Below are 1046446 nucleotides of genomic sequence, written 5' to 3' on the forward strand. Positions count from 1 at the left end.
CACTCCAAGTTTTAAAATTAAGATAAGAAAATTTTGGAAAATCAACATACTATATTGAGCAAATTCTGGTTTAACTCTACAAAATCATTTCAATTTTTGAGAAAATTTGAGTGCAAAAGCAAGACTCTTCCAATAACAAAGTTGAGCAAGGTATTTGTGACAAAGTTTTAAATCACAAAAAAGCCATCTACTTTGATGTTTCTGGAAAATTACTGGAATTTCAGATCATATTATTTGAGAGTTTATAATCTCATGAACTACTTGCTAATGTGAGTGATTATCATTCCTGTTTCAAATTTAGATAGAGTACTAATGAAGAAAATAGACCATGTCAAATTCCGAGGCTTACCAAGAAAATGCAGATAAAATTTGCTTGTGTCTACTGAGATTTTCTGTTAATACAGAAGCTTGAAGTCAAATTCACTGATTGTCACCCCAAAAAATCAAAATCAAAAACAAAGAAAAAGACAAAAAAAAAAAAAGAAAGAATATAAAAGTAAAAAGAGGGAGAACATGACATTAGTCCAATAGTTAGAAATTGATGATGGAAGTCCTGAGAAATTTCATTCCTGTTCTCTAAGTGGTTTATGCATTTTAAATGTAATTGTTCCCAGATAAAGTACTGACACAGTCCGGAGAGAAGATGATGAGATTTCAGACTGTCTGTGAGTAAACCTCACTGTCTGTGAGCTCTGATGGCAGAGCAGCTTTTTTGTTATGTGCCTCTAAAAGATGTTATTGTCCTCCTAGAAGGTATTATGTCTGCTCCTGAGTTGCTACAGCTTACAGCCTAGCAATTTGCAGAAACACATTAGGGTCCAAATTGCTGTGGCAAGGACAAACACTCATATCACTGCTGAAAAGGCAGCAATCTCCTGAAGAGCCAAGACCAGTAATAGTTTACCTGATCCTAGTGGAATCTCTCCACTAATCGGAATCAGAATTCTGAGTGCTGAAACTCTAGCCAAGTAACACTTTAGCAGAAGTGAGAAAAGGAAAATTGTGTGCTAACTTACATTAATATATATAAACATACATCTGTACGTAAACTGGCATGTACAGCATGTACTAATACATCAGCTAAGGATCACCAGCACAACCTTTTATTTTTTCCTTTTTGTTTCTTTTTTTTTTTTTTTTTTAACAGATATGGTTTCTTTTCCTTTATGTCATAAGAGGATTTTGGAGGAACATCTTTCTGTATTAAAGATACAGAAAAGGCAACATACAACTGACTGAACACTCAGGAAAGAAAGACAACATAAACATTTACTTTCACATTTTGATCTCTAAAGAAATAAGCTTACTTCATGGCTATTTCTGTCAGGTGTCCATGTAACAATGAGAAACACTGGTTATCTGTACACTAAAACATCTGGTTTCAAAGACCATAATTTGACTCTGAAAAGATCCAATGTCATCAATGTCCATTGTTCTTATTTTTCCCAGTTAAACTTAAACTACACTAGGCCAAAGTAGTAATTAACATGCAAAACAATGTTACCCTAAATGTTTTCTAAATCCCTGCATAACTATAAAATCTGTATAGTTCTCTGGCAATACAGATAAAAGCACAGATGTATAACCACTGAGTAGTATGGATATAGTTCATTCCCACAACTGCATGATCATTTTGTTGTCTCTCTCTCACATTATACCCTATTGCTCCTTTTGCGTGTTAATTTTATTTAGTATTCTGAATATTCGTCAATTTTAACATTTTATTTCTAATCTGACTGGTGCTTTGCAGAGCAGACCTGTTTCTTTGTAGGTTTGTTCATGGCCTACCGAATGGGAATCCTAACATTATTCAGATCTATAGAGCCTACTTTGAAAATTTCTTCCTAAAAAATTATTAGTATTAGGGAAAGCCAATCAAGACATCAGGTACAGGATGTTATTGCTGGTATGCAAAATTCAGCCTTTGCTTCCAGACAAACGCTCTTCATTTGGTATGTGTTGGTAATTTTAATAGACTTCAGACCAGAAACTAGAATAATCTGAATTCATAAAACTGTGAATTGCTTCATCAGATTTCCTCGTGAGGCAAGCGGGAAAAACAACAAAACCCAAACCTCAAACTTCATGCTTTTCAGATAGTCCTGGACATGTTTAGGGAAGTAATTATGTTATTTGTATTGCCTGAGATAGTGGGTAACTGCATTTCATGTATCAAGAGGTCCCTCTCAGCTCTGTGTTCACTCCACGATGCAGCATCCATTTTGCAATTTCTGATTCTTCTACAATGACTGTCACAAGATATTCAATTAGTCATAAGTGCTTAAAAGAAATATAATTTAGTATGTATCAAACCCTTGAGGGCAGATCAAGTAAGGCTGAGGAATTCCAGTAAGTTCAGACAATTTCTTGTTTCAGAAGGAAAATAACCTTTATTTTCCTGTGGCTAGATAGGTTGAACTCTCCATACATCAAACATACATATCTTTGTAGCTAGTAATGTTTGGCATTTCTGTTTATATACACTATCTTCTTCATCACAGTCATCTTTTCCACTTTCTCTCTATTTTCATTTATTATGGTGCTAAGACGTATCTTATCAGTGACCCTACTATGCAGGACAAATTTACTTCTATGATATGCCAGCCTTTTCCAGGGAATTTAACTCAATTACCACAGGAGATGGATAAGCCAAGGAGCTGAGAAGGTGCTTAAGAGATGTTTTCGGTTTAGACTGGTTGTACAATTTTAGGCAAATTAGCAGCAACACCATTTGCTTTATATACTAGATTTTGGCCGGACTGTATAGAAGAACACTGCAGTTTTAGGCATGTTGTGACTAGTACATTTGATGGGCAGTTTCAGCAAAGAGGCTGAGGTTTGAACAAGCAGAAGTTGAACTGCACCACCCTCTATCACTGAATCTTCCAGAATAGAACTGAAGACAATGTTTTGACAGGGAAATGTCAGGAAGCCTGCAGCGCTGCTGTGGGTGTTGTTTGTTCAGTGTCCAGATAAAAGATGTTAGATTCTTGCACTGTCACACTGACACATTTCAGAAACACAAAAATGGCTTGTAGAAAAGACCCATAAAGCTATCAAATGTTAAGGCAAAATTAAATCTACATTTCATGATGGTTAGTAATTATTATTTCTCAAACATCGCTAGCATGTTTAAATAAAATGTTCTCAAGGATTTGTGATCTACAGCGCATTGTATCAAAGTAACTGTACATCAAAGCCTAATATTGGCTTTTCACTAAATTATATCTTTTCTATATGATGTATGTGCACGGAGAGTCCCTCAAATTCTGAGGTTAAAAACAAAACTCTTGCTTGCAAACCTAGCTCTGCCCTTTATTTCTCTACCCTTCTGGCTGTATCTCATTTATTCAAAAACTTCAAAACAGTGAGTCTCTGAATGAAACTGAATTTGCCAAATCCAAATATCCCATCTAAATGTTGCCCTACCCTTTATGACACAGTAAGTACATTGTGTGATCTTATATTCTCTCTTTCATAGCAAGAATCAAACGACTTGAAATTGAGAAAATTCATAGCATAGCATAAGCAACGGCCAGTTTCTTCTGCAGAGAACCTCTAGTAGATAAAAATTCCTAAAAGACTCCATTTTATCCCTTCCAAGAGAAGATACTCTCAGAGCTTCACTCCTTAATGCTATACAGGTACATTGCCCAGGTTTAGACGATGAAAAGACTTACCTAGGAAATTGCTCCAATCCAGCATCCAGGAGGCCACACAGAACGTTACAGCAGATTTTTTTCCACAGATAGAAAATGATTGTACCAATAACTTGCAATGCATTGTATAAGGACCTGTTAATTTCAGAACACGTGGGATCTGCGCTTTTACTTAACTAATTAAGTCTTCAGATGTAAGTATGTAATACTCAGTGCTTCCTTCTGTGGAAAGATTGAAAATATGTTATTTGTGTCTCTGTGGTGGAGATCATATTTGATCCTTAATACCATGTGTGTAGTCAGTACTCAGGATTTATACCATACAACCTGATCTGGTTTATGTTTCATGTTTCAGTTAAAAGTTTAAAAGTATGCTAAAGCTTCTTTCTAGCTTTGTACGTTGATTTACATTTACTTTAGGACATTGTGAATGAGTGCCCATTTTAGAATATCACAATATTCCCCTACTCCCAGCTACAACTAAAAGTTTTTTGAAAAATAAAAATAATTTTAAAAGAAACCTTTATCCACTAATTTCTTTGAAAATAACTTTCTAAATTACTTACAGTAACAGGATCAATGTAAAAAGTTTCAGGCTTCAAGGCCTATGAGCACTGGATTGTACTACTTTAAATCTTTCTAGATATTATTAAATCCATACTTCCTCCAATGCACGAGGTGCAGTCCAGCTCAGTCTGAATCTTCTGTCTGTTCTATCAGCAGTGTATACAAACTGTCAAAGGCATGTAAGTTTCCACCAGCACACCTGAAAAATGAAAGAGTGAAAAGATCCATAGTCACAAATAAGAAATGTCAGCTTAAATAGTAGGTTTTTTCTGTCTTCTTTTCTCAAAGAGGGAGTAATACCCTAGCTAACAGCGAAGTTAAGATGACTGTTAATTTTGAGTTCCAAGGCGAATGCCTCTAGCATTGAAGAAATGCCTCATTCTACGATAATAAGCTCAAAAAAAGATGGGGTAGGGGGAACTAGGTAAGAGGTTTTCATTCTTCTGTCTGATCCTCACTGTAAAAAAAAAAAACAAAACCAAACCAAAAATAGCCGTGAATGAAAGTAAGTCTATGTATCTCCACCTCCATGCAGTAGGAGATTTCTATGAACAGAAGCATGTCACATTCACAAGTAAATACCTGACTATACCAAAAGAGCAGTGAGCATAGATCTAGGCATTCTTCTAGAAAATATATTCTATATATTTTTTCCAGTTGCTAAATCTTAATTTAAAAGATGAAAAAATAATACAGAAGGAATTATCTAATAAATGTAAGAAACAAACCAAACAGATAGATACCGATATTCCACTGTAACCTTAAGGACTCACCTGTCGCACTTCATGAAGTGCTGACATCTGTAAGTTCCCATATAATTCTGAATAACTCTTACTCCCCAAGACTATACAGAAAAAAAGTAGCATCATCTAAGATCAAACTACATATTTTGTCACTGATTCAAGAAATAACAGCAGTACCTGCTTCACCTGCAGGGAACATCTAGTGTAGAGATTTGAGCCTTTTCCATCTGTTATGTCAAAAAACATTAGCAAGAAAACAAACCTGACTAAATTCTATTTGTCTTTCATCAAAAAACTAGGTAGTATACTGAAATCTCTTAGTATCTTCGAAGATGAGTACTATTCACTGGACAAAAACTTTGAGCTATCGAACAAAACCTTTGAGAAATCAATTCTAAAAGAAAAAGTCATAATTCTTTTCCATCAAATATCAAAAAAGGTGGTTTGGACTCTTTTTTTTTTAGGATACACATCTGCTCAAAGGAAGCATACAGTTCGTGGAAAACTTCCACAATAAACCTGTATTTTGAAATCTTTGAATAAATACCTAGTCAAAGACCTTGCTAGGAGTGTAAAATAAGTTGAGCTTGTAGGAAGAAGAGATAGAAGTCATCTCCTCTAAGCTCAGTTTTCTAAAAGAAAAGTGTTAAGTCCAAGACCATCCAGACACTCTTTCAGTCATCTATGAGGCATTTGCAGTACATCTCATTTTAATGTAAGCTTCTATGAAAGGAAAAGTGAATTACCCTCTGGAGATGCATGTCTTCCTCAAGTCTCTGTAAAAAGAGCTTAGATGACTAAATTACATGAGGTACCTAAGCTTTTAGATAGCGTATAACAAGACTTATTCCCAATCCAGAAGGAGTGAAAGAGGTAATGTCTCCTTAATCCACTTTTTCCTTCAACTAAAGGAAGGACATAAATTGATGCTAAATACACAGATTAAAAATTTTGATGCCATTGCAAGGTCTAGAGACTAAATAAAAAGCATAGGCTTAACTGCATTATAGTTATTTTTCCAATGTGTTGCAGCTGTATCAGCCCCATGGCAGGAATGAATTGACAATAGGACTTTGGAATGGTTATATGGGTATATAGGGCCGCGAATAGGCCAAGCAAAGAACAAAATTTCTTAGAGAGCAGAAAGTACCATAACCCGGACTTTCAGCTGACAATTAGCATTCCTACAAACTCAATAGACAGAAGCACACATAAATGCAGTTTTCTGCTACTAGCTGTAAACTTCAAAAATAACAATGTCATTTCCAAGGGATATTAATGGAGATGGTCTGGAGCTAAAATGAAATATTAGTGCATTTTAGATCTTTGCTAATGAAATTAATGAACAAAACCATAATGTCTAATGTATTAAATATTACATTAGCAGTCCATTTCCAAAGGACTGACAAGTTCCTTGCTTGTTTCAGAGTGTATTTAAAACTAACAAGACTGGCTACTAATCTGAAGATCTGAACGTCTCCAATTTTGTTTACCTAAACACAATATAAAAAGCACCAAATCCACCACAAACAATGACAACAAAACTCCAATAAGAAAAGGCTTTTATTGGTAAAGTTCTGCTTGAACTACAGAGCAATGCTGTCTCAAGATACGACTCAGTATCACAGATGCCTTATACAGGGGCTAATGAGCCAGTACCGAAAAGACTATTTGATAGTGGCAAAACTAACAGTAAGTCTATATTACCACTAATTTGCTGGCTATTTTTCCTTCATTCACTAGCTCAAAAATTCCAATAATGTTGCTTCTAGGGAAATATCAATTGCTACGAAAAAGGCGTGTAAATATGTCATAACTCTAAGTGCGTTTGTGACAAGATTATTAATATTTGCAATTTACATACACCACTGAAGATATTAAAGTTAAACTTTTCTAAGATATCAGTCAAATAAATCTGTTTTCTTGGATTTAAAAATGAACAGTAAAGAGGACTAAATGGGAATAAATGATCCAAGATCACTGTAATGTCTTCAAGTGTTTTCTAGTTTAGTTGCTTGAGAGGAAGAAGAGCTAATGGCTTGCCAACTTGTAAATACAACAGTTTTCCTGAAAATACTGTTATACAAATTTCTCTAATAATGCTCAAAGTGTAAATAACATATTTATTTCTGTGGGATGTATTTTTGTCAGCTATTATTATTATTGATGGAGAAGTCCTCTTAAAAAAGAATACAAAAGTTAACGGCAGGAAGTTTTGAATATATAAACCAATTGTTGTTTTACTATAACAGAGTAGAAGTGAGCAAAGCAAGCCCTTGTATTTATTTGCATTAGCTTGTGGGTTTTCTCCAAAAAGTTTTCTCTGAAAACGGTCGAGATCAGCTTAAATAACAAACACGTTGTGTGTTTAATAATACCTAGTCAGGTATAGATTTTTTATTGAAACAGCTTGTTTAAATTCTAAATTAGAGAAACATCTCTGCCAAAAAGTACACTTGACAATGTGTTTTTCTTCCTCACCATAGAAGTTGCCATATCTCCAGGGAAAATTTCTTGGTAACATGTATTAACAGCTGTTAGCAAATGAAAGAGAGGTAGGGGTGCAGACAGGAGAAGGGGTGGGAAGGATAGACAGAGAGAGGAAGGAGAGAAAGGAAGATTGAGAGAAAGGATGGGGCACAGAAGGAAAGAGGGAAAGAGAGATGGAGGGAAGGGAGGAGTGAAGGGAGGGAAAAAAAAGAAAAAGAAAAGGAAAAGGAAAAGGAAAAGGAAAAGGAAATGAAAAGGAAAAGGAAAAGGAAAAGGAAAAGGAAAGGGAAAAGGAAAAGGAAAGGGGAAAGGAAAAGGAAAGGGAAAGGGAAAAGGAAAAGGAAAGGGGAAGGGGAAGGGAAAGGGGAAGGGAAAGGGGAAGGGAAGGGAAGGGAAGGGAAGGGAAGGGAAGGGAAGGGAAGGGAAGGGAAGGGAAGGGAAGGGAAGGGAAGGGAAGGGAAGGGAAGGGAAGGGAAGGGAAGGGAAGGGAAGGGAAGGGAAGGGAAGGGAAGGGAAGGGAAGGGAAGGGAAGGGAAGGGAAGGGAAGGGAAGGGAAGGGAAGGGAAGGGAAGGGAAGGGAAGGGAAGGGAAGGGAAGGGAAGGGAAGGGAAGGGAAGGGAAGGGAAGGGAAGGGAAGGGAAGGGAAGGGAAGGGAAGGGAAGGGAAGGGAAGGGAAGGGAAGGGAAGGGAAGGGAAGGGAAGGGAAGGGAAGGGAAGGGAAGGGAAGGGAAGGGAAGGGAAGGGAAGGGAAGGGAAGGAAGGGAAGGGAAGGGAAGGGAAGGGAAGGGAAGGGAAGGGAAGGGAAGGGAAGGGAAGGGAAGGGAAGGGAAGGGAAGGGAAGGGAAGGGAAGGGAAGGGAAGGGAAGGGAAGGGAAGGGAAGGGAAGGGAAGGGAAGGGAAGGGAAGAGAAGGGAAGAGAAGAGAAGAGAAGGGAAGAGAAGGGAAGGGAAGAGAAGAGAAGAGAAGAGAAGAGAAGAGAAGAGAAAGAGAAGAGAAGAGAAGAGAAGAGAAGAGAAGAGAAGAGAAGAGAAGAGAAGAGAAGAGAAGAGAAGAGAAGAGAAGAGAAGAAGAAGAGAAAGAGGAAAAGGAAAAAGAAAGAAAGAAAGAAAGAAAAGGACATTTCTTTTGACCATCTATTTCAGAACTCTAAATATTGTTCTTCATATAAATGTCTCGTTCTCTGGATTTTGCTAAGATTTTGCCTTGGTGGCATTATGGACAAAAAATTCCATTGGTTGATAGTGCATTCAATTAAAATAATTATTTTCTTGAGTTTAAAGCTAATGACATTTTGTAAGCAACAGTAACTTTTCTCTTCTTTACATTTTTACACTGCCAGAGAAGGGAATTAAGCCTCCATTTTCCTTTTTCTGCTGCCTTCACAGGCAGCATAAGCCCCTTAATGAGCATGTGCTGGCGTCTTTTAAGTAGTTCCCTTTTGTGTCTTCACTGGCTGGCTAATGTTGCAAGATGTCAAGTAACTGAGGGAAAATATTGTAATAAAAAAAATTAAATAATACAAAATAAGGCCTAGCAGCGTGTAGAGAGAGGGTAAAACTTTATTTAATATTTTTGAGGATTAATTTAGCATGTGTATTACAGTTCATTTTCCAAACTCCTGTAAAAAGCAACTAGAAAATCCTATAGTTCCCTAATGAAAGGGAATCATAAAACTCTGCCAGAAATCACTGCAATAAAATCATTTATCCCTGGATGATAGGCAAAAAACAACTATATTCACTTATTTTCAGATAAAATAAAAATTTCTGTTGAGTTGCCTAACACTCTAAATAACATGTGCTTTGCCTATTTTCCATTTACTTGAATAATGGCTTTTAAAGCCTTTGTAAATCCTTTTGTTTGGATTTCCTGCACAGAATATTCTGATACAAGCAAGCTGTGTTAGATAACATGATGAATCTTATAAATGCCCTCCATTTCTTTTAACCAAGATGTCTAGAGATTCCTCTAAACAGCAGGCTAAATGGACATCACTGGTTTGATTGAAAGCATACTGGGGCAAAATGGACTACCTGGAAATGCATCAGAAGTGACACTAGTGAAAAATACTGCTGAAAGCACTTCTTTCTCCTTGGTGGCATCAATTTTTCCACTAGTGCTGGTCAGCACACTTCAGTACATTCATCCACAGATCTGTGCTTCTTGGAAGAGCCAAGCCACCATATGGCATATTAGAGATCTTGCTAATAAATCTAGCTAATGAGACCTTTCCTTCAATCTGTTTGTTTGTTTGTTTGTTTGTTTTGTAATACAGTTTTCTGGTTTTGCAAACATTTTTGTCTGACAATGAGGACAGTGTATATTTTGCAAAAAGATTCTGAATCTCTATTATCTGCATCATTGACTTTCAGTGTTAGGAACTATATTTTTCTGCAGATACATATTTGTCTTTATGAGATCCTGAAAAAATGAAATGTAAACCAAAATGTGATATTGGCAAGCAATGAAGGTATGTAGTGTTCATTTGCTTTCCTTCCTTTTTTGTTTTAAATTTTTTCTCTTTCAAGTGTCATCCAGAAGGAAAATCTGCATTCTGATTGTAAAGCCAGAAGTTAAAAGCAAGTGGCAAATTAAAAAGAAAAGGCTTATTAGAGAGGATATACACTAAGTCTTCCATTAAAAGTAAACAGATATCATACTTAGGATTTCCAAGACAGCTGCCCTTTCGTATAACATCTGAAAAAACATTTTTTTAGTATGACTTCAAATTTGTCATATATTCAAATGATGTGCATGCACCTGTTTCATAAAAACCAAATGGCCTCTAGGCAGTCTTATAATGTCCATCTTATGTGGAAAAACTATATTTTGACACCTTTGTTGCTACAAGTAAACCTTTATTTCTTCGGGATTTAAAAAATCAGTGCTATCAATACAATAGGCAAAATGAACATGATGTGATTTTATTCTTTAACAGAAGATAAAAATCAAGAACAGTAAATAAAATTTATTTTCAGATAATAATGACACACGTGAGTCTCAGGTAGCACAAATTCATGGGTCCAATACAAATACTGCCACATAGTTGTGTATCTTCATATTCATAGATTCCCCTACACTCTGGTTCTGGGTGTCTCAGTTACACTGTAAAAGGAAATCTCTTTTCTCTGGCTTTTCTTTTATTCATCTATCAGAACACAGCAAGGTATATATTTCTGCAGGTATTTCTCAATGTCTGATGCACAAACATAAAAACATCTAAATTTTTTTTTTTTGTTCCTTTTCTCTGTAAATCGTCTTTACTGAAAGATTTCAAGCTGTGTGACACTACCTTTCATGCTTACTTCTATTTGCACCCATACCAATTGTTCCTGGTAACTACCCACCCATCCCACATGTGTTCCTTCATGTAGTTCTGTTACTCTTCAATAAAGCATAACACAAATATGTTCATTAAATATGTTGTTCAAAATACAACAACTTCCAGCATTTGCTTCATTTTTTTATTTCTGTTTTACTATTTACCTCATTTTCTCTTTTCTTTTCCCTACTCGTTCAACATGATGAAATATGATCTCCTCTCTCCCTGTCCCCACTGGCAGCAAGACTTCCAGAGACCCTCAAGTCCATACAGGATAGTGCTATGCTGAGAGTGCCAACCTTCCCCCATGTCTATAACTGCAAATTCCCACTGTTTCCCCTCATTTCAGCAAACCCTGCAGTGAGGCATATCAGTCTGTCAGTCCTACTGAAATTTATCCAGCAAAAAATCAACGTTTGTTTTCAGTCTTGGTGTCACTTGCTCTAGCAGCAACTAATTACCGGAACATCACTTCAGATCAAGAAAAGCACAGTATCTCCATCTTAGAAGTGGCTGTAGCTTGAAAGTTAGGGTGATGAGGACATTCTCCCAGATCTTAAAAGATGTGAAATTGAACCCCCTTGGCCTGTAGAGGTAGGGACCCTTCACTGATCAATCATTCTAGCCACTTCACTGTCACATAAGAGTGAACGGGTCTACCATCACCACAAACTGTTTAGCCAGGTGGCGTCCAAAATGCACCTATCATCTGTGGCTCATGAAGAGATAAAAGTGCACACACACCCCAACACTCACACCTACAGCCCTACAGAACACTGTGATTTCTGATATATCTCTACCCTCATCATTCCTATGAGGCAGTTGCCTGCACGATGTGTGGGATCTAAGGTCTTCATGTATATTGCATGGGTAAATTAGCTACTTAACAAAACCTTCAGTCTTAAATGTCAGGCCTTATAGAGAACTTTTAAATCCTTAATTGAATATTTTACCCCAGACTCAAGAACTTGGTGTTATCTTTGACTTATTTAATTTATTCTTCATATCAGTCCCTTGCTAGAATGTGATACTATTTTCTTTTAGAGTTTCTTCAAAACCTGAGGGAGGAAAACACATCACAGCTAAAGCTCTCAATGATGCTGTAGCTATTTTCTGTCTTAAGAATTGTGATCTTTTCATCAGTGTCCATCTTCTGAGGTCTGACATACTGCCACTAAAATTATCTTCTGTTTTATCATCCAGAACTTGTTTTCTACCTTTCTGCAATCTGGTCATTGACTCCTCTAATTTAATTTCACATTCACCCTCTTTAAAACACTCTATATCTCCACCTTCTCTGCTGTATCTCATTTTGTTTCTTTCTTATTAACAATAGAGAATCTTCCTTTTGACACAATCCACCATGCGTTTTCTATTAAATAACCCTCTGTGTTGCAAAAGTAAGCTGGTAATCATCTGCTGTATGACCTCCTTCTTTGTCAAATTGCTCCCTCAACCTCACTTACACTGCGAGAACTGTTCTCGCTACTAAGTACAGTGTTACAGGATTCCATTGTCCATTACTTGCATTGATTGCGATGAATGTACCTTAATGCTGTATACGGCAGTATTGTAATGAACATGATTTTTGCATTTCTTAGCTTTCTCCATTGTCAATTAAATCAGTAGTTTTTAATTTTTTTTTTTCTCCAGGGATTTCAGTGCCTCAACGAGCTTTGAATTTGGACCCTATGTTGAGTTTTCATGAATAACAATTTTGTCTTTTGGCTATGACATTTGCACTCAATGTGTTTTTAAACACCAGGCAAGTCACCAATGTAGTAAGGGTAGGTCATCTCAACAGAAGAAAAGGAAAAGGAATGATTCCACATTTTGAAAGAAACCCTGTTAAAAAAAAATGGCTAAAATTGCTGGAGATTTGTAAAGGTCTTAGGATATGAACAAGTGCTGCACGGTTAGTAAGAATGATTGATGATGAAATTTAATATCAGACAAGTTAACAGCAGCCACTTTAGAAGAGAACAGTTTCTGTAGAAATTAAGCTTCTTCTTGATATACCAGCCTGGTACTACTGGGTCTTTTCAGCTGCTTATTGAAGTGATGCTATTATCTTAACTGTTGGTACTGATGGTATTACTGTAAGTGATACTGTTTGTAACACTACACCATGAAAAAGAGAGGTGTTCATCAGGAGAAGACTGAAAGGAGAAAAAAAATAGGAAGAGGAAAGGATACTTATTTAGTGAAAATGTTAATAAATTACTTAAATGAGTGATGTAATCATCATGAAGATTTTAGCTGTAACAATTTCTGCTTACATCATCTGGAATTGTCTACAAAATACAGAGGAAGTCTGGTACCTTCAATTTTTAAGTGCATTTTTGTGCAAGGTTTATTTTATATTATGGTTTTGCTTGGTTTCATACACACATTTTAACAAAGCTTGGACTGGCACCTGGTAAATGTTCCTTCCTTGAAACCTTTCTTACTAGAATAAGTGATTTTATTTGATGTTTTGTAAGATTACAGTTTAAAGTAAGCCCTAAAGTAAACTGTACTTAACTTCAGAACGATTTAAGATCAGGCTTAAGCTTTAGGTCAATACTGTAAGACAGTTTTTTCCTCATTTACAATAACAATCATTTATTTAAATTGAATGTAAAGTAAAATTTCTTGTACATTGTGTGTCTATAAGCAATCTCTAGTGAATATGACTCTTTATCCAAATCACTGTGTTTTCCTTGTCCATTTTATTTTCCATTCTTTTAGAACATTATAGTGCAACAATTTTCCTGGAGACAGATCTAGTTAACATTTTATGAGACAGACAACTTTCAGAATTCCTTCTGAGCTTTGCTAAATTGAACACATGAAAATAAAGTTGTCAGGTGTAAGAACAGTACAGCAATTTGCTAGTCTGGTTTGGAGGATGAAATCACATGGTGCTGTCCTGGGAGAACTGATTTTAGTCACTGTGAAGTGCATCATTATTATTCAGTCTGATTGATCAAGGAAAGTATTCACCTCATTTTGATCAAGTAAAACCACAACCAAATTATTCTGTACAGTCAGGTGCACGCCATCTATCTAATCTAAACCAATCTAACACAGTTTTCCATTTCGTTACAAAAAATTCGACAGATACTAGCAACTGAGAAGTAGTAAGTGAATGATAAATACCTCAACAATTGTCAGGCTATATGAGGAGAAGAGAACGAAACAATAAAAAAGAAAGACAACTTTTAAATCTTGCAAGTTACCTGGAAGGAAGGACACATTTCATTTGATTTTATTTGAAATAGTGCTGGTGTCGGGTACATTATATATACTTTCTGCCAAACTGTTCACTCAGTTTTGAAAGCAGATAGAATATTTTTCTATTTTCAGAGTGACTAGGTGAGAAATAGTCCATTTGGACTATTTGTAACCAACTCTAATTCATTCCATTATTTTATTAGACAACTATCAAGAGACATAACATGTCATAAGATTTGGTTTTGGCTGTGAAGAGGAAATTTCAGAGCTCCTGGAATGCTGAAATGAGAGACAGCTGAACTTACAAAGGTGTTTTTTACAAAATTTTGTGCCATGTATTCTTTAGATTCATTGGCAAGGAAAGTGTATGTGTTCTGAGACCTAGAATGCTCTATCATTCATGCTTCACAATGTAGTCTAATTTTCATTTATATTATTTTGAAGAAGTTTAAAATTTGATGACACCAATGAGAGAACTTCACCTGTCTGGCACCTGCATGTGCATTTTCTGAAATCTGTTTAAAACTCTAGTTTTAAACTAAAAGGGTAGGATGTAAATAAAACATTATCATTTGTTATATATTGACTCCGTCCTTCGCTATGTGTAAAAGAGAGCACGATTCATGCTCTAAGAAGATTGCAATCAATAAGCTAAACCTGATCATGACCAGAGTCATTTTCTGAAGAAAGAGAACACCTCTATGGATTAATGTGAGATTTGATCCCAGACTTTCATCCACCTGTGGCAAGAACAGTATTTGAACCATTTTATCAAATTATGCAGCTTTTGCTTTTCTGCATCAGTAGCTGCTACACAGTACAAGGGAGAAGGAATACAACCTCACTTCTTCATACACCTCTTTAGGGTTTATCATGGGTATTCCACATAAATAGACAATGCTGACCCTCAGCTGGTGTTTTTTATTTCAGGCCATCATGGAAAAATAAGTAGCAAACGAGGTATAGAGCACACACAGTGAGAGTAAGATAAATTATCAAATAGTCATTAGAGTTCTGTGGAAGATTTATTTCTGTTGCAGTTATACATTACTATGACTATGACAGCTGAGAGGAACTGCCAAGCACAGTGAAACCTTTGTAGGTGCTTATCCACAGTGCTGGCATAAACACCTTGGTAAAAAGTAGTTTCCTGGCCTAACTCATCGTTTTTCTCTGAAAATATGGCCAATAAAGAAGGATTAAGGGATAGCAATGAACTTTATAAGATTGGAGAAGTCATTCGAAAAGTTTGAGGAGATTGCTCTTTCTCCCAAACTTTAGTTTTATTCCAAATCATCTGCAATCTCTACTGGTAGACTCAAACCATGGTGGAGTTAGGAGTGCAAGATTTATGAGTACAGAAGAAACCCAGATCCAGAAAGCAACTAATTCTCACTGCATGTCTTGGTTCTGCCCCCAAGATTGCTACATATTTTATAGTGGACAGACTCTGAATACAATACAGTTATACCTCAGAAGTGAAGACCAAACCTCTGCCTGCCATGCATGTTCAAGCCCATAAGCACATTTTTCCAAATAATTTCAAGATCTAATACCTGAACACGAGGCTTTGGGGATTTTTAGTGGGATTTTGTATTGGAATTTAGGCATTAAATTCCTGTATTTCACTTTAAGCATCTTTGTGAGTGGTAAATTTTCTGAATAACTTGACAAAACATGTACAGCAGTTAAAGTATATACCTCAATGTAGAGGACCAAATGATGACCCACAGGCAGCTGTAATTCTAACCATTTGTATCATGTTGATTTCTTGGTTTTCTAACTTCAGCATTCTTTTAACACAAACATATAAAATATTTAATGTAGTTCTGGGCGGTAAATAAAATTACTAGAATTAAAAAAATAAAATAAAATAAAATAATTATAGGGACTCAATCCAAGAGGGATTTATTTTATAATCTGATTTTATAAATAAAGGATGGGTATATTTTATCAGTCCATCATATTATCAATTCTCTCATTAGATAGGAATATGACAGAAATATTCCAGTCCCCTGCTATTGCAGACAATTTACTGGCATAGTAGTTCAAAAACAAACTGCCTAAATAGATTATTTCTTCACAAAGATTCAGGAAAGTGTACTCAGTGAAGCAGAGATACCGCAAACACTGAAGATGGTAAAAAGAAGGAAAGGATTTAGACCTCATAAGAGGGCTTAAAGTGAAAATGCCTGGGAGATTTCTGATGGTGGTTATACCCCTATGAGGAATTAGCAATATAACTTACATTTATGAAAGTATGTAGGCACAAACATAGACTTTCTTACGTATATTTAAGGAAAGGAGGGCTTATTTGTGCTTCCCTGCTTGGCCTGGAATATTGAGAGAAAAGTTCTCCTGTTTCAACTGTGAGAAAGACAATGTGGCTTTAACAGGGAATGAATGGGAAGCAGCCAGGAACCAACCCTATGAGTGCTAGAAGGTGTAGCTGGAACAATGTTTAACTAGTCCAGAAAAGGGCAACTTCGTTTATTCTTACACAAAACCTCTGACAAAACTGGGAAGAACAATGCACAGTACTTTATTCCAGGCAAACAGTGAAGATAAAATCTATAAACAAAAGACCCTCTTGAACAATTAGTTCATGATTAGTCAAGATTAGTAAAGAATAACTGGGTAACTGATTTTATTTAGTTGTGATATAGATGTTAACTTCTTTCAACATCGACTCCTGGCTGTGATCCATACACATAATAACTTTGTTTCACCTAAGGATGTCCTTTAGTATACCTCGTCCCCTACAACTTACCTTAAACAAAACCAAACAAAAACCAACACAAAAGCAAGTTTATATAACCTATACAAAAATACCCCAAAATAAGTAGTTCTACGAAAGCCAAACAAAGATAGACATGACTTATAACGTTTAAAGACTGACAGTTAACATATGTAACATTTCATTTAGTCAAAATGAATGCATAAATGACTTCTTGGATTATTTACATTTTCTTGGTCTTCTGGCATGACATGACTATTGTTAGATATAGACCTCCTATTAAAGGACTTTTACATCAGGTTTGTCATTCTGAACTTGCTGCTGCAAGTGCTAGCACTACCAGTGAACAGCGAAATTGAGAATGATACATCTGATAGGTTTTACCCTTTATCAGCTTCATGCTATTTTAATGCAACACGGAATATTATTTGCATTACTTCAAAAGTAAAAAGGTGCTTCCTGTGGAATTTCATCACTATTAGACATTTCTTACTCTTATTATGTGTGAGTCAACACAGCATTCAAAATAGGGATTGTACAAACTTCATTTGTGATAATAAACCTAATGAGCAGCACTAAGAAATGCCTGAAGAACTGGATTACGATGACATAGTATTTGCCAAATAGAGGTTTGTATTTTTTTGTGGATTGTTGCATGAAAGACATACTAGCTCTTTTGGCATGCAATTGAAAATGAAAATAGCAATGAGCATTTTAAACATCTGCCATACTGGGCAATCACTGGAAGGGAAACAATCTCCAAAACAGATACAAGATGTAAAATTGGAACACTCAAACTTGTTCCTTATGAAATAAGATGATTATAGCATTTTATTCTGTTTTCTGTTGCTGAATCAGCAAAATTCCTCAGTTTTAGTGTGTCTCATTGATAGGAAAAAGGTGGACTGATCAATATACAATACCTTTTTCATTAAGAGATGGAATTATAATAGCCAAATTTAGTATCAGAGGGAATGGCTGAGAATGGTAGTACACCAATCAAAGTGAATGGTACCTAACTTGATCATTATTTTTTTGAAAAAAAATCCATTTAATGTTTGGTTTGTAACATTATTTTTTTTTTGCTTACCATGTCTGACAGTCTTTATTCTGTCATTTTGTTTTCTGTTTTGATATTTATCAGCATGCTCTCACTGTCCTTGTCCTTTTTTTTCCTATCTCCGTCAGTCTGCTCTCTATACATATAAGCACATCATCACCTATTTACTCTGAATGAAATAGCCAGCAAGGTGGGCCTTGGGCATGTCAATAATTCGTATTGCACAGCAAAGAGAATTTGAGAAATACTTGTGATCTCTGTAAATCACCTTGAAAACTGATTGTATCTAGGACGATAGAGATCAAAATGACCTGTGAAACACTGCATTTGGGACAGAAAGGTGGGAAGACAGTTTTCTTAGTATAAAGGACAACTACATATTTATTTATTTTGTAGAAGTTCTAGTACAACTTCACCTGGTATGGCTTTTTTTGATCCCTTCCCATGATCAATATTCTTCTATTTCTAAAATAAATTATCCAGTTTAAAAAAAAAAAAAAAAGATTATATGAAGGATAATTTCAGACTACATTGTTCTCCTGCGATTTCGTTCTAGATAGGTACATTTTTTTCTATTTACACTAGTTTTGCTTCACAGAACTTGATAAGGCTGTATATGAAGAATCAGTGTCTCCTGTTTGATGCCGTATGTTTCTGAAAAATATTTATTTGTTTTCCTTCATTTGGTAAATCCATTAGGCACTTTGCTTAAAACAACTTAGTCAGTGTCATGTAGAATGTACTGAAGATAAAAAGTCCTTGAGTGAGATACAGACAAGGTAGTCCTTTTCTACTGAAACATAGCAGAAGGTTGTGGCAGATACTTGTGGGGGAAACTCTAAAGAAGCAGTAGTAGTAAGTTAACAGAGTTGTGGTCTATGTGACCTATAATGATGTTCTACAAAAGCCAGAAAGAATGTGTGTTATAACGTAACAATCACAATTGACACTATTGGTGATAATCACAAAAGAAAAGCTAAAAGCTAAACAGAATGATGAAATAATATGGAAAGTTTGCTTTTCTGATTCAAGGTTGAGATCATTTGGCAAATACCCCTTGTTATTTGTATTTTAAATACCTCTGCCCATGTTATAGTGATAAAGGCCTTGAACTACAAATTTTTCATCTATTTTATGACCAAATCCCATCTACGACAAGCAAATAGAGGCCATGTCTGTACTGCTGTACAAGATAGTTTTTCTGTGTTCCCACATCTTGGTGGATGCCCAAGAAGCACCGTAGCACACATTAGGATGAACTATCAATATGTAATGGCCCTTTCCTGTACTCCTAGTTACACAAGAGAGGACATTTGGAGCACACAAGCCATCATTTTTGTTAAAAGAGTACAGGTCTGGATGCCTAGGATACAAGGCCCACTAACACACCAACAAGAATCATAGAATCATAGGCTAGTTTGGGTTGGAAGGGACATTTAAAAGTTATTTAGTTCAACCCCCCTGCAACGATCTTCTACTCGAACAGGTTGCTCTGAGGCCCATTCAACCTGACCTTGAATGTTTCCGTGGGGTTTCTAACACCTTTCTGGACAGCGTGTTTTGGTGTTTCAGCGCCCTCATCATAACAAATTGCTTCCTTGTGTCTAATCTGAGTCTACCCTTTTTTAGTTTAAAACCGCTAGTTCTTGTCCTGTTGCAACAGGCCCTGCTAAAACAATTGCCTCCATCTTTCTTATAGACCCCCTTTAAGTACTAAAAGACTGCAATAATGTCTCAGAGTGTTCTCTTCTGCAGGCTGGACAACCCCAACTCTCTCAGACTTTCCTCATAAGAGAGGTGCTCCAACCTTTTAATCATTTTTATGGCACTCCTCTGCACTCAGTCCAACAGGTCCATGTCTTTCTTGTGTTGAGGACTCCAGAGCTGAACACAGTACTCCAGGTGGGGTCTCAACAGAGCAGAATACATAGGGAGAACCACCTCCCTCAACCTGCTGGTCATGCTTCTTTTGAAGCAATGTGGGATACAGTTGGCTTTCTGGGCTGCGAGCACACGTGGCCGGCTCATGCCCAACATTTCATCCACCAACACCCACAAGTCCTTCTTGGCATGGCTGCTTTCAATCCCTTCATCCCCCAGCCTGTATTGATACCAAGGATTGACCCAACTCAGGTAAAGGACCTCACACTTCACCTTGTTGAACCTCATGAAGTTCACACAGGCTCACTTCTCAAGCTTGTCCAGATCCATCTAGATGGCATCCCATCCCTCAGGCGTGTCAACTGCACTGCTCACCTTGGTGTCATCTGCAAACTTGCTGAGGGTGCATTCGATCCCCCTATGTTGTTGATATAGATATTAAACAACACTTGTCCCAGTATGGACCCCTGAGGGACACCACTTGTCTCCAATCTCCATCTGGACATTGAGCCTTTGACCACAACCCTCTGGATGAAACCATCCTACCAGTTCCTCATCCAACGAACAGTACACCCATCAAAACCAATTTAGAGAGAAGGATGTTGTGGGGGAGTGTGTTAAAGGCCTTACAGAAGTCCAGATAGATGACATCTGTAGTTCTTCCTTTGTCCATCGATTCAGTCAATTAATCATAGAAGGCCACTATGTTGGTCAGGCAGGACTTGCCCTTGGCAAAGTCATGCTGGCTGTCTTGAATCACCTCCCTGTCCTCCATGTGCCTTAGCACATCTTCTAGGAGGATTTGTTCCACGATCTTCCCAGGCACAGGTGAGGCTGACAGGTCAATAGTTCCCAGGGTCCTCCTTTCTACCCTTGGTATAAATGGGTGCAATGTTTCCCTTTTTCCAGTCACCTGACTTAACCTGACTGCGGTGACTTTTCAGATATCATGGAGAATGGCTTGGCAACTACATCAGGCAATTCCCTTAGGACTCTGGGCTGCATCTCATCAGGTCCCATAGACTTATGTACATACAAGTTCCTCAGGTGGTCATGAATCTGATCTTCTCTTACAGTGGGAAGGCTAGTGACAGTCATTGAATGCTAAAGACAAGGATCAATGCTGAATAAACACAAAGCTTTCTCTTTTTTCAGGATTTCTACATAAACTCTTTGAGTCTATTGTAAGATAGAGTGAGAGAGCTCTTCAGAACTCCAGATTTAACTACCTTCAGTCTGAAAACAAACAAGGAATGGATATAGGGTGACAAAGAGCAAAAGTTAACCTACACTACAATGAAGTCAACAACTGTGGGCCAAGGGTTCTCTACTTATTAAACTAGCAATTTAGACAGCCTCTGTCAAGATTATCTGTGGTATTTCTGCAGTGCGGATTTCTCTAGTGAGGTCTCCCAGATGCGTGAAAGTGGAAAATATTCAGATGCTTTTTGCTAGGTGAGAAACGATTTCAAAGAGAACTCACTGTCCTGTCATAACTTATCACTAATTTTCCTGTAACGTGGTCAGCTGAAGAAATTGTGTCCTAGTCCAAATTTGTTCTATTCAATGAAGTACAGTAGTGATCCTTTTTAACCTGATATTTATCAGCTGTTTAACAAACATAAGCTGCCAAAACACTGATGTTACTTTTTTGTTCTTATATTCCTTGTATTTTATAGTATTTGTATAGAAATAATTGTAATTACTCTCTGCTGCAGGAATCAAGTAAGGAAGTTCCTGCTTATGCCTAACATATTTTAGATTATTTTGAGACTCTTTTTTTTATCTTTAAAAATAATCATGGTATTCCAAACACCACTTCTTGCGGTTTAACCCTGCTAGGCAGCTAAGCCCCACAGAGCCACTCACCTACAGCAGGATGGGGAGAAAATCAGATGGATAAAAGTGAGAAAACTTGTGGGTTGAGATAAAGACAGTTTAATAGGGAAAGCAGAAGCTGTGTGCACAAGCAATGCAAAATAAAGAATTAATTTACTGCTGCCCTTCAGCAGGCAGGTGTTTAGCTATTTCCAGGAAATGAGGGCTTCATCACACATAACAGTTACTTGGGAAGACAAATGCCATAACCACAAACATCCACTCCTTCCTTCTTCCCCCAGATTTTATTGCTGAGCATGACATCATATGGTATTGGACATCCCTTTGGTCAGTTGGGGTCAGCTGTCCCAGCTGTGTCCCTTCCCAACTTCTTGTGTACCCGCAGCCTACTCACTGGCAGGGCTGTGTGGCAAACAGAGAAGGCCTTGACAATGCGTCAGCACTGCTCAGCAATAGCTGATATATCAGTGTGTTATCAATCAACACTGTTTTCATCACAAATCCAAAACATAGCACCATACAAGCTACTATGAAGAAACTCTAGCCAAACTCTGTCGGCCAATGCTAGTACACCACTGTATAGTAGTCAATGATAAGCCCTCACTCTCCAATAGGAACCATCACAATAGTGCAACAGCAGAATGCAATTTTTGCAGTTTATACCATATTTAGGGACTGTTGCCGTAGTCTGCAAGGAGATAAGTATTTCAGACATTAACTTCTTGGTCCATCTTCAACCCTGGTTAGGAGAAATATTTACAATAATATGTTATATTGCTCTGTTGCAGTCCACAAACCAGTTTTGAAAGAGCTATTGCCTTATTTGGTGCTGCATTGCGCTGCTAGGACAGGTGAAAGAGGAAGATGAAAAAAAGTAAGCAGTATAAATCATTTCTAATTGAGCCTGATCTTTGAAAGATCACACGTGAAAAGGTGAATATACAGAAAGTTTAAAACTTGTTTGAAAAAACAAATAGGTAATGAAAAAATTTTAAAGGGGAAGTGACTATTTTAACTATTTTAAAGATATTTAAACTATTTTAAAAGATTATGTCAATAACTCTTGAGAAGGTGTTTGAAAGAATCTTACTGAAATGGTATAAGAAACATCATAAACGAGACTTATTTTTCAAATAACCATAATATCAGGCTTTTTGTAAGGAGGATCGCCCCAACAAAACGTATAGTCTTATTTTCTGCTATTAATAAACATTCTTTTTGCTGCTGTATGACTGATAATCTAAGGAGTTTTTTCATGTCATTAACATGTGAAAAAGTATTTAGATAATCCTGGAATGAATTTTGCAGCCAAAATTAATGAAGCTGACTTTTTCATTCTTGGCTTTTGTTGAAATAATAACAAAATGTATACCTAACAATCTAAATACCTCAATTTGTAAGTTTTTGCTTTCCAGCACGTCAACCCATTTTTGGCCCACATAAGTATATGAAAACTGAGCTACACTGTCTCACTATAATGTAATTCTGGGAAGTCATCCAAATCTGGGAATGTTGTTTTATGCTCAGCACATCAAAAATAGATAGATAACTCATCTCATTGTCAACTAAGAAAAGTATACAACCAAGGAGTTTGAAGTTGAGATTTTGTACTAAGAGTGCCAGAGTTTGTACTCTTTGAAAGACCTTTTTCCATTTACAGTTGTTTTATTAACAGGCAATATAGTTCAAATAGTCTTTTATACAGCCAAGATTTCTTCTATGCAAATATTAAAGATTCGCAGACAGAACCACAACACAAAGTGGTGATGTCTACTGTTTAAAATCTACCATAGCAAAGCTGCAATTAAACAATGTCTCATTACTTGAAAAATCTTTCCGGTCCAACAGTCTTTCTGCTTCAGTAGTTTACTGGTTTCCTTACTCTGGAATCTGAAGGTTATTTGAGAAGAAACAGACAGACAATTTGTCTTTGCAGGAGGAGTAGATTAGGGAAACGGTTTAGAAAGAATGAACTCCGGGAGTAGCAGAGCTGAGTGTCTAAAACAGTATTGGAAATTGCTTTCCAGTGCTGTTTATATTCTCTGGCTTCAAGAACATGCAGTGTGGGATGATGAGTGTCGGCTAATAAACATGACAACTCCAAGAGGGAGTAGTGAAATGACAGCAAAAACACCTGGTAAGTACAGGAGTACCCAGAAATCCCAGAACTTCAAAATCACAGATTTGTAACGTCTGAAGAAGGTGGCAAGATATTAAATGTGCAGCCATTCTTTCACAGGTCTGTAGCAGGTTACTTGCCATGGGAAATAACCTGCAAATCAGGTTTTCTTGCTGTTGGGCTTACTGCCTTTGTGATTTTGGGGGCTGTAGGATACCCAGAACACAGTCCCACATTTAAGATTACAGTACCATTTTCGGAGCCTTTATCAATGAATCACCTTAAATAATACACTTAGGTTTAGGTACAATGCATGCTGATTTGCCACGGTTCTCTTAAAATCTTCTCTTTAACCTTTAAGCTATTTCTTGCAACTAAATGGGTCATTTCAAGAGCAAGATACATTATTATATCAAGTGGAAGAAAATGCTCATTTAATCTTCTCAAGTACAATGTGTTCTGTGCAGATCATCCTAAATGCTTTCAAAAGCTGAAATGCGCCACAGAATTTTTATTATTTTTGCTAGACATCGAATGACAAAATCCAAGCTTAATTACAAAGAATATAATCTGCCAGGACTGTAAAGGAGTGAAAGACACAAGTTATCTATACCCAAATATTTAGGAACAATAAGTTGAGTATAATAAGCACACACACAAATAATCCAAAAAACAATAAGCTCCCATAAAGATAAAATCTGGAGTCTTTCTTTGGAGAAGTTTAATAGAATAGAAAAGAACAAACTAGTTGAATGAACTTGATTCAAAACATCCTTCACTCCTTGTCATGGAGTTTAAATTAAATTCAAAACAATTTTGATCTCATCTGCCCATCACATTCTGCCCAGACATTTTGAACCTGAGGCTAAAATTGACGAAACAAATAATTTGTAGAACAACTTACCTTACCTTCAAGAAGGCTCGTGCATATCAAAATAAAAAGAAATAGAGCTAGGGCTGAGGCAGACAGGAGAAAAGAGGCAGCAGGGCAAAAAGCTGTGTACTTTGCTGTTCTTCAGTTGGTTTATATTAAACTTCATCTCCCATATATAAATGTGATTCAAAACATTGAAATGATGGACAGGTAATGAGAAACTCTGCCAGCTGAAAAGTCAATATGAAGCAAAACAGCTGAGGTGGGGCAAGGCAGGGAAAGGGAAAGGGAAAGGGAAAGGGAAAGGGAAAGGGAAAGGGAAAGGGAAAGGGAAAGGGAAAGGGAAAGGGAAAGGGAAAGGGAAAGGGAAAGGGAAAGGGAAAGGGAAAGGGAAAGGGAAAGGGAAAGGGAAAGGGAAAGGGAAAGGGAAAGGGAAAGGGAAAGGGAAAGGGAAAGGGAAGGTGTCTTTTCTAAGTGAGAACATCTATTGCTTTCTAATTCTACTTTGGTTGAGTTCTGCACATAACAAGGTACATCTAATGAAGCAATTTCATGTACTGTTTGAGACTATACAAGACACTCTGACCTCATTAGAGAGGAAAAATCATGAATTAGACATCTGTACAGTGAATTACAAGGTTGAAGAAAACTGTGGCAGATGCTATACAGCATATCACGGAATGAATATCATTTTAGCAATATAATTAAAACTGCAGATATTATAGTCAAATGGAAAGTTAAGTACGCCAGTTATAATTTTAAAGGGACAGAAAGAAGCTGAACCTGAAGACTTTATTTGCACATTAATTTCTGAGTAGTTATCTATACACTGCAGGGGGTGTGCATGAATACAGGATTCTGAATCCTGTGTAATGAATCATTGCACACCCTGATAAGCAAGGCAGAGATGGTGACTAATTGTTATATGTAAATACATACGTCTTTATTAGTAATATCAGAAGCAATATATTAGTGACAATATAGATTGTCATGTGGAAGATACATAGAGCACTAAAGATAGATGTTAATGAAAGTCATGGTACAGAAGGAAAACATGACAAGGTATGTATATCCCAGAAATACACTGCAGAATGAAATAAGCAAGATAAAAAGTGAAATGAACATGCAATGTTAAAGAATGTAAGTGACATCCCAACTGCTCTTTTATATCAAGACTCCTTCTTCTCTCCCTATCTGTTCCAAATTTGTCTTTAATCAAACACTCATATGTACAGTTTCAAGATGCTGAAAGAGGAGTTTCAAACTCTTCTTCTCTAAAGAACTTCAAGGTGCAATTACAGTAGTCCAGGCTATTAATTTGTATAAATTAGTCAATGTTCCTCAAAAACAAAACAATTTTGATGTATACTGTGTACTTTGCTGTTCGTAAGGAATGTTGGTTTTATATTAAATTTTATCACTCAGAAATAAATGTCATTCAAAATACTGAAATGACAGACAGGTAATGAGAAACTGTTCAATTTGAAAGGGCAGTATGACTAAAGTGGAAGAGATATGGCCTGGTTTTTGCAATTTTATTGATTTACAGTGCCTGAGATTCTGACTCAATATAGAATTTTTTGTTCCCTTTGTTTGCGTTTACTTGTACTATGAAAAAGAAAGCATGGCAAGCATACGCAAAAAAAAAAAAATTACAAGGCATCCAGACTTCTTTTTTCACCAGATGTTGCTCAGGAATGCAGAAGAAAAAGAGAAAGAAATAGTTTGTTAGCAATGAGGAAATAATTTACAAACAAAAGAGCCAAAACTGCCATTCCATTGCAACCCTGCTGCAGAAGTTTGGCCTGGATACAAACTTCTGGGTAAACTGAGATTGAACAGTAACTTCAGAAATACAGACATAAACATCAAAGTATACTTGAGGCCATAGTGTTAATCATGCTACCAATCTCATTTATATTTGTCTGTTGAAAAACTTTAATGGGACTGAAGTTACTATATTCTAAGAGACATGTTTTAGGGAGTAGATTCAAAAGCAGTTGAGCTTGCTCAAAATCACTACAAAAATGTTTTTTCTTTTTTCTGAAAGCAGTTGGAATCAATTAGTATACTGTTCCCATGCCTTGCAAAGCATTACAATAACTAGTGTTAGCAGACAGAAGGAAATGTGGCTACAGGCAGAAAAGAAGGCTGAATCACTTCCCTCAGTAGGACTGTCCTAGTTCGGCATAAGCTAGTTGTAAATCCAAACCCTAAGACAAGTAGGGAGAACTATCTTCTGAAAGTGCTTAAATTGGTCTGTCAACTATGAAAGGTATGTAAAATGTTCTAATTCAGGTTTTACACAAGATTACCTGAGCTAAATTTAGTTTTCAACCTCAAAATCAAGGCTTAAATGGTTTCCAACTGAATTGTGTTTTTCCCCTTTCTGTCTAGTTTGTCTTGGCCTCCACGCCATGTTAGTGATCTACACAGATAACAGTTCAGAAAGCATTCACAGCCCTGAAACAGAAGAGTCTAGGACATTCTTCCATCAGCATTTCCTATTAATTAGTTTGGGCTATACATTTAGCACTCTGGCTGCTGTAGATTTCAGTGCAGCTCATTGGTAAAAATATGCCTCATTTGAAAGCATTTTCCTTCTGCTTATAAGAATGGCCAATACTCTGCTCAACACTCCCTCTAACAGAACTGAGGTTACACATCCTTGATTATTATACAATCAAAAAATGTCACAGAAAACTCTTGGAACAATTGCCTCACAAAGTATTTTGAATAAACTGTGATGAATTAGTAACTTTCAATATTGTATACTTCTAATCCTCCAGTTGCTAGATATATAGAGCAAAATATGTTATTCCCTACATACATACATATATGGACAACTTTAATTTGCATTTTCCTTTATTTCCAGTGCAAGTAAGCTAGAATAGCTCAGACTCCTTGGAGCCAGAGATTAATGAAGGGTTATAGCTTAGGCTACTTTGTTCACTAATTCTAAATTTAGCCCTAGTATTAAGCTAAACACTGAAGCAATGGGGGTTTTTTATAGCATCATATCTTAACTCTTACAAAATAAATTATTTGTACCAGTCTACTCAGAATACAAAACAGAGAACAACTAAAAAAGGCTCCTTTTTACAAGTCAGAACTTCTTTTAATGACCACATTTCTTTAAATGAAGACTACTCCCATTTTGAAAGTTTTCTGTGTTGCAAATGCTTGGCATATTCAATGAGTTACGAGACTTCATAAATTATAGAATGGAATCATACAATCACATAATGATTTGGTTTGGAAGCAACCTTAAAGATCCTCTAGTCTGATCCCACTGCCATAGGCATGGACATCTTCACTAGACCAGGTTGCTCAAATCCCCATCCAACCTGACCTTGAACACTTCCAGGGAGGGGGCGTACATAGCTTCTCTGGGCAACCTGTTTCAGTGCCTCACTACCCTGAAGAATTTCTTCCTGATATGTAATCTAAATCTACCCTCTTTCAGTTCGAAACCATTACCCCTTGTCCTGTCACTACAGGCCCTATTAAAATGTTTGTCCCAATCTTTCTTATAAGCCCTTTTTAAGTATTGAAAGGCCACAATAATGTCTCCTGGCACTCTTCTCTTCTCCAGGCCAAACAACCCCAACTCTCTCAGCCTTTCCTCACAGGAGAGGTGCTCCAGCCCCCTGATCATTTTGTGGCCCTCTGCTGGACCTGCTCTAAGAGGTCCTTGTCTTTCTTGTACTGGGGGCCCCAGAGCCGGATACAGTACTCCAGGTGGAGTCTCACAAGAGCAGAGTAGAGAAGCATGTTGGCCATGCTTCATTTGATGCAGCCCAGGATACAATTGGCTTTCTGGACTGCAAGAGCACATTGCTGGCTCATACCCAAAATTTTGTCCACCAGTCTCCCTAAGTCCTTCTCCATAGAGTTGCTATCAATCAGTTAATCCCTCAGTCTCTACTGACATTGGGGATTGCCCGGACTCAGATGCAGAACCTTGCACTTGGCCTTGTTGAACTTCATGAAGTTCAAATAGGCCCACTCCTCAAACTTTTCAACGTCCCTCTGGATGGCATCGATTCCCTCAAGTGTATCAGCTGCACCATCCACTGTTTGTGTCATCTGCAAACTTAATGAGGGTGCACATACCCCACTGGCATTGATGAAATTAAATAGTATTTGTCCCAATATGGACCCTTGGGTGACACCATCTGTTACTGGTTTCCACTTGGACATTGAGCTGTTGACTGAACTCTTTGGACATGGCCATCCAGCCAATTCTTTATCCATCTGACAACCCGTCCATATCTCTCCAATTTATCAGCAACAATGTTGTATAGGATAGTATCAAAAGCCTTACAGAGTCCAGTTAGATGACATCTGTAGCTCTTTCTTTGTCCACTGATGAGGTCACTTCATTGTAGAAGGCCACTAGTTTAGTCAGACAATATCGGCTGTCTCTAAACACCTCCCCGTCTTCTATATGTTTCCATATGTCTTCCAGGAGGATCTACTCTATGATCTTACTGGGCACAATGGTGAGTCTGACTGGCTGGTAGTTCCCAGGGTCTTCCTTTTTACCCTTTAAAAAGATGGATGTGATATTCCCTTTTCTCCAGCCACTAGGGACTCCTGACTGCCATGACTTTTGAAATATGACAGAGTTGCTTGGCAACTACATCAACCAATTCTATCAGGACCTTGTGATCCATCTTGTTGGGTCCCACAGACCTGTGTACTTTCAGATTTCTCAAGTGGTCTCGAATCTGATCTGCTCCTACAATGGGAGGGCCTTCATTCCCCCAGTCCCTACCTTGATGTTCAGGGACTTGAGAGATGTGGTGATTAACAGTGAAAACTGAGGCAAAATTTGTTGAGTACCTCAGCCTTCTCCATGTCAGTTGCCATTAGATCTCCTGTCTTATTCCTAGGGGGTGAGTATATTTTCTTTAATGTTTCTTTTATAAGCAATGTGTCTGTAGAAGCCCTTATTATTATACTTCACATCCCTTGCCAAATTCAGCTCCAGCTGTGCCTTAGCTTTCCTGATCCCATCTCTACACAACTGGGCAGCATCCCTGTATTCTTCCAAGGTACATGTCCCTGGTTCCACTGCCTGTGCACTTCCTTCTTCCTCTTTAGTTTGACCAGGAGGTCCTAACTCGGCTGTGCCAGTCTCCTGCCTTCCTTACCTAATGATAAACATGCATGTTATTTTGTAAAAGAGCAATCAGTCATTATTCAAAGGAAGAAAGCTCACAGGAGAAGCTGTTCAACAAAAGAAGATTCACCAATATGGTTAATACAGTCATCTGTGGGATTGTGATTTCAAATATCAAAGCAGAGATTATGTCTGAAATGTTCTTATGATTTAAATGGCAGATTATTAATGAAAGGACAAAGATTGCATCAAGCTCAGCAGGTATTTTATTTATTTTATTTCAATTTGTTTATAGGAAAAATAAATAAACTGATCTGGTAGGACCTGAGAGGAAACTTTTTGTAGTTCTTCTGAGCCCACAAGTTCCATAAAAATCCCTCTAGGTATTCGTAAGATTTTTTTGAAGAAAAAAAAGAAGTATGTAAACTCATGTTAAAATACAATTTTTATTTTGATGACTAAGGATTTGGTTTGCACAGAATGTTGTATTTCTACTCTAGTGGCCATCCTGGGCTTGGTTCATTTGCTTAAACATAAGCACCTAATGCCATCTGAGGTGCCAAGTTGTATGAGCAGGACTGGCAGCCAGGTTCCTGGACTTCCCAGAGATCTGTGCCTTGCTGGAAGAGATGCTGGAGGCCAGATGTCCCCAAAATAACAGGAGAAACCTAGATGACTAAAACTCATTTCCAGGCTTGTTTTCTAGTTGCTCTCTTTCAAATATTTTATGTCTTCTTTGAATACACCAAATAAATGAAATTGATTAGAATAATGCATGGCAGCATAAGTAATAATGTAAATTGCATTGAAAGTCACTCAGATATTTAACATATGCAGTGTTACAAGCGTCTAATACAGTTATTTCTGTTAAACACCTTAAAGTAAATGCAACAAATCTGCCTCCTGTGTTTCTTTGATACATCTGCCTCTCTATTCACCCGTTTTTCTCATCATCTATTGTTCTTGTGGCAATGTAAGTGAGCCATATGCTTTCACACACACCCCTAAACAATCAGTCCTGTCATATAGTCCTCCTGTAAAATTTGTATAACTTTCTTATGAACAATATCACAGTTATCTGTTATTCCAGTAAAATGAAGCAGGAAATTGAGGTATTTATAAAATATATTTATTGCTGTTTCTCTTAAAAACATAGCTAGACTGTAGACCCTCATATTCATAATACTTTATTTTACTTCTGCTGTACAGTTTCTGTTGAAACTTTTATCTACTCTCTGTTGTGATCCACGTGTTACTGTCTCTAAAGTGAGAGTGCTTAAAATTTGTTCTGAATTTGCAAGTTTGATTGTTTATGTCTTTTTATTACCTGACTCTACTTCTGTAATTGTTATCTTCACGAAACTTAAAAAAAAAAAAAAAAAGCATTTTGTTAAAACATCTTAGCTTCCTTTCAATGGATAATCACTGTACCAGGCACTGAAGTAGTACCATGATCCATGCGACTTTCATTGCAGTTCTGTATCCAAGATGATACTCCAGTTTGATCACCAGTATAATGTAAACATCTAAGTACAGACTGTGAATTAAATATTGTATTGTTAATTCTAAATGTATCAACTATCATAACAGAAGAACTTCGAAGAGTTCAAACAACCACAGAGAATACAAAAGTTGATTTAGAACTTAATAGTCATTGAGAGCGGGTATAAGGTTTTACTCCTCAGTAATAAAGACTGTTGTGGTTTAAGCCCACCCAGCCAGCAACAAAGCACCATGCAGGTGCTTGCTTATCCCTACCCTGTTCCCTGAGGGATGGGAAAGAGAAAATACAAGAAAAAGGCCCCAAGGTCAAGAAAGGGATAGGGAGGGCTCACTCACCAGTTATGGTCACAAGCATAAGACAGAGTCAACTTGGGGAGAACAACACACATTTAATACAAAACAACCACCACCATCAAGGATAATGAGAAATACAACCAGGTTTTAGAAACACCACACCTTCCCCCCCCACCCCTCCCGTCTTCCCGGGCTCAGCTCTGCTCCCTCTTCCCCCCCAGCAGCGCAGGGGGCAGGGAATGGGGGTCACAGTCCGTCCGGCACAAGGTGTCTCCGCGGCTCCTTGCTCCTCAGGGAGAGGGGCCCTCGCAGCCCTCCCCTGCCCCACCGCGGGGTCCCTCTCCCGGCAGACAGCCCTCTACCCACTGCCCCAACGGGAGTCCTTCCCGCGGGGCCACAGCTCCCCAGAACCCCCCAGCGCGGGTCCCTCCCGGGGCTGCCGCCCTCCCACCGACGAGTTGCTCCAGCACGGGCTGCCTCGGAGTCACGGTCTGCCTCAGGCCCTGTCCCCTGCTCTGGCCTGGGGTCCTCCGCAGGCTGCAGGCCAACGTCTGGGCCACCGCTGATTTCTATGTTCTGCAGAGGCTCAGCCCATCACCCCACCGTAGGCTGCAGGGGTATCTTTGCTCCGGCACAGCTCCCCCTCTCCTTCCTCACTGACCTGGGTGTCTGCAGGACTGTTCCTCTCACATTGCTCTCCTGTCTTCCGCTGACCAACAAAGGCAAATGAACAAAGAACTCGCTCATCTGATTCTTTCACTCCTAAATAGTTATTCACAGAAGCGCTGATTGGCCTGGCTTTGGCCAGAGGCGGGTCCAAAATTGGGAGCCAGGGGAGCTTCTCAAAGCCTCTTACAGAAGCCACCTCTGTAGCCCCCTCCCCTGCTACCAAAACCCCACCAGACACCAAACCACCACAGGACTACAAATGATTCATCAGCAAAATGAAATACCAAAAAAAAGTTAATAACGCTGAAAATTGTTCAGAGTCTACGAAAAAAGTTATATCCTCCTACTTGATCAAGCTTGGAAAAATCTATAATGACAACGTCTCTTTTTTCTGTTATATTTTTCCCTGGACAGAGACTTGAAGCACTGCCAAGTGATAAGTTGATCATTTTGTGCAAATGAAATATCTATCCAGTCATTCCAGATGGTTAGGCTGGGATATATCCCATCTAATTTTGGGCAGATAATCAAGGTGCTTCCTCTTTAGTTGATGATGATTCTTTTCATGACTCTGCTTGAAGGGAACACAAATCTGATGATAACAGAAAATGTTTCCTACCTTTGGCTCTTCTTCAGTGGTCTAGACAGAGGTGGAATGCACAACAGTCTGATCTGTAGACAAGACTTGGCCAAGAGAGCTCAAGAGAGTTCAGTTTCTAGGAAATTAATTTAGACAAGCAATAGGAAAAGCAAAATTAAATGTAATAGAAGTGTAGGGACCTGGCACAAGAACTTGGTGGTCTTGGATATCAAAGGACATTTCAACTCAACTTCTCTTCAAAAAATTGTTTCAAGAGTATAGTTCATATAACAAAAGCATGCATCTTCAAATGTTCTACTTGCTCTTAAGGTCAAAATGAAAAATCTCTAATTCAAAGACAAACCTAGTATCTCATGAGACCAAGGAATGAAAGAAAGCATCTTAATAAATAATGTAATCATTTGGATACACAGCAGTTTCAAAGCAGTACTTCTCAGACATGAGTCAGAAAACCCTTTGAGGGAAGCAAATGTTTCCTTCTTTTTACTACCTGTTTCTTCATCTCAGGTTTAGAAAGGACAGGTCACCAAGTACAGAAGGAAGACATTGTATTGCAGCTACTCCATAGAGATTATATTGCAGCTGCTCCCACCGGAGAAATATGTGAAGCTAGTTGCACAGTACTAAAGCGCAGTATTTAATCTTTGAAGACCTTAGTTAATTGAAGTCAGTGAGGAAACTGAATGCTTGGTATGCCTAAATATTAGGTTACTGAGTCATGGTTGAAAATTAAATAAATACTGTTCACTATATAGTATAGCTGTTAAAACTATGATAACTGGTTCTATGAAGTGGCTTAAATAATTAATATTCATACTGAAATGATAATTTTTATATCTAGTTACTGATAAAGAATGGCAAAAACGAGCCTAAATCAATCAGAATATTTACAAAGAAACTCTGTGTTATTTTCTCTGTAGCTCTGTTTCTGAGATTTCATGGAATTTCAATGCTTTTTGTTTTATTGACTGATGTATTTTGAGATACAGAAGAATGAATAAAGTATTTAAGATTACCAGTATTTTATGAAATGCCAATTTAACTTTGATATAATTATGCCATTTTTATTCAATAAAATGTTAGATCATTTTTTATTCTGCAGAAATTATCATAATTTTGAGGGAAAACATAAGTAAAGAGAGATCAGCACTAAGAGGAAATTTGTAAAAAGTGATTAGACAAATGAAGTAGCTGTTTTTCTTCCCATTTCTGTTTCTAGAAATATCTATGTTTTTCAGAGCATTCTATCTCACTAAACTACCTGCTTGATCTTATTTTTCTTAGTCTTGCAGTGAAATAATCATATAGAACTGAAATCCTACATGTAAGCTGACTATCATAGGATTTATTGTAGACTGCAAATAACACTGGTTAAAAACAGTTTTGTGGGAGGAACAAGAAGACACTTAGTTCCTTAAGTATCATACAAACATAGTATCTTCCCATTCTCAGGATCTGTGTGAGGCTCCCTAAGCAAACGATTCCTATTTAAATATGAAAACTTGCAAAATAAATCTCTCTGTAATTTAACATAGTATCAACTGAAAGTCCATGATTGCAAATTCAAAGTAATTAATTCAAATAACTTCTAGGCTAGTTAATGTAAATAGGTATTAGTCTGTAGATTCCATTTGAACAGGTCTTTTTAGAATTTGAGCCTCACTGGCAAGGTTTTGACAGGAAAGAGTCACTAAGAGAATTATATTTTTCCCCTCAAATGAACATAAGTAATTCATATAATATTGCTTCCTTTCATGCATTGTAAGACCCATACAAATCTGTTTCATGATTATGTTCATGCTGAGATTAGTCCTATTGATCTCAACTTGTTCTCTTTACATGTGACTTAAGTATGGGTAAATATATGCAGAAAAAAAAAAAAAAAATTAATGCATAAATTCTGTTACAAATTTCATTCAAAAATTTTCTTCCATAAAATCTTCCTACCTACATCTGTTTCCAGGAAACACATACAAAGCTGTCTGGGAGGCAGCTGCTGACACAAGAGATCAATAAAGAACAAGAAATTTGATTAAATTAGTAAAAAATGAATATATGCACTGTGTGTTCCTCATGCATTTTCCCATCTTCTATACTGTAAACATCCAAGAAAATTAATCTTTCAGTCCAGTATTTTAAAACATTATTGTCACAGTTACCTTTCTTCTTCTTGCATGTTTCGGTCTCTTCAATTATTGGCAGCTCTTCAATTATTACAGTGTTTGTTTAAATGAGTGATCTGAACTTTTAATCATAACTCCGATTACTCTTCTTACAAGATACTGTTATTGCATTTACAGTTAGATACTTACAGTTTCATGCAAGAGCTGCCTAAGACAGTGATGTATTTTTTAAAAGAGCAAAGCTTTAAAAACTTAAAGCATTCAATATCATGAACAATCTGTGGTTTTTAATTAGGATGTCACACATTTTTATATTATTAGTATTTCTGTATAGGATCAACCAGGTGAATAGCAGAGGAAATGCGACAAAGTATGCCAAATAACCCTGATAATTGGCTGAAGTAGAAGGAGATTATTAAAAAAACATAACACAGTAACTTAAAGCAGGTTTAAAAGTAGGATGTATTTTAAATTGCTCCCTAATTTGCAATTCCCTTTTCTAAAGTAGACATTTACAACTATCCAGATCCCCAGCTAAGAAACAAATTTAATATTCATTGCAGAGGTCTTCAGCTAGGAACCAAAACTGATATAAATATCCAAGTTAAAAAAAAATAGGGTTTAAAAAATTACAAAATATATTTGCAGAGGTCAACAAAAGTTACTAAATATTTATTTATGTTCAATAAATTTTTATTCTAGCATATTCTAGTTCATATAATTATAAATATTATAACTATATGTGTAATTGTATATGATATCATATAAATTAAACAGTTTTATATACAAAAAAATTTACAAGAAAACTTTTTTGTCTGCACTTTGATTAATTTTCTTTAATTAGCTCTAGGGAAAGGAAATATCTTCTCCCTCAGGAGACTTTTCCCCAAACAATTTCAGAGGAACCACTGTTTGCACAAAGAGGCTGTGGCAGCTGTGCCAGGCTGCTGATGAACCTTTGCCTGATTTTTCACGAGACAAACCAAAGCTGGTGCCTCAACACTGTAGGCAGGACAGTGGGTACCCAACTGTGACTGGCTCAGGGCTGTGCAGTTCCTGCTGATTGGCTGTCACCATGGTTGGTCACTGCCTGACCCTCAGAAGGCTCTCACATGGCTATTTTCAACTTCGTTACAGGGGACTGGTTGGAGGTACAGGTTTTTAACAGGTCTTGGCCCTGCCAAACTGCTGCGCAGGCATGGTTTGCCCTTGGTAAAGCCATGTGGGCTGTTCCTGATACCTTCTTGTCCTTCATGTGTCTGGGCAAGTTTTCCCAGAGAATTTAGCCCATAACCTTCCCAGGGATTGAGGTAAGGCTGGTGGCCTCCTTCTCACCCATCTTAAAAAGGATTGTTAGTGATGTCTGCCTTTTTCCACTCACCAGAAATATCCCACAGTTGCTGGTTACCCTTGAAGATGATGACAGCCACCTTGCAATGGCAGCCAGGTCCCTCAGCACCCTCAGGCCCATCTTCTTCAGTCCGCTGGTTTGCTGTAATCATCACTAACTGGATCATCTTCCACTGTGGACAACCATACTTTAAAAAATCTGGTGCCACCATAACTATGATAAAACAAACCATTGTTTTGTGTGATTTATTCTGTCCTCTCTGCAGCAATACCTGTTAAAAGATCAGGGCTATGAGATCTCCAGAAAATTTCGGGTTTGCAATTCTGCTGTGACTGACAGGTAGGAAACCTGTGAATATAAAAGGCAGAATAAGGACAACAAATAGTTCTGAATGAGTAAGTAGTCTAGTCATTCAAGTAGCTTATTCTAAAGTAAAAAGGAGAAAATAGAAACTTGATTTGCAAACTTATATTTCCGGTTTGCAAGCCCCAGTAACCACAGAGGTCATATTTGAGCTACTTGGGATGGTGTATTGGAAGCCCTGAATGCCTTGTATTGATCACTGCTCTAATATTGTAAAAATCTCCTTTATTAAAATCACCTAAAAGTTCAGAAGCCATTTCAGATTCTGCAGGAGCAAAGTCCTATCAAAAACCATTTCCAAGTTAAAAAATAATAAAATAATAAATCTTCATTTTCCTCGCTTTTTTTCCTGCAGTGGATAGTAAAGGTGAAATGAAAGCCTCTCTTTTGTGTGCCTGATATTACAAAGTCTCCTACAGTATGCTAGTCTTGATTAAACTCTTTTGTGCAGAAACATTTTATGGAAAAGTGCTGAAGAAAATCCTTTCACTCATCTTTCAAAACTAAATATGAGTTTGAACTAGAATTAAAATTTGCGATAATTCTTAGCAATAGAGATCATTAAATTCTTACTTTCACCGTTAAAGACTGTGGTCTATAGGTTTCAACACAGCAGGAATTCCTGACGCATTTTATCGGATCTTGAGAGCTACCATAAAAGCAAAATCAGTGTTTCAGAAAGTTCCTCTTCATTCTGTGAATGAGCAAGCCCTTTCTGGTAACTTAGGAACATGTGAACAGAAGAAAATACAATTAAATTGTGTCCATTGAATGCCATGGCTAATTAAAAAACAAAAAAAAATTCTAATAATATGAAAAAAAAGAAGTATTGATAGGCAAAGATAGCCTTGTCCTACAAGTTATTTTTCTAATGGACTTTTGGAATAAAAACATCAGTAATGATTTGGACATCTGCAGATATGTGATACCTCAGCTCATTTCAAGGACCTTCTCACCTCCAAAACAACAGAATCTAGGAGAAATCTCTATTCTACTTTTTTACTTTTTAAGAAGCTGCACTAAAAAGTATGTACTGATGTAATAATTTATTATATTTTATATATAATCTGCATAATGTATTAAACTGAATGCTTTTCAATCATATATGTCAGCAATGCACTCATTTATAGACCTGATTTTTAAGAAAGTGGTATTACATACATACTCTGTCTTTTAGCTATATACTTGATTTTTAAAATATTTATTCATCTAAGTGCCAAGAATATTTAGCTTGATTGTATACCTTGGTGTATTTCAGGTATCAAAAATGTTATGTCTCATAGTACTCCACTGGTAGGTTTTTCATACTGCACATTTATTAGGTTGGAAAATAAAGTTGTTTTACTTCAGACAGACAGAACATCTCAAATTTGTCTCTGAAGGCAAATTAACATCTAAAGGTTTCATACATCTCATAGCTTTCTATGAGATGTTTCCTGCCTCCAGAGTCTTCTCTGTACACAATCCTCTTTACATCTGACACATCCTCCTCTGACACTTCTTGAGGTAGTTCCAGATCAGCAGAACACTCTTATGAGAACTGTTAGCATTTTCATCAACTTCAAAGACAAGCCTGCTTTCACTCACTCATATGGGCCACTTGGACAGAAGGATGAAATTTTTTGTGATGATGGTGGTGAGAGGCTAGAACAGGTTGCCCAGAGAAGCTGTGGATGTCCCCTCCTTAGAAGTGCTCAAGGCTAGGTTGGATGGGGCTTTGAGCAACCTGGTTTAGTGGAAGGTGTCCCTGCCCATGGCAGGGGGGTTGGAACTAGATGATCTTTAAGGTTCTTTCCAACCAAACCATTCTATGATTCTGAAAGCAGAAAGCATTTATCTATTATAGAAATAACAGGCTATTTAGGTCTTATACACCATGTCGTCAGAAGCACTGTGTCTCATTCTGTTCGGTTTCCATCTGAAGAACAACACTGTCTGGGACAGTGCACCTTCTCCATTGTTATTTCAATATACAGTTGGTGTATAGATGACTACTGACAATGTCAAATGATTTGGAACTGGGAAGCACTCCCCACACCAAGAATTTACAAGGTGCTCTTCAGTAACTTAAAAATCTCTTATACATGTAAGTAATCATACAGCTTAGCTTTGAGATATTTTTCGGAGAAAGTGACAGCTGTAATAACATTGGGTTCCCCTATTTACTTTTTTTTCCCAGCTAGTGAAAGAGAAAAGATAGGTGGCAAGGTAATGTTCCTTTAAACCACAACCTTGAAACACCAAAACTTTCAAAGGAATGGTGACAATTGTGATTTGTACTGTGAATACATAGACTTATTTCAATGACTCACTTTCTGGCATGTTGAAAAAATTATTTCCTGTCAGGAAAGATCAAACAACTTGTTACAGAGAACTACAGAGGATAAATATAACAAATTGCCTTGCAAAGTAAGTAGCACATCAGGGAGTTCCTCTGCCCCTAGCAGTTGGAAAAGAACAGCAGGAAGCCAAGAAGCAAGCACCTGTTTTTAGGACAAACCTATTTTCTTTGTATAATTAAATAATTAAATTAAGCCATAATAATTATGCCGTTAGAACAATATCATGTTAGCAGTGTATATTTTGCACATACTACACTGAGATTTATGAGAAACAGCTGATGTCCAGGTTAATATAGCATATGACAACTCAATGAGATAAAAGTTCCTTCTTTGCTTCTCATAGAAGTACTATATATTGTGGTATCTGAAAGAAATAGCATAAATGGAAATAGTCAGAAATGTTCATGTGAAATTTTTCAATTTAAAAAGTCATGATGTATTGAAACAGTTTCTTGGTAAGAGCGTGTCACTGAATTTTCTGGGTAAAAATAAATTTATAACTAACAGAGCTTTTATAGCTTTTAACAATCTATTTTCTATTCTTCAGAAACAAAAAACCCCTTTTAGTATTAAAATATAAATACATTTATAAAGTGAAAAATAAAAGCCAAAACTGAGATGAAATATTTAAGAAATTACTGCAGCAGAATGTTTTGATTATTCTTTACAGATGCTTTTCTTTCTTGCATTTTCATTAAAATAGAGTTCTCACATACACAGCGTTTCTTCCCAACTCAGAAAGAAGCAATTTGGTTGCCTAAGAATGAGCAACTAATGCCATTATAGATGGTCTACTGTTTTTTCAGATAGTTGCATGGAGCTAGCAAATCTGACCAAGGATTATGTTAGGTGAGGGGCAGCAGATGAGTACTTCAAAGAGCCCTTCATGTCTGCATTTAGGCAACTGAATCCTGCATTTTGTGACCCTGCAAACAGAAATTATTTAGTGAACATTTGTAAACACATCCTCATATTCATCTGTGCTACTTCTTTTTACTTTTGTTTGCTTCTTGCCAGAAATCAAGTGAAAAACTCCACTCTCAAGTCTAATGCAAAATAAACAAGGGAATTTGCAAAAGCGTTATCTACTTTTACTCTGATCATGTAAGTTACAAGAATGTTTCAGCTGTTTATTTGTTTTCAATAAGTTCATTTTATTGACCTCAGGTTTTAATGGTAGAACTTGCAAATGGAAACTTTAACATTTCACAGTATTGTTGCTTATAAAGTGTGAGTGTAAACAGGAATTAAGGAGAAAAAAGCTGAACTCTTCTGAAGAGTGTTGCTCTGATTTTACATTTCATATCTATCCATCATTTGATATTATTAAATACAAAATTGGAATGCACCAGGAAATCGGCTATTGAACCTTCCTTTCGTTTTAGGGAGAAAAACCAGTAGAAATATTTGCACTAAATCAAGAAAAAAAAAAAACAATTAGTACTAGTTTTTTGAACATTTGTTAATTTTTTTCATAAACAGTTTGAGGACAAACAGTGAATTATGCACTAAAATATTAAATGCTTCCTCCAGATTCGTTTCATTCAAATGAATGATTGCTCTGACAAAAATCCCAGATCTTAAGATATATTTACTTTTCTCTTCACATAGATTTGCAACTTGACAACATATTTTCTAATCTCCATCATGGTCCAACCCACAGTTCTGTATCTCAGCTCTTACCAGCTTTGGACAAATGAGGATGCAGCACAACTTTGTAGGTCTAACTCCCTTTGCAAACTTTACAATAGTGATATATTCAGAGATCTTCAGTAATTTTGAACTAACAACAAAAAGAAATGTGTGTTTTCCAAACAAACTTTTTTGTATATATAGCCCCTTTTCTGGTCAGAAGAACATAGTTTCAACCCTACTAGCATTTGTGACAGGTTTTACATATTGATGAAAATAATGAAAAATCTTGACTGTGAACAATAAAAGGGTAGTTGCTTGACTATATGCACAGTTATGTCTGTAATGACAAAGAAATGCTCCTAAAAATGTACTTTAACTGAACTAACCTGTTGAAGGACTTGAAGATCAGTTTGAGACAAGGAGCATGGTAAATGGAAGAAGTCACGTTGCCCACAGAGCTGCCCTGTCATGCGAAGTATTTGCTTCCAGAACTGACTCGGACGCTTCCTTTCCAGCACAATGCATTCTTGATTTGTCAGAAGTGTGACACACTCTATAAAAGTGGATACTGGTGATTGTCTTCACAGAGCAAGTTCTGGTGAGCACCCTGCAGAAGTGTCACATTTTGTTAGGGCTGCTACCCTGTCCTCACGTCTCATTATGTGTGGACAACTATACTGGAGGGTATGAGTTAATGAAATTAATGCTGAAAATGAAAGAAAACCTAAAATGACTGCATGAAAATGTCACAATACATCTGCCCACTTTAGAACATGTTACATGATAAAGGTACAGCTCTCACTATTTCAACTGGCTGCATGATATGATGTGATATGGTATGATATGGTATGATATGATATGATGTGATATGATATTCTATTCTATTCTATTCTATTCTATTCTATTCTATTCTATTCTATTTATTCTATTCTATTCACCATGAGCCAGCAATGTGCTCCTGTGGCCAAGAAGGCCAATGGTATCCTGCGGTAAATTAAGAAGAGTGTGGCCAGCAGGTCAAGGGAGGTTCTCCTCCCCCTCTACTCTGCCCTGGTGAGACCACATATGGAATACTGTGTCCAGTTCTGGGCCTCCCAGTTCAAGAAGGACAGCGAGATACTGAAGAAAGTCCAGCGGAGGGCTACTAAGGTGATTAGGGGACTGGAGTATCTCTCTTATGAGGAAAGGCTGAGACACCCGGGGCTCTTTAGCCTGGAGAAGAAAAGACTGAGAGGAGATCTTATCAATGCTTATAAATATCTAAAGCGTGGGTGTCAAGAGGACAGAGCCAGGCTTTTTTCAGTGGTGTCCAGCATCAGGACAAGAGGCAACGGGCATAAACCGGAGCACAGGAAGTTCCACCTCAACATGAGGAAAATCTTTACATTGAGGGTGGCAGAGCACTGGAACAGGCTGCCCAGAGATGTTGTGGAGTCTCCTTCTCTGGAGATACTCAAAACTCGCCTGGATGCAGTCCTGCGCAACTTGCTCTAGGTGAACCTGCTTTAGCAGGGGGGTTGGACTAGATGGTCTCCAGAGGTCCCTTCCAGCCCCTACCGTTCTGTGATTCTGTGGTTATAATTATTTTTTATATACTTGCAAATTACTTTAAACGTCTGTGGAAGGAATATGCTACTTCTGTTGTTTAATTTATGCAAACATGTCTGAATTTACTGTTCTCCTTTCCCTCTCCCTTACATTAATCTGTCTTTTTAACCTCCTGTTATGACTTGTTAGACAAAGATTTCTTCCAGTGTTTGCCTTCCTTAATTTTTCTATGCTGGCTTGAATAATCTGAGTCTAAGACCCATTGGAATCCACAGCTGTTCACAATATATGTAATAGATAATGACAGATAGCAACTGAGAAAGTAATGCAAAATATAAGAATTAGGGGTCCATCATACAGTTCTAGTAACTCTAACGTTGTTTTAGCTGAATATTCTACATGGATGTTATGGAGTTTTTCATTCTTGAAAGAAGGATCTGAGGCATCTGCTAGATCTCATCTAAGACAACATTCATGCTGTCTTTAGTAAGTAATGCCAGAGTGTTACTGGCGTTCCTGAACAAAGTGGCATTAATCGACAAAAGCTACTCTTTGTAGCATTTAGGCAAGGATGTGTCCTCCAACATTTCTAATACAACAGTGGGATCCTGGAGGAGTATAAGGGAATCCACTGATTGCACCAAACGGGTTGGTTTTTATGGTCTTTCCGAATGGCAATTCTTACTGTTCTTGGAGAAAAACACTGGTCAAGATGAACCATTGATTTGATATGGGGGGCATTTCTTGTGTTCTTGTGACAGGGTTGAACCCAAATCCCCTCAAATAACTTCCTATTTCCTCTACCCCACCCTCCATTTAGAAGGTTATATAGGGAAAGACATACTTACAGAAGAATTTCCTGTTGAAAACTCAGCACTCAACAACTAAGTAGAAGAGATTTACAAGACAACAGTGATCTTGACTTCACAGTCTAGTGCTTAAAGCACTCCATCAAGCTGTGGAGTCCTGGATTATGCTCCCTGTTTTGCGTTTTACATTTGAGAGTCATTGATTTTAAGGCACACATAGTAGTATAAAGGACTGATTCCCATCTGGGTTTCCTAGCCATTAGGACAGTTAATAATGCTTTAGGCCTTTAGCTCTGAAGAGAGGCCATGAAGTATTCTGGGACTGTTGTTAAATAACAATATAGATACTTTAGGTTTTAAACTTGGATCCTACATGGCTCAGTTCTACAGAGATTATAATTTATGATAGTCATAATCTTTGTTATCATCATGCAATTCATTTCATTTTCCCCTTAGCTCAGCACTCATGATTATAACTTTTATAAAGTAATTTCAGACAATATTCTACAGGACCTTGCTTCACAAGGGCATACAGGGATGGGGAACAGAATGTAATGTATCACATAAGGTTCCAGATATATTTTTCTTGGTATTGTTTAGCTGACTTCCTTTTCCACTCAGTCAAGATATGTATTCTGCTGGATTTTTTTTCCCTCTTTATGGCAGGTAAAATAGAAGGGAAGTCATTTCACAGTGTACAACATATTTTTACCTGTTGTTTCTCATATAATGGATGAAGTTATGCACATTTGGCAGTTATTTAGCTTTCTCATATGTTAGATTGTACGTTCTTGAATAATTCATTATGCTACTTACACTCATACAAGTAAATTCGGTATAGGTAAGGGAGTCTGGAAGAGAGACATGAAACTGTCAAAGAGTTGCTACCACCTGAGCAGAGATTATGAAACAAACCTGAACCTCTAGTAAACTAAATACGTAAAAATGGTACAGAAATGCAAGTTCTTTCCTATAAAATATATACATTGAGGAATTCACATTATAAAACTTTCAGGATGCATTTCTGTTAACAGAAAAGTAATAAGACATTAAAAAATGGCAGTACAGAGACTGTACACTATAGTTGCTAGACCAGTGCCTCACAACCACAGCCTTTTTTAATCAGAAAGCAATCTACTCTTCTAAAAATAGAAAGGTTGTCTTGTGCAATGTTGGCAGAATGGTTTTCATCTACATCCTATTAAAAAACTAAACTAAGCATGGAATGCTCAGTTATTATATTTTGTACTTTCCCATTTTGATTGTTTCCTTGCCAGTATGTGAACAGGTATCATTTCATGAACCACTTGCTCAGATCCTACAGATCACTGATAATCCAGAGATCATGAGTTGAGAAACAGCCTTGGAATTGGCTGCTCCAATCACTTAGTCCTTCTCATCACAAGAAGTGTCATGAGTAACACTAGCTGCTATAGATCTGTAGAAATTAATCTGTTTTTTTGCTAGAAGCTGTCTGAAAAAGCAAGGGACCAAGATCAGTGTTCTGTAATGTCCTTAATGTATAATGTCCATCTTCCCATACATACACAAATGCACATGCACACATACATATATTTTACAATGTTTTCTCCTGAAGTTTTATGCGAGTTGGTTAAAAAGGTGTTCTCTGTGGCTTGATCCTAAGACGTTAACAGACTCTCTGAAGGTGCTAAGGGCTTATCAAGTTGTAAAATGCATTCATATCACATGACATCTGATCCTGTGTTTAGATGTGTACTTCTGCAGCCATGAAATCTGTGTTTTTTCCTGATGACTTCATTGGAAACTGAACTATAACTTTATATCAAATTAAACAGGGTTAGCAAAAAGACTGACATTCATTTGAATTCATAGAAGACTAGAAACTAATAATTATTTCATGCTAGACTCAATATATTATGAGATAGGGTTTTGTACTGGTTTAACTAGTATGAAAGAAATGGCATGAGATGAGGGAAATGTTCACTGTTAAAATCCCTGTGGAACTCGTTATAAAGATGAATTGATTACAATACTGAAAAAAAGAATGAAAAATTGGACTGAAAACAAAAGGGAACAGCACATGGGGTTTGGCCTTATGTTTTAGGACTTTTTTTAATATGCTCTTGTTTCATTGCATTTTGACGTTTTTGTTACTTGGCCATCATTGAAAATTTATTTGTCGTGCTAGAGAGGATTCAGAAAACAGCAGAAACGCTAAAAGAAATGTAACAGAACTCAACGAGTTGAACTGATATTTTGGTGAAAAAATAGATTTTCTTCTTGCTCTTCAGCAAAATTTTCATCTGGTAATTCTATAAAATATGATCCTTATTGAAGCCACAATGCAAAAATATGAGGAAAAAAATGATACAAAGTAAATAAAGGTCCTACCAAATTTTCCAAGTACAAAACTGACTCTCAGGTGATAGAGGTGAAGTATTTATAAGCATTTTTCTGTTTGCAACTTTGGTTATGAAGTCTTGGGCAACTGGCTGTGGATGATCATGGTTGAGCAGAGGGGTTGGACAAGATAACCTTCCGAGGCTCCTTCTAACCTCAACTATTCTGTGATTCTGCGATTCTGTGGCTAAAAATGTTACTGTCTGTGTTTGACACAAGTCAATGAAATATAGAGTTAATTTTTTTTAATTTCTCTTTAACTGTAAGGACAATTCAGAGGGAAATCAGATTTGTGTCATTCATTTTGTTTCTTCAGCAGTGAGTACCTAGGCAGTGTAGCTAGGCTTATTCTGAAGATACCTAACTCCATGAGACATGGAGGGTACAAGCATAGTGTTTTCACTCCAGTGGAGCAGTGAAGCATTGTTCAGCTAAGTGCCTCAAACCCCCATAATGACTTTACATAAAGAGATTCCTGAATTGCAGTGATGTAGGAGAGATGAAAATCAATCTTACAATGCATCTATATGATCTTTGGAAGGCAAGCATAAGCCTCATCTACATTCCTGTAAAATGGTGTAAACTTTTGTAGGCTCAACCAACGCACACACTGTGCTGCTGTTGTCAACATAAATTCTCAAGCTAATGTGATAGTGAATATTTATATTCTATATATATATAAGCATTTAATCAATGTGAAAAAAGTAAAAGTTGTTTTGTAATAAAGAATGGCTAACTAGCCTTTAGAAAACTAGCTTTTAGAAAAGAACTGCTTTAGAAATAGAGAGGAAGGCTGATTTGTACTAACAATTATGCATATATCCATTGTGGACTAACTAACACTTTAAAGATAAGAATGAAGCAGAATCCGCCAAGTGAAGGACACCAGGTGGAATCCTCCAATCAGACTGTGGGGCTCAAGGAACACAGAAGACTAAGCAGGAGAGACAGGGAGGGCAGCTAGCAAGAGCTGGTTCTGCAAATTGGAAAAGACCCAGGATGGTACATGGCATGCGCCACAGGACAAGTTCAAAAGTTCAACCATGAGGAAGACTTGGACCTTCATCCCCAACACCAAGGACCCCCGACGGAGGTGTAACTTGGGCGGACTGAGGCAGGACTATGGGAGGAACCTACGTTAATGAATTCCAGGAAAAAATTAAATAACCCAACCTTTTCTTAGAAATGTAATGAATAAATATGAAAGATGTAAATATAAGGCAAGAATCTTAACGCTTGGGCACGCGCGTATGGAAGGAGCTATCCCCTGTGCTGCCCGGTGCCACAATAAAGAATACCTGTTTAATAACACTGAGTTGTTATTGAGTTTTCTCGGATTCGGTTTTGACTCAAACGATAGGTTTTCTTCTTATGTAGATTACTTTTCCAAATCAGCTATGGGAATATTTTACTTAATATAAAATGATTTACTCCTTGCATATAAAATTGTAATTATGACATTGCATTACAGTTACCGAGTTATGAATGAAGAGTTTAATATGCTTAGCCATATCTAAGTGTACTTTTTCCTTTTTATTTCCTATCAAAATTAGTTCCCTACAGTCACTAAGGGAACCAATGATAAATAGGATCAGTTCATACTAACATACTGAGAATATATTCTGTTTAATGCAGTAGAGTATCAACTCTTGTTCTAAATCCAGGTATTGAAAGATTTTATGTAAGTGCAAAACACAAACTCTTCAGTTCAGATGCAGGTCACCAAACACACATCTCAAGTGCCATTTGAACTGCTTTGCAATATTTCTCCTGGTCTACAGACACATCTGTAAAAGTGCATTATCCATAGATTTCATGTCAACTAGACCTGTGTAGATACCTGAAATGTCCATGAGTATCCAAAATGGTACTTGGCGCCTGTGTACAGGCACTCAAATAACTCCAAAGTTATTATTCACCTAAGTGCCTACCTTCCCATTACAGTCAGAGAGCTATTATCATTTCATCAGTTGGATCATTCTATAGACTCTATTGGTTACAAAGCAGTTGGTAAGACTTTGGTGACTGGCACCATTTGAAATACCATACGTTATTCTATTCAGCCCATACCCTTACAGAAGGACATGGTACTTCCATAGATCTTGTGCAAGATCTCCCAATGTGTGACGTCTCAAAAGGCACTAAAAGTCTTTGAGTAGGCACCTGAAACAAATCTAAAATCTTCCACAAATACAGTGGCATCTTGGATACTAGCTTACAAGTGGATACCCAGATGTCTGTGTCTAAATCTGCTTTGCAACTTGTCCACATTGGCAATTGTCTTGCTTTCACTATAAAGGACACACAAAACAGCTGTTTTGAAACTGGAGTATCACATTTAATTTCCCTACAGTGCATGTTGTTTGTGTTACTTCTGTGAAGTCATTGGCTAGCAAGACTCTATGAACTGAAAACAGAGCATCAGCTGACATCGAATGAAATTATCTAGAGGACAAAAATTACGGTAGTATCAAAAATGAAAGATAATCAAAACTGTTAATAGAAGTATCTCATTTGCAGAAGAAAGATTCCTTGTAATGCAATCTGAACTGAGATACTGTTGATTACAGATTCAAGATTACAAAAAGCATTAAACAGAGATCTCCTCAATTACTTTGCATTAAACTTCTCAATTACTTTGCTTTGAAGTCCTTATTTGTAGCTCGTGGCATTTGTGCTTGGTAATATCCTGTATCTGTTGGATTAAAAGCAAAAATACTATTTTCTTTTTTATTTTAAATAACTAAAATACAAAATTCATCAATTCACATTTTAAATTTCTTGTGTAATTGGAAGTAGATAGGAATTTGAATTGTTTTATTCATTATGCTAGACAGTCACAATGTTCTATGCTCCACAAAAGCTTAAGTATAGTAATTACCTGCAGCTGTTTTGTAACACATGGTTATAGTCAGCATCTGATTTTTTTTTTCTTTACTGCTATTGAGTGCACAGTGTTTGATTCAATGGGCCAATTAAAAAAAAAAAAAAAAAACAAAAAAAAACAGAAACAAAAACCCAGTGACAATTTTAGAAGATATAATTTGTCCTTTTTCTCCTTTTGCCTTATAATTGCCATGTAGCTTCATCATACTGTTTCCCCAGCTTGGTTAAGGTGTTTTGGGTTTGGTATTTTTCAAGACTCCTGCTTGATAAGTTTTGAACTAGCATTGTATGTACCCCTTGCAGACATTCCCTCCTCTGAAGGAAACTTATGCTGATAGTCTTAAGACTTCATTTCAGAGCTTCAAAAATTTACAAACACTTCAGTCTTGTTTGGAGAAGGGCTAGAATCAGGAATGTAATAATCAGGTGAGACATTTCCAAGAACAGTATAAAACTGAAAATTATCCACTTGCTCTGAAAAGCCAGAAAATGAGACAAATTAGTCCAAGCTATCTTAGGCAACTTCTAGAGGGGTTGCTCTACAGGTTTCTTAAGCTGTAGTCTGTAGTCCACTGATGATCAGTAATGACATTTGAAGCAGATCAGAACAATATTGTCCTCATAATTGTTTTTTTTTCCCCAATTAAGTTTGGTGCACACCTGCATATGAAAGTGTATACATGTACGCATGCGCATATATGCAATCACTAAGAATCTTTAACTGGACAACAAAAACCCCTCCCATTAGACTGTATTTATTAAAGTCTAACTTCATAATGACACTGATTTTTTATGCTAAAGCTATAGAGAAATATCTTTTCGCTGAAGTTCCTTTACTATTCTTTACACGTTTAGTAGGCTCTTCATGGAGTAAACTGCTTAGGTCTGACACTTTGAATTTCTAAAGCTCTGCTCAAGGTCACTTAATCTCTGCACTGCACTGAAGAAGGAACTGTTGGAGGCTTTGCATTCAGGAGTCATATCAAGTACAAGGAGAAAAACTGCTTCTAAAAAGCTAAGTTCTGCCTTTAAATTTTGGGACTTTCATAAGAGCCAAGTCAATATATCCTAAGAGGGCATATTAGTGAAGTCTTCATTGACCTCTGACTAACATATAGATTCTGTTAATCAGAGTTTAGTTAATCAGCTGTCCACGTGATTTGAGAATTATTCATTCTAGGAAAAACTGAGAATTATCTAAGAAGTTTCTTAGAAACCACTCATACTTTGCACGTTGATTGGTAGATACCCTAGGCAGCCTTAGGCTTGCTGTTGCCACCCTTGCAAACAATATTTTCCTGTTCTCATTTATACTTTACAACTTGTTCTAGTGCAGTCTAAGCTAGTGTGAACATCATGAGAAAGGACAACAAAGGAGCAACTCTAAATGAAAATTCTGCAGCTGTTTTATTCTAGTCTGTAGCATAGAGAAATAGAGGGTCTGATAAACACAGAATTAAAAGTGGAAGACTGTAAAAGAGAGGAAGTCATAAGATCTATAAACCATACTAAATAAAATACCAGGTGAAGTGCTTGCTTTACTACCGGTTCTCCCATGCAGACTATTAAATGGAATAATATCTTGATAGCTGGAACCCAGGGTATCTTATTTCTATCTCTCTAGTTTCAACAGCAGCTTTTATAGTAATTTTAAAGTTGTTTGGAGAATTGAATTATTCCTCCCCCCTCCCACCCGACAGATGAACTAACCTAACATATGGAGAAATCAAGATCAGGACTCCGTTATGAAAGCTGCTGTAACATAATTTGGGAAGAGCTACTTTAATAGACAATTGTCATACTATCACTTGGGAAAACTTGGCCCTGCTCTGAGTGGGGCTTTGGAGATTACCTCCAGAGGTCCCTTCCAAATAGATAATCCTATCAATCTGTGAGTTTAAAGCATGTTTTATCTTTCAGGGAGTTTGTGGCTTAATTGAAGACAGATCACAACAGCCCATACTGGAAAGAAAGTAAGGACCAGAACAAAACAAGACAAACTACCATGCTACTATATCGTGCAATGGTCCTCACACACAAATCAGGAGGAATGATTATAAGGAGACTGAGCTATAAGACTAACTTGTCCAACGGGAAAATTATGTCAGTAACTGTCCCCTACTTAATTCAGGTCTTATGCATAGTTGAAAGAAGGGCAGACTTCATTGCAACATCTTGTGACAGGACTACTGAGAGCTGTCAGGCTTGTTACTTCACTGATAAATCCACCTGAACACAAGACTACTGCTTCTAAATATGTAAGTGCCTTGGTAGACATCACTGATCTAACTGCCCTTGGTACAGGCTTTTATTGGTTTTTTAACTGTTTTGTGGATTAGAAAATGAGCATGATAGAGAGAGATTTTTCCCTTCTCTTCATACCTTTCTTTTGTCTTCTTTAATCAAAGGTAGACAGTGCAAAAATCCTTCAGACGCAGAAAGTAAGGCCTAAGCTTAGGTTTTAATCTACCCTTGGAATTTCAAAACATGATAAATATAATAGAAGTATTTTTTTCTTTAAAGTATCTACTGTAGTTATGCTCTAATGTAAAGGACATAGTTTACTGTCTTGCACAACAGCACTAAATCACATTGATCTTCTTGCATTGTGTCTCCCCATCACTGTCTTGTTAAGAGTAGACAAAATTATTTCATTCTGTGGAACAGACTGTTATTTGAACAGGCTTCTCTGAAATTGTTACGGGTGCTTGAGTGATAACTGATTGGATGACCTACCTACACTCTAATAATGAACAGAATATAGAAAGTAATACAGCATATAAAATTGAGGATATAAATCTCTTTCTATTACTACTGTCTTCCACAACACTAATGGAAAGTTCAGCTTTTTACGGCAGCTTAAATAAGAACTGGAAAATGATGAAGCAGACAGGATTAATTGCATGCCCAGGAAACATCACTGTCACTGGTCTGCCTCCTCTCTGTTGGTGTCCTGCACTCACCCTACAGTACATTCATGTTTTCACCCTTCACTTAAACTACGTATTTGTGGCAGATTGGGTTAAGGTTTTCAGGCTTTGTTCAATGAGAATTTTCTACAAATTGCTGGGGCCATTCTTATGTTGGCATTACATGTTTGTGCATAAAACTCAAAATTTCCAGTTAGGATACTTGCCCGCTCTGTAACTACAGCAAATTGGCAGTGTCAGACGACAAGCCTTGCTGCTAAAAAGAAAAAGGTTGTCCTGATTCTGTGTCCAGTGCAAAAATGCGTCTCAATCATTTTCCTTAACCTCAGATGCATAAACTCCCTTCAAAACTTATTGTTCTCCGGTTTACTCCACATAAAATCCCACCTGATGTGACATAAATTAAATGAACTCTGTGAAGAAAAACTCAACTTACGAAGTTTAAAAGAAACAACTATATCTGATGTTGACAGTTGACTATTTCATAGAAGCCTTGTGGACTTAGTTGGGGTTTTTTAAGAGTGAATTTGGCTTTGGTAATAAGAAAAAGAGGGTTTTGTTGGCTTATTAAACTCTTTTGTTGAATTATATTGACTTAGGATTTAACACCAACAGTCGAGATAGAAGTTAATTACTATTTAGTACCTTTAATTGCAAGCTACAGTTCAAATACTTCAGGACAAGGTAAAGCAAACAACACTTGTCACCAGTAATTACAGCCAGTTTTTACCACCCTGCCTTGAAGGCACTGAGCTGCCTCTTTCTTAAGAAGTCACAAAAGACAAATGAGTGAAAAGGAGATCACACTTCTAAAACATCCCGGTAACACTTAACTTTGAGAATTCTCTTCTTTGTCCTCAAATATTTCTTGTCATTCACGTTTAAAATTGTTTAGACCCCAAAAATGCATTTAAAACCCCTTCTTTTGTTTTTAGGCATTCCAGGAAGTCCCCATATCATTTACTTTTGCTTACTGTGTAGTACTCACAAGGTCTGAGGTCAGGAATGAGTTGGTGGTTGTGTTTGGGGTTTTTTTTTCCAAAACCACAGAAAACCCTAGTAGGCAAAGTACACACTCGTAAGCAAAGTGTGCAAGAGAAAAATAAACTGAAAGCTTTATAAAAATGAAATTGTTGAAGAGAGACTGTGATTCCTTCTAAAATTCACAGATACCTCTTTTCCTCTTATGCAGCATGTATGGAAAACATAAACAAATAAATAGAAGAAAAAAACTTACATCAAGCTGTTATGTTGGAAATTTAGTTTTCATGCAGGTGTATGGTTAAAGGGATTTAGCTTCATTATAGGGATTTAGCTTGAACATTTAAATCATGTACCGTTAGTACACAGGTAACAGAGGCTTGGCTGACTATACCCAAAAAGTTTATCGTGTGCATCAAACCACAAGCCCCTAATCAAGGACCAAAGCCAAAAACAAAGAGAAGAAAGAAAGGAGTTGATAAAGTTCTGGAAGGTATCCCGAGATAAGGACAAATTGTCAGGAACAGGATAGGCTAGACCATACCCACGGTGTCCTTAAAAGACTCTTGACCATACATGGTGAATTTGAGGAGTGGTCGGAACCCCTGAACGACCACTAGAGACTGGATGAGACCCACAAACATGTGCACATCTAGCCTCGACCATGATTCAGCGTAATGCAAATTAGTTTTGAATATGTATTATCTAGACAATGAGTAACGTATGTTTTGGAACATAAATGTGATGGGCAGGTGTGCCCAGGTGTGCTTGATTTGTGGATTGATTCCACTGAGCACCTAGGCCTGAATAAAAGCAGTATCTCTCCTAAGTGTGTGGAATTGGCTTATTGTACGCTGGCTTTTAGGACAACAAAGCTGTAACAGGTCATATTGACGGCTTCAGAATCAAAACGTGCTCTTCTTATATGGGATCTTTTCTGTGCTTTTCTTCAAAGTTCATCATCTAACTTTGTTTTGAGATGATCAAATGTACAGTTAATACTTTGTTTTAAAGGCAACTCATTTCAGTCAGCTAAACAATCCCTGTGAAGTCTTTTCAACACAAATATAAATTGAATGTTGCTATCCTCAAATTCATTCCATAAATGTAGGACTAGATTTAGAGTGATTTGGAGTTGTGGAGCTCATCAGATTAATAAATAAATATACACATGTACATACGTGTGTATATAATCTTACATATATCATATATGTATATTCTTCTGATTTTATCAAAGTTTCTCATCAAAAAAGAAAAATTATTTTCTGGGGACAAATTACCAGGGAAGAACACACATGAAAGTGTGGGAAGAAAGGGAATGTCTGTTTACCTTAATAGGTATTTCAGTTGCATCATTTTGGGAAAAGTCCAGATGATCAAATGTTTACACATTAAGCATCAAGTATTCAAGTGAATCAGTTTATTAAAAGTTACCTTCAATTGAATTGTCAAAGGCAAATAATGTGTTTTAACTTCAATGGACAATTGGCAGTAGTAGTTTCCTGATATGTCTGAAGAGCACAAGTATTGAATCCCATTAATAATTTTCATTTAAATAAAAAAATGACCACAAATTGAGATTCAAGCCAGAATTTAAGGAAGTAAATAAGATGTCTGCAAGAATTTCGAGGGCATGTTTTCTTCACAAATAAATGAAGGTGCTGAAGGTATTAACCCAAAGTCCTGGCAGTAATCAAAGTAGAATGTGTTTTAGGTACTGCTAAGGATATATTATAATGCCTCTGCCAATTCACTGCTTAGACAGAGGCTATCAGATTCATTATTTCCTCAGTAAGTAAACAAATTACATAAAAAAGACAACTTTCACCTTCAATATTGTGTACTATGAATATGTTTTAGAGACCTAAAGGTATCTTGTGTCCTTTCCATTTTCCTGACTTTTTATATAGAGACTATCATGCATAAATTGCCAAGATCTGGACAAATACCAGAATAAGAAAATGAAGAAATCCTTGAAAAATAAAGGGATTTAAGATAGCAAGCTTGTCCAGGACTATGTCTTACTTCTCTTATACCAGTTTTTACACCCTGAAAGATTCTGTGCATCACCTTAGCTGTGTGGCACTCCTCAGCACACATAGCAGCATAAAATCTCGGGGTGGCAGTGGCAGTGCATCAAATGTGAGCAGACAACAGACGTCAACAAACCTGAGCTGAGGTCTTCATCACTGGTCTGGTTACACCAAGCGCTTTACCAGCAAAGCCCCTAGTGTATATGCAGAGCATGGCAGCAGAAAGTGCTTTTCTGCCACCATAGTCTCACTAATCCTCCCAATGACATAAACTAAGTCTGGCTAAGACTCTCCTCTATATGCATAAATTTCTCTGCATAAGGTATTTTTCTGACATAACAATGTCAGTAAGCAGTCAGATTTTTTTTCACACCCTCAGCTGTGACAGCTCTACTAATAAAAAGTTTGAAAGTAAATTAGACTAAGACTGCAAGACTAAGAAATCAACATTAAAATCCCTGAGAACCTTCTCCCCTTTCCGTCTGTGTGGAGGAAAAGCTGAGATGGCATGAGCAGGATTTGTGAGTCACAGAAGGATAACATCAGGATGGATTTGATGTGAGGGCTGTAAAATTAAGTGTTCATGTCATTCAAAGATGATGTCAAGGAGTTTGGGGAGAGCAAAGTAGTGTTTGGGGACTGTAGTGATGTTAATCTGTGATGTGGTTATCAAGATGCCACTTTCTGTACAGTGATATACTGGAAAGTTGTTTCTAGGAATTAGTCCGTATAATGGAGGCTATTTTCCTTTGTTTTCTGGAGTTTGCTGCTGGGCCTGTTGCCATTGCTCTTAGTCCAATGCCAGTGGCAATGCTCTGTAGCATAAACTGAATTTATTACGAATAATGTCAGAAATTAAAATATTTAATTTATTTCCCTTCTCAGTTACCAAAAATATACTACTCTAATGTATACATAACAATACAGGAAAATAATATGCATTATGTACCATGCATACAGGTACCTAGATATAGCATATACCTAGATACAGCACATATCACTATATTATATATAGTATATGTAAATATATACATATGTATATTCCTATTATATTTAACCCATATCTTGAGATGCTAAGTTTTATTTGACTGTTTAGAGTTATTTAGTGAAGCATAAAATGCAATTTTACTGGAAAAGCCCTGATATTCCACTCCCTCCAGTGACAGAATCTGATGCCAGTAGAGATACTCTAGGGTCTGAACCACAAAATTTGTGCATGCCACTTAGTGAAATGTTTGTTTATCATTGCCATTGTGCCTTTATACACAGATAGATGGTCTTGTACCAGTAAATTCAAGATAGTACAAGTTCTTTATGAAGGAAAGACCTAAGTTCAGGACGGCTTCTTGTCAGCTGTTACATTTATTTTAAACCTATAAAGTATCCCTGGAATAATTCTAGGCAAGTTCGAGCATTTCACCCTCATTATTTGCAATATATATTGTAAGCAATTATAGCTCATAATTAATGGTACTATTATAAGGCATTGCTTTATTCATATAATTCACTCCAAATTTCAAATTCTCTCCAATGTTTGCTTTTGACTTCAGGTGCCACCTATTAACTAATTTGGCATGGCTGCTTTATCTGCAATTCACATACACTTTATTACGGCAACTAGGTAACCGAACTTATAAAGAAAGTTATCAAGCGGGTAGTAAGTAACACAGATTTTCTGGCTTGAAAATATTTTTCTTTGAATGTTTTCTTCTAGACTGCATATTTACTACCTGAGTAGTCGTTATCTTCATTGCTATTCTCTTAAGTGGCTGCTGACACTACTGGCAAAGATTCACTCACATGCAGATCTGGCTTCTGATTTCTGTTCACTAAGCTATCCTCACTTCAGACAGCACTCAGTTGTACAGAAGTCATTTTTACTTGTTCTGTTTGAATACAGGGATGAGTTAATCTTTTCAGAACTTGGGGACAGGAAGAATAGGGTAGGCCTGTCTTTAGATCAGGAGGTCCTGGTGTTTGAAGACTGTGGACACTGCTGCTACAGCTTTTAAGCACATGAGCACAAAGGGTATATATTATATATTACTCATCCCTTGAAACAGAGCTGAACAGGGGAGTCTTCCTGAAGAGCTCCCCACACGTGAGAATTTGTATTTGACAGCACAGCATAGTGCAATGACAGGCAGAGGCTGTGTCCCAGCTAGTTCTGAAACTGGAGACACCCTCATGCTGTGCCTGCAGTGCTAGGGGTTACCTTAGTGTGCTTATGTTGTTTCCAAAGTCTAATGGAGCGTATATCTGCAATTGCAGTGTGGTACTGCACTGTACAGTCACATTGCATCATTTAGAGCTAGCTGAGGTGTTTCTAACTGACTGTGATATTACTTCTTGTAAGCATGTCCTTAAAGGCCTAAGAGCTTGGACTGAAATCAATTCATCTGAGATACTTGACGCCTCTATTTGCTACAATGACAATGTTATGCTATAGTGGTTATGGTATTGCTGAATATCATTTCTTCCTAGAAAGCAGAAATGGCAGTTCTGTGGATGGACATTGCTCTTTGTTCTCGAAGAAACATGCGACACATTAAAATGAATCTTCAACATCAAGGACTGTCAGTGCAAGTGTGTTTTCCAGACTGCAACAAGGATTTGAAAAGCAAAACATGGCTAATAGGTTTCCTATGACTAAGATCGGGCAAATTTTTAAATCCATTTCCATAATTTCTCGAGAATACATACATTGTCTCCTCTTTTTTAGGTGCCTGCATCTCCAAGATGTCCATTCTAACAGCATCTTTTCTCTTTTTTAAATTTCCTAACTTTATTAGATACAGTTATCTACCTGTTCTGGCCAGTTACTATGTCAGTAATGTAAGAGCATTTTGATTTGTTTCTTCTAAACAGTTTTCTGGATGGTATCTGTATTTGAGTCAGTAAGTATTGTCTTGAATTGCAACAATAAAATTTCAGATAGTTCATTTTCAACACTGTCTCTCAGGCACCATTTCTTATAATAATTACTTAAACAAATGTAGTATTCAGTTTCTAGAGTTATCTGTGGTTTTTTATTTATTTTCACCCAGACAGACTATTGTTCTTGTTCCGCTAGTATTTGGAACATATTTCATAGCTTTTAGCTCCAGCAGCTGAAATTTGTACATATAATCTAAAAATGTGATACTGACGATCATATAATAGATTTTTGTATGCATAATTTCAGACAATAAATAGCTTAGCAGCTACTAAAACCTTTATAAAAGGTTTCCCAGTTGTTTCTTAGGATGCCATGCAGTATAATTTTTAAATTAATGTTTTTCAGGAAGCTGAATCTTTTTCAATATGTCTAAACTTCCATAACTAGTACCATTTGAGACTAGGTGGCACATTTGCTCAGAACTGGCAGACAGAAGGCTGGGAAGGTAGAGAGTGTATAACAGACTCTGGAGTGGCAACAACAGGCTGGGCAGTGTGGTCTGGGATTGTAAAAATGGCTCTAGACACCTATCTTTAAGCACCTGAAACAGTCCCTAATTGAGGTTTTGTCATACATATATTTGAATGACTGTAGTTTCAAAACAAAATTTAAAAAGTTTAGATCTCTCACAATTACATACATTCAAAAGCACTACCATAAAAAGAAATTTTATGGGCATTTTTAATGCATTTAATACTTATTTTTCCTACAAATTTGATTCAAATATGCAGGGCAATATGTAGAAGGGTCTTGTGTAAGTATATGTGTTAGCCCTTCTTGGAAAAACAGGCACAGACTATTTCTGTAGAAAACAAAATTACACATCTGAAAGGACACAGAACTGAGTCCCATTCGAATATTAGAGATTAAAATAATGTATCAAATAGTAACCATTTAGGTCTGTGCAAATGCACTTGTACAGGGACAACTGAGAATAAAGTCTTTCTTGTGAATATTAGTCGAAATGTGATAAGATGCATTATGGATTTAATAATTACAATTAAATTTTTCAATCAATTAAAAAGAAGCCTCCAGGGAAAAAAAAAAAAAAAAGAAAAAGAAAAAGAAAAAAAAAAAGAAGAAAAAAAAAAAGGCTGGGATCTTTTTTGTCTTTTCTGGCATAAAAGTACAGCTTTCAACTCCCGCAAAAATAAATTCCTTGCCACAATAAATTCAGTATTTGATCTTGCTGTCCCAATACTGCACTGAATTAAACTTATGGGTCACTTCCCACTTCTGAAATTAAGACCATTTATACCTGCAAAAACAGTCTTTAATTAAACTGTTCTGCAATCTCTGTTGCGTGCATTAGAGAAAGGTTCAGGAGAGTAAATTATACTCTTCACCACAGAGAAAAGAGAAAGAGTCACTAGCCAACACTAAACTAAACGCATAGAAACAATTGTAAATTAATGAGTTTGTAAATTAATAGGTTTGCAATGTGAAGATCCGTAAAGTTTAGCAGCTGTTTGAGAACTTACTGTAAAAACATTGTAGTACTTTTACATTCCTAACAGCAAAGGTGAACTTGGTCTATCTTACCTTAGGTAGATAAACACTTCCAACCTAAAAATTTCAACACAAAGATGAACTTGAATTTGAATTTGCCATCTGATTTGATAGCATTATCTCAGCTGTTCTGTTAATACAGAGGATGTTTTTTGAATGGTTCTCACATCTCTCAGTAGTCACATGGGACTTATAAAAAATTTGCACCAACCTGTAGGTCTAATGGATGCATCAGGGTTCAACTTCTGACTTGGTGTGTCTAATTTCTATTATAAAGTTTGATTTTCCATTTTTTTTTAATAAAATCATAGCACTGCTAATCTACAGATTTTTCCCGATTTTTTTTGCTCAGCTTTTCTTAGAGATTTCGTATAATAAGGGCAGAAGGTACCTACTAGCCATTTACTGGTGTTAATACCCTTCCTGTGCTTTATTGTTACCCTGAGTCCGTTGCCCTTTAGAGGAATATGCCCCATTGTTTCATTAATGGCATTATTGGAGAAAGGCCAGGGTTAACATCATGGGCCTGAATTCACACAGGGGGTCTACAGCCCCCCTCCCTCCTGGAGGTCATGCTGCATGTGCTCAAAGGCAGTGTTGATGTGGCACAGCCACCTAACCTTGCAACAAACTGCTGGGAGAACAGCTTGGATGCCAGAAGGACCTCATGGAGACCTTGCTGGAGGCCTCTGCCCTGTTGCTCTGAAGCTACACTTATGCTCAGACCCACAGCCTTGGCCCTTGTCTGAGCTATACTGTAGGTATGACCGTGCCTGACCTGATCCCAACCTGCTGAATCAACTTCTTGGCTCCACCTCAGACTTGGCTGGCTACTGCAGACTTGCCCAGTGATTGTAGGACTCTTGGCTGACCATGGTGACCGTCACTGGGCCTGCTTTGCCTTTCTTGCTCGCGTACTGCAGGGTGGTGCCTTTCCCAGCAAGACCTGTCTGTCCACCTCATTGTCATCTTCGGCACCATGTAGGGAGTCTGGAGACAGTGATGTTCAGAGGGAGCCACCACTACTGCTGAGCTTCCTTAGGCAGGGCAGCACCAGCTGGGTTAGGACTCCTTTCCTGAAGGAGGGTACAGGCACAACTGCAACACTGCATTGGGAAAGAACAAGGGTGAGGACTCAAATGCAGCTCCTGAGCAAAGAAATGGGGAGTCCCTGACAGGCAACCTGGCAGGTAGCTTGTTCACTATCCAAAACTGGGGACCACCTTCTCTCTCCATAACGATTTACTGGAATTACCACTTTTTCTTTTAATCCTTTATTGAAGATCTGTGCTTGTTTTCTCAGCTCAGGATGAAAGAATCAGTTACCATAGTTGATACAGTCCACTGGCACTGAAAAATCATTCTGAGTCACAGCATAAGTGCCAAACCACCTCTGGTAGTTCTCCTTTTGCCTTCAGTCTTCTCAATTTATGTATTCAAGCTTTTCTATCTAATAATTTCACAATTTCATGGGATTTGTTTATTTTTAATTAAAAAGCTCTCTGTTAGGTAATGATAGAGAAGTTAAGACACATGAAAAGAAAATAATTGATTTTGTGAAATCTAGTGACTCTGAGCAATGGTTTCATGGACTGTCATCTGAAGCAAGGCAGTTGGTATAGTGAGTTTGGAAAAATCCTTTACCGTCAGTTATAAAATGCTTCCCCGTGTCTGTCATATTGTTAATATTATGAATGAAAACCTGAGAAATCTTCCAAAATTTTTCTTTGAAATACTTGTCTCTCCTATGTGCTGGCATTCAGCTTGCACAACAATTGGTATTTATTGCAAATGATTCCTTATGTCGCTGCAATTCAGTTTGAAGCCAAATCAGTTGAGCCGACCACATTAATACAGACCAGCTGATGATGTTGGTACAAGGGAACTTTTATTTGCTTTCAACCTCACCTCATACATGAAGTAGCAGCAGATCTGCCAGCCGATACAAATGTCTTGGAAAGGAGTGTAAACCTGGCAGTTTTTACAAAAAAAAGTTGCCTTTAAAATGTCCTTCTGTAAGCAAGAAAAGATACACACAGAAATGAGATGTTAAATAGGTTCCACTACATTTTTTTTAAACGTACAATGTATCAGTTTTATCTCCCTGGAGCAGTATAAAAAGAAAACATAAAATGGTTTTAAAACTCAAACACTGTAGATATTCACTATCTGTAGATATAATTACTGGACTTTGCAAACACTATTATTATCCATCCTGAACAAAGAATTCACCCCTCTTTTTTATTTTTTACAATAAAGGCATACATACAACACACAGGTTCATGTTCTCCTAATAGTGTTTTCATGAGCAAATACATAGTTAAGCTTCTACTTGATCATGAAGAACTAGGAAGATTAAGAGGGAAAATAGCATGTATCCCACAGCATCTAGAAACTTCTCCCTTATACTAAAAATGCCTTGTAAAAGCAACAGCAGCTTTGCTCACTCATATTTTATTCTTACCAGTAACAGTAATCGAACATCCTGGACTGTTTTGAAAGAGCTGGGTTCGAATGTTCAAGGCACATAGGGGACTTGGAGGTCCACACCATGTCCACACTGAGCAGCACCTCAACTGAGAGGAGGACAGAGGAGCTTCCCGTTATGATCCACTAACACACCCATTTTTTGCAATGCCATTATGGCCTGTGGCTTCGTGCACATTCTCCCATTTTCTCATCCCTGGATTTAGGTCAAGGCTATATCTGCCTAGGTACTATTGAATACCAGAAATCGAAGCCATATTGCAAGTCCCAGAGGACCTATCATCAAGCTTCACTGCTGAAAGGGCATAAACACATGCAGAAAACAAAACAAAAACAATCAGTAACTATAATCCTTAGAAGAAAACATTACATATTTATCCATGCAAATTATAAGGATGAAAACAATGTGCCATGATTTAAAATAAAATGTTTACACTGCCATGTATTCTTTCCACGATGATTTTACCACTGCAATCCTCTCCAGGCAAAACCAAATTTCCACACACTGCTCCAGACCGAATTTCCTGACCGGAGTGTTCTGGGATTCTTTTAAATGAGAAATAGAAGACTCCTAGCTGACTGCTTATGTACCTTTTTCCGAGGTGAAAAAGGTATTCCAGCCAAAGCTGGCACCTGTTTAAGCTGCTTTGTTTGTTTTGGGTTTTGGGGTTTTTTTTAATCTTTATGGGGTTTTTTGATGGCAGGGGTGGGGGTTGGGAAGGGTGCTGGGTTGTCTTGTTTTTTGATGAATGATCCAAAACAGCTTAATATCAGGGTCACTTATGAAATACTGTCTTTTGTTTTTCTTTACAGGATAGTTTTCCATTTTCTACTGAACTGTTTTATCCTATATTTTAAATCATATTTCTTATTTTGTAGAAATTACCTAAAAGCGATATAATACCTATGTGGAAGTACAATTGAGTAAGATCGGAATATTTATTTCATATGATTGATGCTTGAACTCTATTTTCCTTACTGCAAGTCAAACCCATGATAAGAGTCCTAATGAGTGTAAATAGGATTTAAATATGAACCAGAAGGTTCCTGACCCTGTGGCTTTTAAAAACATAATTTGTATGACCAATATTCTTAGTTTTCTTTGATCTCTTAAATTTGTTTCCAAAACAAATTCGTTTGGTTTTGTTCCAAAACAAATCTCTTAAATTTTATTCCAGAGAAGTTGCTTTAATATAATAAAAAGTTTAGGGATAATTTAATCTCTTATTTTACCTGGAAATCTTTAACAAAAGACTCTCTTTACTTCCTTACAAATCAGTTCATGGCAGTAGATACAAACCAAAATCATTAATCTCTGTATAATGATTTGAGTTTGTACTATATCCAGGAAACGTTACTTAAATATGCTGGTCAAGACAAAAATATTTGAAAATTATTCTGACTCTGACTGTTGTTTGGATACAATAAAATAAGAAGCATCTGTCCCATTTCTACAAGTTAACAGTGAAGATGTATCTTTCAAAAATCTTCATGTATAAATTCAGGTATACGCTTTATAAAATTTCAATGTCATTCCACTTTGCCCTAAAAATCCCACTTTTGTATGAAAGAGATGATGAAACAGTTAAAATAAGTAGCAACATAGATCAAAACATGTACAACAGAAAAAATAACATTTATTGTTGTAAATAATCGTCACCTGGATGGTTATATTCATACTTTTCCATTTCCTGTCAAGCTACTTCTGTCATTTGAACAGGGCTGCACTTGACTAGGGTGGTTTGGAGTTGGTTGGTTTTTCTTTTTTTTTTTCAGGTTTGGTTTGGTTTTTTTTTAAGGAATTTCTCTCTTAACTCTGTAGATCCATGTAAGATATGTGTTTCCAAATCTGGGATTTCCAGGGTCCTGTGACAGAAAATATCAAGTGTTTCTGACTTCAGCCATTGAATCTCTGAGTTTTGCTTTCCCTTTCCAAATGAACATGCTCACATTGCTGTATGCTGTTCCCCACATGCTTTATACCATCTTCTTGAGAGAAAAAGGAGGACAGTATATCGGCTTTGGCAGAGTGCTGTGCTAATGCATTTAGACTGCTTCTGGTGTATGAGGCAGCTCTTTCAAGCTGTAATATTTTCTTGAGTCACAGACATTTATAAAGCTAAAACGGCTTTTGCATTTTGTTCTGATTTCTCTTGCAGAAGTCTAACAGACTTACTTCAGGAAATTGATACCTACACTTACAACTTTTCTTTCGTAACTAGTATTTTCTATCATCCTCCCTCCAAGTTTAATCCTGACAACATTACAGTCGATTTTTCAGTCAGGAGAGGCCACAATGCCTTTCCACAAGATTTTTCCCAGATACTGATCATTCTTTTGAATGTGAAGGAGTCCTGGAATTTCTGTGAATCAATACCCTTAGCTGCTCAGTGCGGCATCACTGATTCCCTAAATTCATTGAAATCGGACCACTTCAAACCAAGAACTTTTTGTTTCAGAAATCCTTTTTTTTAGAATTAATTTAAAATTAATTATTTAAGGTTATTTTCTGTTAAATCCTTACAAGGATATCCAGATCAGTATAAACTTAACACCACTTCTTGTTGATTCATAGTGACTTAGCAAAGAAATCTGCCAAGGCTATTCAGTACTAATAACATTATTAGTGCATTTGTTCTCCAACACTGTATTTAAGTTAAATAGTTCCATAATGATACCGTTCCCAATTTGCCATCTGTTGAAAGATGATTGGTCTTCATACAACACTTACAGCAAAATTAATATTGAAATCTTCTCTGGTGATTAAAAAATTAATGTTTCTTGTGACATCAGCTATACAGTTTCACAAATGTGTCTTCAGAATAAATATATTAGAAGACAGACAACCAGCTTCCTAAACTAGCTACGAGACACTGAGGCATTTCAGGAAGGACTTTAAGGATGATCTACCCTTTCATTTTCTTGGCTTAAGGTTTCTTTTGTAATGTTTTCCTTGATATAATGATGTTTCTTAGTTTTAATCCCTGTCAGGCAGAGAGTAATTTTTGGGAGATCTGGCAATAATAACTTAATAAATGGAGAACGGTGGCTGGATAAGCAGTGAACCCATTCTCCAGCAAAGGACTGACAAGTCGGTCAAGAATTTTCCTAATTCATTTCTTTTTGTGCTTGCAGGCTTACACGAGAAAGGGGTGTTCTAGAGACCTGGCACATCCACATTTAGCTGCAAAGGCTCAGTTTGGGGAGGGACCCCTCAAATGTTGTGGAGGGTGTTTACAGCTGTTGTGACATACAAAAAGAGTACCAAAATGACCATGGTGTGCATGATTGTCATCCACTATATGCAGATCTGGCTCAAGGGACAAGAGAATACTCACAAAACAAACCAGTAAAATCTCCTTCCTTGTTTTTTTCTGGTTTGTCCTCAAAAGATTGTCCACTATCCACACCTGTGTGCTGATGTTTCTATGGCAAGTAGGATTCCTACAAGAGAGTTTCTGATAAAAGGAAAAGAAACATTTAACAGAAGCCTCAGTTGGAATGAGTGATAAAGGAACATCCATATTTTCCAGAGCTAAACCTTTCAAGATCAAAATTCCTGAAACAAGCTAATTTATCTTCAAAAGATGCATAAAACATAAGCCTATACTATTTTCAGGACTCAACCTCTATGCCAGACATAGATTTCCTAACCTGCTGTGATAAAGAAATTACCGCAAGCTTTGAAGTCAGCTATAAGAGAAAATATTTGAGGATTCCATAGTCTGGTGGAGACATCTGGCTGGAAGACAGAAATTAGTGCAAATTTATTGCACAAAGCTAAGATACATTCCAGCCAACAGCCTCAACAAGACACCTGATGCTTTTTAAGTTAAAAATATACTTTAGAAAACAGAATGTCTGTAAAAAACAGTGCATATTTAGGGCCTAAAATTAAATTAAACTAACCACTTCTTTTGAATTGTCTAAAGTGCCTTAGGTTACGCAACAAAGCTACTTAGATGGACTGTTTAGTAGAATGTGAATTTTTTTTTATTTTTTTCATTTTGTCTTTTACCTGTTGTATTGGGTCTGGCTGAGATGGAGTTAATTCTCCCATAGCAGCCCTCCTGGTGCTGCACTTTGTATTGGTAGCTAGAATGGTGTTGATAACACACCAGTGTTTTGGCTAGTGCTGAGCAGCGCTCACACAGGATCAAAGCTATCTCTCCAACATTGCCGCCTCACCAGTAGGCTGGGGATGGGCAAGATCTTAGGAGGAGACACAGCTGATCCAAACTGACCAAAGGGATATTCCATACCATACGACATCTGTTCAGAAATAAAAGCTAAGAGAAGCAGGGGGGCGGAGACAGGATTTGTTATTGCAATGTTTGTCTTTTGGAGCAACCGCTACGCATACTGAAGCCCTGCTTCCCAGGAAGTGACTGCGTATTGCCTACTGATGGGAAGTAGAAAATTAATTTTTTGTTTTCCTTTGCTTCCATGCATGGACTTTGCTTTTATTTTATCTTGACCCACAAGTTTTGCTTTATCTTGCTGCCTTTATCTTGACCCACCCATTTTATTTCCTCCCCTGCCCTGTCCTGCTGAGGAACGGAGTGGTAGAGTGGCTTTGTGGCCACCTGGTATCCAGGCAAGTTTAACCCACCACAGTTCTTTTTGGTGCCCAAACAAGGACAAGTGAAATTTGAGATAAGGCAGAGGCAAGAGGTGGAATGTATTTGGTTTGCATGGCTAGATTTCGGCGGGGGGGGGGGGTGTTGTGCTACAGTGGTGGCTTCTGTGAGAAACTGCTAGAAGCTTCCCCGATGTCCAGTAGAGCCAATGCCAGGCAGCTCCAAGACAGACCTACCACTGGCCAAGGCTGAGCTCATCAGTGGCACTGGCAACACCTCTGGGATAACATATTTAAGAAGGGAGTGGGGGGGAACGTGTGCGTATTCCATCTGGAAGAGAGGAGTAAGAATATGTGAGAGAAACAGCCCTGCAGACACCAAGGTCAGTGAAGAAGGAGGGGGAGGAGGTGCTCCAGGTGCTGGAGCAGACTTTTGCCTGTGGCCTGTGGTGAAGACCATGGTAAGGCAGGCTGTCCCCCTGCAGACCACGGAGGACCCCACGCTGGAGTGGGTGGATGTGCCCAAAGGACGCTGTGGCCCCATGGCAAGCTGCACTGGAGCAGGCTCTTGGCAGGCCCCCTTGCCCCATGGAGAGAGGAGCCCACGCTGGAGCAGGTTTGCTGGCAGGACTTGTGACCCCATGGGGGACCCATGCTGGAGCAGTCTGTTCCTGAAGGGCTGCACCCTGGGGAAGGGACCTGTGCTGGAGCAGTTTGTGAAGAACTGTAGCCCGTGGGAAGGACTCACATTGGAGAAGTTCGTGGAGGACTGTCTGCCATGGCAGGGACCCCACGCTGGAGCAGGGGAAGAATGTGAGGAGTCGCCTCCCTGAGGAGGAAGGAGCAGCAGAGACAACGTGTGATGAATTGACCATAACCCCCATTCCCCGCCCCCCTGTGCTGCTGGGGGGGCATGAGGTAGAGAAAGTTGGGAGTAAAGTTAAGCCTGGGAAGAAGGGAGGGGTGAGGGGAAGGTGTTATTTTAAGATTTGGTTTTATTTTTCTTTACCCTACTCTGATTTGATTGGTAATAAATTAAACTAATTTCCCCAAGTTGAGTGTTTTGCCCATGATGGTGTCTGCTGAGTGATCACCCTGTCCTTACCTCCACCCACGAGCCTTTTGTTGTATTTTCTCTCTCCTGTCCAGTTGAGGATGGGAAGTAATAGAGCGGCTTTGGTGAACACCTGGCATCCAGCTGAGGTTAGCCTATCACACCTCTAATTGTTTTGTCCTTCATATTTATTAAAAGCAGACCAAATTCTATTCATATCATAGGTGAAAATCCTCATGAAGTTTTCAATGATTTTCAGATCTCATAAGTGGGAAACATCATTCTGGATGACCTCTCTGCATCAGTTATGAAGGTGAGCCTTCACATATAGCTTAAAATAAATACAACATTTTCAGAGGGTTAAAACTGAGTGAGATGGATTTCACCTTTACCGATTATGTTCATATTTGTAAATTTTGCCAGCTTTCCTTTTACATTTCCATTAACATTTTTCAAGATGCTTAAAACAATATATCTTGATTTCTTTCTTTTAAAGAAAATTAAGAGTCAAATGACGCCATCTGTGAAAGGTAATTTTCAATTTAACCTGTAACTCCCTTACTTATAAAAGAAATTTCTAATTGTTCAGAGACACTAAAAAAAACCCACCAAATGAACTCAAGACAAAAAAAGCTAAAAGTTACTGTCTTAACCTGCATATACACTCATATGGGAAACTGAAAGGTTTCCCTTTCTTCATGAAAAGAGACGTGAGCTTTTTCATCTGTCAAATGTATAGGAATGATGAGATTAGTAGATCCAACCTAGTAGATTTCCTCTTTACCCTCAGATTTTAGATCTCCTTCAATCCTTAGCATAACCCTAAAATTACGTCCTTTTAACATTCACTTTCCATGTATTTTTAACTCGATCCATCTTTTTTCCTATCGTGAATGACTCATAAAAAAAATGTTACTATTTTTTCCATTAAATTATCTAACTCATTTCCCTTCTAAAGCATCTATTGACACTCAGTGATTATGACAGGAATGTCTAGAGCTTTCAAAGATATTATTTCCTTTGGGCGATTACCTCTTCAAAGGTAGAATAAATCTTTACTTTTATATTTAGCGATTAACCTTAGGGGTTTAGATAGCATTTTTTTTAAAGTTAATTCAAAGTCCTGGAGTTTGTTCTATTTCCAATGCACAATAAATTATTCAATCACACAGTTCTGACAATTCTTGTGGAAATTATTTTTTCTTAAGGCAAAAAAGCTATTAATTTAATTAAACATAATAATATTCATAAAGTGCTTGTTTAAAAATTGTATCTGGTATGATATACCAGCTAGGTGATATTGGTATAAGTGTGCTTCTTTCTTTCTGATAACAAATTATTTAATGAACTTTTCTGCTGGAACTTTAGATAACCTATTTTTCCTTGGAGGTCCATTTACATAGTCTTTGCTGGCACAGAGAGCAGTTGATATACAATTAGCTGTTCACTTATAGCACTTTTGAACTAATCACCTTGCTATCTTAACAAGACTAACGATAGAAGAATAAAAAACTGGCAGTTTTTCCATACTGTTCATAACACTGGTAGTAACAAGAGAGGTGCACAGACTGACAACAGTGGAAGAATCCCCATTTTCAGGAGTGACTGTTTGCATTGACTTTGGATCATGGTGAAGCTTGATTTCTAAAAAGCGCTGTGGACGTTTAAAATAAATGGTAGTCACTTCTGAAAATCCATGCCTTATTATGAAGAGTCTAATGTGCTTCCTTGAAATTAAAACTTTTAGCTCTCCATGCCTTTAATTTTTAACTGTGTATATACACTGTGACCTGTGTTACTCCAAGTGATCCAGATGCTACTGTCAGCTGAAAAATACAAATAATCTAATACAATTTGACTTTTTAAAGGCAACATCCATTTTTAGATTCAGAAGAGTTAGCTATTTTCATTGATTGTAGAGGCAGCATGTTATAAGATTCTGAGGTTTTGTAACAAAATCCTATACCTCTGTTTATTGGGAAGACCAGAAATAAAAAAAAAAAAATCGGTGGTAAGGTACTTAGAGGCTAGCAAATTAACATCTGGTTTAAACTAAAACTACAGGTTTTTACTCCTCAGTAATGTCTGATGAGAATTTGTGTTTAAACACTTTGTACTGACATTATGGTTTAGCATTTATATTTTCACTTCACTTCGCATCTAAGTTCTGTGTACTTGCTTTGACAATATGTGTATTTGCACTTCCATAAAGTATAGAACCCGTAAAAAGACAAAATTTTTCCCTCAGTTAACTTTTAGCTATGATAAAAAAGAGAGAAGATAAAGAAGATGGACAAGGAGATGAAACTATGATGGTTTAATAATATAAGCTTGCTTATGTGACTAGCTGGTCCTACTCTATGAAAATCCTTTTGCCAATACGAGAGAGAAGGGTCTGTGAGGGCTAAGATGGCTGACTGAAATTCCCCAGTATACACTGACTCTTTTTTTCCCTTATTCCCCCTCAAATTGATTTCCATAACTTTAAATGATACCCTCTAATAAAGAGTAGGCGCCTTTTTGTACCGAAAGGATGAATAAGTACAGTGATGACAGAAACAACAGTTATTGTCTACATGGAGGTAACATCTCACAGAATAAGAGGTGAAAAGAGGAAAGCTTGAAGTATATCTAAAAACTGGAATCAGGAGAATGTTTTGGACAAGGGTCCTACATATTTTACTGTGTGCTTGCTTTTGTTAAAAGGCAAGTCTTCAGGGAGTATCTCAATAGTGATAACAAAGTCCAGTTCCTTGTATAATTGATTGAAAAAAAGGCAAGATCCTGCTTTGAATCATCCTCTGGAAGAACATAGCTTTATAGACTAAATTAGCAGCTGACAAGCCTTTGTCTCTCTCCATTGACTATTAAAGAAGAAATGAAGATCAGTGTCTCTAAGGACAAATTAATCCTTAAGAAGACCTTTCACTTAATTGAATCCTGCCTCTAGATTATGTCACATCACAGGATGGGTCTTCAATGGTTCCTTAATGCAGGCAACCCTGTGTAATAGCTGGCTCTAGGGACAGAGTTGGAAAGGTAGGGGGTAAAGGGAACAGTTACCAAGCTATATCATGCATAGAAAGCAAAGGAAAAACCTAGGATATTTCAGAGTGAGGAGAACCACAGAGTTCTTTGGAACACAGGACGTGTTTAGGGACATGGGACTCATTTAGAAACACCAGAATTTTCTTCCCCAGATTGTCAAGCCTTTCTGCAATTTTATTCCAGCTGTGTAGAAAGAAGCAGGACTGTGAACATATTTTTTCTAAATAACCAATATTGTACTGAAGAAATACACAATTTCTATTTCCAATGGATTCAATCTTACGTAACTTAATTGCATAGGTTTATGGCAAATATTTTCAAGATAGCTGATAATCTTAAATTTGTATTCAACAAGATTTTATAAACTTGGAGCTGCATGGAGGTAGGTTTTGTTTTCCTACATGTTTGGAAAGTTAAAAAAGCTCTGCTTTGGAAATTGTTTTCTTCTGAGACAGCTGGAATCAGATACATTTCAAGTTGGTGATAAAGATATTTGGAAATTAACTGATTATGCATTGTATTGCACAGAGAGCTGAAAGCTGCTTTCAGGTGGAAGCAAGTTTTCTCCAGCGGCACTCGATTCTGCACTCATATGAAAATACAGGTGTAAATGCTTGATGTCCATAACCAGTCTCCTTAATCATCTGTGTCTCTGAGACAGATAGAAAACTTTTTATACATGGTTTTCTCTGTTAGTATACCCTGTCAAAACACTCACTGATGACTTACTTTCATAAAATAAGCATTTCACTAATAGCAAGGTCACTTGCAGAGAATTGTCCATATTTGGTTAATCAATGCTACTGTAGGCAAGCTTTCAAGTAAAACCAATTCACCAGATCATTGTGTCCATGATTCACCAACCGAAATGTCCTGTGGAACTGTATCATTGCCAGCAAAATTTTGAAAGTTGTGCTCTCGAAACAGATACCCGAACCAGCCTGGTTGTAGTCAGGTGTCCCACTGAATCAGGCTATGGCTTCTAGCCACCCACTGTGGGAAGCAGAAGCAAAACATCAAGCCTGCAGCACTTGAGGATCCTGTTTCAGAGTCATGATTCTGCATCAACTGGGACTCCCCGCTGCCCAGAAGTGAGCTTCTCTTTCTGGCTGGGAACTGGGTCGCATTCTGACAGTCTGAAGTGCTCCTATTGCTCTTTTCTGCTCAGCTCTATTAGTGAGGTAATTTTGTGCCAAGAAAATAAACTCTCGTAATAGGACTTGCATTCACAGCTATTTAGAACACATCTATACCTATTTAAATCTTAATTGTACAGGAGATATATACACTACAAAATAGTGATTTATATACTTTTGATATAAATTATCTAACAAAAGACCAAGTAAATCACCCTTCAGTCTTAAAATGTGTAAAGTATATAAATAATATTGCTAAAATGAATTACAATTATTTCATTAGTGTGGAACTTTTTATATTGTGCAGTTCTTTATGTTCCTCAACACATCCCTAATTAGCTTATAGTAGTATGTTTGCACCTTCACCAGTAAGAAAAACATTATAGCAAACTAGAAAATTACGATTTTGAAATGAAAGTTGCGGCTGGAATTTAAAACGAGACATTGTTCTGATCTGAAACTGTTCTTTACATGGGTGGGTGGGTGGCTGTGGGGGGTGTATTATTTAGCCTAACAGTAAACATACTCCTACAACAAATCTCAAGTGAAAATTTCAGTTATTAGTAATGTTTACACTTATATCACTATTGCGAACTTTCCTTATCAATGTCTCCATTTGACTGAGTTGACCAATTAATCCAAGTGTGTAACCATGGATAAAACTGGGAAGCCTTGCACATGAAAAAATAGTCCTCCTTTAAAGAGATAATGCTTATGATTACCTAAGATCAATTTATTGAAATTTAGCACAATCACATTTTATGATTTTGTTTATGGACATTGATTTGTTTATCTACTTCAAACATCTAATGACCGCTTAGTTTTTAAGTAATTAAACAGCATTTGAATAAAGGAAGTAATTTTTAGACTGAAAAGGAAAAACAGTGGGTTAAATTGCCATTTCCCTGATACAGAAGATACTCATTGAAATCTGGATATGTTTGTGCAAGTGTAACTGGGAAAAAATAAGACAATAAAGTTAGAAATAATGTATGTAGAAAGGAGGAATATAATGTCATATTTTATCAGATATATCCCTAAGGCAAAACAAGAGCTGTGACTATGACCATATTAAAAGTAGCAGTCCTTCCCATTTGTAAATTCATACATTAACATTTGTATTACAATCACTTTATTTCTAAATATTAAAATATTAAACTAAATAAAAAATTAAATTATAAATGAAAAAATCTAAAACAAACTCTAAAAAGAATATATATCAAAGCTCTTTCTGGATTATCTTCTCTTTTCACAACAGCCACAAGCCACTTTTTAAGAACTTATGAGCACAAAAAAAAATAAAGGTAATAAAACCTGAGCATATCTCAGTGGAGATGAGTAAAAGTTAAGCTAATGCAACAAACAATACAAGTGCTTGCACGCTGGAAATACTTAGAAATACACACAAGAAGTACTTCAGTCATATTTCAGTCTCCACTGAACTACCTTTGATAATGGCAGAAATACTCCCTTTGGTATGACTATAGGGTATCGATTCTCATACAACTGGAGTCAAAATGATCAGGTCTATTGCTGATGCGAAGATAAACATATGCAAGCAACCATTCACATACACATCAGGCAACGGTGTTCTTATGAGGGAAGACAATAATAGCATGACTCTCCCTGTTCACATCTCCAAGCCATGATACAACTCATTCTAATACAAATGTCAAAACCAGGTGAATTCATTTTGAAAGTGTCCAGCTTGAAGTTAGACATTCAAAATTAGGAAAGATATTTCTCATCCGATATAATTTTGAAACAAGTTCTGTTTAGGCTGTTCCTGTTGCTGAATATCTACCAACAACGAAACTTTCCTCAGTAGTGAAATGCTTTTGTCTTTATGGGTAGGATATATCTCACTTTACTTTAGACAACTACAATTGAACTAGTTTGCCAAGCTCCCTTTAGAGTTAACAGAGATAAATAGGCCTCTTGAATAAGACTCATTGTCTATGAAGAGAGTCTGGACAACTAATCAAATGTAGACATTTTAATTCACTTATCTGAATCCTAAAATGCATTGCTAATTCTAGATACAATGTTTTCAGTGACAACCAAACACATCTCTCTTTCCCTTTTCTCTCCCTTCACAATTCTTATTCCGCACTATATTATGAAGATACTTTGCAGTCCTATTAAGAGTGATTAAATACTAGTTTAAGTAGATAATCAATGTCTGCTAAGATAGATCACCTTATTAAAGAGAAATTTAATTTTAGCCATCTCTAAAAACTGGGACATAATGTATAATAAAAACTCAGGGCAGTTCATCAAGGTCAGGTTCAGAAAGATATGTATCAGATCAAGTAAGAGCAGAAATAACTACACACAAACAGTCAAAGTAAAAGTAAAAATCACAGATGTGGAGGTAATTTATGTCTCAACATAGGCAGAGCATGACTGTGTTTTATGAATCTGCTGGTTAACCTTAAATGACCTCTTGATTCTGCACTTAAATAATCCAGAAAGAAAGAATGTTTACGTCATTATAAGAGGGATTTTTTTGAGGCTATGTTAATGATAAGGCCTGTACTGGGATATAATCAGTTACTTCAGTTGTCTGCTTCATTTCCAAGTATTTTCTTCCTTTCTGACTAAGGGAAGCTTGACTTTTCTTCCTTTTTTAAGACTTCATAGATCAGTTGATCTATTTCTTTAATGATGCCAAATTGATGGGACGTACAGGTGGCTCCAAAAGAAAACTTTCTAATGATCCCTAGTTTGTATTTAAAAAGCATACACCAAATTATGGATAAGAATTGGTGCACCATGAAACTGTACAAAATATGAAATTTTCATTGCTCATAAACCTTATGGGCATTAATACTACTACCAAGGGAGACCTTGAGCAGTTAAGAGGTGGCTCTAGGGGGCAACATGAAAGGTATAGCTGCCCAGACAGCATCATACTTGACCCTAATGGTCAAAACGAATGGATTGTATCACAGAGGATGTGCCAGAAAGCCACTCCCAGCTGCTCAGCTGGGGGGTCACTGGCAGGTCTTTGTCTGCTCTGGCCATTGAGCCCTCTTCAAGGGCTGAGAACTTCTGCAGAGAGAAGAGACAAGATCCACCCAATGAAGGCAGGAGGCAAGATTATCTTTACCAGCAGGATTGCTGACCTAGTGAGAAGGATTGTGAACTAGGCTTAGTGGGAATGGAGGTCAGAAAAATCCCAGAGAAATGGAGGAACAGGGATGAGAGAAAGCTCGCTGGGAACAGCATGATGGAAAAGGGTTTCAGATTCCCCTTGAGAGGGCAAGCTGGCTGTGAACTCATCTCAAATGCCAGCAGCCTACGAAGCAAACAAAAGAAATCAGAAGCCTGTACACAGCCTCTGATCTCTGATACCACTGGGATGAGAGACATGTGGCAGGATAGCACCATCACCTGGAGTGTGGCAATAAATGGACATGGACAGGCTCTTACATGAACACAGGTCCAGACAAAGCAGCAACTATGGAGCATGGACCTCTGCTGTGGAGCAGTCTATTGAAAGCTTGTGGTTCAGGATCAGAGGAGAGTCTATATTGGATCTGGCTGGGAAGGGGTTAACTTTCCCCATAGCAGCCCTCATAGTGCTGTGCTTTGTATTGATAGCTGGAACAATGTTGATAACACACCAGTATTTTGGCTATTGTTGAGCAGTGCTGCAAAGCATCAAGGCTGTCTCTCCAACAGCCCTACCCTAAAGGCCAGTAGGCTGGGGGGTGCAAAAGCCTGGAAGGGGACACAGCCAGGACAGCAGGCCCAAACTGACTTAAGAGATATTCTATAGCATATGACAACATACTCAGCAACAAAACTTAAGAGAAAGGTGGCGGGGAGGGGGGGTTGTGACGTGACGGGGAAGGGGATGACACCCCCATTATTAAGGCGTTTGTCTTCCAGAGGAACTGCTATGTGTACTGAGAACCCATTTCCCAGGAAGCTGCTGGATATCGCCTGCTGGTGGGAAGTTCTGGTGGGTTGACCCTGCCTGGGTACCAGGTGCCCACCAAAGTCACTCTATCACTCCCATCCTCAACTGGACAGGAGAGAGAAAATACAACAAAAGGCTCGTGGGTGGAGGTAAGGACAGGGTGATCACTCAGCAGCCACCATCATGGGCAAAACACTCAACTTGGGGAAATTAGTTTAATTTATTACCAATCAAATCAGAGTAGGGTAAAGAAAAATAAAACCAAATCTTAAAATAACGCCTTCCCCTCACCCCTCCCTTCTTCCCAGGCTTAACTTTACTCCCAACTTTCTCTACCTCATGCCCCCCCAGCAGCACAGGGGGACAGGGAATGGGGGTTATGGTCAATTCATCACACGTTGTCTCTGCTGCTCCTTCCTCCTCAGGGAGACAAGTCCTCACATTCTTCCCCTGCTCCAGCGTGGGGTCCCTGCCATGGCAGACAGTCCTCCACGAACTTCTCCAATGTGAGTCCTTCCCACGGGCTACAGTTCTTCACAAACTGCTCCAGCACAGGTCCCTTCCCCAGGGTGCAGCCCTTCAGGAACAGACTGCTCCAGCATGGGTCCCCCATGGGGTCACAAGTCCTGCCAGCAAACCTGCTCCAGCGTGGGCTCCTCTCTCCATGGGGCAAGGGGGCCTGCCAAGAGCCTGCTCCAGTGCAGCTTGCCATGGGGCCACAGCGTCCTTTGGGCACATCCACCCACTCCAGCGTGGGGTCCTCCGTGGTCTGCAGGGGGACAGCCTGCCTCACCATGGTCTTCACCACAGGCCACAGGCAAAAGTCTGCTCCAGCACCTGGAGCACCTCCTCCCCCTCCTTCTTCACTGACCTTGGTGTCTGCAGGGCTGCTTCTCTCACATATTCTCACTACTCTCTTCCAGATGGAACACGCACACGTTCCCCCCCACTCCCTTCTTAAATATGTTATCCCAGAGGTGTTGCCAGTGCCACTGATGAGCTCAGCCTTGGCCAGTGGTAGGTCTGTCTTGGAGCTGCCTGGCATTGGCTCTACTGGACATCGGGGAAGCTTCTAGCAGTTTCTCACAGAAGCCACCACTGTAGCCTCCCCCCCTCCCAAAACCTTGCCATGCAAACCCAATACAGAATGAGAGAATAGATCTTTTTTTTTTCTTTGCTTCACTACACAGTTTTTTCTTTTCTTTATTAAGCTGTCTTTATCTTGACCCATGTGTTTTTCATCTTATTTTCTCCCCCTGTCCTGCTAAGGAGGGTCAGTGATAGAGTGGCTTGGTGGGCACCTGGCAGCTGACCAAGGTTAATCCACCACAAAGACAAAAGGCAAAACACCATAGTGGACATCTCAAATAGTCTAAGTAAATCAAGAAGAAAAAGTGGATAATGTCTTCATAAAACAGCATAAAATGTGTCCCATCACAGGCCCTAGTTCTCACAAATGAGAAAGAGTTGTCTGGGTATGTGGTAGTCACTTGAAGCCTTGGCTGTGGTCACCATGAATTGGGGGAGTTTAAGATCCTGGGAAGAGTAAGGAAATGAAGTAGCAGAATAAAAAACCTGGACTTTGGGTGACCTGATTGACTTGTTCAGTTAACTGATAACAATTGGAGGATATCTTGAAGGGCAAAGGAGCCCCAGAGAGTCGTTCTGTCCTCAAGGACAGCTTCCCCAAGGCACAAGAATGGTTCTTCTGCCTTTGCAAGGAGAAAGGACTGCAGAGCAGAAAGCCAGCTTGGCAGATTGGGGAGTTTCTGGCTGAGTCCGAATAAGAGAGAATCCTAAAAGAGGGATGGGCTCCACAGGTGGAGGGCAAAAGCTTCACCTTTCCCATTTTCTGGGGTTACTGATGACATATATACACAGAATTGAGTGTGCAAGTGAATGTAGATGAAAAAAATGCGGTACTTCCCAAGTGTTTTTCTTGTGTATGCATTGTTGGGGTTCATTTACCTTAGTGATTTAGCTCACAGTAAGAGTCTCCTTTGATGGAAACACCCTTGTGGCCTTTCTTGCTGCATGTTCAGAGCACTTACATGCACCTCAATGTGCAGATACTCATTTGCTTTGTGTGTAATAAGTCAGAATGCATGCATTTCAGTGCTATGTAGCCAGAAGTATTGCTGACAGAGATACAAGATACTGAAACACGATATGGATCATATCAGTGCTGAGATCCTCCAGCACTATCTGATGACATATGATTTTGCTACTGTTCCATAGAACTTGAGATTTTCAAAAGGCCAGAAAGGACATTAGACTTTTGACATTGTTTTGGCATTTTGCATGACACAAAGCATTACATATATCTATCACAGACGCTTTCTCTAGTTGTATTTTTGGAAGTCATCATTTCTCTGTATTCAGTACTGCCAAAGTTCATTTCCCCAAATTCTCATCTATTGTGTACCTCAAAGCCTTGCAACTTCTACATCTGCAATTAGATATGGCAGCAAATGAAGAAAAAAAACAGAAGGAGTATTTCTGTGGTGCTGCCCAAACACCATCTGAGATTCTCATGCCTGTAAACATTTGCAAAGAGAGGGTGTTCAGGTGTAGTGGGAGAAGGGAACACAGTTCACAGGGTAGGATGCCAAAAATGCTAAACAACTGACTGCCATAGGCTACCCGGAGACAGATACTGCATAAAATTTAGAAATAAGAAGGCTGTTTTTCTAAAGCCAAGGGATGGCATACATGACCAGGAATTCTAGTCCACAGCTTCCCCACATATTTTGGCAGGTTGCCACAGCCTCCCCACATATTTTGGCAGGTTGCCACAGCCTCTGACACTTTTAAATGAACTAAGGGAAAGTTACAAACAAGCCACCTTTTTGTCTCTGACCTTTGTATGATCAATCCTAGAACATGGGTAAAAACTTTTAAATAGTGAGAGGAGGAAGAGAAATGTTTTTTTTAACGTAGCTGCTGTTCCTATAACATTTCTACAGGGGGATGCAACCTACCCGTGCTTCTACCTGCAGAACGATCACTTTTACATGGATTTCCATGATACAGAACTATGTTAACTGGTGGACCCATTTCCTTTCCACCTCAGGTACAGCTGGGACAGAAACTTTTCTTTTGTAATTTTAATGCATGGAATAACAATAATATATTTGAATCATACCAGAGTCGCAGAATAATGTGGCCATATATGCACTAGAATACTGGCGTCTCCTTCTACCCCTCTCCCCGTTCCCAGCATCTTCCTAATTTCTCCTTTTATTTCTGTATGCTTTAGTTATGTTGCTACCAAGAAGCAGACTGTGTCTGATTTTACTAGGCAGAGGATGGAAGAGGCAGAAAAGACTTGATTTCTACAATCAGGCACACAGGATGATTTTTCATGAAGTTACCAAAATGAAATATTTGAACGCACTTTAGTATCATTTATGAAAAAAACGTGTTGAGCAATAGATAACTACGGTTTGTTGTCCAACAAGTGAATAAAACAGAGACAGATGGCAATATTTTAACTCTACCGTGTTTATTCCAAGGCGCCCAGTGCCAGCTGTGCTCACCAGAACTTCCCGATATTAGCTTCCTTCTCCTTCATTGCCACATGCCACCTAGTGACTTAACGATGAATCACAGCTTAAAAGCTATTAAGAATGACAGGAATTACGTCAAAGAAGTCTTGTTTCTGAATGTTTAAGGACATTAACATCGGCCATGGAAACAGATAAAGGCACAGCATGAAGCATAGCTTTAATTCTGAGTGCAATTCCTCTCTCAGATTTCCAGAGACAAAGATGCAAAACAAAAAAATCAGATGTATCTGAATGATCTAAATTTTGTCTTCCATTATTTGTGCCCATGAAACTGAAATATTCAGATGTTAAAACAAAAAATAAAATTCTAAGATAGCGTGTTTGCTAAAAGATCAAACAATAAATTCAGTTAATGTATAAAAATAACAAACATTCCTGTGACTTACACTTCTTAAATATTTTACTTCATTTTCTTATTTACCTTCGCATATTTTCAACTTTTTAAAAGTTTTACTTTCATTTATGAGTTCCAGTTTTTTATATTTTTATTTTCTAAGAGAGCATAGAAAACAGAAGAGCGTGGCTCTTTCTGCCTCCTATCTAAGGCCATGTTACACAGATGTTTTGATTTTTGAACACACCATCCCATTTCTTACACAGAATAGTGAGAGTATGGTCTTTGTCTCAGAAATTAGAGAGCTGTAAGGTATTGTTTGAACTGCTTTACCAGTAACAGCAGCCCTAGAAACCCACTAAACAATGTAATTACAACAGCTTGAAAATCAAAACTTCTGTGCTTGACCAGGCACTTCCAAGAAGAAGAGATGTGGTGATCGCTGAAGGTTCTTCCTGCTTAGGAAAAAAAAAAAAAAAAAAAAAAGCCAAACAAAACAAAACTATGGGGTAATCATGATACTTATCAAAATACTCTGTCTGCTTTCTCTCAAGTGTCTTTTGATTGAACACTGTCTGAGAGGTTCTTCATTACACAGGCAGTCCAGACATTAGACATTAGAGATTCAGCATGGCTTTATGTAATGCAAATCACAAAGCATTTGATGGCAACTTAATATTTGAAATGCAATGAATAATTCACTATGTGGATTCAGAACATCATTCTCTAACTTGCTATGTTAATAAAATTAAACTGCAAAGAAGTATCATCTCAAAACAAAACAGGATACCAGACAAAATCAAAATGACATTTATCATACACGACTGTTAAAAGACCTTGTAAATGAATGCTGCAGGGGGGTTACTGCGTGACTGATAACATGATAATTATGCCATGTTTGCCTATAGTAGTTTTTTCATCAGGTAACTCTTGACCTTTTTCCCCAGAAGAAACTTTCTCTCATCTGCACCGGGGAAGCTCAAGTCAAAAGAAACAAAGAATCTGTTAATGATTTATCTGTTGTCTTATTCACCTGCAACTGTACAATATTCAACACATCCCATCTTACAACAAGATTTAGGAATTCAAATCTGAAATATGTTCCTTGCTCTGTGGAATTTTTCTTAGGGTTCATACATAGCATGAATCCACAGTTTTAATGGTACAAGGTATTCCTTTGCCCAGCAGTTGAATGCTTACAGAGATTTCAGGCTGCATTCGATGAGCAGCAGTATCTATTATCGTATCCCATGTCAAGACCAAGTGTAACTGCATTTGAGGATTCAATCACTTGGTCTGTTTGCAATGGATAGGACCAACCAAAATTTCTTTCATTATAGTACGTAAGCTCCAGTCTTCCTCACTTATCAAGTCTAAGATTTACAGGCATAATTCAGACATGTCATTCTGAGATGAACTGAAAAGGCCTCTAATGTCTAAACAGACGTTTGTAATGCTGATATTACATGAAAACAAACCTGGACTGGTGCTACAGACCTGGGCTTGTGCTTCCTCTGTATTTGACAAAAGACAGAGCAGGGGAAAGATGGGTTTGGGTAAGCTTAGGCATTGATAGCAAACATTCAAAATGCTCTTTTAATTCAGGGGCTAAATATTCTATGACTGTTGGTTCTCCTTCAGCCTGTCATGGATATCAGCCTTGATAAATGGGAGGATGGGAGTGATTCATCCTTCCTAATGCTGTGCACTATAGCTGACCTCAGTCTCTCCTGAGAGTTCCCGGAGTCTGCTGAATTTATTGGTATAACCTACGGCTCATAACTAAAATTTTGAAATAAGTTTTAACTGCAATTTAAATATATTTTATATATATGTATCTCAGTGAAGTGATGTCAGAGACGGTAATGAGGGCAACATACACTGTGTTGTGGAGGGAATCCGCCTTTGAAAGACTATGTGTTCATTTGGTGTTTAAAAACCATATGTACTACACCACACGCTGTCAGTGCTGTGTTTACTAGACAAGGACAATGCCCTTGAAATTTTAATGATAACCTATTCTGGATGAAGGTAGACAGAACAGCTTCCTGCAGCTTCTTTGCAGGTGTGGCAGTTTGGAGAAAATCTCTCAGTGTTCAACAAAGTAACTGAGTTGTTAATAATGTCTTCCAGAAACGTCATGGTGGCAAAGAGAGGGAAGGGGAAGGGGAAGAGGGAAGGGGGAAGGGGGAAGGGGGAAGAGAGAAGGGGGAAGAGGGAAGAGGGAAGAGAGGGAAGAGGGAAGAGAGGGAAGAGGGAAGAGGGAAGAGGGAAGAGGGAAGAGGGAAGAGGGAAGAGGGAAGAGGGAAGAGGGAAGGGGAAGGGGAAGGGGAAGGGGAAGGGGAAGGGGAAGGGGAAGGGGAAGGGGAAGGGGAAGGGGAAGGGGAAGGGGAAGGGGAAGGGGAAGGGGAAGGGGAAGGGGAAGGGGAAGGGGAAGGGGAAGGGGAAGGGGAAGGGGAAGGGGAAGGGGAAGGGGAAGGGGAAGGGGAAGGGGAAGGGGAAGGGGAAGGGGAAGGGGAAGGGGGAGAGAGAAGGGGAAGGGGAAGGGGAAGGGGAAGGGGAAGGGGAAGGGGAAGGGGAAGGGGAAGGGGAAGGGGAAGGGGAAGGGGAAGGGGAAGGGGAAGGGGAAGGGGAAGAGGGAGAGGGGGAGGGGGAGGGGGAGGGGGAGAGGGGAGAGGGGAGAGGGGAGAGGGGAGAGGGGAGAGGGGAGAGGGGAGAGATAGGCTTTGTGGTTTAATGACCAACTCTAGCAGGAGAGTAGAATCCTGAAGTCCTTGAAGGCTATTTACCTGAACACTGCAGAGTTTTTCCAAAGGGTAAAAAAGTTGTGGCAACTGTTGCTTGGGATATTGTTCATGGCAGTCGCAGTTTGCTGCATGGAATCCACTGAGCATTGCCTGTGCATCATGTCTCATGTCCTCAGAGGGATGAATGATAGTAATCCCTGTGCTATTGTGAAAGTATACGTTGAAGCTATCAAATAAACACTATGTTGGCCTAAAAGCATTGCAGACCTTTTTACAAATAGGTAGTTGGTTAACAGCATGATTCGAGAGACTTATATTCTCCCAAGACCTAAAGAACTGCACGTTGTCTACACTGCAAAGCAAAAGAGGCTAGGTGCAACTCAAGCGCTGCCCTCTGATTGTGAGACCACATGATTGTAAATCCCCTGCTAGCTCACTATTCAATGGTCCCAGATAGCTTTTTCCAAGATTAAACCTGATCTGGATGAGTGATATAGTCAGTTCCCAAAAGTTTTTAGCTATGTATGTGAAGGACACTGCAAAGAGCCATTTGTTCTTCCTGCAGCACTGTTCTGCATGTTGCAATTCCAGAGTCTTCCAAGCAAATTCTGCTGGAAGCCTTTAGCATATTTCTTACTGTGTGCACATCTCTTTTGAAAAGTGAAAACTGTTTAATTCCCATGTATCTAAAAGCACTACTCTTGATGGAATCTGAATAATGAGCCCTTTGGAGAACTCTGGGACATAGCCCCAACTTCCATGTGTAGAATCAAAGTGTTGACCTGGGAGTAAATCCATGTGTATTTACCAAGTGCTCAGATACGGTGACAAACACCATTAAAGACAAGACTATACCAGGATTGCTTTCCCCCACTCTCCACATCCTCCAACACAATCCAAGGACATCTTTCAGTCTCAAACATACCTGAAGACCCTTATCCCTTCCCCAAGGCATGCAACTAACACCCTTAGTTTCATGCTAAGACACCATTCTGGTGAGTTGCATCACAGCCCTACATTATTTCGGACACTCCTAACAGAAACAGAAGTAGGGGCAGTGCAGACTGTATGTGTAGACTGTAGGACCATATCCTGTAAGACAGTCCAGTTGTCCTTTTCATACCACTACCCATGGTCAGAGCATTTAAAACAAAGGAACATGACATCATGCTGCACTTTAGGAAAATGGGCTTGCTTGAGCTATGTTGCAGTTTAGTGGTGGAAGTGGAAGAGCCTAAACTGCTCTGTAGTCTCTGGTAGGGTTAAACTGATAGGCACAAAACGTGGTCACATGAAGTTTAACAGAGCCAGGCAGCACAAAAGGCACAAGTGACTCTGCCAGTCACTGAGTAAACAGGGTCAGAACAGTGGAAGGCACATCCTAAAGATCTAAACTTTGTTCAGGCAGCAAGCTTGGAGTTAAGGAACAATTCAGTCCACCACTAGTGACCTGCTACCTACAAATTGTACATGGAACATTATCAGGCTGTGTGCTAAAGAAAGAATAAATTGAAAATATGTGTTGTATATGATCTAAAAAGTATTACATTAACTTCTTCTAACCCAACTCATTATTAATAATTAATGATATATCACTGCTGTGTATCTTCCTATATACACATCAGTTTTAGTATTAGATTACTGATGTGTATGCAGAATGATACATAGTAGTGATATCAATAATATAAATCAGTTAAGAACTTTAAGTGAAATCAACTTAACCCAATCATGAGCGTGGTTTTTTTTTTTTTAAATGCAGTAGTTTAATGCAATTAAGCCAGAGGAAATTGAACAGTAAAAAGTAAGCAGAGAAATAGTCTATTAACTATGCATTTACAACCTATGATGCTTACTATATCAAAATACAGTAGCTGTCAAAGCACAGTCAAGGGCTTATATAAATTAACAAGTCAATGTGGTGCAACAGCTTCACACATCTCAGCTGATTTGTGGCAGCTGCCTGTATACAGGCTCTTAGCTTGTGGTAAAGTAATTTGAGCTAGCTTAGCCTTCTTTCATTAGCTTCTTACCCTCTGTGGGAACTTTTTCATGTATTTAAACTTTCCAGCTGATGCCTAATTTTCAGACTAAGATACAGCACTGAAACATCGTCGCCAGACTGGTACGAAAGCCTATCCAGATGTGAAAATGTGCACATCATTTTAACCTACACTGATGGAAAGAAAATTTCATGGGATCACACGATTTTCTTTGTATCTGAAGAACATAATCAAATCTTTACGACCAAGTAAAAGATCCAAAAGAAAGTGAAGAAAATCCAGATGCATATACTGCACTTGTTTTTCCAAACCAAGGGACAGCTTAGTAAAAGCAGCGTTCTCTAACACTGTCAAAACTGCTTCACCTTATGAAGTTGTCTTCAAGGACATATTAGCTCTTAATCATTGTCTGGCTGACTGATCTATTGAGAATTCATTCCTTCTGTTCCCTCCATAGCCTTTTGTCAAAAATGATGGAAAATAATATTAAGAAAACAGATTAATTACGTAAAAAAATTCTTAACCTTGGAAGAGGGAGGGGGAAAAAAACCTTTTTCTAAATGAACCCAATACTTCTAGTTTTATTTTTATTTCATATTTTATAAATATCTCTCTTTTTTTTATATTCCCTTAAAATAATAGTGATTTCCTGCTCAGCTTATCCCATTTTCACAGATGACTTGCCTATCTTTTCAAGTTCTACTCCTTTTATCTGTTTCATGGAAGGACAAGAAACTCTCATTTCTGAGTTCTGTTAAAGCTCTTTATTCAGAGTTCTGCTCCTCTGTGCTTTGTGGTGCACAACCCTTTGGAAGGGTTGAAAGCAGAAATGTACTTGGTGAGGGAAACTATCCCACTTTGAAGAGTGAGACAGGTGTGCATAGAGGTCTTTATTTTATGAATATGGGTGGGACATGTGGAGGAAGGGGTATGATTCTTACCTGACTATAGACCTCCAAAATGTTATTTAAGTCCGTCATCACCAATTTTTATTGATGGCACAGAGAGAGAGCTCTAAAGAACAATTTAACTCACCCTGACAGAGATACCTAAGACAGGCCAGCTTTAATCTGAAGGTGCCTGTTTCTTTCCATCATCACCAAAAAGAATTTAGCGTGACTACTTCCAACTTAGACACCTAACTTTCAGACATCTAAGCTGTGAAAGAGGCAAATGTTGCCTTTAGAATTATTCAGCCTTACTGAATGATTGATTTCATGCTGCCAAGGGTAATACACAAATAAGTAAGAACGACTCCCTTCCCTAAGCATTCTATAATGTACATACTCCCAATACTTTAACTAGGGTATTGTTTTCATAATTTATTCAGAAAAGTCACCGAGTCAACATTTAGACTGATTTCTATAGTTTCCCTTTCTTGTCCCATAAATGCAGTTTCTTGATTTCTACCAGACAATTACATCTGAAATAATTTTAAATATATAGCACCCTCCTCTTAGCATCCTTAAAATACTATCTGTCTTCACATCCTATTTGAAAAGGGCATTCTCTCTGCAATAAACTTAAACTGGCATCTGTCAACTACCCAAAGAAGTCTGGAATTTTCCCATCATAGCTAAACTATTAAAAGATGTCAGCACTGAGTTAACTATATTTTAAATATGTATTCTTTTAACTACTTCCTCTTATGTTATCAAGAACTATTTTTAAAGATAACAGCACTTTAGTGTTACCTCTGTAGAACATTTTTGTATCTATTCCTTTAAGTAAAATGGACAACAACCAAATGAAAATATTTATGTGTAAGCAGGACCTCACTAAAATATATTATATATGACTAGGAAAGGAAAAATGAGCAGAGCATGGAAGAATAACAGCAACAAGAGATATCACTATCAGAAATAAAATTAAATGTAGACAAGAACATCAAACAAGAATGTTGTATTATAAATAACCATGTCCCTAACTGAAATCATAAATCAGATTTTACTTATCTTTAATCTCTCTCTTGAGCATTGTAGATGTAGCTTCAGCTGCCTTAACTACAGCCCTGACTGGCATTTGATCCCTGGGACAGTCCAGTCAGCCTTGAAGCAATGCATTCTGCCTCACATTAATCCATACCCTGGACCAGATTTAGGCTTCATTTCTACTCTAAGCCATATCTCTTCCCTGGCTGCTTTTGAATGACTTCCCTCATTCACCTCAAGGAAAATTTTGAGAATATGCATTCTGCACAATTCCCCAGCAATTGTCATGCAGCCAGCGTAATGTGCCCTGGCACTGGCCCATTAAGGCTCCAGTCCTGCCTCCAAGGTCTGTCCCTGCCCACATTTCATCTTCAGCTCCCACTTTAGCCCGACTGCCCCTGCCAGTTCCATGAGCCTTGAAGGTCGCCTGGTCAATAAAAAATCCGAAGTGAGTATTTTACGACAGGTAAAAATCACAAAGTCTAAACGCACAAAAAGGCAGCAGAGGAAATTGATACAATTGTACTCCAGAAACAACTGGCGCAACTTCTGCAGCAGAAGCGAATACAATGTCAGTTACACCTAAAAAATAGCCTTTATGACTTACAGATTTCTTATGCATAACGTTTCTAAGTTAAAGCTTTTCCTTTCCACCCACAAAAGAAACCTGATTTCAGTTTTTTAATCTCTCACTTTCATTATTTTAATTAATTTTCTGCCTTGAAAATTGCAGTATCGGCCAAAATATCCATTCAAAATGCTCTTGCAAAGGTCATTCTCCTTGTGCTCAGCTTGCTTGTATTGCCTGCTTCTCTGAGTCCCTTATCTGACTGCCCATTCTCAGCTCAACTATAAGCTATTTGTCTTTAAATTTATGTATGTACACTCAAATGCATATTGTGCTTTCTTGAATACCTACCCATTAATACATTCTGGTGACCCAAACTAGACTTTTTAAGAGATTTCTGTTTGTTTCTTAACATTTCCTAGCTTTCAAACTAGCAGTTAATTATTGTTGAAATACAACCAATTCAAAACGAATAATAAAAATAAAGTAAAATTGTGAGAAGGAGTTTAGAAGACAATAGAGCTGAGGAAAAGTCAAATCCCGAGAATGTAGCTCCTGTGGTGCACTACTTATTTTAAAAACAAACAACATTGACACGCTCTTTTTACGTTAAAAAAAAAAAAAAAAAAAAAAAAAATTGAATGCTGCACAATCTTTGGTATAAAATTGCTTGTGCTAATTGCACCACAATTTTAATAGTAACACAGCTATAAATAGCCACATTGAAATCACACCAAAATAAATTAAGTATGAAAAATTAATGTTGATCTATAAAGTCTTTAACTAGTTAACTGCTACAAAGTCATAGAATAGAAATAGTGGTCAAGCTAATAAATAAGAATGACGTGTTAAAATTTAAGAGAAAATCAAGATGAAATAAGGATTATATATAGTACATCTAGGCTCATTAGGTTTTATTTTAAATTGGTAAACATAATATGCATGAGTTTAAAACAATAATATTCCCCAGTAAAACTAAAAATAATCTGCAAAATCTGGGGGCAAACAGTACGTAACTCAACCCTTTTTCAGTGACTCCTCTCTATTGTCCCAATTAACCTGCACCATTGTTGTGATGAATGAGTAAACAGAGGGTAATAGAAAATTGAGGTACCAGTTTTTGAGGAGTGTTGTAAGCAGAAGTCATATGAATAGTGTGACACATTGATGGAAGAGTTTGAGAAACGAATGTAAAGAAGAGCGGCAGTACTCAGAATCTCAAAGCTTATAATGTTGGGGGATTGAAAACAGCATGTACAACACTTTAATTAGTATTGTCAAACCAAGTGCTAGTGAGAAAAATGCAAACCATGATAGATGCACACTTCAGCTTTATGTATGAAGAAAGAAATCTAGCAGCAGGATTACCCTGTGGTTTAGCATGCGTTGTGACCTTTGGGGATTCTATTTAATTTCCTTTCAAAGTCAAGTTAGTCATTTGCTTTCCTAAAGTTGTACCTGTCTTGTGCATATCTTCCACACAACAGAAAACAAAAACACAGTTTCCCAGTGTGTTTGACTGTTATTAATAACATTTATTCAGTGATCAGTTTCCTGTGATTATTACTAAAGCGACACAGTGAGAAAAGCTGCCAGCCATTAAGATGTTTCATCATTAGTTGGTTTGAAATAAATAAATGCAAGAATAAGGCTTCCAGAACCAAAGCTGTTGATGCAACTGAATGCCCAGGATGATGATAGAAGCGAACTGAAAAATTATTTCAGGAAACTGTGTCAATTAATGACACTTTGACACCATATACATGGACACTTGCTAAATATATAATTAAAATGAGTCTTCACTTGTTGCGCATTCTATGGGGCAGATGATTTTGTGCTGAAAGACTGGAGATTACATCAGTCAAATTAAAATGACTGTTCATCTGTCAGCTATATTCCTATTTTTTGTAAAATTTTTTTTTGCATAAAACACGTGTAGAATTTTTTTTTTTTTTTTTAATTTTGCTTTATTAGTGCAAAGTCTTGTATGGGTATTTGAGGCAGCAGACATCAAGAATCTTTGAGCCAAACAAGTTGCCACAGCACAGAATTGCAACAGAGTTTAATCCCTTCATGGAAAAAGCGTACAAAGGATTAAAGAAAGATTTGCACCAAGCTACCGGACAAGTGAACAGCAGTCAAATTCTGAACTTGGAACTCAAGCACTGTAATTGTTGTCTGGGCCTTAACATCCATGACTGCTGAGTTCATTCAGTTCATTTCAGAAAATTGAGGACAAAAGACTAATTCAGTTCCCTTACAAGCACTTTTGACAGTTGAATAAGTTTTATTCTAACATAGACATTAACATCAACTTCGAAAACTGAGAAAAGATTGCTTTTGGCTGTCGCATAGACAGTTGTTCTCAGATGGTTCCAGTTCTAATTTCCAAACATCCTTATTGTTGACATTCAGTTCCTTTACCATTTTATTTTGAAGATTAATTAACAAACACATATAACAAATGCATAATTAACAAGTGCATTTGCTTTTATGTGACTATAGGTGCAAAACTTGAGGACAAAACCGTAAGTTTATTGTAAATGTTATGAAACAAAAGGGTAAGTACATACTTAAATGTCAAAAATTATTCTCAGTGTGTCTCAAGGCAGTTTTAAATGCCTGCTTTTTGTTAATGTGATTAATGTGCCACCTTTGAAAAGACATCCACAGAAAACAAGTATGGTAATAAACTGGTTACTAATAACAAGAAATATTTCTGGATTTGTTCTCGATTTTCATGAAAATAAATGGTAGTTTCTATAAACTCTACCTATAATTCCTGACCAAATATGCCCACTGAAATTTCCAGAATGGAGATTCTTTAGTCTCCTCAATGTTTAAATTGGCACATTTTCATAATATGTAAAATAAATCTTCCCTTTCTGAAATGAAACCTCACATAGTTTGTCTACAGCAAACACAGAAAATGTTTTTCTTCATATCTAGCATTCACAATTGTACCTTACAATGTTTTCATTGTGTTACAAGAGCACTTCATAACAGAAATATTACAACTGCAATCTTCTGGACGCTCTCTACCTGGTGTTTGTCTACCCTAAGTTGCAGGGTAGAAAGCATTTCAGCCAAGACCATATAAGAAGAAACTCTACCAAAAAAAAGCAGAAAGGGGTACGTCCTGTGCCTTTGAGACAATGTTGCTGTTTATTTATCCTGATAATAATGATAATCACATTTTTTTTGCAATTGCATGACATTAATCACTGTTGTTTAGCTTTGATCCTGATCCTTCTTTGCATAACGGTACCAAGCCTATCATTCTTATCCTTGTCAAGTACTGCAGAACTTTGTATTTATATTTGGAGAATGACATCCAGTTTGGATTGAGGATCTTTTTCCAGATTGTTTATCCAGTTTATCAAGATAATTTTGAATTTTAATGTTTTCCAGCTGCCTCCTAGGTGATAAAGATAAATTCTCTTCTATCATCAAGTGTTTCAAAGCATTCAAATTTAGACACTTAGGATTCAGAATTTATTTTTCCAAAATGAAATATTCAGAGAAGATTCTCAGTAACAGAGGTAGAAATTAATTAAAAAGAACTTTTCTGAACTAATGGCTTATTGTGTTGATGTATGATCATTGTCAGTGTTAGATGACATTTTCTCAAAAAAATACCTAATTCAGCAAGAAGTGACATTTTGGAGTAATCAAAATAACTTGCAAATTTAGTGAAGAGTTTAAATAAAAATATTACAAGATATTTCTAGAATGAGTTGTTCTGTCTTCAAAATGAAAAATAATTTCTCTTTGGTATTTTTAGATTTTAATGTATTGTTTCCTCTGGATATTTATCTCGATGAAAACCAAAAAGGGCTCAATAACTTTAAAATGAAAGCAATATTTTCATACAACAAAAAGAAAGTGTTTGACATTAGTCAGATTGGCAGACTTTTCATGTTTGAAAATGAAAAGGGAGGAGGTGTGATAGTTTGACCCACAAGCAGTTTTTTTCCCACAGCTCTTTGGGGGAAATATCTTATTCATGTTAGATGTTCTACTTTCATTTTCAGATCATACTGTTGAAATTAGAATATTTCCTTTCACATTTTAAAAATACTTTTAATTGTAAAATTAGTCTTTTAATGTTTATTTATATACTTCTGTTAAAAACCATGCCAGATTCTTTAAATCAGGTTTTAAATAATACAGTTCAATTCTAGGATCAAAGATGAGACCAGACACAACTAAGACAATCCTTCATATGTTTCTTCTCAACTCTCCCAATAAATATTCTGCCACTGCTACTCCAGGATAAATGTCATTGTTAATCAAATAAATGTATAAGCAATTGCATTGGAATAAATTGAAAAATATGATAAAATCAGCCCAGTGTGCAGACACTGCTGCACCTTTTCTGGCAAGTCTTATTTAATTATGGGCTGACTATTCAACTCTGGACAGTAATAAACAACAACCAATTCACCACAGCAGTAGTTAATTCCTCCTCATTAGTTCCTTTCATTCCATTTCCTCTGATCTGAGAACTTAACTGCCCGAACACCCAAGCAACTATCTCTCCTTCCACTATTGCTGTTAGAGCAGCAAGGGCTCTTTTGGCTGACAAATGACAACAGTGCTTTTCCCTCACCTTAGCACAGTCACACCAGTGATCCAGTCACATAGGCTACAACACCACTGTGAGACTCAGGAGCCCAGCGTCTCCCAACTGCACGTCTGGGTAAGAGTTATGTGTGTTCATAGTCCCTGATCCCTACGATTGCCATTGGAGGACCATCTTTTGCAATGACAGATGCAAAAAAGAGACTTCAGTGTGCTCTAACAGTTCTTACGGAGTGAGATCAAGACTGCAAAATGAACTGGGGAGCTACAGTAACAAACAAGTCAAAAGCAATCGCAGACCTTGGAGCTGGTCAGAGCATTTATTTACGTATTTTAGTCTTATAATTTCAAGACAGCATTTTGAAATTCCAGCCAAGTTTGTCTACATGTAACAAGTTTCAGCTGTTTGCAAGATGACTGCAATGTTTCTCTCTGGTGGCAGTGAAGAGAAGGCAGCTGTAGGAGCACCAGCCAGTACTAGAGCTATTGTCTAGGACAGAAAAATTTACTACAATGTGTTTAGAAGAGCAGATGTTTACCAAGATTTTAAGGGACATGTCCTCACACAAAAGCTTGAGTAAAGGCCTTCACCACAAGGCTGACTTGACCTGGGACTGCACAGTTACTGTATTATAGACAGTAATATATGGTTATTCCAAAAAGAAGCAGTGAGGGAGCTTGAAGACACACTGTACCATTGTGTAACAATAATTTATTCAGCTAGTGTCTTGTCTGATTGATGTCCTGTTCTTTTTTGAGTACTGCTGATACTGACTGCTTTAGGATGTTGTCAGGAAAAAATACAAAGGACCTTTTATAGTTAACCAGTTATGGAAATGAGCATTGTGAAACCATGAAATTAATTGCTACATTCCACTTCTCAGATTTCAACAGCACCCTCTTTTGAAACTACCACCAGCTATGTAAGAATTTGTAGCTATCATCAACAGATCTTATTCCCATATAAAATGCAGAACTATCTCCCATTATGATTTCCTCCTGGAAATACTCCCTGCAGGAAGATAAACATATGGTAAATGTGAAAAAGTTAATTGGCTATAGATTGGCTGTAAAAGTTAATTAGCTACACAGTGTTCCATATATTGGTATTTTAACAGTTTACCTTCAGATGTCAAAACTGGTCCTTTCATTTTCCTAGGTCTGTTACCTCAAAATTAGCTTTCAATGAAGTTTTATGCAATAAACAGATCTTTCTGTCCAGAGACTGCGTGTATTTCACAGAGAAGTGTTGTACTCTTTCGTTAGTCATCACAGTGAAAAAGAAATGCACTCCTGGGATTCTTGCCATCCGAATTTGTGAATGGCCAGTCAAAAGCTAACCCGGCAAAAAAGTAAGTTTTAAGCCCAATGAGATCCCTGAATCAATTCATTGTCTGGCCACACAAGCACAAGGGCTCAAGAAAAGCGGTAGAAAGACAGTGTCAGACATGATTTGTGTGGCTTTAACCTGCCAAGAAACCGTAGTATAATTCTTCTCATACTCTGTCATTATGACTAGTCCACTTTTATCCTCCTGTGCTCAAGCTTGAATTTGTCTCATATTCAGGCTTTGAGCAAGCTTCAAAATATAGTGTGTGGGGGAGAAAGGGGTGGTTTTGCTCCAAAGACCCCTTAGGACCATGTATCAAGGACCTAACTGAGATGTACAGACACCTGGTAATGGCCATAGCCACAGTCTGTCTATCTCTACTTTTCTCATACTGCCTACAGACGCAACACATGGCTAATGTCAAGCAGAGAACCAGCCACACTTCCTCATTAGAAGTACGGTAGGACAAACTAGAATTTTGAATTTCTGGGTAGATGAACAAAACCCATTTGTATTATCATGCCCTGTCATAGGCCTGATTATATCCTCCTGTGAAGAGCTACTTATGTAGAAAGATGTGGATTCTACTGAAGATGCCAGATACTTGAAAATCACGTGTCGAATTATCTAGCACTAGGCCTTTTATTTGGTTTAGGCCCTACCATATTCCAGAGTCTGAATTATGCCATAAGGTTGGCACTTTGAAATTTGATATCATGCTGAATGTTACACTGGTCAAAACTCTAGGCACTGCTAACACACACTGCCAAGACAGAACTCAAGTCCTGGAACCCCTGACCATCCACAGTGCTTATATTTTAACTCTCCTTCATGTCTGTTATGGACTGATCCAGCTAGCTGTTTCAAAGGCAAAGCTGCTGTGGAGACAGATAGAACCAAGCAGTCTAGAGGCAAGACAGTCTGTGTCACTTGGCTTTGAGGTCCTCTTTAATTATTATAATAATTTATTTTAATAGTATAATAATCACTTGTTTCTCTTTTACATACTAGAGACTCTGGACCCGACAGTGAGACCACTGAAATCTTCAGCTAGCAAGAACTGGACAGCCTCGAGGAAACCTGGTAAAATTAGATCTATGGGAAGGTTCTTTACTTCTCTCTCTTGGGCAAAGGAAAGGTAGAAATGGGACTGCCATTAAAAAATGAAATTATTTTTGCGTTTACAGAGTTTTTGTTTGTAAGAACTTTACAGTATTTATGAATTTAATTCATAAAGTATTTAATTCATAAGTATTCATGCAATTTCCTCATGAAAGTTCACTTTTCCAGGTGGCTAAAGGCTTAGAAGACAACTAGCTTGTCAGAGGCAGAATACGTCCCTGATGACAGTTAATAAATTTTTTCCGAAGTAAAAAACCAACTGGAAGGTACAAGTTCTTAATCCAGACTGTGGTCTCAACTTTCATCAAAGCCAGAGTTACATTTGTAATAAAATTCTAATATTCATTAGAAATTCCCCTCATTATGTCTTCAACTCTTTTTCAGCTTCATATGTATGATTTCCTATACTATTGATAGATACTTCTGCAGTTACTTTTCAAATAAAAACATCCTTCCATCAGAATCTGAATTCTCGAACACTGAGAATCTTTTCCTTTTCATTAGATGTCTTCGTTGTCATGAAACTGAGAAAAATAGATTACTATCAATAAATGACTACCAACAACTACTCAGCTCTTCTCACTGCTGCCTCTAGTATGACTTAATTGGCTAGTAATTCCATGATGAATGCTTTTTTCAGATTTTAATTCTTTCTTTCAAAACAGATTATTCCCAAAGAAACAGTAGAATTTTATAAAGCCTGTTAACTCTGTTTATTTCTGCATATTTGAAACAATTTTCGTTGGATTTTATATACAGTTCCAGCAAGCTTTTAAATCAGAATTTACATAGCCCAGAAAATCTGCCTTTTTACAGCTCCATTGGTAAAACTTGAGTAGTGTAAAATGAACCTGTGATGGTCAAACAAAGCATTGACCTGTTTGTTCAATCTATGTTCGTCTTTGACAAAAATCTGAAGTGCTAGACTAGAAACAGTTGAATAAAAAGACAAATCTGGAACAGCTTCAAGAAAGCCTTACGCTTCTTAAGTCTGTATAAGGCAAATTTTAAACGCCCAGGTGCAAAATGAACAGATGGCCATCTCTACAAGCATTTACAGCTGGGCACTTCTTTGTCGACGTCAGATGGTTTCATCACCAGGTTTGCTTTGCACCAGCAGCACTTTAGATCCCTGTAAGCCTGGTAAAGTAGGTGTGCTTTAAACCTTCTAGTACACAGGCCTTACTAAAGGCAAATTGTTTTCTTTTAAAAATACTGAAGAATATGCCCACTATCTTACCAAACAGATGTAGGTGATCTATATATCTGTCCCTCCTCAAACTAAGCAGCCATAAATTCACTTCTTAAGCTTATTAGAGCATCAACATAGAAACTAGTTTCCTTTCTAGGCAATGAGGCTGTGGCAGTGATGTTGAAGAATATAAAGTTCCAGAGACCAGAAAACAAGCAAATCAATGTGTCCACTGGGAGATGAGGCTCCAATTTCATTCTAGCTGAGCAGGGAATAGAATTCAGGCTTTTTATTTTGTGGCTGAATGCTTTACTAATTTTGTAAACAAGTCATAAAGAGTAGAAAGAGTGTCACTGCCATGTCCTCCTGATCCTTCATTAGCTCACTTGAGTCTTTCAGTGCATAGACATATATGTGGTTTCCAGGATCTGGATCCTTAGTGGTGAAGGTGTTTGTGGTTTCTATCTTAATTTTAGTATCCTAACAAATCAGTATTGGGATTTCAGGTATGAGTAGCTATTGGCTACCTTTAGGCCTGCTGCTGCATTAAACACAGAATGCTTTTTTTTTTTTTTTTTTTTTTGATGGAGTGGACTTTCTCCTCTCGGTTGTATTAGGATTCCCCTTCTGATTTCCTCCCCGTCAGAGGATAGAACAGGCCTTCATGGGGTTTGGCCTCCATCTCTGGGAATGATTAATCCAAGTATTCAGCAGTAATACAGTACCTGAAAGTATGAATAATACTCCATCTGAATGAAAGGCAATTTCCCTTTATTCTGTCTCTGTAATCAATATACATGTTAAAATCAGCAGGTCATTGCATACACATCTGTCCCTGTCTGTAAAATTTGGAACTGCTTCCTCGTCCATCCCAGCTACACCCTGAACTCACCTCAGACTTGCATGCCATCTCCCTTTTCCACAGCCTTTTTTTTTTTTTTAGGGGAAGAAGGAGTTGCATTGCATTCTGGTGAGTACCCTGGGCTGGACAAAAGTACCAAAACTGTAACGTGCTCTGGGAATGCATCACCCTTCTGACATAGGGACAAAGTCTGCCAACAAGGAGCCTCGTTAGGACCTTTACAAAACACTGATTTAAAAACAAAACCTCAAATTGCAAGCCCATATACTCTGAGAACGTATACAATACTGTATGTAAACACTAACCCCCTAAGTTTGAGTACAAGCTACTTACCCTACAGATGGGCTGTGAGATCTTGTATGTCACTTTCTTGTGAATCATTCCTCACAAACCTACATGGAGGAGTCTCCAGAATGCTAAAAACTGCCTACAATGTTTACATATCCTATATTTGCATGTGCCAATGTTCTCCTGAAGAACCGGGGGCTAGTTCTATCCTTCTGGTGAGTGATGTGAAAGGTCTTGCGAGTTTGCCAAGTCAATCTGGCCATCTTCAACACAAAGGAAAGCTCTCCTTTTTCAGCCTCAGTCCTGATGAAGTCCTCAGGTACAGTTGTACAGATTTGTGACTGATGCCAGGGACTCCAGAGAAGCTTTTTAACACCTCACACGCATTGTTAGATGTTATCAGTGTCTCTGCAGCTGCTATACATTTACAGAGGGCAACTGAGCCTCATTACCAAACCAGGCAGGCAGGCAGGGAAGGTAGCCTCAAGTCTAGCTAACAAGCACACTGTCAAATATGATAAAGGATACTAGGCTGGGCAGCAAGAGAGATGCAGATCAGAAATGTTGCCTGAAGAGGCCAGAAGCTGTGTCATGAGGGAGTTATTAGTAGACATTTGTACATTGTTTTCCTGGAACATAACTGAAGTTAGTAACATTAGATACACTTGGACTGTTGCTTGGAGACTTTGATACTATGATCTTCAGAAAGCGGCCAGTGGACCCTGTGTCTGCTATTTTTTTTCCTTGCCTGTAATATAATGTAGCTATTTATCCTTGCTGGTTTGGCTTATTACAGATAAATGCAATCTTATGATAAACTGCAGTATGTTTCGCTTTGCTGTCTTTCCAGAGTGTAAGCTGATCTTTGCTGTTTAGTACCCTTTCACTGTTTATACTTTTATATGCTGTGTGAGTTGGACAATACAATCGTATAGTACTTGAGTTACAGAAAAACAGTCAAACAGACTCGTCCCAAGTCACCCAGGTGTAAATCAGAAAAAATAACTTGTATTTATGCTGAGAAACACTTGCATATTCTTACATTTGAGAACTTTAACTCCTGAAGTATCTTTACTTTCCGCATAGATTTTTTAACTCCTATATTATTATTTTATTGGTAGACAGTAGTGAAATGGTTAGCAGCATTGAACAGAAGTTCCTAATGCTTACATGCCATAATCACTGAAAGAAACATATCTAGATCTAATTCTCTTCCTTACTGTCTTTTTACCTATCATTTCCGTCAAAGCAGTCACATTTTCCAAAGATATATTGATCCTCTGTTCCAAATGCTTAAATCCCATAATCATTCTAAGAAACATGTTTAGATAGGAAAAAAGATCTCTGCCACCCCCCCCATCCCCCCATCCCCCCATCTCCCCCCCCCCGCCCTTTGATTTGGGAGCAGGTAGTCTGGGATTTTTTCCCAGTTCAAGATGAAAAAAGAATATTTGAAATACCAACATTTCGTGGATGTCTAAATAAAACACTCTTATTCTAAAAAAAGAATGTGCATATGCAGACTGCACAAAAATGAAAGAAAAACATGATTTCAGTTCTTGTTAGCTTGACAAACCAAAATAAGTCACTCTCAAGCTAAAATTGTTTATGTATTAGTTAGGGGTAAAATCAATGCAGAACTGTGAGTAGAAAAAACCCCGGAAGCTTGGAGCCAATTTCTTTTCCAGAGCTGAGAAAAATGGAAAACTGAAATAAGGAGTAGCTTATCATAGGCACAAACTTGCTTTTAATTTTTTTTTATTTTTCTTTTGCTGGAATACACAACTCTGTCACTCTATTTTAAGCTTGCTGATCTCAGAAGCTCACAGAATTATTACAGCAGACTGATTTTTTATGCACACTTTTTGAAGTAACTTTTTGGACAAGAAAGTAGTATCCACTTAAACCAGGGCTGTGTTTGGAAACATAAAGCTGTCAGACACAGGATGGACCAACTTCATTGTTGATATAACGGTTCATCCTTCCTTCTATTTATAGACAAGTGAAAAATTCTCTTTGCTTCTACAAAATTTAAAACAAAATTCCTAGGCCACATATATGAGACTATACATCTGAGATGAAGGGGATCAAACAGTGTCTTGTACTTTTCTTGTTTACGGCTTTTGGATGTTCTCAGAATTGGGATCAACATTTTTTCTGAAAACACAGAAGTTATACTGGAACTCGAACTGAATTTCACAACCAGTTGTGGCACACTGCTGATGTGAGTTTAGGTAGCCCATTGATTGCTCACTCCATTACACATCCTTTTTCATGCTGAATTTTTTCCCATCTCTTTCAAACCATGATATGATATATTTATTCCAGTATATCTCATCTTTTTTCTCTTTTTTTTTTTTTTTTTTATAAATGAGGGATTCTGTAAAGCGAAAATAATAGATATAAGGGAGTACGACAGTAAGTTTGATTTTGAAGGCCGTTCTTACAGTCATTTCAAGTTTCAATAATGTGTCTGGATGTTGAGGTTTTGATCCAAATCTTCAAAGGAATGACACTTTCAAAATACTGATTTTGTACTTTCTGAAATGCAACAAAGAAATTTTCCTGGGTTTTCTTGCTATTGCTTTTAAAATGTTCAAGACTCAGCAACCAAAATCATTACTCTTCACAAAATTTAACACATATTCATAAAAATTCATATTTGAGTAAAATACTATCTCCTAGTTTTTCTGCCCTTCCAACTAAAGGCAATGCATGAATAAACAAGTTTTACAAACTTTTGTAAATATTTCCTGATAATATGCATGTTCTGTTAAGCCAGGGAATTGATGCAATATAGCTATTTTTTCGTATATTTCTTCAGGAAAGAGGATGTTGCTACATACTAAACTCAGAATTCTGATGAGTTCTAGCTGCTGTAAAGATCGGGTTTGTTTTATTTAAACTGTGATTGTCCCTTCAGAAGACATATTCTGTCACAGAACTTGCATTGATTCAAATCAATTCCAAATGGGAGGAAAATGAAGATTTAAGGTGATGTTAAGATTCATTTTCTGTATATACTCTTCCTGCACATTATAAAAGAAAAATAGAAAGTTTTCTCTTCTTTTTTATGTAGGCTCAATGCTTTTAATGAGGTTTCTGCTTTCTAGAGATAGACTCAGGCTAATCATTTAGCTGAAGTTTAATTTATAATCTGCTTATGTCCATTTTGCCTATTTGGATATTATTTGCATAAACAATGCAGCTATTACTATCAGCTTTTCTCTAAAGATTACAAAAATACTATTTAATCTAATTTACATGAGGACAAAGATAGTTACCCAAGCTTATTTTCTACTATATTTTTCTTTTTTTAAACTACCATAAAATACCGATTTTGTTAAGATTCATGCTGTACCTTTATACAACTGTGTTCCTATAAATATTGCTGTCTGAAGTTTTCAAAGATGGGGCTCAGTTCCCTCAAAATGGATTATTCCATGATTTTATTCCCTGGATATTAACCGATACCATGCACCAATTCAGCTGAAAATTAAGTCCTGAGCACTCTCAACACTATAAATAGCCTCCTCTTCAGTCTTATATTCTTATATGCATGCTCTTAAATGAGGAATTTGTGGAACAGGTTAACCTCACTGCTGTGTTTGCCTTCGAACAATGAATTCCTCTTTTTTTTAGCTTTGTGCTTCTAGATATCCCTAGATGCATGTTTTCTTCTCCAAAAAGGAGATGCAAGGCTATTTTAAAATTTGTGTGAGTGAAAAAGCACTTGCTTAGTTGAGTGGCTAGCAGGGTTCGATAGATTTAAATCCCTGGATGGCTGACAGGTACATTCTTTACACTCAGCATCATTGTACTCAGTGAGTTAAAGGGTTTCAGAGAGAGTGAAAACAAAAATCATACTCAAAGGAATCCTTCTCCCAGTATCAGTAATAATAACCCTGAGTTTTATCCTTGGGCGACACACATGAAAAAAGAAAAGGACTACATAAATAATTTACAACTATTAAACATTAAAACAGAAAAGATTTTTTTCAGAGGGTATGATGTGTCAATAAAATAACACAAAAGGGAATAACAGCATACTTTGCTGTTCTCTCCTATTGGTATTCAAATAGAACAGAGGGTGGCAAGGATAGAATTTCCGAAGATTGGCTGTAAGTAGTTACTTGACTTATAAATGTGGGCATAAATTCATAAAACTCAATCCTTCTGTTAGCTGTAGTATAACTTTTTTTCCATATGGTACAGAAGTCACATTGTCTTGCAGGTTTATGGGATCTCTCATCACTTTCCTGGTGTAATAGAATTACTATGGCTGAACACAGAAATTTTCCTGATTTTTTTTTCTATTGTTGCATATCATAGATATGAAGCAATCATCATGTTTTATCACAATGTAAAGATGGAACAGTTGCACAGGGATAGCTGCATGCAGTACTATTTGCGGTGGCACCAGCTACACTTCCCTAGGCATCAGATTTCCTTCTTTTGCCTACCAGGGAAAAATCTCCCAGTTCCCAGACTTTTGGGTCAGACCCTGTGTACCATGTCTTGTCTTGTACATGTCCATGGTTACCGTGATGGTACCTGGCACATGGGATTCTGCAAGGATGCTGGAGCAGACTGATAAGGCAACTGTCCTAACGTCAGTAGGAACAAGGTTTCCTAAGGTCATGAAAAGAAGGGAAAAGCTTAAAATATCAAAGTATATGGCTATCTTATCTTTCCTTAAAGGTGAACTTATTTCTTTAGATAGTGTTCTTGTTTGCCCAGGCTAGTTCATGTGGCTTTCTGGCAATTAAGCGTGAATCTCCTCAGTCTTTGGCTTTTCCTTTACCTTTAAATATATTAAATATGTTTTCTTGTATGGCTTTCTTCAAGCTGCAGGTTATAATTTCTGCTATTTTTCTGAACTTTCTATGGACTTGCTCCAAAACTGTATGCAGTGCCATGGCATTTCAGTCTTGGTACTTCAGAGATGCTACATTCTTGTACCTGTTCCCGCTCCCCCCCCCCCCCCCCCGCCCCAAAATCTTCTCAGATCCCTCCCTTTTACTGACTTTTTTTTCAGAAGGAAAATGATGAAATTAGTTTTTACTGGAAACAGGTCCCTGAATAAATAAGCATGCTGCATTATTTCTGGTGGACTAATGCACAAAGAGGTAGAAGGTGATGGAAGAATGATCAGCTTTCAGCAATTATATTGCAAACAAACTAGTTTTCTAGTTAGTAATTTTTTCTATATGGTATTGTGGAGTAGCTCAATGTTTATCAAGAAACTATTCTCTTGTCTTCTCAGTAAAAAATTACTAATGATTTTTCATTTAGTTTAATGTTCACTGAAAATAGCTAAAATTACTTTGTTTTAGAATAAACATACAATGTTTTATTAGAATAAAAGTGCAACAAGGATTTTGAGATGTTTTAAGACTGGCTTTATTTATAAGGAATGCCTTTTCATGTACTAGATATATTTGAAGGTTTATGTGTTGTACAAAGACTTGTCTCTGAAATGTTATCTCAGCTTTCTTATTGGTCTGCCAATTTTGTTTCTTGTTTTAAGTGCCTCTGTGAAGTTTCAGCTTGCACTACATGAAAAAGCCACAGCATTTGAAGCCAAAACTTTCATAAAATATGAAGATGAATAATATATTGTCAAATATTAACAGGGCAGAATAAGATTCATCTTCAATAAGATTTATTTTCTCCTGTTCCTTTAACCATAATTTTAGTCACGCTTTAATCGATTACAAGTTTATTTTTTGGTCTTTTTCTTCACTATATGCTAAAATGAAAGAGCCAAAAGAAAGAACCTTACATTTATCATGATTTTCAAATGTCATTATTTGGAAAAAAAACTCGAACCAAACAAAAAACCCACCACAGCTCCATGACTCTTTGGAGGAACTATGAATGTTGTAGTCATGGAGCTTTGAGGTTTTTTAATGCTGACTTGTAATGCTTTCAGTTTTGTCTTGACCCTTAAGGTTGCTCCAGGATAGTACAGAGCAGCACAGAAATCAAGGAAGGCCAGACCTTCATTCTCTTCTCTAAAACTCTCCCTGACAGTCCTGATTTTGTCAGACATTCCTGGGAACTTGTCATTATCCATGTCAGCTGGGCTGCAAATGCTCCCAAGAATGCATACACATTATGCTAGCAAATAACACTCTGCTTTTGAATGTGGACAGTACAGTCACGACTGTCCCTGAGCAGCAGCTGCAAGGAGAATGACTAGAAGGCTTTGAGATGCTGAAATTCCCAAGCATGAAACAGGAACTATGTGGTCTGAAAGACAGAAAAGATGCCTATGGTCCTTGAATGCGAAACATGATCAAAAGTAATAAAGCAAGAATGACAATGTTGATTTTACATGTCATACTGCCTTAATTTTTGTTTCATTTATATAAAAGAAGAAAAAAGAACAAGTGAGAAAAGGTCTCCAAATTTCAGATTCAAATGAATTATATAGAACTTGAAGGCTTCTTAGACCATGACAAATAAGGCATCTGTAAGCTTTTCAAACATGTCTGTTAAGTACTCTTTTAGGAGAAAAAGATAAAAGAAATACTGATCATTTTATGAATAGTCTTCTAGTCTTAAAAACATGAGGCACCCGTTAGTGTCCCACTTACTGATTTCAGAATGATAATTTCATGCATGCAATGTATGACTTGCACACGTACATTTCCTTGGAAATTAAGCTGAAAACATGTCAACTATCGTTGACAAATTATTTCTTACAGCTTGGTGTATGCTGAGGTGGCTGCAAGTTTGGCAGCTAGGGTGAAGCTTCAGCTTTAGAGCAAAATCGTTGGGATATTTGCTTTACAAAGTTTGAGATGCTTTACTTTGTATAATAAGATGATTTAATAATGATTTAATAGTGTGTGTTTGCAGTTATAAGCATGAAGAATACAGCTCCTACTTGTCCCAGTGAAAAATCAAGTCCTTGGTTTTACTTACTAAAGATTCCATGTATTTTTACAAAAGTTGTGTTATGCAAGTAGGTCACCGATAACCTCAGAGTTTGAATGCTGTTGTATGAATGCAAAGTGGAATTTCATTTGAAGATATGTAATTTGCTAACGGCGTTTGGAGAAAATTATGAAATGATACTAAACAATGGAGATGGAGCTGTACTGCATCCTTTTTTTTTTTACTCCTTCTCCATTAGTTAAATAAGGTTGAACGGTCAGCATGGTAAATTGTCTGAATCAGCCAATATCAAATTTCTGCTAATTAAACTAATTTATAACTTCACCTATTTGTTTTTATCAAGGTCAGCTCATATTTTTCAGTGTTGCTTGATTAATATTCTGTCTCCCCATTTACTAAATCTACCCTGAACTGTTAGTAAAAGGAAGTATTTCAAAGTATCCTGGTGATATCTTTTAAATCCCCCTTGTCCATTTAACTGAATCCACAGTGTATTTTATGTCAACAAGTGACAGTCTTTACAACCTAGCAATACAGTCAAGGATAACAAGTTGCATGGATATAAAGTAAATTGATTTGAAATATTGTTCTGCTATGGCATGAATGAGTTACTGGTGTTTCTCTCAAGGGTTTGCTTCTATACATTGTCATATGCTACTGATGTATTTTTACATTACAGACTGCCCAGTGAGTTGTTTTCTTTCTGTTATGTTTTTATTACTGACTGAATCATAGCAAGGGCTGAGTTAAAATTTCATCATTTCAGCCTGGATCAGGTGAGTGAATAGTCTCTTTGTTGTTTTTGTTGTACTGGCCACATATTTGAACCCAAAATGTTAAGAAGCAGGATAAAGAAATCCCAGTCTCAAGGAGTATGGAATATAGTCTGAAAAAGTGTGGTCTAAAAAAGCAGAGAATCTGAGGCTGACCAGGTGCTTCAAATCTGTCTCTTCTCTGCAGACAAAAGGCTAGCAGTACTGTTTAGGATAATGAGGAGTATGTATGGAAAGATGTATATCGAGTTTTCTGATTTAGGATTATTGGTCACTCTAAAAATTCTTTCCTATAAATTTTTAATGCACTGATCACCACACTTCTGTTCAGCTACTGGATCTCAGTAAAACTATATTCTGTGAACTGATTAATCTGATAAAATCTGTTTTGTAAAGGATAAGTACTTGATTTTTTAACCTATTGTCCTTTAACTCTGTAGAGGTTAGTACATTAATATGTGACGTGTTAATACAATCTGATGGTGCAAACTGCGGCAACTGAGGGTACAGCAGGGACAGATGCTGTCTTGAGGGGAACAGGTTAGGGAGGCAGGGCATTCATGTCAGGAGCATCCTCCTCTCGTCAGACCACCCAGGGAAGGAGTGGGTAATGTGTCCTACAGAAGTTTGGGTGGAAAAGGAACTATCCCCTCTCCCATTATAATGGCTACTGTCTATCGTGTTTTCCTTCTGCTTGGCATTTGGTGATAAAAGAGGACCTGGGGCCACTTGTTGGCTACGTGTGGAAATCCAGCTTACATAAATGATGATGCATCCACTGCAGTGGAGTGTATGCATGTCCTTATATTTTTGCCCAAGATTTCCTGGACAGAAAAATGAGATGCAGCCCCAGCCTCTTCTATCTTAATAGACCTTTTCCTTGCTCCTGCATTGTTGGGTTGCCACCACTTCTTTTCCCAAAGCACGGTTGAAGTTTGAGTCATTTTACATTTGGTTTGTGATGGAACTGGAGAAGGACATCAGTGGGGAGGGCAAGTTGTGCTGGTGACCCACAGAGTGGAAAAAGCATGAGAGTAAATGGTGTGGAAGTAATGAAAACTCCCTCTGTTAATCTTCACCTTGAGGTAGAGCAAATTATCTGATTACGTGCTTAGAAAGGATGAAAAAGAGACACTTCAGAAAGATTTAAATATCTAAAAAGCCGTATCTAGCAGAGTCTGCCCAAGTTCTTTAAAGCGTACACAATATGAGGAAAATAAAAACCACCTTTTCTAAAAGACAGTAAAAAGTGGGACATCTCCCAGAATAAACCATGCTCTGTCTCCTAGGCAAAAGTACGAGAAAGGACATTGAACTGTTTTTCTGCATAACAATCACTTTGTATCATGCTGGATTGAACTGCTACAAAAAACAATGTCAAGAGCCTTCTGCTGCTGGCAGCGTGTTTCCAGTCACCGATGCTCCCACCTGCTCACTGTGAGCACACCAGAAGACCTCACTGCTGGGTGGTAGATGCATCAGGGAAAGAGAATGATTTTATATTCAACCTGATAAATCACATGTATATGATGAATTATGTTTTCTGCATGTAAAGAGGACTACTAGGTTCACTGACAGTTTCTGCACCAGCTCAGTTACATGCAAACGAATGCTTAAAAATAGGATACACATTTGAATATCAATGCCCTGACCCCAGCTTAAGCTCATAACTGCATAAGATCCTACTTAATGATCTCTGTATCCAGTCTATAACTTCCATCATATTTTCAAACATATATAACTGATCTAAAGATTTTCAAGTGATAGGGAATTGACTACCTCCCAGTGTAAGCTTCCAAGGATTAAACAACCTCATCGTAAAAGAAAAATCTATGCCTTCTGTTCTAGATTTGTCCAAATTCTGTTCCTTAGCATTGCACCTTGTAATGTCTTTCTTTGAGCAATCAATCTAAAATCTTTTCCTATATGGATATAGGCAAACAGTAACACAACAATCTCTTAACTTTCTCTTAAGTAAACTGAAGAAATGGAGCTGCTTAAATCTCTTATCATGAAAGACTTTTTTCATGTCCACCCCGATCGTTTAATGATTCCATAGGCATCCTGATGGGTGAATACCAGAATTGCAGATGGTGTTCCAGTCAGAATAATTTATTCCCAATAATAGCTTCATTGCAGAAGATACGGTTGTAAATGACTGGATCAAGCATTGTAATTAATTACCTTGCATGGCTAGAAAACACAAAAGTTGCTCCTGATATTTGGAAACTGCAGTATTGCAGTTCTACTAAAGTCTATTCATTTCATGAAAAGGTGCCTTAAAGCTTTTATTAACATATTTTGTATGTATTTCCATTTCCTTTATATGTAACCTCTTATGGGGTTTTTTTTTCATTCTGATAAAAGTAAGTAGGTACAGGAGAGTGGGTCTTTTTGTTTAAATGAAGGAATGAAAGATTTTGCTGAAAATAGGAATGTTAATTTATGCTTTTAGAATCTTCTTTTTTTCCTGTTCTCTGCTTTTTTCAGGAATGACTTAGAAGACCTTTGAATAGTGGTGAAAGCAGAGAGAGTGATGCCACTGTAAAATTTACATACTGTATCACAGAGATGGGATGTAATCTTTGAAACTTGTTCCTGCATTGGAATTCTAAATGTTTTGTATGCTGGGATTCAGTACATTAAACGGTCTCAGATAAGTAATAAAATTGAGATGATTAAATACTATGTACTTTTGTCAACTTCTTTAAAGAAGTAAATATTTGTCAGTAAAACTCTGCCCTTTTCCAGCATCTGGAGAATTATGCTGTGACTCAAATGGCATTATTCTACCACTCGCAGAATATTTTTGCTCAGAGTTCACAGAGAGATTGAGAAGATAAAAACATATTCCAGCAATGAATGTGTTAGAAGAATGTTTCTATTGCAAGGATGCTGAAAGTTGAATCAAAAGAATATCTACTTCAACCATTTTTTTCAAAGAAGATTATTTCCTTCTTTGTTTTCGATAAACTCTAATAAAGAAAAGTATTTATTCATCCTGTATAGTCTTATTGTTGTGGAATAAATATTCTTTTCTCCATTTTCCTTCTGTTATCTAAGAGTTTGATAGTATGTGTGAATATTCATTCTATATATTTTCAATTGTAATATTAAAATTAATATTGCTATTACTCTCTCAACGTTTCATTCCATCAGCACATTCCTCAGTGAGATATAGTGTCTCGGGTGAATTCAAACCAGTTAGCTTTACAAGGATTTTTTCTCCCTAAAAAGCACAGCTAGCTTTGTTTTCTTTAAGTTGACTTGGATGAAACCTGTATAGGTGTGCTCTGTACCTTATGATTTGTGGAATTCACAGTATACTGTACATAGGAAAATCAGAAAGGAGAAAACACTAATATGATCAGGGGTGGCCCCAAGGAGGAACGATATTTCCACATATATTACGTTCAGTCTTTTCCTTCCCGAAGTAGCAGACAGGATAACTCATACTGGGGGCTTCATAGGTTGAAACAGTTTTCAGCTTTATATTTTGTGAGACCTTTTAGCTGAAAATGTCTGGCTTCACTCATCAACTACAATCACTAACATTCTGGATTTGCCCTTTTGGAGATTAAGATGTATTTAGTGGCTAAACAGATAAGGCAAAGGGGAAATATATGGGGTCACTGAATAGGTCACTAATGTTTTGTTAATAGTCGTTTAAGCTGAGGTCACTGTTTCTATTTAGAGAGTTTGTAAACATCATCCTCCCCTGTTGATCTTAAATGTTATAGCTCCTTTGGAAATTATCATGTTAAATTCCCAGGTGCTAATACTTTGGCCAAGATTTGCTAGGTGCAGAACATCTCACCTACTGCTAAACTAACACCTCCACAAGTTTGTCCCTGGTACAGGTCTGATGGTTATTACACAGAATATTTCTGCAGTGATCACTGTCAGGAGAGGTAGGTGCTGATTAACACTGGTCACCTTTGCTAGCTATATCTTTAATCACAGACTCTGAAATAAACAATGAAATGTAATCAATAAAATTGCAGATACAGTGAAGAAATATAGATGGGGACTAAAAGTCTATTGATAAAATCTGATGATCATTTCCCATCAAGACTTTAGGCTGTTATCTGTAACACAACACAGCAGAACTGAGTGTCCAATTATTAACAAACATTGCCAAGAAAAAAATGACCGAAGAAGTTCCTCTCAGGTGTGCTTCTTACTTTTATCTACTTGATATATTTTTTGAAATATTTCTTATGTCCCTTACTATTACTTGGTAGACAAACCATTTATGCACACTAATTTGAAGTTTGCATCATTCATCATCGTAATTTTATTGTAATTTAACCTTTCAGGGAACCACATAACTTAAAGCATTTCTAGAATGTGATCAAATATTTTAATTTATCAGAAGGACCACATCTTTGTTTTGCTTTCCAATTAATAGATACAACTATTGTTATTTTGAATATTACAGTACGTAACCTTTTTATAAAACCACAATCCAATTCTCTTACGTTAAGTGGAGTTCTTAAGCCTGAATTTTCTCTTTTCCCCTCATTTTTTGTAAACCTTGGAGGAAAAACAACCCAAAACCCAAACAACAACAACAAAATCAAAAAAACCTCCCAAGTATTAAAAGTGATAAATGAGATTTTGCGTTACAAGTCTTTTGTTTCTTTTTATAGAAGTCGCACGCAACTGTCAAGGATTTTCAGGGAAAGAAAAAGGATATTTGTCTTAAGTTTGACTTCTTTATTAGCCATAAATTTAGTAATAAATCTCTCTGCGTAACAAATGCCTAAATTCATGTTGTAACACAAAGTATATGTGCATCGTATATAGAGTACATGTTTGAAAACTCTAAACCTAAAGTATCGCTTTAAAGAAGTAAGTTTATCATTCAAATCTCCTTTCAAAGCAAGGAATGGCACCATTGCTCTTGATGATCAGGGAATAGATCCAATATTTTCTTGACTTTTTTATCAAACAGGATGAAAGTATGATAAATACATCTACTATCCCACAAATTCATGATAAACTATTATTCTTTTCAAAAAACGATTCATCATAGATAAATTTAAGCCAGCAACTTGAGCATAAACTTCTTGGGGATGAGCATAGCTTCTATAAAGACACTTATATGCCTATCTGAAGTATTCAATACCTTGTCATTAATTATCTTTAAAACAGTATCCTATTTTAATGTTCAAAGACCTTACACTATCTGCAAGTGCAAAGCAGATTTCTTTCCCATGCTATCAGTGCTCACTTCCACATATACTTTGAAACATATGAAATAAGTTTGATCTGCCACTTTTATGAGAGCACATAAACATATTTCTAGAAACTTTGCAAAGTTATTTAATGAAGTCAATGAGTGAAATCTTTCTTACCCACCACAGCAGAAAATGTATACTGCACGGTATTCATCCTGCTCTCTTTCACTCCAGTAATCACGCTGCATTTCAAAATGCAAGTGTAATTTTATTACAAACTGACAAAAATCAAAGGATCATGTGATGCATGTTATTGCATATGGGGTATGGAAATGTGCTCTTCAGCTAAATATTTGCATGTGCCTTACATGTCCCCTGTGTTAAGACTCAAATTATTGAGTCTCCTGCTTAATCCTTGCATTTTGGTTTAGTATTCAAGCAATGTTCAGACTTGCAGATTACAGATACGATGCAGTAAAGCTCTGCCCCAAACTTCTCTGACAAGATTGTATGAAGTTTTAGCTTGCATGCAGATTAAGCCCTTGGGTAGATACATGGAGAAGAATCAGTAGCATGCAGACAAACACGACTTCAGGGGCACTTTGAAGCTCTTGGGCGGCAGCACCGGGTACTCAGGGCATGACTCTTCTTCCCTACCAGAAACAAGGGCTGCCTTTTGGACTGGTTTGCAACACTAATCTTAAATATTCCGAAAGAGGGCACAGACAATGCACAGAGGAATGCACAAATTCTAGCAATAGCAAGGAATCTTTCTGGGTTTTCCTTCACTTTTTTCTTCACATATTTTATTCTACAATCTGGTTAGATATCTAAGGTGTACTAGTCCATTCTATCTATAATGGTCAATTGTTCTAGTTGTTACTATCTATTGTTTGGCAATATGTTTTGCATGTTATCCGTTACCTGAGTTGATTTTTATGGCTATTGATCTGGAATTTTTCAGCAGGCAGTCATGAGACTCCAGTAAATCTAACCTGAAATCCAGACAAAAAGACTCTGCACGTGGGTAGATTATGCATGTCTAAATGCAGTCTACTGCACATGGCTAGACTGATCATACAACATTTAGCATACCCATTTAAACATATGCAGCCTGCATACATCTAGTAAGCTACAAGCAGGGATAGTATGTGTGAAGAAATCAATTGCAGTAGTTCTACTGCAGAGTATTCTAATACCTTTTTTTAAAAAAAGAAACAACTCACAGTTTTTGGAAGATCTTTGCTTAGTTTTTTGAACTTTGCATTTAAAAACAAGTACATGATGTAGGAAAAACATCAAGGGACTGTTTTGTAGCTCTTCCCTGGAAAAAAGGGAAATCAGATTTACAAAAAGATCTGTACAGTGTATGTGCCAAGACACCAAAGCTCACTTAAATTGACATTGTTACCTGTGGTTTCCAAGAAGGTCTCCAAAGGCACTCTAAGAATTGTGACTTTTGTCAGATGTGTATTTTGTAAATATTTATTGTTATAGGATTTATACAGGTTTTAGCTTGAAAACAAGCAGCAGGAAGCCATTTTAGCAACACAGAATAACATGCTTATGAAAGAAAGAGAGGAAGGGTATGGGCTAATGCTCATTCTTGAGCTGAGATGAGACTGGTTGCTGCACATGCACTGCAAGACAACAGGAGCCAACTAAAATGTCCAGGAAGAAAAGAATACAGGAGATTGCATTCTAGGCATAGACATCACAGAGCTGCTGTTCTGCTCAGCCTCAAAGAAGTACATCCCCGCTCCAGTCCTCCCAAGCCAGCTTCATCGTTTCATTTTGACAAGCAGGAAGAAAGGGAGTCCTTGCTGTCAATAGAGTCACGCTCATGATTCCTACAGCTAAGATCTGTCCTATGGAACCACAAAGAAAGATAGGGCTTAGCACCAAGTTATTTCCAGAAATCTTACTGGCTTTAATTTGTTTAACTTTATTTCCCTCCCAAAACTCAGCGTATCACACTGAGGCCACAGAGTCATAGAATAATCTCTGTTAGAAGGGACCTCAGAAAGTCATCGGGTTCCGTCACTACTGAAAATAACAATACTAATAGATAAGAATTCCAAATTTTCTTCTAGCAATCATGGAGAACAGTACAAATAGGCTTATAAATGAACTTCTGCATATTCAGCATTCTTCATATACAAAACTCCCACTGGAATCACAGATAATACAGAAAAATGTCTTTTACGTTTCTTTTGTTTATTCTCAAGGAATTGATACCTGACTTGATATCCTGACTTTGGAGAGAAACTTATCTTCAAAAATTTGAGGCTAAAAGTGACTCCCTGGCCACTAATGTCCAGGCTCTTTCTTACCTTAGCACCTCCTCTCTTCCAGGGAAGACAGGGCACAAGCCTGCTGTCTTCACAAAAAGACATCACCCCAAGACTTTATCAGATAACAGATATGTTCTAGTCAATTATCTGCAACTTGTCAGGTTAGGCAAATGGTCTTTCAAAGGTTGCCTGGAGGCAGCTGGCCACCTGCCATGCTGCGTTTTTACATGCCCATGGGGTCTTACACTCCTTAGGTATCTCTGGGGAACAAGCCATGATTAAGGAGCAGGTAGACTGCTGGATCCTATATAAATATGGGTGCCTTTGTCTGCTGGGTTCCCACAGTCTCTCTACTGTGTTTTATTTGCTTTGGAAGTGAGTTCTTTTTAAGGGTCACAATTTTGTAGTTGCTGCAGAGGAAACTGCAAAGAAGTATTTGCAGCAGGAAAAGAATGTGTCCTGCTTATTTTTTTCTTGCTTTCTGCAGATAAACCCCTGCTTTTCCCACTAGCACTTTTTTGAAATCCTAACAGTAAGACTCTGAGCTTTGGAAAAAAAAAAAAAAAAAAAAAAAAAAAAAAAAAAAAGATGGTGATATGATTATACTAACAATAATTTTGCTGACAGAGGTAAAAAGTAGCAAAGAAAGATACACTGAAGCATCTTGATGACGGGTTCATGTGGGGGTAATGAAAATAATCTCCAGAGAAAGAGGTATTCTCCTAAAACCTGTGAGCCTGGAAACAAAAATAAAGCATCTGATCTACTTAACAAATACACATTTTATAATTAAAGCCAGCTACTGTCTGAAGATTGGAGGGAGGCTGAATACGATACCTAACTTTCACAGAAGAGGTAAAGGTAATGCTGGGAACTACAAAGCAATACTGAAGCAGTACAGGAAAAGCTAACTGCCACTAAATTAACCAAAAAAGAATTGAATAAGGACAGATCAATACCCGCATCTGATTTTTCTGTATCAAAATTGTAAATCAACAGAACTCCCTAAACATGAGTATTGTTAAAAGAATACAGTCCTTTCTTTTGTAATACCTGCAAAAAATGTCCTGAAGGGAGTGAACTTCTCATGAAAAAAACTTGCTTTTTTTTCCCCTTATGCTTGGATTTCTAGCTTTCTGAATATGAACACAAGGTTGTAGCAGACAGGTATTTAGCTGAACAGTAGATGGGTAAATATAGAAGAGAGGTTTTGTGAGCTTTCCTCTCCCTTGGAGGAGTGATCCTTTTATTCAACTAAATGTGTGGAACTTAGTGAGGATAAAAAAACATAAGACTTTTACACTGATATTAATAAAACCTTATCAGTTTTGCCATTTAAAGGTCAAATGGACATGAGCTGTGTTGAATTAAACTGGAAATAACTGCTGGGACTGATAAAAAATTCCCTCCCATGGAATATCACTCAGTAGCAAGGCAGTGGGACTTTCTGGAAGTGAGGGATGGGAGGGAGGGAGGGAGCGACTGGGCTTTGCTGTGAAGCAGAACATACTTTTAGAAGGAAGATATTGTATTTGTCCAGCCAGGAATCTCATAGCATATGGTAATTCTTGTGAACTGCCCTGACTGTGGGAAGTGAAAAAAAGTTAGTTTCTGACAAACTCTGTAACATTTGTGGGGAGTGGTTGGTAAACTGGAGGTCTATGAGGGTTTACAAGGCATGCACGTTTACGGGGGGTCTGCACTGCTTCCTGCTGGAGGTCTGAATTAATTGAATGTACTTTAGAAAGAGATAAGCATTTACTTTATATTTAGGTTATCTTCTGTTCTGGGTACATAAGATCAAAACCAAATTAAGAATATAACATATGAATGGCTGTACTGGCTTTGACCAAAAGTTAGGCCTAGCAGGCTGTTCCTTCTCCAACAGTGGCCCAAAACACATGCTGATGGAAAGTACAGAAAAGGATAAAATTATAGAAGTAATCTGTCATCTTGAGCAGCTAGTTGCTCGTTATTCCTGAGCCAGAAGTTGACTCTGTATATTTAGCAGTTCTCAGCCAATTTCTTTTCTGTTAGTTTGTTTAGTGTTTCCATGAACTCATGTAAATCTATATTAAATATCCATGGGAAAGAGACCAAATTATGCATTCTTTTCCATTCTAAACAATATTCTATTTTGATTATCAGTCATGCCATGCCCACCCCATTACAAGAAGGCAATGACATCATTCTATTAAAAGTGCCAAGAAAAAGGAAATTGTATAACTGTGCTTGAGGTGTTTTTTGCTTTAATCCTGACAAGAGGTTTCTTACCTAAGAACCTGGCTTTTCTTTTCTCACAGGCTTCTAGTACAAGTGTGTGTGTACACGAATGAACGCACCATTGCAACGTCCTCCTGCACTTCATTTGCTGATATTCCTAAAAGATATTTTGTTTTAGAAAACTAAAACAACCAAGAAAGCTGAAAAGGTGAGAATGCCAAGAAATGAAAAGAAAAGTTAGTCTCCAGTAAAATCTCAACTATTATCATAATGCACATTCCAAGTCAAGTCTAAAATATCCTGTATTTTTGCTGAATGTATATGCTTGTGTGATTCGTTAGGCTCCCATTCATTATGAAAATAGAGGAGTAAATTACATCTTTTGCAAATGGAATCATTACAGCTGTAATTTACAGAATATATTAAGCCCTTTGATCTTTGCCAGAGAACATATCATATACTTTTAAACACATTGCTCGGAAATTGTAATTTAAAAACTATAAACCTTACATTCACAGCTTTAATGCATATATTAGACTGTACTTTTCTACCAAAAAAATGTCAACGTTCTGTCTATTGCATAACATTGCCTCAACTTTCAGCTGAACAGAAAAAAAAAAAATTATACTGCAAATTGATAAGATACGAACAAAAATTGTCACCAATGGACACCTATCATCTTTTGTATTACTCTGGACTGTGATCTAAATAAAGCTAGTTTTTCTAGTGGTATTCAATTGCATACTGTATATATTCAGCTCTGTAATATTGCTACAATATACCCTGTAGTTTGGTATCTTATAGATGCATGTTTAAAAGTAAGTAATATTTCTCAAAAATATTACTCTACAGTCTAAATGCTGTTTGGAAATTAACGTTTTTCTTTGACTTTGTACATCAAGTGCTTTTTGTTTTAATTGCTACTTTCTAATGATAGTAAGATGGTGCAGGAAAACAAGGATAAAAAGATGCTTAGCCATTTTTAGGAATCTTTAAGGTAATCTTCTTGTACAGTTAAGAATCTGAACAGACGTTGCATCTTATCCGTGGATTAACTAGAGAGGAGTGGATTCATAAAAGTATATGTTTGTAAATGAACCTGATCTTGTACATATTTGTTCTTATGAAAAATGGCATTTGGTCTTGAAAGATCTAGTATAATGTCAAAATCCTGCCTGAGCTGGGGACCAGTCACTTAGAAGGAAAATATCATAACAGCACAAAAGAAGCAGTACGTAATATTTAAAACACTATTCCTTGGTCAGTGTAAGAACTATGCAAATATATAAATAGTTGGATTTTGGAACTTTGCCAACATTTATTCAAGCTTTAAAAATGTTTTGTTCTTCAGTGAAATTGAGCATAAGAATTTGTCTGTATACATGCACTTCAGTCTGGTGGTTTTACTGTTTATTGCAATGAAAAGTTATGGTCTTAAAAATAATTTCATTTTTCACCTTTTTTGGAACTGGCATTTTCTAAGGAAATACAAAATGTAGGCATTTTATTTAAGAGAGAATGCTGCTGTGGTCCATTGTTTTTATGAAAAATAGACAGATTAAATGACTGTACCTTAAATAAATAGATGAACTTTTTTTAAAAAAAAAATAATTATGAACAACAGCCCTGGATTGTTTGCTGTAATCCTCACCTAAAAGGAGCAATGGTTCTGTCCAGCCTTCAAGTACTGTCGCTGCAAAGCCCAGGTGTTTTGACTTACCTATTCAGTTGCTATGCATAAAGTTACAGCATTTGTTCACAAAAGGTTTCATAAAATGAACAGCTAAAATAAAATGCTGCTATTTGCCCAAAATAGCATAGCCTGCAGATTTCAAGAGCAACCACTGCTGCTTATAATTAATATGATATCACTGATTACCACTTGTAAACCTTTTTTATGGGAGCCTAAGTCTCCTATATTATGCGTAACTGAGCATATGGAATCTTAGATCATTCTTTTACCTTCTGTCTCTGAAAATTTTCAGAGGAAAGCAAGCTAGTTGTATTTCATTATTCTGTATATTTAGCAGGTCTGTTTTCTTGGCCATGAGTCTGAAAACCTTTTCTAAGAGGACTTAGCTAGCAGCTGTGTTGACAATTTTATTTTTGAGTGCAACTTCAAGAGCAAGATGAGCTCTTCACACCTGTGCCTCTAGAGCTTACTTTTTGGAAAGAACTGTGCTTTGCATTAATTTTCCAGCAAATACCATACAGTGCAAGGAAAAAAAAAGTTTCCCCTTCTAGCATAGAGTGACAAGGAAGAGCAGTTTCTGCTGTGTGGAGGAAGTTTTTCTATGAAGGCTCTGGACACAACATGAAAAAACAGTTAAAAGGGACCTTTTGGTGCTGCAATGTATGCCTTCATTGAACTGGTCTTTGGAAAGTTTTATTGGGACGAATTCATAGCTTCCTTTCATTCACAAAGTGTTGCCTCATCATCCCACAATTAACGATTTCTGGGCTTTCAAAGAACCATGTCCACCTGGACTAGACACTGTAGACATAGAATAAGAACGTTTTCTTCACTAGTGTCTTCATATTTGTCCACATAGTTTTACACAAAAAGGAGCAGGTTCAGATTTCCCTGTTGGGGCATACACCCTGGAGTGTGGGTGACTTGGTCCTCAATATCAACGATGTATTCTAAAAAAAATGCATTGCAAACCTGTGTGGGGATGGATCTCCCCCTAAGATGAAGGCAGGATCATACAAGCCCCTCCTTCCCCAGAGCTATAGCTTCTGCAGTGTTTCAGGGCCTGGTGGGATAGACAGGGGCTAATTGTATAGAAGCAGTCCTCCGCCTGCAGAAGTATCTGAAACATCAGAACCACTTCACCAACAATAATTCTATTGGACATCCGAAAGCCTCACCAATTTTTGCCTCAATCCATGAAACCTTCTTGCTAGAAATCCATTGCTAGAATTCAGTGTGAAAGCTGCAAATCTACTGAGCACATAGATTTAATGGTGAATCTAGAAGTCAGCTGCTTTTTTTTTTTTTTTTGTGAAGTTGTTATAGAGCATTTTGACATTTGCCAAAGCTTTATTGTCAAGTCAAGTGAAAGATGCTTTTGTCTATGCAGTCCCCTTAATACCCATTACATCAATGAGAGTTTTCTGACAACACCTGATAATAAATCAGTGTATCTTTCAATGTAAAGTCATTTATCCTGTTTCTAAAGTGAAATAGCTCAAAAATATGAAAAAATGGGCAAAATTTCCTTGTACAATCTCAATCTCACGCCTGTGTACTACACATGATGATGTTTAAAATCTATAATCACGTGTTTTTCCACCATGTCATTGAATTGTTCAGAGCTCAAGATGATGGCTGGTTGGCAAATGACGCAGCAATTCAATATTTATTTTTGTCCTTATTGTTTAGAGATTCCATAGCTCCTTTACTGCACACCTTAAAACTGCCTCAGCCATATGGGGCAGAGTGTTCCAGTGGTTGGAGGAATCAGCGCTGGTTACTGCTCCACTTTGTATTGCCATTTTTATTACAATGGGGTGTAAATGATTACTTTTAATCCATTTTTTTTACACAATTATTTGGAAACAAAGATTAAAAATAATGTGTCTTCCATATTTTTTGGCACAACTTTAGGAAAAAGTTGGCCAAAACCCTTTTTTTCTACAATCAGTAGAACTCGATACGAAGGAACACCTATCTGGAAAAAAAAAGCCCACTTGGGGTAAACTTGGCCAATAGACGCGTTGCAAAATCTTCCCGCCAAGAAATCCAGCTCCAGTGGCAGGTAAGCCCGCACTGAGGAAGGGATTCGCGGCAGAAAAAAAAAAAAAAAAAAGGCCGGCAAAAGGCTCTTTTTGGGGCTTTTTGGGGCTGGGAAAAGCGGCAGCCTGTGGCGGGCTGCTGAGGCGGCGCGGGCGGCGCCAGCACCACCGGCGGCAGCTCTGGACAAGCCGTGAGTGCGCCAACGGTCACTCGCCCAGACCACCCCCTCACCCCCTCCCCCCAAAAGAAGCCCCTCGGGATCGCAGCCACGGTGTAAACGGGCACCGCGTGGGCGTCCCCCAGGGCGTCCCCCGGGAGCGCCACGGCAAGGGCTCGCTCCCGGGCGAGCGGTCGGAGCCGCCACACGGAGCGCGGCGGTTCGCACGGGAGGCGCGGAGGGTCTGCCGGCTCGGCCGGGGGGCGACGGGAACCGCTCGGCAGAAGCCCACGGCTTCCCTCGGCCCCGCACCCGCCAACCCTGACGCCGCTTCCCAGGCGGAGCTCTCGGGGGAACACGCTGCCCCCCCGGGCGTCGGGCTGCGGGGGGTGCCCGGCTCTCCCGCCGCTGTCCGACGGCAGCGGTGAGCACCCCCGGGGGAGGGGGAGGTGTGCCCGGGGAGAGCAGCTCCTCCGCTTCGTGACGGAGCTCAGGGGGAGGTCAGCAGGTTGAGGGCCGCCAGGGAGGGCGGGAGAGAGAGAGAGATGCTGGGAGTCGTACCCTGACTGCCGTGACAGAAGCCCGGCAGGCGGACAGAACCCCCGCTGCAGAGAGCTGCCTGTCCTCTCCCTGCCCGACTGAACGGGGGGAGTTGCAGGATGGGGGGCAACGGCAAAAAGTTCCTGCCCGGCACTGCAGGTGCGTCTGCCCAGTGACTACCCCCCCTTCCCAGGTGCCCTTGCGTAACAGGTACGATGTTCTGCGAGGGGAACCAAATAATGACAAAGAGGACAGCTGCCTAGCTTGGAGATGTCACCGAGGCTAAGACGGAGCATGCTTCGCATCAAAACATCTGATAGAAAGAAAAAGATGGGCCCTTGTAGGGGACTCAATTCTGAAGGGAGCGAAAAGCCCGATATTCAGGCCAGACCTGCTACATAGGGAAGTCTGCTGCCAATCTGGGGCCCAGGTTAAGGATGTAAAGATGAAGTTTCCTTCCCTAGTACAGCCCTCAGATTACTGTCCCCTTTAGGTATTTCAGGTAGGCAGTGACGAAGTTATGAGAAGTCCAATGGCAATTTCAGAGCCCTGGGACAACTGGTCAAGGGAGCGGGAGCACAAGTGTTCTTCTCTGTGCCTCCCAGTTGCGGGGAATGATGAGGTGGTAAACAGGAAGAGCCAGCAGGTCAATGCCTGGCTCTGAGCCCGGTGCCAGTGGCAGGATTTGGGGTTCTTTGATCATGGATTGATCTACAAGATACCAGGTCTGGTCTTAACAGATGGGAAAAGCTTATCTCACAGTGGAGAGTTAGCAGGGCTCCTTGAGAGAGCTTTAAAGTACATTTGAAGGTGGATGGGGATGTATCCGGGCCTGCCAGAGAGGCGCCTGGGGGTAGTAGCTCAGTACTTGTGCGGCAGCATGCTAGTATTTTTGAGAGCCAAAGGACCTACCACCCCTCGAAGGTGAAGTCCGTATGTTCAACTGCCTCCCTGAAATGCTTATACAGCAATGCATGCAGCATGTGGAATAAGCAGGAAGAATTGGAGTGTGCAGTCACAGGGCCATGACATGGTGGGAAACCTCCATGACTGGAATGCTGTCATGGATGGCTATGTCCTTTTCAGGAAAGACAGGCCAGCAAGGTGAGGTGGGGGAGTTGCTCTTTATGTGAGAGAGCACCTGGAATGTGTTGAGGTCTCCCTGGGGGCAGATGAAAAGCAAGTGGAGAGCTTGTGGGTAAAGATTAAGGGGCAGGCTGATATGAGAGACACTGTTGTGGGTGTTTATTACAGGCCACCTGATCAGGATGGGGAAGTTGATGAGACCTTCCACAGACAGCTGAAAGTAGCCTCACAATCACAGGCCCTGGTTCTCATGGGGGACTTCAGTCACCCTGATATTTGCTGGGAAGGCCACACAGCCACGCACACGCAGTCCAAGAAATTCCTCCAGTGTATTGATGATAAATTTTTGACTCAGGTGGTGGAGAAGCCAACAAGAAGATGTGTAGTACTGGACCTAGTACTGACAAACAAAGAGGGACAGGTGAGAACATCAAGGTTGGGGGCAGCCTTGGCTGTAGTGATCATGAGAAGATAGAGTTCAGGATCATGGGTACTAGGCATAAAACAACAAGCAGGACTGCAACCTTGGACTTCAGGAGGGCTAACTTTGACCTCTTCAAGAAACTGCTTAGAGAAATCCCATGGGCCAGGCCTCTGGAAATATAAGGATTCAAGAGGGCTTGTTGATTTTCAAGTACCACTTGCTCCAAGATCAGGATCGATGTATACCTAAGAGCAAGAAATCAGGCAAGGGAAGCAGGAGATCTGCTTGGTTGAGCAGGGAGTTTCTGAAAAAGATCAAGCGGAAGAAGGGAGTTTACAGTACGTAGAAGAAGAGACTGACCACTTGGGAAGATTACAAGAATGTTGTCAGAGTGTGCAGGGATGAAATGAAGAAAGCCAAGGCCTCCTTGGAGTTAAACCTGGCAGGGGACATCAAGGTTAAGAGGAAGGGTTTCTTCAAGTATATCGGTGGCAAAAGGAAAACTAGAGAAAATGAGGTCCCGCTGTTGAATGAGGCAGGTGCCTTGGTGACAGAGGATGCAGAGAAGGTGGAGTTACTGAATACCTTCTTTGCTTCAGTCTTTACTACTTCAGGCCAGCCCTCAGGAGTTTCAGATTTTGGAGGTAACAGAGAAAGTCTGGAGGAAGACTTTCCCTTGGTTGAGGAAGATCAAGTATAGAAATCAATTAAATAAACTGGATATCCACAAAGCCAGGGGTCCTGATGGGATGCACCTGCGAGTGCTGAGGGAGCTGGCAGAAGTCATTGCTAAGCCACTCTCCATCATCTTTGAAAGGTCCTGGAGAACAGGTGAAGTGCCTGAGGACTGGAGGAAAGCCAATGTCAGGACAAGAGGTAATGGGCACAAACTTGAACATCGGAGGTTCCATCTAAACATGAGGAGGAACTTCCTTACTTTGAGGGTGGCAGAGCACTGTAACAGGCTGCCCAGAGAGGTTGTGGAGTCTCCTTCTCTGGAGACATTCAAAACCCGCCTGGACGCGTTCCTGTGTGATCTACTCTAGGTGGTCCTGCTCTGGCAGGGGAGTTGGACTAGATGGTCTTTCGAGGTCCCTACCAATCCCTACCATTCTGTCATTCTGTGTAATGTGTTTGATAGAGGGGGCTCTGCAAGAGGATAAATGATTCATTTTCAGTCCAACTGCCAAGCAATTTTTTAAAGTGCTACTATTTCTTTCCTAGAAATGCAAAAGAAGCAAAAACATTCCCTGGTGATTAAAATGTTCCTTTTAACTAAAATAAAATGCTTCATTTTGGTGCTTATGCAAATGATTAAATGTGTTGCTTCCCAAAATTGAGGTAGGAAAAGCCAGCCTTTTAGTCTACAACTTAGAGGTTTAAGCACTCACTGATATGTGGCAACTCAGAATCAAGTTCATCTCTGCCAGAGAACACCTTAACCTGGATGACAGTAATCATCACGTCAAGGAGGAGGAGTTTATTCACCATCATATATACATTGTTTTCAGTGGTTGCTTGTGCCTCCTTCTGAAAGAACAAATTAAATAAGTTATTTTCACTAGTTGTGAAAATAATAATAACAATATTATAATAATAATAACACACCAGTTACATGCTTTTTTATAAGGTACAGATGAAGAAGGATGGGTATGATGTGACCACCTCAAATAGCCTAATAGTGTGGGTCCTGAAATAGGAAAGCTTTTAGCTCGTGCCTATGATGTAGCTCGCAGAAAGTGTTATGTTTCTAAGGGATTGCTAAAGCCACTGGCTTAGAGTGCGTTCCGAGCTGGGCTTTCTTTGGAGCTCTTCCATTTTGTACAAAATTAATTACATACGTACTGAGAACACACAATGATTCTCCCGTGTGATGAGTAGGAGATTTGTTGAAGCAGTAGAAATACCTGTGTTTAAATGTGAGCTCTTGGGAGAGTAAAGTGTTCCTTTGACATGCAGGACTACGATGCAACTGGGTCTCTAGGCCATTTATGTCAGAGGCAGGATTCAAGGGTGGAAAGGAGTCAGATTTTCCTGTAGCAGGCTTCCCATGTTATATAAAGGTTATATCATGCTGTCACTGCCTTATGTAAAAGTGCTATTATACTACAAATGATATGCATTCAACTAGTGTTTGCAAAAAATGCAGGAGTGAACAAGCCCCATTTTTTCTAGGAAATTTACAATTTTCTTAAAAACCAATTACCTAGATGCACTCCTGAGTTACTCACAGATCTCTTTTGCTATTTTACGATGACTTCTCCACTTTAAACCAGTTTGCTGATTTTCCCATTTACATCTTTGAATTTGTGTCAAATAACATTCCTGTGGGTTGAAGAAATGTTGAAGAAGCTTGGATCGTGGGGGAGTCTGTCATGCTTGATATATGGTAAGCTAATTCTATGCTTTGACCACAATGCAGAGAAAAGTTGGAGCAACCCAGAAGAAATGAGATATCTGTAACATTTGTAACACCCTCCTGACCCTATTATCAGGGTGAACTATATGTATATTACATACAGATTGTAAACAATTTTCCACACAGTAAATATACAGACCTTACCTAACTTTTCATTAATACGGGGTCACTAAAATGTACTCACAGCTTATTATTTGTAGTGAGCTGGTAACACATGGTCTCTATTGGTGGGATGCTAAAGCAGTGTCTTCCATCCTGTCCTCCAGCAGATGAGGCTGGGTGATAGTACCTGACACTGTTACAATACCTGTTCCCAACTGCCCCAAAACAAGGGCTAGCAATGATCATTGTACATAATCAAACCTTTCAAGCTAGCAAGTCCATGGAGCTTTAAATGGCTTGTGGACCGGGAGAAAGTAAGGAAACCTCTCTCTTTTGCTAACCTCACTCCCAAACCTTTGCCTTCCAACCTGATCTCACTGGGGTTTGGCACCTGTCCCCTAGAGATATCTCACCTTAGGGGGAGGTTGTAGGGACAGGTGCTAATTCCATCTTCCTACTGGATTGCAGGATTTACAAAGTCCATGGCTCATCCACTCCTTCCTGCCCGCCCCCACCCCCCCCACCCCCCGGGCCATGCACATGCAGGAACTTTGCTAGGAAGAGGGAGGACAAGGGCTCCACACACAACTGCTGTTTCTCTGCTGTGTACACAAGCAGTGTCAGAGCATCATTGATCCATTAGTGAGGAAAAGGGGAGGGAAAAGGAAGAAATGATAGCATGGGAGAGGGAAAATGGTAAGGGAGGCTAGGGAAACACACAGCCTCAGGTGGGACCAGGCTGCATACACTGGCCCAGACCCAAGACTAACACCACAGTTACTGTGACATTGCAGCAGTATTGGCACCTAATAATTTTGGTCTAATTTGAATGTATCTTGAACAATGATAGTGGCATGATATTGCTCTATGGCTCCTCACTGATGAGTCTCCAAGTTGATGGTCTTTTATGTCTTCTGTTGGCCGCCTTCACTTCATCCTGGGCCTGACATCTTTGGCTGTACACTTCTGACAAAATATCACACTTTCTACAGTACACATAAAAAGCACCGCAATAAATCCTTTCAAACTGTAACTTTGTATTTTGCTATCAAATACTAAAGACAGAGTAGACAGAGTATTTTTCTTTCTCCCTAAGCAGAGACTGAATTCACCTTGCAGGAATTTTCTTCACTTCCCCCATCCAGTTCTTTGCAGATGCTCATTTGCAGGAGGGAATTTATGGTTTTGTCCCCTGCTCTCCTCTCCTAGGGTGAAGCAAATTAGCCAGGTCAAGGACTGCCTCTCTTGTTTCCTCCTCATTCTTCTCTGTCTGATGTACAGAAACATCCTTCCCTCTCTCTCCTTTAGACATTGAACTCATCCTTGTTCTAGTTCTTCAGCTTGGTTATTTATGTGCACAACAAATGATAATTAATTAAAAAAAAGTATTTATGGGTCTCACGCCAAACTTGGCATTACAGAGAGCAATACTGCCGAAGAGTATCTTTTTTTGACTTCTCATTAGGAGGCAATTTGTAATTTTGGGGCTAGGCTCGGCTGGATTCGTGGCGAGGAGGAAGTTTTCGGGGCTGTGGGTGCTTTTCCTTCCTTCTGCCAGCAAACAGCAATCCACGCCAGGATTTGCTTTCTGCTCCTGTATTTCGGCGATGCAATGTGTAGCACGTTTCTCTCGCTCTGTGTGTGTGTGTGTGTATGTATGTGAGTGTGTGCGTGTGGCTCTCCCTCGCTGTGTCTGTCTCCACGATTTCTCCCTGCCTGGCTCAGGAGGCTGCTCCAGCGCTGCGCGGAGCAGAGGTTTCCCCGGATCCCGTAAATACAGGCACACGCATCCAGAGCACCACACGCGTGCACACGCACACACACACACACACACGCAGAGGCACACAGGCACGCACAGAGCCGCTGTCCAGTCCATCCTCACGCCGGCTGCTTTTCCCACCACCTCCAGCCTCACAGAGGCAGCAGCCGCAGCTCCGCGGCGGATCGCGCTGCCGCTGGCCCGGGACTCCGCTCGCACCAACGCGCCTGCGGTTTCCATCTTCACAACCTACAGCCAGATTTTTAACCCCCTTTTATTCTTTTCCTTTTTTTTTTTTTTTTTTTTTTTTGTTGTTGTTTCTTTGCCGGGGGGCGAGAGCGCTTCGCATTTGGAGAAGAAAACGGGGGTACGAGGCTCCCGCTCTCCTGCCCTCGCCGTGCGCGCATGTGTGTCGGTGCGCGCCCACCTTTCCCCCGCCTCGCAAAAGTTTGCCTCGGCGGCCGGGGGGCTCCCGGGCCGCCGCCCCCGCAGCCGGGGGGCGCGGCGGAGCGACGGTGCAGCGGCGGCGGCGCGGAATTCGCGCGCCGTGCGGGACTTGCGCGCCGCGCCATGCCGGCGGCGCAGGGGGCTGCGCGGCGCTGCGCCCTGGCGGGGCGGCTGCTGCTGCTGCCGCCGCTGGTGCTGGTGCTGGTGCTGCCGCCGCCCGCGGCTGCGGGAGCCGAGGGCAAGGCGCGGAGCTGCGGCGAGGTGCGGCAGGCGTACAGCGCCAAGGGTTTCAGCCTGGCCAGCGTGCCCTACCAGGAGATCGCAGGTAAGGGGCCGGGCGGGGCAGGGGGGCCGCGGAGCAGGGTTGGGGGGCCGCGGAGCAGGGCGGGGGGGCGGGGGGAGAGCCGCCGCCCGGCTGCGCGCACTCCCCGCGGGAGCGGGGCCGTGAATCACCGCGTTGTCTGCGGGGCGCGGAGCGGCTCTGCCGGCCCGGGTGGCGCCCGGGTCTTCCCGGCGGGGAGGTGTGGGTGTGTAAACGTGTGGTTAAATAAACATAAAAACTAAGAGGAGGGGGATTAAAAAAAAAAAAGCGGCGGGGGGGGGGGGGGGGGGCGGGGGGGCGCGGGCGATCCTCAGCCGCGGTTTCTGTTCGCCGGCAGAAACTTCTTGAGAGTTGCGGCGGGGCTTGCGAGAGGCAGCGAGCCGTTCCGCAGCGGCTGCTGCCCCCGCTGCCGCCGTGTGCGGGAGGAATCGCTTAGCCCTCTGCCAGCGGGGACGGGGTGTGAGCGAGGCGGAGGGGGGGGGGGGGGGGGACGGACGGGACGGGGACACGACGACGACGACACACGCAGTCCTGCCCCCCTCCCGGACCCCGCTGCGGCCCCTCCGGGGGCCAGCCCCGCCGCGAACCCCCCGGCCGGGCAGCTCGCCCGTTGGAGGCGCAGCCAGGCGCCTCCGCTGCAGCCCAAACCGAGCGGAGGCATCGGCTCTTGGGGAGAGGCACCCGCGCCCCACACATCCACAGCCCGCTCCGCCGCCCGAGACCCCAGGCAGCCTGTTCCTTAGCGCTTCCTTCTGCTGAAACGTGCCTACAACAGGTTGTGTCACAATCTGCCGGCGATGGTGTTTGGGTTGTTTTTTGTTGTAATTTTATTTTCCTGCTTTTCCCTACAACCTTTTCCCTATTGCATCTTTGGGACTGAATGAATAAAAATATGTCCGGGGCAGATAATCCTTTAGCAATCAGAGAGCACGACAAAAAGAGAGAAATCATATGGGAAGGTATGAGGTTGGGCTGCTTAAATTGGACTGCTTGAGCCCTCGAGAAAGATTTCTGCTTTGCCACTGGCACTTTGCTGTTAGGTTATGCTGTTCGTAGAGTGAATTAGATGCCCTTCGGTTTGCTTGCTTCCTTTTTAAAGTTGGAAGCAGTAGATTTATCTTCCTTGAGGTGAAATAAAGCCACAGTTATTCACTGTGCAGTATTTAGCACTTTACATGAGGAATGATAAATGTGGAATATCTCAGGACAGCGAGGATGTAGTTCATAAAAATACGGGCAAGGTTGTTCCACGTTGCCAGCGCAGAACAGACCAGATCTCTGCATAGCCGTGTTGGTTCCTTTGGACACATAGGTCTGACCCACTGCCGTACTTTAGGACCAGGCAGGGAGTAAAGGGCCTGTGGGTGTAAGCATTCGACCCTCAGGCTCACCGATTCTCTGGTCTTTCTGTGTGCTTTTTTGTTAACATTTAAGATTGCTCATCAGGTATATCAGATCATGAAATCTCTCCTGTGAGCCACAGATCCTTTGAATATACAGTCATGCTTTCCCTTAGCTCGCTGTTACTCCATCTGCTTTGAGACAGGGTGGTAGGATATGCCCTGTCCGTTAAAAAAAAAAAAAAAAAATCAGTGAATTTCAGACTTCTAGTAACTTTGGGTAAACACTTGTTGCTTTTGGCTCACATAGAAGTTTTATTGTCACATTTATTTTCTGCATGTGCAGTGCAAAGTTGCCCTGCCATTTTTAAGTAATCCCAGCATTTGCAATGTTCTGTTAACATGAATCAGTGCAGAAAGACTCACGGTAGTTAAATATTTAATAGTAGTTCAAAATTACTCTTCAGTTTCCTGCTAAGCTTCATAAGTAATGTCTACTTTTATGGTTAAGAAGTACATGATTTATGCAGATGTGTGTTATTTTTTCTGAGCTTCCTATTGCAAGTTGTTCATTTTTTTGTGGTTTATCTGCCTAGTTACTAGTTGGTGTATCAACTCGGGAGCAGTTCTGTGTGTAGCTATTCAGGTTGCTCAGTTGTTGGAAGAGTAGGATTGGTTTAAGGTGTGTTTCAGAGTATGCTCTTCTCGTGCGGTCTGAGCAGTCTGAGAGGTTGTGTAATAACTGTTCATACAGCTTGTGCTCTTTGCTAATGTGAAAGCTATGTATTTGCAACCCGGTGGAATGTTGAGAGTTTAATTAAAGGAATCAACGTACAGGTTTCAGAATATTTTTTTTTTTCATTCTAGCTTTTACCACCATACCGACTTGGTTAAGGAAGCAATTTGTTACTGTTATGAAAGGAATGCAGTCTGTCAAATGCCTCATGTTTTAAAGAGTTCAAAGAACTTTAATTACAGTCATATTTCTGAATAAACATTGTGTTTTTGAAAGATTTTGCATCAATCATTTGATCGTATGGAAAATAGTAATATGCAGTATGGTTTATCTGTTTTGATTTAACAATAGTCGTATGTTTTCAGTTGTCCTTTGTTTAAAAGCTACTTTCTAGCTGGGACTGTTGAAACTTGATAAACTGAAGAGGTAGTGTGTATATGCTGATGCAAACTGTGTATGTACTGATGCAAAGAGCTGAATAATCTACTTAAATTAGCAAGGCTATGGACACAGAGGTACCGCTGTGTTGAATGGAGCTGCAAAGCCAGACTTGTTAGATAACTTTCGTAAAATTGTTTATACTGGCACTTGCTTTTGAATGGAGAAGGTAGAAGTTACAGATTTAAAAAGCTGACAGTTTTTGCACTGTAAGGCAAGGTTTTCCTGCAGTATTTTGTTGCACGTGAAATGTGTTGAAGTTCATAATAATGTGATTACATTGGTCTGCTACGCTTGTAGAGCAATGCTAAGTTGTTCAATGTAATTGTGTAGTACTTGTTTGTAATCAACCTGCTGCGTCTGACGTCTTGTCTGATCACCAAATTCTGGTGCTATGACCTACACTGGAGTACAGCATACGAAGTTGGGTTGTGAAAGTAAGTCCCCAATAAAGGAACTTTGCCTGGGAATGGGGGGGGGGGAGAGATGAAAATTTGAAGTATGTGTAATATGCTGCTGTAGGCTTGATTCTGTGCATGTCACACGTGGGGTGGGTAGCAGTAGCTTGCAGAGTATGCTGGGCTATCCATGTAAAACCTGCCCTCTCATAGAGCTGCAGGGGATTATCCTGCATGTGAAGAAGAGTTGAACTGTCAGACTCACACTGCTGTGACCCAGCGTTCATGAGCACTGTGTGGAGCTCGTGAGGATGTTGCAGGAAGTGTTTTGCTGTAGGAAAATCTGTCACTTGAAATACAAAAGAGAAAAATCACAGCACATATCTCTTAGCAATACTTGTTTAACTTCAACCATGTTTTCCATAACTTTGAGCATGTTAGGGGAAGCCATGAAAATGAAACATTAAAATTAAAGGTGGAGCATGTCCTTGCATCAGAGTTTTCTGAATGAAAGTGAATGACTGTTTAAAAATAAAGGATGTGTCTGATGTGTGGCTTTCCACTTCCAGTTGATCTAGAGATTTTGAAAGGTGAAGGGTGTGGGACTTTGTGGGCTGTGGTTTTGTTTGAGTTTGGATTTTTTTATTAGGTGCTGAATAATAGTGTATTTAGGGAAAGACTAGAAGTGTTCTGGTAAAGCGTCCAACTGTAAAGATGTTGAATTCTAAATGCTTAAGAAGTTACTGAGTTTTATTCTCCTGTGCAGTTGATCAACGAGGTGAGATTCTGGCAGCACAGAGACACGGTAGTGAGAGTAACTGAAATGAAAGCAGAAGCAAACCCTTCATTTTGAAGGTCAGGAGTCACTTGAAATTGTGCTTTGATGAATGGGCTTTGTACTGGCATAATACAGAGGCGTTGACTGAAGAAAGCTAGCAACCATAACCCAGTTGCTTGTAGCTCTAAAGTGGTAGTAATAATAATAAAAATAATCTCAGTAGCCACTCATACAATTGAGCTATTAGTCCACGTCAGATATTCCCAAGAGACTCTTTCTGAATGTTTTGCTTTCCTTTAAGTCGTTCTAAAATGTAATGATGGATTGACAGGAGAACAGTGCAAAGTCCTCCTGACCGAGTCTGTATCAAAGCACTTGTTAATTAATACCTTCTTTTCCTGTTTCTTTACTGCTGTCATTGACCAGGAAGCAAATGGGGATTCACAGGCACCTTGTGTGGTTGTCTCAGGAGTGTAAAAAAAGGAATAGCTTTACTGAAATCAATAATATAATCAATGCAAATTTGTGAAATCTGATTTGGGCCATTAGAGATTAATTCACTCCTGATCTCAGTGGTGACAATGCAGATGGGCATGGAATTTCGTGTAAACTTTGTACTTTCCTTGTTTTAGTGCTGTTGTGTCCTCCACATGGTGTGTGACTGCTCCTCACCTCTGCAATTTCAGTAACTGCAGCATCGAGAGACTCTCTGGTCACCTCCCCTTATGGCCTCCCATATTTTCCTGTAGTGAGTACATGGTGCACACTAATAAACTGGTGTGTGCATTTAGCTAGGAGGAAGTGCAGCTTTTCTAAGGCCTGGCTTTGCTTTTACTTTTGTACGTGTTTGTATTTGACTGATGCCATTAAAGGGAATACAACTTATGTATGCACATCTAAACCTAAAGGTGCTGTTTGTAAGATTAGGGCCTCTGAGGAGAAATAGCGTGTTTTTAGTGCTTATAAATAATTCATTTTTGACTGAGAATTTTAAATCTCAGCATCTGGAGTTTCCTGATGTGACTTTATGGTAGAGATTCTTGGAAGGAGGGAATTGAAAATAGAAGAGGCAACGCTTTAATAATTACTGTAATGATGAATTTTGTTGTATTGTATTCTAATATTTTTTTTTCTTTCTGTCATCAGGCTGATTTATAATCAAAAAGTATACCTAAAACCGTAATATTTTCTACACTTCTAAATGCTAGTGTGTTAAACTGTTCTAATGCTGTATTAGTACTTATTTCATCATATGCTACTGTGAAATTCTCCTGAGATTAGGTGGTGTTCAGACACCAGAGAGGTCAAGCACTATGTTAAAAGCTCAGGCCATTCTTTTTATATTGCTGCAATAAAGAATATATTCATTTCATTTATATTACCACTTGGCTCTCATAAAAGGTCAGTTTCAGCTGAATGTACAATTACTTGCAAATGGCAAATCTTGTAACAAGTGATCAACAATAAAAGCTTTTCTGGATAATTTATCTTTAAAATTACCACCTGCCATTTCTTTTGAATGACTTGAGCATCTTGCAGTATCACTCGGAGACCTGTCTTATTCCCCACGATACATGTAAGAAAACTCTGCATACTAATCTTCCTTTCTGCTTAGTAAAGTAAAAATGCATAATTACATTAAAGTTTCTAGTTGAAATAACAAGCTTGGTGCTTAAAACTCCATTATGGTATCAAAGTATCAGCACTCCCATTACTGGCAAAATGAAATTACGTTTTCAATGAACTATGACTGTATGCTCCCCTTCATACCTGGTTAATGGGTGCTATCTCCCTGGGAAGGGAACCTTCATTCTGTGGTTTTGACTGTTCATACTATCAGGCATAATTATTTTAGCAGCTTAAATATGTATAAAAGAATTAACACTTCTCCACAAATTCCTAAGAACAGCGTATAAAGGGTGATGTTTAAAGGCAGAAGAGTTATGCTAAACAGAGAATACATTACAAGATGCAAAAGGAGTTCAAAATGTGTTGCCAATGGCAGGAAAACATATGCCTGGTAAGATTCTTAGCACTTTATTCCTCTGTATGTAAAAACAGCCTAAAACCTACTTACTGCTCTGGAGCTCCTGCACACATGCAAAAAATAAGCTTCCCTAATAAGAAATTTTTTAGCTCTCATTATAGGAGGCTGTCACAAAGACCACCAGCTCTCTCTGATGAGCTTCTTGCAGTTAACGTGACCTTTTCCTTCCAGCAAAGTGAAACAGTGGTACTTTATTCTGTCGAGCAACTGCAAAACACAGAAGACACGCAGCATTTGAAGGCAGGTGCCGCGAAAGAGGCGCCTGTGCTCCCGCTGACAGCAAGGGCGACAGCAATTCGGGCCGTACCGCTACGCCCCGGCGGAGCGAGTCTCCATCCAGCAAAGTCAGGGATTGTTAATTGCGGCAGGAGGGTTCTCACCCCGCCAGCCTGCCGTAGGGTCCCGGGTACCCTGGAGGAGGCCGTGTGGCACGGCGCCAGCCCCAGGATGGAGACCCGCCAGCTGCCTGTCTGGGCCTTGAGTTTCAGGGCTGGGGACAAGAGCCACTTTTCGTCTGTCAAAAAGAAGCAGTGAGGGCTGATATTCGTAATACAAACAGCAAATTGCTCTCTGGCTCGCCTAGCCTGCGAGGTCTGTCACCTTGCGCTTCTAATGGCCTTTTAACCGCGTCTCCAGCTGAGTAGCAGATGTAAAGAGTACAGAGCATCCTGAGCTGGGTTTTTTTTTTCCTCCTGAAAGAAGCATTTCTATAGATGCTCAGCTAACAATGGAGCCTTGGGCCTGCTCGCTGACCTGTTGGGTTTAAAATAGCAGGGCAAATCTCCCGAAATAAGTGGAAGTCTCGACTGCTTTTAACAGGTGCCTTGTGTACATTATGTACACTTACGGAATAACACAGTTGTATCTGTGCATGTGTGTGCGTGTGGGGCTAAAATCGTGGCTTTTACCTGGGGTGGCCTCAAAGTTACATTTAAGCACTGAGAGAGCAAGAGAAGCTGCACATTACCAAGACAGGTATTTCCAAACCAGGTGGAAACTTTGTTTTATGGGCCCATCTGAAAAACACATGTGCAAACACGCATGGATGCGAACGTATGCCCAATAAAAAAAAAAACCTACACAGGGCTCATTTCATCTGTGTCAGAAAGATCAGAGGCTAAGTCAGCCACACTAATCCTACTGTTTGGGGAGTCCAGTTAGTTCAAGCCTGGTGCTTGGCTAAGCAGTAGGTAGTGTAACCTGCCCTCTAAGTCAGAAGCTAGACACCGCTGTGGCCAGAAACAGATTCTTTATCAGTCTCCATAGCTGTAGCTCTTGCCACGTCTATGATGGTAGCCACATATTTCGCTGATATTTTTGGCCACGTCCCTCTGACTTGTGTGTTTAGTTTCTAACATACTAGTTTTGTCCAGGTTTTTCTTGGAGGTAAGTCAATGCATGGGATGAGGCTTTTGAACATCTGGGTATCAGGCTGTAGTTTGGTATAGTGTGAGGATGTATGTGGATACTGCTGTGGTCGTGAGAACTATGGAGGTATGTAGAAGTACTGCATATCTGGCAAAATGTAGTCTTTGAATGCCTCGGTACACTTCTCATGTCATATGTCTGTGGTTGGTTTTTGAGTTACAGTATCCCTTATGACCTTGGAGTTTTCCTTTGAGAACCTTTATGCAGTAATTAATACAGGAAACTAAAATGGCTTTGTTAAACAGAATTATTTTTTGAGAAGTGAAGCGTAACATTAGGGAAAGGATCTTTATGCAGTCATCCTACTAAAAGTCTGATGGTGCTAACTGATGGTCACGGACAGGGAGGCTCCCATCAGGTCCTGTGTACATTTTGTGTAGGTTCTTTTCACTTCAGGATTCAGTTTCCTGTCTTCAGGAAATGTTTCTCTTTGAGCTGCTCGTCTAAATGTCATTCTTCTGGTGATACCAATCAAGTAGTAGAGGTAATATTTTGGATAAAGTGTTGGTTTTTATGGCAGCCTTTGAATCTGGACTAAACATTTCTCTTACCTAGTAGATGCCACATTGATCTGTGTTTTGGTTTTAGATAGTCTTTTGTGAAGGCAGCAATATGTGGCTTTGGAGACCGAATACACAGCTCTAGATAGAGGTAGTGAGCAAAAACCTGTCTCAGGGAACCAGGGAGAGAATATAGAGTGGATGAATTGTTGGAGAAGGGACTTTTACTGGAGGATGAATGAAACATGGATGGTAGTAGTTCTTTCTGTTGTTGTTGAGTCACTTTGCATTCATTGTATTAGGTATTAAGACCTTTCACATAGTTAAAAGCCTAGGAGAAGAGAAGAAGACTGGGAAAGTTGTCTTCATGCTTTCATACAAGGATTTGTATGAATTGGATGCAAAGAAGGAGGGAGGGAGCAGAGTTGCTCCATTTCTTTTTTTTCTTTTCTTTTATGACCCACTTGGTCTTGATCCATACAGCCTGCAGACTTCTTCTTTTTCTCACCATGTAAGTGGTTAAACATCTCGTCTCAAACAGACAGTGGTGACCTGACTGATCATGCTCCAAAGTGGAAAAAGTTCTAATCAGGATGTATTGGTGTTTTGGTTGTTGAACGGTTCCTTCAGAGCTTGTTGCTCTGCTAAGTGGGCAGTTCTCAATAATTCAAGCTCAGTATCTAATATGTAATTGTCTCATTGCAGAGAGAACAATGCAGCTTCTGCAAGGTTCTCTCTCTCATCATAGTTTTATGTAACTGTGCTCCATAACCTGAGAGAGCAGACTATGAGTATCTGACTTATACTTCCTTTAAGTGTAAAAGAAGTTGTAAAAGGCTTGGGTCCAAACTACTGAAGTATGTTTTCATTTATACCTCACCCCACTGCTTGGGAGTTGGCTGTCAGCAAAGTGTGTTCCCTGTTCCTGGCTGTGACTGCTTCCCTTGCATCAGGTCTAACTGTCTGACACGCTGACCTGGACTAGCAAGTTATCTGTTAGCTAACCCACCAAAAAAGATGTTGAAGTTCCTCAAGAAGATATGTGGGAACAGGTGCCAGAAGTCATGATGAGAAAGCGGGGTTCACTATTTGATGGTGGCTTTCAGGTAGATGTCTTACAATTATCATGAAATTGCGAGAGGAAGACTGTTCATCTTTTCTCACATGGCAACAAAATGCAACATGGCAGTAGTATAGTACTCCTACGGTGTAATCGAGAAGAAACTACCAGCAGCTGAGCATTCTTGGCTATTATCCCTGCTTTTGCACTTGACTTTCTGACTACATCACCAAAATATGACAAGCCATACTAGCAAAGTCATCTGTTCTCCAAAACTGAAGGAACTGAACATCTGCCTGGGATGAGAATCACACTGAGAGCGCTTCACTACCTTAGGGAAACTCTCTGCTTGTTGCCACATCCATGTGTGATAGTTAATGTGGTCAGTTTAGTGGGTGTCTGCTGATTTTATGGCACATTGAAATTTAGGGTTTATGAGGCAAATGGATCAGATCATTAGACCGCAGGTTTATATACTGCTATTTATTGTTGTTTTCATGTTTTAAATCTTTTCTACACCTGAGGGTACACAGTCCCAGCTATATGCAACTTTGATGTATGAAATAAAATTGTGCTATGGTAGTGCTGAAATACAAATTGTTAAAAGCACTGGCAGGACACTTCTTTGCGTATTGTAAGTATCCAGTCGATCCAACAGACTTGAGAACCTGTTGCACATTTTTTAAACACCTTTCAATTTCTGAGTACCCTCATTTTTAAACGTGTGCTAGTCCTTAAGAAGCTTAAACAATGCAGTGACAAATCAAAGGCAAGAGATGATGAGCACTCAGTGTCCAGTGGCTAAACTTGATTTAAAACTAAACGTTTTCCATCTCTTCTCTTAAACTGACATAATGTTTCAGAAACGAACTGTAAGTGCAACCAGTGACTGCATCTTTTTTAGTTACGCAAAAGTGATTCACAGCATAAACACATAATATAAATGTTTATTTCTTTGATACTGGCTTTTGGCTTTACAGCTTTCACATATAAGATAATACTGCATATGAGCAATTTAGATTCCTTGGGTGAAAACAGCTATATATCATTTTGTCTGTCAGCATTATCTTTGTTGAAGAGGAATATGGAAAATACCTCTTGTACAGTTTCTGATTCAGACCATATTCTCTTTAACCAGTTAGAGTCATTGCAATTTACGGTATACTTATCTGGTCTGAACTTTGCATAACATGCGTGTATTTAAAGCACTTTCAGAAATGTAAAAGGTGATGCCAAAGCTGACCCACAGTAAAAACTTCCTTATTAAAATATTCTTTTTTATTTTGTGAAGTAGTCTATCTTCTACTAGCGGTCCAGCTGCAAAAAAAAAAAAAAAAGAAAAGAAAAAAAAGGGACAACACATCATGCTAATCAAAGTTGCAAAATACGTTTTGTTGGCTCAACAGGGATTTAGGTGTTTCTGAGCAGAAAATCAAAATCTAATTTAAAAATGATGGTATTTAGAAGAATGGTGCAGGGGAGGTTTATTTATTGGATTGGTGAAAAGCCAGGAGCAATATACCTTGACCGCTGCTATTCCAAGATGGTCTGTCGTGCTGGCTATGGGCTGGCAGTGTACACTGTTAATTGAATACCTGGAACATAACCGAAATGCACTGATTAAATACAAACACCTGTCTGCAGTGTAGCATGGCTGATGAAGTGAAAGGACTCCCAGAAACGGCTTCCTGAAATTCAACGCTGAAATAGTGATTAGCTTGTTCTTAAAGCCGATCTTCAGAAGTCCTGTACCATTCCTTGAATGAGAACTCCAAAGGCTCTTTCTTCTTTAATTACTGAGACAGCATACTAAAAGCCGTGTATGAATTGACTGTAACCAGATTGGTTGTGGGGCACGTGCACCCTTCTGTCACTAATTTTTTGATTTAAAGACTCCCAAACCTGATTTCTGCCTGTCTTCTCCATTGAATGCAGCTGATGGCAGAATTTGATTGAGAATTAATTGCAGGGTTTTTTTATGAAAGTAAGTAAAGCAGTAAATGATCGGTATTCAAAATTGCAATTTAATTGTGTGAAACACTGAAGAAGTGCAAAGGACAGCCCTGTCTGCAAAGAGCTTCGATTTTGCATTTATGCCAGTATTTCTTCATGAGACTTACACAGTTGTAACATCACGGTTATGTACATATCTTTAAATATTTTTCTACTACATAGACAATAAACGTAGTACAAATAAATATGCTGCTTAATTTTTTAATTGTCCTTTTAAAGGACACCAGCTTCATATCCCTCTGAGATTACTACAATAATTGATGGATCCTTTGTGGAGACATCTTTGTACCTTGTTAATTAGTAATTTAGAGTCTGATTTTGCTTTTTAAAGCGGCTCCAGCTGGACACTGTAAATCATTGTCTAGAGCACAACCTATGCTCAGTACAGAAACTGGCCAAACCACAAACTGTACCTTGTATACCAAAATCTGGTTGCTGGCAAATACTTAAACAAATAAATACAGATCATTGTTCAAGTGTAGCTTTTCCATATCTGATGAATGGATTTAAATTGCTCTTCTCTCACGATTTGCCTGAGACTAATGCCTTCTCTTCAACTGAGAAGAAGGCACAAAAGTGTTGTGTCCACCTTGTGTGGACATATGTGCATACATTCATTATACCCGTGTACCCAAACAACCCCTTATGTTCAGAAAGTCTGCTGAAGTTGTATCATATACTAGACAGCTTTTTTTCAAGGTATATTATAACACTGTGGATAACTTTTGGATTAAAAATTAGGTCCAATTTTCGTTTTAATATTTGCGTAGTTTTCCTCTCATTGTTAGTTTTTGTTTCTTTGTGTATTCTAGAGTAATTTCCATTTTTCTGGTGACAGGATGGTCATTGCCATTACCTTCATGCCTAATGGCCATCTCAAGCTAAGTCTGCTTTTGACAGAAGAAGAAACTACAGAATTTCCTTGTCCTTTTTACCTGGCACACCAGCAAAAATCAAATTCATGATGAAAATTCTATAGTTAAGAGGAAGTTCATCCAGATTTTAGTCTGTAATGCTGAACAAATCTGATGCAGGTCCATAAACTTCAGTTGGGTTAAAGAATCATACATGTAACTTTGCTATTGATTTATATACTTTCAGGTTATCTTTTATAGTCTTTTCAACATCATTATTACAGTTACTGTACAGCATAGACAATAAACCTTTCTAGAAAGACTAATGGAGGTGGCAAATTAGGATCATCATCATTTTAATAGCTGATACATAAGGGCTAACCTTTTTGTTCCATTCTGTGGCTTGCCTGATACTGGGAACTGATCAAACTGTTGCATGCAATGACTGTTCAGATGAGTCATGCAGAAAGGACTGATGTAGCAGAATAAAACTTCTCAAAATGGTACTTCGAGTTGCTATGCCTTTGTGTTAATCCAATATAGAGATACAGAGGTACAATCTTAATTAGTTCAAATTTACTTCAAATTGGCAAATATGAGACAAGTTATTTACAATTTTTAACAAGAAGCATCTTGGGAGGATGATTGTAACAGCTAGCAGCCACATTTTCTGATTAACAGATATCTGTATTTTTGACACTCTCATATGAAAGGCAAATTTGTAAGCATTGCTAATATTTATTCCACAAATATTTATCTCCTTTTTATTTCACCCTGCTGTGATCCTCAAGTGCTAATAATTTGGACCCCTTTGGAGCAAAGGTACTTACGAAGTTGTGTTAGATATAGCAGGAACTCAGTATTCAACCAAATTTTTCTTGAAAAAATGCCTTGGTTGGTCTAATTTTACAAGAGACCTGCATGCATGCCTTTCAACAGTGAGGAATTAATTTGCAAAGGCAACCTAAAGAATTTGTTCTGAATATTTTCTCAGTTGCTTACGGAGGACTCCTTCCTTTTCTTTCTAAATCATTGTTTTCTGTTCTGCACAGAATATTTCATGTTTGTGCTACACAGACACAGACATACTTCCACATTTCAAAAGAAAAAATAACAAATAATTTGTTTTTTAACATTACTTGTGTTTGCTGGAATATCTATTGCTTCCACAAAGACTTAGGCCATCGCTGTATTTACTGGTACAGCCCCTTATTCTGAGGCAGCTTCCCGTCTGGCAGGATAAAGGTTTTATGTAGGTGCTTAAGGCTACAGGATACAATGCATGAGCAGAGTTAGTCACAGCAACTGACTAAGCAGCCGGTGAATTTAACCTAGAATTAAAAGTCCTGTGAGTGATGCTGATGAGTGAGACAGTCGAGTCCTCACTCCTCAGCTTTTGGGAGAACATCTTCAAGGCCCTTTTTGGAGGGGTCTTTCCTTTTGACGCAATTCTGCTGTGCATAAATAAGGGCATGTACCCTAAGCCAGGGAGGGCATTTGGTTTTGTGTCTGTTAGCACATCGGAGGATACTGTTTTGAAATAGCTGAAACATTCTCTCCAGCTCCAGTCTAACAAATGCATAAATATTTTTGTGTAAGGTAGCTACTGGAAAACAGACTGAAACCAGCATCCTGGATCTGCAATCCCTCTGTGAGGTGAGGCCAGGCTGCACTCAGCTAGATAATTTATTTGCTCTGTTTCTGCTCAAGAAATAATTATTGCATGCAAAGCAGAAGTATTTTAATAGAGAAGACTGAGAGCAGGTTGTCAAAATTATTTTTCTTTGCCAAGGAGAACCCTCCTATAGTAAATCTATTTAAACATAAGGTAGGTTGGAAGTAGGCTGGGATTGCTGTTTGATCTTGAAGCCTTTCTTTGTAAAAAACTTAAATCAACTTGAAAATTGGTCAGCATAGAAGGATTTTTTTTTTTCTCTTGAGGAATAATTAAACAATTCCGATTTTCTTCCTGTGCTGATAATGTGATTTAAATTATTAGTAATCAAATACTAGATTACAAACAGCAATCATCTAAAAGATGTTTGACAAAAGCTTTTATTTATGGCATAATCTTCCAAGGGCTTTGATGGGAAACTCTTTTCTTGAGCCATTATATCCTAGATTAGACAAAGTATAATGAATTACATGTTCCTGTCACCTCTTTATGATTTGTCAGTAGTGGTAGCAGGCCTTTTTTCTTCAAGTACTGTATAGGAACAAACCACAGTGAAAACAAGTGTATATACCTTGAAATGGGAGGTTCTCCAGGGGCCAGTTTGGATTAACACGGTTCTGGTGTAGGTGGCTGCTGGCGCTTTGATTCATGCATTCCCAGGCGACCCAATCTCTTTTGATATATCAGTTTTGCTTCAAGCAAGCACAAGGCCTCAGAAGGTACGTATTGCCTGCTCCCACTGCTCAGGATCCTCAAAAAGTGATGCCTCCTTGGCATGAGAGCCAACACAGAATTTCTTTCTGTTTTCTGCAAGAGTCAGTCTTTTGTGAAAGAGCAACAGGTGTAGCTATTGGAAGTGCATATGAATAATGTTGAAGGTGAGTTTTGGGTGGGTTGTAGTTCCAAAAATGGCTTGGTTCTTCCTCAGACGTGCGCTCAAAACAGAAAGCATTCTTGGAAGATGTTTTTATTTTCCTATTAGTAGTAGTGGGTGGTGGTGCAGAGTGGTTCCTCGTAGACCCCTGCTAAAGGGTTTAATGTTTTGCATCCTATAAATATGTTTTTTAGAGAATAATACTATAAATACTATAAATAGAAAACAAACAAAATATTCCATGGAGAGTCAGCAGCAGAAATCTTAGTGTTCTCTGATGAAGATGAAGCTAAGCTTCTAAGGTGTTCCACTAGAGTTAAGGCAGAAGAGAGAAGTCTTGAACATCCTGTGGATTCTGTCTGTTTCCACTAGAAGTTTTATTTGCTTTCTGAGCCTAGATACAAACTCGGCAATGGGGATAACAGCAGCTTTAAAATTTTCTCCTGGGGAAATTGCTTGACTTCAGAAGTACTTTAGAAGGTTGCAAAGGTATTGCTGGCCAACAGGCACAAAATAATTTGATATAAAACTGAGCTCTAAGTTGCTGTTGGAAACCACCAGGATAATGAGTCAGTTTCAGAAAAAAATAGGTTCATTATTTTTTAATTGGGCTGCTTTTCAAGAAATCCAGGGGCTGCTCATCAAAATGCAGGAGGTGTTCCAAATATCATAAAGTTTAAGGAAATTAAGTTCTGATGAATTCTATATACCTGACATGATGACTCTATCGATTATACACTGCTGACCTTCACTAGTGAGTTTTTCTACATCTTTAAATGTTGTCTTGTGTGAAAAACAGCACAAACATCAATTTAAGCGGTATATAAATATGAACTTAACTAAGTACTTAAAATGAAACTTTAACAAGACTGAAAACATTTTGGCAAGATTATTTCAGGGAACAGTTAAAATAAATGAGAACAGCTTTCCTTTGTGATTAACACCATTATATTCTCATTCATTCAGGACGTTATATTCATTCAGGACTTACACAGCAATTTTCAGAGGAGTTTTGTAACAACAAAATGAGAAAAGCTATAAAAACCATAGAACTAATAATGCATTTGATAGTCAGAGAAAGCAGGATGCAGAGTGGGCTGGGAGGACTGGGGTATGTCTGAATTCAGCTTGCTATAGAACTGTGATGTAGGCAGATGTAGGACCTAAATAATTTCTCATGCAGTTACACAGATCTAACTATGACTGAGGAGGTGGATATTTTGTGGAATGCTGATGGGTGGATGTAAAAGGCTTTCTGAGATTGTTTTTTTGCTTTCACTTTAAGTATGAATTCGGTCCTTACTGCCGTCAATCCAAAAAATAGAACTGGGATCAAACATCCCTTACTAAGAATTTTGTAGTGATTTGATAGGAGCATAGTTAATACTATATTAAAAATGAACACGAAACATTTGTCACATATTTTTGACTATGTATTCCTGAGTAACTAACAACTGCATCAGTCCTATGTGATGACTTTTTGAGAAAGTCTCTTCCCTTTCTTTGCCTTTGGTCCTTCCCTAAACATCCCATAAGTTTTCAACATCTCCACAGGCCCCTTAGAACATCTCAAAAAATTTCATGCAGTCTCAAAATGCTTTTTCCCATGCGCCCATCCCATAAGGAGTCCTGTACCTCTGTAGACAATTACCCTGTTTCATGTGAGCAGCATTCTGGGGAGTTTCTTTGACTTACTTTTGGTTTCATACTAGCTACAACAGTCTCATCAAGAAACTGTTCTCGTCAGGCAGTCGGGATTAACTAATTCAGTGTCCTCTGGTTTTCACTATGTTACTAGAATTCCTCCATCTATATTGTTTCCATGGTCTTCGCCAAGAGTATTTAATCTGTGTTGCCCTTATTAGAAAGATAACCTGACAGTAAATATCCAGCAGCTTCACTCCATGTCACTTTTTTCCAGTTGCTCAGTCTTTTACTAATGGTTTGTTGGTTTTTCATCATGTCCTCGCCCCCATTCCCCCTCCCCTTTCAATTTATCTTAATATTCTACTGCGACTCTAAACTAGATTGATCTGCCATTACTCCAAAAGAGGTCTCATGGAATGTGGTCTTGTTACATTCATGATTTAGCCTCCTTTCAGTACATTTTCTGTCAGACTCTTTTGGGAGTACTTTTTTACTTTGTCAGGCACATATTGTATGAGGATATGGTCTGTCATTGCACCTCCTCCTGACTGGTGGATACACTAATGATTTTTACCAAAGTCTATCACAACTCAGTTGGATTTTAGTAGGAGCAGGACTTCTTTCTATGCTTCAGGATATGGAGAGGGTTCCCTTCAGTCTTTGTGAAGGAGCAAAGTGTTGAGGAGCAAAAGCACAAGGCACACAAGTTTGCTTCTGCAGAGCTATGTGAAAGTAGAGGAACACAGTCCAAGTCCAGCAATAGCTGCCAGAACAAAAGAAGCAATAGCTAAAGTAATGGTTTGTAATTTTAGTGTGTGTTACTATAGCAATTTTCCTTAAATTTTGACAGTACAAAATCTTGTTTACAGACTCTGATTTTATGACCCGTCTATAATTGGTCCCTTATTTTATTCTTAGACCATGACACTTAAACCCAGTGAGTTCCCATCCTGTTTCAAAAGGCATATGAAGAGTCCTAGCTGTCCCTCCACGTTCCTGTCACAGCAGAGGTCCTAGGAATTATGTGCTAAAATCCTCATGTACCTACAAGAGCTGCAGAGGCAGCCTTTGTGAGCCAGCAGAAAGGCAGCTCTAGGAGGGCTACAGGTATGAGATGGCAACCGCTTCCAAGTGGTCCCCTCACTCTCCTGTGAATGAGTCCTGGCTGTAATGAGGTTCCCTGGCTCTTTGTGTCTGGATGGCTCTGCTCCGAGCACCAGTGCCGTGCAGCCCACTTGCAAATGATGTGGTGTGTCCCAGGTAGGGATGTCCCACCTGACCTGCAGCTCAGGAGCCCCAGGCTGGCCAGCGTGGCATACATACATACATGCATACATACATGCATACCTAAAATGTGTTTCTGAACTTCACAGTGTCAGGAATTCAGCCTTAAAAATGCCCTTAACCATTTCTATGCAGAATATATTTACTTATGTTGAGTAACAGCACCTCTTGCCTTATGCCATAGTTTGATACTGCGTGGACGATAATGCTATGCGGAGTAGAAGAGGGTGTTAGGATCAGTCTGAATTTGGACAGGACATCAAATGAAGATGTTAGAAATGAGAGGTTTATTACACTTTTTTTCCTCGTATTTGAAGGAGAGAGAAGTATTAATAGCAAACAGCAATACAGATGCATTTTTACTTCTCAATCATCAGCACTTCGGAAAGAATATAGAAGAAGGACAAAACAAAAAAAAAGCTGTAGCAAGACAGAAGTGGTGGAATGTGTTGAAAAGGCACTGTCGCTGCCATTCTGCTGTAGTCAGAAAAGTCAAAATCCACTTAAGAATACAGGAATAAAAAATGTCAGTCTGCCAGACTGAAGCCTGACAAAATTGCCATGAAAATAAGCTAGCTCCAAGCCATTAACCATGATGTTGACTTTTAAGATAAAAAGTTTGATACTGTGTTTGGGGAGTGGAAAATTAGTTTTTTCATTAGCAAGGCAGTTGTTAATGCCATTATTTCATAATTACTCTACCCAAGTTTGTAGCAGAGATGTCTAGCATTGCCAATAGTTTTTTCATCTTGTTAAATAACACTGAAAAATAATCAGCATAATCAAATCCAAATGTAAAGTTAATATGAAATTGCGAAAGCTTTGGCTTTTTTGTTTCCAGCAGACACATGAGCTTTGAAAAAAGCTTTATTTATTTAAAAAAAAAAAAAGTATAAATTTTCTCTTTTTATTATGAAAAGGAGAAAGTGGGTTTTTTTGACCCAAAGGAGACAGTTTCAGAATAATGCATGAAATAAGCCGTTGCTGTCTAAAAGAGTGGAACACCAGACGCAGTATCAACCTCAGTCTAAATCAGGACTGTGCAAGCATGCGGCATGTGGCACCACAGGGGTAGCTGTTCTGCTTGCTGTTACTTTAATTTCATCTCCCGGCCTGCACTTGGCCATCAGGCATGAACTTTGTTGACATTTTTCATGTTAACTGTGTTTTTAGTAACAGTGAATAAATCCGAATTTTAGGAGACAAGCACCAAAACATTTTTTTTTAATTGTGTGAAACCCCTATAATTTAACATGGTAGCATATTGTGATTATAACCTGAACCCACATGATGTGAAAAGCATTGTATCAGCACAATTATTGTTATGTTATATTCTGGGGTTAACATTACATGGTGGTGGTATTCCATACCACCTTGTTTACCTGTGGCTAATTTGGCTTTATAATCATTATATAAAAAGCACATGGTCAGCTATTTTACTAACTCAGGTAGGCAGAACAGTCTGGAGTTCTGCTTTTTGGCATCATGCTATATATCTGTAGAACAAGGAAACAGTTTATTTAAAAATGAAAAATCAGCTTACTCATTCCTTGCAGAAAGTTGTTAGTTACTACTGATTCAGATTCTGGGAACAAACAATACAAATACAGGTACTGTGATCACTGTTGTTTAAAATTGTTTCTTACACTACAATTCGTGAGCAGATATAGGTAGAAAAAGCTTTACTCTGAACAGTAACAGAGCTGGGAAAAAAAAAAATAGGAGTCTGTGAATTGGATTGAGATTATGTCAGTTTGTATTTCTATGTGATGCTGGGGCCAAGTAAAAGAGGTGGAGCCAAAAAGAAATATACTCGGAAGCCCATTTGTGAGAGGATCAAAAGGAAAGCAAATGGGAAATACAGAGGATGAGGAAGGAGAAGAGGCACTTCATAACAACATACAGCAGCATGTGGATGGAAGTGGAAGTCAATGAAGTGGCATGTGGTACCTTTCCTTTGGATGTGAGGCTTTAATTGGTTTTTCCGTGTTTTGCAGATGAATTATGTAGAATTGTATTTGCTTTCAAAGTCTCATCAGGCACAAGTGCTTGTTGGAGTATTTCTGATGGTATTCCTAGGCTCTGAACTTCACAGTTGTGATTAGTTCCTTCAACAAAGCTTCTGTGCAGTTACTTTCATTCTCATAATTAATTACTCTCAATCAAGTACATTTTTCAGAGACTGAGGTTGTTAAATACAAATTGTTCATGATCCCATAAAGAAAAGGCAATTTTAAAGGTTTTTGATTCTCAATATATGCTGCTGCTATGAAAAGAATGTGACCACCTGAAAAAGAGCAGAGAGCCATGTTCCAAGATACTCTCCGTTTAAGGATAGGTTAGGGGATTTTTTTAAAATACGTTCTTAATGTGTTAAGATGCCAGTCAGTTTCAAAATACTTGCAAAATCCTGGAATTGATTTATTAAAGATGGAATTCTGTATTGTGTTTATGAGATGCATATAATATGTATAGCTCTGTATAGGTGGTCAAAGCAAAGCTGTTCGTTTCCTGACATTTGTGAAAAAACTTTAATTACTATGCATGGAGAGTCTCAGTGCATGAAATGATGTGTGTTACTAGCAAACAGAAAAGCAAGCAAAATGAAAGATGTTGTTCAACCTGGAAATGAAGGATGGAGTAGAGGCTGTATTACAAGTGGTTTATTGCATGCAAATCCTATAGTCCACTTATGAAGGACCTGTGCGTATGCAGACCTCCTAAATTGGAACATAAAAGAATTTTATGCAGAATTTAGACACTAAAGTCTTAGACAGCAGTTGAGGCAGCGTCTTCTCAAGAACGACATGACCTCTATGAAAACATAAAAAACAGCCCCACTGCTCCAAACAATTGCATTGTCTGTTTTGGGGCAGAAACTACAATTTGCTAGCCATTAAGCTACTGAGACAGAAGGGTGCTATTCTCCTCTGTATATTTGTCACCCGAAAAGAAGTGTTCAGCAGTTTGAATCCCAACTGGATTTAGGCATCTGGTTAATCAGGTTTATGGGTGCTCCTATGCCTGGTGTTCTGGCTTATGGGTACTCTACGGTTTCCCTTCAAAATATTTAGGTTTCTATGGTCTGTATGGCTTTTTTTATTCTTTTTATAGTACATGAAAAGAAATTATACAATAAGTGTCTTCTTTCTGTTGTGTAATAGTTATTTGTAGTCAATGGAAAAGGGAAGACTTCTAATTAAGATGTTCTCCATCATTCCCTGGAAGCATTCAGAGAATGTACCTGCATTAGCATTTTGGTATGAATTAGGAATGTGCTTTTGAAGTAAGGCTCCTCACTGCTTTTACTTGCTGTGCTTGGGTTCACATCACAGAGTGGTCTTGGAGAACACAAGATGGACTTTTTTATGGCTAACCAGAAGGTGTGCTCCAACTGCTACCAGATACTCAAATCCACAGGCTTAGATCACAATAGGTCCAAAGCCTTTAAAATGTATAGTGTGGATGTCGGGTTCTCATCACCAGTGTTTTACCCTAAGGGTTTGCTCCTATTGCACTGCACTGCTTGCTGATGTAGATGCAAGCACAGATTTCTTCAAAGCTTTCTCTCTTTTAGCTCCAGGGCAAGTCTGAGTCCTCAGCACAGGCGGTCTGAATCACTCTACTGCAGTCAGGTGCCTAAATCTGAGGTGCTGAAACGTTTGCGTTAGCTGTCTAAAAGCAGGTGATATAAATACTGTTCGTAGTGTTCATATAGAATAGAGGAAGGCAGTGCAGGCAGCGGCTGTGTATCACTTCTTACTTCAATCTCCTTCAGTGAGTTATTCTCCCAGTGGAAGAATGTGATGGGGATTGTACCCCATCTGTGCTAATCCAGCTCTTGACTGTTTGTTGTTTTAGAGAGACATGGTAATATTACAAAAAATATGAATCAATAGAAAATAAGCAAAAAATTCTGGGTTTTTTTGAGACACACCCTTCTACACACTTGCATTCAGTTTTTCATAATCACTTGGCTAGTGCAAAGCAAACATTTGATCTCGTACTAGGATTATTAAGTAAACCATCTAAATTGTTACTAGCGTTAACTCCTGTTTTCTAGCTTATTCTCTCAAAAGCTATTTGGTAAATCTTGTCTCACTGTCAATTTCGATATTGTTCCTCCCTCCCAGAAACACAGACCTCTCAATTCGCTCAAAGAATAGTTTACCAGTAGACGTTTCTCATGTCAAGGCCATAATAAATCAAGTACAGAATGGTGCAGGCTTTAGTGATCTATTTTTGTGTAACTTACTGATTCCCATAACATTTGTAGCATATATTTCTACTTAAACCACTTAGAAATGCTACATTAGCTCATATGTAGGACAAAAAAAAGACAATATGCTAGTGTATTATTAGAAATTGTAACATCAAGCATTAAGCATTAACAATTTTGGTAATTAAGATTGCGGCAGGAGCTTTCGTTTAGCTTCCTTGTATATGTGAGTAAAGATAGCTCTAGTGGTGTAATCGTGCATGAATCCTCATACATGATCAATGGTACTTACACAATTAATTATTTTGTCTTATACTAGATTTTATTCAAATTTTATTCTGAAGACAAGACTATAAATCTTCTCATGGCCTCTTATAACTACTGTATCTAGAGACTTAATTAAACTTTTATTTTCTCAATACTTTCTGAGATGTTCTTTTCCTTTTACAGGTGAGAAAGAAACATATTTTTAAAGTTTCAGATGCCTGTCGTGTTATAAGAGTACTTAGCACTTTATATTTTCAGAGCATCACTAACCTGGTTTCAGCTGCAGTCTCTGAGTAGATCTTCTGCATATCAGGCTCCATTGTGTCTGGTTCTGGACACCAGAAGATGATTAATGTAGAACAGAGAATCATTTGTGAATGTTTGGCTGAGATACAGGAAGCTATTGCAAGAAGAAATGGGACAATGCAGTTCTCCATGGAAATGTTCTCACCATCATACTCATGAAATTATCCTTTCTCTAGTTGCAACTCCCATCTCCATTCACTAAACACTTTCCAAGTTTAGCAAAAAAAAAAAAAAAAAAAAAAAAAAGTCTTTTGTCCTACAGACTGAATAATACCCAATCTCACTCATTGTAAAACCAGTTTAGTCCTATACTGTTCACCATTGTGATACTATGCACGGAGGACAGAAGGTATGATTTTACCTCCTTAGATGCATATAAAAGTTACAGTGGAGGTGCCTGAATTTAAACTTTCTTACTGCCTTGTAATCTTTCTGTATAAATTTCACTCCACATCTGCCTCCCTGTGGTCTTTGTTCTGCCCAAATCACATCTTGGTTCATTAAAAGAAAAGTTCTTTATGGATCCTTTATATTGTGATAAATTTCCCTGATGTTCATATAATAGTAGCTTAATGAGAATTGTATTAAAATGAACAGGGAATATGATGACATTAATTAAAAAACGTGAGATCAGCTGCACACTTTTCTGTGACTTTGACCAGTTGATAAGATTGGGAGATTTGCTTTAAATGATGCCCAAAACAGCGCCACTGGATACACTATGGCACTGTTGCCTTAGCAAGGTTAGGAGGAACCTTAGAAGACCATTGCAGGGGACATAAACAGATGGTGTACAGTTTGATTCTTTTGAGCATCTGAGTGTGATTCAAGTCCATATATGCATGAAAAGGGTGGTTTGGGATTTGACTCACAGGTTCTCTTCTTTGTGAAGCCTATTCTGCTCCAAGGCTGTTTGTCACTGCGGGACCAAGAGAAGACTAATGAGGAAACAGATTTTGCAAGTGGAGCAGACTTGTCAGCAGAAAGGCTGGGGAAGGCACAGTGGAAGAACAAATGTTTGGTTTGTGCCTGAGTTCTTCCAGAGAGGGGAAAACCACAGTTTGTTCAGATCAAGTGGCAGCTGCTAAAGTACTGTTCTAAGTATTGAAGTGCCAGGTTCGTACAGGATGCAGACTTATTTTAAACACTCAGTTGAGAACCATTCTTCGAAGTTGAAAGCTAGAGCATTCGTTTCAAATGTTTGTCTTAGAATGATTTACTTTTAGTAGACTCCTCATCAGGTACTAAGTAGTTTATTATTGTTTCCCTTTCCTTTTGAGAATTAGTTCAGATATTGTACCACAAAGTTCAGAACCTCTGTGAAAAGTCCATGAGAGAGAGAAGCCTGGCTTTTCTCCTCCTCCTCTTTGGTTAGTGAGGTTACAGCTATGATTGAATTGCATGAGATGAGCAAGTGGCAAGGTTTGAGAGACATACTGTATTGTGGTACCCCTTATCCAATGTGTTTCGCTTGGTTCAAGCCTCTCCTGTTATCAGATTACCACTTTTTCCATTTCATGTATCTGCCTTGAGAAGTTTTTTTTTTCTATTATTATTTCAGCCTTGTGAAGATTTTGTTTTCATAGGTCTTGGGAACAATTTTCATTACGCTGAAGTTTGCAGCACGTAATGCAGCTTCTATCTGCAGCTCCATGACCTTGTACCAGCCAGCAGTATGGTGTCAGTAAGAGATGTCACTCATTGGCAATAAATGCTCTGCCTTCTCCGTAATTTTACCTGTCTCTACAGCAACTGACAGCTCAGATGGTTTTCCCAGAAGCTGATCTTTTGTGTTGAAGGCTTAATTTCAAGGCTTAATTTTAAATTCTAATTCTAAAATGTGTGCGCTGCCCACATCTAATTCCATTTGTGCCTTCCCTGCATGCTGACAAAATTTCATCTTCTCTCTTCTCCCTCTGCTTTCTTCTGACATAATTGTAGTAGCTGGTGCCCCAGTAGATTTCAAGGAGCATACTAGTGGCAAACCCACAAACAAAGCAAAACAAAATTAAAAAACCCCACCCTAACATGTTTTTCTCCTATTTTAACTTCCACCCTCAATCCCTACAATCACGTATAACTGAGTATAGGCAGAGTCTGCATCATCATCCTGAAAGGCAGGAGTGAATCAGACAGAACTAGATGGCCTACTCCAAGACATGCATACAGCAGACAGTATTCCTAAAATAAAATCTAAATCTGCCATTTTTTTCAAATTAATCTGTTTAATCTTTTCAGAGATTTAAGTGCAGAAGCTTTTCCTTATGTTGATTCATTGTGGTCTTCCTTCTCTATACCTTTGCTGAGTATGACATCCTGTTTAAGTTGTGCAGATGTTGTGCATCGTAAGGTTATACAGTAGATAATTTTCTGTTTTCCTGATGTTTCCTCTTACTTAATAATTCCTAAAATTGCATTTTGTTTTAACTGCTACTGGGCATGAAGAACAATAATCAAAGGGTTTAAATTGACTATTAATACTAATGACAGTTACAGGAATTGATGATTTTTTATCTGCAGTCGATGATTGTTTCTCTGCAGGGCTGTCCCTTCTTGCATTGCATATGCAGTACTTTGCAAATAGCTACTTTGAATTTCATCTGTCATTTCTTTGCCAAGTGATTCAGTATTGTGAGATCATTGTACAGGTCTTCAAAAGCAGCTCTAATTCTTCCTGTTCTGGTTAATTTTTTATCATCAGACTTTCTTCTTTTCAGTCATCATCCTCTTTTCTCAATGCTAAAAAAGGAAGTTCAGTGGGACGAAAACCTGACAGAGGTTGTTGGGAACTCTTCCATCTCTGTTGTGAATACTGACTGTTCATTTCTAATATGCTTCCTATCTGCTAACCAGTTATTAAGCCAGAAGAGACTCTTCACTCTCCTTCTGTGACAGTCAGGTCTAAGGCCCTTTGAAGGATGTTATCAGAAGGAAGGCTTTTGGAAATCCAACTACTCTTTGTAAATCAGTTGTATCTTGTAGGTGCTTTGTTTATTCTTTCAGAGAACTAATAATTTGTGAGACACGGCTTTTCTTGTTATAATACATGGAACAATTTTCTATTCATTTGATTCGTTAGACAAACTTCTGTTGTTACATCTGATACAGAGGTTGGGATTCCTCTTTTGCTGTTTCTTAAAATCCTGAGGGAGATTAAAAAAACCCTCTGTTACAACTGCAGACTTCCTCTGGCACAGAGCTTGATTTAACTGACAAAACTGGGTACGTTATATGTGTTCCTGTGTTCTAGACTAGTTTGGAGTGCAATGCAAGTTACAGGAAAGAGAGAATCAGAGATGCCTGAAGAATTACAAAACCACTGTTTTGTGGACTGAACATTACCAGAGGTCTCATGCTGCAAGGAGAAATTCTTCATTCAGAGCCATCTTAGTTCAAAGAGGAAACTGCACTCATCCTAATTGGGAGTCCTAGAAAGGCATAAGCAATGCAGCTTTATAGAAAACACAGAACCTTCACTAATTGCCATAATAAATAAAGAGAAACATAGCTTTTAGAAGACCGGTAAGAAGGACTTGTGATTACAAAAGTTAGCACAAAAGCAATATGTGAAGTTGCTATCCTGTGTTATCAGCATATTCAAAGAAAAGTGTCTTTCCTAGAAATGCCAACATGAAGTTCTTTCTTAGGGTTACTTCTTTTATTTCAGACCAGAAAAGTTAAGACCTTGGAACGCTATTTTTACAGACCCATGAAGGTCAGAGAGAGAGAGAGAGCTTTCCAGAGATACCACTGTAAGGAGGTCTGTTTGACTAGAGAAGTATAACCAGTCTTCAAGTAAACATCTTTTTTGAAGCTAGAAGTACTTACCGATAAGATATGGGATCGCATTATTTATTCAGGCGAGTACTTGTTATAACTCACATCGCATTCATTTTCAAAATAAATCCAAATAGCATTCCTCCTTTCAGGTAAGCATCAGAGCTTTTATAACGGCACTATCAATCTGAGGCAGAGAAGTCATGACTTCTATTTGGAGATCTATGGGAGTGAATGCATGGCTATCAGTACATAAATTTACCATTTCTGCTATTGGTCATACAAAGCAGAGGAAAATAGAAATTACATATAATATATAAGGTTTGTTTTGGATTTCCATATTTAGAGTATGGTCTTGCTTTCTGAGCAAGATATATCTTTCCAAGCTCATAACTGTGAAAAATTGCACAGTAGTTGATTTATGGACCTTAGTGTGATGGAAGGTAGAAAAGTGTAACTGTGCCTACCTGGAGGTTTCCTTTCTTCACTGATAAAAGTGCTCAGATCAGAATATTCTGGAAATGCTGTGTAGAAATACGGAGATTTATGTCATTATGGTGAAGTCTTATGCTCTATGGTACTAGAAATCTTTTTTTCCTTTTTCCTCAGTTCGCTTATTTGAAACAGTCTGTTACTTAGGAATGTAGCATTGAATTAACTTGGTTGTGAAAGTTTGCTGATATGGCTTGAAACTTCAGGGAATGAGATGGGGTATCACTTGTTTGATTTTGCCTTCTTGTTGCAGGGACAAATCTGTGCCAGTCTTAACAGACTTGTGATCTTTGCAAGAAATGGAAATTTCAACAGTTTACTGTGACTTAAGGTCACAAGGATGAGTATTTCTATTCTTTAACCCATGTATTGAAAAAACCTCAGGTATATTTGAGGCCCATTAAAAAGCCCTAGAATATTGTGATTATTTTTTTTTAAGTAGCTGAAATGTTGGCCCTAGAAGATCTATGAAACTTTCAAACATACTTAGATCTGCTTTCTCTGTTCCCATTTGCTCTACCTCAGGCCCGCAACTCAGCTGAGGCATTTTATGACAATGTCCAATTACGATGTGTTTGTGTTGTTGAAGTCTTTATTATATGGTTTGCATATATGGTATTTTTTTCCCTGGACTTTGACCATCCATCCTCACCCCATAATGCAGTATGTTAAGCTGTGGGTTTTGTTAGCCAGCATTAATGGTAGCCTGCTTTCAGTGTGTTTTTTATGACCACATTTGAAGTGTCAATAAAAAGTTATGAGTCCCACAAGATGAGGACATAAAAGATGCAATCCTCTACCTCCTGATCTTTTACCCACAGTATTATTTGAATCAAGGACACTATCATTATGTGCTGTAAAACCTAGTATTTTTAAAGAGTGTTTCCCAAAGTAATTCTGACAGATCATAGAATCATAGAATACCAGGTTGGAAGGGACCTCAAGGATCATCTGCTCCAATGATGGGACAGACGAAACCTTTTCACCTGGTCATCACCTACCAGAGATTTTTAAATAGCTATGTATGTTGTAACAAAATGATAAAAAGGGACTTACCACTATAGATACTAGAACAACTAACATGGCCATCTGGGCTCTAGATGAGCCACCTTCAGGAGTGTTTCAGCACAAACCCGTTGAAGAACTACCATGCTTACTAGAGATTACTGAAAAGCGATAGCTGTGCCTTGTGTATATGCTGCTACAACAGTCAGGAATGGATCTTAAGATAACACTGAAAGATTTATCTTGAAGGAATCTAGTTAAGGCAGTTTAAAATAGTCTTGGAACAAGATGCTAATTAAACATTGTAAAATTGGTATTTGAGCTCATTATACAGCCCTCTATTTTTTTTTAATTTGTTTTTTTCAATATAAATGTTAAATCCTGAGTATTTCGAGAACAGTACTAGGTGGTTTAATGGCCCTCATGTCCTTTCCCAAAGTACCAGCACTGAAAAATACCCTCCTTGCTCAACATTGTCCTAATGCTCCCCCTTTCCCCCTGTGAGTCTCCCTGTTTGGTTTTTTTTTTTCCTGTGAGTATCAGTATTAACTCTTCCCTTGCAGTCTCTTCTTTCTTAGGCTTCTTTTCTGCCCTCCAGTAAATATGACCTTGATCAGCATCCAACCAAGTAATTTCCAAAGAGACTTCTCTCAGCTTAGTCTTCAGAAACTTTTAACATCAGCTTCTGACCACAGCTTGTAGCCTGAAATCAGTCTAAAATCACTCTCCAGGCACTGTGGTAGTTAACCTCATTTCCCCCATATAATGAGAGTAAAAGGGGTCTTGGAGTGGGACTAGATATCCCTAGTGGGTGGAAACTTCACACTTAGCTCCAACTTGTAGTGTCTTGGAACCACAAGATGGGCCTTGTGTAAACACTTATCCTGAACCAAAATACCCTAGCCCTAGTCCTAGCCAGCAGGACTGCATAACTCTGGTTAAGATGCCCCCAGCTAGTCTCTGAGGCTTAGGCATAGGTATGTATGTGTTTGGATATGAATAGATAGATATAGCTCTCTATATAGGTATAGCTTTATACACGTATACATCTAAGTATATGCATATACTTCATCATAGGATAATGTTTGCACTTGGGATGCCTCTGGCCAGAGATCAAACGCATTAGGAAGGTCCTCACCAGGCTGAGGAAATAACTGGCTGTGAACCTTTTATGGTGGGCAAAATGTCCAAGAAATTCCCCATTCTTTCCTGGACCCTCTTTTCCCTATCTAAACTTTCTTACTTAGGGGGCTAGTTTGGCTCGTTTTCAGTTGCAGGTTCCTTGAAGCTCCTTCAGCAGGCAGTCACAGTTCCATGCTCATGCCCAAAATCAGCAGTTCGCTGTAGGATCAAAGCTGTCTGTTTCCCAAACTTTGAGAGATACATGCACACTGCTACGCTGACCATTACTGAAAGGAAATTAACTGTGAAGACTGGGTCTTCCTCAGAAGTTACCAGTTTTCAAGTATATAAATTCTTTGAGAAAAGTGGTTTTAAGCTGGAATGCTTTTGTAAGCAGTGTAATGCATACATTCGATAGGGACTGTGCAGGCAGAGCCAATATAGCTGATCTGTTGTGCTGTCAGTGTAACAGTATTTCATACAGTGGAGCAGCATGGATGCTACAGCTGGTGACTGCAGAAAAGTGTGAGATTTAAAATAGAGTGAAATGTTTGAGGTCCGGTAATGGGACCGAGTTCAGAAAAGTTAAGTCTGGTTAGATCAGATATTGTTATGTTGCTTGCTAAAAGGCTGGACAGGGTTTAAAATTCTTGGGTGGCAAAAAAACCCCACAACTGTGCATGTCTCAGAATTTTATTAGTTTGTTTTGGTTTAATCCTTCTGTCATACACTAGCTTAGTTTTCAAGTATGCTGTCTATTGCTATGCAGTGTGCCGGAGAGTTTTTCCTTGCGATTGCCAGGAAACCATTGGAAGATACTTCTTCCTTTCCTGTTGTTTGTTGTGCTGATTCTTAAAATATCCCATTCTGAAGAAATATATTTGTTATTCCCTGGATGCCCTAGAAATAGTCTGTTGGGGGGCTGGGCACTCTTAAGTGTTTCGGTACCTGTGTTTAAAGATCGGTCATGTACTTCCATCAGGAATGTCTTTGTGTTTGTAGAGTCATCCAGGCAATGTTTCCTATTTAAGAACTAAATAGCATTTCTTTAAAATACAAATTTGCAGTAATGGGACCTAAATACAGGACAATACAGCAACAGAATTAAGACTTTGCTTAATAAAAGCAACCTTCCTTGGTTGCTTTAGCCTCTCTGAAAGGTTTCATCCCTCTTACTTTTCTGACAAGACAGACGCTTCCTCTATTAATTGAAGCTTATCTGCAGACCCTTTTTAGTTTGCTTACGCTGAAGAAAATGTCTCAAAGTAAAAGCAGTGCTTTCCTCCTCTGCGATCCCTGAGCTAGAATAGAATGCTCCTGTCTGTTTACTCCTGTAAGAAAGGCTCTTTCTTTTTTTGTCTTTGCTGAGCACTCCTGGTGACTGCTGCACCCACTGAGGAGGAGGTGAAGGGATTACTTTACTTCCTCCCCAAGGTTCTTGGAGTAATGCTTCAGAGGCTGCTTACTTCAAAGTGGTGAACAGCGGTGCCTGATGGAGACGTGTATTCTTAATTCGTATCAGAACCATTCCTAAGAAGACTTAGAAGGATTTGTCTGGGATCAATGGACTTTATAATATGCTTCTCATTGACAGAAGAGTGAATTTTGTGCCTTTTCTTTTGTATTAGACATATAATGACTCAACAGGTATTTCAAGCTTTGTTCATAATATGCAATTTTTTTTTTTTTAGGACACTCGAAATGTATACCTTTAACTTTTAGTGTATCTTAGACAACAAAATGTTGAAGCAAGTGCAAAATCTCAGACTGGAAAAATAAAACAGAGTAATGTAAAATTAGAAAAAGTCTGAAGCACAAAAGATGTAAAACAATTTTTAATCTTGGTAAACTATCAGAGATGCAGGTGTTTTCCATGTCTTCTGAATATTGATAAATCATTTTAGCAACTGGGAACTCTCAGCTTCAGCCACTGTTTTGTTCCTCTATATTGCTTGGGACAGATTCAGTAAATGAGGTCATAAAAATTCATCCATTTTTGTCTGGCAACTCTTCAGAAACAGCAAGTCCACAATGACAAGGATACGTGAGGGAATCCCTGATCATTGATCCTACCCATTTAATTCACGTCATAATAAGCCATTTAGGAAACCTGTCTTGCACCCCCTGCATATTTATTTAGATTAGGCAGATAATGGTACAGTGCAGCTTATCACAGTAGATTCAGAATAATTGCACGACTGCTGTAAAAGTTTTGATTTCAGCCAGTGGGTCTCTAAATGGGAATTTCACCCAACAAGTAGTATTAAAACAAGGCAAAACAAAACAAACTTCCTTCTCCACCAGCAAAAGCCATCTAGGAACACAGATTTCTCACAAAATGGGAGTGATGATCTAATGGTAGTTTTTACAAAGGGACAGGAGATAAAACATACCCTAGAGGAACATTTAGATCCCTTTCAAAACCTCTAGAGAATATTTGTAATTTCAGTAGTATTTTCTGCTGTTGTTTGCTGTGAGCCGGCTGCACTCCTTCTAAATGGGAACAAACTCTGTCCCTTCTTATACATGTGCAGTACCTAAAGAAAGTGATGGCTCTATATAAAGTGTTTTCTTGAAAAGGTTTTTGGCTGCTGAGAGGCTTAGAAAGAAATGGCTGATGTACCATCACTGGTAACTTAGAGCTGTACTTTCAGGATGCAGTTTGCAAAAGCTCTTACTGAGGACCTCCATAAAACCAAAGATAATTCTGTACTGTTTTGAAAATCTGCCCTATACATGTGAGCTCTCCAGGTGCTACATGAGAATGTAGTTGAGCTGTCCTGTCCCCAGATAAAGCCCCACTGACCACTACTGATATGCCCATACTCTGTCATGGGGGCATTTGAGCATACTGCAGGCAGTGCAGAAACGGAAGTGGCCATAGCATCCAAGGACTGTCATAAAATTAAAAATGAACTCACGTGAAATCAACTCCATTTTCCTGTATTTAGTTCAGTTGTCTACTTCTGTCTATCAATAAAATGTGTTATCCCTTCATGAGAATATATTTCCACTGTAATTCCTTTAATTAAATGGTACTAGATAGGTACTGATACAGGATAAAAGCATTGCTAAATTAGACATTCAGGGGCACACACAGGTTCCAAAGAGCCCTGGGCAAAAGTTGAAATTGTGGTCTTTTCTAAATTGGGATTTATTATTAGTGTCGTCACACAAAGCTCACTGTTCCTGCTCAAAATATTGTGAACTGTCTTTCCTGCTTCCTCAGACTCATCTCCTGGGCAGCCCTGGCCTGTATTTTATGAGATAATTTTTTTTTTTTTTTTTTCCAGTTTTAAACTTCTCAGTATCCTTTTTCAAACTTGAAGTGTGGTCATTGCTGTAGAGACAGTGGAGTACATGGTTGAATGGTCGCTTGTGGTTTGATTTAGTAATAACTGGGAGGACAATGTGAGATCCATTTGTAAATTATAACAGCTTGAAATGCGTTGTATATAATGGCTTGGGAAATACAGCAGATGTATTGCCCAAGTTCAAGAGCAATTGATTAAAATACTATCAAGAGAGACATACTTACAAGAGTGCAGTAACTCTGAGTCAGTGCTTAAATTCTGTTTTCCTGACTGCTGGATCCAACTGTTGTCTCTCATTTTATATACGCATCATAAAAGCTACATGAATGTGTTGCTGTTTCTCCCAGCCTGGTGAAGCCTCATGCCCTGATCAGTGACACTAGATTTTATCAAGATACATATAATAAATGTGTTGCACAGTGAAAGGAGCGATCAGTAACTGTTGCATAGATTTCATAGAGGTGGCATCACTTCAGGTGACGATCAGCTCATTCATTTCATTGCTAGACTATGCTTCCTGCTTATTTTCTAATTCCTTCTCACACTACTTGAAGTCTTTTATCCCCTGCAGTATATATTGGGTTAAAATACTCTATTAATAAGTATTTAAGTATTTTATAAAAACACGAGCTTTATTGTTAATATTTTTCCCTCTGTTGCTGCTAGTTGACATATATTGCTCATTCTTTCTAGATCTGAGAACAGTCTAACTCTTAGGATTAGACACATGGGCTCCAGTACTCAAATGGGGTCCACAAAATGCAGAGGAGGTTCCCCAGAGCTTAGAAACCTGTTGCTTAATCACGAGACAAGTGTACTGACTGTGGACTGCCCATTGCCACCCATCTCACCTATCCTTCCTTTCTAAGTAAGGTCAAATTGATTGTGCAGTGAGTTAAGTACAGTATCTTACAGACCTCAGTGTTGGTAAAAACCCTGTCTGCAGATTCTGCTTGTCAGTGTCACTGCTTTTATATCCTTACCACCCCTGCAAGTATATGTTTCATTCTAAGCCTTACGTACTTCTCATGACTGCTAATTTTGTCTCTTTTATCATGTTATGTCATCTGTTTCTTTCGATGGCCTTTTTAAGGAGGGTGGAAATAAAGTTGCCTTTGCAGTCATGAGAACAATTAAAAAAAAACACTAATAAAAATAAGATTCAGCTACTGAATGCTGAGCGTAGCCAGTGAGTAATCTTTAAATGTCAAGATTTGGAAATTATGTTAGACATCGCAGCTCTTTATCTCATGCATGTGAATAGTATAGGCTGCAGGGGTGAGAACCAGGTGTGAGACAGCATAACTGCTGCGGGCCAAACAGGGAGTCGAGGGTTTCAAACTTGCCTCTGGAGCAGTCTAGTTCCTTACGTTAACTGATTGCCTAACAAATTTCGTAAACAGTTATCGCAGAAGGAACTGCAGCATACTTCTCTCTCACCTCTGCCCTCAAAGCAACAGAGTCATGCTCTCTGCTTTTTCTTTCTCCTCTTGACTAAGGAAGAGGCTGGAGGGGGCTCTTTCTCAGCCAGAATAATGTACAACTCACTTGTGAAGACAGTTTCCAGGGAAGTTGGATGTCAGGGATAAAACTTGAGCTCTCCCACCTCAAAGAAGCACTCAGTCTCCTAGGCAAGTGTATATAGGGGAACCAGAAACATCAGATGGGGTTTTACTTGAAGGAAAAGAGTGATCCCAAGTACATTTTTGAAAAGAAAGGGTTTCTTCTTCTTAGGAAATACTTTTGCCTTGTGTATCTCTGCAGAGATGTAGAGAGGGGTAGCACTTAAGGTATATATGGGTCTGCTTTGCTAATCGCAGGCTACTTTGAGGCTAGTTTCAGCACTGAGATTAATTGGACCCTCCATCAGTCTGGTTTGAGTATCTACTGCTGTGATATTACTGTAAGGAGCTGTGCCACCAATACCTGATTTCTTACTCAAGTCACACAGCCTCATGCTTTCTATAACCTGCAGGGTAGTGGGAGACAGGTGCTTGAATTGCAGTAGACGAAGAAAGTGGCTGAACCATCATCTCTTTAAACCATCCTGAGTATATCCTTGACTCAACTGAATCCAGAGTTTGAAATCCTTTTTTTTTTTAAACTGTTCTGGCTGACATGTGTATCCATAGCAAACTTAAGTCTATTGATGATAGATGTGCTGTTCTTTATTATTTTTTATGGATTACACTGAGATAATCTGTTCTTATCCAATGGCTGTAGACCGCAAATTGAAAATAGGTTAAACTACATTCAGCTACTGAAAAACAGGGAAAGCTGGCACTTCATGTTAGATTTTAAAAGTGTTGGTTAACACTGTACTTTGGTTGATTCTGATCCTGTATGTCAGAAGAACATCTAATGAATTCAGTTCTTTGTGGAAGGTAGGCAGAAAATTATCAACCTGATTTTTATGTTTGGATTTAGGTAAATGATGACTTCTTGGTATTCCCAAACCTGGAAAAAATCTGTGTATGTGCTAAAGGAAAATTTTAGGCACCTGGGAAGTTTTTAGATAGTAAAAGTAGATTCCTTGAGTAAACTTTCATCTGAGTTCAGGTCTTCAGGATTACATTCTTGACTATAGGGATCTCTGTTTTTACTGAGCCTGCTTTAAGTGCCTGATTTCCTTCTTTACTTCTCTTAGTTTTTTCCATTTGGACTGTCATGTTTTGAGCCCACCCAGGTGACAACAAAGCACCCCACAGCTGTTTGCTCACGCCTGCCCAATCCCCTGAAGGTTGGGGAGGAGAAAATGCAACCAAAAGCCTTGAGGATCGAGACAAAGGACAGGGAGGATTCACTCACCAGTTGTCACAGGCAAAAGACAGACTCAACTTGGGGAGAACAACATCGATTTAATTTAAACACCACCACCATCAAGGAGAATGAAAAATACAACCAGGTCTTAAAAACACCTTCCCCCCACCCCTCCGGTCTTCCTGGGCTCAGCTCTGCTCCCTCTTCCCCCCCAGCAGCGCAGGGGGCAGGGAATGGGGGTTACAGTCCGTCCGGCACAAGGTGTCTCCGCGGCTCCTTCCTCCTCAGGGAGAGGGGCCCTCGCAGCCCTCCCCTGCCCCACCGCGGGGTCCCTCTCCCGGCAGACAGCCCTCCACCCACCGCCCCAACGGGAGTCCTTCCCGCGGGGCCGCAGCTCCCCAGAACCCCCCAGCGCGGGTCCCTCCCGGGGCTGCCGCCCTCCCCCCGACGGGCGGCTCCAGCGCGGGCTGCCTCGGAGTCGCGGCTGCTCCGGGCCCGGTCCCTGCTCCTCCGGCCCGGGGCCCTCCGCAGGCTGCAGGCCAACCTCTGGGCCACCGCTGGGCTCCAGGGGCTGCAGGGGCTCAGCCGCCACCCCAGCGTGGGCCGCAGGGGAACCTCTGCTCCGGCACAGCTCCCCCTCTCCTTCCTCACTGACCTGGGTGTCCGCAAGGCTGTTTCTCTCACATCCCCCTTGTCTCTCCTGCTCACCAACAAAGACTCACAAAGGAAGAACTTGCCCAACAGGTTTTTCCCCTCTTAAATAGAGTTATTTGCAGAGGTGCTGATTGGCCTGGTCTTGGCCAGAGGCAGGTCCAATTTGAGCTGGGGGGGGCATGCTTGTAGAAGCCTCTCACAGGAGCCACCTCTGTAGCCTTCTCCCCCACTACCAAAACCTTGCCAGACACTAAAGCACCACAGGAGCAGCATAGATTTACCTACATAGGTACTTAATACCCAGGCTATACTGCTAATGGTGTTGCGTTCACTGCCGAACTAGGAAGGAGAATAGCTACCTTAGCACTTGGCTGGCTGTGATCTGGCACCAAGTTTAATTGGACAGCAGCAGCTCCTTGAATTAACCATTCCTACTGGCAGCACGCACCTGATTCCCTGCATGAGCAGCAGGGATGCGAGGGAAAAGATACCTGACACTATGGACAAAAAAATATTAAAAATCAAAGCATTGCTGCAGAAATGAGTGAAAGGAAAGCTTATTTTCTTTTTTTTTTTTTTTTTTTTTTTTTTCTCTCTCTCCTGAGTATTAACAGTGGGGATCAAACATCGGTTATATTTCAGAACGGCTAGCTGAGAAATACTTTCTATATTTTGACAATTTTTTGGCTAAGAGTTTGGAATTTGTATCTTCTGTCTTGAGAAATCTTGGAACAGAACAGTCTTATTTATAGTAAATACTGGCAGAATATTGGACATATAATGAAGAATTATGCTACTCTGAGTAACAAATAACTTGTCATACCGTTTCCCCTAGTCAATGCATGCATTTCAATAATGAATCAGTGAGTATTTAGTGGTATTTTTTGGAGTATTTTTCAACCAAGCAAGGAGAAATTATGGCGTAGATAGCTATGGCAGACCATCTCAAACTAATCACCAAAGAGCTATAAAAATGGGTTGGTGGGAGAATCCCTGTTCTTTAACCATTATGTTGCTGCTTGGCTGTGGAATGTAGGAAATGAAAAGAAAATTATTTTCAGCTTTACACCATGTATCTGCATGAAAAAGCTGGGTCATTCATTATGTTTAGTTGATTGCAGCTAAAAAGTGAAGCTCACAATCTCCTGTATGTCTGTTTGTGCCTGTGTTTGTGTGTAGGAGTTCTGAACCTGGTAAATTCAGAGAGGGATTTAAATGTACCTTAGTACATAATCTTAAAAGCTATCCATTCTTGTAGTATAGTAGCTGATAAACTCCTTATTCCACCTGTTTACTCTTCTCTTTTGCTGCAATATAGATTTTGTGTGATTTTGGTTTTCATTTAAACTGTTCCTCCTTTTTATTTTATTTTTACCCTCATCAGCCTGGTATCTTGGCTGTCTAGTGCTAAAAGAGAAGTGCTAAAAGAACCAGAACTGGAGAGGACCAGTTTCTTACGATTTTATGTCTCTTGGTTAATAATTGAATTATAAAGGTAGTCTTTTATCTCTGGATATGCATATATTCTGGTAATAGTATGCAGGCTGCCACACTTGACAGCAGCAATGGGCTGATAAGATTGTTGGCACCCTGAATGTTAATGCTAGGATCCTGGTCTCTGTTCAGCAGCTGCAGCTTTCAAAATTTGTAAGAGTGTAACTATCTCTGAGATTTCTATCTTCTCACATTTGGTCAAAATTGGGCTACTTAGTTCAAAAACTAAAAGGAGAGGAAACACAGAATGTGTTACATTGTTGCTCAGCCCTGTTTCCCTAGGAAACCAGGCTAAAACCACCCTGATAAAAGCTTTATCTTCTGCCAAAAAAAATCCCCTCCCAAGTTGTGTGCTGTAGACCCATGACATGGTTGAGGATACTCTGAAGCAGTTACTTTCAAGGAAGATAGTATGCCTAAGCACACGTGTGGCAACACCAAATACCTTCTGTTAGAAAGAATCTTTTCACCTGAGCAAGTGTAGATAGCAGTCATGAAACTATGGAGAGCCTTCTTGCCCAAAACTTCCCATGCTGTCTCCTATGGATGAGGGTTGGCATCTTGTTCCGTGCGTCTGTGAGGAGAAAAAGTAGATGAAAGAAGGGAGAAGAGGACTGCAGAAAGATAAAACGTTGTTTCTTCCCTGCCTTCTATTAAAGATACCGATAAGTCTTTTCTGCTGCCTGCACTCTGTCTCTCTGTTCAAAGCTTCATTTCTCTGCAGGTGTGCAGGGAACATTATGAAAATAATTGGAAGTACATTATGACAGGAATTGGAGGTATGATCTTCCTGTTGTATATTGCAGCAAGACAAAGCCTCGCTTGTAGAATTTAATGCATATATGATGAAGTGAAAGAAAGAATATTTGGCTAAATTGTCAAAGAGCTATCAAAACCCAGCATCCTGTAGAAATACATGGTTCAGAAAACAGCAACTTTTAAGAGTAGTCTCACCTGAAAAGTATATTATATACAAACTGTTATTGAATTGTTTAATAGCATGACTTCACACATCTCATAAAATAGTAAATTGTCAGGAACCTCCCCCATACCACTATTTCAATGATAAAAATTAAGCAGTCAGATCAGAATCTATTCACTAAGTACAACTAAATCAATAAATAAGAATAGCTTAATGTGAACAGTGCAAAATTTGAAGAATTTTGGCTTGGCAGACTTGTCAGAAACTTAAGTGTTTGCTAATTTGTTCTGTACGGTAAAATATTTAACGCATGTGACAAGGGAAAATATGTCAGCTCTGGACTATTCATGAATTACTGAACCTTTGGGGTAAGTACTGATCAGTCAAGTCTCTTAAAAATAACATACCTTGTATGTCCATTACACATAACAGGCAGCGTATACGTATACCAGCTTACTACTGTCACAGATGTGTGCAAACTAAAGGTTTAGTCAATAGAAAGCATCTGTATATTTTTAGATATACAGATAATGACTGCTTATATAGTTATTACTTATATAGTTATTATATAGTTATATAGTTATTATGTGTTACTTACATAGTTATTCCAAAGTGTTAAGTTCTGGAAATGACCTAGTACATGTAACTGAAAACTGTCTTAAATTGAATATAATCGTAAGAATAGATAATCATCTCATTTGTATTAGATGCTCAGAATGCAGTAAGTTATTTAAGGGTTAAGCATCAAGCCTGAAGTTAGTTACCTCAGCTCCCCCTGTAGTCACTGGAGGGAAAGAGGCATTTCCAGAGTGTGGGTCATCCCATGCTAAGTGTATGACTGAAGATAAGGAGTGTTTAAGAAAATTGTCATTAATCTTACATGTCTTTCACCTTCAGAGCAGCACTTGAGACACATGCTGATTTTTGTTGTGACATTTGCAGTATGTGACATACAAGTATGTTAAGACATGTTTAGGCAGCGGTGTAGGAACTGTGCCAGGTGTGGATTTTTTTTTCTACAGCATTTTGCAAATGGACCAAGGTTATGACAAGATACAGATTGGATATATCTTTCCCTCCAGTTTGCTTAGAGATACTTTGATTGGCTTATTGAGTTCTAAAAATCCTTTTTTCGCTATTATTATTTAATCAGGCTTAGTAATAGCAAATATATTCAATAGCACATTTACCATCTGAGGAGCAGACTCTGATTGCAGATTCCCAGAGTAATGTATCCAAGATATGATGCTATGACAACCGCCATTTTTATTTCATTGATTGAGCATAGTAATGAGGTCAAAATCATACATCTAAAACTGGTTCATTTAAGCTTCTAATGAGCTGTGTGATATGAAAGCTTTTTTCATGTTTTATACTATAGACACATACTGTGCAGTAGGAAAAATAGAGAAAAGCAAAGCATCTGAAAGAGGTGCATAATTTCTAAAGGCTACAGAAATAGCAAGATCATAGTAATATGTTTTGAATTTGTTAATCATTCTAATAACATACAGGAGATTTATGGTTTATTAAGGAGTTGCAGTGTAGTAATTTGAGGCAGCAATGCCCCAAGTGAAGGATTGCGACACTGAAACACATGTTTATGGAGTTTGTTGCTGCCCACAGGTTGCACTTTGTACGGTCAGGGGTCCACTGTGTGGAGACCTGTGGAGATGCGGGTCAGGAGAGCGATGCTGATTAGAATTGCAGTCTTAGTTAAGATGCGATTGAAGAAGTAGGAAGTACTCTTTGAAGGACAACTGAGAGCCGGAGGCTTCTAGTACCAGGGGAACAAAGCCATGGAAACTAGCTCTGTGCAACAGTCTCACATGCATGTTTTTATTCATTTATCTATCTGTGTTCTTATGCCATTTTAAATTATTTTTCAGTTCACTGTAAAATCATAGGCATTTACTTGTTTGTATCCATTAAGAGACAGCTGTGTTCGCGTACCAACTCCATATGTATGTGACTTTTCAGGTATATCACAGGACTGCATTCCTTTGGTTTGCAGTTTCTAATGGCATGCCATTTCTAATGGCATACCAGCTGTCCATATTGTAATATGTACACTTTAGACGGCAGTAGTTTGCAGTAGAACTACAGATGTGTGTTACTGTCTTAAGAGCTTATCTTAAAACAACCCTTCTTGTGGTGCCTTGCTTCAAACCACTGAATCTATGGGGTGGGAGACAGTCTCTGAAATTAATCACAGCTAAAACAGTTGCAATTTGGCTTTGTTGTATATTTCTATTATATAGAAAATATTTTTTAAAGATAAAGATACATTTTTTTTTTTAATTCCGCATTTTTTCATGCAATGTAGTGGCTGTTATATTATATATATATTATCCAGGAAGTCTGGTCTACTAGTCCCAGCATACTGATGGTTTCCTTCATGTCTTCCAAATCCCATAAGCATAGGACCAGAAATTAATTTTATTTAATTGACAGTAGTTTCTCTTTATCATAAAAGTAAGTACTGAACTTGCAGTCTTAATAGTTATAATAAGAATTATTAAAAAAAAACAAACAACCCCAAACCCTCAGGCTTGAGATTTCTCCAAGGTGTAACACTGTTAATCTTATATCTGCCTGTATTTGTCTATAATTAAAATTATTTCATAAGTTTTTAAACATAGTATTTTATTCTTTACTATCTTGTCTTCCTCTTGCTGTTTCTCTCTGTCCAAGGTTTTTTCCATCAGACAGACCTGACATTTTTCTTTCTCCGTAACTCATCTTTGTACTTTTTTTTCTTAAATGTATTTCAGGTAGATATTTTCAACATACGTTGTTTTCCTCTCAAATGCCAGTTGTAGTGTGGAGATCAAATTAAATACCATTTAAATTAGTTCATGTTGATAAATGAAGGACAACAACTTTTCCCTCACGTATTTTCATTGGATGATACACTGTAATGCAGAATATGCTAACAGTTTTGGCACTGTGATTCAAAACAGTTGCATTACATTCCCATCCTGAAACCTGTTTTTTACATTAAAAAAAATTCCCATTTAGTCAGCACCACATTGACTGGATTTAAATCTTCGAAGATGTCACCTGAAAGACTCCTCTTCCAGGGGAGAGCCAGACTGTCACTGCTGTTTGTGTTATACTTCTCTCTCACTGGTTTTTGTGGGACCACAAGTAACAAGGCACTGGAAGATTTCTGTCCTTAGGGAGCATATCAGCCATTATAACAGGATCAGTCTGTTTATTTCAGCTTTTTCCAGTGTTTTCTTCTCTGAGTTGAAGGTACCAGCCTGACCTGCCACAGAGGCCAAGCAGCAGTCATGCCCTCTCCTCAGGAGATGCTGCGTACAGGGCAAAGGAAAAGGGAGCAGCCAATACCATTGTGACAGAAAGCTACAAGACCAGAATAAGTCTCACAGTTTTGGTGGTGGCTCTCCCATTGCCCTTTTCTTTCTGTCTTTTTGAAAATTCTTAATATTTTAAGTTCATTCTTATCTATGTTCTTGGCTCTCCATGCCTGGAAAAGGAGACGGAAAACTGAGACCGTTTTGAGCCACCTTCCGTCCAGGCCTGAGAAGAGGCCCAGGATGAGTATGGATGAAGATGGTCGTGCTGGATATGGATGCAGATGGATGTGCTGAAGGAGCAGAGCTACTCAGGAGGCTCCCATGCATCAGCTACCTGCTTTCTTTTCCTTGCCTGCCTGATGCAAGGCTCTCCATCCCTGCCCATTATGTTTAGTGTTCTTCCTCATCCTCCACTTCTTTTACCCAGTCTTCCCACTCTTTTTTCTGCCATTTTCTTATGCATGGTTTCCGTTAATAAGCTATCTGTGTTGGCCCCGCACACCTTCCTTCCCTCCTACACCTCTCTCCAGTTTACCAGGTCCATGTCAGCTCTTCTGTAGACTTTCCACCCCAGTATGTGTTTCATTCCAAGCTGAAAGCTGGGCCCAAAGACGGATACTTGTTTGTTTTTTTTTTTTAGTGTCAGCCGTTGCTCATATTTCTGAGAGGCTGAGTGGTGAGAATGTGTACCCCAGGGGATCACAGGATCAATCATAGAATGGTTTGGGTTGGAAGGGACCATTAAAGGTCATCTAGTCCAACCCCCCCTTCAGTGACCCCGGACATCTTTAGCTGGATCAGGTTGCTCAAAGCCCCATCCCGCCTGACCTTGAATGTTTGCCACCCCTAGAATGGGGCTTCTACCACCTCTCTGGGCAGCCTGTTCCAGTGTTTGATCACCCTCATTGTAACAAATTTCTTCCTTGTGTCTAGTCTGAATCTACCCTCTCTTAGTTTAAAACCATTACTCCTCTCCTATAGCTACAGGCCCTACTATTGCCCTACTTAACCATGGTAGCCTTGAACCAAGGCGCATTCAGGCACTGAGGGATTTCTTGGAGCACCTAGTTGCCAAATGCATTTCCACAGTGTAGGCCGGGAGATAAGTCTTCTAGAAGAGTTTGTGTTTTGTTCCAAGTCAGTACTTTTTTTCTAGGAACCACAAAAAGCAGCTATGTTTACACATTTCAGTTTTCTGCTCCAGAGTGTGAAATGACAAGTTATCTGATGAGACTGGAGAAGGAATTCATAACGTTTTGGCAATGCAAATCTTTCCCTGCCTTTCCCTGTCTAATTTCAGTCTGGAATGGAATATCTGAAAAATTTTTGCATACTTAAACAACAAACCTCAACAGGATAACAAGTGAAAGATTTTTTGTTGTTGAAAAATTATTGGCAAAATGGGAAATTCCTGTAGGCAGGGAATGTCATAGAAAATTTTGAGAAATACAAATGCTGAAACTTCCCATCTTCTGTAAATACCTTCAAGGTTTTTCTTTTAGCAGTGTCTCTAGAAATAATGAGAAATAGTGCAGAAGATTAATGACAGTGCCATTATCATAATGCTGATTATAATTGGATACACATTATTATAGCTTCACACTGTGATTAGCTGTTCAGACTAGGATTATTGTAGGTTTAGAGGTTTTGAATTGTACAACGGCTTACCATGGTAGGTAGTTGCTTTCTGTGACAGATTTTTTTATAGCTATACCAAGATGTAACAGGGAAAAATGAAACAAAAAATGTTCTTCCTTTATGCAGACTGCACTAATTTGATATTCTGTTTATACACTTATAACAGTGTCAGAGAAGTAGATCAAGAAAAAAATCTTTTCTATCTTACATTTTAAAGACATCTGTAAAATTGCTGCATGCCAATTCCTTTTTAATAACACTATGTACAAGGCGTAACAAGACTATTACAAGGCTACTGTTAATGAATATTGCACCTTCCAGCTCCTTTGAATTTGCTTTTAACATGTGGATATGCCTATAAATTGGTACTACAAGAACGTTCCTGTGTTCTAAGAATTGCTGGAGAGAGAGAGAGGGAATGAGAGACACAGACAGATGGACAGGCAGGTGGCTCTAATATTGCACAGTTTGTGTTTGATAGTCACAAATCCTCCAGCATGGATCTGGGTTATAATTTTTTAGTGTATTCAGCATAATACAGAGTAGATACTGTTTAATACACATGGAAATGCTTTCTTTGTCCTTTTCTCAGATGGTTTCTTGTGGAATTTTAACTTAGTTATTCATAATCCACTGAGTTCTGTAGAAACGAGTATGTTTTCAGCTACTATCAATCTCTACCAGTTTGTCTTCAAATTCCTGTGTTTTTGAAGGGAAGTCCAAAAACCCAGCACAAAGTTTAATAGCCTCATTGAAAAACTAGTGCTGTACAATACAGATGCATCTCCGCCAAAGTGATACTTCATATGAAAAAGTATAGTAAGGTGGTAATTCTCTAGTGAGAAGATACCATGTTTCTCATGCAAAAACACTTTTAAATGAAAATACAATCCTTCACAGCGTTTTTGTTGTTAATAGTCTGTATTACTAGACTATGCTTCCTGGATAATCATGTCTACCACAGTCAGAACATCTTGCAGTCTCTTTTGTAAATATACTCAATCATATTTTAAAAATAATGAGCACATTTTGCCCACTTAGGGTTTTTATCCTTCTCGCTTAACCCATTCACCCATACTGTTTTCACTTCAACTTGCATGGGTATCTGGCAAAAGTATTCCAGACAGGGTGCATTACAAAATAGCAAAGGCTCTTTTCTCTTTCTTTTCTGGGTTTCTGCTCATATACTCCTAGGTTAGTACAGTACTCCTTTTTTTTTTTTTTGCTTCATCTTCTTGTTGGCACCTCCTAATCTTCTGGGCTGGATTTCATAATGTCTAATCTGAGTCACCTAAAAGGTGAGCATCCAGTCTAAAATAGTTGTTGAAGTGGAGTGAAAAAGAGAGGCATCTAGTGTGTGTGATTCATCCCACCTAAGATACCAATTTTAGTTCAGTATGAATCATAAACTAAGGATACTCTCCACTAACTGCAGAGAAATCTTCAATGACTAGGTTAGACTAGACATCTTTTAGATGTCTGAACTGAGTAGGTTGAATGTGATAGTCTGTGATCACTTGTACACAAAGATTTTTTCTTGCTTTTCCTGGTAACAAAGAGAGTTCCCTTGTGCAAGAAGGCGATAGATATGCTTGTGTAAAGTATAGTGCCAAGGAAAAAGCTATACAAGAGCCAGCATTGCCTTTATTCTTGCGTCTCTCTTCCCTTTTCACAAGGCCATGCAACACCAACCATGCTGGAATTAGCTGTTAGTCCACTGAAAGTGTGATTATTGTCAGATTTTAGAGTAGCGCACTGCTGCTCTAATAAAATGTGTTCTTTTGTCTATACGGTTTCCCTCCAAAATTACTGGTGGATTTAATCTAAAATGACAGCCTGCAAAGGGCTACGTGGGAGGATCATATACAGATATCTGAGCAAAACTGAGATGGCAGGCTTCTTACTATGAGAGCTGTGAAGAAGTATCAGAAAGAAGTTGTATTAGTAAAGTGGAAAGCGTAGTTAGAAACCTTATTGGTATGCATATTCTGAATAACTGAATTTGTTAGGAAGACTTTACAGCTAGAACTCTCAAATGTTTTTGCACCATTTCAAAATTTTCAGTCTTAGTGATGCCTTGTGTAGCAGAAAGAGTGATGAAGTTAAAGATTAGTTTTTCCTGAAGCTTTATATACTGTTACCAACCTCAGATATAGACTTTTAAACTTACATAATTGTTAGAGTGTTTAAAATGAAGTTTTAACATTGGTAAATATTGGATAAATTACTGACGTTTTTATTTTTTTATTCTTGGAGAGCTCATTCTTGTCTTTATGAGCCGGCAGTGTGCTTAAACATTGCCAGATGATTAACTAGCTTCCCAGTTGAAATCATCATTTGATAGTTAAATGCTGATACTATATTGATAACCAATTTTAACATGAAATGACCTTGCAGATTTTATAGATGAAACACCTTTCTTTGTACCTGATGATGGCATTATAAAGTATTGCTACTAAAAGCTGGAATATTTTAGAATTAGGAGGAGAGTAAGAGTTTTTAATCTTAATATTTGAAATATTCATTAGATGTAGCAAGAATTTCCTATTGACTAATCCCCAACCATAAACATTCTTCATAATATTTAAGGTGTGAAGACTTCACAGACTTTATGGTACACACCAACAGGAATTACAGAGGGCAAAGTTGAAGTGAGTGCCTATTTTTATATTGTGGGATGTATTATTACAGATAAAAACTTTAAGTACTGTGAGATTTGAATATAGTATAACATTCTTTCGGGCAATATGATGTACAGGTTATTGAAAAGTTGTACACATTCAAATGACTACATCTTAAATATTAGCCTTAGGAAGCTTGTAGTAAGGTAACTTTAGAAAAGGTATCAGTAGAATTCAAATTTTTAGTTGGTTTACTTGTCATTGCATTTGTTACCAGTTTTACCATTTACAAGTATCATCTTAGTTCTTGCATAGCAACCAGAAAAAGTCCTATTTATCTTGTAGTAGCAAGAGATAATTATGTGCTGATATTTTCCTTTAATCTGGGAAATGCTGTCATTCCAGATTAAAATGGTCTCTTATCTGTACTCTTCTAAATTTCCACAGGTTTGCAAATACTTGAAGACAAGTACACTGTTTAAAGAAACTGTAGCTATATTTCTTGAATCTCTTATGCTCAGAGGATGGCAGATCAAGACACCAAAGCTTCATGACTATTGCCTGTCAAACGAGCTGTGGGAACTGATGATGACTTTCTAACTGTAGCCATCTGCACTTGTGAAGTAAAACAAAACGAGCTTAAACCAGGAGCACTCAACCTTTCTAACTGGGTGCACAATGCTTATTATAGGGCAGTAGTGACTTCTGTTGATAAACACCCATTAGGTGAGCATCAGTAGAAAACGGGACAGAAGAAGGCTGAAGTGCTGGAGATGTCCTGATGGCCGTAAAACATGGTGAATTTTTTGATAAACTGAGTGTTTGCTTACATCCCCTTGGAGCAGGTGGTGTCAATTTTAGCTTTTAAGTTTGGTACCTGGATAAAGTAATTTCTTCTAACTTCCCAGCAGTTTTCAGATGCCAGCTTCTACTGCTAGACGTTTTTACATGGTGTCTTTTGCTGTTCACTCAAATAAACAGTGAAAAGGGTCATGCAAACCTTAGTCTTACTAGCATTTGTAAAACGTGATGGCATGAGTTTCAGCATGTGCTGTGCAAGGCCAATCGGATCTCTACCTGCTGGGCTTTCATGCCACTGCTGATCTCACAGTACCATTTCTTCACTGCTAGTGCTACAGGGTCACCTGGATTAAAGCTGATGTGAGCACTCCTGTCCTGATTGTAAGTACAGCTGTGAACACTGTACAAATGCTCTGTTCCCGGCCGTGGGTCATCAGCTTGTCTTTCGTAGTGCTACGGTGGGGAGAATTGCATTACTACATGGATAGTTGGTATTCATAGGATGTGATCATAAACTGTTCTCCAGTTTCTGCATCAGAAATGATTTATTTAATTTATTTAACGTTTCTGCAAGTTTAGAATTTTTCTTTTGTAACTGACCGTTGCCATGTCCAATTAAAAAGCCTTGCCCGTACCTGGGTTTCTTTTTTGTTGTGGGATTTTTGGGGGTTTTTTATTTCTTTTCAAACTACTAATTCCTTTTATGCTTAAAAAGAAGAACCAGTATATTTTATGTACTAGTGATCTCTATTATTGTTATTATTTTCATTTTAGACCATGTTCTTAACATTTATTATTCAATATTGCTGTTTCATGGAAATGTGAGAACACTTGTACTTTGAATAATCAGCTACTCAGTCATCACTCGTCTGACACACAGTAAAAGAACTTGACTCTGCCTTTTATGTGTCTTAATCCATTTGAGCCCTTGGATGAAGCTAGAACCTCTGTAAAGATGTGTTGCGTGTCTTTTTAGAAAGAAGGATATTTAAGTTCTGTTTGGACATCTTTTTTTTAGAGAGAAAAATGTAAATATAACCATTCAAATAGAATTACAAATTTGTTTGCTTAAAAAGCCTAAGTTTTGGATGTTTTGGATCATCTAGAGTGTCTGCCCAGTTGACAGAGAGTATTTTCAGGGGACCTGTTTGAGATAGTTTAATAACTAACAAATACTGTACCGATACAGAAAAATACAGAAACAAACGTATAAAGGAAAGTTCTGGACACTGATATTGGTGTAAATACACATAGTACTTGATTGTGCTTTGGAACAAGTGGATGAGCAGGGAAATTACTGGTAAGTATGATATGGAACTGGGGGACGCATGGAGAAATATAAAATAGTGGAGATCGTTCAGTGTGACTTTTGTGGAAGGAAGTTATGTCACTTTCTGCCAAAAGTCTTCTGAAAAAAGTAAAGGAACATATGGACCAAGGTGCATCTAGTTAATACAGTCTGCCTGGATTTTCATAAATCTTTCAGCAAAATTCCTTACCAAGTCTTTAATAAGAAATTAAGCTTCTGTGGAATCAGAGAAAGATCTTTCCAGAGCTCTATGTTTGAGGATAGGAAGGAAAGAATAATAATGAAATTAAAGACTAAAAATGGTCAATATTTGCAATAGGAGGATAGTGGAATTCCAGAGCCATTCATCCCCATATAGGGAGGTGATGAAGTTTTCTAGTGATACTGAACTCTTCAGTGTAGTATACTCAGAAGTGAACTCAGGTTTTAAGATACTGAGGAAGTAGATGATAAAACAGCAGATGAAATTCAGTAATGATAAATCCAAAGACAGGTGTGCTGGGGAAAATCAGTCTTACCTATTCCTATATAGGGATTGTCTCTAAACTGGCTGCTAAAACTGTGAAAATGTATTTTCAAGCTTGATATAAAACACTGGAGAGGGATGGCAGGTTTGATCATAGGTATTGAGCGGTGTGTCTGGGCAAGGAGATCTAACTAGACTAAGGCTTCAGTAAGAAAAAAGGAGTGACTAAAGATAAATAAGGTAAAAGTATATGAATTCATGCTGGGGTTGAGTAGAAAAATGATTATTCACTTCTCATAAGTATCATGGATCATTAAATTATCAGATAGCAGATATAAAATCAGGAAAAGGAAATATTTTTCATACAGTGCATAATGAATTAATGGATTTCATTTCCATAGGAAGTTCTGGAGTCCAAAAATAGACAGAGGATCAAAGAGTGACTGAATTCATGGAAGAAGTTTCCCACAAGGATTGTCAGACCCTACGATGCAAAGTTTACAAAGTCCTGAAAAAACACATTTCTGGGAAATGGGAGCGGATATTGTGAAGTCTTACTGTGGGATTGTTTTGCATTTAGTAGATCCATAATGATGGTTATATTCCCTATACTGTTTCAGACACAGGCTGCATTGAAGGATCTTTGTTCTGGCCCGGTACTCCTGCTCATACAGACTTACAGCCTTATCTAGCTGCTTGTATTCCATGCTTTTAAAAACTGTGATAACCCTTGGGTACTGGATGAGACCCAGGGTCCACCTGCCCCAATCTCTTGTGTCAAAGAAAGCTCAACAGGGAATACTTAGAAAAGGGTTTAAGGTTTGCACCAGCACAGTTACACTTCCATGCTGTTTGCCTGTGATCTGAGGCTTGGAGATTTTCTAAACAGGAGCTTTTTTCTTTTTTCTTTTTTTTAATATTACTGTTGGGTTTTCTTAATCTAAATGCACCCAGTAGTTTTTGAACTTACACTGTTGGCATCTATAACTTCCTGTTGCATTGAAGCTCAGCATCACTCAGATGCTGTGTGAAGTATCTTTTTCTCATTTTGGGTGAATGACCTGATAATTTCATTTGCTATCCCTCTGCTACTTGTACTATGGTGCATAGTTCTTCAGGCACAGTGTTTCCTATTCACCATCTCTATAATGGTATTGATTTTACATTTTTCTTTTCCAGTTAAGTGTCTGTGTTTATCTAATTGTATTGGGTCTGGCTGAGATGAGGTAAATTTCCCCCACAGCAGCCCTTAGAGTGCTGTACTTTCTGTTGGTAGGTAGAAAGATGTTGGTGACACACTAGTATTTTGGCTGCTGCTGAGTAGTTCTCACACAGGATCAAGGCTGTCTCTCTAACATTGCCACCTCACCAGTAGGCTGAGGGTCGGCAAGATCTTGGGAGGGGACACAGCCAGGACAGCTGATCCAAACTGACCAAAAGGATATTCCACACCATTTGATGTCTGCTCAGCAATAAAAGCTAAGAGAAAGGAGGAGGAGGCAGGGCGGCATTTGTTATTGCGATGTTTGTCTTCCAGAGCAACCGTTACATGTACTGAAGCCCTGCTTCCCAGGAAGCAGCTGGACATCCCTGCTGATGCAAAGTAGTGTGTAAATATTTTGTTTTCCTTTGCTTCTGTGTGCAGCCTTTGCTTTTGCTTTATTAAAGTGCCTTTATCTTGACCCATGAGGTTTTTTCCCTCTTATTTTCTCCCCTGTCCTGTCCTGTCCTGCTGAGGAGGGGGAGCTATAGAGCGGCTTGGTGGGCACCTAGCATCCAGCCAGGGTCAACCCAGCATACTAATCTCCTCTCAAACAGAAGCTGATCCATACCTTTGCTTATCTTTGCCATCTCCATCTTTGCTGTACATTCCCTAGTTCTTCTGTACCTGTAGAGGCACTTCAGACAGATCTTATGATGAGTTAATATTAAATACAGTTTTTGCAACACTAGTAACAAGGAGAAGTTTCACAATGCTTCTTGTATCACTTGCGGGTGGGCCCATGGGCTTCACTAGGAGCTCTTCCAAAGCAAAGTAACTAAGTGATGTAAACTAAGCAATGTAAAAATGCGGAGATGTCTTTCACTACTCTGGGCAGAGATAAACTGGTACATATACCATACATGCTGAGCTTTGCGTCAACACCAACAGAGGGGAATGCAGAAGCAGAATACAAATAGCTTAATTGTCTTCATGAAAACAAATATTTGGAAACACTTTTTGTTTCGATTTTTACCATTACTTCTGGTATATAATTATCATGATTTGAAATGTAAAATGCATGTACGGGTTGGAGGAGATAAGGGTCCAAGGAGTGTTCTCTTCTGTCATCACAGGGCAGTGTACTGGCCAGTCGTGGTTTCAGATTTTAGCGAGGTGCAAGTATAGCTGGGTTTTTTCATCCTATAAGCAAAAAGGCAATGGCTTCCAGTGCAGCTGAAGAAATTGATGAAGGAGGTCACAGAGGTCTAAGGGCTTAGTGAATGTAAGGCGTAGTGAAAAAACGTAGTCATTTTGATCTGTTAAAGAAAGGGTGAAGGATCTGTTGGGACCAAAGGACAGTGTTTTCCTAAAGGCTTCTTTGTTCCATATATGTGCCTTTACAGTAATAAATAAATTAATTTTTTATATTATAAAGGAAGGAAGCCAAGGTAAGATTTAAAATTTTAAATTGGTTATTTTGTGGCATACCATCACCAATTTAGTTTCAGCAAACTACTGTGAGTATTTTCATATAGGCATAGCATACTTGCTAAAAATGTACTCTAATTATATGCTAGGCTAAATTTTTGGTGGTTTTTTTTTCATAAATAATACTACTTATAGAAATTGTGTTGCTATATTACTGTAAAATTAAGTTGTTTTCTTTTATATTTGATTTACTGCATTTACTCAAACTGCCTGGGTACTGTTAAACAGGCAATTTAACAGGTATTTTTAGGTGGAATTTAAGCAAAAAGCTGGAGTGATTCCCAGTCGTCTTTGGTAAATGTGTACAAATGTTACTTTTTAAAGCATAAACTACAACTTAAAAAAAATCTTTTTAAAAAATATTTCAAACCTGGTATTTTATAGGTGTTGTCGGTTTAAATAATGTTTAACCAATGTAAATAATCTGTGAAAGGTGAGCAAGTAAAATGCAGGAAATCTAGTGTCAAGACTGATGCCCTATATTTGTATTTTTGTGTTATTTTCTATTCAATTATATGAAAGTGAACTTTTCTTGGAGCTTGTACTGATTTTCCAGGAACTTAGACTGCATTCTTTAAGAACCAATTACTCTGAAAGTATCAACGCATTGCACTGGTCCATCCCTTGCTGACCCTTCTACTTACTTTTACCTCAGACTCAATTTGACCTGAACAATACAAAATAGGTTTTATAACATGATTAAGAGGAAATGACATTGGGGGAGGATTATATTACCTGGAGTGGAACCAAGGTAATAAACACACTTCTGATATTTTTTCCTTTTTTTCTCCCATTAGCTTTCACTTCTTCATGATTTCTGTCTTCAGTTTCCAAAACAAAAAAAAGTCTCACAAAAATAAACCTAACAAGAACATCAAAAAAGCCCGTAACTGCAAGTTCAATTACTTTCACTATATACTACAGTAACAGTAGTTACTAGTTACAGTTAATGCTCTTAGGCAGTAGACAGTGATCTGCCAACATCTCTGTTGGTTTGACATAAGGCTGAGAACACAACTGTTACTTCAAGAAAGTGGAGGGAAATGAAAAACTTCCCTTTCATAATTTTGGTCACTGGGAATTCTATGGAAGGAATTTAACCTCTAAAAAACCCCTTGTTTGGGTTGGTTATATAAAAATAAATTAAGCAGTGATTTTCTTGAATTGCTTAGAGCTGTTGCAGATTTTCCTTTTTCCCAACTGCAAAGAAACACACTGAAACGGACATCGAACTTTGTGCACAGGGTTTCAAGCCATCACACTTAGCAAAATGGTGCAGCAAAATGCAGGGCCAAGATGGTGTCTTGATGGCTGGTCTGATAAGGTTAGGATGGCTTTGGTGTGTAGAAGATGCTCACAAACTGTTTGAAGACACTGAGTATTCCTACACTGCCTGTTCTTTCCTTCAGGACCTGGCAGTAGGCCTCGAAAGCACCTGCTAGCATCTGGAATGTAAGTGTAGTGAGTATAAGTAGAGAGCTTTTGTTTTAAGGATTACTATCGTCCACAGGTTCCCAATATTTCAATGTGTGTAGTACCGTGGTACAAATGGCACTAACCTAAAAACCAGATTCTGCACATACTTGTGCATATGTGCATTTTCATTTGCCAGGAGCAGTTCAATTTTATACTCTGCCTGCTAGCACGTGATTGAAAATTCAACAAAGATTGGATTCAGCTTCAGAATAAACATGTAAACATCTAAGTGTGAACTAGGGATCTAGTCTCCCCATATAGACAACATAGTTTTAGGCAAACCAGTCAACCTGGCCAGGAGCACTATTCAGCCCACATTAAAGTTAACACATTGAATATGATTCTCTTGGCTGTAATGGTCCCATTTGAGATGCCCTGCTGGTTTACAGGTGCTACTTGAGAGCGTTACAGGTGTCCTATCTGCCAGCCCCATTGAAGGGGTTTGGATGTGCTGTGAAACCTCAGACTGCACGAGCTGTGCAGGCAGCTAAATTAATCACAGCTGGTCAGCTGAGTAACTCTCATCCTAGGGTAAGTTGCAAATTTCTGGACCATTACTATTCGCTGAATATCTATCTCCATGTGCATACAGTTTTTTAACTAAAGCCAAAGCAATTTCTAATAATTGATTTCTGCCCCCCTATTGCTTTCCACAGAGAATAAATGATACACATGCTTAGTTTATGTTTGGTATAATTCAGTCTATGTGTATTATCAAAGCAAAAATTACTGCTGGTAGGGTGAGAGCACTGGAGCCCCTTATCCCACCTATGCTGGGCCATCTTCCCCATAGGACCAGGATGAAGATTAGCAGTTATTTGGAGAACGCTGCCTGTTTCATTCACAATGCCTATCCATAATACAAGTGCAGTGGGCTCATCGGGACTTACAGTATCCTAGTACCCTTGAATTGTATATTGGTGTAGTTTGGGTCTCTTGACAAAGAAAGAGCTTTTGTAAGGAGGAAAGCCCTATATATCCTTTGAGTAAAAGTATTTTAAACCAGTATTACCAGAATAAGTCAAGGTCATCAATAATCCTCTGCTTCTATCTGAAAAATTAACTGTGAGTATTTGGAAAAGCTATAAATGTTGATAAGCATCTAAACCTTGCTATATATAGCGTCTCATACAGAAAGGTACTACAATACAAATATCAGTGAGACACCATGAGCCATCATTAGTTTGTTCCGACTGATACTAATGATACTATTTTCATTTTTAAAGCTTTTTTTACAAGTGTCTGCTGTGAACTTAGGGGGAAACACAGTCTGCTTAAATATCTTCTTAACAATTTCCACTTGAGGAAGAAAAGGATTTCCAAATCCTGAAAAAGCATCTGGAAGCTCATAGCTCAAGCTAGAATGAAGTCAGGGTTATCCTCTGTCCTTTATTATGCAGCAGATCAGATTAGAGGATCACAAAGATCTTTATGGCTGTATAATCTATGATTAACATATTAATTTTTAACTGTGTGCTTTGGTCCAGTTCTTTGCAACAATGCGTGCAAGCATGGCTTTGTTTGGAGCAGGTGGAGCCAAAGCAAGGGGTAAATTAGGCAGATGTTGAAGTGCTTTGCAGGCTGGAGCTTGAGTCCTGACATCCTGAGTTCTCTGTCTTTCAGAGTGCTTGCAGTGAAATGTCTTCTGACATGGTGGTCTTCATTGTCTTCCACTTTATTTTAAAAAAAAAAAAAAAAAAGGTAAAATATTATGTTTATAGTAGTTGTTGCCTAAAGATATAAATTTGTTAATTAAGAAATGCATTAATGTAAGTTTTATTTAGATGGAATAATCTGCTTTTCTCTAGGCTTGTTTTTTTTAAAAAAATTACATCTTACATGTAGAAACATAGAACACAGGTTGGAAGGGACCTCAAGGATCATCTGGTCCAACCTTTCTTGGGAAAAGCACAGTCTAGACAAGATGGCCCAGCACCCTGTCCAGCCAAACGTCAGAAGTGATCGATGTTGGGGAATCTACCACTTCCCTGGGGAGATTATTCCAACGGCTGATGGCTCTCATTGTGAAAAGTTTTCTTCTTGTGTCCAATCGGAATCTCCTCAGGAATAACTTGTATCCATTACCCCTCATCTTTTCCGTGCAACTCCTTGTAAACAGGGAGTCTCTGTCCTCTTTGTAGCCACCCTTTAAATACTGAAACATGGTGATAAGGTCTGCCCCGAGCCTTCTTTTTTCAAGGCTGAATAAACCAAATTCTCTCAGCCTTTCCTCATACCGCAGGCTTCCCAGTCCTTTGATCATCTCTGTGGCCTTTCTTTGGACTCTCTCCAGCCTGTCCATGTCTTTTCTGTATAGCGGGGACCAAAACTGAACACAGGATTCCAGGTGTGGCCTGACAAGTGCTGAGTAGAGTGGGGTAATGACTTTGTCTTTGCTGGTGATGCCGTTGATACAACCCAGCATCCTGTTGGCTTTCTTTGCCACAGCAGGAGCATGTTGTTCACTCATACCGAGCTTGTTGTCCACCAGGACGTCCAGGTTCCTTTCCACAGGGCTGCTCTCCACCCAGGTAGATCCCAGCCTGTGCTGCACTCCTGGATTGTTTTCCCAGGCGCAAGACCTTATATTTGTCTTTGTTGAACTTTGTAAGGTTCTTGTTAGCCCACTTTTCCAGCCTGTCCAGGTCTTCCTGCAGGGTGGCTCTGCCTTCGGAAGTGTATCATTGGCAGACTTCGTCAGGGTACACTTGATTCCATCACCCAGACCAATTACGAAGATACTAAACAGCATTGGGCCCAATATCAACCCCTGTGGGACCCCACTTGTGATAGGTTGCCAGTTTGAAAAAGAGCTATTTACCACCACTCTCTGGGTGCAGCCTGTCAGCCAGTTCCCCACCCACTGCACGAATCACTTGTCTAGACCATAACACATCAGTTTCTCTAGGAGGAGGCTGTGGAGAACCGTATCGAAATCCTTGGAGAAATCCAGGTAGACGATGTCCGCTGCTTACCCACATCAACCGAGCAGGTTACTTTGTTGTAGAAGGCCATCAAGTTTGCCAAGCACGATGTGTCCTTGGGGGATCTGTGCTGACTTTTCCCAGTCATGTGATAGCTGCCAGGAGGATTTCTTCCATAACTTTTCCAGGGACTGAAGTAAGACTGATGGGCCTGTAATTTCCTGGGTTCTTCTTTAAGCCTTTCTCTTAGATGATGGTGACATTAGCCTTCTTCCTGTCTTCTGGGATGCCCCCTGATCTCCACGACTTCTCAAAGGTTACGGAGAGCAGCCTAGCAATGACATCAGCCAGCTCTTTTATCACCCTTGGTTGGATGTTGTCAGGACCCATTGATTTGTAGGGGTCAAACTCCTGTAATAGTTGACATACCAACCCTTCTTTCAGTGACTGTAGGTCTGTGTTGACATCAACCTGGATTTTTGTTCCCAAGGCCTGGGGCGCAACAGTGCTGGTTAAGGCAGAGCTGAAGAAATTGTTGAGAACCTCTGCCTTTTCAGTGTTGTTGGTGATGAATTTACCTCTCCTGTTTAACAGTGGGCCTATATTTTCCTTCCGTTCCCTTCATTTTCAGACAAAATACATATATCACCTGTAGAAATATTTTAAAAATTCAATTTTTCTTGTGGAGATACAGTAAGGTAATGTAAATGATGGAAAATTAACATTATCAACCTGAATTCTGTACTTCAGACTCTAAATTAAATCTATGAACAGTTACAACACAACTAGATAATACATCTTATGTTCCTAATAACCTGTTAAAGTTTTGAAAAGTAATAAAACTGAGGATATTAGTCAGATTGATATGATTTTTCATTAATTAATTAAACATCAACCGTAACATTGAATTCAAGTATACTGACCCCTGAAGAATGTGTCTTTCACAGTAGTAACATGACGTAGCTGGCTTACAAGGTGCGACTAATTCTCCAAATATGTATTGAAGTCATAACTTCCATCACAAAATGCCTGTGCTAGCTAAAATAATTAAATTTGTGGCAGTGTGGTACACCTTGAAAAGTATCAAGGAGAGAAATAGTAAATACATATGCCTGTAATAAAAAGGACCTACATCTTTCTGTAGAAAGGATTCATCTTTCCATATCTCATCCCTGCTCCCTTCAGTACTGCAGTTTACTTCTCTCTGAATGTTTCTATTACAAGCAGAGTTGCAAATGTAATTCATAGACAATGATATGATCAACAAATCTCTTTCCATTTGCAAAGTTTCTGTCAAGTTTTTTTTGTATTGATTTGTTATACATACATCCAGTACTTCCAATAATGTTTTTGCATGCTGTTGTCATCACTCTTCCAGAATCTCAGATGTGTTTGGTTTACTGGTTCTCAGGCAGTTTTCAGCTGCCAGTTTTTTTGGTTACCCAGATGCTATGCGTTCTGCTGGTAGGATAGCTATATCTGTTCCGTTTCACTGATGAAGTACACCCTTTCTGCCCGACTTCGTAATTTCTGCCATCCTAGAATTTCCTCATGGTTCTTTCTTTCTTCTCCATTGGTTTCCCTTCCTGCTATGCCTTTTCTTTCTCCCATACTCATTCCACTTCATCCCTTCTGTCTGCACTTCCACTTGCCACAGTCCCTTTCCCGAAACCTCGTTTTCCTCCTTGCTTGTTGCATAGTTTCTCTTCTGTGTACCTTTTTGCTCTCTGCATAATTATCAAGGTTTAAAGTGTTCTGCCACAGGCAGCTCTAGCTGTTGACCAAAACCCTGTTGACTAAGAACTAAATCAACAGATGACCAGCAAAAGAATGACCAGGATTTATATAGAAGTGTGGGTGATTCCAAATGGCTGGCTGATTTGGAAAACCACCCTGTGAGAGTCTTAAGACATCATGGCAATGAATAGTTTTGAGGTCCTGTTTCTCCTTGTATGAACAGGTTCTGTGTTTTGAGCTGGCGAGCTCAGATATATTTGTGTAAATGTCAGCTGAGATGTTATTTAGGACTATGTGCAGGCAGCGATGCGAAAAAGAAAGCATAGAAGCAGCAAGAGAATTTGTCCTGATCTCTGCATGCTTCTACCTTTTGGCAAAGTTGAACTTTTACAGTCTGGTGGTATGTTGATTTGCAATTCTTAGCGAGCGTACATTAGCTGTCCAATAGTCTACACCACAGTTACGCTTGCCAAGGGCACTTTTCAGCTTTTGAGTTGAATGACTAAATTCTCATACAATATAGTAGTGCATTTTGGAACAGTAGAAAGTGATGAATTAGAGTAATGCTGACTTCAAATTGTGAAAAACACTTGCAGGTATGCTACAAAATACTCTACACTGCATGCCTGAATCAGCCAGTAGTTACTGGGAACAATGACAGTTGTACAATAGTACACCTAAGAAACAATGGAATTACTTGTATTGTACGCCAGGTATTTGAGTTTGTAGCGTATGCCTTATTGGTGCTCCATCTTCCAGTCACAGTATTAAGTTCAAATGTACTGAATAGTAGGGGGTTGGTTGAAGGAGGTTGTCAGTGTTGTGAATGATGTATTAAGACCATAGTGGAAGCCTGAGGCTTCCAGTTGCTGTCACTTATATTTAAGTGTCTGCAAGTGAACTTTGTAAGAGTGGAATTGGACTCAGTTACCTCCACTCAGGTGTCTAATGCTATTTGAGATGTCCTGGCATATCTGAGGCAGGCATGTAGGGGTAGTGAATGTGACCCAGCCCAGATGGAGATTGGAGCAGTGGAGCCAGATTCATCCCTGTGTCTTCAAGAACACTGGGGGCAGAATTTGTTACCTGAGTGCCAGTTGAGGTAGCCTAGTGCATCCCACTGATGGGAAACTAATAAATACTAATGAAGCTTACAGGTCGTCCATAGCACCTGCATTGTATCTGTGTTGTATCATCTCTGTGCATGTGTTATGGCTTTAGATGCCTGTATTGAAGTAACCAATTCTGTACATAACTCTCTGTTTACAATGGTGGGAACTTGTTAATATTTAGACACCTAAATGTATATCAGTGAAGAACTGAGCGTATCTCACTTTCAGTACTGAGATTCTGTATCACTGAGAAAAATAGGGTGGCTTTTTGTCATCATGATGGGTAACACAGTAGTAATATGGATGATAGAGATCAATGCAGTAACAATATATAAATAAAGGCAGTTTAGGAAAAATATTCTTGTACAAAGGAGAAGTGATGAAGTTTGCAAGGGCTGTTTGATGAGTAGTAGATTCAGAGATAGAATGGAAACCATGCTTAAGTGGTTTCCTTTTAGCTTGTGCCTAATGCACTCGTCTTGCTTTCGCGTACCGTTTTGTAACATCTGTAGTGGAAATGTTCTGACCCCGTTATTAGAGAGGGCAGAGTTGAGGTTAATGTTGTTAAATCTTCTTTCTTTGATTTTTTAGAGACTTGGGGATATTTTAGTTCAGATTGTGACACTAGCAGGTGACCCTGACTGTGCATGAGCTGGTGGGTTAACCTTGGCCAGCAGCCAGATGCTCACCCTGGCCTCTTGCCACAGAGGCCACCCCTGCAGCCCCCCACATCTACAAAAACCTGGCCACCTACACCCTTTACAGTCAGAAACAGTAATTTTCTTTTTGTGCCAATGAAGAAAATACCCATTCTTCCCTTCTACTGGCTGCAGTTGGTTGAAGATCATTTGCTGGCCAGAATTAACCCTTTTCCTACTTACTGTTTTATCTCTACATATTCTTTGACCTTCCTCTTCTGAGGTGAGGAAGTCGTGTGAGTAAGTAGGCTTCGATGAGCTAAACAAAAGAGACAGGGAAATCAGAGAGACTGAGTGAGATCAGTGCTGACATACTATTTGGAAGAATAGAAGGAAAAAGGAGATCATCGTGACACCTGCTTCCCACATGTGCAGACTTAATCTCCTCTTTATACTGTCATGTGTTGTGCTGGCAGGACTCTTATCCCTAAAAGTACGTTCACTAGCCATTAGGAAGAGAAAGGGAAATTTGGGGTTCTCTCCTCTAATCACAGAGCAACAGAGGATCCTCACATGAGATACTGAAGCAGGTGCTGAAATAAAAAAAGGAGTTACAGAAAAATAGTATTTGTAAAGGAGTTTGTTAATAATGGATGAAACAAAGTCTCTTGTCTCTTTCTTAATATTTGTAGTTCTCCTCTGCCAGAAAGTAAAGGCCATTTCAAACCTTTATTCATTGATGGGTCTTAGAAGTACAGTATTTTTTTAAATCTGCTTCTTAATTAAAGCTATAATAACTATATCAAATTCTCAGGAACATAACAAGGAATATCCCTAATGCAAGTATGCTTGGGCCTTGCCTCACAGTATTGGGGGGAGTCATAAGTCAGGTTCAAATTGAGAGAAGAGTGTGGTGTTGCTCTATAAGTATTGATACCCCTACAACAGTGGAAAATTGTTATTAATGATCTCTTTCAAAAGAGCTCTAAGCTTTTGAATTTAAGATCTTGAACTTCAATCTTTTGAATAATAATAATAAAAACCTGACAAATTTTGAGCTTCTTTCCAAAATGTGAACACTAAAATTAACATTTCAGTAATGTAGTAAATGTCTTAATACATCCAAAAGTAGTATTTGCTGTCTTAGCTGCAGCATCACGCTTGAAGTATAAGTTTAGTTGGTAATTTACGCTTAATTTTAAGTCCTTCTCGACTTCATTAAATTCCATTGAATTTCTTCTGTCTTGTGAGTATAATCTGCATTACCTGCTTTGAGATGCAGCCTTGAATTTAGACTTCTGAAATTCACATTGTTCTGGATATTCCACATTACCAGGGAATCTAAGGTTTCTTTGTAGTTGGTGTATTTCTTCATTGTTTTATGTCTCCAACAACTTTGGGTTATCTACAAATGTTCTCTGTACTGATTTTTTAACTAGCAAACATTAGTTCTTATCCAGGAACTACTGGGATGATTTCTGATATAGCACTGTCATAAATACCTAGAAAAACAGCCAAGTTGAGGAAAACTAAAATAAATTATAGTGAAGTAGAAATAAATTATTTCTTTTTCCAAAGAAATAGATTTTCTCTATGTGTCATTTTGGTGTGTTTCTTTAAAAATATTCCTATATTTATGCACTTTGGCTGTGGAAGTACTTTGTATTTATGCAGAAAAAAATTATGAGAAAAAAATTAAAAACCATAAGACAAATTTGGATTTTTTTTAGTCAGCTGTTTAAAATTTGAAATTTCAGATACTTGAATATGTGTGCAACACTGAATATTAGAATAGTTTGCATGTCTAATCATCAACTTTACTGCATTAATTTATCTTGCTGAGAACAACAGTATGTTTTTGTACATGTGGGAAAAGGGATAAAAAGCTTCAATTTGCATCTAGAGGAAAAAACTACATGTGACTACAGCTATTGCTTTTTTGCTGGTGGTGCCTTAAAATATATATTTTTGATTATATCTTTCACTAGAGTATTTCAGCATCAGTCAGTTAGTCATTTATACCAGCTGAGCATATAGCCTATGGTCTGAGGTGATAGCTGGCATTTTTTCCATACTCTCAGAAATAATACAGGGAACAGTCATTTAGTTTTCACACAAGTAGGATTTTCCCATCAGTAGCTTTACAAGGTTGTCTGTTTATAATCCTTCGTCTCTTCTTGAACATAATTTTGCTCTTAACGCTGATGTTGAATCTTCTTGTAAGGATTGTCTTCATCTTTTGTTACAGGGGTTTTAAGTAGGGTAATAAAATCTAGTGATGTGGTCATTGTTGTATACTAAAAGCCTATAGTCAGACAACTTCTGCCAGAAGTGAAATTGGAAGCATTATCAATGATGATGTTTTGTAAGATAAGATGGGTTTAATTATGTTTTATAAGCACCGATGAGAAAGAAGCGTACTTGTTAACTACCATTCCATCCCATTTATTCACTACACTTCCTTCAATGTACCGTATATGTTTCACAGGAAGCTCTCCAAAGACAATATTTTGAAATTAATTATTGTTATGACTTAGTCTTTATGCATTTAAAAAAAATAGCACTGCAGAACATCCCTGGACTTCCCACGGGTGCAGTAGTGGGAGGTCTTTTGATGCAAGGAGGGTTGCAGGACAGCAAGTATGCAGCTTGCACTTTTTGCTGTTTACAAACCCTATAGAAAGAAGAGGATCGGTGAAACTATTGTTTAATGTGTTTGCTGGTCCATCTGAATTGTGTCCCATGAGGGTAATTCCCATGACTCCTTATCAGCAAGGAACTATTTTGTTGGATTTGTTTTTTGTGAATTGGTGATGCACTTCTTGATTTATTTTTTGTCCTTTTGCTCCTGAAAACACTAGGTCCATTAACTGTTTGGTGAATACCCTTGTTACCGTCTTTATGTTCTACATTCTACATTCTACAATGTACATTGTTCTAGACAAAAGGTCTGAAATCCTCAGATAATACAAAAAATTTTAGCAGTGATAAAAAGCTGCTCGGAACTACCAGTAAGTGAAAGCCTTGATTTTTCTTCTTACAGCTTGGTAAGTGGGTTCAATTGTAAATTCTGTCTTCACAAAATATTCCAAATGTATTAGTTTATACAGTGCTCTTCAGAAGTAGCTGCCTTTGCCAGCTCACATTGTTTTGGCTAAGGAGTAAGGGTGGCAAAGTAGCAGGGACGCAAAAAGAACACTTCTCACCAGACCTTAGATGTCCGCATCACAGGTGAACAGGGCAGTAACAGTAAATGCTGTTGAATGGAAAGAAATAAACACTTCTCAAACACTGTTAACCTGGTCAGCGTTAGGATGAGATGCCTACTTCTCTCCAATGACTAGAAAAAGTGCCTAGGATGAATTCCTTGGAGGTAGATGTCTATAGTATAAACATTGGGACAGATAAATTCCCATTCAGAACATCTGTCATTTTACACTGATGAAAACACAACACTTCATTAATGCTAACTGATATTTTGCATATAAATGGAGGCAAATATACATATGTAGCCTACATTTTTTTGCTATCATTTAAGGACATATTTTTCTTCTAACTAAAAATTCTATTTAAAGATGAGTGCTTCTGAAAATCAGTTTTCAGCTTGTTTATGGGAGGGTTGATTGAGTTGAGCAGATTCTGCATTTAATGACAAAATAAAGTAAAGTTGTAATATTTTAATTCCAATGTAAACCTACTTGGTGAAATATTTTAAATATGATTAGAATGCAGAAGGAAGACATTATTAAATGAAATGGAAATGTTTTAATGACACAGAAGCACTGGTTACTAAGTGACTGAGTATATTTAGGGAACTAAACCAAGATACAAGCTGTTTTTCAGGGTATGTAAAACATTACATGCTCCTTATTTTCAAACATTTATATATTGAGTTAAATGCAGTATGAGTGTAAACAAATCAGCAAAGTTTATATGACTTGCATTTGTGGAAACTTAAGGTTGTGTGTCAAGTATATACCAAGAAAATGACATATTTAACTTTGAATTTGAAAAAATATACCAGCAGACTGTGATTTTTCTAAATCACTTTTCTTTTTCAATACTTTTTTGAGAGAAAGGAGTGGTTTTGATATGGAATAATTTTAAATTAGCATATTTGCATCAAGTACAACAAATTATATTCCATGATACTATCTGATACTTAAAGAAAGTAGTAATAATACTCTTCAAACAGGGACTATGAACTGAAACAAGTTTTAGGAAAGCTATTACTCAGATTGGTAACGCCATTCATGTGTAGATAGTAGATACCAAAGAGGTCATGCTTTTGAGTAAGGTTAATTTAATAGACATGTCCAGCAATTTGCAGTTTCTTCAGTGAATTATTGAGTTTAATTTTGAGTTCTGAGCCAACAATTTCAAGAACAGCAATTTTTAAAATGTTTTCTGGGTAAGTATGAAGTTAGGTAAAGCCTCATATATATGAATGATCAAATGCTATTTATAGAATCACAGAATGGTTTAGGTCGGAAGGGACTGTAAAGGTCATCTAGTTCCAACCCCCCTGCCATGGGCAGAGACACCTTCCACTAGCCCAGGTTGCTCAAAGCCCCATCCAGCCTGTCCTTGAACACTGCCAGGGAGGGGGCAGCCACAGCTTCTCTGGGCAACCTGTGCCAGTGTCTCATCACCCTCACGGTAAAGAACTTCTTCCTTGCATCTAATTGAAATCTCCCCTCTTTCAGTTTGAAATCATTACACCTCGTCTCATCACTACACTGCCTGATAGAAAGTCCCTCCCCATCTTTCCCACAGGCCCCCTTTAAGTACTGGAAGGCTGCTGTAAGATCTCCCAGGAGCCTTCTCTTGCAGGCTGAACAACCCCAGCTTTCTCTGACTGTCCTCAAAGGGGAGGTGCTCCAGTCCTCTGTTCATCTTTATGGCCCTCCTCTAGAGCCGCTTGAGCAAGTCCATGTCTTTCTTGTGCTGGAGGCCCCACAGCTGGACATAGTACTCCAGGTGGGCGTCTCACCAGAGCAGAGTAGAGGGGGAGAATCACCTCTCTCGACCTGCTGACTACACTTATTTTGATGCAGTCCAGGATGTGATTATGTTTCTGGGCTGCGAGTGCACATTGCTGGCTCATATTCCATTTTTCGTCCATCAACAGCCCCAAGTCCTTCTCCGCAGGGCTACTCTCAATCCACTCATTGCCCAGCCTGTATTTGTGCTTGGGATTGCCCTGACCCGTGTGCAGGACCTTGCACTTGGCCTTGTTGAGCTTCATGAGGTTTGCACTGGCCCACCTATAAAGCCTGCCAGGGTCCCTCTGGATGGCCTCTCTTCCCTCCCGTGTGTCAACTTCACCAACAGCTTGGTGTTGGGGCAGACTTGCTGAGGATGCACTCAGTTCATGTTACCAACAAAGATGTTAAATAGTACTGACCCCTGAGGAACACCACTCGTCACTGGTCTCCCCTTGGACATTGAGCCACTGACTGTGACTGAGTGCAACCATCCGTCCAATTCCGGATCCACTGAGTGGTCCATCCATCAAATCTGTGTCTCTGCGGTTTAGAGACCAGGATGTCATGCGGAACAGCGTCAAATGCTTTGCAGAAGTCCAGGCAGCTGACATCAGTTACTCTTCCCTTGTTCACCAACGCTGTAACCCTATCGTAGGAGGCCACCAAATTTGTCAGGCATGATTTGCTCTTGGTGAAACTATGTTGGCTGTTGCAAATCACCTCCTTATTTTCCATGTGCCCTAGTGTAGTTTCCAGGAGGATCCGCTCCGTGATATTGCTGGGCACAGAGGTGAGACTGACTGGCCTGTAATTCCCCAGGTCTTCTTTTTTTTTTCCTTCGTAAAAATAGGGGTTATGTTTCCCCTTTTCCAGTCAGTGGGAACTTTGCCAGACTGCCACGACTTCTCAAATATGATGGATAGTGGCTTAGCCACTTTGTCTGCCAGTTCTGTCAGGACCCGTGGATGCATCTCATCAGGTCGCGTGGACTTGTGCACCTTCAGGTTCCATAGATGGTCTCAAACCTGACCCTCTCCTGTAGTGGGGTGGTTATTTAGTCTGCTAGTCCCTCTCTTTGCCTTCTGTGACTTGGGTGGTATGGCTGGAGCACTTGCCAGTGAAGACTGAGGCAAAAAAGTCATTGAGGACCTCAGCCTTCTCCATATCCCAGGTAACCAGGTCTCCTGTTTCCTTTTGGAGAGGGCCTGCGTTATCTCTAGTCTTCCTTTTGTCACTGACATGCATATGGAAGCTTTTCTTGTTACCTTTGATGTCCCTGGCCAGGTTTAATTCTGTCAGGGCCTTGACTTTCCTAAACTGATGCCTGGCTTTTTGGACAATTTCTCTGTATTCCTTCCAGGCTAGGTGTCCTTGTTTCCACCCTCTGTAGACTTCCTTTTTTTTGTTTGAGTTTGTCCAGGAGCTCCTTGTTCATCCATGCAGGCCTCCTGGCATTTTTGCCTGACTTCCTTTTCATTGGGATGCAGAGAATATTTGTAATATATCAAGAATAATCAGAACCCATACTGCAAGAAAAAAATGCATAGCTTCTCCCAGGCCTTCCTGCCTGTCCAGGATAATGAGTGTATGAACCAAAGGCCGTGGAGGTTATCAGAAGGATTCCGCAAAACCTCAGCACCTTGGATTTGGCTTGCTGCCCCTTGACTCATCAGAACTAGCTGCATATTTTAATTAAGGTTTGTTCGATGGCAAGAGGCCTTTCTGTGTGATGAAGAGAAAGTCTCAGTGTTACTTCTGTGGCAGGGTCTGCTTTGCTATCCAAATCATACTGAACTATTCATCTTTCAGGAGCTATTTCCAAGCCAAACATAACGGTTCTAGTGTTGACAGAGGCATTGGTTTTCTTGTCAGACAGTGACATGTCTGTTTTTGGAAAAAGGGGATAACAGATGAATGTGGAGTCTTCCTTCTCTACTTCTTTGGACCATCCTTGGCCTTCTGTTTGGTAGCTGACTAGGTTCTGGGTTGGGAAGGAGTATAGGTATCTAGCTCAAACCTGACATTAGTGGTTTGTATTTGGTTTTGTCTTTTTAGAATCACACAACAGCCCAGGTTTGAAGGGACCTTGAAAGACCACCTGATCCAACATTTGTAGTAGAATCCCAGATTGCTCCATTTGATCTCTGTAAACCTGCAGTACTGATTCTTATCAAAACCACTGCTACTGGCTGATATTTTCACACCACTTGTTGAAAAGACCCTGAGACTGCTTTCTAGGGCAGCATCCAGGATCTTTTCAGAGAGTCACAGAATCACAGAATGGTGATTTTCCACACCACAATGTGGAAGCATGGCTCTCTGAAGCCTATGGTACCCACGCTGGCCCAACACGAGTTGGTAGCATCATACAAGGTTGTGTAGCAGCACGTGGCCATACTACCTTGAACCTAAAGCCTTCCTTGGGTCAGTTTTGTGCCCCAGCTGATAAGCATTAGTTCTTCACTGTCAGTCTCACCAGGGAGATTGTTGCACTTGCAGCACTGCAGTAGTAAAAACGTGCTACTTCTGGCTCTGGACCTTGTATAACTACTATGGCAGTTGGCTTGCGCTGGACATTGCATTTTCCTTGATACTGGTACCTTCAGCTCATGCATGTCTGCAGCTTTTAGAGATCCCCTTATTTGTGGTATCCTCAAGCATTTATTTATTTATTTATCTGTCTGTCTATTTATTTATTTTGCATGTTGCCTTTACTGCTGATGGATGTGTCATCTTCTAAGCCACAATCATTTTCATTAACAATTATGTACTATAAACTGGCAATTATATAAATTGTAACAAAATAATTAGTTGCAAAATATAACTACACGTTTTAACTTCCTTTAAACAGCACTAGTGGATAGAGATATTGTTGTCTAATTTTAAATACAATGAGCTGAAGTCTAGAAAGTGCTTTGTCCAAGGTGACATGACTCTGCAGGTCTTTGACAGAACTATATCTAGGATCCAGTTAACCCAGGAAACAGTTATAATGCATCCCAGATGAGTTTTCTGCCTAAGTAAAAGAGCAGAGAAAACTCACAGATTGTAAATTCCTTAGTATATATATTTTAAAGTAGATAGAAAACCAAATTGTAGCTAACTATTCCTTTACAATGTACGAACTTTGACATGGGCAATAACATAATAGTCACAATTGGAAAGCTGTACAAGAGAAAACTGATTATTAAGCTTATGTTTACAATAAAAGTGCCAGATTATTATACAGCAAGAGAAAGTCTATAGGGTAAGTAATGGTCTCTAATAGTCTGGTTTGGTATGATTAATGTGACATTCTGTTTAGTTTAATAACTATATTATGCTCTGTACATTGTTTTGGGGACTATTTGCATAGATGATGTAAAATGCAAAACAGTTTCATATGAAAGTAGCTTTCAGAGATTATTCAGGTCCTCTTTCTTACATATTTTATTTCTTTTTTCTGTGCTTTTATATATCACATAAGAATAAATTTGCTCACATTTGACAGTATAGTGTATCATTATACAATCCAAATATTTCTGTAAAACAGATTACAGAATAATAATCAAAAGATTAAAAACATTATTTTTTGTGGTGAATAAACTATGAATAAGAAAGGTGCATTGATTAAGTTGCAAATTGAACAATTATTTTAGCTTATGAAAAATACAAGGGTTTATCAGTATTGTTTACCTAGAAATCATTGTGGAACACTTATGCCTGCTAAACAGAAAGTTCCCTAAATCCTTAGTACAAATAAAAATATTCAGCCACAAAACTGTATGGGAACTGAAATTAAAAGGCTGGTGCTCTCTGATGGAAGAGAAATTTATAGAATATTAAATATATGTTTACTTTTAATTTTCTTTCTTGGTTATGTCATTAATGAAGAGAACACAAACAATATTTTCTTTATGCAGTCTTGGGTAGTGAATAAAAAATGTGCCTGCTTTGGAGCCTGCCTCTCCCCCAGCACCAATAAAAGACTGAACATTTTTTATGTAGTTACTGTGGTTTTCAGTCAGATGTGCTTCCTAATAATCATTTGCATGTAGCTATGCATTTTCTCACTTGGTATGTTTGAAGGTTTCTAGGCATGGATCTTGTTTACATATGGCCTGACAATAAATTGGTTTAAGGAAGGAAAGGGGCATCTGATATCATTGATAAAAGCTTGTTGGTTTTATTAACAGCTGAATACTTCAGCTGCTTCGGATGAATGCTGCCTTAATTCTCAGGCCATTTTACTGAAATGAATAGGCTTTCCTCCTGAAAGAAGATGACAAATACGTTTAGAAGGCAGACCTTAATTTTGCCTGATAAGATGAAAATGTATCATATATTTTATACTTATTACTCTAATTCTCCAAATGTTTTGTGAAATAGCAATAAACCATACATCTTTTAAGAGATTTTACTGGTGCATATATATGCTTTGCATGTATATTTGTGCAATTAGCTGCTGGCAGTGGGCAGTAAAATGGCTATTACGTACTCTGCTTTCCATATGGGAATGAATTTCAGAATTAAATTTAGCTTATTGCAGAGGAAATGTGCTCATCCACCGGCAGAAGAATGTCATCTGTACCAATGACTGTCTGCTCCTCAGGAGAGCCAGGGCACTGGTAGGGCTGGCACTGGTGCCTGGCAGGTGCTGGCATGGCAGCCAGCAGCAACAACTGGGAAGTGCAGAAACACTGGAAGGAGGAAAAGGGTGGTTCAGGCAACACAGGAACAGTATTTATTCCCATCAAAGTAGAGTGTGTGAGTGTGTGTATATGAACTTAGCATGGGTTTTGAAAAATTATTTTTCTTCTGAGATCACACATGAGAAGAGTTAAAACATACTTGACCCCGAGAAGAAAGGAGAAGAGAGTCCATTTAGTTGATACTGATCTACAAAAGAACTAGAAAATGGACTTTAAGGACAGGGAGCAGAACCTGCCAGCATGTCTGCATCCAGCCTCTGTTATTATACAGGTCTCTGATTCAGTGGCACTTAGAAAAACCCATTCACTTGCCTTAATATTGAGTCTTGGCCTTCAAAAGATTTTATGCCTTTTTCTAAAGCTACTACACTCTGGTTTGTCAAAAACAGAGTGCCCTTAATTTATGACAGTAACTCCTAAAAAACTTTCCTCCATTAGGAGTCCTGAAGCCACTAACCTGAGCTGCTACTCCCACTAAATTGAAGGAACTGCATTGCTCTAAATCCCCCATCTTCTTCTTAGAGGAATGCATTTGGAATAGGAAAATGTATGGGGTTTTTTTGATACTGTTCTAAAGTTTAAGCTACTTCTGCAGAAATTCCACATTGAAAAAAAACCTATCACAATACTGAACATAGGTGATAAAAAGCACATCAGAAATTATGTACAGCTCTAACAATGGGGTTACCATCATTTTTTAGCCTTATGTAATAAACTTTGTAGTGGTGTTACTTTTTTATGAGTTGAGCATTTGTAATGACAGGACTGACAATGTTTGTCAACAGAAATCCTGTTGATACATCCAGCCAGACATAAGGCTGAATTGTTCAGAGGATTAGAAATGGGATAAAGAACAGTAAGTTTTCTATTCCTAATTCAGGAATGTTGCGTTATTAGTACCAGTAATTGGTATTGTAGGGTTTGGTGTTGCAGCTAATTTGCAGTAGAGGCTATTTTTTATAAAAAAAAATTCATATCACAACTCATAAGTTTCTCAGCTGAGATCATTAAATCATGGGACTGTAAAGCTCGGATTGACTTGAAGAGATCATCTAATTCATCACCTATACTGAAAGCAGGATCAAGTACATCCATATGTGACAGATGCTGGTGTATATTCTGTTCTTAAAGTGGGAAAGATTTTCCTGAGATCAGACATAAATCTTCTTTGCTGCAAATTAAGATAATCTCTTCTTATCCACCGTGGCCACAAGGAACAATTGATCGCTGTGTTTTCTATGCCAACTTCTGCCTACTTCAGTCAAAAACCTCTCCCCTTGCCCCTTCCCGCTGCCACTTCCTCTTGGCTGCACCTCATGAGCTCCTTTCAGCTTTCCTTCATTAAAATTACATGTTTTAGTGTTTTGCCCCAAAACACTGACAGTTCTCTGGAAAAGGTCCACTAGCGCTAAGCAGAAGAAAGTAAATACTTCCAGTGCCTCGTATGAAATATTTGTTAACAAAGCCAGAGCAATACTGCTTTTTTTCTGCAGCAGTGTCATGAACAGTTAGTGATGACTCACATACGCTTAGGGATCCATTATAAACCCCCAGACCCTTTCTATCGTACTGCTGAGTTTCCAGGCTGTTGTCATTTTGGTATTGTATTTGACCCGTAAGTATCACACTTGAGAAAGACTACGTCAGTAGATTTCTTTGGCTCTCCAGTTTCACGTGAGATTCTGGTTGTCTGCGTAATTATTTAGAAACTTCCCCAGAGTCATGCTGTGCACTGTGAGTGCTGTAAGCAAAGTCTCTTCTGTACCACTCTACAGACGCTGGATGAAGCTGGGGGCAGGACAAACTTTTGTAGAGTTACAGTTGCCCATTGTCACACAGGTCATTAAAGAAACATAAGCAGAATTTCTTGTGGTTTTCAACATGTTTTGCACCGTGTGGGGCGCACCTCACGTGTCCCATGTAGATGTTAGATCTGTTTCAGATGTCCTGTGTTTTCTGCCTGGCTTGCAACTGCAAGGTTTGGTGGTCCATCAGGGTGGGATGCTCCCAAAAGATCTGTGTCATATCTCTGAGCCTCATGTCAGGAGACTTACACGTGCCTGGATACCTCTCTGTCTTATTCCCCATGGCTTTTCAGATGTTACCGTAGACTATTGCCTAATTCGTTCTTTTGCCTCTGACCTATTTCAAAACCAAATCTTTGGTATGACCCAACTTTTGATTTCTCTACATACAAGTATGTAAAATTTTCCTGTAGGCTCTTCTGACTGGATTTCTTTGGACCTAGCTGTAGTCTTCCTTACTGTTTTGGGAGATTTGGCATGTTTTCTTATTTTCCTCGGAAGTGGACAGACAAAGAATCCTCTGTCCCAGGTTTCTTTTCTTATGCCTTTTATTAAGATCCATCAGTGTTTTCTGAAGACATTATTCCATTAATTTGTTAGAGTCACATTAATTCAAACTAAAACCAATTTGGTCTAGCAGTTACAAATACACTTTTTATTTTTATCTCCTCAGCTGTAAAGGGAAATCATTGTTGTGTCCAAAACATGACAGTAAGCTAACTGGAATATTGTCAAACTGCGATGTCAATACATACGGTCATGCATAAGAAAAAGATTGGAATTGTTGATATTATATAAATTTCTATTTTTCTGACTTTAATTTTTCTTTACCTTTACAAAGGATCAAGTGCTTTCAGAAGAGCTTCTTTCAAGCTACATATAAGCTCTGTGTAACGACAGCAAAGTTGATAAGGATAATTTTAGAAATAAAGCTGAGTGGTTCAGTTTTTGCAATGAAAGAGATGTGTAACTTCAATAAATGAGAACATTTATATTTGGCTTGTGGGAAGAATTATTTGATTTAGTTGAGGCAGTTGTTGCTGATCTTACAGTTTCATTTTTTAATATAAATTGAAACATTTCCAGTAATGACATATATGTTGATATTAAACCTTTTGCTGAAGATAGTAATCGTATTGATATAAATGCATTGCACAAGGGTAGTAACACTTGGAAGTAGTGTATTTTATGTTAATCCAAAATGGATAGCTAGAAATAAGTTGAAAATCTTTCTTGGGTATCATTTTTCAACATTATTTGAAATAATGGGGATTGTTTGAACCTTTTTTATCAGTATGGCTCCAGAATATATGCATTCATTTTAATTCCCTTTGAAGATGATTGCCACAGGAAATTAGTCTTTATTATTGCGTTGGCCTTACGCAGCAGAATAAAGCTTGAAAAAACAAAGTTCAAAAAAGGAAAAAAGTGCTTTGCTTACTTAATTTTTTCTCTGTTTTTTTTTTTTTTTTTTTTTAACAATGGAAATCATTGGTTAACTACTGGTTAAATAGCTTTCTTCTCACTTAGCCGTGTTTCTAAATTATGTTTGAGATTAAATGAACTAGCTGTAGATTGGGTAGATACTGCTGAGACTTGGAAGTTGGAGATGGATTCTTTTAAACATTTAAATGAACTCCTATTTTTGAACCTGAGAAATCTTTGTCAAACAGTAGGATTTGCCATCCACATAAAGAAATTTTTACCTTCCCAAATAATTTTCTTGTGCATTCAAGAGTTAAACCTCCATGTAAATGAAGAAAACAAAAAATCAGAGGAATATCTGAATGAAAAATCATATTTGCTCCTTGGTATGTTTTAACCAATGGCTGAATTTTATTTGCAGTATCTGTATCATTTCTGCTGAAAAATAGATGTTTGCAGACATTTTAAAGCCCCTGTGCAACAGACACAAACCAACACGTCTAGATTGTTGTAAATCAGCAAATTCTGAGGACTTTTCCACAATGTGTCAAGGAAGCTTTCATGAAAAAAAGAAGGAGACCAGATGTAGTTCAAAGGACAATCTCTGACTGCCTTGGCAGGCTCCAGTCCTGATTTGAACTCTGTGAGCTGCAGTGGAAGGGTGTGATTTATGGCTGATGAAAATGGGCTAATGCTGCTGTACCCAGAGGTTTCCAACAATCATTCTGTCTGGAGATAGTGGACTGTGCGGGCAGACAGTTGCTGTCAGCAGTGGGGTAGAGAGCCTCTGGGATGTGTCTTGTCCTGATGGAGAGTTAGGCAGCCTTGCAGGCTGTTTTCAAGTTGCTGGGTCCACCCTTGCCCCCCTGTCATTTACTTAGGCTAGCGTTTATTCATTTGTTTCCAGTGGCTGGCAAAATCCTTACAAAATATCTAAAGCTGTATATGGGAAAGGAAAAAAGTAACTTCCTAAAAGCCCCACTATATCATGGCCTTATAGAACCTTTACTCTGGTTCTAGTGCTGAAGCAACTATTCAGTTTTACACAGAAAATAAAACCTCTTTTTACAGCAATGGTAATTACTCATTTTAGGTATGGGTGCCTCAGCTATACGTCCTTCATGTGAGATTGTGTCATAGAGAATATGTTTTAACAAAGATACTTCAATAGTAAAGTGTTCTTTCTGGTGTTTACTATTGGTTTAGGTTTCAGATGAAAGTTAGAAAATTAAGTTTCTCTTTGCCATAACGTGAATATTTTTGTGATGAATCTTTAACATACTAGCCTCTGGCAGGTAATGCAGTTGCCTGAAGGAAATGTAAAAGCTTTTTAAAGTACAGTGTTATGAGTAGATGGTTTGCAGTATCCCAGTTTCCCTTTTAAGACTGACTCAGAAATGTACAATGTTCAGTCATTATGCACAAGAATATGTGCTAATTTACCTCTAAAGCAGATGAGGTTATATAGAACGCGTTAAGCAAAAAAATCAGACAGACAACTAGGAACTTCGTAGAAGCATTTGGGACAGAGAGTTAAAACATGAAGAACAAAGAAAAAGCAATCTTCTCTTAATAGAAACAAACTTGATTAGTCTGAAACTAAGCTTTGTTCAGTGAGTTGCGATCATGGTTTGAGCCCACCCAGCTGGCAATAAAGCACCCCACAGCTGTTTGCTCACCCCTACCCCGTCCCCTGAGGGATGGGGAGGAGAAAATACAACCAACAGGCTTGAGGATTGAGTCAAAGGACAGGGAGGGCTCACTCACCAGTTATGATCACGGGCAAAGACAGACTCAACTTGGGGAGAACAACATCAATTTAATGAAAAACCACCACCATTAGGGATAAGAAGAAATACAACCAGGTCTTAAATACAACACACTTCCCCCCACCCCTCCGGTCTTCCCGGGCTCAGCTCTGCTCCCTCTTCCCCCCCAGCAGCGCAGGGGGCAGGGAATGGGGGTTACAGTCCGTCCGGCACAAGGTGTCTCCGCTGCTCCTTCCTCCTCAGGGAGAGGGGCCCTCGCAGCCCTCCCCTGCCCCACCGCGGGGTCCCTCTCCCGGCAGACAGCCCTCCACCCACCGCCCCAACGGGAGTCCTTCCCGCGGGGCCGCAGCTCCCCAGAACCCCCCAGCGCGGGTCCCTCCCGGGGCTGCCGCCCTCCCCCCGACGGGCGGCTCCAGCGCGGGCTGCCTCGGAGTCGCGGCTGCTCCGGGCCCGGTCCCTGCTCCTCCGGCCCGGGGCCCTCCGCAGGCTGCAGGCCAACCTCTGGGCCACCGCTGGGCTCCGGGGGCTGCAGGGGCTCAGCCGCCACCCCAGCGTGGGCCGCAGGGGAACTTTTCCTCTGCCACACCTCTCCCTCTACTAAAACCCAGTCAGACACCAAACCACCACAGCTCCAAATAACACTAACAAAAATTTCATTAGGTTTCCAATTTTAATACAATTACCTGTACATTGAAAATTAGAAGTTGATGAATGTGATCTCTCTGTCCGTGGGGATGAGGATGATTTGTGAACAGCTATTTGAATTATCCAAACTGTAAATTTTCAGCTAATGGCAAACTCCAGCCACCGGCTAGGAAAGGAATATAGCAAGATGGAGAAGGGCTTGCAGAAAAATGGGTTAGGCAACATGGCAATGCAGGGCAGGGAAGAGACTGGGGTATTCAGTGCCTTCCTTGTGCTGCGTCTGTGCTGGCAAGGCTGATCTCAGGTCTGTCAGGCAGAGCAGCAAAGTTTTGGGTTAAAGATATTGACACCAGAGAGCAGGATCAAGTTAAGGACTTTTCAGGTGAGCTGGACAGGCACAAATCCATGGTGGGCAGCTGGCTGATGTTATTGTGAGGTTGCTGTATTTCTGAAAGGTTATAGCAACTGGAGGACATCCCCATGAGAGAAAGGCAAATGTTATCACCATTAAAAAAAAAAAAATAGGAAAGAGGATCTGGGGAGCTATACACCAATCAATTTCACCTCAGTCCCTGGCAAAAAATAGGGAGCAAGCTGTTGTGGAAACCATTTACAGATACATGAAGACAGTAAGATGATTGGGAGCAGCTGGCATGGATTTGCCAAGCAAAAATCGCATTGGATTAGCCTGATTGCCTTGTATGATGAAATGGCTCTTTCTGTGTACAAGAAGAGAGCAATGGTTGCCATTTACCTTAACTTTAGCAAGCGGTCTAAGCAGTATGCCAGTAGCCAAATCAGGGTAGTGTGGACTAGAGGGTTAGACTTTGGGGTGGGGGGGGGAAATTGCCTGAACCATCAGGCTGCAAAGGCTGTGATTAGCAGTACCAAGCCTCCTGTCAGTGCCTGAGGGATGTTTCTTGGTGCTGAGGCTGGGGGTGATGCTGTCCTCATTGGCAGCTGGGTGATGGGATAGCATCTGTGGCCGACACCGAAGTGGAGGGAAGGCAGCTGACAGGCTGGAAGGACGGGGCCACCATTCGAGGGGACTGCAGCAGGCCATGGGAATGGACCCCACAGGGATCTATGGAGTTAAATACACAGTCCTGCACCTGGATCAGTGTAAGCCCATGTAGTAATACACAAGCCCAACAGCTGTGTTGCAGCTCTGCAGAAGGAGGACCTGGGGTCAGCCCGATGAATCTGTGGTGGACCTTTGTAATGTTGCAGGCTAAGTGCCTACTCGGCTGCAGTAGGAAGTACATAGGCTGCTGGTGACAGGGACTGATCAATCCCTCTGCTTGACACCAGTCAAACTGCATCTGGGAAGCTGTGTCCAATTTTGGGCCTTACGGTAGCTGGCAAACTGGACAGTGTCCACCAGAGGGCCATCAAGATTGCTGGGAGGCTGGACAATGGTGTACAAGGATAAGCAGCCAGAAATGGTTTGTTCGGCCTGGATAAAAAAGTGCTGAGGGCAATCTAATTGCAGTTTGCCACTACCTGTAGGATATTATAGAGAAAATTCAGTTAGATTTTCAGAAGTGCATAATGGAAGGGTAACAAACAACTATCACAAACTGCAATATTTCAGCTGAGTATAAGGAGGAACAATAATTTAGAGCAAAAGTGGTTTATCATAAGGAGAAGCTGTCCCAGAGTGGTGGTGGAATCAACTTAAACCTCTTCCTTGGAGATTCTTAAAAGTCCGCTGACCTGAAGCCCTGAGCAGTTTAATCCAGCTTCCCAATTAGCCTTGTTTTGGGCAGAAGCTTGGACTATGCCTCCAGAGGTCCCTCCCAACCTCAGTTGCTCTGCGGTTCTTTGAAGGCAGCTAGCAGGAAGCCCCTAGAAAAAATGTAATTGAAAATACAAAAGGGGTTTACTCTCACTTTCTTTAACCTGCTTGGTGAGGACATAAAATGATTTATTACGTCAAGGAACAGAAAGTGCAGATCATAACAAAACCAATAAATTATAAGAGAGCAATCTCGTAAGGCTGATGAGTCAGATCTCATTGCAAATAAATCTGAGAGAAAAACATTTACAAGCATTGACAGTTCCCCCTAGAAATTATATTTAAGGGAGAAGCACAAACCATCTCAATACTTGTGAAGCCTAGGAATTGGCTCCCTTAAGTAAGCCTTGACTTCAGTGGCCTAAGGCCCAGGAAAAGAAATCCCTCAGAAAGTGGAAACTGGGTCAAATTACCAAATTAGTGTAAATGAAGAAGCACTAATATGAAGGCTGACAAAACTGGAAAGGCCAAGACACAGAATTATGTATGGCATAAAAAAGGGCATAAAAGGAAACTAAAAGTCGTTTTGTCAACACGTTAATAACAAAAGCAAAGGAAAAAAGGTTGATATCAAACAGGGAAGGAAAGAAATCGAAAAATGGTATTAAACCTGTAAAAAAAATGTTTAATATCTTATTCAGTTTCCCTTAACTGGAGCTGTGAAGCTACTGTGCTCAGTTAATACAACTTCTAAGCCTACGAAAGGGCTAAGATGTCAGATTAGAATGATAAAAGAGCTTCTGAAAGAGCACATTGAGAAATTAGGTATTTTTAAATGAGCTGGGTTTAATGAAGTTTATTGTATAGTATTTAAGTAACAAGATGAAGCACTCTCAAGATCCATTAGCAGTTCTCTGTTGTGGAGAATGGAGGAAGTTTCAGAAAACTCAAAAAGAGCTGACTCGGTGCCTGCCTTTATAAAAGAGAGGAAGGAAGAGCTGGGGAATTATAGACCCATCAGCATAATTTAAATTTTGTAAAAAAAAATACTGGAACAAATAATCAAATCAAATGAACTATGAGCACCTGCAGAATAGCGGGGAGATGAGTAATAGCCAAAATGAATTTATCAAGGAGAAATTGTGTAATGCCAGTCTAATATCCTTTTGTGACAGAGTAACAATTTTTGAGAAGAGGATGAACCAGGAGATGTCATCTGTCTTGACAAATAAATCTTCTGACATTATCTCACATGACATTTTCATAAGAAAGCATTTTAAAAAAGAAATTACACTACTATTACGTGAATGTGTAATTAGTAGGGAAACTATGCAGACTGTATTGTTCCCTGTGTCCTGGTTTTGGCTGTCAAGCTGATGTGTATTCTGTAGGAATCTGTTCTCGATCATGTACTATTGCATATTTTTAATAATGACATGGACAATGGAATAAAGACTAGCCTAATTAAATTTCCACCAAAATGGGTGGGAGGAAAGGATGAACTGAATCAGCAAGCAGGATGAGAACTCAAAAACTGGGAAGTTTAAAAAAATATCAAACAACACAATTCTGTGGTGACAAAGGCAAATTTTTATTTTAGGTGAAAAAAATTCCTGATACGAATAGAAGGAGAAACATGTTTAGAATTGAATCTTAGATGACCTGGGTTTGTCCTTTATGGTCATTGATGTTATTTCCATGATTGTGGTAGTAATTCTTATTCTCATTTTTTAAAGAAGTTTCAAATACTGTAAATGAGACACTTTTACAGTACATGGTTCATTATGAAGGTAAATATATGCAAATTTCATACAGATATTCCAATATTCTTAACTTTGATCCCTTTACAAAGTTGTTGCTAGTAAGAAAGGTAGAGCTTACACTTTTGTATTTTAGGAAAACATTTTCCCTCTTTCCAAAGCTTAGAATCCAGTACATTTACATTCTGCCTTCATAACTTCTTCATTTCTAAACAATAATTACAATTTTTCACATCCTGCTCTGGAACAGTTGTGCCTAGTTTATAGTCTATGGTCATGAGTTTAGACTACAGTGCCATAATAATCTTTTAGGTAACTAATCAAAAAAAAATCATGCAGCTTTTATAATGGTTTCAAGAGTCTTCTGGAATATATTCCTGAGAAATTTTAAGGGCCAGTATTTTTATCAAATCTACACAGATGCTCTAGAAACTCTCTCTAGTGTATGTAAACCTGAATTTTAGAGCCTGGATTTTCACAATTAGTAAAAGACTGTAGTCATCTTCTCTATGACTTACAAACCCACTGGAATCAGTATTAATGTTGTTAAAATAATATTTTTATAGATGTGGTTATTGTAGACTCTATTGTTTACATTTTTATTAACATTGCCTCAATTTTTTCCATTTCTACACAGATAATTTTTTTGGATTTATTTTTTTCTAATTTTCATACTATAGCCATCTTCACCATAGGTTAACAAAGTGAATTTCCAAGAGATGTCTCGTATAAAATACAAAAGGGAGAGTAAAAATGAGCTATTAAGTTCATCTAAACTGAAAAAGTGCATCAGATAAAACAATACAATTTATTGGTGCTCTTAAATTACATTGAAGCTAAACTACCCTTAATCTAAGATGAATAAACTAAGAAAACTTCCAAACTAAGAATTCTGTGATCTCTGCTCAAAATAGAAAGGACCTAACGATAAATTGAGAAAAGAGGCATTATCTCTGGTTCATAATTTTAGTTAAATACCACTGTGTTCTTAAGAGGAGAACACAGGCACTGAAGTTCCAAATGCTTTATTTCAAAGCATTTGGCTCTAAATTCTCCAGATTCAGAGCTGGGGGCGGCTGCGGGGGCGGGGTGGTGGTGGAGAAGCAAGCTGAGTCAAGACACTTGCCTGTTCCAGAACATATGTATGCACAGATAGTTTAACATTTTTAAAGCTTTGAGCAGGATATGCAGAGAACCAGGAAGGGAAACGAGCAGCTCACCGCTGAAGTCAGGAAGAATTTGCCAGATTAGTGATGTTCAGGTTAGACTCCTTGGCCTGGATTTACCTCACCTAATTTTAGACATCTAGGTATCACACCTCATATAAATAAGGTTGGGTCACTGTCACTGGAAAATACTTAAAGCGGTGGACCGTGGCTACTTCACTTAGATAAGATCCTGTTCTTAATACAGCAACTCTTCAGTCAGCAGTAATCTTATATTTTATATTGCCAATTATTTATTTCACTACATCATATTGCATAGAAAGTAGTGTGACTTTCAGGTCAATCTGAGGTGAGGTTTCAAAGATACAGCATAGAATGCAGGAAAAAACCCACACAAATACATAAAAATAACAGTAATGCTCTACAATAACAACTTAATCATTACCAATTCCTTTGGAAATATGTTTTAATAACATTAATCATGAGCTGCTCATTTGGGATTAATGTGGATGAAGCACTTGAGGGATTTCAGTGTTAATTGACCATTATTTTGAAATGTTCCTGCATGAATTTTGAACTCAGGAGCATCACACACTAAAGATGACTTGGTTGTAAGGTAGCTGCAGAGCTACAGAAGTATGTTCTGTATGAACATATGGTTTAGGTCTGAGGATGGTTCTTCATCCTTACTGCACAAACTGAAAACTGCATGTAGGATCTACTGTGATTTCCTTTTGAACTTCATTGAAGTTTCTGAATCAAGTAATGTAGACCTATTTAAGTCAGTAAGAACCTATACATAAAAAGATGGTAAGTTTAACCAGCAGGGATGACGCATTTACGGTTAAATTGCCTACATTTTGGATAAATTATCAACCACTGGCTTTTGAATGTTACTTTGTTTTTAGTAACTTTATCTTGATACTAAGCTGCATAACTTCAATATAGATTTTTGAACTAAACACTAAAATTGTGCTTTTGAATCAGGACCAGCTTCTTTCATACTGAGCAATGGACAGTAGATTCAAATCATCTGAAATCAAAAGAAACAATAGTGGTAGTGGGTGCAAGTGGTTATCTTTATGGTTGCAGGTTAGTTTTCTGTCTTACCTCCTTGTTTTTGTTGTATCATTCTCACATCTTTCTGAAACGTACCGTCTTTTGGACTGCCCAAATTTAGGTCTTCCTGAAAATATATTTTCAATTTCTGTTTTGGAAAATCTTCAATGCAGTTTGAGGGCCTCCTGTGAAGTGACACCTTTGACTGTGAGGTTATCATTCGTCCTGTTCTGTCTATTACAATCTCTACTGAAATGGGAAATGTACACTTTTGTCTGAATTGGATCTGTTTTTATGAGCTAAAGGTAGATCTACACTATGCAGCAGAATACAGAACAAAGGTTGTTAACCTTAGTCGGACTTGTGTCTACCACGTGTCTACAGAGACACTAGTTGGTGTCCCAAAATGCATATTAACTGAAACAGTTAAAACAACTACCCTTTCTAACAGAGCTATTGAAAGAGAAATGAGTTTTCCAGAACTGATGTTGAAAAGGGGGAGGGGGAAGATTCAGCCCCAAAATTCATACCTGGGAAATGATTAGCGGTATTGCTGGATGGTGCTAGAGAAGAGGTTAGCAACCATATTGCCCAAAAGGTTGTGTGTTATCTCTCTCCAGTGTCTGAAAGGAGCTCTAGGGTTTGTGTATGAGTGAGAATAGGTATGGTATTCTACGTTTTGGGGCTGAAGTAACAGAATCTTGCTTTGGTAAGTGAAAAAGTCAGAAAGCAGACTGAAACCATAGAGTATTCTTATTTTACTTTAAAATCTCTTGGTTTTAATCATATTCTTTGTGACTGACAACTGAGAAGAAACTTGGGCAAAATTCAGCCCTTGCAATGTTGTAATTAAAATAAAATCAGAAGCTGAAAATTACACTTGCTCAAGTTTTTCTCAGTTGTCAAAGTCCACAGGCAGAGCAGACTGAGCTGTCCATTTTGTCAATAAACAAAACAATAAATACAAATCTAGTCCAGGATGACTAACTTAAGTTTCAACATTTTAGACAAATTCTTCAGGTCAGATACGGTATTAAAAGGAAGATTTCTTCTGTTATTTCACTAGAGTGTGAAATATTATTTAGGAAAGCAGAAAGCATTATTTATGGTTCTGCAGACTCCCTACTTTACTCATTTTGCTAAACTCCTGTACTGTAATATGGAGCAGTAAATGTTTCTGGGTAGACTTTATGAAGAAATGAAGCGGTAAATTGAATTATGTTTTGTATTATCTCTGTCTGCCACTGAACAATGCAGCATCAAATTGAGCTCATATGTACAACAGCTTTTACTAGAAAAAAACATCAGTTCTGATAAACTCATTCTGTAAATAGCAAGTTTTCTCCCTCATGTGATCTCAAGTGTTGCACAGGATTGTGAGCCCAAGTTCATCAGTTTTTAAGGTCTGTGAAGATATGTCATTTACTCCATTGATCTGGTCATGCCCAGTTCCTGGGAGCTGCCTGAGATGGGGAGGGAGGATGCTGTGGTCCAGCTTAATCGTGCTGGCTGTGGCACCCCACTGAATGCCCTCGTATATATGGGTCCCTCAGCAGCCTGTATATGCTGTGGGTAGCATGCACTCAATGTAGCATGCATCAGTGCTAACAGGATCACACAGAATCACAGAATGGCAGGGTTTGGAAGGGACCTCTGGAGATCATCTAGTCCAACACCCCCTGCTAAAGCAGGTTTGCCTGCAGCCTATAGCAGGTTGCACAAGATTGTGTCCAGGTGGGTTTTGAATATCTCCAGAGAAGGAGACTCCACAACCTCCCTGGGCAGCCTGTTCCAGGGCTCTGTCACCCTCAGAGTAAAGAAGTTTTTCGTCATGTTGAGGCAGAACTTCCTGTGCTCCAGTTTGTGTCTGTTGCCTCTTGTCCTGTCACTGGGCACCACTGAAAAGACTCTGGCCTCATCCTCTTGACTCCCACCCTTTAGATATTTATAAGCATTGATAAGGTCCCCTCTCAGGCTTCTCCAGGCTAAAGAGCCCCAGGTCTCTCAGCCTTTCCTCATAGGATAAATGCTTCAGTCCCCTAATCGTCTTAGTAGCCCTTTGCTGGACTCTCGACTCTCTCCAGTAGTTCCCTGTCCCTCTTGAACTGAGGAGCCCTGAACTGGACACAGTACTCCAGATGTGGCCTCATCAGGGCAGAGTAGAGGGGGAGGAGAACCTCCCTCAACCTGCTGGCCACACTCTTCTTAATGCACCCCAGGATGCCATTGGCCTTCTTGGCCACAAGGGCACATTGCTGGCTCGTGGTTAACTTGCTGACCACCAGGACTCCCAGGTTCTTCTCTGCAGGGCTGTTGTCCAGCAGGTCAGCCCCAGCCTGTACTGATGTCTGGGGTTATTCTCCCCAAGTGCAGGACCGTACACTTGCCCTTGCTGAACCCCATTAGGTTCCTCTGTGTCCAGCTCTCCAATCTGTCCATATCTCGCTGAATGGCAGCACAGCCTTCTGGTGTATCGGCCACTCCTCCCAGTGTTGTATCATCAGCAAACTTGCTGAGGGTACACTCAGTCACTTCTTCCAGGTCGTTGAGGAATATATTGAACAAGACTGGATCCAGTACTGACCCTTGGGGAACACCGCTAGCTACAGGCCTCCAGCTGGACTCTGCGCCACTCATTACAACACTCTGAGCTCTGTCCTTTAGGCAGTTCTCAATCCACCTCACTGTCCACTCATCTATCCCACACTTCCTGAACTTCCCTGTGAGGATGTGATGGGAGACAGTGTCAAAAGCCTTGCTGAAGTCAAAGTAGACAACATCCACTGCTCTCACCTCATCCACCCAGCCAGTCATGCCATCATAGAAGGCTGTCAGATTGGTCAGACATGATTTCTGTTTGGTGAATCCATGTAGACCATACCTGATAATCTTCTTTTCCTCCACATGCTTAGAGATAATAGCCAGAACGAGCTGTTCCATCACCTTTCCAGGGATGGAGGTGAAGCTGACTGGCCTGTAGTTTTCTGGGTCCTCCTCCTTGCCCTTTTTGAAGACTGGAGTGACATTGGCTTTCCTCCAGTCCTCTGGCACCTCTTCTGTCCTCCGTGACCTGTCAAAGATGATGGAGAGCAGCTTAGCAATAACATCTACCAGCTCCCTCAGCACTTGTTGGTGCATCCCGTCGGGTCCCATGGATTTGTGAGTGTCTAGTTTGCCTAAAAGATCCCTAACCCATTCCTCCTCAACCAAGGGGCAGTCTTCCTTCCTCCAGACTTCCTTTCCTACCTCCAAGGTCTGGGATTCCTGAGGACCAGCCTTATCAGTAAAGACTGAGGAAAAGAAGGCATTCACTAACTCTGCCTTCTCCATATCCTCCATCACCAAGTCACCCACATTTTCCCTGGTCTTCATTTTGCTACTGGTGTAGCAGCTGATGTAACAGCTCCAGTACTGCAGGTATGCTGCAGCCTTGGTCATGTATCAGGAAAGTAGCTATAATCCATGATCCTCAGCTGCTGCTAAGAAGGTATGTGGCTCTGAAAGTCAAACTAGCTGAATTGAGAGTAAGAATTTAAAACGCATTAGTTGGGATATGCTAAGTCACTATCTGGATATTTTGGTAAATAAAGTTTCAGAAAAAACTGGTCTACATCTGTGTGATCACATGCACACCTGTATTTACTATGTATTAAAGATACAGCCATCGTCAGTTGGCTTCATGTCTCATCTAGAAAAGATAGCAAAGAATGGTGTAGAGTATCAGACTTCTCAAGGATTACTCTAAGCCCCTGCAAAGGTCAGAACAATCATAAAGCAATTTTTTGGAGTTACTCCTGAGCAGGAATAGGTCTGAGCAGGTCAGTCTCTTCTGGAGTTAAACTACAGTAGTCATACTAGTGGCAGTAAAACTTGAAGATCAGGACATTCTTTAAACAAATAAATAACTAAGAGGTATCTGGGGTTGTTTAGCCTGGAGAAGAGAAGGCTGAGGGGAGACCTTACTGCTTTCTACAGCTACCTGAAAGGAAGTTGTAGTGAGGTGGAGGTGGGTCTCTTCTCCCTAATAACAAGCGACAGAACAAGGGGAAATGGCCTTAAGCTGCACCAGGGGAAGTTGAGGCTGGGTATTAGGAAGAATTTCTTTACTGAAAGGGTTGTCAGCCATTGGAACAGGCTGCCCAGGGAGGTGGTGGAGTCACCATCCCTCAAGGTGTTTTTAGAGACAGGTAGATGTACTTCGGGACATGGTTTAGTGGTGTTGATGAAGCTAGGACAAAGGTTGGACTCAATGATCTTAAAGGTCTCTTCCAACCAGAACTATTCTATGATTCTATGATATGCAATTAAGCCCCTGACTGTGATATCCTGTTTAATATACACTCTGTTCCTGGTGAATCACAAGTTAAAGTTGACCGATTCTGGTTATCACAGAGTTCATTATTCTTCATTACCATCCGTTTAAAGATCATTACAGTGCAAGTAAAAAGCACTTTTGGAAACAAAGAGGGATAAATTAAACTTAAAACGGTAAGCACCCAGAGGTTTTTATGTTTTCCTGCTGTGTACGAGTTTTTAGTGGCCCTTGTGGCGCTTTTTCTCCCATTAAACAAATCACTTCTAAAAATTTGCTTAATCTTTCACCTCTGAAAATGAAGATGCATTGCTCTGTGTCTGTGTTTAGCCTATACCCAGGGCCAAACATAACAGTCACTCTATCACCCTATGATCCCTCACCACTCAGGGAGGGTAACTGGGAAAAGGGAGGGAGAACCCGTAGACGGAAGTGCAACAGATTTAATGAAACCACCCCCAGTATGAACAGAAAACACGTAGCCAAATGAATATGCTGTCATTAGAGTCATCCTCAGCCAAGGAGGAGCAAGAAAAACCTCACATGAACCCCCTCTCCTCGGCAAACCTCCTCCCTTTATAATGAGCGTGACAGCCCATACCAATGGGCTACACCTGCAGCTAACTCGGTCAGCTGTCCTGGCTGGCTTGAGCCTGCCTAACATGGCTGGGCTGTGATTTTACCCCAACCAAACCAGGACACTCTGTATTTCTTAGCTACTACAAAAGTACCTTGAAAACTTTTTGTTGCCAAAATCCCTTTCAACCTGTGGGAGAGGAAACGTATGAATGAAAATAAATGTTCTGTGTCACTGGTCTTCTAAGAATTTGCAGGAAGCCTTCCTTTTTGACTGTCTTTTTGCTGTGCACTTCATTTCCACAACTTCTTTATGCATGTTTTAGAAACTTCTCTTTAACTGTTAACAACTTTGAAGCTGATTTACTTCTTTTATTGTTTGCAGATACTTCAAACATTCTGAGTAAAGCATCCTATCAGACTAAAGAGGTTGGCCAGTCATTGTACAGATATTATTAAAAATTAAATACAGGATTTTAGAAGTAAAAACCTTATAGCAAAATCGTGCTCTGGAAGCTGCAATACTTGTGTAAAAAAACTCTACTGATGTGAAACACACTAACTATAAAACAGCTGTGTGCTGTGATGGCTGAAGAAATTCCCATTTTAGTGTAATGGCTCATATTGTTGAAAAACTCCACTAAAGATGATGAAAAAAAGAACAGTAAATGTTTTTTATTATAAAATATGATTAACTTTTCACATGATTGGGCCATATGAAAGAGATGGAGTAGGAAAAGGTAATTTAAAAAATAATTAAAATTGATATTTGCAAAAGGTTTATTACCTTGATTTTTATTAAGGTTTTCTGGTAGCTGCTCTACTCCCTGCTGCTCCAGATTTTTCTGCTAGAAATCAATCATAGATTTTAACAGTAATCCGCCTGTCACCAGGAATTTTAATTGTCAGTGTGATCATTTATTAAAAACCAGAGGTTGATACGCCCTCTGCTATGCAGCATATATTTCCATAGATTCAAATTAAATCAATTGTGCAAGCATGTGTTATACGATCGAAATAACACCGCAGGAAGAAAAGCTGCTGTCTATAGGCAATTCTCTAGTGCTAATAATGCTGAAGGTGTAGATACCACTGAGGAAATTAGTACTATGGGCTATATATATATACATATATATATATTTGTTAACTTGGAGGAACTTCTTTTGTGTCACTAGGGGTATCTGAAAAGTCTTTTAACCAAAGGAGTCTGTGCACTAGGAACAAGGGACTTTTAAAGAAACTGCCCTTTGTCCTAGCTCTGCTCCAGGCAGCAATGGAGCAGGACCTGAGTGGGGACAGATGTTATTCTCCTGAGTAACGGATGCTTGAGTTTGGGAACTGAAACCCATGATCCTGTCTAAGAGGCCACATGGTTAAATTTGCATAGATCCTCATTGATCAAGGCTGGAACTAAGTTTTGCAGCAAGGAAAAAAAAGGAGACCCATTATGAAGAGTAAATCAAGATGTATCTTTCAGGAATTATGGCTTCTAGTCTTGTTCTTTAACCATGGGAAAATACTGTTTCACCTTTTTGCATATGAATTAATATTTAAAATATAATTTTGGTACCAAACCTACATACATAAAGAAACATGAGCTCTTAATTGTTGGCAGCGCAGGCCATTTTCATCCTTTACTTTAGGCACCTGCTTGAGGCACTGGAGCTAGAAGGGTAGTTGGCTACGAGCCCTCTACCATTAGAGGAGAGTGTAAGACTGGAATTGCTCTGAGGAAAAGTGTCTTAATTGGCTCTAGAGGGAACTTCAGGTCATTGAGCTTCAAACTTAGATATCTCAGATTTCATAAATGTTGGACATTGTAGCCACATTTGGGACACTGGACTGTGTGGCCCTGTATTGAAACTTAGTCTTCTCTGACATTCTCCACCTCTTTTCTCTATGTTTTCCAGTATGATGACAGGTATGATTCAAGGAACGAGGAAGAAAGAATACAAGAATATATAGGTGAAATCTTATGTAATGATTTCAAGACTATACATATTTATACACAGTGATGACTGGATGAACACTGTGCAAGTGGTCCTGAGTGCAAAGTGTCACCTTGCTCCCATATGAATGGAGAATCAGGCATGTACATCCAGCCATATAAAGACTGAGATTGACTAGGAAGCGTGTTAGTCTATGTAGATTGCTGGGCCTCTTTTCACATTCTCCTTACAACAGCCTTACACCGGTCTGACTCTGTTCATTCAAATAGAATTTGACTGAAGTGAAACTGCAGCAGCACAGGTATGATCCAACACAATCCTTTGAAATGATACAGAGGTACTTACTAAAAGAGATCACTTTGTATTAAACATGCAGATAAACAGGCATCGTTATTTGGTGGCCAAGAATGGCTTGTTTTTTAGCATAATTCTCTGTACTTGTGGATGTTGCAACTTTCTCTGGACAGGACTTTGTCCTGCTTTCAGCTAAACCAGAACTAGTTCTGTTCAGTGATTTTAGTTTTCAGTTAAGTCTCTTCTAAATAATTGCAATTTCTGAAATCAACAGCGTGTTTTCGAAGACAGTGTCAGCTTCTAGTAGTTATAGCACTTGATGTTATAGTTACTACCCAGGAATGGTATGCAGAAAGGCTCTTGCATGTACTTGCTCCTATAGCAACCAAGGTCACTGCTAAATCTTGTACTCCATGTTTGGGTGTCGGAAGTGAAAAGAGTTGCAAACACCTAAAAAGTTTGCACCTGCAGGGAGGAGTGAACCAGAAAGGTGATCTGGTTCAGATCTGACCAGCTGATATTGGTTTTGTGTATATTTGTATATGTTTTATTATTTTCTTTCTTGTATTGTTGTGGTTTATTTTATTGTTATAGTTTCATTACATGTGTTTTAGTTTTCTTTTTCAATGCCTAAGTCTCCCTTAATCTCTCTCCCTTCCCCTTCTGGGGAGGAAGCAGGGTTAATAGAGAGCTTCTGTCATTCATTAGTGGCCGGCCCAGTCCTACCCTTTACAGGCTTCCTTTCATTGTGGACTTGTTGGAGTCCTTCTTATGAGCCAGAAATCTGCACTGTGATAGAAGGAGGATGTTGGATGTAAAGGATGAAAGCACTCTTGACAAGTTCTCGGAAATGTGTATGCCAAGGACAAATAGCCTAGATCAGAATTCATTGTATGCCTGCTTTGTAATATCTGGAAGTAGGAATTTATGGGGACAATGTGATGTTGAAGCAGAGATCTCTTTCAGATCTTCTAGGTATGGGAAAGGGAAAAGCTGCATCTATGCCATCAGGTAGGACAGCTAGCATTCAAGGTCTTTCAACAGGTTGATTGTGAAGGAGTTCCACCAGAAACTTCTTTCAGGGGGTTACTTTCATCAGAGATCTCCCACCTTTAACAGGGAGATCATCTAGGGACTACAATGTAATTGACATATGAAATAGAATAAAACTCATTCCCATGTCCTGCATTTACCAGGTTTTGGCTAGAAGGATATTTAAACTGGGATGTTTAAAACATCCCTCCAGAAGAGATTTATGTTAGATGGGCGACACTGATACCCAAATAAAAAAAATACTACTGTACAGCATGACTCCACAATCTGAAGTCTACAGAATGCAGAATGAGTTCAAAGAGCCAAGGCTGTAACTTTCTCTTCTCCTCGGGGCACTGACCAGGTTTACATTTCCGTCTCTGTTGGTGGACACTCTTTTCTGTTCTTTTTTATTCTTTTATGCCTCATTAAGGTTTTCTTGCAATATTTACTGAGCCCGGGTTCCTACACTCTTGGGTGATTGCCAAGAACTCAGAATTTCACTTAGCACCAAAAATTAATCTAGTTCTGTGAGAAGAAACAGGTTTATTGATGGAAGTGATAGTCATGTAAATTCTAAAAGGTAACGTTTAATAAACCCTCTCCTTTTCAAAGACTGATTTTAAATTAAAAACAAAGGATTGTGCAATCTATTTTATTATTTGTATGGAACATTGCTTCAGTTTAAATTAAAAGGAAATGCTATTAAACTAAGCAGTAGTCTAAGTAATTTTTATGTAACTCCTAGCTCTTAATAAAAACATAGCTGTTCGTGTAACTCAGTATAACGCTGGATAGCAGTAAAACATCTTCCTTATTACAATCAATACCTATGAATAACAAAGACCTGCAGTGTGTCATGGCCTTTCTCAACAGGCAGCCTCACTTGGTGGTAAGGAAAATTGCTTTTGTCTCCTATGAAACCATTTTAGCATCACCCTGAGCTTAATAGAGCAGTCTTTCATTGCCTGTTAACAAGCTGAGCTATTGCCAGAAAGTGTTTAAACTGACAAATGTTGTCAACGCTCTTTCCTTGCAAAGATTTTTTTTTTTTTGATGCATTTAGTGTGTTAACATTAGTTTGAATTCTGTCAAAACATATGTTGATTATTTTATTTAACAAACCAATCAGTCTGTTAGTTCAGGCTACAGAAAGTCTCTAAATAACAATAGCCAGATATCAGCACACTGGTGGGAAGTCGGAGTGTGTATGCTTGCAGTTAATTCCATGATGATTTTGGGTGCGTTAAAATGTGGAGCAGATACGAACATTAAGGGCCGTATTGTGTAGCCCAACCTTTTGCTTAGTAGTCAGTTGTCGATCCCATGCAATATACAAGACATTGTTGTTACAGCGACAACCCACATGTATCAAATGTGATGGAATGACAGACATCTCATAAAGGCCGGACGTGCTGATATTCTACGGGCATTTATAGTTGATGTATGTACTTGCAGCTGCATATCATGCATACTGATAATAGCATGCATAAAATAGGACAAGTGAAGGTACAATATGTTTAAAAAGGTTTTGTGTAAGGTGAATGGTCACATAAAAAAATTAAAGGGAAGGATCATTGTGTTGCTCTGTATTCTGGAAAGGAAAAGAAGAAACCTAAAATTGTCCAAATTTGTTAACAGGGGAAAAATAAAACATGAAGGCTTTTTGGGAACATACATCATCATTATTTCATTATTATTTCGGCAGTTGGGATTATAATAAAGATGCATTGTTTGAGCTGCAAGGACTTCCAAATTACACAAGTGGTCAAGCTGACTTTGACTATCTGCCCTCCATTTTTGGAAAGCTTTCAGGGGTTGTTCGAGACAGGAAGAGGCACGAGGACACGCTGAAGAAGGAGATAGGCTGGCGTGCACTACTGTAGGCAGCTTCCTGCCTACTTTATTTTATTGCAACCTCAATTCCATAATTTACCACAAGGTAACCCCCTTCATCCCTCATGGCAGAAAGCTATGCTGTAGTGTGGTACTTACCCAGCTGCCCGCTGTTGAGTGCACTTCAAGTCGACCTGGTGGATGGTACATATTATTTTTTGAGTGTCATAGAACTAGTAGTGGTTTTGTAAGCCTTACGGTTAGGATTTTACTTTTCAGTATGCCTGATAAAAGGAAGTGATAGTTTTTTCTTTTATACAGGAAATGTACTCATTTTATTCTCTGCACCTCTACAGGAGCCTGTAGCTTCATCAGATTTCCTGGAGTGTAAAGTGGAGTTGAATGTGAAGGAGGAGGAAAATGCAACTGTTAGTGAGGACCCTGTAATTTCAACTGGTTTTCAGGAAATAATTATCAAATTAATTATGTCTCTTGATTTTGGAACAAACAGTTATTAGGCTCTTTAGATAGAATCTTCTATTTTCAAGCAGTCCAGAATTGACCAAAAAAACACCTTGAAATAAATTACGGATCTTTCATTGAGAGTTACTTTTTCATTCCACTTTCTAATATAAACTAAGTTGTAGCCTTTCTGAGACATGTGGTTAATGTGTGGGGAAAAGTAATTCTTTAAAGATAATTGTTTTTCTTTATGCTCTAAGGAATATCTGGAATACTGTAGTGATTAAAAAGGAGGAAAAAGAACTAATTAAATACTTTTCGTATGCCAGCTGTGAGTTCAAATCCATATTTCTTGCTACTTTTCTCAAGATAGGCAAACCTAGAAATAAGGCTTCAGAGCAAGAAAAAAGCTAAAACATAGAGAGATGCAGAATCTCACAAAGGGGGGGACTGTCTTCCTTTCATACTTGAAAAATCACAGAGAGTCAGAAGGACAGAGCAGTGCTATACAGTCCCCTGAGAAACAGTCCTCCTCTATATCCCAGGGAAGGAGGATTGTGCATCAAAATCAGGCTCATGCTACAGCAAGCCTCAATACAAGCACTGTATTAGTTGAGACATGGGGGAAATGAGAGGAGGGAGCAATCAGAAGGGAAAGATACAGGAAACTCCCACTTCATTTAAAACACTTCCAAATTGCTAAGTTCCTGAAACAATATTTGAGACAACTCTGAAATTTCGTGCATTATAATTACATACAGCGAAATAAGAAATAGGTTTTCAAGAATCTGATCTCAATTTTTCTTTTCCATGTCTGTGAAATGCCAGTGATGGTTGAATGTACAGCCCTCTAGATCAGGGGACCAAGTTAAATTGACTGCTGTTACTGCATAGTAACTATCTTCTTCATAAAATGGTTGTTGTATTACGGGCCAAGGGTTTCCTGTTTCCCTGAGCAATGGCATTTTGCACAGTTGTGTTAGTGCTGAGAAGTTTATGCAAAATGCAGTAATTTCCAGTAGCTATGCTTCTGGTATCATTGAGATAGTGGAAGTTTCAACTAGTATAGTACACTTCGTGCAGCTTGTGAGAAAGATTTGGGCATACATAATTTAATTTCTACTTCTTCCTAAGCAGTAATTGAAAGACACTTTATGAAATGCCAAACTGATTTGTTTTTTTGGGAAATAAAACACATTTTTGTTAGTTTATTTATAACCTTTTACCTGAGAAAGATACCTCATTTTGAATGTATAAATGAAAAATGGCCCAAACCAAATGGTCAAAAGTAGTACCTATGGGTACATCCGTCAGATAGAACGTAGAAGGTTAGTTTACTGTAATAAGTTTGCATACCGCTGGAGATGAGACCAACGTTGCCGTCATCTGATCCTCATGACTAATTAAAAAAAAATGCAGAAAACATTTATATACAATGTACCACAAAACAGTTTGGAAGCAGAAATCTTTTTCTTCATAATCACGTAGTTGTACTTCTGTTCCAAAATATGTTTATCCATACTCAGAAGTTTTGGAGTATGGTTTAAGTTCTGAATTGGTCTTAGAAACATTTATACTTACTTTGAACAGATTTTAATTTTTGGAGAAGATTCTCAGTGCTAAACAGAAGCATTTTCATTGAAGATTGCATCTGCTATAAAGGAACAGCAAATGGGTGTTAATATCAGTGAAGATATTTGCACATAGGGGCTTTTCTTGGTTTTTTTGGTGAAGTTTGCATGCAGTCTCTGGAATATTTCTCACCTTGTCTTCCTGCACCAATATATTAAAGCCTTTCCAGAGCAGCAGGGATGCTTTCTTCACATTTGCATTACGTTCATAAAATTATCATCAGATTCCTTTTGTTCAAGCAGATCTCACATGATCTTTCTGAATAGCTGCAGAAATAAAATCAAACAGCTTACTGGCTGCAAAAGGAAAGGATTTTCTGGAAATCTGAAGGTGGCCCTAGTAAAAGAGTAATTCTAGGGAGTCCAAATCCAGATCAAATAACAATCTCAGAAGTGCAGGGAACAGAGACAAACATAGGAGTTCTGTCTTCTGAGAACTGAACTGAATCTCTTTATTAAAGGCTGCCATGCTAGTTGCTTAAGAAATCCTTGTTAGATTGATTTTGGCTGCATGGAGGTGAAACTTCATTATTTTTTAAAAAAAAAAAGGCAAACAAAAAAAGCCCGTTGCAGTTTCAAGTACTTTGCGGTCAGTCTGTGGTTTATGCTGTTTTATGCATTAAACTGTAAGCATTGTAGTTGGCTGAAGAGAGGGCGATGCAAACAATCCTATGGTTTGGAAGCATATAACTGAAATCTACAATATACATTTATTTTCCTGCTTCAGTCAGTCTGTTCTAGATAAATAATTTAACAGTGCAATTACAAGAAAATGTATGCACAATTTAATGTTAACCAAGGTAATGCTGAAGGTCTGCTAGGAAGGAAGAGTATTTATTTTGGAGTCTGTTTATAAAAATGTGTCCTAATTAATATCTCAGGATTGTGTCTGGATTTTGGTTTCCTGTTTTGACTTCCAGTTTCACAAGTTCTGTTTGAGAGCTGAATCTCTCAAAAATGCTGACATTAATTTTCAGGCTTTAAATCCAATTTTGAGGGAAGCTCTTAGTGTGGGGAGTTGAATTAGGGTCTATAAACTACAGCCTGTGATGACACACCAAAAAGATGCAGTAGCTTTTTCTAATAAGGGCTTATATTTTCAAATACTTGACACTTTTTGAAGCTTTATAAATGCCCTCTGAATTCTTGTACCCGATGCAAACCTTACCTGGGCAAACAAAAATTCTGGTCCTCTCTCTTCATCTGGAAATACTGAATGGAAGCAGAAACCCATGCTACTCATAGGTGAAAGTCGAGGCTTTTGAATATGTTGCACGAAGTTCAGGGGCCAGCCTTGTGCTGACAGTTTGAATTTAGTGCTGTTAAAAGACATGCTATCTTGTTGCATTGCATCTAGAAATGAGGTTGCACTAATAAGCCACCAAACCCGTGCTGCTTTTCTGTTAATTTTCATATAAGGATTGCCTTTCGTTGCTGTCTCAAAATCTCTAGCTTTTGGTTCTCAAGCAGATTTTTGCCCTTCATATAGTCTGCCGTTTAGCTGTGATAGTATAATTTATTAATATGAATATGATTTTGAGCAGTGATCATGCTGGAAATCCTTGGTGGAACTGTGTGACTACTGGGCTTCTGAATTTGCTGTCTAAAACCAGAAACTCACAGCTAGTATCTTCAAGGTCAGACATTCAAAGCAGTTACAGCGTTTTGCGTTGATAAAATATTGCAGTAGTAGTATATAAATGATGATTAAGTGTTATTGACAGTCATTGGTAAATTATTGGCTTGCCTTTGCTCCTACTGTAGAAAACTTCGATTTTGCAGAATTCTTACAGCACAGGTAAACAATTTTACATAGAAATTCAGTGATGATATAGGGAGCTGCTTACAAATATGTTAACTAAGGGTTAAATTGTGTCTTACTCATGGAATATGAAAAGGCAGTGTTTTGTGTTGTGAGATTCATCCTTTTTTCTAGGGATTTGTGGAAATTAATTCGCAGTACTATCAGATAGTTCTCTAAACGTGCCAACAAATATATGATCTTATTTCAAGCACAAAAAAAAATCATCCTTTGTCTTGGAAAACTGCTTAGTCCAAAGCCTGTTAAACTCAGTGAGAGTCGTTTTATTGACTTTCAACAAAATGGACTTTTGCTTCATCCTTTTTCAGCTTCCCTCCCCAAACCTTCTGCTTTTCAGGCACACCATACCTACCATAAAGGCTCTGCATCTTCCATGATTTTGAACATCTTCATATATTGCGTAATACAACAAAATATTCTCCATGCATCTTCTGCCTGTCATCCACTCCTCTTTGACTCATGCAGTCTCCCAGAATTGTGCGTTTTCTTGTATTTTCTAGATAGGTCATGTTTGTTCTGACAGATATGCTACATCTGTACTACAAGTTGTTCTGTTGAATCTCTTGCATGATTCACTATGTTTCTTAAATGTAAATGAGAATTAACCAGTCAGAACTCCTAGGTATTTTCATTAAATCCACGATCATAGAAATGCATTGAGCAGATCTTTATCCATCTGTCAAGACAGAGCTCTAAACCCAGCTCCTTGGGAATGCTTTGGATTCCCCAGTGCAAAGCTGTGTTTTGTAGTCACTGAAAGACACGTCTTCATCCCTCAGCCCTATCATTGCAAGCTTTAAGGCTGATCCAGGTATTTTCTAAGGGGAGGATGGTTTGATGTGCTTTGGATATTCTAGAAATTGTGCCGAGGAAATAAAGCACTTGTTAGCACGTTGCAATACCCACTTATAAATTTGCTAAGCAGTCCTGGGTGAAAAATCCTGGCAATCACCCCTAGCTAAAATTTGTTGAAAATAAAAATGAGGGAGGAAAAAAAAGTTTGTTGCCATGCTGTCTGTTTTGTGCTTTGTAAAAGTTTCTAAAAACTGATCAATAAGCGAAAGAAAAAAATGCTTTATTTTCTGATATCATGATTAAAACTGAAAGATGTCTCTATGTATTACATAGAGGATTATGTTTTCTGTGTGCCATTGAGGTTCATTTTGGAAAAGAACTGCTTCTTGGCGGGAGTGTTAGCTTTTTAACTAATCTGTTCTTGAATGTCAGTAGGACTTTGGATAGATTTACGTGTTCTCCTTCAGTTCTTTCTACCTTATTAACTTCTGCTTTTATTAGGACTTAGTTTTACTGTTCTTCCAACTGAAACAGACGTTTCCTTGGGGAAGCAAACATGACTTTGATGGGTCGGGTATCAATTCCTGCATTTGATAGTCACCTCTGAGTGAATGAGGTGGAGTGTCGCACTGCCTGCCTGTCTGGTGACCTGCTGAGAAGTGTCTCCATCCAACGAACATCCGCTTACATCTTGTATCAGTCTATATTCTAAGAATACAATTCATGCAAACATGTTGTCCTGGTTTGGGTGTTAACAGTTTTGAGTCAGCCAGGGCAGCTGACCTGAGTTAACCACAGGTGTAGCCCATACCATAATGTCATTATAAAGGGGGAAGGTTTACTGAGGAAGGGGAGTTCCTGTGGGGTTTCTGGTGGGGTTTCTCTTCTTCATGTGTCTCCTGGTTTCTTCCTAGGACTGCTCTCCTATTGGTTGTGATTCTTGCATATTCGTTTGGCTGAGTTTAACTTTGTATACCTTTGTTGGTATTAGTGCTGTTTCATTAAATCTTTTTCACTTAGACCCGTGGGTCTGTTTTCTTTTTCCCGATTCCCCTTCCTGGCTGGTGAAGAGTCATCAGGTGATAGAGTGACATGACTGTTTAGCCCCATATATGAGCTAAATGTAGACACATGTATAGGGAATAGCATATGTAGTTATTACTGAGTCATGACCCTTTCTAGATATAGTGGTAACTGATCACTTTGAGAGGACAAGGAATTTATATCATTGTTTATCTCTACCATATTTCTTCTAAATATACCACCTCTGAATCCCATAAGCTAGAATTGAAACCTGTGAGAAAGTATAAGGTTCGTTACACTGAGGTGTGGGTCAGTAGAACATACTGTGCTTTCCATACTGCTAATGTGAATAACTATAATTCAGTCTAAAGGTGTTACAAATGTTTAGACATGAAATAAAGCCATGGTTTCACTTAAGCAGTAAAAGCGTGAAAAAAAGCTCTCAACAAGTCAGATGAGGTAGAGTAATGCTGAATGACAGCACTAAATACATTAAGATCCAGCTGGGGAGTGAAAGAGATTGCAGCACCTTTTGTTTCTACTGTCCTGGCTTTCCTTTTTTGCTTTTTTCACTGCCAGCTGGTAAATCGGGAGCATCTATGTAGTGCACCATGCAGCCCTGTATTTCCTGCCCAGTGTTCCCTGACAGTTCGTCCTGTAGCTGGGTAAATTCTGCCATCTGTAATTATTCTTTCGTGATCTGTTACATGAGAAGTACTGTGTTCCAGCCAGTAAGACATAAGATTCTAATTAATGACTTCACTGTGTGTGTTGACAGAATTACCCTCAGATTAATATTATTTTCAGTAGGATAAAAGTTTTACCAAGGCAAGATGAGATTTTGTATGCCCTCAAACTCTGAAAATGGAGACTACTTTACTTAATAAGTAGAGTTTTTGCGAAGATGACTCTTAAATTTAATAGGGATGAAATTTTCTCAAATTTTCCGTCTCGTTCCTATCCTTTAAAAAATTTTTATTGGTCAAGAGACTTTAATTAATGACCTTATATCTGATTCTGAGTGTCTGTAATGAGCAGATGGTAGCTGATACTTGCATCTGGTAGTAAGTCAAGTATCTTATATTATGCTGTTTAAATGTATCAGAGAGAAAATTTTTGGAACCGAAGACAATTTTCATTGTTTCTTGGTGTGGTGGATCTGCACCTTGAAATTTTGTGACGAAAAGCTTTTAAAAGTTACATCTTAACTATGTTGCTGGAATTAATTCTTCTGTAAATGGTGTGAGAGTGTTACATCAGTATTATTTCCGTAGTGGGTTTTTTGTGTGTGTGTGGTTTTTTATTTGGTTTTTATCATTATTATTTCCTCCAGGCTTCTAAGCATGCTGACGTAGATGTAATTTTCTTTCACTATTGTTCCACGTAGAAGACACAGTTATAAAAATGTGCATTGTTGTAGAAGGCTTCAAAGATGTTGAATAGCAGATACAGAAATGCCATATTGTAAAAATAAAGAAGTATGATTATAAATAATAGAAAGGTTGAGTGGCAGTACTTAGTTAGACTGAATTTTTGGATCAATCTAATGGTTCAATTTAATATGGCTCAGTTGGTAAAATAGATGTGATAACACAGTTCTGTAAAAATACTCTCTTAACCAATTATGCAGCTTCATTTTTGAGATTGCATAGTAACATAATTAATTGTATTTCTAAGGACTCAGGTGGCCAAAGAATGCCTAAGAATGAAACTCCAATGACATTGAAAAAGAGATGGTATGTCAGCAAGGTGACTGAAGAAAGATGAGGCTTCCCCAGTCATCTGGAGAATGCAGAAGTCTTATAGAAGCATAGGAGCTAGACATGTGTATAGATTTTTTGAAAGGATATCTATTCTATTTGAAAAGTTAGATTATAAATGAAAGAACATTTTTTTCAAGAAATGCTGCCATGTACCCATTCCTAAGCAGCAGACATGAGCTTAATTTGGATTTGCTGAGGATGATTTGGTTATTACTTATGGGGACTACAGTCAAAGATGATGTTTGACTATGTTTGGGAAGATATTCTTTGTCGTTTGCTATGCCTGTATAACCTGAGAAGCTGCAAAATATTTGAGCTGTCCTGGAACTAGTTTGAAATGTGATTGCTTCAAATTTATATGTGAAAAGAGCAAGCAAGAAATAACACTGGTGATTGGGGTGGGGGGGGGAAGTTCACTAAATTCTTAAAGTTAGTTTGAATTCTCATAAATGCCATCAGGTGCCCAAGTACTTAAATTGTGTATTTTAGGAAGCCAGTCAATCATATTCCAGCAGTGCTTTCAATCTGTACTTTTCACTTTATGTTCTAAGTAGGGAAATGAAATTGTACTTAAAGGAAGACTATAAACATTCTGATTGCCTGTAACAGGAGTGATAGATTTTGTTGTACATCTTTTCAGAGAGTGTTCTCAGGGACCCTTCCACTCCACAGTATTTTAGGATTTTGCGGATTGATTACTAAAGCTAAATAAATAAATAAATAAATCTGTTTCAGGACCATTTTTGCTGCACCTTGCTCTTCTGTCAAATTGATATATGGACTTTAGTAAAAGGAACTTTTGAGATATGTGAAAAAGGACTGTTCAAACTCTTCCTTCCCTAGTGCAAAGTGCATACAATTACTTTAATATTTCTGCATATTATAGAGAAGAGTGTTATATTATAGAGTAGTGAATAAGCAGATGAAATGGCATTTATAAAGGATGGAGAAAAGGATGTTGCACCAATGAAGGCCCAGGTTCAGAATCTGGGGAATGCACAGGCTGTGTATTTGGATATGAAAGGCTATGTCTCTTAAAAGGTTTGCTGAAAGAGTATGCAATGCGGAGATACATATTGACTATAAGCAACTAGAGCTACCATTTGAGATAAGTCTTAGTTTTTGTATCTGAGGAGGAGGATGGAATTATTTACAGACATATAGAAAAGAAAGAGTAAAGTGCTCTGAGGCTGAACAGTAAAATGAAGAGTTCTCTTTGAGCCATTATTGTCTTAAGACCTTCTTGAAACATATCAGGGTATGTGAAAGCAGAATTAGAGAAGTTGGAATAAAGGCAGAAATGAGTGGTCTCAGATGCTGAAAGATAACTATATTTCAAGAAAAATCTTGTGTTGGAAGTATTTGAAAAATAGGAGGGTGACAAATAAGTCTTAATTCTGTTTTTGGCTAAGAAAAAGCATAAGGTTTCTTTTTGGGAAAGTTGTGTCCATGGAATACAAGGACAAAAGTCATGCTGAAGCAGAGGAACTCCAGACAGAAAATATAATTAGAGAAAAATACGAACTCGGAGATAGCTGTAAGAGAATATTGGTGTCAGGGAATGTAGGTGGTTGATTATGACTTGTTTCTGTTTTGTTTTTTTTTTTTTAGTGAAGCAGACAGGACTGAAGTTTTGGACAGATATGCTGTGCCTAAGGAAATTACCATACCTGTCTTTTGTCTCACTTCTATTGTAACACTATAAGGAGGACTAGAAAATAGCTTATTTGAGTCTTCGTTTTCATTATACTAATATTGCAGCTCCAGGGTCCAGAGCATTATTAAATACCCTAAGATTTAAAATTTATATATTTTTTTGTCTTCAGTGAGAACGTGAGTGCTAATGCTGTGGTTATATAATGTAATGTATAATACTGTACATTTGAGAGCCACTATTATCAGATGCTGAAGGAAGAGTATGAGATCAAGGGTGCATGCAATGATGTCACTATTTGCCCAGACTCCAGCAATTTATAGGTCTTGTGTCTTTTTTTAATAGTTCTTAATTTAATTTTTTTCCTGTGATTTAGGCAACATTGCATTTCACATTACAGTAAATTTGATGATGGGGCATAGCCTGACATAATCCTTTCAGCCATTTCTACATGGAAAAGGTAGCTACAGGCAGAAGCTGACATTTACCTCAGTTGTGATCCTGCCGAACCTGTTGCATGAGAGAACTTTCTCTTACAGATACTTGACTCAATCTATTTCTCTTTGCATGATTTCCTTGTATAAAGTTCTGGTTTTGTTTTGGTTTGTGTTTTTTTTTTTTTTCTTTTACTTACTATGATTTGCCATGATCAAAATAAGGCAGGACGGATTACAAGATTTCAAAGGGTGACAAAAGATTAGTGCCTTTTTTTTTTTTAAAAGGTGGGAAAGTAAAGGATAATTCTTTTTGGAAAAGATACTGCCACCACATGTTCTTTTTTTTATAGCTTTATAGCTTCCAACTTTAATAACCGTGTGGTTACAGAAATGCCTCTCAGATTTCAAGGATTTGGTCTGAGAATCCATATTTTAGTGTCGGACTTTCAAACCTATTCCTCAAATCTCAGGTCTTAGAATAAAACCCCTAAACAGTTGCATGACAGAAGGCACGTCATGTTGCTCCTGTCTTGAAATGCTATAAATATTTTTTAAGGGGATTTTGAGTTAGGTTTAGTTAATTAGTTTTGTTTTTTAGAAATCTGTTAAGACTTAAGCTGTGGCATTTCTCACAAGTGATTTTCTGAGTGTCTTTTCAAAAAGCAAGTCTATTATTTTTTCTTCAACCAGCTGGCTTTCCGAGAATTGGCATTCTACTATGTAGTATTTTGCTATATAATGCCTAATGTACCTTCTGAGCACATGGTTCTTGAATATCATGTAACAGCAAATTCTTCCTTCGATCTTATTTTGGTGCAGTTGATCGAGATTTTTTTTTTTTTTTTTTTGACAGGGAAATTCAGTGTAGTTCATTGAAAGTATTATATAGTAAAGACTAGGAGGGATGAAGAGTAATGGCTGCTTGTGGAAGTCTACTGTGTCTTCTTTGCTTAATCATAACAAAATATGTCTGTTGCCCCCAAAGTCAGGATTTACCGACAGTCTGACTTAGTATCTTAAGGATTGCTTAAGATCTGTATTTTGTCAGCGAAGGTTGTACTGGGCTAAATTAAAGAAAAGTAAGTCCATAAAACCACTCTTTTGAGTAAGATGTGACAGAAACAGCACTAATCCATGTCATTGATAGCAGATATGCCTGTACTTGAGTGAAATTCAGACATTCATTTTGATGTTGATAAACCTAGTCACGTTGATTATGAAATGTTTTTGAAGCTATACACTTGCAATTTTGGCTTTGTTCCCACTACTTCAAAGAAGCAATATGGCTAAAGCAGTCAGAAGATTGCTTTGTTTTGTTTTGGGTTTAGCTCCCATAAATAATAATTTAGGCATGGAATAAGAGGACTGACTTTAGCTGAGTTATATCCACATATATATTATTTGGCCCAAGTTAGCTGATGCAGAGAAATACTATGTTCAACGGTAAATCTGTTTGAAAAATATATTTCTCAACCTGCCAAAGCCCAAATTGCTGGCTGTACTGTAGAACAGGGAGTCTGAACGAGACACACAAATAGTACTGAGCCAGAAAATCTTAAAATGCTTTGGGATTCATTCTTTCCTAAAAAACCCCAACCCCTCTTTCTGCAACTTCAGTTTAAGAACCTTTATTTCTGATATAAATAATTCTTAACAGTAGAAGTAAAGAGAAAGCAAATACAGTGGGGCATGCAGATTCCGTAGGGACTAAAAATTACTTACTGTATGACCTTCTTGAAGTGAACACAAAAAATGCGACTCCCAAATTTTGCACTCACTGAAATGCGAAACAGACTATGTAGCTGGAAAAGTACATTACCGATAGCAGAAGTAAAAATCAGTGCCACAATCTAATGTAACAGTCACTGTAAAATAATTCTTGAAGCTGTCACAAACAAAGGCAGGATAATTTCTAACATGTGCATAAGTTATTTGAAGTGCCTCTAGTAAATGTTTGTACTTACAAGAAAAATGGAATTTGGGTCCATTTATTTCCATGTGTCTTAAGTTCATTCTTTGGTGGTATTGAATCATTTTGTAATTCCACTACAGTTTCAGCCCGTTTTAGAGCATTTTTATGTTAGCTACCAGACAACACTTTGAATTAGTTTATGCAAGTTGATAATATTTGGTTATATTTTATTTACAGAATGTTTGATTTATAAATAGCTTTGTTATGAACAACATGGCAGATATAGCCTGCATTTATGATTTTTTTTGAGTTATATAAAACAATTTTTTTACTGTGCTATGTACAGAATCTATAAAACTGCTAACCTACAGTTAGATGAAATCCTGAAATCATTAGGAAACTCCTTACAGGCATCAGAGAACCTGCCGAAGCCAGTGAAGAGTCTTACCATCTGTGGAAATTGTTTCCTTGAGACAGGCAGCTTTCCAGTTTGGTGAAAATGATCTGAAACTGTAATTGTGATTTCATGTTTTCTCATGCCCCTTTTGCATTATTTTATAACCTGTGGAAGCTGAAATGCTGCACTGTAGGAGGATACTAAGGCCCCTGGCTCATGTTTGCAGACACATTTTTCAGGATGACTAAAAATCATATTTATTTTCTCCTTTGCAGCATACCTAATGCTCAGTTTAGAAAATGCATGGGCCTGTGAACAGCAGTGGTGTAGGAAGGTTTCCCTTTCTGCTGTTCCTTGTGTAACTTCCAGCAGAGAGGAGTGTACAGCTGGGATGGTCACCACTTCAGTGGTTTCAACACATCCCATTTGCAAGCATTCATTGTGCAAGCCTGAATCCTACTTTTCAACTCCCTAAAAGACTGCTATGGTTTTGAAGGATGCTGAATTCTCAGGCTGTCTCTACTCTAGAAAACATACGTTGAGGGTCATTCTGGGGCACTGAGGTCACCAGGAGAGGAAGATTAAGTCCACGGCATCACAGCCTGGCTCCGCTGTCATGTGTGCTCCCGGGGACGTGTTTGGAAGAACGTGGGCTGGCACAGGTGAAATCCATGACAGCAGCCATCCTAACCATTTCAAGGTACAGACAGTCAAATGATCAATTACATGGTAATTTCACAACCTGAGTCTCAGCTAATAGTTCTTAGCAATAATTTCTAAACTTGAGCTTTGCTTTACATATTACATGAGTATAGAAGCAGAGTAGAAAACATGCCCCTTATCACCTACTGCATACCTCAGAGTAATGGATGGGACACTGAAGCTGGCTTTAAAAGTTGGCAAGCCTGTAAGGGTGAAGTCTTGTTGTCTTATCATATTTTTCAGTCACCAGAAATTATTATTTTGCCTTTTTTTTTTTTTTTCTTTCACTAGCAGTCTTTAGGGAAAATGTGTTTACTTAAATATATTTGGAGGAAATATTCAAGGTTAAAAAGAAACAAGCTACACCCAAAAGACATAATAATAAAGTCGTTCCTCAGTTATTTCAGTGTCCTAGCAGGTAATAGATTAAATAACACTCTGCTCTCTGCGCCTGAGTCCCTGGCTTGAGAGTTTTTAAGAGGCATTCTATCTGTTTCAGGTGCTAAAGTTTGTCCTTGAGCTGCTCAGGTTGGATGCTCTAGTGACCAGGTCTCTCTATTCCTAAGTAAGAGCCCCTTCTGCCCCTTGAGGCAGGGAACACCGGTGGTGACTGAGTCATCTTCTTCCCTATTACTGTTTCTCAAGAAACATTTTAATGTATATGTATATTTTGTACAAACACAACTATATATATGACATTTCATATGATATATAAATAAACATATAAACTGCAAACATAATAGACATACATATGAAAAGCATTATATGTGTAAAATGATAAATATACATACACAAAATTTCCTGACTTCAGGCTTCTTTCCTCTGTAATTAATCTTCTAAAAATGAAATCAACAACATTCTGTATACTGTATCATGAGGAATATTAAACATTGGTGCTAATTCTTTTGGTTGGCTGCCATGTTTAATCTGTGTGCAGGAGGCAGGGCAGGCAGGATAGAGCAGTTAGGTGTGCAGTAAGAAGACACCCTCATCATCTACCCATATCTGCTCTTAGTTTAAGACCTCTTTCTGAGGACTCTAGGAACTGGAGCAGTCAGACAGGCTTGATGGAGACTGTGTTGATTATAAACCAAAGGATAAGACATAGGACTAGGTGGAATCTCCTTCTGTATCATATGTTCAGACTACTATAATGAGAAGTTTTAAGATAGCAGGAGTTCTCCATCCAGTTCTCTTTCTGAAATTCTTGGAAAACTCACCCTGAATTCTGTCTCTCAAGCAAAAGTATTTAGTATAAAGTTTGTAGAGATCATGCCACCATAATCATATGTATCAGAAGCGGTGCTCTATATCTTTCATTCATTAATGAATTTTTGCTTTTGAAGAACAAAACAAATCTTCTAAAGTGGTGAGTTCAATTGCTTCTGCGGATTTCCTGAAAAGGGTAAAATCATATTATGAAATAGTTATAGAATTGTTGAAATTACTTGTATTTCTATATCTCCATCTTAAAACAGACGATACCTTTGAGAAAATTAGCTACCATTTACTGTTTCTGTTTGAAATTACAAGGTGTGGCATAAATATGTGGCTATAACAAGGGTGGAGCATTTAAAGCACTGAAAATCTTTCAGTAGGGATCTAGACAAGCCAAATTAATTTTTCTTGCAATCATAAAAACTATCAAGTGCTATTAAAACCAATGATCTGAAAAAAATGGAAAGGTACAGATACGGGGCAGGAGACAAGGCACTGAAACTGTCTGGTGCGGTAACTTACTTGAGTTCTGATTTCCATTAAGAAAACTGAGTGATTATTACGTTTCTGCATATTCAGGAGTCGGTAAATACGTTAACATTTTTCCCAGTGCCATGAGAGAATAACTATTTGAAAAGCATTTTATGCGTACCTCTTGTATGATTTTCTAGATTTAATTATTTTTCTGGATTTATATCTTTTAAGTTGAATTAATTGGAACTTAGAATGTAAGGTAAAATAGTTCTGCATTGCATTTTATGATTTATTAACAAGGATAGAAAAAGAACTTATTTTATTCTGTTCTAGCTGTGCTGAAATAAATGTCCAGTTTTACTCTATCTGCATATATTCAAATTTTCTGTGTATTTAAATACATTTCTTGAAATTGCTATAAAGGTTAGTTCAGTACAAGGAGATGTTTCAAAATGCAGAGTATTAGTATAAAAATATTTGCATCGGAGATGAGGATAAGCAAACCTCTAACATGGTCTCAACATTAGAGTGCCTACAATTTATTTTCATGTTTGTGGTGCTGTTAGGATTACTTCAGGGACATTGTTAGACATGTGCTTAAATTTTATTTCTAGTAATGCTGCTTTCTGGTCTGACATGTACAACACAATCTTAAAAACACTACGGAGGTACATGTCTACATGAGAGTACGTTTAATACTGTTGTGCATATGCTGTGAAGCAGATGGTATTTTCAGTAAGTTATTCATGAAGGCTGTACTTTGCATCACCCCTTGAAAGAATTAAGTATTTTGTTTGCTAGTCATACCCTGTTAAAAACTTTTTTCAACCTTTTGTTCCTAGTATAAGTGTCCAATGGGATAAAATTTGTCCCTTTAACCATATGTGTTATACAGCACAGAGATCATATGACTTGTTTACTTTTTCAAAGTAACTTTTATGGGTTTTTTCTATATATAATTAATGATCTAGTGAGCATATTGTAGTTGAAGTCCTACAACTTTTCTTCTTGACTAGTTTTAAAATTAGTGTTATCTTTTTGATCATCAAAGATATGAGAGATTGAGATACTTGAAAATGTCTTATTCCCTTGCAGTGTTTTCAAAAAAATGCTGTAAATTAATTTTACATCTTCCAAACATATGTTCAAGTGGGTAATATGATAAAGCGAGCTTTATTACTAACCTTGATATGTGACTTTTAGCAGAAGAAGCAACAATCTCTCTGATGTGGACAGCTAAAAATCGTGAAAGCTATGCAACAGAGCAGTTTGAGAAAGGACACTATCTTGAAAGTTCAGCTAAATATGAATTTATTTCTGTACTTGAAAAAAAAAAATCTTAGAAAATGTAGGTTAGTGCCTTGGCCAACTTGTCCTCTGGTTGTGAAGTACCTTGGTTGCCTCTTGCTACGTGAATGAACCCAGGGACTAGAGCGGTTTGCTGCCTACAGATCTCTGCCAGAAGCAGATCTCAACCTGCGGAACGTACTACCTGCAGCAATAACCTGACATAGTTGTTACCATTTCCAAGCAGAAATAACGTGCTCTTTCCAGCTTTTTATTTGGAATGACAGGTTTCAAGCTCAGTGCCATCCTGCTTAATTAGGAGGCCTTGAAGATCTTAGCCTGGGGGTTGTTCAAGCAAAAGGTGTTCTCCAGCACAAACATATTTTGTCTCCAATACAAGTATGCTTTTGTGGCCTAACTGCAGTTAGTTATTATAGACATACATGTTTAGCTTTGGGCAAACACCGTGAGCAGCATTTGTATTCAAGACAATAGGCACTCATCAGTGTAAATTCCTGTCTACTATGCAAGGTGCATCTTTTGATCTTTTAGAAAGAGCTGGAAAATTGGATGGCATTTGCAAAACCCTTTCAGCTGAGAAATGTCAATAAAATAATTGTGTTGAGACCAGTACATGGAATTGACTTCTTGGAGGGGCCACAGGGATGGTTACAGGTGCAGGAACGAATTGTGTAGCTCTTGATTACATACAGCAGAGTTCACAGATGTGAAATTGTGCACAGGCTCACCAGGCTGTACCACAGTCTCTCATTTGGCATGGTGAACTGGATAGGAAATACCAGGATACAGGTTCCACTATTTTTATGCAATGTGTATGGAAATCCTTTATAAATACTTTGCTTTCAGCACACTAGTAAATACATAAAGGCAACAATGAGGTGTGATTGCACTGTTATGGTTTGTGCATGTTAACAATTTGGAGTAAATGCATAATATAATTTCTTACTGAAACATTCTTTCACAGTCTGGCTCCCCACAAATGCTCTTCCTCTGCAGATTTTTGCAAATCTGCAGTGTTTAATGTGTCTCTCTGCAGGTCACTGCTCCCTATCTACACTATTTCCATAAATAAATAGAAATAGTTTCCAGTGGCTTAAAATTATTATCATTCGTCTATTGCATGTGTTTGTTGTTAATCCATTAACTTGAAAACATTACTGGTTTTGTTGTTGTTGTTTTTTTTTTTTAAATACATCTGGAAGAAGCAATCTAATAAGTATACATAAGTATTTAATCCTCCTTCTTGGACATCACTACTTTGAATGCAACATTCTTCAAAGTTTATTCTTTTAATAATCCTATAAAAATGTCAGGATGTTTGTGAAATACAAATGCAAGTGCTGTACTCAGTGCAATATTGCAGGATTGCCAGGGTAAGCTGATGGTTCATTAGAAGGCTGATTTTAATATAGGAGAGAAGTAATCAAGAACTGAAAATGAGAAAATAATCCAAATGGAAATAGAGGGGAAGGAGGGGAAAAAAAGGCTTAAGGGAAATGTAATACCAGTACTTCTTTGTTAAGAAGGTGAACGTATCATATGTAGGAAGGAGAAAGTGGTAGACTCGTGAGTCCACTGCTAGAAATACAAAAATAAAGGTTTTCCCCATACCAAATTAAGATCTTCAGTTTTACCGATTGGTATGTGTCTTCTTTTGCTGTTCCTGGAGTAGCCAGCAGCATGTAGGAATTTAACAGTACTTACTTGAGCTGCAGAGGAGCATTTCAAAATAATCTCTGTAGTTTGCCTGTTAATAATCTTCCTATAATTTTTGGTAAAGTATTTCTCAGGAAAGGTTCCTTACTAGTGGCCGCAGAGGAGTGAAGCTGATGATGCTACAACAGCTGCTGAAGATACACATACCTAAAGATAACATCTAATGTTTGAGACTGATTTTTTTTTTCTTTTCTTTTTAATACTGGATGTCTTTTTAGGTATAGGATGTACCCATTAGGTCTTTGAGATTTTCACATGCGAGTTCTGGAATACGAATATTTCACACTTGTATTTTGTTTTCTGTACGTATTAAGCAAAGATGATGGTTAAAGAATAGCAAAAAACAGAAGATAGATATTGGTTTGCAATAATTGGAGTCTTCAAAGCACAAGACATTTACATAAGAATATATGTAGGGGCATATCAGATTAGACCAAATGTTCAGCCAATTCATATCTTGACTAAAACAGATTAATAATAGAGTGCCCCCCTCAGCCTAGGGAGGAGTCTAAGCTGAAAACAACATTGCACAGAAATTTTTCAAGGACTTCCTGAGGTGGAATGGTAGATTTGTATTTAATGATTCCTAAATGTTTGGGGCTTTTCCCATGAATTTGTCTGGTCAGCTTTGGAACCTTTGTAAAACATTTGCAAAGAGTTCCTTACCTTAGTTTCATGTTATGTGAGACAAGTTATGTCTCCCTTCCTTCCTTTATTTGGGTTGGTTTATTTTCTTGTTTGTTTTTTTTAGTAAGTCATTCCCTTATTCACTGTATCAGAAAAGAGAAAGAACAGTCTATGCACTTCCTTCAGACCACTGCAAATTTAGTAGACCTCGATTATATCTCTCTCCTGTATTTGCCTCTCATCTGGGATGAAGCATCCTTGGCTGTTTTGTAGTTCCAGGTACAGAAAACCTGTAAAGAAGCCTAATATGTTGGGTGCAGTTTAATAATCCTGAAAGGCAAAACTGCGTATTTTAAGCAGCTGAATAGAAACAGATTTCTGTGGACTTCTGGAGTTCACCCAAGCATTAGCTGACTTTGCTCATTTGAAGTATACTCAATACTTCATTGCTCATTTAGGAAGTGTATAGATCTTTGAGTCTATCTTTTATAATTCTTCCTAGAAATACAGATTCGATAATAAGAAACAGCAAATCTAAATTAATTAAATGTGATCTTTGTAGTAATTTAAAATTCAAAAAAAATCGGAGTCCCTTAACTGTGCTCTTTGACATGCATGTATCCAAATAGGGTAAGATCACCTTACATACATTGAAGCTTATTAACTGACATGGTATGCTATTAACAATGACACTTCCAATCTTGATGTTACTGATGGAGGCTTTATTACTTAATTCAGTTGTTCAGACTGGATTTTTGGAAACTTTTGTCTGAGTTTGTGTGAAAATGTAGATAGAAATCAACAGTAAGACTACAAGTAGTGGAAAAATCAACTTTATTGGCTTTTAAAGTTTAGGGGTTTTTTACAAGTCAGAGTAAAGCAGAATTAGGGAGATTACACTTGTTGGCAGATGGCACAGGATTTGCCATTTCCCATCTCCTAGCTTTGTGCTGAATCTTGTTAAACAAATGTTACTTAGCTGTCAATTTGCAATTTTGAGCTGGATTTTAGATACATTATTGCCAGCTCTTTCTATGTATAATCTTAGTTTTATAGATTCTGTGGAAACCCAAACTATGGGAAGGTGAGAAATAGTTAGTCATTCTGCAGTTCACATCTTGCTGTGATTCCTTACCACAGCACATCCTTCGTGGGCGTGCAGTGGAAGAAATAGCATTAACATCCTCCTCCAGCTGTTTGGAGAGCTTAGTCAGATCCACACCTTCTCTGAATTATGTTTCTTTGATGCTAAGTAGTTGTTACATGGACAGAGTTTGTTTAAAAAAAGCCCAAACAAACAAACAAACAAACAAAACCCACAACTTTGGACCTTGGCATATGATAATACTTTGGAGTGAAATCACCCGAACAGTTGATTGCTGTCTGGATGGAAATGGGAGTCTTCATCGCAAGAGTCTTTGCAATGGCATTGTTAGATTGGACAAGCCTCCCCAAACCACTCTTCTACTGGCTTTTTGTACTACTTGACCACTCCAGTGCATGCATGGTCTATTTTCAGGAGCCATCTTAAATGACATCGAAATCATCTTCTAACCATTGTAAAAGTACGTGTGAAAGACTGTCCTACATGAACATTTCTGCATTTGTGGAAAGTTTCTACAGCCTATTTTTAAGCAGTTTACCTAGGCACAATTTGACCAATTCACCAGTAGGACCTGACTGGGACACTCTACTCGGGATGTTGATCAAGACATTTAAGATCACAAGTTGAACGAGGCATGGCAGGAGCTGCCTGGGGGAGTCTCTACAACTCTCTGAAACACCCACCTGGAGAGCTCCTGTAACTGTAGCTCCTCAGTCAAATAATTGTGACTGAAGGTGGCTCAAAGTTGGCAGTCACTTAGCTTCAAGTCAGTTCCTTGTCTCCACCCAGTCCATTAGCTCACCTGGGCAGAAGACTGGCCTGGAAAGTCCTGGGCCACCTGGGGAACTCACTACTGGGTGTGCATACAGGCACAGCCATGATACCCAGCTGAACCACAGTTGCAACTGTGGACAAACTTAAGCTTCAACCTTGGAGTTTATCTTCCATAGCTTGGGCCACAGAAGAACAACAGGGGAGGTGCTTCAGCTGGAAGGGACAAGGAAAGACAACAATCATAGACTTTCCTGCTCCCCCAAACTCTGTTACCTCCTGCAAACTGTTACTTAATATCTGGAACCAAATTGTCTGTCTACCCACAAATGCAAAATATTTTGCATTCTTCCATGTACTAATGTGACAGTGTTTCTATTCTTAGTGGCTGTAAAAAGTCTTAATATCCCAGCAAATTCTTGCTTTAGGACTCTGGTGTAAGGAAAAAAATCTGGATTCCTGATATTTGCACTGGTATTGTTGGAGGTCTATCTTCAGGTTTAGGGGATTAATTAGATAATGGCCTACAGTTCATTTTGCTAAGTTATGTAAGTTTTGCCAGTTATCAGTAGTAGGACTGGGCTTAGTGGGTTCAGAAAACTGACTATGAGAAACAGCAGTGAAGTGTTTTACTGCTATTGTGTCATTAAGAGCATGCCTCCTGGATTGTCTTTAAAATAACATTAGGATTAAAATATCCACACAACACTCAAAACCTCTCTCTTCCTAGTGAGAGCTGACAGCAACACAGTTCTTGGGTCAGTCACCAATCTGTCTGGTTTGCTTTCATAAATTCAAAATACCCCCAAAGAGCCCTGCAACAGTTACACCTACTCTCCTGTGTCCTCTTGTATTAGTGAGGATACTTCAACCATCAAATGAAGCTTCATTTTGAATCATCTGCCTGGACTGACAGCTTGACATCTAAAATGAAATGCTGTCCCATCAGAATAAATACTTTAAAAATATATCATTTGGTTTCTTAATGTCATGATTTTAAAATGGAAGTATAGGGTCAGCACTGTTTCAGAGCGCTCTTTTTTTTTTTTTTTTGCTTTGACTTTTACTAGCCCAGATATGTTCATGCTTACATTGTCATTATTATATTTTAGCAACACCACTAGATGTTTCTTTCCCACCTCTACCATTCCTGCAAATAAATAAAAAAAAATAAATTAAAAAAATTCAATTTTATTGAAGTGTTAAACATTATTTTGTCCTTGCCTGGCAGTCTTTCAATAATGCGCAAAATGTCAATGTGGCTTCTTTTAAGTTCTTGCAGAGGTGGTGCACTTTGAAATACATTCTTCCAGACAATCATCTCCCTACTTGAACCCCGTTTTATCTGACATGTTATGAAAACCTCCAAATTCCCATTTCCTCAAGGATGCTACTTAAAATGACAATTCTTTAACTGTTAGGTTGGTGACAGGATGCCACAAATGGAATATTTGGTATCTCAAAAAATACTTTGCAAGCCTTCTACCCCTCTGGGAATGTTAACTGCTGTGTACTATGCTGAGCTTCAGAAACAGCTAGCAACATGCCACAGCTGAATTATCCTTAGAATGCTGGTTAAGTGCATACCTTGCTGTCAACAATTTTAGTTGACACTATAACTTTTTTCTTAATCTGAGCAAGATTTAAGTTTAGCATAACCTGGGAAGTTGACCCCTTCCTAATTGGGAGATATACCTGGGGAATGCTGTAGCTTGTATGCTAGAGGAAGAACACAAAGACTGCCAGCGAATATGAATATAAATTGATAAGAACTACCACACGTTTGACTAGATTAAGAGAATCTCTGTGATATATTTAAGCAATTAACTATGGTCTTCACTTTCTGGTCCAAAGGCCTTTATAGATTTGTATTTTTTGTTTTGCTTTGTATTGTTTTGTCTGACCACTCTCTTTCTAATTTTCTTTAAATAGATGATTGCAGTCTTGCTGCTATGTCACTAATTGGTTTTCTTGCTGAAATAGCATAATCTAAAAGTAAAACATTCTGTACTTGAAACAAGGACCTCTCACCTATGCTTCACTATTGCTGGGGACATACTCTCTTACCTTTTTTTAAACCTGTACAAACCTTTACTTTAATTGCCAAAATCTTTCAAATTAGTGCAAAATATATTCACTGGTCTGTAGGGCTTTTTCCATGATTGATTTTTGCACATGAACTTCTAATGACTTGTGGTGTAGGGATATTAGATCTTGATGGCCCAGTTATACAACGTTTTATACAAAATGTTTCTAGAGTGTCCCTCATGTCATAACTTGTCTCATAACTTTTCATAAGCAGGTTCAAGCTCACTGCCTGCAGCCAGAACTCCTTTCATTCATTTGCTCCCCTCTGCCTCCCCTACTCCATATCTTTGGAATGCTCATGTGCCATCCTTCTAACTCACCAATTTTTATCATGTGGAAGTACAGCATCCCCTCATTTTCCACCTCTCCCTTCTGCATTAGTGATGTTTGTTCCTTCACCAGTGTGAGCAGCTCCATGTATGCATCCATCCCCACAGTGCTATTTAAACCCCTTCCTTTTGTTTTTTAGCCTCCCCACCTCTTTTCAGGGATTGACTTTGTTCCCATATTGGGCTGTCCACAAAACTCAAATGTATCTCCTGATGGCAGCTTTCTTTGACACAGATCCCTGAGTCTCCCTCATCCAGGATGGCTGGAAATCTCATATCCCCCACCTCCCTAGTGATGGTGGCCGTGCAGGGTAGGCTTTTAATGTTCATTCGACAAAAGGAAAAAGATTTTCTTTGGACAACTTCTTTTCTGTCACTCTTCCCCTCTTTTGTCCGTTGGGAAGGGGAGGCCAAAGCCTGTGTTAGATGCCTTGCTTCTGGTTTTCACTAAGAATGGGTCTTTTTTCTTTAAGCAAAAAACATTGGCAAGACTTACATTATAAGTACAAAATTTAAGATATAACTGACTAATCTGTACAGTAACTTCTTAAAAGTCATGGAAATATTGGAAAAGTGAGCAAAAATGAGGGCTTTATTTTCTGGCTATGCATAGTTTGGTTAAGCTGTTTTCACTGACTAACATCATGTGAGTAATAATATTTGAATGAAATTGCAGTTGTTTTTCAAAATAAATGGAGGAAGTCTGGTCTGGATTGAACAGCCAGAAGAAGAGACAGAGTAGATTAAAACTGTATGAAGTAGAAATCCATATAGAGTGATAGGAATTGATCAGACACTTATTGCCAGAAACATAAACGTGAAAATGCCTCCCACAAACACATCTATACTTGCAAATACACCAAAGCAAATATGTCAGCATATAGTACAGAACAAACTTTTTTTTTTTTTTTTTTAAATTGGTGGAAGGGCAGTTGCTCAGAATACAGATTTTCTGAAAGTGCAATAAAGACCAAGGTTAATCTAATCTTGCACTGACAGTACTGTACAACTATACTGCCTAATGGTAGCCACTGCAGAAATGCTGAAGCGGGCGACATCTCACTTGACTCTGGAATCGTGGAATATAACTTACAATTAAGTCATTTAAAAGCAATGCAACTGCATTTGTGTGATGCCATATCCCAACTGTATTCCTGCTAAGAAATGTTCTGTCTTAGATGTAATGTTGCATTTTTGTTAGGATGTATATCATGCTGAGTTGCCTCATGCAGACGCAGGAGCTTGGTCAGCATTAGCTTCAGGACCTCAGTGATCTGCAGTGTGGTAAGGATGCCCTGTGGAGTCTCTTGCTTACAGATAAGAAGAGTGCTTTCTCTGACTCTAAAAAAAGATGTTTATCAAGTGTGCCACTGAAAAGTCTGTGTGATAATTACTTCCTTTTACTTTCATGTTTATGATGAATTGTAAGTTATCAATATTCTCAACAGTTAATTGCTGTTAAAAATCTGAGAGTCATCTAAATCTGCAAAGAAAATTATTTTTCTGTGCTCCGGGAGAACATTCATGAAGTTCAACAGCCAAGTGCAAGGTCCCGCATGTGGGTCAGGGCAATCCCAAGCACAGACACAGGCTGGGCGACGCGTGGATTGAGAGCAGACCTGCGGAGAAGGACTTGGGGCTTTTGGTGGATGAAAAAATGAATATGAGCCAGCAGTGTGTGCTCACAGCCCAGAAAGGCAATTGTATCCTGGGCTGCATCAAAAGAAGTGGGGCCAGCAGATCAAGGGAGGTGATTCTCCCCTTCTGCTTCACTCTGGTGAGACCCCACACTGCATTCACCATAAGAAAGACATGGAGCTGTTGTAGCGAGTCCAGAGGAGGGCCATAGAGATCATCAGGGGGCTAGAGCACCTCTCCTCTGTGAGGACAGACTGAGAGAGCTAGGGTTGTTCAGCTTGGAGGAGAGAAGGCTCTGGGGAGACCTTATAGCAGCCTCCCAGTACTTAAAGGGGGCCTACAGGAAAGATGGGAAGGGACTCTTACAAGGGTATGTAGTCGACATGATAGGAGAAGTGGTAATGGCTTTAACCTGAAAGAGGGTAGATTTCGATTAGATGCAAGGAAGAAATTCTTTCCTGTGAGGGTGGTGAGGCACTGGAACAGGTTTCCCAGAGAAGTTGTGGCTGCCCCCTCCCTGGCAGTGTTCAAGGCCAGGCTGGATGGGGCTTTGAGCCGCCTGGTGTAGTGGAAGATGTACCTGCCCATGGCAGGGGGATTGGAACTAGATGATCTTTAAGGTCCTTTCCAACCCATTCGAGGTTCTGTGATGGAGTCTGTGATTCATCTTTGTCAGCTACATTTGGGCAAGACCTTTTCAAGCTGAAAACTGCAGTATTTTTCACTTACAGGACAACGTATCTCCTACTGGAAGACATCAACATAAATACTGTGCTGGGGAAAAAAAAAAGTAATGGTTGCTCTTCACGTTGATGTTAAGCTTTGCACTTGTCTTCTCCCCTCTAATTCTAATTTCTGTGCCTGTCATCAGGCATATAATGTACAGAATCTTGTAACGCAACAAACTGGTATGTGAATCTAGTTGTGCAGAGAGCCAGGCTGTTGTGCTGGGAGAGCTGTTCCTGAAGGACAAACCAATTTGTGCATTGTGCCCGTATGTAATTGTGACATGACTAGACAGATGGGTGGCTATAAATGAAATATCTTCCTATTCCCTCTGAGATGTATGCAGTAATGTCCTTCTTTAGATGTTCTGTCATGGCAGTGCACACAATTAGCTACAGAATATTAGTTACTCTGCAGGATGCAAATCAACATCTTTCTGTAAGTGTAGTAAAGGCACAAACCTATCAAATGGTGTCAAGATACCAGATTTTCACATACACCCAGCTTGTATAAGTGATTTGGTTGCTCACCAGCTGAGTCAGGGGAGAGAGTATAATGAATGGACAGTCTTATGTTTATTTGTAATGAACTACAGTTTAATGTTTTCATCTCCTTGCCCATTTAAATGCAAAAGAGCACATTTCACTTTGTAATGAACCACATACTCTGATGTACAAGTTCACTGAAATATCAATTTCTTCCAAAGCTTCTCATTGAGATGTAATAGCTTCAGAGTAGAGACTGACATTGTGGTTAAACACCAGTAAGAATCTAAGTCAGAAGTAGGCTCTTCTTTAATGTCCTTTATAAAGAAAAAGATAAATACACCCTGCTGTTAAATTTAGTATTTTTTCAACCTGGAGGATTTCCCTGAAACTCCTTGTGACCTCAGATACAACAACAGGTGTCTAGCTATCTGTTAGTAGCTTGCTGGATAGATTGATTTAATTAAACAGTAGATGGGTTTGATTAAACACCTTAATCTGGTATGTGCATATAAAGAAAGACATGATTTCTGTCAAGGATCATCAGTGGACTGAGGATCTGTCATTTTGTTCTTAGACATGAAGTTTAACTCATTTCTCATGCAAAATTCTGCTTTGAATCTAAACGCCCAGTTGGCTCTAAACCTGAAATCCCAGGACATGACATAATTTCAGAAGCACAGAAGGCCTTCAGTAGCCTCTGTAAAATGCCTACCTTTCTCAGTCACTGTGCAAATGTAGCAATTCATGTTTATTTTATTGTGAGCCATGTTGTGGGAAGATCTAGATTACTCTTCTTGCATCAGCTCTGTCTTGAGCAGTTAGTCACCTCACATTTCTCAGATAAAATAAAATTAGTAACACTCTGGAGGAGCTAATTTCTCTTTATTGATTATGAAGTAGCATAGGGGTGACCAGCTAGATGAAAGTGTTTGAAAGCTTGTTGTGTAAATTAGTGTTTGATAACCTTGCCCTTAAATACAGCAGAAATTTTTATTGAATACAGTCTGTGTCTTCATGATCTACTTTCCATTAGCATTTCACTCAACAGAAAAATACATTTATTCTAAAGCTTGGGTATGGCTTTTGGAAGGACTAAGTAACCAGCAATTTTTAAATCATAGTACAAGTTCATAACTTTCTTGGTTCACATACACTTTTTTCACTGCATTCAGGCAGTACCCATACCCATAAACAGAGCTTCCTCTCGCCTACTCCTAGATAAGAGTTCTGTATGTTCAATCTGCTTTATTTTAAGCTTTCTCTTGATATGTGATGAAGCACCACAAATTTGCATCCAAATCTTACAATTTATCGCATGTTAAGCCCTTAGAGAAGACAGACAATGTTATGTTGTTAACAATCCACTTCTTTCCTATTTGCACAAGAACTTGCTGATGAGCCTTTATGATGCTGTAAAAGTAGGAGAGAAAAATACATCTGTAGCATTTAAAATTAAAAGGCCTTTGAGAAAATGAGTTTTCAGCATTGTATGCCAGGAATGATCTTGTGTGTTTGCTCAATATTTCTGGAAAAATATTTCTTGGGGGGTTGGACTAGATGATCTTTCGAGGTCCCTTCCAACCCCTAACATTCTGTGTGATTCTGTGAAAGCCAGAAAACTGATCTCCATATCAAAGTCAGAGACCTTTTGCAGCAATGCAAGCCAAATTTTAAGACACTTCAAGGAGTCTAAGTGGATTAAGCAGTTCATGTAGATATCCCTACTGTACTCTCCTGCCACAGTTGGAGATGTTTCGTTGTGTTACTTGTGTTAGATTTTCAGAGTGACTGTGTTTCCCAAGCATTTTTTCAGTCATTTACTAACAGGTCAATTAGAGTTGTGGGGGTTTTTGTTTTGGTTTTGTTTATTTGTTTGTTTGTTTCATACCTACTTTGCAGCAAAATTGCATTTGTTTTGGAAAAATTTTCTGTTCTGTGATTGTTGAGACGAGTAGCCATGTCTTTTGGAGCACAACTGTTCCTTTCAACGATGAATTATTTGTTCTTCTACATAGGGCAGTATTTATGGTTGTCCAGTGGAGGAACTATTAAAGGGTTAAGGCTTTAGCATTACCCTGTTTGAACTCAAGTCTCTTATATTACTGCAACACTGCAAAATTTCAAACCATCTGTTCAGTTCTCTCTGAGATTCCTGACTCAAGAGAGTTCTTGAAAGGAAATAAAGCTCACCCTGTCCCCAAGCTTCTTCCAACCTAGATAACACTGAAAGCAGTTTAATAACTTAACCATTACTATAATGTTTTGTTGGGTTTTCTTTAAAATAGAAAAAAAAATGCAAACACCCTCAAATCAAGATTTTTATTGTAAGGAACCATTGCCTTCTCATGCTCTTTTTCATTCTTGTGCTGTCTTCTCTAGTACATTTGTTCATCTCTAGAAATGTCTCAAAAGCAGGAATGCTAAACCAGAAGCACTTGCAAGAGTTCTCTTCAGGAGTGAATTTTCTCTGCTGATAACAGAAGTGGTTTCTCAATGCAGAAATTGGTGTAAGTATGGCAAACCCAAACATACAGTAGTAAGATTAGAATCATATAAAGCTCTTCATTTCTGCAAGAATCCATCCACTGGAGCTACTAATTTTGTACCGCCTCAGTGTTCATTTTGTAAGCATAAAGTCAATGTCAGTTACTACTTTGAAACAAATTAGGTTTGTTTCCATTCAGTTTGAAGAGAGGTAAATAGCCTCACACAATTTTTAAATACGTTCCTTCTAGTATAGCTAGCCCACATTAGCTAAGTCGAGGTGTAATAACCAGGCTAAAAGTAACAAATCCTCCAGTAATTCTTTGTTTAGTTCTTTAAATGCACCTAGGCTGGTAGTGGATATACCACGCTGAATTTGTCAGTACAGCCTTTGTATTCATTTCTCTTGCCTGACAGCAGCTTCATTCTCATGCTTGGGCTTTGGCCAGCTCAAATTAACTATGTACACTGAAGCGTGTGTTACAAAGGTTGTGCCAGATCTGCATACTATTGGCAAGTTTTTGGAGAAAGCCTTGTGCCCCAGAGGTCTAACATGTCTAGCCAATTTGGAGTGACTGTTAGGAACCCCATTCCTGTTCCCTACAACCATTCATTCTGGCTGTAAATCAAATAAAGCTCTTCCTCTGACAAAAGAAAAAAAAAAGAATTTTTGAGTTGGAACAGCCTCATGTCTCTTTGAGTGTCATTATGTTATGAATAGATGTCTTATAAATATAAAATCTGTTAAAGTATTACGGCAAGCTTGATTTTGTATCCAGATGGGTGAATGACACTGTATTTGTGAAACATGATTTCTGAGCTTTTAAGTTCAAGTTATAGATCTTAGCAAATTTAGAATAAAAGTTTGACTGGCATTTTTTATTGCATGGAAAACTTTTTAAAATTATGACAGGCAGGCTGCTGGTCACTTAATCAGTTCCTCTGATGCTTTTCTACTGAAGCGTTTGATAATTGCTAATCCAACAAAGGTTTAGCATTGTTTTAAAAGTCAGCTTCTTGTTTTCTCAGAAACGACCAGATGCTGTTTTGATCCCCTTTTGCACCTCTTGTCTTTTAGTCTTATTTAAAATTACTTTGTCTGGTTTGGAGTTTTTTCAACATGCTCGTATCTGCTCTTTTGTGGTTCATCAGAAAAACCTGCTCACAATTTTATCTTCTTAAAAATAAATTCTGTGTCTCCTACTAGCATTCCCCTTTCTTGATGTGAGAAGTTAGCTAGTAATTAGTCCTGAGGATCCTTTGTGTTAGAGGAGAAAATGACAACAAGGTCGAATCCCTCTTTGTACTTCCTTTGTGAAATAAATAGGATTGTGTCAAAGTACTGTAGCTGAAGCACACTATAGTAAGGTGATGTGCTTTTAGTCTTAGATTCAGTTCTTCCACTGGCTGCTTTGTTGCCTGCTGCCTCTGCTTCTCCTTGCATTTTAATCATCCTGCTTCAGAGAGAGGCAGGCCTTTGTACAGTCCGGCGGAGCTGTCACAACGCTGTGCCCACGTCTGCCTGGCACCTGCCTTTGGGCAGGGAAGTGGCCTGGGTTTGTTCTGTCCTGAAACTCCTGTTTCAGCAGTCTTCTTCTCTGGAGCTGCTCAGCAGCTGTCCCAGCCATCTGGGAAACAGAGTGTTGGCGACAGCCTTCCGTTTCCAAGTCATTTAACCAAAGCATAACCCATGTGAGAAACTATGTATGATACACAGTTGGGGTTGGGCAAGATGACCTGCAAAGGTCTCTTCCAAGCTCAACCAATCTGTGAGTGATTCTGTGACTGTGAACAAACTCTGTACAGAAATTCCCAAATGGGAAATGTGGTGGCGCTCCGCTAGCCCCATAAAAAGATACGCATCTCCACCAATGACCCACTGAAGAGCTAATTGCTGTCTGCAAAACACTGCCTTCCTCCTTGTTGACAGCAGTGGAAATGTCCAAACTACCTCTCTGTTAACACTTGACTTAAGTTGTATGACTCTCCCTTGATCTCCAGGTATTGATGTAGGTATTGGAATAGACTGGTTTGCATGAATTTGAAGGGACATCTGATTTTAAAAGACATGTTTTTGAAGGATTCTAGTGACACTCTGGAACAAAGGACCTCAAAGCTGTCTGTATTAATTTGTCTCCTTATTTGATCTGATGACTAACTAAACACATCTCCATCCCCTCCTTCATAACTGAACTTCTATCTTTATTGCTAGAGCATTTATTTTCTTACTGTGGTATTCTACACATCTTAAGAATTAAGAAATTGTCTTCACAGGTTTGAGTATTGGAACAAAATAAAAGGCAATTACTAAAATCTAAACTGTACAATATATTTTTATATATTTTCAAATATAGACAATTTAGAGTATAAATTTATATAGAATTAGGATGAATATTTGTAGCATGACTTTCTTTTTCATAATACACCTATCTGAATAATTTGGGAATAGAAAGTGGATTGTAAGTCATATATTTTTTTTCTGTATCTGTAGGCAATATTTAGGTCTTGAAAGTAAAGCAAGAAAGGAAACCATTTTTTTCACTCTTAAGACACCTCTGGTATTTCAAAGCTTTTCCTAGTACTGTGCTGGGGTAAAACCAGTTTGGAATGATAGGCAAGAGTATAAAGATGAAGTTATATGTCTGAATTAGGGAGAACAGCAGTATCACCTGTCACTCAAACGTCACATATGAGCTTTGTGACCACCTGCCTATTGGATGTAGGTGTGTGTATGTGCTCCCTTTCATAGATGATGACCAGTAATTCCATCTTTGTTAAAAGCACTACCATGTTTCTCTGGAAAGCTTCATTTGTGCAAGCCCAATGAGAAATGGTTTTTGTCTGAAAGTTCCAAATGCCTTCATCTGCAATATTTTTCTTTGAAATACCAACCTAATTTATCACAGAAAAATGGAAATCCATGCTTTTATCTATTCCTGCTTTTAAATACATTTTAAGTATCAATTTTGCATTGCTACCTGAAAGAAACGCAAAAAACAAAAACTGCTTCAAATTCTCTTTTGTAACTGCTCCTTAGTCTTTCACTATGTTTTTAGTCAGTTGTTCCGTTTCCATGGAGCTGTACAAATTAGTAGACACCTGGGTATGGAAACAAGAAAAAAAAGGCACAAAACTAGAGTGCATATCTTACCTGACATTTTCAGAAGAAAAACACTGCGTTTTCTTTCATTATCAGGAATGTAAAAATGGGCACATTTTGAGTGTTTTGAAAGTTTCGGTTACTCTTCAGGCAGAAGTATCATTACTGGAGCACTTCAGCAGAGCTCTTTTCTCCCATTGAATTGTAAGCGTTCAGCAGATTATGGCAGCTGCAGCACGGTTTAGATTTCATCCCTTCTTTTGTTGAGAGCAAAATAATTCCCTTTCAGTGAAAACAGTGTTAACAATACTTATTTATATTTGTGGGACTTTTATCATCTTTTTGTGGTTGAGGACACAAGATTTTCATTGTTGTTCAGGTATGCTGTGGCATGATCACAGTGAAAAGATTCATCAATCGATCAATCAATCAATCTCTGTATGCCTATATGATGACTCATCAGTTAATCAGTGTGCTAATTTAGTTGCTACTTGCCTGTTGCCAGGTTGGTAAAGATGCCATTGTGGTCCCCATAAATTAAAAACAGCGTTGTGCTAATGTAATAGCAGTTGTGATTAATTATTCATAAGTTCTTATTTATTGTGATTATTCTTTTGACTGTGATGTCAATGATATTTAAACCCTAGAATCTATTTTTAGAAAACTTAATGGCAAAGAAAGAACTGCTTTAATCTGAGGTGAATTGAATCTCTAAAGAATAAAGGGAGAAAAGAAAAGGAACTGTGATACGCATCCTATTTTTTTCTTTAGGTCCATGGACCATTACATAGCAAAAAGGTTAACAATTTACCTCAAGAATAGCAAGCTTCAGATTGTTCTGCTTTAAGAATGCATCTGTAATCTTCTTGAATGCTGGAAAATGCCTAGATGACTTCTCTATCCTTATAGCCCTCAAATAATACTGAGACATACACAAAAAGCAAAAAGGTGGGTGTTGTACCCATTAAAAGTATTTCAGGACAGAAATAGCTAACTAGAGGTGACAAAGTACGACTTTCTGTTTGTAGACTTTTGTACTTTGCAGTGATTTGCTGCTGATTCTCGTAGCAGTATCTCTTGTAGCAAGGTAGGGCACTACCTGCTACTCCTACACTTCCACCTCCAGAGGATGCAAAGAGACTTTGAGGTGTTTTTTATAAAGGAGGGAGACACACAATCTCTCTGTAATTCTGGGATTTGGGGTAATACCATCTGGCACACTAGAAGGTGCCAGAGTTATTCAGAGTGAAAACTGATTAGAATCCTTCATTAGTGTGAACAGTGTAGATCGTTGTTTGAGTGGCATTGAGGTCTCTTTCAAGCCAGGCCAGGTCTCTTGACCCTGAATCCCAAGCTGTAGTACAGCTCTGCCTTTCATTTCCCACCCTTTCTTCTTTTTCATTCTTTTCCTCAAGGAAAAATGCCCAATTTTTTACCTAAAAATGTTGTGCCAGCTGCTGGAAGTGGTACATTGTAATTGCACTTGCTTTGGTCTCCCTGGTTTCTGGAGAATTGTATCAGAAATACAGGTTGGTGGAAAGTGCAAGGTGCTTTAGCAGGAGTATTGACATGATACAAGTACTACAGAAAAACAACCATTAGATACGGTAGCCCTAAAAGGAGCTGAACGAAGGAAGATAGAATCATAGAACAGTTTCGGTCGAAAGACACTTCAAGATCATTGAGCTTAACCTTTGTCCTAGCTCTGTCAACACCACTAAACCATGTCCCTAAGTACAACATCTACCCGTCTCTTAAACACCTCCAGGGATGGTGACTCCACCACCTCCCTGGGCAGGCTGTTCCAATGCCTGACAACCCTTTCAGTAAAGAAGTTCTTCCTAATACTCAGCCTGAACCTCCCCTGATGCATCTTAAGGCCGTTTCCCCTTGTTCTATCACTTGTTACTAGGGAGAACAGACTGACCTTTGCCTCGCTACAACTTCCTTTCAGGTAGCTGTAGAGAGCGATAAGGTCTCCCTCCAGCCTTGTCTTCTCCAGGCTAAACAGCCCCAGCTACCTCAGCCGTTCCTCATATGAGACATGCTCCAAATCCTTCACTAGCTTGGTAGCCCACCTCTGTACCCTCTCCAGCACCTCAACGTCCTTCTTGGAGAGAGGGGCCCAAAACCACACATAGTACTCGAGGTGTAGCCTCACCAAAGCCGAGTACAGGGGCATGATCATCTCCTCGCTCCTGCTGACAACACTATTCCTGCTACAGGCCAGGATGCCATTGGCCTTCTTGGCCACCTGAGCACACTGCTGGCTCATGTTCAGACGGCTGTCAGTCAACACTCCCAGGTCCCTCTCTGCCTGGCATCTCTCCAGCCACTCCTCCCCAGGCCTGTAGCGCTGCTGGGGGTTGTTGTGGACGAAGTGCAGGTCCCGGCACTTGGCCTTATTGAAACTCATGGAATTGGCCTTGGCCCAACGATCCAGCCTATCTAGATCCCTCTGTAGGGCTTCCCTACCCTCAAGCAGATTGACACTTCCACCCAACTTGGTGTCATCTGAAAAATTTCTAAGTGTGCACTCCATCCCCTCATCCAAATCATTAATGAAGATGTTAAACATGAGTGGCTCCAGTACTGAGCCCTGGGGGACATCGGTTGTGACCGGCCGCCAGCTGGATTTACACAACTCTCTGTACTTGGCCATCCAACCAGTTTTTCACCCAGCAAAGCATATGCCCGTCAAAACTAGGAGCAGTCAACTTGTCTAGGAGAATGCTGTGGGAAACAGTGTCAAATGCCTTACTAAAGTTGAGGCAGATGTCATCCACAGCCTTTCCCTCATCCCACAAGTGGGTCACACTGTCATAGAAGGAGATCAGGTGTGTTAAACAGGACCTGCCTTTCATGAACCCATGCTGACTGGGCCTGATCACCTGGTTCTCCTGCATGTGCTGCATAATGGAACTCAGGATGATCTGCTCCATCAAATTTCCATCTGCTACTGAAATTTAGTTTTGCCAGCTCTCTTAAAGTGACTATACACAGCATTCTCACTGCATTAAGATCAGTGAAGACTGCATAGTCTGAACCCCAGGAATATACTTTTTCTAAGAGTTAGCAAATATTCTAACCAATATAATAAAATAGAATGTGTTCTGGGGGAATCACTAGATCTAAAGTGGGTAAATTATTTTTGTGAAGAATCTGCAAAATGCTATTTTTTTCTGCTGCTTTTGGTTGCTATGATAAATACATGTCATTTTTGAAAGAAAATTAGTAATATAATGATGTTATAGAAAAAACAGAGTTTCTCTAATTTGTTAAAACAATGTCCTGCACTGCCCCAAAGTGCAATTGCAGGCACTTCACACAGTCTTTTCTGGATTAGAAGCACTACATCCCTTCCCATCAGCTACATGAGAACAGTGGAGTTTGGGTTTTCCTCCTTATAGGTGTTAAAAAGGACATGAACTCTTTTCCCCAGATGCAATTTAAGGGGAAAAAAATGAGCGATATAATGTAATTACTAGCACTGGAATCTCGCCAGGATGCTGGACCTTATTTCCCTGAATTCCTCAAAAAAAGCGTCATGGGACCCTCTAATTATAAGCAAACAGGACCACAGTTCCATATCTGACATGAAGGACTCTGCCTGTGACAACATAGAGCATCAGTCTGGGCATTTGCTCAGCACTGACTCAAAAATGCCATCTAATGACTCATAGTCATTTTGTGGTTGTTTTTTTTGGGTTTTTTTTTAGTTTTGCTATGTACCTAGAGCTTGTCACAATATCTTAATAACCAACATGTGTGCATTTTACAACACTCTGTTCTACAGTCAGTAAAACAAAATCAGCCAGTATGTGTAATCCAGTCTATAGTCCTTAACACCATGTTGTAAGAAAAGTGTGTGGAAAATGTAGGGCAATATTTTTATCTTTGTTCATATGATTTCATGTGATAGAAAGTAGAATGGAAATGGTATTTTAATTGCAGGGATTTTTAAAAAATGTATGATAAACAGTTACAAATTTAGCAGAAAAGAACTGTAAATTAGAAAGCAATGTCCTGTCATAGTATCCTGGCTATAAAGTGTGTCAGAGACTGTTTTACAACTCACTGAGAAAAGGTATATCCACAATCCAGTGACAAAACGAATCAACATCTACCAATGAAAAAAATGACTTCACATAAAATTCGACATCAGAATGTTGCTAAAACAAGCCCTGTTACTCTTGTGCAAAAAGGAGTCACTGGTATTTTCAAAGAGGAGAATGATAAACTCCAAATAAACGGAAGTGAAAAAGGAAATTGAATGAGCTTTCTCTCATAGAATTATTTTTACAACATACATCAAATAGTAGATGGAGATAAAATAAATGAATCATGGTTCATGTTCCAGTTTAATGAAATAACTTTTTAAAGAACATTCCTTTCTTCATATGAGGAATCTGTCACAATTTTAAATGTCTGTTTATTGTACTTCACTTACTACTGACTTTAGTTTAAGCCCGGTTTGTCTTTGGTTTACAGTAAGTGAGCTCCTATGCACTGTAAGGCAATAACAACGTAAGACTGTATAATAACCATTTTAAACAAGGGTTACACCACTTTTGGAAAACTGGTTTAAGACAGCTGAGGTAAGAATATTGTTATGTCCAGCAAGATTAAAGGCTGTGTGGTTGCCTTGAATAACTCTTGGGTTTCTGTCTGGTGCACAGTGCAGTGAGAGCCTTTTCAAAGTGATGTTGAAGTGCAGCGGACATCAGTACCCTTAAAAACTGGTCATGTAATCTTTGACTTCAGAATTTAGGAGGATCAGATGCCTAGCTTTGTTACACCCAAAGTCCTTTAAAGAAGCATGCATTATGAAAATAGGACAGAATAAGATAGGCTTTCATCTGAGTTTAATAGTTATTTTTGGCAGAAATTCACCTGTAGTAGTGTAGTTATCCAGGCAAATCCTTGTCTGTTTGTATCAATGAAATTTAGATCATATTCCTCTTTGTGGGGATGTCAAGCTGAAAGCAGGTCAGGACAGACGTATTCACAGATCTAATTCTGAATTTTTCAGGGTATGTGTAGGTAGCCTCCTATGAGGGAGACCAAAATTTAACAAGCTATTAACAGATTATAAGAAAAGTGGCATTCAACAGAAATGCGATTATGTGTTGTGCAAAAAATGTTAATACATTGGAAAAGGAAACCTGACAGCATGATGTTATAGAGCTAGTAATACCAAGTTCCTTGGTGTACTTACTTGAAGTAAGGGTTGTTGTTTTTACTACATTGCTAGCTTTTAAATAAACAAACTCTAACCCAGCTCTGGAGCATTACCACAGTGATGCTCCAGGGAATGATTTAGGAGGAATAAAGATATATTAGCCTGTTAATTGTTAGCGATTTAGTTGTAGTTTTAAGATACTGCTTCACTGGACGAGCGGAAGAAAAGGGCAAGTAATGAAAGACCTGCTTTTACTGGGAGGACCCACCTCCTTATTTAGTCAGTCAAGGGTTGTTATTCTTTATAACCTTGTGATTTGAGGGCAAGTTTGGTGAACAACTGTGGAGGCCATTAGGAGCTGTCATGGAGAATTTACTTGCCTTTGAATGGACGGTGGAAGCAGTACGACAGAGTCTGTGTTGCTTCAAATTGGATAATTCTCCTTTTGCAAGCTTTTTAATCCTATGTTTATTGTTTCCTAGTATGTCTCCCTAGACTGTTCTTTGTTGCCTTTGCCGCTCTTGTCAGGAATAAAATTTATAGAAGTGTGGCCCAGGAGAACCAATCTTATTTTGCGTAGTAACTAGGCTAGCAGCCCACACTGTGTCTTACGGGAAACTTGCAGAAAACAGAAAAATCTACACCTCTTCAGAAGCTAATGGTCTGGTGACATTTTTTTTCTTCACTGTTGTAAAATGCAGGTACTTGTGGTAAAATAGACTCTTTCCTACAATGTTTTAACTCCAGAGCAAATCTCATTGAAATTTGTAAAAGTCATTTAAGTTGTTACATCCTAATTTAACAGTAAGCATCTGATTTGCTGTGAAAGTGTAATAGACATCTTGAACACAAGAGAAAAAATCCAGTATTTGCTTTAAATAATGCATTATATGAACTTAAAAGACATAAGAAGGTATGTTAATTTAGAGAAGAGACTGGTAGCAGTAAGTTCATCCAGTTGCAAATATAGGGGACATTTATCCTGGAAGAGCTAGTGCTACTCAAGAAGTGGAGCCAACAATTTTGCTCCGACTGTATTTTGAGGGTAAGGATGGGAGAGTGGGGAAGATCTTTTTTTAACAAACACTGTGTATTAGACACAAAAGATATCTGTAGTAAAGATACAATTTCCAAAGCTCATGTCACCAGTACTTTATGTAATTCACATACCCTGTGGATGTGCTGTTACAGAACTGCTTGAGGAATGTATCTTACTTATTCTAAGTGAAATCAATCCTTGGGTTTTGAGCCTCTTTATAGGTATGCAGTTTCCTTACTAGGGTTCCTCTTGCAAATGGCTTAGAGGAAGAAAATTAAAAAACCATAAATGAATATGGAAGTATCTGAAAAAACCTTTCTCGGATACAAAGTCAGCCAGTGGGGTCAAAAGCCTTAGGTATGGTCATCTAGGGCTAAGTTTAAGTCCTGTGTATTTCTCTTCCCCGGTTAATGTTGCTTTGGTTACCACTGAGTATTCAAAATTTATGGATCTTACTGTGTCATTGATATCATTTACCAAGTAAATATAAATTGACAGTTGCAATGCATCTGTGTGGATTTATAGTGACTAATTTACCTATTCTTCTGAATACTTTATCAAAATGGTGATCTTTAAATGAATGTCTGTGCGTTCACTATCAGGCTTACTCTCTGAATTTAAAGACTGTTTTGTTTCTTTAAAAGTGCCATGTTGTTGAAATAGTGCTGAATGAATCTAAATTCTGTAAAAACTTATCTAAACTAAGTCTTCGCGGTCATTCGTCTGAAAAAAAAATGTTTGCAGATACACAAAATAATTACTGTTCATAGACATATTTCCTGCCCAGTAATGCTCCATAATTATAACATGAACTCTTAATAATGTTGATATGCTAAATCTTCTAGTCCAGACAGAAGAACACAGTCCCAAGCACTTTATTAACAGATCAACTATATCAAATCAATTACAAAGTTTCTATCACTAATTATTTTTTCCTCTTAGTTGTTTTATTAAGAAAAAATTGTGAATATGAACTTTTCATTTGAGTGTTTCCACAAGACATGGACTGATTCCTTTTATAAACACCTGGACAAGATTTAAAGCATTTCTTTCAAACACTGGATTTTAAGGCATACATTTCCATTCTGCTTTTCTTCTGTTTTTCCTTCCTTCTTTTACCTGCTGGGTTTTAAAGAATTTCTAGAGGCACTAGTAGAGGTTTCTTGTGATGTTATTGATAGCCTAAAGGGCAGTTTATGAAATGGCAAGAGTAGGTACAGCCTAAGGTAGAAAAAGGGTTGGAACAAAGTTGAAGATGATAAATATTTTAAAATTGAAATCTGAAGAAGAAGCAGCAACAGTCATTTGCTATCCATCAATTATTGGTGGAAAGATTGTTGTTTTTTTTTTTTAGTTCTGTCCCAAACTCACTGTAGCAAACAGGTGTGAAAATGTAGCTATGTAGCTGTTACCCTCTGTGTTTAGTTCTGGTGAGCAGCAATTCCTCAGTGAGCAATGCGCTCGCCTAGTAGTAAACTATTAAATCAGTAATGGGAGAAGAAAAGAGACACTTCTAAACATATGAACAAGCGTTATCTGACACTCCCAGGTCATCATGAGTCTGGGCTTACCTTTCACATACTCATTTATTCAGCTGTTGCCATTTGTAGGCTACATCTACAAGGCTAAATGTATTGGTTCCCGAAGTGTTCCCTGACTCCTCAGTGGGGGTGTCTGGCCCATGCTGATCACTGCTAGCCTCCATTGAAGGGAAGCGATTGTGTTGTGTGACACAGTGCTTGAGAGTGTGTAGGGGGGTGGTCCTTGGAGCCCCATGTAGTGCCCGTGCAATCTTTATACATTACTGTTACTCATGTGTGTACAAGCATTTGTGCACGGGGTGGAGTGGGGGGGTAGTGGTGTAGGAAAAAAGTCTTTTCAGTTCAAAGTGTTATTTTGTATTCCAGTATTTTTATATCATGATGTGAAAGGTACGCCATGCTCAAAGCCCGGCAACCCTCTCATTCCCCATGTTGAAAGTAGAATCCAGTTGCTCATATGTTACTGCCCATTGTGCAAGAGCTGGGAGTATGCTTTGTCCCTGTTAGAGGCACAGGATTGCCTTCATGGTCTTTATGGTTTTAAATAAACAGTACTGGACCTTCACTACTGGTATTCATGCTCATACTTCCCAGTTAGGCTGCTACCCCAAGGGGAGCAATGCTTTACATCCACACACTCCCATCTGGTGTGGTTAAGAGCAACAGGAGATGGCACTTCCACAGGAACAGCGTGAGCAGTGTTAGAGCTGTCAGGGGAAGCTAATTTCCATCATTACCAGCGACCACAGTCTTAACTGCTGTGGCACTGTTCCCCTGCGGCTGGCCTGGTCCTTAGCTGTGCAACCCTCTACTCCCTTCATATTTTACAGAATTGCTGGCACACCAGATGTGAACTTACACGACTGGTTCCTGCAGCTTCGGTGAAAAAGGACACTTTGGATGTGTTGGCAATGTCAAATAAATCAGCTGCTGCTTTGTGAAGTGGTAGATACGTTACTTAATTCCCAGGCTCTCTGGTGAAGCAAACCAAAGTGTTTCCTCCCTCGAAGATGAACCCAGCGGCTGTTCAGGAGATGCTTCACTCTGAGGACAAACCGTTCCTCAGCCACGACCACGCCAGGCTTGGTTTCTTCCGCCCTACACAGTCCTCTACGCTATCCCAGTGGGCCATGTACTTTCAAACACACCATATGTTCTGATGCCATATCCTTCATTCCCTTAGCAGCGTGCTGTGTACACACCACTCTGTGCTGACAGATTGCTCAACAGCCTTCCTGTTATTTCAGGTATTTGAACTGGAACAACTTGAAAAAAATCAAGCAATTATGTCTAATGGCCACAAAGACGTTGCGTGAGGGAGTGGGACTGGACTGTGAGCCATTGTAATGCCAGTTGAACCAAGAAGGAGGTTATTCACTGCATGGCCTGGGGCCCAGGGATGATTAGCAGTATAGACGTAGTTTTGTCCTTAACCAGCAGATGCGATTAATCTATGTGCTGCAGGATATTTACTTGCACAGTGTAGCTACATTAGCAGAATGATATGAAGAAGCATAACATGTATCAGAAGAGGAATTTTTTTCACCTTTTTTTCAGCTGTCCACATTCTAGTCTAGGTGGCCAGTATCACAAAGTTCCTAGACCTCCTCGCCTCCCTTATATCTGTGTGAAGAGTAGGACTTGCAATCAAGACCTGAAAAAATAGCTGCTTTGAAGTCATGCTCACACATTATGCCTTTTAATTGCCTGATTTTCACAGAATGGGTTGCTCTTGCATCTCCACAGGGCATACCAGTGTCACTTTATGGTGCATCATAGCTTCACAGTGCACTCAGAGGGAAAACCACTCATTAAAAAGATGAACAGTTCCTGCTTTTCAGCGCCTATTACTATCAAGACATGTCTGAAATATGCAATGCACATTCTTAATGGGTACTGACAAAGTACTTTTAAGCACGTTGATGTTTTAAATGTATATTTAGACTAATGAACAAGATGTAGCTAAGATCAGCCTTTTGAGTCTATCAGATGAGTGGGATAACCTCCCCCACTCCTGAAACCCACTGTTTTCTGTCTTAATGTTTTATCCATACAGTGGTACATTAGGGAGATAGTGAGGTTCCAGATCTCCTTGAAGCATCCTAGCTCACAGAGAGTGGTAATTCACCAACATAAAAAAGAACCTGCATAGTAGTGACATAAAGGACAGAGGACAGTCCTGATTATCAAAAGTATGATTTTGACCTCATCAGTGACTTTGCAAAAATAGGACTGTAGACCTCTGCATTTAATGTGTCTCTCAGATTCTTCACCTAAAACTCGCTTAGCTGGAGAGTGAAGCAATGTTGCTCTTCCAGACCTGCCATCTGTACCAACCCTGCCTCAGCTCTAGTGTCCTGGCCGAGCTCTCTCTGGTGTAAGCCCCTTTAACAGTAAGGGTGCTTCACCTAATCACCACCCACTCATGTGTAACCTTCGCCTAAGGGATTATTTTCTGCGGTTCCTGTGAAAGCCCGCTGGAAGGCTATGACTATGCTCTTGCTGCATTCGGTGGATGGGTATGAGAACAACAGGTTGCAGTCATGTCATGAGTAGCACATGAGTAGCCTCTGGGAGTGTGTAGATTGAAGGGCAGGTGGTATTTTTCACCATGGCAGTGCATGATGTGAGCAATCTGGCATTGTTTCCTCCTGTGCAGGCTAGACTGAGGGCACAATTTGGTCTGTCCTGGCGTGCAACTCATATACACCTGTTTAGTTAGGAAAGAAAATAGAGCTTTGATCACTTTACAGTGAAAATAGGAAGAGATGGATATATTCTTGTTCATTCTGAAGTATTGGCTGCTGTAGCATTCAGTGTAAGAGCTCAGTGTTGGAGCAATTTTCTCTAAACCCTGATTTGGGGGAGACTATTCTAGCTCCCTAATTTCTTTCCTCTGTTATTGAATGCTCAGTTGTTTCTGCTAGTTTCTAGATCCCGCTTTCTGAGCTTTCTTTCTGTACTTCTGTGTGTGTGTAAAATGCGTCATGATGGGACTTCCAGGTAGCAGGTTCTAAGTCCTTGGATCACTTGTCGTAAATGTAGGATCACCCACCAAGATAAAACGGTTTGGGAGACTCCCTAGATCTTAAGTGATATTGGAGTTCAGAATATTTAGAGATAAGCCTTGAAAAAAACATGGCTTGGTTTACTTACCTTTCTCCTCTATTTTTGTCTTAGTAGCAATTTTCATCACACTTAGTTTTAGGAATATTCTTGATGTTCCTAAACTAGCACGTTGTTTGCCATAGGGTTCCTTAATAATAGCTGAGGGAGACAGGCATTTCTAACAGACAGATCTTCATGTTGAAATGTAAGCAGTAACTCTTATATTTGCAGAGAAAGAATAAAAGTGGTTTTAGAATAGGAGTATATTAAAACGTGTGCCCCAGAGACTTTAATGCTAAGACTCACTGTGCTACATCATCTCTGTGTTTGAATTCTCAAAGATGTAGAAATTTGAGTCTTCTGACTTAGCTAGCTCCCTACGAATGTTACTAAAATAACTCATGATATATTAATAGCTGCTTTAACAGTGTGAGTTTTTTGCATTCACTGGGATAATAAAACACAATCATTGTAGTTAAATACCTAAACTCACTTATACCTGTATATGTGATGTTCTTATCCATTTAAAAGTATGGAAACAGCAGGGCCTTCAGTAGCATGGTATACACTGGATGTTTGGAACTTACATTTGCAATATTGGTATTTATTTCCAAAAAAAGCCTCTCACATCCTTAATGAACAGGTTTCCTTTATGTAAATTTAGTAAGAAGAAAATGTTTATGCCTGCTGGTAATCTCTGTGTTTGTGAGCTTTCCAGATTTTAGCTGCATGTGACAGCTTGATCTCCTAATAAGTGGGCCATTCAGCCCAGATTATTTCTTTCCTCCTGAAACTATCTTTCTTCTCTTGTACTGACTTTCTATTCAGTTACCTGTTGCTTTTACAAATACATATAATTCCTCAGGAGTGTGGGATCCAGAAGACTAGAAGTAGTGGCAAAAATCTGCTTTTTGGTTGATGCAGAGTTGATAGCTTCCGTATGACTGGCACATGTCCTTCCGGGACATTCCATTCTTCAAGTCAAGCCAGTATGAATGTTTGACAAAACCTTCTTAAAGGGACTTCAGAAAAAATGTGATTTTCCTAATAAAATGCAGAAGGTATAAGAGCTTGATTCCAACCCCATTTGCCTTATCTTACACTATTTAGATAAATAAGAACCAAAACAGCTACAGAAGAAAGGGCCTCAGTGAGTGTGCAAATTTTATTGCAGTAAAATCTTATTTCAAACTATGTTGTTGAAAGGCTTGTTAATTATTGAATTGTTAAAAATTGGAAGGCAAATCAATATGAAATTTGGATCTTTCAAATTATTGCATTTTTTGAAAAATTGTTGAAATTTGAAGTTCTGCTGAATAGTTTTATGTGACAAATAAACATATTATATACCATTATTTCTTAATTCCACAAAATACCCTTTTCTTTTAAACTCTTACACGTTTTGTTTACTGATAAGCTTAGTGTAAAGTCTAGATGAATGTCCTGTTTCAAACTAGAAGTCTTAGGCATTTTGTTCCTGGTACAAATGATTATTTACTTTATCAGAAATTGGTGTTTCTCATTCAATCTCCTAACTTGTTCAAACCTACGTGAAGTTATTTACAATCTTCCATACTTCATTAACTGAAATGATCACCTGCAGGCTTCAACTATTTAGTCAACCTTCTCTTCCAGTGCATTCATGAATAGATCTACTTAGCATATTGACGTTAACTGTGTCTCAGAAGAGCAGTCTCTTACAGTGTCTTGAGTTAACATACCACAGGGGTTTTATTTATTTATTTATTTATTTATTTATTTATTTATTTATGCAATAAGTGAGCCTCTCACAAGATTGTGATTTTTAGTGTTCTTTTGCATGCTAGGCCATATTTTGTTTGCATCCTTTTCTAAAAAGAAGCAGACACTCGTACTCTATACACAGACTGCTATGGAAAAACGATTTTTTCCTGGTGCTGAATATATAGACAAAAAACATTTTCAATGAAATAGGACCATTAATGTATGGTATTTGCACAAGTCAGGAAATGTGGTTTTGTTTTGGATTGTTTTGAGTTTTTTGCAACTGTAAGTGCAAAGACTGCTCTAATTTGGCCCAATGTGCTGTCTCAGGAACTGTGGGCAATTGTCCTTTATAGTGATGTTGCTGTTATATTCCTTCCATGATTCGTGGCTTCATGGCATAACTGAGTCTATAGTGAATAACCTTTTTACAGAGCTATCCAAGTATCTGATTTGCACTCAGTGATTTGCTGCACTTAGGATTCTCCCTAGAGATTTCAGTTTCTAAGGATCAGTTCCTGAAAAACATCTTTAGGAGAGCATGGCAAGACTGACAGGAAAAAAGAAAATTAGCCACCGTGCTTGTTAACCATCTTCTTTTAGTTATTATTTCTCCCTTTGAATTTCATTTACTATATTGTCCTAGGTGTATTTAAAAAAAAAAAAAACAACTCATTTTGCCATTAATTTCCTTTTATTGTTTGTCTTATTAAATACAGTCATGTGTGATACCCATTTTCTGTTATCTCCATTGCTCTTGATGAAGCTGTTATGTCAGTACACTTTTACTTTCTCCTTTCCATTCTGGGGCTCATTAAGAATTTCAGTCTGTGTGGTAATTTTAAGATGAAGGAGATAGTAAGAGGGACCAGTTATGTCAGTACTCACCAGTAATCTCCTTATTAAGGCAAGAGCAGAGTAAGGCAAAAGCTTGTATAGTAGTTGCTGCCATCATACTTCCATCTGTTTTTTTAAGTTATCAGTTCGCTTGGGAAATAATTTCCTCTCATTGGAACAGTACCTTCTCTTACAATGGAAGAAACACTGAATGGGTACTCGTTTTGTTATTATTAACTTCCTAATGATCACTCAAAACCAGGCATCATCAGAAATCTTTAGATGGTAGATAGAAATTACAAGTCCATTGGACGTACGTTATGAAACAAATTCATGTGTGCTTTATTTTACTCACCCTTGCATTTTTTAGTTTGCATTTTCTAGTTAGTATGTCCTAGCTGGGATGGATGAAGGAGGGGAACTGTGTGAAAAACATTGAGCAATTTAACGTCTTAAGCAGTTACTTCTTTCTCTGCCTCACCCCAGTACATTGCTGGTCTGATCTGAGACATGGGATTTGCATTCCTCAAGTTGATGGAAATATTATAGGTTGCACTAGTGGTTCTGAGGCCCACCGGGAAAGCAGCATTAAAATCCGCCTGGGATTATACAGGGATCTCACTTAGGCATGTAGGGAAGAGGCAGTAGGTCGAACCTTTTCTATCAGTTCTGGTTCACTCTGGTTTTGGGCTTGAACTAACCAGTGATGGGGCTCATGTGCCTACGCCTTGCGCTTGCTTTCTGTGAGAACTTTTGGCAGAGTTCCTGCTGCCAGGGGCCTTTGTTCTGCTGTCACAGAGATTGAAATCTGCCTGTAAATGTGACAAATGTCTCCCAGACATAATTCCCCTGGCTTCAATAGAGTTACACAAGGGATGATTTTGGACATATTCAGCAGTACTTTGTGATTTTAGTACCTGTATGCGTGCAGTTTGAAGCACGTATTTAATCTGCACAAGCAATTTGATAGCTGTCCCAGAAAGATAAGTCACCTTTTGTCAGAATTATTGCTCTGTATATTCCACAGTTAAGAGACTATTAAATCATTTACTCTAAAAGCTTAACATTCTCCGACTTTGAGACTTTGCTTTCTTTAAGGAAATATAATGTCTAGTCCAGCATAATACAATTTTTTTCCTCTTGTTTTTTAATAAATCCTTGAAGAACTAAATAATTAATAATGCTGCAATTGATTTAGGACCTAAGGCAAATACAGTTTATTAGGACAAAGACCAGAGATGTAAAAGCTCATCTTTTTCTCTTGTAGTGCTGCATTTCCAGGGTATTTGTTTGACTTGGCCTAATATCCACCAGTCTTGTGCCTAAAACAAATTGCTGTATCAAATCTCCAGTATGTGACCAGAGCCAGGAATGAACTAACAATTAAGCAATTAAATGGGTGATGAGAGATCCCATGCTTGAGCTTTCTCCTTGCCCTCTTTTAGTTTGCAGTATGGATATACTCAATTATTCAATCACAGAAGCTTTTAAGCTAATTGTATCTGGATACAGTCTGCGTTTTTAGGTCTATGAGGCCAAATCTCAGGTTCAGACATCTTTTCAGAGGCCCTTTCTAACTATCGTTGTATAGCAGTGCCTGAGCTCTGAAAAATAGTGTCTTATGCTTCTTGGTACTCCTAGGGGTTGCAGCCAGGCTTTTGTCACTCTGGAAAACCAGTCTGATTTATCCATTTAAAGATGATAGCAGTAAAACAAGGCTCAGCAAAGCCCTTAAAATATTAGACATTTCAAAATTTCTCATATCCTGTTGCTGGCCCTTCAGTGAGTGTGGTGTTTGGAGTTTGGGCAGAGGTGACTCCTGACAGCCCTTACTTTTATAGAAGCCTGTTGGGCAGCCAGCAGCATTTTGCTTCCTTCGAGCAGAGGACTTGCCTTTACAGAAGATACTTGATTTTATGACCAGCAGCTTTAAATTTGGGAATGCTCCAAGCAGCCCTATTCATCTCATTCCTCTATGCAGCCATCTATATAGCAGATGCTTTTTTGTTGGTTTATTTTCTTTCCACAGGAAAGTTTTAGTAAGGGAAGAACAGTAGTAGGTTTTAAGCTATTCCGTAGCTTTTCCATAAGCGACCAACATGATTTCCAGGGTAGAGAAGGCACTTGTGTTTTCAGGGTTGTGCAGACCTGTGGAATCACAGTGTCCTAACACTTCTAAACTCAGACCCAAAAAATACTATAACGCATTTGAAAGGGATCTGTTCTGTGGCAGCTATTTCCTCCGTATTGGTGTTACAGCCTCTAAAGCACTATGATCTGGCTGAAAAGTGAATGTGCTTCATCTGGATATGGGTTGTGATAAGTGGTAAAAATTTATTTTTCATTTTGCTTTTAGTGAATTTTTCCTTGCAAATTGCAAAGGAATGGTCCTAGAAACATGAGAAAGCACTTAATGCGCCAGGTGCTTACAAGAAGGCAAAGCCACCTGAGCGGAAGTAAAGGTTTCGTTATCATTAGCAGCAGCAATGCTAACTATTCATTAGGATTCTCTGGCACACTGATACACTGCACAAGAACAGTTTATTTTGTATTCTGGGTTTAATTACCACATTAGACCTTAGACCTCTCAGTGAACGAAAGCTTCCTGCCATTCTGACAGCTTATTTGATAGCAGCGATTGTTAACCTTGAAGGCACCTCAGATGACATTTGAATAGTGTTATGGATTTATACCACACATCATGCTGTTTTGCTCACTCTCCATTAAACCAAACAAGACACCTCCAGAAGGCTATATTGATTCTTGACCACAGATCCTGGCTCTGCAGGATACCAGTCTATTCTTCAGAAAGGTCGTGCTCTCTCAGAAATCTTTTTTGCAGAAAATACACATTGCAGTGCAGCCAAGCGCTATGCAGATGACCACATAACCTAGTTTTAATGAAGGTCAGTGTCCTTCTGCTCCTACTACATCAATAGTGCAATACCTTTTGGAAAATATATACATACACGATTTTTCAAATTCAGCTTCATTGGTGTAACAAGTAGCAAACATGTTAAACCTGTTGTTGTTTTGTGTATGCTTCAGTAAGTTCTACCTGAATTTTAGAAATAGAAATGTCTTGTTTGCTTTTAATTTTTTTCTTCAGTTGCCCTTTACTTCTGCCAGGTAACACCTCTTCCTATGTCTGTAATCTTTTCCTGTTCGTGTTCTATTTCTTTGCTTTTGGGAAGACACCGCTGGGAGAAGCCACTACTCTGTTCACTTTTGACTCAGCTTACAAAGGAGATGAGCCCTGGGTGTACCTTTATATCTTCTTTTGTACTTTGGAGAGGTTTGCAGACTTTTCTTCTTTAAATGTGCCCTATAGACATTTGCATCTAGCTTCCTTTAGACTTTTTTTACAATTGGGGAAGTCCATGTTCAAATGAGTGGTTTGCGGAACATGTTTTACCATACAGCAACCTGTAACAGCAGGCAAGGCAAAAGAAAACAGACAATCATATTAATGAGAAATATCTTTCTGGAGTTTTTGCTTCTCTATATTCAAACTGCATGCCTTTAAGCCTTGTAGCGTCAACTTTTGTTTCCTGTAGGAGACACTGTATCACCCACTCAGAAAGCTCCTAATATATCATACTCAATACAAAGCTAACCCCTCATTTCCACAAAAAAGATGTGACTTCAAATTCTGTTGTAAACTGTCCAAACACTTCTGATGGACGTTTTGAAAGATGGGTTGATTTTTGGCTTCCTAGGCTGTACTTACTCGTCAAAAAAATGATCTCTGGAATCACACAGTATAGATTCTGCCGCAGGTGTCTAGATAATACCACTTGCTAAATGATTTTATAATCCCATTGCAATAAACCGACATAACCTTTCAACCTTCTGTCAAAATCAAATGAGGGTAATTTTCAAAAGAACGTACTAGTCCTTGAATGATTTGTCCCGATTGACTATTGAAGTTTGTGGTACCAGTTCATTTCTATATGTACACCTGAATCTGATTTGTGGTTGCTGGAATATTATGTAGAGGGCTAGAATTAGTAATTGTTAGAGGAATATGGTGGTCTGATAACCTTGAAAGACTGGGGAGAAATGGACTAACTTTTGGATACGACTCCCAAGAAGAAAAAAGCCTCTGACTGTATTGCTGCTTAAAACAGGATCAGAGAATTAGTAGCACTACCCAGGACATTAAAGACTGATTTTCAGAATGACTGCTAGCTCTTCTCTTCTGCCAGTGCTTTTCACCAGGCATAGTTATGGTGTTAATTATAATACTAAGCTAATGATCTGTGAAACACTTTATTTTCGGTAGTGATACCAATTTTTCAACTACTAGGCAGTAGTGGGCTACAAGCTGGTCTGTTAAATTTTTCTGAAAATTGTGGGTTGTCCTTTGCTAAAGCAGTGTCTTGAAAAAGCTCTTCTATGGATGATGAGGCTTGTTTAATATGTCATTTTAGAGCCACCGAGGGCATATGCATTTGCAGTTCTCTTCTAGTAATCAATAATGACCTCTGGGACTTTTTAGTTGTGTTTATCAAGGTGAGTCCTGAAATTTTGGTGTAAATCAGCTATTAAGAATGGAAGCAATGAACAGAAGTGTGTGGGGGTGTCGATGCGTAGAAAAACAAAAGTTGTATACTAGGCAAAAAAGGAACAGAAAAGCATTTTGTAGAACACGTTCAGATTAGTTTTCTTATTTTGATGTTACAGTCAACAGAAAAAAAAAAAAAGATCTTTCAACTCTGAATACACAAGTTCATGAAGCTTGATGGAACACAAACCAAGAAACTAGAAACCTTCTACGGTTATTTCTTCTTTAAAAAGATATTGCAAAGCAAATTATTTTTCATCTGCAGTCTTTATCTTTTGCATCTGCTGTCTATTTAAATATGTGTTCGTTTGCTTTGAAGCTAATGACATCATTTCCCTATTTATAATAATCTAACATGGTAAGTCTAGTGAATCACAGACTTTATTTCCCCAAGCTCTGGAGTCCTTTGTATGTAAATTGAAGCAGTTGCTGATATAAACAGAATAATCAAAGCTACTAATCTGAACATCAGGCCTGAATTAAGGCCATTAAAGAAAACAATGAAATTAGAGAGCTAAACTATAATTTACTTCAAATTAAATTAAATTGAAAACATTAGCAGTCTTATACTGTGAGAAATTAAATACTTCTACCTTCTAGACATGCACAAATAACGATGAATTTTCCTAATTGGTTTTTATTGTTACCATTTTAGGAAAAATGCAGTGCAACGTGCGTTTTTTTTTGACTCACTGAATATAAAGGTTTCAAAAAGCAAACATTAGAACTGACTTTCTACCAATTGAATAATGATATTATAAAAAGATGTAAAAAATGGGGAATTGTAATAGGTTACAAATTGTTTAAATAAAACATTCTTAGAGGAAAATATAATTGACTGTGTTCTTTTTCTACGTGGTGCTACTAATTGCTGCCTAGATTTAACCAGACATCATTAGAAAATCCACAATTATTTTTGGTTTTATATAGAGATTATCAAGAAATTTTGAAATTACCTATGGAAGAAAATTGGGAGGTATAAAAAGTAAATTGGTTATTCTCTTGTGTTTTGGCAAATAAAAATCTTGGCTTCCACTTTTAAAATGTAAAAATATGAAATTAAGTTACTAAATAATTACAAAATATAGGAACATGTTCCTATTTCCTCTAGCAGTTATTTTTCTTACCAAGAATCACAAACATTTTGCAAACACATTTCTCAGAATTTTTAAGAAAATTTTTGAAAATTTTCAGATTTCTCAGGTATTTGTTTGGGATTTTTTATACTTTAGGGTAAAGCATCTAATTTTAATTTTATTAGAGGACTATTTGGAAAAGAAAAAGTATGCAGAATTCAGAACCAGGTGTTTTACTACTAGTCTTTCCCAGGTTCTCCCTAGTGATAGTGCCAAGGTAGCCAGCCTTTTTCCCCATCACTTCTGTGCTAAGAAATCTCTGTAACCTCTGTGTCAAGAGAATTGTTCCTTCTGCCTCAGAATTTGGCCATGTTGCAGACAAACTGTTTATGTGAGATGGGGACAAAAATCTGTGGATATTGAGACAAAGGGACAATTCAGCTGCTATCACAGGCTACTTCTGCCCTCCCACTGCTTTTCCTGCTGATGTTTGTTTGAGGCATCCAGTGGTTTATAAAATTCCTCTGGTTTCTCCTTGACTCTTCACAGCTCTTTCCAAATATGCATGCAGACTAATTTACACACTGAAGAGATGCCTGAGAGTTATAAAATAATATTCACCCCAAAATATCCATATTCAGAGATTCCACCTCTGTTCATGGAGTCTCTGGTGGTGCGTAGAGAGGGCTCGCATATTGCTTGGTTGAAAGGCAAGTTAGAGTGAAGACACATATTCAGATTTTTCTTCTGTTGCTCTCTCTACTGCAGTTTACATAGTGGATCTGCTTCCAATGTTGCAGATGCTGCTAACATCACTGTATTAAAAAGTACAGGTAATACTTATCTGGAAATACTGCATATATGTCATAAATGCAGTGGTTGTGTCCTGAAAGCAGATAAAGGAAAATTTGCTGAGCTGAAGAGTAGTTCACTGTTAAGAAATGCTTTATTGAGTTGATTCTAAGTAAGCGTATTTGCTCCTTTGTATGAGGAAGGCAATTAAAGTCAGTATAGGAAGTATCAGCTTGTGATATTGAAGCTGCCATGCATTGGATGTAGTAAGTAATAGATATAGTAGTTAAAATGGTATACATAAGGAATAAGGAATAAGGAATGGAATAAGTAATGACAATAATTAGTATAGTAGAAGTTTCCTTTTCTAGTATTTAGGCATCCAGTTATTAATTAGTGTGCCATATTATGTGTTTCTCAGAAGAAGCTGAATTGTTCCGACCAACTAGAAATCAGTCTTCTGCTAGCAAAAAAAAAAAAAAACCAAAACCAACCCACCTTGTCTCAAAGAATATTTCATTTATTTATTCGTTCATTGGGCTGTTTCTTACTCTTTCAAAGGAGAGAGGCAGGTGTCACTTCCATTGTACATGCTGGCTGAGCACTCACTTCCCATGCAGGGTCGTGGTGCTCCATGCGTGTCCTTCACACACACGCCTTGCACACCAAGCGGTCCCAGGTTGTCCCACCCAGGGCTACTGGACTCCATGTGCAACACTTTGTAGTCCTGCAGATAACAACTTGGGCATTTAGGAAAGTCAGTGGTGATGTTTAGCAGATCCAGCTCTTCTAGGATTAGCAGCTGGAGGGCATGAGGGTATGGTTTCCAGGGGCATGTTGCATGGCACCAGACACATACATGCAAGCAAGTAAATTGAAAACCTGATTAATATTGAGGAAGAAGGAAGACCCTTGAGGCCTGGGAGTGCTCACCTTGTGGCTGACGCTGCTTTGGGCAGGAGGTTGGCCTGGAGACCTCTGATGTCTCTTCCAAACTGAATTATCATGGGATCCTGTGAAAAGAAGTTAAATTTTGCTTTTGCACTTGTTTCTGATTACAAAATATCTCTAAGGTGGAGATGCTCCTGAGATTTGGGTGTTAGTGCAGAGTTCAGATTCCTGGAGGAGACTGTCCTTCAGCCTGACTTTCTTATTTTTGTACTCATGTTTATGTATAAGTGAAATTAGTAACTCTGAGATTGTGCACAGATTCTACATCACTTATATCCCCTCTGCTGGGAAACTGGAGTGAAGGGTTTGTGATTTTCCACTGAGATCAGAATTATATATTACAGTCCTTCCTGTCACTATTGGAAAGTCCACCCAGGCACCACAGAAAATGCAGGCAAGACCTTCTGGTCAGCCATTATGGTTTCCACCCACTGCTACAGAAAGTTATCTCAGGTAAGCAGCTTGCTAACTCAATTTCTTTTAAGTGTCTAGAGGAAGATTGCAGTCATACAGCTGAAAAACTACGTGGAACAAAACCACAATAAACTGATTTGAACTGTGTTGATATCGTGAAAAAATAGCCGATATGAGCAGTCAAATATACTTGGATAATTAATCATCACTTGATGAATGGTGTTCTTCTGTTCATTTCTTTTTAGCTGAGCAATAACTTGGTCAGTAGAAGACCGTTATTTTCAAAACCACACACCTGAATTTTATGATGCCCATAATAGACCTGTGGCTAAAGTGTAAATTTGTTTCTTTAAAAAAAATTACCTCATATCACAACAAATAATTGAGCCGATAAAAGCATCAAGAATGCTGCAACTGTAAAAAGTGTTACATGGAGTATTACATTGCTCAAGAAGGCACTAAAAAGTCAGCAGAAATGAAGAGCACATACTTCAGTATTTACAGAGTAGAGATATTTCACACTTCTGGTCATTTCTGATGTCAGCCATTCAGCCAAGACGTGCACAGAAAGGTTGTGTAGGGATTGCAATGCAAAGATCTCTGGAGGCTGAGAAGATGAGCTGGGGTCATTTTAATGCCATGGCTACTTCTTCAGAGATTCCTTCTCATTGCTAAGGAATGATGGGTTATAAATAAATAATTGCCATCACAATTAAAACCAAATTCTGAAACAGTGTTATGGAAATCTGGGATTAAATGTTGACTATTTATATAGGGCAATGTCAGATCTAAACCACTGGTTGTTATATTTGAGATTATAGACCTTGATGAAAACATTCTCATGACTCAAGAGAAAAAATTAAAATAGTTATTTAATTAAATAATTCTCACCTTTCAAATAATTTAGAGCTGAATATTCCTTTCTATTGACAATTTTTAAACTAAATGTTTTAAGAATTTCTATTTTCGCAGTGGTGCCAGAGCTGCCCGTCCAGAATCATACAGCTTTACTACTGTGTGGTAAAAGTTTAAGATAAGTGTGCAATATTTTGGTGGTTTACTGCTCTAGGAAAATTCATGTAATGGTGTAAGACAGATAGAGAAGACATTCTTATTTGAACACTCTTAAAAAGCTATAGAAGGTAACATACCCATTCTAGCAAGTGTTGACAATTCTTACTCATACTTCACTAATTATCAAACACTTACTTTGAGCTTATTTTTTGTTTTATTCTAACAAGTAAGTTTTCTCATCACATTGGTCATAAAGAGAGGGTTTTTTTTTTAAATTTGAAATAATTAATTGTTAATCTAAACCTGTTCTCACGTGCTTCTGGGTTTTGTTATACCATAAAAATATATTGAAATAGAAAACTATTTTAGTAAAGTTAAGTAGTTACAATATCTGTAGCTAAGCCAGACTTTTTGGGATGTTTAAATGATTTTTTTGCAATATGCAATTTTCAGCTCAGTGAAAGAATTCACGGATTTGGGCTAAAACTGGTGAACAGTTTTCCCCAAGACATAAATAAAATAATAAAATAAAAAAATTTCATTTTCTAAAGACATCTTGAATTTCCATATCAAAATATTTTTAGCTGCTAACTAGATAGTTGATTTCATTAAAAATCTTTACACAAAGCTTTTTAGGGAAATCAGTTACAGCAGATGCGGATTGGAAATTAAATATGCAGGAAGGAATTGTAGCTGTGAAACTGAAGAAAAAACTATCCCCATACTTCAATGAAAATTAAACAATACTAGTTTATTTCTTCCCTAGTTTTAGAATCACAATTAATAACATTGAGCTCTTATCACGAATGTTCCATTAGCACATCTCAAAGCATCTAGAGAGGATTTAATTGCGATTATATTCATTCCACCCAAGACCTTTGAAAATAATCAAGTATTAAAAATCTGAAAGCACGAAAGAAATCGAGGAAATGTGTAATGAGACATTAGGTCTTCCTCCTGAGGGAAATTTCTGCCTGTGACAAGTTTTGTGCTGATTTTTTTTCAGAACTTTGAGAAGGAAAAAAAAAAAAAGTTTTTTTTCTTTTTAAAACTGATTTTATCAGTGTCTTCAGGCGGTCTTGTACATCATAAGATCTGTGACCAGACATTTAGTCTTTAAGGCATTGATCATAAGTTACCTATGTAAAGGTAACTGCTCTGCCCACCTTACACTCCTGAACATTCTTGGTTCTTCTATGCTGGAGATCACAGAATCACAGGATCACAGAATGGTAGGGGTTGGAAGGTACCTCTGGAGATCATCAAGTCCAACCCTCCTGCTAAAGCAGGTTCACCCAGAGCAGGTTACACAGAACTGCATCCAGGCGGGTTTTGAATATCTCCAGAGAAGGAGACTCCACAACCTCCCTGGGCAGCCTGTTCCAGTGCTCTGTCACCATTAATGTAAAGAAGATTTTCCGCAAGTTTAGGTGGAACTTCCTGTGCTCCAGTTTGTGTCCATTGCCCCTTGTCCTGTCACTGGGCACCACTGAAAAGAGCCTGGCCCCATCCTATTGACACTCACCCCTTAGATATTTATAAGCATTGATAAGGTCTCATTTCAGTCTTCTCCAAGCTAATGAGACCCAGGTCTCTCAGCCTTTCCTCATAATAGAGGTGCTCCAGCCCCCTAATGACTGTAGTAGCCATCTGCTGGACTCTCTCCAGTAGTTCCATGTCTCTTTTGGATTGGGGAGCCCAGAACTGGACACAGAACTCCAGATCTCCAGATACGGCTTCACTAGAGCAGAGTAGAGGGGGAGGAGAACCTCCCTCGACCTGCTGGCCACACTTTTCTTGATACACCCAGGGTACTATTGGCGTTCTTGGCCACAAGGGCACAATGCTGGCTTATGATTAACTTGCTGCCCACCAGAACTCCCAGGTCCTTCTCCGCAGAGCTGTTGTCCAGCAGGTCAATCCCCAGCCTGTACTGATGCCCTACACTTGCCCTTATTGAACCTCATTAAGTTCTCTCCGCCCAGCTCTCCAGCCTGTCCGTTTCTCACTGAATGGCAGCACAGCCTTCTTACTGTACTCCTCCCAGTTCTGTGTCATCAGTAAACTTGCTGAGGGTGCACTCTCTCCCTTCATCCAGTTCGTTGATGAATTTGTTGAACAAGACTGGATCCAGTACTGACCCCTGAGGAACACCACTAGTTACAGGCCTCCAGCTGGACTCTGCGCCACTCATCACAACACTCTGAGCTCTGTCCTTCAGCCAGTTCTCAATCCACCTCACTGTCCGCTCATCTGTCCCACACTTCCTGAACTTCCCTGTGAAGATGTGATGGGAGACAGTGTCAAAAGCCTTGCTGAAGTCAAAGTAGACAACATCCACTGCTCTCGCCTCATCCACCCAGCCAGTCATGCCATCATAGAAGGCTATCAGGTTGTTCAGACATGATTTCTGTTTGGTGAATCCATGTAGACTATACCTGATAATCTTCTTTTCCTCTACATTCTTAGAGATAATAGCCAGCTGTTCCATCACCTTTCCAGGGATGGAGGTGAAGCTGACTGGCCTGTAGTTTTCTGGGTCCTCCTCTTTGCCCTTTTTGAAGACTGGAGTGACATTGGCTTTCCTCCAGTCCTCTGGCACCTCTTCTGTCCTCCGTGACCTGTCAAAGATGATGGAGAGCAGCTTAGCAATAACATCTACCAGCTCCCTCAGCACTTGTTGGTGCATCCCATCAGGGTTCATGGATTTGTGAGTGTCTAGCTTGCCTAAATGATTCTAACCTAGTCCTCCTCAACCAAAGGAAGGTCTTCCTCTCTCCAGATGTTTTCCATACCTCCAAGGTCTGGGATTCCTGGGGAACGGCCTGTGCAGCAAAGACTGAAGCAAAGAAGACATTAAGTAACTCTGCCTTCTCTATATCCTCTGTCACCAGGGTACCCACCTCATTCAGCAGTGAACAGACATTTTCTCTAGTCTTTCTTTTGCTACTGTTTTACTTGAAGAAGCACTTGTTGTCCTTGACATCCCTTGCCAGCTTTAATTCCAAGTCGGCCTTAGCCTTCCTCGCTGCATCTCTGCGTACTCTCACAATGTTCCTATAATCCTCCCAAGTGGCCAGTCCATTTTTCCACATTCTGTAAACTTCCTTCTTCTCTCTGAGTTTTTCCAGAAGCTCCTTGCTCATCCAAACAGGCCTCCTGCCTCCTTTGCTTGATTTCATACTCATAGGGAGATACTGCACTGTTTCTTTTCCGTACTTACTATTCATCCTATTTACCAATTACATTTGATGCTTGTAAATAAAAACTATCATGTATCTCTAATAAAGGCACTGTGCTTGACTGTTGGGTCTGTCCATACCATGTTGGCAAAGGCAAGAAAACAAATTGACCCCAAGAGTATAATGCATACAAAATATTGCTGGAGGCTTAAATAAACTTGTAAATTGTGTTCTACTGTGAGACTAGTTTGGTTAAGCAAACTGTCTTTTTGTTTGTAAATGTTGTTTCTAGAGATCTTTCATCCAACTGTCATATAAGGGACAAAACTATGAAATCATCTCCACTGCTGTCATATTCTGGACTTTGGTATTCTGTGAAGACTAGGGCAAATAAAGGTAATGGGAAACATTCAGTTAATGGTCAATATTTCTTTCTCTTTTAGGCCACTCAAAGGCTAGCTTACATTTATTCTCTAAGTTTTTTGTGACTCACGTCTTTGAGTAATAACCACAGTGCACTATTAAGCCATTCAGGGTAACTGTCTGATGTAATCACACCTCAGTTAGCTAATCTGTTTCTTTGTTTACTACAAATAACAAAAAAATGCCAGTTAATATCTATACAGAGATTCTTTTGTAATATTCTTTGGATAGTAGTACCAACAGTATTTTTTGTTTATGTTAGAAGTCTCAGATAACCACCTTCAAAAACCCTAACTTGGTGATGAATTTGTTGCTGCTTTATAGTAAAATCAGAGTTGTTTTGTTTTAAGATAGCCTGATTTTAGAGAACTCTGAAAGGAGTTTATGCAGTCACACAGTCTTCCCGCTTGTGTCTGTTTGGACCCCAGTGGTTAATTTCCATCTGAGCTTAAAGGACAGTAAGAGTCTCAGAGACAAATTCACAAACCTAGGGGAAAATCAGTGGTAGAGAGAGTAGGAGAGAATTACATCATTTTTCTTGATGCAATATTCAAGAGAATTCATTTTGGCAGTGTCTGGCTGTGTAATTTTGTCATCGCCACAGCACCGGTCTTCCTTGCCAGTGGTCATAGAGAAGGAGGTGAAGCTTACTGTGGTGGGGGAGGAAAGAAAAGAACAAGTACTCTGTGGTTCCTAGTGCTTGCAGACAGTGTGTTGCTCTTCTGCTGCTCTTTTTCAGATGTATCACAGAGGTGCAGCTGGCACCGGGCTCTAATATTTATATGGAGTATAACCATTGGAGTGTTAACTATATGATGGGCGTAGAGCAGTCCCGTTGAAGAATGTTGTTGGCAGATGTTTATTAATTCAGGAGTGGACAATTCAGGAAAATCAGTAGGTTCCTGACCATGTCATTGATTGTGGGAGCACCAAAACAATGTGCTCAAATCCTATTTTTGTTATCATCTGCCAATTTTAACAGCTTCTTTGGGCAGGTGACTGAAAGCCTCTTTAAAAACAATATATAGGTTATATTCTGTAGGTCTTCCACAGGTGAGCACCAGTTGAAATCAATAGTAAGGACAGGAGTACATTTCCTCCAAGGAAAATGGCTAATGAAGAAATGAGCAAGAAAGTAAATGTCCTTGTTTCACAATGATATTTTATATGCAATAAAAACTGTTGCGTGGTTGGGGATGAAACAGCCTTCATACACAGATATATCTGCAATTGCTCTGATAGCTAGTTCATGTTATTTAATGTGCTGGAGAGGTAAGAAAACAATGAAAAAGTGCCTGTGCCTCTGTCAATTAGTGGAGATATACCTACAGTGCTATTCATAAAGCAAACATTATTGGTGTAAGAGGCATATATTAGGGAGCTCATAGCCTGAAGACCTAGTGTAGAACTGTCATTAAAGTGATTACTAAATGAAGTTCATTCGGCTTAGTTTGTACATGATGCCAGTGATTGATTTTCACAGTCAGGGTAATAGAACCGTTTTCATCAGTCCTGCAATTACATTACTGGTAGAGCATTCTTTTTTTTTTCCTCTGGTATTATGGTTTTAATAGAATTTCTGAGGCTCTTTTGTTCCTCGTAAACTTAGATTTAATTGGATCTTGAAATCTTAATGTTGAAAATTTCGCCTTTTATTCTTTGGAAGAAGAACTGCTTTTTTGTATTCCCATCCCCTCAACTGACTGACCTCAAAAGAATAATCAATGTTTTCATGGTGGCAGATATTTCAAAAAAAAAAAAGCCTATGTGACTGAAACTCAGTCATCTAATTTGTTAATGGAAGTGTTTTATGAAGAAAAAAATAGGTAAATGTCTCTCTGTTATTTTAAGTGAGGTTAGAATTCTGCATGTTTAAATCACAATTTATAATGAGAACATATTTTGTTATGTTATTTAAGTGAATCACAGATATTGAACAAATGGCGTTTGTTTTTAACAGTTTTCCTGAATAAGCTTTTCTTTTAAATTGCACAGATCAGACTGATCCCTAACAGAAAGTTCCAAGAGTCCAAACAAAAAGAAATAATTTCAAACTGATTGAAAAATTAGCAATGGTTCATGTGATGTTAGCTCTGAAAAATCAGACATACATGAATGGGAAGAGAAGAGAGCAAGGCTGACCTGTCAATCATGTTGTATCATCAGGTACATACAGTTGGAGAAGTACTTGAATATTTGTATACTGAAAAAGTGGCAGAAAAAAAATAATCTGTTGTTACATCGCTACTTCATATGTTTTCTTCTTAACAGTCAGTCAATGCTGACATCCTTTAGTACAAAGTATTAAAAGCAAGAGTTCTCAAAGTGACGCATTGTAATTAATTCACTGAAATAATATTGAACTAGTATTTTGATTTTTTTTTTCTACCTGGAGAAAGAATAGTTCTAAATGAAGTTGGAGGCATGTGGGTCAGTGCATAGGCATCATGAAGCGAAACCAGATCTGGGGACACTGTCTGTAATGTTATAAAAATCCAAAGCACAATTGGTACACCCTGCGTGGTGAAAGAACAGAGTGTCTCTTGAAGTCTCTTCTTGGAGTCACTTGATCTCTGTGGTTTATAATCCATGAAAGCCAAGAAAATGCTGAAGGAGAGGGAATGTGAGTATGTATTGAAGATAAACTCTTCAAAGTGAATACAGATTATGGGCTCGTTTGTGCAAGAAATACAAATGATCACTGAAGAAAAGGTTTTCATACACTGAAGTAAAAGTCTTTTGTGCTTAACGCTGTTGACCCTGACACAAATAAGAAGGTAAAACCAAAACAAAACAAGATTGTGTTTTACGTGGTAATTTTTACAATAGCTGGAAGTAGCTCCTATTTTCTTTTCAGGTGGTTGGATAGAAATGAATCCCAGGACGATTGTAAGAAGAAGACACATAGATACACTGGGGGCTAGTTTGTATCATGTAAGTTATGTGCCTGGTGCAAAAGACTAATAATCAGCTGTACATTTGCCAGAAGCAGCAGCATGACCTTTTCAAAAAGTATTTGGGTCTGCTCCCCAGCTGCTAAATCTCACAAGACCGTCTTTGTGTGTATTTACATGTTGTATTTGAAGATGTTTAAAATAACAGGAAGGTTGCTGGTTTGAAAAATAGTTAAGGCAAAGGAATTTAAACTTTTAATGCAAAAAGTTGCATCTGCATGATGCAATTTCAGAAGGCTTAATGTGAATAAAAATATCAAAAGCAAAAAAGTCAATGCATTTCTTAGTGATTGCATGTCAATCAAACCTATTGGGGTTCCTTGTCCAAAAATATCTGTAAAATTATGAAAGAGGGCACAGGAGTTCAATGTGATGGGTGAAAGGGAAAATCCTTATTAGCCTTTTTGTATTTTCTGTGCGTTCCTCTGTAGCCATCTCTTCATTTCTATATGTGTCTGCCCCAGGAAGAGATCTCTGTTCTCTAGCCAAGGGATACAGAGAGCCTTTTTGTACACACTGAGCACGACCAGGAGGATTGGGTTGCTGCTGTAGAAGGAGGAACTGTGCACTGGGACCTGTGCCCTTAGGTGTGATGACTGTCATATGGGTGTTCCTCAAAGTCTTTGAAATAAAGTGAGGGCCAAATTGCAGCCCAGCAAAGTGATATTTTCCTAGCAGGATGCTCAGTGTTGCCTTGCCTATCTTGGGGTGTGGCCCGAGAAGGGCAGTGGTTGAGATAATGTGATGATATAATGTCAAAGTGCAGTGTATAGAGCAAGGGAGCTGCATCTATACGTCCAAGAGTAATCTCTCCGTCTAAGTGAAGTGTACTAAGGATGGTGTCTGGTTTTTGGTCTTGGAGGGAGTTAGTTCACTGTAGAGGACAGATAATACATTTAGACTGATAATTACCGCATGACAAGAATCCAGAAGTGAATTGAGGAATGAAGTTATTTCACCCAGTGGATCCTTACAGTTTATATGACAATGAGATCACCGCTAATACTAAGTCATAGTTTCACAGGTGATGTATTGTGAAGAATCCTAGCACCTGAATATTTCCTTCTGTCTCTTACCTGATCTGGACAATTTCCCTGCACCACAGAAAAGGTGAATCTAAGAAGAAGATTTTTTTTGTGAGGGCTTGTTTTTGCAAACTGATAAGTACTTTGGGGTATCCAGCAGAAGTTCAAAAGGTAATTTTAACATTAAATGCATGACATGTCATTACAGATTATGCTAGTCCCTAAAATAGATTCAGATTCAACTATAGACCATTAGAACAAGATGTTATTGTCAGACTCAGGTTAGTGATTTATTATAAGCCAGTTATATTAAAATTATTTTGGGGGGTCTGATTGAGATGGAGTGTATGTATCTGACATTTATGACCAATAAACTTGCAACAGCAAAATGGGAATGTGTTTTGTAGTGCAAACTCAGGTTTTTATATTTTGGGACCGTGCAAAATCAGGAGCTAGTCTGAATTGTTTTTGAGGGCTTTGATAAATGTATAGTCATCAATGACACCTGAAATTATTCTAATTCCTGAAAGATTAATAAAAGTTTGATTTGATGCATAGGAGGGAAGCTCCACTCAAAGCTGTTTTAGAATGTCGCCAATATGCATCCCTGGTTTTGTCATTATATTGAATTGTTAGACCCAGCGATGCTAACATGCTGTCACTTGACAATATACAGTTCAGATTCACTTGAGCAAAATACTGTTATCATGAATGTCTGCTGGTTTGCAGCAGAAACAGGAGACATGAGCTTGACACATTGATCCCAGTCAGTAGCCTGTGGAATAAAGAGATGCCTGCTTTCCGCACTTCTCAGCTGTATCTCTCTTCAGGTGTGATGTATCGTTTATGGGGCTCAATGTCACTGTACTTCTGAGAACAGCTAATAGACGATGAGTGATGAGCTGCTTTGCACTGGTGAGAAATTCTGCTGTGCTGTGGCACTGTTGGTTTTTCTGAACACACCAGACGAGTCATGTTCGGTTCTGCTCTGGTGCTGATGAAAGGCAAGAGTAACTTCACCAGTTTATGCAATTGCATTAATTTTAAATTTGGGCAAGTACATCATCGTCAGGCTTCTGATTTTTCTCAACAGTCTTCTTGATGTGTTGGGTATGCATGTTTGTGGCTGTAACATCTGAATACTCTAAAATGAGAGCATTTTTATATGCAAGGAAAAAATAGCACTGCAAGAGTTGTAAGAATTTTCAGGAAAATCAGGTATTGTCATAATATGAGATGGATCACTCATTGTTTTGCTATCAAATACTTTATTATTCTTATGCCTATGCACAGCTATAATATCATTCCCTTTTAGGATAAATATTCAATACAACTGTACACCAACATTTGAACAACTGAGTGAATTTTTGAAAATTCATTTAGTAAAATGATCAGGCATTTTGTGTAGACAGTCTTTCAACCGCACTAAATAACATCCTCCTGACTTCACTAAGAATGGATGTCATAAACAACTCAGTGTGAGATTCTAGTCTATTCTTTAAGAAACCTTTTTAAAATAAATGGACACACATCACATTTTGTAGAAGAACCTTGCCTGTGTGTTGAATGTAAGTGATTGTAAGAAGCAAAACCAATCATGAAGTCAGACCAGGGCTTAAAAAAAATTTCTCATTTTAATTAAAAGTGATCCAAACACCCACTGTTAAGAGCTTTTCTCAAAGGAAGCTCAGTGGGAGTTGAAGTCCTTGACATACGAGTTATCTCCCCTTAACTGTAATGAAGAACTATTTGTCATTTTTCACTTGTCAGTACTTTTTCTCTTTTGAGTTTTTAGCAGCCTCATAACTGTGAGAATTAACATGAGAACTTTTGAGATCAAATTTTCTTTCCGTTACTGACTCTTTCCATGACCCAGTCTGTTTGTCTGTAAAATGTAACTGGGATTTACCAAGCAAGGATGATAGAAATAAAGCTACTTCTTTTAAGCCCAGTAAAAATAAAATACATTAGAATATAATATGTAATCAGTGTTTTGAACGTTTTCCTACATTGCAGTAATATGCTTAGTTTCCTTTAATAAACGTCTTCAATATAATTTGAATGTCCTATGTTTGAATGTTACTTTTGGGTAATCTGGGACCTTTAAACACTGATTACACCTAAACTGTTTTGCATAAATGATTTTGCATTTGGTACATGCCTGCAAGTTGGTATCACAGGGTATGTGGTCTTCAGTGGGTTCTTCTTCAAAAAATAGTAAGAAAGAAAGAAAGAAAGAAAGAAAGAAAACCAAAAAAGACAATGAGCTTCATTAGTGAAGCTGAAGCTTTGATTCCTTGATATGCAACATCCTTGCACCCCACCTGTGCAAGAGCTAAGTATTCACTGCCTCTGAATGTACCCTAATTTTCTTCAGAGGTTTGTGCTGTGTGCGCAGGGATGGAGCTAGGACTTGACCCAATAAATGGGGGGTGCAGCATACACCTGCCAGCCTGTCTAACTGCAGACAGGGTATTCACCCATGTTCATCTGATGTAAATTCTTCATGAAGGAAAACCAGACATGTAATTTTTCTGTCGGCTGGCTAATGAAGTTAAGCCCTTGGCTTGTGTTGCTCCTTTTCCGTATCAGAAGTTTCTGGCAGAGCTGAACATGCTTTTCTTGAAACGTTACCGTCTCTTGGCCGCTGTGGAGCTTATGTCCAGTCCTTGGGAGGATCCCGATCATCCTTCCTCCAGAACTTGGGGAAGGGAGATCTCATTGACTTCACTGGCAATAGGGACCTCAGTGGAACAGATTTTTTTTTTAAAAAGAAGTAAAATAGAAGACCAATATAAAACCAGAAAGGTGTAGTTATTTGCGCAGTCCGTTGTAACCTGTAAAACTGTTTGCCATAGGTCATTGTGGCTTCCAAAACTGTACAGGAGTACAAGGGGCTATCCCAAAAGTTAATGAAATAATGCCATCAGGAGTTCCTAAATGCAGAGGTGTCATCCCTGGAAATCTGTGTGCTGCAGATACGCAAGGACCAACTGTTACAGAGAAGTCTCTCCCTGTATGCTTACCTTATTCATATACTTTAATTTTGGCGGCTGCTGGAAACTGGTTATAGGGCTAAATAGAGTCATTATATGCTACCGTGCTCAACAGAGCCAAGCTTTCCTCCTTGTGTCTTTTGGTTCTCTGCGTGGAAGTGCCCTGTTTTACCTGTGTTTGTTTTTTGCTGGCTTTAAGAAGAAATTATTGTTGAGGAACAAGGGCAAGCCTGATGGCTGGACTAAAAACTCTACGGAGTCCTGAAACTCTGTTTCTTCATTTTCACTGGGAATGGAGCGGTGTTAAATTAGTCAAAACATGTCTCTGTGGGGACTTAAGCGAGGAGAGCAGAAGCTGTGAAAGCAACAATTGGTCAGTAACAACTCTCATAAGCCTTTGGGGCAACATGAGTGAAAAATCTTGCATGAGATAGAAAACAAATGTTAAGGAGAAGAGAGTTAAATGAACAGGAATTTTACAGAACATCAACAAGTGGCAATCTTATTCTTGCTATTGAATTTCAAGAAAAGATGTCTCTATATGGCTTTTGTTTTAAATCAAGTGTTTTAATTACAATGTCAGAAGTACAGGACATTCTTTAACTCAAAATACTTGCTAACAAACTTATACTTTATATGCATTCATTGTGGTAGTAGTTGTAGATTTAAATAATACTTGTAATTTTACATAATGATCAATATAGATAAAAATGTAAAAATAAGTTTACAGCAAAGGCAATTTTGAAACAATAGACATTTAGAAGGAGTTTTTGAAGGTATTTTTGAAGTCATCCAAAAAGAAATTTAAGATTATAAAAAATAAGGCAAAGTACCTTATATCCATGAATTCTCAAATATCCTGAGTCATTATTATTTTCCATAACACTGTGGGAATATTATGAGTGCACAGCACACTTGAAAATCAAATGTCTTAATGAAGACATGATTATTTTTGGATTTTTTCAGCAGGGAATATGTACAGCTCTTTTTATTTTTTTTTTTTTTATGTGACAGAGCTCACTTCAGGAAGATTGGTGAAATAATTTTGTTGAAAGTTTTCTATACCAGTTAGGCGTCTAAGTATGTTTTTATAGCTGCAGTTGGCCACTACAGCACCAATAAAATAATCATTACAGTCTCCCTATGTAATGTACTTTGAAGTACTCTTGGGAATTAAAGAAATCACGACGTAAGTGTAAAGTAATCCATATGGTCACGGTACAAACATTTTCAACAGACTGAGGTTACAGTTGACATTTCGTGTGTCCACAGTGAAAAAATATATGGTCTTGCTTTTGGAAGGCCTGTTCAAACATGGTAATCATGGCAGCCATGAAAAAAATGGAGGAAAAAGAGAAAAAGAAACTTTCCGATTATAATTCTAAGAACATATTTCATGCAATGAAGATTTCTGAGAAAGTTGCTTCACTAGAAACCAGAAAGTAGAAGATGATGATAACAGACAACAAGATGAATAGATAGAATTAGCCACAGAACTGGGAGACAGTAAAGTGAAGGTATATGTGCAGTTTCCATAGAATAACAGTGAACATCAAGTAGACTGTCAGGGGGAGTACATGCTCTGAAAGACGTGAACTGAGAAGGACTGGAACTGACTTTAATCTACTGCCTCACAAAATGAGCTGCTGCTTTGCTTTTAATATTAAGAGGATGTAGTTATAGCTCGCTTTAGGTAATGTAGATGTTCAGATAATGTTAATATAATTATAATGAAGCCTTACCAAAATGATAAATTATTGTGCTTTTAAAATAGCCATTTATTTGTGTATTTAAAAGGAAAACATAGATGTATACAGGGCAAGAGATTATTGTGTAATTTAAATATAATAGCACATATTTATTTATGAGAAAACATTTAAAAAAACCAAAAACTGGCTTTTGAGAATACAATTATAGGTCAGAAAGTCTCTTTGCAAGCAACTCTGTCAATCCTTTTAATCCAGTCCCAGTCCTCAACTCTTTTCTAGGAGAAGCTGTATTTTTTATTTTTAATATTGGTTTTCTATAAATATCAAAAATGTACATTTGAAAATTAGCAGATACAGTGTGCAAGAAAGATGCTCTGAGGCAGTGGGACAGAGAAACACAGAGAAACAAAATTGGCTGTACACTATTTCCTATGCTGTCAAGTTTAGTGGGCCGTTGAAGCATTTTGTCTAAGGTTGTTTTCATGTTTCCATTTTACTTTATTATTATACAATTTTAAATCCATCCAGGTAGTTTTTCTCTGACATTGGAGGAGGAAAGGCTAGGTAATCAATTCATATACGAGACGCTGATATCATAAATTACTGGCTTTGGTAAGGTCCAATAAAGCTCCTCATATTCCGTCTGGTTGTGCATCTTCTTTCCAGCACTGCAATGCAGACAAGTTTGGAGAGTGCCTGCCTGAGAAATACATTGAAGTTAGTGTGAATGAAACGTCCACTTGTTCTTACATCATGTTAAGCCTTCTGTTGGTGTCTCCCCAAACTGAGATGTTCAAGCTGTGCCTTATGAAGGCTCCGAAGGAGGAAGGTCTCTGTTGGGATGCAAAATCCATGGTGCAAATACATCAAAGTGTAAGCTTCACCTTTTCCCTTCCCCTTTTGTTTCAGAGCATTCATCTCTGTTCTTAAATCCTGGCAATTTAGATATTTTAGGTGAAATTGCTACTCATTTAATGCTTTAAGGTAGTTAATGAGGTTTCCTTGCTCATTCAGCGTTTATTCAAACGTTTGTTTGAATGTTGTTAAAAAACTGTTGATTACTTTAAATTTGGGCCTATAAGAAAAATGAGGGCAATTTTCTTAGTAGGGCTTGTTGCAACAGGACAAGGAGTAATGATTTTAAACTAAAGGAGGGCAGATTTAGACTAGATATAAGGAAGAAATTTTTTACAATGAGGGTGGTGAAACACTGGAACAGGCTGCCCAGAGAGGTGGTAGAAGCCCCATCCCTGGAAGCATTCAAGATCAGGTTGGATGGGGCTCTGAGCAACCTAATCTAGCTAAAGATGTCCTTGCTCATTGCAGGGGGGGGTTGAACTAGACGGCCTTTAAAGGTCCCTTCCAACCCAAACTATTCTATGATTCTGTCCCAAAATCACAGGGTAGGATAGAATCCCCAGGATGGGACCTCAAAAGATCATCTAGTCCAACCCCCCTGCCAGAGCAGGAGAAGTCCAAGAAACCTTTTTTCCTCCCTGAAAACCTATTGGGAAACTTGACCTTGTTGTCTAAGACTATTTAATATGGTAAATTGTTAGCTGTATTTTCATAGTGTTTAGTAGCATGAGCTGAGCATCATGATCCAATTTTAATTGGTGTTGTAAAAACACAGATGGAAAAAGAAGGTCCCCAAAATATGCAGAAGATAAGAACTACCAGATGAAGAAATTTCAGTTGTGGAATACAAGGAATGAATTAGCTAATGCAAGTACATATTGCTGGCAGGGGTTTCAGTGTGCTCTTGGATTAGACTGTGATTTCAGATGAAAGTTTGTTTCTAATCTGGAAGTGCAGTTGATTGCATTTTGGTTAAGTCTGAGGGTTAGGCCAGTGAATCTGAATGCAACTTCAGTCTTCAAAGATTGTGCATACGCACTGTTTTGAAATTTCTGCTTTCTAAGTTACTGTAGTCTTTCTAATTGATTAAATGGTTCCCTTGGTCAAGTTTTGTATTCGATTTACCATGTGGCAGGAATTAGTAGAAAAAGAAGAAGGGTGCAGGTTGCCTGAGTATTCTGAAGGCAAAATGAAGTAGAAAATTAAAGATACTTATCTCCATTATTCTCTTTTAAACTTGTTATTAACAAATCCAAAATACAAAGAAAGTGATAAATTATTATTCAAACTGTGAGAGAAAAATATATTTTAATGTGAGAAAAAATAGCCTGCTGCTTGCATATTGTGCTCCTTTCTTTCTTTTCTGGAATAAATGAGGTTGCAACTGTTCTGTGGACATCCCTGCCTATTCCAAGCAGCTGTTAGATTATGTGATGTACTTTTGTTGCAAACTGTACCCATTGGTGCCAGCAGAGAGGTCAGTAATAACCGAAGCAGATTACCAGTGACAAGATAACATGAATTGCCTTTCAAGTTCAAACTATTAATGGTATTACATTAACTCATGAATTTTTAAGTACTGGTAAATGTTAGATAAATTTTAAAGGAAGAAGTCAGAGGTATGTTAAAAATTGCTTTCCTGAATATGTGATGTGTTGGATGATGTGCTTTTAGCTTGCATTCGGTGCTGCTTGCCTCATAAGCTTCACTCAGCAAAGAGCTTTTTATAATTTGGTTGCCAGCTTTTTCTCTGCCTTAGAAGAAAAGTTATAGACTGCTTCTCTGATATTTGTATCTTTAACTCATGTTTGGTGGATAAGTTTTCAAACACATGCTGTGGCAGTCCACATACCAGACCCTGTCCATAACGCTGTCGCTCATGCTGTCCTGGCAGGACCCCCAGAGCCCTGGTGTTGCCTCCAGTCCTTCAGGGACGGCAGAGGGAGTTGGGTGTTACGGAGGAGTCTCCAGGACTTCAAACCATGCCCCAAATCTCCATTCTTTCACTTGCTGGTTCCTGTTATTAGCTACAGCAGGGTGCAATATGTGGGCGAGTATTTGCTTCTCCGGTAATCTGCAGGAAAAGTGTTTTCCCTGACGGATGTTAGTCATGCAGATTAGAAACGCTTTGAGCTCTCTGAGGCCAGGTAGATGCTCAAGTCTTTTCTGCCTTCCTTGGCTGCATGCTACTCAGAGAAACTTGGACCACTAACATAAATAACTGGAATGTAGTGCCATGTTTTACCAGGAGCAATAGTACTCCTTTCTCTGAAAAAGAGAATTAGTTGTAGCTGTGCTTAAAATAACCTTATTTGTTGTCAGTTCAGCCAGTCAGTGCTTTTTTCAGTGATTACTGTACATCAACTGCTCAGCTGCAAACAATTTTTTTTCATCAAAACAACTGTGAATAACCCCTAAAAATTGTTGCAGCTCATACTGTGACGATTAGATTACTGCATATTGTATTTTTAAACATTCTTTGTTAACCTCAGTTGTAATGCTCCTTATTAATACTTCAGAAATACTCTAAACAAATTGTCAGTCATCCAGGAACATTGGACAGTCAGGTAATCCTTATGGATTAACATGTTTGCTATAAGTGTAATGAAGTGTATTTTACCTGGAAAGGTTTTAATTAGGAAAGCATCAGAGATTTGTGTAACACCAAACCATTAATCTGAAAATGGAATTACAGCAAAACCAGATGAACACACCTCATCAACTAAAACCAAATTTGCTGTAATTATAGAAAATGACATAGTCTGTTTAATACATAAATTGCAAAGTAATGAAATTAGGGGTCATCTACTTGAATAATAATGATCGGTTTTGGAAAAAAACACTAGTGCACTTAATGGAGTGGAAAAAGGGTTATGATAAAAGCTTTTCAGAGAGTTTCTGCTGACGATCATAAGCTGAAAAAGACAAACATGATCTTCAAGAATATTTCTAGAAAGATGGACATTAAATCATAATAATTGTATAATATACTGCTGTTCTCATAATTTGATATATTTAAGAAGTTTTGGTAATTCTATGACAAAAAAGTATTAAAAAAGGTCTCAAACTTTATTTTACAAATTTTTTTTGTGTTCTTTTCTAACTTCGTTCAGTCATGAAATGTACCATAGAAGGGGAAAAACATCACTAACAAAAGGAGTGACTTAGTAGCTCTATAAGTAACTGATTTTAAATGAGAAAGGCTAAATGTATTCATGATAACATAAGTCTGTTCTACAAAGTCAGTACTGTTTGCTTATTTAATGAAAACCATGTCTGTGAATATCCAAGTAGATCACAAAATAGTTACCATTATGTATAACGAAGAGAATTCAAAAGACCTGAGATGATTTGTAACTTCATATTAGCAGGGCTTAACTGTTTATTAACTTTCTTTTGTAGTTTTCATACATCTTGTATTGGTTTCAAAAAACTTGGGGTATTTTTCCCTCTAGCATAGATCTTTAAAAAGCAGTAATACTTTTGCCTAGGTACAAGGGCCTAGGTAAGACAAATAATTCATCTGATGACCTCATACAAGGTTTTGGGTCATCCAGTTATGGACTCTCAGTCGCTCTGATGCAGATCCAGACTCAGAACCACCGTTTCCTTCTTGCACTAGCCTGATGGTCAGTGCCCAAATCCAGATGTTCAACACTTTTACATCTGTACTGCTAACATAATCAGACTTGTATTTTATTTTGGAGGATGAAAGTAGAATATAGTATCTGTCACTGTGTACTGACTATTATCAGCATTGCCTAAATTTGACAGTTTAACAAAAAGCTTAGCAAAAAGCAGAGACTCTTCATAGGTTTTGACCAGGTTCATGACAAATTCTGACCATAGGCATATTACCAGCTGGGATCCAGCTGCATGATAAAGAAATGTGGAGCATATTTGAGATCTCTAAATATGTAATACTGGTTACAGATTAATTACTGATTACAGATTACAGATAAATATGTAATTACTGATTCCAGAAAGGTTGTTGGGTCTCCTTCTCTGGAGACTTTCAAAACCCACCTGGACACGTTCCTGTGTGACTTGGTCTAGGTGGTTCTGCTCTGGCAGGGGGGGTGGACTAGATTATCTTTTGAGGTCCCTTCCAACCCCTAACATGCTGTGATTCTGTGATTAGCAGATTCCTTTTGTAAGTCATAAAGTGATAGTATAACTAGATATACAGCAAGCAAATCCTTGAATAGAATAAAAATGCCTTGAAAGGCCTAGGTTTCCTTTCATGTTATGATAGATTGGTGGATCACCTTCTGAAAGTGTACGTTGTTCATTAGAAAAAAAAAAACAAACCAGCAATATGATATCAGAATTCAATCTTCATACGTATTTTTTCCCACCTTTAAAATATGTAAGAAATACACAGACACACACAGACGTATTTATATACACACACACATGCTTACCTAGATTAAGAAGTAGGACTCATTAAATGGAAGGTGACGTGTTTTGTGATCACAGTTGACTGATTAGATAAAACATAAGCATGACATTAGGAAGTGTTCTAACCTATACATTCTGGTTTCACAGAAGTCATGGCAGCTCTGCAAACACAATTCCATTAAAATGCCTTGACACAAAAATGCCACCTCCGCTATTTATTAATCTTACTTTACAAAAAAGTCCTCTTGCCTTCTAGTGTTGTTACAGAATTGCATATAAGTAAAATGTGTAAATGTGTGTGTGTGTGTAAGATAGTTTGACTGTTGTGGTAAATATCTCACAACATGCCAGGTTTAGGAATGTCTGGGGTTTGTTTTTCAAAAAGGAGTTCTCCTAAGTAAAACTTGTGCACACTAGAAACTGAGAGATGTTTCTTGCCTTTGCCTTTGTTAGAGCCAAAATATTATCCCAGAGTTCTATGGGACAGATAATCCCAGTTCTAAACTGGTAATAAGCAGTAATCAAGAGTTAAGTACTTTTACCATGACAGAAAGGAAACAAACCTGTTTTGTTACAGACCTCTTTTTAAAATAGGATTCAGAGACACATCACAGCTACCTGTGTACAGTTGTCTACTTTGGGGTAAGCTGAATAGGTCTCCAGTCTTCTCTGAGTATGTTGATCAGTCACTCAACTAAGCAGACAGTAGTCTAATGCCATTTTGATATTCTGGGTCATCACAACTGACCTCCAGCTGCCAGTCCAGAAAGTCTTGGTGTTCACATTGCACCTCTGTCATATCTGTAGCTGACTCAGGTACTCCAGGGTCTCTCAAATGGCACTACACACCTGCATTTACGTAGATGAGTCAAGTACTGGGGTTTGTAAGCTGGAGCTGAATTGCATCTGAGATGGCATTAATTTGACACACATTGCATTAGTCTTTACCAGGAGCAGATTTGTGATCAGGCTTTCTGCCTCGGTCAAAGATACAGTTTAATATTGGGTTTTATTGTATTTGTATTGTTTTTTATATAACATGACTTTTTCCACAGTGATATGCACCATGTAAGAACTTAAGCAGATAAAGAAAGGGAATACAGTTACATCATGCTTGGGAAAACTAAGAAAGTTGTAAGGCAGATAAACTACAATATGGAAACAAGAAATATTGAATAAACATAATGGCTTTGAAGAGGACTATGTTTTCTTGTTACTGGACACAATTGGGTTTGTTCAGGTTGCTTACTTACCACTGTAGTGATTCTGACTGGTTTAGATTATTTCATCCTGATACACTTCAGTTTTAAACATGAACAGTAATATTGTTTCTAATTTTCTACTGGCTGCAGCATCTGAGAGACAGTGATGTTGAGCCTCAGCATCATGATTTTGGAGGAATTTTGATTCCTTCAGTCATTAATGGAAATATCAAGGAACCCAAAGGACACTGAAAACTGATCCAGAATATCCAGTTGCGCTTTCTCTTTTTATCTGTTCAGGGAAATCAGGCACCTTTACATAGTGATTCATTTCTCCTGAATACCAAAAAATGGGCCAGCTAAGGTCATAAAGAAAAAAGTTCAAATATATATTGGTAAAGGAAAAGAGATAAAATTAATATGTAAATTATGTGAATTATTGTGTGAGTGTAAATTATTAAATTTTCTAATAATATTTTTTTCTTCTTTGTAACAAGTGTCATAAATACTATGAGAACTCTTGAATGTAGAGAGCTGCTTCAGAACTTCGTCATGTACGTGTTTGTCCCCAGCGCCTTCTGGCCACAGTGTTAATCAAATGAACTAATGTTTGTTGCTGCTTTATTTTTTTCTCATCTCATTTACGTAAGGAGATGTCTGTTTCTCACTTAGGTAGTCTAGCACCTCTAGGCTAGTGACATGTTAGAGTCACTACAGAAGTGTAATAGAACATATGGGTCCACAGCAGCTGTGTACTCTGTGTAATATTAGACAAATTGATTTTATACTGTTTGGTTTTTTTTCAAATCAACCAGAGGATATTTATTTCATTCTCTTTCTTGAAAGTTACATAAACAGAGGTTTTTGGTCTCAGCTCTCCAAGATGGTCTGTCCTTTCTTTTTTTTTTTAATTATTTTGGTTTATTCTAGATTTTAATAAAAAAGTTCATTTTTTTTTAAAGTCTGTCTTGCTAGCTGGTAATTCTGTGCACCTCATCTTTAGATTAAACAATTATTTTCTATTCCTATGTATTTCTAGTGTTACATTTTCAATTAGAAGCAGGATTTTAGATTAGCATTAAAGAAGACAGTGCATCAGGAACTATAGAAAAACTGTTGGTCACCTTATTCTTGTTCTTAGCAATAAAGAGCTTAGCACAGATTGCAAAACAGCTAAGAAACAGGTAGGCTCTTCATAATACACTGTGTGTAGTCTTGTGTCATCATGGCTAGACTTGAGTACAATTGTGAGCTACCTCTTGGACTGCAAACCGTATGGTTATATTTATTTACTGCTCCATCCAGTTCCATTTTCAGCCATCTGGAACTGTGTGCAAATTCATATCCATTATGAGTTAAAATTTGACAGCAAACATTTAACTCTGTTATGAGAAAAGTTTTGTGTACTATGAGCTGTTCCTCAATTAACCTTCTGTACACCAGTTTCCTCCATTTCTTCCTCTAATTTGGTAGGGTTTTGCTTATGTAAATGTCAGCTTCCAGTAAGGTCTACAGAAACACTGTGCAAGGGTCAACCGGATATGCATGTTCAGCCTTTCCTGTCAATCAAATCTGGGATAATTGAAACCTCCAGATTCGTGGCTGAGTGCTTCATGGATGCCAGTATTTGTTCATACCCTTTTTACCATGAAGTTAGTTTGTCTTCACAACATGTAATTGAAAACATGGCCCAGGAACAGCAGCTAAAATGAGCACATAATCCAATAGCAACATCTTGGAGTTTTTCTCTCAAACCAAAATATTCTCGTGTCTTTAATCTTCTCCAAATGTCCTCCCCACTTTTTCCCCTCATGACAGTTTATGAAACAGAACCAGACAAAAAAAAAAAAAGAGAAAAAATCAGAAAAAGCCTGCATTCAATGTCTTCAAATTTAAACCATTTGTGAATCTGCATACACAAAGCTTCATAGCAAATGCAAAGGGTATAAAATACAGAACTGAATAATAATTAATTGTTTATAGGTATTACGGAAAGTCAGACATTCATGATCCCTTTGAGGTCATTTTAGAACACACCCTAATTACAGAGTAGCTATCTATCAAGAAAAACATGAAACAGCACAATTCTTTAAGCAGTCTAAAATTACACAGTATACATCAAAATGTGATACTCATCATCATTCATATTGTTGTATTCATGGATGTGGTCAAAGAAAAGAAAAAAGAGTTTCTATTGACAAAAAAGAGATTTTATTTCTTCTTATTTCAGTGAGTAAAATATAAACAACAGTTCCAGCAATCCTAAACTTAAGTCTATTCATACATACGAAGTCTTTACATAATGATGAGGTCTCAGAACTTTTGTTTATACATAATGTTGACTGATTTTGTACTAAATACACTAACACTAAGCTATCACCGTTAGAAGAATGTAATGTGAGGAAAGTTCTGTATAATATTAATAGTGAAATAAAAATATTCAGAATGACCAGGAGAGGCTGCAAGGTATGAAACTTGCATGCAATATGGTACACAAAAATGTGTGTCCAAAAATTTGTTTTTATTTTTTCCCCTGGTATTTTTCATTGAAGAACAGTTCTAAGATGCCTGAAGTATAGTTAAATGTAACTCACAAGATTTGAAAGGATCACCACATGCTTTTTTTTACTTTATTTCTTGAAGCTTCAGAAAATGCTATGGATGTCTGTAGACAACCATTATTTAACTATCCTAGGAGAGTATTATAAGCATAGTTACTAGCAAGAATAGACCACTTGTAGTCATAATGATGCTTCGCTGCCAAAGGAAAGTGTAAGGGCAAAGGGAGCTGTTGGATACACAGACTTGGCAGTCTCCTGGATGTCAGCAGTAAAAGTGTCTTTCATGATATATGTCAGGCCTTTCAGACTATCCTGAATGTTCCAGAATAAACTGAGAAGACATTTGGATTTCATGCTTTAACTGGGAGAGACATGTTTAATGTCTTTTGCTAGCATATTATTGAAGCTATTTGTCTATTCACCTGAGCCTGGAGAAGTTCTCAAACCTGTCACTTATGAGACTCTACTCTGAAGGCATGATTAGATAGCTCCTAGAAATTAAAGATGTAAGTAGTGTCATAAATGACTACTGTCTCTCAGGACATCCTCATTTTGCCAGAGGAGAATATTGCAACTGGACAAATGCAGCTTCATTCTTGATTTCGATTGGGATGACTTACAAATACAGAGAATAGGTAAACATGCTATGTCTGGAGGGCACGTAAATATGACCTAGTAATAATAAGCAGCAAATCTCATTCACTATACCTCAGAAATACAGTTTTTCTTTATAAAAATTCATGGTGAGATAACAAGTGGTAAAATGCCTGTAGCATGCTTAGGGATGGTACAGTATTTTCTGTTTTATCATTTGCTGGGTGTGCTAACAGACTTCTAAATTTACAGATTTACTGTGTCCTTGGTCAAAATTAGAGATTATATGGCCTGTAAACACTGATAACAGTTCATTCTTTAAATATTTTTCTTTCTTTTTTTCTTCATTTCTCAAAATTGTCACTTAAATGACATTGTACCTTTTCCAAAAGAAATGTGATTGCTAGAAATTAAGGATAGAGTCCTGGCCAATGCAAAATTGTCAGTAACTTAAGTGTACCTGGGATTTACATCAAGTAAGTCTTCTTTTCTACATAAGGGCAGATTCTGAAGCAATTCATAGACTGCTACTAGATATTATGAAATGTTATTTATTATTGGTAGCAAAACTTGAACCCTATTGAATGCACCAGAGAGAAGAAACAGCCAAACATTAAATTTCCTTGGTTTATCATCCTAGGTCACATGAAGTATGGAGTTCTTTTTATCTTAGAGGGGTTTTTTGTTTGTTTACTTTTCAGTCTTTTATCTGAATGTATTCAGCGCATTTTCAAGATTTAAGGGTTTACATTCAGGCCAAAGATCATGATTAGTGTGTCTGTTGCATTCCATACTTAAAAGCAAGTGTTTTTGATGTAATTCAGACAGAACAGGAACCAAAGCAAATTAATCATTCTGTAATAATATTCCTAGAAAATTCATGACCTGTCAGAAATACTGACATTGGACTCCCTATAGCAGACAGATTCTGAAAAGCAGCAGGAAAGGTTGTTTAACAGACAGTTTTAAGAAAATGTCTTCTGACAAAATATGATTAAGAGTAGGAACCAACTCAGCTTTAAACAACACTAATTTAATTCTATAAAAAGTTATTTTTACAGTTGATATTGTACTTTAATGGTTCATTTTAAAATCTCAATTTCATTTCCTGTAGAAATATACCTGAAAATATGAACAACAAAATTGCAGCTTTGTTAAGATTTTTTTTTTTTATGGCTTCATAATATGAGAGAAGTGTATGAGGTTGAACACCGTGCTATCAGGAAACACTGTATTTTCTAGTTTTATTTTTTAAAAATTGTGATTGAATTTAACACTTCTGAATTTGAGCTATTAATAAATAGCACAGCCTTGAAATGATCCATTGAAATGATCTCCCCATCTGCTTTACAGTGTTGCCTTTACTACTATTCTGAGCTGCTTTTGAGCAAAGACTGGTTATGGAAGTGGTAGTTTGTGGTCTGTGAAACTTGAAGTAACCAGATCACCATGAAATGCATTTTTCCGTTTTTCCTCAAGGCTTAAACTTCTCATCCAGAAGCATGAATCTGGTATTCTCACTCTGCAGGTCTCAGTTATAATGTCAAGAGACCATTTAGTGGTGGAGACTCCACTTCCTGATGTCTGGGTTCTCCTATGGAAGTTGAGGCTTTATACCGTTTTTCACTTAGCCACAGAACTAAATGAGCAAACTGGTTTCCTGTGCTGAAGGATGGGTAGAAAGACATCTAAGAAGAACCACGCATACATACTGTGTGGACAAGTGTCCTCACATGACAGTTCTATCAAAAGGTTTTTAGAATTATAATTTTAGTTGGGGAAAAAAAAAAAAAGTCACTGAAAATCCCATACAATTGCATTCAGATTAGGAGGGGTCAATTGAGAGAAGCTGATCAGTATACACAAGAGGAAAATTATTCAGGACACTGTCAGCTCACAAAAATGAGCTAACTTGGCTATTTACACTCTGAAGTCCAGTGTCAGTATTTTAGCCATTAGGCCTCTGACCCATCTTTTGCACTTTTCCACTCAGCAATATTTTGGGTTGGCATGTATTCTATCTTCCCTGCTTTTCTTATATTATTGTGTACGGAGAGTGGAAAAGAACAACTATGGAACAGTTACTTTCCATGACACTGAACAGTTGATTTTTGCTCCATTTTCTACTATGTTCTCCTTTTTCTACTATATTAACCACTATAGTGATATATAAATAAAAATACCCTCTTCTAGCAAAGCCAGAATTTAAGAAAATGGTGAAGGAACTTTGCTCAAATGAATGATGAAAATGTCCTTTTTGTCTGTAGATTTTAATGCTAAATCTTCTTTCTCTTCTTCTTTCTCTGTTCTTTGACATTTAGCTGTTACATTCAATAGCTATCATTAGGACAAAGGTACTATTTCCAAAGAAGAATGTGACTCTTACTTTCATTTTGCCCTAAGATTTGGCACTAGCATTATTTACACTTTTATCCAATAAAGAGAAGCTTTCTAGATTGTGATTCATTTTCTGTCTCTTTAAAGAATGCAGAGGCATATACTCCATTCAAAGAAAAAAAAAAAAATTTTTTTCAGGCCTTTTTTATGTTATGCCTATCCTCTTTACATCATTTTTAATGATTCCTTCAGTTTTTATGGAATGGAGACTTTATTGACTAGTCACCCTAAAATACAGTGGCAAATATTATATATGAGCTAAATAAGCTGATTGTTATTTTGCCAACTAGATGTCTGAAAACTATGGAACTCCCCATTGTGATCATCTAAAGAGAAAGATCATTTGGTCTCTGAAGAAACTATATCAGTGTTACTTCTTGGTTTTGTTTGTGTTTATTGCCAGAAGCATCTGTGGAGAAAAAGCAATATTTTAAGAAAAGTATTTGTTACTTTGATTGAAATAATAGTTCATTCCTTCCATTTTGAAAGCAGTTTTTTAAATTATCTTTCCTTCAGTAATCTGAAATAGGCATTGTGCTGAAGAAGGGAAATCTGTTCTTCCTTAGTGTATATCCTCATGGTATTGCAAGAATTAATATTTACTGTTTGCATGTTGTTTTCCTTCTCCAAAAACATCCTTTAAACCCACTATTTATTTGCAAATGCTAAGAAAATAAAAGCAGCCTCCAGATGCCCAGCATGCTAAGCTTGTTCTAACCTTTGAGCTACTGTATTTCTACAGTTATAACAACTGTAGTTGCCCTTAAGACAGCGAAGGAGGAACAGATTTTCCAACTGAGAGGGAACTCATGCTAAAACGCTAAAGGCTACTGTAGATAAGTTTATTTGCAGATGTAAGTTAGGTGCTCTTTATGTGCAGAATATATTTTGAAGTCTTTGAAGGTCTCACTAGAAGAGCTTACAGCAGCAGTGTTCCAGTGTTGGTGAAACTGGACACTTGGCTTCCATCTCCAGAATCAGAATACCAGGCAAACAGTAAGATTTTAAATAAAAGCTTGACCATTATGAGAAATCTTCCTTTTTAGGCATTTAAAATTCACATTATCAATTTTTGTATACAGTTGAGTTGGCTGATCTTTTTTCGAGGAAAGCTGTAGTGATTATGGAATCACCGGAACGCAGGTGTCAGTGGGTCTAAGGAAAACATTAAATTCTATAAAACTCCTGATAAACCCACAGCAGTAACTGCCCTGCAGCTGAGACTCTGAGACTGGAGTTGCATTGCTGGAAATAAGGATTATCAATCAAAATGATTTCCTGAGCCAGAACATGCCTTATTCTGCTGAAGAAGGGAAATTCACACCCATTTCCAAGCTAATAGGAGTGGAGAAATGGCCAAAGTTTATGTGAATCACAGTTCTTTAGGAAGTTACAGAGTATTTGAGGTTGGAAGGTACCTCTGGAGACCATCTAGTCCAACCCCACTTCTCAAACCAAGGTCAGCTACAGCAGGTTGCTCATTTTTGTGTCCAGCTTGATTTTGAGTGTCTCTGAGATTGGAGGCTCCACAACACTCTCTGAGAAGCCTGAGCCAGTGCTTGGTCACCCTCAGTGAAAAATGTTTCCTGATGTTCAGAAGGAGTCTCCTGTGTTTCAGTTTGTGCCCATTGCCTCTCGTCCTGTCCCTGAACACCACTGAAAAGAGCCTGACTTTGTCTTCTTTGCACCCTTCCTTCAAAGACTTATGCACATTGATGAGATCCCTCCTGGACCTTCTCTTTTCCTGGCTCAGCTGTCCCAGCTCTCTCAGCCTTTCCTTACATGAGAGATGCTCCAATCCCATCATAATTTTTGTAGCCCTTTTCTGGCCTTGCAGCTTTCAAACTGCTGTTTTTTTCAAGGTGCATGTAAAAATTATAGTCAAAGCCACTCTATAAAGCTTACTGTAAGAGGAATAAGGCAAATTACAAACACTTGCTTCTTCAGGAATCAAATTATATTGATTTTAATGTATGGTTAGACTTTAGGTGCTATTAACAAATCTCTCGTTGCTTGGAAGGCCAAAAGAGGGAAATTGGTCTGAAAATCTTTTGTGGCTGGATGAGGCAAAGCAAAAATTATTAACTCATCTGATTAGCTACAAAAGAAGCTCACTCCCAGACTTAGTGCTTTTGAAGCTATTTCAAACTATTTCTTCCTTTTCAAGCAGTACTGAGTTTTGGAATGAGTTGTGAAGGGTGCATGGATGTAGATGGGCAAGACTGATATTAACAGAAAAGTTCATAGCTTCTTGCATCTTTTAGGGGCTTTGAGACAGGTCAAGTTGAATGACTGCAGGTAGTGTCTTGAAAGCAAGCGCATCTGTATTACCATTTTATTTAGGATGAAAAGTATTATTTTGAAGGAGATGTTCTGACCATCCCACCTTTCAGTGTTTTCATTACTATCATGGAAACAGTGCTGGAGTGTAGGAAGTGAAGGCTTTTTAGATGAAACTTAACCAGATGTTTTTCTGCAAATCTCATGTGCACCACAAGAATGAACTAGAATGAGTCTGCAGTAAAAACTCTCCAAAACTCAGCAGAAAGTGCTTTGTTCCACAAAACCCCCTGTTGCAGTGCACTGCTTGCTAATGTAAAGATTATGCACAATGCAAGCACAGATACAAGCCCGGGAGCTGATTTTCTTTGTCATTCACAGTCAGCTAGACCATTTTGAGGTGAAAATCACCATCTTTTTGAGAAAGAAGTTGACAACATGATGGAACATTTGTAGTAATAACTTCTTTGTAGCTGAACCCATACAAAGTGTTTAGATCAAGTTTGCAAGTTGGAGTTCAGTCAGCACAGGAGCTAACTTCACAGCATCTGGGCAGATGTCTGGCCTTGTATTAATGGGGAAACGATTTGTTTTCTATGCAGATGTTGACACTGTTAAACTAATGATCTGAGCACATTTATTGTAACATGTTTGTGTGTATGTGTACACACACACATGGACACACAAACATAAAAACTCGCACACCAAATGCACTGTTGTGTTCATAAAGCTTTGTACTCTTAACTGCCTTCCTACAAGTTGCTTCTCACAGAAAGCTTGCTGAAGGAACTTTTGCTGGTACACATGTGAAAAAAAATCAATCTGTCCTCAAACAGCTGTTTCTGTGTAAAATACATTAATGCAGTTAATTAGCATTGACCTTTTAGAATATTCATCATGCCATTGCTTTATTATCCTGAAAGTTCACTTTAAAGGAGGTATAGCTGGTCCTACAGGGAGAGGCTGAAAGAAATCTCAGTTGGGTTTTCTTTTTGTGCTAATGTCAGAAAAAAGTAAATGGTTTCTGCTGGGTAGCCTTAATTTGCAACATCATTACACATACCATATTTATTTCATGTTATTATAAACCTTCTTTAGATTATATTATTCATCAGATGATTACTTGAGTAGAACATGGAAGTTACTTGTACTGAAATTGCTTAATAGTCAGCTTTCTTGCAGAAAAATGTGTCTTTAGCCAAATAAGCAAAGTAATAACGAACCTTCAAATACCATTGAAGACTAATTAGTTATTTGGAGTAGTATTAAGAATCTTTTAATACAGTATATGAACAAGTTATTGTAAGTCTTCAGTCAGTTTGTGTAAAGATACATAAGACGATTGTTGTTGTTTACTTGAGTTTCCATGTTTTCTATTTATATTTTTCTGGAGATCTACTGTGCAGACTTTATCTGCTGTTTTATGAAGAAACTCAAGTGGGATGAACTAATAGTAAGCCTATCAGAAAAAAGAGCTTGTGCAAGTCATAGCCATGACTGGTCATTTTTGTACTCCCCAATTCAGACTTTCCGCATGAAAAAGAAGTATTTCTTGAGATGTAGTTACTGTATCCAAGTTACAAACACAGGTGCAAAGAAACAGGCTTAAAATCTACATGGCTTCTTATGCAGACATTCATTTTTCAGAGTTTTCAGAGTGCTAAAATATGCTTCCTGCTGCGTTTGAGGTTTACACCTTGCAAAATCCTAGTCTGGATTTCTACAGTTAAGAATTTCTTTTGGGGTTATTCCAGTGCTTCTCACTTAACTAGATGGTAGCACTACTAGATTTTCCTGTTTACAAGTTACTACAGTACCTAGCAAAGATAGGTTTAGGGGACAGTCACTCCAAAACAGCTGCCATCTCAGCAGAGTTAATGCAAGTGTTTGATACTTGTCTACAAGGTCATGTAATGAGCTGAATACATTTATCTCATTTTCATATTAATATTAAGTATTTTTGATAATCTCTTGGTTACCATAAAAAATCCATCTGTTTTTGTAAGTGTAAATGGAGTCACTGAAATTTCTGCTCTAACATTTTTACACAGACTTGGAAAGGAATTCTTCATAAATAATAAAAAAAAAAAGATTGCAGTTGGTCAGTCAAGTGCAGGAAGCAACACTGTTCTGCCGCACCAGTGCTCGCATCTCTACAGCAGCAGCAGGACAACCTTCCTTTGGATGGGAAGGCTGTCTGAATCGTCTCCCTAGTAAGTCAAAAAGGTAAATACATTTGGGAATTGAGAAGAATTGAATGTGTGTCTGACTCCCAGAGAGCACCCAGAGAAATAGTCTATAAAACCCAGTATGTTTAAGTGGTAACAGACACTTACTAAGAACATGAAACAGGAATGCAGGACAGCAGGATTCCTCTGTGTGTCTGGGATCTGGATATATAGAGAAATCTTTTAGATTTGATGTTCATACATATAGTTTAAGTATAGATTAATACAAACATTTGCAATTGTTTTCTATTTTACATTTGCTTTAAAGGGCTTTTTATTCTAACCTAACTGAGTTGAAGGACATGATGAGGTACAACAAAACGCTTCTCACCCATTTAGGGGAGAAAGAAGGCTTGAATACAAAACCTGGACTGCTGGAGGTACTTTTACAATCGCCTACCTTTGCGACAAGTTATTTCCAGGCTTGACATGTTGACATAACTTGGCCCAGTCTGAAAGCTAGTGTCACAGAAGCCAGTAAAGGGACTTTCCCACTCAGAGATGGGTGACAATTAGGAAGGCTCTTTAGTGTGAACATAATAGAAAGTTCACATGAACATCCCAGGTCCCAAAGGTGCTTACAGTTGTACATGAAAATACAGACAGCCCTTTACTAAGTGTAATTTCAGAACTTACCACAGAGGGGCCACACTTCGTCCAGAGTCTCTGTGTGCTGCTGTTCTGCTGTGTAAAAACCGTTTCTGCTGGATCACACAAGAGTGAAAGTGGGTAATTTTGGGCAGAGCTAGGCAAGTAAATACACGACTATATTGAGGTACCTGTGTTCCCCTGAACTAGTTTGTTCTTTGGTGTCTGGTTTAGGTTCCAGGAGCAAGCAAACAATAAAGCATAATTAAAACTCCTAATCTGATTTTGCCACTGCTGTTTTTCCTGCTGCTGCCATTCATATTGTTGAAGGACAATTACTGTCATTAAAGGAATGAAAGTACTGTTTAGGGGAATGCAAATTCAACGAATCTTACTCAGTGCTTGGCCTGTCATAAAGGTAAGCAATCTCTGACTGTCTGCTAAAACTTTACACTTCCCATGGGCAGTGAAGTGGTGAATCTTTAACCAGTGTCATGCTTCTTTCTATACTGGATGATTAATGTGCTGGTAAAAACTTTATGCACACTTAATCATTCATAACCAAACTTACCTGATTCCGTGCTGCTAAAAGCTTCAGCATTTATAATTAAATGACATCAGCAGAAAGAAACCCGCTAAATCTGGAACTAGACAGTTTGAAAGCTTAATGATAATGTTTAAATCTTCCTCCATATTCCACTGTGGCATTTAGGGGGGATTCTTGGTGTTTTTATCATGAGGGAGGGAAGAGATAATAGCAGCTCCTTCACAATGTTTCTTGGGTTCACGATGTTTTCTTGACTAGGGAGAAAAAAATTGGGGCAGTGCAAGAGCAGCCTAAACATTTTTACAGGACTGTATATTATAATGTATGTTTGAAGCCATGGGCATGAATTTTCAGCATGTAAGTTTGAAGAAAATACTCAAGAAGGCAAGTGTTGGCTGTGAAGATTATAAAGAGAAGGGGAGGGACAGTCCTAGGATTCTACTTTCTCCTCTAGGGACTCTTTTTTACTAAGTTACGGTGTTCATCAGAAAGAAATTAATGCCAAAATTACAAGACAATTCCATCTGCTGATCCTTAACCTGCCTCCCCAAAGAAGAAAAGGAAATTTAACTTTAATCTCCCAGCCTGAGAAGGAGGGCTTGAACCTCTGAAGGATTGGATAAAAGTTTGAGGCATGTGTCTCCTTGTCAGTCTCTGGTTTTAATGGCAAACAGGGACCTCACAGCCAGAGGGGCATGCATGTTCTCACACCCTGAGTGCCACCTCAGTTTAGAAATAAAACAGTTCATGAATTTTGACTAGGTTTAGATTGAACTGTCAATTCTCATAGAGTAAATAATAGAATATAGCCTTCTGATTTTTCATAGTTTCTTCCTGTAACTTATATGATTTATCATAACTCATCAAGTGTAGCACATCTTAGATCAAACCTGAGTATTATCTAAAATACATATGTGTATTTAAGACAAATTACCTATGGATAGAAAGTGTTTTCTGTGAATATTTGGAAGTAGACTTTTTCGTATTTTCATGTAATCCACTAAATAAATAGGTAAACATACCCACTTTTAAATCCAGGTTTTTAAATGGACTTTTCACTGTTTCTTTTTCAATTGGGAAGAAGCTAAGAAATAGCAAAGGGCAATAAATGACAAGATGAAATGTTTCCATCTTGATTTTTTTTTCTTTTTTTGTGGTCCCCCAAAGCAGATGTAATAGATGGATCAATGGTCTAATTTAGTAATTCCCTGAAGCTTGAAAGAGATATCTTGGGGCAAAAGAATGTAGAAGGTATCTGAAGCAATGCAGTATTCAATTATTTATTTGCCTCTCTCCTTAAAGATTGCTTCAGTTCCAGATCTTCCCATTTCTCCTATATAATTAATGGGAAGTATAAAATACAGCTCAGAGAAACTTGGCTGGATTTGAAAGCGTGTATGCATGTCATTTTTTTCGTTCACTGTAGAGACTACATAGGCATATGTGTACCAGTTTATGCTTATTTGTTCAGCAAATACTTGACATAGGTCATGTGTTTCACTATGTCCTGAAAGCGAAGACAACTGTTTTGCCAAACAGGTTAATTGTAAGTGTAGCCTGCAGGAAGATATCTGCATAGGTGTAAATAGATTTATAAATTTATAAGTGGATATATTTATAATATTTTTAGGCCTAAACCATTATTTTAACTTAGAAGTACTGAGATAGACCTCAGAAATCTACATATTCCTCTTTGTTTACTCACCATAGACAATGCTTTCCAACAGGAACAGAAATCTTCCCTGTAAAATACAGAAGGGATGAGAGCATGTTCTTGGAAGGTAAAATGTTTAGGTATATTCTCCTGGCTGAGGAGAATGTTGAACCCAGATCTTCCATTTAAAGGATAGCCTAGTATGAGAACCACCACTGCATTCTTCAGCTGCTTCTTTGCTTCTGTTTCTTGAAAAAAATTAAGAAATCAGCTGATTGCTTCAAGTGTGGTGTGTAAAATCATTGCTGTGTCATTGAGGAGATTCCAGGTTGTTCATTGCAGTGCTTCAAATCCCCAAATAGATTCCAGATCCCATTCCTCTTCTGCTTTTGGGCTTTTTTGTTAGCTTGGCATAATCAACCATTCAACAGATGCCTTATTCTTAGACACTCTCTTTTTCCCCACCAAAGGGAATGCCCAGATGGGAATAGGTAGCTACAAACTTACACTGCCCATGCTCTGAACTAACTTGGCATCAAACTCGTGAAAGTAAAAATTTCAGTAATCGGGGGCTAGACTTTTAAAAGTGCATATGTGCCAAAGAGTATTTTAAATGTCAGGCCTTGCATAGCTGAAGATCTGAAACTCCACTGTTTCATGCGTGTGGAACTTCGGCTCCTAAATACACAGGGCGCATTGAGACAAATTGACTTGTGCATCCATTCATCGCAGTAAATTGTGGATAGCTGTTAGATTATAATAAAAATAAGCCAGGGTGTCAAGCAAGATTTTCAAAATATAGCAAATGCTGGACTTTTTTTAAAGCCAATTTTTGAGACACATAAATGTGATAAAGAGTATTTAGAACGTTATAATTAAATTCCTTTCTCCTGGCTGTCAGATGTATTATTATTCATATTGAGGAAAAGTGTGTGTGTAAGAAATTTATGAGCTGATTTGTGGACTACGAATTCTGCAAGAAATGTAAAAACTAAGTTATATGATTTAACAGATGCTACTCTTTGTATTTGGATTCCGTGTGTAGTTTCTAGATAAGTAAAATCTAGGAAACATAGCATTTCACTGCTGATGAAGTCTTCAGCTTCTAGAAATCACCCATTTCCAGTAACTGAAAACTGGCCAGTTTTTGTTTGGGACACTTGTATTTATTGTTTTCCACAACAAATATTTTAAAATGTGGTGCATAAGTTTTCCTTATGATATTTAAAAAAAGTGCCTATGGATAAATGCATTCTCTTCCAGTACAGCCCTCTCCCAGGTTTGCTAGACTGATCTGCATGACTCACAAGATTCTCTGTAAGGAGACATGCTCTATTGAAGTCACAAGCACTACTGTTTTCTTAAAATTCAGATCCTGTTTTACACACTGATGTACTAATCCGAGCCTTTCAACAGGAGAAAACAGATGCAAAAATCTTACTATTAAGTGTGGTAAATACAGTGATTTTAGAATTCAGCCCTTGCAAGCTTTCTATACAGAGGTTAACAGAATTATTTATTTCTCTGTGTCTGGAGCTAATTTAGCAGTAGAAACCCCAAAGTAAATACAGTTTGCCCTTGAACAGTACTATAGGAATGTAAGGTAGTTTTTTATTTTGAAAACTGCGTGAGCTGTGTGGATAACAGGTTTCCTAATTTGCACACATTAAGTAGACCTTTCATGTTGTTTTTAATGTTTAGTTTACAGTAACCCAGGTCATGATGTGTCACGCTGGAAGCAGGGTGAAAGCAAAACCTTTCCCTCCCATTTGTGAGAAATGAAGGAGTAGGGAGGAGGAGAAGTGTCTTAACAGCTGTCATTGCCAAAGATTATTTAAAAGCTGTAAAAGCCTTCATTTGCCTTCAGGAGTTGTGACATATGGTCAGAAAGGGTTTGAAGATTTATTGTCATCTTTGTTGGATGAGATTCAAAGTGTTCTTTAACAAGGATCTTGTCCCTCATCATCCTTGGAAAAATCCTTCAGAAATTGTAAAGCATACAGAAAGCAGACAGAGACTCAGATTTTTTCTTGATTTTTATTTTTTTTTTTTTTTTTTGAGAAAGGCAGTAAGCAGAGTTTCCAGATGAAATAAAAGAAATATTTATGGTAAAAGTGAGCCTTATTTTTTACTTGCAATCCGTTTTTTTACGTGATACCATTTCATCGTATGCATTGATGATAGATTGTTTCTTACCCTGTTAATTCAAATTTCAGTTGCAAACTGCGCACACTACACATCACAGGGTCATTCAGTCATGATTTGGAGGCATAAAGCGTCTCCATGCAATTACAGCTATCCATTTTATCAGAAGCCCCCTCCCCCCCATAGGTAGCAGATGTGGATTTCACATTTTGAAGGCATCATGAGACCTTTCCACCCATAAAAGCCCGTCAAAACTTGTGAGGCCAAGAAATCGACAGGCTGCCTGATCAAGCAAAGTAAAGGCTAATGGCAGGGAAGACAATTGCCTGAGTGTAGAAATGCTTAGAATCAAAAATAACCCAAACTGTGCATCTTAAAATGGTAATGGACAAATCTCTAACTTCAGTTTCCAAGATTAAGGTACGTGGAACAATGCTATGCCTGCTTTTGCTCCCACTGACTGCTGTGCCTGTGGGAATTTAGAATAAAGCCCATCACAATGACTATTGAAAGGCACATTGATCTCAAAGTGTACGAGGTACCAGCAAGATATGGCAAAGGCACCTTTCTTATCCCTCTTAAATTTTGCATAAGTCAGACTGATTTAAGCTTTAGCTGAATAAAATCCTCCAATTTTAGCAGGCTTGACAAGAATTTATTGTGTTCCAGTAAGAAAATAACACAGAAACATAATACTCCAATCATATTTTTAAAGGTAGCTTCACAGGATAAAGTTACGGTGCTTGCACAGTAGAATTATAGTTACTCTCAGATTCAGTGTCCTTGGTTGTTTCCTGAATAACAATAGTATATCACATAAGCAGGAGATGAATCATCTACATATGTAAAACTTCTCACTGACTCCTAGCTAGGGTTAGAGCAGAGCCATAGCAAGCCAGATGGGGACAGAACGTGTCCACCGTGTTAGTGCTTCACCAGCTCATGGTGGGAGGAGGCAAAAGGCACCATGCAAGCCTTGTATGCTTTCATGATGACTGTGTGAAGACCATGAGGAAGGTGATCCAGTACTAGTGATGGGCAGAGGAGCTGTGTAAATGCATTTTCACGAGGGCTTTTTGGAGCACAAAGAATCAAGTGAAGAGCAGTAAGGGGAAGACAGCCTTGGTGTGACACTTGGTGAGGGAAGTTTATCACTCACTTGATTTTGTTGCTGTTCCTTTTGGGAGGAGGGAGAGTATCTAAGTAACTGCTTGGTGTGCTCTTTGCTGTGTTTCCAGGTTGGATTAAATCTCAGCCAGGATTACATATCAATAAAACCGCTTGCTCCAGCATCCATTTACTATCCGAGACAAAAGAAAAAATTATGTTTAAACAGGAACTATTTCATCAAATCTGCTGGAACATTCTGGCTACATAAGTGGTGGCAAATTAGACCTGTCCAGAGCTGTCCTCTGGCAGTGGGGCCAGCAGACCTGTCTATTCAGCTGTCTTTATTTCTGGGTATTGCTGCAAGCAACATGCCCATGGGCTCAGTGGTCACCACGTGCCACTCCGAACTCCATATACCTGCCACTGCAGGAAGGAAAATGGTCCATAATTGCGCTTCTTCAGGGTTCTTTTTCTGGTAGTGTTTTTACCTGTTTTATTCTTTCTTCAAAACCCCAAACTTTCTACAGAGCTTCATTCTTCCTGTCAAGAGCTTTGTCTTCTTGTCAGCAAGACCTTCCTAACCCTCAGGCTGTATTTTTAAGTCTTGGTTTGCATAAATTTACATAAACCCGACAATATAGAGCCTCCCATCTGCTTGCACTATTAACCATTGAGTGGTAGGAACAACACAAATGTTCAAAACAGAGTTGCCAAACCTGCCTGAGATGTTCTCCTGTCTCACACATGGCTGCTGTGGTGCAGCAACTTGAAACCAGACTTCCAGGTGTGATCACCGCCCGCCACAGTGAAAAATGCCCTTTCCAGTTTATCCAAGGGTTCAGACCAGCAAATGCCATTTGTAGAGGAGCACAGAGGCGGTGGGGACATTGCTGGTGGGGAGAAGCCAGGCAGTCTTAAGTCCTCGGAGACCGCCCTGATACTGCTGGTTGTGCTGGCAGGGAGTCCCCTGCAAGGCAGCCACCACTTCAGAGCCCCTAGAGAGGGCTGTTGTCCTAGTTCTCATCTACAAGTTAGGACTGTGAGATGCAAAAAAGGAAGGAGTACATAAAAACAGAGATGTCTGCTGCAGAGTAGAAGGGGAATGAGCCTTGATAAGGAAGAAAAAAAAAAATTCCTTTTCTCTCCACACCTACATCTTCAATAACCAAGATGAGCTATCCAAGATGATAGTGAAGCAGTCTTGGCCTTCTGTGAGAGAGGTGAATCAGCACAGGCCTATGTATGGTGCCTCAGACATTGCTCCAGCAAGGTACTCTTCACAGTATTATTCACAGTTTCTGAGGTGCAGAACTAAGCTGTAACAGTTTTCTGAATCACTTGAGATTTGCTCCTCATTAATGCTAATTTAAATCTTTTTGAGGGAGTTGGTAGGAAATCTGTCAGAGGCAGAAATTCTCCCTTTTATTTTTGTTTTTATTTATTTTTATTTTTAAAGAAGGAAAGATTATAGTTGGGAGCAAATCTTAGTAATTTTAATTTGATTTCTACGTGAACCACTGAGGTACCTCTCCATGACTTAAATTAACCTTGTTGATACAGTTATATAGAAAGTCAGCTCTTCAGTGTCCTTTAATTCCTAATCTTTCTAGGGCTGTTTTTGAACACAGAGCCAAGGCATATATATGACGTATAATGGCACAAATATATTACTAGGAACTTCAAATATCCTGTCCCATAGATACTTGTCTCATTAAATAACTCATGAAAAGGAGTTTGAATTATCCACATTAAATAGTAGCTATGAGACCTGTGTAATGAATTTGTAAGTTTATCCTAATCAAATGCTGTTTTCCAGATATGATTTCTTGACTGAGCCCTGGGCTGAGGACAGCTCAGTAGGAGGCTAATTATAGTGGTGCTACTAGTATGAAAAACAGTTGCTTTCCCTTACGGGAAAGTTTCTGTAGACTGCTAGGTCAAGATAATGAAGCACTGTTTGGCAGTCTGGAAAAACTGCAAATAGCTGTTGCTTTTCTTAGCAGTTGATGTAGATGATTTTGATGATATTTGTGAAATTCTGTGAAATACTTGCCATTGCTTTCAGTGAGTAATTCTAGTGAGTAAGACAAATAGGCTACTGTATTTAAGATTTTACATTAGAAATGTCAGCATGCATGAGAATAGCATATAATGTGGGTGAAGGAACCATCACTTCTAAAAGGAAATCAATATATAATAACCACTAATATAAAGCCTCTATTGAGTATAATGGGGAACAACATTTTCAAAGAGCCTGCAATATGCCTGCAAGGAACATTCACTTCGCACTCCAAGAATAGGTGCTATAACTAATCTTGCCATTCATGCATCATAATACCCATTTGTCCCTTATATTTTTGGTTTTACACAGTGAGCTGTAACTGTAGATACAGAGGAAATGCATACATTGTAAGAAAGCAGAATAACAAGAGTTACAATCTCTGGATCTAGGGTAATAAGCACGTCGGAGAAACCTGAATCATACAGATTACAGAATATTAGGGCAATCAGAATTTTGGCTTAGGCCTTAACTGCTATGCAGCTATTAGCATGTTGCATACCAAGGTCAGGGAAGATTTTTCTCTTCTTTTTCTGGAGTGAAGACATATATTTATGTGGTCTCAGAGGAGAAAGAGGCAAGCAGATCTGTGTTTGAATTCTTAGGTATTGATTAAAGTCTTTTGAGGTTGGATTCTGAATTTTTTTTGTATGTTTTTTGTTACCACTGAATCTAGTTTTAGTTTAGGGAATAGCTTAATATACTGCTCTCAGTGAAGCATTTGTTTCCCATTAAACACTGCCAAAGTTTGCACTACAGAGTGTAAAGTTCCTGAAAAAAAATACTGGTATGTGATGTGCAGTTTCAACTGCAGTTCATTGTATTCTACAGCTGTGATGTCTACATGGTGGATGAATGAGTGTGCATGATTTATACGGGATTAGGTCATATGCGTTTTTCTAACATCTTTTATGTCAAAACTCCACCCTTATCTTTAAGAAATTTAGGAAGTCAGTCAAAAATATTGGGAAAACAGCATGATCTTCCTAATATGGGAGAAGCATCATGGAATTTCTTTCTTACTATTGGTTTGGTTCTGATTGATAGAATCATCCATATTTTTCTCTCATTTTTTTATTACATCTTTTGTCATTAAGAACTATTTCTTAGAAATAAATTCTCTGACTTAACCTTTGTAATTGCTGTAGATGGTTGGAGAAGTTTTGACTTTCTCTTCTCTAATGAAATGTTGCAAAATTGGGCCTTCGGGATATGTGTGCTTCTGCCTCTTTTACATCTTCTTAGATGGTGTAAAGAGAAAAAGGCTGATAAAATGTAAGGCCATTCACAGGTTGAAATGAAGGACTGCTTTTCAGAATGCAATACATAACCTAAGGTGAGAATGAGGAGAAAAAAGTACACCAAAAGTAGGAAACCACAGAAATGCAGTACACAATATTTGATTATAATCCCAGAATTCCTGTTTTACCTTAGGAATGCTATGAATGGTTATATTTGCTTCTGTTTTACAATCAATAAAACATTTGCAGTCCTTGCTAGGGACAAACAAAAATCTCAGGAAAAAAATTACTTGTCTAATTATGCATACATAAGTATGTATTTTCTACCATGATGGAAACACAGGCAATGCAGTAACTTATGTTAGAGATGAGAATAAAATAAATAAAGGTTTGGACTTTGTTTTAGTGTTTTTGAAAGTCTTCCTAAGACTTCTCTACACAGCTCTGAGGGTTTCTTTTCTGCAAATTTTGGACCGTATGCAATTTTGAAAAATTGATATGGCTCTCTCATCACTGGATTTAAGTTCTAGTAAGAGCAGTGGTGACTTAGCATTTGACAGTCTAGTTTAAAGAAATTTGACGGTAACAAGTGTATATTTTTCTCCTTGATGCCCAGGCATAACAGTGCTGAGCTTTTGAGATAACTGAGTTTTGAAGTAAACCCATTTTCTTTCAAAAGTATGAAAAACAAACTGATGTGTAGGTCTCTACAGTATATGCAAGGTATGAGTAACCCTGTGAGATTTACTCTTTCAGCATTCAGCAGGCTACTTAAGGAAAGATATTAATTCATTTTTAATGTTAGGAAAATACAGTCATTAAAAAGCAGATAACATAAAATGCCAGAAATGCTTTTAACATTACACGAAGTGCACTACTTGCCTAAATAGCTTGCTACTTTTGGAAATCTAGATATGCTGAGGTATTAAATATTAAAATAGAGGTTGCTTTTTAAAATGCAGTGTTTCTTATCAGAAAAACAGTTTGAACAAGTAGTGCTGTTGTATAATGCATGATATTCCTAATAAGAGAGTCTTGGAAAATATTTTTTCACGCTGTAAGAGTGACTAGTGTTTTGAATAAGAAAGATTCTTTCTCTGTTCATGTTCTCTTAACACATATATAACAGTGCTGTCAAGCTGCATGCGATTATAGATTTGCAATACATTCTCAGTCACATGAGGTCCATTCTGGGCTTTTATCCTATTTTTGAATATTTACTGGTTATCAAATCTGTTAGCAGGCTATACATAACCTTGACTGGAAAGTCATTCTCAAAGAGCAGTTATCAGTGCTCCAGTGTTGGTTGAGATGAATGTGTTGGAAGGGTTCTGCAGGGTCTGTTCTATGTCTGGTGTTATTTAATATTCACAGTATTGATTTGGATGAGACGATAGGAACAATGCTTATTCAATATTCCAAACCACTGGGAAGAGAATAGGGTGAGTTTAAATGGAAAAAAAAAAAAAAATCTGGGAGAAATAGCAGTTTAAGTACAGGCTAGGGAATGGTTGATTGTATAACATTTTGAAGAAAAAGGTTTCTATGGCCACAAGGCATTACAAACTGAGCAGAAGTCAAAAATGGCATGATATTGCCCCAAACCGCTGAAGTATATAGTGGGATGGATGAGCAGGAACATTTTTTGAGACATATATAAATGTACTCTGTGTTATGATGCAGGGGCATTTTGTCTGGGTTTCGACACAATGGAGAAAGAGCAATTGCAGATAGTCCAGCCAGAGTAATAAAAACTACGAGACAATATAACCACTGAGAAAAGGTGGAGGAAACTGAAGTTTTTCAGTTAAGTCATCTTGAAATGTGAAAAAAATAACTATTAAAAAAATTTAAATGATAAGTTCTCTAGATTTAGGAAGAAAAAGAAATAGGCATTTGACATCATAAACTTTCTAACGCTAAGGCTGTTGAAGCACTGGAATGAGAATTCAAGAGCAAATTAGGCAAAAATCTTTCAACAGTGGTAGAGACATTGAGAAGTGGGAGACGGATGAGAGCTGTGTGTTTGGTTCTGAGAGGGATCTCCTTGGCACAAAAAGCCGCTCTTCTCCAGCTTGAATATATTCTTCATCCTATAGAAGACAGTAAACCATGGTTTCACTTCAGGAAGCATGGGGTTGGTTAGAGTGCCCAAAACTTTGACGTTACAAATCAGTGATACTTAAAGTTCACTATGATTTTTTTCATGGTAGAAGTTAAGTGTTGGTAAGAACTAAGTAGTTCTTAGGGCTTTTGGGGTGTGACTTTGAATTTATATTCGAATGGACAGGCTAACACACTGTGCAAGTATTTCTTTTATGCAAATTCGCAACGCACCAGAAAATTTTCAGACAAAAAAATTAGAGATGTGAGGCAGATGGGAACAACGCATTTGCTACTGTGTGCTTAAGACTATATGTGAGAGTCTACTTTTTGTTTGTTTGGTTTTGTTTGTCTTGGTGATAGCATGCAATGATACGGCTTAAGAGCGACTACAGTGACATTTTCACTCAACATTAAATAATAAATGATCACTATTATGGGAAAGTGAGAAGCTTCAAATAGGCCAAATGATAATATAGAGCTAAATGACTTGAGAGGAAGGGACATCAGACTGGAAGGATCTGGATTCAATTTTTGCTCTTGACTTGCCACTGACTGAGCAAATCGCTTTGTCTCTTCCTTTCCCCTTGGACCCACTTGCATTATGTAAGCTAATTCTTTGGAAAGCAGTGCAATGCGTGTTTAGCAACATTGCCACCCTTGTTCCACTGGGTACTTTAGGAAACTATTATTATTTAATAACAACAATAATGTAAGACAGAAAAGGAAAGGTTGTAAATAAGGTTCATATGCTCAGCACACATCTAGTCTGGTTAGGCACATGAGGCCTTGCAGTGAGAGATTAGCGCTATTCAGCCAGAATCTGCTTTGCTGCTTATTCCCTCTAAAATATTAATATTCTTCACTTACTGTGTTATTCACAGCAACAACAATAAAAGGAACTGAGTAAAAAATTTTCACAATAGTCACTCTAGAAGTCTGCATGTATTTCTTGTGTAATCCCAATCCTGTTGTCTTCCATCTCTTCTAGTATTATAAAACTCTTTTTCAGTAAGTACTTTAATTAAGAGATATACTTAATGCTATAAATCTTAGCGTTGGACATTGTGTGATAGCTCTAAGAAGGCAGACATCCCCAGACCATTTTGTGCATACAGGTTAATATTTACATCTTGCATGCATTTTTGTTTTGAGTCAGAAGGGTTGACATGGTGATTCTATAACCCTTTGATTTTAAAGTCTACAGTTCATAATAAATGTAAACTTTCCAGTAATCCATTATTTGCAAGCACTGTAAATGAAATTTTTGGCTGCCTATGAAAGGGTCCCTTGAGGCAATTTTTGGGTAACCGAGTTCCCTCAGTGTCAGTTAGAATAGCTTTTCAGTATTATTATTTCAGTAGACTAATGCCTCCAACCTAATCAGTTTTGCTGATTTAAGTGGTCCACTCTGGAGCCTATTATGAGTCACAGCCAGGATTTTCAGATTCAACAACACTTATGACTTTATAGGAATCAAAATATTCTGGATTCTGGTGTGTTCTTGACCAATAGCTTGACTGGAAAACATTAGAATGAACTATTCAAGAAGAAAATTAAAGCTTGTAAGACTGTATTAAACTTTTAAGAAAAAAAAAAGGTCAAATTAAAAGTGAACTATAGTAAAGAAAAGAAATAAATCTCAGCTTTTATAGCATGTAGCAATTGGTGGGAGGCTGTGGGGGAGAACTCCAGAACAATAAATTGTAACTTTCAGTACTTGCTTGTAAATTATTCAGTCTGTCTTCATTTGTTTTGGTCCAAAAATTACTAATATTGATACTTGTGGATGATGATGAATGGAAAGCCTGAGATCTTTACTAACACTTGATTGGATATTTACTACTGCTAATACATAGCACCTGGAGATCTAAAATCCTGTCTAGGCCTAGTTTCTGTTGCAACATTAGTCTGCTCATGATTTCCTATGAAGAAGATAGGAGCTGACCTGCAGGTTTAATTTCAGCCTTAGACGAACTTTATTTAATTCAAAATCAATGAGTGAGGAAAGCTAGATTTGGCCACACTGAGATAGGGATGAGTAGTGTGTTCTCTAAATAGGCCCATTGATACTGCATTCAATAGGATTATATCAATGTGGTAATGAAGCAAAGTGGCTTGCAGATTATACTCAGACTAAAGACTTCAAAAATTGGCAGGTTTCTTAAGGCAAAGTATATTTTTATAACATTTTGATACTACTTTTAAGATTCAGATGCTACTGATATGAGGTTTTTGTAGAACAGGCTCACAAAATCTTTTAGCCATTTGTAATTTAAATTATTCTCAAATATTTTAATACATTTTTCTTTTTCAGAAGGATTTCTCAGTTACATTTCTCAAGATTAGTGTTTTCTTTCTCTGGTAGTCATGCACTGTAGTTTCACAACAAGTGTCAGTTGTTTGAAGAGTCTTTTGTATCTTACAGTCACCATGGATAGCATTATACCATAATTTAAGTAACTGTAACTCCAAATCCAAGCTTGAATTCCCAGCTTCCCTTTACAGTCAAAGATGACGTATTTCCAGAGACCAATTAATCTCATCCTGAAATAGGTGTCTACATGGGTCAAACAAATGGGTCAAACTTCTAGTGAAGTCTGGTTTTCTTCATCATAGCACATACCTACCTAACACTCCAATTTAGACATTTAATTTTTAGATATCTGAAATTAGAGGAGATAAATCTTATCCTATTAGACAATCAGTACTGCACATAGAAAAATATTTATTTAACAGAAAAGTGTTACCTGGAATTTCAAATGTTTCTTTTCATAAATTGCATGACTCATTGGTTGAGTTTCATAGAATCATAGAATCATAGAGTAGTTTGGGTTTGAAGGGACCTTTAAAGACCATCTAGTCCACCCCCCCTGCAGTGAGCAGGGACACCTTTAGCTAGATCGGATTGCTCAGAGCCCCGTCCAACCTGACCATGAATGTTTCCAGGGATAGGGCTTCTACCACCTCTCTGGGCAGCCTGTTCTAGTGCTTCGCCACCCTCATTGTAAAAAATTTCTTCCTTATATCTGGTCTAAATCTGCCCTCCTTTAGTTTAAAATCATTACTCCTTGTCCTATCGCAACAGGCCCTGCTAAAAAGATTGCCCCCGTTTCTCTTATTGCCCTCTTTAATTTCCAAGGAGATCTGTTTATATTTGTTACATACCTTGTACTGAGAGCAGCCTGTGGTATTGAACAGCTGAGAGCCATTTTGATTTCCTGCTCTGAGGTATCTGAAGTCACTTATTCCCAAGATGATACCGTATGCCTTTGCTGGTGAAAATTAGACAGACATTTTTCATGGCCAGTTTCCGAAGGTGTGAAAGTCGTACTTTTGTTTCAAATCAACAAAGGAAGTAGGATTTGATTTTTGTACTGTCTTTCAGTTGGTAATCATTTACATGTGTGCCAAGAACAAAACTTTAGCAAGTCAAAATAGTTGGCTTTATGTAATTCCGATCTGTCAAATCTCACATGCTGAACATGAGATTCCTGCTCTTCTCCTCTTTTGATTCCTGTCTCATGTTTCTTTACCCTTGAACCTGCATATTTGCCATAGAGTGCAGTGGCTTCGCTCCTACTCCATGAATCCCTGCACAAGAAGTGCTGCACCACCTGGTCTGGGATCAACTGACCAGCTGTGTATGCAATATGAAGTCAATAAATAAATAAAATATCAGCAGTGCCATACTGCTGCCGGGGCATTTCTTGTAGCCTGGTCTTGCTTCAGAGGGCCCATAGGAAAGCATTTGCCCTTTTTGCAGCCCTGTGTGCAGTCCTGTAGCTGTTGTGATAACATATAGAACATATAATCAGGAATTTTCTATAATAGAATGGGAAAAAGCTAAGAAACACGTACATTTGTCTTTACTGCAGAGATGAAAATGGCAACTAAAGGTATAAGACCCTTGTGACTCAGATCCAACTAATTTTCTGAGGTTTTACTGCAATACAGATATAAAGCAAATCTGAAAATTCTTTGATTCTCTAGGAAATAGGACATTCAATATATTTTGTCATATGTAAGTAGCAGTATGTGGCTGAAAGAGGCAATGTGATGTGTGACGACATAGCAAAAATAATTTGGTAAAGGAAAGAGAAACTAGTACCCCTTAATCCAAAGCGAAACTACTGTGTAATCACCGAAGACCTGAAAGCAAAACTGTAAGAAAGACAAATCAGTGAAGCCATTGCCTGTCCCTTTCAGGGAGTGAAATCTACCCACAAGAAGCATTCGTTTTCCTGTATGCATGAAAAAGAAATAAATGAGACATTCAAATAAGGGAAGAATCTGCATATTCATCACTTACACAGAAATGAAATTTGCTATGTGGACATGATAAGAGTTGCATTTCAGTAGCATTGATAAGTGAATGTCAAAGCATACATTTTTAGGAGACAATCTGGTTACTTTGGCAACTCAAGCATTATTAGTCACTTCTGATAACATACCCTTCTTTCATTACCACCTGTGGCCTTTGTCGCTCTGTTTCCCAGTAACATCAAATTGTTTTGATAAAAAGTAATTAACATATTCAGTTGTTACGAGACTATGCATAAATTTGATCACTCTTTATTGTTTCTTCTCGAGGCAACATAACAAAATTTAGAAGTGAGGTTTTTTTCCTTTTCTTTTCTTTATTCCTAACCAAGCCTGAGAGAATTACGCTAAATTACTGAAACATCCATATATCCAAGCCTATTAAAATAATACAATTAGGTTTAAAAATGCCAGTTAAGATTGCTGCTATAGATCAGGAGATATTTGATTAACAAGGGGAAAAAATAGCCTTGAGTTGTAAAAAAAAATTATTATTGTGAGAGCGTTGAGGAAATTGCAGTAGTTCAGAGATACAGAAAATAGTTAAAACCCCTTTCAAAATATAGTTGTGAATGATTTCTGGTGTTAATTACCTTAATTTATTTAACCACATTTTAAAGTCCTGATAGTCATAAGTTAGAAAACCGCTAACTTTTTAAAAGTTTTGAACAGGGAATGTTGGGGTTTTTTTTTTTCCAGATAATTACTCATGTTAAATACATGTTCATATTTATGTATGTATGTACTAGGGGCCCTATTTTTCAGCATGTGAGTTTCTTTTCTTGCTGATATGCACTTAATATGGCAAAGAAGTCAAGGCAGGGAAACCATACTGCTGGTGACAGCAGAATTCCCTGAATTAAATTATTGATTACTTCGATGTATTGCAGAATTGCAAAATGGTTGAGGTTGGAAGGAGTCTCTGAAGACCATCTATTCCAACCCCTCTGCTCAAAGCAGAGACAACTACAGTGAGTCGCCAAGAATAGAGTCCACCTGGATTTTGAACAACTCCAAGACTGGAGACTCCACAACTTCTCCGGGCAACCTCTGTCAGTGTCCAGTTACCCTTACATTAAAAAAGTTTTATCTTGTGTTTAAATAGAATTTCCTGTGTATTAGTTTGTGCTGCTTGGCTCTGTCCTGTCACTGGACACCGCTGAAAAGTATCTGGCTCAATCTTCTTTACTTACATCAGGTACGCGCTGAGAAGATCACCCTAAGCATTCTCTTCTCCCTTTGAACAGTCCTGGCTCTCTCAGCCTCTACTCATGACAGAGATGCTCCAGTCCCGTAATCATCTTTGTGGCCCTTTGCTGGACTTCCTCCAATATTTCCATTTCTCTCTTGTACTGGGTATCCCAGAGCTTGACACAGCACTCCAGGTGTGACCTCAGCAGTGCTGAGCAGAGGGAGAGGATCACCTCCCTCAACCTGCTGGCAACACTCCTAATGCAGCCCAGAAAGCTACTGGGATTTTTGGTTTGTTTTGGGATTTTTTTGCTGCAGTGGCACATTGCTGTTCATATTCAACTTCCTGTCCACCAGGTCCTTGTCTGCAAAGCTGGTTTCTGCACAGTCAGGCCCCAGTCTGTACTGGTGCATGGGATTATTCCTCCCCAGATGCAGGACTTGACATTTCCCTTTGCTGAATTACATGAGAGTCCTTTTAGGCCATTTCTCCCTCCTGTTGAGGTCCCTTCAAATGGCAGGACAACCCTCTGGTATAACAGCCACTTCTCTTTGTTTTGTATAATCTGCAAATTTACTGAGGGTGCTCTCTGTCCCATCATCCAGGTCATGTCCTTACTGAAGTCAAGCTAAAATACATCCACTGTTCTTCCTTCATCAGTCATTTCACTGTAGAAAGTTATTGGTTTGGTCAAGCACAATTTCCCTTCCATAAATCTATGCTGACTATACCAAATAACCTTCTTGTACTTCATATGTTTAGAAATGGCTTTCAGGATTATTTGCTTTATCACTTTCTCAGGGGTTGAGGTGAGGCTGACTGGCCTGTGGTTCCCGGGGTCCTCCTTCCTGCCCTGCTTGAAGACAGAAGTGACACTTGCTTTCTTCCAGGCCTCAGAAACCTCCTGGCTTGCCATGACCTTTCAAAAATATCAAAAGGTCGTGTTGCAATGATGGCAGCCAGCTCCCTCAGCACCCATGGGTGTATGACATGCAGGTCTAGACTGTGTATGTCCATTTAGTTTACATATTGCCTAACCTGATCCTCCTCCTCTGAGGTTGAGTCTTACTCCAGACTGTTTCACAGGTCTCAGGACAGGGATAGCTGAAGGCTGGTCTTGCCAGTAAAGATCAAGGCGAGGAAGGTATTGAGCACCACAGCCTTTTCAGTGTCCTATGTCACTAGGTCCCCATTCCCATTCAGCAGTGGTCCCACACTTTCCCTAGTTTTCCATTTGCTGTCAACGTACCTGTAGAAGTCCTTCTTGTTGCCTTTCCTGGCATTTACACGTTCAGCTTCAGGTTTGCTTTGGCTTTCACAGCCAAACATGCCTTAATTTTATACCAGCTAAATTTTTTAGGGGAAAAAAAATTATGCAAAATATGTTAGTGTACATGTGGGTGTGTATTTATGTCTGTGTATTTGTATATATAAACATATGTACCTTTGTATATTTAATATGACTGAGTAAATATAAATATGTTATGTCAGTAAATTCTATTGACAATTTGTAAGAGTCAGTCCGAAAACAGCATTGTCAAGCATAATGAAACACCATTGAAGCATACTGAAAAGAAATGTGATCCTATTTTATATATGTCACAGATTTTAGGGGCCTGAAAGAAAAGAAACCCTAAAAATTAGTGCAGATAGCAGAACTGAGCATTTGACTGCCTGCCAGATTGCTGGTGTAGTAAGAAGTAACCATTCCTTGTCCTTGAAATGTGACCTCCCTCCTCTTGAAAAATAGGTGTCATGGAGGGAGTTACTCTTTAGACTAATGTTTGTGGAAACTTAGTGGCTTAGGAGCCTATTCTATAAAATGTTTTCCAAGTACAGAAGCAGATGCACATAATGACACAAAGGTTAAGTAGCTACTAACACCATATATATCCCAAAAGTTTGTATATAAGTAAAAGTCATGGAGTTCATTTTAATTTTCAATAGATGTAATTCAATTTGTAATGTGTAAACAGAAACTCAGCAACTGATCAGTCAACACCTTATACAACATTACATACCATGCTCATGAAACACATGAAATAGAAAATTTGTGTCTGTATATGAATGTGAGTTTGCACTCTGGAGTGACATGTATGAGTGTTGGCATTATCGATCCCATTGATTACAATCTAATAGCACCAGTAAATATCGGTTTACAGAGAGATGAGAGAAATGCTTTTCCAATAGCTATAATTGAAATCTGAGAATTTTTTCTGTTGCATTTCAGACAGATATTAAATATTTTCAGTTTGTGGGGTTTTTTCTTTTGTGAAAAGTGAGAAATTCTAAATATGTTCGTTCACAAAATAAAGCACTCTAAACATTGTCAAAATATTTACCAATTCATGATGTGGCATAAAAGTTTTTGTTAGCAGTCATTCACATTTGTTTTTCTTTTTTCCGTAGATCTATATAGTTGCTAGAAAGTCCTGCACATTGTGATCATGGCATTTTCTGATTGATGCTCCTTTTTATTAACACTGATTTTATTTAAGTGTAGAGAAATGTGTCAGTAAGTTCCTACTGAGAATCAACACTTGCTGAATATTGATACTGATTGCCCTGGTATTTTTTGATGTTCAATTGCAAAGATTGCAAAAGATTAGAAACCAACTTGGGAGACTCCTGTGAATATTCAATGTGAACTTTAGTCCTCTGTGCAGCTGTCTGTAAGACAATGGCATAGGGTAAAGTAAGGGATGTTACAGAAATTGCCATTGACTAGTATTCATTGTCAAGTACCATTTATTGTTTCACCTCTGTGATGAAATAGTTTTCAGAAGCCTGATTATGAATTTCCATCACTTTGTACGATTTTTCTGAGTAGCTTTGCAAACAAAACTCTCCATATTCTTTGGAAGTAATGGAAGGAAACAGCTCATTTTATTTTATAATGTAGGAATGAAACAATTGCTTGCCATTATCAGTTTTATTTCATATTGTTGATAACTGGGAATATATTACAATTGTATTTATAAGATTTATTCAGGTTTTTTAAAACCAAAACCATTTTCTCTAACTAGGTATTTCTCATATTGGACTATTGCTGCAGCTGCACTGGAAGGAAGCTTAATGTAAATTGTTAATTCTGTACAAATGTTACGTAGTATTTGCAGAAAACAATACACTGCAATTTTCATTTTTTCACAAACTATTCCCTTCACTCATAAAATGTAATGTAAACTTCTAGTCAAAATTTGTTCAAAGAAAAAATACTAAAATGTGAAATAAGTCACAATTTTTTCAGAGTGCAAAAAAAAAAGTATTGCGAATTTTCTGTTGCTCAGTCTTGACTGTTACTTTTCAGAAGAGTATGAAGTCCTCATGACCAGAGAAAAGGACAAAATTCATCAGATAAATTATTCATTAAAAATGATTGCCCATCTATAGTGACATCATGGAGAGTAATGGTATCTTTTTACATTATACTATTCAGGCCAAACTTAATCCACAAGTGCGTTAATATGTGAATTTGATGTTCTGAACTAATTGAGTCAGCATTAGGAGGTTTAATGGAAACAACAGTTTAATACCTTGATCTTGCTATCTTGTCCTTAGAAATAGGCTCTTGCACTTCCCATACTATATTCTTCCCAGTCTAAGTCACTGCAGGAAAGACTGTATCCCAAATACCAGTGAGATCAGCAGGGGTCTTACTGTTTGTCTCAGTATTGAATTTGTGCCTGAAACTGTTGGGAATGATTCAAACACACGCTAGCATATGTTCAGAAAGACATTTTTCCCTCAGCTTCTCTAGAAGTGAGTGCTATGATTCATTTAATCTAATTTCTAAGCCATTTAAATTAGTTGTTTTGTCTAAGTTGTCAGCTAGCATGTATTTGTTGGTAGGACAGACATCAAAAATTTCCAGAAGGCAGCTAAATTATCTCCATGAACTACAGAGAAATGACAGTGATGAATGCACATACATGTACATCTGGTGGAAGAGAAACAAGAGATGCCATCACATGTGACTTGGAAGACTGGCAATATTTCTTTCAGTAATGTATGATCATACTCATTTTACCGGGCGTAGACTTCTCTACATCAGATGAATCCCACACATGACACTTATTACCTCCTCTGACTTTGTGCTGTAACTTAGGTGTAAATGTGGCTAGCCCAAATGTAGACACCTACAATGTAGACAGATACATAGTTGGAGTAAATAAATCTTACCTTCTTTGTCTCTCTCTCTGAAGTTGAATTATATTTACAAGAAGGGCCACTGAGTGAGTCAGAAGTTTGGTACTGAGTTCCTTGACTGCCTGGGAGAAGGCACTTTATGTGAACTCTCTGTGACTGTCAGCAGATGAAGGACATTTTACTGTGACTCTGACTTTAAAAAGACATCTGTGCTTGTATTCTAGGGAAATAGTTGTTCCTTTGGGGACAAAGGAAGCCAAAAACTGAACACATTTTAGCTTAATTACTGACCCTTTTGCAGCTCTTTTAGTTTTGAATAGTGTAGAAATGAATTTACTCACTATCTGCTAAAACACTGTAGCTATGTGAAATGAAGAAAGAACTATAATCTTATGCATGAATTGGCATATATATTTCTATCAGAATCTTGATCTGAAAATCACATGTCCAGAGCCAAATCCTAAATGCAAATTATATATACTAGACTGTACTCCCATATGAGATGTGTTGAAATTAAAGGGCTGTAGCAATAGGGCAATTTTAGGAATTTACAGATCAGAATTTATAATTGGAAGCAAAAATAAAACAAGCTTGTTGTGCTTAAGCCAGCCAATCTCAGTATTTAAAAAATGTTCCACAAGGAATTCCATCACTTTAGACTAAGAGCTGCTTGAAAAATCTTTCTCCAACAAATACAGTTTTGTGGCAGTAAATTCAGGTACACTTTTAATCCAGAAAATATAACTTGGATAAAGTAGTAGCTGCAGTGCATCCTTTTCCAAGGGGTAAGTGGATGGGGACAGAATTAAATATTTGTGTCTGTGAAGGATAGTGGTGTTATTATTTTTCCATAATTTAATTATGTTCTCTGTAACCTGGAGCCTGATTTTGGACTTATGTCAATGTTAAGTCCTGTGTTTATCCATTTGAAAATGATAATTTCTACACATGTTTCTACAGAGAGCTGATCAACTTACCTTGTCTGTTTGTAAGTCTTATTTATTTAAAGGGAGTCCATTCAAATGGCACTGTGTGTTGAAGTGGAGATTTGGTTTAAATGGTACATCTACTAGCAGTATTTGTGTTTTCAGCACTAAAAATGTATTATCAGAAAGAATATTTATGCTTTGAAATTATTTTTTCCTCTGTAACTATAGAGTATTTTTCATTTTTGTAGCTTGTTTAAATAAGTGACAGTATTTCAGAGGCAGTATTTCCACAAAAAGAGCTGAAGACAGCGATGATATCAACAGCACAAGAAAACAGTTGCAATATAGTTAATGCGGCAATATCACCTTGAGATTGGGAAGCTGTATTCAGGCGACAGCAGGATATTAGGAAACCTGAGCTATGACTATAAGCAGTTGTTTAGAAAGAATGAGGACTATGGTAGGAAAACAGATATTCAGCTTTATCCTCCTGTGTCCCTGGGAGTTGATGTAGTGGAAGAGAGTACTCTGCTGGGATCAACGAGAGATGGCATGGCCATCATCAGTAAGATGAGATGCAGCTGACTCAAGAAATTCCCTTTGCAAATAAATCAGACTTCCAAGCTAAGAATAGGAAAATGATTTTACTAATAGTATAGTACTGCAAGAACACAATGCTCCTGTCTTATCTGCGGGTATAGTCAAACTCTTTGATTGGCAGTAAGTTTGTTTAGCTCTACTGACTGATAAGCAGGTGGTAGCAGCTTCAGAGAGAGGCCTAACGGATGGAAAAGGGCAAGGAAACAAGAAGTAAAAGGTGAATAAACTTTATGTTTAGAATTGGGTGTATTATGGTTTTACTACTGTCTCCTTAGGTTCTGCTTTGGAGTATTCCTACACACGGTTTTGAAAAACTCCTGTTGGAAATACAATCAAAAGTGCAAGAACTTGAATTGCAGTTGAGTGGTGACTTTTTTAAAAGAAAAAAAAAAAAAAAGGAAGCAGGATGCGGGTAAAATAGAGCACAGGCAGAAGACTAGCACAGGGCTAAATGACTCCGTTTTATTTAATTTTACTGCTTTCTTTCTGGGGCTGTACTTGGTGGGAACTGCCTCAAAGTTACATGCTGGCAAAAAGTACTGTTAAAAACTAATAGTAATTGTATACCCTGGTGCTTAAATTTGCAGAGATGACAACTGCAAAATGAATGTTTAAAGGTGCCCTTAAAAGATTGAGAGGAATATAGTTTGGTTAGTTTGACTTCTCTGCTGGAAAATAAGTTGTAAACATATATATAATTATGACAGAGAAGAGAATTATTCATCTTTGTTCACAGAATATCACAGAAAAGGGATTTATAAAGGTGTTAAATGTACTTGATTTTCAAGAAGAAACTACTCAGTCCTCCTCAGGTTTTCTAGGGGAGGTTTAAAGAATAGGAGACTGAAGTTAGGAATAAATGGTCAGTTTCTCCAAAGGAGAAGGGTTCCGCTCAAGCATGAGATGAAACTTGTGCTCTTTAACCTCTTTATGGATGACCTAAAGGAGAAAAAAAAAGGTAGCAGAAGGAAGATAAAACTGAAATGATTAAGTTGTTGATCCTATCAAATTATTAAGGGCTATGAAATTAAAATAAACCTAACTAATCTATACTATAGTTACAGCTATATGTACTAATAAGTATGTGCATGCACAATCATGCTCTATAGATTAGATATTACTTTTCAGGAAGGAGTTCTTAAAGGACAGTTATTAAATCTGACTTCTCAACAACTGAGAAAAGGATAACTAAAACTTTGGGAATTTTTAAGAATGGCCAGTGAAAAAGAAGCATCATTATACTAATGTCCAAATGGATGTTTTGCCCTTCATCTTGAACATTGTATTCAATTCTGCTTACTGCTAATAAAAAAGATTAGAAGAGCTTGAAAATGTGCAAAGGCAGTCATAAAAAGATCATCAGAAATACAGACTTCGATACAACCAATGGAAGGATTGTTAAATAGACAAGAATCTTCAGCATTGAAAGGAGATGATTGACCGAGGTCAAAGGAGATGCTGGAGATCTCCATAACATACAGAGAAAATGGCGGGGTCATGATGGTTCACCATGTTTTATTGTACAAAGAAAATATACTGGCATTCAATTAAATTGTCAGGCAGTAAGTTTAAGAGAAACATAAGTAAGCACTTTTCTCACATGACCCACAACTGTGGAACAAGTGTGGAACTCACAGGATGTTGCTGTGGCCAGATGTATAAAAGCACTCAAAGAGCAATTGTGTAAGTTACCAGCACAAAGTCTGTTAAAACTGTAGCGAAGCTGTTAAATGCAGTTATATACAGAGGATGAGGTTGTCCTTAAGCCACAGACTGCTGGCAGTTGGTAACATGTCAAAGGAAAGTATCACTGTACTATTCCCCTGTTTGTATCTTCTTCTCTAGCTATCTGCTATTTACTCTAGTCATTATGTCTGCAATGTTGAGTGAAAGAGGTCTGGGGCCTTTAGGGTCTGGAGATTAAGTAGCTCATGGACTGGCTCCTGTCCATTTTGCATTAGTCCTTCCAGAGCAGATTGGCTAAATGTGGCTACGTAATGCTGAGTCTCTTCTCAGCCCTGTGTGGTGCTCCTATGGCCCTAGCACACAATTCTTAGTTTGTGTGTGTGTGTATGTGTGTGTGCGTGCGTGTGGTTTTTTACTAAGTGTGCCTGAAATAACGTGAAGACTCTGTTGCAGCCTACCAGAACAGGCTCTTCCGATATGCTGTGGAGGGTATGGTTTGCATGACAGCAGGTATGGGGAAGTGATTATTCTCTCTATGTAGCAACCATGAGGCCACATCTGAAACACTGTGTTCACTTTTAGGATACCTCGTATAGAACAGACATTGTCATATGTTGACATGTTGTCTACCAGGACCCTGAAGGCATCTTCAGAGCTGCTGCAGTTGCATGTTGTTGTTCCATCCCAGATGCAGGACTTGGTATTTGTCTTTGCAAAGTTTCATGAGGTTTATGATGGCTCAGTTGTCCACCTCTCAAAGTCTTTCTGAATAGTAGCTCTGACCTCAAGCATATCAGATGTTCCCCCACATGTCATTTGTTAACATACTGGAGGTCAGTTCTGAACTATCATTCACATGACTGACAGAGATCATTGATTCATTCGGTTGAGTCATTAGCCTCAGAATCAAATCTTGAGAAGTAGTACCCCAAATTGGTTGCTTGTTAGGCTTCGAACGATTAGCCTTGATTCTAATTTGCACAGTTTTTCATCCACCCTGTGGTTCACACATCCAGTGCATCTTTATCTAGTTTGGCTACAAGGAAAGTTTGTCAAAAGCTCTACTAAAATAAAAATAAATATCTTCCAGTGCTTCCTCCCCACCACCTCCACCATCCACGGAGGCTTTTAACTCCTCATAGAAAGCAATCACGTTGGTCAAGTGCAGTTTGCCCTTGGTAAATCTGTGATGGCTCTTCATAGTCACCTTTTGTCCTCGATGTGCTTGGAAACGGATCCATGGGGACTTGCTCCATACACTTCACAAGGCTTTTGTATTTTCTGGTTAAATAAAGTGAAATATCAACCAAGGTAAAAGTTACCTTCTAAAAATTCTTCTTTCATCCCAGTAGCACTGCTTCAGACTTATTCCAGTTTGCATTATTTTTTTTTTGGTGAATGATGGATTTTGCTTAGAGTATTCTAGATAAGGTTTCATATTCCTCCTTACAAAGATGCAGTAATACTTTTGATTCTGCAAATACATGGTGTGAGACAACATATGCATGTTGTAGCCTTGATTATGCGGACTTCTTTCAGTTATCCTCTCTTCAACAAGGAAACCTAGTTCTGTCATAACTTTTGCTATTCCCTCTATTTAGTAACAATATTTCCTATCTGTGTGTGGCCGTTTTTCTGATTCTAATATTCCTGAAGATCCACGTATCCTTATATGTCATTCTTATCCTCCTGTGTTATGTCTTGACTAAAGTTCATTAATGTATTGCTGCTCTTTGTGCCAAAATCACTAATGAAAAGATTCTTAAGGAATTCCGTGACTAACTTCCAGAAAAATATGTTGGTCTCTTCCCTTGAACTAGTTTTGTCTCCATCTCAATTATTGTAGTAATAAATGTTAAACTAACAACTTTTCAAGTGTTACCATATCTAATGTTTGGGGAAGTCTGAAAAAATATATCCATGATACTTCATGTTTTCTTAATAACTTATATTCTAGATATAAAGCCAGTCTGGCACCTATGCTTAGTGCATACCTTTATATCTTTTTTTCCCTTATCAGCACTCCTTTAAAATATTCTTTCTTTCAGAAATTGCTCTAAAACACATAATTTTTTAACTTTCATCCTAAAGTAAGGTACATTTTTATAAATCTTGTTTTCTCTTTCTCATAGGTTTTACACTTGCTAATGTCTAGTCGTATGAAACCCTGTGCAAGATGCTGGTGTTTCTTGCTAGACAAGTGACAGCGTCACAAAAACCTAAATAGAGAATTACAAAGTATTTTCCTGCAAAAAAAATGAGATTGGACAGGAAGAAATCAGTGGTGCAGTTTGTCCCAGATAGCATCAATGAAAGAATCTGTTCCAAGTCAACAGACATATCAGAACTGTTGAGGCTACTTGGCTTGTTTTCACTTGCCTTGAAAGGCTGAGAACTCTCCTAACTGCTTTGAGTCTGCGTGATGGATGCACCAATTTGCCAGACCGCAGAACAGTTTTAGGAGAAGAAGAGAGTATGAAGGAGTGTCTAGCTTTTCCCATTGATGCCTCCACATGTAGCACAGTAGTGTGTTGTAGTTGTAGCTCTGCAGCTGCGGGGGACAAACTGTGACTGTACCCAGCACAAAGAGATTATAGGTACGACTGCCCTCACAGGGCACGTAGAATCACAGGGGAGAAGAGAGGTGCTGCATTGCAGATCTGTGGTCTGTAGGGAACCCTGGGATATCTCACTCAGGCTCAACACCTGCAATGTAACAGGATCTTGATTCACGCTTAGCCAAACGACATTATTTGGCATCCCATATGTAACACGGCTATAGTAGCAAACACCATGGTGCAGGTGCAGGTATACCAGCAATAGCATTTGTTCTGCATTAAATCAGTGCGAGTTTTACCATTGAATTTAGCAGCTAAAACGTGTGATTTTGAAAAACTCACCTGGCATTCAAATATTAACGCTTTAATTTTCTAGCATTATTAATCAAGAATCATTAAAAGATGATAATAAATAGAGAGAATTGCCTTGACTACCTTTCCCAGATGTCTTTATTCATTTTCACTTATAAAGAAACCCAGAAAAAATACGAAAACACTTCCTTGTGGCTAAAAGAGTGTTATCTTGCTTTTCTTTCAGACAAAATACAAGCTTATAACATTTACATTCAAACAGTGTTTGGATCAGTGAAGTGGAAGTAAAAGTAACAGGGTTGTTGGGTTCTTTTATAATTGTATGAAAGGAGCAATCACGTCACTTTATGAACTGCAAGTTCTTAGGTCAGGCAGCATTCAGAGACAACCCATAAAGTAAAGAATAATATAGTGAGGATATCAGTAAAATAGTGGAATCAGCACTTCTTACTCTATTTAACTGGAAAAAGATGAGAACTGCCTTGGGAACTAATGCTTCTTAACAGTATTTGGGCAAAGAGCCAAAAGGGAAATGCATTTCAGAAAGAGACAGGCTGGTAGTCAGTAGGATAGGTAATCACAGCAAGCCACCCTACAGCAGCTAAATCCAGGATTTTAAATTGAGGATGAATGAGACTTTCAAGCCCTTGTGGATGGAACTAGAACTCAGTTGTGTATTTATCAGATTACTAGTGAAACAGAAGCTTGAAGTTAAGATTACTGACCAATCCAAAATTTAATTTATGTAAGTAACCTAACTAGTTACGTAGAAATGTTTTTATGAAAATACTGAATTTCAAGTTCAGTTAGGTCTACATGGGCTTTGCAAGATTTAAGTGGAAGATAAATTACCGTAAGAAATAGTCCATGCAGTTCACAAAATCTAATTTTTCAGCTTGTTACTGCTTCATTTTATTGTGTAGTCTGCTTATTTGAAATCTGTTGTAGAGGGCCATTGATTCAAATAGTCTAAGTGTAAATGCAGATAACTGCCCCTTCATGCTTTCCTTCCTCAAGTTGTTTTTAACTTTAATCCAAGATTAGAAGTGCTTTCGTAATGAGCAGCAAACATAACTCTTTAGGCATATACTAGGAATATTTTTTTTTCTCAAAAGTAACCACATTCTCAAGTTCAAACACATGAAGAGCTGTTGGAACAGAAATCTGTGTTCATGCTGATGAAGATTTTACTATGGTAGCAGTAAGTGCTCTTATGATATGTAAATAGCAAAGGTAAGACCTGAAAACTGCTCATATTAGAAAAAGTTACAATTAAGGTACAGATAATATTAGAATATTTATTTCCTTTTAAGAAACATCTGACTTTTAATTTGACTCCTAAATAGTGTTAGCTGTTAATTAACTTTGGCATCAGGACTGATTTTGATTTCCACGTGCCAGTCTTTTTAAATAGAATGTCTTGTATTTCTTTATGATAATTCATATGTCTATTAGCAGCATACAGAAGAAGAAATCTAAGGGTCTCGAGTCTAAATCTATCTTATATTATGAAGGTTAACAACCTGCCAAACATGATAACTTGCATACCTTTCTGTCACCTAACAAGCCCCCCTAATCTGTTGCCCATTTCTTTTCAAAAACAGTTTAATGAGATTTTAGAAGTGTATGATTTTGGTTTTTTGATCCAGAAAGATTTCCCCCACCATTGAAAAACTATAGAGTTTTTTAAGATATGCCTTTTTAGACATTCAGTTTGTACTCATTTATCTTAAAACCATATAATTTTCTTCCGTAGCAGAGTTGTAACTGTCCTTCAACCTACTACCAATAGTTCTCTTGTCAGAGAGAGACTCAGAAAAATCTTGAATGCTGCTCTCCTCTCTTCTTCCCCCCCAGCATCCTGCTACCTCCTTAAAACCCAAAATTGCATTGTAGCTTATGATCTAATGTGTTACAAGACTCTGATGGAATTTCTCATTTTGAAGAGAGGAAAAAAAAGCAGTAATCAGCACTGAAAACCTCACAGCATCTATAATTTTTCTTCAACGTGACGGTGCAGTTTTCCTTGTCATTGAAAGTGATCATGTAACCATAGATGTCACAAATAAATAGAAATAAATAGGCATGTGTGTCATCAGTTGGTCTTTAGAGTTGAAAGATTAACAACACTGTGAATTAGTAGTGATGTTTTTAAATATAATAATCACTGAGTTTTGATTTTAGAACTTGTCCGCTGTTCATTTAAATTGACATCCATAGATATAGCAAAAATATATGCGAGCAGAATTTCTTTCCTGAATAAGTTCTTTTTGTGTTCATTTTATGCTTTTATGATAGTAATTTTCACAGTAAATTATATCATTGGTTTTAATCTTTCTGCAACTTCATATCCATCTTAACCCAAGGCCAAACACTGTTCCTTAGATCTCACTCTTGTGTGTAAATCTGCTAACACAGGTGCATCACATATATGTGGCACATAATGGGGAAACTTAAATTCCTTGTGGTTCTTTTTCATGAATGGTGGAGCCATTGCACTCTTTGTTTTTTTCTACAAGTAACCAAACAGAAAGACTGAGCAAGTACCTGGACATTTTCAAGTCAGGCACTGACTTTTCTCTGAAGATCTAATGTGAAAATAGGGAATTATTACAGGATCTTTGTCCCTCTGACCTCACTGAAAGAATACTATGTATTTTCTAGAAAAATATGCTGAAGGATTGAAATAATATTTAAGTATGTTATCCTCCTATTTACTTTTGTTTGTTTCATGGCTTGCAAAGACTAACAAGACTTGAACTGTGTTTTGTTTTGGGAAAAGTATCAAAAAAGCTGCTAATCCAGATCTTCAGCAAAGGTCTTAAGGGATAAATGTACTTAGCTGTCCTGATTTCTATCGTAAGTATGCTATAACCTTTCGGCTGACATCAGCTTTTCTACAGGTTCACTTTTCATTCTTTTCCTAAGTAAACCACTAATGAAGTAACTGATTATGAGAGATTGTATAAACATGGTTAAATCTTGAACTTTTTTATCACCACTCCAGATGAGCTGTGTATATTATGCTGCTAGAACAATAGTGAAAAAACAGGGTTTAACAACCCATTTTCTCAGTTTTATCTAAAAGCAGTATCAAAATGAGTTATGTGGCTTAATTGCTAATGTTTTTTTTGCTTTTAAATTATTTTAAAGGATATTCAGTAGGCACAGCAATAGGATGCAAAAATGTAGTTATATGTAAAAAGTAGAAATTAATTTCACAGCAGTTTTTTGTATGCACCTATTGAAGAAACTGTTTAATGACTTTCAGCATGAGATAAAATGAGAAGTATTGCCCATAAACACTTATTTAAAAAAAAGCTCTAATTTTATAAAATTCTCTAAATATTTTGAAATCAGTAGCCTTTTCCCTGTAGGATCAGCTGTGCATTATAAATGCACAGTTGCTGATGCAGCACAAATGCTTGCATGCTGATATTCTGAACTATAGAATCATGCTGTCTGTATCTGTCTTACATAAGATATTTAACATATCTTACATGTCTTACATATTTTAAACTGTTCCACAGAAAATAGAACAGTTTTATGAGAGATTGAGTGGGAACCAGCCTTTGGCATTAAATACCCTGCCTGTAATTCATCTCACAAAACTTTAGGTGAGAGCGAGCTTTTAAAGATTTTAGTCTGAAGCAGGAATTTAGGTAATAGGAAGAGTTAGGTGATGGGAAAAAAATAGAAATAGCCATAAGTTAAAGGCCTGCATCCTAAAATAGTCATTAAGAATAGATTGCTCTTGTAGGTATTGACATAGGCAACTAAGGACATTTATCCAGCTAAATATTGGTAAGATGTATAATAGAATACAAAATATCCAGAATGGATAACATGAGTACCAGAAGAATTTGGATCAGATTCACTTCAGCAGAGGTAAAGACCTAAACTTGATTCTCTTTTTGTCTGAAGTAAAGTCTCTATCCAGTGAAATACTGGCAGAGAAGCATGCCAGGCATCACAGCTCTTGCTCTTCCAAATTGTCTCTGTGCCACGTAAACCTTGATGTCTCTTAAAGCGCCTACTCGCTTCCTTCATTTGAAGAAGGTAAGTGGAGGAATGCTCAGTTTGTGAGCCCAGCAGTAGTTAGATGTGTGCCTGAAACCTGCCTGCTTACTTCGGTCAGTATGCATGCAGTTTGAGAGTGCTTAAAAAGGGAGACCGTGGTGCTGGAAACACACCTGTAGTAGTTTAGGTACCTGAGGAAGTCAAGCACTGCAAGTGTTAGGCAACAGTGCTGCATGGGTTTTGAGGACCCTAATTTTTGATTTAGGCATCTGAAAATGGCAGCTGAGAGCTTATGTCTCATTTGGGAATTTAGTGTAAATAAAATAAATCTGTTCTAGTTCTTTCCTAAGTCAACTGGGAATACAAAGTCTTTGTTTTGCATATTATTTCTAATTTATTGGGGCGAGGGGAGAAATTCTTGCCATACCTTATTTCATTCACAAAGGATGATCATAAGAAACTATGTGCTTTAGTCCCTAGGAAAAAGACTTTTTTTTTAAGGAGGTATATCCAGAGACTATGAGTATATTTATGTCCTTAAAAAAGAAACATACAACAGGACAGCCCTTTGCTTTGGCCACTAAAAGCAACACTTGAGGTTTAGTCATTTAAATTGTGTTAATATACTTCTGTGTACTTTATGCAGTTACTTTTATGCTCTGAGATATGGAAGTCTCTGCATGGTACAGGAAACCTCAAAAGTTAATTTTGGATGGTGCATTTGAATTAGTCACCTGAAAATTGAAACACATCAGCTTAACACTATTGCATCTCTTATTCTTTAATCCTCAGTGATGGTTATGGAGAAGGGAGGCTGGGAAGAGTCATTTAACATAGATGCTCTATCCTCAAATTTACAGAATGTCATAACAGCCTCATTAATGATCCATACATTTTCTTCTGCCCTCAAATCACTTCATACTGAATATTCAGAAAGATAGGAATCCCCCAGCTGATTCTGATCTCTGACATTAATTTTGGTCTCTGTTGCCAAGCCAAGGACTATTTTCCTTGGCTACATTTTCTTTAGTCCTAGACCCTAGTAGCCAATAATAATAAAAAAGTATGTATAGGAGGGTGAATGATAAAGAACAAAATAGCATACAGAAAACTAATATCTAGTGGAGCAGTTCAGATGTCAATATTTGATGCCATTATCTTCTCTCTCAGATCATTAAACAGCTGATGATACTGAAATGGGGCAGAGAACTGCTTTTGTAGTATTTTGTGTGTAGCTATTATGCTTCCCTTCCTAGACTATTTGCAGAAGCATTGGGTGGACTTCTTACTTGCCCCAAGGAAAACTTCCTTTACAATTTCAGAAATAGCTGCTGACCTAAATGCCCAATAATTTTCAAACTTTCTGGATATTTATGGGCTGAGTCATTCTACTCGAAGCTTTACAAATATACAGACATTTGAATAAAATACAGCTAGTCCCTTGTTTTTTCCATCTTTTTTTTCTAGAGAGAGTAAATGGGAAGCAACAAATAAACACATGATAAAGCATGTGTATTATAACATTAAACTGAGAAATGTGAAAACACTAAAGTAAAACCGTACAAAAGTAACAAGAAAGGTAACACTATGCCTGGTAATTGTAACAGTACGGTAATGAATAGAAATTTGTAAAACTATGATCTAATAAATAGAGGTGAAAATATTTTAAAATGGGCTTTCAAAAGAGATCTGAGATATACAATATAAAGATATTTAGCTACCTGTATATTCCAGAAGGAGTAATTGCCTGGAAAGGAGAATTATGGAAGTGATTTAAATAAAATGTCAGTGCATTTTGGGGTTGGATTTAAAACCTGTGCCAGGATGTTTTTAACAATGCAGCAAAATTTTTAGAATATGAGAGGTGAACAGATGATAGGATTCCTGACACATGAGCATGGCATTGTCATATAAATTTCTCAATCTGTCAGTGGGACTGCAATGTTTGTGTTCTTGTGTGTCCTTCCCAATTTCAGTGAATGAGATCAATTCCATCAAATTCTACTCATCTCTCTGTCCTGTAAGATGCTTCAGAAAATATCAGCTGTTTTGTTTCTAAGGGGCCTTTTATCCCAATGCAAGCCACAGGTGATGCACTAAACTTTCTTCTAAGGCCGTACTTACAGCCTTATGACTGTACCAAATTGATGCTATAAGCAAGAAAGACAAGAACGATAAACTAAACTGCGAGATAAAATTTGGAGTAGAAAAAAAAAAATCCTTTCAAAATTCAAAATAAGGAATCAACATTATAAAAGTACAAGTCCTTACTCTACAGCTGTTGGGCTGAAGAGATAAAGATCAAAAGAATAATAATAATAAAAAAGTCCTAGGAGGAGCTTTAAAGGTTTATGTTCCCCATTTTGATTCAACACATAGTCCTATACCTACAACACTGCAGGTCTAACCTCTTACTGAGGATGACTATTTCACAATTTCCATAGACAATTAGCTTTACTCCTAGAGAATATTCATATTTATTAACTACATTTTCCTTGGTGGAATGTAATACCATTTTTTCTTTCCTTATATACTGAGGCATGGAAAGTAGCATATTTCCTTTCTCTTTACAACTCCTTCTTAATATTGGAGACTGTTCTTATGTTCCAGCTTCAGTTATTTTTCTTCTATGAACAATAAATCTGGCTATTTTTGTAGCTTATGATTATTAGACATCTGGATGCTCCCCTGTAGGACATCTCTAATTGGCCAATTTTTCTTTGAAATGCAAGGCCCAAAACTAGACTCAGTAGACAGAGAAGGCTTCACCAATCCCAGCCAATATTCCATGTGGCTTACAAAAAATATTTCTTTTTATGCATCTCAGTATGATAGCCTTTTTCCAGTCACCTGGCATTGACACCTTACTATCAGCTGAGAATTCAATATATGCCTTAGACTTTTCCCTTTACAGCTGCCACCCTGCCAGTTATTTCCCACCTAGTACTTTTGCAGCTGATTATTCTGCCTCACTGATGAACATTGTGGGTTTTCTTTTTTCCATAATGAATCCCATCCTGTTTATTTCAGACCACTTTGTCAATTTGTTGGTCTTGTTTTCTAAACAATTTTTTTTTTACTTTGTTGACTGTGAATTCAATAGTTATATTCTCTGTTCTGTCACCCACACTATCGATGAAGTATGACGACTATTGATGTATTACTGGATCTACATCTGTCACATATCCTTCCAGTCTTAAAATGAACTATTGATAACTACTCCCTGAGTACATTTCTTATACCAGCATTGCATGTGTCTTAGAATAGTTTTGTCTGTAATGTTGTTTGCTTATAAAAATGTCTTGTGAGGCAATGTCAAAAGTATTTTTTAAGTTTGTATAACCTCTGCTGCTGTTTTTCATAAGGCCGCATTCTTTGAAGGAAATTTAATTGGATTTATTCTTGACAAATATATGTTGGCTGCTATTCATCTTTGTGTTATCTTTCAAGTTTCTAAAATTCTTAATTTCTTCCAGTACCGTTTTCAGGAACTGAATGTAAGCCGAGTAGTTTATAATTCCCTATCTCTTCCTTTTCCCTGTTTCTAGAGATAAAGGTTGTTTGACCTTTTTAAATCTTCTGAAATGTCATCGTCCTCTCCAAATTCTGAAAGATAACCACAAATGCTTCTGACACTGTTATAGTCAGTGTTTCGTGTACTCTAAGGCAAATTTCCTGAGATTTGGTTGATTTGACAACATCTAATTAAGCCAGATATTCCCTCCTCAGTTCTTTCTCTGTTCTCACCTGATTTATTGCCTCTCTTAAAAATGTTAGCTGTCTGATACCCACCTGGAAAATGCAGTAGCCGCCCTCAGATTTCTCCAGTACTAGTGAGATAGGCTTGAGCTTAGGAAATCAGTACAAACTGGTTTTCAGTGTTTGTGTATCTTCTTAAACCAAATTTGAACCTTTGCTTACAGATACTTTTCATGTTCAGACAGGCCTAATCTCTCTCCAGGGAACCATCACAAAGTTTTCTAAATGCAGGCAACTAAATTCTAGATGGTCCATGATACTAAGCGTTGTTGCTTTTGTTGAGGTTTTTTTTTCCTCTTCTGTTGTTACTGAAATTCCATCATAGAAATAAAACTTATGTCTCTAAATTATCATTGTGATCATGCCCCTGTACTCAGCACTGATGAGGACGCACCTTGAATACTGTGTGCAGTTTTGGGCCCCTCACTACAAGAAGGACATTGAGGTGCTGGAGCGTGTCCAGAGAAGGGCAACGAAGCTGGTGAAGGGCCTGGAGAACAGGTCTTATAAGGAGCAGCTGAGGGAACTGGGGTTGTTTAGCCTAGAGAAGAGGAGGCTGATGGAAGTCCTTATCACTTTCTACAACTACCTGAAAGGAGGTTGTAGTGAGTTGGGTGTTGATATCTTCTCCCAAGTACCTAGTGGTAGGATGAGAGGAAATGACCTCAAGTTGCACCAGAGGAGGTTTAGACTGGACGTTAGGAAAAATTTCTTTACCGAAAGGGTTGTCAAACATTGGAACAGGCTGCCCAGGGAAGTGGTGTAGTCACCATCCCTGGAAGCATTCAAAAAACATGTAGATATGGCACTTCTGGATATGGTTTAGTGGGCATGGTGGTGTTGGGTTGACAGTAGGACTTGATGATCTTAGAGGTCTTTTCCAACCTAATGATTCTATGATTAAAGGTAGGATTTCGACTGTTGATTCAGACACCTCATTGTAAGGGCTCGATACACCTGCATAAACATAAATGCTCAGGTCTTTCTGACACATGCTACAATATCCAGAACATCCTTACAACACAGGACTGGCACAACAGTCTTCATGTCAGTTCGGTTCAGGTGTCTGGTACGATCTGAAATGTACTGCAACACACTGCTTGATCTTCATCTGCAAATTTAGAAGATCACGTGTCTCCCATATGTGTTTTATCTTATCTGATAGCTCGTGTAGATATCCCAGGTATGCCAGAATGTCTTAGACTGAGCTTGGCACCTATGTTTAGGCAACTGATTCCCCCTCACTTTTTTTAATATATCTAGACACCTATACCCTTTAAATGAGATGTCTCATTTTTAATTTGAATCCCACCCCAGATTTCAGAATAATAGAATTATTACAGGTTGGAAATAATCCTCCTTCTCATGAAAAGGCCCTTTTTTTTGGAAACACTTCCATGCCCGTATATATTTGATTCTTTTCCTGTATTCTTTAGTACTAGGGAAATTAAATAAGAACACCCCCTCCCCCAGTCTGTTTCTAAGAGTTAATCTTCTTGCTGCTCTTTTGTATACTGAATTTATAATCCTCTATTTGTGACACCAAAACTGGTTTGTGTGGAATTAATTGCAGTGTTACCAAACCTGATTAAGAGTTCAGGTAGGGAAGCAGCTGGAGAAACAAATTAATTCTTAGAAGTAAAGATTCTACTTTAATATTAATATCCTTGGTAATGAATACAGTATTAAAGCAAAATTGTTTGTAAACAGAACTGTTTTTTCCAAAGTTCTTCAAGATGTATGACTATTTTTTCAGCCATCATAATTTTTTTTTCATATTTCTGTGTAAATATCTTTAATAAGATAAAAAGAAACAAAACAGAGACTATATATAATACAGTGAACAAAAGTGGTTCTAATATGTATTCTGAAGTGGCAGAAAGAAATCCCTGAGCTACAGTTGCTGCTGGCATACATTATTCCTGCTTCTCTTGCTGCAGATTAAAACATCCAAAAGTACTTTTTTCTTAATCCCTTTTTTCAGGTTAGTGACTTTTTTTTTATTTTGAGAAAGCATATGGCTTTCATTCATGTATGATAAGCCTAAAATTAATCTGAAAAAAATAAAATGAAACAAAGTAAAACCAGATCACTTTTAAAAACTGCAACAGAGAAAAAATATTTCTTAAATAGCATCCCAAAAGCACTGCTTACTTTCGGGTAAAGTGAGTAATGTTGCCCATTTATCATCATATGTAAATAATATTGGCAAGCCTATCTCTTGTATGCTGAGAGCACCACTAAACAGTCAGTCACAAAGGTTTACACTAAAACCCTTTGACAGCTTGCAGGCATTTTAACCCAGAGACAAGTATCTCTGTGTGACCACTAATGATTCTGATGCATGGAAAGCAGCCACAAAGCTGAAACACTAAGAGAAGGAGACAAAGCTACTCAATTAAATGTAACTATCAGATACTTGAAAGTATTGCTGATAGTTTCCTTAGTAGGTGTACACCCTGCTAAGGTGAAGCCTGAGATCCAGACTCCTAAGTGCACATGATTTATTTGTACTAAAAAAGTAAATCATGTTGATGTTCGGTGCATTACTTTGGCTAAATGGGTGAGTCAAGAGATAAAGTCTGAGGTTTTGTTTGATCAGATGTGCTGAGCAAACAAATGTTAAGAGAATTAAAGCTGGCAGTACCAACTTTCAACACTTACCTGAACTGGCTGATTAAGTGTAATTAATGTATCTTGTGTCACAGGTGGAATACAGCTTTAAATATACTGCATCCTCTAACTGTAAAGCAATATTACACTTGTTATTTGAGAGAGAACTATATTCAGCACTCCAGCAAACAGCAAAAGGAGTGTGTTCCCAACACGGAGGAATTTACATTGCAGTCAGGTTAACTTGCTCTTATTTCTTTGTTCCTTTCAGTTGTCAGTATCTTTGCTCCTCTGTACTGCTGTTACTGTCTCTCGCTTCTATGTAAGTACTGCTCCAGCTGCAGGAGATGTTTTGCAGACATGCACAAAGAATGAGTCCCAGGGATCCAAGAATACAAAGAAAAAGCAAAATGTGAAGGCAGAGAAAAGAGATAGAATCTAAAAAGTCTGGAAGAAGGGGGGCTGTTATGAGCCATCTGTGCAAATTCGTATTCTGGACAAAGTGTTAAAGACAAACTTCCTGAAATCATAGCAATACTTAAGCTGTGCTAGACTCCCTCCCCTGTTGCTGGCCATGCCACAAGCACCAGGCTGTATATCTAGAATGTGCTTGCAACAAAGAGTTTGTGTAGCAGCACCTAATCACTACAAATCTGCACTCTTCAGCCCAAGTTGGCTTAGAATATCTCTCCAAGTTCCAGTTTTGTAGATTTATATAAGAGGAATGGATCTCAGCATTCCTACCAATGCGTACAGACAATGCAAAATTTCTAATGCTCATGAAGCAATAGTGAGAAATCTCCCTTCCTCAAACTTTATAGCAGCGCCATAAAAATATCTCTAATGGTGGCATGAAAAACTCAAGTTTTAAGAGACTTCTTTCATGAAATCTGTGTGCAATTGAGTAAGGAATTTAAAATGTGGAACAAATTTCAGCCTATTGACTGCATTGTCAGTCATTTAATATTGACACACCTTGATTAGAGCATGTTTTGTCTGTGCAACACTTACAGAGAAGTAATAATCTGAGATCATTTTGATCTGAAAAGTGTAAAATCCTGAGTCCATAGTAGATCTTGATTTCTCACTTCTTGGTACAACAACATGAAATTATTAGGTCAAACTTTAACACATATTAAATTGAATTAAATTGAATTTGTACAGATGAAATAAAATATTTTCTTTTTTAAGTTCTACTCCAAACTTTATTTCAAGCTTAAGAAATGCTTGGTAGTTGCAGCCAGCTTGTTCACACATACTTAATTGCTCCCTTAGGATCTTGTATGGTGTCTTTAATTTGCAGTTGCTGGCCTTGACAGTCAGCGGTGCCTTTTAAATTTGTGACTTCTAGCATTGCCAAGAGAAAATTTATCATTAACTTTCCTATCATTGCTTTAATTTTGAGCCTTCTGTTAGTTTCTCTTTTTTTCATTTAATTTTATCAAAGTGAAAAAAAACAGCTCATCAGTGGTTAGGAAATAAGGGTCATGGCTCTGTTAGCAAATAGTGCAGTCCAGTAAAAGTGGATCTGTAGAGTGAAATAACTGCTGCTGAAAACCTGATGTCTATTTTATTTACAATTCAGGTTGTTTATTTCATTCTAGCTATAATGGTTCTGTGGACTATATTTCTGTTAGATACTGGAATACCTTAGGTAAAGTCCTGGAGTGCACCTTTTCACTTGCTGCAGTTTAATTGGAAAGCAATGCAGTTTGTGCCTGCTGTCTGAGACGTGACATGAACCAAAGCACCACAGGTGTGGGCACTGCAAGATTCACTTCAAAAATCTCTACTCCTGGTGCAAACCAAAATGCTAAACTAGCACACCCAAGGACTGAATGCGTATAGGACCACTATGAGGCAAAAGTACCTGGGGAAAAATGTTCTTTTTTTCAGAATACAAAATGTCCCATGATGCTTGATCAAAGAGTAGCAACTCCAAAATGTCCAGCCTGTGTTCAAGGTGCTGTTCAGCTGGGTGTAGAGACATGCAACGGTACAGCTAAACTTGCTTAACTTGGTATTTGGTGGATGGTGTTTTGCTCTGCCTTGAGGGTACTAGTGGACATTTGCTAGGCACCACCAGAAAGCCATCCTGCAAGATATAGTTATTAAGCAAACTGAGCAGCTAGGGAACTCTGAATCTCCAAGAGCTGTTGAAACTGAATTCAGGGTACTCAGCCTGAAATAGAAAATGACTTTGTGTTGTGCTTGACATAAAAGGAACGATAATGTGACAAGCATGGAATGACCTGACCACTGGTTTGATTTTCTGATAGTCTGCGGTCTGGGTACTTTCTGAGCAGGAAATTGCATCTGTGTCAGTATATTCTGTAGAAATCTTACTTGTCCAATAACTCCGCAACCCATTTATAATTTTACCACCCAAATGGAATATGTGGCAATGAGTCAAATACTGAATATCTGCTTTTTTAGAGTCACTGCTTAATATGATGCCTTCTGGTTTTTGCAACATAGGATATGCCTACCTTTGAAAGTAGTACATTGCAATGGAAATGAATTTGGAGAATGAAACAGTTTGTGCTCATGACCTGATAGCCTACGATATGTGCTTGAAGGAGGTTTTACTTCAAGCTAACTGTAGTCTGGTTCCATGAACACCTGTTAGAGGTTGTATCATTTTAGGTGAGTATCTGGAATGCATCTTTCAGTTTATTTTCCTTTTAAAGGAGTCTATTTCATGTGCACTGAAGGGCTCTACAGTGTGACCCAAAGTGGATATTTGCTTCAAGTGTTCTCCAGATCAAAATGAAACAGTGATAGGGATTCACATTGCTAGTAAGACTTCCCTACTCTTCTCTCCGCTATTCATCATTTCACAGATCTCCTCCGTGTTTTGTCAGTAAGCTCATCCTCGCTGAAGAGTCCAAGTTTATCTATTTCCTCTTTATATGAAAGTATTACATACTTTTTATCATACAATCATACATGTTGCCTTCTTAAGTTTATTAACTCCTTGTGAACTGAACTGCAAAATTCAAATCCTTCACTTCTAAGAGAGCTCTCTGATTGTATTATAGCAGGGCTAAATGAGGAACTTGCTCTGCTCCACTTGTGGGACCTCAGGGTCAGTCCCTGAAGCTGAAAGCTCATCATGTTCTCATTCCTTAGGTTGTGTGGTGGGTTGACCCTAGCTGGATGCCAGGTGCCCACCAAAACCTCTCTATCATCCCCCCCTCCTCAGCTGGACAGGGAAGAGAAAATAGAACAAAAGGCCCATGGGTTGAGATAAGGACAGGGAGATCATTCAGCAGTTGCTGTCACGAGCAAAACAGACTCTACTTGGGGGAAAATTAATTTAATTATTTGATTAAGTAATTAAAATATTTACTGTAATTAATTAATTAATTAAAATTATTACCAATCAAAAACCAACTCAACTCCAGGTGCAAGCCAAATACACTCCAGCCCTTCTTGGAAAGTTAAGGGTCTTTACCAAGGACTGGTCCTTTGGATCAATCAGTGCTCACAGTCAGTCCAGGGGACTAGATTAAATGTCAACTGAGGTAAAACTCCTGTACCACATATTGCAGGGGCCTCAGTGCTCTCTGTTTTGATCTGCTGATCGTCTTCTGTTGCTCCAGATTACTTGCTAGCATATACATAGCCTGCAAAACTGATAATTAGCTTGAACATCCAGCGCGTCTAGTGTTTAGTGCAGAGCTCATTGTGGTTTCACAAAACATTTATGACATTTACTCTCTTTTGTTTGTATACAGCAAAAAGTGACTTTTAAAAGAGCAATAGACCCCTGTAAACAAGGTCTGTAAAGGCTGAAAAGCCACATGCTCAAATGTTAGCAAATGTCAGCATTACAGTTGCAGAGGTGCTCAGCAGTCACAACTGCAAGTCAAGTAAATTAGACCAGAGCTTTGGATGTATGACATACATTAATTGTTAGTGGTATTAAAACTCAGTTTCTGAGTGGCTTAAAAAAATGTAGTGTATAATTTGGATGGCTTTCCTTTCTCTTTAACGAAGTGCTTGTTACTGTTAGTTCGCTAGCACTTCGGAGCAACTCTTCTCTCAGGGATGTGTTCATCTATTGTGGCATAGACATATACATATAGCTCTGTGAGTTTTACCATCTTAGGCACTGGTAATCAATACCAAATTGCAATCAGAGCACTTTTGAATTACAGCCAAACTATTGCAGGACTGAGAATAGTCCTAAGTAGAAATCGAACTGTACTGACTGTGCTGCTGTGACCGTGTCTGCCCTCCAAATGGAGCAGTGGAGTAACGCTGCGAGCGTGTTGCTTCTGTGTCCCAGTTTTGTTGTTCTGCTGCAGCACCAGACACAGACTTCACTGGCAGTTCCCATGCTGAGCCTGTCATTTCTGTTTCAGTAAAAAAACACCTTTTAGAGGGAATCTCAAACTTCGTCCATGGCATCCATGATTAAAAATGTGATCGTCTTTCCAGATTAATTTGTCTAATTTCATATTCTAGCTGGGATGATGGGGAGAGAAGAGAGAACTGGACACGGATCTCATATTCTCAGATTCTCTTTTATGTCCTGATACTTTTTCCAGCACTAATATTAGCTGAACTGACAATATCACCATGTCAAGTTTTCAAGATGTGTTTACAGGCATAATGTGGAATTCTTCTTAATGATGCCTAGCAGTGAGATTAAGCATGGCTAAGTCAAATATATTGGCTTGTGATTCTCCTGTTGTCTGTAATTTGCTCTTTGCTTTAATGTTCCAATGACTGACTGTGGTATAGTGGACACAAATTGAAAATATACACACCCAAATTTAACTAGGTACTTATTTGGCTCTAATGGTTTTTTGGGGGTTGTAACATACGATGTAAGTCAGGTTATGAAAGATCTTTTAATGAGAATTTTAAAATGATGCAGAAGGATAATGTGCTTTTTCAGAGATACTTCTAAAAAGTTTAAATAAATCTCCTTTTATGTAGTTTTTATTCATTTATGTAGCTTTGGAACAGAAATGTAAATCAAATTATTCTGAATACATTTGGAAGACAAGTAAAAGACATCTAAATACTTTTTGTGTGGTGGAAATGCTTTCAAATATTCAAGAAATATTTGCCGTCTCATTTTACTTTGCCTTAGTAAATTGACTCCTTTGCTATGTTCTCTTGTTTATGCAATAGTTACTTCTACTCAAACAATTTTCCACTTCTAAGGAGGCTTTGCAGATGGTATAAGCATGTTGATTTTTTGATGGCATATAAACTGAATTCCTTTCGTAAAAAGGTAACTTAAAGATAACATTGTGGTAAACACACTCATTGTAAAATATCAGGTTTCTTTGGAAGATAAGACAATCTCAGTTGCCCTGTCATTGTGAATATTCAGCTACAAACTTTAAAAAAATATATTATGATTTTGGGGGGTTCTTCTCATTTTAATCCACTATGTGAATAAGTTTAGCAATATATGTCGAAAGGAAATCAAATTCACAGAAAAGTATATCTTATATCTGTTGGTATAACAATACATAATCCAGATGTCAGATTGTATTGTAAAAAGACGCTACCAGAAGTTATCTCCAATAAGAAATACTTGGTATGTCAAGAATTGCACAGATATTCTTGAACAACTGTGTTCTGTCTTTTTTTTGTTTTGAAATATTTCTTTACATGTAGGAAAAAGAATCGATTAAAAATCTTCTAAAACATGACATTGCCACTTAAGTCTGCTTTGTTAAAGCATGGTTGATTGGTTTGGGTTTTTTTTTTTGTATGGCCCCTGTTCTTCAGATTCTGCTGCCAGTTTGGCTTTCACAGAAATCACAATCCATGCCACCCCAGTTTCATCAGTGACGCCAGTCCTAAAACGCAGCTGCTTTTCTGTCACTTTTGTCATCTCTTTGCATGCCTCTGCAATGCACTGAATGTGTTCCCAATGAAACACATCAAGTACAGCCATCTGCCTATGCTAACACAACAGGAAAACCTCTCTCTTTTTGTCACTTGAAGCAAATCTCTGACCAGATCACTGTTATTTGTGCAAAAAGTGAGTTGAAAAGGAATAAACAATCCCCAGATTATTTCCTCCTAGTGTTTTCCAAGCTTGTACATTCTGATCCAGAGGTTTCATGTTCCCAGTGTGGATAGTCCTCCTGTCGCCAGAGACTACACTGCCACTTTAATTGTTACTTATTATTACTTTGAGTGATTCTGTACTACTTGTAATTATAAATCAACCACTTAAACTTAACAACAGCTGTATAAGCAAAAGTTTACCAACAGACCCCGATGTACGTGATGTATACCATCCAAGCCACGTCATATTTTTGGTGTGCTTTTTCTCATACTCTCAAAATCAGTAACAACCAACCAGTACCAATAAAACAAGTCATGTACTATTATACTGTGGACAGAATCACCTCTGTTTATGTTATATGATTCAGTAGTTCTCTGGTAGAATTAGATGAAGGACTGTGATTTTCTGAGACTGGTAATTGTCCCCAAAACAGAAAAGCAGGATGTCAAGTTAGGCCCAAATAGGTAGCTCTTCAGGAAGACAGTTGTACCACAGAGCTCAGGAATTAGACCTCATTTGTTTTTGGAAAAGTGTCTATGCAGCATCTGAAAAAAAAAAAAAAGTGCATGGTAGGGAGGGAGAAAACTTAGATTTGAGGGAGCAGTAGGAGTAGACAGATGTCTTGGAGAAGATCTAGAGAGGCACTAGCTAGCCTGCTAGCACAGAAACGTCTACAACTGTCATCACTATAGATTATGGAATAACCCACCATTAGGAAAAGAAAACCATCTGTCAGTGCACAGACCCCTTCCTTAATGGACACGTGTTCATTGTCCAAAAGTGGCTTGTAGAAGAGCAGTATTTGGTGTTGCAGTGCATATGTCTAAGTAAGACTGACAAGTGACTAGATATTTGTCTGCCTTTGAAATATATGTTTCAAGGGGGGCTGTGTGCAACAGCTGCCTTTGATCCCCCTTCTTGTAATGCAAAAAATCAACTTGTAGTAGTCAGGCTATCATCTTAGTTGAATAGCTGAAATATTTTGAGAGCTAGGATATGGCAAAAGAGAAGAGGGTCAGTGAGGGGATAGCCTGACTTCACCTGATCCAAACAAGAAAATTATGATTGAAATCTCAATTTTATAACACATAGGAGATTTGCAACACGTAGGGTTGTAGCTTTGTTCTGAATGTGGGAGCAGCGGGAAGTTGAAATTTTGATGCTAATTGGTGTCTCAAAAATCTAAGATCTAAAGCAATAACTAAAAGGATTTCTCAAACTGTAATCCAAATGGCCAAAAAATAGGTGTAATTAGTATTTTTAATTGTCACTAATTTACTTGTGAGGAAAATCTCAGTTTTATTTTTTATGCTTTCTTTATGGATGGCAATTTTTGGAAGAGTAGCCTTCAAGTATCATTTTAAAAAAGCGTTTCAGTACAAACCTCAGAGAATGGTCTCATTCTTTGAGTCTTTCGAAGAGAGTTTGCTTGCTTGACATATAGCGCAAAGAGATAAATCCCTTCATTAAGGAAAATGAACCAAATCACGGTATTCCTGCTTCTCTGTATACCAATGCAAACTTCTCATATGGGACCTGTGTTATAAACCTTATCATTTACAGATATCTGGAGAAGAGTTAGTGATAAGTTGTTGAGCACTGGAAATTAAGAAATTCTCATTTTTTAGTGTATGCTGATATGAATGAGATACTTAAAAATGACCATAATATTAATGTGACAAGACATCTATATTTCCTATTTTCTGTGGCAAAGAATGACAAATGAAAGATTCACAAATGCTAAAGGGAGCCCACTGAAACTTAGGCTGGATAACAGTCTGCCCAACACCTATGCTATGATGATTATGAATACGATTATGATTGTTGTTGTTCTTGTTGTCAAACATTTACTGCAGTAAAAGTAGGTATGTAAGTCAACAAAAACTGTATGACAGGTTTGATCTAACCTGGGAATCATTTATGCTGTGAAAAACAAACAAACAAACAAACAAAACCAGAGTGATAAATTGAAGGAAGGAAATTTTTTTTTTTTTCTTGTTTGGCTACCAAATTAAACAAATCGGGTGTTCCCACATTAGAGCATTATCTTTGATATAGCTGATACTCTTTAGACACTCTACAAATAAAATACAAATAATAAACTCTCAGCAACTTTTTTTTTTTGGTTACATTTAAATGGAATGACTGGTTGGGAACCTGCCCTGCAGTTTTCTGGTTAACATACTGCTAATGAGAAGGGGAGATTTGATAATTTGGCCTTTAATGTTTTGCATAACCTGTTTTGTTCTTGAGGAAAAAAACTATTTCTTTCAGTAGTCTCACAATGGAAGTTCAAAGAACTAGGAAGGAGAGAAAAAGTGAAAGCAAATCCTTTAAGTGAAAAAAAAAAAAAAAGCCCTAACAAAAGTGTTCTGAGTAATTTGCTGGAGCTGTCAGTCAAGAACCATAAAACAAACCAATCATCTGACTAGTTGTTTTCCATTGCTTGAAAAACACATCTGAAAAAACACTAAATCACAGTGGTGAAAGATACTTCTAGTATTTTGGGAAATGGTTTCTTCTGTAAAAACGTTGAAAATGAAGGACCTACTTTTTTTTTAATTAGCAAACACCTCTTTTGTTCTGTTTTAGCTGAGCTCCATTTTAAATTTAAAGTTGTTGAATCTCACTGAAATAACAAGCCAAAAGCTTTAATCAGTCATTTGAAAGGTAAGCCCCATTTCAGTTGTATGAAACTTGGGTTTCACTTAGTCTGATGAAGCCCACTGAGAGTTGCAGTTGATAAGTTAAAAAGCAGGTATCGTTTAAATTTTACATTTTAAGATTAGGACAAACACTACCAGTAGAGTTTTCTTTCGGGTAGAGAAAGATATTTTCAGTAATGAGCAATCAAGTCCTTTTAAATATAAACATATTTAATTTAATTCTGTTTGTCTCTTGGATACTTTTGAGTCTTCAATACTATTAGTCAATCTTATTGATAGTCAAAATGCTGTAATGTAAATTGACTGTTGACAGTATCAGTACAGAAAAATAATTTGTAACATGCCTGAATCCTTCATGGAATTGTATTTTATTCTTTTAGTAGCATGTAAGAAACTTATAATAAACAAGTATTTTTCAGTGTTTTTATTATTGCCCTAATTAGACCTACAAACTTCCAATGGTGGAGATGAGAAATTGATGTTACGGTGAACTGATTATCTTCTGGAACATTGTTTAATGGACCAGTTTGCTTCAGTTTTCTGCCTCCTTCTACTAGAAAACTTACTCATTTCAGGCTGCCTTAAAATCCGTAATGACAGAATTCCCAGAAACTTATGTATGAACACCTACTTTAATTACAGAGTATACACTTATACATGTGTACACATGTACATACAGACACAGATGCTAACATATGTATATATGTATGCACCCAGACACCCCTCAACACACACATATTTCTTTGATCAAAGAGGAAAAACATGAAGATTTAGATTACATCTATGATATCATCATCAGATGAAGCTGAAGATTATAATAAAAGACTGGATGCAAAGGAAATAGTCCTTTAGTATACAAACCGATTTGGATATACGTAAAGGGCGAGCGTCAGGAGGATGGAGCCAGGCTCTTCTCAGTGGTGTCCAATGATAGGACAAGGGCAGCAGGTGCAAGCTGGAGCATAGGAGGTTCCACATTAACATAAGGAAAAGCTTTTTCACTGTGAGGGTGACGGAGCACTGGAACAGGCTGCCCAGAGAGGCTGTGGAGTCTCCTTCTCTGGAGACATTCAAAACCCACCTGGATGCGTTCCTGTGTGACCTGCTCTAGGTGGTCCTGCTCTGGCAGGTGTGTTGGACTAGATGATCTTTCAAGATCCCTTCCAACCCCTAACATTCTGTGTGATTGATGAAAGCAAAATTCCCATTGTTCAGAGGCACTTTTTCCTATCGATGGAGAGAGTTAAATGACTATGCTAATATATTGTCTTTTCTTCATCATCCTCAAAGAAGCAAGATGCATGTAGGAAAACTCTCATGGAAGATTTATAAATACAGGCAAAACAATTAGCTCTCAATCTCTTAAATCCCTGAAATCCATAGGAGACATTCAGAATTGATATTTACTGTATAGTTCAAAGGTGCCATAAAGTTTGAACAACATTGGCTCAACCTCTGCCAAACTCCCTGAAAACTTAAGGTTCCTCCTCTGCTTCTAAGTATCCGTTTGGCAGATAATGTTATTCCATAAATGAAGACCGGTCTTTTGCAATGGGGAATAAATTACACACAAAAATATTGTTACTAATTACATTTTTAAAAGCTTAAAACACTGTGCAAGCACTGTTTGTAGACCAGGCCACAGTATGTGTGGAGCTCAGGTTGAAAACTAGATTAGAATTTCCTGACTGTAATAAATCAGAACAATAAATCAATTTTAAGTCCACTGAATTTGTGTCAGTGGAGAATATACACATCAGAGGTAGTGAGCAATCCATGTAAAAATGTGTTTGAGCCTGCCTACACATTTCTGTAGCTCCTCCTTGACCTCTCCAGCCCACGAGTTGTGTGTGTTTTAAAAACAACATTAAAAACAGCAAACCCAAACACTTGCAACTTCATGAAGAGTAGAGATCGGAGTTAAAGGCTTGCAACTAAACTTCAGTTGTCCTGTTCCTGGAGAAACACTGAAAGCACAAACAAAGCATATTGGAGAAGTACTAGCTTTGCACAGGTCCAACTAATAAATAGGGAATGGTCTGTTTTAAAGATGGACACTGATTCTGCAGTACCATTTTAAGGACATTACAGGGATAGTGATATTTTTGACAATGCTATAGCTTCTCTGTTTTAACTGCTGCTGGCTGCTTCCCTTATATTCATAAATGGCTATGTTTATTTTCTATGCTATTGTGCCCTGTGTAAGCAAAAAAAACCCCACCTGATTTCTCTGAATTGATAACTTTTATCCTTCAATATAATGAAAAGAAAAAAGGGAAAGCTGCATCTATCTGCCACTTGCAGGCTTAGCTTTCTCTTGGGATTAGGGATGTTTTTAAAGTATCTCTTGATAAAAAATGAGCACTTCAGTGCACTAATTGCCAGTATGGCAATTTTGATGTTCTAAACAAGAATCTGTATATACCTCATCATTCTCAGAAAAATGTATTTAATAGGTCACAATGAATTAGAAAATAATCTGAAGAATCAAAGTGTAGATGAGGCTTAATATGATAATCATACATACATATTCTGCAACCTTATCACAGACAATGTAGGAAAGCGTTGTTCAGATGTTGTTCTGAGAAGGGAATTTTTAACTTGCCTGTCTTCTCCATGTACTAAGAATGGGTCAGGAAAAGAAAAAGATATTTTGCAATTTTTGATTGTTTTTTTTTTGTTCTAATGCCTCCATATGAAACTAATGGCACTGTTTACTGGTGACTTCTGTTTACAGTAAAAAAATTGGGCAAATGTGAAATAGAGGGTTCAATTCCTAAGCATGTAGAACATTCTGTTTGACCTGAACAATCAAAACACAGACCTGATTGATAGATGTAAAAATCTGCTTTCTATATTTATCCTGCATAAAAAGACACCTTTGTTTCTTGGTTAACTTTCTAAAGACAGTGTAGATACATTCTTCATAAAGAGGAATTATCACATTGCAAGGACAGTATTAAATATGCAAGTTTCCAGAGACTGTTGCTGATAAGAGAAATATTTTGTTCCCCAAGGTAATAACCAGTGCCACTGGTCAACATATGTAGTGAAAGCTGTAAAATCCTGGTTTGTTATATTGTCCAAAGCATTTTTTTGCTTACCTAATAGAGAATTAGTTTTACCTTTTATTCAACACAGGCACATTTAGGAGTCCTTTTTTTTTTTTTCTGTTACTGCTCTTAAATTTTTTTTTAAAAGTCTTTTATCATATATTGCATTTCATTATTTATTTGTGACTAATAATCAATAAACAGGAACAACACTCTGTTACATGATACCTTTGGCTAACATGGATGGTATTTTAGCATTTGGCAGGCAGAGGAGAAGCAAGTTTTAGAAGCTAACTGGTAGCTATATGAAAATAGTTTCAGAATGTGCATATGGTTTTTAATTTTAAAATACTGCTGCAGTAACCTTGATATGTCACAGGCTTTTTTGATTACAAATTCTCTAAATATTCAGACATCAGTTGTACAATTAGTCATAAATTTGCAAAACATTCTATCAAAAAAGTTCATCCAGCATTTTGCAGTGTGTCTATGTAGGTCCATCATCAACACTCAAATCAAAGTTCTAATCTATTACACCAGAGATCCGTTGGCTTAAGTTAGGATAGGGCAAATTTGTAGATAAGAACATTTAATTTTTAGTCAAGTGCTGTGTACACTACAGTAATATTGAGTATTAAGTCGTATTGAAGGCAAAATATTCTTCTCTCATTTTTTATATCTGTCTAAATATAGTTTCACACAAGTGTCAAGAGAATTCGTTTACATTTCCATTGGATTAGCCAACAGTAACTGGCATCTGCTTAAAATTATTTCTTTGGGAGCAATGATTTTCTTTTTTCATTTTTCCCATGTGTCTTAATTTCCTTTCAGTATTTTCATTTATACAATTTATACTATATTGTGTACTCTATTGTCAAAACAGTGAATACGTGCTTCAGGACCAAAATACAAACATTTCAATACAGTTTTTGCCTTATGTATTTGCCTTAAGGTGTTGTCTCCTTTTGTCATCTACTGAATAAATGAATAAATAGATCTTTGGCCGTCACTGTTTCTTTCTGTACTCTTAGGTGACAAGCCAGCTATGCACCACTCTGCCTAGGAAATGTCAACAGTTTACCACTGATAGAAATTTCTTTTCTTCTGAGGATATCCAGGTTTGTATGTAAATACTTATGAACTGAAAAAAGAGAATACATAGGTTTCTCCCAGTTGCCAATTCTTTGCATTTGTAGTACAAATTTACTCACATTAAATTTTGACACTTGTAATGCTATATTCATAGAATCATAGAATCATAGAACCGTGGAATCATGGAATGGTTTGGGTTGGAAGGGACCTTAAAGATCATCTAGTTCCAATTCCCCTGCCATGGGCAGGGACACCTTCCACTAGCCCAGGTTGCTCAAAGCCCGATCCAGCTTGGCCTTGAACACTGCCAGGGAGGGGGCAGCCACAGCTTCTCTGGGCAACTTGTGCCAGTGTCTCATCACCCTCAAAGCAAAGAATTTTTTTCCGAATATCTAATCTAAAACTACCATCTTTCAGTTTGAAACCATTACTCCTTGTGCTATTGCTGCACTCCCTGATAAAGAGTCCCTCCCCACCTTTCCCATAGGCCCCCTTTAAGTACTGGGAGGCCTCTATAAGGTCTCTCCAGGCTGAACAACCCCAACTCTCTCAGCCTGTCCTCACAGGGGAGGTGCTGCAGACCCCTGATCATCCTCATGGCCCTCCTCTGGACTTGCCTGAGCACCTCTTTCTTGTGCTGAGGGCCCCAGAGCTGGACACAGTACTCCAGGTGGAGTGTCACCAGAGCAGAGTAGAGGAGGAGAATCACCTCCCTCCACCTGCTGGTGACACTTCTTTTGATGCAGCCCAGGATGCAATTTGCTTTCTGGGCTATGAGCACACACTGCTGGCTCATATTCAATTTTTCATCCACCAGCACCCCTGAGTCCTTTTCCGCAGGGCTGCTCTCCGTCTACTCATCGCCCAGGCTGTGACTGTGCTTGGGATTGCCCCAACCCAGGTGCAGGACCTTGCACTTGGCCTTGTTGAACTTCATGAGGTTTGCATGGGCCCACCTCTCCAACCTGTCAAGGTCTCTCTGGATGGCCTCCCTTCCCTCAAGCATGTCAACCATACCACACAGCTTGGTGTCACCGGCAAATTATTCTTACACTATAAATAAATACATGAACAATCACGTAATTTCTGAAAAGGAGCAGCATCTCAGGAAATAAATTTTCTTATTTCTGTGTAACTCCAACTGCAAATCTCTACTTTTCTGTAAGCTTTATGTCAAGTTTAACACATTTAGTTTACAGGGAGAAACAAATGAAAAGGAACATGTTGCCTGACTTTGAGATTTGTTACAGAACTGGTTGTCAAAATGACAACACAAATGCATTTTTTCTCTGGAGTCACTGAGACAAAATTTAGGAGTTAGCCAGTAACTGGTGATTTAGGAGGATCACCAAACCAGCAAGGCAACATCAAGGACACTTCGGGAACTTCCTAAACTATAGGGCATTCCCAAAAATATTCTTCAATTCTTCAATCAAAGGGAGATGTTCTTGCTCTTCTTGTCCCTAGCAGAAGTTGCATCTATTTGAGTGTATGTTGAGAGTGTTCATAGAGTAAAAATTGTAATTGAGCACATCCCAGACTGCATAGGTGTGTATTCAAGCTGGGCGCTGTATGTTTCTTTTGAAATATGTTTTAAGTGAAGTAGAATGAATAGTCCCCATTAGCTTCCTTGTTGATAGCATGTTTTGCACTTCTTAAATTGAAATTTGAATATATTTAGGTGCATTTTTTTCCTACCAGTCCTTCCTTCCTGCTTGTTTATCAAACTCCTCCTGCCAGTAAAGGAATTTGTAGTAAATATGCAGTAAATAATCTTTATTATAATCCATTTAAGTGCGTGATGGAAATTATATTGAAAAAATACTTTTTTTTTTTTAATTAAAACCAAATCTTTTAAATACTCTGTGAACTGGAAATATCTTAGACTTTCTATTTAAAAAAAAAAATAAATAAATTTGGACCAGTATTAGCCTGTACTTTCTTGCATTTCTGACCTTGACATAAATGCTTTGATATGAATCTTTGCATTTTGCTCTGCAGAGATGCAAGTCCTCGCAGATGTGAGTTTGTAGTTTAAGACTCTGATTCCAGCAAAATGACTACTCTTTTGTGTGCACACTGGTAAGGATTATCTGTCCAATAAATTGAAATTATACAGATCTTCTACGGTGTAGTAAATACGATACTGTGAAAACTTCTTCCAAGTACTATGTGCTCTTTTTCTGTTTTCAAGGACAGTGAGATAACACAAAAACAATAAAATAATTTTCCACATCAAAACAAGTTTCTGAATATTTGTGAGAGATGTAACATGGGGAGAGGTGAACCCAGTGGACTATTACTGTAACAGACAGTTCATTTTAGTCAGATGTAAAAAAGTTGAAAAAGAATTTAAAATTATCAGATCTTGCTATTATTTGAATGTATTACTTTTAGACTGAATTAAAGACTGGTCCCAAGTGAGTATACAAACTATTGGCTGTTTTTTGAAAGAAAAAGGGAAACAGAGCACTAGGAAAAAGAAAGGCAGCTTTTCTAAAATGTCATAAGAAGCAAAGTGTATATGGAAAATATTTGTGCAGAAGAGGCTTCATAAAGTTATAGATCTTAAAAACTGGTAAGAGAAAAAGATTTTCAGTCTGGTGAGTTATGCCACTCATCGAATCTGCAGGCTGTTCTACCGAATTGAACTGAACAGAAGATACAGACCAGAAAAGTATCTTTTCTTTTTATTTGCATTAAATATTACTCAGAAAAGTCAGTGTACTGAGAAGAAAAATACCTGTTTATTTTCTCTCATAATCCTTGATGAAACTGAAAAGTGTCTTAATTTATTTTGTGAATGAAGCATCCTGAAGGCATCTACAACAACATAATACACTTGGCATGTAAATCTTTGCATCTTGATAAGACACTATCCTTACCATGGTTTGACAATGAAAGCTCTGTCTTCATTTTAATTTCTTGGAGCTATAAGACTATGATCATGGAAAGATATTTTTAGCTTGCAGCAGTATTTAAGTGCATTATTTTAAAATACTGTGTGATGAACTGCAGTGTTTTTACCCACAGCTTTTGTAAAGCCCTAGTTGCCTTAGCTTTAGTTTAACAGCTGAGTTGCCTGGGGTTTTTTTTCAAGTTTCTGTCTAAACCTGAGCTTTAATTAATATTTTTTAAGTTTCATCTTGTTACTCTTAAATATCTTATAATTTTAAAAGACTGATTGTCCTTGAACTTAGCCCATGTAGTAGATTTCAGTGAGGCTGAATAGTTAGTTCTGAAGACGGAAGACATATATATAGGACTATGAATAAGGAAGACTATATATATGAATACGTTTTATGTGTCTTATATCTAAAGTTGTATGTGTTTGGTTTTGTTATTGTGGTATACTGACAAACAGCAATGTAGTTTCAAGTGCAACTTTAAGGCAGAAACATCAGTCAGTAAAGTAAAAAGATCTGAATGAAATTGTTTAAACGAATTCCAGAAGTCTGGAATGCTACACATTACATCTAGAAAAATAGGACCACATTTTTTACTTTTTAGTATTTCAAAAAAAGGCTAAACTTCATATGAAGAGTTATCTGCTAGCTCTTGAATGATTTCACTCTTTTTCACACTCCATATGCTTGATTTGTCACCCATATGCAGTTATATGAGCTCCTTGTTGTTACCCTCTTTTGGATGGGTTTTGGCATGAAAAAATATGCAAAGCAACATGACCTCCTCAAAGTTACTGTTGAAATAAGGGTTCTGTGAAAAAATATGAAGGTATTGCATTTGCAACAAAGCTATACAACATTGGGCAAAATGTTGAAAGCAGAACAGAATTATCAGCTGCAGCGTGTGTGTTACAGAATGGACCTTCAGGAAGGATGATTGCTGCTTCCTGGAGATCAGCAACTGTAAAGCTTCATCTAAATCCAAACCATTCAGTCTGACATTGGATCTTGCTGTCTTAAGAACCATGTCTAAATTAGGAAGATTTAGGAGACTGGAGATGTTTTCTGCTTGCAAGCTTGCCTTAACCAGAAAACTGCTAACAAAAGGGGCTGTTATGTAGCCCTAAAGCATGTGGCATAGTCAAGCTCATACCCACATTACTCTACCTCTTCTGGAGCAGAAGCTGCCTACCTGATTCCACACTTCATATTCCTCAACCTTGATTCTCCTGTGGTCCCGTAATAGGGTAATGCTGTGGAATTATTGGTGCATTTATTCAGGTGGCATTATTGGTGCATTTATTCAATTCAAAGTATCTGAAATAATATGAGGTTTTGTTCCGTCTAAAGAATTACTGTGATTTGTTTTTATATTCTACTTTAGTTGAGAGCTTATGAAAATCAAAATAGCAATGACGTGGTTATTTCTGGCCAAATGTTATACCCACAATTATTAATATTCTTTGTTCGTCTCTCTCTTTTCATTTCCTTTTCTTTCAGTCCCCCTTCTCATATTTCATAAGCATTAGGCCTTTGTTTGACAATTTAATTACACTAGAATCAAAATGAGAGTATCTAAGGGTTGTGGTCTGATCCTGGGTCACGATTGAGCCTCATAGTTATGCAAACTTATGCATTGAGTAAGTGGGTAAGTAAGGACAATATGACAAGTTTGACTGAATTTTCTTTTTGAGGTTTGTGGGTTCATTCAAACTTGGAAAAGGGCAAATTAGGCAGATCAACACTGAAGAAGACATTAGGTTGACTCCGTGAAATGAAATAGGTGAATTTTGTGCAGTTCTGAGCAGCAGAATTAAAGTGCAGAAATGATCATGCAATACTATGGGAGCATTTAATAAAGTAAGATGTAGTCACTCAGAGACAACATGATTCTATTGTGTCTCTTTGATCAATCACACTTTCACCAGTGTGGACATCGCTCACTATATTACTTCCGCCTTTCATCTAATTAATCTGTTCTGATGATAGAGCCCCTTGTGAAGGAAATTCTGCAACATTCAAAAATGTGATTTGCTTATAAAATAACTGACACAATTTCGGTTTGATCATTTTGTACTTTGAATGTATCTTGTCAAACAAGTCTTAGATGGTGTCTTGACTCCGAACGATGCATCAAATTAGCATTGTCACTGTTTGCTGCTTTGCTTTTCAAAGTCTGTACTCACAGATCTGCCGCTTGACATGAAGTATGCAGTATCTGCCTTTAAAAATGCAGGGAGCTCAGTTCATATCTTTACTCTAGAATTTGCTCCTGAAGGAGACAGTTTGGCTAAAGCTTTGAATCGCTTTTTCAATTACTTATTTCATCTTCACAGCTATAGTAAACTGCAAATCAACTTAGAATTATTGTGGGACCTTACAAGATTCTGTCACTAGCACATGTACCTAAGTCTTACTATTATATGATTACCAATTTTTTTAAACTTTTTAACAGGATTTTATGTTAATAGTAATAGTAATAATAGTTTCAGATTATTATAGGAACTCTTTATTGCACTGTATTTCCAGTTTCTTGCACTGGAAGCTTGCTTTGAGTATTACTTGGAAGAGGACAGTGCAGATGCTAAATTTGATGTTTTCTTAGATATCTTCGATATCAGTACGTTAAGGTGGTCTCATCTGGATTTATCACCAGATTATGTATAAGTAGTCATTTAAATGTGAACACACATTTATAGGTTATAATGTCAAAGCGAGGACTTTGATAATGTGATACATGAATCATGCTAGTTAATTGTATCCCAAATAAAACTTTACTGAAAAGCCAGTAGATTTGATTCATTTTAGATCCTGTTTGGCCAAACCTAAGCAGAACAGAGTCTTGGATTCTTTCATGGAGCTCATGATCATCCCCAGAGCTTCCTATATTTTAGAGACCTATAAAAAAGGGAAATAAATAATTCCATAGTCAATAAATGATCAATAATAATTAAGTTATAAATTTTAAACCCAGAGATCAAGAAAAGTTACATACACCAGCAGCTTCTGCTGTGGAATTTTATTTCTGGCAGTATTTATGGATGAATAACCTCAGAGCTTAGTGGACCTTTCAGGTGCAGAAATTATTGTTGTTGTTATTATTATGATTAGCATCATCGTCATCACCATCATCATTATTTCAGAGTTTATTTTGAACATTGTGGGTAGATTTTCATATTTTAGGAAGTAATGTTATCCTGAGGTAGTTACTTCACGAGTTGCCAAATAATAGTGAATTATTAAGTAACAGCATGGAGTAGCCTAGATGACTGTTTTATGACTTGTTTTTAATAGTTTTTATCTGAAGTTTTAGAACTTTGTCATGAGGCTATGCAGTATTAATTTTGGATGATAACTCCATTAAGATACAATTTTAGCTTTAGATCCTTGTTTGAAACCATATTGGGAGAAGGCTAAACCTCCATCATGCTATGTTGTTTTTAAAAAGCATGCTGTCCAAGTGAAAGGGGATTCAGAGTATTCCTAAAGTGATGTTAAAAGAACTCAAGTAGTAATCTGATTCTCCCTTTAGGACATTAATCTTTTAACAGTAGTATCAGCTAAAATTGGCATTGATAATTCAGTCACTCAAGAAGTGAATTTGCATTTGGCAGAAAACGGCTGGAAACATCTGCAACAAGTGCTCAAAACTGCTGCTGTGCTGAATGGATGTAGAAAATAGCAATAACGTTTCAGAGAATATTCATTAAACACAGTACTCATTAAGCAATTTGTGAACTCCACCAAATTAGTTACATTGCATAGAAGTCAAGTCGAAATACAGATTTTTTTTCTTGGAAAACAGTGCACAAGGAAAAACTTCAACAAAATGCTTTTGTATTTTCTATTTAATGGAAGATGTACAGGATTTGCTTTTCCTTTTTTACACATAGCTTTTAGTGAAGTTAATAGCACCTGCACTATAATGTTCCTCATTATAAACTTATGAATCTCTTTCAAAAACAAAGTGCTGTGAGAGCTATTAACCAGTAGTATATTGTATTTATTAGGATCATGAATCCCTAATTTGTATTTTAGAAAAGCGCCAACTCAGTGAAGAGGTTATTTGCTGGCAGGTATCTGTATTTTGTATATGTCTTTTTCATAAATCATTCTGACTCATTTTGTTGATGACTGAGTCTTAGCTTTTACAGAACATGATCTGTTGCTTTATTGCCTTATCTCATAAACACATTATAAGCAGACCAGTCTTGGTATTTTTGTCACTCCAAATTTTCTGAGAATGGCTTTCAACAGTTTCACAAGAAGAAAGTATAGTTTTTTCATTACATATGTAGTTTTGTGCAAATGTTCATCATTTGTACATACTCTTTCCAGACTGACTGTTTAAATTGCCACCCCAGAAGGAAGTTCCAACTCCTGGTATCTCTTTATTGCACATAAATCAAACCAGGAAAAAGACTACACAGGCTGACTTTCAAGAACCGTGACACAGTTGTGCAGTAACTTGAAGTCATATAGAAATAGAAGGGCTGTTCCTGTGACAGTCAGTGGAGACCTTCCTTTCAATGCTTTACACAGTTTAGCAGGTAACTTAGGCTTTTTTTTTCTTTTTTTCTTTTGTTTCCCTCTGTAATTACAGACATTACCTTTACTTGGCAAGGAGACAGATACTCTGGAAAGACTGGAAAAGACAATTTGATAATGTTCACTGAAATGATATGCATGAGGATCTAGCTCTTCCTTTACAGATTTATTCTTTTTATTTGCAGAGCTTTCTATAGGTAATCATAGTCATTCCCTGTTATGGGTATAAATGGTCACTGCTTTAGCTCAGAAAGCACTTTTGTTTTGGGACAAGGACAGCAGCATGCTGCACAGCCCCTGCCTTGGTAGTGAGGGCCACAAGGCTCACTATGAGGACAGCCTCAGAGGAGGAGAGGGGAGGGAGGGCAGAAGAGCAAGGCAAATTCACAGTGTATAAGCCAAGGCACCCAGGGAAGGTGATAGGCACTTCTACAGGGAATGAAAAATCTTAGATTTAGACCTTCAGAGATAATAATAAGACCTGGAAGCATTATAGCTGTATCTGCAATGCAGACTTGCGCATTTTTATGAGTTTTACAGTTATTTTTTTACAGTTTTGGGGGTAAGGTGGGTTTGTACAGACATGGCCGGAGATTTCTTTAAGCTACTTGTCATTAATGTGATACATCTTAATGTGGCTCCATCCATGCAGCAAAGACCGCGAAATGCCTTATTCTGAGTAGTTTCTGAGAGACAGAACCAACAGAGAAATGTATTCAAGCAGCTCTGAATTTAAAACAGATGGCTTAGAGTTTTCCTTATACTAAGGAGAGTAAGCACAAACAACTATGACATGGTCTTTGCCTACTTTCTTCCTGGCTCCATCTGCTATAGATCTGCAGAGAGTTTCTTCCATGAGACAAATATTCCCTTTGGATGATATCTGTCCATATTATGTCAGCTGAAGTGCACACTGTAAATAGGACTAGAGTGCCTTGTCATCTTTATAGGAAATAGCACATTTAGCCATAATGAAGAAAGATTATCAAGCATCTTAAAGGAAAATACAGTGCCTATCAGATCCAGAATATAATGATCTTTCAATAATAACTAAAGAAAAAGGTTGGTTGGTGTTTGTTTTGTTTTTTTTTCCAAAAGTCTGGGCTGCAAGGTAATTACAATTTAACCAGAGGTCACTGCTGTAAGCAGACAGTCAAACTCTGTGATTGTACTGAACAAATGTGTCAAAAAGATAACAGCAATTCTCTAAAGAACTGATAGAACCTGTCTAGCTTATTACTGTATCCTTGTATATTTAAATGCTTTGATTAATTCTGTAAAAGTACATGAAAGCTTTTTTATTTTTGCAGTAAAAAATGTCCATTCAAAACTATGTTTACTTAAGAGAAGACTTCAGACATAGATAGGGATTTACTTTCAAGCTGATCTTTAATCATAAAGGTCAAACCTGTAACATTCAAATACTTGAAGGGCAAGAAACCCTGTTACGTTCAGTTATTGATTTTGAAGACCCTGATCCTTGCCAAGTATCACAAGCCATAGAGGGCATTGACAAAAGTACATTAATAAGAAGAGCTAAAAAAACTTGTTCAGTCTTTTTTGTGTCTAAATCCAATACAAAAAAAAAAAAAAACAAACCCAAAACAAACAAAAAAACCCCAACAAACAACCAAACCCACAAACAAAAAACCCCCACTGTTTAGGACTAATAGTAGATTCAAATCTCAAGCACTATTGGGAATAGTGAAAATCTGCAATTGTTGCAGCTAAGCTACTATCCTCTTCTCCAAAAAGCTTTCGTTTTCCTTTTGGCAGCAGTTACTGTGGCTGCCTGATATTACGGAAGCATAGTTTCTGTTCATTTGAGTGAGCTAAAAGTTTTCAGAGCAAATGGTGTTCTATTAGAAAATACTGACTTAAAGAAATACCATGCTATTGTAAGCAGGGTTTTCTGTTACGACTGCAGGACTGCCTACACTCCCAAGCTTGCAGCATCAGCAGTGCAAGGCACATCTGCCAGGAGACCTCTTCAACTCAAGGACAATGTCATGTGTGCTCTGCTAGCCTCCCTGAATCCAGAGTCCTTTGGCCTCTGAAAAACCTTACTCTAATTGATTGTTAGAATCATAGAACCATAAAATCATTTAGCTTGGAAGAAACCCTTAAATTTCCAACCGTAAACCTAACACTGCAAGTCCACCACTAAACCATGTCTCTAAGTGCCACATTTACATGTCTTTTAAATACCACGAATGGTGAGTCTACCACTTCCCTGGGCAGCCTGTTCCAATGGCTGACCACTCTTTCAGTAAAGAAATTTTTACTAATGACTAATCTAAGTCTCCCCTGGTGCAACTTGAGTCCATTTCCTCTTGTCCTATTGCTGGTTCCTTGGGAGAAAAGACTGACCCCCACCACACTACAACCTCCTTTCAGGTAGGTGTAGAGGGCAATAAGGTCTCCCCTCAGCTTCCTCTTCTCCAGACTGAACAACCCCAGTTCCCTCAGCCGCTCCTCATAAGACCTGTTCTCCAGACCCTTCAGTGCCCTTTTCTGGACACGCTCCAGCACCTTAATGTGTTTCTTGTAGTGAGGGGCCCAAAACTGCACACAGGATTTGAGGTGTGGCCTCACCAGTGCCGAGTACAGGGGCACCATCACTTCCCTACTTCTGCTGGCCACACTATTGCTGATACAGGCCAGGATGCTGTTGGCCTTCTTGGCCACCTGGGCACACTGCTGGCTCATGTTCAGCTGACTGTCAACCAGCACCCCCCAGGTCCTTTTCCGCTGGGCAGCTTTCCAGCCACTCATCCCCAAGCCTGTAGCGCTGCATGGGGTTGTGGTGACCCAAGTGCAGGACCTGACACTTGGCCTTGTTAAACCTCATGCAGCTGGCCTTGTCCCATCAATCCAGCCTGTCCAGATCCCTCTGTAGAGCCTTCCTACCCTCAAGCAGATCAGCAATCCTGCCTGTCAGGATCTTTGTTTGAAAAAGGGCTAAGGAATGATCTCAAGCACTGTACCCAAAATCATTAGATCCCACCCTAGCTCTTTTTGACTGTGTCAACTACTTTGCTCCCAGATTCATTCTGTACAAGAGAATTTGCCCTACAAAACATGAGTATGATCTCCTCTGACCACGTGGGTTAATTACTGGCCCCTTTTTGTCTAGTGGTATAGCTATAGCCTTTGGATGCACGGGGAAGGGTACAGAAACCTGAAACTCGACCTGAATCAGAAGCTGAGAGGATTTCTATCTCCTAGCACAGAAAACACGGAAACCTTTGAGGTTTTTAAAACTGACAAGGTTTGAAAAAGCCTTAGGACTATAACAGGAAAGAAACCACATAGTCCAGACTCAGGAAGCCTTCAAGACTTCTCAACTTCTGCTGAAGTGTGACAGCGTTGTTGTTTGAACTACCTTCAGCCAAACACCTCCAGGCATCTAGGCACACATATCAGCTGCCTCCCTTTTCAGAAGGATGCTTCTGAGTCCAGCTTGCCTAAAAGGTTGGAGCACCTGGACACCCTAGCCCAGTCTTTAGGAGATCAGACAGCTGATTATTGAAACTGAGAATCTGATAGCAGCAATGAAGAAAGGATTTCAAGAATATCAGTCTGCATTGCTGAATCCTGAGATTGCTAAGGAAATATCATTTATTGAAAATGTTTCAGAATTGCCTGCTTATTCATCAAAAGTTTGCCTATCCATTGTGTTAATAATAGAACGTCTGGTCTCATGCTATAGCTAGCAATATCCTCAGAGAAGATTTAGATTAATATTTTTAATTAGAAGCCTTATCATTCAGAATATTTTTATTCATACTTTAATGCATGGGGTTTTTTTCAGTTCAGTGAAGCTATATTTGTCATTTAAGTGAATCAAAACAGTCTGAAAATAGTCAAAGTCAATAGGAAAAAAATCTTGCGTAAGAGAATTTTCCACTGGCACATTCTCAGTGGAAATCTGTAGCCGTACTTCTTCCTCCTGTGTCAGCTGGTATCCCCTGTCACTGCAGGAGAGTCATTTCAGCAGTGTGAATTTTGGTAGGAGTAGGCAGAAAAGGTCTTAGTTCCTTAACTGCGTAAGATTTACTGTGGGAAGTCACAGAACATTCTGTTGTGCACCTTTAGGAAAGAACGAAATACTTATTTCTGTAGTTCTGAGGCCTCTCACCTGAAGGAGACACTACTGGCAATGAGCAACTTGCAGAAAGGAGACACCCCCCTACCGTGGTATCTTCTCCCACTTGGCCCCTCAGGAGGAGCAGCTGGGGAAGTTTTTCCCCTAGCCCCTGGGAGTCACTGCAGAGTATATCAACTGCAGAGTATGTACAAGAGTACAAAGCACTCATTTTCTGCTACTACACATGATAGATAACTAGGACTGAGGGCCTATGAGGCTAAGCAATAGTATGATTGCCATCAATGATAAGACATGCAATAATTCTCAGGTAGCCATGCAGTCATCAGTCAGGTCTCTAGGTTGCCACCCTCCAGTTTGTCCCATTTTTCTTCCATATGGCTTTATACCTTCCCATGTCAGTAGTTTTCCTCTTGAATTCTTTAACTCCCACGGTCCTGTCTGTGGCTTTGCTTCCAGTACCTTACGTGGCTTTAGCATGGACTTTCTCACACTGTAACAGCAATTGAGTCTGTGAAACAAAGCCAAGGACATACAAACTTGCACCAAGCTTGGGTCACAGATGCAGAATTCCTGGACGGGGGTAATAGGACATTATTTATTGCATGTTTCGGACTCGTATTGAGTGATTTCTCTGTACATTCCACTTGTGGCCATATTCTTACCATGCTTCTCTGGAAGAAAAAAGGAAGGGTTTTTTTTCCCCCTATAAAGTCAAAGACACACAAACTTGGAGAAAGTCCTTTGCTTTTTGTCTTATGACTTGTGTCACAGTAAGGTCAATACTTAGGAACTGGTAGAGGCAGTTTGTTCTTTACAGTGGTTGGTTCCAAATAGAACTGAAAGGACAAATGCCAGCATTTCTGGACCTGAAATTCAATGAGTAGACTTTGAGTCAATACAATAACAGGACCTTCATATCTCTATAAATTCTAGCCTCACTTTTTGTACCCTCTTCTGCTTAAGCAACTAGGAAAAAGATTAGACTGAAGAGTTTCTCAATAAAGAGCTTTTGGCAGAAGCACCCAAAATCTTAGCACTGATGTACCCATTATAGCCTCTGACTTAATACCAACACGCCATCTGTCATGGTTGTCTTTGTGAACTGTTTCTGTGACTGGCATTGCAGGAAAGCATGTCATTCTCAATCAGAAGATGGGAAGGCAGGTTCATCTGTTTAATGGTAGCATGAAAAGGTTTCCTTGGACTGACTGAAGCCATATGAATGAGAGAACAACAGTGTGATTAAGGACTTTAAAACAGTTGTTGCTAAGTTTAGTATTTTAGAAACATGTATTTTATACATGACAATACAGTGATCAGCAAGGGATCTGCACAGCTTTAAAATGTACTTGATAGTGCAATCAAATGGCATGACTGTAGCTCATGCAGCTTTAACTTTCGCTGCATGTATATTAGTAATGGTGTAACTATCTTAAGGACTTGTTTTGTCAGTGCAGCGTACCCAGTTAGCCTCAGGCAATTCCATTCTGCCCTACTGTGATTGTATTTCTGTGGTTACATGATCTAGGTAGTCTAAATCTGTCTCTTGATGCATTACGTGCTGCAGTCATTTCTATTTCAGTATTATGTGATGAATGTTGATTAAAATCTTTATAAATGTGTGAATGTGTACAATCTCATCCTGTTATCTTAATAACAAAATTGTTCTGAGAGCAGCTGAAATACAAAACTTGCTTGCGCTGTGTTTTATGGTCATGGTAAAGCGATCTGCTGCTTGTATTCTACTTCTCACTATAATGCTATATAAGATATTTCTGTAACTACAGTAGGGGACATAATAAACAGCAAAAATCAGTTGGGCGGGAGGGGAAGTTGGCTGCTGTTCCCAGGTGGAAACATGCTTTGAAATCAGAAAATCGCTGCCATGTAGCCAGCAAGGTGATGAAACTATACAGTGCTGAATCACAGTCTTGCCGTTTGCTTTTCACAAGGCAGTGACTGCAATGCCAGTAATACACCCCCCAAGAGGTAACTAAAGATTCTTCTCACAAACTGTGCTATCAAAACCCAATTGTCTGACTGTGTATGCTTGGAAAATAAAATAAACCTGAGTGTTGGAGTAGTGGTACTGCTTCTAGCAGTTTAAGTTAGGAAGTCTCTAGGGATTTCAGCTTTCTTTAGCATCTGTACAGTCCTAGACTGAACAGGTTTGCCTTGGCCTTCACGTCTGTAACTTATTACTGAGGGCTTCCCAAGGACAACAGGGTCAGGACATCTTGTAAATGAATGTTCCCTGTGGGACCTGTAATGAAGAGACTGTTAACTAATTATCAGTGTGTTTGGAAGGCATTCATTTTTTAATTGACCTCAAAGCACTCAAGGAACAAAAGGAATCTAGGCAAAGATGATTTGGGTCCATGGCAAACAAATGAGTCATTTTCTTGCATGGGGTATTGTACTGGTTTATTGGAGTTCACGGGACATACAAGTTTTTCAAGTTCAGTACTGCGTTGATTAAAATTAGGAGAGTTGTGTTTGGTGACGTGATCTGTATGTTACAGACAGCTTTCCCTCCCTTCCTTCAACTGTTGTTACTTTCTGTGCAAATATTGCTCCCGTCATCACTTGTCAGGCCAATATTACAATGGAATTAACTTAAAACATAATCTTTTTCTCTTTAGTTTGAGTAGGAAAGTTCAATTCTGCAACTTGAATGTCAGGTGCAATTTTACAGAGGCTGCTTGCAGGGCTGTTATATCCCACAGAGAAGATAATTACAAAGTCAGAAGGAGCCGTAGGACTTTTTGGTTAGGGAACAGGTTTTGTCCAACAAAATGATATTTTAATTTTCACTATTTGAATATTGGCTGAAATGATGAAACTCATGTTTCTAAATAATTTAGTTTTAACTGCTAAATAAGTTAATGCAGAAAACATGATTCTGCTGTTTGGGGATTTTTTTATGTTAAAGATGATTGTGAGTCAAATTCTTCTACAGCACTGCTTTTTCTTTGCATATATGAGTGACAGAAGTGTATCAATGTATTGGAGGAGAATAGTCTTCTATTATAGAAAGCTAGTAATAATGATCATGAAGAGTTCTCCCATGCTCTTGATTTCACCAGGAGAGCGCTTAAATGCAAAACTTAAAAAAGCAGGTGTTCAGAAACATCATCGCCAGTACAGAAAAAGATCCAAATCTCGAAACAGTGGGCAAGGTTAAAGCTGAAATAGTTTTTGTTTTTACTGTATTCATCATATTTTTAAAATAATTTAAAATAATTTAAAAAGATAATTTTAAAAAACACAGAATATTAGGTGCAAAATGTTAATTTAGAAACAAAACTCCAGCAGTTCCAGTACTTTATAATTCTGAGAGGTAGGAACCTCTGAAGTGCCTAATCACAGAACCGTAGAGCAGACCAGGTCAGAAGGGACCCCAGCAGAGATCATCTGGTCCAAGGCGTTGTGGGAAGGGGAGCCTAGATGGGATTAACTAGCACTCTGTCCAGTCTCATCTTGCGAACCACCAGCAATGGGGACTCCACCACATCTTGGGGAGGTTGTTCCAGTGATTGATTGTTCTCACTATAAAAAATTTCTTTCTTATGTCGACATGAATCTTCTACGTGTTGCCCTTTGTCTTCTCCATGTGTCTCCTTGTGAAGAGAGAGCCTCCGTCCTCTTTGTAGCTGCCCTTTAAGTGCTAGAATACTGTGATGAGGTCCCCCCTAAGCCTTCTCTTCTCCATGGAGAAAAGATCTAACTCCTTCAGTCTTTCCTCACAGGGCAGGTTCTCCAGCCCTTTCATCATCTTCATGGCCCTCCTTTGGACTTTCTCCAGTCTGTATGCATCTTCCTTGAATTGTGGGGACCAGAACGGGACACAGTACTCCAGGTGCAGCCTGGCAAGCACTGAGTAAAGTGGGATGATCATGCCTCTATCTCTGCTAGTAGTACCCCTGTGGATGCAGCCCAGTATCTGGTTTGCCTTTGCTGCTGCTGCGGTGCACTGCTGACTCATGTTCTGCTTGTTGTCTCCCAGGTCCTTTTCAGCAAGGCTGCTCCCCAGCCACACAGATCCTAGCCTGTAATGGGCTCTTTGTTATTCCGTTCCAGGTGCAGGACTTTGCACTTGTCTTTGTTAAACTTCATACTGTTAATAAATTACACTGCCTTCTTCACAAGTGGCTGAATATGAGCAGGTCTGAAGCAAGTATTTTTAATCTTAAAGAACATGGTTAATGACAAAACCCAATCACATTAATCTAATCTGCATGATGAAGGATGCAGAGCTATCTTCTATTCCTTTAAGCTCTGTTGATGCATACAGGGTGACCAAGTTTGAAAGTACATCTTGATTTTACCCCTTTCATTTATTAACATTTATCCATTGCTGGATTTATGAAGCAATGTGGTGATTATATGTTTCAGTTCTCACCAGTCATACAGTTACTCCTTCCATTCTGTCAATAGAACATTATCAGGTTTTTAAATTTGTCGTTAGGATAGAAAGTGTAAAATACTGACTGCCTTAGAAAGAATTGTTTCTGAAATTGTTAAATTTGAAACATGACCCATGAAAAATTCTGGTTGAGGTGAAATATTTTATGTGATCGTGCTTCTAGTTCTAATAATGTAACCAGTGCTTACATCAAGTGTTCAGGAAATCTGGCAGTGACATTTTAAGGCTAGTGATACCATGGGGTTTACTGCTGCTTCAGATTGTGTCTTCTGCAAGTAGTTACCATGGTCAAATCAGTTCTGGCATTTTGATACTGTAGAATTATTTATTCAGCTTGAGAGTTGTAAGTTGCAATTTTTAAAGACTCTTGTGAGGTTCGTAGCATGTTATGGGGACACCAAACTGCAATATATCTGAATATAAAACAAGTGCTTTATAAATTGTTTTATCACACTTCAAAGCAACACGCTAGCAGAATTGCCAAATTCAACTGCAAAACTTGCCAATTTGGATCATGTGAAGGCAGGTGTGAGATTACAGCTGTAATAAAACTGAAATTGAATACTGGTAGCTGAATTTGTAGTAGGCAATTGATTTGATTTATATAACATAAGCCACATGAGGAGAGATATGTAGGTCAGTATCTTCAGCTGGAAACAGTGGTTAGAAGAGTTGTGGTAGGTCGCTGGGAACTGCTGAGTTAATACTAGTTTAGTCTGGCAAAATGCTGGTGCAGCATAACTCCACTCTGTCAAACTTGTCTGGGGAGACACCATTTCCAACTAGGAAAAACAAATCAGTTATATCCAATGCCACTGGTGCCATAAAAAATTTTGCTAAAATGAGCATAAGAACGTAGACCATATGGAGTTTCCCAGAGCAAGAATTGGTACATTAGCTGTGAGCACATTTTGGGGCCTGCAAAATACTTAAGGTGTGTAAATACACAACTCAGTGATTAAAGTCCTTTTAGAGTAATAGAACTATATATGCAAATGGTAAATGATCCTGTTCAGGGAAATAGAGAAAGCACAATCAAATATAGCCTGCAGAGTTATTTCCAATCCAAGCAGTCTGTTATGTCACAGATTTGCACCAAAAAAATTCCCAAAAGCATGCACCCCTTAATGAAAAAAAAAAATAGCGTCTGCTATTTTTGTTCAAAGAGTGAACTAATGACCTGGCAATTCTAACATGAGTTGGAGGTTTAATCAAAACAAACACAAAATGGTAATTGCTGCTTCTAAAAAGGAAATTAAGTATTCAGAAATGACTGTTTGTCATGAGAGTTTCCATTCTCCATTCCCAAGAAAGGGCCCAAGATTTTGTCCAAGTTGTGAGCCTTTGGAGACTGCAGCCAGTTGCGGTCAGTCCAAACATGCTAGGGCTTATAAGCCACAATTTCTAAAGACTTCATGTTTGCAAAGTATACTTGAACCTCTTAGGCCTGCAAACACTCCATTGGCACAGAGCAATGGAAAATGCTTTTGCAGGAAAGAGGAGGAGGAAAAAAATCTTGAAGTATAATATGAAGCATAGCACAATATTTACATTATTGTTTCTTTCTACCAAAATGCAGGGAGTATATGTCAGGGGAGAAGAGAAGAGCTAGAAAGGTTGTTTTAAAAAGCTGATTCTAGTTTAGCGAAGTTTTTGTGATGAAGGTGGGTGGTTAGTATAGATGATTTAGAAAGTTACATTGTTAGGAGAGGAAAGCAATAAGGTAGTGTAGGAGTGAGCATTTCTGATAAATGTGAGTTTCACGTTTCATCAGTCAAGAGACTCATGAATGAATGAAGATCCAGTGAATTAGAAAGAAGAAACTTAATTAAAATACATTTGTAAGAAATAAGTGCAGTAAGAATCTGAATGAGTTTGTAGCAGGCAAGGTGGGAAGTCGTTTTCATAGCAAAGAGAAAGTGAGACTGTAAATAAATAAGCGAGAAAAATTTATATTGCTACAAAATGGCTGATGTGCCATTTTCAATATGCTTTAATTTGTGATAATACTCAGCATAACATAATGTCTTAAAAATCTAGACCCATGGCTGTTACTCACTAAGCACAGTGCCTCAGTGATTAGCATTAGTTCGGTTGATACAAACATGAAAACAAACATCCAGATAGAAGAGAGAAAAAAAAAATGAAATGAACAGAGGAAAGAAAACTGAATTTTTAAATTATTGACTGCAACAGCGCTAGAGGACATTACCATTACAGAAAGCATAAACTATCACTGTGGCTGGACCTGGGATAGTAGGTCTACCCAGTGCTTTCCAATCAGCAAACCCCTGGGTTTATCGAGGAAGGGGATTACAGATGTTTTGGATGAGGTATTTTTTTTATTTAATCAAGCACACAGCACTGCTTCTAATGACACAATATTTCAGCTTTCCTTGTCTTTCTGACATCTAATAAAAACTCAGAACATTACTGTTACTAAAATAATTCTTAGCGTGCCTTATGGTGCCACCACAGTCACGTATTACCTGTTGAATAGTTTCAGTTTAATGTGACAGCGATGTAGAGGGTAAGGCAACCATTATTTTGTCACTATCATTTATGTTTGACAGCAGCTGGCTCACCAGTCCCTGTATGTGTTGTTAATGGCTTAAATGCGTGATTTTGAGAACGGAGAGGAATTAATTTATTGGGTTGGGAGGGTGTAGTAGACATGGGGAACAATCCCTACAATATTTTGATGGTCATGGGGTATCTCTTTTTCCAGGTTTGTACAGTATTTTATATCATGGTGCTTTTGGACATGACTGGGACTTGTAGGTAGTACTGCTGAACATTAACTGATAATAATGAAATGGTCCTTCCTGAAAATGTGTAGCTGTGAGCTTTTGAAAAGTCTTGAGACTGCTAAAAGAAATCTCATGGCATTATAGTTCATATATTATGAACTCTTGCAGAAAAAACATTAAGATGGGGGTGATGGGTCAGGGCTGAGTAATGACTACATTTCAAATTAAAAGACTTCATTCAAAAACTGAAACAAAAATTGGATTAAGGTGAGGGCAAACTCAAGACAATGTTATTCTAAGCATGTGCAAACCTCTTTTTGATGCTGTCTTCAAAATGATGCAGCAGCTAAATGTATTATACCCCTGGGAAGCATAAACCTCAGGGCCTGATTCTCCTCACTACATAATAAGAATGGTGAAAAGTAGCCTTAAAGTAGGTATAAATTACATTTAAATCTTCTTTATGGCTCAGCAGTGGTAGAAAGGAGCCTCAATATAAATGAGAATCAGGTCCCCAGTATTTATTTAACCCTTGGGCTTTGTATATCATTTTATTTGCACCTTTAAGAGATTTGCAGAGGGATTTTTAATCAGGATTCGGTGTACAGAAAGCTAAATGTTTTCATTGCCTTACAAGTAACTTTAATCATAGAGGCAGATCATTCTTTTTATTTCTCAAGAGGGAATGGTAGAATTTTCTGCCTTTGTACAAACTGAGCTAAATGTTTCTGACACCCATAGTACAGTGTCAATTGGAAATTCACATTTCATGTAATAACAGACCATTTTAATTTCATGAGCTAAAGAATTGGTTTCCACTTGCAAATTGTACTGAAGAAAGCAATATTGTCAGAAGAGCTGGCACAGTGCTTCAAGAGATAAATCTATTGAATTAAATAAGAGGCTTTCATTACCTTTTACATTGCATTTCCGTATAACATAAGCATTAATTAAACTCTTCATTGCTTTCTCCTATTCAGCAGAGCACTTGCTCAGTCTGACAAGAAATGCTGCCCAAGAAAACATGTGACACCCAAACACAGTCATTAAAATACACTTACTCAAGCAGAAGGGAAGGAAGGGTAGGTAGAAGGGGAGATCATGTTTTGGTGCATTTGGGCAAGTGGGACCTATCTTCAGAAACACGTAATTTCTGTTTTTCAGGTTTTGACAGTCAGCTCCAATGACTTGTAACAGGTCATTTCACTAGGTATTTCTCCAGGCATTTTCAATACAAACAGAAAACAAGGAATTGTCTTTGAGATTTTAAGTATATGTCTGTTTATGAGGAAGGCTTCTTCAGCATGAGGAATCACTTTTGGCGTGAGACTGTTCTACCTGTTGAAGTATCAACTATGGCAAAATTGTTGACACAGATTCAAAGTGTTCTCAACCAAAGAGCTTTTTGGGAAGCCCACCTTCCTTAACTGAAGAGACATCATATATATTTGGTTCTGACACATTTCTCTCTGTTTTCAAATGTTTCTAATTCATTTTTCGTGTTATCCTAGGGGAACATTTGAGAATCTGCCCTCAGGAATATACATGTTGCACCTCAGAAATGGAGGACAAGTTAAGCCAACAGAGCAAACTGGAGTTTGAAAACTTAGTGGAGGAGACAAGTCACTTTGTACGCACCACTTTTGTATCCCGGCACAAGAAGTTTGACGGTAGGCTGGATATAATTTACTTATTTTCAAGGTTATGGCATTTAAAAGTCAGTTATTCGTAACAAATTCCAGTGTTCTTTTCTTTACAATTAGATATCACACTTGCAGTTGTCAGTTTGGCTAAGATAAGAGTTAACTTACAGCTGGTATGCTTATCAGCCTTGTGAGTATTGCCTTTAATTACAATGACATCAAGACTCGGACTGTTAAGCGCCTGCAGGCTTGGCTAATGTTGAAAAAAGAGATTAGATATGCATAGAGAGGTTTATAATTTTTGTCTCCTAGTTTCAAATGCAAAATTTAGGTTTGCAATTATGTTCAGTGTTGCAAGATAAACTGTGGATCTCCCGTGATTTTTGTTATTGTGAAGCATGTTTTTTTTTAGTCTGCTTTTCATAGCCTTAAGGCTGTAGTTTTTTCCTGCATGTTTTTCTTGTGATGTACAGAGTCTCTTAGAGGACTTCTGGCTTCCAAACACTGAGGCCTCAGTTGCATTTGACAGCGATTGTCATGCAAACCACTTAAGCAGTATTGAACACATCTTTTACACCTAGAACGAATTGACAAGGACAGCTTGGGGTTTTTGTTTCTAATCAGTACTCCAATCTCTTCTGATCCTCAGCCTATGTAAGATCTTTGTAACATCAAGGGTTCCAGTGTCACAACTTGCTAAATGCATGTCTTTAATAAGGAACATTAAGCAGTTTTGGAGGTTGTGTCCTAATTTACAAGTCACACTCTATGGAGCTTTTCTCATAAACTGCAGATTAGCAAAGAGTAAAAGAGCCTCAGAACGTTCAGTCATGGCTTTATCTAAACTTGAAATCTGTGCTTGTGTGGAAAGTGTCCCCCTGAGCGTTTCTGTGTATGTGTAAGTTGGAAAGGGTCTTTCAGTAAGAGGTGTAAATCAGGGTTGCAAAGTGGACTGCAGGGCTGCATCTTTGCATGTAGGTAGAAAGCCTGCAAACAGGAGCAGTGAAGCTGTCTAACCCCAGCGCGCCTGTAGCAGAATGGTGGAAAGGTTATCCCTGACGTTGGAAGCTCACTTCAAAACTCTTGAGGTTGCATTCAGGAAAAAGTGAAGATGCCTCTAACTCCTTAGGGTAATTCTGTATCCTTCTCTTTATCCAATTAAAGATTTTATTTTTTTTTTTCTAATATTGATCCTCTCAATATGACACAGAAGGGAAGATGAACTATAAAAGGAGGGAATGGGAAATGTATAATATGAGGATGAGCTGGAGAAAAGTTGCCAGCAGCAGATCAGATGCTAATATGATTTAGAAAGTGTCCTTAGACCTTGGTAGGACTGCGGTGTGGATGACTATGGTTGTTGATTTTTAATGTGAAGTTGGAGCTTTTTGTGTAGTGTATTTTCAAAATTTTGCTTGGCTTTGAAGGACCTAAAAAAAAAATAATCCAGAAGTTGTGTGCAGTATTACAAGATGAATCTGCAAGCAGAACAGACATTTCAAACCATCTATGGCATGTACAGGGCTTTTTTATTTTTCTAGAAGGAAACCAGGATGATTGCTGGTGTTCAGTGAGCAGTTTACTGAAAAGACTGGGCTCATTGACCACAGAGCTCAGATGGCACCTTACTAATTCTTTGGCAACTTGAGGCCCGTTTATATTGCAGTGAACTTAAGCACTTTATAGCTTTTTCAGTAACCTGCAATTCTCTATCTTAATACTGACAGTAAGGTATATATTTAAAAGTTACTGACCTGTTGTAAATATTGCATTCTGGAATTCTTATGGATCTGCTCCGCAGGAAGTTGGATTAAAAGACTAAGTGGTTTCTTCTGGCTTATCATTGATGTTTTAAATGGAATTTGCAATATGAAGTCTTGTCAAAGAGCATTCAAACTTTGTGTATACTTTCAGTATTTTAATGCTATTCTGAAACTATTCAAAAGTTATTCACTTATATGGAAAAACTGCTTAGTCTTTTTAGAAATGGAAAAATATATTTACCCAACAGGCTGTCTTTCAGTATAAAACCAGCTAGTTTTGTTGCAGTTTAAACTAGGATGATGCTTTTTGTTGTAAAATAAATATTGGATTGTTAGATAATGTCAGTGTTTCAAGAAGCATCTGTTTTTGTTTGTTTTAATTTGGTACTTTGATTGCACAAGGGAGTTCTGATACATGAGTCTGCCATTTGATGCTAGTGTGATAGGTAGAGACACGGACAATTTAAAGTGTCAAAATCCAATGCGAATTTTATTATATTAGCAAGCGAACAAGAGCAAAGGCAGCGCTGGGCGGCCGGAGAGTCTACGCTCCACCAACGGCTCGCAACTTCCCGCCTTGTGTAAGCACATTATATACAGTCTCATTTCCTGCATTCGTGATGTCGCAATCAGGTCGATACTCTGCGCATGTTCCTTCTGTTGCTGGGGGGGTCTTTCTCTGCCTCCTGGTGATCCTAAGGATGAAGGCTGAAGGTCTTCCTCGTTGCCCTGTGGGTGGACTTATGCAAGAATGTGACTACTCAACGCCCTCAGCTACGGGTCCTGTTGACTTGTGCAAGAATGTCCTTCGGTTGGGCTATCAAGCCTTGCGGGCACATAAATCTTCCATCCATACCTTCCCATACAGGTTTAATGAACAAAGCACGATATGTTACTTATTACACTAGTACACCCCAAATAACAAAACAAATACAGCCAATCGTGATGATTTTATGGAAGTTTTGTACAGGACCTGTGTTTATCAAGAACAGCATATTTAAGCAATTACAGAATATATGAACATTTAAGTAATGTTGAGATAGAGAGTATATAGCATTGCTCCCACAAGGAGTTAATTTAAACTACTGTTGCTGTGAACCTCTTTGTTTCTGCAGACATTTATAGCATTTTGCAAGCTCTTGAAAGGGACATGGAAGGTCTTGTAGACTTTTGCAAACTTTTTTTCTGCTGTACCAAGCATATCTTAGGGTAATCCTAACCTTTGCAATGTAAGACTTTCTAGGGGTGAGAACTCTGTTGAATTATGATCTGACATTCATATGCCTTGCCTTTCTTATTTGCTTTCTGTCCCACAACCATACACTTAAGCATAGATGGAATGGGTTTATTTTATTTATTTTAATTATTTTGATTTTGAGAGGTAATTTGAGGTCTGTTTTCCTTTCCAGTATTTTGCCCCAGATTCCTATTCATGGTTTAATCTACAAGGAAAATCAACCTGCTGTAATTTAAACATTGTCGCTTTAGCCTCTGGTTAGACACACAATAGCAGGGTCAGCTAGCTCAAGTCACCCAGGACCATGTGCAGCTGTGTTTTGAATATCTCCATGGATGGAGACTCCACAGCCTTTTTGGGCAACTTGTGCGAGTCTTCTGACCATCCTCACAGTAAAAAAGCCCAGACCTGGACCAGCACTCCAAATGTGGCCTTACCAGTGCTGAGCTGAGAGGAAGGTTCACCTCCCTCAGCCTGCTGGCAATGTTCATACATAATTACTATGTCAGTTTTATATTTCATTTTATCTAAAGTGCCGCACTTTCCAAATCTCTACAAGAACTAACTCCTGTAATAACTATAAGCAGGAGAAGCTAAATATGAAATTCATAACAGAGAAGTTTAGAAATTATTAAGTGTTTTGGAACCAGCTATGATCAGAAGAAATGATGCCTTTCTTTTAGCTGGAAAAGAGTTCTTGCATCCTAAAGCCCCCAGTCTTACTCATTTCTTATTCATTTGTCCTCCACATTTCTAAGGGGCTGTCACTGTGTTGGGACTTTTAACTGCTCCATTCTTCTAGATTCATTTTTCCTAAGTGTTTTATTCTTCATAGTATGTGAGGTTCAAAGATGTCTCAAAGCCAAAGGCCTGACAATAGTATTTTTCATTTGGTTTCCATATTCTAGACAATTGGTGTGAATTAGCATGAGTCACTACACAAAATACCAGCTGCCAATTGTTTCTTGGCTGAGCCTTATGTGCAGATGTTTATATCTGTATTGCCCAAATCTGTGTATTTGCCATTGCATTGCCATACTGGATGATCATTTCAAAAAAATGAGTATCTGGAATTTCACTGATGAATGCATGAGGATCCAGAGAATCTTCTCCTGAGAATCTTGCCTAAGAAAGAAAGCGTTGAAATGAGAAAAATTTCCTTTGAAACAGTAGGTGCTCGATGTTCCTTGCAAAGAATGCAATACATCTTTCAGCAATGGGGGTCACAAACCATTCCAGAAACTAGGAAAAGGAAAAAAGACACCTTCAAGCTGACAGGAAACACACAGGAAGTGAAGAGTTCCATCAGAATTGGATTTTTCTTTCACCTCAAGGCTTTGGGTAGGGCTAAACCAAATAAGAAGACATGTAATGATCAGGTGTTTCCTCTTCCTACCAGTAGACAAGCAATCATGCTCCAGTTCCTGGACTCCCACTGTATACCTCAAAGCAGCTTAAAATATATTATGCTCCCAGTGTAGCTCTAATAGTATCATCTTATTATCACCGATTCCCTTGCATAGTGGCATTGCTGAGCAGCTGTTTCAAAGACAAGCCAATTTCTTTTAAGTATTGCTCCATCAGCAGCTGAAACCAGCCCTACCGGAAGGTTTTGTCATGAATGTTAATGAGGAGACAAGTAGCTGTTCAGTGACATTTTCTCACTAATCCTTTGAATAACTATAGGAAAATTATAGCAAATAATTTTCATTTAAGCTAAATAGATCTGAACCTGATAAAAAGAGACAGGCATTCTCATTAAAAAAGTACAGTAGTAGTCATGGTAATGGTGTTAAAAATGAGAGAATGTCTAAGAATCCCTGTCATGAACTTGAATGGATATAGATACCCTTCAGCAGAATGTATGAGGCATGATGCCATTTAAGGAAAATAACCTGAATAGCGTAAGAACTGATCTGCAGCTGCATTGATCTATCTTACAGGGTCATCATTCCCCATGGTCCTTTTTTTTCACAGTCTAGGAGAACAGTGATCCATACCCATTAGTGCTGCTTATATTTCTTACTGTCATTACCAGCAGTAGCAGTGTAACACAGGGCAGGAAAGAAAGTTTCAAAGATAATCCCCCAAAACAATATCTGCCAGAATAGCTAGCATCCCAGATTCCTTTTTCTTTCCTTGCACAATTTATGAAACAACTTGGAGAAAAAAATGGTTTTGACTCTTTCCTTGATAGTAGAGCAGACAAAAATGTGTTTTGTGCAGCTGCTTTCCAACAAAGTAAGAACTTATCAATGAGGTGAATTCTTGTATCCAGGTGTAACTATCTCATTAAACTCGACCAAAAAAAAAAAAAACAAAAAGGCTTGGAAAGTAAAATAAGGGAGATTGTGGAAGTCAGAATACACTGAGGTTCAGTTGCATGGCCAATGCAAGTCTTCTGCCTTTCCTCCCACCCTTGCTGTCCAGCCTGTCAGCCCAAGTCGAGCTGCAGATCATGCCTGGAGCTGCACTGACCTCCGTGGACTTCTGCAGAGGAGGGGGAGTGGAACAGCCTAGGAGCCTACTTGCACGCCGGTGCTGTCATGGTCAGCGGGTGAAAGATGGACTTTCAGCAGGGTATTTTTTTCATGCTTTGCTTACTTTGAATGTGAAAGGGCATGGTGTTCCCAGGAAGTGTGAATGTTTTGTTTCTTTGTTTTTTTGGAAGTAGGAAATCAGAAAGGTCTGCCTTTTCCATAGACCTGTGGTGAGGCAGGAGGCTTCTAAGGAGTGTGGGAAAGTCAAATAGGTATAGCATAATCTGTGTACTTTATGCAACTACTCATATTATTCTAGTGCTGCCACATCTGCAGCAGAACATAGGCACCACCATACAAAAGCCGGGGTACCACATATTTTGGGGTTTAGTTCTGGGCAAGGTGGTGGTTCTTTGTTTTGTTTTCTTTCTTTGTGTTAGAAGATTTCAGTGTGCCTTTGCAATGTGTTTCCCATCAAATGCAAAATCCATTGCAGGGCATGTGGATTTTTAAAATTTCACAACTGTTCAGCTGTAACAGAGCTAGCAGCGCCACAGTTTCCGTATAATTCATCTACTGTTTTAACATACTACGTAACTTCTGCATTTGCCAAAATACAGGCCTTAGAGCAGTTAGAAGCCTTAAAAAAAAAGGTAACATCTGCTGGCTTGTAGTATGTAACTGCTTGCAAGCCTTCGCTGGACATCTGGTGCAAGTTTCTAAACTTTATGGAGATTCTTGGTAAAAGATCCCTTACCTTATATTTGACAGAAAACACTAATTTGAAAATAAAATATTCTGCACCTGATCCAAATCCTGTCAGAGCTGATAATAGCCTAAGAGGACTCTCTATTGCCTACAAACAATTTTAGGGTTTAGTCATGTAAGATTTGCACTGGGATTACCCTGTATCAGTTTACATTTTATGTCAAAATTTGTGAATTACATTAGACCAAAATAAATTGTTTTTTAAAAAATGAACCAAAAGAGAGGTGACAAGCCTGGAAAACTTGGAAAGGAAGGATTGGCCCAGTAGTAATAACAGTTTCCAGCCAGGGGTGCAAATTCCTATAACATGGCCAAGGCCCATACGGAAAGGCAGCGCTGTGGGAACTGGCGTCTTCTGCACGCTCCTGCAGTTGGAAATTCACATCGTGCATTTGGATGGGTTGTTCTCTCTGCTTTTCCGCAGCTTCGTTTGCTTAGTGCAGCTGGTCAGTGGAGCATGCAATTCTCTAACCAGCTGCATCAGGTTTGCGAAGCTGCAAAGCAAAGGACAAGCTGCTACCCTGTGCTGGAACAGGCAGCCACAACCTGCTCTCAAATGATTCTCATTAGAAAGCGTGTTGCCCAGGTATAGCCATATCCAAACAGGCTTTGAGAGGGCCGCGATCCGGTGTTTTTCCTGTTAATCAGAATGCAGAATTTGCCTTGCTGAATATTAGATGTGTAAGGTACTCCTGTAGGTTCCCTCAGTAGTCGGTAGGGAATGATAGGTGCAAGTCATGCTGATCTGAAGTTTACACCTCAAATAGGTCAGGAAGAAAAAAACTCTTTCTGAAGTGCTTATTTCTCTATATTGATTAGAGAGGGCATTTAGTTCAGACATAGATGCCTATACTGTGGACTTAGAGGCACTTTTTCAGATAAATTCTACCCCAAGGAACAGAATAAAGGAGTGAAACATCTAAAGCATTTTTTGAGGGTTTCTTTGTGCTTTATTTGTCTCTTTTACAAAAGTCATCCTCTGTTTTTTTCTGTAGCATTTTGTGGGGAAAAAGTCATTAAAAATATTGAGGCAAAAAAGCACTATGGCAGTCAGTTGTTATCTTATGCTGGTTGAAAAAAAATGCTGTCCTGTTGAATTCAAATTACATTTAATCTTCACTGAAGCTCTAAATAGGGTATGTTTTTAATATTTTATGATTATCTGAGCTTAAAAATACTAAAGCCTTAAACATACTAACCCATAAGTAAAATCACTGATTTACAAATACTAAAAATCCTGCGATTAAAAGATGCTTCATATGCATATGGACAAGAATAGGATTAATGAAGGACTCAACCTCAAGTCCATAACACTGATGAAAGGCATCAGTCTTCTGACAATCAGCTGTCAAAGGCTCTGTTACCCATACCTGACTCTTACTCTGATGGTAGGTGCTCACCTGACACACAGCAAGGACAAAACCATGCTGGAAGAATCAAAAATAGGGTCTGTATATAAAAAACAAGCTACAAAGCAAGGGTATTTATACATAGTGTCAGCACCCTGGCTAATAGGAACTGTAGCCTCATCATTTCTCTTTGTTGTCCTCAACCCTCATTAACTGCAGAAATACTATTTTTTAGATTAATCTTTTGACTGTAATAAAAAGGTATTATTGTCTTTTTACTGCCCTTCTTTTCTTAATTATTTTGCCTGTGTGTCCAAACAACTGCGAAATTAAAAGCAAACTTAAAATACTGTATCATGAAAAGGATCCTGTAATATTAGAAAAATGATTTAGTGAATCTCTGTCCCTATATCTCTGCTTATGTAAAAGACTTTTTAGAGTTTATTTTAAATTAACGTTTCCCTTTTTCCTTTTACCTCTGTTCTGTGGTTTACCAGAAAAAATATGGAAATGGCTCTTTTTCTGGGAGGAGTGGCATAGGAATGTCACTTTTAGCAGTAAGATAGATCCTTTAGGGAGAGGAAGGAACTATATGCCTATGTACCATAATAATACTTTTAGAGATAGTTTAAAAACAGACATATTAAGGTCCACTTGTGCTATACTTAGTGGTAACTATGAAAATTGCATATATAAATCAGAGCTACCAGACCTTCAGGGAAAAGATAGGAAAGATGTGGCACAGGGGTATTGCTTTTGAAGTGTTCCTCGCTTGCTATACATTAGCTCTCATTCTATACCGATAGCTGAGAAGTAGAAATAAACGTATGCTGCCTACACTCCTGTAGTGCAATCTAGCTACTCCTCTGTGTAGGTGCTGATAGAAAGGAGTAGCAGTCAGTCTCTGTGTGGGCAGCCCCACTCGGTGCTGGTGAGGGCTGACAAATGGTGTGCAGGCAAGCTGGTTAGCGTGACACCATGCTGCTTGCTGCACAACTGTTGTTAGATCTGACACTACCGTAACTAGCACAGTTGCTGCTGATCAAACTGCTACAGACAAAATAAAAGCAGATCACCAAGGTATAAACCCTACTGGATTATCCATACTGCAGTATTTCTTTCTTGTTGGTACTGTGCGTGAACATTCAGGTGTCATTTCTGAAATCTTGGGACTTAAAAAAGTGCATGGCTTGATAGATAAAGGCACCTATATTATTGAAATGTTCCACTTTTCTTAAATGTAGTGGAACACTAAATTTTGCTGAACTTCCATAATGTTTTTATGGATTCTTTTTTCTGAATATTACTGATACAGTTCCCACTTACTCACTTCTTGGGATATTGAAATAAACTCTGATCTTTATTTTCAACTTTACCATCTTCCCTAAATTATACTGAAATGCTTTTGCTTAATGTGTTTATTGTATATGCATCACATGCTCAGTTTACTTTGGGGTATTTACAAGCTTTATCAAAAAGAAACTCTTTCATTTTCTTCTAGTTCTAACCTATGTGCTTTAGTCATTTAGAATGATATATCCGTGAAATGTCAGCTGAATGTTTCAGCAATGTGCAGGTCAGTTACCTATCATTAACAGCAGTGATATTGTAAGGGCAATTCATAGAGCAGGAGATGAGCTGGAAAAGGGGGGGGGAGAGAGAGAGAGGTAGGACCAAAAATACTATGCCATGAGCTATCTGTTATGACTATAATCATGTAAAGGACAGTATATAGCTTACAGGAGCAGTCTTAGATGAGTAACTTGCTTTTGTGGAACACGGTCTTCCTAATAGTGGAGGGACAGGTGGTGGACACCATTGCTACTTGAAGTGTGCTTTGAAACCATATCGAGAATTTTAATAAAATTAACAACAAACCTTAAGGCCTGAAATAGATCTTCTTTAGTATATGGCAAGTTATTAATTTAACATTCTTAGATGACACTATTTATGGGGTATTGATACTTTTTTGTGGTATCATGGGAGCATCTAGAAGCCATATGCTATTTCTGAGTTAGGAAATTTATCAACACACAGCTAAAAGGCTGTCCTTGCTCTTGAAGAGCCACAGTCGTAGTGAAGACATTTAGACATATGTGAAGCAGGAAGGAGGTGAAAACAGCTCATTTCAGTAATGTAGGACATTTTCAGTCAATGAAATCTGAGCAAGATATGGCCAAAAGAAGGCAACAGGAGATAGTTGTTGAGTGGGTACAATGTATGAGATTTAATTCTTACTCCAATAAGAGCAACTTGACTACACAGGTACTAAAATGGTGCTGAGGAAATAAATTCTGTTATCTGCTTTTTTCCTTCTTCTGACATTGAAGCATTTTCACAGGGGTGTGCAGCTTCAGAAATTTATACGTACTTGTAGAAAAGTCGAATCAAAGTTTGGTAGCACCATGGAGTTACTGCTGGAAGACGAGGTGATCTCTGCTTGATGTGAACTAGTTTTTGGAGCATGTAAAATCTCTAGAGGGGAAAAATACGACAAGCTTTCAAAGCATAGCAATAAATGGACGCATGCGAAGGAATACAGATTAGGAAATTTACTATTTTCTCAGAGCAATTAAGACTAAACAAATAATGACTGTTTGGGTTTTCTTAATTTTCAAAAGCTGGAAACAATTGCTTGAAGAAGACACCTTGCTTCAGTCACCACACAAAGCAAGAAGCAAGATTTGAAGTTGAAATATGTATTTCATGTCAACAAAGTGCTATATAGATTTAGTTTTGAATTTCAATAAATTCAGGCACTTTGAAGGATTTCAAATGAATGCTAAAGATTATTTTCAACTGAAAAATCCAACATTTTCACTTTAAAATGAGGAAACAAATTATTATAAACTTTTTTTGCAGTGGTATATTTTATGGCATAGTGAAGTTCTATGAATTTGTGAAAAGCATCAGCACTGCATTTTTAATTTTTACAAGTTTCTGATGTTAACACTTTGATCAGCTTTACAAGCAAATCTCAAACACTCCCAGGAAAGTTGTGTTTTTTCAGTGTCTACTGTTGTATGCATCTCTATAACTTTCCTGGCTCTCCTACAAGTAGATAACGTATTAATTTAAGCTCTCGTTAAATGACTTGCAGGGAGAACCTGTCTCACCTTCTCTGATGCCAAATGAAGTTTCAGTACTGGCCGTGAGCTGAAGATGCTTCTAAGCTATGAGGAGCAGATCCCAGAATGTCAGATACCTCGGGATCATTTTTGGACTCTACCCAAACCCAGCTATCTGGGATCTGTTGCCTAGTGAAGAGAGCTACAGCTAGTGAAGAGCTACAGCTGTGAAATTAGTCTGCTTTTTAGTGCAATGCACAGAAGCCATCTTTTTCCTATATGTGGTCTATATTTGAGATTCAGCTTCCAATTTTGATACCAAGATATACATGATCTGATATTTTAAAAGGCCACTGTGCACTTGTAAGCAAGTTTGTATTCAGCTCCTAGAAGTTACGATTTATTTATTCACGCATTGGATATTCAGTCTAAATAAAGGTATCCAGGCTTGATCATTCCAATCTAACTATATATTGATAGGGGAGGAGATTTTTTTGTTTGTTTGTTTCTATGAGCTGGAAATTTGAACCAGTGAAAATTCCATGTTAGTGAGGTTCATTACATTGCCGCATCCTACTTGGTCAAATTTTGCCACATTAACCGAGAAACGGATCATTCTTGGAGTTTTACTTTTTTAGCCTCCTCTTCTAGCAATGCAATCAATGGGAATGGCAACATTTCAGACATCTATAGGATGCAGAAGGGAACTTTGCCACCAAGGATGAGGAAAAAACTGAGGTACTTAATGACTTCTTTGCCTCAGTCTTTAATAGTCAGACAAGCTATCCTCAAGGAAATCAGCCCCCTGAGCTGGAAGACAGGGACAGAGAGCAGAATAAACCCCCATAATTCACTGGTGCTGGTCGACAACCAGATGAATATGAGCCAGCAGTGTGCCCAGGTGGCCAAGAAGGCCAACAGCATCCTGGCCTGTATCAGCAATAGTGCAGCCAGCAGGAGTAGGGAAGTGATCATGGCCCTCTACTCGGCACTGGTGAGGCCTCACCTCAAATCCTGTGTGCAGCTTTGGGCCCCTCACTGCAAGAAAGACATTGAGGTGCTGGACCGTGTCCAGAGAAGGGCAACGAAGCTAGTGAAGGGCCTGGAGAACGGGTCTTGTGAGGAGCAGCTGAGGGAACTGGGGTTGTTAAGTCTGGAGGAGGCTGAGGAGAGACCTTATTGCTCTCTACAGCTACCTGAAAGGAGGTTGTAGTGCGGTGGGGGTCGGTCTCTTCTCCCAAGGAACCAGCAATAGGACAAGAGGAAATGGCCTCAAGTTGCTCCAGGGGAGGTTTAGAGTGGACATTAGGAAAAATTTCTTCACCAAATGGTTTGTCAAACATTGGAACAGGCTGCCCAGGGAAGTGGAGGAGTTACCATCCATGGAGGTGTTTAAAAAAATGTGTTGATGTAGCACTTCTGGGCATGGTGGTATTAGGTAGACAGTTGGAGTTGATGATCTTAGAGGTCTATTCCAAGCTTATGATTCTATAACATGTACCTCCTTAACTATGCTTCTAATGTTTTGGCATAGCCATCATTTTATCAATACCAATTATTAAGATATTGTAAAGATTCAATTTCATTCTGTTCATTCTGTTGACTTACACAGTTATACTATTTAAATATCAATCAATCCATGTCTATGTCACAATCTTGACACTGGGCATAGATATAGCTCCAAATGCCATCAAGTGGACTGAAACAGATAAATTAGTATTCTGTGGAAACTTCTGTCCAAGCTGAAGTTATTTTAGTGTGTCATGTTGTTTTCAGCAGTCCACTGCCAGAGATGAGCTTCTCAAGCAAGTTGTATGGTGACATAAATAAATATGGGTATAAAATAAAATGCTTTGCAGGCTAGGGATCCCTACGTGACAGCTTCTCTGTTAAATAAAAAAGAGATGTTAAATATCAAGTGATCATTAAGGAAATTTGAACCAAGAATTTGTAAAGCTCTTGGACTGGAAATTACGCTACAACAGACTTTTTTCCACCACATTTTATAGTCATGGTATCACACTCCTGCAATAACTATGGGCATATCTTTAGTATTTTTAGCAGTTTCAGCATCATGCAATCTCTGTATAGGCATGATCATTGGATCAGGACCTGCCTTATTAAATCTTACACCCTGTATACTTATTTTTATGCCAAAATAAAATATAAAAATAAGAGAGGCTTCAGAAAGTGAAAGAGAAACAGGAAAAAGTTTTCAAATGGCCCTTCAGTAATGCTCCTTGTGGGAGGAAGGTATGAATTCTGTTTTTCTCCGATTTTAGGTAGTTCTTGAAAAGGAAAAAATATTAGTGTTAGTTCAAATAACTGACCAGTTCTAATGACAGTTCCAGAGAGACAATACTATTCTTATCAGGATAATATCATGCTTAACTGTTCACAGGGATGCCTAAAAGCATAGGGATTTATTTGGATTTCCAGGCCTCTTACAGTCCTGCATTCTCTTCCTTAATGTGACTGGTTTTTTGAACTTCTTTCTTTCATACATACTGACATCCATGACAGTACATAAAACTAGAAAAATCTCTGTTCAGTTCTTAGCCCAAGGATAAGTCTGTGCTGGACTTAAATATACACAGGTTTAGTGCCAGGCGTTTGCATGAGGATCAATTGCATTTTCAGCTAATGCATAAAATAAAATGCAGCAAGCCAAAGTGATGTTGTGCACACCATTTTTAAAAATACACTTTGAAATAAAACCCCTTTTCCTCATCTTCAGCTGTGCTGTGCTCCTGATTAATGTAGTTACATTGCTGAGAGATGTGTTCCTCTAGTGTGATCTGGTTTTCTAATTACACATCAGTAGGTTGCTTGCTAAAACTTTATCACTGTTGTAGTGGTGTGCCTAGGAGGAAATGGTTTTGTTCGTCTGTTTCTAAAGAGGCATGTGGATGAAGAATGATGCAGAAGAGGAGGGGAAGATTAGAGATGAGAGAAGGACAGGTGAGAACTGGCTATACTTTTATGGTGGCCTAGTCCCATGAAAGGGTGGATAAGCATTGAAACCTGGTAGCCCAAGGAAGGCCACCTCAGCAAAGGTCTCTCACTGGGCAATCCACAGGGCTTTATTGCCATGACAGTCAATGGATTTATTTGTCAGAGGTTGCAGGATCTGCAAAATCATCTAAAGGTACAGCAGGAAGTTTTTGTTGTTGTTGAGTATAATGTAATATGTAAATCTGCCCTCCTCCTGGCACCTGCTTTTCTTCTTCAAATCAAAAGAGACTTCAGAATGCAAGGAATAGCTGTAATTAGGCCTTCAAATTAACAGCTTGAAAGGAAACAATCTTAGCACTGCATAAAAACAATAACAGTTTCCTGGTTTGACTAAAATTTCTAAATGTCTTAATCTCTTTAATGTGCTTCTCTAATGCTGCTTTTTACAAATTCTTTAAATAGAAAATGTGTTACTATGCAGACTGGTAATGCCTTTATTGATAATCCATATTTTATTTATTTATTTTTTACTACTTTAAGCATACCCAGGAAAGCTATAATCCATATTTAAGGTAGGACTAGCAGTGATGTGAGAGGCTTTTTATGTAATCTCTGGAATAAAAACAAATACAGCATTAGGAGGAAAAAGCACAGACCCAGTGACCATTTACGGGAATGATTTGTGCATCCCTACTGCAGCACTGTAGGTGTGCAAAAGAAGGTATCCCTGGACATTCCATTGGCAGGTCTCAAACTGCGACTCAGCTGATAGTATTGCTTGTGAGTTGTGCGGTGCTGTTCATGCCCATGTTAAATTAAAAAGTTAATGCCGTGGCCATGTGTTATTTCTTGCTTGTTGCTTGCTCAGTATTTTGCTTGTGGCTTACAGATTTTTTTTATTTTTTTTTTACAACAGAAGATGAATATCAATCTTGCATTCTAAGTGTTGTACCATTACTAGATATACTGGTAGCAAGATAATTTTCTGATGGCTATAGGGTGTACAGATAAAAGGGCAAAATAAGGCATCTTTGTAACAAGTACATTTTTAGATCAAAATATTAAAAATCATTTAGAAGAAAAATTGCCAATGAAAAAGGAAAAAATTAAATGACTTCTGCTTGCAAAGATTTAAAAGATACTGCCTGAAGTTAGTCTTGTTTGAATGAGTGACCTTTGTTTTCCTTGCATACAATTGGTATACAGGACCTCAGTGTTCCTAAGTGTGGATTCTTTCCTTCTGTCTATTTTTAAATCTCCTTTTGCTAATCAGACCTTACATATCCTTCTCACTTGAAATTTCTTTCATTATTATGATTTATTATCATCACCATTAACAAGTTTAGGCTGGTTATACTTAAGCTCATGTTGTTTAAGAATTTTGGATGTCAAAGTTTAGGATCAGCCACAAGGTCACATTACTGTGATGGTCATCCGTACCATCAGCCAACTTTAAACCAACAAAACTGTTTTAGCTTGTTAAATCAGCAAAAATATGCTGTGGTTTCTTCAGATAAAAGAAAGGGGAGGAAGGGATAGAAAGAGAGAGGTGAAAATTCAGTGGTCTGGCCATGTAGTGGCAAGTAACTTGTGGAGATAAGAACAAAATACTGTCAAGAGACTAATAAAATTAAAAGGTAGAAATTTTGAGAAGGAGGAACTTGATAACTTAGTGCTTGGCTGTCTCCTTATTTTCAGCTGTGACATAAAAACATCAAAGAACCGATGCAGATTTCAAACTCCTAGGAAAAGCCAGACCCTGCTCCCACCAATGCCTTACCACTTAGTCTATTTAAAAGGCTTTATTCGACTACCCAGTGAAACAGCACACTATCGAATTTGCTAATAGTCCATTTATGAACAAGTGCAGCAAGTTCTGCAACAGCTAAAAGGTTTCTTCTCAGCTTCTGTTTGCAAAACATGTGTGAGTTAATGGAGTATCACATTTATATAGTGCTGGGGCATTGACCTGAAGTCTCTTCAGGAAATAGATCTAGGTTTTACTTAGATATACTCTGCTTTACAATGGAAACAGCCCACATTTTCTAAGATGATAGTGTTATTTGTTCATTAAATAATAAAGGTGGATGACAACTTTTCTATCCCTGAATCTTTACCATCTATACATTACTGTGCTGTTCCTTGGAGGGAAGTTATCTTCCAAGTAGGTCTAATTTCTCCGTGTTTGCCAACTTAATTATTGTCTAAACCAGGGAAGCTCAAAGTTTACAGTAATGATCCCGGTTTGTATGACTAGGGGAGCGAAAATAATATTTTGTTTCCAAAGAGTTCAGTGAGTTCAGTGCCATTTGGGAAGGAATTTGGGGAATGGTTTAGAAATGCCTAGAGAGTAGAGCACTTCTAAGGCCACATTCCTTGTGAAAGCATGATTCTGAGATTAGTCACACAGATAATTAAGAAAGAAAACCTTTTTCTGGTGCGGGTGTCTATCTGTTTGAACTGTTGAACGCAGAACATGCTTATAGATTGCCAGACTTTGCTGTTAATGTTGACAACTCTTCTTAGGTAAGATATGAAGAAAGGCTGAAAATGGATTTAGCGATCAGAATTCAGTAGATAAATTAACACAGCCTGAAAAATACTATCCCCTACACCATCCACTACCAAAAAAGACAATTGTGAATTTCATATTCATTCTCTGAATAACAGGGCTTGTATTCAAATCTGCATGTGCTTCAGACATTTCTGAAATTAGTCCCAAGACACTTTGCTGAAAAGAAAATTTGTAGTCAGATTTTGCAGAGTGTTCCTGCATTGTCATATTTTAGCCAAATACATAATTCTCTCTAGCCACATACAAAGACTTCACACATATTATTCACAGGCAGATGAATATGCAAAGGATTGTTGTCCCAGAATGACAAAGATAGAAATCATAGGTGTTAAATGAGAATGTAAATCTCGTATCCCTAAACTTTTGAACCACAAAGATGCTAACTCATTCTTTCAAGTAATTTAACCTATCTGGATCTTGACAGTTCTTCTGTATGTGAAAGTATCTCAGACATACTTTGTTTTTCACTTCATGTATTTTCATTCTACTATTTATATTTTCTCTTATTTTTTTTAATAATTTAAATCAGGATGGTTAATTAAGGTCTTGCAACTTCCTGTGATCTAAGAAAATATTCTTATAATACTCATATACCTATAAAGATTATGAAGAAACTGAGGCACATAAAGGCAAACCAACTTTCCTAAGGTCACAGAATTTGGTAGCGACAAAATTGAAAATGGAACAAGGGCCGCTCTTCATCTGCATTGTCTCAGACCCTTAGGTATAACCTCACCTTTCTTGATGTTAACGCCATAAAGTTTTTAGAGAAAGTCACAGTTTTTCTTGATTTTCATTGATACAAGCTTTTTCTGTAAGCAAGAATTCTATTTATTTTCTCTCATGAGTTTTTCTCTCATAGTCATTTTTTATTACTGTTTTGTAAATTCCTTTCAGTGCAGGTTTTTGGTGTAGAAATGTCTAGACCTATACACAATATTCAGTGAGTGCACCGTGTTGCCTTAGAAGGGGTTTCTGGTTTACAATGTCCTTTACCTCATGAAATGAAACTGATTTTTTTTCCTTGCTGCAACACTGTGTTACACATTCACATTACATTTATTACCCTCAGGTCATTTTTCCCAAGGTATTCCTGTGGAATTTTTTCTGGTCTTAAATGCATTCAGTTGTATTTTTCTAGATAGAATCTGCTTCACTACTGACTGCCAATTATTATTTTCAATCACTACAGGCTTTTTGTCTTACCTCTATATAAGTTGTTGCAGTACTTCCCATTTTGGAATATTCTACAAATTTAATTAATGTGCTGTTTACTCCGTCTTCCAGGTGATTAATAGATGATTCATTTGAAAATAACACCCATTCTTTATCTGACACAAGCTCTTTGGGATATACTACTAACATAACTAATTAGACAGCTGAAATTCTGCCATAAGCTCCTCTCATCATTGATCTTTTGAAACAACAGTGCTCTTGTATCACATTTCTGCTGTGCAACTTCATGCCAGCTTCCCACAGCTGAAGTGGATCATTGAACCCCAGTTGTTTATCGAACAAAGCAAGTCTTTTCTTCAGATCTATTACCAAATTGCAGTAGACTTGTGGCCTTCTTAGATCATAAAACATTTAAGGTTCGCTGGCACTAAAATTGTTTGCATGAGTACCATTACTGTACTGACCACTCCATTTTCTGTATCTCACTGGTTATTAAGGTGCCTAGTATATCCTAAAATAGTAAATTACTACTCATCCTTGTTTTCCTCAAATTTTCTCTGGAATTAGCAAATAAATATATTATTTCACTAGGCCTGGCTGGGTTTTGATTTTAGCCAGTAAATTCTGACCAAGGCACCATTCTGCAATGAACTAACTATAAATAATGAATATTAAACTTCAGCATATTTTGCAGCACTTAGCTGTTAAGCAGAACTTCCTGACTATAGGTTCTGTAGGTAAGGACTGCAAATACAGTTTCTCTATTAGAAATTTTGTTTCAGTTGCCAAATACTTTATATTTACCATATTTCTATGCAGGACTGGAAAAGCAAAGTTATCCTCATGTCATACCTAACAGTGAACAACAGTTCAGCTCAGCAGTACCTACTTACTCCTCCTCTTAAGACTATGTCTTCTTTATAATGGCAAGACAATGCTGGCTTTTAGGCGGGAGAGAGATTTTATTCTGTTTTCTTCTGGCATCTTCATGATTTCCAAGAGCAAGCTTTGCTCATAACTTTCAGAAGATGAAGAAGGGTATTTCTTAACAGCGCATGCACTTAGTAAACTGCAAATTCATTTTGTGGAAGTTTCTGGCTTATCCTCTTTCTTCTGCCTCTCAGGATATGCCACGTTATTTGTCCTCCAGGAATGTGTTCTGATATCACAGGTACTGGAAAGTGGCAGCTGTTGTTTAATAATGGTGTTTGAATGATAAGGTGTCGTGGTTTGAGCCTACCCAGCCAGCAACAAAGCACCCTGCAGCCGCTCGCCCCCCCACCCCGTCCTCTGAGAGATGGGGAGGAGAAAATACAACCAAAAGGCTCCAAGGTCGAGATAAAGGACAGGGAGGGCTCACTCACCAGTTATGGTCATGGGCAAAAGACAGACTCAGCTTGGGAAGAACAACATCAATTTAATGAACAACCACTGCCATGAAGGATAATGAGAGGTACAACCAGGTCTTAAATGCAACACACCTCCCCCCTACACCCCTCCAGTCTTCCCGGGCTCAGCTCTGCTCCCTCTTCCCCCCCCAGCAGCGCAGGGGGCAGGGAATGGGGGTCACAGTCCGTCCGGCACAAGGGGTCTCCGCTGCTCCTTCCTCCTCAGGGAGAGGGGCCCTCGCAGCCCTCCCCTGCCCCACCGCGGGGTCCCTCTCCCGGCAGACAGCCCTCCACCCACCGCCCCAACGGGAGTCCTTCCCGCGGGGCCGCAGCTCCCCAGAACCCCCCAGCGCGGGTCCCTCCCGGGGCTGCCGCCCTCCCCCCGACGGGCGGCTCCAGCGCGGGCTGCCTCGGAGTCGCGGCTGCTCCGGGCCCGGTCCCTGCTCCTCCGGCCCGGGGCCCTCCGCAGGCTGCAGGCCAACCTCTGGGCCACCGCTGGGCTCCAGGGGCTGCAGGGGCTCAGCCGCCACCCCAGCGTGGGCCGCGGGGGAACCTCTGCTCCGGCACAGCTCCCCCTCTCCTTCCTCACTGACCCGGGTGTCCGCAGGGCTGTTTCTCTCCCGTCCCCCTTCTCTCACCAACGCAAACAGAACAAAGCAATCAAACGCTTCTGTCACTCTTCAATAGTTATTCGCAGAGCACCAATTGGCCTGGCCTTGTCCAGAGGCGGGTCCAAAATTGGAGCTGGGGGAGCTTCTCGAAGCTTCTTACAGGAGCCACCTCTGTAGCCTCCTACCCACTACCAAAACCCTGACAAACACCAAACCACCACATAAAGATACTCTCTGATAGAATTAGCCATTGCAATCACTGTTTACTTGATATGATATAAATAGTTGTGACTGCATACCCAGAATGTCAGCATACCTGTATAAAACAAACAGACAAACAAGCAAACAAAAACGTGTACAGGTAAAAACAATAGAAAAGGAGAAACTAGCTGTGGCATCTTCTCAGGACCAGAAGTGAGTCCAGAGGCGAAAGCACAGGTATACCTAGCATAGTCCTATAGTCAGAAATATTTAGGAAGAAAAAATATAAACAATGAAAAAGCTGGAAAAAGTGTTCTATGCCTTCAGCAGATGAAGATGAGAGGAAATTTGTTTGTGAATACTACAAATACACTTTTAAGTGTCCATTCCTTCAACTGGCAGCATACAATACATGAATTAGTTTGCTGACTGGCGTAGCATCTGCCTGTTACAGCACTTAGCTCTGAGCTATCCAGAATCTTAAAGGTCTGTTCTCAGAGGACTGATGGGAATCAGGATGTCATCTTGAGTCTTTTCTCTTGAAATATCTGTACAGAGAATACAAAGCTAAATGTTCCTCTATTCCTTAAACTGTTATCCTTTAAAGATAGCTTATTAGTGAAATGATTGATTTATGCTTTGACCTTTACTGTTCAGTAACTGATCTTCTTGCCTTTGCCTCTGATGTCATAACTGCCACGATTTCAAAACACACTATTTTGAGCGGGAAAAATCAAACCTGGTATTTGAAAACACTACATGTGGAATATCTTAATACAGATGACAGTATTGATAAAAATACTAAGAGTAATTACTGTGAATATACTTTTATGTGACGTGGAAACCTATCTGAGATGTACATGTATTGTGTATAGCTGTATACCCTTGTAATCGTGAATAGATGTTATCATTTATTCACAGCAGATTGCAGTAAGGGGGTTGTATCATAACTAATGTTTAGAACATCTGAATTACTCTGAAAACACTTTCTCTGTGTGTTACTCAGTAGTTTCATGTTAATTTGGTTTAGTTTTAAGGCTTGATTTGGGAAATAAAAGACACTTTCAATGAATGAGATGTGGAGGTATTTAGGAATTTAATATTTCTATTATTGCTTGTTAATTTGCAAGTGTGATCTTGCAGAGTCTGTTGCTATCCCTAGAAACAGCACTCTGAAAAAATGAATACAAATCTATGATGTCCTGAAGTGCAGCAGGTGCTGGCTGTGTCATTTCAGCATCATTTTGGGGTTCAACAGCCTTGCAGGACTGTGATTGTCAGTTTGCAGGTGTTAAAATTAAAAGACTGTGAGGCCAGCTGCATTCAGGCACTGCGAGTGTTCACGGCAGGCATTCAAGGGCAAACCATGCTTGAACAACCTGATTGCCTCCCTGACAAAATGACTGGCTCTGTGGATGAGAGAAGAGCCATGGAGGTAATATACCTTGACTTTGGTAAGGCTTTTGACACAGTCTCCCACAGTGTTCTCGTTTGGTAGCTGAGAAGACCCTGGCTGCTTAATTTGACTCCTATGTGGGTAGAAAATTGTCTGGGCTGTCAGGCTCAAAGGGCAGTGATCAGTGGCTAGATGCCCAGCAGGTGCTGAAGAGAGGCTACCCAGCACGCTAGGGGACGAGTGCTGGGGCCCACAGTGTTCACTATCATCATCTGTGACCTTGATGGTGACACAGAACAAACTTTTTACATGGCACAAAGTTAGGGGAAATGGCTGATGTGAGGAATGTGAACTTTGATCGAAAGGCTTACCAAGGCAAAGCTGGTTTAACTTGAAGACTAAGTTAATAGGAACCTCATGAAGTTCAGTCAAGTGAAGGCAAAAAGTTCTGCACCTAGGAATGACAAGCCACATGCAGGCTCGAAAGCAATTGCTTGAGAGTTTGCCCTGCTGAAGCGACCTAGGGGTCAATGTGGATGCCAGGCTGAATATGAACAGTTTGCTTTTTGCCTTATTGGAACAATCATGTACTGGGATATATGAGGAGAAGCATAGCCAGTGGAGAGAAATTATAACCCCCCTTTACTTGGTGCTGCTGAGGCCACACCTAGAATACTCCATCTATTTCAGGCTTCTGCCTTGAAAGAGATTGGAGAAACAGGAGATGGTCCGGTAGAGGATTACAGAGTGGTCAGGGACCTATAGTACATGTTATACAAAGAAAATCAGATGGAATTTGTTTTGTTTAGTCTGACAAAGAGGAGGAAGAGGGGAGCTGGAATAGCTGCTTATAATTCTTTAAAGGGTATCTAATGCCAAACATAGCAGAACCAAACTCTCTTCAAAGTGCCAGATGATATAACAAAGGACAGTGGCCACAAATTCCAGCTTGAAAGTTTCAGGTAAAAAAAAAAAAAAAAGTCTAGGAGGCAGCACAGCCCTGGTTGCCCAGAGAGGCTGTGGGATCTCCATCCACAGAGGTTTTCCTGGTCTGGCTAGATAAGGCCCGAGCTGGCCATGCTTTGAGTGGGAGGCTGGGTTAAATGACCTCCAGAAGTCACTTGCAACCAGCATTTCTGAGATACTTTGATTTGTCTGGTGGCAATATCTGGAGTAGCCAGAACAACAAAAACTTCAGATATTTTAAAGATTTAAAACCTTAAATAGGAACAATAAGCAAATGTTGTATTCTTAACCAAATATGTAGCAGAGCTGTATGGGCCCAGAAGAGTTGGCCAATTAGTTGCCTAGCTGGGCAAGTTTCCCTTCCTGTTGTGTTCTAGCTTCAACATCTGTGCACCTTTATACCCCTCTATTCTTGTTTCCCTCAGGCTTGGTAATATAGTTATGCAGACTGTTTCCTCTCTGCCTTTGGCAAATCTGTTCATCACCTTGTTCTGTTCTGAATTATGTGCCAATGTCAATCCGTCCGTACTTTTTCCACTAGCATTTCAAACACTGGCCTCTCAATTTCTACTCATCGAGATATTTATGTTGGTTGCTGTTGTTCCCAGTTCCTGATGATTTTCCTTCTCTTTACATAGGACTTAAAGATTAGTCACCCTCCTGATGCTAGGCCTTTTCCATTTAGCTTAGTTCCTTCTGTTTTGCATCTTTGGTACCCCTCCCTCTCCCTCTCTTTCTCTCTCCCTCTCTCTCTCTCTTTTTTGAATGGGAATGTCAGCCAGTGCGTGGATGACTTCATCTGAGCAAATTTTCTCAAATCCCTTGATAGTCAGTGGAAAGAAATAGGAACTCTCAAGGCACAACATATTTCCTACTTTAAAATAAGTTAGATGAATACATCTTGTATGTGGCTCCTTTTCTCTATTGACTATACAAGAAATGAAGATTAAGCCACTCAGATGCATGTCACAGGCATCTAAAGTTAGGTATGATGATATTACAATAAATCAGAGTGATCACAGCCAGAAAGAATGATGCTGCCACAATCCCATGGTAATAGGAGCTATTCCTTCTTCATGTTTTAAGGACTTGTCATTCCTTCTACACTCAGATTCCTCTACCTAAATTTCTGTGCTGGCTTTTGTGTTTCCCCATATTTTTAAGCTTTTTATTTACAGACACAGTGTATGAAACATTACTCCCCTCCTTTTTTTGCAGCATTTTGTGTGTGCATGTATCAGAAGGTTTCAGGTGCTGAAATCACTTTTCACCCTCAGAAAAATGATGGAAGGGTCACGGTACTGGGTACCTTACTGTTGGATTTGCAGATACAGATTTCACCCAACAGAAGCAGAATAGATTAAATACTTTTTTTTCTGGTTATTTCCTTTCAATCTTTTACATTCCAGTTAACTTATTGGCCTCTGTTATGTTGAATACCATCAATGTTCCACAGTCTGAGAAATAAAATGTTACTGGCTGGTACAAAATGCTTCTGCTGTGTTTTAAGTATAGCAATATACGGCCAATGAGATTTTAATGGCTCTTTATCCCAGCTGGACTAAATAAATGCGTCAAGACTTCAGACACATTCTCCTTATATGTGACTGAGTACATTGAGGAATCCAAATACATGGGAAATATAATTAGAATATTTTGATTTACAATAAAGTAGCCAATGATGTAGCACTATGTTCAGTCTCCTCACATTTAAACATGACTGACTTCGGATTTTAATGCACCAGAAAATCAGTATTAGGCTAATTTTATAGACATAGCAGCAAACCTCCAAATTTTTTATTTCCAGATATTCATGAAATCTCAGGTGACTCTTACAAGCACTAATGTCAGTCTCAAGCAATAATGAAGCCATCTGCTTTAGAGATGTAAGATTATCAGGTACCAGGTTTCCTACTCTTCCAGATTTTATTAAAACAATGATTTAAAAGAGAAGAGGTTGACCTATGATTTGTTTATTAATTTGGTGACTGACTTTTTTTCTCCTTTCTTATTACATGTATGTTTTCATCCTTTGATTATCATTCTGGTAGCACAAAATATAGCCTAAGCAATTTGCTTGCATGTATGAGCATAAACTTATGTATATTATTAAGTAATGTTGCACAAATATGGACACATTTGTCTTTCACCTGTATTGAAAAGTATAGAATTGAAAAGGTAAACTTGGAGCAATTCTTGGCCTGCAAGTTCTTGTATGTTTTAGATTACTGAAATTAAAGTCACTTTCAGTGACAGCGTAAACAAAGTTAAATGTGAAGGAGCAACTTTTAGCTCTCTTCACACTCCGTTTTACAAAACAGCCTGATAAAAGCAGGGTTTTTTCCCATCTTTTATGACTTTCATTTGAGCAGCACAGAGACGTTTGCAAGCCACAGAAAATACAAGACAATCTCCCATAATGGAAAATTTCTCATGTTTTTTAGTAAATGATAGTAACTTTACCTCTGAGATGACACCATTTTTAATGTCCCATTCCTCTTTATCTCACCAAGATATTAGGACTAAAGGGTTTGATGTTACTCATACTGCCACAAGCCTCCCTATTTTGCATTAGGTTATTTGATCAAAAAGTTTGAGTGTGACAGTAGAAAGAATGTAAAGCTGTAATGCTGCTCTAGCATAATGCTGGAGGAGCGGTACTGGAAATATTTGATCTGTATCTTTCTCAGGAACAAAGATGCAGTCATGCGTTTCTGTTAGCCCCAAATTTTGGTTTTGGATGCTCAGAAAGTGTGTACATTCATAGTGTCTTTGATTTTCACTGCAAAGAAAAATCCCTCTTCACCAAGTCCCTATCTGCAGCATGCATACATGAATCCATGTCCATCTCTCTTCTGCGTGGTAGTGTTGCTAGATTAATAATTTCTGATTTGTGAGGATTTTTTCCTCGTGTACAACTGGTTCTGTAAAATCCACAGAATAAGCCTGTTCTATGGTATTTTAACTTTTCCGCTTTCAGTCAAATGTGATGCCCCCAAGCGGTGGTGGCAAGTGTTACAGAGTTTAAACACTATTGGGGTTTCTCCAGCCCATTCTGTCTAGGAGGGCTTCCTCATTCATTGTAAAGGTGGCCTGCGTTGTGGAAATGGCAGAACAATGCTGCACAAGCTTTGTGATCCAGAACAGACAGTGAATATTTCAAAGTTCACTATAATAGACAAAAGTGACAAGTGAGTATTTTATAATAGGCAAAGTGGTAAGTCAGTATTTATAACAAAGATGTTATAACTTGAGTCAACTGAGATACTGTTACCACTTCTTAAAAAGCTGGGGTGCTTGATATGACTAACACCCAAGTTTGAAGCCCATTTTCCCTTCCCTTTCTGACTATTGCATGCTGTTGTAGGTAGTTTACTAGAAGTTATTGCTTAACCACAGTCAGGTCTTCCTTTGCAGCACACGCAAGTGGGTGTTTTAGCATATTTTTCAAAATGGTACTTTTGTTTCTTTCCTCTTGAAAAGCAGTGTGAAAACTTTCTTGACCTTGGTATCTTAGCCCTCACTTTTTTCTTTTCAATATATAAAAACATAATTAAAAACCAATCACTACATTGTGTCTACCTTCAACCAAAATGCCGGTCCAGCATATTCACCATGGGTAAAGAAGAGTTTGGTCTTTTCAAAAATATGTATGTGCGTGCCAAACATCTGCTATTAAATAGATTAGACTTTGTTGTGAAGATATTCCAGTAATATCTCACTGTCATCAGTCTTAGGTTGCTTTATGTGGCTCATTATGGCATCACATATGATTGTTCTCCTTCAAGAAGAATGATATGACAATGAGGAATTAATTAAATTTATGAAGCAAGCAAAATTTGCTTAAGGGCAGAGACAATATGTTTACCTATGATTATATTCACCATTTATTCCTTTGTGATTATGGGGTTAGAGGAATTTATTGATTACCTCTCTTCTCCAAAATTGTCACAAGAGGTTTTTGTCATAATGAAATTGAAAACAAGAGTATGCTATTTTAACTCATTTAAGCCTCAAAATTCTTCTTTTGTTTCTAAAAATTTTTTATGAATACATTGGAAATATAAGTTATTTGGCCTTAAACCATAATTCTTGGGGGTTTTTTTAAGAAAATGTGGATTTAGGAACAATACATTGTAATTACATTGTTTTGTTACCTGCTGTTTTCTGTTATTCTAAATGGTTATCAAAGTTAAACAAATACGTTTAAACTGTTTTGTTGATAAAAAATGTGCCTGTCATTAGTTTTTCTTCTTTCAGACTCTCAGGGTGGTATTTCACCTCCAGATTGCACATGCCGAATTGCAAGGGGCCGAGGGGGGATTCACTCACCTAAAAATGGACATTTGCCTTTTGAGATGTTTCAGACTTCCCAAGAAACATGCAGAGGTTTGGCAAATATGGTACAGTATGTGTGGGAGACCTGAAAGGGCAGCTGGATACCAGAAGGACGCATCTTCTAGTGTTCAAAATAATACCATAGGGTTATATTTCAGCAACTGATTCACATGCTAAATGTCTGCTTATGAGCAACGTTTCCTCCTAAATACACTTAATCCCCTATGAGGTTGTGTGGCAGCCTTATAAGATCTGCGGGGATGTCTTGCATACACTAAAACACCTCAAATGGCACCAGACCCCTCTACATGGATAATGGAAGTGAGCCATCAGCTTTTTCAAGTGCAGAATAAGGCTAAGGCAAAGAGGGATGGACTGGAAACCTAGGAACAATGGTTTTCTTTAAGAGAAATGGAAAAGGCAGTATTTCTGTGATCAAATGGCAAAAGGAAAGACACAGCAGTTCAAAACACAGTAGAAAGAGTTTGCGAGTCGTGCATGGAGCAGTCAGGTGTGTCAGGCCACTTTACCAGCGCATGGCAGACACAGCACCGTAGAAGTTGATTGACATATTTTGTTTGAATTGGTGAGTGCGAAAGGTGTGATGGTTTCAGCTGATGTCTGTGGAATAATTACATGAATACTGAGGATTCCCATGATGAGGATGTTATGGTGAATCGAAGGTGGAGTTTACTAGGCTACGGTCAAGAGCTCGAGCAGCCAGGGACATTTTGCCTCCTGCTAATGTTGTGGAGAATGGAGAGGGAAAAATTAGGTACCCTATATTAGAAATATAGCGAGAGTAAAGTATGATCTCAAAGTCACAAGCCTTAGATGTCAGGAGGATATATGGTTTAGAGAAATAAGCAATAGTGATAAGGCAGAGGGAAAGTAATGAGAAGATGACAGTTTGGGTGTTTTGAGAGTTTTTTGCCTGTCAGTAAAAAACATAGCAATACAAAAAATCCTCTTGGGAAGGTGGGTTGCTCATCAGTAGGAAGCTAATTCATGCTTGATTAGAGCTAATGTTTTTTCATCCTGAGATTTTTCTTTTTGAAGCAATGTTTATTTTCCTGCTCTTATTTCAAAGAATGCATTTGCACTGAGGTAAAAGTCAGAATCTGCATATAAATGAAAATCCTTCGACACCATCACAGGAAAATTTCATTTTCTTGTGCAAGGATAATATTGTTATATACAGTTCTTAATACTGAATCAAGTGTAAAACAGAGTATTTTATTTAAATGTAAATTTTGAAAAATGAATGCAAGGATATCTCTAAGTTCATTCAGCATAAAAGTGATGTTACTTGGGTAAAATGAATAAACATGTAAACAAACTGTACTTCAGCTTCTTTATATGTTTTAATATAAAATTTTTGAATGAGTCTAAAAACAGTGCTACTCAAGACATTTTTATTTATGAGAAGCAATTTGTGACAGGTAGGACATAAGTCTGTAACTCTTTAATTTGCTTCTGGTTTGTGTTTGAGAAAACAAAGCAAGAGCTTTCAGTGTCCTTCTCACATAAGATATCTATAAAGGAAATTGCTGTTGATGTGGCTGCCAATATGGTGCAAGAACTCTGCTTGTCTTAGTCTCAGTTTCCCTCCAACTTAATATTACTACGTGTTTTCCTTGTTCTAGACATCTTGGATTGTATACTTGCTGTTGGGGACAATACATTGAACTAGACAAACTTTTGTGTTTGTTGGTTTGTTTTGTGTTTTCTTTTCTTAGGTTTTTATTTAAAGAAAGAACTGCTATGGCTTGTTGAATCCAGAAGATAATTCACCCAAACACATTAAATGGAAGTGCCCCACTCTGTTTATTTCCTTTTACCATAGAAACCCCCTGATTCAATAATAGTTTCTAGTATATTAAAATTAAAGTAAGGTACTATTTTCAGGACTCTCTCTTCTTGTGTCCAGAGAAGAGCAATGAAGTTGGTGAAGGGTCTAGAGAACAAGTCCTGTGTGGAGCGGCTGCGGGAACTGGGGTGGTTTAGCAGGGAGAAAAGGAGGCTGAAGTGAGGCCTTATCGCTCTCTACAACTCCCTGAAAGGAGGTTGTAATGAGGTGGGTGTCGGTCTCTTCTGCCTAGTAACTAGTGATAGGATGAGACAAAATGGCCTCAAATTGCACCAGAGGAGGTTTAGATGGGATATTAGGAAGAATTTCTTCACTGAAAGGGTTGTCAAGTGCTGAAACAGACCGCCTGGGGAAGTGGTTGAGTCACCATCCCTGGAGGTATTTAAAAGATGTGTAGATGTGGTGCTGAATGATATGATTTAGTGGTGTAGTTGGCTGTGTTAGGTTTACAGTTGGACTCGATGATCTCAAGGGTCTTTTCCAACCCAAACAATTCTGTGGTTCTATTCTTAGTTATGATACACATTCAGTGTGATGTTCACAGTCATACCTGGCAGTTTGTCTTTGCCGTTTTTCAATTAGGGTAGTATTTAGTAACTCTATTAAGCTCATGACACACCTGGACTGAAAAAAACTGCTCAGTATTGCCAATACCTTTTTCTTGGCTTTAGTGATTCGAAAAACACACTTTTTGGTCATTACTGAGAATCAAGTTGCTAAAATGTGGTGGTTTCCATCTCTGAACAGTAATTAAATACCTGTGAATAACTGTACATTAACAGACTAGCATTGCATTTAAAAGAATAGAAAAGTGTCATTAAAACACGAACTGTAGCAATACACAATTATAAAGGTAATTACTTTTGTAAAATAGCAAAACCAAAAACCAGTTGCCTTTCAGAGGAATTAGTGTGGATACCATTACAGCTTTCTCACTTTCTGTTTTGAAGTGACGTATAATAGTCCACTCTCTTTAACTCTCCATCTATCTGCAGTACTAGAATCTATCATACACCAAACCTGACTAATGCAAATCCTTTTAATGTAAAATCAATAAATCACCAGGTCAGCCACCTATACCTGCAACTAGAGACACATTTTATTTAGGAAACAGAGCCTTCAGTGGCTTTGAGAGCCTTAGAGTCTGAGAGTATCCTCTGGTTCTTCCGTATTCTTCAAGGATAGGAGGATCAGCATCTGGCTCTGTTAGATATCTGAGGAGTTCTATATTCTAGGGAGTCCTTATGCAAGAACGAGAAATAAATGTCTCATTGGACCATGAGGGAAGTTTTACAAAACAAAAAAAAGTAAAGTTAGACAAACACAAAGCCAGACATGATGAATATTGTATGGCAAATATTCATCTTCTTACTAGCAGTCTTTTAGAGAACTGCAGTATTAGATGGTTCTCTCCTTTTTTTCTTTTTCTTTTTTTTCCCCCTTTCCCTTTCTTCCTTTAAAAAATTTAAACCAGTGTTTAACGAATTAATGTATTTGAATAGCAATATTTGCCTGACTACCATTTTCATGTGTCAGGTAGTCTTGACATGCTACATTTCTTAGAAGCCTGTTGTAACAAAAACAGTGAGTGGAAGTTAACAGAAATAACAAATACGCAATGAAAAATCGTGTAAATTGGCATTAATGGATAACTTTGGATTTAAGTAGTCTTTTTGTTGAGAACTTGAGTCCAATCTTTTTACAGTCAACAGAAGCCTTTCCATGGACTGCAGTGACGTTTGGTTTATTTCTTGCTATACAGAAGGACACTTGTGCTTAGAAAGGGACTTTTCAAATTGCTTTCAGGTTATTAGGATAACACAGATTAATATTTTAGCGAATTGTAAGCTGCTAACAGCATCCGTATTATAAAAAGTTCTGCAACTTATTCTTGAAAAACTCCAAGCATCTTAAGCTCTACTTAGTGAGCTCCTGTTCTCCTGTTATAAATTACCAACTCTGGTATTATTGCAAATCCAAATAAACTCCCTGGTGATTACAGATTACAGTCACAAATCCAAAAGGTATAACACAATATACTTCTCTTAGCTAAATTAATTATTTCAGTTCTGGGCAACTCAATAGTAAGAACTGAACCACCAGCTGTCTAATACATACAGTCAAAACATTTAGCAGCAGGTTTTTACATTAGTAGCAGCAAGAATCCATTTCATGGAAGACAACAGAGAATAAATGGTTCTCATTTTACGAGTCCTTAAGGCTAAAGTGCTTTATCCTCCTTAAATGTTCTGATTAACCAGCTCCACATGATGTCATCAAGATTAATTTTATGTAGGTAGTTTCTACTGCAGAAATACAGTAGAAATGGGTACAAGGCTATGGGAAGTAGGGGAGACAGAGCAGAACAATTCACTTAAAATTGTCCAGTTTCATAACCAAGCCTTACAAGTCTTGGTTCTTTTTAGAGTGTGAGGGAATCTCCTTTTTCCAATTGCAGATGTTGTGATTGTGTGCTCAAAGATGGAATGTGTTAAACAACTTCCTACTCTCAGAAGTTTTCTTTTCCATGAGTCAGTGTGTAGGCTAGACTTTTTTTAGAGACTAATTTGCAAAGAAGTGGTGCCAACATTCTTCTGGAAAGCATGCAAAAGATAATATATCTAAAAATGTGCAATGTTAGTTTGCTGTTCAACTGGGACAGCAATGATATATGGTAGGTTGGGTTTTGGTGGGGTTTTTGGGTCGGCCCATCCCCATCCCCAGTAAGCAGCTGTTATCATGTAGTTTGAGGAAACCACGTTAGTTGTTAAAAAACATCATACTCAACAACACAACCAGCAGTGTTGTAGCTATCTGAACTAACATTAAAGTCAAAGGAGGCACAAATCAGTTATGTAAGCATCAATGTCTAGTTTCATTGGAAAAAAATGAGAATACCCGAAATGTACCTGCCAGAGTAGCAGGAATGACACAAGACTTGTTAGAGGCATTGATGAGCCTGCTTTGGTTTATTCTGGTCTTTTTCGTGAGAACTATGATACAGGCTTGTTGCAACCCACAGGGATTTGTCCGTTAATTGCAATGGAAAGATATGACACAGGACATTTTGGAAACCCACATTCTTCTGGTGTGACAGTTTGAGGCCAGGGAGATTACAGTAATGCATTTCAAATGACACTAGAAGCCTGTGATAAAGAAGTTGAACTGAGTGCTTGCAATCTAGCTAAAATCATCAGTGGATGCTGGCATTTCTTCAGCTATCCAGTAAGATAAGCTGAGTAGCTCTCCAGATCCACTGATTCATTTGCCTGAACATAGTTATCTAAACACACATACAAACTAGACAATTATCTGGCTGCTTGTGTCAACTTCTTTGTGAGATGTCCTGTATGATCTAAGATGCATCCTCAGTTATCTCAATGGCATTAGGTTTTAGCAAGTGGTTTTCAGCAACTAAACTGAGACCCATCAGCTTCCCAGATCTTCAGTGAATATAACAGGAGGCTTTCCCATTCCCAGGAGATGTCTCAGATATGGTGGGATGTTTTGAATTGGACACTATATTAGACACTTGCTGTGAAGGCACCTACATTTAGATTTTTCCTGTCTGAAGTTAATGCTTGGTGTGGGCACCAAGACATGCATTTAGTGATCTAATTTGGGAACTTAATGCAGGACTTGATGTTCTCTAAAATTCAGCATGGTTGGCGAGGAAAATAGGATCTTCCAAAGGGAATTTCAAGTAGGAGCATTAAACAGATGTTTTTTCCTCCATGTTATGCGGGTAAAATACATCTGGGATGGGCAGAATGAGTTATCCATTTGGGCCATTTGAAATTCCCTAGATTATCTGTCACACCATCGTGGGACTGGCAGATAAAATCCAGATACATTGGAGATACACAGCATTCTGTTATGGTAGCTGGAAGCCAGGCATAATATTTTGATGCATCTCAAGGTGCTCTAGACGCTATGTCCAGGGGTAATTTCTTCTTGTATGGGCAAATTCTGTTGTGTGCAGAGAGACTCAGCAAAGAATGATATACACAATTTATTAGTGCAAAACAATTATTTGCTGGCTAATACACAGAACAGGTAACTGGGACTAATGAGCTGCTAGGCTAAGCATTAATGTGATCCTGCAGTGAGATACTCAAAACATCTCAGCTGGGTGACCACTCAACACTCAGATGAGGAACGGGATCATGCTCAATATTGCTGGGTTTCTATTTCTACTTTGTTCCTTTGGGTTTTATACCTTTCTGTGTCAGTGTTCGTCTTGAATCCTTGATCTGCTAACCAGTTGCTAAGCAATTGCTCAGCTGTCTCTGTTTTTGCCTTTCTTATGTTGCATGATGTAGCTAATGGACTTTCTTAGACTTTCTTAAAAGGTCTAAGAGTACCACACTGCCTGAAATGATGCTGAGTTTGGGCAACTAAGTCCTCCACAGGTCAATATTCCTCCATATGCTATCTCTTTGATAAGTGAGTGCAGTCCTAGTGAAGTCACTAGAATTTTGTCCACCCTAAAATTGAAACTCTGACAAATTGTGTCTGGAAATCCTAATTTTACAAGCATCAATAAATTACTTGTGCAATTGTGCTTAGTGAAAAGAGTTGCATGAATGAATGAAAGAAGATTTTTTTTTTCATTTTTCTGGAGAACAGTATGCATGTTTTAAAACCAAGACATGTTACAGTGAGAAACAGTGACAAAGAAGAAAATGGAAATATTTCTGTGGCACGCAAATGCACAGACATCTGGAAGAATATGTTAGAAACACTATTTTCAACATGTAACTCGTGTTTCACATAACCCACATTCCTCTAACTATCCATGAAATATCTCTACAGACAGTTTTTCTAGACAGGCAGGACACTGCTTTTATCTGTTGAAAGAAAGGGCTGGTAAGATTGGACCAAATGCCAGCATATAGGATTACATTCTTGCTAGGAAAAGCAAGAACTAATATATTATCTGTTCATTTTTTATGAACTTGCCTGTGTATTACCTGCATATATGCAGATTAAAATATAGCCAAATTAAAAGTTTTCCCACAAGTAACCCACTGGCTATGAAATTATGATAAATAGCTGTATTAAATAACTTTCTTACAGAAAATTAAAAGACTGTTTCAGAATCTGATGGAAGCATTTATTAAAATATTTTTCTGGCCTACTTCTTTAATGCTTTTGTGGCCTTTTTTTGTTTTTCTTTCATCACTGGGAGAAGACATTCTTCCTCTCCATGAAGACTGGAATAGAAAGAAATAGAAATTTCATGTTTTACCATGATGGAAATTGTTTTTAATATTGTCATAATGGTCACAATTCTTTCTTTCTTTCTTTTTCTTCCTTTTTTTAAATTTTTTTTTGATCCATAGATGTAGAATATTTTATATAGACATCCAGATAGCTTTCAGAATTGGGGAAATGAGGATGCTTAAAGATATTTTGGTTTGCACAGGAACAAAAAGATCTAGGACAGAATACATCTATGTTTGTTTCTTAAGCATGCACTTTTATCTCATTGGAATCAGTGGGATATAGAAATGTGATTAAAGTTAAAGTATTGCTTGCGTGTATTCCTTAAAAATGAAATATATAATTCTGGTCTTGTCCTGTCTTATCCTAATCAAATTTATAGGTTTCCTTTTATCTGAAATTTGATTAGATAAATAGGAATAGGTGAGGATGTATCAGTTGAATAGACAATATGTTTTCTGCAAATTTTTAATGAATATGAGAATTGATGGCTTTAGAAAAAAATTTCATTTAAAATTAAACATTTTGTGGAGGATTTTGGCATCTCAAAGTGTTTCAGATAGCATTTTAGAGAAATGAGAAAGCATAAAATTTTCTCAATTAAAAAAAAAATCCCACTTTATTTGATTTTTTCTTTCTGAGTCAACTCAGTTACATTGCCTGAAATTCACAAAATGTTTTGTTTTAGGTGAACCCTATATTTTTCACGAAAGAAAGCTGAATCCAGTGCTCATGTTTTGCCACTTTTAGACAGGGATACCAAGTAAGCACATGCTGAACTAGTTTACTGACTTGGTTGATCGATTATTCAAATATCTCAGGTATTGAATCCCGAAGTCAGTTTTCCAGATATTTGGGCGATAAGACATTGTGAAGGAAATTCAGAGTTTCGCTGAGAAAGAAAAAAAAGTTAAAATTAGTGTTGTCATTGCATGTAAAATGTTTCCAAAAGTTGAAATAGAAGACAGATGAGCATCAGAACAAGTTGGTGCAGAAATTCATACTAGAAAGAGGTTTAAAGGAAAAGAATAAGTGGGGGATTGAAAAAAGCTTGTGGAAGGATACCCTGTCTACCTCAAACCCTATGTGAGCAACATTATTCTTTAAAAGTGAACTTACAGCCTTTCGCAGAATGGGCTCAGGACTGTAATTACCTTTGAACACATTGTAGTGTTGCATGCAAAATTTTGCTGTGGTCAAAAAAGGAACACACTTTTTATACAGAGCCAACATTATATTGTGAGTGTAGCACATATCTTACCAGTCTAACCATATAATTATTGCTAGTCCAGGTCTAATTACACAGAAGAACACAATCATAGAAAAATGTCCCAATAGTAATACAACTTAAAATGTTACACTCACACTCCCAGGATGAGTACATGTTTAACCGTGCCTCTTTTCAATGGAGTCATGTTCACCCTTCCTCTGCTTCTCTGGTTCTTATGGCCACCAGCACTCATCTTCCCCAAGAAGGAGGTGGTAGAGGTGATCAGCATCCCAGCTTTGTACTAGCAGAAGGCCACTGGTGATGCTGGGCAATTCTTCCTCCTTGCTCCTGGGTTTGCTTGGGAGGATTTGCTTGCAAATTTTCCTGAAATTTTTGTTGAGTCTGATTGCTTGTTCTTCCTTCATTAGTTCCCAGAGCAAAACTATATATGAGGTTCTACATAAATATGCTTGATCTTTGGTCTTTGTTGCCCTTGAACTACCTTTACCCAGCTTCTGAGACTCCATCATTGTAGTGACCAGGAATTGACCATTGGTGATTTATTTGTAGTGTTATGGCTTCTCTTCTCCTATGTCAGCACCTCCACAGTCTATTCTACCATCCTATGCTTGCACTGCTCTACACAACATTTTTATTTTAAAACCAAAGATACTTCTTTCTGTGCGATTTTTGTTTTAAAGCCATGGATAATGTTCATTCAATACAGAATTACTGCTTGCTGTTACTGTCCTTTTATATACATATATATATATATGTGTGTGTATAAATCGAAATTACTGTAACTATTTCATAGAATTTCACAGTGCTAAAGCTAGAACAGTTATAGCAACCTGGTTGTTAGACCAGTGCCATTAGAGATAAACCAAAACAAAATCCAGGCTGAAACAGGAGTGCCACATCAGATGGAATACACAGCACCATCACTTTACTAAATGAAGAAACTTAATTTGTAACTGAAATCTAAGCCCTGGCTTCCAGAAAAACAAGTTAACAGACTGTTGTCCAGCTTTGACTCTGAAGAAGAATTTATCTTATTGTTGTATTTTTGGTGTCAGTACAGACAGAGGGAAAAAATAAGAAAAAATTGCACTAACAAATGTCAAATTAGCAGATGCTCAAGAGAGAACTAAGAGCGGCTGTTGGAAAAATTGCTTTCAGAAATACAGAGAGATCGATAGATCAAGGTGGCAAAGACAAAGCATCGAGTTAGGTTGTTTTAAGGAAGATTTGAAAGAATATGATGATTTTTCCTACCACTTACCTTACATAAATACTGGAGATGTGTAGTATGGTTTCTTTCTCCTTTATATAATTGGGCACCAAGACTGTTAGATGATGAGTATGTCTGTGTTTCTTGCTGTCATGTGGCACTATATGACACAATAACATGATGATCACATGGCTTCGTAAAGAAAGTAAAAAAGAAAATTGAAAATTTTGAGGTAAGGAAAACAGAATTAAAATATATGGAGTGACTTTTTTAAGGAATCACATGGGCTTGTAGAGAAAAGCTTTTTCTCTTATAAAAAGTCAGTTTAAGACAAAATGAAAAAGGCAAAGATTTGTGCTATTTCAGATATGGGATTTAGGTTCTTTTTCCATTACTTAACTCAGATTTTTCATTATTTAGGATCATATTTAAACAGTCTCACTTTTGAATCAGAGAAGGAGGAAGGCATGGAAGGCATGGATTTAATATTTAAGAGTGACATTTCACAAACATACAAAGTTTACAAAGTAAAATCCCTTAAGCTCTTTCAAAGGGCCATAGTACTTTAAACTCTAAGAAGTCTAAGCTTTCTGATAGTCTCGACCTTTCGGTTGTATTTCTCCAGAGTCTTACCCCAATGTAATTTGTTTTAAGAAGAATAAAGAAAAACAGGAGCCTCATGCAGTTCAACAAATGGAAGTGCAAAGTCCTGTGCCTGGGGAGGAACAATGCCAGGCACCAGTACAGGCTGGGGGCCAGCTGGCTGGAAAGCAGCTTGGCAGAAGAGCACCTGGAGGTATAAGACATGGACATACTGGAGTAAGTCCAGTGAAGAGTCACTAAGAAGATTAAAGGACTGGAGCGTTGAACATATGGGGAGAAGCTGAGAGTGCTGGGACTGTTTGGCCTAGAGCAGTGACTGCTGGGGAGGGTCTTACCAACGTGTACAAATACCTGAAGGGAGGGTGCAAACAGAATAGAGTCAGGCTCTCGTCAGGGACAGGACAAGAGGCAATAGGCACAAACTGAAACACAGCAGGTTTCCTCTGAGCCTTAGGAAACACTTTTGACTGTGAGAGTAACTGAGCACTGGCACAGGTTGCCCAGAGAGATTGTGGGGTCTCCCTCCTTGGAGATCTTCAAAAATGGTCTGGACATGGTCCTGGCTAACCTGCTGTAGGTGGCCCTGCTTGAGCAGGGGGAGTTGGACCAGTTGACCTCCAGAGGTCCCTTCCAAGCTCATCCATTCTCTGATCTTGTGAAAAAAACCCATGATATTCAATGAAATTTGTACTGCTTTAGTGTTGGTGATTTGTGCAACTGTCCAAGAACTGAAGAATAATTGAGTGTCATATGTAAGTCAGTATTTACTACCAACCAGGACTTCATAGCAATCTGCAGAGCATCTGTTGATTTTAACTAGTGCTATCTCTGCTATCATTTCATAATTCAGGGAGAGTAAAGTTCCTAAGTTGTATACCAAAATGGTAATGAACCTGTATAAAGGGGAACACCTCTCTCACACGAATAAAGCACTCTTGTAATCACAGAACAGTAAGTATAAAAATAGTCTCACTTTAAATGCTTTGTGAAGTTGTAAGAATATTATTGTAAGTAATGTAAAATACATAAATGTGGATTTATTTTCTAATACAACAATAAATCTATACAAAAAAACTTCTGTCTGACATTGCTGAAGTAGCTTCTTAAGTCATTTGAGAAAAAGCAGTAAAGTTTCTGAAGAGTTTTCGAAAGGCTTTGTAGGAAGTCTTTGCCAACTGTAGACATAATTTAGAATAAAATTCCCATATCCCGACAAGGAACTGGAAGGTATTTTAGAAGATAACTTTAGATGTAAAATACTATTGTCTCCACAAGTAAAATTTTGTGCCGCTTATTTACAAAAATGTTCTGTGATTATGAAAGTAAGAAAAAAAGTTGCTGTAAGACATCCGAAATTCCAAGTATAGCTCTACTTGGCTGGATGATGGATGATGATGCACTTGATCTTAGAGGCCTTTTCCAACCTAATGATTCTAGATTCTATGAAATTGAGTCCGGTAAATACGTTGTTAAACTCTGTTGTCTGTATTTACTAGACTTCCATTGACTATGATAGGAATTTAGACACTCGGCTCACTTGTAAGCACCTGTATAGTATACAACTAAATTTAAGCATTCTAGTTTGAAACTGAGTCCCATCCAAAGAATATTGTTCTCTAAACATAATTTTCTAGTTACCTTGTATGTACAGTACAATGCACCTTGAATGACATTAAGCACCTATGTTTAAGCAACTGTATCCTTCTCCAAGAGTGTAATATAACTTTGGTGTCAATTCAGGTGCCTAAAAAAAGATGTCTAGGGATGCTCTAGGATACTCAAGACATGAGAAATTATGCCCTGGGGTATATCAAGGCCTGTGCTTTTCTGAAGTGACAGCTGGAGGTCAAAAACAGTATCCCATGACATTTCAGATGGCACTGGATGGCTATGTGTAGGCACTTTAATTAAACCATCTACAATTTCTTTTTCAGCATGATTACAGACGTTTTAGTTTAGAAACTCCATCAAAATCGTGCATGGCTAAATGCTGAGAAGCCAAATGTTGCCAACCAAAGAGAGAAAGTCCATAGAGAAGACCAGCAAAGAAATTTGTATTTTCTCTATCTTGTACTTTTGAACACAACTACCTTAAGAATATAAGCTCAGTTTATTAAAATACAAGAAACAGAGCCTCAGAAATACCCATTTATTATAAATTAATTGATCTGCAGTCGTTGGTATCCATTCTGAATTAAATGTTAGGACTTCAATGTAAACATCTATTGAGATTAAATCAACAGTTGGATAAGCTCTCTCTAACTATCACCCTGCCCATTCCCTGACTTGTATCACTTCACACAGACGCATTTTGTTCAGACACTCTAAAATTGCTTCTTTCAGAAAACATAGGTTAATTAATTTTCTTGCATGCTCTAGCTGAGCTGCAGTGATACGCCTAGTAGGCAAGGAAGCCATTCAAAGTTCTGTGAAACAATTTATAACTACTACTTTTGAACTGCCTTAAAGAAATAAAGAAGGCAGCACTAATAATAGTGAAGAGTTTTGCTAGTAATAAAAGTTAATCTATTAAAAAAATTACAAAACCCCACCAGCTAAAACTAAACTGCAGTAAAGTTTTCGATACACTCACTTCGTATCACCGTAACCTATTACTGATAGAACGGTTTCTGCCTTGGCCATGCATTTTACTGGCTCCCAACATTAAAACCTTCTAAGTTAAAGGGTCTGCGTAATGGGCACTTCTTGATTCCTTGTCCCACTTCACCCCATTTTGAAGACAAATCACCCAACCAAGAGTGTAAAATGTGGCAGAAGCACTAGCTCCCTCCATTCCCACAGGCTTCAAGAACTCTCTCAATTTCATGCTTCCTTGCACAACTTTATTTACACTAAAACCATTCTGCTATGTGCTTCAGAGCAAATACGTGGTCTTGATCTCCCAGCAAATCTTGGCTATGTTATCTGAGCACTCTGTGAAGCCTTGAGTCTTTACTGTAGATGTGGCTGACATATCAGGTGAAATACAAGTGAACTGCATAATGGAAGTTAATGTCCCATCAAAATGGGGTCAACAAGATACAATCAAACGTCTATATTGTCTACTTATAGTGGGCAAGCTTTTCTTCAAAATAGTATTTAGATTTGAAGTGGGTGCTGTAACACAGATATTTGGTATGCATTGGTGGGGTGCTGCTAATTCTCTTTTTGAAATTAAAGTTGGCATCTCAGAGATATTCTTTCGACAACTGTTCAGATTAACAATAATTTACTTTTAAAATCTGTAATAGTTGTGGTTTCTCAGCAACATTTCCACAAATAAACACGACTACAAATGTAACCCCAAATACTATTGAGGTTGCATTTGACAAGCTTAATTACTTGGGCTTTTTAAAAAATTACTTTTATGCTGTTTGATTGTCTCTGTAAATTATCAGCTCAAACTCAAGCATTCACATACTGTCTCCATAAATACCTTCATGCATGTATGTGCAGAAATAGATTTTCTTCTTGAAAGGTACTCTTTAACACTCAAAGCTTTAAAAAATTCAGTAAACACTACTGAATACCTCTCTCTTATGCAGAATATAAAGCCTTTCTTCAAAGCTCTTATTTAAATATGTTAACTACTTAGACACTTTTCTAATGCAAATTGGCATGAATTGAAAGACACACTGAAAAGCATTTTTGCTGCATGCCATTCAAAGTTTAATGTACCTGTTTTGTACTTCTGTAGAAGTACATCTATTTCTTACTTCCCTGGAACTTCTCTCACAAGAATTTAAATTACAAGATGAAAAAGAATACTCGTATTTCACAGTGTGATGTTAGGGACCTGGTTCAGTTTCTGACTTTGCTTGTTCTGACCCAGTAACAACTATTTCTTTTAAATTAAACAGACAAAAATCTCAGCTATATAGAAAACAACAGTACAAAATGCCTCTTACAAAACAGTGCTAAGCAATTTTCGTTGCTATCCATACAGCTGCATTTTCCTAAGTTGTTGTCTAAATTGAAAACACTGATGAAACTCAAGCTCAGTCTTCTAAGTACTGAAAAATCATTAGATGATTACACAGTCCCATCTGAAAAAAACATGTTGATGTACCACTTGTAGACATGGTTTAGTGGGCATGGTGGTGTTAGGTTGTACTTTATGATCTTAGAGGTCTCTTCCAACCTAATGATCCTATGATTCTATGGTCTGCACGTTTTTTTTAACAGCTCTGGGGTGGTGACTCCACCACTTCCCTGGGCAGCCTGTTCCAGTGCTTGATCAATCTTTCACTAAAGACATTTTTCCTTATGTCCAATCTAAACCTCCCCTGGCTCAACTTGAGGCCATTTCCTCTTGTCTTATCACTTGTTACTTGGGAGAAGAGACCGACATCCACCTCATTACAACCTCCTTTCAGGTAGTTGTAGAGAGCAATATGGTCTCCCCTCAGCCTCCTCTTCACTAGGCTAAACAGCGCCAGTTCCGTCAGCCGCTCCTCATAAGACCTGTTCTCCAGACCCCTCACCAGCTTCGTCTCCCTTCTCTGGACACGCTCCAGCACCTCAATGTCTTTCTTGCAGTGAGGGGCCCAAAACTGCACACAGGATTCGAGGTGCGGCCTCACCAGTGCCGAGTACAGGGGCACGATCTCTTCCCTACTCCTGCTGGCCACACTATTGCTGATACAAGCCAGGATGCTGTTGTCCTTCTTGGCCACCTGGGCACACTGCTGGCTCATGTTCAGCCGGCTGTCGACAAGCACCCCCAGGTCCTTTTCTGCCTGGCAGCTTTCCAGCCACTCATCCCCAAGCCTGTAGCGCTGCATGGGGTTGTTGTGACCCAAGTGCAGGATACTACTTAGGTAACTGAACGAAGATCAGGGATTAGCTCTCAAGGCCCTGGCTGAATTGGCCAAGGACGTCTTCTGGTTCCTGCACATAGGTGGTTAGTGCTACTTGAGACACTGTGGGCTTTCTGGGATGTTTTTCCAGGCCTGGCAGATACAAGATAGCACTTATGTCACTTCCGGAGTAGAAACTGAAGGGCAGGCAGGATACCCTGGAGAGTTTCAAATTATGCTAGATACTTATGTTCAAGCAAATTAATTAAAATTTTCACCTCTGCTGATGATAGTGGGAGCCAGGCCATGTAAGTAAATGGACATATCTTTACGGGAGAGTTGAATCTTATCCTTCATGTCTGGTTTTTGTAGCTGGTGGTGCCGTTTGAGACACCTGTGCTATTCTGTCTCTCCTCTACCAGCAAGCCCTGAAGGGCATGAATCTCTTACAGATCTTGCATCGCTTTGACCAGGGTCATGACAATGGCTGAGATAAAATAGGGCATGTTGATGGGCCCTAGACACTTTAAGTTAGGCAACTGTGGGAAATCCTTAATATATATGTCAATGAAGTGATAACACTTCAAGAGCTTCAGAATCTGAAAGTGACCCTGAATTGAAGTATAAAGGCAGGTAATTTGTAAGTGTAAGTTTGTTAAGACCTCAGAGCATTTGGAAACAGGAGGGGAAAAAAAGTAAAATCAGTCATACATACTTGTACATTAAAAATAATAATTACAAATTTTAAAAGTATTATCCCTCAAATATATTAGGTAAGTCAGATATCACCTCAGTAAGATTTCCTAAGATTTTCACAGCAAAAATAGCTATACCATTTAATATATGTGCAATACACATAGTTGTTTACTATGTAAACAACCCAAGATTGTATGTGATCTGGGAAACAATCAAATCAGAACCCAAAGGACACAAGAGGGAAGAAATTGCTATTCATCACAGAAATGTTACTTTTTTAAAAGTTGAGTGATACTCTAGAATACTTAGAGTACTTCTCACCTCCAGGTGAAGAGTGGAAGGACAGGTATTTGTTTTCCCACCAACTGAGGTGTCCAGTGCTGCCAGCTTCATTCTTGGCTATATTTTCTCTAGCATTCTCCATCAAAGTGCTTAAGCAAAGACTTGAAACTCCTCTAGGAACACAGAAGAAATGATCTGTGACTTTCTTAGTAGGTATTGAAAATAAAGAACACTGATACTACTAAATTTTATAGAGAATAGGAAAGAATTTGTGTCTGTACTAAATGTTGACACCTATGAATACTTCTTAGTGCACATGCTGTTTTTTCATGTTTCCTGTGATATAGTGTTGCCTTTATAGTAGCCATTTCAGTGGTATGGTGTCAGCTAACGGACACTAGTTCTTTTTTGCTAGTCAGAGAAGGTAAACAAATGGCAAAGAGGTATTTCTGGCTTTAAAACAGGAAGCATAGATAGAGCCTTTGTGAAAGGAGAAGAAAATACAGATATTGATAGGCATAAAAGTAGATTAGAGTATAAGGACTTTGCTCTTTTGAGGTCTATGTCTTTTATTTTGCAAATACTTGCTGCCATGAAGAACTGCCAAGACGCAAAGTCTCTGGCAGCATGAATTCTAACTTCTGACAATCTTTTCCTTTTTTTTTGCTTTGCGAAGTTTTTGATCACAGTCTATTACCCTCAGTAAGCCAGACAAGTAATCCTGTCCTATCTGCTGCTTGGAACAGTCTAAGGTTTCATTACATTCCAGCGTAGAGCTATTGGAATGCTTTTATAACCCGTACATTACTCATCATTTCAAATTGCTGCCTATTTCACTGCAATTAACCTGGCACTAAGTGCCTTGGGTTCTCGACAGTCTCTTGCCTTTGCCATGTTTCTTGGGTTTGATTGATTTCCTAAGTGTTTTCTATAGTCCCTTGTCCCTGTAGGTTTTGTTTCTTTGAGTCTGCCATGTTTTTACAGACTAACTCTCTAGTAATCATTTGGACTTGTTATCTTTACAGTCTGTCCTTAGGTTTCTGGCACTCAACATTTACCTTGGTGCAAAAGCTTGGTTCCTAACTGCAGCTTCCTCCTTTATATAAATAGGATAAGTTATACATAGCTGCTTATCTGTAGATGACTTTAGGCTCTGACTGACTGATATTCATAATGGGCCATAATCTGGAACAGAAAATTGCCTGGTTTACAGACTGTACTTCTGTCTTTAGACAGAAGTACCATTTTTATAATTAGACCGCAACTCATATTCTTTACTAATAGCAAAGTTTTGGTCCTACAAATGAGGAAAAATAAATGCTTTATTTCACTACAGAGGGACTAAAATAAATCCACAGTGTTTGGCTCTGATCTGATAATTTTTCTGGGTGTTTTGTTTTGTTTTGTTTTCATTCCCCTAAATTGGCTCTGTTTAATACTGAATTAATGTACTGTCTCTCCCTTGGTCCTAATTTCTGCATCAGAAATTCTGCTTCTAATGCCACACATTATTGTATTTCCAAACTGCTGCTGTTCTGGGCAATGTGATTTCATACCATGTGTGAAGGACTTGGATCAAAGTAGACTTTTATTTATACAAGGCAGGGAAACTATATCCAGTGAGACTCAGAGGCTTATCCTTATTAATTTATTTTTAGTTAAATAATTATGCTTTGATACACATTCTTTAAGACCCTTTATGCTTAAGTGGGAATTTAGAAAACCATGCCTAAGCAACTTTGCAGTAAGTGTATTTCCTGCTTTTTCTTTACCTGTACTGCTTAGAAATAGCCTATAGCCCAGATACCTATGGCTGTAGTCTCATTGTTTGGAGGCTTCTGCTACATTGCTATGGGAAGACTGATTCCTCTGTCCACTAGCTTTCCGTTACATGGATTCTCAGGAAGTATAAGCATTGATTATACTTAATCTTCTTGTTCTCTTTCATAGTGGGGAAAGACTAAAGAAAAGAGTATGTGAGCACCATGAGATGTCAAAAACTTGTAAACCCTTCCAGTAGGTTTAACTCTGCGGTGACACAACAGTTGCTGCTGAAGAGGGACTGGTGGTCCTCTGCAAATCTTGTATTGTTTCATAACTCACCTACACTTGAACGCACAGGTCTTACACGTATAAATACATGGAGTTATCTATTGGAAGCTGTAATGAACTTCAAAATGTCATCTCTAATCTTTGCAAATTTTTTGCTTTGCTTTGGTTTGGTTTGCTTTGAACAGTATTTTTTAAAGCAACACAATCAGCATTGCTTGCAACGTAGAGAGACACAGATGGCCATGATCTGATCTTGTTAGAGTTTGTTAAAATAAAATGACAGATGTACCTTGGAAATTGAATACAGGTGCTGCAAAGAGAACATTATTACTTTGTATTGGACTTTGTCTGGAGACAGCTGGTGCTACAACTTTTTTTCATTTTTTTTTTATAATGGGGATTCAGGCATTTTATTTGTTCTCATCTGATGTGTCACTTTCAAAACATAGTTAAATGGCTCTAAAGATGACTACCAACTGTAATAAATAAAGGAGGACCTGATTCTCAGAGTTGCCAAGTATCCAAAACTCCCAATGATTTCAATACGTTTTTTTCAAATTAAGGCCCCCTATCAAAAAAATAAAATAGAAGCATTTTGTTTCAAGTGTTTTTCTGTATTTGCACCTGAGTGTGGACTAATCAATATAAACATAGTTAGGCATAATGCCTATATATTTAGCGAAGTAGGTTGGTTTTGATACATCAAAATACTGAAAATCAGATAGTTCTGTACTTCCTGCATGGTACTTCATGTCGGATCTTCAGCTCCCATTTACTTTTTAATCTGCACAGAGATAACTGCAGTTATACCTTGTATTATTAAATCAATCCAGGAAGATTCTGTGGTTCTGTGTGCCCACATATCACCAAAATTTACAAATCAGAAAAAAAATAAAATTAATGTCCTTTGTTATATTGGCTGACTGAGCTGAAGAGAAACAGGGCACTAAAATATGTTCTTTAGATGTAGACCAGAAAAAGAAAAGTGAAAAATGAGCTACCAGTTAGAAACAGTTGTGTTTAGTTTCATTCTGCTAATCATTAAGCAATTTGAGAGAAAAGGGTGGTTGGCAGTTGGTGAAAGAAGGGGATGTTAATAAAGCAGAGGTAGGAAGACCATTGTTGTGCATGGAGCTGACAGAAGCAGGTGGTGAATGCCTATGAAATGTTCAGGGGTGGTTGGCAGTTGGTGAAAGAAGGGGATGTTAATAAAGCAGAGGTGGGAAGACCATTATTGTGCATGGAGCTGACAAAAGCAGGTGGTGAATGCCTATGAAATGTTCAGGAATGGTTGGCAGGGTGTCACTGGAAAAATGGAATGTGCAATATCTTTATTCAGTGCATAATGTTTACTGTCTGGTATAATAATGAGTTTTAGTTTCCAGCCTCATATGTTGAAGGTATTTTACAGGTTTCACTTGAGGCTCGGGACAGAGAGAACAGTGATAGAGAGACTGTTCTGTGAAGAACAGTTTCCTCCAACAACTGGATGTTTCTGTCCTCTGCCTGTTGGCTTTTCTGTTTGAGATGTGGCATTTGTTTGGTTTTAACTATATGGCTTTTACAAGGACACTCTGTGCAGTGAATGAAATGTATTACAGCCTGGGATGAACAGCTACAGGGCATGTAGCTTTTGATGACTCAGTTGTCCAACTAATTAACCATGGTAGTTTAGGAGATAAATTGAAGTTTTAGTCTGTGTCCTGGTTTGAGCCCACCCAGCGGGTGACGAAACACCCCGCAGCCGCTCAGTCACTCCTACCACATCCCCTGAGGGACGGGGAGGAGAAAATACAACCAAAAGGCTCCAGGGTCGAGATAAAGGACAGGGGGGGCTCACTCAGCAGTTATGGTCACGGGCAAAAGATAGACTCAGCTTGGGAAGAACAACATCAATTTAATGAACAGCCATCACCATCAAGGAGAATGAAAAATACAACCAGGCCTTAAAAACACCTTCCCCCCACCCCTCCGGTCTTCCCGGGCTCAGCTCTGCTCCCTCTTCCCCCCCATCAGCGCAGGGGGCAGGGAATGGGGGCTACAGTCCGTCCGGCACAAGGGGTCTCGCTGCTCCTTCCCCCTCACGGAGAGGGGCCCTCGCAGCCCTCCCCTGCCCCACCGCGGGGTCCCTCTCCCGGCAGACAGCCCTCCACCCACTGCCCCAACGGGAGTCCTTCCCGCGGGGCTGCAGCTCCCCAGAACCCCCCAGCGCGGGTCCCTCCCGGGGCTGCCTCCTTCCCACCGACGGGCGGCTCCAGCGCGGGCTGCCTCGGAGTCGCGGCTGCTCCGGGCCCGGTCCCTGCTCCTCCGGCCCGGGGCCCTCCGCAGGCTGCAGGCCAACCTCTGGGCCACCGCTGGGCTCCAGGGGCTGCAGGGGCTCAGCCGCCACCCCAGCGTGGGCCGCGGGGGAACCTCTGCTCCGGCACAGCTGCCCCTCTCCTTCCTCACTGACCTGGGTGTCCGCAGGGCTGTTTCTCTCACATCCCCCTTCTCTGTGCTGCTCACCAACAGAGATGAGCAAAGAACTTGATCAGTTTCTTTCACTCTTAAATAGTTATTCGCAGAGCACCATTGGTCTGGCCTTGCCCAGAGGCGGGTCCGAAATTGGAGCCAGGGCAGCTTCTGGAAATCTCTTGCAGGAGCCACCTCTGTAGCCTCCTTTCCCGCTCACAAAACCCTGCCAGACGCCAACCCACCGCACTGTTCAATGGTCTCATGTCACTGATTTTGTCAATTTGGGGGAATTTTCCCTCTAATGGCATTAAGTGAAGTTAGAAGATACTTTCTAGGCTAGCAAAAAGCAGAGTGCCAGGAAATTTTCTTTTCTGTATAGATTGCAGCAGGTTAATTACTGTTTTTTTTTTTTTTTAAATAGATTTCGGAGTAGAATGACGTGTAACACTAAAAATGCTCAGTTAGGCAAGGTTGGAAGGTCTTTTTTTTGTGGCAGGGGTCAGTAGTGTAATAAGGATATGTAGAATTCATGTATAATTCAGGTGTGTTCTAAGATACAGTCCTGTTTTGCCAGAGGAGTCCTGACTGGAGGTCATCTTTTAGTCATTAAGGTAGCGTCTCCTCAAATCAAATGCTCTTATGTTTGAGAACCGTATTGTATGTCACTTTTTCTTTGTTTTGCGTGGGTGGTTGCTGGTGCTATACATGCATAATACTCTGAGAGAGGTTTACAGGTATTCATCTGGACATTGAATTCAAGAAACTTTGAAACATCCTGCTAATGCTGAAGAAAGACCTCATAACACATGCTTAACTTGGAGCACCTTAAAATGAAGGCATCTAAAATGATCAGTCCTCTTTGAAACATAACAGCTTGGTCATCATTAATTTACCAAAGTTTCTTTAGAAATAAATATATAGAAATGCAGTGTGAAATTCTCCTTTCATGTTCTAAATTTGCTTATATTTTATCCTTTGGTAGGCAGAAATTAACATCACTTACATTAAAAAAAAAAAACCACCTTTTCCGTGAAATAGTAAAAGTTGTTAAATAAATGGAAAAAATATATTCTGGTGTACTGGCATATCTCTGATAATGATGCTGGCAGCTCTGGGCAAAATTGTACTTTGTGGATAGTACTGTGAATTGCTGGGTATTTTGATTAACCACTAGAATATGCAGAGCTCTTTGAAGCACCAGTAATGCAATGGCTATATTCATATAGCCCAATAGGTATAAAGGCCCCAGAAATTATCTTCACTTTTCTACATAAATTTTGTGTAAGTGGTACAGAGAAAGAAATATTAGGATGGGAGGGGGCTTATCAGATGCTTTTTTTTTTTTTTTAAATTCACACTGATGCATTGGTAGTATCCAAAATCTGTAATTGTTAGGCATAAATACATGGCTTGTGACTTATTATTTAATTTAACTGTGTTTTTCCATCCTGATTCATATTTTTTGTGCTGGGAATAGTATTTCCAACTAGAACTGTAGACAGAAGTTGGCTTTTAAGCCTGTCACATTAGTCCCTCTCAATATTGTTGATTAGTTCTGCCTTTTGAAGTGATAGCATAAAATCTGTTTCCTGTAAGGATTTTTAAGTAAAGTAAAACTGATTTTTCAGTAGTCTCACACTGTACTTAGTATGTGCCAGAATTACGCTGTATCAGCAGCTGAAGACTTGCTCTGCTTCGCACTTGCTGTCGTGTTTCCCGTTGGCCACAATTGTTTTAAAGGATTTAAGGGAATGAATGAGTATATTAGTACCAAAAGCATGGAAAGTAGTTTAATTATTAAAAAACCAAACCAAAACCTCCAGGCATTTGAACCCTAAAATGACCAAGATTAATATTTGAATATGACAAATCTACTGTAGTGAAGGTGCTAGAAATGAAGAGAGCCAATGCAATATTCAAAAGTAACCACATGAATGAGAAGCTGCAATGCGAGCTCTAGGAGGTTGTGGTGAGATGCACACTCAGTAACTAGCAACCAGGATACTTCAGGCACTAGATCTCTGTAAACGATTAAAGTGGTGATAAAGGCCTGATATAGGCCTTTGAAATGATAATTATAATAATCCTTTAAATTAGATAAATGGCTAGGGAAAGGGCAGGACTGCATAAAAATGTACCTTGCATTTTTGAGTTTTTCACTGCGTTCTTATATATATCTGTGAAGGCCGGGTAGAATTTTCAGCAGTTGAACTGAAGTTCAATAGCACCAATTTAGTCCATCTTGTCCCAGGAAAGCTTAGTTAATTGGACAGGTATCACACCTTCCCTTCCTCCTTATATATTCTTATGAATTAACATTGCATTCTTGGCTCATGAACTACGTTAAAAGAAAGAGATTCCTATACTGGAATACAGTTGAGATTATGCTGGTATCATTGTAACAGTTTATACCGGTATCTTGGTTTATACACATGCAACCTTCCTAGCTGGGAATGTCCCTTAAGTTCCTTAATAACTGAAGCATTCCTGAGACTGTGGCTTCAGGACTCCCGAGGATGTTAGTTCTTACAGTTTGGTCCAACGTCCCCTGGAGTTACTGAAAACCTGTTGACTTCACTGTAATTTCCATCTGACTCATATGCAATTATGAGGCCCTGTGTAATCAAATTAGAACAGTCAGTTATCTATCATTTTTGCAAGTGTAATGACTGTTGGCATGCTCAGTCAGGGAAGACTGCTTTGGTAGAGAGATTTGAGAAAGACAGATGGACTTATCTCAGTTATTGGCAAGGAGAAGTGGTCTTGAATGTTATCCTTTCCCTTTAACTCTGCAAGAATCATTTATCATCTGTTGCTCTGGCTTTCTAGAATATTATACCTTGACTATAACACTGAAACACTGTTTGCATACTGTTCTAGACCATGACTGTTGGGAAATCTCTCTTGCTTCTGTGGAATTCGCAGATTACTTTGGAGGGAAACATGTCTTTGCTCATACTCTTCAGCCTTTCCTTTCCTTTCCTTTCCTTTCCTTTCCTTTCCTTTCCTTTCCTTTCCTTTCCTTTCCTTTCCTTTCCTTTCCTTTCCTTTCTTTCCTTTCCTTTCCTTTCCTTTCCTTTCCTTTCCTTTCCTTTCCTTTCCTTTCCTTTCCTTTCCTTTCCTTCCTTTCCTTTCCTTTCCTTTCCTTTCCTTTCCTTTCCTTTCCTTTCCTTTCCTTTCCTTTCCTTTCCTTTCCTTTCCTTTCCTTTCCTTTCCTTTCCTTTCCTTTCCTTTCCTTTCCTTTCCTTTCCTTTCCTTTCCTTTCCTTTCCTTTCCTTTCCTTTCCTTTCCTTTCCTTTCCTTTCCTTTCCTTTCCTTTTTCCTTTTCCTTCCTCTGTTCTGTTATGTCAAGCCACAAAATTTTTTTGGCTACCTTCATATTTCATTACTTGTGACAGAGTGTGTCTGGGGAAACTCTTCATCACTTCAGGTAATTTCATCAGTGTCGAAATGGATGTTAGCCAGTGGCCTTGACACTGCAATTTAGTCTTTTATGAAAGATTTAAACAGACAACAATAAGGCATAGGGTGGCATCTTTAGACTAGACCATGGAAAACTCAAATGTCAAAAGCATACAGCATTCTCTTTAGTGTTTTTCAAATTTTTTGAAGGTTTTACATTTGCAACAAGACACATACTTTGAAAAATCAAAGCGGTAGTGGTAATTTCCAATGAGTTGTCAAATTTACATTTCAGAATCTTTCTCTCCTCTTGCTTGGATGTAATAAAATGCCATACACTCTGACAGTCACCCACACATACTAATATATTAAGTCCCTGTGAAATAAAAGCACAAACTTTTAAGTGCTGACTTTTAGCTCATGCAAGTACTGTGTAGTAATCACACAAAAAAAGCAGTATTTTATTTGTACAGTAAAAAAGTTAACTTAGAACATGGAACATGGCAATACTGAAAACAATTCTGAGTCTTTAAAATATTTAAACTGAACTGTTGTTAAATATTACTCAGCTTATGTAATTAATACGCAGGATAAAAACACTTCTACAGCTTGTGATCTGTGTTGTTGGAATTTTGTATGATGCATTTCCGATTTGTAATAAAAATGAGTCCAAAATGTGGCTTATTATGTAACATTTCAGAACATCTTCAGTGCTAATCTAATTTTTTGCATGTACTGGTAATTCTTTGGATAAACAAACACACAAGTGATCTCAAGTTGTATAAAATGCCAGAGAATTTTTTCTACACTTGAGTAATTTTGTTCCATTTATAAAGTTGGTTTTTTGTCATAATTTCCACAAAATGATCTGGGTGTATGAATAAGGAGTTATGCAAGTTGTTCTGGTTACAGGCTGAAACGCCAACATGTGTTTTAAAAAACCTCACTGTAATAGGTTAGTTTGCCTCTTCTTAGGGGTCAGTAAATAAGGGGGATGCAGACCTACCTGATTAAGGCTGCAGATGCAGAAAAAAATAAGTTCAGGTAGGTTCAGGACAAGATTTTGTTTAAAGAACAGATGCAGATTTTTCGTTTCCAGACTAGGTTCTGTTTGTATAACTTAACATTATATCAAGGACTGTCTAAGATTTAAAATAATAATGATAAACTAGCAAATAATAGAAAATCAATCCAGACAAACAGAATCTATGTTACTTACAAAATTGTCTTCCAGGGAGACCTCAGATAATGAGACAGGATGGTGGCTGAAGGGGCATTTCTTCCAAAGTATCACTTTTTGTATCTGCTCTCTTACCTTATGTTTTCCAATCTGATTTGCTTGTTTAAAAATAATTTTCTTTTTATCAGTTTTAATTATGAGACTAACTTCAATTTAGGGTCCTATTTTCGACACATTAATAATCCTCCATCTGTTGGAACTATTAATGTTACATTAGTTGGTTACCATGGAAAAATTGTCTACAGTCTATCTAGTCTTAAAGAGTGGTATGTAACCATTCTTTACCTGAACAGATCCCTTATTTGTATTTATTACCCATAGCATTCCATAGCGCTTCTGGAAGAATGCCGAGATCTTGTGTTTGAACCTTGGTTTTGGTTATTTATCCAGTAATTCTGTAGTCCCCTGCTATACGTTCATGCACAGTTACGCTATACTTACGTTATTACTATTATTTCAGTAACGTAATCTTTAGATAATTATATAAGTGTTAAGTCCATCAATGTCCAGTGATGATCATCTCTTGTAAAAAGAAGGTTTTTTGGTTTTGATGGTCACAGAAGCAGCAAGAGAGCTTTAAAAGGTGCCATTATCTGTATCAAAAAGCAAAGCATGCTTGTAGTTAGACATTCCAAGACCGTGACCCGTACCAGAAGTGAACAAGGATAGAGAACGTGACAAGGCACAGTGAAACCCATATCAAACTCATCCATTGAGCACTGGTGCCTGTTGACTGACAAACAAGGACAGCAGTGAGCAGACAGGTTTTGTGTAATCAAGCTGTTGCTGAGGCAGTCTTTTCCTTTGTGAGTCTATTTTATTACCAGATTTGAAAAAAAATGGACCAAACAAGATGCTATTGCAAATCTTTCTTCCTCGTAATTATTTAATTTCTAATGTAGGCAGAAGCATATTACCTGGTAGTATGTAAACTTCGTATGCCTTTGCAGGCTGTTTGGTGGTTTTCTGGATGAAAGACATCCCAGTTAAATCCATCTCTGTATGAGTTTGTATGACAATATCAAGCATATATTAAAAATAATTTAAAGCAAGAAGAAGAGAAGAAAAATTAATCATTTCAAACTGTATGGAGATATCTGGACATTTCCCTCAAAGTTAAGTTTACAATTTGGGTATTGCTGACACCATGTAAACCAGAAATGATTCTACCTTCCCATGAAGAGTTCCAGGCTTATCTAGAGAGAGCTCTCAAGGAAGGTTTGCCTCTCAAATTATCTTCTTTTTTGCATTTCTTATATGGAGCTCTTAATTTTTCATTGTGGTTTATCCTTTTGGCATATTTACATATGACAATAGTACTCTCCTCTCTCAGCTACTGGGTATTTATATTTACAATTTATATATACTGTAATGACGGAAAGCAAGATCCAGCAAATAAACGTATTCAGAAAGAACAGGAAACATGAATGGGCTTTTCACTTTTTTTTTTTTTTAACTTCTCTAAGTTTATATAGGCTTCAGTAGCAAAAATGGAAACACTTCCTTATGTTTTTAAACACAAACTCAGGAAAAAAAAAAAACACAACAAACCCAAACTTGAAAAGAGAGATTAATCTGCACAGCCTTGACACATCCAAGGCATAGATGTGTAAATCTCAGCCAGTTCTCTAGGCTTCTTTTAAAGTCAGCAGCGATAAGCATTCCAGAGAGTAATTCATCTTACTCTTCTTAGATGCCTTTCTTAGCGTGAGATTAATTTCTCTTCATGGATTGTAAAGGGAACCTAGAATGACTAGTTGAGACTTAAATGCCCAATCTGGAGATGCCTAAACTAGGGCTAACTAATCTGTCCCATCATTTAAAGCAGAAGGCACTGTTAGACCATTTAGTCTGAATTTCTATATATCATATTTCACTTAGTGGCTGAATCCAGCAACTTCAGCTAAAGCTAACGTGAGGCTGAGCCAGTATTAAGGTCAGCTTTAGCTCATCTGTCACAGAGGCTCTTGTCATCACATGACAATCTGAATTCCAAAGCCTATATTGGAACATGCACCTCTGCAAAGAAAGAGGATGGGTGAACCCTCAGCCTTCTATTTTTCTGATGCTGAGCTATGGCAAAAACTGTCTCCTATGCAAGTGAGCTGGGTTTTCTGATTGTGAATAACAAATATAGAGAATTATTCTATTGCAGCTACTAAGACCCTGTTTCATTCTAGTTGATTGTCTTGCCTACCTGTGGCCTTGTTCCAGAGATGAAATAATTGTTGCAAATCGTTGCTCTGCTTCAAACAGCTTTTTCTTCATTTCACATGCAGTAACTTTGTTCCTTCCCAGGCAATAACTTTCAATATCCTCTCAAAACATCATTTCCATGTATTAGGTGTGAAAAAGTACCTCTGAATGCTACAGTTTCCAATCTATTTTTGAGAATCTGGTGCTTGCTGTATCTTAAGTTTCATTTTCCCACCTTCAAAATATTGCCATATTGAGGCTCAGTTAATACCAAATGCAGCAGCTTAAATCCTGTCTGATTCCAGTCTGCCTCATTACATTACACCTGTTCAAAAAAAATCTCTTTACTAGCTTTCTATGAAATTTCTTATAGACTTAAAAGTGGCTTTTTTTTTCCCTTTACAAATGCTTCCACAATAGTGGTCCGGTATGCTGTGGCTCTCTGACCACCTTTTGTCACATGTAACTTGTTCTCCATCTAGGCGTATATGCATCAGACTGTTATTTGAAATGTCCTCATTACTAGCTGGATTTAGTCTGTAGCAGCCATAGCTCTGACTGTAGAGTTACTCTATGATCCAAATTCAGCAAACTGACATGATCCTGTCTTTCAAGTACACATTTAAGGAACACAGGTATGCTGGAGATTTTTAATGAGTTTTTAGCCTATCAAGCACATGGCGACTACTGTGAAGAAAGCCCTTGATGTCTGTGATTTTAGTACTGAGAACATCTAGGATTTAATTTATGATGCAATAGTTAGCATTCACCAGAAGAAATCACATGCCATGTTTTGGGTTGGTTCTTAAAATATGTTCAGTTTCAGTAAATCACTAACACTGCCTGGTTTCCGAGATGAAAGAAATTCAAAGGATTGACTGGTCGTCTGGTATTGTCTCAAAATATAGGATAACCTAAAATATGCAACAGTTGTGAAAGTATTTCTTAGCTTTGCAGTTGACAGGCTTCCTATGCCTGAAGATTATCTTTTTTTGTTCGAATTTTTTGTCATGTTTTCATACTGATCTGCAAGAATCGCAGCAAGCTTTTTTCCCTGTCAAGCTAGTTTCAGTCCACTCCTGACACCTCAAATCAGAGTTTCACCACCAGAACGCCTAAGGGTCACAAGCTGCTTGCAGACATCTATGCAAATCTCAAACAATATGCTCTTGCTTTGCATAACTGGGATTTATGTGGTCTTGTTTAGCCTCTGTCTCCTCTGGCTTGCTCAGTTTTCACAGAGCAGCTTAATCTTTCCCAGCTTCATCAGCCACCACTATCACATGCATACAAAGTAATAAAGCAGTGTTTAAAGCCCTTTCACCCCTGGATGCTATGCCACTTGATAAATATCAGCAACTAAACAGACTTGGAGTCACAGGGTTCATCATGGCTGAGATTTCTGCCAAACTTGAGCACTGCGGATGATACATAGGTGAGTATTGCAGGACACAAGAGGGAAACATTTAATGGAGAAAATCCCCTCCTCTTCAATCTTTGCCGTATCTTAATGTTAGTTATTGTTTTTTCTCTTTCCATTTTACTCAAGCTCTGGTGTATTTATTCTGACATAAAATAAGAATTACAGCAGTCCGTCAGCAGTCAGGTTAGCAACCTGTGCCACACGGGGAGAGGGGATTTCCCATGGCAGGGAGTAGGTGGCTTTTGGCTTGGGCATCAGCTTGTCCTTCCCACTGGCAGTGGCTGGGGCGCCGGTGGGAGAACTAGATGCATGGAGATAGAGAATAAACAAGGATCTGCATAGGACTAAACGAGAAATACAGAAGATTGAGTCTACCAGGCCTGTGTACCTTCAGAAGTCTAAGAAGTCTGAACAGCTACATATACAGCAGAATCACAACTATGTGGGAGGAAGGCAGGGATGGGGGTGGGGGGAGCAAATAACATATAAATTAAGGTGAGGCAGGAGGCTGGCTGTCAGCTGGTCTAGTTAGTTCTTATTTAGCAAGAATATAAGTACCTGGTACAAGTAGGAAGTTTGATTATTTCCTTTGACACTGCAGTTCCGTATTTCTACCAATTGGTGTATTTTGACTTTCTTTCTATCTTCATCAATTTGCTATTTATGTACTGTTATTAGTTCAAAAGAGAATGTGCTTCATACTAACCAATGGAAATGACAATGCTAAAATATCTTTTTTAATATGTAAATATGCAAACACTTTTATAAAACCATAGTAGGGCACATTACTGAATTTTTACTTAGAATGAGAACTTAGAATGCCTAACATTAGGGAATGCTAAAATTTAAGGTCTGCACACAGGAATGATAATATAGTCTTTGCTTTTATGATCACATACATTTTTAACAGAAGCCTTAATGCAATGCTTGATTCTCTCAGGCTGCATTGAACGAAAATTCTGTCTGTAGGATGCCTGATTTATTTGTCTCTGGTTTGAAGATGTGTAACACTGGAGATGGAACTGATCACTGTAAAACAGGATGATACCATCACTAATGCAGCCATGTTAAAAGTAGCGTCTTTATAAGTGGAAAAATGAGACAAGCTTTCAGGAGCCCATGCCCTTTTTTCCATTCTTAAATTGGAGCAGCAGATTTTGAAGTTGAATACCCCTGTTGAGAACAATTGCTCAGATATCTATCAGTTAGACCATCTCTGGTAGGAAGAGGTAGCCCATGGAGCAGGGAGCCACAAGAGGAGAAAGTGAGAGGTGATAGACTAGTTATCTCCCAGGGGAAAGAGAGAAAGAAAGCTGTAAAGCGTGGCAGAACCTGGAGGGAAGGAAAAGGAAATTCCTGGAACCTATACCTGAATTTCAAAAATATATCTTTCATCTAGTGCATGAAATACTCTTGTAACTATGTTTCTTACTTTCTGGATACACCATGAAAACTATAGGGTCAGATTTGCAGAACTGTGGGGTTTCCAATTGTAAATAAAATCAATTAAGACTGCTCTGAATGAGGACAATGTTATAAATTAGTGTGTGAAGAAGTCACGGCTCAAGTGATCAAAATTGCATACCCAAAACCTGTACAACTATGATTAATTTTCAAACTGAAAAATGGCTGTAATAAATTGAATCTTAGGAATTGGTATTTATGAAGTATGCATTCACTATAGAAAAAACACCATGGAAATGGTGATGAAGAAAATAATTTTACTTTCAATATAAGGTTTGATTAATGTGTACTAATGAAGTATGGGGTCAAACACTGATAAAGGAAAACAAAAAAACCCCAAACACCTTGAATAACAGTAAATGCAACTGGAAGCTTTGAAGAAGAAATATAATGAGTCATGTAACTAAAATATTATGATGGATGTGTCAAAGAGGCTATAAAGTTGCATATGCATAGGCAATTTTTCTGACAAACTTCTGAGTGCTTGAATACGTAACCATGACATTCTGCTCACAAAGGGGTGTACGTACTCGAGATTAATAGAATTCTGCATATTTCTAACATCTTAGAGAACAATCTGCCATCTGATCAGCTATAACCATCTTGGTAATGAATTAGGGTCATCAGCATTTTTGCAATCAGTGCCACAAACTGCTTCAGCTTCAGGCAGTGGAGTAACAAGTACCAGGAGCAGACTATGCATCATCTATGTACCAGCTGCTATGGATAATGTGACATAAGGAATCCAAAGTATAAAAATATTAAGGACCTTTGAAGTTCAATTACAATTTCTTTAAGGAAATGTACCTTACTGATTAGAGGCACTTCTGCCCATATAATGTCAGCTAATCTGGTCCTCTGTTTCTGTATACCTCCGTATCTTTTTTTCTCTATCACAATTCCTATTTCTGATCCTTCTGCAGAGTATTCAGGCAATTGTCTCTACTTTCATTTTACATTTATGCGGGAGTTACAATAAATAATTTCAGATTAATAGCTGAGCTCCCAGCCATAGCCAGTCCTCTTATCATGGAACACGATCAGTTTGGTCAGACACAACTCACCCTTGGTGATCCCGACCTGGCAGTTCCCAGACCCCTTCTTGTCCTTCATGTACTTGGAAATGGCTTCCAGGAGGATTTGATCCATAACCTTTCCAAGTACTGAATGATGCTGACCAGCCTGTAGTTTCCTTGATCCTCGTTGCTCCTTTGGAAGCTAGATGTGGCACTTTCTGCCCCTTGGGTACTGCTTCGCTCCCACGGGCTTGGACATCTGAGAGCAAACCTGGCCCGTGGAAACTGTGAAAAATAAGTCATTGTGTAGCTTGACCTTTTCCACATCTTTTCTCACTAGTTTTCCTGCTTTATTGTGCTGTGGACTTCCACTTCACTTAGCTGCCAATATACATAAATTCTTCTTGTTGCCCTTCATCTCCCTACTTTGTTTCAACTCCAGATGAGCTCTGCCTTTCCTAACAGTATCTTTTCATGCTTGGGAAGTGCTCTTGTATTCTTTCTGGGTAGCCTATCCCCACTTCCACCTTCTCTGTACTTTGTTTTTGCTTTTGAACTTATTCAGGTGTAACCTGTCCATCCATGCTGGCCTTCTGCCTTGCTTGCTTGACTTTCTGCACATTGGAATGGACCATTCTTGTGCTCTGAGGAGACTGTCCTCAGAGACAAACCAGCTGTCCTAAGGCCTTGGTCAAATCTCTGAGCAAGACAAATTCTTTTGAAGTTCAGTATTGTAAAAATTTGTCTTGGTCACTCCTGTGAGCATTTTAAGCTCCACAATCTCATGGTTACTGCAGTCGAGGCTACCCTTGACTGCCCCATCTCCAAACATTCTCACTTGCTTTTGAGTAGCAATTCCAATAGACCATCATCCCTAGTCAGGTTGTCCATCATCCCTAGTCAGGTTGTCCATCACCTGTGTCAGGAAATTGTCATCAGCACACTTCAGGAGTCTCAAGGGTTTACTTAATGTGCACAACTATTCAATGCATTCAGTTCTGTTCTATTCTATTCTATGCACCGCTATTTGCCCTTCCAGAAAATATGAGAGTTGTTACTTACCATAAGTAACAGGGCCTATTATCATGAGGCTTCCTCCAGCTTTCTAAAGAAAGCTTCATCCATCTCCTCTGCTCAGTCAGGTGGTTTGTAGCACAAATGTACCATGGTGTCAGCTGTATCAGTCTGTCCTCTGATCCTTATTTGTAAGCTCTGAACTGGCTCATCACCAGTCTCAAGGCCAAGCTGTAGGCATTCAGTGCACTGCTTTGCACACAGCTAACCTCTCCTCCTTGCTTTCCTAGCAGATCTCCCCTGAACAAATTGTGTCCATCCATTGCAGTTCCCATCCAGTGGTGCAAGCTCCCCTGCCACACCTCCTCACCACATATGGGATCATTCAAATGGTAATTCCAATAAATAACACAGCCTTTTACTTTTGCAAATCAGTGGCTGTTAGGGTAGCCACCACATGCTATCATTCCTTTTATAAAATCCTGTAATGAAAAAGTTACAGTACTCTAGGGAGTCAGCAGCCATTTTGGAAAGCCACAGAGCAATGAGGACCTCAGTCAGTCTCTTAGTTTTTCAACAGTATAGGCTTAAAGATTTGAACTTTCTTAAAAGTGGAAATGCACTTAATGGTAATTGAAAGCCTCTTTCTATATAAACAAAAATTCACTCTTTACATGTAATTAAAAAAGTATCTAATGAATTAGCGTGTCACTAACAGGGCAGAAGACTGGCTATAAGTATTGGACCTCCGAAGTGTCATAACCTCCCACCAACAAGGAAATTAACAGATATGATTTAAACTGTCAGATTATAACTATTATAGATTATGTTGAGTAGTAGCTACTTTGTATGCAGCTTGAATGTATACCTTCACTGATTTTTCTTCAAATTAGAGGATCTCTCAGTTAAATCACACACTGTATTGTATACATGTTGTGATAATATAATATGAGAAGCTTGGTATTAAAACTTGCCTAATATTATCACATCATACTATACAAATTTGCATTGAGGAAAATCGGAGGAGTCTCAAAGAGATCGAGGATAAATTTGTCTCATCTGATAACTTATGTGTGTTCTGGTAAATACTATATAGATTTGGCATATTTTGTATGAATATTTAATCATTTTGAAGAATAGGGATGCAAGGTTGCCAGATTCCATCCTAGTAGACACAGGAAGTTGGGGTGGTGCAGAAGAAAATAAATAGGAATTTAATATCTTTGTGTAATCACAAATTCTGAGATAAATAGATAATAACAATGTCAAAATTTTCATGACCCTTCTGTTACCTTAGGCTTAGTAATACGGTCGTTGATTAAAGCGTATAAGAAAGTGTGGGGTAAGAAAATTAAGATAGGGTGAAAGTTATGTTCTGAAATCCATGTCAACATAGCAATATCATCCTGTTTTTGTCACAAGAATATTATGTATCTGGGACAGGGTGTAAAAGTATTCCTAAGACTGTAATGGCATGCATCTTCCCAGTCATCATATATGGCAGTATTCTTTTAACGCTGTCGCAATTAAAATCCATTCATCTTGGACAGCCAGTGAAGATACATTGAATTAGAATGCAATTTAGATCTCTGAAGCACCGTACTTTTTTATCGTAGTTTTATCATTGTTCCAAATGTCATCAGTTCTCAGATGCAGCAGAATATCAACATAAAGACTGACTCACTGCCAGTATATGATCCATTATACCATGTAGGAAAAAACATTGTGCCTTTACCTTGATCAGAGAATAATAGAATTATTTGGGTTGGAAAATGCCTTTAAGATCATCAAATCCAACCATTAACCTAACACTGCCAAGTCCACCACTAAGCCATATCACTACATGCCTCATCTACACATCTTTTGAATACCTTCAGAGATGGAGAACTACACCACTTCCCTGAGAAGCCCGCTCCAAGGCTTGATATCCTTTTCAGAGAAGAAATTTTTCCTAGTGCAACTTGAGGCCATTTCCTCTCATCCTATCACTTGATACTTGGGCGAAGAGACCGACACCCAGCTCACTACAACCTCCTTTCAGGTAGTTATAGAGGGCAATAAGGTCTCCCCTCAGCTTCCTTTTCTTCAGACTAAACAACCCCAGTTCCTTCAGCCGCTCCTCATAAGACCTGTTCTCCAGGCCCTTCACCAGCTTCATTGCCCTTCTCTGGACACGCTCCAGCACCTCAATGTCCTTCTAGTAATGGGGGGCCCAAAACTGCATACAGGCTTTGACGTGCAACCCCACTAGTGCTGAGTACAGAGGCATGATCATTTCCGTACTCCTACTGGCCACACTATTTCTGATACAAGCCAGAATGCTGTTGGCCTTCTTAGCCACCTGGGCCCATTGCAGGCTCAAATTCAGCCGGCTATTGACCAGCACCCCCAGGTCCTTTTCCGCCAGGCAGCTTTTCCAGCCACTCTTCCCCAAGCCTGTAGTGCTGCATGGGGTTGTTGTGACCCAAGTGCAGGACCCGGCACTTGGCCTTGTTAAACCTCATACAGTGGGCCTGTCCAGGTCCCTCTGCAGAGCCTTCCTACCTTCAAGCAGATCAACACTTCCACCCAACTTGGTGTCATCTGCAAACTGATAAGGATATTAAACAGAAGTGACCCCAGTACTGAGCCCTGGGGAACACCACTTGTGACTGGCCGCCAGCTGGATTTAACTCCATTCACCACCATTCCTTGATCACAGCCATCCAGTCAGTTTTTAACCCAGTGAAGAATATGACCATTCTAAGCCATGAGCAGCCAGTTTCTCCAAGATAATGCTGTGGGAAGCGGTGTCAAAGGCTTTACTAAAGTCCAGGTAGACAACATCCACAGCCTTTCCCTCATCCACCAAGTGGGTCATCTTGTCATAGAAGGAGACCAGGTTAGTCAAGCAGGACCTGCCATTCATGAACCTGCCTTTCATGAACACATGGTGACTGAACCTGATCATGTGGTTGTCCTGTAAGCACTGCATGATGGCACTCAAGATAATCTGCTCCAAAACCTTCCCCAACACCAAGGTCAGACTGATAGGCCTGTAGTTCCCCAGATCCTCCTTCCAGCCCTTCTTGTAGATGGACATCACATTTGCTAACCTCCAGTCAACTGGGACCTCCCCAGTTAGCCAGGACTGCTGTAAATGATGGTAAATGGCTTGGTGAGCACTTCCACCAGTTCCCTCCGTACCCTTGGGTGGATCCCATCCAACCCCATAGACTTGTGTATGTCTAGGTCATGTAGGCCACTAACCATTTCCCCTTGGATTATGGGCGCTTCATTCTGCCGTCCCCGTCTTCCAGCTCAGGGGACTGGGAATCTGTAGAGCAACTGGTCTTAGTATTAGAGACTGAGGCAAAGAAGGTGCTAAGTATCTCAGCCTTTTCCTTGTCCTTTGTCACTTATGTTTCCCCTGGCATCCAATAGAAGATGGAGAGTCTCCTTATCCCTCCTTTTGTTGCTTAATGTATTTATAGAAACATTTTTATTGTCTTTTATGGTAGTAGCCAGCTTAAGTTCTAGCTGAGTTTTGGCCCTTGTGATTTTCTCCCTGCATAACCTAACGACATGCCTGTAGTCCTCCTGAATGGCCTGCGTCTTCCTCCAAAGTTCCAGCAAAAGCTCTCTGTTCAGCCAGGCCAGTCTTCTTCCTTGCCGGCTTGTCTTTTGGCACATGGGGACGGCCTGCTCCTGTACCTTCAAGATTTTCTTCTTGAGGAATGTGCAGCCTTCCTGGACTCCTTTGCCCTTCAGGACCTCCTCCCAAGGGACTCTGTTGACCAGGCTCCTAAACAGGCCAAAGTCTGCCCTCTGGAAGTCTAAGGCAGCAGTTCTGCTGACCCCTCTCCTTGCTTCTCTGAGAATCAAAAAGTCTCTCATCTCATGATTGCTGTGCCCAAGACGGCCTCCAACCATCACATTATCAACAAGTCCTTCTCTGTTCACAAACAACAGGTCCAGTGGGGTGCCTTCAAGTTGGCTCACTCACCAGCTGTGTCAGGAAGAACCTCCTAGGCTGTTTCCTAGGCTGCATTGTATTTCCAGCAGACCTATGGTAAGTTGAAGTCCCCCACAAGAACAAGGGCTAGCGACCATGAGACTTCTCCCAGCTGCTTATAGAATATTTCGTCTGCCTCCTCATCCTGGTTGGGTGGTCTGTAACAGACTACCACCATGATATCTGCCTTATTGTCCGTCCCCCTGATTTTTACCCATAGGCACTCAATCCCATCGTCACCATCATTAAGCTCTAAACAATCAAAAACCTCCCTGACATACAGGGCTGCCCCACCACCTCTCTTTCCTTGCCTGTCCCTTCTGAAGAGTTTATAGCCATCCATTGCAGCACTCCCATTGCGTGAGTCATGCCACCTTGTTTCCATGATGGCAACTATGTCATAGTTTTCCTGCTGCACAACAACTTCCAGCACTTCATATTTGCTGCCCATGCAGTATGCATTGGTGTAGATGCACTTCAGTTGGGCTGCTGAACCTGTCACCTTTCTGGGGAGAGAAGCCCCAATTCCTACATGACCTTTCTCAGGTGCTTCTGTCGCATCAAGCACATCAATAACCCTTGTATCTTTACTGCTGCATGGGTCTCCATTTCCTGCCTCCACCAAGATGGTAGTCTAAAGGGCCTTGCTTGTGCACCATCCCTCAAACATTATTGTGCCTCCCCCAGGCTTATCTCTAGCAAGCCTGGTATCATTCCCTTCCACTTCAGGTCTAGTTTAAAGCTCTTTCCATGAGCCCTGCTAATTCTTGTGCAAAGATCCTTTTCCCCCTTTGCAACAGGTGTTCCCGGTCTGTCACTAGTAGGCCTGGTGTTGTGTAGACCAAGCCATGATCAAAACCCCCAAAATTCTGCCTGTGACACCAGGCTGGGAGCCAGGTGTTCGTCTGCTGGCTCTTCTTGTTTCTTCCATTGTCATTCCCTGCAACAGGAGGGACAGAGGAGACTACTTGTTCTCCTGATTCCTTAACCATATATCCCAGGGCCCTGAAGTCTCTTTTGATCGCCTTCAGACTTCTTGTTGAAATATCATCACTACCTACCCGAAAAATCAACAGTGGATAGTAATGTGAGGGCTGCACCAGGGTGGGAAGCGTCCTTTTCACGTCTTTAACCCTGGCCCCAGGGAGACAGCACACTTCCCTAAGGAGTGGGTCCAGTCTGCATATTGGGCCTTCTGTTCCATTCAGAAGGGAGTCTCCCATGACAATGACCTATCATTTTTTCTTTATCAGAGCAGTTTTGACACATGCTGTAGGCCAACTTAACCTTGGTGACACCTCCAAGCTAGATGACCCATTGTCTTCCCCATCATTACTTGCCTCCACTTGCAGAGCCTCATACCCATTACACAAGGGCACCTGGGAGGTGAGGTAGTCTCCAAGACGGTTCTGCTGCACTGGGCTGAGACTTGCTGCCATTGCCCTCTATCCCTTGAGTCACTGTGTTCTGTCAGGAGGACAGACAATAGGGAATCTTCTGTATCACATGTCTTGTCCGCCTGTTGGGCCTCTCTCAGGGAAGGTAGGGTTTGGTTCCAGTAATCTCTCTCTTTCTCACATTCCCTGATACTCCGCTACCTACTTACCTCCTTTTGGAGCTCCGTCGCTAAGCGGAAGAGCACCTCTACCTGGGTGCATCTCCCACAGGGGTGCTCACTGCTGTTGTCCTGCACTGCAGTGAGAGCAGGATAGACCCTGCAGTCTGACACCGAGGTGACAGCGTGTTCCCACCAGAGCTCTTGTCTGCGCAGCTACATCAATCATGGTGGGTGCAGAGCTTAGAGATGCCATGGCCTTCTGCCAGGTGGGATACCATTGCTTCCTGATCAAAATGGCAGGGCTTCAGCACTCTCATTGTGCACCTTCCCTGCACGCCAGCAGCTACACCACACCCTGGCTGAGGCACCACACCCTGTTTGCCCACCCTGGTTGCTGGTGCTCCCTGGGGCCCTTTAAATCTCCCGCGGTTGTTCCTGGCCATGCCCACATTGCTTCAGCCGCTCTCCCGAGAGCTGCCATATCTCTGCGCTCTTCCTTGGGTCTGCCTGGCTCCGGGGCTGTCCCTCTCTGCCTGGATCCAGTGTTCAGCCCCAGCAGAGCCCACCGCTGAGGAGCTCATTGTTGCTTACCATTGCCATTTCCATGTTCCTCGCCGACTGAGTGACGCTCTTAAAAGTAGTAGTTGAAAAGTGATGTATTATTGAGAAATCATCCTTTATTTTTCTTTCTTTCGTATTTCCCCTTTTAAAGAAATAGTTTGTAAGTACTCAAAGCAGTATTATAAATTCTTAAGTAATTTTAGAAGTACTAGTGATCCTACAGGTTCCACTGTATTTCACACCTCTTGTCAACCAAAATCAGATACTTCATTCTGTAAATCCTGCTCAAACATCTAGTAGACTAAATTCTCACTCTGAAGCACTGATCTTTGACTTCTGATTATGGGATATATTAGAATGTTTCTGTTACTATTTATAAGTCTTGGAACATTCTTATTTTACATAAAATTTGGTACTATCCAATCATTCTGGGAAATCTTTTTTTCCCTTTTTGATCATAGAAGCTCTCTCCCCGCCCCACCCCTTAATGCAGGAGATAAATATAAATTCGTAAGCATTTTGTCTGGGTTGTTTTATAGGGGGAGGAAGTTGTACTCCGTTAAGTCTCTTCCCACTCCGTTTAAGTCCAATTTTTATTTGTTTTACTACATGTAAGCAGCAGATTTGTTAATGCATTTATTTTTTACTCTGCGTGCTGAGCTATACTTCCTGTATGTTGAAATGTAAGTCACAATAAAACTAAACAGCGACAGAATTTAATTCTGAGAATTATTAAATGTATCAAGTTGCATGAAGTAATTTTCAAATCTTTGTCATATTTGAGTTACATCTTCTGCAGTGATACACTCTTGATTCAAGGAATATTGTGAAGAGGGAAACTAGCCAACAGAACTAAGATACCTGGAGGAAATACTACATCAAAATTTAAAAAAACAACCCTAAAAATAGAGTAACTATTATGTTACAAACCCACTTTTAAATTAGCTGTTATGTCTTTCGTTAACAAGGCAACATATGAACATTCTTTAAGGGCTGCTTAACTGACTACAATAGGTCTGTTTCCGTCAGCTTAGCGAAGTGCCACAAATCCCCAAAGTCACTGCAACTGTGAAGCAAGAAGTTTGTCTCTAGTATGGAGTAAAGATGTGTTGCTAACAGTAGGTGTGTAAATTTGAGTAAAAAGAGAGGTGGTAACTATTACTAGTTAAAGCATGGTGTATCTACTAAGGTGTCATAGAGCTTCAGACCAGACAACAAAATAAAATACCCAGGGTGGCCTTTAGATCTTTGTCTTGGCAATATGTGAGCCTTGAGTAGATATCCAGACCTCGATTGCAATGCAGATATTAATCTATAAAGCTATATATGACAATATAACATCTATGCAAGTCATTAGATAAAACCACTTGAACCCTCAGGAGACTAGGCAGCGTGCCAGAGGAAGAAAACAGTGTGCAATCAGAACTGCAGCAAAGGAAGATTATTTAGTTAAGATGTGCAAAATTTGAGTGCAGCAAATCTTGTCTTTTGGAAGAACAGTGCAAAAAAAAAGAAAAATAAGTAATTTGTTCTAGACTCCAATTAGCAATCAGTATGATCTTGATTTTTTTAAGGCATTTATATGACGCGTCAAGCATCCTAATTATGATATGCCAGCAGTACTGTGTTGAAAATCTTTTCTTTTAGCAATTGCTGCTAACAGCCACCGATTATTTCCAAAAAGAACCTGAGTCAGCCTCATGATTCCTTCTGTGTATCAAGCATGAGGAGCAAGTGGTAGCAAGATGTTCCTGAATGCTGTACTGGAATGTAGTTTGCAGACATGTTAAATCTTCATGCCTGTTCCTGACCTCCCATACTGCACTCATTTTAGTGTACCGTTATGTTCTACTGGATGAAATTAGTCATGTTGGGGACCATAGTTACCCAATAAGAGAGGAATTTTACAAATTAAAGGATTGCTGCTCCAGATTTGAAAGTAACTATTCAGGGAACTTGTGTGTGGTAGAGAATTAAACAAAGAAGGTTACAAATGTGATTTAACACAGCTCTTCAGTACCTTTATGAACGTTTCATGTTTTCATTTCATTTCAGAACTGTAAAGTTGAGTAAGTCTGATGAGGTTTCGGGAAGGTTTCCAAACCCCTGACATTTACTGCTATGGTCTCTGAATCCAGGTGTGAATGTGCTAGTATATGTTGGCTCATCTGGACTTTTGGCAGTGTCTGGGACTAATTCAGTGTCTCCTCCTATGTGTATTCTGGCAACGCCAGGGAGCTGGGCAGCCATATGCTTCTATATTAATTTTGGCAAGGCTGGTATTGCTTCAGTGCACATTCCACAACACATTCATAATGTAGAACCTACTGTTGTCCCAGTGGTACTTCTGGTGACATTACTTTGAAACCCTAGAGGTAAAGCAATAGGGGGTTTTTTTGTTGTTGGAAGCAGAGGTATGATTTTTTTGTTGTTAATTTGTTTTAAATGTTGCAAGTAAGTGAGGGAAAGATGTCACTTGTAAAATACTCCATATTTCTAGAGGACATGAGAACGCAAAGTCTTCGTTTTGCCTTTAGATACTAAATATATGATGAGTCAGTGCAGCTGAAGCTAGACCTTGCGTGTCTGAGCCAGTTTAGAGTAATATTAGTAAATTTCCTGGGTTTTAAGATAAAAATGGTTTAAAGTTTTAGCGTTCATTCTTATTCCTAATAAAGCTAAAACTCTTATTTTGCTTCAACACCTTTCAACACGAAATAGGCTTCTATCCATGTACTTTTGCTAACTGAAGTAAGACAACTGTTGTTTACACAAAACAGTACTAATAAAAAAGACAAAATATATTTTTGATTTTTCATTATTTTACAACTAAAAAAAATGTCTGAACAGGTCAGACAGAACAAAATAATTTTTTTCATTGATGAAAAGCCAATGTATCTGATTCAGAAAGATTCCTCCTCAAAGCATAATTTCGATTCTTTTGGTAAAATAGTAGTAATTTATGAAAGCAAACTATATAGCAGAGTGGGGATAAACATAATGGACTGAAAGTTCTTGCAGATTTCTACTTTTACTGAACACTGCATCATAAAAACAAATTCAGATTTACTGTGGGAACTGTGGTTTATGGCTTCTTGGTCTCTAGGTGTTCATAAAGACTGTTCTAAGAGAGCACTTCATTTTAAGGGCATTTCATTCCTAGCATGTCTCCTTGCAAGGTAGTTTTTATTTAAATGAGAACTGTCCATTTTATTTTATTGTACATGCACTTAAGAAAAAGGTAGCATTTCAATGTTGTATGACAGATAACGCTACTGAGAAGCTGAACATAGACTTGAAAAAAAACTATAAAAATCTAGTTAGTGAAGCATAATCGTTTTACCTATTGTCTTGGATTTTACTGGTATGTGAAGAAACCAGCAGTGCATCTTAAAACTGTGGAGCAGTAAGGGACATTTTAGAAGTCACTCTTCTCTACAGATTCCCACTCTTTGCTAATAATTATGTAACATTAATGTAAACATTTTCATGGCTACCCTAGTCACTTCCTTCTCACTAATTCAAGTTACAGACTGTAGCAATCAACTTGGTCAGTAGTAGACCATAGAGAAGAAGAAACATATTCTTTCCATTGAAGAAGGTTATTCAGTTACATGGTTTGGTATCCATAGCACGGAATATTTAAAGAATCTTTCTGAAGTTTCAGGAAATAAAAAAATCCACACTATATTTTTTCAATATTTCTTGTTTATTTCTCCAACACAGAGCACTTGCTTTTAATTTACACGTAATACCGTGGAAGGAAATTCACTCATCAATCCTCTGTTGAAGTTGATCCAAATTGTTTGAGATATATATATATATATATGTCTATTTTCACTGTAGTACTGAGAGCAAAATCAAGATAAAGCCTCTTCTCCATGGGTGGGTAGTCTGACCAATCTAAATGGGTTTGCAATTTACAAAGACAATTGTGACACTGAGGAATGAGGAAATATAAAACATGTTACCACAAACAAATGGAGTTCATCGTCGGGAGGACAGTCTCCACAGAATTCTGTGACTTTGCATAATGGAAAGGCAATGTCTAGGTGACAGTTGCTTGTCTGTAACATTATAGATACTATTCAGTAAGCTAAATCAGAACAGTACTTTGTAAATTATGCTGAATGTATATCTAGCGTGTGGTTTATGAAAAGCAAAATGCACCACAGTCAGGTTTCTCACAAATAATTTAAGTTTATTGTTGAATTGCCTAATTTCTAGACATGAAGCAATTTAAAAGGAAGTATATTAGGTATTGTATTCCCTTGACATCTTGTTTCTCCTTGATTCTGTCCTTATAATGGTACTGTTGACATTCCTTCTTTGACATTTATTTTAATCCCTTTAGTAGTTTTGTAATTCTGTAATTCTGAGAAATTAACAGATTAAGAGATTCCCCCTCTTAGTTTCATTCAGTATTATGTTTTTATTGGCAATACTGCTTATTATTTGGATGAAAGAAGTTTATCTTGTTTCCTACCCAGAAATAAGTGTCAGTTAAATGATGGAAACCCAGTGGGATAAGTTAGTCTAATTCTCAAATGTTTATATTAATCAAACCAGGTAAATTTGCTTAACCACAGTGATGCATCTAAAGACTTAAATTAGGAAGAATTTGGACATTTCTCTAATTAACAATGACCTTAAAAGTCTTTAAGTTTAAAAATGGATTAAAGATAATGCAGCATTACACTCAGTAAGACAGATTGAGTCATGACAACTTAGAATAAAAATGGGGGATGATGTATAATACATTTTTCTTTAGTTGGTTGAATAACATTGAACGTACAGCTTTCACAACTTAATTGGGAGATCTGGAGTAGCACAAGGCCATTTTTATTTCCAGAGGTTTGATTGAACTGGATTACCATTTTTTTGTCTTGAAATTAGGCATGCGATTATATATGGACTGCCCTGTGGGCTTTTAATATTTTAAAAATATTTGGTTTTCTCTATTTAATTTTGCTATGCTTTCATCTTAACACTGATTTTTGGAAGTCGTAATTTTGACTTTCAAACCTCAGCGGACATCATTGTTAACATGTTTTATTTTCCTGGGCATCATATATAGTTTGATTTTTCAAACCTTTTTTAGCCCTATGAGTTTTTGGCTTTGTGAGGGCAGTGAAATACCTGTTTTCTTACAGAGACAACAAAGGTAGGGAAAGGAACAAAAAGAATTCTCAAAGAAAAAAAGTCCAGCAATTTTCTGTGCTTGGCATCTCATTTCTTTTCCCAAATATTATATAATATTTGGAAGCTCTCACCATTCCTTTCAGAAAAACTACATTACTTATTAGATGTACCTCTGTGTATTGTATTTTACAGTTAAGTGCCATCTTAACTCAAAGATAAAGATTCTGAATATAATTCTGAGGAATGTATGTTGGTCAGTATGCTCATCCTCCCTATCTCTAAAGAGTTTTTTTTCTATTTAAAAGAATAAGCATTAGCAATCCATTTATTGAAGATTTTAGTTTCTCTCTTTTTATGTATAGAATCTTGTATAGGTTTGTGTGGCAAGGTTTTGGTAGCGGGGGGGCTACAGGGACAGCTTCTGTGAGAAGCTGCTAGAAGTTTCCCCTATGTCCAATACAGCCAATGACATCCAGCTTTAAGACAGACCCGCCTCTGGCCAAGACCGAGCCAATCAGCGAAGGTGGTTGCACCTCTGTGATAACGTATTTCAGAGAGGAAAAAAAGTTACTGCAGAGCAGTAATTGCAGCAAGTGAGAGGAGTGAGAATATGTGAGAGAAACTTTCTGCCGGCACCAAGGTCAGTGAAGAAGGAGGGGGAGGAGATGCTCCAGGTGCCGGAGCAGTGGTTCCACTGCAACCTATGGTGAAGACCATGGTGAAGCAGGCTGTCCCTCTGCAGCCCATGGGCAGTGGAGCGGATGACTGCCTACACCCCATGGAAGACCCCACATCGGAGTAGGTGGATACCTGAAGGAAGCTGTGAAACTGTGGGAAGCCTGCACCGGAGCAGGCTCCTGGCAGGACCTGTGGCCCATGGAGAGAGAGAAGCCCACGCTGGAGCAGGTTTGCTGCTAGTGACCCGATGCGGGGGAGGCACACTGGAGCAGTTGGTTCCTAAAGGACTGCACAGCATGAAGGACACCCACGCTGGAGCAATTCATGGAGAACTGTAGCCCATGGGAAGGACTCAGGCTGGAGAAGTCATAGAGGACTGTCTCCCATAAGAAGGGACCCCACATTGGAGCAGGGGAAGACTGTGAGGAGTCCTCCCCCTGAGAAGGAAGGAGTGGCAGAAGACAGCAGTATGATCAACTGACTGCAACCCCCATTGCCTGTCCCCCTGTGTCACTCAGGGGGGAGGAGGGAGAGAAATCCGGAACAAAGTTAAGCCTGGGAAAGAAGGGAGGGGTGGGGGGAAGGTGTTTTAAGATTTGGTTTTATTTCTTGTTACTCCTCTCTGAGTTAATTGGTAATAAGTTACATTTTTCCCAAGTTGAATCTGTTTTGCCCGTGATGGTAAATGTTGAGTGATCTCCCTGTCCTTATCTCAACCCCACAAGCCTGTTTTTATTTTTTTTCTCTCCCCTTTCCAGCTGAGGAAGGGAGGAGTGATAGAGCGGCTTTGGTGGGCACCTGGCATCCAGCCATGGTCAAACCACCACAAACCCTTTACTCAGTTTCCCCAACTGCATCATAACATATTGTGTTTGAAATTAGCTTTTGAAATGAATTACTGCTCTTATGGACTATAACATAAAGATATTCTAGTATTTGAAACAAAGTTCAATAAGATATTTTCTATTTATGTTCTGTTTTTTTGGTTTCTTAATACATAAATACAACAATGAAAAGATATCTTTTTCTCCAGTCACCCCAAAAATACAGAAAATTATGCTCCTTTAGCATAATTTCAAATGAAGATGAGTTATTAGATTTATTGAGTATCTTTCTGAGATCTACCTTCCTGAGGGGTTCTGATGTTGTTGGTATCATAGACACATGGGAGATCTACCAAAAAAATACAGCAAGTTGAAGGAAACTCAGTGTCAGTGACCAGAAAGTATTATTTCAAATGTCTTCCTAGTCTGAAACTGCTTAATCTCCTTAAGTTTCTTACAGCCTGTGTAGAGGTAGAACTTTATAGGCACAGATGTCCTCTATATCAGCCTGGATCTGCTCCATAAATACTGTCCACCTCTATGTATGATGGAGAAACAAAATGTTTTCCACAGAATCTGTACTCCTTCTACCCTTAGAAATTCTCAGAATATGTGTCAAACACAAGATAGGTATCATTGCAGATGACACCAAGTTGGGCAGGAATGTTGATCAGCTTGAGGACAGGAAGACTCTGCAGTGGGATCTGGGCTGATGGGCTGAGGTCAATCTTGTGAGGTTTAACAAGGCCAAGTGCCGGGTCCTCCACTTGGGTGACAACAACCCCGTGCAGTGCTACAGGCTTGGGGATGAGTGGCTGGAAAGCTGCCAGGCAGAAAAAGACCAGGGGGTGCTGGTCAGCAGGCAGCTGAAAATGAGCCAGCAGTGTGCCCAGGTGGCCAAAAAGGACAGTAGCATCCTGGCTTGTATTAGAAATAATGTGGCCATCAGGACCAGGGAAGTGATTGTCCCTGTGTACTTGGCACTGGTGAGGCCGCACCTCAAATACTGTGTGCAGTTTTGGGCCCCTCACTACAAGAAAGACATTGAGTATATCCGGAGAAGGGCAACAAAGCTGGTGAGTGGTCTAGAGCATAAGTGATATGAGGAGCGGCTGAGGGAACTGAGACTGTTTAGTGTGGAGAAAAGGAGACTGAGGGGAGACCTTATCTCTCTCTGTAACTACCTGAAAGGAGGTTGTAGTGAGGTGTGTGTCAGTCTCTTCTTCCATGTGTCAAGTGATAGGACAAGAGAAAGCAGCCTCAAGTTGCACCAGGGGAAGTTTAGATTAGACATTAGGAAGAATTCAGTGACCAAAAGGGTTGTCAAGCATTGGAACAGGCTGCCCAGGGAAGTGGCTGAGTCACCATCCCTGGAGGTGTTTGAAAGATGTGTAGATGTGGTGCTTAGTGATACGTGGCAGACTTGGCAGTGCTAGGTTAAAGGTTAGACTTGATGATCTTAAATGTGTCTTCAAACCTAAATGCTTCTATGATTCTATGATTGGTGATGTATAACAGGTGGCAATACCTTTTACATAACGTAGTGAAGCTTACCCAGAAAGTGAGGGTGTCAGAGGATGTGCAGTGCTCAGGAGGGAACAAAAGCTGACTGGGATGTAGGCTAGGTGTGGAAACTTTCCACTCCTTCTCATAAAGTACTTCCATTGTTTAAAAAAATTCTTCAAGTGTTGTTAAGCTAAAGAAAGAGTATAAAAGGAAACATGATCTTGTGACCCAGTAATTAAGGAATGCATCTATAAGAAGGGTCCTTTAGTGGTGCCTGATGCAAGGATTAACTTTTGTACTTTACATAAAACAGTCTGAAAGATTTGCCAAAGATATATTTATAGACTGGTGGTAGCAAATGAACAAACAGTTTTGCCTAAAGCCCAGAGTATGATATCTGGAGTCCCATATACAAAAGGATGAGAAAAGATTGCAGAGGTGCCCACTGTACAGTGTTTCCTACAGGCTGGCTTAGGTTGAGCTTCAGCATGCTAGTTGGTTTGGATTTCCTTGGCTCTTAATACCCTAGTAACAGGAGTTAAAGCTCCTAAAATTGTCCTTTGGAAAGAAGTCATAATGGCAGCTAATATATAGGTACCAAAATCTTCTGTTAGACTGTTATCTTATCATTGTTTAATACCTAACATTTCCCAGAGCAGGCCACACTTCTAAAACATTATGCCTTCAGACAGAAGGGTTATTTAATTTCCCTTTGTGGAAGTGTCTCCAAAAATCTGGAGAGCAGAGGTTTATCAAAAAATCAAGAAAATACAAAAAAAAAAAAAAAGATGGAATTGGACCATAATTCTGCAGTCAGATTTTCATGGCTACATAGATCCCCGCTACAGACGCTGCTGTACAAACACTGATTTGGCATGATACGACTGTAAAAGGTGTCAACATGTCTTTTAAAGTTTCTCCTTAATTAGACAAAACGATTGAATGTAACAAAATAGATCTTAGCACCATTGAAAATGACCAATAGGGAAATCAAACAAAAATAGAAAAATAAAATAGTTATAAAGAGCCTGAAATGTTGCCCCATTCTCTAAAAAACAGAAGTGAGACAGGCTGTCTGTGGGGCATAGGTTTAGTTCCCGTAAGAAGGATTCAGTGGTATTTCAACCAGATGAATTGCAGACTACTATACTTAACTTTTTACATTCATTTTGAATCCGATTGTCATCTATATATGGTCTCTCAAGTACCTGTCAATGTACTAAGCAGGAAAAATATTTTCTTTCCCTGAATTTGGGGGTGGGGGATGTGATTCTAAACTTGTCTTGCTCTGACAGGTTTGGTATGTGGAATCGGTGAAGATGAAAAATGCTTCAGGTGCTTTTTGCTGTTGAAGTGCTGTTCCCCAGTTTATGAAGGATTGAGGTTGCTGTGGCTTGTGGCTTCCTCCACAGGAGGAGAAGGTATTGCAGGAGCCAGAGGGTTTTCAGGGTGAAGATTGCTCTGACAAAGGAAAAACATGGGTGGAGAGTCCAAATTACTGCCAAGAAGCATACAAGTAGAAGGGCTATAGCACTCCTCTTAAAAAGGCAGTTTATTTTAAAAAGCCACAACATTTTTTTGTATTAATAAATTGTTGATTAGAAGTTGGATGACTGAGAAGTTACAATAGTGGCGTATTATAAAATGAGACATGCGTGACTCCACATTATTCAACACCTTTTACTGACCTAAAAGAAAAAGAAACAGAAAAAAAAGAGCAAATACAAACAAAACAAAACAAAAAAAAAAAAAAAAAAAAAAGAGAGAGAGAAAAAATAACCATGGAATGGTCAGTTGTGGTCAGTTCATTTGTGGAGCATCTGCTGTAGTACAGTTAAATATCAAAAAATATTTATTGAAATTAACACTGGTTGTTGTACCTGCTAGATATATCCTCAAGTGCAGTGACACTGGAAAGGATCTTGAGGTCAGGGTTGAACATGAGTTGCCAGTGCAGGGCTATGGATAACATATAGACTGTAACTACTGTGAGTGATATCGAGGAACCAGACAATAACTGGGACTAGGGAAGAAGTATTTACTTAGTAGGCAGCAACAGCGATATTGTTACTGAAGTACTGTGTTCAGTTCTGGTGAGGATGCTTTAAAAGCTGTTGATGGAGATGAATTACTAGAGGATTAAAAGAATGGTTAAATTCAGATTTATCTCTCACATTATGAATTTAAAGTTCTCTAGTTTAACACATAGAAAGTGAAGGGTGGCTCATTCTAAGGCTCATTCTAAGGCTCCAAATGAATAAATGAATTCTGGCATTAAACAGCTCTATAATATAGCAGAAGTAAAAATAACCTGTACATGGAAACTGAAACTAGGTAAAAGATCAGTCTAGATGAAGGCACTATACTTTCATATGTGGTGATTGGGAAAATGTCTTCAGTGATACGGTAGTTGCTCCATGACTTTAAATTCAAGCCACCGCATTTCTTTCAGACACATACGATAACCCTAAAATAAATGAAGGGCTTAATTCTTGAATTATTGCATGACACTTTTATAGCCTGTGTTATGAAAAGACCAGATGACTGTAAGAGTTCCTTCTGGCCTTTAAATCTAAACCTCTGCAAAGAGGCCACTGAAAGAAAGAGCTCACTGAAATTGGAGCTGACACTGGAATCTAACCCCGTGAAACAAAGTGAAGGAAATACTGTTCCACTGGAGAAGACGAACATTCCCTCGTATTCTCTGATTTCATCCCACATGCCTAAGCTTTGAAATTGAAAGGTACGTACAAAGACTGCTTTTTGCTGATTGTCAGAACCTAGCAGTATGCAATAGTCATCTAGTTAAATCAGTTTCTAGATTTGCCTTTATTACTTGTGTTCATTACAAAAAATATTGGATTTATACTTGTAAGAAAATAACATAACCAAAATTATCAGATATTAGATGTGTTTTGTTAAGTTGAATTAAATAATTTTCTGTTGAAAATTTTGTAGGAAGGTGAGCTGGGATACTTGAAGGTTTTGTCAGGAAGCCGTAGCTGTCACGTCAAACTTGCACTTTTCAGATAATTTTGCTAGGAACAGTTTGTCTAGGAACAATAATCAGATGTTTTATGATTATGTTACGCATGATCCATCGGAGCTGAAGTTAGATGCTGTGAATTGATAGTACTAGTTCTTATGTAAAACCAGACAAGTGCTGTAGTATTTATTTTGCTAATTTATATATATGACTAAGCTACATAAATACTTAAAGCATTAAGTAGCTTTATGAAGATGAGCTGTAGCTCCTCCAGTAGCATCATAAATACTGATAAGAACCAGGAAAGAGACTCCCATTTTATGTTAACTAAAAATCACCTTGATAACTGAAGAAATCCCTTTATAGACTTTTTAAAATTCATTTACATGTAATTAAACACAATGTTATTTGATCAGCCTTAAATTTATTTCAAGGAAGCAAACAAGTGTTATTTCCTGTTTTAAAAGTATGTTTGAAGCATTGTATGAAATGCAAATTTTTTGCTGGTGACACAGGTTTCCAAAATTTCTTTTCTGTGAGCAAATGAAAAAAGTGGGACATTTTTGACAATGATATTTTAAAAAACTTGTTAATTAATAGCTATTTTCTCTTTTACATAATACTTTTAGCATATACACAGGACCGTCCTAAAGATCATCCTATTTGGATGACCACACTTTAAAAGAATTATTAAAACTATTTGTTTCCTACAACAGCAATTGCATTCCATGCTACTTTTTTCGCTTTCCACAAGCCCACAATCCGCAAAATTGAAAAATCTATTAAGAGTCACATGTGATTGAACCCACTAGCCTTTAATGTGCAAGAATAGTCATCAGTCATTTCTCTATCCCTTCTTTGTTCTAGTTTTGCTCACTGACTAGGAGCGAGTGATGCATGAGTATTACTATACACAAGATTACCTGTTTCAGTGGCTGAGCCCCTCAAAGTTGATACTGATCTGTGAAAGCTGTACAATGAAACCCTTTTGCAGTTTTTCATCTTTGCATGTTCAAAGTAATGTGTGTCCATCCCAGCTTACTTATTTGTGGGATAATCCAATAAATTTTCATGAAGCCTAATTAATTTTATGGTTGGATATAGAATTAGTCTCTTCGTGTTCTGTAGATGCGGTGCACATTTCTTTGTACAAAGGCAGGCTTCACTGTCATAAACAATTTGCAAGTCTACGTCATAAAGGTGTTATACAAACAAATAAAATGAGTCAAGAAAGCTGAACTAAAGCTTTTTGGAGAGAATATAATTTCACATTCTCTTTCATGTTTTGAAAGCTTTAGTGTGTCAAAACAAAGATCTACATAGCAGTGGTCAATCGGATGTTAAGGGAAGAATATAAGTAGTCTTAAACTCTTTTACATCAAGCTTTTGCAATACTTCACATTGCTTTCCAATAATCCTATAATCCGTATTCAGGCGCTTCATGAGCCAGGGGTGTTGTCTTTACATGAAGTCGCTTGATGGATTTTCATTTCCATGAATAGGGCCCTTCTTGGCCCTTTGCATATGCCACTCACAGCTTTCAGATGATAGAAGGGTAAAATGAGGTTTTAAAGGAGCTAATGAATATCAAATGGTGCAAATGAAGGAGAGGGACCTCCCAAGTGTAGGAAGCAGGATTTAGGAAAAATAGATTAACACTGCTTTGTATGTGTAGCCCTTCTGTTTCTGCCCAACACTAATGAGCTTTCAAAATAAACTAAACATATAAATATGAAAACTAAATATAATTATCTTTTGTAGCTTTCCTGAAATGTGGCTATTCCAGCAGCTCATGTCATCAGTACAAAAGGATTGGCAGGAACTCAGCTGGATTAACACATCGAGCTGCAACCGAGTGTATTTTCAGTTACCGAAGGGTAAAATCTTATATTTCTCTATGATACAAGAGTTGATGCCTTTAAATGAAAACATGCAGTGTGGTTTTACTAACCAAGCTTGGCCAGGGCTGGGATTGTATTTCACACCTGAAATATGATGTCCCCTGTGCCACCATCCTGATGCTGCTTTCTACATCTGACAGGTGTTTTATCAAGACAGAGGAGCAGCCATACCGGCTGAGCGTAGAGGTCTGTCTAGCCCAGAATTTGTCTCTGACAGTTGCCAGTAATGGATGATTATAAGAGCGGGGCAAACAGTGATCAGTCACTACCTTGTTTAGGTTTTAGCTTACCACAGGAAATAGCAGTACTGCAGACTAACGTGTTGCATTTTGACATATTTTAAAGCTAGCGCTTTCTGGTATTAGAAACCACAGGTATCACTTCAGCTGTTTTCTTGAGCAGTAGGAATGCTGACAGCAGCTGTATAATGAAACCTGATATAACCATTGTGCATTCCCCGTATTTGTTGAAGTGCTAGCTGCTAGTATTTAGGGACTCCTCATTTCTATTTATTTTTTATTCGATCCGCTTTTGTAGTGGGCTAGGCTGCAGACTGAGTAATTTTCCCCCCACAGCTTCTGGTGATAAACACCAGCTGTCAACAGTGAATGCAGTGACATGAGAAGCATACAATGATTTTCAAGACAAGGTCAAATGACAGGTAGTTAAATAATGTAGAAAGGATAATCTTCTGAACAAGCAAAAATCTGAGGTTGGCGCAGTGTTTTTCACAAAATTTACAATCAGCAGATGGCAATGCAGAGGTCCCAGACAGAATATATCATGTGCCTGAATAAATAATTTGTGTATAAATGATACTCTATGAAATTAATTTTTGCTATTGAGATACCTACCTGACCTTGTGATATTACTGTTAACACTCTTTAAATTGTTGTCTGAATTGCATTATAAGGTAGTACTTGAAATATTATGTTGCTCCTAAAGTCACATTTATATTGTTATACAAATACGTTTAAAGGTCTAATGATTTTGAAAGCCTATAGGCTGGGTTTTCTCTGCTGCTGTATGTCCTTAGAAGTTTCTTATGATAGGAACATGACAGAAATCATATTCTTCACAACTTAAGCTAAACTTAGCTGATTCTGATATTTTTTTCTGGTCAGGCTAGTGCCTTTCCTTGCATATTCATTTTTCACTTACGTTTGGCTTCCTGTGTTTCATAGTATCTCTTGAGAGGTATTCCTTTACATTGTCCAGAAGCCTACATTTAACTGACATAAAATTAGCATAGTTTTTAATGCTACTTCCAGAGCTTAATTTCAATTCTCCCTTAAGCAAGAGCTCTTTAAATTTCTTTAAATTAAGAGCATCACATACACTTATTATGCAAAAGTTTAATTGAACTCAGTAAATATCTTCTTATTACCCTTTTAGGACAAAAACAAATTAATGTTTTTCTAAAGTGGACCTCTTATGTACGTTGAAGAAATGCAGTGAAGAAATAATCTAAAATCAGTATGTAACCATAGAACCCACAGTGAGCTGTCACAGACAAAATAATATAATGCTAGTGGAAGATTTTTTAATGGAAATGTCAAATACAATTGTATTAATAGGAAGTTAGCTCCCTGTGACAATGTGAGTACTATTTCATTGTCAGTTGGGAGCTTGAAAGATTCCTTTCATTACATATGTTATATTCTAATAAAGGAAATTAAAACATCAATCAAAATCTGTACTAAAATGATGTTAAAGGTTTTAAGGAACTAGGCAATGTAGGGTAATTCACAGATAAGGCTGCCACAATATCCAGAGATTAAAAGCAGTGAAACAACCCCCAGGAATTGCTTGCCTTCCATGAATTGTCAGTTGATGACGAGCTGATAGCACAGTGAAATATTTCTTCCCAGTGAACTGAAGGTGTGATGCTGACTTTTGAAGGTGCAAAGATAACTTGATTAGACTGAATTTATTCTGAATTTGCATTCTAGTTTTAAAGAGACAATCTCCCTTTGAGTTAATGGAGTACTAGCAAGCAGAATCTCATACATTATATTGTTTTTAACACCCAGGACATTCTCCAAAAGTAAAGAAGTGTTTATGAATTAGTGCAACTACACTGATTTTAAAGATCACAAGATCTTTTGACCATCATGACAGAGAAAACAGTTTTGAAGATGGTGTTTACAGCTACCCTACTTACTGTTCTGATAATAACCTTACAACCTTGGTTTTGAAAAGGGAGTTAATACAGAATATGAAGAAGTGGGGAAATTTTTCTGAGTAACAACACAAAAAAATGATACTGCATTCTTTTTCTCTGCAGTCACTTTGTGCTAATTACATTCCCTCACTAAGCCAGAAAGTGTAAATAAACTGTAGGGTTCATATCCAGCAAAAGAAGAAAAAATGTTATTGACAGCTTGAAGATTATAAAAATTAGTGGCTATGAAAGTCAAGTGTTTACGTAAATCCCAGGAAACTTGTTGCTAACATGGCATTATACTCTAGTTCCAAAAAAACTTTTTTGTGCTACCACTGTCAGTAGCTTCAACTTGTTCAAATGCAATTATTTATCATTTTCCTTTTTATAACATTAAAATAAGAAGAGTCAGATCCATCTCGCTGAAATAGTAAGGATGAATTATATTGTAATATTATATACAACAAGAGAAACACAAAGGATATCATCAGGTTCTAATATTGCTGTTTCTGGCATTTGAAGATGACCTCCAATGGTTTAGCATGTGATATTTTTATGAGCATCTCTAGCTGGAAGCAGAGAAAATTTTTTAATATATGTCTCTCTCTGCCTTGGCTGAGAAGGTTTGGCACTTAGAATGAGTTTTTTGCTTTTTAATCCGCACTTTTATTGTCTTTGAATTTGTTGCACAGTACTTGGAAGCTGACATTTCGAATAACCTAACAGCAGTATAATAATCATTTGGTATTGGACATGCATTTTGCTTGCTACCATTAATGCTTTTGAACAATCTAGTTATTAGCATAGGTTGGAAATTATTGAAAAGATTGAAAATCATAGCTGTTGTAGAGAGAAAAGGATCTGTCTGCAAGCAAGAGGGTTCCATGTAAATGTTATTTCTCTTGGCATATTTTAACTTTTATGACACAAAATTGCTACCTGACACATCACTGATAAACTGAGCTGTTAAAAAGCATTTGAGAAAAGAACAAAGGGAGTCAAGTTGTGTACTCTGTATCTTGACTTTCTGAATAGAAGGCAGTTATTAACAAATGTATTTCTTCCACTGTTGCATAAAATACACAGATCACTGGAGATCAGGATGCAGTTGTTCCTACATCAGAAGTGAAATTCACAGTGAATTCAATTACTGTGTGAGTAATTTTCTCCTGTTTACACATTTGGGTGAACCTGGTGCTCCTGAGACCTTAAGTGATAGTCTTAAAAAATGAAGTCTTCTATTTAACTGCAGAGTAGTTATAACACAGAAGCAACAAAATATGTGACACATAATGATTGCAATGAATTTCTCTTCATTGCAATACCTGCTAAGAGCAGTGAGAGAAAGCAGTAAGAAGGAACATTTAACACAACAGCGTATCATGCTTAGTGTGGCTGAGTATGATTAGAGTCTGATGCAGTGCATGGTTTTAAGAGTTGTTAGCTTTTGTAAACCTTTCTTGTAAGAAAAGTGACTAGGGGGATACTTACCAGCAATTTTACAGGTTATGTTTTATATGAGGAACATTTCAACATCAGATTGTCGTAGTCATTTAATCAAGTAAGTTGATGGGGAAAGGTTAAGAAAAGATTTTGATCAGAGATGTCAGGGAATTCGTCCAATCCCACTGTCTTAAAAGTAAACACTAAATATTGTTAAAGCCTTTCTGTTGATCCAAAGCTGATTCTCTATTGCTGCCAGTAGTGTAAAATGTACAGCAGGCGGGGTGCTGTTACAGGGAACCATGGTTCTCCTATCGTTCAACTTATCTTTGGCTATCATCTATTCCACCCAAAATTATGTCTTGGCCCATAGTCATTTTATATGATTCATACCATAGTTTTATAATATTTTCTTACCATATTTTGTATCTATATACATTGCAATTTGTATTTTTACTGACTTATCTTCTAATTAGGTGTAACCTAGTGTAAAAATATAATGTATATGTTTTATAATGAGGTGTCAGTCTTTCTCTGTTGACTGAAAATGGAGCCTACATGATCAGTTTTGGGTGACTACCACCAGCTGTAGGACAAGTATAATTAGCAAAGATTAATCCAAGCCTGTGTTGTTAATCAATGTCCAGCAATGTGTTTCCTTTGAAACTTGAATCTCAAATTTTGAAAGGAGTGATTCATATCAGTATAAACTTATCCATATAGGATATCTTTAGTTACGATATTATTAGAATATTTTACAGCTCTGGTTTTAAGGGTAATTTAATTGTTGAGAAGATTTGTCTTCTACCATCTATGATAGTGTTCATATTTGAGTTTCACTGAGATTCTTTTCTGGTATTTCTTCTTGGGATTTTTTTTTTCTTTCAGAAAGCTACACAATTAGTTTGGACATGATGGTTCAGTATCATGCTCTACATTGAAAAAGTAGCCTTCTACTATTGTTTAAGAATTCTGAAGTCTTACATCTTGCAAAAGAAAAAGATGAGATCAAGAAAAATATTTTACTATTGCATAATGAGTTTAATAGCTATGAGACTTCCTGAATGTTTGTAGAACACAAAAATGTAAGTTCTAATTGGCTATACCCAAGATGAATCTACAGAGCTAGGTAGCATGCTATGTTGTCAGTTCAGAAACAGAAGATAATGAACAGCTGTACAATCAGGGCGATTAACAAGGCCAAGGGAAACCAAAATAAAAATAGTGGTTTCATATGATTCATGTCACATGAATCATGAGTAAGTAGGCAAAAGTGATGCATTTCTAGATGTCTCTATTGGAAAAATATTTTGCAAAATGAAATTAAAAAAAGAAAATATTTTTCTGGTTTTTCTTTCTTGTTACTGCAACATATTCAAATGAAACTGAATATAAATTAACTTGAAAGCAGCTGAAAACCAAGAACAAAACCGACATAAACAGAACATGCCCCAGAATCAAACAGTTTGGAAACAAAATCGCACTACCGTTCTGTAATCCTGTGATGCAACAAGGATGAATGAACCCAGTGGCATCATACAGAAGTTTCAGGAGAATGCTCAGTTCAAGCTAGAATACAGTAAAACATATGCTGGAGATTATCAGGAAAAAATATTCACTCTCAGAGAAGTGTTCTTTTCTTTTCCCATTTTTAGAATATGGCTCATGCATGCTCAGTTTATGGTGATTTACAGAATCGTTTTTTTCAGGAACAGCAGTCCTGCCACAGTAATGATTCAGCCATCAGAAATGTTTGCACTATGTGGTGGAAGGGATGTGGTCAAGGCTTCATAGAAACGCAGTGATTAGCATCACGCTTTCTTTGTTTTTCACAGAAGGAGAAACTGCAGAGCCAAGCTACAGTTTCCATCTTCGTTTTCCTCTATGGCAAAATCCTGAAGAAAATGTGGCTAGTATTTTACTTCATCTTTCACTCTGGGACTACTATCTGGAATGTAGGAGATAGCATGGGAGGAGACATACATAATTTGTGCTGGATATGATTCTGTATTTTAAGATAGTCAGTAAGGAGACAGGAAAGGATGCAAGAAGGAAGTCTGCTTTCATACACAAAGCACTGTCTTCACATTTCTTCTTCAGAAGAGAAAAGGTTTTTATCTGCTTATCGTAGAATCATAGAATAGTTTGGGTTGGAAGGGACCTTTAGAGGTCATCTAGTCCAACCCCCCTGCAGTGAGCAGGGACACCTTTAGCTGGATTGGATTGCTCAGAGCCCCGTCCAACCTGAGCTTGACTGTTGCCAGGGATGGGGCTTCTACCACCTCTCTGGGCAACCTGTTCTAGTGCTTCGCCACCCTCATTGTAAAAAATCTCTCCCTTATATCTGGTCTAAATCTACCCTCCTTTAGTTTAAAATCATTACTCTTTATCCTATTGCAGCAGCTGTAAAATCAGCTTATCTACCTGTAGCCTATCTACCCTATCGCATATCTACCTTTAGTACCAATTAGTGCTTAAACATACTAAAATTATAACACATGCATGAACTTACCTCTGACTGAATACATTCTTTTCAGCAAGCTGCCTTCACATCCTTTGCAGTCACATTTTTTCTGTGCTTTAAGTGGTTTTAGTTGTGCATGGAGAACATTTATATACAAAGATATCCTTGTAAAATGGATAGTGCTCTCTTCTATTTTTATTCCTTTAAAACACTCTAAATATAAATATGTAAAAAATAGAAGTAAAAAGGCACAAGGAGAAGAGAAAGCAAGTTAAAAATACTTCAGCAGCAAAGAAGATATTCAATCAGCAAAGTGGAAGTTATACTTCTTGTCATAAGTCACTTTGAATCTTTGGAGAATACTCAGATACCATCATAATGGGCATTAGTGTAAGAATACAAATATAATCGCTGTTAAAATGCATCAGTGTAGGCAGGACTCCATTTTGCTTACATAAGGAACTATGAAATAACTTATTAGTAATATCTGGGGTGATAAGAAGGTAAGAGAGAAGAGGAGAAAACTTTCTGTCAGTCAGGATTGTAATTGTTCTAGGGAACTGGGCAAAGATGCACATTTTGTTCTCATTGCCATTTGTAAATATGTAATTACTCCGTGTTTATATTGCAGTTGGTTGTGATATCCAAGTAATTAAATACTGTTAGCATCTAAGAAACTAAGTTAAACAGTTAGGTAAAGCTCTTAGGGTACAGATCTAGGACATGATACAGGTAAAATGTATAATGAAAGCATATAATCATATGCTATGGATCCAAACCAAAATAATTACCATCACATATGTAAATCAAAACTTTCTTCGTGTGATTTTTTAGTATGTTCATATGGACTACATGCAATTAGTGAAAGCCATATTATTTACATGTTTGTTTGAAAGAATGTATTAGTCTGAAATTGAGTCGCTGCACCTGGTGCATTTACACTTCACAAAGCAGCATTTACAGGAAAAACTGCAAACTTTATCTAGGCCACTGTCAGGAAGTGATGAATGAGGTCAGTGGTAGTGTAACCCCAATTCTTTTCCCAGGGGTGCGATTGGCTCCCTTGGAAACATTTGCTGGTTTCAGAATATGCAAGGTTTTCTGCAAAATATCTGTGGACTAATAGCTTTTACAGGACTTCTGAAATGTTTTCTTGTCAATCAGAAGGGAACCGTGTATGCAGTGGTGTACTGTTTTCAACAAGCTATACAGTACTATACGCCATTAATAGAGGTAGAAAGAGTTGTTTGTTGATGTATGAACATGTACAGATTCACTCATCTATGAACTTTAAAAACTAGCATTTGCATTACAGTAAATCAGAAATTTGACATCTGAATAATTTTTAAGCAGTCTGCTGTACTGCCTCACATGACATTTTGAAATACCAACTCTATGCTGGAATCAACAGAGATATAGTAAAAATCACAGAGTAACTGATACAGCAAATTTCCTGCAATGTGACCCAGTGTACATTTTTCTCAGCTGTGACAAGCAGGAATAACTGTCCTATTTTTTATTTGATTTGTGACTTCCATTTTGATACCAAGAGGCTGTATTTGTGCAATCGTATAAATGGACTACAGACTAACATGAACTAAGCTTTAGTTTGCATTTTGCCAATAGTCAAGAGTTTGAAGGAACCAATAGGTGAGATTTTAGGACCTTAGATTCTTAAATATAATGGTCCTTTGTTGCGTGGTTTTCAGGTCAGTGTAATTCTCTCCGTGAAATAGGCATTTATCTCCAGAACAGGCAAGGAGATAAAGGACTGTGTTCTCTGACAAGTCCTATGCTGGACTAATGTATTTAATGTTCATATAATTTACTTCCACATAATGTCTTTAAAAAGCATCACTAATGTATATAAACGTAAGGAAAATATGTGATATAGACCTATGTGTTTAGCAAACACATCTAAATTCTTGTGATACTCAACTTTGTATTTACCAATGAATACCAATGCTTCCTAACTGTGCTCTGCTGCTAGGAATGTTTTTATCATTGCCAAAAGCATAGCTTTACAAGAAGAAAACAAATCAGATGATAAAAAATTAATGCATTCATTAAATGGCCTTTTTTTCTCTCTACTGAAGAAATCCAGCACCTGTTAATAGTACTTAGACAAAGAGGAAGGGGGAGAGAAAATGTGATTTTACTGCACTATCCATTAGCAGCAGTTTTTAAATCATCAGCAGAAAGATGATGGTATCCTTTGATTTCCTCCATGCCTATGGAGGAAACATAAGAAGTTTACGCTGAAATCAATACCTCTGATTATATGGTGATAATCTAACTTTAAAAAAGGAGGTACCTTTATCTTCTTGGTTCCAAATAAGAAAAAAAAAAACGAACAAACCACTCAACAATACAAACAAAACCAAATCAAATGAAATATGGAAATCAAAAGTGATAAGAAAACAAGGACTGGTTTTTAGCAGGCTGGAAAAGGGCAAAAGTCAGTTGCGCTAAAGTTATATGAAAAGGCACATGGCATTTTGGTTCCCATCTCCTTTTTTTGTAAAATTATTGCCTTGCAGAAAAAGAATGAAAAAATAAGAAAGAGGAGAAAGAAGGTAGAGATGGCTGACTGGAGGCCTGAGCTAAGTACTGAATTTCTGAAGCCCTTCTGGCTTATTCTGCCCATTAACGACATGCGCTCTCTATCCAGATCACAGCTGATCTTCAGCAGTTAACAAAATCTCATACTCTGGTAGTCTCAAACTCTTAACATAGGAGGCCAAGTGTGATCACACTGTTATCAGTATCAGCAGATTTAGGTGTTAAGTGCAAGAAATACACTGAAGTCTTACTTTCCATGGCAGAATAACAAGAGGTAGCAGCATCCTTTAATGATGCTCAAAACCACATCTTCCCACCAACGTCTAGTAAATTCTACTTTGCTAATAAGGGCATATGCAAAATCATTAACACCTTTTTTCTGCAGCTGCCCTTCTGTCCGTCTTGTTTTCTTTCGTGAAAATGTAATAACATACCTAACTTTCTTTACAGGAAGTTTTTTGTCAAGACACTTTTTTCTTCTTTCACCACGCAATGGCATAGGGCTTTGTTTCATGCTCCAATCTCTTGAAAATTCTGTCACTGGGAAATGTTTGCCTTTGGTTTCACCCTCCTCACTTTTTACTCAGTTCTGAGGACACTTAATAACGTGAAGTATTGATGGCAAATAGATTCACCTTTTAACTCTATAAATTAAAAAAAAAAATAAATGCTTATGTTCTCATTTCATGTGCTGTTTCTCCTAAGAGTGTGCCCACACTTCCGTACTGTCTGTTTGTATAGGCATGTACATATATGCAATGCACAGTCAGACAGAGAGCACAGAACAAAAAGACCTTGTTCAATCAAATTAATGCTGAAGATTAATGAAGAACCAAATGTTCATGTTGATTTTTATTGTGAGAGATCTTAAAATGACATGTTCTGACAGCTATAAAGAATTTTACTTCAATTTTTTATTTATTTCTAATTTGAAATCACTATTTTTTCCTTCTATTTTACCTTTCCATTTTGAATGCATCACTCTTTCTTCCTGTACTCAGCCCTTTTGTACCAATAGTCCCCTGAGTCAGAAAGAGCCAACATGACCTTGAACACAGATCAAAGCAGATGTAGTAAATTTACATTGTATCATGCAGTTTTCCTTGAAAATATATCACCTAGTAGAAAATGGGGACACGCATATGCCTAGACAACACGAAATGAAGGATAGCTTTGACCAGAGGTCTTTGACATATTAAACTGTTCTTTATGAGAAATTACAAACTTGTGCAACTTTTTTCCCCCTCTGAAATTAAAGGCAATGAGTTGGCATACTGAAAAAGTGGTGCTGAGGGAGACTTTTTCACACAAGGAGGAACCACATGGGTTTTGCGCATCTGTGTGCTATTTGGCCTCGTGAATTTTAAAATCAAGTGACTTAAAGCAGCCCCTTCTTCCAGTTCCTGCCCCTTTGCCCTTAGTCAAACATGCCCACACCAGCATCCAAAATGTTTTCCACATTTATTTTCATGTTCTCTACAATTATCTGCAATTGTAAGCCTATATTTTTTCCTGCTGACCAAGAACAGCATCAGCAGACTGACATCATGAAGTGTGCTGGCGCATACCAGCTGGATGGTAACAGTCCTTGTGAAACAAGTTGGGAAAAACCCTACATATTTTCTATGTAACCCAAATACACCATATGCCTTATATACAGTAGTCAGTAGCTGGAATCTTTCTGGTGGCAGAAAAATAGGGAGAAAGCAACTCTCTTGTGGCTACACGTGGTGTCCCAGAAGTACTTCTTAAATCCACTTGTGTTTTGAACGTTCAGATTGGTTGAGGTGGCTGAAGTCTAGCTGCTATTAATGTTATTAGTAACAAGTGTCAGGCAATGGAGATTTTCCTATGGTCTGGTCCCCATAGTTCATGACATGTTCGTAGAGAAGAAGAAAACCAGACGATGTGTATTGGAAAATCTCACAAGTGGGCAAACAGGATTCAGTGGAGGTGAGTCAATTAAATGAAGAATGCTAGTTTTGACACAGTGCAGTTGTGTATTACATCAGTGCAATGAATCGGTCAGTCAAAAGCATAGTTGACAGAAAGTAACAGAATCAAATGTCTACACTAAGTTTTTTATTCATGTGCTTTGACTATAATGATAAGAAAACAGAAATAGGCAAGTACTCGGTAGCTGAATTGTGTGCATGCGAAACTACAGAGTTAAGCACTGACCTTCATTTTGGGTAACTGTCATTTTTCCCCCTGTGCGTTGACTAGAACCTATCATTTTTCAAAATGGAGTTTGGAAACTGCTCTATACACTTAAAAAGTGTAAAGCTAATATGTTAATGCTATAGGTCACTGGATGCTGTCAACATTTTTGACAGTCAGTACCATTTACAGATGTCTTGCTTCAATCTTTGCATTGCTCTTCACTATTGTTTTCTACTGTATTCCTGAAATTCTACTAGGCAACCAAGCATAGTAGAGAGCTCAGACTTTTGGCCAACTGAGATGTATTTGTCTAACAAGCACATTGAGCTCTAGCAGGTTATTCCTGCAGGGTGCAAGGAAGATAAAAATTAATGTCCCTCTTGAAATGGAGTGGTACAGATGTTTCCATGTTACAGCTACCTTCAAACATCAAATGGCAAGCTCCTTTGAAACCAGGAAATGACACTGTGAAAGTTTAAATACAGTCTCCTCATGGAATACATTAGATTACTAAATGTTTCCTGAAACTTTTACAACGCTTGTTGTTGAAATTATACATCAAGCAAATTGCATACTGATGGAAGTAACATGACAAGAGCCTGGGGAATATTAGCATACATGAACAAATCATCTCATGTTCCAACATGTTTGTCTGTGATACAGTGTTGTGCTGGGCAGTTTCTGAAGTAGATTAAATTTGCACAGAAATGCTATGGGTTTTGACAGTATCCTCCATATTCTGCCTGTCTTTAACATTTGGAAACACAAATGGGGGCTGGAAAAATACATTTAAAATTTTATGTAGGCTAACGTTGAAAGGCTGTTTATGTGAGAGGAGAATATTTTGGTGCTGTGTAATCAGGTATGACCTATATATCTGGCATATGTTTATTTTAAACATGTAATCCTGCATTATTTTATAATCTGGTACTTAAAAATGGTTTATTCTGGTGACTGTATTGGATTAGTCTTTATTCTTTAAGGATCTGATGCAGTGCCCATTAAAGAGTAGGATCAGGTACTAACAGAAAACTGGGTAGCTCCCCCAGGACTCAATTTATGTGAGTGGCATCTGAAAAAATGAACCTGGGTTTATGTTAATTGTTTTGAGGGGAAAAAAATGGCTGGAAATTTAAAAAAGAAGAAAAAAAAGGAAGATTTCATTTGTGTCTTATATGAATTCTGTTACAGAAAGAATTTAAAACAAAAATCCCTACAATTGAAAGATTTATTAACTTCATAAAGATATTGGAAATTGCTACTCTTTAGCAGTTTCATGAACTTTTCATGTTAATTAGTGCCTGCAGTAGCTTTCTTTTCTGATGAGCTGTGCCTAGTCTTCACATAACTGTTACTCTTTACATGACTACATACCTGGTTTATCTGCCAGCTGTTTTATACTATGGTCATAGGCTTCCAAGAAGCTGAACTTTTATGGCAAACTAAAGCTGTCATAGAGGCAATATACTTTTATATTTGTCTTTTTTTTCCTTCCTGTCTAACACAACTCTCCCCCTAGCATAAGGATTCTCCACACCTAACTAGAGAAACCTTTAAAACAGATTGTGCTGGCCAAAGTGCTGTGGGGTTTTTTTTTGACTTAAAAGAAGAGTGGTCATTTAGACAAAAATTATCTTCATCCTTAGGAAACATGTGAAGACAGCTGATAGTTTTGCTATTACAGGGAATGACTGCATGAAGAACTCTCAGCTTCATTGCTGCTAGTAACAGAGGAGAGTAGGAGGAAGAATTCCAACAGCTTTATTAATTGATTTCCAGCAGTGAATCGTATGTTCCATCGCAAGCTGTTTGGAAACATAAGTAATCCTGCACTAATGTCTTCTTAAAGCTGTAAAAGGAAAACCAAATGAGAAGTTGGTCGACTTTCAAAGTCACATTGAGACCCTTCTTCATCAGGCTTATGGCCATAACAACATGCCTCAGAGCCGGGGCATGACAAATAGTGTGCTAGTGAGAAATTATAGGTATGGGCCATCCTGTATCACCCTGTCCTGGGGAAGAGCTAGGTTGGGCCTTATGGACAGGCCAATACTGCTAAATCAAAGAGCACTGCTTCTTGTCTCTAAGTGACATGAACTGCCTCACAGCTATACTGCCTATGACTTCACTACCTCCCACATCATTCCCCTATTGAAAAAATCTGTTTGGAACAGTTCAAAATGGGATCAGAAAGTAGACTACAACGACAAGACAATCTGTTGTCTGATCATGTAGTACTTAGGAACATGATTTAGTGGTGTTGATAGAGCTAGGACAAAGGTTGGACTCGATGATTTTGAAGGTCTCTTCCAACCGAAACTGTTCTATGATTCTATGATTCTATGATTCTATGATATGGCTTGCTTGACCCTTTATTTATTCCCTTAAACGTAGCCTCAGAGGGCTTTTGATGTCCACATCAGGAGCCGCAGCTGGCTGATCTTTCCAGGCCTACCCAGAACCTCCTCTTCCAGCTAGTCTCTTTGTCATTCACGTTACTCTACAGTGCACATCCCTATGTGAAATACTTGGACCCTTTTCAACAGATGAAGTTTGGTCGTTCCTACCACAACGTCTTGATTCCACACCAACTGCAACTTCAATTTGTGAGGCTTCATACTACGTATATTTCTTTCACCTTGTGCGCTTACTATACATGCATGTGCTTGTGTGCATTTACATCTTACGTGCACATTTTGTGGCTGTGATGTCTTAAGGGCTGGTAACATAGCCCTCTTTATAAAACCTAGAGGACACTTCGTCAGATTAGAAAAACTAGCTGGTTTTGGTAACCCATTAAGCCTTTCCCATCTCTAAGTTTGTAGTTACAGGTCCTTGCAGATAGTGGTTTTTTTTCAGTGCACTCATAAGCATTAAAACAATCCATACAGCAGACATCATCCATTCTCCTGTTATTGAACAATTTGGAAATATTAGCGTTTTGTTTTCCAAAACTGTGCTTAGGTAAGACATAATAACTTGGAATGAAAATAAGGAGACCACTCAGTGAAAAAATGAACTAGTGAAGCAGACCTGCTAATTTTGTTTATGAGAAAGAATAAAGAAATATTTTTTATTAAAAAGCAAAGTGAAATCTTCGCTATTTCCTGCAGCTGCAAGTTTGTATTCTCCTTTCTTGAGAATGGGGACCTGTATAAGCACCCTGCTTTGCTTCACGAAAGTTTCTCAATCATCAATGACAAAAATATTGTAATAAAGGGTCAGGACAGAATCAAGTGTTTCCATCTGGAATAGATCTCATTATGTAGGTCTGTCTGCAAAAGGACCTTCTGCAACTTCAGTAGCAGCACTAGCCTTATTTTATTACCTGCAAATACATGCATGTAAAGAAGCATTCTCTCCTCTACTATATCTCTTCCTTTGCTACATGAACTCTTAAGCTTTAAACATTGACATCCCCCTTTACTCTTTTGTGTTGGTAACATGTACTTATCGTAGCAATGAATGTACTGTGCTTAGAACAGCAGGTGCCCTAGGAAATTTTCTTGCAGGTAGCTTCTGTTCTTGATCTCTCCTTTGTAACCTGGGACACAAAAGTTATGGTGCAGTTGATTAATCTGTGGGATTTTTTAGGGCCTTGTTTACACGCAGCTTTGTAACCCTGAATGACACCAAAAGCTGCGAGATCTGGCCAAGGTAGACCTTTTCAGGGAAATCACAGCTGTGCACTCAGAAAACCGGCCAGCACTCTTCCTGCCTATGAGGTAATGGTGACATGTAGATCACTTTGTATGACCAAAGACAGACGAGTTTCAGAGCCTTCATCTAAAGAATCTTCAGTTTCATGAGGATTTCTGCAACTTAAGCATTTAGGGAATACTCTGTATTTCTTTCATGGGTCCTGTAACCAATTTGTGTTGTCCAGTAAATCAGGAAACTTACAACAGTTCTCTCTTCTTCCCACCTGTTTTATTTTCCAGCATTGAGTTTACCCACCTAATCTGAACTAGTACAGTTTGCTTGGTGTTTTTTTCCTGAGAGAACTCAGTGAAAACATACTGAATGTTTTTAGACAGACATAATAATGAATGTACATAGAAATTAATTACATGATCTTTCTGAATAGGGTAGTAACATATTAAAACATAATTATGAAGTCAAATACAATTTTCAGTATATAGATCAAGTTTTAATTGCTAGACTAATTACAGAAAGACAAGAGACCTTTGAAATTACTTGAGTGAACAATTGTTCAACATCAAATGTGGGGTTTGTATTTTTTCCTCTCCTCTCTGTGTTCCTTTGCAAGTAATACCAGTCTTCACAGTCATGTAATAAAAGCTTTTTGTTTAGTCATTTAGAAGTTTAACTTCTTGGATAACACCAATGAACCATTGTATTAATATGCTAATTGGTACTTTAAGGGGTCTGGAAATGATTAAAGTCTTAAAATATTTATTGCTGTTTTACTTTCAGCCAATGTAGGAAGTGAGCATACAGGCTAAATTTAAAGATTTGTTTGTGAAAAAGTTCTAAAATGGAAAGAACTTTTAACAGTATTAAGAAAAATATTTCTGATTTGGATATTTCAGCCCCTTGAATATTTTTGACGGAAATAAGACATTCCATGTTGCATATAATTTCATTCTTTTGGGATATTTTTGCTAATTAAGCCAGTAGAAATGTAAGACAGTGTCATTCAGCAGCTCAGACTTTTTTCCCGACTATGAAAAATAATACAAAATGTTAAGGAATAACAGGATCTATTCTAATGACAGACTTTTCTGTCAGTCCAGGAATGAGGGTCTATGGGCACTCGGCTGCAACTCATGGACATTGTTGAGTATCAACATGAGCCATTGTATGGAAGGGTTTGTAATTAAATTATGGAGGTAAATTTGAACATAAAATATTTTGCAGCTGCCTTATGAAAACCAGTATTAAACTGAGTTTTGAATTTCTTAAATATGTGACTTTATTTTCTGATAATTTATTTTCAATAATCTGTGACTTAGTGATGTGTTCTCTAAAATGGGAAATAAGTATTTAAAATAAGCACTGTAGGATTCATTATTGGTCCCCTAATCTGGTTACATAAAACCATCCCTACAGAGCTGTGTGCCTTCTGAACCTTTTTGAAATAGTACACATAATATACGAGGAGCATGCTGCAGCTCTTTGTGAAGGCAGTTCACGGGAGGAGGTGGCTTCTTTTTTTGGAGGAAGAAACAGGTATGGTGATTTTTAGATTACAAAGACGGAAATACAAGAGACAGATGTTGACTATGATAAGGAGATGATGATGTATATATGATTAATATATCACTAAGTATATTTTGGGACCATTCTATGTGACCTCTTTATTCAGATTAAAAGCATGTGCTCTAAATAACAGTAGGCTTTTAATTTAATCAGCATTTGCCTTTATACTGCCAGGACTCAAATGGAAAAGTCGTTGGCATTTAGGTTGATGAGACCTTGCAACTACTATGTCATTCTTGTTAAGGACAGTAAATGACTACATATTTGACCTTCCCTGTTAAATCCAATTACACTGTAGATTGAAAAATTAGAGAAGCTGTAAATGTTGTCATTATGTGCTTTGCTAATACAGATCAAATCCTATTTTGTGAATATCCACTTCATTGTTATTCTTGAATACTATCATTTGTTGTTCATGTGGAATCATAGCCCACCGTGCTTTCATGAAACTAAATTTAAACCAATTCTGAATGAAGCCATATATTAGAAGTTTGATACCACAATAGCAGATTGTTCATAAACCCAGCAGAAATTCCATGCCTGCAAATTAAAGTTTTGAATTTTATTGAACCACAACATAAAAAGAAATCAAAAAGACGTGTTTTCCATCAGACTTCACCTTACCTCAAAAGACATATAAGAAATGTTGTACACGGCTACATTTGGGGATTTTTTTTTTCTTATTCAAGGATCATTCAAAATCTGTCTTGATAAACAGAAGTCCAGTCAGCCTTGTTCTGTGAGATATGCCAATGTGATACTGATATATAATGCAAGGAAGAAAATGACTTTTAGAGGCAAAACATACCGATAGAGCTCTGGTGCTCTAGTGGAAGGCAGCTATGTGTGCACCTCTATGACAATGTAGCCTGCTTTTAAAAACCTGAATAACAGCTTCTGCAGTCTTGCAATGAATCACTACCATGGACTAGATGGAAGTGTCCAAAGGTAAATGCAAACATTTGAATTAAGTGTCTAAATTATGTCACAGTTAATGAAAATCTAGGATCAATTCAGTTACCTAACCAAGATCTAATGCACATGATCTGTCCTCTGATACCCACTCGCACACCAGACACCAAGTTGGGTGGGAATGTTCATCTGCTTGAGGGTAGGAAGGTTCTACAGAGGGATCTGGACAGGCTGGATCGATGGGCTGAGGTCAATTGTATGAAGTTCAACAAGGCCAAGTGCCAGATCCTGCACTTGGATCACCACAACCCCATGCAGCGCTACAGGCTTGGGGATGAGTGGCTGGAAAGCTGCCTGGCAGAAAAGGACCTGGGGGTGCTGGTTGACAGCCGGCTGAATATGAGCCAGCAGTGTGGCCAGGTGGCCAAGAAGGCCAACAGCATCCTGGCCTGTATCAGCAATAGTGTGGCCAGCAGAAGTAGGGAAGTGATGGTGCCCCTGTGCTCGGCACTGGTGAGGCCACACCTCAAATCCTGTGTGCAGCTTTGGGCCCCTCACTACAAGAAGGACATTGAGGTGCCGGACCGTGTCCAGAGAAGGGCAGTGAAGCTGGTGAAGGGCCTGGAGAACAGGTCTTGTGAGGAACAACTGAGGGAACTGGGGTCGTTTAGTCTGGAGAAGAGGAGGCTGAGGGGAGACCTTATTGCTCTTTATAACTGCCTTGAAGGAGGTTGTAGTGAGGTATTGGTCTCTTTTCCCAATTATCAAGAGAGGAAATGGACTCAAGTTGCACCAGGGGAAGTTTAGATTGGACATTAGGAAAAATTTCTTCACCAAAAGGATTGTCAAGCACTGGAACAGGCTGCCCAGGGAGATGGTAGAGTCACCATCCCTGGAGGCGTTTAAAGGATGAGGTGCTTAGGGACATGGTTTAATGGTGGATTTGTCAATGTTAGGTTAGTGGTTGGACTTGATGATCTCAAAGGTGTTTTCCAACCTAACCAGTCCTATGATTCTATGATATCTCTCCTTCGTGTTTTTATAGATCTTGCATCATCTCTATTAGTCCCATGTGACTATTCTGGGTATAGCAGGATTCTCATATGGCATTGGAAGCCTGTGTGCTTCCTTTATAATCAAGAGAGTGATTCATCTACTTGATAATGGGAGAAATGATCCCTGGAAATACTTCTTAAATCAATGGCAAGAGGTGGGTAACACACATGGGCCTACATTCTGGACAGATAAAATTTGAGGAGGTGTAGCTTTTTTCTTTTTTGTCTGCCTCAAACATTTTTGCTTTTTTCTCTGCCTCAAACATTTTCGTAACAGTGGACAACATGCCATTGACCTAAGCATTTCTGTAACACCTAGTGTTATAGAAAACATTATGATTCTTGCAAGAATTGAGTTCACATCAAGTGAAATTTTTGTACAATGGAATTTTCTTTTACCTATTCTCAAATTCCTTTGATAAAACCCCAGATGCTTATGCAAATCACTTTCACTTTATGCCCACTTTCATTTGTGTGTCTTTCATCTGTAACCCTAATATAGATAAATAAATATTTCAATCATGATGCACTGTTGTGAAATTCCAATAAGAAAAAAAAAGTCAAAGGTAATTGAAATTTGGATTGCCAATCATAAGACATTTAGTTACTGAGAATACAAACAAAATGATCACAAAGTGAGAGAAGGGGACAAATCACCTTTGTGCACTACGTTTAACTTTTTCTGATCTAAGAGCTCTCAGAGCGTAGAACAGGGGGGAGGTTTTCCCTGGCCTTTCTACAAATAAAGGTATTACTTTATGTGATAAAACATGCAATTTCAGCACTCAATCTGTGTTTCCAAATAGAGTCTCCTGGAAGTATTGTGGGCTTGTTTTTCTCTTGAGATGATTTACAAAGTCACTGTGGGTAAAGACACTATCAAGTAACTATGTATCTGATAAATTAAAGTACAGGAAAATAGACTTGCTCTTGAAATATATGAATAAATTTAATAAAGTTTTCAAAAGACACTAGAAAATATACCAGAAGTAATTGAAGCCTTTAGACAGTCTTACAATTAGGTTCATGCAGGCCTTAATTATACAATCCTTCTGTGAGTATTTCCAGGCTAAATACCCACTACAGTAGGGGTTTTTTTTAATATAATGACATTTGGGACAAAAATAGTTTTAATAAAATATAAAAACATGAGTTTATGAATTTCAATTAATTTCTACTTGTCAAAATTATTTTATGTTATTTATTCTGAGAAAACAGTGTTCCTAGTTGCTCTGATGTATAGACTTTACAGTAGGTTTTAAGATCGCAGACCCCTCTGTAAAGCTGCTTATACAGATTGCTCAGTTCAAATTAAATTTGGAATTGTGTAATATAGAGAAAACTTCAGTGGTTCTGTCGAAATACAATAGAATGGATGCAAGTTAGATAGAGACCTACTGCAAATCATGAAAATAAAGAGACAAAGATTCCAATATAAGTCTGTATCAGCAATTTGAACTGAAGCTATTCCTTTTAAAAGCTCTCATTATGGCAACATCTTTCATTTTATTACTGTGTACAAAGTTAAGCTTTTCATTTACTAAAGGGAATCACATCTTTCTTTTCCTCCTATGCTTTTGAGTTGTGATAGACATGAGCATGAATAAGAGATAGGTCAGGTTTAGTATAGTAATAGCTGGCTTGTGTATGTTGTATCCATATAGATGCAGAATGCATACATACCTCTATAATAATGAAGTGAAGAGCAAAGCAGACTAACTACTCCCTTTCCCCTTGCTCAATCCATGCCCTTTCCCTCTTCTGTGGCACCATCCTATCTGACCCTCTATCATTCACAACTAAGTTTTCTAGAGCTATACTAGAATTACACCAATTGAGGGCTTCACAGTAACAGAGGAATCATTTTTTCTCCCTTTTGGTTAACTTTCTTCAGATAGATCTTGACTCACAGCAATGTGAATTTTCTAGGTGAAGAACTTGCTGTCAAAATAGTGTTCTTTCAGTCATCTCCAAGATCAAATAAATATGGTAGAGATAAAAGTATAGGACTACAACGTGCAAGTTTTTAGTTTGAGACCGTAGAAAGGTCTGATGAACATGGAGCGAGTCATCTGAAATATTCATCTGTTGCTAGGTTTCAGTGCAGTGGGCTGTATTGCTATGCCTGTCACTGAGCTTTTTTCTGCCATACAATTAAGTATGGAGCAGGGAACTGCAAAGTAGCACTGACTTAACTTGTTCCACAACTGGAAGCAATATAGTGATGCTGGTATAGAACTGAATCCAAACTCATCAAAACTCCTTCTAGGCAGCAAAGTTAATTAGAACCACGCTAATGAATTTAGACTGCTTTTGGGACCACAGGTGTTTTTTTGACCTGGTGCAGCACCAACTTTATATAATCTGTCTCTTTTAGGGATGTTTTGCATGCTTCTATGCCGTGCTCCATTGAAAAATACAGATATGCTAAAGAAAACTGTATGAATTGGGTGCTCACAAATATGTTTGTCATAGATTAGAATATCAATGCATGATGAAATATTGCTTTAAGAAAAGTAACAAAGGCTCCCTCTGTTCAATAAAGAAGACATGAAATGTTTTCAGCTGATTTATGCAGTTCTCTAGAGTAGTATCCAGATGTGCAAAAGAGTATGTGCACAATTTGTGGGTGAATTCATGTAACTGAACACAGATATCTAAAATATAGATATCTTCATCTGAGTTAATCATACTTACTTCCACTTATAATCAGTGGAGAATAGAACTTCTAGAGTGTGATTCACTGCATCCTAAAATAGACTTCTAAATCTGACTATAGGATTACAGTGCCTGTTTCTCCCCATTGACTATACAAGGATCTTACAGTGACTAGCACAGATACAAGCTACATTGCAGATATTTTAGGTTAGAAATCCCATGCTAAATGACCAAAATAAATTCTCTCTTAGCACGTATTACAAGGATCCAAGTTTCCTTGGAAATACTGTGATAAGGAATAATCAGTGTAGGGATTAAAATACCTAATTAACTCTATAATGATAACATCCCTACTGTATGTTTGTCAAAGTGCTTATGAAAATGATAAATACTTTTAACATTTTCTTAAAATACATTGTAAGTTTTCTTCAAGTTGTATTGTATTATGACGTTTCAAAGCAAAATGGCTGTACCACATTGCGTCAACATGGCATTGCTTTCAAACAATTCCAGTGGGTCAGCTCGGGTGAATCTGAGTGCCTACAATGATAATACTACTAATAATATAAAAGAGTAATAAGAAAATTAGACAAATTGTTATACAAATGTGTGGTAACGGATTGTGCTAAATGCCTGCACCAAAGGATGGCTTCTCTGTTGCTAAAGAGATTTCTGGCTGAAGCAACCTAGCACTAGGCCATTTCCTATTATATTTTCCATTCTCTGTCTCTCACATATGTTTCTAGTGTTGAAGTACTTCATTCAGGGGATCATCTTTATGAATTTTTACCAGGACATTTTTTACCAGAAGATACCAAGAAAGACTATTCCCAAATTACCTAATAGCATTTTTGAATGTACTGGTTATTTTTCCAGTACACAGAATTATCTGACTTGAAGGTATCGTTCCAAATTCATAGGAGTATAAAATTTTGGAAGAAAACCTGAAATCTACACTCTCAATGCCAAATACCTGTTTCTGGTCCTAAATATCATGGGACAATATATATAAATATATAAGTATATATAAATCGTCCTGTAAAAAAATGTGCTATGTAAGGGTGGTAGAGGGCTAGGCAGCCACTGCATGGGGAGTGTTTAAGGGTATTGCTTAGACATAATAGTAGCAGTCCCCAACCCTAACAGATGCCTGAAAGTCTGAAGTGATGCCTAAAAGTCTGAAGTCTGAACTTCAGCTAATGTCCGTAAGTTTTAAGGTAGGCATCTCTAAAAGCCTTCCACCTTTTGGACCTTATTTTAGGATAAATTAATTCCCCTTTATATTGCTCTATTTGTCTTCAGACTACGAAGAGAGTTTAGATTACTAGTTCAGTTTTAAGTGGTTAGCTTACATGTCCCCACATGTTGGAAATAGCATGCCCAAAGCAGAATTCAGGTGCCATGCTTAGGGACATGGTTTAGTGGTGTTGACAGAGCTAGGACAAAGGTTGGACTTGATGATCTTGAAGGTCTTTTCCAACCAAAACTGTTCTGTGATTCTATGATTCTATGGGATACCCCTTGAAGGTATTAGTTGGTACTAGAGAGGTTTTTCTGCTCCTCCATCATAGGATGGAGGCCTGGTTTTTCTTTCTCCTGTTCTGTTGCCCTTTCAAGCTTAGAATTATCTACCTACAACTTGCTGTGAGCTACTTTTATTTTATTTTGCTGAGTGTAGCTATCATTTCCTAGGATACTTTTGTATGAAGGAAAACTACATTACTATTCAGTAGACAGTCCAGCAGTGATTTTGTACTCTTGAATTTAAAGATCTCAGTATCTTATATCACTGTCTATCATGGGAATTTTTTGGTAGATAAAGCATAAATGGGAGTTTTAAATATTTCTCAACATGCTGGTGAAATCGTTAACACTGAAAATACAAACAAGCTGTCTTTCTGGTGAGTGGAAATATCAGGGGGTTGAACTAAAACTATGACATGTTATCATAGTCCTTGCATCGAAGGGAAAGATGATAACAATGGTGATAAAAGAAGCCTCTGGAATAAATGATAACTGAAATTATTTTAATCTCCGATGTTAAATATTCTCTCAAACCCTCTTTTAACATTCTTTTTCATAAATTCTATAAACCAGATTGGTGCAGTGAGGCAAGAGTATTTTTAAAGAGAAAAAAACGCCTTCCATTGTAGCTGATAATGTAATAAATAATGACAGAAATTGTCTCTTGCTCTTGTCCAATCTCAAGATATAATATTTATATTGCTTAATGCCCAAGCAATGGACACGTCAGTTCAGTGACTCTTCAGCAGAAATCAATAGCTGCATATGTATACAGAGGTAAATATAAAGAGGTTACATATAAATAAACTGAGTACTAGGAATTAAAGGGTTGCTGGCTGGTTTTATTGTAGACAGAGCTGACACTGGTTCTAAAACTTCCTATTACAATCGGTGTTTTCAGGAGGTTGAGTAGCTATGAGACATCAACATGCTAAAGGCAGATATTAGTCTTTTAGAAGTTTTATTCAGCTTTATTTATGACACTTTCTAAGCCTTACATTATTGAATTTGAAGTATTATTCTCCTTGTAAGAAGGCTGGAGGTTTTCTCATTTTATATAGCAGAATAATTCAATAAGCGGAAAAATACCTTGTTAGAGATAGCTGTGAAAATGTGTGCGGAGTTTACTATGCACTTTCCTACTGCAATACCTAGAAGACGTGCACACTTGATTTCAAAAGAAAAAAAAAAAGTAAAAAATATTGTTATAAAGAAATTCATAAAGTCAGACTTTTTTTTATTGTTTCATGAAGATTTGTGTAGTAGCACCCTTTAGACATTGAATCAAATGGAAAATTTTCACTTTTCTTACTAAAACCACTTACTATACTTTGTCCCTTTCTTGTGCTCTCTCTTTAAATGCTTATCTTCAGTATATAGATTTATAACTTATTTAGATTTTTCTCCATTTATCAGGCTCTATCCTTGCAGCTTGAAAGGATGACTTTGCAAGTGCTGTGCTGCATTGCTTCTGCCACTCACAGCTTTGGAAACCTCCTTCTCTAATATAGGGTTTTCATTATTTATTGTAGCTGATATATCACTGCATAGTGATATAGTAATAGAAATGCATAAATAGGAAGCTATTTTGCCTGGCAAGAGATGGAAATATTGAAAGAAGTAAGACTTGCCTTTTGTGTTGGGATAAAATAACTTACTGCTTCACAAAACCTCCTGTAATTGTCATATGTGGTAGCATTTGAGGGGTAAGAAGATATTTAATCTGGGTATGTTGTCAAAGGGACTTTGCTGATATTGTAAGTGAAAGAGAAGGGAAAATTACAGTGAAACATTAGAAATGCTGAATTTCTTCTGAGAAATATAAAATCAGCTTACTCATCTAATGATACTTGTGGTTAACCTTGGAAAGAGTGACAAATTAACAAATACCAAATTATTCTGTAAACTGAAATGTCCTAGAAATAAATACTTTCTTGTGGATAGATCTCATTCTTTTAATAGGGAAGGAGAAACAGCTAATAGATATGCCTTTTCTGCCTAAGTGGCCAGAGTATTTTGTTCCTCTCGTTAACTCTTACCACTGTTCAGACATACTGCCTGCACAAGGCACAGGACATCAGGTAACCTGTTTTCCAAATTTTATTTGTTCTTTTGTTGTTGTTGTTGTTGTGATATCCTGCCTGATTTCACTGGTCATAGTAAATACTCATGTTTTTAGGGAATGAAGGAGAAATCCAACAAACAGATTATCTTCTTATACCAACCACAGGCAAGCCAGACTAAAATATGAAGTGGTTTATGGAGCACTAAATTGAAACTGTCTTGGTTAAAATACAATCAAACGACAGTGCACAGGCATGCTTTATTTTAGTTCATTTCCAGTCTGTCAGGAAAAATTTGGTCTATCAGTCCTCCTCTCTGTTTGATTATTCTATTATCAAAAGAATGGGGAGTGCCAGAAACATACATGTTGATTTAGTGTTGCGCTGATGAAACCATTCTGTTTGTGTGATGTGTCATTTTTCATTGCTTTCTTATCAAGGTGTTTCAGCTGCACCCAACCCAGGTCTTGTAATTGCTTTAGTTGCTTGTGGCAAAGTTATGTCAATGTCAATCGCTAAATAACTTTTGACTGCTTCCTGTTGGATCTATTAGAAAAGAAAGACAGTGCAGGATGGACTTTTACATACTGATGGTGTGTCACTCCAGATTGCAAAAGGCTTTCTACCAAAGAATGTGGCTACTAGCAAATACATCAAATGTATAGTATTAAACATGAAACCCTCATATAGTATTTAGAGGACTCAAAAAATACATTTATTAAAAAAAAAAAAAAAACTATAAAGCTATGAGGGGATCGATTGACACATTCATGAAATATCAAGTAGAAATCTAAAGGTGAATCTTGTTATCCATACTAGGTAAAGCTCCTGATTTTCAGCAAAGGATATGTCCCCAGCTGAGACTCTGTGGACATGCAATGCTCACCCAAAGGCAGAGATAACACCCATTTGGTCCACAGCCACTCCTGCATTTTGCTGAAATGAGGTGGCAGTGCAATAGGGAAGGGCTGTGCTTCAGTGGTAATTAGAAGTTACTGGAATGTGGAAGCTTGTTCCTCCTGCTGAGTAGACAGCTGCTGAAGCAGATCCAGGAAGACACCACAATTTTTCCTGATGCCCATTAGGTACAGGGAATGAGAATTTCGGATTCTTGTATCAGCCCTACATTATTTTGGCATCATATATCAAAACTAAAATGGAGTAAGTCTGAAAACTAAACATACCATGTGCCAGACAAATCGATGCAATATAGTATTTCTGTCTTGAAATAGTCATGTTAACTATTTAACTTCGTAGTAACTACAGGGTCATATGCATACATGTAAAATAGAGCGACAGGCACAACTAGCTGTTTTGCTGTGTTACAAGTTTAGAACAAAAAGTTCTCAAATTACATTTTTCAGTGATTCTGTGTCAGAAAACCTACTGGAACATATTCCTAAAAATAATACCACTTTTTTACCACTCTGAGTTTTTCGTATCTATGACATTCACAAACTACTATAGCTCAGGTAAGACCATGCTTATCTTAAAATGATTATGTTTAGGAGTCGAGAAGCTCTGACATGCCAGGAACTGGGATCTCAGGCTGTCATGAAGACATGCAGTAGAAGCAGATATGGGAAATCAGGAGAAAATAGATAAAAAAGAAAGGAAAGGGAAATGGCAGACTGGTTATCAATATCTACCTTTGCTTTGAAGATATACTTTGGAAGTACCTTGGGTGCTCTGATGTCAGAATAGGGTCCAAGCCAGAAATAGAAACAGATTTATGGACATGACCACCATTAGTGTGACCATCTAGCACCAATCAGTGACCTTTGCGTGAAACCATCCAGACTTTCCCTACATCCTGATTTGGGCATACCTTAGGAATGAAAGCCAGTCAGTCTTTTTTTCAGAGAACCTGAGAATCATGAAAAATGAATCCCTTATTTTCCAGGCCGATCACAATATAAAAATAATAAACAGATATTACCTTAGGATTTCTAGGTGGCTTTGCACCCTTGCTTGAACAGGAGTGAACTTCTGTATGATGGAATCTACAAGGCTTCCTGAATACTACTCATCTGTGTTTTCTTCACGTTCACTGGGAGACATTACATTTACAAAATTGCTCTTGTGTCTTTATACTTACTATGAACATTGGAACTGATTGAAGCAATATGACTCATGAATACGTGCAAGTGAGATCACAACTAGTATTCAAAGAGGAATAGAAAATTATTTCAGTTACACAGACTGGAAAACACATTCTAGTAGAAACAATATTTCTTGTCTCTGTTGCATTCTCTGAGGCTGAAATGACTACAGACATTTAGTTTTGCAGAATCTGGTCTTTAACTCAAAAATAATGTGTTTCCTACACACACACGTACACGCAGTCACACAGAAGGCACTACAGTAGAGTTTACCTCCTACTGCTTGCCTGTCTTCTGAGGGAGGCAGTTATGAATGCATTATACCTACTTAAACAGGCTTTATAATCCATGCTTTGATGGCAAGTGCAAGAGTTATCTAGTAGTACTTCCTGGGGGACAATACTCCCTATTACACAGGCTTTCTTTCAGTCAGGTAAGGAACAGTACAGATACAGGAGATAAATTCTTCAAAATACAGGACCTAGGTGAAGATGTCAGTGCTCCCAGGCCATACAGGTGCTCTGTCAATATAACAGCATTGCCTTCTGTAGCTGTGCTTAGCAGCCTAGTTCTGCTGCATAGAGCAGGTCAAATGATCTAATTTCAATTTCCTGACCCCATTAGACCCATACTCTTCTCGATTCCACCAAATCAAGTTAAGCATCTTCCAGAATCCATTAGCTTTTCTATAACCCCACCCTCCAATGCAAATTGTTGTTGCTGTTGTTGGAAGTTATTATTGCATACATATTATACCATCCCCTAAAGTAAAATTGGTAGAGCTACTGAAGGTACTAACATAAAGATTGAAACAGTATTCAAGATCCTTGGGCAGGGATCCATGGTTGTGCTCTTTCGAAACGAAAAGAAAGCATTCCAACTTCTCCACATTGGAACAACATTAGAGATCCAGTTACTGTACAAAATAATGACAGATACTACTTAGATGATTTATATTTACCAAATTAACATGAAAAGGGCCCAGAGTTTCTATTGCCAACTCGTTGGAAAGTTAATTTAAACTTTAATCACAGGAAGACATTTTAAAATTCTTTTAAATCTTTTTTTAATTGTTCTGAATGATAGTATTGTTATTTCATTCCAGAGATGTGGTTTTAGAAAGGATATTCTTCAGGTTTTAACTGAATGGAAAATAAGTATTTCTGGCTGCCTCCTTTGGCAGGTTTTAATTTCTCTTTGTTCATTTAGCATTTCTTCTTAAGTCTTCAAAAGTCAGTAATTTCTGATTCATTATATGAGTATAGAAACAAAGCAAGCTGTGTCTCAGTTGGGTCAAAGCAATATAATATTTCTTTCTTGGTTTTCAAAGTTTTTGTTAAAGAACTATATTATTGTAGTCCCTGAGTTTCATAATAACCTTACTTTTCAGATTTTAGAGCATTTAACTTTCCCATACATTGATAATCTTTGTATGTTTCAGTGACTTCCAGGCTATTTTTGTGTACTCTATTTTCTGATGATTGCTTTCGATAATTTTATATTCACTTAAATCCAGTTAATTGTGTTGATTTTTTGGGTAAATAATTTTAGAACAGATTTTCAGTTCTTTGCCTGAATAAACTTTTTTTTTTTTTTTCCATTGGTGATTTTTAGATGCTACTTTTACTGTGATGTGCAAAAATTTGTGCACGCTCCAAGTTGTTTATACAGCTGTTGGAGACCAAGAGAAAATGGGACATGTAAATATCTATTTCTAATCTGTATCTGCTTCTAAGCTAAAGAAGCTGTCGGACAATTTAATTAAGCTTACATTTTGTTTCTTAGACACATTTCACCATGTAGTATCAATAGTTTACACACACGCAGTGAAAAGGCTTCAACATTTAGAAAATGTTGAAAATACTTTATTTTAGTTGCCTGTCTTTTACTTAATATACACTGCTCAGCTGCTAAAAGTCGTTGGTGTGTATTTCTACAGCAGATGCCTGAATTCCTCTTTCCTTTTCACGGTTACTGCACAGTTCCAGTTTGTCATTATCCTGCTTCTGAAAGGGAAGTGTTTAGGAAGGTCTAAAATGCTGGCTGCTGTGGACATTGATAGACCTTGAAAAACCATAACTGAAAGAATAAAACTTTGTTAGAAATTAAGTATTAACCCTCATTATAAAGATGGATATCTGTCAAATATTGTTGTAACTGTACTTTTAACACCATATTTTTAAAAGAGGGCTAGCTAATTTTCAGGTATTGTGTCTATCACTGTAGATTACATAGAAGAAGATCTTGTAATTGTTGCAAACAGCAAGATGATAGCTAAAGATTTATTTATATAAATGCATATTCTAATGAAGTCTTGAGGAGAACTTTACACCGTTTTAATTCTGGTTGAACTCAGACCTTATAGCCTTCCTTCAGGCTTGGACAGAAGCGATGTGTGATGAAAGGAGTCTGTTATGCCAGTGCTGTGGATTTATGCCACTCTCACAAAGGCTGCACCTATAGTATCAGGTTGACTCATTCAGTTTTTCAGTCCAGAAACCTGTTCTTCCCGATTGTTCACACTTCATGCATGCAGAATCACTCCTGGAATCCCTTTTAGAGTGGATCAACTGTGTCTGTCTGCAAATAAGAGTCAGGAGGGGCTCTGTGCAGGCTGGTCCAAGGACTGCTCCGACAGGCAGGAAGGTTGCCATGCATTTTGGCACACAGCACATGCTTTCAGCTTTCTGCCATCTAATCGAAAACTTGACAGGCACCAAGGAAGTCATTTAGCTTGCCCATTTCATATAGAAATATTAATTTTTAAAGACTTGTAAAAATACTGCTACAATGTTTCATACCCTAAAATTAAAGTGACCTCTGTGAAGCTCTTCATGAGAGCTGGTGTCACACGGCAAAATAAATGCGATGTATGGTGTGCTGAGTATGTTGAAAAGGCTTGTGAAATACCTATTACATCTAAATTATATATAGCCTGAAGATGCATCCAGACTAATTTAGAAAGAGCAGGATGGGCTTGAATCATTCACGACTCATTTAGTTAAGGGAAGGGTCACTCCCTGGAGTGTATCACAAAGACCACATAACCCAAATGTGTACATACATCTGTGTATATGTATTTGCATATAGACAGAAAGGCAAAATTTGATTTTGAAAATCTGAAAATGTGGCCTAGTTGCAGACATGAGGAAGTGAATAGTTCTTTTTCTTGCAGTAGGACTGAGGTATCAGTTTTACAGACATCTGTAAAAATCATAATAATGTAAATGTTAACTACCCCCTTAGAGAACTTTTAGATATTTTCTCTTGTTAATAGTGTTCATTTGCTTATCAAAGGTAACAATGGAACTTACACCAGATTTGTTAACTTAATTTATGACAACATACTTATTTTATCTATGTAAGCTGGACCAGAACCAGCCCCAGACATCTGGGAGAAAATAGTCTCTTTGGGAATGAGAACATTGGACTCTTCATTGGATACAGAATGGCAGGGTTTTGGCAAAAGCTTCAAAATTCATGTAAAAATATACACTTCTTTTTAACTACATGAAGCTAACGTTATAGTTCCAGTGAATCTTAGTAGATTATTAGCATTGCTCTTTAAAACAAAGTGCTAAGCCACAGCACTATATATCACTTCTGAATAACACAAAATTGTTTTAACAGTCAGTACTAACAATTAAAAACCATTGTATAGAAAAAAAATAAGATTAGGAGGAAAACAATGAGGGGAAGGCTGCATAGACTTTCCTTGAAACTGCTTAGGACAGTAGCTGCCTAGCTCTGCTGAGGCAATAGTATTTTCAGGTGTCACTCTTTTGCTTTATATCCTTATGTTACTGCATATGTACTCATGCCTAGCTTAGTGCCCTGACTGAAATTACTTACTTATTGCCATTCTTTAAATTTCAGTAGACGAAGCATGAGCTCACAAAATAAACATCTTCCTGAGCTGACTAACCATAATATACTATATTCTTTTTTTTTCTGTTTTATGTGGATGTAGGTCTTTTTTTTTCTGTGTCAAAAAAGATTTATTTCCTGAAATTTTATATATAGATCTTATGTTTGGTTTTTTTTTTTCTGGGAGCAGATTAGTGAATCTTAATTAAGCACCAGGCAAATAGCTGAAATGCTAATGGAGAGTGAAATTATGAAAAAGATAAACATTATACTGCAGAGTGCTGTCAGTAGTGTCTGGAGAAAAACAAAACCAAACATTCTCTCTTTTCTTGTTTAAAGACCGTTAATAGATTAAGGTGGTGGATGAAGAGAAACTTGATGGCATAATCCATTTTCACATTGAAAGAGACTCCAATGAAGTCCTTCACAAGTGGCTATTAGCAGTAGGGTGTCAAGGACAAGATTCAGAAGTAAGCTCAGTGATGACTGACTAGTAATTTAGAAGAAAAATTTCCATTTTTGAAGGTGATACAAAATTATTCAAGTTTTTCAAGAAAAAAAAGAAATTAGTAGAACCTGAAAGAAAGCTACACAGATTAAGAAAATGGGATCATGGTTTCAGATAAGTTCACTGTTGAGAAGTGCTAGGAAATCTATTTAAAGAATATGTGAGGTGTTTAACTGTCTCAAACTTAATTGCATAGATTCAGGAGAAAGAGGAGACCAAAAAAAGATTTAATAACTTCTGTGAAGAAATCAGCGAGAATAATGGAATGGGCAAGAGCTGATAAACCTACCAAAAAAAAAAAGAAAAAGAAAAAAAAAAAAAAGAATAAGACTTCTCACTCGAAATGAAAGGATTAAAACTTTGCAAAGGGAACGGGAGACATGATAAAGACAGGTAGAATACAGAAAGTGGATCAGACACGGTGGACAAGGTACAATAATCTGTCCTATACTTTAGAAGTTGCAAGCAACAAAATAGCAACATTTGGTACAAGAAAAAGTAAAGCTTTTATCAACCTATAAGCTATATAGGTACGTTTTCTTTCAGGTTCTCCTGAGGAAGTTGGATTTACAACTGCAAAAAATGTGTGCAAATACTTGCAGAAATCATCACACCAGAAGTGTTTTACCTAAATTCTTCTGTCTCTGTTGCTAGCCCAGGAGCTCTAGCAATCTCTTGTGATGTTCATGACCAAACAAGGAAAAAGAACATCTGACTTCTGTTGCATGCCACGAAGAAAAGTTCAGAATCTAATAAGCAGAGATATTTTTTTTCCACAAATGTCCAAGAACATGATACATATACATATGTCAGCTAACAAAGATTAACTTTATTTGCAGATAAATTCAAAGTCAAAGAGAAGTTACATTTATTAAATGACTTGGTCATTTTAAATGAGAAGAACGCTTTAACAGTAAATGACCTTCCTAGTGTGTATTCACTGAAATTGCACATGAACTGAATGTATTTTTATATGAGTGTGAAATTGATAAAATTTCCTGCTTCACAATTATGTTTTTTATGTCTGTGCATTTACTGTAGAAATGTTAGTTTTGCATGGTTTCGTTGTGGTTTAGGAACTGTAAAACTGGATACGAACTAAGGTAGGGTTTGTTGGTTTTTTTATTCAGAAGAGTCTGAAGGACATTTGAATTCTATTAATTTTAATGGAATATGTGTTTAATTTTATAAGGGCTGGAATTGTTTAAAATACGGTGTTATAGATAGGAGGAATGAAAATTGATGTGATATCTGAAGATTTACGAGTATTGTTCTCTAAATTAATTTTGTAGAAGTAGCAGAAGACTTCATGCCTCATTGCTTTATATTCTGCAAATTTACCTAACTCACACTTTCTGGGCCTTCAATTTGCTCTTCACTGTAAGGTGCAAAGTAGAGAAAAAGTCAGAAGAGAGTGATAGAGAGATCATTACAAACATCAAAAAGTTCTATGTGTCAAAGGCCAGGTCCACAGGAGCAGCAAAAGTGATTATGGAGAGAGAACATTTTTAGAAAAAAATATCTAGTATTTCCATCTTGGGAGAAATATGAATGAGAACTGAGCGATACGCTGTCATAAAGTTGCTTTTGTTGCCATGGGCTTGTCTGAACCAAACTTGTGAGAGGTCTAACTCAAAATAACAGGGTTTTTTGTTGTTAGATGTGGAACATGTACAGGTAAATGTTAATTAACACAATAATTTCTCACATAACCACAGTAAAAAAAAAATGTTCAGTGTTTACCTCCTCTTTAGACATTGAAAGAGCTAAGTATAATCAGAGTGGTTCACCAAATGTGAGACAATGAGCATTCATTATTTTTGTCTATTGTGTTTGTCTTAAAAACTGGACTACATTTAGTAGGTTTATTGTTATTTATTAAATTTATATTCCAAAATGTTAATCTTATGCTGTTAATATTCTGAATGCTGAGGCTGAGGAATTTTTGCCTGTGAAAATGTATTCAGAAGCATGCAGCAGTTTGCTGCTAGGCTTAAGGTAAAAGAATTTCTGAACATTCTGTAATGAGAATGTAATCCAAGAAAATTATTCATTCTTAAGCATAGGTTCTTTAATACAGTTTTGTAACCTCCTGAATATGGTAAGTGTACTTGAAAGGACAGAAATCGTTATTTCCCAGAGATAGAAATGTTTCTTGCACTGAGACTGCAAAAACTTTGAGTAATTGGGAATTAATGGAATAGATGGGTAAATCATAAATTCTTCCTTTACACACAGCTTAACTTGCAGAATATGTTTATTAACTACCTGGAATAACTTTGTGGAAAGGACAAATTTTAAAAAGTTACAAGTGTATCTTAACAGATGACCATTTAACATAGAAGCTTGAAACACAGTATTTATAAATATTCTGATTAAGAAAAAACCTCCGTTAAATCAAAGAGAATATTTTTTTCTCAGACGTCGAAGGTTACTAAATAAACACATTTTTGAAAGGTGAAAGGTGTGCTTATCAAGTTGGCATGCTCAGAATGTGACATTTTATATAGCTGATATGTCCACTGCCTTTGACTGTGCACATCAGGTGGCTTACCCCTTTGCTGCTGAGTCAATAAGAAGTGGCATTTCGGAGGCTCCTAGATCCATTTCTACTTTTTCATTTCAACCTTGATTTGAATTTAACTGTGCGTTGCTTTGAAACTGACAATCAAGACTTCAGGTATGAGGACAAATTAAAAGGTGATTGTTAGCATTTAATAGAGAGTAATGTCTCTGAAGTGCCACTACAAAGTCTTCTAAAAATTGATCTAACCAGCATAGTATTAGCACTATAAAACTAACAAATAAAAACAAAATTTAAGGTACGATTGGAGAGAGCTGAGCAGATAAGTTGTCTAGAGACTCTGGGGATAGCTAGATGACAGGCAGACAGATAGGTAGAGAGATGTATATACACATCCATACGTGTGCAAGGCCATGAATTCTGCTAGGTGTCCATTTGTGTATTTCACTGTAGCAGTTTGTGCACAGCTCTCACATCCTCTCTATGTGTCAGGATCTTTTGAAGAAATTAACTGCATAGAGACTATAGAAGCATCAGTATTTCCTGTTAAAAACCCAAGTTTTTAAGGTGCTCTTGTCTTGATACATGCAAAGGGGAATGTAAGCCTGCTGTGCACAGGCCTATGATGGTAATAGAAAAGGTTACTGCTAAGAAAGCAGGTCAGAAAAAGGTGTTCTATCAACTAAGATTTCCATTTAACCAAAAAGGAAGAGCAGGCTATAATCTCATATATTTCCAAATGTTACAGGATGTAGAACAGGAAAAACAATGGTACCAGACACTTACTTAACTAGCATCTTCAAACAATAAAGACTGAGGATAGGACAGCCACAGTATGTATAAAAAATAATAAGGTCTGATCCAAACCATTGTCTGCATTTCAAAACATTACAAATGCTAGTGATGGTGTACATGCGGACCTTGTGTCACTTTCAAGCAAATGGCTGTTGCACCCATCTTTATTATGTATTCTACATGTGAGGCTCTCATAGAAGAAATATATTGATTTGGAGAGTCTGATTAATGTTGTGAGCTGATTTATTGGCTTTGCATATGTTTTCCTAAATATCTCTGCCTTTTTATTTAATTTTTTGTCTTCATGCATCCCATATCTACTTCCTTCTTAGAGAAGCTCTAGCTTCTCCCTGCTTCTCTTTTTCATTGAGCCGCCAGATTTAGCCAGGTATCTACTTTTGACCTAGGCACTGGCTATGTCTGTACTGCTTAATAAAGCATGGCCATAGGGTGGGTTTGAGAACTAGAGTCCTGCTCATCCTTACCACACATTCCTGGCATGGTTTTGGCCCATGCCAGCTAGTCCTTTCTTTGGAAGAAAGTGCCCAAGAGTTGTTTGTGGAGGACATCTGAGGGGCCATTCCCAATACATGATATGAAAAGGACTGTGCCAGGCCTGGCTCTCTGTAGCCTACAGAGTTCCTGAGCCCCATGGCAATGCCAATAATGTCCCATTTGCCCTCATGCTGTCTTCTGGCACTTGCGTAATGAATCCTCAGTTTCACGCTATAAAAATGTCACTCTAATAGGTTGCGCGTCAGTGCTATATCATACAGTTTGAAATGAAAAAAGCACACCCTACAGATAGCAGTAATATATAAGGACCAGCAAGATGACGAGGGGATTCAAAGGAAACCAGTAGCTACGGCCATACAGTGTGCCAAGCTATGGCACTTGGCCTGAAGGCCGGAGGACTCTCCGTGACCTTGTTTTATTCAACAGTACAGATATTGTCTCTTTACACTCAGTGAGGAAAAACAGGCACTCCTTAAGTGGAATTAGTCTCATTCTACTGTAAAAGTCTAATTTGGATTAGCTGAATTCTGCTGCAGGAGAGGCTATTAGTTAGGTTTTGATGAGGTCAGTCCCACCCCCGGTGCTCCAATTCTGCTGCTGTACACTGTCTTTTGTATTTTTTGTTTTGGTGGGAGGTGGGATTTCTAGAGGCTTTTACACGTAGTCTTTTACAACAGCTAGCTAGATTTTCCCTGTTGGGAGAATCGTGCTGGTTCAGGAGTGTTCCTTCAGGAAGTGCATTATATACTGAGAGTCTGCTGGTAACTGCTGTATTTCTGTGTTTGAGCAGCAAAGAGAGTTTGCCCTTGCTTAAGAAAAGGAAATTAAAAAAAAAAACAACAAATTTCAGATTGCACTGTCAAAAGTGTTGAATCTTATCTTATTGGAACAAATGTACAGATAAACCCCTACAGTGTGATCTCAGGTTCAATAAACAGCTTAGTTATTAAGGTTAAACAGTGCTCCTGAGAGATATGCTAATGTCCACCTTACTTTTAACAAACATAGTTTGAACGGATTTGCAGTCTGAAGGGACAGACACTGGGTTGGAATGGCTTACACAGGGATGATTAACGATTTGATCTAGCACTGGGAATTAAAAGCATCTTTTCAGAAATTATTTTTAAAAAAGGTTTATGTAGCAAATATCCTTTAAGCAAATTGTGAAAAATCAACTGCATTTTACTTAGTAATTAAAATGTCTTGTGTTTTTTTCTTAGTCCAAATAAATATTGAAAAATATACAGCTTCATTAGAAATGATTCATTGCAAGGACTACATTTCCAACCAAAGAAGAAAGTAATTTTTCCTCTAGTATTGAAAATGTAATATAGTTAAATACTAGTATAAGTTCAAGGTATGAATTGAATTAACAGTAGTTAATGTAGTTTAAGTAATGCATTAATTTAAAATGGAAAAGATTTAAATACTGAATCTGTTTTAAACAGTAAAAGGTTTCCTAATACTTCTGCTATGTCACTGGCAGAAGTAAAACCGGAGCAAAGCTATTGCAGCAGGTAAAAGTATGTAAAAGCTTTTAATATAGTGTTATGGTGTGCCTTATTATAGAAAACATAGCTACACTAACAAATATTCATAACTTCAAATCTTAAATAACATTTGAGTAGTAAGTCTTTCTTTAAAATATTCTTGGCTAAAGGGAATTATATGGCAAATTTTTAATGTCTAATGAAGCAAGTCATTCTTAGGGCCTGCAGAAATGACAGTATAAATCTCTGAAGAGCAACCAAATATTCAATTGTGTAAAGACTGGATATAGGTTGAAAAGTAGTTGCAAAAACAGCATAAGGGCGTTCAGCAATTGTCTTACAGTTTTTCTAGACAAATTGATCTTTTGCATAAAAAAATAGTTGGTTTTGTAATTGTCAGAACTGCAGAATAACTCCAGACTCTGGTCATCAAGGTGAGCTGTCTTCCTGCCATGCACCTTTGCCAGAAGGCAGCAGAGCAGTTGCACAAGCTTCACCAGGGACGTATGTTGAAGATAAGTGCTGCTTAGCTGTAAGTTAGGCATCATGTAACCAAAGATTACCTCCTACTGTAAAGATATTGGGATGAAAAATATCAGGTTTGGTTCTCAGATGTGTAGGAATATATGTAACCAGGTACTATGCTGCATTTTCATATGCAAACTGTGCAATTTTTGTGCAGAATGAGAAACCCCAATGTCTAGAACTTTCATTCATTTTAAGGTTCAAAACTCTGTTTTAGATTTGTGTCCCCAGAAATTGTCTTAAAATCTCAGTGGGAAACCTGGGAAACATAGTGAAACTGGTTAATGTAAATCAAAGTGACAATAAAGACAGAAACATAAACATGAGATTATGCTGTCTTATTTCAATTCATGATCAGCCTTAGGTGTTCACTCTTGCAAAGTATATTTTGACCTAAACAATCAGGCTTTTAAGCAGAGATATTAATTCATTTGTTCTGATGGTTGTATCATCAGATTGAGGATGCAAGTGAATGAACTGTAGCAGCCCTGTTTCGGAATCTGTCAGTGATGCTAGTTTCACTCTTAGGGGAGCAAGCATCCACCATGTGCTATGCAAAATATCATAGCTTTGGAACTGTCATAGTTCCAAAGATAGCCATAATACAGCCATAAATACTATAAATCAGAGTTATCTAAGGCTGTAATTCCACACAAAAAGACAAAACTACCAAAAAAATAATTGGTCAGATAACTTCAATATCCTGATGTTCTGTCTTTTTACATGTATGTTCTCTTACCGTGTATATTGGTATTGTATTAGGACGGATAATTCATACAGTTCACCATATTTAGGTTAGTTCTATAGTTAGTTCTATAGGTGTTCTCACTTCACATTCTGTGAAGGTATTACACTGCAGTTGTAGAAATAAGAAAACATTTGCTAATGGTAGACTTATACTGTCTGATTGTCAGTGTGAAATCTATAGCATGCATTTGTTTCCAAAGCACTTGATTACTTTATGAATGCCTCTAAGTAAATGAAAACATATATTGAAGCAGCTTCTCTATAAATTATGTTTAACACAAGTAATCAACATGAAGTAAAATGAGAATAATCTTAGTACATATTTATTTTTTTCTCATCAGAATTTTCTTCATAAATCCATCAAGGTAATTTCTTTCTCCTCCCAGTGGAATAAGAAGTCATATTTTTTCTCTTTATTTACAAACAGTCATCTTCTCAGAGCAGAGCTTTTATTCTTTCTTTTTGCAACAATCCAAAAAAGGACAACGCTTTGAGTGTAAGGGTGTGTATTTATGCATATATGTGTAAGAAGAGAGATTCTGTTTTCTTTTTTTGTAACATCAGACTCACTGTGAGTAGACAGAAAACAGATTAGACAGAAAATGCATTAGATAAAATAGGCAGTGTTATATAATTTATGTATAAGGGAAAACAAAACTATGCATCCTCCCCTTAAATTTTTAAAAAAAAAAAATGAAACAAAACCAGAATTCTTTTGTAAAATGCCATTGTCAGACAAAAATGTAGCTAATGCAAACTTCCTGCACCCAGCTGAAAAATCTTCGATGCTTTCATAAAGAATTCCACTGCTTTAACTAGGATTTTTCCCAAGAAAATTTGAGTTCCAATTTATATAGATTTCCAGTTAATGACCACTAGATCATTAGATAGGAATCCTCAATAATTAAGAGTTTCCATTAAGCAGAACATTGAAGAAACTGGAGAAGGGAGGAAAATATCTGAATCATTTCCTTTTCTTGTCCTGTAGACTCTCATTTCAGGAATTCAGAATGTTCATCGCTATCACCTGATATTTAATTTAATGAATGGGATTTTATTTTTTTATATATATATATATATATATATATATATATATACACGTAACCCTGAGGTACCAAGGTAAAAGATGAAAACTTAAACAACTGCATACATGCTGGTTCTGATTGCAGCTTGTGTCCTGGTTGTGTTTGCAATCTCCAAATTTGTCTAATTATTATTTATAATTATCAGTTATTTTCTCTAGGGGGTTATGTGGTAATCCCTAGATCCTCTGGCATTTCACTTCAGATCCTGACTAATCCTTGAGAAAGCCTTCTTAGCTCCCCAGATTATCCTCATGTTTGTTTCTGACCGTGCTGGAGGAATCTAAGTTTGACTGCAGACTTTGTCTAAGAGTTTGAAGTGATTTAATTACAATTGCCCAGACCATTTGGTATTCAGAAGTCTGGAATTGAGGCCTTAAACTTTATTTCATAGATCAGATGAAGAAGATATGAGAGATCTGTTTTACTGTTCTTGAGTAAATGATTGAGCTGGAGACATGACCTACCACTTTTTTATTCTTGATGGATTTGCTTTAGTGATGGAGGCTTTCTGTCTAGATAATTTGTGTTGCTGTAGTACAGTGGAGAGAGAATTTCAGAACAACCAGATGATGTCAGGTCATCAACTACCAAGAATGGAATAGATTTCTTCTCATCAATGAAGGTGACATACTTCATTCAGTTATGAAATCTTTTACCAATGAGCAGTCTAAGAGTTTTCCTAAACTGTGGATCAAGCTGACCAGTTGCGGACATGTGCTTTAAAAGAAAGGTAATGATTCTACTGCTAGCTTTTTTGCCTATATCTTTCCTTGGCACATTACTCACGGTATGCATACCATTCTTTCCCTGATAGCATGATCTTTTCCTGGGAGCTTTTGTTAATTTAATTCAGTCCCATAAGAAAGGGGCATGGGGGTGTGTTAAAAGGCTGTAAACTGAAAGTACAGTTTCTTCTTCTCTGAAGAAGTATATGACTCCTTAATCTCATAAATTATTTATTTATGGTGCTTAGCTGTGCACTGGAATAAACCATCCATTTTATTGATGCACCTTTTAAGAGTGCTGAAGAACAGCTACAAAATACTTGCAGAAGCACTACACAAGTTTCAGAACAGTATCTTAATATTGTATGCCTTGGGATGCTGAAAAGGACACCTGAGTGGGAAGAGCAGTTAGCTTCTCCAGGGTAGCAGCCGTATTTCCTCCAGGTTTATTCTATCAAAGGAGAACACTCATGCAGGCAAAGCTTAGAAGAAACACTTGTAGAAGAGATTAATGAAATAAATCAGTCAATAGCAGTAACTGGAATTTAAAAGAAGGAACAGATGGTCTTTATGTGACTGGAACTATAAGGATAAAAATCAGCACATGTGTTTGCTAAGACATCTCTGCTCAAGGAAAACACACCTGTTTACTTTTCAGATAACAAAAATATTGTCAATAGAGTTTTTATTTACAGTTATCTTTGCAGTTAAATTACACTGCAGTGTTTTAGTCCCTTTTGTAATCAGACAGATAATCAGCTTTAAACTACTTAGTATTATTCATATAAGTATTTTTCCCCATGGGTCCAATAATGTTAATCATAACATCAGAATAGCAAGGTGATCTTTCCAGTTTCCTTAATCCTATTTACACCGTATGACAAACACAGTCTGACTAGAAATAGAACAAATGTATCTTCACAACTGAAAAACAGATTTTCTTCCAAGCAATAGCAAATGGAATTCCAGTTTTCACTGCAGTATATTGATAGTAGATCTCCATATTTCTTATTTTCCTAATAGTGATGAAAACAAAGTGTAGCTACAACAAGATTTTCCTACATCCTACTAGAAAAAGGGATGGGCATTAAACATTTTTCTCTTAACTTAGCCAAGGCACGAGTGGTGCTCTGGCAAAAGGATTCACCCTGTGTCACCCTCTGACTGTCCCTTCCTAAAAAGTGTCTGTCATCAAAGGATTTGCTATGGCAAGACCTCGAACCAATTCTTGCAGTTGAGTGGGAAACAAGACCAAATTCCAGGGATTCTCAGGCTCATTTTGAGTTTCAGAAACCCAAGAAGTGTGGCTGCAACATGGCTGTATTTGGAATCTGAGAAAACAGATTGCCTTGTGTGTTCAGATGGCCTTTTGTGCTCACTGAGTAAGTCTATTAAAGTGAAAACAAACTTGACTATGCAACAAATTAAGTATTTAACTGCTAAGTTGGAATGTAATTGTAAAGAGAAAAATAAAATAACGTGAATCTCTGTGTGTCCTCACCAAACTCCCTGAAGATCTTCTTTTGTTGCTTTCACATTTTTGATAACTTTGAGGGAATTGGCATCTACAGATTTTTCTGAAACTGCATTTTCTTGCTAAAATTGTTCAGGATATAAATCTCTTCTACCATCTTAGTCATGCATTTTAAGAAATTTCTTCTAGTTCATCTTTATTCTATAATTCAATCAGAATTTAACATTACTAGACCAGACCTCTTAAGTATAATTTAAAGTTTTCCCCACCTCTGTGTTCTTTTGGTATCGCTCTTTAAAAGAGAAAATGCACATGCATCATTCCCCTCAGACCAGGGAACTTCTTTGAATATATCTTTAATCATACTTCTTAATTAGCCTTGTCATGCTAAGCTTTGTTCATACTGCTCAATACATTTTCAAATGTAATAACCATCAAATAATAATAAATAACAAGTAATAATCATAAAAAGTAATAAATAAATTGCATATTTTCATAAGAGTTGCCTGTACATACTTCATAATAAAATAAAGTTCTAGTCATTATTGACTAGAATTAAATTAAGACAATATCTGCTAGCCATAGAATTAACCAATTAGGCATGAGAGTATGCTTTCCCTTTCCCTGCTTTCTTCCATCCCTTTTACCAGTTTTAGAGCTCCTGATGTTATGAGAAACACATATTGTGTCTTTCAGTCCACCTCACAAATTCAGGGGCACTGTATCTATTTGCCAAATGGATGTACATGATAGCATGCTTTCTTAAGACAGCTAGCTCTGCAACTCTTCCCTTAGCCTTGATAGGGATGAAGAGGCATTAATCATTTGTAACCTTTGTTTTAGGATAAGTCAGGATTAAAAAAATACACTTAATTAAGCACAATGCTTTTTAAAGAAGAAAATTGGTGACATACAGCTTCAGCTTTTAAGTTTGCAACAGAGTGAGTGCTGCAGAAAAAGAGCTGGAACAAATTCTGCATTCATAATGATTCTTTGATTCGGGACCAATCAGAGACTTAATTCAGACCAAAACTGAAAAGGATGTTCTTTCATCCAAAACTCGGTAGATAGCTCAAGTGATAGGGCTTGTTCTTACATTTTACATTTAAAATTACAGCCTTTGCAGGCATGGTAGCTGGCAATGATGGAGGGGGATGGCATTGAAGGAAAAAAATACCCAGTGAACTGTAAGTAGCCTGTGAAATAAAAGGAATCATAGAATCGTTTCGGTTGGAAAAGACCTTTAGGATCACTGAGTCCAACAGTACTAATAACCTAATACTGCCAAGTCCACCAAAACCTTCTGTAATGTTACTAGTCCTGACTTCTGCTGAAAGATCTTAACCTCTGCGATTCTAATGTGTTTTTATACTTGACTAATCAATATTGTATTAAAACTCATTAATTCAACTGATAAAATTCAATAAATAGTGGTATTACAACCTTTTCATGCAGAGTAGGTTTTACTGTCACAGGCCAACTACTGTCAGACGTCAACCATTGAAGAAGAGATCTCAATCCTTGTGATCCCTCAGCTTTATACTGAATATGACGTATATGGGATGGAATACTCAGTCGGTCAGGTTTGGGTCACCTGTCTGGCTGGCTGCTCCCTGCAGCTGTGACCTTTTACTTCATTATGACCCCTTTCACTTACGGAACTCCAACACCGGGTACAGGATTTGTCAGTGACTTGGTTGCTATAGGAGGAAGTATAAGCAAGAGCCTTTCTGCATACCATTCCTTGGTAGTAACTATAAACATCAAGCGCTGTCACTACTGGAAGCAGAAACTGTCTGGAAAAACATGTTGATTTCAGAAAGTGCAGTTACTTAGAAGAGACTTAACTGAAAAGTAAAATAGCTGAACAAAGTTATTTGTGTTTTAGCTTAAACCAGGACAACTACAGAGAATGTGCCCATGCACTTACAGTCATTTTATTATATTTATGACTGCATATGAATCATATGAAAATCTAAGCTAATGGTTATATGCAAAAGTAGTATGGCAACGGCATTTAATATATTGTTAATGGCAGTTTAGCACAGGAAATGAAAGAATAAAACAACTGTCCACAGGATGCCCTGTAGACTGGGGTTTGGAGAATCTTTAATCCTCACAACTAGGATGGATTCCTGGTCCAGGTCTGAGCTCATATATGCATTAGATTGAACAGAAGAAGCTTGAATCCTGATACAAATATTTTTTTCTATGATGGTGTATATTTTAAAAAAAATACAAAACCACAGTACTTTCCAGCTGCTAGAAATTATTCAGTAAGAAAACAGTTAAAGCTAATTTATAATTAGATCAGTAGCAGTTAACGCAGCAAAACTTCATGGTTCCTTCAATAGTTGGTCCCATTTCAAGTAAACAGTTCAGAAATCAGGTCAGAAGCAAATCAAAAATACACGTCATGCCCTCAAGCCAAGAAGCATGTTGGCTATGTCATTTACAAAACCTCATTAAATTACTTACAAACCATGGGTAGCAAGTTATAGCAAAAAAAGGTAGACTAGAACAAAAGTAATTAGACAATAATTTAGCCCCACATATGCCCCACAGAGCTTAGCAGTTGGAGATCAGCCTACACTGTGACTGAATTTCATTTAAGCTTCCTTGTCTTGCTTTGGAAATTAGAGAGTGACAAAAATATACCTTGTTAATAGACATCAGACTACATTTCACCCCACTGAAAATTTTCCTTATCAGGTGCTAAATCTTATTATCCATACGGTTGTCATTTAGGCCACAGCTACCCCATTTATCTTTTATTGTTCTTTAATTTTATCCATAAATACCAGATTTTCAGAAAACTTAATTCTTGTCATCTATCACTATATGTAACGAGCATAAAATTAACTAAAGAAAAGCATAGCTTTGCACAGATGGCCAAGTGCTGTCTGATAGTGGTTCACAGGGTGTCTTTCATCACCACCTGGATATATATTGCTGCTTAAGTAAAATGTACAATCATATACACATTCTCATTGAAATGCTCTTCTCTACCTGGCATGAAACCTGATTATAATATCCAGATCAGCTTCTTTTTATTCTCTACCATAGCCCCAGTTCTACAAGGCACTTAAACCAGGGATAAAATTAAGAATGTGAGCATCATTTGACTCTATGGGATTACATTTAGGCTGGAGGCAAAATATATTCCAAATTAGAAGCTTTCCTTTGAAAGGGTTTGGATCTTAATGTTAAAAATGCCCTAAGTGTTTGGCTGAATCAGAACTGCTAGGGAGAATTTCAGAGGGTAGAAGAACTGATTACCTCCATCTTCTACATTTGATACCCTACCATTCTCTTCTACACAGCAATCGTTGAGATGGCTTGCAGGAATTCTTGACAGATAGATAACCCATTCAATCAATTAAGTAGTTATCACCTCATCACTCTTCATTTCACTTATGGCTCATTTTAGAAAAGAAGTTTGTATTTTCAGTCTCTTTAAATGCTTTCAGAAGTGCTCAAAAGATGTTCTTTAGCAATTTCCCATGGAAGTAATTTGTACTTTATGTATTATTTCCATGGTAACTTCAGAGAACAGGAACAGGTTTGTATGCTATGTTACATCCATCTTAATTTAGTTTAGGACATGTTGTTTTTTTTCCTGGGGTCAGTTTTCATTTAACAAAATATTAAACGGCCTGTAAAATGAAGATTGAAAAGGCAAATGTCCTTTAATATAATACTGTACTGAAGTCCTTTTTCACAGTACATTAGCCTTCTTCTTTGAATAAAGTACCAGGGATCTTTTTATTATTATTATTTTTAGCAAAGCAGCAACTGAATTCTATTGTAAGTTTTCCATGACAACGATGTGGAATTTATCCAGAATCACTTGGAAACTTGTTGCCTGACCTTTTTACTGTGCTGTTCCTAGTTAATGAAAGTACTCTTCACGGACAGAGGCAACTTTTTTCAAGTGAATCCAAGCAGCTGATTGGCTTGGTATATCCTCAGGAGATATCCTCAGGTGCTTCTGTCTTTGCTTCTTTTTAAATTACAGTGTTGAAGCACTTTTCTCTGTTTCTACCTGGCTCCCCAGCCCACGCATTCTGTCAGTATAATTAACGATTTTTGTGCTCTGTCTCCTCTTTAAACCAACCAAACATGCTTAGATTGACCACAATGCTTTTATAATCGTTTGGTTCCCAATTCTGTACATAATTACTTAGAAATATGCGTGTGTATATATATATATATATATATATATATATATATATATATATATGTCATTAAATGGGACTCCCTATTCAACTAGTGTTGTTACTTAGTATTGTTGCGTAGGTAATGTAATTCTCTCCAGAGTCAGACTTTTTATCAGTTGTCTTCATATTTATATCCTTTGGTCGAATAGGTATTAATTTCTATGGAGATTACGTAAGAACTACTGAGATAATGAAGGATCTGTAACAAATGAAGCTGTGAGAAATGAAAACAGCAAGTGCTACTGTTGGGGATAGTTGCATGCTAGCAAGAGATATTTATTAAAAGATTAGGTTTCATTTCTCTGTTTGTGTGTGTGTCCTCCTAAACATTAAGAAATACTGTGTAAGACACCGTACAACTTCATCATGAAGCTGTCAGGGTGCAAAAGCACGCTTTGCAGATCCTGAAATATACTGGATGGAAGGCATTTGAACAAAATATCAATAGAAAATGTACTTCAGGGAACAGTTGGGCTGTATAGAGACAGAATTACTTTATAGTCATCTCCATTAAGATGTCAGCAGTCACCGATTGATTCCGTGAAGTCATTTCCTGTTTGCAGTGGGGAGAATAGCAATCAGCTGTATGATGGAAACAATTGATTTAATTATACATAATGTTAACTTATCAGCAGTTTAATGACAATCATTGTATCTCAAGTACAACTTTAGAATATTTGCGTGTTGACTTCACAGTGGGGCCATTTTTGCACTGGAAAGCCTTGGGGTTTTCAAGATAAAATAACTCTTCAGTTTGAAATTCTAAGTGATTTAGACTAGAAATTTTCAAAAAGGGTAAACAGGTGAAAATTGAAAATGTTTCAACAAAACTTTTCAAAACTGAATGTTTCTGACTCCTGTTATTTTTCTAATTTCTGTAGGGAAGCTGACTTAAATTTCCTGATTTGTTAATTCTTTTTTTCCATCTCTGAAATGTTCGTATATGTTTCTCACTCACTTCTGTTTTAGAATGCGTTGATTTGGGCACCTGGTTTCAAGTCTGTGAAAGAAATTGTGTGCATTAAGTTTTGGCTGAAGCACAGAAACGTGGAGATAGGATTTTGTAGGAAGTGTTTTCTGTAGCAAGTGACACCTTCATCTGTAAAAATACTTCTGACTCTCCTCCACTCCCTTCTTCTATTTCTTACAGCCTCTTCTCAGTTCTTACACTGGCTCTCACTGTTTGCTCAACTAGGTGCCTAGAGGGGACAGTGGAAAGGCTTGAGCATATTTTTGTTCATTACATCCCCCTTATTATGTGTTTCCTTCTCATACTGTATTTGGGATTTTAAAAAGGATAGAAAACCACAGCTGACATCCAGGTTCACTTTCCTATGGAAGAATGATCCCTTATGCATAGCTTTGACAGAGGGCATTGAAAGCAGGGTCATTGCATCCCTACACTAACTGTGATTTCAAAAAAGGAGAGGAGAGAATTGAGATAGTTGGTTATCAGTGGAGGTATATTGTGCATATATTGCAGATCTCATAGGAGCCACAAGGTGTGGATATTGTGGTAAAGCAAAAATATTAATAGCAAACACTGTAGCAGAATCCCAAGGGGTTTTATATCTTTTTTTTCTGAGTCCTTGTAAATAATTCTACTGCCTATCCTGAAATGATGTCTTCATTAATGAAAATAAAACCTCAGCATAAGACTGAAACTAACAGAAGGGTAATATTTTGTCCTTTTAAGTATAATGTTTGATTTAGCTATTTCTTTGAAATTCATGTTTTGTTGTTCAAGTGCAGGCAGACCAAGAATGTAAGTTAAATTTCCTCAGTTTTGTAAAACACAATTTTTGTTTGAGTTTTTTATGAAATCATTGTTAGATAATAATTATTAAATTTTAACCAAGGTGGCATTAAAGCAAAACGTAGGATCGCATTTTGTTTGAAATAATGCAAGCTAACTACAGACATCTCCCAAAGATGATCTCCTTGAAATCATTTAATTTGACATAATCTTTGCCTTTCAAAATGACTGCCTCAGCTTTTCTTTCAAAATACTGTTATATCAGAGGAGTATCTGATCTGTTTTATCATTGAATCACAGAATCATTTAGGTTGGAAAAGACCCTTAAGGTCATCAAGTCCAACAACCTAGTGTTTAGGATGTGTGCCAAAAAGTAGTAGACCTGGGTTCTCTTACCTGCTTATTCTATGGGGATTTAATTTCATATTTCCCAGCTCCAGGGTAAATTCTTCTTGAAGCTGGGTCTTTGTATTGCCAGAACTGTAAGGTACATGGGGCCATGGAGTGAAGTCTTAGGAAGCCTGACTTGGTAGCACTATATGCAGGTGCCAAGATTGCTTTTCAGTCTGTGAGCCTTCACAGAAAAGAGGCCTGCAATGAGGATCATAACGTAGCATGGCACCTCTCCATGGGACACTTTCAGTCTTACAGCTTATCTTTTTTGGTGCATGGGTTCTGTGAGAAATTGTGTGCTCACATATTTCATGATTATTGCAACATGTAAAGAGACAAACATTAACCAGCATGTTACTACACATTTGAGAACATTAGACAGAGGACCTCTAGAGTCAACCTGACCTACCCACAGCAACCCTGAACTTCAGCTGGAGAATAAGTCCTGAGGAGCTCTGCATCGTACCATGCCATTATAGGTAAAATCTTCTGAGAATTTCAGAGTCAAATCTAAGAATCTGCTGAGTGTGAGAGAAACGTAATTTTTCAAACCCCTGTAATTTTGATGGAATGTGGGCAGATCTGTGTTAGGAGTGACAGAAATTACTCACTGGCACAGAGGCTATGCAGATGACACTCGGTATTCTGCTTCCACTAGGTTGGAAGTGTTGTCAGTATCTCAAGTTTCAGCTTTTCTTCTAACTTCTGAAATTATTTCTGCTCTTGAACATTTTGTGTTCTAAATCAGCTTTTGGGGTCATTCTTACCTGCAGTGCAGTGAGTGCCAACTCTCATTAAGGTATATTTACCATCATTTGCGAAAGTAAAACTAGGCCATTAATCCTCCCTCATAGTGTGACCTCATTGTATATTGAGATGGTTCTGCTGCTGTTGTCAGTATCAGTGCTTTCCTCTGAAGGTGACAAAATGCCTTGAAGATGTTAATGAAGTAGGAGTCCCAACACCCCTGCAAGATAATTAGGCAACTTTATTCTGCATTATACATGGAAGAAATCCTGGTGCACAGAGGACTGATGATTTTCTCTAATGGGCATAATACTTTGAGATGTAATAATTTATAGGGCCGGATTTGAACACAGGCTTCTGTATAGCACTGTTCACTCCTATCATAAAAAAAGATATTACAGTGGCATATTGTCAATGTGAAAATGTTTGCTTTCTGCTTTTCCAATCACATCCTGCAAATTCAAATGTATTTCAAAATGGGGTTTTGAATTATCAAAAAATTAAACCTACTTCCATAATTCTTCTTGCATCTAACTTACATAAAATTAAATAAATCTAGGTGGCATCTCCATCTATGGAGATTTTCAAAACCGGAGTGGATAAAGCCCAGAGCCCAGAACTGCGTATGACCTCATAGCTGACCCTGCTTCAAGCAGGAAATTGGACTAGAGACCTCCTGAATTTTCCTATGTCCCAATGTTTTTGTGCTGTCTACTGCTAGAAACTGCATGCCCATGACAATTACATGCATCATTAGCATATTATTGTGTGTGGGAACTGAATATTCAAAATAAGAGTAATGGAGAATGTGTTCTACTTATTGTAATATAGTACCATAACAGTAAAACTTCTTTGCATTAAAGGAATTATGTCATCTTGTAGAACCTCTCCTGTATTACATAAGCAAATTACTTAATTATAACTAAAATGCTTCAGGATAGAAAGAAATAATAGTCGTGGAAGCTGGAACCAGAGGATGCAAGATGTAAATGGTTCAGAAACTATTCTGGGTACCTGTAGTGCGTATTTTCAAGTTGATTTAAGAGATTTTAAAAGTCTGAAATAAAATTATGATTCATCTGTTGATTCCATAATAATTATAAATGTTTTGTTTGCAAAGTTACAAGAAGTTATGCATAACATTTATACAATGAGTGTAAATGAGTCTACATTGAGTATAAATTTATCGTTAGCTTGCATCATCCAAACCCTAGAAGCCTAGGGACCGCAGCCTAAATACCATATCCTTTCTGCAGATTAATGCATTAATTGGCACACAGTATACATAAGCTTGTTTATTTAATGAAGTTCATGATGGTCTCTGTGGGTGAGTGCACACATTAGAGTATTACAAAGCATGCATAACACTTTTTCTTCCTTTAATTCCTGGAACTTTTTTGTGTTAGTTCTTGATTATTTTCTAAACTCTTCAAGCTTAAGGCAGAGGTAATCCGCAATTAGGGAAGTCTAGGGAACCCCTGAAATCAAGTTTGCACTCTTTATCTCTCAGACTGACTTGCACTGTGTTAATAGGCAACTGAGAAGAAACTGTCATGACACTCTGTGGAGCTTTGGCAGATGAGAATGCTGCCCTTTGTATTTGAAAGATTATTTCACCTCCTGCCTGTGTAGGCAAGCTATCTTGAAAGTTGACTGTCTGAGGGTGAATAACTAGATCCAGACCCTTTTTTGAGGTATTTTCACAGACAAGAAGATAAAGAAAAAGACCTAATGCCCCCATTTGAATGTGCAGTTCATAGTGCAAAAACTGCAGCCTGTCAATTTAGTGAGAAGATTCTGACAGTGAAGGTTGCTACAGAAATCGGTACGAAGAGACTTCCCGAAATGTAACTTACTCCAGAAAGAAAGCATAAAGGAAAAGTTAAAGAAACAAAAATGTACCAGGACAAGCATTTGTTACCAGGTGCTGTAGCACGTTACTTGTAAAACTCGATCCAGAGGTCGAACCCATTTAATGCTGACTGCCTATAGATAGTGTCAGGATTTCTTCTTCAGTGAATGACTGACTGTAGAGCACAGCAGCTAAGAAGGTATTAAGGGAAAAATTAGTCTGATTCTGATATATCTGAATGTTGTAATCTGTCCTTAGTTGTCCAAGTAAAACCAAAGAGCGTGATCTGATTTTGTTTCCACCAAAGACAATGTATTTGGAAGAGGTAAAAGAGAATAACAGAATGCAAAGCAATTGCCTCCTTTGATTTTACTTACATGAAATATTTATAACTTGCATTCACTTTGTGTTTTCCACTCATGTTGAAAGCATACAACTTAATACTTACGTGGAAAGCATACATCAGTATTTGTCATCTTGTGAATGGGCCACAGTAGCACTCTGAAATCTGACCTCCTGTCTGTTGTCTGGCTACTTAGTTGGAGCTGTTGTGGGACAGCACTGCATACAGAAAAAATGTTTGAAGTACTCTGTTTTTTGCATCTATGATATATATTTGATTATTGTAATACCGGCAAGATTGTAAATGAAGTGGATGAGCACAGGCCAGATCATGGCCATACAGCTGTGGCCAACAGGAAGCTTCTTTTTCCTGGAGGGAGACATTTGGGTGTTGTAGCTCCCCCGATCAGAGCATGCCCTGTGGCAGAAGGGACACAGTGCTTAGGCAGTATGTTGACTGCCCAGCTTGGGTATCCTATCCTGTTCATTAGCTATTCTCTGAGTACACCTAGACAATATGGATATTAGTCCTGCAAACAACATGTACATGTTAGCAGACTTTCAGGGTCAGCTCCAATTAACTGCAGCTAGCAAGAAATCTGTGCTGGGGCACTGACTTTCAGCACTGGTAACATCAGTGGACCAGAACCAGAATCAGCAAGGAAGGCTAATTTTAAAGAAATGCTCCATAAACTTGACCTTGAAGAGGTTTGCCGCACAGTGAGACTTACCGATTTTCTTTTTTTTTTTTTTTCTCAAGGAAGAGCAAGATAACGAGATGAATACAATTAATGACAAAACTAATCTGCAGAGCAGATTCTCTTTCACGTTTTTCCTGACACAGCTGCAGCAGCCCCAAAAACCTCTTCTCCTGCCACCACTACTTTTCCCCAGCTCCCAGGTACAGCTCTGGCCATTGTGTTCTTCTGCCTTCCCCAGTTTACCTCTTTTGCCTTCCCCTGTGAATGGGGAGGATGCATAGAGAGTTGGGTCAGCTTAGCTGTCCCTTGTTCCTAATTCCTTCAGAAGTGGCACCCTTGAAACGAATCACATAGCAGGGTTTTCCTTCCTCTGAGTGATAATGGTGAGCCCTCTGGGTTTGGAATATGGAGCCTGAGCAGCCTTCAGAGTCCTGGTTGTTCACTAGATCTTCAGAGAGCAGACCAAGAGGGAACAATAGGCAGCAGAAAGCTCCAGCCCTCATACTCTCTTCTTGCAAGATATTTGTCACCACCTCAATCTTGGGGATTAGAGGATTTTTCAGGATAGCCATGACTTAAAACGTCCCTTCAAGGATCTGACACAGAGGCTTTGCAAGCCACACGTAGGGATCCTATGGTGGTGTGTGGATCTTTCTTTCTTTCTTTCTGTAGCAGCCAGCACTCTCAATACAAATCAATAAATTGCAATTAGCTACAGGGGCTTTAAAATAACCAAGCTTAAAATCTGTAAAGCAGCTTTTAGCACTTTGTCATTTTTTATCTTAAAAAAATTTATGAAAGTGAGGTAGAGAATATTAGTATCATGCAGTTAATCAAAAAATTCTTCATTTGGGTTCTTTCAGTCTTTTTAACTGAAAGGTATGCTTTTGATTTAACAAGACACCACAGAGTTCCTATAGAAAAACAGCATGCAACAAGCAAGCTATTCTTTGCAAGCTGTTGGGCTTGGTGGGTGCTTTCCTATTATCTATTGGGATTTAATTTGGGGTCAGAGTATGAGCTAAGGTGATGATACATATACAATACTGTTGGACTTTTAGCTGTATCAAATAAAGCTAATGTGAGAGGTTTAGCAGAAAATTTGTGTGTGTGTTTCTGCAAAAACAGATTTCTGGAGAAAGAGAAAACAGAAAATAACCAAAGTCCAACATTTACTGAGACAGTGGATGCCCTCAATTAAACTCTTTTACTTCTTGGCTATTGGGAGCTTGTATTTATAATTCCCTGTATCCTGGTCATACCCCTGACTTTATGGACATTCTTATAAATGACTCCCTCATTCCTTTTTTGGAAATACCTGTATTAATTATGAACTGTTTCTTAAAGCACCAACTTTGTAGCTGGGCCTTCTGCTTTTCATAAGATTTTCCTAACCACATGGATCTGTCCATCTAGAAACTTTTGAAAGACATAGGTTTCAGCACAATGGAGAAAAAGAATCAGGAGAATGGGGGGGGAAGGTGTTTTTTCTTTTTTATAGGATGGGAAACTTTTCCTTCTCAAGATTTATCTTCAGTGGGATCTTTCTTCACTGCTGTATATCCCACTTGACTTAGAAAGGCAGAAGCTTAAATAACCTGTAGTGGCAACACTATACTAAGTGTTTCCATTCATACTTTTTCCTCTTGAATGTATTTCAAAGTTCATATAAGTTTACCGTTATGTCTAAGTAAATTTTGGTCTATAGAACATTGGATCAGGTCCTATGTCAAGTTCTCATTATGATCCTGTAAATTCGAAGGGATCCTTTGTGCTTAGTGGTTTTTGGAATACATAAAAAATAGGGAACAATTTCTCAACATGGAGGAGTGCATTATACTGGTGACACTTCCCATATTACCTGGTATAATTGATGTCAGCAAGTCACACATCCATTCTGATCTCAGGTGAGTCGGGGAATAAGGGCAACATGATGTCCTCTCCAATCTCTATCTGAAATCCATACATCACATACTTTCAATATCTGTACATATTAATACTTTGTGTTGTTGCACAGTTTCCCTAACATTGGTTTCAGTAACATTGTTTTCAGTTTTTAGTAATCCACAGTTAACGGAGTCACCAATCTGTCTTTTAATGCTCCCTTATCTTTGTTAAAAAACATGGACGCTGCTGTGTTATTTCTAGTATACACTATTATGTTTTTTCCAAGGTCCTTTGATTTGCCATACTGGGTGAAATGCCAATTGTTTGGAAAACAATCTCTGCCTCCCATTTTAAAAAAACACTCACATAAAGAGCTGCCTGCAATGTGTGGATAGATGGGCAGTGACCAAGCCAGACTATACATCAAATTTATGTCTCAAGAGCTTTACTATTAATAATTTTTACTGTTAATATCAAAGAAGAAAGTGCAGTACAGTGTTTTAACACACTCCAGAACACTTTATTAAATAACATAGTGGTATGCTGTTGTAAATTGAGGTCAGGAGGAAGGGTAGCGGTACTTTATAGGCTTAGGAACTCAATACTCCAGTGTACCACTGGGATAAAAGTCTCTCTTCCAAGACTGTTTGCAGCTGACTGCTATCAACAACTCCAGCTCATTAAGACAACAATAACAATAACAGGGTGGGGAAAAAAAAAAAAAAAAAAGAAGTAAGTATCAGAGATGTAGGTGAAAACAATGATTTTGTTTATCTCAAGCAAAAAAGGCAACCGAAAAATACCCCTGGGACACCTGAGGGAAGAAACTCTAATGCTAATTGACATGATTTAGAAAGATGACTCTGTTATTGCCAACAGTCTAATTTAGTCATTATCTCCCCAATGTTGAAGCAATCAAACCAGTTGTTAGAATTTTTGTGGATGGATAACAAGGTATGCCTCAGTGTACAGATATATATGCTAGACGGTAGGCTAAAAGAATGTGAAAAGAGCTTTCTAAAAAATACATTTTGTATATCTTTTTATGAAACACCACTCTTTAATGTTATTTGTCTGCTGAATGAGCTTCATTATATTTTGTGCAAATATGTAGTAAAAATTTGTCACAAGGCCACAGAAAAACAGCAAAACTAAACAAAACTATCTACATCTCCTTGATTTCACCATTTCTCAAATTAAAAGTTTTACATTTTTACATAAAACCAAATATTTGTTAGAGGGAAAATGTTTTGTGGGTGTTTTCCTCCCTAGACTGTATGCTTGTTTTTCACCAAAAATCCCTGTATTAAAGAACTCTAGTATTCAGCCTGGAAATTGTCAAGGCTGTAAGAATTAAAAAGCAGATATACTTAAAGGTTTGCTGCAATGCTGGCCTCACATCTGTTCCCTGAGTACATTTCCCACTCTGAAAGTGTCCTATCAGTATTAAGCATTTTTACCAAATGATGTGGCAATGTCCTGTAACATGTTATACCTGCTATAACCAGCTAAATCATCTGTGGTTCAAATGAAGAGTGAAGGGATTAAAAAAAAAGACAATATATATAGAGAGAAAAGTCTCTTTCCAGACCTCCCAGCTGCCCAGAAAAGCTCTCTGCGCCTCTCATACAAAGTCATTGTCCTCTCTTGACTTTTCTCATTAAACTTGCTATAAACTTTTACCTTTTTCCGTAAGTTTGCTGCAACTCAAAATGCCTATTGTCATAAGAATAGGCTTCAGGAGAGGAGAGAGCCTTTACTTTGGAAAGTCCTTGGAGTGCACCTTGCTTATACAACATTGTGATACTAAAAGTAGCAGTAACTTTATTCCTATTAAATAAGAGAGTTAGGAACTTGGAAGAGGTTGTTCTTTGCAAGGGCTGCTCATGGTCCATGTGCCCTTTCTGCTGCACAGGTTGCTTAAGTGTATCTGCTGCCCTCCTTTTCCTTTTTCACCCTTGTTTTCCCAGTGGATATCTAGTTCCATGTAATTTTGTCAGGAAGAGGACAAGTACAGGCCCCAATACCATTGACATTCTGCCACCCCAAAACAAAACATTTCACTGAAGTTGGTTTATTTCTTTGCCAAAAATGTTGATGCTTTGAAATCAAGGCTCCATCTCAGCGACAGGATTGGGTCAGTCAAGGAATGAATGTCCGAATGAGAAGCCAGAAGCTCCAAAGTTAAGGTGGTCTTATGCCATGTGGAGATCAAAGGTTCAGTCTTTACTTTGACTTGAGCAAGGTAGGAACAAACATATTTACTAATGTTGTATGTTTCCAAATACATTAAATGTGAAATTCTGAAGGGTGTATTTGAACATTTCTGAGTGATCTTTTTAAATTAAAGAAAAAATAAAATTGCAACCTTCAAAAAAATTGAAGTTTGAAATTAAATATTTAACACTAGTAACAGGTTATTTTTGCTTACACTTTGTTTTGGGCACAGCAACATAAAAATACTAGAAATGAGCTTTTGAAAAGAAAAAAAAAAAAAAGTCTTGTTCTCTTAGCTGTATCTGCCAAGATTTCTAGCAAATTCGATAGAATTAATGCCCTTCCACGACATTACTACACTTTATCCCTGGATGGTATAAATGGGCCTTTGAAAATGACACTGCCAGGAATGGATTAAAAGAATTAGCTTGCATAAGGAGTCAAATCTCTGACCTCTACTTTGATTCACCTCTCATGAGTGCCGCAATCCACTGGGAGAATGATGGAAGCGATAGCCTTTACAGAGCAGAGCAGATGAGTGCTCTTGTACGTAGAAGGGCTTCTGAGGAGTTGGATTGCATGTGGGTCAGTGCAGTCACAATTTACTGCTGTCTACTGCTAGGGCAATTTGCATAGAGGAGATTTTTGTACAGCTTGTTAAAACAAGTGTAAGAGAATCATTGTCAGACAGGAGACTACACAATGGGAATATTAACAAGCCAGCAATCTGTCATTTGCCTGCTGATATTTTTTTTCCTAATAATATCTTAAAGCATAAACTAGTCATAACCTGCAGTGTATAGAATGGGCAAGTGCCATGTGATCCCTCCGTCCACACAAATACCTCCAGCTCTGTTTGGGAAAAGAGTAGCCTCACTGCAAAAAGGAGTCAGTAAGGCAGAAGCCATGCCCAAATAGTGGTTCTCCACTTCGCTGAAAAATTTGCCCGTGTGCTTTGCTGGTGCCTCCAAAAGGAGAAGGGGAAGGAGAAGGAGTAATGACAAGGGGAGAGTTCTGCAACTGCGAGGACAGTTGTGAGTCAGGGTTGAATTTCTGTGAGGTTCACAGTTCTGGAAGTGTAAAAACATGCATGATATGGATGAAATCACAGTCATTTTAGCATCAGTTAAAAACAACCACAATTCACACCTGGATGTCAGCAAAGCATTTTTACTCCTCGATGCTAATTTATTTTCTGTGGATGGCGTATGTGTAACAACGGGCTGCAAGCAATTAAGCATATGCTTCCTGACATTTGAACCATGCAATGCTGTGCCTGGTAAGGGAAATGTGCCTGTACCTCACGTCAAAGGAGATTTGTAAAAGTTTCTCTACGGACTCTTGTGTAGGGTTGTAATGAATTACAATTTTGTTCAGTATTGAGAAGGGGTTGAGCTAGCACTTAGATCTAATGACTCTGATATTTGTGGTTGTATATCACAATCACAGCTGAATTTTGACTCCAGGAAACAGTTTCTCAATTTATCGAGAAGAAACATCTGTGCTGCTGAGAGGAAACGTGCGTTCCCTGGGCAAAGGAAGCCCTTGGTGGTGCTGCAAGTTAGCTGCCAAGTGGACTCTTGATGGCTGTAGAGCTCACCTACCCTGCTATAGTTTTGATTATACAACTCCTGTGTGGGAAAATGCTGTTACATTGGTGAGCTTGTTACTTTATTTCTCTCCTCAAGCAGAGCAATCCTCACCTGTTAGTGCTGTCACTGCTCACTTGCCCTCCACTGGTGTTCCCAGTTGTAACCTCCAACTGGTGCAATGCATGCCTTGTGCTATATAAGTACCTGCACACACTTCTAAACCTATCAGTTAGCGTGTACTGTGAATGGCCACGATACAGAAACAAAATACTTCCCACCACCAAAGAAGTTTCTAAAGTTGTCATTCAAAGCTAAACCATGTTTGCACATAAACTATGTTTGCTAGTAGCTTGCTTTCACTTATTTTATATAGATCAAAAAGCTTGGGCTTACTGAGAAAGGAAGGGTATGAGACCACATTAACCTGTAACTGCAAACTGTTCGCTACAGCTTTCAGCTTTCTGGTATGGGTTGCATCCTTCCTGTACCCCATAGAGTATTATACATCTCACCAAGCTCCTAGATAACCAACACAGTTCTGCACTGCCTAGCAGCTTTGTCTTTTCCTAATTGCGCTTTGGGATATAAATAGGATGTGCTAACATGGAGAATGGGTCACTCATTCACTTTTCAGAAGTACTCTAATCCAATATAGCCACCTTAATGAAATGCCAGGTATTCTAGTCCTATTATTGTCAACAGAGTGTTAGGTGATTGTATGAAAATATGACCTTCTATAAAAACCTGTCTAAATTATCTTCCTGAAGCTTGTGTGGTATTACTGATGATGAAAAAAATGAAGTAGTGTTTTTGAGGCTTATTTTTTTCATAACAGTGCTTAATCGGGAAAGAATTAGAGCTCATGCTTATGTTATTCTTTGTGCAGTACAGCCTGTAGGAAGACACTCATACCCTAGATGATATAATTTTGAAGGAGAAAATTCCTGCAAAATAGGACTTTAGTAAACAGTTTTTCTGGGACTGCTATTAAACAATAGAAATACATCTTGCCTGTTTTTGATAAGGGAACATATATTAGCCACTAGCAAGAAGGCATCAGTGTTTAGTATAATTTAGTCCTCAAAGTCACCAGTAATTTACATTTTAGCATTAACATTTGTATGTTTGTGTAATGCCTGCAAAGTATGTGATGGGCTATATAGGCATGCAATAATGATTCTGCCTTGGAAAGTTAAAAATTCACCTGGGTGCCAACAAGTAAGGGACAGAACAATACACTGCACTCAAGGATATATGTATTTATATATATTTTTACATTTTAAAGTTACAAAAAATTTAATGCACTTCAAAGATCTGTAATATAGCTCTAAAATTGTATTTTTTAGAGTACCTAAGATAATGCAATTTAAGTCTTACAGTTAAAATACAGGGCTCCTTCTGCAAGGAGTCTATTTATGGCCATGACCTACCCCTTAAATTACTCTTTTCTCAACTACTAACCTCAAGTTGCGCCAGGGGTGGTTTAGATTGGATAGTAGGAAAAATTTCTTCACCAAAAGGGTTGTCAAGCATTGGAACAGGCTGCCCAGGGAAGTGGTGGAGTCATCACCCTTGGAAGCATTTAAAAGATGTGTGTATGTGATGCTTAGGGGCGTGGTTTAGTGGTGGACTTGGCAGTGCTAGGTTAATGGTTGGACTCGATGATCTTAAAGGTCTTTTGCAACCTAAACAATTCTATGATTTCATGATTCTACTAATATTTCAACTGTCACCGTTTGTACAGTGTCTAGAACCGTCAGGGCCCATATACTGTAGGTCTTTAAGCATTGCAAGAATTAACATAAGGAATGATGATAATTATGGAAGGTGTGTGCTTAAGAAAGCACAGGGCAACAGTTGCACAAAACATGACAAGAGTACTGGCAGTGGTAAAGCAGTAAGCAAACAAATGGGGCAACAGCCTTGTTTTAATGTACTACATTACAAGATGCGAAAGATAAGCCTGAGTGCAAGTAGATAAACAATCTAATACTCCAGTGGGATGTCATGCATCAGAGACTGAATACAGTGCAGATCCTTTGAGGTAAAAGTCGTCTGATCATATTTCTTGAGTCTCAGCAGAAAACAAAGAGCAGCACATTTAAACATGGATATTGGATATGCCCAATTTAGGAACTGGGTTGAATGTCAGCAAGAAATGGGTAAGGTAGAAATATCAAAATAGGGAGAACATGAGAGGGTCTTGTTCAACCCACATCCGTTAAGGCAGAAGAGCTATGGCTATATTCATGTGAGAAATGTATTTATCAAGATAAAATGCAGTCTTCCATATATATGAATATCTGCAAATAATCACTGCACCATTTTAGTGTATGGTAGATTAAACTGTATCTTTAATAATTAAAATTTTCAAACATTTTATTTAAACAATGAATTGCAATACCAGTTATGATATATATTTGGGGGAAAAAACCCACCAGTTGTTATACCTTGTTAGGCCTTTGAATTTTTAGCTGAAATTTGTGCTAATCCAATACAATTACATGATATTTTCATGGTTTAATGATGTGCAGGGCAAAATGACAAAAGAAAGTAATGACGTTTCTTCACATTTTCCCTGTCATTTCCTCCATAAGAGGAAATTTGTGACCGTTAGCTGTTAAAGTGACCTGCATATCGTTATAGAACATCATCATATCCATAGGACCTGATACTTATAGCCAGTAAGACACTGCAGATTATTCTCATATAAAAGGTTAATCATGTGCCTAAGTGTTTGCAGGAAGAAGCTATTAAAATGTGCACTGTATGCACCCCAGTAGCAAGGCAAGCCTTGAAGAAAAATGAGACAGAAAAGTTCCATACTTTAGACCTTGCTGCTTATCTGGCAATTTTTAGCGTTCAGCTCACATAGCCCTAGTCTGGAGGAACATCAAACAAAAGGAGGGAAATCAGCATTACAATTATTTGGAATATTTCATATCAAAGCTTATAAAATGACTCAAGAAGCAATCAGGCCCAACATCTCACTGCTAATACATGAGTTGGCTCTTCAAGGTTGAATGCTTTTTACTCTCACTGATATGAGAAACGGGATACTGAATTACCTGCCTTTTGCCGTAGGTTTGAAGAACAGTTGCTGTGCGTCAGCTAAAACACTGTTAACATTCTTGCATGCTAAAACCTTCAGAAACTGTTTTCAACCCGTTGCCCAACAGAAGTGGTCAAACAGTCCATTCTCACCTGCAACTAGAAGTTCCCTCACCTTAATTTCCCCCCTAAAATGTTTTTAGAATCACCAAATCTACCAAGCAAATTATCTTTCATTTTCCATTTTGAAATTAAATAGAGAAATTCAAAACCACATATAGAAGCATGAGCCACAAAAGCTAGGTACAGATTGCCTTTACTTCTAGTAGATGTGATAGGATTTTATGTAATTATAACTATTTTCTTTGCTGCTTTTCTTATAATCAGGTCATAAGTGGAGTCTGGATCCTACCTCTTACATTTCTACCCTTGGAGTTCTCATATGAGGAATGCCATGATAGCAGAACACAATAGCTTATGTCAGGCCAAAATGTTTGATTTCTTAATTGCTGTGAAAGATCTGTCTGTCTTGGTACATTGTACACAAAGCATTCCAGCCTTCAAGTATTTTCGGAATATCTCTGTTTCCTAGTTTTATTGGTTTGTTTCGTCTGGTTTGGCTTTGAAACCTGTCTTAGGAAATATTTTTTCCAAATTAAGATATGACTTTCTCTGTCCACATCCATACTCGATGGAGGAAGTGGAACACATTGGTTGATTTATACAATGGAATATCTAGATAACACTGTGCGAATCTCTCAAAACACTTCTTGCGAATCTGCATTTGCCAGATAAGGTTTGCTTTCCCTTTGGGTCCACTGCCTAAGCCGCCACAAATACAGGAATGCAACTCAAGTGTGGACTCCAGGCAGAAACTAGCCTGTGTAAGGCTGCAGGGTCTTAACATAAAAAGACTAAGCCCAGTGCAGCCAGTGGGGATTTTCCTAAGGTGTTTACAGTCGTCATCATGCTAATACATTGCAGGACACTGAACAGCGTTAGAGGCAGCACACTTGTCATTGCACACAGAGCAGAATCCCCAGTACAAGAGAAGATGCCATGTATTTCCAGATAGCGGGAATGGGCTCAGCATCAAACTTTTTTATGCAGCTGTGCCCACACAACTGAACAGCCACACACTCTTGGGACTCAAATACCAAGATCCAAGTCTGTGTGATAAGCTGCCACCATGGAAACCACCTTTTCCCTTTTATTAAACATGCAAAAAAAAAAGGAAGGGAAAAAACTCCAGTGGCTGAAAAGGCATGATACTCAATAATTCTTGTAATTCTAATGACCTCAAGAGTTTCTAGAAAAAAAATCCTTCTGCTCCACAGTTTTTAGATAGTAATGCTGATAAGATTACCGAAAAGGTTAACCGAGAAGGACCGCAACTTTTACTATAGCAGTTCCATCTTGTTTCCTTGAAAACAAAAGAAATCAAAATAAATCTGCCAGAGCAGAAAATACAGCATCAGTGATGAGGGCTGAATTGCGCATCGTTGCTTTTGAAAAAGGACAGGTATTGCACACGATCTAGTCAGCTAGTCTGACACTCAGCAAACTCGTGGCAGTGTCAGGCTGTTTGAGATACCATCATTAGCTGCCTTTCTAGTGATAAGCTCATTGCAGTTGAACAAAAATACAATGTTTTGAGCAGCTAAGGCTAGCAGACTTGCAGTGACATGGATTAAAAGTCGTAATTTGCTAAACACATCTGTTTTGCCATTCCCTGTTAACAAAGTGTGACCATTCATTGTGTAGCTGTGGTAGCTGAAAGAGAGTTATTGTGGCCATTAGCAAGAACCAAAACCTAGTATGTTGAGTGTTTCTAGCCCCCAAGTCTATGAAGGAGATCCCTGCTCTGGGGTAGAGTTCGTCATATCATTAAGTCACTGAGTTGGTGGATGTAGTTGTAGAAATACAGCTCTGGTCATCTCTCTCCGCCTTTCTGTTTTACCTGAACTTAATTTTAGGTATGTTTTCCACTGAAGTGTTTTTCATGTTGATAGAAAACATGTCCAGAGTTGCTACTGTGACTCTGCAACTGGAAAGGTTCAAAGAGAAGAAATATGAGTGAATATAAAAAGGATACAGGAAAGCAAGTGATGTTAGGAATCTAAGTGTCACATTTCAAGTAAAGCTGGAGGTCTGATTGTAGCCAGGGAAAGTGATGATATCCTCTGTATGCCTTTTCAAGTTTTTTTCTGGTCGGGTCATTTCCAAGGGTCAGGACGAGGAAGACTGGTGTTAGGTTGTGGGGGAAGAAAGAGAGAAGAAGAAACTCCAAGAGGTTGCAGGGTCTGTGGGTAATTCTTTCTATTACTGCCAGGCTCTGGATCCTGGTAATTGGTACACTCCCTCCTCCTTTTTATTTTGTTCACTAGTTAGGTCCCATATTTTATATGAATTTAAAGTAAATAACTTCTGATCCATAGTACATGTGTTCCATAGTTATTAGGTGACTGATGTAGAAAATTTAGCTTTGAAATATTCTAGTTTCATATTGTAATTGCTGAGTGACTTTATAAATCCCTTTATGCAAGGAGATGAGTCAGATTTTTTTGTTACGTTGGACAACTACAAAAATAATTTTACAAAAATATGGTTTCCATTAGTTCTCCACTGTGAATTTCTCTACAGCTTCATTGGAATAAAGTTAGATCAGACACCATTTCCTCTGTAGTCTCTCTGAAAGACTGGGAAAGAATCCAGCCAAATCTAAGATATAACTACTGAACAAAAAATAAGCTCAAGTTTAGCATTTATTAGGTTAATGTAAAATTGACACAAACCCAGCATAAAGGCAGACCTCAGGTATTGAATTCAAGATGGAGAAGTATGCCAACAGAAGAATGTTTGGTAAAGCTGAGAGAAAGGGGAGAAGACACGTAGAAGAATATCCTGATTGTGCTCCAAGGCCTCATTGCCTTGACAGGGGGAAAGTCCAGGAAAAATTGTTGTCATTGTAATTCCCCTACTGAAAATAGCAGGGAATTCTACTCAAAGAAGGTGAGAGAAGACCCAATGTCAACCGGAGACAGAGGCAGACTGATGAAAAAGTCTTTAGTTACTATATATGATCTACCTCACTGGACCCTGGAGTGGTTATTTGCAACCAAGTCCAAACAGAGGACTTGCTAAAATGTAAAGAAAGTATAAAATACTATTTCCAGAAAAGGAAAAAGCCAATAGAAACCTGGAAGAAACTATCAGATGGAGAATTGTAATTGTAGCGTAGAAGAAGCAGGTTAATTGCTAATCCCCTCCAACTAATAGGCAATGAGAGACACTGAAACTGAGCATCAACATGCTTAATTTTTTTTTTTAAATTATTATGGCATTTTGGATTCTTGTTTCTATTACTTGTAAACATTTTATGCAGTGGGTCTTGGGTATATATTATGTTCCTAGTCATTATGTTAGTACATTTAATATTAAAAAAGATAAAAGAAAAAAGACAATTATTTCTGGGTGTGATGTTTCGTTTAAGAACCTTTTAAGACTAAGAGTCTGCTGGGATTAAATGTGGGTTTTACCTCTTCCCCAAACAGCCCCTAGGCCTGTTGTGTTTCAAACCCCATTTGATCAAATTTCTCTCTAGGCAAGCCTGAGACTTGCTTAAGAATATACTTGAGCTTTTGGCTCTCCTTGATAGTATGTCTCCAACTGCAAACTGTATTAAATTCCCTTTGTAAAAATCAATAATGATGAAGGAAGCATGCAAAGCTGTATCATCAAAGTTTCACTCCACTGAAACACTCTGTCCTGTTTTTCTGTGCATCACTGCCTTAAATCTCAACAACTTGAAGTGCCTTTTCATTAATGTATCTCACTCCTTCTGTTTTCTGAAGGCATATAAGATCTGTGAACAAAGAGGTGAGATCTATAAGCAGAGATTTCTTCATGGTGAAGTCCAAGAAATCCTTCTGCTGACAATGATAACTAGGGATTCCTAACTGTTTAAAAAAAAAAAAAAGAATTGATGGGATTTTGAGAGAGCAAATCGTCTCTATTAAAAAAACCCTAAAGTTTCAGAATCCCCAAGATTGAAAAATAAAGAGGCATGTCATACAGAAAAAGTAAATAGTAATTCTAAGTAAGCATTAAAGTAAATAGTAATTCTAAATTTTCTGCTTTCCAAGAAATGAATGAAATAATTGAGTCCCTGGTTCACTACAAGTTTTATTACCCCAGTGAACAGACAAAAGCAGATTTGGGGGGGGCAAAATAAAGTAAAAACCAGTAACAGCTTATTCCTGTTTCTAGAAGAGCCACTGGAAAAGCTGTCAATTCTGCATCCACTAGTGAATGGAATGTATAATTAATTTGCACTTTTTGCTTGGAAGAGATCATCTCTTTCTGTGACAGAACAAACCATCAGACCTCTAAACCACTTCCTGCTGTGAATGATTAACACTCAGAATTATAATAAAGCAAAAAAAAAAATCATTCAGCATATGCTTTTCATAGCTTTAGCTTAGTGTACTAGCCTCGGCTTACATTTTCTGTCATATTAAGGGCTATATTTTTACACTTGTGTCTCACAATTTTGACAGAATCCGAACAACCATAATGCATAATTTACTTTACTTTGTCAATTTTAAACACTTTGCAAAGGTGTCAAAGGCTTATACTGGATGCTTGTTCAGCGTTATAAATAGATGGAAAATGAACCTCAACATTTTTAACATTATGGCTCTTTGCTTCTTTTTTTTTTTTTTGAAGGATAGTATCTTGGTGTTGACTTCATATCATGAATACCAGAACATGGTCGTAGGTGGAAGTAATGTAAAAAAAGTTCAATATAAGAATATTGTCTCTGTACAACCACATTTTTGTAAAAAAAAAAAATCAACATTTTGTTGTATACTGTATAGTTCATGTATTATGTATTGGCAATTTATGAACACTCATGTATTTGTGAATATTAAATTATTCTCAGCTGGGAGATAAAAACATCAGAACTCTGTTATTCTGCTTCACTTCAGCATCTAGACCAGTATTACCTTCTTTAAAATTCAATTAAATGTTTTGAGGCATTAAAAATTACACACATATTGTCACTGAGATAAACTAAGGCAAATAAATGTGTATTAATGGAAACTGACTCCCAATAGAATCTATCTATATTGTTTCATCAATTGAATAAAGTACTAAGCATTACAAATTGTGATGGACTTTAAAAGCTACCTTAAAGTGACGTCGACCTTCGGACTTTATCTAATGTGTGTAATCTCTAATGCCCAAAAGCATTTAATTGAATTCAGCTCAGCTACCCACAAATACAAATTCTGTGTTGGTTGACATGCTTGCTGGATCAAACCATTGTTTGAATTGAATTACATATCCAAATATTTGCCATTTTGTTGCCAATTTGTTTTCCCCAGTTCCTACCAAGATATACCCCTGAAATACCAACCTTATTTACAGGTCTCTTGCCATTTTGTCTATTTCACATAAAATAAAGTGTTATTTACATGAGTTTAAAATATTTACACTCCTTGAAACTGAATTTTACCATATGATGTGACTTTCTAGCACTGCGTGCAGTGAATAAAATTGTAGTGCTCAAACTTAAGAAGGCATACATGAGGATACTCATACAATCAGGCTTGGTGTTTGTTCTTGTAGAGGATTAACAGTAATTCCGTTTTCTAACTTGTGTTTGAGTCACTGCTGTGCACATCAATAGGGAGCTTGTCTAATTATTCTGTGAATTGACATGAGGCTTGGGTTTCCATTATAGAGCTGTCATGGTTTGAGCCTACCCAGCTGGCTCCAAAAGCACCCCGCAGCCGCTCACTCACCCCTACCCTGTCCCCAGAGGGGTGGGGAGGAGAAAATGCAACCAAAAGGCTCCAGGGTCGAGATAAAGGACAGGGGGGGCTCACTCACCAGTTATGGTCACTGGCAAAAGACAGACTCAACTTGGGGAGAACAACATCAATTTAATGAACAACCACCACCATCAAGGAAAACGAGAGATACAACCAGGTCTTAAATACAACACACTTCCCCCCACCCCGCCGGTCTTCCCGGGCTCAGCTCTGCTCCCTCTTCCCCCCCAGCAGCGCAGGGGGCAGGGAATGGGGGTTACAGTCCGTCCGGCACAAGGGGTCTCCGCGGCTCCTTCCCCCTCAGGGAGAGGGGCCCTCGCAGCCCTCCCCTGCCCCACCGCGGGGTCCCTCTCCCGGCAGACAGCCCTCCACCCACTGCCCCAACGGGAGTCCTTCCCGCGGGGCCGCAGCTCCCCAGAACCCCCCAGCGCGGGTCCCTCCCGGGGCTGCCGCCCTCCCCCCGACGGGCGGCTCCAGCGCGGGCTGCCTCGGAGTCGCGGCTGCTCCGGGCCCGGTCCCTGCTCCTCCGGCCCGGGGCCCTCCGCAGGCTGCAGGCCAACCTCTGGGCCACCGCTGGGCTCCAGGGGCTGCAGGGGCTCAGCCGCCACCCCAGCGTGGGCCACAGGGGAACCTCTGCTCCGGCACAGCTGCCCCTCTGCTTCCTCACTGACCCGGGTGTCCGCAGGGTTGTCTCTTTCCTGTCCCCCTTCTTTCGCCAACACAAACAGAACAAAGAGACCAAATCCACCGCTTCTGTCACTCTTAGTTATTCGCAGAGGCGCCATTGGCCTGGCCTTGCCCAGAAGCAGGTCCGAAATTGGAGCCAGGGGAGCTTCTGGAAATCTCTTACAGGAGCCACCTCTGCTGCCCCCTGCTCCACTACCAAAACCCTGGCAGACACCAAACCACCACAAGAGCTGATAGAAATTCACCATGCTAACATTGTAAAATAGATGCACTATTTCTAGTAATTAGTTCTAATCAGATGTTTGTTCCCTAAACCACATATACCTGCTTCTTACAATATAGCATTCCAGTTGCTGATAGACAGAATTCTGTTTGGTTTTTACTTGTTTACCTGGTCGCATCATCCTGAATTTTGTAAATATTTGCGAATCAATGGATTCCATGTTTACAGTCTCTCCTACAGAGCTTGAGTGTAAATCTTCTTATGTGATTCAGATCTTCTGTAAATTATCACACATTATGATGAGCATAAAGAATTGATTAATGTTCATTTACACTGTAGTCATCTTACATTCTATTAGACATTTATTAAAAATCTCCCTTGGGTGCTCTTTGAGAAAGTCAAGGCTGTAAGGACACAGATTTCATGTTGAACAAACCCCACATTAGTCACAAAAGAGACATTCTTTAGCTGTGCAAGATCTTGTGCAGTTTATTTTTGAGAAGACCAACCACTAACATACAGTATTTGCATCTTGAAACTTCATTCTAGCAGGGGTATCTTAAGGTTAATCTGTACTGAAACTGAGTTTTCTTCAGCTAGTTGACATTCAGTGAATGGCCTGACTTGCAATGCTGAAAAATCTTTAATCAAGTAGTTTTTTCATTCAGAGTCTTGATGTTGTGAAAAAGAACCCATCAGTTTTGAAAAGGAATTTTAGTTCATTTTCTCTCTCTTCTCAGGACCCAGAATAGAAAGACAGGTTATTCCCAAATCCATCAAGGACCATGACAATTACTGGCAAGATACGTACTTGCAGTGACACAGTAATTGGGGTAATGTTACAGCATGACTGAGCAGTGACCTGTCAAACCTACTACTGAAGTTTGTGAATTAATGCTCAAATCAATTCATCAAACATTAACTTGTAACTAGTCTTAATGTTAGAGATTAAATTTATCAAGGAGTTGTTTTGTGCATATTAAAAGTGGCCAAGAACTTCCTGAAAATATTTTGTTTGTTTTATCTTAGTTGACAAATCAAATTAGTTGAAACAGGAGCTCATTATTGGTTTGTATCAGTAGAAGGTGGCTTTTGCTGGCAAAGCCTTCTCAGCTCCTTAAAGGCGTTTCTGGTCAAAAACAGTGTTAAGAAACTGGATTTAATGTGTAGGATTGTGGTCTCCAGCATAAAAAAGGTGAGTGCCATGATGAACAGGTTATTCATTATTCTGGTTTAGACTTTTTCAGGTTTTCCTTCTGGAGCTGTTCCACTTCGCGTGACTAATTATGTATTAATTGATGAATCAGTGTCAGCAATGTCCTGAGTAATTCCCCTGCCTACTGAATTTATCCTTGATAATTTTGTCCAAGTTAGAAGTTCTTCAAAAAGGGGCAGTCATAATAAATAAGATCCAAATCCAGTCACTTCTCATACAAAGCATCTGTGAATGAGGAAACAAAAATGGACAGAGCCAACACGAAACGTTGGTATAATTCAGAGCATGTTGAAGGCTGGACATGGCATATCCTCCAGCCATCAAAGCAGTGATGGCAGTAGGACTGAGGCAGAAAAGTTAACTCATGTGGAGATAATACTGTATGACACCTGAGATAGCAAAGAATGAAACTCAACTGCATTAGACACTTTTCGAAATTAATCCATTTAGTAAGGATCCCTAGGCACTACCTTGCTAGCATTCAGCAATCACTCCTCAACCGAGGATTGCTGCCACGTATTATGCCTCCAACTTTATTTCGCTTCCTTTCCTTCTCAGCATTTTGGGCCATTTTTGCTGTCATTCACTGATCAAGATTTTTACTCCGCTCTCATGCAACCAAACACAAGAGAACTTGAATTTCTGGGAGCTACAGCTCGAGGTAATCCACTCAGTGGGTTTAGCAGAATGACTGCAGGATCCTGGCTGAGCTGCTTCCCCGAATAATGACTATAGATCAGATGTCATAATAACAGCTGTCAACAAGCAGCATGCAAAAGAGGTTTTTGAAGTCACAATTACTCGACAACCTCTGTTCCCCTTGCGTATCAGAAGCATGTTTGATGTGCCTTCTGTTGCCCTCCCACCTAGCATTACTACTGCTTTGGGCACTGTACATGCCTACTACTGCATGCAAGATGAGTCACACAGCTCAGCAAAGCCTATACTTCAGCTGTGGAAAATGAATAAAAGTGACACCAGCGTCCTGGCAACATAAGATATACTTAAACTATTGCCTTTTCAATTCAGCAGGAAGCTGTTTTCCTTTACATTTGGGATTGATGTTGGCAGGAGGTTGGAAGTGACCGCTGCATGATAGCTTTTGTCTGTAATTGGCCTTTGCTATCCTGACATAGTTGATCTCAGTGGGAATAATTAATCTTTCACCCACTCAGGATATTGACTGGGTAGCTGGAGCTTAGAGAGATCAGCTAGAATTGTTCTGAGTCACCAAAAAATTGGCACAGGAAGAGAGGGGATGAGAAAGGATAGAGGTCCTCTACAGTCATGAATGCAAGACCACACAGAGAAAGAAAATCGTGCATTCCTTTGCTTTCCTTACAGAGTAGCTGATCAAAGTGTTTTCTAAATAACAATTAAAAAAATTGGATTGATTAAGATCTAACATATGTAGGAAAGTATTGTTTGCTCTGTTTAGAAGGCAGGTATCTAATATTGAAAGGAGAAACATGATTTTCCCACCTTAAAATTGATAAGATGGTTACCTAAAAATAGGTTCCCTGTAAGACAATTGGTAAAGAAAAATATACAAAACCTGTTATAGCTCCAGTAATCTACTTTCTTGCTGTTGCTTCTCTATGCATTTGAATTTCAAGTCTTTTAAATGGTACATAAATCAAGAAAACCAGTATTCTGAGAACACCTAATGTGCATGAGGATACGCATTTTGACAGTGTAGTAAGCAATATTGATTCAGCCAATTCTTCACAAAAAGCAAGTGCAGGAGAAAGAGTATTTCAAGTGTTTCTTGTGCTCCCCATGTTTCAGTCTGAGGTGGTGGAAAGCCATTTGTGGGTGTGGGAATTACTGGTTTGGGCCCTTGTAACAGCTCCTCACATGCTGTACACAGCCAGATGTGACCAAGAAGAAAAGACGGGGGTTTTTTAACCTTTAGCTATTGCTGTATCCCAAGGATGAAGCTACCTACCCCTTCAAGTGTGCTCACAGTGAGTGGCAGAAATTTTACACTGTCCAAAAGTCTTAGGGGGATTTTGTAAATCAGAGCCTGAGTGGATCAGGACACACCGTACCAACCATCTTGTGTTAAAATTCTGTTTAACTCTTATGAAGAGCCCAGCGGGACTTCCCTATTGATTTAAATGTGTGAGGAATAATTTAGGAGGTTAAATCAAAGAAGAGTTAACCACTTTGTTCTCTTCTAGAATTTGAATGCATCCAGCGGTCATCTTTATGACTATGGGAATTTGGACATAAATTTATTGAAATGTTTTCTAAACCTACTCTTGTCTAAGTAAATAGGATTTTATATACACAGAGTTTCAGGACAAGCAACATTACCAGTAAATAAATAAATAAATAACACAGCTTAAGCATACATGCCACATAAGGAATTGATTTAGTTCTCTTCTTTGTAGATAATACACCATTAAGTTGGACTTACAAGCCGGGGCTGGTCCTATGTGAATTTTCACTTTGAATTGTTTTCAATTTTCTGTTCGATTATTTTTTATTTAAAATTCCTTTTATTTTTATTAACTGAGAAGTTGGGGCTTTTTTCAAATGAGATCGTGCTTTCAATATGAATTTTTTTTTTTTACTTGACTAAATATTAATAAAATATTTGATCCAAATTGATTTTTCATTTTTTTCCCGTGGTTTGCTAGCAAAGCACAAAAATATCGCTTGCCAAGCTCCAGTCACAAAATATGTAGTGCATCATACAGAAGTAGTACACTGTGATTTTTACTTTTTCATAAATTTGGTTCTGAATGCATTGGTCTTTGTATTTCCAGGCAAGTAGCTCCAACAGCTTAAGTGCATGTAAAATACTGTTACAAGGAATAGATATTTTTGTCTTTTGTTTCCCTCATTCAAATTTCATGATCTTGCTAGCTGTAGTAGTGCTAACAAACTACCAGGCACTGGTAAGTTTGGGTTGGGGAGGGTGAAGGGAAGGAAGAAAGGTTTGATTCTCAGACCTTAGACACACATATATATAACTATTTTTAAAAATTATTTTTAGTGGAATGGTCAAGTGATTAAGCCTTCTAATTTAACTCTTTCAACTAGGCAAGTATTAATCACATACAGGGGTAGCTGTGTAATGGATTCATGTATTTTCTATGTGAAAGCTTTACAGTCTTCAAAAAGTAACAGATAATTGCAAAAAAAAGAAAATCAACTGAAGTTGAAGTGATAAAGAAAATACAGTGGTATAAAGAATTCAGTTATTTCAATTTATAGCATCTTCTTTTCTACTTTTTTAAGTTCTGATTAATAGAGTTTCTAAAAAATGTTAGGCACTTTAAGACTGTCCTTCAACTAAGAAAAATGTTTTGTTGAGAACTCAGTTTGGCCAGGTTATCAAGGGTTCAGACTAAGCTTTGAAAGTGAAACTTTATCATCTCAGGTATTTATTTATTTTTTTTTAAGTTTTAGCAACATTATTTCTTTACCTTTTTGTCTAAGCTTCCTGGGAGATCTTGTTAAGGTTTCACAACTTGCTCCCTCGTCCCTGCTGAGGATTACTGTTTCTCTGTGCATTTAACAAATAAGGTTTTGAAACTTTGGGGTTTGGGATTTCTCTAGGGTATGAATTAAAGAATTCGCAGGTCTTTCCAAAATCTCTGACTTGGACTTCCAGCAACTTGTTGCTATTGCAACTTCACATCTTCCTTTACTTTAAATAGAAAAATTTGAGTTTTATAGCTTCACGCTATTAAGGTAAAGGAAAGAACATGCTGGATGATGAAAGTTACACCCTGCCGCCATGTCAAAACTATTAAATCTCCATCATAAAACTAATCTTTTGCTATTTTTCCCCTGAAGCAGTAGCCTGTGATCTTATAGAATCATAGAATGCATTGGGCTGGAAGGGATATTTAAAGGTCATCAAGTCTAAACCCCTGCAGTGAGCAGGAACATCTTCAGCTAGATTAGGTTGCCCAGAGCCCGATCAAGTCTGATCTTGAATGTCTCCAGGGATGGGGCCTCTACCACCTCTCTGGGCAAACTGTTCTGGTGCTTTACCACCCTTATGGTAAAGAACTTCTTCCTAATATCCAATCTAAATCTACCCATTTCTAGTTTAAAACCATTGCCCCTCGTCCTGTCACTACGTGCCCTTGTAAACAGTCCCTCCTCACCTTTCCTGTAGGCCCCCCTCAGGTACTCATAGGCCGCTATAAGGTCTCCCCGGAGCCTTCTCTTCTCCAGGCTGAACAACCCCAACTCTCTCAGCCTGTCCTCTTAGGGGAGGTGCTCCAGCCCCCTGAGCATCTTCGTAGCCCTCCTCTGGATCGGCACCAACAGGTCTGTGGCCTTCTTGTATTGAGGGCTCCAGAGCTGGATACAGTACTCCAGGTGGGGTGTCATCTTGTTGTGCTTTATAAGCTAAGAAAGGTCAGGCCAGCCTCCTCAGCCTTTGGACGAATGAATGCGTAAGAACTCATCTGTGCTTAGGATGATGCTGATTAAGTTAGTGCAGAGACAAACAAGATCTAGCTAGAACAGTTTTCATTTACTTTTCACAGCTGTTTATTGCCGCTTCTCTAGGTAATCATTACCGCCCCCGCAGCTGAGACCAAATAACAGCTTGTGGGAATCCTCCCACTCTGTTTCAGTGCAAACCAGCTGTATTCATTTTAGTCAATGTGGAAGATGGCTCAGGCTAACCCAAATGGTGACTTATTAGCACAGTTCAATATAGGAATGATGAGGAATAACTGTTAATATTGGGACCTAAAGCTACTATGGTTACCTGCAAAATGAGTACTTTATGGTTCTCTAAGCTATACTGCTAGGGAAAGGTAATGGCAGGAGGAAGTCCTAGAGCATTGTGGGTTGTCTTGGGAGATATGATTCTTACTTTTAAGAGCTTTGGCCCTTTAAAACACCACACTGAAGACTTTCTGTGTGATTAACAGTGTTCAGTGCCAAATAGGTTGAAATAGTTTTATATTCTTTTTGTAATAAAAATAGCTCCTTTCTTTCTGTTGACTTCAAAAAAATCAAGTGAAAAAGAAAATATTTTTCAAGTTAAGTTAAAATTTCTTAGTTCATATTACATTGGATTGATTTTTTTTCTCCATGCCAATGCAAAGCAGTGCTGTTTAATAAAAAGAATGAATAGACCTCATTTATTTAAAAATTATTTGTTTCTCTTATGTATTTTTTGTCCATAACTAATACTAATGCTAATTTTCTGACCCACTTTGGACTAAAATATAGTTTCAGTTGTTGGTTTTCTTTTTTTTGTTTGTTTGGAAATATCAACTTCATATAAATGGGAAATATTATTTAATATTTCTGTTTCACACTACTGCATGCTCTTGATAAATGCTGTTAGACATAGACCTCATGATCAAAGGTAACAGTGTTGCTAAATAAAAGAGACCCAGGAAATCAGTTTGAGTATTCAACCCGTATTCATCCACACCATTTATTTTTTAGGTCAGTCTTTTCATCTGTTTTGGACCTCTCTGATCGCCCTAAGCACTGTGGACACAAACCTCAGGACCAAGAACTTGGGGTTTTTTTCTTTTGTTTTTGAACACTGATATTTTAGGATAAGTTAACTGACAGAAGTTTTATAATCAGTTTATTAGATTATTTGTACATCTGTTTACTAAAGGTCAGCTGTGCCATGTCCCTCGATTTCTCATCAGTTTTTTTCCTGAAGTTTCCTGAAAATAATCTCTTTCCTGTGATGCCACTTGCCTTTACATATGAGATTATTACTTATGGAGAACAAAAAGAAGGAGGTAAATCTTTTGCTTAGATTATTTTTGTGGAATCAGGAACAGATGATAGCTTTTTTTTACTCTCGCAGCTGACTAAGTATATGCAATATTTACAGTAACGTCTTTACTTATTATTTATTATCTGAGACACCAAGCCTCTGGCAAATGAGTGATTGAGCTGCTGCCAGTACCATCTTTCTGCTGACCATTGCTGAGGGGCACAAAATATTCCCCCCGGGCTATTTTTGTCACTGCTTCCTATGCAAGGAAATCAGAAAAAGTTATCTGATACGTTTTTATCATATGATCTCAAAGAACTGTGCAAGATGACTCTTGGAGAGATTCTCAATTATAATTTCTGAATTACTGACTGGTGCTTATACATACACGCCTGTGTGCATATATATATTTATATATATACATACACATACATACACATACAAATATCAGACAAGCTGCACTGATTTCAGGGAAATAAATTTTGTAATAGGCACTGTCTTTTTTCTCCTAAACAAATTTTAAAATAACTATCAACACTACTGTATGATTAATGTTGCCATTTGATTAATGCCGTAGTTTAGAGATGGGTTTCAACTAAAATGGCATTAATTTATTCTTATTTCTCTCAGATTGGGGAGAGGGCATGCAACGCTCTGTGGATCATTTTGTTACTTGAGTTTGGGGCACTGATGAACAGCAGCTCCACGATCCACCTATGTGGAAAGGACCACACTAATTGCGGTTCATAAATATTATCCCCCGCGTTGTGCTATTTTAGAGCAACACTCAATCTAGGTAAATATGGTCAGTCGCCTCTGCTGCAAGCAGACACTATATAAATCCTTCAGCCAAGGTGGGCTTGTCAGGCTGAGAATAATGTGCAGGTCCTCAGAAAGGATTTATATTCAAGGTCCATTTGATAGGTGTGTGTTTTCCAGTTTTTCGTTTCTCAGAACCGACAACAAACTGAACTAGTTGGTTATTCTCCACTGATGCTGTTCTAGTGATAGGCTGATCGATAATCTGTGATTAATTTAGAGTCACTCATATGTTAGTACTAGGCAGTTTCGACAGCCTTACTATAAGTATTGATTTCTTGTGTGATTTACAAAACAGAGGCAGACCAGATACGATGATGCTTTGGAAGTTGTTGATTGCATCCTTTTTTGTAGACAATCCAGCCCCCCATCAGAAGAAGCCCCATGGTATACAGTTCATTTGAACCAAATAGTCTTAACCCTGCTTGGGAACAGTCTTATTTTGTTTCCTGTGTTTTTCATTGATGATGGATTTCTACTCAGTTTAGAAATAAGTAAATTAATAAATCTTTCAGCATTGTATTAATGAGAGTCTGTCCCAGCAACATAATGTGCTAGTCCCTTGTTACTGCATGTTTTCTGGTTTTACAAGGCCACACCATCTCAAGGACTGAGAGATCAAGGCATGTTTTGCTTTGTTATCTGTTCAAACAAAGGCACTTTTTGGTCAGCATAACTAAGGACGTACACAATGCTATTCGACAAATGAACTTTATGGTCATATTTTAGAAATAGTAATATTTTCTTTTCCTGGGAATATCATAGAGTGTTAAATTCAATTTTCTTTTTTTTTAAAAGTGCAATCTCCATTTAATTTAATAGCGTTACTATGGCTGAAAAAAGGTGTGTTGGTAGTATATCAGGGCATACGGTTGGAAGACATGGAAGTTCATCTGACGGGAATGAAGTATAATAGAAATCATAGTGGAGAATACAGGATTTTTGCCCAGTAAAACATGATTTTGAATAATACCTTACATTTGGAAATATCAGACAAACAGTTTGGAAGGCTTAATGAGGCCTAAGGATAATAGCCTTTAGTACATGGCAAAAAATAGTGAGTCAGTTATAGGCAAGAAAATGTTCCCCTCCGTTAACTGTGATAAATTACTGTTTTAATAGTGGGTTAATCTTCCCTGACATCTGCAAAACTGTGAAGATATTTTAAGCAAATAGAAAAGATTTGTCGTGAAAATGAAACTAATTCACTTCCCTGTCTTACTACTGAAATCATCTGTAAGATATATTAATCATTTTGTGAAAAGAATTCTCCCTTGGGAAATTTGCAAAAATATATTTATTTAATTATCCAGTTTTATTTGAATAATGAAGTTATTTACATGAAGCCAAATCATAATAATAATAAAAAACCCTCTAATGTTATATTAAAAAAAAAAAAGACGCGAGTTTGCTGATCAAATGTGCTGCTGATCAAAAAATAAAAAGAGCTCATTTTCTGGGGTTTTTATAGATTGGCAAACTGCCTTGTGGGACGCAAAATGAATACAGGAATAAACTAGTTTGGGATCGGTTTGATTGTTTATTTGTTTGCAGGGTTTTTGTCATCAGATATCAAGATGAATACATGAGTACCTGTATCCTGCTGTTTGCTAATGTTTGTCAAACTATTGTATTCCATATAGCATAATACACAATATCACACAAACAGCAGGTGAATATGCAGCTGTATGTACAAGATTAAATTAGAACACAGTACGTGAAGCAGCCGTCCAAACCCATCAAGAACAGAGATGCATTTAAACGTGATCTGTAGAGCTGACATTTTCAGCATGAAAAGTGGTACATTTTCAGCAAAGATGCAGCATATGCCAAAGTACCCATCTCACATTGGCTGTATCTTGTGAGTGGTTTTGATTAAATTTTCTTTTGCCCACTCTTGACCAAACTGAAGGCATGAACCACTCAGCCTCGGTGAGAAGGACTGCTGCCTAGTACAAAGGCAGCTCTGTATTGCTGCAGAAATCGAAAGGTCCCCTCAGCAGCAGCTAGTGGCAGGAGGGTGGTAAAAGAGTTTAAGTTTATAATACAGTTTTATGATTATGACTCTCTCATGAGTTTAGCAGTGTTAATTCTTTCCTAGAGGAGAATTTACCCTCTGCTTTGACAAACGTGAACATCTCAGGTGATCAAGGCTGTGCCTTTTGTCTGTGTGGCACAAAGCAAGCATGCGCTGGAATATTACTCACTTTATTTAAAAGCACTGTGACACAAATTCCTGTGTTATAATGGCAAGTAAGGGCATACTTTATCCACATTCTGCTGCTCATTATGTATATCAACTCTAAGGCTCTGATCCCATCACCATTTGCTATCTAACATACTGATAATGTAAAGCAGCACTGCAAAGTATTAAAAATACTATGGAAACTTTTCAAAGTGCTTGAATTAGGCCATATTTATTTTAGACTTTACTAATAGGAATCCTTATCCTTGTCATTGATGCACTGAAGCCTAGGTTTATGCCATGTAATTTAGGCACCTGACCAAAATATCTAAGTCAGAAAACATTTTCCCTAGAATCCTACAAAGTCAATGAGGAGAAAGAGATGCACTTCCGGACATGCAGATCTTAAATTTTAACAGATTTTAGCAAACTCCATATTGTACAAGGAGTTGACAGAAGTTATGCTCCTCATTTAAACTCCTAAAAGGAAGGTATATGAATCTGGTACCAGTGTACAGTTATGTATTTTGAAGACCTGTACTTACATCTCTTGCAATAACTGAAATAATTTGTAGGAATTAACCAAAGGAATTGTTATACACTCAGAGAATCAAAGAATCGTTAAGTTTGGAAAAGACCTCTAAGATCATCAAGTCCAACCATCATCCCAACACCACCATGCCCACTAAACCATGTCCCAAAGTGCCACATCTAGACATTTTTTGAACACCTCCAGGGATGGTGGCTCCGCCATCTCCCTGGGCAGCCTGTTCCAATGTTTGACCAATGTTTTCTCGAATTGCATTGGACATAAGATTTGTGTCAAAATTCTGAAGAAGCAGGCATATTTCTCTGCCCCACAAATTATCGTGCAGAAAGAAGATTAAACTCTTTTCCTAATTTACATGAGTGCTCAGTCAAACAATGTATGGTGGCCTTGAAAGTATCATTAGTGTGACAATCACTGACAGAAAGGTCTGTGAAAAAAGCAGAACAAGTAGATTAAGCTGTCAGTGAAGTTGTACTTTATGTTGTAGAGGGGTTCATGGAATTCATGAAGAAATGGGGAACCTGGTTGTTGGTTTCCATCGCAGACTTGATATTTTTCTACTTAGTATCTGTTACACTGGCAGCTGCCTTTGGCTTTTTTCACAGCCTGCTTCTGAGGGTTGGGCAGCTGGATAAGGGTTTTGCAGTGGTATAGGAAAGCATAGGGGTTAGGACAGCAATGACCACAACAGCGTGAAAATCTCAGTCGGGGAATTTCATTATAACGTTAGATCATATTTAGTGCTGTTCCAGAGTGTTTTTTATTTTAGTTATACTTGCTCTTTTTCATCCTAAAGCAAAGGAAAGCATAGGATTCTGCATTTTGTTTGTTTATTTGTTTGTTTAGTCTGCAGAAAATACAGTTAGTGAGAGGAAAGTGACAACATTTAAAAGGAAGATGGAACTGACAGGAAGGTTAAGAAGGCTTTTATCTTCAACATGGTCCAGCAGCCAAGGTACTCATGGGTTAACACATTTACCAGGGTATGCAAGTAGAAGTCCATCTGACGGCCTGGTAATGAAATGACATGCAATATTCTATGATTGCCCTCAATTACCCTATGCAAAGCAAGAATTAATTACTGGCATTGAAAAAGTTCACCTTTGTCCCTCATTTCAGGCTCTCATTTATTCTGAGTGTTTCTCAGGCGATATTAATAGAGGTCCAAGTACTTGATAGCTGGGGTTTTTTTTCTTTTTCCTTGTAATGGGGCTGATCCTTTTACATGATAACTAAAGTCTAATCAATCAATGGCTGGAGTAAGCATTAAGATATATACAGAGCTGTAAAAGTGCTGAACCCACCTGTGTACTGTTTGGCACTTTGTTGTCCAGAATTGTAGTACACAGGATGGTTAATTTGATCCATTTGTTTTGCAACAAAGACTGCCACCTCGAAGTTATTTTAATGTAATGCTATAAATCAACTTGAAGGCTGCATAAAAAAAATAAATAAGCCAAATAAAAACAACCTAGAGATTCATCACATTTTGTCTGTTTTTCCTTACTGAATCAAGAAATGCATTTCTAAAACAAAAACAATGCTAAATGTTCATTAGCTTAGGCTCCCTTCGATTCCCAAGTTGCCAATGTAGTATTATATTGGTGGAATGAACTGTCTGGTTGCATGTGATTTCAAAATACATTCTGTCTGTACATATTTAGTACAAGCCTAGACATAAATGCAGAGCCAGAACCAGAAATTTGAACAGAAATTACCCAAAAATAATCATAATCCCCTATGTCATATTTATTTTACAGTGAGGTTGGCCCTTTATTCAGGTCTAATTTGACAGGTAGAAGTGATGCTGTAGTAATAAAAGAGAGTGTAGTGACATAAAAGGAGACACTAACATCTTTATTTGGTTCTTCACATTTTCTTGCAAATAAAAAAGGCTTAGGAGATGTGTATTCAGGCAGTTGTGCACCACTGAGGTGCACTAAGGTTTTTTGCGTATGGTGGTATGACATTCAGATGTATACTAAGGCTGAAGACAAGCACGTGAAGAGTAAAGATAGTGGATGAGAAATCAACTTCAGAGACTCAGTAACTCTGAAAATTTCCACTCCCTTGTGTCAGCTGAGGAGAGCTGGTAGGAAACTGCTACTGAATTGAGTGCAGCTTCCGAAATCGGTTGTTCAAATTAACCTGCTTAACTTTGCTGTGATAGGTACTGTAAACACTCGTTCACTCAGGAAAGAGTGTGAGGAAGTTTCAAAAGCAGTCTCTCTCCTTTCAGCAAAAATCTATGGAAGGAGGCCTCTCATCTATGTAGATATCTATAATGTGTTGGCAGTATCTGAAGTAGTCATTCAAGCTTCCTTTTTAGAAAAAGAATAGGCACTTCTAGAATGCTATATCCCTCATTTCTTAGGTAGACATCTGATACAGACCACTTTAATTGCTCTCTAAAAGTTCCTACTTCTCCCTGCCACTAGAAAAGGAGCTCTAGAAAACTAAATCTGTTGTGTCTACAGAGATCTACAGGTGGATGAGATAGATCTGCAGTAAGTGACTTATGAGTGCTTCAATCCCATTTGAGGCTAAGTCAAACTGGTTAATTTGAGTAATAACTGGAGATTTAAGAAGCTGATCCTAGCCAATAGTTAGAAGATTTCAATGGAAAACAGCTGTTCACCTTTGCACTGCAAGGTATCCCACAGAGGCTATAGTCAAGAAATACTTCAGAAAACATCTCACATCGAGAAAGGGATATTTGACTGTAACAGAACGGGTGGGCATCCATGTCAATTTGATATATTAACTAGCATATTGTGAAGGAGTTCAGGATAGACAGCCAAGTCAGATGATCATGTAAATATATTCTTAATTACTTTCTAAATAACAGTAGCAACAGAGGTGTTCAGGCGGCACAGAAACATGATCAGACATTAGTCACAGTAAAGACTCATTCACTGAAGACTAGCTTCATTTTACATGTATCTGCATTTTGTCTCTTGTTTAGCATTTTTTAGTTTGTTAGCAAAAGATACAATAAAAGTTTGGAGAGTTTCTTCTTCTTTCTCAAAATCTATCTTCTTCCCACTTTCTTACGTTCCAACTTAAAGGGACTTTTTTCAGGATTTATTTTGCTAAAGGGGAATATTTTATTTTTTTAATAAATCTTGAAGTATATAAAACCAAAGGATTATAGAAGTTAGGCCACGGCTCTGGAGTTGAGGTTGCATCGATTCTATCTGGGGAAGATTATGGAGCAGTTCATCTTGAGTGCACTCACATGGCATGTGCAGGAAAACCAGGGACTCAGGCCTAGCCAGCATGGGTTCATGAAGGGCAGGTCCTGCTTAACCAACCTGATCTCCTTCTATGGCCAGGTGACCCGCCTAGTCGATGAGGAGAAGGCTGTGGATGTCATCTACGTGGACTTTAGTAAAGCCTTTGACACCATCTCCCACAGCATTCTCCTACGAGAGCTGGTGGCTCATGGCCTAGACAGGTGCGGTTAAAAACAGGCTGGACGGCCGAGCACAGAGAGTTGTGGTGAATGGAGTTAAATCCAGCTGGCGGCCAGTCACAAGCGGTGTCCCCCAGGGCTCAGTTTTGGGGCCGGTCTTGTTTAACATCTTTATTGATGATCTGGATGAGGGGATTGAGTGCTCCCTCAGTCAGTTTGCAGATGACACTAAATTGTGTGGGAGTGTTGATCTGCTCAAGGGTAGGAAGGCTCTGCTGAGGGATCTGGACAGGCTGGATCGATGGGCTGAGGCCAATTGTAAGAGGTTTAACAAGGCCAAGTGCCAGGTCCTGCACTTGGGTCACAACAACCCCATGCAGCGCTACAGGCTTGGGGATGAGTGGCTGGAAAGCTGCCCAGCGGAAAAGGACCTGGGGGTGCTGGTTGACAGCTGGCTGAATATGAGCCGACAGTGTGCCCAGATGGCCAAGAAGGCCAACAGCATCCTGGCCTGTATCAGCAATAATGTGGCCAGCAGGAGTAGGGAAGTGATCGTGCCTCTGTACTCGGCACTGGTGTGGCCACACCTCAAATCCTGTTTGCAGTTTTGGGCCCCTTCATTAAAAGAAGGACATTGAGGTGCTGGAGTGTGTCCAGAGAAGGACAACGAATCTGGTGAAAGGACTGGAGAACAGGTCTTATGAAAGAGTGTCTGAGGGAACTGGAGTTGTTGAGTCTGGAGAAGAGGAGGCTGAGGGGAGACCTTATTGCTCTCTATAACTACCTGAAGGGAGGTTGTAGTGAGGTGGGTGTTGGTCTCTTCTCCCAAATAACAAGTGATGACAGGTAATGGCCTCAAGTTGCACCAGGGGAGGTTTAGATTGGACATTAGGAAAAATTTCTGTAGTGAAAGAGTGGTCAAACATTGGAACAGGCTGCCAGGGAGGTGGTGGAGTCACCATCCCTGGAGGTGTTCAAAAAATGTGTTGATGTAGCACTTCTGGACATGGTTTAGTGGGCATGGTGGTATTAGGTTGCTGGTTGGACTTGATGATCTTAGACCTCTGGTCTCTTCCAATCTAATAATTCTATGATTTTTCACAGAATATAGGGTTAAAATCCTTCTCTTTCACACATTGCAAATTGAAGTAAGTTTTTAACCTAAACTGAAGCCTTTACAGAAACATGGTATAGCTGAGGGAAAAGACATGTTTTTTTGTTGTTGTCCCCCCTTGTTTTCTACCTGTATTATTATGAAGCTAAATGGAGAAAATATACACCTGAGACTGTGTTAGTGGTTTTATTGAGCTGCGATCTCTGCAGTAACTGCTCTTGCCACATTCACAGCTAGACACACTAGAAGCTTTGCTGATCTGCAGCATTTTTAATGGAAGCACAGGCTCAGAAAAACAAAAAGATTAACAGAAAGAGTTGAAATCTTTGATTTTTGTATGCCTATGACTGAATATCCCATACAAGAAGGTCATGGGTCTCTGTTTTGTTCATAACTTTACCTAATAAATACAGAATAGTTGTAACAACACAGCACTGGGCTTAGTGGGAGAACCAGGCTGGCACACTGGTTGACGTAAGGCACACTTGACGTAAAGATATTTGTAAAAGTAGTGCTAGCAGAGACACTTCTAATAGAGGAGATAACAGCGGATATCAGCAGGGCGTCTTGTAAGAACACTGATATTGAGTCAAAACCACGGTGCTCTTTCCCTGGGCAATACATAGCATTAAAAGCTTCTTGGGTAATACTTACAATCAGGTGAGAGAAAGGAGTGAAAGGAAAGCAACTGCATATATATTCACAAAAGCACATGGCATGGTGTGGTAGCTCAGTGGAAGCCTTTCAGTTATTCTCACCCTGCTTAGGAATCCAGTGATGCTGACCATCAGAGACTTGCACAGAAAATATGATGATGTTAGTGTCTGAATTATTCCTGGTTTTTAGGATTCAAGTAGGAAATAAATGTTTGCAGATTTTTGGTTATGATATCATTATGATTTATAGGGTAAGGAATAAATTTAAAGTCTGGTCCTGAAACTGTGAGCAATATATGTTTCTCTGCCCTTCAGGATGAGACTAAGATGAAACTTTAAGGAGAAATTAAATGTGAATAGAACATTGATAATATCTGACTGTGTTTCACCTGTAAATGAATGAGTTTCTACATAAACAACTGGTAAAAATAGGAGTTGCTGAAAAAAATAGATTTGTTTTCCATTGGTTTTCAGAAATCTTTATATGCAGTGAAACATCCCTAATGAATGTCCAATCTCAACACAAAACAGTTAAATGATTAAAAGCTCAGAGCAGTAAATTGTGGGCTACATTGATTTTCTGACCTGTATGCACAGTAAATTTTTCACATTGAGGCTACCCACAGGGCCTTTTGTTTTCCAATTCTCAGATTTCAGTTTGAAATAATTGAGAGGAAGCTTTCAGAACCTCCTTTCAGAGACATCTTTTGGAGGTGACCTTTGGCTTGGAAGGGACAGTTGAAGCAGCTCTTCAAATACTGCAAAATGACATTATTTTCAGGGAACTTTCACTGTTTGACCTAGTAGGTAATATAGTGAAAATACAGTATTAAAATCAAAATTGTCCATAAAATCAGTAATTACTTGTTTTTTAAATTCCATGATGCTTAAGGAAGGAATTAAAAATGCAGCCTTCTCACTGAAAAGTCAGGATCCCTTCATTTAATATGCTTGCATAGTCTGTTTGTCATTGACATAACAGTTCTATACATAAAGGTTTTGGTTAGCACATAGAGAAGATTGAAACAAAGGAAAAAATGGATATCAAGGCAGAAAGCAAAATTTTGTATGAATGCTTTTAAAGAGAGGCAGTTACATTCCTTCCAAGATAGCTGTAGTCTTTTTGTGGGTTGGCTTTTTTTTTAGGGAAGGGAGGGAATAGTGTGAATAGTGTGATTTTAAAGGGATTCCATCCCATTGAAGCTGATAGGAAGCTTTGTGTTTGATCTTCATACTGTAAATAGCCGATTTGGATCTAGCTGCTCAGAGACAGCTCTTTTCCTAATCTGTTTAACTTTTGAGAAAGTAGCCTGCCATTTGCATCACTGACTGAAGATGAGAGTTTTGTCAAAATTATGTGTTTTCATGTTTCTCTGTTGTCAGTTTTCATTGTAGGAAACGAGACTTCAGGAATTTCTAAGGAAGGTGAGAGAAGGAAAAAATAAAACTAAAATTGAACATTGAATGCCTTATGCCCATGAGAAAAGTATTTCCTATTCTGAAAAAAAAGTGATTCTTGAGACTTAAAAGCACATTTTAAATGCATTTACACTCTGATTTGATGGGAGAGGACATTTAGGGGTAGTCTGATAATCAGATTCTTTCTAGCAGAGATTATAAACATAAATTAGGGCTTCACTGCCATGAAGCAACTATTACATATTAGATGCAGAGTATACTGTTGAGGTTAAGACAAGCCAGTGTTATTTTATTTGGAACTAAATTAAGAGAGAGCTCTAAATGCCAAATCATTAAAAAGAACAGTAGCTCTATTAGGAATTCAAAATCAGTTAGTGAGTAATAGTATATAAATATTCCCATGGTAAGGCAGAAAAAAAGACTCTTCTTTTCTCTAGAAGACAGGACTAAACCACAATGGAAATTATTTTAGTGCTTCTTTTTTTCTTTAGTCAGGCTGAGCCTACACTGATGCTGATAGCAAAGAACTGCAAATTTTGGTTAATACTTCGTAATATTTTCCACCGTGTGAGTAAAATTTTCCACTGAATTAAAATGAAGAATACTTCTTGCAGCTATACAAACATTTACTGAAAGAATTCGTCTTGTCTTCTCATGGCTGCATCCTAAGGTGGACAAAAGCTTGAGGCCTGGGGCCTGAAATGGAGTCTTCAGCCTTCAGCAAACAGCAGTTTCAGCAGCTGCTAGCAGGATGTCCCCTTCCCTTTACCACTCCCACTTTCAATGGAGGACTCCTACAGAGCCTCCCTCCTTCGTTGTGTTTGCTATTAACTGTGTCTTTGTTTCCAGATCAATTTATGTCCAGTTGATACTCACCTGGTTTCACGCCAATATGGAATTTAAGATTAAATAGTTCTTTTCTATCCCTCTGTGAAAAATTATAGATCCATAAAACTGTAAATATGTTACTTTCTAGATATATATATGTATATGTATATATATTGCACTTCTGTGTAGTGTAAAGCAGAAAAATGCATAAAACATTTCAAGTAGCAAACTATTTTTACATTTGGGAAATCAGGGATTTTAAACCTGTGCAATATTTGCATTTTAGGGTCTGAATCACAGCTAGAAATTAGTCTGCAGATAGCAATTAACTGTTAGCTGGTGAAACAGCTTATGCAGAAGGGAATCTTACCTATACTTGGTATTCACTGGTAGCACTTCAAAAATACCTGTTGTGCAGAAACACACTATTGCTTTCATCCTGATTAGCTTCTGAAATGTGTATCTTCTCAGGCTCTGATATGCCTGTGAGCCATTTGGACTAAGTCCAGCTAAAGTATTTTAAATTCAGCAAATCAACTTCCTGCTGTGATACATTGTTAGGAAGTACTGAAAGGTGCTTTCAGATATGTAAATAACAACAGATCATATAAACATGATTCTTCTGTTATAGAAGACTTAATGTAAACCAAAGCATTCATTTCAATCTTTGAATAAGTATGGTGATGTGGAAGGGAGTGAAAACATCTGGACAGCTCTGTTAATAGAGGAAAGAAATCATACAGATTATATTGTTAAATGTAAAAGTCACTGAATTTTAATTTTTCATTAAAAATTGTCTCAACACCTATGCTGAAAGTGATGTTTCAAGTATACAGATGAGCAGATATGTCTGTTAAAGCCATTACAAAAGAGAACAAAGAGAAAATGCTTGGCAGCAGACTTTTGAAATACAAAACTGTATTTCCCTGTGCTGAAATTTCCACTGACTGTACTACAGGTCAAGAGGGACTCAAAGGCAAAAGAAGCTCCATAAGTTTGTAATCTCCATGATTACACCCATGAAGAACACTATGCCTTTTGAACACTAGTTTTTCACTAGCCCTTTTGTAAACTGATGGTGTCACATAAAATAAGGAGAGCAAATCAAAGTGATTTTCTCTTGAGGACACCAACCCACTGGTGAAAGTGTATTAGATCATGATCCTATGCCTACTTATAAAAGTTATGAATTGTCACAGTCCCCATATGCAAAATCTTGATGTTGTTATTTCAAGCCACCTTTTTTCAAGCAAGATCTGACAAAAGACCAAAGTAGGATTTGGACAGTGTTTAAGCATGTGCATGCAAAATATTAATTCTGAAGTTTTGCATGGTTTTCCTGTGCTCAAAGAAATGGAGCTCCAGTCACATGCACGTTACTTCCTGACCTTAAACTTTTGCACTTCCACACCGCTCAGAATAGCATAGACAAAGTCAGAATCACAAAACATAGGTACTTCTCCAAATCACCAGAAGTTGCAGTTAAGAGTTATTTGTGGAGCATCCCTAACACAACCTGTAGGATGGGTTCTCCCACAAAATGCAATGGTGATTTCTGTTTGCTTTCACGATATGGAAGGCAGAAGCAACAGTAGTTGCCATAGCAGTGATTTTGCTGTAGATGGTTGTAGCTGAAGCACTTTCCCAGAAAAACCTACCTTCTGTATCTACTTTGGTATACATAGGTACAGTTCTATATTACTTGGGTCCTGAGGAGAATGATGTTTCAATATGAGGGTATTGATGTTTCTGCTCTTGAAACTGTGTGACTGCATAGAGAAATCAGAGAGGGAAACTATGTATAGGAAGCCTAAGCCAAACTGAAATTTCAGCCTCCCTTCGGTCCTCAACATTTTCTACAGTGGGAAACATTTCCCTAACTATAGGCTCCTCATATAATATTTAGTGCTGTCAGATATCCCACTTGGTCTCCAGAATTCTTGTACCTATCTTCTGTTCGTGGCTCAGATGTCTCAAATGAAGATCAATATTGCCCATTAGATTTGCCGTTGATTAACCTGATAATGAATAAGGTAGCTTGGATATGCGTTTTGCATATCATTTTCCAGAGTTGTCACTTCTTCCACTGTGGGTAGCTGGATTTTGGACCTTTCTACAAACCTTCCAAGGACTCAGCCCTTCGGTCTAGAAAGCCTCCATTCAGTTCAGTCTATATTCCATAGGCCTAAAGAACAGAAGTGCCCATTGTAAACAATTAGACAACATTTGGGTTTTTTTTGAAGTTTTGTGGGGTTTTTCTTTTGAGAAAGAGTAGTTGTTCATACTTGATAAGTACATGGTGAATGGAGTTAAATCCAGCTGGTGGCCCATCACAGATGGTGTCTCTCAGGGCTCAGTGTTGGAGCCAGCCTTGTTTAATATCTTGATCAGTGATCTGGATGAGGGGATTAACTGCTCCTTCAGTAAGTTTGCAGACGACTAAATTGGGTGGGAGTGTTGATCTGCTCCAGAGTAGGAAGGCTCTGCAGAGGAACCTGGACAAGCTGAATTGATGAGACAAGGCAAATCGTATGAGGTTTAACAAGGCCAAGTGCCAGGTCCTGCACTTGGGTCACCACAACCCCATGCAGCGCTACAGGCTTGGGGATGAGTGGCTGGAAAGCTGCCCAGCGGAAAAGGACCTGGGAGTGCTGGTCGACAACCAGCTGAACATGAGCCAGCAGTGTGCCCAGGTGGCCAAGAAGGCCAACAGCATCCTGGCCTGTATCAGCAATAATGTGGCCAGCAGAAGGAGGGAAGTGATTGTGCCCCTGAACTCGGCACTGATGAGGCCGCACCTCAAATCCTGTTTGCAGTTTTGGGCCCCTTCATTAAAAGAAGGACCTTGAGGTGCTGGAGTGTGTCCAGAGAAGGGCAACGAAGCTGGTGAAGAGTCTAGAGAACAAATCCTATGAGGAGCATGTGAGGGAACTGGAGTTGTTGAGTCTGGACAAAAGGAGGCTGAGGGGACGTTGTAGTGAGGTGGGTGTCCATCTCTTCTCCCAGGTAACAAGTGATAAGATGAGAGAAAATGGCCTCAAGTTGCACCAGGGGAGATTTAGATTGGACAGTAGAAAAATTTCTTTAGTGAAAGAGAGGTCAAACATTGGAACAGGCTGCCCAGGGAAGTGGTGGAGTCGTCATCCCTGGATGTGTTAAAAAACCATGTTGATGTAGCACTACTGAACATGGTTTTGGTGGGCATGGTGGTGTTGGGTTGACAGTTGGACTTGATCTTAGAAATCTTTTCCAACCTTAATGACTCTATGATGCTATGATTTTAAAGCTAATTACGTTTGAGCCTGAATTGCTGTCATCCTTTTCAAATAAAACAATAGAAATAAACCTGATTTGTACTGAGAGGGACCTGACCGCACTGGAACCAAAAGTAGTACTTAGCATCCTTTCTTATCTTTTAAAAATGCTTTGCCATGATAAACATACAAGAAATATTCTTTAATTTGGATACTATTCCTGAATATCTCCATCTGTTGTGTTTTTACGTCATATATTTATTAAGGAGTGAAAACATACTAAAATTATTTTCTTCCTTTCTTGTCCACTTTACTGATCAGAATATGAAAATCTCTGTTGACTTGGATACATTCTGCTGATTGCTTAGATTTTTCAAGGTAGAGGTCACTCAGAGTTACTTTTGGATGTAGATCAAACTAGCTTTGTTGCTAAAAACTTTTTTGTTTGTTGACAGTGAAGAACTACTTATAGGGAAGACAGTATAAGGAAATGCTTCCAGGTAAAACAACTTCTTTTTGGTTTTAAGTAGGTTAACTCTTTGAAGTTCATTTCAGTGTGCTTCCCACCCCCTTAAATGTATTTTTAAGGAGATTAATATGAAATGAAGATGCAGACAGAAGATGCCACTGCAAAGCACTTTCTGTTACCATGCTGTCCTTTAGAACTCTTGGTTTTAACCTTGAAAAGAAGAAATATCGTTCTGTGTCTTTACCTTTTGACACTATAAATGTTTTCTAATGTTTCCAAGCATGTATCAAGAAGGAATTTGAATACTCTAGGGCAGACAAACAATGACATCCAAGGCTGAACCCATTAGATTAATGTACTTACAATATGATACCACATAACATTAACATTAATTTAATAGAAATGGATGCTGCTCTTACAGCTCGTGTCAGTTCTTGTCTGTACAAAGCATCTTGCATCTACAAACTCCTCTCTGCTGAGACTTGATTCAGAGTGGTGAGGGAAACATTCAAATTGATGAGTATCAGTCAAATATTGGAACAGGCTGCCCAGAGAAGTGGTGAAGTCACCATCCCTGGAGGTGTTCAAAAGACGTGTGGATGTAGCACTTCAGGACATGTTTTAGCGGGCATGGGGGTGTTAGGGTGATGGTTGGACTTGATGATCTTAGAGATCTCTTCCAACCTAATGTTTCTATGATTCTATCTCCTTAAAACATCAGCTTGCACCCATAAACTTTTCTTGGTGACAAGTGAAATACTTTTTCCCACTCAGAAATATCAATGAAATGGCTTAACAGACAATATTTTAATTAAAGAAGGAAATTCTGATGAGATGTATAGAAAGGGAAATAGGAGTTAGGTCTTGAAGCAGAACTATGAGTTTTTCAGTCCTTCCCTCTGAGCTAGTTGATTGCATTCCTTTTCCTGTTGCAACCTTTGCTTCTAGTTCAAGGTTTTTCAGTTTTGCTAGTATGCAAAGCACGGTTTAAACGGAATAAACCTTTTGGTGTTGTCTGGTTTTGCTAGCCCTTCCCATCTCTTCATTGGTGGCTCCCACTTGCCATGCCTTGCACTGCTAATCCCTCTGCACCTCCCTATCGGTGCCTTATGCTGCCCCTTACTCCTTTTGTTGGTGTACTGGCTGTGTCTTGCTCTGCTTCTCTTGCTTTTCTACCAGCACTAGTAAACGGTAGCAGCTGAGCTATCACTTTCTGTTACAACAGCTCTTTTAAGAGTGTATGTAGTGTGGAAAATCAGACAGTTTCTCAGGTTACAGGAACATCTTTAGCAACTGATGTCTCACTCCTATTTCTCTCTGAAGTTTGCTCTTCAGTGCTGAAAACTGCTGTCTTAAGAGTAGGCTGACCACTCATCCCCAGCTGACTAAGACCATGTGCTGGTAATTGCAAGTTTTCCTTCTTCATAGTAGTCATCTTTCACAAAACAGAAGCAACAATATGAGTCTCATCTCCCTTTTAACAAACAGGTTTTTGTAACTCTGTAAAGGAGACATACAAAATGACCACATTCTAGGATTTTTTTTTTCATCGACCTCCCTTCTCTCCACCTGAAATCAAGAGAGAGTCCTTCTCTCCTGAGGCTCTTGTCACCCGGGCTTCTCTCAGTTGGGGTTCTCCTGAGGCAGGGAATGTACGGCTGGGTCTGTGCGAAGGGGGCTTTGTCTCCAATCCTGACCGCCCAGCTTATGCAAATTTCAGATAAAACTGACTACTCCACGAGCATCAAGGGTTCATAATTCGTGCAGTATTATCACTGCTGATCCAGACCTTCTGTAAACGTGTCTAAAAGAAGAGAGGAGACGTGGGGTTGATACATTTTGGAGGCCTGTATCAAAACGGATATCATCTTAAGAGCAGTACAAATAAGGTCATTTTCCAAGTAGGAAATCCTCAAGTAAGAAAACCATGGAATATGGATATTTTTTTTAAATAACTACCATAGTGTCTTTGGTAAAGGAGGACCACAGAGCACTTGAAAAACAATACCTTATTTCCTACAAAATCCTTTTAACATTAATTGTACTGCCATCCATGGCTTTTGCTCTGTAATTGTCATGACTAAGGGAAACACAGATTGGGCCTGCCTTTGGGAAAAGGGGGGAAAGGAACACACTTCATAATACGTACACACTTTTATAATACATATCTTCACTGATTTTTTTTTTTTTCAAGTAATAATGATAGCTTTGTATTTTGTTTGCTGTGCAGCACAGGTTTAGAGAAGTTTCAAATAACTAAGGTATAACTGCTAGAAGGGATTAATTTGGCTTAATTGATTACATTAATAATATAAAAATACTAGGGGCCACTTCAGGGTCTTCTTAATGGGCATCACATCTCTGACCATCATCTGCTGCTTGAGCTGTAGCACAGTCTTTACATGAGACGGAAAGGACCTTCCCTAGGCTAGAGCAATTTGAGGCAGTTTTAGTATGTTCTTGTGACAGTCTTCAATTCCAGACTGCAGGTGTCTTCCCTCAAGCGGGGTCCAGTACATGGTGTGCAAAGTCAATCATACACACAGAGCCGACGTACTTATTTATTTTCAAGTCTGCGCAGAAAAAGGTGCTAGGTGGAAATTCCACAAAGCTAGCACACCTCATTGTTTCAGGATACAGTTTATATACACTTTACAGTTACGTAACTTATTTAATTATATGCATGCTCAGAAGGTATTTATTGTTATGCTCTCTACTCTAAAATGAAAAATATAAACTAAATTAGTTACCTTATAGATTTTTAAGGATATTTTCTGTAAAAACATGTTTTTACTGATTGATTTGTTCTTGCCTAAATCACCTATGTTAGTCTAAACAAGCAAGACTATCTGGTGGTACTTTCTGGGGTAGGGTGTTTCCCTTTTGTCAGTTTGGCAGTTTTCTTCTTGTGCAAAGCAATAGTCATTAGTAAGATATGCATTGCTGATAGACCACCTGGTCCAGCAACAAAACAGACCCTGAATCTTGTAAAAAACCAGGACTGGAGTCTGGAAAAACAGGACCAAGCTTTGAGAAAGGAACTCTTGCTGATAGACCACTTGGTCCATCAGACAGAACATTAGGCCCTGGATCTTGTGAAAAACAAGGCCGAAAAAAAAACAAGGTTTGAAGATCTTACAAGAATTTTATTCCAAACAAGGCTGAAAAGCAAAGCCAAAAAACAGGGCCAGACTTGGGAAAGAAAAGCTCCATTACTAAAAGAGAGAAAAAGAAGGGGGAAAAAATTTCTTTACTTGCTGTACATCACAGGTGTCTGCATTTAGTTATTTAAAAGTTGGTGTCTATATGCAATATAATATCTATGGGCCGATTTTAGTCAGGAGAGACCTGGGTCTTGAGTCAGTTGCCCTTCTTGGCCATTTATGCCCATTTGAGGTGCCTTAGGGTACCCACACGATAGGCAGATGTGACAGAATAGCTAAAGCTAGATATAGCACAGTAGCTGTGACCTATAATTCATGTCCAAAATTACGGCAGTGAGTAGATAATCTGAGATACCATGTGGTTCAGGTATGGTTATGCATTCTTAAAACAGGGGCAGATCAATAGGAATAGAAAAAATGAAAATGTTCCTGATAGAAGTAGAGATTGTCTATGGGTGACTGTGTCTACAACCAAGCAATAGGAGCAGCACATTTATGCTTCAAGAGTTCTGCAAAAGATGAGATAACAAGTGGAATGAAAATTATTCAGTGTCAAGAGCTACTTGAAGTGTAGCATTATGTTCTTTGTAAAGTACTTCGTTGTTTTGTATTTTTGTAAATGTTGTACTCTTATTGCAGGTTATATTTTTAAGAAAGCATATCATTCTAACCTCATATCTTATCTTGAAGTGGACTTTAGTGATTTAGTACAACTCAGCATTCTATCCCTGCAAGTTTTCAAATCCTTAGAAACCAGAGTCTGAACAGTTGCAGTGAAAGAAATCAACACTTTTCCTCATAGTAAAAGAAGAGAGCATCTGAATATACTGCCACGGGAGCTCATTTCACAGTAACTTGGTTAGATGGTGTGCTATCAACTTTGACTTCATTCAGCTTTTGATATAGGATATGATGTGTAACTGGGGATCCTTTTGTGCTGCCTATTTCATAGGATTCTGGTGTCAATAGCTAGGAGGACTTAGTGTCCGTGTCACTTCTTTATGAACATGCATTTCAGCAGTATTTATATTAAAGAAAAAATGTTGAGGGTTTTTTGCTTTGGTAACTTTACTGGTTTCCCTCTCTCAGGAAGTCTTGCAATTGGTGAAAGGAAGAAAACTGGAGTTATTAAAAACAATGCATGCTGAGTGGGTTCAGGTACTCTGAAGATCTGTGCTGAAAAGATTTGCATGGAAAAATATTTAGGGCTATAGAAAGATATGGGATAATTTACATATAAATTGATTTTTTTAAAGGATAACTTTAGCTTTCAGGATTTTGAGGGAAGAGGCATAATGCAAATTGTATTCTGTTGACTGCTGAACAAGCTCAAAAATTAAGTTATAAAACCTGAAATTATAAAAAAAACAAAGACATTTGGAAAAACATGCTCGCATACAAGTCACGGAAATTAGTTGTTAAAACAATGGGCCTCAAGTTTCAGAACTTTGACAAAAGTAGAAGTTCAGAGGTTTTTTTGCCTGTGAGTGAGTTTTCAGGAACTGGGAGGAAGATATTTTAATACTGGTGAAATTTGCAGTGAATATCATCTTGTTTTCTGTGAAGTTTTACGATTATTCTTTCTTTTTACAATATATGATAATGTTTAATAGATGTGTTCTGGATATAGTGCAACCCAACAGCAAAGTTCTCACACTCATTTTTTTGTTGGCGTTTTGCAAAGCATTTCTATATTTAGGGATGTTGATCGTGTCTCTGTAAAATAATGTCTTGTGAAGTACAGAAGATGGTTCAGAGGGTATGCTACAGAAAAACTGATATCCCAGCACCAGTCCTCTATTCCCCGAGAAATGAAGAAACAATATCCAACTTTTTTTTCCTTCCTGGAGGACACAGACTTTCCCTTATCTCATTTTAAAATCATGTGCCAAATCACGTTACCTCCTCCTATACCACACTGTAGATTTACTGTGTTTAAAAGAGCTAATAAATTTTATGTAAATAAAAAAAAATAGTGTTTTTTAAAAAAAGATCTCTTACTGCACAGCTGATGTTTCTCAGGCGTAACCACTAGGAAAAGCCTTTTCTCGCCTCCTCTGTCTCTCCTTAGAGCAATCATCTTGTTTTACAAAGGCAATGATTAAGGATTTAGTGAATGCTGCACGGCTTTTTGGCCTGTCCAGAAGTTCAGTTCTCAGTGAAGTGTTAAGCGCCTTCAGGGGGCCACGAGCAAATTTTACAGATTCGTGATCACTGAGAGCAAATGGTGGCTTCCCTCAAGTGTTTTCTCTCCCCCAAGGAGGAAAGCAGAACCCAGCTCCAGCAAGTGAGGAATGGCCAAGCAGCCTCATTGCAGCAGACTCGGAGAAGATTAACCGTTGCAGGAGTCTTGAGTGAAATGCACCAGCAAAGCTGCTTCATCTGGGCTATTTCATCTTCCTGCGAAAGGGTTGAGACAGCCCTGAAGTGTTCCGTGGCAGTTAGGGGGTTAATGCATATTTTAAAAGAAATGGGTTTTATAGCTTTGTTTCTAGGTTTTAAATCTCCTGTAATTCTTGAGTCTTTTCATCAGCCTCTTTTCCTACATGGCATATTGCCCTTCCAATTCTATCCTGTCTTCTCTCCCACTATCTCCCTCTCTCACTCCTTTCTTTTTCTTATCCTTCAGATGAAGCCTTCGTGGGAAAGGCTTGATGCCTCTGCCTAGTAACTGGAGAATTTGAATGAGCAGCCAAAGACAGATACTGAAATGTGAATGGGGGTATTTTTCCCCAAGTAATATCCACACAAGAAGGCAGCTGCTGCCACTACTGCCTCGTCCAGAGAGAGGACATGTGGTTCTTTGCTGCTGTTGGCTTGGGTTTTGGTTCTTCAAATCAAATTCTGGCCAGCAAGTCCCAGAGAAGCACTTACCTTTTCCAAAACTAATCTGATCCTTCACAGCAAGTGGTGCAGTTCTTGCTAAGGACTGATAATTGCAGCTCTGCAGAGAAGGACCTGGGAGTTGTCGTAGACAACAAGTTGACCATGAGCCGGCAACGTGCCCTTGTGGCCAAGAAGGCCAATGGTATCTTGGTGTGCGTTAAGAAGAGTGTGTCCAACAGGTTGAGGGAGGTTATCCTTCCGCTCTACTCTGCCCTGGTGAGGCCACATCTAGAGTATGTCCAGTTCTGGGCCCCTCAGTTCAAGAGGGACAGGGAACTACTAGAAAAAGTCCAGCAGAGGGCTACTAAGATGATGAGGGAGCTGGAGCATCTCTCCTACAAGGAAAGGCTGAGAGACCTGGGGCTTTTTAGCCTGGAGAAGCAACGACTGAGGGGACCTCATCAACACTTATAAATATCTAAAGGGTGGGTTTCAAGAGAATGGGGCCAGGGTCTTTCCAGTGGTGCCCAGTGACAGGACAAGGGGCAACAGGCACAAACTGGAGCACAGGAAGTTCTGCCTCAATATGATGAAAAACTTCTTTGCATTAAGGATGACAGAGCACTGGAACAGGCTGCCCAGGGAGGTTGTGAAGTCTCCTTCCCAGGAGATATTCAAAACCTGCCTGGATGCAGTCCTGTGCAACTTGCTGTAGGTAAACCTGCTTTAGCAGGGGAGTTGGACTAGATGATCTCCAGAGGTGCCTTCCAACCCCTACCGTTCTGTGATTCTGTGGTAATAACCCAGCTCATGTGATCCTTGTGATGGGTCTGCAGTTACACTCCCTAGCTCACCCCTAAAACTTTACGGTTTCTTTGTAGTTCATAGTGACATTATAAGAATTTATTATCCAGTATTTTTACTCCTAAATCAGAGGGAGGATTAATATTATCATAGAATCATAGAATCCTTAGGTTAGAAGAGACCTCTAAGATCATAAAGTTCAACCGTCACCCCAGCGCCACCATTCCCACTAAAACATGTCCAGAAGTGCTGCATCAACATGTTTTTTTAACACCTCCAGGGATGCTGATTCCACCACCTCCCTGGGCAGCCTGTTCCAATGTTTGACCCCTCTTTCACTAAAGAAATTTTTCCGACTGTCCAATCTAAACCTCCCCTGGTGCAACTTGAGACCATTTTGTCTCGTCCTATCACTTCCCTACTCCTGCTGGCCACGCTATCGCTGATACAGGCCAGGATGCTGTTGGCCTTCTTGGCCACCTGGGCACACTGCTGGCTCATGTTCAGCCGGCTGTCGACCAGCACCCCCAGGGCCTTTTCTGCCGGGCAGCTTTCCAGCCACTCATCCGCATTCTGCATATTTAAGAGCTAAGAGTTACTTTTGGACTTGTAATTAACAGGGAATGTGCTTGGGATTAGTTACCAATTCAAACTTTGAAGCGGAAATAGGAATGCCCATTTTAGACCAATCATGAGCTGCTTGCAACAGTGCTTTTCAGAGGGATTGGAGAATCCTTACATCACAGTGATATTCACTTGGAAAGACTACCTATTTTAAAACAAATTCACTCAGGAAAGATAGTACTAAGAGTTGCAGAGAAGCATGTTTAGTGCAGTCCAAAGAAAAAACTGAGAGAGAGGTTTTCAGGCAGAGATGGTGATCAGATAAAGCGACCTAGCTCTGTAAGTAAAGTGATTTCCTGTGCTTTTTGACCCCTGTGGTACTTGGTGAGACTACTGGCACTTTTGATAAATAAACAGGACTCTTGAAAGAAGCACTAAACATTCTGTCTTTCGCTTGCTAATGCAAAGAGTTGCCCCCACCTTTGAGTAGCAGTTAATCACTTTTGTTAAGAACAAAAGTCCTACATAACTGCTTTCAGCTTCTGATTTCTGAGGAGTGAAATGAAAAAATAAGATTCCTAGCAACACAGGGTTATTATTTCCCTACAGTAATTTCAACTAGCATTTCAGAAAATATTGGGCTAAGTGTTCTTCTTTATTCTTCCTCTGTTATCTAACCTGAACTTGAGCTCTGTCTGTTATTATTGTTGTACACATTTAATTCCAAGAAGGACAGCTTAAGTTCCTAATTACCTGTTCAATTCTCAGTTTTCAGTTGCACAAATAGCATGTAATGTTTCCCAGTGTGTAGCCATATAGGTCTTTGTGAACATGACAGGTATGAATACTTACTGAGACTGCTAATCTCAATGACTGTGCAGAAGATCTTATTTTCTCTCACTTCTTCAAAGCTATGAAGTTTTGAATCACTATTAAGGATAAGAAGTTTAAGTTTTAAATCCTTTAAAATCAGGTCAAGCAACCAACACCTTGTAAAACCAAGATTAAACAGCAAGTGATAGTGTTTAATCCAATTGTTAGATTTACACCAGAAGAAACACATAAGCAATATGAACCTTGTGCTGCACTTTCCTCCAAGGTCCAAATTTGTTTGCTGTTCCTTTCCCAAGCTACATTAAAAATATTAAAGCTTGGCTAAACTGAATGTTTGTGTAGTGCTTAACTTTTAGCTTCCTCAAGTATACTTGATGACTTCTGTCACTATAATATGTAAGTACTTCATAGATTGGTTGGGTATGTTGTTAAGGCTTCAAATCCTCTCTGAGGCATGCAAAGTCTGATTAGCTTCATTATTCTGATGAAGAAGTAAAGCATAAAAATATTTATAGATCTTTTGCAAGCAGACATCTCACTCTGCTGGACCTGCAAATAGCCTCTTCAGTAGGATCTTTAGGAAAAGTTAATCATAGAACCATAGAATCATTTTGGTTGGAAAAGACCTTTAAGTTCATCAGGTCCAACCAGTAACCTAACTCTACCAAGCCCACCACTAAACCATGTCCCTAAGCACCACATCTATACATCTTTTGAACGCCTCCAGGGATGGTGACTCCACCACTTCCCTGGGCAGCCTGTTCCAATGTCTAACCACTCTTTCAGTAAAGAAATTTTTCCTAATATCCGATCTAAATCTCCCCTGGTGCAGCTTGAGGCCATTACCTTTTGTCCTGTCATTAGTTACTTGGGAGAAGAGACCAACACCAGCCTCACTACAACTTTTAGGTAGTTGTAGAGAGCAATAAGGTCTCCCCTCAGCCTCCTCTTCACTAGGCGAAACAATCCCAGTTCCCTCAGCTGCTCCTCATAAGACATGTTTTCCAGATCCCTCACCAGCTTCGTCACCCTTCTCTGGACCCACTTCAGGACCTCAACATCTTTCCTATACTGTGACACCCAAAACTGGACACATGTACTTCACTTCACCATCTGCTGAACCAGAACGCAGACAGACATGTCTTGACTCTACTTGCAGGATGTTGTGTGCACAATTGCACAGAAAATCAGAGTAAGAGCTAGGATTTCAGCCTTGAGCGCCTACATTTGAGTCTACATGAACAGCTGGCATCACTGTTTTTCTCTGGTGTTGCTTAAAATGAGACAAAGGTACTTACTCCCTACTGCACATGCTGTAGTAGTTATAGTTGTTTAGCTGAGGGGCAGCAATATGAAATTCCCATACCTGCATCCACTGAAGGAATGAGTTGTGACTTTTCATGGTCAATACATGCTCAGGAAGTGTACAGAAACATCTTTTTCCTATCCAGCTACTGTGATTTCACTCACTCTTGTAATGTAGCAACTTACTATCTTCTCCAAAGACAGTGACCTAATGGTAATTGAAATAATGTATGGAATTCCAGCATAAAAGGTCTTTCCATAGTTACAGCTTATTTCTCAGACAAAATCACCAGTCATCCCCACTTCCTTAAATTTTAAACCACCATTGCTTACATGGGCTGCCTAAGTGCTTCTGGTTTTAACCACACAGTCAGAGATCCGGGCTTTCTGGCTTCTCATAGTATGTCAGAGACACTTAGTAATGATAAATAGGTACCTATAACATGCATACCAAAGCTTAAAAATTATTAAAAAAAGAGGCAAAATTTGTATATTGTGAGACATTTCTTGTGCTAAGCTTTGACTTTGTGCTATAGAAGAAAAAACACAAACCTCAAAAAAAGAAGTAGAATTCAGGAACTAATCCATGTCTCTTTTCCTTCTTTTTCATTGCTATTCTGTCTACATTTTGGTTCTTAGTAGCTTTTGTTTTGGGATGTATGTCTTTGGAAGAACCAGATGTTGCATCACAATTGCTGTTGATTTCTCATAGGGTGTCACACTGTTGTAAAATCGTAATTACACATGTTTTTCACAGTTCCTGAAGCTCAATGATGATTTTTCCTACTGCAACTTCTTTGTATCTTTCTTTCTTGCATACTGTGGTAACTTAACATCTTCCAGCAAAAAATGTACTTGACATATACAATTTTAGTTGCATAGCTAAAAAATATGTAAAAAGCTGTTTTCTTGGCTGAGGTCCCATTACCAGTTAGAGCACGTTAGCTATGCTAATATCTCCTGGTTTGGTTTCATTTCAAAGGAATCTAGATGCACAGTCCAAGACCATCCTGTCATGGGAAAGAAAGCGTGCCAAAAGTGCATCCCTGGTCCAAACTAAAATGTCTAGTGTAGATGAAATGTAAAGAATAGTGTCCGCTGATGGAAACAAACTTCCTTCTTGTGGAATATGCTAACTTACCACAAGTATTAAGTTTTACAAGAAGTGATGGTTTTGAATGGATGGAAAAGTGAGATCCCTAGGTCACCTACCAGATATGGATGAGAACACTTGAGCATGGTATCAATATCACCAGCGTTATGTCACAAAGTGGCTTAAGTAAATACTGTAGAGCAGAAAAGGAGGGGATTCCCTGCAAAAGAGATTAGAGAAAAGATGGTGATGCTACCTTATTGAAAAACTAATTGGTACTTACACAGAATATTTTATGACATGGTAAAATTTCTAAAAAAAAAATTTGCCTCACTTTTAAGTACAAAAATGTGAGGTTTTTTCTTGTAAATCATTTTATCTCTGAACCAAGTATGTGAAATACGTTTTGTAAAATAAGGAAAATTATCAATGCAAATAAAATCTGTGTAACATCAGAAGTGACAAGTTAGAAAACTGGCTCCATTTTATTCCATATGCCTATTTCATCTTGTCATAGACAAATAATTCATTTTTAAATTGTTATAAATATTTACAGAAATAGAAAAAATATTTCAGTGTTATCCATTACGATTTAATGAAAAAAAAAAAATCTGCTGTTTATGGCTGCTAAAGGATCACTGTCTTCTGCTAACTCAAGGAAAGATAACTAGACTGCAAAATAGTCTGTCTTTTTTGTGTGTAAACTTTTAGTGTTGCCAGTATTTTCAGTTCATCGCTACATTAATGGGTGAGGATAAGGGGGTTTTTTTAGTCATTTGTAATGGAATATTTTGTATAGATAATATTCATCAGTTTTCAGTGTAAATCGAAAGAGCATCGGTCTTCCATGTCTACAGCATGAACCTCTTTTCTTAAAAGCCTTCCTCAGCTTTATTGCCCAGTTACTTTTATTGGAAATTTGTTGCAGAAACTCTGTATTATGTTTAATAGAAATCATCTAGTTCCTGGACAAGCTGTATAAATGGCCTTTTGTTCTTATGCCTATTTTATCCATCATCTTAAATACTTCTTTTTTCTCCCTGGTATTTAACATTCATATGTACTAGAGAGTAATCATATCTGGCCCCAACCCAACCTTCATAATGTTAGGTTAAGCATGACACACTGTTTTAGCGTGCTGTGGCATGACGGCTTCTCTGTTCTTTTGCTTATCCTAATGGTCACATTATAATGACCTATGAATCCCTTGTTGATGTGTTTAATTTGATATTATATTTCTTTTCAAAGTGATAAGACAACCATAAATAAATGAAATCCATTCATTGTATATTCCTTCCAATGGTTCTTTCTGCCTGTCCTTATTTTAATAGAAAACCAGATTGCCTAACTAGCAAATAACCCCTAAACACAATTATGACATTCATAAGCTGTGGTTATAATCAAATGAACAGCAGGAGGCAGCTATGATTCACCAGCTTATTACTGCCCACTGGGACTTTTCGCTCTTTATCAGCCATCAAATCAGCAACTACTAGAGCAGTTCACACAAACGTAACTCCAGTATACTAAGTTCCACCTTTACGCCAGCCCCAGCACAACACTTACTTGACAGTTTCTTTCCCAAATTGCTATCACCCACTATGCTTTTCTAGCTCCAAGTCAACAAGGTCTGTTCAATGGAAAATCCCAGATCTAATACCCTGAAGTCTGAAGTAATGTTTCTGTTCCCTAGAGGGAATGGCTCATGTCATAGAAGTAGACTTGCTGGTGAATCAAACCAATTAGCACATGCCTACTTTCCTTTCTCATCTCCCAGGATTTGCAATTTGTCCTTTCATCTTTAGGCATATTTACCAGGAATATGATTGTCATCTTTAGAAATATTTACCAGAAATGTGATTGCCAGAATCAAGCTCCAATGGTAATGGCATAAAAACAGCATACAGAACTGCCAGAGCTACCAGTGTGGTTTGGTTTGGGAGTGTTTTTCCTTCCTTTACAGAAATGCCTCAGAACTTCCCATAGTTGAAAAGACCTTTAAGGTCTTTGGATGAAGAATGGTAAATAAATGCAAAGTTGCTTTTCTTTGGGCTAGTATAATGCTTATTTAGGATCATGCTTATTTAGGAGGTAGAATAAGAATTTCAGTACAATATGCAGACTAAATATCTTATAAATACTATGGGACTGATATAGGTAATAAGAAATGAAAATGTATGGACAAAAATACAGGCTTAGTAGCCTGGTATTTCTTTTCAGTTCTAATTTACATAAATTGAATGAAGCTCCAGAACCCTCTTAGAGGGGGGAACTTGGGAACACTTGGTCCCTTAACATCAGCCCAAGTTTTATCTAAGCAATCTGGATAGATGGAGAAATTAAAAGGTCTGAGGAATCTAACTGGCAGATGATCACAATTTTAGCTTTTCAAAGAGGGAGTGATTCACATGACCATATACATTGTAGACATTTCACCCGCACTGGTCACTCTTGGTATTTTTGTAGTCAATTAAGAGAAATAAGCACTTCAGCGTGCAGTTTGTATGTCCTTAATGTGCACTCCACGTCTGTATCCTAAGAAGCACTAATCCTATTCACTAACAACAGAGGGACCCTACTGTGACCAATTTGGATACAGTTATCAGCACTGGCAGCATCCCAAGTTAGGCGACATGAATCCAAACTTTTAAATAATTAAGTCACAAGTCAAATCTTTTCCCAAACTCACTCTTGCAGTATAAACATAAACTTGTGAAAGTGAATACTATATTGCCTGTGCTTCTGTGCCATGAATTGTGACAAATTACTGAAAACAGCATTTCCAGACCTGTGTGAGAGCAACTATGTCTTTAATGAGGTGTACAGAATTAGCGCAAGTTTCACCCGCCTTTATACCTTGTCACTGAAGGTGTGCACACGTGCGCACCCATGCACACTTCTCTCCCATGCAGCACAGTTTACACTAGCAGAACATGTCTGACCATGGGCGAAAGACAAAAAAAGGAAAGCTTGTGGGGTTTTGTACTTGTTTTATCAGAAAAAAAAACCCAAACAGGTTTTCACTAGTTTTTACCCCTACTAGTTTTATCAGGGTTTTTTTCGTGTTTACAAGCTGGTCACTGTAACCTGGATGCTTTGTAAATATGATAGATAGCAGTTTAGGGAAATGTTCCTCTTTATCACATTCATTCGGTATTTCTCCAGAGACAATTTAGAAGTGCTGTATTATGGAAATAAACATTTAGAACAAAAAAGGAAAAGAGAGTCATAAGAGGCTAAGAACTCAATAAAAATTTAACATTCAGTCACTGACTATAAATATTTAAAGTACTATCAGCGATGATGAATGAAGAAAATTGGCTGTCTAGAAATAATGCATCGGTCAGAAATTCTGACTACATGTTTGTAGAAATAAATATTTTCTTGCCAAGCAGGCCCTTTTATGGGTAGGAATGCATTTTTAAATTTTTTAGTCTATGCAGTTAGTCCTACAATGCATGTTATTCCAGGGTGATGAGTTTAAGTCAAGATTTTTACCATATTTTTTTTTTGTGGCATGAATAGATTTGCACTTAAAGTTTACAAGTGTGATCTAAGTAATGGTAGTCTTAAAAGATGGCAATGCATTGGTAATCAAGTCTATTTTTAACAGTCATAGATTTATTACTTTCTGAGGTTTGAGGATGAGATCCTCATACTTTTTGAGGATGAGAAAGATGTAGAAATATTCTGATTGATACACAGTTCTGTATTTTATGCACACTTACTAAAGATTACTGTGGCTAAGTACATTAGTGTATATAAAAATGTATAATAGTGACTTTAAAACTTAGATCTTTAGCACATGCATAAACATCCACACAAGAGACATCATAAGGTATATAATAACGTTAGGGTGATCAGTAGTTTATTATCTGTTTTCCCCAAAGTTTTATAGACACATAATCTTATACCACTGCCTTCTTTAACAGTGCAAATGATGTGTCAGAAATCATGCTGAGAGGAAAATGAGAAAGAATCAACTGCTTTGATTTCTATGAATCCCTATGCACAGTTCAGATAGATTCGTGCCTCTTCCTCAGCTCCTGTTTTTTGTTTGTTTGTTTGCTTGGGGTATGGGGTTTCGGGGGTTAATTTTCTGTGTGTCGAAAGGGTCAGTCACATGCTTCTTTAAAAAACTAAGCATGATTCTTCTAACTTGATGGTGATTTCACTGTTTTGGACGGTGGTGGGTGTAACCTTTCCTTCAAGGTTCCAGACCTCCAGCTCCAAAAGGACAGTGTTAATGATCTTTGTGCTACAATTTAGTATAAACATTTGTATTTATTTTCTTGATGCTTTTCTTTTTCCTTTTCTTCTGTCTGTGCATGTTTTGCATGATGAGCATTTTTAGCAAACTTTCACAGAGAAGAAAACTGAGTGTGCTACTCAAAATTAATAGAATATGATTTTTATGTCACATTTGAAAGTGATCATGCTAACAATACACGCAGTTAAGCATGTCTGACAAAAATTGTCTCCTAAAGTATGAATGTCTTACCATTCAGACACTCACAAACAGGCACTGCCTTTAGAGCTTCCTGAAGCAAGGTTATAATAAATAAGAACAGGGAAGAGAATTATACTAGTTCTGTGGCCGCCACGAGTTGCTAACACAATCAAACTTTTTTAAAAGGTTATCCAAAGTGTGTATTATTATGTAAATTTCATTAATGGTCAAATTTGAAAAACTAGTAAAACTGCTAAGAGAACTTGAGGTTGTGGGTGAATGTATCTAAGTGAGGTTTTTGGTAGGGTTTTTTTAATCTGTTTTGATACCTGACAGTCTTTTCTAACCATAGGCACAATAACTTCACCTTTTGGGACAGTTCATTCTCCCTACAATTTTGTTGACTTACGTCTCCAATGCAGAGTCTAATTAGATAATGAGGGCCAGCCTTCGATATCAACGACTATAACCCAAACCTATCTCTGATCAACCATGCTTGTGTTGTTATACTATATGCATATGTGACTTACTATGCTGGTTGTAGCCATTAGTTTGAAAAACCGATATAATAGTGCTGTCATTTCTGGTGAAGAAGCATGGGGAACTGAAACTTTGTCTTGGTAGGTATATGGAGAATAAATCTTGACAGAGGTCTATAATGGTTATTTTGTGTCCAAATGGCAAAGTGAAGAGACCACTGAGGTTTTAGATTGTATTGCTGACCTTGTAGCATGTGTGTTGAAGGTAACCAAACTTATGCCACAGGACTTCATGTGCAAATAAGAAGCAGAATGAGACAGGAAGTGAGTAAAAGACCCAATAACTTGGAAGGGTAGGAAACATTTCTGGCACTTCAGAGGACCAGCAACTTCCTTTTTCCCTTCTCTGGTCCCTCAAAGCCTCCCTGACCTCCCCAAGCTAATCGTCAAGGTGCATGAGAGAGTCTCCCACATCACATCAGGAATTTAAAAGCCTGTCATTAGCAGTTTCCTGAAATAGTGGATTAAAAAATAAAATAAAAATCAATTCGACTACCAAGGTCAATACCTTCTTGGACAAGGTAGGAAAGAAAAGAAAATAGTTTTCTGGATGCTTTTTGGGTTTTTTTCAGAGACTGATGTGACAGTTTACAACAGAGAAAGCACTCACAGTTTATCTTCTGAGCTTTAAAAATCTGTGTTTAAAATCTTCTTTAATAGCAACTGCCACAATTACTTGTTATCATAATGAATTGTTGGCATTTTATAGTTTAATCTAGGATAGACTATCATTTGAGGGGCAGCAATTTGTCGTCAAATCCATGTTTGTTCATTTGTTTGTTTATTTTCTTAAATTATGGATTTAGTAGTTTAAGGAGTTTGTATTATTTTTGTTGTTGATGATGTTATTTGAGCAGCCAAAGTTTTATCAGACATGTGAGCCTAAGGTGGTATGTTCCTTAAGGACAAGTTTACTAGTAGTGTGCATTTTGATTCAGGAGAACTTTTTCCAGCATTTGCTCAAATGCCTGTAGCCAAACAAAAAATTGTTGTCAGAATATTGTGCTAACAAGAAGCATTGCCAAATGATAAAATATTAATTCTTTTACTTTATATGCAGATATGAGAGAAGAAGCAATTAGTCCTACTTTAATTGTTTCATAGATGAGTACAATTATGATGTTATTCATTCCGTTTGCACACTGAATGTAAAAAAATAACATCCACATCATATAGTCAGAGATTTCATTTTAAAGTAAACCTTAGCGATGTTAGATATATTAAAGCAATAAACCAAGAGATTAAACTTTCATAAACAGTAAGAGCTCATTGTTTTGTAAATGGATGTATAATAACATCTTTGTAGCTCAAATGAAACCATAAAACTGACTGGGCACTTTAGTCTTTCTGCAAACTTTTGATTTATCTTTTTAATCACATGTTAGCTTTTTTTTTGTGGCAATTAAACATTGAAACTGGGTTCCAGTCTTCTTGCCGCATTACTCTTCTCTTATTGAACGGCTGTCATTTCTTTATGATGACAAGCAATTTGGAGGTGCAAAAAAACAATGAAAGTGTATGTGGATCCCACTGCTAGGTGTTTGCTACTAATGAATGAAGTGATAGCTGTTGTTGGAATGTGAGATTTATCTTTCTTTGTGAGTTATGCAGGGTGGATGGAATACCTTTGAAAAGCTGGTGTAAACAGTCCACAATCACAGAAAGGCTGTAGCTAGTTATATCTGTATGCCAAAGTTAATGTTGGGGAAAGATTAACTAGACTGGTTAACTAGATTGTGATTTTGAAGCTTGATGTAGCTACACATAAAAAAAAGGTGTTACAACTGGTGCTGTGGTCCATCCATTACAGGTACCTGCTAATGTTCCAAACATTTTTTTAAAAAAAACACCTAACACTTAGATATACATGATTAAGACAATGCAACTTAATGGATGATAAATACCATAACTGCTCTAAAAGAATTAAACATTCTATAAAACTGCTTGCACATGTACTGTAACAGCCATTGATAGCAGTAGCTATACCTGAGTTGGAATCAGTTTCTGGAAATCCCTAATTATTTCCAAGTTCTCCAGCTATGTCTTACGATCAACCATCTTCAGAGAGAGAGAGAGAGAGACTTCAGAAAGAGAAAGTTACTAGGACCCTCTCTGCCCGCCTCTGTCATGTTACTGCCTCAGGGCTAACAGGACTAAAGAGTGCTAAGAACATATCTTGTCATTGAACAAATCTGTTGACTCAAACTGCCATTTTTTATGTGGCGGCTTCTAAGAGTCGAACAGCACCCTAGAGAAAACTGCTCTCTGGAAGAAGAAAAGTAATAACAGCAGCAGAATTTCACTTCTCATTTCCCATTGCAGTCCAGCTACTGGGAAATATTATCCATCTCTGTATCCAGTCCACAGGAAGGAGAGAATTGTAACCTGGGAATGTTTCAGTGCTGATAGGATGGAGTCATATTTTTAAATGCTAAATGCCCTCAGGGACTTTTTGTTTCTTCCTTTGCTTTTAATTTCCAACATCCTGTCTTCATATTTTGTATTAAAGCATTTATTGAATTTCACATTTATGTATTTAAAATGCATCATTTTTGGCTATCACATCAACTACTATCTGCATCCATTAATGATTTTTTTCTGCCAAATATAATCAGCGTGGCTCTGCAAATAAACCTGACCTAAAAATAAACCAGAGAATTAACATCTAGATAGCATGGAAGAAGGCAGTAAATCCTGAAATAGCATCAGCTTTGAATTCTGCCTTTTTAGATTACTTTCCATACACAACTCATGTCAGTCAGTGTGTTGCTAGGGTATCCCTACTGTATGGTATTCATTTTAATAATTTTAGTTGTGGGTTGTTTATGTAAAATGGAATGAACAAAGGAGAATTTCAGGACCGAATCAGAGATTCTTGCTTTCATTTGTTTAAGCTACAGACATGATTTGCATGTAGCTTTTGTGGTATAATTATTTGGTTTTAGTTCTGCTGACATTGTGGTGGGTTAGCAGTGCAGATAACAACAGTTGGCAGTTCCTATTGTGGAGGCTAAGAATTAGCTGATTAATTGTTATTATGTTACACTCTAGAGGAAACCTTGTAATTAAACCAGAAAAAGCTACATTAACATAATGTTAAGGGTCTGACTTAATCCCATGAAAGCAAGAAAAGCGTAATGTTACGTGTTTTAGGCCAAGTGCTGTTCTCTGGAAAAGAGCTTCATCTGACTGTTGTGGTTGTTCTGTGTGTGATTAGGGCAGCTGCATTTAAATCAAATTAAGTTCTTTGACTTTTCTTTGTGTGTGCTTGCAGATCAGGCTTTATAAAAAAGATTATTGAGTGCTCAGCTCAGCAGTTATATTTGGAGCTAGATCTGATGCTAGATTTCATGCTTCCAGGTACCTAGTCCTGGCATTAAACCATAGGATGAGCCTCTCAGTAATTATTTTATTTGCAAGCATATTTCCTGAAAACCTACCAGACTAGTATTGATATATTTATGTGTCATATTTTGATTTGCAGTAAAATTCTATTTCTTTACTCGTATAATTTGGAAGCAGAGGCACCTGGTTGATTTGAAGGAGTGCTTTCCTAGAAGCTAAAATCGTCCAAGTTTTAATACACACTCTGTTCTGGAGATATTTTGAAATTATTTCCATGGTCACACTTCCCTGTCTTGCTTCATATGTCTTCAGCTATTTTATCTCACCCATATATACTGATTGAAGATGTCAAACCCTGTAGAAAAGTCTGTGCAGACATACTGTTGAAATGAAACATACCACTAAAATTTGTGCAGTTAAACTCTTGAGGTAAGTCAGTGATTAGTCTGACAGGCTGATCACAGTGACTAACTGCATCTCTTCTTCCTCCATCCCAGCTGTTGTCTCTTGGAGAGCTACAGCATCTGCCTGCAGCCTGGGTTGTTAGTTGTCATACCCTTCTCCACAGCAGCTGATTGGGAGCTTTGATATTCCTAAAAGGTCTTGATTTGATTTTGATATAGTCCCCATTTATGTGAACAATTTAGGTAACAGACCTTAATTCTCTATTCTTCAACCTTTATTATTCTGTGGCAATTTCATAGCCCATTTTGCATCTATTGTGGGTAGAAAATTACACGTAGGTTGATAGAGTTGGCAGTGAAGTGGCAAAGACATCTGATTATCTGAAAAATTCACATCCTCTAATAAAAAGATTTATCTCCTCAGGTATGGGCATCCCTATTAATATCCAATGCTTAGTACTGAATCCAGAGAAGGAAACATGTTAACTGCACAAGTTCCTGAATCAATTGCAAGATTCTTTTGCAGTGAGTTATTTCTTGGCATTTTTAAAAACATAAAATTAATTTCAAGAGCTTCTTACTGTGAAGGTCAATAATGACAAGTGAACTGTGTGTATTAAAACTTCATGAAAACAGAAACAGTTTTTGAAATATTAAGAACTCACTCAATTATGAAATGTAAACAATGTAAATGGACTCCAGAGGTATGATTGCAATACTAGGAATTGACTAGTTTGTGAGCTGTCACAGCTAAAACATTGAAAATGAGAATGCATTTTTTACGTAGTTCTAAGGCTTTAAAAACAGTTAAAAAAGTTTTATTTTCCAGTTTCCAGATTTCAGACTTAGTCCAATACACATTTTAGATGCGTATTCCATCAAATCTGTCCTACTTAGTTATCATGGAAACTCATCAGCCACTGAATTTTAAATGTGATGTAGTCAGCCTGGTTTGGGGAAGCTAAAATAATGCAGTCTTACCTCCAAAGGGTTTGTTATTCTAAACTCTTAGCCCTATAAATTGGAATGGGACAACTCTGAGCGGCCAGCTCTCTGTGGCAAACTCTGCGCAGGGACAGCTTTACACATGGACAACTCTCTGCGGGTTGGCAGATTTTGCCGGTCCTCCCCACCATGCGGTGAGCTCCGCAAAGCCCATGAGCACCAGTTGGGGCTCTGCATGGCGCCGTGGGGAGCCCTGAGCACCTGTCAGCAAGCGGTCTCTCACAGACCACCCCCAAGCTCGTTCCTGCCATGCTTGCAGTGTGCATTACATTAGAGAGAGGACAAGGAGGTTTGCAGGTAGGGGGTAGAGTGGCAGGGGAGGCAGGGGGAAAGCAGCGGGGGCAGCAGCTCTAGGCATAGCTCTGGGTGAGGGGGGGAAGCCAGCCACCTGACCACTGCCAAGCTGCACTGGCCTAGACCCGTTTTTGCTCATATATATGCGGTCCTGGTACTGCCATGCGTGTTGTGCAGAAGGAGGAGCAGCGCCACAGCGGCGGGGACTGCGGTCCTCCCCGTCATGTTGTGCCACACCAGTCCTCCCCGTGCCCAGAGCTGCAGGGTGGACCAGCGGAATCTGCTGACCTACGGAGAGTTGTGCCCACAGAGTTTTCCCTGTGAGGAGTTGTCCCCGCACAGAGTTGGCCGCAGAGAGTTGTCCTAGACCCCCTATAAATATGCAAGAAACAAGTTCTGTAGAAGAAAGGCAGGTTTTAATATTTTTGAGCTTTTTTTTTTTTTTTTTTTTAATTTTTAGAGCACACTCTTTTTCAGTGCTTTCCTGCGTCTGAGCATGCCTCATCTCCCCGACTTTCTCTGAGCTTTCCTGGCTCCTTTTATGTGTGCTTCTGAAGTGCTTCATTTGCTTTTTGTCCCCTCTCTCACTCTCTCCTGGAGACAAGTCCAGCTGCTAGCATCTGCGCACAGAAGCCAGCCCTCAGCCTCCAGCCTCCTGGATAACTCATGGAAGTGCTGTCATTTGCATGCAATTGATACACCTGCAGCTTTAGCTGTCTAGTTTGTATGGACCTTTTAATTATTTTTATCCTTCTCCTTAATGAAGGCCAGACTTTATACTCATTAGCTTCAATATTTGTTCTCTAAGCACACTAGTTATAATCGTTAAATTTTGCTTTATTCAACCACAGAGCTAGTTCAATTGGTATTTTTGAATAGGTGCAAGCTACAACCGTAGAGGCTGCAGGAGATTTTACCTATTTTATCTGCATAGGATCCTAATTGATGTACATAACACTGAACACCAAAACTGTCATCTAGAGAAATCTTTTTTCAGCACCTATAAGAGCCTTATCTTCATGTCTGTAGATACCTGACTTAAATATTTGATTTGTAAACACTTTTGCATAGTGGTGCTTGGCAAACACATCAAAAACAGTCGCTCATGAGCTACAAATTTCTTAACTTACAGCTACTGCATATATTGCACAGCTGTCTGTCATGATGCTAGCAAGATTTTTGCTCCATGATCAAAGAGGAGTTTAAAATTGAAAGCGTTCAAGATGCTATCATTTTTGTCATTTCTATGCCTTCCTGAAAATGATAAGAAAAACTTCTCCCCCATCCAAGCACTACCCACCTAAGATGCACTTTTAGCAAAGTTGCCAGCTCTATGCTGAATGAGTACCTTGCTATTTTTGCTGAAGCTAGACCCTTGCCAAACTCTGCCTGTTGGGGCCCACTTAATTTGAAATAGTTGGAGCACTGCACAGAAGCCAGACCCAGAAGGACAAAAAACTACATTGGCAAATGATCTGTCAAGTGACCCTTGAACAAAATCGAGATTGAGTTGCCCTTTGAAATAAACCTATTTGAATTTTATTATCTCTAGAGCACCTTGTGTCTCTAATCTTGTGAAAGGTTAGTATTCCATCCATCAGAGCAAGATTAGAGCTCTAGTTGATGCCTGTGCTTGATGATAACTGAATGCAGCAGTTGGGGCTGGAGGAAGGAGATTCATTACCATCAGCAGTTCAAAGAAAGATTGGGTAAACAGACGCTCAAGGAAGCAGGTTCACAATATAGACCACATATATTCCAGGTCAGGCTAGCAGAAATCAAAGGAGCAGAATGTCAGTGAAAATTTAAACCTTTTAACCTTAAACCAAGCAAAGCAATGTTACCTTATTCCCATCCTTTTTTTTCATGTCACAGATTAGCAGACTCAAATCGCTGCTGCCTACTAGGCTGAAATGCTAATCACTTCCTCGGTATATCTATCAAGAAGAAGCTAAGACTGAAGGAATAAATGAGAAAATAATAAAAGAAAAAATCCAGGACTCACGATCAGGCTACTGTCCACCTGACAGGCATAGACAGAAGTGAAAATACAGATTCAGTGATGTTAAAAAATAATTCTCTTTTTATTAATGCTGAAGTTTTCCCTCTCCTACCTTGGGTAAGAATAATTTCTCTAGTGTTACATCTTTTTAAAGCTTACCTGACATTTTGAAAAAAGCTTTAGTGAACAGGCATCGTTTTTCGATATCCTTGTTTGCCTGAACTTTCTAAATTTTGTATTATGCTCTGAATTATATATATGATTAAGTTAGTAATACTGGTGACCTTACTTCTTGTTTTAAAAACAGAAATATGTTTTAAGTTCTTCATTGTTGTGTGGCAATGTCAGTTCCAGCCCCTATGCATTGCTTCAAGAATACAGAAGTAATCCAAAGGATTAAAGTGTGTATATTTTTCTAATCCTTTAGTTCCTCCTGGTGGGTCTTGATTTGTGCCGCTGGCTTTTCTATCCATCCAGAGCAGACCAGGTATTTATGATCTCACATTTGGCTTTGAAGGATAACAAGAGGCCCTTCAGACCTGATGGCAATGTATCAGCCAGCAGCAAAATAACATGAAAGTGAATTTTTTATTTGCTGTCAAACTTCATAACATCACAAAGGAAAAAGAAATAGAGGGTAGGTCTGAGATTTTCCAGAGGCAGAGGTATGTTAAAGCAGTAGAAATGGTTTTATGCAAAGTAGGAACCTGTTTAGTTCTTAGGTAGTACCTACAGTGTAGTTGCAAAATTTAAAAAAAAACAACCAAACAAAAAAAGACAGCTCCAAAATAAATTTCAATTTGTAATAGATTATACTGATGCTCAGAGTAAAAGAAAACATGCTAAATCAGATTAAATCAGAGCCTGTAACAAAATGTACGGGAGTGTCGATGTGCTTGAGGGTAGGAAGGCTCTGCAGAGGGATCTGGACAAGATGGATTGATGAGACAAGGCAAATCGTATGAGGTTTAACAAGGCCAAGTGCCAGGTCCTGCACTTGGGTCACCACAACCCCATGCAGCGCTACAGGCTTGGGGATGAGTGGCTGGAAATACATTTCTAATTATATGGTTTGTAAATGTGGAAGCACTTAAAGTATAAGGCCATCTAGGCTACATAAAATTATAATGTACTTCTTATCATGGAAAAGGAGCAGTGTGATTAGTGTCACCTAATAGGTAACATACCTAATGTTTCTATTTTTCAGAAGTTATCCCTGTTTTAGTGTGAGTTTGAAAGTCTATTCACAATTATTTAGATTCTCATTCAAGGAAGTACATTGTCTCAACGAAAAACCAGAAGATGTGTTCTCGCTTGTGTCCTTTTTCTAAGAAATTCCTTTTTTCTAGCTGTACTGAGATATCTGTCCCTTATTGTGTCATATGTCTGAATGTTTCTCCCAAATTACTAGGTATGTATACATTTGGAAAACATAAATAAAGATGTTATTGGATGAAAACATTTACAATAGTCTCTTAAAATAAGTATTTGTTTTACTTCCCTATCTCATCGGACTGCTAAAAACTTTAGCCTTTCAGATAATGCGGTAGTGGAAGCCCTAAATTCACCTTATCAAGTGATAATACATATACTCATATGTGTATTAAATGAAAATACTGGCACTGGTCCGATGGGGTCAATATGAAGAGACAGGCTCCTGTGGGGTGTGAAGGGGAGCCTCCATTTTAGAGCCCAAGCCATACTTCTGATCTAAAGCCTTCTTTCTTTCCCCACAGAGAACATAAAGGCAGAGCTGGAGCAAGGCTTCACACCAAGGTTCCTTGGTCGGGTATCTGGAGTGAAGCAACATGTAGCTTGGACTGCAGGTCTTCCTGCACTTGACAGGACACGCAGGTTTTGGGACCCTTGTTCTGCCTGTGTGTTCACAGGAGGTGTTTTCAGCAGCATTGGTAGACTGTATTTGAGGAACCTTTGGAAAACTAAAGTTTAGCTCTCTTGTCGCTTTCTCCCTTTTTTTCAGTTGTCATTTCCCTGTTTTTCTGTCTTCTGACTGTGTTTTCCTCTCTAGCTTTTGCTTTCGTGTTTCACCTGTACTGCCTCATTTGTGCTTGTTTATCCTCCTATATTTTAATGTTTCTGTAGTAGTATAGTGCAAATATAAGGCCGCTAGTCAGTATGGGTCACTGTGCACCCTTCACCACTTGCTGCTCTTTAGGACTGATCAGCTTTTCAGCTTGTTCCTCAAGCCCCATCTCAGAGGGCTGTCACTCTCAGCTGGTGAGATTTATATGAGCAATTAGTTGGAGTTTCAGCTTAAATGTGACACAGCATTAATGTTATGGCCAAAAAAGCTGGAGAAATACTAAAATATTACACAAGGAAATACTGTCTAGCACTAGTTCTAGGCACTGAATGGAAAGATTTTGCCACCAAAAGTGACCCAGAATCTCCACTCCACTAGGCTCAGGAGAAGCATTGGACACCAATGAGAGAAACATAGCCTATGCCTACATTCCTCCATCAAGCTGTCGGGTAAAAAATGTGTAATGTGAGGAATTACATCTGTCTGAGAGAGAGGGATGAAGATTGTATAGTAGGGAGGGCAGACAACTGGGTCTCAAGATTACAGGGAAGGTGGAAGAAGCAGTAAATGGCAGAAGGCCTGGAAGACCAGTGACTTCTTTGCCAAAAAAACCCAACAAACAGACAAACAAAAACCCCATAGGTTCTAGATCTCCTAGCTCCTACTGAGCCACACCAGTTCATTTCATCACAGGGCCATAGGAAGAAGTCAAAACTATTGTTTCTTTGCTTAGAGAATCAACAGCTTGTGAGTTCATTGAAATATTCTTGTCAATATGTTCAATAGATTCAGCAACTAATCAGCAGACGAGCATAGAAGCACAAAACTCTGGTATCAGTACATGACATATTCATTTAGATGGAAACATTATGTGCAATACAGCAGCTAATAAATGGGAACAATTCCCCAAATAAACTTGTCCTTGAAGTTTTAAGGCCACTCCTGTGTAATTCAATCAAAGAAAAAGTAGATTATACTGTTTGAGATCTAATGTAACCCTAAATATATACCAATCTTGCAAAGATAGTTTTTCAGTTAATTGTACTGTATCATATATCTTAAGTTTCCCTCTGATTGGAAAACTTTCCCAGTAGACACACTCCTAGGAAAAAAAAGGTTTCTGATGAGAAGGTAGGTCAGTTAAAAATCAGTCATGCAGCATCTTGATCCAGTGAACTGATGTCTGCAGATGAAGATTTGTGTTGACTTTAAAGCTATTCAAATACAAACTTGCTTTTTTAATCCCTGATCTTTGAAACATCCAGGTAGGAAAGTTTATTGACTTCACAAAGCTCCATAGGGGACCCAAGATCTTTCTACCAGCACATGAATGCAGATCCAGGATCTGAAAGACTGTTGTCTTCTAAAGTAATAGATCTTTTCCTACATTTGTAGCTTCTTTGAAGCCAATTTTATTATCCTTAACATTAATCCTTAACCTTATCCTTAATCTATGATTTTATGCATTGCCTTGTTTTAAGTCACTGAGTGCCCAAATCTGAACCCTAGGGCCATTGTTGCTCCTTAACTTTCCTATTACCTTAGAAAAAAAATTCCATCCCTCTAACAAACTGAGAGCATTTAAGTTGACTTCCTGACATTTAAGTTAACTTAGTTTGTTGTCACAAAGGAAAAAGAAAGTTTGCTGCTTCGGTGAAGTTTGACCGTATAGCTCAATTTACAAGCAAGAAATTCAATCATACATCTGTATTGTTACAATAACAAATAGTACTGCGCGCGGTGTCCAAATAGTCGAAAAACAACTGGGAAACCAGCCTGGATTTAATACTGCTTGGCTTTAATGGTGCATGGGGTTCCTTTGAGTGTGGATGTAGGGAAATTGGATAAGCTCAAAAATAAGTAAATTATCTTGGAGGCAGTTTTACTGTTTTTTGTTAGCGGTGTTAAACCATAACAGAAGTTATTAGCTGCATTCAGGGGTGTCTGGAAAAACCATCAACATGACTTCATTACCTCTTAAACTGCAGACTTATCTACAAAATTGATTTTATGAATATAATAATTTCAATAGGAAGTCAAACTTCAAACTGCTCTTACAGCAAGCTTCTGCCAGTTAGCTCAAATAGTCCTTTGCAGTTATTGCAGTAGTATCTGTCTCAGGTCTCACATCTTAAAGGTTTTTTTGATGTAATATACTGATTTCTTTATAAATACTAAAATGAGCTTGTTTCAAAGAAGGAAAAGGTGAAATGAGATGAAAAGGAAACCTGCAACGGATTTACAATCGTTTCATTAAATAAATACAACTGTGCAAATATGTCTTAGCTCTCTGCACTTGCAAGTGTGACCTGAAAGTAGCTGCAGTTGTATTTTTAAACATATCGTGATGCTCCCAGTCTGATCTGTTTGATACCCATCCTTCCACACTGGGATTCAGGAGCTGCACTTCCTACTGAGTACTTCACCAAATGGATGTGATCCAATAGATGCTTCAGAAAACAACACCTTCTTGAAGCTGAACAGGGCCCAAGAACAGGTTTTCAGACTCCTTAATGACAACTCTTCACAGTAGGCTATTTTGTTTAAAATTGGAGGAAGAAGCAAAGACACTATTCTAAAAGAGGTGAAGAAGCCTGCAGTGTCATACGTGCCTAAATCCAGGTTGAGATTTCTGCCTTCAAAGTCCAGTTCCAAAGTGTCGCTGCTGTCATGTTGTGGTTAATCACACACTGTAAATAAAAGTCAGTGAAGATTTCAGTGTTTTCCTCTGGCCAGCCAGAGCCTTCTTCCAGACGAATGACTCCTGCCTTTAGTCAGTTCAGGCTGTCTAGTCTGAGGACAGTCAGGAAGGCATGCAGTGACTTCAGTGCCACTTTCCTCCCCAGCACACCACCTGACCTCTGAACACTGCAGGACCGAGTCTAGTGATAGCAAATATTGCCTCTGTTTTGGACCCACTTGTCAGAAAAATTGCCCTTGGTTTTTTTTCTTCTTTGGACAGAATATATAAATTATTCTGGCTTAAATAATTTTTATCTGGTTTGTAGCAAGGCAATTTGTTCCTAATTTTCCCCTATATCTTCTGGTCCACCTTATACTTCCCTGTATTAAAAGTCAACGAACTTTTAGTATGTGTAAAAGATTGTTGTAGATTATAGGCATGGCAAAGAATTTTTGTACAAAATGTTAAATCGTAAATCTCCTTAACTATTGAATTGGATATTTAATTGCCTGTAGTGTTGCATAGGGAAAAACAGAAGACTCTCTATATTTTAAAACAATTGTTGCACTGAGTCCTGTAGTTTATATATTGTTAATATCATTTTCATGAAAGCTTTAAATGTTTTTCAGAAGAAACTGTGGTGACTCATGAATGTTTCATGAAGCGTTATGCATTTTTATGAACATATGATGTAAAATTCATCATTCTGAAATTCACAGATATCCATGAAATGCTACATGTCTCTCTTTGGTCATGGATATTCATGATGGTACTACTGCTTTAAGCGTTTAAAAGCGCATTCATAAATATTCTAAAATGTCGCCTTCTGATGCCATGTAACATTTTGCTTACGTTTTATGAGTATTTTACTTCGGCATTTTCCACTTGATAATGAAAGTAGAACCTTCAGGGACAGTTATTACTGTATATATAAATTATGTGTAAAGCTATCTCATTGCTTTGTTTTTATCCCTAGCATTTTCTTTCTTGGTTATTGCTAGAAGTTCAATGAATTCTTTGAGGGGATCTTGGGAATTTCATGTTTCATATTTATAATCGAGGATACATCATCAATATGAAGTACCAGATGCAACAGAATATGAATTGAGATTCTAGAGATCAGTAAAGATTTCCAAAAGTATATGTTAATATCTAGTTTAATAGTTCTCCTGTGAAAGTGTTATGTTTCACCTAGTTGCAGGATTGTCTGTATAGAATCAACTGCAGAATCAAGTCTCCCTTTTAGACGTACTCAAGTGTTAGCAAAAGACCTTTTGCAGTGAAGAAACAGTAAGTTTAGCATTTAAAGTTCGCACTGGCATCCCCTGTTGATAGTGTTCTCACTGATTTCAGTGTTGCAGAATAAAGTCTTACAGACATTTATCAATGCATGTAATCAGCTTTGAGAAGATGACAGATCCTTTAACTCTGTATTAATGTTCATTTCTACAATAACTTCTTTGTACATTGGTGTTAAATAATGCCTTAAATTCTTTGTCAGATTAGGTTCTCATTGTGATAATGGCATTTGATATTTAAATATCAACCTAGCTTTTTTTCCATTTGCCTGCACCTGACCTAATGTCCAACCCAGCCCATGACAGATGTGTTTATGTTTCTACCTGTGTGGTTTAACCCCGGCTGGCAACTAAGCACCACGCAGCCACTTGCTCACTCTCCCTGGTGAGATGGGAGAGAGAATCACAAAGGCAAAAGAGAAAACTTGTGGGTTTTGATAAGGAAAGTTTAATAGGTAAAGCAAAAGCCATGCACAGAAGCAAAGCAAAACAAGGAATTCATTCACCATTTCCCATGGGCAGACTTGTCAGACGTGTTCAGCCATGTCTAGAAGAGCAGCTCCATTACATGTAATGATTACTTGGGAAGACAAACGGCATCACTCTGAACATTGCCGCCTGCCTCCTTTTTCTTTCTCCAGCTTTATATGCTGAACGTGATGTCGTATGGTATGGGATAGTCCTTTGGTCAGTTGGGGTCAGCTGGGGGTCAGTTGGGGTCCTGGCTGTGTTCCCTCCCAACTTCTTGTGCATCCCCAGCCTACTTGCTGGTTGGGTAGTGTGATAAGCAGAAAAGGTCTTGACTGCGTGTAAACACTGCTCAGCAATAACAAAAACATCCCTGTGTTATCAACTCTGTTTTCAGCACAAATCCAAAATATAGCCCCATACTAGCTACTCAGAAGAAAATTAACTCTATCCTACCCAAAACCAGCACACTTTCCCATCCTCTCAGCCCTTATTTTAGCACAGGACAGTGCTGTTTGTGTTCTTTCCATGCTCCACAGTGGGGAGAGGTTAAGGATGGAGCCTCAGTGGTCTCCCCTTCCCCTGGGTCTCCTTCCATTCTTGCAACAGCCTGACCCATAAGTGGGAAAGTCATGGGCTCTGGACAGGAGGCAGGGAAGAAGATTGCAGTGAATTATCTTCTGTTATTGAGTCTTGCATTAGTCTGAGAAATGGAGGAATTAAGAAGGGGAAAGAGACCCTCAACTTTACTTACAACCTTTGAGACTGCACTGGCTTCTAAAAAATTTGATAGCATCCAAAAGATTTCATAATGTCATTATATTTACAAGTATAGGACATTCTAGAAAGGTATCAATATCCATGAACATCTAAATCTTTTCACCTGTACGTGATTTTACCCAAGACCTAAGTAGAGGATGTAAGTAAGTAAGTCACCTATTCTGAAATTTGTAGCTATAGGACACATTTAATTATCTGACTTGTATTTCTTAGATTTAAATGCAACTTAAAATGAGTTAAGAAAGGAGACCAATTTTCAACAGACCTCATCACACTGCAGCTTTTGTTGTTCCTAATGGGAGCTGAAATTCATTTCCCAGTTGTGACTGTTGAGTGTTTCTAAAGGTCAAAGCTATAAGCGAATTTTAAAATTAGTTATTCAGGCTCACTAAGAAGTAATACTGATGCATTGGTAGACTTACACATATTATTTGTCCACTCCTGAATATAAATACAAATGTAATGTCAAAAATAGGAAAAAAAATCATCTGCTTTAAGTATTGCCCTTACAGCAATTTTTTCTCAATCAGGAAGTTAAATTGAGTTCTTTTTGTTTTGTAAGTTTAGTTATTGTTAGAAGAAAGTCTCTGGAAACATAAAAAAAACAGTTGGAAAGTGAAAAAGCATAGAAACCATAGAGGTTAATTTCACTTGGATTTCCTTGAGATAAATCACAGCTTTCATTATTGGATACCATTGTGGAATATCTTTTTTAAAAAAAAAAAAAAAAGAAAAAAAAAAAGAAAAAAAAAGGTGTTTGCAAGAGTCTTGCAAAAAGTGAAGATTTCACCAAAACATTTTTTTTCATGAATGATTTCATGAACAAAGAAAGACAGAAATATGGCAGTGAAAAAAAAAAAAAAAAAAAAAAAAAGAGGCTGCCATTGATGTGTGTCATGAATGTAAGTGTCTGTACCTAAAAAAACCCCAAAGAGCTTACATGAATTCTGATATCCTTCTTACCATCAGCCTTATCACGACTGGGAAGTTCAAAGATGTGAAGTTAGGTACCTAAAGTCCACATAGGGTGTAGATACATGCACATCTTCACATTAAATGGTAGATCGCTAGAATTCCTATGTCTAAATCCTGAGAGCTCTTTGAAAATCAATGCCCACAAGCAGGAGAACAAGGCTCTAATAGGGAACTGCCTGTATGGTTTGACTGGTGTTAGTCAATGATGGATGAAATCAGTATGCCACCCTGAGCAATGTTTTCCATAAAAGCTGGTGTAAAATCAGACATATATCCCTGTCCAGATCCTCTGAAGATCTCTGTACAGCTGTGCTGTTTTTTCTCAGGTAGCAGTGTGAGACTGCATGTCCAGTGTATCAGATGCACTGTAGTTCAGCATTCAGATCTCAAGTTCTGCTAAGAGGGAAAGCTGAGTAGAATATATGGTAAAGAAATGAAATTTCCTTTTGGTCTTTTTGGTCTTAAAGTTCATACATATCTTTTTGGTTTTGTGAATTGGACAACAAACTGTCTAGGTTTACGTCTTGTTCTACAGTCAGATGTTGGTTTTGCTTAAATTACAAATGGTAAAGAAAGTACAAGGGAATTTATCAGGATGGAAATGATCATAGAACATCAGCTCCAACATAATACAACTTTGTTTATCTAATAATTGCCTCTAGATACTTGTGATTATATTTTGTTGAAGGCAGTTATTGCAACATGTCATGCTGCAATATTATCCCCAATCCTGATCCACTGATTTATGGTGACAACTAGTCATCACTTCGGAATTAGGCTAGCTCCCAGGTTGAATTGCATTATGACACTAGATTACTTACGTTAAAATAGAGTGAGAAACTCAGCTTTCAGTTGACAAGGTAGTGTGAGAGCCAACAAGACCCTATTTTTAGTCTCAGAGCAGTACCTACCATTCAGTAAGAGACTCTAGCAATGCCTTGTGTCCTTTCACTTTGTAAATGAGTTGTCTTATCATAGACAAAACACTTAAAAATTCAGACTTCATTTGCAGAGACTGTTACTATCTATCTTCCATCCTAAATTTACAAATAATGTTTAAAAATGAAAAGTAGCTTGTTATCCATTGACTGGAAACCCACTATTTAAACCTATACAAAGCATGTAATGGTTTGAAATAGCAATCTTCTCTCCCTCTTTTCAGTAGTTCAGTGTGCCTTAGGCCTTATCCTTTCCTACTACCTCATTTGCAGAACTGAATGGGCTTCCTGAGACTCTCTGGCTAATAAATGAAAGATGTATAAAAATGTGCTTGCAACATAAGACATACCCAGGACCTATTCTGTCATATAAATGAATCAGCACTTAAAATTAGGAAAAATTATTCCCAGCATTAACACTGCTCATGACAGCCTAGTTTGGCAGCAAAAATTTTCATAAGATACATATTTTAAAACACAGGACAGCAGTGTCATATATAGATTCTTCTCTTTCACCCTAGTACTTGAGTGCCTTCCAGAAGCACGTTAAGCAACTTGACTAATGTCTGTCTCATATTTGTTCTTTTACTTTGAGTTGAAATATTACATTATTTTTCAAAAACTACCTGCAAGTTGATGAAATATTGTCTTTGCAATGAACATCAAATCTTTAAATTACTGTGAAGACCATGGAAAAATTCAACCTTTGCAGAAGCAAGTACAGTTTCTCCTGATGTGACTGGATAAGTGCCCTGTTATGCCAGGACACAGTTTCTGTACATAAGAATCGCAAAGCAGACTACCTTCTTGGTATATGGAAGATTTGCAGACTGAAAAAGTGAGTGATCCTTCACAGCAGATTCATTTCGCTGGATGGGAATTGATTGAGAATTTTTCTGATTGGTACAACAAGGGAGATCTCTTTCTCTCTGGAACTGAAAAGGTATCCAATTTTGTAGTTGTATCTGGTTTATTATCCTGATCCTGCATAGGGTTACTGAATGCAGATAACTCTCTTAAACTAACTCTTTTGTATCAAAACATATAGAAGACCAACGGTCTAACTTTTTAATGGCATAATAACTTACTCTAAGCAATACCTCTCAAAGACTAGACACCTATGAGAAGACTAAAAGTTAAATACATGTACTGCTATTTAGAAGACATTAGCTCTCCTACAGAATGCATAGGTATGGTGTCACATTTGGACTAGCATGAAATTTGAGCTTGTGGAGTTACTGATAATGTTTGTACTGCAGTATAAATAAAGATTGCAACCAGCATGGACCACATTGTGCTAGGTGCTGTGCAAGCACAGAATAAATGTCTACCCCTCCCTGAACAGTTTGGTTGTCTTCCAACAAACTGACTGTGAGATTGCTGCGTAATACCCCCGCACAAAGAAATAGTAGGCTAACAATCTCAGACAAGAGGAGCTGTCAGCGAACTCAGTTGTGCTTTGCTGTGACTGACTTACGCAATGGCAAGATAAATAGTGGGATTCCTAGTATAGCTATGGATTGGGAGCAGCCAGCATGTGAATTGCAGAGGCACCCCCCACCCCAGCACCTCAGAGCCTTGTGGGAGAGAAGTTGAAGGGCCTGGATTCACTGCTTTCGTGATCGTCTTTCCCAGTTGTTCAATTGCACTGGTCTGAAAGCCTGGCTTCAACCTTACAACAAATTTTATTTTGAGCCCAAGTTGTCTGCCATCTTTTGCCTTCCAGATTGTGTGACTAGAGAGCTACATGTATTCAGCAGTACAGCCAGTGTGCATTATTCCTTAGAAGAAATGCTGAACATATGAAATAGTAATCAGGATGATTCAGATGTCAAGGATACCACCAGGTCAGGATTAGCCGTAAAAAAGAGCTTCGTTTCGCTTTTCTTACGAACAGGTTTGTCAGAGTTAGTAGGTAATTTGGAAAAACAACAGAGTAAGAAGGTGGGGACCTCTGGTTATTCTATTTGACAATAAAGAACAAGAGTTTCTTTTTGGTTGTGGGATTTGTGGGGTTGGTTGGGTTTTTTTCACTTTTCCCTACATAAATTATTCGGCGAAAGTATATTTTTTTCCACATGGAATTTATTCCATATGAAGAGCTGGTGGTTTCAATGACAGTTTAGACATTGATACATTTATTAGAATATATTTTCCTTTTAATAAGTGCTTTGATGTAGCGAGTATGTTCTCAATGTTCTGTGTATACATTTTCATGATAACCCCTTTGCAGTTACCTGGGAGATCAAAGACTGCAACTCTGCACAATTTCTGCCAAAAAGAGGCTCTTTTCTTACTGAGTCCTTGTAGAGTGGTCCACAGTGTTAAGTAGATTCTGCTTTCAGCTGATCACAGTTGCAAATCCTTAAATTTAGTGTAGATTTTTTCTTACATAGTCTTAATTGCCATCCTGTCTTTATCATTGAAGTGATTATGCGTTTTTACGAGTCGTCGTAGCCACCGCAGGGCCCTATGTTAAAAGAGTATTCACATTATAGCATTAGCCAAGACTGTAAGAAGTCAGCATGTCCCTGCAGTTAGCACATGCAGATGTGTCTATGGGCGATGACTACATATTTAGAATCTGGTATCCCAGACTTGGCTGTGTGATGGCTCCTGCATCAGTGTGAATCATTTAATTGCAGCAAATATATGTGATTTGCCAAAGGTGTTGTCATGTCTGCCTTGCTGTCTGCAATGCCCCACTTACAGGCCACAGCAGTCATTGAACTGTTTTGCAAAGGAGGTTTAAGAAGGTGGACAAGCAGACCCTGTAGGAAGATGAGATCTTCTAAAAACCAGGAGAAGCTGTGCCGGCTTTTGTCAGATGTGTTTGGAGAATTGGTGTACATGCTCAGTGAATTTCTTGGGAAAATCTAAGCATCATATGGCAGTTACAGGATCTTAACAGAAGAGATGATTACGTATTTCCACTGTATCCCATGGGCTTGGTTTCCAGTAAGAATAAATTTCACAAGCCAAAATTTAGAAATAGATTACAGTTTGGGCCTGAGTAGATAAAAGGCACACAAGCAGTAAAGTCTGAAATCCTTTCAAAAAAACAGGTCTGCTGCTCCAAAACCAACAACTAGCACAAACTGGAATTAGTAGGCTTGCTGTGACATGACTGGTGGAGGGTCCTACTACTGTTCTTCAGTAGAGAAGCAAATTACTGCAAATGCTAACATTTCCTTAGTATTACCTAGACACGTAATACTTTTAAGAGGGATTCTGCTCGTTTCCACTCAGGTCTCTTTCAAGTTCTCTTCAAGCATATTTGCAAATAAGTTTTCAGATTTATTTCCATGGTGTTATTCTACTTTGTAAAACCTTCAGCAAAATGGAACTTAGCTATTCTAAAATCATTACATTTTCAGTTAAATCATCATATTAATTACTTTACTTTTAGCTTAGAAGATTTAGTATGGAGGACTTTGCAAGGAGGGGGATTGCTATGTTCAAATAATACATGGAGAAGTGGAACTACCTTCACTAAAGTTCTTTTAAATGGGCTTTTCAGGTTCAGTGTTAAAGGTTGTACATCTTTCTACCTTGTTTGGAAATTCAGGTTATGCTCTGTTTTTATTTACCTCTAGATAAAGCTATTTCCTATCCAAATAAATGCATTTCACTAGTAAAGTGCTGTGGTAACAGCATATCAAGACAAACATTACTAACAGTAACATAGGAATGCAATCAGAAAACCCTTCATACCTTACTAATATATCCATTAACACCTGCTTGTTTTCCCTGCAGAATTTTTCCGAGAACTTCTGGAGAATGCAGAAAGATCCTTAAATGACATGTTTGTCCGGACATATGGCATGCTGTACATGCAGAATTCAGAGGTGTTCCAGGACCTCTTCACCGAGCTGAAGCGGTATTACACAGGAGGCAACGTGAACTTGGAGGAAATGCTGAACGATTTCTGGGCTCGGCTGCTGGAGCGGATGTTCCAGCTCATAAACCCCCAGTACCATTTCACGGAGGACTACTTGGAGTGCGTAAGCAAGTACACAGACCAGCTCAAGCCATTTGGAGACGTACCCAGGAAGCTGAAGGTTCAAGTGACTAGAGCGTTCATTGCTGCACGGACCTTTGTTCAGGGGCTGACAGTAGGCAGAGAGGTTGCAAACAGAGTATCCAAGGTAATCCAAATTCAGGGGTTTTTTTAAGCTTGAATTTGTTTCAAACTTGCTAGACAATTGTAATCGGATTGTGCACCTTTTTTTAATATGGGGGGGTGTTTGGTTGGTTGTTTTTTATGTCTACTGATATACCCATCCTAAGTTTATAAATAGGGGCAACAGTTGTTTTTAATTCCTTCTGGAAATATTAAGGCAATACTGACTGGAAAGCATTTCTCTGTGCTTAGGACACAATGAAATACAGAATCACAGACTCACAGAATGGTAGGGGTTGGAAGGGACCTCTGGAGATCATCTAGTCCAACCTCCCTGCAGTAAGCAGGGACATCTTAAGCTGGATTAGGTTCACCCAGAGCAGGTTGCACAGGACTGCATCCAGGTGGGTTTTGAATATCTCCGGGGAAGGAGACTCCACAACCTCCCTGAGCAGCCTGTTCCAGTGCTTTGTCACCCTTGATGTAAAGATTTTCCTCATGTTGAGGCAGAACTTCCTGTGCTCCAGTTTGTGCCTGTTGCCCCTTGTCCTGTCACTGGGCACCACTGAAAAGACCCTGGCCCCATCCTCTTGACACCCACCCTTTAGATATTTATAGGTGTTGATAAGGTCCCCTCTCAGTCTTCTCCAGGCTAAAAAGCCCCAGGTCTCTCAGCCTTTCCTTGTAGGAGAGGTAGTCCAGTCCCCTCATCATCTTAGTAGCCCTTTGCTGGACTCTTTCCAGTAGTTCCCTGTCCCTCTTGAACTGGGGGGCCCAGAACTGGACACAGTACTCCAGATGTGGCCTCACCAGGGCAGAGTAGAGGGGAGGGAGAACCTCCCTCGACCTGCTGGCTACACTCTTCTTAATGCACCCCAGTATACCATTGGCCTTCTTGGCCGCAAGGGTACGTTGCTGGCTCATGGTCAACTTGTCGTCTACCACAACTCCCAGGTCCTTCTCCGTGGAGCTGCCCTTGTGGTTGACCCCCAGCCTGTACCAGTTCATGGGGTTATTCCTCCCCAGGTGCAGGACCCTACACTTGCCCTTATTGAACCCCTTTAGGTTCCTCTCCACCCAACTCTCCAGCCTGTCCAAGTCTCTGTGAAAGGCAGCACAGCCCTCTGGCATGTCAGCCACTCCTCCCAGCAAACATACCAGTAACATCAATGTTATAGCATGGTAGTGATTGTCATTAGTAATTCAAAACCGGCTACATATATAAAAGATTATGATAATGATCAGAATTTAAATGTTTCAAGCAAATTTTTGCTGCTGTTCATTAAGGCAGTACAGCCCTCACAACATTCATTCATCATGCAACTGGGTGATGGATTTTGTTAGAAATGTCTAGTGATGTTTTTGATGAGAAAATAGACGAATAGTGACACCTCTGGAGCTTGAGCTTTCCCAAAGGACAGTTTGACTCACATTTATTTTAGTTTTAATTATTTGTCTATGCAAATATTTATGATGATTGTAATCCTGAAGGGCTTCACTTAATTAAAGCTATGTAAGAAAAAAACACACACAAAAATAACCTATCTGGGTACAAGAAATGTGCCTGAATGACTTCCTCTTGTACAGTGTTTTAAACTCAGGTATATTTTTCTGAATTGCTGTTCCAACTATATACTTGTGCAGTGATCTGGCCATTTCACAGCCTTTGTAATGTATTTGAACCTTAACTATACTCTGAATTCTGAAATGCTGTAGTGAGATTCACTATGAAATGCCCAAATACTCACTTCTGGACAATAAGTGAATGCATGATTCTGACGTTTACCCCATGCAGTACTTCCTCACATTTTCAAGCCTAAACCATACCTCTTTCTTAAGAGGACTGGCTTACTTGCTTCATTTAAATCACAGACAGAAGGTGAGGTAGAGGTAAAGCTGATACATTGTACGGTAGACTGCAATTCAAGTGCTCAACAAGATGAGGCTTCTAAACTTTTCTTATCCTATATGATGCGATATTTTGCAATTACAAATTCAGAAGCCATGAAGCCAGAGAGATAGTTGTCAAGTGAGAGCCTGATTTTATGCCTAGGAGACTGCATGGGAGGAAAGGGTCATGTTGCACTTCAGAGTTGGCAAATGAAATACCTGATCCTGGTTACTTAGCTAGAACCAAGATCTCTTCCTCTCAAGTGCCTTCCTGGGCTGGAGGGTTGCCTTCTGTTTTTTTCTGGCACTGTCAATTCTTGCAGTCCATTCTGAACAGTGGCAGGGCATCAGCATGAAATCCCAGCCCACCTAGTCTGGTTAGGGGCAGATACAGCTGTTTAGCCTCCAAGCATGCAGAACACATATGTCTGCAGCCCCAGGCTTACTCTGAAGAGCAGTGATGTTCTCATGGGTCAGGTTTTAGGGGAAAGTGCTGGGCTTTGATGTCACTGCTGTTCAGTAGGCATTAGATCTTGCTGCATCAACTGGATCAGACTGTAGGGAGTAAACTATGTAACTCGTGTAATAGATATGTAATTCGTGAATCCCAGATTAAGGTATGTATTGTCTGCTGAGATGTCACTTTCCCGGTGTACGTACATGACTGTACAGAATGTGCAGGTGACTCCTTTCTTACATACTCAGGAAATGTTTTCATCTCATCTGCTGGGTTTTGGGCACATAAGCCCTTTCAAGAATAGGGTTTACCACAAGATCACTAAATGATCCTATGATCCTATAAGGAGAGCTACTAGTTCTGTAATCTTAAAGTAGCCTTTTTGTAGTGTCACTTGAAGATGATAATAGCTCAATAATGCTTCTGTTTTTTCCTTTTAACATGAAAGCAAGACATTAAAATTTTTTAAAGTGCTTGGTGGTTGGTGTAAGGTACAGTACAGATTCTTTGCTTGATGTATACACATTAATAGTTATAGTCTGTTAGACTCTATGTAGAATACTGCATTCAGTTTGGAGCCTTTCCTATACAAGAAAGACATTGACAAACTGAAGTGAATTCAGTGGAGTCCACCAGCATGATCAGAACTGGATTACTTGGCCTGTAAGAAGAGTCTGTGGGACTGGGGCTTATTCAGCCTGGAGAAGAGGCAACTTCAGGGGCACCTAGCAACAGCTCCTGGTGCCTGTAGGGAAGTCATTAAGGAGATTCAGTAAAGCTGAATTCACAGTGGGGCATGGTGGGACATGATGAGTTGAAACAAGGGCCAGTTCAGACTGGATGTAAGGAGAAGCTTAACCATGAGGATGCTCAAGCAGTGGATCAGTTGCCCAGAGAGCCTGCGCAGGCTCCATCCATGGAGGTCCTGATTGTACAAAGCCCTTTGAGATGACCAGGTCATGCTAGTCTGAGTTCAGAGCTGACTCTGCTATGAGAAGCAGATTGGACTAGAGATCTCCTTAGCGTCCTTCCAACTCAAATTATCATAGAATCATTTGGAAGGAACCTTTAAAGGTCATCTAGTCCAACCCCCCTGCAGTAAGCAGGGACATCTTTAGCTGGATTAGGTTGCTCAGAGCCCCGTCCAACTTGACCTTGAACACTTGCAGGGATGGGGCTTCTGGCACTAATCTGGGCAGCCTGTTCCAGAGTTTCACCACCCTCATTGTAAAAAATTTCTTCCTTATATCTAGTCTAAATCTGCCCTGGTTTAGTTTAAGACCATTACCCCTTGTCCTACAACAACAGGCTCTGATAAAAGTTTGCCTCCATTTTTCTTCTACGCCCCCTTTAAGTACTGGAAGGCCACAATAAGGTCTCCCCGGAGACCTCCTCTCTTCTCCAGGCTGAACAACCCCAACTCTCTCAGCCTGTCCTCATAAGGGAGGTGCTCCAGCCCCCTGATCATTTTTGTGGCCCCAGTTCATTCAGAAGAATCATATAATATCTCAAGTTGAAGGATCCATAAAGATCATAGAGTCCAATTCCTTGATCCTTACAGGACTACCTAAAACTAAACCATGTGACTAAGAGCGTTGTGGAGACACTCCTTGAGCTCTGACAGGCTTGGTGCCATGACTGCTTCCCTGGGGAGCCTGTTCCAGTGACCAACCACCCTCTCAGTGAAGAACCCTTTCCTGATGTGCAATATGAACTTCCCCTGATGCAGCTTCAGTATATATTGCTCAATATATAACAGAAGAACTGACATTTTGGGCACACCAAAGGTCTGTTTAGTTGATTTTTACCTCAATGCCCAGTAGTTTAAAGGTCAGTACAGCAGCAGAGCTTCTTACCTAGTATACTTTCTTAAGCTATAGCTAGTAGAAATTTATGGACTTTCTGAGCTACAGGCTCAGAAATAATTGGTAAAATTTTCTACCACCTGTTTTTCTACTAATTTGTCAGATCCTAAAAACCTGTAGAATAAGCTTTCCATTTGGTGGAAAAAAATCCTTTCTTTCTCCCTATAAAAATATATCATATTCAAATGTCAATGTTTTTAAGTGTATTTTGTTTTTCTCAACTTTTTCCTGGAGAAGAAAAAAAAACACAGAAAAAACCCAAACCTTCCTGACCAGCTGTGATTTAGTGTTTAATGTTAAACTGAAGAAACTACTGAAAATATTTCTGAAGTTGCTGCCAGCTGTGATTTCCAATAATGTGATAGAAAAGAGGTATGCGTATTTTTCCATGTTCATCTTTTACTATGTGTGAGCTCTGGATACTTTACAAGAAAATAATGCTAAGTTATTCTCTCTGACTCTAAACAAAACATTCTCAGTAATCATGATACTGTCTTTGAACTGTCACTGGGTGGTGGAAAATATAAGCAGAAAAACAAATGGAGGATAAAACAGTTAAAATTTTAAGAAGGGAGGGTCTTTATGACTTTCCAGGAATTTATGATTGCTGAAATACTTTACCCAAATGTATTAATAACTGAATTACAATTATAAAGCTTCCTGTACTGGAGAATTTTTTTCATTAAATAAGGAAGGGTTCTGGAGCAAACACAGCATGTAGAAAACAGAACTAGTTCCCAAGAAAAGATTAAGACTGAAATGAAGGGTGTTTCAAAAGATAGTGGAATTCCTAACTGGAATCAAATTTGCCAAAAATACTGTACTAGTTGGTACAGGCAGTACTGTTTTCCTAACAGGGTGTTATCCCATCAGGATAGCATTCCACCCAAATAAAAATTTCCTGGAAACATTTTCTTTCCATATACTTTTCATTGAAAGTTATAGAAAACAGGAGGGAAAAAAACCCACATTTTTTTATGTTTCATGAACATAACTTCTCACGCATGAATTGTGCCAGTTTTGTGTTTTAATCTGGGTAAATTCACATTGAGAACATATGAGTTTAGTAGGAAAAAAAAAAATTAAGTATGACTGGTCAGTCCTATTCAAAAGCATAGTCATTAGCTAGCTGTCAGTACCCCACTGCTGCTCAAAACTCTAATTTAATCGCGGGTAGACAGTTACATCTTCGTCAGCTCTTGCACTGAATCTGTCTCATTAGGAATAGCGAGTGCAGAGTACTTCTATGAACACAGATTGCGGGTTTTAGTTATTGTTTGCTAGTTTTGCTTTTGCTAGTTTTGCTTTTTGCTAAGTTTGGCTGTTTTGTGGTTTGGGCTTTTTTTCTGAATTTGACCACTTTCTTCCCATTATATACTGGGTTAAGGACAACATGAATTGTTCTTAGTTTGACTTTGCCTTTCATATTTGCAAATTCGTGCTAGTGGCAGCAAAAGTGGTTTTTATACCAGGAGTAAAGTGAAGCTTAGCTCAGGGGCATCATTAAGAGCAGTTAGTGATTTTGTTAGTGGCCTAAACATCAAAGATTTGTGACCCAGCCTCTAAGAACGTATGCCATTAATGCATTTAAATATTAATTGTCATTTATTGCAAAATAAAAAAGGCTGTTACAATACTTTTCTCATTGCAAGTCATAGGCTATATGTCTCCCTCTTTTTAAACCAATTAAAACAATTCTTCCCCTGAATATTATTAAATTATATTAATATCAGACTTATTAGGAACCTGGTGATATATGGGCAAAGTGAAACAAATTCAGTAATACAGTTATAAGGTTAACTCAAGATTAGTAGTGAAAAGCAGTCTCTAGTAATTGCCTGTGATTACTTCTACTCACAGAATGCCAGGCCACTGCTTTTCTAATACGCTGAATCAATATTCTTACAAACTCTGCTTTTCATGGTTTATAAATAAACATTCAACAGTTTGTGAGAGCCATAAATAAAGGTCAATACTGAATGTCGCACTGCTTCAGAATGTAATTATTTCAGGGACAGGGGGAGAAATATGACATGCTGATAAGTCGGGTAATTAAAAGCCAAAACGAATACTACTTTAATGCTGGAAAATGTGAATTGCAGGGTGTGACAGATAAAGAGCTACGTGTCCTGTATATTTTAACTTCATTGGCTGAAGAGATTTGGCTTGTTAAAGTCACAGAGGAGAAGGAGATCTAAAAAGGACTATGGTCTTCACTAAACTTTAATCCTCAGTTCAAATTGTTAGTTTAGGAACAGCCCAGCTAAGCAAGCATAGCTTTTATGATTGCTTCTCTGTCTATTGTTTTAAGCGTTTTATTCAGTCATTTGTTCTTTGAGTTTTAATTGAATTAATATGTCTTTCCAAGAACTGGATCATACCATGCCATGAATAGGCCACGTTCTTTTCTCCTCTTCCTCTTCCTTGGTGTTCCTCAGGTGGGGAGTCCAGGAATTAACCAGCCACAGGAGTTTCAGGGCTCAGAGATGTCATGGCATAGAAGCAAGAGTGAATGGTATCTACACCATACAGAGGAATCTACACTATGCAATGGTTATGCAGGTTGGTAGTGATGCAGTTGCAGAGAGAAGTCCAAAGTTGATCAAAAGGGACTTCAGGGAACTGAGGGCAATTGCTCGAAGGTTCAGGAGCACAGGCAGTGTTTTCCTCAATCCCTTCAGTGGCAGGGAAGAATACTGAAAGGAACAGGAAAACGCACCTGATTAACACATGGCTCAGAGGCTGGTGCCATCGGTGGAATTTTGGTTTCTATGATCTTGGGGAGTCCTGAAGGGCAAGGGGGTCCAGGAAGGCTGGACGTCCTTCAAGAAGGAAGTCATAAAGGCACGGGAGCAGGCTGTCCTCATGTGCTGCAAGATGAACCGGTGGGGAAGACGACGGGCCTGGTTGAATAGGGAGCTTTTGCTAGAACTCAGGGAAAAAAAAAGGAGGGTTTTCCACTCTTGGAAGAAAGGGCAGGTAACCCAAGAAGAGTATAGGGAGCTTGTTAGGTCATGCAGAGGGAAAATTAGAGAGGCCCAACTAGAACTGTCTGAGAGACAACAAAAAGTGTTTCTACAAGTACATTAGCAACAAAAAGTGAGCTGAGGAAAATCTCCATCCTCTGTTGGATGCGGAGGGGGACATTCTCACCAAGGATGAGGAAAGGCTGAGGCAGTTAATGCATTCTTTGGCTCAGTCTTTGATGGTCAGACAAGCTATCCTCAAGGAAATCAGCCCCCTGATCTGGAAGATGGGGACAGAGAGCAGAATAAATTGCCAATAATTCAGGAGGAAGCAGTTAATGACCTGCTATGCCGCTTGGACATTGACAAGTCTATGGGGCCAGATGGGATCCAACCGAGAATACTGAGGGAGCTGGCAGAGGACCTGGCCAAACCACTCTCCATCATCTATCAGAAGAACTGGTCAACAGGGGAGGTCCCAGACAACTGGAGGCTTCCCAATGTGACGCCCATCTACAAGAAGGGCCGAAAGGATGATGCAGGGAACTACAGGCCTGTTGGCCTGACCTCAGCACTGGGGAAGATTATGGAGCAGTTCATCTTGAGGGCGCTCACATGGTATGTGCAGGACAACCAGGGACTCAGGCCCAGCCAGCATGGGTTCATGAAAGGCAGCTCCTGCTTAACCAACCTGATCTGCTTCTATGACCAGGTGACTTGCTTAGTTGATGAGGGGAGGGCTGTGGATGTCATCTACCTGGACTTCAGTAAAGCCTTTGCACCGTCTCCCACAGCATTCTCCTACGAGAGCTGGTGGCTCATAGCCTAGACAGGTGCACTCTAAACTGGGTTAAAAACTGTCTGGATGGCCAAGCACAGAGAGTTGTGGTGAATGGAGTTAAATCCAGCTGGCGGCCAGCCACAAACGGTGTCCCTCAGGGCTCAGTTTTGGGGCCGGTCTTGTTTAACTTCTTTATCGATGATCTGGATGAGGGGATTGAGTGCTCCCTCAGTCAGTTTACAGATGACACTAAATTGGGTGGGAGTGTTGATCTGCTCAAGGGTAGGAAGGCTCTGCAGAGGGTTCTGGACAGGCTGGATTGATGGGCTGAGGTCAATTGTATGAGGTTTAACAAGGCCAAATGCCAGGTCCTGCACTTGAGTCACCACAACCCCATGCAGCGCTACAGGCTTGGGGACAAGTGGCTGGAAAGCTGCCAGGCAGAAAAGGATAGGGGGATGCTGAACATGACCTGGCAGTGTGCCCAGGTGGCCAAGAAGGCCAACAGCATCCTGGCCTGTATCAGCGATAGTGTGGCCAGCAGGAGTAGGGAAGTGATCGTGCCCCTGTACTCAGCACTGGTGAGGCCACACCTTGAATCCTGTGTGCAGTTTTGGGCCCCTCACTACAAGAAAGAGATTGAGGTGCTGGAGTATGTCCAGAGAAGGGCAACAAATCTGGTGAAGTACCTCTGGGTCTAGAGTACAAGTCTTATAAGGAGGGGCTGAGGGAACTGGGGTTGTTTAGTCTGGAGAAGGGAGACCTTATTGCTCTCTACAACTACCTGAAAGGAGGTTGGAGTGAGGTGAGTGTCCATATCTTCTTCCAAGTAACAAGTGATAGGACAAGACAAAATGGCCTCAAGTTGCACCAGGGGAGATTTAGATTGGACAGTAGGAAAAATTTCTTTAGTGAAAGAGCGGTCAAACATTGGAACAGGCTGCCCAGGGAGGTGGAGGAGTCATCATCCTGGAGGTGTTCAAAAACCATGTTGAGGTAGCGCTTCTGGGCATGGTTTAGTGGGCATGGTGGTATTGGGTTGATGATTGGACTTGGTGATCTTAGAGGTCTACTCCAATGTAATGATTCAATGATTCTATACACTGGAGTGGTTTGTGGGAAGTATCCTTTGAAATGAGGTTCTCCAGCTATGCAGGAAATCTTTCCTTCATTCTTGGAAAGAAAAGGGACATAAACCGATATAGTTAACTTGCAGACATTTCAGATGCCTTCCAGATATCCCAGACTTAATGCAGATACAGTGATACATTTTCTAATTTGTGTGAACACACAGAAGTGTGTTCCAGAGTCCCAGAAGAGCAGCTCAGGAGAAAAGGCCTAAAATGAAGCAGTGACTCCAACAAAAGGAAACTGGAGGTAGGAGGTCTGCAAAAGCTGTGGTCTATGTCCTATTTATTAGAATTGTCAGATATAATCCACCCTGGCCTCTCCATTTCTTAGTTCATTAAGCTTCATTCCGCTAGCTTATTATTGACCTTAATAACCGGAGTTTGAGTTAGTCATTCTGCTCAGGAAGACATTCAGTCTTGCTCAGTATCCCTTGAGTAGGTCTACCAACCTGGTTTATTCCTACTCTGTACCACTTCATATCTCAAAATTTGCAGTAGTCCTGTCTTCCTGGATTCTTCGTATCATTCATAGGCAAAGATCTTCTGATTACAGTGCTTTTGCTCAGTTTGTGGTTTTTCTTAAATGCCTATGGCATAGAAAATACCCTTTAGTTCAGCTTTACATGAAACTTCTACTTATATATTAAGAATCAAAATTAAAATATTTTAGTTTAATAATGTCATTAAACACTGTCATGGCACATTAGAAAAATAATTATTCAGATCAAGGTTTTCTTTAGGATTACTGCTCTCTTTAGGTTTTAACACACAATCCTTCAAAGTTTTCATACCAGATGTATTACCCATTCATAAAAGATATTGATATGGCATCTGCTGAAACAATGTAAAGAGAAAATGTAGAACTTTTTTAGAGGAATTCATAGAACAAAGGATGTATCCTAATGCATGTCAAGATACACAGCCAAGTCATGATAAAAATAACAGTGAAGAAGCAAAGCTCACCTAGGAGGTTTCTGACCCTGCTAGATTTAGACCTTCTCTGTTATTAATCTTACAGCAGGTTTTATGTTTTTGCTGGTTTAGCACAGGAGAGTAAAGGAAAATTCAGAAGGATTAAATGGAAATAGGAAGGAGATTAAAAAGTCTGAAGGTTAAGCAGTGCAAGGAGATCTATATCATCTTGCAACATGTTGACTTTTTAGAATGGCTCTTTTTACAGATTGTCTTCATCCTTTTTCAAAGGCAGCCTATGAAAGCACTGTTTTCCAGTCGCAATTTGATAAAAGCAATTCATTTTATTTCTCATGTGAGCCAGAAGCACAAAAACTAATAAGTTCTTCTGCCTTCGGGTTTCTACAGAAAACATTAGTCAAGCAAATACCTGATTTACCTAAAAGTTGTCACGAATACTAACTGGAATTTAAATGCATATCTGCTTAAGTGTTACAGTCAACAAAGTGGTCAGCAACACATTGAAAAAGTAAAATTTCTTTCAGACTTTAAAATAATGAGTGTGAAATCAACAACGTGGATTTAAGTTTAATTCTCAGTTGTTCAGAGGACAGTGACAGTTGACTTCATTATCTGCCTAATTCTTGCATCTCAAAATATATCTCAAACGAAAAATGATGTGAACATAGGAATACAAAATGAAGCATTTAATTGTCAGGAAAATAACAGTTCTGGTCAACTGTAAAATTTTAAACTTATCAGCTTCCTCCAGTGTCTGCTTCTTATGGGAGTTTTTTATGCCACGAGCTTGCTGAGTTTTTTTCCGTAATCTTTTCTGAAGAGAAAATGTGCCTTTTGCTCAGTCCACATGTCTAAGGCTATCATTGCTCTTTCTTCTTCTTCTCCTTTCCTCCTTCTCTTTTTTTTAAAGCCCTTAGGAAGAATTAATTTCTTGAGTAAAAATCTAAATGTACCAGATGAAACAGTGGAAAAGTAGAGCTTTGAATAATATGGAGGATTTAGTTGACCTCAGCTATGGTGAGCTCACCATTACATGGCCAAGAGCAGAAACTAAGTGTACAGAGAGAGTATTTTAATACAAGAAATGCCTGCTTGTTGTTCATAATGTTTTGCCATCCTTTGGCAGCTGGCATACAAGATTTTGCCTTTCCCCACACCTCAGCACAGTTTTAGCCTGCAAACAACTTCCACATTCTTGAAAATCATTTGGATTTAAAACTGCCTGAGATGTTTTGATGTTCAAGTCTGTCCTGGTACTGTGCAAGTTTGACTTCTGGTCTTTGATTTCAGAAGGCTGATGAATTTTGCATGAACGCACCACTGGAGAAATTACTGGATTTATTCAGGAAGCATGTACAGACTCCCCACTTCAGCCCCTTATGTGATTTTCAGTATCACCAAACAACAGAATTGCATCTACACTTGCCTTTTGTATTTTTCATCCCTTGATTCTTTCATTCACATCCATATGTTGGCATTATCTGTGGATCCAAAAGCGACTGTATGTAAGGCAATAGCTGGCAAGCTGACAAAGCTAAGCAGGGCTAGTACACTTAATTCACATTTCCTAAGTTCTCTGCATGCTGAGTTGTTATGCCAAAGCGTCAGTGCTTCTCTCCACAACAGAAGACACTGATCTAATTGTTCTGTTTCAAATGGAGGTTTTATGCATCCAGTTGGTAGAGGGAAGACTGAGCTGCCAAAGATACGGATCTGAATTTTACAAAAGTAGCCTTCAGTGTTTAAGTACAAGAAAGAGAAATTGCAAACTGCATTCTTCTCTTCAGCATTTTGCTGGCTCAACAATACTGCCACTCACTGTGATGTTGTGACACACTATGGCAGCTGTTATGAACTCTGTTTTTCAGACATTACACAAAACAAGTGAATGCATATGGATCTAAGCACTTGGTCTTCTCTGTCCGGGAATGCAATAATTGACCAGCTTTGGTCTGTGGCATCTAAACTGTATGAACTCAAACCAGCTCAGACCTAGGAGCCATGGAAACATGTAAGTAGAAGCTTCTCAGCTCAAGCACCATCTTCTTTAGTCTTCAGTGCTGATAGAACAGGGAATTAGGTTGGAGCAAGTCTGACTTAATTCTTACCCATATAGATGTGGCCATCAGTGCCTAAGTCTCCCCTTTCACTATGCTAGAATCCAAACTTGTATCAGATGACAAACTCCTCCCTGTCAATTCCACACCCAAAACAGGTAGCCTCTTGCCATGTTTGCAATTTTCCTTGTCAGATTGCTATGGTTTTTTTCAGATTTGGCCATGGTGCCTTTTATACTTGCCTGTTTCCCAGTGGAAGAAGGAAGTGTTAGAGGCATTTATGTGTCTAATTTTTTTCAGGTTGAATCTATTATTTTGTTGTTGGCTTGATCTGATTATATTAATATTAGAGCACCAGTCAATTAATTGTTTATTTGAAACAACAATTTAATTTTGTACACTACTGGTCAAAGGATAGCCTGAATGAGAAAAATAGGGGTTTTTCCCAATCTGAGTGTTTGTTTTTTGTTTACATGGACATTTTCTTTGGATAAGAGGTGGCTATGTTAGTTTAAAATCCAGCACAGAGACAGGTCAAGGCACACTGCAGCCTGTAGTCCTGGAGATCTTAAGGTAAACTTCAAGGGACTAACCTGCTACCACGTCAGAGTATAAAAAGACAGAACCAAAAGATGTTCAGAAAGCTCCTGGCAACCTATCCATCCTGGCAAACTATCCATCCTGGCAAACTATTCATCATGTGTAAGATGTAGTTTTGTAGGAAAGAGAAGCTCCTGTGTATCTTTCATCGTCACACATCTGTTTGTAAAGAACAGTGCACATCTGCTTTTCAAGAAACACATATAGAAAGAAAACTGCCAGTCCAACTGCTGTCAGAAACTTCTACACTGATCCTCAAAACTGAAGTTCTTCTGGGAGCCCTCAGAATGTGGCCATAAGTATGAGGTTCAAGAAATCTCTTTTAGTCTTATGTAATTCATTGTATGTAGCATTCAGCATTTAAAAGTAAGACAGAATGTACCAACTGGAAATTAATGCAATTCAGGTTTTCACTTAAATCAGAGTTAAAATTTTGGGTGATGAATGTTTGCGGATTAATTTATGCTATGGAATTCCAAAGCTAACAAAGCAAGCTGGCTGCCAATTTCTACTACTATACATTTTTCTTCCATTTTATTTTACAGTCTTCTATATATAGTTACAAGAATAGGAAAAAAGTATCAAAAGTGTGAAAAAATAATGTGTATGATAAAGTTTATTAAAAATAAAAGGGGGGGGGGGGGAGCAGGAGAGGTAAATGTTAAACTGAAAATGGTTCAGCTAACTTATTTTTACCCTGACCCCAAAGAATGCATCCTATGGCTGTATCTTACTTTCAGTCTGATTCCCCAAAGCTGCTTCTGAGAGAAATACATTCTAGACTTAGCTTAGTACTGAAGTACTGTGAATGTACGTTATATCAGTACAGTACATATTTTTACACGTAAAGGTCAAGTCTCTATTTAAGATTCAGTCTGTGCCTTTCTCTCCCTCCTCCCACTTTCCTTCCTGAATCAGTAAAAAGTACCCTAGCCATTGACTTCAGTCTGAATTGATTAGGGTCTGATTGTTCAGATCTGTATAAAATCAGGTAGAAAACAAAGTTTATTAAGGCAAAGGCCTTTACAGGGAAATTGAAGAACTTACTGATGAAAACTCATTGCTGAGGAAATCTGGGTGGAAAACCAGATTTTCAGTCAAGATATGACCATTTAAAAACATAAGAGCAGCACTACGAGTTAACATAGGTTAAATGTTTATAGACTAGTTAAATTAACATAACTATAGTTAAATTAACATAAAATTATAATCAGTGAAATTTCACCCATGTGATTTAGTTTAAACACACTGTGAAAGTTTAATATGTTTCTTGAGTGTAGAGCATCACCTGCTACCAGAGACATGTTCCAAACTGGGGAGCCCAGTGTTTGCAGTCCTTAAGGGCAATTCCTGTGCCCTGTGGCAGTTAATTACAAATAGAAAAGCAGGAGAGATTGCATACATGAAGAAGAACGTGAACAAAATTCACTTTTTCAACTGACTTGGTAAATTCTTGCTCACTCTAGTGAGTGAACTGGCTGCCAGGGTTTGTTTGCCACCTAAGGATTGGTACAGGCACAACGTGTATACGAAGCACTGAAAAGGATGTATCTATGAAAATGGATTGAGATCCGTCATCTGCTTTTCATCCGTCAATTATTTATTTGTAATAAAGTTTTTTTCTACGAGTAAAATGTTCTGTAAGCCATTTTTTGAACAATAGTTATAGAGTGACAACAGAAAACGTTTTTCAAAAGAGGTGTTTGAGAAGAAAGCTCTACTAGAGACTGAACTTCTTGAAGTTTTGAACATTTCTCTTTTATCATCCCATCTGCAGAGATTCAGTGCTACAAGGACGTTCCCTTAGGCAATATCAATACAGTGTGAAGGTTTATGAGCCAAGATACACATCAAAAAGAATTTTAATAAACCTTGACAGATATATTGCATTAATAGTGCTGATGTAGTGAGGTAGGACCTACACAGTGGGGTGTGTAAAGCACTGAGGTATTCTTACTGCTGGCTAAGATATGACATAGAACAGACTGTCACTTAGTGGAAGAAAGAAATTAATTAATTAAATATGTTGAATTATTTTCCTTTTTCATGATCAAAATTCTTTTCGTGGTGACTGTGTATTTCTCCTTAGTAGGAGGAGTAAGTACCTATCAAAGAAAGATTAGATTCCCATAAAGGGAATGAACTTACTGCTTAAACAAGTGAAGATCCATTTCAACATTCTCTTGTCCTGTCTTCACACTCGTGCATGCTCACATGTACACACATACACAGGTACAGATTCATGGAGTGCCATGTTGGCCACTAAAGTAGTGGGAGAACTCATTGTGTTCTATGAGAGGTGAATTGGACTATCTTCCTTTGCACAAACTAATAGTTGTTCAGGTCCACTCGCCTGTGTTTATGCTAATATATTTCAGGATACAAATACAAAGAGAGGACTAGAGTGTGTATATGTATATGGGCACACAATCTAACTGCAGGTAATAGCATACAAATTTTACTATTTGAGCTTGTAAAGGCAACTGTTGTTACCATCTGGTGGATATTTATCGCACTGTGAAATGTTGATATGTATTTACACAGAACACAGAAAGCAGTCTTTGGCCCAGTATCTTTGAAGGCAATCTTAACACAGAGGAAAACATTCAGTCAACAAGTACAGAAAATAACTTCAGGGTTTTGTACCATGTAAATTTAATGTTTCTAGCTTTAGTTTTGTCTTTTGGGGTCAAATCTGAAGCAATGCTAAGAGTCACATTTTCTTGCTCATTTTTATCAGTGACTAAGAACTTGAGTCTGCTATGCTGTCAAGTTGACATCCTTTAAAAACAGTGAGAATAAACAAATGCATTCTAATGGAACCATTTTTCACTGTTACGCTTTTACCTAGATGTATTTGCAGTATGATACAAAAAGCTTCAGAAGTGAAATGTTTCATAAATGCTCTAAGATACTCAAATGTAATGCTATGTTTAACGTGAAAGTGGCAAATGGACAGGTGTGGGAAGAAGAATGGAAGTCTTGGCAGATGAAAATGCTTAGAAATGTGTTTATTAACAAGAAAAGTTATGGGCTTATAGTGTAGAGACTGTTAAATGAGTTGAAAAGAAGCTAAGAAGCAGAATGCTTAATGTGGAAAAAGTAGAGGAAAGGTGGCTTTGGAAGCTAAGATCAAGAATGATATTTTATAAAAAGAAATTTATATTTCCTAGGTTAGGCACTTATCTGAGGGAACTAAGTTAAAAATAGAGTGACATGATGCTGTTTCTACTGGGGAAAGATAGGAATTTAGGGAGAATTCACATCATGTGCAGACTGAATCATGTTCTAGAGCTGACAGTCTCTTTCCAGCCAAGGAGAGGGAACAGACAGAACCACTAGTAGACATTGAGGTCTACTACAATGGCCCCCCTCATTGAGGGGCTCAAGAAAGCTGGTTAATATTTAAGGATCACCTCCTGCAAGCTCAGGAGCAATACATCCTGACAAAGAGGAAGTCAGGCAAAAATGCCAGGAGGCCTGCATGGATGAACAAGGAAATCCTGGACAAAATTAAACACAAAAAGGAAGCCTACAGAGGGCGGAAGCAATAGCCTGGGAACAATACAGAGAAATTGTCAGAGCAGCCAGGGATCAGGTTAGGAAAGAAAAAACCCTAATAGAATTAAATCTTGGCAGAGGTGTCAAGTGCAACAAGAAAAGCTTCTATATGTATGTCAATGATAAAAGAAAGACTAGGAAAAATGCAGGCCCTCTCCAGAAGAAAATGAGAGACCTGGTTACCCAGGATATAGAGAAGGCTTGAGGTACTTAACAACTTTTTTGCCTCAGTCTTCAACAGCAAGTGCTCCAGCCACACCACCCAAGTCACAGAAGACAAAGGAAGAGTCTCGCAGAATGGAGTGCCCATGTAGGACAAGATCAAGTCGAGACCATCTAAGGAACCTGAAGGTGCACAAGTCCATGGGACCTGATAAGATGCATCCACGGGTCCTGAGGGAACTAGCGGATGAAGTGGCTAAGCCACTATCCCTCCTATTTCAGAAGTTATGGAAGACTGGTGAAGTTCCTGCTGACTGGAAAAGGGGAAACATAACCCTCATTTTTAAGAAGATAAAAAAAAGGAACACCTGGGGAGCTACTGGCTGGTCAGTCTCATCTCTGTGCCTGGCACAATCATAGGGTGGATCCTCCTGGGAACTATGCTAGGGCACCTGGGAAATAAGGAGGTGATTGGTGACAGCCAACATGGCTTCACCAAGGGCAAATCATGCCTGACAAATTTGGTGGCCTTCTACAAGAGGGTTACAGTGTTGGTGGATAAGGGAAGACCAACCAATGTCATCTACCTGGACTTGTGCAAAGCATTCGACATTGTCCTGCACAATATCCTTGTCTCTAATCCGGAGAGACATGAATTTGACGGATGGACTGCTTGGTGGATAAGGATTTCCTGGATGGTTGCACTCAAAGAGTTGCCATCAATGGCTCAATGTCCTGGTGGAAACCAATGACGAGTGGCGTTCCTCAGAGATCGGTGTGGGGACCAGTGATGTCTAACATCTTTGCCGGCAAGATGTACAGTGGGACTGAGTGCACCCTCAGCAAGTTTGCCAATGACACCAAGCTGAGTGGTGTGGTTCATACTCTAGAAGGAAGGGTCGCCATCCAGTGGGACCTTGACAGGCTTGAGAGAAAAGACCTCGCGAAGCTCAACAAGGCCAAGTGCAAGGTCCTGCACCTGGGTTGGGGCAACCCCAAGCACAAGTGCAGGCTGGGCGATGAGTGGATTGAGAGCAGCCCTGCTGAGAAGGACGTGGGGGTGCTGGTGGATGAAAAAGTGAATATGAGCCAACAATGTGCGCTCACAGCCCAGAAACACAATCGCATCAAAAGAAGTGTGTCACCAGCAGGTTGAGGCAGGTGATTCTCTCTGGTGAGACGCCACCTGGAGTACTGTGTTCAGCTCTGGGGCCTCCAGCATAAGAAAGACATGGACCTGCTGAAATGGGTCCAGAGGAAGTCCATGAAGATGATCAGGGGTCTGGAGCACCTACCTTATGAGGACAGGCTGAGAGAGTTGGGGTTGTTCAGCCTGGAGAAGAGAAGGCTCCAGGGAGACCTTCTAGCAGCCTCCCAGTATCTGATGGGGGCCTACAGGAAAGGTGAGGAGGGACACTTTACAAGAGCATGTAGTGATACAACGAGGGGTAGCAGTTTCTAACTGAAAGAGGGCAGATTTAGATTACATATTTGGAAAAAATTCTTTACTGGGAGGGTGGTGAGTCACTGGAAGAGGTTGCCTGGAGAAGTTGTGGCTGCCCCCTCCCTGGAAGTGTTCAAGGCCAGGCTCGATGGGGCTTTGAGCAACCTGGGCTAGTGGAACGAGTACCTGCCCACAGCAGGTGGGTTGGATCTAGATGGTCTTTAAAGTCCCTTCCAACCCAAACCATTCTGTGATTCTATGATTCCATAACTAGTCCAAGGTAAAACTGCCTGATAATGTGGACATCTCATGAACTTGGTGAAACTTCCTCTACACTCAAAGAAGGGAATTTTCTAAGGTGTTCTTGCCAACATTGGTAATAAAATTCTTAGATTATTTTTCTTCCTTTTCGCACAGCTGCAGAAAACATACCTGTGCATTTTGCTTGTAATATGTAATCTTTTTTAAAGGAACTTCTAGTTCACATTTTTCAGTGACTCTTTAAGTAGATATTTATTTACAATAGTTAGGATTTTTTATTAGAGAAGTCCAGAATAGTGATGATGCACTCCTTAAGAGACCAGAACATTTCTTTTTCTCTCCAAATATATCTATAATAGTTATTTCTTACCAAAGAAAATCTGATTAAAATCTCAATTATTGTTTCTTCTTCTATAACCTGTATTCATCAAGGCATATAATATCTCAGTGATCAGAAGGTAGTTTTGCAGATGATGGATAAAGGTTAAAATAAGATAGAATCAATCTTAATTTTCTTTATATGTAAAATCTGGTCCTTCATAATTCATTTTCCTGAAGCTAAACTATAAAAAGTGGGACTGATGTTGAATTGAAATGGAAAATGTCTTTTTTTAATCTGTTGCTCCAGGTTTATGTAGATTATTCATTACTAGAATAGGGAGACCTTATAAATTAAAGAATGGATGACATGACAAAAGAGGAGAGAAGTCTATGGTTTATAAAATTCAGCTGCTTATAACAGAATTGCAATCTGATTTTCTTAGCAATCATTAGGGAAAATAACCTTTAAATTAGTGACATTACTACATAACTACAAATGTAATAGGTAAGAAACAGCTGTTGTTTAGTACCTTCTGAGACAAGAAATGCCTGATTATAGAAATTTCGGTCTGCCTGTTAAAATTTTTGTCAGCATTGATATTATTGACTTACACATTTCCTGTGCTAGGAATCTATATCCCAATGCAACTAATTTTTGTCTGATTGCTGTGAAAGGTATTTCTTGGTTTTTTTGGAGCAAGATAAAGAAGATGTTTGAGCAGTTGCCTCAAATCAAATCGTGGTCACAGAGCAGTAAGGGGCAGGGGTGGGAAAGTGAAAATGTCACTTCCCTGTCCCTTTACTGTGAGTGAAGTGGGTCAGAAATAGACATTGGCAGGTATCAGCTGTAAAGCATCCAAGAACTGCTCCTGTTTGTAGGGAGGGTTTGATGCTGGCAGGATCTGAAAACAGATGTAATTTCAGGAGAATAAAGCTGAGCTATTTGTAAAAGAGGTTTTTTCCCGAGTGTTGGATTATTTAAAGCAAATATTCCCACTAAAAAAAAAAATGTGCAGATAAATGTGTTACTTGAATATCAATACAGTTCTGCCTTGGTGTTTTGTAGTTCCCAAATAGTTATGTTCCATTTAGCTAGGTAGGTTTGACTTTGAGTATTATTAATTTGAAGAAGGGGAGTGATTGTTTTTTTCCCTGGGACCGTAGTTTTCATTAGATTTTGTCTTTTTTTTTTTTTTAAGAGTTGATAGATTGCTGGGTTTTCCTTTTTGTTACAGAGCATGAAATGAACATGGCAATGGAGTTACTGCCTCAGTAAATACAAACAGCCATTTTCGGGATGTGCTTGAGCATTTTAATGGGTCTCATCTCAAAGCATGTGGTTTAGCTAACGAGAGAATTGACTTCAGATTGTTCCATAAATTGTATTCTGGTGTAGTTAGAAAGGTATAAACTGATTTACTGTGAGAGAAATCTCTTCTGCCTCAGGAAGCTGTGGAGATGGTAGACTGCGTAATTTCAGCCCACTTTTCACAAGGTTCAAAGGGGAGCTGTAGTTGGAAGTAACAGCCTATGCTAGCCTGGCCATACTGCAAGGGGGAAAGAGCTGTTTGATCATGTAGCCTCTTCTCTGCACCCTCATCAGTCACACTACTTCAACATGTGGTAGACTTAAGAGTACTTAAAAAAAAAATAAATTATCAGTCTGATATTCTATACGTCCATAATCGAGTTTCAGCCATGTACTCAAGAAACTAAAACTTTACATTGTGTCAAATTTCCTTTCTGAGCTAGAGATTAATTACACAAATTGAAAGATTTCTTACCTTTTTGTTTCCATAACAGAAAAAAAAAAAAAGCATTCTTGTTTCTCTTATACAAGTTTTACACTCTTTACACTAGTTTTAGTGTATACTTCTTATCAGAGGAAAAATATCTCAGAAGCCTTACGAAAATACACTAAGAATTGTAGATGAGAGCTGACCTTTACTGACTTATTTATTTTTGTAGAGATTTATTCAGAATCACATTTCTCCAAACATGGAGGCCCCTTGGGTTAGCTCAGCCAGTCTGGTTCATTAAGCAAAAGAGTGCTACTTTCTTCAACAGAAGCTCAGATGATCCTAACTTTAGATGAATCAGGATATGTAGGTTTGGAGTGTATTTGCCATAGGCTTCTTCAGTAAGCAATGAAAGGAGGTAAGCATGTCCGGAAAGCAGTTCCCAATTCCAGTCACATGAATTGACCTCAGGATGTTGCTGTCTTTCTTTACCAACTGTAGACAAGAAAATAACTCTTGGAAGTTATGTTTTCTTCCTTTAGATTCTTTGGTTATGTGCACGACATTAGGTGGGAAAAAAACAGCCTGTCAAAATTAATATGCAATATAGTGTTTTGTAACTATTAAGTTAGAAACTGTTAGGATTTTATCATGGATCCTTACGTTTAGCTACTCCCTCTTAATTTAATAACTTAAATACAGTTGTTAATGACGTTTTATTCAGTATTCTCATTGTGGAAATTATTTCTGAAAGGAAAAAAGACCAAGATAATGATTTTCTGTAGAAATCAGCTTGTTTAAAGGCAAAAAAAAAATACGATTTTAATGCAGTTCAGTGTTCTGATGTATTAGCAGAGTTGATTGAATAATAAAGAAAAAAAAGATTGTTGAATAAGTTTGAGTAAGAGTAGACCAATTTTACTTTATTGGAAGGAGTATTTCTGAAAATGCTTTTAAATTCTCAGTTTTGTAAATTGTAAATGAATTAATCACAGTATTTATGTGAAGAACCTGCTTTTACTTGGTCAGCAGCTGAAGAATTTTGTTTTTCAAGAAAGGATCTAAATACATGGCTAACTAGTCAGGCATACAATTATCTAAATAAAATACACAGTCTCTAAATAAGTCAATGGTAAACATAATTTCTTAAATCCTGGTGTGCAAATACTGTTGAATAATGAAGACATAAACAGAAATAGAAATTGATCAGCATTAGAAAAACATCCTGAATGTCATAACCTGTACAACTCGCAGTGATATTTCATCAGATATACCTATTAGGGTTATGACATAGAGTGTCTATGTGGTTCTAGTCATGAAACTTGTAAATAGATATTTTTTGGTTTTATTTTGCTCTGTATCTCACGTTCTTCTTGTTGCTCCCCCACTTCCCAGGTAACTTGAACATCCTTTTTAAGAAAGGATTTTTTGACAACCAGGTTTGGGTGGCTTATTGACTAGGAGCTCAGTTACTTTCAAGCAGCAGTATAGATATAAATTGCGTGTACCAATGTTGGATCAACAGCTGCAGGAAAGCCATGAAATGGATGAAGCCCAAGACATGGGTTTATGCAGTACTACTGCAGTACCCCACTTGTTGATCACATTGGAACTGCTTAGATTTTATCCATCTTTTTACATCTGACTTTCAGTGTGTTTGTGGTTAACATTCTACAATTAGCACAGAGGTCTCTGTAGCACTTAGATTAAAAGCATAACATTAGCATGAGTGTTAAATATCCTGGGAATACAGTTCATGTCTGTACAACTTAAGAATTTATATTGCTGGAAGGGGTTTTAAAACACAATTTTAAAGAGTTATATAAAAAGTTACATAAGTTCATAAAAGGATACGTAACTTTGGTTGACAGAAAAAGTCATGACCAGCAGGAACTAGAAACATGACTAAGGTGTGAATGATGTACCTACGGAAGTTGCTTTTTTGATACCTAGTATCCCATAATCAGTCACAGCATGTGCTTGGACTAACTCAGTTTTCTCAAGGCAAATGTAATACATAAATCTTGGGCTCTGTTACTCTATTTTATCAATGTTTGAGAGAGTTTTCTCCCATAAATGTATGTGTATGAGTGCTTGAAGATTGTACCCTTTGCTGCACATGCTGGACACCTCTGTTCTTCGTGGGCTGCCCAGGAGACCTACAGCAGTCCGGTCTCTTTCTGGCAGAGTCAAGTGACTGAAACCATCACTCCATCCTCTCTTCTGTTGTTCGTGTACCTCATTTTGGCTTGGGCATTTGGCACTGGTATGCCACTCTCTCAAAACCCAATGCTTTTCATTGAGATGGGATGGCCTTGGCAGTGCAGCATACTGCCCACTGTTTGACTGGCAGCTATGTCCTGTAAAACTGGCATATTACTTTACAAGGGGCATATTGCCATCCATAGACAATCAGGAACCTCGGCAGCAAAATGATCACAAATGAATATCAGCTGTTAATGTTCAAGAACTGATTCCAAGTCATTGGAGTTGGCTAGAAGCATGAAGTCTTTATTCTCTTCATTGCTGAATGCAGAAGTCTCTATTGCACACAGCCTGCTGTCTTTCACATAAATAAGTCTAAATTGAAGAATAATTCTCCATACAATATTTACAGCACAGATATCTGTGCTCTTTCATGAATAGATGGAGATATGCATTTTTCAGAAATATTTTGAACTGAAAAACTAAGAAAATATATTAAACATGTTTGGCTTTCATGGCTTATCATACCCATGCTTCTGAAAAGCATTCTGTGGTCAGTTGTGAATTAGACTGTCATCAGGGTTAATAATTGAATGTTTTAGACCATTATCTTTTCAGAACAAAAGATAGGAAAGAAATGAATGATCTGAGTCTTGCTCATAGTCATGGGTGCAGACCATACCTTCTTAATCAGGAAATCAGATAATGCAATAAAATAATACAATAAAAAGCATATGTCAGACAAACAGCTATCATTTTAAAATGTGATTTTGATCAGAAAAACATGTCTGGAGCCATTTTGAGTTCATTTTTCTTCATAGATTTATTTATCATATTTAGCCCATTTTAACAGATTTCTTTAAAAAAAAAAAAATCTTTGAATTAGTAAACCTGAATGTTAAAATAGGCTCAGCTTGGCTCTTATTAAGATTCAATGAGCCAGGGTCCCTACATAGTTCTGTCTTGTCTCCAGCTGGATGGAACATTTGTAATGAGGAGCAGGATGCTGCACTGAACAGTTGTAGAGACCTAGAAGCAAGAACAAATCTGAGTTCATTCTCCTATAATTCTGTGCAGTTTATAGTGCTAAGAAGAGTGAAAAATACTGTTCTTTGATTAGTCTTACTAGACAAATATGACAATGGATGCAGGTAGTTAGCTGGAATGCTAATAACTTGAGAATATTTTTGCATACTATTCTCGGACTGGAAATTAGCTTTATCACACAGTTTTTAGGGCAATTTTATTTGAACTTTTCTAAATTCTACCTCCATTTATCCCTGGGCAACTGACAAAGTCTCTTTTCCCTGTGACATGTTGTTTGTTAGAAAGTCAAGGTTGGTTTTAAATTACTGGCTTCACACATTTAGTTATATTATGAAAAATTTGAGTCAGCCTTAGCCTTGTTAAGCAGGCTAATGAACCACACCCCCAAATTTGTTCCAATATTGTTGGAACATTTTCATTGCCTCTCTAGCACTTTTCCCAGGCACATTTAGCCAGTCAGCCCCAGCTACACGGATAAGACAAAAGGGATAGGGGACTGAACCCTGGCTTCAAAGTTACATGGCACAGATTAACTCACATTTGCATGCTGCTGTCACTATGTAGAGTGAAAGGTGCCTTCCACATTCATGAACAAACTAGATTTCATTTTTCTAACAGGGATGAATAAGCTTGCATCCTGGAAAAAAAAGGGGAATTTTATGTGCCAGTTTTCAGCACCTCTCCCTCCTTTCAGAGGAAAGTGTGTTATCATGATCATCGTGTCAAGTTTCAGCTGGGCTTTGTGTTGTAATTGCCAGCAGAGTAGTGATACATAATAAGCTGGCTGCCAGCTGGGCTGAGAAAACTCACAGCAGGGTGGGCAAGTACACTAGAACCCTGCGTGGAAGGACACATCTGAAATATGGCTCTCATCCAGCCGCTCTGAGGATCTCTGGAGCACAGTCTCTCCAGCTGCACGTTTCTCACAAACACAGTGCAAAGAGTATGAAATCTTTGGGCATTCCAGCAAGAGAAAAATTTACAAAAGGGAAAGAGTATGCTGTCAGCACTTTGCTCATAGCCCACTGTAAGGTTATGAGAATTCAGCCTTAAAAGACATAGAACTGATATTTCTTGAAAATAACTGGAATGTCAGTAGGTGGAGGTGTTCAAATTTATTCCCCTTTGTTTTGTAAAATCAGCCCATATTACTAAGCCCACAAAGTGAACTCGCTATGAGAATTAGCATTCACTGTTTGCCAAGTTTTCCAGGCCTTTATTTCAGGGAGTGGAGGTTGTGCTAATTGCAGGGAGCGAGTCGAGCATCCAAGATGAGGTGGGAGTGATATTGCGTGCAGGTACCTATTCCACATACTAATCGGAAGGTTACATTTTTTCTGCTCCCATTGTGATAAATCCATGTCTGTCTGGGCCACTGAGCTGCTCCTCCAAGAGAGACATCATGCCTGTGAATAATTCTGGTAACGTTTAAAAGCAAATTAGTTTGGCTTTACAGCATTTTCCACACTATCCTCACACAGAAGGGTCTATAGATGTCAATTATTTTAACTTTTAAAGAGAGAGATGAGATTTTCTGTACATTTCTTGATCCACTACATGGATGGGAATGCTGTTACCATGAGTTTACAAGACCTCTAAGAATGATTAACTGCACATAAAATAGTAATATGAGAGAGCATCCTGTTAGAACAAGGAAACTATAAAATGATCCAGATGCAGCTGTGTCTCAGAATTACTTCATATGCTGGCTGTTAAACATCTTGCAAATACTGTTGACTCCTCTTGAATGTAGTTCTTGTTGATTTTACACTAATCCTATTTGTATGCAGTGGCTATGTAAATTTCTTTTTATAAGGGTATTTTTTCCCTGGCAATTTGGACTTGTATACAAGAGATCCTGATGATGTTATGATTCATAGGAGGAACCAGTATATTACACACAGAGAGGCATGACAATCGGTGCAGAACAGGATTATGAATCTCAGATGGACATCTGAGACCCTCTTATAGCTTAAAAAAAAACCCAAAAAGTCTTAATAAACCTTTTCTCTGAATATGAAATTCAAGAGCATCTTTTATTTCTCTGTCCAATGAGCATTCCCTGTTTTTTGTACTTGCTGTTCTGTTGCTGTTTGTAATATTTCTCAGTATGTTGACTTTGTACATTAGTTCTGACCTGACAAAAGACCTAAAAACATACTCAGCTTTAAATTTGAGGTACTAATTAAAAACTAAGAACATCACTTAAATAACTTCTCTAAATGAAGGCCATGAGCTCCACAAATAAAATGTTACATACTGAATTTACAGAAGTATCTTTTTCTCTTTTCAAAGTTAGTAAGTTTTGTTAGTGCTCTCCCACAGTGGTTTTGGAGTGTTTAGCTACTATTCAGCAGAAAATATGTAGAAAGAATATGGGTTTTTTCTACAACCAGTGACTCGTGGTTTCTAGCACACCAGTACAAGATGACGTCCTTCTCTCAGAATCACAGAATCACAGAATGTTAGGGGTTGGAAGGGACCTTGAAAGACCATCTAGTCCAACCCCCCGGCCAGAGCAGGACCACCTAGAGTAGATCACACAGGAACACATCCAGGCGGGTTTTGAATGTCTCCAGAGAAGGAGACTCCACAACCTCTCTGGGCAGCCTGTTCCAGTGCTCTGTCACCCTCACAGTGAAAAAATCTTTCCTTATGTTAATATGGAACCTCCTATGCTCCAGCTTGCACCCATTGCCCCTTGTCCTGCCATTGGACATCGCCGAGAAGAGCCTGGCTCCATCCTCCTGACACTCACCCTTTATGTATTTATAAACATTAATGAGGTCACCCCTCAGTCTCCTCTTCTCCAAGCTAAAGAGACCCAGCTCCCTCAGCCTTTCCTCATAAGGGAGATGTTCCACCCCCTTAATCATCTTTGTGGCTCTGCACTGGACTCTTTCAAGCAGTTCCCTGTCCTTCTTGAACTGAGGAGCCCAGAACTGGACACACTATTCCAGATGCGGTCTCACCAGGGCAGAGTAGAGGGGAAGGAGAACCTCTCTTGACCTGCTGACCACACCCATTCTAATACACCCCAGGATGCCATTGGCCTTCTTGGCCATGAGGGCACATTGCTGGCTCATGGTCATCCTGCTGTCCACCAGGGCCCCCAGGTCCCTTTCCCTTACGCTACTCTCTAACAGCTCAGTCCCCAGCCTATACTGGTACATGGGGTTGTTCTTTCCTAGATGCAAGACTCTACACTTGCCCTTGTTGTATGTCATTAAATTTCTCCCCGCCCAGCTCTCCAGCCTGTCCAGGTCTCACTGAATGGCAGCACAGCCTTCTGGTGTGTCAGCCACCTCTCCCAGTTTTGTGTCATCAGCAAACTTGCTGACAGTGCACTCTGTTCCCTCGTCCAGGTCATTGATGAGTATATTGAATAGTACTGGTCCCAGTACCAACCCCTGAGGGACTCTACTAGATACAGGCCTCCAACTGGACTCTGTCCCGTTGACCACAACTCTCTGAATTAATGTTAGATAATTACTACCCAGAGAATACTGTCATGCTTATTGTTATGGCACCATTAGTAAGGATTAAAGATAAAATTTATTTCATTTAATTTTTAAAAGAAAAAGATTGCTAAGTCTAAATCTTTCCTATTTAGATAAAAACAATGGTTCTTTTTGAGGTTAATACGCTCAAGAATTGGGACTAATACGATATTTACAGTAAACCGATTGAAAAAAAAAAAAAGATGATTGAATTATGTAGACTGATGTTTTGCTAAAAATGAAATTATTATAATTTTTGAGAGAAGCCTGAATCTCTCTAATGCAAGTTGTTACTCTTTTATTGCAATCACTAAATTAAGATTCACTTTTGTATATTACATAGATGCCATTAAGGCTAAGAGTTTTAAGAGCAGCTAGAGATTTGTGCAGTTCAGTCTGAGACATCACGGAAGTGGGATTCCTTGAATTCTGAAACAACTCAGCAGTTTCTAAAAATTTGGACTCTGAAATGTTCATTGTCTGGACATCTGGATCCTCTAATTACTTTTCATAATCTTGGCTTAATGTTTAATAGTAAGCAGACACCTCAGAAATTGCTCTAAATTACTATCTTGAGACAGAGGTGCTTTTTTTTCTAGGAAATGTAAATCTTACTACAGGAAACTCCAGGCTATCTAGCGTACTGCACGCCTAGACTTCTGAACTATATTTATTTCACTAGGCTTTGCAAGCTGATCTGGTAGTTTTGGAAAGTTCTGTTTCTCCTTATTTTGAAAGTATTTGCAAGTTTACACATAACAGTCTTAGAGCATTTTTTTTTTCCAGAGCACTTTGTAGCATGAGCACCAGGTTGGGGTATTTTGAGAACCAGCAGCTTGGTGATTAGAGGGATAGGATCTTAGAATACAGCTAGTTTCTACTGGTTTTTTTCTTTACTGGCTTGTTCTTCTTTGTTTTGATTCTTGTACATCAACCCAAGCTAAAAGCATTGAATTATCGATTAATTATGAATTGTCCTATCTGTAAAAACTGGGCTAATGGCCTTAGAAGAACAGAGTCAGATCTCTGCACAATAGAAAGTTTATGACACCACAGGTATAGTGCCAGAAACATGGCTTTTCAAATGGTTATCTGTAAAATACAGGGAAAAATAAAAAAGGACTGTAGGGGACTCCTTTGAATTATATGAAAAGTGCAGAAATAAGTATTTTATATCTAAAGAACAGCAGATAGCAACTTCCTGACTCAAAAAGGTTGCACTGGATGAAAAAGGATTGAGTATTGACAAATAAACTTGAATTGATCATAAAATGAAAGGATAAAATTCCTCAGATTCCGGTGGGTGTAAATCGGTTGTGTTTAGTTGAAAAAGTGTTCCCGGTGTCCATGTGTCAACAGTTCAAGAAAGACATTGAAACAGGGATGAAGACTCAGAGGAATGTCATAATAATATTTAGAAGTAATTAAAATGTACCCCATAGGGAGAGGCTGAAGGAGTTGTCTATTTCTTTAAGAAAAAAAGTGTAAAAGGTGATTTCATCATGGCTTTTACACACATACTTGTGGAACAGCAGTTTGGTGATTGAAGAGGCGTGCTTTTAATTGACTAAGATACATGAAGATCCTCTGGCTGGAAGCAAATTCAGGCTTTATTCATTACACACATTTTTAATTGTGAGGGTAATTATCCATCAAAACAGCTATTGAAGTTTATGCTGACCACCCTAGCACTTGAAATTTTGAATATTAAATCAGAAATTTTTCAAAATAGCTTTTTCAAAAAGCCCTGCTGTGTTTTTAACCTAGTTATTTGACTTGAAGTAGGAATTAATTCCAAGAAGACTTACTGGCTGTGTTTTGCTAGTCTTTAAAACAGATGGCTGCAATGGCCCTTTCAGGGTTTAAAATGCTTTCAATAAAAAGGGAACTACTTTAATAAAGTTAGGTGAAAACTTCATCTGGTCACACTCATTTACTAAATATTGTGGCTGCACATTGAGCACACAGGTAAGACAGCACAGAATAGGTTCTGTGAGGGAGACTTGCCTTGAAGTAATTTTTGTAGTATTTTGATCCCATGCTCAAGGGAACTGAAAGACCCTTGCAGAATACTTTAACAGTCTGTAATTTCATAGAAAGTATGTGACCTGTGTGGACTGCCTGATATTATTATTAATGCCGATAATAATAATAATCTGTAATTTTATAATATATATAAACCCTCAGTCTTAGACTACAGACTGCATGTGCTGGGTGCTATACAAATGCAAATTTGCATTAAGATACCTTAATGATTCTATGATTCTATGATTTTCCTTTCACAGACTGCATCTGTGAAGGGACAAATCTCCATCTTGGTTTGTCCACATAACTGTACCACGACAAACCAAGTCTCTGCAAAGCAAAGCCTATGCCTCATGTTGTTTCTAATTCAGGGAGATTGTTTCCCATCCAGGCTAAGTGGATTTTACCAGCTGTGTCCAGGGCCCATGAAAGAGAAAATCCCTTCCTACTGCTTTTAATTTCATAATGTAAAATAGATCTTTAGATCATGGAGGGCATGATCTCCAGGACCTCATCTCTGGAGTAAGCCTTGTGGTAAGATGTAGAGCCTTCCTGTTTACTGAACAGGAGCTATGGAGATGTACTGCAGAGTATAACCTGGATTAATGCAGCAGAATACGCTGATGGGAGTTTCAAAGCATATCCAAGTTTGGAAATAGGATTTGGGAAGATGTACCATCCACAATGTGAGGCATGCCTCTGTATTCACAAAGCATTGGAAAAATAAACACTTTTTGACTTTGATATGACCTTTGCTTGAATGAAAAGGTGGAACAACTCTTCTTTCAGTTCAGCTAAACATTTTCAACAGTTTAGTCAAATAGGAAATGTATTTATTCGAATTCCTCCCCCCCTTCAAGGGGACTAGTTAATAATCTTTCTTTGGAAAAAAAATCACCTTGCTACTTTAACAAACCCTGTGTTATCTAATGAGGTATACGTATTTCTTGTTCAGTAAGTCAGTTCTTGTAATGTTAGGTACACAAACTGCATGTTGGACTTAAGGTAAAATGACTAGGGAGTGAACTAGGCTAGAAAGGCATCTCCACAAAGGGCAGATTAGTTTAAGAGATATTTTAAATATGCATTTAGCATTGGTGACTGGGCAAACATGGATTTTTGAATCAGAGGAAAAATTTATTTATGAATATCAGATTACATAAATAATTTGAATATAATTTATGACACTAAGGTTTAAATAAACATCAACCTAAATGTATGCGCAAAAGTCCTTATAAGCATTTAAATAAATGACATCATCCTCAGTACTTCAAAAAATCAGGTCACTTATTTCAGTACTAATAATGATATAGGAGAATTGTATGAGACGTTTGTTATTAAAAACCTTGCATAAGATATTAAAATTACTTATGTAAATAGCATTTGCAAATACATCTTGATATTAAAACAATGTAATCCATAGAGCAATATGCAATCTTGTATCATCTTGAACGTCTTGTTGCGCTTGCCTCTGAATGGAAAACATATAAAACTTTCAGTCTTTGCTTATCCTTTATAGCACAAAAAGGTACATCATAATAAATGATTATTTATTTGGATTGTTCGCCGAGAAGCAGCAGGATTTTTTTCATGTTGAAAGCAAGAACAAGACAGAGACAAGGCTCTGTGAGAGACTGTAGACACTGAATTAACATATATTTGGAAATGATAATCACTTGTGTCCAGGCTTCAATAAAGCTTCCGCGACTGCTCTAGGTGCAACACAAACCAGCATTTTCAGTCCTCTGCTCATTATAAAAGGGAATAAAAGGTTGAAATTATTGAAAAATATGCAGTTGGCTTCATAACAGTTACTCTTCAATGCATTTAAAAGACAAATGTTTGAAATGTCATTAAATATTAGCAAAGTAAAAATTCAGCTATTCTTTACAGTGCCTTTGTTAGGTAATCGAAACAGAAACAAGAGAGAAAGGCAAAAAGGTAATAAATGTAAGTAATCAGGTAGTGTAATTTCAGAAACATTCATAATTTTTATGTATTTATTTATTTTCTTCTGTATTTGTAAGTCTGAAAAATAGCGCTACTGAAATAAATACTAATGCAGAGTGCATTGCTAAGGAAAGAGATATTGACTGGTTTGATGTAAATCCTTCTAAGCATCTAGCTCTTTGTAATAAAGCTTACACTGTTCACAGAGACTGTGCTATTTGCAAGCTATGGAGACTCATGTTCAACACCAACACCTTAAAAGACAGAATTAAATAAGCTGTGATCTTGTTCTCTACAGGACAAGGAAACAGTATCAGATAACCATTAATACTGCAAGATGTGATTGCTCTGGTTCTTACTGAGGTGCAGGCTGAACTTCTTATATATCCTTGAGACCCTTCACTCCCAAGCTGTTTGTAGACAGGAGCACTAATTTTCTTTCCTTATCCTAATATGTGGCTCTGTTTACATCCTGCTTTTGAGCAAAGGTTCAGCTGTGGGCTCTGGCCCTACCAGGTGGAAAGACCTCCAAAGTCAACAGGGAGGCAGATAACAGCAGATTCTCCAGGTTGTGGCAACCATTAGTCACTGTTGCTTTTCAGCTCAGACCTGCGTCGTTTTCTGGTTCCAGATGGCTTCATTTAAGCATTTGGGTTTAGCTCTTATGCTTGCTTACCGAGGTTTCTGGTTAGTTCTCAGGAGTGGTGTTGGAACCAAGCCATTGCACAATGGGGCTCGGGTGTCATCCTGGATGCTGGAAAATTAGTTTCCCGCTGGGACAGGAGCCTGACAGCACTCTTCCTCTGCTCTGTGCCTGGAAGGCCTTTCTGTTTCAGCAATGGTCTCAGATTAGAGAAAAGACAATTAGAAGTCTTCTCCCATGAATGGAAAGGATGGAAAGTGCTCCTATAGCCATGTGCTCTTCTCTGTTGGGAAGGACAGATGAGAGCTGAGACTTTCCATCCACCGTGTGTGTCAGAGCTCAACATGAATGGCAGGTTTGCCTTGATGACTCCAGAGATTTCAAAACAGATGCTTAAGAGCTTAGCCATCAAATGGTGTGCACACCTAACAAATTAGGATTTAAGCCCGAGTTGTGATCCACTGTAAATATATTATACATATATATAAATAGTTATCTAAATTATAACACTGCAACAGTCAGATAGCCTTTAGTTCTCAATCAGGGCTTTTCTCCTTTCTGACACTGTTTTCTTTTTTTTCGTTCCCTCCCCATCCTTCACTTGTTTTCTTCATCTTATGTGAGTTTTATTGGACATTGAATCCTCTTAAGTATTCCCTTTTCCTTACCCATTTCATCAACTACACCTCCAGCCTTATCTCCAGCTCTATTTTTTTAACAGTTTTTTTCATCTGTTATTTTCTCTGCCACTGTATTCTTCTCTCTTGACCTTGACTGCAAACCCTCTGTTTGCAACTGAAGAATATTTTGGAAAGTAGTTTTCACACTGTGAATAAACTGTCTTCCAGGAATTATTTTTCCAACATAATGTCCTTTGACATTGGGATTATTTTATATTCCTGGAATGCTTCCTTGCACACTGCTCTGGTTCCTTTCTGCTCTGGTACCATCCCTCTATGATTAAGATTTTATGCCCTCTATCCTGTTTCTTTCTTTCCATCTGGTAATTGATCATTATTGCATTTATCCAAATAAATATCAGTGTGGCCTGTGTGACAAGTAGGATGTCCTAAAGTCAGTAACAGATTCTCTGGTTTCTGTTCTTCCACTGTCTATACAATTGGCATCATCCTTAAATCAGTGTTTCCCATTCACTTTGCAAGCTATGAATATTATTCTTTCTCTGTTGTCTACCTATACTTTCACTTTGAGAAGTTTGACTATTTTAATTCCTTTCTTGTGAACTTCTTAAGAATTACCTTACTCTCAAGTGCTGGATTCTGCTCTTACTTTCAGACAGCAGCAATCACTTCAGAGGTCAAATGATATCACTTCTCCATGCTCCAGATTGCTATTATCCATAAATATACTGTGGACTTCACTTCTTTGACTTTCATCTGGTCAATTGGTAATAGATTCTCTTTCCAGGAAACTAGTCCTGCTGTTGTCACTGATCATTTTATACAAGTGTTTTGAGAGGGGCTATTCTTTGCAGTTGTCCTGTGTGGAAAACCACTGTGCTGTTAACAGGTTCCTGTCTAGTGCTTTTTTTACGGTTAACAAAACTGGAGCTACTACATTTCGGTCAGAAGAATAGCGAAGATAATTTTTCTTACCTTCAAGATAAAACTATTTTTACAGGATCAGTGTGAAACCCTTTTGGTCTCGCTTTACCTTTTTCTACCTTTCTTCACTGAGAGGAAAGGCAAGTAATGTGGCGTTGCCATCCTTCCTCCTACAAAATATCTATTTCTACTGTAGGTGGCAGTTAAAATTGTTTTTCCCACTATATCTCGATTAAAGTAGTGGGAGGAAATCATGTGTCCTGGGGAGCTGTGGCGTATATAGCCTCTTTGTCTATTAGGCTAGTGAGTGGGTTGCACTTGAAGTTATAATATGCTTTCTTTCCTCCACTTGAAGGACATTGAGACTGCCTGATTGTTAGACAATGTCTTTGCCACCCTCATGCAGGTCAAAATCCCACTTCTCAGAGGGAAAGAAAATCAGAGCTAAACTGAGTCTGCTTATCTTTTGTGGATTTTTTTTCAGTCTGTCTTTTAGATGAAGAACTGTAAACAATTCCAGTAAAATTCTGCCACTCTTTTCACACATTAGGGTTCTGAACCTCTGAATGGCAGAGCAGATCTTCAGATCTTGAGCTCAGTGGTTATTTCATAAGGCTAGATCTATACTCAATGGTCAAACTCACCTACCATCATACCTGGGACATGGTGAGTAATCATCAAGATTGGTCACAACTTAGACCATGCAGTGAAATCTCGGTGAGGTGCTCTGCCTCATTCTGTGGAGAGGAATGTAGGGAGGGGAGCAAAAAGGGGGAGGGAAACCAATGCACAGCCAGATCTTCCCTCCCTAGGCTGGTGGTCAGACATGGCAATTTCAGTATGGGAACACCCATAGTGCAGAGGTAGCCTCGATGTCACAGTATCATGGAATTGTAAAATCGTTTGGGTTGGAAGGAACCTTAAAGATCAGCTAGTTGCAAGAACGCTGCCATAAGCAGGGACATCTTCCGCTTCACCAGGTTGCTCAAAGCTCCATCCAGCCTGGCCTTGAACACTTCCAGGGAGGAGACATCCACAACTTCTCTGGGCAACCTCTTCCAGTGACTCACCACCCTCCCAGTAAAGAATTTTTTCCAAATATCTAATCTAAATCTGCCCTCATTGTATCACTACATGCCCTTGTAAAGAGTCCCTCCCCACCTTTGCTATAGGCCCCCATCAGGTACTGGGAGGCTGCTAGAAGGTCTCCCTGGAGCCTTCTCTTCTCCAGGCTGAACAACCCCAACTCTCTCAGCCTGTCCTCATAAGGTAGGTGCTCCAGACCCCTGATCATCTTCATGGACCTCTTCTGGACCCACTTGAGCAGGTCCCTGTCTTTCTTATGCTGGAGGCCCCGGAGCTGAACACAGTACTCCAGGTGGCGTCTCACCAGAGCAGAGTAGAAGGGGAGAATCACCTCCCTCAACCTGCTGGTGCCACTTCTTTTGATGCAATTGGCTTTCTGGGCTGTGAGCGCACATTGTTGGCTCATATTCACTTTTTCATCCACCAGCACCCCCACGTCCTTCTCGGCAGGGCTGCTCTCAATCCACTCATCGCCCAGCCTGCACTTGTGCTTGGGGTTGCCCCAACCCAGGTGCAGGACCTTGCACTTGGCCTTGTTGAGCTTCGCGAGGTCTTTTCTCTCAAGCCTGTCAAGGTCCCACTGGATGGCGACCCTTCCTTCTAGAGTATGAACCACACCACTCAGCTTGGTGTCATTGGCAAACTTGCTGAGGGTGCACTCAGTCCCACTGTACATCTTGCCGGCAAAGATGTTAGACATCACTGGTCCCCACACCGATCTCTGAGGAACGCCACTCGTCATTGGTTTCCACCAGGACATTGAGCCATTGATGGCAACTCTTTGAGTGTGGCCATCCAGCAAATCCTTATCCACAGAGTGGCCCATCTGTCAAATCCACGTCTCTCCAGATTAGAGACAAGGATATCGTGCGGGACAGTGTCGAATGCTTTGCACAAGTCCAGGTAGATGGCATTGGTTGGTCTTCCCTTATCCACCAACACTGTAACCCTCTTGTAGAAGGCCACCAAATTTGTCAGGCATGATTTGCCCTTGGTGAAGCCATGTTGGCTGTCACCAATCACCTCCTTATTTCGCAGGTGCCCTAGCATAGTTCCCAGGAGGATCCACCCTATGATTGCGCCAGGCACAGAGATGAGACTGACCAGCCTGTAGCTCCCAGGTCTTCCTTTTTTCCCTTTTTAAAAATGAGGACTATATTTTCCCTTTGCCAGTCAGTGGGAACTTCACCACTCTGCCACAACTTCTGAAATATGTTTGCTTAGCATCGTCATATGCCAATTCTGTCAGGAACCTTGGATGCATTTCATCAGGTCCCATGGTATTCTGCACCTTCAGGTTCCTTAGATGAGCTTGAGCCTGATCTTCTTCTACAGTGAGTGGTTCTTCATTCTGCAAAAGCGATCCTTCCTTTGCCTTCTGTGACTTGGGTGGTGTGGCTGGAGCACTTGCTGATGAAGATTGAGGCAAAAAAAATTGTTGAGTCCACATTGTTAATGTTCACAGTAGACATTAAACAACTCTAGATATAATTTCTTTTAACATATGTGTATTGTCAGTCATATTTCTACTCACCGAATGTCAAATTTCTGCAATCTGTGGTGGGATCTCACTCACCAACTTCTAAAGAATATTTTACAAATTTTAGATGAAATAATGTTTTGATTGGATCCTGTGTTATGACATCTCGAACACTAGCCCCAGCTGTCTTTGGAACCACTGTTCGTGTGGCATCACATTAAGCAAACCAAGATTACTCATTTACATATTTTGCATATTTATAAAAACACTATTTTCTGTATCAGTAAAAGTCCGGGTGCAGAGACAAATCAGCCCAGCTCCATTGATTTAAAGGACTTGATATGATTGACGCTAGCTGAGATTTTGGCCTGCTGTATTTAGCTGTGGTTTACATTGAATCACATAAAGCCAGGAAACATGACATGGCAAATACATAGAAGTGTTTTAAATCTTCTCTTGGGAAGCTTCTGCACAACAGTACTAATTTCAAATCCACGAAACTTTACAAGCAAAAGATCTGGGATAAACCAAAAGCAGCACTGGGCCATGAAATAAGCCTGAAAATTGTTTCTAGCAGAGCATATTGGGACATAATGAGTAAAAGTTGCAACAGTGTCAGAGGTTACACTGCTGTGGCTGATGCACAGGTGGAATGGTACCTCCAAGATACACTTCTGCTGGCATATTATTTCTTGATTTAATTTTCAGCTTCCCCTGAAGCTGGAGACTCTCCTTCAGTTTTAATGAAAATAAAAACACAGCTGGGTAGGAACATCATCTCCTGGAAAACAATGAATTCTTCACACTTCATGGAATAACTTAAATAAAGAAAATCCCCAGTACGATATCAAAGATTACAGAGAGGAGTCAGTGACTGGCAGAAATAAAGGAAGGAGCTCCAGCTAAAATCACAAGCTTGGGGAAACACAGTCTCAGGGGAGGTTTTCTGAGAAATAATGGGGGTGGGTCCGAGCGCAGTCTCCTGGGGATGGGGATGAGGTGTATAACTGCAGATGCATCAACGTGTAGGTTCAGTTGTTCTGGTCACCTGCAAAAGCCAGGACACACGTGCAGCATTTTAGAAGGGATTCAGGCATGGTAGCTGTTGGTAACCATATAACTAGTCCTACTGGACTTTACTGCAGACATTTTCTTATACACATATGCATGTGTGTGCATGTACGCATGTATTATATACAAACACGCACACATGTATCCATTAAGATTATTAATATGATTCACAGAAGTTTAACAGTGTTATGTTAAATGGGTAGAAGTACTCTGTTAGTGACATGACTGCTTGATGTGTTAATAGATTTAAATATTGTTTTTATAAGAGGATATCATCAACTTGCAATCTGGCTTGCATCTGAAAGTATTTTTGGTGTTTCAAGGCATACATAAAGTTACGATAACTGTAAGGTAATAGAGGTTGAAATATTTAATGTCGTTCTGTTTATTTAGCATGATTTGACAGATTTTCACATACCATGGGTTTCCCCAGCTTCTCAGTGTCACCTTTAGTAGAGATCTTGTTGGAAACAAACAGAAAGATCATTCTCAAGGGGAAAATTTTTCTGCCTTTCTCTCTTTACTACCTGTCCCCAATCCAGCAATATTTTAAAACGTGGCTCTAAATGTAAGCGTGAAAAAAGCTGAGGAAAATTATATTATTTGTATGCTTTAAAAAATAACATTTTTGTAAAGTTCTCCACTAGATCAGGCCTACTGCCAGGGTAATTAATGGGCAGATGTAGTCCTTGAAACTACTTTTAACTCATCTCATGGAACTGATTCAATTTTAATTTAATAATCTCCCTTTAATGGTGCTTATTGTACAGTCAGTGCTAGTTAACAGGAATATTCTCTTCTTTGCCAGGAAGCAGTTTCATGTAAGGTATTTAACGGATATTTCAGACCTCATGCTAGATATTTTGGATACCTGAGAATTTATTATTACCTTCATATATGCAGTAGTCTCTTGAATAATATATTAGAAATTTGAAGAAATGTTGCATTAGCTTTCAAATACATGGAGATATCACAGAAGAAAATAGTGCTATCATTACAGATTTAACAATGCAGCTTACATTTCTTCAATTTTTACAGCTCAAAATGAGCACTGTTCTACAATCATTGTAACTTCTGATCCTTTTTATGTGACAGAAGGGGATATTTACATTTTATCCATCATAATGAACTAAAAGTAAGCCTCAGGAAATGCTTGCATTTGCTAGAGATGACCTTTGGTTTACACTAGAAAGAAACTAAGGCTTTGGTTCTCCAAGGATGGGTTGCCTCTTATAAGCAGAGCTGTCTCTGTACAGCTGTGTTTGAGATCTGGTGTGAGCATGGTAATGATTAAAAAAAAGAGGAAACGAGGAAAGTGATTCTGAGAAGGAAATGGACTGAAGTATATTTTTTCTTGAAACAGTGTGAGATTTGGCTCTGCTCTGTACCTCCAAAACAGAACCTTTATTATACTTTCTGGAATGGCGGTTTTACTGTCAAAATCCCACATTCATTTTTTCAGCAACATCTCTTGTTACTTTTCATCTTCTTTCTTATTTTTAATCTCCCTTTAAAAAAAGACTGCTAACACTTTCTAGCCATACTTAGAATTGGCAGGTCAAGGAAATGGAAAAAATAATTTATTTTATTTTCCCCTAATTTTATCCCTTGTATTGAATTTTTGACTCAGTTTAGGCAAATTCTTCCCCAATTCATGGAATATTACACCATGGGAGGAATGACCATGGAGTGAATGAGTTGCATGGAAGAGAGCAGTGGCTGTAATGGGAACAGGTTATGCATTACTTTGTTGTGAACAGAAAGGCTTCTGTTAATCTGTTCACAAAAAAGGAGCAAAGCGGTCTGTTTGCGACTTCCTATATGGTTTATTCCCTTTTTTCTTTGAGACATATTTCAGATCTCAGACTCTTTGCCCTCTTGGCTTTAGTTAATGCCCCTACCTTATCTCCAGAGTTCAGGAAAGTTAGCAAGGGGCTTGAATCGCTTCTTCTTTTCAGTTTAGCTTCAAAATAATAATAAAAAAGTGCAGTGTTTCATTAGTTACATAGCAGTCAAAGTACTGTCAGACAAAATAAGAAGTTAGTGTTCCAGGATCAACTTACATAATTAAAAAAAAAAAAAAAAAAAAAAAAAGAGAAAACAGGAAATACATATTTTATTAATTTCTTATTTAAATGATACATCTTAAAAGGCTGTTTGCTTCAGCGGGTCCAAAATATAATTTACACGTTATATTCGCTTTATAGCATTAGGCCGCCTAAAGCAATAACAACCAACAGCTGAAGTAAAATGTGTTGTCAAGCAAATAGTGAAAGAGGGAATTAAAGGGAACACCTGTGTCTTGTTATTAGAAATCATATCCATGCTGGACTTGTAATAGCCTAAATAATACAAATTTAGCTAGAAGTAACAAAGCAGATGGAAACATCTGTATGTTGTGTACAGTGACAGTTATTGGATGGTAGAGTTTCTGGCCCTGGTTTTGCCCTCAGTAAACATTATTTGCATAGTAGTTTCCATCCTTTCCATCTTTAACCCTTGAAAAAATTTCATATCTGATGAAGATAGCACAGTTTATATAAGATTCATACAAGGGGAAAGTCTGGTTGTGATATAAATAGATGGATACAGATGTAAGTTATGTACATGTCCAATACAGAAGTACAATGAACAGACTGATTAACATAAGTAGAAAACAGAACACTAAAAATTCCTTGAGTTTTCTCACTAAGTGAAAAACTCAGAGGGAAAGTGTTGCGATGCCACGTATGGCTGAGATAACAAACAGAACATCACATGCAGACAGATTGCTACATCATCATAAGTCAAAGCTGAAGTCAAAGCTGAAGTCAAAGGAATTTAGCTCTCCCTAATATTGAATCATAGAATCATAGAATGGTATGAGTTGGAAGGGACCTTAAAGATCAGCTAGATCCAGCCCCCAGGTTGCTCAAAGCCCCATCGAGCCTAGACTTGAACACTTCCAGGGAGGGGGCAGCCACAGCTTCTCCAGGCAACCTCTTCCAGTGCCTCACCACCCTCCCAGTAAAGAATTTTTTCCAAATATGTAATCTAAATCTGCCCTCTTTCAGTTAGAAACTGCTACCCCTCGTATCACTACATGCTCTTGTAAAGTGTCCCTCCTCACCTTTCCTGTAGGCCCCCATCAGGTACTGGGAGGCTGCTAGAAGGTCTCCCTGGAGCCTTCTCTTCTCCAGGCTGAACAACCCCAACTCTCTCAGCCTGTCCTCATAAGGTAGGTGCTCCAGACCCCTGATCATCTTCATGGACCTATTCTAGACCCACTTGAGCAGGTCCCTGTCTTTCTTATGCTGGAGGCCCCAGAGCTGAACACAGTACTCCAGGTGGCGTCTCACCAGAGCAGAGTAGAAGGGGAGAATCACCTCCCTCAACCTGCTGGCCACGCTTCTTTTGATGCAGCCTAGGATACAATTGGCTTTCTGGGCTGTGAGCGCACATTGCTGGCTCATATTCACTTTTTCATCCACCAGTACCCCCACGTCCTTCTCAGCAGGGCCGCTTTCAATCCACTCATCGCCCAGCCTGCACTTGTGCTTGGGGTTGCCCCAACCCAGGTGCAGGACCTTGCGCTTGGCCTTGTTGAGCTTTTTGGGCCCACCTCTCAAGCCTGTCAAGGTCCCACTGGATGGCGACCCTTCCTTCTAGAGTATGAACCACACCACTCAGCTTGGTGTCATTGGCAAACTTGCTGAGGGTGCACTCAGTCCCACTGTACATCTTGCCGGCAAAGATGTTAGACATCACTGGTCCCCACACCGATCTCTGAGGAACGCCACTCGTCATTGGTTTCCACCAGGACATTGAGCCATTGATGGCAACTCTTTGAGTGTGGCCATCCAGCAAATCCTTATCCACAGAGTGGCCCATCTGTCAAATCCACGTCTCTCCAGATTAGAGACAAGGATATCGTGCGGGACAGTGTCGAATGCTTTGCACAAGTCCAGGTAGATGGCATTGGTTGGTCTTCCCTTATCCACCAACACTGTAACCCTCTTGTAGAAGGCCACCAAATTTGTCAGGCATGATTTGCCCTTGGTGAAGCCATGTTGGCTGTCACCAATCACCTCCTTATTTCGCAGGTGCCCTAGCATAGTTCCCAGGAGGATCCACTCTATGATTGTGCCAGGCACAGAGGTGAGACTGACCAGCCTGTAGCTCCCCAGGTCTTCCTTTTTTCCCTTGTTAAAAATGAGGACTATGTTTTCCCTTTGCCAGTCAGCGGGAACTTCAGCACTCTGTCACAGCTTCTGAAATATGATGGATAGTGGCTTAGCGATTTCATATGCCAGTTCTGCCAGTATTCTTGGATGCATCTTATCAGGTCCCATGGACTTCTACACCTTCAGGTTCCTTCTGTGACTTGAGTGGTGTGGCTGAAGCACTTGCCAGTGAAGACTGAGGCAAAAAATTTATTGAGTACCTCAGCCTTTTCTGTATTTTGGGTAGCCAGGTCTCCCATTTCCTTCTGGAGAGGGCCCACATTTTTGCTAGACTTCCTTTTATCACCGATATACTTATGGAAGCTTTTCTTGTTGCCCTTTATGTCCTAGGTGTCCACACTGGAGTTACACAGCATGCAAGCAAGCTGTTCTGTTCTAGTCCATGCGGTGAAAGGAATGGGAAAAACCATTCAGATAGGCAGGTTTCAGTATCTATTTTAGCGCAAGCTGAATATCTTTGCAGCTTCCATCATCTGTGTTGATTAGGTCCTCCTCTGGCTGTCATGGGTGCTTGGACATCGATCTCACTTATAGACACTTAGTCTGTAAGATCTTAAGCCAAGTGTCTGAAACCTGAAGCTGAATACCACCTTTGTCGTTCTCTTACATATAGATTCAGTTCCTAACATCACGGCATCTGCAGTACATAAGTCACCCTAACTGTCTTAACTTTTAAGAGAACTCCAGTAAATGCCACCTGACCATGGTGGGAAAAGATTTTTTTCTGCTAGAGTCACACATTTTTGTACATAATTTCTTCTCCAGCCACGATTTCCTTGGAGAATGGAAAGAAATCTAAAGGCAACAATAAACACAGATCATACACAATGTGTGAAGCATACAGGACCTTAAAATGAAACATATGACTCTTTTTAAGATGAATTTGCGACAAAATTCTGCAAAGGAGAAATCTTAAAAAAGTATCCTCTCTTTATAAAATACTTAAAGGAACCCAGTGTAATAAATCTATTAGATACAGATTTTCTTTTTCATCCTTCTAATATGTCGCATTAAATATGATTTATTTTTGTCAGCTGGAAGGTGTTCTGTACTTTGTCAGGAGGCTGAGATGGTTGCACACTAGGCACATTGGGCCAGAATAACTTTAAGATGCTGTAATGGTAGATGCTAAACCAAACCTTGAGGAAGATGAAGTTCATCATCCCATGTATTGTTAATACATGCGATGATGAAAAAATTCTTTTCTAGGAATACTTAATGACATATGTTATACTTTTTGAGACATAAAAGTGTTCCAAGAGGATATATTTGGAGTATGACTATGAACTGACTTCTTGCCTATATGGACAACTGAAGCTTCGAAACTGCTATTCTGCTTCGCTCTGTCATTTACATCTAATGCTTCCGAAGAAAATGTTTGTTAATGCACCTGTCTGATTGTGGAGCTTCCTTCTGACAAAAGAATTTCTTCCTCAGGTCATCTATGCAATCCATGATTGCATTCATGTTTCTGAATTAATTTTTGTAACTTTTTGACATAGGTATGACAGCTTTAGATGTTACTGCTGTTCACACAAATACAGAATCCTTTTTAAGTTTTCCCAGTGTATTTGTCCCAATGATTTCTTATGGGTGATCTACAGAGGTTCCATTTTGTTTAACTTGATGGCTTCAAGTTGCTTTTTGGGGATAGCTATGGCTAAGCACACTCATTGTTAAAAGATTCTTCTAATACAAGATCAGTCATAATTGCAGAAACAGTAATCTATTTTACTCTAGCTTTTCCCTTCGTTCCTCTGAATTTATTAGTAAGAAAGTAAAAGTCATGCACTCTTCTATTCTTCATCTAGTTATTGAGCATTTTGTATAATAAAGGGAAACATGGTACTAATGAAATTACATTTCTTAATGTATTATTCACCAATCTCCAGGGTTTCAGTGCTATTTTGGATTGCTAAACACTTACTATATTCATTATTTAACATGCAACAAAAATGCAGATAAACCAGGCCATTTGGGTGGCAGATCAGAAGGCAGAGAATATGAATTAGCCAAGGAATGTCTTTTCATATCATATCTTATTATGCTTTACCACCAAATTCTCAGAAACACTGCAAAGAGCAAATCTCTATTTTAAAAAAATGACTTGCAGACCAGCTTTCTCTAAAATAAAATTCATCCGTTGTATTTTCACCTATTTATCTTCTTCATTTGGAAGGTAGCCGTGGCTCTGTCCCATCTTTAGGCTCAGAGAACACCTCCCTAATTTCTGTCCTTCCTTACTCTGCATTTCCAAGATACTAAACACCTTCCTAGATTTCTTAGTCTCTACTGATATATATATCACCCATACGTATCAATAACAGTTGTTGTCTTATTCTGTGGCATAATGCTGCCTGTTGTACTTTGTTGACAAATTCTGCTTGTGAGACTTTGTGTACTGTTCTTTAAATCCTTGGCGACAAGCAATCTGGTAAAGCTGATGAAGGCAGGAAAACTATAGGAGAGGAAACAGAATGAAGAGAAAAAAATAGTAGTGCTTTCTCTAACCCAGTGAAGTTTACCGTTGAAAAAGGGAAATGTAATGTCTTCTGTGTTTTGTACCACTTGCATATGTCAAAACCCAGGATTCATAACTCTCATACTGCCTAAATGTCTCCGGTAATGTCACTGTCCAGTCACCCCTTTTATAGAAACTTGGGATTTTTTCTAAATCCTGTGCCATTGGTTATGGATGAGCTCACTTATAGCTTTAATAACCAATCTTTGCATTTCAGTTAAAGTGTAACACTCCTTTAAGGACTTCAGTCTTCTAAAGCTTCATGATACATTGAAATGTCCACTGTAGTTCTTGTCCTAGACACCGGTATGACATTTTTTATTCAGTCAAGAACAAAACCTCCAAGATATTTCTTTATGAAGTCATTAGAAAACCTAAAATTCTTTCCACTTGAAAATTCTTTCCACATGAGATGGTGTGGTGGAGGCTGACACATTCCTTTGTCTTCAGAAAACATCAGGGCAGAGTGCCATGCCATTCCTAGATCTACTTTCTTTCTGCCTCAGCTTGTCCCACCATTATTTGTTCATGTTCTGGTTCCTATAGTGCTCTGAATTAAATTTTACTCCTGTGTGTGCCCTTTCCTAACCTTGGTGTGTTCTCTAAAAATCCAGTGGTCGTTGACCTGTGTGTTATATATATATATTAGCTTTCACCTAAAAATAATATATTTTTAACCTGCATAGTTAATAGAGAGGAGCGAGGGGAAACAACCCCAAAGCACAAGTTGTGGCCCACGTAAGACCCAGAGATTCCAAAACCTGAAGGAAAAGGCTCCAAAGCCATCAGTGTATTACCCAAACATGACATTTAAAAAGCTGTTGAATAAAAATGAACCTGATTTTGTGGGAACAGACTCATGATTGCTGCCTGGCAAGGCAGCAGTGGGAGCACCTGCAGTGGAGCCCCTGCTGTGGAGTTAGCCTCCTGCCATCTTTTCCCCATGAAGTGGTAGCAGCAGAACCTGCAAATGCTCCACTGGGATTCCTGCTAGGTCAGTGTCAATGTATTTCATTTTGCAGGTGAGCCCCAGAGCAAATTATACTAATAAGGATTCCCAAAATGGGTCTTTGGGAAGGACAGCGTTAGAGCATAATGATGGATATTGCAATGGATATGTTAATGGTTAATTAGTTAACCTACTTACTTATAGACATCTCTATAGCACTCATTACCAGGGCAGCTGTGATCTGATTATATCAGCAATCTGAACCTTATCAAATCATCAACTTAGGGCATTAACAGTTTGGGAAGAGAATCACAACATAAAACGGCTAGCATTGCTGTTCTTGTAATACATGACATAGCACAGTTGCAACTGATAATTACTCATGTGATCAATCCTTATCACTGTTAGTACCTGTATGTTTTTCAGCTGTGGAGCATTATAGCTTTAAATAACACAATGCTTAGGATGGGATACACTGGCTGAAATTTAATCTCTTAGGAAGAAGCTTTATAACTGTAAGTATTCTTACACTCTTTCAGAAGTGCAGTGCGTGTGTTACTATGTACCTTGTGACACTGTTGTATGCTGTACATGAAATAACAGGGCCCCTGTTTGACAATGCCACCTGGAATAGGTGCCAGAAAACATGTGCTTGGCAGCTTGTGAAGGAACTCATGCAAACCAGATGGGACTTGTGCATTCCTGAAAACAACTAAAATGTGTCTGACATTGCTATAATTTAGGAAGTCTGGAAGGATGTGGATTGAGAAACACAATGCTTTCACCTTCTGTCAGCCACTGTGAACAACTCCTGTTTTGCTGTTCTGATGGACGGCGTGCCAGACTGGCACATTAGAAATTCTAGTTAGATCCTACCTGTATCGGGTCTGGAGGGCAGCACTCACATTATGTAAAGCTGAAATCTGGACTGCGTTTGTTTTTCAAAATCAGTTGTGTAGTTACTCAAGAATATTTTTTTTCTCACTCACTAGAACTGAATGGCTTCATTTAGGGTTACAGATTGAGTCAGCTTTCTGCTAACATTCCTTGAGTGAAATGTACTGCTTCTGAAAGGGTGTTAGACTGACAGCAGTAGAAGCTGAAGTCACTTGCTTATCCACAGAACAGGTTCTGTGGAATCAGTGTCACAACATGTTTGCTAACACATATATCTAGTTGTCATTTTGGTTTGGTTTTTTTTTACACTTGGAAAGCACAATGTCTAAAGTGAGCAGCATTTTTCAGCCTTATGACCCATAACCTGCTGGTCATTCAACTTCAAATATACAGCAATCTGCACCTGTATTTTCTTAGTGTGAAACACAAGGAGCTGATTCATTGAACTGAGACCATCAACTCATTTTATGTATGCCCCCAAGCAAGCCTTGCTCACAAATATCATGAGAGAACTAGCATTGTGAAGGCATAAGTCACAACATTATTTATCACTCTACTTCAGCAGATCCAATGTTTTTCATGTTGTCCTGTTTATAGCCTTTCTGAAAGAAGAATCTGAAAAGGACAGCGTGATTGTTAACATATTCCCAATCTACATCCTGATTCAGCTCTCCTTAATTTCATCTTTGGTATCTATTCTTTTAATCCAGGAGGAGGCTGTCTTTCCTGTCTGCGCTCCCCAAAAGATATTAATTCAAAATCACATTAAGGCACTCAACAGGAATGAAGGTATAAAGTCTCAGTAATTACATTCTCTCTTCCCAGCACTGTGGTCCCCCACTGAAATGGAAAGAACAGGACATCCTACTGGGTCCTTTCTAAAACGGCACTAACATTACAGGATTCCAAAGGCACAGGAAAATGTGATAAAACTGTAAGATAAATCTTATGTTTCATCTGTTCATAAGAAACCTGTAGGTGCCTGTGACACTCAGGCTTTTATCTCACAGTCCAAAATACTTCTCTCTGTGGTATCTAGCAGAACATTTCTGACCATCATTTGAACACCTCAGTGTCCAACTGAAAAGAAGACTTCCTTACATATCTTAGACTGACAGAGCTTGTTTTGTGGGTGACTGTGTGAAAGTGGTGTCATTTGTTATTTTCCTATCTGATTTTTTTGTCTGGTAACATTTTGGAGTTTTGCAACTGTTATTTTCAGTATTTTGTGAATGTTCTTCAGAACCAAAGGCACTCACTGCCCAGTGGATGTTGTGGTGCTTGCAATGACACTGGCAAGTTTTTGTGATTGGGTGGTATAAGCATGCATATTAAAGTAAGTCTTAATGGCCCTGATGGAATAAAATGTTAATAGGGGTCTAATGGTAAGAGCCAACGTTGTCTTACTGATTTCAGCAAGATAATGCAAAGGTTCATTGTTTTCTGGATTGAGACTAGAGTGGATTGCTGCATTTGGCACATAGAGTGGACTGAGATACATTCTCCATACCTAACATTATTTATTTTTAAAAAATATTAACTTTTCTGTGTGCATTTCTGGAGAGTGAAGAACGTTTCTAGGTGCCTATGCAAACATTTTGTTTTGCCTAAGGTATTTTCTAAGACAGGAAAAAAGAACAAAACTACCACACCCCAAATTAAATTTGCAATTTTCATTCAAAAGATGAAAAAGGATGATTTTGGTGCTTTTACCACTAAACTAAAAGCTAAGTCCTCCTCTGCCCTATGAAAACCCACTATCTGCTCATGTGAAGTAGGTGACTAAATCCATGAAATGTGAGGAAAACTATTTAAAAATGAAAGAGGGTGGTAGATAGCCTGAGAACCAGATTCTTGGTTCCATTTAGCTGCCATAAACATGAAGAGAAAGAATATGTATCCTTAGGCAGAATTTGCAGTTTACACTCGTAAAACCGAGACCATGTTCCTTTTAAGATTTCTTTTTTTTAAAAAAAAAAAAACCACAGAAAGTCATCTTTTAGCACCACAAGGGACAGAGGTTTTTTGTTTTTTCGATGGTGCCCAACTTTAGGCTTAGTCCAAGAGAATGTTTCATGCATACTCTTATTCCTGTCAGCAGGATTAAACAAACGCTTTAAGTTGACAGGTTTAATGCACTGCTGAGTAATTTATTACTTTGAGTCAAAATGGAGAATGTCCGAGGAACTCTTGAGAAAGGATATAGGAAAGAAAGTTTTGTGGGCATCTTGCCTCCCATACATGTTCATTAAGATCGTTAAGGGACACTGTAGAAGAAGTAAGCATCCTAGGTATGTTTGAGTGTTGATGTGAGAGGTATGCATGGGAAATCAGCACCCTTCACACTGATCAGCTTCAAATTCACTGTATTCACAGCTATAATAGGAAGAACATTCACCTCATGTAACCACAGCAACTCATTGGCTTAGTTTCTAGTCTTTACTCAAAAGAAAGGAGATGAATCATCTTGGAGTAAAAATGACAGTTGAGGGGGTGAGTTCTCTTTAAAGATGCTAAGATACAAGGAACACTGTGCACCCTTACATTGCAATAGGCTTTGTGGGTTTGTTTTCCTTTTAGCACTTGCATGTGTGGTGTTAGTTTGCCATCCATCCCAGGTGCCACTGCAGAAATGAGCAGTCTGTGAGTGAAGAAAAAAGAAAAGTTATCATCAGGGAGATGGCACAGAAATCCAAAAATATGGAATGAAATAAAGGGCAAAATCTCCTCTTTATTTACATGCCAAATTCTAGCTAAAGAAATCAACTGCAGCTTGAAAAGCATCCTGCCAGAATTTCTCTGCAATCAAATCAAAATTCAAACTTTGTCTTTGAGACACTATGATTTCATTGCCACTCGTGCATCCCAAGTAAGCCACCAGTGTCTAAACGTTTCATAAACTGGGCAATTTGTCAGGATTCTGAAGATGACACCATAATTCCCATAGCATATTTTTGTACTGAGTAATGTCTTCTGCACCTTATTCAGTACCATGTATCCTGCATACAAATAAGCTCCTACATTAAATGCTTCGATGAAGTGCTTTTTACCTTATTTGTAAGTAACAATAGGGACAGGTGAGGGTGAGTAAGGGAAAGTTTTCAGTAACTAACGTGAAAAATGCAATATTCTGCTGGGTTTCTGCAGACAAACAAATTTCCTTTCATGTTGACTGAATACCAACTTAGCAATACTAACACTGGGACATTATGCAAGGCAGACCAGAAGACCCCAAGTAGTAAATAGGAGGGGACAGACCCTCAAAACTCTATAGGAAGTGTTTTCCCATATAAAGGAGGAATGGATGTGTCTTAAACATCAGAGCACTACTGTGTATTCATTCCATTGACTGATTCTCAAGCTTTCATTCAGTTGAAATATGACCTTAAAAACAGCTCAGTGTTTATGTGACCAGAATACAATTAGAGCACATTTTGGAGTCTGTTGCAGTCTTCTTTGATTTAGTTGGGATTTTTTTATTTCTCAAAGTAGGAACCAAGTTTTAGAAATACAAGGAGAGTTTCATGAACATCTCTGGTTTCATCATTACTTCCTCGAACATCCCTTTCAAAAGATTTCATAACTCTGAGTTACCTCTGTTAAAATTAAATTATTTAGCTTCACGGCTTACCCACAAGATGGATGTTGTGTGTTATCATGTTTCTAACAATTTAGCCTTCCACCTTGGTATGCGTCAGTTGCAGGACTCACACACACCTACTTCCTTCTTCCTTTAAGTAGACTAAAAGCTGGAGTTTTTTCAGGACATAAAAGTAAATCGAGAAATCATTATTCTTTCAGTTGTGGGAATGCTATGTGCAAGACTACAATAAAACTGTAGGAAGGAATGTAGTCTTCTGAAGTTTACAAAAATGTTTACTGGAATTGAACGAATTCAGATTTTCATAAGCAAAATTGTTTTCCTGTATTCTAGTACCAGAAACTGTGAAGAATTTTAGTTGCTAGGAACATGCATATCTACATATAGCATTCCAGTATTATTTGGGGCTTTAAAAAATAGAACATCCAAGTATGGTTTGTATTTGGTATGGAACAGCTGGCAGCTTTTACATTCCTTCAAAAAGTTATGGTAGGTTTTGAAACAACTCTGCTCAAAACTTTGAATATGTAAATAAAAATTAAAAACAGAGTGCTTACAGAAAAACACAGAGTGCAAAACTGATAACTGAAAGGTTAATGTTGTTTCCGTATAAGAGTGTTAAAAAGTGCTGAAGTTCAGTGTGAAAATGTTCCACAAAAAACCTCCTTTAAGGACTGTGGTTTGGTAAATTGTAAATGAAACTATACATGATGAGAATTATTACAGTATATGTTACCATGGAGATCACTTGAGAAAAGGGCTATAAAATTATAGCTTGCTTTCTTTCAGGAATTGAAAAAATGGTTTTGAAAACCTTTAAAGGAATTTGTTCAATTGCAATATTTAAAAGAATAAAGTAGTGGAAAACATGTATCTACTTATTCACAGAATTTCATGAAGTGAGGAGATTGGATGACAGAGTTATGGTTTTGGTGATAGGAAAAGTAGGCATCTTTTATTTGTCTAGTTAAAACTCATGGAAGATGTTGTTAGTCCGCAGCAGTGGTGTATTCAAAAACAATTCATAGGGAGACATTTACCAATCCAAATAATGTTTATGGGAAATTGTATCTGAGGTTATTTTCAAAGCTTATTTATTTGCTGGATATTTATGACTGATATATGTATATCTGAGAAGTTACTCTGAATGGAAAACCCCAGTTCAAAGCTGACAGAAGTAGATGAGCATTTTTTAAAACAGTGTTGTAGTAAACAGTTTGTAGGCTTAACCTGTCCTTATTCAGTGGCATAAGAGACTGCAAGTAGCACGAAGTTATGTCATTTTACATTTTAGTTTTCTCTTTAGGATTGGTAGAGAAATATCTCACTGTTCACTGGGAATAGTGTGGGAACCAGTGAGTAGTGTAATGAAGGGATACACATCTGAAATTAACACATGCCGTTATGAAATGCAAAGATGCGAGAAGGGAATTTGAAGCAAAAATAAAAGTAAAAAAGAAGAGTGAGAAGAAATCTATAAAAACATGGAAGAGTGAAAGTAAAAGAAGGCAAAGTAAAAAGAAAAAAGTATAAAGTTTTATTGAAAGCTATTTCAAGTCTTCACTTCTGCAATGGTCATTTCATTTGGCTTTGATGCTTTTTTTCAATGGACTTTCTCTCTGCCAGTTCTCTTTCTTGGCTGTTCAAATAGCTCAGAGATGCTTATCTCCATTTTTCTTACTCCTTTTTCTTCACATTTGTCATCTTTTTTCTGAAGAAAAAATGTGGCTCCTAAGGGTATTTCTTCACTTGTTTTTCAGGATTCTGCTAATGAAAGGATGGTTTCTTAGAAGCTCTGATAACCAAACCTAATTGTTCGCGTGCCTAGTGTTCTACCCCATTTCCATAATACTTTCACTCTGGATGTTTTCTGGGGCCTCGCTTTCTGTTATTGCCAATATGGCACCATGTTCCATGTTTGGGGTAGTTTAAGGTTAAGGTCTTTCCAGTCCTACTGATCTTCTTACTAATTTTGAAGACAACTTAGGATAAGAGTGCCAGTCTTCCCTCTCTGGAAGCCACATACTGAAAAAGCCTGTCTTCTGGATCAGGCATAGTTAAAGACCATGGGCACAGCTCGCATGGGGCAGTTAGACGGGGAAAAGAGAGCTCCAGAAGCATTTCCAAGCTGGAGAGAACACTGATTCTCATGTCATCATACCACAACACTGCAACAGGGGCTGAGGGCTGGGCAGGGGCTATTTAGTTCACAGGATGTCCAACCCATAACATCATTATCAGAAGCCCTCACTGTCTTGTGTCCTCCCGCAGGTATGAATGACTTTACCCAGTAGCACATGACATAATGAGAGCATGGGAGCTACACTTCATCTTCTTTGAGAGAAGGGAAGAGCACATAGAAAAAGCTTTATATTTTGGCCAACGTTTCATTAGTTTAAGATATTTCTTGACCATTTGGTAGTTCAACTGAGCTGAATTAAAATGTAGTCCCATAGCTCTGTGTTTGCTAGGGATCAAGAGTATACACACACACATATACACAGAGTGACAACGACTCAGCCAAAACAGCAATCTAATTTTCCTTATTTTAAAAGTCATTTATTTTACATTAAGTTCAAATTTTCCCTTGTCATAAATGGAAACAAATTCAGTTTAAGACAAAAGATAGTGACTTGGGTCACTAAATTTATCTGTGTAGCTTCTTCCTTTATGATCTGGAATTGGGATAGCTCTGCTTTATTTTGAGAACAAAATGGTAGTCAGGGAGAGAATGAGGCACTTGAGAAGGAAATAACTGAAACTAGCTATTAAAAACACAGAAAAGGATATGTAGCTCAGATGAGTGTAAGGTACTTCACATTCAAAGCAGACATGAAAGCATTGTGAATTTAAATTAGTATAATGACCTACAGAAACTATGGCAAGGTCTCTGGAATTATTCAGCCCTGGCAACCAGAAGGTGTTCAGATTTTGTTTTATTTAGAGTTCAAGTTAAACACAAACACTGCTAGCAGTCATTTCACCCTTCACGTGGAGGAAGCACTGCGGAGAACTTTTTCTGAGCAGTGTCTGTTGCAGTGCTCTACATTGTGATGCTGGAAAATGGTGTTGCTCTGTTTTTTCCCCTGTTTTTTTTTTTTTCTCTTTTCCTTTTTGGTTTTTTCCCTTTTCCTTTTCCTCTCCCTTTCCTCTTTCCTCTTTCCTAGAATCACAGAATCATAGAATCAATCACAGAACAACCCAGGTTGAAAGGGACCCAAACAGGTCATCTGCTCCAGACTTTCATGGGAAAGGGAGCCCAGGTTACATTATCTAGCACCCTGCCCAATCACAGCTTGAAAACTTCCAGTGATTGGGATGCCATCATGTCCCTGGAAAGGTTGTACCAGTGATTGATTGTTCTCACTGTAAAAAATTTCTTTCTTATGTTGAAATGAAACCTCTCTTAGTGCAGCCTGTACCTGTTGCTCCTTCTCTTCTCCATGTGCTCTTTGTGAAGAGAGAGCCTCTGTCCTCTTTGTAGCTGCCCTTTAAGTACTGGAATATTGTGATGAGGTCCTGACTGACCCTTCTGCATGGACTTAACTCCTTCAGTCTTTCTTCATAGGGCAAGTTCTCCAGCCCTTTCATCATCTTCATGGCCTGCCTTTGGACCCTCTCCAGTCTGTACACACCTTTCTGGAATTGTGGGGACCAGAACAGGACATGGTGCTCCAGGTGCACTCCTCTTTCTTCTTTCCTCTTTCCCTTTCCCTTCATTTTATTACCGAACTAAAAGAGCTCTGCTTAATTCTCATTCTTTAGTTATATCTTCTGATGCTTTTCTTAATCTCTCTTTTTTTTTTAATTTTTTTTTTCTTCAAAAAAAAGTGAAAACTTGAACTTTTAAGCCATCTGAAGGTGGATAACAAGTAAGGCCATCCACCCACTATTTCAGCAGTCTGTTGAAGTCTTTTTAAGAGTCTGTCTTTTTTTCATGGGAGTTGTGAGCCTCTGGAGCCTAGTTCACAATGTTTAAATGGATAAAGTTGGCAATACTGGGAATCAAGCTTTTGAAATATTTTAAAGAGGATGATTCTTCATTTCTTAAGATCTATCTTTGAAAAGATAGGATAGATTTTTTTTCTTTTCAAAATAAAACAAAATGAATCACACTGTTATGATAAAATAATTATACTTGCTTTCTTTTTAAGCTGAAAAAGCACAAATACATTTTGCATTGAATCCAAAATAAAAGACATCTCAGCTAGGAAAAAGTTTAGATTTGCTTCTTACCCAAGAAGATTGTATCCCTGGATAACCAACCTGTAATTAGCAGCATTAAGGGGCACAGTACCCAAATCAGTACATAAAAGCTGTTTGGAGTATTTGTACTTGTGATTATGTTCTGAATTAGCTGTAAACTCTGAGGGGAAAAAAAAAAGATTTAAATGTCACTGTGGACAGTTCAATGAAGACATCTGTTCAGTGAACACCTGCAGACAAAGGGAAAATGTTATCTGCCTTTTATTTCAGTGGGAGCTTTACACAAGAGAGAATGACAGGAGCAGGCTCAGGGTGCTGAACGCCTGCTTGAGATGTCTTGTCTTTGACCCCGGTGAGAGGATATGAGACTTGGCAACCCATTGTTTTGTCCCAGTATGACAATTTCTGTGTTCCTATAATGAAAGGAACAAAATTGTGTGTGCAAGAAAGAACAAAGAGATCTGCAGATAATAGCCAATTAGTGGATCAAAGGCTAATTAGGTAAGTTCTAAAATAAAGTTTTGAAGGTGATACAGGCAGCTAAACAGGGATTTGTCATAGGAGAGGATAATGATGCTCTTTATACAGCTCAGGAAAGGGCAACCAAAGAGCTCAGTGATGCTTGAAATGGTAAAGAAAAGAAATATGCTTAAATAAACATACCAAAAAAGAAATTCTTTAAATGAGTGCTTCTGGAAGTCACTGGTGGAATTTGGACCAAATGAATTATGAGACTGTTGTATTCTGTTTTAAAATAACTCATCTTCTATTGTTTATGTCTTAGATTTGAGAATAATCGACAAACAGTAGAACACGAGCTATTTTATAAATATGAATATACGGAGATAGATATGCATGCACAGATACACACACCCACTCACATACACACCTTGCCTGTAGTCATTCTGAAACATATTATTTGAAACTGAAGGCATAAGTTCACTCCTGAATTAATAGTTAAGTGATTGTATAACATTTAGAGAGATGCTGCAATCAAACAGGAAGGTAACACAGATTGATTTATTCATCTTTCACAGAAACTGCCTAGTTTAATGACAATATATCTACTGGATGGTACGAATTTTGAAAGAAAGGAAAGAAAGAGGAATGACTGTGCCGTGTGCAACTGCAAGCATTAAACATCCAGACAGGTGTAAAAGTTGTTAGAGGCAATAAAGAAGCTACAGAAAGGACTTCCTTTATCTCCTTAAGTACACCCTCTCCCAGCAAACACTGGCATGCTTCCTTAGAAGCAGCAGTCCTCAGCACGTGCCTTGGACAGCCCTTCTTCCACTCCCTTGAGGCTGGCTGCTCAAAGCCATCAGTGCGCCGCTCAGATCCTGCTGCACACGTCTTAGCACTTGTGAGGCGGCGCTGTGTGCCACAGCGGGGAGCCGACCCACTTGGAAACCTAGCTTTTCTGAGCTTTTCTGCAGGATTGCTTTTCAGATGGAGCAGCTCTGTGGTCGTGCAGTCACATCAGCTATGAAGTCAGCTCGAAGCAAATGATGGGAATTGGCCACCACGGTAGGGCTGTTGCTTTCTGCCTGGATATGAATTGTCTTCAGCAAAACATGAAATGTCACCTTTATATGTTCTTCCTTCCTTAGTCTCCCAAATCTACAAACTGGTTTCTTTTGTGTACTCTGATTCCTGTTTCCTACATGCAGCCAATATTTGGGTTTTCATATGGTAATCCCCTTTATAAGAAGCAAACAATGGACTATGTAATATTTATGAGTTATTATAGTCTGGCCTCAAAGGTCACCCATGTGAATTAATGTCCTCCCTGGTTCAGTGCTACAGCATAAACTACCAAACAGCTTAGATGCTAACATACATCAGGTTTACATCAAACTAATAACCAGAGATAACAAGTGAGCTGAATTACCTACAAACAGGCTGAATGTTTCCCTCACTGGATATTATCTTTTTAAAAAAAACTTCAGGTGTTCTAAAATTTTGTAAGATTAGATTTGTGAATTTTATCTTTGTTGCTGTGTTTTGTGATTCACACCACTATTAAATTCATTACTTATTAAAGAGTGTGTTACATTGCAGAGTGTGTGCAATCACTTCTTTCTAGGCAATGGACAGACAGTGCTTTCAATATGCGGCCCCCTGCATCTTGCCTAAAGGTCCTTGTGACTTTCAAAAAGAGCTGCTAAAATATTATAGATCAAATGTTCCTACATGCATAAGAACATATTCAGCATTAGAGAAAATGTACTGTCTGAGCGCCATGTTTGGCAAACTTGACATGCTCAGAAACATGTCACCAACATGACATTTATTTTTATTTAAAATACCCAACTTCTATCACAAAGGGCAGGCTTCACTTCACTTAACTGTAATAATCTAGAAATTTGGTAGGTTATGCTAGTTATCTGTGCTTGCTGCCTTGATGATCAGAGCAAGATGGCACCTCCAAAAGCAATTTGGATAAGCCTAGTATAGGTGTCTAACAGAAGTGGAAGGAGTTGCCCTCTAGGACACTGTCTCACAGAGGGCTTAAATTGACATGAAGCACACTACTTGCAGTTAAATGTCTTGTCATATAAATGTTCTGTTGTCAATTGGAAATAGTAAAAATAGGAATTAATTGGAAAACAAAGGGAAAAACTGTACTTTTCACAATGAATTAAGATATATTAAATAGGAACAGTACAATACTAATAATCCCTTGTTTTTTAAAAATGTTGCCAGATTAATTTTTTTTACGCTTTAATTACAATCCTTGTGTCTTTCTTGTATACTTATGTCGATTGTTAATTTTTGCAGACCACAACATATGTTCCTTAGAAGGATTTTGTATTCTTTTAAGGGAGACAGATGCATATTGTCTAACTAACTAACATCTCTGTCATCTTTTTTTTTTGCAAAGCATCCTCTGAGCTGATGTCTAGAAAGCAAATACGTACTACCAGTAGCTGCAAATGGATGGGGCTTTGCTTGTTTAAAATTTGTGCAGGTTCTACTTTTTAAGTTGGAAAGCTCTAGTTTGCACTTCATGCATGTCACTTAGACAACAATCTTGATCATGACTATGCTTCTTTTTCTTTGTTCATTTCACCTTTCATTGTATTTTACATAGCGTGTCTTTTTGGAGATTACTTACTTGAAATTTAATTTAGACCCCCAAAAGTGCACTTTAGGAAAAACTTATGTGCTGAATTTCATACCAGTGCGGGGGATTCCTACAAATTGCTCATGTATATTGTAAGTACATACACAGGTGTACATTCAGGTGACATGTTCCAAGGTATATGAGCAAAGCTATTCATGTAAGATAAAGCCTAGAGGTGTTTAATGCTTTACATTCTGTATATGCTGAGAAACTGCCTAACATGTTTCAAGATTTTTAATGCATAATATAACCCCTCCATAATAAGTTCAGATGGTTGTAGCCTCATCCAGTAATGCTACAAATTATTTGCTCACCCCTCTCAGAATGACAACAGCTGCACCAAGTGTGTTACAAGTTTTTCAAGGCCCTGGACACTGCACAAACTTTTGAAAGTGAATTGGTGCAATTTTGAAGGTGGTGGAACAGTGTGCACCAAGGATGTATCATAAAAGATCCATTATCCTGCAAAGTAAGTAAGTTAAACATATTTTGTCATAAGACGAAGAGATACATGGCATTCTTAATGTGTCGCGCAATTCCAGTGATTTTATACAGCATTACCACTGTTTCACTGTAGTGCTTTTTCATTCTGAAATACTATTTTCTTCTTTATTAAGTACACCATTGATGGCCTTTCCACTGCCACCCTCTTTTCTGGACCAGCCACAATTACACCTGTCTTTTATGGAATGGTTACAACTCTTATTGAGATGCTTTGATCTTTAAAAGCTATTTCTGTTTTCTTAACCGAATGTTTAACCTCCTGCCTTTATATGCATTATTCGAGAAAAAATAGGGGAGTGACAACTCTTATTTTAAAAGCAGAGTTCTTTTCCACAGTTCTGGGTTAGGCAGCTTCACCAGAAAATAGACCATAAACACAAACCCTGTATTCAAACACAATATTAAGAAGCTCAGGAAATAAGGAAAAACTGAAGAATAAAAGACATTCTGTGATTGATTCTCTTTTGATCATTAGATACTAACTGAAATTTTAGAGATCTAGTATAATACTATGCAAAGTTTATGTAGCAAAAAATAGCTTTTAAATTGTTTTTTCTCAGTCTTCTACTTTAAAGAAAAATAAAGGTGAGCTCAAAAAATATAATTACTTTTGATCTTTTTTTAAATAAGACTAAATCCTGTTGTAAAACATTGTTGACAGAGAGGAAAAATAATAAAAATAAAAGGAAATAAATTGGTTTTTAAGACAGAAGAGTATTTAACTGAAAGAGAGGAGGACAAGGCAATTTTGAATCTTCATCTTGGAGAAAAATCAGTGATGTAGCTGAGGTCAGTACTGAGTAACATATAGGCTAATGATCTGGATGAGAAAGTAGGGAATGAGTTGGATGTTTATTAATAACAGTGCTGTAAGTTGTTTTGCTTAATTAACATGACTAGGCAATTAAAAACCAAAGCTATACAGAGGTAGACACTCTGTCCCTGATGTCCACTAATTCAGCCAAGCTGAGTATAATGCTTATGGCTGAAAATAACTGATTTTTAATGGGTTAGGTTTTTTTTAATCTGAAAGATGAGAAGTTGTGAGAGGAGGATGGAGAGAATGGTTCTTCTAAAGAAAAAGTTTTCTTGTGGGAGTTTTCTGTTTGACATTATTTGTGCTGTTTGTGTTACAGTTAGCTAAAGTAACCCAAAAGAAAATTTAAAAAGCAAGAAAGTGATAGTCAAAATGATGGCATTGTGAGCCAAATGATGTTACTGTCTTGCTTCATTATGTCTAATATCTTTGATTGTACAACTTTAAGGCAAATGTTGTTCTGACAGCTGTCTGACAAAGATGTATATGAAATAAATAGCATCACGTAGGAATGTCCTAGTCCAACAAGGAGCTATTGTATATCTGGGGGAAAAAAAAAGGACAGACAAACAAAAAAACCCAGACCAAAACCAACCAAATAAAAAATCCCCTTACATAATAAAAGCAGTGACAGCTATGGAAAATGACAGGGGAAAAAAAAGAATCACATTTATATTACTGAGTGGGAGGTGGAGGTGTTACACTACTGAAAGAACAAGAAATCCTTTGATAAACTTGGCTGGAAAGACTAGGACACACTGAATGCTACAGAAGTAGCCACAGTAACAGTTTGCCCCAGACTGTCCTCAGATCCTGCACTCATTGATATAAGCTGTTTTGATTTCTCTGAAATCAAGTTTTTATGCATACACCACTTCAAGATACTTGTTTCCATGGCAGGAAAGAAGAATCAAGTTAAATAAAGAGCATGTGTCTGGTTTTACATAGAAGTAATCCTGACTTGATATCCATTACCCCTCTAGTTAAGGAAGCGAAAGCAAAGTCATAATGAAATCTTAAGCTTCAGGGAGAAAATCCATCACCTATGGAGGTCAGGAAGGTATTTTCTATCTCCTATGAAGAATATTGCCTTGGGTGCACTAGGCATATTTTGTCTTGCTCAAGAGCATGAAGTGTTTGATCATTGCTAGTGGCAGGTAGGGCACTGTAACAGACCAGTTGTCTGATCCAGTCTGACAAATGCTGTGTTTCTAGGTTTAATTTATTCAGTTTTAAAGTTTGCTTATGCAGTTGATAGGGGCATTGTAACTAGTGACACAATATCATTTAACTTGTCCTGGAGAAACAGTTATGGTTTCAGAACACACAGCCTCTAATTAGAGTAAATTACTCCTGATGGAATAAGCAATCTGAGAAGGGAGAAGAAAAAGTGAGTTTAATTTCTATTGCCGCAAGGAGGGCCTGACTGTTCAAAAACTGTCTTTAAATCTTAGGAGCACTGCTTTGAAGCGATAGTTAATAGCACTGGGCAGGAAATAAGCCTGATTAACATTTTGTTAGTAACTTTTAGCACAAAAGATGTACTTACAACAATAGCCAAGACTTATCATCTTCAACTGAACTTGACATTTGTTTAAGAAAAAAAAGTAAATTGAAGCCATTAAAATTACATTAAATAAATTAGGATATTCATTTTGTACATTGCTTATCACTTTCTCTTTCAAAAAAAATGTTTGGAGATCTCGAGATCTAACTAAGGGGGGAGAGTTAGCATTGATTTAACTGGGTTATGACACATGTATTTATATACATGTTACTCACCAGTTAATATTAATTCGTATCACAACAATCTCTGCTGCACTTTATTAAAGCGAATCAATCAGCAATATCTACAACAAAAAGGCTGGGAGAGATGTATTAGGTTTATTGCAAAAAATTTACATCTGTAACCTGAAGGCCTTATTCCATAGGATTGATTTGAATTCTTTTCAACGCATGAGGCAGTAGTTATAATTTTTTTTTTTTCTACAGAATAATTCAATATAAAGCTGGGATGGGCTACATCTTTTTCTCTTTGGATTCTTGTGGTACCACTACAGCGAGCAATTGTAAAATGGATTTGGGAGGGCAAAGAGGGTTTTTTGTTGCTGTTGATTTGGCTTTTGGTTTTCATATTTTTAAAGAAAGTATTTCAGAGCGGTTGCTCTTCTGCTTGGCTTTTTTGTTGTTCAATATCTGTTAGCTCAATTTTGTGTGGAACACACAAGACAATAAGGAAATGATCACAATAGTGAAGGGAAACAATATTTGCCCCTGCATACAGAACAGAATAATCCCTTCAAAACCCATGATCACTATATTCAAAAGGTATAAACTTTTTGTGAGCACACCACTTGGTTGCAGACACGGATTTTCAGTTATTTGACAAAAAAGAGAGAGGGGTAGGAAGCCAAACTTTACTTTAAGGATATGTTGTATAGACTTTTGTAGACAACTCACTTTCCTGTTTAAAAAACAAACAAACAAAAAAAAAAAAACCAAAAAAACCCCACAAAACCATGAGGAGGTTGAGAAATAGACAGAAAGGAATGACATGCCATACATGGAAGCAGATGAATACTAAGGTGTATTCCAGTGTGAGGTTTTCTTTCTGGGGGTTGTTTTTCCCTTCCTGCTTTACAGTCTCTCTGGTAGTTTTGCTGTCACATGGGATTTGCTCTCAGTTGTTTTCAGTAGTCTGAACGTGATTAGCTGGATCCCCTCAGTGTCCCAAATTCCCCTGGCTGCCTGTGGACCATTCATTTCTGTCTGGAGGAGGCTTCTGAAGGCTGAGTGGCAGGAGCAAGGAGTCTGTTGTTGCACTAACAGGCATCTATGTACTGATAATAGATACATATTCCTCTTTGTAATGGGTCTGCCTGAGGTGCAGCCCTCACCGTGCTGCGCAGTGGTAGCTACATAACACACCAGTGTTTTGACTACTGCTGAGTAGGGCTCACACAGCATCAAGGCTGTTTCCCCAACATTTCCCCAGTAGGCTGGGGGTGGGTAAAAACTTGGGAGGGGATATAGCCAGGACAGCTGACCCAAACTGACCAAAGGGATATTCCATACCACATGACATCTGCTCAGCAATATAAGCTGGGGAAAAGAGGAAGAAGGGGGGGACATTCGTTTCACGTTTGTTGTCCAGAGCAACCGCTACGTGTACTGGAGCCCTACTTCCCAGAAAGTGGCTGGACATCACCTGCTGATGGGAAGTAGAGAATAAGATCTTTCGTTTTACTTTTGCTTCCGCGTGCCGCTTTTGCTTCATTAAACTGTCTTTATCTGACCCACGTGCCCCTGTTGTTCTATTTCTCTCCCCTGTCCAGCTGAGGGGGTGAGAATGGTAGAGTAGCTTTGGTGGGCATCTGGCCAGGGCCAAACCACCACAGTCTTTAATGGGGATTTCATAAGTTTTATATTTTATTTTCAGCTTTATGTATATGTATTAGCATATGAACTTGTCCAGGAATTTCTTTTCTAAGACTTGTGGTGGCTCAGGTGTGCAATATGCTGACTCTGTTCAAGTCCTCCATACCCGAGAGACAGGTTTGTTTAACCTAATCCTTCCATGCTCAAACATGAGCTTTCCTAGCCAGACGTTCAAATTATTGACTTGAAACACTTAGAGGACCTTATTCTTTTTTTTTTTCTCCAAGTATTAGCATATCTTTTATTTAAAATTAATGCCAGGTGGTTTATAAAAACACTGACTCCTGTTTCAAGTCATTCAAGTTTCATCCATTTACTTTATATTTCAGTCTAAAGGAGTTCTGATTCCTCAGTAAGGAAAGGGACCACAGAAAAACTGTTGGTATAAACCCAGCATTCTTTAGTATTGCAATCTGTTCAGAGAAGTGAGTGCAACTGTGTAACCTTCTTCCTCCTAAAAGATTTCAGAAAACATGCAGAAAGTTTAACTGCTGAAATTTAACTTTTTGTGAGTTAATGTTTTTCAGCTCTGCAGAAATGATGTTCAGAAAGCACATATCTGGCAATATAATCAATACCTTGTATGTGTACAGTATATGTATGGTGCCCTAGGGCCAGTGAAAGTTTGGTCTGAGTCCCACAAGGATGCTTTTAAACAGACTTTCCAACTGGTCTCTAGTCTCAGTCAATATCAGTTTTGCTCTTACATTAAGAATTACCAGTATAAATAAGGATTTGCTCTACTTTCATATATCCTTATTTAAAAGATCAATATAGAGCCGGAAAGCCAATAAAATTGAGCCATTTTGACTTGGTCATGCACTAGAAGTTTATACTTCCAGACATAGACCAAAGACTGTTTTCTCAGATGCTTAGTTTTAGTTTTAACCTGACGTATTGCTGCCTTGTTGAAAATAGCATGCTCATTTGCCAATACAAGAACAGTTTCACACAGTGCTTATTGCAAGGCTGTCTGTATGCAGACTCTAGATGTTCAAAGGTTATATTAATTTCTTAAGGGGAAACAAATCTTGAATTTTTCCAATGGATATCATAAAATCATGTGGTTTTTACTGTGAAACAATACAGCAATCCTGTATTCTGTACTTATGCATCTCTTCTGCACTGAGATGCATGAAGCGAATCAAATTTCTCCTTCTGACACTTGTCTTATTTCCAGATTTTGAAAAATATTTTTCCTCACAATATTTTGCCTTTTGCTTCCAGCTTAATAATGAAAAGAAAGTCAGACCATGACTGCAAACAGACAAAGCTGACCCAAAATCTTCAAGAATGCTGGAAATGTTATATTGCAGAATACCTGTAGCCTAACTTGAGGCTAAAACCTGCCCTGGATAAGATGATAGGCAGGGGAGAAGTGAGGATACAGCCACTACAGACTTTGGCCCCTGCATTAACATTGCTTATTGCAAAGATTCTTTCTCTCTACCCCTACTTCAAAAGGATATACCATAGGGCAGGCTAATTCACAGATTTGCTTCCTGGATCTCTGTGCCCTAGGGTGTGAAAATATATATCCATTGCAGGCAGAAAATATATTCCATTTCCAGAAGATATCTATTACACTATTTTACCATTAAAGGAAAAAAAAAAAAAAAAGTGTGCAAATGCAAGTTCAGCTTTAAACTGCAGCATTTAAATTCATACCTGGTGATATCAATAAATCAGTAATTCTCTCAATTTCAAATGGTCAAAGAAGAGGATTCCTATTTGCGGCCATTTTAGACCCATTGGATTATGAATACTTTAGTGTCTAAAGTGCTGGAAGCATTTTAGAAAACTAGGAGTTCGATTTGTTTCTGAGCTGGACTTTTCAGAAAAAGGAATTGGCTATACTCATTACTGACTGTAGAATTTTCTTAACAGACATGGATTAGTCGGGTCAAATGGCGAGAGATATTGAGGCAAATAGAACATAAATGAGAACCAAATATTGTCATCATCTGCTTTTCTCCATTCTATTACCCTGAACAAATAAATCGGTCAACAGAGTCTCTGCAGTGCACAGAGCTGCCAAATTCTGGGGCTATGTGCTTTTTATTAAACCAAGCATGGGAAATATAAGAGAAAAGGGAATCCAGAATCACTTTAGTTGCTGTCTTGTTTTCCCATCTCAGATGTGGTAGTGTCACCTGAAATATACCTTAAATAGTTTAAGCATTCAGCTGTATCTGCTTGGATAGTCCATCACATTCCCAGATAAGCGAATTGTGATTATTTTTCCCATATGTCAAAGCCAAACTAACTTTTCTCATGTATTGTAAATGCACTGTAGGATTGTGACTATGCTATGGATTGTCTTTGGGTAAGGAAAGAAAGAGTAAAAGTGGGTGTTAAGTCTGCATCGCATGATGAAGCCTGGAGCAGAGACCCACAAGCTGGCCTCATCTGAGTTACCTCCAGAGCCAGGAGCAGCACAGATGTAGCTGCACCCCACTCTGAGACAATTAACCTGTGGAAAGGAGAGCTTGTTTGAGAGGAAGGCGTAGCATTCAATTAGGGAAACACTGCTGGTTTTGTTTATTTCAGTGTCTCATATATTTATCATTTTCTATATATATAAAATATGGAAAGGGTATCTTTTTTTAACTTAGGCAGACACTAATTTGGTAGTGCTTATATATGCAGTTCCCCAAGTGCTGCAGTTGATTCCCCATTGTATTCTCTATGTCATAGCTCCGATAAGAGGTTTGGGATAGCTTTTCTATTCTTTTTGCCTCTCTTAGTGTTAATAAGATCGGTATTTTTCTTACTCTCATTGAATCTCAGACATTCAGTGAGCAGTAGTAAGAGCAGGGAGAGAAAGAGAACAGTCTTAAAAGCACGAATCATTTTCTTCACAGATGCCTATGGACAGACAAGCATTCTCTTGATGACCTGGAAGGTCTAATTACACCAGAGTGCAGTGAAAAAAATGCAGAGGACACTAATCTGCTTTGGAAAAAAGAAATTAAAAAAATTATCCTTGACACCCTCACACATTAAAAAAATTATCTTGTAATTCGAAACCAGTAGGAGTCTCCATACTAAAAAGTCACTTCATGCTCCACTCACAAGTTAATAACTCATACACCTTTCAGTGGAAGAGGAGGGTTGACAAATCCAATCTATGGAAGTGAGAAGCAGATTTCAAAGAAATCCAGCAGGAAGACTTCTATTACTGCTGTCGGTAAACTATAACACTTCTGTAAGAATCTGTTTATGAAACAGTTTATTCTTATAAATGTTTGCACAAGCTTGTGTAGGAGTGAATAAGTGGGATGCGTAAATAGCAAAACAATACAAAGTTTAAATAATAATACTACTGTTGTATGAGTGGAGATTGAGGAGCCTCCCTCAAAGGCTGCTGTTATTTGCAAACTTTCATTTGCAAGCCTTAACTCATGCATAACAAAATAAAGGATGCAATACCTAATGGGATATTCAATTTATAGTTCAGAATATTCCATTTAAATTCCCTGAAGAAAATTTCTTTTCTTTTCTGGTTTCACGTTTTTCCTGTGTTCGCCTCTGTCTCTGTGCTCCCCATTCCATCAGACATTTATACATCTGTCTTAATAGTGTTTTCTATAATCTTTGTGTTTACTTTTTCTTCCTTATTGTTCATCCCAAAAGGAAATCTTTGCACTGCAGCTGAGTTTGGATGATCAGTTCTTTCCCTACTCTTGTTCACACACGTTTGCTGAAGGGATGCTACTTTTGCTAGAGGTATAAAAGCCAGATCATTTAATCCCCTAGCCAATTGTCACACAAATCCAAGAGAAGCACAAATAGCTGGGTGGCACAGGCAAATAAAAAACTGAATAAAATATTTATTGTTAGCTACTCATGGATTAAAAAAGTGATCAGCTGGAAAACTACTCTTACTTGTATGCCCCTTCTTTCCTTCTTGAAGAAGCATATGGTGGGGAGGCCAGAATTCTTTCCAGTATTAGTCTTAGCCTGTATATGGCGGTCATATTGGAAACTTCTAAGTAGTCATTGATCTATCTGTTGAACTTCTTGATCATGTCAGTGCTGACATATGTGTCCATTAACTGTCACATGCAACCTGACACGTTGCTCTGTTGCAGTAAAAAAAAAAAAAAAAAAAAAAAAAAAACCTTCTAATTTCCTGCTGTTCAGGCCAGCACTGCTGTGATCAGTGGCTAGACCACTGATAGATAAAAATAAAATAGTTACAATGTAGTTACAATGCCTTTAAACTACCCACAAATATTTCAGAGTGCCAATTTTTTTAATTTAAATAACTTTTTTTTTCTTTTTTTTTTCTTTTTTTACTACTGCCATTATGAGTAGGAGTAAAGTGACTGGATTTTCAATCAGTATTGTGTCTGCAAGATTAGTAGGCAGGAAAGATTTCCACCTGTTTTTGAAGATTTTCTTCTTCATGATTAAAAGTTGAAATGTATTTCACTTAGGAGAAAAATTTTACTCTGAAAATGCTCATGGTCATATATTCTCTTCATTGGGCATAGAAGGAAGAGCAGTTTTCCAGCTAATGACTTTTTTTAATCCATGTGTACATAACAATAAATAAATATTTTATTCACTTCTTTATTTGCCTATTTCACCCAGCTATGTTTGTTGATGTGATGTAGAAGGAGAGGTTCAGAGCACAGTTTTTGTTCAATCTTGAGAACAGAGAGCTTTGTGGGGATCCTATTGCTGTCTTCAAATACCCAATGGGAGCTTGCAGGAAGGAGCCAAACTCTTTTTAAAGGTGCACAGTAGGACAAGAAGCAACAAACCCCAGTTGCAACATTGGAAATTTCAATTATACTTTAGGATATTTATTTTTTTTCCACATGAGTGAGGTCAGGCACCAGAATGGGTTGCCCAGGGAGGCTATGGAAACTCCATCCCTGGAAATATTCAAAATAAAATAAAAATTAAAAAACTTACCTCAATTGAATAATAATACCCTTAATGACATAACAGCTGTATCTTCCGTTCTGTGGGCAATATTTTGTAGCTGTCAGCTACATTTTTGGCACAGTTTGTTCTACACATGATAGTTAAAGTAACTGGATTTCAAAATTATCATTAATTGAGGGGATGCGGAACTGAGCTAACCTAAGTTTTAAATAAAAGTGCTCTGGAAATTAAGTAGTTCACTGATTGCTGCTCAGCAATTATTTTCAGGCCACTTAAATAACAAACAGTACATTGTGATGACATCCAATTTTTTTTATGCATTATCTCCTTTAAACTTTAACTTCAGTATTTAATTCACAGAAAAGGTGAGGTTCTGTAGCTTACCAGTAAAATCAGGAGTCACTGAGCATGCTGAGCACCATTGCATGAGTAACAGAAGACCTAGTGCGGTACAAGGCAGATACTGTTAGGGGGATTTCTCTAGAGCTATAATGGCAATTTGAAGGAGTCCTCATAACTTGATACACAAGAGGCAGAGAGTGCCGATGGCAACTCTGCTCTTCATGTGAAAGTGGGTTGAGGTTAAGAACTAGCATTATTTTTTGTGTCTCTGACCACTCCCTACTTTAAAACTGTACCTAAAGTAACAAAGTTTTTTCTTGTAATATTGGTAGTATTGGTCTCAAATGCTTTGCTGAAGTCTGTCTCTGAGACTCCAAATCTGCTTACAGTGACCAAGCCTTGGCAAGAGCTGATCCCAGTGTTACACTTGCCCCCATGCAGCTTGCATCAGAACTGGGCACAGGGGGTCTGTAATGAAGCCTTGCAAATCCTTCCTCCTCTTCCCCTATGTCATCTGTCTCATCCTGAAGTAGGTGGTTCAAGCAGAAAAACAAACAATGTCACGAAGGTGGCTTGGACTTTCCATTGACTAGTACGGATACTGGCTCCTACACGGGAGACATCAGAAATGAGGAGTGATGGTCTGGCAATCAAAGGAAATAAATAGATAAATGCTTAATCAACTCTAGAAACAGTAGTCAAATATTACTGTGTCAAGCAGCCTGTTTCAATCCATAAAGCAAACTAAAAGGGGGTTGGAGGGAGAGGACAGAAGTAGGAGAGAATGAAATTCAAACTATAGAAGCAAATAGTGAAAAGTGATATATATCACAAGCTCCACACACCATATACATAGACAAGAATAAAAAATAAGCTAGAAGAGGACTCCGCTTAGATTTATGTTTTACAATGCCAGGAAATACAAGCAGGCTGTAGAGCTGTTCTGTACAAATCTTCATAGCTGTCTCATATGTTTTAATCATACCTCATTTTGGAAAATGTTATGTCTTACATCCAAATAAAACCAACATATTTTTTAATGAGCTACAATGACTTTAATTGAATGAGAACAGAAAGAATACAAGATGACTGCTGAAATGAATCGATCCAGCCAAACTTCGCCAGTAAGTTGTCACTGGTGTGCTTAATCCAAAGGCAATCTGCAGTTAAGCAGAGGCTGCCCCTAATGACATGGTTTTCGTCTCCACCACAAAAGCCCTGCAACAACCACATTTCAGGCAGCTATGGAGGAGAAAGAGCATCAAAAGAATCAGTGCAAATTGTTGTTATTTTCATGTAAAGCAGGCAGGAGCAGAAGTGGCCCTTCACTTTCAGCTGCACTTTGGTTGTGGTTCAGGGAGCGTGGGCTCCTGAGTGCCTGTGCCCTGAACTGAAAGCGTAAAAGGCACTCCATGAACATTTAGTCCTTAAGTATCCTTTCATTTCAGTGAGACTCCTTTTCTTGAAATGTTCTTTATGCATTATACATCATCAGTACTATTTTTGTTTAGGCACATCAGGAATCATCCCACAGCAATTAAAAATCATTATTCCATTAACTTTCATGCCTAAAAAGAATTAATGACTCCATGAATCATAATTAAGGCTTCCACTTCTTTTGGCAAGCAGAAAGCCAGATATTCAACAGACCTTCTTGTTATCTATTTTGGCTGTTCTAATGGTTCGTTTTTCATCTTGTTTTCATGCTAACTGAGATCTCTGTGCTTTTCCTTCATGTTTCTTTTCCTGCGCTCAGCTGTAAAGCTGTTGAGAAGCAAAGCAAAACTGATGAAGGAAAAGTTGGCTGTATGGATAGACAAGGCACTTTGGGTATTTTTCTAGTATTTTACTGGAAAGCCTAGAATCCAGAGGTGTGAGGTGTGGGGTTTTTTAATTTTTTCTTTAAATGTAAGGTTGGAAAATGTTCACTGTATTTTCCCAAATGGCAAAGCTGATAATTGGTCTTATTGTTGTCCTGCTGGTTTTACCCAGCAATCAGCATTTTATCAAATACATTTGTTAGCAAGGTCATAGTTATTCCCCATGAAAGGATATTTTACTACTTGTGTATGAGTGGGTAACCAGTAGTCTTAAAGCAGTCATCAATTTTATTGACTTAAAATATTTTCAGGCATTAATACGTTCATCTAAATTAATTAGATGAATCATAAACTAAATATTAATCAAAAACTTTCTTGAAAGTATTTTCAGGAAAATCAGCTATGGCCTAATGTGGTGACATGTTTTGAAGTTCAGAGGGAAAGGTATGTATATTGTATTTAAACAAAAAAAAAAGTAAAGGGAAAATTGTTTTTATCATAGCAACCCAGGTAAAAGCATAATAATTATTAACGCATATAATCATTTGATTTGCCACAAATCAGATATTCTTGAGAAACAGACTAATGTAACTTGTTGGCTTTCATGCAGCTAACCTGTGCAATGATCCTCTCCTCTTGAAACCTGGCCCTTCTTTCCTCTTCAGTTACCACTCTGTTTACTTTCTGCATCTTCCTCCATTTTCTGGTAGTCCTGTGAGCCGAGCCATGTCAGCCTTCTTTAGGCTAATTGCCGGTGAAAGTCAAGCCCTAATAATGCGGTGTGGAACACAATGGAGGCCAAGATCTGTAGCTGCTTGTGCATAGAAGTGTTGTGCTTCTGAAATAATGGTGATAACCACAGTGCCTGAAACCGAGAGAGCTTCCCTGCAGAGGAGGCATCAGACTGTCAGCTCTTCATGATCAATTTGCAGTTGGAATTCTTGCATTTTTCAGTTGCAGTGTAGGGCTTTCTTTCCCTAAAACTTTATTAATTATAATGCTCATGTATATATAATTGAAATTATGATTATGTAATATTTACTAAAAATAATTAGTTATAATAAGACCCTGGTAAGACTGGCAGAGATGGGGTTTCTTCCCTGAAGCATTTTTCCTTGTGGATGGCAGGAATCACTCATTTATCTCAAATATCACCTTCTTACTACATTTTTTAGCCAGTGTAGCAGACCAAGCCTACAGCATGGCAGAGGTATGACACTGCCTTCTGTTTGCCAGTTGTCTACTCCTTTCTCTTTTTAGATCTTTCCTTTCAATATTTGAAAGAGGCTGTTTTGAAGGTAGTCCTGCCTTCCTTGATTCATGAGTCAGCTCTGTCTCTCTGCTAGCAAATAATACCCCCTGTGTCACAGATCTTATCTAAGACAGTATTTTTTTTGCAAACTAGCAGTAGAAAGCATCCTGTGAAGATACTTCCTTCTCCTGAAGAAGGGATTGCAGGCTAGCAGGACCTCCTTTGCTCTGCTGTTATAAATCCTATTTCCACATTAATTCCGAAGGAGACTGCTGAAAGGAGTGTATGTTAAAGAGTGGTTCTTTTTCATTGTTGTTTTAGTTGGTGGTGATGCAGGCTTTTTCCCCGCAGTGCTCTGAGATGTGAATACAAATTGTGTTCTTTCTCCCAGATGCCCAATGAATCCACAGTAACAAACTCACTTTGGTCAACCAGGAATTTACAGACCTACTTTTGTAGCACCATAGTAAGAGCTGTCCATGTCCTGGATGATGTTCAAGGATGTCCATAATTCTTAAACTCCAGTTGAGGGTTTTTACAGAGACATTCAACACCTTGTCTATGAGTCTTAGCTCCTGAGTGACAAAACACATTAAAGAGTTTGATTCATTACCATCTGACAACGCTTTTTACTGGTGAGCTAAACAAGCATTGCCAAAATGTAGAAGAGATCAAACCACTCCAGCGTCTGAGTGGAGGTATAATCCGATCACAATATGATTTCCCAGGATGTCTGGATTTTGCCCTGTGCCCATTTAACATTGGCATCTATTACCATTTTGGTAGGAAGATGACACAAGTTTTGGCATCTTCAATCCTCTTCCTATTCTTCTCGGACTTGTAAAAAAAGCTTATAGTGATGTTCGGTGAAAGTCTAGTGACAAAATTTTCAGTAGATTTAACAAGAGAAATCTAAATTTACACAGAGACAAGAACAGTAATTTATTATGTCAAGTGTGGAAGTTAGTTGTTAGCATAGACAAATATTTTTTTATCACTTAGTGTTGCAGCTCAGATAACTTTTTTCAGCAGTAACTTGAATAAATATTGTGAGCAGCAAGTTGCAGTCTTGTTCCCTTGGGTACAGAAAAATCTTGTCAAGAACCTACCATACATATTCCTATAAGCTGCTGTTCAGAAGGGAACAATACACTCTAAATTCTTTGGAAGGTATAACAATGCCACAAAATAAAAATGAATAGCAGGACATTGAAAGATCCCCCACCCCCTGCCTTTTCTCCCTCCCCCAGTAAAACAGAACATTTTCTAAGTTTCATCACAGCAGCTTTCAGCAGAGATGATTTCTTGCTCAAAGGCACAGGAAGATTAACCAAGTATATCCAACTGCTCAACCAATAACTCATCTGAAAAGGAGTCTAAATAGCAAATTGTAAGCTTCAGAAATGCAATCAGTTTATCAAGGTCAGATAAGGACAAGAGCCTGAATAGATATGATTCAGGATAAAAACTGAATAGAATGTGATACTGTATGATTAGAACGAAAATCAGGCCACCTGCTGAATCGCAGGGGTGAAATATCACAATCTGCAAAAATGCAGTGTCATTAGGGTGACATACACAGGGTGAAATCCCTACTGCTGCTGAAAAATTAGCTTTGTAGTCAACAAATTTATTGATGCTTTCCTTTTACAAACGTACAATGGAATTACCAGTGAGATTAGGAGGAAATGCGTAATGAATAAATGAAGAGCTTTTATGAACATACTCTATTGTGCCAGTGAAATGACAGTAAGCATCTGACAATGACCTCTGGTATAATCATCATTAGTGACAGGACAAGATGGCATCTGCTAAGAGGCTGGCACCTGACAGGTGAAGTATGAGTATCTTTTATGTAATTGAGGGCAACATTTTAATGGAAAAATGCTGCATAAATAAAATAAAGTCAGCAAACAAAATTGCTGTGCAATATTGAATGTGTAAAACCAGGGAAGAAGTGGCTTGATCTCCAGATGATGTGAGAGAAGAAGAAAGTCAGAGGGGAGAGGTTTGTCTCAGGATGAAACCTGAGAAGAAAGAACATGTCATGGCAAATGTACTGTTCAGTAGAAAACAACAAACAGGTCAAGGCAAGATAAAAATATTTCTGATCTTTGCAAATCTTAAGAGTAGAAATCAACTGCTTTATTTTTGTTGTCACTTTTTAATTTATAACTCACAAGAATGGATGGCCTAAATAAAGGTCCTTATATTTAGATAATATTTTTGCTGTAGTGTTGATTGTCCCTTGGGATAGTTGCAAATGAGCACTTAGGCTGTGATGCTGTGCTTGTATATATGAGTCACTAAGACTTCAGGGTTCGAACTGCACAGTTCTTACCATGTGAAAATAAAATATGCCCAGGAGACTTTCCCTGAGAGGTTTTTTGTCTTCCTGAACCTAGCGTATGGGTGAATTGCAGAAATGCATGAAAGAAGCTGACTCAACGTTTAAGTCAACATTTTCTTTCTTCCACCCTGCTGCCTGGGTGGATAACCACCTGTGTTCCCCAAAGTGGTTCATGTTTTGGTAAGAAAACACAGCTGAAGTTACCTTTATGTGGTGGCATAAAAGTCTCCTCTAGAGATGTGAGACTAACACCACTGAGATTACTGAGAAAGAAACCTGTCTTCAGTCTAGTGTTTTGGTTAAAGCCTGCAGGGTTTTAGAAAGTAGAGGTGAGGTAACTGCTAGCCAGTGACTCTTACTGTTTCACATTAGCAATGCCCACTTATATATGGACAAGAAATTACCATCTTAAGACTTTTAAAATAATGTAATATGTTCTTACTAATTAATCTTGCAAGGCAGCAGTCACTTTAGATGCCTATGTAAACAGATAGACATTGAGTATGATCAAGACCTTTTTTATTGCTTACCTACTAAGTTTCTGTAGTTTTCCGGAAGCGCTGGTAGTAACCCTATGGTTAAGTTTTCTTAAGTTTGATCTTTACATATGATGCACTTTCAGTCTCTCAGAAAGAAACTTGCTACATGAAGCTGTTCACTGCCACAAAGAGAACACTGATTATGAGCAAACGAACAAACATAGAATTTACCTACTTAATTTTTACCTATATATTTTTTGCCTATTTAATTTCACAAATAATTTACAAATGGCTTTATGTTTTTAGTGCACTCAAACACTTTCACAAATTTTGCTTTGTCTTTGAGAAGAATTAAAGGATAATAAATGTCCACCAGTTAGTTTACTGTTAATAAAACATAACAAGGACTGGAGCACATAGAAAGAATATTTGTAGACACAGAAGACAAAATCTCAAACTTGAATCATATTGCTGCAAGAAAAAAAAAATAAATTAAACTGAGCTTAAGATGTCTAGAAGTAGAATTAGATGTCTGAACTCTGAGAAGCTAGAAACTGAAAAATCAAATGTCATGATTTAAAACTCTTTTTCTTCCCAGAGGCCCCGAAATAGTGCTGCAAATTATTTTTTGTATTAGGCAAATGTGGAATATGAAAGAAATCTCAAAAATTACCTTAGTTGAACACTAGGAAAAAGAGCAGTATGTGGAATTTAAATCTCCAAAATTTAGATTCTCTAGATCTTTACCAAAAGATACAGTCATAATGTGAAAAAAACGCTTAACTTTAAAGACTACATAGTTCAGTCACAGGTTTGCAGGTGTATCTGAGCTACATTTTGATAGCCTTCACACTTCAAAGTACTTGTGCTTTGAAAAATTCCTTAGAAGCAAGGTTGTTTGAAATACTTGATAACATAAATTGATATTAATTAGTTGCATCAGTGTCACCTACCACTGCTGTTAAGTTTTTATAGATTGACATATTTCACTTTCTGACTAAACTTGTCAATTTTTGGAAAAATACAAGGGCAATGGTTTCTTGTTCATGTGCACCAAGCCTTCGGCAGAACCAGGAACAGGAACTCTGAATCTCAGCCCCTCATTTGCAACAGGGGCAACGATCGTGCCTTTTTTTTTTGTTTTCGTACAGGTGCATATTGTGTACCAGGCAGAGATAGAAGAGAACAGATATGACAGTTTCAGTTAAGAATAGAAGTTGATGCTTTGTGCAGTGGACCAATGCTGATACTGGGGAAATCAGGTGTTAGACTTGTGTTGTGCAAGTAAAATCATTGCTATGCTAGCAAAATCATTGCAGTCCTGTACAAAAATGGTATATGATGAAAAATTAACTTATGAAACAGACTCTTGAGTGTATGTGAAATTTGCAGGCACTGTTCAGTGTGCTGTGCACAGCAAGGGAGCTTTGAGTGTATGAAACAGATCAGATTAGTGCACTCGAAGCAGACTTGGGTGAATTTTGTAGCAACAGGTGATCAGATAGCTTTTTAAATAAAATATAAGAATAAAGTTAGCTTAATATAGATGTTGTAATGAATACTCGTTCATTATTATTATTTTTCTTGCGCACAACAGACGTTTCATCCTTCTGCCCTATAGTCTTAGATGTAATACCCTTATACAAAGAGGAGAGGCAGGTAAAAAATATTTGGAAAGGTTTGTGGAGAGATGGACCAAGAATACAGAAACAAATAATAACACTATTAAGATCTGTGCTTAAGCTGGTGGAAAAAAAAAAAAATCTAATACTGAAAAGAAATTAAGAGTCCTTGGTCCTCTTCCCATAGACAGTGTAGTCAAGGCCAACTCATGGAAGAGCATAAAAGAGGGGAGAACAATGACCTGAAGCCAGATTTACACAGATTTTTGCAACAGGATTTCTCCCTTAATTTGTGCATATAGTTGCTCTGTGTCTATGTCTCCCTTCAAGTCAATTGAAGCTCCTTCCAGAGTTTGATTCATCACCTCTTAAGATAGATCAGATAAATTAGCTAGAAAGAGAGCCTAAGGTAACTCGCTTATACTTAGATGTCTAATCTTTGGGTAGCTGAACCTCACTTTATGCTGCCAGTGAAGTAAGATCACAGTGTACATGCTTTGCAATTGCCATGTTGAGCTATTTGCCAGTTCTTTCCTGTAAACTCTAATCCCACTCTAATGAAACAGCCCTCATGAGAATGATTTTTCAGAGCTGAATTACACTATAAGGACTTTATTTTTACCTTCTTCTATCTTTCCCTCACTTTCAGCACCTCTGTCATCTTCTTGAAATCTTTTCAATCACTGCTCCCAGGCCCCTGTTCTTTTCTGATTCTCTGCTTCTTTATTTCCCTTCCAATATACTGGTTTTAGCTGAAGGCACCCTAGGGTCTGTCCTGGTCCATTCCCTCCCACTATGCCATACCTTGCGGTAATCTCATCTAACAGGAATCTAATTTACTATTTTTTCTACTGGGAAGGTATGTAATTTACTATCAATACCAATCCTGTTTCCTTCCGCTTAAGCTAAAACCTTGTTTCTCTGATACCTCCAGGTTACCTGATCTTAAATTTACCTGCAAAATCTTTCTCTGTAACCTTTCTCTGTAGCATTTTGAACAGCTGCATCATCTTTCCTATCAGAAGATCTTGTATGAACTGCAGATATTAGTCTCCATTTGGAATTTCCTTCCAGGTTACACCCAAGTATTTTAGACTAATTGTACATTATATCAAATATACACCTTTTTCTTGCATTGACATTTTAGCCAGGCTCCCAGCATCCTTTTCTGGCCTTGACCAATGCAGTCTTGCTTTTCTTCAATGATCTTGCTAATGTTTCTAGACTGCTGTAAAGATTGTTCTTCCAACCTGTAGTTTTGGGGTTTTTAAATTTCCCCTTGCAGTCCTCCACTGGATCCCATTTTTTATTAAATGAAACATAAGCTTTCTGTTACCTTCACAGCTTATGCCTTCCTCTCAACAGGTCACTTCAAACATGCAACTGGCTCACAACCAGCCTCCATCATTGGTCTGTCCCTGCTTCTTATGAGGAGTATCCTGGAGTAAACATCTTTCAAATCTGCTGAAATGATGTCCACAAAGTAACAGTAAAATTGGTATCATCTCTACTATTCATGTGCTACATATTTATATTGCTTATGATGCTTACCAGTTTTTTGTTCACTCCTTGTGAACGGCAGCTTCTCTACATTCTCCTATTATGCACAATCTATGTGCTTTCTTTTGTCCTGTTTTTTTCTCACAGCCTTTTTTTACAACAGAGTCTTGATTTATCACTACAGTAATAGTAATAAATTAAAAGAAAGAAAAATAAGGAATAATTGCAGGATTTGATGTGATATAAATCAATACACTATTAACAGGGTGGGACTTTTTGTAGGGAGTACTAGAAACTAGTTTGTATTTATTTTACATAACAACTTACAATTATGTACTTTTGATGGCCAAGAAATGTTTAAATTATATTGCAATATTGTAGTTTCATTATTCTCAATGAAAAATCCCGTTGAAAAATTTTACTGACAGAAAAAAGAAAATAATGCAAAAAATGAGTGTATGCAGATCTATAATCTTGAAAACAAGCATACAAGGTCAGAAGTGATCATATGTTCCTTTGAACATGGTGTTTTATTGAACATCAGAAATTTATCACGTCCTGTCATAGATCCTGAAGGGATAGTATCCACTCAGGCTGGTTGACAGTAGATTCATGATTTTATTCCATACAGCTCAGCTGTCTTGTGTTATATTATTACTAACTTTAAGCTTACAGGAGATTTCTGTGTGCATTAATATCTAGTGCAGCAAGAACTCCTTCAGTCAAGAAAAGTTATTACTGAATTACCATTCACCAATAACAGAATTCAGCAACCATGCTTATTAAATCAAAACTTTAGAAAAGAAAGCATAAAACCAATAGTCCATATAGATGAGAAATATGTTTCTCAAGATTTGAATTGCTCAGATGTGAAAAATCAGTGCAAGCTATACGATCACTTATATATTGTGCTTATAAAGGGATTTTCATAACAATATGATCTTACGAGTTGCGTGTTTTATTTCTTCAGGGTAACAGTACTGGCTAATTTCTAATCATTTGTAGAAGGTGAAGATATAAATCCAAATATCTTACATTTCATGAAGCACAGGGAAGGATTGCATAATTGAAGTGGCTTTACAGCGATCACAGAATCACAGAATGGCAGGGGTTGGAAGTGACCTCTGGAGATCATCTAATCCAACCCCCCTGCTAAAGCAGGTTCACCTAAAGCAGGTTGCACAGGATCATATCCAGGCGGGTTTTGAATATCTGCAGGGAAGGAGACTCCACAACCACCCTGGGCAGCCTGTTCCAGTGCTCTGTCACCCTTGATGTAAAGAAGATTTTCCTCATGTTGGAATTTCCTGTGCTCCAGTTTGTGCCTGTTGCCCCTTGTCCTGTCACTGGGCACCACTGAAAAGACCCTGGCCCCATTCTCTTGACACCCACCCTTTAGATATTTGTAAGTGTTGATGAGGTCCCCTCAGTCGTTGCTTCTCCAGGCTAAAAAGCCCCAGGTCTCTCAGCCTTTCCTTGTAGGAGAGATGCTCCAGCCCCCTCATCATCTTAGTAGCCCTCTGCTGGACTCTTTCCAGTAGTTCCCTGTCCGTCTTGAGCTCAAGGGCCCAGAACTGGACACAGTACTCCAGATGTGGCCTCACCAGGGCAGAGTAGAGGGGAAGGAGAACCTCCCTCGACCTGCTGGCCACACTCTTCTTAATGCACCCCAGGATACCATTGGCCTTCTTGGCCACAAGGGCACGTTGCTGCCTCATGGTTAAATTGCTGCCCACCAGGACTCCCAGGTCCTTCTCTGCAGAGCTGCTCTCTAGCAGGTCAGCCTCCAACCTGTACTGCTCTGTGGGGTTATTCCTCCCCAGGTGCAGGACCCTACACTTGCTCTTGCTGAACCCCATTAGGTTCCTCTCTGCCCAACTCTCCAACCTGTCCAGATCTTGCTGAATGGCAGCACAGCCTTCTGGTGTGTCAGCCACTCTCCCAGTTTTGTACCATCAGGAAACTTGCTGAGCATTCATTCTGTCCCTTCATCCAGGTCATTGATGAATATGTTGAACAGGACCAGACCCAGTACCAACACCTGGGGAACACCACTAGCCACAGACCTCCAACTAGACTCACCACCACTGATCACAACTCTCTGAGCTCTGTCCTTCAGCCATTTCTCAATCCACCTCACTGTCCCCTCAACTATCCCACACTTCGTAAGCTTACCCATGAGGATGAGGTGGGAGACAGTGTCAAAAGCCTTGCTGAAGACGAGGTAGACAACATCCACTGCTTTCCCCTCATCCACCCAGCCAGCCATGCCATCGTAGAAGGCTATCAGGTTGGTCAGGCATGATTTCCCCTTGGTGAATCCATGTTGACTACTCCTGATAATGTTCTTTTCCTCTACATGCTTAGAGATGACATCCAGAATGCTTCATCACTACTCCATCAAATTAGGCAGGTTTTTTACACATCTCTTAAATTTGGGCAGGAAAATGTCAAATTAATTGAAGTTTTGGCACACAAGCCTGATACCCAGATCACAGTTTGATCATTTCTTGGAATGGACAAAATGGTTTTCTCTGCATCTGATTTAAAAGCATAATTCAGCTTCCAATATTTTTTTCCTAGTTTGAAACAGATAGATTCCTACAGATGACATCACTTTACTGTATTAGCTTTTGATTAGAATTCCTTCTTTCCCACTATCTTTGTTTCACAGGCATTGTAGTCAAGTTGTCATACAACAGAATTCAGGTGGCCTTGAAAGAAGTCAAAAAAAGCTAATTTATTTATTCTACAAACTGCCTATGAAGAATAATTCTAGCAGATGCAGACTGAAGAATCTAATGGGCTATGAAGGCAGGCAATTCTCCAAATCTAGGAAGAAAGTAACTGATTTAGTCATGCTCTAAATAAAATCTTGCAAACTATTTTACGCATTTGTTTGAATAAGTCTCTTTTTATATACTGTATTTATGCTATAGGCTTGTTTACATAAAGACATGTCTCACAGTCACAATATTGCAATGTCTAATTCAGTATATTAGAAAAAGAGATATCAATGAAATAACTCTTGTCATCTCCTTACTGCACTGTTTGGTACTGAGATAAGTCTTTGTCAGAGAGTTGGGAAGATAGCTGGAGCCACTGGCCTTGTGGAAGATCAGTCCCTAGCCCTCTTTTATTTCACAGACCAGAGAGCTCAGTGGGCTGCCCGTCTGCTCTTATAGCACAGCTGATCAGGTTTACAGGAGCAGGGAACATTTTCAGTAAGCATGTCATAGCGTAAGGTGGAAATGGCGAGAGCAGATGAAGTGTTGAGAACTGCAGGGACAGCAGTTTTGCCCTGTTGGTGCATAAACAATTTAAGAGGCTTCACATATACTGTATTTTTCTGCTGCTGTGGATCTGTGAAACACTAGGAATATGACCTGTCCCCTCACTGACACATTAGCCCATTGCAAATAGTAACAAGCAAATGTGTTGGGAGGAATATTCCAAGCAAATATAAAAATAGGGAACTTACATTTGGGATAGGAAGTTTGCTTTAGAGAAGCTTCAGATTTAATTAATTCCAATACCTTGAAAGCAGGCAGGAAATCACAAAACATCGACTTTGGTATGTTTTGTGTGTTTAATCTGCCTGAGGCTTGTGCTTAGGGTTTTTAAAGATGCATGGAAATGTTAAGCCGCAAACCAGCAAAAGCAGTGAAAAAATATTTCTAAAGAACTTATGTGTCTTTTTCTTTCCCAGTGAGAAAGAGGTGTTTTAAATTGAATTGTCCATACTTGAGTTCTGCCATTCTTACTATAATAACAAACCACTGCTAACAACACTGAATATTCAAGGACATTCGTCTACTTTGAGGACTAGGTTGGGTAGTTTTAAGCTTATATTTGTTTATATTTCATAAAACAAATGTTATAGAGAAAAAAGTAAAGTAACCAAACCAAAAGAACAAACACCAAATCTTAATTCAGTGATTTTTCTTATGAATCCCTTTTAGAGTTCTAATTTTTCTTCTTTATAAGGAAAACTTTTTAATTCAAAATGTTTCAAATTTTTTTTCAGTTAATTTAAAATTAATTTCTAAACAAACAAACAAACAAATCTCCACAAACAACCCTATGCTAAGGCGCAGAAAGGAACCCCCAAATTTAGAATTTTCTAAAATCTTTCCATATTGTACTTGGACTATTGGTATTATTTACTGAATTGCATGCACAGAAATTATGAACCTAATGAAAATTATGCACACACTTACCTCCTAATGAAAAAGTAGGGTTTTTAATGTTGTACAAGGGTATAAATAAAATGAGGCTAATGTAATGTTTCTACCAGCTATGTTGCCCAAGGATCAAGTAATCATGGGAAGTGAAACCATTTTAAGGAGGAATTGTCACAGTCGCTATACAGTCCATATGATTAAGGACAACTGTCCCTATCTGACATTGCCCTGCTGGGTGACAGAATATTACACAATCCTGAAATGCAGTGACTATTAAACTCTACAGTGCTGTTCTCACAGGTCACTGAAAACCCTTTGAGATGTTTTGTTATATTTCAGTCACAGATAAATGAAGCAGAAAATGAATGTGTTAGTGACTTGTGAATTAGAGAAGAAAAAAATCTTCTTTGCCTTTTCTACCCTTGTTTTAACAGATTTATTTTTGTTTTTCTAATAGAGGATTTTTTTTTCAGAATTTAAAAGACTGAATAAAAAGCTTATATGTTGAAATTAAAGTTTTGAACAAGGGAGTAGAATTTCTGCTTAGTACAAGCATGTGAGATTTGCTAAAATTTCAGTCTCTCAGTGATAGTGTTTTACCTCTAAATTGTGTGCTGTATGCATTAAGGAGTAAGGTACATGTGCTCTGCGCAGTTGCTTTGAATCTTTGACAGACAAGTAAGCATTTTGAAAAATTTACCTTGGGCCAATATCTATCCACTGCTCTTATCAGGACATCACAAATCACACACGAACTGCAAACAAAAAATACTTTTATGGATGGAGAAAGATATTCCTCTCCTCTCCTCTCCTCTCCTCTCCTCTCCTCTCCTCTCCTCTCCTCTCCTCTCCTCTCCTCTCCTCTCCTCTCCTCTCCTCTCCTCTCCTCTCCTCTCCTCTCCTCTCCTCTCCTCTCCTCTCCTCTCCTCTCCTCTCCTCTCCTCTCCTCTCCTCTCCTCTCCTCTCCTCTCCTCTCCTCTCCTCTCCTCTCCTCTCCTCTCCTCTCCTCTCCTCTCCTCTCCTCTCCTCTCCTCTCCTCTCCTCTCCTCTCCTCTTTCAAATTTTTGAGTCACTAATTTATAAGACATTATAAGCTATTTTTAGTTAAAAAAAAAAAAAAAAAAAGAGAAATTGCTAGTGTAAACCATTCCCATGAACTGCACAAGTAGTTCACAGTTCATTATTTATGTTCTCTTGTTAATGTGGGAAACCCCTAAGCTTTCTAGCTTTCCAGCTTGGGTGCATGGACTTAGGACTTAGGACGTAATGATCAAGGTTGGAGTACAGCTTCCTTCCTGATTTTGAGCATGGGTTGAATATGATTGGCATGACATGATCTTTACACAGCTAAGTGCCATGAGATTGACTGGTTTACCAGTTCCCTTCAGAGTGAAGAGGATTTTTGACCCCAGGTTCACTGTTACTTGCCATGTCTAAAGAAGAACATTCCTAGAATTACTTCTTCTAAGGCATATTCTTGTTAGGTAACACTGCAGTCAGAAGTCCCTGTGCAAGAAATTTCTTTTCTTACAAATTAAGGCTTGGGGGATACTAAAAAAAGCTACTGCAAGGTCAAGTTTCCATTGTTTCCTACCTGCTTTCCTCACTACAGTGTGTCCCATGCACCAGTGCACCAAAACTCTGCCTAACAGGAGACTGTAGGAATCATCAAGAGGGAAAAATATTCCTTTCCATGTCTGGTCATGTGCATTTTTTTTCATATATATTTGAAGATAGTAGGATACTTTGCAGGATTTAAAGGTTAAAGTCTCACTAGAGAGGTTCCACTGAAAACATGAGGTACAAGCACAAGAAACATTTTTTCGTCTGTTTTCAAGAAACAGAAACTAACTATGAGTGAGAATTACATAGAATGTTTTCTCTGTTTTCTTTCAAAAACCAGATAGCAGAAAGAAACCAAGCTTCTTGCAACAGGCAACTGTCTGTTTCTTCTCACTTTGGCCCATTTCTATCCTACTGAGGTTATATGAGTCCATTATCTATACATATTCTGTATTAAGATATCTGTGTTCTGCATGTTTTTCTATCAAAGAGAGAGGAAATCATTTAATAATACTGCCTAAAGCTTTCCATTTAAATTTTCATTGCACTGAGGAAAGCTGCTAAGTGAACGAACATTGACTTTCTGAGATAAAAATAAACCTATATTGCTTTAAATTTTTGGCAAAGAACCAGCATTTATAATTTCATCCTTTTGGTTTGTTATGGGCTATAACTCAACTTTAATGATCTGATTCAATGAAATGATGAAATCCCAGCTTCGCTTCAGCTTTTTTGCTTTTTAATAGCCAGATTTATTGGTTCATACACAGGTTTTCACATCTGCAGGTCAGACACTCTCAAATTGCTTAGACTAGGGTATGTGTTTGTTACTTGGGCACAAATAAACACACAAGTTTCTGTATTTGATTTATCAAAAGACCAATGATTGTATCATGAGTGACATAGCAAGGTTCATGATTTTGTCATTTGCAAAAGATGACTGTATGGTCATCTGCCAGGTTTTTTTATTTGCTTATTTCTTAGGTACTGTCACCTGTATGTTTAGCACAGAAGAAAGCAGTTTTATTAGACCAAAATGGACAGTCTGGAAGAACTGATGAACAGCTACACAGATGTGAGGAAGGTGAAGGAGATAATTAATTGAAAATTATAGTTTGAATTATGCTTGTTTAGCAAATGTGATTGATAGAAATAATGGAAGTGCCTAATATTTCAGTTAGATAGAAAAAAACAGTTAAGAGGAAGGCACAGAATAAACCTGTTCTTCACTCAAAATTGAAAGTGTAGTTGTCAAAATTTACTTCCCTCTTGACTGACTTTTTTCACTTTTCATCAAATTAGGGGTAGAGGGGAAGGGTAGGGGTAGAAGGGAAGGTTAGGAGGAAGGGTCACCTCCCTCATCCTGCTGGCAGCGTTCTTCCTAATGAAGCCCAGAAATCTGTTGGCCATCTTTGCCACAGGGGCACCTTACGGTCTCATGTCCAACCTGGTGTCCAACAGGACCCCCAGGGCTTTCTTTGCAAAGCTGCTTTTCACCTGTCAGTCCCCAGTGTGTCCTGGTGCATGAGGTTATTCCTTCTCATAGGCAGGACTTCACATTTACCAAAAGGGTGGTCAAACACTGGAATAGGCTTCCTAGAGAGGTGGTCAATGGCCCATGCCTGTCAGTGTTTGAGAGGCATTTGGACAATGCCTTTAATAAGATGCTTTAAATTTTGGTTAGCCCCGAGGTGGTCAGGCAGTTGGACTAGATGATCGTCCCTTCCAACTGAATTAGTCCATTCCATTCCATTTCCCTTTGCTGAACTTCATGAGGTTCTTATCAGCCCATTTCTCCAGCTTGTTGAGGTCCCTCTGAACAGTAACACAAATAACTGATATAACAACCACTCCTCCCAGTTTTGTATCATCTGCAAACTTGCAGAGGGTGCACTCTGTCCCATCATTCAGGACTTCAATGAAGAGGTTAACTGTACTGGACCCAGTATCAATTTGTGGGGTACACCACTATCAACTTACCGCCACCTCTATTTTGTGCCACCAGTTGCAACACTTTGAGCCCAGCATTTCAACCAGTTTTACTCCACCTCACTGTCCAATTATCTAGTCTGTACCTCTAATCTGGACTTTAAAAGATAATCAAGAGTAGCCTCGCAAAGACATCAGCCCACTCCTTCAGCACCCGTGGGTGCAACCCATCAGGTCCCATGGACTTGTGTATGTCAAGTTTGTTAAAATGTAATCTAACCTGATCCTCTTCTACTGAGGTTAAGTTCTTCCTTGCTCCAGACTTTTCTAATGGTCTCAGAGGCCTGGGATTCCTGAAGGCTGCTCTTACCTTTAAAAACCAAGGCAAAGAAGGCCTTGAATACCTCAGCCTTTTCCAGGGTTTCTGTGTCCAGGTCCCATTCCCATTCATCATTGGTCACTCAGATTTCCTTTAGCTGCTGTAGAGATCCTTTCTCTTGAGCTTAACATTCCTTGCCCTGTTCAACTCCAGATGAGCTTTGTCTTTTCTAACCTCATCCCTGCCTGCTCAGACACATATACCTCCATATGCCTCCTGGGTCATCTGTCCCTGCTTCCACTTTTTGAAGGCTTCCGTGGGGGTTTTGAGTATAGTCAAGAGCTCCTTGTTCAGCCATGCAGGCCTCCTGCCACCTTTGCTTGGTTTCCTGCACATAGGGATGAACCATTCTTGAGCTCAAGGAATATGATTCTTGAAGATCAACCATCTCTCCAGAATTCATCCTCTTTCCAAGCCTACCATCCCCTGGGATTCTTCCAAGCAGGTCCCTGAACAAGCCAAAGTCTACTCCACATCTAATCAGAATTTCCTTTCTTGCAACTTGTTCCCATTTTCTCCTGTCTTATTATTCATCTGCAAAAAGAGTCTGGTCCATCTTCTATACAATTCCCAATAAGCAGTTATTGACAGCTTTTTCTTCTCCAGGCTGAACAAGCTCAGTTCCCTCAACTCAGCCTTTCCTCATACGTCATATGCTTCAGTCCCCCTTACCCTCTTGGTGGTCCACCCCCGGGCTTACTCTGGATGTCAATGTCTTTCTTGGAGTGGGGAATGCCAAACTGAACACAGCAGCCCAGATGTAGTCCCACACATGTCAAATCGAGAAGAGAAATCCTCTACCTCAACCTGCAGGCTACACAGCCCATTATGCACTTGCTACAAAGCAAAGTATGAAAGAAAGTGCAGAGTTAACAGCATGGGCAACAAACAGGAGGAACTGAAAGCTGTTGTGCAGGTGGAACACTATGATATAGTTGCAATCACAGAAACATGGTGGGGTGACTCGCACAACTGGAGTGCTGCAATGGACGGCTATAAACTCTTCAGAAGGGACAGGCAAGAAAGGAGAGGCGGTGGGGTAGCCCTGTATGTTAGGGAGCATTTTGACTATGTAGAGCTTCATGGTGGTAATGAAAGGGTCAAGTGTTTACAGGTAAGAATCAGGGGAAAGGCCAACAAGGCAGATATCATGGTGGGAGTCTGTTATAGACCACCCAACCAGATTGAAGAGATGGATGAAATATCCTATAAGCATCTGGGGGAAGTCTCATGATTGCTAGCCCTTGTTCTCATGGGGGATTTCAACTACCGGAGGTCTGCTGGAAATAAAATAGAGTGGAGAGGAAACAGTGCAGGAGATTCCTGGCATGTGTGGAAGATAACTTCATGACACAGTTGGTGAGTTAGCCAACTAGAAGGCACCCCACTGGACCTGTTGTTTGCAAACAGAGAAGGGCTTGTTGATAATGTGGTGGCTGAGGCCATCTTGGGCACAGCGATCATGAGATGAGTTTTTGATTCTCAGAGAAGTAACGAGGGGAGTAAGCAGAATTGTTACCTTGGACTTCCAGAGGGCAGACTTTGTCCTGTTTAGGAGCCTGGTTGACAGAGTCCCTTTGGAGGCAGTCCTGAAGGGCAAAGGAGTCCAGGAAGGCTGGACATTCCTCAAGAAAGAAATCTTGAAGGTGCAGGAGCAGGCCGTCCCCATGTGCCAAAAGACAAGCTAGCAGGGAAGAAGACAGGCCTGGCTGAACAGAGAGCTATGGCTGGAACTCAAGAAAAAAAAAGATGGTTTATGACCTTTGGAAGAAGGGGCAGGCAACTCAGCAGGACTGCAAAGACATCATGAGGTTATGCAGGGAGAAAAGTAGAAGGGCCAAAGCCCAACTAGAACTTAAGCTGGCTACTGCCATAAAAGACAATAAAAAATGTTTCTATAAAGACATTAGCAACAAAAGGAGGGCTAAGGAGAATCTCCATCTTTTATTGGATATGGGGGGAACATAGTGACAAAGGATGAGGAAAAGGCTGAGGTTTTCATGCATTCTTTGCCTCTGTCTGTAATAGAAGGACCAGTTGTTCTCGGGGTACCCAGCTCCATGAGCTGGAAGACAGGGATGGGGAGCAGAATGAAGGCCCCATAATCCAAGGGGAAATGGATAGCGACCTGCTACACCACTTAGACACACATAGGTATATGGGGCCAGATGGGATCCACCCAAGGGTACTGAGAGAGCTGGCGGAGGAGCTGGCTAAACCACTATCCATCTATTTACCAGCAGTCCTGGCTAACCGGGGAGGTCCCAGTTGACTGGAGATTAGCAAATGTGATGCCCATCTACAAGAAGGGCCAGAAAGAGGAACCGGGGAACTACAGGCCTGTCAGTCTGACCTCGGTGCCAGGGAAGGTTATGGAGCAGAACATCTTGAGTTCCATCACACAGCACGTAGAGGACACCAGGCAATCAGGCCCAGTCAGCACGGGTTTATGAAAGGCAGGTCTTGCTTAACTAACCTGATCTCCTTTGGTGACAAAGTGACCTGCTCAGTGGATGAGGGAAAAGCTGTGGACTTTAGTAAAGCCTTTGACACCATTTCCCACAGCATTCTCTTGGAGAAACTGGCTGCTCATGGCTGGGATGGGCACACTCTTTGCTGGGTAAAAAACTGGCTGGATGGCGAAGCCCAAAGAGTTGTGGTGAATGGAGTTAAATCCAGTTGGCAGCCGGTCACAAGTGGTGTTCCCCAGGGCTCAATACTGGGGCCACTTCTGTTTAATATCCCTATCAATGATCTGGATGAGAGGATTGAGCACACCCTCAGTAAGTCTGCAGATGACATGGAGTTGTGTTAGTCTGCTTGAGGGAAGGAAGGCTCTGCAGAGGGATCTGGACAGGCTGGACCGATGGGCTGAGGCCAATTGTGTGAGGTTCAACAAGGCCAAGTGCTGGATCCAGCACTTGGGTCACAACAACTTCATGCAGCGCTACAGGCTTGGGGATGAGTGGCTGGAAAGCTGCCAGGTAGAAAAGGCCCTGGGGGTGCTGGTCGACAGCTGGCTGAACATGAGCCAGCAGTGTGCCCAGGTGGCCAAGGCCAACAGCATCCTGGCCTGTATCAGCAATAGTGTGGCCAGCAGGAGTAGGGAAGTGATCGTGCCCCTATATTTGCACTGGTGAGGCTGCACCTCAAGTACTGTGTTCAGTTTTGAGCCTCTCACTACAAGAATGCTGAGGTGCTGGAGCATGTCCAGACAAGGGCAACGAAGCTGGTGAAGTCTAGAGAACAAGTCCTGTGAGGAGCAGCTGAGGGAACTGAGATTGTTTAGTCTGGAAAAGAGGAGGCTGAGAGACCTTATTGCTCTCTACAGCTACCTGAAAGGAGATTGCAGTGAGGTGGGTGCCGGTCTCTTCTCCCGAGTAACAAGTGATAGAACAAGAAAAAATGGCCTCAAGTTGCACCAGGGGAGGTTTAGATTGAACAATAGGAAAAAAAAATTCACTGAAAGGGTTGTCAAACATTGGAACAGTCTGCCCAGGGAAGTGGCTGAGTCACCGTCCCTGGAGGTGTTTAAAAGACTTTTAGATGTGATGCTTATGGACATGATTTAGTGGTGGATGTAGCAGGTTTAGGTTTGGACTTGATGATCTTAAAGGTCTTTTCCAACCTAAACAATTCTATGGTTCTATGATTCTACTGGTCCATTTGGCAACATCCTTTCTCAGTAACTGCTGTTATTAACAATGAAATAGGTAGAATACTCAAGCTCCAACTAGAGAAACCTAGCCATGTTCTTTATTACTTTTAAACTAAGAGACACCATAGTTCAATGAGGGGAACATGAGACAGGCCAAATGCTAAAATCGGGGTGACATATCTCTAGTCAATTTGCCATAATGGGCTCTGGACCACGAGCTGATCAGGAAAGAGTTGTATAAAGCGAGGGCAGGGCATCCTGTACTCTGCCAGATCAGCTAAGACTGTCATCAAGAGAAGATTTATGGTGATCTTCAATGGCCTGCAGCATGACTATGTTTCATTTCTCTGGGTGGAGAGGTTCCTAGAGTTTATCTTTCTGTATGTGTTCCCACATTACAGCAACTGCTAATGAGCAGTGTGATTTGCCAACTCTAGAGGCTGTTGGATTCAGTGGACATCAGGATGCAAGGGATTTCTCCAACATCGATCAGTCGGAACTCGCTTTGGTAGTCTCTAAGGCACAGGGGGCAACTGGAGATATTTCAGACTAATTAGGCAAAAATGTGGTTGGTTGGTTGATGTGGTGGTTTGGTGCCTGCTAGAGTTTTGGCTGGGTTTTGGTAGTGGGGGAGTGGGCTACAGAGGTGGCTCCTGTAAGAGGTTTGGAGAAGCTCCCCCAGCTCCAATTTCAGACCCGCCTCTGGGCAAGGCCAGACCAATGGCGCCTCTGCGATTAACTATTTAAGAGTAAAAGAAGCCGTTGATTTCATCTCTTTGTTCTGTTTGTGTTGGTGAGCGAAAGGAGATGGGAGATAGACAGCCCTGCGGACACCCAGGTCAGTGAGGAAGGAGAGGGGCAGCTGTGCCGGAGCAGATGTTCCCCTGCGGCCCACGGTGGGGTGGTGGCTGAGCCCCTGCAGCCCCTGGAGCCCAGCGGTGGCCCAGAGGTTGGCCTGCAGCCTGCGGAGGGCCCCGGGCCGGAGGAGCAGGGACCGGGCCCGGAGCAGCCGCGACTTTGAGGCAGCCCGCGCTGGAGCCGCCCGTCGGTGGGAGGGACGCGCAATGGGGCAGTGGGAGGAGGACTGTCTCCCGTGAGACGGACCCCATGCTCGAGCAGGGGAGGACTGCGAGGACCTCTCTCTCAGAGGACAAAGAAGGAACAGAGACATTTTATGCTGGACTGGCTGTAACCCCCATTCCCTGCACCCCTGCGCTGCTGGGTGGGGAACAGGTAGCGGAGCTGAGCCTGGGAAGACCGGAGGGGGGTGGAGGGGAAGGTGTGTTGTGTTTAAGATATGGTTGTATCTCTCGTTTTCCTTGATGGTGGTGGTTGTTTTGTATTACATGGATGTTGTTATCCCCAAGTTGAGTCTGTCTTGTGACTATCTCTGGTGAGTGAGCCCTCCCTGTCCCTTGTCTCGATCCTGGAGCCTTTTGGTTGCATTTTCTCCTCCCCATCCCTCCGGGGACAGGGTAGCGGTGAGTGAGCGGCTGCAGGGTGCTTTGTTGCCAGCTGGGTGGGCTCAGACCACAATTGGTGGGTTAGTTCGTGCCTGGTCCAGACCTATTTTGTACTGCCCTGGTGATTCAGCAATGCTCTGACTTGGTATTAATGTGCTTTGAAACATAATCTTAACCTCATCTGTGCTTCTTAGGACCTCCTCCAGTGGGAAAATCAGCTTTCCTGGAGCTCTAGGGGCTAAAAATGTTTGGTCCTAATAGATACTTCTCTTTAGGCTCCTAATACTTCTCTTTAGGCTTATCACCTTGTACCACTTATGCTTTTGTCATATGAAGAAGATGTTTTGTACTATGCTGAAGACTAATTTGTCATATGTCAAGAGATGAGATTATAATTGCATTCCCAAGGAAAAAAAATGTTATAAAAGAAAAAGCTTAATGCAACACTTTGTAATCATATACTCCATACATAGAGAGGCTCTGTTGCTTCTGTTCTTTCAGTGAAGGGGAGTGGTCCCCTGTAATTCCTGCTTCACAATATCCTGTAACTAAAAATTTCGTAAACAAGGGCTGGGGGCATTTCCCCTTGACTTGTAAGCAACCTTTCACCAGTGACGTTGTATGCAGAAGCAAGGGCTGTGCACCATTGAGTGTGTTTAATCTTCAGATGAGAGAGTTAAATTCTAAAATCCATTTTCCTGCAGCCAGTAGAAATCAGGCATTCAGCCCTTGCAATCAGCACCTGCATATTCAAAATTAGCAAACATTTCGGGATAGCTATACAGATATCAACAACTTGTGTGTCTAGTATCTGTCTTTTCAGAGTGGTATTTTATTTTTAGCAGGCTATTCTTTTTTCAGAAACATAATTTCAACACTGGAGTCACAAAGACTCCCATCTGATAGGTACAGACACCTGTGCACTTAGGCGTGCATGCACAAATGTACTTAACACGTGCTATGCATACCACATACAAATTTTTGTCATTCAAATATGAAACAGAAAAGAACATCAGCGGGGATTTCTCTTGGTAATTAGCTATTATTAAACTTAGCATTAGGCTTTCCCAGAGCTTGCTCAAGGATATTTCTTATCTACCCGGGCCGGTCAGTCTCACCTCTGTGCCTGGCAAGATCATGGAGCAGATCCTCCTGAAGGCTCTGCTATGGCACATGGAAAACGTGGAGGTGATTGGTGGCAACCAACATGGCTTCACCAACAGAAAATCCTGCCTGACAAATCTGGGTGCCTTTTATGATGGAGTTACAGCATCAATTGACAAAAGAAGAGCAACTGAGTCGTCTATGTGGACTTGTGAAAACCCTTCAATGCTGTCCCACGTGACATTCTGGTCTCCAAATTGGAAAGACATGGATTTGATGGATGGACCACTCAGTGGATAAGAAATTGGCTGGAAGGTTTCATTCAAAGAGTTGCGATCAATGGCTCAATGTCTGAGTGGACACTAGTGGAGTGGTGTTCCTCAGGGATCGGTACTGGCACCGGTGCTATTTAATGTCTTTGTTGGCGATATGGACAGTGGTATCGAGTGCACCCTCAGCAAGTTTGCTGACGACACCAAGTTGTGTGGTGAGGTTGACATGCCGGAGGGAAGGAAGGCCATCCAGAGAGACCTGGACAGGCTGGAGAGGTGGGTCCAGGCCAACCTCATGAAGTTTAAGACCAAGTGTAAGGTCCTGCACCTGGGTCGAGGCAATCCCAAGCACAGATACAGGCTGGGGGATGAGTGGGTTGAGAGCAGTCCTGGGGAGGACTTGGGCGTGCTGGTGGATGATAGGATGAACATAAGCCAACAGTGTGGGCTTGTAGCCCAGAAAGCCAACCGTATCCTGGGCTGCATCAAAAGAATTGTGGACAGCAGGTTGAGGGAGGGGATTCTGCCCTTCTACTCTGCCCTCATGAGACCCCACCTGGAGTACTGCATCGAGCTCTAGAGCCTCCAACACAAGACAGACATTTTGCTGCTGGAGCGAGTCCAGATGAGGGCTACCAAGATGATCAGAGGGTTGGAACACCTTTCCTACGAGGACAGGCTGAGAGAGTTGGGCTTGTTCAGCCTGGGAAAGAGAAGGCTCCAGGGAGACCTTATAGAGGCCTACCAGTACCTGAAGGGTGCCTACAAGAAGGCTGGGGAGGGACTTTTTACAAGGACATGTAGTGACAGGACAAGGGGTAATGGCTGGAAGCTGGGAGAGGGCAGGTTTAGACTAGATATAATAAAGAAGTTCTTCACCCTGAGGGTGGTGACACACTGGAACAGGTTGCCTAAGGAAGTTGTGGATGCTCCATCCCTGGAAGTGTTCAAAACCAGGTTGGATGGAGCCTTGAGCAACGTGGTCTAGTGGGAGATGCCCCTGCTGTGGCAGGGGGGTTGGAACTAGGTGATCTTTGAGGTCCCTTCCAACCCAAACCATTCTATGATTCTATTTTGCAAGTGCATGAGTTCTCCAGTAATTTCCCTCTATGGTTTTGGGGACATCCGTTCTTTAAAGTGGAGGAAGAAACAGGCTTTTTGAGGTCCATTCAACAGATTCATTTTTGAGGAATCAAATGTTTGCAAGTCAGAATAGTTGACAGGTTCAATTTCCATTTCAAACTCAGTGTCATCTTCATTCTTATTAAATAAGTATTGGTGTTCTGCAGAGAAATTCTAATCAGAATGCTCCTGACAAAGAAAAGGAAATTGAGTATAGAAGTGAGGCTCTGTGAAAGAAGACAGGATATTTAGTGCCTCCTCTTTTTCTGAAGAGGAATGTGCTTTTTGGAGATTTGAGCTTAACATCCAAGATTCTCTTCAAAGCAAAGTCTACGAAAATAAATACTAGAATCTTGGATGCTTTTCTTGATATCTAGGTTTTGTAGTAGTGACATACTTCAAACTACAGTGACTATTATAACTGTTGGAGTCATCAACGCTTTTATAAGACTTAAGGCCAATCCTTAAATCTAATCTCCTTTTACCAGGAGCTTTGCATAAGACCTGGAAAACACTGAGAATTCTTGTTTAATACTGGAAGAAGATGTAGGCAATTCACAGGGTCAGAGTAAGAAGGAACCACTGAGATCAACAGGATTTGGTTATGGAGTCAAGCTGCTGTAGAATTTGCACTATGTGACGGGACAGGGTCCTGATCAACCTCACATCCTTAGAGCAGCATGTCATTTTGGATGACTTCCACAGGTCCTTACAAGCCTAATTTTTTCCTTGATTCTGTGATAATCAATGAAAATAAATCTAGAGTACAGAACACAGCAGCTTCCAACTCTGCACACCTGGTCTGCATCCTGGCTCCATATCAAGGTAAATTTTGGGCATGCTTCATTCCTTCCTCCATTTCCAACCTTCCAGTTTCCATTTGTAAAGGCTTGGTGAAAGCAACAGTATGATCCAACAAGTTCCAGCTTGTCAGGAGCCAAGAACTAACAGGTCTGTTTAGCAGAACCAGGTTTGTCTGTTGACTGTTGCCTTAATGTAATATATTTCCGTTTTTCTGTCTAAAAAACATGACAAATCACCTTCCCAGTGGCTGTGGCTACGTGGTAGTTGTAATCATGTTCAGCAGCAAAGAAGTTAAAAGACCAGAAAAATGCAAACTGTCACCGCCCCCCACCCCCCCACCAGAGGGCTTTATGAATGGACGCTTATGAATGTTGTTAGCTTTCCAGCTACAAGACATTTTAAATGATGGATGAACAAAAGCATCATCTGTGCAAACACTGGGATGTTTGAACCCAGAGGAAGGTTCAATAATTAGTCATGCAGAATATTAGTAACGCCCTTTGGTCATATTCCAAGTTCCTCCTGGATTACAACACAATGTCACAAATCATCAGCTGCTGCAACTGGTATTTTCACAGAGGAAAAGCTTCCTGGTGGTAGTACTGAACCATGGAATATTTAACTCTGCTTCTTCCCTAAAAACTGACAGTGTACAGTGACCATTTCATTCAGAAAACAGCTTATACTTTTGGAAAATGAAGTTTTTTCCTCTTTCCTTTCCAGTCCCTTCATCCGTACAGAACTGTGTTCATGTGTTCAACAATAGAAACAGGCTAGTTTTCTACTGTTTATATTATCAGTATAACTATGAACAGTTAAATATGCATAGCCCTCTCTGTATGTAGCTTCAAACAAGTACCAAGATGCACCTTTCTAGCCCCACTGTGAGCCCTAGGCTACGTGGAGGGAGGTAAATGAGGGCAGGATTTGAAAACAATGCTTTGTCTTTCCCAGTTGTACCCAAAGGAAGCATTTGTCCAGCAGAAAGGTTTTCAGATGATATTGTGCATGGAAGAAACAGCATAGTTTAGTTTCCAGACTCCGGGAAGGTTTGTAGAACAGATGCATAGATAAAAATGGCCTTTCAGTCAGCAAGCTAAGAAAAATTGATCTGGAAATCATTGGGAAATAACAAATGTGGAACTTTATGCTACAATGTTTTGCAAAAACACTTTTAAAGTAGGACTGCATTTTAAGTCATTCAGTCTCAAATAGAATTGGACTGTAGGGACAGTATGGAGATAGGGATTATGTAAAGAGCAGTAGAAAAAAAATAAAATGCCTTTCTCTTCAGCTTTAAGGTTCTCCAGCAACTTGCAGATTTCACAGTTACTATTATTGACAGCAAAGGCCCATATGGCATTAAAGATACCAACACAGTGCTGCATATTACTCAAAAAAAAATCCTGTTCACCTAAAATTCTACCTTTAAACTGGCTCATTGTGCACTTAGTAGCACTTCAAGATTAAAAAATATCAGCTTGGGCAGACACGTTTAAAATGGAACTTAGTCAAGCACACTTTCCTGTATAAATCAGGCTAACTTCAATGCACATGTAGCTGAAACCTCCTGTGATTAGATACTGGCTCTCTATGGCAAAGCATTCTAACTATGACTTCAATTGTCTGTTTCAAAACACAAGCCTCCTGCAGAAAAAAGATTATTTAGTTAGCTAAATAAAGTGCTTGTTGAAAATCCAAAGAAATAATTTGTGTGATAAATAAGGTTGCTTATTACCAAGCTAGGATGATTATAGCTATTTTATGAAATTTTAATTACATTATGTGGCTGCTCAAATATTGGTTTTGAACATTAATCAAGTTACTTGGGAAGCATTTCACAGAAATGAAAATAAAAATGAAATGGCTTATTTACTTATCCCAATGTATTAAAAACAAAATTCAGTGCGGAAATCATGAAAAAGCCATCAGGAAGAACTGCCTAAGAGTGTTCACAGTCAATAGAAGGCTGAAACGTATTTTCACTTGAACGATTCACCAGTGCTGACTCAGTAGTATCTCCATGTTCCAGAGAGCACAGTATACTTAAAAAGCCAGGTGTATAATTTTATAGGTAAACTTATAACATGAAGCATTTGAATGTTTTAAATGTTTAGGAAAACATAAGATATTCTCATGTTAAAAGACAAACAAGTTGTCTACCAATTTTGTAATTCAAAATAGAAAGGTATTTATGGATTCTGAAAAGTCAATAAAAATTCTTGGTCAGAAAGAGTTCACAGTGAGGAAAGGTGAAGGAATATAAGTCTAAATTAACTAGACAGATATGGATAGACAATGAACCAATGTGACAAGTCCAGTGTTTTGGCACTGCATATGTTTCCTGTCTCAGTGATTTATTTCCTGTGGTAAATTGCACAGGACAGAGAGGTCCCCAGAAGTCTGCTGCATTATTTTATGATTTTATTAGTCTTCAGAAACATTCCAGAACTGTATTAACATTGCTGTCTGGAATAGCAATTCCAGGGCATTATCTGTGCCTACGGTTTTACTATGTACAGATCAGCACGGATGGTGGCAAAAGCCTCCTGATGGTGCTTCATCATGTACATCCATGAACTCACAGCTGTATTCAACAGAGCCCCTTAAAAAGAAATGCAGGCAAACATCTATTTTCTACTGCATGATGAAAGACAGTACTAAATGTGACCTATGCTTTTCCCTTATCCACAAATGGAGTGATGTGGAAAAAAAGAAGCCTTTTCCCTTCCTTTTCTCACTTGCAGAAGCTGAATGAAGGCCCAGAAGACTTCTGCCCAGTCAGGCCAGAAGTTGCAGTTTACCAGTTTTCTCCAGCCCAGAAGAAAGAGGGAAAGGACAAAAACAAGACAGCAGATGCTGTTTTGCATTTCTGTCCAACTGTATGAATAAAACATGCCTTGCATTTTGAAATGGTGCCATGGTACACATGCTATTCACTCATCAGGAGCCCCAAAAGCTGTTGCTTCACTCAGATACCTTCACACCACACCCTCAGACATCCTTTTCCAGCCAAGGGCTCTATTTAGAAACTCTACAGTACAATACTGTTTATGCTAAAGTGATGAGATAACTTGAAGTATAGAAGAAATACAGCTAGTCACTGTGCAGTATTTTGATTTTAGCTTGAAAGAGAAATGTTTAGCTTTTCTGTGTAGCTAGCTATGCAAAGGTGACTGTGGGTCACCAAAGGTAATGGGAAAAATAATAATGAGGAAAGTATAAATTTTCTTACACGATAAAATCTAAACTTTATCTAAGTTATCTTGAGACATGTCTGTAGTTTTATTTCAAACTACTTGATATTTGCATGCAAATAGTATGTGTTATTGAAGAAATTATAGCACTTCATTAGACTCTTTAGTAATGAGAATTCCCCATTAACACAAGCGTTGTTCTCAAGCCCTTTACATGTGATTCAATGTTATTCCTGTCGTGGTTTGAGCCCACCCAGCCGGCAACAAAAGCACCCCGCAGCCGCTCACTCACCCCTACGCCATCCCCTGAGGGATGGGGAGGAGAAAATGCAACCAAAAGGCTCCAGGGTCGAGACAAAGGACAGGGAGGGCTCACCCACCAGTTATGGTCACGGGCAAAAGACAGACTCAACTTGGGGAGAACAATATTCATGTAATGCAAAACAACCACCACCATCAAGGAAAATGAGAGATACAACCACATCTTAAAAACAACACACCTTCCCCCCACCCCTCCGGTCTTCCCGGGCTCAGCTCTGCTCCCTCTTTCCCCCCAGCAGCGCAGGGGGCAGGGAATGGGGGTCACAGTCCGTCCGGCACAAGGGGTCTCCGCGGCTCCTTCCCCCTCAGGGAGAGGGGCCCTCGCAGCCCTCCCCTGCCCCACCGCGGGGTCCCTCTCCCGGCAGACAGCCCTCCACCCACTGCCCCAACGGGAGTCCTTCCCGCGGGGCCGCAGCTCCCCAGAACCCCCCAGCGCGGGTCCCTCCCGGGGCTGCCGCCCTCCCCCCGACGGGCGGCTCCAGCGCGGGCTGCCTCGGAGTCGCGGCTGCTCCGGGCCCGGTCCCTGCTCCTCCGGCCCGGGGCCCTCCGCAGGCTGCAGGCCAACCTCTGGGCCACCGCTGGGCTCCAGGGGCTGCAGGGGCTCAGCCGCCACCCCAGCGTGGGCCGCGGGGGAACCTCTGCTCCGGCACAGCTCCCCCTCTCCTTCCTCACTGACCTGGGTGTCCGCAGGGTTGTCTCTCGCCCATCCCCCCTCCCTCACCCGCTCACCAACACAAATAGACAAAACAAAGAGAGACTAATTAACGGCTTCTTTCACTCTTAAATCATTATTCTCAGAGGCGCCATTGGTCTTGCCTTGCCCAGAGGCGGGTCCGAAATTGGAGCCGGGGGAGCTTCTCGAAACCTCTTACAGGAGCCACCTGCCCTGCTACCAAAACCCCGCCAAAACCCTGGTAGACACCAAACTACCGCAATTCCCAAAAGCATTTTCTTGTGTTGTGCAATATCTACCCTATCAAGATAAAATATTTCAATTTATTGATAATTATTTCAATACCAATATCTGATATGATTTGTGGTATTTCTTTATTTTCTGACTTGACAAAATGTCTGAGAAAAAACAAGTAGAACAACCTGGAGTGGAGATAATCAGATAAAATTTTGAATCTGAATCATTTTATTGCAACAGAGGGTAAGATAGCATGAAAAACAAAGTGAGAACCTAGATACTCTAAACATACTTTACACAACCATTAAACCCAGAGAACCCTGGTTATTTAATTTCTATCCAAAGGCTGACTGTCAGCTGTCTGCTTGTGTAAATCAAAATATTTTTTAGAGCACTTCAAAACTGCTCCCCAAGGTTGCATTTTCGTTAAATATCAGCTCAGATCTTCTCTACTGTTAAAGATAGTGGTATTCAGGATTGGATAGTTGTATCTCAAAACATTAATATCATCTAAATGTTCAGTGGAGATAGTATATATACAAATCTCCAAAGACATACATTCACTTTGAATCTAATTTATACATATGGCCTAAAACTGGCTTTGTATTCATCTTTAAGAAGCCTTAGCCAGCTTTAGGAAGAAAGATGAACTGTTTTTTAGCCATCTATGTAAGATTGTCTCCTTAGTGGAATTTTAACTCCGAAAATGAAGGTTTTGATTCGGTGAGACCCAATAAAAATTTTCTTGCTTTTGTTGGTTCATTTTTAGTCTGAATTGTTTACTTGGGTGTGTCAAGCAAACTCCCCGTACTTGTCTGAATTATTAGCATCCAAAATTTTGATTCTAAGAGGAGAAATTTTTTCGAGCTCTTATATGTATGTGTGTTTCAGCTTTTCAGTTACTTGTTTAGCCAAAGTGAAACATGATAAATCTTAAAGGAACATGGTAAAATAGATTTGCTGAAGACTGCTGAGGGCTATGCAGCATTTCATAACTTCTGAAGACACCATTAGAGATAGTACTTGTTCCGTTGCATTTCACCTGGGCATGTCTTAAATTAGCTTCAAATAATGGGAGATTGAGGGAAAAGAGATACTTGCAGAGAAAATTAAATTTTCAATGCAAGGACCATCCAGGTGCAAGGACATCCTCATTTCTGTCTTTGCACTTTTTAAAGTTCAGCTGAATAAGAATTAAGAATATTTTATGTTCATATAATAATGTAATTATTTTGTTTTATAATACTTTTAATTCTAAAGAACCCCATGAAACTTCAATATCCCTATGAAGGAACTGTAAGTTATTTCGCTAAAGGATGCCAGAGTATAGCTGGAGAGCAAATAGCTTTTTGTCTAGTCAAAGTTTCAGGATTTAAAAAACTATTTCTCCAGTCTTTTCCTCTCATTAGGTTAGTAACCAGTGAACTTGTATGAATAAGAAAGACTCTGTTTCATTCATGTTATGTGTACTTTAGCCTAAGTCTTCTTCATCCCAAACAAAATTCATAACTAAACGTTTATTTACTACTCTGAGAGGAAAGGAAAGGAATTTGCAGCCTCTGCTGTTGGAACAATTCCACCTTGAATAAATAATGAATGCTTCCCTTGAAAGGGCATTTGAGCCTTTGCTTCCACTAGTAGCCCAGGACAAGGCTATAGCTGCTGAGAGTTAGAATTATTCTATCTTATGCTTTCTTTGCACTATTGAATGTTTAACTGCATATATTAACTAGAAAAAAAAAAAATCATCAAAAGAGAGCTTGTCAGAACTGATTGGAAAAGGAGAAATCCCTTGCTCCCTTCTCTTGCTCTTATTTTGATACAAAATCTAGTATTTGACTTCAAGATGTTCTTTCTATAACTAGTTTATCAGTGTGGTGGGTTGACTCTGGCCAGCAAATAGCCACCCACCCAGTCATTCATCCATTTGTCCTCCACCAGGATGGGGGAGACAGTTCAAAGAGCAAAACCGAGAGAACATTTGGATCAAGATAAAGACAATTTAGTAAGTGAAAGAAAGAGAAAATACCCACAAAGGTTGAAAAGCCAATCACTCCCTGCACCCACAAGCAGACTAACGCCCAGCCAGTCTCCAAATATCTCCGAAGTCAACTGTCCTGGCTGCGTCCTCTCCCAGTCTCTTGCACACTCCCAGCCTAGTCACTGGGGAGGCAGCGTGAGAAACAGAGAAAGTCTCAATGCTGTGCAGGCACTGTTCAACAGTAGCTGAAACTGGTGTGTTATCAACACTGTTTTAGTCTCAAATCCAAAATGGAGCACCATATGGGCTGCTGTGAAGAATGTTAACTCCATCCTAGCCAGACCCAGTGTAAACAGTTAAAGCAGGAGATCTTGATAATTCAGCATTTTCCAATGGAAAAGCTGGTTTACTGGAAAAAATCCCACATTCCCAGCCAGCTGTATACTAATATATCTGTTCTATAAAGTTCCATGTACATGAGAATGAGCCTTGATTTCCTTCCAAGAAAACCATATAAAATAAAGCATGTGGAACTTAAATTTATTTACTTTGAAGTGACAAATTTGCCAGCTGAGTTCATACATCGAAAGTCATCATTCCCTAGAATCTGGGTTTCCAAAATTTGTAGACTATGCTACTAAATTATTTCCTTCAGGATGTTTGTCATAGTGTTGTATGCTCAATAAATGGACATGAAAACTAAGGGAAAAATGAGGAAAACATAAAACCATAGGATTATATATTTAGAAGAAATACATTTAAATTAGTAGGTTGCTCAGCTTGACAGGCTATTTTGATTATTTCCTATCCTTCTGTTATTTGTTGCCATATTCTTCACAATATATCCCTGTTCTGCAAACTCAGTATGATCAGCGTGCTCATTTAGCAGATATATTACAGAAGAAAATATTTTTTTAAGAAAACAAAAAAGCAAAAGCAAAAAAAAATCCTTCATGCTCAAAGAGCTCTAGGAGGTTTCAAAGGGAATATATTATAAATAAGAAATAAGCACCAGATGTAGAAATGTAGTTGGAAACAGCATTTTCAAATAAGTGGTTTGGAGCTATGCAAGGAGAGATAATATGCCACAATACCTAAGCTGGAATTAAAATTGAAGGAGCTACGGTAACATTCAGATCCAGGAAAGGTCAAATTTATAACTGCTCTTTGGGCTGTGCTTAGAGGTTTGGAAGGCAGTAGAGTTACAGTCTTGTAAAACCGATGTGAAAGGGAATGACATTACACAGAATGTGTAAGTAATGCAGCAAAACAGAGCCGTGCTCCCGTCCTCTTTAATTTAAAAGGTGGTCTTTTTTTTCTTACTCACAAATACTTTCGCTGTGGATCCACCTTCTCCTTCTCTTCCCTTCACCTGGGACATTCCCTATGTTTCATTTGCCTTTCACAGGAGCCCTGTGCACTGCATGTTCGCTCTGTGCATATGCTGAAAGACACAACTTGGTTTAGTTGTTCAGATATTTGACTCGCAGAGGACCTTTCTATGGCACCTTCAAATCCTACTCTACAGAGAAACTTATCTCTTACATCCTTCCTTGTAACATTTGCCTCTTCCTTTTTTTTTTTTCCTTGAGTCTAATGCAATTATGCTGTTTGATTTGCCTCCCTCTGGATTTTGAATAAGATCTCCAGACATTCCCAGACATCTTGGTAAGGTCTCAGTCCCGCTGAAATTCAGTAGGAGGTAAGCACTTCAGCATCTAATGATGTTTTGTAAGTGGTATTACATTTTAAGCTCTTTTCAAAAACAGTGTGATGTCTCTGAGTTGGGAGAGCTGTGAGCCATGGTGACTTACGTCTTAGGCTAATGAAATATGCTAATGCGACAGTAAAAGCCAGGATAAGTTTTCAAACACTTTAAAGTCCTATATCATAGAGCCAAATAAATTGCTAATGTGAAATAGTGCTTAGCCTGGAGAAGATACTTCTCCAAGATTTTATCTCAGTTGGTTTAGACATCCTAGCATCACACTGATATGACAAACCTGTACACCTCTGTCTCTTCTGCTTCACATGTAGAGGGTCTCGAGTACCTAAATTAACATTTTGAATTCTGCTCCAGAATCAGCATGTTGGTTTTGCAAAGTGACATTGAAATCACTTCCACTTTGTTCTCCTGTGGAATACCTTCATTTCCATCATTAAATTGTCTACTTGGAAGGATCTATTATCTGTTTCAACAACTCCTCCAAGCCGTTTTTCAAGTAGAGGAATCATAATTTTTCAACAGAAATTGCTCTTAAATTGTTCTTGACCATTCCGTGAAACTTTGTTGACAAAAAGTGGCACTGATGTAGCATGTCTAAAACATTTGGTTTTGAGAATATTTTAGCTGAAAATTAATAAATTCAAAGAATGAAAGGGGTAGCATCCAGGAAAAGGAAGACATGCCAGGACAGAGGGGATTAATTGAGATTCACATTAAAGTAGGGGGTGTCCTTTAATTGAGATTCACATTAAAGTAGGTGGTGTCCTGTTTACAACTTCCATTCCAAATTGTAAATATTTCCTGAAGAATGTCATTTGTTTTCATCTGTCATTGTATTTGTTCCATTTGTCTAAACAAGAAAGTGGAAGAAAATGAAAATAAGATTATAGCTTCTGATAAAGCAGAAAAAAATCCAAGCCCATTGTGCCTGGTCACATGTTAATGATTCATATTTGATCCTGCGAGTTAGGTGGAGTGTGACAGCTATTAGACAACCTTATTTCAAGAAAATGGGTGAAAAAAAGTTGAACAAAATGGTCTTAATATCTTTTTATGTTACCCTAAGCTTTTAAACATCTTTCAAATGTTCTATCGTGGTGAGTTCTTACAGCTTCAAATTTGAAGGGTCTGCAGTTGTTGTCTTTTAAATTTCCTTGCATGACCTGGTGACAGGTGAGGCAGCTACCAGCTCAATACATTGTATTTATTGGAGTCGTGGACATTTTTTCAACAGCACTACTTTACTGGGGCTCTGGTGTGGTAATCGTTCTCCTTGTATAGAAGAAAGACAAAATACTCTGCTCACTCACTCAAACGGAAAAGGAACCTTTGTCACTTAAGTTTTCCAGGTAGCATGGGATGAATACACTCATTGTAACTTAGTCAGAAAGAGCAAACAGCACTGGTGAATAAGTGTATGCTTCTTAATCACATAACCCATCAACCAGCTTCACTTCCTGATCCTCAGGGACAACATGAAGGCTTATGCCTTTAGATATATCCTTTATATTACATTAATTTGTTGAAAGGACACCGATTTTCTGTATAAGAATGATGATGTTTTTAGAAACCGTAGTTGTTTTTAAATTGAGCTCCTTTATTACACATGCATTTGCTTTTGATATAAAGTCATTCGCTGTATCTCTTCTGAGAGCCATTGATTTAATAAAGTTACTTTTATTTTCTGAAGAAAACATCTTATCAAACCAGAGAAAGCAAAGCCCTTGACAGAGTTGCTTAGTTTTCTACAACACGTCATAGAAGGAAAATGCCAGGCCATCTACCACTCCTATCGACTCTACTGGGTCAAAGCATTGTGGGCAAGCATTCAGTCCTTAGCAGAATCATTTTGGCAGGTACTGAATGGAACTGTTGATACTACTTTTGCTGGGAAATTCAGTCAGATCACGTAGTATAGGGAGGTAGAAGGTCAGTTCCCATGTGGCTATCTCTAGCATTTCAGTTCGTTGTATTCTGATTCAAATTAAATCACATGCTTAATTCCACACTCCTTGTTATTTCAGTTTTTGATTGTGTTGCGTGTTGTACCTTGTAGGGTCTTTTACTGATAATAAGGACCTACTCCATGTAGATTTAATACAAGAATCAATTCAGTATTATTAGTCAGTCAGTTATTGGTGAAACCAGAATTAATAGGATCTTGGCTTATACAATAACTACTTCCTTATATCTTCCAAAATAAAATTTGTGAAGATAAAATGACACTAGAATTTTTATGGAAAACTTAGTGTTTCAGCAGATTTTCTTGTAGTAAGGATTTTCTTTGTTTCCCTACCTTCCCATTTTTTCTGTTATAGGCTCTTTAATTTTTCTTCTATCATAACTTCACTCATTCTTATAGCTCCGTTCAGGGGTGTGTTCGGTATTTATAGCTGTATTTCTTATTGTGTGTTAAATTTAAATGTATATTCTATAAATTCCCAAACTCTGTACAGGTTTGTTCAGATTATTTACATTCTTGCCTGGACAGTCGTCTTGCTTTTTGCAGGGCTTATGTTTAAATGGATACTGAAGAGATAAAAGTATATGAACAGTCAAAGATGCTGAGAAGCCAAAGTTTCTATTGCCTTCAAAGAAGTTTTGTGCAGAACTTCAAAAAATGTGTCAATAGAGTCCTAGTTGAAGAAGTGTTTTAGTACAAGTTACTGGAAATTTCAAGACTGTACAGATGTAGTATCTGAATGTTAAGATATTCAGATAAGCGACTTTTGTAGTTTGAGAAGGTGGGTGAAGCACTAGATGTCTTCTGCAACTATGGCAACCACTAGAAATTGAATGGTATTTTATTTATGTGAAGTTGGAAGCTGGATGGGTTTTTACTGTGTATGTGTAAAATAAGTTAGTGTTATTGATAGACCTATTCTTGACATCTTTTTGTTGTTCATGTTGTTTCTCTCCATTTTGTGGCATCCCTTGACAACCAAAATTGGTTTTACTTCATCCATCCTTCATATCACAGAAATAAAACAGCAAGTACTGATGTGTCCGAGACAAGTTTATCTATGTGATATAACTTCTCTTTCATTTTGATCTGTCACTTTGTTTTCATTCCACGCTCATCTTCACTCCCAGTGAAGAGATTCACATAATGCAATAGTTCTGCTGACTGAATGCATAAAACTGCTTTGTCGTCAGTTGTGCCCCATCTAGCTCAAATGAAAACAATATTTCAGTTCAGTTTTAAAACATGTTTTTTCTAAATATGTTTCATTTCCAGTGTGCTTACTTAAAGACTACCCATTCATGGGTTTTTGGGCTTTGATGTTCTTCTATTTATGTCAGGTCAATTGTTAAAGTTGTTGCCGATTGTTGAGGTCATTGTTATATATATGAAGGAATATATATTTCATCATACCTATCACACCGAATCACAGAATGTTAGGGATTGGAAGGGACCTCAAAAGATCATCTAGTCCAACCCTGGGTCACACAGGAACGCATCCAGGCAGGATTTGAATGTTTCTTTTTTATACCTACAGTCTTTAAGGCTGAATTTTCAGAACAGAACATATGTATGTAACTGCATGTTTGTGTGTGTGCATGTGTGACAGCAGGAGGTAGAAACCTGACCTACTATGCGCAATACTCAACTGACTATAAGTTAACTATTCCAACTAAATTTCTCATCGGTGAAGATCTTTTACTTTTATCACACTAAGATCATCATGATCATCAGTACTGTTCATAGGAACCTTTGCAGAGAATTCAGCAAGAACTAATAAGATTTTAATACCATTTAGAAACAGGCTTAAATTTTGCCATTTGTTCCTACTGCATGTATATACAGAGTCAGATTTAAAGTGATTTTTTTATCTTTCTTATTTATAAGTGTGCAAACATACAAAATTAAATCAGTCATAAAATCATCAGGTATATTTGCAAAATTTAGATTGCATTAGTAACAGTCATTAGTAATCTCTGTATTAGTGAAAATCATTATAGTAGATGTAAAATGACTAGTGTGAGGCCTTATATTATGTTGTGTCAGTATATCATATTATGAACTAAAGTAATTCATAGCATAGAATAATGTTATCATATCAGGTAGGGTGTACACCCAGGAAAAAATTAAAATGTTTCATCAAAAGTGGCTTAAAGAGAAGTTGACTTGAATTCTAGAAGAAAGACAGATAGAAAAGCAGACATGTTTTAGGCAATTTAAGCAGAAGACAGTAGCATTCATTTCCTGCTGTATGATAACATAATCAGGGAAACACAGTAAAATTTTAAGCAAAACTTTGTTATCCGTAGTCTTGCTTGTATGTAAGCCTTTTGTTTAAATATAGGCACAGCAGTTAAATAAAATATTGGTGATTGTAGTATCATCATTATACCACTCCTCTAGGGATTTTTCTGTTGGATGAACTTCTTTTCGCTCTATGGTGCATTACCTAAGTCACACATTTCACCTTCTAAAGGAAGGCGAAGAACAGATCCAGGAGCTAAACATTAGTCGAGCAGAGAAAGTTGCTGCCTGCATGCTTCTGGAATTTCTTCATGAAGTCCACTGTGGTAATCTGTAATGGGTAGTAGACTGAGTATGTGTAAGAAACAAAACAACATTTATGTCCACTAATGGCCATTATTTTTCATTATGCTTTGTTTTAAAAGGTCTGGATGGTATAAATGAAAGAAAAGTAATGTTAAGCCTCTGTCTGAATACTAGATTTTATTTCTGTTCATTTATTGTAATAATTAAGTTTTAAACAAGAGTGAGGGAACTGTATTGGCAATCAGTTCTTCCTTTCTGGCTCTTTAGTAATAATCATTTCATTGTGAGTTTTTTCATGAATTGCAATGCAAATGTTTCCTTGAGCTTTAGTTTGCATCTTCAGCAAATAATTTTGGCTTTTTTTCTCAATTTATTCATTGTCATGTTTACTTTAGAAAATGCATCAGAGATGGTTTTCTGTCACACAAGAACTATACTAGTCAAAATTTTGCATCTATAGACATTTACTATTGCTGCTAGGATTGGCAAGGAGAACTACTTTTTTTAGATAGTTTTCTTTCAAATGGAACAAGGACTTGCATACGCAGAGTGTTAGAAAAGGAATAAAAAAAAGGTCATCTGTTTCCCACAGAATTCTAGTGAAGAAAGTGGCTGCTCATGGCTTGGATAAGCATATGCTCTGCTGGGTAAAACACTGGCTGGACAGCTGGGCCCAGAGAGTGGTGATCAATGGAGTTAAATCCAGCTGTCAGCTGGTCACAAGTGGTGTTCTGCAGGGGTCAGTACTACGGCCACTTCTGTTTAACATATTTGTCAATGATCTCGATGAAGGGATAGAGTGCACCGTTAGTAAGTTTGCAGATAACACCAAGTTAGGTGGGAGTGTTGATCTACTTGAGGGTAGGGAGGCTCTACAGAGGGATCTAGACAGGCTGGGTCGATGGGCCAAGGCCTGTTGTATGAGCTTCAACAAGGCCCAGTGCCGGGTCCATGCAGCACTACAGGCTTGGGGAAGAGTGGCTGGAAAGCTGCCTGGCAGAAAAGGACCTGATGGGAGTACTGACTGACAGGCGTCTCAATGTGAGTCAGCAGTGTGACCAGGTGGCCAAAAAAGCCAATGGCATCCTGGCTTGTATTAGGAATAGTGTGGCCAGCAGGAGTAAGGGAGGTGATCGTCCGTTCCCATGTACTTGGCATTGGTGAGGCCGCACCTCGAGTACTGTGTTCAGTTTTGGGCACCTCAATACAAGAAAGACATTGAGGTGCTGGAGAGAGTGCAGAGAAGGGCAACAAAGATGGTGAAAGGCCTAGAGAATAAATCTTATGAAGAGTGACTGAGGGACCTGGGGCTATTTAGCCATAAGTAAAGGAGGCTGAGGGGAGACCTTATTGCTCCATACAACTACCTGAGAGGATATTGTTGAGAGGTAGGTGCTGGTCTCTTCTCACAGGTAATTAGTGATAGAACAAGAGGGAACGGGCTCAAGCTGCACCAGGGTAGGTTTAGGCTAGATACTAGGAAAAAAATTTTCACTGAAAGTGTTGTCAGACTTTGGAATAGGCTGCCCAGGGACGTGGTTAAGTCACCATCCCTTAGTGTGTTTAAAGGTCATTTAGATGTTCTTGGAGATGTGGTTTAGGGGTGTACGTGGTAGATTAGTGTTGATGGTTGGACTTGATGATCTCAAAGGTCTTTTCCAACCTGAATAATTCTATGATTCTATGATCTAGATGAGTCCTATTGCAGTAGTCATCTGGTAGTCTGTTAGTTTGCTGGAGGTGTTCTTGGCAATGCAGAGCTATGCATTGTGCCTGTATTTGTTAAAACCACTTTGAAAGTAATAGAAGCACTCTCATCATTAAAGCCTGATTTCTGCAAGTACCAGGTGTGAGAGGCACCATGTGATGAAAAACATATTCCATATTGCCAAATGTCATGAGCTCCCATGATATGATGTTCAAGTAATATCTGGGGCTTTAGCTGATGACAGAAATCCATACAGGAAATTTAATAATTGCTACTATCTGGGTGTTTTGATAACATGTCAGCAATTACAGAAATTATATGTACGTACGCAAACCCACACGCTTGTGTGTGTGTGTGGTTTTTCGTGCTGATGAATTTTATGTTTAGAAAGATACGTGTTTGCTTTTGGATCATCTCCCTTAAACAGATGGTATCTTTGTGATTGTTGTGACACTTCATTGTTGCTGCCGGCTGATGACTCACTGAAGGAAAATCCCAGCACTCTCAGTAGGAGAAAATAAGGCTGTGTAGTGTTCTTTGCTACATCTAATTTTCTAACAGAATTTCAACAGATGTGACAATTTTGCTGAAATGTTGTCAAAATAATAGCAACAAGTTGACAAATCAAATCTGGCTCATGTTCAGTCCCCTGGTATTATACTAGTTCATCTGCAATAACAAGGGAATTTATATCAGTGTCATCCTTGACAATTTGATCATTTCAGATGGCACATTATCAATTTTTTGTCCTTCCCCATGCCTTGGTTTTTTTTTGCTTTATGCTATTCTCTCTGGTATTTTTTACAAATAAATATTACCAAAGTGTATTTACAAATAAATATTACCAGCACAAAGTAGTGTTCCTTGATCCCCAACTGGCAAGAAAAAATAAGGAAATCATAAGCATAGGAACTTAAATTCTGAGGTCAAGATGCAAATGAAATGAAGCTTTAGTAGAGAATTTTCATATTTTGTGTTATTTGCCAAAATAAAACTGGGAATAACAAGACCAAAAATACCTGCAGCACTGGAGTCCCATACTTGCAAAATGCCAAACAGAGATCTTTGGGAATGTGGTCTGGCTATGGCATCTAATGAAATACGGTGAATATGCTTTGTGAGAGAAGCTGTTTTGCTCACTCCACCAAGCATTCCTATGTATTCTTGTGGCTCCACAGTGAGAATTTTTTTATGACTCTTTTTACTCTCTTCCCTGAATAGAACCGATTTTGAAAAAGATTTTGCTGAAATGACATAAGGGAAGAGATAAAAACCAAAAGGATGGAGGGCTTCTTTGAAGAATAAGTAAAAGATCCCTGCCGTGTTTGAATCTGAACACAGAAAAACCAAAATGTCACTGCCCCCTGCCCGAATAAGAGATTTGCAATACATTCACTGCTTATATAGTCTGCTTCTCAGCTTTGTAGCTGTTCTGTTTTACGTGGGAGATTAAACAGTCATTAGGCATAAGTGAAAAAAACCCCTTACTTCATAAAATTGGCAGTCATGCAGAAGAGGGATTTGAACCTTAGCCTTTCAGGCTCTGTCTCTCTTCCTCTTGGGGAGCTCTTCAGCTTGTTACAAGTTACTCTGTATTGTGCTGAATTCTCTAGATCATCATCCGTGTGAATTCAGGAGTCATAAATGCGCTGTGTGAATGTGCAAGTTCACAACAGATAGCATGTTTGAATGACTAAAAGGATATAATTCAACCAAAACACCCCACATAAACTGCTGTTAATTAATCAATAAGGTGTTTCAAAGTACGAAGCTTTATCCTTATATTGGAAAGAGAACAGAGCTTCATTTCTGTTTATCTCTGCACATGTTATTTTAAGATTTCAGTGTGAAATTTGTTATTTGTAGGTAAAATGATCCAAACACTGGCCTGAAGCCTGATGCTTTGTCTGGATTCTTTGCCCAATGCAATTTACCACTGCATTTACAACAGTAACATTACAATTAACAACAGTATCGTTACAATTAACAATTACAATAGAGACCACTGCATTTACAACAGTATTTTGCAATTTAGTATACTCAGAAAGTATTTATATGACTTCATTCTGGTAGGCTATAGCTATTCTGCTGTCGTTCCAGGCCTCAGTGCATAAACATCAAGATCAGTAATGACACTAATTGGTACATTTGTTGTCACACTCTGTAGAAAGGTTAAAGGCTAAATAGTATTCCTGTCTCACAACCGTAGCTGTAGCATGATTTTCAGTGTTTTTTGACTGATTCACCATTTTGCAGCGGTGAAAACGGGATGCAAAATTTTAGAGAAAACGGAAAGTAATGTTGACAAATCTGAATTAGGCAAGAAGTATACTATGGAGAATGTCATGGGAATTTTAATGTCAGTGTTCTGCCCTCAGATGGTGTAAGAAGGGAATGTGAAAAAAACATAGGCAGGTAGAGAAATGGAGCGTTCACACCAGAAGTGAAAAGGAGTGTGAAGCTGTTTAATATGCGGCATAATTTCTGTAAATAAATAAAAAGCCAATCCTCACAGTTGACAATTTATTGCTTCGTAAAATAACTGTTTTGTATATAAAATACTAATGAAGATTTAAAACAGATCTGATACTTGCCTTTCTACAGCACACTGGGTAATGTCAAAAATATCATTTATAGTGGTCTGGCACCTCTAAATGTCATGACAGTGTACCATTTCTGTACAACATCTTCTGACTAGCTGAAGTAAATGTGATCATGAATCTGTTGTGTGATGACATTCAGCTAGGTGTAAAATACTAACAAAATTGAGGCGGAAAAGAAATTATTAAATTAGGAAAAAATAGTCTTCTGAAATAATTGTCCTAAGCCAAAGTAAGGATTTTAACTCTTTACATATTCTGCCCCCTTCCCTGCTTTTTTAATATTAATTTGAAAATGTAATGTGAAACATGTCAGATATACTGAGAAAAATATTTATAAATGAAATATTCTTTTATTTGAAAAAAAAATGAGAAGAAGAACAAGTCTGGGTTAAACTTAGATCTTGAATTCAAGTCAGATTAGACTTGAATTACTCAGATGGCACTGTGTGCAGCACTATTACCCCTGTCTACAAGCACTTCCGAAAGCTAAAGAGAAGAGCAAGCCCAGCACTGGAATCTCATGCTGTTTGTGCTCTCTTTCAGCAGCAGCTTTATGGAAAATCTAGAAATAGCCTGGTCCTGGTGGAGTTGTTTAAACACAGTGTGGGCCTTGAACAAAATTTCCAAAAGTGTTCCGGTGACTTGAAGCTTAATCTGTCAAAATTTAATGGACTTTAGATTTCTAAATCACATTGAGCCAGAACAATTAAGCTCCTGAATGGCTTTGTAGATTTTCTCATTAGACATTTTGAACATTTTCTCCATTTTCAGTTTTTGCGCATCACCCTCTTTGTCCATGTAGGCAGAGATCACAGACAAGTTATTAACAGCAACTTAATAGCAATTGCAATAAGAGTGCAACTTCGAAGGAGTTCAAGGACCAGAACCGCAGCCTTTGCAAAGAAATATTTTTTTCATTCCAGTCAGCTGAGAACACTGCTGCATTAGTTCTGCAAAATGCCTGAAAAATGCCAAAGTAAAAGAATTACACATGCATAGCCTACAGGTTGTTATAGAGTTTATAAAAAAACGTGTCTTGGGTTTATATCCTTTAGAGACAAATAAAGATATGTAGAATGAAAGGCACTTCCTCCCAGCAGGATAGTGTCCCTTTTTTTTACTTCTGATTTTGGTATAAGTTAGAGCTGGATTCTTCTCCTCTTTCTCTCCTGGTGAAGTTTATCACTCTTTAGATCCATAGACCCTTCTTCACTGCAGAACAGGAGAGGTTTTCCTGTAAATGCAGATTATCTGATTATGGGTAATTGCAAATAGTGGGAGTTTTCTTCTGTTGTGAAGCATCTGAGGAACGAAGTATATTTATGCAATACAGTACAAGGATTTATTTTCCTTCTCTGTTTTCAAATGACCTTTTTACAAATAATTTCTAAAATCCAGTAATTTGCAGAGGAACTCCCAGTTACATAGTGTAACCGATTTGCATTGAATGTAGTTTTATGGTACTTTATGTGACAACAATTTTATAAAAACAAATAGTTTAGCTTTTATGTGATAGCTGCATTCTGTCTCGGAATAGTTAGTATACAATTCATATGTTTGCAGGGTTGCATCCATAGCATACATTTCATTCTGCTCCAGTGTAGCTGATGCAGTGGTCAAATGCAGTGAATTGTGGTGTTTTGAAACCTCTAATCATTAATAAAAAGAGAGAAAAACTTGTGTGAATCACTTTGACTCGCAGAACCTGCTGTTCTGGTCTCCTGAAGCATAGAGGAAAGTCTGTGGGTTTTTTCCTCTAGGAAAAAAATATTTTATTTTTAACAGCATTTTTTAAAGATCTGCAGGAAACCATCAGGCTTCATGTATCCATTTTCCTTTTCCTTTTCATTTTCCTTTTTCTATTCCTTTTCCCTTTTCTCTTCATCAGAAAACAACAGTTACTGCCTATATTTATATTCAGGGCTTTTTGAATTACTTTTTTTAACTCCATCTTGTATGTTACTTATGATCACAATCATTTAATTGCAAGGTGATGCAATATGGCAGAAGATAATGTTTAAATAGAGAGCTAAGGCAAACAAACGTCATGTATGGTCTCTTGAATTTCATTTATGTCTGAAGGAAAACCTTCATAATAAAGATGATGGTCTGAGACCAGCTGAGGATGCTTTTTCCCTACATGGTAGGGCTGGGAGGAGGGAGGAGGAAAGTGGCTGGATCATGACCTCTTCTCCTCGGGGTGCTGACTCTGTGAAATTAGAAGTCTTCCCTTGTTGGCTAATCCTTGAAGTGACTATGATTTCACAGAACAAAGTGAAATAGGTCAGAGCATTGGTGACATTGAAGGGGGAACTGACTGACTCCTGATTGACCTTTGGGCCTCACCACAGACCAGGGCTCAAGTCTGACCTTGAGTAGTTCTGTCTTTTGTCGTATACCTAAAACACAAGGTTGCTCTGCAAAGATAACATTTACATTAACAGACTACCAAAGGGACATATTTGCCAAAGCCAGGGGCAGTGAACTTACCTGTCTCTTTCTACTTCTTTACTGATCTGTGTTTATGTAGACAGTGCAGGCAAATCTTTTGAGACATGCAGACTCATTTGTAGGAAAACCGCACAAGCAGCACTGTGTGATTAGTAACCTTCCATCTCAAATCAGAAAATTTAAAAGAAACACAGATTCGGATGTGTTAAAAGCAAATATACAAAATGCAGTTTTGCACTGACTGAGTGCTTGAAATAAAGCAAGATGTACACACAGAATGCTACTTATTGCACTTACTGTTATTTTTACAGTACATGTGATATGCTAGGCACCTTACTGTTCTCCTGTAAAACAAATTTCAACTGTTACTCAGTGAAAAGATTGAAGGAATAAGTAGAGGTAGGTGGGCTGCAGCAGGACCAGTAAAGGAAAGAAGGATGCATCAGTCTGTATTTTTGCCAAAGCCTTAACTTCATATTAGAAGTCCTAAAAAAAAGAGGACTGATTTAGGAATAGCTGCCTTTAGTGACTCAATATGTCTCTGCATAAGCCCACTCAGAAAACATAGGATCTAAAAATACATGTATCACAGTTCTACGTTGCTCTTATTTGAATATGTGTGAATGAGCTGCAGGGATATCCTTGACCACATTATAGGCACACAGCCTCTCAAAAGGCTATTTAGGTTAGATAATAGGACTACACTGTACCACTTCCAGAGTTTAATTGTCTTCCAGCTCAAGAGTCTCCATGCTATGCTTTACTATTTCCTTCAAACATATGTCTAAGCAATCAGCGTGTGTTAACAAAAGTAGAATTGCAAGTTCAGTGGATTGCCAAGTCATAGGAGAAGATGCAGCCCTTTGGAGTACACTATTCATAAAGATCTATCCAGGAAATGCTAAGATTAAATTGCTTTAAACCCAGCTGCTAAATTCTGCTCTCCATGAGAAAGCTTAGCTTTGTTATAACCAGTTATGAGTTTTAGATCCAGTAAAGATCAAGTGAACAATTCCTGAAATATCTCCCTAGATTGATTTCACTAAACATCACAGACCTTTACAATGGTATGCATGTTATCCTGAACATGCTGTGAATTTTATCATGTTACATTGCCTCTCTCCTCTTGTGTTATTTTTTTCACCACCAAAACACCTGTTTATTTTTCAGCTCAGTATTAAGTTTGCTTGTGTTTGATCTTAAAATGTAATAAACATTTTCTTATTCCTTTATCTCAAAATACAAAGAAGGAAGCAGTAGTTTAAAAGCATGTGAGAAAGTATTCTGACTTGGAAATAAGATAGAGTTGAGCATGCCAATATTATAATTTGTTTTATTCTACATGTGCCTGCAAAGAGCAAGAATGATTATTTTCAGTCAATAATAACCTTGTTTGAGTGACCTGTAAGACAAGCTGATGGGTTATTCAGAGCACCATTTCCATCTTTTTTTGTCCCTTTTTTCTTTTAATCATTTTTTTCTTTTTTCTTTTTTTTTTTTTAATTGACTTTTCATGGCAAAAATTGACTAAAAGCTGCTCTTGAACCTCCCTGTGCAACAGATCCATAAAATCAGGACACCTTCAGGTGGCACCAAATCAAAGAAACAGCTCGTGCAGCACTCCCTTGGTAGCATCTACATTCCCACTTGAGCACAAACACCAAGAAGAATGTAGTTCGTCCCCAAAATCATGGAAATGGTATTCAACATGTAAAACCAGACACCTCTGGCAGTCACCTGCTGGCACCCAGAGTCAGGAGCTGTCACAGATATCCTTCTTTCCCGTCTCACTGCACGAGGTTCTCTGTGAGGGATGCTCGTTGGCTACCAGGAGCTGCTACAGGTGGCCCCAGCCTGCTCCCTATGGCCTGGGCTGAACTCCTGGGTGCTAAGTTTTGCAAAGAAGCAGACATTTCTGTTCCTGTACTTGAGCTTTGTCCAGGAGATAGAGCTAAACTCCTCTATTTAAGTGTGCAGTACTGAAAAATTTACTTCCCTTATTGGGGGGTCACACCATTCAGATGATTTGCAAAGGTCTAGAAATGCCCTTTTTTCCATGTAATATTTTGGGTGGTATATAAGCTGAGGAAACAGACTAGTTCATGATGAGAAAACATGATTTCAGTGAGACTGACTGCACAAGTAGACCCAGAGTAAGGGAGCCAGGATCTGGCCATCTGCTGTTATGACTGGTGAAGAACGTGCAGGCTGTTGGAGGGGTGTAAGCAGCTTGTGCAAGTGGTGTATTTTGAAAATGACATTTCAAAAGGGGTATGAAGTGAAAGGAAAAAATTATGTTTTCATTTGATATCAATATAAAGGTAAGAAAGAACTGGTAAAAGAATAAACTGCATACTCCAAGGTAAAAATTCTGATCTTTCACATCTGGAAGCTTTTTAAAGGGGACACAGTCTGGTGTCATACTGAGTTAGGTAAGATAATTGGTACAAACGCTTTGGAAGCTTTTCATCAAAATGCCTCATCCATATACAAGTAATATGCTCTGTTAGACAGTGTCACCTGACCTTGTTATGTCTTATTCATTCCTAATTAGAAATGAGGCATCCAGATGTGAAAGGTCATTACAGTAGTTTCTGTGACACCTATCATGGCATATTTGTGTCACCTAGACTTTTATTAGAAATGCACTGAACAAGCCCAGCTCTCTCTGCCATATGTTTGTTGCTGTGTTCAAGGACCCGCAGGTAAAAAGAATATTTTGTCTAGCCAGATGGTTATTGCCACATTTGGTTTTGAACTTCCACAGCATCTCATGGCGCTAATTGGTTCACATTCTGACGCCAGCTTACAAAGATGTTATTTTTGGTAATAACACCATTGATAGCAAATCCTCTGTAAGGAAATGAAAGAAAAAATTTAGGGACTTTCCCAGGCAAAAGCAAGGGCCAATTTTTTTAAAAAAATTACTGATTCGTATGAACTATATTTTGAGTGTACTTTTACTTAAGAGTGTACACTGTGGGGTTTTTTTTCTTTATTCCTGTTGAAGCTTTTTGAAAAGTCATTTAAAGCATGTTTATTGAAGTTCTCAGAAGAAAAAAGCAATAAAATAACTGAAAGGCCACTTTAAAAAAAACAATTTGTTTTACACAAGAACATTTACATTTAAAAAAGACCCTTCATTTTGTGTTTCAGCATATGTGAAATATCTAGTAGTAATCATATTTTTCATTTTCAGTTATGGAAAGTGACTTATGATGTCCTATTTAGCCTGAACAGTTTCTCATTTGGCAACTAACACCATTAAAATCAATTGCACCACTTGCTAAAAAAGGCACCATTCCACTTGAATCCAGGATAACAGAATCTGACTCAGAACTGATACTGTCAAAATTGATTGATGATACTTTTGTCTCAAACTCACTTAAATAGCAAAAAAATCTGGGGCTTTTCAAAGACCTGAAAAATATGCATGTAAAGGCTTCATCAGTCTCCAGTAATGGCATGTGTAAGGGGTATTGCTTGTTAGTTTGGAAGGAAAGAGCTATGATCCAAAACATATACTAGTGCATGAGCACCAATACACATCAGCAAGCCAGCAAATTACTTATCCAATGTTAATATAAGAGCATTTTATTACCTACATACTACAATTAAGTTCTCCTTTTCCATGAAAACAAAGGTAGACACTGATGTCTGCAAGGATTACCATGTGTCCATCTATTTTTCCCCAAATAACAGAATATGATTTGTGGATGAATTTTCAGGTAATTTTCAAATGCATCTGCTGCATTTTCTTAGCGTTTCAATATGCAATGAAATGACAGTACACATTAATCTTTATTACGGTACAGCAGAGTATTTCAGTTAAGACATCCAGGCTCTTGCTGTAATAAAGTTTATGCAAGATGTATCCTATGTATGTATGGCAACAGAAGTCTCGATGGGAGTGAACATGTCTCATTCAGACAGCATGTTCACAATTACTATTCCCAGTAGTTTAGCAAACTCTGCTGAGGATAGTACAAATAGTAACATTGCCACGTTCTTAGCTTAGTCAAATCTGAGCAGATTTTCCCAAGGATAACCACAGTCATTTTTCTGATCTCTTCCAAAATTTCAGATACTATCCGCAGATGAGAGAAGTCTTCTAAAGACTGCTTTGAGGATTTTTAAAAGCCAGAAATATGTTTACAATGTCAAGGGTTGGGTAACCTCAAGAGGAAGTCACTTGACTGTCTGTTATAAAGATTAGTCTGTAAAACCAATGCCATTTTCTTATCAGACCGTATATGATGATTTTTTTTTTCCACTAAATGGTTAAATCAGTTGCTTTTCATATTGATTTGTTGGCAAGTCTTCTGAGATGGTCAACAGAGGTAGGATAGACTACAATATACCAGGAAACAGGTTCAGGGACTATTCTCTAGCCTGTAGAGGGTTGTGGCATGGCGTAGCTCATGCCATAAGGGCTAAAAACTTTTCAACCTCAGAGCAGGCTGACCTTTTCAAAGTTGCCTTTTGTGAATAGATATTGTCTGGTAAAGCTCCAGGCAATACAAGCCATCGTTACATTTGCCACACAGCAACTGTGTTAACTGTTGGCCATATTGACACTTGTGCCAGCCCTCACCCTCTCCAGGCTTAGGTTGCGGTATGGACTGTGATACTCTGCCAGAGCCCTCCTTGGGATGTGCCAAAGTAATGTGCTCAGGCAACCTCATCTCCCAGGCATCCAGATCCCCTTCCTACCCTGATAACTGAGTTTTCTTAGAAACTCAGATGTGCTCCTGGAATCAGTGATGGAGATGTCAAATAACAGCAGGCGTGTGTGGTATTAATGGTCAAAGATTGCATTAAAAAAAAGTTCTTCTAGTTTTTCACATCAGTGTACAGTGCAATAAATTGAGAGCACTTTTATGTGTCAGCAATGAACCCAGGTACATTAAAACGAAGGGGAAAAGGTGATAGAAATCTTGATGTTATTGTTTAAAAATAAAACCAGATGAGATGGTAAGGCAGAGACTCTCCAGCATTGTAAATGACTTCTCCACACAACCTTAACTTGATGACTGTTATATGAAACATCAATAATTTCTTGCCCGTATCAAGCAAAATTTTAAAAATTAAAAACTTCAGCTATGTAGTTTTGGTAGCAACAGGCATTGCTCATCCAAATTCTTTATCTCTGGTATCAAATCCCTCAGTTGTAGACAAGACCTTGTGGTTGTTCATTGTCTGTTGTCTCTGGTGCTGTTTAACATCTTTGTCAGTGACATGGACAGTGGGATTGAGTGCACCCTCAGCAAGTTTGCCAATGCACACCAAGCTGTGTGGTGCCGTTGACACACTGGAGGGAAGGGAGGCCATCCAGATGGACCTTGACAGGCTGGAGAGGTGGGCCTGTGCAAACCCCATGAAGTTCAACAAGGCCAAGTGCAAGGTCCTGCACCTGGGTTGGGGCAATCCCAAGCACAAATACAGGCTGGGGGATATGAGTGGATTGAGAGCAGCCCTGCGGAGAAGGACTTGGGGGTGCCGGTTAGTGAAAAAATGAATATGAGCCAGAAATGTGCACTCGCAGCCCAGAAAGGAAATTACATCCTGGTCTGCATCAAAAGAAGTGTCACCAGCAGGTCAAGGGAGGTGATTCTTGCCCTCTATTCCACAGTTGTGAGACCCCACCTGGAATCCTGCGTTCAGCTATGGGTCCCCACACAAGAAAGACATGGACCTGCTGGAGTGAGTCCAGAGGAGGGTCACAAAGATGCTCAGGGGGCTGGAGCACCTCCCCTGTGAGGGCGGGCTGAGAGGCTTCAGCCTGGATAAGAGAAGGCTCCGGGGAGACCTTACAGTGGCCTTCCAGTACTTAAAGGGGGCCCACAGGAAAGGTGGGGAGGGATTCTTTATCAGGGAGTGTAGTGATAGGACGAGGGGTAACAGTTTCAAACTGAAAGAAGGCAGATTTAGATTGGATATTCAGAAAACGTTCTTCACTGTGAGGGTGATGAGGCTGGAACAGGTTGCCTGGAGAAGCTGTTGCTGCCCCCTCCCTGGCAGTGTTCAAGGCCAGGTTGGATGGGGCTTTGAGCAACCTGGTCTAGTGGAAGATGTCCCTGCCCATGGCAGGGGGGGGTGAAACTAGATGGTCTTTAACATTCCTTCCAACCCAAACCATTCTATGGTTCAGTTGTCTCTGGGCCCAGTTTTCAAGAAAAAATGGACACAAAACTTAAATGCAATTTAGGGAAGATGAAGCTTGGTCTGAGTCAGTGATTTAAATTAACAAAAGTTGTATTAGCTCTTCAAACAATGAAAATTTTCAGGAACTTTTTGCTATGTAGTTAGTCTGTGAGAAATTACATTTTACTACAAATGTTAAAGGTAGATCTTTCTCTGAGCACACACTATTTACATTAGTCTAATTTCTGAGTTTGAGGATTTTTCACATTTCTTAGTGTTTATTTTAAACTACTCATTTATTTTTAACAAAATCTGCTTAAGAAGTCTCTCAGATGTTTGAAAAATTTTTGTACAAATTTTACGTTATTGACTACAGTAGCTTCAGGGTTTTTTAGTTCATTTTCAAACATCATTTGGGTTTTCTTAGGACATCAAAATGTTGATAATTCTGACTGAAGTTTTCCTTTTCATTTTCTATTCCCATGGGCTTTGGGGGGGAAAAAAAAAAAAAGAAAAGAAACATTATTTTGAATGTGAATTTTTATATTACGTAGTGGGGTCAGAAGTACCATTATTTGTGGAGCCTGCCATAGCACTTCTGGGAAGCTGATATGTTATAATCACAGGTCAATTTTTTTGTGAGTCAGATGTGGGTCAGAGGTTTATTATTTAAACACAATATTAAAAATGAGAAGGGTAGAGGAATTACCGTCTCATTCATTTGCTTGGAGATTGTGAGACAAATGATGAAATAAAAAGAACTGGTTTTTTGATGCCACTAAGTGTATCAGCTATAAAGCAGGTATTTCCTGTGGTATAGAGCAGTTTGGTCTAAAGCAAATGCTCAGAGTGGAAGATCAGAGAGGCAAGAGAGAGTGAAGTCAGTATCGTTCCAAGATGTATGGCAGCCTGGATTTGCATAAAAAGGGAAACTGCGGTTCCCCTTCTCTTCCATCTCCATTCATCTTCACTTATAAGAAAGTTGTGTTAGTATTGGAAATGGAACATAGTTAAAATTCTGGATCTAGAAGCAAGCAGGAATGCTAGATCTCTGGTTGGCAAATATGTCACGAGACAGAGGAAATTATTTCTTTTAAAACAAGGTTAACAGCCTCTAAATTATTGTATTTTGTATAAAATGTACATTTGTACATTTTCTCCCAGACTTAGAGAGAGACATAAACATTCACTTGCTGGTTTTCCCACCATCCACCTCATCAGTAGCATTATGACAACAATCGGGGAGAGACTGGTCCTGCCAAATGGCACAAGCTTTACCATCTGCTAACTTTACAAAGAGTAAAGTAACTTTACAAAGTTTGTTATGCCATATATGGAGACATGACAATTTCCAGAAATCAGCACTGTAATTGGTACTCCTTTGTTTTTGAGGCTTCTTGCTCTTAGAAAATAATTCTTTTGCTTGCGTTTTCCATGGATAGAAGAGTGAGCAGTCCTCATTGCCGAAGGGAAATGGGAAGATGTAGAGCACAAGGCAATATATTCTTTCTCAGTGCTGATGAATCTTTTATTTCTATGGATTCTGCTTAAGGATTCTTAAAGTAACTGTTGGAAAGCTCTGTCCAGAATTTGTATAAAATCCCGTTTCTCATTTTTGTGGGTTTCTTCCAGAAACAAGTTCTACAGTGGTAGAAATGCTAACACTGAAGGTGATTAAAATCCTTTCAGTTTTCCATAGGTGGGACTAGTACTATAAAATACTTGGTAAGGGTGGCAAAGAAGGCACTTAATGTTATGATATACATCAACCTCTGTGGGATTTTTATTACTAATCATTATTAATTTTTGTTATAAATGGTCATATTTTAACTCCAACTCTAAGAGGAGACAGCTTTCACAATTTGCTCTGTAATTCCTAGTCAAGTAAGCTGAAAGTGCTGTTTTAGCGCTTCTTAATCCTTTCCTATCAAATCTCTACAACTTGAAATAAAAAACTTGAAACGCATTATAGGAGATTTAACACGTTCAGCTCCTCTGCAAACTAATTTTGAAAACATTAGCATGTGACACAGTGCACCTTCTCTCATTCAAGATTTAGCCAAGTTCCTGCTTATCTACATGAAGTGGCTCTGATACCTGGCATAACTGCAGGTGGAGGACATTAGAGTCTTCTTGGCAAACAGCTGAGCCAACTGAGTATAGCAATTATTAAAGGAGTGTTGACTAGAAGGAACATATGTTGTAAAGACTTGGCAAGCATTTTATCTCATTTTCTTTTCTGGTTGCAAGCTTTGCAGTGGTTACAGCAACCATAGTTTTTTTGTCCAGGTTTAAATGTGAAAAGATAAGATGGGTTGAGGAGGAAAAGGGGGAAGGGTGTTTCTCCCATCATTGCACAAATGCTATTTCAGCTCTCTTATTAAATTAACTTGTAGAATATATAAGATAGTTTTACAATAGTAGGTCACTAGCATTTGGCGGCATTACTATTCCATGAGATCTTGACTACCATTGCTGATTGGAAGTCAGATGAAGAAATTGTCTTTTGATGGCAGTCACCCACACTGGTTCCATGTTTGCTCAGAAAGAGTGAGTTACATGAAATTTACTTTCTGATTCACAAAGACTTTACCAATGTGTGCTTGTTTGTCTCTGCTCCCAAGTATAACTACTCTATTACCTTGTTGGAAGCTGGAGATGCTTGGGGAAGCAAAGCAGCAGACCCATTTTTAACAGTGGACCAAAGCTTCCTGTTGTCCATGTGCACAGAACAGAAAGAAACTCCATGTCACTACGCCCAAGCATAAAATCAGTAAAATATATACATAAAGAATTAAAATATAGTTAATGTTTAGCAGTTTTCCTCTGGTATATCCTTCCCCTTTTTGCATTTGAAACTGTGCATCGGTATCCATTGCTTAATGAAATTGTCTGCTATCACCAGAATTTGAAATTATGAGCTTTTGAGATTATACTCTGCAAACTTAAAGATTTACAGGATTTATTTAGCACTTCATCTTCTTAACTTCTTGGAGTTTTGCTTCAAATATTTGGCAAGTATTTCTGTATGATGGTAGATGTTATAGAATTGGGGCCAAGACGTTAAGGAGCAATGATTGCTGACATGCTATATGGGTGATTATTCCTAGTTATATTCTCATCACATCAGTTTTGATTTAGGACCTCGTTAAATATTAATCTGAATGAATTTGAAGTTTCTACCTAGTGTAAGTAATAAGTGGACCTCATTTTTCTTTATGTGTTTAAATTAGCTGATATACATTTATCTATGCAAATAAATTTCGTTACAAATGGATGTTTTGTGAAATCCGATGAGCAAGTATTAAAAGCAGCATTAGGATTCTGAAGAGGCTGTGGCAATCTTAATTAGTTTTATAGACTGAATCCAATTATTCTTTATTGGAAGCCATGCTGTGTAATTCCAGTGCATGCTCTTAGTAAAGAATCTACTTTACTACTGCAAAAAAGAAAACATTTTTAAGAGGTTATCAAAATATTCTTTACGCAACTGGAGAACTGTTTGCATGACAGTGATGCCTGTCATTTTGACAAAATGCAAGGGACCTCCAGGACTGAAAACCATAAACTGTTACAGTTTGAAAGGAAGAGCCGGGCCATAACACTGAGGACAGTCATGCTGTGTATCCCATGCGGACCAACCCACAGCAGCAGCACACACCATCCGGATGGGCATTTATTTGGCTGCTCAAGCAGTTTTCTCAGCACTTGAGACCTCCTGCTTACCTAAACCTAGGTGATCTCCCACTCAGGAAACTGCCTGATGGCCAGCACTAGGGGCTGAAGCACAGATCTCCAAAGCTAGCAGTACAGGTCACCACTCTTGGTTGTAAAACACACTGAGGGTAAGAAGGGGCAAGGGTTAGTACCAAGTCCTGCCATCTGTTGAGTAGCAAAATGAGTGGTTTACACAAATGTTTGCAATTCTAATGAAGAAGGTATGATTGTATGTAATTTAACAGAGATTTGATCAGCCTTGTTGTCCCTGGGTAGTGAGAATTCAATCTTCTGCTATTCAAATACTAATTAAAATAAGTCTTCCACTGATTCTAGTGATTATAATTTCACTGTATCTCTTTTCTTTACAGGCCTTAATGTCTTAACATTTAATTACTATTAACAAGACCTTTATGGGCAGAATAGAAAATTTCATGTACTGTAATAGCATTAACATATTAAATGTAATTGTCAGGTGGCCCTCTTAGGATTACCGCTCCTGATTGAAGCCTATTCAGCTTTTTTTTCGTTGTCATTTAAAGTTCATTAAGTATAAAAATTCATTTCTTTTACTCTTTTCCATGGCAGCTTCAGTTGAAGTTGCGTAAGCAAGTAATTCATTTTGTTTGATCGATAGAAATTTGATCTGTTTGCATTCAGATTTGGAAAGGTCTGAAAGACAAGTTAGATTTTTCAAAGTCAAAATAACCGTAGAAAAAGTTGTTCTATGTAGAAATAAATAAATTAGAAACTATTATATATCTAATTTTTTTCCCCTCCTTTCAAGCTGTTTATATTTATTGAAATTTGCCCTAAAGTGGTGGGAGTTTAGTATTGTTTCAATTTCGAATAGTCTGCTTGTGTTTTGGAAGGGCAACCATGATTAGTATAAGGAAGGAAATTTTTTAAAAGTCATTCTTAAGGTCATAGAGCATGACCAAATTTGATGTTCTACAGCATCAGGGCTCCTGTTACTAAGCAAACACAGTTCAGCCTTCCAGAAGTAGTGTAGTAGTGAATGTCACTGCTTCTCTGGTTAAAATACCAAAAACAGGATGAGAAATTGTTTTCTTAAAAATAGTGTGTAATATTCCCCATGCTGCAGTACTGGCAAGAATCTTCTGACACTTGGAAGAAGAGAACAAAACATTGATAGCACTGACCTTAATAACAAGAGGTTACTTTTCAATTGTTCTGCCACTAATTAGCATTAACATCTAAATATTATTTTGCATTGTTTTAATTGACAGTTCTACTAAGATTAGGACAAAAAGCAGATGATGTTGCCATGCATAGCTGCTTTACTATTATTTTTCCCAGTCTCATTTGCTCTGTCAAACAATAATGTGTAGGTTCCCTTGGCCTTGTGATAGAAGCACATCTATTCACATTTTCAGGTGGCACAACACATGCTGGCTTAGAGCAATGAAATATACACACCTTTTTTTACATCTGATTTGGTTTGCACAGTTCATGGTGATCCTTAAGGAAGCAGTGAATGCTTTGCTTTCAGGAGATGGCAGATTTGGAGCACAAGGTCATGTTTGTAATAGGAAAGCATTCATATGGGACAATGATGATGTACCAGCCTGCAAAAGCATTGTATGTGCAGATATAAGGTCTTGGCTTTGGTGTCACAAAAAGAAAGCCCAAGCTGGTGCAACCGTGTTATAACTTGAGAAAAATAAAGCTTCCCTTTTTTCACCTTAGTCTTAAGGATTTGTTATTTAAGTTTATTTTAGTTAGAGCTTTTTGTAAAGAAGACTTTTCTTTCTGCAATTGAGTCTGACTTTGTCATTTGTATCTTTGCACTGTAGAGAAGAAACTTTTTTTAATCCAAATGTATATATTTGATTGTGCAGTGGGCACCAGCTCATTATTTTTTGCTCTCTTTCTTATTTCAACTTTTCTAGATGTGTCAGTTTACTGAGTAAGCATGACAAAGACTTTGATGGATAAAACAAGTTATCTTAATTATATAGCAAGAGTCCTATTCCAATACAATATGATTGAATAAGAAGGACACAAAGACTGCCATGAAAACATTAATTTCTTTTATGTGGAGAAGGTGGAGATTATTATTATCTACTTATTTCACATGACATGCCATCAAGACATCACAGAGCTGCTTCCCTCTGTACATGCTAGTGGCTGCAGCTCAGCCGGGCACTCATGAACACCAGATGGACCTTTCCTGACAATCAGAGTTGGCACCTCAGCCTTGATGTGGACACCACGGTTGTTGTGGCGTTTCACATTTTCATCTTCACTAGACTTGGTGAAAGTGGACAAAGGACTTAATCACCTGATATTAATGATTTGGATTCACTCTGTTCTTTTTGCCTGTGGGCACTAATCATAAAAGTGGTATGAACCACTAGACCATAGTCCAACAGCCTTTGTCTTGGAAATATCCTGAGCCTTTTGGGGATTCACTGTCTCTTTTTCCTGCATAGCAAATAAGTAAAGCTCAGCAAGGTGCATTTGTCTGCAGACAAAATGCACACAACTGCCCTTACCATGACAGCAAAGAAACAATGTCACAAAATGCCCAAGTCTTCTTGGTAAAACAGTCAAATTTGCTTCACCTCTTTCCTGCTTCACTGTAGCATAAAAGGAGGAATTTGCCTATACGGATCAATCTGGAAAATTCCTTATCTCTGAGCTCCTAAAATGATGCTACCAAGAAATTTTGTTAGGAGGAAATATAAATAATCAGTGGTTAAAAGTCCAAGGGACCTGAAAAACACCAGTGTAATGTAGTGTTCTCCTGAATGAGCACAGGAAAAGGGAGCAGCAATCCATGTATAACCATTAATGCTTCAGATCAGTATCTTATGTTGTAAATAGGTACAGAGAAACACAGAGGACTGCCACTGTTTTGAATGTGGGCTATTGTTACCAAATGACACTAGAAACATCCAAGCCAGATACATTATTAAAGATGAAAAAAATTGATTTATTAGCTTATAGACATCTTATCTGTGATCAGTTCATAGATTGGAGGTGAAAAAGAGATGGACCAGAAGACACTATTATGATAACAAAGTAAGTTCTATTATAAAAGTATTTTACTAAATTGCCTCAGAGACAGAGTTAACACTGTGTTAGTGAAACCTGTAGGTGTCATAGACTGAGAGAAAGGCTGAGAAATAATTAGAGGGAATAGAAAGAAGTTGAAAACAGGGGAAAAAATCCTTCTCTAAGGTTTCGTAAGGATAATGAACAATCACACACCCAAAGGAAACAAAGAAATCAAATTCCCAGGAAAAAATGTTGACATTATTTATTTGATGAACAATAGAAAGATATGAAGTAATATTTATTAAAGAAAGAAGAACAAGCTAAAGGAGCATGAGTTTACTATCTATGTTAGACAGAAATGTCTAATGTGAAGAGCCAAATTTCGGGAGAAAGAGGAGATACTTCGTAATTGTCAAAAGGGTATGAAAACTAGGTAGAAAAAGATAATTCAGAAAAGGAAACTTTGCTTCATGTATTAAGTAAAACTTCATATCTAGCTTTGTACTAGCCTTCCAAATATGATGAGGAAATAAATTCTGCCTGCAGGAGAGGGATGGAGAGGATTTGCACTGAGAAGAACAATCTAGATTCTCAATACTGTGCACTAGATGGCCAAAGTTTTTTTGTTTTTAGCTTTAGTAGTTTTCACATAAAAATATGTGTTGAATAAAATACCCTAAATGTATATTCAGTAAATTACAATTTGGAAATAATAGAAAACAACTATCTATCAATAAATTTCTACTTTACAGAGAAGGTTAATCTGTAGTTTCTTTTATTTTATTTTACAGTTATTGTAAAAAAGTATCCAGAAACTTCAAAGCAGGAAAGATTAATTTCACCATTCCAGAATTCTTTGCTATTTTTTTCCCAACAAATTGAGTTGTAAGTCATTTTCAGGTGGTTTCTCCGATAAGCTTAGGCAAGTGTAATTTCATGCAGTGCAATTCAGGCTTACATTCCCACTGTGAAAGAGAGCCCATCAGTCTGTCTTATGGACAGAAAGGCAAAACCCTTCAGAATTACTTAGTGTCAGTTATATTTTCTTTGCAGTGCAACATAACTCTTCCTGGGAATAGAATGTACCTTCTGCTAGTTTCCTTTTATAGTGAACAAGAAATATAATTTTAACAAAGCATTTATAAGTATTTAGAGAACTACATACTTACAAATAGTGCCATATTAATATCACAAAGAAATAAATCCTTTGTTTAGCCAAAGACTGAAGGCAGCAGTGAAAGTTTTTATCCTTTTTCCTGGTAATTGGCATGGGTAACAGACTGATTCAGCCTCCACAACATAGCTTTTCAGTTCAGTTTGCCAGCAAGAACACCACTTAATGCAAGACATAATGGTGGTGGTGTGATGGACAGAGCTCACTAACTTGTCTCCTTGTCTCACGCTGGCCACCAAACAGCCCTCAGATGGTACGAACAGAAACAAGGATCCTGCAGTGATCTCTGCATGGACAGAATACTTTGCAGGACTGGGGCCTTAATATAGCCATTATAAGTTTGCCTTCAGATTGGAGACTGAAAATTAAATAGTCTGTTTTCTTATCCAATCCCAAGTTGTCATGGCTGCTTGCAGGAAGATTTTGTTTGTTACTTGTAAATCACACAAGAATGAGGGGGAAAAAATGATTGCTTGATTAGTCTTTTAAACAGTCAATGTTTGGGGAACTTTGTCAAGCTGATACTCTTATTTTCTTATTGGCTAAGAAGTACCAGTTTTTGTAACTTAAAAAGGGTAAAGAGAGAGTTCATTCCACGTTATTTTCACATTTTTTGTTATTTTAGTAATCCTCATTTCATTGAATTACTTCATCTTTTATTCTAAAATCCCTACTTTTAGAGGAAGGGCCATGGTATTGTAGAACTTCAAGGTAGAAGAAAGGAATAAGAACTGGTGGCAGAGGCTTTTCATTTTATGTTTCAATATAATTTTGATTTCCACATGACATCTATAAAGAAATAAACATATATTTGAAGATTAATTGCATTTCAGCAAATAGCCTTGTAAAGACACAAAACTTCCGAAATTTTAAGAGGAAAAAATTGTTGTCATGGATCGATCGTTCTGATTTTATTCTCAAACTATTAATAACATCAGAGTGGGTGTTGAGTGAGTTATCATAGATCTTCTAGTATTTAATTACAAAATGAAATTTCAGTTTATGAAAACTGTATTAATGTAAGAGAATTACCTGTTAAAAAAATTGAATTCTTTGAAGTTAAGAAAGTTGATTAAGTGGTTTATTTGCATGACACATTGTCAGGAATGAGGAAACCCTGCAAAGAGTAGGAACAATCATGCAACAAAAGTGAGGAGGCAAGGCAAACACAGATAAGAGATGCTTGGTAGGAGATATTGCGGCAGCAGAGGATGGATTCAAAATACGAAGACTGCTATTTGCAATAATTTTGTCATTTGGGTTTAATTTCTTTGTACTCAGGAAAATATTTTTATACAGTTGTTTGAGCTGTTTGAAAAGAATTCTTAAAAAGCTTGTAGTTCAAGGCAAGTTCTATATGTTTAATTGTTCCCTAGCCCGTTTCCTGATGCCTAATGGGCCTGCTGCTACCTTGAAACATAATGAGCGCAAACAACTTATGTTAATAACCTCCTTATGTATGTACAAGATGTGTGAAAACAGCAAGGAAAGAATTGTCAAAAGAGCATTCAGAAGTTTCAGTTCTGCTACTGGACTTGAAGAGGGCTTTTCACAGGACACCCTCTTGGCTTCAGGGACTGGGATGGACAAGAGGGGTGGGGTTCTTTAATTTGCACAAAGATAGATGAAAAATATTCTACACAAAACCAGCTGTGTTAAGTCTACACACACTGCAACCAAACTACTCACCCCTAAAACTATATAACAGTATCACCTCTCTGCAAGCTATTTTTTTACTTCTTGTTGCATTCCTATACTATTGTCATTAATCACTTACCTCCTATATATACAACCACTTCTTCTACTGCTTTATTTCTTTCCTTTTTCAGGGAATTTTGATAAAATTCGTTGCATCACAACTGGTTATATCACTCTCAAAAACATTTTGCCTCTATGCATTATAATAGCCTCTATTATATTGCAGGTCATTGCACTCTAAAAGCATAAGAGCTTTCAAGGCAGTTGACTCTGTTAAGGTTGCATTTGCCTATTACACTGGTCATTTTACTCTTACAGGATAAAGCAGATAAGTATTTAGACTGAAGTGCTCTTTCTCTAACTTTGTGTGAGGCTTGTATTTCATATTTTCTAAGTTGTCTATAGAAGTTTCAGTGTGTTGTTCTTTGTTGTGATTTTCTTGTACTTTTAAATATTAGTCCTATTTTGAAATTCTATAAAGCATTAAATTTCTTTTTCAATGGGTAAAAATTACTTACTGGAAAATGTTTTTTTTTTTCCTCTAGTTTGTCTGTTTGTTTGTTTGTTTTAATATAGGAGCCTGATGATAAGGTCTTAACCCCATATTTAGGTTCTTAAGTTTAATCACCTAGTTTTTAGAAGGGCTGAGCAGATAGTCTGTTCCATGCAAGTTAATAGGATTTGTAAGATGCCTGGTTGTTTTGAAATTACCCAAAGACTCCACTTTGTTACAGTTCTTTGTTAGGCTTTTTTCTTTAAACCTTGCCCTGAATAACTAGCTGAATTTTTCACATAAATTAGGAGTTATCATTTTATGGATAGCTTGTAATTTATCATCCCTTTCTCTTAATGTCCACCTTGTGTTCATCATTTACAAATGATAATCAAAAAAGTACAAAACTTGTCATCAAGTATAAAGAAAATCAAATTTAAATTAAATAACACTAAAGGTAAACTGTTATCGTACCAAAGAATTCAAATAAATTTGGCCTCTTAAATGAGATTAACTAAATATATGCAGTAGCACTCTCCAGACAAAGCTCAAAATTTGCCAATCCTTTTTCTCTTCTTTGAAGTGTAAGTGTATTTCACTTCAACATAGATAGGTATTTTTATCTTCTTTATGAGGTGTCATATGCATTGTCTAATGTAAATGAAAAATTGTACCATACAGTTCAAAATTCCTTTTCCTTTCCTGTACATGACATCTCGCTTCTGAAATCTAATGCAAATAAATCATGCTATCAATGAAAACCAGCAATCAGCACAAAAAAAAAAAAACAAAAAACGGGGCGGGGGGGAGGGGGGGAGTAGGTGGTTAGAACATTTCTGAGACAAGGCATCTTCATGATTTTAAGAAACAACAGGACTGCTTTGTCCAGTATTGAGCATCTATTCCCCTTTGACTCGAGAGGGACTTCTGCTTTAATTATTTACCTTCAGAGCTCTTTTTTAACAGCTTAGGAGAATTTCCAAAGGGAGGTGGCAGTTTGGCCTCTGAGGCCAGGTGATGTCTTCCCATCGTATTCACACAGGTCAGGATTTAGTTCCTAGAAGCTGTTTGTTGCTTCTGGTGGCTTTCATCTGAGAGTATGAGGACTTCATGTTACACCTGTAGCATGCAAATACTACCAGCAGGGTTGTGGTTATCTTTCAAAAGCTGTGTCCTGTTTTGTTACAATTTTTTCTGTTCTACACAGGTTGCTTATGAGATGTGAGTGTTGGTCTGTACAGTATAGCTGTCAGTTTAATGGCTTGGAAGGTATTGTCACTTGGAAATCTAATACTTCTAACCCATAAAAGGGCTAGGTGGGTCAACTATTACGTGTTTTTCTAATTCTTCTTTTAGGATTTCTCAATTATTTTTGCAACTGCTTCCAGGTTAATTTTCTCTGAATTAAGAAATATTAGTGGATGTTGAAGTCATTTCAATCACATCTCTTTTAGCTTCCAGACCCAATGAAGATTTCTGTTGCATCACCACTCTTGGCATTAACTTCTATCTATGCTGAATCCCAAGCTTTTGACAATAGTTTGTGCCAATCCTAGAAAAACAGCTCACTCAAAACAGTGGTCCATTGCCATCAAAGCAGACTGTCTGATGATTCTGCCACAGGGAGACTCAATCAGGGCAGATTGCCCTGAGCACAACTGGTTCGGTCTCAGGGATCTCCTTACACGCAAATAAAGTATTGACTTGGATTAAGAACTAGCCTCATTTTTCGCTTCAGGTGTGAAAAGTGCAGCCTTATTGTTAATCTTCTTGTTTGAGCGTGGCCATCAAATTAATGTCACAAACCTAGAGCAAATCAGACACCGGCAGCTGTGTACAAAGTGAGCCAGCTATGCATTTGGGGCATTTCCATGTCTAGCAGAGTTTACCCTAGGTTTTCTGTCATAGGCTTTCAGCTTTTCAAAATTGGCTGTGTCATAGGTTAGCCTGCTTATACAGCCACTGCATTTTCTTCAGAGGGAAACCTCTCATCAAATAGCTTCCAGGCATTGTAACTGCACATTAGCTTGCAGGAGAGCTCTAGCTCTTGTAAGGACACCCAGAGGTACATAAACCTTGTGAAGACAGTGCTACATTTATTTCAGTGAACCTGATCTTCAGGCCACACGCAAAAAGGCATTGCAGGAAGGGATGCCCATTTAGGAGAATAAATCTTTTCTATAAAAATAAAGTTGAATGTCATGTCAGTTTCATAGATTTTTCTGTTATGATTATCTTCATTTGCTTTTCGTGGACTTAGTGTACACAACACAATGGGAAAACAGAATCTGGCACCTATCAGTGATAGAAGAAATGCACTTATAGGAGACAATAACGAAGATTCATAAGGAACTGTAGTAACACATTTTATACAAATGGCTGTAAGTTTGTTGCTTCTTGCTGAATAGCAGTCATTAACTGCGAGACGTGGCTGGCTACATGAAGAGTTCTAGGAAGGCCTGATTCATTTTTGTGATGTTGTTAATAAGGAATCGTGAACCTGAATTAACCAACCAATTTAGATAAGACCATCTGTTGTCTAATCAGATGTGACTGTAATTTGAATAGTGGTTTTGTAATAAGTTTATTATAGGATGAAGGACAAGCAGATATTAGCCTTGTCTCATTAGCTTCCAGGAAAAAAATGTAGTCATTTTGCCAATATAGAACATGGAATATTTTTTTCTTTAACTCTTAGCTCATCATGTGTACAAGTAGACCCCCCTGTCTGTATCTTCTCCACCACAGAGAACAAAACAAAACAAAAAAGAAAATGGGGTGCCTTTTGGAACACTCTCATGGTCGCTCATTAGGGGCAATAAATCTGTTTTGTTCTTGCTTGAATCTCCTTGGTGCTACTGGATACCCTGACTGCTGTGAAGATGAAATGGCAGGCCCTAGCTTATCAACATTATGTCAATATTACTTGGATGCTTTGTTTAGTTGCCCTCCCTGGGCTAATACGAGAAGCTAATGGCAGCTAAGTACTGAGAGTGCTGGAAAATGGTCCTTTTATGTTTGGATGTTTGGCAATAAGAAAATGGACAAAGCACATGTAATGCTGACTTGTCAGCTCAAACTCTTCCAACAGCTTTCTCAGTTTTTTATATGGATGTTAAATAATATTGTAGAGTAGATTAAGCTTTACTACTCACTATCATGCTTTTATTAAAACTCTAAAACTGAATTTTATAGAAGCATTGTCCAGTTAAGTAACAAGGATAAATCTTGTCTTTGGTCATGCAAAACCAGGCATTAATCTATATGCATGAGGATTAAGACAGAAATAAATGCAGACATGTATGGTAGTAACTTTTCTAAAAAAAAAAAAAAACATTTAGAAGAATGTTGTGTAGTTTGTACCAGTTTCTTGTTGAGCTGTTGCCTCCTCTTATGTCTGAGTGTCCTTGAATACAGGAAAGCAAAACAAATGGTTAAAAAGGAATATAGTACTACTAATTAGAAGATTGTATTAAAAATTTAAATTATGCTGGATAAAATATAGCCTTTCAGAAACTTCTTCATATGCCCTTAGGACTCTGTGTCACTTAGAGTATTCAGTAGATCCTGTCCAGCTGAGTTCGTATTTGCTTAGTTTTGCAAGTTTAAATTTAGAAAATAAATTAATAATGAACATTGTGAAACTGCAAAATGAAACAGACTGGGATTTTACAGTTAGTATGACATTGGCTTGTGTGTGATACTGTGGGTGTTGGATGTCAACACAGCAGTGCAACCTGGAGTGGCCCTGGCTACCAATACTTGAATATCACCAAGTTCTCGAGTCTCTTAATAAGTGCTGTTCCTTCATTTATTTATACTGGCTTTTAAACTTTTGAACTGTCTGAAACAGTAGCATAATATGTTACAAGATAAAACTGCTATGAAAAAAATTTATGAAGGAAACCTAAACATACAAAATACTAAATTCACTTCTCATAACTTGAGTACCTTGCTATGATATTATGATGTGAAAAATTAGGTCAACTCATTTTGGGTTTCTATGTTTCACAACACATGGATACAGGAATTTAAAACAGCAAACGATATCAATCTCTTTGATCTCCCTTTCTCTCTGCTCTGTTGGTGCCGTTTTTCTGCTCTGAACACTGAGCTTCAGGGAGCGATGCTGACTCTGGAAACTAAGGTACCTCTTAGTTAAACAGCTCGCCATCCCATTTCCTAGTCAAAGGCAGAAAACAATCCAGTGTGTTGCTGAAAGCAACCCAGCCAGGTCTGGCACCAGGATCAAGGCAGACTGTAGTATGTAAAACAGGGCCCGCCATGGACCTCAGATCGAGAAGGCGGTGAGGGCACACTGAGCTCTGAAGGCCGGGGTGCTTCTAAGCCTCCAGGAAAGCAAAGAATCTGAAACTAATTCTTTTAATAAAAAGATCCGGTTATTGTATTGCCTTTTTCAGAGAGTGAGGATAATGAGTTTTCTGTGCAACTTAATGAAGTATCACCAGAGAAGAAATTACATAATATGAAATCTTTAGACAGGATTGAAAGAGCACATTTTTGTATTTCCAGAACTGTAAAGATTCATTGCAGCTTTTCATTTCTTAACAAACCCTGAAGTGAAAATGCTGCCTTTCCATAAATCCCAGTCTATCAGTCTGGACAGAGAGCTGCTTTATGTTTGCATTCACATAGTTTTAAAAGTGTAAAAGAGTATCCACAAAATTTTCTGAAGTGATTAATTTTTTATTAAATCTGTAAAGAGATGTAAGGAGCAGGAAGCCTTTTGTATTTGCAGGAGCACAAAGTCTCAGACAGCAAATACAATCCAGGCAAAATGAAAAATGTATTGTAGGTGCTGATCACTGACTTGCAGAAGATCAGAAGGTTCTTTGCACATGAAAAAAAAAAAAAGATACTCCTCAACAGAAGGCCCAAAAACTTACAAATATTGCCACATTTTAGTCATGTTCAGGTTGTTTTCTTTGTATCTTTGTACGTTGTTTTTTTCCTAACACTGTTTTTTATTTATGACTAAGATCAGAATGTGTTTACTTCCAAGGAATATGCAAAGCTTAATACAAAAGGAAATTGGTTTTCAGCAAAGGCTCAGATGAGTTAAACATGTAACAGTTCTCATTATGTTGTGGCAGACATTTTGGGCAAGAATTGTTACATCCGTTATACATTTTAGAATTGAAGATCATGTCTTCTATATGTGAATTCTGCTGAATATGATTAATCCCAGAAAGCAGCCATTTGGAGAGAGGAAGAGAAAAATAAAGCTTCTATTTTAAAGCCAAAGTTATAGCCAAGGTTAATTCAGGGTGTCACAAAAGTGTGACTGTAACAAGATTTAGTGACGATGCAAGGGCAAATTGATGCAAGATCAGTGGTCTGACTATTGATTCTTATCGTGGGATCCTGCTGAAATGAAGTCATTATTTAATTACACTTTTACTTACACTATAAATGGTTCCCAAAATAGACTGCACTCAAATTTGATGTCTGCAGCTCCCTCTTCACTTTTCTTTTGTGTTCATAAGTGAGAAGGGAATGGGAATGAGCAGTCAAGAAAAATTTCGTTTATTGTACTTCACATGCTGTCATTTTCCCTCAAAAAACAAGCAAGCAAATGTTTTCATTCTTCCATTCAGAATAGTATGTGATATCAAATAATTACATGTACACAAAAAATGTCTTGAAAACTCTGAAGATTTTCAGATAGAAATTTCTCTAAATTTGATTCAAACAAATGTTCAAATAGTTTTCCTGCTCTTCTTGAGTAGTTTAATTTTATTTTTTTTTTACTTTCTCTAGAAGTAGACTCTAAAATTACTGTTCATACCAAAGCAAGTAATTTAATTGGGACCTACAAGAAGTTAATTGGGACTTACAATAGAACAGCAAGGGTTTTGCTATAGAAATCTGTAGGAAATACATAGAAATGCTATAAAAATCTATAGAAATACTATAGTAAAGCTCAAGCATCTATAAAATGACACCAACATTCACTGAACAATCAAAATTACATTGTTTCCCTGTTGTTTCCTTGGTTCTTGTGATTCTGAATCAGATGTATTTGACAAATTTGTGACTAATAAAAAGTTATCATTAATTCAGGTTTAATTTGTCTTGTGGATTGAGCCTCACATTTTGTCAAATGACACAGACTTGAAGACTCAACAATTAAGAAAATGTAGCTGGGTGTCATTATAATGTTATTGTCTTAAAAATAATATGTAAAAATGGGCAGAATTCACATTTTAAATGTAGGATTATGTTTGTCATTTTAGAACATGAAAGTATCTGATTTGTGCTTGTATAATACATGGTACAATACACAGTGCAAACAATGTTGCTCAGTACAAGAATCTTAAATAAATAATAATTGTGTTGAGGGAAAAATCATAACTCAGTGGAACTTAAGTTTCATAAAAAGTTGATGAGAGATTTATATTCCAATTAATCAAATAAAGGGAGTAATAATATTTTTTTTGTTTTGGATCAAAAAAATAAGTAAAACCAGTCTGGAGAGTTTAATCTGATCCTCATTGTATCCCACCATATTTATGAAAGCTTCATCTCCACAATCTCTTTTTTGTCTTATATACTGTATTTTTACATTATTTTTTTTTTAAATAAAACCACATAATTCACACAACATAAAAGATGATAAATGTAATGCATGAAACAAACAGCCTTCTGCAAGATAATGTACTGTATTCTCAGTGAGACAGCCAAATGTTACTTTGTCCATGGTATGGACTTTTCTCCTGCAAATGTTATTCTCATTTTAAAACTTTTCCTAAGAGAGAGAGAGAGAGAAAAAGTCAGCGTATTAGATAAGTAAGTAACATAATAGATTCCTGTAGTATCCATCTCTAGTTGCTGTTTACTAATCAGTTGTTCAAAAATACACAAAGAAAATGCAGTGCATAAGGGGTTTGCTTGCTAGTTCAGTATCATGTGATTAGCCATTAAATGATAACATAGCAAGATCAGTATGTTAAAATGTAGAATATTAAAAGAAATTTCTTTTCTCTCTTGTGCACCTATGTTCATAATAGTGTTAAAATTTTCCCATCTATTTTCAACTTCTACAGAGGGAATATATGCATCTAAATTGGAGAAGTAATATATAAAGAGTTTTGTTAATGTTTTTCCTCTGAATGAAGAAATCCGGCTATAGTGAAATTATTTCTGGTTCAGGTTGTCTTTCAGTGCCCTTGACAATTGGAGGGTTTGAGAGAGAGAGAGAGACTACTTTCTGTGCTTCAAGATTTCAGACTTGGCTCAATGTGTTTCTCTTCAGCAAGTCTTTTTTTTTTTATGACTTTAACTTTTCTTCATTGTAATAGGTGCCCAGCAGTTCTTTTTGTCTAATCTCTAGCAGCAGCAATGGCACTGATCTCACCATTTTGTGTGTTCCTGCAGCCAGTCAGAAGCATGGTGGGTAGAAGCAGAAATGGGAACATGGGTTGTAAAGGAATGATTATAGTAGGAATCCACTTCCAGGAGTCATTTTGTCCAAGGAAACATTTCTGCAGCTTAATTTTGTACTTTGTTATTCCAATGTTATTTGGCAAAGCTGTCTTTCAGTTTTACACGTGCAGTTGCAGCCAATGGACAGAAGAACAGCAGGATAGACTCTGGTGTTTTGGCACATAGCAAAGGGCAGGTCTAGGCAACCCGACATATCCTAATCTTGTTACTAAAAACTAACCTTTCTATATCAAGATAAAAATCGGCCACCCTCACAGCTCAGTTTTCTATTCTCATTGAAAGCCCAGATGTCCTCCTACTCAAGGAGAAAAGGAACAAAGTCTGGATGAAATGTGTTTCTGCGGTTGGAGGATAGCCAACCTCCCACTGACCAAGACAGCAAAGAATAATACAGGAAAAATGAAGGCAAATATATATAGTGTTTGGTGTCAACATTAAAACAACTCCAAGCTTTTTAATTTGTATTTTATAATAATTTTCTGAGTGTTTTAACTAAAATCTGAGACATATATATCTACTTAATCTAAGACTAAATGAGCTCTGTGTTTGTTCCTCTCCATTATCTCTAAAAGGGTTCCAAATAGGGTTCCATCAGATTATTGATGCCTAAATTGTAGATTTATACACTTAGGTGAGATTAAACTCGCATCTATCTAGCTCAAAATTGATGGTAGGAACAGTCCATTCACCTGCTGTGAACCACAGGCCCATATCCACAGTGAATGAACTATTCTAGGCCATGGCTCAACATAACCACTATTCAGACCATCCCACTTGTGAAAGATGCTTCAAGTGTTGAACATCTTCAGGTTATTTTTGTGACCTAAGGACCAGGCCCCATGATGAGCACATGTAAAGTTTTGTGACAGATGACACAGTGTCTTTTGCTTTTGACTTTTCCCTGAGCATTGTATGTTGTCTTCCTCCGTTCTGGCTGCGCTGGTTGCACAAAAGCATCTGAGCACGCTCAGGGCAAAAAGCTTCCTCAGCTTTCCCGCCCTCCAGCACTGGGGGAACAGAGAAATGGGAGGCACTCAACAAGACGGGGAGGGATGCTGAAAAAAACAAATGGATGCAATGATGCAAAGTTCTCCTGTGGACTAAGGGGAAACATTGCTCTCTACAGCTACCTGAAAGGAGGTTGTAGCGAAGTGGATGTCAGTCTCTTCTCCCAAGTAACAAGTGATAGGGTGAGTGCAAACAGCCTCAAGTTCTGCCAAGGGAGGTTTAGATTGGATATTAGGAAAAATTTCTTCACTGAAAGAGTTGTCAAGCACTGGAGCAGGCTGCCCAGGGAAGTGGTTGAGTCACCATCCCTGGAGGTGTTTAAAATACGTGTAGACATGGTGCTTAGTGACATGGTTTAGCAGTGGATTTGGCAGTGTTAGGTTAAAGGTTGGACTCAATGATCTCAAGGGTCTTTTCCAACCTAAATAATTTTATTATTCTATGATTAGTTGCAGCTAGAAACCAATTTTACACTTGCTAGACTAAGTCAGAAAGAAAGTTTAGCCTTTCAACTGATAGCAGCAGTTCCTTACCTATGCTGTTTATTCTGGAAGGTTTGTCAGCATGGAAGACTTCACCTTAAAAGTATTGTTTTATAAGCTCTGAAAGCTGTGTAAGTTCACATCTCTTTTCCTTTAGCCTGTTTCTTTTTTAATTTCACTTATTTAAGATCCATAGAGAAGACAGAACAGTGTCCATCAAACAAAACTTCTGACAAATCTTGGCTTGTTTTGCAGAATGACAGAATCATAAAATGGTTTGGGTTGGAAGGGACCTTAAAGACCATCTAGTTCCAATCCCCCTGCCATGGGCAGGGACACTTTCCACTAGACCAGGTTGCTCAAAGCCCCATCCAAGCTGACTGTTTGTCAGTGGGCTGTTCATGGTATAGGTTTGTGGGACTGTGGATTGAGGTGCAGAGTGGTGGTGGTAAAATTAGATGTAAAATAAGCAATGACAGCAAAAAAAGGATTACTTTTATACCATGATTTTTCTCTATGAGTTGGAAAACTGCCTTTTGATGAGAGAGGAGAAAACTGGATGTACTGGGTTGAAACTGACCTCAAAAAATACATCAAATGGCATTTTACTGACATGGAGAATCAGCAGGTGATCTGAGTTTACTTCTTGGGCCAGAGATACTCGTACTGCAGAATTCATTTTAATTGGCTATTATGTTTAAAGTATCTTATGTAGGGATTCTGAAAATCAAGTAAGCATAAGCAAATTTACCCTTTCTTTTGCTCTGGAAGCAATCCATTAAATCCAGGCAGTGGATGGGATGTCCAGGACCCCTTGCAGAGCTTTGAACCTCACTGCACTTACCCATGTAAATAAAAACTTGAACCTTGGTAGTTGTTGGTGCAGCATCTGTTCCATTCATTCTGCTGCTGTTTAAGAAAGAAAAGCATGTATCTTCTACTCTGTAGATTTTCATTAGAAATTATTCAGCAGCTTTATAAGACATATGTCTTTAAGAACTAGTATCCTACTTAGGACATTTATTTCTAGAGATACTGTCAGAAACAGCGTACTCTACTAAAAGGACAGGCACAGTGAAATTGTACATTTTTACCATGGTTTGTTGTACCTGGACCAAAGTTGTCAGGTTCTGAATCTGTTCCAATATCCACCTTTAGATACACTGGATACTATCAGTTTTGTGGCATATCTCATATCCGCTGGAAAATTTGGCCTCTCTGTCAAAGGTTTATGGTAGCGCTAACTTCACAGTGATATCCTTGTTGTCTTCTTCCCTGAAGGCGAATGATATTACTGCACTAATGAGTAAATCTCTCCCAACTCGTGAAATACCTTTATGTTTTGGACACAACTGAGACTTTCCTTACTTTTAAAAGGTTTGGAAAGAGGTTGTGGTAGTGTAGCTGACAGTTCATCCATACCGGAGATGGTAATGATGAAACATCTTTCAGCAGGCATTATAAATGGGTATCTGGCATTGAGAGTGCCTTTATGGTTTGAGCATGTTTATCCTTGTGGTTCTGCAAACCAGACCACTAGGTAGATTATATAGCTGTATATAAATTGTTTTCCAGCATGTTTTATAAATCAGGTGGCTTAATCAGATAAAGACAAATGGCAATGAGGTAGCTTAAGTACAAATTTACTGCCAGGTAGCCATTATACAGTGCTGTATTTTACTTTTACTGGATTTTCTGACTTAGGTGGCAGTAAATTCAATCATTTGCCACTTAGAGACATGGGTCAGATCGTCATTCAGTCCAATCTGTGTGACCCTTTCAAGTTCAACATGAATGGGGGTTTTGCCATCTAGCAAGGTCTGACATTTTATTTAACAAGCTGTAGAACATCTTTCACTTTGTTAAAGTAGAACTCAGCATGCTGGGGGAGAAATACAAAAATCCTTATCCTGGTCTGGCTGCAGGTGTATCCAGGACCAGTTCAGTCCACAGCACAATTAAATCTATTCTAACTTACTTTGGAAAGCCTATGAAAGTCTGTTGGGAAGAGTGACACCAGCAGGGACAAGGGTGTCCACAGTTACAATCTTCCCCATATAGAATGTGTCTCTGACCTGAGATTTCAGTTTTCTGTGAAGACTGTAGCTGCAGTGGCTGCATCATCCCCGTGGAGTACATAGGCTCAGCAGGGTGGGTGGTGTTGTGGCCATTGATTGCATCACCAGAAGATCCATGGAAGCACCATAGATCCGGATTCCACCCAAAAAAAGGCCAAAGCACACTTTGTTGTTTTATGCATGAATATCACATCCTGACACGCGGTCACCGTGCAGCCACAGTACCTGGAAGCACTGCAGTTTCAGGTTGATATACAGAGTGGATAGAGGAAGGGGTTACTCCTTCCTGTGCCTTCCATTTAACATAAAATCTTCAAGCTGAAGATATTAAACTGATAAAAACAGATGATGCACTTGAACTTAGCCAACAGCTAGAAAGTGTTCATCTGGGACAGGGGCTTCAGTGCATACTGCAGAGCACTTCCGTCCCACTGAGGGTGATATAGGATCCGTGCTTTCAAGGCTGTTGACAGATCTAAACCATAACACATAAATGAGTGATTTCTGCACTTGAGAAAGTGTGAACTGTAAATCAAGACAATTGCAGTAGTTTGTAGTAATAATTGAAATTGTTGGGTTTTAAATTACTACAGCAAAATGTCTGAGCAAAAGAAAATAATCTTAGGCTATATTTTTTCACAGTTTAATATCTTCTTTTAATTTTCACATTTATAGATCTGGCACCTTTTAGGTCCTAGTCAGTCCAACAGAATGCATTTTCTTGCTCAGTTTTGGATAAAGAAAAAAAATTTAAACAACATCTTACCTGCTGAGAATTTATGAGGAAGAAAATATTAAAAGGAATGTTTTCATATGCTTGTAGATTTTATTTCTGATTTGTACATCAACCTAAAATTCACAGTAGATTAAATGGATATTTAATAGTCATTTTCACATTTAGTCTATCTCTACATAAAGGAAAAAGTAAATCTGATTGTCAGGTATATTTTTCTAGCATAGGTTTTGATCTGCTTCCTGCAAGTGTGAACAAATAACCAGTTTAAACTGAACAAATTTTCTTTCATTGGGTACTTGCTTATTTCAAACCAATGCTACAATGTCCTTAATTTCCATTAGAATATTTTCCAAGAATTATAGCATAGAGCCATTTTACTGCTGCAGTTAACCCTTCTGTTAACTATCAGGGAACAAGACAATGCATACAATTTTGCTATATATGTAAACAACTTTAGGTTTTGTATGTTTATGTGGACATGAGTGTGAAGGAGAAAGAAAGTTGGATCTATCACACAGGCCTAGTTTGTTTTAGTAGAATCCAATGAAACATTCCCAGGGAAATTACATACTTGACTTTATATCATATACTCATCCAATGTTAGTACTTTGGACCATGTTTTTCTTTAGTGCACAGCTCAGAGACAAAACACCGAGAAGAATCCCTCCTCTTACTGTAGAGACATTAATTCCCCTAACCTCGATTTAATCACATTCTTATGTTTGTCTTATAGTGACTTGGAAGTAGACACCAATGAGGATCCCTTTGTTGTTACATTTTGAGTCTATAGGGAAGGAGTTATCAGAAAGAGATTTAAAAGAAAATAAAATAGTGCTTAAATGATGAGTTGAAGATGCAAATTTACTTTCTACTATGCAGTTCCAAAAGCTGCAAGTGCAATACTCAGCAGAAATGTGGGCACATATCCCATATACAGGTCATTCCAGACCATAGTCATCATCCCAAGGTGCACTTGAGCATCTGTTAAATATTTTATATATGGTATCTATATTTACAAGTAGCTTTGTGAAAATCTATCAAGAGCATTTGAAAGACCATAAAAGAGGAAATATTAACATGGAGCTATAAGGTGATCTCACATGATTTGGGCCGATACAATGCAGTGAGTATTTATGGATCCTATAAATAGATGGTGAGCTATTTATAAAGCATCCCTCTGCTTCTGTGCTACCCTGAATATATTACCAAGACATTGTGTATTGTATTGAGGAGCCTGTGGTTGATTATTAGAACCCAGCAATATATCTGACTAGATCCTTGCTGGGGTACCTTAAAGATCTGACACTCTTCTTCACTTTAGAAGTCAGGAAAATAGTTTATGATGTTATCTTTCAATCTCTGTATTTGCATATGATCCACACAGAGTTCGTTTTACTGTCCTGTCTGTTGTGCTCCATCTTGTGCTTCATTCACATCATGAAATGAAACTGGAGCATAAGCAAAGCGTTATCATAGAATCATAGAATTGTTTGGAAGGGACCTTAAAGATCAGCTAGCTCCAACCCCCCTGCCATGAGCAGAGACACCTTCCACTAGACCAGGTTGCTCAAAGCCCCATCCAGCCTGGCCTTGAGCACTTCTAGGGAGGGGGCAGCCACAGCTTCTCTGGGCAATCTGTTCCAGTGTCTCACAACCCTTACAGTAAAGAATTTCTTCCTAATACCTAATCTAAACCTACTCTCTTTCAGTTTGAAGTTGTTACCCCTTATCCTATCACTACACTCCCTGGTAAAGAGTCCCTCACATCCTTCCCGTAGGCCCCCTTTGAGTACTGGAAGCCTATTATAATGTCTCCCCGCAGCCTTCTCTTCTCCGGGCTGAACAACCCCAACTCTCTCAGCCTGTCCTCACAGAGGAGGTGCCCCAGTCCTCTCATCATCTTTGTGGCCCTCCTCTGGACCCACTCCAACAGGTCCATGTCTTTCTTGTGCTGGGGGGCCCAGAGCTGAACGCAGCACTCCAGGTGGGCTGTCACAAGAGCAGAGTAGGGGTGTCACCTGCTGGTGACACTTCTTTTGATGTAGCCCAGGATACAGTTGGCTTTCTGGGCTGCAAATGTACATTGCCGGGTCATGTTGAGCTCCTTGTCAACCAATATCCCTGAGTCCTTTGCCACAGGACCTTGCTCTAAATCTGTTGTGTCCCAGACAAGCAACATCTTCTTTCTACTGGACTGGAGGATCTTCAGCGTATACTCTGTCTTTAAAGCAGGCTTTTCGTTACTTTCTGAAGTAATCACTGTATTTTTCTACCCATCTTTTCTCTGACAAGGTGTGACCAGCTTATTGCTAACAATCAGATTTAATGTTTCATTTCAAAACCCAGCACTCATTGTTATTTGGTTTTTTGAATTTCATGGAGAAGGAACAAAAATATGGGCAACTTGGAAAATTATGTTTTGTTTCTATGGAGATTTCTTTGCTTTTTTTCCAAATAGCCCAGGGTTACTTATGGTATTTTATCCTTTGAACTCACTTGAGAAATGTTCAATGTAGGAATATGATAAAGGTTATGAAGTACAGAAATCTATCAACCTTGGAATTGCCTGCTTTGCTATCCCTACAATTTTATTGCTTTCTCTAGTAGAATACCCTCCTTTTAGTAATAGTTCACTCAGTCCCTACCCTTTAGTCACTGCCAATATGCAGCCCAGACAATTCATCAGTCATGCGGGAAGGCATCTGTAAGGAAACTGCGTATCCTTACTTGCTGTGTCTAGGAGATCACATTTGTCAACAAGTTGAAATAGTGATCACCTTACTATAAACTTTAAAGTGTCTTTTGTATCATGACTCCATCCATGTTTCTTAAAGCAGGAAGGAGCTGGAACACGTTGGGTCAATCTGTTATCACTTGTCACCTCAAATTATTTCATAACTGATCATTGACCAAGTCTTCCAATATTACATATGCATTTACTTCTTTCTCATCAGAGCTAGTGTGTTCTTGCTGACACCATACAACTAAGACATCCCACAGCCTTTTGCACCACCCTGAGCTCTGTGCCCTTTTTAAGTCAGTAAAAAAATGCACAGGTCAGTGAACAGCAAACAAGACTTGTGAGTACTTACGAGTGATCAGAACAGTTTTCCTGCTCTCCTTCTCTCTATTTGAGAGAACTGATTTTCTTCTCAGGTGCTTTTCTATCAGCAAAACTGCTTTCAGGTGTGTAGTCTGAATTTCAGACTTCTTGGGTGTTGTAAGTAGGACTGACTTTACCATTCCTTACATTATTTTCTTACCCAGCTACTGCTGCACAACATGCCTAACTGCTCGATTTGATCATTATGTCCTGCTGTGGCAGTTCTCTGTTTCTATCTCAATCCTTTCTCAGAGATTTCTCTTATTCTTATCTGGGGGTTTGATTTCCAGATTATCAAGGACCTCCCTTTCTATTTCTGATTTGTACCAGGGCAATACTTAACCTACTTCTCTGCAACATTTTTTTTTCCTCCCAGTGAGCACAAAGACACTTTTGCTTGATTATAGAGAGCCTAGTCTGGCATTTTTTCCTTATGATTCTTTCTTAATGCCTCTTTCAACTTGGCTTTTCTTCTGACTGTCCTACAAGGCAACTATACATCAGTACAGCTGCTCAGTTACACCCTCCTCCTTTTCCAGTTCGAAAAAAAAGTGGATTCTTCTTGCTTAACTTTAAAATGTGCATGAAGATATTTGCACATGGATTAGGGTTTAGGTGATTAGGTCATTATAGCACCACAAGACAGAGTAATAAGCACCTATTTTAGATGCCTGTTTTTAGGTTGAAGTGAATCTGTATTGTAAGGGAGCGTAGGTCAGATTTTGATATCTGTGTCTAGTTGAGCAAATCATACTAAGGACCTCTTCTAAAATTATGGACTTTATATATTTTCTTTTTGCTTCCCAAATTATTTGAAGTAGCCAGTTTCAGGGTTTTTTTTTTTTACTCCGTTGCTTACAGTCATGTCCTATTCCATTTTCAACACCAGGAAAATTTAGCACATGTTTTCTTTTTAAATCAAGACCCTCTTATCTGGTGGAGGCCCAAGACATTTCTACACCAGGCTGGAAGAAATGAAGACACTCCCTTTTAAGTGAGAACCAGTGGGGATTTTTCTCTATGAAGAAAGCAGAGGAACTAGTTTTTATTAAGAGAGTGTCTTAAGGTTTATGTTTCAGAAGAGATGGTGGGATTTGAAAAACCTAACAGCTGTGAGATTCCTTCCTTATTTCTGTGTAACAGAAAAATTCTCATCTCCTGGGATTGGAAGGAAGAAATTATTTCAAAGATTTTTCACCTTAGCTTTGCCCTTGAAGTGCTGGGAAAATAACAGATGGAATACATACCTCAAATTCTATTTAATGTGGGCTTACTCTAATAACAGATGAGAAAGATAAATATTTTTCCAGAAAATTTGCAGGGCAGACTTTTCAGCTTAATAGTATCTCATAGGATGTAAACCCCCATATCCTGGAGTATTTTCTGAGCTTAAACTATTTTTAGTCTAAGAAATTCTCGGTTTAATCATATTTATAATGAAATAACATTTTTCTACCCAGGTTTTTTTTTTCAAATTGATTATGCCTCTGATAGGTAAAATGGGATTTAAGAACATTTTAGTATTTACATCTGAACATTCAAACATCTTAAATTTAAAAAGAAAAAAATTGCTTTAAAGCATCACTCAGAAGTGACTCGAGATTAAAAAATAGCTTTACACAAAATATCCTTGTGACTGCATCTTTTCAAGTGGTTTTCTAAATTTGGATTTTCTGAATTCAGATAATCTGATAAGTAATTTTCCTAGTTTCCTAAAAATAGGAGAAACTATTCTTTTCCACTGTAAATAGAGATTTGGCCTTACCCAAGTAAATGCCTGAACTTTGTCTTTGTGTATTTTTTCTCGACTTCTCTGGGGAGATTGTGAAATTCCACAACCAATCTCTCCAACAATGATTTATTATTTGATGTACAACCTCCTGATGTAATCACTTAGAGACTTGCAGTCTTTATTTTCATATAGCCAGTTTCAGAATTACATGTTGTGATAACTTAGGCAAATCATAGATAAGAGTTATAGCTATGAGTACTATTGAAAAATTCTGGTGCATAACTTTTAGGATTTTACCCATTTAAAAACCTTCAAAAATTTATCCACCTTCCAGAACTATATACATACCAGAACACGACTATAGACATACTGAGATGACTAAATAAGTATGAAAATGCCTCAAATTTTAATAGACGCTGGAAAGAAATCCAGTTGCCATATTTCTCATTATTTCAAAATCACAGATAATGGAAAAGGATGTCTCAGTTGGACAAGAACAATGGCTAAATTTTCTTCTTCTTTTAGAAATATATTAGGTGGTTCCTCTGAGTTGTGGTCGGGTAAAAGTGCTTAATGCTGCTCAGTTTGTATCAGATAGTAAATGTGTAGTTTCTTTTTTACATTATAAAACTTTTATAGGGTTCAACTATATTGCCCTAAAATTGTTTCTAACAGTTTAATAAGCATATTCAACTATAAATTATACATTTTCTAGATAAACATTTTATTGATTATGAAAATATTAAAATTATATTTACCATGTTTTATCTCATCATATTCTGGAGATATAGTGTCCCAGAACTGTGGGTGTCTTGCAGCTGTTTAACTGGTTGTAGTGTTTTACTTTTGTTTTGGTATAATTCAAGCACAAGTTCAAAGATAGTAGTACAAGGCTGTAGTATTCAAACCAGGTCTTCTACTTTTCAGTCATTTGGGGTGCTATGAATTGTTAAAAAGATAGCTATTTTTATCTTTAGGAGGCTAGTATTAGACTAGACTTTTGGTTGATATAAGCAAGTACTCTCGAATTGACCTTCTACAACATAAATTCACAATTGAGTATGGCTGATACAGTATTTCCATTTTTATATCAGATTGTGCTATAAAAGCAGTGAACTGAGATCCTAGCATCTAAGAGCCAGACTGAAACAATGAGAAGTACTTCAATAAAACATTCAAATATCTTATGAATATTTCCATGTAGTTCTAATTAGATATGCACAAGCTTATTTTCAGCCAAAATCTGCTGAAAAGATCTAGATTATTACATGAAATCAGCAGTAATACAGTGCTCGGGAAAATAACCGAAATATGGACAAGGAGAAAAATTAATCACTTGGATCCAACAGTGAGCATATCTTGTTTGAAGAAAAGAAAGAGCAAAAGAAAGAAAAACATCATTGCCAGCTAATACTTTCCCCAGTATTAAAAACAAACAACAACAAAAATCAATAGGGAGTAATTGTAACATGTTAAGAAGATAGTGTCAAAGATATATGATGAAAAGTAGTGAGTGACTGGACTGAAATTTAGTCTTCATACTGAAGATAATTAAAGATGAAAGCATAGAAAAATGAACTTGTAGCTCTTAGGACAGCTGATCCAAAGGTTTGGGGCAATCCTGTGTACCCTATAAAGTCTACTTCATGATGTATCTATGTCTGATCCCAGTTACATCACTGTTAAAGTGGGTGATCGGAAACTATGATTCTATGATGGATTTGTGCTTAGGAAAAGTTTCCCCAATTCTAGGCGGTTGAATGCAATAATCAGCAATTCTTAATTAAAAGTTTTTCTTCTTCCTCCTCTTCTAAAATCACAGGCATGAACTTCTAATCCTTATGTCCCTTTTGATTTTAAATATAATTTTGAATAGAAATGCTAGAATTATACTGTGGAGTTTTTTGGACAGAAAGCACTAGAAACAGACTATGGAGTTGTCCAAATAATATATTAACTTTTTGGTGGAAGAATGCGGGGGGACTGCTACTCTTAGTGGAGTTTGCATTTCTCTTGGAGTTGATCAAGACATGTCATATTCAAGATTAAACTCTGACCTGGCCACATATGTAAGCATTTTATTATTATTGCCCTAATCCTACTTGAAACTCTTGAGATAATCAGGCTATGAACAAAAGTATGCTTGGGAAACTTAGCTCATTTTTCCATCATTAATTTGTAGACGGACTACACAGAGATCCAGAAAGTGACTTAAGGATGTCAGTGCCCCAGTTTCTCAGACAGTGGATCGTGACTGTGCAGGACATGTCAGCTTGCTGAGTGGCGAGCTGGATGATTTAACCAACGCACAAGTGCTAAAGACAGGGATTTATTTCAAAATTCTCTCCAATTACAGACCATTTACATGGGGTTGCAGGAATATGCCTCACCCTCCTGTATAAAGCAAAGCATTTGATACCTCATCTTGAACACCAAATGGGAAGGAAGTAGAAGTTTCCACTTTTTATCCAGCAGCCTGGTTGTTAATACATTCGTAACGCTTGTGAGAAATAAAATGCAATTCTCTTCTCCTTTCCAGATTATGGGTTGTTCTAGTGTAGAGACATTTTAATTGACGGATTTTATTATATGCCAAGAAATGACAGGATCTAGAGCTAAGTATGACTTTATGCTGTGAGTTTAGATATGTTCAATATTACTTTGGAAGAACGCTACTACTTTATTACCAGAGAACACATACCAGCTACTTGGGTAAAAAATCTCTTATAAATACAAGTAAAGAAACTGCATGTCGGTGCGTTTGATCCTTCTAAAGGTGGCCAGTTGTTTAACCAGTTTTGTATCAGAAAAAAGATTTATGTTTGTGTACCTGACAAAGCCAAGGCTTTTGATTATAAAAACAGGTCAAATACATAACAGTCTTTGCAAATGCTGTGTTACGAGAGAGTACAATCTCATAGCTTTTACCCGAAGAAGTTCTGTCCTCGATTATTTATATTTGCAAGTTCACCATTGCAAAATCTGTCTTCTAGATGAAATAATATTCCTTCTAGAATTTCTGAAGGGGGAGAACAAGTGTTCAGTAATGAAGCCCTTAAGAATCTTGCTTTTTGGTTTTTTTGCATGTATGCAAAAACATACATTTAGATAAAGCTGAAGCTGTCAGAAAATGTTACAAAATGCAGTAATGTAACATGTCCTGCAGCTACTAGGCTCAATTAAAGCTCAGAAAGGCACTTTTCTGATGTGCTGCATTCCACATACGCTTATACTAAAATGAAGATGTCCTACTCAGTCGGTGAGACAGCATGATATAATTAATGACTCCTCTATAGCAGTTTCCCCAGTTATGTCATTCAGTGTGATCTGATTGATTTATAATACATGATTTACATAAGGACTAGTCATTTCTGAACTTTGAAGTCCATGCAAATTTCTGTGCTGTGATTAGCATAGACCCAATTGAAATGTATTTTAAAAGACAAAAAAAAAAGGAAAAAACCAAGCCGTATCCATCCACAAATGTTAGTTACAGAAAAAAACATTGAAACTCCTAAGCTGAGGAACAGCTCTCCTCAGCAACTGCAGGTTTTGAATACTGCTGAATGAAATGGACATCTGCCTTTTTACTGGTCTGCAGAAAAGTATTGTTAGGTGTGAGAGATTCTGAATGTGTTTTTTAAGATGGGAATGAGAAACAGGCTTTGAAAACACATTTCATAGAATTTGCCAGCAGCAAGAAGTAGCAAGCTGATTATAGGTGGCTGAAAATCAACTTTCTGTGATAATCTCCAGATTTCATGTGTTCATAGGTTTCTGAAATTCTTACGCTCTAAGTTGAATTGGTTTTATGTTTGTTTTTTTTACCAAGATTTCAGAACGTTAAAGTAAAATTTGAATATTTTTTGCATGAAAGGTACTTCAGCTGTTGCTGAGCAGGAAGAAGACCTGACTATATTCTCTGAAAATAAAGGTGGAAAAAAACCAGCTGAAGCTGAGAACTGAAACTTGGCTGCTCACTGAAGGCTAGATTCACAAAGGCACTTAACTGCTGCACACAGCACTTAACTTTTAGTCTTCAGACTTCCAAAGTAGCTGAGTTACTTTATGTTTCTCTGTGTCACAAGTGGGAAGGATTGGTCGCCTAAAGATACATCAGTACTGCTAAGTGACAGGGGAATATGGGGCAAGCTTGAGAACGGGACTCATCATGTGCTCAGGTCACAGCTTAATTGTTAGCCCTCCTCCTGGATGTATTTTGGACCTCTCCATCTGGATCTCTCCACACAGTGCCTGTGTACTGTTTGGAGAACAGAGACTCCAGAAAGCTGCATGAAGATACCTGTCTTGGTTTGGTCCCCTCCCTTCTTTCCAACCCTAACCCAAGAGTAGTTTAAGCACTATCAAACGTAACCTCCTGTCTCACTTCAGAACAAGCAACATTGTATTTAGCTTCCTTTTACTCCCATTGCCTGCAGTACTGCCTCCTATTATTCCAAACACTTTGAGCTGACAAATAATCACACAAAATAATTATTATGTATTTTACTCAATCAGGCACGAGGTGGGACCCAGAGGAGATGTAGTGCCAAATACTATGTATGTGTATGGGATGTGGCCAGCTTGGAGCATAATGTGTTAGCAGCCAGCAATGTGAATGTAAGCCAGTGCCTTCCACTTGGCCTCAGAGACAGCAATTGATCTGTGCTGGTATTTTATTTCACCAGCATAGTGTCTTCTGAAACAGAGGTCTGGAACATTCAGCTTGATCAGCAAGGAGCTGCTTGTGTTGGTCTTTGTCAGAGGCTGATACAGATATGTCAGAGGCTTACATAGAAACTTTCTCCATCTGCTTTCTGCTTGGAATCACAGCTTGGCCTCTTATATTAAAAACTGTATTACTTCTTTCTAAACAAAAGCAGGGCATCTTCCTTTCTTGTAAAATGCTGTTGATGCCAGCATTTTGTAGGGGGGGATATTAAAACATTCAGACAAGATATGAGACACCTAGGTCCTGCTCATTCTTTTGAGTGGTAAGAATTTATCCTGACTACTTCACAGTAGACTGTGTCTGGGCTTTCCTTGGTTAAATGTGTTCTATAATGCAACAAGAATTCAAGATTCACTGGGCCAGTGTAAATAGGTATTCTAACTGGGTTTTAGATTCCTGTCCTACCAGATTTGGGATATGATCTGGACCTCTGGCAGAGAAAGACATGATAGCTAGTTACCTCTCAGACTACACTTGTGATGAAATAAGGCTCACATAAATATTTATGACAATTGATTTATATAAATATAATATAAAGACAGGGACTTTCTTCTCTCCTCTATCTATGCTTTTCAAGAATGAAATTGCCAGGAAGTTTTTGTGCAAGGTCAAGATCCTACAGGTATATGTGCTGTCAGCACAACTACCAAAGTGGGCTTGGGAAGGTGCGGATGAAACAACATGTGGATTCCAGCTGAACTTAGGGGTCAACAAGGTGCTGACAACTTTGCATGGACAAGACTTCTGAGCCTGAGAAGAAACATAATTTTAAGCAAGAGAAGAACTTTGCTAATAAAACTCACAGTGCCCACAGATAGAAATATCTCTGGCTTTAAGCAGCAATTTCAAAGTAATTTTGAAAATTTCATTGTTGAACATAAGTATATGTATTCTGTTTACATCCTGCTTTTGGTGCTAACCTTTTGGCAAAAATGGGCCTGTTTAGGTTTGGAGGTATAAAGATAAAACTGTTGGATAAATGACTCTAAAAAGTAGTTCTGAGCAGTGGAAATATTTCATTTTTGCTGTTTAATAAGGTGAAACTTCCTTCTGGTGAATTTTTAACTCATGGTTCATTTATACATTATTCCTCCATGTGGATTCACAGAATCACAGAATGGTAGGCGTTGGAAGGCACCTCTGGAGATCATCTAGTCCAACCCACCTACTAAAGCAGGTTACAAAGGACTGCATCCAGGCAGGTTTTGAATATCTCCAGAGAAGGAGACTCCACAACCTCTCTGGGCAGCCTGTTCCAGTGCTCTGTCACCCTCAAAGAAGTATTTCCTCATGTTCAGGTGGAACTTCCTATGTTCCAGTTTGTGCCATTGCCCCTTGTCCTGTCACTGGGTACCACTGAAAAGAGTCTGTCACCGTTCTCTTGACCAATGCCCCTTAGATATTTATAAGCACTGATAAGATCCCTGATTGTTTGATATCTGTGAGGAACTGACCTCATGCTTCAGCCTTCTCCTCAATAAAGTCAGTAACAAAGCCTCTCTCCTTTTCTTCTCCCAGTTGTATTCAAAAACTTGTAGGATCTTAATGTACTGAGACCTGAAGTCCCCAGTGAAATTTGATTGAAACTGTCTGACGGTTCAAAACCTATTGGAAAAGGGTGGATAAATATACCTTCACACACACACACTGTCAGAGTGTTGTGCGAGAAAAATGTATTCTCCTAGGAAACCAAGGCAAAAATCACTTCTGAGCATATTCAGAGGAATCTCCTACAACTCTTAACAGAGCTATTTTCATATAACAATATCCAGTGTAAAAAGTATGTTCTCTGAAAATCAGTGATTGAACGTCAGAAAGGAAAAAGAAATTTGAGAGAAAAAGAAGTGCCATTTTAGTACAATCCTGACAATACAAACCACATCAGTCAGTTTAGCGTGTACTATTATAGTGCAAAGTCAGATTTGTGCATTCAGCACAAGTTACCATGAATACAGAAAAAGTTTAATCCCTTCAAATTCATATTAGAAGTGTTACATTTATTCATAACAAAAAGAATGAATGAAAGGAGTGCCATTGCTTTGCACTCCTCTGTCCAGGAATTTTGAAATCACTGAGGAACCTGTAACCCTTTGTCATTGCTCTAGACTGTCATTCTGGCATGAGAAATTTACGCTCCACTGCACAATAAGATACTATTGCAAGTAGTACCTAAAGTCTACTTTTAATCCAAGATAGAATTTCTGGCCTGAAAACGTACATTGTAGTAGTACATATAATTTTAAAAGTCTGAGATGAAACAATTAAATATGGAAATGAGAGGGTGAGGGAAATAGTGTTTACCCAAGGAACTTCATATGGTTGTCAAATGTGACCAATTTGTGTGGTCTAAATTTAGATGTGAAGGATTCAGTGGATGTCCTCCAGAAGACAACTTATCCTCCCCTTCGAGAGGTGGGATAAAAAAATGACGCAAAAAGGACCTATTTCTCTGCATTGAACACAGAATCATAGAATGGTTTGGGTTGGAAGGGACCTGTGAGATCACCTAGATCCAACCCCCTTGCCGTGGGCAGGGGCACCTTCCACTAGACCAGGTTGCTCAAAGCCCCATCCAACCTGGCCTTGAACACTGCCAGGGAGGGGGCAGCCGCAGCTTCTCTGGGCAACCTGTGCCAGTGTCTCACCACCCTCATAGTGAAGAACTTCTTCCTAATACCTAATCTAAATCTGCCCTCTTTCCGTTTAAAACCATTACCTCTTGTTCTATCACTGCACTCCCTGACAGAGTCCCTCCTCACCTTTCCAGTAGCCACCCTTTAAGCAGTGGAAGGCTGCTATAAGGTCTCCCCAGAGACTTCTCCAGGCTGAACAACCTCAACTCTCTCAGCCTGTCCTCACAGGGGAGGTGCTCCAGCCCCCTGATCATCTTTGCTGCCTTCCTCTGGAACCACTCGAGCAGGTCCATGTCTCTTACACTGGGGGTCCCAGAGTGGAATGCAGTGCTCCAGGTGGGGTTTCACGAGAGTGGAGTAGAGGGGGAAAATCCCCTTCCTCGACCTGTTGGCCACGATTCTTTTGATGCAATTAGCTTTCTGGGCTGCAAGCACACATTGCTGGCTCACATTCAGTTTTTCATCCACCAGCACCCCCAAGTCCTTCTCCGCAGGGCTGCTCTCAATCCACTCATCACCCAGTCTGTGTCTGTGCTTGGGATTGCCCTGACCCAGGTGCAGGACCTTGCGCTTGGCCTTGTTGAACTTCATGAGGTTTGCACAGGCCCACCTCTCCAGCCTGCAAGGTCCCTCTGGAGGGCCTACCTTCCCTCCAGCATGTGGACCACAGCACACAGCTTGATATTGTCAGCAAACTTGCTGAGGATGCACTCAGTCCTGCTGTCCATAATGCCAACAAAGATGTTAAACATCAACGGTCCCAATCCTGGCCCCTGAGGAATGCCATTCATCACTGGTCTCCACTGGGATATCGAGATGTTCACTGTAACATGGAAGGCACATTGCTGAATAGATGTCTAGCATTTTGATGACTAAAAAAGATGTGGTGAAAGATCATTAGAAATAATGGAGAAGCCTTATGGAAAAATCTTTCCTTAACCTCCATGCTCCCTCTTGAGGAAAATCATACCCTTCTAGCACAAACTGTAACACATATCACTAAAAATTTATATCTACACACTAATTCCTTCTGTCAGCCATGACCAGTGTTAATGACTTTGGCTGGAAATCCTAAACTCATTGGGTGTCTTTCCATTGATTCTGGTGGCTGTTTTAAGTTCACCTTGTGCAGCCATGTTGTGCCATGCTGGTATGTAAATCAAAATACATTAGACTGTTGTCTATAATGCTTTTTGTCACTTGAGACGTTGAAAGCACACCAAAAAAACCCAACTGTGTCTGATATCTATATGAAATTGTCTGAGAAGACAGAAAGGTATTTTTGTCTGAAGACAGAATGATATCCCTTTTTCATGGTGCAATTCTGAATAGTTTTATAGAAATCATCAAGATTATCCTGGATTTACTGTGCTTTGATAAGGAGGAGAATCTGATCCAGTGACGATGTGACTGACAGTTCTAGCTTAAGTAGGAAAAGCATGGGGTCTCCTCAGAATCTTCCATATTAGGATTAGTCAGTTACTGTCCGGCTGATTCTCTGGATGTTTTTCCTTCACTTTCCAGTAGTGTTTGTGTGGGAGGGCTGGGGAAGCAAGCACTGCCATCAGTAGGGGAGTGTTGATTTTTGCATTCCTGAAAATTGCTCCTGATTGTGCTAAATGAAGATAATTGGCAGGAATCGATTAGTCTCATAGGAGGGTGTTATTAACGGTTGAGCTCTTTTCACAAATTGGCCCTTCTGCACTTATTGCTTGAGAGGCATAATCTCAGCAATCCTGAAATTCACAGAACAGGAGACTGATTTCCTCCTTTTTCTTTTCTTTCCCCCTCTTAAACTCTGCAGGTCAGTCCAACCCCAGGGTGCATCCGGGCGTTAATGAAGATGTTGTACTGCCCTTACTGCAGAGGACTTCCCACTGTGAAACCTTGCAACAACTATTGCCTCAATGTAATGAAGGGCTGCCTAGCAAATCAGGCTGATTTGGATACTGAGTGGAATCTGTTCATAGGTAAGATGAGTTTAAATATTAGTGGAAGGAAATGCTGGTAATAGCAAATATCTGCAGAGTTTTGAGGGGTGAGAAGACACTTTTGGTCAATATTCACAATGAAGCAACTGCAGATACACCTCACTTTCTAACTGACCTTCCTGGCTTGCAGTAAGAAATTACTGTTTCCCCCCTCAAGCCAGTCACATTTTGTATTTCACATTTCAAAATTAATAGTGTGGTGTTACAGCTTCTGAGCTCAATTATTACATGATATGTGAAATGTTGAGAAAGCTTTGGTTGAGGATTTGATAACAAGCTTAACGGGGCAGAAATAGTATGTATTACAACTGAAAACTAGACTCTTGCAAGCTGAGAAGATCATAACATTGTGTAACATCCAGTCAACATAAATCACAACTACTGTTCTTAATTCTGGTAGCATATATGTAAAAAACTTTAAAAGTTGCATAATTGAGAAATTATTAATTCCTTGTTCTTGGTTAAAATATGTTAACGCCTGCCTTTCAGTGTGCTGCATAAGGGTATCGAACATGCCATCAACATGTGAGAATGGAGCATAGAATATGTATTTAAGGAAAACTGCTATTACACTTTTATTCACGTAATTCTTCACTCAAGTAAACTAAGAAAAAACAAGAAAGAAATCTCCTTTAAACAGGCGTTCAGATATCCTGTAGCAAAAAAATCTCCCAGAAGAGTAACATTTAACAAGAAATAAGAGCTTCAAGTTTCTTTTGATGATACACAGGATAGGATGAGGAATTAAACAAGGCTAATGATACTATAGAAAGAACAGAAAAAGCTAGTTACACCAGTCACTAATGAGCATCATAGCCTAGACTGGATTTCAGGAAAATAAAAGCAGCTGGAAAATATGGGATAAAGCCCTCTTTATTGTAACCAAAGAAAAGAAACATTATTTTCTAATTGTGGAAAAACAAAATATGAGCAATCTCATTTTGCTTAATTTCAAACCCCACTGACAAATGTGACTTTGAAAATTTGACTCTGACTCATTCATGGATTTTCACTTTACTCAGCACAGCGGTGGTGCAAGATGGATAGGGAGAAGAAAACAGGATGAAAAATGAACCAGAGTATGAAAAGTGAAAACCAGCATTGGCTGTGCTGTAAAAATAGCATAAGCCAAAAATGCAAACAACTGTAATAAATGATGCAAATAAACATGCCTCCTCAGTCCCTTGTACTGGTTAAAGGAGCTGACATCGGAAGCAAGGCTGTATGGAGGGATACCCGTGGGATTTTTAGTGTGAAAAGAAGAGTCAGTTCATCATCGAAAAGCTAAGTAGGATCTGACGGGAAAACAATGCCAACTTGTTAAAGACATTGCACAAGCTACTTTCCCTTTTTCATTAAAGAATAAGCAAGAGCTGAATTGTGACTAGTTCTGACCAAGGAAAATAATGTGGGCTTTTAAAAACAAAAGAAAACAAAACATTTTAAGTAAAATAAACAACAGAATTTTTGTGAAAGCAAGCACCTGTTCAAATCAAAATCTGGAAGGTGAGATTTAGGGTCTTAAGAGAAAATTTCCTTTTCTGGTGCTTTAAATTCAGTGAGAGTGCTGGGCAGGGTGAGGTATGTGTTGGAAATAGTGGAAATGCTTACAGATTGAGACTTTGAGTCCTTGATGCAAAGCCCTTGTTTTCATCAATGTCTTTCAGATTTTGATTGTTCCTGCTCTCAGAAAAGAAAAATTGTCTGAAAGCTTGCACATTATGTAAAAACATAGTGCCAATTCATTAAATACTGTGTAATACATTGTGTGCTTCCTTAAACAAAAGCAGGCTGCTATGCAATTATCCCTTCAGGTCAGTGATGACAAGGCAGTATAACGTACAAATACATCAAGACATAATTCCTCTTTCTTCTGACCATACAACTTCCTCTCTACAACCTGATGGGCAAGGGAGTAGAGGAGAGACAGATTTTCCTGTGCTTGGAAAAGTTATTCTGTTTTATCCCATTTTTGAGGCCTCTGACAGCTTTGCTGAAAATGAGGGTCCTTAGTCCTTCCTTTATGAAAGATTGAAATGCGGCAAGTTGTCTCTGCCTCTGACAGCTGTCAGAGGCTTTCTAATAACACATGCAATTCCCTTAGTACTAAACACAACAAAACTTCCACTCACTGAATTAAAACGAACGGCAGCACTTTAGAGCACCGCTGAGCTATGAAAGATTGGAAATTATGCATGAGCAGTTTTTATCCCCGTTCTGATACTAGGAACCATGCACTAGGAAAAAAAAAAAAAAAAAAAGATAATTTTGTGCGCTAACAGTCTCTGCGTAGGCAGGAATCCGAAATGTTGGTGCATATTCATACACAGCAAGATAGTTTTGCTTAGCTCATAATCTGTGTATTGCAAGGTCGTTTTGGCAAAAAAAAAAGGAGAAAACTCTCAGATGTGTTTGTCAGTAACTAAGCAAATACTGTAGTTTGGACTGCATGTTCTGGTGTTGTTCTGTAGTTTCTGTAACTGTCCAGCAAAACCCAAGATCTACAAGTGAGGAGGAGCAGAGGAAAGTAAATGGACTCTCTGACAACAGGATGTGTTACATGTTCCACCTAGTTTATAAATATAAGAGTCAGGGCTGAAATCACGTTTATATAGCACTAATAAATCTTGCATTTACTTTCAAAGCTAGGGAGAGTAAGACAGCTTCCCCTAAACATCTGGCGCTTTCCAAGATTTTATAGACTGTGAAAATTGGTAAGAGGTGAAACAGCTACAGCAGCATGACACATGGTTTATTATATTTTTCCTGTTTTTCACGTTAAGGTCTGTGTCCTTTTTGAGTAACATTGCATTATAGGCTTTTTGTATTTCGTTACCTTCATTATTGTGCAATAAAAGCCAAATGTAGCACATCTTATTCTAGCAGAATTCCTCTGAAACTCAGCATTTTGCCTGAGAAAGGAAGACAGTATTTATTAATTATATTATAATTATAAAACTATAATGAATAAATGCTTCTTCCAGGTATCTATATAAAATATTTAAGAGGTATTTAAAAGTAAACCAGGCACACCGTGAGTTTTGACAAAGCTCACTTCTGATGTTTTGCCTGTTAGTTACCCCTCATAATCTCCTTTGCACCAGTCTCAAGGTAAGTTAGCAAATGCAAGATAAAAAGAATGAGTAGAGGAACTGTACTGCAGAGGAAGGAGATTGCCTTAGGGGAGGAGCTGACTGATTCCGTGGAATGGGGAAAAGGGGATTTTGTCTGTCTCATGGCCTAACAGATATAGTCAAAATTATGCTTCTCTCCACGGAGCTATACCAATTAACAGCGATAAGGATCAAGGATCCCACTGTTCATTCTGTCACAGAAACACAGAAGAGATGGGGAAAGCTATTTCCACTTACAAAGATTCAAACCCCATATATCTTAGGGAATCACATTAAATTTTTGCAATATTCTTACTCCTCTTTCTCTAACTAGCCTGTATTTCAGTCCCTGCTTCGATCTTGAGATTCTTTGACTTTCCCTAATGCTAGCTTTCTCTACAATTGATCATTTATTTCCCTTTAACCACTCTTTTTCTCAAGCAGGAATGGCAGCTGAGGAATGAGCTCCCCTTAGTGGGGGAGCTTTCCCTTGGTGCCCTCACTCAGCTTCAGAGCCAACACCCGCAACACCTGCAAAAAGATGATTTTCATGAAAGCAAGTGCATCTCATTCTGACCATTGCCTTGTCCACAGGTTCAGGATGGCAAAGTGGCCATAACCCATTTGTTTCTTGCAGGATTTATTTCACGATTAGTAGAGGGGTTAACTTTCTTCTGTCTTGAGACAAAAATGTAGATGATACTAAATCTGAATGCCAAGCAAGATTGTGAGCCAAATATGATAGTCCTTACTTAAAGAATTCAGAACAACAGAAGAGTAAAAATCCATGTAGTTGCTTTAATCATAGCAATGACTGGGATTTTTTTGTGGACATCTAAAATAAATCATAAATGCTTTGTTTCTGTATTTAGTGGCAAAGTGTACACTAGTGTAGTGCCTGTGTGGTAGTGTAGTCCATGGATTGCTTTGCTGCAAGCCATGGAGGTTTGCCACTTCATGGCTATCTATAGCAGCAGAATTTACAAGTAATTTTTTTTCCCCTAGGAATTATTCAACAGTAAATCAGACACACTTTGACTTTACTCCCGTGTTTTAATAAGCAGGAGATTGTGGAAAACACTTCAGAAGTTGTGAAGTAACAGAGATGTGCAAATGACTGATTCTCACAGCTCAGGATCCCATCCCTGCCTGTGAAAAGGAGGCGGGGGCCTCCTGCATTTGTTCATGTCTGCAGCCGTCCTTCTGCTCAGGCTGGAGAGCAAGTGGCTTTGCTAGCAGTGTGTTAAATATTTGACAAGCTCTGTAGTGTAGCAAGGCAGATCAGTGTCTGGTGTGTTCACACTGTAGTATTCAAGACCAGCAAAGCTGGCATCCAGGCTGAGGGCCAAAGCCATCTTTTACTGCTACTGCCCTGATAGACTTCAGCCACAGGAGAAAATCACACCTGGGAGGCTTCAGCAAAAGCTTCTTCCAGTCTTGGAGTTATTTCACTTACTGTCAGTATAGCAGCTCTGCACTACTAATAAACTTTCTCGTTATTGTGCTTTAAGAATCCCTCTTTTTTCTTCCCATCAGTATGACTCAGACACTTATCTTAGGAGACGTCTTGAGGTAGAGCATATCATGCAATCTCATTTATAGCAACGCCATCATTTTAAGCAAAACTGCATATCAAAACCTTAACTACTTTCTCCTAATGAAAGCTTTACAGTGATGAAAATATGCAATCAGTTTTATTTACTCCTTACAAAAGCCCTCAGGACTCTGTGTTTTCTCTGTTCCATGTGCAAGCACAAGGATAAACCTTTTTCTTTTAATGCTTCAAGAGACCATCTAGATTTGTCGTTTTTTAATGGCTTATTACAAGAATAACTGTGCTCTTCAAAACTCACTTGGTTCATGGAAAAATCACTCTATAATTGTAATAGTAATCTTCTACAATTTTCTTGTTCCTCTGTGTACAGCTACTGTAAACAAACACTGCTATACCTCTGTAGGCAACTACATATTAGGTTCATGAAAATAGGGAACGTCTGAGGTGTATTGAGATAACATTCAAAACAGATTGAGGTTTTTACCCCTTCTTTCTCTTAAATGTACAGCTTCTGTCATTTCTGTTTACCCTTACATACACACTATAGACCAAAGGCTGGCAACAGTTATAACTCTCAACAGTAGGCAAAAGTCTTATTCCTCCTTGACCATGTTAAGTAAGAGCTAAAACCAGGGATTTTATGAACCTTGGTTACCTGGCACTTCAATTTCTTTCCTCTGCCACCCTCCTCCTTAATCATGATATGAAAGTATGCTGTGATAGTTATTATATGTTAGCCTCTCATAAGAACTCTGGGAGAAAAAATAAATTATTCCCTCCATGGAGAGGCACTGCAGAAGATTTCTGCAGTCCTGGGGTGCCATTACTCCAAATTCAGTTTCTGGCAGAAATTAATGAATTTTGGTTTGACAATAGAAAGGGTACCTGAGTTCAAACACTAAAATTTCATAATGTGCATCTTGTGCCCGTATGAAAACTGATAGCATTCATAGTCAAGGCAGCCTAAAAATCAAAACTTGTATATAATGCCTTATTTTCAGTTAGTGTCAACTCAGCAAACATTTAATTGTTGAGACTAAAATAATCCTTTCTTAGTTTCTTCCTGAATGAAATGCATCATGACATCTCTAGTGAAACCATCTTTGCCACACATCAGAATAGGGAAAATTATCTTAACCTAATGCTTTTCATCTTTTCAACACATTTCTTACAGAAACTTTAGTGCCTCCAGAGTTTGGAGAAGTAATATTTTCTTGAAGTCTTTTGTCTGTGCAGACTATAGTACCTATTATTATACACCAGTATCTGTTCCCTCAGTTGAAGTGGCAGGGTTTGGTGGATGGCTCTAAGGGTTGTGGAGGCCCATCCTGATTATATATGAAAAAATGGATCTGTAGTTTAGAATAATTTTTTCCCACTTGAGTTCATGTTTCCCAAAAGCAAGGGAAAATGAGTAGAATACTCTATTGTGTGATACAACTGCAAATTCCGTTGCTTAAAAGTTGAGAACAACCAGATTTGCAAGTGTAAATCTAATGTTTATGAAAAGGACTTTCAGTACGCTTCAGACCCACCAGTCTCCACAATGCACAGGCAGCCTACACGAAGCAATTTGCAGTGCTATTAAAAAACCAGACTTAACATTATAAAACAATTGCATCAGTTCAGGATAAAAATATGTAGTTGCACAAATGAAAAGTGAACTCAACTTGATACCTAATTAAAAATTACAGTATTATAATTTCTAAATTATCTAATAAACAGTAGCCTCCACGATCCCGATTTTCCCCTTGCTTTCTAGAAATAGTAGAATCACTGCCTACAATTTAAATACAATACCAAGACCTGATGACTTAGTCAGAGTATATAGGAGCACCCCTGAAATAAAGGGAACATCACTGTTTGGTGAGGTAAATAATGTGTAGAAGAGAGGAACTGTATTTGCTTGTTCCCTACTGTTTCTCTGCACACGGAAGTATAAAGGGTATACAACCTGGGCATGTAGTTCCTCAGATGGTAATGAATTCAGCCTGAGAGAAGATTTCTGAACTTGTGGGACTACCTGCAGCATGCAAATAGCACCAGCACTTGCCTCCTGCTTAAACTTACTCACCCTGCTAAAAGTCTGTGCCTCCCTCTGGGGCAATACTGTTTCTTGCAAGCAGCTCACAGAGTCTATTGCCCTGTATACTTGCTTTAGGATATGTCGCTGAAGAAGGTGGTTCCCTTCTGAGGGACTATGGGAATCTTCTGCTCTGGTTACTGGCTCAAGAGAGCTGGGACTTGTCTGGCCTGATCTGGCTGTTCATTGACACCATTGGCAGCTCGTTACTAGCAGGATTCATCCTGGAAGGATGCTAACGGCTTCAATCAGGGCAACTCTTGAAAACTGCAGTTCCTGGAAAGGTGCTGTGGATTTCTGAAGATGCAGATGCTTAGTTGAATGGTAGCAGCAAACTTCTTGGGCTCCTGAGCTTTGACATCACTTGTGGAAATTAAATATGGTGATTAACTATGCTGGTTTTGGTAAGGATAGGAAGATATTAGTGCATGTGACACACATCACCCATCACCATGTCAAGTGACAGTTACAAACACAGGATCGAACTGAGCCATTCTGGAATTCTACCTTTGCCATCTGTACACAATACTGTTAAACTGTATGATTTCTGCATTTGTAGGAAAAAGCTTCTCAAAGCTTGAAGTGGTATGAGAGCCACATACGCAGCATTTTCACCAGGCACAACAGAACCCTAAATTGATTGCAGCATTTAGATGCTATGGCGTATTTTGACAAAAATGAGGCTGATCAGAATTGTGAAAAAAAGTTTAAAAGATTCTATAATGAAACCATTGGGCCCAAATGATGACTTTTTAGTTCCATTTTCATTCCTCATCTCCAATTCCTTCGCATTATTTTACATCAAAGTGAAATGATTGACTAGTACATGAGAGCCTTTTGGAAGTTGCATAAAGGCAAATTTCTTTGTGTTTACATTTAGAGGAAGTGCTGGGGAAGCTGTTTTGCCACTGTCCTTCAAAATGCTATGAATGAGCACAGGGATGATACATGAGACATCTCTAGAAACAGGAGAATCTGTTAATTATTTATTGCTCAAATACTGCATGAATCAAGTGTTATTATTTTGTACTTTTCCAAGTCCATAGCTATGCTCTCTCAAGGGATTTCTTGCTTCCAGGAGTGCAGTAAACAGTACTGCTTTTTTCTGTCCTAGGTTACCATGTATATTAACACCTTAAAAGAGTTTTCTCTTCAGTGGAGGAATTATCTCTCAATTAATTATGCTTATGTAGGGCTGAATCTCTGTTTACCTGTAAGGACATCCCTCAGGTCCTTCACTGTGCTGATCTCCCTGTTTCACAGGCCGAGGACCAGCTGGAAAATTGTGCCTCTTGCTTATTCTGGCTTCCCTTCTGGTTTGGGGGCTTTGGGGCACCCGATCTCTCTGGCATATGAAATAAGGGTGTGAATGCAGCACACACCCAGACTCCAGAACCTGGCCATGCCTTTACAGTTCAGTTACCTGAAAGAGCTACTTCAATACAATTGTTTTTTCAAGGAGTATAAATCCAAATGAAGAACATGTGATTTTTTAATTTTGCCCAAGCAGAAACAAGAATAAGTCCTCTTTAAAAAAGTTTCATTAACCTCTAATGTGCATTGTTCTGAACCATGTAAAGAGATTTCTTTCAAATGTTGTGAGCAGGAGGGGTTAAATATCAATTTAATTGGTTTGAACTTGCTACTTTGGCTCTTTGTAATTGAGGCAATGTTGTATTACACTAGGAAGTGTGAAAATTTTGTTATCTCTGTAAACATAGCTTCAGTTACATCATCATTTGACTTGGTCAGTATTGATAAACTTCACATGACTTGAATTTTACGTTTGCAGACACTCTTATTTTTAAGGGAAAACATAGTGGTGCAATAATTTGAATTTTTTCCAAAGGAATACTAAAGGTTATATTTCAACTTTTATCTCCATGTCCATTTTTCTGCATTTTATTTCTGCCTGTATTCAGCTGTATTTAAGTCCATATATCTGAGAAAAGTGTTTTGTTGCACTGTAGCACCATTTTATACTTTTAAAATAGTTTGTCTTGGAATTTGCATCTATTTTAGAAAACTACATAAGTAAGAAGCAGTTTTCATAAACTGAAAATAGAACTTGAACCTATGTAATATTTTAAATTATCTGTTCTTTCTGACAGATTGATTTGCCAACTTCAGATTATCTAAAATTCATATTAGAAACAAGTGTCAAATTATGTTCTCCATTGTTCAGGAAAATGTATGAGAGATGCATGTAACTTAGAGCAAATTTGTTCTACATTAAGAAACCTCCCTACCTTACTACTATCAAAACACTTTGTTATATCTGAAACTACTCTGCTGAGGTTATGACACAATATCAATAAAAGGTGATAAGTGCAAATCCCTCACCACAATGATGTCAAAGCAAAATTGACATTGATTTGCTTTGCATTACAATTTTGAGCTATTGCCTGATGAAGGCTAATCTGTTTATGATATTGTCTTAGGTCGTATATTATCTTTTTTACAATCATGTCCTATGATCTTAAAAGGAAACTGCACATATTTCTTTTTGAAATACAGAAACAAAGTAGTGCTGGCAACTAGCCTTAATTTCTCCTTACAAATAAATACTAATGCTCTATGTGAATAATACACCAAAAAAAGAGATTTGGGGTTGTAAATATTCAGCCAAATTCCATTAATGAGACATTTGAGGGTTTCTTAGTATAGTTTCCTTATGCTTCTTTTGGTCCTTGAATTTCAGAGAAAGTTTCAATTTGATGTTTCTTGAAGAATAAAATCTCAACCCAAAACTCAGTAAAAGAATTCAGATGTGTATATAATCTCGGTCTAAATCACTAAATTTTCTTTACTTTTTAACTGATTATGCAGGGGGTTTTTTGAGCCATACCTAAACGACCTCACGTTGCCAAAAGCTCCAAACCTTGTTAGCAAATGGCAAAACCTGCTCGTATATATAATTTTGTATGGATATTGTATTAAGAACGTATGTTCCTTAATGTAAACAAAATTTCTTTTTTTCCTAACGAAACCACATAGACATAGAAGGGCACAGATTACACTCAGTCAACATTCTCATTTCAGAAAGACTTTTTAAGGATAAACTGATAGAAAAGAGTGGTTGACTGAGCTATAAATTTCTCATGACTTGGCAAAGAGACTATGATAAAGATCCCTATACAGTATCCCATATCGGCGGCACATTTAGCAGAGCAAAAACTTAGAACTATTAGAGAGATCAGATTTTTAGTAAACAGAAGATCCAGGAAATGCTTATTTCTTTCTGGTAAGGGTCATTTGGGTTCAGTTCTTGCAGTATGTTAATGCTCCATTTTGTCTTGTAAACAAATTTTTTTTCAGATGCAGGAATTATTGGGAAAGACATAGGGTTTTTTCCTCCTTTCTCTCTGTCTTACTGACAGAAAGTCTTACCATTTCTATAGTCAAGGGAACTAGTTCAGCCCAGACTGCTATGACAAAGCTGGTATAACCAAAGTCCATTGAGCATTTTTGCATGAGTGAAGTCTACAAGTGTTCTGATGCATTTGGGAGATTCTGATGTGTTTAGAAGGTAATATGAAGGTAATATAAAAACCTCAGCTCTTATATTTCTTATTTCTCTGTGTTACCCAGTGTCACCTGCCCTGTAATATAACATTCAACATCCCTTAATGTCATTTATATTGCAAGTTAACCTATGGGAGTTTAAACTCCCATGGCATGTATTTTTCATTTAGCCACCGGAAGCGTATACTAAACTTTCCATATCAGTAGGAACTCACCTTCATAATAACACACTTCAATTTGCAGCAGCAGTAAACAGCCTTTCTGTCTGTCTTGTCTTGTTAACTCTTAAAATACAGATAACTATGTAGGAAAAAATAGCAGCTTGAAAATTAAAGAACACAATTTTTGTTCCACAGGATATTTGTTACTGACTTCAAAAAATAATCCAATTTTTCAACCAAGCTTTGTGCCTCACTTTGATGTGTGAAAGAAGATGAAGGTCAGTCTTTGCTTTCAGCGTGTAGGTTACAACAGCATGTTGCACTTAGCTCAACTGTAGGATGAGATGAAAACCATCACTAAGCCTAATGATGTACCATAGTAAACAGTGCCAAAAAGGCAAGAAGTTATTCTGAGCATAAGCCAATAAAACATAGAGCACTCATAAGTTGCTAACTTGAATTTCAAAGATGAAATGATACAGAAAGTCAGTACATACGGTAGATTTCACCCTTCTAATAAAACTTGTAGGATAAACCCACTGGCATGCAGTTATACTTCAGCATCCTTATTTTAAAATATTGATTAAAGGAAGCTGATAAACAGGATATAGACTGTCTCTGCTATAGGAACATAAGAGTGACAGTTCTGGCACACAGCTACAGTTTGTGATTTGTGTTTCACTTATTCACTCAAAAGGAGTTTGTATATGTCTTATGACAAACTGAAAATGAATCCATGAATATTTTGTTAGTTGAAACCTTGCTGATACCTGCAGTACTGGAAACATACTCTAAATCACGTTCTCCTGTTTGTACTGCGCTTACTCTTTGGTTAGCATTTTGTACCAATTAAAAAAAGAAATGGTTGTGTTTCATTTCTACTTTATCATGGGAGACTTTCTGTCAGGAAAACCTTCCTGTGGGAGGCATGAGAGATGCCTGCTCCAAGCTATGCTGATGGCTAAAAACATATTTTAGTAATACGGAAATCCTCCATTCCAAGCATTAATGACTGACATTCTCATTTTAGAACATTGACTCCACTCAAATAAATCACTTTTAAATTATTAGACAGTTTTGAGTCCTTTCATAATATTTAGTTTTACTGTCTTCTTCATATTCTTACAGTATCTTTCGATCTTCTATTGATATAAATGCGTATTTTATTTGGTCTGTTCAAATGCAGATGCCATAAAAATACGTAGAAGAGCTAGTTGTCTGCCTGATGCGTATTTTGAAGACTGTACACATAAATCAACATTTTAAAAATTATAAAGAAGTGGAACTATGGTAATGATATATTAGTACCTTTTTAAGACGTCTCTGACATTTCAGTTGTGACCACACTTGTCTATAAAAGTTTAATAAAAGCTTAATAAATTACTCAGGTTAAAATCAGGAAGGACAGCATTGCAGAACTTTAGCTGATGCAAATAATTTAGTAATGAAAATATGGCAGTGGACAATACATGAAGATCTAATTCCACTGATGTTGAATGTAAATCTAAAATAATTCCAAATTAATTCATTCTGTTAAGTCATTTGTTACTGACAGATGAGGAAGGCAAATACTTTTTTTTTCTTTCTGTGAAAGCACCTTCAAGCTCCCCAGCCCCCATTCAGTTCAGGAAGATAAAATTGTCTTGATTCTAAAGTTGGCAAGTTTTATCTCCCCTTAGAAAAAGGGATTTTAATAGTTCACGTATCTAGTCTAGGCCATGAAGTCAAAAGCAGAGCTGCTGTACAAAGTCCGATGGCTAGGATAAGGGTAGTCTTGTATAAAGTTTCAAGCTGGATTCACATTTGTTCAAAATCTGGCAATACTAAACCAAATCATAAGTCCAGATAGAGTTTACATGAAGATACTTCTGTTCCAATCTGCCTTGTTGCTATTGTTCAAGCTGAACTGGCTGCAAGGCATAACCTCTAGGCAGCTACTGTTACAAACCGTCAAGTAAACATAACTTGCACTTTTTGAAGAATAAACAGTCTCAGAGTGAAACAACAGGTTATGAATAGCGTTTTTCCAAACTACATGACACTGCATTATAATTTTCATTTTCTCCTCATTTTACAGTCATCTCATTTGGCCCAAATGGTGATATAGGTCCAAACTGTGTAAAGTCTTGTGACTTTATAGTGCTCTGCAAACGGCAAGAATGCAGCCCTTTTCAGCTGATTCCAGTATATATTGTTTCATTTTTGTTTGTGGGGTTTTTCTCAGCTGTGCTCACCTCCTAGATTTTCGGTGTTCCATATAAATATGCAAAGCATGTCACACACAGCTTAATCAAGTACCATAGGAAATGGGTTTCTACTTGCTACAGTTCTTCACTTATTTTTCTAAAAGCATTCTATTTTGTTGCAGCTTTGACCTCTATGGACTTCTGAAACAAGTGTTTAAACTGAAGAACATTGCCTTTGTGTCATGGCTTGAGGCTGGGCTGACCACTAATGAATGACAGACTCTCTCTATTAATCCCTCTCCCTCCCCAGAAGGGGAAGGGAGAGAGAATAAGGGAGAGATACTTACAGTTTGGAAAACTAAAACAGCTTTAAATATATGTAACATAATACTAAAAGAAAATATAATAATAAAAATAATAAAAATATGAAATATATAGAAATTTGTACAAATATATACAAAACTAATACCAAATCCACCCCCACCCCTCCACCCACCCGCCCCCCTGCCGATGACATTATATCGCCACTGACACTGTAGGACTGGCACTGAGGAAGTCCCAGGCTGGACATGGCAGCAGAAGGGAACTGGATGCAGGAGCTGGATTCAGGAACTGGATTCAGCGACACATGTATCAGGTACAAAGACAGAAGAACTGACAAAGTCCTCCTCAGATGTCGGCAGCAAAAAAGAGAGCTTAACCCTTGTGATCTGCAGAATCACAGAATGTTAGGGGTTAGAAGGGACCTTGAAAGATCATCTAGTCCAACCTCCCTGCCAGAGCAGGACCACCTAGAATAGATCACGCAGGAACACGTCCAGGCAGGTTTTAAATGTCTCCAGAGAAGGAGACTCCACAACCTCTCTGGGCAGCCTGTTCCAGTGCTCTCTCACCCTCACAGTGAAAAAGTCTTTCCTTATGTTTATGTGGAACCTCCTATGCTCCAGCTTGCACCCGTTGCCCCTTGTCCTATCATTGGACATCACCAAGAAGAGCCCAGCTCCATCCTCCTGACACTCGCCCTTTACGTATTTATAAACAATAATGAGGTCACCCCTTAGTCTCCTCCAAGCTAAAGACACCCAGCTCCCTCAGCCTTTCATCAGAAGGCAGATGTTCCACCCCCTTAATCATCTTTGTGGCTCTGCACTGGACTCTTTCAAGCAGTTCCCAGTCCTTCTTGAACTGAAGGGCCCAGAACCGGACACAATATTCCAGATGTGGTCTCACCAGGGCAGAGTAGAGGGGGAAGAGAACCTCTCTTGACCTACTAACACCACTTCTAATACACCCCAGGATGCCATTGGCCTTCTTGGCCACAGGGGCACATTGCTGGCTCATGGCCATCCTGCTGTCCACTGGGACCCCCAGGTCCCTTTCCCTTACGCTACTCTCTAACAGCTCAGCCCCCAACCTATACTGGTACATGGGGTTGTTCTTTCCCAGATGCAATACTCCACACTTGCCCTTGTTGTATGTCATTAAATTTCTCCCCGCCCAGCTCTCCAGCCTGTCCAGGTCTCTCTGAATGGCAGCACAGCCTTCTGGTGTGTCAGCCACCCCTCCCAGTTTTGTGTCATCAGCAAACTCGCTGACAGTGCGCTCTGTTCCCTCGTCCAGGGCATTGATGAATATATTGAATAGTACTGGCCCCAGTACTGACCCCTGAGGGACTCCACTAGATATAGGCCTCCAACTGGACTCTGTCCCATTGACCACAACTCTCTGACTTCTTTCCTTCAACCAATTCACACCCCACCTCACTACCCAATCATCCAGACCACACTTCTTCAGTTTAGCTGAGAGGATGCTGTGGGAGATGGTGTCAAATGCTTTACTGAAATCAAGATAAACCACATCCACTGCACTGCCATCATCTATCCACCTGGTTATGTCTTCATAAAAGGCTATCAGGTTGGTCAAACATGACTTCCCCTTGGTGAAGCCATGTTGACTGCTCCTAATGACCCTCTTGTCCTTGATATGCCTAGAGACAGCGCCAAGGATAAGTTGTTCCATCACCTTTCCAGGGATGGAGGTGAGACTTTAAACTGAATATGACATATATGGGATGGAATAATCAGTTGATCAGTTTTGGGTCACCTGTCCAGTTTGCTCCTCCTGCAGGTGCGACCTTTTTATGTACTTGCAACCCTTCCAGCTATGGCACTCCAATATGGGGTGCAAGTTTTAACAATGACCTTGTTTGCTATAGGAGCAAGTTTAAGCAAGAGCCTTTCTGCATACCATTCCTTGGTAGTAACAATAAACATCAAGTACTATCACTACTAGAAGCAGACACTGACTGCAAAAACACACAGTTGATTTCAGAAAGAGCAGTTACTTAGAAGAGACTTAACTGAAAAGTAAAAACACTGAACAGACTTCTGTTTTAGCTCAAACCAGTACAGTTTGCTATGGATTAAACTAGTAAGCATTCATGAAGAAGGATAATCTCTCTTTTCGTTTTTAATTTGGTCTTAATATCTATGTGTTATCAGAAGTCCCTTTTTTGTTCAAATTTTTGAATGCTTGTCATAAACCTACATGAAGTTTGAGAGATTTGGGAATACCATGCAAAGTATATAGTTTTGCCTGAAGTCAGCCTTCTTTTACCTCGTGATGTTTTAGTATTTCAGCTCAGTTTATTTGCAGATGTTACCATAACATCTTTTTTTTCTTGGAAAATCTGCCTCTCAGTATATCCTACACATATGTGCTAAGCTGTTGTAAGAGAGATAAAAGGCAGTCAGATCTCTGATTTACTGTGTTTCAGGAGAGGATTTATTTTTTGAAGGAAGGAGGGTAGCTTTTCTGACATTTTCCCCTCTATTTCATAGTAGAGCTCAGGGTGTACTGTAAGACCTTCAGGCATACCAGTATTATTCCAAGCACTGAAGATCCTTAATGCAAACATTAAAAAAATAATTATCTTTTCCTGTAGACCAAATTGCTTTTCGATACTTATAAAAATATAGTCTTTAAAATAAAAAGTAAAAAAGGTGTTGAATTAGTAGTTACTGGATATGCACTCTCTGCTTTTCATTGCTTTTTACTGAAATTCTATTGAAATTAATTGAACAAATAGCTGTTATATTGCTATAGAACTCCTTGCAGAAGAGTTAGAATTCAAGGCAAATGAGTTAGTTATGAAATACCATTATTTTCAATAGAAACTGGATAGCTATTGCATTTCCTTCATTTCAGTCTGAATTCCATAGCTATTCATCTATAAAGAGCTTTGGTTATCTATCAGATTCCTCTAATTTAAACAGATACAGATAAGATAGAAAATTCCTTTTGTTTGATTTCTATTTGATTAGTGGATATTTTGCTGAAGCATATAAAACAAGCTCACCAAATCCAAACTATCATAGACAACCTCATTAGAAACTAAATTGAAGAAGTTAGGTCATGTAGATGAAAGATAAGAGGAAAGATGTAGAGTTCTGCTGTACCATGTTATATACATGGATGCATTTTATTTATTGTTCTTATTTAGCGAATGAAAGGGTGTGGGAGCTGACGGAGTTCCCAGGAGTATGTTACGAGTTTTAATACACAAAATTTAAGAATATTAAATGTTCTTACATTAAAAAGATGTATTTAAGCAGAGGCAACAAGCTGCTGCTTGAAGAATAGCAGCTGTAGTTTGTTTATTTGGGGGAAACGGAGCAAGTGCCTTCATAGGCTTTAGAGAAATGCCAAGAATATGAATGGGCACCATTCCAACCAAAACATCTTTTTACAATACTACTATTTGAAAGGCATAATGATTCCACACTCTGCAAACGTATGTTGTCTTTCAGTGAGTTGAAGAAACAGAGAGACATAAAACACAGGCCTTTGGGAATGTTTGGGTTTTTTTTTACTTGAGCACAGGCCAGTGGAACAACAGGTTTCTTCTTGTTTTCCCGATATGTAAACTAGAAAATTTTGACAGCATTCGTGGAGTCATATGGATGATCAGTAACCCAGATGGAGCACCTGAATTAACAGAAACTATTTTCTAATTATTCAGTAAATTGTGGGGTGAACTGCTGTCATTTGGGGCACCTAAGAGCACCATGATGACCTACACACCGCTTCCAACTATTTGAAAAATTAAGCTTAAGTATCCTCATTAAATGGAAGATTGTCTTCCTAGTGAGAGAGGTACCTTTTTTATCAATGCATATCTATTTCCACAACAGCTTGCTGGAGTAGGGGGGTTTGTATGGGTTGGAAATTCAGGACACACCAAAAAAGTGTTATTACTAAATGAGCAGTAAACCACAGATATCAATAAGATGCTGTGCCACATATTTTTACTGCAGTCAAGGTGCAAGTACAGAATAGAGCTTAGGTTTGTTGTCTGTATTTCCCTGAGCTCACAACTGAGTCTTATAGCCTGTATTAAGCTTGATGATGGCCCAGCCATATCTATTGGTACCTGTGAAGCTAGAGTGGGTATTCCCAAGTAGCATACATCTCTTGCTACAGAGACTGAAGGAATGGGTTAATTGCCTTTTTTTAAGGAAAGAAATGCACAGGCAAGGAGAGATGTTGAATAACAATTTTAATCTGTTTGATTTCCAATATGTACAATTCCTGCAGGTATAAACTTGAAAAGAGATTAATTATCACAGTTTAGGGCTTATGTACTCATAAACTTCTACTAAGGCATCTCAAAATTCCCAGAATGATTTAGATGCTGTCTCTACATCACTGACTTACAATCTGAAAAGACTTCTTCAGTTCCCAGTTTTTAAGGCCATAATTTTTAGATTTGAATGTACATTCATACAAGTTATCATAACTATCTGAAACTTCACAGAAATGTGGAGAATTGTGCCTTTAGGAAGCTCTAATGTAAGACAGTTGAAATTATTTTTTTCTCTGCAGAAACTCACTATGTACATAATATATGTGGCAATGATCCATAAGAGCATAGGAAGCAAACAATACAGATCTCATGGGCTCTGAGCAGCTGCTGACCAATGCAGATTGCACCCAGGCATTGAAGTAGATGTGACTTTACATGCTTTTTATGCAGAACTCTGAATGTTGCCTGAAGGTGTGACCTAAGTTGATCCAAGCTGATGCTGCTTCAGAAAAGAGGGATGCCACACACACATCCTAGCAGTTTCTTGTGTTCCAGTCCCAGCACTGGGGGCCAGAGAGTGATCTCTATGAAAACCACTTTCTCTTTCTTTTCTTTTTTTTTCAATGAGTGTGTTCAGCTGAGTTTGTTCTCTGATTTGGCTCTCCCTGTGACCCAGTGAGTTCTAGCAGCATGGCAAGAGAGGGGATGTGTGGTGAGCTAGGAGATCTCAATAAACAATAAACAACACCTGTGTTCTAGTTTTTTTTGCATTAGGTATCCTTGTTTGTAACAAACAAAAAAAAAAAAACACTAGATTTCTAGTTCAAAACTTTTTAATCTTTTTTTCTCACAGTAGCAAAGGGGCTAGCCAGACCCTCCTGAGGGATTCACTGAGGTGAGGTGTAGTCATAGCCCAGTCACCTTTTGACATTCTGGAGTCAACACAACACCTGAAAACTAACAACTGATCTCCCTCCTCTTCCTCAGAGGAGACAAGGAGAGCCTGAATGCCTCCTCCTGTGAGTCTTCTTGTGTGAAGGAGCAAGGATCTTCCAATGCTGTTACTACTGTCTCGATTGGGAGGGGGAATTGGGGCCACTGCCATGTTTTCCTCCTAAGCATATGGTCTGGCACAGAGTGGGAAGGTGTGACAGAAAACACTTCTAGTCCTATGAAGGCAGCATCTGAGCAAGCTACATTTGGGAATCACTGTCTGGCCATGATTTCACAGTTGGCACTCGTCCTGCTTAAGCCAGTTAAGGCAGTCCCCACATGGCAGCCAGCTGTGTGCTTGTACAACTGTATCATCAGCGGTCCTCTGATCTTGTGATCCTCCACACAAAAACCCAGCATTGCTGACACAGAGCAGGGACAGGCAGAATGGTGGGAATGAGTCAGTGGGAGAAGAGCATAGCGGAAAGAGAAAAAGAGCCCCCTAGGCCAGCAGTGTCAGTAGAAATACCAGCCAGGTTATGATTTAAGAGATTAGTTTGATGTTACAGAAAGATGAAGCTATGGGCAACTGCCATGAACAGGTCAGTCACATTTCTGTCCTCACCATATGTTTCTGCCATGTCTTTTCCAGCAGCAGTAGAGCACTCAGCCTGCAGAGAGCAGACTGGGACCAGAAAGGAAGGAAGCTAACACAGCCACAAAACTGGGATAGGCTTTCTTCTGCCTCAGCTACCTGAATTAACTCAATATGCCACATGTCACCTTATGGCAGAAGGAAATAATTCAGGACAAGTGTTGGAATGCTAATTTCATCTTCATCAGTAGATCTTTAGGTGCATTTAGAAGTAACATCCCTAAGGTGAAAAAGTGTCCTGAGAAGGCAGAGCCAGTCTAACAGCTGGAAGCTACCAAAAGCAGAGAACACATATCCAGCCATATGCTGCTTCTGCTTCCCTTCTCCTGCCCTCCTTTCCAAGCTTTCTCCAGCCAACTAACCTGGTAGAAAACAAACCATGAGGGGAAAAATTGTTTGAAATTTTCGGCCACATTAGTAAACACCATCAACTCAAGGAGTGACCATCTCAAGTAGAAATGCAAATTACAAATGAGATGGCTGAGTTCACCACTGCTGAAAAGATTTCTTGTCACTTATTTCTTCTCCACCCCTGTGACCTTGCATGGCTGCATATTTGCACTGATTCCCTTGCACTCATTTTCTCATGCGATAGGAAGTTTTTGTGAACCTGAAATAATCCCTCTGCTGAGCCTTTTCCTTTTTTCCTTTTAAACAAGTTTAGTTTTCCAGTTGATTACTAAGTTGTCGTGGCTTATGACTCACTTGATCATCATTCAATGCATGCTAGAGCCACTGCAAAATAAGCTGTGGGTGCTTATAACAAGGAGTGCAGATCAGATGTGAGGTGAGAGAGTGGGATCTCCCTCTATCCTGTTAATGCTACTAGGTTGGTAAAAGCTCTTACCTGTTGCTCCACCTTAAGAATCTGCTTTCAATTCTTCACTAGAGTTATACGCAGCACAATGCTGAAAAACATGCATCTCCTTAAGGAAAATAAACTGTGAATTACTTTATATGCTTGCCATATATGCCAGTTTATTATTCTAGTTTTAATAATTGTTAGATAACTCCTGGTTCACAAGTTTCCTTTTAAAAAGAAAAAATTTTCTACTTTTGCATTTGTGCTATTGGTACTGTTCCATGCTTTAGCATGAAGAAATTCTGATTTTGCTTTATTTTAATTTTCAAGTAATTTAATAAAAGATATCTCACAGTACCATACTGATGGATGCAATTGCAATGTATATACTGCATCCTCCTATACGCAATGGACCAAAATGTTTTAGAGACTTAAATATGTTTATGAACTGGAAATAATGAAGAAATAGGTGAGAAAAAGAGTAATTAAAATAGTGGAAAAGGATAAACAAAATGTTTTCTGGTGTAATTTAGAATAGTCGGCTGCCAAGCAGGGATAGGTAGGAAAGCTGACAGAGATGGCAAAGCCTCTATTTAAGAAGGCTCCTGCATGAATAATGGTAACAAAATGAAAAACGACAGAAGAAGATGGTATTAGACAGAAGGAGTGGTGAAATACAAAGCACAGACAAAGTCTTGGTAGTACCCTGCAGTAAATGTGTCAGAGTATTAGGAGGGGTCAGCTTTAATCCGGATTCTGAAATTGATGCCATTTTTAATACATTTGTGTTTCATCGTACCCATGAGAAATAGCAAAGTAGTTGTGAATACAGGTCACCAGTGCAGAAAGCTCAGAAATACCGCTTCAGCCTATCTCAGAATTTTGTTGAGAATCTTCCTCTATCTTTGTGTTTTTGAGGTGTTTTAGTGAGGAAATCAGAACTGCAATAGCAGGTTTGGGTAATCAGGACTGATGGTAAAACTGAGGGAAGGCGTTTCTAAAGGAGCTGAAGATGAAAACTATGATTAAATTCACAAAAAAAAAAAAATATAATCATAATTTAAGAAGAAGAATTCCCCTCCATCTTCCAGACTCTGAGTATTTCAGGTAATGAAATGTTATTTCCTCATAACTGTGCTTTAAATAACTGAGTTGCTTTTTTTGTAGATATTAGCAGGAACTAGAACACAATGAGAAGAGTTTGTGCACGTGAGGAAACATCACTTTTGATGAAACGTGCTCAAGAAGTGTAAAATAAAATTTCTTGTGGAAGTACACAGTGTGCAATACTGAGTCATTACAATAACTGCCTCCTGAGATGGTTAAGCAGGAAATGGGGATTTCCCATGTTCTGCAGGAATGACCTAGACTGTATTGGTGTCATATATTTTTTTTCCTCTTACAATTATCATATTTTCCCTTTACATAATAAAGCCATGGTTTCAGCCTGATTTTTCATAGGAAAATTTTTAACATTTCAAGGTTTCATTGAGCTATACGTTGTCTTTAAAAGCTTTTTGTATGGCTGGTATGTTGTTACAACCTTTTAAATCACAGTAATATCACATTACATTAACTACAGAGAGCTTCCTAAATATATATTTTAGTTAACAGAGTGTTCTATGTTATCTCCTAAATAAACATGAGGTTTTCTGTTACCAGAATGTTCAACAGTAGCACAGTTCTGAGATAAGAGTAAGCACATGAGGAGGACTGTAATTACAGCAATTATGGAAAAGTAATTTACTGGTTGTATAAACTGAACAGCTTTGAAAGAGAGTGGATCAACCATAAAAAGAAGTTCAATATTGAAAATAAATATTTTGGGATCTGTGAAATGGTTGTTCTGTGGATAAGAAAACTGTAAACATTTTGCCTAAAGTGCATGTATTTTCATTTTGGAGGCCCTTATAAATATAAGTTTGTGTTTTTATAGAAAGGCTTAGAGATGTCAGAATTATACAGAGATATGCAGATCTGTCATTTCCCATCTGGTATGTACCCAGGGCTTACTAAAGAAACAAATGAAATACAGAGGAATTTACATGTCTTTAGGGAAAAAGAACAACCTATAAACTTTTACATTTTGTAACAGGTAAAACAATTGTTTATTTAAAAGGAAATTAATAGGTTAATGCCAAACTATTCAATAAAGAATAGCGTTATCTAGAGAGAAATTTAATCCAAATACTCCAAAAACATAGACACAGCCTTACACTATATTTAGATAGCTCAGAAGCCAAATCTACATGCAAACAGTTATGTTCTAGCCCAGGAATATTAAACCTTAAGTTTTCAGTGCTTGGACAAGAGAACACCTGGGGGTTGTCAGCTATTTCTGAAGACTCCACAACATAGGGTTAAGGAAAGCAAGTCCATGTATTCCATATGAAATTTCTAAAGAGGTTTGTGCCTTCACCACATGGACTACACAAATATTAAAGAATACACAAATAGAAGGATGAAAACAATGTTCTAGCTAAGATTTTTATCACATCATGCCTGTTTTTGCAGTGTCTGTCTTTAAAGCCATGCTGTGAATAGCTGTGCACTGCAGCACACCCCAGCATCCTGCCATCCTGAACAGAGTGCACTGTACATTTCTGTGCTTCCATTCTTGCCATGAAAATCAGAAATTAGAAAGGAGAGCATTACACCTCAACTTCATCCTAGATGGAGGTGGGATATGACCTGAATGCACCCCTGGGGCCTGAGAGACACTTCAGTATCTCATGTTTAAACAAAGTTTAAATGGTTTACTTGCGGTGAGCATGGCAGCATTTAGATCTTGCTTACCCATCAAGCCAGAGCAGCTCAAAACCTAACATAATTGTTTGGAAAATAATAATCTTTCTTTGATCTGATGCCTGATGGATGGTCTGATTATCAGTTGCCTATTACCTGCACAGTGGGATTTTACATTCACATTTGTCTGGGATTAATAGCACCCATTACAACCACTGCACATATTCCTCCATCAACTAAACCACATGGCAATTGTATGTTCCATTGCTTTGCAGTAGGTCACAGCATTTAATTACATTATCACAATACTAAGCCATTACAAGCAAGTCAGAAGCAAATAACAAGTCCTGAATAACTATTTACAGTCACTCAGGCTTTGAGGACCATTACATAAGAAACTGTCACTTCTGCTTTACAGGGAGAAAATTAAGCTTTCTGTCTATGAGGTAAATGCTATTGAAAACCATAGGGCTGGGCTGAAACCATTTTAAAAAATAAACTACTTTAAAAACAACCCTGCTGCTGTAAATGCTTCTTTTTATATTAAGTGTTTGACTTAAATGGATTGCAGTAACTCTTGAATGTTTGAAGGAGGGTACCAGGAAACATTTTAAAAAGCTCTTGTATTCCACCTTTAAAGCTTTTGTGTATTAACTTGACAGAAAACGGCTTATAAGAAAACCTTGCTTACATGAATGACAAAGCTGAAAGGGTCTGTATGCTAGCGGAAGAATGCAGCACTTTGTCAGTGGGAAAGAACAGAGGTACCAGTGAGTGTTCATAAAATGAAGAAAGAGTTTGCAAAGGGATGAAATACCATAACTATTGGTCTTTTGTTTTGTAACATGTCCAGAATTTTTCACTCATGTTTATAACTCATGTTTTTAAAATCAGTGAGTCTGAGCAAAAGGTAAAAAAGTAAAAAGGTTATCTATTTGTACCTACCTAACAATTGACATTCAATAGATCTGATTTCTTAATTGCATCTTTCTGAAATAGTCCTGAAGAACTGAGTTGGTGTGGAAGTACCAGGGCTCTGCAGAAATCTAGCAGATATTCGTATACAATACTGGAAGATCCTGCTTAATGACATCTGCAATATAATGTTGTTGGCTTTAACTATCTAGCTTTAACTAGGATTAAATTCTATACTGTGGAAGGTACAAATGAAGTTTTAAAATTTATAGGATGGCTCAAAGCATTTATGATTATTCCAGAATGGAAATTCTTGTGTTGTCTTTAACATATAATTGTCTCCTTTTGATTACTTGCTTTAAAGTACCTTCATTCAAATAAAAACTACTCTCCTGCAAAAATAGTCTTCTAATTAAACAAAATATAGCTCAAATAAAAATCTACACCAAGAAGATAAGCCCAGCTCTGTAGTAGAAATGATCTAATACTTTCAGAAAACCACAAAAGCATAAACAAATCTCCTTTCATATCCCAAAATTTTATTATTCTTTTCAGAATACCCTCCCAAAGTACTATGAAATGAAAAACTTATTTTTTTCCAGACGTCTAGGGCTCAAATAGGGCAAAGATATCCATAATAAAATAGGTTTGAATTCCATTTGAGGAACCTTAAAAACAATCACATTATCAGCAGCATCTTCTAATGTTGACCAGATTTTGTATTAATATATTTCTGTGATGGAAGCAAATGTAAAGGATTGCTATGTGTTACTTTTGAAAACTATGTTCTTGCATAAAATCCTGATGTATTTCAAGTCAACTGAAAAATAAGACACAAGTTCTTGCAGTGAAGTATTAGAAAGTGAGTTATTTCAATTTTCTATTTCTTCTCTGAGCGGGATTCTCATTCTGTAAAACCTTATTAAAAGAATCATGAAAATAAAGAGAATTTTCAAGTTTAATTTGCTGTAAAAATTACAAAGAGTGAGTAATATGCTTTTGTATCATTATAAATTCAACTTTATCCAAAAATTGCAGGAAACTGTTACAGAGTTAGTTTGGGGTGAGTAAAGAAGCATTCATTTGTAGGATAAATTATAAGGAATAAATTGAGTCAGGGTATTAGGAGACATACATAAAGGTGAAAAAATTCTGATGAGGTTTAGAAAGGTATGAAGTTGATGAGATGGAGAAATGCAGAATGCTGTGGTAAGTGCAAGCAGGTATAGATGAGGACACACTCTGAATGCTGGTGTAAAGTGAGAGAAACACAGTCTGATTTGGCTAATGGGATAAAACAACAGAAGTTGAAAGCAAGAGTTTTAGCTCTGTGTTGAATAATCTGTTTTCATGCTGAACAAATCTTTGAAACACTATCTGTGATTCTGAAGGTCACGGTTCATCTCTGACAAAGGAACTGACTTTGGAATTAACTCTGCTTATTTCCATCTTTTGTAGGCAGCACAGGTTACTCCTACTCTTTCTCCCAAACAGAATTTTTAAAAAGCAAAAAGTCTGCTACTTTTTTTTCACATAGGAAAGACTATCCAATGAGCTTCCCTTGTCTCTCTGTGACACAGACAAGCAATAATACATCAGCCAAGCAGCCTAGCGGGATGTCTTTTTACCTTTGCATATCTCTGTTGTCTTGGGCTGCAATATGTCCCTGAGAGAGTCAACTAGGCAAAGCAGAGCAAGTTCATGTAGAGCAGCCTCGCCTTGAGCTTGAAACACATTCAAAGATGGGGTCTCTGTTTGGTGGTAGTGAAAATCTTTGCTTTCTTTGTGCATCTTAAAATGAGCAATGCCCTTGCCTGGAACATGGGCAAAAAAGAGAGGAGGTGAGCTAAGTGATCAAGTCTATGTCTACATTGTGGGGAAAGCAAATACACCCATGTCCCACAGCCAGGGGCCCCGAGCAGCCTGAGAGGCAGGTCAGAGCAGTGCTCTGAGGGTGAGGGGGGGACAATGCTGTAAGCCAGGCTTTGTCCCATCACAGTATTAGCAACTAAGTCACACACCTGGAGATGGAAAGCATTTCCAGTCCAACAATACAGACATAGCCAAAATGAACATATAGGGTAAGACGTGAAAATTTCAAAAAGAGGGTGAGATCAAGGCTTACACAGAATATGTGGATGACCTAAGAAATACAAAGGCTATTTGCATACTGAAGACAGGAGCAGACTAAGCAGCATGAGGAAGAGGATGACACCCAGGTGATGCAGTAAAGAGGCAAACTAGAGGGAGAGTAAGACTTCTAAACTGTTTAGACAGTAAGCACATTGGGAAAAAGATTGTGCCCTCTAATGGATTTATGAATTATCTTCCCTGTCATCGAATTACCTGCTTATGGAATAAAATTGTTACAAAAAATGAATAATAAGAATATCAGTATTTACAAGATGATTAAAACGCTCCAGTGCATAATAACAACCAACCAAAAGCTTTTCTTTCTAAAGAGTCAAGGTAGCAAATCTGAATATAGGTAACTCACAGTGGGAGAAAAAAGATTTCTTACACATTTCAGAATTGGTCAAATTCTTAAGAATAACGAGCAGTTTTCTCAAGGGCTTATATCTCTCTAATGGAATTTTACTGAAGATTGATCACACTACCTTAATAATTAGAAGGTCTTAATAAGCAGTTTACCTTTGATAAATAGTATTGTTAGAAACTACTGTGCTTTTGTTGTAAGCTAATAAGGTTGAAGTGTCAAGTTTTAAATGCATTTTAATCTTGGTGTTACGTAGTAACTGAAAGTAATTAATAATCCAGAAATAATCACCAATAAAAAACTTCAATCCCTTCTCCTTTTTTAAGAAATTCTATACAGAGTATAGATGAAGTATTCATGTAACAGAAAAGTTCATAACAGCGAAAAGACAGTTTCCCTCATTTTGAATTGGAATGGAGGAAAAAAAGCTGAATAGTAGGACAAGAAGCTGTGACCAAGAGCTCATCACAGAAGACCTCTGGAGGAACAAGGTCTGCAGTGAGATCCAGAGGTAGCAGGGCCATGGGCTGAATTGGCACACTCGCACATCTCAGGGCTGTGGTTTCATGAACTACCTCCACATCTACGATGTAGACGAGCTGCTGACTCCTGGACTGAGTGAAAGCCCATTCCTGACGTGCAGACTGTGTTACAGATTCTCAGCTTCTTCCTAAGGTGATATACCTGCCTTTCTAGGAAGGATTGTGGACTACCTTTTCTGCCCAGCGTTGGTCATGTAAGATCATGGCAAAAGCGAATAGACAGACGCTTCTCAGTGCTCTGGGATCATCCACATATTCGCCAAGTGTGGGTTTTAGGGCATATGTGAAGTCTTTTGCAAGAACTATCCCAGTTATTCTAAAGGCAGCCCTGAAGACACTCCCACAGCACATAACATGGAGAGGACACGAATTTGGCCTTAGTGCTGGTCTTGGGTTTGCTTCTGTATGCCTTCGTAGATGCAGACAGAGACCCACTACTGCAACAGTTGCAGCTTTACCAAAAGTCCAAATGGGGATTGGATTTGGGGAGGGGCGATAAAATTTGAAGCCTTGAACTGGGTTCTTAAGAATGTGCCCATTCCTTTATCAACCTTGCATCCCACCGCCTACTAGTGACAATGTGGTTTTGGACATGATCCCATTTGAACCGCATAATCTAAGTACCAAATGTTTTTGAACAGATAGAAGAAAATATTCATCATCCTGTAGCAGTGTGAAATAAAAGTAGGCCCCCTCCTCACAGGAACACCATGATTCTTGTTCCGTTCATAAAGCAGGTAGTCACCTTCTGCAGTAATATAATACGTCTTAAATATTAAGCAAGTGAAAAAAGAATCCATCACAGGGTAATTAAATATGTTAATTCCCCTTGCTGTCCCAAAGGGATTGATCATGACTCTTAAGTAGGCAAATTTCATTTACTTTATTTAAAGGCAGATGCAATATAATCAATGTTAAATTTCCTGATTAACCATAAAAGCCCTGTTTGAGTAAGTGATCCTTGGCATTTTAATAGGTTTTGATATAACTACAGCGTGTAAGCAGTGTTTATTAATACCATAGGACTGAAAGCACAGTGTGATACAGGTAGAATTGGTTCCTGTTTTGTATAAATGTTAATATCCTGCGTAGATGACCTTGCACCTCCTTTCACATATCTTTTAGCTCAAGGCAGCAAGTGAAATTTAAAGCCTGACTACAAATAACAGTGTTGCAGAACAAGTAATTTTGATTTATGGGGAACCAAAGTAGAATTTTCTCTCATTAAGAATATGGATAAATAATTACACATCTTAAAAGCTAAACTGTGCAACAAAGATAAGGTAGTGAATATAAAAAGAAGTAGACAGCATTATAGTTTCACTAAATATGTTCATTAAATATGTGCATAGTGTAACCAAGGCAAAGATTTCCCTAAATCTTTGGGATTTATGGGCAACCAAGTCAACTCACTTTGCGGGTGGAGGGTCATATAAAAGCAGTTTCAATAACAACATTTTATCTTAAAAGCTTGCTAAATTTTTTTCTTTAATGCTGTTGCTGTGGTATACTCTGTGTAGCATGACTGAAACATAATAGTGCTTGTTGTTGTAAAAGTTGTTTTGACACTTGTTTGGGGTGACTCATGTAACTCACAAGTGGTGTACTGGCAATAAAACCTCTATTGCACTCTACACGATTACTGATTCTAACCGTATGTTGATATATACACTCATGTATATCATAAAGCACAGACTGTGCATACCACTTAATAAGACGAATATCAGTGTAACTTAACAATAGCAACAAACTTTACCAACATAAAATCTGTAAACTTCAGTTTAACAGTATAAAGCCAGCTGGAAAAATGTCTGAGAACAAATACCTAAGATCAGTCTGGCTCTTGCATCAAAAGGAAGGTTTAGATAGTTTATCTTAAGAAATATTTTATCTGCACTTGCTTCTCATACAAAGCCTTATGCCACTGCAGATAGATTACTTATTTTAAAATAAAATATTTCACATGTTAGCAGTCCTGTTTCCATTCTCATGGCAAAACTGATCCCAGGAAGATCAGGCAGTAGAAGTGGTGACCTAAAGATAGGCTTGTGGAAATACTGAGGAGCAAGGATCTTTGATTCTCCATCCTTGCCACAGAACGGACTGCAGGAAGAAAAATCCACTTCCCCAGAAAGTGAATCCACAATGGGGCAGAGCACATGAACCCCATCTTGCCTATTGTAGCACTCCACAGCCTCATTTATCACAATACAAAGTTGAGAATTGGGTGGAAAATTCATATAGCTTGAACGGCTTTTTTTTTTTATATAATCAAGGTATGTTAGTTCATCACAACTGAAATCTTCTGTGGAAGATGCAAGCTTCGGTGAAACTGTACCAGTATCTATTCTGATAAGGGCACTCACATCAGAAGTGGGGGACTGAACTGAAGACCCTCATTTGCAAGAGGCACTTAACAACATGGTGGTTTTGTTCTTTTTCTTTGCTGGTGAAAAGTGACACAAAGTTTCTGGCCAACGACAATACAAAGTGATGAAATTTTTGAAACCATTAAAATTTACATGCGGTGAAGAATTAATTTTCTATCTATTTCTAGTAATCTCTCCTTGAATTTTCCTGAGAGGAACCAATTAGTGAGGTTACAGTTCTCACAGTGAAGGGCTTTCTTACCAGTAGCATGATGATTACAAGGAGGAATGTCCTTATAAGTGGGTGCATCTTTAATTAAAAGTAAATATGTGAAGGAAATAACTGTTTATGGAGCACTTAAAATGACTTCTTTCAATGTTCATGTGTTTATACCATAAAGCATATTTTAGGTAGCACAGTGCTGTCACTTGTTATTCAGTGCATACTTAATGAGACGGACAAGCAGAGGAATGTAGCAGAGACAATACGTTTCATTAAGGTTATCAAGAAAAGTTAGGGAAAGGAAACGTGGCTAGATTAATTGTGCACCTGCTAACATGCTGCAGTTCCAAAGACACTATACCTTTTATCTTGTATAAATATTGGTAGAAGAGCACACATATATCATTACTAAAGGGAAAACAGACAGCCCGTTTGGAAACCCAGAGAGCAACAGTAACCTAGACTACTGCTAGGATCTTGTTTGGGTGTTCCAGCCTTCTTGATTTAAGTTTGTAGTTAAGCTAGTAATCTTTGCTGTCCGGCTGGTTCCATCTTAGTTACTTAGACTGTAAAATTTCACAGCCAGTGTGTATTCTAAATAGAATGTGCCCATCCATATCGCAAACTAAATTTTGGGTTCTTCTACTATATATACTATAACTAATGTTTATATACTAGTAGTCAGAATCAGGTTTTTCAAGAAAAATCAAACACTAACACGAAGGAACTGACAAAGCCAATCTTCCAGCTTTGTGATTTCATGCCAGCCTGTATTGCAGCCTTGCCCTATGGCATACCTGATGTTCAGTGGGATGTCACAAGAAGGGGTTTAATGGAAAATATAGATGTCTTATAAGAAGTAAAAGACTGACGTATTTCCTAATTGCAATTGATTCAGAAACAATAATAAGATGATGCAGTGCATGCCTTAGTCTTAGTCTTAGACACAGAGTTTTAATTTTCAGACCAATAATGCAAATAGTTTTCATAAACCAAATGCTGCCATGCCTCCTCTTCCCCATTTCCAACTTGATGTCATTCCTTTCCAGTTTAGGTACTGTGGCGGGTTAACCTTGGCCAGCAGCCATATCCCCACCCAGCCACTCACTCACTTCTCCTCAGCAGGATGGGGAAGAAAATAAGGTGAGAAAGCTCTTGGTTTGAAGACAGCCTACAAGAAAGCTGGAGAGGGACTTTTGACAAGAGCCTGCAGTGATAGGACGAGGGGTAATGGTTGGAAGCTGGGAGAAAGCAGGTTTAGGCTAGATATAAGGAAGAAGATCTTCACCCTAAGGGTGATGAGACACTGGAACAGGTTGCCTAAGGAAGTTGTGGATGCTTCATCCCTGGCAGTGTTCAAGACCAGGTTGGATGGAGTCTTGAGCAATATGGTTTAGTGGGAGGTGTCCCTGCCATGGCAGGGAGGTTGGAACTAGGTGATCTTTGAGGTCCCTTCCAACCCAAATGATTCTGTGATTCTGTGGTTAAAACCAAGGAGATCTCTTACCAATTAGCTTCACAGGCAAAAGAGACTCAACTTGAGGAAAATTAATTTAATTTCTTGACAATTAAAATAGATTTGAGTAACAAGAAACAAAGACAAACGTTAAAATAAAGCATTTCTTTCCCTCTTTCCTGTTCAGCTTCGCTCCAGTCTCCAAACTCCACTACTCCCTGCTGAGCAGAGCAGCAGGAATAGGGAGGGACTATGATCTGTTCAAAACAATTTATATCTGCCTCCACTTCCCTCTCACGTGTTTCCTATGCTCTAGTGTGGGCTCTCTGTGGGCTCCAGTCCTTCAGGAAAAAGCCTGCTCTAGTGTGGGTCCCTCATGGGCTGCAGGGGGCTCTCTGCTCCAGCACCTGGGGCACCTTGTCCCCATCCTCCTTCTCTGGCCTTGGCATCTGCAGGGCTGTTTCTTACTCTGTTTTTCCCTTCTCCTCTGCCTGTCTGGCATTTTTACCCTTTCTTAAATAGACTTTCCCCAAGGTGCCAGCATCGTGGTTGAGGGGTTCAGCTGTGCCTTGTGGGTCAGTTGGAGGCAGCTCTATCTGGCACGGGGCAACCCCTGGCCGCTTCCGACAGAGGCCACCCCTGCCACCCCCACCACCAGCAACACCTTGACACCTACAGTCAACATAGGTACAAAGCTGATGAGCTTTTATCTTGTAGGCTTCCTAAAAGTTCTGTATAATCAATGGAGACAGATGAGCATCTCTAGGGTGTAATTCAAGGCTTGGGGAATCACCCACTGGAGGTGTCCCTATCTCTCCCCTTTTTCTATAATACTGCAATAATTTCTATTAAACTGAATAAAGTAGATCTCCAGAGTAGAGCACACAGCACCTTTGAGAGCTGTTTATCCCTTGTACATACTTCAGTGAAACTGAAAAAAAAAATCATAGACACTAAACTGGGTGACACAAGTATACCACTGAGCTACCTTAATCAAACATAATTATATCTTTTTATTTGCTTTAAATTTGCCTGCAGGTGCAATAAAATAAAAGCGTGTATGCGATGGAGGACGTTTGTAATACTAGCAGGGATGGCAAGTGGGTTGTAAAGAACATGTAATAGTTAGCATTGAACTAGATTAACATGGATTAACACATTTGTTTAAAAAAACAAGGCAGGAAGTATTTTAAGGGCGTGGCACGTCATCCTTTCTTACATTACTTATTTTTTCAGCAGAACAAAATAAGTATTTCATGAAAATTAAAACATTTTTTGCATGTTTCAGTTTCCCACAAAAGGAAACCAATAAAAAAGTTGAGGAGGTCATCTGCAATACAACCAGTGACAGGTCCATGATTTACAGTCCAAACACTTTTTAACTGGCACAAAATGGAATGCTCTTGTGGTTGAACGTGAGAGAGTTTGCATTCACTTTTTTCTTCTTATTTGCAAAGATGCCACTAAATCTAAAAAATATAACAGACATTTTGCAAGTTGCAAAATGAAAAGTGCAGGCAGCAGTTGTCAGAGTGTAAGTTATTCATACCACTTGAATTTTCCCACCTTTTTTCATCACATATTTTTTCCAAAGGAGCATGTCTTTCCATTCAGAAGATGGGTGATGCTCCAGGAAATAACAAGATCCTGGGAGCCGATATGACCAGTGACAGTCTATAGCAGCTCTGATTCATTTGCTTTAGCAGTTGAGAAAGGCTCAATACAAAACTCAGTAAGTAATTTAGAGGAAAGAAACTCTTTGAGGAGGTGTGCTAAAAGTATCAGTGTTGCAATAGTTGCACTAACTCACTGATTTTGATGCATCAGAGCTGTGCTGAGAGAATTTAACCAGCTAAGTTCAAACACAGTAACTAAACATTCATGTGATGGCAGTAATTTGCATTTAGTGAAGTTATGTCTGGGCTAATAATCCCCAACCAAAAGCATGACTTGACGTTGAATGAATGACGTCTAATGTCAAGACCCAAACTGATCTCATGGTCCCAGATAAAAAGGCACCAAATGACAGAAAGCATTAACAGCAAATAAAAAATTAAGTATAGGTTCTAAGTTGGACCCTTTTTAGGTGTTTGTTTCTATCCCAGTAACTTTAGCTGGATGTTCCCTGTGGAAGGTGCAAGAACATTGGATCAAGTTTATAATTTAAAAAAAAAAAAATCAACACATATGGTTTTGTGGTAAATACAGGTTTTGATCTCAGGTTCACCAAGGTCTTTCTTTCCAGTCAGCTCTGGAAACTCACTGAAAATTTTCATTAGTCTGCAGGTGATGATTTCCTCATCATCCTGCCCAGAAATCATGTAAACCAGCATTTTTACAGGTTGCCATTTATTTTGGTATCTCCATGAGTTTGCAACAGAAACAAAGATAACAAACAAATTCAGCTGACCTTACTAGAGCTTAAGATATTGTATGTTATCAAAAAACACCAAGATTAATTAATGGCAGAAAATTGATGGCTATTGAGTGAAAAAACCCACCACTTATAGAATAGGAAGTCCCAGAATGAGATGACACTTGAGGCTGAAAGATTATTCAGAAAATATTACAATACTCACAAACATGATGTATTTATATTGCTACAGGCTTGTCCTATCCTCACAGACTTCCCTGTTGGCTCCAAGGTTAGAGACAGGATGCTAGCTTATAGTATGACCTGGTTTGAACATCCTCATGTTCATCACATTTGAAAGAAATGTATCATGTCAGAACACATGCCTGGAAGTCAGGTGATCCTAAATTATAACCCTTCATTTACCACTGAGCCCATATGCTGCCCTTGAAAGACTTTGTCTGTTACTCCAGCTGTGAAAGAAATAATGTAATATTGGAGATTAAATGATCAGTCACAGGCTTCAAGGTTCTTGAGTGATGGACTGAAAAGCTTGTAAAAGACTGAATTATAATTTCACAAAAATATTACATCACTTCCTGAGGGAATATATTGAGCGTTATCTATTGTGCACATTAGATGAAACAGGCCTCCTCTGGGAAAAATAATATGTGGGCATGGCATTAAAAGTGGTCATACCACATGTACACAAGGGGCAAGGGTAGATTTAAAGTTTTATGTGTAACCTAAATTACGAAATTCCCTGATTTTCAAGTTCTTGCCTTTGCACCTTTAATACTTCATAAGATAGTTCTACATAAGCAGAAAATAAACACACAGAACCATGCCTTTGGAGAGCTGCAGAGAGATTTTAGAATCAACACATATAAATATGAATACTCTGAAGGGAGGAGAACCTTTTTTTCAGGCATGGTAGTGCAGATCAATACATCACAACTGGAGTTGATGGTATACTTTCATTTATCCTTTTCAGTCATTTGTGTGAAAGCTACAAATGTATCTTATATCCTGCAGATGCTGGATACAACCTTCAGAATAAGGAAAAGTAAAATTAAATGATGGTGTAAGCAAAAGTCACACCAGGCTGTTTTCTCTCGTGCTACCGATAAATGACAGACAGTAAAGTGGGAAGGAGTGCTGATCATAGAGGCAAAGCACTGAGAAGTGATAGCCACGGAGGTGGGTGGAAGGGCTCAGAAAGAGAGGCAAAATGATTTTGTTATCTGGGGCTGTGCTGCTCTTTGATGCAGCTTGAGAGGGGCTGAATCCTTCACATTCTACCACTTTCCTGGGTCCAGCATAGACCTGTGGAGTAAACATAAGTATCCTTCTAGCAAGGTCACAAAGCCGGCCCTTATATACAAAACTAAGCAAATGGCTTGTTAGGTCAGGCTGCTCTTTTCTTGGAATGACTTATTTGTCTTCATTCCTTTGGAAAGCTGTAAACCACGCTTTGCAGTACTACCAGTGTTGCATACCTCCTTGCTACTAGTTCTCTATGTACTGTCCTTTCCAGAATGGTCACTTTTTCTTTTTTTTTTTTTCTCATTTTCACTTTGCTTGCAGGTGTTCTACAGCTGTGCCCACTTTCCCCTTTCATATCTGTAAAACAAGTTAAATTAATTTTGAATATATTTCTGGAAGGGGCCTCTGATTTATGGTGCCACAATCACTGGCAAACATAGCTCGTGTTTCCTTTCATAGTCACAAAAATGAAGAGCATTGTCCAAGCTAAGTTCTCAGACTGTCTTGGTATGGAAAAACTAAAGAAAGAAAAGCTTTTTAATGGAAAGCTCCTCCTATCCTTTCTCTGACTGTAAAACACTCACCGGCTGTAGGTGACAAATGTGGAATAGGTTTCTAATATTTAACTGCTTAAAGGCAATCATTGGGATAGACTCTGTCTTAATCAAGGTGGTTCCAAAGAATACTTCCTTCAGCTGCAAACATCTGTGTAATGGCTCCACAGATTTAAATGTGTGTTTGTGAATATGCATTAATCAACTTCACTTCAAACTGGAAACAAAGTTTCACTCTTGGGGGATGGATGTCTAACGCTTCTAGGTTTTCTAAAAGGAAACAGCGTTTTTTAACTTAGAAAAGTGGCCAGTATGCCAACCGGTACTTTCCTCTAACCAAATTGTAGCCGTGACTGCACACATTATTTTGAAGTGCCAGTAGTCATAAAAGTTTTTTAATTGCTGGTAAAAGTAGGAGCACTGGCAACATCAAAAATATATATCGACAAACTGCTGAAACCAAAATCAAAGCTCTGGTAACATCTGTTGCTTCATGACTCTCAACTAAGACTTGCTAGAGGCCTCCAACCAACATGGAGAAGTTTGTTTTAAAGTATAGTCCAAAGTGAAATTAAGTGCTGTAATGTTTATAAAGTTCCTAGTAACAAGACACTGCTTTATAACACTAGAAACTATAATACATTTTTTTCCGGCAGGAATAAATTGACTCTAGCACAGAGAGTTGGACTAAAGGGAATAGAGCTGTTAGGTTACTATAACTGCAACACAGTATAGCTTTGGCAACACTTCTCTTTCCATCCCTGACCCCCTTTCCTTAGTTCTAATACATATTTATACTTTGGCCTGCAAATTAATCCTTTTTGAAAGGTATACTGTCAGCCCTCCACGAACTCTTCCCAGTAGAGCTTTTATTTAATGTCGAAATGACCATTTTAATTAAAAAGAAGTGGGTTCACAGATCCAGAATTGAAAATCGTGAATGGTTTGCCAAACTGAACCTGAACTTTTAATTTCCTTTACTGTTCTCAAGATGAAGGAGTATTAACTGTATTAATTTTACTTTTAGTCCTAAAATACATAGGTCAAATGTGTTTGGAAAAAAAAGAGCTATCCCTTAAGAAATTTTCTGATTCCATTAAAAATTTGTGATCTTCATTTATTGGACTGCTAGTTTAATATTAATTCACGTTGTGGGTTGACCCCGGCCAGCAGCTAAGCACCCACACAGCAGCTCATTCACTCCCCCTGTAGCGGGACCGGGGAGACCAAAAGCAAGAAAATTTTGGGGTCAAGTTAAAGTCAGTGAAGGAAAGAGGGGAAAAAATCCACAATTTTTGCAATGGCAGTCACTCACCACCTCCCACAGGCAGACTGGTGCCAGCCAGTCTCCAAGCAATGGCCACCTTGGAAGATAAAATCACCCAGTTTTATTGCTGAGGGCAGTATCATACGGTATGGGATATCCGTTTGGTCCATTCAGATCAGCTGTCCTGGCTATGTCCCCTCCTAACTTCTTGCCCACCCCCAGCCTGCTCACTGAGGGGCAGACTGAGCAATGGAGAAAGCCTCGACACTGTGCAGGCACTGTTCAGCAGTAGCCAAAACACTGGTGTGTTATGAACACTGTTTTAGTCTCAAATACAAAATGTAGCATCGTACAGGCTGCTACCAAGAAAGTTAGCTCCATCCCAAACAGACCCAGTACAATTAGCTATTTAAATAAATAATAAATAAATATACTTCTTACTATTTCCTGATGGTCCTTGGGTACTTTCACTCCTGCAATTCTTTTTTTTTCTTTTTAAAAGCTGTCCTGTTCTAAGAGAAATTGGTACCAGATTAATTTACTAACTTGCTTAAGCAGTCAGGACAGTGTACCTGCAGTCCAATCTACAGCCTCAGCAAAGGAGAGGAAATCTGTACACCACAGCATAAATTTGTAGAATCGTAGAATGGTTTGGGTTGAAAGGGACCTTAAATATCATCTAGTTCCAACCCCCCTGCCATGGGCAGGGACACCTTCCACTAGACCAGGTTGCCCGAAGCCCCATCCAATCTGGCCTTGAACACTGCATGGAGGAGGCAACCGTCTCTGGGCAACCTCTGCCAGTGTCTCAACACCCTCATAGTGAAGAGTTTCTTCCTTACATCTAATCTAAATCTACCCTCTTTCAGTGTAAAGCCATTACCTCTTGTCCAATCACTACATGCTCTTGTAAGTCCCTCTCTGGCTTTCTTGTAGGCCCCCTTTAGGCACTGGAAGAGAACATATATATATATATATATATATATATATATATATATATATATATGCACTGATTGTATACCATTTCATGTCCATGTGTTAACCACAGATGTAAAAGAAGGATCTTTAAGAAATCTGGAAAATCATACCATGTTTTCAAGAAATGAGACAGCAAAACATTTGGAGGTGGCTTTTTTCTATCCCTTGCACTATTTACATGTTCATACTATTTGCCATAATTGAGGGGGAAAAGGCGTACTGGTGCTCTCATTTAAAAATGCAGCTTTTTAATGTCTTTGATTCTGTTTTGGTGTGGCTAATGGAAACAAAAAAAGAAGCCAACAGTACAATAGGAAAAGAGCGAATCCTCAGGCTAAGTCTAGCAACATGATAGCACATGAGATTTTTTTAAATAACTCGGTAATCCCATCCTGATTTAGTGTAAAATTTTGCAGATTAATTACTGGAGAAAAAAATTCCATCACTAAGATTGTTTCTATTACTTGTTGTGAACATTTGCTTCTTTTTAATTTTTTCGTCTAAATTGTGGCAATATTCTTAGGAATAGTAAAGAATTCAAGAGGACAAATAGCACTGAATAGTAGAAAAGTTGAACCACTTCATATAGAATAAGCTGCCCTAATCATTTGCCAGATGAATAATTTGAACAGATTTTTCTTCATTTGAGAGGGCCCTAGAGAGCTGAGAAAACAAGCTAAGGCGCTCATCCTCTGGGAAATCTTTTAGAAATCAGGATATCTCGCACAACGTGCTTTCTTCAGGGTTAGTGAAATTATCTAAATCTGTCCTTCATAATGGTTTCAGCAGTACTGTGGTGGTTGCCACTAGTCCTGCTTTGCAATTAAAGCAAACCTCCATCACATACATTTGCAATGGATCCTAGAAGATCTCTCAATGGGAATGGGGATATTGTCACTCAGCCCATGTAGTGTGGTTGCTTGGCTATAAAAGTGATAGACAGCCATGTTGACTGTGACCTAGTTACACAGTCCTCCCAGGTTTACATGTTTCAGATTGGCAGATTGTCTTTCTCCTGCACATTCTGAATTATCTACCCATTTTTGCATAAGTCTTAACCCTTTGGAAGTTGTGCAAAATGAACACAATGCTGAGCACGCCTCAAAGAGAATTCAAAAAGTGTTTCATCTTAAGTATATTGATAAAATATTGGACACATGACCACATTTTTCTTCTTGGTGACCAACCTTTTTGTAGCTAAAAAAAAAAAAAATGGAAGGAAAAGATAAGGAAAGTTTTCATTGCACTCAAAAGTACCTCTGAATGACAGGCAATAAGAAAATAAGACCTTTCCATGCAGAACTTCACAAATGCTCTCTGGAATAATGCTGTCTAAAATTGCTTTGAATACATTGTAACTTTTGATTAATTTTTAAATCACAGTTACTATAAAAACTTCTTGGACCATGCAAACTATCCTAAAATGAACACTCTTTCTCTAGTAGTTTCCCAGAGAGATTTTGTCATCAAATAACCTGGAGGTATTATAAATTCTCACATGTTCTCCCTGCTTTCAATGGCATTTTAAGGTTTATATAACATGACAGTTTGATTCACAAGGTGAATTTAAAAATGTGTTTAGAACAGTCCTGGTCTTGTTAAAGTATACAAATAAGTGGCCAGGTCTTCAACAATACTCTGCATGTGATTCTTAATAGTCTCTTTAGGATTTGCTGAGTGCTGGGCATGTGAATTGAAATTGTAGCAATTCATGTGGATGGGTGGGCTGGGCCAGCTTGGCACTTCCATTCATCACAGTGTGACAGTGGGTCAGATAAGGCCTTCTCTTTTTAACATCTGTAAGTGGCCTGTGTTTATCTGTTCAAGCTTTTACTTTTTCCTCCCCCCTCTGAATCAAGCAATCATTTTTAACTTGGGCTAATAGGGCTTTGTCTGGGATATAATGCTTTATCAATGGAGGGATTCTGTTTCTCCCATCTGACAACGAAGGAGGTGTCCACCTTTTCTCAATTCAAACTCCAGTCTGATAAATGAGTATTAGTGCATTTTATTCTTCTCATTACAAAGTATCAGTGAAGTGCAATAATTGTATAACAGAAGAACAGGAGGAACAAAAGGATATGCCTGTTGGAAATAAGTTATTATGAAACAGAGATTTTTAAAGCATCACATGCTTTTACTATAAAAATACTGAATACGATTTCTCCTCATTGGATAATAGTAGACTAATCAGAATCTGTATTAATTTCTTCTTAAAAGTAAAATGAGAAAATAAGACATTATCTTCATGCTAGCAGATGATTCTGCAAAGGGAGATACATCACATTGGTACATACACACAATTGCTAAACTGTCCTGAAAATTCAAGAAGAGGACTCCGCATGAAAGCTTAATTATACAAAAAACAGTGTCAATGACACCAGAGTAATCTTGAACAGAACACTCATAAAAAATGGAGGTGTTCTTCTGGGACCTTCGATGGTATTAATAACAGTTTCATCAAATCAAGAGATCTTATTAAAGAGATGTGCTGTATATATCTTAATGACAGACTATTTAAGAGCTTATCAGGATCCCAAATGAGAACAGTAATTACCTTAATGGGATGCTGATACTTTCCAGACATAGGACACTAGCTTTGGAAGTAATGTCTTTGTCTCCTAATTTTTTGACCTACTGTAATAAAATAAGAAATGCAATTCCTCTTACGATAAAAGCAAAAATAATCACTCTTTTAAAGTTCAATCACTGTAAAGCTCCATTAAAATATCTGACATAAACTACTATTTACCTTTTTTATTAAGTCTGCGTTAGGTTTAAATAGATTTTATTGGATGGGATATTCTGCTAAATTGGTAGGGACCAAGGCTATTGCCTCTATACCTGATGTTTAGAACTTCTTGATTCTCTTAGAAGGACCTTCTATTGCACCCAAGAAAACTCCAGTTTTATCCCAGGAGTCTATTTTTTTTCGAATCATGTCTGATGCATTTAGTAAAATGTAGATTATTTGAGGAAATGGCAACTAAATCTATGCTAGAAAGATACTGTAAGGATATTTGCAGAAGAGGATCTGAAAAGAAAAACAGGGAATTTGACTGTCTTTCTGTGCAGATATCTATGTTTAGACTCCTTTACTAGCTATCATCCTTCTTGATTCATCAGGTAACAGTTGTCTTGATCAAATTGTTTGTTTCACCAATAAGATCCAATCATGAGAATTATGGAAAAAGCAGGAATAACGGCAAGTCCCTTCCTTTTTTGTTCCCCTCTGAATCAGGTGAAGCTATCTGTACCTGATCTCCACATCAAGAAACCCCCAGAAGAAGAAAGCTGCATGAGTAAAACCACTGATACTAGACCTTTCCTGGCTGTAGGTGACAGGTCTGCTGCTTCAAAGAAAAGTACTTTCAAAGTGGTCTTAAGAAAGTACCTTTAAAAATGTAAACAGGAAAGGTCAAGCTGATCAGCTATTCCTTGTGGTTTTGACTGGGGCTGTGTTGCTGCTCTTTAAGCAACATCTAGCTACCAAAATTGAGGCAGAGTTCTCTCAGGCCCTGCGAAAGAAAAGGAGGCTAAGTGGCATAGATTGGCTTGGATTTGCCCGGCTCAAAAGTAGCTGTATTCACAGAAGACAGGCCTTGTGTGCAGGACATGCTATTAGGCTTTGCACTCCATTTGATGCTCCTCTGATCTTAGGGTACAAATTGTATGTGTCTCAATTCAAAGTGTCTGATATGATTTGAGGACTCTATACAAACATTGTAATATTTCTATAGCATGAAAAATTATTGCTTTGCATGACCAGTGGCACATCGACTGGCATACGGGCATGTTTGAGGGCATAAAGCTTGCTGGAGGAGTGCTGTATGGAGCACTTCTGGTGCAGCTTTGTCTCAAAAAGTATTGACTTTCAGAAGGGATAATAGAATGAAATATCCTTTGAGCAGTCCTCCAGCAGTGTCTTATGGACAGCTTGTTGGAATAATTCCAGATTATAGACGGGAAAGTGAACTACCAGTTAAGCAGTGTAGGTGATCAAAAGGTTCAGATATCATTGCTGTATGTGTTGCTCTTAACAAAAGACTTATTAAGCTCTTAGTAAATTAAGAGCTGCATGTAGCTAGGTACACCAGAAATACCATGGCTGCTGCCATACAGGAGGAGAAGAAGAGGATTCCTTCTGAAATCCAGTTCACTAGTGCAATTCCTTTCTCTGATTTATCATTTGTTGAAGTTATTACAGCCTTCCCAACATTCAAAGGAATTCTTTGCAGTACCATGAATGTGCTTGAGACAAACGAGGAAAATATTACAAATCCTATTGTGACAGTAATTTTGTTAAGACCATGTTTATCCAAAATATCTTCACATTTAACCTTTAATTCAGAAAAGGTACTGATTCTTCCATTCTTCCTCTTCATTATTTCCGAAGGCCTGAAAATTAGAGGAGTGGACATTAGTGGATGAGAGCTTGCACTGTAAAGCTATACTTGGCAGTAAATTATCTTCGGCAGCTGGTAATAGATGAAAAGACCAAAACCAGTTTGAAATTATGTCTTGTATGGAAGACTAGTTTCCTTTACATAACCAACCCTGCATAACAGCACAGTATCTGAGACTACCAAAAGAGCTGCTCTTAAAATACTTGTGTTAAGGTTATGTCACTACTAACTCAAGAATGTGTAAGGTGAAGATGCAGCAGCATTTTAATTGACCTCAAAAATACCCTCATTGAGTTCAAATCAACCATTAGCAATCAAGAAATTCATGATTTTTTTCCCATATCCATGAACCTATTGACCTGTGACATGTTTTTTATTAGAATAACATTTACATTTCATCCTCAAAATTTCATGTAGTCATTACTCACTAAAATATGGAAGTAAAGGTAAGATCAGAAGAGCTGTCTGTGTACATGTGTTTCTGATATAGGTATTGACCAGTTGAAGTGAATTGAGGCCCTTCCCTCCTAATCCCAGTGCTGACAGACTCTGCAAGGAGTCGCTGAATTTTTAAGAGAAGAAAAAACCAGCCCACAAATACTTTAAAAAGTGTCTTTGACAGAGGAATATTCAGAGTTGCACAGAAAAGTGCTACTTGCTCAGGGTGGTATTACCTCTGCACTGCTGTCCTTGAGGGGCGTAATCAGGCTTCCTTCTCACTGCAAGTTGTCACTCAGCCCCAGGAAGTAAAAACTGAGACTATGAAAGCGTGTGTGGTCCCCAGCTTCTGCAGCTTCCTCCTTTACACTGCTAGAGCTCTGCTTCCCGCTTCCTTCAACCCTTTTCTCAGGACATTTTATGGATCATGTACTTTTTTATCAGCTTCTCATTTGACTTCACCATCTCTACTGTTTTGTGGTGGGATGTGGGTTGTTGGGTTGTTTTTTTTCTGGAGTAACTCTGCATTTATTCTGAAGTAATGCAGAACAATTTGCTGCGACAGATTTTCCTTCACTCTCTACTCAGTTAAGGGATGTGTATATTGATAATAATGGGAAAAATGGCTGTTATCTGAATTGTGGGCTTGGTTGGTTCATGTATTTGTTTTTCTGATGCAACAGACATCTGTGTATTGATGTATTCACAGCTCTGCTCAAGCCTTGTACAGTCAGTAGTGCAGGCAAGATTACAAGCTGGATTTTTGCATTCAGATAACCTATTGAGCTAAACACCTATTACTTATCTTCAGGTTAACAGTATTTCAGAATTGCCAACTTGTTTACCCTAAAGGGTATATTGGAAAATTTGTGCTCCCTTGTTTACTACACACTCACTGACTGACAGAATGACTATTTACACATATTTAACTGGTACTCCTACCCTCATCTTATAAACCTCATGCACCCTTTCATGATCTTTACACATCATGCCTATTTACAGCCAGAATTTTCAAATATCCGTAGGTTTAGTCAGTCTCTTTCATCACCAACAGATGGGAATAATATTCTTCTAGAAGCTACTGTTTTTGTCAGTTTTGTACCATTTTCTAAATGGGCAGAAGTAATTGGATGAATGCATAATTATGAGTAAAATATCCCCAGCTTGTCTCCCTCATCTGACAACAAGAAAAAGAGGCAATCATTCTGACAGTGAGCTATGATTAATCAAGTCAAAAGAAGAGTTAGCCACAAATGAGACATGATAAAAACCTAGCTGGAATATATTACTCTTGTTCTGAGAGTATTAGGACAAGTCTGTGTTCAGTGCTTGATCAGGTGGAATTGTACAATTTCTGGTCAGAATGACTGTTTATTTTCCATGGGCTGGGCTTTTTTGCATTCTTTTTAACCATAGCTCTGTGTGGGTTATATTTTTGTTTCATGAAGGCCACCTTGATTTCACACAGATCATATGATATCAATTACACCACTTTTCTAAACAAAATAACTACCATTAAAAGATTCTGAAAGACGCAAAAGAAAACTTGGTCATACTAATCCATAAGGTGTTTGATTCTTAATCTTTATTTTGCCCCATCTTAGGAACTGCTAGATCTTTCCTGGAATACATTTTTACTTGTTTGCAGTGGAGGATGCAATTACAGAGCAATTTTGCTCTTAGGCAGTAGAAAGATGTGTAAGCAGAAGGCGACGACATCTGAGGGGTTTTTTACGTGGTTCTGTAATTCACTAATTAAAAAAGATCATTCTAGCAAAGAGAACTGCCTCATGAGATAATGCTTAATGAACATTTCAGTGACTGGATACCTTTAAACTCTGGTCAAGATTGCTACAGTTCATAACACTGCAATCAACAAGACTGCATATTATAGCACACAGATTAGTTTTAGCTTTCATCAAAGAATTTCAAACTGTTTAGCATATTTATATTTCTGGTGTTTACATTTGCTGAAATAATTGAATTTGTAACAGTTATAAGCCTGTGGAGATCTTTTTAACTGTGTGTATTGATGGTTACATGACATCAGTTTTACCTCATTAATAACTGAGTCTTTTGACATAATGCCTCCATACAGACACTGGTTATCATTCTTTTGGGAATTATCTGTTTTGGAGATATATCCAGGACTCCTTACAGTGTGACATGTACAGTGCTGACTGACTGAATCTTAATAAGACCCGCTTTCTGTGAGCACAACCCACGGCTTTGGGAAGACTCCTTGCAGAAAACTCCTGGTAGCTTTTGATGATAAGAAAAACCTCCTCAGGCACACTCGCAAAGATGACTAAACTTTCTTGAAAACCTTCATAGATTCCTCTGTCTTTTGGAGGGGATTGAGAACAATACACTGCCCAAATTAAAAACATAATGATATAAAGCCAGTGGCCATTAATAAGTGAAAGCAGCTGTTCTTCTTGTCTTCTGGGATACAGTCTGGGATTCAGCAACTAATTGCTGATATTGCATCACTACAAGAAAAAGCAGGGGATTTCTGTTTGTTCAGATTATAGAAGCCCTATCTAGGACACAAAGATCTTTAACATTGTGGAGCTGAGGATTTTAACGTATCATGGGCTGGTAGTTGTTGCCATGGTGGTGCCTCACCACATGCTCTATCGTAGCAACAGGTTCTGTAGGTTGATGCATATAGCAAGCCTCTAGTGAAACAATTGTGCCACGATTTATGCTTCATCAAGGGGGCTGGAAAAGAACAAAACAAGCTTATTAGGTGCAATATATGTAGAAATTTGTCAGATCAGAAGTGACTGAAGATAATTGTTAGGGAAATAATATGATAGTAATGTAGTTGTTCTTTCTTTTATTGTCAGGATAATTGAAAAACTTTAAAGAAAAAGCAATCTCATGAGTATGGAAGCAATGCTCCAATTTTAACACTCTATTATGCTTCATCTCTTTCATTTTTTTTTCTTTTTCCAGAGCTCCTTATGTCTCTGCCTAGAAGGGTTGATGCAACTTGGTATTCAGTCAGGAAAGTAGCACATTTGAGATAATTTCCTTTCTAATTAATTTTTTATTAATTTTCATCGTCAAGTTTGCCATATTCCTGCATTTTGTTGGTAATGGTTCTTCCCACTAATGGTAGTTGTGTAATAGAGGACTATACTCATCATATTTTGTGAACTTAACAGTGAGTCCCACCAAAGCACACAGGCACCAATAAGTTAGGATTCTCAGTGGTTTTCACTCGAGCATATGGAATTTAAGATGCACAAGTAACTTAAATGCAGAGAGTATCATTATATCTGATTTTCAGGTGTCTGACTACCAGGGTGCCACTGCTTATACAGAGTATATAGAAAAACACACATGGAAAGGTACTCCTCATCAGCCAGCATGCCATTAGCTAATGTCTAATTACTTGAGAATCCTCTCTTTATGAATAGTGCTTCAAGCCCCTACATTGCATTGGATTCAAGATTCCTCCTCTATTTGATTTGAATGGACCATTAATTTCAATTGGATATGGGCATCTCAGTATGATTTTTTGATTTAGGCCTAAGTGTAAGAGTGTGGTTTCATACTGCATGTTTTGCTAGATGTAAAGTGAATGCCAATATGAAAAATATTTGCCTCTGCAGTTTGGCTTTGATGGTAGTACGGAACTAACTTTTGGATTTGGAGCCCCCTTTCGTTCCGATGGTTTGGTTTGGTTTTGTTTTCCTGTCGTATCACATTAAATTACACTCTCTTAGCTTGTTCTACTTTTCTGTTTTTCTTCATCCATATATTCTCTACCTTAATCCTAAGGGCTTAATATTTACAAAGAATTGCTGATTCCAGGTCTGAAAAAAAAAAATTTAGGGTAAAGCTTCACATTTTCTTCAGTTTCACCCATGCTTTTAATTAATAACTGTTTTAACATGAACAACTTCACCAGAGATGGAGATTAAATAGAAGAAGTATTAATTAAAATGGTATCAAGTACGAATGCATAATGTTCCCTTATAGAACAAAAAGGCTGAAATAGTAAAGAAATATAATCCTTGGAAGTTATTCTAGTGTCTGCCATATGAAATTATGCCCATTTTAATAAAACCTGTATGAAAACAGCAGGAAAATATGTGAAGCAGTGAGCAGCACTAACTAAGGAGTTTTTCAAATATGTTTGCACTGTCAGAGTGTAGTGCTGCCTTTTCTCTCTGGCCTTGCAGATTGCGTGTTAATTGGGGAGGACATTCTGCATTTCACCCAAGGATGAAGCTAACGTACTTGAATCAGAGGCTGATCTGAAAAGGGATAGGAACTGCCCTTATGTTGCACTTTAGGAGCATGCAGAGCCCAATTTCCTGCCTTCCTTCTTGGGCTGACACTTGACACATGGGCAAAGCAGGTTGAAATCCAATGTGAGTCACTTTACAAGGCTTTACAAGTCTTTCACGTTTGCTTTATATAGCTGCCCATGCGTAGATCAGTGGACATTCAGACCTATTCTTCACGTGACAGGGTGAGTGATAAAAGACCCTAGACAAAGTATGAAACCTTGCTTGCATTTTGCTAGCTGGGCTTAGGTCTGCGTTCCCTGTGCTGCCTCGGAATGTCTCTTCCAGAGCCTCCCCAGGCCAGAAGCTTTCCATGACTGTGGCTGGCAGAAAATGAGCCACATGTGCTCCTCTTTTGCCAGAAGCCTCAGGGCACTTTTTATTCCTTCTGTGAATCATTTTTAGTTCCTTGCTTTGTCATTTTATCTTGCTGCCCTGAATGGAAAGTTTGCATTTTTACCTTTTGCTCATTTTTGTAGAGGAGGAGGAGGAAAAGAAAAACCACTTTTCTACCTTTAACTGGCCTCCCGAGCATACCTCTTGTGTAGATAGGGTGGTCATTAAGGTTAATGACTGACTCTTCATTGTGCCTAATCTGATGAGCGCCACAGAGCTTTTCAGAAAATGACAAAATTCCCCATCCATATATTGAAATAAAAAACTACTGACTTTTCACAATAATTTCATACAATTGACTAGAGCTTGTAAACTGTACATTGGCAGAATCCCAAATCATCAAAGCAAAGAAATCTAAATGTATTTCTCCAAGATAAAAGGATGCGAGTGCTTTCTGCACTTCATTTCTCCAGGAGATTTTGGGTCACTGGCTGTTTCCAGGGTTTCCTGCTGCCATTTCTAGATGTTGACCATGTAAAATTCCACAAAATGGAATTTGGGTGCTGAGCTAAAATTCTGGCATTAACAGAGTATGGCTAGATTGATTCCCTTTTGTGACAGGGTGCTGAATATAATTATGAACAGTGAACTTGAACTCAACATATATGAAGTAGGAGACTGAAAATTATCTCTGAGATTCAGTTTAAACTTACAGGGTCTTGAGGGAATATACTGAGAAACACTTGTCAGTCTCATAACATCTGCAGCAAGGATGCCTGAGCAGAAGGGCAAATTACCATATCTTCTGAGACCGTGAAAGTATCTCAGAGTAGCCGAAGACATATAGTGTTAAGAAATGCCTAATAAAATTCAATCTAAATTTGTATAATCCATTAATCATCATGATTTGAGTTACTTAGGTCAGGACGAGCCTTCAATGTGCTGAAGAAGAGTTTACTGTCTTCGACTTGAAATTAAGATTATGTGTCAGTGATCCAAGTCAAACAAGCAAATAAAAATTCCTTAGTGAGCAGTGTCTGAAGATAAGTAGGCTTGATTCTGCTTAGAATTTTGCAGCTTTGAAAGTTCAGATCCTTTGCTGTTTGAAACAATATAAAAGAGCTGCCATTTGTGCTTAAAAAAATCTCATGAGAGACAACTGCAGGCACTGCGAGACAGTCAGATCGATGGCCTACACTTGTCAGAGGCATAGTATGGGGGATCCTTGCCCCAGCTTCTGCTCTGGGGAAGTAAGCCAGGAGGAAGGATCAGTTTAACACCTCTCCCAGAGGGGCTGTGAGCAAGGCAATTCCTGGTGGGTCTGTGCTGGCTCACGTGTGGGTCAGCCCCGTTCAGTGCTCCCACATGCTGGGACTGCAATGCAGAATAGAGGAGAGACATGGGCTTACTGGAGAAAGTCCAGCAAACGGCTGCTTAGATGGTTAAGGAACTGGAGCATCTTGAGCAAGGAGAGGCTGAGAGAACTGAGACTGTTCAGCCTGAAGAAGAGAAGGCTCAGGGGGATTTCATCAATGTATATAAATACCTGATGTGGGGGGAGGAAAGAAGACAGAGCCAGGCTTTTTGGTGCCCAGTGAGATAGTGAGAGGAAACAGGCACAACTCCAAATACAGGAAGGTCATTTAAGAATAAGAAAAAACTAATTTACTGTGAGGATGGTCAAACATTGGTACAGGTTGCCCAGAGAGGTAGTCTCCATCCTTGGAAATATATTCAAAATGCAACTGGGCAAGGTGCTGCTGCAGCTCACCCTGCTCTGAGCAGGGGGTTGGACAAGGAGATCTCCACAGGTGCCTGCCCACCTGAGGGATCCTCTGTGATTCAGTGCACCTGGGAGCTTGCTCCACTTCAAACACAGGTCCTCTGCAGGAGGGTGGCTGGCCTACCCCCTCTGCTGTGTTATGGATAGGCTTCAATCACAGGACAGGGTAAGCAGTAGTAGCAAGGAAAGAAAGGTGGTGGGTACACAGGCACATATCCCAGGTGCTGCAAGTGGAGTGGTTTGAACTGAAGAGCAATACCTGCAGACAGGGTTTAAGAAAGCACCGATCTGCTGTTCCCCAGAGAAAGATCTTTGCTCTTCACGGAACCAATCTGTAAATATTTCATACTAGGAAGAAAGCAGTGAGATGGGATACTCTTATTTCCTTCTTTCTGCTCCAAATCTCTACTGCAGAAGAAAAACGCTACATGTGTAGATGTTCTACACATACATACATTTTTCAAGTTGTAAAAAGCAAACACATTTTTGTTACAGCAAACAGGTAATTGTGAAATCTTCAAGAAATTGCTTTTTAGAGAGATAAATGGCACAGCAGGATCCAGCAAAATCCTAAAAGGATAATTCAGCAATAAACATCCTGGGGCATGAGAGCTGTTTAATTTTTAAATTGCTAGAACAATATTTTCTAACAAAAAAAGCTTTCAGATTTTTCAAGCCTGATAAATAAAGCTTTCCTGTGTCTCAACTATGTGTGTTCAAAGGCTTGAGAGATTTTTTAAATGTTCCCTGATAGTAATCTCGGTGATGGGATGCTGAAACCTTTGCTCACACAAGCTGTCATACCTCTACCAGCAGAGGTATCTATGTGTTAAAGGCATTGCTCTGAGGTAAGGGCTTACAGAATAGGGCCTCTTGAGACCCATGAAAAGCAATCCTTTCAGAATGATGCACAAAAAACTTCTCAGTAATCTTTATTTTATTGAAATATTTCTGATTTGACATAACCATGGTAATCTCATCTTCTGAAACAAAATCACTGACAAGATGTTATATGTCACAGGGAAATTACTTTAGCAATAACAGTTCAGTGCTGTTCCAGGTATGTATGAGGGTAGGAGTATTACCCTCTGTTCCAGTTCATGCCACTGTTTGCAAAGATACATTTAGTAAGACAAAGGATCCAACATTATTTCTGCGAACTGATTATTATTTACAAAGCAATTGGCTTGTGGTAAATTGTTTATGTAATGTGCAAACTGAGAAAGGAGAAGCATTCAATCCACTCACTCTGCAACCTCATCCTGACTTTCCAGGCCACTTTTTGACCTTTGCTGTTGGATCCTTTCATTCATTTGCCAACAATATGAGCCTTCTACATTCACCTGTCCCACATTTACCTTCTTCATGGTTTATCCCTTGCTTCTTGCTGCAAAACAAATGCTGCCCTGCTGCTCTTTGTACCCCGGGGCAGAATCACGTATAAAAGCACATAAAAAAGCAGCATTCATAGATATTTGGTGGTGTCCTGAAAGAATCTGAACATCATTTTGCTTACAAATCATGTGTAAAATCCTAGCACTACTGAATCAAAGGATTTTTTCCCGTTGACTTCAGATGAGCCAAGACTGTAGCCTAGGTATTCCCATATCTGTTGGTTAGATTCATTGCTCACAGAGAGCCACAACTATGTAAATCCATTAAAATGAAGCTTTGACTATTTTGCAAAAGAATAATATGGAATAAATAGCAATGACATCATAGAAAATGTTGATGGAATACTAGACTTTAAGCTCACAAATGGGGTTTTAGACCATTTTCTTGGTTTGTTTGTAAGGTTTGGAGTGGAGGTGTTAAAATAATCCAGCTTCTGGTACTCTGAATTCTTCATGCATTTGATTATGCAGGTCTAAATACAGAATGCTATTTGACCATAGGTCTCAAGGTGCCATTAAACAAAAACAGTACCTCTTTTACACAGGTTGCTTTTGTATAAAAGAATGCATCTTTGTAAAAGGAAAGTAAAAAGATACATTTTTTTTTACATATACAGTATGTTGAATGAGTTTATTTTTGTAATTAAGCATATTTCAGTTTGGTCTTTGGATTCTGAATATCATTACTGAATACAGAAAACCTGGTTTTTTAATGATTAATATTGACTAATCGAAGCAAAACTAATTCTGCTCAGAAACAAAGCAGTTAAACAATAATTTCTCCCCTGTACTCCCCAGCAGCAGGGTAAGTCTCTACTTTTTAAGAGAGTACTATAATCTAGTTTTAGTATAAATAATAGTGAAATTACTTAGGAAATTAATTACTGTTCTCAATCTTCTTTTAAAGAGCTGCTTTCCCCCTGCCCTAACATACATGTCTTTTGGTTTTGAAGGGTTTGTTTCCTATCAGCTCATATAACCAATTGGAGAATCTTAACCATCCTGTACTCAGAAAGTATGTTTCATATATTGCATTTTTACTTACCATAAGTAGACCGTTGCAGTGATCTGGCATTTGAATTTGGACAAATTGTGCTGAATAACAAATACAGCAATTAATCAGAGGCTTCCTTAGGAAGCAAAAAAGTGAAGATAATCAATCTCCAAATATACTACCTTACCTTGCGGTTTTGCAGTTTTGATTAACAAATGTACTGTAACCCCCTGTTGTGCCTAGCAAATCTGTATTTCCAAAGCTACCCAGCAGAAATGGGACAAAATCTCAAAGATCCAGATTTATTTATGCAGAATTCAGCATCTGTTGAGGCTCCTGAATTGGGAGCCAGGAGTCTTTCTAAAATATGAGTCACCTCTAGAGATATCTGTTCTAGGCTGACTATGGAAGGCAACTGTATTCCTAAAGTCAGTAGGTTCCTACAGATGCTACAATTCAATCCATATATTTACTTGCAATCAGTTTGGGAGTAACTGTGTTTAATTACATTTGCAAATCCTGACTAATGTCTGAGTTTCAGAAAGTCATTTTAAAATTCAAAAACCTAGAGACTGATGCCTGTTTTGTTGTATACTCCATTCCTTCTCCTCCAAGTCTTTAGAGATACCCTTATTAAATTTGGGGTACCTTTCTTAAATCAGACTCATGCATCCAAAATTACCACAGCTGGTACTTCTGTTCTGCACTGTAGTTTTCACCTGGAAATCACGTAAACTGAAGCAATGTATTTAGGAAAAAAAATCACCACAATGGAAAAATTCATCCAAAAATTGACTTGTGAGTTAGAAATTTACAAAAGCATGACATTCCTGTTTTAGCTTAATCCCAGGCTTCTCTGAACTTCAAATGTATACTTTAAGTTTTATCCTGCATTTAATTTATTAATTCAAATTATACTGGCTTTTTTATTGATCTCTGCCTATAAAATGTTTATGAAATAACTAATTCTTATATATCCAGTTACTCAAATGGGACTCACACTTTACATTTTCTAATTTGTGTATTACCCTTTTTCAAACTAGATTTCCATTCTAGCAGTTGGAGTCAGATTCCAAAAGGAGATTCAGATTACTGATTTAAGATTTAGCAACCTTATCATTCTTTCCTTTAATTAAAATACCAAGGTAATAATGATTCTCTTGTCAGGCAGCTGCCACCTCAGGTTTTGTAAGCACCATGTGATTTTGCTGAAACTGGATTGAATCTTCGACAGTAAATAATGACCTTCGCTCAAAACCATTCCAAAGCCTCTGTTAATGAAGATCTACAATTTATTCCTCTTTGTGCAATTTTATGCCTTTATTTTCCATGCCCCACAGTTTTCTTTCTTGGCATGTAAGCTATTGCGCTTTCTTTGTATAAAAGTTTTTGGGTTGGTGTCTACCACTAACCCTTGCTGTGATATCCATAAGATGTAGTTTATGAAAAGGCATTTGAAATAAAACAAAGACATGAAGCAACAGCACTTCTGTTTTATTTGCTTGAAAGACAATACATCCAAAAGCTGTATTGGCTTTTCATTGCTTCACACCACAGCATTAAGCACTGCAGTTTAACGTTATGGTTCATAGTTAGCTGTCTAACCTAGAATGAAAACACATTGAATCTAAATTTATACTTCTGTTTAATGCCAGATATGTCAGTACAACTACAGAGATTAGTATCTGGTAATAGACAAAGTCATGATTATTCAGACTTTTTATGATTCGTTGCTCCATTTTCAGTATGAGAATTAGGTGGACAGTGTTTCCTGTATGCAACTAAATAGTCTAAAATGTTCTAAAAAATACTCTAAAATTTCTAAAATGCTTCACATTTTTCACTGAAATAGATTTCATGGTTTTTTACACTGTAGATCATGTAATAAGGAATATACAGATTGAGGAGGACACAGGAGCAGAACCCAAAATAACCAGGTAGGTCAGGGAGCTAAATCTGGACCTGTCAGAGCCTGTCAGAGTGCTGTAATGACCAAGACATTAGCTGTCTTTTCCTCTGGCACAGGAGGACCTAAAAAACCAAAGAAGTTGCCCTTGACCTGAGAAAACACTTGGATGAATTTGCTCAAACTGATTCTTCCCAGGAATCTTTTTTGGTGGAGCCACATCTTCTGATGAAGTAAAATAGTAGAAAAAAAAAAAAAAGTTTGATTAGTGTTGTCATTTCAAATGACTGAAGATTTACTGTAGACTAACTAGTCAACAAACAATATTCAGTTCATATTAACAAGAACCAAATGTCACTGCTATTTCATAGACACACAGTACTTTTTCTAAATGTGGCCACGTCTGTTTAGATCATCCATTACAGTGATCATTGTCACAAAAGCTGGCAAGACAATTGGGAGGCTTCGCAACAGTAGAAGAGAAGGACTAAAGAGCATGATGGTGTGAAAAGGATGGGTGATTGATGGTACTGCAGGAAAAATGCAGTGTTGTGACACATCATGTTTGCAGTCTCCAGCTCACATATCTTGTGCCAGTTTATCATGGCTGAATAATAATGGAATCACAGAACCATAGAAGGCTTTGTGTTGGAAGGGACCTTCAAACATTATCTAGTCCCAGCCCTCTGCCATGGGCACTGACATATTTCACTAGACCAGGTTGCTCAAAGCCCCATCGAACCTGGACTTCAATGCTTCCAATGTTGGGGGATCCACAGCTTCTCTGGGCAACCTGTTCCAGTGTCTTACCACCTTCGTTTTAAAAAATTCCTTCTTATGTCCAATCTAAACCTGAGGTGTTCATCATTGGATTCCATGGACTTATGTATGTTCAGGTTCTTCAGATGTCTTCGAATCTGATCTTCATTTCCACAGTCCCTGCCTTGAGGTTCAGGGACTTGAGAAATGTCGGAAGAGAGACTACCATTGAAAACTGAGGCAAAAAAAATTGTTGAGTACCTCAGTCTTCACCACATTGGTTGTCACCAGTCCTTATTTATTGGAGGGGGTACATTTTCTTTAATCTTCCTTTTCTGCCCAATGTACCTGTAGAAGCCCTTATTATTCTTCACATCCCTTGCCAAATTCAGATCCAACTCTGCCTTAGCTTTTCTGATCCCATCCCTACATTCTGTATTCTTCCCAGGAGACATGTCCCTGATTCCACTACCTATGCATTTCCTTCTTACACTTTAGTTTGACCATGAGGTCTTTGCTCAGCCATGCTGGTCTCCTGCTTCCTTTTCTGATTTCCTATATGTAGAAATTAAGAGCTCTTGCACTCTAAGAAAAATATCCTTAAAGAGCTGACAGCTCTGTCCAGCATCTTTATCCCTGAGGGCAGATTCCCAGGGGGACCTATAGACTAATTCCTTAAACAACTGAAAGTTCACTCTCCTAAAATTCAGGGTCCTGACTCTACTCTTCACCTGGTCCATATCCCCCAAGATTTTGAATTCCACCAGGGCAGGATCACTGCAGCCCAGGCTGCCACCAATCTTGACTTCTCTAATTAGTTCAACCATGTTGTTAAGCAACAGGTTGCTTCTCCAATGGTAGCCAGCTGGTTGCCACTCCAGTAAAGACTTAATGGGGCAAAAAAGAGACTATCAATGAACTGAGAACTGAACACAGAGAATTATATTCAGGCATCTGGGAATACTTTCTTCTTTGCATCTTGTACATCTGCCCTGGCTACATTGGAAATCCACACCAGTGAAGCCTGGTCTTAGCACTGTGTTGCTGCACCCACCAGCAGTGACCTATGGGGACTTATTTCACATACTAGACATAGAAAACTGGCACTTAGAGTATATGTATGTGTCCTTGGATATTTTCTGCTGCGAGGTGTTTTTTAATCAGCCTCCTGCACTATGTGTTTACCTCAATTTCTCTTCAAGTCTCCCTCAGATTCTTCTCATTGGACTCTTACTCCTTTTTTTATTACTTTACACCCTCTCTGCATCTGGAGTCTACTTGTGTATATTATCCTCACACAAGAACATTTTTAAGATAAATCAATAACATCATTTTTCCTTTCAAAATACTACATTCTGCTAGCGGACTGTATGATTTATCCCTTCCTGCTTTCACCAACATTTTCTTTATCGAATCTCTATAGCCAAAAATCCTGGATTGTAATTTTTTTCTGTTTTTTCTTTGCACAGTGTAGTGTCGAAGCCCACTGGGATTTAAATGACTGACACAATAATATTATTCTTAATAATAAAAAATATTTGAAGGTTTTCATTAGAATGTAATTCTTTTTCTTTTCTTCTTATTACTCATAGTCACCAAACTTTTCCTTCTGTTTCCGTTCAGCTGTGTATTTGGTTTCTCTTGATCAGTTTGCAAATCAAATTATGTTTGTATAAGGACTGAATGGTCAGAAGCCTGATACCTGAATAGGTTCAAAAATGACAGGACCTGTTCATAGTCCTGTGTCACTGACCATAAACAGAAGAGGTGGCCTGCTGACTTAAGAAAAAGAGTAAACTAAGGAATATTTGGGATATCTTGGAAATAATGAGGTGGCCTAAGAAAATCCATCTTCAAGATAAAAGACATATTAAAATGAAGAACTAATATGTCAGCCTATACATCACATCTGTGCAAGATGAGAGGTAACAGGCATGGAAAAAATAGACAGTTTTATCACATAAGGAGTTAAAGGGCCCTCGTGTTTCAGTGACCATGTGCATTTTGCTTAGATCTCAAAGAAACAACTGAAAATCAGGATATAGTATACATAGCTCACTCGCTCATTTGGATAAATGTTGGTCAGAAATCTGATCCAAGGGGAGCTTTTCCTTCAAGTTGCAAACAAATTTAAAACTATGAAATAAATTAGTAATAATTAATAATACCTTCAAACATTTTTAAAAACCCTAAAATAAAATCTTCACCTCAAAGAGGACAGAGGCTGTCTCTTCACAAGGAGCCACGTGGAGAAGACAAGGGGCACTGGGTACAAGTTGCACTGGGAGAAGTTTTATCTTGATATAATAAAGAAATATTTTACACTAACAACAATCAATCATTGGAATAACCTCACCAGGAAAGTGGTAAATTCCCCATCACTGGAGGTTTTCAAGATGCATTTGGAGATGGTGCTAGATAATCTTACCTAGACTCCCTTTCCCATGAAAGGTTGGACCAGATGATCTTTTAAGGTTCCTTTCAACATAGGCTGTTTTATGGTTCTATCATTCTATAATTTGATTCTGACTTTCTACATTAATTTTTTCCTTATATAATTGAAACTTCAAAAAGCACAAACATTGGCTTAACTTAGTGACACCTTATTCCCTTGAGGGTTCTTATTGTGTTATTATCAGATCAGGGTAAGCCCTCAGTGGTACTTGGGTGGAAAACCCATGCATCAATTTCAACTAAATTGAGCAGGCAGGTAGTGGTGGGAAAAGGAGACAGAGAATGAGGATGTGGAACACAGCAGCAAAATGCACTGATGTATAGAAAAATGCCAGAAAGTAACTGATAGACACACTGGACGTCGTTAGTTCTGCTACTCATGAAACAACTGTTGATAGCTAATATTTTAGAGTAATGTATTGCTATTGAGTTAAGTAGCTACACGAGAAACTCCTTGTTTATTTGGAATTGTATACTGAATTAATGAGTTGCAAATTGTAAACCAATCCAGCTTCAATAAATATCATTATGAACAGCACTAGTTTTACCTACACAAATGTTCGAAGCAAAATTATTCTGTGACCACAATAAGATTTAGAGCACAGTTATGCTCCCTAAAATATAAGTACTTAGGGAGAAGCTTACCATATGTATAAAATTATCTGTAGTTGCGTTTGTGATCTGTGATAACAGTGCATATATTTTCTGGATTGCAGCAATTTAGAGGTTTTCCATTTTATTTTTATAGTGCTAGTGTACAATTCACCTCTAGCAATTTATAGTAAGGCTTTAAAAATTCAAATAATAAAGAGTTTCTATGGCTGTGAGTAGTTACTTAATTTTACATTAAAATGTTCACGACAGAGAAGCCAAAAATAGTTATTGCTGATATAGTTTTATGAACTGTATTTGTGCTTCAGCACAAAGCCAAATTCCAAGTAGTGAATCCTGTTCTAGGATTATCATTGATAATTTTATCATTTAAAAAGTGAATTTATGGTAACATGTTTACTCACGTACAGTATGGGACTTTATTTTCTTGTCTGAAATCAACAGAGAAATACAAGGCACTGGTGATATGCAGTTTCTAAAAGCGTGTTCCCCTAACCACCTGGACCTTTGCGTAGTCTGGTGTGATTCTCCTTCTCTTTTCTCTGGTAAATCTGCACAGACGTAGGAGGTCAAGGAACATTTCCACATGAAGGACATTACTTGCAAGCGTTCATATGCTGCAGAAAGACAGCTATTGCAAGAGAGAAAAATCATCTATATATGTAGATTTAGCAAAGCTGTGGCTATATGGAGAATTTCCATCAACACAGGGCGAGACTCCCCAACCCAGTCTTCAAACTCTCCTTCTCGTGATGCTTACGGGCAGGCAGGCAGTTGCATGCCAAAAGGTCTCCTTGACCAGGCTCCATCAGCATTTGCCATGCTCACTCAGCTGTTCACTGCAACCCACTACCTGAGCCATGATGTCAGAGAAGCCTCTCTGTGACAGATTTGGACTCAGAAATGTAGACTATGTTGTACAAACCAAACCGCTTAGTATTTGAAAATGAGGTGCAAAATTACTTTACGAGATTTGAAAAAAAAAAAAAAAAAAGATTGTGAGTGTCGGCCAGGGCAATGGTCTTTCTATGGCGAGCCAGTACAAAATCCTGGATCATTGATGTGTAATATTGTCAGATGCCTGTATTCGTAATTAGCTACTTCGCAGCAGTTTGCATTTGTGCATGTTTTGGGAACCAGTCCCAAAGAATGGAAGGAAACCCTGCAGGCACTGCTAGAGATCTTTAGTACCAGCTGACTGTTTGTAACAAAAAGGACTCATCCTTTACAACCTATTGGTCTTGAAGGCAGATCATTATGTTCAAAGCAGTCATTTGTCTTTCCTGTCAATGAGATAAACAACTTCAGAGGGTTGTTAAATTCTTCTTGAGATAGAGGTCTGAGATAGGTCATGTGAATCCCTTTTAGGAAGCATTTATTTCTTTCTGTCATCAGTCATGAAAGAAATCCAAGTTGTGTAACTCACACCTGACCCCCAACACTTATAGATCGAGAAGGAAGAAGAGCTGAATTCCACCTGAGATCTCTGTTGAAGGCAGCAGTCACAGTCACTAATTCACATTAACACATCTATGTTGTAGACGTGCATATACATTAATTCCACTTAAGGCATCCAAGAGTGTGCCTTAAAGGTACAGACTAACAATGTAAGGAAAGATATCTTCAATGCTAGAATTGTTTCAGTGACACTGTTTTGAGATATCTGTCATGGTTACCAGCCTGGATTCCACACTGCCTCATTCATATCTGCTCGGTTTGTAACTATCCGTAACAGGTTTGCATGACAACATTTTGGTAGCAGTGGGGTTACAGAGGTGGCTTCTGTGAGAAGCTGCTAGAAGTTTCCCTTATGTCTGATAGAGCCAATGCCATCTTCAAGACAGACCCACCACTGGCCAAAGCTGAGCCAATCAGCAACGGTGGTAGCATCTCTGTGATAATGTGTTTAAGAAAGTGAAAAAGTTACTGCACAGCAGCAATTGCAGACAGAGAGAGAAGTGAGAATATGTGAGAGAAACAACTTTGCAGATACCAAGGTCAGTGAAGAAGGAGGAGGAGGCTCCAGGTGCCAGAGCAGTGGTGAAGACCATGGTGCGGCAGGCTGTCCCCCTGCAGCCCACGGAGGTTAACGGTGGAGCAGATATCTGCGTACACGCCGTGGAGATACCCACAACGGAGTAGGCGGATGCCTGAAGGAGGCTGTGACCCTGTGGGAAGCCCACGCAGAGCAGGCTCCTGGCAGGACCTGATGCCCCATGGAGAGAGGAGCCCACAGCGGAGTAGGTTTGCTGGCAGGACTTGGGACCCCATGGGGGACCCAGCGGGAGCAGTCTCTTCCTGAGGGACTGCATCCTGTGGAAGGGATCCATGCTGGAGCAGTTCATGAAGAACTGTAACCTGTAGGAAGGACTCAAACTGGAGAAGTCATGGAAGACTGTCTCCCACCAGAGAGACCCTACACTGGAGCAGGGGAAGAGTGTGAGTCCTCCCCCTGAGGAGGAAGGAGTGGCAAAAATAACATGTGATGGACTGACTGCAACCCCCATTCCTTGTGCTGCTCGGGGGGAGAAGGTAGAGAAAGCGGGACTAAAATTGAGCCCGGGAAGAAGGGAGGGGTGGGGAGAAGGTGTTTTAAGATTTGGTTTTATTTTCTCATTACTTTTCTCTGATTTGATTGGTAATAAGTTACACTTTTTCCCCAAGTCGAGTCTGTTTTGCCTGTGATGGACAATGGTGAATGATCTCCCTGTCCTTAGCTCGACCCATAAGCCTGTCGTTATATTTTCTCTCCCCTGTCCAGCTGAGGAGGGGGAGTGATAGAGCGGAGCAGCTTTGGTAGACGTCTGGTGTCCAGCCAGGGTCAACCCGCCACACCATTCAAGAAAGATTCTGATCATTGAAAAATAGGAATATGTAGTATTTGGGAATTGTAAAACCATTAGATTCTGGATTTGCTATATGTGAGCACAGATACATGCAGATTAGATATGTAATTATAGGCACAACTTAATGTTCAGAGGAAAAGACTTTAATTCTCCTGCAGACAGCCAGAGGTTCATTCTTCTGTAAGTTAAATAACTTTGTATAAACTAAGAGTAAATTATTTTGTCATTACTAATGAATAAGATAAAAAGACATCACTGTCCACCCATGGAGCAGTCTGTCATCTCTGCTTATTATCACTGAAATTCAGTTCAGGATCCAGCTGGAAACTTGCCCCCACAGTCTATGATTAGGACAGACAGTATTCTGCCAAAGTGTTATTTCAATTCTCTTTTTCAACTTCATTATGTGATATCAGACAACTTCAGAAATCTTTAACACCCAGTTTAACACTTCATAATTGTTCTCTGCGAGTTTGAGCATTTCTGTAGTTCTCTCAACAGAAATTCCTCAAACATCCCAAGGACCAGATTAACACATGTATTGATGGAAGTCTTCACCTGCCATAGTGTTTAATAGTGCCCCATCAAAATGACAATGTGTAGTGGGATATATAGGAGACTATGAATCTTTATGCCCTTAGGATAAAACACTCACTTAATGTATCTTTAACTATACCTGTTAAGTCCCTTCTTCATGTCAACTATCTAATTCCTTCCTGTGAGCAATGGATTTTTTTCTGTTTTTCTTGGAACCACATAACTACAGAATCTTGATGCTCTGGATTTGCAAAAAAACTTTTTTATTGTACTTTAACTCTAATATTTGCATTTGCCTCTTTTTTTTTCTTTTATTTCCCCCCTTACTTTATTCTTCATTGCAGAGACTGCTGTATGTAAGAAATTCTGCTGGCACCTAAAAGGCTGGTGAATTTCATTAAAGTGCTCATGCCTTTCAGCCCCTACAATAAATCCAAAGTACAGAGAAGTATATTAGTTTTCTGATGAACAAATACAATTTTATATAAAATAAAATCACAGTGCTGAAAAAAGTATCAGAAAAAAAAAAAAAAGTAAGCTACATACTCAATCCTTTGTGAATCAAAATAGATATAACTGTTTAACTATTGTGAAAACAGGGTCCTGATCTTAAGTCACATGAAATTCTTGCTGCTTCAGTGGATTAAGGTTTCTGTTAAGGCAGATATTCACTCAGGCATAGTTCTATTGGTGTGTATAACTACCACATGAACCAGGGTCCTCAGCTAGCTGACTAAATAAAGATAACACTTTCAAAATCATGTCCAAAATTACTTTTTCCCAAAATAAGTGGTAAAATAGGAAGGGCTCCCAGGAGCCCTACCTTAATACGCTCTGTAAAGTTGTTGCTATTGTTTTTCAGGATCTAAATAGTAGACTTTATTTGTTGGTCACCTTTTCTACCCATCTGCACTCTTCTTCCCCAGAGAATATGAAAGTTCATACGTACCTTCATATTCCTCCCCCACTGAAATTAAGAGAAGGTTTAGCTTCAGTGGGACTTGGCCTTTGCTTTGTGACATCCAGATTTAGATATGCTGTCAGTCTTTGAAACATGACTCTGTTTTTCTGCATTGATGATCCCTTTTTTCCCCAGTGCTGATTGCAAGCTGTTTTAGTGGCATTTCATTACAGAGTCAGAAGGACATGTCTTCCAAGATGATTTTTTTGTGTGTGTGTTTATGTTCCAGAGTAGACGGTGTAAAGATAAAGGAGCAGAAAGCAGCTGAAGGCTAGCATGACCTTGCCCAAGCTGACACAAGCATCTTTTTTTCAAGCAAAAGAAAGTTCTTAAAACTTTAGGCTATCACTGATAATGGGAAAAAAAATACTTCCTGAATAAAAATGTGAATGCATTGGCATAAAAATGTATGAAAGGAATGCTGCAAACTGGAGCTCTCCATCTACTTTCAAAAGCAGGTTACAGTGGTTGAATAGTCACACCAGGCAAAGAGTCTGCTGCAGCAGCTGCTTTTAGGGCTCCTACTACTGCTCCTTGGAGAAGTCATTATGTAAAACTTGCTTCATACTCTTTTTCTACTCCTTTTTCAGCTGAAATATAGTGCTGACATCTTTTCAATTCGTACATTTTTTTATTTCTACTGAGACAAATAGCTCTTCTAGTTTTCTTGAATTTGTTCTCCCGGGTACATGGGTACCCAGACAGAATGCAAGGAACAAGATTTAATTGGATCACAACATTACTATTTAATTAATTTGCAGTCCATCAAGCAGTAAATTTTCCAGTGCAGTTCATTTCTGACTGACTTCCAGCTGGTGGAGCCTAGCTGTCTGCTTGCAGCCCGCTGCCCTATGTCCTTTCACAGCTAGACCGTTCTGAAGCTACCTTACCTTGTTTCCAATTTTAAGGTTAACAGACTGAGGAAAGAAGATTATATCAGACAATGAGATCTCATCTCCTTTCTTGCCTTCTCTAGGGGATATATTCTCCCAACTCTGTCAGCTAACAAAATCTCTCATATTGAAGGCCTCTCAGACACGGGTGACGACCTTGACTTCCCCTATGGCTCATTATAGCTTGTGGCTTCTGCTCTCTCCTACTGTATAGATTTATAGTTTTATAATAGGGTGTTTGGAAGGGTTGTGAGGTTGTGGTTTGGAAGGTAAATGGAGTTGATGTTATATTACAGTGTTGTCTTAATCAGGGCTGGGGGGACACAGGAAGGCAGGAAAGGATTCAGTGGCCCGAGAAATGCCTTTCCAGCTGAACACACCTCTATCAGATAACTGCCTGTCATAAGCAATAAAACAGCCAGGACAATAGTGATCTTGATTTAAGTTACCACAGTTTAGCTGCTCTTCAGTGCTTGTTACAGAGTGATATAATGGAAAAATCTATTCTTTATTATCAGGAAAACCTGTGACCAAGAAAACATTGCTGTGACCAGTAATGTCCCTTAGGACAATACTTCAGTGTACAGAATAATGTGAGGCTTGTTGGAGTTTCTCTTCTGCCATAACATCCTGATGCCTATTTAAGAGGTTTTTTAATCAAACACTCTTAAACACATTTTCATAGGGAAGGTCCTCAAGGTAGAAAGATGTCTTTAATCAGTCAAATGCCTCTATATCAGCTCAGAGCTTCTGATCTTCTTCTACAGATAGAATCAAAAGAATGCAGAATCATAAAATAATAGAAATTGGTGCAAATAGTAGTTCCAATAGCAGGACTGTTTTCTACCAGCTTTGATAGTTATCTCAGATATTCCAATAATGGACCATTTGACTTAAAGATTAGTGAACACTAAATATCGTTATGAGTTTTCGCCTTTGGAAAGCAGAAATTATTTACTTAGTCAGATTCAAAACTATGATCTCTCAGAAATCCCCTGATATGTTCCTAGTAAATCTGCTTTATTCCAGATGTTACAGAACATATGTGTATATGCACAGCACAGCAAAGAAGATTTGTACGATATGTCGCAGATTACCAGGGAGGACTTAAAATGTCATTACAGGATACCCTTTGACTTTCCTAATTTCATCTTTAAATTGTTTTAAGTGTCTTCCTTAGAAGGTTTCACAAAGTGAACCCAGGTATTTTCTTTTGGCTGTATGCATGTACTTCAATATTTGCCAAAAAGCACATTTTTTTAGATATATAAATTCAAAATTTTAAGACTCATTAGCCTCACAGAATTTGGGCACACTAAGAAATCTCACTCCAAAAAGGACAGCTATTTGTACTTTTTAGGCACACTTGACTTCATTTACTTCTCACCGTATCAAGACACTCTAAAATACCAAAACCAGCAGTATCATTGAGTAGAACCCCAAACCAGCAAGTAAATCTAGCCCTGTTTTGGTTCTTCCCCAGTTACAAATGCCTAGGACACCAGCAATGCTTTTCAAAATGATGGAAGATCAGTCTATCAGTATTTTATATGATACTAAGTAATGGATGCTGTAGCTAGTACATATAATCATAGAATCATAGAATCATGGAATGGCTTAGGTTGGAAGTGCCCCTACAGAACATCCAATCCAACCTCCCTGCCATGGGGAGGGGCACCTCTCAACTAGACTAGGTTGCTCAAGGCCTCATCTAACCTGGCCTTGAACCAGCATTTTGGTCTGTAAAAGGTAAGAAAGATTTAGCTGAGCTAATTTTCATCTAGTAACTAAAACTATTTCCTGAGATAAATGTAACACTATAAGAAACAGAAATTGTCTTAAAAACCACCAGCCCAAAATGGGAACTGCATCCGTCTCATTAAAAGCCTGTATTGTGATCTTCCATGTGTATCCATGGTCTTCCAAGAAAATGTAATCAGTAACAAGCGGTACATCCTGATCTAAAGATGAGGTTACAGAACACAATGAGGTACACTTGAGGACAGGGAATGTAGCATGTGCTATTTAAAAACACCGAGGCAATTTAAATTGTAAGTAATGACAAGAAAAGTTTAGAAACAGTCATGAGTTAAATCTATTTTTACTCAGGTTTTTTTTCTGGTTTTGTGTTTTTTGTTGGGTTTTTTTGAGACAAAGCTAAAAATATGAACATAACTGTATTTTTACAGACTTCGCTCATGTGTTAGGGCTCTGTTTGCAGTCTCTTTGTGTTCATGGCAGCATCTAGATAGAGTTAATGGTTTTGGATCTGGTGATCTGGCCCAAAAATTACAGGGATGTTTGATTACCTATGAGCCTGCTTACGTAACTGTGCAGTCCTAACACTTTTGGCTAGGTTTCCATCCCAGTCACCTTCTCTGTTAAGTGGCCCAACTGTGCAGACATCTATAAGCCCTTTCCCCTAGGGATCAACAGCTAAATAGAAGAGTGACTGAAAACAGCATCTTCAAAGCAAGCAGTATGTGATTTTGAAAGGGAATTTTTCATAGAGAAAACAGTCACCCTTTACCCACCCCCAATTGTAATAGATGTATTTCTAATGTAGAGAAGCTCAGCTTCCTCCAGCATCTTCTCATTTTGCCTGTCCTTGCCAATTAACTCCCAGTGACAGCAATTGCCTCGTTCCTGAGTCACTGTAGCAAGTTTAGGATTAGCATCTCCTAATTGCTCCTGAGAGTGAACCACTTTTAACCAGATGAAAATAAACATAGTTTTCTCAATTAACAGCAAAAGCTTTATATTGTTTCTTCAAAAAAGAATTTGATTGGTTTTATTTCTTACTTGTTCTTTCACTGTGGTCTAAGTATAGACATTCATCCCAGATGGTGTAACATAGGTAAACTGGAACATTGATGACATTTATTTAAAAAAAATCTTCCTATTCTTTATGTTTACAGAGATTAGAAAAAAGGAAATCCTGACATCTAAGACTGGATATTTTATAGTTTTCTTATTTTGTAAATGAGTTTAGCAGTTTGTGAGCCTATTCCTTCAATATTAGCAAATGAAATATATACTGTATTTCTGGGACTGATTTTGATTCCATTTTTATGGGGAAGAAGTGAGACTACTGAAGTTAGTGAAGTGTCACAAAAGGAAAGCTAGTGCAGATGGAATCAGTTTAGTTTTGCTCATCAGTTCTCCACGTTCCCTTCAGAATCAGTGCATGCTAAATTGCATCAGTAATCACCGCGAGATAAAACTTTAAATTTCAGGAAAGGAAGCTACATTTGAATAACATCTGGAAATGTTTAATGACTCCTTGAATTTGAACTAAAAAGTAAAGCTTCATATAAAGCACTTCAGCTCAGCTAAGTTGACTTGCTGCTTAAGCTCCCTGAGTAAAACATGTTATTCTACAAGTATGAACTTGAAAATGTTTTCCCTAACCATGGCATGTATTGACAGCTACTGTGCACTATATCGGCCACTGTCTAAAGATCTTAATATTTACATTTAAGGCTTTTTCCCTTATGATATAGAAATTACTCTAAATTAGCTTTCATGGACCAGGCTCTAAATTGTATACACACAGAACCTGACTTTCTTGGAGCAGCTACCTTGATTGACATGTGGAAGAAATTGGCTTAATTTTGACAATTAAGCCAGTCATATTTCAAATATGGTTACTGGCCATTAGCACAAATTGCCTTGGACTGGGTACATTTACATAAAACTTTTTTTTTGCCAGGAAAATCCATTACAAGAAACATCTTGTTTACTAGGTTATTCAGGGTATGAAAAGCAGCATCAAAATGTTATTTTATATAAAAGAAACTAAGTTTAGTGAATATAACAGTGATGACCTTTCTGTGATAACCAATAAAACAATAGACTAGTAATGTGCAGGTGAGTCATGGTTCCAGTTCGAACCCAGTTGTTGCAGCAAGTTGAGTGCTTACTCTGTAAAAGTAAGTTGATTTGAAAATTGCCCACTGAAGCTGAAGAGGTCAATAAGAAAGATCATGCTCTGAAATTTGGTTTGGTTTATATCTGTAGTGCAAATATCTTTTAGACTGTTGTATTATTAGTCTTCAAGTAATGCTAAGTTTCTATGGGTCTTTAATAAAACTTTCTAATAATGACAGAATTTTGGAAAGCAAACCTAATGCAGATAAAAAGGTGTGAGTCTTACCAAAGGACTTCTCAAATCATGCCAAACAAAATGCCCTAATAAATGATACAAACAGTGGAACTGCTCCAACATCACTCAGAGCCACTGGGAACATTTCCATTCAATTTAGTGGGTGTTGGATCAAGCTCATTTGCAATTTGGGAGCAATGTTAGACAGTAGGAATGTTAAATCAGTCGAGGCAGTTAACAAATTTTAAGTAAGCCAGTCAGGCCCCTGGGATGATAGGAAAAAATTCAACAACAAGCAAGTAAAGAAGCCATTGAACCACAGATCTGATTGCTGATCTCAGTGTGCCTCTGTTTTCATGTGAAAATTTTGTTTCATTCACATCTCAAAATACTTATAGATTCACACTTTATTCAGGAAACTAAATGGACTAGCTAATGCTTCCCACAGAGAAATTTCAGGGTTTCATTCACTTCTTAGATCTGATGCAAGATATATTATGAAATGCTTGAACTGACCCTTTTGCTCTTTTCTTGTCTAGAATATTGTGTTATATGGCATCAAGTTGCCTGTGTTCCTGCATGATTAAGTAACATAATTTGAGACACTTAGAGGTCATGACACATTACTGGAAAGATTAAAATACAGCATTGTAAATGAATAACATAACTGTAAAAATACTTGGTTTTACTCAATTTTTTGGACCAACACTATGAATCATAACATTTTGGCAGAGCTAGCATAGCTGTACTAATTTGATTAGTAATCACTGTATTTCAATTATCCTTGCGAAGAGAGACACCTAACAAAATTAGAAGTGTTTCCCTTCCATGGAAGGCAGAATGGTATTAGACCATTACAACTTCTTTCTTGTAACTAATCAATTCTATGAAAATTTATAGACCTAATGTAATAAAAGGCCAAAGGTAAGAAAAAAGGTCATAAACTAATGAAACTAATAATATTAGCAAAGTATTAAAGCAATCAATTATTAAAGAGACATAAAGGTTAACTGCCCATGAAATGAACATACTAATTCAATGTTATTTTATGATGTACTCACAATTTATTTCTAAATTTACTTGAGTGGCTCATGAGAAAATCTGTTTGCTCTTGCTTGTGTTATGTTAAAAAATGCCCACCTACAGGTCAGATTTATGGTAAGCATATACACTGGTGAATCTTGCAGCACTCCTTTGTCAGGATAGAAGTATATCCATATCACTACCTCAAGGTCTGAGCTGCTTCCCTTTCCCTTTGATATCCAGGCAGCCCAAGCAAATTATGTACCTGGCTTTGTGTGAGGTGGTTCCAGGCCCAAGCTCTAAAAGATTCAAACACCCCCACCTAAGAACTGTGTTCACAGAGAGTTGATCACCTTCCTCCCAGCAATGAGAAGACTGAGATACTTGTAAATATAACAAAAGGGTCCTTGAGCAAACTTATTCTCCTCGGTGAAAACTGAAATTACTTGAAAAACTATTCACCCAGGTTAGTCTTATCTGTTTAGGACAAGAATGCTGACATATTTGATTGGCTGTTTGTGGTTTGGTTCATTTTCCTTTGAGGTGCTGTTATCTCAGCTTTGTGAAGATTGATTCGAAGAGAGGTAATGCCAATACATACTAAATTTGAAAAGTAGAAATTATAAAATATCCTTGCCAAATTAGTGAGGTATTGAAAGATATGAACAACTCTACTGTCTTCTATCTGGTTTCACAGGATCATTGAGACTGGGAAGGACCTCAGGAGGTCTAGTCCAGCCTCCTGCTCAAAGCATGGCCAGCTGTGAGATTACACCAAATTCATTAGGGTTTTATAAGGCTCCCTTATACGTGTGTAATATATCAAATATATTTCTCTTAAATGCACTTCAGTTGCGAATTCTCTTTTTCAAAAATGAAACATGAGTTATAGAAGATGTGTGTTATGGATTAATGAAGAAAAATAAGATGTGCATTTTTGTATAATTGGTATACATGTAATGGATATATATATACATACATGCTGAATAAATGCAGAGGCAGCTTGTGGTTTTGATTTTGATCAGTAGTCATCCACCCTTATCCTAGAGACTGGCCTTGCACATCAAGTTTTTCCACTGAGGATGAAGTATGGCTGAAAGTGATGCCTAAAGGAAAAGCAGGGGGGGCACACATTTAATGAACCATGGTAGGTGAAAGGATGCAAAAAGGCAGGAACAGTTGCTAAGATCAATGTGAAAGGTAAGGCTGCCAGCCCTGACCAAGGTAAATGTTTACCTGTTATGTCTTCTCTGTTTTCTGTGATTGTTTAGCTGGGCACTTAAGAAAAATAAGTCTTCCTACACCTCTTTTCCCCAAATATCTATGGCGCTACGTTTTTTGATAGCTTGCATCCAATCTTTTCTTTCTCAAAAATGAGATACATATGGCAGGGTTGGTGCTTAGGGAGGGCCCAAGTGACTAGTGTACCTTTGCCATATAATAAACTAAATGATTGCTTTGGCTTGCCTGTGGTTTTTTAGGTACTTGAGAAATAGAAATGCAATGAGCACTTGTGTCTTGGGGCTGAGCAGAGCAAAAATACTACAGATTAGTGGCAATTCTTGGAGGCCCATAATTGCAAGTGGACTTGGTTTTTTAGTATCACCATTAACAGCAATGCACATAAACACTGCTGGTTTCATTTGCTATTTCATTACAGGCGGTGGCGAAGAGGTGCACCCTCCCAATGGCCGTGGGTCTGGCAGCATAATTGTTTTAATTTTTTTTTTGCCCCACTCTGGGTCTCAAAAAATTATATCAATTTCCAGCTTGTACCAGCTTTCTTGTTTTTACTCTTCCTGTGACTCCTCTCCCTCCACAACAGAGGCAGCTGCTGCTGTCTCCTTCAGGAGATGTCCAGGCAGCATTTGTTTTTTTCCTTTTCTCTCCGTTCTTGTTGAGAGTCATTGAACCTGGAAACCGTCTCATGTCTCAGCTCATTCACCTCTGTGCTTCCTGAGTTCTGAGCATTTTCTCACTCAGGTCCGGCAGTAAGAGACGTTTGTTCAGCTGAGGGGAGAGGCACAGCGTATCACTGCACTGTTCCTGGAGTGTAATGATAGGGCATTTGCCCCAGGGTGATGTTCCCTGCTCACCAGTTCTCTGCTGTGAGAAATCACTTGATTTGTAACTCGTCACAGAATAATTCCACTACTATAAGTTTTTTACCACCCCTTCAGTGATATTTTGTTTCCTGAAGGGTTTACCACAGAAGGTGCTTCTGCTTTCATTGCTCTCCCCACCCAGCTCTTATTATTCATTTGGTCCAAACCACATCCCTGAGTTGCCCTTCTTGACCAGGGAGATGAAAAAAAAAAAAAAAAAAAAAAAAAGGACAAAAATACAAAAATATGACTGACTTAAGTGAAATAAAGAGAATCGAGTTTCTGGAAGGAACTAGCATCTTTTCAGCCTGACTCCCACGTGCTGCTGCTGTCTGAGCTGCAGACAGCCTGCACTAATGCCTGCATAATCCCCTTCCTACTGAGTAAGTCTAGAAACTACTAGGTCTTTGAAAGCTGATATAGTGCAATTCTCAAGATTTCATATTCAGCCAGTTACATCCCTATTGGTCATTATTTGCAAATAGATTTACAAATCTATGATGATGCCCTTTCCCAGTTTACAGTAGCAGGACACCAGAACTGGATCTTTGCTCTCTAAACATTTTACATACTCACCTAAAACAGAACTTGCAGATTCTCTCCTGCGAGTACACAGAGAACAACACTGAGTGCTTCTCTTCCTTGCAAGCTCTTACGAACTTACTTCCTCATGCCTGAACTATGTAAGATTTTTTAGTATACCAGTAGACACACCGGAGCCAGAGAAAAAGTCAACTCAATTAGTACTTTTCATCCGAGGCTGCATTTCCGACACGAAATCGTCTAGGTTTGGTAGTTTTTCCCGTTATCCTTGTTTCTCCAGCAGAGACAGGTGGACTGCACAGGCACAGATGTCTGGCACCTGGCTTTAAATTCGTTCATCTATTCACATCTGAATGAGCAATGCATCCCAATGAATTGGATCCAAAAAGAGCAACTCCAAAGGGAAAGATGGAAATTTCCTCCCGTTTTCTACTGCCACTGCCTACTGCAGAGATCACTGATTTGTACCTAACACCAAGGAGGTGACACAGACAGGTTCTGGACGGTGGAGTTTGGAGCTACAGCCTCCTAAGCAAGACCCTGGGAGAGAAAAGCAGTGACTCTCTTTAGATTCCCCAATTCAGAAAAAATGGAACAGTAAGTTAATGCCAAGAAAATGGATCCTTTGAAAGGTAGCATCTCTTAGCCCCCACCTAACTAATATAATATGGCACATGACCTCTGAAAGATTGTTAGCTGTCAGTCTTCTTGGGATAGCTGTGGAAATTGCACACTTTTTCCGATAGTTTAGATGGTTGGTTGTTTTGGCGGTTTTTATGTACTAAGGAAAGACTTTTCATTTGAAGATGGAGGATTCTATAAAAAGCCTGAAATTCTTTTTTTCTCGACACGTTTTTGACCTGTTCAATCAAAAAGCCCTTGAATGACAAGTAAAAGCTTGATCAAAATGAAGGTATTTCTACTGTCATTGGAATGTCTCAGAGGGGAAAAAAATAAAATTTACCCACATCTCTTCTGTTTGTTTACTCCACATAGAATGTTCAAACTTTCCCACGGAAAGTTTTTCTTTTTCTTTCATACTTTTCTTTTTCTTTCATACTTTTTCTTCAAGAAAGTATGGCATAGGCCATTTGTAGACATTTCAGAAATAAATGCACAAAGTTGTCTACTTAACTTCCGTATGATAAAAAGGTATACTTGCTATTACAGTGGAGGATGACTGCAAAACCTGAAGTGAAAGCTGTTTCATGATAGCCAGCAAGTATTAGTTTATAATTCATAGCAGTATTTTTTTAATCAAACAAAAAAGTGAGGAAAATGTCTAATGTCGTTCCCTCTGCAGAAAAAAAAAATTAATACAAGGTGATAGTTATCAGGTATCATAGGCAAAGTTGATTAACTTCATAGGTCAGTCACAGTGTATTTCCCAGATACCTCATAAGAAGGGACTCAGACTAATTCCCTGAAAAAACACACAGACGCAGGCACTGCAGCTGCACAGCGTTTATGAGAGAGAACCTTAGCTTTGAGATGGTGCATAGCATCTTTTGACAGCAAATGCATAGCCATTCAATTGTCTGACTTCTGTTCCAGACCAGGAACTGAGACAATAAATATCTCAAGAGAAGGAACTCCACCCTTTATCTCACCCACTGTTTGAATGGCAGATTCTAGTTCTCCATCCTCTACCTCAGACCTGAACAAAGGCTAGCACACCTAGAGAAGGATTCATCTCCTTAAACTTCTTCAGCCATCTAAAACCTGGATATCTAGTCTAAGGTGGCCACCTGGGACATGCCTTCACAGTAAAAGGAAATAGATGGGTATGTAAGACAGGTGAGAGGAATCATCCTCTGGAAGTGCCTGCTCCTCTGTTTCTTCATTGTCTCCAAAGAGAAAGCTTAAATTATGGTTTTATACTAGACATAACTTTCAGAAAATTAAAGTTTATCTTACCAGAAAGAGTAAAGCGTTAATACGCGCAGCACCAAACAGGCAGTTGTTACAACCAGGATTCTTTTTTAGTATTGCAATATAAGATTGCCCTAAAAAATATTCCTCGATATCCTTTGCAGTTGGAGCCAGGGGAGACAGCATATTCTGTATTTTCCTGTAATAAGAAGAGTTTATAACTGCCAATATTCCAATGAAGAAAATGGTAGTAATCCAAAGTGTCCATAAAACCATCCGTACACTTGCTGCCAGTCTGGCTATACTGTATGTGCACAGATCATCTCTTGCTTGTGAGTCCCAAATGAGGCTAGTCTTCATGTAGGCTGGTGTCATATCTGCACTGCATTCAGTGTCCAGGTTGTGCTTGATTTGCTGCACACAGAACATGGAGTTACTTTGGGTGCAGGTGGTGACTACTTGATTTATGTTCCTGGGTGACCAGAAACCGAGTGCATTGCACAGTCAGAAATCTGGTAGGTTGTTACTGAAAGTCATCAGATGGTACATTGTTGCTAAATGTAATAAAACTGACAGTATAAGTGGAAGATAAATTTCTGTCACCAAACAAGAGAACTGTTTGAGTAAAAAAATTGTGAAAAGCAACTACTTTGCAATAATACAGTACTGTAAAAAAAGTTCAGCTGTGTACTGAGAGTGTATACAGTCTAGGAAGAGCTGCAAGGAGTGGCATCCACCTTAGATACATGAAGAACAGGGACACTGAACCTTGATGGGTTTTTATGAATCCAAGTGGAATAAACATACAACATGAGCCAGGAGGTATAAAAACCTTTTAGCAAAATCTGAGTGGAGTTTATTCAGACTACATACAGAATATAAATTCCACATGTATTGTGTCATTATAGAAGAATTACTTCCTGTTAAGCCAGTGCAAGTCCAGCATATCAAAACCAAAGTAAGGTCACCCCCTAACACTGCATGAAAGACAGTGCCTAAGTCAGTACATGGCCTCCTCTCTCAAATACACCAATCCATTACATAGTAAATCCCAGGAGTGATGACTTGTCCTAAAACGATTAATCTAAATTGCTTGGTGGTCACTGCTGGGATTCACCAGCTGACTGCAGCCATCTGAGGCAATTCATATTACTGAGATGGGAAAGCACATTGAATGAGGAAGAAAAGAAATACTCATACAATTCAGTTCAGTGTGCTAGCCTGCTATCTGCCTGCCCAACATGTCACATGAAGCAGGTTAGGAGTGCAAAGCAGATGGCACAGGCAGTTCCAATGCAGTGGACCTCTGCACTCAACAGATGGCATCGACAGGATGCAAGAAAATCGTGAGTGTCCTTGTGGACTTGGGAGCACAGCAGGAAGGGTTCCAGAGATAGCTGTTGGTGGTAGTGCCACCATATTAATAGCCAGCACATGTCATGGTAATTCAGCACCAGCTGAACAACTTCCAGAAATGAGTTCTGTATATATTCCTCCTTTATTTGATCTAAACCTTTAAGGACAAATGTCCCTATTCTTTCAGAAAGTTGGAATCAGATCCAAATTTACAGCTTAAGATGATCTTCACAAGCTGTTCCCTTGTCTTTTTGCAGCTTACTACAAATGAGATGTCAGTATTCCTAGCTGTAGAACAGGGTTTTTTCTGTGCAATTCCCATTCACTTGGCAAGAACTTGATTTGTTCCTGTTATCCACAGTTATCCTTAACTCTAAATACAATAGTTGCTTTTTCATTTGTGAAAGCTAATTTTTGTCATATCGTGACAAAATGAAAAGCAATGGAGGGTCACATTGTTGAAGAGTGAGGCTGGTATGTTTTCACTAATGTTATTTTCACATAGACGCATGCCCAAGATGTTCTGGATGGTTTGTAGGCTGACGGTTCTTAACTGGCTTCAAGTAAAGGACCAGTTAATCTTTTCTGAAACATTTTGAGACCATCTCTCTGTGATTTGTGGGAGGGAGTGAAAGAAGGGGTAATAAATAAAATAATGAGAAATTAACTAAATGCAAATTATTTTATAAAAACATAGTGTTCTAATTACAAAGATTTTAATTGCAAATATTGATAATAAGAAAAATAATTAGTGATGGAATTATGCCTGAGGATAGATACTAACTGCAGTTGGAAGTTGTCTCATGATGCTATCAGTTCACAAGATAAGACAAGATAAATGTCTGTGTTCAGCAACTATACTATTTCTCCCTTTTTTGCTTTCCCTCCTTGTGAGGTATTAAGCAACCATATTTGCAATTTGACTATATAACATCTACTGATGCAATTTGATATGCAGATCGAGACGACAAAGATATATAAAGACCTATATTAAGATAAAGAACTATCTATAGTTCTTTATATTCCAGTCATGTAGTAAGTAGAAGGGTATGAGGCTTTGTGTGCTTGGTAAATACCTTGAAATTACCTTTGGGGCACAATATTTTCTGCATATCAAATTTCTGAAATGACTGGCCACACCTTGAGTACCGTATCCAGTTTTGGGCCCCCCTTTACAAGAAGGACATGGAGGTGCTGGAGAGGGTACAGAGGCGGGCTACCAAGCTAGTAAAGGATTTGGAGCATGTCTCATATGAGAAACGTCTGAGGGATCCAGGGCTGTTTAGCCTGGAGAAGAGAAGGCTGAGGGGAGGCCTTATCGCTCTCTACAGCTACCTGAAAAGAAGTTGTAGCGAGGCTGGGGTCAGTCTCTTCTCCCTAGTAACAAGCGAAAGAACAAGGGGAAATGGCCTTAAGCTGCACAAGGGGAGGTTCAGGTTGGATATTAGGAAGAATTTCTTTACTGAAAGGGCTGTCAGACATTGGAACAGCCTGCCCAGGGAGGTGGTGGAGTCACCATCTCTGGAGGTCTTTAAGAGACGGGTAGATGTTGTACTTAGGGACACGGTTTAGTGGTGTTGGTAGAGATAGGACAAAGGTTGGACTCGATGATCTTGAAGGTCTCTTCCAACCAAAACTGTTCTATAATTCTATGATTCTATGGTTCATAGATACATACTCACAGTTCCTCCCATCCAAAACCAGTTCAGTAGGATGTGTGGGCATTCTCGGTGTACAAAGTTTGGATGCTTGCATTGTAAACACTGCAAAGATAGATTGTATTTAGGGTTTTAGGTTCTTATGACAAAAGTTTTTTTATCACAATGTCATAAATCACTTAGCAAAGCAGCTCTTCAGTCTCACCTTGAACCAATGTCTACAACTATATTATCAGGAATAATTTATGCAGATAGTCAAATATGTGCTGTTCACTGAAAATTTTCACAGACTGATCCACAATTCTAGCTTTGACTTTTGTTTCTCACAATTGGCTGTATTCATGTTCTTCACCATATGCTTGGTTGTACCAGACTTTGACCAGTATCTCTGGAGATACTTACCTCTCCCCGTAGTTAGGGAATCAGGCAATCTGCAAACTGGAACATCCTTGTAGGATTATATTTTACTAAATATATACTAATCAATAGCTGGAGTAGAACCATTAAGGCTAAAATTATGACTTTTCAGAAACATAGTATCTTAAAAATTACAGTGATTTCATCAGTTTCTAAAATTACCATATAAAATGTTTCACCGAGTTAGATGGCTGAAGTGTTAGAGCCTTGGTGTGTATTTTTGCTGAATACACTAAAGACCAGATGTGTTTCACCTAATCAGAGGTTCCTAAGTCAAGCCCATAATTGCCTTTGGTTCTCACTAAAGCATATCCAGCGAGAATAGCAGTATAAATGAGTCGTTTGGGAAGTCTAGGAGTCATGACTCTGCTCTTGTAAGTCTCTGTCTTTCTCTCAATCAATGACCAGTTTCAGGCGGATAATGTAGGTGTGGGATGAACCTAGGCTTTTCTATATTTCTTATATCTGTTAACTACTAACGGTCATGCTACCACTCTTTTAGGTTAGCAGTTTGTTGCTTTTTTAATAAAGAGTAAGAGTAATAAGCAAGTAAAAAAAAATATGAATAAAACCAAAGTTGTCTTTAACACAGCCTGGAAAAATGTTGAAGTACCGTAATCAAAGATCCGAAAGAAGGAAGAAGGTAAGGTTTCATGGCTGATGCAGACATCTATGAGTATGGAGTGTCCTCAGTCCTTCAATGGCATTTGGAGGTACCACCCCAGTCACTACAATAACTTTTAACGCTAAGGCACTTGAGACCTGCAAGTCAGGTTGTTAGTAACGGTCCAGCGTTCAAAGGGGAAAGTAGAGTGGTCATCTGCTGGTTTTAGTAACCCATGTGCGGGTCTTGGTTTTCTCTGGAGTTCATTCTAAAATGTAAGATGCATCATCAGGTTTATGATTTTTACAACATCTGCCTTTACAAAAATATGACTGAAACGAGAATAATATGGTCATGGTGCCAGAACAGTGAGAGCAGTAATAATGATAGCCTCTCTGCTTATTATGATCATCATTTTATTTTCACTATTACACTAAACAGTATAATTTATTGCAGTAATATGACCTGGCTATGAGTGATTACACGACTACATATTTTATATTGTTCATGGGGTTTACATATTCATGCTTTCCTGATGAAAATATATTATATACCAACAAGAAGAAGGTCTTAGATGAAAAAGAAAGCAAATTTCTTCTATTTGCCAGCTATCCATTTGAGATCCAAGCAGGGTATGAGAAATCCATGCCAATGTGACACCAGTCTGTTGATACTAGGATTTGTACAGATCATCTATTAAAGCAGCACATTGTTAGCGTCTTCTGCATCCTGATCCTGAACTATGTGAATTTACACTTGATGAGTCCAACTTTAAAATATATCCAGCTGCTAAAGACAGAAAAATCCCTTGGGTAATGCATCTCAAATAATCTCTGATTTCAGAGTAAAAAGAACCTGTATTCATTTACCATCCAAATATGCTTTAAAGCACTGCTCTTTAATGGTATTTATTAGAGCTTTGGGACTTCTTTTCTATAAAGAAAAATAGCAATTAAAAAAAAAATTGTAGCTGTCTTCATACAGCAATCTTTGCTTGGTCTCCCATTTCACAGAAGATGGACCTAACTTTGAGAATATTTGAGCATGCAAGTAATTCTATTCATATTAAAACTGTCTGGAGTACTCAGTGATTCTACTGATATAAGTCAGAAGCAAGATTTTTCACTTGATCGAGCTCTTACTAGATCAAAGTGTCTAAATCGCAAAATACCTTAATATAGTATAGATTTTCATTTTGTCTTTTGGAAGAAGTCAATTCTGATATGGTTTTGTAGACCAGATTTTTACAAATTCATTTTCCATCTAAGAAAACACATTTAAAGAGAGTTAATAAGCTTTGCAGAGCCTTTATAGCCATCTATTGTGTGATCTTTTTTTTATAAGGAAGATAAGGTACATGATGACCTCAGTCATAATTCATGTTAATGCAGCACATATTCTAAGCTCCTCAAAGACATGAAATATTAAATTTCTTAGACCAAAAGGGTCTGGCATCCAAAGGGCAAATTTTAAATATTTTTGAAAGCTATTTATAGTCTAGTCATAACTGACAAAAATGCATCAATATGTTGTAACCAATGTGTGGAAGGCTTCTGTAACACAGTTGCAAATTAAAAGTAAACTACCCAAGTTAAAGATGTTAAGCAGGCTTCTAAGTAAATATTAAGCTTAAACCAAAGCTAGTATTTTATATTTATGTGACTGCTGAATTTTGCTTGATGAATTTCACACATCTGTCCATCTAGCAAAGCATTTTTATGTCTTTCCTAAAAGAAAATTGTTAGGTTTTTTGTTGTTGTTGTTGGGTTTTTTAATTTTAAATCCTGAGAATAAAATTATGAACTGCTTACAAATAATACATTATTGCTGCAGGCATAATTTTCAGGCATACTCAGCCAGCTTTAACCTGACTGTGCTCTCATTGTTGGCAAGTGTAAAGCTTTCACTGCAGCAGCGCTGTGCTAGTCCTGAGAACATTTGGAATATCACCTGAAAGCTGTTTTCTGCTGAAAAAGAAAAAATTGGTCTCTAAGTGATTAAAGAAAAAGAAACCATCTGTTTTCATAGTTGATCTGAAATCTTTCATGACGCTCTGGTAATAAGAGAAGAAAGAGATATGGCCTATAGAATCATAGAATGTATTGGGTTGGAAGGGACCTCTAAAGATCATCTAGTCCAACCCCCCTACAATAAGCAGGGACATCTCTAACTAGGTCAGGTTGCTCAGAGCCCCATCAAGCCTGACCTTGAATGTTCCCAGGGATGGGGCTTACACTGTCTCTTTGGGCAACCTGTTCCAGTGATCCACCACCATCATATTAAAGAACTTTTTCCTAATGTCCAACCTATTTCTACCCTTTTGTAGCTTAAAACAATTACCCCTCCTCTTATCACTACAAACCCTTGGGATCAGTTCTTTTCCTGCCTTCTTATAGGCCCCTTTCAGGTATTGGAAGATTACTACAAGGTCGTCCCAGAGCCTTCTCTTCTCCAGGCTGAACAACCCCAAGTCTCTCAGCTTGTCTTCACAGGAGAGGTGCTCCAGCCCTCTGATCATTTTCATGGCACTCATCCAGACACGATCCAACAGGTTCATGTCCTTCTTGTGTTGGGGGCTCCAGAGCTGGACACAGCATTCCAGGTGAGGTCTCACCAGGGCAGAGTAAAGGGGCAAAATCACCCCTCTTGATCTGCTGGCCACACTTCTTTTGATGCAGCCCAAAATGCAAGTGGTCTTCTGGGCTGCAATTGTGCATTGGTGGCTCATATCCAGCTTTTCATCCCCTAGTAACCCCAAGTCTTTTTCCACCAGGCTGCTCTCTAGCATGTCTTCTCCCAGCCTGTATTGATACTGGCAGTTGCTCCGGCCCAGGTGCTGGACCCTACACTTGGCCTTGTTGAACCTCATGAGGTTCACCTGGGCCCACTTCTCCAGCTTGTTCAGGTCCTTCTGGATGGCATCCTGTCCCCCTGGCATATCAACTGCACCATCCAGCTTGGTGTCATCAGCAAACTTGCTGAGGGTGCACTCAATGCCACTGTCAATATCTTAATGAAGATATTAAACACTGGTCCCAGTACGGATCCCTGAGGTACACCACTTGTCACTGTTTTCCATCTGGACATTGAACCATTGACCACTACTCTCTGGATGTGACCATACAGCCGATTCCTTATCCACTGAACAGTCTGCCCATTGAATTCGTATCTCTCCAACTTAGAGAGAAGGATGTTGTGTGGGACCATGCCAAAGGCCTTGCAGAAGTCCAGATAGATGACATCCGTAGCTCTTCCCTTGTCCACTGACGCAGGCACTCCATTGTAGAAAGCCACTAGCTTGGTCAGGCAGGACTTGCCCCTAGTAAGGCCATGCTGACTGTCTTGAATCACCTCCCTGTCCTCCATGTGCATTAGCATATCTTCTAGCAGGATCTGTTCCATGATCTTCCCAGGCACAGAGGTGATGCTGACAAGTCAGCATAATTAGCTATACATTAATTAATTAGTACCTTTCTCTCAGTTACACTGATTTCATACATGCTTCTGGACCAACACATGTGCAAATTATATCAGTTTGCTAGTAGCATGGGTTTTGTGGTTTGTTTTTGACTGAAATTGAAGACATGCCTTTCTATAAGGCAGAAGAACATCATGCATTACCTGGCAGTATGTGCTCCCTGACCCGGCTCCAAAATGACAGGCATCCCAGCAGCAACAAAGGTGCCCAAAATCACAGTGGTGTGAGAGTGAGCAGCACTGCTCCCAGGGCATCTGATCCCTGCAGAGCATCCTGTCACAGAGGCACACGGCAGGGCCAGGCCGTATGGTTTGTCTTTCCAGAGGTCAAAGTCTTTCTTTGCCCCCATAGGCAATGAAGGATGGTTTAACAAATCTTTTATGATATTGTGAAGTTGAACCAAAACATTTACAGCAACAATGATGTTTCTAATAGTGGTTCTTTGCTGTGTTTTCAGTCTTTCTTGCAGCATCCCTGACATAATGGTTTTTACTGGTGAGCATGTTCCCTGACAAGTTCCTAAACACTGAAAAGGAAATAATGACAATAGTAATTTAGAAAGAAAAGAATGACACACACGTTAACTGATATCTCTTCGTCTTTGAACACTCAAATATACTTCTAACTGCAATTTCCATCAGGCTCCTTTTGGTCTTTAACTTCCCATAATTTATTGACTTAGATTAAAACAATAGCAAAAGTATTATGAGATATAGAATATTATTGGTTGTGTTGAGATTAAAGAAAAATTGGCAAATACAAGAATCTGAAAAAAAATGGCATTCCACAATGATTTTTCATTAAAGATGTTGTGGGGGTTTTTTGAGAAGCTATGCATACTGCTGAGAAAACAAACTATCACATGCTTAACCAGTCTTAAGTGCTGATATTCATGCAAATTGAGCTTTGCTGAGTTACAGTCATAGTCCTTATTTCTATGTTAATCACACAATTGCAAATATCAGAAAAATCAAGAAACACAGAGGTAATGTTTTGCCATAAACACCTATATTTGTCCATCACACTCTTTAGAAAATGCCTGCTTTCAAAACTGAGTAGGCTGCTCCCACTGAGAAAGTCTATACACTCTTTCCCTTCTTTTTTAGGCCAGCACTGCACTAACAAGGTGTTCATTCTAATTAGTCTTCTTTCGGGGCAGAAGTCATGAAAGAAAAAAAAACGTATTCCAGCCTCCAAAAAGATGTAGAGGAGTACACCAGTATCTTTCCAGGAATCAAACCTCTAAAAGACTGTTTTTCTTCTGCAAAATGGTGACGGCAATGTTTTTCTCACAAGGAAAATTCACAGGCAAGATGAACAGTTTAAAATACTTACAGCCTCATGTTTTTAACAAACAAGGAAGACAAGCTTGAGATGCATTAAGGTCTGACAAGATTATCATGGGACTGGAAGCCTGGGGGCTGTACCACAGATGGGTACAGAGCTAGCTGTGATTCAGAACCCAAATAAAAGCTCAAAGTACTCTCTCTGAACTAAACCGAATTGCTTTTCAACAAGCAGAGCTTGAATTTTTCACTCTAATTCAAATTTTCTCATGGTTTTCTGGGACATGTCTATTTTATCCTTCTTACTAAATTGCAGACAAAAAAATTGACAAAGTATGTCAATACCATACATGCCAACAACAAATGTGGAGGCAAATGACTTCTATACACTTTGGTATTCTTTTCATACACCTGTCCCATGGGCTGGAGAGTGGATCTGTCTTGCAGATGCCAATGATTTCGGCTTTGGGTTCAGTGTCACTCATACCTCCAGTCCTGTTCAGGTATAAAAGTTTCTAAGTGAGAGCTGTGAAATGCAAATGTGCTGCATTTAAACTGGAGCTTTTAGGACCTTTTCCCTGTTTCTAGCTGTAGGTTTACACCCTAGCTGTGCAGGTAAGGAGGAAAAATCATTTTGCCTTTCTGCTGCTTGGCTCTCAGTGAACAAAAAGGCTCTGTGGGTGACAGAGTAGGTCCCTTGGCCTTGGGTCGCCAAGACTGCGGGAAGTGAGTGCCAGAGCACATCCTGCCCTGCGGCTCTTGCTTGTGTGACAATTCCCAAATTGCTGCATCTGGAAGTTAGCATCTTCCCTTACATCACTCCCCTTGTCCCTGGGTCTTTCCTGCACAATACTAGTACTAATTTTACTGCTTCTAACAGATCTTGGATAAATACACAATGTATGCAAGTGCAAAAACCCAGTCCCTGAGGGAGTTCACTGAAAGGATTTGGTGATGAACAATTTTTCAATTTACAATGACATTTTGAGACCTATCAGTTAGCCATATTTAATTGCTTTAAAATATCCCTTGCAGAGCTTTAAAACAATTTTAATTTGTTAATTAAAGTGTCATGTAACATCAAGTCAAATGCCTTCTGTAAGTTTAATTCAACACTTTTACCATTTCCACTGATCTTATGACTCATAAAGAAACTATTTTAGTTTGATCTCCATAAACTTGCAGTGACTGAACAATTACAGTTCCATCTTTTAGCTTTTTACTTACTAGGTCTGTAGCACCCACACCATTATTTTGCCTGAAATATTTCTCAAACTAGCTTTCTTCATATGTTTTGTCTTGCTTAAAAACTGCTTAAATTAAAATAAAAATGTCAATTACTGAACTGCTTCTCTACTTCTTTCCCTCTTCCTTTATTATCCTTTTTTATAGCCTTATTTATTTTACATTCTAGTTTAAATGGTTTTGACTCTTAATAAAATTTTCATTTAAAGTACCTATAAAATTAGGCAAAACACATTATAGCATTATGATTATTAAATGTGAACTGTGAAGACTACAAATGTTTTCTAGTGAGAAGATGTAAAAGCAAAATTCTACAACTTTTCAGATAGGTTGTGATCTTTAAATAAATGTACACAAGAAATTGCTCTTTTTAAAAGAGTAACAGCTCTGAAAAACCTTAAAAAAAAGTCTTTATAGTAGAGAAATTAAATTATGTCTGCATTGGATAAATTTTTTGCACAGAAGGAAATTGAATTATATGGACTGTTAATAGTGCAACAAAACCTATTCATTACCAACGAAGCACAGTTTTGAAAGAAATATCTGGACTTACCTTTGATAACAAGTCTTTTAATTTTAAAAGTTGCAGCTCTTCAGATAAATTATCTCCAACTTTGTAATCTAATTTATTATGTTATGCCTTTTCCCATCTTGAACAGAGATCATAACTGAACTTTTGTCTTGGAGCACCTGTGTTTCAAATCTGGAGATTAATATACTGCATGAAGAATTAAAAAAAAAAAAATAGGGATATGTACTCTCATCTATGTTTAACTTACAGGTATCATTAGCAGTAATAGGAGCTTGATTTTTGAACTGAAAATAGAACAAACTATGTGCTTTCAGTTCTAACCAGTGTGTGAATAGAAAATAACAAATTATCCTAGCATGGTAGATAATGAATATCATTAAGAAGGGAAAAAAAAAAAAAACAACATTTCTCTTACATCCCAGTTAATTTTACACTTAAGACAGTATAGTGATTGCTCTACTGTTTCAGTGTTTAAATTTAGTGTTACAAAATCTAGACTTAAAACATCTGATGTACAGCAACATAAACCTTTCATCTTGAGAGCTGCCTGTGGGTATGCTGAAATAATAGAAGAAACTGTACTATCCAGCCACCTAAACACTGTCAAGTGAATGAAAGTTCCACAGCAGGAGTAAGTTTCAGCATTTCATAAAACACTTTCTCTATCACTGTCATCCCCAGATGACTTACATGCACTAACTTTGACATTACATGTTTTGAAAAAATGTCAGGTCAGGATTTGTCATAGCACTTCTGATGAAGAAAATAAGTGTTGTTTGAGAAGTGCCATATGAAATTTCAGGGGCTGTTACAATGGAGTGCACAAAATAAATTCAACTTACGGTAGACAAGTAGCTCTATCATTATTTGTAAAATGATTGCCTGTGATTCTGTATCTGAATGGTGTGAGAAAGTGGGGTAGGTTTTCAGAAGGTATGTTAGAAGATAGGAGTACAGACAGGGTGCAGAAATGCTCTTTCAATTCAGCTACTTAAAATCCAGATAAAATATAATTTGTCAATGTCAGCTCAACAAAAGTCTTAACATATTAGATATTCTTGTAATAATAAGACAAAATTTTTGCAGTTTGTGTCCTCTTCTGGTAAAGCATAAGCAATTGCCTTTTAGGACCTGAAACACACAGAAATAAAAAGAATTTTAAGAGAGGCAGAATTAATCTTATTGTTAGACTTACCAATAAGTCTCTTAACATATTGAAGCTAGGCAAATCAGTTTTTCTCCCTTTCTCATAAAGGATTATTGTAATTAATTCTACTTAAGTCTTCAGAGGCATCAGCTTTAATGCCTACATTCTGAAACTGATTTGTCCCACCTAAATCTAGACCCCTAAGTGGAGACCCTAACGACTCAAGGCATGCTGCAGGTACTTCCAATGGGCAGTCCAGACCCTGGCTTGGCTAAACAGTCTTCTGGAGTACCTGTTTCTCTGTGCTGATAACTTCTGTTGCCTCTGTTGACTATTCCCCTGTATGAACGCAGGTCTAAACCCCAGCCTACCAAAATCAATGGAAAGACAGACGAGTGCTTGCGTCTTTGACAGTTTTTGTCTACAAGTGATTTCCTGGTAGCACATCCCGGTCAGGATGGGGAGCAGGTAGTGGCAGCCTGCTGAGGTGCTCCTATTCGTGCCAGACACCCTGGAGCTGCAGCAGCATGCTGCTCCCTAAGGACAGAGTCTGACCAACACTCCATTGTTGGAATAGGAATTAAAAAGACTGTTTGGAGGTGGGAAGAGACTATACAACCTGCAGAAAAGGTGGAAATAAGAATATTGATAATTTCGCAGCATTGTCTTGGTCTCAGTTGCATAATTATTAAAGCCTAGTGTGAGCTCATCACTTTAGCTGAATTTGTGTGACTGCTTGTATACAGCTCCTGTGGTTGCATATTGCATAGACATAACTGATGATGTCTGAAGACTTTTGTAAAACAGGGAACTTTAGAGGCACAAACCTAATAGCATTGAGCAAATGAGAGTTCTCTGGCTAATCAGCAGATATCCTCTTGTGGACACCTCACTACCATTGGGTTAATTAGAAAACAGCTGGCACTGGCTGGGGGGCAGGGGGAGGTGTAGGGAGATGGAATTTGCTGAATCCCTGTAATGTTTTATTATCTTTCTCTAACCTTTTAGCCTTAATTGCCATTTTAGAAAGTCTAACATGACTTAATGAGATGCACATTTTCAGAGATATACCACTCAAGTGGTAGGAAGTGGGTTTGCTTGGCTAAGTGTGTTTAATCCTCTGGGTTTTCCTGCAAACTATTCAATTTAATTGGATTACACCAGGGGTCTGACTGGGTGTGACAAGGGCCCTCTTTGCAGGTCCTTGATTGCTTCATATTGTGTTCATCCTCCTTTACTTCAACCTGGTGGGTTGTAAAATGTGGCAGACTCTATATCTTAAGACTTAGTAAAACATCAAGTTTGCAACTAGGGCAGGATAGGCTGATTTCTGAAGGAAGCCAGTTAAGGAGAATTGTGGATACATTCAGTATCTACAACATTAACCAAAGTATCTGACAGCAGTATATTTTTTTAAGCTTACAAACTGAGTTACCACATTGCATAGTGTTCAAAACAAGTATTTCACAGCAAGGGTATCTGGAAAAGATGAGCACAGCAAGAATAAGATCAAGAGTGCCTGGGTTTAGAGCTAGTAAGAGAGCACAGAGTTAGAGAAAATGAGGGAAGACACTGAGGAAAGAAGAGCTAATAGATGCCAAGCCACACACAGAAACTTTCAACCACCTGTCAATTTGGTGGTGGAAGCGGAGCTACTTGGGGAGAGAAACCTAAAGAGGTAAAGAATTAAAGCCTTCTAGAAACAACCACAAGCAAATATCAGAAGAAACACTATGTGGATCATGAAGTCATGCAAAAAAATATATGCGAGGTGCATGGTTTTTAGTCTAACTCACATGCAATCGTAAGAGATTTAAATGTCTTAGAACATGGTGAGAAACAGCTGCGCTGAGGCACTGGGAACATGAATGGGGGGAGCTGCCACATGCTGTGGTGTGGGCAGATGATATATCCAAATTTTGGGAGCAGGATTTCAAAGAAATCATACATGCATCATATTGCTTGCTTCCCTCTCCACCTCTCAATTTTACCCCATCTTCCTGTGGAAGGTCACTGTACAAATAGTCACAGTCACACACACGCAGACCCCAGTGCTATTGCAGCATTCACTAGAGGGAAATATAGAGAACAAGGCTGTCACTAAAGAGAAAAAACATTAATATTTTACACTACGGGACTGAATTGGGTTTTGAAATCAAGAGACTACAAGATTTCAAATTATTGCCGGTATTTTCTGAACTTCAATACAATGTCGTTGAAAAGAAAAGTTTGCAATGAAGTTTCAGGTGAACAGTTTTGAAGTTACTGCATCATTACCTCTAAGGTTAAAGCTGGTGTCCATGAGACAAAGGCAATCTGACCATTTATCTCAGGATCTATAGGTCTTGGTGACTAGAAAGCAATTTGAAGAAAAATGCAATAGGATCATCTTCTAAGAAACAGAATAATTTTCTGAACTTACAGTCAAAAATATAATGGAGATAGGAAATAATAAAATCTTGAGTCTCTTTAAATGCTTTCTGGTCCAAAAATATTGTGTGTGAAAGAACTGACAGCTCAGTACGTTAAATGCATTAACCAGAAATAACAGTAGGAAGGAGCCGAACAGCAAGAAGGAGAGTATGCTTGTGGATATATCCACTCTAAGCAAGCTGCTTAAATGAGGAGGCAGAAACAAATATGAAGACAAAACAATGTGGGGATTTTTTTTCTTGTAGCCATGCATAAATTCTCATAGAAGCATCAAGTATTTGGATCTACCTGCTCCTAGTATACAAGTGACTGCAATTTGATTATTCATTATCCTAAAGAAGTACAATACCCTAGTTCATCCCTGAATAATTTTAATTTTTTTCCTGTACATGGCAATTACAATGACATTGTCACCATGACAAAGACTGTCGGGCACGTACAAATAAAAAAAGGTGTGTGACATAATTAATTCAAGATTGATCAAATGAATGCTGTGAAAGTCTACAAAGGATTGATACAAAAAACAGAGATAAATTTAAAAGTCAAAGGAGGTAGAGAGGAGAAAAATTTCATGCAGGTGTCAATTGCAACAAAGAGCAAATTTTTAATAACAATTTAATACAAAGTTTAAAAACAAACAGAAATTTGAAAAGGAAGATAGGGTTGTAAAGTTTTTCTTAAGAAGGTGTAAATGTAGTTTATATTTTAAAATGTGACAGTAAAGGTCATTTATCACGTTTTGGGATGAGACTAGACCAAAAGAATAAAAGGGAAAATAAACAAATTGATAGCCTCCGGTTGAAAAAACATATAGCAACATATAGGAGTTGTAAACAAAATTATATGAGAAGGGATGAGTAATCTAAAGCAAATTGTTAAAGTTCTGAATTAGTAAATTTAGGCTCATTACATAAGATAGATAAATCAAGAAATTTGTTAGTTCTGTGGCACAGAATTTAGGGGCACAGCATTATACTATATATCCAGTAGGGAAAAAGGAAGAATTTAGAGGAAAAAAAAAAATCAATCTTTGCCTAGGTCTGTGTGTGATAAATATAACTGAATTGCAGAAATAAGTAGGGCTCTTTGCAATTGTGTTCATAACCTAATTAGAGTGGTAATTAGGACACAGGTAAAACCACAAAAGGGAAAAAAAAAAAAGGATGTTAAATTTCGAAGAGTGAGTTTTAGAAGAATGTAAAAGCACAGGATGAAATCAAGTAGGATAAATCAATAGAGATAAAGGACACTGAGGGAAATGGAAAACATTCAAATATAAATTAATGTATGCCCAAGGGTTATGCATGTAATCTAGCTAAAAATACACCAGAAATAAAGAAGGCTAACATTGATGAACAAAGAAGCATAAACCAGAAAATATACACTCTAGCTATATCCAGGGAACTGGGTAAAATGAATACAGCTGAAAAACAAAAGGTCAGAGATGAAGATAATAGCACACTTAACAAATAGCAAGAATACATTTTCCATGAAAAAAAAAAATATTTCTCAAGGTAGAAATGAAAATATCTCTTGGATTTGGAAGTAATCAAAAGAAGATAAAGACCAAAATAATTGGGATATTAAGTGTAAGATGCTGAAAGAAGTAACAAAAACTGTGTAAGATATTTTGAATTCAGAGCAGAAACTGTTGTGCTACAGGACTGCAACTCTGATGTTTACTTTTCACGATACTTCATTGGCATACTGCAAGCGACTATATGAAAATCCTAAAATTAGTTCTAAATGTCTCTTGTAAATTCAACCATTTAAACAGCCATTTTACGGATGCTTTTATAGGTAGCAGGTTCATTGTTAGGAGACTGACCTCATGTTATCATTGATTTCTGTCCTGGTTTTGGATCCAACACCTCCTTAGAAGAATAACTACAGAAAATTACACTCAAATACCCCAAATCCTCAAAGACACACTGTATACCCGCTGTGTATGTAACTCTGGCTGATATCAGGAGAAGCTGTTAAAGCTCAAAGTCTTCCAAAGTTTTGTGCTAGCAGATGGAGAAAAATTTAGAAAAAAAAAAAAACTAAATTTCAAGCAAGTATGTTAAACAGTGCCAGATTTGCCAGAACCATACTGGAGTTCAAAACAGTGGATCAATTACCTCCCTGTGTGGTAATAAGCGTGGCCAAAACACAGCCTGCCTGATTCGAGCTTTTCGCTGAGGCCACTTAAGACTCAAATTTCCCTGACAACCCCATTTTTCTTCCACCAAATGTAAAGGGAGCATCTGTACCAGGAAGACTGAAAAGGACCACAACTTACACGCTCAACTGAGATGCCTAAAGTTGTGGGAGGGTAAATCAGGTCTAAATATAGTTTATTACATAATTACAAAAACAATTGCTCTCTATACATAATAATGAAATGAGAAAATCGAATGACTAACTGCCTGAATTAAGTTGATAAATGCACTACAATACAGTAGGTAGAACGGATCCAGTGAGATAGCTGGTTGAAAATGAGTAATTGATAATCGTTTTACACCAGTAGTTCTTACTTGCTACAGCCCATAAACTATCCTTCTGTAATTTTCCCAAGTATATGACCCATTTTTTTTTTAACCAAGGAAGAAAATATCTTGACTTGACAGAAATTCTGTTCATCCTTGATAAAAACTAATTAAAAAGCTAAAATACAGGGCAAGAAAACTTCAGGTGCCAAAAAGGAAAAATAAAGAAATCTCTTTACCTGGAGGAAGTTAGAGGGAGTTAAGTTTATGTTTTCATTTTGAATCTGATCCTCTTGGTCCTTTTTTTGCCATTTCATGTTAATGTGTCAAAAAAATCATCTTTCAGAGCTGAAAAGAAACTAAATTAAGCTTATAAAATTGTCTAATGACTCTTAGAAAAAAGTAAATTGGAAATGGAGGGTATTTAGGAAACCATTCCCAAATGGCAAAATAATCCAAATGAAGTATTGGTATCACCTAACATTAAGAGCAGTATTCAGCTCCAGATTCAGACATAATTTAGTGTAAATGTCTACAAATACATGTCTGAATTGGAGCTGAATCACAGTTGTATCTTGGATCTGAAGTAACCACCCCTGCATCCCTAAAAAGAGAAAAAAAGGGGCAGCTTTAATCTTCCCGGAAATAGGTTTACCTTACTATTTAATATGTTTACATTGGGGTGAGATGAACTCTGCCTTAGCAGTGCCTGTCTCTCTGTGGACTAAGGGGTGAAAGGATGACAAAATAAGTCTGTACTTTGTCAGAGGTATCTCAATTTGTAAATTTGGCGTAGTTGAAAATCTGAAGCACACAGTTTAAGAGTTCATACTTACCCTTCCCAAAGTAGCACTGGTGCTTTGGAGATTTGAATCCTGACCTCACTATATGATTCCTTAAAAAACTGTGAGCAAGTGCAAATGTTTTCCTTGAATATGTGTGCCATTATAATATGTAATAATAGTAAATTATGATTTAACTTTTTTAGTAGTATGAACACACCTCTGATGACATAAACAATCAACGTTTTCTTTGACATGTGCTGGTCAGAGAAGAAATCATTAGTATTCTTCACAGTCACAGGAGGTAGCAATCAGAAACTTAGTGTACCCAAGTGTGATCTGTTAGTGCAATGAAAAACAAAACTACATCTTGGGATGCATCAGTAGAAATATTTTCATTAGGGAAAAACAACAAAAAACCGACCAGATAAAAGGCGGTTTGTAGTCAGGAAAAACGGTCCAAAATGGAACTGGCAGGGAATGACCGGGTATGTTCCAGCTCTAAGAAGAGCTAGAAAAATGAAGGCTAGAAGAGAGTAAGAAAACATTATTGCTGTTTGTATCGGTGGCAGGTTGACCCTGGCCAGCAGCTAAGCACCCACCCAGTCACTCAGTCTCCCCCAGCAGGATGGAGGAGAGAATTGGAAGAAAAGCTGAAAACCTGTATGTGAAGATAAAAACAGTTTAACAGGTGAAGCAAAGCTGCATGCGGAACAAAGCGAAATAAGGTGTTCATCCACTATGTCACATCAGCAGGCAGATGGTTAGCCATTTCCAGGAAAGCAGAGCCTCAGCACATGTAACGCGTGCTTGTGAAGACAAGTGCCATAACCATGAGTCATTTTCTTACTGCTTCTTTCCTTGAGCATTTATGGATAAGCATTACATCATATGACCTGGAATGGCCCGCTGGTCAGTTGGAGTCAGCTGTCCCCGCTGTGTCCCCTCCCAGCCTCTTGCCTACCCCAACCTGCTCACTGGGGAGGCAGCATGAGAAACACAGAAAGCTTCAACACTGTGCAGGGACTGTTCAGCAATTTCCAAAACACTGATGTGTTATCGACACTGTTTTAGTCTCATATTCAAACCAGAGCACTATATGGGCCACTGTGAAGAAAATTAACTTCATCCCAGCCAGATCCAACCAGTACTTTATCTGAAAAACAAGCATAAGTAAAGAACAGATAAATTCAAACTGAAGGATGATGGCACAGTACTTTTTTCTGGGAGTTAAAGAAAGACTTTGCAGAATTAGAGCAGTAAAATTCTGGAATTCCTTTTCATTCATGTAGTGAGGACAATATTAGTTGCTTTTAAGGTGTAGCCTGATAATTTTAAGAAAAGCATTATATCACTAGAGTCTTGAAATAACAATTCTCAGTGACCCACATCTCTTCTGGTCTTTTGTTTATTGTTTGGAGAAGTTTTTTAAGAAGAAATACAGTAACATCAAAAAATTGCTTTTACTCCTTTTTCTCTTCAAGAATGATAAACAAACAGTGTCTGCAGCTAACTTGGAATTGACAAAGCTACTTTATATCTGTTCTCTTAGACACTGGTAGCTGTTTACCTGAGGTACCACAGCTCAGAACAGTGTAGGAAAAACCACCCATCAAGAAAATTAAAATACTCTGTCAGTTAGCAGACACTGGGCAATAATTTAAAATGTGTTTAGGTTTATCTGCAGTGACTGCAGGTCAGATATCATCTTTAGATGCCTTTAGGTAAAAGAGCAAAGGAATCTCCTTCCCAACCAGTGTGTAAGCCAAGACCACTTCCAGGCAACTGAGGGATAAATAGCATGGAGCAAGATAGCCTGCTCAGTCACATCTCCTCATTGATTCCCAGCTCAAAGCTAGGATGGAAACCAGCTTCTTTTATCTTCTGAAGTGTGCAATTTGTCTCCAGTGGTTCCAGACAACTTCACTCTGTGAGCTTAATCTATTTACAGTAGTTGCAATAGGCTGAAGCAATTTAGAGTCTCTTCTGAGGAAGATGGAAATACCTACTCCTCACTGCAGAGAAAGACATTTCTAAACTACACCTTAAGCTCTCTGTCCTTCTCCTCAGTGACTCCTCTCCATCTTTTCAAAGAGAGGTGCTGAAGCATATAATTTATAAGTTGTTCTAATGGGGTATCACAGTGTTTTTAAGAGGACATTTGGAGGAAGAGAAGGCATTAGGGTTGTTTTGTGAACAAAACCTGACAGCCAAACTGAACTAACTCCACAGATGGGAGGCATTTTTTCCATATTTTCCATGTTTTCTATATTTTTAGAAAGCAAAATTTTTTAAAATACTTTGCAGAGTTAAAAAAGGCTGTATAGTCTTCATCCTCTTGTTTTTGAGAGTTGAATTAAAGTGAGGTGGGAATTTCCTATGAAATCTGGCTTCTGTCAAAGCACTTCATTAACATGTCTCAGATAAAGCTCACTGCTGCTTCCTTAGAAAAGGACGTTGTAATACCAAGAGAAAATGTATTCCTACCATACTCAAAAACAGGACAATAAGATTGTCATTCTGAAACTGAATACAACAGTCTTTGCCCTGGGATTCTATTCTGCCTGATAAGCACTCACAAGAAATATTTGTTAAAAAAAAGCTACATAAAATCTCTCTGAATTAGATTCTCCTAGTAGCTTTCCCCAGATTTAATATTTCTCTCTGCTCTGAGGTGCTACATATCTTCACAGCTTTGTGCTGGAAGGAATGAGATTTTGGAATTTGCACCCTGGCCTTCTTCCAGAGATGTTGGTGCCCCCCTCTGCAGAGCACAAAGACTGGCTGAAGCTTCAGACAAAAGAATCAATCCACCTTCTCTTCATTGAGAGTACCCTGAGCAGATGTTCCCTTTGATTTTGCTATTTCTTCACAATCAGCATGAGAATTACATGTTAAGAGGGGATCACACTCTTTTGTTGACAGCTGGAATAAAAAAACTGAAAAATCAGTCACAAAGGCATTTCTTAATTTCGGGTTTTCCCTGAATCTCCTTTTCTCTAAAACAGATAATTCCAGAAACCTGAAAACAGCAGGAGTGGATAATGCTTCCAGAAGTCTTTTCTTTGCACTAGGATGCATCAGTTTCAAGAGGTATAAGTTTTACTCCAAAGAAAAGTTAAGATATACCCACAACAAAGACAAAAACCTGTTAACACATCATGAATGAATGCAATAGAAACTTTTCTCAAAAAAAAAAAAAAATTGAAAAATATCCTCTTAAACAGAAATGTTTTCTAAGGTCTCATATATATGGCACAAAGAGAAATAATGTCATGCAGCACATTTTAGATCTCAGATCTCTCAAGAAATCTGCGGGGAGATCTGTGTGGTATACAGAAATAACTAAAACTGATCATTATAGGATCAGATTCCCAAAACTTCATGCTCGCCTGGATATGTGTGTGATAGATACTCCAATTTCTACTACAGTAAAAAACATTTAAATTCAGGGTGGGCTTTGTTTCATGCAAACTTTTCCCTTCAAGCATGTCATTTGGCTTTCTCAACAACTTATGTAGGACCCGTCATTCACTGATTGCACCTTTGGAAACCTAGTTTTGAATAAACTGGTGTTTGTTAATGGTCTATCAACATTTCAGTACCCGGAAGACAGACAATATTAGAAAAATGAGGCATAAGAACAAGTTTCCCAACACAAAAGCTCAAGAGGTGCACTCAGGAGCTAAGCCAGATCCCTGGCGCAATTAAATGATGTATCAAATTTGAAGTTAACATACTCATGGCTGTTGATGTGGTGTTTGATAAAAGAGTTTCATGCATTAAGATGTAGTCTTTAATATTCTTTTCAAGGATGTGCAGTAAATAATTTAGTTTGTCTTTGGTTCCTGTACTCCTAAACGTGCAGCAATGCTCATTGGTAGTCAGAGAACACCAGGTTAAATTCTACTTTCTCCAGGTCTGCTCTGGTACAATGCTTTCAACTCTAGAGACACTATAAAGTAAGGAACTCCTGTCATATGCCCCTCTTCAAAACAATTTTAAGCTCATTGTTGAAAAAGAACAGTATAATTTAGAGATGTTTTAATGGCTCTTGAGCAGCTTTGCCATACAGCATATTCGGGATGGAGGAGGGCAGACCGCCCACTATCGACCTGGGGATCAGGAGGCTCCCTTTGTAGACACTCTAGACTAGTAATGACTAGCTCCCCTGGAAGCCAGATACTTTATGTAACCCTACTTAGGTTATCCCTGTGCTAGGTAAATACTCCCAGGCAAGAAACGTCACTGTCTATAGCAGTAAGTCTCCGTGCCTTTGGTCTGTGCTAACAAGCACTCTCCCATTCAATTCCCTGGCACAATTTGGCTGACAAATTCCAGAAACTTTTCCCAATTCACATGCAAACACAAAGGAAAGCCTTGATGCAGCCTGTACTGTGCTGGCTGGTCCCACTGCCCAGTTACATACAGATGCTGTTTCAATGTCCTGACAGCTGAACCCTTAGAAAGGACCTGACATTCTCAGAACCTCTTGTCTCCCACATATTAAGTCAGGGATCCAGGAGTTTGGGGAAAACCAGATTCCAGGCAGACATCTGCTGAACAGTCAGGAGTGCTAGCTGGAGGTACCAACCTCCTTAATCCATTAGGAGAGCATGTCCTGTGGGGATGACTGCTGCAGTGCCCAGCTCCAGAGGGACAGATGTACATCTAGGCAGTGCCTGCAAGCAAGCACCCACTCTAATTCATTTAGACAGTGTCCTGTCTCTCCACAAAAAAAAATTTCTCAAAATGTTGTTTCTTTAGGAAATTTCCACAGTTGAAATCAGAAGAGCTAAAACATTCCTGTGACATGCCTGTCAGTGTTTAAGAGGCATTTGGGCAATGCCCTTAACAACATGTTTTAACTGTTGGTCAGCCCTGAAGTGGTCAGGCAGTTGGACTAGATGATCATTATAGGTCCCTTCCAACTGAACTATTTATTCTATTCTACATCAGAGTTTTAAGAAAAACTAAATGGTCTTGCTATTCTTACACCAGAAGAATACTTCCATTGAGCAAATACATATATTTTAATCAGAAATTAGGTTTTTCATTGAAGAAAATAATTTATTTCCCAAACATTAGTCAAAACCCAGCCTTGTTTCAGAAATTAATTTAGCATCAGCTGTCCACAAGTAAGGAGGATGGGGATACCTGAGAGATCCAAAAGAGCTAAACAGGCATGAGACAGTCAATGACCAGCATGGCTGGCAGAGCAAACAAGGCAGGTAGACCCCAGCTGACTTTAGCAGAGCCATTCAATTGTCTCCCACTCTAGCCATGTCTGTCAGCTCAGGCACAGCACCAGACCCACACTGGCTCTGTACATTAGTTCCATTCTGCCTCTTAGCAATAACCCCTTGGACCAAGAGCAGTGCTGGGAAACATCACAAAGACATGGAGAAAGAAAGCTCTACGAACTACCACGCAATGCCCATCAAACTCTAACTCCTCTCCAAGCCAGCTGTGCCAGACTTGGACTAGCTCCATGCAGAGCCATTTGTTTGACTCTGCACGGTGCAGGGAGACCAAATGGTATTTGGTTAGGCTCTGTAAAGCATCTGAACCGCTTCTGAGCCAACTCGACCCTGGAAACTATAGAGTCACCTTCTCACAGCACTGTATATTAGCATACAAGCCATACCAGACCAGACCTAGCTCTACAAGGAGCCAGCCCAGTATCCCTGCATCTGCAGTTCAACTAACACACAACATGTAAACCACCCACAAAAAAATGAGAGTTGACAGGGTAGAATTCATTTCATCCATGCAAATTCTCATTAATCTGCAATTTCTAAGCAGGAAACTGGGGGAAGGGAGGGAGGGTAAAGGACATTTTACTGAAGTGAATCCAAGTGAAACATTAAGAAAGTCATTACATTAAATTGCAGGAATAATACATGAAGCAGGATGGGTTTGGAAATTAGAAAAGCCTCTGTTCTCATAGGCTGTGGTATGAATTATATCCGGTCATTTTCTGTGTGGCTTCTTTGGTTGAGATAATAGTTACTATGAGGGAAGATAGTTACTACGAGGACTGGAACAAAGTGGATTCCTTATCACAACTGCCAAACCAAAAATAATCTGGCCAAATGCTGCCACTCATTTAACAACAGAAGTTCTGAAAATAGTTCTTGAATATATTATTGAACAGCCTTCTCTGCTCAACAGAGCTGCTTTACACAATCACTCAGTTATGTCATTTTTGCATGTATATGAAAATAACCATTTGGTCTTCAGTGGTCTTATTACTCATTCACGACACTGTATGTAAGAACTTTGCAATGTCTTTCATCTTAGAATAAGGAACATATATACTTTTCACAGTACCCACTGGCAAGACCTACTCGGTGTGGCATAACTAGCCAACTGATTTTTAAGAGGTGGTGGTTGGAAAACTGTTCTCAAAACCACTCAATAAATGGCAGTGTAATTCCTGTTTCCATGGGGATATGGCACCAAAGTAAAAACATTATATTATATGTGTCAGGCAACAGACCTCAAAGGGAAAGGAAGAGAACTTCTGGGATGTTAAGCTGTAGAAAAGGATTGACTGGAAAGGCAAAGCTGCTAATTATAAATAAGAAAAAAACAATGCTTAGCTTTGGTGATCCTTTATGAGAAATAGCTCAGTTGTTAAGAACATATCTGACATTTCGTAGGGGCTTGGTCTGTTTATTCAGCATAAAATGGAGCAAATATGTTATTTATACTCTAAATCATTTAAATGGCAGCACCTTCGAGCCCTAAAGAAATTCTGGACAAAGCTAAAGAGAACAAATATATTCCTTTTCTTATTTTGCCATGCTCGTTAAAAATGTCTGTCCTGAAAAGAAGTGATAAAGTTGCAACAAGTATTCAATTGCATTAAATTCCTGGACAGTATCCATTTTAACAAGAAGCTACTGTTTTCAGGGCGGGAAAGGAGCTGGGTGTATTCTTATGAGGGCAAGGTGTTGTCCTATAAAGGTGCCAATAAAAAGGAAAAAAAAAACCTAAGCAAAGCTTTGCCAGTACATATGGTGTAACTTTGAAAGTCAGCCTCCAAAGTTTATTTTAGAGGTATCTGCAGGACACAGATTGCTTGTGCTAAAGTAAATCAAATCCGTAAGAGGTCACCTAAAAATAAATTACTGTTTTTTGTTCCAATATTTCTATTCCTAATGAAGTCAATAGTCAGATTTGTTCATTGGCAGCAGATAATATAAGCATATCTATGGAGAAAAAGTAGGTATTGTAGAAATAGCTACAGAACTAGAGATACCTGTCTTGGTACCTTTGAAGGGAAGAAATGTCCTGCTGTGGATTATTTGTGGGACACTCATTTTCCTCTCTTTCCCGAAGGAAGTCTGCTGACATAGGGCTTGAGTGCTAATGAGTTCCTGCAATTCCCATAACTGTGTAACAGATGCAAAACTCCATCCAAATCAAACATTTGGCTACAGGATGAGCCGGAAGAAGCATCTGTTTTTTGGCAAATGAAGCACTGCTCAGCATTTCAGTGCAGGAGGGGAAAAAAACACAGTGAAACCGTAGCCTAGGGTACACTTTCATATCCAGTATTAATGTATAAAAGATGTAGTTCTTTTAAAGCAATAATGAACAAGCAAAGCTATATCTTTTAAGAAATACAACTCAAAGCAACTGTGAAAATCCTCTTTCTCATGACTGCTGACACTAAAAGCAAAAATTTGGGATTCCGTGTACAAGACAGCAGCATGTTGCAGCTTTGTGTTTAAACAATGCTGCTACTGGCTGGGAACATTTCTGTGAAAACATACAAAATTAGACGAAGAGAATCAGAAAAAGTCATTTTGACTTATCAGACAATTATTTTTCAGTTTGAATATGACAACCAGGAAAGGACCATTTTTTAACCTAGCAGTTCCTTCAGCAAATGTGTTATGACTTTCATAGGAGCTCTGGGAAATTTATCATTTGTGTATAGCTCTTAGCACTTTTTCATTCACTGGCAGTACTGTTACTAGTATCCTGGTGATCTGGAAGAATAAAACACCATGCAACCCTGAATTACTATAAATTAAATTCTGACTAGTTGCTTTACTAACTTATGACACTTTACAACGTGATCCTTGACAGTGTAGAGTTTTCCTTGATCAGAAAAATTGTCAGTGCTTGAAAGGAGGCATATGAAGTAAGGCAAGTGTCTTAAAGAGCTCTTTCATTTGCATTAGGAGAAAGAATTTGAAAAAGAAAGTCATAGTTGTAGCCATAATATTTGACTTGTAAGAACTTCTGCCTACTTCTTGAATAGTTTTCCTAAACCCTTATTGAGTTTAGTTGCTGTTATTTTTTCCAAATTCCTTTGGGCTCTTGAATTCCTGCTGCTTCAAATAGAAACCTGAATTATTCTCAGTTCAAACTGGATATTAATTTTGCCATTTACTATCAATTTCTAAAGATGTTGCTTTTAATAGGTTGTCCTTTGTAATTTATTTTCTAAAGGAAGCGATTTAATTTAATCTTCTGTGAATTCTTGATACTGGCTTAAATTGAACAGAAACTGTAATAGAAGGCAGTAGAAATGGGATAGGGGGAACAGGGCACAGGGGATGGGACACATGCAGGGGATGTATTTTCTTCTTTGGTTCTAAACCATCCTCTCATCTTTTTAAATTAGCTTCTGTTTCAGTTTAATTTTCATCTTTTTTTTTTTTTTTTTTTTTTTTGGTATTTGCATTTGCCTGTGCATCATGACCATTATTCTGGAATATTTTTCTCAGGCCTTCTACAGGGATGTCATCCCAGCATCAGTTGATGCTCCAGCTCCAGCTCCCAGCATGACAGAGGCCTGGTCTCACATCCTATCTTCACAGGACAGAAAAAACTATGTATTTTTAAATATGGTCTAAAATTATGTGGAGATGAGAGGAAAGTTTAGAGGGGTCCCACCTTTTCTAAACACGGCATAATTAGCTGCCTCTCCACCATCTCAACAGTTTGCCCAAAGTCCACCTGACAGCTCCACAGCCCTTGTTCTTTCCAGCACCTCAAACCAGGACCCCACATGCACACTCTTTCTTCATTTTTCCGCACCTCCAGACCAGAAAACCAACCTTGCTTCCGTTTTCCCCTCTGCTTCCACCTCCATTTCCTCCCTGTACTCCAAATCAAATTCCCACGCTCCCCAGCATTGCACTTGTCACCAAGAGAGGCAGGGTCGCTTCCCAATCCCAGAGCTGCCAGCCCCTGGACAGTCACCAATAACTGCCATCTGCAGGTTCTGCTCATCACACTGTCACTGCAAATACAGTTACCAGCCCCAGAAACAGTGGTTCTTGAGCAGGTCCTTTTACTTCCCGGACAAGATTTGCTCCACCTCCTGTAACTCTAGGTATCTCCTGCGCAGACAGCAGTGCTATTTCCCTGTGCTGCCTTTATGTTCATGGAACAGAAAGATACACTTCAGTGGAGTCATGCATCATATCCTAACATTGCATCTAAAACAGATGAGCTGGTGGTCCTGTGCAACCAGGACACCTTTAGTAATCTTCACAGCATGTACATTCCTACGTAATGGGGGTCACTGGCTCTAGCATAGGACTGTTCTGCTCTGCCTACGGCGCCTAATCACCTTAGAGCTGTAACTGTTCAAACTGCTTCTTATGAGCTAAAAGGAGAGGGGAAATGATGCACACAGACATCTACCACTATTTGGCATCTTTATTCTACTCTTCTGAAAGGGGCAGTTACAAGGTTCAGTTGTCTTAATGAAGGCTAAATCCCTTTGGTTTGATTTATTTGCTGGCGCTATTATCTGCCCTAGCAAACCCATGCCTAACTGCCCTAATTTTCACGTCAGAATACACAGCGGAAAGCAAGAGTTGCAATGAACCAGTCTACCATATAGAATAATGATAAGACTATATCTATACCTGCTATCTTGGCCGTAGTTTTGATGATACTGCAAAAAATGTTTCCTGCTCATGAATTACATATATTATTTATATATATTTATATATAAAAATGTTGCTTTTGCAGCATTTTTGCAGCCCTATTCTGACAATCTGTTATAATTTGGAATTGTCCATAACATATATAATAGAAAGTATATGTTCATGTATCTCATTCATTTTTTTTTCCAACAGTAAAGACTTGTGAGTGAGTACAGGCAGCAGTTCAAGGGCACACAGTATTACAATGCAGAAGGAGGGAATTGAGAAATGACATTTCATTAGTTAATTAATTCAGTCAGTGATTTTATGCTTACAATGTCTGTAATTTCTTTGAGGCTGTTCCAGATACACAGCTAAGCCACAATTCCTCATTCTTTCCTGTTCTTTCACTTGCAATGAAGTTTTCTATGAAATAAAGATCAAATATAGCTATAGCAGTCAGGATGGTTTAAAACTGAGCTGGGGACATCAGGAACAGAGAGCATATCTGCCCATAACCTGAGCTGTTAACTATCTCTAGCTACTGGTTGTCAGTTAAGCATGATTGAGCACCAACAACGCCCATTGCTCAGTAGATTATTTTAGCAAAATGATCAAAAAAGACTGTAGCCCCTCTTGTCCTCAGATTTATTTAAAAAAAAATCTTGGAGTTTTGCCTCTTTTTACTTTAAAGTGTAGAACTGCAAAATCTAAACTTATTATCATGATGAATCAAACTAAGTAATTTACTAAACTATACGAAGGAAATAATTAACAGGTTGTTTCTCGCTAGGTAGTGTATATAAATGCTTCCTCTCCTTCTATCTTGTGTTGATTGCTACCTATTAAATGAAGGACTGCAGAGTATTGTTGCTAACAGGAATGTTACTGCTTTTTCACCACATATAATCACAGAATCATTAGGTTGGAAAAGACCTCTAAGATCATCAAGACCAACCGTCAACCCAACACCACTGTGCCCACTAAACCGTGTCCCAAAGTGCCTCATCTACCCATTTTTTTAACACCTCCAGGGATGGTCATGTCCCTGGGCAGTCTATTCCAATGTTTGACCACCTTTTCAGTAAAGAAATTGTTCATAATATCCAATCTGAGCTTCCCCTGATGCAATTTGAGGCCATTTCCTCTCATCCCGTCACTAGTGACTTCAGAGAAGAGACTGACCCCTATCTCACTACAAACTCCTCTCAGGTAGTTGTAGAGAGTGATAAGGTCTCCCCTCAGCCTCCTCTTTTCCAGACTAAACAACCCCAGTTCCTTCAGCCGCTCCTCACAAGACCTGTTCTCCAGGCCCTTCACTAGCTTCATTGCCCTTCTCTGGACATTCTCCAGCATTTCTGTCAATTGACAAGAGGAGTTACCTAGTTTAATTGGTTAGCTCAGCTCTAAACATCTACACCACAGATGCCTGAAGTTAGGTGAGATGGATTCCATCTAAGATTTTGGGTAATGTTTAGAATCACATGTCTTGGGAAAATACGTATTCTGTGGACACTTCTAAGCCTCTACTGCTTAGTTTTCTGTAACTGCCAAGGTGATTCATTCTCAGTTCAGGACGTCTTTCATCAGAGACCATAGCAAATCATGTCCAAGAGCAATTTGCTGAAAAATTCTATTTCCCATTCTCTCCCCTCAGGCATAAGAACTGTTGCATGTCTTAGGAAAAGGTCTTGATTTAGAGTGCTGAAGACTGAACACATTACTGAAGAAGAGAGTTAGAGATTTTTATTTTTTTTATTTAAAGGAAAAATATCCTGTGCTTTGCATTCTAGGCTTCTGATGAAGCTTTTCAGCAGGAATTTAGGAAAGGACTCTGCTTTTGACCCACTTTACTGGTTATGTCTGCTATCTGTTGTAAAAGTAAGATGCCCAGGTATGGATTTCCTGGTCATCATGCATGTAGTTGTGAGACACCTTAGAGAATCTTAATGTGGCAGAGAAAGGCTTAGAAACTGGCTGTCTCCGAAAATGATAATGTCACTGGCTTGTCTTTGATCATATCATCAGATACATCCACTGTTTTTCCCACTATCAGCCTTAGATGCTATTTCTGTAAATGTGAATACAAGTAAACCCCTGAATGCAGGTAAGTTTGGAGTGTAGCTCAAGGTCTTGCTGTCTTTTGGGGAGGTGGAAAGATAGATCACCTGCATGTTCATCTTAGCTTTGCTTCCTTTTTAGAAGATATCATTATATTCCTCTGCTGTTTCTTTGATTTTTCCATGCTGCCAGGACTGAAGCTGTGCAAATTCAAATGGAGAAATAAATGAAATTTTCCTCATTTCAGATATCCTTACATAACTGAAATTGAACCCAGATAAATCAAAACAAATAAATCTCCCTTCTCAGTAAGGATTTACGTTGAAAATCATATGGAGAGCAACAGTATGGGCGCAAAAAGAAATAAAACTTGTTCTTTTCACTCAGCTCAATATTAAAAGATACATTTGTGGGATGCCTCTCTTCAGGAATGCAGAATGAAAGAAAACAACTGTCTAACTTACTGGAAAATGAACCCACTGAGTGTTAGAAAGCTCTAATAGTCATCCCTCTTCCTTTCAACTGCTTACCAATTTTATGTTTTTACCAGGACACATGTACATGGCAGAAAAGAAACATCTCATTTAGAATTTTCAATGCTAAATAAATTTGCATTTACTTCACTTCTTAACTTTTTGTCTCACTTCAATTTTCTCTCTGTTGTGACAGTAACAGCAGTAACATTAATACATAATTAGATGGGTAGGAATGTGCTCAGAGTCAATAGCTTGTAATAGCTCCTTTGGAGCCATAGTAAAGTATCTCCTATAGCAAATACAGCGTTATGGACTTGTTAAAACAGACATTAGTTACCCAGCAGTCCATTATGGCTCCTTATAGTCTACCATTTGAGTAGATCTATATTTAGAGTCTTATTGATCAGTAATTAAGAGATAGCATGGTGGCAAAATGGAAATACATCATAAACAATCTTAAAGAAATAATTTATAGAAATGGTAAAAACATCAGGAACTGGCAAATGTCTCTTGCGCTATTTTTGCTTTCATGTAGAAACCAATAAACTCAATAAAATTATAACTGATATTATGAGATTCCCTTGTCTAGCTGAGAAGCTTACTTCATCCAGAATTAATTTTTAAAATAGAGCTATTAAAACTAGGAAGGAGTCAGGCAAGTGACCACCATGTATGCAGTCTTCATCTACTCATTGTAAAAATTAACTTTATCAGTGGTGAAAGTAAGCACCAGTAAAGGGAATTCAGCCACTTTTAATTTGAGCCGTCTGGAGCTTTCCCATCTCTCATTAATCTGTAAGACCATACAGGTGAGTGTATCCACTTTTCTATTTTACAACTATATTCACTGAAATACAACTATAATAATCAATTAATTATAAATAGTTAAAAGTCTCTATTAGAGTATGCCTAGAAAAGATGCTCAAGCACGATAATCTTTTAGACTGTTCGAAGTGCCACAGCAGTACTAATCCCTTACGATTTTCACATGGTACTCAAGATATTGGAACAAGATTAAATGTAAACCCAGCTGTTCCTCAGTTGGTTTACTTTTCCCTCCACAAGGGGACTGCGATATTATTACTTCTGTTGTGTGTAATGGAATTGTTTAATTCACAATAGCTCTTGCAAACGTAAAGTTTTGGTTACCATGCTTGCACTGACTGAGTAAAAGAGGGATGTTCTGCTCTGAGCCTATTCTTCTGATTGTTCCAATCTCTGTATTAACATTAACTAGTAAATTTGTCTTTCAGTCTCTCCCACACGGGGCATGTTGAGTCAGGGTTGGGTCAGTAGGGAATTTAATTAATTTATCAGCAAATTGGATTTTTCATTAGGTCTCCTTGCTTTGTTTTTTCTTTTTTTTTAGCAGAAATTTTTGATGGTTTGTATAATTATAGGATTTTTTCATCTACAATTCTCTAACGCAGAGGCTGTTAATGGAATGATATTGAACAGAAATACCTCATTTATAAAGGGTATCAGAAGAGAGGTTCCATCTGTCTCACTGGTCATTTGCAAGCAGGTACTTTTGTTAGTGGGAACTTTTTCCTGTGTATGCTTGCAGTCTAGTGGGAGTATTACTTTACAGTAAACCTGCCAATAGCTGGATGTATAAATGCCTGATATTTATGGCTTAAGTACAAAGGGTATCAGTGTGTGAGAATTCAATTCAACCAGGCTAATCTCAAATGCAATTAATGTTCACATTCTTTATGTGCCCCTATGGTAATCTGTTTGCCCAAGGAATTTATTGGAAGTGATACATTTAATTAAACTTCTTGAAACACTTGGGCAATGATATCATTTAGGCGATAAGGCATCACTTTTGGAAAGTAGAAAGAGGAACAGAACGACTGTTGTATTCATTATATACTGCTTTACATTTAATGAAGGGTACATGTGGTTTCATTGAGGGTATGTGTCAATTGTTGCTCAGAAAAAGTGATTTCCTCAAGTTCTACCAAGCTGCTAAATAAAAGTCAGAAATGTTTTGATCTTGTGTCAATTTTGATTTGCCTTCTGTGAAGTAGCTTCTATACATACTGTGTGAACAAAGGTGAACAAGCAAGGAAGTTTGCTAAACTATCGTAGGAAAAAAATGTGGCTTGCTACATTTCATTGGGTATTACTACTTGGTTAATAGAAATAATTATTTCTGCCTGTTTAGCATCCATTCTTTATAACTTGTTAACCATAAGAGGTTACAACCATAAAATAACCGATGCCAGGGAAAGTTATGGAGCAGATCATCTGGAGAGCCATCACATAGCACATGCAGGACAACCAGGTGATCAGGCCCAGTCAGCATGGTTTTATGAAAGGCAGGTCCTGCTTGACTAACCTGATCTCCTCCTGTGACAAGGTGACCCTCTTAGTGGATGAGGGAAAGGCTGTGGATTCTGTTTGCCTGGACTTTAGTAAAGCCTTTGACATCATTTCCCACGGCATTCTCCTGGAGAAACTGGCTGCTTGTGGCTTGGACAAGCATGTTCTTTGCTGGGTAAAAAACTGCCTGGATGACTGGGCCCAAATATTTGTGGTGAATGGAGTTAAATCCAGTTGGTGGCCAGTCACAAGTGGCGTTCTCTAGGGCTCAGTATTGGGGACATCTGTTTAATATCTTTATCAATGATCTGGAAGGGGGATTGGATGCTCCCTCAGTAAGTTTGCAGACAACACCAAGTTGGGTGGGAGTGTTGATCTGCGCAAGCGTAGGAAGGTTCTATAGAGGGATCTGGACAGGCTGGACTGATGGGCTGAGGCCAACTGTGTGAGGTTCAAGGTGGCCAAGTGCCGGGTCCTGCACTTGGGTCACAACAACCCCATGCAGCGCTACAGGCTTGGGATGAGTGGCTGGAAAGCTGCCCAGAGGAAACAGACCTGGGGTTGCTGGTTGACAGCCTGCTGAACATGAGCCAGCAGTGTGCCCAGATGGCCAAGAAGGCCAACAGCATCCCAGACTGTATCACAAACAGTGTGGCCAGCAGGAGCAGGGAAGTGATCGTGCCCCTGTACCTGGCACTGGTGAGGCCACACCTTGAGTACTGTATTCAGTTTTGGGGCCCTCAGTGCAAGAAGGACATTGAGCTGCTGGAGTGTGTCCAGAGAAGGGCAACAAAGCTGGTGAGGGGTCTAGAGCACAGGTCTTAACAAGGAGTGTCTGAGGGAACTGGGGTTGTTTAGCCTGGAGAAGAGGAGGCTGAGGGGAGACCTTATCACTCTCTACAACTACATGAAAGGAGGTTGCAGAGAGGTGAGTATTGATCTCTTCTCCCAAGTTACTAGTGATGGGACGAGAGGAAATGGCCTCAAGTTGCACCAGGGGAGGTTTAGATTGGACGTTAGGAATTTTTTTTTACTGAAAGGTTTATCAAGCGGTGGAACAGGCTGCCCAGGGAAATGGTTGAATCACTATCCCTGATGGTATTTAAAAGACATGTACATGTGGCACTTAGAGACATGGTTTAGTGGTGGACTTGGCAGTGTTACATTTAGATTTGAACTTGGTGATCTTAAAGGTCTTTTCCAATCTAAATTATTCTATGATTCTATACAACTTTAATTAAAGAGAGATCCCCTTCCTCGCTACCAAGGCATCTTCCATTTGGTGTTAAAATGTGTGTTGTTACAGAAATGACAATATGAATTCTCACAGAAATTTTACTTTTACATTTTTCTTCTACTTTTCTTGGTAAAGACAGCTGTGCTACCCTCACTCAGTGCTTATTCTACTCAAGACTGATATTCTAATATAACTTATACAATGCATGAAATTATTGTCAATGTTTATTTTTAACAGCCTTCTTCTCACAGTGTTTTTCAAACAGCTCAGCACTACAAGTGAAATCAGTGAAAGCTGTCTGGGTGGGTAAAAATTTCCTTTGTATACTGTACGTCTAAGTGGGAATTCAAGAGAGTTTAAATCCCCGTAGCCTGAGTTTGGGCTCCCACTGTTTAGAAATTACTCTCTGCAGAAGCAAGTGAAGATAAAAATATATGTATAGGTGGGTCTGAGCAGGGCAAGAAAGGCAAGAGGAATTTTGGTTAATTGCTTGCATGAACCTTACAGATTCTGAATTATTTCAGAAATTTTCTACTACTACCCAAATATACGAGAAATATCTGGTGAGACGACTAAGAAAGTTTGCTCTGAGTCTGTAGCCCCTAATATAAATTCAGCTGGTATTTTGAGATTTTCTTTACAATGAAAATTCCTCCTGAAGTCTCTTAAAAGAAAAAGAAAACAACACAAAAAAAACAAACACCCCCCCCAAAAAAGCCCCAAAATATTAATGATGAGATTCATGAGCACAGTTCTGATACAAGCAGTAAATTCTGCAGTGACACCAGTGTCCCAGATGTGTTCTTTCAGAGAACAGTAGCATAAGAATTGTGATATGTTGGTTCCATTTTTGTTACAGAAACATTTAGATTAGGCTTTTAAAGCACAGATAAAGATACGGTCCCAAAATATTAACCATTAGATGTGCTTCAATCATGAAAAAGCTTAATCTCCTGAGTAAATGTAATCATTCACCACCATCTTGTGTATATATGTTTCCTCCTTCAAAGAAATATAAAAAAAATTAAATATAAGCAAAGAAAAAATCTGCTGGTTTATATATATATATATATATATATATATATGCACATATATTTCAGGAAAAATCAAAGTGAGGATTTTGCTAGGGTGCTTTAGAGTGAAATTTTATAATAAGCATGGGAATCCCTTCAAATGGCAAAGGGGATGAACAAACAATACCTAAGTAGTGCTGAACATGCCGTGCTTTCATGTCACTTCAAATCTGTGCAGGCTCAGTTGGAGGAGAAGGTAGATGCTTCTTGAATAATGTGAATGCTTTCTCTTCTTTTGCTTGTGTACTGACACTGTTCCCATGATGCAGAATGCCATGGAAGCCTCATTTGTGTTTTATAAATGCCATATTTCTCCTGAATTTAAACACAGACTGCTGTTGGAGGCTTATTTCATCTGTAGAGAAATAAACATAGAAAAAACTTTCATCTTTGAGAAAGACTTCTAATACTTGATTAAAAAAAAAATGAGAGGGTTAAAAAAGACAAAAACGAATTAAGCTGTATGTGCTAATTGCATCCCAGCATGAGTCCATGCATCTTACCAGGTGTGAATGTGGCAGTTTTCAATCAATCCACAGAGCTTCACTGACAGTAAGGTTATAAGGTATCCTTCAGTCTCATTAGTTAGACTGTCTGTTCATCACACGGAGATGCTGAATGTTGAATTTGAATGGATTTCAGACACCCCAGTAGGTATCTGCTGAAATTACTTTGACAGCATTTTGGTCTTAAGTACTATTTTCATCTATGTAAAATCCTGAAAAATTGCAAAACATAACATGCAGTCTGTCAGATTTACCATTCCTTCTGTTTCAAGGAGACAGAGCACAGGCTGTACCTGTGCTCAAACCACTCTTGGATCTTCTTAGCTGCACTTCTATCCCAAGTGCAATTCAGAACTATTTAAGACACCTAAATATTTCACAAATTCTGTGTGATTTTTGCAAGAAAAATTATCTCTCACTGACTTGATGAGGACTTTTCATTTAATATAGGGTCTTTGGAAGGACAAGGATAATAACATTATCTTCTACTACAGTACACTGGGAGAGCTGTTTAAAGCCACTTATTCAACCTGCATAGTCACTGGAAAGGTAAAAGAGGGTTATATTACACAAAAGAGCCAAGTCTGAAAAGTTTTATTGTTCTTTCTTTTTTCTTAAATAAATACAGATACATCTCACTGCCTCTTAGAAAGTAATGAAAAAAAAAAAAATCACTTACTGCAGACTGGTAATGAAGCTTAACATTTGCTTCTATGGTGAAATGTAGAAGCATAATTATACTGCCGTTGTAGGAAGCGCATAACTCACCAAGTGGGAGAAATTCAGATATTACTCAGAAATAAGAGCATCCATGCAAAGAAATGTATTGGTAAAATTATCCTAGTAAATATCATCAGAATGACAAATCATCCTGTCATGGAGTCAGGAATCTCAGTTTCAGGAGAGTAACTTGATAATTTGGAGATAAGTTTGAGTCAAGCCCTAGGATTCAAGTACTCATGAACACAGTCCAGCTGAGACCAGTATCTGAATATTGCACTTCGTGATGGCCTATATTTGAAGGGCAGAACATCATATATAAAATATCATGTTCTTTAAAAGGGAGTGAGAAACAGCTATTAGGAGAGTTAAATTATACTGGTAGATAAACCAGAGGAATATGAGTTTATAGCCTGATTTTTCTGTAGCTTTATGTTAAGAACAAGTAGATAAATGCTCGATTTAAGTAAATAAATATGGTAATGTGAAGCATTTGAATCTGAGTAACTTGGGTGGTAAATCAGTCTCAGTTAATCATAATTGTGTCTGATACCATTGAGCATCATTTAATGGTATTTTAAGGTTCATTTTACATGAATAATAAATAGGATAGAAAGATGCATATACATATTGAAAAAATTTCACTCTAAAAATTCAATGCCACTTTTTTATTATATGACATTTTTTGAGTAAAATCTCTAATCCAGACCTCCTTTTTTTTTTTTTTTTTTTAAACAGGTATGAGTATCAAACCTACTCATCATTGCTATTATTAGTCTAACACCAGTTATAGAAATGTTAGTAAAAAAAGTGGCTACCTGCTTCTTCAATCAGTCAGTTCAAAGCCTGGGACATCAGTCACCTCTGCTGTGGCACACATCTCCCAGTTCCTTCTCCCTGTGCAAGCAAGCTGACCCTCTTCTGTGCTTTAATCATTCCCACACTCCCCAGTGCTCTCAGATCAGCTGAAAGAACTAGGGACATATCCTGAGTGCTGACACCACTCACTGGTGCATAAATCGAGGGTCTTTCAGTCTAAATGGTCTAGCTGTTCTCACAGCTATCTAGTATAGCCCCAAGGAAACAGAGGGCATACAAGGTGTTGATGGGCATACATGGCATTGAAACATGTATAAATCAAAATCCTGTAACTGTTGAAAAAGTGGTGTAATACTCACCTGGTGAATTACACACCTGTAGAATGGAAGACTATCTAAATTTATGTGGAAGAGGTGAACCTACATATGTTATTTTTATTAGACCAGGATAGTTTTGTGTTCTGTTCTTCTGCAGCGCAGTCTGAAATTGAGGTGTTGCAGGTGGGATGACACAAGCTTTCTGGACCAAAGAAAGCTTAAGGTGAAACATAAAGTAGCATATCACTTGCAAAATAATCGCTCAGCATCCCATTGGAGAAAACAGGGTTGTCATGCGCCATGAGAAGTCTGTATTCTTGCTGTCTCTCGAGTAGTACAGTCACTGAGATCTTTTAAAGCATTCAGGCTAACTGCCCCTAGATTTAAACATCAGACAGCATCAAATATAGTTGTGTTTTTATCATACTGATTACCCTTTCATATTAAAGGATGACCCTAAAAAATGAGATTTGTGTTTTCCAGTGTCACATGAGAGCTTTTCTGAAAATATGTGAGTAATGGTAATACGTTTCCCAAACAAGTTTGTCATCTCCCTCTTATGAAATCAGGTAACAGAACATCTTTTCAGAGTATAAACAGCCAGTGCTTCCACAGAGGATAAATTCTTTTGGATAATATGTTCCAATATATAAAACATCAACAGTGTAAAAGATGGACCCACACTTCAGGTGTGATGTGTTCTATGAAACTTATAATTTGCCACAGAGGCAGGAAAAAGCTTGAGATGCAAAATGCAGCTACTTGCATAAATTGGCTCTAGGGTCTTCAATGCTACCAAAATATGAAAAATAGTTGCACTATGTTTCTACACACTCTATGCTAAAGCAAATACTTCTTCAGAAGCCTGTATGTTATCACTCAGCTCTACATCTAAACTGTAATATTAGCTGATGTCAAATACTTTATAGAGCTTTGGCTTCCCCATCTTGAAAAAGCTTGAGTAAAACTAAATGTGATACAGAATGGAGCAAAGAGGATGAACTAAGAAACAGAAATTCTTCCTACACTGGGAATGACTCTGTGGTCTCTTTAGCTTAGAATAAAGACACCTCTAAGAAGACATAGCAGTGATCTGTAAAACCCTGAGAAGCAAGGGAAATGTGCAGAGAGAATTTATTTCCTGTCTCTTGTAGTACAAGAGGTGAGAAATATCTGATTAAATCAACAGATAGATAGCAAATTGCAAATCAGCAGAAGGAAGTACTTTTCCACATGTGGCACAGTTAAGCCTCCAAACTTAGTGCCAGATGGTGTCGTGGTTGCCAGAGATGTTTACAAGGGTTTAGAAAAGGAGTTAAGTGAACAAATGAAAGAAAAATCAGGTAAGGCCTTTCAAATACAAAGATGCTCCTCTGGCAATAGAGTGCTTCAGGGGTATTTCAGTATGTCTGATCTGCTCTTCCATGCTTTCCTAGGCGTCTGCTACTAACTACTGTCAAAGATTAGTGAATTATGTAAACCTTGGTCTGACCTGATACAGCCATTTACAGCTCCTAAAACTACCTTAAGAATCCACAAAAATTAAACCACCTACTTATTTATTTAATGCTATAAATCAGTGTAGCAATTGTATATGTGTTGTATATAGTGATAAACAATATTTCTGGATCAGCTTTCACTTGTGTGAAACTTAGTAACTCTCTTCCATTATATCTCACCTTGTTTTCTGTTTCTATATTATTCGAATAGATGTGGCTGCTTCCATTAACAGCAGTGGGAAATAATGATGTAAATCCTTATGCACATGTGCAGAAAAATAGGCCCCCACAGCCTATTATTGTGAAGAACAATATGGCATTACCAAACTGTGAAGTAAACCTATAAAATATTAATTACAAATTGATTTGGCCTGGTTTGAATTCAGCATTAATGGTTTCATTTAGTGTTATCTAGTTTTTCAAAATTGTGTCAGAAGGAGAGGGTAGGTCACAAATGAAGCTGTGCAATGTGCTTTAACTCGTCACCTCTAGAAACCCGGGTTGAAATTCCTATTGTCCCATGCAGAATGACTTAGCAACCTGTGCACTAGTGAATGTTAGTGTGGATCATAAAACTACTACACAAGTGTAGAAATGAAGAGTGTGAAGGCCAGAGCGAAGTTTGCTGCAGGTCAAGAGCACAGTGCACCGAGGAGAGCTTGTAAACTCTCTATTTTAACAGTGATTCTCAAATGAGTCTGAAAACTCAGAGCATTCAAAGTGACAAAAATGAGGTGAAACACAGCCAACTTCATCAGCATCCTGTGTTGGTATACTGGAGAATTACCAAAGGATGTACGCAATGCAGAACTTCATATACTTCTGTTTCTTATTTCTTGCTGGCCTTTGTGCCATGAAACGGACAGCCATGTTAACATTACAACATGGTAGTTCTGTTAGCAACCATTGAAATAAATTAGACCCTCAAGGCCTATTTTCTAGGTATTTGGCTGAAATACCTTTTGTAAAATAGCTGTTCTACCTTGTTCTCTCTAAGGATATTCTTGGTAGTTTCAGTGGCACATAGACAACAGGCAGCTGCACAGGAGCTTCACGTTGTGGAACAGCCTTTGAACAAGTCCATACCATACCAGTGCAAGCAGATGTCTCACATCTTTTGTCATCCAGATTGGGAACCTGTGAGAATGCACCATGGCTCTCCTTTGACCACAGCTTTGATTTCCTTTCCGTTTAAACCAGGGAACAGAGGAGAGTCAAATGCAAGTCTGAGGCTTGTCCTGGTATACACCCATGGGACGGAGTCTCAAAATTACAGAAGCAAGATACAAAACCTGAGAAACATTTTGGTTTCAGGCCAGGCTTACTTTTCAAACATAAGAATTAGAGATATTTTTTTAAATGGTAGCTATGTCTCTGGAAAGGACCCAGGAGGCATAAGCATACACTTCAGTGAGGGAGCAGTGTACAACACAATGGCAAAATGCTTTGGCTGAGCAAAGCCTATGCAACAAGAGGCCACCTACCCTGACGGATGCAAACTGACTGGAGTGCTTGCCCATCCAGGAGCTGCATGCCTGTGTTAACATGACACTGCATGAAGCCGGTGTACCCTGTCTTCATTTTGTATTTCTGGCAGAGGGAGCTTGGGTCTGCCCACATCAGACCTGTGAGGCTGCCCTAGATCTTCCTCTAAGCAAAACTACACGACTTTCATTTTCATAGGCACCAGGAATGAAAGACTTTTTATTTTTTCATATTCCTATGTAAGATAAACAGGACTTTTTTTCTATTTTTGCTTATTAGGCAATGTCTTTATACACATGTAAAGACCATACTGATTGTCAGCATAAATTTAAACACATTAGACAGGATCTGGGCTGAGAAGTGAGGAAAGACACTAAATAAAGAGTTATAAATCTTGCATTATGAAATTCATATGTCAGTTCCTTTTGCAGATCTTGGTTTTTGTTATTTTAGCTCATCCTATTTACTATATATCTAAAGCTCTTGATTTTCTCTCTAATACTATAACATTCTTTCTTTCTTTTCTTCTTTCTTTTTTTTTTTTGGTACAGAAGTAAAATGCTCCAAGAAAACATGTCTGATTTACAGCCAATGGAAGAAAGATTAGTTCCTTTGTCCATTCCCCAGCTGAAGTAAATGTATTGTTTTTAAAGCCTTACCAAGGTCAAAAAGACAGGCTTTACAACAAAGTTAAAGTATTTACATAGAAGGAAAACCTGATGAGGAGTTTGTGGGTCCAAATCTTCTCAAGTGTTCCTGTAGGAAAGCAAGCTGTGTAACAAAGAGCAAAGAGTCTGAGAACATTTTTTATTTCATCTGCCATTTAACATGACATCTGCAAGGAAAAATTGAAAGAAGAGGTATCTGAGGTAGTCGAGCACATTGCTGTTAGAATGTGAGTTATTTCCTCAAAGAAAATATACCTTTACCTTACATAAAGGTTTAGTTTAGCCAGTCTATCTATGACATTAACTGGACATTTAACTTTCAATTACCTAGATACTATTAAAATCAAATTTCTTGTCTTCTCTTCTCCTCTAATTAGCATCAGTTCTCCTCTGAATGTAAGAGCTATCTTCCAGCCAAATATGAAGCAGCTAATCATTTAGGCAGGTAGCTTCAACAGGAATTGAGTGGGTAGATTTAGAGTTTCAAAAAGTGTATGTTTTACTTGATAATTTAAGAGATGGGGAGAAAAGATTTTCAATAAACAATTTTTAAAAGTGGTAAAGTAGAAATTCTTTGTTTCATTTTTGCCATTAAGAAAGAATGTTTTCAAAAAGCTTCCAAGTCCGCATCTGGAAAGCAATATATAAAGGTATTATTTTAATATATATGAGTCTATAAAGTGTTCATCCTTTCTCCTAAAATGTTTGTTGGATTTTTTTAAAATCATAGAAAAAATAGTGTGAAAGGAAATTATATTAGCAATACATTTTAGACATAATAGATGCAATACATCTTTTAATCTTACATTTTGATTTGTTTTTATTATGAACTTTCTATAAAAAGAAACAAAGGACAGCTTAAAAGACATTTGCTAATTAAAAAGCTGTACTCAGTGTCACTATTTATCTTTGGGTTTTGCTTATCTTGCTCTTATAAAATACATAATGTTAAATTAATTAACGTTTGTAGTGAAAGGATTTTTAAATGTCTTGTGATAACTAAACTGCAAGATAAACAAAATATATTATTTCATTATTTTAACTGGTTGGTTTTAATCTCATAAAACAAACAGAGGCTACAGGATAAAGAACGTTTTTGGTTTGTTTGGTTTTTGGTTTTTTTGTATTTTGAAAGTTGTCTTAGATTGTCTGACATACAACTTGGCTTCACAAAGTAAATAAAAATAATCCTATGTGGTTGTGATATATGGATAACAATCTCTTATTACACATGTATATCATCCAGAATTGAAACACTGGCTTTCTTGAAATCAACAGGATTTTAGCTATTTGTTTCAGCAGAGGCAGATTTCATTCTGGGAGTATATCTGCAGTTGTAGCTGCTGTTTTGTGATGTAAATATACAGCAGGTTAGAGCTCTCACCCCCAAAAGCTGTTTTTCTGTTCTTGCTTTACTACTTCTCACAGTCAAAAGTAACTCCCACCAAATCTCTTTTCAGAGTTGTTTTGCTTGCTTTCAGACCTTAGCAAATCCCATCCAAGCTATGTGAACTGCTCACTTGCTCCACACCCAGTATTAATAATCTCTTTTCGTACAGTCTTCCCAGAACTGTTACAAGAACTTTCTCTTTTTTCCTCTCCAGCCGTGCAAAACAACCCTTTTGCTTCACCTCTTTTATAGCTTGTTTCTGTTCAAAATTTGTCTCTTCTGCTACGTACTTGACGTTCTCCCATTATGCTACTTGTCATTCTGACACTTTATAAGAAATCCTCTATGCCAAACAAAGTGACAGTATTTACTATCATTAATTCACTGTGACTTTTTCAAATAAAGTTGGCCTGTCCTTTTCATAAAGTGCTGGTTCTAATAAGAAGTCCTTGTTAGCTCCTTTTCATTAAAAAGGACCTTAAAAAGCATTCTCCAAAGTAAAAGAGTCAAAACCACTTGCATGCAAATATTTCATTAGAAAAACATGACTGCAAGCTTATACAAATTACTATTTTTGCTTATGAGTGAGCACAGAGCAAGGAAGTAGAGCCAAGCAGTTCAAATAAGCGTATGCAGAAGAGCTTCAAACAGCATCATTTTAAAGACAGAAATATATCTCTAGTGCAGGCAGATTCCTTTGGTTGGATAGAACAGCTTTTTTTCAAATTAGCCTCTTTTTTATAGAGGACTGACTACTCCATTCATCCTTCAAAATCATCTTTCAAAATAATGTTTAGTTTAGACCTCAATTTAAATTATAACAGAAACCAGCAGATTTCTCCCTCTTTATTTTCTTGCATTCCAACTAAAATAAAGTAAGTTTCCAACCCCAGTGCTGTACATGCACATACACGTCACCAATTCCCATCACATCATCCGATATATATCAGCATTTACAATCTTCCTCCCAGAAGTCAGTGTTGTGAATCTCTAAAGACGTTGGCATTGACACTAAGATTAACAATAGGACTTTTTTTTCCAGCAGTAGTGTCCTGAGTGAACTTATAAAGCATTTTTTAACGACACAAAATCCATATTTTGCAGAGAAATTGCCCTGTCTTTTAAAGTTTTATGCACTCCTGGCTTGTAAAAGTCTGAGGAAAACTAGTGCAAAGCATTCAAATAATCAGCATGAAGTGAATCATAGATTTAAAACATTGCAAGAACTACATTTTTTTGGCATCCAAAAAGCATATTTAAAGTGCTTGCAGGTTACTTTTTTACCAGAAAGACTTTGTTTTAATTATGAAATAATATATAACCACCTATTTTAAAGGTTAGATTCTTAAGTTAGAAAAATTATTCTGTCTAAGACTGTAAAAGATAACTTGCAGCCAGATTAAACTGTGATCTCAACTGTTTAGTGTATGTATGGCCAGTAGTGTTGTAAATTGTCAACAGCATGTCTGAATCAAAATCTAAAATAATTTCAAAATCTGAACTGGATCTTGGTATATATTGAACAAACAATCAAAGAGTATTGGCAATGTACACTCTGACAGCTCAATAGATAGCTCAGAAAACATACATATAACATTAGTTCCCTGATTTTAGGAGTTAGAACAGTAGCATCCCATACATTTTTCCCCATCAAAAGAGAAAACCAACTTCAGTATGAAAAGCCTACAGGAGTTAAAAAAACTTGTTTCACCCAAAAGTTTAAAAGGATAAAAAAGGAGTTTGTTCAGCTTCTAATGTCATACTGAAATCGCCAAAATACACCGTTTGAAAAGGCTGTTTCCATTTGTCTCTGTGCTGAAATAAGGATATGGTGAGAAGCTTTTTTGTTTAAAAGAACAATGTTCATCCTTTCCCTGAATCAGCTCATGTTTCCGATGGACTTCTGCAAAGTCAGTAGACGGAAAATTCAAATTTAAGTAATATTTAAGATGACTGTGGAATAAATATTGACTTAATTTATTACAGTTATGAATTCTTGGTATACGCCCTACTTTCAGAGGCATCTCTCTCACATTGAATTGTCAAACTTCTCCAGGTCTTTAGGGGAACTAGTTGGTACTGCATAGGGAAAAGAGAGAAAGAATTACCCTCAGGGTAACTCCTCAGATTAGAACCAACAAAGAGATACACTTACTGTTTATACAGAAAAGAAACAGGTGTTTGATCATTTATTGCCTTAGACCATTTTTTATTGAAATTCCAGGAGCATAGAAGTTGGCTTGCAAGCCCCCATCATTCTCATAGAAGTAGGAGCAACACAGATCTGCACTCCAAAGATTCACCAACTTGAAAGACCTTTAATATGCAGAATGAAAGGTCACTATCTCTTGATGAACAGGCTGAGGAAGGGAAAGATAATGTTCCTTTCAATGGATATTTATTCTCTTTAATCATGTGCAAACGCTATTTGGCTGCACACTGTTATCTTCTTGCAAGGCTTCCCTGGCTAACTACAGTTATCATCCCAGAACAATAATTATGTTTTGGGCTGCGTGTAGGTAACTCACTTCAAAACACAGAGGTAAGTCTTATAGCTTTGAATGCCCACTTTGATGTTAATAGAATTACTTTATGAGCATAAGCTAGGGAATAATATGATCCATTCTGTTTCATCTTCTGCCTTTTTAGTGGATACCAACTTTACCAAACCATCTGTTTTCTATAAAATATTTATGTGTACATATAAAAAAGAGAGACCTAGAGGGAGAGAAGTAGGACACTACAGAAATAGAAAGAGAGTATCTAAGGACAACTTTAAAAATGCAACGTATTTAAAACTTTTTGGATAAAACATAACTATAAATCAAAAGTCAGATCTCAAATACTTTCAAAGGGTTTTGGTTTATGGCCATTGATACACGCTAAAGGAAGTTCTGGTTCTTGACTTTTCCCTTTAGAAAGGAGAAGAATCTTGGTAGTAATACTGACCTGTTGTACACATAAAATAAAAGTTAGGAGGCAAATCAAAATATTAATATTCTTAAGAAAATGATCAATCTACATGTCTGCTCAAAATAATTAAATGATTAAAGAGAGTTCAAAAGCAGGGCTGTCAGCACTCTGTCAATGAGGAAGCTGAACTCTAATTCATTACAACTTGCACCCAGATTTTAGGTATTGATTTAGCTCCTGGCGTAAACAACTATATTCCTCATCTAAACCGTGAAGAAGGTGGCTTTGAAAACCTCCCAGGAGAAATCTTGCCGACATTATGGTGCCTGGGCTTAGGCAGACAGGGATCTCCTTCTAGAGGTCTCTGCTGACACCTCTCCCCATTGACTAAAGAAGAAATTATGTGTACATTAGCCAGAAGTGTGACCCATAGAGGAAGAATGCAAAGCAAAACTGTTGGTGCTGAGGACCTGACATCCACAGTGTATGTATTTCAAAGCTTTCACCTCATCCTGAGTACTATGCCCAGTGACACTGGGAATGCAACGGATGTGATCCTGAAGTACATCTTCTCATTCAGCTTCCACTCAAAGGGATCCAGCTTGTGTGCCCTGAACCAGAGCACACTGAGTGAGGACAGGCAAGGAATACACTTAAAAAGAGTAATCTTGATCTGAACTAAGGTGCTAATATAAATGCACCCACTGTAGTTGAACTGTTTCATTAAACAGCCAAACTTTCTATACAAGTTGGATACCTAACTTCGGATGGCATTTCATTTATGTGTTCAAAATTAAATCATTGTAATTGAAATTTCAAATCTTAAAAAGTGCTAAAGAGATTGGGCTTCTTCTTCTCCTTAATATTTTTTTTCCTAGAATAGAATCTTCTATCTTTTGTAGCATTTTTCAGATGCCTTTATTTCATTGTCTAAGGAAAGGAGTATCAAATTGCATATACTGCCTGATCAAACAAAATTACCTTCAGTCAGCAATGGAACAATTTCTGTGCCCATTTTACAGCAACTAAATTGAGTAATAAAGCTTGCTGTTGTACAGATGCATATTCTAGAGCTCTGGTTTTGGGTACCTTGAATAAAGCCCTCACAGTCTTGACTATCTCTCTCCTCTGTATTTCAGCATGGAGTAAATTTAAGACTCTTCAAAGGCTACTGAGTGGTTTTATGTATTTTTTTGGAAACTATCTCTAGTTTCCAAAACTTCATTTTGCAGTACACCCATTTTGAAAGGAAGCATCCTTGTACTATATTGTCCTAAGTTTCTTTTCATTTCTTCTAGTCAAAGCCTCTGCTCCTTATATCCTTCTTCAGAAACAATCATTCTAATAACATGCCAAAGAAAGGCCAGTTTTACTTTTTTAAAGATAATCATATATGATGGTGATCCTCTTGCTGAGGACCAAAAAAAGCCAGAAGCTTTATCTCTTTCAAAGAGTTTCAGGAGACAGCTGAATCCACAGCTGAAAAGTGAGGTGGTATGTGACAAATTAGTTTGCAACACTGTCCTTCTTCATTCTCTACTTAGCCTCTGTTTAATTAACAGAACACAGGAGGAGAGAAAAAGGAAGGACAGTTAAACCTGAAATTATTAGAAACCCAGAGGCGGCAGCTCTTTCCACAGAAGATGTTTCTTCTAAAAAAAAAAACAAAAAAATTTTTTTTTTGAAAAGAGAACTAACCTGATGAAAGAAGGAGGGCATGTATTATTTTCAAACTGGGGTCTCATTTGACAATTTGCAGAACAGATTAGGCTATGAGTAAAGATGTAATTTAACAGGAAAAATCAAGGCAGCAGCTGACTTTCTGCTTGCCACTGCCTTGCTGAGCAGCCCATTCTCACAGCATTCTCACTGCACTTCTCTCTAGCTAACTTAGCTCAAATAGGCATAGTACTTGGTTTATTTGTACAGTCAGACATGAGTGCTAAATGATGACCACTAAAATAAAAGGAAAATAGCTCCATGCAGTCATTGGTGCCAGTGATTTTCTAATGCACACGCTGATTTAGTCCAGCTTCAAACCCGGGTACTTCAGTTCAGAGCCTAAGTTTAAGCAGGATAAATCAAAGCAGAAGAGAAAGCTGGAGATGAGACAGGGAGGAGGAGGAGGAAGAGATATAACTGGTTTGGACTCGGCAGGTATTTGTGGGGAGGCACCACATCTCAGCTGTCACGTATGAGATTTGCAGAGGGTCCTGCTGACCTCTCCACACAGTGGGTGGTGTACCACCCCAGGGCTACTGTGAAGGCACAGTGCTGCCAAGCCCCATATCACAGCCTTGCACAGGGAAGGGCCACTCCAGTGACGTGCAGAGGTGTGCTCCAGCTGCTGTGGCCCAGGAGGGTCAGGAGCTGAGCGGGAGAAAGGCCGAGCGTTCCTGTGCACCCGTCAGGGAAGGGTCAGGGTCTCGCTGTGCCCAGCCCTCCGGGAGAGCCACAGTGGCCGGGCACCACTCACAGCCCCAAAACATGTGGCAAGGCCACTGAGGGAGAGGAGGGCATGAAGTAATGCCCAGCATTATGCATATTGCCTATTGGCAGCAGGAAGACACTTGCTTTTCAGGTCAGTGGGCAACATTGGTAGTCAGAGGTAGGTAAGGCCCAGAGCTCCTGGCTTTTTGGATGCTCCTCTGGAACTTGACTCCTAAGGTGATGCATCAGAGAAACATTCAGCAGCTGCTTGTGCTGGCCCAAGACAGGAATTCTAATTTCATTACTGAAGGAATCTACTTACTGAGTGCCTACACCATCATAGCACTGGAAGAAATACTAATTTATTTAATATTAGTCACTTTAAGCGCAAATAGAAGAAATCCCATATTACCAACAAATCAGTTTGACATTTGTGTTAATGACACTGATCTTCTTTTGACTTCATAGAATCATTTAGGTTGAAAAAGATCCTTAAGATCATCAAGTCCAACTCTTCCTTCCCATTTTATATGAGCCACAATTTCAGCTCATGCTCACGTTGTCTTTTGCCTGCAGTAGAAAAAGTGTTGCAGAGTGGTCATTTAATTAATTTTGATCAAAGTCTGCACCTTGTGTCTTCGATCAGAGTGAAAGTACTTATTCAGATGCAGTGTTCAGTAATCAGTACGGATAATGCACAAGCAATCCATCAGTGCTTGAAGCTATTCTATATGATCTCTTTCAAGGCCCTAAATTGCTTATTGTAGGCAGAATTGATGCATTACATTTTGTCCCTAGCTTTTCTAAAAAATTATGGAGTCATTTCTGGAATTATTCCGATATACTAGACCTGTAACTAGTTTTGAATCAAAGTTGTATTGTATAGCTAGGGTTCTGATATTTTGTTATCACATAAAACAGATACTGCAGCCTTGGTTGGAGACAAATACATGCCCGTCTGTCCAAGGTTCTGCACGCACTGGTATGCACTAGAGCTCAGCCGCAAGTGCTGTCATTGCTCAACTAACTGCTTACATTACAATATCTTTTTCACTGAAAACCCACTGAAGGGGAAAAAATGCAGAACTCTACATCCTGAAAACCTGTGAGCAGAGGTTAGGTGAGGAATTCTCACATCCCAGCCAGCGTGTCTACTGATTAACATCTGTAAGAACTAAACAAGTGGCTTAATTTGGATATGGTCTTTCAAAAACTATGCATTGGGCAGCAGTGTTGATCTGCTTCCAACTAGACTGAGTCATGGAAGTGCTGACAAAAAGGGCTTCTATGGAAAATACATTTCATCTCCATCTTAAAGTTTTACCCATCTGAATGTAGACACACATGTATTTCATTCTGTGGGGCTCTGCTTTGTGTGTGCAGGACATATATGCACACATATACACGTGCACATTTGTCAGCCTGCACGCAAATCTCATATGGCTTCTTCAGCTCAGTCCTGCCATGCAGACTATCCACATGGAGATCCCCATGCTCCTGCAGCTCCTGCTCTGTACTCAGGACAAGGCACCTCAGGATCTCCCAGCTCTAAGCAGGTGGTTGACAAGATATTATGGCTTCTCCATCATGAGGCAGGGGATGTTCTGCCACCCAGCTGGAGAGATTTCCCACTGCCCCATCTTGTAACGTGTGGAGTCCCCAGGAACTGGAGCAGATAATTGCTCCATTTTACAAATTATGAAGCTGAAACTATTAAATAATTTATCTCATTATTTTCTGTAGTGTTTTCCCCTTTCTGCGGTAGTAGTTGTAAATCATAATTATGCACAAGTAAAAAATTAATCGCAAAATGCTTGAATTTTCCAGGGATGGAAATTCTGTCTTTTGCCCAGCTCTCTTCCCAATTTGTTTGCTGGACTCATGTTCATGTGCTGGTCAGTTTTAAGCAGCGTAAATAATCAGGCCCTGTAAATGAACAGAATATGACAATAACATTTTATGTGGATAAAACTGTCTTGTCCTGTCCTTCATCCCCCAAGCCATTCAGCCTCTATCATAAATTTAGCAAAAGAATGGCAGAATAAATTTCATTAGATTTCGGTTTTTAAATGGATCCAAGCCAAACTGTGAACAACAACAAAAAGTCACCAAGTGGCTTTTTGGGCCTGTATTTTTACAGGGCTGGGAGTTTCTTCTAAAATTCATAAATGTACTGTAGCTTTTGAGTTTATTTGCCATAAATTGGTACTAGCAACTAACAAACAGACACTGGTGTTTGCAGCCAGATACACATCTGTGTGTCTAAAATGTTTGTTTACTTGCACTTTCAATTATGAAATTTGTATGTATGCTGACGGATGTATGTGTATATATACACGCATGTGTATATACAGTCATGTACATGTAAAGCACAGCCCTACAAAATAAAAGTGCGTCTACATCCAAATGGGTAAAACTCCAATCCTCTCTATAGGAATAGTATAAATAGCCAAATCCTCAGTAATCTAAACAATGAAAATAGGTCTCACCAAAGTCAATATAGAGAAGGAATTATTTTATCACTCTTTGCTGCACATTTCAATATTAAGTAATAAATGAATCAGATCAGACTTTGCCATTAAAATTCTTTGATCTTTTTCTTTAAAACAAATGACAGCTGGAGGAAGGATCTCATGACATGTGCTGTTAATAGTGCATTGAGGACAGCATGAAATGAAATACAAAAAGCATTCAAAAAAAGGCATTAAGTTTTTTAAAACTGTTACAAGAAGACAGATGGATCGTTACTTGGGTGAAGCCTTTTGCTCTGCAGCTCTGTGCTCCTGGATTCATCAGCTCTGGCTAGAGAGAAGCCTTACTTAACAGCTGCAAGACATTTATTGCCATAACTTAGCCCTATTCCATGTTCTCATTCCTATGTATGAGGTCTGCTCCATTTTCCAGCAGAGTCCTGGCTCCTCTGCTAGTAATGCTAACAACAGTAAAATGACTCTTTCCCAGGAGATGAAGCTGATGTGAGGCACTTTGTGTGGCCATCCCTCTCTTGGAAGTACTTTTTTCCTGGTTTAGCTGCAATAGAGAAAGATTTGTCATCCACATGAGCAGCACTGTAGAGAGGTCTTTTATAGAAAGCTTGAGGGGTGGAAGACACCTGTCTCTTCTGACAATCTGATGTGAAAACAAACGCATTAACCTAGAAATTCAACAGCTTTGGATATGCGGTCTCTTATACTTCTCCACTATCTGGAATAAAAGAAGTGTCTATTTACGCTCTTGCTCTTCAAACTCAGTTAACCTCTCGGTAAATAAAAAGTCTTTCTGGTGACTGCATACAATTTGCGCATGATATTTGGGGGAAAATGGAACATGAAGGAAATTACGGTTGATCTTCTAACAAAATTAAATGCATTGTAAAATCCCAGTGATATCTAGAAATCTTTTTTTTTTCAATACATGACCCAAGAGGAAAAAATGCAAGTGCCACCAGAGACTTTTTTTGTTTCCCCTAAACTACATTTGCACAATCTGCTGCTTACCTCAGGAGACCAGTAGGAATAGACAAGGTGCTGTACATTTCAGATTGAGGTGTCATTATTTTATTTCCCATTCCATCAAGCAGTGTTTTGGGTAAGATTGGGTTGGAGGTATCCATACACAATACTCTCCACTTTTAAGGGAAAGGAAAGAAATGCAAAGCATGCAAAGACACACTTTTTTTATTAATGACCCATCTAAGAGTTCAGGGAGAATGTGAGCAAGTGATTGATATAAACTGGCTAGCTAAGTGTGAAATAACGAAGCTGAATGTGAACAAGGGTATTTCATCTGATTGTCAAGAATGTGCATAACACAGTGCAATCTCTTTTGTAAGTAAATCCGTAAAACTACTAATCAAAGTGGATGTCCTAACAGTAAAGGGATAAATAACTGCATAATGACAGTATTTATCTGAGAAATTGGACTCTTTCAAACAACATGAAGCTCTACAAAGCACCACACTTCAGAAACCCTTAGACATTTTGTAAATGACAATAAAAATAAAAATCGATCTTTAAATGAACAAAAAAAAGTTCAGAATAAATATGTCTTATTGGCCCCTGTCCCCATGAATAATTGTTTTGTTCTTCAGTGTGAAAGGATTGAGATGCCCCCATTCTTCCCCTATATTGCAGATTTATTTTTTTTTTCTAATCATCCAGAAGAACCCATCAGTCTGCTATCACAACCTGCTCACCATTTTCTCAGGCACACAAAGTCAGGGAGCTGGAATGAACACAAGCTGGTACATAACGTGCTACACCCTTCCTGATCAGAATTTATTGTTACACCTTCCTGTTTCTCCACAAAATAAAAAGGACTAAACTATTTACTGTTTAAAACAAGACTGATCTATGAGCACCTTTTTATTTTAGGAACGATTAATTTTTTATATGAGGCATTCACTGAAAGGCACATATGTCTTGGCATATCAGAATGTCATTTTACTGTTCATGTTTTCTTCTTAATTTATTCTGTGGGTGCATTCAAAACTTCCTAAGCACTTTCCAAGCACATAGTGGTTACTGTAGAATAACAAAGGTCTAAGAAAACAGCAGATGCAGGAAAAGTGTCCAACTGAGAAGCAGAAATTGGGCAGAACTTTGTTATTGGCACTGTTTTCACAGTGCCCTGCTGCCATTCTGCCAACCCTTTGCTGTGGCCCATCTTTTGCTGCTGATTCACATCACTGTAACTGTTTTGGCTTTGGCTACAATTTCCAGCACCATGGCAGTCCTCTATTTCAACTTCAGCAAAGCACCCTCTCTCTGGTATGCTGTTCCCACTCCATCCTTCTGGAAATATTTTTCCTTGCAGTATGCACATCCCCTTCTGGAGCTGCTCTTGCTGCTACAGAGGAGGTCTGGTACCTCCTCCTCAAGGTCACAACCTTCCAACCCAAACAGCACACACCTCTGGGTGCACCCATCATCTAGCCCTGCAGTCACCTCTTCCTGCAAACTCCTGGGATGGTGGGCACCACTTGACAATCTGAAACAGATGGCAGTACTAGTATGAGTACTAGTAGGGAAAAGCTGCCCTAATGCAGGCTGCCTTTTGAAAGGCAACCTCCTTTCCATTCCCATCATCTTTTTGGCTGCTCTGCAGTAGGTCACAACCTGCTGAAAATGAACACACATGAAAAAGGGATTCTCTTTCCAACCAGCTCCATCTCTCCGAGCAGCTGCCCCTCTACTCCCTGAGCACCAGCGCTGGCACGGAACAGGATGAAATTTTGTCCTCAGTGGTGTCACTTTTTCAGTTGGCTTAAACAGGTTGTGTGACTGCATCCTGAGTTAGGCGGGCAGAGTTGGCCAGTCTACCACTGCTTTCTCATTTCTAGACTGTCTCTTGGAAGTTATCTCCTGCATGCATAACATCCAAGTGCTCTTTTTCACTACTCCATGTAGATTTCCAGGCTGTATCATGCATCCAGGATAGCAGAAGGACAAGAGAAAGTGCCTGAGGAGACACATGAACATTGTTGTGTCCCTTGTTGTTCCTTCAGGCAGCTATCCAGAAGCATACAATCGTGCCATGACTGCAGTCATTATTCACTGTATTTCAAAGTACGGATTTAGAAACGTAAGTGGATTTTCAGTGCTACTGTACCATTTATATTAAAGGAAACCACGAGTATGAATTGTAGCCAGTCTGGCATGTGGTTTTTTGTAACTGGCCACTGAGTCCACAGTAAATGGATTTTCAGTCCTTGATTAGATATTCTAGCCCTCCCATAGGAAAGAAGGAAGGAAAAGTTTTGGAGAAAGAGGCCTAATAGAGGTATGGAAATATTTCATATTCTTACCTTGCCAGAGCCTCTTTAATTTTAAATTAGAGAGATACCTTCTTAACAAAGAAAAGGGAAATATGAGAACTGTCTTTTCACGTATTGTTTTTTTTACATCTAAGTGACTTTTCTGTGTCATATTTCTGTCAAGTACTTATGGGCTAGGACATCTGATAAGGCTGAACAAACTCATCTGAAATACAGACACAATAATTTGTTCATGAATAAATTCCTCCATAGATATCTGTGTAACCTCACACCAAGCATACATATATTTGCAGAAAAATAAACAAATAAAAAATGTTAAGCAATACTCTCTCTGCAAGGGGTGAGTTGAATTTAACGGTTATGTTTCCATATATATAGTGAGAGAAATGTTTGAAATAGTCAAAATAAATATTTCTATTCCGTGGTTTGAGTGAGCATCACCAAAGGGACGAACTTGTTCCAGTTTCATTTGTGCAACTTCCCTTTAAAAAAGCAGGTTGTCTAACTTGCTTTTCTAAAATAAAATATAGACGGTACCTGTCTGCTTTAGGAGAAAAGATGTTGCTAGGCTGCTATAAGTTTTAGCAAAGCCTTTTGGTACTCTTTTCTGGTTGGGAGAGGACATATTATTACCAAGCTAATGATCATTATTTATATTATTCACTGTTATCTTTCTGTATAGAGCTTGTGGCAAACAGTGAGGACCAAAAAAAAAGTGTCTTAAATTTTCCTTTTACAGAAGTGGAACCTAGTTGACATGTCTTTGGAGGCCTTTTTTAGTTACTGAATGTTGCCAATGCTAAGCACCTGCGAAAAGGTTTCCCCTCCTAGCAGGTAGCATCCAGTATCCAGTGCAGAACATCAATATCAGATTATGTAATTTTTGCTATTTTTTCCCTTGAAAAATTATATGACATCTGTAAGGAGCATTTTAAGAATAGTATTTGCTGTTCTTTTTTCTGTCTCCTCACTTTCAAGCTCTTTTGAAAACGTGAAAAATGATTTCTCCCATAGATGCTGTGTTTGATGAACATTGATTTTTCTCTCCCATGTTTTGAGTGGAGACAAAACTGGCATGGCTTATTGTTTTTAATAGGAACGAAAATATCAACTTAACTACCATCTAGTCCTGTCATGCCAAAACATGTTTATTTCTGTATAGCACTGTCCACAGATATCAGTACAGCACCAGCAATAATAGCTGTTCATTTGCTGCCATGCACTCAGCCAAGGGGAAACAAAATTGGATCTTTTCTGCAAAACCTGAGAATAGGAATGAACAGCCTCCTCCAAACCAAATTGTTGAAAAGATGCTTTGTGACTTTATTAGGCCTTGGTTCACGTCCCATTTGCTTGTCAGATACAAGTATTAATAATAATCTTAATGTCTTCATTAAAAGTTATGATGTTTAAAGATTATGTCTTTGGTTTTACACATTTGCATTCAAAAAATCTGAAATTAGTTTTATTTTTGATAGCAATAAACCATGGGTACAACAGTGTAGGGCAGGGCCTAACATTTCTTCTTCCCTGTTCTTACTTATGCGTGTATGGATCTGGAAGAGCTGTAATGAAATCAGTGTTAGCACCCCACAGCTATAGCCAGGTTACTCATAGCATAATTTCACCATTTGTTATTCTGGTAAACAGAGGATCTGTATTAAGTGAATGTGCATAAAGCTTAGGAATTGCATGAAAACTGGCCTCGAGCACAGGTCAGTGGCAGAGGAGGAGCTCAGGTGGGTAAGGAGGGTGGGACAGAGCTTGCAGAGGCTTGAATGCGGAGGCATGAACCTGATGCTCTTCAGGTGGCCACTAAAGAGAGAATCCAATTTTAATAAATTCACAACGAACTTAATCTCTAAATAAAATGAGGGGATAGGATCTCCTTCCAGAGGTCTCTTGAGCTGACTATAGCTCCTCATTTAGCATATAGGGAATCAGGGAGGACTGTTCCACTAAGTGCTTAGAACTGTAGGAACAGGTTAAAACTTAAAGTTACTGAGAATTGATCCCAAACCGCCATACCTCCCTAGATTCCCTAGTCTGTTTTTCTGACATTCAGCAATCTTACAGGGAAATATAGCTGATTCATATTCATAAACATCTCTCGAATGAAACTGGAGCTGATGGGATGAAATATTTTCTTCTGGAAAATGCTCATTTTAGAAAAAAATTTGACGGAGAATTAAGATGATGGTTCCCTGGCCACTGGCCTGGAAGCCTCACCAATGTGCAGCTAGCCAGCAGTCTTTCTGTGAAAAATGTTCCATTTTTAAAATTTTCACCCTCAGTTAAAACTATTTTTTCCTGCTGTGAATGTTTTAGTGGGAACATCTTTTATTTTCTGGCCAAAACTATCTGTGTGTTGTTAGTAATATTTATGATGATTACAATGTATCAGGCAAGTGGCCTTGTGTGATGAACATTAGCTTTTTATATTACTTTGACCTTCTCTAGACTGGATGAACATTTTTACTCTTGATCTCCCAATCATTCAAAAGATCAGGACACAGATAATTTAGAAGAATTAAGAAGCTCAAGTGTAGGATTTTACAACATTGCCCCTATCCTACTGATTAGTTCTGTTTCATCCCCATAATATAGTTAGTGAAGCTAGACAAACATACAGAATATCAAAACAATAAATAGATTAGTCACACCAGCTGTATTGATTTGTGACAACCTTGATGTACACAATCATTTGGGATTCAAACACTTATCCGGGGGAAAAAAATACACATTTTTATTTGCTGCATTGGGGCTCACTGGGAGAAAATGCTGTTAAGCATCTCAAAATTCTCTGCATAGTGGCAGGCTTTTAAATGCAATGAGATATCTGCAGTACTTTTCCATATTAATCAATAAGATGAAAGACAAAAATCAATTTCATCTGTGCAACTGTGTGTGACACCTCCCTAGGAGCCATACCATTGGGATGGATTCATGCCAGCAAAGCTGGCCATAGGTTGATTGTTTATTTATGGCAAGGAAAGGCATAAAGTCAACTTAGTGACAAAGTAGCAGGAAAGATGTTACTCATAGAATGTCTATTGAAAAATCTGGCACTGGTATCTGGGAAATATGTATTTCAGATCTTAATAGCAATTATGGTTTCCCGCATAAAACAGGGGCAATGTTCTTCAATTCAGAAGAAAAAAAGGCTGAATTTACCAAAGGAACTTAGGAGCATCCAAACATTCTCTGATAGTCATGGCAACATTAAGGAATTTACCACATAATCCTGGGATTAGCAAGGTATCATTATCGTAACATTAAGAAATTAATAAAATGTGATCCTCTAGTTTTATATTCTACATCCCCCTTCCTGTACTGGAATAAACAATGAACCTTAACATATCCCCATGTGACCTGCAGTTTGGCTGGCCTCTATTACATCCTCCAGTAATTCTTCTAATTCAAGATCGTGGAATGTTAGATTGCCACTTCTGTCACATTTAAAAGCTTACATTTGTAACTTCTTCTGTATTGTGGTAACCAAGATGTAGATTTATTCATAAAAATAAACTTGTTTTCTTTGGTGTTCTGTTCATTCCCTAGTTACTCCCAATATTCAGTGTGGAGTTTTTTGATGATTGCTAAACTGATGTTGTGATAGTATGAACTGAAAAGCTTGGTTTTGAGTGGCAATAGTAATCTCAGAGCCCTTCTTTGCCTAAAAAATGTTAGAAGTTATTTCTTCTTTCTTATACTCATCACTTGATTCCATTTTACTGCTCGGTCATTTCCTATCATAAGGTTCTTAGATTTTCAGAGAATCACAGAATGTTAGGGGTTAGAAAGGACCCTGAAAGACCATCTAGTCCACCCCCCTGCCAGAGAAGGACCACCTAGAGTAGATCACACAGGAATGCGTCCAGGAGGGTTTTGAATGTCTCCAGAGAAGGAGACTCCACAACCTCTCTGGGCAGCCTGTTCCAGTGCTCTGTCACCTTCACGATGAAAAACTCCTTCCTTATGTTAATGTGGAACCTCCTATGCTCCAGCTTGCACCCGTTGCCCCTTGTCTTATCATTGGAAATCACCAAGAAGAGCCCAGCTCCATCCTCCTGACACTCCCTTTACGTATTTATAAACATTAATGAGGTCACTCCTCAGTCTCCTCCAAGCTAAAGACACCCAGCTCCGTCAGCCTTTCCTCAGAAGGGAGGTGTTCCACGCCCTTAATCATCTTTGTGGCTCTGCACTGGACTCTTTCAAGCAGTTCCCTGTCCTTCTTGAACCGAGGGGCCCAGAACTGGACACAATATTCCAGATGTGGTCTCACCAGGGCAGAGTAGAGGGGGAAGAGAACCTCTCTCGACCTGCTGACCACACCCCTTTTAATACACCCCAGGATGCCATTGGTCTTCTTGGCCATGGGGGCACATTGCTGGCTCATGGTCGTCCTGCTGTCCACCAGGACCCCCAGGTCCCTTTCCCTTAGGCTACTCTCTAACAGCTCAGTCCCCAACCTGTACTGGTACATGGGGTTGTTCTTTCCCAGATACAAGACTCTACACTTGCCCTTGTTGTGTGTCATTAAATTTCTCCCCACCCAGCTCTCCAGCCTGTCCAGGTCTTGCTGAATGGCAGCACAGCCTTCTGGTGTGTCAGCCACTCCTCCCAGTTTTGTGTCATCAGCAAACTTGCTGACAGTGCACTCTGTTCCCTCATCCAGGTCATTGATGAATATATTGAATAGTACTGGTCCCCGTACTGACCCCTGAGGGTCTCCACTAGATACAGGCCTCCAACTGGACTCTGTCTCATTGACCACAACTCTCTGACTTCTTTCCTTCAACCAATTCACACCCCACCTCACTACCCAATCGTCCAGACCACACTTCCTCGGTTTAGCTGCGAGGATGCTGTGGGAGACGGTGTCAAATGCTTTACTGAAATCAAGATAAACCACATCCACTGCACTGCCATCATCTATCCACCTGGTTATGTCTTCATAAAAGGCTATCAGGTTGGTCAAGCATGACTTCCCTTTGGTGAAGCCATGTTGACTGCTACTAATGACCCTCTTATCCTTGATATGCCTAGAGACAGCACCGAGGATAAGTTGCTCCATCACTTTTCCAGGAATGGAGGTGAGGCTGACAGTCTGTGACAGTCTTCATCTTTCTGGGACAGTCTTCATCTTTACTCTCCTGAATAATAACACCAGTGTGCTCTTTCGCCTCATTGTTTACCCCCATTCCCAGATCATTTATGAAAAGCTTACAACAGCAAAGTCTCAAGCATAGAGTCCTGTGGAGTTGGTTAAAAATGTCTTTGAATCCAAAGTTTTCCCAACCTAAGCTTTCTACAACTAACTCAGATTGTAAGCCTAACTTCCAGATGGGTGGAACGGAATCAAAGCACAACACAGGAAAAGTCTGGGTTAAGTAAGGGAACTGTGGAGGGACTCTAGTGTCCAACCTTAAGTTGAAGGCAGGGCTTTCGATTAGATTTTTCAGGACTCTGCCAAGCCAAGTCCTAACATTTTCAGCGAGAGAGATTCCACCACATCCCTGGCCAACCTACTCCAGGGTCTTTTACCAGTCCCCAGTGGTCAGGCAGCATGTCCACATGGATAGCCTCTTTCATGTGCCCTCTTCTCACCATTTTGCCATGCTTGTTCCCCAGCTCACCTTAATCCATTTCTTTCTTCACCCTTGTTTTCTCTCATATAAAAAACCCACCCTAGGTGCTTTTTCCCCACTGCTGCCTGTTTTGCTAACCTTCTGTGAAAACCCGCCGTTCTTCACAGTGCTAACTTTTGACTTTTTTTCAGCTGCCTACTCTGTCACTTGTTACCTCCAGGAAAATGTCACACCACATACAGCAGTTTCTCATGTTTTGCTTACTTACCTAAACTTCAGGCGAGGACTATTCATTGCCTGCATACCTTAACAGATAAGTTTAACTGGATATTGATAACTAAATATCCAAATAAGGAATATTGAGATCCCTTTTACACAGGTGCAAACACAAGTTTTAAGAAAAGTGCCTTCCGCCCCAAAAAAGAGCAGGATGTAGAGAATTATAATGTTATTATGCCAATACATATGTGGAGCTTAATGATAGTCAAGAGAGGAAATCTGTCGATTAAGCCTCATCAGAATAGAGCTGCACAGTCTTCTCATATGAATAATAATGTGAAAAGGGGATTGTGAACTCTAAGAAAAACAGTGGTTTTGGCATCATTGCCATGCGTTACTCTGATTTCCTGAGAAAAGAGTTCTTAACACCTCATTAAATGTGAGGTGGAATTTTACTTTCCTCTTCTTGAATTTTTTTAGTAAATTATAATATAGCAGTAAAAGTTTTGGCAGAGTATTACAGGGATGTATTTCCACTGTTATTATATTTCTTAAAAGTCAATATGTAGCCATATTTCACTTTTCAATTTTTACTTTTTATTTTGTTTCATTAATTTACCATCTAATGCTCTAAACATTTTATGACCACTATTTATATTTAGTGTCATGACAGAAAACTCAGAGATTTGCCTACATGATGTAGTAAATACAACTCAAACTCCTGCCTCCCTTTGCCCTTGGTTAGAAGGTTGGGAAGCTACCAAACAAGCACAGCTTTGCAGCCCAGCATATTAACAGTTATATGCTTTTCCAGAACAGTCATTGCTACTCTCAAGGTCATAGTCAACTACAACAAGGTGCTCAGTCTGTTTACAACTGATTCATCTCTCATCTTCTGTGATTCAGACTTGTCCATAGACTAAACCTTTGAAGCTTCCCAAATAAAAATTTGTCCTTCACAAACAACTATGTGAACAAGCACTTCACAGTTCTTCATAAATGTTAGACCACACATACAAGACTACAGAAAATAGCAACTGCCTGATCGGAAATTTAAGATAAGATCTTCCTCCCTTTTTTCCCAAAATGAAATACACCTTAAGATTTTGTGAAGGACATGTAATGTAGTGTTTTACCATTCTTTGTCTCTCTGAAGAAACAAAAGTTTTAGAGACTTCATCCATGTATGCTTTTTCTGGATTTCCCTGGGGAAATCTCAACCACTCCTGCAAACTCACTGATAATTTAAAAGCAGAAGAACAACAAAATGTACATGAAAAGAAAAACTCATGTCACATATAAAACTTTAAAAAAAATAATCTATTAAGTAAACCAAATATTTCTGCAGGATCTTTTTCTTATACACTGTTTAAAATGAAACAATGTCCAAGAGCCTCTGTCAAATACCTACAGTGTTTCCTGGTGTGGAAAGGGAATACAAAGCAGTTAAGCAGAGCTACTGTGCTCAGCCAGCAGAGGCATTTTGGGGCCCCTGGGACTACACCCTGGGACTCCATTAGACTTGGGTTTTTTACTGCATCATGAAGGTCCCCACTCCTGTTCTGAGCAACACATACCTAGCAGGAGAGGTCGAGAGCGGTGGCACTGACAGTGAAGGTAGTGTGCCATACGCTCTGCACTTTCTTAGGACTGTTTTGCAAGCCCATGTTCTCAAGTGAGCAATCAGTCATGTTTCTGAGTTGCTAACAAACCCGCAATGCAAGAATGACTAAACTGAGTTCGTGAGCTACTCACCCAGCAGCTAGATGCCAGCTTTTTACCAAGTGCTATAGCATACAGAGGGGGAAGACATGTATTTAGCCTAGGCAAAGCATCGAAAAATGCAAAAGAGATAAAAGTAAGAAACATGTAATTGAACAATACAGTCCAAGTCTATTAACAGCATAAAAACACATAGTCAATTAATCGATTAGTTTTCAGATTTTTATAGCAGAAACAATAATTAAGCTCCCAGTATACTATTTGAACTGACTGAGCTCAAACCCACATAGAGTCCCACTAAACTGAGTTAGGCTTTCTTTTAGTTCAAGAGCCTGTTCTTGAAAATGCTAAGGTCTCAAGAATGAGGCATATAGATTTTCCTGACTTTATTTTGAAATCTTTCCAGCTTTTCCTGTAATAATATTCATAACATTTTTAGGAAAAAAAAACAAAAAAACAAAAACAAAAAGAGACACAAAAAGTGAGACAACACTGTTTTGTTTGTTGTTACATGATTATATATTTGAAGAGCTACAGTCTGGGAAAGGCCATTACACCATTTTGACTGTCCTGTCATAAATCTCAGATCATCAAATTTCAAGTGATTTTTCACTATATTCAACCTAACAGCTTTTATTTCATTCAATTGCATAGGATACCTGGTGTGTGTATATATTGTGTGTGTTCATATAGAATTGTGCAGGTGAATAATAAGGTTTAACACTGGAATGAGGGTTAGGGTTGGCAAATAAGAGATGCACCCTAATGAGTTGAGGAAATATTTTCCAAGGGAGGAATTCACCTTAAGAAAACACACAGGGGGGCGTGTCTAGGGTTCAATGTTAAGGATAGGCAATTCAGTCTGAGTTTTAATCTGAGGGCTCACTCAAACACAAAAAAAAAAATCTCAAAAAAATCAGTAGATAGAAGCCGGTTAGCTACAGTAGTGATTATGTTCCCAAGGGGCCTGCACACTCGCAGTAATATGACTGTCTTGCTCTTCAAGGCTTCCGTCAGTCTAGGGCTGTCAGATACCATCTGGATAGGTTTGGCTCAATATTATGAACAATATGATGGTTAGAGAAAGAGTAGAAGGAAGAGCTCAGACAGGAAGAGGCTAAGAAAATAATTTTGGAGTTCATAGAAGTGGCAATCGCTTACTCTTTTTTGTTCAACTGAGCTTTCAGTACTCCTACCAGAAGGAGACAGGAGTAACCCAGCAGTCCAGTCACTGCTAAATCAGCCATGGCCTTACACACGTGCTGAAACTGAAGAACATAGAATGTGTCCTCAAACAACATTACTTTTCCATTTGTGCAAGAGCTCATCTGAACTGTGCAATTGCCCAAGATTTCTAGTCTAAACTAAGCCCTAAAAAGAGCTTTAACTGGAAGCTCAGCTTGTGTCAGCCTCAGAAATAGCTGAAACGGAAGGAACATGTTTCAGCTTAGTCCTTCAAGCATCTCTCATCCCAGCATTTAATCCATTTCTCAGGCTCTGCCTCTTCAAATATGTCCCCATATAGGCCTCTAGTTTAACCCTAGTCTTGTCCCACATTCTAGCTCCAAAACAAAAATACAGACTGTTGATATAAAGTTGTAACTGTCATCAATAAAGGTGTGGATATTTCAAATTAAACTTTTCCCTCAACTCATCCGTCCCTAGCTGTATTCCTATAGTGCTAACTAAAAGGATTGTAGGGCTCCAATGTCAAGTGATACTGTTAGCTCACAGCCTCACAACTTCAGGCTAGCTTCTCCACAGATTTGTGTTGTGAATACCTGTCTGGAATGGCCCAGAGTCATTCCAAGCCACAGAAGGAAATAGCAATTAAAGAATATGGAGAACCTGGGCTCTACTGCTTCATTTTGCTCCCTGTTCTTCTCTTCTTTTCTCTTTCTTTTTTCTTTTCTCTTTTCTTTTTTTCTCTTCCCCTTTTTTTAGCATAAAGCTATAGCTCATGTGATTGAAGCATAAACTGGACTCTGACTTTAACTCAAACCCAAGCTTTTGAACCCACCATCAAACAAGGAAGCTCAACATAGCGAAAAGCTCACAGAGATATTTAGCAGCCAGAAATTACCCACATTTCTCATTCTCTGCCCACTTCCAGTACAAAGACTGAGGAAAGACTGTCTATGGATAGGGTTAAGATTCAGAAAGTAGAAGCTGATGATCTAAAGGATGTTTTTTCTAAAGATACAAAAACAGGAACAGATCTTTAGTTTGCATCTCCTAGAACTATTAATTTTGAAGTTGAAGACACTTCGCTTGAACAAAGGCTGTTCTTAAAATTAAAGCTGTTGTTCAGTTAATGATGATGCACTTTGCCACACAGCTAAGATTCAAGGTTTAATTCCAAACTAGTGCCCCATACCATCAGAAGAAACAGCAAGTAGACTCCAGCCACCATCCATTCTCATGAAGGGTCTCCAGCAATTACCTATATACTGAGCACTACTTCAATGCAGTCCCTTACCCGAAACACGTACTTGAGCTTAGCACTCGACTTGTCCAACCTGCTAGTTCCTAAACTAGTGTGCTCATACAAAGAAGCACTTGTCCTTAACTTAAGCTGTGGGCTACTCCCACCAAAAAAAAAAAAATATATATAAAACCTCCTGTTTCTTGCATTAACGCTAATCTTAACCCTAATCCTGAACAAAAGCACCAAAATCTAGCCACTGAGACCTGTGCCCTAACAATATCTAGTATTGGTTGTGGCAGCTAGGATTTAGGTTGATCATATTGCTCACAAAGTGCTACAGCATAAATGTTTTATATACGTCATTACGAACATGTGAGGAAAAAAAATCCTTTATACTAGTCCACACTTACAAATTTTCTTTGCATGTGGAAAAATTGCTAACTTATTGCAGGAATTTTTAAGTGTATGCATGTGTATACGTATCTTTGTGTGTACGAAAATTGTTTTGTTTCCTCTATCAGAGCTAGGTGCTGTTTTCATCGAGTTTCCCACTGGAAAACATTTAAACTAAAGAATTATAAAATAATGTACAGACAAAATAACACCTGTTTGAAACTAAATTCCTGTCATTTCACCATTTCTCACAGTTAGGAACAAGTGCTATACACCCCACTCCAAATAACTGGCATTACACTCTTTCAAGCCTAAAAGTAATGTGAAATATTAGACCCGAATTTGCAAAAGTGCTTAGGTACTACATGCCAAGTAACTTCCATTTCAGTGGGATTTTTAGGCATGCATTGACTGCATATAAACAACATATTGCAGCCCTCAAGTTAGGCTGTGCATGGGCGTCTGTCTCAACTGCTAGGGTGAGACACCAGCCTCTTCTTCCCATATATCCGCGCATGTGTGCTTCTGTGGGGAGGGAGAAGACGGCCATGTAGGCTGGAAAGAAGCCCCAGAACTCCACAGTCAAGTGCAGAGCTAACAAACACTGCCGTCAGGGCTACAGGGTGCTCTATGCCTTCTCCCCATAGCTGCCACAGGACTGGTGCTTAGAACAGCAAGGCAGGCATGACATCTGTTTTGGAAGCACGTGAAAATTTTTGTTTGTCATGTTGAAATTGCAAGTGGCATCTGTTTAAAGCTAAAGAGATGCTGAAAATTTTAAAAATTAACACATAAGACAAGGATCAAATATGATGTTCAAAGGTATAGTATAAATCCAGTTTATTGCATGGCTGTTGCCACAACAATTGTGATGAATTTGTCTGTGCATAGGCAAACATATGTGATGTATGGCAAAACATTTTTTACTATTATTAATCCCTGTTCAATTGCTTGGTTTTACTTGTTAATGAACACAAGAGGGTCTTTAATGTGAATTGTTTTTAAAATCCAAAACATACAAAGAATATATGTTTCTGCATACAACTTGCAACCATGTTTTGAAAATGTAGCATGGCAAACATGGTTTGTATCTATATGCTATGGCAGAAATCCAATATTCATCTGCTGTTCATATTGCAAGAAAATGAGATCATTAAGGTCAGAAAGAACAGCTGTTTTAATTATAATACCCTGATATATCATATCAAAGTTTTCATCATCTCATACAAACTCTAAGAACATACCCAAGGGATTCATTTCTATCATCCTGCTTTTCTTGGGAAGGAGACTACATAAACACACTCCAGAGCAGTGGCTGCTTCGAGTGGTGCAATGCTGTGTAAAATAATTTTGCCCCCAGCTCAATAATGCTATGACAAGTATTATTAATCTAACTTTTACAGTCTTTATTCCTCTTTCTGTGGCGGCAGTGGTAGCGGAAGTTATTTTTGACAGTTGGGAAGCTGTCCTGCAGGCTTCATGGTCCCACTGCCACACATCCCCACAGGCTTCTGCTCAGGACCGCTTGGTACTCATGCCTCCAACTGGTGACACTGGTCTGCCTGAGGCACCCAGAGGTATCCTTTCTTTAAGGGAATGGCTGCTTTGTGTTTTAACAGATGCTATGCTTCTGGTAGCAGAGAGATTAGAGGGACCATTCAACATTGAATCAGTCATGGATCCTATTGATGTCAAGATTTCTGAAGCCATCATGAACATGCAAGAAAACAGCATGCAGGTGTCAGCAAAGGTACTGTGTGAATTGCGCCTTCTCTGTTGCTGAATGTCAAAAGCAGGGGGAAAAACATCTCCACCATTTTCCTGTCCAGACTTTAAGAAAGATTGTCCAGACCACTAGAAATTACTTTTGCTTATTTAACAGTTCACCAGACTGCCTTTCAGCCAATCCTTCATCTAGTTAAACAAGCTCGAAGTTTTCAAGACAGAGTGGCAGGGAGAAAGGTACCATTTAGTAAACTCCAAATTATTAGCTGTAAGAGATTTAAGGAAAACACAGTGCTGAAAATTAGTGGTAACTCTGTAAGCAATGGAGTACACTAGGTAGCTTCTATTTGTGTCTCATCTGTGAATCTCCGTATTAACTTCCAAACACATTTTGATCCATCTAGGTCAGACTGAAGTACAACACGTTTGAGCTGAATACACAAAATGTTCCATTTAACCTCCTTTAATAGCCACTCAAGGGAAATATCATTACATTGGACAGTCCCTGATTACCAGACCTCAGTTTGATAGAGTATTGTCTGGATTCTGACACAAAGATAAACAGAGTTAATGATACCAGCTTCCTCCTTTCCATTTTTAGTGTTTATGTGTACACAGATTACCACCACCTCTGAACCTCATGTTAATAAGATCCTTCGAATTCAGTAGCAGATGTTGAGCCAATAGTCAACAATTAATGGCTTTTCCTTAATATTCATCAGCACAATGCGGCTCAAAATCTAAAGTCAAGTTTGCCAGGTTCTCTGCACTGCAAGTTTCTATCCCAGTGGTCAGTTAGGTGCTTGCTAGACTGCCATTCAGGCCAGTGAATTTCCATTGCTTGGAAGGAAGCTGACATATCTGGGAAAAATGTGGGGACAAAAGGCAGGATTCTGAGGTTAATACTCTTCCTGCCAACCTAAAATTAGATGCTTTTTATGGTCCCAGTGCTGCAGGCTGCTAAGGATTTCCTTCAAGGTATTTCATCCTTTCAACCGACATGAAATTACTCAGATTTTAAAAGCAGTCTACATCCTGCATGAGGTGACTGTTCTGGCAGCAGTGATCAAGGCATTTAACAGCCAAATTATCTCAAATATTTTGGGAATTAAAGGATAGCTTCAGCAAACTCAGTGCTTACCTCAAAAAAAGAAACAAATATTTTCACTTAAAACTCACCCAAGGCTCAGGTGTATTTCACTTTCCTTTTTACTTGCTCAGTTCTCACGGTTTTCCCATTAGTCAGGAAGCTGCATCCCCTGCCAGAGTCCAATGATATCTTGGCACAAGCTCATCTCTCTACTTGTTTGTAGCAGAGCAGTCTGGTTCTTCTGTCCCTCATTTTGTTTGCTGTAAAGATTAATAAGTCACAGCCATTCCATTTGCAATGTAAAGTTTTTCTTCTCAGAGAAACCTTAGCCAATATTTTTTAAAATCTTGAGAAACAGAAACCAAATTATATCAGTGAAATTTATTTTATTATATCTTCATAGATAACAGAGCTGTCTGTCCTTGACAGGCCTTTGTATATTTCTGTGTAGACCATTATTCTCCTGAAGTGTGATTTCCTTGTTTTCCTAGATTATATTCATCTTTTTTCAGATTCTAACACATGGAAATGCTTTATTCTTAAAGTAAAGCAAAAGCCTTTGGGTTTAGTGCTGTGTTGTCATATGCCACATAGATAGATCTGATAACATATGAGCAAACTTCAAATCAGTCATCTGTCATCTAGTTTTTCCCCTTTATACGTGCTGACCACTTGGAGCTTCAGTGAAAATAACAGATACCTTGCCGGATGTAATGGAGTGCATGGAATGCAATTGCAGACCCAATGTAGGGGAAAAGCCACACTTGTCAGTTATTCTGAGACACTGCTCAGAAAGCTTCAGGCAGGGTGTTGAAATCATGCTATTTTCTCTTTCTTTAAACAATCTTGTATCTTGACTGTACCCACTGAACATGTGGTGACTGGGAATCACAGCTATTTTTCCACAAGTTTTTCAGTCAGTGCACTTTTACAATGGAAAAACAATGATGCATTAATAATGTTATGCCTGCAACGCCCACATACACAAAGATTATTCTTCACCACTGACATGCAGCTTTTTCTACCTAAAAATCTGATTGGAATCTAGGAGGAGGGTCTATGCTGTATTCAGTAGAATTTTGAGCCATTTTGTATAATGTTGCTTCTCTTTTAAAAGGAATAGAACAAATGAAAACAAACAGTTTCCTCCTCATTCACATTAAATTGCACTATCAATTTGTCTTTGTATTACAAAACGATGTTTTTTATTATAGCAGCTGCAATTATATATTGAAATTTATTTGAGAAAAATAGAAGTACATTTGTGTCTACATTTAACCTGTACCCAGGGCTAAACTAAAACAGTCACTCTATCATCCAACAACCCCTCACCAGACAGGGAGGGGAATCAGGGGAAAAAGGAGAGCAGACCTGTGAGTAGAATTGAAACAGATTTAGCAATACACCACCAATACCAACAGAGACACACAGTTATACTTAGCAAAATGAATATCCAGTCATCACAACTGACTGGAGAGCACTCCTCAGGGGAACCACAGGAGGAACCACACAGGAGCCCTCTCCTCAGTAAACTTTCCCACTTAAAAATGACCATGACATTATGGTATGGGCCACACCTGTAGCTAACTCAGGTCAGCTGCCCTGGCTGACTTGAAACTGCTAATGGCCTGCCTAGCATGGCTGTCCTATAATTCTAATCCAGCCAAACCAGGACAGTTTTATATAACACATTGACTGTACCTTACTGTGCATTTGGAGGCAAAATTAAGTGAGCAACAATGTACACTTTCCAACATAGTAAGTGTATAAAAATGAGTAAGAATGCATGCTCTTATGTGAATGATAAAATCTTCAATTTTAGACATCAGCAGAAAAATACGTCATGAACTTCCTTAGTCTCCATTTTTATGGTTTGTCCCTCCATTCTTCAGTTGCTGTATTATGGAAGGTTTTGTCCAATACCTTTTTCCTGTAAATATGTACCTCCTATTCAGCACTATTCTTCTGAGAAATAGTCTTCATGGTTACAGTTACACTAATAAATAAAAGGGGGACAAGGACCTGTTCCTGATCTTGAGGCCACGGTGTCACAGCCTGATTCATTTCTATACTGCTGAGAGCTACATTGTCTGGAGCTGTTCCATTCTGCCAAGAGCAAGTTGGAGAAGTCCAAGAAAAAGCTAATGAGTTAACAATTAATCAGTGCAGACAGTCAGAGCTTATTGCTTGAGTTCACGCCTTGTCTTTCATTTCCTTAGAAGACACAAACCCTCTGTCTTCCACTCTTGATGGGTGCACATCAATATCAAGACAGAGAATTATAGAGGTGCCACATGCACTTCCTCTGTCTTTGTACTTCTAACCAAGGACATACAGACTTAGTCACATCCCAGTACCTGTTACTGCATAAAATGTAGCATCTCTGTTCCTAGACCATTAAGTTTTCTTGTTTGTGGCTGATTGTTGTTGATTCTTTTAGCAAGTTCACGTTAACCAGGTACTAGTATTATGTTAAGGTCCTTCAGTTCATTGTGAGTCTGGAATCTTTCTCTGTTTTCTTGATGTTTCTCTGCAGTCTATATACAGCACTGGCTGTCTAGAAAGTCTGACCACAAATCTCTAGGCTTCATAGGCTGCTCACTTTGTGTGGCTGTCACGGACCTCAGTGACAGCCACACGAGGTCCTTATTTTGCCTCAGGGAAAGTCCCATTCCTGACAGACGCAGTATCTGGTGATGCTTTTCAGAAAGGAGCAACTGTCTAGAAAGTCAGACCCCAAGGTCTTTCTGCTAGAGGAATCTACATGCACTGAATCAAACCTGAGTTTCCCTTCTCCGAAAAAAAGGCAAGGACTCAAGATCATCAAAACCAGTTTCCATAGCTTCATCATCTAACATCTGCATCCATTTCGACAGAGTATCTCCTGCAAACCAAACCACACAGAATGCAAAAACAATCAGTCTGTCCTGCCTGAGATGGCTCCCAAGACATTGGCATCAAGACTTTTTAAGAGTAGCCTTTGTAATCTGGGTCTACCCAGACTTCGGTGGTGTTCCCTGAAGGTTGCCTCCGGTAGAAGTGAGGTTGCAATAGATTTATCATGGATTTCTACTGATAACGTCTGAGACACGTTATCTTCATTATTGAATTCTCTTTGTTATTTGCCAGTGAAACCTCTTTGGTATTTGAACATTATAGTGTCAAACTCAGTGCTCAGCAACAGCTTGGTTATTTTGCAGGTAAAAGTTTCACATTCTGTATACTGTTTCCCATGGCTTAGTTCATATCCAAGACTTAGTCATAGCATACATTTATCTTATTCTTATTCTCCTTCTCCCTGAGATAATTCAAGGAGTCATAATCAGAAAGCCTTAACACGTAAATGCTCATTTCAATCTTGGCCAAAACAAAAGTGTTTTGGGGGCCTTAACAATCTTCCCATAAGGCCGTCAGTACCATTACCTTTGATTCCTGCTTCAAGTTAAAGAGTAAATTCTACATCTGTTTCATTTTAACAATATGAATGTTTACTAGTTGATATCTGCAGAGATTGCTCATTCACAGGAAGTAGAGGAAAACTCAAAAAAACAGCAGAAAAGATGTTATAACATCCATTTTTCTTCAAAATGGAGAAAATTCCTAATCTGGTTGCATCGGCATAATTGTCTTCATTACTACTCAAAACACAACATACTGGACTATTTTCTGCATTTTGAACAGTCTGGGTCTATACAGATATGTTTGGATGCTGAAAGTGTCATTTGGTTGCCATGCCAAGATTTTTCCACCTTCATAAAGGCTATCCCAAAACTGAGTCCCCCCTTGGTAACTATTAAATCTACTTTTATCTGAGCTGATGAATATACCAGTTTAAGCTATAGGTATATGTTTGTATTCAGCAATTACTTCATCTAAAAGGATGAATGAGCTCCACAACATAGCAGACTACATATGCACTATTTATAAGGAGGAAATCTTCATAAAACTACCAAGGTTCTTCTTAAAATAGCCCTCGAGTTTCATATTAACAAAACCTCTTCATTTATGTGTGTCCTTTCCAGAGCTCTGTGCAGGAAAAATATAATGGCCTTTCAGGAAAAAAAAATCAATGCTATTCTATCTGAAGATGACAGAGTCAATGGAGCAGAGTCATGTAGAGACGCTTAGTAAGAAATACTGAGCAGCAGTACATGTCTAAATAACATTATGACTCAAGGCTTCATAGAGAACAAATTCTGTCTGCTGGGATTCAAAACTTTGAGTTCTCTGGGAAAAGGACTCTTTTTTTACAGTATCTACATCCTAGTCCTGAGGTAGATGCCTCCATTTAGTCAGCTTGATAGATGGGTGGTTCTGTTGATCTCACAGCTTGGTTCATATCCCTGATCATAAAGGTCTGGTGCTCTTTGTGACACCCTGGGATATCCCATTTGAGCTTTAGGTGCAGTTCAATGGGGAATAATGGTCTTATGTTAAGACAATCCTAACAGATATCCCAGGACATCACAAACTAGTACAGATGCTGATGTGAGAGCAACTGAAGAGAGATTTTGATCTCCACTGTCTAAAATGGAAGCTTTAGATGTCTAGCTTAAATATAGATACTTACATGTACACACCTAAATGCTTAATTTTAAATGGAATCCGTTCTCTAAATTCAGATGAAATGGACTTCACCAATTATATATGAAATGCAAATTTTTAAAGACAGTGAATTTATGCTGCCAATTCACAGCATGTGTATGAAACACCTGAATATTTTTCTAGAAAATGCTCAGTATCTCTGAGTAGCATTGTGAAGAAAGTATTTCATGTGCTGCTTCTTAAGAAGCATTTGTTAATTTCACATATCACATATTTTCTGTTCTGTCAGTTAATAACTGGACGCAAATTAGAAAATGTCTCTTTTACACTCAAAATTTAGTTAGTGAATGTTGTATACTTACTGCATTTCTGCCACATCTTTTAAAAAGGAAATTATTTCTTCCTCTTTGATGTAAAATTTGCTATCTAATTTTCAATTTCTGTTATTATCCAGCTGTATGTAAATTTGTTCATATAAGACTACTTGCCACAACTATTTGTATGAAGCTAAATGCCAAATAGCTAAATGCTATGTTGGCTTATGCAAAGCTAAAGTCTATGTTGGGATTTTTTTGGTACGTCATAAGAAAGATGAAATATAAATTATGTAGACTTGCAGCTACTGCACATGGTCATACAAGGAGCCTAACAGTCACACACTGTGGAATTCAAGAAGATTCACTGCCCTCACTTTCCTTTCCCTTGAGAGTCGAGTTGCATGTTTTGGATAATTGACACTTGTTTTTGTAACCAAATGCATACTTATTTTTTGTAAGGAAATAATTGCTTAATCACTAGACGGAATTTCAGAGATATCTAAACAAACAGTTGTGCTTTGTGTGCATAAGTTGTCTCCAATCAGAGGAAATACAAAACTTTTGTAAGTATAACTGATGCCCGCCCACAACATATATATTTGGCCCTTTAAAATGTACAGTGTCATACGCAATCATGTATAAATCCTGAATATTGGTCTTAGTTGAATTTTCTTCACAGAGGAAAAATAAGATTCTATCCTGCTGAAAAATTTAGAACTTTACAAGCTAAAATCATCTCTCCTGGTTGATTAAATGAATTTATTGTCCAATAGTTCTCATTACTAGGGAGGCTAGAAACTCTTAAAAAAATCTTATAGATATTTTCAAAGCAGACCAAGCATTATTCCACTCATAAATTAAAAATCCCAATGGCCATAAAACAGCTGATTTGCTGGACTTTGAGCCAAAACAGACCTGATGATTGGACATAAATTTAGTATGAATCAGTTTCTTTCAGCAAATTTTGAATCATTTGGGGCCTCTAAATTAACATCAGGAAACCTAACTAAGAGCCAATGGTAATGTATCCTGAAAGCAACAAAAGTCCACCATCCATGGCTACTTCAGGACAGAACCACTCAAGGCAGAAAATCTAAAATTCTAAAATTGAAACATGAGTCTTTTTGATCACTGGTCTACAACATAGCTTGTGAGCTTGCTATCTTATTTGCCATGCAAAAAAGAATCATAATATATATTTTACAAAACCCGAAGGCCAGACACAAACTTCCTGCCACCTCTACAAAGCTCATTCAGACAGATAATTTGTGTCTGGCCTTCGGGTTTTGAAAAATATGTCTTACAAGAAATTCTGACATTTAATTATTTTTTTCTTCTGAATGGAGGCAAAATGTTGAAACACCCAAAATACAATGGTCACAAAAAAAGAAAGATTATTCCAAAACTGAAAAAGTGGGTAGGAAGGGAAATACTAGGATCCTACTTCACGAGAGCACTTGAAAAATTTAACTCTGCGAACATTCTACCTCCTTTCAGCTGAGTAACTTCTGTGAGAGTTCCTTTGGATATATACTTGATATCCAGTAGTCAAAAGTGTCCTCTGTGTCCTTTAGTATGCACCAGATACATGCTACTGAAACTCTTTTCCATATGGAGGTATACAAAAAAAATTATAAATCTGAACATTATTTTTTGTACCTGGAAAACAAACACACTAGCAGAAAATAATTCTCATTATTGCCCACTCAATATGCCTTATCCCTCTTCTGGGGAGAGATTAAGAGGGAATAAGAAAGTTATCCAGTTATAAGACTATTTCATCATTGACTTTTTCTCTGAGACTACAAGCAAAATTACAAGGTAGGAAGAGCTGTAGGTGAGGATTGTGAATGAGCTGTGATTCTGGGTACACACCACATTTCAGCAAAAACTAAGACAATTATCAACTAAGTCCTGCCACAAAGGACTTCCTCTTACTCATTTCTCTTCCTGGAAAGACAGCAATTAAAACACTTTCAGGTGTTAACTTCTTACAATAATCACCTTTCTAAATGAGGGCGGGTTTAAGATCCCTATATGTTTTTATACCTTCACCGAGTAATTAATTATGCTTAATTATTTACCTGAGTTTTAATGCAGGGCAAGTGCTCAATTCACTTTTATCAAAATGTCAGTCAAAGCTGGTTTCAAATATATGAAAGAGAGAATAAAGAGGCTATAAAATATCAGCTTCCATTTTTAATGATTTTAATATAACCTACAATGTCTTTTTCAGGTTTTCCAAGGATGTGGCCAACCTAAACCAGCACCTGCCCTGAGATCTTCCCGTTCTGTCCCTGAAAACTTCAATACACGGTTCAGACCATATAACCCAGAGGAGCGACCTACAACTGCTGCTGGCACAAGTTTGGATAGGCTGGTAAGGCAAAATGTATTCCATTTTCAAATGGCTTGAGAATATAGTAGAAGAGTTGTAATATCCTGACAATGTTTGTTTAATTCCATGATCACTCTATATAGTTTCAATGCCAGCTGTTCCAGCATCCAATAAATCGTTTTTTCTCCATTGGAAATGGCACAGAATTTCATCGTAGGAGAACAATATGACTCAGTTTTTATGTATTAGAAATATTAGAAGAGAATAAGCTCTTTACTGGAAGCCAAAAGCAGATGAACCGCAGCAGGTATATTGCAGTATAAATTCTCTTTGAAAAGTGATCTACAGCAATATTTTACATTTTTTTATTTTATTAAAAATATTTTTATGTATTGAAGCAATTTTTAGCAGCTGGTTCTTTAACATATACACTTGCAAAAGCTCATCGATTTGTTCCACTTCTTTACTTAATTATAAAATTACCACTGCTTTATTTCCATCCGTCTCAAAAATTGACTTTTATCAGCTGAAACTTTAGTGATCATTAATCTTACTTTATTTATTCAATCATTTTGAAAATGAGACTTTAGCATAAGATTATGTTCTTTACTACCAGTCATTGGATTCACATTTCAGACTTCGATGTTGCTGCTATTTATACATCTGCAGATTTATAGTGGGCTAATTATTACAGCTGTTAATACTGTCTCAGCAATCATCTCGAGGTAAAGCCAATGAGCAAAATTAAAGAGTTTTAAAGCATCTGAATCAAAACTGACTGTATCGCACACCCTCCGTTTGCCAAGCTTATTGCTGAACACTTGCACAGCATTGATCTGTTTTGCCAAAGAGAGTCGTGCTCAGGGCTGTATCAAGAGTGAGAGGAGAAACTGAGGGCTGGAAACTGTTAGTTGCGGGTATGAGGTTTTGGTGAGCTGCACTCCCACTGAGTGGCAGGCAGGTATTGGCTGCACTAGGGCACCAAAATATCTCTCTATGGTTGTGATCACAAGCCAAAAATGTCTAGAAGTTTCTCTGATATGCGGCTTAAATTGCTGAGCAGGAAGACAAATATACTAATTCAGATAAGGACCTCGGTATCTTCTTGACACCGTCATTCAGCAAATCCATTTGATGATCACAGTAGTCTTCCACAGTGCCAAGTCTTTCCAATTGCCTCTATCTATGCTGTATTCTATCCATCTACTGTATTCTGTCAATCTTCATGGCAACTGAACTGGAAAATAATATGGCATTTCTAGTCAAGACATGTGACTACCCTGCAGCAAAAAGCAATGTTTGTTAGTTCTCTGCTCTTCTGGAAATAGCGTAGCCAGGTTATCCTAGAAGAAGAAGCAGAAAAGATGTTTATCTCCATTGTAGACTTAGGTCTTTCTACCACAGCAGGTTCATAACTGAGTGTAGCGTCTCAGGCTAAAAATCTGGCTGGCAATACTCAATTCATATTTGACAGGGTCTTAATTTTAACCTTTCACTTTAGATTCAGAGAACCAGCCCTTGTGTATTGCTCTGTGCAGAGGCCTGGATCTTAATCTAGAATTGGTCAAGGTGAAGTAAAAGGTCACCAAAGCCTGTAGGTTTCAATCGCACTCCATCAAAGCTAAAGGTTGCAAACAGAGGAAATGGGAGGAAGACCATAAAAAGGAAGCCTGGTATCACAGTTCAGCTTGGATTACTCTTATGTTGCAATAACAGTTCGAGCATTTTTGCAATGAAAATGACAGGTTTAAGAGATATTCCATATTGACATAAGGAGACTACTTCTAAACACATTAATATCATTTCTAAATACAGCCCTCCAAAATAGTGAGCAGCATCCTGAATAGAGATGTGCCATATTCTGCCAGCCTTTAAAGGCTGTAACTAATGAAAAATGCCATGCAGATAATACTTTAAAACTCCTAATAGCTTGTAGACTTTCAAAGGGGAACTTGTCTCCATATGACTTAACTAGGTTTATTCATGCATTATTTCAGAAAAAAACAAAGAGCTTAGCACTGCTGCTGTTACTTTAAAAAGTGTTCAAGCCAAATACCTATTTGTTTTTCTTGCTGGTGATACTTAAAATAATAAGTGTTTATGGTCTATTAGATGAATGGTGGTATCAAACTGATCTCCAAATAGCAGTGCTGCATGTGTTATCTCCTTTTGGGCTGAGACCAACAATGCCCCAAATCAGAGATGGCCACCGACCTCAGCTACAGCAAGGAAAGGCTGTTTATGTGGATTAGAGCAGCAGACCTTGTTTCAGAGCTGTAATCCCTTAGCAGCACTTGGGAAAGGCCACTGCCTGCATCTCACACCAACTTCAGTAGTTTTATCCAGAAGGATATAAATGCTGCACTCCTGCCTCACAGGAACACCATTCAACCTGCCCACATTAGATCCTTAGCGTTTAACATGCTGAATCATTCCCTGAATCATGTATCTCTCTTCATTAACTATAGACAGAGCCTGGGCAACGAGCTTCATTTAGATTCTCCCAACCTTTGCATTGCTAACAGGACATAAGGAGAATCCCACTCACATCAGTTTTCCAGTCTGCGCTGATCATTTTCTATTGCTTACTTAATACAAACATGCAGCAATATTAGTATTTTGATAGTAGTGTCAAACAGTTAAAGCTCCTTTTGATTATTATAGATATAAGAAACAAATCTTCCCTTGCGAGTCAGCTGACTGTTCAGTGTTACTTTAATGCTTTTAGAAGTCTAGTCTGCAGTTTGTATTCATAAAACACTGTCAGACCACTTAACTTTAAACTGTCATCGCAAAGTCCAAACATGAAGCTGTGTAAACCTCAAAAGAAGTGATAAACAATTCTGCTTTCCTCTGTCTTTGACAGCACGTCCTCAGAAGAGACCAAGTTTAGAAAATAGTTCCTCTGCATCTCAATCTTACACAAATATGTAGCATATCTGAAACAAATTTTTTTACTCCTGCTCATATGCCCATTTATAAGCTTAATTCAGCTGAGCATATTTATCAGGTAGGTTGCATAAAGCAGCCCTTATAAGAAGCCTACAATGAAATCACTGGGTACTGAACCCATCTGAGAAAGTGCTCCTTCATCCTTGCTTGAACTTGTGATTAATCCAGCTATTCCATTCCAAGAGGAGGGACAGTGATTTCCCTGTGTTATTTTCATAGCTGTAATGAGTAAGGCTTAAAAAATAAGAAATAAATCAAAATAAACTGTGAGAAATGTGAAAAAAACTTAAATATCCCCCAAAAGCTGCGATGTAACTGTTTTAAAATGCATCAGATGTGTTTAGGAAGTTATGTAGAGCTTGAGAGCTGTCTAAGCATGGATGTGAAGCACCACCTCAGCCATCCCAGAGTATCTGAAACGTGTGACCATCAGATATGGCACAGGACTAGAGGAGACTAATATACTTCTGCAGCAGCAATGGGGAGCTGGGTAGAATACACTGCAGCATCTCAAGCAATTTGATACTTATGCTCAGGCAATTCAACCACATCTTCACAGAACAGTGCCTAAAATCAGGCTTAATGGAGAGAGACACACATCTTCGGAGAGTGATTCACCCCATCTGTCACAGACACCTCTCACAGATTGGGAAATGAAAGTCTCAACTGAGATATCCACATGTAGATATACAACACTGAGATGCCTCAGAGTATCTAAGACATCTAATTGAGCTGGCAGATAGGACACTAATTTGGGAAATTCATGTCCTCCTGAACTGGCAGTCGAAGGCTGGGTATAATACTCTAGAGGACGCCTACTAAGTGGCATCCAAGTGGGAGAACAAAACTGAGCCCCAGCTGTTCTCTGCAGGTTCCTCTGGGTAGAACTCAGCTACATAAACAGTCTCCTATCACTATTTGAGATGCCTGTGGTCTTCAAGATGTCCAAATGTGCAATTAAAGTTACAGGAGACATGGCTGGAAGTAAGATGGAAATCCTCAGAGCTGCTAAATTCACTTGCTGTGCCTGTATTTAGGTAACTGGATTCCACCCTATTTCTCTAGTGACTGTAACAGAAGCAAAAATGAGGACTTTTCTGATTCAATATAGAGAGCCATAGTGCAGATAACTATAACCAGCTATCTAGATTTGAAGTCTACATGACTGCAGTTTTTACTGTTAACAGAGAGAAATAAAAGTCTTTGTTCAGTTGTCTAGACAGATTTAGGCAACTGAATTGAGATCAAGTATTTCTAAAGCACAATTCTCATCCTAAAGTATATATTTAAACAGCTTAGAGAAATCATTCCATATCCCTCTACTATGAAGCGGCTAAAGTGACAACCTTAGTCTAGGCATCTAGCAATTACAGCTGAAGTTCAATAAGACAAATACTGTCAGAAATTAAGTCATTTTAACCACTGAGATCAGCTGCTTCTGTAGAGCATGATCTAAAATTTCTAATTTAAAATCAACTGCTTATAAAGACTCGTTATCTTCTCTGTAGTTGCCTGTTTCGTATAACCTGTGGTTTATTTTGTTTTGTTTTGTTTTGTTTTTCTGTTCCCTGAATCTGTTTCCCTTTTGCTTCCCAGAGGACTATCTGGAGGACAATGCAACATGGTGTAAGCTTTGGTATTCTTATTCTTCACCTTCATTCCCATTTGTCTTTGTACAATGCCGGGCAAAACACTTCTTTAATTTTCATCTTCACCATCTTTACTTTGTGTGTGTCTTGTAGGCTAAAATGCTAGCAGTTCTTTCTGTAATTTTACATTCTGGCTGATTTAGTTCTTTCCAGTGCCCAGAGCATCTCGTTCCTTCCAGTATTTTTCTGCTGCTTCAGAGATGATGCCTCACCCCCAGAAAGGAGTGTATGTATTCCCTCAGTGAGCTAAAAGCTCATGTAAGCTTGCCCATAGTCTCAGACCCCAGCAATGCAGACACTGCAGTGGCATTCAGCTCTGAGTCCTGTGCCTTGAGATACCACAGGAGCAATGGAAACAAGCTCCCAGGCCTTCCTGGGTGCTCTCCCTAGAATTGCCCCTGTCTTTGCTGTCTGATCTTGGGCAAACCACTGAGCTTCTCTGTGTGAGCTTGATAAAGTAGATTCCCTCATGTTTTCCAGCTTCCTAAGTTTTTATGAACGTTAGAGGTCTCAGGTTTGAGACAGAAGACCTCCTCGGCAGGGTTCAGCACAGGCCCAGAGGAAGGCAGGAACACAGCACCACGCAGATGCTCACTTGTGAAGTACCTCAAAGCATTTAGCTTAAACTATTATATTCTACTTCTTAGCAGGACTAATTAGTCTACAGAGAGCACCATGCTGATATAGCCATACTACCTCCTGCATCTAGGCTGCCTCAAGTACCTCTGTATCCACTGCACCACTATACAGCACAGTGCTGCCTTAATTCAGCTGGAATTTCTCCCAACAACACACTGCAGCCTGACCTGGCTGGACATGTATAAAATAATTCCACATTTTCTTTCAGGAGGACATGGAAGTTTTCTTGATTTTCCGCAAGGGAGCTGACGCGCTGTTAACCGTATAATACATAATGCACATGCATACTATGGAGATAGGCAGCTGAGAAATTGGCTGTGGCATTTTGCAAGAGATTTACATTCAAGTACAGTATAGTGGCTGCATAGATAAGTAGATGAGCATGCACCCAGTCTGAAAAAGAAAACCTTTCATGCTCTTTACCCTGGGGAGGTGAATATACCGTGCCACACTTTGTAGGAAAATATTATATTCCCTCTTACTTTCCTTAAAAAAAAAAGTAAATAAAGTCTCAATTTCCACAAGCAAAAGACCCTGAAACATATTTTTTAGAAATTAAATGGGACGTATTTTAAGTGAAAATTCAGTAATATTTTTAATTTTTTTTTATTCCACTGTGTAATGATTTTTGTTATAATAAAAAATGCAGTAGTAACCTAACAAATCTCTTGTGAACAATTCCTTCCCAGTGCTTCAAAACTACATAGAAAATAAGATTAAAAATAAAATACTAATCTGCTTTGCATTTCTGTATAAAAGACTAAAATTAACAGGACAGTATACTATGAAGACAATGATCTGAATTGCCCTGGGAATCCTCTGGGCCACTCCTAAAACTGGAGCTCATGTTTCAGCTTTTTTAGAATCCAGTTAGTCCAGTCTAGAATTGTTAAATATATGCAGTGACAGCACAATTTTCCTGAGATAGGATGTTTATTCTCAACATTATTTCTCAAGAGGCCATAGAATAAAATCCAGTAGGTATGAACCTTAAACGGTTTAAAATACAGAGATTAATTTTTCAAACACCTTCTGCATACAAAGGCCATGGGGGAAGATACAAACAATGAGCCTATAAAAGACTTCATAGCTCAGGAGTTTTTGGTCACACATCTTAAGAGTGAAGATAACAGGCTCATGCAGGTGTTTTAGAAGCCCACTGACTTCCCACAGGCTACTTTCCCTGCATCCCTTAGATGCTGTGCTGTTGGACGTGGCGTTTCACCCTGTGTGATGCTAATCAAGAGATAACGCCTGTAAAATATAAGGCGTACAGCTCCTCCAGTTTTAGGTTTTGTGCGTTTAAAAAAAGTCCTGTTTCTCATTAGCTGTCTAGATACTATAGGCACAATGAATAGATATGTTTCATCACATTTGTTGTGGTCATTTGGTGTCAGATTTAGGATTTGCTTGGTTCTCCAAAAATAGGTGTTTGCGTAGCATCAAGTTTTGTTTATTCTCAGTTTCTGTGTCACAGCAGTATCTAAGTAACTTTAAGTCTGTGCGATCACTTTTTCCCTCATGGTTAATACCAGTTTCAGATGGCAAAGGCAGATGAATGATGGTGGCTGTCAGAACCCTCCTGGGAGACCTGCCAGAGTCCTGTTTTTAAAAACAGCAATACTATTCCATCCCCCAGATGAACTGTTCTGCATGGTGCTGTATCTGATGCATTGCATTCCTAACGCACGTGAGGCGGTTACTAAGAGCTTTATTACAGTGGTTTCCTCTGTTTTCAGGTTGAATGGGTCTGCATGCTGTTCGGACCCTGCTTAGTATGAGCAAGGAAACACCATCTTCCAACAGTAACAGGAAAGACAGATCTCTACCTTAATTAGTTGTTTAAAAAAATGCACAATCTTGATTACAGTGCAGTGTCTGCCTTGCCCGAAGCGTGGTGTTGCCTGTCCCATTGAACACAGTGCCTGCTTGAACATCTTCTAAAAATGCACGTGTTAGTACTAGTTGAACTTCCTTTACCTGATGGGTGTGAAGACCCACTGAGAGTCATAATCTCATTTCCAGGAAAGTCTGAGGGGTATGAATGGTATTATGTATCTCTGTTACAGAGATAGGGAATACAAAACCTGAAGGCAGAATCCACTTCTGATTACTAGACTTGTCTGCACACAGTGAGATGAAGAAATGGCATAGTCACGGGTCTTCAGTTGTTGTACATTGAGAAATCATGTGATTCCTGAGCTTGGCTATTAGAGTAAAGAAAAGCAAGATATATAGGCTAAAGTTTGCACATCTGTGCCATATCAAACCAGACTAACACGACATGGGATTTATATGCCCTAGCTTTTCATGTTCCTAATATCGCTATGAAAGTCTGAGCTATCACCTCATTCTTTTACTAATCGATGGAGAGAATTAGGCACCTCCAGACCTTGCTTAAGATATTCATTTGGAAATGTCAAGAATCTGAATTACTCTCTGAATTATCCATTTCTCCCCACTGAGTATGAAGAGAATCTGGAGGATTAGCTCAGACATCAAATTTGTAAATGTCTAAATGTAACTTTAATGCTGGGCTTTGGAGTTGGGCTCTACAAATCAAATGCGCACAAAGGAGATTTTGGTCTATAAACTATATTGACAGATTGTTCCAATCATACTTCTAACCATACTCGTTATCATGGTATCATCAGGTACCTAGAAGGATGACTAGCCTTCAACGAATATAGTTCATTCAGAGGTTGCACAAGTTTTATTCAATGGCAATTCCCCCTTGTAAATCTGGATTAAAATCTAATTCCTTCCATTTGATGTTTTAGCCTCTGCTCAATAAAGTCTAGGGTTTGGGGTTTTTTCCAATTTACAGAAAGTTTGTATTATCAGCCTCTGGAAGATTAATCTAAGCAGGAAATACATCACCACTGCTCTTTCAGCTGAAAGATAGATCACATTTCATTTCACATGTCTGTGCATGAATCTGTGCAGAAGGAAAAGTGAATTCTTAATGTTCTTGTTAATGCTAAAGAAAAATGGTGACTATATAAACATCCTCTGCACTTTAGCATTTTGACGTGATATTAGAAGAAAAATTATGATTTAAAAATTGGTAGCAGGCTTGTGTCCCCACTTTCAGTGCATAAACCATGCTCATTTAGAAGCTTCCAAGCAATGTGACAGTTACAACGACGACTGACTACCTGCCTGGAATGTGTTACACTGTGATGAATTCTTGCGTTGTTAATATGAGTACAAGCAACAAGTTTTAAGTTTCCATAAAAAATGGATTTCGTAATATATCACCAGTTCATTTACCACTAGAGAATTAGAAGGGCTACAGATCATAAGATGTCCTTTCAGCAACAAAGTTGTGCACAAGTGTGGATATCAACAGAGAAATTAAAGCTTTGGTCATTTCTGATTTAATTGCAAATAGCAATTCTCACTCTCCAAAGAAAAATATGTGTTATACATACAGACAGCAATTAGTTTTCTCCAGCCTTTTGCAGCTATTTTTATTTCGCTAGACTGTAGCACACAGATATATTGTGAACTCATAACAGGAGTGTGCAATATCAGACTCCACTTATAACAAATAGTAGGTTACAGCAGACTGAAAACTGATTTCCCAAGACAAACATCGCACACAATTTTCTTTGGTTTTAATAGACAGAAATTGACACTTTATGGACTTTTATGTGTATAACTAGTCATTAGAGGGGAGGTAAAATACAAGGATTAAAAAGGTTTACCTTCATACAAATAATGACTTTTCGTGAACTTTCTTTATTTAAAAAAAAAAAAAAAATATTAGGCAAGACTTCCTGTATTTTCCTCCTGCTTTTACTCCCATCCCCCAATCATATCAACGTATCAGTTTAGGTTGTTCGGATAGCAATACAGGATGGTTCTATAATGCACGCGCCGGTAAAAAGCAAAGCTTGAGTGCTAGTTGCGTTTATTCACTGATGGGAAAGCCAAGACATTTAACAATACTGGAGAAGGGGGAAGGAAAAGATTCATCGTATGTAATTTTATCCATCAGCAACTAAGGTCAAGTCTAAGGCTGTGCATCTTTTAGCAAACCCAGTAGCAATTTTTGGATCCTAGGTTTGGGTGTAGGCCCTAGCAGCATCACAGCTGCACATTAGGTCAAAATACATAGCTCCCATACTACCCCTCCAGATACTTAGTCACTGTGGAAAATAGAATACCTGCAAGATGCTTCAGCATATCCCACTCTGAACACTGATGTGTATTGAAGTACATATTAATAAAGAACTCCAGTTAGAGGATTAGGACTCAGTAGTATAGACTCCCTCCACAGCTGGTTAAGAAAAGCAGCATTTTGAAAGTGTAATTCACAGTCTAATGTAGGTATCGGCCAGAGATTGCGTGACTAGCTCCCTGGAAGTGCACTGTTTCTCTGTCAACTATGAAGAACTTTAGGCTTGACAAGATATTTATCTTAAAGAGGGCTAGAACTGAGTTAGATTAACCCCTGCTGAGCAGTCAATACCCGACTCCTCCACAAATAGCCCTACCAAAGTGAATGTGACGAAGGCTATTACAATTTAGGACTTAGATGTACTTACTGAGGATGGAGTAGATGTTTACAAGTTCACAATGGAATCATAGAATAGTTTGAGTTAGAAGGGACATTTAAAGGTCATCTAGTCCAACCCCCCTGCAGTGAGCAGGGACACCTTTAGCTAGATCAGGTTGCTCAGTCCAACCTGACCTTCAATGTTTCCAGGGATGGGGCTTCTACCACCTCTCTGGGCAGCCTGTTCCAGTGTTTCACCACCCTCATTGTAAAAAATTTCTCCTCTATATCCAGTCTAAATCTACCCTCCTTTAGTTTAAAACCATTATTCCTTGTCCTATAGCAACAGGCCCTGCTACAAAGATTGCCCCCATCTTTCCTGTAGGCCTCCTTTAAATACTGGAAGGCTGCAGTAAGGTCTCCCTGAAGCCGCCTTTTCTCCAGGCTGAACAACCCCAGCTCTCTCAGCCCGTCCTCATAGGAGAGGTGCTCCAGCCCCCTGATCATCTTCATGGCCCTCCTCTGGACTCGCTCCAACAGGGCTATGTCTTTCTTGTGCTTGCTGGGGGCCCCAAAGCTGGACGCAGCACTCCAGGCGGGATCTCACGAGAGCAGAGTAGATGGGGACAATCACCTCCCTTGACCTGCTGGTCACACTTCTTTTGATACAGCCCAGGAGGCAATTGGCTTTCTGGGCTGCGAGCGCACATGGCCGGCTCATGTCCAGCTTTTCATCCACCAGTATCCCCAAGTCCTTCTCAGCCGGACTGCACTCAATAGCTTCATCCTCCAGCCTGTATAGATACGGGGGATTGCCCTGACCCGGGTGCAGGACCTTGCACTTGGCCTTGTTGAAACTCATGAGGTTCACACAGGCCCATTTCCCAAGCTTGTCCAGGTCCCTCTGGATGGCATCCTGTCTCTCAGGCATGTCAACCACACCACTCAGCTTGGTGTCAATGTTCTGGCGGCTTTGCGATCTAGTGGCAGTAATCGTAAATGACCATCATGTATATGTCTGTTAGTTTTCTTGGGTTTTGCTGATTCTTCACTGAATGTATATTCTGTACATGTCATTTCTGGTACATATCAAAAGGAATTTACTGTGTCTTATTCAATATCTATAATACAGGTTCTCTGTGGAGCTGGGTTTATTAATCTCCCATGGTAGCAACAGAGAGCTAGTCAAGGTGGCTGTCCATAACAAGCAGTATTCACTTGCTGAAACACAAGTGCCTTATGCTAAATGAGATGCCCTGAATGATCTAGGCATCTGCAAGGAGGTAACAAAAGTGGTAAGGGCCTTACAGAAGTTCTTCGGTATTATTGATTCTGCAGAGGAACAAAAATGGCACTAGATTAATCTATTTCTATATGAGGGATTTAGGAGATACTCATAAGATCCTAAATCAGATCAAAATGAGGCAGCTGACCCCCTAAATAACTCCCTAGACTCCACTAAGAAGTCATAGCTGTCCAGAGAGAGGCATCTAGGGCCTTCACATGAGGGTCTCAGGTATGGTGCAGGACCTGTACTGGCATGTGGAAGAGAGGGTAGGCCTCCAAAGGCAGTGGATACCTGTGTAGGCAACTGAATCCCACTCCAGGTCTCCACTATCTCTGGTAGGGTTCTTTGACACCTAGCTTACATGTCAACACCCACGCAAAGAGCTTTTAAATTCGCATAAGACTAACTCACTGCCAGAGCCTGATGGACAACTGACATACTACTGTTCATTTGTATGGGAGTAAACTGCATTGCTGATACACAAACAGCTCTTAGAAGTCCCTAGGATAATTGCCTTTGCTTTAAAGTGCTGGGAATTTTGCTTTCCTGTTATATATTTAGACAGAATAACTACTATATAGGAACTCAAATGAAAACAGACTGGAATTAAAATTGGTTTTCTCCTTAAACATTCAAGCCCATAAAAATTTCCAGTACATAATAATGTGTTACCTAAGTAACTGGCATAGTGACTAAAGTAAAAAGCTAATTGCTTGAAGTGCATTGCCTTTTTTAATATAACATACCTACAGTGCTCATATATTAAAGTATGATATATATGCAGAAATAGCAGGAATTTGAGAAATTTATTTCTTCTGCTGGAAAAAACAACAATAACTTAGAGAAAAAAATTCACTACATAATAAATGAACCTGAAAGAAACTTCCTTTTCCATGATCTCACAATAAATGTTAATGGGCTCAAAAATCAGAGAACATTTATAATCTTAGAAATAAGATGTACATAAAAATCCTTTCAACTGTTATTCATTCATTCAGATGAAATCCAGTTGACCAAACGGAGGTATCTAACCCTAGAGCTAGCCAAATAATCTATCCTTTACTGTCAGCTGAGAGAAATAGGCACTTTCAGGGCACAGTTGATCTGAACTACTCTAAAAATCTCTATTGGATTACGATGTGTTTGCACCCTTCAGTTCCTGTTTCTCACCATTGACTGCAGAAGAAGAGTTCGTAGCTCAGACATGGACGTTGATGTCCTGTAAGATGAATTTCATTGTCAGACTGTCTTATGGAGCTCATGGTCTACAAACCTGGATAGACTGTGAAATTACTATCATACACCTTGACGGTATTTCTGCTTCATTTGTTTTGGCAACAAGGGGTCACCCTGTGCTAGGCATTTAAAAATATGTTCCTGTCTTGAACACCTTAATGCGATCTTTCTTTCAGGTGTTCTTTTCTTCTGAAATGGAAGATACAGGGTTCCCAATCATTGCTCATTGTCTCTGTATGATTTTCTAACCATCCATTTGCACTATGGGAATGGAGTGATCCAGAAAAATTAATCATCTGTTTCTGTAAAGCGTGATCTTCATAATATCCAAGTTAATAAAGTCTGAACTGGTACCGTGTTTGTCCCACCAGGGAAAGAGGAGAATATTGACACAGGCTTCGCCTTGTCACTTATGCTCAGGTAATTCAGTTCAGATTACACCTCTAAGTGCAGAATAGTAGAGAAGCAATCCTGTCCAGGGTACAGGACACCCAGAGACTGTGAATACCCTCCTATTCATGAAGTACAGAGCACTTGCACAAGTAGTGATGGGACTGGAAAACCATGGCTGATTTTTATCTGCAACCCGTCTCTCCCAGATTATAATTCCCACATTGTTGGGAAAGAAAAGAGGACAGCTCCTGTCTCAATCCCACCCAGCTCCTTAATCTTGGGCCAGCTGGAGTTCACCCAGGTAAAGACCTTTGTCATTAGATGAAAAATGGTCAACTCAGCTCCTCTCTGCCTGAAGAGAGAGACCCAGCTTCATCACACTTTTCACCAGGTCACCCCTTGCATGATAAAAATCAGTGTAGCAAAACTGAGTGCCTTAAAAATCTCTTTTAGGAGAAGGATTGCTCGGAGAAAAAATACTGCCTGTGAAATGTGCAGCAGTTTACTAAGGAATATGACCAGCTGCAAAATGACTTGGTAATGTCCTGGGACAAAACCCCTGGAATTCTCAAGCTAGTTGTGGAAGCACTTTTTAAAAATCCTATTTCCCACAGGTTGTAATGTTGATTTTATTCTGTGCTAAAATGTGAAATAACACTGTTTCAAAAATCTAGAAAATACTTAATGATATATCGGGACATATTCTTTAATGTTGTTTGTTCCTTAATGTCTCCCCATGGCAAAGGCACTATAATCACTTCAAGGCCACTCATCCCCATGCTAAAACACTCTATTGCCTCTCTCAGCCATTCACTTTATCAGAGAGAAAACAGAGAGTAGAAGGGCATCATTGTAAGATGTGGCCAAGAAATTTCCATGTCTTATAACCACCTAAAGATTTAACTCTGGCCTCCTGGACCAAATGACCAAGGCTGTCCTCTCACTCCACGATATAATCCATACTCCGCTGGTACTCAGTGGATGCTACGGACAAAAGCAAGCTGCTGAACATTGCACCCTGACAGGTGCCCACATGCGCTCTGGAAGCTCTCCAGCAAATCCAAGTGAATTTACCGGACCCTTCAGGAAGGGCTCAGCTGCTGCTTGTTGACTGCACAGCTGAGTTTAGACCCACACTTCCATATTTTTTCCCCATTTGAAGCACTAGAGTGTCTGATGCTTAGAAAATCCAGCTTTGCTTTGCACTTGTTCAGGTAGCCATGCCCTAAACCAGCCAGGCATGTTTTGTCATTTTTCAGTATTAATAGTGACAAGTAACAAGATTAACAACACTAAGGTTCTCGTTAGGATTTATAGCACTTCTGAATGCAATGTTATTTGGGTTTGAGACCTCACTCCCTTAATTGTTGGCTTGCTGAAGTGTTTTCTAACAAAGAAAGCAATACCCACACTATAATCCAGGCTAACGACAAACTTCCAGCAAGAAGTCCAAGACTCAGCCTTCATTTACACAATTCACCATTTAATTTTAATGGGTTAAAGTGCATAGTCAGGGGAAATGTGCACTGATAACAACATACCTGTGAATGCTTCATTCTCGCTGCACTGGTGTAAGTTTCCATAGTAAGTTATCAGGATAAGTTAATCGAGATTTGTCTGTTATCAGAAACCAGACGGAGCAAATCCCAACTATGGATCTTTAGGCAGCTGTTAAAAGTCAGATTGAAGTGCAGCTAGAGGTAAATAGGGAAGTGGTCTGTCAGACAAAAATCACAGGCATAATACGTTCCTGTTAAAGAATTACAGAGGAAAATGGGGAGATGAGACGGAGCAAGGAGTGTTTTAAATTTTTATTGATAATATTTAAATGTTTTTCTGTTTTAGAAAGTATGTTTATTTAAATAAGATTCTGATATTCCATATGGTTTGCTCCGTTCCTTCTGTGATTACCATACCATATTTGCTTACCCAAAACAATTTTTCTTCTCTACTCAGTCTTACGGGGGTCAGCCCAGGATAGGAAAATCAAATTTCCCTAATTCTCAATATGCCATCATTTACAACCTCCAGGAACCTACACTCACTTTCTTTTACAGTGCCTGTCTATGGCTGGGTGGTGATTTGTGAAGGAGAAAGGCAACATGATTTTCATGGGCTGATGTGTGGATCAATGCTAGACTAGCAAGAAACTTGTTTCCTGGAGAATGACAGCCACCAAGGAAGTGATGCAGAGAAAGGTACTGGATTTTCCACCAAGTGTGCCCTGGAGCACAGGGAGGAGGGGAACAGTACTGAGAGGCCTGAATAGGTTTTCCCCTGTTGTGAATATGCAGGCAGGGAGGTTTGAGGTGGCCAGGAATTTCTGTTCTGGGAACTCTGTGTATGCTTATGTGGAGGTTCAGGGAATATTAAAGCTCTTAAGGCCTTTCCTTGGAAACACAAAGTGTGTTCTTCTCTCCTTCACCCCCAGCAGCCAAAGAGGGCAAGCAGTAAAGTTTTTACTTTTTCTAGTATGTACAGTTTTTAATTTCTCTGTAGGCTTTTGGTGTGAAAGGCCATGACAATATGGCCAGGGTGAGAAAGCATCTAGTGCCCTACACGTACTGACCCATATGATAAGGGATGGCAGCATAGCACGGCATCCTGGTAAAGATATCCTACAGCTTTGAGTCCAGAGCATGCCATGCTGGCTGCCACCATGGGAGTAAGCTGTTACTCTGCAATGCAAATTCAGGGGAGGGAGGCCAAAATCACAAGCCTTGGGTAGCCCGCTTCTGCATATAGAAGGAAAGCCAAGAGGTGCTTTTCACCAACACAATCACCAGCTTTAACCTTTGGGGTGCATCATACAAGACAGCTTGAGCTAACTTTGCTCTTCATCAGAAGAGGTACTAATCCTGAAAGTATCCATAGGCATCAAATGAATTTGAATTTCAACAAGGTAATCAGAAAGCCCAAGGTTACCCTGGCTTGGGAAGGTACTAAGCATTCATCTAGTTTCCATGAAGAGCACTCATCTGCACATTTTTCTTTTGATATTTTGCCAAGTTTTCCTAAGTAGGAAAATAAAATGAGATAAAATTGCTAAAACCACCTTGAAAGGAAGTATAAACATCACAGAGATTTGGCTTGCATAGTATATTTCTTAAAGAGCTGGAAGCCATCTGTGGGATAATGTGAGGCAAGTTACATGTTCTGAAAATAATTGAACCCAAGAAGCATGTCAACATAAAAGGGGGATGGATAAGCCACGTCAAACAAAATAAGAAGTGACTCTACCTTTTCTCCCACACCTGATCGAATTCAAACATTTTGTCCCTTGAAAAAATCATGTGACTTTTTTCTTATTTATTTTTATGGATACAATCCCTTTTAGGGTTCCTGACAAGATGAAGGATCTGTTAACCTAAGAACTTTGCAAACACATAGCTTCTACACCAAGAACTTGAGTCAGAAATTAATTCAGATCCTGGCCACCCCAGCCCTTGGCCATCAAATAATATTTCCTTTGAAAAGCAGGCAGAGGATATGAATAAGGCAGATAATTCTTGTATATTTCTTCTTTACCTGGTTTGAAACAGAAATATTCAAATAAATGAAGTACAGTAAGCTTCTGACATAGTCTGCTATCTCAGGTAGAAGTAGAATTACAGATGTATTTTACAGATTTCAATGGTTCCGGAAAATGAAGTAGTGCAGTTTTGGGATGGTTCTGAACTGCATTCTGAAAAGCAGGGTGTTTTTTTTTAAAAAAAAAAAAAAAAAAACATATCTGAGTATCACCTTTCTTTGATGCATAACACTGCAGAAGCTGGAACACATCTGTAGGTCTGCATAGTCCAGGCAGGATTCCTGGAGAATGTCACTCCCAGTTAGAGACATACTTGCAGAAGGATTGCTTGGAGAGCAGTCTACTGATTGCTGTGGTGCTTTGCACCTTTCCAGTTCTTCTCTATTTCTGCTGTTTGACTAACAGTATTTGGCTCATCTGCTTGCATATTGTAAGCCAAATCTTACGAAGTTACAGTCACAATGGTAAAGTTCTCCTGGATTTTAATGATGTAACTTGTGATTTTTTTTTTTTCCTCTTTGTAAGTCTTTTGACACAGCTTTGCCTTGCTTTTGAACCTGCAGTGGAGTTCTAACCCTTTGCTTTTTCCTTTACAGGCTGTAGCTATGCATATGGCAGCTGAGTTATAAATTCAGCTTCATAAACAGTTGTACCGCAGAATAAAATAAGACAGGAAAGCATCTATAAGAAACAAAACTTGTTCAGATGTAAGTGCCTCTGATCAGCAAATGTGGCAAGGGTACGGGGAAAATATATAGGCTTATCTTAAAATAGGACATAGTTTAAAGTCATTCCCAGTGCGAAAGTATTCTCTTTGCACAGCTGAAACATAAATGATGTAGGATCAATGTTAGATATCGGCTAGGCTGTTGTAAAAAGGATCCTGTACAAACTGTGCTAACTGATCACCATCAATGAGTTTACTTGCTGTATGCCTCAAGACAGAGAAATTGAAAGAGCATGTAAAACTAGGAGCAAGCTGATGAAGAAATTAAACTACAAAATGACAGGAAGACGACAGGAAATGTAATGACCAGCATAGGCTGGTTCAACTGGTTGTTTGAATTAAAATTATTATGTATGCAGCCTCAGGAAACAAAAGGTCCCATTCCCTTCAACACAGTTTATAAAGTTTTTCTCCAGTAATGAAAAATGGAAATAAGCCTCTCTTATGAATTATAGCAATTATCTCTCTGCTGGGGCAAGGCAACTCTGAATCTTGTTGTATTCCCCCAAGAAAAGCCCTGTGTGCTGTTATTCACCACATACCTCAAGAAATTCAACAACATTTTCTGACTATTGTTCCTCTGAAGCATGAGAGTGCCCAGCTGCCAGCCCGTGGCACTTCTAGATTTCACACTGTGAATAGCCTTCAGCTTCACTGGAGTGTGTTTGCACAGGGAGCTCTCTGTGTATGAGCAGAAGGCTGACACAAAATTAGATTGGTTTCTTACACTGTTACAAGGCACTAATTTATTCATGCATTATCAATCTGGTTAAAATAAAATTCAAGTTGTTTGTCACTTATGGACCTTAGCTCATTTGTGCAAAAAAGAAACTGCTGCAAATCATATTTTAAAAGAAAACATTTCTTTTCTATGTCACCTGTTACGGAATGTAAGAAAAGTGGGCCTGTGTGAACCTCATGAGTTTCAACAAGGCCAAGTGCAAGGTCCTGCACCTGGTAGGGGCAATCCCCATTATCAATACAGGCTGGGGGATGAAGCGACTGAGTGCAGTCTGGCTGAGAAGGACTTGGGGATACTGGTGGATGAAAAGCTGGACATGAGCCGGCCATGTGCGCTCGCAGCCCAGAAAGCCAATTGCCTCCTGGGCTGTATCAAAAGAAGTGTGACCAGCAGGTCAAGGGAGGTGATTGTCCCCATCTACTCTGCTCTCGTGAGATCCCGCCTGGAGTGCTGCGTCCAGCTTTGGGGCCCCCAGCAAGCACAAGAAAGACATAGCCCTGTTGGAGCGAGTCCAGAGGAGGGCCATGAAGATGATCAGGGGGCTGGAGCACCTCTCCTATGAGGACGGGCTGAGAGAGCTGGGGTTGTTCAGCCTGGAGAAAAGGTGGCTTCAGGGAGACCTTACTGCAGCCTGCCAGTATTTAAAGGAGGCCTACAGGAAAGATGGGGGCAATCTTTGTAGCAGGGCCTGTTGCTATAGGACAAGGAATAATGGTTTTAAACTAAAGGAGGGTAGATTTAGACTGGATATAGAGGAGAAATTTTTTACAATGAGGGTGGTGAAACACTGGAACAGGCTGCCCAGAGAGGTGGTAGAAGCCCCATCCCTGGAAACATTGAAGGTCAGGTTGGACTGAGCAACCTGATCTAGCTAAAGGTGTCCCTGCTCACTGCAGGGGGGTTGGACTAGATGACCTTTAAAGGTCCCTTCCAACCCGAACCATTCTGTGATTCTATGAAAAGTAATGCTAGTGTTTCCTTGTTAGTAGGATTTTAGCTGGATTTCCTGGTTGTTATAGAGATAGTTTAAATCATGTGTCAAGGTGAAAGGAGCAGTACTAGGATTAAATGCCTCTATACTCATTCGTCTGAGGATAGGAAAACTGTGAGTACTTCATTTTACCATACATGTATATTTTCTCACACACAAAAGATTTACATTCAAACTGGCTCCAATGCATTTTCACTCAAAACTGTTATCTAAAAATTGAGGAATTTTTCCATTAAATTACACTTGAAATGAGCAAAAAATGAACTAATATGGGTAAATATAATTCACTGCAGGTCAGAAAAGTCTTTTATCTCTTGGGCATTTTTCCAAAGAAAATGCGTATTTAATATGTCCTCTCCTGCAAAATTAAGTTGATATCTACCTATATTCATAAAAACTGAAATATGTTTTCTGGAAGACAACTGTCGAGGGGTTAATACAAGCTCTTAATTTGTGATACACCACAGCTATGCTAGAGCATTATTTTTATGCAAGATGTCATGTTAAACCAAAATCATTTGGAGAATCTGGAATGTCTTTATCTGAATATTTTCATGTGATAAAAGTATAGATTTATTTGTATATTTGTATCTTATAATATATCGTAGATATATATAGCTGAGTTTTTTGGACTTGTGGACTGAAAACTTCACAGTCTAAACAGAGATGTTTTGAGCACCCAAGAAAGGAAATTTTGAACATCCCATGTCTGTACCTCTGCTCAACAGAGAAAAACCTCTACAATTAACTGTTTAAAATGAACAGAGACTGTTTTCTCTCTGTCTTTTGACAGTGATAAACTCTGCATCATGAACAGCCCTAGCCATAGATCTCACTTAAGGCCAAAGCTGTGCATCATCTCATTGTCACTATCCATCTACACAAACCTGCACTTGCATTCTCCGAGCTCGAATCCCAGGATTCATAATCACTCACTAAAACCGCATCAGGAGCTTTTGTCTCAACACACCAGGATGACCCTGATTTCTGAAGGCAAGGCAGGCATCATCCTTCAGGGTGCGTGTTCCCAAATAGTGGCTGGGGGAGCAGCGCTCTGGGAACCGTGGTGCACCTGTGGCCACCAGCTAACCAAGAGGCTTCTAACTGGCAGGGAGCAAAAAACAACAAGCAGAAAAGTTGTCTGCCTCAGGAGTTTGCACAGTTCATTGTACTGTAAAACAGGGAGAGCTGAGAAGAAAGAATGAGACTGGCTAATTTCCAGTTCATTTCCATGACACCTTATTGAAATGAAAATATGCCTAAAAGCTGCACAGTGTGGAAGAGGGGCAAACCCCTGAGGCTTTCATCTGAGGAAAGCAGAGTCTTTCTAGGACAAGACTTCATCCTGCAGCCATTGTTTCATCCCTGTAGGTCTACTTGTTATTATTGCCCACGAGTAACCTAGTGGCAAGTTGCCATCTCTTTCAAGTCTCTTTTTTTAACCCTCTCCTTATGCAAAGTCTTTAATGGTTTCTGATTGCTCAAGGAGATATTGCTGCTCTTTTCCCTCCAGTTTTGAACTTTACAATTAAAAATATGACATGGGTCAGCTCTGTGCTCTGCAGTAACACATACGAAAACTCAGAAGCCAGCTCTGAGTGAGCTGGTGTACCTCTGCCACCAGCACTGTGCCTCACCATGGGAAGCTGCCAGCTCAGGTCCTAGAGGCAATAAAGATATTTTAGCACTGTTCTGCACCTCTTGACCTGCCTCTCCACAGGACTAACTGGTTCAATTGACATGGTACTGCCATCCAGCCCCTGGGTCTGTAACGAGCTTGTCTGGGTTTATCTTGAGGATATCTGACTGCCATGACCTAGCTGTGCCCCTTGTCCATCCTCTTCCACATTCATTCCCCTTCAAATAGCACAGGGCTTTCTGTGTCAATTTTTTATCGTTTATAGCTTTTATCTCTCCTAGAGGGATGTATTTCATGCTGTTCAGGTTGTCTGTTTGCAGGCAGTTCTACACCCAAGCCTGTATTGTCCAGGGCTTGATTTTGATGTGTTCAGTTTGATGTGTAAATTACAAATGAACTTGCATAACTTGGGCAGCCTTAAACATAAAGATGAGCCCAAGCTGAGCACCTAGGCTCCCTGTAAAGTCAGCATGACCATCTAGACCACATACTTTCTCAGGATAGGTTGAACTAGGGGCTAGAAATGACTACAGTGAGAATCCAAACAACTAGGCTAGCCTAAATATTTACTTTTCAAGTGACTAGACTTAGGTGAGATGAATGCTGCTTGTGGTGAATAGCAATAGCATAAAACAACAAGTTCTTTAAATGCCTTAGTCCTCTAAACAGTGCCTTTAGAGGCAGCATGGCTGTGGCTGTGTTGCTACCTTAATCACAGCTGGGACTCTTCACTGGTGCTGCAGCCAGATGCCTCCACTTGCCATGGTGTGGGCATCACCAACAGGCTAGCTCTTTCCATGGTCCATAGGATCACAGAGTTGCTGGCTCAGGATAAGCCCTGTAGAAACATAATGAGCTGAGAACTTGGAGCAACCATGGTGCTAAATTTCTTATTTTCACAAGCTTGGTGGTCTTGTCAAAACTGTTTAGGGGCATGATGCCTGACCTATAATAATTCTTGAACCATGCCAGAAAATTGGTCTGGGGAGCTGGCCCATGCCAAAACTGTTCCCAGGACTGATCTGACAGTTCCGCTGTATAGACAATCAATTTCCAGTGGGTCCAGGAGCGTTCTTCACTTATTGAAGAAAAAACTAATAGGCTAGGCCACAAAATGTAGGTGCGGTCAAGTGTGCTCTTTGATCCCACATGCCTCAGTGACGATTTTTCTGTCCCGTGTTTCTTCTTAAAAAAAAAAAGACCAAACAAGCAAAAAGACCCAACAAAACAACCATCTGTAGATGAAGGCACTAGATCCAGGGATCTTAGTCCACAGATCCAGTGAAACAGGAAGAGTGCAGCATTGATCTCTCTAGTTTGAATAGTGTAGGATTCACTAGAAGAATAAAACTGCAGAGGGACAGATATCCATTGATTTTGAAAAAAAAGATTTAGCCTAGTTAAAGTACTGGAGAGCATATAATAAGTCATCAGATAAAGAACGAGAAAAGTAAACATTCTGGGATCTTGTGAAAGTACTAGAGAATTTTCTCCCAAGCTCAAGCTAAGTCAGACAACTAAGAGTTTTGACTGCTAAAATAAAAAATGAAATTAAATTATTTCTGAATACATGGATCAATTACATAAATCAAAAGAGCATTAACATGGACAAGAAACTAAAATTACCTTATTAAGCATATGAAATTAAGCAACTCAAAATGGTTATTGACAGAGGCTGATTTGACATTAAAATATATACTAGAAATTACTGCACCACTAGAAGTCACTCCAAAAGAAGCAGCACAGTAACAGTGTGATGCCATTTAAGCAACAGAGTTACTTAAATTGTCAGAATCCCTGCATAGAACTTATGGTTCAAGGACAACCTTGTAGAAAATGCAAAAATCCTGTGCAGATCACTAGAAAAAAAAAAAAAAAAAAGTAAGAATGATGCCGTGAAGGCAACAGGTTGCAGCTGACAACACAGAACATCTCTGCTTGCTATTGCTTTTTGTAGAGAAAATCAATCAGTTTTATAATATAATATAGATTAGTAACACATCCCTGTTACTTGAAGTGAAAATACACAGCATCCTTTAAAATGTTCCTCTATAAAATATGGAGAAAACTTCTATTAAAAACATTAAGATAAATTTTTTAAAGATATATAGGCACTCCCTGTCCTTTAATTTCAGCCTTACTAGCTGGCTGACTGACCTCAGCAAACAGAGGGATTCACCACCAAAACAGTATGTTTACACACAATTGTGGTCCTATATATAACTAATTGTGGTCCCTGTGGGACTCTGTGCATACACCAGTAATAGGTCTTGCAGCATTCAGTGGTTTTATTGGTAGAAGTCAGTATGAGTTTTGCAGGTAGCACAGATTGGTCACACAATAAATATTTTATAGAATAGGACAAGAAAAAGTTAGCCATCACACATACAATAATGAGGAGTACCTAAGGATTTATGTCTTTGTCTGAATATGGAACTGATGGGTCTACTTATATCACTGAGTAAGAAAAGGCCAGGGTGTGATCAAGGGCTGGACCACTGATAGTCCACACGGCTTATGTGTTGATTCATTCCCCATCACAGTTTTGGCCCACACCGATAAATACCCTCCAAGACATGGGCATAGTTTGAAGGATATCAGGAACCATTCCCAAAAGCCAGCAGTTCAGGCACAAAGTCAACCCATTTTTTGACCTCCCAATCCATCATATTCCTCCAACACTATCTTAGCATCTGCTCTCTCAGTATCACCCTCAGAATACTTTGCCTAGTTACCCAGCACACCTCAAGGTACATAACACATGGACCGTAGGAAACCCTGGGCCAAGTGCTGTGCAGAACAGATGCAGGGAGTTTCTACCACTTGCCATGAGGGCCAAACTCTTGCAATTGTTTCTATAAAAAGGCATGTATTTTTTAAATGCAGACTTTAACAAGGATAGTGAAAAGTCAGGGCAGTATGAGCCATACGTAAAGGCTACAAAATGCCTTTCAACAAAACACTTAAAACGTCTCCTCTTGGGTTATCAGAAAAGATCATTAAGTGATTTGGTGCTTATGTGTATGTGCCTCCAAACAGAAAAAGTCCTAGTACTAAAAAACTTAATCTAAACAAGAAATAATGAGTGCCTGTGGTTGAATGGTGAAGTTAGAATAATGTACCTTTGAAACAGGGCATTTTTACAGTGAGGATGGCTAACCACATAAGCAGACTCCAGCAGGGAAGAGCGTCTTCTCCCTCTGACATTTTCCAGTCATTTTCCATCTTTAGTAAAACGGAGGGGCAATGTGTAAAAGTCCTTTTGCAAGAGGTTAAGACTGTGTTCTATCTGTTTGTAACATCAACAAATCCAGGGCTGTTAATTCAGAAGATAAAGAGTTAACTGCGAATATTCTTTCCAGCAGAATGGAAAAAACTTAAAATAGATCTTGATAAAAGGTTCACTGCTTATGTATTAGCACAGCAGATCCCAAAGCAATGTGTAATGCATTCTTTGTACAGCATACAGCTTAGTAAGTGAAGCAGTGGCTATATTCCATGCTTACTTCATTTTCCAAGTGAATTCAATAGGTCACTTCAGATAGAGTGCATTACAGTAATATAGTCTTGAGCTGACAAAGGTTTGTGGCAAGGTTTTATTGGAGTGAAGAGGTTGTGTTTGCCTTTTCAGGCATAGACAGAAATGTTATTTGGGGCTATAATTACAAGCTAGGCATGCAGGACATTCTTAAGATCTTATAACACACCTGAATGGCCACCTGCCACCTCCCAGAGTACAATCACTCTCTTTCAGTTTTGATGCTGATATAATATTTGATAGCACTCATGCCTCTACTTCCCAGTTCACCCAAGCTGATTCAGGTGATCTGTAATACATCTGCAGACAGCTAATTGTCTTCTGGCTGTCTCGCTCACAGGGGTACTCAGTTAGTTGGCTTATTGCACCAGCTGGAACCAACGGGACAGGTATGCAAAGTTTCATCAACATGCTGTGTGCAGGCCTCCCCATGCCAACTGACTCCCTCAGTTCCATTTTGAGCTAGCTCAGTTGTTTCTTTATTATGCCTGTAATGCAATTCATTCAGAGCTGGAAATAATCCCCAAGCTAGAAATAAAGTGCTTGACTTTCATATTTCAAGGGAGGGCTGCTAATTAGGTAAAAATCTCACACCATTTTATTTATATAGAAAGCAAATTTGATTTTGAAACCACTGAGAAGCAATAACCACAGAACTTTATGATACCACTGTTAAAGAGATGTCTTTCAGGCTTTATTTATGACCTAATTTTATACAAACCACCTGCAGTGTTGTGGACATATAGGAATACCAACTAAGTGCAAGGAAATCAGATGTCACTTGAAGAATTTGCTCTCTGTGATCACCATGGACTGGTTCCAACAGAGGGCTCAGGTACTTGTGAGTTATGTCGCACAACACCAAACTTTCAAGCTGCTGGATCCCAGTGTTGAGTCCAAGAAATTGAGGCAAATGGATTGGCATAGGAAGCCAAAGAAGCTCAGAAGTATGATAGAAAATATGTGTGCTGAGTAGGTGGTGAAAGTGCATTGACAGGTAACAGAAAATTTAAGCACTGGAGTATATCCAAGCCTACCTTACTTTTATAGTCAAGTTGCCTTCTGAGGGCAGAAATACACATTAGGGCTCACTGTTTCTGCTCCAAATAAAAATGCCACCTTCCTATAGCAACCACACACCTCAGTATATAAAAGCATACTAACAACGGTTCAAGCACTGCCTTGCAGAGTGGGGGACATACCCATTGTGCCCACATTTATAGTTAGCTAGGTTTAGGTGTCTCCACCTTCCACAGACAGGATTTTAGGGTAGCCCTTGAGACACATCTGACTTTGCTGATTTGTGTACTGCAACGACAGCACCTCAATCCAGCTGTCTCACTCACCTTCTGGGGCCAGGCAGTTTGTAACACTACATGGGAAACAGCAATGCAGGCACACCAGTTCTCATCCGGATGTCCGTAAAATTTCCTTCTGGGGTGACTATGCCTCTTTTTAAGTAGGCTTTGAATTATTTCTGAATAGTGGTACTGAACAATAGAAGAGAGATTAGTATCTTGCTGAAGATTATATTCCCTCACAACACAACTCCAGGCCCAGGACCCACTTTCTATTCATACATTAACAGCAGAAGAGGTGTAAGTGCAGAACATACAGGTCTGCAGGCTGGTTATACCGTATCTCACAGTTTATTTTGGCTATCAGTAGCCTGCTGTCACACATACCCTATGCAAAGCCAGCCTTCCTCTGTTTAAGGTCTAAAACAGAGAACAGAGAACCTCTGGGCAATGAGGTAAATTTCTCCCAGGTACAGCATGCGGTATCACTTTGGAGCTATGCAAAGCCTTCTTTTGATTTTTAAAGACTTTACTTTTGAAGATATTTTGGTTATTTGGAGCCTGAAAGGTAGACACTGTCTCCAGACACTTGTCTTCTGGCAATGCTTAAAATCCCTTCTCCCAGGAGGTATAGCAAGACATCCCCCTCATCTCCACTCAGGCCAATGTTCAAAAGTTTTATTTATATATACATCAGCTTAAATCTCAGCTTCAAGTGGTATGACCTAGCTGCAAAACCTGCCAACTCCCAGATGTTCTTTGTCTCTTGCTGTATACTTATCTCTCAGAAGACTACCCTGGGTCAGGGGATGCCAGTGATTACCCATATTTCTTACTTTCAAAGCAATCATTTTAAAGCTGCATAGTCTTTCTCACAAGCCCTTATCTGGGTCTTGTCTAGGTCATATATTACTACTCAGTATGAAAACTGCAGTCTTGCTAGATTGACTATAAAATATCCGCAGGTTGCTGCAGGTTTTTGATTTGTTGCACAGTACTAGATGAAAATCCTTTCAGCTAAATATGAATGAAGACTCAGGGTTTATATAGTGGCCATCCAAGAAGAGAAGGTCGTCATAAGTCTACCCTCTGAAAAGAAAATGAGGGCTAAAGGAGTGTAATTAAGATTTTTTTCTGCAAGTAGTAGGACAGCATTTACTAAGCCCTGTGCTTGAACAGTTTAGGGTAGTGACGGCAACCACTGACACTTATGCCACGTTTGCTGCTGACAGGTATTTGGGCTCATCCCAGCAGTAATGAGCCCCGTTGCTTTTTAAAAATAGATTTGTCAAGAGCTGACAAAAGGGGTGCACTATTAGTGCTTTAAGAGAAAGGGAATGGCTTATAAGTCTTTATCTTTGTAAACCTGAGAGACACTCTGTGCTCGTCTTTTTGAAACACGATGTCTAATGACCATATTATGAAAAACACCAAGCAACATACGAAAGGCAAAGTTACTGCTTCCTGGTCCAGTTGACAGCATGTTTCAGAAGAGGCAGGAGGACTCCTGTCCAGCTGCAGTCTGACTGTCCCCATGCAGAGAGAGTGGAGGGTTTCTGGAGGCTGCTGCCTAAGCTGCTCCTCAGGACCAATGGCATCAAGACTTCTGCATGGGCACGCAGAATTCTTCCACCAAAGAGATTTTTTTCCAGTTCTTTACCCCCACAACATTCTTCTTACATATCCAGACAATCTCAGATACATCACAGAAAAATAAATATTGCAGATTTGGGCTAGATTTATTTTTTATAGCTGCTGCCACCAGCTGTGTTTGCTATACAATCTGCTGGCCACAACGACCACCCTGCTGAGCTATCTCTACCAGCAACACCCCCACAGGGCTTCAGTTCTCTTAGAACAGGATTTTCATATAAGCTTTGCAACAAAAGAGAAAATTCCTTTGCCCTTCTTAACAAAAATAAAATAGCTACAAACTCTGAACCCTTCTAACAATGACGGTGTCATTCTACTGATTAATGAAGGATATGGCAGATATTAAGGTGTATTTGTCTTGGTTTGACTGCCAATATGTTTCTAAACACATGGGCTGCAGCTCTGTTTCTGCCCCTAAATACCTCAATTGCCACTAAAGCATTAACACACCTTGTCTAGCCTAGTCAGAAGCCTACAGACCCATTAACTGTTCTCAGGGAGCTCTCTCCCATCCCTACTTCCAAAAAATAGCTTACATGGAAAATAGAAAAATGACAACTTTTCATGTTTATAAAGCACCTGGATGGTATAATTCTCTAGAAGGCATTATCCATGCATATGAAATTGATTTCATTCATGGATCTAGTAAAAAAATACAGAAAAAGATAGATATTTTTTTCCTTTTCAGCTTTTCTAGGGTGACAAGAGACAAGATGATGATTATTATAATTATTATCCCCACATCAAAGAAAACTAAGACATGGTATAACTCCATGTGAGCACATAAAGCCTGTACACACTCCTTCCATACCATATTTTTTATCATCACAGTGACTTACACAGAGATATAAGTATATATATAAGCTCCACTCAAATATTATAATCTTCTAGAAAGAAACTGGACTGCTTTGGAAACAAACATGACTTGTTAGTGCATTTTCAAGTTTCTATTTCAAATTATCAGTTGCTCACAGCCAAATGCAAATCCATTAAGTATGACAAATTAACAGAGTTCAGTAATAAACAGCCTTAGGATATCAGTGAACAAAATCATCACAATCACATAGAAATCTGTTGGTGAGATCTTCATGCCAAACAGCTTTGAATGTCACCTATGTAGACTACATAACAGTGACTGTATCTTCCTGGCTACAGTATTCAGACATTATCAGAAGTGTAGGCATCAATGAAGAGATGCCCTTGTCAACAGCAAATCTCTTCAGAGAGAAGTCAGACAGTTCTTATTGCATGTTAAAAACTACGCTTCATTTTTAGGAGGATGCTATGTCTATGAGAAAAATTAAGTCAGGTAGCATACGATCATGCTGGTGACGGAAAACTCTTTATTCTGTGACTTCCCTATGACTCTCATGCATTAACATGAAAATGTCAGGAAATGTAAGAGATAGATTGTCTCTAATGGTTAGCCAGCTCTTCCAACATTGCAAACTCACGTACTGGACCTCCTTTTTGTCAGAATCCCTCCAGAATTTTGTCAGAAAAATTTGTCAAAAAATTTCTAAGCTACAGCTTTCATTCCCTGTATTTTCACTTCATAGTAAGTATGCTTGCACCAAATTTTAGCAAGCAATACCAAGCACTATCTTATTCCTTTAATTTTCCTATGCCCTTTTTAGGTTTCTTACATGGAGAGTATTGTCTTTTCTCTAAAAGGATAGAACTGAGCTATATCCTTCTCATCTGTCCCCATTACCCATTCTGTCCAATTTCCTTCTCCTCAGGAAGAAAGAAGAGTGCAGGCCACTTAACATTTCAGACACTAAGTGATTTGATTCACTGTTTGAGATTCAAATTGGTCACTAACTCTTCTGCTAGGCCAGGGAGTTTGGTTTGGAGTTCTTGTCCTCAAAGGTGCAGATAAAAATGGTTTTGGAATTATTTCTGTAGACATCTGCATTTGTGCCTGCTGGTGCTTGTGGCCCACCTGCATTTCAAAAGACTTGGACTTGTTTTAGCATTTAAAAGGGCCCGTGTAAGGACCATTAGCCATCAATAAACAGACTCTTTCAAACTTTCCCTCATGGTAAATGAAAAGTGTGTAGAACTCTAAAAGGCATTGGAGCAAGGCTTAATCCTTGGACACTATGCATATATTAACCTCTACAAAGATTTTGATCAAATCCTTAAATGTCACCAGCCTCTTTTCTGTTTCTTCAGAGTCATATAACATCAAACAGAACATGAGAATTGACCTTTATTGTTTGCAGGTATGCTTGAGGATATTTACATTACCCAGACACAGCCCAGAGATGCCAGTTCTTTAAAAGATCTAAATAACTCACAGTGGATGGAAAGCACACTCATAGAATAGTTTAGATTAGAAGGAATATCTGAAGGTCATCTGGGCCACCTCCCACCTCACCTTTATATCCCCATTTGGTTCAAAGCAGGGACATCTTCAAAGACAGGTCTGTCTTCAAGTCAGATCAGGTTGCTCAGGGCCTTGCCTCAGTCAAGTTTTGAGTATCTCCAAAGATGGAGATACAGCAAACTGTCTCAACAGCGTGTTCTGATACTCATCCACCTTCACTATGCAAAAAAATTTCCTAACTGGATTTTCACATATTGCTGCTTGTGTCCACTGTCTCTCGTTCTTAGGCTGTGGGCCCTCAAGAAGAGTCTGGCTCCATCTTCTTTGTAACCTCCCATAAGGTAGTTGAAGGCAGCAGTAAGATCCCCTCTTTGCTTTCTCTTCTTCAGTCTGAATAACACCGTTCTCCTTTCCGCATCCATCATGTGCTCCAGGCCCCTGACTATCTTGCAGTTAGAAGTAGTTAAAGGTTTATATAGGAACACCCTTCTCCCTTCCCATGAGAGTGAAAACAGCAGCCAATGAGTGGATTGCTACTAGGACAGAGACCTGATTTGGTTGGACATGTGAAAGACAGCACCAATTCCCCAAGAGCCATTGTCCCACAGCCACATTTCAGTACCCAGCACAAGCCGCTTTCCCAGCTTGTCCATCAAAATCAGCCCTTACCTTAACACCGGACAGCATGGAAATTGCCTATTCATAGACAAAAGCAAAAGCAAAAAACACTCCTCTTAGTTTTAGACCAAAGTCAACGCTTTGATAATAGTGTATGAACTGTGAGAACACTCTATCAGTGCTGCACATGCTGCTCACAGAGAATATCAGCTGGAAATCCCCACAAGCATTTTCTCCACAGATCATGAATGGGCGCTCTGAAGCTTGATTATTCTGTTACTTTTTCAGAAATGGGGGTGTCTAGCTGTGAACCCCTCAGTAGGCAGCACAAGCAAGATGTGTCAAATTTTGCTGAAGGGGCATCAGAGCCATAACGCTCTTCTAATGCGCTGTCAGATCAATCAATATCTGCATCCCCAGTGGCTTCCGCACTGCTGAGGGCTCTGAGGAAAAACAAATGGCACAGAACAAGTAGTTCCTTCACCGTGGAACTCGAAACTGTCTTGTGCACAAAGCGCCTGACCCCTCAGTGGGTCCTGTGGGGCCCCAAAATATGCCTTCTCCACTTCTGAATGCATATGCAGGGGAGCCAACTCCCATTCAAATTAATTGTTTCCTGCTTAAAACAAGAGGAATGTGAAACCCACTTCACTCACTGCCGTTCGTATGTCATTACTACTCTTGCTCTCCCCTGCCAAGCAGGCACTGCTGGGAAAGAGTCTCCAGTGAGTAAGTGCATGTACACGCACACTTGCAGAGCAAAATGCATACGGAGATAATGCACATCAAAGACCTCCAGTTACTGAACAGGTAAGTAACTTTGCTCTTAGCACACTGCATGATTGAGTCCTAATTGAGCATCACATTCCTCCTGGATGCAAAAGCAAACCATTATGGACAAATGAGTCAAAAAGCCAAAATAAAAATCAGTCAGTTAGCTCAAGCACACCTGACAGAGCTATTTAAAGGATTCTGACCATTAGCTTCAGTGGTATCGCTTTTCATTCTGACATGAAAGGTGGCAAAGGAGCTATTTTTCTCAGTCTCTTGATTCTTCACAAAAGGAGACAAACATCAAGCACAAAATGTGCAGAAAACTGTTAGCTGTCTTTGTCACCATCACATCTTCATCTGTCTCTAAGTTTAGTGTTGGGTTTGGGGGTGGGGAAGGTACATGCCTGAATGGCCAAATACTATTTTTAAGACTTTCAAAGAATAGTCTGTATATGAAAAATATGTGTCTACATAAGGATGATTAGTGTGTGGGCCCCATAAGATTTTACTGATTCAATAAAAAGACTTAGACCAGGTATTTAAATGTATGCATTGCATCTTTTCAATGTTTGGGGTTTATGATGCAGTTGTCAGCAAGATTGTGATCGGCATAGGTTCTCTTCCTTTGCTGTTATCAAAAAGTGCCATTTCTCAAACCAGTGGTATCCCATGTAGTTTGATACCTAGTTGTACAAAAAGTTAGAGAACACAATTTGAGGCTAGTTTTGTTTAAAATTAAGCCATTCCTCAGTTTAGCTTGTTATCTGAGTCTTCCTTTACACACACACACACTAAAGTCTTCATAGTAATGCCTTTCCTTTTTACTAAAAAAGAAATAACAAGTCTTAAAACCAAATCACTCCTCTTACTTGACTCTTGGCTGAAATTCTTCCTTTACTGAGTTTATGTCCTCTCTCTCCAAATCTATGTTCTTTTTTTTCCTCTCAGACAATGTGGCATTGAAGACCTCTGTTATGAAAAGTAAATATTTGTCCTTTTTGTAATTTAGCTCATCAGTACTGTTCAATGGAAACACCAGTGATACAAATTTGAATTACAGTTTTGGGCTATGCGTGTCTCTGTCTTCATTAGGATATGGCCTACTGTCAATAGCAATCTTCCCACTGCTGTCAGTGAATTTTGGATCAGATTTTTTAGGGCTAGATGCAAAAAGAATGGATATGTCGAGTGAGCCCAGAGCTGAATCCAAATCTTTGAGTCAGGCATTAGCGCTACTTGTGTCATATCTGGGGACAGTTTCATGCCTCATTGTGACATACAAAACAAATTGCAGAACTTAAACCAACAGTCTGCAGGCTTGGTCTAGGAAACATATAAAAGTGCTATTCACAGTGTTTTCAGTAAAGTGTTTCTAAGGAAGTAAAGTTACCCAGGAGAAAGTTTAAAAGTTAGCAGTGATTTGTTGGCCAAAAATGTTTGGGAGCCACTAGCCTAGAGACAGCGAGTCACGGCTTAGGGCAGGCTAACATTTTAGATCGTGACTTTCTTGACATGTTCATTACTTTTCTCATCAATACCAGGAAGCACCTCCACATATGGCCTGGATCATGTATCTATGTATGTTCGGCATAGCTATCACCTTGAACCACTGAGCAGAGGTCGTCTTCCAAAGTGGACAGCAAGCATGACAGAGCTCAGTATCACAGCATTCATCAGCACACGGAAAGTCTGGATTTAATTCCTTTCGCTGGCTCGAGAAACTCCAACCTCCCACCTTCCTAGAAAGGGAATTATCCATCACCCATTGTCCATCCTGGCACAAGAACACCCTCCCAGCTAAATGCAGTAGCATGCAGCAAAGACATCAAAATGTCCCAAGGCAAAGTGTGGGAGCACGACTGAGCCTGGCTGTGAAGTGCAATGATTAGAAATCTCACAACACATTAGCTAGTGTGCCTCTGAGGTGACCTCTCATTTCAATTTAACACTGTACATTGCTCATTGGTCTCTGTGCCAACAGCTTTGTTTGCACTTGATGTAAGAACTGATGGCTCAAGCACATAGGCAATCCTTCGGAGCAGATTACACATAATTTACTACCACCCTTTCTAGATGCAGTATGAAAAAATACAGAAAGGGAGACAAATTTGAATTCTGAGTTTCACTAAAGAGTGTCAGAGGCAACATGAACTCTGAAACAGAGATTGTTCCTCTCTTTGAACTAGTGCATCTTTTCTAGTGAGTCTCACCTCGAGGTATTCGGGCAGCTGTTCTTCTCCACTGAAGGTTTACTTCTGTTTTCTTCTTCCACATCCTTGGGTAAGGAACCTTTCAGTTTCACATGGAAAGTCCTCCTTTGACTGGCAACACAGCAGTCTTACTTTTTATCAGTGGAACAACAATTGTTTCACTGTTGTAATTAAAGGATATTAAAACTTGCCTACAAAGTTTCTTATTTGTTTGGGCTTGGAGGGAAGCTGAAATATGTCACTAAATTGTGACTGCATCATCAACGTTGTCTGTTCTATTAGAACAAATAATAGGTAGAAAAGATAGAGAAGTGTAGCATAAAAATTAGATCATCCATTTTTGACAAATTGTACTTTTGTGGTACACATAATTTTGGAATACCTTCCGTTTTGAGGAACAGTAAGATGAGGTCATTTAGACTATTACCAAGTCTGCCATTATGGCATCACTCATAAGTATTTAAAGAATTTAACCCTCCATGAGGAGCTTTGAACTATAAATGGCTTTCTGTAATAAGGACAGCCTTCTGTTTTATAGTGGTGACACCAGATGTGTGGTCTCTTTCACGGCTGCCTCTAATGACGCAGTAACTTCTCTGATTCTCATGTTGCTTAGAAAGCAGTTTAATTGAAGACAGTGAAACTACACACATTTTAAGGTATAGCAAGCATCTTTTTTTGTCTACATAATTTAAATATTTTCAGCTAGATCGGACTGCCTTTTCTGGAGTGATGTTAGCTAAGTCTGGGATCACAGTGAGCAAACAAATCTTTTTCCCAGGAAAACAAGAGGTACAGAATAGGTATTAATACAAGACACCATGTTGTTTTACTAGAGCCCACAATTACGCTAATAACACCACGCTGAGCTTTTTCAGTGAGTGGCTTTATTTTTCAGCAGGTCTAAACACACAGACTCTTCCAGTGATTTTGCAGGAAGCATCTGCTCATTCCTCCAAAAAGCATAAGTGCGGACGTAACAGACTAACTCAGATGCCCTCTTAAAACAAACCTGGGCATAATGTTCACAGATCAACCTGTATATAGAAAAGAAAATCTAGAGCCTAATTTTGAGTCCAGTGAAGTCAACTGAAAAATTTCTGCTCATTTTGTTAGGTCTTGGGTGAGAGTGACAAGGCAGATTCAGTAGGTTTTCAGAGGATAAAGTCACAGCTTCAAACTAGTTCTGGTCTAAGTGTGAACCCCCAAAGCACAAACAAAAATAATAAATGCATTCAGTTCACAGATACATTTTTTTCCTTCCACTAGCCCTTTCAATTTAAAATATACCAGTAACTAAATTTTCATCCAATTTTTGCCTTAAGTAAGCATTGGTTCTGTACCATTTACAGTTTCCAACTCTCTGGGAGCTCCATGGCTGCACACAGATACAGTATGCCCTTCTGTGGTCTGTACCCAGCCTATAGTCCACCTCTTTTGAGTTACTGGAAGAGAAGCACCTCCCAGGTGCTGTTCAATGTCAGATAAGCATGAAATAGACAGGTTCAATTCTTTTTTGAACTACAAAGGTATGTTCTAGCATTTAGTATGCACCTAATTTTTTAGCTGTCAGAACTCAATGCATTTGCTTAGATACGGTACCTACTGTCATTTGAAATGATGTAAATTATGGGAGGCATTTGCATGAGGCTATCACATGTGACACAAGATACGTGTCACAGCAGTGCTTCAACATCATAGCAGCCATGCATCCTTCTGAAACGACAGCTGAAAGCCAGGTAGCATTCTCCAGGGCATCTCCATCAATGGCAGCCTACATTTGGGCAACTGGACCATATCCATCAACTTAGGCATAGGAGTTTACACATATATTGGAAATGCCAACCTAGCCTATAAGGGTACAATGATACCACTAAATAGGAAGATGGCTGTGATATGATCCTGGCATGTTGAGGCTATACGATGCAAACTGGGCCTTGTTCACATTGCTGAGGGCTGGTTTCCACTGAAGAAAACTGCCTGCATCCACAGACCATACCACTCAGTCTTGGATCTCCTGTGGGTCTCATATTATGTTGTTGAAGTCTTAGAAAATACTGTTTGTGTGTGTGCATGTATTGCCAGTTCAAACAATCTGAAATACTGTGAGACCTGTGCTGCAGCCCATCAGTACGGCAGCATGAAACTGAGCATATATGTCATGCGCCCTTGAACGTAGCATGCAGGGCTATGGTTGTGCAAGAGAAGGCAAAGCCTGCCAGGATGGCATTAGAGAACTGCACAGGGCAGAGGCTATCACAAATAGACAGTCTCAAGTGCATTACCTGCTGGGAGCAGTCCCTTGAATGAACTCTTCTCCAAGCCATGCCAGGACATGGAAATGGAAAAAGCACTTGGTGTGGTCCAACACAGTGCCAGGGAACAAGTTAACAATTTAGCCCCATAAACCATTCAAGGTCCCATGCTTATGCCTTCTTCTGCTTCTGTTTAGCAATGTAGATCTACCTTCACAGAATCACAGAATCACAGAATCTTAGGAGTTGGAAGGGACCTTGAAAGATCATCTAGTTCAACTCCCCTGCCAGAGGAGGAACACCTAGAGTAGATCACATAGGAAACAGTCCAGGAGGGTTTTGAATGTCTCCAGAGAAGGAGACTCCACAACCTCTCTGGGCAGCCTGTTCCAGTGCTCTGTCATCCTCCCAGTGAAAAACTTTTTCCTTATGTTAATGAGGAACCTCCTATGCTCCAGCTTGCACCTGTTACCCCTTGTCTTATCATTGGACATTACCGAGAAGAGCCTGGCTCCATCCTCCTGACACTCGCCCTTTATGTATTTATAAACACTAAGGAGGTCACCCCTCAGTCTCCTCTTCTCCAAGCTAAAGACACCCAGCTCCCTCAGCCTTTCATCATAAGGCGGATGATCCATCTCCTTAATCACCTTTGTGGCTCTGCACTGGACTCTTTCAAGCAGTTCCCTGTCCTTCTTGAACCGAGGGGCCCAGAACTGGACACAATATTCCAGATGTGGTCTCACCAGGGCAGAGTAGAGGGGGAAGAGAACCCCTCTCGACCTACTGACATCACTTCTAATACACCCCAGGATGCCATTGGCCTTCTTGGCCACAAGGGCACACTGCTGGCTCATGGCCATCCTGCTGTCCACCAGGACTCCCAGGTCCCTTTCCCCTATGCTACTCTCTAACAGCTCAGTTCCCAATCTATACTGGTACATGGGGTTGTTCTTTCCCAGATACAAGACTACACTTGCCCTTGTTGTAGTTCATTAAATTTCTCCCCACCCAGCTCTCCAGCCTGTCCAGGTCTCGCTGAATGGCAGCACAGCCTTCTGGTGTGTCAGCCACTCCTCCCAGTTTTGTGTCATCAGCAAACTTGCTGATAATGCACTCTGTTCCCTCATCCAGGTCATCAATGACTATATTGACTAGTACTGGTCCCCGTACTGACCCCTGAGGGACTCCACTAGATATAGGCCTCCAACTAGACTCTGTCCCATTGACCACAACTCTCTGACTTCTTTCCTTCAACCAATTCACACCCCACCTCACTACCCAATCATCCAGACCACACTTCCTCAGTTTAGCTGTGAGGATGCTGTGGGAGACGGTGTCAAATGCTTTACTGAAATCAAGATAAACCACATCCACTGCACTACCATCATCTGTCCACCCTGTTATGTCTTCATAAAAGGCTATCAGGTTGGTCAAACATGACTTCCCCTTGGTGAAGCCATGTTGACTGCTCCTAATGACCCTCTTATCCTTGATATGCCTAGAGAAAGCACCGAGGATAAGTTGTCCCATCACCTTTCCAGGGATGGAGGTGAGGCTGACCGGTCTGTAGTTACTTGGGTCCTCCTTCTTGCCCTTTTTGAAGACTGGAGTGACATTTGCTTTCCTCCAGTCCTCAGGCACCTCTCCTGTTCCCCACAACTTACCAAAGATGATGGAGAGTGATCTAGCAATGACTTCCGCCAGCTCCCTCAGCACCTGCAGGTGCATCCCATCAGGGCCCATGGATTTATGTATGTCCAGATTGCTTCACTGATCCCTAACCCAGTCCTCATCAACCAAGTCAAACTCCTCCTTTATCCTGACTTCCTCTGGGGCCTCAGGGGTTTGGGGCTCCTGAGGACAGTCTCCAGCAGTATAGACAGAAGCAAAGAAGGCATTCAGTAACTCCGCCTTCTTTGTATCCTCTGTCACCAGGGCACCTGCCTCATTCAACAGGGGGCCTGCATTGCCTCTAGTGTTAGGCAATGCAGTTTTGTCTGCAATGTATTTGAAAAAGCCCTTTCTGTTGTCTTTGACCTCCCTTGCAAGGTTTAACTCCAAGGAGGCCTTGGCTTTCCTAGTTGCCTCCCTACATCCTCTGACAACAGTCTTATAGTCCTTCCAAGTGGCCATCCCCTCCTTCCAAGATCTATAGACTCTCAATGTCTACCTTCAGTGTCTAGTGATTAGTATTATTGATGCTAGGGTTAAAAATGTATGCCTTTACAAATATACTTAACATTTATAAATTTTCAAATACAGAAGAAATATAAATTAGATTGTGCTTGAAAATTTTATATTATTTTGTACTACAACAACTGTGTTTATCTTGGACAAAAGGACTGGGATGAACATTTCTGCTCGGTCTTCCTGGAACTTCCCATGCCATCTCCCTTAGAACACTATACAAAGCACCAAGTTCTGTAGCATTCCTGCCTAAGACATGTGAGATCAGTATATCCACTGATGTAACCTACCATCCACGGACAGTAGATGGTCTGTTGATAATGTGCATGCCCCCAGAAATAGGTCAATGAGAATTAAACTAAATCTGGCTAAAATCTGCTCCTGGTTATGATAAAACTAATCCAAATCAGTATTGTAACTCAGTACTGCTTTTAAGTTTCAGTGGCTTAGGTGTTATGGGGAATGAGAAGGCTCTGAGGAAGCAAATGATCAGGACATTGATTTAATATCAGTTCTGATTTAAGTTTCTTGTAACGTAGTAGGTTACGCTGACTCTCAGCCTCTGCGTGTTATTTGGATTCTAGATAAACAAAACAATGGTTTTGTTAGAAAGACATTCGCACTTTTCTTTCGACTTCTCGGGGCAGGAGGAGGAGGGGAATATCCCTTACATTTGTTGTTATTTTTAAAATTTTAAACTTTGAAAATCATTGGTAATTTATATATTATGTATTTTCATATTAGCTCAAAATACACTTCATGAATATTACTCCTGGTAGAGTAGCCATGCTTTCATACGGCTGTGCTGTTCATAAACAAGTTTTCTCTTTACAAGTGGATACATGGATCATTTTGTGACTATTGAACCGCAAGCTCCCATCAACAAACCTGACTATTTGTGGCTTTCACAGTATCATTACTTTTGCACGTGAAGCATCTCATCCACAAATGTCTGCAGGACTTCAGTCTGTATTGTGATTATTTTGCACATGTTATGAGGAAATATCTCCTGGAGTTTCTAGGTTGCTTTAGTCCCCAAGTATTGATTATTATTTTTTTCAGTAGTACTTTTTCTTCACTGAGGTAAACACCTAGAAATCATCTGTCTGCTGAGACAAAGTAGGTTGGCTTGCTGTCCCTAAGGATGACAACTATCTGCTCCCGGTACTGTAGTGGTAAAATTCTGTTTGTGGTGAAAATGAGGTTGGTCAGTGCTGTAATGCAGGCTACGCTCACCATGTTCGAGCAAGACCAGTTCTCAGTGTTTGGAGTCAAATCAGTGTAAGAAGGAGTCATTTCAGAATGCTGTGAACTTAGTCTGCACAAAATAATTTTGTTATTCATTGTATAGGACTACATGTATCCATTGTACATTCATCAAAAGGAAATTTTAGTTCTATTCCTAGAGTTATCAGGCATGTCTTTCCGTAATTGAATTTATTTTGAGTTTGCCTATTGGGCTTACTTGACTTGTCCCTGTGCATTGTTGTGTCCCCCCCCTCATTATTATAACCTCTTGTTTCTCTTTCTGGTAAGAATAATCTGTAAATTTTTCATAAATCTGTGCTATACTTAGGGGAGTTTGTTCAGTCTATTTTTCTGAAATTTTTTTGGTGCTTTCTACCTACTGAATTTCTTTTCAGTTTCAGAGAAAAATATGATCCTAGCACTGATACCTGCCTGTTGTCTGATTTTGAAGGAAAAATTAAACCATTTACAAACTGCCCTTAGAATCTGAATCCAGCCTAGGCAGCATTGCTGAATCTAACTTGCCAGGTCTTTAAGAAAAAGAAAAAAAATAGAGAATTCATTTAGCTCTGTTTTGCAATGAAGGTATTTTTCAGAAAGTTATTCCAAAGCAGACAACCATGGTGTTTTGGAAAATCAGTTAACAGAAACATCACCAAGACTGCATTGCTTTGAAATTCCTGTTCCACTGTTTTTTTATGAATACAGTGTGATCATCCAATAGACTGATACGAAAAGAGACACTTGCAAAATGTATTTTGTGCACAAAGGTTTATGTTGCTCCTGAAACAGTTTAAAAGTAGGATTTTCAGTGCCTGTATCTTCAAGCCATATTCAAGGGCACCTTGATTTAAACTGTAACCAGTGCCCCAGTGTATAGTCACGGGGTTATATCTGTTCTTTGGGGAGAAAAACAGGCTGGCAATGCACATGTCCTTCATGGCAGAATATCTGTCTAGAGACAGCAAAGCAGATGTATGTATAAGGCTAAAAATCCCAAATAGAGCCTCTAATAGGTGTGATAATTATTTTCAGGAAAAAGTGATAAGATGCAGTTTAAATCCATGGGGCACATTGTTCCAATGAATGTGTAGTGTATTTATTAAGGTACTCCTAGGATTTACAGCTGCTCCAAAGAAGTACAGCTGCTCTATGACTACAGGCAACATTAGTTTCTAGGGAAAGTTTCTTGAAACTTTTTTCAATATGCTTTCGCCTCTTGCATGCTGACTTGATAAATGTAAAAGTGAGTTGCTCCACTTAGTCTTCACCAGCAAAGGCTAGATGACAGCTTTCAGCTGCTTTGCATGCTCCGGCTGGGCTAACTCTTCTGGCCTGAGTCCCAGCTCCAGTGTCAAGATCAAGTACACACCACCCAAAACCTGTGCAATTCCTGGTTTCTGGGAAAGGAAATCCAGGTATAAAGACTGGATGGGAATCATAGGTCTCCAGTAGTACCTGATTTAGACAACCAGGGGTTGCAGGACACACCATGGCGTGCAACAGCAGTTAAGTGTAGGGTGGTATATGTCTATGCACATATAGAGCATGACCTGCTGGTCCTGAGAAATGGATATGCTAAAAGAATAGCCCAAAACAAAAGCCCATGTCTACATTGCACACTTGGCTTAGCCCTATATGCACTCAGTGCTTTGACCCAACAAACCTCCTGCCCCACAGCTGTGCTCATGCTGGCAGGCTCATAGCTTGGAGGTGCCAAGGAAGAATCTCTTAAACCACCATCCATCTCCGTGTGCCTGCGTGAGTCCACTGTCAGTCAGGTGTTGAGCCAACCTCTTTAACATCTCACAAGGACAGGGGGAGCACACGCAGGTGGCTGGGTACAAATAGGAGGCAGCACCCACTGGCTGAAGAGTAGTGGTTGAAGCTGTTCCTGTTCCTTATCTCTCGTGTCCGGCCATGGTGCAGGGGACCATCCTCCAGACTCACAGAGTGTGGAAGGCTGTCCTGGGTCACCTAGTGGGGTGAGGTCCCCTGCGAGTGTTTACAGACTGAAGTTGGAACTACTATAACCTTGGGAGATGGTTAGCAAGTTGGACCATAGCCTCAGCGTACCCCAACCATGCAGGACAGACAGAGACAACTCTGAGACACTGAAGAGGGAGATTCTGTTCTGCACAAAGGAATAAGAAAAGAGAAGAGACATAAAATAGAAAAAGAAAAGAAAGAACTGAATGAAATGTGAAGTAACAAATTTTTCATTATATTTCATGGCAAGTTATTACTGCTGTGACAAAAAAATCTGAATCTCATCACCCCTCCCCATAGCTGCTGAATTCGTATGACCAATGCTGCATGACTGCTCCTCCTCGTACGTGCCCATTTGTGGCTGAAGATGTGGAACTAGAGAGAATGTAACTACTTGTTTGATATTTAGGGCAGAGTAGCCAACAACTGCTAGTTCTGCTGGCAAATGACCAGTAGGTAGGTCAGGCCAATACTCAGAAATATCACAGGACAACATTGCCATTCAGAGTGCTGACTAAGGGAGAGGAGGAATGCCAAATGAATGAGCAGTCATCACGGTGTTTCGCTTAGGATGGAAATCTCAGTTAGGATTCCATACTTCTCCTGCTTCTTGTTCTTCCTTGTGGCAGTCTTTTTACACAACAGCAAGATGGTAACAGAGTAGAATAAAAGGCATGCTTATAAGTATGATTTTCCTTTTTTTTTTTTTCCTTGTACACTGTATTTGCTTCATGTTCTTTCTTCTATTTTATATAGGAATTAAATAAAGAAAAAATGGTGCTGGGTTGTTTCTTTCCACAGGGCTTTTAATTTTTTTCAAGCCATCCCTCTCTGAGAATTTGTACATTTGAGAGCAACTGTACATTTGCTCCCTTTCTTCCACAAACATCAGGTCCCCTCTAGGAACCTGTTATTCTTGTACACAAAGATGTAAGAGCAGTGGATAGTGGCAGAACAGTCTGTCTGAAACCCATTCTCATCTTTTTTTTTTTTATCCCAAGTGTTATCTCACTCATTATAAAAGATTTCTGTTCCTTTATTTTTTTTTAACTTTTTTTTTTCAAAATTCCCTGTGTCTACTGTTATTGGCTTTGATGGACAGTTGAAGTATGATAGCTTAAGACACATTTGACAGAATATGACTTTGGCCTGCATAAATTACTGACAAGGAGTTTTCGGGGAAGTACTGAAGCAAATTTGCAGTGGTTAAAAAATGTGTTATACATTATAGCATAATCACTGCTGCTGAACAATTTGATGGGTAGACAATTAACTGAGTTTATACTTTAGGTGAGTCCTTATATTTTTTCCTTATAGGTTAACTTCTCAAACTGCTCTGAGCCCTTTCGAGGAAAAGATTTTAGAAGGGGCATTTTCCCACTCCCTTGCCAAAAATCATATTTCTTTTCTGTCAATGTTGTGTCTTTTCTCTCACTGGTAATTCAGAGGTGGCAGGTTTTGGTCTTTCTTCACACACCCGTATCAACCCCTATGGGGGGTGTTAGCTAGAACCCTTCCACACTGTGCCAGTAGTTTCCTGGTCCTTTTCTACTCTATGTCACCAAATCCCAGACTTTTCAAATGACATTCTGGAAATACTCCAACGAAGTGGATAATAAATGAAAGAGTCTGTGAAGCTGAGGATCCTTACGGGATGCTCCTGAAAACATACTTTGGGCAGTGGCCCATATTTTATGCATTCAGTATCAGTGGTAGGTTTGATTCAGTGAGGGTAATCTCTTCTGTCTGGTGAAGAGCTCCTGACTGGAAAATATCGCTGGTTTTATAGCTAAAATAGACAGAAAATGAGAATGTTTCTATTATTATATTCAGCTCATTTGTGACACTATCCTTTGTGAGGTGGTATTTTTTCCATTTTGAGCTTTTTCTATACTGTAAAGAAGTCTGTGTTTAGTTTTTATAGACAAAATTGCAAATTTTCTAGATTTTTCACCCCATGTCTTGTGAAACTACTGTCTTAAAATCTGTGATCTTCACTATTATGAGAAAACAAATCCAATTTTCTGGCTTTTGTGACTTTGCTAAATCCCTCAAAACATGAATTCTAAAGCTTCTAGATTTGGAGGCAAATAAACTGCAGTGCTTTTTACTTTTATAATGTCATTGTCTTTATGGTAGACTCATGACCATGCGAACACAGCTTGTGATCACTGAAAGCCTGGCGTGGCCTTGCATGAATCCTTGCTGAAATGCAGCAGCGGGCTAAGGTGGGGAAGGCACTTTGAAAAAAAAGAGACAAATAAATAACCAGTGTGCAGCTGCCTCAATCCTGAGGGTGCTGGCACAGACGCCAGGCTGCTTTTAAGCTGCCTATGCGCAAGGAGCAAGCATCGATCTTCTGTCCAGCTACTCGCTTCCATCAAGAGGGGTAGCCGGCAGGATGCTGCCTGCCAGCTGTAGGCAGCTCTGCAGCTGGTAATGCTCAGTTATACCTGTTTGTGCTAACAGATAGCTGTGAAGAGCAGGCAGGGGATTGCCCAGGCTTTGAGGGAAGAACGAGACAAGAATATTTTACTGATCTTCATGAAATGACTCCCTATCTATCCATTTATTGCAGCTTGATTGTTTTGGGTCCTGTAGCTTTGCTTTCACCACCCACCCTGCCCTCACAGCTGGCAGCAGAAGACAGAGCACCTTCTTCCCATGTCCCATTTGGGTCCCCCTTATCCCAGTGACAGCATCCTTGCCACCTCAGAGCCATGCAGCCTGCCCTCCCTCTATAGCCTCTGTGATGCAGGGGTCTCTTGCATTAGCACTAAAAGTAAGAAGAGGGGGCAAGCACAGCAAGATGGTCAGCGCCTCTTACCACTTGTGCCTGTCACAGAAAAGGCAGGCTTGACAGTGTTGCTGTCATTGCCCAGCACATGCAGGGCAGCAGCCAGAGCTGCATTCCCATCCCCAGATCATCAGGAGCAGTGGCCACGGCTTCACTTCCTCCAGCTCTACCCAGCTCTGTCTTTCTTGTCTTCCTGTCTGGTCCTGGGTTGGTGCTTGCCCGTCATTCTTGGGAGACAAAATCAACTTTACATATGCAGCTGCCTGACTCCGGTCTCTTCACTTGGCAACATCCAAAAAGTAGTGACATAAGGTGCCCAGATGCCAGCAGCATGCTTGCAGTGGCAGGGAGATGGATGGCAACCTACAAAGCCTGCCCAAGAGCCACAATAAACACTCAAGCAGTAACATCAAGTCTAGTTGCATGCTGTATTTACCTGCTTGGTTTAAATATAACTTGAACTATGCTATATTGTCATGAGTATTAGGTAGACATATCCTTGGAGGAGTAGGTAGGCTTACTACCTAAAGCAATACCGAAGGAGGAAAAACAGACTTTTCATTATAAAGAAGGTGCTAGAGCTGTAGGAGTAATGCTTTGCTTAGGCAGTGACTCTCTAAGTGATTTTCTTTACATGTATTTTTCATATATATATATAAATATAAAATATGAGCATTCCTTTCTGCCTCACGTTTTCTACTTGATATGAAAACTCTTTGGGACCGACACCTACTCATTCAGATTCACACAGTATGCTTCATGTGCTTGCTACTGTGCCCATTCTTATCCATACAAAATTTCTCCATCGATGTTTGCTCTTTAAATTGTCCAGATTAGATTCCACAAATGATCTTGAAAATTGTACTGAATTTATGGCAGAGGTGAGCAGTGCACCTTGAATTCGTGTTGCTCACCAACTCATGAGGCTCAGACTCCAGATATACACATGTGCTAGCACTTTCATCTTCAAAGGGAACCAAAAAACAGAAGGGGTCCATTTCCTGATTCAGGATCAGATTGAACAGCAATCTTGCAAGGATATCTAAATTCATGACTCTCCACCCGGCCATGGCAGAAAACAGGAAATCGATTAGCCTCATTAGATTTTTGCTGCTTTAGGATAAAATCTTGTGAGAACACATCATTACTTTGCTGTACTTCAAACTGGACTTAAATTTTCTCTCTCTTTTAGAGAGATCCTTAAGCACTTGCTGGACCTATACCAATCTCTGTGTCTCCTGCCTACCTATGCCTGAGTCCCTGGCAGCCCTGAGGAAGCTGTGTGCAGTTGTCCTGTTAGGATCCAGTAATTGAAGTACTTAACACTATCATGAAAGGACAAGAGAGTGCAACTCCACATCAGCAGAGGATAAACTCACCCTCTCCTCAGTAGGAAGCCAATGAAAGTCATTAGTATATTGACATAGTAGATTTACAGTTCAAGGCGCTCTCGGACTCTGTTTTCCTGATAAGCACTTTTCCTGCTGAGCCTACTTGCCTTGCCAGAAATGGCCTTTGATAAAACTTTCTGTCTCTGAAAACAATAATGTTTTCGTTCTAACTGTTTTGTGATTTTCATTTTTGGACTTGGATATTTTAACAAACTATATTTGCATGTTATATAATACCAATTTGTTAAACCTTCTCTCGTCTCTGAAGCAACTCTGAAAATGAAATTGTGCATCTTCCTCAGAGAGTCTGGAAAGAAAATTTGGCAAAAAATAAATACAGAACTCCGCATCACCACAATCAGCACATGCAATGCCACAAAGCCTCTATGCTGACTTTTAATTCTTTCCCAACTGTATATATCCACCACTTGTAATAATGCAGACTTGTGTATTTGGATTAAAATAATCCAGAATGCAAATATACAGGCCATTGAAATCAAGCTCTAGTTTCAGTTAAGCTGAATGATTGGCAACCAGAAGCACTAGGGGAGGGAAAGCTACTAAACATTAATTCTGGATGAAATGAAAACGTAATATGGAAGGAAGCAGGAGTTGCATGCTGTGGCTGCAAGTCCGGGCTGTTCCGGTAAAACATCCTTACAGGCTATGACATGGAGAAACGCATTTTGCCAGCAATTTCTTACTCTGTGCAACCGCCCTCCCTTGGGCTGAGCCTTGGGATAACGAGGTCTCAGCGCCGCCGTGGCGGGCTGGGCCTCACTCCTTCTACTCCTCCCGCCACGGCCCCTTCTCACCTCCGCCCTTGGCTCATAGCTCCCACGCCCACCCTTTCCCTTCCCTTTTTAAGGCGCAGAGGAGGCCGACACCTACTGACGAGCCAGCAAAACTGCACCCGGGCCGGGCTGGGAAGGCTGGGTAGCCTGCCCGGTCCCCCGAGGGGCTCCTCAGGGAGGCCCGGCCTCCCAGCCCCGGGCTGAGGGGAGGCAGGGGTTTACACCCCCCCGGCTGCACTCGACGTGTCTCGGAGGGAGGGAGAGAGATTTTGATACGTTTCTCTCGTAGGAGCTCAAACAGAAAACGAGGGAATACGTTTCCAGCAACATTAAAATTAGGTTTTAATGGGCTGGGAAAGGTGCTATAGTCTGATTAACTACTTGATTGATCACTTTGCAGCATAAGAATGCCAGTCATGGACGAGCAGGTGCTTTTACACCTGAACTCCCTCAGTAAAGTGGTAGTTGGGCTCTGAAAAATGGACAAAGCCAAAAGATCCCTGAGGTCCATAGGGAAAACTGTACTGGTTTTTACATTGTTGGAAGACATCTCACATTTTATGACTGTGTACAGTAATTTCAAAATCTTAAGGTGGATCCTTCATCAAAACTCTCACTTGCATGCTCTGGCTTTAGATATTTCTTAGCTTTCTGTATTTTTGGCCACCTTAGCACAGCCTTTTCTCCATGGCTCTATCTAGTCTGGGCAGACAGCTGGATGTGCCACTACAGCTGGATGTGCCACTCATGGTGGAGGGAGAGGAAGGTCAGAAGCCCAGAAGTTGCTGCCAGGGTAGCTGTCTTCTTACTGCTAAAATTTGAGTTATTTCAAGGCATTGAGTGTCCATGGAGAGCTTTTTCAAGGCAATGGAGCTATGTCAAGAAGTAACCACTAGAAGAAATTAAGTTAAATGTAAGGCTACTTCAAGTACCAAGTACAATTATACTTCTTGCTCTGTTGTGAAAGGACGTATCCCAGCTCCTGCTGTCCTTAGAAATCATATGCTTCTCACACCTGTTGGGAGGCTTGAACTACTTGTCTGTTATAACACATGTAAACTCTTGAGTTTTAAGAGAAGAAACAGCCACTTCATTCCTGGTACCAGGTCAACATCTCCAGCATAAATGAAAGACTGTAGCTTGAAATACTCTATCAGTAATTGTTTACATTAGCTATTACCATTTTTGCTTGGAGAGATGAAGGACTGTTCACAAAGAATCAGTGCTTAACGGCTAAGCCTTGCCACAGAAAAGCCTCTGGCATTTTATCTTTAAGATTCCAGCATATTTCTGGTGCTACTTTTGTACTTATCTGCAATAAAAAACTGATTCCTCCAAGTGCTTTGGATTTGCTTGAATCAGATTTATAGACCAGCTTTTTAGTACTGCTCCCAGGTATTACAGGAAAAGGGGAAGCTACTTCAAGTTCCTACAAATTTCCGTTTCAGTGTGCTGATGCTTCCAGCAGCTTCCACTTTCCAAAAGCAATGTTTTTATTTACTGGGCATCCAAGTGCAGTGAACTTGGCCTGACATAGCTACTTAAGGAGGCAAACCGGTTGTGCGAGTCAAGCCAATAGTAAGGGCGAGGGTAAATGGGCACATTTATGGAAAGGAGTAGAAGTTTACCCCAGGTTGCTCTGCCATTTGACAGGCTTCTCCTCTTCCTCTCTCCCCAGCCAAAATGAATATTGAATGTGGGAAGGGTTTAGTGTCAGGCTCTACCTGCCTGTAAGCAATAATGTCAGTGTCTTCATTAAAAAAAAGGTCTCCATTTGGTGATGTGAGGCACTGTTAAGCTCTCTGCAGAGATGTGGAGACTGCTGGAGGCAGGGTTTCCAGGTGAGGGTTAAGGCACACACTTACTTTCCTTGCATTATTTTTGGGCATGGGGCTGTCAGCTCGGAGTGGTGGCAGTCTAGCCCTTTACACAGGCAATGGCACATGCCCCTGGAGTCAGTTAACATGCAGTGTGGCACAGGCGTTGCCAGGCCACAGATGGCAAGGGAACATCTGCAAGCACACGTCAGCATTCATGCAGATCTGTAAATTATTTTCCTTAAAAAACATGCAATAGGCAACCTGGATTGCTTTCAAATGCCTGTTTCAGATCAAAGCTGAATGAAACAAAGTGCAACTAGGTCATCCAATACAGTCACACATAACTCACGACCTACAGGAGACTTAGCCAGGTCGCTGCAGGTGTCTCATATGTCACTGGAAACTTCAGTGAGTCAGTGCCGAGTTGCTGTGGACTATACTGCGAATGTAGACACGTAAGTGTAGGAGTATTAGTACGGGAGCTGAATCCACCCTTTCTAAAGATATATATCTGTTAGTCTGAGAATTCAGTGGGGCTAACAGTCATTCTTTACCATCATTTAAAGGCCTTAACTTTTTTCTTGTCAAAGACATGGATAGCCCTTAGAGACAATGACAGGAAAAAATCCTTTCATTTCACTTTAAAATACTCTGGTGAGAAAAGTCTTGCTTTGGAAAGTCACCTAGCTCTTTTGTTTTATTTCACAAATTACCCAAACACCTATTTGTGCTTTATAACTGGGATTCCACATTAGTTCTTGATTAGAAGAGCTGTCATCCGCTTTTCTGTGCAGAAACATGAATCATGAGCAGGCAGTAATCAGTAGAGCTCCAGACCATTTAAAGTCACAAAGTAAAATTTTTAAGAAAAAAAAAAAAAAAAGAGAGAGAGGTGGAAAACCAAAAAGCATTTGTTGAGCAAGAAGGTCCGGGTGAAATTCTCAGAACTTATTTGTGCTGAGAAAGTATCAATAATCATAAAATTTCACAGCCCCCTTTTTTTAGAACCACAGCCTTAACGTTTTGTAGGGGAAATAAAGCTTTGGTTAACCTTGGCACTGACAGACCTCATTAAAATAACAGCCTGTCACTTTCGAGTTTAAAATAACAGGGTTGTCAGTTTTATATTCAGTGGAACAATCTACGGTCTTATTCTCTGGGAAACACTGTGGGTGTGCGGGGGGGGGGGGGGGGGGGGTTGCTGGCAAGAGCGCAAAGGCTGAGCAACACTGCCATCTCGAGGACCCCCCAGATCCAGGGTGCTCCCCGGCAACCGGGGCGATGCGATGCTCAGATCCCACTGAATCAATGCCCTACGCACTTCACTTTTTGAAAGGCTGAAAAATGATCAAGGACATGGTGGTTTGGCAACTGCTTGGCATTTAAATTTATTTTGTGAGAAAGTGTGGAAATGTATAATGTGTGAAAAAATAATCTCCATATAGGGCAAGTAAAGTTCTGCTTTGCTTGTCCCAAATTGAAGCACGTCACCCTCACTAAAGTGCCTAAAGTGCATTGAAATTTTGAGCACCTAACGAGCTGTTCTATGCAAAAATATGGCTAGTCTCCTTATATCTAATCAGTGGAGAAATTGAGGAGCCTTTAAAAAGCCTCTGAGAGTTCAGTCCCCTTTAGCTAAATTCAGACACCTGGGTGAGACAGAGGAAGCCCAGTTCCGCTGCTTACACTGTTTACACTAATGCCTCTGAGATATCTGTATGAAGATGGCAGATGTTACAAAGGATATACAGGAGACATCTTTCTCAAGGGGCAGCCCCTAAAACCGAGGGGTCCAAGCTAGCTGCTTTTCATCAAGCCCAGTTTACAAGGAAAACTGTGTGTCAATTAAAACACCGATCTGTCCTGTACTTACCTGCTTGTGACAGGATTCTTGCCCTGACTGCAACACCCACGTGTAGCAAAAACATAAACATAATAACCAGTTAGAAACAGTATATAATATGTGCTTGCCACCTAGTCCTTTTAAACAAATTGTTGGCCGTTAGTTGTAGGATACTTTCAGATTAAATCCCTTAATGGACATAAATACTGACCAATGTATGAAAGTCCAGTGCAGTTTTCTGCTGGCATGGCATAACACAAAACTGATCGTGGTGATCTGTTTATTCTTCCTACCTGGACATGCCCATGATGAAAGGCATGCTCTTCACGATCCCCCACACAGGGCTCAAGTGGTCAGTGCCATATTCATAAATCTGTTATCAAGCTGCCCATCATTATACAAGGTCTACATCATTTGTAATACAGACTGTAAGGGTACTGGGTGCGTGGCTGTGTATGTTAGACATATCCAGGGGAAAGCAAGCAGCAGACAGTGGAAAACAGTCTGTTTTTTCACCTGGAAATAACGTAGCACGAAGAAGTGGCATTAGTTAAATGTTGCTTGTGAATTAAAGGGCAAAGCGGTATGTGACTGAAGAAACTACACAGACACGAACGTGGCTTGGACAGCTACTTTCATGCCTGTTCTCTAAGAAAAAGCCTCAGGCCTCTTTCTACTCACTGTCTCTAACTGTTCTGTTAGTGTGACACACTGGTAAGATACACTTTACGTACCTGCCCCGAAGTCCCTGAAATTACAGCGCCTTGTCACAAACATGCACTTGAAACATCTTCCAAGTGGCTATGCCGGCACATACCAACCCATGGTACGTCATCCAGAGTGGCACCCTGGTACACCAGAGAAGGAACATCCGATGAGCAGTCAGAAATGTTTGTATGTTTTCACAGGGCATAAAGGCTTAACCCTCAATGGGACTTTGCATTGAGGTGCATCCCCAGGGAGAAGGCATTGACAGAAAGGCAAGCTGAATATTCTGCCTGTATTTCGAAAGGAAAACCTTCCTAAACTGCAGAATAAACAAGAAAAAATGCAATGCAAAAACATCAGGAAGAAGAAAAGAAGGTTGATGAGAACCATTTCTTCTTAACACAACCAAGACTCCATATTATTTTATTTCATTTATTGCATTGAACCTGGGTCAGTTTTGGATGTATTCCACCACTATTTTAGCACCTTCTGATATTCCTCTGTCTGCAAGAGTAGGGTTTATATTGGTGAGGATGATAAATCTGGAAGGACTATGAGATGGACTTGCCAGAGGAGGACTTGGCAGAGGAGGAGGAAGGTAAAAGGGAATTTATTTTTTTAAAATTATTTTAGGACCCCCACCTTTAAAATTGTTTTTTTGACCCCCGTTGCTTCTGAGTGCATATTATCCCACTGCCAAAGAAGTGCATTTCCATCTGAAACTAAACCAAAGTGGATTCCATGGGCAATTGGCTGCCTACTTCACAAGCAAGTGTCTTTCTAGGATCTTTCATGCCTTATAAAATGTTGTCATCTGACTTTTAGTTTTGCATCATATTTTCAATGCTTTTTTGAATTATCCTGATTAGTCTTTTGATTTTTCCAGCTGTCCTGAATTAAAAAAAAGGAATGCTAAGATCTGATTGCTGCTAAACTGATGGGCTTGCTTTTTAGCTCACTTCATTAATTTGGAGTGCAAGGTGGGAAAAGAAGACAGAAACATTGGTCAGTTTTATTTACCTGCTTATAACTGAACCCATGCTCATAGGACTGAAACCGAGCTCATGGATGCTGCTGAGCCAAGTTCTGCTGAAGAATTGCATGATATACATGACTGCCTCAGTCACATAGGAAATCAGTGGCAAAAAAAAAAAGAAATTAACTGTATTTCTTCATGTAGGGCATGTAACTATACAATTTCCACAACTCTGGATATTAACTTCTCTTTGGCAATGATGCAAACATTTAACTTTTCTCACCAACACAGTATTGCCTTTCTTCTGTTAGCAATTATAGATGAAGGCCAGGCTATTTTAATATCCATTTCTATATATCCCCCAACAAATTAAAAATGTATCTCTATGCGTGGCTCTTACTATATTCTCTTTTTTATGAGAGAGAAAATATTGGAATTCAAAACAAATTTAGTACCTTCAAAGTAGCTGAAAAAATGTAGTTCAATATAATATCAGGGCTATGTCAGGAAGATAGTTAGGGAAAGTGAGGCTAACTACGGCCAAAGAGATCCAGCTGTCTTAATCCGAATAAATCTCTGCTAAAGAAAGTGGAAAGGAAATATGTAAAATATCAAAATTGCATATGTCTTGTGTTTAAATGTTTCCACAGAAGTCTAACCAAGCTTGAAAGTTAATCTTTAATTCAAAGAATAGGAAATACCAAGGAATCATTTACAAGGCCACAGGTCACTAGGGGGATACAGTAGTCTGACTTCATAAACCACAAGCAAGTGATGTTAACTGAATCCTCAGTGGCTTTTATCTCGTTTTCAAGGGACTGTACATCTGTTACGTATCTTTTAAATGCTGGCGGAGATCAAAACAATGTATGGAGGAATATGCATGACCATGGAGACTAAGAGACTTACTGTGGTCATGCTTGAGGAGATCCCAGAACTGAAATCACTGAGACCCACAGGCAAAAGTTTTAAATGTTGTGGCAGGCATTACGTCACCTAATTCTGTTCTGCATTTAAAGTTACATTAAAAGTACTCCAAAGTCGTTGCCTGCCTGAGTGTCCATCATGCAGAAGTGAATGTCGCCACCAGGTTGATCCCTAAAAGAGAAGGTGAATCAATCGGTGTTCTTAATTTCTCTTTGAAGGCCACCAGAAACCACACTGCACTTCCAGAAAACTAGTTTCAGGGTGAGGTTCAAGGAACTGTCTAGGCAGATGTGTAAACTCCACTGCCAGAAGCTGAGAGCATTAACAGAGGTCTGGTTACACAACAGGAAAGAGCAAGACTTCAGAGGCTGAGTCCACAAGTTGTTTTAAGCTTGATGGTAAAATAATGCAATGGGGAGGGTGTATAGCTATGAAGGCAAATATCTGAGGGGGATAAAAATTGTTAAAATGCACCTGAATTGGAACCATCTAGAGAGGGCTGCAGACGACAACCTTTCCCTAAGCTGTAGCCATTTTACATATAGAGTATGTAAACATCATTTAGTATCTTCAGGAGAGACTAGCAAATGGGAGTTCTCATTTTGATTATCAGGGAGTATCTGGAGATTGTGTGCAGCATGCGATCTGTGAGAACCTCTCTCCATTGTTTTGCTGGCTTCTATGAAAACACAAGATTTGTACTCCAAATTACAAGGGCCAGGGAGGGAAAACACTTTCCAATGGGTGTTGACTCACTTGTGGTTCAAAATAGAAGTCTGCAAGTCCTAGAGCAGCAGCTCTAAATTGATTGCGGTAGAAATCTGAATACAGCTCTAAACATCCGAGTTTTGAATAGCTTAAAATAAGTTGCAGGTAGCAACAATGTTACTGCTCTGAAAACTAATTACTCACCACTGGTATCAGATTGCTTGTGCTAATAGTTATCCAGGCATGAGCAATAAATGAGAAAATCTGTCCCTTTGACTCTCCTGTTCCCTAAGCTTATATGAATGGACTCTTCTCCTTATAAACCCTTCTCCCTACATTTTCTATAGGATTTCTCTATCTGATTTACTGCACTGTGGCCTAACAAGTGTTTACACACCTCTTCGTGAACACTGGGCAGTTTAACTGAGTTGCTTGTGCTGGTTAGCTGTACCGTTAGGGACCTTGGGGTTTCTGCTCTCAGCATAGGCAGAAGAGGAAGAGGGACTGCTGTCTGCCCAAAGACCCTGGTCCCATGAACCAAAGACATCAGAAAGGGCAGGCATTCTGAGACCAGCCCCACTTCTGCTAAAGGCTTGCCTGTATTCTGCAAACTGCAATTTAATTTTTGGCTTGGTAGGGCTCCCCTCTCGAGAATTTAAAGACTTGCAAATGCTACTAGTATCTCATATGAAAACAAAGCAACTAGGGCTTGGCATAGGGTGAGAAGGAGATTTATAAGGTGCCTATCATGGCAAAAAACACCATCAACAACCCATGCAGCCAAATACCTTCCTACTTATTTCTTACAGATGAAAATGCGGATGGTGCTTTTGAAATAACATCCCTGACTGTTTCTGTCTCCTGGCTTATAAAGTGACATTCCACAGAGTTTAAGCATGGCAAAGCAGTGTGGGCCATTTGCTCAGGGAGCTATCATGTCTTCAGAACAAAAGATAAAAGAGATAAATAGCCAAGTACAATATTGTACCTCAACAACCTAAAAGCCAATCTCAAAACTGAATGGAAGAATGGAGAGCTTTTATTTCTTGGTTTTTTAAAGAATAAAGCTCAGCAATTTCCTTTGAAAGCTATTCAACAAGCTCCCCTAAATCCTATTACAACTTAATGTGAAATGCATCTGTTTCCATAAGAACAGCAGTGGCACATTCATCCTTTGTGCTCTGTCCTTTGTTGTCTTTTCTATCTAGTCTTGTAGATTTTTCCACTCTAGCATACTGAACGCAAAACAAGAACTGATAACATTTTAGCCAGAGCATTTATTTATTAAGTTGATGCTGGAAATTCAGTTTGTTTCTGATTGCTGCCTGAATCATGTCAAATTAAGTTATTGTTCAAGGTGTTTATAACATAAAGAAACTGTTTCAATACTGTCCCAACATTTCTTGAATGTGAAGTCTGTATCCAGCTACAGATATTTATCTACATCTAGCAGCAAAGATGGATATAGTCTCTGCCTGCATGTGTATACCCAAACTTCTCGCTGCTACTGAGCTCCAAATGTACTGCAATGTATTCAGCCTGCATATCTTAAATCAGTTCAACATCAGCTCAGCAGTGCACCATTTTTTAAGAACCTGCGCATGTAGCTCTAAATATAATATTTACCTAAGACATGACCAAGTTGGTGGGTGAGACATTTTATCTGACGTACACCATTTAACTGAATTTACATTCAGCAGACTGTGAGGCATATTAATTCATAGGAAGATGTATATTTAGAAAACCTTAGACAAATGGAAACTAGAAAGAGCAAGATCTAACACGCTTTTATTAATGTCTTGCCTGTGGAAAAAAGGTGACTGATTATTTGTTCTCCCCAAACCCCAATGCTGAATGCCTTGCTCGTAAATACAGGGATTTAAGTTTTAGCACCTTCGGTCCTTTTAACCTTCGCCATCATCACCATTACAGAATTAAACAACATATTATTTAACACAATAGTTAGTGTGGCTGATGTTTTTAACCTCTTTTCCCTATTGTTGTCTCTTAATCAGGTAACAGACATTAAAGAAAAGCTAAAGCTCTCTAAAAAGTTCTGGTCAACATTACCCTACACAATCTGCAAGGATGAGCGAGTGACAGCCGGTCCATCAATGGAGGAGAACTGCTGGAATGGCCACACCAAGGCGAGGTGAGGTAGACCCCTCTCCACTGCATTTGGTCCAAATCCCTGTCTGGCCTGAAGCAATCACAAAACTGAGGGTATTTAACAAAACTGTTTATAAGAGTGAAGTGGAAATAGGGAGAACAAGTAATTGTCCACACTCAGCTTGTAGCCAAGATTACTGTCACGGTGCCATTAAAGCCGGAGTGTGAGTCAGAGTAAATGTGCACAGTGTGTCAGCATGTGAACACCGAAAATGTTCATTGGTTCAGCTCCAGAAGGATAATTTATACCAACATTTCAAAGAGCTCTTTAGCTCCATTTAGCATCCCTGTGTTGGGACTGACAGCTTGTGAAGCAATTGCACTCTTGGGATATCTTACTGGGATGAAACAGAAATTGGAATTTCGACTCTATTTGCTATTGGCTGGCAAAGCTTAGGGCTATTTGCTGAGGGAAGGGGAAAAAAAAAAACGCAAACAAACCCAAAACTGAAAATAGCCGACAGAGGATAAATGTAACACTCCTACTTATCTCCTGTAGAAGGCTTGACCTTATGTTGCTTCATCAGAGATACTGTGGTCAGCTGCTCTTGTCTGTGATGAGTTTTCTGGTTTAATTTTGAAGTTTGTTTGGCTCTGTCTGTGGCAGGGCTGGAGCTGGCAGATGAGCTGGTGTCTCCAAAGGTCCCAGTGTGGGTTCATCAGCTGACAGAGGAGAGGATCTGATTATCCCTGCTGAGAGACAGAGGAATTGACTCCAGGACCACACCACAGGCAGTTAGGTTTCAGGTCTGCAGCAGTAGCCTGTGCTTTTGGGGAGAGAGGAGGAGTGGAGAGGTTTGAGTGTCTGGTGAACACTGAATTTGGAGGGCAGTGATACTTTCTGTCGCTCAGGTACTGAAATCTTTATTTTCCTTTTACCTGATGACATATGAAGCCAGAATACAAAAATAAGCCAAAAAAAAACCAAAAAACCCCCAAACCACAACAACAAAATAAACAAGGGAAAAAATAAGTGAGAGAAGCAGTCTCATTTTGATATAAATATATATAATATAAAAACTCAGCAAAAATAAGACAACATAGGAAAAAACTCACAAACCTGTTAAATGCCATTTTGCATGGATGGGTGGATGAGTGGATGGACAGATACATAGATATATTTCACCCACCCCATCATCTAACCTTTTTTGTAAGGCGCACACTTTACAGGGGGAGGTTTTGCACTGAACACATGCATTTTTTCTAGCCTTACTACATAATGGTCAAAAGAATTCATTTCACAGATGAGAGCAGAGGGCTCTTTGGGATGCTGCTAGCCCATTGAACCCACTTTGAGATGCACATGAACAAATCTATCCAAAAGCACTAGTCGTTGCTCAGTTCCTAAGTCCCAGATCCAGAGAAAGCCCCTGGGAACTCTGAGAAAGACAGTTAGGAGGAATAAAGAAATAAAAATGTGTTTTTATCCTCCTCTATTACACCTCTTCTTGTCTGTGTGCTTTTTAAGATATGACCTCAGGCCAGTGTGTTGCAGCAGTTAGGCGGAGTTTCCAGGCCTCCCAGCAGGATGCCATGCATCTCATCAGGATGCATGCATTAATAACAGATATATGCTACTCATTCTACAAAAGAGCAGTCACACCTGCTAATATGCCCTCTAGTTTCCATGACCAACACTAGTGTTTGTATCATGTCTGGCCGATATTTTTCAGCTGTCTTCTGCTCCTGCACTGAAGGCTCTGGCACAACTTCCATATTTGTTGGGAGTTATGGAGATGCATTTTATGCACGTAGTTTTTCACCCTCCTTTTTCAGTATTTATCATATGAGAAGCCTGGTTATTTTCATGATGCCTTCTGAGATTAATGTTCTGGAGCCATTGAGAAAAGTTATCCTTTGCTGATAATGTTCTTGATTAATTTAACACAGACATTTCACTCTATGTGGATCAAAGCATCACCTGAAAATACAGTTTCAACAGGCACAGCCACTGCTCCTCTGTCCAGGTTCTATTTCATATCCATTCACAGAGGAAATGTATAGTCATAGTCTTAATAACAGAATTCAATAAATGCTTCAGGTCAAGAGAATAGTAATAAATCAGAGATACCATAGAATATCATGGCCTGTATACAAAATAATATTGAGAATATTATTGAAAATAACTACCTTGAGATGCAAAATCACCTCTTGGCTGGTGAACAAGGACATGTACTGCAGCATAATGAAAAAACATAAACGTTTCCTTGATCATACTGATTAGTATCTGATATCAAACTCTAGTTCACAAGAACAAGGGTAGCAAAATCCAGCTGATATGCCTATATCTATTTGTGTTCACTGTGTCACCTGTCATAAGCACCCCTGTGCCGTATGAGAACCTGAATTTTGAATTCCAGAGAATATGATAACAGCCCATGATAGAAAAAAAGGAAATTTAGCCGCCTCCTCTTTTCCTGGTCATTAATACTACGAGTAAGAAGATGACATGATGTTGGCTACTGTTGCGACATTAATGCTGGGTTTTGATCAGATCCTGTGGTAGTATAGAGAACTAGAAACTTTGAATCGCCAGTTAGACATTATGCCTCATGATTCATTTTACACATCACCACTCAGTGCTGCTTTTAGAGGGAAAAAGTTGCAAACCTGAGATCACAGAAAATGAAGCTAGGATTTCTCCTGAGAGGCATTACACCAAGGTCACTTGTGGTTATTACACTCCCCAGATATCACTTTGCTACCACGATTAATTCACAGTGACATTTGGTCGCCAAATGAAAGTCACCAATTTGCAAATAATCGTGGGGTAACAGTCATCCATTTGGTGTTCTGGAAGGGTGCACTTAGCTTGTTGCTGATCCTGTACAAAGAACAGTTTTAATCAGGTCACATCAGGTAGAAACCAAGTGCTGTGGAAATGGGAAAACATTTATTAGGTGGATGAATATCTGTTTTTGAAAAATCCATATTAAAAAAATAATAGTAGCTGCTTCAGACAAAGTGCCTTTTAGAGAGATGCCCAACGGGACTTTTCCATTATATTTTTATTCACAAAAGAACTTGAATATAATTTTATGTTTAAAGAATTAATGTCTTCTGCCAGATGTACAGAAACAGACTTTTTAAAGGTATTTGGGATCTAAAAAACATCATCAAGTCCAAACTTTAAAAGTTAGCTCCTTCCCTATGTGCTGATAACCTCTTCACTAATAGATGTTCTCCAGAAATTAAGAAATTTTCCAAAGAATGATGTAATCCAGGGTTTAGAACTTAAACCAAATCCAAGGTATTAGCCCTTGATTATGTGACATTTACTGAAGAACAGTAACCAGATCTGCAACTACCCTGGTGGTCAGAGGACGAACCTTGAATTGCTCTAACCAACTCAGCCAACTTGTTTCAGTCAAACCACATGAGAGATTGTGCTCATGCACTATTGTCCTGGAGTTAATGCTCACCAGGACTACAGACTTATTAATAAGTCTGAGCTCTGGAAGGCTGTAATCTGGAAGTGATGAGACCTGTGTTCCTTTCCATGAGGAACCTATCACTCCTCCAAGTACAATGAAGAAGAAATAGAATTATATATGGGACACACAGTAATTATAAACAGGAAAAAAAAAAAAAAGAGAAAGATAAGAAATAAAAGGGAAAATGAACAGTCGTTTTGAATGTCTAGCTCAAAACTACAAGGTATTTCACCGAAACGAACACAGGATAGAGTCTCAGCTGGCCTCAAATTTTCTTCTTCTCCTGCCACGCTTGCTGCCTGCTTCCCTGGCAGAGAGCCTTTAATTCCTGGTGAAATTCAGGTGGGAAGAAAGACTTACAGATCAGTGCTTGCCCTGGGAAAGTTGCTGATTGCTGACCAGCAAGCCTTGCAGTGAAAATGAGTTGAATGTCCTTTACCTGGAGGTAGGTGGAGATAACCGGTTAGCACCACTGGTGAAAGTGTGAATAAACCACTTCTCAGGAAGTGAAAAAAATGCCTATTCTTAATTGATGGCTCTAGTTTATTTTTGCATCTTCTTCCTTCCAACAAACTGTCAGATGAGCCATTTTCTCCCTCTCCTTCTGTCTCCTTGAGCTTTTCTCCAAGAGGGAGAAAAAATTAAAAAAAAAAAAAAAAAAAACTGAAAATATCCTATGAGGATTACCTCCTGAGCAAACAGAATCAGATGAGGTGATCTAGTTAGCCAAACAAGCCAATTTTCCACTGCACTTATCTTTCTCGACCAGATGTGACTGCCTACCTCCAGCCCAGCCTGAGTAAGCCTGTGCTGTATTTTGTACTATTGCCTACAATCCTGTGCACCTGGAAAAACTCCAGTACTGCCTGGGTGGGATGATCCAGTTGTACTGTAAGCAGCTGCTGTGGCAGCAAAATACAGAGAATGCTACCTTTTAAGGCACGTGTGTCTTAAAAACACAAGATTTCTACTTTTTGTTTGGTTTTTTTTCGTAGCTACAGCCTTTATATCAATGACCTGAAAGATTAGAGTTTCAACTTTTAGAGTTGAAAAAGAAGGAGACACCCTGGAATATTAACTGGATATTTAAAAAAACAACAACAAACAAACAAACAAACAAACAAAAAACCCAACCAACCAACCAAACAAACAAAAACACCCCACAACTCCCCTGGTTGTAAATAGGCTTTGTGGTACTTGGCTATGATGTGCCAAAAGACATCTTTGTTGTGCCTACTGAGATAAGCAAGAACTATGGAAAAGCTAAGAGGAGCAGAAAGCATTAATATTTTAGAAAACAATGTAAATTACACTAAAATCCTGACATAGCTGAGCAAGGAGCAAACAGCAGAAAACAAACAGTACTGTTCAGCTTCTCTATACTCAGAGGGCTAAGAAAGATGATATTTTTTTGCTAGGAGGATGCAAAGAACAGACACTGATTCAGGTTGATACTTCTCTTTGTTTATAATGGGCATAGAGTTCTTGTAATGGCCAGGCCTACGAAGAGATCATTAACAAGAGCAGAAGCAGCAGCAAAGCTTAAAATTCACAAGGGTGTCTCCACTTACAGAACTGCAGCAAAAGCAGCTGTGTTCAACAACTTTACCCAGCCAGCAACAAATCTTCTGTCAAAAAGTAGTCCCAAGACATGGCTTCCAGTTCGGTGTGACTTAACCCTACCCCACACACATCAAAATGCTTTTGTCAGAACATGTGCCAGGCTGCCTCTCAGAGGCTGTGACTCACAAAACACCTTGGGCTGTGTGTTCCCATATCTGTACTAGTCCTTTAAAGTAAGGAAAACAATTCGAAGATATTTACATTCAGTATAGGCTTTTCTGCCTTTTTTTTCCCCTGAGGAAGCAGGTGAACTAGTTCAGTAATGAGGGTGGAATCCAGCTTCACATTCAGACGTGTAAATTCATGCACTTAAATACATATGCCTGTGGGTGAGAAAATAAGGAGTCATTTGGTTTGCCCCCGTGAGAGTAGTGTCCTCTGAGACTCTCCAGCGTGTCTGAAATGAGTATGACGCAAGACATTATCTCCCATCTGGACTGAGGCTGGGCTAGAACTACTTGAGGTTTTTAAAAAATCACCGATGTTAAGGTGCCTGAAGTCACCCATACACTCCTGTCAGTGTAGTCAATGAGACAGTTTTCCACTGCCTAAAGACACTTATCTACTGGTACGTGAGATGGTGTAAATAGACAAAACACCTTCACGGAGCTGGTAAATAAGACACTAGTCCTACAGAATTTTCAAATGCTACTGTAGTGGCAGCAGGACACCAAGCAGCATATGCCCTGGTGGCTAAAGTGGTACTCAAGACTCAATTCAACTGCCTAAAGAAAGATACCTAATATAATTTTTGTTGTTCCAGATGTCCAAGACCTCCCCCTCAAGCCTGTAGATATGATGTGGAAAGCCACACCTTTCAGGGCTAATAATGAGAAGAAGAAGAATAACCCAGAGCATTCAAATAGCACCAGATGTCTATGTTTGCAACTAAATCCCAGCAGGTAGAATCTAATGAACTAGTCATTTAGCCAAAGGTACATGGGGTTCCAACAGCTGTCCCCACTCCACTGACTAGTGGACTCCTGACTAGTTTGGACTAGATCTTGTTGACTAGATCTGGCAAGAGCAGGACTCGGCTCATATACAGACACTTGCATGTAGACATAGAAGTTTGGGTATCTGTATAAACCTAAAGATGAATCTTCAGCCTCTTTAATTCTTTTGCTCTTATGCCCTAAATGCCAAGAGGTTCATTCGCCTGGGAATTTAAGTATCCACCTAACTTTTAGGCAATCATAAGGTAATGGGTTTCTTGTGACGCACATCCAGTATGGCTACCTTACACATCTAGGTGATGTGACTGGACTGTTTTCCTGAGACATTAGGCCCTTCCATGCCAGGTATGCTTTGGGGATCACCAGACCCTGAGGCAGATAATGCATGTGGAACCTCCTATGCTCCAGCTTGCACTTGTTGCCACTTGTCCTATCATTGGCCATCACCGAGAAGAGCCCGGCTCCATCCTCCTGACACTTGCCCTTCATGTATTTATAAACATTAATGACATCACCCCTCAGTCTCCTCTTCTCCAAGGTAAAGAGACCCAGCTCCCTCAACCTTTCATCATAAGGGAGGTGTTTCACACCCTTAATCATCTTTGTGGCTCTGCACTGGACTCTTTCAAGCAGTTCCCTGTCCTTGAACTAAGGGGCCAGAACTGGACACATTATTCCAGATGCGATCTCACCAGGGCAGAGTAGAGGGGAAGGAGAACCTCTCTCGACTTACTGACCACACCCCTTCTAATACACCCCAGGATGCCCTTGGCCTTCTTGGCCACGAGGGCACATTGCTGGCTCATGATCATCCTTGACCCACACTGATCACAGTGCAGCATATGAACCTCGATAAAAAGCACTCTCTAATTGCTTTAAATCTCCAAACTAACTCATATTGCCTCCATATAAAAAGCTTACTAAGAAGTCAGTACGTTCTTATATTATTGACGATAACACAAGATGAAATCAAACACAAATCAGTTAAAGAAAGCCTATGAACTGCCATTCAGAGCTAGCCATAGATTCCCCCTGGATGGCCTGCAATAAAAAGCAGGTAACCCTTCATAAACAAGGAAAGCAATCCACATGAACTTCTAGCTAACAGCTATGGCCATTGTCATCAACAAGACACTGGGCAAGATGGACATCCTCTCTGAGCCAGCAGGGCAATTCTTACATTCTTACTTCTTTTAATCAACTGCACCTTGAAACCGCTGATTTACTTCTAGGCTGAGTAATTTATCTACAGCAGCCATTTCATTTGCAGAGACATGTGACAGATGGAGGTGCTGTTCCTTTGCAGCCCAGAGCTTCCCTGCATGCCAAGGTCTCCATCCTGCTGCCTCCAGGCAGCTCTGCAGAATTATTTCCAATTTCTATCTTTGGTGATTCATAACACTACAGTTTGCAGTCCTCTGTACTAGGGGAAGTGGTTCTGCCTTCTCGCCGTAGCTAAGCCTGTGCCAGAGGAGTCTGGATGGGATCCCTACAGCATTGTTATTTCTTCTTATGATACTAGTGAAACAACAGGACATGCACTTTGAGGCAGGGTATTTCTGGCAGTCACGTTTTGTTCTTATGTGTTCACACTCCCCCAGGATTATTCTTATGTAAGCTTTCAAAGGCCGCTGGTGACAAATGAGTCTCATCTTGCAAAGCAAGGACCTATTATGATAAGACTTAAGTCCTTCCCTGGTGCAGCAAAGCAGTCATCATTTTGTGAACCTCCAGAAGCAATACTAAACTTATTTTCCCTCAACCATGACTTCAACAGAGAAAGTCCTTTCTTCTCTCTTTCACATTTATTTTTAAGGGATGTATTTATTTTCCAGACCAATATGAATGTAACACTGGCACCAATGCCAAATTTGAATATTGATAGAGAATTGGGCTGGCACAAGTGTGAGTGAAGTGATATGCTCTTAAACTATATTTGGTGCTAGGCATTGTGAAAGTTTGCCATTAGTAGGCTAGATTGTGCAATCATTACTGGCTGAGCACACACCCACACGAGGAACCTCATAAACATCAGTGGGATAGCCTGGTATGCAAACTAATTACGAGATAGATCATATCCTGATAAAGAACATGAACGAAATGTAGATCTGCCCTAAATCCCTTGCAGTCTAAATACAAGACAAAGATAGTAGGTAAATAAAGACAGACAAGAAAGAACAGGGAAGCAGCGATACCCTGTTTTCTCAGGATACCATGCCAGCACAGAGAAATAATGTCAGCCCTTTATCAGCCTAGCAGCTGTGAAATGCACAGGTAATTTTTAAGAGATCCACAGCAGGAAAAAAGGTAGTTTTGCAGATGCCTATAAGTAGAGTTTCCTGAGGACAAAGAGCAGCAGGGGACAAACTGTTCATATTTAACAAAAGATGATGAAGGCTTTTACTTGGAGATTGGAGTCGTGGGCTGATTTTTGTAGGGGAGAGATACCTGCAAAAGCACACTTGCTGCCTGTGAGCAGACTACATTTGCCAAGGTCAGACAAGGGAATGTTGCAGCAATCAAGAAATTACAAGCTAAGAGCCTGAAAAAAAAATTCAGATGTGTGGATAGATAGGAAATGCCATACCTTAAATATATTATGCACAAAGCACATGGGAGATACAATTATAGCCTGTTTGTATGGACTAAGGACCAAATGAAAGAAAACACTGGAGTTTGGTAAACTCACAACACCATTTATGGACCTGGATGTAGGATGGGCTGGAGATGTTGTTCACAGTGGTCAAAAAAGGAATGCAAGGAAGAAATGGAGAAAAAAATTAATTAAGTGCTTCTTTTAAACAGAGAGATATAATGCCTCAAGATAGCCTTCTAAATTATCTCAGAACAACAAATATGCTATATATAACAAAGGAGTTCATATCTTTTAAGCAGAAAGAAGTAAAAACAGAAGAATGCACTGTTAGATGCTTAATTTAGTGTGTAACCATTCATATCAGTAGAGAATCTGAATATGCAGTGACTTACTGCTGGCTGGTGAACCTCTTCCATAGTTCACAGAGCCAGTGCACTTGCTGGGTAGTATGTGGAGAGTTAGGAGGTTGGAGAGTTTAAATCCTTTCTTCTCTCCATGCAGCTTAGCTACTAAAAAGATCCTCTAGAGTCTGTAAAATTAAAAACCATATTTTTAAAATGGTTTCACTGGAGCTGTATAAGAACTGTGTAATCCTTATCAGTGTCAAATTGCTTAGCACAGTATTTACTGTACAGTCTTTTATTTCTGAAATTTGCTGCATTTTAAACTAATCATTCATCCTGCTATATAGATACTTGCCTGAGATTATGAACGATGGCTTGACCAACCAGATCAACAATCCAGAAGTAGATGTGGACATCACAAGGCCAGACACCTTCATTCGACAACAAATCATGGCCTTACGTGTCATGACTAACAAACTGAAGAACGCATATAATGGAAATGATGTCAACTTCCAGGATACAAGTAAGAAACCATTAACTGTCATTAAATAAGTGTATTCTTTGAACACATTTATAAATCGGTTCCATTGCAATGGCTTTCTTTGGCCTTTGTGATCTGTGCTGTTGGCAACATAAAAAAAGTCTTTTTCTCTCCCGTGATATTCCAGTTATGTATTTGTTTCTTTCGCTTCTCTTGCTTATCTTTGTGTCAAATACATCAAGACACTGAGAGCTTTCCATAAGGCCAGCAGTCCACTTCTTTTTCAGAAGAGCATTTAATCACCTAATTAAATCACAGCGGCCTTCATTTGGCTGGTTTACTGAATGAAAGTTAGCACCAGCAACACTTTCCCGTTCCCAAGGCGTTCATCCCCACCAGGATGCCGGGTGGTATGGGAATGGAGAAAAGGGACTAACACTGTAACCCATGGCCCTCATATTGTTTCCCTCACCCCTTTGTGCCAGGTGATGAAACCAGCGGCTCAGGCAGCGGAAGTGGCTGTACGGACGACATCTGTCCCACCGAGTTCGATTTTGTCACCACTGAAGCACCACTGGTTGACTCCGACCGGAGGGAGGTGGAGGCTTCAGCCACACAACCTGGCTGGTCACTGCAGACGTTGCTCATCATCTTCATCAGTCTCGTACTGCAGAGACAGTGGAGATAATCCTGGATCTGGTCAGAGAAACTGTGTTTTAGCTACAGAAACAGCCGACTTTCTTCTTTTCTTATACTTTTGGACAATGGACTATGCCACAAACATTTGCAGTTTTCTACAAGAAGAGAGCAGTACTGCAACCTGCTTCCCTTTTATGTTTTCCCAAAGAGTACCAGGTGCCAGACTGAACTGCTTCCTGCTTTTTTCAGATATCTCTAAAGATGATATCCACTCTTGAGAGAATTCTTTCTCAAACCTTTGTTACAGGAGACTTTCTGAGCTTCAATTCCTTTTATGCTGCAAAAGTAAAAAAGGATCTTACAGTGTGTCTTTTTCCCTAATGAGAAAAAAGAGGGGGGGAAGAAACCAAGAAAATAGTTTCCTTTCTCAATCAGGCCTGACTCAAGACTGCTGCATTTCAACAGAATATCAATGAAACAAAAAAAAGACACAAAAGGAACAAAAAAAAATGCAACCGTTCTTCACTGACAGCCAAGTTTCCTTTAGGAACTTCTGTAGGATGATTCGGGTCATCAGAATGATCATTGCTATAGGGAGGAAGTCTGCATTTTTTTTCCAACACAAAAGTATGTCTCAATGGTGAATGTCTCACACTCCATCTGCCAACATCAGATTGGTGTGAAGGTAGAGAAGCTGAAAAATAAGTTTATCTTTTAGTATGATAGTAACTCCACTAGCTTCAGAATATCACGTTACAGTTGTTTAGGATTTAAATCTTAATGCCCAGTAAAATATTGAGTAGTAGCACGATTTCACCTAGTTTCTTTTAGTATTTATCCATGTTATACAATCGGCACAGTTTTCCACTTAGCTCTTAGCTCACCATCAGCCGTGGTGGTAATGCTAAACAACACTCCTGACAAATCTCCCCTCAAGGGTTTGGACAGAAAATAATCTCTTGTGATATAATCTCTTTCTTTTTGTCACTGTTCTGACATCGATTAGGACTTTCTGCTACTATGTTCATTATCCTACCAAGACAGCAATTCTCTAATGGACTAACAGCGACTGGATCAATAGTGTGTTTCACACCTAACTACATCTTTCATATAAGTTAATTTCAGTGTCACAAGGATTTCTTCTACAAAATTTCAGAACAAGCAAATATATAGTACTGACATGGAGATTTCTTTCACTTTTTTAGTCTTAGTATGATCATCTATTTTTATATATATAAATATATATGAATCACAGATTTTAACTTCTTAATTACAAGCTCAGGGTTGACACTTTGTAAGAAAAAAAAAAAAATGTTTGGTCAACCAGCTCTTCTTTCTTTGTGCTGCTCTGAAAAGTAACCCTTTAATGACTGGTGAGCACAAAAATCAAAGAAGAGAATTTTTTACATATCCAGTTGTCCATTTCTTAACAAGTTTGCAGGGTGGGGAAGAAAACCTCTCTCATATGTGTGTATTTGTGGGGGGCATGTGAGTTTGTGTGATAGGCCTAGAGAAGGACATGGATGTTATTTGTGATGGCAATTGTCCTCTCAGACTCTTCAAGGATACATTGCTTTAATAATAATTGCCTAAGTGACCATGGTCCTGGATAGGGTTTTGCTAATTTGCATCTGGTCATAGGACCCAAGGTGGAAGCTGTTTAAATCCTGGACAAATGAGTGTTAACTATTAGACATCAAAACTTTCCCTCTTCCATCAGCCACAGAGGAAGGGCTTCTGGGACAATTCTGCATGGTGTTGAAATGATCCACCATAAATTTATTTCCTGATTCTTACAATGACTCTGGAAATAGTATAAACAAATTGTGGTAACACTATAAAGCCAGCCAACCACATTACAATTTAATAGCAGAGCAGGTAGATCACATCCATTGCAATCACTTTTTCTTGTCAAATTATAATTAGCTATCGATTTAGGCATGATATTAAAGTAGAAAACACACAGCACGTTAGAATAAAGTATACTTAAGCACTTTTACCAAAAAGTATTTACAAACTGTCTGTATAGTATGTCTAATAACAAAAAGCATAGGTTTTGAGCCACTTGTATTCCATTCTTTTTTTCTCCCATTTGTTTGTTTACTTTAAAGTATAATGATCTACTCTTCTGGGTCAGCCCTAGTATGCATGAGTCGCTGGCTAGGTGTTCAGATCCCATATCTTACACCGGCCGTAGCAGTGCTTCCTGCTTCTCTGATGGCTCCCTCTAGAGCAGACCTGGTGATTCAGCATTTAACGTCTTCAGGAAGTTAAACAGCAGAGTTTAAGCCAATTCTCACAGGCTTTTTCTTTGGCCCTGGTACAGCAGGTACGAAGCAGAGGATCTTTATTTTTTTTTTTATTCCTGAACTTGCGCATGCAGCTTTCTACAAGAAGAGCCCTTTAAAACTCTCCCCTGATCCATCTCTTTCTATCCATATAGACACCCTTGCTATGCTTCTCCTCCTTAGCAACTTAGTTTCAGTAAAGTTGAGTGTAATTTTGATTTATCCTGATGTGTGTTTATTCAGTGGTAACTGATACTATTTCCATGTGATAATTCTGGATCTGGACGCTTAGTAACAGATAACAAAGTCCAAGCCCTCTGAGGCAAGTCCTCTGTTTTACCTGCTCCACATTGCTCATTATGGAGCTGATGGACTCCCACCGTCTTTGTGTTAGCCTCGGCCCACATTTGGGTGATCTGAGTGATCTGATGACTGTTTTCAGCTGATGCAGCCAAACTGGGTGTCCAGGGTGCTCACCGCCATGGACTCATGAGCAAGGAGTAGCAGGGATCCCTGAGAACTGGGCAGCTTGCTGAAGGCTGTTCTCACTCGGGGAGCTTGCAGGAGGGGCCCTGCTCTGCTTGCACTGGATGTTACAAACTGCCAGTGAAACAACAAACCAGACTAATCTTTGCCAAAATGTGGTTGTCTCGTGGGAGTTCTGGCAAAAATTTATGTCTTCCATATTATTTCTCCTCTTATTTTCCTCCTACGCATGGTGGTATCTTGTCAGGAGATGGAGTTGCCTTTGCATGAGGTATTAGGCATACATTTCTTTAATAGTCCCTAAAGGTTGAATAGTCTCTTCATATATTGCATTTTTTCCGAGATTAAGAGAGCTATTAAATCTACAGAGCAAATGAAACTGGGAATGAAGGAAAGGAAAGAAAAAAAAAAAAAATTTGTGTTCATAAATGTGAGAATCTACATAATTTCCAATGTTTCTACGTGCACATCCTTTACATCTACTAATTCTTCTTCTGAAGTAATTTATTGGTGTGCCAAAATTTAAATTTTTCTCTTCTGTTAGCAGTCAGTAGAGTAAGAAACGATAAAGAAGACAACTACCTGTTCAATAAAGAGGACCTAAGTCCTAAGGAAAAATCCTTTGATTATGTAAACTTTTTATGCTGTGCAATCCAGAAGTTCCTGACATTTTGTGTTCTTTTAAAGTGGAGGGTATTAAAAAATTAGATGCAATTAATAACATAACCAGAGCTGTAGACCCCTGTGACGTTTTCCATTTTAATATTAATTAAATTGCTTTTTCATTGTCCCCAAATTTTTAGTGTTCACTGTACTGCAGATTTTTCTACTGATGACTCAGTTCAAACTGCAGTGCAGACTACCTGAACTCTTCCTCAGCTTAGGCATTTCAAAAAAAAAAAACAATTAGAAAGAATTGAAGAAAGAGGGTAGAGATTTTATGTTTAAGAGGAAGAGCAGAGGAACCTGTGCCTCAAGGTTTTCTGGTAAGGGCTGATCTATCCCAATTCCCTAAGAGGCATCACAGAGCTCTGTCTGTGGAAAGCTCCCAAAATCTGAGTCTCAGCCATACAAATCATCCCAATTCTGCAGGATTTTTAGAAAGGACTATTCCCACAGATGTGTGAACCAGTTTGAACTGCTTCTGTGCAAAAAGTCTATGAGCTAGAGATGTTCTTGGGAGGTGGACTGCACGTACAACGTCTCAGCAGGCAGCAGTTGCCTTCCGTTTACTAACTGACTCTGAATCATTATCAAATGTAACTACACTTACTTACTGAGACTTTTATTACTTCAACATGAAAAATAAATTACAGCACTGATGCAAGTTGTGGTTTTTGTTTTTAATTTACTTCCAAAGATAATCCATTAAAACTGAATACAGAAAATTTTAGAATGATTCTGCTGTGAAAATCAGGTTTCTACAGATTTCATTATGGAAACAAATGTCTGGACAGACTCCAGATATTAAGAAGAAATCTACGTTTTGAAGAGTACAGAACTATATTTACTATATTAACCCATAAATGTTCAAACCTGCTAGATGAGAATAGTTAACAGTGGACTATTACATAGAATTGCAAAAAACCACAATTTTAAAGGGGAGTTCAACAGTCAAAGGTTAAATCTTAGCTGTGGGGATGTGAATATGTTGTCTAAACATAATAGACACAGCAATGCCTCCTTCCAAGAATATTAGGGCAGGTGATGCGCTGAACAGGGCAATGTTTCCATTACAGCTACTCACATGGACTGTGAGGATCGTAACTAACATGTGTAATTCTGACCCTTTTTTGATAAAATAATGATAAAGACCAGAATACCATGGTAATAGGGTACATGGAAGATAAACGATACGGTAGTAACCATGTTCTCATCCGTTAAACAGCATAGTAGACCTAATGGAGAACCAAGGACTTGGTAACTGATTTTTAAAATAAAATTCTAGCGTCAGGCAAGAGAGATGGTTTCAAATTAATTCAGTCAGAACATTTTCCAACAGTCTATCCTATCCGATCTGCTCACCAATATAACCAAAAAATCACTTGAGGGTAATTTGCCAATATAACGTGAAGTGTTCATTTACTCTACTTAATGCTTTTCTACTAAGCTGACTACACAGTTTGCAATTCTGATTGTGCATCATACGTGATCGTATAACAAAGGTGTGTATTTCACCTGTGTGAAATCCTGTCGCCATGGCAAACCAAATGAGAGCTTTGTCATTAACAAGGATTTTGACTATAATCAGGGAGAAAAAAGTAAGTCCTTTTTTCTGGAAGCTGTTCATATTTGATTTCTTTCTGACTCTCAATAAAACAGCAACATTGTCCACAAAAGAGGTAACATTAGCATCCTTACCTGTAAGTTTACAAACTTTACTATAAAGCAGTTGAAGCCTTTCTGCCCAGCTTCCCCACAGCTGAGGTCTCTGGACTGTCCAGCAGCTGAAGAAAGGCGCATAGGTTCATCCATACCTTAAAGTCTATGCAGTTAAATCAAATCATTTCAAGAAAATGGGTCAGTGTTTCAATCAGTTCTGTTTTCAGCTTTATTTTTAATTACGTAGCATTGATATTTAACTGTGTAGCATGCATGAAAGACATTTGTCTCATCATGCACTGGAAAAAAAAATTATTATTCCTTTTCCTTCTTTATTCTGGCACCAGGAAATCTCCAAGGCTTAATACTTTAAGCACTAGGCAGCATTCAGTGGTGTAGTTTGTTTATTAAACTCAGAACAGCTGCATTAGCAAAAGAAGTGCTCTCTTTTCTTGAGAGGGAATAGGGAAAGGAAGTATCCATTCATCATTAGCAAAAAAGAGGTACAGAATGGCAACTATTTATCTTAGATATAGTGGGGTACCATCTGTCAGTATCTCTGAAGATCTTTTAAAGACAAATTTCCAGGGAAGACAAATCTACTTCCTCTAAAGTAGAAATCAGTGTGGTTTTCCTCCTTGAAAAAAATACAAAGTACATGTCTTTCAGTTCCAAGTGTTGCAGAAGTTGGAAAGAAATTTACCTTCTTCAAAGTGAGAGGCTAGCCATTTAGACAGTTCTGCTGCTCTCAGCTCCTGGAGCTGCTTTTGTACAACTCCAGGGCTCTGCTGACCTCCCACACAGATTACTTGAAGCAAGGAGCCTCCTGGGCACACAAGTTGTCCGTGCCATTGGTGGAGCTTGTTCTTCCAAGATGGTTAGAGAGACAACTGAGGAATGAGTGAGGGGAGCAGTGACTTCACAGTGAGACCCAGCAGATATATGACCATGGCAGATTAACAATAAAATCACACGAGGAACAGCTGGTGCTCCTCACAGCTGTCCAGCTCTTCCTTTCAAACTACTATCTGAATTTTCTGTGTAATCTAATTATAACCATCCACTCATGAACATAGCAAAGGTGCAAATATTGCTTCACAAGTCAGTGGTGTTTCTGTAGTCTGCTGCAGGGTTTGTCTCTTTCTTCTTTGTTTCCAGGTACACTGGCTAATGATGTATCTTTCAGTGTGTGAGGAAGAGCTTAATACCTAAACCAGATGTCTGAGGTGTGTCAGTAATCCTTTTTTCCTAAAAATATACACTATTTAGCCACAGAAGTCCTTCACATCTCTCACAAAAATGACTCGATTCCACTATGTGTCTAGTGAGTTTTCTTCTCAAGCCTGAAGACGTCCCTCACACGGGCTTTGGAGAAAGCCCAATCTCTAGTCATTCAGCCAAGGTTTTGTAGAGGTCTCCCACATTCTGCTAAATACCCCAAACACCAGGTTACAAGTGGGCTGTGCTCCTTCTCCTCCCTCCTTTCCTCACTCCTCACTCCTCACCTCAAAGTATCATCCTGGGCCTGAAAAATCTTTCAAAATGAATGTTTCATCAAAGCTAGTGCGTTCCAGAAAAAAAAAAAAAAAAAATCCTTTTTGGCAAATCCATGTTTCCTAACGATAAACATTTCTAACCAAAGCTTCCTGTCTGACTCTCCCACTCCTACATGCCACACATCCCATCTGTCTTTGAGTCATCAGTGTCCCTATGACCATTTTCTTGCCCAGGCTGAACTGTCTTTTCAGTCATTTTTAGCTCACTGGATTTTCTATCTCCTTTCTGCAGATCTCTGTGCCTTTGGTAGCACTTAATGCTTCTCTTTTCAGACAGAGTATATAGCAACAGAGAGATTCGTCCACATATTTTGGGGTTTTTTTCAGGCTTTATCAGACCCTACCTTTAGCTTTTATTCTCTGTTCTAAACATCCTCTTCTATGTGTGTGTTCTTGATTATCTGACATAAACCTTGATGACTCTTTTTTCAATCTAGTATATAATTAGATCTTATAGATTACATTTTAGCTTATTCATTCAATTGTGGCAAAATTCAGTTTCTTCCTTGTAGCTATGGTATACAGTTTCTGTTTTGTTATTGTCTGCCACGCTGATGAGCCAGCAAGGCCAATGGCAAAGAATTTGTGGATTTTCTATAGCAAGATTAACTGAACAGATAACATCAGGAAACAATTCACATCGGTTCTGTAACTGATTGTTTTGAGGTCTGGTGTTAGAAATTTTTTTCATTTTATTTTATTTTTACATTCTGGGCTTCATTTGATTTACTTTCACATTGGCTATGTGTATACTACGTTATATTCATGTAACATAACTACAGATTAACTGTTTCAGTCTTCAGATAACATAGACTAATTTTGAGTAGTCCATAAATCTTAGTCTGCTTGTAAGAGCTACAGAGTGTATGACCACTCTTAAAAACCTGTCCAAAAAGAAGTCAGAGGAGTTCAGACTTCAGCTTTGTGCTAGTAGTTGAGTTTGAGGCTGCAAGAATATTTTGTAAATGATTGTGAATGTGCGAGTACATTCGAGGGAGGAGAAAGGAGCACTTGAATCTCCAAAATATTCCGAAGCTTCTTTTCAACTTTTACCTAATCTGAGCACAAATTTACAAATGAAGAATTTGCATTCAGATGTTCAGGGATGTCAAACTACATAAATTGATGGACATTTATATATCGACTCCTCCTAGGTTACTTTGGTTTTTTAGTGAGCCATATCATTTAATTTGCACTAACAAATTTTTTTACATTTGTCAAATTCAAAGAAAGGGTGTTGTTTAACTAGGTCAGTTGTCTTGATTTGGTTATAAATTGACATTTATACTTGCTTGTTAAACTTTTATGACTCCATGCGTACGAACATTGCTTGAAAGCATGCAAAATGTTAGCTCCAGTTTTGATGTTATATTTCTAGATTAGTATTTAATATAGTTAAGTGTGAACTGATAAGGGTGATATTTGAATGCAAGTTTAGAAAAAAATTTGGTTTAGACAGAAATAAGGTTGGGTTGAAAAAATCTCATTAAACATTAAACCTGCTTTTCTACTAATCCAATTTTAACATTTCAGCCTAATCTGACACAAAAAGTAACCCCTATAGATCCTGTTTATAGATCATACCTGAAACTAAATGATACCATTTCAGTTTGGGGAGAGTTCTAATCAAAATGAAAGCTAAAGAAAAATCCCAAGTTCTCCCATCTCCAAGCGCTACTTACAAAGATCCATTATTTAGCAGTATATGGCAGTGTGTGTAGATAGATATATATATATAGCAGTGTAGCAAGTCAGAGTCTGAACTTCTAAGAAAAAGATTCTTTATGACTTTGTAACTTCAGAAAAGTAAGGTACCATGGACAGAAATAGAAAAATATATACAATCGTTTTGATACATTTGTGAAATAGGTTTCACAGAGCCCAATATTTTTGTGCAAAATGCCTTAAATCACTTTCTGTAGGGCTAATGCAATTGAATTTGAATCTGTATATAGCCTTTTATAATAATTACTTCGGATGCAACACTAGACTTTTCTTTCCACTACAATCATATACAGCCTTACAATTACTAACTACAATAGATTATGAAAGCTCTGCTTTTTTAGCTGTAAATGCACTTTCGGTCCACTTATAGACTTAGAGCTTGGAAGCAAGAGGTGACAGTGCCAAGAGCACCAAGACCTTCCTGATGGGCAATGCCTACCTTCTCTCAGGCTTGAAATGCTTTCCCACCAAGTCCTTTTCTTCTCATCCAATCTGTCTTCATGAAAACTGGCTGTGTCTTAGAGCCTCAGGTCATCCCACCTAGCATTAAGCACTTCAGGGAGCACGTTGCTCAGTAGGGCTGTCTTTCTAGATCTCTACAGTTAGTCGAAAGAGATGGGCACCTCCACATCTGGGAAGAGGCTGGACTCCCTTCCTTGCACAGGCAGCTTGGGATGACAAGGCCTGTCACATAGGCACCTCACTTCAGTGCCTAGAGCCTGTGAGATGGGGGATCCAGGCTTCACCCAGACTCTCTCCCGTCCTTCTCTTTGTTGGCACAGTGGTGCCTCTGCTTCATGCCAGTGCTGGAGTGAGGAGCCTGGGGAGGGATCCCATCTGGAGAAGTCTTAGTACAGTGACTTTGTCTCTGGGCCAAACCAACCCTGATGTAACTAGACATACAACCAACATGCATTTGTTGTTCTGAATGGTGCCCAAGGCTCTTATGTTTATATTCTTCCTTATAAGACATTTGAACCTGTCAAATACCCTCACTAAGAACACACAAGGCGTCTGCCTTTAATGCGCAGATGCAGAAGGGATGGAGCTCAAACAGGTCTCTCCTGAAATCCCACATGCCTTTCCAAGGCTGGTGAAAGCAGTGCACAGAGCTCAAGCCAGCTCAGAGAGTTAGTCAGGAGTAAGGTGCACCGTCTCGAAGGGCAGAAAGCAGATTAATACAGTGCCTCAACAGTGAGAACTGTGATAAAGATACCCTTTGGGTTTAACCATTAACGCATTTAGTCATTTGTCAGTCTCAGCCCTTAGTGCATCAATGAAGGAAAATATACATCTTCTTAAAGGTCGGTAGAGAAAGCAAGGTTAAGACTGACAAACTACTAACACACCTCTTGCAAAATAGCTGATTGTTATGACCAGAAAATAACTTTTTAAAAGCTGAAAATAATGAAGTGCAGCTTCCTCTGTATCCCCCGCCACCTCTTGGGACTCCATAATGAGAAAACTCTTTTCCTTTCCCTAGCCTACTTTTTGGAGGTTGGTACTTGAAATGTGACAAAAACCAAAAGCACCCATTCAGTGCCCATTTTCTAGGTCTCCTGCTCTTCCACTTTGTTTTCCTTTTTGTATTTCTGGGAATGGCATACTCACATAGCATATGTGAGCATGCATCTCTCTCCCTGTATACACCTTTATTTACACATATACACACATATATATCTCCATAAATACAGCCACAAGCCAGTAAATTTCAAGTGCATACACTATAAAAGAGTTTTGGAAAGACTCCGTTTACCACAATACTTGACACAGACCTAATGAGGAGAGTCCCAGGCAGGGGCTTGTGCTTTAGAGACGATTATAGGTTGTATCTCTACAAGTGTTGTTGCAATTTTCTGAAATAACTGTGGAAAAGGGGGAGTCTGTAGAAATTATTTGGCAACATCTGCTTCTACTAGTAAGGAAAATACAAAAAAAAAAGACAACTATCCAGATAAAACCAGCAACCTAGATGGTATCTCGTTCACAGTATTTTGGGCCTTTACTGATACGAATTTCATTATTTCTTGTTTTTTATTTGAACACCAAAAATTTGTAAAAGCTCACCGAGCTTTTCAGAACCCCTACCTCCTTCCTTTCAGGCTACAATAATTGTTAGATGATGACTTTTCTATATTTATGATAATATGTTCTTCAAAAATGAATTGGGTAAAATACTGATGATCAAAACTGTCATCATATTTGGTGTTTATTTTTAAAGTGAAATTCATGATACACAGAAAGTGGCTTTTACTTCTAATGGTATCATCTGACCCCCTTAAATGAATTACAGACTTATAATCATACTGCCACTGTCTGTCACCCAAGAATGACACAACACAACAATACCCGATGGATTGCTCCCGCAGCCACTGGGCCTTCTTCATCACATCTTTCCTTTCCACACACTTTCCTCCAGAAAGTTTTGATTAGTAGAAATGCATTCAGATTTCCCTGTGGATAAAAGGAAGTGTTTGACATTTTCAAGACAATCTCAGATGGTACTGTTCAGCCGATTGCTTTTCCATTCCCCCTGAGTCTTTATTAAGTCCAGTGCACAACAGTTAATGCGGTTTTCACAAAACAGTGATCAGTAATGTAAATACCATTTCTTCCCTCAAGACTTATAATGAATTCTGTGTTTCTGAAGCTTGTTTCTTTCACAATTTGTCATGTCAAGGATGTTAAAGATTATATTTGGAAATCACAGAACAGTTAAAGCATAAACTGCTGTGTTCCTGTCCGTTACTAAGAAAAGTCTGACTGCAGGTATATTTTGTTGGAAGGGTTGTATTAACAGTCATTTATGTATATATATATATTTGTAGTGCTGCACCTGCTTCTTTCATGTACCTTAAAATTACTACCAGATAATGAATTACCTCTTATTAAACTCATTTTTTGTAATGCAGCTTCCTGAAATATAGGCATTAGAAGACCTTGCTGCTCAGTCAAGGCAATTTTGCCTGGTGCAATATTATGTTACTAGACAAAGGCATTTGAAAAAGGCCATATATTTTGTTTTCTAAATCAATACTTTCTTTTGCTGGCTACCGAAAAATCCTTTTTTAGTGCTCACAGCACATTTGAGAGTTAGAATAGGATTGTAATAGTCAGTAACAGACTGAGACAATAACTAGCATTCTTAAAGATTAATTTTATTTGCCCTGCCTTTTGCCTGCAAACGTTATCCATGTAACACTTTTCAGGCAGATTGTACCTTGTTAGTTTCCCTGCTTCATAGTATACATATATAAATGAATACATATTTTCATTGATGACAGTGTAAGGCAAGTTATTTCTCTCATAGTATTATTCTACTGTTTATTCATGTGCATATTTTAAATTTGCAATGGCTTGTTGGAAAGTCTGATTGTCACTGATTACTAGCCAAAGTTTTGCTTTTGTTAAGACACCATCATATAAAATTCTGATCATTACATGAAGTTTAATACTGATTATAAGATCTTAAGGATAATCTTTTCAAAATCACAGCAAACTATCAGTGAATCTCCACAAAAACACTATGTTAAAATGTTAGAAAACACAGTTTTTCCAGTTGTCTTTATAATGAGAAATAAAGAGACTTTTCTCAGTTAAACAAGAAGATATATTGATCTTTATATTAATCTTGCTGTAGTTGGACTGGTAAAGCATTAGAATATAGAATCTACAATTAACTAACTCTCGGTGCAGAGAGCAATATCTCAGCTAAAAACAGATCAGATTTCTTGTCAGTAAAGTCTACTGATGCAACACACAAAGCCATATGCAGACCATCTACCGTAGGGATCCAGTTGCAGCAACTACTGTGACATGCAATGTCAAGAAAGCAACGAGGGAATCAAACTATCTGCCACCCAATGCCATGAGATCTCGGCTGTCTACACCATCAACAGACAGAAATAGGGAAATATATTCTCTCCACCTGCTGCAGGTGCATATATTATATGTTGCTCCTACTTCTCTACATTGACAGTACAGAGGATCCTTGGTCTAGCATCATGGTATAATAAGCCGTGTGAATGATTCATGACCTTCTCCAGCTTAGAAACCGTTACAGACATGCACAATGCCATAGTAGATGGTTTGCGCACAGCCCATTAATCCAAGCATTAAAGACAGGTGATCAGAAGTAGTCATTTTTGGTGAGGTAACTATTCCCAAGGTGTATGGATAAGGACTCCTCAATGTAACTTCTTTCAATCCAAAGTTTAAAGGTGTTACAGCAATCTGGACAAGGTAATTTACGCTGTGTGAGGACTATGCAATGGAGGATCAGAAATGCCTTCCCCAGCCTCTCTGGTCCTCCCTCTACTGAAGCTAGTGAGAGTTTGCCATTGGCTCCAGTACCACGAGAAGCATATCTAAGTTGGATACTAACCATTTAAATCTGCGCTTATCTCTTCAGTGTCTATCTCTCAAACAACACTGGTGACACTTTATTAGTGCATAATTACAACAGTAATAAAGTGTGGGGTGATCTCTTACACTGTTGCTTAATATTCAGTACTGTATGTATATATAAATACTTGACACCTCAGTGAAGACTTTGACATGCCTTATTCATTCTAGTTATTTTTACAGTATCGGTTTTGTTAGATTGCTTTACCATATAAAGAATAAAACTATAACTGCTCTGACTTAAAATTGTCCAATTCATTTTTATCCAAGATGTGTTAAACAGATATAAATCATGTTCATCAGTTCTTCTCATTCTCATCACCCTTCACTCACACCATGAAGGCAATGTACATTGGTGGTTTGAAAACAGGGATTTGATATTCTCTGATGGACTACAATAAATATCTGAAGTAAGTACCTGCCTTGTGTCTTGTCATTTTTTGGCTGCAAAATGAAAAGTGCTCTCTGAAGGCCAGCAATGTTAATCCCCTGATTGTCAGGTACTGGAGAATCATGAGGTAAAATGAATCTTTAAAATAATTTATGAGGAGTTCATTCTACAGCATTCTTTTTCCAGCTGTATTTATGTGCCAGGCATGTTCTCCTAAAATCTGTCAGAGAAGTGAAGAATATTGTGGAAGTGTCAAAAGTCATGACATCTAAGGATGACATTTCAGGCAGGAGTTATTTACTTATTCTCTTGCAAAAGGTGAGTTTTCTGTGACTATACGTAAGTTAGTAGAAAAATATGATAGTTGATTGTTATTTTGATTTACTTATTAGTCCTAAATCAATCAGATTGGGAGCTAATTTAATAATAGCATTTTATTGGAATTGTTTTATTTTTACATAAGACTGCCCATGATACAGGAGTCTTAAAATGTAAATCAGTCTTGTTCTTTAAGAAATATGGGATCTGGCAAATTAGAGGGGTCTGTTTCTTCATTTTAATTTTACTTATTCTAATTCCTGCAGTGGAGTCTAAGATTTCATACTAGGGTTTTAAACTGTCAATACAGCCTCCTTAAAATTCTTCTGTTGATTTTGTTCTAAGTTTAAGGGGTTTGTTCAGCTGCCTACATATTGCTGTCTCGTGACACTTGAAACAGTTTAGGCTAGCCAAGACATCTGCCCAGAGCCAGCAGACATGACGCAGGACCTGCAGAGGCACCGCACCCTTCCAGACTGGCAGGTAGATGTCCAGGTGAGATGGTCTCAAGAACCTTAAATGAAACTAAAGGACTAAGTTTAGGCAAGAAAATCATTTGCCTAAATTTGGGTGAACTGAATCCCACCCTAACCTGGTACAAACGTAAATTTGGGCAAACTGAATCTCACCCTGAGGAGGGTGTTTATTGTCTAAATAGACGCAGTGTTGCCATTCTGGGTACTGCAGGATTTGTCTCAGCTGCCCACTGGATCTGTTATATATCCTTTGTCTAACTCTTCTAGTCCCACTCACTATGCCTTGGATTTTCTAGGATATCTCAAATGGCACTGGACACTTCCGTGAGGCTCTTTGAGTCACAGCTTGTGTTGCACCCAAGATAACTGTGTGTGGCTAGCAAATATGCAGAGCAGCAAGAAACCCATGCCTTTCTAGGGTAGGGGCTGCAGCCAATGCACGGCACTGCTGAGCGTCTCCAGTGGCACTATACTACCTACCTTTGGGTACCCACACTAGGTGTCTAAGACAGATGAAGTCTGCTACCTTCTAGTGGTGTCTGTCACTGAATTGAGAGAGACAAGCTTATTTTAAAAGAGTATTTGTGAAAAAAATTTTTGAGCAAGGTTGGGAATGTACCCACCTGTTTAGAGTGGACTGCTGTGTTTCCCATTCTAGACCAAAACACTACGTTTTCAAACAAAAAATAATAGTTTGCAGTTTTCAGCCTCTGAAGAATGATTTCCAGGTTCTAATAATTTTGTACTATTCCTTACTTCCTTAACACAAGGCAAACCTTGCTGTGCATGTTTCATGCTCTACAAGGAGGAAAAAACAAATGCCTATCATAGAAGAGCTTAGTGGAAGCATCAATTTAAAAATTTGCTGCTTGCTTGACGAGACATTACCTGCAACAGTGCATAGAGTCTTCCATGAATCATGGAAAATCTGACAATTAATAACTCTTTTTAGTTATTATTCTTTTCTCAGGCACCTACCACAAGGTTCTATTAATTAATAGTGCCCTGCTTTAAATCCTGCTGGAACAGAATGAAAATGTGAATTGCTAGAGATTTGGTTTAGTTTACAGTCCAAAATCTCTTTCCATCATCTACCAGAAGTCCTGGCTAACTGGGGAGGTCCCAGTGGACTGGAGAATAGCAAATGTGACACCCATCTACAAGAAAGGCCGAAAGGAGGATCCAGGAAACTACAGACCTGTCAGTCTGACCCCAGTGCCAGGGAAGGTCATGGAGCAGATCACCTTGAGTGCCATTATGAGTCATTTACAGAACAGCCAGGTGATCAGGCCCAGTCAGCATGGGTTTATGAAAGGCAGGTCCTGCTTAACAAACGTGATCTCCTTCTATGACAAGATGACCCACCTGATGGATGAGGGAAAGGCTGTGGATATTGTTTGCCTCAACCTCCATAAAGCCTTCAACACTGTTTCCCATGCAATTCTAGTGAAGACACTGGCTGCCCATGTCTTGGATGTGCGTACGTTCTCCTGGGTGAAACACTGGCTGGTCAGTCGGGCCCAGAGAGTGGTGATCAGTGGAGTTAAATCCAGCAGACAGCCGGTCACAAGTGGTGTTCCTCAGGGGTCAGTACAAGGGCCACTTCTGTTTAACTTATTTATCAATGATCTCAACAAAGGGATAGAGTGCACCCTCGGTAAGTTTGAGACAACACCAAGTTAGGTGGGAGTGTTGCTCTGCTCGAGGGTAGGGAGGCTCTGCAGAGGGATCTGGACAGGCTGGATCGATGGGCTGAGGCCAATTGTATGACCTTCAACAAGGCCAAGTGCTGGGTCCTGCACTTGGGCCACAACAACCCCACGCAGCGCTACAGGCTTGGACATGAGTGGCTGGAAAGCTGCCTGGCAGAAAAGGACCTGGGGGTGCTGGATGACAAGCATCTGAATACGAGTCAGCAGTGTGCCCAGGTGGCCAAAAAAGCCAATGGCATCTTGGACTGTGTTAGGAATAGTGTGGCCAGCAGGAGTAGGGAGGTGATCATCCCCCTCTACTCGGCATTGGTGAGGCCACACCTCAAGTACTGTGTTCAGTTTTGGGCACCTCAATACAAGAAAGACATTGAGGTGCTGGAGAGAGTGCAGAGAAGGACAATGAAGATGGTGAAAGGCCTGGAGAATAAGTCTTATGAAGAGCGGCTGAGGGACCTGGGACTATTTAGCCTTAAGTAAAGGAGGCTGAGGGGAGACCGTATTGATCTCTATAACTACCTGAGAGGACATTGTAGAGAGGTAGATGCTGATCTCTTCTCACAGGTAATTAGTAATAGAACAAGAGGGAATAGACTCAAGCTGCACCAGGGTAGCTTTAGGCTAGACATTAGGAAAACTTTTTCACTGAAAGGGTTGTCAGACATTGGAACAGGCTGCCCAGGGAGATGGTTGAGTCACCATCCCTGGAGGTGTTTAAAAGTGTTTAGATGTGGTGCTTGGAGATGTAGTTTAGGGGTATACTTGATAGAGTAGAGTTGATGGCTGCACTTGACGATCTCAAAGCTCCTTCCCAAACTGAATGATTCTATAATCTAGCTGCCTATTCAGACACCACTGAATCCCTTTAGTCTAGAAATACTATGACTTTCTCTGCCAAATTTCTGATATTTTTTTCATGACTGTATGAAACATTGCAAGTCTATTATGATCTTTTGTCTCATCAGAATGCAAATAAAATTCAAGGAGAATAAAATGTGAGAAAGTATTAAAAAAAGTGAGAAAATAACTAGCTAACTGTTTGAAAACAACAGATGCTTTTATCTGCATGACAAGGAAAGGTTCTGGTTTGTTCTTTTACATTTTAGAGATGATATTTGAAAACGAACCTTAGCACTGAAATGATACTGATATACTAAATTCTGAGGCTTTGTTAAATTTATTAACGCCCTCTTGTTTTAATATGCTATTGAATGTGATATCATATTTGCATCTGTGACATGCATATCCTTTCACTTGAATGTTGGGTAGTATAGATGGCAACCATTAATAAATCCAATCGACTGTTGTCACTAATCCAGGAAAAATCATGATGAAGAAAATGTTTTCTGATGCATTGCTAAGCTCAGACATATCAGAGAGCCATCAAATACAGATGCCAAGCTAATATAAACAGTGTGCAGGTGTCAAGTATTTGCAATATGATGTAGGTAAATGCAAGAAAAAACTCCTCTGGAATTTGGATCTGCATGAGGAATGATATTGTCTTACAAGCAGAGAGACGATGGCTGGTTTTTGTGCAGCTCCACTTGATGGATGTCACTCACTTTTGAGGTCAGCTTCTCTTGACCAAGCCCTACCCACAGGAGGGAGTGCAGGGCTGGGCAGCCCACACTGTTGGGAGCCCTGGGGACAAGGCAATGAGAGAGCATCAAAAATACGAGGGGCTTGGAGAAGGGACTAGGCTCCTGCAAGAACCCAGCTTTGATTCTTGTAATTACTGCAAATAAATTATTTGATGAGATAGTAAGTATTGGAGAGAGGAGAGGAAAATGGAAGAAGTCCAGGAGCCACAGAATAATAGAATTAAGAGGAAAAATTTGAGCTGAGTATCAGTAAAAATACCCTTAAAGTGAAACAGATAAAGATGTCAAGAATAGCACCTGATTTTATTTTTTGGGATGAAGTTTCTCTTTCTTGTCTTTTTTCTGGTTAGTAATTTTCTTCAATTATGTATTTATTCATTTTTTGCACAGCCATTAATTAACACAAAACAATCAATAAAATTAATATAAATACAGAAATTCCTCAGAAACTCTTCATTAAAAACTTCCATCTTTTAACTGTAACCCTGACTGTATTTAAAACAGCTGAGAGTATTGTGACTGGATGCCAGGTGCCTACCAAAGCCACTCTATCCCTCCCCCTCTTCAGCTCAACTGGAGAGGGAAAAATATAACAACAGGTTGTGGGTTGAGATAAGGACAGGGAGATCACTCAGCATTTACCATCACAGGCAAAACAGACCCAACTTGGGGAAAAAATGTAATTTATTACCAATTAAGTCAGAGAGGAGTAACGAGAAATAAAACCAAATCTTAAATCCCCTTCCCCCCACCCCTCCCTTCTTTCCTGGGCTTAACTTTATTCCAGATTTCTCTCCGAGTGGTGCAGGAGGACAGGGAATGGGGGTTGTGGTCAGTTCATCATACTGTTGTTTCTGCTGCTCCTTCTGCCTCAGGGGGAGGACTCCTCACACTTTTCCCCTGCTCCATTGTGGGGTCCCTCTCACAGGACATAGTCCTCCAGGACTTCTCCAGCATGAGTCCTTCCCACAGGCTACAGTTCTTCACAAACTGCTCCAACATGGGTCTCCTCCATGGGGTGCAGTCCTTCAGGAACCAACTGCTCCAGCGTGGATCCTCCCCATGGGATCACTAGCAGCAAACCTGCTCCAGCATGGGCTTTTCTCTCTCCAGGGGTTCATAGGTCCTGCCAGGAGCCTGCTCCGGTGCAGGCTTCCCACAGGGTCACAGCTTCCTTCAGGCATCCACCTACTCCGGCTTGGGGTCTTCCAGGGCGTGTAGGCAGCCATCTGCTCCACCTCCCATGGGCTGCAGGGGGACAGCCTGCTTCACCATGATCTTCGCCACAGGCACCTGGAGCATCTCCTTCCCCTCCTTCTTCACTGACCTTGGTGTCTGCAGAAATGTTTCTCTCACATATCCTTACTCTTCTCTCCCGCTGCAATTACTGCTGTGCAGTAACCTTTCCCCTTCTAAAACATGTTATCACAGAGGCGTTACCACCGTTGCTGATTGGCTCAGTCTTGGCAAGAGGCAGGTCCATCTTAGAGCCAGCTGGCATTGGCTGTACCGGACATAGGGGAAACTTCTAGCAGGTTCTCGCAGAAGCCACCCCTGTAAACCCCCCGCTACCAACACCTTGACACCCATTACAGGTACATACAATACAAATGCTTAGTGCATGGAAAAACTACCTGTGCTACACATTTTATAATGCTTTTTAAAAATGCAGCTAGGTTTCAGCCTCATTCTACCTTCTCCCACAGTTAACAATTATTAATAGATAACTTAGAGGAGGGCGAAATAGATATATTTGTAAAGCAAGGCAGAAAGAGCCAAAAAAAACAAGGCAAGCAATGTGTAAGAGAAGAGGGAAACTGGAGAAGTCTCCAGAGGAACTAGCAGAGGTGAAATCTCTGGACACCTCCCAGCAGAAAACATACAGCTGGGACAATCCTGCGCTGCAATGCAAACACACTAGGAATTTGGATAGGATTTTTTTTTCCTTTTCTCAAGTGTTGTGAAGCTTGGAAAACTTTGTTCCCCAGCTCAGTAAGTCTCACTGTATGCATAGTTACAGTGCCCTGAAATGTTGAAATATTTGGGGGACTCCTCCCTAAAACAAAGATCCTTAACCGTGCCACAGCCACAACAGAAAACTAAGGGATTTCTATTCTAGGGCAAGCTGCTTGGCTACACACTCCATGAAATGTGGAAGGAAAAAAGTCTGACACTCCCTGGCTGCAAAATGAATTTACTGGATCTTGTCGGGCAAAGGCAATATTCCAAATAGTCATTTTGTTGTTCAATAAATTGCCATTCCCATTCATTTTGGTAAAACCTGCCCTTACCTTGCTTCCAAATGAAACAAATCATGGAATAGTAGAGAAAAATAGAGGTAGCAATTTTGTGCAGTGCTACTAGAGATGTGCTTTCCAAATAAAAACCATACTGATATTGAATGACTGACAGCAACTAAGGCAAAAATGAACACAAGACAGGCTGTTGCAACGAGCTGACACAAATTCATCTGTCTGAATAACACAATTAAGCATACATCATAAAAACGTGACCAGCAATCCCCAGACCAAGCTAAAAAATTTAGATACAGGCAAGACTGAAATGAAAAGTATCACTTTTTTTCCTCCCTTTTCAGAAACGCAGCTTTTATCTTTCTGTTTGTCTGTCCTAGCACAGCCACCAGGGTATACTTCTTTCTTACCAGTGGATAGACATAGTGTAAATGAACTCTGAGCTCTGTCATCTCTCTCTCCATATGTCATGTCCCTGATCAAATATTTTTAGTTGGGAGGCTGCATTTAAAAACAACAAATTCTACATTTAAAAACAAATGCTTTCGTTATTTTTGCAAAATCATGAGACTTCTCCTAAGATTACATATAGAAATTGTTGGAGGGAAAAGAAAAGGAGGTAGGAAAGAGTATACTTGGCCTGAATAAAAGGATTATTTTTCCTTCTGTTAAAAATCCGGCTTTTTATTTTCTTAGGAAAGATTGTGCTTTGCCTTCACAAGTGGTATTTTTCAAAGCTCCGAGCTGAATTCTAAATCTAGGATTTGGCACACTAAGTGGGTGTACACATCTGCAGAAGAAGCAGGCTTTCTACCTTTTGTCAAAGCTCCCATCTCCAGGCTCCAGGAGGAGATGCAGGCCCCTTGGGATGTGACACAAATCTGAACAGTCTTAGAGTTGCTCTAAATGAAGCCATTTGTTTGCATCTCTGCCGGACAGCTACGCCAAGGGAACCGGCGAGAGCGTAGCATGCCAAGCAAGAGTGCACCTGCTAACCCCAAAGCCAGTTGTTGATGTAGGTCCTAAGGACTGTAAGTAAATTTGATGTGGACCTGCAAGTGCTGAGCACAGAGGCTCTCCTTGTAATGCTCTTACCATGCACAACCAACCAGAGCAACACAGAAAGAAGCAGCTCTTTGGCAAGGTCTCCCCACCCTGAGCAGCCACTGACCATGGGATGGTAGGACACAGCAGCATGAAAGAAAGTGGAAGAACTTGTTGGTAAAAACTAGGCTGGACTTTGAAAGTCCCTGGTAAAAATGAAAAAGAAATCCAATGAAGAAGGTTTAATAAGCACTTCAAGCTTTATCTGAAATTGGTGGCAACCAGCCCAAAAGAAGCCAGTCTTCAGCCTTATTCCCGACAGCTTCTGAGCATTTAACGTGTTTAGTAGCTTTTCAGTTAACTCAAGCAAAGGAGGCAACTGTGAAACTGTTTTACACATATTTGAGCAGTAATGCCTCCATATAGAAACGAAGATGCTGAAAGATGTTTTCAAGCAAAAGGCACCAAAAATAAAAAGCCAGTGAAACCTCAGGAGTTCTTCTTCTAAGTCAGAAATGAAAAAAACTGCTAAGAGACAGGATGGATCAAGTCCTCAGAGAGGGATGGCAGGGAAACAGGCCCGGAGGCAGCCTGGGATGCAGCAATGAAATCATCAAGTGAAGGAAGCTGTAAGAGGGGACTTTGTGGCCACATCAGTGAACATTTAAGCACCTGTCTCCCAGGCATCCATCCACATAATACAATTCACCATATCCAAAACAGACAGCTGAGCTCTCTGCTGCATGACCACAGAAAATCAGGAACCACAGAAGGAGGCCCACTACAGGCAGAACTACAGTGCTGCAAAACGAGATTTTAATCTAGTCTGTGAGAAAGCCTGAGGGCATACGTAAGGGATGAAAAGAGTTCATCTGAGCCTGAGATCAAGGACTACCTCCTTTATGCAGGCACTTGGAAATGCTGCCAAGGACAATGGTTGGAGTCAGCCCATGCTTTCTTTCCATCCTGCCTGCTGAAGTTGCTCCAGTATTTGTGGGTTGGTCAACCAGCCAGAGACAGCAAGGCAGCGAAGGGAGGAAAGACAAACAGGGAGGGATCATCTGCTGTGGAGGAGACCTGAGTGCTTGGTATGTTCAAGTCTCTCACTCATTGTCACATTTACTAGTTTAGTTGCTATCTCCAAATTCCATCTGTAATGGAATGGACCTCAGAACCCTCTCAAGGGGGAACACATGGCCACAGTAACATCATCAGGAGTGCAGACAGGACTGGTGAAGAAGATCAGGACAGGCAAAATGAATCAGACCTGCAGATTCTGCAGCTAGGTGCAATCCTGGAGCTTTCTTCTCATGTTTCACCCTTGGACGGTGCCTTGCTAGTATCGGAGCATGATTTTGGATCTATACAGTGCAACGCCTTATACATTGGCTTAATCTGAAACCCAGTGTAGAGGTAAATTTTGAGGTCCATGGTCTTTCAGCCTTCAGGAGAGGAGGTGGATGCCCCCTCACAAGAAGACAGAGCTGGTGTGTAAAAAGATGGCCAGCACTGGTACCATTTCTTCTGGCCACCCAGGTCTTGGAAAGCCTAGTTTTATCAAAAAGTTCTGGATTATGATTATCTCCCCATAGCTGTGCCTCAGCTGCAGGAGCGCTGAAGTAGAGCAGGATCATAGATGCAGCTTTGTTTGTAATCTGACTTTCTCCTGGCCGCTGCCTGCGAGGCACTAAACTGGCTGCATACACTGCATAAAGGGCCAAAGCGAGTACCTTAGGAAACAGTTTCCTTCCTACTTGCCGTCAGCCTACATGCCTGGTTCTATAAGTCTGTATCTTCACTACTAAATTTAGTGTTTGAATCTGCTTCTTTCTTTTTTCCTCCCCTCACTAGCACAGGCACACAACATCTCTCCCAAAATCAGTGTAAAGTAAGCAGTTAATAGAAGCAGAAGGTCGGTAATGGCACTGAAACTTCTAATTTTACAGTAATAGCCATAAGATGCACTTGCTTTACACTGTTTCTTTCCTAAATCAGGGGCAGAATCAGAACAGATTCCTTTTCAACCATTTACCTAAATAGCCAGCAATGAGATTAAATTTGATTCAGAAAACAGGTTCTCACTAATTCCTTCAGAAAATTTTCATGATAATCATTTGCACAAAGGCACAGGCCATGACTGACAGAGATGATGAGGCAGCCACCGGTTTACCACAGTCAAAAAATTAGGCTCCTGACCCGCTGGATGACTCAGAGAGAGGTATTAGCTGCTCACAGATCCAGTATAGCCAATTGAGAGAGCAATTAACTAGTGACTAGAGAGAATTAAACTCAGAAAGATAATCCCACAAAAGCTGGAAGCTGCATAGGTCTGACTAACAAAAGGGCTGAGAAAGGGGTGGTTTTGAGCACTTCCCCCTCTTTGGAGCTTAAACATGCCATTTGCAGGTGTGTGTTACATGCTTCTGTGTGATTCAGAGCCTTTTGTCAGAGGAAAGCACCAATTCAGCAGGAATTATTTTGGGGGGGGGGGGGGGCGGGGGAGTGGTGATGATTGATGATCTCGGCTCGAAGTCACTCAGAAGTGCACCTCCCGTCTGTCAGTAAAGTGTCTTGAGTGAAAGGTGACCACGGAGATGGATGTGCTGGTCTCTCATCCTTGTCCCCTGGGCTGGGTGACTGCTCAGTTATGAATGTGAAAGGAAAAAGTGATGTGCAGAAGTGGTCCATGGGCACCAGTGACCCTTCTGCTGAGTGGGCACTGCCCTCCCTCTCTGCATTTCGGTGCCAGCGCTGACCCAGAGTCATGCCCCCACCCCACACTGACTCCAGGAGCTGAGGTCACGCTTTGCACTGATTTGTAGGACCAAAATCCCAGGGTGTCCTGGGCTCTGTGGAGATTAGGGCTGGTGTGTTTTCAGCATTGTTTTCCTCAGTTTAGGAGTCTGTGGGAGGCTTTGCCTTCTGGTATGCGACAGAAAAGTCCCTTTTCATCTCACCCTGGCAGTAACAGCTTCAGTACAATTTATGCAACAATTGATTGAAGATATTTACTGACAACTACATAAACCAGCAACAAAAAATGCCTTTTCTGTAGTTTGTGATGAGTGGAATATTAAAACACGTAAAACCAACCTTTAGAATCAGACTTGCTACAGGATTTCCTCCAACCGTTTTGGAACGTGCCTATGCTCAACTTTCTTCCTTTTCAAGTATTTCATATATAAAGTTTCTCCATTTTTCTTCCTTTCATCAAAGGCACAACTTTCCTTGGTTGTTAGACTAAGACTGTACTTTTTAAAAAGGGCGAAAAACCTGGTGTCACTAGGTAATTTTCCGACAAGCCGCGAGAGGGCAGGTTGTGCTCTCTGTATAGCTTGCTTCAGCCAGATTTTTACAAGCAACTGTTAAGACCCGTCACAGTTTTAAAGCCCTAATTATTAAAGTAACGGTCAGAGAGTGGAAAGAGTAACGCACGGATCTTTGACCCTAGTGTTTTTTGTGTGCATAGTATCAGCCTAATGCCCTCATTGCTTTTCTTCTGGAAAGAAAAACGCCTTTCTACTCAATTTACAAGTGAGAACTGAGCAACTCTCCCTTGTTTTACCTACATGCTCTTAGGCAAATTCAGTTCTAACAAGTTAGCTGCTATGCTGCTTTTTTTACATTTCTCCCCTGTCTCTCTCCTTTATCTACCACACTGCCACTGTCACTTGCCCATAACCAGGGCAGCTTGCAAAGAAAATGCTTGGGACAGCAGTACCCAAACCTCCAAGGTGGTGAAGCTAGTTAGGCACACACTATGCCCTGTGAGCCCACAGAAAAATCTGATTCACCTTTGGAAGCAGCAGCCTAGCCTGTCTCCTAAACTTTGGCATTCACATCGCATGAAGGACAAAAATGTGTCAACCTCCATCCAGGAGCATCTCTCTAAATCAGTATTTAGCAGGAACTGGTGCATGTAAAGACTCATAGTCTTGTAGTGCTGGAAACTGGCTGACATCTCCCCCCTGAGAAGGGCATGTGGAGAACTCAGACCTAGCTACAAACTGACACTTATCAGGGTCCAATTGTTGTGATATATGCCCAAGCCACGTCTCTAGAAACCTCAACTGATGTCCTCAGCACCAAGTAACAATGGTCTCTACATGGTAATACCCCCCTAAAGGCAACCTGAATTGGGAGCTACGGTACCGGGCTGAGCGGCTGTACAAAAAGGGCTCCAATCATTGACATCTTGGGCATGAGCCAGGAACGAGTGCGCTGGGACCCCCCAAAGACACCACAGAACAGCAGAAACAGCAGGAGACCACTGTCCACCTGATGCAGCAAGGACTACCTGAGCATGTCATGAGCAAATCATAACTTTTCTTTACCCCAAAAAGTCTGCATTTTAGAGGTGAGTTTTCTGAGTTACACATATTCAAACCTAAGTGTATGTGAAGACCTACTGAAATCTTCTTTCTAGTCCACCTGGCTAGTATTGAGCAGGCCTAGAAGAATTATTAGAAAGCATTACTAACTGGAATTTTTTATTCAAGTGTACAAAAGTGGAATTTTTCTAAGGCTCGGGACCTTACAAATTAATGGAACATATTACACACCAAATCTGACATGATCTGTTCAGGACTTCATTTGCTGTGTAAAAACCCTCTCTCAAGAAAACATAGGACAGCCACACAAATTTGGTCCATATCTATGTCTAAATAAAGAAATATATAGGGAATGTATAAAGAAACGTTTAAGATGAGGTCTAGGGAGGGCCATATCCAAACCTGATCCCCTACCTGCAGACCTGGGTAACGAGAGCTATCTGAGTCTTGAGTCCTGGGTCCCAGACTTCGGAAATTTAGGTCTAAATTCATGAAAAAGTGCATCAGAGACAAAATAGAGGACGAGCACCATTTTCAACTTCTGCCACAGTCACTAACACAAAGGTAAAACACAGGTGCATATCTAGCTGTCAGGGAACTCCTGTTCTTAAAATCCTGGAGAATTTGGAGGTTTACCTATTGCTAACATCAGCTTTATTGGAAATAACATACGGAATTGATCATGCTTCTGAAATGAACTGTAATCAGGAGCTTCCTATAGTATTTTGTCAAACAGCATGAAACATTTTGAACCTTAAAAAAAAGACTATGTTATTCAGAGTATTTATTGATAACGGTAAAATAATATTCAAATATACATGTAAAGTTAATAATTTTCAGCACATCTCTGAGCTGCTAAATGGAATCAAAAACACACTGAGGTGAAAAATTATCTTCGTTATTCAAGTTGTTTTCTTCTATTTAGATTCTTTGCTGTCTTGATCTAAATCTATAGAGGATGACTTACAAGTGTCACACACTCCAGATAATGTTTGGTAATGAGAAAAGTCTGGCCTGTCTTGGGCCTTGCACATATGTACCCAGAGACTTCATATATTACAATTCACAAGGTAGCAAGAAAACCTGAATGAGAACAATGTAGTCAGCTGCCAAAGGAGCGTGTGATAAATCATCAGTTAAGATCTCAGTAAGGCAACCAAGGTCCCTTCCTACAAGAACAGGCAAAGAAACAAAGTGAGGGCACTAGGCCTCTTCCATGTACTTTTTGGGGCTGAAGCTCACATCCATCAGTGGTTCAAAACCTTTTCTCTGTCTTCGGTGCTGGAAAAGTACAAGCAGCAGAACGAGCGTAGCCAAAGCTACAAATGCTGCTCCAATTGTGGAACCCACCATGACAGCCCACGCCTGGGTTTCTTCAAGTGAACCTGGAAATATGAAACATCTGAAGTGAGGATAGACCATAATTTCATTTCTCAAATCACACAGAAGAAAGAAAATACCCCACAGCCTGGTAATTATGATTACTTTTGTGGCTTAGAGACCCACTGGACACACGGGAAGCTGGTAATGCACCGTGTAACCGACACACATACCAGAGTCAGAGATGTTTCCTGCCAGAGAAGTCTACAACTGAATTTAAACCTCAACATTTCATACAAATTAGTGTTGAGAGCCGGAAAAATTAACAGTAACAAGACAAAAATACCATTTGCTTATCTAATTTGCCCAAAATTATGAATGAGTTAAGCAATTCTTTCTATAACGACATTTCAGCGTAGCTGTTTCCAAGCTATTTTTGTCAAGAGAAAACCCTCAAATTTTCCTGTAGACCACAAAGCAGCCTATCATCAAACTTTTAACTGAAAACGCTACTTAGTGTGGTTCTGCCAACCAGCTCTAGATTGCATCCTCTGATTTTGAACCGCTTCTGGGGAACCACTGTCTTCTAAGATAATATTGCCCATTCTTATAATAGCAGTGCTCCACTTGTCTGAATTTTGTGTTTTCATTTATGCTTTCAGAAGCAAAAATTTCCTGCTTTCCCATTCTGAAAAATGCTACATATACCAAGACGGCAATAATTACATATGACTAAATATTCACAAAAAACTCTCAAAAGGACTTAAGGTATTTAGAAGGAAGTTAGACATGGGCTTAAGCAGATAGATGGCTCAGGGAGATGTCACACTGACTATAAAAGCAACTACAGGTTGTGTGCCCCAATCTGCAGTCTCTGTCAACAAAAGAGTTGAGGGCAATCATGACCAAATTCAGTAAGGTCCCAAAATAAATATTTACCACTTTACCATCTTTCAAGTAAGAGCCAGCAATGTATTAAAGTATGTTGATTTCTAACGTGATTACATGAAGTAGAATTAGAAAGTTGTATGTTTAGATAAAAGAGAAGGGTTTGCATGTCAAAACGTTGTTGTCTGAACACAGACCATGCAAACAGGGATAGCTAGCTGCTCCACAGAGAGCTAACAATTTATTTAGGTTGGAGTTGAGAAGCAGCAGAATGACAAGCTGCTTTATTCCTCTCTGGGTACCCCATGCCCAAGGTGGAGCAGCATTTCCAAAGCAGGAGCAGGGACAGTAGTCCAAAGGGAGGAAAACTTAAACTCCATAAAAGGGCAAGTTTGAATTTTCAGGGAAAATTCTGGGTACACCCCTGAGAAAAGCACTGCAGAAGCAGCTAGCCTGCCTCCACAAGTTGGGGCTCCCCTGCATGAATGCAGCCTGAGGACAAGGGTTTCAATCTTTTGCAGTCTATAGACATTTAAAGTCTCCACAGATTAGAACCATGGATATGCGGTAAGCATTTAGAAGAAATTCCTGTCCATATATGTTAGATAAGCACCTACTGCCTTTCAAAGGAATACCAAGGTGGAGAAAGAAACTGCTCAGATTTAATCCTTGGTAAAGCAGCTAAAGCAGGGTTTTCCACGCATTTCTTACACTCATGCCTTTTACAAATACTTGCAACTTGTGTTGCAAATTTTGGGTTTTGTGCATAAACACTTTGCTTTCTTGTTTTTTACCTTTGATTTCTGTCAAAGGTAATTTCAAACTAATAGACAAACTGTAAGGCACATCACACCTACGGACATGGAAAATCTTTAAAATCAGGGTTTTGTAACACAAAACACCCTGGTACATCTCTCCCAGGTATCCAAAGATTAATGGAGTTCATCTCTAATGAGATTCACGGTGCAGCATTATTCAGGGACCTCTGCAAAACAAGTATTTTCTAACCAGACAAGTTTCCTGGCAGAGCGCCTGAGGTCTGACAGGTTAAAGGATCCTGTAACAGGCATAAACAGTGCTGGGAGCAGGAGCCAAAAATCAAAGACTCTTCAACTCCAAGGGAGCACCATCATCCACGCTGGAGCAGTTCAAGTTGATGCGTTTTGCTGCAGAACAAACTAAGCACGTGCAGACTTATAGTTACCACAGCTTACACGGTGAGTTGTAACTACCTGTGTGTGCTACAATACATGATTGCTAGTGAGCAGGTGAATAGACCCATGTATGTTGTGAAAGGTGCCTTACTTTCCCTATGCCTGTGGCGTGGAAAACATGAGCTGACTCATCACTTGGCCTGGAACAGCCTCCACACCTCCGAGACATACCTGGCAGGTCAATGGCATAGGTGTAGCCGAGTTGCTCCGCGGTTTGGAAGAGCTCATCGTTGGTCACAGGAGGGAAAAAAGGGACCATGTTATACAATCTGTTGTGACCAATGGGGGCCAGCTCCTCAGGCCAGGCATTATCAGGGGGGTTAAACCGCTTCATCCACTCGTCAAAGATGGCATCAGTAAAGGAGTGAAGAACCTGCAAATCCAGTCATGGGTATGTACATTTATTAAGCTCTTTCAGAACTCAACAGCATTTAAAACATTGTCACCTAAGGTGGCAGCAGCTTTTGAAAGACAGAGAAGAGGGTAATCTAATTTCGGTGGTATTTAAAGAATGGGAAACCAGGAAAGCTCATGAGAATGGACGAAACTGATCTCCTGCATGGGGCATTTTGCTGTATACGTCTTCATTGCTGCTTGTTCATAACAAACGCTTTCTCCAGACAGTTGAATATCAGCTGGCATGGAATGGGCGGGTCCATCCTCTGAGGTGAGGGCCCACTGAGCTCATTCAGGTGAATGTACCTCTCAAACATATTTTAATCTCTCTCGTCTCTGAACAGGTATGGAAAATTGCAAGAAATTTAATTCCTTCATGCTCATTTTGCGGAGTGCCACCAGCTCCACAGCTCCAGGTACCCATGAATTCCGTCAGGTCTTGTTCAGTCAGTTTATAGATCTATAAAGCACTAATACAGGGAAGTCATTTCAGACAACTATTACAAATGTCTTGGGCAATTCAAATTCATTCTGGATGTACTTATGGTTTTTAATTACAACCGTGGAAAAAACTCAGAAGATAGCCTACAGAAAATAAACTTGTGAATAAAATTACAGCATAGTGAAATGAAGATTTCATTGTGTAAGAAATAAATTCATGTAGGAATTCAGGAATTATTATGGAAATAAGATGGAGAACTACTATGTAAGTGTTTGGACTTAGTTCTCCACAAAAGATTGCAAACTTAAAATAAATGTAAGAAAGAAATTAATTGTATTAGAATTTCTCTATATAATCACTGTGGTTTAATCTAACAAAGAGGAAAAGAAATGGGCGTGAATTTGTCAGGAGAGAAAGATGTGTAAGCAGAGTCAACTGTTGGCTTTTTATTTGCTGCTCATTGCAGTGCAGCGCTGTAGCAATGCGCCAGTGAAATCACATTATTTCTATTTCCCAAGAGACCCCGAAATTAGATGCACTTCCTTTTAGCCTGTGAATTTTGAAACAAAGAAACAAACTACTCAGTCTACTGCTCTAAAATAATTAGCCCCACTTCCAGTTTATCGTATTGCCCTAAAATTGTCTGGTATAAGCTATCAAATTTAGATACCACCTAATGAAAGGATTCAGGGCAACATGACTTGGAATAGTAGCTCTTCTCCCTATAAACTGATCTTATATTATACAAATCACCCTGAGATTTCTTCCCTCTTTATTTGATCATTATGCAGCCTTGGCAGCGTTCAAGAAAAGATGAAAGATTTCTCCTTTTCTATTTAAAGGACTTATTTTTAGGGAATTCACTTTACTGCTGTTCTGCAAATCTCTGGTGAGATAGCTGCCTTTGAGCCACTGCCACTGCCACTCACTCTGGGGGGAAAAGACATACCACAAAGACAGGATCGTTGGCGGCTGCATGAGGGAGAACACTGGTCCCATTCAGGAAAGAGTGAGCCAAATTATGAAGGCTCAGCATCGGCGAGTTAAGGGCTCCACCTGGTTTATCGAAGCCCTCCAGCGCATTCCTGCAGATGGGTAAAAGCAGCATCACGTAATCATATTTTATTGACAAACACACACACAAAGAAAACCCCTGACCCACCTGGCTCTGAAGGAGCCTAAGGACAAACCTGAAACTGAAACTGGAATTGCGGAAAAAGGGTGGGCTGTCGAACTCCTGCAGGGAAAGGCACCTCCTGACGTCCTCCACAGTGGGCAGCTGCTCGGTGGAGCCTCCCGGCGGCCTCCGCTGCAGTGGCCCTTCATCACTCCCGTTACACAGCGTGACCAGGCGGTTGTAGTCATCCAAGCTGAGCGTGAAACAGAAAGAGGCAGGAGGTGGTGATGACTTGTTGACTTTTTATCCTAAAGTACAAAAGAGGCCTTGGCTATACATGTGAGAGAGCATGGGTCAGGGATTGACACCTCCAGGGGCATCTCGGTTCACCTCCAATGGCCTGGGAGCTGAATATATTGCAGGACTGACACTGTGCCATGGTTTTCTGTGGCTCTGTGTCCTTTGTGAACCATCAGTCATTTGGACTGAGAGTTACCAGGTTCACCGTTCACAGAGAGAGGTTGCATTAGAAAAGGCAAGCACAACTCTCTTCACACCTCCTCCCCTCCCGAGGGCTTTAGAAGAACTTTTTGCCAGACAATCTAAAACTTGAATTGACCAACTTTCAATCCTGAGTAAGGACTAGTTTTTTAACTCTTAACAAAAAGGGAAAAAAAAAACAAAACACAGAAAAGTCCCCCTGTGTGGTGGACTGAGAAAAAGCAAGGAATGACAGAAAACAGGATTTCACTTTCCATCCCTCATCCCCTTTAGAAGAATAGCAACTGCAATGCATTACATCTTCTTTCAGGGCCTGGAAGACATCCTGCTGTTGCGGGTGTTGCCCACTAGCTATTGGGGAGCAAGTCCTTTATATCAACAAGAGAAAGAGGAAAGGAGAAGAAGAAAAGCAGTATAACACTTCCGAAAAAATTCTTTTCTATTCAGAAATGACATTTTCAGAAACCCCTGAAGTAAACAAAAGCCCTTCTCTGTTTAACGTTGGCAAGGCAAAAGTTTAGTCACTTCAGTTTTCAAGAAAAAACAATGCTCTATTTAACTTGGAGAAAAAGTAGGGGCAAGATTTAAAGCTGACTGGTGCCTAAAGCTAGAATTTCAAGTAGCTCTTTAGGTACCCAGAGAAACAGACTCTTTTGAAAAGCCCTGAGCTCTCAGTACCACCATCTGACTGACTGCACGCTGCCCCGGAGCTGACAGAAGAATGTTACATGGGTATTGTAACTGGCAGTATCTCATGCCGTAGTGCCCCGATCCTGCATGTGAGTCCGCCATCAAAGCCCTGCTCTCACCCAAATCACTATATGCCTACAGAGAGCTGGCAGCAAGCTCCTGGCTGTCTCTGTGGGTTTTTTCCATGTGAAATCTCATCCACTTCGAAGTCAATCCCCAAACTGCACTAAATTTATCAGGGTTAAGCTCTCATCCAATACAACGGAACAGATTTCTCAGCCTGTCTCTAGCTTTCTATATGCCACAAGAGTTTTCTGTTTCTGCTGCCAAAATCAGTTGTGTGTTTGTTACAGAGAACTGACATGTAGGCATTTCTTCTTTAAGAAGATACTTGCCAATGTGCAAACTCTTCAGACTTCTGGCAGCGTCAAATTGGCCGAATCAACTAAAATCCTGTACTAAAAGAATCACCTTTAAAAAATATACTTCCATAATACCAGGGGGAGAAGTTTACACAGCACCACTTAACACAGACTGACCGTGATTCCCAGTTTTAAAAAAGACATCTTGGCTCTTTTCCCACTGCTCGCTCACATCAAGAGAGCAGCCTGTGCTGTCAATACTGAATGAAAGCAAGGTTTGATCAGTATGCAAGCTTGCCATAGATATTCTCATACCTGTTACAAACTATTTGCCACCGGGAGAACCTGGAGTTCAGGCTGATCAGCCCCGGTGCATCTGGCCGTGATGCTCCGAAGAGCTGGTCTGTGCAGATGTCGCACTCATTTCTACCTATGGCAAAGTTCCAGTAGGGCAGCGCAAAGGAGTCGTTGCCCATCAGTCGCTGTAATGGACAGAAACGCATTAGCAGGGAATCACCTTCAAAGGAAAGAGAAAGAAAGGGACTTCTGCAAGTTATTTCACTGGGTATTCACTGGATATTTCACTGGATATTCTGCTTTTCGTTCTGCATTTCAATTACACGCATTTCGCAGTGCTGCTTCAACTCCTTTCAAAAGATTGAGGCATTAAGTCAGTCCAAGCAAAGACATTGTCACTAGTTTCTCTATGGTTGGCCTGCGCTTCTCTTGGCCTTATTAGGCTTTCTGCCAACTCAAGAGACCAGGAGCAGAGATGAATCGAGCCTTAAGCAACTAAGAAGCTTTCAGAGTGATGTAAGTAGGTAATGGGTAAAATTGTGCATTTGGTTTGCTTTCGTTGCAGAAAGGATAGCCCTAGGGAAGAATCTGAACTTGAATTAACACAGGAATACAGTGCATTTGTTTGTGCTTGCTTGTTAGATACGATTTCATGCAAGCAAGATCCTGCAGCTACTTTGATACCAATGATTTTCATTAAAGATCTGCAAGGTTAAATGGTAAAATACAGTAACATTGCCAATGTAGAAGTAATACAAATAGAAATGAGTCAATGCTTTGGCAACTGATAGTTGGGCTCCTTAACATGTACTTCTTTAAAAGATGTATTGCTAAATCTATGCATGTATTACCTGTACAGCACAGTACATTTAAAGGGGGTAATATTTAAAGTTGCTTTCATTAGGAGGGTATCTTCAGTATCAGCAGAAAATATCTGTTACCAAGTTTTACACATAGGTGTTGCTTTGATTTTATTACTAAATACTGTTCATTCACATCTTCTGTCCTCTATTGTGCAGACGAAGAAAAAAACCTCCATTACAACCTTCATATCATTGTTCAGAGTGAGAAACTGTTCAATCCTGAGTATCTTGAAAGCACTAATTTCACTTTAAACAAAAAAGGATCAGTGAGCAAACACTCCTGGGAGTTCGGGTAAGAATCTGTCCTAGGAAATAGCTTACCCTTGGCCGGCTCAACAAAGTCACATAGCAAACAAGAGAAGCTGCATGAGGAAAGGGAAAGGCTGTTCAGCTAACCTGCAGGTCTCTCTCCAGCAACAGCAAATGGTACCTATGCCAAGTAACAAAGGCAGGTCCTTGATGGGAGAAATCAATATCTCTGAAGGGGCGGCCAGGTCCTATAAAGGGAAGATAAAATAAGCACTTAGGCACAAAATGAGGCTCAAGAGAAAGACACGACCTTCTTCTATTGCCTGGAGTCAAGCTAACGAAAAACCTGCAGCTCTGCACCTTTGGAAAGAGCACACGCATCAGAAGCCACAACACTTAGATGGGACAAGGGAAACAAACACTTCTGTGGATGTTTGCTTCAATGCTTCTCAAAATTTCATGTTCTCCCCAAAGTCAGACATCGTGAAGACTTCTTATCCCTTTAGTGGCTTTTGGTTCTAAGCAGCAGTCTTCTCATCTAAAATCTTAGCTCCTTGCAAATATGTACCGTAATACCTATTCTCTTGCTCACTGGCAGGACTTACACTGTGTATCTACCAAGAGAACCCCAGCATTTTCCACAACCCACTAACTGTAATTCAACATATTCTTTGCCAATTTTCTTCAAATGGTGCTTGTTGTTTCTTGCATTGTGCTCATTATTACACAAGAGAACTAAGACACTCAAAGGCTAGGGGTTTCAAACCACATATGGATTTGTTTATCACTGAAGCAAGCTTCAACCCAGATACGAATTTATCACTGCAGCAGCACTGGAAGTTTCTTCTTTCCCTTTCCACATGGCCATCCTGTCCCATGAAGGACCTTTGCTCTTGCTAGGCCAGAGACTGCTTCCTTCAGCCCTGCAAAATGGAACCATGTCAGAAGGGGACACTGGAGAAAACCTGCTGCAGGGCAGCAGATACCCTCCAGCAAGGAGGTAGAAATGGGCTGTTCAGCTTGCACATTAGGACTGCTGGGTAGAAAAGCCGTGTTGATGCCTCCACCTGCCAGAGCTGGGCTTTGCAGGCTGGCATAGGTACTTCTGTCTCGAAGAGCAATGAGGACTAGAAATCCTGATTTGGGAGAAAGCACGGGGTTAGATAACCAAATCTCTAACCTGGTTTGGTTTTAAAAGCTGTTTGTGGTTAGTCAGGCAAATCCCATACTTAGTGACTTGCTGAAGGCCACAGAAAGCAGTAGCACTCTGGTCCCCAACGTCTCTGCATAGTCTCTGCCTTCACCACCGCAGAGCCCCTTTCCCACTGCTGCTGCATCTACCCTGTCCTGTGGACTAGGAACATCTTTCTGAAGTCAGTCACTGCCTGACCACCCTTCAGTTCACCCAACGGTGGAGCCTGGGAACTGTCTCCCCATCAGACAGAAGGTGCACCAGGAATGTGGCTAGTGTGCTCCAGCTGCCACGGTGGATTCGGTCATGGTGACCAGACTGCAGCAGGTCTGAAGCAGACCTCCTTCAACTTCGGGTGGCCGCTGGCTTCCCACCAACAACTGTTTCACTCCACAGATCTGCTCTCTGGGACCCACTGCTCACTAAAGCAAAGCAGCTGTGTTAAGCATACTTACCTTTGTCCAGCAATAATACTTTTCACCCTTTCCTTTACCTGCAGAGCCCCTTGGATAAGAAAAGCACTAACCTAATAGTGTGTCTCTGACTGAGTAGTAATGAAGCCAAACAAAGTAGTTATAAATACTACAGTTGGCAATTTGCGGTTCCTCGCCGGTGGGACCAAGCAGACTTCTCCAGTGCTGAGTTGCAATTACATAGTCTGGGTGAATGGTTGTCTTTGCACGGTCTAGAGCATCGAAGAACTGCTCTCTCTCCTCTGCTGTCAGGGAGTGGACATCCTTCCTGACAACTGGTGGCTTCCTCACGTTGCAGTCAGGGCCGGTCCAGCCAAACTTGCACTCACCACAGTTATAGCCAGCAAAGTTTCCTGAATCAAGAGTGAAAGAGCAGTCACGATATTATGAATCAGGGAAAACTAAGAGTGAAATGCAGAAGAATTAAGAATTGGTGCTTTCTCCCCAGAGACATCAGTACCTGGAAGGGACAGCAGCTGAGCAGACTGGCAGCTTTGCCAATTGCCTAAACAGAAGGATGTCTCATTTCCCAGAGCCACTGCAGGGCCAAGAATCACACTCAGCCAGTTGGGGAGGTGAAGGACTCAGTAATGGGCGTGATGCCCCAAGGTGCTCAGAGCTCTGCGAAGCCCTCAGGCACGTGAGGAGTCTCACCAAACAGAGGGCTGAGCAATTCAGCCTAAGCATGTGATGAAGTGCTTTGCTCAACTGGCTCTCAAGTACTCCCAGCCTTCCAGGATCAAATACAAAAAAAAGGGTCAGCTCGCACGGATCCTTAAGCACAGAATAAAATCTCCAAACAAAACAGTTCGCTTAAGGACAAACCTTAGGAAAAACTAACATCTGTTAACAATGTATCTGGGACTCAACACAATCCAGGGCAAGCACCAGGGGTGCTGCAGGTCACGCTGTAAGCATTACTAAATGGTGCTGCAATAAGAGCCTGAGAAACACTGCAGTACCATCGTTCCCTGCTGGCATCGTTCCTAAGGCAAGTAATCGAGTCCACACTAGGTTATTAGCTCAGACCCTCTAATTTGGTGGAAGAGCCTAGGAAAGCAGAGCTTGCTTTAAGCATGGCCTCTCACCTGCTGCTGCAGGTTGCCAGCAGCAGCAGAAAGGCCCCGCTGCAGCTTGCTTTGCCTTTGCTGGGGAAGATGGGGCAGCGGGCATTTGCCTCCTGCCCGCATGCAAGCAGGCAGCTGGTGTAGCATCGGTGTAGGACAGTGGGCATTGCTGCTGAGGGAAGAAGAGAGCAGAGGGGCAACCAAGGGTCCTCTGGGATCTCCACTCAACTCTCCAAAATCTGTATTGAGACTCCCTAACCCCACCCTCCCTCCACACCCACGTACACACTCACTCCTCAACAATCATGCCAATCATTTTCCAAAGTGCCACAGAATCTCACTGCTTCCCACACATACTGGTGCTGCTAGACCCAGGACAGGCTTTGGGCTAACACAGATATGAGGAAGTGGCTTATGAAGCGTTCCTGGATGGGCAGACGTCCCTAGGCTGTAGGATTGAGTCTATAAGCAGAACAACAGTTAACACTAAAGTAAGATTTCAGATTGTCAGGGGCTACAGGGCTTATTACCAGTTTCAAAGATCCTCAAGGTTACAAGGGCTGTTACCAAGAAGGCTGTGTGGCTTATGGCTAGCTCTAGGGTAAGAGCTGCTGAGCTCTAAACATTTGTGACAGACTCCTACGAGACCTACCAAGAGTACATGAGGACTTTTAACTGTAGGTTTGGAGAACTTACGGTTACTTTGGAGGCTCTGAGATCTATAGGTTTACATGCTGTCATGAAGCTTCGGACCAGTGCTCACATTAGGGATCACAAGGGTGAAGATTTCAACTAGGTTTTGGATCATGCACAGCCCAATGGCATACCATGAGGGCAGTTTCCAGGTCTATGGCTTACGTTTTGTCCCAGTGCAGGTAGGAACAGCTGGGCTTAGCTACCATGTTCCAGCTAGGACAGAAGGTACCCAAAGCCAGGGGATTGCATTGGTTTAGCGGGATGAAGACATATACCAGAAAAAGCAAGTAGTTTAAGGGTTTATGAAACAAAGAAGATTGCATGGATATGTTATTATAATGAGGGCAGAGATTAAGATGGGGGAGAAGCAACACAGAAGGTTGATTTTATCATGATATCCTGAGAGTCCCATCAGAAGAGCACAATTGCTTCTGTGAATTTGGTGTACTCCACTATCTGTACACTCGCTCATTTTTGATAACTCAGCCTAGCTGTTAGGGCCCATCACATACTTCAGCCCATACTGACCAGATGACAAATATCAGAGTATCTTGCAACATTGCCTAATTAGGCCATGTATACTTCACAAGTTTCACTATGTAGACCATGAACTTCTGGAAAGCAGCTGTTGTCCCCTCACACTCAAAGGTACAATTCAAACCTTTTTAAGAGAAGGTGGGCAAAGCAGGAATTAACCACGAAAAGATCTGTCAACAACCTTTTTTGAGATCGGCAGTCACACTTCCAGTAATTCAAATGATCCATCTACTCACAGCATTGGATATGCATCACATTGAAATAAAGCAGTAACAGAACCAAAGTTAGTGCAGGACCTAACAACTGTCCTGCCTGGTCTTGGTACCAGAACAAGACTCCACCAGTCACTTGTGGAGGCTCTGGTGGTGCCTATTCCTCTCTCAGTGAGAGCCCTTTGAATTTATACACCTCTTCATGCCCAAGATCATTTTATCAGACACTATCCATATTTTAGGTATGCTCTGTGCACCTCCTCAGCCTATGAAAAGAAATTTGCAAAAGCCTGAAATGATGAGTCATCTTCAGGGGAAAAAAAGCTTTTCTCCATCTGGAGTCAGGTGGACCAATGACTCCTCACCTGTTTCCCTTGGGCAGGTGCTATTTATATCCAATTGATGCTCTCCAGGATTTTCTCTCTTAACTGGCTAATCTATGATGCAATCCAAGGGATCCACTCTTTCCACCACTCCACCACTTTTCAATGGGACATGAGCTTTTACTGAGTAAGAAGGGGGACTGCAGTGAAGAAGAGACTGGCAAACAGGATGAGCTGATTTCCAGGCAAAGAGGTATTTTGCACTGCAGTATTTCTGCTGATTGTGTTGAACATTTTTGTAATGTCCTCAGGTCTATTTGGCAATGTTCCCTTGTCAGAAATGCACACAACACCACCACCTCATGAAATCGAAAGTTGCTTTTTGTCATTTTCTTTCAATGGACTCCATGCATCGCAGGACTGTTGCTGTGTAGCAGCTGAAATGGCAAGAAGCTAATGGAGGTCTGTGGGATTTCCCACATTGCAAACAGGAATGACTGCAGTACTCAGACCTAGGTTTTTTATGTCCTACCCAAACCACTTTTTCAGCTTTTGTTTCTAAAGCACTCTACCAGGCCAGCAGTCTGGAAATGATGCATTGCTGTGTTCAGAAAGTTCATTTATTGCCTTGTGGACTTCCCACATGATAGCACTATGAAATGTATGTTCCAGTCTCTTACAACTTAATTTCAATGTCTGCTACACTGGTGATGGTAGACTTCAGTGGTACAGCCCTAAGAGAGGAGGAAAAGTAATCTCATATTATCAGGATATAGCACACAGTAGACATTTTCAGTAAGACAGTGAGACCCTTTAAAGATCCTTTTGAGCACAGGGACCATAGGAACATGCAAAAATTCATGCCTTAGCACTTTTTTGCCTTCACTGACTAACACACAGCAATTCAGTGTACTGCCTCTCTGAGGCTATGCCAGGAACAACAGAGATTATTCTTACTTCTTGGGGTTCCTAGAGAATATAGTGTAGGAGGTCATTCTGCCACACAGAGAGGATATCATGTCATTGATGGGGTCCAGACACTCCCTGCTTGTTCCACTGCTTTCAGGAACAACCATTGTACTGCTGCTGGGCAAAAAAAAAAAAAAAAAAAAAAATCATCTGGGGAGTCTTCCCCAGTAGCCCTTTTGTCTGGAGATGGGATCACATGCCTTGGGAGCTGTCTTCTTCCATGCCTAATCTCATCATCATTAATGGTGCTCTTTCCCTGTCAAGTTGAGTGGATCTGGCAGTTTCTGTAGTCCTGCTACTTCTCCCAGTGGGTCAGTCCATGGCATGACACTGAGAAAAATACACTTCTTGTGACACAACACTTGGTATGTGTTAATACACATCTACTGGTGTATGCTAACACCAGTTACCACATACCACTGTAGTTGCTTCTCAACCCCAGTGACTGCCTGAGCTCACAGACAGGGATTTTTCTACCTCTGAGCACTCATAGTATGTGGCTGGCTTTCAGACACTGAGAGTAACACAAATTAATATCTCCATCAACTTGGTGTCTTTTCTTCAGTAAAAAGTAAAAATCCAACACTCATCTTCTGCTTTGTTTTATTGTACCAATATGAAATCTGAGCAGCTGCCATGCCTCTTCCTTCCACAGAGACCAGCTTAATACACATCACTTATCAGATGGGGAGAAAGGACTCCTTTTTCAGACTTCCTTAGCCATTGTGTTAAAACAGGAGCTACATTAGATTTGAAACACCAACATACTACAGTGATCAGGATTGCTACCGTGTCAGACAAATGATTAGCTCTTCTGCCTCTTCTAGTTCTTCATTTGGACATACTGTTAGGCTGTAGGATGTGGAAGATCTGTACCTAACAGGGCATTAAGGTATGGCTGTAATTTAGTATTATCCCACAGCCACATTGCCCTACAATAAGTAAATGAAGTGCATTTTATAACTACTTCAAAACCTCATTTTTACCTAATGGGAGGGCCATCATATCAGCTACATGGCTTAACTGGCAATTTGCTTACAGCTAAACAATAGAACTTAAACCTTCTGTCCCCAACTTCATTATATACTGCACAAGAATGTGAAAAGATTTTTTTCCTCAGAAAACTTCTAAGGAGGAAAAAAAAAAAAAAAAAAAAAGAATACTGTTCAGCATATGTCCACATGTCAACCTTACAAAGTGGCAGGAAAAAAATGAATGATAATTATGTCTAACTCCTCAGTGAACTCAAACATTGTTTAATCACTGTCAAAATCTGTACTAGCAACCACATGACTGACTGCAGTGGGTTTTTTTCACAATAATCTTCTGTACTGAGTTTTTAAAAGGCTAAACCAGATCTGCATTTAGTTAAGTCTTCTAAAACAGTATTCTTCTAAACTAAATTTAACTATTCCACTGAAATACTGCTTTGTTGTGTAATTACACCAAAAAAAAAAAAAAACAACCAAGTGTCAATTTTCAGGGTTACACTAGTGCATCCAACATTTTGTCTAATTCAACATGTGCACCTTATTGAAAAACAAATTACCATATTCCCCTTCATATAGTACTGCATGCTGTCAGGAACTGTCATCAGATCATTTCAGTTTAAGAATTTCTATAAACTGAATTAATTTCAGGTGCACCCAAGCCAATTGTAGAAGACATACAATGGATTCAAAACTGAAATTAGACAGGAACTAAAAATTCCTTGCTGCCACCAACACATTGAGTGAAACGTGCAGCGAGCAGCATCTTGACAACAGATTTAAAATTGTATTTTTGACCGTGGATCTTTGTATAAAAAGTGGGAAGTAAAGCTGGATCTTTCTGTTGTACTAATCTTATTCTGTTATACTTGTCTCCAGTTAAAGACAGACTAATGCATATTATCAGCTAAAGCCTAGAAATGGAAATGTAGGGGTTTTTAATTCTCCTTAGAAAATTTACACTAATTTGAGAAAAAAATTTAAAATAATCTGACTGCACAATAACCACTCATCAATATTTGGTTGTCTTTGGGATTTTCTTCCTTTTTTTTTTTCCCTGTCAACCCCAGAAATATTCAGCAGCCAGACCCGGATGGATATGATTTTAAGACATTTTTCCTCAGTGAACGGCTATAACAAATGGCCAAATTTTCAGAGTTCCTTTTATCCTTTGCTATTAAGTTTTTAGCAGAAAGCTCAAATGGATTAACTTATTGCAAGAACTCCAGAACCCGCCTCTGGAAAATCCTCCACACAGCTCCTCCAGGTTTCCAGCCATACAGCCATCAGCTCTGTGACCCATTTAAATGGCACTATCTAAACAAATACAATCAGCTACACGGCAGTTGGAGTTCCCATAGCTTACCGTTTACACCATGTCTAAACTATAAATTAAACAGTGTTCAGACAGCACCGGAGCACAACCATTTATATTATTAAAGCACTAGAAATAGCCTTGGCATTGGTTGGAGTTTGCACAAGCCAGGAACCATTTCAAATAGGCAGTTTGCACATAACATTTATTTGGAAAGTAAGATACCTTGACAGTAGAGGTGTGCACTGTTCCACATCCCTTTGAATAAGCATGTTTAATTAATGTTACCTACCATAAGTACCATAGCCCTCGATGCCTAATAAAGACCACACATCACACCACTTAAAACTCTGGTATGCAGACAGTCAACCAGTGTATAAAACAGAGTGGAAAGAAAAATACAACAAAATACTGATAGACACAGACACACAATCACCGGCATTGTAAAAGCATCCAATCTAATTCAAATCCCACGCAGTTGTGAACTTCTTAGTGTTCTCCTAGAAATGCCTTTGCATGCAGCATCAAGCAGAGTGGAGCTCAGGAAACCTTTCTGAAAATCATCGTTAAGCATGCCTTCCACCTTAACGTTTTATCACTGGTATATTTAGACAATAAGGACTGCAAGGAGAAAGAGGAATACAAGTGAAATAAAAATGCAGCAAGGGAAATCACATTTAAAGAGCAGAGGAGAGCAGACAGCTCAGCAGAAGGAAGGCTGAATGAAAGGACACTACACTCTGGTCACATAACTTAGGACCCAGCCCTGCAAATATCAAATACCAGTGCCTACCTCTACTTGGAAAAGCAAATTAATGTCTGCCTATGCAGACCATGTCTGACTACACCACTTTTCAATTTACTCCCAGGTTTTGATGCCCAAATTACTTAGACTGCATAAATATTGGTGTATGCCCATGTGCTTCATGCTCTTCTGACTCAGGGTCTGTGCTTTTATGTGACACCTGACTTTAGTTTTGGAGGTATGTTAGAACCCTTAAAATGAAAAAGCCCCTACATCCAATTTTTTTGTAAAATGTCTGGAAAAGTACTTCCACAAAAGTGTTTGAAGTCTAGTCAAATGAGGAGATAAAAACCGATTTATACTCTAAAGGCTGTTGTTACTATTTTCAGGAGCTTCAGTGATGCCATGTATCCGTTTAAGTCATCTGCCACTACCTCTCTGCTTTCAAGTAGTAACAGCATTGCAAAACTCATGGGCTGAAATTTTCTGCAATGCTTCTTTCTCAGAGTGATCCGGGCTTTCTTGGTAGTAAGAGCCAAGCTGTATTTTAGACAAAACAGTTGAGCTAGTTCTAAGAATCAGGCTGAAGGAAAGCAGGCTATTCTTCCCATGTTAGAAAATTCAAATAACTTTACATTTCCAACAAGAAACCCCAGGTTGCATCTGAAATCTGGCTAGCAGGTGACTTCAGCGCTTGAGACGTTCCTTTTGCCTGACTCCTGGTATCATCTCCTTCCAGCCCTGCAAAGCAATGTGGGCTGAGGGCTGCAGTTCCTGCTCATTTCAACCCTCTTTCAACCAGGGCTGCTACTGAAAAAGGGTTTTGTTGCCTTATCCTGCCCTGACCTCACCTTCCTACTCTCTCCCTCCTGCCAGCACCGGTGAACTGGTCTTATTAAAACCTGTTCCTTTTGGCTGGGTTAGCCTGCAAGCACATCTCGTCCCTGATCCATTTCATCTTCAGCATGTGAACACAGAATCCCATGTAAAGTCACAGCTGGGAAGGAGCAGCTGGACATGAAGAGAAAAGGACAAGATGGCCTTTTCGGTTGTTGTACAGACCTATCTTGGATCGAAGCCAGTTGTAGACTTAGTTAACAACCCTGGGAAACACCCTGGCCAAACATCCACACATTTTCAGTGCACAGGGGTACATTGTGCTGCAAAGTACTACTCCAAAAGGAATAAATCTCTGATCAATGCAAACAGATCCAGGTTCACTGTGCCACGATTAGCAGTGACAGAGGTTTGAACACAGTACTGAAATGTCCAAAACCCTGCGGAGAAAAACAATGGATGGCTACAAAGACAACTCCAGGGGCAAAGAGGAAAACCCATAAGCTTGCATGAGAGAAACTTCTTTGAGCCCGTTGCTCTGAGAAAGTGCTGATAGCATTCATGAACATAATAGTATTTTTAGGAAACTGATAATATTTGAAGCTTTCTTGATGCCTTATGCCATCAGGGATGTTTCTGGCCTTCAGAGCAAGGTTAGCTGACCCATCCATCCCTGTCTCCTCACCCCAGCACCCCACTCACCTGTGCACCGACAGCTTTGGTTGAAGAACTTGAGAGGCCACCGTTCCCGGTCATCCACATTTCGAAGGGTGTAGGGGCCACTCCAGGGCTGAGTGTCTGTCTGCACCTCCTGACACCGTCCCCTGCCCTGCAGGGACCCGCAGACATTGCCTGGCTCCATCCCCAAGACCGGGCAGCAGCGCTTCAAGCGAAGGGCATCCACCGTCATGCAGGCACGGGGGAACTGCGCCTGCGCCCCAGGGGGACAGCAGCAGCTCAGGTAGCCCAGCCCAGCCCAGAAAAGCCACCTCAGGGCAACCATTACGGCTGGGTGCAGGTTCTGCCTCTCTGCTGGACCTGAGGGAGTGGAGCAGGGAGATCCCTGCCGTGGGACAACCTGGCCTTGCTGCAGCTCCATGCCCCAGCCAACCAGGATAATCCCTCTCACTGCTGAGATGCTGGTGTTGGGTGTTTGTTTAATCCCAGTCTCTAATTGCCTTGAATGCGGTTCAAAAGACAAGAGCTTTGGCTCTGTGGGGCCTGCCCAGCAGCCACGGCTTTGAGCAGGGTTTATATAGAGGTTGGGAGAAGCCCTCATTAGAGGGATTAGCACAGCATAAATCCTCGTGTTTTGCACATGACATCAAGGGCAGAAAAGACGCCAGCATGAGAGCAAGTTCTGCAGGCTCTGGCAGCTTGTCAGGAGGGTGAATGCCTTGGATTACTTCTCCAGGCCTTTCATGAGCTTTGAGAAATTGATGGTCTCATTTTAGCTGAGGTAGCTGGAGAAAGGTTTATTCTTATAACCAAAACCCTGTAAACAGATGATAAATAGAAGAGGAAATGCCTTCTCTTTTCAGTTCATTCACTGCAGGATAATACTTTCCACTAAAGCAGTAGCAGTAGAAAATGAACTGAAAGTGCAGAGGATATAGGTGCATCATTAACAAAAATTAATAAACCTGTAACAGTTTGAGAAGGACACTGCACCTGCTGACTGCAGAACTCCAGTGCTTGTACTGTAAACATCTGAGTGGCAAGTGGAGAAGGGATCCCTTCTTAATAGCCTTTTTGCACGCAAAATAAATTATTTAATTGTTTTTAAAGGGTGAGTGGTCCTTGTTTGCTCTCTAATCCTTTCCCCATCATTACACCAGAGGTTGTTTCAGGGCTGGTCTGGCTGCCAGACTTTCAGAACTGTCACAGCTGAGCATTTATTGCCTACCTGGCAGGAGACAGTCTGTAAGATCAATACACGCAGACAAGTGGTTTTGTTCAGGACATCGACAAAAATTGCTCTAAAAAGCTGCTAGCATGCAGCAGTTCTTGCCCACAATGCAACTCCTATGTGCTAGAGGAATAAAATTAATAAATCAAAATAAAGTACTGAGAAGTCATGAGAGGAGTCTGAAGCAATAGCTATTAGTTCAGCTCCACCATACTGAATAAAAACTGGCAGCTCCCTCTGCCTCACTGAAAGCTTTCTCTGCCTCCCCACTCCACACCTCTATTGTTTAGCCATTTTGTAAGTACGTATAATGAAAACAGCTGTGCTTGTGTGTGTGCTATTCAGTATTTCCATGGATCTTCAACCACCCCATTCTGGCGCCAGAAGACTATTATCTATGCAGCAAACCTATTGCCACCATGCAGCTAAAGAGTTCATCCACACTGCAGACGCTGTCATCAGCACTTTCATGTTCTCTGATCTTTATATAAAAAAAAATCATTATTCGCCAGGCAAACTAAAATATCATTCTACCTCATTTATGGAAGCACAAATCCAATTAGCAATGCCATGTAGTCCGAAATGGGTTCCAACTCATCTTCCTCAGGATTCAGTTTATCTGGAACTCGCTTTTGCCTGCTGCTCTCAACATGACATGTGAAAAAGACTGAAAGTAAGACTAGTTTCTGGAAAAATACTCTGAAGAAGCTCAGGAGTTATAAATGCAAACACTAACTCAAAAACACTCTGAATAACGCACCTCACTACTACTTAGCACCTGCACACACCTCTCTGGTGTGGGAAAGATCAGTCTTTGAATCTAGGTTAGACAATGTCTTGAATCAAAGTTACCAACATACCATCTGAAAGCAATTAAAGTGAACACACATTTATCAGCATCACCAAAAAAAAAAAAAAAAAATCAAAAAATATGGGTAGGATTCAGCTAGCTGATTAAACCCCTGAACTGAGGTGTTTATATGTAAAATATGTGTCCAAGCAGCCACCATAATCAAAGCTGGCTCAGTTCAGACACTCAGAGGAAGGTAGCCACTGCCATTTGAGAGCCTGTATGAGACAGAAGGAGTAAGCACAGAGAAATGGGAGGTGCTGAGGCAGACAAGGCAAGGTAAGCAAGGAAAAGTGCTTCTAATGTAGTACACAGAAAGGGGAAATCCGTCATTTTCAGAGGAGTTAAGAGTGTGGAGGAAAGGAATAGCGGACAGATGATAACATGGAGATTACTTAGTGAGCAGGGGAAAGAAAACTGAGTAGAAGAGTGGCACATACGTAGCTTTTATTATGATTACTTCCCTCCATCACAACTACATGATTTTACAAAACTGCGAGTATGATACAGCTTCCAGTACTAGTACAGATGTAGCACTAGCTTCTGGTCCTCAGTAATGCACCAGCATTTTAGGAGTGCCCTCCCTAGCCAGGGGGGAGCACATAGGTGGGCAGAAAAAGGACAGACAGATTCCATACCCTGGTGTCACTGTGTTGCTGGCTGTTGCAGGCCTGCCGGCACCAGCAGCCACATGCTGCTGTGTGACACACCATTTTACAAAAAGACAGTTGTCTTTCAATTAGCTATTGGGAAAACAGCAGGCACTGTCCGTTCCTTGGTGTCTCACTGTTGAGAAGTTCTCGCAGTTCCCCCACGACTACTGTGCTTAAACAAAGGAGCCATTGTTAGGGCTGCACAGTATCAGCACTATAGTGGTTTATAAAACAGCATGCTGAATGATTTTTTATTTACTACGGGGTGTTACTATCTCTTGAAAAATGACTAGTGCTGTGTGTTGGCACTACTGCCCAGAACCGCTTGCCTGCAGCTATCAGAAGACTTTTCAGGCAGCGAATCTGAGCACATGAGCAGTGGCCAAAGCCCTCTTGATCCAAACTGTGACCATGCTGCCTTTTCCACACATCTGAGCTACTAGGTTAGGCTACCATGCCTGAAGCTGTGTTAAATTTATTAGTTAAAATACTTAGGCTTTACACTGAAAGTACAGGAAACCAGTATTTCAGCTACCTTGCAGATGGGATTTGTGCCCAGGTTCGCTCCCAACGGCAAACTTCTCAGTCTATTGACAAAGGGTGGAAAAGAAATATATCCATACAGATGCAGACACATTTTTGAGATTAATAAGTTCACTTTTTTTTTTTTTGCAAGAGAGGGAATAAAGAAAAAGAATACTCAAAGGTACAGGCGAAGAAATCACTAAACAGCTCACACGAGTAATACAGAATTCCTGAGCAATAAGCAGGCAGTGTGTTCACATTTTTTTTACTCAATGACAGTATTGTTTCTCAGGCTCCTTCTACTGTACTCAAGCACAGATTAGCATCAAGCCAGAAAAGTATTAAGCCTTTGGAATTTTGGAAAGAATTTTGGCCAAAATACAACATTCTACATATAAATTTATGTGGAAATCAATATATCAATAAACCACATGAAAATTCATAATGACAGGTGATAACTCTGGAGATAACCAGAAGATAATTCTATCAGAAAAACTGCAGACAAATAAAACATCAAGGTCAAAGTGGAAAGAAAAGAGACATGAGAAGCAACACCCAAGTAGGGGCTCCACAGACAAAAGAACTTTCAAATGCGGAAAAAAATACAGAAAAGAAAGACACCATATGATAAGAAGCAAACTCACTGAGTCATGTGAATCCATCGTATCTCAAGCTGAGCACCCAAAAGTGATGAGCACTTCTGGAAGTTTTTGCCATTGTGAATATTCTTCTTTTTCTTTTCTTTGAAGAAAATACTACACCTCTGATTCTTTGTTCTGCCAAACCACCTTTACATCAGCTTAGGGGTCATAAACCTCACCCAAGAAAGAACTGATTCTACTTCTGTTGAGCAAAATTTCAAAGCTGGACAAAAAGGACTTAGCAAGAAACTCAAATTATAATACCTCAGTACATTTTGCACTGCTCCAAAGACCCTGTAATATAACTTTATCTTACACACGACATGAAACTGGCCATAATAAGAATGTTTTGAATGGACATGAACCCATGCTAATCTTTACCCAAAGCTTACATCAAATCCACCTTTTTGTTCCTATTTTAAGTGACAGATAAATATTTTGGCTGCTGATTTTAGTTGTTGTGAATTAATGTGCTCCAGATCCCATAGAGTAAGAAGCATGTTGTAAACCACGTTTTTCCAACACTGCCGCCATGAATGTATACTTATGAGAGTCTCTTATTGGAAAATGCATGAAGCAAAGCTATTCTCATACAAGGTGGAAGCCAATTCAAGACTAAGATACATTCATTATGCATCTACCATGTATGCATCTATCTAGGAGCTACATGTCTTCTCATTATGGCAAACAGACATCTCAATCTTTATAGTCAATGGAGCATAAAGATTAACTCACCTGGAAGAGAGATCTCAAAGACATAAATTTCCTAGGAGGTTCAGGAAACCTAGAATACACTAGACGGCAAGTGGAAGACAGAAGTATTAAGTGCCCCAGTAGAAATAAAGATTTCAGTGTGAGATTATGCATTCCTAGACACCAAGGACCACGCAAGTAAGCCATTTGGCTCCACAGCGAGCCATTTTAAGTGACCTGACAAAAGAAAAACCTTGCACCTAAAAAAAAAGCTCCCCAAATACTAAAAACAGTCACCAAACAGAAATCCACATGAAGAAACGCTTCCCTACATCTGTCGACCTTGCTTTTATTTGACTCTCTCGAGTTACCCAAGTGCAACCAGATCTACACAAAATCTTGTAAGTCATTAGATCTGGAGAAAAACAACCCAACACTTGCAGAAACAATCTTTGTTCTCTTAGGCTGACATCTCAAAGCAGTACATCTCAAAAAAAGTTTCTCTAATATTTCAAAATCTTCAATAAATTGCAATAAGGGATGACCTAAGAAGAAAAGAGTAGTTGCCACTCTGTTCCTTCATTTGTTCATCCACTATCCATATAGGTTTCTTTATGCTTGCACGATTATCTTTCATTTCTAGTAAGTGTGATGATAATTCCTCAAAATTTGGCATCCTTTTGCTTAGGCCTTCTGATTCCTATCTCTACACTGGAATTTTCTTCCTTTTTACTTTGCTACTTACCCGCTCATCTCTCCCACCCTTCTCAAGAGTAGACACACTTGAATCTTTTCTCTCTTCTTTCTCCTCCCACGCCATTCTGCTTTTTCCTTTTTACACAGGCTCTTATTCACTCATGTCTTCCGTCCTCCTTCCTCCAAGGCAGACCACTGCCCTTTCACCACCTTACGCTTTGTCTTCCTGTGTGTATCTGGGAGAATGAGGCCAAAGTCCAGGCATGCAGAGCAGCTCTAGAGATCTCAGAATCTTGTCCTTGCACAAAATCCCTCTTCATTTGGACAGTCTCATCAGATCCTGCCTTCACATATTTATGTTATTTATCCAGTTCCTTTCTAATTTGTGGATGATTTTCCTGAAAACTAATTTACGTGCTACAACATACTCACTTTGTTATAACAGAAGAGAAACTCAGAGAAGAGTAATCTGGTCAGGTCTCACAGAAAATACACAAGACTGCAGCCAGGAATGCAACATGAGTTACAGTTTCACAGTTTGATGAGTTTTGTTTCCTTCACTGCCACAAGGCCGCTGTGCTCATACCCCATCAATCTGGACACTGGATTACTTGAGCTTTCCTTGTGTTGCCAATTCCACTCATCAGTCTTTCCACGGCTCTACCTGCAGTCTTCCTCGTGACAGAGGACGAAATCTATCTCACCTGATGTTAGACATGTATTGACTACAGGTCACGTAGGACTTCCTTTATAGGATCCTCTCTTAATGGAGAGAAATAGATGTCTGTACGGTGCAATTCACTTGGCCTGTTTTCTGTACCCACATTAGGAGGGGATGAACTGCATTGCACAAAGGCCTAACCTTCTCAGTTTACTTATTTTAAGGGGAGCCCAGGGTTCAGTGGTAGGTATTCAATACACATGAGAGGTTTACATTTAGACCCATGAATCCCACCTGGATTCCTCACCGATTCCTCACCAGGCCTTGTGGTCCAGCTGAGCTTACCCCCCACAAGTCTGGAGATGACTACAAAAGGGGGAAATTCTCATTACTCAAAACCATTCACTTACAAAGCGCCAAATTTGATGGCACTTGGCTTCTCACCTCTCCAGGGACACACACTAGCTGAAGCACGTACTATATACAAGTTGGTTGGGAAGGTCCTAAAAGCCACACACTGCTTTAATATAGCAGACGCCTTTGTCAACTCTGCTAGATCTCTCCACAGACTTAAATAAACATTATCTAGAAATTGCTGACCAATTTTTTACACTTTTGAGTCAGGTATTGCTTTAGAGTAGTTTCATTCATTTCTGTCAGAGATAATGAATGAGCACTTACATTTTCTTTAAGATCTTTCTTCCATCTTATTCCCTCATTTAACATGTCTGAGAAACCTCTTCAGAGATCATGAAGTATCATTATGTGGCTAATGAGACTCAGTACCGCGTCACTTTCTACCTAAACAAGCATACTTTTTCCAGTGTCCATAATACGTAGGAAGATGGATAAAAGCTTAAGCTACTTACAGTTTAGATGAATACAGTCCTGACTGGCAGATGAAACCATCCTGAGTAAGCAGCACCACTTATCTCAGCATCTTCAGCTTGCAAAGGATGTGTAAATAACGTCAGAGATCTGCCACTTGAGACCTTCCTCTATATCTGCCTCTGCACCACTGCTGTGGTGACCACCTGCCAAAAAGCTATCCAAAGACAACTTCATGTCCAGAGTTATTTCATCAGCTTCTAGCCTGGGCTAACTATAAAGGCAGTCATAGAATATAAAGTATGATTCACTTAAGGAACCCAGACACCTGGAAGCTAAGAGAGCTAAATCTCAGTTACCCTGTGGGTCCCCAATAGTCTATGAAAGGAAAGAAGCACCTCCACAGGACAACTCATCCCATTCTCAGACAGGCATCTTGGCAAGGTCAGATGAACTCTCTTTGTCCTAACTTCTCTGCCTTGACGTTAAAAGGAGCTGAGGGTGACTACTTAGAACTTAGACAGACACTGATCTTTTAAATGTCAGAAGTGAAGTGAGGTGAATGTCACTCTAAAAAGCTGTAGTAGGAGAGTAGATAGTGATGGTGTGTGGTCAGACCTTAAAAGCTGTTTCAGGGCCACCTCCTGGCCCCTCAGCTGAGTGGCATCAGCTGGCTGGTGTCTGCACTTCATGGGGCTGCTCCCTCCTTAGCAAAGGTATCTTGGAAAGAGTTGCTTATCAGTGTGCTAGTGCACAAGCCAAGCAAAGGTCCAATGTCCAAGCTTGTTCCATGACCCTCTTTTATTCTGCACAGTCATTCTTTCTTTTGTCTCACTGATTACACATCTGCAGGAAATTAACATCTTCCTAATTAATTCCTAAAGCACCATTAAAGTCTTCGATGAATAATTAAAAGATTTTTTAAAAAAAGTAAAAGCATTTATTTCTGATGTCACATTGTCGTGGTTTGAGCCTACCTAGCTGGCTCCAAAAGCACCCTGCAGCCACTCACTCACCCCTACCCCGTTCCCTGAGGGATAAGGGAGAAGGAAATACAACCAAAAAGGCTGCAGGGTCGAGACAAAGGACAGGGAGGGCTCACTCACCACTTATGGTCACGGGCAAAAGACAGACTCGACTTCGGGGGAACACACATTTAATACAAAACAACGACCACCATCAAGGAGAATGAGAGATACAACCAGGTCTTAAATGCAACACACCTTCCCCCCACCCCTCCGGTCTTCCCGGGCTCAGCTCTGCTCCCTCTTCCCCCCCAGCAGCGCAGGGGGCAGGGAATGGGGGTTACAGTCCGTCCGGCACAAGGTGTCTCCGCTGCTCCTTCCCCCTCAGGGAGAGGGGCCCTCGCAGCCCTCCCCTGCCCCACCGCGGGGTCCCCCTCCCGGCAGACAGCCCTCCACCCACTGCCCCAACGGGCGTCCTTCCCGCGGGGCCGCAGCTCCCCAGAACCCCCCAGCGCGGGTCCCTCCCGGGGCTGCCGCCCTCCCCCCGACGGGCGGCTCCAGCGCGGGCTGCCTCGGAGTCGCGGCTGCTCCGGGCCCGGTCCCTGCTCCTCCGGCCCGGGGCCCTCCGCAGGCTGCAGGCCAACCTCTGGGCCACCGCTGGGCTCCAGGGGCTGCAGGGGCTCAGCCGCCACCCCAGCGTGGGCCGCAGGGGAACCTCTGCTTCGGCACAGCTGCCCCTCTCCTTCCTCACTGACCTGGGTGTCCGCAGGGTTGTCATTCTCCCACCCCCCTTCGCTCACCAACCCAAACAGAATAAAGAGACTCAATCAACCCCTTCTTTCACTCTTAAATAGTTATTCGCAGAGGCGCCATTGGCCTGGCCTTGCCCAGAGGCGGGTCCGAAATTGGAGCCAGGGGAGCGTCTCGAAGCCTCTTACAGGAGCCACCTCTGTAGCCCCCTCCCCCACTACCAGAACCCCACCAGACACCAAATCACCACACATATGCACAAAAATACAGTGAGAAGTCACAAGTAATTGTCATTTTAACATTTCCTTCTATCCCTGAGTACTCAAGTGTGCAGTCTTAAAATTCTTTCAAAAGCTTAAAAAATCTTCAGGAAAAATAGTAATAGAAGTAGTTACACAGTCCCTTACCTGATATTAGTAGGGGTCTGAGTAGCACTTCTGTTTGTACAACAGGATATTTATCAACAGTGAATACTCCTTGTATCGGACAAGCAATTCAACAGCAATGCTTGTTATGATGCTGTGATTAAAAAAGGACCAGTGATACCTTTCAATGGATAGATGAAAGATGCTGAATAGAGGTAAGGAGTTGATTTACTGCTCTGTTTTGCACTGGTGACACCAATACTGAAAGACCTTTTTTTCTGTGTATTGTTCTGATATCAGTATATTAAAAAGGTTACAAAAAATTATCTGCAGCCAGGGGAAAGTGTCTTAAAATGAAAGACTCAAAGAGTTTGATTTCTTTGGTTTATTAAAACAAAGCTGGGTGTTGACTTGACTGCTTCATGGTGATCAAATGCCAGGCACTGAGAGATCTTTAATCTTACAGAGAAAAGGTTTAATGGAAATAATAGCTAGAATTTAACAGGGGGCAGATCCAAATTAAAGGAATGTATTTTGAACAGATGCAACAAATTATCAAGAGAGTGAATTAATTAGCTGCCTCTTCATGTCTTCAAACCAAAACCAGATGCCCTCCTTAAAAATATGCTTCAGAAAAATACAAGTGATTTTTTTCCCAATTTAAAAGTAAAGAAAGGATGAGGGGGAAAATACATGGATAAAGACTAGATGACATTAATCACTAAGGTTTCTGGCCTTGAAGCTATTCCTTGGGCTTTCTGTGAACCAGAAATAGTTTCAGCTACCTGTTGACAGCAGAATAGTGAGGTCCAGGAATTCTGACCTCCACTCCAGATTTTAGAGAGAAGCAATCTCTAACCCTTCTGTATCTGCCTCTGTCCCTGTCCTCCTGAGAGCCCTCTCCCTCCCTGCCCCTACCCTCCCACGCCACCCCACTCCTCTCCACACAGTCTCCACACAGTTTCGCTTTCTCTCCTGTGGCAGGAGGTGGTGGAGGGCAGAGAAGGGATGGGGAATGAAGCTTACTGCTTTCAGTTCTTCCATCCCAAATAAAGAGCTTAAACTTAAAAGAGATAAAAAGGGAAACTGGAAGGCAAACCCTCCCAAACGCTGCATTTCCAGTTGCCGGGGAGGATGGCAGACACACGCAGTGTTGGGTAGGCATGAGCTGCATGGCACGTCTGTGATTTCATAGCTTGCTTTGCAGCATGTCATCCACACTTCTGTGGCATGAAGCACTGGAAGAGAGGCTGGGGAAGCTCGACAGCACACCCCCCCACCCCCACCCCCTTCACACATTTTCTCTGCATGGTTTTTCACGCACACGCCACGCGGGTGAATGGCGTGTGTTGGAGGCCCTGCAGAGCGCTGCCCAGGCATACGTGCCATGGCCTAGCAAGCGTCAATGCGCACACTTGTAACTGAGGTAAAATGAGACAGTTTCCCTGAAATTTACCGCTGGAAATGCCTCCATCGCTTTTTTTAAAAAATAAAAGTAACGCAACTGAGGAAGGTAACAGGAAATTTCAGGCCCAGCAGTCAAAACTCCCGGCAGAGCGACCCAGGTGGGGCCATTGACAAAGCACACTGCTATCAGCTCGATACGAATGGTGACGAGTGACACGTATGACGTGACGTGAACGCTCACAAGTGATGGGGCCCCTTCCCGAAGCGGCAGAACCGCGGCCAGACCGAGGCGGCAGAAGCGCCGGGAGCGAGAGGGCGCCCCAGCCCGCCCCCCCAGGGAGGGGAGCGCGAGCTCCTGGCGGGGGCCGCTCGGACTCGCCGTGGGCGGGGACAGGAGCGGCGGCGGCCAATCCCCTCGCAGGGCAGAGCGGCCCCGGGGAGCGCGGGCCCGGCCGTTGGGGCGGCGGTTGGCGCGGGCGGGGCGGGCAGGGCAGGCGGGCGGGCAGGGCGCAGTCCCTCCCCCGGCTCTAGAGGCCGGCTCGACTGGTGGCCATCGCCCTCCCAGGATAGGACCCAGCCATGGTTTCCACCCGGCCGAAAGCCACCGCCGGGAGGAATGTGGCGACCCAGGCGGAGCTCCCGCACAGCCCCGCAGCTGTGCGAGTCTCCAGCTGCAGGGAGTTCCCGAGCGTGTCCCTGTGCCGGAGGGCAGCAGGGTCATCGCCTGTGTGCGGGGTGAGCAGGGGGCCGATGTGCTGAGGCTGGTGGCAGAGCTGAAAGAGGCAGAGGAAAGGTTAAGGAGCATCGGGGAGTGTGAGGGAGGGAGATGGGTGGGACCGCACCCTGCCAGCCCTGAGGCAAAGGCAGCAGGTGGAGGCTCCATAAGCAGCAGAGGATCCCCTCACCCTTTTGCCACCAGGCAGAAGGAGGGGACCTAAGAGATTGGAGGGAATGGAGGGAATTGGATGTTAGGAAAAATTTCTTTACTGAAAGAGTGGTCAAGCATTGGAACAGGCTGCCCAGGGAGTCACCATCTCTGGAGGTGTTCAGAAAACGTGTTGATGTAGCCCTTCTACACATGGTTTAGTGGGAATGGTGGTGTTTGGGTTGATCGTGGGACTCTGTGGTCTCAGAGGTCTTTTCCAATTTAATGATTCTGTGGTGCGTCCTGAGCCACCAGCTCCGGAAAGCTGCTCCCCCACCCCCCGGGGCTGGGGCCTGTCAGGTGCCCGGCGTCCGCACAAAACACGGGCTGGGCCGGGCCGTGTCCAAGCTGGGGGGCGGCGGCACCAGCAGCAACCGCCACCTGCCGAGCAGCGCGGGGAGAGAGAAAGGAAAAGGAAACGCATCTGCCGAAACCCGGGATCGAACCAGGGACCTTTAGATCTTCAGTCTAACGCTCTCCCAACTGAGCTATTTCGGCTTGCGCGTTATGGGTTTCGACGTGAAACTGCTAATTCATTCTCCTCCGCCCGTCACCTGGCCGGTGCTTGTGTTGTGGTTTAAATATGACAGATGTTATTTGTAGCCCCACAAACGAATTGATAATGGGTCTTTGCAAATAAAATTATGCCTTAAGGCAAAGACAAACGCAGCAATAACACAGAACTACGTGTATTCATCTCTGCACAATACACAACCTAAAAGCATTTAGTACCAGGATAAAGGTATTTTGGCTGCAGCTCCCTGCAGTTGGGGGTAACAACTAGAATATTCGGTGGGATTCAAGAGCATTACATCGGCAGTATTTGTGCTTCAGAAGTTTCAGGGACTTTATTTCGAAGTGTGACAAATTCTGTGCAGAGCTGACGTACCACCATACAACACAAATAGAAAGGGCGTCTCCATCCTCATTTTTCCACTGTTGCACTCAGAGATGTGCAGTCCGAAGCAGAAGCTCTATGTCTCTGCCTAAAACACAAATCCTGGCTAAGCACAGTTATAAGAAAAAATAGTTTCTTCTCACATTGTTGGTTAGATGTTTGTTTCAAAAGGCAACGGTTATTGCACTCCTGTGGCTACAGGTCGAAGGTAGAGAACACACCTGAGCGCACACATTAGCACATATGGCGCTGCTGGACACTCACACCTTGAGGCTGTGGTTATTCGGACATCCCACAGCTGCAGAGAAAGGTACCTGTGAGCACATCCCGTTGATGCTCCTTGGATGCTGTGGGGGAAGAAATGCCGCCTTGCAAGATTGTCTACTGCTTCTCCTTCCCGTTAGTCAAAAAAAGGCAGACAAACCTCTCTTCTCTTCCACAGTAATAAAGGAGTTTAACAAATCACTCCTCCTTCAAGCATGGAAGGAGTAGCCTTTTCCCAAACTAGCTCTGTGAATATTTGGTGGCATACACCCCCATATTTCCTTTTACTTTAGAGTATATTTTCCCTCAAGTTGTCCCACTTTCGGAAAGTTTTTATGAGCAACCACTGTTTGTCAGGAACTAACATATTTTCAGAAGTCAATGACATATTTTCAGGAGTAAGAATGCCGAGGACTGGGCCAGTAGTTAAGCAACTGAAAATAAAAAGTTTTAGTTGTGGAGAGGTTAAAAAAACCCAAACCCACACCACTGTACTAAAGGGGTGTGCTAACAACATACTGATACAAAAATCTCATTCTCATGACTAGCCATTGCCATCAGCAATGATTGTTTTGCTGAGAAATGATGAATTTAATCACTTAACGAGCATGTCTCCTGCTGATGCAGCTACTATGGTCTTGTGATCTTTGGTGCAGATAAACTCCAAATGTTTGATGACGTGTAGAAATCAAAACATTATTCACTTTAGAGTTTTCATACACTACCACAAAAATCAGAGCTACTACGGACCAACAAATTATTCTAATTTTTATTATTTTTAGAAATCTTAGTTTTGCCAGATGAAATGGAAATGGCAATGGAAATAAAAACTAGAGGTAATGTGAAAAAAAAAATCAAAACCAAGAGATTCAAACAAAAACAAGTCTCAGGTATAGTACATTCAATAAAACAGCCACTTTTTCCCCTCAACAAAATGTGGGGGGTTTTTGTATTAAAAGTTCCTCTTATTGAAAAGCAGAGATATATTAGCACTTCATGACTATTTAAAGAGCATAAGAACACAGTTATAGCACAATGGAGCATTCAAAATGATATTCACAGCTTTCTCCTAATGGGAAACCAAATTTGTGCTATTTTGTACTCCTACAGAATAGGCACTGGAGAAAATAAAACAAAAAAAAAAAACAAAAAACAAAAAAACACACACTAAACCAAAAAACCCACAATTCAAAAAAACCCGCCCCAAAACTATCAAATAATGATTAAAAAAAAATCCACCAGTTTTTTACCCACAATCTTCCTCCTGTATCTAGTAAAGGACAGGAGGGTGGACAAAGAAAAGCTATTTTCTAGGCTATCATATTATGACAACGTAAACCAGCCTCAACCACAGCTGGGAACCCTTAATGCCAAACAGCATATCAACATAAGCAAGTGCCAAGGTCACACCAGAAAAGCCTTGGAGAAGCCAAGAATTGTCTCCATCACACAAACTGGAACCGATATACACACACATAAAGGCCCCACTGGCCACGACTCGCAGGGCAGGTGGGCTGCAGATGGCCCTGCCTCAGTTGCCCACTTCACCATCTTACATATTTTTAAAATTGTTATGTGTATATTTATTTTTATATGTGTGTGTGTATATATATATATAAAAATAAAGTAGGAACACGAGGCCAAAAATTTCACACATGGAAGAATTAAATCTTAAAAAACATTTAAATAAACTAGAACAGTTTCCACTAAAAATTTATAGATACTTTTGAAAAATCCACTCCCAATAACATCACTTGTTTGGATAGTCACATGTCAAAGCTTGCATCCATGAGCATCTAAACATTCAAAACAACTTTCAAAACAACTTCCAAAACATCTATTCAATAAACCAGTCAAACACTACTGCCTCCTTCTGTGTATTTCTGATCTGATAACACTATCACAAGTTAATTGATTTTTAATGTTCCAAAGACACTGCACATATTTTAAGGTTTAATATAATAATTTAATAATCTGTATTCTCTATTTCTAAAATTAAAGACACCACATATAAGCAGTATTCCAGGATAAGCAGATGGGAACGATACATACTTCCATGCAGCTCACCTAGAGCAGCTGCCACAGTAAGCACAAATCTAAAAGATCTAAAAGATCTTTGCAGTACTTCAGCTGTTTCTGTTACTGAATTTTGCAAAACAAAAACCAGTAAGATGGCTAAGTAACTCTCTGCATATTGTAAGGAATCTGTATCTCAAGAAAATATAAAAATTAAGAAAATATTTGAATGTGACCAACAATGTGTGTTTGACAATGAAATTTAAGTGATTCATCAGTAGAAGCTTAAGTATATGGTTAGACAAGTATTCTAATAGACTAGTACATACTAGGTCCTGTAACTTCTGTCTTTCCCAAATGGAGGTTTTGAGTAACAAACCAAGTATGAGAAACCCCCAAAATTCAAGTTCGCAATAGGATACTATTATTACCCACTTTGTCACAGAATACTCACCTTCAGTAACAGGTTCCTAGACTTTAGAACACATACTTGGTGCTAAGGTAAGCCTAGACACTGTTCAGCCTTCTTTTAAGGTGACTCTTACCACGAAGAGTGGCATTTTATCAACAGCACAATGCAACACACACGAGGCATGATGAAGTTGGGAGCATTGTGAGTGCAAAGGCAGCAGTACCTGTAGGCTATCAGGGTCAGTGGAATTTTCATGTTCAGTTACTACCACAACTCTAGCAGGGGCAAAGCTGAGGCAAATGCCCCAAGCTCCATCCCTCCTGCACTTAGGGCAATGAGAAAAGGACTTCTGCACATACTGGTGTTCTGAGAGTTAATCCCAATTTCTGAGAGACTTCAGAAGTTGCAGCAATTTCCGAGTACACCATAGCATCCTAGTCCCAAGCTCCTGCAGCTCTACCCAGGGGCAACAGAAGGGTTTGGGACTGTGTCAAGTACAGATGCTAAAGTGATAAAACCGAGAGTTTTCCCTTCTACACCTGCCACCTCAAAGCCAAAGCAGTGAAGACAGTTATTCCTGTGTCCTGAAAAAAAATAAGAAATGCAAGACAAAAAAAAAAACCCAAACCTTCTACTTTTTCAGCATGTTTACTTAAGAGAAACCAGTTACACCGTAACTTTTATTACTAAATCAACTTTGAAAAAGATTCATTGACATATTTCTAGAATTGAAGTTTCCTCCCAAACTTTACATTAAAACTCAAATATTGTTTCATCTTTAAAATGTTTGTCACAAAAAAAATTGTGAAACACTGCATTAAATAAGGTCTGCCAACCCACAATTCACAGGAAAAGAAGTGTTTAAATTTTTCCTCCGTAAACAGCCTTCATATCACAGGAAATAACTTCATTGGAATGTTAACTGTGCTACAGTATTTCAAGTTTGTTACAATTACAGTTAAGAAAATGAAATTAGCATGTAAAAGACAGTAATACAGTGAAAAGACGACATCTAAAACAGAGCAAAGTTTAAGGAAATGCTTCTGGGAATCTCAGCCAGGACACCTGCTGCTTCTTGACACCTTCCCCCAACCCCCCCACCCCCCCCCCTTAAAAAACGGCATTTAAAGTTCTAGATTACAGTTTAAGCAGTCATCTACAGAAGGTAATACTGCACCAACAGAGGAAAGGACTGAGCCAGACAGGTGCCACATCTAGTTTTTACCAACTGATTTACAGTCTCTAGAAAATACAGCATTTTTTCCCTTGATTAAAAATAAAACACAACTCTTTAAAGTGACAAAAGTAATACATTACACTCTAAAAACAAACTAATGCAGATGAACGATTCCAGAACTAAAACAAATTTAATTGAAAGTCCCAAAAGTTGCAATCGCAATTCATGATTCTTAATTAATAAGGCAGATTTGACTTCAGTTACACTAAATTTAAATATTCTTCACCCTGTACAGTTCTTTAAAATCAATACCTAGTGAGAATATAGTATTGCACCAGAAGCTGAAATTAACAGGTTCAACTTATAAAGTGCTGACACTCTTCCAAAGTTGTGCCACACTGTAGTTCTGTATTCACCATGGTTCCTGCAGCTTGAATACATTAAGAGTTCAGTGTGGCCACTTGATTGCAGGCTTTGAAGAAAAGACTGTTTGAGGTAGGACAAACTCCTTCGGGTTCTCCACCACCCTATGGACCACTGAGCTGTGCAAATGGCTCTGTCACAGGAAAGGGCTCCAAAGCTGTCTCCGCATTTTTCCAGTTGTGAAAGTTTTCTTTGTACCATTCAACTAGTATGAAGAGAAAGTTGATGAGTCAAGTTGACCAAAAATAGCAAGAAAATTATTCCACAGCTATCATGAAGACTAACAACATGCTAATAGTTCATTGCGCAAAATTTTAACATTTAATATTAAAATCTAGTTTAGATTTTATAAATTCTTCATGCAAGACTTAGTCTAGCATTAAAAAGCAGTTAATTCTAGTACCTGATGCTACTTTGTGATTAATCTTTTTTTTAAAAAATAAATTCACTACTTAAAATGTTAAACTCATTCTCTTTAGCGTCTCATTAACTAACCTATATACCCATTTTCCCCCCTTTCTCTTTCCCTCCTACCATCACTTCTAAATCAATCAGTGTAAAAGCCACCAGTCCTACTTGTTTTCTTTATTCCTTCTTTCCAAGGCACTTTGGGTCTCCATCCTAAGTTGTGCATCTTCTCTGAATTCATTGGGTATCTCAGGTCATTGGTAGGCCTGATGAAGTATAAAATGCACATGGAAAACAATTTGATTAGACTTTTTAATTAATTACAGATGCAGTACCTCACATTGTCTTCAAACCAACATTTAGTATGCTTCAATTCTGAAAATTCCCCATCAACAGATTATATTGCCTTCAAAAAATACACAGCAGTTGAATGCAGCTACATCGATACAATTCAGTTTGTACAGTCAACTACTTGGAAGTGACTAGACTAAATGTAATTTAATATCTTATTGGCACAAAAATGAATGCAAAACCCAAATCACTGCCAATGCAACTGTGCAAGTCAGTGCATTCGCAGCTCTTTAGACAGTCACTATACAAGCCAGTGTTTTCTAATGTCAGCATTCATATTTTTCATCCTGAAAGCCCAGAAACTTTCACATACTTCAGATTCGGAATGCATAGACTTCCAAAGCATTGTCCTTACAGTGCCTCATTAGCTACACAAACTTGGTAATACTGAACATGTAGAATCCCAGGCTGCAAGATTCAACACAGAAAGATTCCCTACGTTTAAGCATGGCACAAATTTTCACTTCTACAACCTGGCAGTTAGGTATTCTAATCTAACATTCCTGCATTACTGGCACTAGCATACTGAATAGTTAAGCTACATGTGCAGACAGAAACCAGCTACTTATCACCATTATTAAAAAATGCTAATCTCAAGCAGAAGCAGAACTAATTTTTCCATGGCAAGTAACCCCCATGACCTGCAAGTCGCTCATTACAGAATTAAATAATCATTAGTTAGGTATCTTAAGAATCTTTTATAAGACCTCAACATTCTTTGAAACATGTATTCCTACGTGGTTGGTTTTCCCAAGCCCATTTATGTTTAAACATTAGCAGACAGGGCCCAGTACACATGAAGAAACATCTCAATCTGAATTACACTGAGACCTACTGAACACTCACATCATGTGAGCTAAAGGCAATTTGTTCAAAGTCCTGCGACACACTCGGATAGGATTCTGAAGAACACTTCCTTTTAAAAACAAAATCAGTACATTTAAAGACACTTCAGTTGCCATGATAACAACCCAAACATGAACAGAAAGTGAGGATTCTAAACGGCCATGCTAATACTTAACTGCTATCAGCAGATAACGTCATTTCTAATCACTCTGGATAGAGTGATACCTAAAGTAAGCAGAGACTCATTGTTGCTGCAGAAAAGAAAGAGAGATAAGAGAACAGAGCCAAACCAAGCTTGAAATTAAGGATGGAAACACACAGCAAAAGTGTATTTATAAAAGCTATCCATTTTTGCCACTGCCCTAACTTTGTCACCTCAGGGTTTTACATCTACTTTTGAGAGAGCAGTTTCAGCTTAAGATAGGAATCTAAAATTAACTACACCCCGTAGGTGCATACTGCTGCCTACGGAGAGTGGGTCTTACCTATAAAGCACATCCAAGTCTGAACTAGTCACATTAACATCAAAATACTAACACTAAATGAGAGAGAATGGAGTTCATCTCACTCAAGTGATGTTGAATGCAAAGTACTTAATAAACTATGTAAAATATCCTTAAGAAAAAAATTAGCTACTGTGTAAAACCTGTCCTTTTCCCAGAACACACTTCAGTAGCGAGAAGTCTGAAGAAAGTTTGAAAGACAGACAAATTAGCATTACACATTCCCCTTCAAGACATACACTCTGACCTAAAGATCCAAATAGTAAGTTGAAATCTTGTTTTTCTATACGGTGTTCTGTACAGATCACAGATGTGAAATCCACTAGCAAAAAAAAAAAAAGGCAAAACAGCTCTTACTGCCTCAAAAGTTCTCCCTGTTGCAGAACAGAAACATCTTCACAAAAAAATATTTGTTAAGAGTCACAGAAAACTTCAGGATAAAGCTATCCTGCATGTGCTTACCTGTCTTTGACATAATCCATCCAGTGCTCCATTTCAGATTCTGAACTGGTCTTCTTTATCTGTCAAGAAGAGAAACAAAAGTCACCCCCACACATCTTGCATCATCTTAACATACATTTTAAAATAGATTTTTAACAAGAATTAAGTCTGTTAAAAAAAAAAAAAAAGAGACCAAACCAACCAAACCAAAAATAAACAAACAAACAAAAAAAATCAAGCACCAAACAGAAATGGTCTTTCATCTAAACTGATTTTTCAAACTACTGGAATTGTCAAAACAATCCAAAACAATTCCAGTACTTCTCCTTCATCCAAGCACTGCCTAAGTATTCATAACCAAAGTGTTAAGATTTTAACAGTGCCACATTCTCAGACCAAAACTGAAGTAGCCATCATGAAAAAAGCTTACCAAGTGGTATTTAATCATTACGACAGTTACGTTCTAGTCGGGATAACTGACGCAGCAGTGCAACGCACGATGGTTGTACTGCAAACTGACATAGGACAGCTGCCACAGAAACGGTAGCACATTGCTCTGCTACAATTATCTTTTAAGACCCACCGCAAGCCTAAGTCCTCTCAGAGCTACAAAAACTTTATAGTTAAAATTGTTGCTATGTGCAATGACTGGTAAAGGAAAGCATCGTAACTGTTTACTCACTAAATGGATTAACTCCTTGGCAAGCTGGGCAATGGACATCTCAAAGTTAGTTCCGATGTTATAAATTTCACCTGGCTTCCCCTCCTTCAGGACAGTAAGGAATGCTTCTACCACATCGGTTGCATAAAGGAAATTCCTTCTTTGAAGTCCAGAACCATGAATACAGCTTAAAACCAGGAAAAGGCAAGAAATTTTGTTAATCCTTAAATAGAAGCATTCAATTTATTAGACTGTGTTTTAAGTAGTTTTGCTGTTAGCTGTTACCTGAAGGTGGCCAACATGCCAACAATCCTTTAGTTTAAGGAAATCCTATTACTAAAATAAGCAATTCATAGCTTGTTTACGAAATTGTCATTTTACAAACTATACCATGTATTTATAACCGTAATTACAGTTTTATAGCACAAATACCACAAACCCCCCCAGCAAATTACATACCATTTCCTGTTCTGTTGCAACAAAGATATAAACTTTGGAATAACCTAAGGAATTGAACAAAAAAAACATTACTCCGATATTTTAGAAGCTGTTATTCTGCAAAGAACATGGGGCTTCATCAATAAGTATCATTAAGTATTTTAATAAGACCCTTTAAATACTAAACTTTTCTTAAGTCTAATCAAAGAATGCGTCAAGCCTAGAAACCGCAAGGATTTGGGTGGGGTTTTTTTAAACAGTAGATGCCTCTATTGCACTGTAAAGCTTATCTTTCTGGACAACCATTTCAAATCAGTAGTTACAAATGTAACATCTTTACACAAGAAAATGGTTCCTTTACTTTTTGCACACAGAAGTGCACTAGAGTCTACCTAGGGATACCTATTGCAAACAGTTTAGAACATGGTTTAAACATCCAGCAAGTTGCAGTAAATCTATAGTCAAAATGTAAAAGTCATTTAAAAAGTTAAATTTGGAAGAGAACCAACAGAATTTCAAGATCAGTACACACTGACCAAGTGATAGCTGCTAGTTTGCGGCATAAAGATTTACAATATTATGTTCAGCTACAAGATCAGGTCCATTCATAATGTCCCAGAAACTTCAGGACAGTTGGCCCCACTACTAAAGTTTCTAAACTGAGGCCATTAGAAAGCTATTCCACTTCTTTTCATTCTGTTAACTTACTACTCTAAACACAGGAGCAGACACACTAGGTAAAACTAAAGATCCATCTAGCCTAGTATTGTGTTCTTAGCAGTAAGTAAAAGTGGATATTTGAGGAAGAGTATACATAAGCTGAAAGCAAGTAAATAGTAATACATCCCCTGAATATACACCCCACATCACGCAACCTGTAGCCAGATATTTCCCAAGCCACAGGCCAGTGAAAAACATTAAAAAACCAATATTGCTTGTCCACCTGCAATAATGTAGAGAAAAATAAATTTATTTGGAAAAAAACCCAACACATAAAAAGCAATTCAACTTAAAAAATACCTTATTAGAACTGCAAAATATAGCTACATTTCACACAAGCTCTGAACTCCAAAGACTACGAATGGTTATCACAACCATTCCATCAGTGTACTTCCACTCACTAGCATAGCAGATCTTAGTACTGCCTACAAAGGCAAGTCCCTCTAACAACCATTTTAAACAGTTACCTCCACAAGGTACATACGGACAAATGTAAAGAACAAGTCACTTTGCGCTACTTCTCACCATATATCTGATTGCTATAGCTTCATCTCACCTATTTTCTGTACAGGTTGGAACACCTCTTTCTATACCAGACATATTGCTCTCCCACAGTTTACTTTAAATATTTACCTTGGTTATTAAACATTCCTAATTGCAGCACATGACACGCAAGTTAATGCAAAGTGCAGGGGAGCCCTGTCAGACACAGGGCAGTTAAATATCCTTTGAAAATTAAAAAAATTAGGAAACAAAGTCACTGTAGTAAAATTCATGTAACTAACTAGAAATCTCCAACTGATGCTTCATTGACAACCAAAAACCCATGTGTTCACTGTGTTGATGGTAAAACATCTTAGATATCATCACAGGTAAGTGTCAACAAACATACTTGCAAGACAGTGCTTGTTTGTTTGGGTTTTTTTTTTTTTCCTCCAAAGGTCAGTCCATTCTTACGAGAAAAAAGTTAACATCGCTACAACCCTCAATTATGCTATACTGAAGCTCAGTGTAAAGCATAGGTTTAACTTACTTTTTCTGGATACTGGTGTGGTCCATAAACATTACTGCTCCGTGTGATAACAACTGGGAACTTAAGAGCAGTAAACATCCATGTGATTACATGAGAAAAATATATACCAGTATAAACTGTAAGGCTTCTTACTGATCAATAAATAATAAACCGACACACCCGCAGTGCTTATTCAAAAAATCTGCAAGCCCTTACAAACATGAATGAATTAAGCTATCCAGTCTTCTGTCAAACAGGCAAAGGCCTCCAGCTTTCTCAGTCTGTTAGAAGCACAAGTGACTCATGTTTGTAATCTCTCAGTCTTGCTATGGAACCACCATTGGACATTACATACACAGACCTGGTTAACTGAAGACTGGCTTACTACTTCTTAGTCCAAGAAAATGTTTTAGTCATTAACATCTCTCGCAAGTCAACTTTATGTCAAAAACAACTTTGCAGAAGGACGTGTCAAGAACAAAAGACTAAAGTATTCAAAATTTTAAATATTTTTGCTTAAACGTATCTGAGTAATAGCGTTTTCTCTTTTTTTTTTTTGGCTTTCACTAGAAACCTAGTCTTAATATAATTTAAGTTTCGCATATTTTACTTCTGTATAAATGTATTTCCTTCAAGATTAACACCATTTTCTTAAATTGCCAATACTTTCTTTGACCATTTTATCAAAGAACATTTTTAGACATTACAGTTCAGATTGTCAAAATTTTAAACCATTTGACCTCTTCTCACTGTCTTGCAGTGTATCTCCACCTAAGTGGTGGACATCCTCCAACACCTCCAAACTACAACACTAGCAATCAGGAAAGAGGTGGCACTGTGTGGACTAGTACTAATTTTTCTTTTATACTCTTATATACACAATACAGACACCTAAGTACGGGCTTGAGTTTTTGAAGCTTGCATCAACTTACTTGGTACCTTTCCCAGTAAGACTGAACAAAACACTCTGCAGCTGCTTTAGAGGAGGCATAGGGATTTGTTGGTCGTTTTGGTGAGGATTCATCAAACTCCTAAAATGAAAAAGAAAAAATTGCATTACTCAATTTCTTTTGCCTAGATAAGTCTTAAAGTTACAAAAGCTGCAGTTGCAACCAAAATAAAAATCCCTAAATATCCAAGCACACCAGTCTGAGAAAGTTACCCTTCCACTTACCGCAGAAGATCAACAACAAAAGACAGTCTATTTTTCAAACACGGGAGGCAGCTAGAATAACAGCACTAATATTTTTATACTTCTAGCAGAGTTCCTCACAGTAGGAGGTCCTTTGATTTTTATCTTGTAAAATAACCACTGTTGACACAGAGAGGTTCAATCCTTTTGAGGCTTGTATTGCCTCAGAGTGCCATTGCACCAGAGCTAGAAAATGGACCTTTCAGTCCTAAATAAAAGGGGTCCATTCTCTCTTTTCTATAAGCTTTATTTCTATAAGAAAAGTAGAATTTCAACCCAAAGCAAGGCTTCAGCAATTCTGAGCTGTTCCAGAACAGATAGCTTCATGGCTATCCTGCCCCTTCTGCTTCTTGCTTGGAAAAAAACAAAAACAAAAACAAAGAAAACCACAGCAGCTACAATAATGAACCAAAGGAAGGAGTGTTTCTACACTGCTTGAGGTGCAATTCGTGACAAATTGCCTTAATACGCGATTAAAAGACTCACTGTTCTTGTCCGATCTTTGGGCTTGAAAATTAATTGACCCCGATCTATTTTTGACCTTCCTCCTCTCAAAAAAAACTCTTCAAGATCTTCTACTACAACTCAAAGAGAACAAAAGCCAGATTAAATGAAAGTACTCTTTAAGGCCCAGAGGCAGAAAAAGTTCACTTGAAGTTGTCTCAGCCAAACCACTGGTCTACATGCAGGAAAACAACATCCTTGGGTATCATAAAAGTCTACGGATTGAAGCTGTGTTGAAGGAACTGGTAACGACATTGCAACAATAAGAAAGTGCACAGGACTCTTCTGAAATACATTAACATTTTCATGGACTATGGCACAACACTCCTTGGATGTTACTTATGCCTTTAGGAAGACGAGCATGCATGATCTGTCTCTTACCGAGCTAAATTACATTTCCTGAATTAAGGTCAGGCATAAATTGGCAAATACCAAAAAGATTTCCATAGAACAAAAAGAACCATCTACATATTTCTACCAGTAATACAGGAACTGTTTCATGTTTGAATTGTCAGTACCTACAGATCTGTTAGTATTTTAGCTGGAGTATAAAACCAGTTCCCTGCCTGTCATGTTCATAGTGAAGACAGAGCAGGAAAAAGTAGAAAAAATAAAATGACAAAGAACATACTGTGCGCATTACTGAAGCCTCATGAATGCTCCAAGGCAAAATTTGTATAATACACTCCTTTGATACCATCTCTGAGGAGTATTCACATGTCATTAATGACCCCAATAGAGTTGCTTTAGATAGCACACATCCAATATAAAACATGCTACAAAAAAACCCACTTCAGGACAATTTTGATACTTAGCTTTCTAGAAACAAACAGTGCTTGTTTACAACTTCCAATATTGTCAGAAATAGGTCAAAAGTCATACATTTACAGAGGCCAAGGAAAGTTAGACTCATTTCATTTTGTTCTCACATTAAAAGCAAGTAAAGATAGAAAAACCCTCACACACTTTCAAACTCACCTCATCAGTGCCACCTCCATATACTTCATCTGTACTGACATAAACAAACTTCTCCACATTGGCTTCATGTGCAGCAGCAACCAGCACATTAGTGCCATAAACATTCACGTAAGTGAATTCCAGGGCACGCCAAAATGAAAGATCTACATTAAAAAAATCCAGACAATTCTGATTAAATTTAGGCACGATGCGGCTTCATACTGAACCATAATATTAGAGGCTGCAATATAGACTGCGACTTTATCACTAGTTCTTCAACTGTCAGATAGCAAGGTCATTATTAAATGAAGACACTTTCTGCATTTAAAGACAAAATCCTTGCTCTCAACAAGAGGCTGGAATCAAAAGCAAAAGCCTGTTGGCTATGGATCATTCCATCTGAAATAGCATTACCTCACTTTATTTAGGAGACAGCATAACTACTTCTCCTCTCCACTAGGAAGGGACAAGCTCAGTAAGAAAAGTATCATTCAAAGACAGTTGCAAGATGCAGTAATATAAACCTATTACTTTTATTTAACTAGCACCTTTTTAATTCTTAGAATTGTTCCACTGACCTAATGACTTTAGGCATATCAAATCTGACAATTCTGATAAATATTTTCTTGGAGAATTCTTCAAGGATTTCTTCTCACGATGAAAGGATGGAATATATGGATGGTTCTCATGAACGGTGTTACGAAAGAGTAGGAATCTGAAATAGGCCTTTTAAATGCAATTCACTCTCTCTCTTTTTAAAGCCCAGGCAGGCCTCTGAAGGCAGCTATGCCTAATTCTTCAGCTTCCACTCTGTGTTTTTTCCTGCAAGGTTGGAGCCAATCAAGTAAAAACTTTAGACTATATACAAACTCTTCTTCCATTGTCTTCATGACTCCACCAGTACACCGTCAGTTACCTGTGTGCCCAGTTGGAATTTAAAATTGTAATGCAAAAAAAAAAAAGCATTACCACGTATGCACAATCAAAACAGACAACAGTCAGACGAAGCACTTTTTAAATTAAGTCTCTGAACCCCCTTAAGTTAAAAAGGTCACCATACCACGCATCCTGTAGTTTGCAGAGACAAACTGTACCCTTGTTTTATATGAAGGGAAAAGACAAAAAAAACCCAACCTGTGTATATTTCAAACAAATATACTTATGGAAAATAATACCAAAACATGCAACAGTGCTCACCTACATGTGTTTGGGCTGCAAAATGAAGGACTATATCTATTTTCTCCCTTTCGAAGAGCTGTTTTATAAAATCAGGTTCACAAATATCTCCCTAAACAGTAAAAAATACTCATTAACATATTATTTTTGACAGAAAATAGTAAGCTTTCATTTGTACCAAGCATCACATAACAAACCATTACAAAGGAAGTGCAGGCTACAAATAGCACTACCAACTGACCTTGGGGAAATTTATCAATGCCACATCTAAAACAAGACCAGATATAAATTTCACACATTTTCAGCAACAGCCTCACGGAAACTCATTTCAGGATTTACATTACTATTTAGCACTAGAAACAGTATCGCCCGCAAAATATACACAACAGAAGTACAGTGTGTAGCTTGCACGCTGAGGCTGAAATGACAAGTTCCCACAGCAAATAAAAGTGTTACTGGAGCCTGGCGAGCAGACAGTGACACCTAGCGACATCATATAAGGTGAAGTGGATTTTCCGTGTAAGTTTTGTGAGAACATATTCCTACTCTAGTTCAGAGCCAGTATAGCTACGCCATTCCTTGTACTATTCCCCTACTTCACGTAGGGATCTGACAGTTTACAGGACGCCTTCCAGAACTCCATGCTATCCCCAGCAATTAAGTGTTAATATATACCCGGATAAGAAGGTTTTCTACAGCTTTCACACATTTCACATCTGGAAACTGTCAAAAACGTTAGGAAAAACAACCAAAAACCTAGTCTGGGAATGCCGAAACTGCATACATTTGCCCAGTAGTCATCCCCTTTCCCCTCATACAACTTTTATTCCAATAGCTCAGAGATAATCACTTACTGAAATAGAGGTATGTTCACAAACGTGTGAACAGCCATGGGGGGTCACCAAACAGGCAAGGATAAGTTCAACTCCCAGCCTTGCCTGGATCTAAGAGATATGTTTAACTTACATCTACTACCTCTGACAAAGTTGCTCCGAAGTTGTTATTTCAGAAAATAAAATTATATGCATTTCTCTGATGTCCTGCACCCTTGCGCAGCCCAGCTAGACAGAGCATCAGTAAGGATTTTCATATAGGGGGAGAACCTCAGCACACAAATGCAGCAGTCAGAATGTTTATCTGAACAATAAATTTAAATCCATCTCCTGTCTGAAGATGAAACTGTGGAAACAGTAAACTAATTTAATTGGCAAAGTTTTGGAAAGAAAACATATACCTTGAATGTTCCCATGAGACCCTATTCCAGAACAACTATGAACTACACAACATCAACAGCAGCAAAAGCAAGAACGTAGCCTGATGTCTAGTGCTAACAAGAGCGTGTTGCACACCATGGAATATGACAAGTGGTAGTGTTTGAAGGTGCAAAATCTAAGACAGCATCAGAAAAGTATGGAGGGGTCGAATCTGAGTCCATCTTGTCCATACCACCTTTCAAAAGTGAAACAATCATCCCTAAAACCACTCATCTCCATAACCAGGCTTTTACCAGTTCTGTACCTTTACTATACAGTAAAGTACATCAACTTGCAAAAGACTACTTCATGTAAGAGATAGAACATACCACATACCGTCACAGACTTCTGTGGGTGAAAGATGAAGTCTATTAATAAAGGTAAACAGATGAAGTAAATGCCGTTATGTCCATCTGATTGTCACACACATTGGCACACTACACACACACCGACTTATTGTTGACAATGAATTAGCAGAAGTAATTTCAACTTTACCATAAACGAAAGCAGCAGCTTCTAGTTCAGGGAGCTCTGGAGAGACCACATTTACCTTGATACGAAAGCATAAAAATCAGTAAAAAGTCAAGTTTCCTAGAAAAGAAGGCTTTATCACCTGGATAAACTTGTAGTTTTCTCTCTCAGAGATAGTTTCAAGATTCTTCAAGCTTGCACAGTAGTCGAGCTAAAGAGACACATCCACACAATATCATTAAGTGGGCTTCTTGAAAGTAAATAAGCTAACTCAGATCCAGCCTAATCACTAGAAAGTTTTGAGAACAAAGTAAAAACTTCTTTCCAAAGAAAAGCTATTTTGCAAGCATACACGATGAAGCTTAAAAAAAAATAAAACTTTGAAAGATATTTTAACTGCAAAAATTCTTAAAAAGAGGTTTCAAACTTCAAAAGCTTCCTTCAATTTTTAAAATTTTTTTAATTTTTTTTTGCAGGTGATAATTTGTGGTAAGCGCAGGACTGTAAGCACGAACAACAGTTAAATTGGTTTTTTTTTTTCCATAGGAACAAATGGGTAGTCAAACAAATAAATAGCATTAATCCATACAAATCGCAACACGCTTTAGATTGCATTAAAAAGAATTTAAAATAGTTTCCACAGCAAGGAAGAAAACAAGCTACTTACCTTATCTAGATTTATAATCAGATAGTTTGGATAGTTTTTCACGAGAGAGACAACTACATGTGAAGCACTGCAGGATAGAAGAAAAACATTTTATAATTATATAGTCAGCTTAAGATAACAAAAAGACACCAAATTACAAATAAGTTTAGCAATATCAAAAGGCTTTGAGGGAAAAGGGGGCTGTACTCAAGACAAGAGAAAGAGGAATTCACAGATCTATTTTAAGATACATCAACATTATTAACATTTATAAATACATGAAGGGTGAGTGTCAGGACGATGGAGCCAGGATCTTCTCTGTGATGTCCAGTGACAGGACAAGGAGCAACGGGCACAAGCTGGAGCATGGAAGGTTCCTTACTAACATAAGGAAAGACTTTTTCACTGGGAGGGTGACAGAGCGCTGGAACAGGCTGCCCAGAGAGGTTGTGGAGTCTCCTTCTCTGGAGATATTCAAAACCCGCCTGGACACGTTCCTGCGTGACCTACTCTAGGTGGTCCTGCTCTGGCAGGGGGGTTGGACTAGATGATCTTTCGAGGTCCCTTCCAACGCCTAACATTCTGCGAGTCTGTGATTATTCTATTCATAATGTCCATAACTGCATACTGTTATGAAACTAAAAATCAGATTAAAAGTTCATGCTATAAGAAAAGAAAGCAGCACTGCTCACAGCCACGTTAAAAACAAACAAACAAACAACAAACTGTTATATGCTGCACTCAATTGCCATTCTAAAATACTTTACATTAGGTACTAGGGAGAACTAAACATTAATCTCTCCTAATTCGCAATACTGACTCCTACCACTCAACTCTCCGATACCACTACTAGGTGTAAGAAGCAATGACAGCCTGACTACCAGGTAGCATCTCTATTTGGTACAGTCTGGTGTACAAGAAGCTCACCCTGCGAGTTCAGGCTTAGCGCCGCTTATTCACACCTCCAGCCTCCCAGCCTAGGGGTGCACGCAGAATTATAGCCCTCTCACAGCTTCAGACTCCGAGCAGGCTGACGGGCTCAACCTTACGACAGACCTGAACTTTCTATGCCTCGAGCAGAGCCCGCAGCACTGGGGAGCGGAGGTGAGAAACAGCAGTCGGTTCAAAGCACCACCACCCCCCCACCCGACCCCGGCTGGGGCCGAGCACCGACTCCCACCGTCAGCGCGGAGAGGCCCCTTCACCGAACACCTTCTCCATCACCAGGGGCGGCGGGCAGCAGCCCAGCTCGCTGCCCAGCACTGACCGCCTCAAGCTCTGCGACACGGGAGAGCCACGGGCAGCTTCCGAGGTCCTGCAGGAACAGCGAACACGGCCCAAGCCAGCGGCGCCACTGAACTGGCCCCGGACAGGCCCAAGGGGGGCGGGCAAGTGAGGCGGCACCGCGGGACTCCGCCCGCCCGCCGCACCGGCCGCCGGGTCCCACTCGCACCCCCCGAAAAAGAGGCCGGCGGGGAGGCGAGGCCGCGCTCGGGACACCGCGGCCGCCACTCACATGAACCCCGCGCCGCCCGTCACCAGCAGCCGCTTCTCGAAGACCGGCAGCTCCGCGGGAGCCGACAGCCCCGACATGGTCCGCGCTTTACGGCGGCAGCCCCCACCGCCTTCTCCCCCCCGATGCCTTGCGCCACGACCTCAGGACTGCGCATGCGCCAGGCGGACGGACGCCGTACCTCTCCCGGGGGTTTCCCGGGCAGGGCCGTAGCAGCCGCAAGAACCCACGTGAAAAAATGGCTTCCTCTCTCCCCGCGCGCCCGAACAACGGACCTCGCCGCCTCCGAAGCGAGCGGCAGCAGCGCCGGCAGGCCGTGCGAAGCGGCCAAGGCTCTGCCTCCGCCTTCAACGGCTAGCGTTTTACGACGCTGGGTCTCAACTTACGGCCGAACCCAGCAACGGACACGTTGTAGCCGGAGAGGCGAGGCGCACGGTGGCACGGGAGGGGCGGACTGTTTGGGTCCCACCCCCCAGGGTGGGCGCGCGCGCGCGGCTCCCATTGGCTCTCTTTCCGCTCCTGCTGTCCCGCGCGCCCGCTTGTAACCCAGCGGGGTGCGGGGTCACGTGACGCGGCGGCGCGGGGGAGGGTAGCGGCGGTGGTGGGCGGCGGGGCCAGAGGATGAGGTGGCGGCTCCTGTGGCTCCTGTGCGCCGCCGGCTGGTGGGGCGCCGGCGGCAAGACCCTGCGCGGCGGCTTCGCCAGCGCCGCCGCCCGGCTGGAGCCGTGGCGGCCCGTGGCGCGGTTCCAGTTCCACGGTGGGTTTCCGAGGGAGGGGAGCGAGCGGCTCCGCGGCTGGGCCGCGCCGTCCCTGTCCGCCGTCCTGAAACGGGCGGGGGCGAGGAGCCGTTGGGGCGCGTTACAGCGGTGCGCGGGGGGGAGCCGTTAGGGCGGCGGCCCGAGGGGCCGGGGGTGCTGGAAGCGGCGGCGGGCAGCGGGGGGCAGGCGGGCAGCGGGGGTAGCCTGGCAGGTCGCCCTCCGCCGGGGCGTGCGGTGGGTCCGCTCCCCCCTGCGGGCGGTGTGGAGCCCGGGATAGCGCCGGAGGGACGATGGGAAGCTCGGCCAGAAGTGGGACCCCGCTTGCCTGAGGCGGGGCTGCACGAAGGCGATGGAAACGGGAGTTGGTAGCAGCCTGGCGTACCGCTTGAACAGCACCGGTGTTTATCAAACAGTGGAAAAGTGCGGTGTGGGTGCTCGGCGCTGTGCCTCCCTCCGTGTCCCGCAGCCTGACGTGGCGGGGGTATCCGGGAGAGCAGAGGCATTTTAGCTTTCACATCCATCTCTCCCTCCCTCCTGGAACTCCACCAAATGAGAGCAAAGCTCAACATTGCGCCTATCTGCTCCGCAACACTGGGTGGGTTTAGTGTCACCGTGCATCGGAATGTGAATTCTCACCTGCTTATTCCCAGTGGCTTTTCTTTCCAGTGTTACCAACTCCTTGTTAGTAATAATTCCTGACTTAAGCAGCCTAGCAGTGGGCTAGAACGGCCGCTGCAGAAATAACGGGTTGGAAAAGGCTCTTCTTGCCACAGAAGTTTTACTTTGCAAAAAGAGATATATGGAAGCATGGGGGGGTGCCATATACAACAAGGCTGTGCTGGTCAGCATGGTTTTTCAATATGCTGAGCATTTTGGTAGCTTACATTATTTTCTTTCTCAGTTAGCTTCATGGCAAAAGCATTCTGTGGAATGCTTCAAAAGACAACCATGAAGATAATACTTACATAGCCTTCCTCCCAGGCTGGAGGAGTAGTGTGAGAGGAAAACAAAAATATTTGCAAGGAAAAGAAGCCAGTGGGATGAAGGAAAATGTCGCACAAGTCTGGTATTAGACTCAAGAGCTACCCTATGATGCTCATAATCATGCTACAAAGGTCATAAAATATTAGACTTTGAACCACTTATTGAGAATCATTGAGGCACAGTCTTTACTTGAACTTGAGAAAACAAAATTTGGGTTGAGAGGAAGGAAAAAAAATGGTTATCTGGAAGTCTGTTTAAAAAAGAAGAGGGGAGGCTGTTTGTAGTAGAGAAGGTTAATGGCATTTGGTTTATGGTGAAGGTTTGTTTAAGTGCCATCGTAGAGAATTGTGCATGCCATATTAGGTTAATGAGATGTATAGAAATTGTTTCTGAAAGTGTGTAAAGACTTTTACAGGAAGCCGTGGTAAAAGTTTAAGAAATAAAGTGAAGCTGTACTGCTGCTACTTATAAAAAAAATCCATGCCACGCTAGCTTTTTCTTTGTAATGACATCAAGGCAGAGTAGTTGATTTTATTTTTTAAATATCAAGGTGACCATGCTGTTCTGTGTGTCAGAATCAAGAACGTAGCAGTAGCTGTGACAAAAGCAGCTCGACTTCACCTGTTTCAAGCACAGGAATGGCAGAAGCTGCAGAACAGTGTCCAAGATCACAGCTGTACAGAGAAGTTCTCTAAAGCTCAGCTGACAAGTGAGTTGCTACTTTTTTCCCCTTAAGAATTTGGTTATCTGTGTATTTAGAAGCCTGTTATCTATGTATTTAGAATATTTATTTTGATGAATTTGGACTTTGCATCAAGTTAAGTAAAAGCAGGACTTCGGCCTTCTGTGATTAAAATTTATTACAAGGAAGTAAAACTGCTTTTGTTTGAATCGCTTCGGAAGACTGTTTGCAAGTTATGGTTTAGTATACTGCTGGAAAATGAACAATCCTTAACAAATAATGACTTTAATGCAAACAGCCAAACTTTATGACCAGTTCTAGTCTCATGCTGTCACTTGTACACAACTCAGAAAGGGTACATGTTTGGCTGAAGATTTCGTTTACTCATTCAGTACAGAGATTTTCTTTAACTCCGTTTGGAGTAAAAGTCAGTCTTTTTAATCTCAACCTTTTTCCATAAAAAAAGATTTAAGTTGAGTATTTGAAAGAATTTACAAAGAATATTGTAATATGAAACTGGAGAACCTGAGAATCTAAACATTTGGGACAGTCAAATGTACAGTTTGAATTGTGACTTTTATTGCAGTGGAATGAAAAAAATTAGAGGCAAACTGATGGAGCCTGCTGCAGTTACCTCTAAACTTCTGAAGTGAATGCTTGTAAGGTGGGAGTATATAGCCCAAATACACAATAAAAGGGTAGTTTTGTATCTGCAAACCTTTTTTCTGTGTTCTTTTTTTTTTCCTTTCACAACCTCACAATCATTAGTTTTCCTTTTTTTTTTTTTCTTCTTTTTTTTGTTTTTCTGTCTGTAAGGTCATCTGCAAAAGTTAGTCTGGGTTATGCTGCCTTACTTTGTAACTTGCTTGTATTATCATTTAATGTTCTTTCACCCTTAATTTTGTAATTTGGTATTCATGCCTGAATCTCATATTCGAATGTCTTTAATATTTGAGCTGAGAATTATACCAGTGCAGAATTTGCAGGTTATCTTGTTGTCTTTTGTTTATGAAGGAACATTTCTCATTTGTCAGGAGGCTCCTGTTCTCCAGTTCCACGGAAGTTGCATTTTTCAAAGACAAGAGAACCAAAATAAAATAGCACAAAACTGTCACGCTTTGATGTACAAACCATGTTAGAAAATTTTTAATATACTATCAAAGATGAGCTAGTCAGGATAAAGCTTAACTTGAGTATCTTGTCTAAATGTAAAAGAACACTAAAACACTGAAGCATTCAGTTATATAACTGGAAGACATACTGAAATAATATTTTTGCAGCATTTATTGATCATAATATTATAAAACCTACTTAAAGCATAATTTTTCCTTTAAGAAATTAAATTAATATTAGAAACTTCACTCATCTGTATATCTTAAGTGGATATAGCTTCTCTTTTAAATGCATTTCCTCTGTGTGGCCAGACCTAGAGTAACAAATTGGCCTCCTGGAACATTGTCATAATGCAGTCTTACACAGATGTCACTTCTAAGGATGTAGTTCCTTTACACTTGATCTGAGCTGAACGTGAAGCGCTGCTGAAATGGCTAGCAGTTAGCCTGCCGCTCCTGTCTGTCCCAGCAGTATATTCTCTGTTTTCTACTGTGTTTAAGAATCATATGACCACAGGGTGAGTTGGATCTGTTTGCTGATCTTGGGCAAAATCAATTACGTTTTTATTTTCTCTCACTTTGCATGAGTTAGCTTGCAGATTTGATGGAAAACTGATTAAACACGCTCTGTGTGATCCTTAGTCTTGATGCAAGTAACACTGTGTCAGAACTTGGCTGAGAGTTGAGATGCAGAGTAAAGCCACCCCTGTTAGCTGCAGTTTGCCTTTTGTTTGGATTAAGCGCCATATGGAATCCTAAATCTGCGGTTTTTTAAATCTTGGGTATTTTGAAGGGAGCTGGTTCACTTTGTGTGTTTGATTGATAAGTTATGTAGCTCCAGAGTGGAATGCAGATGTACCATTGCCTGCGCAAGGCCAACTGCCTGTGTTAGAGCACTTTTTTTTTTTATTTTCTCTGGTTCCTGTGTTGTCTGAGTTTGTACTTCATGACAATTGCTGCAAAGAAATTTCTTCCTGGATCCTAATATTGATCAGTTCATGTCTTCAGAGAACAGAAAATAACTTATTGAAGTGGAAACAAGTTTATTTAAATTACATGTATGTTTTTCACAGGTAGGCTTCGAATTAGAAATTAGTTCTAAATTTTGTCTGCAAAACATTTAGGGATAATGAGTTTGATAAGGGTTGTTTTGTGTGTGCGTTTGAAGCTTTTTCATTTAGAAAGGCCTTTGCATAAATAACAGAATAGCTTGTTTTGTAGATTATTTTTTTTAATTAAATTTTTCTCTTTCCTCATCCTTCGCCATTGTCATCTTAAACTGTTAAGATTAATAGAGTAATTCACTGTGATTAACAGTCCAGTCATTATATTGTTACTGCTTCTACAGAGATGGCTTTCGTTTATGGTTGAGCTGATTAGCACTCAGGTTCATTAATCAGTGTAGTAGTACTTACGGTTCTTGCAGTTTCATCCAAATATAGACAGCCACAGATTTCATTTGTGGCAGGTGTTTATTTTGGAGAGATTGTTCTTGGTTAACAGTTGCTTTTAGGAACAATAGAGGTAAGATGAAACATCAGTCTTTTGCACAGTTAATTTTAAATGGAATCTGATTTGAAATATGCAATTTTATTAGACGATAGTCTCAGCCCGTAGCTGTCAATTGAAATTCGGTCTGTTGCGGTGTGGGGAAGATGCTGTAAAATATGCTAAGTTGCACCTATTTGTCCTGTCAGTACTGTACTAGAGGATGAAAGTGTGCTAAGCATAGGAGACACAGTTCGCAGTTACTGGCTTCTGGCAGAAGGGAGCTCTCCCAGCAAACCCGAAAGCTGAGAGGTGGAAGGCGGTACATATCCTCACCAACTCTTGCCTTCACCTATTTGAAGCAAAAGATGAATTTGGAAGTCTGGTCTCTGGTGTTATGCCTAGCTTTCAAAACAAAGATGCTTTTGTACTGTATGTAGTTTATAACCTGTATATGATGTTGTGGATTTAAATTTTATCTTCATTCAAAGATGAGTTTTCTAAAAACAAACTAATCAAGTATTTACTCCTATTTTTGTTTGTTGTTTTCTTCCAAAGTGACTGTGAACCACACAGAGCAAAATCTGACAGTGTCCCAGATTCCTTATCCGGAAACATGGTATGTGTTTTATGTAGACAAGTTTACCTGCGAGGAGAATTATTCTGAATCCGAGGATATTCAGTTTGAAATGGTCTTACTAAACCCAGATGCAGAAGGGAATCCATTAGATCACTTTAGCGCAGGGGAATCTGGTAAGATTTTTTTTTCTTAAAATTAGATTTGTAAGTTAAGGATCTGATCACCCAAACAAATCAATACTTACTATTCTTGGAAAAGTATGGGGAATGGATAGCAGAGTCTCTAGTATTTCCTGTTCTACTTTCTCATGGAGAGTGAACTTTAATTCATTTTCTAGCATTACAGAAAAATCCTGCCCTTTCTCTAGACTGACTTTCCAAAACTTGCCTAACTAGAAGTATAGATGCACAAGGAAAGTTAGTGTTAACATCTTTGCTGATAGGTATTTTTCCCATGTTGAAATTGTAAGCTTCCTCTTGAATGTGAATTTAATCCCCAATTTTAATCAATTCATTACATTCCTTAGCTTGTAAAATTTGATTCTGTGTGACGTGAGTTCATGCACGATAAAACATTTTGCCAGTACAATTACAGTTCAATGTTTAGGTCTTTCTAAGTATCTTAGTCACAGGCTGCAGACTGGATATTTGTCAGTCCTGATTTTATTTTATCTAAGAAATGCAATTTTAAATATTTAAACGTGCAAAGAAAAACTTTTAGAAGTGACTCAAGACAGCAGCTAAAGAAAAGCCTACATAAAATCATTTGCTTTGGACAGTCCAAACCAACCTAACGTATGCTTCATTGCAAAGCTTAGCTTCCTGGCTCTGGGATGCCTCATTAACAGGCCACTAGCCAAGGTCTGTTGTAAGAGAAGAGCCCAACAGGCTTATTCTGCCTTCATATACAGATTCAGCCTACATACCCAGAATAACCCTAATTGCTGTTCTCAGAATCATATGCCCTGCCGTCATTCTTGGTCTCAAGAGGATTTAGAGGGAACAAAGGCAGCTCCATTTTTGAAGGGAAGAAAATATTCACTGAAACATTTAGCAGACTCTGTAGTAAAGTAGCACTGTTAATAATTCATTTTTCAAGGCTTCTGAATTGACTTACCTGTCTCTTTAACTTCTTAACTGTGCTGCTTAATCTATGAACTTAGTTGGCAGTTCTTATTTGGTGAATTTTGTATCCAGAAGTGAATTCTAGGTTAATTTACTTATTCTCAAAAAGCAGTAGTAACATTCTTTTGATGACTCAAGGGACAAAGCGGCTAGCTGTAAGATGTCATGTGGCCCTTGAGAGCAGCGTACAGACCTCCTAGAGAGGCATCTCAGCTCTATATTAATTTTGTAGGAAGGCTTTGAGCACTTGGAAGCAGAACTCTTAACAGCTTGCACGCTGAGTAAGGAGGTGTATAAATATGTTGAATGCATGTATTTAGCTCTAACAACTAGGAAACAGGGTGAGCGGTACATGCCAAGTCCTCCACGGTTGTGGAGGAACACCTCTGTTTATTAAGAATTAAAACGTGCATCTGTGACAGAATCCTGAAGTTAAATGCCTGCATCTACCTTCAGAGAACTGAGCGTTTAATATCTCTTTTTCTCTCTGTCTCTGTCTCTCTCTCTCTCTCTCCTTTTTTTTTTTTTTTTTAAATGTGTCTTTGGGGAATAATGATTGTCATTTTTCCATAGAGGTGTGCAGCTTAGAACATTAGGGTATCAGAGAGAAGATCCAACTTCATTTCTTGGTTCTTTCATACAGGTGACTAAAACAGACATAGTTACAGGTGGTTCTAGTTAGGTCATCCTGTACTTCAGTTACTAAAGTTATGGCCAGACACAGGAGATCTCAAAATTAAATGTACTATGGGAAAGAACTGAGACCACAACCTAGTGATTAAGGTGTTTGCCTTGAGAGAGGAGGAGGCCTGGCTTCTGATCCCAGGCCAGCAATCTTTTATCATTTCATATGGTAGGGTTTTTTATGTAAGACATGATACCAGTGGAATCCAGGATTTCTAAGGGCAGCTGACTAGGCAGGCAGCATTTTGAAGATCTTTGAAGTTAGGTATTTAAAATTAAGGTACACGTGTTTTATTTTCTCTGTCAACTCTAGGTTATCTGAAAGTCAGGAAACTTAAAAAAGACAGGTTGAAAATTACCCTGCTGGGTTGTTTATAGTTGTATTTCAGTGCAACTTTCTCTTAAATCCTTTTGGTCTTAAGCCAATCATCCACAATCTGTCTTTGACTGGAAGGAGCTTTATCCTAAACGTTTAGTGTTTACTAAAAGCTAGTTGGTTTTCCTGGAGTTTTCCATATGTACCCACTCATCATGGTGAGAAATAACTAATCTGCAGAATCCTTGCCATCTTCAGCGTGTGTCTTAAGAAGCAGAAAGCCAAAGAGTAAAAGAATTAGATTTTGGTCTAAAATGCATATCTTTGTTATTCATAAATCATGCTTTCATGTAACCATCATACAAGAGAAGCAGAGTGGCCCTGTAATTTTTGTTTTATGAGTCTTTATTACCTTGTGCTCTTTTTCTCATGTTTCACTGTATGTATGTCCAAAATGATAAATTTTAGCCATAGAAGTTACAGTACTAGTGACTATTCAGAACTTATCCAGTTCTAATGTTTTTCAGCTTAGATACAGAAAAGTTGTAATTGCTCAGTTTCTAATCTCTGGGTGGAGCTGGTTGGAAGTTTTTAGCAGAGTTGTTTTGCTGCTGGAGGAAAAACATTGTTCAGAATCTGATTCTGTGGACACCACTGGGTTTCAAGGAAGGCTGGAGAAGGAAGACATAAGTTTTTTGTGAGAAACGTCTGTTTATCGATTTCTGCTTATAGCTTACTGGCTTTGACCCTTTGGGAGCTCGTGTGATGGGTTCCAAAGCTTCTGGACAATAGAAGAGATTTCCAGGGTCAGAGTCTTCAAGGAAGCACTTTGTCAGACTACTGCCAGACTGAAAATTAGAGGACTTCTGTTTTGTAAATAATAGTAAAAAGTTTGGGCATTTTTTTCAGATTGGCGCAAAAAAATCCACTGTCAACTTACTGTTCTCTGTGCTATTTTTCTTTATCTAGCAGTTTTCTGTCTTCGTCAACTGTGCTGCTTGGACTATTTTATGTGGAGGAAGGGTGACACCCAGTGGTTAAATAGGTGCAACAGAAATCTGTTCTGGGCTTCTCTCGTGTCAGATTGTACCTTTCAAAATTGAAGCAAAAAAAAAAAAAGTTAAAAATTAATCCTTTAATAAATATGTTCCTGACTGATCAAATGGGCTACAATTATTTCCTGTTTATCAGGAAACTTTATGCTACTTGATACTATTTCAGTAATTGCTACAAAGCTATTTGTATTTTAACAGAATCTCTCCTACACTCAGAAAAGATACTGTTGAATAAAAAAATACTTTGTCAGATCAAATAATAATCAGCTCTGGAAAAATTCGGTGACTTCCTTGGACAAAATAGGCTAGGATTTACTCATTTGAAGTGTACTAACCTTTTGGGTGACAGTTACTAAGTATTTCCCAGCAATTACATAAAAAAACCCCGTATTTTGTTTTAGTTATTTACTGCTAGTAGCAATGTTTCTTTATAAAAACTAAGCAGTGTTTGTTGGTTTTTTTTTTTTTTCCCCCCACAGGATTACATGAATTCTTTTTCCTGCTTGTCCTGGCATACTTCGTAACTGCTTGCATATACGCACAGTCCCTATGGCAAACAATTAAGAAGCGTGGACCTATGCATACTGTGTTAAAGGTGTTGACAATTGCTTTACTATTGCAGGCTGTTTCAGCTTTTGCCAACTACCTGCATTTCTCGAGGTATCTTTGCTTATTTTTGCTTTAAGACTTGAAGAACATTGTGTTGTAAAGATCAGTACATGATCTTTCCTGTGGTGATTGTGACAAAACATAGAATTGACTTTTTAGAACTGCATCATTGCCTAAATGTACATATTCAAGACTCACTCACTTAAAAAATATCATCTTTTTATTCTTTTATCAGTTATTCTAAAGATGGAATAGGAGCACCTTTTATGGGAAGTCTGGCAGAATGTGAGTATGCTTGTCTACTGTTTCTTACGTATTCCTACGCATTAATCTGTATAATACATTAGCGAATCCTGTCGTAGGACTGTATCACTGGTTTTTTAACATAAAATACTAGAAGCTGCTCTTCTGAAAACCAGGGTTTATTCTAGATGTTTACAATCACTGTTCTAAAGTTATAGTTGTGGTATTGTTTAGGATTTTTGAAAGGATTTTCTTGTCTGAAGATTCCTTCGTACAAAGACTTAAATACATGCATATCACATGAGTAAATGTTTCAGTACATTGAAGGGTTTGCAGAGTTTGCATCATCTAGAGTAGTGAAGCTTTTTAGAATACTTAATTACATTTTATGGAGTGTTGTCATTTCACTAGTGAATTAAACATTTATTATAATGGAAAAGTAGGTGTTTTACAGCATGAGCGATATGATTAGTGTGATGCAAAAAGTGCTTATGTAAAGAATTGGTGATAACAAAGCATTTTTCTTCACTCTGTAGATATTCTGAATTCTCACTGGAGCTGAATTCCTGTAACATTTTCCCTCAAAATGCACTAAGTTACTTTTCTTGGATTCTTCAGTGTTAAATGTTGTTGTTGGTTTGGGTTTTTTTTTCTGTAGCTCACATTTGAAGCATTGGGTTTTTTTTTTCTCAGCAAATACATTGAGTTTTGATTGGCTTGAAGCACCCCCAGAAAGTAGTACTGTGGTAGTGAGATAGCGTTGGAGAGTAACAGCCTATATAGAAAAATATTTCCCTTCCTAGAGTTCATTTAGAAGCTTGCAGTTGGAATTAACAGCCTCTTGATGGCACTTGGCACCACGGTAATTGCTTCTTTCTTGTTTTAACCATTTGAGTTAGCAGCTCCTTGCAGCCTCTCCAGCAACTGTATTATTAAACTTTCCCTCTCGTCTCTTGAAATGCAATTAAATAGAGAATATGGAGGTAGTCATAACTCCTCCCCAGTGAGAAACCCAGTGTTAAATACACAGCCAGAACTTCAGAGAGAGTAGCTTCATGTTAGATTTTCTGTGTATTGTTGTGAAGAGCCCACTTTTATTTACTTAAAGCAAAGGTTATTAAGAATAAAACTTTTTTTTTTTTAATTTTGAAAGAGAGTTTTTTCTATTCTACTGTTCTTAAGGTTCATGGTTCCCAAAACAGTAAAAGAACAGAAGTAGTAGAAATGTGGAAAGCTTTGTTGTCAATTACAGTTCTGAAGAATGGCTGATAGCAAGTAGTATAGTTTGAAGATGGAAGGTGCTACTGTTTTTCCTATATCACAACAGAAATCTGAGTTAAAAGTAAATGGTAAAATTTCTGTTTGCTGCAGTGGGGCTAGAATTTCTTCCTAGAAACCTGTTCGGATGCTATCCCAAGCAATTACTCTTTTCCTACCGTCATTTTGTCTTTACCATGTGTAAAGACTTGACCCTCAGTCTAATTTATCGCCAGAGTTAATCACATAAATCATACAAATAATGCTGGCACTCACAAGCATTACAAATAGTGACCTTTTAACTTTTGGTAAGACCAAAATGTGAAAAGTCAAGGAATATTATTGTGAATATTATATTATTAACAGCCAAAAAACATGAGCTGTGATGAAATCAGACAAATATGGTATCAGCTCAGTAGCAGTGAGTTTACGCTGACCCTGGATATCATGGGATTATTGTAATTCTAGAAATTTCTCTCAACCTTCTTACTTTCTGGCAAGGTATATGAGATGTCAAAGATTAAAGCTGGTACTGAATTTTTATCTTATACCGTTTTGTCTGGAAATCCATTTGAATTGTTGCCACACTGAAGCAAAGCAGTATCTATATCCAAGATGTGATTGAGAGATGATGTCTGGCTATAACTTATAGGGCAAGCTATCTTAAGGAGAGACAGAAAATAAAATGCTCTCTACAGCGTCCAGATTTGTTGTAATTTTTCTACCTTGGATTTGTGACACTGGCATGCCTTGGGTTCACATAACAATTTTTTTCTAGCAAGTACTATGTCTCCACAGCTAGCATTGTGAAATAATTCCAAGATCATTTTGCCCAAAATCAGTGCCAGTTCATTTTATTAAAGAATGAGCAAGTTTGTATTTACTGAAAGCTCTTGACATTTCTTAAACAGCAAAGGTGTCTGAATACATTAAGAAGCGTTTAAGCATATAAACTGTGAGAATACCAAATATATCTCAGGAATAACATGTTGAGGTCTGTTTTATATCCATATTTTGCTAGTATTGATGAGCATCGGGGAAATATTGTGTCTGATGTTCATTTAACACACTTCGCTGGTGTGCATATTAATCTCTGTACAGAGGCAACATTTTCTGTGCCAGTATTTTTAGTAAATGTGGAAGTACATTTATCTTTTATAATACAGTCCAGTTGTATAAAAATAGAAGTTTGCTTTTGTGACATAGAAATATTTTTTTTGTACCTGATAGTGTAAGTGGAAATTACAAATAAGGAACAAATTTAATTGAACTAAAATATTAAATCATGTGAAATCAAGTGAAAAAGGAAGTATTGTTGTCTAGTGCCCAATCTCTAGCTTCCGAACCGAATTTGAAACTTCCATAATATAAGAATCGGGTTTTTTTTTCTTGTACATCTCTGCTACACCGGTACAATGAGCCAGTTTACTCTCAAGTCCCAGCACCAACTTAAAAATTGTTCGGTGAGTTTCAAAGACCTACCAGGTCTATAGCTAACAATCACCCAGAAAGAAATCTTCAGTTCTTTCTACTGTTGGTAGTACTTCAACAAGGCTGACATTTAATATATTCTACCTTGAAGATTTCTTTATTCAGCCACAGCTTCAAACACAGGTTTGAGACGCTGACTAAGAATGTAACTTTATGGAGTATGTGTTAATTGTTCCCAAACAGAGGGGAAAAAAAATGGACATAGCAAAATGAGACAAAGGTAGTTTGCATTTAATAAAATGAAATACAGGCAAGTTGTTGCTCCAAATGGAATTTGTGTTAGGGTTAGTCATTATATTTTTCCCTTTAATATCTCAGAGTGGAATTTGTCCTAAATATTTGTGCTTTCTGTTGCAAGCTACTGCATCCTTAAGACAAAGTGCGATTAATTTAAAGTACAATGCAACTATCTGATTTTGGAACAAAAGGTTTTCAGTGCAAAGAAAGGAGTTCATTTCATCGTGTTTCATATTTGCAGTGTGATTAACATACATACGATTTTAATTCTTTAGCATTTGTAAGTCCATTTATGCAGATGGAGTCCTGAGCCCAGACTTCTTTGATACAAGAGTGGGCTTGGGAAGGATGTGGCACTGTGCCCATGTTGTTGCAGAACTGCAGCGTAACTAGAGGAAGGCTGATAGTGATCTGTTCAGTCACTGGAAACTACTCAAAGTACCCACATTTTGTGGCAAAGCCATCTCAGCTAGTCAAACTATCATCAAAATTATGACTAAAGGTGATACAGAGGCGTGAATGTCCATCCTTCATTTGTGGCTCTATATAATGTTTCTCTTTGCTTTAGAAAAAAAAAATATTTTTGTGTTGACTGTTTATTTTTCTTTTGTTTTCAATAGTGTGTGACATAGTCTCACAGATCCAAATGCTATATTTATTGTTGAGTCTGTGTATGGGTTGGACGATAGGCAGAATGAAGAAATCTCATGGCAGACCTCTTCAGTGGAATTCCACTCCAACATCTACTGGCATTGCTGTAGTAGTTGTTGTTACACAGGTTTGTATCTTATATTCATTCTTATACTGAAATATACAGCTGCTATTAAGTATGACAGAAGTGTGAACCAACTAATTTCAATATTTTATGAGGGAAGGAGTATCAAGACTGGAAAAAAACCCACAGCATAATGTACACCTAGTATGTCTAATAGGTAACAACACCTTCTCTTTACTTTAACAATTTAAGGTGTAGCTCCACAGTATGTTTTTGTTCAGCAGTAAAACCACTTAAGAAGTTCCCACAGTTTTCCAAACTCCTGATTGTGCCAATTGTTCATAGCATTATACTGTAAACCAGATCAATGCAATGATCTAGATTGTGGGGGAAAAAAAAATATATATTTCAGCACAGTCATTTTACTGATGTGATTTATAATGTGATCCTATAAATAGCTGTAATCAGTACAACTGAGAGGTGATGAGCTACCTTGTGGGGGCTGACAACAAATAGCATGAGAGGAAAGATGAGAAAAGCTGCTGTGAGAAATTCTTTCTGTCACCAAAACAAAATTGAAATCCTCGGTGTCCTCCTCCTCTTAGAACCACTCAAATAGGATGTCTAATGGGCTTTTAAACAATACAAGGGAATTCTTGAAAGGTTCATTTGCAGGATTGGTCTTGCAAATATACAAATGATCTGACACATAATTTCATTCAAATATTTTCCATTAGTATAAATTAGAAAGTCAAGTAAACCAGTAACTTAAAAGTAAATTGTAATGGAGATCATCCAACCCTGGTGGTGCCTTTTGTAAACAAATTTTTTTAAATCGCAACATAAAACCAAGAGAATCTGAAAGCAATTGAGAAAGAGAAGAGCAGGGAGAAACTGGAGACAGTAATGAGGAAGAGATTATACTGAAGATTTTGTGCCATTTGAGTGGTATCTGTAATTAGTGCTGCTTCCAAACTAAATAAGTGGACTGCTAAAACATTAAGAGTAGCTGGGAGCTGACATTTCTTGCTAATTAAGAATATAAACCAAAGGCTGTTAAGGTCAATGGGACTGTTGAAATTTCAAGATAGGTTCGTTCCACCTTACTTTGACACCCAGCTAGCACCAGAAATTTTAGATGCTGGTAGTAAAGAAGGGTTCTAAAGTATTTAATTTTATTTATGTCTCTCCACTCATACATACATACATATGGGTGTGTTAGTACTCTGTCACTTCAGGCTGGAAAGTTTTTTTGTTGTTGTTTCCTTTTTGGTATACATAGAAAGGACACTCAGTGTCATTACCTTGATCTTTTTTTGTTTGCTACTTGTGGTAAAAATTTGGGCAGGTATCATATGTATATGCTGCTTTCCCTGGTACTGGTCCATTACACATCTCTGTTGGGTCTTTGAGCACCACTGGAGCGTTGGTACAAATAATTGCTAGCACAATTTGGCTGTCTTACTTTTCACCACGAATGCACAGCTCTGCCACATTTCTGCTCCTGGTACCATTGGGAATGTCAGGTTTGGCAGGTGTCTTGTAGGGAGAGAATATGCATATCAGAGTGTGTCATTGCCTGGGTAGTTTTGCACCCCCATCTCAGTATCTGCTGTCTCCAGCAAAAGTGCCCTGACACCAAGAGTATCCTTGCCCCATCTGGAGAGGGTGTTTTCTATCTCATGGTTCAGTACATACAAAATATACCTTCTGCCAGATTTCTTCTCCTTAATACAGAATGCAGCTGTTGAACTCAGGCGAGCAGGATCCAGGCCTCATCACCTCTGTCAAAGATGGTGAGCTCAGGACTTCATTCTCTGGATTAGTCTGTTGTTCACTGGTCTCTCTAGATTGATGTGGGTGTTGGACCTGCTGTAACAGGGCAATCAATGAGCACTTTTAATGATTAAAAACCTAGAATAACCTCCTTTCTGTCATGCTCTTTCCCAGAGATTCTTAATGGGAGAGCCAGCTTCCTCCCATGCCAGAGGTTGGACAGACTTATGTGGATAATCAGAGATGTTCTGAGGGCTTGCTGTGGAGGATGCTGAAAACTGCATGTGTTACCTTAACGCAGCAGATGGAGATTGAACCGTGTTAGTTTTACTGACATTCTACACTACCTGTCCTCATGTCATCTTCAGGGAAGTTAAGCAAGTGGACAGCCTGGCAAACATGTTGTTCTTCAATTTAACTGCTGTTTTGACTGGCAAACTATCTGACCCTGTTTGCCTGTTAATAGTTCAAATTACTCAGCAAGTTTTCAGGGTTTTTTTTCTCCTTTTTGTACTGATGCTATGGACTCTTCCTTTTTGTTCTTTCAGAAACACCAGCAATTTCCCAGGCTGTGTTTACAGGTTGCCATCAGTGTGGGGTGGACACAACCTCCCAGTCAGCAAATCTCTTGTGGTCTTTGCAGCTGCAAACAGGTAGCATCTCAAAAGAGTGACAAGTCTGCCATTCAGCATCTGCCTTTGCCTTAACTTGTTCTTTATTTCAGCTTCAGAACAAAAGATTCCCAGGCTGCTCTGCGTCCGTTAAAGATTCCATTCTTTGCTGCTGAGACACAAACCTTGTTCAAAACTATTGATGGCAGGCCTTTCCCATCACATAGGCCTGAGCAGTTTCAGCTTTCAGGGCTGATCGGAGTGGAGGCAATGATTCTAGAAAGATAGCTGATCACTTTGAACCTGACTGAAATGACATAGAATCTTAACTGCATTAGTCGTCACGTTTCACAGAGGTTCTTATATGCACCCCCAAAGGTGTGCTCAAAATAGGCTCTGTCTCTGATCTTGGATCTAAATCATTTTTACCATACTGACATTGCATGACATCAGATACCCAAGTACTAGCTATGGTTAGAAGCGGCTAGTTAATCCACTTTACTTTGTTGCTACTTTTAATTTTCCTTTAGTTTCCCCCTTCCCACTCAGAGATGATCTGTCCCATGAGAACCTGCCTTTACTGGAGATTGATATGTTATCTTGGCTTGCCATAAAGTCAGTGTTGGCATAGCAAAGGGGAGGAGGGGTTCTACCATAATTGTTTCCTCATGACAAAAGAAGAAGAGTGTCTGGTTCTTCATTGTATGGACGTGGAGGTTCAACTTGTATATCTGGAACATCAGGATGATGTCCGTGGCAAACATTCTTCTAGCATTTGAAGAGCAAGACCAGTACTGGACAGTGGTGTCCTCTGTGACCCAAGATAGGTCAGAAGTATGTGCAGGTGAAGGCAGGCAGTTTGAACAGTGTGCTATGTAAACAAGAAGATGGTCATTCTCCTGTGCTTTATGAAGAAGCAGTTGTGACTTTAAGGTTGGACATAGGTATTGCACATAGGTATTTGACTTAGCTCTTCAGCTACCTGGCTCATCCAGTTCTTTTGTCTACAGCTAGAGCAGAGTTGTTCTTTTGGATAACAATTAGAATTCCCTCCAATTTCTTCTCAGAGCTCAAACGTAGTTCTACTTGCTGTCAACAACAAAAAAAAAAGACTCTGATATCCACTTCAACAGATTCATGTCTGAGTGGTTTTTTAGCTTGTTCCTGATATTACAGCTAAGTGATCTGATGTATGCCTTTCTGTGGTCAAGGTAAAGGACTTCAGGGCTTTATTGACCTTAATTTCTCAGGCATAGTCAGACAAAGAGATTTTGACTTCAAGGTCATGCTTGTCTATGAAAGCTCTTCCTTCGTTTAGAACAGATTGCCTAATCCTTTGTAACCTAGAAATGCTCCATAGCACAGATTTCTTTTTTTGTAAGATCCTGCTTTTCTTTGGTGAGCAAGAACAATCCAGTAAGTAAGAGCAATGACACATGTTCACCTTGTCTGAGTTTCCAGTGTGTTGCACTGACTGTTCCATCTCTGCCTCTAATGCAACTGAAGGAAGCTGGACTTCTGTGATCTTACATTGCTGTCACTACACACGGTCTTTGATCAGCTGGTTTCTGTGTTGTTTATACTCTTTAAAGGACTAGTCCAGAGCATACCCTGCTGTCGGACACTATTTTCCCATGGGGATATGGACTTTGTTCTCATGATTCCTTTACCCCAGCTCTTTGTCATCTTCTCATGAAAGAGGCGTCCTTTATTGTTGTTACTATTGGTGTAGGTTAAAGAAAATTCAAACCCTCATGAGCTCTGTTCTTTAAGGTTAAGCTATCCCTGAGATCTAACTAAAGTTTCTTCTTGAAGCAGTATCACCGTTCCATCTCCACCAGCCTATATTTCTTCCCCCCAGATATGTGCTTAAGTCAGGAAGATTCTGTATGTAGGAGATGATTGGGGATTTTTATTTTCTCAGGCAGTGTATGTCCAGTCCAGGGAAGTGAAATACTTCAGCTTTACACTTCCCAAGTGTAAATACCAAAAGGCGAAATGCTCTGTACAAGACTGCAGTGATTCTGTAACTGGTAGAACCCTTGTTTGTTGCCTGAGCATGTTCTACCTGGACTGAAATAACTTCTGTGATAGGAATTCATCGATTTCATGCCAAAACTAGTGCTGTAGACACAACTTTAACAAACACTGTGCTGTATCTCAGGGTTTCAGGAGCCATTTAGTCTTATTTCAGTCTTACTTCTTGACAGAATTCTCAGTCAAGTAGTTTGATCATTTGTAGATGTTTGCTTGGGGTTACTCAGAAACAGTCTGTTACTGTGGGAACATTTGAAGCCTGTTGGTCAGATTGTTTACTAGTAACCAGTGGTGTTCAAGATGTGCATGCTTCACATCTGTCCCTCTATCCTTCCATTTTCCATCCAGGTAGCTGAGGAGTGACAGAAATGATAGCAATTGTGCTTGCTGTGTCACGGCCTAGGTGAGTGAGGTGAAAAGCATGAGAGTACTCTCTGAGGATATTCTAAGCAAAAATGATTCTGTCTTGACTGATGAGACTCTAAAGACACCCACCTTTGGAAGGCACAGGTGGATTACACTTTTTTTTTAAAAAAAAAAAAGTATCAGTAGCCTTTTTGTCTTTATGTAGTTAATGTAGTGAGAGTGCCTTTGAATGCCTTCAGAAAGGAATCTGACTAATTTAGATTTCTAAATTGAGGCGTACAATGTCTGCTTCTAAAGGCCTTCAGAGCTACCTCACCCATATAAATCAAATTTGCCTACCTTTCTTCAGAAAGCCTACTTCATTAGGCACCTGAAACGTAAGTGCAAGTTAGATGTGTGCAGTAGGTGGACTGGATTCCCGTGTATATTCACATCTTAAAATGCCATCCGGCTGCTGCATGATGCTGGGAGAGTCTGAATTTTGTGTATTCTAATTTATAACGTTAACATTCCCAAAGTCTTAAAAAGGTATTCTTAGCAAGACCCATTTTTTTATGCAGCAAGTAGGCGCCTGCCTTCTAACCAACTAAGATTCAGAAACCAGGCATTTCTTAGTCTGTTTTTCTTTAGCCAGTCTATCAATACTTTTTCTCATAGTGCTTGTACAAAATTGGATTCTGCAGCAAATGGGTACAGTGCTGAGAGTTAAGGAGGATTACCGTCTTTCATGTAGTTATCTGTTGGCTAGAGTGTTTGTCCAGATGTTGGATCAGCATTTGGAACCTGTGACGCTCCCTTTCCTAGACCCTAGGAGGTTTCTGAGCTGGTTGCTTGCAGAGTCAGGCTCGCTCGCAGTTTCTGACCTAGCTGATGTTGAATTCTTTTCTCCACAATGGCACGGCTTCAATAGAAGGGGTGGAGAGTGGCCCACCCAAGAGCAGCCTATAGCCTGGCAGTTGCAGCGCTCTCCAAGGAGGTGGGAGATGCAAGCTGGATATCCTTTAGGCAAAGAAGGGAATTGTGGGAGATCCAAGTTCAACCTGGGTGAATGCTTGAGCCTTTAGGCTATTGTATAAAAGGGGCAGCAGCACCACCCTCTTACTTCCCCATCTTTGCAAAGAAAAGTGAATCCTGTTAGGATTTTGAAAGAAAAGGCGTAGTCGTCTGCCTTTGAAACAAGCTTTACAGGTTGTGGATCCCAAGTGGAAGGAGACACCTCCCTGTAGCTCTGTGGAATCATTTCAGTGGGCTTCCTGCTGAGTAGGCCGACTGTTTAACATAGTGATTATTTTGGATCTTATGCTAAGGTGCCACTTTCCTTCTATCTAAATTGGAGGAAACTTTAACTTGTCAAACTTCCTAAAAGTTACGGAATGCAAGAAGTCAGACTCTGTTCCTTCCAGTTGCGCTGGGATTAATAGGTAGTGCCAAAAAGCAGTTCAGGTTTTTTGTGTAACATGGCAGTCTCCAACAAGCAGAGTGGAACATGACCAGTTGTGCAGATAATTTAATCTGCGATGGGAAGATTAATTGAAGTTTAGTGTAACCTTGTTTACTCTAAATGTAGTTTGCTGTTGTTGTTCTTTTCCAGAGCTTTTTATTAATTTGGGAGCAGTTTGAAGACACGAATCACCACAGCTACCATTCACACCATGGCTTAGCAAGCGGACTGCTTATTGGCCTCCGAGTTTGCCTAGCTTTGTCACTGGCTGCTGGTCTTTACCAGATCATCACAGTGGAGAGAAGCACGCTGAAAAGGGAGTTCTATATCACCTTTGCCAAAGTATGGGTGACATTAGGGAAACTGATCCCTTCTGCTGTAAATATGATTGTGGCATGCAGTTGACTGAAGCACTAAACTCTTTTCCTTCCCAAGAAACTTAGTGTTTAAGTGTCTGATTTGATTAAATTGCACCCTGTCATCATACTCTGAGTAGTCATTTTAATTTGACAAGGAGCATAGAGCTTTTTTAAACAGAAATCCCACCTTTCATTGTGTGGTTTTCGTTCTGTTGATTGAAAATTAAACAATGGGTTCGTAAAATAGACAGAAATGTAAATGCAATTCCTCTAACTGTCATCTCTTTCTTCTAAGCTGGCATGTAGTCATTTTATAACTTATACTCATCTTCTCTTTCAGGCCTGCATTCTCTGGTTTTTGTGCCACCCATGTCTTGCAACCATTGCTGTAATATTCAGAGAATATCAAAGAGAAAAGGTATGTACAGGCAAGATAAAAGAGATGGAATTTGAATAGTAGTTGTTCTTCATGTTCAGTGTTTGTTAGCAAACTCATGCTCTTAGGCTGTTAATCTTATGACCCTAAAGCAACTTGAAAAGTCTTAGTCACACAGCTCTCATTGATGCTAATGTGAGTCATATTTTACAAAGGCATACAGGGTTTGAATCATCTGAGGGTAATCATTTCTAGGTTAAGGGAGGGAGAGGGGGAGATTGTTAAGTCAAAGGAAAATGTGGAGGGGGTGTTTTATTTTATTGTTTGCTTGTTTGTTTTTTAATTAAAAACACCTTGGGGATTCTTTTAACAAAGCTAATGGAAAGATCAGTGGAATTTTTTTTTGTTGTTTACTTTTTAGTCTTCATCCTTTAAAAGTTTTATGTGGCTAAATAGGTTGCGGAACCTGTAGCTGAACTGTATTTTTTTAGATTAAGAAATCTGTCCAAATATGTAGTTTGGTTTGTAAGTTCCAAACAGTTAAAAACAAAGGTGGACTCACTGGGTTTCTCGGTTGCTTAAATGTGTTGGGAACTAGAGAACTAGTGTGTAGAGCCTGCCATGTTCAGATAAAGTGCACTACTATTCTCAGGTGATTAACTACCTCATTCCAGGGTAGAGTTTGCTGCTTTTCTTTATGGTTGTAACCATCTGTATGCAAATATTTTCTTGAAATTGAGCATTTATTTGTGTAGAGGCTATGTAAGGGAAAGAAAAAGTTTCCACCAAAAAAAAATGTAGTAAATTAAATACTACATCTGATTTAAAAAAAAAAAAAATCTAGAGAGAAAGAAAGACTCCTCTAGAGCTAGTAATGAAAGGACCTTTTGTTGTTGCTTGATGAAAACATCGTCAGCGCAGAAGGACAATCTCGAGAGGTAGGATCAATAAAGGAAATTTTTGCACTATTTTGAGATTTTGAGCTTACTGGAGGGAGAGTACAGTTGCTCTGCTTTTGCATTGTATGCAGCTGCAGTTCCTACCTTATGATAGTTTGTCTGTGTTTCCTTTTTTAAATGCACTTCAATACAATAAAGAAATGCATGATCAATAAATACTGTATTTGTTTAAGAAAAACATGTATTCTAAAAGACTCTCTGTACATAAACTTAGACTTTTGCCTTCTCAGAAACAGTAGTTACCTTAATGCACTTGATAAATACTCCTCACACATCTTTTACCAATTAAGAGACTTGCACTGAAGAGAGGTCTGGCTAAATGAGACTGATAAATTCCTATCCTCATAGCTCCATGATTGTGCTAGTGCAAAGTGTTTCCAGGCTTTTTTTTTCCATTCTGTTTGTTGTAAGAATAGAATATCTAAACATCACCTCTGCTTGTGAAACTGCATGGGTGGTGAATTGCAAGTCTGAAATTCCCCAGAACAGAGACTGCCAGAAGGGTTATGTGACTTGCCCGGGGCTATCTGCTGCTTTGAAAACACCCAGGTGTGAGAGTCTGAATCCTGGACTTGAGATTCATGTTCAAATCTTTTGTAACTGCAGCAGTATTAACAGGTTTAAAGTTAAACCTCAAGCACTTACATAGTATGATGATAGAAATTTATTGTGGGTTGTTTGGTGGGATTTTTTTTTTTTCCACTTACTTTTCCCCTTTCTCTTTCTTTTTTTTTTGTCTCTAGATTATTACCATAGGTGTTATCCTCTGTCAGTGCATCTCCATGGTTATCCTTTACAGACTTTTTCTATCTCATAGTCTATATTGGGAAGTATCTTCGCTGTCAGCAGTGACTTTGCCACTAACGGTATCCTCTGGACATAAAAATCGACATCACTTTTGAGATGTTTCGGAAGAATACATTATGTGCAATAATGACTTACCTATACAGGTTGTTTCTTGTCATAGGTGTGTGATACATTGGTTTCACTGGAAAACTGAGTGATGATATCAGAGCATTTCACAGACCTTTGGGAAAAATCCGTAATTTGAGTAATTTTATAAATACTGTTTTTGTGTAGCATGTGGTGCTGAGCTGTGTCACAGAAAAGTACAATGAATCTTCTCTCTCCCATTCACAGACACAAAAAAAAGTCCTTACTTTCTATCAATACTAGGTTTGAAGGTCTTATAAAATGCAGTTCTGAAAACATCTACAAGCTCAAACAAGTCTGAAATAGGCCAGTTGTGAAATTGGTGTGATGCGTAACGATGAGTACAAGTTCTTTTTATTTTCGTGCTTTAGAGAAAATGCATTTTATGTGTAAGTGTAAAAGAAGGGGAAACAAAAGAAGGAGCATCCCCTAGAAAACACATGTAAAATGTTCACAACTGACTGTGAGAAACTTTCCTTTATTATTGGTGTAAAAGAAAGGCCTTTCTTGCAACTGATGTTCATACTGCTTAAGATTTTAATGGGAATGAAAATAGGGTTTATATCTGCCTTTCTTTTTTAAATGGATGTAACTAAAAATTTCATCCAGTAATGAAGGTCTAAACAGTATTTGAGGCTTAGAAGACATAGCAACATAAAGGTATTTAAAACAGCAGGCTTGCATCTTTTAAAGAAAAAAAAAAAAGGCAAAGTAAATGGAATGGGTGATGTGGTACTAGAATTTTAATCCTGATATAATTCATTTCTGTTACATTGAGGATTCAATCATAATTAAGCCATATACACAGATTAAATTAACAGAAGCATTTCAAATAAATGTTGGTTTCAGTCATCAACTACCCATGAATTCCTGCCCAAGGATACTTAATCAGGATTAAATTTTCTATGAATAATTGAAAAACAAAATACTCACTGGATTTGTTATAATCCATGTTGGCACTGGGTTCTAAGTAGTTGCCATCTTCCATCCATTGTAATGAAGCCATACTACTTTGTGATGCCCTAGCATTCAGAAAGCCAGTGTAAATATATACTTTATTGAAGTGCCTATTTATTGAGTATGATTAAAACTTGCTGACATTTTTTTTTCCTTCATAATAAGAACATACCTATTGCCATTGTGACTGAAATCTTTCTTTTTGGATTTAGTTTAGTATTTGTCAAATTTTATTTGACAAATTTCTTTTTGTATGTGTGTGTTACTTCACAACATGGATTTTATTTTCTAGTAAATGAATGTTTGTTTCTTCTTAACAGTGTATATTTAATTATGTCTCTGTGAAAATGGGAAGACACCGGAGTTCCAGCTTCAAAATAGCCGTGACTTTTCTATTCATGTTTGCCTCAGTTGTGAGCATAGTTGAAACATAAGTCTGTTCCATTTTAGTTTAGAGGCAAAATTAGACATTTGCCTTCAACTAAGGCAAAATGGCAACATGACAAAGTTGCTCATTAAATCATCTCCTTTCTTATTGTTTGTAATTCAGATCAAGAATGGCAGGTTGAGGCTGGAAAAGATGAGATATTATGATTTCACACAATCTTCAGAATGATTAAAAGATTAATTATTACATTCCTCTGATAACCACACAAAAATTTTATTGGTTAAAACGTCAGTCTTTATTTCCCTGCTTATCTCTGTACTTTTCATCTTCTCAAGAAAAAAGCTTCTGGTTTTGATAAGTCTCCAGTAGTGCAGTAGAAGAGTTCTATCTGTCCTCATGTATAAGACGTGAAATTCACACTTAAAATAGTATTTTCTGATAGACACAAGAACTACTTTACAGTTTATGATCCATTCTGATAAAAGCTTTAATCTATGCAGAAAAACCTCTGTGTGACTTTCAGAAGATGCACTCTGTTTGTTTTATTCTCCAGAAGTATTTTCTTACTTCCTATAGTCCCTCCGACTTCGACCGGTCAGTATTAAGGTAGATGTTATCTTAATTTCACCTTATAAATATACCCTACAATAATTCATAAAACGAATTCACAGTTAATCTGAGTGTAAATATGAAGCGTAAGATGTTGTCTCTTAATCTTTTCCAGATTGCCCCGTAAGTCAACAGATAACATTACCCTCTTAGTTTGGCATTGAATCCAACAATTTGAAAATTTAAATTTTGCTATTAATGTCACTGTAGCAATTACATAGCACTTTCTCATGGTAAGCAGTACAAAGGACATGCATTTTTTGCCCAGGTCTAGTAGCACTCACCAATTTTATGTTACTATATATTATATTAACGGGTACTGTAGCAGTAGGTTGGTATGACTGCAATAGTATTCAAGATGTCAGTTAATTTGGTGCAGGCTGTCTTTGGGGGGAGTCTTCGAGTATGACTAATTTACAAAGTTTTTGTACTTAACCTGTACTCTAGCTTGAAGCTTACTGCCTCTGGATCATGCCCGAAGGGTGGTTTGAGTATATGAAAGCCTATCTCTTCTTCCTAACTTACATCTTCTGAGAGACCAGCTGATAAGACCTTGGTTTTTTCATGCTTATTCACACAGTTACCCATTTTATCAATTTGGTTTCATAACCTCGTCTTGAAAGAATAGCTTCCAGCCTTCTTTCGGTTGTCTTTGATCAGTGCATCCTGACTGCAAAACTTTTTCTTTCTCTTTTTCGAAAACATGCTTTACTTCACAAAAAAAAAAAAAATAAAAATAAAGTTTTCTGTCACAAACTGGGGCTCTCACATACATCTGAGGAACTCGGCACAGCACCCTACATCAGCTGTGCGGCAGGTGACAGCAGTGGACAAAAGCGCTCCTTCGGGACGCCTGCAGCCCCAGTGTGTACGTGGTGCAGGTTTGTGCCCCCTGAAAGCTGCCCCGTACCTGGGGAATTCTCAGGGAGAGCTGCTGCAGCTCCGGGCTCGCTGCCGCCTGGCTGCTGCAAGGGGCTGAGGCGTGTTCCCCCTGAAGGCCACGCTGCCACTGCTGACCATGAAGAACAGCACTGTTTAGTTGAGGTCAAATGATGGCATCTTACCTGAGAGTTTCTGTGCTTTATGTGGTTCTGTTTTAAATAAACTCTGCAGTTACAGAGTATAGTAGTTCTATTGCCCACGCGTTGCAGTGCTTGGAAAGGACAAGTCAAGTGTATATTGGCATGACCGCAAACTGAAGTCGGTTGTGCTCTGAAGAAATCCACTTCCATGTGTGAGAGGGTATCCGCTTGCCAGCGGTCACCTTTTCTACAGGCACAGATGCCAGTTTGCATCAATTATGATTTGGTGGTTGGGGAGGAGGATCCCAGTTCAGGAGAGATGAGGGTGAGATCACCAACTCGGTCTACAAGACCCCCACCACAAGCTGCAGGGAGGGATCATCCTTCATTGCTCCTGACCAGTGATGCAGAGGCTGGAGCGGTTCTAGGACTCATCACAAGTCCCCTAAGCTATTCGCTCACCTTCTGTGTAGAATGTGTTTGTTGTACATTTAAAGTGCTTCAGGTAGGAAAATGAATATTTACAGTTAAATATATGTAAATGGAAGTGGAAAGGCTTGATTGGAAAAATATCAAGTTTCTAATACATATTACTGTACTAAGACCTCCCACACAAGACAAACATTTATAGTGGAATCTAATGAATATTCCTTTCTGGTTCCTGTGCCAATGGAGAGCTATGGAAGTATCAAAATCTTTTTATTTGCATCTCCGTCTACGGAACTGGAAGAATATTTTATTTGATTTGGCTTTAGTTTATTCTGTGCAATGTTATGCCTCTAGTTGATACAATAAATGTTTATTGGGCTGGCCACAGCTGATGTCATGCTGTACCTTTTAACTCCTTTTATGTGACTATGCAATGTACAAAGAGCAGGTGATCCTTGCAAATGTCAAACATTAAAATCAAAAGTATTAAGCTGTTTTTCAAAGGATTGTTCTTTTCTAACCCCGCTGATACAACCAGGCTGTGAATTTCCAGTGAACAGTAAGTTCCGATTCCAGTTTTTCTTAAACCATTTTCTGCAAATCTTTTTCCTGCCTTGCAAATCCCATCTCTCCCACTGCCCTCTGTCTCTGCCCTCCACTCTTCCCCTCTCTCACACATTCAGTTTTGAGTGTAGTGGGTGTCATTTCTCTCTATCTCACCATCTGTTCCCACGATCAACCCTCACAGTCCAGCCCCTACTTTGCATCTAGTATGCCTGTTCTCTTTATCCTTGGTCTGTTGTACATTTCCTGTCTCTCCTTTGCCCTCTCTAGTATGTCTTTAGCCATCAGAGACCCAAGGGTGTGCTTTGACATCACAGCTAATTTGGGCTGGCTGTTATCGAACAAAAAGCCCTATCCTTGTTCCCCTGGCTGCGCGCTGCTCTTGCTTCCCTTGAACTGACACTGGCTGTCACTTAGCAGTTTAAGTGAGATGGAGTTAAGGAGTTAAACTGGTAGAAAACTCAGCCTTTAGCAGCAGCAGAAGAAAAAAAAACAAATTAGTTCTCAGCGGTTTTAGCTCACCGAACCAGGTCATCAGGATTTGATGAGTACCGGTGGCACTGCTGGGGATGGGGTAGAAAAGGTACATCGAAGAGGGGCAAGATCCCCTTTAGAAGCACAGCTGAAAGGTCAGTCAGTCTTTTGCAAACTGTCAGCCTTGTAACTCCTCCGTCTCTCTCTCCTGTATGTCTTCTGCTGCATTTTGCATGCTAAGGATTGGCCTGTCCCTTCCCTTAACAGCTCTTTGGCAGCAGTAGTGTCAGGGGGTGGGGGGGAGCGGTTTGCTGCTTCAAAGTAATTTAAAATGAACAGGGTCGGTTGTGCCTTTGCAGCCTTACAAAAGGAGCCGAGGGGTGTCATGAGCAGCCCCTAGTTTGAGAAGCAGCTTTGAGGGGAGAAAAGACAAGCTCCATGAAAGCAGCCGTGACTGGAGTGGGTGCCAGCTTTTTCGACAGACGGCAGCACCATGGTAGAAGGCAACCAAGGAGGTCCCACGGCTTTCCACAAGGTCTGCCTGTGGGTAGGGAGAGACGACATGAACAACTGCAACCCAAAGAGCAAAGGTTTCCAGCAGCGGGTACTCTGGAAGGCTGCTGATCTCCATCGGTTTGTCCATCTGCTGAGTTGTGTGACTTCGTGAGGCTGTGGTAGGATGGCGAGGACCTGTCCTGCCTTGTGGTCAAGGGCTGATGAGTTTGCCCAGGCTGGCCAGTGAGTTCAGCTTTTAATGTTGTTGCAGCAACAGCCCCCCAAAAAATTGATTCGTGGAGACTGCAAATGAGCAATCTCAGGAATCCTTTTTTGATAGAGTAGTTAGAGCTGAAAGACTGTACGTGTGCCTTGTTACAGTGCATCCTTTTTTTGCCTAGTTTCTGACCCTCTGAGTCACTTTTAAAACAATGGCATTATTTTCAAATCAAATCTTATAAAAATTAACATTGGAGTCGTTAAGAAGAGATAAAATTTTACATAAGACTTCTATTTAACCTATTACCTATTAAAATCTACTTCAGGCGGAAACTTGTTTTCAAAGTTTACAGCATACAAAACAAATGGTTTTTTAAATTTCCTTACTTATGAGTACCTTAAATTGTGTATTCTAAAAGGGAAAAAAAATATCTTGGAACTTTACCAGTTTAATTTGCATTTTGGCTCCGATATAACTCAAAATAGATTAGATTAAAAAAGGAAATTTGGCAAGTGATTACTCAATTACATGATTTTACTGCTTTGGTATTTTGAAAATAAAAATGAACAGATCTGTTTTACTTTGAAAAGTGCCTGGTGCACGTGTGCTGTAACCACTTTTCAGAAACCATATGGAAGGTTCCCTACACTGCATATGGCAACGCTACCCAGAGCTCAGATACGTATGCCTGCGATAGACTACACAGGATCCAGTTGGGTCAGGGATTTTAATGTATACATTCAGATACTGCTGTACCAAAGCAATGCAGGGCAAGGAGTTTGGTGTGTAAAACACGGGAAGCTAACAGTGATGGGGCTGCATTCCTCCTTTTTCATAGAAAGGAACTAAAATTGCTTGGAGATAATGCTGGGCCAGGAAGTTAGGAGGAATTTGGGGAAGGGATACTATTTACGTAGCATCGTTATTGTGGAAGATACAAAGGTAAGCAGTATCAGCAGATGCCTTTAAAATATTTCATCATCTAGAGCTATGAATATTTGATCTTCTCTATGCCTTCCTTGTTACCCTTGATTCCCATGCAGTCATGCCTCCAGCGCTTCCCTGGTAGCCATGCCAAGGGGAGGAAGCCTCTGCTGACTCCTGGAAGACGAAGCAAGTGGTAACAAGCTCCCCAAAGTCAGCATTGATCCTCAAAGTGGTGAGGGATGGGATAGGACTATGCCTTAAACTGAGAATCAGCAGAGTTGTCTGTTGTTTACGTCACCCTGTTTCTGTTAGCGAAGTGGTAGGGGGAGGGAAAGCATCCTTCTCTGATGTATCCCCTTGGAATGCCCAGGCTGTATTTATGGCTTTCAGGTCTCTGACAAATGCAACAGTTTTGCAAATGATGTTTGTTACCATAATCCGGTCAGTCGCCTGTCCTTGAGCCACTTTGGTTCTTGAAAGCTTCTCCTCAGGCATGAGTGCAGGTGTCCCTTCAGTGCAAAGTGCCACGATCTGCATCTGTTCCTCCAGCGCAAAGCCAGCTTGCATAGTGGTGAATCTGAGTGAGTGAAGAGCAACTTCAAATTCCAGAAAGCTTACTTAGTACCATCCCTACCCTGGAAAACTATAGCTCTTCCAGTTGCTTTTAGTAGGGGTTAAGACTCCCAGAACACTAATCTTGGTGTAGTTATGATGGTGCAGACCCAAGGTCCCGATGCATGAAGAGCAGAGTATGCTGGAGAGTTGTTAGAAAGGAATAAATGCCTTTTGAAACAGTGATGTGGAGCGGAGGTGATGGATTACAGGATTTCACTTGACTACTGAGCCTGTGGAGCTCCAGCAAACTGATCGTATCTGAAGAGGGGACACTGCCTAGATGTCCCTCACACAATGCTTATTGCAGGGGGGCAAGAGTTCTGCTGTCGCAGAGGGAAGACCCTACTTCTATCACACTATTTTAAGAGTTAACATGGCACATGAGACTTGGTTGCCATCTGTACATCTAGGTTTTATCCTGCTGCCTTTTACAAGTAACTGGTTTTGGATACTACATACCTGATAGCTGGCAGACGTGTTCCTGAGTAGTCTGTGAGATGAACTTGTGCTGTCCAAAATAAAGCTTTTCTCAAGACCACCTTAATTTCCCTCATGTCTTCACTTTTCTCCTGTTTAAATGCGAAGTGATGGCCTTCAGGAAGCTCCACTGTCATGCCCTTGTCACTGCTGTCATTGGCTTATGAGGATCATTGCTGCTTCTCCTCAAAACTTGAATACATTTGATTTTTTCTTCCTTCGTTCTTCTGTGCGGAGAAGGGATGAGCACAGGCCCTTGTCTTCATCCCTCCATCACAGCAACCTGTGTTGACACTCTGTCAATGGCCCAAGTCACCCCAGGACTGACAAATGGACAAAGCTTGAAACCTTTATTCATAGAATCATGGAATCATTAAGGTTGGAAAAGACCTCTAAGATCATCAAGTCCACCTGTCAACGACAGGAGGGGAGCTGACAGCTGCCATCAGCCCAATGTATTTCTGCAAGGGGGGAATTGCCATGCACTTACCAGAAGAGCTGACCACCTTCAAAGGAAAAAAAATAAGACTCTTCTACCACTGGGTTTGTGATGTGTAGACTGTGAGTTTCAATTTCTTATCTCTGAGGTCTGTTACCAGAGAGCAAAACGTGCAGCGGTGTGTATATATGGATCGCACTGTTGCAAGTGACTTTGTCACGTCATGCGACAACATGTTTCTTTGTTGGGGGTAGCAGCAAATCTGGGGCTTCTGTTCTGGAGATGAAAATGGGATGATAGGACCAGAGCGGGAGGAAAAAAATCACTTCCCAGACACCATATCCTGGTGGAATCGTTGCAATTCATGTATTATTCAAAGTCTAGATTTTGCAGCTAAGTCTTAAATTAACCTTGGAGTTATCTGAAAAGTCTCTTCTTCCCTCTCGAGTATGTGGTTATCCCAAGCAAATGTCCTCACTACTTTCATGCCTCACCCCACAGTCACGGCTGTCACACGTGCTAGAGAAAAGAGAGGCCAGCAGTGTCTTAAGAAGTGGTTTAGAAGTTTACTCAGGTTAATCCCACGAAGCTCGCTGTGGCAGTGCAGGGCTCCTGAGGATCTACACACACCACACCACACCACCCCACCCCCCTCAGTGTTTGGGGCGATAACAGCCGGTTTCTCCGTGAGGAGAGATGGGCTCCGCAGGCCCATGCCGGCCCTCGCCGCGCCGCGGCGGCAGCGCTTCCTTTTCGGGGGGGATGGACACCTCTCCGCCGGGGAAGGTGGCTCAGGGAGGAAGGCGAAACCTCGCCGAGACACCTCGGGGACCGCGGCTGCCCCGGTTCCCCTTTGGCGGGGAGGCCGCGGAGGGTCGGCGGAGCGCGGGCGCGGCGGGCGCGGCGCCGCCAGGGGGGGCCCTTGGGCCGCTCCTCGCCGCCCCAGCAGGACGGCTGCGAGCTGCCCTGGCCCCGACGGCCGCCAGCCCGGCCAGCGAGGGGCCGCCACCACCCCGGCCCTGCCCGGCCCACCCCGCGCTCCCCCTGCTCGCGGCGCACCGGAGTCTCCTCAGAAGTAGCGACTCTGCCCGGCACCCGCCTGCCGGAGCGGCCCAAGGCGGGCAGCGAGCCCAGCCCCTCGGCAGAGCCCGCGCCCCGCTGCCGCGGCGCTGCCTTCCCGGCCTTCCGACCCACCTGCGACGGGCTGGCGGGGGGCTGGGGGGGGGCTGGGGGGGAGCATTTTCCTTTGACTTGCTTAGCGTGGCGAAAAGGAGAGGGTCAGGAGAGGGTCCGAAGAGACCGAAGCCGCGGCGCGGCTCCTCCGGCAGCGGCACCCGGGGGGGAACGAGCCTCCAGTGACCGGCTCTGCCGCCGCGCCTCGCCGGGCCGGAGCGGGCTGAGCCTCCGCCGGCGGCGGGACGCGGGCACGGCCGGGCTGGGCAAGCAGCCTCCTCGGGCTCCTTTTCCTCTGCTTTGGGGTTTTGGTTTGGTTGCTGTTGGTTTGGGGTTTAGTTTGTTGGGTTTTGTTTGGGTTTGGTGTTGTTTTTTGTTTTGGTTTTTTTTTTGTTTTTTCCCTAGCCTACAATTGTTTTCATACACCTGACCCTCTATTTCACACGCTTGGGAAAAGCCAAAGCGCGGATGATACCGAGTCCCAGAGAATGAGACGAGGGAGAGGAAGGGAGCCAGAGAAGTTTAGAAAGAAAAGTGAGAAGTTAAAAAAAAAATAAATAAAAAATAAAACAAAAACCAAAACCCCGAGTCTTTAGAAAAATCCTGAAAGTCTGAACATGTGTGTGTGTGTATGTGTTTTCCTTCCTGCCGAAGCAGGATGTCAAATACCGTCCTTTCCCCCTCTTTTTTAAAGCAGGCTAAAAGGAAAATTCTTCACAGAATCTTAAAGAACTTTTTGACACAACAGCTGCAAAATCTATTTTCTAAACAAAGATTTATACATATTTATATGAGCTTAATCCAGATTTTTTTTTAATAAATCATTCTCAGAACTGCAGAGGTAAACTATATGTAAATACCTCAAGTAATAGGCTTGTAGTGCAAATCACATCATTTTATCTTCAATTTTGCATTCGTTTTTCTGGCTTAAAGGTGCATCAGAGATATGCATTTTAGCATATTCAGAACACGGGGCGTGAAATTAAATGTTTGACAGAGTGAGAAAAATATACAGACTTTGGAGATGCCTTAAAAATAGTAATTTATGCAGATCTAGAGGAGTGAAATCATTTGCAATGGAGTGACCCTCTCTCCAGGAATTTTTTGCTCAGTGTTCTTCTCTAATCTCCTGCTGTATCTTCATTTTTCATTGAACTAGCCAGTTTTCTGCGAAGCAGTCTTGTAGATAAGGGAAGTGCTAAAAGAAGAAGAAAGAAGAAGCTCAGTGGGTCCGTTTCCATTGCACTTTTACCCAAGGCAATGGGCAGAATTTAACGGATTCCTTCCAACATATGTTTTTGCCAGATAAGTAAACAGTGTGTGTCGGAAATGAAAAAGCATTTGCAATTTAATGACATTACAGCTCTCAGCTTAGGCTGGCGTGCTGCGAGGCGAAAAGCAGAAAGAGAGAGGAGAGTAGAAAGAGAAAAAGAACAAAGTTCATCTTCCCTTTTGTGCATTTTTATCAAGGAAAATATTACTTCTTTCCCCCTCTTGTTCTCTTTTCTTTTTCTCTTTGCTTTTTTGTCTCACTCATTTACATTTTTTTCTTTTCTCTCCTTTTCTCTCCTCTGTTCACTTTTACCTTTTTCTTCCACTGCCACCGACTCGTTTCCTTTCACCACCACCCCACCCCCCCCATTGTGTCTCCTTATTCATCTATTTGGCCCATTCAGTTTTTACCTATATGGAGCTGTTTATCCAACAATGTATCTTTTTTCTTTTTCTTCTTTTTTTTTTTTTTTTTTTTTTTTTCCCTCCTCCGTGTTGTACTCCCGGCGCTAGAGCTCACAGGCAACAGGATTGTTGGAGGGATTATAACGTTTCATTTCAAAGCGCGACAAATCTGCTCGCCTTCCCTCCGTCCCCGTTCTCCCCCGGCTCGCCGGTCTCTCGCAGATGCGCGGCACCCTCGGGGCCGGGACCACCTCCCCACCGCCCCTCCACCCCCCCCCACCCCACCCCCCCGACCGCACCACCGGGGCCGTCCCGCTCGACAGGGGCGGCGGGGGAGCAGGGGGAGCCCCGGGGCGGGGGCAGGGGGTGCCGGGCAGGGCGACCCTCCGCTCCCGCCGCCGCCGCTGCAGGACGCGCCTTCGTCTCGTCCCCCCGATCCCCCCGGTGATGAGGTGCCGAAGAGAGCTCAGCCAAGTCACTGGCTCCCACCCGAGGGTTACCCCGGGGGCTGGGTGTAATTGAAAAATACCTCCAGTCAGTGGCAAGTCCCGTCGTATAGGCACATATCTGAAAAGGTGTTTAAAGAAAAAAATGTACTTGTCTAAAGACCCATGCATGGGTTGTTCTTTTGGTTGGGTTTTTGGTTTTTTTTTTTTTTTTTTTTTTTACCATGAAATTACATCTTCCACATCTCCCAGATCCGGTACTTGGTAAGTCAAAAGGGAAATCTGTTTGGACATAAGGAGGTAAAGTAGCTAGAGGTGGTAATTTAATCAACCGAGGATATATTTCAATGTTTTTTCTGGTCTTCTAGGCATTAGCACTTTAAATTCATTATGTGTGTTTGACAGATATATGCAGCCTTAAGGATCTAAAAATGAAATCCAAGAAGTATAGCCTGCTAGAGGACATATATTGAAGTTAAGAGATTAAAACGGTCTAACCATTGCAAACAGAATGGAACATCTCGCATTTCTCATTCCTTATAAGCATGACTATTTTGCAGATGTTAAATACAGTCTGCTCTAATTATGAACGAGGGGAGGGGGGGCTCCGCTCAAGAGCCGAGGCTTTCTAACTTTTACATTGATGAAGTGGATATTAGAAAGACAATATTAGCTCCTGTGCCGTCTCGGGCTCGGGAAGTTTTTACATGGGGGATTTTCTCCATCCATAATTTAATAAGGAGGGTGCAGCAGCAGCAGCAGCCTCTCCTACATGCTTTAAAGACTCAAGAATCGTGCATGAATTTCCTATAAGGCAAATAACAAAAGAGCCAAATGAGAAGAGCGGGTCTTTTTTCCGTCTAACTGGGACACTGAGGACTCTGTGTCATTACAGTAATTTAGCAATGTTAATGATCTGTAATATTAATACATCATACTTGAAAATGGTGGAGAGTTGTCATAATTAAATGCATTAAGCCACAATTAAAAAGTCATCTAAGCAGTTGTAAAGATACCAGCGACGATAAGGCTGTTCATTACCCTGCGAACCTCTCTGCCCATGGAAGTCCCTCCCTGGCAGGGCTGGTCGCAGCAGCCCCGGCCCCGCCGCAGCCGCGCAGCAGCCGCGCAGGAGGGCAGCGGCGCACACCGGCTGCGCGGCCTTATCAGCCCATCGCCAGCTGCGGGGGGGGGGGGCAGGGATGGGGGGGGTTGCTGTATCAGCGAGCCCTTCGGCGGATCCCCTCTAGTTCTTCGGGACACACGCACACGGTCTGATCCCAGACACACGTGTCCGCACACGCGGGTCACCTTTTCGAATCACGTCTCCAGCCGCAACGAAATGCACCTCTCGATATTTTGCCCCACCGCGGAGCCAGGGCAACGTTTAAGCATAAGCCCAAACCCAGGCTGCCCCTCCGCGGCAGCTGAGAGCCCATGCCGTCCCCTCCCTGCCTGCCACGGACACGCAGGGCCCGGGTCAGGGCCGGGAGGCACCCGCGGCACACGGACAGCGCCCGGCAGGGTGGCTCCTGGCCGGGCCCCTGCCCCTGCCCCGCCGGGCTCCTCGGCCCCGGGGGTGGCTGGTGCTCGGCCCCGGGGGTGGCTGATGCTCAGCCCCTCCGTCCCATCGCCCCCGGCACCTTCCCGTGCTGGTGAATCCCTGAGCTGCAGGTGAATCACTGAGACATGGGGTTGAGTCCCCGAGCAGTGGGGCTGTCTCTGCCCATGCTCTGCCACGCACAGCCGGCTTCCCAGGAAGCCAGCGTGCCCCCCGGTAGCATTTCTGTGCAACCATGTAGACATCTTGGTTTGGGGTGCGAGCAGACGCAGGCTGATAGTGCCGGCTGTAAGGCCTGACCCTCATGCTGCCCAGACCCTGCCAGCCATCCCACGGGGACAACAGCTCCATGCGTTGCCTGGTGTAACTCATGAAAATGTCATCCCCAGCCTAGTTCTGACAAAATGATCCAGCTTTAAAACAATCCAATTTAAAAAAAAAAAAAAAAAATAAAAAAATAAAAAAATTAAAAAATTAAAAAATCTCACACTCAAACAGGTTGTTTCATCCATCCCTGGCAGATTTTTCATGGACACACACGGTGATTTTCAGACTGGTTTCCTAATGGAGAAAAGGTTGCACTACCAGGCGATGTGTTTACGTAGGGTGCTCTGGTGGTCCTGTCCTGAAAACTGCTTATCTCTTTGGCCAAATTCAGGGAAATCTGGCTGAGGGAAGATGCTCTTACAGTCTTTTATTATGGAAATGGGCGGCTGGGTATAGGAGGAAAACCCAGTCTGATGATTCCAGAGGGAAAGAGTCCAACACAAGCTCAGTCCTATGAATCAGACATAGAGATGATGATGAGCATCCGAACCCAAGGAAAAGTTTCAGAGAGATCTTTAACACAATTCCAAAAATTAGTCCTATTTCCAGACATAATCTACAATTCCATGCAAATGTAGGCTTCCTTAGCCTGGAACTGCATGGGGAGCTATAGCACATGGACATTGTCACCTCTATGGGGTCCCGAGAGGAGCACCGTGCATTTCAACTGCTTACACCTTTCCTGCTTCTGTTGATGTCAATGATGATTGTGATTGCTAAAAATAGTAGCAGTGCAAATAAGGGGGACAGAAGTAATGACAAATAGATAGATAGAAGTAAAGAATACGAAGTAAAAATGACACAATTTGCTCAGTCTTTGGATATGATATTTAGATAATGTCAACAATTTTGTATTTTTTTTTTTGTATTGCTGTTATATTCAAACATACTCTAGAAATATCCATGAGGTTGGGATATTGCTCTTTACACCAACAGATTAATGAAAATCATTTGCATATCTATTTACATATAGAAGTACAACTTTCATATGAGGTGTGTGTGCTTCCTCGAAGGTCCCGGCCTTCCATGGGAATGTTGCTCCTTTGAGTAACATCATGACGAGAGCTCGCTACTGTGACCTTTACTGTTGAGAGAGTCTTCGTCTGTATTTGTTAAAAATCTACGAGTAAAATATGGATATATCCTGCAGAACCACCAAGGTGTAAGTTGTGATAAACCAGGGGGAGCAAGTAAAACGACAATGTCAAAGCGATGGAATATTTGCTTGTGTGAGTGTGGATTTCTTAAAGGGCTGAAGGGAGCTTTATCTCCCCTTCCCCTCCAGCAGCTGTTGACGCTGTACGTATTCCCAAACTATGTGATAGGATCGCAGCTGTGTGACTGCATGGCCTCCCATTCAGATCAGAGCTGGCTCTATTTCTCTTATGTATTGGTCCATCAGAAGAATCTCACTCATCCTCAGCTTTCTGTCTCACTGTTTGCTTGAATTTGCCTAAAGCCCCTGCTTGATCCCAGCATTTATATCCAAACAGTTGGATGCAAAATAACTTTGGACTTGAGCATGTACCTAGGTCTGTGGTCAGAATTCCTTGAAAGCACTCAAAATAATCTTGTCTTAAGTTGGGAAGGAGATGTTACTTGTTATTCTTGGTAATGGGAGTGGACCTTTCATGGTCTGTGGACAACAGTGCATCTCAGAACCTTGTTTATGGTCCACTTGTCCAAACATGCTACAAGCATGTTTCATACTGTATCTTCATACAGAAGATGAACGTTTGCCCCACAGAGCTTATGTGGTGTCCTGGAGAAGACTTGTCCCCAGCAGAAAAACCTGGAAGATATCTCTGGTGGACCTTCCCTGGAATTCAGCCCTGAAAACACTGACCTGAACCCAGACTCCCTGCAAATGGTCTTTATGATCTTCCTCTCTGCCTGCTGCAGGGCTGGGCTTCAGATCCTAGGCTCCAGCATGATGTCTTGGGGTCCATAGCCCTGAGCCAGTTGGGGTGCTGGAAATGTCTTACAGCCACATGTTCTAAGTGCTTCTACAGGTGCCTAGTGACTGTGCCTTGAAGAAGGACCATGAAAGCACAGCCGTTACCTCATCAACTGCAAGATGCAAAGTATGTATTTTATTTGGAAATGTTATGTTTTGGTGTTCTAAAAGCAATTTATTTCTCTAAAAATTACAAGGTTGGGGAAAAAAAAAATTACTGAAATGAAAGCTATAGATAAATATATATAAAATAAATTGTGTGAGTGTGCATTTATTTTAAGTCTTGACAAAGAAAAATTGTGCTCTTCAGCCAGCTCTGCTGTGCATGCAGCCTGAGGTACATTCCTGGGACTGGAGAGTGAACAAGCCTAGTGTGTGATGCAAGACAACAGATAATCCAACATGCAACCAGGATGAGGAAAGGGTAGAGTCATCACTCCTATCAGAATAAGCAGCCATCCAGCCCACCAACTGCCTTGATTTTGTTGAGTGTTTTGCTGGTGCAGTTGGAGAAGTCAGTTTTAAGGAGGCATTAGGAGGAGTACACTGTACAACTGACCTCATAGGAAGCTGCTGTCCCATCCCACTCAGTGGGTTTCAGGGTAGGTGAATCTTTTGTATCCTCCCTTTTAAAAGGGGTTTTCCTCCACATGGCAGAGACCCTTTTGTCGGCAAAGGTAGCGAGTTAATAACCCTCTTTGGTCAGTAGATTGGCAGCAATAAGGCACTTTATTAGCAATATCTCATAGTTTGGATAATAGTAATATATCACAGATCAGATAAAGATATGGCTTTCTGTAATTTTATCTAATAATATGGAGAAAAAAAAAAGAGTGAAGGACGTTTCGCAGGTCTGGTCTGACCTTTGGTTCTTCGGTGGTGGGTGCACACCTGTGTCTTGATTATTGGCATTTTTATTGCCTTCCATTAATATTCATGAGTCCTGTTCTCATTATCCCCTCCTCTTCTTGTTTTTCATGTTAATTAGGATTCAGGTGCAGTATAAGACATTTGGGGGGCTCCAAGAGGGTTTTGTCCACTATAGACAAGGGAGTGGGCCTCCCCAAGTCCAGAAACACCTGTCTTCTGCAGGGTTTGTCTGTTTAGATGGGGGAGGTTGGGTAGCCGCTCCAACTGCAGCCCTTTTATTAATCACCCCAACTAAAGTTTCTGAAGGAGAGAACACCACTCCACCCTCTTATCTCTGAGGAGTGAACACTGCTCCACCTTTGCAGGGCTTGTTCCCTCCTTGGAGTGGGCTGTACTGCAGAGCAGGCTGGTTTTAGGGATAATACATAAAACTTGCACTCTAAAACAGGTTTGTTCAAGACACACGCATAAAATCTGCAAAACCAGTTGTTTAAGGAAAAAAAAAAATCAGACTGTCCTTCACAGCTGCTTACACACAGAACTGAGCAAAGCTGGAGGTGCTTGAGAGGGAAGCTGAATCAATGGACCGTGAAGATGGTATCAAACGTGCAAGAAAGGCAGAAGCACATACAGCAACACTGTAGTTAAGGAATAAGGTGGGGTAAGACACACAGCTGTCAATGCTAGCACAACTGTTGGGTTGCAACTGTTGAAAGCTCTGTGGAGAAAAAGGGAGCAGAGGAGGAACTCCCAGCAGGAGGTGGTCACGTGGGTGAAGGAGACCCATGTACTCTTATAAAAGGGTAGAGGGAAGATGGACAAACGATATTTGTCGAAGGAATTTACATTAATCTAAATTATGTAAGACTTGCCCGGGGTTTGGTTTGAAGGACAGTAAGGGAAGGTCAAGGCTCGGAGATATTGGTAGGAATATTAAGTGAGGGAGGAGAGTGGAAGAAAATACTTGAAGTCTGAGAAACTAGGCACTCACTCTGAGCTATGCTGAACTACTGCTGGTATGTTAAAAACCATGAAGATGAGACATTTTGAAAACAATCACAAAGACAGAACCATAGTGAAGAGGGATATTCTGTGCTGTCACAGTGAAGGTGAGAGATGAAGCCATCTTCTTCTCTAGAGTCACCAGGGAAGGGAGAGGTAAGGGAAAGAGAGGGTGAAAGAGGCAAGTCCTTGGGACTTAGCTAGAAGACAGTGTGAGCAGTGTGAGGGATTTGTCCCATCCCTGAGCTAAAAGAAATAGATTTGGAGAAGATAGCCTCAAAATAAAGCCCGAAAGAAATGAACGCTGAAGAGTGTAGCTGCAGGTGTCAGAGGCACCTGAGAGTTTGAAGAGGATGAGAACAAACCGTGGGCCAGGACTTGAAAGAGCTGGATGGAAAACCTTGATAGAGCAAGCACAGGTGGCATGTCCAAGGGAGGAGGTTGTTTGGAATATCTTCTCCCATCAACAGGAGGTGTTTAGCTAGGTGAGGTATCGGCTCATCTTGCAGCTGCAGCTAGTATTAGTTTGCTACTGGATGTTCAGCTCTATCGGAGCTTTGTGGTGTGCTCCCAGGTGACAGGCGTATTTGTCAGAAGTATTATAATACCTGGCTAAGGCGGACTTGCTCTGCGGTTACCATTACTTCTCCACAGCTGATCATAAATAAACATTTTAGTAGGTGACTTAACTCCCCTCCTTTTAATTTAGAGAAAAGTAGCACAAGGCAGAAATAATGTTTTCTTTTAAGTGTGGCTATTGGAGACTGACAAAAACTTCATCAGTCTTATGGAAGCAATACCTACAAAACCAGTGCATCATAAAGAGTACCCTTTCCCTAAATCCTTGTAATCTTATACCCGAATCTTTCAAAAGTGAGAGATCTTTTTCTTTGTTACAAGCTAGAGGTTAAATATTCTGCTTGTTTAGAGGGAACTTGCGTTGGGTACATCTTCTTTGATGTAATAAAAATTGCTATTGAGGATTTCAGACTAAATAAATAAGAAAAAAAAAGCAACCTGTAAGTATGTCTTCAGTAATTGTTTTGATTAGTAAAATTTAAATAATGTGTCCTAGTTGGTCATCCAGGAGCTAAGCTTGTCATTAGCTCATGTCAGAAAAAAAGCATTCGCAAGAATACTTATGAAATGTAAATGAAAGACTAAATTTTCATGTAATCCGCTATCCTCTTCACCTTTTCACTTTATTAAGCAGAAAGGAACTTTTACATGAATTTAAAAAAATGTTCTTACAAGTGATCCAGGTGCAGCTTCAAGAGGGAGCATGTTTTCATCAGGATTTATGACCCTCTGAAGAGTCTGGAGCCCAGAAACTAATTAATTTATTACAAAGCATCAACCAAAAAAAAAAAAAATTCACTGGTCCTAGTGAAATCCATGGCAGCGATGTCATTCTCCCCAGTGTCTTTTGTCTGTGACCAATATAAACCTGATGCAGTTGCTTTCTGATTACTTTTACATTTGGGACTTTTTCTGTTTAAATTGCTGAGATTATGTTCAAAATACAGTAAAATATAAATACTAATATTGCTGATTTTTAATTAAAAAATGTGGATGTGACAATATAATTTAATTTGTGCAGATATGTATGAATGGACACTGTTTATATAAACTATTTCCTAAATATTGGCCAGCATTACTTGTTCCCGGACTATTTGAATGCTGGCTTGCTAGTTGTTAAATTTAGCTGATGAGATGCAAGAGCAAGTATTATTTATGCTGTATGCAGAATATTCAGGCCATAAAAACATGTTTCAAACATACCTTTATTCTTCAGTAAATGCAGTAACAAGGTCAAGAAAGGCTAGTCAAGAAATGACCATAGCCCAACCACCAGCCGGACTTGGGCAATTACAGCAGGTTTCAATGAAATGTCATTGCCTGGTGACACCCGAGAGCGTGCAGTCAAGAAATCAGCTCAGCAGTACACGAAAGTCAGGGGCCAAAGCTGGTGATGGAGTCCCATGGGGCTGCCCATGCACTTGCACAAACCACACTGGATGCCTACACTGGGATTTGCGAAGGAGGCTGCTGAGAAAAAGATGTGTGTAATGTTCATCTCCTGTAGTTGTCCCCAGATTGTAGCTAACTATCTTTTCAAAGCTGAGCATCAGAGCCTGAAATCACTTGTTTCATCCAGATCTGAGGTTTCTAGTGGAGTTCTATGCGCTGAACAATGTCTGCCCTTTACTGCATAAGTATCTAATATGAGATATGTAAGTAAAGCACCCAGGGAACAGAACCCCAGAACATCCCCCCAACCCCTGCAGCAGGAATGCCTTAAATTCCATTAATCTCTAAGGTTTTCCGTCTTCTGTCTCTACGAATCTCACTGTCCAGCCCACAAAGTGCCTCGGCGAAAGCAGAGCCCTCACTTCCACTGCCCCATGGCCAGGTAGGTCAGACCGGGAGCAGGAGGGCGAAATCCCCTCTAGGCGAGGCACAGCCGGGAGCTGGAGATGCATCTCCTGGGCCAGAGCTTCTCTGCCAGGCTGGAGCAAAGGCGGGGGAGAGCACACGGGCTACGGGGTAAGTCTCGGGGTTGCCTGGTTTGGGGTCCTCGGTGCCTCGAGGCAGGCGAGAGGCTGGCGGTGGGGGTCAGGTCTTCTGGGAGCCTCAGCAGGTCCGCGGAGCCGCGGCCAGCATGCGGTAGCGGGGTTTTCCTGACCTGCTCCCCCGGTTTTAGGTTGTCACGTTGACTTCAGCTATTTAAATCGTCAACAGGTCCCGAGGGGGAGCGAGCCCACAGGTGTGTGTCCTCCCTTCCAGGGCTGAGTTTGCGTTGTTTCGTTTTGTTTTTCCCCTGAAAAAATAAATCAAAGCCATCCTGTTAGCAGACCCCGAAGGAGAAGGGGGGCCGCCGATTTCTGCTCTGGGCAGCGCGCACCCCACGCCGGGGGCGAGCTCAGCACCCCGCCACGGCACGGCCCCGGGAAGGTGGGACCCCATGATGCTGAATGCACCCCCGAGACCCCCAGCGGTGCCCACAGCGGGTGGAGCGAGGCAAAGACCCGCGGAGCTCTGTCCTCGGCTTCCCCCGACGCCCCCCCCCCCCCAGTTCCCGGGTCCGCACGGTCTGTCCCCGGGGCGGCCTTCGCGGCGGCGAGGCTAGCACAGACGCACTGGGGAGGCACCGGGACGACACGGGGGAGACGAGGGGACGCGCTGGGGCACTGGCTCAGCATCGGGCCGCGTCAGGGGTGATGCAGGACCGGCGGCGCTACCGGCTGCTGCGCCTGCAGCCTCTGCGGGAGGCCGGGGGGGTCGGGCGAGGGCGAGAAGCAGCGGCAGGGAGCGGTGAGGGGACACCCGACGAAGTCAGGCTGCCACTGTCAGCCCGGGCAGCCGCTTTGCCGTAACCGGGGAGGGCTGGAGGCGGGGGTCCGGCTGCCAGCCCCGTCTGGAAGGGAGACCGACCGGCCCGCAGCCGCCCCGCCGAGCTGCCCGGGGAAGGGCAGAGGGGGATGCTGCCGGCCCGGCAGTGCCGCGGGGCTCTTTCACCTGCTGCCGAGCCAACGGTGCCGAGAACCGCGGCGAGGAGCGACGGGCCGGTCCCCGAGCCCGTGCCCATCCCCGGCGGGGCGGACAGCCGACAACGGCTGGTGGTCCCGCCTCCCCCCCGGGACGCCCACCCGAGGCAGGGGTTGGATACGGAGGGGTACATCCCCCAACCCCACTCTGCTGCTTGCCCCAACCTGTGGCGTGGGATTGCGTGGGATGTCCTCAGCAGGTGTGACACGGGAGGACAAGGAGTGGATAACTCCTTCCTGTGATGGGGACTTTGCCTGCCGTGAGCCGGCTGACGGGTGTCTGCACCTCGTCACGCTGAAGTGTTTGAACGTAGGAAGAAACAGGAATCGGCGCTACCGATTAACTCCCGAAGTATGTTGAAAATGCGGTGTCGCTTGTCTTAAGAAGGGCTTGGTTTTGTCTGCGGTGCTAATTGATTTCTGTTCAGGCTGATCCCTCTTAAAACATGAACAGATTTAATGGTTCTTACTCCCGAGCTCTACGCTATACAGATAATTTGAGTTATTAAGACGCATTAATAAACAGTTAATAGACACCCTTTTTTTCCTGGAGAGGTAAGCTCCTAAATAAATAAGCAGCCTCTACCGAAGCTCTCCCGCACTCCGGATCAGCAGGTACTGGCCACGCGTGTCAAAAATACCCTACAACTAGGGAAGTGGAGGTGGCTTGTCTCATAGAGCCCAAGGAAGTCCTTCTCCAGTGTCGCACGGGAGAAAGACGGACTGGAGCATCTAAACAAAGGAGCGGTGACTAATTTGTCTCTGACTCCGTTGATGAGAAAATAGCTTCCAACAAGTGCACCGAGCCCGGCTTCAGCCCCTGAGCAAAAGAGGGCGAGTCAAATTCCTCGAGTCTGGGATGTGCTAGAAAGTCTGTGATGTGTTAGAAAGCCGCCTCGCTGTTAAGGCCAGGAGGATGAATTTATATTGTAGGGAACCTGAATGAGAGCTGGGTTAGATAACTTGTCATTTCCCTGGCTCCAGCCTCCGCTCCCGCCTTCTTCCCCGCCACCCCTCCAAAAAAAAAAAAAAAAAAAAAAAAAAAAAAAAAAAAAATCTTAGAAGAATTTGCTCTGGCCTTCCTTTACTTTCTATCTGCTACGTCTCATATTTCATTTCTGGCAGCCAAAGAAATCTTAATAAAAAGAACGTGTAGAAGCATTTCCAGGGGAATAATTTGATCAGGAATCATTTCTCGTTTTGGAATTAGTCCTAAAACTTATTAAAAGTTGAACAATCCCAGCATATATTCTTCTGTTCCAGGGATCCTTTTCCTGCTTTCCCCCCCCCCCCCCCACCTCCTTTTCCCCCTTCTGCTCCGCGGGGATACCATCGATAGGAGTGTGCGAGTGTGGGTGTTTGTATTTTGCCCTCCCCGAGCTGTTTGATGGTATTTAGCAGGCTGCTGCCATATTGCCCCCATCAGCAGCAGCCACCGGGCTCCCTCCTTTTTGTCTCCTTATCGCGGCCGCCCAACGCTCCTACGAGCAGGTGGGAACAGACACTCCCGGCGGGCAAGCGGTCCCCTTCCCGGGGAGGAGCGAGGGCCCGCGGGCGACCGGCGTCGGGGCCCAGGATGGCTCCGGTGCTGGTCGCCCGCGGGGTCCCCCCGACTCCATCCTCATGCAGGGCGCCTTCCCGGGGCTGCTGGGGGGGGGGGGCGGGGGGAGGGGCTCAGGGCGTGTCCGTCTGTCGGTGCCGGACCGTGGGGTTGTGTGCCAGGTTGTGTGTTTTACCAAAGCTTTCAGGATCTCAAAGGTTCAGCTATAAATGGCTAATCCTTTTTGTTTTTGGGGTGTGTGTGTGTCGAAAAGGGAAACACTGGATTGGAATTGACATTCCAGTAATATATTTCCGTGAGAAGAGTTTTAAGATGTCCTCTGTAATTTCCCATAAGAAATCTGGTTATACTGGTTGATTTCAATAGGAGAATTCTCTGCCTGGAGGCATAGGATGAGTAATATGCCGTATGTTTCATACTCTCTTGCTAATATGATAATAAATGCATTCAAAAAAAGCAACGAGGTGTTTACAATTAGTACCTTCACTTCTCCGGCTTGCCCAAATTTCCCAGTATCGGGATCGGAACGGGTACCTTAGAGGGATGAAGGAGCTGCGGGGAGAGGAGCAGCCAGCCCTCCCCACCCCGGCCCCATCCCCACTTTGTGAGCGGGAGGGATGACTGACAACCCGGGGAAGCTGCTGCTCACATTCTTGAAGTCAG

The 1046446-nt window shown here is 39.0% G+C and overlaps 4 protein-coding genes and 1 non-coding gene across 5 annotated transcripts; 2 read left to right on the top strand and 3 right to left on the bottom strand.

The window, feature by feature from the left end:
- Positions 1 to 123301: 123301 nt before the first annotated feature.
- Positions 123302 to 929151, top strand: GPC6 (glypican 6). The gene is made up of 10 exons (XM_086482023.1): positions 123302 to 123668; positions 365290 to 365448; positions 566336 to 566727; positions 719902 to 720067; positions 856104 to 856234; positions 864398 to 864541; positions 869048 to 869077; positions 918876 to 919012; positions 928330 to 928505; positions 928949 to 929151. The coding sequence occupies exons 1-10, from the start codon at positions 123302 to 123304 to the stop codon at positions 929149 to 929151; spliced, it is 1905 nt and encodes a 634-aa protein (XP_086338149.1).
- Positions 929152 to 955211: 26060 nt separating this feature from the next.
- Positions 955212 to 972705, bottom strand: DCT (dopachrome tautomerase). Its single transcript, XM_086482024.1, has 8 exons — positions 972405 to 972705; positions 964066 to 964365; positions 962495 to 962595; positions 961254 to 961420; positions 959459 to 959638; positions 959218 to 959353; positions 957602 to 957803; positions 955212 to 955393 (listed from the first exon to the last, which is right to left on the bottom strand). Exons 1-8 carry the CDS (start codon positions 972703 to 972705, stop codon positions 955212 to 955214), a joined length of 1569 nt encoding a protein of 522 aa, XP_086338150.1.
- An 11290-nt stretch (positions 972706 to 983995) lies between these two features.
- On the bottom strand, positions 983996 to 984068 carry TRNAF-GAA (transfer RNA phenylalanine (anticodon GAA)). Its single transcript has one exon. It is a non-coding gene; the product is annotated as a tRNA-Phe (tRNA).
- A 4209-nt stretch (positions 984069 to 988277) lies between these two features.
- TGDS (TDP-glucose 4,6-dehydratase) lies at positions 988278 to 1001932 on the bottom strand. The gene is made up of 12 exons (XM_086476727.1): positions 1001856 to 1001932; positions 1000361 to 1000427; positions 999836 to 999904; positions 997991 to 998081; positions 996815 to 996957; positions 995073 to 995171; positions 994162 to 994221; positions 992430 to 992473; positions 991992 to 992157; positions 991331 to 991389; positions 989337 to 989434; positions 988278 to 988965 (listed from the first exon to the last, which is right to left on the bottom strand). The coding sequence occupies exons 1-12, from the start codon at positions 1001930 to 1001932 to the stop codon at positions 988865 to 988867; spliced, it is 1074 nt and encodes a 357-aa protein (XP_086332853.1). The 3' UTR covers positions 988278 to 988864.
- A 541-nt stretch (positions 1001933 to 1002473) lies between these two features.
- On the top strand, positions 1002474 to 1024226 carry GPR180 (G protein-coupled receptor 180). Its single transcript, XM_086482025.1, has 9 exons — positions 1002474 to 1002609; positions 1004145 to 1004303; positions 1007435 to 1007629; positions 1011115 to 1011295; positions 1011480 to 1011529; positions 1015093 to 1015250; positions 1021569 to 1021760; positions 1022118 to 1022195; positions 1023856 to 1024226. Exons 1-9 carry the CDS (start codon positions 1002474 to 1002476, stop codon positions 1024012 to 1024014), a joined length of 1308 nt encoding a protein of 435 aa, XP_086338151.1. The 3' UTR covers positions 1024015 to 1024226.
- Positions 1024227 to 1046446: the final 22220 nt, after the last annotated feature.

Source organism: Leptosomus discolor, chromosome 1 (assembly GCF_034619465.1).
Source record: "Leptosomus discolor isolate bLepDis1 chromosome 1, bLepDis1.hap2, whole genome shotgun sequence".
Classification (NCBI taxonomy): domain Eukaryota; kingdom Metazoa; phylum Chordata; class Aves; order Leptosomiformes; family Leptosomidae; genus Leptosomus; species Leptosomus discolor.

What these genes read in the sequence shown, in the direction of transcription:
- GPC6 (XM_086482023.1), top strand. Translation starts at nt 123,302, where the DNA reads ATGTGTGTCGGTGCGCGCCCACCTTTCCCCCGCCTCGCAAAAGTTTGC. An exon ending in TTGCAAACAGAGTATCCAAG is followed by an intron (nt 566,728 to 719,901) that starts GTAATCCAAATT and finishes TAAACTCTGCAG; the next exon opens with GTCAGTCCAACCCCAGGGTG. An exon ending in TGAGTGGAATCTGTTCATAG is followed by an intron (nt 720,068 to 856,103) that starts GTAAGATGAGTT and finishes GTGTTTTAACAG; the next exon opens with ATGCTATGCTTCTGGTAGCA.
- DCT (XM_086482024.1), bottom strand. Translation starts at nt 972,705, where the DNA reads ATGGTTGCCCTGAGGTGGCTTTTCTGGGCTGGGCTGGGCTACCTGAGC. An exon ending in TGCTGGAGAGAGACCTGCAG is followed by an intron (nt 961,421 to 962,494) that starts GTTAGCTGAACA and finishes TGTCCATTACAG; the next exon opens with CGACTGATGGGCAACGACTC. An exon ending in CCAACGATCCTGTCTTTGTG is followed by an intron (nt 957,804 to 959,217) that starts GTATGTCTTTTC and finishes CTGGATTTGCAG; the next exon opens with GTTCTTCACTCCTTTACTGA.
- TGDS (XM_086476727.1), bottom strand. Translation starts at nt 1,001,932, where the DNA reads ATGTCGGGGCTGTCGGCTCCCGCGGAGCTGCCGGTCTTCGAGAAGCGG. An exon ending in CACACCAGTATCCAGAAAAA is followed by an intron (nt 992,474 to 994,161) that starts GTAAGTTAAACC and finishes TCAATTCCTTAG; the next exon opens with GTTATTCCAAAGTTTATATC. An exon ending in AGAAGGAATAAAGAAAACAA is followed by an intron (nt 988,966 to 989,336) that starts GTAGGACTGGTG and finishes TCTTCATACTAG; the next exon opens with TTGAATGGTACAAAGAAAAC.
- GPR180 (XM_086482025.1), top strand. Translation starts at nt 1,002,474, where the DNA reads ATGAGGTGGCGGCTCCTGTGGCTCCTGTGCGCCGCCGGCTGGTGGGGC. An exon ending in TATGGGAAGTCTGGCAGAAT is followed by an intron (nt 1,011,530 to 1,015,092) that starts GTGAGTATGCTT and finishes TGTTTTCAATAG; the next exon opens with TGTGTGACATAGTCTCACAG. An exon ending in GAGAATATCAAAGAGAAAAG is followed by an intron (nt 1,022,196 to 1,023,855) that starts GTATGTACAGGC and finishes TTTTGTCTCTAG; the next exon opens with ATTATTACCATAGGTGTTAT.